This window comes from Lissotriton helveticus, chromosome 4_1 (assembly GCF_964261635.1).
Source record: "Lissotriton helveticus chromosome 4_1, aLisHel1.1, whole genome shotgun sequence".
NCBI lineage: Eukaryota > Metazoa > Chordata > Amphibia > Caudata > Salamandridae > Lissotriton > Lissotriton helveticus.
Window position 1 is genome coordinate 1,808,962,199 of NC_136063.1, and position 1,153,433 is coordinate 1,810,115,631.

Consider the following 1,153,433-nt stretch of genomic DNA (forward strand, 5'->3'; position numbering starts at 1 on the left):
AGACATAGGAGGGGTCGGTGCACAGGACTCCCAACAGCGCCCATACATAGGAGGGGTGTGTGGATATGACTCCCAGCAGTGTCCAGACATAGAAGGGGGGTGCGGATATGACTCCCAGCAGTGCCCAGACATAGGAGGGGTGGGTGCACAGGACTCCCAGCAGTGCCCAGACATAGGAGGGGGGTGTGGATATGCCTCCCAGCAGTGCCCAGACATAGGAGGGGTGGGTGCACAGGACTCCCACCAGTGCCAAGAAATAGGAGGGGTGTGTGGATATGACTCCCAGCAGTGCCCAGAGATAGGAGGGGTGGGTGCACAGGACCCCCAGCAGTGGCCAGACATAGGAGGGGTGGGTGCACAGGACTCCCAGCAGTGCCCAGGCATAGGAGGGGTGTGTGGATATGACTCCCAGCAGTACCCAGACATAGGAGGGGGGGTGGATATGACTCCCAGCAGTGCCCAGACATAGGAGGGGGTGTGGATATGACTCACAGCAGTGCCCAGACATAGGAGGGGGGTGGATATGACCCCCAGCAGTGCCCAGACATAGGAGGGGGTGTGGATATGACTCCCAGCAGTGCCCAGACATAGAGGTGTGGGTGCGCAGGACTCCAGCAGTGCCTAGACATAGGAGGGGTGTGTGGATATGACTCCCAGCAGTGCCCAGACATAGGAGGGGGATGTGGATATGACTCCCAGCAGTGCCCAGACATAGGAGGTGTGGGTGCACAGGACTCCAGCAGTGCCTGGAGAAGTGTGGCTCAATGGTTAGAGCGGCAGACCCTGATGCAGAGGTCTAGCCCGGGACCAGGGTTCAATTCCCCGCCTCGGCGGGTCTTGGGCTCAAAAATTCCACGGACCTGATAATTCTCGCCTCGGTGCCTATTCCAATCATGGAGTCCCACTTTGCAACTCTGGGCAATAGCTTGCTTAATCTCCACAACAGCCCCCACAACGCTAAGGATGCCTGGCCTCCACCTTGGGGGTGCCCAGGAGTGGACACCTCACAGGGAAAGCCAGGATGGGTTCCACAGCGGTATTCGTACAAGCGCCTTGAGACCCTTGCGGGTGAGTAGTGCGCTATACAAGTATCAATTTACATTTACAATTTACATTTTGCCTAGACATAGGAGGGGTGTGTGGATATGACTCCCAGCAGTGCCCAGACATAGGAGGGGGATGTGGATATGACTCCCAGCAGTGCCCAGACATAGGAGGTGTGGGTGCACAGGACTCCCAGCAGTGCCCAGACATAGGAGGGGTGTGTGGCTATGACTCCCAGCAGTGCCCAGACATAAGAGGGGTGTGTGGATATGACTCCCAGCAGTGCCCAGACATAAGCGGGGGTGTGGATATGACTCCCAGCACTGCCCAGACATAGGAGGGGTGGGTACACAGGACTACCAGCAGTGCCCAGACATTGGAGGCGGTGTGGATATGACTACCAGCAGTGCCCAGACATAGGAGGGGTGGGTGCACAGGACTCCCAGCAGTGCCCAGAAATAGGAGGGGGGTGTGGACATGACTCCCAGCAGTGTCCAGACATAGGAGGGGTGGGTGCACAGGACCCCCCAGCAGTGCCCAGACATAGGAGGGGTGGGTGCACAGGACTCCCAGAAGTGCCCAGAAATAGGAGGGGTGTGTGGATATGACTCCCAGCAGTGCCCAGACATAGGAAGGGGGTGTGGATATGACTCCCAGCAGTTCCCAGACATAGGAGGTGTGGGTGCACAGGACTCCCAGCAGTGCCCAGACATAGGAGGGGTGTGCGGGTATGTCTCCCAGCAGTGCCCAGACATAGTAGGGGGGTGTGGATATGACTCCCAGCAGTGCCCAGACATAGGAGGGGGTGTGGATATGTAATTGTAAAAGCTTTATTTCGATAAGTAAATATCTTAAAAGCGATGCATTACAAAATACAATTCCAAGGCTTATAATGATAATCAGTTATAATTCATAAAACATTCAGATACAAAATACAATAAATAGTTAAAATAGCATTAAATTGAAAAGGAAAGCCTTTTTGCTCGGATCATCCAAGCCCATTTTAAAAATTTGGAGACAGCACAGACAATGGGAGGGGATGTATCGGTCAATAAAATGCGGAGGGCCACCAGATGCTGTCTTGTGCCAAGGAGCCTGCATAGAGGTAGTAACCAGCGTTTCCTTGGGGCACGGTAGTCAGGACATTCAAAAAAGAAGTGTGCCACCGTCTAAACCCGTGTCAGACACACCGCGCAGAATGCTGAGGGCTGGGAGGTTGAAGATCTCCACCTGGACACCAAATCGGCCAAAGGTAAGGTGCCCACTCTGAGTTTGAAATAAAGAGCCCTGTCCAGGGGAATGGAGATTAAGTCCAAGTAGGGCTCATAGGCAACTACGTCTTTAATTCTCAGAAATGCTGCGGTCGAGTTGCAGTGACGAGGATTGCGAATGAGTTTGGTGGCTACCCAGTCCCAATATATCTTCTTCAGGGTGGCTTTCGGAGGGGCGGATCGAGTAGCCCAGCAATCTTCCAAACCCAGCTCCACCAGGAGGCTCTTAATGTCCCTAAGCCATTTGATTCGGTGCCATCCCTCCATTGCAATTTCCTCAGACAGACCAGCTGCGTAGGAGGCTAGCTCCGGGACCCTCCACAGACGGGCCCACAAAAGCAGAGGCCGCAGTCGCGCCTGGTCCATGATTGATTTGCAACCCAAGTCAAGAAGCACTGGGACTGAGGGTGTGCTTGAAGGGAGTGCCGAGAGCTCTTTCAGAAATTTATTTTCTGCTTTGCCTAATACCTCCAGGTTTGTGGAACCCCACAGCTCTGCCCCATACAAAGCCGCTGCAACCCCTCTGGCTTTGTAAATATCTATAGCTGGGGAGATACAATGTTTGGGGGAAGAACAATGTTCCCTGAGAATGGCACCAGTCACCCTTTTGTGATTAAGCAACATCTTGTGGATATGTGGGGTCCAACTCATGGAGTTGCTGAGGCGAATCCCCAAGTAGTCAAACTCAAGGACCCTCTCCAGCGGAACGGTGTTTAAAATCGGAGGTGGCCCTAGCTTTTTGGGCGGGTTCATAGTCAGGAATTTGGTCTTATCCACATTAATTATAAGGCCCCTTAGGGAACAGAACTCCTGGAAGCGGGTGAGGAGCTTTTGGAGGCCTTGCGGTGTTTTAGCAATGAGCAAGGTGTCGTCAGCAAAGAGCAGGGTGGGGATACGGGTGCCCGACAGGGACGGAGCATCTGCAGGTTCCTTGAGCAGATGCTTGACCACACCATTCACATATAATGAAAATAGTGTGGGAGCCAGCACACAACCCTGGCGGATACCCCTTTGCACTGGGATTCTGTTGGTTTTCTCCCCATTCTTTCCCCACCGCACCTGTGCATAGTTATCTGAGTGGAGTTTAATAAGAAGCGACAGGATGTAGGCGGGTAATCCCAGCCCCTGCAAAACCCTCCATAGTTCCTCCCTTGGTACTAGGTCAAAGGCAGTCTTCAGGTCAATGAAGGCCAAATAAAGACTGCCCTTGCCCAGCACCACCACCTTCCAGTACAGGAGGGTCAACCTAAATGCTTGTTCTATCATCCCCGTGCCTGAGCGAAAACCCGCCTGAAAGTCTGACAATATCTTGTGCTCCTCAGCCCACTGAAGGACCCTCACCAAAATTGCCTTCCCTGCCACCTTTTGGGAAGATTCAATTAGGCTGATTGGCCTGTAGTTGGTGGGGTTGTCCCGACACCCCTTTTTGAAAATCGGGACAACCTCCGCCCCCTTCCAGGAATCAGGTACCAGTGCGCCCCTCATGATTGCGTTTAGTAACGTGGCGACCAATTTACCCCATGCCTTTGGATTGGCACGCAGCAAATCACCGGGTATCCCGTCCAGCCCCGCAGCCTTTAGGGGGACCAGGGACTTAATTACAGCCTCCACCTCCCTCTCAGTGAAGTCATCCATGTCGCTGACCACTGTGTCGTTCTCCAAGGAAAAGGAATCGCTATGAGTCCCTTCAGGATGAGAATACAGGGCCTCAAAGTGAGTGTACCAGAGCTGGGCGGGGATGTTACAAGTGACCAGCGACCCGTCTGGCCTATTCTTGTTCCTAATCAAACTCCAGAAGCTCCTTGCATCCTTCCCCATACTTGCAGCCAAAAGATCTTCCCAGAACTTCTCCTCCCACTCCTTTTTCGCCGCCTTTATGGTCATAGAGTAGTCCTTCCTGGCTATTCTAACAGCTATTGGGGACTTAGATTTAACAGCCTCTATCAGGGCCTTTTTCTGGGACCTGCATTTAGTTGTATACCAACCCTGTTTTGTCCAGGGATCTTTCCTGTTGGACATACCCCGGGCGCCACTGGGCAAAATGAAGAGTTTGCCCAGTGCCCCAATTAGGGCACCAAAAACCTGTGTGACCTCCTTAGGTACGCTAGGCAATAGACTCAAATTGCTCTGAGCCTCAGCCAGCAGGGCCCCTACGGTAGAAAGTTTCTCGCTGGACAGGGCGATCCTGGGCCATTTTAACCGCCTCCCACAGTTAGATACATTAAACCTCTGGGTATTAGGTGCCAACAAGGGTTGTTGAGACCTGACCTTGTCCCTTATCCACCCTGGAGACAGACCGAGAGACAGGAGATTATGATCGCTATCAATACTCTCAATGATCTTCATGTCGCTCAGGGTGCTCCATAGACATACATCGAGAAGAATATAATCTATTCTCGATGTATGATTGGGCCTATTGTATGTATGTGCACCCTGCAGGTCAGATTTGGACCTCCCATTTACCGCCCTCAGATCAAATTCCAGATTTAGTGCATTAATCTGTAGCGCCACTTGCGCCAGAGTTCAGCCCGTCTGCGCCCGTCCGCGCTGAGGACGTGCTGCGGGACGGGCTGGACCCTGGGACTCCTGTTGGATCCATCTCAGTGCCCCGAGAAAATCTGTTGCGCGATCTCTTGTTATTTCGACCTTCTGTGCTTCCATGCCATCATCGGTTGCGCCCTGAGACCCTGCGACAGGCTCTGGTATGTCCTTCGTGTAAATCTTGTTTTGACTCTACTACACGGGCGCCCAGGAAATCTGCTACCCCTTCTTGTGACGGATGGGAGCCCTCTCAATTCAGACAGGGCTTTTTGATTAATGCACGATCCCTCATCAAACATAATATATAGTTTCATGATTTTGTTAGTGTGAGGCAACCTGACTGGGTCTTTGTGACCGAGACATGGGCCTCCGAGTCCTCTGGCCACGACCTTCTTTTGGCTATACCTGAAGGATATTCTCTTCACAGGTTGGATAGAGTGCGACGCAGGGGGGGTGGATTGGCAGTTCTTTATATAACCACCCTATCCTGTACTATAAAATCCTTATCAGTCCCCTCGGATCCCTTTGAGGCTATATATTTCTGCATTGTATGTGCTCCTTCGATCTCCTTTACTGGAATTTTGGTATATAGACCTCCGGGACCTAGAGCTAACTTTTGCCCTGAGCTATTTAGAATTATGGAACCCTACTTTGGGAGACCTTCCTTTACTATTCTTGGTGATATGAATTTTCATTTAGATGATCTGGCATCCACTGATACATCTTCCTTGGTTAACGCCCTGGACGCAGGTGATTTTGTCCAAAGGGTGTCTTTTCCGACGCATAAGGCGGGTCATACCCTCGATGGGGTGTTTTCTAATGACTCCAGGCTAACAGTCGGCGTTCCCCTGCCGATAGTCTGGTCGGATCATCTAGCAGTACCATTATATTTAAATGGATGTATGACGTTATAACGCATACTATTACTCCGCAGACCATTACAACGCGACTTTTACTCCGCATACCGTTACAACGCATAGCGCCTTGGGGCGCTGGATAGTGGTAAGTATAATTTACTATTCTAACTCCAGTCCCCGTGGATCCTAGGGAAGGTGTTGGATAGTAAATTATACTTATTCCCTATCCTAGAGCGCCCCCCAGCGCAATGCGTTGTAATGGTATGCGGAGTAAAAGTCGCGTTGTAATGGTAGTGCGGAGTAAAAGATCCGTTGTAACGGGTGTATACCTATTTAAATACGCCCAATATGGAAGGTAATTTGGCTATCACTAAGAACTGTCTTAAAAGAAATTTTAGAAATATTACGAATGAGAAGCTGGTTCCTTTTGTTCAAAATGTTAATATTACATCTCAGGTGATGGTAGATAAGGCAGCACAAGAGTTGGCTGACTCTCTCTCCGGTGGATGAGCTAGCCCCTGCCTCACTTAAATATGTTGCGCGACAAAAGCCGACAGCCCCCTGGTTCACGGAAACTCTGAGGCTTCTTAGACAAAAATGTAGAAGGAAGGAAAGATGTTGGCGTAAATCCTGGGACCCGACTGATCGGGAAGTGTACAGGCGCCAGATACGAGAGTATAAAAGCAGAGTTGTTAAGGAGAAACAGGATTATTTTACCAACTTGACTAGTTCTCTTACATCTTCTAAAGAACTCTTTAAGATCGTGAGCTCTCTCTGCTCTCTTCAGGCCCCTGACCCCGTGGTAGTCTCACAGGAGCTATGTAACAACATCTCGGATTTCTTTTTTTAAAAAATAGATGATATCTATCTGGCTCTACAATCTCAGAGGAGTTTCCTGAGTGAAGAGGACTCCGCTCGAGTCAGACATCTGGAATTTTGGGTCGATGACCCTCCCTAGGTCTTCAATCATTTTCCTGCACTTTCTTTGGATGGATTAAACCTCCTGCTGGATAGAATTAAGTCTGCCTCTCCCTTAGATCCGGTTCCTTTGAAAGTACTAAAGGATTGTAGGGATACTATCCTTCCTCCCATGTTGAAAATTATGAACGATGCGATGGAACATGGCATCTTCCCTGTAGCTTGGAAGAAAGCCATAGTGAAGCCTTTGCTTAAGAAGCCTACTCTGGATCCAGGAATCCTGCAGAATTTCAGACCTATATCTCTTCTGCCGGCCCCTGCTAAGATGCTTGAAGCCCACCTAAACTGTCATCTCTCTCGCTTTCTGGATGCTTCAGGGTTCTTGGATGGGTCTCAACATGGTTTTAGAAAGCTTCACAGCACGGAGTCTGCCTTGACTATGGTCACGGATAACATACGTCGCAAAGTAGACCTGGGTCAAACTACCGTGCTAGTATTGTTAGATCTTACAGCAGCTTTCGACACCCTGTCTCCCATTACATTAACATCTAGGTTAAGGGAGGCAGGAGTAACAGGACCGGCCCTCAGAATCCTGAGCTCTTTTCTACAACAAAGAGAGCAGCGTGTGATGCTTGGTGATCTCCTCTCCCCTGCCAAGTCCTTGCAATGTGGGGTGCCACAGGGGTCGGCATTGAGTCCGACCCTGTTCAATATCTACGTGGCCCCCCTTTCTAGACTAGTAAGATCTCAGGGGATGGAGGTAGTATCGTACGCTGATGACACGCAGATTATGGTGTCCCTGACCCACTCTGTGACTGTCACCGCTTCTAACTTTAGGTCCTGTATGCAACTCGTTGCAGAATGGATGATTTTCAATTCTCTAAGGCTGAATGGTGACAAAACAGAGGTCCTGGTCTTTGGTAAAGATCAGGTCATATGGTCAGGGGAATGGTGGCCTCCATCTTTAGGCAACTGCCCCGCTCCCGTACAATCTGCCAGGAACCTTGGGGTCATTTTTGACACTCGGCTATCTATGGAGGCCCAGGTCAACAAAACTGTGGCCACCTGCTGGGGTGTTATTAGGACTCTGAAGAAAATCCTTCACTATCTCCCCCCGCAGGCACGCAAGCAGGTTGTAATCGCCCTTGTTGGCTCAAGGCTTGATTACTGTAACTCTCTGTATGCCGGAGCCAACAAGGGCCTTCTACAGCGCTTGCAGGTCGTACAGAATGCGGCGGCACGATTTGTTTTGGCCCTGCCCTGGCTGTCCTCAGCGACCATGGCAAGGAAGAGTCTTCATTGGCTCCCTATCATCTCGAGAGTATCTTTTAAACTCCTCTGTCTTACATATCGTGCCCTTATGGCCGGCCCAACTGATGCGCTTGGATCTCGGCTCACTCGATATGTTCCGAGTAGATGCCTACGCTCTTCAGAGCTCAATCAACTGGCAGTTCCTCGCTCCATGAAGGTTAGATGGGGGAGTAAGGCCTTTTCCATTTTGGCACCCCAACTATGGAACTCACTTCCCCTAGAGATTAAATCACAACCCTCACTGGATCTTTTTAGGAAGGCTCTGAAAACCTGGTGCTTTGTTAATGCATATCAGTAAGCTCTATCCATCTTCTGCCTCAGCTAGTTTGGTGTTAGGCGCCTTGACGCCCATGGGGCTAAGTCGCGCATGTGTAAATCCCACTTCATTCATTCATTCATTCTTCATTCACTTCTTGATGGGGGCAGAGCCAGGGACGGAATTCCCCTTCTCGCATCCTCCTCCTCCATGCCTAACGTATCATCGAGGCCCAGGGGCTCGAACGTACAGTTTAAGTCACCCGCCATGATAGTGCTCGAGTTCCTTGGCCGTTGTCTTAGCAGATCTTCCAGAAGTGCAATGGTGGCCGATTGTACTCCCCCCCTAGTACCTCTAGCATAGACATTGAAGATGTCTAAGAGAAGGCGACCCCGAGAATCCTTCAACATAATGTTGAGGATGTCAGGAGAATTTGTGGGATGTTCCTCCACCCTGCAATCCAGGGAGACTGCAACCCAAATGAGGAGGCCCCCCGAGGGGCGCCCCCTCCCTGCCTGAGACATGACAGCGGGAACAAAGTGCGACGAATAGCCCACCTTGTGACAGGGCTCCATGGCCCATGTCTCCTGGAATATACAAATGGAGTATCCCTCCACAAGGGCATTCCACTCGGGCAACTCCAGCTTCCTATCAATTCCCGCGATGTTCCAGCTGAAAATCCTAAGAACTGGATCCGTCACAGCTGTAACAACGCCGGAGATGAGGTCATTCTCTCCCGCCACAGATTCCTGGAGCACTTGTGTACTAACCCATTCTTGATCATCTCGAGCCTGGCTTCTCTCATGCATGGGAGTGGGGATTTCGCTGCACGTGAGGGGTGTAACTGAGGCAACAGGCAACCCACTCAAGTCAGAATCGCCAGCAAGATTGCCAACTCCGGGGGCCTCCCCAGGATTAGGTTTGATTCAGTATCCCGGAGGTCTCCACCCAGTTGGTGGCCAGACTGCCTGAGGATAGAATAGTGGTTTGGGAGGGAGATCAAAGAAGTTGGTGCCGTTACTCTGCCCTGAGCCGAAATCGCGACCAACCGAAGTTGGGGCTAATCTTGGATAGAAAAAAGTTAGGTCCACTAAACCAATTCCCTGTCCCCCAGAATTAGGTTTGGAGTCACAAATAGATTGTGCTACTCTGCTGTCCCTAAAGTTGACCACCACGCAGTCTCCTTCCACTAGCTTGTGTCCATAACCCACCCAATTCACCCTTCTGGCTCCTATAATGTGGCCATCAAGCCCCCTCCCAAGGGGTCTATTGGACTTGAGCCAGTGCATAGTTTTATTTAATAATGCCTGGGGGGATTCATTGTGGCCAGCCTTCAGTGTAGGTACGTTTATAAGAACAGCAACGTACGGGTGGCAGTCAGGGGGCAAGTTTACTGGGGGAGATTTAGAGGCAGTTTTAGAGAATGTGGCTTTGTGGACAACGTTTGGTGATGGTATTTGCGGTTGCGTAGGGGGATTGTTAGCATGTAGGGTTGTAGCAGGACGGGCCTGCGGAGTAGTTTTGCCTTTGCCCGACTCTTTAGGGGTTCCCTTTGTTATTGCTTGACCGCTCCCCCCTGGCAGCTCAGCCGGACCTGGCGCTTTAGGGTGCTTCGGGATACTTGTAACAGCTTGCGCTCTTTGACCAGTACTACCCGAAGAAGAAGCCCTCAGCGACGCTGCAGGTGCAGTGTCAGCTGGCTGAGGTGCTGTTACATTGGCCACTGGAGATGTATCTGGCAAGGCGAGCTGAGATACCATGATAGAACTATTAGGGGAAGTCGCTCCCTGCCCCTCCTCCATTGTCTTAAAATGTAGTTTAATGAGTGCTTTCAGCGAGAAGAAGCTGTCCAGGGTTGATTGTTCAAGCCTGTCTAGCCTTTCTCCCAACCCAGCTACTCTATCAGCAATAGGGGACAACAGGGATTTCAACAACCCCTCCATCTGAGCAAAGGTAGCCGGGGCACAGGAAGACAGAGTCTGGGGGGTTGAGAAGGTAGTGGCACTAACATTTTCAGCAGTGGAATCCCTCCCCTTAAGTACAAAAGGGGAATTAGATTGATGCTTAGAGCTTAAGCCCTCAGGTCCCTGTTTCCGCAATTTCTTGTACAGTTTCTGGGAGCTCTTTTTGAACGGGCTAACAATCCTTTTCCTTTTCGTTTTTCCTAAAGCCGAAGTCCTGGGGACCGGCATTGGTTTGCCCAGAGACCCAGGATTTCTTGCTGAAGGAACGGTGGACACAGGGCTAGTTAGTGTAGCAGGGGAAACCATGGGAAGGGGTGCCTCAGTGCCAACAACCTCGGGATTGTGGGTGGATAGTGCAGCCAAGTTTTCCAATCTATCAATGCTAGCCCTCAGTGAGACAAGCCGGGGTTCATCGTGTATGCAGGGAGGGGTTTGTGGTGGGGCAGGAATACTTATGGGTGAATCTACTCGAGCTATAGAGCCCAGGGATGATCTCCTAGACGGGTTTAGCTCCATCGAGAGCCGTCGCTCCGTCATAACTATCTCCTTCTCTATAACTGCTGCTACCCGAGTGATAAATTTGTCCATGGTGCCTATGGCGCCACTTGGGCACCCTCCGCTTCCTCCCCTTAAGTTCTTCCCCGAGCGGGTGGTCATTAGTTCAGGGAGCAGAGGGAGAGCAAATACTCACGCTGAAGTTAGAAGGTCCGGCAACGCTATAAGGGACGCTGATGCCAGAGGGGTGGCCCTGCCCAGCCTCTGACAGCCCCGGACTGCCACAGACTGCCCGCCCTTTGCCCGGTCTTCGCTCGGCGTCCCGCTCGCATCCCGCTACACGCCCAATGTGATGGTATATAGGGAGCGTAGAGGGCGGGGGGCGTGTCTTCCAGGGGGCGCGGCCAAGGTTGCAGTGTCTGTGCAGGGACTCCTGGTCTAGCGAGTCCCTGCCTGTCGCCAGCCCGACCAGCACGCCAGAAGCTCCACCAAATGTCCCTCCTCCTGGCAAGCGGCAGCGCCCACAACACGATCAGCCCCTCGCCTTACACCGCGCTGCGGCACCCGCGAAGCGGGTGCGGTGAGTGGTAGCGGTTTCCAAGGCGGTACCCCTCTAGCGTGAGGGATAAAGGGCAGCAGGTCGACAGGCAACAGGTCAGCTCTCCCACCTAATGCTTTACTTCACACGTTTAAATGTTCTGCTGGGCGGGGGGCGTGTCTTCCAGGGGGCGCGGCCAAGGTTGCAGTGTCTGTGCAGGGACTCCTGGTCTAGCGAGTCCCTGCCTGTCACCAGCCCGACCAGCACGGCAGAAGCTCCACCAAATGTCCCTCCTCCTGGCAAGCGGCAGCGCCCACAACACGATCAGCCCCTCGCCTTACACCGCGCTGCGGCACCCGCGAAGCGGGTGCGGCGAGTGGTAGCGGTTTCCAAGGCGGTACCCCTCTAGCGTGAGGGATAAAGGGCAGCAGGTCGACAGGCAACAGGTCAGCTCTCCCACCTAATGCTTTACTTCGCACGTTTAAATGTTCTGCTGGGCGGGGGGGCGTGTCTTCCAGGGGGCGCGGCCAAGGTTGCAGTGTCTTTGCAGGGACTCCTGGTCTAGCGAGTCCCTGCCTGTCACCAGCCCGACCAGCACGCCAGAAGCTCCACCAAATGTCCCTCCTCCTGGCAAGCGGCAGCGCCCACAACACGATCAGCCCCTCGCCTTACACCGCGCTGCGGCACCCGCGAAGCGGGTGCGGCGAGTGGTAGCGGTTTCCAAGGCGGTACCCCTCTAGCGTGAGGGATAAAGGGCAGCAGGTCGACAGGCAACAGGTCAGCTCTGCTAACAAGCTTCAATAGCTCTCTCTGCGCAGAGTACACGGTTTTGAGTCAGCCTTGCCTTGCCTTGCTGACTCTACTTTTTATCCCCAGCGCTTTAAGCTTACGCTTATGAAATCAGCGTTTAAATCTGATGGTCCGCCTCTGCCTCCAACGTCTAGGATTATGGCTCAGCTCCAATCAGGGTTAAGTTTTGAATAGCCACTTCCCCGAAGTCTCCTCACCTTCACCACCTCCTAACAGAGCGTCCGACCTCCTCACAGCTGCCTCTCACGGAGCTCCGCCGGTACGCACAAGTTGATTGATGGTAGTATCAGCTCGGCTCATGCTGCGGGGAATGACCGCCGTATGGCAGCCGTAAACCTCCATAAGCAGCCTCCTTCAATAATCGGAAAACAATGAGGAGAAATGAGGAGAAATGAAAGATCCAGCCGGCCAAGTCTGCCCGATGTCCGGTGGATTCCGTCAGTAGCCCGTAGCCGTAGCTCGTAGCCTGTTAGCCAGTTAGCGCAAACGCCGTCAGGTACACTCCGCCTTTCCCAGTGTGGATATGACTCCCAGCAGTGCCCAGTATTAGGGTGGGGCATTATCATCACCAAACAACAAATACATGGGTGTATGATTACATCCCTAACCTGTGACAGCCATGATAGTGCCATAGCAACACAGCACTTACAGCAGTGTCCCACTCCATGGAGGATGGATTTCTGTCACACACTGAGTGACACACCACATGAGGGTGTGATGTCAGATCCCACATGCATATCAACCCATGGAGTTTGCAGGCAACATACACATCCTCCCATCATTACTCTATGGTGTATAGTCATGTAACCGCCCACCAAACAAATACACCAAAAAGGAAAAACACACTGTAATGTATTTTCCGGGCCTGATATGAATGTCCACGTGGTGAAACGTACTCTTCCATGGAAGGAACAGGTTTGAAATCCCTTAGATACAAAGCACTACATTGTGTGTTGTCTGCACAAAATTTCCTGTATTAGAAATCCAAATATAAAGGTAAGGCTGTGATCATACATCAGCATATTGTGCAAAAGGCTGATGGTGTCCATGAAGGAATTACTACATACTACAAACACAAGTACAGTGAGTAGCATGGATGGCACAGACTAATGAGCAGAACTCATTTGTGAGCAGGTATGGCCATGGCTGAAGGGAATGTTTTTTTAAAAAAAAGGAAATGTGCACCAAAGTAACCACAAATATTGTGCAACTGTCTGTACAGAAGATCCCATGTGTCACTGAGGAAGTTACACTCTTTTGGACAATGTCTGTAGGCAAACGGAACACACACAAATCAAGATAATTACCTTCTACATTGTGATGGCACATAGATACCATGGTCCACCTCATTACCATTAAAAAATACACATATTTCACAATACCAAAACATTACTATGACCCCAACTCCTAGGCACACAGCACCTAAAGCAAGTACCTGAAATGCAATAGTTTGGAATGAAAAATAAAATGCTTTATTCAGCACCAAAACGAAATTATTTATCCTAAATGAGTCCAGGCTCAAATGAAGGCCAATGGCCAGTCCAGAATAAAGTTTTTTCTGTTGCTGTAATCTTGTGGAGGTTGTCACCCCAAAACTTGCCTGCACATGATGATGTTAAAGGTTTGTGGACCCATGGGGGGCATCATCTGGGTCAGTGTCCGGCACCGCAGGGACATCAGAGGGAAGGGTAGGTGTTGTGGGTGCAGGGGGGAGGAATTCTCCTCAGTGGCTTGTGCAGCGCCAAAGGTGGAAACATATTAAGCGTTGTGTGCTGGTGGCACTGCCGCTGGTTCCCCCCTCCTGGTCCGTGCTTATATCTCCTCCTGTGTCGGTTGATGATGCTGTTGGCAAGGAGAATAAACAAAAATGCATCAGTCACCTGTACACATCTGACACATGGACACAAATTTAATTTGGCACATTGCAAATCATGGCATGCATCATGAGTAACAGCAACATAACTCTGCACATATTTAAGACTAGTACTGCACAGTTGGTATAGACACAATGCTACTTCCACACAAGGATCCAAATAATAGACCAGGCCACGACTTGAGTGAGAGTCACACTGAGGAGGTTTGGTTTGTTCACATGAGAGCTGATCTATACAATGAAGTTATGCCACCTGAAGTTCACAAAAAATAAACAGTTGATTTTCCCCTCAGGGCAAAGTAACACACCTCACTACCCAAGGTATACACCACTCCCAGAGCCCATGAAGTAGTGTTTGCTGAAAACGAATGGCATTAAAATCTTTGCATCTTCGGACTCTGCATACTTCACATAATCAACTTGTATTGCTTCTGAAAAATATCAATCTTGTGTACATAACACGTATGTGCCAGCATGAAAGAGCTCTCACAAGGAAATCCACACACAACATACACAATTTTATTGAGACAGCTTGCACACTTCAAGATGAAACACTGTAAGAAATAAATGGCGTGGACCATATACCATATACATGGTCCAATGGAGGTCTTGATGTATTGACACACATCAGTCTGTATAATTGACAGCAAAGGAGTATCAGGCACTCAAGAAGACCACTGTGGGGACATGTTGATGTCGATGAAGGCACACCATTAACCACTAACACTGGCCTCATTCTAAACCTGCCTGCTTATTCAACAACATTGCACATGTTGTGTGGTGTGCACTACCTTGTGAGCCAACTATAATGCAGACCCATAAGTGTAACGTACACATTTTGTCATATGAACACATTCCAAACATTAACTAGTTTCAACATGTGTTGGGAGTGCCTAGGGACATTCATCAATGTGACATCACTTCAAATGTCTCACTACTCACAGGGGCATCTATCACCAGATCATACAGTTGTTAGCACATAACACACACGGCTGTTATGTGAAGGGAACCACATGTTCTAAATCTGGACAATGCTTAAGCTAATGTGCCTACAATTGCGAAGATCGAAATCATTGCTGCATAGAAAGACACACCCTTAACCACATGGGAAATGTGAGCACTGTAGTCTGCGCACTAGGACAAAACAGCGTAGCACCGCAACTACATACATCTATCCAAAAATCTTTGAGGCACAATCATCTCTGTAAGCAAACAACATAGCCTGTAAAGAGCCCAATGACAGCACTGTCCAGCATCACAGGTGAAGTGCATGCTGATAACTATAACTCACAAATGACATCCACAGTTCACAACTGACATGGCCAAACAGGCAGGCCCATCACACCTCACCTGCAGAAGACCCCCATCACTCCATTAATGTGTTTGAAACTGCTCAATAAGTTAACCATCAGAATCAGGGTAGCAAACACTGAGCAGCATCTTTTTAAAATGTACAGCAAGATCACCTCCTGTGGCTGGCAATCCATATTAGACACAAACAATCAGCAACAGGTTCTTGAGAATAGGCACACAGGCAATGCCCAGTGTGAGTATGCACAAGCTAAATCTTGTATCCATGGACAGTGTGCAGATGTAGTGAACACATGATAAAAACAAAGTATGGGTACTGTGGTGGGCACACAGATCTGTGTGTCAAGAAATTGCAGACTGTCTCATGAATAGCCGTCTTGTCACTATGCATATCTTGAAAATGATGTCCATCATGTATGAGTATGCAACATGGCTCATGCATGAGGTAGGGTATGAATCATATAAATTGCACTCCTATGGTGATACTCATGATCAGTGCAAACAAATATGAATGCCAAACACAGTGCACAGGTCATGGCACAGGCAAGGTTACAACACATGTCACAGACCTCCCTCCCACATGATGCGTAAATCAATGTGCTGCCTAATTACCTTGCACCCTAGAAGTACATGTTCAAAATTTTAAACACAAACCAGGGGTAACATGTTGAGGAGGGGAAGGGATGGAAAAGAGCAGCAGATGAATATGGTGATTTTAAAATACAATGCACAAATAGCCTGTCTGACCAGACCCCCCAACTGTGGGAGTGTTCACAGGCTTCAGACCACCTCAAGTACCATGTGACACACAACACTACAAACAGACATGTACCTACCCCCTCCGCGCTGCTGTCCGTCCTGCAACTGCCTATGGAGGTCTGGAAAGACCACTTCCAGGACCCGGAGCATGTGGGGGGGGAGGTGACGGCTGCCGCCATGCCCGCGTGGAGCTTCCAGCTTCAGCTGGACCCGGGCAATAAGGCGGGTCCAGCACCGGATGTCCTGCCACCTCTTCCTGATGTTCATCAGCCGACAGCGAGGGCCCCCCACAGACCTGACAGCCCTGACAATGTCCGACCAGATCTCCCCCTTCTCATAGGCAGTTACCTGTCAGGAAGACAAAGTTAAACAACATCACTAAACCTGCTGCATGTCCCTGAGACACACACTTGCACTACATTGATGATGTGAACAGGGCATAGGATGCTGAGAGGACTTGCATCATTGTCCACCTGATTTTGCCCAGTGGGCACACACTAATGCACTAAATGCCTTTGAAAGGCAACAGATGGCATAAGGGGTTCAACACACTCACTGATCATGGCACACACTGTACAACACATGCAACTGGAGGGTGTAGGACAGCACCTGACATGCTGCCACATATCCCACTACACCTACGAACCCTCAGCACACCACACATACACACCCTGGCACAGATCCCTTGCCTGTCGGTCTCAACATTGTATACAACTCTCACTTTGCACATGTCACACTTGACAAAGAGGTGACACAGGTGTTGGGCTATCTGTACAAGTCATGCACATAACACTGCATACTTGTCTCATCAGATGGCTACAGCTGCTGCATACGCCATGCAGCTGTGTCGCAAAACATCACATACACACTCAGCCAGGTGACAAGGAACATTCACACTCTTCAATGTCCATGAATCCAAACACAGCATATGTAGAAAATCACCACAGATCCAAACAAACAATAAACATCAGTGAGTACATTCAGCTGTCACTCTGGGGTGAACACTATTACAGCTCATTAAATCATGTCAAAAAACCCTGCACGGTGTGGCACAGCAGAATGCGTTAATCAGTATGCTTTGAATATCACAGTTACCATAATGCAAGTAAGGAGTAAACACACTTTTACTACAACAAGCTCTGCATGGGAGACACCACAATGTACACACCCTGCAATCACAGAGAAACCACATTGCATGTCTGATCCACAAATACACAATGGCTAGTGACACTCACACAACAGGGGCACAGTCAAAGCTAGTGCAGTCATCACTCACCTGCTCCCCTGGTCTCCATACAGCTTGCTGTAGTTTGGTAGGAGGGCATCCAGCAGGGCCTGGTTCTCCTCCTCACTGAATGCAGGTGCCCTCTCCATGGTCAGCAAAATCAGAGTCAAGGGAATGCAGAGACAGCAGCAGTGTTGTCCACTCCAATGTTGTGCTGGCAAGTGCCTTCTCACAGCCACATGCAGCCTTAAATCAGTGCTGCTGAGGGGCTTTCAGTATCAGGAGTACAGTGTGATAGGCCACATTACTTAGCATCCTATGTTTCATCCAATCACTTTCAACATAAGGCCCTGAAACACATTTGAATGGTTAAAAATGTGAGCTTCAACATTGCAACATTGTATAGTTTTGCCCAACTGACTTTTGCAGGACACCTGTAGCACACACTCAAATCTCAGTATCCATGACAACCAGCCTGCATTCTGGTACTACTACTCATAGCCCAGGTGTCCCCTATGTATTTTTTGAGATCCACAAACAAGTACGGTGCATTTCACGTCGCATATGCCACTTTTTTAATAGTAAAACGAGGCGCACACACGCACGTAATGTCTGGGTACGGTTCAATCGTGTATAGCACGATTTCAATAGTGGAACGTCTCACACACACGCACATAATGTAGGTGTACAGTTCAATCACGTATAGCCCGATTTCAATAGTGAAACGTCCCGCACACACGCACGTAATGTAGATGTACGGTTCAATCGCGTATGGCACGATTTCAATAGTGAAACGTCCCGCACACACGCACGTAATGTAGGTGTACGGTTCAATCACGTATGACACCATTACAATAGTGGAACTTCTCGCACACACGCACGTGATGTAGGTGTACGGTTCAATCGTGTATGGCCCGATTTCAATAGTGAAATGTCCCGCACACACGCACGTAATGTATGGGTACGGTTCAATCGCGTATGGCACGATTTCAATAATAAAACGTCCCGCACACACACACGTAATGTAGGGGTACGGTTCAATCGCGTATGGCACGATTTCAATAGTGAAACGTCCCGCACACACGCACGTAATATAGGGGTACGGTTCAATCGTGTATGGCATGATTCAATACTGAAACGTCCCGCACACAAGCACATAATGTAGGGGTACGGTTCAATAGTGTATGGCACGATTTCAGTAGTGAAACGTCCCGCACACACGCACGTAAGGTAGGGGTACGGTACAATCGCGTATGGCACCATTACAATAGTGATACGAGGCGCACAAATGGCAGGGATGTAGCAGTATGGTTAACACTAGAATGTCTATCAAGGTCTTGTCATTGCATACTTACATGAGCATGCCCTAGGTGTGCCAGGCACTGATATAGCAGAGGATATCAGTCCATGTTGCACAATTCATGTGTGATGACCTGTTGACACATGTGATGTGTGATGGGGCACTATGTGGTACACATCACCTTTCCACTTGTCCCATTCTTATCATCATGCACATGTTGTCATGCACATAAACACTGGGATGGCACAGTCATCACATCCGGAACCTGTGTCATGATGCCAGGGACCGTCGCACTTTCACACTTGTCAATTTGACGGTCATCAGGTCCCTAAGTAATAATGTTATGTGTGTAATTTTAAAGATTGAATTTGCTGTTTGTGTTCCGTAAAATGCGTGTGTTTTTGGTGCATCTATAATCTGTCTGTGTTGTGACTGAAATGGTTTTGCGTGTACGCACACCATGGCACATGTGCCTTATCAATGGCGTTTGTGTCTGATGGCATCATACATCATTGATCCCCATGCATACATTTGTGCATCGTGACAATTCCTGTGGTGTTGCGTTGTCACATACACATCCTCATTAGCAATTTGGATGTCATGTACACTAGACATTCCATGTGACCTGGGTCTGTGCCTTGCAGTCAGCTGTCTGTATGGGATGATAACCTTCTAATGCAGGTCTGGTGATGTGTGTCACTCCAGTGATATCTTGCTGTGCTCACTCAGAGCAGCCCAGCAGTTGTTTTTGTGTACATGTAATGTGTTTTTAAAAAGACTACAGATGTATCTTGTTTATTTTTGAAGTGCCAAGAAGCTGGCATATGTGTCCAGAATGTATTGCTGACACCAGACCCCATAGTACCTTGATGTGTAGTATCAGTGTTGCATGTGCTATTTACATTGGAATAGTATGTGGATGACAGTTGTTCTGCATTCTCCCCAAATATGTCCTGCAGGGCACCACCTCTACCAAGGCCTTTTCCTGACTTGGAGAGCATGAGGGAACATGATTGCATCCGACGTTACAGATTCACTCGAGAGTTGATTCAGGACTTGATGGACAGGATGGAACCACATCTCCAACCGCGACACAGGTATCCAACTGCGCTGACACCCAAGCTAAAGGTGTTGGCAGCCCTACATTTTTTTGCCACAGGTACATTTCAATTTACCATTGCAGATGTTGGGGGTATGTCCCAAACCATGTTCAGCCGTGTCCTACGTGATGTCTTAGCTGCCATGTTAGAGCACATTGATGAATTCATAACATTTCCAAATCCTGAAGAGTTGAGAGATGTCAAGGGTGAATTCTATGCCCTGGGAGGGATGCCACATGTCATTGGGTCCATTGATGGTACACATGTGGCTATGGTGCCACCACAGGCTCAGGATCAGCCCTACCTCAATAGGAAGCATTATCACTCAATAAATGCCCTTGTGGTATGTCTTGCTAACATGCTGATATCCCATGTTTGTGCATGTTTTCCAGGATCGTGCCATGATGCATTCATCATGAGGCGTAGCAGGGTACCACAGATGATGCTGCAGCTGCGCAACGATCGGGCATGTCTTGTTGGTTGGGTATACTCTGTTTGTCCTGTATGTATCATTTTTTATTTGCTGTGACGAAATTGCTTTAGCCCAATTTCAACACGCTGCACATTTGTAGGAGACGCAGGATATCCCAACATTCTGTGGCTCATGACACCGTTCCGCAACCCAAGGACAGCTGCAGACCACCGGTACAACAATGCACACGGGCAGACCAGGCGCGTAATTGAGCGAACGTTTGGATTCCTGAAGAGCCGATTCCGGTGCCTTGATAAGACCGGCGGATCCCTCCCATATGCCCCGGTCAAGGTGTGTAACATCTTCACTGTGTGCTGCATGCTGCACAACATGGCAGTTGAGAAGGCCGTGCCACTCATCCTGGATCCTGATGAGCTGGAACATCCACCCGTTGAGGATGAAGGGCTTGGGCACAATGAAAGTGATGAGGAGGAGGAGGAGGATATCTGGAGTCAGCTCTTACGCAACTTCTTCTCTTATTGGTGAGTGACTGGGTAGTCGTGTGCAAGCTTGTGGCATGGAGTGGCATGTGTTGCATACTGTGTGTCCAGCTGACTGTATGTGAATACACTTTGAGGTTTGTTGTGATGTGTCACACAAGTGATAATGTAATGACACACGCATATGTGCAATGAGTGATTTTGTAATGTACATGTTTACTACATTGTGATGTATTTTCACATGACCATGTCTGTATGCAATTCTTATTAATGTGTCCCCTTGTGTGCCTGTCTTTCCCAGGTCACTCTGCCTGTTGTCTGTTTGTTCGTGTCATCTTGGTACTCCTGCTAATGATCCTGATGATTGCAACGTGTGACGAATCAGCGTTCCATGCACAGACATGTGGAAATGTCAGTTTGGGTAAGATATCTAAACATGGTTTTTTGGGTTGGTATGCTTTGTGAATGTGTGGGAGCTGTTTCTGTGCCTGTTGTAGAAGCATACATACATGTGTCATTAACATGGATCAAGATGCCTGTTGCAACAGTCCCATGACTGGACAGTCACCCTTCTTGTCACTCATCTGTTGTTGATTGATGACTCTGGTGAATCCATCAATGTGTGTAAACCATGGTCCTGACATATTGCGGATGTCACCGTTTTACATTGTGTGTGACATCACAACCACAGGCTCTGTGTGGGTTTGAAACCTCACTGTGTACAGCAGGATGTGTTTGGCTCATCACATTTATGTTCTGGCCCAGTACAGTTTGGTTTACCTATTGACATGTTGTGAAGGTGTAGACCACTGTATGTCCCACATGTTCTGACAACTGTCCAGTGAGTCTGTTTGTATGGATGCATTGCCCCCTGTGCCAGTATGTAATGTCACTGTCTGGTCGCTACATCAGTGCCGGTGGAGAACACAGCTTTGCAAGCCTTCTTGGTAACTTCATGTCAACTTTCTATTCCCATGATTGCAGGAATGTTGCACTGATGACGTAGCAATGTAGTGGTGTTGCTAATGTAAACACTTCCATTACACCAGTTGATTTACGTGAATCGCAGCTAACTCTTGTGCCGTGCTGCATATCCTGGTCACGGTAGGGGTGGTTTACTGGGATTGTTCCTCATTGCTCTCAGTAGAGTTTGGTCACACCTGCTTGTCATGTTTGGCATTGTAAGGCACAGTATGTAGAGCCAATGATTGGCTCTTGCTAGGCTTCCTTGTGTTAAAATAATCCCCTTACTCGTTGCATTAGCTAAGTGTGGCTATAGCTGGTGATGTGTATCTTACATTCATGACCCTCACTGATTCCCAGGGCGGACTACAGTTATTTGATTTGTGTGAGTAGCACTGCTACACATTCAAATCACTGAATTCTATGAGCCACATTCATACACTGTGAGTACGTTTGTGAGCGCATGGTTATAATTGCATTGAAGCAGCCTGGTGAGCGTTAGACCCCCTTCATTTATGAGACAGACTCTGCAATCCTTTTATGTGTCCATGTTAAAACCTCAGATGTTGTATCATTTCAAAACCTGTGCTGACAAAATGGATACAGTGGCTGTTGTTGAAGTACACAGGTGTAACTGTTACAGTATACATCATGAGTATAATTGTATTCAGTGCCAAGAAGTCTTGAATTGTGAAGCTTGTTTACCTTTGTTTCAGATCTCCCTCCATGGTGTTCCCATCCTCTCCTTCCCTTGCCTGATCACCCTTTAGAGTCTGTAATTCATACTCAGACCAAGGGGCTATCTGGAGATGGACCTCTTTCAGCATTGCACACATTTGAGGATCAAAGGTACCAACTGTCCCTGGCTGTCGTGTGGAGATAGTTTCAGCAGCATTACAGGTACCCTCATTGCATTACAGTTATTTCCTTCTGAGCAATGTCACAGGCCATGTACATTGTCTAATGCAGCATGGCCTCAGAACAAACTTGAACCATGTATGTGGTTAAAGTATTCCTAAGTGTACATTGTGCCACATTACTGTCACCGCAGATGTCTTTCCAGTGTGCATGCCTCATCTATGGCATACGTTACAATGATTGTGGTTATGTGCAGTGGGGGAACATGCATGGTGTTTGTACCACGTCATGGTCCATTTTGTGATTGAAAAAATATGCCTGTGTATGTATTGTTTTAGCTTAATACCCACAACGGTCATGCAATACATGCTGATGCTGTTTGTCCTCTGCCCCGCTTGTGCTGTTGGTGCCTGATCCTGTGACCGTCATACTTAGTGATTGGTTACCCATTTCCTAGCAGTGACCCATGAGTAACTAGACACTCCTTCCTTTCCATACACATGTAACATGCTGCTATGCAAATATCCTTGACTTTGTGTGCCTCTTTTTCATGGTGTCTCACATCTTCTGCCATCATGTTTTCAGACACTACAGATGCTGCATCCCCAGTGACACCGCAACACCCAGTGCCCAGATTTAGCGACACACATACCTCCAATATGCTCCAACATCCATCAGTCCATTCTTAAGGCAGACCGCAGATTGTCCGTGCCACATTGCACCACATCCATGACAAAGTCAGGCCTGTCAGCACCTGCAATGCGCACAGTGCAAGGCCCTGTGGTCATTCAATGACACAGGTTACACTACAGACTCATGCTCCTTCCACCCTCCACACAGTGAACACCACACAATCATGCACCTGGTATCAGGCAACCCCTAATAGCACACATGACAGCTCCGCAGGCTGTGTGTGCAACTCATACTGCCAACTCCGCACTGCCACACATAACAGTGCATGTCCTTAGAAGCAGGTCATGTGCGTCGTTCTGCACACATGCTACTGACACCAGCACAACATTGGACTCTGTTACCTCATCAACACAACAGCACAACAAATGACCACAATTACTGTGACCTGGTTGTATGTAAGGCCAGCACATTACTTCTACATTGCCATCACAGATGGATACTAGACCACCCGCAAGGACAACACCAACTTTCCAGGAGTATGATTGTCAAAACTTTGTGAGGTACACCCCCAGAATGACATACAACCCCAAGGAGCAATTGTGGTGATGCTCAAATTGTGCAGCTCTGACTGGATTTAAGTTGATTAGAATCAGAAGATATCATTTAGACTCCAGACATGGCAATTGAATCAGCCAGCGTGGTAAGGTAAATATTACCAAAGTCTGCGTGCTCTGAGCAGAGCCCTGCGGCATACCCCACTTTTGTGTTTTGACTAAGGAGTCGATGTTGTAGGTGCGGACCTGAGGTGTGCAGTCAGATAGTTAGGGCAATATCCATTACAGCACTGAGGACCACACACCTATGGTCTTCCTGTGGTTCTGAAGATTGTAATGGTCTACGGTGTCAAATGCTGTAGACATGTCGAACAGCACCAACACCGCCTTGGAACCACCATCGACCTCCCAGCGTATACAGTCTGTCATTTGTATGAGGGCCACCTGTGTACTATGGGTGGGATGGAAGCTGGATTGTGAGTCATGAAGGAGGCGACTATCTTCAACAAAGTGAATCTGTTTCTTCCATGAAAATTTCACATAAATCTCTGCCAGGACTGATAGATAGATCTTGGTGTATGATTGGAAGATTAAACAGGATCTGTGTTACCTTTACTTAAGATGTGCAGGAGGAACGTGTGTCTCTACTCATCTGGGTTTGCAACCAATCTGAGAAAAGGGTTCCACATGACGTTTCAGTGTTGATAGTGAATGTTTGCAAGGATGTTGTGGTGGTTTGTGGGCAGGGGCTCGGTAGGGGAAGTGGATTAACATATGCTAATTGAGCTGAGAGGCTTCCACATAAATTGTGTAAAAATCTTAAACCACTGGGCTACTACACAACTTTCCAGATTGCTCCTCAGATATTGGACTAGTACTTCAGCACGCAGGCCCACAGCTAACCAGGAAAAAAATGGATCAGTGTTAGAGCAACTCCTGCCTGGAGGACAAACACACCACCATCCTGCATTGGGACAACAATGCTTGCATCTAGTTCACCAAATCCACACCATTGCTAACTCATGATGCAAGTCCATCCACATGCTGGAACAGACCTTCACATAGATCCACTCCTAGTCAAGACAGACAGCCACCCATGTCCACAACAACAGCCAGCTCAACTACGTCAACAACCTCTACACAGGAAGAAGAGCCAGACTGCAGGAGGATATGTGCACACCCAGGGCGCATGCGCACACCTCATCATCAACATCCCCTGCCACAGCCGCATGACCGTTCACCTGAGATACCTACTACAGTCAAGAGTGACCCTTGAACCTGTTTGCAGGCCACGTTGCCCCTCTGCCACCGAACAGCTCCACCTGTTCCCTGCCCGCTACTGCGTGAAGCGTGACTTTGCACCTGCTGTGCCCACCCTTCCACTGTGCAGTTGCGGTTGCCTACTGCACTTACCCCGGAGATTTGTGACTTGTATTATCTTTCTCATCCATGTACTCTGTGCTCTGTTTTTCCATTGTAGCCGCTAAGGCGTGCTCATGCAATTTTTTTCAACCACCCGGCCCCTTGCTTTTGCACACCCCTTCCCGCCGCTGCCCCGGCCTCAACGCCCCCTACCCACCACGCTCCAGCTTCCCAGATGCACCTCCCTACCCGCTTTCAAATAGCAGAGTGTGTGTGGGCGCGCTGCAGACGTGCACAGCATGTGCGCCGCTGGTGCATCAAAGGTGCACCAAAGGCAAACACATCTGTGCCCGTATGCGCCTAGACCGTGCCCAGCGCAAGAACCCCTGGACCCCAAAGCCACCACAACAGCAGCTTGCACTACGACTCCAGCACCCTTCATGCACCAAACCCCGGACGTAATAACTCCTGCTACCGGGCTACCCCAAAGCACTACCAAGGCACCTTCACCTGCCGGAACTGCAGCCTCAACTGCATCCAGCCCGCAAACCATCAAACAGATAATCCACCACCTCCAATGCATCCTCCTCAACACCCGCTCCACTTGCACGGACGCCATTGAACTCTGAGACCTCCTAGACTCAACCACCCCCGATGTCGCCTTCCTGACAGAGACCTGGCTGAACGTCACCTCGGCACCAGACATCGCCATTGCCATCTAAGAGGGCTAGCAAAACTCCCGCAGAGACTGCACCAACAGAGTGGGAGGGGGAATGGCCATCATCCACAAGGACTCACTCAGAGTCACTAACAACACCAACGACACCCTCAACACCGCCAAGCATATGCACTTCCAGATCCACACCGACCCCAACACCACCCTCAGAGTGACTCCCGTCTACAGACCACCCGGACCCCCACCACAGTTCAGCCATACTATCGCCAACCTCATCATCCCCCATGCCCTCGCATCCATGGACGACATCCTCCTCGTGGACCAGAACTTCCACCTCAAAAACAACAACGACGCCAACTCCACCGCCCTGATCCCCAACCTCACCAACCTCAGACTCAAACAGCTTGTGACAACACCCACACATGCCACTGGACACACACTGGACACCATGTTGTCCGCAAGTCACCACGTCTCTGTCAACCACACCACCAAACATTACTGGACTGACCACAGATGCGTCCACTTCACCTTCAGGAAGCACAACAAACACCACCGCACCCAACAGTTGCCAGGCCGCAGCTGGGACAAGGTCACCAAGGACCAATTGACCACCACCCTCACCCTGGGACCACCCACCACCCACACACACCCCAACACCACCACCATCAACATCAAACAGTGAATCAACAACTGCGCAGACACCCTTGCCCCACTCAAGACCCCAGCAACCAATCACACAAACAAGAAAGCCAATTGGTTCACCAAAGACCTCCGAGCCTCCAAACGCACCTGTTGGAAACTAGAGAAGAACTGGCTCCGCAACTGAACACCAGACTGCTACACAGCCCACAAGGACGACATCCGCAAACACTATCAACTCATCGGGACTACCAAGAGCACCGCCTTCAAGGAACGCCTACACAACAACACATACAACACCAAAGAGCTCTTCAACATCGTGAAAGACCTCGACAACCCCAGCTCCAACACCAGCAACATTCCACCATCACAAGACCTGTGCAAATCACTGTCCACCTTCATTCAATGCAAGATCACCGACATCCATGACAGCTTCAAAACCGACACCCCCTCATCCACCACCAAGACCACCACCCCTGTGACCCCCACACGCAGCAGTCGCATGACCGCCTGGACCAACGTCAGCGACGAAGACACCATCTTATCTTATCTTATCTTATCTTATCAAAGTCTTATAAAGCGCTCGCACACCCAAAGGTTTCATGGCGCTGACCAGCAGGGGAACTAACTTACGAGAGGCCGTTAGCACTAGGCCGCGACCTGGGTGAACAGCCATGTTTTTAAGAGCTTCCTGAATGGAAGGAGGGCAATGCATGAGCGAAGCTCCAGGGGGAGAGAGTTCCATAACTTGGGAGCGAGGGTGGAAAACCTTCGGCCTCCTTTGCGCAACAGCTTGTAGCGAGGGACAGTCAGGAAGGTTAGGGAGGCAGAGCGAAGGTTGCGGGAAGGGGTATACCTAAGAAGAAGTTTTTGGATAAACTGTGGGCCAGAGTTGTGAAGGGATTTGAAAATCATGCAGGCCGATTTGAAACTAACGCGATGTTGAATCGGAAGCCAATGGAGCTGCCTCAGAAGCGGTCTGGCGGACTGCCATCGAGGGTGGTGATAAATCAGTCTCGCTGCCTGGTTTTGTGCCAGCTGGAGACGTTTGCTAAGAGTGACAGGCAGACCAAGATAGATGGCATTGGCGTAATCTAAGTGAGACAACACCAATGCTCTTACAACCTGCGTCAGTGCAGGTCGAGTGAGCAGCCGACTGATCTTCCTTATTTTCCGTAGTTGAAAAAAGCAGGTGGACACAACGGAATTGACCTGAGGTTTTAAGGAAAGCTCATCATCGATAACTACCCCCAAGCTTTTGACTGATCTAGACGGCGCAGGTGGGGACCCCAGCTTAGATGGCCAGTATTGGGGGCCCCAGAAACGGTGACTATCGCCGAGCAGGACCAGTTCCGTTTTTCCCGGATTCAGCTTGAGTTGATTCACATCCATCCACCGGCAGATGTGGAGCATGGTGTTTTGGAATTGGAGGATTGAATCAGGGGAGTTATCAATTGTGAAAGTGAGCTGCAGATCATCTGCGTAGTTAAAGGTGGTGACTTTAAATGAATGAAGGGACTGAAGCAGAGGGAGCATGTAGATGTTAAACAATAACGGTGAGAGGGAAGAACCCTGGGGAACTCCGCAGGTAGTGTGGAGTTTGTGGGAGGAGAAAGGGGGGAGTCCGACCGCTTGAGTGCGATCGCAGAGAAATGATCTGAGCCAGTCTAGGGCACGGCCGCAGATGCCCACCGATCTGACACGGTCGAGAAGGATGTTATGGTCGACCGTGTCAAACGCGGCCGACAGGTCCAATAAGACCAGCGCTTGGGGTATTCCCAAGTCAGCACTGAGGCGTAGGGAGTCCAAGACCGCTACGATAACTGACTCAGTTGAATGGGCTGGTCGAAACCCGGCCTGTGACGGATGTAACACACCTGACTGCTCAATGAATAGTGAAAGGTGGGAGGTGACATGCGCTTCCAGTACCTTGGCCAGATACGGGAGCAGGGAAATAGGTCTGTAATTCGAGAGGGTATTGGGATCCGCTCCTGGCTTTTTCAGGAGAGGCAGTAAGACTGCATCTTTAAACGATGCCGGTACAGTCCCTTGGAGCAGAGAAGTATTGAGAAGGCTCAAAGCCGGAAAGGGGGCAGCTGTAAAAACCGTCTTTAGTATGTGAGGGGGGCAGCAGTCATGTGGGGAGCCTGATTTTACCCTGTTTAAAAGGGGTGCGAGGGTAGTAGTGTCCAGAAGAGGAAAGCAATCCAAAACTGGGTGGTTAGGTGGATGGGCCAGGACAGGCAGGTCCGGGACCATGGCAGGAATGCTAGATTTGATTAAGACCATGAACTCCATCCACTCCGGATCCCCATCTAAACCCATGCCATCTACACTTTTTCAACAAAACAAGCACAGCCATCGCATACCATCTCCAAAAAACTATCAACATCTCCTTCAAGACAGCAACCGTTACGGAGAGCTGGAAGCACGCCGAGATCAACACCTTACTGAAGAAACACAAAGCAGACCGAAATGACCTGAATAACTTCCAGAACATCTCCCTGCTCACTTTCCCCACAAAAGTCACGGAGAAGATTGTCAACAGAAAGCTGACCCGCTACCTAGAAGACAACAACATCCTGGACCCATCCCAGTCCGCCTTTTGCAGCACCCATAGCACCGAGACTGCCCTCATTGCCACCACCAACAACATCTGGATCCTGATGAACAAAGGAGAACCAGCCACACTCATCCTTCTGGACCTATCAGCAGCCTTCGACACGGTCTGCCACGGCACCCTAACAGCACGCCTCCGTGACGCTGGAATCCAAGAGATGTCCCTGACATGGACCACATCCTTCTTCTCCGGCAGTACCCCGAAGGTCCGCCTCCCACCCTTCCGCTCCAAGACCAACAAGATCATCTGCAGTATCCCACAGGGATCATCCCTCAGCCCAGCACAGTTCAATATCTACATGGCACCACTCGCCCACGTCGCTCAACAACACAGCCTCAACATCATCTACTATGCCAACAACACCCAAATGATCATATCCCTCACCAGAGACCACCACAACACCAAAGTCAACCTCCACAGGGGAATTTGCAGTATGGCAGATGGGCAGCTGGCTGAAGCTGAATGAAGACAAGACAGAGGTCCTCATCCTCAGCACCACCCCATCAGCCTGGGAACAGGCCCAGCACCCACCGACCACGCACACAACCTGGGGCTCATCCTCAAATCTGCCCTCTCCATGACCAAGCAAGTCAACGCCGTCTCCAAGTCATGCTTCAACACCCTGCGAATGCTCCGCCGGAACTTGAAATGTATCCCCTACAACACAAGAAAAAAACGTCACCCAGGTTTTTGTCACCAGCAGCCTGTACTGTGGTAACACCCTCTACGCAGGAACATCAACCAAGCTCCTGAGACGGCTCCAACGCATCCAGAATGCCCCGGCACAACAGATCCTTGACGCCCCACAACGCAGTCACATCACACCCCACCTGAGAGGCCTGCATTGACTTCCCGTCAACAAGAGGATCACCTTCAAACTCCTCACCCACGCACACAAAACCCTCCACAACGCCGTACCAGCATACCTCAATGACCGACTCAGCTTCTACACCCCCACCCGCAGCCTCCAGTCTGCTAACCTCGCCCTCACCAATGTTCGACGCATCCAGAAATCCACCGCTGGCAGAAGATCCTTCCCCCACCTCGCCACCAAGACCTGGTACACTCTCCCAACCAGCCTACATCAGACCCAGGAGCTGCTGCTCTTCACAAAACTCATCAATACCAGGCTCTTTGATCAGTAGCAGCCCCCTCATCTACACCCAGTGCCTTGAAACTATCACGCGTATGTAGCACACTTTACAAATATCATGTTTGATTGATTGTTTGCGAGTCTCACTGTCAACTGCAGGCAGACCTTCATACTCCTCAGCCAGACTCAGCAGGCACTCCCCAACAACAACCAAAAAACAAATATGGACGTCTCCCATCCCACACCACGTTGCCTGTAGTCCGTCCAGTCACCCTTGCCCTGGGCAACATTCATCACTTCCACAGTACAACTGCATGCGGGTGATAGTTATCCCACATCAAGAAACAGACCTGGTAGTCCCTCCCTGGACACCAACACATTACCCATGACCTGTACACCTTCATAAGACTCTTCCGTAACTGTCTGTCAGAGCAGTATGGCAACCCCCCCCCCAGCATATAGTAACCATCATGTCTGAGTATTTACCACAATGGATGTAGTTGGTCATACATTGTGACCTATGTGTGTCTACAACCAGAATCAGATCCCAGTGTATGGATGGCTTGTGTTTGTTCAACACTCTGGCATACTTTGACATATCCCAAACGTATGTTGTTGACTCAGGGAAAAAATACTTCAACATCAATACGTATTGTGTCTGTGATTTTTTATTCTCCATCTTGTTTGTGAAATGTGAGTAGGTTTTAGGTGCTGTACAAAAATGTGGGGAATCCAAAGTTCACAGAAGGAGATGTGATGCCTTGCAGTTTCAGTCAACAGAGTCCAGAGCACAGTGTTTGGCATCATTGGTGACACTGCGACCAGCAAGTCCATGTGGGAGAGTGTGACAGTCAATAAGGTGATGCTGTTGCACACAAAGGCAAGATGCCAGACCAGGTGACCTGGGAGATGCGCATGGCCCTCTGCCTCTCAACGTCTTCTCCGTTGATGACCCACCTTCCTTGGGGGACCCTCATAGAAAGGCCTTGATGATGCCTGGGACTCTCCATCAGATGGTTCCACCTCCTCCTCCCTCCCTGTGCCTGTTGGCAGTCTTTGCCTGGATGTTTCTGGCCTAGTGACACAGCGAGGGTGCTGCATGTTGTCAGCAATCTGACGGAGTGACTGGCTTATTTCCCTCTGCACCGCCAAGAGCTCAGCCAGTCTTGCCTCCATTCGTCCTTGGTGTCGTCGTTGACTGGCGTGTTGCTCGGCCTGCTGGTTTTTTAAAGTGATGAGGGCCCCCACTCCCTGGCTGAACTCCCTGGTATCCCGCCGGTATCCCTCCATGATGTTTCTGAGTTCAGACATACCGGGCCCGTCAGCTTGCTGGTCAGGTTCTCGCCTCTGCCTTGTGCCACTCCCACCACCCCTGCCCACACGAGCCCTGCCTGCTGTTGTGGGCACACGGGTCGACGGGACGCCTGGGGGTTGACAGTGGGGGGGTTGTCTACCTCCTTCTGGGTGTCCGACAAACCTTGTCCCTCATTGTCAGACTGGCACAGTTGTGTATTGTGGGCAGGGCTCCGAGCTGTCTGCTGGGATGTGGCAAGAATGGGTGTGGTGATTGGCACAGTTGCCCCTGATCCAGCTGCTGCACGGGTTTGGGATCCAGAGGTGCCAGGTTGGTCTGTGTCATCCATGGAGTGATGAGAGGTGTCGCTGTTGATGGGATCAGGGTCCTGTGGAACCTCTCCCCCCTGGTTGGGGGAAGATTGTGCATGTTGCCCTGTGGGTGTGAGAGACAGACGATGTTAATGCCATTTAAAGCAAATATTTTTTTTAATATACATTGTCGTTATCACTGTTACACCAGCTTTGGATTTTTCACACTGTTCACTTGTGGTGTCAGATTGATCTGTGTTGAGTCCACGTTTTAATGTGAGGGTCTATTTACAATGAATGGCACAGCCAGGCATATCAGCAGTGATTTGGCAGTCATTGTGTACCGTACCTATGCCAGAATGGATGCAACACTTTAACACTGTGGATCACCATAGTTGCTTGAGTTGTGTCGCTGGTGCAACGCAGATCCAACAATGGTGTGTGCGGCCCTATCTGCACTATGCTGTGTCAATCCTCGCGTCAGCTTCAGACATGCACAGTTTTTTTAGGCAGTTTTTTGAGGCAGCATGTGCATAAATGTGGCTAAGTGAAAATTTTAAGATTTCAATCAGCCACTTTTGGGAGGTGTTGCTGTGCCGTGACGGGCTGCCACTGCACACCACAACACGACCACACCATGACCAGTCCACATACTTCTGCCACAGGGCTTTAGGACGTGACACATCTCCCAGGTGCATCACTTTGTCAATACCCAGCACCATTGCAGTAATATGTGTGCGTCCGCTGCGTCAGTAAGGTGTAGCAACGGCAATCGTGGTATAAGAATCAGGCCTGTGCATTTTTTGCTTAAATGCTTACTCAGATCGGTATTTGTAGTGTTACATGACAGTTGTGACAATGGGCCAATCCATTGCCTGTCACAGCTGGCTATGTTTATTTAAGGGGTGTGTGTGACAGGCCGTGCTGGTTGTTTGAGTGTGCGTTGGAACTGGGCCTGACTCATGGTGTGGCTGTCCCCCCATGGAGCATGCTACCATGACCGGGGTTGTGAGTTCCGGGCTACGTTATCTGACCTTGTTATACTGATGTTAGTGTTTGCACTGGTCACAGGATGACCTTATGCGGCATACACCATGGCCCAGTGTCAGCTATCTTGTCAGTACTTTCTCACTCCCTGTACATTGAGCATGGTCCATGGGTGTGTGCCTGGACCATATGGGATGATTGCAATTGTGCTTGTGCGTACACAGTAGTGGTGATAGTGTTGTCCAAAGTTTAACCTTCTTCACCATACCCCTTGCAGCCTTCTGGTCCTAAGCCTTGCACCCACCCCCATGCTGTTGAACACTGCTGGGAGTCATATCCACCCACCCCCATGCTGTTTGTCTATGCTGGGAGTCATATCGAGCCATCCCTCCTATGTCTGGGCACTGCTGGGAGTCCTGTGCACCCACCCCTCCTATGTCTGGGCACTGCTGGGAGTCATATCCACACACACCCTCCTATGTCTGGGCACTGCTGGGAGTCCAGGGCACCCACCCCTCCTATGTCTGGGCACTGCTGGGAGTCATATCAACACACACCCTCCTATGTCTGGGCACTGCTGGGAGTCATATCAACACACACCCTCCTATGTCTGGGCACTGCTGGGAGTCCTGTGCACCCACCCCTACTATGTCTGGGCACTGCTGGGAGTCATATCCACACCCTCCTATGTCTGGGCACTGCTGAGAGTCCTGTGCACCCCCCCCCCATGTATGGGCACTGCTGGGAGTCCTGTGCACCCACCCCTCTTATATCTGTCGAATGCTGGGAGTCCCCATGTGACATGAGTTGTTTGTATACTCACCAGGCTCCTTCAATTCCATGTACTCCCACCGGTGGTAGCAGGGCCATGACCTTCTCCTCCCAGGGTTGGAGCTGTACTGGTCTGCGGGGACCACCACCTCCAGTGTGGTGGCTATTGGCATAGTCCTCATCCATCTTGTGTTTGACCATCATCCACAGATCGTACCACCTGGCCTGGCAATCCCTCCTTGTGCGCCTGATGGGTGCAACAGCATTGACCTTATTGACGATCCTCTCTCACAGCTGGGTTTTGTCAGCTATGCTGGTCTGTCTGACCAATGCGCCAAACAGCTGTGGCTCTACTCTGATGACTTCATCTGCAAGGATCTCCATCTCCTGGTTTGTGAACTTTGGATTCTTTGGTGCAGACATGTTGTGGGGTGAATGTGATTGGGGGGTGAGGGTGTGTATGGATGGGGGGTTGTGGGTCTGAATGTGAAGGGGGTGTGTGGGTCTGAATATGATTGTGGGTATGTGGGAAGTTGGATGTGTGCAGTTGTTGGTAAATGTGTATGTTGCAAAGGATGCTGGTTTGTGTGTGTGGGCCCTTTTTATTGGTCCATTTGTGGGTGTGGCTTAGTTTGAATTTTTTGGTGGGTGTGTTATAAGGGGTGGTTCTGAGTTGGGCCCTCTGTTTGCCACTTTGGATTTGGCCAGGACATTGCTTTGCAATGGTTTGTACACAGGAGATATGTTTTGTGGTGTTGTGCGACTCTTTTGCACACTCCTTGTGCTGTTTTAGGGGTACGCGTGTGTTTTTTTGAGGGGGGTTCGTCTCGTACTTTATTGTGTAGCTTTCTCAAAAGCGACGTATTTACGGGGTACGCCTGCGCTTCGTTGAGGGCGGTTTGTCTCGTACTTTCCTGTGTAGCTTTCTCATACGCGGCGTATTTACGGGGTACGCGTGCGCTTCGTTGCGGGGGTTCATCTCCTACTTTCTTTTGTAGCTATCTCATACGCAATGTATTTACGTGGTACGCGTGCGCTTCGTTGAGGGGGGTTCGTCTCGTACTTTCTTGCGTAGCTTTCTCATACGCGATGTATTTGCGGGTACAAATCGTTGTTCATACGCGCCGGCGTTTTTCCGTACGAATGGCGTTCACGGTCTCCGGTCCGGATCGTACTTGGCGGGTCTTACGGCATGTTTACAAATCGTACGGTTCACTAGCCGAGTCTGTATCGTACGGTTCTTCGCTAGTTTTTCGTACGGTTTGTAAACATTCGGACGAAATCTTTGTAAACGGATCGTACTATGCAATTCGGACGGCTTTGTAAGAAAAGTACGGAAACGGCTACAAATACGAATCGTAGGACGGTTTTCTTTCCCGAATACGAATCGACCCCATAATGTAAAAAACAATTTAAACATAATTATATATTAAATATATATATACTTACTTAATAATAGTTATAAATAATTATTTAAATAACTTATAAATTGGTAAAACACATATTAAAAATTATAAATACATATATATACACATACACCAGTAATATAAATTAAAAACCAAAAACATATATAACAAATTAAAATATGAAAAGAATTTTAATCTTTTAAAAATACATTTTACACTACATTAACTAACACATTAGATAAAATATTGGATAGCGGAGGGGATAAAATTACTATTCCTACTCCAGAGAGTGCAACAGTAGGGAAAGTATTGGATAACGTATGGGTAAAAATTACTATTCCCACTCCAGAGAGTGCAACAGGAGGGAAAGTGTTGGATAGCATAGGGGTACAAATTACTATTCCCACTCCAGAGAGTGCAACAGTAGGAAAAGTGTTGGATAGCGAAGGGGTAAAAATTACTATTTCCACTGCAGTGAGTGCAACAGTAGGGAAAGTGTTGGCTAGCGTAGGGGGTGAAAATGACTATTCCCACTCCAGAGAGTGTAAAAGTAGTGAAAGTGTTGGATAACGTAGGGGGATAAAAATTACTATTCCCACTCCTGGGAGTGCAACAGTAGGGAAAGTGTTGGATAGCGTAGGAATAAAAATAACTATTCCCACTCCAGTGAGTGCAACAGTAGGGAAAGTGTTGGATAGCAGAAGGTTAAAATGAACACACTTATCAATTAAATAAATATTAAAACTAAATAACCAATTAATAATTAGTTTATAATAAATTAATTATAAATACTAAAAAATAAATATTAATAATTACTTTATTATAATTAAATTATTTACCACCGTATTCCCCTATACACTCACAATACACCCACAACCTGCTCCTAAAAAACACAATTATTATAATTATCAATTAATTAATTGATAAAAAACAATAGCCAATTAATAATTAATTAATAAAAAATAATTATAAATACTAATTAACATTTACCTTTTTATAATGAAATTACTTTTCACCCTATTCCACAATAGACCCACAACACACTCTTAAAAAAATAACACAATTAATATAATTATCTATTAGTTAATTTATATAAATTAATAATCAATTTTTAATTATTTAATAACAAATTAATTATAAATAATAATACATAAAAAGATATACTTATTTAAAATAATTAAATTACTTCCCACCCTATTCCCCTATAAAACCACTAGCTGCTCCTAAAACATAATACATTAATCATAAATAATAATAAATAAAAATGAAGAATGATTTTTTTATAATTAAATTACTTCCCATCCCATTCCCCTATAAACCCAAAAACCACTCCTAAAAAATAACACAAATAATAAAATTATCTATTAATTATTTAAATAATATTAATTGATAACCAATTAACAATAACTTAATTATAAATAATAATTAAAACATAATCATTACTTTATTATAATTAAATTACTTCCCACCCTATTCCCCTATAAACCGACAACCCGCTACTGAACTAAAGTGCACAAAAAATAATTTTCATAAAAGTAATTACTGCAGAATATTTAGCGCATACATAAAAAAACTACACTTATTCCAAAAAATTACATTACATACTTTTAACACACATACTAAAATAAAGAACACTAATATAAATATAGATAATATTAACAACAATATTTTTACAAATGATATTACTGTCTTCGATATTAAAAAAAACAATATTTGTTACCTTATTGTCGATATTCTGTACAACAATATACTTGCTGTCGATATTCTTGTACCTCGATATTTCAAACTCGATATTTTTGTAGTTGGAAATAAACAACTCAATATTCTGTCTGTACAACGGAGAGAGACACATGAATCACTAGATATCTGTATTATAACCTGGGTCACCCTAAACTTATCACCAACTTCATACCTGTGCTTCTATCACAGGCTATGTAGTAATTTCCTGAACTCTGTGCAGCTTCAAAAGCACTTCATGCCTATTCTAGGGACTAGGGTAACTCTGAGCCTTGTTGGTAAGGGGGCTCTACACGCAGTACACCCAGGCAAGATCCAGTGCCCCCGAATATGGCCAAAACACGATGGTGGAGACACATAATAATAATAATAATCCACATTTGTATAGCGCACAATCACCCGTTAGGGTCTCTAGGCGCTGGGGGGCCGTCGGGAAGATTAAGCAAGCTATTGCCCAGAGTCGCATGGTGCTGGGCTAACCTGCCGCCGGAGCCGGGGATCGAACCCTGATCCCCAGATTCCAGCGTCAGTCGCCCTGGCCGCGGCGCCACACCTCTCCCACAATGAACACAGTACCCACCCGGCCCGCGAAAGAGCCTCCGAGGCGGCTGCAAGAACAGTCCAGAACAGGATACTGACAGGATGAGCAAGCACGGCTTCCCTCACCTGGCCCCGTAATCGATTTGCACCGAGACCGAACAATGCCACTTTGCCCCCAGCAGGACGGCAGTGAGGTTCTTCCGCTTTCCTCATCACATTTCTTTCGGTGAAATCCACAGTGGACTTCTGGGCATCCACCTCTTGCTCTCTGAGGCGGGAGGTGCGGCGGCTGGTTGAAGCCAGCAAGACTCCGGCTCCTCCTGGAATGAGGTTGGCTTTGTTCTCCCTCTGGGCTGCCTCCACTGGCAAGGTCAGCCACCTTTTACACAAGGCCCAACAGATTTAGTGGCTACCAGCCACTTTCCAAGTCTTCCTGGAATCGGGTAGGGCCGCACTCCATTCCCAAAGGTTGCCAGGCAACCTTTCACATGCCGGGGCTGCATCTGGAGACGCCGATGCAACTTTGTCTCTCCACGGCTTCCCAGACCCCATGGGGCACACGCACTGGAGGCTAGGGGCAGAGTACTTCCATGCTCGTTTTTTCCCCTCCCAGGGCAATGTGCATCACACGCCCTGCTAGCAACCTGCCACTTGGCAGAAATAAAAGCGCACCACAGACACCTATTGTTGTGAAGGGTATTCCCCGTATAGCGCTCACCATGCACTTTCAGACAAACCGGGCAGCTTCCTTTTCCTCCAAACGAGGAAATACAGCACTCATCATGCTCTTGTTGTGGTTGATTTTGTTTCAGTACTTCCTCAGCTTGGAGTGAAAAGCCAAGCGCTCCATACACACTTTGTGACGAAGAAAATCATAAAGGTCTATTGCAGGCTTCCTTTTAAAAAGGTGAAGAACAGTCCACTCCTTCTTCTACTTCAGACATGTTCTTTCTAAATCCAGCAAGTATCTTTCCTGAAGCCTTTTGTATCCCTGAGACTTCCAACAGAAGACCAGCACACACAAGCCATTGGAGCTTTCCTTCCCAAGAAGGCAGTAGCGGCTCCTTGGGGGGAGTGTTGCTGGGTGCTGACGTGGGGCGGGGGAGGGGTAGGGTGGGGGTAGCGAACTGCGAATTACAGTAAGTAAACATATAAATAAATGAAACCAATTTCGCTGCGCACGCTGCATTGCATTTGGCGATACAGCGTGCGCAACGAATTCCGTTTTATTAATTTATATGTTTACTTACCTCTAATCGTCTGTAATCTGTAGTTTACTACCACCCACCCCATGTCACCGCCCAGCAGCACTCCCACCATGGGCCACTACTGCAAGAAGGACACCACAGCTGGGCAAAATGAGTCATTCCTTTTCCTCCACCATAGATGGAAGCAGCAACTGCGGGCCAACCCACCCCTCACTCAGACAAGGCAGCACTCCTCACACAGTCATTCCGCTCTTCGTCTTGGCAGGGTCCTCTTGTTCCTGGAAGTAATCTAAAGTCTTGGGGTTTTAGGTCTAATACTTATCCCCCAAATTGTAATTGTTCTCTTTGTGGCAAGGCTCTCTGAACCCAGTCCAAACCAGTCCAATCCTCCCTGGTGCCGCATGAGTACAGGGGGCAGACACAGCATTGTGAAAAGGAGACAAAGCCTATTCAGGTGCAAGCGAAACTCCTCTTACCGCTCTAAATGCAGACCAGGTCTACTCGGTCTAGCGATGAGTCACCCAGGCAAGGCAGGGCACACACTTCAACCCCTCTTGTGACTGTCTAGAGTAAATGCACCTCCCAGCTCCTGTCATTCAAACATCAGACGCTGAATGCACAAACAGCCAGAGGCACACAGGATGTTAAAGTAAGAAAATGCCCTCTTTCTAAAAGTAAAAACAACAGTTGATGAACAGAATGCAGAACAATGTCATACATTTACCCCAGTACAGACATATGGGCCTAAATCCATCGTTTTTTTGCTCACCATGCCATTCCAGTTTGAACCCAGCCATATGTAGATCAGTCTTGACCCTCTGCCCCATGGAAACAGTCCAGCCTGAACTGCCAAGCCAGGTCCTCCCTGATTTAACCCAGATCTCTTGACTGGGGGTGAATGTTTTGATTTGTTCTGCATTCCATCCATCAATTGTGTGTCTTTTGCTTTCTCTTTCTAAAAGTCAATTTTTCCAAAACATAATTTAAAAACACCTTTCAGAAAGTCTAAGCTCAATTTTTCAATCTTGTCTCTATAGAAAGCTACTTATGGAAAATGTTACAGCGCAGCCCCAATGATAAGGCTAAGGGACAGACAGCCTTTCAATAGAGAAAAGCGAAAAACACAGTATTTCACTATCTGGACATGTCACGCACCAGTACATGTCCTACCTATCACATACACTACACCCTGCCAATGTGGGTACCTTGGGCCTATTTTAGGGGTGCCTTACATGTAAGGAAAGGGATGGTTTGGGCCTGGCAAGTGGGTGCACTTGCCATGCCAACACGGCAGTTTACAACTGTGTGTGCCAACACTACAGTGGTAGGTCTGAGACACATTTACAATGCTAGTCATGTGGGTGGCACAAACAGTGCTGCAAGCCTACTAGTAGCATTTTGATTTACAGGCCCTAGAACCCTCAGTGCACTTTACTAGGGACTTACCAGTACATAAAAAATACCAATCATGGATAACCAATCATATCACAATTTTTACAGAGGGCATATGCACTTTAACACTGATCACCAGAATCCTATAGCAAACAAAAACAAGGTCAGAAAAATAGAAGGCAAAACACAAAATGTTTGTGGATAAAGCTGTCAAAAGGGCCAGGTCTCACAGTTGATCACTGGGCAAACAGGGTACTTTTACAGTTCTCTTCCTTTCGGGAGATGCAAGAGATGGCAGCTTGCTGTCACATTCCGTTCTGGAAAGGGGCCGCGACTGGTCACTGTCATTGTACCTATATCCTTCTGTTTCACATTTGTTTCACTATGAAAATGTGAGCAGCTGAAAGGTATCTCTTGAAGCCGCCCCCAGCAGTCCTGCAGAACAAAGTTGTAATAGGAGTCACATAACTGAGGCGATTTCAAGCATATATCTCTAGCGTCAAATGAATGTACCCTCAAAAATCAAAGACAAACTTCACCATTGGCCAAACCTGATACCGGTTGCTAATCAATTGACTTTACCAATTATCTTTTTTAAACTTTTTCTGGACACTAAACATGCGCCCACATGCATGGTGGCCTCATGTATTGGATTGTCATAAACAGTACTGACTACGTTGGTCATGGCAGAGCAAAAGTTTGTTCTTTTGGTGGAGGGGTCTTCAGTGACTGCAGGATACGATGAGTGTTGTCTGCACAGGAAATTATATTGAGGCCGTGGGGTCTGAAGATCTCTGTGCGAGGGGTCATGTAGGTGTTGAACAAAGTGGGGCTGAGGGATGATCCTTGGGGTGCATTGTATATGATGTTCTTGGGTTCGGAGATGAAGGGAGGCAGCCAGATGCTCTGTGTGGATCCTGTAAGAAAGGAGGCAATCCACTTGAGGGCATTTTACCGTATGCCAATGCTGCAGAGTCTGTTGATGAGGGTGTGGTTGGATATGGTGTTGAATCCAGTAAAGAGGTTCAGGAAGATCAGGGCTATGGTCACCCCATGGTCGAGGAGGATTTTGATGTAGTCTGTGGCAGCAATCAGTGCATTCTCCATGCTGTGGTTGGCATGGAATCCTGATTGTGAGGTGTCCAGCAGGTGGTTCTGTTCCAGGTATTCGGTGAGCTATTGGTTGATGGCTTTTGGTTTGCTTTGAAGTTTTGTTCGTCTCATCAGAGCAACTCTGTTAGCGCATTTGGTGATCGATGAGGACAAGACCTGGACGGCTTGTCCTAGGTCTGATGAAGCTTTGGGTTCTGTGGTGCTGAGAGACTGAGTCCACTGTGTCTCTGTTACCTTACACCAGTTGAGATGGGAGGATCTGAGATGCTTGTGATGGTGTGCTGAGCACTGGAGGTGGTGAAGTGAATGACGGTGTGCCCGAACCACTTGATTCATGTGACATAGCTGAATTAGACTCTGTTGCTGGAGGTAAAAATGGAGTAAAGTGTGGGGATGGCTTTCTGCATGGGTACGGTGACCAGTTGGGTGAGGCCAATACTGTTCAGGGTCTCCAAGAGGTGGTGGAGTAGACATCATTAGGGTCGTTGAAGTGGAAATTAAGGTCGCTGAGTAGGACGTAGTGGTAGGAGTTCATGGCCAGGGGGGTGATGGGGTTGAAGTTGGCTTCATAGAAATCCAGTCAAGGCCCCAGGGGTATGTATACGAGGGTGCCTCTCATCATTTTCTTGGCATTGGTTTGTAGTTGGAAGTTAAGGTATTGCATGAGAGGTGTGGGGTAGTCTTTGGTGGCGATGCATCGGATGGCTTCCTCCACCTTGTTTTTTGGACTGATCTCGATGTATCATTTTGTAGTCATTGAGTGTTGCAGTGGCAATGTTGAGGTTTGAGGAGGGGCTGAGCCCTATTTCAGTGATGAAGGCAACGCGGGATGAGGGTGATGATGGTGTCCCAGATTTTCATGGCGAGTTTGCAGAGGAATCGTGCATTGAGCAAGATGGGTTGTAGTGGTTTCAAGTTGTTCGTGAATAAACATATAATTTTAGTAAAATCCTAATGTTTTGGCTACTGCCAGACCTAACAGGCATGGGACACTTGGGACAGCCCAGCATCAACTAAATACAAGAGGAAGCGCAGACAATTGAAGCCAACATAGGCAAGGCTCCCCTTTGAAAATTTTGTGGCAAGGAATCCTAAAGTGGTGTGAGCGAGGAGTGGAGCCGAGTTCCTGGAGAAGAGCTCTGTTCAGATACAACTTGACAGAACCAATTTGGAATGTACCAGAAGGCTGTGCTGTACAATCTATTGTACTGCGAATGGAATAGAGTTCCATACTAATGATGAGGACATTGGGGCTGATTAGGATAGCGGTAAATCCACCACTGGCAGCCTGCTGGTGGTGGATTCACCGCCATTGTGCGCCATTCTCTTCCCGCTGGCACCGTCTGCCAGATGAGGATGCTGCATCCCCACCAGCCTGTGTATGGCGGTTCAACCGCGATTCACAGGGTGGCAGGGATGTACTTTGTGGGCCCGTAGCGGACCTCACTTCTGCAGGGGCACTCTAGTTTTGTACTTTGGGGGCACCTAAGCTGACCCCAAACATTTTCCTGCACCATGTGACAGGCACCCCATGGTGCCTGCCACATAGTGCAGGGCAATGCAAAACTTGCATTTTTACCATTGCGGTGGGTGCTGCAGCTAGCAGCACCCGTCGCAGTGGTAAAAATGCACATTGCAACTGCCACAGTGACAGTCGCATTGTGATTGCACTTGCGGGGCTGCCACCATTTGGGCGGCTGGTCCCAATCCCCATGACGGTGGTGGCTGGACTTAAGTACATCCGCCATCGTAATTCGGTCCATTGTTTTTAAATTGCAAAACAAAAATCTGAAGTTAAAGGATTATTTCCTATATCTCCCAAGGTATGTAGTCGTGACATCTTGTTCTTTCTTTATGAACCGGACGTCACAACTACATACGTAGGGAGACACTTTACCTCAATTACTCTTCATATCAACATCACATTATTTAAAAGCTAGACATGGCGGGATGAAACGCGTTGGCTGTGTTTTTAAGAAACGACCGTTGAATAAAGAATAAAATAAACTTTTTCAAAGAAAAGAACAACTCATTCAGTGGTTTATTTGGGAGATACCATTACGCTCACTCTTGTGATTGACGATAATATCCACTGCTTATTTACTTACCTGTGTGGTTGAGTGCAGAACCATTTGTGTTTAACACTGATAAAGGAGCTCGGAAAGTGTCACAAGACAGGATCACTGTGATTCTGCAGCTGAAAACTCCCTGTACACAGAAATAGAGTAGGCATGTTTTTGGGAATGGTTGGCTTCAGTCAACAATGGATTCCCAATTTCTCTTTGACAGCCAAGCCTTTTCAAAGGCTTACACACAAGGACTTGACCGATCCTGAGGTCCCTGGACTGAAGAATGCATGCGCTCCTTTACTGAATTATGAGAGAATCTTTGTTGAGCTACAGCTTTGGGAATGCCTGATTGCAATTAAAGCTTTACTCTGTTTTGCAGTGAGCATGAAGGTTGTGCAGTGTCAGTGCAGGCTCAAATGCATGGTACTGCGCTTAGACCTGTGACATATGTTTTATCTACTCTTAATCTTGTGTCCTCTGATTTACCTGGATGCCTTAAAGCTGTTGCTGCCACACACGTTAATTTGGAACAGAGTGAGAGAATTGTAATGGGACATTCATTCAAGTACATGTGCCCCATTCTTTTGGGATATTGCTTACTTGTACACAAATGCAACATCTCAACAATACCCATCTTAGAAGGTATTACCAAGTGATTTTGGGAGCAGAGAATGTGACTCTGATGAGATGTACGAGTTTGAATCCAGTGACAGTGATGCCCTTGCCTGGAAATGAGAGAGTGGCTGATGAAGCTGATCCCTTTGAGAGAACTCTGATGTCACTAACTGTAGACTGTTGTTGTCAACTGTAGAAACTTGGGATGAAGTGAAGCATTGCAAGATGAAGTGTCAAATACTGAGAGACAGGGAAGGGTAAGAGCAGGTGCACACAGAGACAAGACAATAAGGTATAGGTATACACAGACGGGAGACCAGTGCTACTGAATAGCGTGCTGTCTTCCATGGCTCGTCACCACCATGGTTCTGAACATGTCGGAAGGGATGCTAAGAAGTGTCTCTTTTGACAAACATGGATTAATCCCAGATTCAGAGCAGAAACCTTGTATCATCGATGCATAGTGTGTCAACAACAAACTGAAGGAAATAGATCCAACTCAATATCATTGCGGTGCCTCTTTGCAATGGTCTGAAATGGGAAACAGCATTTACAACATTACAATGCGGTGCCATTACACCGCGGTCAGTACAATGACCGCGTTGTTACCACGCATGCCATTACAACACAAGTCATTACACCAACTTGATGTAGGGAGCTTTAGTTGTTGGATTTGCAATCCAACACCTTCCCTACTGTTGCACAGACTGGAGTTGGAATAGTAAATTATACTATTCCAAACTTCAGCAACCCCTACATCATGCTGTTGTAAAAGGGCAAAGGGTAAACTCTCACATTATAAAGTTTATTTCTAATTGTTTCTAAACCTCATTTATATGAAAGAATAACTGATGAGATGTATCAAATATTATGATTAATCCTGATTATGATAGTGAAATTTGCTAAAATAATTTTTTTGTGTGTGTAACTGTGTGCACTAAAAATGACAAATAAAAGTAGGTGCTACACATTTCTATTTGATGATGCTTCAGTGAAACTTATAGGGGATGTACTTCACATATATATCAATCTTATGTGTTTGAATCAAAAATTAAATGTATAACCTGAAATATATTTACACGTTGATACTTACAAAAGATTTAAGCACTGTATACTGACATGTATTATTTGTAATCATACTAAATGTTCCCAAGTGCATCAGAAGCTATGCAAAAAGCATGACATTTTCATGTTCTCTTATGAATGTATGCTTCAGCTATTATATATTCTGCATTATATTAGCCTAAACTAATATGGGCGTAGATTCATGTATAGACCTTTCTGCCTCACAAAGCTCACTATCTGTGAAAAAACTACTCAGTATTACACATTACATGCAAAAGTGTTTTTCTTATTGAGTTCACATATACTGTACGAAAGATTTTCCTATATCTTTGTGACCAATTCAGGACATCTGCCTGGGAAACTGTCCTCTTGAACTCTCCTAAGGTAAAGCTAAAAGAGCATTGTTCTAATGTTTTACATGATGACTTAAGGACTGTGTAATTTTCCACCCACTTCTCTGCATTGTGTGTCTTCTTTATGTTGCCTGACACACACTCCATATGAACTGACCAATGGACTGTGTGGTCTGACTAGATGAGGTGATTCCAGGAGGTGTCACCCCCGGAAATTCTATGCACATAATATTGCCTGATTTAATGGTTGTGCGGCAGTTAGCCGATCACATTATTGCGATGGTGAAAACGAGTGCTGTTCTGCATACTCGCTACAAACTGCTCAAGGTGATTTGCATAACTTTCCCAGCAAATTAAAATGCCTGATGCAGACTCATCTGGCTTCTTTTCTGAACTATTGAACAAGTGTGGAAAGTGCACTATCTGGGGATTAACTGAATTTCTCTGAAATTTTATACATTCAAAACTGTTTTGCGTGCTCTGTGTGACTCATGTTAGCCTAACATGTGTTACAGAATGAAAGTGGCCTAAATCCTGGAAGGTGATTAGGACTCACACTGGCACAGCATGTGGGGATAATACTCACAATATATCAACAATACTCAATTGTAGTTAGATTAACAAATCAGATGATTTTTTTATTATCAAATCAAATGATCTTTGAATTACTTTCATGAATTCTTTTTTCTCACATATATTAACAGAACATGTTACTTTTTGACAAAACTGTGAACTTTTGTAAACAGCCCAAAGAATGAAAATCAATATACATTGCATTGAAAATATTCATGTAAACACCACTGTGTTATGATCATGCAAACAAAACATTTCATAAAAGCCCGCCCAATGCATTTCAGGACTCCTGTCCCTTCTTCAGGGGCCGCAGTCTGAAAAAATCATATGAAAACTATTATCAATAACCTTGTTTGTTAAGCACAGTCGAAACAATTACCATCTACACAACAACAACTTTAGTAAGGTCACACTTCAACGTGACACATGCTTCACAAATGCGGATCAGTGTCCAAAGAACATCGCATCAACTCAGCCACCAGTTAAATCATATCCCAAGTGATTTACCTCTGGAACCACTACCTCTTGTCACCATACCCGTGACTATCAAACTCTCAGAAGAATCCATAAAGTTATTGAATGATGCCACTAGAAAAAGTACCTGAATGCCAAACTCTTTGTTGTCAATACGAGAAATATATCTGGGTCGCCTCAACACTGTAGAAACAACAACATGCTTCAATGTAGTTCCCCTGAATACTAACCAATTCTATGAGATTACCATATACATAATGTAACCTGAATGCCTACCTCTATTGAATCAAAGAGGCGTTGCTGAAGAAATGGAGAATTTTCTGCTGTATGTATATGCACACGCTTCACTCCCTGCAATAACAGAGATTCTAATGACTTCTGTGAATCAAGAAACGGGAGTCGGAATGGAATACCGTCACTACCATTTTACTCTTACCTTACGGGAGAAGATCGCGAGTCCTATATGTTTCCGATCAATTCAATATGCGTTATACTGCCGTCTATTCCCTGCGTTCGACTTGACTCTGTCAACCTACAAAAAGAGGCCCACTGTTAATTGAGCCCCCTCTTTGCTCTATGCGAATTCCTAAAAGTCCCAAAAACGACAAAAACTGCTCATACCTCTGCGTGTTCGTCAAATTTGAACGAAAATAAAAACTGATAATCCGGATGCAATGGGATGGAGAAAAAGGCATGGGACAAATCACTTACAGTAAACCATCCTGCGCTCCATGGTCTCTGATACAAAATCACGGATGGATTCGGTACTATTGGACAACATGGTACAACAATTTTATTTATTTTTCGCAAATCTTGGACCACTCTATATTTTCCGTTGGGTTTCTTTATACTAATTATAGGTGAATTACAAGGACAACTCATGATTTCTTGTAATATGCCTTGCTCAACTAATCAATCAATTTCTGCTGCAACACCAGCTTTTATTTCTGGGCTCATTTTGTATTGTCGGGTATTTGGGTAGACTGCACCTTCCTTCACAGTTACTTTTAATGGGTCTACGTTTGCCATTAATCCTACTTCTTTTCTGGTAAAATCCCACACATCAGGATTTACAGTATTTTGACCCTCCTCTGGTAACTCTACTTGGGCCATCTTTTTAACCGCAGTTCCCTGTCTAGCTAACATGATTTTTTACTCTCCGTCTTCATTAGGAGTCTGAATTGCAACACTATCCGGTGTGCAAAATATTGTGCAATTCATTTTGCACAATAAATCCCTTCCTAGCAGTTTACAAGACTCGAGTCACAAACAACAAACGTATGCATTTCTTTAAAGTTGCCAATACATACCTCCATTGGTTCAGTAATTGGGGTCCTATTCTGTTTATTAGAAATGCCCACTACTTGGATCGCTTCTCCCCAGAGGGGTAGGTTTGGAATATCTTCTGTTCTCACAGTCGAACGGGTAGCACCAGTGTCTAACAAGAAGGTGATATAATTTCCTTTCACTTTACCTTCTATATATGGACCTGACTGATATACCAGCAAGGATGCGCCAAGTACGCATTCTTCTTCCTCCCCTCTCAGGCACTGTCATTGGGTTTCCTCATCAAAAAATGAATCCTGCAAAAGAAACTGTGGTGTTATAGAATTTTTCTAACCACTTCCCTCACGGAATCTGGTGTCCACACTGTACTTGGCTTGACTCACAAAATCTGGCATGGGGCAAGTGGCAATTGACTCTGTACAACCTGCTGCGGTTGCCTCATTAACACCAAATTCTGCATATGTGTATTTAAATTTTGAGTTTGGACATTATTATTCTGTATAAGTTTACACTCGTTCTTCCAATGCCCCAATTTTCCGCTCCCGCGAGAGGGAAACGTTTTTTTTGCCTCTTCTCTGCTTCTACGCTCTCTTGGTTTGCCCCCACTTTGTTCTCCTTGACCTTCCCCCTTTCCTTGATTATTTGCATGATTACTTAACTGAAGTTCTTGTTGCTCTGCTAATTTTATTTGAGCCCACATTACATTTTCTTCTAATTTCTTTTGTCTATTGTCAATGTCATCCCCACAGTTCTTTGCGTACTTGAGAATTTCGTCAATAGGTTTGGCCTGCCAACACAACTTATGTTCCTTAATCATTTGGGATATATCTGACCTTAACTAAGTCACAAAACGGTACACAAAATGTGTCATATCTTTGTTTTCAATGTTTTCAAACCCACTGTACTGTTTGAATACCTGTGAGAGATGCTCATAATATGCATGTACTGACTCATCCTTTTCTTGGGTTTTTCTCTCTATTTTTATCCAATTTGTTTCTTTTGGGGGAATCTTTCCCTTTGAATAAGTGATTACTTGGTGATATTTTCTCATTAAATCTTCTGATGGGGCTCCGGTTTTTAGACCTCTGCGGTACTCATCATTATGCCAATCTACAGAGATTTTACATTCTGCCCATAAATCGGCAGGAACCACAATATCAAACAAGCCATCTAAATTTTTTAACAAAATGTTTGAAACCTTCACAAACCTTTCTACTTTCCTGTACCATTCTACTGGTTTTCTCTAAGCTTTTTGAAATCACTTGTAAATGATAAAATATCTTTTCGAGTCCATGGGACAGGTACATAACCTCCTCTTGGAACCTCTCTCATTGGACACAACAGCTCAACCTTTTCTGTTTCCTTCATCAAATACTCAGATGTTGTTCGATTTGCCTGGGTTTCTTCCTTTTTCTTTGTCCATCTAGTTTTCCATCTATCTAAATCTCCCTGTTTTTGCAACAATGTTAATTATTCCTTTATCTGGAGTTTTCTTCCTGACACATTCAGATTTTCTAAATTCTTGGCAGAGAATTCTGCTCTGTATGGTTTCTGCAATACTTTAGATTTACCTATGTAAATTCTCATTTCAGAGGCCAAATTCATTAATTTTTCATGAAATATTTTTGCGTTTCGGGTAATGCTTCCGCATATGAATAATAATTCTTCTTCACTGAAGTTATTTAATCTTTCTATCCCTACATTTCCAGCAATCATTTCTTCCAATTCTACTGGTAATTTAAATATATGTGATATTTTTGGTTGTTAGTTTGACTTTTCTATGTCTCGTGTCCATCTTTCTATCTCTTCTGGGGTCACTACAGTGGCATTTCTTGTTCCTGTGGAAGTTTCAATCTGTACTTCTTTTGAACATCCAGGTGTAATTTTTCTAAATGAGTCACTATTTGGTTCTCTTATTGCCAAATCCATTAAAGAAATCACTGACTCACAGTCACTTGACTGGTCATCGACTAATGTATTTTCCTTTCTAGGTAACATTATAGGAGTAGTCAGAACAGGAGTTTTAGGACCAGTTAGCTTGTCCCTAAATAAGGGAACGACAGGACCTATAGTCACTAGTATCATTAGTGCTTCAGGACTTGTATTTAACTGGGTTATTTTCTGAATTAACTAATTTCTATTTTTATTTATAGCTTCTCTTTCTTTTTCCTGTAGTACCCTTTCTATTGTGGTCTCATGTGCAATCTGTGGAACCAAAGGTGTTTTCAAAAGTGGGGCACAAGGGGTAATTCTATTTAATTCTTCTTGATAAGGTGGAGGATTTTTCATTAAAATATCTTCAAAGTAATCATCTTCTGAATCTCCACTACCGGTCATTAAATGCTTTGTTTTCTCTGTATATTTACTTCATGTTGCTTCTTCTGTGGTCAATACATGATATAATCCTTCTACTACCATTGCCTGTCTTCACTGTTTCAACTGTTTATCTCGAGTCTCTCTTGGAAATCTTGGATAAAGTTTACTTAAGTTCCTGTAACATCGAGGTCTGTCCCGCTCAAAAGCCTCAGTCTCTAAATCTTCTAGAGCTTCATACTGAGTTTATCTAGGCCTTGGTTCTGATTCATTCATGCAAGTTCGTAAATTGTGCAAAATTCTCCCATTAAATGGTCCGTACGCTGGGAATGCTAGTATTCCATCATCTTTTGCGTATTCTATCCAATTCTCTAACCATACACAAGTGTGATAACCTCTTTCTATCGTCATATATGATGCAGGTGTATTCAGAGGAGGAATGATAAATCCTTCTCTAGTTTTAATGGGTTCATCCTTGTTAAAATAATTTTGGATTTTCTGCATAAATGACATTTTCCTTTTCTCTCCGTACATGGTGCTTGGTTTTCCTCTAATGAACTGCTCGTGGGCAAAACCTATAAATCTTCTGTCTGGTCAGGACCCTATTATAGTTGGATCGAAGCGCCACATATATTTTCCGCTATCTAATTATACTGTGAATTCTATTTTGGCAACTACTCAATTATTTACTTCTATTCTAATGTTTCCCCAATACCAGCGCATCTTTTATTCTTGTTACCAATCAGCGTTTGGTTTACTGAATTATTTTAACCAATGCTAGCACGGCTTTTCTGTGATGTCAGTTTCGCTCTTGTGTACTCACCCCTCCTTTACAATTTTACCCCGGCTACACACCCACTGTCTCAACCAATCCCAGCGCAGCTCCTAGTGATGTCAGTGCAGCACCCGAGACTTACCCCTTCTTTGCAAGATAATACAAAACTCAATTTCTTTCAATTTTACTTCCGCATTTTCATTAATTAACAACATAAAAAAATTGCTACTGTGCCTGATGAACTAAATTCAAAGAAAAGTAGATTTCTTTTTCTGCGAGTAAAACCCTTCCATTTACCCTTCACACACTTCAAGTAAAACCTCTTCCGCTTACTCTTCACTCAAGCATCAAAGAACCTGCTACTCCTTCAGTATTACCCTTTCTAGGTGATATTAAGATGAAAGTTTCACCAGCGAACTTCTTTGCTACAAGTCACTCTCACTTTTATACAAGAAAATAATCCCTAATTAGTGCTTCAAGTTCTACCTAACTTTTCACACTTTCTTCATCACGGCAAGTAACCTCACTGCAGAGTGGCTTCCATTTACCACCCGCAATGCAGTATCCCCGGAAAATTCTGGCAAACGATTAACAATACAAACGGGTTTAATACATAAAAGCAAATATATATTCAAAAACACTACTAACTACCTATTTTAACTTAAACCTAATCATCATTCTGCTACCCAGAATTTCTGATGGCGTGAGAATACCAGCTTGGGTTACTCATAATACACCATAATCCCGTGGGCCCATCAACTTACACACGAGAAGCCAGTAATCTATTCGCTGCCAATCAGGAAATATTTTCCTTATAATGGTTTATACCTGTACACCATATCTTACCAATTTCCTTGCCATCTCGATTCTTGATTTACTCAGGTCAATGAATCAGGTTGTTAGAATAATAGGCAAAACCAACGATTTCTCTTATTTCATAAAATGATCACAGAATCTGGAGAGTTTTAAAGCTTTTATCTATGCAATATTTTGTGAGTCAAATACCAATACATGTCAATCACCAGCTTCTCAAGGATAAAAATAAATGTCAAAACAAAAATCTTCAAAGACTTAGTAAAATCTCTAGACATTAGTACTTGGTAAGGGTGGAAAAGGAAAAACGGTGCAAGGACATACCACACACATTTATATTTACCTAGAATGGTGAAAGGACCAACCCCTGGCAAAGGCCTGGAAAAAAAGGGCTCCCGACTAATCAGGAGCCAACAGGTCAGGACAGGTGCAGGACAGGACAGGTAACCTTTTCTAAGTGCAACACCAGTGTTACACCCCTCTGTGGTGCTACTCTTGTTCCCTTCTAGATGGATCTATTCTTCTCATTCAGCAATCTCCAGATTCTTCTGTCTGAGACATCCATGATCTCCCGCCGCAACGTTGGGTCAGTGATAGGTCTGTGACTAGTCAGACAATCTAACTGACTAAGCCTACCTTAGTTATACTATTCTCAGTGTATGTACCACCCTCAAATGTTTCAATATCCGTGTATTCCCTTCATTTGTTTGGTCAATGGGATAGGGAGAGCTCATCACACCATACTAATATGAAGTCATCTTCTTTAGTTTAATTGTTCTATGATCCCGCCTTTAATTTACTTTCCCAGGCTTTATTCCTCCCAGCAACATTCATATTACTTTTAATACGAAGTATTTTATTTTTTTGCATCTTCTTCCCCTCTCCGGGTCAAGGGGTAAAGTTCAAAAGTGCATTGCTTTTATGAAAGTTCTTGGCTGACGTTCAATGTCATAATCCCAGGAGTTTCAAGTCTTTAATACCATGTGTAGAGTTCTGACAAGATGGAGAATTCAGTCACCCTCCAGGCCCAAATATGAACTAATATTAAAGTAAAAGAAGAACATGTTCGAATACGGAAATAAATGAATGCACTGTATACCACTTATTCCTACTCTAATCCCCTTAATTTATTTTATCTATTGCATTAGCAGTTAAGCAAAACATACAAAGTTTAGCTTAAGCATAGCCATATGCATTAGCATGTGAGGTTCAAAGCGGACATTTTTGGTGCTACTGCGCAGCTGCAAAGAATTCCCACCAAAAGCAAAGTATGTCATACTAAGTCGATGCAGTAGACGCATGCGCAAAAGTGTTCCCACGTTTTCGGCAGCCATTTTAGATACTCGGATTACTGGTTAGCAAAGCACATTGGTAAGCTTTCCTTAGATGAACAAAAATGTTGTATAATGCAGTTATTAGTAAATACAAATATGTTGGTTACATTATTACATGGTATTTTGAGAGGGTTGATACAAGCAAGTTTCTTTACGTACAAAACCTTGCTCCATCACACCCTTGTCCCTGCGGGATAGTTGGCCCAGATGCAAGGGAGTACTCTTATTACTCGCCACCACATGATTTACATGTTCACTTAAATTGCATCATTTGCCATCATGCTACACAACTGCAGGTGGTGGGCGCTGAATATCTGGGGAATATACTGTCAGATTATAACCAACTCCAGCTGTATGTAATATTGGGGACATCACATCCAAATCCACATCCACCAGTCCCTACTTTGTGCCTGCAGCCTGCCATGTTAGAGGACCAGGTGTTTATTGATTCAACGAGTATCGCACTCTCTAATTATATGGTAGAGAAGTAGGGCACCACCATCTCATGACTAATGGAGTGGGAGGCAATGAAGGTGGTCCCTAGGGGACATTGCATACGTGCAGTGGTGGGTGTAAGGGCTGACGTACACCAGGATCTAGTTTGAGTGGAGGCTACTTTAGGGGCCCCGGGAGGTGGCGGCACGGGCCATTCCCACAGGGGGTTCCAACGTTAATGGCGATAAGGGAGTGACATGCTGAGCTGCTTGAATAGCTGTGATTTTTGGATTTAAAAGCATATTAGGCCAAGATGCATGCCAAGGGTGCACTGGCATGGCTGCTGGCATTGCTGCAAAAAAGTGCTGTACCAACGGCCCCATCACCATGACCATGACCCTAGTGGCCCTGACCCACTTAGTCACCACCTAAGAGAACTTCCATGAGGCGTTCACTGCCCACTATTGTGCCCTTTACTACCCCCCTCCCATAGACCATCAGCCCTGGATCAGGGACTTTCTCAGTGAGGTTACATTACCTGTTATTGAGCCACTTAACAGGGAAGAATTGAATGCTCCCATAACAGAGGAGGAGATCCGTGGAGCTATTAAGGATGCAGGCACCTGTAAGACACAGGGCTTGAACAGTCTGCCCATTTAATGTTACAAAGCAGAAGCTCTCCTGGTCCCCAAGTCGTTAGTACTGTACAGGGCTGCCATGACGGAGAGAAGACTTATGCCAATACTTCGGAAAGCACAGTTGGTCTCCCTCACAAAATGTGGAAGAGAACCTTTGGAGGTGGTGTCATACTTTTCTTTGTCCATGCTTGGGACGGATGATAAAGTACTTAGTAAAATCGTGGCAGCACGGCTTTCAGAGCACCTCCCCCATCTGGTCCATCTGAATCTAAACAACTTTATCCTGGGTAGATCCACCTCCCTTAACATACGGAGACTCCATAGAGTGCTGGAGCTGGCTCCTTTGCACTGGCCATATACGGTTTATGAAGAGTTGGACTTAGCAAAGGCATGGGACATGGCCGACTGGGGCTGGATGTTCTCGAACTAAGCTTCCATGGGCATAGATGGTAGACTGTAATGACTCATCAGGCTCTTTTACTTGGCTAAAACACCTAGGGTGAAGATTAGGCAATGTGTTTGGCCCCCTTTTTCAGTGAGCAGAGGCATGCGCCGGGGTGCCCTCTCTTCCCGCTCCTATTCGATCTGGCGATGGAGCCGCTGACACAGCAGCTTCGCCAACAGAGCCAGGCATGGGGCATACCACTGGAAGGGATGACACAAGTTGTTTTTCTCTACTCTGATTATGTCCTCATATACATCTGTGATATGCAAGAGAAATAACAAAGATAACAGATATATTTTCTCGAATGTTAGGATGCTTCTGGGTTGGGGTGACTTGGTCGAAGACCTGCCTGCTTCTGGTACATACAGAGTTCCCGCTGCCACGATTTGTAGTGAACATGCACCCACCCTTAGAGCCGGCTGATATAGTAGCCAGTGAAGCAGGTTTTTCTCTGTCACTGTCTCTAATAACTATGTAATAAAGGGATTTTTAATTTATAGACCCCCTGGAGTCTCAACACAATTTGCGGCAAGTCTTATTGAAAGTTTAATGCAGCCTGCCCTCAAATATGAGAAGCTCTGCTGGGGGACTTGAATCTGCATTTGGATGATGTCTCCAATGTAGGGGCCCAGGAGATCCGACAAGAGTTAGCAGCTCCGCAGATGCTGTTAAAATCTGAGCTGCCTACTCATCAGCTGGGCCATTTACTTGACCCAATTTTTGCTAACTGGGAGACTTTAGAAATTGAACCCCCGGTACCTGTCAGATGGTCCGACCACTTCCTGAACCTCTTTAGGGTAATGGGAACAGCAGATAAAATACTGGTGAAGGTGGGAGTTAAGGGGAGGCAGAGGAGATGGGCAGGCTTCTCTTCTGAGAATTTTAATATGGCCCTGGTGTGCTCCAGGTGGGTTGGAGTGTAGTGTAGTTCCTATATTCCCAAAAGGCTCTGCGCATTGGAATAATATATTCAGCAGCGTAGACGTAGGACTGAGGTTATCTAGGTCTCTACTGATTATATTAGACTTAAGGTTTTCCAGCTAGCTCAGAGGTCACTAGAAACTTTCTCGAATAAACGAGGAGGAGTTTAACCTCCCTGGATAGACAAGAAGCGATTAGCTTCTGACAACCATAAAACATGACAACTTTGCTCTCCCTGAATAAGAGTCGTGTGAAAACAATAGACAGCTATTTCACTCAGTCAAATGTGCGTACTTAGTTTCACCAGAATGCAGAGAAAAGAGAGACGGGTGTTTTCATTAAAAGGTGTTATTTATTGAGCAGTCTTCTTCCTCATACAAGAGAAATGAATTGCCACGATTGTAATGCTCATGGTAAAGTAAAGTGCGTACAGTAAAAGGAGGATTATAAAATAATACTGTAAAAGCATTGATATGGTTTCTTAGCCATATGATACTTTAAGATAGATAAAATATATACATACATATATACATTGACTAATCGTACTCAACTGGTGCTTCTAAATACGCCTACCCCGGTGTACCTGACCTAAGCCTAATATGTGGGAGGGAGTAAGTAAGTAGCAGTTTAAGTTAAGTTTGTTTTTGCCAAGAATCTGACTCAAGAATTCTCTGTAAGGGTTTAGTCAGTTCCGTACCTGGGTAATAGAAAGCAGGAGGTCTGGTATCTCTCTTTCAGGACTCGATATCCCAGCAACCCGCAAGGGTAGGCTGGAAACGCCGGAGCTGGATTTCTTGGCAGGAGAAAAGACAGCGTCTTTCTCAGCGCGTCAAAGAGGAGGGGCAGCGTCCGTGGGCTCTCGCATCAGCTGGGCTTTCGGGCATGTAGATAGCTGCTCTGCTCCAGAATCACCACCGTGTGTTTGCTTAAGGCAACGTTGGTATATTTATACCTGAAAGGTGCCTGGGTTTGACGTAAGGTTGGACATAAGACGTCAATAAAGATGTCACTAAGAACTGGCCGTTCTTACAGTGCTTTACAGGAGTTCTAGGACGAAATCAAAACCAAAGCAAGGGGGATTTCTCAGGTTGCTGGAGGCTTGGTTTTGTTTAGAAAACTCGGTGTGGGGGCCGGAGAAGTAGCCTTGCTTAATGTGACAGCATGTGCTACGACTGAATTATGGATATCATTATTATGCCGTTGTATGGACATTATTGATTATAACCGGACAAGGGCATAAAATAGGAATATCAATTCAGGTTCCTAGATAAAACACTACAGGAGATAGAATCAGCCTGTGAGGCACTAGATAGGCGCATTCTGGGGGCACCCTGGTCTAATAAAGGGCCAGAGAGATGGATGAAATCTGCCCCATGGTTTGGTGTGGAGTTGAGGGAGGCAAAGACAGCATGTACGCGCCTTGAGAGACGCTGGAGAAGAGGCTATCTGTTAATACACAAGACTGAATATGAAGCCAGCCTCAAGGGATATCATACCCTAATTAGGAAAACTCAGTCATCCTACTACACAGATAAGATAGAGAAGGCGGACATCTCAGTCAAGGAGCTGTTCTTGGTCTACAAAGAAATATCTTCTTTATCTAGCATAGAGGCACCTGCGACAGGATCAGTGGAATCCTGCAATCAGGTGGCAGAGTTCTTTGCTAATAAGGTGGAGAGGATCTATTCCACCTTTCCTGTGGAAGCCAGGGATGGGCATGGGATATATGGGACTCCAGTAGCATAACTGAGACAGACTGTCTGGTGGCCTTTAGGGTCCCTGCTTGGGATACGCTAAGCAAGATAGTGACTAGTATTAAAATTGGCTTGCCTAAAGACCCTGCGCCAGCTAAAGTTTTAAGAGGTATTACTGAGACTTTAGAGCCACATATCAGACACTTACTAAAACTCTCTTTCAGCTCAGGCAGGGTGCTGATAACATGGAAGTAGGCAGTGGTGCACCCTTTGAAAAAAAAACGAATATCAGTATGGAGCAGTTAAACAATCTGCTCCGTATCTCGCTTTTACCCTACTTCGCCAAGATTGCGGAGAAGGTTGTTAATCAACACCTTACAGCCCATATTGATACTCATAAGCAGCTCCATCCCACGCAATCTGGCTTCCGCGCACTCCACTCGACGGAGTCAGCTCTGCTTTTCTCCACAGAGACTCTACGCAGACACGTGGATGAGGGTCAAACGGCGGCACTAATTTTACTTGACTTAAGTGCCGCATTTGACACTGTAGCGCATCACACTCTTCTGCAGTGTCTAAAAAGGGGAGGAGTGGCTGGTAAGGCGTGGGAATGGCTGGAATCCTTTCTTCATGATGGTAGTTGCGAATGCGAGGTGCATCCAGAGGCTTCAGCGCATACAGAATGCAGCCGCTCTTCTGGTGCTGATGCTGCCAAGGGGAGCTCCCTCTAAGAAAGCTCTGGAGACGCTACATTGGCTGCCAGTTAAAGAACGAGTGCAGTTCAAAGCCCTATGTGTTAGTCGTCGGATCACACAGGGGAAAGGGCCCCGTTATCTTCAGAACCTGCTAACCTCATACAATCTGACCCGGCAATTGAAATCCAGCGGGCGGGACAGGTTTAGGTCCTTAAGATCAGAAGAGCGAGAATGGGAGGGTGCTCTTTTCGCTTTCTGGCAGCACAACTATGGAACAGATTACCTCTAACGCTCCGGTTGGAAACCTCAGAGCTGGTTTTTCGTAAAGAGCTGAAAACCTACTTATTCCCTAGGGGATGGGCTGGAGAGGTTTTGTTCTGGGGAATGGGCTATATGATGGCAAGGGAGGCTGTGTTAGGCTGGTACTATAGCGCGGGACACACTGGTCAGTGTAACCATGAGCTTTTTAAGCTCAGTTTACTTACTTACTTACTACCCTGGTGGAGCGCCGCGCACCTTCATGTTGTTGGGGATTAACATACATCATAATCCCGAGATCTAATAGACTGCAAACTGACCAGAGCCATCGCCGACCTCCGTCTCCAGTTGGCGTTCTGGTGAATGCTGTCACTCACAGTGCAAGGCAGGGAGTCGAAGAAGGTGATACTCCCCCTCTGTTATATTATTTTCACACCCTTCTGGTGAGCATAACTCGGAACACCTTCCGCACCGTGAATGCCATGTTGTAGGGCTTCCTCAGGAACAAGGGCAAGCAGTGTACAGTGCTATTTAATATGCTGCTCCCAGTGGAGAGAAGGGGCCTTGTGCCCCCAACTTCGAACACTGTTATCTGGCATCACAGTTACAGTGGCCTGCTGGCTGGCTGGCATGGAGCTTATTAGAGGAACTGGGTGCGATCATGAATGATTGAGCACAGCACGTGGTATGGGAGGTTATTCTGCCATGAGGGAACTACTCTGGGGGGCCAACACCCTTTCACGAGTGGCGCATGCCAGCTTCCTTAGAGGCCTGTGCATCATGCTGACTATGCCCCAGTACAGGCCTGAGATTCGGCTTGACTCCCTCTTACAGTTTAGGGATTTGGTTGGGATGGGTGGCTTGGAGGTGTGGGAGGCAGCTGGCATTGTAAATCTGCGTGCTTTGTTTCAGGATGGAGTGCTCACTCCCTTTTGAGCAACGGCAAACTGATAATAGCCTCCCAACGGGCCTCTTCCTGACTCATGGCCCAGAGTAAGGCCCTCTCGGACCTTGCCTTTCTTCCCCATTCTCGTGATTGTTTGATCTGCGGTGGGAGACATGGTGGGGGTGAGGGATTGAGATCATGCATGTCATGTGCAAAGATACGGTGGGCGTCTGAGGCTGGTGGATGTGGAACTCGTGTGGGCTGCTTCCTTGTTTGGGGGCCTCCCAATTATAGTTGTAGTTGTCATGACATACTTTTTCTATGTTCAGTTCAGTTGATTGTCTCTTTAAGGAACCTATGACTCCTTATAATCATGGAGTTGCATGACATATGTACAGTGATTATGGTGGGATCATGCTGTATTGATATGTACAAAATGTATGCATTAATTGCACTGTAATTTTACAAAATCCAATAAAAATGGTTCAAAAAAGTTCTTGCGAATGAGTCACACATATCTACTGTTATAAAAATAGAAGGCAAAAAACGGAGAATAAATGTTAAGCACTTTAGCAATTTTTGTTCAGGTTTTGTGAATGATTTGCATCTATATAACCTAGCTCTGTAAAAACTGAAAAGTTAGCAATTTCTTTCATAAACGTTTTATTCATGTATTACTGCTAATAGTAGCTGAGCAGTAGTTAAAAAATAGAGAATTAATGTTAAGCACTCTAGTAAGGGTTGCACAGCTGCATTTGTCTTTTGTTAAATAATGGTTGCTTGGAAGGTAAAGGCGAAGAATTAAAGTTAAGCACTTCGGCAATTTTTGCATAGGTCTTGTGAATGATATGCGCATGCCTTATTTTAGGTGATAACCTAGTGTTGTGAAAAGTGAGCGGCTCATGTGTATTGTCACATAATAGTTGATCAGAAGTTAAAATACAGAAAATTAATGTCAAGCACTTTAGCAATTGTTGCCTAGGTTTTGTGAATGATTTGCACACCTTCAGCTTGAGTAATACGTCAGGTTCCAGTTTTCTGTTTTTATTGACAGATAAAACAGACAGAAAACATCGTATTTCCTGTCTGTAATTATTTTCCAAAGCGGAAAAATACAAAAAATTGTACTTCTTGTTAGTGTCTCTCCTTGTTGCCCTTCATAAATTCCAGACCAACTCTTAAACAGATAGACATCATGGGTATTTAAAAACAGGGTCAGATTCCCTTAAATACGGGAATATGTTCACATATATTTGTATATATTGTTAATATCTGCCTGTTGGTGCAGTGTTTTGTTATATTTGGCTGCTTAATTTTCTATAACGCGACAGGCTTCAAAGTATGAGTGCCTCTTAATCAGTTAAAAAAATGTGGAAATATATATTAACAACTTAATTTTGTCTCAAAACATAAGATAGATATGGATAAGTGCTAATAAAATGTCCCCCAAAAAAATATGGATAACCACAGATGGAAATGTTAAAAAATAAATACCATAAAACCGGGATCCCTAGTGATAACCTAGTTTTGTGAAAAGTGAGCTTTCGTTATACTAGTTTACAGCAGGCTGCTCTTAAGATGGTCACTGTTTTAACTAATTTTTATTTTCATACCGAAATATAGTTGGGTTAGTTTGACTATATGCAGTACTAGACGCATGTTGTAACAGGAATATATACAGTAGTTGTGTCCATTTTATTATGTTGTTTTAAATGATTGCAATGATTTAAAAAAATCTTACAGTAAAGTTTTACATACAATATATGTGATCGTGCCACATAGTCCATTAAGACTTTTTTAATTATATGTTCTACTTATTCATTTTAATGAAAACCTATCTGTTTCATATTCGTACATTCCTTTTATATAATTTTTCCTTATTTCCTTATTTGATTTGAACATTTTGATACAAATTAAACAAATGTAATTACTTAAACAAGTGGTAAAGTTTTGAAAGTGGAGCTGACAGAGATGATAGACACTGGAGGCTTTGGCTTTGAATAAAAGTATAAAGCTCTCCAGGGTAACGAAATAAGGGGCATATTATCAAGAACTGCAATAAAATTATCACTGCTTTAGCGGCGGGAAACTGCCGCTAAAACAACGATAATGGGCTTGATAATATGCCCTTGTGAATTCCCATAGCTGCCCAGGTTCTGGTGTTAACCTGGTCTGCTATTGGAATTCACAAGGACATATTATCAAACACATTATCACCGTTTTAGCGGCCGTTTCCTGCCGCTAAAGCGGCGATAATTTTATCGCAGTTCTTGATAATATGTCCCTAAGTGTGGTTGAAGGACAGAGGATGGTGGAAGCATGGAAGTAGAGTATGTATCTTTTAGAGGAGCAGAGCATTGATGCATGCATGACTAATATGCATGACTACTGCACGAATAATGGTTATAAAACAGGTAGAGATTTCGATTTGTAGCTCAAGAGTGACAGAAGAAAAAGAGAGAAATTTGGTGTCATTGGTAAACAAGTGATAAGAAGCTTCAGGAGATAGACAATCACAACAAAAGAAGTATGAACTGAGACCTATAGAGGACAGAGGACGGAGCATTTGATGGTGCTCCCAGGAAAATCTGTTGAACCTGGACTGATTAGTCACCAAGATACTGAGAATGAGCTGATGCAGATTTAGCAGGTGTAACCAATCCTGAGAGGTCATTCTAATTCCAAGGAGGGGGTGTATTGAGGAGGTTGGAGCGGTCAATGGTATTAAATGAAAAGGACAGAGGATGGATCAAGAAGGATAATAATGGAAGTCAGTCATCTGTGGTGAGATGAAGTGATGGAGATGGACGCAGGGGTAAGAGTGGTGTCGATGGAATGGAGAGCACAAAAGCTGAACTGTAGGCTCCTACGTACAATTTTAGAAAAAGCTAGTCAGTGAATAGAATCTATTTTCACCGAAGATTTAAAACAATGTAAAAATCCACATTTCGAATAATGTGAAGAGTGGATGCTAGAAGAGAGAGCCAGTGCAACAATAGTGGTGCTGAATAGTTGGAAGAACCGTATGAGCAATTGACTGTGTTCCGAATGAGAGTTAGCTAAGAGGGGTAAGTATAGGAAATGTTAATGAAGGTAGAGAGATGGCTATATGAGTTGGAAAGACAAAAGATGATGTTGGGGTGTGTAAAGATTAACTGTAAATGTGGTTCTGTTTTAGATTTTCAATTGATAATAGCAAACCCATTGGCTGTGAGAGTGAGGACTTGAGTGAGATATGATGTGGCTATTCTTAAAGTTTGTGATAAACATTTTCATTGTGGTTGAAGTCAATGGATGAGGCTATTGAAATATATTACTTTGGTTTTATGAAGGAAAGTTGTGTGTGTCGGGATTGAGCATTTTTAATGGTCCAGGGGTCAGAGCATGGGACATATTTCAAAAACATAATTAAGACCACATGTTAGTTTGCAGGGCCAATGTAAGGACGAAGGGGCATATGTATGAAGCCCATTTCCCGTTCGCAAACGGGCCGATTCTCAGAATGTGCCCGTTTGTGAACGGGAAAAAGCCTTTTTGGGAATTTTCATCCCAAAAGGCCCTTGCAAAATAGGGAATCGCAAAATTTGCCATTCCCTATTTTGCGAATGCATTTAAGGAATCGCAAATTGTGATTCCTTAAATGTGATGTAGAAAGCACCCAAGATGTGCGATTTCTCCTTAAGAAATCATAAAAATCCGCCAACTTCAAGTTGGTGGTAATTTGCAATTTCTTTAAAAAATTCACTTTTTGGCATTTTTCAAAGTGCTATGTGGCGCACATAAATGTATGTGCACCACATGTGCAGACATGCTCATTACAGGGGCGCAACAGGGTGTCCTTATGACACCCTCGCACCCTTGAAATTGCATTCGCAATTTGCGAGTACCTAATGGGTACTCACAAATTGCGAATGACGTCCCATTCATTTCTATGGGCCTCCAGGCCCATAGGATTGAATGGGAAGCCATTCCTTAATTGTGACTCGCAATTTGCGAGTCGCATGTAAGGAATGCCAAGGAATCGCAAAATATTTGCAGATTTTTTATTAGATCCAGTTTTGCGATTCTCAAAAAGCGATTCTCTAAAAATCGCAAAAACAGTATTTGATACATATGCACTTAGACATGACTGTAAAGGCAGAGTCAAAGGGGTAAACTTCTAGTTGGAATAATGGCTTGATCAGAGGAGGACAGGTTCAATCTGGGTAGGGAGTAGGTGAAGTGTCCACAAAACAATGCATAGGCAAGTGGAGTAGTTTAGCAGTGAGTGGAAGTTGTGCAACTTATGGTAAATTAGAAAACACAAAAGAACTGAGTTGGAAGCGTATTTTTCGTGTAGCTCCTTAGTTTAAGAGTAAATTCCTTGAGGATAATGAGTGGGAAAAGGTTTTTGTGACTTTTCAGCCATGCAATGTTGCTGAGGTATGATATATTAAAACTTTCTTCCAAGTCTTACCCAAGGTCTGAGTAGATGTGTCATGAAAACAAGCTTGACCTTTCACGTAGGGTAAGTAGGAAAGAAGATGTTTCCTCTCCTCCCACCCCACAATGTCAATAACATAGGAAGAACATTTCAGCCCAGCTTTGAAGACTTGTGACAGGATTTGGGGATCAATCTTCATCCCCAACCCATCTTTACCTCTTTCTCCACACTGCAGGCTGGGTCTCAGCATTCCCCAATCCCCACCATGTTCAAACAGATTAAGGATGACAGTTGCCTGGTTTCCCTCAACAATTATGACTAGAGCAATTATAAAAAGAGCAACAGGGCAATTATCCATATTCAGGAGTTAGAGTGTTAGACCTGGAACTTTTTTGTAGGGTTATCCCCAACCATTTTGCCTTCCTCCTTCAATTTATTTTACCTTCTTTTTGTTGGCTTTGGAACTCTGGGCACTTTACCACTGTTAATCAGTGCTAAAGTGCATCTGCTCTTGCCTCTAAACATGGTGTGATTGATTTACAACTGCTTGGTATAGTTAATTTACTTGTAATTCCATTGAAAAGAGGTATTCCATTTACACAGGGCCTGTAACTTAAATGCTACTAGTGGGCCTGCAGCAATGCTTGTCCCACCCACAGAAGTAGCCTTTCAAACCTGTCTCAGACCTGCGTATGCATATTACTGCCACTTTGCCTTGGCAATAGAAATGCTTGCCAAGCCTTAAACTCCCCTTTTATTACATATAGGTGACGACTAAGGTAGGACCTGGGTAGACCTATGGGCATGGTGCTGTGTAAGTGAAAGGTAGGACATGTGCCTTTATATGTGTCATGTCCTGGTTGTGACAAACTTCCTATTTTGTTTCTCATTATTGTGAGGCCTACTCCTCTAATAGGCTAGTATTGGCAATTCCCTTATATATAATTTAAGTGGTAATTCCTGATCTGAAAGGAGTAGCATTTCCATGTTTCCTATATTTAGAATAGTAGTGAGAAATCCTGCCTACTTGTGTAGGTGAATTTTACATTACTATTTTAGAAATGCCACTTTTAGAAAGTAGGCCTTTCTCTGTGCATTTGACTCTTTGTGCTTTGTAGCCTGGTTCCAATCCATGTCTAGGACTGGGTGCCGGCTACACTTCTGCATACTTTCCAGACAACCACAACACAGGAAGGGCTGGATTGATAGGGATTACATTGCATTCATCTCCATACTGATGGTCTTCCTAGACTGGGAAAGGGGGAGGGTGTTCACACTTTACAAATATACAGACAATTGTATAGGGCGGATTTATCCCTTACTAATGTCTGGGCCAGGGCTGGTTTAAAAGGGATTGTTGTGCACTTCAAAGGGTTCTTTTGAATTTCCCCATTGAACAAAGACAATTTTGAGTATAAGTACAGGGGCTCCGACCGCATAATTGTAGACACTGAGTGGACTTGTACCCAGACGCTGCTGACTCTACATGCTGCACATTGCCAGAGTATTGGTGTGCTGCCAGGAGAAACCGCCATTCAGACTATTTTCTTTATTGTGTTTGGCCTGCTCCCTGCTGGGCTGCTTGAGAGACTGCCACCCTGCATTTGGACTCTTGTCTTTGCCTGCCTGCCTGCTCCTTGCTTTGTGCCCCAGGGCTCTCCCAGGGTGTGTTGCTGCTCTGTGTCCTACCAATTTAGTAAAAGGTGAGCACTGTCTGAGGCTCCTTGTGTTTTAACTCAGGGTGTATCGAGTACTGGGTACTTTCCTGCACCAGTGCGTATTCTTGATTTTAGAGATCATCGCTTGGTGAGTGCTCCTCTGTTCAATCACCGTTGTGGAAGTCCTTTATTGTGGCCCACAAATCTGATCAGGAAGTTGTGGGCGTTGGTTGAGAAAGACCTCAACTAATGCGAGTGGAGCATGGCTGAGTGATGCCCTTCTATTCGTCAAGTGAAAGTGCGTGCAGAGCGCAGTCTGGTGTGTTCCGACTGCACTGCACCCCAGCAGCAAGTGGGACCGCGATGTGCACTTTGGAGATAGAGGTGCTGTCCTGTGACACCCTCTCCCTACCTGTTACTGCCGAAGTCAGCTGTCAGGAACACTCCTAGCAAGCCCCCTTCTGCTGTGAAAGACATGGAGAACAGGGCTCGCCCGCTGCTGAACAGAGGGGATCCCGCCGGCCATCCCAGGGGTAGACATAGCCCTACTGGCTCTGTTGGGAGGCTCGAGGTAGAGGGGCGCCCGGAGCGAGAACTATGTGCAGGTACGGTGACCCATATAGTCTTTTCCAGACTGCATACTGTAGGGTCCTGTGACTTTCTCAGCTCCCCGATCCCAAAGGACCCATATTGCAGTACCTCACAGCTTCGGCCTGAGTGAAAACCCCTCATTCTGGCTATGATAGGTGGAGAAGTGCTCAACTCCTGGTTTTTGCGTTATGTGGGGTCCACTCTTGCAAGAAAGTGAGGTCTTTAATCCTGGTGGGGATCAATATCAGTTCGCACAGCCCAGAACTTGGCCTAGTCCCCGAGTGGTCTGTAAACTATTGATAGAAGTGAAGGTGCTTCGGGCTTGATGCTTAACTGTTGCATTTTTTATTACTGTGAAGCCTGTAAGAGAAGTGGATGCAGATTCAAACCCTCTGTGCCTTTCAGGCCGCCATCATGACAACTAGAACAGTATTTGGGTGATGTTTTTATCATTTTGGCCTTTCTTGTATTAGAATCACAAGTACTATCTGAAAGGGTGGATATTCTGAAAACCCTATAACAATTATGTTGCTGCATTTTCAGGCACTGATGGTGTAAAGTATGTTGTATTCATTCTTAAAAAGTCAGGATAACGAGTACTGTCTCAGGGTTTGCATAATATCTACAGTTTTATGATTCATTCCATTTTGGTCTATATTTTATGTACAATATACTATTTTGATTTTCATATCGCCCTGTGCGGAGTCTCTTCTGTGGTGTGTTTGTTGCATTTCAGTGTGAGTTTGTTTTGCAAACGCTTTACACATTGCCTATGATGATATGCCTGATTGCTCTGCACCAAACTACCAGAGAGTGGGCACAGGTTATCTTTGGTGTGTAACTTACTAGCCCTTACAAGAGTGGTGGGTTCTACCTGGCTTTGGTGCACACCCTAGCCAACCAGAAACACCATTTCTAACATGGAGGAAGAGTGCAACATACAACTGTTGATCATCCATGATGTCATTTGTGATGGCATGTGTAAGGCCAAGAAAAAGATGGGAATAGGTCCCCCGATTGAATATAAATGAGTACTATTTTGTGAAATAGAAGTGGAAACTCACTTAACACATCAAGGACATTTATTCATACACGTTTTGCATTTTCTAAAAACCAGTAAACAAATACTTTGCTAGCCACCATATATAACCATATTTATATATATATATATATATATTCACTGAAAAAACCATAGGTTTCAGGCCTTATATAGTTAGGAATTAGCATTTAAAAAACCTTTGAAATTCACTGAAAAAACCATAGGTTTCAGGCCTTATATACTTAGGAATTAGCTTTTAAAAAACCTTTGAAATTCACTCAAAAAACTATAAGTTTTAGGGGTGTTATAGTTAGCTGGACATTTCACTCATACAAAACCATTGAAATTGCTCCTATATAGTAAGTTGTACTAACTATATTTCGCGCACCCGCAATCCACTGCTGATGATGTCACATATTACATCATTCATGACATGGTCAGTGACATCACTGATGACATCTCAAATGACATCACTGATGACATCACTGATGACATCATCCAGTGAATGTGGTTTGCTTTGTTATTTAAATATGCATTATATATATATAGCAATTTGCATTGCAGAATGAGTGGATATATATAAATAAATATTTGGAAGGAGGATTTAGTAGCAGTGTAATTGACTGTTTACTTGACCAATTTATAGTGTCTCACTAAATATAGTGGATAGTGACTAAACTGTGTGAATATCTGTATCACTTTGTCAGTTGTTGTGTAAACTGATTCTACAGTTGGTTACTAGCTATGTGAAAGTCTATATTAGTTATTGATTAGTTAACTGAGTATTTGTATGGGAGTGTGAAAGTGTGTGTGGTTCGGTGGGGGGTGTGTGACTGTCCAAAGATGTGTGAATAGTTGATTCAGTAGATATATGAAGTTAAAACTACATGTTCTAACAGTTTGGGTGAGTGAATCTCTTTATGGGTGTGTTGATGAGCAAATATATTACTCAATGGTACATGTCCAACAAACTAGAAAAATAAAAGGCAGTGTATGTGTCGTTTGTTGTATATAAATAAGTATACATAAGACTCAATGATTGTGTGAGTGACTGTATGGATAACTGTATCCATGTAATAATGATTTTATAATTCACTAAGTATGACCTACTATCTAAATGAATAGATGAAGTGGTGTTTGTATAAGTGTTTTGCTAAGTAAATATGTAAGTATGATCCATTATTTGCATAAGTGAGTAGGATGACTTCATATGTGAATAGGATGTGTGCTGTTGTTTAATGTCGATATAGGTGTATAAGTATTTTTGATAGTGTTCTATTGTTCATTGACAGCATGTATGAGTGAATCTCCAGGTAAGTTATTAGATGTGTGTATACATCTATGAATGACTGAGTGATTTTTAGATACTTTTATTGCTGTGACAATGGATTCAAATACGATACTCTGTATTGTACAAAGAGTGATGAAAGATTTTAATAGTGTATGAAAAGGTGTATGTGATTGTCACGTGGATGATGTCATCAGTGATGTCATCAGTGATGTCATTTGAGATGTCATCAGTGATGTCACTGACCATGTCTTGAATTATCTAATATGTGACATCATCAGCAGTGGATTGCGGGTGCGCGAAATATAGTTAGTACAACTAACTATATAGGAGCAATTTCAATGGTTTTGTATGAGTGAAATGTCCAGCTAACTATAACACCCCTAAAACTTGTAGTTTTTGAGTGAATTTCAAAGGTTTTTTAAAAGCTAATTCCTAACTATATAAGGCCTGAAACCTAAGGTTTTTTCAGTGAATTTCAAAGGTTTTTTAAATGCTAATTCCTAACTATATAAGGCCTGAAACCCATGGTTTTTTCAGTGAATTTGCAAGGTTTTTTAAATGCTAATTCTTAACTATATAAGGCATGAAACCTATGTTTTTTTCAGTGAATTTGCATGGTTTTTTAAATGCTAATTCCTAACTATATAAGGCTGAAACCTATGGTTTTATTCAGTGAATTTGCTTGATATTTTAAATGCTAATTCCTAACTATATTAGGCCTGAAACCTATGTTTTTTCAGTGAATTTACAAGGTTTTTTAAATGCTAATTCCTAACTATATAAGGCCTGAAACCTATGGTGTTTTCATTGAATTTCGAAGGTTTTTTAAATGACAATTTTTAAATGTATTAATTGTTATTTTTTATACTGATTTACTACATTTTTGCAGGCAGGTGTTCAGAGGGCACGCCCTCTTTTTACAACACTCTGCAGCGCAACCCCTGGCGCGTTTTCAGAGGAGGAACTAATTTCCCTTGCATACTGGGGGTCCCTGAGGGGCAACTAGCCCACCAGGAGCCTCCAGTATAACCAAAAAATCAATTGGGGAAGTGTAGAGGAGATGATAGAATCACCCTCCTGAACTAGACTTGTAAACAATAGGATTCTATCAATGTGAGTGGTGACTAATTTTAAGTGATATTCTCTAAACTTGTGAAAAACTACAATGTGAAAATTAGGCCTCTCTGCGGGTGGCAGAATGAGGGCACTGTGTGTTTTTAAAATACCCCTCACACACTATGAATCCCATAGTGTCATTCTCCCATCATTGGGGTCTTCCCGTCCCTCTACGAGGCGGGGCGTGCTTCAACCTACGAGTGACGCGGGAGCACTTATATTTTTTGACAATAGGCTATGTGATGTGATAAGGATAGTGATGTGTGTTAGGGAGTGTAGGGACCTGTTTACGTGAATAGTGGTGTAAAAAAGGGTAAAAATTCCCTGGCTAGTCAGAAAAAAATTAATTTTAATGGCTTCGCAAGCTGGGAACATTAAAAAGGGGTTAGTAAGTAGAATCACAAGTGTAGTCTACTTTGTCGACATGACATGTTTCATAGGCAGACCCCTCCTGCCTACTCATCAGGACCTCTGTTGATCCCTACAAAAATGCTCAATTCTAAACTAAATGTAAAATGCCTATGGTCCTAAAACTTAACAGCAAAAATCGGCTGCTAGGTTTTGCCTCTGGGCTTGAGTTGGCCCTTAGTGAGGCGTTATCATGAAAAATTGTCATGAAAAATGACCTAGTATGGTCTCTGTGGAAAGACAAAAGGGAGAAAAAAGGGTACATGGTTGTAGAATTGCAATTTGTCAAGCATAATTCATACATGGCTCATTTTTGCATTAGTCACGATATGACTTTGTATCCCAAAGTATTGTCAACATTAATTCTGTATATGACCTGATGAACTGTCTTTCGCCATCGTGGCCAAAGGGTATGAACCCTTGGAAAACTTCAACACAAAGCGTGATACACACTTCAAAGACATATTCACAAGAGAGATATAACACCTCCACTTACCTTTACACATTTACCACCACGGAAGTTCCATACGACAAGTGAAGTATGAGTTGAAACATGTCTAATCTAGGACTTGCCTTTACCGAGGATGAAATTTCAAACCTCATGTCATCACTAGGCACTTTTTAGGGGCTTAACACGGCGGTGCCTAGTACGAGTAACAGTGACTGGGATGAACTGGAGGAACTGAGGAGAACCCAGATCAAGACTGCGCTCCATGGCCTACTCATGTCTGAGTATCTAAGAGTCAACACAGCACCACCAGGCTTGGTGGTCCATAACGAACCGTTCATTTTCCTTGAGGACAAAACTTTGAGAATCGACTGGTCCCAGATCTCGTGGCGATGCACCCGGGACTGGATTGTATTAATTATAAAAACAGCCAGCAGACTAGCATCTGATTTAAAAATTGAAATTCAAGCCATAGAGGTTCGACTGAAGAGCTACGAGTCCCCTGCTGCACTCAAAAAACACCTGGATGAATTGAATAAAACACTCAATGATTTCGAAACATCCTTGAAATTGAACAAGTACGAGAAATTCAAGAAGGATACATCCAGATGGACACAAGAGAAGGTCTATCCCTACATCAAGGATGATCACCGTCCCACTAGAACCAACACCACTGATGATGACTCCTCAGACAGTGGCTCCACCGGCTCAAACTCAAGTAGAGGAAGAGGACGAGGATACCAAGGCACTCGCCAGAACTACCGACGATCACACTACCAGGGGGTAAAAGGTTGGAACAACCATCTGCCGCCAATGATGTACCCACACCAGCAATACGGGCCCCCACCATTTCAACACCCACAAGGACCATACCCACCATGGTCCTACCAACAACAAGACTATGGCTATTACAATCAGAATCCTTTTTTAGGGGTGCGCCATGGAGGCAACCGGGGGCGCAACCGGAGGGGAACGACCGTACACTGGACCGAAGGAGAAGAAGATACTCCGAGAGTGTCAACAAGGAGCATGACAGGGGCGTCCAAGAACAAGAAGTAAGTCTCGTTGTAAACCTGACCGACTCAACCCTGACAGAAGCTCAGATGCGAGTTTTGGAAAAAGGCCTGGGGTATGTCCCTACCGCCAACATGGACAAATTCCTTCTCTGCAAGGAAATCCAAGAGTTCATACGACGTTTGAAGATACAGGTTTTCTTCAAGGACAAAGAAAAAATAACGGATTTGGGAGACACAGGTCTCCGACCCAAGTCCAATTTCACACCTTTGGATAGCACCCTACCTGTGGAACTCCTTACTTTTGAGAAGGCGGTTATGAAAGACATCAAGGATATGGACCCAAAGGAAAAGAAGGTTTTCCAAAACATCACTAAGGATGAACGAGAAGCATTACATGAACTGAGCAACAACCCCGACTTGATAATAAGACCAGCATACAAAGGGGGAGCGACGGTCATACAGAGCAAATTATAATACAACAAAGAATGCGTGAGATTGCTTCAGAAAGAAATTATGAAATACTCAGGACCGATCCAACCGAGAGGATCCAAGTAAAAATCAACACCATGGTGGAAGAAGCACTGGCTCACAGCTGGATAACAAAGAAGGAAGGCGATTTCCTGTGTCAAAAAAACCCAAGGACACCATACCTGTATACGTTACCAAAGATACACAAACGACTGGATAACCCTCCAGGACGACCGATTGTATCTGGCATCGGTTCAGTGTTGGAACCGATCTCCAAATTTGCAGATGCTTTCTTACGCCCGATGGTACAACGCACTAGTACATACCTCAGGGATACTAAGGATGTACTGAATTTGCTGGAAGACCTCCCCTTTGATCCAAATTGCCAACTAATGATCAGTTGTGATGTGGAGAGTCTCTACACGAGTCTCCCCCATAATGAGACGCTCAGTATCATTGAAGACGTGCTATTTGATGACGACTGGGAATACCAGACATCAAGGAACATCGTGATGGAGGGCTGCTCCCTCGCCTTGAAGGAGAATTTCTTCGAATATGATGGACTCTGTACTTATAAAAACATGGGACCAGCATGGGGAGAACATTTGCTCCCAGCATAGCTGGTCTTTACGTACACAATTTGGAAACCAGGAGGATCCTACACCCCAACAACCCATTCAGACAAAGGATAAAAGTCTGGAAGAGATACATCGACGATATTCTGATCATTTGGGATGGGGATGAGGATACATCAAAACAATTCCTGACGTAGTTGAACTACCAAGACGAATTTCTCAATTTCACCAGCACGATCTCCAGAACCAGTCTGGTGTTCCTTGACCTGAACATCTTCCCAAGAGATGGAAGGCTAATGACGACAACACATTTCAAAAGTACAGCCAGGAACTGCCTCCTCTTGTACCAGAGTTTCCACCCCAAACATCTCCGAGATAACTTACCCTACGGACAATTCCTCCGTCTAAGACGGAATTGCACGGAAATTGAGAGTTTCAAGGTCCAATCAAAGGATCTGAAGAAGAAATTAGCAGCCCGCCAGTATCCAGAACGGATAATAGATCAGGCATGTAAGAGGGCACGGAATAATTGCAGGGAGAGCCTCCTGGAAGAAAAGACACTCAAAGAAGAGGAACAGAGACCCATATGCATTACCACATTCAATACCTGCTCAGACAGGGTTTCGAAAGTCATCAACAAAAATTGGAGAATTCTAAACAGTGGGGGACTCCAGTTACCTAAACCTATGTTCTCCCACATGAGGGGGAGGAGCATACGGGACATCCTTGTACACACTAGACCAAAGACCAACAACAATAACCAAGGACGGGACACTAACTTTGTGAAAGGCCACCATCCATGTGGTCAATGTAAAGTATTTTGCCTGACCAAGAAGACCAACAACCTGGTCTTTAGAAATGGATCTACCTGGGAAAAGTGAAATTTCACAACGTGCAACAGTTGCAACGTTGTGTACCTCATCACGTGCTCCTGCCGTCTCGAATATGTGGGGATGACGAGCAGGGCAATCAAGACCAGGATAGGGGAACACAAGAGCACAATCAGATGCCAACGAGCTAGTACTAAACTGACCGCTCACTTTCTGGAAAAAGGTCACAGGCCTGATGATATCTCATGGACAGTGATAGAGCAGGTATCCATGGAACATATGCTCTTGGAGAAAGAACAAAGGTGGGTGTTCCGCTTGGACACTAACAACTGTGGCCTTAATGATGATATTCCATGGGGCCAACTCTGATGTCTGGCACGGCCATCCACCACTTTAATGATTGCGCCATATATCCACCCCAGTTCATGCCACAGCAACAGTAATCATGATGACACGAGAACGATGATACCCTGAGATCTCAAGCTATGAGGCTATCCGTATTATAGTTTCAAAAAAACAATAGGAACAAGGACTAATGTGAGACTCATGATAATACTGATGAACATAGGGCAACATGTCTTGCGGAAGGACCCATGAATAGCTCCCCATTTCTCAAAGACGGTGCATAGACTCTGACCACCCTGGGAATATGGATCATGCATTTAATATAACTCCTTTCACAATTAAGAAAGTTCGAGACCGCCTATTACATTCAGTGATCCTCCTGGCAGACTAATTCAAAAATTCAAAAATAAAAACAATAATCGCTTCTAAATTAATTTAAGATGTTGCGGCACGAATGAGATGTATTTAGAAAGTACTGCGCAAATTTTCCTAAAAAACACGATCAAGAGAAGAAAAAATAGATGACAGACTATAGACCAGCAGTGTCCCGATGGACGCCGCCATTTTGGGTCAGCTCTCTAGTCTTTTTTTAGAGAGAGGCAATCATGACTAGGCTTTTTTTCCGGCATAAGAACACAAGCCGAGGCAGGACTCCGGTCACATCCACGGAGCTGCTGAAGGGTATGAAATGAAGCCAGATTAGGCATGCGGTCACGTAAGTGAGACCCTGACCTTGGGTCTTTAAAAACTTGGTCTTGTGATAGCGGAGGGGTGCGTCTCTGATGGTGAGATTCTGCCGCCCAAAAACAGCGTGAGTGACTATGTTAAAACTTTCCTCCTTAGTAACCAGTCAACTAATCACCCTGAGACGCAGGCTCATGAGGTCCTATCACCACGCTTCAAATGTATGTATCAATTGTAGCATGCTTGCACATTTCGAGGCATTTGCCATCATCTGTTTTTGTTCGTCTTTACGATCATTATTTCAACCAGCATGTTTGACTACGGCGCATTTGGGAGCTTATTAGGCTGATGCCTGGGAGGCACTAAGCCATCTTTTATTTACGAATAATACATCAACCGGCATGTGTGATAAATGACCCACTTATTAGTATGATTTTTGATGTCATGCTGCTAGTGAGACGCTTTTCTTGATTAGACACTTGTCCTGGAACTGCAAGGCCCATACTCTTGCTTGTCTAAAAACCCACCACCAGATGGGTCGTGTTGGATTGTGAATATGTGTTTGTGTTTGAAGTGTGTATCACGCTTTGTGTTGAAGTTTTCCAAGGGTTCATACCCTTTGGCCACGATGGCGAAAGACAGTTCATCAGGTCATGTACAGAATTAATGTTGAGAATACTTTGGGATACAAAGTCATATTGTGACTAATGCAAAAATGAGCCATGTATGAATTATGCTTGACAAATTACAATTCTACAACCATGTACCCTTTTTTCTCCCTTTTGTCTTTCCACAGAGACCATACTAGGTCATTTTTCATGACAATTTTTCATGATAACATCTCACTAAGGGCCAACTCAAGCCCAGAGGCCAAACCTAGCAGCCGATTTTTGCTGTTAAGTTTTAGGACCATAGGCATTTTACATTTAGTTTAGAATTGAGCATTTTTGTAGAGATCAACAGAGGTCCTGATGAGTAGGCAGGAGGGGTCTGCCTATGAAACATGTCATGTCGACAAAGTAGACTACACTTGTGATTCTACTTACTAACCCCTTTTTAATGTTCCCAGCTTGTGAAGCCATTAAAATTAATTTTTTCGACTAGCCAGGGAATTTTTACCCTTTTTTACACCACTATTCACGTAAACAGGTCCCTACACTCCCTAACACATATCACTATCCTTATCACATCACATAGCCTATTGTCAAAAAATATAAGTGCTCCCGCGTCACTCGTAGGTTGAAGCACGCCCCGCCCCGTAGAGGGACGGGAAGACCCCAATGATGGGAGAATGACAATATGGGATTCATAGTGTGTGAGGGGTATTTTAAAAACACACAGTGCCCTCATTCTGCCACCCGCAGAGAGGCCTAATTTTCACATTGTAGTTTTTCACAAGTTTAGAGAATATCACTTAAAATTAGTCACCACTCACATTGATAGAATCCTATTGTTTACAAGCCTCCAGTATAAGCCAGGGAGCTGCATTAAAGAGAGGTGTAATGAGGCCACACCCTTTTTTATACCTCTCTGCAACGCAGCCCCCGGGCGTGTTTGCAGAGGGGGAACTAATTCCCCTTGCATACTGGGGGTCCATGGGGGCCAACTAGCCCACCTGGAACCTGCAGTATGCGCCAGGGGGCTGCATTGCAGAGAGGTGCAATGAGGCCACACCCTTTTTTACACCTCTCTGCAGCGCAACCCCTGGCGTGTTTGCAGAATAGGAACTAATTCCCCTTGCATACTGGGGGTCCCTGGGGGCCAAATAGCCCACCAGGAGCCTCCAGTATACGCCAAGGGGCTGCGTTGCTTTGTCCCGGGGCGGCGGTCCCTGGGGCAGTGTAGGGGGGATTGTGGACCCCCCACACTTCTTTATCACTATGCCGCCGCGATTTGGTCCCCCTGGGGGGTAATTTAAACAGACCAGGTTTTTAAAAAAAAAATGTGGGCTTTTTTGTCCTTGTGGGACCACCTGGGCAGGCCTAGGGGGTCAGGGTGTATCTACCCTGCCCCCTTTTTGTGTTCTTCACATTTGTTTTTCTGCTTTCTTGTGCCTCGGTTTATCGAGCACAAGATGGATGCCAACACTTCCTGGTTAGAAGTGTTGACAGCCAATGAGCATGCAGCTTTCTCGGGAAGGCATGCTGATTGGCTGCCACTGTCTGTCAACACTCCAAACCAGGAAGTGTTGGCAGCCATATTGTGCCTCGGTAGAACCAAGGCACAAGAAAGCAGTGAAACAAAGATGGAAAACACGCAAGGAGAGCAGGGTAGAAGCACCCTGACCCACTAGGCCTGCTCAGGGGGTCCCACAAGGACCCCCCAGGCCCCCCAAATTATTATTATTATTTTTTAAATCGCGGGGAACGCGTACCAACATTTTATGGGGTCCTGGGGGGTCCTTGTGGGACCCCCTGACCAGGCCTAGGGGGTCAGGGTGCTTCTACCCTGCCCCCCTTTTGAGTTCTAAATGTTTGTTTTTCTGCTTTCCTGTGCCTCAGTCTACCGAGGTACAAGATGGCTGCCAACAATTTCTGTTATGGAGTGTTGACAGACATTGGCAGCCAATCAGAATGCAGCTCGTACTCGGGAAGGTACAGAGTACAGTAAGCTTACAGTAAGCTTATATAGATATATACATTTTTTCAAATTCAATTTTCTCAACAACTACTGGAGGGATTTACACCATTTAAACAAAAGGCCATACTGCGTACCAGTCCCTACCATTTTGCCAAGTTTGGTGTAATTCTGTTCAGCGGTTCGGGCTGCAGCCGTGTCTAATCGTCCTATGGAAAATAACATGGGGAAAACACGTTTTAGGACCCCCTTTTTTCTCAGCCTCCACTTGACGAATCCCCCCAAAACGTTCAGGGAAGGAGCGTAACGGGCCATCTTCTTTGAGAAATTCGCTGAGATTCATCAACCGGCGCCAAAGTTATTCCCAATAGAATGTTGCGGATTTCCTATGGAAACTAGGTCCTAACTACATATACCTACTGGCAATCGCCAGTAGGTAATATATATATATACATATAGTAAGTAAGTAGTTTATTGTCTTGATTATTAAAATCTTACAATATTACGAATTTAAAAAAATAAAAAAATAAAAGCTATATTCATGTATAAAACACTTACAATACCAATACATCGTTTTTGTAGTCAGTTACATATTACAAATAGTTATACTCCTAATTTCCTTTTGACTGTCATTAAAAACTTTACAAAGGTTGCATTCAAGATTATATCATTCGGGTGTAGGCACCTAATCAGGGCCTGCCTACATGTCCTTATGCCTCGTACGTTAAATGGAATCTTAAGCAATGTTCTTCTCTCCTGCAAGAGTTCTGGGCAAATACACAATAGATGGAGAATGTTCTCCTCACCATTATTACAGAGTCTGCATAGCGTTTGGGTTTCCACTCTCTCCCACAGTGGAAGATGACACAGGCCTGGCATCGTTCCAAATCTTGCTTTGAGGAGCACCTGTTTGTTTTTTCCCGTCCAGGGTGTTTCAAGATATTGTTGAATTTCCATTGTTTTTATAGCCATTTATTATTGGCCAGGCATGTTTTCTCTTTGTAGAATAGCTTTATCGTTTACAATGGATAGTTGGTTTGCAGTTTTATTAATTATTTTCTTAAATGATACCTTAGTAATATTATTTTCCCAAATGGACATGACTGCAAACTCCCTTATTGCTTCCATAAGATAATGCCATGCAGTAGAGTATGTGTTGTTATCTATTTCTCTCCATATTAGCTGCGATATCTCGTTTTCGTGGTCGTTTTTTATTCGATTCCATACTTTTATGAAGTGATTTTGCCTTGCATAGTGTTGATTGGTTAGTCCAAACTCCAATCTTATTTGAGCAGGAGACGCATTCGCTGGGAGATGAAATAGGGCCCGATATGCTCTGGGTATGGCTTTGTTCAGGGTTTCAGTATCCTTTCCCATTGCCGCTTCACTACCATATGTGATAGTTGGTAGGAGTCTTGCTCCTATAATACTCAGGAGAGGGCCATAGGTTAGGCTGGGGAGTGACTTCTGTACAGTTCTGAAATCTGCAGTTAATGCATTAGTTTTCCTTTGGATGTCCTTTTTTTGCAGCTGGTAATTACGCTTCTCATCAAATAACACACCCAAATATTTATATACCTCAACTTGTTCCAGTTGGGTGTGGTTCATGAACCATTTACTTTTGTTTCTTATCTTGTTGTTTTTGGTAACTACCATGATCTTAGTTTTTGTCTAGTTTATCACCATCCCATTGTCCTTTGCGTACATATGGGTCCGAATAATTAGGCGCTGTAGTCCCACTTTTGTGTGGCTCAATAGTATGACATCGTCCGCATACAGCAAGTTAGTGAGACGCTTTTCAGCTTTTTTCGGGGGGTGAGTATTCTCGTCGTCTAGTATTACAGTTAGGTCTGCAAGAAACAGATTAAAGAGGAGGGGGGCTAAAACACAGCCTTGTTTTAGGCCTTCATTTGCTGGAATCTCCATACATAACGTTTGTCCATCCCCCATCCTCACACTCACCCATGTGTTCGTATATAAGAGACAAATCAGCTTTAGTAGGCAGCTGGTATTTTCATTTTCTCTAATTTTTTCCATAGTACATTTCATTTGACACAGTCAAATGCAAATTTAAAGTCTACGAAGCATAGGTACAAGGGTTGCTTCAATCTGTTTGACTTATCCATAAGCATAGCTAGAACCAGTATGTTTGTGGTTGTCCCCAAACCTTGTATAAAGCCTGTTTGGTTTAAAGGCAGTATTTTGTTTTCCCGGACCCATTCGGCTAAATTAGTCAACATAATTCTGGCGAACAACTTGGCGTCCGTGTCTTGCAGAGTAATCAGCCTGTAGTTTTCTGCAAGCGCCCAGTTTTCTTTTTTGAAGATTGGGGTTATTAGGGATCCTCGCCATGACTTGGGTACGGCTCCTTTTAGAATGATTTCTCTATATAGTTTCTCTAAGTGTGTCGCCCACAATTTTGGATTTTCTTTATAAAGTGCAAACGGTATCCCATTTGGTCCGGGAGCACCGTTCTTTTGTTTTTTGTTTTTTTATTAATTTGATTATCTCTTCCTTTTCTATTTGTATTGATGTATCCGTATAGATGTCATGAAGAGAAGTTTCCGTGTCAGTGTCGTTTTTGCACCTGTGTTGCTTTTCCGCTAACCATGACTGTGTATTATCTTGGTTTAGGTGTTTCCTCAGAAAAGTCTCTTATTCCTGCTCGGGTAATGGTGATGAGACCACATGCTTATTTGGTCTAGCAAGTCCGTTGACGATTTTCCAAAATTCTCTTGGATTCTTTTGCTTGCTGGCGTGGAATACTTTTGACCAAGTTGCCTGTTTTGCTTGATTTTTCTCGCTCCATATTAGTTTCTTCAAATTTTAATTTAGTTGCTTCAATTTGCTCAGGTTTTCTGCTTTTACCCCAGGTTTCTTCGTTAACCTAATAATCCTATTTCGTTCTTTTTTCAGCTTCATTATTGTGTATGAAAGGTTTATATAGTTTTCCTTATCCCTATTCATTTCTTTCCACTTTGGGTTTTTGTTTGTTTTTGATTTTGCGTTTTGATCAACATCCCAGTGAAGTTTTCCCATTGCTCTATCACTGTTTCTGGCATTATGTAATTTAAGCATGCTTCCACAAGACTTTCCACCTGTTCATTCATTTCTTCTTTATTTCCAACATTCCAGAACAGTTGTTTATAGTTAGTTGTTCCGATGCACCCCTCAAAAGTCTGGTAAGGTTTGTTTGTATTCGTTCCACTATTCATTGTAATTATCTGCTGGGCATGATCACTTTCGGTTACTTTCTTTAATTGATAAGAGGTAATGCTATGAAACGGGAAACATCATTTACAACGCAACTTTTACCACGCAGTGCCTTTACGACGCAACTTTTACAACACAAACCATTGCAACGCATTGCACTGGGGGCGCTCTAGGATAGGGAATAGGCTTAATTTACTGTCCAACACCTTCCCTACTATCAATGGGGACTGGAGTTGGAATAGTAAATTAAATTATTCACTATCCAGCGCCCCAAAGCACTATGCGTTGTAATGGTATGCGTTGTAAAAACCGCGTTGTAAAAGCATGCGATGTAAAAGCATGCGTTGTAATGTCATACATCCCTATGAAACATATATAATGAGGTCATAGTGTAATCAATCCTGGACTGTGAGTTATGCCCAAAATAACTATATGCTGGAGGCACATCCGATTTTATTCTACCGTTAAGAATTCGAAGTCCCATCGATTCCATGTCCTTAACTAATTTTTTACCAATTCTGTTCGAAGTGGAATTAGTCTCTTTCCCTAAGTGTTGCTGGGGAATTAGCCATTGGTGGTTTTGCGATTGCGTTATATCATCTCTTGTGTGCGAGGACATTAGATTAAGATTAAAATCCCCAGTAATCAGAAAGTCAGCTATAGGATCCTCCAACATTTTGTTAATTAGGACATTGTTCAAGATCCCACACGTTGTCTCCCTACTCAAAAGGGTAGGCGATATATATACATTAATCAGGTATAAAGTTTTTGATTTTTGGTTATTTATTTTATAGTTCAGTTTAACTATTAGGATGTTCGTGCTATCTACTTCCACTTGCTCATGGTGTGCCTGGATGGAGTTTGAAATAAATATTGCCTGGCCCCCACTTGCTCGGCCGAACCTTTGCTCTTTCTTTGCATTTACATGATAACCTGCATATCCGTGTAACAGAAATGGATTGATTTCCCATGTTTCTTGTAATAATATAATCTGGCATGGTCCCACCAAAGAATCTATGTGTGCGTTATGGATCTTACCTCTCAATCCTTTAATGTTCCATGAACACATTACTATTATTTCTGAGTCATTGCCTTTAACAACTGCTTGCTTTGGTCTATCATCTCATTGTTCATGGTTGTTATGAAGTGCCATATTTATCCATTTTTCATTTATTTCTTCGTTTCTGTCTACAGGGCTTTGCTGCGGGGTACATACGTTTTTCATAGGGGATCTACCAAGTGCATTTTTTAGGACTGAAACGATCTGTTTATCTACTTTTTCATGAAGTAGTTTTGTTTCATCCCCAATAAAAGGCGTAGGATATACCTCTAGCATTTGTTTGGTTATTAATATGCCCCAGGTTTTGAACGTCATTTGCTCGTTCATGATCTGGTCAGCTACTGTTGGTGATATTATTGTTATTAGCGTTGGAGTCTGACTGCTGAGTTTCCCCTCCATAAACTCAATAGAGACAATGTCCTTACTTACAATATTAATTAGTGCTGGTATTGATTTAAATAATCTGAGTAAGTTCCCATGGTTTAGTATATCGTGCCTCCCTCTAGATTGAAATTCCGGTGTAAATATAAGTTTTTCACTGATCTTAGGATTTTGGTAATTGGGGACCTCATTTTCCTCCCTTTGCATGGGTTTGTAGCTGATTGTTTTTACCCCTTCCCTACTTTTAATCTGCAAATGGTCCCATTCAGATGTTTTTGGTGGACCATTCCCCACCGTCCTCGCTGTCAGCTCCCAGTCTTTTTTAATTATTACATTAGTACTGTGTTTTTGGTGAGTAGGAGTTAATTGGGTTGATTTGGTAGGGCTACTTGCATTCATTTTGTTAGAGTTAGAGATACTTGGGACTCTTTCTTCTTCCTTTTGGTTTGCATCGTGTTTGGCTACCTGTGGCGGGTTATCTGGGGTCCTATTGCCCATTTGAATTTCTACTACTGTATTATCGTTCCTTATTGCATACTGTGTTTCATCTCCTTTGGGGCACTTTGTTGGACTTGGTCCAGTTGTTGGGTTTTGTCCAAAGATAGGGAAGTAATGGTTTCTACCCTTGTGCCTAATATCTGTGGTTATTGGTAACCGGTCATCATCTGTCTTTGTTGTGGCACATAGTTTCGATTTTTCATTTTTTCTTGCTTTGCGGAGTTTTTTCCTTTGACGTTTTGACATCGTAGTGAAACCATCTGAGTCGCTATCATTGTAGATCAGATCCTCTTGGATTTTTTTACCTATAATTTCGTTTCCAGGATGGTCCGATACTTGGAGAACCGGGAGGTTTACTGATTCCTCAAGTTGTTTTGTTAACTGTTTTGTTTCTATGCCATTGGAGCTTTCGGACCCATTCCTAGTTTCGTTTTTATTCTTTTCCTGACTAATAGTGTTTTCCGCATTAGCTTTCCCCTTTCTGTTTTGGATGTCTCTTTTGGTATCTTCTATTATGCTCTGTAGAACTGCCGGTAGTGTTGCTAATTTATCCATAATAGGTACGTAAATACATTCCATAGTTGTTTTTTCGTTTTCTGTCTGTGCTCTAATTATCAGTTCATTAAGTTGGGCGAGTTTGTTATGAATTCCCACTACAGTGTTTGCCATCATTTTTAAGAGGTCGATTTGGATGTCCATTTGATTTGATTGGTATTGGAGGGCTTCTAGCGTGAGGGTCGAAGTTTGGTAATAAATATCCCAGGATATCCCTGGTTCTTGCTGTTTTATTCCCAATTCTATGTTTTGAGCCACCTCACACTTAGCATGTTTGATATGCCGGGTGTTTTTGTACTCCACTATATGTTTATCGGTAATATGTGTAGCTAAGTCATTTCTTTCTTGATTTCCTTCCTCGTCTTCCCCGACCGGCTTGATTTCATTTGTTGTTCCATTGACCATATCTTTGTTGTTGACTCTCCCGTGTTCATCCCTATGATGGTTTAGTTGTTTTTCAGGTTCCTCAGGGGCTAAACATGACATTTTATTAATTTCAACATTGACTTCAATGGTGAACATTGATAGCGCTTGTTCCTTCCAATCTCCGTGGTGGTGCTGGTTAGTTTCCGGAGTTTTTGAGTGAGATTTATTTGTGGGAGAGTAAATTTCCATAGCCTTTGGCTCTGTCTCAGGCGTTATATTGCACTTTTGTAGTTCTTTTGGAGTTTCATGCTGCATTGTCCCTCGCAGTTGCTCTCCAATCATTATATCTAGGTCTGAAATATGGTATTCCTCAAAATTTTGTTCTGTTTGTACAATTTGCTTATTGTGTTGTGTAGTGTTATCTATTTCGCTGGTAGTAGGTTTCATAAGAGTCTGTAATTTGTCCTTATCTAATTCTGACTTCATTGACAGCAGAGCTCCGGATGGGTCCTTCATAAATTGAAATTTATCCAGTATCTTACCGGATTTCTCAAACATCCGTGCTATTGGAGAGATAAGAGTCTGGGTCAATCCTGGTGTGTTGGTTTTTACCTTTTTTGACACCATTGATTGTTGCATTCTTTTTGTGCGTTTTGTTATTGTGCCTGCGGTCCTTTCCTTTCCTGATCGCATATTTCCCGGTTTGTAGTTTTCTTTATGTCTGAGTGTAATTTCAGGGACCGCTTACTCTGTTCACTCCAAGACCCGTGACCAAACCGTACTATTTATTATTCCACATCCCCAGCATGTGTGCACTTTCTTTTCCTGCAATCCCGGTCACAAGATTTTATATTTTTTGTATGTCCACCATTGACTATGGCAAATGCCAAATGGCCAAACGCTGCCTAAAGCCAGTCACAGGCAGCACAGCGCAGCGCAAGTTTAGTGGTGGCGGAATACAGGAGTGTCCGAATACCCGGGGACTGCAGGTACTGGGAGCACCAGTCGTCGGGGTCTAGCAGTGGAGTTCAGTAGGGGTCCTGCGGGTGGATGTAAGGGTGGCCCCCACCCAATAGTGGTTCAAGATCAAATGTCTCAATCAGCAGTGCTTACGCAACAGTGCGGTTTAATCGCTACAGCTCCCGTCCCAAACCAGGTCCCCTTCTTATGTGAATACCCTCCTTACAGCATCAAGGGATACTTTAATATCTTGCATATTCCTCCTCCTGGCCCATACAGTTCCCACACAGCACCGGAGACCAATTGCTCACCTCAGGTCACCACTGCTCACTTCTCTGCTGGTCAGGGGTTTACTGTCTGTTATCTGCAGTGTTTCTGCTCTCCCCTGGTCAGCCTAAACTCCTCTGCCGGGTGATCCTTCTGACGGTCCTCTGTCATACAATGATCTCCGGACTCTGGGCTCTGGGCTCCTGAATGTCCTTAGTGCAATCAGCGGCTCCTACAGCCTCTAGTGTAGCCCAGGTTGCTATTGTTCTCTCTGCCTGGTGCCTTGTGCCTGGTGGCCCCAACCAGAATGCTCCTCCCGCTTTTTACCGGGATGTTCCCGGAGTGTACGCAGCCCAAGTGCGCCGGTTATCCATTTCTCCATGCTCCCCCTGGTCTGCCGAGGGCTCTGCTGGAGTTCTGCTGAGGTTCCCGCCCCGCCGGGTCGTTCCCGCGTTTACCGCGGCCGCGAGAGAGACCACACAGAGAGATACGGGAGCGGGAGCGGCTCAGAGCAGATTGGATTTCTCGAGCCCCCCTCTTGCCCCCTCTTGCCTATCGGCTCCGCGGCACAAAGAAGAAATCCACCGAGATCGGCTCCGGCGGGCTACAGGAAGCTCCCTCAAGCATCGTGCTCGCATAACTGGCGATTGCTTGGCTCAGCTCACTGATGACCTCTGGCGTCAGAATCACTGCATCCACACCCAGTCATATATATATATATTCACTGAAAAAACCATAGGTTATAGACCATATATAGTTAGGAATTAGCATTTACAAAACCTTGAAAATTCACTGAAAAAACCATAGGTTATAGACCATATATAGTTAGGAATTAGCATTTAAAAAACCTTATTTTACTCACACAAAACCATTGAAATTCCATATATAGTTAGTTGCACTAACTATATATCGTGCACCCGCAATCCACTGCTGATCATGTCACATATTACATCATTCATGACATGGTCAGTGACATCACTGATGACATCACTGATGACATCTCAAATGACATCACTGATAACAACATCCAGTGATTTTATTGTTCTGTAAAGTTTAAATATGTCTTACATATTGAAGAATGAGTGGATGTATAAGTGTCTGGATGAAGGATTTAGTAGGTGCATGACTGACTGTATGAGTGAGTGATTAAATGTGTCTCACTGAATGCATGGGTTAGTGACTAAACTGTCTTAATTTGTGCATCATTATGTCTGTTGTTCTGTAAACTGCTGCATGTGTTGATCATTAGCTATACGAGAGGCTATATGTGTTATTAATTGGTTGCCCAAGTATTTCTATGGGAGATTGAGTTTGTGTGGGGGTGGCTGGAAGGTGTGAGACTCTATGCATAGATGTGTGAGCAGTTTATTCACTAGGTGTATGAGTTCAAGAGTGCATGTGGAAACAGCTACATGGGCAGTTGACTGTGTGCATGAGTGTATTGATGAGTGAATGGATATCTCAATGCTACATGTCATAGTAAGTACATATGTAAAACACAGTACATGTGAGAGTTGGCATATATAAATAACTGTGCATGAGAGCCACTGAATGAGTGAGTGGTTGTATCGATCATTGTGAACTTGTATCAGGGATTGTATAAGAGAGTAAATATGTGTTAGTATATGTTTCAATAAGTAAGGTGTGTTTAACTGTATAGTTGAAGAAATGGAGGTGAGATTGTTTCTTTGCATGACTGACTGGGTGTGTGAGTAACTCCATGGATGAGTGGCAGTGTGTGAGTGTCTGTATACACTGAGTGTATCTAAGGTTATATTAGAGTCTGAAGAGGTTTATCGTATTAGCACAAGAATGATGTCAAATGAGATGTCATCAGTGATGTCATCAGTGATGTCATTTGAGATGTCATCAGTGATGTCATCAGTGATGTCACTGACCATGTCATGAATGATGTAATATGTGACATGATCAGCAGTGGATTGCGGGTGCACGATATATAGTTAGTGCAACTAACTATATATGGAATTTCAATGGTTTTGTGTGAGTAAAATAAGGTTTTTTAAATGCTAATTCCTAACTATATATGGTCTATAACCTATGGTTTTTTCAGTGAATTTTCAAGGTTTTGTAAATGCTAATTCCTAACTATATATGGTCTATAACCTATGGTTTTTTCAGTGAATTTTCAAGGTTTTGTAAATGCTAATTCCTAACTATATATGGTCCATAACCTATGGTTTTTTCTGTGAATTTCATTGGTTTTTTAACAGCTAATATCTGTAGCTGTAAAATGTATTCTTCTTTAAATCCAAAAAGATATTTTATATGTTTATGAATAATTTTTTTTTTAAATATTTTTTTTTCTTCGTTCCCGCTTCGCAAATCGGGAAGCTTCCCGTTAGCTGACCTTGATGCCGCGAAATAGACCGCGAGCCGGTAAACGTTTCTTTACCGCAAGTGCCGCGTTACAAAACAACATCGTGACGCCTCCCATCCGCATGACGTTTCACGTTGTCGCGTGATACGTCATATGACGTACTACGTTAGCGAACTGGTACGCGAAGCGAGTCGCAAAGCGCAGGTTTCTGGAAGCAAACCGGGAGGCCCTGCAAAGCTCTTAACGTAAACACAGCAAGTCATGTGACTTGGTAATAACACTTTTCATTGGTTCATTTCACTTTTGGTTTCCTAATGATGTAAGACTAGGTCATATAATCTAAAATGAACACTTTTGTTTGGTTGAGAACTCTTGTTTTTCCCAAATGATGAAAATCCCTCCTTCTTTCCTCACTCTGACTTTCATCATTGTGAGAGAAAGACCCTTTGTGATCACTGAGCAATGGCTTCTTTAGTAGCTTCAGCTGGTGCTTCCCCACCACCTCCACCACATCCAAGGAAGAGTGGACCACCTGCTCAAGTTATAATTCAACAAGAAGAAGAAGAAGAGGAACAGGAGGACGAGCACGAAGAGAGGCAGTTTTTGCCTGAGCAGCCCAGGACGTCTCACCGGAAAGAAAACTTCATTTGGCAATTTTTTAAAATTCCCAAAGGTCAGAAAAAAGTAAATGCAAGATACGTAACTTGCCTTATATGTCAAGATAGACTGTCCAGAGGGACCGACAAAAAATACAGTTTCGGAAACTACACAATGCATCGCCATATGACTAGGTGGCATCCTAACAACTACAGTGCTGCACAGTTTCGGAACGACCTAGATAATCTCCCTATTATGGCCAGAAGATCTGTTGTACCGGAAGTAACGGGACCAGAGGGCAGGGAGATGGTGCCAAATATACAAATGAGATTTGGTGAAGTAAAACACACCTGCGTATTTTGCGATGGATTCATTTCCTACGGAGAAAGAAGCATCACTCTGATCAACAGAGCTATTGACTATCATATGCAAGTTTGTCCGAAACGCCCAAAATAATAAATACTTCTTTTTTTTGTTTTGTTGCTCCTGTTGAGCCCTTTACAATGAATCGTTTTCATTGCCCCCTCCAAGAAAAACCCAAAAAAATATAAAACTGTTCCGAAAAATTCAAAAACAGTAAAAAAATGTTCAGAAAAATAAAAAAAAAGTTCTTTTCAGAACTACCTCCCCGTTATTAAAAAATTGGTACAATATTTGGAACTGTGCCAACCTCTATTTCTCTTAGTTCGCTTCCTAGTTCGCTCGCCGGTACGCGAACTGGAAGCGAACCAAAAACAGTAAGTATAAGGGAGGGAAACACACACTTATGTTAAAATAAAGACAGCTATAGGGGAGTAAACTAGAGATACTATTACCCGTAATCCACTGCTGATGATGTCACATATTACATCATTCATGACATGCTCAGTGACATCATCAGCAGAGGATTGCGGGTTTTTTGACAACATGCCTTATCCACGGTTTAATAACGCTGCCTTTTGCTTTATATAAGTTTTCAAATTGTATGAAATATATACCAATAGGTCGTTATGAACCTTTAGGTAGTGCTTTTCTTCATGAGGTCTGGTCGCTTCCATACACATACAGATGTTTCAAAGATGATCAAGAAGTTTATCTGAATGGAGAGGAATGCACTGAGACGCCAGATCATTCACTAATGTGTAGGCACATACAGTTACACGGTTCATGCAACAAACACCGACCAAATATGGCTTGCGTGTTGCAAGGCACGCCAGTTCCTGCTATCATCCCCACGTTCAAGTTGTTGGAAAATGGTAGTTATTTGATGCTCAATAATGAAGATTGTTCTGAGTTAATTAAAAGTATTCCTTTTATCGTAACAGTAAGTGAACGGGTTATTTGCTGCAGAAATGTTCTATTTCCTCCCACACATGAACATAGGGAGTTTTCAATCTGGCCACAAATACCAACCTTGGGACACGTTTCAACGGCATGGCAAGAATAAGAGCTCTTTTGTCTCAGAGAGAGGTGGCCTTGAGTTCGGCCCGTGAAACTTTCGTACTTCACATAGCGAACACCCGTACACAGGTTTGCCTTTCAATTTCAGCAACATGTTTCCGACTATCTTTAACGCATCCTCCACAAAATCCCTGGCACACTTTTTTAAAGTTGTTACCAGTGGTCTCGTGACTTCATTTGAGAAAATCTTTGGAGTCATCCCTGCTTCCTTCCATTGTATTTTCTGCACTCTGGTTCGTGGATTGGCATTTTTACTTGCATTACCAGCGGACGCTCTTGTGCTTTTTTACATTTTTAAATATGGATGTCCCTCCTATGCAACCTCCGACCCTGCAGCTGCTGACACTGTTCCGCAATCGCATGCTAGAATATTATGGCACAATGCCGTTGGCGATATTAAGCACGGCATATGGATTATCTTTTCGGTTCTCCTACTTCACCTGTGTCCAGCCTGTATTTCACTGCCTGACCTGTGATTTCGATTGGGCCATTGATTTGTGTCTCTGCGGACCGGTTTCTCCTGACGTCGACTTTAATCCGCTGATGACTCCTATCATTACTCACGAGTTGGTTTGTCCTGGCGAAAGGATTATGGCTGTGGCATTGATGCATGGACTACTTGGTCCCTGGAATTTACTGGCGGCAGCACAGTCTTTCTTGGAACAGAGCTTTCTTGAAAACCCACCGAGCTGTCCTCTGATGGTGATAGAGGATCCGGTGCTGGGAGAGCACGTATGTTCTTTTCCGCTTTTAAATTGGATGGCTGAACTGTTTTCGGATGAAGACGGTGACTTCCTATTGGAGGCTGTTGCAGCTTATTTTGCATACACAGTTATGTCATAGACCTTTTTCATGTTTGATATGCTGAGTACTAGCATTTCATTGACAATTCATTGACTTATTTGTCAAGTTTTTATTATTTACCTTGCCTATTGGCTTAAGACTCGATAAAGTACTTGGCTGTTTTATTTTTCTTTAGCATTAAATTTTCCTAGTTTTTAATGCTTTACCTTGCGGACCGTCCACATATAAACTTGCAATCTGCTCTCATGAGATGGCGCCAGTCATCATAAATGTATCCCTATGCTTCTTATCTTGTTAGAGATGAACCGCCATATGTATCATCAAAGTTATTTGCATTTCCTAAATAGCGAACTTTAAGGAATAAATAGCGATTCTTTACCATTCCTAGTTTGCGATGAGCTATTTGCTAATTAGCCGAATGTAGCCCAATGAAGCCCAATGTAGCCCAATGTAGCCCAAAGATGGCCGCCAGACACACAAAAAAACAAATGTAGCCCAAATATCAGCCAGATGTAGCCCAACTATAGCCCAGTGACAGAATGACCAATCAGCTTCGCAAACCTCCGTTACGCGAAGCGGAGCGCTGTTACAGATATATATCTTTTTTTGAACGTTAATTTCTCAAAATCCACTGGAGCACATATATTGAGACCTAGCAAAGGCACATCGGGCTACCAGTCCCTAATATTTTGCCAAGTTTCGTGCAAATCCATTCAGCCGTTCAATTATTATTATTATTATTATTTTTTGCCCCGCGGGGCCCTTTTAAAACCTCCACATCAAACCTAGGGGGTCAGCGAGGATCTACTATGCCCCCTTATAGTTATTTCCCCCTTTGTTTTGACCTTCTCTTGTCTCTCGATCCTACCGAGAGACAAGATGGCGGCCGCTACGGACTGTTTGGAATGTTGACAGACGCCGGAGAACCAATCAGCTTCGCTTCACAAAGCTCCGTTGCGCGAAAAGTCCGCGAACCAGTGCGCTGCCCGGTCCGCTGTTACAGATATATATCTTTTTTTAAACGTTAATTTCTCAAAATCCACTGGAGCACATATATTGAGACCTACAAAAGGCACATCGGGCTACCAGTCCCTACAATTTTGCCAAGTTTCGTGCAAATCCATTCAGCCGTTCGGGCTAAAAGTGAGGCCAACCGCCCTATGGAAAACTCAATGTTAAAAACACGTTTTGGGACCCCCCTTTTTTCTCGGCCCCCACTGGACGAACCCCCCCCAAATTTTCAAGGGCTGCTCAGAAACAAAATGTGCCATTTTCCTGAAAATTTCAGCCAATTCCGTCCACAAACGCCAAAGTTATTAGACATAGAATTTTCAAAAAACCCATAGAGAAAAAATCCTAACTATATATACCTACTGGCGACCGCCAGTAGGTAATATATATATTCACTGAAAAAACCATAGGTTATAGACTATATATAGTTAGGAATTAGCATTTACAAAACCTAGAAAATTCACTGAAAAAACCATAGGTTATAGACCATATATAGTTAGGAATTAGCATTATCGAAACCTTATTTTACTCACACAAAACCATTGAAATTCGCATATATAGTTAGTTGCACTAACTATATATCGCGCACCCGCAATCCACTGCTGATGATGTCACATATTACATCATTCATGACATGGTCAGTGACATCACTAATGACATCACTGATGACATCTCAAATGACATCACTGATGACATCACTGATGACATCATCCAGTGACTGTGTGTTTCTGTAAAGTTTAAATATGTTTTACATATTGAAGAATGAGTGGATGTATAAGTGTCTGAATGAAGGTTTTAGTAGGTGCGTCATTGACTGTATGAGTGAGTGATTAAATGCGTCTTACTGAATGCATGGGTTAGTGACTAAACTGTCTGAAAGTGTGCATCAGTATGTCTGTTGTTGTGCAAGCTGCTGCATGTGTTGATCAGTAGCTATATGAGTGGCTATATGGGTTATTGATTGGTTGCCCAAGTATTTGTATGGGAGACTGAGTGTGTGTGTGGCTGGCTTGGAGGTGTGTGACTCTGTGCAGATCAATGTGTCTTGTATCAGTGATTGTATAAGAGAGTAAGTATGTGTTAGTATATGTTTGAAAATGTAAGGTGTTCTGTGTTTAACTGTATAGATGAGAAAATGGAAGTGTGATTGATTCTTTACAGGACTGACTAGGTGTGTGAGTAACTCCATGGATGAGTGGCAGAGTGTGAGTGTCTGTATAGGTGTATGAGTGCATATGATAGTGTTGTAAAGATGAGTGATTGTATGTATGAATGATTGTATGGGTGAATGAGTGAATGTGTGTGTAGACGTAGGAATCAGTGAGTGCGTATGTAGTAACTAGTATTGGTGTGTCAATGGTTTCTAAAATTATACTCTGTATTTAACACTGGGTGTAACAGAGGTTATATTAGAGTGTGAGGAGATGCATTGTATTATCACATGAATGATATCATCAGTGATGTGATCATTGATGTCAAATGAGATGTCATCAGTAATGTCATTTGAGATGTCATCAGTGATGTCATCAGTGATGTCACTGACCATGTCATGAATGATGTAATATGTGACATCATCAGCAGTGGATTGCGGATGCGCGATATATAGTTAGTGCAACTAACTATATATGCGAATTTCAATGGTTTTGTGTGAGTAAAATAAGGTTTTGATAATGCTAATTCCTAACTATATATGGTCTATAACCTATGGTTTTTTCAGTGAATTTTCTAGGTTTTGTAAATGCTAATTCCTAACTATATATAGTCTATAACCTATGGTTTTTTCAGTGAATTTCAATGTTTTTTTAATAGCAAATATCAAATGGTGTAAAATATTTTCTTCTTTTAAAGGAAAAATATATTTTATATGTATCTAATTTAATTTTTTTATGTCTTTAATTTTTTTTTCATTATTTTTTTTGTTTCGCTACCGGTCCGCGCACCGGGTAGCTTCCCGTTAGCTCAATTTGGTGCCGCGACCTGATCCGCGCACCGGGAAACGTTCCGTTAGCGCAACTCCCGCGATCGAACACAACATCGTGACGCGTCGCGTAAGCGCGACGTATCGCGTTGCCGCGTAATGCGTCTTATGACGCGCCGCGTTAGCGCACCCGGAAGCGCTTCGGTCCGCGTCCTGAGGCGTGAAAAGCAACACCCCGGAAGCGAACCGGGCGCGGAACGGGACGCGTAACGTAAGCGTAACAGGTCATATGACCTGAAAATAACACTTTTCATTGGTTCATTAAATTTTTTTTTCACAAATGATGAAAGCCCCCACCTTTTTTCCTCACTCTGACTTTCATCTTTGTGAGAGGAAGACCTACTTTCCATATTTTCTAAAATGGCAAGTGTTGTAGCTGCAGCTGCTGGAGCCAATCCACCACCATCACCACCACCAAAAAAGGATGGACCACCTCCTCAGGCCATCCTTAATCAAGAGGAGGAAGAAGAGGAAGAAGAGGAAGAGGAGCAAGAGAGGAGGCAGTTTTTGCCTGTAGAGCCAAGGAGGTCCCATGTGAAGGATAATTATATCTGGCAATTCTACACATTTCCTCGGGGCCAAAAAAAAGTAAATGCCCGCTACGTCACATGTCTGATCTGTGACAAAGTTCTGTCCAGAGGGACTGATAAAAAGTACAGCTACGGGAATTACACCATGCATCGGCACATGGAGAGGTGGCACCCTATAAGTTATAGTGCTGCGCAGGTACGTGACCTGCAGGAAAACCCCCCTCCTGTGGCCAGTACATCAACCGAACAGGCAGTGACGGGACCAGAGGCGAGGGAGACGGTCCCAAACATCCAGATGAACTTCGGGGACCTGAAGCATGTCTGCATTTTTTGCGGCAAATTAATTTGCTATGAGGAGAGAAGCATAAATCTAATCAACAGAGCTTTTGAAAATCATAAATGTACAAAACGCCCCAGAAAGTAAATTATCTTTTTTTTGTTGCTCCTGTTGAGCCCTTTATAATGAATGATTTTCGTTTTCCCCCCCAAAAAACCCAAAAAAATATAAAACCGTTAAAAAAATACAAAAAAAGTAAAAAAATGTTCAGAAAAATAATAAAAAAAATATAAAACAACAAAAACAATAAAAAAAGTTCTTTTCAGAACTACCTCCCATTTATAAAAAATTGCTAGAATGTTTAGCACTCTGGCAACCTCTATTTCTTTTGATTCGCTTCCCGGTTCGCGCGCCGGTACGCGAACCGGAAGCGAAACAGAAAAAAATTTTTTTAAAAAAAGAAAGAGTGAGTATAAGGGAAGGAAACAGAGAGTAATGTTAAGAGAAAGACAGCTAGAAGGAGTAACACAGAGATACTGTTTAATAGATCTATTTACCAAAGAAAAGATGTAAGAGGGTATAATTGAGAAAAACAAAATAGATAAGGAAGTGAAAGAAAAAAAGGAGAGAAGAAGAATAATAAACAAGAGTTTCTTGGAGAATGTGAGTGAATGTTCAAATTAAGAAGAAAAACAGTAAAGGATGTGGAATGAGAGGTAGGGATAGAACCGGACTAAAAGAACAACCCTGAGGGAAAGTGTTAAGAAAACAGTGAGCGAAAGTAAATAGGAATAAAACAAGATGTATGACAGTGACTAAGGTTAAAACATGTGGAATAACAGAGAGAAAAAACAGAAAGCAGAAAAGAAGAAGTGACAGAAAAGGAATATTTGAAACAGCAAAGAAATGTAAATAACATAGTGTGCTTGAACTACAGGGAGAAAGCATAATGAACAAGTAGTGAAAGAGTGATGAGTCAGAGACAGTGAGAGTAATAGAGACGGACTGAGTGAACAGGAGTGAGGAACTATGAGAACAGAGGGACTGAGAAAAGGAGTGGAAGGAGTAGAGTAGGTAAGTAATAGAAAAAGGAATGAGGGAAGTAGCAAAGGCAGGAAACTGAGGGTTAAAGAAATGAAGCAGTGGAACTAATAGAAGTTAAATGTGATAGAGATGTAACGGAAAGAGTACAAAACACTTGAATTTGAATTTGAATTTAAAATATTTATTAAGCGCAACGTTCACCATGCGGTTTCTTGGCGCTGTGGAGGCAGATTAGCAGTAAAACAACAAAACTGAAGGGGTAACAGGGAAGGAAAGGAATTTACATTGGGAAAGCTTGAGTAAAAAGAAGGGTCTTAAGATCTTTACGGAAGGCAGAGTAGTGAGTAGCCAAACGTAAATGATCGGGGAGGGAATTCCAAAAGGAAGGTGCCAGTACAGAAAAATTGGATCCGCCCCATTTCTTGCGTCTATACCGGGGAACCTGAAGAAGTGATTGAGTGGATGACCGCAGCTCACGGACAGGGATGTACTCTTTTAGTAGAGAAGAAATGAAGGCAGGGGCAGTCCCTTGACGTGCCTGGAAGACCATGCATCCAGTCTTAAAAAGAGATCGCTCCTTAACAGGCAGCCAATGTAGTGCTTTCAACAAGGGGGTAGAGTGGTGAGAGCGGGGGAAACCATAAATCAGTCTGGCCGCCTGGTTTTGGACCAGCTGGAGCTTCTGCAGACTATAGGCCGGGATACCGTTGTAAAGGGCATTGGCATAGTCCAGCCGGGAGACAACCAGAGCGGACATGATTAATTTAAGAGCGGAAGGAGAAAAGAAACGGGAAACAGAGCGGATAGTACGGAGTACAAAAAAACAAGAAGACACCACAGAACTGATTTGTGAATGAAGATTGAGATGATTGTTGAGTTTGATACCCAGAGTTTTAACTGAAGAAGAGGGTGTAGGAGGGGATCCCAAGGAGGAGGGCCAAAAGAGAGAGTTCCAGGGACTGGAGGAACCACCTGTAAGGACCAGCTCTGTTTTGTCAGGGTTCAACTTCAGATGGTTGTGGTTCATCCAGTCCCTGATGAAGATCATGATCGACTGAAAATTAGAAATAGAATAAGAAGAAGAAGACAGATTAAAGATAAGCTGGAGGTCATCTGCATAATTAAACACAGTGACCTCCAGCTGTTGGAGGGCGAAGATCAAAGGGTAGATGTAAAGATTAAACAGAAGGGGAGAGAGAGAAGAACCCTGGGGGACACCACAAGTGACTTTGAGTTGGGTGGCCGAGAAATCCCCCAACCGAACCGCCTGGGCACGGTCCCTCAGGAAGGACGATAGCCACACCAGGGCTGGGCCCTCGACCCCCGCCGCTCCGACACGGGACAGTAAGATGGAATGGTCAACCGTGTCGAAGGCGGCGGAGAGATCGAGGAGCACCAGGGCCTGGTTGTTATTTTGGTTCATGCCCTTCCTGAGATGGTTCAGGACCGATACCACGACGGACTCGGTGGAGTGCCTAGGCCGAAAACCAGCTCGGCGGGACGCAAGACCACCATTGGCTTCCACATGGGCACTGAGGACTGATGTTACGTGCCGCTCTAGCACCTTGCCCAAATAAGGCAGGAGGGAGATGGGGCGATAGATAGCTGGAATGGAAGGGTCCAACCCAGGCTTCTTAAGGATGGGGACTATAGTGGCAGATTTAAGGGCAGGAGTTACCACGCCCTGAGCCAGCGAGCTATTGAGGAAGGATATAGGCGGTTTGGGACAGACAGAATAAATCTGTTGTAGAATGTAGGCTGGGCAGATATCCGCCGGGGAACCAGATTTTATTTTGGGGAGTATTGCAAGGAATGCCTCCTCAGTGAGCGGGGGGAAAAAGGAAAGAGAGCCGTGGGCAGTCGGGGGAGAAGGCTCAGAAAAAGCAGGGGAAGGAGATGGGATATTGGCTCTGATGTTAACAATTTTTTCTAAAAAATAAGTGTTCAACGAATCACAGAGGGACTGGGAAGGGGAAGGTTTAGGGGTGGCCCTGTCAGAATAAGCCAAGTCCTGGACAATGGAGAAGATCTACCTTATAATTGTCGTTAACTTAGTCACTTGTTATTTTTATACTTTCAATCTGTGAAAGAAAGAACAAAAATTTGAAAAATATTAAAACATGTATTTAAAAATTAGAAAAGACAAGGGAAAAGATTGAAAATCATCCAATTTTACAAAGAAATAAAGTTAGAGATAAACATGCAGAAAGAAAGAGAAAGAAACTGTGATAGACAGACAGAGACAAAAAGAAATTGTAATAGAGTAAATTACTAAGAGAAAAAAAAGGAAGATACTTTCAGTGACAGAAAAGAAGGATAGAAGAGAAAACTAAATTGAAGTTGTGTAAGCTACTAAAAGAAAGTGAGTAAGGTAAACTATATAAGGAAAGGGTGAATAAGGAAAAGAGAGTGAGGGAGAGAGGAGACAGAGGAAGTGAAGGAAAGAGTGTCAGATACAGACTGAGTGAGGCAACAAAGAAAGATAAATGAGTGAGGGTGAGTTATACTAACTGATTGCACCAAAAAAGGAGAACCCAAAAATATTTAATTTAGAAAACAAAGGGAGGAAAGATGGAAAAGACAAGCGAAGCAGAGGGTCTAAAAGCTGGAAAATGGTGCAAGGGAGAAAAGAAAAAAGCAGAGTTGGAATAGGGAAACAAAGGTTGAAAGATAAGTGGAGTTAGAGAACAAGGGTGAAAGAGAATAAAACAAAAGGCAATGTGAGTATGTAAAGAGGATTGATAGAAGGTAGTAAAAGACGAGTGAGCATGAGACAAGACGAGTACAAATTAAAATTCACAATACAAAGTACAGAATTAATTATACATGTTAAATGGTTTATTTTTGCTGTTCTCAGAATATATCAAATTTCACTAAAAACAGTGAGTTGAAGGTATTCATCATATAACAGCGGGGAAAAAAACCACAATCAAAATGATTGTGTTTAAAAAACCCATATAACATAACCAATCAGAAATCAGAACTCCTCAAAAGTAACTTACTTTCCATGACGTCGAAGGATGTCCTATGAACAGCTTATACTCTGTTGTGCTGTTATTATTTTCTGCCCGCCACTTTCTGAAAGAAAAGCTCCATCGTTTTGACAAATATGTTACATACAATAAATGACTTCTCGCTCTCTACCGCACTTCTCCTCAAGGCCAAATAGTGTAAGAGCCATTTATAACTCTTGGAATTCTTCTAAGCAAATCCCGTCATTTTCTTTTTCCACAACTTTCAGAAAGAAAACGTCCAAGATCACTTTCACAATCCTGTACTAGTAATATCTCACCCTTCTTGCTCACTCATGTTCCACATTTCCTATGACACTGATACTGCTTACTATGAGGCACACTTACACTACCTCTATGACTACTACAATTATTTAATTCTCTTGATCACTGTTAATCACAAAGCAATTTAAAACAGTACATAAAATTATATCAACTCCTAGAATCATTATAGGCCAGTTACCTACCCTAAATTCTCTCTTCTGAAAACACAAAGTAAGAATATTTTAAGTCAAAAGGCAACATTGTTTCATAGTCAAATGGGAATCATTTCCGAAACACCAGCTTTTTTTACATTTTAAATAAGCTGTGTAATAAGCGGATGTTGTCAAAGGACCATCATGTCATATAATAGCTGCAGTTACAAATGTTCTTCCTAAAATCAACGACTGTGTAGCCACAACATTTGTAATTAAAGTTGAAAACTTACTTTCATCAGGTTTATATAGTTGGAATTTTAAAATGACATTATAACCAAAAGTTTATACAAATATTGTGGACAGCATTGCAGACTTACATTACCTCTACTCCATGTTTTGATTGGCTGCTTGAATTAGCTTATTAAAAGAAACAGTTTTTCTGAACTCATTCAAAGTGCAGTTATTTTTCCATGACGTCAAGTGTTATGGTAAGAACACCGTTTGCTTTGGGAAATACTCTGTTGTCCTTTAACTAATCCGTGCCCACCACTTTCTGTAAGAAAACCTTCTTTTTTTTCAGGAACTACTTAAAACTCAAAAATAACTTTTCACTCTGTACTACACTTATCCTCAAGGCCAAATAGTGTAGGAGCCATTAGAACCTCTTGAAATTCCTCAGAGCAAATCCCGAGATTCCTTCCCTAAAATTTTGGTTGTAAAAACACCAGGTAAGAATTTTTAAGGTCAAAAGGCAATCTTTTTTTGAAAGTTAAAACAGAATCATTGCAGAATGACCAGCCGTTTCCAGACTTCAAATAAGCTGTGTAATGTCCTGATGTTGTTGAAGGACCGTCATGATATATAATTGCTGCAGTTACAAAAGTCCTTCCTGATATTGACAACTGCGAAGCCACAAAATTTTTTATTAAAGTTGTCAATTTTGTTCCATGAGGCCTACATCGTTGGAACATTAAAATGACATACTGGCCATATCTTCGTATAAATAATGTGGACAGCATTGCAGACTTACATTGGCTACACTCCATGTTTTGATCGGCTGCTTTTACTAGCTTATTAAAGGACACTGATTTACTGTCTGGCAAAGTTAAATATATAAATCTTTCTGAGTCTACACTAGTAGTACTTGATACCCTACAGTTCTCGCAGTCATGCTGCCATTGATAAGAAAGGCCAAACAGATGATCTACATCTACACCTTCATCTTGCAATACATCAAGCATATACATTAAAAACTCCTGACAATCTTGCTGAATATTTTGAGAGAATTGCGTTTGACCTGAACATTTGTCTAACAGATTTCGAATTTCAGACACACTTTCTATTTTTGTTCTATCAGTGCTACATTTCTCTAACACAGAATTCAACAAACAGCAAAAACTTTGATCCGAATTGATCACAATCTGTTCTTTTAAAGTTTCTAGAGAAAAGACAACATTAACCACTACATTAGCATAGCAGTTGACACCAGAACTATTTTCAAATTGAAAACCAACAACATCTTCAACAGAATCCATTTTCTTTCTGCTTATAATTTCGGGTTCATCGACTTTTCGTCTTTTTGCTACAATCTCCCTACTATTGGTCACATTTCTTCGTTTCCGGCCTACCACACGTTTCTCAAACAAAGGATATTGAGGCAAATGTGGCGCATACTCTCTTCTTAACCTATTGTATTCCTTAACACAATCTAGATCCGCACAAATGTTTGTGACATCACACTCAATCAAGTACAATCCCGATAAAGTTCTGACTCGTGACAATGCCACATATGCCATACCCTCCTTGAACACAGAACTGCCAATATACACCAATGCACTGTCTACACTTAAACCTTGCGATTTATGGATTGTCACCGCATATGCCAAGCAAACAGGAAACTGCTTACGGCGAACATATAGGTCTTTTACAAGCAAAAACCTAGCAGAGCAACGACCAATTAGCTGTACTTCCTCAATGCCATCAAATTTAATTTTTAAAAATTAAATTCCATCTCTATTTCTGTATTTCTCAAAATCAACAACATTACCCATTGATCCATTTACCAGACCTCTTTCAACATGTAAATTCCTTCTCAAAATGATACGGCAATTTAAGCACACATTCAGAGTCTTTTCAAAACCAGCAGTTTTAGATATAGTCTTCTCTAATGAATCCAATTTAGATTTCAAATTCTCAGACAAAATAATTTTTGCTCCCATATGCTCTATTCTGTCAATAGCTTCCAGTTTCACAATCTCTTGGTTTTCTAAATTCAACATTTTGTTGTTGAAGATGGCACATTCTGCAAGAGTTGGCATCAAACATATTCCAGATTTCTTCTCAGTAATTTTCCGAAAAATATTCTCTGGCAGAATGTCTTCTTCTGGATACAAATTTGACAGTAATCGTGCATGTAAAGCTTCTTTCCCATGCTCGGTCACTTTCCCGATTCTAACATCTTGTAGAATATTCTTGTAATCTTCATCCTTCGCCTGACGCATATTTTCACGCAGCTCAGCATAATTGAAGTTTAACCATATGTTAACGTTGCCAATGCTCCCTAGGCACTTCCTGGTATCTTCATGCGTAAGCAGTTTAAACACTGGTTGTCCTTTCACTGGTGTCAGCTGCAGAAGATCACCGAAAACAATGATGTGTTTGCCACCAAATAACACATCATACTCTGTTTTAAGAACTTCCTGCATTCTCAAATGCACAAAGGCAAGCATGACATTAGAAACCTTGCTTACTTCGTCAATGATAAGAAGTTTCATCTTCTACAGGACTCTGGAAACTTCACAACAAGCATCTCCAGATAACTTGTGGTATTGTAATTTGTTATCATGCTCCACTGGCAGCATCAGTAGACGATGTAAAGTAATCCCTTTAATGTTATGTGCTGCCAGCCCAGTTGGAGCGGTGACAACACAAGACAGCGATGACTCGGTCCTTTTCTGCAGATAACATGAAATTGCTTTAATTAGGAAACTTTTTCCAGTTCCTGCTTCTCCACTCACGTACAGTCGGACAGGCTTCAACGACGTACATGAGCACTCTTTCCTCTCATGACTTAATCCATGATCAATTTGGTTTGTAACTTCGTCATATATTTTCCTCTGCTCAACGTTGAGTTGTCTTTCCAAATCTTCTAAGTTAACCTCATCCTCCTGAGCATGTGCCATGGCTCTTTCCACTTCAATCATGGCAGTGGCAGCTTCATTTTCGATAACTGGTCCTCCTAGTGGATCCTGACTCAATTAAACAGAACTCTGACTGTCCTGAGAACTGTCTCTAGCAATCTCGGCTGCAATTGTTGCTTCCTGCTCGATTTCCGCATTCAACATTTCTAGATATTTTGGAAAAACAGGACATTCTATGGTCTACTTGGCTGCATTGAAAGAGTCTTCGTAACAGAGGAAATCTCCAAGCACTTCCTCTTCTGCACGCCAAGGCTTGAAAAGTTGCAAAAGAGCTAAATAGAAAAACTCTTTTCTTTCAGGAGATACGCCAATCAATTTTCGATGATTTACCAATTGGCATTTTCTTTGCTTGACCAGACATCCCTCACTTCCAATTACAGCATACACTCCTTTATCAATATCTTCTTTGATGTTCCTCTTAAATATGTAATTTTGTATAACCTCATACAGACAAACATTCTCGAGGTATTTGGATAATATGTATCCAACATGTTGGTCTTCAAAATATCTGTACTGTTTGGCTCCTTTTCCGCCAAATACCCAATTTCCCATACAGGTTTCAGAACTCGATTACGCGTTGCACCAAGACCAAGACTCGCCCAAATGATACTCCTAGATTTGGCATAGAGACTTGCTGAAGATAACCGGTCAGAACATTCGTAAGCTCCGATTTCTCGATGCGACAACATCTTCAGACTGAAACTGTACAACTTCTTACTGAGGCTCTTTTCATGGGAAATGTCCTCCCACATATCCTTCAATTCTGTCTTTTCTTTTTTTGTGATGTAAGATGTCACATACCAAGCCACAGCCATACAGTTATCAGCCACAAACTGTATATCCATGTTAGCATTCCACATGGACAAAATCACTGGGTTGTAGTAGTTGATGTACTTGGACTCTTCGTTTCTTTTCAAATTGTATGTATTTTTGGGTGATTTCCTCGTCACATTATGTCGCAGCGAAGACATCAAACTGTTCACTCTTCCTTTAGATATCACCGATCGTGGAAATCCAAAACGACATTTTGTGTAGAACTTGTCCTTGTTTCTGAATTTACGACGACAGTACTTTCCACAACGATGGCTTTGAAAGCGTAAAACTTGTTCTCTTAGGCTTTTGTCTTCCTTTGTCTTTGGAACAGCACATGTAGAATACTGTTCTATGAAACTCATCACTAAGTCATCCGGATCTGTTCCAAATTTGGGTGCATCTTTGATCCATAGCAGCATATGTATATGAGGAGCACCTCTTGCTTGATACTCCTTTCTCCAGAAGAAATCCAACACCTCTCCAAGAGGTGGATTTTTCTTGTTCATGATGAAAGACATCATAGCTTCAAATCTATGATTGAAGTACCTGCATACATTCACTGGATCCAAAGAGCACAGTTCTCCGGGTGTCTTGAATTCGATATTTTCAATGTTTCCATTTGCCTCTCGTAGAAATTCAAGTAAGTCTTCCCAGCCATATTTGGCACAGCTGAGAGTGAGGAACCATGTGGGAGTTCCTAAGTTCCTCAGCATACATTTTAAATCACCATGACGACGGTACCAGTACTCATTAGTACCACGCTGACATGCCATGAGATTAATCAGGTGAGAATGCAAAATACTGTCTTGCACATTGACTTTATCCATAAAGTCCCTTGCAGAGATATTTTGCATCTGTACACCACTTTTCAAGATGTGGTTCACTGCATATGACAGTCCAGCCAGATCACTTTCAAACAGTAGATGAAACAAATAGGGAATGCATTGACGAAACCTAGGATCTTCTGCATACAATCGTAAAGTCCGGTATTCAGAAGCAGGAATTTGATCAGGTCGCTCATCATATCTTCCTCCTTGACCTGTTGGAAATAGCTGTGCGAAACACCGAGCTTCCAAACTTTCCTCCCAAATACTAATGGGAATCCCTTTGGCTTGTTTCATTTGAAACAACTCAATAGCATTCCCCATGACTTCCTTGGAATGCAAAGGATGAACACTATAATGTTCATATATTTCTTCATTTTTAGAGGCTTTTACTTTCTCAATTTGTCCAGCACACAAATCGCTGTCCTCTTCTTCACTTACTTCCTCTTCTGCAACACATACATTCTTGTAGTACTCATTGTTTTTCATCAAATACAATGTTGCCTTTTTGACTTTCCTAACATCCACTAAATCTTGCCAGATTTTCTTACTCTTTGTCGGAACCCCATTAACTAAGATAACCAGAGGTTCCTCTTCCACTTTCTCTACTCCAATTGTATTAATGTTTTTCTTCAAATCTAGAGGCAAATAAACAACTCTTCCCTTTAATCCTCTCTGTAAATCTGATGGAGGCAATTTCCCTGCCTTTGTCTCCATTCGTACAATAGCCTGAAAGGGATGGACACTTTGAATCAAAATAGATTCATAAGTATTTAAATCCTTCAATTCAGAAGGAATGTCAACCAATTCCAGATTATTATGAACCGCTCTAGCAGGCATCCGGTTTTGATTTAATTTGTTACAACAATAAGTACACACACGTTGATCCGATCCCAAATCAAAACACTTTTCTACCATCCAGTATGTTGCGAAATCCTTCCATTCACTATTATTTTCCCTTTCACTTTTGGCATATAAATCCACTAACTTAGTCTGATTCTTATAATAAGTGCGTCGACAACACACACAAGTGAAATTAGGCCTCTCACTTGATTTCACCTGAAACGTGGCACTTTCCTTCTGAAAATTATCTGTACTGGAAATCTGTACACTCTCTTCCACATTACCTTCTTCTTCTGGGTCAATTTCAACATTCTCCTCTTTACTTGCAAAGTAACAAAACTCAATTTCTTCACAAATATTCTTCACATCTACTTCAGAACCATGCAAAAGAGCACTGCTTAATTGTTTAAGCTTAATTGCTGGACTCTTAGCAAAATACAACATTCTCACTAATTTCCTCACTTTATTATGATGGACTGCTAGCATCCTGAAATGATGAAAAACACTCTGGCATACTCTCCTGGAAAGACAAGCCAGTGAATGACCATGTAAACCTGTTACTTCTCTCACTCTGCATGGATCTAATTCCTGCAACAACTTCATTTTCTGTTTTAAACTTTTCTTATTAAATGTCCGTACAAAATCACAAAGCAAATTGATGGAATCCTGTCGCACACTGCAAATACTACTACACTTCCAGGTGTACACTGGACCCTTAGAACGTCTCCCTAAAACTTCATCACCTAACACCTTTTCTGCCTCTGTTGACACAAGTTTTTCTTTTTCAACTGGACAACCGTCTTTCACCTCATATGCTCGACCACTGGTGTCAACTGCATGCACCAAATCATTGTCCTGGAAGTAACTCTCCTCATTGAAAAATGCCTCACAACTTGAATTATGCATCCATTCTCCTGAAAATACTTCACAAAAATTTGTACGATTAACTATTCTCTTCCATCTACTATTTGTTTTGAATTCATAAATTGCCTTGTTTAGTTTCCTAATTCTATTGATTACCAAAATAAATAACTTTCGCTTCATTTCCAAAGCCTGATCAATAATTTTCTCAACATTTTTCTTTTTCTTATAAAAAGCCAGTTTCTGTTGACCTTTCTTTACATTTATCATCAAATTTACACTTATCCTGTTGCGGAACATTCGTCTACGAATGTCCCTAAATTGATTGTGCCTTCTACCGGCACTCACAGAGTTTTATTCTGCTCTACCACTAACTTTATTAAGGGGCCTTTCCTTCCTGTTTAAATTGACTCTCTTCTTCTGGACTAAAACATGTTCTGTAGTGATACTTTTTTTTCTGGAATTGTTTCTTAGGAAAGATTTCGTTGTCTTACCCGGAGCTTTTTTGGTGACTTGACGAGTTTTTATTGTAGAGGACTGCTGCAAGCATGTACTAAGCTGCTGTGTTTGATGTTTTGTAGCCTTTCTCCTCGTTTGCCTTGAAGGCATTTTTTAATTTTGAAATGATCTGCAGTTGAATCTGTGGTAAAATATAATAAAAAATGTTATTAACCACTATTACCAAACAGTAAATCAATAACAGTCGTCAAAAAATTAACACACTAGTTGTTAATTCTACATACAATAATTTTTAGTGCATTGACAAATTTAAAACTCACAAATAGTAGCAAAGAAATGGAATGCTTCTACATTTGACCTGTGCTCTTTTATATGTGAGTCTGAACTAATTTTATTAGCATATTTCACTATTTTATTAAAGACACTTCACACAAGCTGTTTTTGAAGTTGTATTTAAATTTAAATAAAACGGTTAACATGGTTACTTTTCATTTCCAGTAACCTACATTTATTTTTAAAAATCTTTATAGTTCAATAGGCTCGAGCAGGTCAGCTGCCCACCCTATGTCATACAATTCTGACAAATCGGCATCCTCATCATATTCTTCATCATCCACAGGATATAAATCATCCAAGGGATCTACTTCCACTGACGTTTCAATGACAAGTTCAATGATAAGATCGAGATCAACAGATTGCTCATTATCACTCATGGTTGATGTTGTCGTTATCTTTAAAGAAAGAGAACAACAATGAGATGTTGCAGAGTAAGAGACAAATCTCAGAGACTATAATAGTAAAATTGTTTAACAAGAGTAACATTTTGCAGATATTATTTAGCCATGTCCAGCGATGCTGAGGAGGTGAGGCCTATGTCCAAGTTTTCAGTGAACAGGACTCATCTCTTCTTAACCTTGGATAAGCCTCACCAACTCTGTATCCCCTGCTCATACTTAAATGTAAAGGGGCAGATTTATGTTAACTGGCGCATCCCCAGGGATGCACCAGTTAACGTGCGCCGCTGCTCTGCCACCCATGGTGTGCCGCATTTACAATGCGGAGCACCATGGGGCAAAAACAGCACAGATGTGTCACGCATCTGTGCCACAAAAGCGGCGCATTGCAGGAATCACGTCGCAAGCGCGACATGACTCCTGCAATGCACAGGGGCAAGCCACACATTGCATGGTGCGTCACTCCTTATGCCTGTTTCAAACAGGCGTAAGGATTTGATTCAGCAATGCCATAAAGCTGACTCAGTGAAATCTTGTAAATTTCACTGTGTTAGTTTTACAGGGCTTTCATGCAAGTGAACGCCCACCCTGCAACAAAACGCCCACATGAAACCTGACGCAGGTTTCATGTGGCGCAGGACTTTACAGTGTGACACATCTGCCTAGATGCATCAAGTTGTAAATATGTCGCAACATGGTGCATCTTTTGCGCCGCCGCTGCGTCACAAAAGTGACGCAACGGCGGCGCAAAAGAGGCGCACGGCCATAATAAATCTGCCCCTAACATTTTAAATGATTGGTTCAGGATGCCGATAAGGTGTGGCCTATCCAGAGGTTTGTTTGAGGTGAGGCCTACTCAGGGTTGCAGATGAAATGTAGGCTTGTTGAAAAGTACAGAGGAGATAATACATGTGCAGGCCTACCAATGAAGTGAGTCATGTCCACTGCACTCTTGAACAAAGGCCAGACCTCCTCTGTCTCCCTGGACAGGCCTAAACCTCATCTGCACAATGTGATTCGTAATGTTAGGAAACACAGGTGATGTAATTGAAAAACGTGCAAATATTTTTGCTCATTTCACAATCACATCACCTGTGTTTCCTCTGCTTAGGTATCTCATTGTGCAGATGTAGTCTAGCATATCAAAGAGTACGCAGAAGGTGAGCACTGTATGCAACAACTTTGACACTTACAGAAGCCTCAGCTTCTCCATGCCCCCTACACAGTCCTAAATGTATACAGTTTAAACTGACGGTATCTTGTTGCAGATGAAGTGAGGCCTATCTTGCAACATGGTGCATCTTTTGCACCGCTGCTGCGTCACAAAAGTGACGCAACGGCGGCGCAAAAGAGGTGCACGGCCATCATAAATCTGCCCCTCACATTTTAAATGATTGGTTCAGGATACTGATAAGGTGTGGCCTATGCAGAGGTTTGTTTGAGGTGAGGCCTACTCAGGGTTGCAGATGAAATTTAGGCTTGTTGAAGAGTACAGAGGAGATAATACATGTGCAGGCCTACCAACGAAGTGAGTCATGTCCACTGCACTCTTGAACAAAGGCCAGACCTCCTCTGTCTCCCTGGACAGGCCTAAACCTCATCTGCACAATGTGATTCGTAATGTTAGGAAACACTGGTGATATAATTGAAAAACATGCAAATATTTTTGCTCATTTCACAATCACATCACCTCTATTTCCTCAGCTTAGGTATCTCATTGTGCAGATGTAGTCTAGCATATCCAAGAGTACCCAGAAGATGAGGACTGTATGCAACAGAGCAATGTGCATTACTCACCTCCCTTGACACTTACAGAAGCCTCAGTTTCTCCATGCCTCCTACACAGTTCTAAATGTATATCATTATCATCATAGTGACTATGAAACTCTAGCAGTACATATTGTGAAACCTAAATGTCTTAAAGTAACGATTTTTTAACCGACAAACAAGCAAATTATTCTCCCAGATTGATGGTGAGAAGTGATATATTTATTTAAAGAAGCAGACACCTTTTTGTCATTGTCATAAATGTAAAAAGCATTCCTTTTCTTTATGAACCATTTTCATGTCATAATTTGAAAACACAGCACAACTCCTATGTACAAGTACACCCTGTCAGTACTTAAATTTGCCAAGCACACATGCGGGCGTATTTACAAGAGCCTTGCACCACGGAGAAATGACTTAAATTTAGCAAGCACTCATGAGGGCTTATTTACAAGGACCTTGCACCACCTTTAAAGTCACTTTTAACATGGGGAAAATGACATGAATGTAGCTCATAAGCTTTGTAAATTTGCCCCCATGTTGACTATGAAACTCTTGCAGAACATATTGTGAAACCTAAATGACTTCAAGAAACGAGTTTTTAAACCGACAAACAAGCACATTATTTTCCCATATTCATGGTGGGAAGTGAAATATTCATTTAAAGAAGCAGACACCTTTTTCTCCTTCTCATAAATGTAAAAAGCATTTCTTTTTTTTTAAAAACGATTTTCTGATCATAATTTGAAAACACACCACAGCTCCTATGTACAAGCACACCCTGTCAGTACTTAAATTTGCCAAGGACACATGGGGGCGTATTTACAAGGACCTTGCACCACGGGGAAATTACTTAAATTTGCCAAGCACTCATGAGGGCGTATTTACAAGGACCTTGCACCACCTTTAAAGTCACTTTTAACGTGGGGAAAATGACGTGAATGTGGCTCATAAGCTTTGTAAATTTGCCCCTATGTTGACTATGAAACTCTTGTGAACATATTGTGAAACTTAAATGACTTCAAGTAACGTGTTTTTAAACCGACAAACAAGCAAATTATTCTCCCATATTCATGGTGGGAAATGAAATATTTATTTAAAGAAGCAAACACCATTTTGTCCTTCTCATAAATGTAAAAAGCATTTCTTTTTTAAAAAAACGATTTTCTGGTCATAATTTGAAAACACAGCACAGCTCTTATGTACAAGCACACTCTGTCAGTACTAATACTTCACATTTTCTCCAATTACAATTTGTCAAAGAAGCAAAATCTTTTTGGAAAATATAATGAATACACTTGACACAAAGCAACATTTTAGATGCACAGCTGGCTTCCTTATTTTCTCCATAAACCATACTAGTCTCTATCTAAAGTAAATGAATCTTTTCTCACCTTAGCAAATGCTTTTTGAGTTTGAAAACAGTCTCAGGCACACACCAATTTTTCTTTAGCAGAGCAAAGGGTATGATCTTCTGAGTCTGCAACCAGCAATGGCACAGAAATCCTGTAATTCTTCACACATATCCCTCATGTCAGCCAATCAAAACTCTTCCTTCATTTTTTTCAAATGAACACCCTTCCCCCTCTGCCCTTTCTGCATTTTTAACATAGCAACTCCCTCCACAGACCTCTCCTACTACTGTTTCAACTGCCATTTCATTCCCACACTTCATCTGACTGCAGCAGAACCTCCTCTCACCATGTTTTCTGTCTGGATTCTTGGACATAGTTACATACACTGGGCTAACAGGTATGCTGATAACAGAAATTTACTCAACCTCAATTTACCAAATGTGGACATCAAATGGTTTGGCCAGAGAGGATTGAGATCTCATCAACTGATTTCATTGGGCGACTGACTCCGGAATCTGGGGATCACGGTTCGATCCCCGGGGCCGGCGGCAGATTAACCCAGCACCATGTGACTTTGGGCAATAGCTTGCTTAATCTTCCCGACGGCCCCCAGCGCCTAGAGACTCTTACGGGTGATTGTGCGCTTTACAAATGTGGATTATTATTATTATTATTGGTGAAAACCTTTTTGCATCTGCCACACAAGTCTGTTTCAGCTTTCTTGAGAGACCATGGAATGGGCTCAATATACAACAATAACTTGCGTTACCACATGCAAGATATCTACTGAGGAGATGGTGTGCACTTCTCAGATGAGGGAAACAGAGTTTTCATTCAGAATTTAAGACTGTGTATTGGTACCTACTTATAAGTACCTAGAACTTACACAGAACCCAAAAGCTCTTTTCAGAGCTACCTTAACTATGATTACTCTTTAAAAATTTCAAATGTACCTTTTTTCACTAATTTTCACTTTTTTTCGCTTCCCGGTTCGCTACCCGGTTCGCGTACCGGCAGCTAACCTCGCGAAAAATTCAAATTTTTTTTTTCTTTTTCGACATATATGAGCCTCCTCAGCCACCCTTAGAAAACCTAGGGGGTCAGGATACGTCTCCCGTGCCCCCTTATACCCTTTCCCAACATTCTTTATCCTCCATATTGTGTCTAAATTCATCCGAAATACAAGATGGCGGACTCCCGTTACGCTATCGGTTAGCTTCCCGGTCCGCGAACCGGGGCGCGCAACGGCAAACACAGTTAAAAAAAAGGTGGGAAGTTAATTTACAAAGAAAGCACTGCAGACACTTTCACCAAATTTGAAATAGTTCCTAATGCATACCAGTCCCTACCATTTCCCCAAATTTGAATGAATTCCATCGAGCCATTCAGGCTCTAGCCCTGTCTAAATATCCTTAGGTAAATTACATGACAAAAACACATTGGAAAGAGTTGACATTTTCAACCAATGATAACATAACTTTCAAGTTGTATTTTTATGTGCTGTCATTTGATTTGTTTGGTACATGAATATATATGAAAAATAAGAGGGAATGACAGCCATTTTGACTGGAACTCCCTGAGGCACATTTAAAGAGCATTTCCTGGCAAAACCTTAGACACTTTTGTAAAGGTGAGTTAATAGTTTCTATGAGGAGATATGTTGTGCACCTAAAGTTAATTTTATAAAAACGTTTTCTGTTAGTTATTTACTGTCTCTCAGTTATAGTTATAGATTGACTTAGGCTTCTCTGTTGTAGTCATGGTTTGAGCTAGACATGGTTTGAGTTAGAGTTTCTAAGGGGAAATATGTTGTGCACCTAAAGTTATTTTTATTAAAACGTTTTCTGTTAGTTATTTACTGTCCCTCAGTTATAGTTATGGATTGACTTAAGCTTCTCTGTTGTAGTCATGGTTTGAGTTAGAGTTCATCACATGCTGTACTTTATATTTCTACTTCCTGCCTTGTACCATACACTGTCCAAACATAAATTCACTGTTAAAAACTCAGAACTATGATGTACACGTTAATTAAAAAATAAAAATGTAGAAGTTTCTAACCTAAACTCTATTTCTCTCTCTCTTTTTATGCTACCTTAACAGCAATTATGGATAAAGAAGTTCAGGAAGCCAAACTTCAATCAGAAATTCAACAGGACATAGATGATTTTTATAAGGAGGCTGTGGACAAACAACTTTTAGAATTCATGGACAATTTTGATAAAAAAGAGACAATTCATGAAAATAAAGATGAAGAAATTCCAGATGAACTTTTACTCAAAATTTCCAACAATTTTTAAATTTAACACAAATAAAATGTTATTTATAAATTAAAAATTGTTTGAGACATTATTTTTTTTTCTCCAAATATAAGATATAATAGTAGAGTAATTATTTAAAAAAGTCAGACTAATGGTTAAAGATTCAACATTTTAATATTACTATGTGCTCAGGGAGTGCTCAAAGGATCTGTTTCTGCTTTCCTGACAGACTATGTTATGGATTCCATATTAGAACATGCAAGACATCTACAGAGGAGACGGTGTACATTGAATTTTAGACTCTTAATTGGTACCTAAATGTTGGTACTTTCATCACCCACACAACACAACAGCTCTATTCAGAGCTACCCTACCTCAAAGCACTCTAAATATATTATTTTACTGTTTCCCTTGGTTTTCCCCTTGTTACGCTATCCGGAACGCTACCCGGTACGCGAACCGGACGCTAACCGCGCGAAAATTTGAAAAAAAATGTGTTTATTTTCTCGCATATATGGGCCTCCTCAGCCACCCTCAGAAAACCTAGGGGGTCAGGATACGTCTCCCGTGCCCCCTTATACCCATTTCCCACATTGTTTTTCCTCCATCTTGTGATTAAATTCGACCGAAACACAAGATGGCGGACTCCCGTTACGCTACCGGTTAGCTACCCGGTTCGCGTACCGGGTAGCGCCTCTACCGCGAAAAAACTGAAATTTTAATTTTTTTTATTTTTTGCCCTGCGGGACCCTTTAATAGCCCCCTCATCAATCCTAGGGGGTCAGGAGGGGTCTACCTTGCCCCCTTTCATTTATTTCCCCCTTCGTTTTTCTTCACCTCTTGTCTCTCGATCCTACCGAGAGACAAGATGGCGGCCGCTCCGGACTGTTTAGAATGTTGACAGACACCGGAGAGCCAATCAGCTTCGCTTCGCGAAGTTCCGTTACGCGTCAGGTACGCGAACCGGGGCGATAACTGGAGCGCTGTTACAGATATATATTTTTTTTTAACGTTAATTTATCAAAATCCACTGGAGCACATATATTGAGACCTAGCAAAGGCACATCGGGCAAACAATATCTACAATTTTGCCAAGTTTCGTGGAAATCCATTCAGCCGTTCGAGCTAAAAGTGAGTCCAACCGCCCTATGGAAAATTGCATGGGAAAAACGCGTTTTGGGACCCCCTTTTTTCTCGGTCCCCCCTTGACGAAACCCCCCCAAATTTTCAGGGGCTGCTCAGAAACAAAATGTTCCATTTTCCTGAAAATTTCAGCCAATTCCGTCCTCAAACGCCAAAGTTATTTGACATAGAATTTTCAAAAATCCCATAGGGAAAAAATCCTAACTATATATACCTACTGGCGACCGCCAGTAGGTAATATATATATATATATATATATAGTTAATTAAAAAAAATGTAACCATATACTAATATACTAATAAATGGGTAATGGTGCAAATTATGAGGATAGTAAGACACTTTTCACACAACTTTAAAGTGACATTTTATCCAAATCTGGAGGTATTAAACACACAAATCAAAAATAGTCATCCACATAGAATAGAATTTGAATGCTGAAAGATTTAACACATTAAACTGAAGGAGATCAGCCGCAGTATTATAAAAAACATAGATATTTTGTGATATAGCAAAGTCCCTCCTGAAAAACTTCTGGAATTCACCCGTTTTGGTTTGCAACACACAGAATGTATGCAATAGCACACACCAGCAGCCATGCTTTGCTCTTTGTATTTGTCAGAGAAAACAGCTAGGCCAATCATAGCTGTTGCCAAAGGTGACTATGGGTAAAAATTGTCACCTGATTAAATAGAAACCTGTGAGAAAACAATAGACTGTTTTGAAGCCCAGTACTAAAACCAACCTGACCTATGAAAACAGTATAAAACTCTCAATCAAGTGTTTCTGAAACCGAAACTTTGTATCTCCTATATCAGCCAGCTATAGAGTGTATATATGTGGGGGGGACAGTCCAAGACTCAGAGAGTTCCTTTTTTTGCAACTACCAGGGGAACCCATACCCTTGGTGGGGGGGGGGGGAGGGGGTCCTGATTTCTGTTCACACAAGAAGTACAAACGTTATTTTCTACCTAAATTCGAGAGCCCAACTTTGCTTCTTATTCTGCCTTTGGCAAAGAAATAAATAGAGAATCGTGGGTGGCATGTGTTTAGTCATGTGTTCTGGTGGTTGCAAATGGTTGAATTTCAGGGGTTTTTCAAATTTGAATTCACTAAAACATAACTAACTTTCAGCCATGTTTTTTCATTGTGATTTTATTTGAGATTAATTAAGTAATGTCATTATTAATGTAATTTAATATGACATTAGTGATTTGATATGTGAGGTCATAAGCAGTGTATGGCTTGGGCCTAAGTTATAGTTAGCAAAGTATACGATAACTGGTGCATTCAATTTGTTTTTTTAAACATTGTTTTGTATCCTACTTCAACAACTAATTATACTTTCACTTTAACTTTTGTTTTTCAGTGAAAAACTACATGGATGTGTAATCAGAAGGAGACCACAGTGTTAACCTGATTAGACATCAACATTTGAGTGATGATCACCGAGAAAGCAGTCAACGGGGAACTAACACAATTAATCGAAGATAATGCCGTCCTCGACTTGTCCCAATCCGTATTCCAAAGCAACCACAGCACCAAGACTGCCCTTTCATTAAAGACTATGGAGCAGATTTATGAAGGCCTTGCGCCGCCGGTGCGTCACTTTTTCCCATGTTAAAAATGACGCACCGGCGGCGCAAGGCCTTCATAAATCTGCCCCTATATTTACGCACGTACACCGCTACTATGGCTACCACTATGGATGAACAATGTAGTAGAAAAGGAGCCAAACACTGCTACATTTTCTATTCTTTTGTGGTTTTTACTCTATTCATACTAAAAGCTTTTCACTTCCTTTAATTAAGAAGTTTGCCATTAATTATTTTGGAGAAGCATATAGCAAGCGGCTTCAATTTAGTGATGATGAGAGTATTTTTGCTGTGGGTAAGGTTTTTAAAGTGACAGTGCTGGCTCGCTTGTCAATGAACACAAATTAGTAGTGACTCATACCTAGACTTAATCCTTTGGCCATATATTTTAAATGTAATCAATCTCTTACATGAAATGTCAGTTTTAATGTGTCTCTTTCTTTTTAAAATGTACTTTTATGGACACTTTTGTTTCCAAATAAAGATAATTGAATTGAAATAACTTACCATGCCACTGTGCACAAAGGGCACTCCTTGTCGGTCCCATCTTCGTGTTGTGACAGGGCCAGTCAAGATGTAAAGACGTGTGTTCACGTTTTGTGTGTCTAATATTTCGACTGCTCCTATTTTTGAACCTGTTCATTTTTTGCCAAGCATGAAGTTGAGGACTAAGCCACCTTGAAAAAGGGGTAATTGTATTACAATGTTTTTTTATTGGTGTGAAAAGAGGCATGCTGTGAAATTTGCTGTCACTAAATGTCTGCTGCTGCCTTCAGCAGGCATTATTCCCAGTTAGGCCTACCTGTGAAACATGAAAAGCTCTGCCTCACTGAGCGCTCATTGTCCATATGTTGGCGAAGCAGATGCCATTGCGGAAACTGTGGCAAGTGACTCAGTAAATTAGCCTATGGAGAGATACCTCTCTGAAACACCTGTGTGTGTACTGCAAGTGCTGTCTCTGGTAATTCTGAGTCATGATGATGGGAATAAATTAAACATGCTGGAATTTACATCAAATAATATACTTGCCATGTATTATTTTTACACAGATTCATGAGTTTTTCAAATTAATTAAACAATTTGAACCTTTGTGATTTTTCTGTAATTTCTTTTATCTTATTTTATTTTGCTGCCAAAGGTGTCTTAGGAAGGGGGCGTACATAATTGCCATTGCGAAGTCTCCAGAGATGGTGGGAGGCTGTTGCATAGTTAACGCGGCGCTTGTGTATAAACACATTCCAAAACAATAGAGCTGCTTTTAATTAATTGTCATATTTTCATGTGCAATTTTACCTTGAGAAAATAAGGTCCTAGGACTTGTTTTAAGGTTAAACATCATTAACATCGTCATTATATTCAACTAATTTTTCAACGGGACTCAGTTACACCATAAAATACATGCTTACCAGACAATACATAAAACTTTCAGCATTACAGACAGGTTCTTTGCTCTCATTTTACCACAACTCAGTAAAAGTGAAAAGTAATGAGGGCTCAGGGGAAATAGGCGCGAAAGTTAATGAGCACTGAGTATTATTAGGTAGTGAGCCGATCGCGTGGTAGCTTCTGCAGCACGGACTGTTTTATCGATGATTTCACCAAGCGGGCTAGCAAGGGATATATGACATGCAGGCCCACTCGAGGTCCATCTTGTCTCTTTGAACGGCAGGCACAGTGCACCCAGATGACTTGGTGCCATAATTCGGTGCTGCGGGGTTGACTAATGGCTGCTGGAGAAATACCTGGAATCTCTGTATTCAGATGTGGTAGTGGTTTATCTCATCTGCCGTGTGCACTTTAATGAGTCCAGCACTGAAAAGAAGTGCTGTGCTGACGCCAATCATCAAAATACGATAGGGTGAGAATGAGGGAGAATAATACATGTACGACATTTAAAATGTGTAATATCAAGTTAGAACTTGCATAAAGAAAACAAGCATTGACAAAGGCAAGAGGAATCAGTTTTAAAATGCTGTGCTCTTAGTTTCGCCAAAGCTCCCCCCCCCCCCCCCCATTTCATCAGTGCACGTGCATCGAGATGTATACCCTTCATGAATGGCAATTGTGGAATGTTTTTTTTTTCGATTAGAACAAACGAATTCCAAGATGACTTTCAATTCACGATTTGTGTGTATGGTGACGTGGGGGCACATATGCTGTGATGAATTTACTTGTCTCACTTGGAGACGCCATGTTAGACCAGTAAATTAAAATGTAAAAGAAAAGCATGCAAAATGGGCAGGTACATGGCAGCACTTTCTTTTTGTCGGGCTTTGAAAATACACCAAAAAGATTACAAATGTATATATTTGAAAGCAGAATGGGGGAGTGTGACAGTGAGCAGTGTGTGTTGCATCAGGAAGCAAGGAAGGGAGGATCCAGGGATCCAGAAGACCTTTGCAGTTGTCATGTACTCATAAAACTAAAAAAATAAATACAATTAAGTACAATGGAGTAGGGTATTGCAGTGAGGAGGGAGCACACAAGGGTTGGAAAATGAGGCAAGAGTAAGGAAGCAACAAAAGTAAAAAAGACAGTGTCTGTAGCACACAGTGGAGCAATATAACCGATCCAATCCCAACACTGCGAGACTGGAATGCCCCTGGTTGGGACAAATACAAGAATAGGGAGAAAAGATATTGAATCAGGAGCAGATAACTGAGATAGACAACAAACAATTCCAATCATGAGCAAGAAGCTGACCCAAAACCCACTCTAAATATATGAAATGTGTTGGAACGAAAGGGCTAGCAAAAATTATTTATTTAGTTAACATATACATGCCATAATATTTAGAGTAATAATATCAATACACAAGCAATGAAAATCACATTAAAAATCAGCCAGCCGCTTGTTTGAAATTTGAAATAACCATGGTCCACTTATCTAGTTCCACAATATGCATTCTAGTTCATAATAAAAAATTGTGCTAAAAAGAAATAACATTTTCATTTTACTTAAAGAGAAAGAGTTCAATGCTACAAAGGGTAGTATAATACATGGGATTCTACAATCCTTTTATAAATGCACATCTCTAATTTCTTTATAATCATCGACTACTAGTGAGGCACTCAGTCGCTGATTGTAAAGAAAAGACATCAGCACTCAACTTAATAACATATTGCAGTTGACTTCTGACCTCATAGTGCCTGCTGCAAGAGACAGTAGTGAAGAGGAAGGTCAAGTCACAGAGTAACTGTTTAAAGCATCCGAAATGAAATGTTGCTTTTTTTTCTTCTGCTCTATTTTCAAGTCAAATGGTCTTTATTCGGATATGAAATATCCATAAAAGTACAAATCATCACCACCAATAGGACATAAATATACAACCAACATCAGAACATGTAATATTAAAAATAATAAAATAGGGTTGGATTTGACAGGTCAAACATCGTTAGTAATATAAGTCCAATGTGCAAAAATAGCAGTATATGCATTATACAACAAAAACAGGCAATAACATTGTGCAAATTCGCATATATGTAAACTTTAGACTCAGTGCAAAAAGACCGTATTATAAATCAGCTAACTCCTCTTTAAACAGTCAATACACGTGCAAAAAGGCAATTTACAGATAATTCACATATTCTACAGTGTATTCATAGGGGATCGCGAGCGTACCGCAGATTGCAAAAATAGGCTTACTCGATAAATCACATCATCACTTCCTAGCTGCAAGATTTTGTGAAATGCCAGATTAAAATCAATAATAGCCAGTGCCTTAAAATAAGGAATTAGATACTGTTTAGTATATCTGGCATAAAATTTACAGAAAAATAAAAAATGTAACAGTGTCTGCCACACGGACAACACAGATTTTCTAAGTTGTTATTAAAACCAACCGGAAAACAAAGTGAATATTTTATGCTGCCGTCCCAAAGACGAAAGAGCAGACTCCTATTCCATCTCCCAACGTTTTTCCTGAGGTGTTCCTGTGGCATATTGTATATGTTACCTGACGACACTAAAATAGGGATATATCTAATGATTGGCGGTTTACGGAATTCGATATGCCCTCTTTCCTTGCGGTATAAGTCACACAATGCCCCTCTGACAATTTTTAGATTCATTCCATCTGTACATAGGGGATGGAGGAAAGTGTGCTCCAGCTTCACACTGGCTAGGCTTTTTTTTACTGCTCCAAGCCAAGGTATGCAGCCGCCCTATCACATTTAAGACAATCTTTAATTATCTCCTCTGTTAAAATTGCAGCCGGATTTCGCCATATCTTTAGCCAAATAGTGCTGGCCAAGATTTAATAAAATCCTCCACATAATGTAAATGTTGTTCTTTATGGCATATATAATTTGGTGATGAAATTTGTGCCCCTAATACCTTTCTGCAAAATCTATTTTCCTCATTCTGAATTCCACTACAATTTGCGTACCCCCACACTTCGGCACCATAAGTCGCCGTTGGTACACATTGGGTTTTATAAATCTGTAGTAATGGTGTCACTACCTCTGCCTGCTTAGGCTGTCGTAGGCTGATAATAGAATTTACAGCCTTACCAAGATTATTTTTACCATGGGCCACATGGGCTTGCCACGAACCAGAATCTTAAAATATTAAGCCCAGTTAAGGGAAAGTGTTAGTGCTTTTAAGCAAGTCATTACCTGACACTATATAATTAATGCGATATTTCTTAGGACCACAGGACATTATATATGATTTTTTAAAATTGGTACACAGGCCCAAATCCGCCATAAAAGATAAAAAAACCATAATAAAAGTGCAAAGTGCTTTAGGTGCGCGACCCATCAGGACCGCGTTATCCACATATAGAAGTACGGGAAGCAGTTTGTCATTGATTTTTGGTACATCGTGTGTCAATTTGGACAGGGAATTATTTAATTAATTTATTTAAAGAATAAAAAGTAGGGGGGCTAAGACACAACCTTGTCTAACCCCCCCTACCAATTAAAATATCCCCGTAGACCTCTCCTTCATTATTTATCCTTACCCGTGCCTTTAGGTCTCTGTGCAAATGGGCCAAAATGTGAACGAGTGCTTAATCCAACCCATAATTTAAAAGAATCTTCCATAATCTCGATCGGTTAACAAAATCAAAGGCTGAAGTTAAATCCATAAAACCTAGATATAATGGGGCTTTTTTAGCAATGGTAAATTTGCCCAATATTAGGTTTAGGTTCAAACACTGTTCTACAGTACCCACTTTACTCCTAAAACCCAACTGACAGCAATTTAAAATTTGATTATCTTCTGCTCAGTCCCTGATCTTATTAAAAATGACCCTGCCCAAAATCTTCACAGTGTTATCTATCAAAGATATAGGGCGATAACAACTAGGGTCGAGTCTATCGCCCTTCTTAAAAATGGGCACAATAATACTAGTTGATCAAGTTTTAGGGATTGTAGTATTGGACAGATTATTAACAACATTGCATAATAAAGGGGACCAGAAGTCTGCTTCAGATTTAATAAGATCAGTGGATAGTCCATCTGAACCCGGCGCTTTATTCCCTGCACTTTCATGTATAGTATCTTCAACTTTGGTTATAGATATAACAACCTTGTTAACTGGGCGATAGCTATCAATAGTTATTATTGGGGCTGTGTATATTCTTGAGAAATGCTCCTCCCATTACTTGCTATCTTTGTAACAATTTATGGGAGAGATGTTTAGTCCCATGGACCTCATTGCTTTTACCTCACCCCAGAACCCAGTTACATCTTTAAGTGCAGCGGCTTGTGCAAGAGAATTCCACCGTGCCTTCACTATCTCCTCTGTGAGCATTTTAGTCACTTTCTTATAGCGCTCTCTCATGGCTCTAACCAGAGTCATGTCCCTGGGCTCCCCAGCTAGTGCTTCACGGAGTTCTCTGGTCGCCCGGGAACAGGTGCCAACAAACCATCTCGGGTTCTTACTCGGGTTTGCAACAGGTTTGGAAATTTCGTGTTTAACACCAGCACATAACCCGGTAAAGGCCTGGATAATCTCTATACCTGGGCATCCACTAGACAAGCACGTTTCCACAAGTAGGGGATTAGACTTTATAGTACGTGCAAGTGGGGCCTTGTTATCTATGCCCTTCTAAATCACTTTAAGTTTGCCCGTTGATGCTACCAGGTTCTTTGCCCCTATTTCTTTCCGTTTTAAAAAGTTATTAAAAAATCTAATAGTTGTCAAAATTGGGTTGTGGTCACTGTAGCTAGTGCATAAAACTTCAGCCTCGGCTAAATAATTCTCGAAGGAGGAAGATATAAAAACATAATCAATGGTAGATGAACAACCACGTCCTCTAAAGGTAGGCAATGGACCATTATCAGACTTGCAGCCAACTTTGTCCATTACGTTGATTAACTCCCGAGTGGATAGGTGGTTATGTAGTTATTCCCCTCTTTTACATGGAGTTACCCGAGCCGATGTAACAACAGGTTTATCTATTCTGTTGTGCAAATGGGCATTAAAATCACCCCCCAGGCAGATTCCATCCAATTTGCCATACCTATGTTCATCTGCCAGATTATCAATAAATTCAAATAGATCAATAAAATTCCTATTCGGCAGTGATGTAAAATCATTATTGTAAAAGTTTATTAGACATAATGTAATCCCAAATGAAAAGATTGTAGCCTGGAAGTTGCCATTATTTGTCTCCAAGGGTTTAATATTACTACCTGCAGTGATCCTTATCCATGTGGATAATCCCCCACTGGGTCGGCCAACTTCGGGGCTGGGTACAATGTCATTATGGCAAACAAATCCCTCAAGAAGCAAGCTACTAGTACACCATGTTTCTTGGAACATTAAAATGTCCAAATTACAAACCAATTCAGTCCACTCTGCTATATTTACTTTAGAATTTAGACTTGCAATATTCCAGCTAAGTATTTTTAATTTTTGGTCTGAAAATCTAGACTCGCTAATGACGGGACAGGATAATGGTGATTCTACCGGGGGAGGGGGCTTTTTGAGGGGTACCAGTAATCTGAGGTTTGACCAAAACCTAATTACCCAGTTGTACAACCATAGGCCGTTCTGTGCTTTTTAACGGTTTACTTGGTAGTCAATCCTGTCTCTCTAGGTCTGACAGAGCGGCAAACCGGTTATATATAGAATAAGTTGAGGTAGCTGGGTTGCAAGCGCTCTGGGGTGGTCTGTAAAAGGCACCAAGTGGTAATGACGTTATGACGGTTGGAGTGCTAAAATGGTCTGTATTGCTTTTCAAAATATATTTCACCAGGGTAGGGTGCCTAAAATTCACGACTAAACAGTCGCCCGTGATATTCTTAACTTAGGGTCCGACTCACCCCACCCGTCGCACCATCAAAATTTCGTTAGCAATCTCCATACCCGTCCCCTTGTACTTAGATAATCAGTCAATACTCTTATTTTTAAGTTGGTCCCAGGACTCGCTTTGATCTTCTTTTAATGGGGGTACTCCAGCTAGAATTATGACATAAGGACAAGCTTCTGGGGGCAGATGCAGAACAGCCTCAGCATGTTTTTTAACCTGTATATTAGGAATAGGCTTGTTATTATGAAATGGCACCACTTTCAGGGGGGCTAACACAGATAGAGCAGGTGGTGTTCTTACAGATGAGGAAGTATGACTGGGCGCCCGTTAATAACAGGTGCCTCTAGCAAGTGCAATGTGCTAACCACAGTACTGGGCGTGAGATTAGAAGACAGGCTGTTCGTATTACCGTCACATTTTTCACAAACATTATTGGTACCAGATATAATGCCGTTATCACTTCCCCCCACAACGCCCTTGTTAATAGCTTCCATATCCATCAAAAGCCGTTCACCCCTAATCTGATCAATAACAGTAACTCCTTTTCTTTTGGCATCCTCTTTCTTCACCAAACTTCCTAATCTATCCAAACGTTTAAAAATAATATTAAACTGTTTGTCCATTAGACTTTCCAAACGATTAAAAGTGGAGTCCACTATGGTATCAATTAAATTTTCAATTGGCCTTCCTTGTATACCATTTACAGATGTTGGCTCAGTTTGTGTGCAAATGGAATTAAATGCCACTCCAGTGAAGACTACCGTAAAATCATCTAGTTGCGCAGTCGTACTGACTGCCACCCTATCCGTTCCAGTTGCTCCACGCGACCACATACTCAGCGGAGTTGGTTGATATTTATTGCAGGCGGTTGTTTCCTCTTGTTAATAGTCATTTTTGAAGGACCTCTCTTCCTTTTTTCCCCCGCGTTCTTTGTATTGGCGGCCGGTTTGATGACACTAGTATTTACTTGAGGGTCATACTGGGATTCCAGAATGTCAATGGCATTATTGTCATTATTGTCAGACATAGGGCCCACAGATGGCTTGCCTTGTGGAATTGAGTTATCAATTATTATGCTTGGTGATAGAGGTAGAGGGGCCGGGGAACCACCCCTCACTGGTCCGTCAGACATATGTATATTAGATGCTAGTTGACCCATGGAAAGTCTCGTCTCCGTGATTTCGAACTCTGAAGTGACCATGTTGAAAGCGTTTTCTAGCATGCTTTCAAAGGAGGAAGTAATAGTACTGAAACGTTTAGAGCCCAGGGCAGTTGTGGTAGCTGTACTTCTCCCCATGATGATATTGTGCACTCACCTCACTTCAAGGCTTAGGGTGGTGGCCCAGCCCAGCCTCTGCCGGCCCTGGACAGCCACAGACGGCCTTTTGCCCGGGCTTAGCCCGGTGTTGCCAGCACGCGGTCCCGCAACACGGGACTCTCTTCAAATTTAAGCGCCTCCAGGCGCGGTGTAGGCGGTGGCGGCTTCCGCCGCAAAGACACCTGGGGATTGAAGTCCCCCCTCGGCCACGCAGCGCTGATGGAAAGATGCAGCAGTGGCAGGGAGACCAGCAGCAGGACACGTCAGCCAGGTAATGCCCCAAAATCCTTTGCTCAGAGCCCCCTGCTCTATTTTCTTTTAGCTTACGGTGACTAGCAGGAAAAGCATGATTATTTTTTCCATATCCTAGATAATTCTAGAAAAGTTAGAATCTTTCTCCATATTTCAACACATTTTGAGTTACTACAGCTTTTCTTTTTAGCCACATTGTATTGAACTGTTTCTAATATCTTTTTGCTACAAATATTTAACAGTTAATTGATTTGTTTACTTTAGCACTAAGGTTGTATTCTTATTAATAATAATAATAATAATAATTATTCTACATGTTCCCAAACATGCTCTCTTTCTGAAAGAGATATGCACCAAGGTTTAAGTAGTTTGAGTGAAAGTTGAAGGCGTGACCATGTGTTATATTGGAAAACTGACCATCTGCCATACATGATAAGGATATTGCAATTCACCTCGGGGTTCTATAACCTCGTAAAGGAACTCGGCCTTAGACCTCATTCCTCTACATGGGTATGGAACTCCTCGGTGACCTGCAATATCCCTAAAATGTATGGCAGGGTGTACTTTATTCCTTATATAAAAGAAGCTAACATTAGCTTAATATGCACTCTTGTTGATTGATCGGACACACACCACAAACTTGTACAAATTATATTTCATCCTATCAAATTGAGGGTTAAAATGCTTTCAAATATACGTTAAAGAATACTAGCATAGTTACTCAGAAACATAGGCTTTTGATTCCCATCTTGTTACAATCCAGGCAGTCAGAATATAGCTTGCCACAGATCTATATATCACTTTATTGTCCATTCTAAAACCAAGTGCTTGTGCTTTGCAACAAGTTGCAATCAAAAACTGCTTAAACAAGTAAATGCCTTTTAAAACATAGGTGCTTTGTTTTTGTGCAAAATAGCAGGAAATATATTAATGTCTCCCGACCTCCAAATTTACAGTGACAGAGGTCGGCTGAGTAGAAGCAAATTTAGCCAGCTAAGATCTGAGGTTGCATTATAGATGCAGTGCATCTCCCTTCATTGCACTAGGTGCATCTTTTAAAATGTGGAACAGGTACCATGAAGGAAAATGCAACATATTGCCATGAATGTGCTGCCCCCAGGGCATCAGCAAACTCACGGTGCTCTGGGGTGAGCGCGTTTATGTGAAAACCTGAGCAGCTGCTTGCAGCCGCTCCATGTTTTCACAGTGCAGGCGACAATCCGCCTGCACTTTTAAAGGGGATTAGAGATCTCCATGCAGGCGGTTGAGGCAGTAACTGGATCCGCCTGCAAGGGGATGTCCTGGTCCAGGCCAGCACTCTCCCCAGCAGCAGCTCCACCTCACAGCCGTTCCACTCCGGTACAGGGCCATTCGATGAGCAGGGTTTGCGCCGGCAGCCCGGCCCAGTGCCTCAGATGTACTCCACTTTGCCTGCCATTCCGTTCTTTTTAATTCCGCATTTGTTGCCTATTGTGTCATTATTGTGTTTAAGGTATTTCATGTGATCCTCCCGTATTACTTGTGATTTTCTGCTGTTATTTTGGTCACTTCTTCCTGCCGCTGCAGCCCCAGTGGCACCGCACGCGACACAGCCCCGCTACCACCTCCCTACCTACTACTGGTCCCACCCCCCTCCCCTACTTTATGGTGACCGCTGCATTCACACAGCGGACGCGTGCAAGAGGTGCGCGTATGGCATGCCCGTCCGCACCCGTCCGCATCCCGACCATAGCCAGTGCCAGGAACCCTGGTTCTCCCAGGCCCCACCGCTATGACTCCACCATCCTCCACACACTCCACCCCGGAAGGCACACCACCTGAGGAAGATCCTCGCTGATCACCACCCAGGGACAGTTCTCGTGCAGACCATGCCACAGATCCTTCACTACTGACAAAACACCCACAACCGCCGAAGGCCCACCTGATGCACGCACAGCCGAAACTCTGACATGCATCCTCCTCAACATGCACTCCCTGCACCGACATGCCGTAGAGATCTGGGACCTGATCAACACCCTCTCGCCCAACGTCGCCTTCTTCACGGAAACCTGGACCAAATCCACCTACAGCCCCGACATTGCCACTGCCATCCCCAAAGGCTACAAGATCCAGAGAAAGGACAGCCCCCAATGCCCAGTAGGAGGACTCGCCTTCGCATACAAGACCACCCTCCGACTCTCAACATCCAGCACGAGTGACCTCCCCTCCAACACAGAACACCATCACTTCCAGATCCAGCCCAGCCCCAGGACCACGCTATGCGGCACCCTCATCTACAGATCGCTGGGACCTCGCACACATTCCACATCTACCATCGTTGAGCACTCCGCACCCACGCCATCACCTCAACAGACTACAACTTCCACCTCGACAACTGCAACGACCCCGACTCCACCACTCTCCTTGACAACTTTGCCAACCTCAGACTGAAGCAACAAGTCAACATGCCCACTCACAGAGCTGGAAACACCCTCGACTCAGTCTTCTCGAGAGGGACAAACATCTGTTTCAGCCACACCACCCAGCCCCTCTGAACGACCACCACTGCGTCCACTTCACCTTCAACACCACCACTGCACCTAAGCCCGCCCCATGCACGCCATGAAGCAACTGGAGCAAGGTCAAAGAGGAACACCTCAACACCACCCTCTTTCAAACCCCTCCCCAGTGCCACGACCAACACCAACTCCGCTGCCATTGAATCTCACCGCTGCGTCTCCCGCTGCGCTGACAAGCTTGCACCCTTTTGCCACCCTGCCAAACAATGCCCGCCAAAATCCGAAAACCACAGAAGCACGGGACAACCACAGGAGCGCCAAAAAGTAATACCGCCAGCCCATAAGAGACAACAAACGGACCTTCATAAGAGACAATGTCCAGACCAACGCGACCAACGCCAAGGAACTCTTCAATGTCATACAGCAGTTCACAAAACTCCCCAGCGAAGCCACAGACATCACACCTTCCCAGGAACTCTGCAACAAGCTTAGCTCCTACTTCCATCTGAAGATTAAAGTCCTCTACGACAACTTCAGCGAACAGACGCCGGACCCCCCCCCCCCAACGCCGCCGATAAGCCAGCCATCATGACCTGGAATCCCACCACCGTCGAACACATCACTGCGACCATGAAGAAAACCCACTCAGGAGCCACAACTTACCCCTGCCCACCACACATATTCCACAGGGGCTCCGCCGCCGCCTTCGACCCCAAACTAGGATGGACCATCAATGCCTCCTTCATGTCCGGCATCTTCCCAGATGACTGGGAATGGGCGGAGGTTAAACTACTGGCCCATCTCTCTCCTCCCCTTCGCGGCCAAAGTCACAGAGAGACTTATAAACGCCCAGCTGACCACCTTCATGCAAGAGAACTCCATCCAAGACGCCTCCTAGTCCGGATTCCGCAGCAACACATAGCACCGAGACCGCCCTCCTCGCCGCCACTGACAACATACGCATCCTCCTCGACCAGGGAGACACTGCGGCCCTCATCCTTCAAGTTCAAGTTCGGGCATTTATATAGCGCACTACTCACCCAGAGGGTCTCAAGGCGCTTGGGGAAGGGGTTCATTATTTGTTGAATAGCCAGGTTTTAAGTTCTTTTCTGAAGGAGATGTGGTTTTGAGTAAGGCGGAGGTGAGTGGGGAGTGAGTTCCAGGTCTTGGCAGCCAGGAAGGAGAAGGATCTGCCACCCATGGTGGATTTTCGGATGCGCGGGACTGCGGCGAGGGCTTGATTGGACGATCTTAGTTGGCGGGTGGGTTTGTAGAAGGACAGTCGAGTGTTGAGGCATTCGGGTCCTAGATTGTAGAGGGCCTTGTGTGCGTGGGTGAGAAGACGGAACGTAATTCTTTTGTTGACGGGGAGCCAGTGGAGGTCTTTTAGGTGTCCGGTGATGTGATCTTGGCGAGGGATGTCCAATATGAGTCTCGCTGATGCGTTTTGGATGCATTGAAGTTTTTTCTGTAATTTTGCTGTGATTCTGGCATATAGTGTGTTACCATAATCCAGTCGACTCGTGACCAGTGCGTGGGTGACAGTCTTTCTTGTTTCGAGGGGGATCCAGCGGAAGATCTTTTTGAGAATGCAAAGTACGTTGAAGCAGGAGGATGAGACTGCTTTGACTTGTCTGGACATCAAGAGAGAGGAGTCTATGATGAAGCCAAGGTTACGTGCGTGGTCTGTGGGTGTGGGTGCTGTGCCCAGAGCGGAAGGCCACCAAGAGTCGTCCCAGGCAGAGGGGGAAGATCCTGGGATGAGCACCTCCGTTTTGTCTGAGTTGAGTTTTAGGCGGCTATGTTTCATCCATTCGGCTACTTCTTTCATGCCTTTGTGAAGATTGGTTTTGGCGGTGTTAGGGTCTTTGGTGAAAGAAAGGATTAATTGGGTGTCGTCGGCGTAAGAGATGATGTTGAGGTTGTGTTGGCGCGCGATGGATGCGAGTGGGCTCATGTAAACGTTGAAGAGGGTGGGACTGAGTGATGATCCTTGTGGTACTCCACAGATGACTTCAGTGGCCTCTGAGTTGAATGGGGGAAGTCGGACTCTTTGAGTTCTCCCGGCGAGGAACGAGACCTCTCCACAGCCTTTGACACCGTTTCACATTCCACGCTCCCAACCAGACTTCACAACGCGGGGATACAAGGAGCTGCCCTTGACTGGATCCAATCCTTTCTCTCTGGCAGAACCCAGAGGATCAGACTCCCTCCCTTCCTCTCCGAACCCCCGATATCAACTGCGGAGTGCCCCAAGGACCATCGTTCAGCCCCACGATCTTCAACATCTACATGGCCCCCCTCGCCGCAATCGTTAGATAGCATGGGCTCAACATTGTATCCTACTCTGACGACACCCAGCTCATCCTCTCATTCACGAAGAATCCCGAAGACATCAGACTCTGCTTCCAGGAAGGAATGAAGAGCGTGGCAGCCTGGATGAAAGACATGTGTCTTGAAGCTCAACTCAGAGAAGACTGAGGTCCTCATCCTCGGACCATGCACCTCCGGCGGGGACAACACCTGGTGGCCCTCCACCCTCGGGAATCCACCTACCCCTACAGACCATGCAAGAAAACTCGGCATCATCCTCGACTCCTCCCTCTCCATGAACCGCCAGATCAACGCTGTCGCTTCCACTAGCTTCAACTACCTGCCCATCCTCCGCAAGACCTTCAAATGGATCACCCGACTGCATAAGGACCATCATCCATGCTCTCATAACCAGTAGACTGGACTACGGCAATGCCCTGTACGCCGAAATCAACAGAACTCTTCTACACAAACTCCAAACGTCCAGAACGCAGCAGTCAGACTCATCCTCGGGATACCAAGCCACGGACACTTGACTCAACACCTACTAGACCTCCACTGGCTCCCCGTTGAGAAGAGGGTCACCTTCAAACTCCTCACCCATGCCTACAAATCCTTCAACAACATCGGACCTAAATAACGCAACAAGAGAGTATCCTTCCACGTACCCAAAAGGAACCCCCGCTCCACCAACCTCGCACTGACAGGGGTCCCCTGCATCTGCAGAAACAGAACAGACGGGAAAGCCTTCTCCTACATCGCAGCTAGGACCTGAAATGAGCTCCTGGTGAACATCAGACGCTCCCCGACCCTGCACACATTCAAGAAGAACCTCAAGACCTGGCTCTTTGACTGATCTGAAGCCGCCCTTCCCCCCACAGCGCCTTGAGACACTCACAGGTGAGTATCGCGTTTTAAAACCCCCTGATTTATTGATTGATTGATGTCTGGGGGGCCATGGGAGCCCCTTTCCCCACTCTAGAGGGCTGCTCTCAAGGGGCACACTCACATTGTGCCACCTTTTAGATGGCACACTCTCATCGCACCTCCTAAGGGCTTCTAAGCAACCATAGCTATAATTTGGCATGGGCACTGAGGCAAAGGGATTCGGTCATTTGCATGGGGCACGCCCCCAGGCAAATGAGGGAATGCCCACTGAAGATAGTGCTGGTGCTTTTTGTGCGCCAGCACTATCGGTATTACAGAAGGAGCCACACAAGCGTCTGCGGACCCTTCTTTAATACCAAAGTGCCCTGGGAGAGAGCAAAGTGAGTGCAAACGCCCATTGCACCCCCAGGGCACTTACTATAATACGGCCACTGGTAGCTAAAGTACCTTAGCAGAATTATTTATATAAAGTGTAACATGCATTGGAGCAATTTCTTTTAAATACTTTTCCATTCTCAACAGATGTTTTACTCGCTGATAGTTGTCAGTCGATTTTGAGAAATGTGCAAGTTCCATATGCGTGTTACATTTCAAGCTCATGTAAGTGTCTTTAGGCATAGTAGCTGGTGCAGCAACAAAATGGGCTGGGTCAGACCAAATATGATAAAAGCCAAGATAATTCAGGCATTTTTGGATTGACCAGTAATTATGCTGGCGCTTGCCTGGGGCTGGAACTTCGAGTACTGCTTTGAAATATGACACCTCATGACAATTTCGATTTAAGCGTACCACTGAGGCCAGGGCAATGATGTCAGAAATGGGCACCAGTCCCAGCTCCAGAAAGAATTGGAGAAGCAGCGTCCCTCGGCCAAGATTCAATTGAGAGCTCAAGGAAAAATGTTTATATTTTCTGAAGTCACTTACAATTGCTGTATCCCCATAACTCAGCAGCACACACTGCTGAATCCACAGCTTTCTACCTATATGATTGTAAGAGCACAGTCAAGGCATGGCAGCCAATGTGTACTTCACCCACAAAACGGCGTTTACTAGGCAGTGCAAAATGTTGTCTGCTTTCTCAACATAATCTTGCAAGGTCAAGTTGTTGTTAAAACAGATTCTCAAATAGTCATAGTTCTTAGTTTTTTGTGAAAGGGTACTGTTATGGCAGATCGCCATGAAGGGAGAACATCACTTTTCCCAAATCCCGCATTAAAATATGTTGGTCATGATGCTCGACTAGACCTAAAAGGAGAAGTGAAACATGTCAGCTGGGCCGTGATGAGGGCCAGGGGCTTTATTGATAGTCTGCTCTAGAATCGGTCTCTCTACTTCTGGGGGCAAAATGTTTATTTGTTCAGTTGGTGCCGGGTGGTGGTCTCTTCTGAGTGCAGTGCAACATTGCTGTTATGGTGCACAGTCTTGTAATGGACCACCCAGGGCTGAGCGCTGATGTGGTGTTTTTGGTTGTTTGGTCCGTCCCTGAATACTCTAGCTATCTCCCCCCAAAGGATCTACTGGTACTCTTAGCAGCGAGGATATGGAACACAAATCATTCTACAGACACCATCAGTGCATTGCTATCTTCCACATTCCGTTTCACCGCTCCCTGCCATTATCGGGGAGATACTGACAGTGAAAAGGTAGAATCTTTTGGGTCCAGCCGGAAATCCACAAAAGAAGCATAAAGGATCGTGGTCACTATCAGACTGCTAGACTATTTTCATGTCCATCACCTGACCCATAGATAGTTCGGGATTAGGATGTAGTCAGTCTGTCTGCTGATGTTATGTAACTACCAATATCTGTCAATGGGATGCCTCAGCTCACCTCCTCTTCATTTACTGAATAGTCCCAAAAGATTTCGGATGGGTGAATATTAAATTCTCTACAATAAAGTACTTGACACTGTTTTCCACTGTGGCCATTCTTCCACAGATGGCGTCTTTCAATACTACTACTTGGTCAACAGGTTTAATATGCTAATTTGCTTTCAAATAAACATTTATAACATCTATTAAGGTGCACTCTTTCCTTTTTCTTTGACAGTCTTACATGTAACATAACTAGTGGATTTGTCGTTGATAAAACTATGGTTGCTATGTATTTCAATTTTGTTGAGAACCAAGTAGAGAGCCCCACAATTGCGTTCCCTCTGCTGGATCTGGTTCCATAGTGGGAAGGGAGAAGGGAGGACTTTACTTTTGGCCATGGTAGAGTGAGCTTTGGGTTGTGCAAAATTAGATCTATTTAGAACAGCTGGCAACCAATGCCAGTGGACCCCTTCTGTTACAAATACGTGCCTCTTTCCTCGGTTGATAAAGACAGCTGGACTGCTGTTTTCCTACTTGATGTCTTTCATATTTTTGGCTCCCTCTAGTATGTCGGGGTTCAGCTTGAACAGACCACCCATTTATTTGGAGTGACCACAAACTCCACATTGCTCACTGTACCCTGGACCTGGCACAGTCAGTAATTGTTGGTATTGATCTGGGCTTCGAACTTTGGATTGTGGAAGCATATCGATTCTCATCACATGCAGATAGTCCATATGATCAATAATCAGTTTTGAGGTGACTGGTGTATAAAACTGCACAATGCTGCACTCTCCACTCCTGCCAACCTGTGAATTGGGGTTGAAACTTGAGAATACCAGTTTGGTGTCCTGTGATGATATCAAGTGGAGTACAGGGATAGTTTTGAACACTTCTAGAAGGCACACTCAGTGTAGTGGTAATGGGTAACCTGGATTTGGGAGTAGATCTATAAAAGTAACGTTTTTTTAATCCTGGGTGGCCTGCAGAATACAGGTCCCAGGTTCTTCTGGTAGTTTGATTCCCTCCGATGAACCGATTGGTTCTGGCATAAAAACCCTCGCACATGGGTTTAACTGAGTGAGTTTGTTCATTTAATACCACTATGCTCTTCCACAATAAGGTCGATAGCACCCCTTAAAGAAGGCTTTTATACATATACTTGTGGCCCATAGTTCCCTTTTTAAAATGATACTGGACTACTTAGTGTTCTTGATTTTCCTCCTCTTTTTGCAATTTATTTTCAGTTGCGGAGTGGGCTCGGCACTTGGCTCAATCAGAGACGTATGCAGGCGGGGGCTGGATTTTTTCTTCTGGCAATTAGAATCAAGCACTTATTTTCCTCAAAACGTTCTACAGTTTTTTTTAAAGATCTCTTAGACCAAGGATATCATTATCTTCCATTGTGACACCAAATGTAAATGTTATCTCCTCCTTTTTTACTAGCTTGTTCCCACTTCAGCTTTCTTTATTGCTCTCTTTGATATCCACCACTATACTACTTTGGGATGCCATATTGCTGGCAACAGTTGGCACGGTGGTCCCTAGATGTTTCTTTCCTTGACTTATGGTCTGCACCATTTTATACTGGTCCTTGGTATGTAGTGTGTTTCCCATCATATCATTGATCTTACGATGTGTGCAGCACTGTTGCCTGTACTTTCGGCTAGAAGTGCCAGGGGAGGTCTTCCAATCTTGCAGTGTCTGAGAAAATTGAGCCAGTGCTTGGCTAGCCTGCTCCACTGCGGAGGTGCCGTCAAGACTAGGCTTTGAAAAGCTTGCTAGTTCGTCTTTCGTACGTGTGACTGCCACAGGGCTTACGATTCGACTGAATATTGAGAGCGATGAAGAGGTCGAGGTTTCTTCAGCTTACCCTGGCAGAGGTGCAACCAGGGGACTACTATCTGTGTGAGTTGACACTTCTAATTTGGCCTTTTCATAGTATTGATTCTGATATAAGTCAGAAGGTCCGTGTTATGATCGTTGTTTAATTCTATGCATGTATAGCACTGAAGTTAATATCCACTCTAATGAAAATAAGGATTTGGAGACTCTGAAATTCTGGCTTTGCGAAGCCATGTCCGCAGACAAGCAGATCCCTGGTACTGCTACCAGAGGTGCCACAGGATTGTCAGCCAGAATAGCATTCTGGTGATATTGACATTTGATGATCCTTACAATCTGATTGGTGAAATGCTGCTTCTGGAAATGTTGGCCAAGATATCTATCAATTGTCATTTGGAAACACCGAGTTCAGTCTTAAAGCGCCAGACAAGGATGTGCCTAAGTTGGTTGGGGGTGGGTCTTTGCACAAATACACTCCTTCAGGAAGTTGTGTCAGCAGTGGAGGGGCAATAGAGGATAGGCTTTCATGTCGTATAGTAGTTTTTTTGCACCCAGCCCTGTACGAGACAATTGGTCACTTGCTTTCCTCCAATCGATTCAGTCAATGTATAACCACCTCGGTTTATTCATTCAGTGCCGACATGGCTGCTGCTTCTTCAGCAAGCCCAGTCCTCATGGAGCTCCATGTGAAATTCACTGTAAGGTGGCCAGAAGTTGGTAGTGCTGGCGTAGCAAGGGTGGTGTTTCATATTGTTCTGTTGTTGATAGCACCACCCTGCCCTATTACTGGTGCTAATGCCATCTAGCTACATACCATGTAACTCCCACCTGCTGCCGGCGTGCTGTCTGGTTGGGGGTTAGCTGTGATTGTGAATTCCACAGGGAGGGACTCTAACCCCTCTTCACCACCCCATGTTTTCCCCGTTATAACTGTGTTCACACCCAGTGCATGGAAATCATTAGTGCCATTGTGAATTAAAGAGCTTTGAGAACTTGACTAATTGTCGGTGATGAGCTTCTTGTTTTTTTCTCTCACTGGACTGTTCATCACATCCACAGTAATAACTACGGTCCCTTCCACCGGACATGGAACCGGGTTATGGACCAGAGGCTTCATCTGGGCTGCACGGGATGCAATTGATTTATCACTAATCATTTTGTTGGCTGTAACAGGTGTGGCCTCCTGGCTGCTTCAAATACTCAAATGCTGCTATTAATAGCTACCCCAACAACTTGGCATGCTGGAAGATGTGGGTGGCACTGGTAATAGTTTGTTGTACAGAGGTATTGATCTCAGGGGAGCAAAATACATGGGCAAACTTTTGTCATGGTAATATATTTAGTGGTACGGACACCCACACAAGCGATGTACTCTTAGTGGAGCGAATTGAATAAGCAATGCAATTGAAGTCAAGCACAATTTTTCCACTGCCAACAACAAGGAGGAATTGTTTCAGATTCGAGCTCAGGGATGTGTCTGAGACTATGGAAGATTGGCAGGGGGCAGCAGCCAAACAGTGCTAGTCTTGTATCTTTTTGCGGCAATAGTGTGCGCCCCACCAGCCTTCTCTGTATGCAGTTTATGGAGTGGAGTGGAGAAGCGTGGCTCAGTGGTTAGAGGCGGCAGACCCGGAAGCTGAGATCGACCGTGGACCAGGGTTCGATTCCCCGCCTCGGCGGGTCTCGGGCTCAAAATTCCACGGACTCGACAATTCTCGCTCTGGTGCCTACTCAACTCACGGGGTCACACTCTGCGACTCTGGGCAATAGCTTGCTTAATCTCCACTACGGCCCCTCGCGGCGGGATGCCTGGCTTTCACCTTGTGGACACCCTGCCGGGGTTTCTCACAGGGGAATACCAGGACGGGTTCCCTAAGCAAGCGCCGGGACGCTTACGGGCAGCTGTGCGCTTTACAAGTCCAGCACATTTACATTTACATTTACATTTATTATGCTTCTGTCACAAATTGGCGAAAGGCCAAGGTTCTGGAGTTCTAGAATTCTAGATTCCCCAATATCAGCTTGACACAAATCTCCAGCACACAATCCAGTTTCAGCAGACACCTATGAGGACGTAGAAGAAAAGACACTTGAAAGACACTTTAGAGATCCAGGAGAAGCTTCACTTTGTAATTCCTACACCCCTGCTTCCTACTCTGTTGCTCTGCTGCCCCTTTCCAAGGTTGCTTAGCGTGCTCTATTTGCTCTGTTCTGACATCCCCTGGTGCCCCTCCACGATCGACACAGCAGCAAATGCTAGGGGCTAAAAACTTGCTGGAATGGGGAGCAACACCTGCTGCCATTGTGGAGTGATTGAGTCAATAGCTCCTCCCACAATAGTTTGTCCCCGCTGCCACTCTCCACTCAGTAACAGGAAGAAGTAGCAAGCAAGAACAGAGGTTCCAGCAGAGGGTCCAAACATAGTTAGGGACACTAGGAGGCTCAGCAACAGGCCCCTGTAGGTTCCAGTGGTATTGGTCCTGATCTCAGTCTCAGGGTGGTCAGGCGCGGTGGTCGGCAGTTCACCTCCGGCTGAATGTAATGGCTGTGTAAAACTTCTTTGGTGCCTCCTTTTGCCTCCTTATAGCCCCTTCGTTCCTTGTTGCAGGGTAGCTGGGGGAACTCAGGGAGGCCAAGCAGCCTTGGGTAACGACAACAGGCAAGCTCGCAGCACTGTGGGTTCATTGCTGTTTGGGCAGGCTTCCCCTTGGGCATAAGCCACACCAGCCTAACTCTTGACTCCTCACTTGTCTGTCCAACGCCCGAAGAAGTCTCCTGGCACCTCCTGGCGGCCTCTTCAGCAATCCCTCCTCATGGTACCATGAGGCGGCAAAGCAGCACGCTGTCAGTTACGCACTGATTTGCTTGCTTCTTCGGCACCTCAGCTCCTCTGCAGCTCCTCAGCATCTCATGTCTCACATCACCCAATACATCACCTCATGAGAGGAGGGCTAGACAGAGATCAAAGGTCATGTCTAGGTGAGCCCTAAAGAGAATGTTTTGAAAAACTGCTGTAGAAAATTGCATTTTAGATATGTTCTAGGTGAATACGAGCATACCATCTGACAAAGCACGTTGCATTGGTGCCAAGGCTACAAGGTGTGTTACATTTCACCTGTGCCCTTGCAGCTGATACCAGTGTTCTTTATTTGAATCAATCTGTGTCTACATTGGTCACTTAATAGGCAATACACAGATGGCATGACCAAGACCATAACACTTTCTTGTAGTAGAAGACATTATTCATGACGGAGGAAATGACACAGATTCTATGTGCATTTCAGGGCTGCTCATGCTGAACTCTCTTCCCCTGAAGATCATTACTTTGCAAGCCTCCCCTTCAACCCCCATCCCTTACCTTGGAATGCTGTGTGCAGGAAGTATGTTTCAGCCTAAGCTTGGGCAAAGCACTACGCTACGCTCACGTAGTTTGCGAAGTTTGTGCTACTTCGCACTAAGCCAATTGCACGTAGCACAGTGCAAACACGCGTAGCGTAGCATAGCATAGTGCAGCGGTCATTTTTTGCTTGCTCTCGGTCCTCAACGTCAAGTTGGCGACCGTGAGCAAGCAAAATGACATCCCGGCTAGCTTCTCAACGAAGGGAGGTCAGGTTTCTCATTGCGAGTGGTCGCGTATGCTCGCGACCCTCGTGATGAGAAACTACCAGTCCGTGTTGAGAAAGCTGCCGCTTGAGTAAAAATCTACTCGAGCGGCAGTAAAAGACAGCTCGCACTGTGCAAGATGCCGTTTTCAATGATTGCACAGTGCAGACAAGCACATGGCACAGTGCAATCATCACGAACAGCACACTACGCAGTTTGCGTTGCGTTCCGCGTATCTCGCATAGTACGAGGTGCACTTCGCGTGGCTATGCGTAGCGCTGCTTCGCAAACTACGCCCAGGGTTACTTCAGCCCCAGCTCATCAACTCACAGGTGCACTCAAACCTCTGCTTCCCTCATTATAAATCATACCACTCAGTCATTAGCTACAAAAACTTTACGAAGTAACAGTGCTTTTGGATCTCCAATGAGTGGCATCTGCTAGAGCCCAGACACAACTGGATCAGAAAGCCATAAAATTCATCAATCAATCTATAGCAAAGACTCATGTATTTCAATAGTTTGAACAATCGCAAATTACCATAAACAAGTAATCACTTTTCATATAAGGCTACTGTGGTGGGAGGAGCATGCAGTTGTGGATGCTTTTTAAAAGCCTTTTTCTCCTACAACCTACCAATCAAGTAGCCATAAAACGGGGGTTTGTGAAGGTATGTCTTCATGCCAGGATGTGATTGAATCACTGAAAATATGATTTTCCAAAACCTGCCCTAAATGCTCTCCACTGGCTCCTAGTCATTTCAAAGATCAGGTTTGAAACACTCTCTATCATGCCAGAATCCAATGGAAGAAACCTACAAAAGCTGTACCTAATCACTTTCCAGCGACGAAGCCTCGCTCATCCAGTTCACGTCTAACTCAACAGTGAGATTTTAAAAGAGAAAAGAACAGTGGTTGAACAATGGGAGTTAGATAGAGTGTCGTGATATTCTGAAATTTGTAGCAGTGCATCATAATCACTGTTAGTCCTCACCACACATATATTTGCATTTAACTAAGTATAATTATTAGAAATTGCGAGCCTAATAACAAAATTGTATGTGTAATTGTAGAGAATTAGGGGCCGATTATGATCGTGGACGGACGTGTTATTATGTTATGTTATTAAATATTTTATAGCGCGATCTGTTACTCGCGAGTATCCTGGCGCGGAGGGTGGAATGATGTGCGGGGAGCAGAGATGGGGACATATGGGTAAATTAATCAGTAATATTAAACAGATGAGTTTTTAGACCTTTCTTAAAGCATGAGATGGTCTGGGCTGCCCGCAGGTGGAGAGGGAGTGCATTCCAGGCTCTGGCAACCATCACCGAGATAGACTGACATCCCAGCCTGGTGAACTTAAATCTGGGCACAGCCATCCTGCACTGATTAGCTGATCGAAGGCAGCGATTGGGGACGTAAAGAGAAAAGCGTTCTCTCAAGTATAGTGGCCCAAACTGATGGGTCGCTCGAAAGGAAAGGACCAATGCTTTAAAGGTAATACGCTGTACCACCGGAAGCCAGTGTAGGCTACGCAGGTGAGGGCAAATGCTGGATCTCCTGGCAGATTAAACAGGAGTCTTGCAACCGCTTTCTGAATCACCTGGAGCCGTTTGATCAGATAGGAGGGTAGGCCACAGAACAGGGCATTCGCGTAGTCCAGCCTGGAAAGAATGAGGGCGCGCACCACAGTCTCTTTGGCAGAAGAGGAAAGAATCTGCGTAAAGCTTTGAGAGTTCCAAAGCAGGCACCAGTAAGTCTTTTAATACGGTCTTCAAACTTCAGATCATTTCCGAACCAGACCCCGAAATTCTTAGCAGGACCGCCCATAGATTTGGGGCAGGGAATGTCAGGAGGCCAGAAAAGATTTTTAAAGTTGTCGGGGGAAGAAACCATAGAGAAGGACCTCGGACTTGTCTTCGTTGCACTTAAGTTGGGCATGCGCTAACCACCGGAAGACAGATGAAAGGCAGTGCTGAACAGCCGATGTGTCCAAATTGTCCCCCGGCCAGGTGAACAAAAGTTGGGTGTCATCGGCGTAGGCCATAATTTTAGCCCCCAGATGTTCGGCCAGGTAGATCGACGGAGTCAAATACACATTAAAAAGAAGGGGACTGAGGGTAGACCCCTGCGGGACTCCAGTTGTGAGATTTCTAGGGCGGGAGGCATACGGTGGCAACCACACTTGTTGCGTCCTGTCATCAAGAAATGACGTCAGCCAATCAAGAGCAGATCCGGTGATGCCAATAGCAGACAACCTAGCAAGGAGAAGCCTGTGGGGCACCGTATCGAAGGCGGCAGAGAGGTCTAGGAAAATCAGAACCGCTCTGCCGCCTCCATCAAGGCACTTCCGAATCGCTTCTGAGATCTCCACCAGGGCAGTCTCGGTGCTGTAGGCTGCCCGAAACCCTGATTGAGCAGGGTGAAGGGCGTGAGATGACTCAACAAAGTGGTCCAGTTGGCGAAAAAACGTTTTTTCGCAGACTTTAGCCAGTGCCGGCAAGAGGGATATCGGCCGGTAACTTGAAGGGGCAGCAGGATCCATCCCGGCCTTTTTTGGGCGCGGCAGTAGTTTGGCCTGCTTCCAGTCGGTCGGGACCGTCGCAGTAGAGAGGGAGACTTGAGTCCGTCCGCGACCCCTGAGCAGGAGGGAACGTCCGCAAGGGCTGCGGTGTTCCCTCCGAGCAGAATAGGATGTAACCGCCAGGGTGGCGATCACATCCTCTATCTTTAACATTGCGGCGGGTGCAGCTTCAAGCTGCACCCGCCGCAAGGTTAAAAATGCATGCATCGCATTTGCATGCACAAAGCGGCAGGCACCGCGCGGTGCCTGCTGCTTTGTGCACGCAAATGCAGGGGGGTACCATAGGTACCCCCCATGTGCACCCCTCACCCCACCTTCACCCAGAGGGCCCGCAACGGGCCCCGAAGTGAAAGTCTGTATGCTTTTCCACGGCGGACAAGCTGCCGTGGAAAAACATTCCTTTTACACCATCCTAATATGGCTGGCGGTGTCTGATAGACACCGCCAGCCATGTTAAAGCTTTTCCGCTGCGGTCGGAAGGCGACCACGGCGGAAAAGCTGCGGACGGAATGCCAGACCCACCATCCATCCTAATATGGCGGTGGGTCTTTCGAGGCTCCGCGGCGGTTTTCCCGCATCCTCCAGGCTGGCGGTGGCTTCCGCCGGCCCGGAGGATGCGGGAAAACCGCAATCATAATAGGCCCCTTAGTTTGTGTTAACAGGAAAGGTAATTTAACATATAAATGGAACTGCCTATTACAAGTGCTTTACGAATCAGTTCATGTAATGCAACGTGATAGATTTAAACGTGCATCATAGAAGTCTGCACGTGTAGAAGATGCTTAAATGTGCCTTAACGTGAAGAAATGCAATGGTTAGTAATGCAATGTTTATAAATGCAATGTTTAAAATGTGTAATCCTTATGTATATGGGCCTTAATGGATGTTCATGTTCATAGTACGAGAGGCCTAGTTATTTCTTACGTTAGCTGAATCGAGTAGGCCTGAAATGCATTTTCTCAGGGAAGGCTCTCAGTTGAACATCGTTGCATGCAAGGTTGTGCAAATTGTGCATGCAAGGTTGGTTCGTTCTCATGCTTTCCGGTGTAGGTGCAAGGACATCGTTTGTTAGTTAGACTTATGCTCTTTGTTTTAGGAGTTAGGTATGGAGGGGACCCGCAACAGTGTAACATCGGAATTTGATAATTTGGAGCACCCCGGAGAAGCCTGAGACCCAAGGAAAACTCAAATGTTCTTTGACGAAGAGGAAGTCATGGAAAATCACCTGCAGAAGATGTCCAGCCAAAGGAGGTGTTACGGGGCGTACCCTTTAGGATGGTCTTTTTGTATTTGGGACAGTGCCCCGATGGAGGGGAGCAGGGAAGGAGGTGAGGCAGAGAAGAATAGATGGGAGCAGAGAGAGGTTAGGAAGAGGAGAGTGGAATCCACTCTTGGAAGAGAGACTTAGCTTTGATTTGATTTAGGTAACGTGAAAGCACTTCTTATGAAGTCATCACGAGCTGACAACTTTTCTCAATCTGGCCCGGGGAATGCTAAGTAGGAATGCCATCAAAGTGATAGTGTACGAACAGAACTAACTGATTTAATTTTTCTTAAAGTAACGGATGAAGACTAATTTGGATATTGGAGCAGTTGTTGCTTGTTTGATTTTCTTGGAATTGCTTATTCTTTTTACTTTACAATGAATTAGGTTGAGCTGGAGAATGCTTTTTGTATTAGTGCCCATGTATTTCTTTAATATCGTAATGAGGTGTTTGTATGTTAAGTTATTTTTGGCTGTGTAATAAAATTCTTAAGTGGTAATTTGGAGTCAATGATCCCCTCCGAGTTTAAATTGATCTGTTTATGTTAGTTTATGGTAAGGACTTTGGGTTCTCTTCTTTACACTTCCTAGCAGATAAAACTATCCAGTCGACTGAGGATTCTTAGTAATGGTAAGATAAGATAAAAGATAAGATAAGAATCCAGCGTTATCAGTTGGTAGCAGAGTAGGATGGTTATCTCTGGAGTAAGGGGAGAACTAGGGAAAGGCAGATATTGATTCCATAGAGCCTAAGTGATGGTGATCCAGTGGATAGTGAGCGGAGGACGGCGGCGGTTGATGGAAACAGACGGAGAGTGACAGTGCGGCAGAAGCAGCAGTTCGTGGGAGAGTAAGTATGAATAGGAATGTCTTGTTGTTAGATTGCGGTGCTGTCTTAATTGTGTGATGTCTTGCGGAGTTGGTGTGAGAGTAGAGTGATTGTGGATTTGGGCTGTGAGCGTGCACGGTCCGTGAGATTTGACTTTGATACCCCAGGGTAAGAGATTGTGGTGTAGAAGACACCCAGAGTTGAAATTATTTGACCAGAGATTGCGGGAGTCATGAGACGTCATTGACTGACCCACTGGTGATAGGGAAACGTGTGTGTGAGTGCATGAGTAACCGGTCCGGTCATTTGATGGACAGACAGTTGCCAGAGTTGAGGTGGACAATTGTGAGAGACTGTCCGGTCGTTTGGTGGACAAACAGTCAGAGAAGTGACTCTTTGGTCGTTTTGTGGACAAACAGTTATTTCACAGTATGACAGAGACGTGTGAGTGGGTGAGAGATGAATTGAAGAGGAGTGGAACTGTTGCAAGCGGAGGAAGAGTGATGTCAGAAGGTGCCGCGCTGTGATCGGTCGGTTGGTGTGAAGCCGCCCTGGGATTGGTGGGATGTCATCAGGAAGCAGAGCGAATACAAGTGGAAAGAAAACATTAATTTCATCAGGAAATGTTTCAAGGTTTTACGGTATATGTTTAGAGGAGATATAGCGGTGTTTACTTGGGGAGAAGAGGCTCCACCCAAAGATACCCCGGCTCATTACATGGCTACCAATGTGGGATTGCACACTATACTTTGGCTTGAAAATTGGCATAAAATGACTGAAGGAAAGGAAGAATTGACTTTTCCCAGTTATTGTACTTTCAGGTTGGAAGTGTTTTATCAATTGAAAACAGTGATGTCTTCTTTGCGTCCTTTACCTCGACCCACGCAGTTTGAGGCACTACATGCATGGATTAGAGCAGCTCATGATAGGAAGAGAGAACGAAGTCAGGAACGGGTGAAAAAGTCGATCAGGGCATTTCAAGATGCGCAGTGGGATGCATTGGAAAAGAGATGGAGAGTAGAAGCTATTGAGGGGGTTATGTTGTTCCCATTGATGGTGAAGGTGGGAGATTTACTGAAAAGGAGTGTTGATGATGACAATAGTGATACCGATAACAGCTTGTTGGAAAGGCTATAAGCGGAAGACCACCTCCATATAATCCCGATTTAGCAGAAGGAAAGACAGGGACCACAGATGGAAATGGGGATCACAGGCTCAGCCTAGTGGGACTGTGGTTGGGAGAATCTCCACGGGGACAGAAGTGATGGGAACACAGATCTCGGCATGTACAGAAGCTCATGGAGTTCTAAGTGTCACAAGGCTGCCGAATAGTCTCACAGTACCAGTAACCATTGGTCCCATTGTGTCGGTATATGATCCAGAGCCGGTCAGAAATGGAAATTTGGCACAGTCAGTTACTGGAGAGGGAACGGGTTCCGGAGGGGATAGCATGGTGAGTGGAATAGCTCACCTGTCGAGACCTATACAATCCATTACCAGCCACTTCAGATTCCCCTAGGGGACAGGTAGATGTGAGGACGGCAAGACCAATGTCCTTGGCTGATTCTAGATCTGACCTCAGGATGTGGGAACCACCAGTTGTGTCAGAAAGAGGGAATGACAGGAGATTGTGGCTGCAGGGAGTCAGGAAGTCGACCAGCCTTAGGGAAGGTAGCAGAAGCAAACCAATGTGATAACCAGTGCAGTGACAATTGAAAATGGAGTGGAGTGTCTAATTGAGGGGTTTTGAAAGCGGCTATGAGAGCAAAGATGTTGGATGTGATGAGGTTGAAGCCTGAGGTGGACGAGATAATAAGCGGGAATTTGCCTTTAGAAAGAGTAGAGCTGTACGAATCTGACGAGTTGTTATTTGTGGCGAAAGATGTGACTCGCAAGGCAAGATTGGCACATTAGAAACTAATGGATTTGGCAAAGAGATAGAAGGTGGATTCATCCAAAACAAAGATGTTGCAGGGAAATCACAGGTTGCAGTACAGTGATCAAGAACTGGAAGAGAAAAGGGTCATAGGGTTGAGAACACATATTCGAGGATTGATCGTAGGGATATGCACATGGAGCATGCTTGATGAGTGGGAAGAAAGATGGTCCAAGAAGAAGAGTACCAAAAGGAGTGTAGGACAGATACCACCTCCGGGAGGGGGAATGGTAGAATTAGACAATTATCCTTTGAGAGAGGTATCCATTGGAGGGTATGTGCATGTACCTTGGAGTAGAGGTGATTTGGCAGCATTCGCAAATGAATTTCCTCGATTGAGGGAGAAGCCGGTCGAGTGATACAAACAGGTTGATCGCTTTGTTAAAATCTCAAAGGTGTTGTGGATTGACCTGAATATATTGTTTGACATAGTAGTGTCAAGTGATTTGTGGGCAGCTTGTAAAATTGCAGTCGATTGGCCAACCTCTGAACCAGATTGAGATTTGGTTACCAATGGTCCTTCACCCATTGTGATGAAAAAGTTTGAGCAGGTAATCACATGGTTGAAGTAAAAAATGTTCCCACAGGACATTGATTGGGTTAATAAAGATCGAAGAAATTAAGGAACCGAAGGAAACTGTACATGAGTACTTTGAGAGACTTCGGCAAGCTTTCAAGCAGTACAGTGGGATAGACACCTTAGATCCTAAGAATTTGGGACAGTTTGTTTCCAAGTTTGTTTTGGGTTTGAAACCAGAACTTAGTCTTATGATCCAGCAGCATATGATCTGCTGACAAAAGAAGTCAGTGGATGAGATATTGTGATATTGCAGGTACTGCAGTGATGAGGTAGACTCAAAACACAGGAAGCTTAAAGATAAGTTGATGATGGTCCAGATGCAGACTGCTGATAAGGAACTCCAACCACAGTCAAATAGAGGGACGCTAGGCCGAAGATAGGGAAATAGTGAAGGAGTAGCCCAGAATGTTCAGGGTCAAGGAAAAGTGAAACCGGTAGACCCCAAGACAGGGATAGATGTGGCGACACTGAAAAAGCCCACTACATGTCACCTTTGTCACCAAATCGGGCATTAAAAGCATGAGTGTAGGTGGAACCCAGCTAATCAGGTCCAACAAGGGGAGGAGATGGTCCCAGTACCTGAGGTCGTTAATACAGTGACAAGAACTAAGTCTATGCAAGGGAGGACCTTATCGCCGCAGGTTCGACAACCTCAGAGAATTATGCAGAGAGTTAAAATGTATCAGCAGATGCCCCTTTTTGAGAATTGTGACGAGTACAGTTTGCACCCGTTGAAATGATGGTGCCTGAGAGGGGAGGAAGACTGCACACTTGGGGCAGTCTTAGAGGTAGACCAGAGGGGACCGTTTGTAGAGGCGGATGTTGATGGTCATCCTACCATCTATTTGGTTGATACTGGTGCTACCCATTCCACAGTAAGATCTGCAGTAGTACCCAACCCACCCCTCTCGGGACAATCAATCCAAGTTATAAGAGTGGCGTATAAGAAAATGACTAATCCATTGACTGAACCAATTCCTGTGAGAATAGGAACCTTCGGCGATCGACACCAGTTTGTGGTGTGCGACTCAAGTCCAGTCTGCCTGCTAGAACGAGATCTCTTGTGCAAGCTCAATTGTACCATCTATTGCACCCCTAAGGGAGTGGAATTGTAGACTAATGATAATGATGCCACCTCTAAGGTTGCAAATCAATGTTTGTGCATAGAAATGCACCCTGTGTTAACCATGGAAGAGCTTCCACTTGATTTGAGGGATTCTGCCTCGCTGGATGTGTGGGATTTTACAGGAGAGGAGATTGGATTGATCAAGGGTGTAGAACCAGTTAAGATCCAGATTAAGCAGAATGCTGAGTTCCCAAGAACGCCTCAGTACATTCTGTCACCGGAGACGATTGCTGGAATAAAGCCTGTAATTAATTCTATGATCAAGCATCGAATTTTGAAAGAAATCAGAGGCAGTCATTTAACTTGCCTATCATGGGATTACAGAAAGCCTGTGGGAAGTTCAGAATCGTGCAAGACCTGTGAAAGATCAATACGATCATGGTCCTATGTTGTCCAGTGGTACCGAATCCATCAGTGATACTATTTCAAATTCCATGCAAGCCGAGTGGTTTATGGTGCTTGATCTGTGTCAAGCATTCTTTTCAATACATCTTCATGAGAAGAGCCAATTTTTGTTTGCCTTCCCGCTGGAAGACCGTGGTCAACCTGGTGTCGTATCCCTCAAGGGTATACAGAGAGCCCATCCATCTTTAACCAGATCTTGAAAAAGAACCTCGAAAGTCTTGTACTGCCACAGAACCTTGTTCTTGTGCAGTACATAGATGACCTCCTTGTGGCCTCGGAGACGGAGGATGCTTGTAGGATTGACACAATTGCCTTATTAAATCATCTGGTAGAAAATGGACATAAGGTGTTCCCAAACAAGTTACAATATTGTTTGAGTGTAGTCCAGCACTTGGGGCATCGAATAGAGAAAGGCAAAAGAAAGGTGTCACCAGATCGAACTGATGAAATTGTGAATATGGCTGGACCTACCACTCAGATGGAAGACAGGATGTTCTTGGGAAATTTGTAGCGGTGCATCATAATCACTGTGAGTCCACACCACACATATATTTACATCTAACTAAGTATAATTATTACAAATTGTGAGCCTAATTACAAAAATGTATGTGTAATGCTAGAGAATTAGTTTGTGTTAGCAGGAAAGGTAAATTGACAATTAAATGTTAATGGCTATTACAAGTGCTTTACGAATCAATTCATGTAATGCAAGTTACCAACCCTGGGCGTAGCTACGCGAAGTGCACTTCGCACTATGCAAGCTATGCATAGCTATGTGAACTACCTAGTGCGGTAGGGAAAATGCTGTTCACACTGATTGCACAGTGCCGGATGCTTGTCCGCACTGTGCAATCATTTCAAACGGCATCTTGCACAGTGCAAGCGGTCGTTTTCTGCCGCTCGAGTAGATTTGTACTCGAGCGGCAGCGTTCTCAACGCAGACTGGTAGTTTCTCATTGTGAGCGGTCGCGGATTTATGACGGTACAACGCATGGTATTACCACCTTGCGCTGTAGGGGTGCTGGTCTTAGAATAGTTAAATTTATCATTCCAACACCAGCCTACGTACAGTAAGGAAGGTGTTGGAATAGTAAATCTACTATTCCTTGTCCTTGAGCGCCCTCCAGCGCAAGTCGTGGTTACGACTTGCGTTGTAAATGACGCGTCGTAACTGTAGTGCGGGTAACATCCGCGTTGTAAAGGATGTTCCCCGCGGTCGCAAGCATACCTGACCACTCGCAATGAGAAACCTAACCTCCCAGCGTTGAGAATCTCACCGAGACGTATATGTTCCACGCTCGCGATTGGCAACTTGATGTTGCTGATCACAAACGAGGAAAAAGTCTCGTCGGGATGTTGATTTTGCTCGCTCGTGGTCACCAACCTGACATTGAGGACCTTGAGGAAGCAAAAAGTGCCCACTACTCTATGCTACGTGTTTTTGCCCAGTGCTCTGTGCAATTCGCGTAGCGCGCAGTAGCACAAACTACGCACGCTCTGCAAGCGGAGCGTAGTCCTACGCCCAGGGTTAAATGCAACATGATAGATTTAAACGTGCATCATCGAAGTCTGCATGTGTAAAAGATGCTTAAATATGCCTTAATGTGAAGAAATGCAACGTTTAGTAATGCAATGTTTATAAATGCAATGTTTAAAATGTGTATTCCTTATGTATATGGGCCTTCATGAATGTTCACAATCATAGTACGAGAGGCCTGGTTATTTCTTACGTTAGCTGAATCAAGTAGGCCTCAAATGCATTTTTCCTGGGAAGGCTCTCAGTTGAAGTTAGCTCAGCAAATTGAGCGTGCAAGGTTGGTTCGTTCTCATGCTTTCCGTTGCAGGTGCAAGGACATCTTTTGTTAGTTAGACAGATGCTCTTTATTTTAGGAGTTAGGTATGGAGGAGACCTGCAACAGTGTAACATCGGAATTCGATAATTGGGAGCTCGCTGGAGAGACCTGAGACCCAAGGACAACTCAACCATTCTTGGACGAAGAGCAAGTCATGGAAAATCACCTGCCAAAGACGTCCAGCCTAAGGAGGTGTTACAGAGCATGTCCTTTAGGATGGTCATTTTGTATTAGGGACAGTGCTCCGAGGGAGGGGAGCAGAGAAGAAGGTGAGGCAGAGAAGAACAGATGGGAGCAGAGAGAAGTTAGGAAGAGGAGAGTGGGATCGACTATTGGAAGAGAGACTTAGCTTTGATTTGATTTAGGTAACGTGTAAGCACTTCTTCTGAAGTCTTCACGAGCTGACACCTTTTCTCAATCTGACCTGGGGAATGCTAAGTAGGGATGCCATCTTAATGATAATGTAGGGACAGAACTAACTGTTTTAATTTTTCTTTCTGTAACAGATTAAGACTAATTTGGATATTGGAGCATTTGTTGCTTGTTTGATTTTCTTGGAATTGCTTATTCTTTTTACTTTGCAACAAATTAGGTTGATCAGGAGAATGCTTTTTGTATTAGTGCCCATGTATTTCTTTAATCTCGTAATGAGGGGTTTGTATGTTCAGTTATTTTTGGCTTTGTAATAAAATTCTTAAATGGTAAGTTAGAGTCAATGATCCTTTCCGAGTTTAAATTGATCTGTTTATGTTAGTTTATGGTAAGGACTTTGGGTTCTCTCCTTTACACTTCCTAGCAGATAAAGACTGAGGATTCTTAGTAATGGTAAGATAAGATAAAAGATGAGATAAGAATCCGGCGTTATCAAGTTCAAAGCCCAAAACTCGAGAATACCCTTGGCCGAGTTTAAGAGCAAAATGGAACTGCATGTGCTTACTAGAAATTGACTTGTTTAAACATAACTTGAACTGGGGACTGTGAAGAGCAATGTTAGAAAGAGGATCTTTCTTGCATCTGACTGCATTGTAACTCTCCTAAATCGATGTTACACCCATTATTACCTTATAGTGGGCTAACTTTGTGTAAATTCCTTTGCAGAAATAATGCAAAATTATGTGTTAGAATGAAATGGTGTGTTATGTGAAATGCCAGCTTCTGAATTTTGCACAATTTTTTAGAACAAAATTTTTTCCGGTATTCTTATTTGCCACTAGGATCCATCTTGTACTACAAAAAGAAGCACAAAATCCCCACAAGACACAAACCATAGCATCTTGCCTACTGCTCGCTCAAGATCTTCTCATGCCTCAGTAAAGGGATTTTTACCCAGAAAAAGTCTAAAGTACAAGATGTAGCTAAATGGCATACGTTTCAGGGATTTCGCATAACAATCCTAACACCAGAAGCCAGAAATTACATTGGATTATACTGGTGAAAGTAACATTTCACCCAGCCCTGCCTTAACTAAAGCCTTTTCTTTGACAGCCCGTGGTTACAGGACAGTGTTCTGTGTGGGTACTGTAGCTTATCTTTAGTACTTTACAACTGATTGACAAATCTTTCCCTATAGGCAGTTGAGAGGTAGTATAATCAAGCAGGCAAGTGTTCCTCTAAGAGGTAGCATAATTTGAAACTGAGGGGCAGATTTACAAAAAACGAACTCAGCGTGCTGCAGCAAGTCATTTTGCTGGGCAGCGCTGCTTTTAGTTTGGATACAAACCGGCTCCAGGCACGAATCCATGCCCTTCAATCATACAGGCTTCGGTCAACTGGAACGCCTTGATTTCATTTACTGTTCTGACGCTTGCGCTAAGGCGCCACATCGCCGACTACTCTGCCCCAGCTTTGAACATGAGACAACCCCGTCCTGATGATGGTCCCAATTGATCAGGGACCGAAACATCGTCGACCCCACAGTGCCAACTGAGGCGCAACATCCAGTGTGGCTCTAAGGAATTGTGATTTGTTATTTGAAGTCACCTTAAATATATCACACACTGAGCCACTCACTGTATACATTTTGCACTTTGTTCACTTTGCGCCGCCCACGCTGTTTCACCCCTTCACTTGCGTCGCCAGTCATCACTTGTATATAATTGAGGACCAAGTACTCTTGATTGTCATTTAAACTTTTTTAATTTGATGCTGTTCTAAGTATTCTAACCTGTCCTTTTCTTCCTATTTTGAACCAAATATATAATTAGTTTTTGCATACAAATCGTTAGAATAACTTGTTCATATAATGCTTCGTGCATACCTTAGCATTTGCATCTCTAAGTTTTACCTGTTGGGATACTGTATTCATATAAACCTTTGAACCCCAATCCCGACCTGGTATATGGGTCACACTCCTGTTTTCTCTGCAAGCTTTTAGTTTGGAAGCACAGGAATGCAACATATTTACAACAATATGTTGCATCTCTGTGCTTCCCCCTGGCTCTGGCACACAAAGTGCTGCCATGCTCCGACACAGGCACCCTTGCATCATGGTGCAAGGATGCCTGCTTCACGGGGATGATTGTTTCTGTGCATAAAGAGTTCCCTTACTGCACATAAACAATCAGAATTGGCATTTTCCAACTTCTCTGTGTGCTGCATTAGTACACATACAACTTGTAAAACGTCATATATTTGAAGGATTGTTTATGTGTAGGAAGGGATACCTTCCTGTACATAAACAATCATTAGAGGTTATTTCCTCGTTCAACGTGTTCTGCAGAATTCAGCAGGCATAGAAAGAGGAAGACAACAAGGATAAACTAATATAGCTCTCCTCGTTGTGCCTCCCTACGCCTCCCCTGGGGAGGCATAGCATTCAGACACATTTCCAGATTTACGATATCTCGTAAATCTGGAAATGTGTATGGTTTTATGGGTGTTGCATGGGAACATGCACAGCAACACACATGGAATGCCCTTTCTCATAAAGTGCTGGGTGTAAAGGGGCCGTATTTACAAAGACAGGAAAAGCCACGCAGGGTGACTTTTCCTTTTTTTCCTGTCCTTGTAAATATGGGGCAGAAAAATGTGCTGCCAGTGCATCACAAAAAAGTGACACACTGGCAGCACAAGGGTAAAGGATGGCAAACTGATAACTTGCACACAATACATTCAATCCTAGACTGTGCTGTATTTTAAAGAAAAATTGGACGAGGCACTATTATTAGATAAGTAAGAAGAACATTTGCATTCATGAAACCCCAAAAACACAAGCAAGTGTTAGTGCATTCCGTGCAGGCTACACACCAAAACTTCATAGCAATGGCAATTTGGGCAGTAGATTAATAAATACAATTGTACTGAATGGCATATCTTATTTAGTATGATTGAATTCAGAAGTTCATGGAGGAAGTCCTGTGTGTGTATCAGATACGACTATTACACTGTTGTAAATAAAGTTAGCCAAAGCGAAAGAAGTGGCAGGCAAAAAATACACAGTAACAAGACTACTCCCATTTGTCTTGGCCTTTGATGGGTGTAATGTCAGGACACATTACAGAGTGAGAATATATTTCAGGCTTCCACTTATCTCACAGTCTCTCGAAGTATTGTCTTCTGGAATTGATGCCATAGTATGTATGTAACAGTCCAGACTGAGCTGATCTTGTTGTCAATTTTTGTCCCTTTCCCCACACAAGTCAGACCATAGGACCATCTACATATTGGTTGTGGAGGGTAAGTCTGCCCTGCTTGATGTGCTTCAATGGGGTGTTGTCCCCAAGACAATTGGGAAGTCAAAAGCTGCAAAGTTGACTGCTGTAACTCCTTCAACTCGGTCCTCCTGCCACTGGGCAACTAGGGAAATATTTACTTCATACTTGAGTGACTCTAAGCAGACCCATCTCTCTGCATTAGAGGTCAACAAAATGGATATGTAAAAAAATGAATAAGGTGCAGATAAGACTCATTTGGCCAAATCCCAGGGTTACAAATCTTCACATCAAATAAAGGACCTCACTAAGAGGTTGCAATGCTTTGAATCCAGAGCTAAGAATGCAGACAACTGCTTTAGGAGCAACAGCATCAGTATTGTTGTTTTTTGGAGGACACTGAAGTGCTTGGCATGCAATTGTTTTTTTAATACTGGCTCACAAGACTTGCCTCATGAGCTTCTCCAGGTTCTTACCGAATGAACATGTCCACTGGGCCCATACCCCACCAACACCTCCTTAGACCAGTAATAGAAAGACTTCTTAGGTGAAAAACATATCCTCCAGAGAGGAAGACACATAGGGCCCATTTACCTAAAAAATACAATGGTGAAGATATTCATGGATTACTTGCAAGTGGTGCATAGAAAACGTAACTCATACCTGTCTGTCAAGTGGCATCTAAGTGACCTCAACAGCAAAATACATACTACTTTTACCTGCCAAACTCAAAGTGCTGAACACCTCATTTATTTCAAGATGCTGCTGCTGTGGATAAATACTAGAAACAGTGCTGGTATGGCTCCTGACCCGTGGTGCTCTGATTGGCAATGAGATGATATGAGAGATGGTAAATGAAGGAGGATAATCAGGAGGCATTTCCAGAAGACAGGCAAGGAGAAAAGAGATAGTCCAGCTGGACGCCATGCTTGCTAACTTCATATCCCTGACAAGTTTCTGACATAGAGGTGGTCTTTGGACACAGTACTGAGTATGAAGAGTGATAAGATCTAATCAGCACATTCACTCTTATTGTAGCTTTTAAGTATTTATTTAGAATCAATAAAAACCAACCACCAACCCATACAGGCAGCTCGAACAACTGTCCAGTGTATGATGTTCTATGCTGTCATCAATGACCTAGGCACTAGTCTAACTCCTAGGCACAATGTCAAGTGTAGGTTTCCGGTAACAATACCATTTGTGCAGATCAAAACATATCCTTTCACCTTCCAAAACTTACAGAAAAGAAATTGAATAAATGATGCACCAGAACTGTAAGATAGACTAAACAGTCATTAAAAACAAATACAAGGATGAGAATAAGAATAATGTATCCAAGAAGACCAAAAACCCAATTACAAGCCAACATAATAAAGGCTTTATACCAACACATAGTCTCTGTGCCAGAGTGGACTGAACTTAGGTCTCCTAGAAGAGCCAATGCTAGTGGAACTTTCAGTGGTTACATCCAGCTGAACCGTGGGACCACCTACAGAATCATCGACATTTTTCACAATTTTGTCTCCACTCCATTTCGTCTTGTAATGCACAATAGACAATTTTTCAAGGAACAAGCACATTGCATGTAAAGTAAATTGAACGACATTATCTATAATTAAACACTCTGGGATACTTACCTGAGAAAACTCCTCAGTATGGAATTCAATTACTGTTTTTGTGTTGACAGTAGATACACATTTTGTGACCACCCACTTAGAGGTCTAATCAACCAGTAGAAGAACATACTGATCATTAATAACCAAAAGCTCAAAAGGTCAAGCAAAGTCTAACCATAATTTGGACCAGGGTCCCAGAGGAGTTTCCACAGGCGACAACGGGACCATGCATGTCTTCCTACTTCTATCATGGTTTGCACAATGCCAACAGTCTTTTACCACTTCCTCCACCTGATGATATATTCCTGGCCACCAAGAGGATTTGCGCAACCTGGCATTAGTCAAACTTATGAACCTGGTACATGAAGATAACCTTGGTAGAACCAAGTGTATCTTCATGTACCAGGTTCATAAGTTTGTATTTTAGATTGCGAGGTGGTATCACTCTATCCCCTCTTAAGAATTTCTCCTCAACTATGGAAAGCTAATCTTTCATATTCACAAATCCTTTCAGTAAGCTTGGTACATCCTAATCGTCCAGCCACCCATTAACAATGAATTATTTAAAAGTTCCAAAGTCAACATCTTTAAGGGTAGCACCAGACCATCCCTTTTCATCAATTGCAGATTCACATACCCATCCCGTGAGTGAGGTGTCACCATTGTCCATATCCTGATCAATGGGTAACTTAGATAAACAGTCTGCAATCATATTGTTAGGGCCTGGCAAATACTCCACAGCAAAACTAAACCCTGTAAATATTGTAATCCTGGTGGTACATTTTCCACCACTCTACACGTGAAGATTTGACATAATAGATGATGATCTGCTGTTATCACAATTAGTATGGCCCATAAGTAGAATTTGGTATGCTGGATCGCCCAGCACGCAGCCGATGCTTCTCGCTCAATTACAAAATTGTTTTCCTCTAAGCCATTTCGTGAGCGAGAAGTAAAGTCCACAAACTTAGATTCACCATCCACCACCTGTACCAACACAGCGCCCAACCTAAGCATACTGGAATTCCTTGATAACACTGTTTTCTTACGGGAATCAAAATGTCACAAAGCAGGTATCTTACTTATACCCTCTATAATGCCAGGAATAGCAATTGTACACTCCTCAGTCCACTTACATTTGGAGTTTTTCTTAAACAGCAACCTCAAAGGTAGAGATACGCTGGCAGAGTTAGGAAGAACAAAACTCAGCCAACCCAAAAAAGGAGTGCACCTGATCTTTGTTCTCTGGTGTGGGTGCCTTTACAATGCTTTCTGCTAAGTCCAACTTTGGACGTATTCCCTCACCCGAGATTGTATGACCGAGATAAGTCACAGAAGTTGTAAAAAATTAGCATATCTCCTTTTCATCACCAACTCAGCCTCTTGCACCCGATTCAGCACCTGCCACTACTGCTTGTCATGCTCCTGCTGGTCCTTGCTGTAGGCTAGGATTTTGTCTTGGAAGAAAAACACTTTATGCAGTCCCTCTAACACCCTTTTCATGACTCTCTATAACCAAGCAGCTGCGGAAGCCAGCCCAAGATTCATGTAAATAAACCTATAGGCAGCCAAAGGAGTTATGAATTATGTCAGGTGCCTACAGTTAGGATGCAGCAACACCTGATGGTAAGTGGCAGACAAATCCATGACACTGAAGAACTTGCTATGTTTAGTTTTTGCCAATGTTTCCAAAGCATTTGATAAGGATTGCCTGTCCACACAAATGTGCTTGTTTAATCTGTATAAATCCACACACGTTCTAACCTCCTCCCCAACATCTTTTGGGGCTAAAACCACAGGGGCCAACCTTTCCGAACATTCAATGTTCTCGATCACACCAGACTCCATCAATTTCTTCAAATCCCATTGCAGAGATCCCATCATCAAATGAGGCACTTTCCTTGCATTACTTACAAATAGGAAATCACAATTTTGTTAAATGTTTTTGCAGCACCAGGTTGTCTTCAAATACTTTAGGAAACTGTGAATGCACATCATTTGGTGACAATTCCCTTGAGAGTAACAGCACCTTCTCTGATGCATTGGGATTTAGGGTGATCAACATATCTCTGCGGTGTCTCCATCCCAACATCACCTATTTTTGTCTCATACACCTTCCCTACAGCCTCCCAATCTAAGAAGTGAATTTTCATCACAGACTATCCTGTCACATCAATTTTGAGACCTCCATAGCACAAAGGGTTTATGTTCGGTGGAAGCAATTCAAGTTTGTTCTCACCAAACACCATCTCCCAATTTTTTTCACCTACCATATTATGAAGTGATTCTAAATCAGCTAATACAGACAATGTCCTAACACTGAGCTTAATCCCACATTCCAGCATTTACAGTGTATCACCATCCACTAATCCATCATCCCTCACACTCAATACAAATTTCTTCTCCTCCTCCACACAACATATTCCTTGTCCTTTTGACCCAGACACACGCGCGTAGTGTCCTTTCTTCCCACATTTTATACATGTGGTAAACCTCACAAAACATCCTGTACTATTTGAAAGATGTCCCTCCGTGCCACATCTGAATCATTTAACTCCCCTATTCCTATTGGAACTGGCAAACTCATTTATGACAGATTACCTAGAAGTTTCTCCACCAACATGTTTTTTCACATACCGGCCTTTGTGTAACTCATTATTTATCTCATGTACAGTGCTTTCCTCAATCAAGGCTTCTTTACTTGTATCATCCCTCATTCCACACACCCACATATTGGTAATTTCCATTCCTTCCCCAATGGCCTAAGCCTCTCTTGAATAAGGTAAAGAGCTTTTCCTAAATTTTGACGTTGATAGTACACCTAACAATCTGATCCCTTACCAGGGAATCTGGAAGCTGTCCAAATTCACACATGAATGCTAATGTTTTCAAAGAAGCCCCATAACTCTCAGTTTTCTTTTGTTTACCTTGTGAACATGTGAAGAACTTATGTTGTTCCAATACAACAACATACCTTTGGGAACAAAATGATTTTCAAGCATCATGACTTCCATATCATATGCATTATCAAGTTCACCTTAACAATGACCAATCGTTATTTCATCCAAACTTTCATACACATTCCTTCCTTCAGTACCCAAATAATGCAGTGTTATGGTCTGTTTCCTTACTGCAGAAAACTTCCCCCCACTAATTGCCAGTAGATAGGAGTAGAGGAGCTGTTTTCGCCTTTTCCGTAGTAGAACTGTGCCCCTCATATCATAGAAAAACTATGGTGGCTGGGACATATTAGCTGCTGCCTTGATTCTATCAAAGTAGATACCACATAATGCTCTGCACTCTAGTTATGCTATGCAACCCTCCCACCACAATTTGCTGTGTACAATTATATATGTTGCCAACAAAGAGACCACAAATTGTTTCTTCCAGCAATTTTTAGCTGCACCTTAGTTCACACCGCATCCCCTTGTAAGGACAAACACACTTCAAATGAACGTGTACAGTATTGCCTCACTTCATTCAAGTTGTACTTATTTAGGAAAACCTTATCCCACAAAATAAATCATGAATGCCATTAGTTAAAAAATACAGTCATGGTGTGTGCATTACTTTACTTCCCTAGATGGCGTGCTGATACCAGAATGCCAGTCAGGATGAGCGCATCCCTAAATACAATTCCATGCCTGCCAGACAGTTGACCCTGATAATGTTCACTGCCAGATGCGCAAATGCAAAAACAACAATTGATGGACGGAATGTTGCACAATGGCAAAGCATTCACCCCCAGTCACAGATCTGGGTTTAATCCATCATTATTTTGCTCACCACACCACCCCAGTTCAGACATGGCCATATACAAATCAGTCTTGACCCTGTGCCTCATGGGAACAGTCCAGCCCGAACTGCCAAGCCATGTCTTCCCTGGACCGGAATCAAGCATCCAAGGACCGTTTTCTGGTTATCAGCCATCATCAGCCAGGATAGCTTGATTCCAGTGGCATGGAGAGCACGGGACTCACGTCTGAGCATACCCATCCCACTCGGGGTGACAAATGCAAAAACAAAAATTGATGGACGGAATGTTGCACAATGGCAAAGCATTCACCTCCAGTCACAGATCTGGGTTTAATCCATCATTATTTTGCTCACCACACCACCCTAGTTCAGACATGGCCATATGCAAATCAGTCTTGAACCTGTGCCTCATGTGAATAGTCCAGCACGAACTGCCAAGCCATGTCTTCGCTGGACCGGAATGAAGCATCCTAGGACCGGTTTCTGGCTATCAGCCGTCATCAGCCAGGATAGCTTGATTACAGTGGCATAAAGAGCACGGGACTCACGTCTGAGCATACCCGTCCCACTCGGGGTGACGAATGCAAAAACAACAATTGATGGACGGAGTGTTGCACAATGGCAAAGCATTCACCCCCAGTCACAGATCTGGGTTTTATCCATCATTATTTTGCTCACCACACCACCCCAGTTCAGACATGGCCATATGCAAATGAGTCTTGACCCCGTGCCTCATGGGAACAGTCCAGCCCAAAGTGCCAAGCCATGTCTTCCCCGGACTGGGATCAAGCATCCTAGGAATAGCCGTCATCAGCCAGGATAGCTTGATTCCAGTGGCATGGAGGGCACGGGACTCATGTCTGAGCATCCCCGCCCCACTCGGGGTGACAAATGCAAAAACAACAATTGATGGACGGAATGTTGCAAAATGGCAAAGCATTCACCCCTAGTCACAGATCTGGGTTTAATCCATCATTATTTTGCTCACCACACCACCCCAGTTCAGACATGGCCATATGCAATAAGTCTTGACCCTGTGCCTCATGGGAACAGTCCAGCCTGAACTGCCAAGTCATGTCTTCCCTGGACCGGAATCAAGCATTCTAGAACCGGTTGATGGCTATTAGTCATCATCAGCCAGGATAGCTTGATTCCAGTGGCATGGAGAGCAAGGGACTCACGTCTGAGCATACCCGTCCCACTCGGGGTGACAAATGCAAAAACAACAATTGATGGACGGAATGTTGCACAATGGCAAAGCATTCACCCCAGTCACTGATCTGGGTTTAATCCATCATTAATTTGCTCACCACACCACCCCAGTTCAGACATGGCCGTATATAAATCAGTCTTGACCCTGTACCTCATGGGACAGTCCAGCCTGAACTGCCAAGCCATGTCTTCCCTGGACCGGAATGAAGCATCCTAGGACCGGTTTCTTGCTATCAGCCATCATCAGCCAGGATAGCTTGATTCCAGTGGCATGGAGAGCACGGGACTCACGTATGAACATACCCGTCCCACTCGGGGTGACGAATGCAGACGGAATGTTGCACAATGGCAAAGCATTCACCCCCAGTCACAGATCTGGGTTTAATCCATCATTATTTTGCTCACCACACCACCCCAGTTCAGACATGGCCATATGCAAATCAGTCTTGACCCTGTGCCTCATGGGAACAGTCCAGCCCGAACTGCCAAGCCATGTCTTCCCTCGACCGGAATCAAGCATCCAATGGACCGGTTTCTGGCTATCAGCCGTCATCAGCCAGGATAGCTTGAGTCCAGTGGCATGGAGAGCACGGGACTCACGTCGGAGCATACCCATCCCACTCGGGGTGACAAATGCAAAAACAACAATTGATAGACGGAATGTTGCACAATGGCAAAGCATTCACCCCCAGTCACAGATCTGGGTTTAATCCATCATTATTTTGCTCACCACACCACCCCAGTTCAGACATGGCCATATGCAAATCAGTCTTGACCCTGTGCCTCATGGGAACATTCCAGTCCAAACTGCCAAGCCATGTCTTCCCTGGACTGGGATCAAGCATCCTAGGATAGGTTTTTGGCTATCAGCCGTCATCAGCCAGGCTAGCTTGATTCCAGTGGCATGGAGGGCACGGGACTCACTTCTGAGCATACCCGCCCCACTCGGGGTGACAAATGCAAAAACAACAATTGATGGACGGAATGTTGCACAATGGCAAAGAATTCACCCCAGTCCCAGATCTGGGTTTAATCCATCGTTATTTTGCTCACCACACCACCCCAGTTCAGACATGGCCGTATATAAATCAGTCTTGACCCTGTACCTCATTGGAACAGTCCAGCCCGAACTGCCAAGCCATGTCTTCCCTGGACTGGAATCAAGCATCCTTGGACTGGTTTCTGGCTATCAGCCGTCATCAGCCAGGATAGCTTGATTCCAGTGGCATGGAGAGCACAGGACTCATGTCTGAGCATACCCGACCCACTCGGGGTAACAAATGCAAAAACAACAATTGATGGACGGAATGTTGCACAATGGCAAAGTATTCACCCCCAGTCACAGATCTGGGTTTAATCCATCTTTATTATGCTCACCACACCACCCCAGTTCAGACATGGCCATATGCAAATCAGTCTTGACCCTGTGCCTCATGGGAACAGTCCATCCCGAACTGCCAAGCCATGTCTTCCCTGGACCGGAATCAAGCATCCTAGGACCAGTTTCTGGCTATCAGCCATCATCAGCCAGGATAACTTGATCCAGTGGCATGGAGAGCACGAGACTCACGTCTGAGCATACCTGTCCCACTCGTGGTGACAAATGCAAAAACAACAATTGATGGACGGAATGTTGCACAATGGCAAAGCATTCACCCCCAGTCACAGATCTGGGTTTAATCTATCATTATTGTACTCACCACACCACCCCAGTTCAGACATGGCCATATGCAAATCAGTCTTGACAATGCGCCTCACTCCAAGATGCGCACCAGGTCACTGTGCCATCAAAAATGATGACCCTGCATTTAAGACAATTCCACATCTTTAAGAGGGTGGGCCCATCACTGTACATGCTCTGATGCAAACAGGAAAGCAGCACTTTTAAGAACTGCCTCATTCCCCATTTAGCCTTAAAGCCTGAATGTCTTCAGGTGTGAGTGCCTTCAAAAGGGTGTGCTTGTCACCATACATGTTCTGACATGAGCTGTTCCTTTAAGAACCGCTGCCTTCACCTTTAAGATTTAAGGCCTGCATGTCTTCAGGTGTCTGCACGTGGCTGTACCTCACTATCAGTCTTGAGGAATACCGTGCCTGCACAGCACAAGTGGGGAACACTTTTTGTGCACCTTGCACAAGCATTCTATACAGCAAATAACATTAAACTGGTGCTTGTGATAATAGAATGCTTGTAAGAATGTTCTTTATTGTGTTCTGCTACGATGGGTGTATCCTCCATGCATCCGTGTGCCATGGTTGTATTCTTTTGAATGTTTGCATTTGTTCCACATTCTGAAGAGCAGTTCTTCCTCAGTTACACTGCTTCTCTTCAAGATGTGGATGATCCATTAAACGACTTTTCAACTTTACAATAGACTCTGGATTTTGTCTACACCACATATTGGCGAAGATTTGGGATTTTTCTCCTACCTTCTCAAGACACTCAAGCATCCACAAGCACATCGTATTTATGCCCAGCTGAAATGTTTTCCTCATTTCCTTAATTTGTTTCCATTGGATTTCCTTCATGCTGTGCCTGTGCCGGAGAGGAATTACTGAGAATTTGCTTTCCTGTCATCCTTGTCTGCTGTGCTCCTGGTGGCATATTCTGGAGTGGCCTGATGTGTTTGCTGCTTTTCTGGACATATATTGTGGTGTAGCTCCAGTCGCACGCACTTGTTGCTGGTGTGGAAACCTGTGGCGACTTTCATCTATTTAGGAGAATTTGGTATCCTTCTCACTCCTGCTGGGATTATTGTTATATTTTGAAGTCCTGGAATTTCTTTGCATCACTCATTGCACACGCACAAGCTGGGAACCGCAGACGTTCGATCTGGGAGCCGCGTTGTTTATCTTTGACGCTCCAGCATTCCATTTCCACAAGACGCTCGTCACTGACAATTGTTTAAGAATGCTTCCTCTCTTCTTTCATGATCGACACTGGACACTGTATGCGACGTATTACATCATCATGTCTCCACCGTTTTGGTTTGGATTGGTTTGTGTATACCCTGCATTTATCGGTGACACGCACACCTTTCTAACTTTGTCTCCTTTGCGTGTTTCGTGACACGCACACCTTATAGTTATTTATTCATTATTTTAACATTTTCTGGTTCATGCATTGACATTTTACAATGTTTTCAACATTTTATTTGTAATATTTAAACTTTGTTTCTAAGTTCTGAATTTTATTATACTATGAATACTGTTTGTGGAAATCCTCCAACTCCCTTTTATTCTGGACCTAACCAACCCAGCATGAAATGGGAAAAATTGTATAGTTAATTTAATAATTACTAGCTTGCTATTAATGGTGACAGTTTTAATGCCAAGAGAAAAAAAGTGTTACTTTTAAATACATTGGGAATTCATGCTGAGAATGGATGTGAACATTTATCTCCATCTCCAACTCCAGTAACAGAAGCAATAGATTAGTTTTATTGAACAACCCCACATCGTGATGGAGAGATTAGGGGCCCGATGTAGCTAGGACTTATTTACCGATTCTTAATTACCGAATTTTACCGATTCAGTAATTAAGAATCGGTAAATAAGAAGGGGGGACATGTAGGAGCATCCAGATGTTTCTTTTACCGAATCGGTAAAAATCTGTATCTACCGATTCGGTAAATACCGACCGGTAAGGCCCATTCATTCCTATGGGCTTTGAAGCCCATAGGAATGAATGGGCATCACCGATTCGGTATTTACTGAATCGGTAAATACCGAATTACACAAGGGTGCAGGGGGTGTCACTTTGACACCCTCTGGCACCCCCAAAAGAGGCTCGGGTGCCATGTGGCAGGCAGACCTGCCCTAAGGGCAGGTCTGCCTGTCATATGGCATAGGTGTGCATGCACACATGTGCATGCACACCGGAATCGGTATTTTAACATCAAATTGAATTTGATGTTAAAATACCGATTCTGTGAGGCTTGTGGGACTCAGAAGAGTCCCACCTACATCTCATAATTACCGATTCGGTAGAAATACCGATCGGTAAATTTACCGATCGGTAATTTTACCGAATCAGTTACACATGCCCCTACATCCCATTTCTTTAATACCGGTCGGTAACGGCCGAAAATACCGATTTTCGGCCGTTACCGACCGACCTACATCGGGCCCATAACTTCTAAACTAGACATCAATCGGTCAATGAATCGGTTGATGCTTATGTTGAATGCTTGGCAGCAGAATGTGATTTTGGGGCTCAGATAGACAAATATATTAAAGACTAATTAATTATTCGTTGTTCGAATAAAAAAATTCAAAAGCAACTTTTAAGGCAACCTAATCCTTCCTTACAGAAAGCTATTGAAATTGCCAAAAGTGTTGAACATTCTATCACTTCATTCAATACCATCAATGTTGATAATCTGTCTACAGGTGTAGCAGCTATTAGTATAAAAGATTCCAATGCTAAATCTGCTCACTTTAGAGGTAAATCTAACAAAACCACTACATCATACACTCCTGTTAAACAGTTCCTCAACACTGGTAAATAGTTTTGACTCAATGTGGTTCAAAATCTAATTTGTTTCAATTAAGACATTGCCCAGCTAGAGGCAAGGAGTGCTACAAATGTAAAAAAATAGGTAATTTTGGAACACTTTGCCAAACTAATAGGAAAGTTGCCAGTCTGGCTGATGAGGATGTGGTAGATCAAGTGAATATTGAATCAACATTTGAAAATTCCATTATCTCTGACAGAAGGTGATTTTCAAAGTCAGATCAAGTCACTTACAACGTAAACAATGATATTGATTCTGAACCCTATGTTCCTCCCGTGTGTTTCGTTACTGTTCATAGTAAAAAGGTGGAAGTTATGGCAGACTCTGGTTCCCCCGTGCTATCATTTCGGATTCCTATTTCAACAAGTCATGGAAAGATAAAGCGCTTGAACCTAATGATTTTTGTGTTTACCTTTTTTCGGGCAAAGAAATTGAAATGTTGGGGTATTTTGTGTCCGATATTTCCTTCAAACAAAAAAACATAGTTGGAAAAGTTTATGTTGCTGTTGATGGATTACAAGTGTTGGGGTGGAAACACCAGGGAAAATGAAATATCACTTTGTGTCCCAATGCAAAAATATAAGTATATATGGTTGAAGATCTACAAGTAGTAGATAGCGACTTTCAGAACAATGAAGAATTGGTCCAAGCCATTCTTGACAATCATCAAAATGTTTTTTAGAAAAGAGTTAGGAAAAGTTAAGCGGTTTTCCCACACAATTGTGTTTAAAAAAATGCAATTCCTTCGAGATATAAAGTGAGGAATTTTCCTTTGTCTGTGAGCAATGAATTGGCTGACATGATTTAAACAGTGTGTGCTGATGGGGTAATAGAGCCTGTCAATGCTTCAGAATGGATTTCTCCCATAGTTTTAGTTAAAAAACAGAATGGAGGACTTAGAATGTGCACTGATTTGAGATCAGTAAACAAACAAATTGTTATGGAATGTCCTCCTTTACCTAAAGTACAAGATCTTTTAGCTAAATTAGATGGTGCAAAATATTTTACCATTATGGATCTCAAATCAGCGTTCTATCAAATAGAGCTAAAAGAGACATCACTACTTTCATCACACCTAAAGGAACCTTTAGATATATTAGAATGTCCTTTGGCCTCTTATCGGCTGCGTCAGTGTTTCAAAGGTTAATGAATTGCTTGATAGGAGACACTGATGGAGTTGTGGCGTTTAAGGACAATATCCTGATATTTTCTAACACCGTCAAGAAACATCATGAAACATTGACAAAGTCTTATCTGTTTTAGATGCTAAAGGTATGACCATTCATCTGGATAAATGCAAGTGGTTTTCATCTGATGTTGAGTATTTGGGTCATCAGATTAATGGCAATGGTATTTTTCCAAAAAAGGAACTTCTTTTGCCCATTAAGAATATGAATAACCCTCTATACAAGGATCAACTTAAATCCTTCTTATGATTATGTGAATTTTATTCAAGATGTGTTTCTAAGTTCTATGACATAGGGCTTAATACCGATTTTTACCGAATCGGTATTAAGGAATCGGTATCTGCGATGTAGGAAAAAATTACCAAAACCCCATTACCAAATCGGTATTACCGATTCTGTAATACCGATTCGGTAATTTTAAAAATCTGTATTTGTCGAATCAGCCAATCCTGAGCAACCACATGACCTCCCAACCAGGAAGTGGCCACACCCATGCGGGTGCACTGAATCTGTAGCTGCTGGAGAGACAGGGAGCACGAGCAACAGCAGAAGAGCTGCACAGCCAACACTCACCTTACACAGAGGAACTGCATCATGACCACTCCTGAGAAAGGGAAGGATGCTGCCGGAAGGAAAAGGAAGCACAAGTTTAGTGAAAGGGAGTTGGATGTCCTCATTGAGGAAGTAGTGAAAGACTATCAACAGCTCTTTGGAAAGAGATCACTAAATGTCCCTGAGTACCAGAAAAGGAGCATTTGGATGGCAATCCAGGAGATGATAAACGCAATTGGGGTCACACATCGCACAACTAAGGACTTAAAAAAGCGATGGTATGACCTGAGGGCACGTGACAAGGAGAGGATGTCTGAGCGACAAAAACAAGTTTGGGGAAGCTCCACAACGCCTGCTCCTACTGCCCTAGACCAACTGGTAGAGTCCACCCTCTGGGCAGAGAGCGTCAGTGGCATCGGGGATGTGGATAGCTCTGCTACACCATCCAAGAGACTAGGTAAGTCACATGCACAGCATGCTGTCTCCCCTCCCTAACCCAAGTCCCCATGCAACAATCCCACTCCAGACCATGTTTTATGTAAGATCAGCAATGCATCATGGGAAATGTAGTTCCTATCAATGGGTAGTAAATCAGCCACTCCCAATAAGCATAGGCAAGTCACACTCATCGATAGATGAGATAGAAGAGGACAGACAGCTAGAATGCCAGTTGTGAAATGTATTTGCACACAGTTGCTGCAAGAAAAGTGAGTAATAGTACATTCTGTATCCACAGGCGTAACAGCACCACCGGCTGCAGAGGGGGAGACTGCTGATGCCTCCAAGGAGGATAACAGAAGTGAGGAGGAAGTCATGTCACCTCCAAACATTGCACCAACAACCCCACCACCACCACCATCACCACAGTCAAAGAGATACACAGTGGCTCCACTCTAGGAGATAGATGCCACAGAGGAGGACAGGCAGGAAGCCCAACAGACAACACCGGGCGAAGACACACAGCCATCAGGGGCACAGTCCCCCTTGATGGAAAGCATCACTGGTGCCCGTAGACGGCGGCAGAGGCAGAGGTCACAGAGTCCTGATGCTGAAGGATCAAGTGTCTTCTCAGGACTGGAGGGCCAAATGCTGAATGTCCAGTGCCTGCAAGGGAAAACAATGAGGGCCATTCAGAGGCAGATGGTGGCTAACAACAGGAAGGTGGACGACATGAAGGAGGCCATCTACTGCCTCAACAATACTGTGGTCGAGGGAATGAAGGAGGTATCGGAGGCAGTGAGGCAGTTATGTGGCAGAATGGATGGGGAGCACGCTGCAAGGCGGAAATACAGGCAGGTAATGGCAGGCTTCACCAAGTCCATGAACAGGCTGTGCAATGCGACCCACTTGCTGAGTAGGAGATCTGTGGCCATGCAACTTGAGATGGTGAAGTGCAGCTGTGAGGTTACCCAGGGCCCGGTCACATTCACCAGTGCCGTAGAGGTGGTGCAGACTAACCAGATTGCTGCCACTGGTACAGGAGATGTGGAAGAGAGTGAGGAGGCAAGCAGTCGTAGCACTGAACCCCCCCTTGCCAGAGAGCAGGAGACGCAGTGTGAGGCATGGGTCTGCTGCAGGACACAGTGCTGCTCAGGACAGTGTGCATGCAGAATGCAGCACTGGTGTGTGGGGGCGCAGGATATAGGCACGGACCTCTAATCACATTCTGTTGTGGGTGACGTAATCCTTTTGGACACATAGCTGGTGTTACGGTGTGCTGGACAATTGCCTGTTGTAAGGTATATTAAACACCCTGACACAAATGCATTGCCTGGCATTGTCTCATTACTTACTCAGATATAATTTTGTGTGATCTCTGACCGTCTCTGTCTCCCAACTGCTACTGCTGAGCCGCCTGTTGTGCTGTGCTGTGGCTGTGTGCCTTCCTCATCCTCCTCTTCAGAATCACACATTTTCACAGGTGTACCCTTCTTAGTGGCAAGGTTATGCAGCATGGCACACACAGCTATGATTTTGCAACAGACCAGGGGCTGGTACTGCCTTGCACCTCCACTTTTGTGCAGGCAGCGGAACCAGGTTTTTGAGGAGTCCAAATGTTCGCTCAACCACACTGCTTGTCGATCTATGTGCAATATTGTATCTCCTTTCACTTGGGGTGGATGGGTGCAGGTACGGAGTCAGGATGAAAGAGTGCACCGCATAGGCACTATCACCTGTGTGTGAGAAGTAAGTAAGTAATTCACAGTCTGCAATCGCAGCTACAGGTGTATACTTCAGGGGGTGTCACAAGTACTTACCTAGCAGGTCGCCTTCTCCAAAATCACCTGCAAGGAGACGGGTATAGTTCCCACTGTTCCTGAATATGTATGAATCATGGATGATCCCTGGAAATTTTTAAACTATGTCGGTGATAATGTAAGATGCATCACATATGACCTGTACATTGATGGAATGTGTAGACTTGCGATTGCGGTAGATGTACTCAGTCGCAGCAGGGGGGCAGATTGGTATATGTGTCCTGTCAACGCAACCAATGACATTTGATGTAGTGTGCCATCCTTTGCAACATGGCATCCAGGAATGTATTGAAAAAACACGACAGGCAACTCTGTGACACTCCACCTGCCACAGCTATTGCCCCTTAGTAACTGCCAGATGCCAGGAGGTGCAGGCAACAGAGTACCTGTACATAAGTGGGTATTGCGTGTGCCCTTGGTGTCTGATGCTCCAGGAGTGGGTGCAGCCCGTATAAGGTCCAGGATGGTTTGGGGTGTAGCCTGTACCTCTCATGGATTTCAGCCTCAGTCAGTTGGAACAGTGTTACATGCAGTCTGTACACGCGCTACTCCCATCTCCAGATCCTCAGTCCTGCTGCTCGCAAACGTAGACGCTGTGCTATCACGGAGAGGGCCGCCATTGTGTTCACACTGTTGCATTTTGGGGCTGTTTTTTTGCAGGGCACCTGATTACCATCTGCTTTGAGTCAGTGCTAATTACCGATACTTAAATGCCGATTTTTAGCAAATTCGGTATTACCAATTTTTGGTTTATCACATTACCGATTTTTTACCGATTCCTTTTTTACCGATTCTGTATTTTTGTCTGCCAATCGGTCAAAAAGGAATCGGTAAATGGTTTCCATTATTTTGACCGATTCCTTATTACCCATCGGTAATACCTACATCGCACATGAGATTTACCGAATTTCAGCGTTACCGACCGGTATTTAGCCACCTACATCTAGCCCAAAGTTCTTTCATTAAGAATATTGCCTAAAAAGACATTAAATTTGCATGGACCAATGATCGGTCACAAGCTGCTGTCTTCATCTCGGTGAGGGAACCAAAAGCTTGTTAGTTGAATAAGGTCCCTTTTGATGAATAAGGATAGACCCAGTTATTGATTACACCTTATTAATTTTAGGTGTGAACATTACCACTGGGATACCTAGTGAAGATACGCCACTAGTGAAGATACGCTGCTTGTTCCCTCCATTTTAGGGTAAGCTCTTGGTCCCCTCACCGGGAGACTTATTCCAGTTTCTATTTAGTGCAACAGCTTGAAATATTTTATTCTCCTTCCTTTCAGGGTCATCAAGATCCCTGGGTTGCCCTCTATTTCTAGTCCTGATGAAGACTCGCATGGCCCAGGTCTAACTTACCTATAGGCCCTAAGACGAGTCGAAACGTCGACGCTCCCCCTTTTTTGAAACCTGGATCCTAGGACACTCTATCATGTGCAAATATTAATGGAAGACATGTCCTGAGAAATGTTGTATAGAATTGATATTTGAGGCCAGGTTCATTGTAGGACGGTGAAATGTGTAACCAGTCCTGTGTATAGTATTACTGTGAATAATTTTATGTCACCATCTGAATTTCATCTTCCCTCATCACTTTTCACTATCCTAATCCCTCTTTGCTCTTTGCACGCTCTTTTGAGGGCAACCTATTGAGGTACAATTGTGATTACTTCGCATTTAATTAGAGAAACATTGAATTAAAATTGTCTCTGGTTTTGTAATTATTGCTGTTGCATTTTCTTTCCCCTTTGTGAACTTTGTGCATTGATTGATTAGAGTGGATTGAAGGGACACACTCTGAAATTATATAGAAATATTGACTATGTACTGATTGATTCAGTTGTTGAAGGAATAGGTCACGGACCACTGTTTTCAATATCGCATTATACCCAGGTCTAGGACTTTTTGGGTTACCCCATTTTGTTAATGGTTTGTGTTGCTCTTGAGCAGTTGAACATTTTAAAACCTATTTGTGGGGTGAGCCCATTAAACTCAAAGCTGACCACAAAACTTTAATTTCTCTTCTTTCTAGCAACGATGTTGGGAAAGCATCTTCCAAGTTAAACTATATGAGTATAATTTTGGGGTAATTTACATTCCTGGTTCTCAAAATATGAGGGCTGACTGATTGTCCAGGTTGTTGTCAGATTCTCAAATTCCTAATCAAGCTAAAAGTTTTGAAGAGTACGTGGTTGCATCTGTAAACGATATGGTTCTCTCAATGTCTCAAGTTATCTCAAAAGAGGAATGGTCAAAAGCCATGGCTTTGGATGAAGAATTAAAAGTGGTGCAAAAATATATTGTGGAAGGTTGGCTATTAGAAAGAAGTATATCCAAAGAGCTCGCAGTATTTTTGAAAGTTGGAGAAGAGCTTTCTATCACTGAAACTCTCATTTGAAAAGGTGACTCTTTTGTTCCACCAATAGCTATTAGAAAAAAGCTCATGTCTATTTCTCAGTAGGTCATTTAGGTCAGTCTAGTACTATTACAAAAGTTATAGACTTAGGGACATATTAACAAGATGCTTATCTCTGCTTTTTTGGCTTTAAAAGCAAAAAAAGCGGAGATAATATTATCGCCCTATCTACAAGGGGATGCTAACATGCATTAGCGCATTTTAGCACCCGTTTTCCCAACGCCTCGCATCTCTAATGAGATGCAAAGTGGGCGTCACTGGGCAGTACTGCCTGTAAATTATCGCTGATGTGCACATTTGCAAGGAGGCCCGCGTATTTTAGCAGACGTTCGTTTTTGGCGAAAACTGGGCTTTTTGCCCAAAACTAATGTCTGCTAAAATGCTGACTTAGCTATACTTACCATTGGGGGTGGATTATGCTGATACGACCACAGGGTCGTATCAGCAAGGTTATCGCCGTTTTCAATGGAACATTGTGAAAAACCAGCGATATTCCATGGAAAACATCGCTATCGCTGGGATAATTATCGCCATTTCGCTCTGCGCTATTAATACAGTGCTAGCATGGTGATAATTATCAGCGATAGCCGGCGATAAACATTTTCAAGCTGAGGGCGGCCAGCGATAATTAACGCTACCGGTTGGTAATATGCCCCTTATTTTGGTGGTTTTATATTGACAGTTGTATTGTTGACTTTGTCAAAAATTGTCCTTTATGTGCTGATTCTGATAGCGTTTTGAAATTACAACATTCAGATATAGTGCAAGTTCAAGTTACTAACAGTCCATGGGAAAAAATTGCAATTGATGTCCCAGGTCCTTACGAGGGAATCTCAACAGAGAAATGATATATTCTAGTTGCTATTGGCTATTTCTCTAAGTGGGCTGAATATAAATGGGTCAACAAATCCGATTCTTTATCTGTCATGAAATTTTTTCAGGAAATATAAAAAAAGGTTTACTATTGACGATTGTTTTTGATAATGGAGCTCAATTTACATCACATGTGTTTTCTACTTTTCTTAAAAATGCCAATATTTTACATATTAAAACTTCTCTTTATTCTCCAAACATGAAGGGCCTTGTGGAAAGGTTTGACAAAACTTTAGTGGAGGTTATTAAATTGTCCATTAAAGCTTGTGTTGATGTTAAAACTCATGTAGTGAAATTGGCTTGGTCTTATCTATGCACTCCACACTGTACTACTAAATTCACACCTTTTGTTCTGATAAAAGGTAGAAAACCTAGACAAGAATTTTCAATTTCAATTTCCAAATACTTTATTTGGTTTAAAAAAAAACCATAACAGTTACAAATCTCCAATAAAATAATTTAAAAAGCACTTATATACATTTCTTGATCACAGTACACAGATAACCATTCCAATAGGTACAAGGGGGTGTATATACTTCAGGATCAGTAATAAAAAAGATGGGAGAAGAATCCCACCAGTAACAGACATATAAACTAATGGTGGATAGCTAATAAGATGCCAGCTAAAATATGGGGATATAGTAGTTCTCCATACAGTTTCTGGACCTCAATGAAGATTTCAGAAAACCTACCACAAATGGGATACATTCTGGCTTCAGCATTTGTAAAAAGCTAAAGGCTGGGTGGACCTAGATAAAATTCAGCTTTTTTAAAAGTGGTTTTAAAAAGAACCTCCGGGGAGATACATAGAGGTTACAAAAAAACATAAAGTGCAGCAAATCCTGTGGAGACACTTTGTCGCAGCCACAGGGTGCTAGCACCTGGCCTCTATGGCTCCCCTTCGGAACAGCAAGTAAAAGATGGAAATAATCCATACAAAACCTGGTCAATAAAAACCGCTCATGGGCCGACAAAGGCCACAAAAGATATGGCTCAGTGGAAGGAGTAGTTTTGAGCATCAAGAATTTACAGACGCTGGGTTTACACAGTTCTACCCCAGCTCTATTAAGTTTTCTAAGTGAAATAAAAGACTTCTTTACAAACTGTACGTCCGCTACGGTAATAAGATCAGGCCTTAAGAAAAGGTCTGGGCGCCCCAGCTCACAAAAACAGCCCTTTATATATTTGAGCCACGGGATATGAATCTTGGGGTCCAGGCTCAAAACTTCTCTCAGTATCTGGTGGTTAAGGGCTAGGTCTTTATTTAACCAACAGTTGAGCGAGAAGAGCAAAGGGCGCATTGCCAGGATGTCACAGATTAATGTTAGCCTTTTTCTTCATGTACTATTAAGTTAGATATTCCTCTAGGTAGCCCCAGGAGCTGTTTTAAAAAAGTGTTCTCCGCCACCTGGATACCTTCAGATGCTGCATTTCCCCATAGTTCACTTCCATAACTGGCAATAGTGACACTTTTTGCCTGGTATATATTCAACATTGCTGCAATAGGGCACTTACCCATATTTGCAGCAAATTTGAAAATGGCTGTATTAGCTCTTATCACCTCCCCCCTTTTTCTACAGACTAGGGCACCCCATTCAAGTGGTCATCTAATAAGATGCAGAGGTATGAGAAAGTAGAGGTTATGGGCACTTTCTCGGCATTCACTTTAAAGGGATACTGCTTCTTGGGGCGCAACCTGTATAATATAGGATTTTGAGTTATTTATGGCTTGGTCGCGTTCAGCCATGAAGCTTCGAAAGGTGTCAAGCAGAGTCTGCAGACCCCTTACCGTTCTAGCGATGAGGACTGCGTCATCCGCATATAGCAGGACGGGCAGACCCCGTAAGGGAAATCGGCCCCAGTTTCTACCAAGATCTTATCCAGGTCATTGATGTATAAATTAAAAAGAAACAGGGCCAAGATACACCCCTGCCGTACTCCCCTTTCGATATTAAAATCCCTAGATACCCTAAGATCCTGGGCGAATCTAATGTTTGACTTGGTGTCCCTATGCGGGTCCCTCAGGAAGTCAACCAACCTAGCGACCACCCCCATGGCCCTCATGGACTGCCACAATTTCCCCCGATTGACACAATTAAAAGCGGAGGAAAGATCCACGAACACCATGTGAATTGTACCCCGGCGGGCATCCATGTAATTCCCAAGGATCATATATAGGTTGAGGCATTGTGCTAGGGTAGAATGCCCTCAGCGGAGCCCCCATTGGATGTCAGAAATGATCGTATTATCTTCTGCCCAGACGGCCATTCTGTGCAATACAGCTCCGCCCACAACATTAACCACAGAATCAATAAGGGAGATCGGTCTGTAGCACAAAGTACTATTACGATCGCCCTTCTTGAATATCGGTACGATTATTGAGGTGCCCCAAGGCTCCGGGTAACCGGCCTTTGCCGCCACGTTAAGCACGGCCACCAGTACCGGAGCCCAGAGGGATGGATGTGATTTGAAAAGGTCTGGCGGAATACCATCCGGACCGGGAGCCTTGTTACAAGACAGCCTAGAGATACCTTTCTCCACCTCACTAAATGGGACCATGGTATCATTTTGAGCTCTAGCTTGAGGTTGTTGTTGAGTTGTGGCACTCTTAAATATAGAACAAAATGAGACACCCATTCAGCTTTGGTTATTATTAAAGGGGCTTATAAAGCGCATGGTGACGCCACCAGGCGTATCCCCGCGCTGTGGAGAAGAATCAGGGTGTCTGAGGAAGAGAACTACTATTCGCTAGCCTAATGTTGGAGGGGAGGGAGTTCCATTTGTTGGCTGCCAACGAGCGGAATGATCGACCTCCCATTCTCGCTTTTTTTATAAGAGGGATCTTGAGCAAGCCCATTCCCATGGAACGAAGGGATCTGTTAGGCTCATAGGGAACGGCGAGGTGAGCCAAGTAGGACGGTGATTTATCAGAGATAATCCTATAGCACCAGAGAAGTGCTTTAAATAGGATTCTCTTCCTAATAGGCAACCAATGAAGGGTAGCTAAGGTAGGTTTAGAGGGCACTCTTCTAGGAAATCTCAGCACTAGTCGTGCTGCTGAGTTTTGTAGCACCTGCAGCCTCCTGATGTTTTTTCCCGAGGTACCTAGAAGGAGCACGTTGCCATAGTCCATTCGAGAGGTTACTAGGGCCTGAATCATGGTGCGCCTAGACTCCAGGGGAAGGAGGTCACGGGTACGGTTGAGGGTTTTCATAACCCCAAAACATTTCCCTACCACTTTATGTACATGGCTGTCAAACGAAAGCTTCGTATCCACCCAGACACCTAAGTTCTTTGCTTCCCTACCAGGAGTGGGAAGGGGTCCCAGGCAGGGTGGCCACCAGTCTTTGGTCCAGCTAGTCTCCTTACCTCCTATTACTAAAACCTCCGTTTTAGATCCGTTGAGTTTGAGGCAGTGTTTGGACATCCAATCTGCGAGATCACTCATGCAGGTTTTAAAGTTTTCAGCCGCCACAGAGGGGGCCTGGGACAGGGAGATCAGCAGTTGAGTATCGTCGGCGTAAGAGACTAGCTCTACGCCATACGATTGGACCACATCTGCCAGTGGAGCCATATACAAGTTGAACAGGGTGGGACTCAGGGCAGAGCCCTGAGGTACCCCCTGTTCTAAGGCAATGCTATCCGAGAGAAAGTTGCCTCTCTGAACCTGAAAGCGTCTGTTGGTTAAGAAGGCTTTCAGCCACCCCAGTGCCTCCTTGGTGACTCCCGCTTTATTTAGACACTGTAGCAAGATGGAATGTGCTACAGTGTCAAAAGCGGCACTGAGGTCTAGCATAATAAGTGCCATGGTCTTACCCTCATCGGCTCCTTCCCGTAATGTTTCGGTCGCTCTGAGGAGAGCTGTCTCCGTAGAGTAGCCCGACCTAAAGCCAGACTGAGAGCTATGTAGGGCCTTATGGGATTCGAGGTGTGCCATAAGTTGAGAGTTGGCAATTTTTTCCGCAACTTTAGCTAAGTATGGTAATAAAGAGATCGGTCGTAGATTCTCAAGGATATCCTGGCTCACATTAGGTTTTTTCTTTATGGGAAGTACTATGGCAGATTTCCAGTCCACAGGCAAACAGGCTGTGGCAAAGGAAACTTCAAGCACATGTCTGAAATAAGGCTCCAGAACCATTATACTAGCTCCTAATATTCTGGGGGGAGCAGGGTCCCGAGGGGAGCCAGATTTGATACTTTGGCAGGTTTTCATAAATATTTCCAGTGGGGGGATGATAAAATTACATAGGCAAGATTCTGTGCTGGAAGCATCTTCCCTCTCAGCAAAGTCAAAGCCTTATTGAATGTTACCAGAGAAATTGGCATAAATGTCAGTGATTTTGCCGGCAAAGTACTTAGCAATTTTATTGCATGTGTCCACCGAATCATTATGGGAATTATTGTTCGTGGTAATTACAGAGATTTCCCTAAAGATTTTGAAAAGCTCTTTAGAGGAGTTCTCCGCCTCCTCGATACGTTTGTTAAAATGGGATGCTTTGGTTACTCGAATCTTTTTGTTATATTCTTTTTGTGCTGTTTTATACAGGATTTTGATTTCTGGGCAAAAGTTGGTGCGCCATTCCCGCTCAAGTTTTTTGCAGGCAGATTTGGCTGACTGTAGTTCCTGAGTGAACCACGGGGTAGTCTTCTTAGTCCTCTTAGTATTGGTTAGAGTCCGGATAGGGGCAGTACTATCTAGGGCCGTAGTGATACATTTCTGTAGTTTATTATAGGCTGTCTCACAGTCAGATCCTCCAGGAGGTTCGGCATTTTCAAGGGATTTTATAAAGGTGTCTAAGGAAAAAAATTTCCACTTCCTACATTGGTATCGATAAGCCCTATAAGTGTTAAGTTCTGTTTCAGCTATCTGGATTTGCATCGGGATTATAAAGTGATCCGACCAAGGTACCGGTTGTGGGGACAGGGTAGACACTCCAGTCCAGTTTCCAAATATAGGGTCCAACAGATGTCCTTGTTGGTGTGTCGGGTCCTGGTTCTTAAGCTCTAGCTGTAGGGAGAGTAGTTCAGACTTAATGTCCGCTGCTTCTTTATCGCAGGGATCGTCAAAATGAACATTTAAGTCTCCCAACACTAGCAATCGCGTTTTTCTTAGAGCTAGATGAGTAGTGGCCTCCATAAGGCTGGCAGTAAAATCGTATAGCTTTCCTGGGAAGCGATACACTAGAACACCCGAGAGCGAGTGTTTCGGCCCTATTATGATGGTGAAAGAGCCCGCTTCACTATGATCAATAGTCATCGGTGATAGGGAGCATTCTAGGGGAGCTTTAGTTACAATAGCGATCCCCCCACCTCTACCATCCTTCCTATCGATCCTGGAGAGGGAGTATCCGGGTGGCATGGCCTGTATTATATCAGGGTCAGAGTGCTCACCTAACCAAGTCTCGGTGAGAAACAAGATGTTAAGATCCTCATCCTCAAGCAGGTGATGTATTTGAGTGCAGTGCTTCCTAAGGGATCTGCAATTAAGCAGTGCCGCTTTTAGCATCCCATTAGTGATAGATGTAGTAAAAGTATACTCCGGGGTAAAGAGACATGCGGGACAGCTATGTAGCGATAGAGCCTCCATAGAGTGTTTACAAGGGGGGGAGGTGATGGGACACAGATCAAACAGTTCTTGTCTGCCATACCGTATATCGTAGGACTTAGGACTGCCAGGGTGTATGGCCCCGCGCCCCGTCCGGCCGCGGACGGGCGCAGACGGGCTGGACTTTGGCTCGACTTTGGCGCGCTTCCGGAGCGCCCGCTGCACGCGTCCGCTGTGCAGTCGCTGACCCAAACACATTTGTAGGGGAAGTAGGGGTCGCTAGAGCGCTGACCTGTGAGCCCTGAGCCCGGAAGTGCTGGGCTCCTCCTCACCCTCCGCTTCAAACGCCCATGATTGGACGCGGCGGACCGGGGCGGGAGTGGGCGGACTGCGTGGTCCCCCAAGCTCTAACTCAGCCTGGAGGTGAGGTGCAATTTCAATTTTAAAAGTAGTGACACACAAAGAAACGTTTTTTAAAATTAGCCTCACTCGCTACATTAAAAACAATACGCTATGACAGCAGCGCAAACAGTGTGACCATCAGGGTAAAAGCGCCAAGTAGATAGAGCCTGCCACTGCCACCGGCAAGACTCTTCTCCACAGTGCGAGTGCGCTTTTCCTGACCTTTAAATAGTAAACCACCCACAGCGTCGCTAGAGTGCTGACCCATGCAGAAAAGCAATTGGCTTTGGTTTTTGAAAGAGAGAGCAGGTTTCCTGCTCTCTCTTTCAAAAACCAAAGTAGGTTGCTAAGGTAGGGCAGGAGCCGCGAGACTCCCACCCTACCATAGCAAACTACAGTGTCCCGGGGGTGGGCACCCCAGGACACTGCAGGAGCTAGCCCTGGGGGGTGGCGGTCCCCAGGGCCACCACAAGGCTCCAGGAGGGGGGCTGCGCGGCCCCCCTCCGAACATTTAAAAGCCCCGGGGGTGGTGGTCCCTGGGGCTGGGGGGTCCATCACGGACTCCCCTATTTTGAATATTAGAGCCCCGGGGATGTGGCGGTCCCCGGAGCGTGTGGGGGGGGCTTGAGCTCCCCCACACAGGTTTTGTTTGTTTTATTTAAAAAAAAAAGAAGCCCCGGTGGGTGGCAGTCTCTGGGGCTGCGGTACATAATGTTAAAGCCCAGGGGGTTGCGGTCCCCGGGGCTGGGGAGCCCCGCTGGGCCCCCCATTATAATTAAGAATTTGCCCCAGGGTTTGGCCCCCCGGGGGCTAATTATCAATAAAGCAGCTTTGTTTTTTTTTTTTTTTTGCATGGGATATGTGTACCCTACACGTATCCAGTGATTTGGGGGTCCTTGTGAGCAGGCCTATGGGGTGTTTCTACCCTGCCCCCTTTTCTTGTTCTTTGCGATTCTTTGTCAGTTTTCTTGTGCCTCGCTTCTACCGAGGCACAAGATGGCTGCCAACACTACCTGGTTTGGCGTATTGAAAGCCAATTAGCATAAAGTTAGTGCTCGGGAGGGTACGCGTACCATACGCGTACCCGTACTTTGTCTATAGATATAGCTATGATGTTACTTTTGATTTTCTCAGGAACTACTGAACGGATTTACACAATTTAACAAAAAGTGTGATCTGCGAACCAAACTCTACCCTTTTGCCAAATTTGGTGTAATTCCGTTCAGCAGTTCGGGCTGTAGCCTCACTTAAAGGTCCCTATGGAAAATTGCATGGGGAAAACACGTTTTGGTACCCCCTTTGTTCTTGGCCCCCGCTTGAAGAATCACCCCGAAACTTTTAGGATAGGAGCAGAGCGGAGCGCCCCATCTTCTTGGAGAATTTTGCAAAGATTCATCAACCGGCGCTAAAGTTATTCTAAATAGAATGTTGCGGATTTCCTATGGAAACTAGGTCCTAACTATAACTACCTACTGGCGACCGCCATTAGGTAATATATATATATATATTTCAAGGAACACCTCCGCTTTGCTGGGGGCCGCCGGTCCTGCAGGGTGGGCTCTGAGCCAGGAACGGAGATCCTGGAGAACTGCGGGTTTGACCACGAACAACAAAAGAGCCCCACAGTGACTGATGATGCAGCTGACTTTATTCGTCATTTCATGTGCAACTTACGCTCCTACTCCTTACGCGTTTTGACGTCCCTGACGTCTTGTTCACAGGTGAGCGTGAAATGAAACCCAGTGGTATATGCCTGCGCAGATTACTGCAGGTCCCAGAATGCACCAACAATGTCTTTAGGAACGTGCATGTTGATTCAGTTACTGCTTAATAGCGTGATTTACAAACATTTAGCAATATTGTCCCAAGTCGGTGCCTTCAATATACTGCTGCTTAGTGCCAGTTGTTGCCCCATGATTTTGAAGTAATTGCCACATCCGCACTGTTCTAAAGAGAGGAATCGCCCTCTCTCTTCTCCCTTTCTCCTGCGTCCTTGTCAAATTACTGCGGAACGTCCATTTGATATATATATATTACCTACTGGCGGTCGCCAGTAGGTATATATAGTTAGGATTTTTTCTCTATGGGATTTTTGAAAATTCTATGTCTAATAACTTTGGCGTTTGTGGACGGAATTGGCTGAAATTTTCAGGAAATGGCACATTTTGTTTCTGAGCAGCCCCTGAAAATTGGGGGGGGGGTTCGTCCAGGGGGGGTCGAGAAAAAAGGGGGGTCCCAAAACGTGTTTTTAACATTGAGTTTTCCATAGGGCGGTTGGCCTCACTTTTAGCCCGAACGGCTGAATGGATTTGCACGAAACTTGGCAAAATTGTAGGGACTGGTAGCCCGATGTGCCTTTTGTAGGTCTCAATATATGTGCTACAGTGGATTTTGAGAAATTAACGTTTAAAAAAAGATATATATCTGTAACAGCGGACCGGGCAGCGCTCCAGTACGCGTACTTTTCGCGCAACGGAGCTTTGTGAAGCGAAGCTGATTGGTTCTCCGGCATCTGTAAACATTCCAAACAGTCCGTAGCGGCCGCCTTCTTGTCTCTCGGTAGGATCGAGAGACAAGAGGAGGCCAAAGCGAAGGGGCAAATGACCATAAGGGGGCATAGTAGATCCTCGCTGACCCCCTAGGTTTGATGTGGAGGTTTTAAAAGGGCCCCGCGGGGCAAAAAAAATAAATAATAATAATAATCGAACGGCTGAATGGATTTGCACGAAACTTGGTAAAATATTAGGGACTGGTAGCCCGATGTGCCTTTGCTAGGTCTCAATATATGTGCTCCAGTGGATTTTGAGAAATTAACGTTCAAAAAAAGATATATATCTGTAACAGCGCTCCGCTTCGCGTAACGGAGGTTTGCGAAGCTGATTGGTCATTCTGTCACTGGGCTATAGTTGGGCTACATCTGGCTGATATTTGGGCTACATTTGTTTTTTTTGTCTCTGGCGGCCATCTTTGGGCTACATTGGGCTACATTGGGCTTCATTGGGCTTCATTGGGCTACATTGGGCTACATTTGGGCTCCAACATATATATAGGCCAATGTAGCCCAATATATATTTTTCAAAGTTAATTTTCGTAAAAACCACTGGAGCATATATCTTGAGACATAGCAAAGGCACATCGGGCTACCAGTCCCTACAATTTTGCCAAGTTTCGTGGAAATCCATTCAGCCGTTCGAGCTAAAAGTGAGTCCAACCGCCCTATGGAAATGAAGGAAATGAATGGGTAATTTGTAATTAGCAAATAGCTCATCGCAAACTAGGAATGGTAAAGAATCGCTATTTATTCCTTAAAGTTCGCTATTTAGGAAATGCAAAAAACTTTGATGATACATATGGCGGTTCATCTCTAACAAGATAAGAAGCATAGGGATAGATTTATGATGACTGGCGCATCACCAGGGATGTGTTAGTCATTCTGTGCCGCTGTTCCGTCACCTATGGTGTGCTGCATTTACAATGCGGCGCATCATGGGGCAAAAACAGCACAGATGCGTGATGTATCTGTGCCGTAAAGGTGGCGCATTGCTGGAGTTGTATCGCAAGTGTGATGAAGCTCCAGCAAGGGTCGGGGGTGCCCCTGTCGCAGGGTTTCTGTTCTCACACAGAACTGTGGACAGAGGATTGGAACCTCGGCGAATTAGGGTGTCCCAAAACTCACCTTAGTAATCAAAAACCCCTTAGCAAGCTAGGTACAGTGTCACATTGGATATAACAAACTCTCAATGTTTACACAATCCAGAATATGAACTTATAGTACCTCAGGATACGTGGAACTCATGAACAGTCGGTCGTTATATATTTCTTAGAAACCAGAACATGGAGTTAAGAAGAACACATGTGTATTTGAAATGTTTATTTACTAATGCCGTCTTCTCAGGCGTAGTATCTTAGATAATACAAGTACACATATTATCAGTAGCAAAATTACCAGCATAGTTACTAGTACATAAAAAGCGAATGGTGACAGTATGTTAACATGCTGTAAATGAATAAGAGTTAGCAACACTTATAAGCAGCCACGGGCCGTGGATGGAGTTACGGTGGGGCAGGGAGGCGGGGAGGGGGAGGGGGAGGGGCAGGGTGGAGAGGGCTATACCCTGCCCCTCCCCCTCCCCGCCTCCCTGCCCCACCGTAACTCCCTCCACGGCCCGCGGCTGCTTATATCTCACCCTCCCTAATACACATATTATATTATTTGCCAAGAAGGTCTGTTTGTGTTGGTTTAGGGCGTGCCCATACTTTAGTGTCTTAGATTTGAAGGAATCACATCAGCATACACCAGCTCTCTCTTCATGTGAACCGCATCAACTGTTGTGTATGTGTGTTCGGCAAAGCAATATAAAACCCGCCTCATGCCCAGAATTGGCAGAAGCTGCACTTATGTTATGAGTATGAAGTCGTGGAGATCAGACCTCATAACAATTCTGTATCGTGTTGTTCTTGAAACTTCAGCACTCGCTGTACAGATATAGTTTAACAAGCAAAGCAGATAGTAGAGCAATAACATATTATTCTCATGTAAACCACGATGAACTACTAGGTTGAAAGCTAAAGCAACAACTAAGTGTCGTGTGCAGAAGTTGCAAAAAAGGAAAAATGGCGTTTAAACCGGTAATGAGCCCATGCTAACTTAACACGGTGTAAAGATATCCAGGACCTAGATGACACCTCCCCATGATCCGGAAACGAACTGAATAAGATAATAGAAGTGCCATCTCATGAGAGCAGATTGCAACTTTATATGTGGACGGTCCGCAAGGTAAAACATTAAAAACTAGGAAAATTTAATGCTAAAGAAAAATAAAACAGCCAAGTACTTTATCGAGTCTTAAGCCAATAGGCAAGCTAAATAATAAAAACTTGACAAATAAGTCAATGAATTGTCAATGAAATGCTAGTACTCAGCATATCAAACATGAAAAAGGTCTATGACATAACTGTGTATGCAAAATAAGCTGCAACAGCCTCCAATAGGAAGTCACCGTCTTCATCCGAAAAGAGTTCAGCCATCCAATTTAAAAGCGGAAAAGAACATACGTGCTCTCCCAGCACCGGATCCTCTATCACCATCAGAGGACAGCTCGGTGGGTTTTCAAGAAAGCTCTGTTCCAAGAAAGACTGTGTTGCCGCCAGTAAATTCCAGGGACCAATTAGTCCATGCATCAATGCCACAGCCATAATCCTTTCGCCAGGACAAACCAACTCGTGAGTAATGATAGGAGTCATCAGCTGATTAAAGTCGACATCAGGAGAAACCGGTCCGCAGAGACACAAATCAATGGCCCAATCGAAATCACAGGTCAGGCAGTGAAATACAGGCTGGACACAGGTGAAGTAGGAGAATCGAAAAGATAATCCATATGCCGTGCTTAATATCGCCAACGGCATTGTGCCATAATATTCTAGCATGCGATTGCGGAACAGTGTCAGCAGCTGCAGGGCGGGAGCTTGCACAGGAGGGACATCCATATTTAAAAATGTAAAAAAGCACAAGAGTGTCCGCTGGTAATGCAAGTAAAAATGGGAATCCACGAAGCAGAGTGGAAAAAATAGAATGAAAGAAAGCAGGGATGACTCCAAAGATTTTCTCAAATGAAGTCACGAGACCACTGGTAACAACTTTAAAAAAGTGCGCCAGGGCCTTTGTGGTGGACGCGTCAAAGATAGTCCGAACCATGTCGCTGAAATGCAAAGGCGAATCAGTATTTAAAAGGGTCTGCACCTCTGTACGGGTGTTCGCTATGTGAAGCACGAAAGTTTCACGGGCCGAACTCAAGGCCACCTCTCTCTGAGACAAAAGAGCTCTTATTCTTGCCATGCCGTTGAAATGTGCTCCCAAGGTTGGTATTTGTGGCCAGATTGAAAACTCCCTATGTTCATGTGTGGGAGAAAATAGAACATTTCTGCAGCAAATAACCCGTTCACTTACTGTTACGATAAAAGGAATACTTTTAATTAACCCAGAACAATCTTCATTATTGAGCATCAAATAACTACCATTTTCCAACAACTTGAACGTGGGGATGATAGCAGGAACTGGCGTGCCTTGCAACACGCAAGCCATATTTGGTCGGTGTTTGTTGCATGAACCGTGTAACTGTATGTGCCTACACATTAGTGAATGATCTGGCGTCTCAGTGCATTCCTCTCCATTCAGATAAACTTCTTGATCATCTTTGAAACATCTGTATGTGTATGGAAGCGACCAGACCTCATGAAGAAAAGCACTACCTATATGTTCATAAAGACCTATTGGTATATATTTCATACAATTTGAAAACTTATATAAAGCAAAAGGCAGCGTTATTAAACCGTGGATAAGGCACGTTGCCAAAAAACCCGCAATCCTCTGCTGATGATGTCACTGAGCATGTCATGAATGATGTAATATGTGACATCATCAGCAGTGGATTACGGGTAATAGTATCTCTAGTTTACTCCCATATAGCTGTCTTTCTTTTAACATAAGTGTCTGTTTCCTTCCCTTATACTTACTGTTTTTTTTTTTTTTTTTTTTTTTTGGTTCACTTCCGGTTCGCGTACCGGCGAGCGAACTGGGAAGCGAACTACGAGAAATAGAGGTTGGCACAGTTCCAAATATTGTACCAATTTTTTAATAACGGGGAGGTAGTTATGAATAGAACTTTTTTTTTTATTGTTTTTGTTGTTTTATATTTTTTTTTATTATTTTTCTGAACATTTTTTTACTTTTTTTGAATTTTTCTGAACAGTTTTATATTTTTTGGGGTTTTTCTTGCAGGGGGCAATGAAAACGATTCATTGTAAAGGGCTCAACAGGAGCAACAAAACAAAAAAAAAGTATTTATTATTTGGGGCGTTTCGTACAAACTTGCATATGATAGTCAATAGCTCTGTTGATCAGAGTGATGCTTCTTTCTCCGTAGCAAATGAATCCATTGCAATGTACGCAGACGTGTTTTACTTCATGAAATCTCGTTTGAATATTTGGCACCATCTCCCTGCCCTCTGGTCCCGTTACTTCCGGTACAACAGATCTTCTGGCCATAATAGGGAGATTATCTAGGTCGTTACGAAACTGTGCAGCACTGTAGTTGTTAGGATGCCACCTAGTCATATGGCGATGCATTGTGTAGTTTCCGAAACTGTATTTTTTGTCGGTCCCTCTGGACAGTCTATCTTGACATATAAGGCAAGTTACGTATCTTGCATTTACTTTTTTCTGACCTTTGGGAATTTTAAAAAATTGCCAAATGAAGTTTTCTTTCCGGTGAGACGTCCTGGGCTCCTCAGGCAAAAAGTGCCTCTCTTCGTGCTCGTCGTACTGTTCTTCTTCTTCCTCTTCTTGCTGAATTATAACTTGAGCAGGTGGTCCACTCTTCCTTGGATGTGGTGGAGGTGGTGGGGAAGCACCAGCTGAAGCTACTAAAGAAGCCATTGCTCACTGGTAACAAAGGGTCTTTCTCTCACAAAGATGAAAGTCAGAGTGAGGAAAGAAGGAGGGGTTTTCATCATTTGGGAAAAACAATAGTTCTCAACCAATGAAAAGTGTTCATTTTAGATTATATGACCTAGTCTTACATCATTAGGAAACCAAAAGCGAAATGAACCAATGAAAAGTGTTATTACCAAGTCACATGACCTGCTGTGTTTACGTTAAGCGCTTTGCAGGGCCTCCAGGTTTGCTTCCAGAAACCTGTGCTTTGCGACTCGGTAAGCGTACCAGTTCGCTAACGTAGCACGTCATATGACGTATCACGCGACAACGCGAAACGTCATGCGGACGGGAGGCGTCACGATGTTGTTTTCTAACGCGGCAGTTGCGGTAAAGAAACGTTTACCGGCTCGCGGTCTATTTCGCGGCATCAAGGTCAGCTAACGGGAAGCTTCCCGATTCGCGAAGCGGGAACGAAGAAAAAAAAAATATTTAAAAAAAAAATTATTAATAAACATATAAAATATATTTTTGGATTTAAAGAAGAATACATTTTACAGCTACAGATATTAGCTGTTAAAAAACCAATGAAATTCACTGAAAAAACCATAGGTTATAGACCATATATAGTTAGGAATTAGCATTTACAAAACCTTGAAAATTCACTGAAAAAACCATAGGTTATAGACCATATATAGTTAGGAATTAGCATTTAGAAAACCTTATTTTACTCACACAAAACCATTGAAATTCCATATATAGTTAGTTGCACTAACTATATATCGCGCACCCGCAATCCACTGCTGATGATGTCACATATTACATCATTCATGACATGGTCAGTGACATCACTGATGACATCACTGATGACATCATCTAGTGTCTGTGTGTTTTTGTAAAGTGTAAATACGTTTTACATATTGAAGAATGACTGGATGGATGGAAGACTGAGTGTGTGTGTGGCTGGCTGGGAGGTGTGTGACGCTGTGCATATCAATGTGTACTTGTATCAGTGATTGTATAAGAGAGTAAGTATGTGTTAGTATATGTGTGAAAAGTATGGTGTTCTGTGTTTAACTATAGATGAGGAAATCGAAGTGTGATTGATTCTTCACAGGACTGACTAGGTGTATGAGTGCATATGATAGTGTTCTAATAATAACTGACTGTATGTATGAGTAATTGTATGGGTGAATGAGTGAATGTGTGTGTAGACGTACGAATCAGTGCGTATGTAGTAACTGGTATTGGTGTGTCATGATGTCATCAGTGATGTCATTTGAGATGTCATCAGTGATGTCATTTCAGATGTCATTAGTGATGTCATCAGTGATGTCACTGAAGTATGGTGTTCTGTGTTTAACTGTATAGATGAAGAAATGGAAGTGTGATTGATTCTTTACAGGACTGACTTGGTGTGTGAGTAACTCCATGGATGAGTGGCAGTGTGTGACTGTCTATATATATATATATATAGATATATATATAGATAGTTATTTATTACCTACTGGCAGTCGCCAGTAGGTATATATAGTTAGGATTTTTTTGAATAGGGATTTCTGAAAATTCTATGTTGAATAACTTTGGCGTTGATGGACGGAATTGGCTGAAATTTTCAGGAAAATGCCACATTTTGTTTCTGAGTGTCCCCTGCAGGGTCAGGTATAGCCACGAAAATGCACAGAAAGCCTACGGCGGGCAACACCGTTTTACACGCGTCAAGTCATCATCCTCAGCACTTAATCACCAGCATCCCCTTTGGGGAGATGCTGCGGATTAGGCGAATTTGTAGTCTGGATGCGGACTGCATAAAGGCACAAGAGGAAAGTAGAGATCGCTTCCTGTTACGTGGGTACTCGTTAAAAACCATCTTAAGAGCAACAAACCGAGCTAATGCAATTCCCCGACAGGAAGCGCTTGCAGTAAGGGCCAGGAAAGGTCCCTCTACTGAAGTGACTGATAACCCGGTGATTGAACCCAGGGTGATTGTAAAATACTGTAGGCAACATAAGGAGATTCGCAAGATATTCTATAAGAACTGGAATCTAATAACAGGGGATCCTGTTATTGGTAAATATATACATGGCAAACCACAAATAACTTTCAGAAGGTCAGGGTCCATGGCTGATAAGCTGGTCCATAATTTCCTCGAAAAACGAGTCTCCGACACATGGGGGGCATTGGGAGGAGGTTTTAAAAAATGTGCTGTATGCAAGGCCTGTAAACATGGCTGCAGTAAAACGCAGTACAATGTACCTTTCAGAAAAGAGCCTGTAAAAATTAAGAAAAGGATGTCCTGCAAAACAGACTTTGCAGTCTATGTACTGCAATGCCCATGTGCCCTGCGCTATGTAGGGAGTACTCGGTTGCCCGTACATAAACGAGTTCTTCAGCATATTAGGGCAATTGTGGGGAAAGACCAGAGCTATCCAGTGGCTCGCCACTTTGAAGCTAAACATAACAGTGATGCAGCCTTGTTACAATACTATGCCATTGATTGTGTCCCTCCGCTAAAGCGAGGGGGGGATAGGAATGCCAAGTTAAGAGCTTTGGAGACGAGGTATATACTGGAATTGGATAGCAAGACTCCGAATGGCATGAACGCGAGTGAAGATTTATACACTTGCCTGTAGTGCCTTCGGACCTGCTCCAATTCTTGTTGTTTCCACTCATATTCCGTTCGGTTAAACTTATCATGCGAAATGAACCCTGAAATTCTCTGATAAAAGTACAATGATACATTTGGAAATAGGTTAAGTAAGAATTGGGATACTGGTGTCATGAAGGTCCACAGGGGTGGTGGTAGGAGTGTGTCAGAACAAGTCCTTCCCCCTATTGACTCAATTAAATTGAATAGATTTTAAAAGAAAGAATATTTTTTCTTTTTGGTGATTTTTTGATTTTTTACAGATTTTGTTGGTAGTCACTGTAAGGTGTGGGTCATATACAGGATATACAACTGAGTGGAAATTTCTCCTGTGAAGATAGGAGTATAGCAAATGACTATGAGAACGAGTAAGAATAATAAGAAGGGGTAGAATACTTGATTGACCAGCCAAAGTGTATTATGGTTGCTGGTCGATATGATATGTCAACAGTGTTCTGATCAACAATTAGATAAACATACATATACAGGTACAAATGAAATGGGAGTATATATCTTTTAAAGTTTTCCATTGGATATTTGGGAAATGTATATATTATGAAATTATGTGAAAATGTAAATATTTATCATAGATGCATATTTTTGTAGTTTTGTATTATAGAGTATATATTTTTGATAGCAACTAGTTGAATGTATGTATATAATTAGATGGGAGTGTGTATATATATTAAATTGTCTAATGTACAGAACTGTGGGTTTTAACAACTTTGTATGAAATAGTGTGTGATCGGAGCATTGAATCAGAATTGTATTTACCCTATTATGATGGGCACTGCGCCCTTTATCTTTTTTGCACTTGCGTATTTGCACTCGTCAATTTGCATTGCACTGGAGAATAAGAGTTAAATTAAAACGTAGGAGTGAGATCATTTGACTCCTCCTGTTCCGCCAGTTGTAAATGTTTAAATATCCTGCTTTTCTTCCGCGACGCTATCATGTGACCAAGCCTCGTGTTGGAGGCGAAACGCGTCATGCGGACTTGCTGGGTTAACTTTATGAAATAAATCCACTGAAATTCAAACAAGAAGGGTTTGTTCTTTTTCGTCCTCGACGAGGAGCTGCTACGAAATTGGTAGTGGTGGAGCGGCGGCTTCACCAGACGGAGGTTGTGATAATATATATATAGATATATATATATATATATATATATATATCTATATTCACTGAAAAAACCATAGGTTATAGACCATATATAGTTAGGAATTAGCATTTACAAAACCTTGAAAATTCACTGAAAAAACCATAGGTTATAGACCATATATAGTTAGGAATTAGCATTTACTAAACCTTATTTTACTCACACAAAACCATTGAAATTCCATATATAGTTAGTTGCACTAACTATATATCGCGCACCCGCAATCCACTGCTGATCATGTCACATATTACATCATTCATGACATGGTCAGTGACATCACTGATGACATCACTGATGACAACATCCAGTGATTATGTGTTTCTGTAAAGTTTAAATATGTTTTACATATTGAAGAATGAGTGGATGTATAAGTGTCTGAATGAAGGTTTTAGTAGGTGCGTGATTGACTGTATGAGTGAGTGATTAAATGCGTCTTACTGAATGCACGGGTTAGTGACTAAACTGTCTAAAAGTGTGCATCAGTATGTCTGTTGTTGTGCAAGCTGCTGCACGTGTTGATCAGTAGCTATATAAGTAGCTATATGGGTTATTGATTGGTTGCACAAGTATTTGTATGGGAGACTGAGTGTGTGTATGGCTGGCTGGGAGGTGTGTGACTCTGTGCAGATCAATGTGTACTTGTATCAGTGATTCTATAAGAGAGTAACTATGTGTTAGTATATGTTTCAAAAATGTAAGGTGTTCTGTGTTTAACTGTATAGATGAGAAAATGGAAGTGTGATTGATTCTTTTCAGGACTGACTAGGTGTGTGAGTAACTCCATGGATGAGTGGCAGAGTGTGAGTGTCTGTATAGGTGTATGAGTGCATATGATAGTGTTGTAAAGATGAGTGATTGTATGTATGAATGATTGTATGAGTGAATGTGTGTGTAGACATAGGAATCAGTGAGTGCGTATGTAGTAACTAGTATTGGTGTGTCAATGGTTTCAAAAATGATACTCTCTATTTAACACTGGGTGTAACGGAGGTTATATTAGAGTGTGAGGAGATGCATTGTATTATCACATGAATGATATCATCAGTGATGTGATCATTGATATCAAGTGAGATGTCATCAGTGATGTCATTTGAGATGTCATCAGTGATGTCATCAGTGATGTCACTGACCATGTCATGAATGATGTAATATGTGACATGATCAGCAGTGGATTGCGGGTGCGCGATATATAGTTAGTGCAACTAACTATATATGGAATTTCAATGGTTTTGTGTGAGTAAAATAAGGTTTAGTAAATGCTAATTCCTAACTATATATGGTCTATAACCTATGGTTTTTTCAGTGAATTTTCAAGGTTTTGTAAATGCTAATTCCTAACTATATATGGTCTATAACCTATGGTTTTTTCAGTGAATTTCATTGGTTTTTTAACAGCTAATATCTGTAGCTGTAAAATTTATTCTTCTTTAAATCCAAAAATATATTTTATATGTTTATGAATAATTATTTTTTTAAATATTTTTTTTTCTTCGTTCCCGCTTCGCGAATCGGGAACCTTACAGTAAAAAAATGTTCAGAAAAATAAAAAAAAAAGTTCTTTTCAGAACTACCTCCCCGTTATTAAAAAATTGGTACAATATTTGGAACTGTGCCAACCTCTATTTCTCTTAGTTCGCTTCCTAGTTCGCTCGCTGGTACGCGAACTGGAAGCGAACCAAAAACAGTAAGTATAAGGGAAGGAAACACACACTTATGTTAAAAGAAAGACAGCTATAGGGGAGTAAACTAGAGATACTATTACCCATAATCCACTACTGATGATGTCACATATTACATCATTCATGACATGCTCAGTGACATCATCAGCAGAGGATTGCGGGTTTTTTGGCAACATGCCTTATCGACGGTTTAATAACGCTGCCTTTTGCTTTATATAAGTTTTCAAATTGTATGAAATATATACCAATAGGTCTTTATGAACCTTTAGGTAGTGCTTTTGTTCATGAGGTCTGGTCGCTTCCATACACATACAGATGTTTCAAAGATGATCAAGAAGTTTATCTGAATGGAGAGGAATGCACTGAGACGCCAGATCATTCACTAATGTGTAGGCACATACAGTTACACGATTCATGCAACAAACAGCGACCAAATATGGCTTGCGTGATGCAAGGCACGCCAGTTCCTGCTATCATCCCCACGTTCAAGTTGTTGGAAAATGGTAGTTATTTGATGCTCAATAATGAAGATTGTTCTGAGTTAATTAAAAGTATTCCTTTTATCGTAACAGTAAGTGAACGGGTTATTTGCTGCAGAAATGTTCTATTTCCTCCCACACATGAACATAGGGAGTTTTCAATCTGGCCACAAATACCAACCTTGGGACACGTTTCAACGGCATGACAAGAATAAGAGCTCTTTTGTCTCAGAGAGAGGTGGCCTTGAGTTCGGCCCGTGAAACTTTCGTACTTCACATAGCGAACACCCGTACACAGGTTTGCCTTTCAATTTCAGCAACATGTTTCCGACTATCTTTAACGCATCCTCCACAAAATCCCTGGCACACTTTTTTAAAGTTGTTACCAGTGGTCTCGTGACTTCATTTGAGAAAATCTTTGGAGTCATCCCTGCTCCCTTTCATTCCATTTTCTCCACTCTGGTTCGTGGATTGCATTTTTACTTGCATTACCAGCGGACGCTCTTGTACTTTTTTACATTTTTAAATATGGATGTCCCTCCTATGCAACCTCCGACCCTGCAGCTGCTGACACTGTTCCGCAATCGCATGCTAGAATATTATGGCACAATGCCGTTGGCGATATTAAGCACGGCATATGGATTATCTTTTCGGTTCTCCTACTTCACCTGTGTCCAGCCTGTATTTCACTGCCTGACCTGTGATTTCGATTGGGCCATTGATTTGTGTCTCTGCGGACCGGTTTCTCCTGACGTCGACTTTAATCAGCTGATGACTCCTATCATTACTCACGAGTTGATTTGTCCTGGCGAAAGGATTATGGCTGTGGCATTGATGCATGGACTACTTGGTCCCTGGAATTTACTGGCGGCAGCACAGTCTTTCTTGGAACACAGCTTTCTTGAAAACCCACCGAGCTGTCCTCTGATGGTGATAGAGGATCCGGTGCTGGGAGAGCACGTATGTTCTTTTCCGCTTTTAAATTGGATGGCTGAACTGTTTTCGGATGAAGACGGTGACTTCCTGTTGGAGGCTGTTGCAGCTTATTTTGCATACACAGTTATGTCATAGACCTTTTTCATGTTTCATATGCTGAGTACTAGCATTTCATTGACAATTCATTGACTTAATTGTCAAGTTTTTATTATTTACCTTGCCTATTGGCTTAAGACTCGATAAAGTACTTGGCTGTTTTATTTTTCTTTAGCATTGAATTTTCCTAGTTTTTAATGCTTTACCTTGCGGACCGTCCACATATAAACTTGCAATCTGCTCTCATGAGATGGCACTTCTATTATCTTATTCAGTTCGTTTCCGGATCATGAGGAGGTGTCATCTAGGTCCTGGATATCTTTACACCGTGTTAAGTTAGCATGGGCTCATTACCGGTTTAAACGCCATTTTTCCTTTTTTGCAACTTCTGCACACGACATTTAGTTGTTGCTTTAGCTTTCCACCTAGTAGTTCATCGTGGTTTACATGAGAATAATATGTTATTGGTCTACTATCTGCTTTACTTGTTAAACTATATCTGTACAGCGAGTGCTAAAGTTTCAAGAACAACACGGTACAGAATTGTTATGAGGTCTGATCTCCACGACTTCATACTCATAACATAAGTGCAACTTCTGCCAATTCTGGGCATGAGGCGGGTTTTATATTGCTTTGCCGAACACACATACACAACAGTTGATGCGGTTCACATGAAGAGAGAGCTGGTGTATGCTGATGTGATTCCTTCAAATCTAAGACACTAAAGTATGGGCACGCCCTAAACCAACACAAAGAGACCTTCTTAGCAAATAATATAATATGTGTATTAGGGAGGGTGAGATATAAGCAGCCGCGGGCCGTGGAGGGAGTTACGGTGAGGCAGGGAGGCGGGGAGGGGGAGAAGCAGGGTGGAGCCCTCTCTACCTTGCCCCTCCCCCTCCCCGCCTCCCTGCCCCACCGTAACTCCCTCCACGGCCCGCGGCTGCTTATAAGTGTTGCTAACTCTTATTCATTTACAGCATGTTAACATACTGTCACCATTCGCTTTTTATGTACTAGTAACTATGCTGGTAATTTTGCTACTGATAATATGTGTACTTGTATTCTCCACCCTGCTTCTCCCCCTCCCCGCCTCCCTGCCTCACCGTAACTCCCTCCACGGCCCGCGGCTGCTTATAAGTGTTGCTAACTCTTATTCATTTACAGCATGTTAACATACTATCACCATTCACTTTTTATGTACTAGTAACTATGCTGGTAATTTTGCTACTGATAATATGTGTACTTTTATTATCTAAGGTACTACGCCTGAGAAGACGGCATTAGTAAATAAACATTTCAAATACACATGTGTTCTTCTTAACTCCATGTTCTGGTTTCTAAGAAATATATAACGACCGACTGTTCATGAGTTCCACGTATCCTGAGGTACTATAAGTTCATATTCTGGATTGTCTAAACATTGAGAGTTTGTTATATCCAATGTGACACTGTACCTAGCTTGCTAAATAGTTTTTGATTACTAACGTGAGTTTTGGGACACCCTAATTCGCCGAGGTTCCAATCCTCTGTCCACAGTTCTGTGTGAGAACAGAAACCCTGCGACAGGGGCACCCCCGACCCTTGCTGGACCTTCATCACACTTGCGATACAACTCCAGCAATGCGCCACCTTTACGGCACAGATACATCACGCATCTGTGCTGTTTTTGCCCCGTGATGCGCCGCATTGTAAATGCAGCACACCATAGGTGACGGAACAGCGGCACAGAATGACTAACACATCCCTGGTGATGCGCCAGTCATCATAAATCTATCCCTATGCTTCTTATCTTGTTAGAGATGAACCGCCATATGTATCATCAAAGTTATTTGCATTTCCTAAATAGCGAACTTTAAGGAATAAATAGCGATTCTTTACCATTCCTAGTTTGCGATGAGCTATTTGCTAATTAGCCGAATGTAGCCCAATGAAGCCCAATGTAGCCCAATGTAGCCCAAAGATGGCCGCCAGACACACAAAAAAACAAATGTAGCCCAAATATCAGCCAGATGTAGCCCAACTATAGCCCAGTGACAGAATGACCAATCAGCTTCGCAAACCTCCGTTACGCGAAGCGGAGCGCTGTTACAGATATATATCTTTTTTTGAACGTTAATTTCTCAAAATCCACTGGAGCACATATATTGAGACCTAGCAAAGGCACATCGGGCTACCAGTCCCTAATATTTTGCCAAGTTTCGTGCAAATCCATTCAGCCGTTCAATTATTATTTTTATTATTTTTTTTTGCCCCGCGGGGCCCTTTTAAAACCTCCACATCAAACCTAGGGGGTCAGCGAGGATCTACTATGCCCCCTTATAGTTATTTCCCCCTTTGTTTTGACCTCCTCTTGTCTCTCGATCCTACCGAGAGACAAGATGGCGGCCGCTACGGACTGTTTGGAATGTTGACAGACGCCGGAGAACCAATCAGCTTCGCTTCACAAAGCTCCGTTGCGCGAAAAGTCCGCGAACCAGAGAGCTAACCGGTCCGCTGTTACAGATATATATCTTTTTTTAAACGTTAATTTCTCAAAATCCACTGGAGCACATATATTGAGACCTACAAAAGGCACATCGGGCTACCAGTCCCTACAATTTTGCCAAGTTTCGTGCAAATCCATTCAGCCGTTCGGGCTAAAAGTGAGGCCAACCGCCCTATGGAAAACTCAATGTTAAAAACACGTTTTGGGACCCCCCTTTTTTCTCGGCCCCCACTGGACGAACCCCCCCCAAATTTTCAAGGGCTGCTCAGAAACAAAATGTGCCATTTTCCTGAAAATTTCAGCCAATTCCGTCCACAAACGCCAAAGTTATTAGACATAGAATTTTCAAAAAACCCATAGAGAAAAAATCCTAACTATATATACCTACTGGCGACCGCCAGTAGGTAATATATATATATATATATATAGATAGTTATTTATTACCTACTGGCAGTCGCCAGTAGGTATATATAGTTAGGATTTTTTTGAATAGGGATTTCTGAAAATTCTATGTTGAATAACTTTGGCGTTGATGGACGGAATTGGCTGAAATTTTCAGGAAAATGGCACATTTTGTTTTTGAGTGTCCCCTGTAAGTTTGGGGGGGTTTCATCAAGTGGGGGCCGAGAAAAAAGGGGGGTCCCAAAACGTGTTTTTAACATTGAGTTTTCCATAGGGCGGTTGGACTCACTTTTAGCTCGAACGGCTGAATGGATTTCCACAAAACTTGGCAAAATTGTAGGGACTGGTAGCCCGATGTGCCTTTGCTACGTCTCAAGATATATGCTCCAGTGGTTTTTACGAAAATTAACTTTGAAAAATATATATTGGGCTACATTGGGCTATATATATGTTAGAGCCCAAATGTAGCCCAATGTAGCCCCTTGTAGCCCAATGTAGCCCAAAGATGGCCACCAGATACAAAAAAAACAAATGTAGCCCAAATATCAGCCAGATGTAGCCCAACTATAGCCCAATGACAGAATGTCCCAGAGTGTTCTAAAGAACAACTAGAACGCTAACAGTCTTACTTATGACAAAAGTATGGCACACCTGAAGTCATCTTGATTGGAATAAAGTGGTAACACTTAATACATTTAATTTGAAAAGGAACAAAATGAGGGGTTTCATTTTGCCATAGAAATGTTATATATATATATATTACCTACTGGCGGTCGCCAGTAGGTATATATAGTTAGGATTTTTTTGAATAGGGATTTCTGAAAATTCTATGTTGAATAACTTTGGCGTTGATGGACGGAATTGGCTGAAATTTTCAGGAAAATGGCACATTTTGTTTCTGAGCGTCCCCTGAAAGTTTGGGGGGGGTTTCGTCAAGCGGGGGCCGAGAAAAAAGGGGGGTCCCAAAACGTGTTTTTAACATTGAGTTTTCCATAGGGCGGTTGGACTCACTTTTAGCTCGAACGGCTGAATGGATTTCTATGAAACTTGGCAAAATTGTAGAGACTGTTTGCCCGATGTGCCTTTGCTAGGTCTCAAGATATGTGCTCCAGTGGATTTTGAGAAATGAACGTTAAAAAAAATATATATATCTGTGACAGCGTCCCGGTTAGCGCCCCGGTTCGCGTACCAGACGCGTAACGGAACTTCGCGAGGAGAAGCGGATTGGCTCTCCGGTGACTGTCAACATTCTAAACAGTCCGGAGCGGCCGCCATCTTGTCTCTCGGTAGGATCGAGAGATAAGAGGTGGAAATAAACGAAGGGGGAAATGAATGAAAGGGGGCAAGGTAGACCCCTCCTGACCCCCTAGGATTGATGTGGGGGCTATTAAAGGGCCCGCGGGGCAAAAAAATAAAATAATTTTTTTTTCGATTTCTCGCGGTGGAAGCGCTACCCGGTACGCGAACCGGGTAGCTCACCGGTAGCGTAACGGGAGTCCGCCATCTTGTGTTTCGGATGAATTTAGTCACAAGATGGAGGATAAACAATGTTGGGAATGGGTATAAGGGGGCACGGGAGACATATCCTGACCCCCTAGGTTTTCTGAGGGTGGCTGAGGAGGCCCATATATGTAAAAAAAATCACCTTTTTTTCAAATTTGCGCACGGTTAGCGTCCGGTCCGCGCACCGGGTAGCGTTCCGGAAAGCGTAACAAGGGGAAAACCATGGGAAATATTAAAATAATATTTTAGAGTGCTTTGAGGTAGGGTAGCTCTGAATAGAGCTGTTGTGTTGTGTGGGTGATGTAAGTACCAACATGTAGGTACCAATGAAGAGTCTAAAATTCAATGTACACCGTCGCCTCTGTAGATATTTTGTATGTTCTAATATGGGTTATTTAAATGTAAATGTGTGGAAAAGCACTTCATGCTTTAAAGCAATTGTATTTTTGAACTGATTGTTCTTTCCTCTTAGTCCTCCTCTTTGTTTTTTTCCCCCACACTCTTCTTCAGCATGATGGTTGATAAATTCGTTTCCTCAAAAAATGTATATACATAAAAGAATTATATTAAATACATATAAAATATATTTTTCCTTTAAAAGAAGAATACATTTTACAGCTTTTGATATTTGCTATTAAAAAACCATTGAAATTCACTGAAAAAACCATAGGTTATAGACCATATATAGTTAGGAATTAGCATTTACAAAACCTTGAAAATTCACTGAAAAAACCATAGGTTATAGACCATATATAGTTAGGAATTAGCATTTACAAAACCTTATTTTACTCACACAAAACCATTGAAATTCGCATATATAGTTAGTTGCACTAACTATATATCGCGCACCCGCAATCCACTGCTGATCATGTCACATATTACATCATTCATGACATGGTCAGTGACATCACTGATGACATCACTGATGACATCTCAAAAAACTAAGCGCGGTCTCTGCGCTTCATTATTGTTAAGCCCCCGGTTTGGCCAGGTCCCGGGGCACAGGTGAAGTATAGAGCTGGGTCCCGCTGAGGCCTCCCTGTTTAGTTGGAAAGTAATCTAGATTTTACTTCCGAATTTGCACTGCCCCACATACCACCATGGGAAAAATAGAGAATTATCTAGAGAGATAAGGTAAACACAAAAAAATCACTATCAGGGCAGAAACAATGTCAATTATTTTCTCGAACTCACAAAAATGTTCTCTACAATCCCTAATTGGCCTATATGTGTGACTTGTCCATCTCGTAGAAGTGAAGTAGGGAGCAAATGTTCCATGTTGCTCTTTTTACGAGCAACAGGGAGGTGGCTAACTGCCCAGAAAAGTGCACTTTTCTTATATTCACCCGAACACAGATGTAATGCTAAGTGTCCTTACATTAAATTATATCTGAAAAAAGAACAAGGGGTTCGAAGTACAAAGATCTGCTTTCAAAAACCAGCTCATACATTGTGACTAGCAAGTTTGAGACCAGGGATGAATTTAATAAACTGACTTATGTGTTAATAGCTCTGTTTGCTAAATTATGATTTGGAGTGTGTTGCAATCTAAACTACCTCATGAATATTCATGGGGTGGGTCACAAATTTTAACACACTCCATTTGGAGTCCATCACTGGGATGTTGACATGCTAGGGTCAGCAATACCACCATCTCTCTTATCACCTTTTAATAAAGCAAACTTTTTCCTAATGCAAACGATTTCTTAAGAGAAAACCAGGTTGCTTTTTATAAGAATTGTTTCCCTTGTTTGAGTGTTGGCTGTGGTCCAATGAACCACTATCTACTCCCAACAAACTTTTTTTTACATTCACAAAGGGGAAGGGATCTCAAGGCATTGCGTTACCACCCTAACTTAGGGGAATGTATTTTTGTAAATGCTTTGCCATTAGATTTCTGTCGCAAATCATTGATACTTTTCGTGCCGATTTTCAGTTTGAAAGGGATGCTTAAAACATGCTACTTCCAAATACTGAATCCGTGTGGTATTGTAGTTCCTTTTTTGTAGTTGATAAACGTTTTTCATACATACCACTAGTTCAGCATTCATTGTTTGATGCCAGATCAATAAAGAAAGAATGAGGGTACTGTGTTCATTATAGAAGTCAAGAGTCCATGCGGAGACAGCACATTTTGTAATTAGTTGACAGATGAAGACGAATCCGCATAAACTGGCGGTTATAAAGATAAATGAAAGGGCAAATGATATTCTATCGCTCATAATTGGCCTCGTGATGATCAAAGCACTGAAAATAATAAACATAAAGACTTTTTCACCCGAATGAAATAATTTGCTAAACAGTTATGCTCAAGAAAGCAGACTGCTCAATAACTGCAAAGCAGCAAATACAGTAGGAAACAAAGAGACTCACTAATTAAAAAGTAGAAGAATTAAAGGTGACATTTGACAACAGAAGAAGAGCATGGTTTACATTTGTGTTTGTCTTGATTTTAACACCCTACATGCCCTGTTGAATGGGAAATTGCAGAGACGCCGCTGGGAAGTGTGATGCCTGCAAATAGCACCTATTCAAATGTATCAACAGAGAAAGGAGCGCTCTTGCACTTGGTAAATTGGCTAAACACAAAACCAGAACATGCGAGAGTGCCAATTTGCTCTTCCTAAGTGGTATGTTGATGTACTGAAACCCTTTTCAATGTGTTGTTATTACTTAAGTGCTGTTTTAGCAGAATGTATTAGCAGATCTTCAAGGCTTTGGGAAGTGTGCCAGCAGCATTTTAATTTGATTTCCTATTGATTTGGTGATATGTTTGCTCCTCGGTGATCTTTGTAACGTGGCGTGCTCAAGTGTCATGTTGTGAATGCTTATAACTGGCAGCTTTGACCCTCTTCAAGTCAGATAACCCCTTTTTGACAGCTGTTCAATCCTATGCTTTGGCTCTTTTCCATCTGTCATCTTCCAGCAGGGCCATCTTGTACCACTGTATTATTGTGGCGTGCTTGCTGCTTGGCTGATTTACTAATTCCATATCAGTCGAGAACGTTTTGGTTGTTAATTGGTGAATTGTATTAAGTATTGTAATGTAAGTGCATGAGGTCAAGCGTTTATTTGTAACCAAAATCCCCTGAGAATTAGCAAGTGACCCATGAAAACATTTCACTGGAACTTTTTTACATGGGGCTTGGCAGCAGTGCTTAAGCATCCTCCAGGACTGAGTTCATGCAAGAAACACAAATAATTTCCTTCAAGGAAGAAGGGTATTTGCTCTTCTGTCCTTTGGCCATAAAATACATTATTTTATTTTTTGGACAGACCTGCGCTGTTCATTCTGGCAGGCTATCTACGAAAAAGTCACAATTCCTTTCAAAAGATCACTAGGGAAGTTGGAAAGCAGTCCCAACCCCAGTCTCTTTGAAGTGATGGTTTATTTTACACACTGCTACTATCCCACAGAAGGTATAAGGGCTCACACACACCAAATTCTTTCATGCTGTGGGAAGACCTTTGTGGTCATCACAAGTCACATAATAACTGATTTCAAGAGACTAGGTTCATCCTCTTCCTATTCCAGGCATGTTCTAGTGTCAGAACATGCCTATATTTAGAACATAAAAATTATATTTGCGATAAAGTATTCGTGTCTCTCATTATAAAAGTCACGAATAAGGTCTGTGACCTAAATTTAGAAATGAGGCAGAAGGCTAGGTTCTTTTTTAAGGTCATTAAACTATGAAGTGATTTGCAAAAATGCGTACTCTTCCGGATCTCGTTTCACGCCAACTACACTATGACTGGGCTACTAATCTACCGCCTGCCAGAACCCTCTAAGGAGTTTAGAGCCACTCTTGTTGAAGTTTTAAGCCAGTTAGCGATGAGAGCTTCTAATTTCAGTATCATTGGTGACCTGAATTTACATCTGGATAATTCTCATGACATTGAAATCACCAACTTCTTGGCTGATTTGGCAGCTTGCCAGCTGTGTCAACGGGTCCAGGGAGCTACGCACTCAGCTGGTCACTTATTAGATCCAGTCTTCTCCAACCTATCCTCCCTCACGGTCCATGCCCCATCACAGGAATGCTGGTCCGATCATTTTCTAGTGTCTATGGGGCACATGCATCAAGGTACATTGCATTCGCAAACGTGCGAATCGCAAAATTCGGCCGTTTGCGAATGCAGTTTCTGGTTTTGGGATGCATAATTTTTTTTGCATTTTTCGCAATTTAAGGAATCGGTAAAATTTTTGCGATTCCTTAAAAATTCGCAAAAATAAGGAATCGCAAATTTACTCCAAAAAAGTACATGCATGAAAATTCGCTATTTGTGATTCCCCAAAAAATCGCAAATAGGAATTCTTAAAATTAGGATAAGTCAGACCAGGTGGTAAATTAGGAAAAAAAAAACTAAACAGGTGGAAATCATTTTGATGGTATATAAGGCATCTCTGACTGACTCCAAACATTTTCCCACAATGGCAGCACTATTTCTTGCGGCAAGTAGGCTGAGGCAGAGAGCTGCAGCAAGGAGGAGAAGGAGAATACATGATAGGATATTTAGACTACGCGTCACCTTACTTGGGCAGACAGAAGCAGAAATATATGATAAGTATAGACTCAATGCTGACGCTATTTTGGATTTGATACATGAATTAGACCCAATCTTGCAGAGACAGACACGCAGGACACAAGCCATACCTATCCATGTACAGGTCTTGTGTTCACTACACTTCCTTGCGTCAGGGTCCTTCCAGGGTGTCATAGCGACAGCTGGAGGTGTGTCCCAGTGTTCCCTATCGCATTTCTTTAATGCTTTCCTCAATGCAATGTTGCAAAGGATTAGGCATTACATTTCATTTCCCAACACACAACAGGAATTGCTGCACACAAAATTAGATTTCTACAATATGGCACATTTTCCACATGTGATTGGCTGTGTAGATGGCACACATGTCCCCATTTGTCCTCCATCAGAAAATGAGTACATTTACCGCAACAGGAAATGTTACCATTCTCTAAACATTCAGGTAATTTGCAATTCAAAGACTATCATCACTGACTTAGTTGCAAGTTACCCTGGTAGTGCCCATGATTCTTACATTTTTAGGCATAGTGCCATACATGCACGACTGCTTGCTGGAGAATTTGGAGATGGCTATTTACTTGGTGAATATATTCTCCTTAAAATATCATACATCTCAAAACCTTGTTGCCACATTGTAGTCATAATGTGTATCTTCCATCTAATTTTCTAGGTGACAGTGCATACGCTATAAGGTCATACATCCTCACACCCTTTTTGAATCCAGCAACACGGAAAGAACAGCACTACAACCATGCCCAAATTTCAACCCGCAACGTCATTGAGAGAACATTTGGTGTTCTTAAATCCAGGTTTCGTATACTACACAAAACTGGTGGTGCTCTACAATATCGTCCAGACATTTGTTGTAAAATAGTTTCCACGTGTGCCATGTTGCATAACTTGGCCACTAGATGAGGCATAGAATTGAAAGAGGATGATGTACAACCTTACAATGATAACCAGCCTCAACAACCTCAACCAGGACAACATGGACCAGACGCAGCAGAGGGGAGAAGGAGAAGGGCTCAGATAACTCAACATTACTTTTAATTGAGGTAAGAATTACACAACACATCTTTGTTCTTAAGAGAAAAGTTTAATTGTTAAATGTTTAGCAGCATGGATTAAGGGTTCAAAACACATCTTAGTGCATGCAGTGTGTGAACAGAAATTTAAATTGCATTTACTGTTCATAATCTTTGCAATGCTTTTTCAGCAGATGTATCATTGAAAAAAGCTTTTTATGGAATAAAGTCATTTCCTATTTCTTGCGTCCACCCACCCCTAATGCCTTAGCAGAATTTTTTGGATCAGCCAAAGTAGGCTTCACATTAATTTCTAGACTTCTGGTGCTTCGTTGTACCCCAGTTACACAAGGAACATTCTGGGTACTTGAATTTGAGCCACCTACAATTCCAACAACATCTACTAGGCTCCCACTTGAAGTTTCACCTTGCATGCCCTCCACAACTTTCATGAGTGTCATCATTCCCCTGGCAACTTCACCACAACATTGTGACATTTGCATTTGCATGGCAACTGTTTGTTTTGAAAATTGAGATGTAGTGTTGCAAAGACGTTGCATTGCCCTGCTATACCCTTGCATGCTCAACATTGCCCTATGATGTCTGCGGTCACTAGCTAACTGCTGGGCAGGTATTGTTGTGCATATTGTCTCAATTGCTGTTGCAACACGGTCAAGTTTCTGGGATGTCGTTTTCTGTCCATGCTTAAAGACATTTGACATTTTCTGAATGCAGTTGAGTATGCCACCAATGTCTTGACTCATTTTCTAAATTTTGCCATTTATGACACAGAACTTTAAGGATTTTCACCTCAACATCACTGGCATTCATATCATGCTCTCCTGGCCTTTGGTTCTGTGATGGTCGTGGTCTGCGCCTATAAAACTGTTGCAGCCTACTACGCCTGTTCTGCTGTATGTTTATGGTTGCTGGAGTTTGAGCAGCCTATGGTTGTTGGACAGATACATTGACATCATCTTCACTCTCTGAGTGTTGTAGTTGGCGCACTCTGCTTGTTTGTCTCCTACGTGCAATTGTGGGGGAAGATGTGGCTGCATTAGAATCATCTGTTTCTTGCAAGTCCTGACTCTGGAACTCAGACCATTCATGTTCATTTCTATTCCGTTCTGTATCTATGATTGAAAAAGTGCAAACAGTCTGTTATTTTTTTGCTTTGCACTTAAGAATGTTTAATCACAAATAATCACAAATAAATACAACATTAAACCTACATATTGCATTACATGTGTCCTAATTTTTCATTTGTAGTTTTAAAAATTTCCAGTTCAAGACTTTACAATAGCACTTCTGACCATTATATTAAAACGACTACAACTCCCATGATGCACTGGTGCAGTAATAGTAAGTATTAGTAATTACTGCATTTGCATACATTTTAAGTTCTGTATTCAGAATACTACTTGCTCAAAACTAAAACTAACTTTGGGTTCTCAATCACTCACATTCACATGCAACACACATGTTGTTTCCTTAGCTTTAGATGTATGGGCATGCTCAGAGGTGTCAATATCTATTACGCCAACAACTGCCTCTGGAGTAAGGGTGCCTTCCACCAAGTCCTCAAGGGGGGTATTAGGCCTGTCGCTGGGTGTTCCTCCGCCAGTTTTCTTAGCTGCCTTCATCCTATTGGCAATCCTTTCCTTGGCACGACTGCGCAGGTCATACCATCGCTTTTGTAAATGTGTGATGTCACGGTCTGCAACCCCAACAGCGTTCACTTTGGCTTGAATTGCAAGCCATAGTTTTCTTTTTGCAGCTTCAGGAACCTTCAAAGATTGCTTCCCAAAAAGCTGCTCCTGCCTCTGAGTATCTTCCTCAATTAAGATTTCCATTTCTTTGTCACTGAATTTCATCTTTATTTTTCTGGCCTGTAATTCTTCTCCTGCATTTTCAGAAGCCATTTCCTCCTCTACTTCAGGCTCACAGTCAGCTCCAGTTCCTCCTAGCTGAACACCAACTGGCAACTGCCTCTCCAAAACCACTCCCTAGAACCAGGTGTGAGCAATCAGTAGCTTGCTTCCTGGTTGTGATGTCATGGAATTCAGCATCATGGGAAAATCACTATTTGCAAATTCGCTATTTGCGATTTCGCAAATAAGAATTCGCAAGAACATTGCGATTCGGTGAAAATTGCGATTTCTTAAAATTCGCTATTAAGAAATCGCAAAATGAAACAATGATGCATGTGCCCCTATGATACTAACAGATATCGAGCCGGTTAAGAGGGTCTCTGAAAAACTTTCCTTCAGCCGTCCGTGGCATAAACTTGATATTACTCAATTTAATGAGCTCCTTTCCACCACCATGCCTAAGATGCCGCCTGACCCTGTTCTGGCTGATAGAGCATTTTCAAACTGGATCTCTCATACTTTGGACTCCCTGATTTCTGCCAGGTGGTCTAAGTGTTGTGGAACTAAAGGTAATGGCAAGTTGGCATCCTTGCGTAGAGGTTGTAACAAGTTAGAACGTGCCTGGAGAAGAGGCTATGATCCGATTGCAAAAAGATGCTACCAGTTATCAATTAAGAAATATCATAATGCGATTCAATCTGAGCGGGCAGCCTATTACTCAGATGTGATCAGAAACAGTTGCAACCCTCTTAAAAGTGTCTTCTCCATAGTAAAGGATCTTAAAACCTCAGCAGATATTCTTACACCCTCTGTAATATCAGATGTTCAATGTGAGACTCTTGCTTCCTTTTTTGTGAAGAAGGTAGACACAATATACAGCTCCTTCCCTCAGCAAGTGGTTCAAAAGGGACCCTTCTGCAATCATACGTTGGGTGCCTTTCCACCTATCTCTCAAGAGGTACTGGTTATGCTCTGCCATAAGGTAACATCTGGCTCTCCTGCTGACCCCCTTAAGCCGTATTAATTCTTGAAATCACTGCCTGTGTTTCTACCATTTTTGAGCCATTTGATCAATCAGTTCCTGATTGCATCAACGGTCCCTAATGAAAATGTTATTTATATATAGCGCATAGACTACCCTGAGGCCTCGCAGCGCTAATTCCCGGAAGCAGGCGAGGGTGGTTCCGCTGTTGAAAAAGCCTAAGCTTGACACCACTAAACCAGAGAATTTCCACCCCATCTCTCTCCTACCGTGGGTCTCTAAGATCTTGGAATCCCACATTAGTTCCATACTTGCAGGTTATCTGGAGGAGAACAACCTTCTGGACTCCTCCCAGAATGGTTTTTGGCCAGGTCACAGTACAGAATCAGCTCTTCTGGCTGTGACCGAGCATTTGAGGGGGGCCCTAGATGAGGGTCGTACATCAGCACTGATTTTGTTAGATCTCAGTGCCGCATTTGACACTGTCTCCCACCAGATCCTGCTGCAGAGGTTGGAGGAGGTGGGGATCAGGGACTCTGCTCTTGAATGGTTTGCCTCCTTTCTTGCTGATAGGACCTTTCAAGTTGCAGTACCCCCTTTTGCATCTAAGATCCATAACATCAAATATGGGGTACCGCAGGGCTCAGCTTTGAGCCCTACGCTGTTCAACGTGTATGTGCAACCCCTAGCAGCAGTGGCAAAAAGTAGAGGGCTCACGACAGTGTCCTATGCGGACGACACACAGTTGGTAGTCGCTCTCTCAGATGACCCGGTCAGGGCGCATGCAAGTTCCGGAGGGATTTAGAGATCATATCTGAGTGGATGACTGCCAACTGTCTTCAGTTAAATGCCAACAAATCCGAGGTCCTGCTGGTTGGGAGTAATACTGAGGTGTAGAGTGAGCATTGGTGGCCTGCCAAGTTGGGCGATGCACCCGCCCCCAAACAGCTGGTAACAAATGTGGGTGTGTGGGTGGATTCTGCCCTTAGCTTTCAGACACAAATTAAGAAAGTAGCTGGATCATGTTTTGGCATTTTATGGGGGCTTAAACCAGTGTTGGGGTTTTTCGACCCGGCAATGAGGCAGGTGATTATCCAGGTATCTATTTTGTCTAGATTAGACTAAGCTAATTCACTTTACTTGGGAGTTAACAAAGCAGAAGTCAAAAGACTGCAAAGGGTCCAGAACACTGCTGCTAGAGCTTTGTTAGGTCTGCCCAGGACTTGCCCCACTTCCAGCGCTATTGGTCGGCTACATTGGCTGCCTGTAGCTAAATGCATTGAGTTTAAAACTCTCTGCCTGGTCTACAAAATCCTAAATCTGTCATCACCAAGTATTCTAGCCAATCTGCTCACATCCTACATACCTTCCCGCCATCTTCGCTCCACGGGCCAGCATTTGGCGATTGTGCTACGGGTGAGGAGGGTTCGAGCTGGTGGTCGCTCCTTTAGTGTCTTGGCTGCCAGACTTTGGAATGCGCTCCCCACTGCTATTCGTAGTATGGATAATTACTTTTCGTAAAGCCATCAAAACATACCTCTTACCTTCCCCGTAGAGTGTTGTCTGTTGTCTACTGTTCTGCTGTTTTTTGTTTCAGCGCTGGGACGCCCATTTGCTAGGGCATCTGTGCGCTGTATAAAACTGCATAGCATAGCATAGCATAGCTATATACTTAAAATGTAGTCCAGTGGGTAATATATTGAATATAATACATGGTCATACAATAACACTTTCCACAAAAAAACTTACATTCTTGGTGTGGTGCTTTTTCATATGAAAGAGATAGAATGTACACATGAAAAATAAAATTTGAATCTCTATTGCAAAAGAGCAGTTGGATATTTGCTCCAAAAATATATCAATTTAATAAAAGTCAGATTTAAAAATAAATTGTATAAATGTGCAAAGAGATTCTATCGTTCTCCTAATTCCTAAAGCTAGAAAAAACGAATATGTTGCCATAAATGTCTCCTTTCTGCTTAGCACTGTTCACCTAGAAAAACAGAGCAAAAGAAGGAAAATCCCCATACCATTTTACTTTTTTAAAGTGCAGCTTTAATTGTGATCTGTGATCTGCCTTTATCCTTAGCTGCTGCAGGCAGCATTTACAGCAGGCATTGCGGCCTCAGAACTCAACTGTAATAGGTTATTAAAGTTGAGCATCTATGTCATTTCTTTCTTACAGGCTACGTGGGACATCACAAGTCACCTGTAAAAGGGAAATTGGAGACAGACTTTTATACTGGGATTTCAGATTTCCATGCATTAAAGTAGGGTGACAGTCTTCCACATATATTGAGATTCATCTTTGGGCAAAAATACAAGAAACACATTTTACACTGTGTGGTATAACACATAGGAGGTTGATATATTGCTCACACTGTAAGTGTGATATTGGCAATATCGTGCAGCAAAGCCAATAAATCCTTTCGACTACTACAATCAGTATTCTTGGTTGATAAGTTGGTCGCTGAAATGCAATTAAAGGAAAAAAGGAAGCAAATAACGCAGTACGGTGAATCAGGAAGGTATAATATTTAGTGTCATTTTCTTCTGTAAAATTGTGGTGGTTTGTCATATTATATATGAAAACTGCATTTAGTAGAGCTAACTGTGGATAATATTATATTTATTTATCAATTGTTAACATCTAAGTGGGGGCAGGGGAAGGACTCAAACTAGGCTTCGAATTTTAAATGTAGCAGATGGAGGCAAGACCATCTGGGCACAGAAAGACAATGTAGCTATTATTGAAGAGGTTAATCATAAGTCAAATTAACGAAAAGATTGAGTCCGAAATTAACGATGTTTGATTCCCATGAGCTCATGTACAAACATGTATATTATGAGTGAAAAATCACTAAAGTACTATTTACGTACAATGTACACAAGTGAAAAGATTGGGAATAACATAGGAAGAGTGCTTTCCCACATGTGATTCTGGTGGTGAGTGGCCATGTATACACTGCAATGGACACAATTGTATTAATATAAGGGCAAATACTATAACCTCTTCGATGCTCATGGGGGCTCCCGGCCGTCATGAGTCACGGTGGGCGTGTGCTGATGACGGCCGGGAGCAGTCATGACCACGCCCGCGATTGGAATGTTCAGCACTGCGGCGGAATTCGCGCCGAAGTGATGAGGTTAAGAATAGATCTTATCACTAAGGCACAAGTCGAAATGACCCTTTGCATATTTTCAAATGTGTGGGTTAATGAATTTGGCATCTAAAGAAATATGCAAATTGAGCTTTATTTGACTACCAAAGAAAGATTTACTGCTCCAGTGGTGTTAGATGGTTGTTTTCTCACTACCATTTTCTATTGTGAACCTGTTAAAAGAACATTTAATATGAGCTTTAAGGTAATCCAAACATTTTACCAAGCACTACCAAACAAATGCTAGGATGGCCCATTTAGCATTTTTTTTTGTCCCAAGCACAGAAATCTTCGCTATTGAGTCTGTTTGCATTTGGATGGAGACCATGCTTTCACTGAGAACTTATCTCTGATTGCTACTACCTCAACACGTTCCCACCACTGTAGCTATAAATCTCTAATTACAGGGGCAGGCGGACCATGGTGCAATAACAGTGGGTTGCTATATGTTAGAAATTGTGGTCTCTAGTTGGTAGAGCTATGCACCTTGTCCAAGAAGGGATCCTTCCTCCTAGTCAGAGTAAGGGGATTACACTTCTAAAATAACCCCTGCTCACCCCCTCGGAAGCTTGGCATGAACAATCAGGCTTATCTCAGAGGCAATGTTTAAAGCATTTGCTCATAACACTGTGTAATACAGTCTGTAAAAACACTGCAAAAAGACACCACAATAGTTTTAGAAAGATAGCCAATATTTATCTGTGTAAAATAAGAATAACACGATAAAGATCCAATATACAGTAATCAAAATATGAATATTGCAAAAAATAGACTTAAAATACAGTTCCTTGAAGTCAATAGCCTCATCCGTGGATATCACTGAGTCGTGAACAAACAAATCCAACAGTTTCGGCTGACTGTGGTGTCACCGGCCACCTACAGTGTAGGGAAGACCCGCAAAACAGTACCTTGGAAATTCAGGGTATTGTGGACTTTGCGATGAGCTCTGAAGAGGCGGCTTCAGCAGGAGTCATTCCCAGAGGGTGGTGCAGGTGTTGTTGGCCCCTTGAAGTCACAGACATCGCAGATCGAACTCTGTGAGGTTGAAGTCAGGGTCGCTGGCATCAGCAGGTGTCAGGGCTGTGGTGAAAAGTGGAGCTGTGCAGCTTGTGGTGCCCTCAGGTTGCGATGCAGGCAGCTGCTCGGTAATGGCATCCAGCGGCAACAGTGAGACCAGGGCTGTTGTGTTAAGGGGGACGGTGCTCCTAGCAGTGCTCGCAGGCCACGGTACAAGTGACGGCATCATCATTGCTGAAGTGCTGTAGTCAGTAGACGATCTGGAGTTGATGACGCCAGCGTTGGTGGGACAAGGCTACGAGTGGGATGGGACAGGTCGTGGTGTATCTTACGAGAGGCAACAATGCAGGAAGCGGTGATGATGTCGTTGTAGAGCGACGTTGTTGGGGATATCAGGGTGGCAATGTGAAGCGGGGTGGTGTGAAGTGCAGTGGTCTCCAGCCACGAAGCAAGCAGTGGCCCAGTGGCAGCATCGGTTGCCACCTTCAGTGAGACTAAGGTTGCGGTGTGAATCAGGGTGGTGTTCCCTGCAGTGTCAACAGGTCACGGAGCCAGCAGGGACATCGTTGACGGCATCAGGTTGCCCAGGCTTATTAGCTTTTCCCTCTGAAGGTTTGGGCAGTAAGTCCTTCTTCCTCTGAAGAACCAGTTCTGTCCTCCCTAATCGAGCTTCATTACGGGAGGCAGAGACAGCATTGTGCAGAGCAGACATAGCCTATTAAGGTGCTACTGAAAACTCCTCCCACCACTCCAAATGCAGAAAGGTCTATTCAGCCTGGCTATGAGTCACCCAGGAAAGGCAGGACACACCTCAATCCCCCTTGTGACTGTCTAGTGTGAATACACATCCCCAGCTCCTGACACTCCAAAACCTGGTGGTGAATACACATACTGGCAGTGGTACACTGGATAGGTATGTAAGAAAATACCCACTTTCTCAAAGTGGTATTTTCAAACACACAATTTATAAACCACCTTTATTAAAAGATGTGTTATTATAGTCTGAGCTCAGGTACCTAAAATCCATTTCTCTATCTTTTGCCAACTGAAAGTTACACTTGCAAAATGTCACAAGGCAGCCCCAATGATCACCTAGGGGAAAGATAGCCTTTCAATAGTGAAAAATGAAATGCACAGAATTTCCCTAACAGGACAAGTAACACACACTACTATATATCCTACCTTTCACAACGCTGCACCCTGCCCATGGGGGTACTTTGGCCTTTGCTAGGGGTGACTTACATGTAAAAAAGGGGAAGGTTAGAACCTGGCAAGTGTGTGCACTTGCCAGGTCAACATGCCAGTACAAACTGCATGCAGACACTGCAGTGGCGGGTCTGAGAGACCTTTGAAGGACTAGTTTTGTGGGTGGCACAACCAGTGCTGCAGGCCCACTAGTAGCATTTGATTTATAGGCTCCAGACATACAAGGTGCACTGTTCTAGGGACTTACTAGTATGACAATCATTGAAGGTCAATCATAATACAATTTAACAAAAGGAATACTGGCACTTTAGCACTAAATAGCAGTGAAAAAGTGTGCAGGGACACTAAACCAGCAAAAAAACGAACTCCAGCATACCATCAAAACAGGAGGTCAGAAGGCAAAAAGACAGGGGAAACACACCAAAAGATGCCAGGTTTAACACTATAGATATCTGATTGATTTACAAGCTTCGTCATAATGATAACCCTAATCCACCAGTCAGCTCTACTATGCCACTTGACGGAACCTAGACGTGGGATCCTAAGATACCCCACCAATGACATGCATGCATGCCCTGAAATATGGGGTTATATCTGGAGCTCCTTAGGGCTAGGGACTCAGAGACCTTTGTAATCATAAGGATTTATATTGCTGCTTATAGTTTGGGGTTGATCACATCCATCTCTCTGGACCTCAAGGAAAAGGAAGGGTATCACCAGCATGAAGCTGATGCCAATCCATGATAAAATAGGGCAATGAGTACTGTTTCCTGAACTTACCAAGGGAGGTGTTTGGTGTCCTGCTTGTATGCAGGTGGGAGCAGTGCTTAATTTTAGCCAGTGCTTTCCGATGTACGGCACTAGGGCTTAATTGTCAGCATTGGCACTAGTGATAGGTCACCACTTGGTGGATTGCAGACTTGCCAGTTGCTTGTCTGGTCAGATGGTGAAGTGTTTGTTATGCTGCTGGAATAAATAAATCTACTTGTTATTACCTGAAGAAGTCCTCAAGCTGCCTCCTTTTATCTACAATACAATACAATCATCACACTGATGGTATTCCCATCTCAACCCTTCAATGTAATTGGCACCGCAGAATTGAGGAGGGAAATCATAGTAGAGGGAGGCAACAGCCTAGAGCCAAAGTTTGAAATACAAAATGAAGTTTGGAAAAAAAGGCTTGTCTAGCTCCTCTGAAATCTTATAAGTAGTCAGCAAGATCTCTTCTTTTTGCAGCATAAGCATAACTCTTTAAAGCAAATATCATTGTAGGGCCCAGGAGCCACTTGCAGCCTTCCTGACCTTCACATTTGAGCCCCTTTTGAACAGCAGCACTGAGCTGCTGTTTACTTGACTGAGCACTAACAATCATAAAGATGTTAAACGAACGGGGCAAACATTTCTTTACACGTTAACTGATTGGCAGGAACTGTCCTGCCACACTTATCTTTAGGAATACCTTTTTTTAGGACCACTTGGAACAAACATGTAAATATATAATGCCGTCTCTTCTAAATTTTAAAAAAGTGTACTTCTTTAGTATGTACAAGCATTTCACCTTAGTACATCATAATAAATTGCTGTATTAGGAGGCATGTTCTAAAAGTGATTATTTTCAAGTATGAACTTAGAAAACCTTCATGCCTCCCCCTGCTATTCGTGAACCAATCGGCAAGTCAGATGTCATCTACAACCTCTGTGAGACCTAGGCAGTTATTATAATGGAACTACATTATAGTCTACTAAGTTAAACAAAAGAGTGGAGTTTGTACATGTATTTTAAGGTGCTCTCATGTGTGATAATAAAAGAAAAGAAAGCAAAGTGAATTAAACAATTGCAGAATCATACAATTTATTCAATCAAGAAAACCATGGTTGTTCCCAAGGTTTCTGGAATCACAGTGTCCATTTCAGCCTCTTCATGGTTATCTATTTCACCCTCTCATTTTCATCAAAAGTGTTGTCTTTAGTTCCTGGCACATGAGGTTAGACCGTGGGTGTCAGACAGATGCCACACAAAGTGGTGGGTCATTTTAGGCTTGAGGATTCAAGAGAAGATTGAGCTGAGCCAGGCATCTGGCTTGAGATTGACTCGAGCCTTCTGTGAGTCCCCACTTTTATCAGATAATTGCAATTAAGTCTCTCTGCTTAGGGAAAAGCAGACTGCATCGTATTGGCTATGGTTGAGAGGATTGAAGACCAATTAAGAAGGAGGAGGCTTTTGAAAATGACAAAGAGAGCAAACTCAGGCCAAACCAGCTTTAGTATGCTTACATATGGTAGGAGAAAAGAAATGTAGAATGAGAAACAAGCGACGGAGCATCTTTCATGGATTTCTGAAACATGGGCTACTGTCCCTTTGAAGGTTCCACCACTAACTGTTCTAGGCTAGAGTTTGTTCATATTACATAGCATTGTGGAAAAAAGTTTATGTTGTTAAATCTTTGCTTGCTGTACGACAGTAGTGAGGAATGCATGATGTACAATATGAACAGTTGGGCTTATTGTTATTTAAAAATTGACCCAATTTCCGTGATTGTTTATTTCCCTTTAAGAGCAATGGCAATATCTGGTAGGACGGTCCTCTTTCCGAATAAGCCAAATATTGTCAAAATAACAGTACAAACTATTCCACAACCTGCATTTGTGTTACATTGTACTGGAACTGTACATGTCTGTATGTATACAGAATCTTCTATATTTCAGCCAGTCAGGCAGTCTTACTGGATACAAAATTTACATTTCCAGTTTCATTTTGCAAAAACATTATTGTGACATTATGGATGGATTCAACAATATTTTTGGGGGAGAATCTTGGAAAAAGGCGCACTTAAACATGATGCAGTGTGAAAACTGATCTTGCCTTGCACAACACATAGAACCTGTCCTGACTACAAAAACATAAATGGGCACTTTGCACTCGTCTAGAAAAACGACACAGAAACTGAGAAAAGTTGATGTACCAGCAAGGTAAAAGCGTACTTGACTAGGTGGAAACAATAGGATTCACCAAGTAGACATTTAAGCAATTGATTACCTGATATCATTAACAGAGATGTCATGAAAACTAATGTTAACTTGGCATTTCTACTGATTTCATTGCAGAGTGTCCTAACAAACTCCACTTTGGTGCAATTCCTAATAGAAACGTGTTAGATGTCTGAAACTTTCAGCATACGTGCTTAACAGCATTAAGAACATTTGCATATAAAATGATTTTATTTTAATGAGTTTTAGAATTAATTTACATGTTGCTATTTTTTGAGAGATTGTGAAAGTAGGCTACACTTAAAATTGTACAATATTATACAACCATCACTGACAACATTACAAAATGCTTATATATGATATGTATTATGTATTTCATTATGCTCATACTTAAATTAGGGGGTTACTTGACCAAATATGAAATGTTGATTGTAAAACATGATTGAGTTGTCTTTTCTCCTGAGGCTGCATTATTTCATAGCCATGTGTAAATGACTTTTGATACTTTTCTTAAATGTTGTTTAACTTGTTCTTGCTCATGAGACATTCCTTTGGACATCAAAGGTCTTTCTGATGCCCCTTTGTATATGAATTATGGGAAAGTGAACCTTCAACTATATTCATGGAGCTCAATATATTAAACAGCTTAATGTTGACTATCCTGTGAGGATGGAATGGACATGGAAAAATATGCTGAAGTATCAATTTTTACCTGAAAGATTGAAGGATTATCACATGGCAATAAGACCATTGTGGACTGACCATTGATGTCATAATGACAAATATGAACTATAAAACCATGTTATTCAGGAGGCGGAGGGGGAGAGTCTCTGCCTAAGCTCAGACAACCCTTTTTTTTTACTTTCCTTGCCTCTGACCTGCCTGACGGACTTACGTTTATGACCCTTGCATTTTATGCTTCCTGATGAACTTTCCTCTTGGACGATTTGGAGCAGGCCGGTGAGAAACCATATTTAAACTTTCCTGATTTATGCTCCATTTCCCTTGCCCATATTCATGGACTTTTCCCCTAGTGGATTTTAACTTGATTGTGTTGTTCATGTTAAGAGAACCTTTGAGAACGAACCTCTTGCTTTGTTGTTGGGAGAAATTGTTTGTTTGCAGAACCATCCTGTTCTATCTCTGGATTCCTTCACTTAGGGATAGATTATTTTAACTGGATGTGTTGTTTTATAATTTAAACTGTTTGATTTATGACTGTACTTCTTAAAATATGTGCTTTCAAGTTGGATGTTTAATGCAACATCCAAATGATATAAAGTTGTCTGAGTCTTATTGTGCCTATAGTTCTTTCCATAGAAACTGTGCTGATTTTAAATTTATAACAGAGATAGTCACAGATTATTTTCAGAAGATCAGTATATTTTGCTCTTGTTCTGTGTAGCAGAGTCTTGATTTGCATCATTCTTATCAAAATAAACTTCTTTTGTAATACTTAATTTTCACAGCATAGTTTTGGGAGTAATATACTTGAACCTGATCACCAATTTGTGAGTTGGCTACCAATTGATTCTCCTCATTGGATAGCTGACAGTTGGACATCCTGATTTCCTACCAGTTACTATCACAGAGAAAGGTCCATCGAAGGAACTACGCCTTTGAGGTGAAGTATTAAAACTAAGTACAAATCCTACCTGTGTAGGACCAGTAGGAGTATTGTACTGGGTATTTCCCCAGTGAGCTGGAGCTCCTAGAGACCTGGAAACCCTGGAGGACAGTTTTGAAGGTTCAAGGCCACTCCTGATGTCCCTCTCAGTTACCCCAGCTCCCAGAGGTTAAGTGCAGCAGTCATGAGGAGGCTTCAAGAGACAGCAAAAGAAAGAGGGTGAAGGTAGAGAGAAAGTGATCAGAAAGGAGGAGAGCGAGAGGAGAGAAAGAGAGAGAGAGAATCAATAGAAGGATAGATAGACTGCTCGAGGACACAAAAGGAGCAGGGCTGGTTTGAGCATTTTTTGTAAGGAGCGCTTTTGGTTCCACAGTCGGGCACTGTAAGGAAGACTGGCCATATGCAAAGCATGGGCCATCTGTGAAGGCAAGGACAAAGGAATGTAACTTTCTTGAATGCTCTTAAACATCAACAAACATACACTTATACACATCTACAGTCCTCTGCAGCCATATTAAGGAAAACTGTGTGCAGCAAAAGAATGCTATACTAAAACAGTGAATAATAGTATACTGCTGCGTCCATAGTCACTTTACTGGTATAAATATTGGGGCTCAGACCTTTGGATCACTTCTGGAAATCAAGACAAACTTTTGCCAAGGAAAAGAACCAAGAAAGCTGAAGGAGGAGACTGCCCCTGTGCTGTGCTATTTCCGGGGATGGCCTGCAGTGGTTACTTTATTTGCCATGGAAAGGAGAAGAGGACTTTTGTAAACTTTTCATCACCTTGAAGAAGAATCTCCAAGGGCTTGATGTGTGCTTGCCTCCTGCCTGAAGTCTCAGGAATACAAGACTTCATCACCAGCTCCCCTGAATTCCCTTGCTGGGGATTTTACCTGCAGAGAGGTGTCTACTGTTCTTTGGGCCCTCTGAGAAGACTGCGTGTCGCTGGGAGCTGGAAGCTGGAAGCGTGACGCAACGAGGAAAAGCATGTTGCCACCACAGCAGTTGCCATCGCATCGCAGAAGAAGCGTGCCGCCGTCGCAGCTGTTCACCGGCGCAACACTGAAAAAGCGTGTTGCATCACCGAAGAAGCGTACCGCCACCGCAGAGGTCCGTGTCGCATCACCGGAGAAGCGTGTCACAGGGCCTGTCGTGGCTCAGAAGTTACAGAGTTCGCTGTACAGCCGTCGGGCATGCTCGCATTGCATCCAATGTTGTCACGTCACATCCAATGTTGTCACATTGCACCAGCTCATCGCATCGCATCGCATCGAGGCACCACTGGGATGCAGTAAGAAACAACACATCACCTCCCCACTCAGTAAGGAAGAGAGCCTCAACTCCCCTGCGCAGCAGTAAGGAACTGACGCATCCACTCCCCTGAGTGTAAGGAATGGCGCTTCAACTTCCCTGCGACCCTTTTTGTTTGTATTGCGTGACGCATCCCAGGTACTTTCAGAGTAAAGTGTTGCATTTACCATCTACATTGAACTAAGCTATTTCTACCATTTTAAAGACTTATTTTGATTACAGTATTGTGGATTTTTGTTGTTTGGTCTTGTGTTAAGTCTGGTAAAGATTACTTATTTTTCTAAACTGGTGTGGTGTCCATTTGCAGTGTTTTCACTGTATGTGTTCACAAATGCTTTACACACTGCCACTGAGATAAGCCTGTCTGCTTGTGCCAAGCTATCAAGGGGGTAAGCAGGGGTTATCCAGGAGTGTACCCTCCTTTCCCTGACTAGAAGTAAGGGCCCCTACTTGGTCAAAGGTACCTACCTCTGCCAACTAGAAACCCCCAATTCTAACAGTAAGCTACATCGGGGGCCCCTAGCAGGGCCTTCTTCGCCCTGGTACTCTGCAATGGGACCCAGGGGGAACCTCTGGTGCCCCCTCAACATCCCTGCACTGTGTGGCAAGCATTGCATTGTACCTATTACAAGGTGGGGGGATGTTTGCAAATCTCTATTCTACGGTGGAAGCTTGTGCTGCGGGCCTATTCCACCCACCGCACAAGCTTCTATTGTAGAATGGATGTTTTTGACCACCATATGGGCAGTCGCATCCAAATTGGGATGTCGGAACAGCCAACCTATGGTCGGGCGGTTCCTTTCCCTCAATGATGTCAGACGGACGCAAGTCCACCCCATATCATAATAAGCCCCTCTATGAGAAGTATACATCACTACACTTTAAAATTATGTATAACATTGATAACTAAACCCTCAAAAACTGTGTACATTCGTCCCTGCCTCAAGCAGTAATTTCTCAGATTGTCTAGAATGTTCAATTGCCAAACTGAGTGTAGCCCATACAAACTTGATTATCTACTGTTAAGGCAAGCGTGGTTGCGCTTCCGGTGGAAACGTCATGCATGACTCTGCTCATGTTGTAAAGGCTGTTTCCTTTATCAATGTCATGTCTCCAATGAAATTGGCATGATGTTATTCATGCTTCAAAACCAAGGTCAACATTTGACATAGGTCCATCCTTTAAAGTTGACTTTGCGAACAATTCGAAGTTGAAACTCCAGTATCTGGTTAATGTTTCATTCCCTGCCTACTCTGTGAAAGACCCCCAAAGACATCGGTGAAATAATTTATAAAACAAAGGAACGTGATAATCAAGATTACATTTTTCACTGTTTCTGCCTGACAATTAAAAATGGATCTAAAGCGCATTCTGCACCAATGATAACATTGATATGAATGCTAAGACAGATCTTTTCTCCCAAAAATCATTAGAAAATTCCACCTGCACACAAATGTGCCTTATATTATCTCATAAAATGGGACCACACCATTTGGGAATGTGGTCTAAAAGCTAGATGCTAGTTTCACAACATAGAGGCTATGGCTATAAGGTAGTCTATAGCAGACAAAGCGTTTCAAAAGGGGATGATGGACGGAGCGTTTGAGCAAATCAAACACTCACCCCCAGTCAACTGATCTGGGTTTAATCCAGCACTATTCTTTAGCTCACTCCGCCACCCCAATTCAGACATGGCCATATGCAAATCAGTCTGACCCTGTTCCTCTTGGGAACAGTCCAGCCCAAACTACCAAAGCCATGTCTTCCCTGGACCGGAAACAAGCATCCTGGACCGGTTTCGGATTCATAATCCTCATCAGCCAGGCTATCTTGAATCCTGTGGCAAAGTCAGCAAGAGACTCACGTCTGAGCATACCCTGCCAACTTAGGGCGAAAAAATCGATTCAAAAGGGGATGATGGATGGAGCATTTGAGCAAATCAAACACTCACCCCCAGTCAACTGATCTGGGTTTAATCCATCACTATTCTTTTGCTCACTCCGCCACCCCAGTTCAGACATGGCCATATGCACATCAGTCTGACCCTGTGCCTCATGGGAACAGTCCGGCCAAAATGCCAAAGCCATGTCTTCCCTGGACCGGAAACAAGCATCCTGGGACCGGTTTCGGATTCATAATCCTCATCAGCCAGGCTATCTTGAATCCTGTGGCAAAGTGAGCAAGGGACTCACGTCTGAGCATACCCTGCCAAGTTAGGGCGAAAAAAGTGATTCAAAAGGGGATGATGGACGGAGCATTTGAGCAAATCAAACACTCACCCCCAGTCAACTGATCTGGGTTTAATCCATCACTATTCTTTTGCTCACTCCGCCACCCCAGTTCAGACATGGCCATATGCAAATAAGTCTGACCCTGTGCCTCATGGGAATGGTCCAGCCCGAACTGCCAAAGCCATGCCTTCCCTGGACCGGAAACAAGCATCCTGGGACCGGTTTCAGATTCATAATCCTCATCAGCCAGTCTATCTTGAATCCTGTGGCAAAGTGAGCAAGGGACTCACGTCTGAGCACACCCTGCCAACTTAGGGCGAACAAAGCGATTCAAAAGGGGATGATGGACGGAGCGTTTGAGCAAATCAAACACTCACCCCCAGTCAACTGATCTGGGTTTAATCCATCACTATTCTTTTGCTCACTCCGCCACCCCAGTTCAGACATGGCCATATGCAAATAAGTCTGACCCTGTGCCTCATGGGAATGGTCCAGCCCGAACTGCCAAAGCCATGCCTTCCCTGGACCGGAAACAAGCATCCTGGGACCGGTTTCGGATTCATAATCCTCATCAGCCAGTCTATCTTGAATCCTGTGGCAAAGTGAGCAAGGGACTCACGTCTGAGCACACCCTGCCAACTTAGGGCGAACAAAGCGATTCAAAAGGGGATGATGGACGGAGCGTTTGAGCAAATCAAACACTCACCCCCAGTCAACTGATCTGGGTTTAATCCATCACTTTTCTTTAGCTCACTCCGCCACCCCAGTTCAGACATGGCCATACGCAAATCAATCTGACCCTGTGCTTGATGGGAACAGTCCAGCCCGAACTGCCAAAGCCATGTCTTCCCCGGACCGGAAACAAGCATCCTGGGACCGGTTTCGGATTCATAATCCTCATCAGCCAGGCTATCTTGAATCCTGTGGCAAAGTGAGCAAGGGACTCACGTCTGAGCATACCCTGCCAACTTAGGGCGAACAAAGGGATTCAAAAGGGGATGATGGACGGAGCGTTTGAGCAAATCAAACACTCACCCCCAGTCAACTGATCTGGGTTTAATCCATCACTATTCTTTAGCTCACTCCGCCACCCCAGTTCAAACATGGCCATATGCAAATCAGTCTGACCCTATGCCTCATGGGAACAGTCCAGCCCGAACTGCCAAAGCCATGTCTTCCCTGGACCGGAAACAAGCATCCTGGGACCGGTTTCGGATTCATAATCCTCATCAGCCAGGCTATCTTGAATCCTGTGGCAAAGTGAGCATGGGACTCACGTCTGAGCATACCCTGTCAACTTACGGCGAACAAAGCGATTCAAAGGGGATGATGGACGGAGCGTTTGAGCAAATCAAACACTCACCCCCAGTCAACTGATCTGGGTTTGGATCACTTCTGGAAATCAAGACAAACTTTTGCCAAGGAAAAGAACCAAGAACCGTGAAGGAGGAGACTGCCCCTGTGCTGTGCTATTTCCGGGGATGGCCTGCAGTGGTTACTTTATTTGCCATGGAAAGGAGAAGAGGACTTTTGTAAACTTTTCATCACCTTGAATAAGAATCTCCAAGGGCTTGATGTGTGCTTGCCTCCTGCCTGAAGTCTCAGGAATACAAGACTTCACCACCAGCTCCCCTGAATTCCCTTGCTAGGGATTTTACCTGCAGAGAGGTGCCTACTGTTGTTTGGGCCCTCTGAGAAGACTGTGTGTCGCTGGGAGCTGGAAGCGTGATGCAACGAGGAAAAGCATGTTGCCGCCGCAGCAGTTGCCATCGCATCGCAGAAGAAGCATGCCGCCGTCGCAGCTGTTCACCGTCGCATCACTGACAAAGCGTGTTGCATCACCGAAGAAGCGTACCGCCACCGCAGAGGTCCGTGTCGCATCACTGGAGAAGCGTGTCGCAGGGCCTGTCGTGGCTCAGAAGTTACAGAGTTCGCTGTACGGCCGTCGGGCATGCACGCATTTCATCCAATGTTTTCACATCACATCCAATGTTGTCGCATTGCACCAGCTCATCGCATCACATCGAGGCACCACTGGGATGCAGTAAGAAACAACACATCACCTCCCCACTCAGTAAGGAAGAGAGCCTCAACTCCCCTGCGCAGCAGTAAGGAACTGACGCATCCACTTCCCTGAGTGTAAGGAATGGCGCTCCAACTTCCCTGCGACCCTTTTTGTTTGTATTGCGTGATGCATCCCAGGTACTTTCAGAGTAAAGTGTTGCATTTACCATCTACATTGAACTAAGCTATTTCTACCATTTTAAAGACTTATTTTGATTACAGTATTGTGGATTTTTTTCGTTTGGCCTTGTGTTAAGTCTGGTAAAGATTACTTATTTTTCTAAACTGGTGTGGTGTCCATTTGCAGTTTTTTCACTGTATGTGTTCACAAATGCTTTACACACTGCCTCTGAGATAAGCCTGTCTGCTTGTGCCAAGCTATCAAGGGGGTAAGCAGGGGTTATCCAGGAGTGTACCCTCCTTTCCCCCCTGACTAGAAGGAAGGGCCCCTACATGGTCAAAGGTACCTACCTCTGCCAACTAGAAACCCCCAATTCTAACAGTAAGCTACATAGGGGGCCCTTAGCAGGGCCCTCTTCCCCTTGGTCCTCTGCAATGGAACCCAGGGAGAACCTCTGGTGCCCCCTCAACATCCCTGCACTGTGTGGCAAGCATTGCATTGTACCTATTACAAGGTGGGGGGGTGTTTGCAATTCTCTATTCTACGGTGGAAGCTTGTGCTGCGGGCCTATTCCACCCACCGCACAAGCTTCGATTGTAGAATGGATGTTTTTGACCACCATATGGGCAGTCGCATCCAATTTGGGATGTCGGACCAGCCAACCTATGGTCGGGCGGTTCTTTTCCCTCAATGGTGTCATGCGGACGCAAGTCCACCCCATATCATAATAAGCCCTTCTATGTGAGGTATACATCACTACACTTTACAATTATGTATAACATGGATAACTAAACCCTCAAAAACTGTGTACATTCGTCCCTGCCTCAAGCAGTAATTTCTCAGATTGTCTAGAATGTTCAATTGCGAAACTGAGTGAAGCCCATACAAACTTGATTATCTGCTGCTAAGGCAAGCGTGGTTGCGCTTGCGGTGGAAACGTCATGCATGACTCTGCCCATGTTGTAAAGGCTGTTTCCTTTATTAATGTCACGTCTCCATTGCAATTGGCATGATGTTATTCATGTTTCAAAACCAAGGTCAACATTTGACATAGGTCCATCCTTTAAAGTTGACTTTGCAAACAATTCGAAGTTGTAACTCTAGTATCTGGTTAATGTTTCATTCCCTGCCTACTCTGTGAAAGACCCCCAAAGACATCGGTGAAATAATTTATAAAACAAAGGAACGTGCTAATTAAGATTACATTTTTCACTGTTTATGCCTGACAATAAAAAATGGATCTAAAGCGCATACTGCCCCAATGATAACATTGATATGAATTCTAAGATAGATCTTTTCTCCCAAAAATCATCAGAAAACTCCACCTGCACAGAAATTTGCCTTATATCATCTCATAAAATGGGACCACAACATTTGGGGATGTGGTCCAAAAGCTAGATGCTAGCTTCACAACACAGAGGCTATGGCTATAAGGTAGTCTATAACAGTCGCCCACATGGAATGTGATTCTGAGCAAATCACTTAAGTTCCTTGAGTAACAGACACTGAATTTTTGTAGCACAAAATAAAAAAATGTGTTGTGCTACTATATGAAATCCCTATTCATCTACAGTATATTTGTGTGCTATCTAACTGTCAATAATGTAAAAGGCCATTGATCTATAACATGGTTGGCTCTCTTTAAATATCAATAAATGCACATCAATAAATACATACATTTCTTCCTCCATTATTGCAATAATTCAGCTATTTCTGATATCTTCAGGACATTATTGTCTAACCACCCCTTAAAGGAAACACAGATTCAATCCTGAATATTAGAACTGAATCACTTTAAATTGATTATTCTTGCTTTATAAGGGCACACTGTGGAACTGTCAAACAACTGGTCAAGTCCTTTATCAACATTGTTATTGTAACCAATGGTCACTAATGTGATTTTTCATAGCTTGTTATCAACTGGAATGTTTTAACTACCTATTAAATCTAAAGGGTTTTAATCATGACTATAAGACATTGGGTTGTTGGTTGACTCAGGTGTGAGTCCAGATCAAGTAGCAACCACAACCCTTGTCAGGGTGATGTACAAGTCAACACTCAATTAACCTGTGCTCAACCCACTGGTAACTTGGCACAAGGTAATCAGGCTTGACTTAGAAGCAATGTGTAAAGTGCTTGTGCAACACCTCAAACAGTAATAAAATTAAAACACTACACAAAAGGATTCCACGCCAAGTTAGAAAAATAGAGTAACTTTAAATAAGTAAAACAATATCAAAGCAACACAAATCCAGGCAATAAAACTGGAGATATGCAATTTTAAATATGTGAAAATAGAGCCAATAAGTACAAAGCGTCAACTGTGGGTATCTGGTTCTGCTGGACCCAGACAAAGTAACAAGTGCCATCTGACCATGATACAACATGGACTGAACATAGGGGCCTAGTTAGGCCTGCTGTAGGGAGTACCTTAAATCCAGTTTTGTGGAGTGTTGTGAGGATCCATGCTGAAGATGCGTGACGCAGCCTGAGAGATGCACGGATTCCGAGGTGCAGTGAGGTTGGGATGTGAGGTCCTGGGTTGGCATTGAGGATCCCATCAATGAGGTCTTGCAATGCCAAATTTAGCATTGGGGATGCGGCACTCAGTTGGAGCAATACATCGATTCCAAGGGACTAAGAGGCACCAATGCAGAGTTTGGTATTTTCATTAAGGCTGCAATCGACGAGGGACGCAAGGCACCGCAGCGAAGATTTTTCATGCAGTGATGGTTCCCAAGAAGTTGCAAGCTGCTGCAGTGATGTGGGTCTTTGCAACTGGTCCAATACTCGCAGCAGTGATGATGTGTGGGTTGTGCTCAGGGTAGCGCAGCAGAGGAGATGATGTTTCTACTGGATCCACAGAGGCTGGCAAAGTACTTTAAGCCCACTTCCAAGGGTTCAGGACTGGGGTGCCACCACTTGGTGGACTCACAGATCACAGAGCGCAGTTGCAGGTGCAAGGTTGTTGGAAGCCTATTGTGTCCCTAAAGCTTCATATCAGGAGGCCAGCCAACTATCACTTGGAGTTATTTTGGGGTTCTGGGTTCAAGAGATGCAGGTCCAGTCCTCCTCACCCAGGGAACAGGGCAGCAGGCAGCAGGTAAGCACAGCAGGGCAGCAGTCCTTCAGAGCAGCATCTCAGCAAAGTGGCAGTCCCTTCAGCAGCACAGCAGTCCTTTTTCCTGGCAGGGTATCCAGAAGTGTACGGCAGAATTTGTGTCTGAAGTCCAGTGTTTATTCCCAGTTGTGCCTTTGAAGTAGGGAGATGCTTCTAGAGGCAAGCATTTGAAGTGCACAGGTGCCCTGCCTTTCATGTCCTACTTTTTAAATGCATTGCATCCCACCCTATGGGCTGTCCAGGGCCATCCTTAAGGGTGCCTGATAAGTATTCAAAAATAAGGTTTGGCCCGACAAAAGGATTATCTGCCAGCGCAAAATGACAGTTTACAACTGCACACACACACACAGGATACAGTGTGTTGTAACTTCACCTGCTGGGACCACCCAGCTTCCACCCCTCTCCCTTCCCTGTTCTTGGTATGGTCCGCACTGCTCCTTGGAGTGCGAGTTAGAACGTTCATGATGTGAGACTAGCCGCCAAGCTGGAAGCACCTGTTACCCATGTCTAATAAATAATATATACATAGAACCTACTTGGAGTGGTGACTCGTTACTACATTCTTGGCGACGAGGACGTGGAGCTGAGCCAGGGTCAGTTAGGTGTATTCCCCCTGGATGAATTTGATGCTTGTGCGGAGATCTGGAGTGAAGAGTAAGGCTCGCCCAGTAAATGAAAAAAAGGATCAAAGGACTATGGTCAGGAAACGAAGCTGAGCCAGTGTCAGTGTGGGTTTGAGAAAAGAAATTTGATGCTGCGATCTGGAATTCACGCAGTCTACAACCCAACGTGTTGCCGTTAAGGAACGTGAGGCCAAGAGTGAAGCTGCTTAGAGTAATGGACGCACGACTTTCGGAGGCATTGTTCTGTTCCCCGCACTTATGAGGTATTCCCGAACCGCGTTTTGTCCCCTCCGTGGCTGGTGAGGATTTGTGTGCAACCCGTGAGAAGCCGTGAGAAAAAAAACGTAGCGGACCTTGCTCCGAGGAACCGCAGAGCCGACGACGGGAAGTTCCTGTTGCGTATTTGTCACGGAGCCGGGCTTCCTGACCTGGACGAGCTCCCTGACGCTGTCGGACGGGGTGTGTCTGCTAACGTCTCTTCCTTTCCACCCCGTCCGCAGGATCCCTGTGACGTCTCATGGGCTTCCCCGGCCCTGCCTCCAGCTCGTCAGCTTCAGTATTCAGCCTCCGTGACGCTGGGGGCGTTCCCGCCGACTTCTTCTGCAACCGACCAATCCGGCGCCTGGACGTCATCCTCCGATGGCCAATCAGGGGAACTCAGGCCGTTTAAGGAAACCCCGTTTGTCTACTGCAGCGCGGACCCTTCGGAAACGGAGCGAGTAGAGGAGGAAGACGCCGCCAAGGAAGAAGAAGGAGGAACCGTCGTCGAACCGCTGTTGAGCCCCCTGGAGCCGAGAGTCGACAAGCCAGGAGGCCACCGTTTCTATGAGCCGCCCCGCCACACTTCCAAGGGAGAAGTGTGGCTACACAAGGTACGAGGGCGTTTCCAAGGGTTGTTTTCCTCACGGGGTGGGACCGGGTAGCCTGAGGGTGGACACTCTTGCCGTACCCTGTCATCCTGCGCCTAGAAACAGCTACAGATGGTGGTAGAACCCTGGTGTTCCCTCACTACCCTACCCCCCTCTCATACTTTGTATATATCGGATCCTGGCCCTAACGTGGCTCTTTTCTGTTTTGTTTTCTCTTTCGAGTAACCATCCCTGGAGCAAGCCGGCCTTCTCTCTCCTCGAGGCACAGACTGGAGATGATGACCTCGACAGTTCGCCGCTAAAGGGACTCACGACCTGTGTTCATTATACTAAAACCTTGTTTTGCTTTAAATCCAACCGGTGGTAGAGAAACTCTTAATAAAACCCGGTTAAAGACACCTCTATATTTGTGGCGGCTCTCCTTCCCCCGACCCCCATTCCCACAGTATTCTAGGAAAAAGAAAGAGGACTTCGCAGTCTACATCTCTTCCTGTGTGGACTGTGGGAGAAAAGGAAGAAAGGGTAAAGTCATACTCAGTTTCCCTATGGTGTTTCCGTGAAATGGTCATGGAGTGTGGAAGCAAGACTCAAGTCGGTAACAGAGGGATTCATTCAAGTATATGAGGTGAGCCTAAGAATCTGCGTGAGGATAAAGGAGCTAAAAAGAAACTGATCCGTGAAGAACGTTTGGTGTTCGTGACATGAGTGAGTGACAGCAAGGGGAAGCGGGGATTTCCATCTCCCAGAATTTTCCGAGGAGAGTGAATTATAACCTCAGAGAATTCGGAAGTTTTCATGTATATTATTGGGAGGAAGATTATCCGAAGGGGACCCAAGCTGGAATTACGCTGAAGCGTAAGGAGCCATTAAAACACGGTGAGGAGCGTTATGTGTAACACTGTGTTTTAGTAAACTTATGAGACTGAACGGTGGCAGCACGTAACAGCTGTGTGAAGAAATAAATGAGGAACAAAGAGTGTAGCGAACCTTTGTTTCCATGTTTGAAAGTTAACTGGGGCAGCACCTTTTGAGGCATGAAGTATCTCTGAGGATCAGGGAAGGCTGTCAATCCCTGTTGCCATGCGCGAAAAGGAACTGAGGCAGCGCTTTGAAACAGCGTGCAGCAGCTGTGTGAGGAAATAAATGAGGAACAAAGAGTGTAGCGAACCTTTGTTTCCGGGTTTGAAAGTTAACTGAGGCAGCACCGTGTGCTGCATGAAGTATCTGTGAGGATCAGGGAAGGCTGTCAATCCCTGTTGCCACGCGCGAAAAGGAACTGAGGCAGCGCTTTGAAACAGCGTGCAGCAGCTGTGTGAGGAAATAAATGAGGAACAAAGAGTGAAGCGAACCTTTGTTTCCGTGTTTGAAATTTAACTGAGGCAGCACCGTGAGCTGTATGAAGTAACTGTGAGGATCAGGGAAGGCTGTCAATCCCTGTTGCCACGCGCGAAAAGGAACTGAGGCAGCGCTTTGAAACAGCGTGCAGCAGCTGTGTGAGGAAATAAATGAGGAACAAAGAGTGAAGCGAACCTTTGTTTCCGTGTTTGAAATTTAACTGAGGCAGCACCGTGAGCTGTATGAAGTAACTGTGAGGGTCAGGGAAGGCTGTCAATCCCTGTTGCCACGCGCGAAAAGGAACTGAGGCAGCGCTTTGAAACAGCGTGCAGCAGCTGTGTGAGGAAATACCAGAGGAACAAAGAGTGTAGCGAACCTTTGTTTCCGTGTTTGAAAGTTGACTGAGGCAGCACCGTGAGCTGTATGAAGTAACTGTGAGGATCAGGGAAGGCTGTCAATCCCTGTTGCCACGCGCGAAAAGGAACTGAGGCAGCGCTTTGAAACAGTGCGCAGCAGCTGAGTGAGGAAATACCAGAGGAACAAAGATTGTAGTGAACCGATGGTTCCGAGCTTGGAATTTATCTGAGGCAGCACCTTGAGCTGCATGAAGTATCGGTGAGGATCAGGGTAGGCATTTAACCCAAGGTGCCACGCGTGAAACGGAGCGGAGGCAGCGCTTTTAAGCTGTGTGAGGAAATCTCAGAGAGGCAAGGTGCGCAGTGAACTATAAGGGTGGTGTTTGACACAGAAGTGAGGCAGAGCGTCTCATGTGCGATACGAAACCTTTTTTTGGGATCTTTACTAGTGGTTGACAAGGATCAGGAATCTACAGGAGTCATGAGCAAAGCATTTTAAGTGATCTCAGGGTAGTGTAAGAAACTAGACCTCACTACTAGAGCCCCTAAAGAGAAGTACGAAACATAAGGTGAATATTAGAAGAAAAGCATAGAGAAGTCATAAGAAGAGGCACTATGGGAAACTTATCGCATCCTAAGCTATCAATAAAGAAAAAAAAAGTACTTGTACCGCGGATAAGGAGGAGAGGAAGTTTGGATTTAAAAAAACGCATATCATTCGTCATGTCCATTTCTGTGGGGAAGGAAGAACCCGTGGAAAAAGAGAAAGTGGAAGAAGAATGGACAAACAGTTGGAAAGGTGGAGAATGGATAGTGAATATTATCAGTGAAGGGAGAGATTGTATGGGCGCTGACAGAAAAGGTCAGCAAAAGGACTTGAATGATTTAAATGTACAAAATAAGCGAGAAAGGAGTGCCAAAGTACAAAGGAAGAGAATATGCCGGGAGGAGGGAGATAACGAAATGGTGAGGAACAAAGGCGAAGCTAAACAGAAGCATACCATCAATAGAGGAGGAGAATTTAAGGGTACTATCGCAGATTCAGAGTCGCAAAGTACAGTAATGGACAAATACTGGTGGAAGAGTGATTTGTCTTTAGCACAAGGAAATGAAGTGGAAGCAGCAGACGCAGGTGAAAACTCGATATTGAGAGGAAAAGAAGAGACAGAGTGGTACTACATGAAGAGAAGTACAGAAGTTAAGGTGAATAATGCAGAAGAAGGGGTTGCAGTACCGGAAGGAAAGGAACGTGGGAAATCAAGTAGAATTAAAAATCCCAAAACCAGGTTTGGGAATTGGAAGTTGAACAGGTATCCATCCCTAGACCTTGAAGTAAGAAGAAGAAAAACCTGGAGGAACAAAAAGAAAACAGCAACAGCTATGGTCAAGCGCGAAAGAAAACAGAATATATCTGAGAAAAAGGTTGTTGGAAACAAGATGAGGAAAATCTCTGTGAGAATTATCAGTGAACATGACATTCTAGGAGTAAAAGAGGTGGATAGGGAGGAAACGTACGGGGTTACACATTCCACGAGAGTAGTGGACGAACTTTCCAATACAACCTGCCTCAAGATTAAGGTAGCATGGAGCTTGGCTGCTAGGGTTAAATACAAACTCAGACTGGATAAGAAATCTGACCTTCACACGAACCTGGGAAGAGGAAATCGTCAAGGAGGGTGTGAGAATTCACTCAAAAACGTACCAAGCCAGTACCCTAAAATTCCGGTTGGAAGAGTCTGGTGGCGCCCAGAAGGCTGGGAAGAAGCTGTGTTAGGGTTTACAAGGGACAAGGCCAGATTCACAAGGTTAACTCTGGAGGCGAAGTTGGAAGGAGGTCTAGTCCCCGAAGAGGCTTGTACAGGTGGAAGTTCGGGAAGCACAGGCACGTCGCGCCTCAAGAGAAATTATGCGGGACATAACACCAAGGAGGTCAATGAGAAGGAAACCGGTCACAGGTGCAGGGTCAGAAGCAGTGAAATATGGCCCAGGAAACTTCTGAAGAGAAAAAGAAAATAATAATAATAATAAATAATTAAATAAAGTGTTCCAAGGAATCGACACTCGCCAGCAGGGTGAGGAAGTACGTGGAACGGAGGATTTGAGGACGTCAGCAGTCTACCTTTTGGCCGAGCGGCTCCTGAGGACTTAAATACAGAGTACCGCAAGGCAGCAGTTCCCTTTCTTTCCCTCAACATAAACCAAACATGGTTGGTACCAAGCAAATGGGAACAGAAGGGAGGGCAAAGTCTTTTGCTCTCAGTTAGTTCAAACGCATTTTAGTGGATAGAACAGTCACCCATTCCGTGGAAGAGACTAAGTGTGGCCAGGGACCATGTGGAACGGACAACCCTACCTCTCAGCTACTCCGCCGCCGGAAGCGGAGGTGGTCTTCACCACTCGGAAAGAGCTAGCCAAATGCAGAAGAGAATTGGAAGGTTGTAACTTGTTCCCGTGACAACTGTGTCACTACAATAACTGAATTTTGAAGTGCAAGTATCACCAATCCTACTAGACAGGCGCCTAGTTGGATCTCTTTCCCCTCTACCAGGGAAAGGTGTAATGAGCACAGCCTGCCTCCTGTTACGGGGTCCAGGAGTCAGCGTCAATGTTGATCTTCCTTTGCAAGTTTAAGGGAGTCGCCTTACCCCGACTCCCTCTTTCCTTTTCCAGTCCCTCCAGCTCTGGTCCCCGGCTTAGTCCTTTCTTTTTTTCCCCTGCTCTCTTTTCATTTCTTTTCTTGTCCTTCCTTCTCTGTCTTTCCCTCCGATCCCTCTATCTTTCTTCCCCCCTTCCCGGGGCCCTGGGATCCCCTTTCCTCGCTCTCCTTAGGGGGGAAGGTGTGTTGTAACTTCACCTGCTGGGACCACCCCGCTTCCACCCCTCTCCCTTCCCTCTTCTTGGTATGGTCCGCACAGCTCCTTGGAGTGCGAGTTAGAACGTTCATGATGTGAGACTAGCCGCCAAGCTGGAAGCACCTGTTACCCATGTCTAATAAATAATATATACATAGAACCTACTTGGAGTGGTGACTCGTTACTACACAGTGGCAGGCCTGGGACAAATTTAAAGTGCTACTGTTGGACGTGTCCCTTTTTGCAGGGTCATCCCTAAACGTTTTGCCTTCTCCTAGCGTTTTTTCTGACATGGCGTTGGTGGTTTTAGGACTCAGGGCACTTTAGCACTGCTGTTCAGTGTAAAGTGTGTGTGCTCTCTGTGATAAATGTGGTAAGATTGGTCTACACTGGTTTGGCCTATTTAATTTACATCTCAGTCCCCTGTAAAGTGGGATCTCATATATCCAGGGCTGGTAAATTGCTACTGGTGGGCTTGGAGCGCTGATTGCGCCACCCACCAAAGTAGCCTTGCAAACCTACGTCACGCCTCTGCCATTGCAGGGCCTGTGCACCCAGTGTTACTGCCCCTATAATAAGGCACCTAAAGTGTGTGCCATGTCTGTGACCACTCTTTTATTACATGTCAGTCACCCCTAAGGTAGGCCCTAGCTGGCCCTATGGGCAGGGTGCATTGTGGCTAAAAGATAGGACATGTACCTTAAGTGTGTGACATGTCCTGGTAGTGACAAACAGTCATTTTTGTTTTTCACTGCTGTGGGGCTGCCCTCCCTTAGGAATGCATTGGGGTTTCCCTGATAAGTGTTTCAGTGGTAATTCCTGGTATGAGAGGTGCAGCGTGGTCAAGTTTGGTATGTTTAGAATAGTGATAATAAATGCTACACAATGGTGTGCACAGATTTATTTCAACTATTGTAGAAATTTCACTTTTAGAATTTGGCATATCTGTGTGCTATGCCTGCCTGCCTAATGTGAATTGCATGTCTTGCTTCTGAGTGACAGGGTCTGCTGAGGTGTGTGTGGCTCCAGGCTCCAGAAGGAGCAGGGTGAGTCAGCGCTAGGTTGAATGGGACATCTGCTTTTGGAGTGCTGGGAAGAGAAGTCCCTGTTCCCTGAATAGGATGGTGCCAGTCCTAGTGAATGCTGGCTCCGCTCCCCTGTGGTGTGTCTGATGGCCGAGTCCCCATCTTCCAAAGAAGGGTGTGAGCACTGTAAAAAGAGTGCTCCAGAACCAGTTCTAGCTGGTACCCCAAAGCCCCTGTGCCAGCACAGACAAAGAAGGAATATGTGTATAAATGTAGGGGCTGTGACCCCATGAAGGGCATGGTGTTCCTGACTTTGATGGGGGCCAGGAGGAACCGCCACAATGGCTTGCCTCCCTGCTGAAGGGCCCTGTGTGATGGTCTCCCTGGGCCCAACTATGCCCCATGGACCTAAGGACTTTGGTTGGCTTCTAGCACCTCATGATGAGCGCTATACTTTGATTTCTAGGAGGAGCCTTTGTTTCCTGCATCTTCAGCACTGAGCTGCACCTCCTATGAGAGGAAATACCGGGCGTAGGGATTCCCCCTCCTGCTGATCAGAGCGGGAGCCCACCCGGTGTTTTTGCGCCTTTGTAGCAGGTGCCGACCCCACTTGACGCCTATTTTCAAAGAGGGTGCCCACACCACTTTAATGCCACTTTTTGAGTGGGAGCCCACCCGGCATTTGTGTGCTGATGGAGCGTGAGCCCACCCTGCATTCCGTGCCCCTGGAAGCAGAGCCTTGCCCGAGGAAGTGGGGAGGCACAGTGGGAATTTCCTGCCTCGAGCCCGAGAAGAAGGCTCCAACATCTTTCTGACCGAGCCGGAAGCCTGGCGAGCTGCCTGAATGTAGGCGGGGCTGGCCGGAGAGAGCAGTACCGAGAGGAGGAAGTCAGGCGTGCCGACGACTGGTTGCTTACAGGAAGCTGAGGGCCCCTGGTATCACCGGAACAAGAGGGCTTCAGAGATGCGGCGTCGGCAGGACCTCAAGCAAGGCAGAGGCTGTTCGAGATGAGCCCCGTGGGGTTGCTGAGGCCGTTATAAGCGGAGTCAGAGGTCTGCCTCTAGCTGACGGGGGCCAGGTGTTAGAAGTAGAGCCGGGTATATGCGGGGCAGTTGGCAGAGACTTTGCTCTGCGTTTTTAATAACTACTGTCCCGGTCGCCAAATGAGGTGGCTGTCCTTCGTGGTTGCGGGCAGCCGTGGTGAGGAGAGCCCTCAATAGAGGGGGGGGGGGTTGCGCACAAGCCTCGTACAAAGAGCAGAAGCTGAGTGAGGACTCCACAGTTGAAAGCGGTGTCCTGAACCAGGAGCAGCCCTGGTGAGTGTGGGCTCAATCCAGAGTATAGCGGGTGCCGAGAGTGACACCAGAAGAGCCCCAGTGAGTGGGGCTCCCCCGAGGCACTGTGAGTGCCTGTGCTAATTTCCATAGCTGCCCCGTTTGACAGTGGGCAGTTGCACCGTGGGGGCAAGTTGTGTTTTGGAGTCCCGTTGGGGCTCACGAGGCACGAGTAGTGCCAGTACCTGATATTTGTTCAGTTGCTTTTCGTATCTGGCAACTGCAACGTTTGGGCCAGTTCTTTGTCAGTAAAGAAGGGGTGAGTGGCACCCCCTTCCCAGCACCGGTGTGCGCTTTGTGTTTGCTACCAAGGTAGCCATGGGGGTCATTTCCCCCCTAGAGCCCTGACATTTTGGACATAGGCCATTTAAGCCCCGGTGTAAGGCCAGTTGGCCTGGGATCATTTGCATGGGGGTACCTCTTTGTACTTGAAAGGTGCCAGGCCCTAAGGGTTTCATAATGTGGTCATGCTTATGAGGTCAGCGCATAATGTATTTTATGCCTAATGTGAGGTATATGCCAAATGTGATTTACGGCCCTGAGTTATGCCTAATGTGATTTGGTCTGGTCCTGTATATAATCCGCTGTGAATAATGCCTAGTGCCAGTTGGCAGAGTGTAAATGTGTGATTATGTTTCTAAAGTGTTTGTGATAATACAAAGGCTATTTTTGATATAACCTTGAGTGGAGTTTCTTTTTTAGTGTTCCTAGTGTGTTGCTGCTGTGTTTGTGTTGCACAAAAGCTTTAAACATTGCCTCTGAGATAAGCCTGACTGCTTGTGCCAAGCCACCAAGGGGGTGAGCAGGGTTTATCTTCAGTGTGTCAATCCCTTACCCTGACTAGAGCGGAGGTTTCTGCCTGGCTTTGGTGCAAGCCTTAGCCACTCAGAAATCCCATTTCTAACAGCTACTTAAGTGGGTGGAACAATCAGTAGTGCAGGCCCACTAGTAGCAATTTACAGACCTTGGGCACAGGTAGTGCCATTTTGCTAACAACTAGCCGGTAGATTACACATGCTAATTGGGCACAAGCGGATCTTACCATGTATCAAGGAGAGTGCATAAGCACGTGTCAAAGATTAGCATTGGTAAAGTGAGTAAAGTCCTTAGGCCAACAAAACCGAACGAAGCAAAACAGGAGGTCTGAAGGCAAAAAGGGGTGAAACAAAACCAAGGATGCCAGGTCATACAATGAAATTTTTTTATCCAAGGTTCGCCAGTGCTGGGATGGATTCACTGCATCCAGAATGTCTAGTAATTGGATTTGCACATTCTTCAATGTAAATGTGAGGGTGCTGCTGCAATATCTAAGACTGCACATTCATCGTTTATTTATAACAACCAATTTTTCACAAATGTCATGTGTGATCTAAGGATCAGCATGACTAAAATTGATAGTGAAAACCGTGTCCTTGCTCTTAGTGGTCTTCCACACTAGCACCGAACACGTCCTACGAATTGAAGAAATGATCTGGGTATTTATGAGCCAGCTGTGGAACTTTCTTGGTGGATATAATCCAAGTAATATCCAAGCGATTACGTTCTGACTTGTTTATGTATGCATAGGAGACGTAATTCTGTGTTTGAGACATAATTCTGGCCGTAATGTTTGCAGAAAGAATACTTAACCGCAATATAAGCTGTAGTTTTAGTGATTGATAAATTCAGTAGACCAGAATTAATTATAACACTAATTATTGAACACTGCCTATCATCTACCACCGTGTTTTACATTATCATGTGTTATCACTGTACCTTCTCAAAATGGGAGTGGTATGTCTGTACTTTTTGAAAGTGGACATTTTGCAATTTTATATTTGAAAAAGTTAAAACATGTAAAAAGTTTTTCCCTGCTAACATCAGTAAAAAAAAAATCCTATTTAATCAGAAACAGTTTTAATATGTTCAGCTGTTTATAACAATAATGCATTCTTGAAAATAATTCCAGTGAACTGATCAAACATTTGGGTCTCAATAACCTTAGGCTTGATTAATGGCTATGTTTACGTGGTGTATCGCCGTACTGGTGCACATACTGCAATCATCAGTGTGCACAACATAGTTACAGCTTTGAATCAGGACGTCTAATTTGCTGTTCATTCTTCAAATGATCTATAACATATCAACAAAAACACAGTTTTTAGGTCGAGCCTAGCGCAGCGTGCATGTGCTGCTCTAGGAATCGGCCTCTTGAAATCACTTGAGCTGTTGTAGAAGCGTGTGCGTGTGGTGCTCACACGCTATTGGCCTTTGCATCTGGCTTCAGCATGCAATCGGCCAAAGGCATGCGGATGTCCCAGCTTCTTGGGAAATGTTTACTCCCAGAGCGTTTTTCTCTCAGGAGCAAGCATAGGTGCGCAGGGGTCATCTGTTTTGTGTCATGTTTCCTTGGTTGTGAAATGTTTACTCATAGTGGGTCACTTTCAGTTTCCCCTTGACCCAGCTTTCTTTCTTAGACTTCCTCTTCCCTTTGTCCTGCTCGGTGCCCCCTTTCTCCCACCTCACTTCATCACCGCCACCTCTTCACTTCCGAAAATGGGTTAAAGAGCCTCAGAGGTGGTGTAGTGAATACTCACGCGTATATTACGTAATATTTATCCTAAATTAAAATATTGTTGTGAGATTACATGTTTTATAATCCAGCCAGCAATTTTGTATAGAAAAACAGCTCAACAATGTGTGCAACAGTGGACACTTTAATTAACGACATTCACTATAACACAACTCACCGTATAGATGCAATTACGATGCAAAGAGGCGATTGGCAGGGCCGGACTGGCCTTAGCGGGCACCAGGCGTTTCCCCGGTAGGCCACGAGGGTGGGGCCGGTTTTGGGCCCCTGCAGGGCCGTGTTTGTTACAGGGAGCTGGCAATATTGGCTTCCTGTAACAAAATCGGCCGAAACCGGCCCTAGTAAACAGCTAGCCCGCACCCCAAGGTGGCTGGCCGAACGGTTTGCCAGGGCCAGTTACGGTTCCCAGTCCGGCCCTGGCGATCGGAGATGCGTCAAGGCTCATTTGCGTGAAACAGGGGGCAGGGGAAATTTGGAATAAAAAGGACATAATGTCCAGTGCCTGTTCAATGCGTGCAAACATGCACACAGATGCAAGTGATGTGCGTTTGACATAGCAGTGATGCAATTGCCAAAATCTGTAAACACTAAAACCAAACAGCTTTCTTTTGTATCGTGAGTTGTTTCTTCCCCTGCTGGAATTGTATGCACCCCTTGATAAGTGCCTAACATTCCACAGTTAGAGAGGATGACATTACTCTGTTGTCATAGACTGCATCCCTTCAGCGGTGCTAGGTGTTAAAGACGTCGCACAAGCTTGACCTGTTTACACTCCACTTGACCCAGGTGTGTGGGAACAGATGACGCGCTGGAGATCCTGCCAGGCACTGTTTTGAACTGTAATTTGGTGACTGCTGTTGTGGGGGCACCCAGATATAGTGCATTCCCGTAGTCCAGTCTGGAAAGTTTAAGTGATTGGACCAGTACATTTTTAGCTTGAAAGGGAAGGAGGGGGAGGACTTTGCAGGCCATTCTAAGCAGGCCATAGCAGATAGCTGCCGTCTTCCTGGCCTGTGTCCTGAAGTTCAAATCCTGATCCAACCAGATGCCCAGGCTCTTTATTTCTGCCTTAGGAACCGGGGGAGGACCCCTGCCGGCTGGCCACATGTAACTGGATTTAAAACTAAGGGGGTTGCCCAATATCATGATCTTAGTTTTTCCACCATTAAGCTTGAGCTGAGACGTCCTCTAGACAAGCATAGAGGCCATTGCTTTTTTGATCTGCTTGGTTTCACGCTACCACCAATTGCGTATCATCGGCATAGGTCGCCATGCGGATTCCAGAGGGAGCTACAATGGCTGCCAGAGGAGCCATATACACATTGAAAAGGGTTGGGCTAAGCGATGAGCCCTGTGGGACTACGCTCAGCATAAAGGTAGGTTTAGATGCGATGTTCTCCTCAAATACCTGAAAGGTTCTACCCTTCAGAAAGGAGCACAGCCATTGAAGCACTGTGCCTGTTACTCCTATACTCCTGAGATGATGAGCCAGAATCATATGGTTCACTGTGTCAAACGCTGCACTCAGGTTAAGGAGAATAATGGCTGACGAACCTTCTGAGTCTAAAATGTTCCTACTTTCCTCCACCACTGCTAACAGGGCCGTTTCGGTGCTCTGACGCGGTCGGAACCCTGTTTGAGAGGAGTGAAGCAGGTTGTGGGTTTCAAGGGATCCGGAGAGGGTTTGATTAATGTATTTCTCTGCCATCTTACCTATTCCTGGCAGAAGGGAGATAGGGCAGTAATTGCTTAGTGGTGAAATGTTCTGCCAGTTTGTTGCAACGTAGACCGGAGGTATCCGATGCTATTCGTGGGATAGGGGCTTTAAGTAGTGTTTTTAATAATAATGAAGATTTTTCTAGGAGAGTTGGTGGCTAACAAAATCTTACCCTCATAATAGGAGGCCTGGGCTTTTTTTTTATTTCTGCTTTATAGACACAAATAGCTGCCCTGTATGCCAACTTTTTAATGGGTAGGAAGTCTTTCCACCACTGTCTTTCCTTGACCTTACAATGCTGTTTTATGGTGCGCAGTTCGGAGGAGAACCTAGGGGAGTTATGAGACCCAACATGCTTTTTTATCCTGATATTCAGAAGGGCAGAGTCAAGTGACTCCTCTATCCAGCTAGAGAACACCTCATTGGCTTTGACTGGTCATGGGTTAGGTATGGGTCTGGTCCTTTCCGTGTTCCACGGTCCATTTCTCCAGGGGGAGTTTGGCCCAGGAGAGACCTTGGGTCCATATTGATTGAGCAAGAGATTTAGTGACCTGTGGAGACCAGGAAAGGGAGACCAGGAGGTAGTCGGACCACGGGAGAGGGTTGAGATCTATCCCTTCAGGGTCCTTTACACTAGAGAACACTGGGTAAAGGAGGTGTCCTTTAACATGAGTAGCATGCAGGATTTTTGGGGACAATTGGAGAGCCGTAAGGTCTCTGGCCAGCTCAACTGCATTTACAGCTCGTGGGTCGTCAAAATGGAGATTGAAATCTCAAAGGAGAGTGAAATTATACGCTGAACTGGTAATGTTAACTGCTGCCTCCAGCAGTGATTTGCTGAAGGATGCTATCACTCCTTGTGGGACAATAGATGAGAATGCCTGTAAATGAAAGGAGTGGCGTGAGTTCTATGGTAAAGTGGACGTTCTCACAGTCTGCAAGATGGGTTCCCAAGCAGGCGATAAGTGAATTGTTCCTTACAGATAATAGCAATCCCACCACCTTTGCTTGTTAGTCGGTTTACCCTTTGCATCACAAAACCGTAAGAGAGTGCTTGCACAATGTCTGGCTCAGAACTGGCGTTGAGCCACGTTTCCGTAAGAAACAGCACATCCGGATCAGAGTCTTTAAGGAGCATCCTGATCTCTGCTGTATGTTTGGACAGGGATCTGCAGTTTAATAGAAAGATTTTAAACTGGTCCTTAGATGCAGTGGGCAATAAGCTATTAGAAGAGAAATTACACCTGCAGTGTGCGCATCTTTCGGGAAAATTATACGGAGAGATAGGGTGGGCACAGGTAGTCCCCAAGGAGCAGTTTAACTTCTTGAGCTGAGTGCTGGAGTAATGACACTCTCAATTTGCACACTATTCTCCCCCTTTCACCTGCACGCTTCACCCATCCTTTAGCACTTAATCGCCACTAACTAAACACTTATAAGGTCCCGAAGACGAGACCTATTGGCTATGCCAATGCTTGTTTTTTTCATTAGCGCCAATAGGCTCTTTCTGGGGTTAACATAAATGCTAGAAATATACCTATTATTATTAGAAATATTGTAATTATTAATATAGCAGCTTCAGTGGCCATATCTATAACAATACCTGGTGGAGCGTGGGAGGAGGTGGGGCGAAAAGAAGGTTTTCCCTACAATAAATTACATAATTTTTAACAATAAGAAATGGGAGCGAACAGATATATTGAGGTCACGGATTGAAATTCAGCGGCTCAGCTCCAGTTCCTCCTCTGCCGGTCTCATAGTACACCATATTTTCAAGAAAGGGTTCACAGCACTTATAGATATTATCATTGAATATGAAAGTTGATAGTTGGTTTCCAGCCCCTTCTCATCACTAACTCGTGCCCTGGAGTTTTTCGGAAGTGGGAACAACGGGTGGACCATAACACTAGCGTACAATAGAGAAGCCCTCCTGAAATCTGCAATAAATCCGGCAAGCATTAAATTACTCCAGGAGAGAAGTGGTTTAAGAGTACCTAGGTCATTAGTACAAAAGAAGAATACAAGCACGTAAATGTAGCTTTATGCGTGTGCGTCGTACAGTGACCCATTGTCAGAATTATAACAAGTACAGGGAGAATTAATTCTTGTGAACCACTCAATGAAAAACAAGATCTAGATTTTGTGACATGGCGAATAAAAGCTTTTGTAACAAAAGCTACATTGGAAATAACCTTGAGGCGCTTCACATGCTGTCCCAGTCCTGAACAGAGATCATCATTCACAGGAAACGCCAGGATGTAGTTTTGTTAACAAAGAAGAGGATTTTAAGGTTACCAGAAACAGTTTGTTTAGCTTTCATTCAGAAAACCATCTAATTCAGGCGTCAGCAGCATCGAGGTTGCATCTGTAAGTGAATGCTTTCTGTAAAAGCGCGCATTAAAAGGAAGCTGATGAGAGCAAGCACGAGCAACGCTTAACAAAGTGGAAAACGGTCATATGAAATCCTCATTTATTTCTCAACGTTGTTTCTTTGCGGTCACTGCGTTTGCACTGTATATGAGAGATGTTTCAGAATTTGGCTGAAAGGATGCAAAATAAGAAATGTGTTTCCATACAATTTTGGAACTGAGGAACTATGAGGTGACATTCATTGCTCTTCCATTCTGTTAGATCGCGGATTCAGTTCGAACAAAGGACTGAACAGTTGTTGCAATGTAAAAGCTATGTTTTAAGTCGGGTCGAGATAAAATTGCGAAGCTTCTACGTGAGCCCTATTTCGGTGGGCCCAGGGGCAAGCAGGCGCTACTGGGGCTAAACCAAGGTAGTTATGGTCATTTACCTCTTATGTCCTGGGTTATTTCCTACTATGGCTGTGCAAAACTGTGCCACTTAAAACCCCTTCAGCACTTGACTTGCAGTGGTAGCGATGGCAAATAGCTATAGGCTTCTCACGCGTGTGGGTCCTGAAGCCCAGGTCTCAAAAATCACACAGCAGCACAATAACTGACTATCCAACCCAGTGCTTTAATTTCAAGAGGAAAAGTACTTAGTTGCACATTAGACGTAAATATTACACACAAAATTTTCAGGACTCAATTTTGTACCTGGGCTCAATTATAGCAACCAGGCTACTGCTGTTGTCCCCTCTTCTACTTACTTAGGATGATCAAAGTATTTCTCCCTTAAATTCCAGCTAACACCAAATAAATCATCATCACCACCTTAGTTCTATCAAAAATAGACTATTGCAAAGGCCTCTACATAAATTTACAGGCAAAATTCAAGCTAACACCAAATAACGAATCATCACCACCTTAGTTCTATCAAAAATAGACTATTGCAAAGGCCTCTACATAAATTTACAGGCAAAACACATTAACAGACCTCAGATGGTACAGAACGCTACTGCTAGAATTCTACTGGGAACACCCAAATTTCAATCAGTTTTCCACAAAATACCTAAGTTACACTGGCTTCCAGTGAGAAGTTGTATACAATTAAAGCCCTCTGCACTGCCTATAAGGCACCGCATAACACGGGGCCAGAGTTTTAGAGGCACGTTTTCCAATGGTTTACACCAAGCAGACTTCCGCGCTCCTTAGGAGCCAAGACACTTGTGATTCCCAGATTCAGGAAAATGATCAGCATTAGAAGAAGTTTCGTCACTAGAATAAATAGTTCATATCAGGGCCTTGCCCACCCTGATTTTCCTTAGAAAGGAGCTTAAAATATGGCTTTTTATAAACTAATGGTTTACAATTGTGCTCTAGTGCAGTCAGCGCCAAGACACCTGAAGGTCTACGAGTGCTCTACACATTATATTAACATAACTTAAAAATATGCGAAGACCCTGCTTGTAGTTTAAATAATTTACACAGTTAATTAGGATTTTTATGCAAATGAAAGGGAAGGAAAGTGGCAATGGGAGTAGACCCTGATAAAAGTGTGCACTGTCTCAATTTTCCACTAGTAAACAAACCAACATTCCTGTCTTCTTCCTGGATCCCCCCCTTTATACCCGAGTGTTTGTCTAGCCTCTCTGTGTGCACCAACAGATTTACACTGTGTTGGGATGAGTGTAGAGCTGCTCTGCAAATGTCCTGGACTCTGACAGATTGTAAATCCCATGCCTTTTTTATTTGGAGCAGCATGAATCTTTTCAGTACTTCATTGGAAGACATCGTTAAAACAATTTAGGTCCTCCAGGCAGAAGTCATGTTTACAAGAATAGAAACCAGGGTTACAATAATAAAATGTTTTTTCCTTCATTAATTACAGCCATATTTATTGAGGTTGATGAAAAAGTTTAAAATGTAAATACAGATGTTAGACACAGGCTTGTGGTGAATTCTTCAGAGACTGGTTAGTTCACGACTCCAAAGATTAGTATACGTGCAGTTATAAAAAAGGGGACAACTAATGTGATGTTCCTCTCTCCATTGTTTCATTAATCTGGGAAAGTTGATGGCATGTTACGATTCAGGCTCCAATTGCACCACAAAAGCAGCCCTCAATGGGACAGCAGACTATTCCTCTCCTAAGTCACATCCTCATTTTCTGAGTTTTACTCCAAGAGATAGACAGGCATCTTATTTATTTAGATTATATATTCAGCATTTAGCTTTTCCTGAGCTTGTGCAACAAAATCATGGTTGTAACTGTTATGTAATGTTATTTTGTGATTATTATAGAGTGCATGTCTCACCCGGTAGGGTATCCAGGTGCTCAACAGGAAGGGGACTGAGCTGGCCGAGTCTGAGATGTAGGTAAAAAGCCATGACTTTAGTTTGTTTTGGCATTCTAGGACTGAGGAGGTGGCTCTGATGTGTAAGTGAAGGTTGTTCCGAGCCTTGGGTGCAATGTATGGTCATTAGTTCTGGCTCTGCAATTGCGGGAGACACAAGTGCGCCGAAGGCCAGCCAAACATTTCCTGTTTCTGGTTATGGTGCGGAAATTGATCCAGCAGAGGTGAGAGGAATCTAGATTGTACAGGGCTTTGTACATGAGAGTGGGGAGTTTGAAGAGGATACATTTGTGGATGGGTAGCCAATAGAGGTCGTTAAGGTATGAGATCAATGGGGGCGTGGCTTAGCGCCCGGTGTGGATGGCGGCTCCGACGTGAGCACTCCGCACCAGCCGGGGATTTCAACAGCTCCCGTAATCCATTTGCGCACTGAAGCGGCGGAATGAAGTAACGGACCATTAAGAGATCATCGCGGAACTGATTTCCGACCTCCTAAGGCAGTTTTTGGTGCTTTTCTGACGAAGGACTCGGCAGCCGCGGCTACATGACGGCCGCGACCGCCATTTTGTCTTCCTGACGCGCATCCAGCGCACTGCCCTTCTTCACTCATGCCGACCTCCTGTGCAGATTCTGGCCTTCACAGCGCTCGTGGTGAGCTGATATTTGCTTAACTTGGATGTTTCTGCCATCAGACCTCTTTATTTGCTCTTATGAGTGTCGCTTCAACTATTTTAATTTTTAACTGCCATTTTGCCTCTACCTGACACTCTCTCCTCACCTGTGTCATTTGTGGCAGCAATATATGCAGGCTTTTCACCATAGTTCACATACTCCTGCTATACTCTTTGGGTATTGGAGTTTCTTTATGCCTGCAGCCCCTCACACCATATGTGCTTTTTCCTTGTTGCGCATTTCCCTCAGGATGCCTTTAATGGCTAAGTTGTTGTGACGTCTTACATTGGCTATTTCCTTTTTGCTTCTTGCCAATTTGTTATTCCTCATCTCAACGGCCACTTTTTGCTCTGCATCCTCATGTGAGGGCTACATGACTTAACCAGCTGGACATTTTTCTGTGACTTTGTGATTATAACTGCTTCCATGTCCTTCTGAATTGCCTTTCTTAGGATATCCTATCTTTCCTCCTGCGTGCTCCTGCAGGATCTACTGCACTTCCGTTCATTTGTTGACTTTCACAAGATTAGAGCGTCCCATGTCCTAGTTCTTTCTGTCTCGCCTTATGGATAGGGGTGCAACAGGTCGCGCTCCTAAGACTCCTCGATGCATCTTCATTAAAAATTCAAAAGTTTTTTCTGCGCTGGCTCATTTGGAAGCCTTTCAGGCATCTGTTGCCCTCATGTCGCAGTCCAGTGCGGAACACCATGCTCAGCCCTCAGGGAAGGCTACAACGAAACGCCTCAAAAAGGATCCTCCATCACCGTCGGGCTCTTCTTCAGCTGTATCTATGGAGCTGCTGTTGGAGGAGATACGCGCCCTTCGACCCTTCATGGAGGACACCAATACTAAGTTACAGGTTTTAACTGATAGCTGGTCACAGATGGATGTAAGAGTTACAACAGTGGAGCGAAGCGTATCTTCTCTCCAGGAGTCTTCCTCCAAGGTTACGCACATGCAGTCGCAGATTTCTTCTCTCCAGAAGCAGGTCGAGGAGCTTGAGAATCGCAATTGACGCAACAACCTACACATTTACGGCCTGGCGGAGAATTGTGAGGGAAGTGACCCCATTGCTTTCTTCAAATCCTTCCTTCCTAAGCTCCTTCACTTACCAGAAAGTACTATGCTCAACATCCAACGAGCACACAGGCTTGGCCGCATCTCTTCCTCTGCTTCTGCTTCTTCAAGACCAAGGGGCGTCATCATGTATTTCCTGGAATATACTGACCTTCTTAAAGTCCTCTCAGCAGCCAGAGCTTCTCCTCGCCTCTAATGGTCAGGGTCCACCTTGTTCTTCGCGCAGGACTATGCTAGAGCTACAGCCATCCGTCGCAAAGCCTTCTTGGATATGAGGCCAGAACTTCGTTCCATTGGCGCCAGATATGGTCTTTTTCATCCTTGTCTTTCAGAGTCACTCATAATAACAAGACGACAACCTATGATGATCCTGTTCGCCTTCGGAGTATCCTAAATTCTTGTCAAACATCTGACATGGACCTTTCCAGCTCTTCATCTGCCTTCCCTCCATGACTCACTTAAGTTGCTGTTGATCTTGATTTGGATCGCTTATTTCATGTTTATTTTGTCATGATTGTCAAGTTACCTTCCTCCTTATATGACTTCCCTTGTTTCTCGTTCCCTCATATTTATATAGCCTGTTCACATGTTTTTCTTACCCCTGTTCAGCATTGTACTTTCGCTGTTTAGTTTCTTGATGTTTTCCTCCCCTCATATCTATTGTTTTTTGTTTCCACAGAATCTACATTTCATTGCGTGCTGTTCCCCCAGGCCTGGTGGTTTGCTCACACTGGATGTCTTGCCTCCCCCAGTTGGCGTTACCCCCCTCAGTTATCTCGTCCGTGTGGTTCCATCCCTCCCCTGCTCCTCGTCATCCTTCTCCTTTTTTGCCTTCTCCTGTTGTAGGTATGTTCTCCCCCGATTTCCTTTTGTTACTTGTTTCCCTTTTTCTCATACTTCCCTTCATGTATCTCAATTTTCTTGTTCATTTTGCGGATATAACCTTTCTCTTCTCAAGTTGTAGTTTTCTTATTTCTTGCTCTTTCCTTTTATCAATTCTTTTATATTTTATATTCTCTCTTCCTCTGCTTTTTCTCCTTACAAGTTCTTTCTTCTTTGCTAATTCCTTTTTTCCTTCTCCTTTCCTCTTCTATATCGCTTCTTCTTCACCTACTTTATCCTTCTTATTCCTGACTCTTTTTCCTTTTGCTACATCCATCTCCAATGCACACTGTTTTCTTCCTGTACAACTCACTCTCCTTTTCCTTCCTCCACTTTTTATCACTTTTTTCTTCTCCCTTGACTTTCTCACTTTCATTGATTTCTTTATGGGTTTATTACATTACAAAATTGTTGCTTTAATGTTTAAACTATGTCTTTAAACATAACTTCCTGGAATGTTAAGGGTAGTAACTCTCCAATTAAGCGTCAGCGCATTTTATCCCATCTAGCTAAATTAAATGTTGACATTGCTTTCCTTCAGGAAACTCACCTTTCTGACATAGAATCTGCTAAACTTCAAAGAGGTTGGGTGGGTGAAGTTTTCTTTTCACAAGGGGATGGTAAGCGCAATGGTGTTGCTATTCTTGTTCGCAGATCGCTCCCTTTTACAGTTATCTCCCAAGATTCTGATGCTAACGGTAGATGGACACATGTCAGACTATCACTTAGAGGTGTTCCAATCTCTCTTCTTAATGTTTATGGCCCCACTAGCGGCGAACCCCTTTTTTGGGCTGAGTTTTCTGCACGCATTACCCAATTTATGGATGATAATTTCATCCTTGCGGGAGACTGTAACCACCCTCTTGATCCTTTTTTGGATAGGAAGTCTGATGCCACTTATATTCCCACAAAATCACATAAACTTTTTACCCAAGCTATATCCCATCATAAGCTTGTTGATTCTTGGCGCTTATGTAACCCGACTCTACAAGAATTTACTTTTTATTCACCCTCTCACCGTTCTCAGTCACGAATTGACTATATTTTTGTTTCCCATGATCTTGCTCAATCACTCACTGCGGCAGAAATTGGTCCGATTCTGCTCTCTGATCATGCCACTTGGTTGTTAGCCTTGACGTTATCCCTAAAGTCGATGGCCCCAGAAGATGGCGTTTTAATAATGCCTTCCTTTTAGATCCCAAGTTTTCCAATTCCTTTACTACCTTTTTTGATGAATTTTTTCTTTTTAATGATGTCCCACCCGTTTCAAAACACAATCTTTGGGATGCTTTTAAAGCGAATGCACGTGACTTCATTATTAGTTTTGTTACTAAAAAACGCAAGTCTGCTCGCCAATTTACTCAATCCCTCCTTCATGACATTAAGCGATTGGAGCACGCCTATGTTACTTCACATTCCTCTGATAGTCTGACAGCTCTAGTTGCTGCTAAGCTCAAATTTAACGAGAAGTCTACTGAAGACGCTTCTTTATATTTGCTAAAGTCAAGTGCCAAATTTTATGGTGGTAGGAATAAAGCTGGGAAAATCCTTGCTAATTACTTAAAGGTTAAGCACAATAAGGTGAACATTGAATCTGTTTATGATACTAGTGCACACTTACAACATAAGGATGCTGACATTCTTGCTACATTTTCCCATTTCTACGAAACTTTATATACCTCTGACACTCAATCTTCTCCACAATCTCTCACTCATTTCTTCTCCACCATTCAAAAACCTACACTTTTTCCTCCTGATCTTTCCTCCTTAGAATCTGACATCTCACAGACAGAATTGCTCACTGCCCTCCAACGTCTTAAACTCAACAAAGCCCCTGGCCCAGATGGTTTTACCGTTGAGTTTTATCTCCATTTTTCCAAATTATTGATTCCAAAGCTCCATTCCCTTCTTTACTCTTTCGCTGAAGTAGGTAATTTCTCAGGAACCTTTTCAGATGCCCACATTTGTTTAATACCTAAACCCGGAAAAGATGTCCAACATTGCAAAAACTATAGACCCATCTCCCTGGTCAATATCGATTATAAAATCTTTGCCAAATCATTAGCGATAAGAATGGATCATTTGCTACCTAACCTCTTAGGTGACGAACAATCAGGTTTTGTTAAAGGTCGTTACATTACTGACAATACTAGGCTATTATTTAACATACTAACTAAATCATCTCATCATCAACATCCTCTCGCGGCGATAGCCCTAGACGCTGAGAAAGCGTTCGACAGGGTCGAATGGCCTTATCTCTTTCATACTCTTTGATGGTTCGGGTTTGGCCCTAAATTTACCTCCCTCATTTCTCTATTATATTCTCATCCATGAGCTGCAGTCTATGCTAACGGCCAAATCTCTCCTTATTTTGATCTTGGTAGAGGTGTTCGCCAAGGATGTCCCCTCTCACCTTTTCTTTTCAACCTCGCTTTAGAACCCTTTTTGTCCAGATTACGCCAAAATCCTAATATCCATGGTTTTCAGACCAAAGATCTCCCCATTAAACTTGCAGCATATGCTGATGATATTTTACTTTTCATTTCGAATCCCGCTTTCCTGGAGGAAGTACGGACCTATTCCTCAATCTCGGGTTACAAACTCAATCATGATAAATGCGAAATCCTTCCCTTGATCAAATTCACCTTTAAACCTGATTTCAGCGCCTCTAATTTTACCTGGAGCTCTTCGCATATTAAGTATTTAGGACTGCATATTACCCCTTCCATTCCTGATACTGTTTCCATTTGCCTTACTAAATGCATTCAGAAACTATCCGACCTCACAGCTAAGTGGCATCCTCTTTACTTGTCTTGGTGGGGTCGTTTAGATACTATTAAGATGATGCTTTCCCCTATTGTCCTTTACACCCTCTCCAATATTCCCATTTTTATACCAGCTAAGTTTTTAAAGAAAATTAACTCAGTCTTGTCTTCTTTTTTATGGCGTAATAATAAACCCAGAATGTCCCTTGCTAAACTCGTCCGCCCCGCTTCTGAAGGTGGTGTTAACTTTCCGGACTTCCTGGCCTATCACAAGGCTTTTTTATTGCGTCAATCTTCCTTTTGGCTACAGGATCCTGACTCCCCTTGCCCTCTGTGGACTAAGGTTGAACGCCTCTTTCTTTCCCCTTTCTCTTTTGCTGAGTATATTTCCTTTTCGCGCAAGCCTTCCGCAATTCCTACTCCTATCCATAAATTCACTCTTAAACTCCTCTTATCCTCTAATCCTCCCCCTCCTGTTAGTATCGCTGACTTTCTTTCGTCCACTATTTGGCATAATAAATATCTTTTACTCCGGGGTAAGCCCTTTTACTGGAAATCTTGGAGAACCAAGGGTTTGCTTTGGATATCACAGTTATTTTCACAATCTACCTTTTTACCTTTCCATATTCTATGTTCCACTTTTGACTTGCCCCTCTCATTTGCTCCCAAATACCTCCTCCTCAAAGCAGCGATCATGGAAACTTATAATAAGCTTTCCAACTCGATCCCCTCTCCCATCTTACCTGATCCCACCTTTCATCTTCACTCAATTTTACAAACCCTTCCCAAAGCCTCTGTCATTTATAAACACCTTCATGCACACACACTTCCCAGATCCAAATCCAAGGTGGAGGAACATTGGGAGAATGACTTTTCCATATCCTGGCCAATATCCCTTTGGGACAAGATATGGACAAAGATTCGTAAAACATCTAGGGCTGCATCTTTAACACAATCTATATTTTTTATATATAACCGCTTACTTCATACTCCTTCCACCCTTCACAAGCGTTTCCCTGTTACCTCAGATACATGCTGGTCTTGCTCTTTACCTAATGCCACTTTATTTCATATGCTATTCCTTTGCAAGAATGTTCGTGCCTTCTGGTTACAAGTCTGGGCTCAAATTAATGTTATTTTTTCGACCAGTATTCCATTCTCCCCTACTCATATCTTCTTGGGAAGCCTGTCTCCTTGTTGGGATAAGACAGATCTGCATGTTCGTATTGTTGATTTATTATTGGCTGTTGCATTTCAACAAATTACTGTTAATTGGAAGTCTTCTTCCACTATCACTTTCAAAGCATGGTGGTATAAGGTTTGTCACAATCATAGACTTGATACTGCTTTTGTTTTTCCTGCCCAGTTGGCAGCTAAACGTGCTGATCTATGGTTTCCTGTTACGTTGTATTTAGATAACTGCATAAATCGTTCCTTTCGTCCACGACCTGCTCAGCAGGAGGTATCCAAACCCCCTTGATACCCTTTCTCATTCCTCATTCTTTGCTAAGATATTTTAATGCATTATTATATTTATATTTGTTATTACTGTTTACTTATTATACCCTTTCTATTTACTCTCTTACAACCCATGATGAGTTCATTCTGCTTTTTATTGCTCATTTAACTATGTAATGTTTTTTGATTATTATTCCTGTGCTTTCTCCTCCTTCCTTCCCCCCCCTATTGTTTTTCCTCATGACCCTTTTTTTATTTTTATTTTTATTTTATTTATTTATTTATGTATTTATTTATTTATTTATTTATTTATTACTATATTTTGTATTCTTACCGTGTGATATTATCAAATAAACTTATTTTGAACTTAAAAAAAAAAGGTATGAGATCAATCAATCAGGGAATTTTGAAGCGCTTTACTCACACGTGAGAGTCTCAAGGCACTGTGGGGGGGGGGGGGTGATGCTGCTCCAGGTCAGCCGAAGAGCCAGGTCCTGAGGCTCTTCCTGAAGGTGTGCAGAGTGGGGGCGCACCTGATGTTGATAGAAAGATAGGGAGGTTGTTCCAGGTCTGTGTCCTAATGTAGGAGAAGGCTCTTCCACCCGTTCTGGCTCTGCGGATAGGAGGTTTCTCTTTGTTACGTGGAAGGAGATTCTTTCATTGAAATATTGGGGTCCGGTGTTTTGGAGGCATTTGTAGGTGTGGGTGAGTAGCTTGAAGGTTACTCTCTTCTTGACGGGGAGCCTGTGGAGGTCTTGCAGGTGCTGGGTGATGTGTTCATGTTAAGGGATGCCAAGAACAAGTCTTGCTGAGGTGTTCTGTATGGTCTGGAGCCTACGGAGCAGAGGTTTGTTGATTCAGTCTCAGAGGGCATTTCCATAGTCCAGTCTGCTGGTTATGAGTGCGTGGGTGATGGTCTTCTGGATTTCGGGGGATCCATTTGAACATCTTGCAAAAGATGCGGAGGGTGTTGAAGCAGGTGGAGGGGACGGCGTTGATCTGTCGGGTCATGGTGAGGGAGGAGTTGAGTATGATGCCGAGGTTCCAGGCGTGGTCTGTGGTGGTGGGAGTGCTCCCAAGGGCCTATGGGACCAGGTGTTTTCTTAGCAGAGGGGGAGGGTCTGAGGAGGAGAACTTCTGTCTTCTCCGAGTTGAGCTTCAGGCAGCTGGTGCTCATCCAGGATGCGACGTCCTTCAATCCTTCCTGGAAGATGAGTTTGGGAGTCCTTGGTGAGGGAGAGGATGAGCTGGGTGTTGTCAGCATAGGATAATATTCTGAGTCCATGCTGTCTAACGATGGGGAAGAGGGGGGCCATGTAGATGTCGAAGAGTTTGGGGCTGAGCGACGATCCTTGGGGCACTCCACAGTTGATCCCTGTGGGTTCGGAGAGGAAGCGCATTAGCCAATTCTTTGGGTTCTTCCGGTGAGGAAGGAGTGGAGCCAGTTGAGGGCTGCTCCCTGTATGTCGGATTTATGGAATCTGGCGGTGAGAGTGCGGTGGGAGACAATGATGAAGGCTGCAGAGAGGTCAAGCACAATCAGGGCTGCGGTGTGGCCTTGGTCGAGGAGGGTGTAGATGTCGTCTGAGACGGCGAGTATGTTGGTCTCGGTGCTGTGATTGCAGTGGAATCCAGATTTGAAGGGGTCAAGGATGGAGCTGTCTTCAATGAAGTTCGTTAGTTGGGTGTTGACGATCTTCTCAGTGACTTTGGCCGTGAAAGGAAGGAGAGAGGTGGGTTGGTAGTTCTTGAGGTCCGTTGCATCTGCTGAGGGCTTCTTGAGGAGGGGCTTGACTTCTGCAAGTTTACAGTCATCGGGGAATGTGCCTGCTTCGAAAGTGGCCTTGATGGTGCGTCGTAGCTCAGGTGCTATGGTGGCTGTAGCTCTGTGGTAGATGTACGGAAGGCAGGGGTCCATGGGGGCTCCTGAGTAAATGCTTTTCAATGGTCGATGTGGTGTCTTCAGTGGTGACTGGTGTCCAGGAGGAGATAGTAGGTTGGCTGTTGTTGGTGGGGGAAGGAATGGGTTAGGTGTTTGGAGTCTGTTCATTGAACTTGTCGTAGAAGGATCTTATTTTGATGTGGAAGTAGGAGCCAAGTTTGTTGCAGAGGTCCTGGGAGGGTTTGATGTCTGTGGCTTTGCTGGGGTGCTTGGTGAAGTCCTGAAGAATGCTGAAGAGTTTCTTGGAGTTGCTGGTGTTGGCGTGGATTTTGTTTTGGATGAAGTTCATTTTGGTGGATCTGATGAGTTGGTGGTATTCTGTTATGTCATCCTTGTAGGTGGTACGGTCTTCCGAGGTTTTGCTGTTTCTCCATAGCTTCTCAAGATGTCTGCAGGTGCATCTGGTTTCTTGGAGGTCAGCGGTGAACCAGATGGCCTTCCTGGAGAGCTGTGCGTCGGGGTTGCAGAGGGCCGCAACCTTGTCTGCGCAGTTGGTGATCCATCTGTTAAGTTCTCTGGCTGCGGAGTTGGCGTTTGTCGAGGTGGGGGGATCATGGATGAGGGTGCTCCTCGGTGACCTTGCTCTAGATCCTTTGCAGAGGGTGAGGTGTAGGTTTGGGAGCAGTGGATTTGTCGAAAGAGAAATGTACGCAGTGGTGGTCCATCCAGGGGGGTTTATTGGTGTGGCTGAAGTGGATGTTGTTGCCTCTTGCGAAGATGGGGTCGAGAGTATGTCCTGCCTTGGTCTCTGATGAGTGTGTAGTGCATGGAGGGGATGGCGTGGGGTGCGATGAGGTCATCGATGGTAGTGGGGAACGCGGTTCGAGGTCTGGGGGTCTGTAGATTAGGGTGCGGCTTAAGGTAGTTCTGGGGCTGGTCCGGATCTGGAAATTGAGGTGGTCGGTGGTGGATGGGGAGTCGCTCGTGCTGGAGGTGGTGAGTTGGAGGGAGCGCTTGTGTGCGATGGCGAGGGCCCCTCCTGGGTGATTGGGGCGGTCCTTCCTCTGGATATTGTATCCGTTTGGGATGGGGTGGCAATGTCGGGGGTCGAGATGAGGTTGGTTCAGGTTTCCGTGAAGAAGGTGACGTCTGGCGAGAGGGTGTTTAGGAGGTCCCAGAACTCTACAGCATGTCTGTGCAAGGAGCCCACCTTGAGGAGGATGCACCTCAGGTCTTCGGGGTGCTTGCGTCAGGTGTGAGGGCGGCAGCCGTGGGGGTGCAGAGGATGGTGAAAGTTTGTGGGCGGTGTCGGCAGGAGAACTGGCCTTGGGTGATGTTCGGCGTAGACAGCTGGCAGTTGTTGTTCCTTCTGGGGTTGAGTGCGTGGAGGTCAGCTGAGTCATAGTGGTGGGTGGTCAGAGAGCCAGGGTCACTGGCGCTGATCACAGTCAGTTTATGTACGAGCACAGACAAGCTTGCCTTTGGCATGCCAGCGGCGCGGCTGCTGCGCGTGGCCACCATTAAATAGGGAAGGGGAGGGAAGCGCAGCTGGGAGGTGGGAGTAGGAACCAGCAGGGGGCAGGGGCTGCGTGGGAAACAACGGTGGGAAAGGGTTGCGAAACGGGCACGGAGGACACAAACAACAGCACAGGTACAAGCAAAAAATTAAAACATGCAATATAAACAGAAAGACAGAAAATAACAATTACAAAGGCACAATAACAAAAAGACAGACGATTGTTATAAAACGGCACAAACACAAAGGCAGACAACAGCGGATTAACAGAAGAGCTAGGCTCTCCCACTGGACCACCAGGGGTGAGGTGCAGGAAGGAGCCTGCGGGTGGAGGATGGCCTCGAACACCTACCTTCTCAGAGAGGTATAGGGGACAGAAACTGTGGCACAACAGCGGAGTTGCCAGGACGGAGAGCAGAGTCCCCTCCCAGGAGTCAGAGGTCTTGCTCACATGTCTGAGCAACGGCCGCCATTGAATAGAGAATGGGGAAGGAAGCGCAGTTGGGAGGCAGGAGTGGGAACCAACTCAGGGGAGGGGCTACAGGGGCAGCAGGAGCAGGAAAGGGTGGTGAAACAGGCACATAGAACACAAACAACTGCACAAGCAAAAAATGAAAACTAGCAAAATAAACAGAAAGACAGAAAATTACTTTACAAAGGCACAATAACAAAAAGGCAGACGAAAGACAGAAAACAGGCACAAACACAAACACAGACAACAGCAGACCAGCAGAAGAGCAAGGCTCTCCCAATAGACCACAAGGGATGAGCCGCAGACCGGAGCCTTCGGGTGGAGGAGGGCCTCGCACACCTGCCTTCTCAGAGAGGTGTAGGGAGCACCCAGATGATGTGTGTGCTGCGTGGAAGCCTGATGTGAGTCTGGCTGCTTTGTTGTTTATGACCTGAAGTATTCTGGTCAGTTAGGAAGTGTTACTGACAGGAAGTGCACTTTAGCAAACCTGAAAGACTAACTGGGTGGGCCTTTTGAATTCAATATCTTCTTAATGCTCATTCAATTTACATTTTATTTGCCTCCTCAGAGTCTTCATTGATATGCGCATTTCTTTAATTTGAGATCTCCTACTTGGTAAGGTTGTGCTGCTCTGCAAAAAGGACTGTGGCTCTTTTGCTCTAATGCCTTGCTGCCTGAGTGAAAAGGATAGGACCTGCATCTTGAACCCAGAACCACCAGAGTGACTCAAAGGGGAGGGCTATTTGGCTGGCCTCCTGATCAGAGCCTCCACGACCGAAAAGGCTCTAACCACCTTGAACCCAGCACCTGGACTCTGTCTGCTGTGAGTCCTACCCTCCAAGAGGTGCCATTCCAGCACTTGACCCTTGGAAGTGGGCGTGAAGGTGCTCTGTAAGATCAACTGTTGTTATGTGAGCAGAACTGATGCAGGGCACCACAGCTCCTCCCAGCCACATTGGAACCACCACAGCACAGTGCATTCCTGATGAAAGACCTTGTATTGCTACCTGCAGCTTCCATAGAAAGAATGCAGCACGTTACATCTTTGATGCAGGCTTTTGCATTGCAAGCTCCTTGTCAATGGTATCCTCTATGACAACGCAGGATTTCGCATCACAGCCCCACAGATTCCTCAGAACTACCTCTGAACAACACATCCTCATGCTGGACTTTGCATCACAGCCCCTTATTGATGACATCCTTGACGACAACTCAGGACTTAACATTGCAACACTGCAGCTTCCTCAGAAACACCACTGTGTGATGCATCCTTCCCGTGGTATCCAGCAATGCTCCACGCACCAGGATTAAAGGTACTTTGTTTAGCAGGTCTAACTTGGTTCCTGTATCCGGCTCATGCTATATCATGGTTGACCTGAACTTGTGACTATGTCCACGTCTTGAGTGACCAGATAAACACAGTTGGCGCTTTGTGCTTTTAAGCATTGTTTTCACTTACAAATTTCAAATTGCATATCTCCGGTTCTACTGATTAGATTTGTTTCATTTTGGTCTCAAATAATTTATTAAATATGACTCTATTTTTCTAAATTAGTGTTGTATTTTTCTTGTGTTGTGTTTTCACTTTATTACTGTTTGAAGTGCTGCAGAAATACTTTTACACATTTCCTCTAAGTTAAGCCTGAATGTTTTTGTGCCAAGCTACCAGAGCGTTGAGCATTGGATAATTTGGGGTTTGCTTGTGTTTAACACTGACAGAGATTGTGGTTTCTGTTTGAGTAGAGTTTCACCTTCTCAAACTGTAACCCAATATCGTACACCTGGGTTCCCAGTTTCATGCAGTTGTCTTTACATTGTGACTAAAGCAGAGAAAAATCTCACTTTGTGCTTTGTTCTCTGTGCCAAATAAGAATAAAGAGCTCTGCACTTCTTATTACAATGCTTTGAACAGTATCACACTAAATAACCAATCTGCTTCACTTAATACCTGAATTGCTGCATGAATTACAATAGGCATGCATTTATTTGGAGCATATCCAGTAAGGAGACAAATGGAAGGCACCTTAAGAATGAGATTTCAGCCCAGATTCACGGAACATTCAAGCAACGTTTAAAGTAGCTTGAGCACTATGTTGCCTGAAAGGGAGAAAGCAGAACAAAGACATATCTACTAAGATATGGTGCAGTTTTCCTCTTTCCCTACGCTGGAAGACTTTAGGACGATGGCGTCCGCTGCAGGGACCTGTGTTCAACCTCATGGTCATAGTTTTTTTTGTTGAAACAGAAGCAATGGACCGCACTCCGCTAGCCCCTCCTCCGGGTCGCCCCTTGGGATTCTGGTACTTGGTGTAAAAGAGTGGTTCACCCAAGTGGGTGCAAGTAAGTACTTATAAGACTGATGATCTCTAGACCCGATCCATGTCCCGGGTTTTTGGATGTCACCCGAGACATGGCTCGGGTTTCGGGATGACTTCCCTCATCAGTAGAGAAATGGTTTAGGGGTGGAAGAGAAGGCCGCCAAACAACCGTCAAAGGCCTTGTTGCCCAAACCGGCACGCAGGTGCGTAGTCCAGGAGCCCGTCGGCTCAAGGCTCAAGGGAGCCATTTTGTAGAAACAGAAGCAATGGACCGCACTCCGCTAGCCCCTCCTCCGGGTCGCCCCTTGGGATTCTGGTACTTGGTGTAGAAGAGTGGTTCACCCAAGTGGGTGCAAGTAAGTACTTGTAAGACTGATGATCTCTAGACCCGATCCATGTCCCGGGTTTTTGGATGTCACCCGAGACATGGCTCGGGTTTCGGGATGACTTCCCTCATCAGTAGAGAAATGGTTTAGGGGTGGAAGAGAAGGCCGCCAAACAACCGTCAAAGGCCTTGTTGCCCAAACCGGCACGCAGGTGCGTAGTCCAGGAGCACGTCGGCTCAAGGCTCAAGGGAGCCATTTTGTAGAAACAGAAGCAATGGACCGCACTCCGCTAGCCCCTCCTCCGGGTTGCCCCTTGGGATTCTGGTACTTGGTGTAGAAGAGTGGTTCACCCAAGTGGGTGCAAGTAAGTACTTGTAAGACTGATGATCTCTAGACCCGATCCATGTCCCGGGTTTTTGGATGTCACCCGAGACATGGCTCGGGTTTCGGGATGACTTCCCTCATCAGTAGAGAAATGGTTTAGGGGTGGAAGAGAAGGCCGCCAAACAACCGTCAAAGGCCTTGTTGCCCAAACCGGCACGCAGGTGCGTAGTCCAGGAGCCCGTCGGCTCAAGGGAGCCATTTTGTAGAAACAGAAGCAATGGTCCGCACTCCGCTAGCCCCTCCTCCGGGTCGCCCCTTGGGATTCTGGTACTTGGTGTAGAAGAGTGGTTCACCCAAGTGGGTGCAAGTAAGTACTTGTAAGACTGATGATCTCTAGACCCGATCCATGTCCCGGGTTTTTGGATGTCACCCGAGACATGGCTCGGGTTTCGGGATGACTTCCCTCATCAGTAGAGAAATGGTTTAGGGGTGGAAGAGAAGGCCGCCAAACAACCGTCAAAGGCCTTGTTGCCCAAACCGGCACGCAGGTGCGTAGTCCAGGAGCCCGTCGGCTCAAGGCTCAAGGGAGCCATTTTGTAGAAACAGAAGCAATGGACCGCACTCCGCTAGCCCCTCCTCCGGGTCGCCCCTTGGGATTCTGGTACTTGGTGTAGAAGAGTGGTTCACCCAAGTGGGTGCAAGTAAGTACTTGTAAGACTGATGATCTCTAGACCCGATCCATGTCCCGGGTTTTTGGATGTCACCCGAGACATGGCTCGGGTTTCGGGATGACTTCCCTCATCAGTAGAGAAATGGTTTAGGGGTGGAAGAGAAGGCCGCCAAACAACCGTCAAAGGCCTTGTTGCCCAAACCGGCACGCAGGTGCGTAGTCCAGGAGCCCGTCGGCTCAAGGCTCAAGGGAGCCATTTTGTAGAAACAGAAGCAATGGACCGCACTCCGCTAGCCCCTCCTCCGGGTCGCCCCTTGGGATTCTGGTACTTGGTGTAGAAGAGTGGTTCACCCAAGTGGGTGCAAGTAAGTACTTGTAAGACTGATGATCTCTAGACCCGATCCATGTCCCGGGTTTTTGGATGTCACCCGAGACATGGCTCGGGTTTCGGGATGACTTCCCTCATCAGTAGAGAAATGGTTTAGGGGTGGAAGAGAAGGCCGCCAAACAACCGTCAAAGGCCTTGTTGCCCAAACCGGCACGCAGGTGCGTAGTCCAGGAGCCCGTCGGCTCAAGGCTCAAGGGAGCCATTTTGTAGAAACAGAAGCAATGGACCGCACTCCGCTTGGCCCTCCTCCGGGTCGCCCCTTGGGATTCTGGTACTTGGTGTAGAAGAGTGGTTCACCCAAGTGGGTGCAAGTAAGTACTTGTAAGACTGATGATCTCTAGACCCGATCCATGTCCCGGGTTTTTGGATGTCACCCGAGACATGGCTCGGGTTTCGGGATGACTTCCCTCATCAGTAGAGAAATGGTCTAGGGGTGGAAGAGAAGGCCGCCAAACAACCGTCAAAGGCCTTGTTGCCCAAACCGGCACGCAGGTGCGTAGTCCAGGAGCCCGTCGGCTCAAGGCTCAAGGGAGCCATTTTGTAGAAACAGAAGCAATGGACCGCACTCCGCTAGCCCCTCCTCCGGGTCGCCCCTTGGGATTCTGGTACTTGGTGTAGAAGAGTGGTTCACCCAAGTGGGTGCAAGTAAGTACTTGTAAGACTGATGATCTCTAGACCCGATCCATGTCCCGGGTTTTTGGATGTCACCCGAGACATGGCTCGGGTTTCGGGATGACTTCCCTCATCAGTAGAGAAATGGTTTAGGGGTGGAAGAGAAGGCCGCCAAACAACCGTCAAAGGCCTTGTTGCCCAAACCGGCACGCAGGTGCGTAGTCCAGGAGCCCGTCGGCTCAAGGCTCAAGGGAGCCATTTTGTAGAAACAGAAGCAATGGACCGCACTCCACTAGCCCCTCCTCCGGGTCGCCCCTTGGGATTCTGGTACTTGGTGTAGAAGAGTGGTTCACCCAAGTGGGTGCAAGTAAGTACTTGCCGGTTCGGGCATCGAGGCCTTTGACGGTTGTTTGGCGGCCTTCTCTTCCACCCCTAACTATTTTCTCTGCTGATGAGGGAAGTTATCCCGAAACCCGAGCCATGTCTCGGGCGATATCCAAAAACCCGGGACATGTATCGGGTCTAGAGATCATCAGTCCAACAAGTACCTACTGGCACCCACCTGGGTGAACCACTCAAGAACTCCATGTACCAGATTCCAGAGGGGCGATACGGAGGAGGGGCTAGCGGTGTGCGGTCCATTGCGATTGTTCTACAAATTGGCTCCCTTGAGCTTTGAGCCGACGGGCTCCTGGACGACGCACCTGCGTGCCGGTTCGGGCATCGAGGCCTTTGACGGTTGTTTGGCGGCCTTCTCTTCCACCCCTAACTATTTTCTCTGCTGATGAGGGAAGTTATCCCGAAACCCGAGCCATGTCTCGGGCGATATCCAAAAACCCGGGACATGTATCGGGTCTAGAGATCATCAGTCCAACAAGTACCTACTTGCACCCACCTGGGTGAACCACTCAAGGACTCCATGTACCAGATTCCCGAGGGGCGATACGGAGGAGGGGCTAGCGGTGTGCGGTCCATTGCGATTGTTCTACAAATTGGCTCCCTTGAGCTTTGAGCCGACGGGCTCCTGGACGACGCACCTGCGTGCCGATTCGGGCATCGAGGCCTTTGACGGTTGTTTGGCGGCCTTCTCTTCCACCCCTAACTATTTTCTCTGCTGATGAGGGAAGTTATCCCGAAACCCGAGCCATGTCTCGGGCGATATCCAAAAACCCGGGACATGTATCGGGTCTAGAGATCATCAGTCCAACAAGTACCTACTTGCACCCACCTGGGTGAACCACTCAAGAACTCCATGTACCAGATTCCCGAGGGGCGATACGGAGGAGGGGCTAGCGGTGTGCGGTCCATTGCGATGGTTCTACAAATTGGCTCCCTTGAGCTTTGAGCCGACGGGCTCCTGGACGACGCACCTGCGTGCCGGTTCGGGCATCGAGGCCTTTGACGGTTGTTTGGCGGCCTTATCTGCCACCCCTAACTATTTTCTCTGCTGATGAGGGAAGTTATCCCGAAACCCGAGCCATGTCTCGGGCGATATCCAAAAACCCGGGACATGTATCGGGTCTAGAGATCATCAGTCCAACAAGTACCTACTTGCACCCACCTGGGTGAACCACTCAAGAACTCCATGTACCAGATTCCTGAGGGGCGATACGGAGGAGGGGCTAGCGGTGTGCGGTCCATTGCGATTGTTCTACAAATTGGCTCCCTTGAGCTTTGAGCCGACGGGCTCCTGGACGACGCACCTGCGTGCCGGTTCGGGTCGAGGCCTTTGACGGTTGTTTGGCGGCCTTCTCTTCCACCCCTAACTATTTTCTCTGCTGATGAAGGAAGTTATCCCGAAACCCGAGCCATGTCTCGGGCGATATCCAAAAACCCGGGACATGTATCGGGTCTAGAGATCATCAGTCCAACAAGTACCTACTTGCACCCACCTGGGTGAACCACTCAAGAACTCCATGTACCAGATTCCCGAGGGGCGATACGGAGGAGGGGCTAGCGGTGTGTGGTCCATTGCGATTGTTCTACAAATTGGCTCCCTTGAGCTTTGAGCCGACGGGCTCCTGGACGACGCACCTGCGTGCCGGTTCGGGCATCGAGGCCTTTGACGGTTGTTTGGCGGCCTTCTCTTCCACCCCTAACTATTTTCTCTGCTGATGAGGGAAGTTATCCCGAAACCCGAGCCATGTCTCGGGCGATATCCAAAAACCCGGGACATGTATCGGGTCTAGAGATCATCAGTCCAACAAGTACCTACTTGCACCCACCTGGGTGAACCACTCAAGAACTCCATGTACCAGATTCCCAAGGGGCGATACGGAGGAGGGGCTAGCGGTGTGCGGTCCATTGCGATTGTTCTACAAATTGGCTCCCTTGAGCTTTGAGCCGACGGGCTCCTGGACGACGCACCTGCGTGCCGGTTCGGGCATCGAGGCCTTTGACGGTTGTTTGGCGGCCTTCTCTTCCACCCCTAACTATTTTCTCTGCTGATGAGGGAAGTTATCCCGAAACCCGAGCCATGTCTCGGGCGATATCCAAAAACCCGGGACATGTATCGGGTCTAGAGATCATCAGTCCAACAAGTACCTACTTGCACCCACCTGGGTGAACCACTCAAGAACTCCATGTACCAGATTCCCGAGGGGCGATACGGAGGAGGGGCTAGCGGTGTGCGGTCCATTGCGATTGTTCTACAAATTGGCTCCCTTGAGCTTTGAGCCGACGGGCTCCTGGACGACGCACCTGCGTGCCGGTTCGGGTCGAGGACTTTGACGGTTGTTTGGCGGCCTTCTCTTCCACCCCTAACTATTTTCTCTGCTGATGAAGGAAGTTATCCCGAAACCCGAGCCATGTCTCGGGCGATATCCAAAAACCCGGGACATGTATCGGGTCTAGAGATCATCAGTCCAACAAGTACCTACTTGCACCCACCTGGGTGAACCACTCAAGAACTCCATGTACCAGATTCCCGAGGGGCGATACGGAGGAGGGGCTAGCGGTGTGCGGTCCATTGCGATTGTTCTACAAATTGGCTCCCTTGAGCTTTGAGCCGACGGGCTCCTGGACGACGCACCTGCGTGCCGGTTCGGGCATCGAGGCCTTTGACGGTTGTTTGGCGGCCTTCTCTTCCACCCCTAACTATTTTCTCTGCTGATGAGGGAAGTTATCCCGAAACCCGAGCCATGTCTCGGGCGATATCCAAAAACCCCGGACATGTATCGGGTCTAGAGATCATCAGTCCAACAAGTACCTACTTGCACCCACCTGGGTGAACCACTCAAGAACTCCATGTACCAGATTCCCAAGGGGCGATACGGAGGAGGGGCTAGCGGTGTGCGGTCCATTGCGATTGTTCTACAAATTGGCTCCCTTGAGCTTTGAGCCGACGGGCTCCTGGACGACGCACCTGCGTGCCGGTTCGGGCATCGAGGCCTTTGACGGTTGTTTGGCGGCCTTCTCTTCCACCCCTAACTATTTTCTCTGCTGATGAGGGAAGTTATCCCGAAACCCGAGCCATGTCTCGGGCGATATCCAAAAACCCGGGACATGTATCGGGTCTAGAGATCATCAGTCCAACAAGTACCTACTTGCACCCACCTGGGTGAACCACTCAAGAACTCCATGTACCAGATTCCCGAGGGGCGATACGGAGGAGGGGCTAGCGGTGTGCGGTCCATTGCGATTGTTCTACAAATTGGCTCCCTTGAGCTTTGAGCCGACGGGCTCCTGGACGACGCACCTGCGTGCCGGTTCGGGCATCGAGGCCTTTGACGGTTGTTTGGCGGCCTTCTCTTCCACCCCTAACTATTTTCTCTGCTGATGAGGGAAGTTATCCCGAAACCCGAGCCATGTCTCGGGCGATATCCAAAAACCCGGGACATGTATCGGGTCTAGAGATCATCAGTCCAACAAGTACCTACTTGCACCCACCTGGGTGAACCACTCAAGAACTCCATGTACCAGATTCCCGAGGGGCGATACGGAGGAGGGGCTAGCGGTGTGCGGTCCATTGCGATTGTTCTACAAATTGGCTCCCTTGAGCTTTGAGCCGACGGGCTCCTGGACGACGCACCTGCGTGCCGGTTCGGGCATCGAGGCCTTTGACGGTTGTTTGGCGGCCTTCTCTTCCACCCCTAACTATTTTCTCTGCTGATGAGGGAAGTTATCCCGAAACCCGAGCCATGTCTCGGGCGATATCCAAAAACCCGGGACATGTATCGGGTCTAGAGATCATCAGTCCAACAAGTACCTACTTGCACCCACCTGGGTGAACCACTCAAGAACTCCATGTACCAGATTCCCGAGGGGCGATACGGAGGAGGGGCTAGCGGTGTGCGGTCCATTGCGATTGTTCTACAAATTGGCTCCCTTGAGCTTTGAGCCGACGGGCTCCTGGACGACGCACCTGCGTGCCGGTTCGGGTCGAGGCCTTTGACGGTTGTTTGGCGGCCTTCTCTTCCACCCCTAACTATTTTCTCTGCTGATGAAGGAAGTTATCCCGAAACCCGAGCCATGTCTCGGGCGATATCCAAAAACCCGGGACATGTATCGGGTCTAGAGATCATCAGTCCAACAAGTACCTACTTGCACCCACCTGGGTGAACCACTCAAGAACTCCATGTACCAGATTCCCGAGGGGCGATACGGAGGAGGGGCTAGCGGTGTGTGGTCCATTGCGATTGTTCTACAAATTGGCTCCCTTGAGCTTTGAGCCGACGGGCTCCTGGACGACGCACCTGCGTGCCGGTTCGGGCATCGAGGCCTTTGACGGTTGTTTGGCGGCCTTCTCTTCCACCCCTAACTATTTTCTCTGCTGATGAGGGAAGTTATCCCGAAACCCGAGCCATGTCTCGGGCGATATCCAAAAACCCGCGACATGTATCGGGTCTAGAGATCATCAGTCCAACAAGTACCTACTTGCACCCACCTGGGTGAACCACTCAAGAACTCCATGTACCAGATTCCCAAGGGGCGATACGGAGGAGGGGCTAGCGGTGTGCGGTCCATTGTGATTGTTCTACAAATTGGCTCCCTTGAGCTTTGAGCCGACGGGCTCCTGGACGACGCACCTGCGTGCCGGTTCGGGCATCGAGGCCTTTGACGGTTGTTTGGCGGCCTTCTCTTCCACCCCTAACTATTTTCTCTGCTGATGAGGGAAGTTATCCCGAAACCCGAGTCATGTCTCGGGCGATATCCAAAAACCCGGGACATGTATCGGGTCTAGAGATCATCAGTCCAACAAGTACCTACTTGCACCCACCTGGGTGAACCACTCAAGAACTCCATGTACCAGATTCCCGAGGGGCGATACGGAGGAGGGGCTAGCGGTGTGCGGTCCATTGCGATTGTTCTACAAATTGGCTCCCTTGAGCTTTGAGCCGACGGGCTCCTGGACGACGCACCTGCGTGCCGGTTCGGGTCGAGGCCTTTGACGGTTGTTTGGCGGCCTTCTCTTCCACCCCTAACTATTTTCTCTGCTGATGAAGGAAGTTATCCCGAAACCCGAGCCATGTCTCGGGCGATATCCAAAAACCCGGGACATGTATCGGGTCTAGAGATCATCAGTCCAACAAGTACCTACTTGCACCCACCTGGGTGAACCACTCAAGAACTCCATGCACCAGATTCCCGAGGGGCGATACGGAGGAGGGGCTAGCGGTGTGCGGTCCATTGCGATTGTTCTACAAATTGGCTCCCTTGAGCTTTGAGCCGACGGGCTCCTGGACGACGCACCTGCGTGCCGGTTCGGGCATCGAGGCCTTTGACGGTTGTTTGGCGGCCTTCTCTTCCACCCCTAACTATTTTCTCTGCTGATGAGGGAAGTTATCCCGAAACCCGAGCCATGTCTCGGGCGATATCCAAAAACCCGGGACATGTATCGGGTCTAGAGATCATCAGTCCAACAAGTACCTACTTGCACCCACCTGGGTGAACCACTCAAGAACTCCATGTACCAGATTCCCAAGGGGGGATACGGAGGAGGGGCTAGCGGTGTGCGGTCCATTGCGATTGTTCTACAAATTGGCTCCCTTGAGCTTTGAGCCGACGGGCTCCTGGACGACGCACCTGCGTGCCGGTTCGGGCATCGAGGCCTTTGACGGTTGTTTGGCGGCCTTCTCTTCCACCCCTAACTATTTTCTCTGCTGATGAGGGAAGTTATCCCGAAACCCGAGCCATGTCTCGGGCGATATCCAAAAACCCGGGACATGTATCGGGTCTAGAGATCATCAGTCCAACAAGTACCTACTTGCACCCACCTGGGTGAACCACTCAAGAACTCCATGTACCAGATTCCCGAGGGGCGATACGGAGGAGGGGCTAGCGGTGTGCGGTCCATTGCGATTGTTCTACAAATTGGCTCCCTTGAGCTTTGAGCCGACGGGCTCCTGGACGACGCACCTGCGTGCCGGTTCGGGCATCGAGGCCTTTGACGGTTGTTTGGCGGCCTTCTCTTCCAACCCCTAACTATTTTCTCTGCTGATGAGGGAAGTTATCCCGAAACCCGAGCCATGTCTCGGGCGATATCCAAAAACCCGGGACATGTATCGGGTCTAGAGATCATCAGTCCAACAAGTACCTACTTGCACCCACCTGGGTGAACCACTCAAGAACTCCATGTACCAGATTCCCGAGGGGCGATACGGAGGAGGGGCTAGCGGTGTGTGGTCCATTGCGATTGTTCTACAAATTGGCTCCCTTGAGCTTTGAGCCAGCGGGCTCCTGGACGACGCACCTGCGTGCCGGTTCGGGCATCGAGGCCTTTGACGGTTGTTTGGCGGCCTTCTCTTCCACCCCTAACTATTTTCTCTGCTGATGAGGGAAGTTATCCCGAAACCCGAGCCATGTCTCGGGCGATATAAAAAAACCCGGGACATGTATCGGGTCTAGAGATCATCAGTCCAACAAGTACCTACTTGCACCCACCTGGGTGAACCACTCAAGAACTCCATGTACCAGATTCCCGAGGGGCGATACGGAGGAGGGGCTAGCGGTGTGCGGTCCATTGCGATTGTTCTACAAATTGGCTCCCTTGAGCTTTGAGCCGACGGGCTCCTGGACGACGCACCTGCGTGCCGGTTCGGGCATCGAGGCCTTTGACGGTGGTTTGGCGGCCTTCTCTTCCACCCCTAACTATTTTCTCTGCTGATGAGGGAAGTTATCCCGAAACCCGAGCCATGTCTCGGACGATATCCAAAAACCCGGGACATGTATCGGGTCTAGAGATCATCAGTCCAACAAGTACCTACTTGCACCCACCTGGGTGAACCACTCAAGAACTCCATGTACCAGATTCCCGAGGGGCGATACGGAGGAGGGGCTAGCGGTGTGCGGTCCATTGCGATTGTTCTACAAATTGGCTCCCTTGAGCTTTGAGCCGACGGGCTCCTGGACGACGCACCTGCGTGCCGGTTCGGGCATCGAGGCCTTTGACGGTTGTTTGGCGGCCTTCTCTTCCACCCCTAACTATTTTCTCTGCTGATGAGGGAAGTTATCCCGAAACCCGAGCCATGTCTCGGGCGATATCCAAAAACCCGGGACATGTATCGGGTCTAGAGATCATCAGTCCAACAAGTACCTACTTGCACCCACCTGGGTGAACCACTCAAGAACTCCATGTACCAGATTCCCGAGGGGCGATACGGAGGAGGGGCTAGCGGTGTGCGGTCCATTGCGATTGTTCTACAAATTGGCTCGCTTGAGCTTTGAGCCGACGGGCTCCTGGACGACGCACCTGCGTGCCGGTTCGGGCATCGAGGCCTTTGACGGTTGTTTGGCGGCCTTCTCTTCCACCCCTAACTATTTTCTCTGCTGATGAGGGAAGTTATCCCGAAACCCGAGCCATGTCTCAGGCGATATCCAAAAACCCGGGACATGTATCGGGTCTAGAGATCATCAGTCCAACAAGTACCTACTTGCACCCACCTGGGTGAACCACTCAAGAACTCCATGTACCAGATTCCCGAGGGGCGATACGGAGGAGGGGCTAGCGGTGTGCGGTCCATTGCGATTGTTCTACAAATTGGCTCCCTTGAGCTTTGAGCCGACGGGCTCCTGGACGACGCACCTGCGTGCCGGTTCGGGCATCGAGGCCTTTGACGGTTGTTTGGCGGCCTTCTCTTCCACCCCTAACTATTTTCTCTGCTGATGAGGGAAGTTATCCCGAAACCCGAGCCATGTCTCGGGCGATATCCAAAAACCCGGGACATGTATCGGGTCTAGAGATCATCAGTCCAACAAGTACCTACTTGCACCCACCTGGGTGAACCACTCAAGAACTCCATGTACCAGATTCCCGAGGGGCGATACGGAGGAGGGGCTAGCGGTGTGCGGTCCATTGCGATTGTTCTACAAATTGGCTCCCTTGAGCTTTGAGCCGACGGGCTCCTGGACGACGCACCTGCGTGCCGGTTCGGGCATCGAGGCCTTTGACGGTTGTTTGGCGGCCTTCTCTTCCACCCCTAACTATTTTCTCTGCTGATGAGGGAAGTTATCCCGAAACCCGAGCCATGTCTCGGGCGATATCCAAAAACCCGGGACATGTATCGGGTCTAGAGATCATCAGTCCAACAAGTACCTACTTGCACCCACCTGGGTGAACCACTCAAGAACTCCATGTACCAGATTCCCGAGGGGCGATGCGGAGGAGGGGCTAGCGGTGTGCGGTCCATTGCGATTGTTCTACAAATTGGCTCCCTTGAGCTTTGAGCCGACGGGCTCCTGGACGACGCACCTGCGTGCCGGTTCGGGCATCGAGGCCTTTGACGGTTGTTTGGCGGCCTTCTCTTCCACCCCTAACTATTTTCTCTGCTGATGAGGGAAGTTATCCCGAAACCCGAGCCATGTCTCGGGCGATATCCAAAAACCCGGGACATGTATCGGTTCTAGAGATCATCAGTCCAACAAGTACCTACTTGCACCCACCTGGGTGAACCACTCAAGAACTCCATGTACCAGATTCCCGAGGGGCGATACGGAGGAGGGGCTAGCGGTGTGCGGTCCATTGCGATTGTTCTACAAATTGGCTCCCTTGAGCTTTGAGCCGACGGGCTCCTGGACGACGCACCTGCGTGCCGGTTCGGGCATCGAGGCCTTTGACGGTTGTTTGGCGGCCTTCTCTTCCACCCCTAACTATTTTCTCTGCTGATGAGGGAAGTTATCCCGAAACCCGAGCCATGTCTCGGGCGATATCCAAAAACCCGGGACATGTATCGGGTCTAGAGATCATCAGTCCAACAAGTACCTACTTGCACCCACCTGGGTGAACCACTCAAGAACTCCATGTACCAGATTCCCGAGGGGCGATACGGAGGAGGGGCTAGCGGTGTGCGGTCCATTGCGATTGTTCTACAAATTGGCTCCCTTGAGCTTTGAGCCGACGGGCTCCTGGACGACGCACCTGCGTGCCGGTTCGGGCATCGAGGCCTTTGACGGTTGTTTGGCGGCCTTCTCTTCCACCCCTAACTATTTTCTCTGCTGATGAGGGAAATTATCCCGAAACCCGAGCCATGTCTCGGGCGATATCCAAAAACCCGGGACATGTATCGGGTCTAGAGATCATCAGTCCAACAAGTACCTACTTGCACCCACCTGGGTGAACCACTCAAGAACTCCATGTACCAGATTCCCGAGGGGCGATACGGAGGAGGGGCTAGCGGTGTGCGGTTCATTGCGATTGTTCTACAAATTGGCTCCCTTGAGCTTTGAGCCGACGGGCTCCTGGACGACGCACCTGCGTGCCGGTTCGGGCATCGAGGCCTTTGACGGTTGTTTGGCGGCCTTCTCTTCCACCCCTAACTATTTTCTCTGCTGACGAGGGAAGTTATCCCGAAACCCGAGCCATGTCTCGGGCGATATCCAAAAACCCGGGACATGTATCGGGTCTAGAGATCATCAGTCCAACAAGTACCTACTTGCACCCACCTGGGTGAACCACTCAAGAACTCCATGTACCAGATTCCCGAGGGGCGATACGGAGGAGGGGCTAGCGGTGTGCGGTCCATTGCGATTGTTCTACAAATTGGCTCCCTTGAGCTTTGAGCCGACGGGCTCCTGGACGACGCACCTGCGTGCCGGTTCGGGCATCGAGGCCTTTGACGGTTGTTTGGCGGCCTTCTCTTCCACCCCTAACTATTTTCTCTGCTGATGAGGGAAGTTATCCCGAAACCCGAGCCATGTCTCTGGCGATATCCAAAAACCCGGGACATGTATCGGGTCTAGAGATCATCAGTCCAACAAGTACCTACTTGCACCCACCTGGGTGAACCACTCAAGAACTCCATGTACCAGATTCCCGAGGGGCGATACGGAGGAGGGGCTAGCGGTGTGCAGTCCATTGCGATTGTTCTACAAATTGGCTCCCTTGAGCTTTGAGCCGACGGGCTCCTGGACGACGCACCTGCGTGCCGGTTCGGGCATCGAGGCCTTTGACGGTTGTTTGGCGGCCTTCTCTTCCACCCCTAACTATTTTCTCTGCTGATGAGGGAAGTTATCCCGAAACCCGAGCCATGTCTCGGGCGATATCCAAAAACCCGGGACATGTATCGGGTCTAGAGATCATCAGTCCAACAAGTACCTACTTGCACCCACCTGGGTGAACCACTCAAGAACTCCATGTACCAGATTCCCGAGGGGCGATACGGAGGAGGGGCTAGCGGTGTGCGGTCCATTGCGATTGTTCTACAAATTGGCTCCCTTGAGCTTTGAGCCGACGGGCTCCTGGACGACGCACCTGCGTGCCGGTTCGGGCATCGAGGCCTTTGACGGTTGTTTGGCGGCCTTCTCTTCCACCCCTAACTATTTTCTCTGCTGATGAGGGAAGTTATCCCGAAACCCGAGCCATGTCTCGGGCGATATCCAAAAACCCGGGACATGTATCGGGTCTAGAGATCATCAGTCCAACAAGTACCTACTTGCACCCACCTGGGTGAACCACTCAAGAACTCCATGTACCAGATTCCCGAGGGGCGATACGGAGGAGGGGCTAGCGGTGTGCGGTCCATTGCGATTGTTCTATAGTTTTTTTTGTTGCTCTAGCCTCTCCCCCCTCCCCCACAGACCCCGCCTCCACCAGTGCAGCCCTCGGCCACAAACCACACTTTAAATTTGGCCCCTGAGAGAAAGTTTGTGAGTACCCATGCTCTAGAACCGCATCAACCTGATTTAAAATGTTTTTGTTTTTTTCTGGTCATTTTTAGTTTTTCCCTCTGTTTTATTGTAGTTGCCAGGTCGTCTGCTGTGGCACCTCACAAGATTTTTCTCTTCCCCCAATGGGTTTCATTGTTTATTTAAGCTCTTTGTCTTATTAGATTTTTTTTATGTATTTAATACTTGTGCTCAATCATGTCGGAGGATGGTGATGAAGTTAAAATGTTGCCCCCCCGGAAACATTTCTGCGGATGCCCTTGAATGCACACATCATGTGCATAGCGCAAAGCAGTGTGCATTCTGTAAGGAATAGTTTTTGTATTGGAAGGGTGCCTTTCATGTACAAAAACTATTCCTTAACACTTTTTGTGCTTTGTGTGTGTGCTCTGAAATGCAGCACTAATGCAAAGAAGGAAAAACGAGATGAAGTATTTTGGTGCAAATCCCTGTAGGCAAATGTTTGTAGATAAGAATTTGTTACAAAGCCAATGGGTGGTTGCATGGGTATGGAATGACCTGTTGATGGAGACTAATGCAAAGCAGGAAATAACACAACTTTGTGTTACTTTGGGAAACTATCCAGTGCAAATACTGATTTGCGTTGGATGGTAAATCCTATTATAATACTTTGCGCAAGGTTTGCGTTAAAAAAAGTAACACAAAAGAGGTACAAAGCATTATTAAATATGGTCCTTTCCTGAATACATAGTCATGATTTTCAGTCTGTGTAATAATAAGCATGCAGCACTTCCATATTTCATACGTCTGGAGCCAGTGAGCCCAAAGACAAATTTCGTTGTATACATACATTTGCAAACAACGTTACCTTTTTTAAAGCCTGTCAGGAATGCTTAGTAGGTGTAAATGGTTTTACGCATGCACACTCGTAAACCTCACTCAGGGTGTGGGCAATGGGCATCTCAATGAGTAGTTTACTTTGAAATTATGAGATCACCCAAAAAGATCTCTATCATTCCAAACATGCAAAACATGGCAATGACACCCCTTTTGGATCAGGAATTACCACTTAAAAGTATATAGAGGAATTCCCAATGTTAGCCCATGAGAGTAACTCTCACAGCAGTAAAAAATGAAATACTCTGTTTATCACTGCCATGACATATAAAACATTAAGGTACATGTCATGCCTTTTACAAGCATCACACCCTGCCCATAGGGCCACCTAGGACCCACCTTAGGGACGACCTATGTGTATAAATAGGGGAATTTAAGGCTTGGCAAGTAGTTTTTAATCCCAAGTTGAGGTGGCAGTAAACTGCACACGCAGTACCTGCATATGCAAACAGGTGTAAACCAGTTAAACAATGTTTAGGGGAGAGAGCACGTGCACTTTGGCACTGGTTAGGACTGGCAAAGTGCTCAAAGTTCTAACACCAATAAAAAGGTCAGAAAAAGGGAGGAGGAAGTCGAAAAGCTGGGGATAACCCTCAAAAAAGGGCCAGGTCCAACAGCTGAGCCCAGACAGAGGTGGCATGGTATGCAAAATCATGATGTACTGGAATGCAGCCATGTGTGATTACTTGTGGCTGAGATAAATTCAAGCATTCCATCCATCACTTTTTTGTACATCTTTGTGTGTTGCCCTAAGTGGGCGGGTTATACTCAAATGTGGGTCCCATGCACAGTGTCACTGGAACCAAGCTATCCCTTGTTGATGAGCCCTAACTAGGGTGAAACTGGTCCTGGGTTGCTTGTGTTTCAGTGAAGGAGGACCCTGCTTGGCAGTTGGACCTGTACTGTTCCCATTGGAGTAGGGTCAAGACTGATTTTCTCTTGAGCCAAGTTGTTGTCTACTAAGTAGATTATTGTTCCATCCTTTGATTTGTGGTCATTGGTTTGAGATTGCGGGTATTTTCTGTAATAATATGTCTTCTATGTCCAGTCAGTAGGAGTTTAAATATATGCTGGAAGTTTCACATGTTATGTCATCCTGCATGGGAGTCTTTTAGCAGCAGTTCAATGCTTAATGAATATGCTATTATCTCACCTTGATGTACATTTACACATTGATTTGCATTGGCACCCACCTGTGGTCTTAGCCCTCTCGGCGGTTTGTTGATATAGTTTTGGTTATATGTGTTTTGCAAATAAACACAGAATGGTGTCCTGCTTTTGTTTTAAATTATTATATTGTGCTTTTCAATCATATGCTCGTACATCTACTGTGGTATTCTGTTTTCCAGAGGTCTAGTGTTCTTTTATATGTAAGGTGTCATACACGTCTCTCCAATTCTCTGGAAAATATTACCACAATTTGATGTAAGGTGTTATACAAGGATCTCCAATTCCCTGGAAATTATTAATAATGTGTAGGGGGTGCATTTTCTCACAATGTCCCTCTACAAATACCACAAATATGATGCCATATTGTATCTAAGGTGGAGATGCACACGTTCTCGGTACAGGGAGTTGTGTGTAACCCAGTTGGACTCCTATAGACTGGGCCACGTGAGCCTTTGCAAACAGATTTGCAATGCTGCATTTCACCTTTCATGATGACATTTTAAATGATATATATTAGCAGCAGAGAATCAGTAGGAAAGGGGAATGCAGAAAATGTCATGTTAACTCTTTCCATAATACATGCATTCTTCATATTCTATACTGCGACTGCAACTATGATGTTTGCTTCTATTATGTTGCAAACTACTTTGCCTTACAATAAAGTAGACTAATATACTAGTCCAGATGTCTTGTGTGCATTATCACTGGGCAAATGGTCTGGTGACCCATTAAAATATGCTTTTTAGGAGAGGTTCAGAAAACACGTGTCAGTATTCACCACTCGGTATGTTAAACTGGTATACATTCACTGGCTGGAGCTAATGGGGCTTGACTAGGTGTGACCGAGATTGGCTTGGCAATACAGCAATTTGCTCTTATATTTCGATGCGTGCACATTTCAGCAACTGGACAACAGTAGTCAGTTTCTGATCCACGAGCTTAGAAGAGGATGGGACTCAACATGGTTCTGCTGTAGCATTTGTTAGAGCAGTGATTGTCCATTCCATCTCTTAGGTGAACACAACACGCTTTTTTAATCTATCGCTCAAGGATTGCTAAGGGGTTTGATAGTGACCATGTTATGATGTTAGTCAGCGAGTTATATGTTTGGTCCCGACATAAACGTGATGTTTACCCTTTCTGCTCCTGCTGAACTCGAAATGCTACTGCTGGGGGTCTGTTCGTGCAGAAACAGGACCAGTGCTTAATTTGAGCCAGTGGTTGTGGTTGGGGTTGGGGGCCCCCCCGGCACTCATTTCTCTCTGCATTAGACATTTACCAATAGAGAGGAAAAACACAGAAAGTGACACGACGCTGGAAAAACATCACAAAGGGAGAAAGCAGGAACCTGCAAGAGATTGATAAAGGAGCAGTCAGTATGATTAAGGAGCTATGAGGTGGATTGAAGACCATGCAGCCTTGAGATTCGGTGCACTGAGATTTATTAGCGTCGGACATGATCTTCTGAGCAGAGCATTGGTCACCGAAACTCGTTCCTCTACAAGTGGGCAGAACTGTGACATTCCTCTATGTGGCATGGCAGAGAGTGCATGCCACCCTTTAGGATTAGCAAGGAGAAATGGTGTGCAGACACCCATATATAGAGCCTGAGTGCCAAATGGGTGATCACGCAGCCGGACAGCATCTTCTCCTCTCCCTATATCTAAGGGAAGATTGCATCTGTTCAGGAGTGGGTAAAGCTGAGGGCACTGTGGCATAACTATTTTCTTGTACAGCGTTCCTACATGCAAGACAACATTTTATGATCTTAAAACGTACGTATTCTGACAAAAAAAAAACATTTTATAAGATGCTGATATTGATAATAATAATAACAACGTAATCTTATTGTGCCATACATATTCCATGAACCGTGCATAGGCGATCAGTGTTCCGAATTGTAGTAATGAAACTGGATAAGTTGCTGCAATGAAAAGAATACTTCGAGTACTGTGGTTGATGCTAAGAACTATTAATCCTCACCTGTCTACAAGGGCTTCTGCAACTGCCTCAGAGTCAATCGACCGATCCTCAACCCATGACTCATCAGATCACAAAGCCCACCACTGTCAGAAAACTGATGATTCAGATGACTCAGAATTGAATGGGCCGACTGTAAAATTGGTGGACAGGGCACTCCGTGACCATTGTGATGGAGTACCCTGCCTGTCAAACTAAAAATTTGACCCATAGGTATTATAGTGGTACTACTAATAGTGGTAAACATTCCAAGATATTACTGGATACATGATAATACGCACACAATTCTAGTAGGACCATAAACAATATCCACAGTATTCACCTAAAGCTGTAGCAACACAAAACCATCCACAGGTTCCACACCATTCTCAAATCCATTCTTATTTGTTGCTTTAAATGACAAGTAATTGCCTTGAATGACACCTCTCAGGACGTGTTCCCTCACACAAGGCCAACTATTCTCTCTTGCACATTCCTGGCTTTTAATAATGAAACTGGTGTTGATTTAATGTATTCTCTCCCCCACATTTTGCTCTCATCCACTACTTTGGCCAGGAAAATAGCTAATAGTCACAGTGTTCAAATTACATTGCTGCTTCATATTACATTCTCAAGCTCGTGTACTGTCACTACACACCTTTCTTGCAAATGTCTTTGTTTTTATACTTTAGAAGCAAAGAATATTCTTTTAAATCTATCTCAACTCGATTGTACTTGGTAGTGAATAATTACACCCATACAGTTGGGTGAAATCATGACATTTCTGCCTTTGCTTGTCAGCGGAAGTATTCCTATTTCATTCAAGTATGCAAGACCAGGTAAAAAAAAAACTCCCACCTCCCACAACCATTTCCTGCTTCAGAACCTCAAGTGAGGGAGAAATCCTTTATCGGAAAACGGCGAATTGAATCTGCAAACCTCCCAAGATTATCGGTAGGAGCTGCCAGGGCATGTAATCGCTAGGGGCAGAGTATGGCCCATGCAAACAAAGAAAGGTTCAGGGCAGCAGTTGTGGAGGGGCACAGAAGAGCCTGGCTGCCCCAGAAAACGTGTGCAACTGAGACGATCTTGCTTTGTGCACAGAGCTCAGACTAATGAATGATATGTATGGCTGCTATATGGTGCACAGTCCCTTGTTGCCCTGACAGCACTAGACATAAAAAACACTGTCGATGACTCTTCATTACATTTTTAAACCTCTAGAAATGTAAAGAAATATAAAAGATTGAAACTCCACTGTGTTAGGGAATTCCAAAATTTCTAGCTGTGTACTTTAATTGCAAGGATGAAAGTTCCTGATGACCTCTGCAACTGAGCCATCTCAATAATTTTACTTTATACCAGAAAGTTCCGCTACCTGCTACCATTTTGGTAACAGTTTACATGGTGCAGCTTCTCATTGCATCTTCAACTATGGGTATCCTTAGCAGTTTCATTTACTTAAGAATGTCAGTGGCGAGATGGCAAATGACTGCTTCCCACACAGGACAGCACCAGCCTCTCTTTTATGCTACGGTGTTTTGCCTCCCTGCCTATCTGGAGAGATTCCGTGACATATTACACTGAGCAGCCCACTGGTGGTGTGCTTGGTTATCTGCACATTGGTAGTGACAACTATATTGCATGTTGAGGACAGGACATGTCCAGACTCAGCTGACTGGCTGTAACATTTGAAGTTGGTGGAGGCACTGATGCAGACTGAGAGTAGGATGTAGTCCTTCTGCCTGAACATTAATTCAGAGATTCTCATCCAGATTTCTGAACTCTTTTGGGTTTGGAACTGTGCAAATCCTAGACCATTTGATGCTTTGGGAAGGGGATCCAAGTGAAGCATGTCGTCCCTTACATGGAACATGCCTAAAGAATCAGCTTGATTATATCAAGGCAGAACAAGTGAACACGGTTTTAAGGGTTACACATACGGTAAGCAACATGCCCATTTTTTATACATTTACTTCATTAGGAACAGTATAGTCTAACAATTTGTTTGATAGTCAAAACCATTCACACACTTTGCATGTAGGTGCAATATAATTCAGTTTTCATCAGCCAGTCTTCAAGCTGATGAAGCAAAAGCTTGCATATATATTTTGTTCCATTCACTCAAAAATTGTATTAGCCAATAATTGGCTAGATTATCTTTGGGTAGTTCTTGTAAACCTGTACCTTTCTATATGTGGCTTTTACAATGTTTGAGGTCAATATTGCATTTACTGACAATTGGAAATATGGAGCACAGATCTTCAATTCAGTTTTGAAAAATTTAGTGGGATTCCGTTTGCTCTGTTCTTTTCCAATTTATTCTGTGTGCTTATTGATACAACCATTTCACTGAGGGTGAAAACAGGCTTCCAAATGTCAGTGTCATTACAATCTGCGGGAATGGAGTAGGACGTTTGTCGCCTGCTCTCAGACTCCTTGAGCCCCTTCCAGTGCCATCCACTGCACCAGGGCACCTGAGGGGGCCAACCCCCACTGCATGCACATCCGACATATCCCAGGTGCCATTGGGAATACATCAATACTAAAACGCTAGGGGTGGGTATCCTCTGCAAAGCAGGTTTCTACACGTTGGTTACCAAAGTGGTCTAGTATGGGAAGGGTTGATATTTGACTCTACATCTCCTTCGGGGACAGCGGAGGCTCACATTACTCAACATATATGCACCTAATACCTCACAGTACACTTACCCTAGACATATTTTGCAGGAACAATTAGAGGGGATGGAGGGTGACATTATAGTATGCAGGGATTTTAATCTGGTGTGGGATCCTGTGCTGGACCAAAGTGTAGCCTCTTTTCAAAATGCAGGGGCCATGTCCTCCCAGCTCAAGCAGGACATTGAGAACCTGGGCTTGATAGATGCATGGCATTACAAACACTCCAAAATGCTAGATTACTCTTTCTACTCACACATACATACTTCCTTCTCCTGTATAGACGATGCACTAGTCACACACTACCTCCTTCAACATCTAGACACAGTGGAGCTTTCTGACATCTCTATTTATGACCATGCGCACCTAGAGCTGCTATGGGAGGCTAGTGGTCTCCACATGGTGCCCACCGTGCTGGTGCCTGCTCCACACCTCCTATTTGTGACCCCGTAGATGTGGCGAAGATAAGCAAAGGTATCGACGACCACTTCACTCTTGATGTTCCTCCCTAAACCCCCCTTTAAACTCTCTGGGATGGGTTTAAGGCCACCATCCGGGGCACGATTATATCCATTGCTATTGCACTGGTGGGAGGTCAGACTGGTAGAATTTAACTTGACTGCTGCAATCAAACAATGAGAACAGCTGGGCAGAGCCACCCCCTCCCATCGGACCAAACGGCAGCTTGCCATGCTGCGCGGCCAATTTCGCATTCACCGGACGGGAAAGGTGGCCCATGCACTACTGGGTACTGCTACAGAGCTACTGTGAGGGTGCAACACGATGGGCAGGCTTCTGGATCGTAGACTTCGTCAGGGATGCACTAAGACACATATTGCTAAGTTGTAGACTGATGACGGGGGATGAGCAATTGCAGAATGCGACAATCTTTAGGTCTTTCGTGATTATTATCATGAAAGGCCTAAAGATACACCCCCTGTGCTAATCAAAACATACTTAGATGCTTGCAAATGGAATCCTCTACATCCATGTCACGTAGCTCTCTTGAATGAACCGATCACTCTTGAAGAACTGCGTGCCGACAGTCGGGGCTCTGCCCCTGGGTAAATCCCCGGGGCCAGACTGCCTCCTGCTTCATTTTAATCATGTCTTTTTACCGCACTTAAAGGATCACCAATTGTAGCTATTTAATTATTTCAAACTCAAGACATGGCCTCTGCTGAAATCTCTCTCATACCCAAGTTATACATGGACCCGACCTCGTGCTCTTCATATTGTCCCATATCCCTACTCAATATGCATGCTAAGTTGTTCACTAAAATCCTGGCCTCTAGACTTGAAACCTATCTTATTGGCCTTGTCAAACCAGACCAGGTTGGCTTCATATATCAGAGACAGGGTGAGGACAACATCCATCGCATAGCTCACTTAGTTGGAAAATCGCATCAATATGATATTCCAGCATACCTTTTCTCACTGGATGCAGAGAAGGCCTTTGATAGGGTAAACTGGTCCTTCCTCTTGGCAGTGGTGGTTAAAAGTGGGCTGGGGCCGGGATTGATCTCTAAGATAATTGCCTTGTATGTGGTATCTAATGTCTGTGTTTATGGACAACCCACAAGCCATGTGCCCATTCTTCAGGGCACTTATCAAGGGTGCCCCCAATCGCCCATACTATTTGCCCTGGAAGTTGGGCCTCTTGCCATCATGATTCACAACAGGGACACTGTGAAAGGCATATCCTTCCGTGGCCAGCCACACTAGATTTTGTCTCTTTGTAGATGATCTCCTACTCATGGTCTCTCAACCCGAGGTTTCCCTCCCAAGCGTGGTGGCCTGCTTACAGGATTACAAGGCTGTCTCTGGCTTTAAGTTCAACATGACCAAGTCATCTGTACTCAATTTAACTAGCCCTAACCAAGACCTACCATCCCTTTCACCTTTTCAGTGGTCAGGGATACCTGGGTCTCAACATCACCCCTACACTTTCCTCCTGGTCCCGGGCTAATTGACCTCATCTTCACCACTCCATGTGCTCTAGCGAGTCCTTTATCTTCTCCAGACCCTGCCCACATCGATCCTGCAGGATGATATTCTGTGTCTACAACGCAACAGCCAAACCTTCATTTGTAATGGAAAAGGAACACGGATGGCCAATGCCCCGTTGATGCTCCTGTGGGACAGGGCTAGCCTGGCATGCCCCAATTTTCTTGAGTATTAGTTGGCACCCATCTTCGAGACGTTTAAGAGTGGGTGGTACAAAAAGTGAAAAGCACTGGTTCCACATGGACCGAGCAGTGGCATGCCAGCCCTTGTGGGACCTGGCCTGGCGCCCATGCATGCCCGGCCATGTGATGCTTACATCACCACCCCTACCAAGACGTTACTTGATATTTGGGACAGGGGGGACCTCAAGAAAGGTTTGACTACCTTCCTTTCTCCAAACATGCTTATTACTAAAAGAAACAGACTTTCACCCAGCACTTTCACTACTTTTTTTCCGCTGTGCTGCGATGGGGAATGTTGGACGCTACTTGACCTTTTCACGAGAGATGTCATGAAGTCCTTCGACCAATGTAGAGTAGAATACCAACTTACAAATGCCTCAAGACTTCAGTATTGCCAACTGAGACACTGTGCGTTACACCCCTCAGTCTACCCGGTGGCTATTCAACCTTACACCCACTTTGAAAAGCTTGTTTGAACATAAACTGGCTCAAGAGGCCTAATATCTAATATCTACCATACGTTTTAGCACTCTACCCCAGTGTGCACTCATGCCTACCAGTCAACATGGCACAACACCACACAGGAAGATATTACATATAAACAATTAAACCCTGTGGCGGGACATACCCAACACCTACCACAGTCTTTCCCTTAGAGAGACGGCATACAAATTAATGTTCCAGTGGTATTATACACCGGCCCGTCTTTTCACTATCTACCCAAGTAACTCTCCCCTCTGCTGGCATTGTAAAAAATAAACAGGAAACTTCTGACATATTTGGTAGCATGTAAATTAATAACCACATATTGGAAAGAGACACTGGGTCGTATCAAAGACATTGTTGGAAACCCGCTTCTTTCCTCCTATCTCAAGGTCATTTTGGGCATCCGCCCCCCGGCCTTAGTTGAAATGACACGTCATCAGTTAGTTGCTTTTAGTGGCGCGACAACTTATAGCACTCATGTGGAAGCAGGTGACCCCTCCCTCAATGGCACAATGGTTCATCCGTGTGTGGCGCATTTTAGCAATGGAACGGATATCACCCAACTTGGCCGGCACGGAGAAAAAATCCAATACCCGTATACGCCCATAATACAATATGTTGTGCTTATAGAGTTCACTTGCTTTAGACCCATGAAACTCCAGATGCTCCAGCTCTTTAAGGAAAACTGCCCCATATACCCTGCTTTATTATAATAGCTATTCTTTTATCAAGGGAATACCACACTCTTTCTACCCACAAGAAGTCACTGCCCCCTGCTCATGCCCTCTCCGCAGTGGACCCTGACCGGAATTTACCATGTTTTGTTATGGTTTTCTAGATTTATGTATAAATGTTTCTTTTCCTTCCATCTTGTTTTTGTTTCTTAAGACTTGAGGTGTTGCCAGGCAATGTATTTTGCATGCACTGGATGCTGCTCCCTTGCTCAATCAATCAATCAAACAGTCAATCAATCAATCAATCAGGGATTTATGAAGTGCATTACTCACCCCGGAGGGTCTCAAAGTGATGGGGGGAGGGAGGGGTTTTTCGTGTAGCTCCGTCTCATCTAAAGAGTGGAGTATTGCACAGTGGAGTATTGTCTGAAGCTGGAGGGGAGTTCGTTCCAGGTCTTGGCCTCGATGTAGGAGTAGGCTCTTCTTCCCTTTCTGGCTCTGCGGATGCATGGGGTTTTGGCCAGGGCTAGGTCAGCGGAGTGGACGCTTCTCTTGGGTGTGTAGAAGGATATTATTTTGTTGAGGTATTGGGTTCTGGTGTTTGGTAGGGATTTGTAGGTGTGATTGAGCAGCTTGAAGGTGGAGCAAAGGAGGTCTCGTAGGTGCTGGGTGATGTGGTCTTGTTGGGGGATGCCGAAGAAGAGTCTGGCAGCAGTGTTCTGGATGGTCTGGAGTTTGTGGAGTAGAGCTTTGTTGATCCCGGCATAGAGAGTGTTTCCGTAGTCCAGTCTGCTGGTTATGAGTGCGTGTGATGGCCTTTCTGGATTCGGGGGGGGGGGGTCCATTTGAAGGTCTTGCAGAGGATCCATTGGGTGTTGAAGTACATGGAGGAGACAGCGTTGATCTGTCAGGTCATGGTGAGGGAGGAGTCGAGTATGATGCTGAGGTTGCGGTTGTGGTCCGAGGGTGTTGGTGGGGTTGCCGAGGGTGGTGGGCCATCAGGTGTTGTCCCATGCGGAGGGGGTAAATTCAAGGACGAGGACTTCTGTTTTCTCCGAGTTGAGCTTCAGGCAGCTGCTTCTCATCCAGGATGCAACGTCTTTCATTCCTTCCTGGAAGCAGTGTCTGGTGATGTGGGGTTCCTTGGTGAGGGAGAGGATGAGTTAGGTGTCGTCAGTATAGGATACTATGCAGAGTCCATGCTTTCTGACAATGGCGGTGAGGGGAGCCATGTAGATTTTGAAGAGAGTGAAGCTGAGCGATGAGCCTTCGCGTTCTCCGTAGCTGGTCTCTGTGTGTTCAGAGAGGAAAGGCGGGAGTCTGATTCTTTGGTATCAACTGGTGAGGAATGAGCTGATCTGGTCTAGGGCAGTGCCCTGTATGCCGGTGTTGTGGAGTCTGGTGGTGAGTGTGCGGTCGGAGACAGTGTCAAAGGCTGCGGAGAGGTCTATTAGGATGAGGGCCGCCATGTGGCCCTCATCCTATGTAAGAAGCCTAATGCATATTACCTCATTGTTGTTTCATCACATGCACAGATATATCTTTTGCCACTTTACTGTCCTGATAAGGCTGACTATTGTTCCTATGCACAAATACTGACAGCACAATGTGTATGTTTTGCTATCTTGAAATACAATAAGCAGAATTTGAGTAAAAAATACCCATAGAGGCTCAGATGCCCATCCTCTTAACCCCTTTGAGATTATATATGAATTGTTTTAGTTTTTCTGGTGCTCTACTTCTATGAGAGTCTTTGAATTTGCTCATATCAGTGTTTTCCTTTTCAGGTAAATCAAGACCCTGTAATGTTTCCTCACTCCAGTAAATCATTATTAGATCTGAGGTATCGTCCTTCAGCATCCTCTAAAGTTCGATTTTTGATTACACACAGCCTTTACCATCACACGTCCTGCTTTTAAAACCTGTACCTACTTCTTTTTCACAAGATGCTGTTTTATTGCTCTATCAGAAACATTTTGGATCTTCTCACTTTAGTTCCCTTGATGACATGCAAGTTGACATTTGCGTACAGGCACAGAGGAGAACGAGTTCCCAAAATAACTTGTACGTTTTCATCACCAGAGGAGCATGTGAAAATATCAAAACATTGCCATTTGCATGTTTGCTATAAATGGTGCGGCTTGGAAGGCTGATCAGTCTCAGAGCATCCCTAATTCACTTTGGAATGTAATGATTTTAGAACTCTTAAACACTCTCATTCTATTGTGCAATGTTATTTTATGGTAACAGTGGAAACATTCTAAACTGCATGCTCTTATATTTTGGGAAAAGAAACTTTAGAACTTTTTTGCTTTGAAATTAGTTGGATGTAAGGTTATAGACTCATTCCATGTAAGCACAGCTCACATTATTTTATTCACATTAAATCCAAGTTCTCAATCCACTGAGCACAAAATAGCACCTGTATGAGGTCCTGCAGGTACCCATGGAACTCTTGCAAGCACACACAGTGGCGCCTCATTGGGATACCACAGAAACAAAATGGAGCACCTGCAGGATTGCAACCTAGCACCTACAGATAACCAGGAAACTCCTGCAGGCAACCAAATGTGATCCTCTAGGAAGAAAGCTGATTGTTAGAACTTGAATCCTTGTCGTAGTTTCCCCTAATTCTTTGCCTTCAGACTTCCTGTTTTTGTTGACTTTGTTTTACTGGCCTTAGAATTCTGCACACTTTACCACTGCTACCAGGAGCTAAAGTGCCCTTGCTGTTTCATTAAATCATGGCAGAATTGGATTAACCCAAATTGGCACTTTTTTAATAGTTTTTAATGATTTTCAAAAATTTGAACAAATCTGTTATATTAATGATAATATGCACATTATTACACATGCGGTTACGGGTGGAGTGTCAAGCCGTAGTATTGATAGTGATTGTGAATCAGTGTTTGTGTTCTATGCCGCAAGTCTGAGATATTCTAACATCATTAACGTTAGTAATGTTATCAGTCCAAAGCTGCCCATTCACATCTGCCATATTTCTAAAGTTTGTGTCTGGCTGTACGCAATCGGGTATGTGTCTCTGTATGTATGTTTGGCGACTTTGCAGGGGATGATATGTGCTCTGTGTGACTATATGTGTGGTTCTGATAGAGCGCGCGAGGCCACCCGACCAACAGTTTTCGCCGTTTCCGGCTTCAGGGCCCATATACTTTTCAAATCACCATATACATCGATCAGGTGACTTCACGAGCTCTATCAAGTTGGTGTGTGTGTGTTCCCTGCTACCAAATTTCAGTGCACCCGACTTACCATCCACCGATGCGGGTGCCTAATGACCACAATGAATCAGGGGCCTAGCTGTAAAAGGAAAGGCAGCAAAATGCAATTTCAAATGACATTCAATATTGTTTAAATGACCACGGACAACTGGAAGTTTTAAAATGTTTATCTAAAGTTCAATATTTTCTTGCATGAGATACAGTAAAATAAGGCAATCAATAACCAAGATAACGTAAATCACATAGGCAGAAAGAAATAATGACAAAGTAATCATCAAAGTATCAATGAAAATGTAACGAGAAAAGATACTATGCAAAGTCAGTATTAACTAAACAGTGATGGACTAAGTGTGTGTGACTATAGAAGAACTTATAATGAATAACACGCTTCACTTAAGGTGAATGTGCCTTTGAACAACCTAGGCAACGAAGTTCTAGACCATATCAGGAAATGACACACTGCTATGCAAAATATAATTTCTAACAAATGAGAAGGCATAGGAATAACTTTGCAAAATTATAAATGACTTTCAATAGTTGCGGAAAGGCATGGAAAATATCACATATGCAATGTTTAACTTTATTGAAGCAAAAGTTAGAAATTCAGAAGGTGCGAGATTTTCAAGAGGTTCAGGGTAATATTTACCTAGAAAAGGTGTGGAAACCAAACCCTGGCCACGGGTCAGTTAAGGACAGGAAACCCTCAAGGAAGGATACCCCTCAATGGACAGCAGGTGCAGAATGGACACCCAGGACAGGACAGGATACCCTCAGAAAAGGAATCAGGACAGGACCCTCAGGACAGGACAGCAAACCCTCAGGACAGGACCCTCTTCAGGACAGGACCAAAATCCACAGTTCGGAAGCAACGCCTGCGCTCCACCCGCTCTGCAGCTATCGATCAAGACCCCGATTGGGTCAGCGAACTCCCAGCTAAGTGCCTTGCCAGCACTTTAAGGTTCAGTAAAACCTTAGTCTATGGACAATTTCGGACAGAGTGCTCCGCAGCTCTCTGTATCTTCAGTCACCTATTGAGTACGTTGGGTCAGTGACAGGTCAGCTAAACCAGACAAGTCGGACGGTTCACTGGGTGAACCCAGGGTAGATATACAGTTTGGGACAGTGTACCACCCCCCAAATGTTGCAAAGTGTCAGAATTCCCCAATTTCGATTGGTCCTAAGGTAGGGTTTGGGTAACACACCAATCACAATACACAATTTGAAGCCTTCATTAACATATTTGGGTACCGCCTAGCAGATTTTGGGTTCCCATGAGCTAACAGTAGCGCAAAAATACAATGTAACATATAAGAAGCCACATTCGCTGTTCTCGCAGGGCAGAGGTGACTTTCTCAGGAGCATCTCGCCCATCACTGCCAGCTGGCTATGTTCCATCAGCCAAGGTCCCTCGTGCTGCCGAAAGTCGCACAGGCGCATAAGGGACCTCCAATATGGCTCTCCTCTCACTCAGACCCCCATTGCCCGCGGTACATGAAAAGTAAGCGAAAACAAATTAATACATAATAATGTCATTATGAAAAACACATCACAGGGTTTGTACTTTTAACTCAGCATCAAGAAATAAACTTATGCAATTAAATGTTAGCTACATTTAGACGAAACACAAGAGCAGTGGCACGAGCAGTACCACATGATAAGCACAGCTATGAATTACGCATGCGCATAACTTTCCCTCCACTTCTGCAGACGCGTCAGGACACGTGAGTGTGGCTGACGCATGCGCAGTAACTAAAATACAAGCGACGGCCATTTTTAAAAGGACATGGATTAATTTCATTAGAAATACACATAGGCAAGCGTCTTAAACTTTACTCAAACTTAATATAAACGTTAGTAAAACATACACGGGTTACCTTATTACACATAAATGAGGTTCTTGATTTCGGCAAGCCGCAAAATATGCGAAGCTTTGCTTCATCAATCCCCTCTTTGATGATATCTACTATCATCACAAATTATAATGGAACCAGATGCCAACTTTCTTTCACACTTTATAAAGTTCTATTTCTTCCAGCAACCGTTCTAGCTTTTCTCTTTCAGTTTTAGCAGGGTGAGAAGTCTTCACCTTTTTGTATATTTGATCATTCACTTCCTCTAATTCCATCTCATCCACACTTCGTTTCACTCCTCTTGCATTAACCTCGTGCTTTCTGGTGCGCTTGCGGTATTTACAGCATAAGAAAATGGAAAGTATAATAAGACCTATAATACCAATTGGCATCAGAATTTTGAATAATAAGCTTTTACCTATGCCAGCAAGCCAATGACCTACATTTGAGAGACCATCTACCAGTCTCTTCCAGGCACTATCAACCTCGAGTGGTTTCAGTTCCTTTGCCAAATTAGTAATGTTTTTCACATATCTTTTGATCTGTACACTTTTGTCCGGAATATAAGTGCAACAATGTTGCGCCTTCAACATCCGGCAGACTCCGCCCTCTTTCGCTAATAAGGTGTCAAGAGCAAGTCGATTTTGTAAAACCATTGATCTGATCGCAACCATTTCAGTGTTGACCAGCAGAAATCCATGAGCTGTTTCAGTAGACAGCACATCTACTATAGTAGACAATTTGCAAATTCTGTGAGTGTTCAGAACCACTCCCACTCCAGGTATCAGTGCACTGAAAATACTACCCATAATTTCACCTATACTTTCTCTTTTACTACGCACTAAGCCATTAGTATCTTCATTGCTTCCAGCTTTTCCATTCACATGGTATATTTTCGGGAAAACAATGCCAAAGTAGCAGCTTCCATACCAGTGATCCGGCAATTTGAAATAAGCCTTGTCCCCACAAATATAATAAATTCCAGGAAACACAGGCTCTGACCCATTTTTGAAACCCCAACCTCCAATTACCTTGTAATTATGTTCGCATTCACTGGAACCAATGAAAACATTGTTATAATAGCTAGTCTTCTCGCGGTGAAGACATAGCTTGCCTTTCTTTTCAAAATCCAGCAACAGAGCAGGACCCGCTCCACCAGATGAGGTGCCTTCCATGTTTTCTGCCCATTTTGGCTTTTTCTGACTTTCGTCATTAGCCTTCTTCTGAATTTTAATTCTCCTTTTCTCTGCCATGTTCAGGAACATCTTTTCCTGCTCACGCAAAGAACAAGTCAAGTTATCTCTGTGTGCGTCTGCTATGTCAATGTTCCCTATAGTCAGAAAGTAGTCTCCCATATATCTTATGGTGTCAGTTTTGGTATGTACAGGATTCATGTTCCCACGTATAGGAAGTTCAGAAAAGATCACGTCATTGTTAGAGTAATAATACTGTAACGGTCCCCTTTTGTAAAATAAACTAGCTAAAATGCTACAGGAAATTCCATATGTTAATGGCAGATGATGGTATGTCACGCCTTCAGCCACCGAAGTAGGTAGCTTCATGCAGACATAGCAATCTTCAATTTCCATAGTCTCTACATAGTGTATTAACAAGTTTGCAAAAACATTTAAATGTGTCCTGTTCTTCATGCCATGATAATGTAGTCCTTTCTCATCTGATGCTTCTAAGTCTCGTTTAGTTTGTCTCAATGCTCTCTCATGTCTTTCTACACTCTGTGTTGTCAGCTCCTCATTGTCAGTATTTACAACTTCAGTAGGGACAATGTTAGTATCTTTACTTACAGCAAAGGGAATGAAAATTGTTAATCCTATCCAGATAACTATCAGCACTACTACACTACATATACACACCTTGCAACACGTCTTAAAACGGCTGCAACTAGGTCTACCATTCACTGTTGAATCAGACATTTTTGCTTAGAAGGAGTCTCCTGAACCCCTCTTTGTGGCTTTACACAATTAGCTTACTTTGTGCAAATTCACGGTGGCTCGTCTTCTTCTTCAGCTGAGTACTCTGGGACAGGTTCTCCGTCACTCACGTCAGTTATATCAAGATCTTCAAGCTCCTCCAATACCAGTGTCCATTCAGGAGACTTGTACTTTTTGTTTTGTCTTTTTATTCGCTCACTCCTTCTTTTGGAAGAGTCTTCTTCCTGCTCTGCTATCCGAGCACTTCTTCTTGCTTCTGCACGTTTTTCTTCCACTGTCTTTATTCTTAGTCTCAGTCTTTTTACAAACCTAGGCTCAAGGTTGTTTCTTTTCTTTAGTCTCTTAGTTGGTACTTGGACTTCACTTTCTTTTCTTCTTCTCTTGTTCTCTTTATCTTGTGGTAATTCTTCTCCACTTTCTTCTCCTACTTCCCTTATCTGACTAGTTCCAGGGCTAGCATCAAATTCTTCTGCCTGGTTGCTAATCTGGCCTTGTTCAGGAATATTTTGTTTTTGGCTTTCAATTGTCTCTGTTTCTGTTTCTGTTTCCTGAACCCGTTTTTCTAACCCTATCTGATCCTGTTCAAGCACTTCGATCTCTTGATTTTCTTCTGCTCGAACTATTACTCTATGTCTAGTCTGTCCCTTATCCACATCAGGAGTTAATGGAGGAGTATCGAACACTTGCTCTGTATCCTGCACTTGTTCAGTATCAGGTACTTGTTCAGTCTCAGGTACTTGTTCAGTATCGGATATTTGTTCAGTCTTATTCACTGGATCTATATCAATCACGTGCTCTGTCCCTGTCTGACCTTCTCCTTCCTCAGTTTTGATTTGAATCTCAAGTGGCTGAGGTTCTTCGCCTGTGCCTTGCTTTTCCTGACTAGTCCACTCTCTACCTTCACTAAGTCGTTCTCTTGTTCTGATAGGATCTTCGGTCAGATCAATCATCGGTATCCATTCCTCTGGCCATATGCTTGGCAGCTCGTCTTCAGCTACTCCTGGCTCAGTTTCCTGGACCTCTTCAGCAGGCTGGTTTCTTGGCAGTTCGCAGTCAACTACTCCTGGGCCAACGTCTGCTGTTCCTGCAACCTGACTGGTGCTGGGCTGCTCGTTGTCAGTTGCTACTGGTCTGGCTTCTTCAGGGTCCTCTGCTGGTTGCCCTGGTTCTTCAAATCCTTTGTCTGGCAATACCTTCTGGGTGTGTCCGGCGTGGATCCACTGGGGAACACCTGCGACTTTCACTGCAGTGGTTGTTACCAGGATTACTTGGCGCTTCTTTCCCCACCTGGGTGCCAGACAGCTTGATCGAGTGTGCTTCTTTATTTTGACCCAGTCTCCTGGAACCAAGTTGTGGAGAGGAGTCGTTGGATTAAGGATGCCGTCGTCTCCAATCTGGCGAGAGATAGAACGCACTTGGTCACCCAATCTTCTGCAGTATTCAAGCACCAAATCATCAGTAATACTCAACAGTTTGCTTCCTGGCACCCATGCTTGTCTCATCACTCTTCCCATAATGATTTCATGGGGACTTAGGCCTGTCTTGCGGTCTGGAACACTTCTCAGTCCCATCAGGACCAGGGGCAGGGCCTTCACCCAGTTCATGCCAGTAGCATCTGTCAGCTTTGCTAGTCTGTTTTTGATAGTTCCATTTACTTGTTCCACTATTCCAGAAGCCTCTGGATGGTATGCACAATGAAGTTTCTGCCTTATCCCAAAGGCCTTACACAGTTCAGCCATTATTTCATTGTGGAAATGTCCACCCTGGTCTGATTCAATAATGTATGGTATTCCGAACCTAGGTATCAGTTCTTTTAGTAAACACTTCGCTACTGTCAGTGCGTCACTTTTGGGAGTAGGGTAAGCTTCTACCCATTTCGAAAATACGCACACAATGACAAGGACATATCGTTTCCCTTCACAACGGGGCATAGTGATGAAATCAATCTGTATTTTTATAAAGGGACCCCCTGACCTCCCAATCTTGCTCAGTTCAACCATTGTCCTTTTGCCTGGGTTCATCTGTTGACATGACAGGCACCTCTGGCAGAGGGACTCTGCTACCTTCCTGAATTTCTTGCTGTACCAAGTCTGTTGAAATACCAGAATCATGGCATCCCTACCAATGTGTGATCCTTCATGTATTAATCTTGCCATAGTGCCAAGCAAGTGTCGGGGTAACACAGGCATACCAGTTGGACCTATGATGACACCATCCACACGTCTCGGTCTACATCCATCCTCTTTCCATTTCTCTCTTTCTTGCCAAGGAGCCGACTCCTGCCACTCTCTCACCTCATCCCATGTAGGCACTTCCTCAAACACCTGAAGCTGGCAGCTGGTTCCTGGCCCCCCTCGTTTTGGATTTATAATATATCGATCTTTGGCACACCATTGAGCCACTCGATCAGCATAATCGTTTCCCAGTGATACTCTGTCCATGCTCCTTTGATGAGCAGCACATTTTACCACTGCCAGTTCTTTGGGCAACTGGATGGCCTCTAAAAGGTCATGAACAACTTTTGCATTCCGAATGGGAGTACCTGAGGAAGTCATGAATTCCCTCTGCATCCATAATTGGCCAAAGTCATGCACAACGCCATAACAGTACTGACTGTCAGTATACACTGTTATGCGTAAGTCCTTCCCAATTTTGCAAGCCATTATCATGGCTATCAATTCGGCTACTTGTGCAGACTTGATGTTATATAGGTAACCTGCTCGTTCAATCTTTTCGAAAGACACTACTGCATAAGCAGCACTCAAGCCTCCTAATTCATGTCTTAGGCAGGAACCATCCACAAATAGTTCTTTATCATGCTCAGGCAATGGCACTTCTTTTATGTCTGGGCGTGGCTTGGTACTGAACTCTGTCAGATCAATACAATCATGTTCATCATCATCCCTACCTTCCATTTCCGAGGGGTCGGGGAGTAAGGTGGCAGGGTTCAGAATACCGCACCTAACAATGCTTACATTTGCTGCGCCCACCAGAATCCTCTCGTATTTAGTCAGCCGACTAGGGGTGAGATACTGTGTTTTAGTTCTGGTCAATAGAATTACCACTCCATGTGAAACATAAACAGTCACAGGATGTCCCATGACAATGGACTCACTCTGTTCCAAACTTGCACAGGTAGCAGCTACTGCTTTTAGACAGCCTGGTAACCCAGCAGCTACTGGGTCCAGTGTGGCAGAGAAATAGGCCACAGGCCTCCTGGTTGTGCCATGTTCTTGAGTCAGGACTGACAATGCGCAATTATCGCGAGTGTCACAGAAAAGGGCAAACTCTTTTGAATAATCTGGCATTCCCAACGCAGGGGCTGTACACAGACAGTTTTTCAATCTTGTGAAAGCCATTAGACTTTCATCGTCCCACTGTACAACATCTGGCATTCCTCTCGTGGTCATTTTTATCAAGGGCCTGGCTAAGGCTGCAAATCCCAGAATCCACTGCCTGCAGTACCCTAATACACCCAGGAACATTCTGACTTCCTTTTGAGTACGGGGCAACTGCATCTTTTGAATTATTCTTACTCTTTCTGAAGTGACTTTTCTAACACCCTTTTCTATCTGGTGTCCTAGGTATTTCACTGATTTTGCACAGAACTGTAGTTTGTCAGGGGACACTTTATGCCCTTTCTCACACAGGTGATTTAGGAGGGCAATGGTGTCAACTACACAGTCCCTGTGACTTTTAGACGCCAATAGAAGGTCGTCTATGTACTGCACTAATACAGAGTTCCCAGGTAAGGTCAAAGTCTCTAGACATTTCTTCAAGATCTGATTAAAGATAGAGGGGCTCTCTGTATACCCTTGAGGGACCCGGTTCCAACAATACACGTGACCCTCGAAGGCAAATGAGAAAAGAAATTTGCTGTCGGGGTGCAGGGGTATCGAAAAGAATGCATGACACAAATCAATCACAGTGAACCACTCAGCATCCCAAGGAATCTGGTACAGAATTACTGCAGGGTTTGGGACAATAGGGCAGCAAGGAACTACAATTTTGTTAACCTTTCTCAGGTCCTGCACTACCCTATACTTGCCACTAGGCTTTTTGATGCCCATAATCGGTGAGTTGCATGGGCTGCTCATCACTTCCTGTATGATGTTTCCTTCCAATAATTTTTGTATTTCCAGAGTGACACCTGCTTTCACCTCAGCATTCATTCGGTAGGGCCTAGTGTTAGGATATACTGCGTTGTCCTTGATGGCTATTTGTATGGGGTCCACATCTTTCATCAAACCCACATCTTTTCCAGTGAAATCCCACACTTCTGGCTTTACGGCTTCCTGTAGTTCTTGGGGCAAGTCCTGCAGGGTCAATCTTTTAATTTCTGCGTCAGGTCTAAGCAACAATAATTTATAAATGCCGTCTTCATCTGGGGTCTGTATTTCAACACCTTTTGGTGTGCAAAAGATGGTACAGTTCATTTTGCACAGCAAATCACGTCCCAGTAAATTTACTGGACTGGTGTCACAGACGACAAATCTATGCATCTGTTTAAAATTTCCAATTGAAATCTCCATTGGTTCGGTAACAGGAGTACTAATCAATTGATTAGATACACCTACTACTTGGATATTTTCTCCCGAGAGGGGTAGGTTTGGAACGTCCACTGTTCTCACAGTAGAACGGGTAGCGCCAGTGTCCAACAGAAAGGTGACATCATTTCCGTCAACCTTTCCTTCAATATATGGTCCAGACTGGTCTACCGGCAAGGAAGCGCCAAGTACGCACTCCTCGTCCTCCCCTCTCAGGCCCCGTCAGTCCTGATCATTACAAAGGAAGGTATCATTCAGTAGATACTGCGAAGTTGCTGTATTTCTGTTCTCCCCGCTTTCCCAAACCTCTATCTCTTCATTCTCTGCCTGTCTTCCCCTATATACCTGTTTGGGTGCTCGAGGCACCTGCACTGTTTTTACCTGGGGTTGAGTCTTTCTTGGTCTTTCTTTCTGCGTCTGTGGAATTAAATCAGGAGTTGTCTCATTAACATCGACTAATTGGGGACACTCGTTTCGCCAGTGTCCAATTTCGCCGCACTGATGGCAGGGAAATTTCTTCATAGCCTCTTCCCTGCTAAATTTGGGCCGGGGCTTTCCTCCACCCCCTCCCCCAGGACTTTTGTTTTCAGCATTTTTAACCATGTTACTCAATTGTTTTTCCTGTTGTTCTGCGAGCTTCACCTGAGCCCACATAACCTTCTCCTTAAGGGCCTTTTTCTTTTCTGCCATCTCGTCCTCGCAGTACTTAGCGTACCGCAGGACCTCATCCATTTTCTTAGTATGCCAACAGATTTTATTGTCTTTTATCCACTGACAAATTTCAGGTCTTAAACCATTTACAAACCTGTAAATGAAGTGCGTCATATCCTTCAGGTCGATGTTGTCAATACCACTGTATGTTTTAAATACCTGCAACAACCTCTCATAGAAAGAGTGCACTGTCTCGTCCCTTTCCTGTGTTGTTCTATCGATTTTTGTCCAATCAGTTTCCTTAGCGGGCACCTTTTCTTTCAAGTGCTGAATTACCTGCTCATATTTTCGCATAACTTCCTTTGATGGCTCCCCTGTTTCCTTGTTTCTGGGATACTCTTCACTGGGCCAATTTATGTTTATTTTACACTGGGTCCACAAATCTACTGGAACCACAATGTCGAAAAACCCATCCAGGTCTTTCCACAGACATTTTTGTACCTTCACGAACCTCTCCACCTGCCGGTACCAGTCAACTGGTTTCTCTCGTAATTTTGGAAAATCGTTCGTGAAGGACACAATATCCTGCCTAGACCAGGGGACATGCACATATTTCCCTCCTGGAACTTCGCGCATGGGGCATAACTGCTCAGGTTTTTCTACCTCTCTTAAAGCAAACTCAGGAGTCGCTTGTCGGGAGCGAACCTCTTCCCTCTTTTTCGCCCACCTGCTTCTCCATTTTTCCACATCTCCCCATTTTTGCAGTACCCCCATTAATTCTTTAATCTGCAACTTCTTTCCCGCCACATTCAGGTGTTCTATATCTTTGTCTGAGAAGTCTGCTCTGTACGGTTTCTGTAAGGGCTTGGATTTTGAGATATCTACCCCCATACTAACTGCAGTTTCGGTCAGTTTTTCATGGAGCACTCTGGTGTTCCTTGTAAAGCTCTTACATATGAATGACAACTCTTCCTCAGAGTAGGTATTCAATCGATCCAACCCCACATTTCCTGCCATTAATTCCTCTATTTCAACCCTCAGCTTGTAAAGGTCTAAAGGCTTTGTTTGCGGAGTCTGCTTCTCTAATTCACGACTCCAACTCTCAATTTCATCCGGAGTTACCAGAGAGACATTCCTAGTACCTGTTGCTGTCTCTAATTTAATTTCTTTTGTATTAAAAGGATTATACCTCTGCTGCAATCCCTTTCCGGTCGGTTTGTTTGGCAAGTCCAAGAACGCAACTTCAGACTCGCATTCACTGGACTGATCATCTATGATGATTGGTTCCTGTCTCGGGGTTGCTATGACTGGGGTCATGACTGGAGTAATCGAATTTCCCTGACCATTTCCGTATAATGGGACCACCGGTCCAATAGTTACTGGAATAGTCAATGCCTCAGGACTGGTATTTATCTGAGAAATTTTCTGAATTATTTCTGTTCTTTGTCTAGCTAGAGCCTCTTGCTCCTTTTCCACTAGTACCCTTCTTAGAGTTGTGTCATGTAATATCTGTGGGGTCAATGGAGGAGTAAAACTCGGGGCAGTAGGATGCGTTTCACTTGGTCCTCCACCATAATTTGGTTTCGGGAATAAAGTTCCAGTATTAAAGGACCTGCTCTCTTCCCTATAGGGAGGTTGAACAAAAGGCAGTCCTGAATTCGAGGGTTTCTCTTCGCTTTCTTACAAGGGTCTGGGAAAAAAGGTTTTCGTACGTGGATATTTTTCTTCCTGACTTGCGGGCACTTTGGGATATATGTCCCTTGTTTCCGCCAGTTCCGGTTTTTCATGGTAGGGCAATACTTGACCACCCCCTCCCAGTCCCAGGGACCTGTCTTCTTCCTTTTGGAAGGGGCGTCGGGGAACATCTCCTACACTGGAAGGTCGGGTTCCCTCATTGTAAGGTGGCGGACTTCTGGTACAGATGTCATCTATTAGTTCATCATCTGAATCCCCCAGGGCCCCCCAATGCTTACATTTTTCAGTACTTTTCTCACCCGCTCCAACGTTACGACATGCCGGCATCATGGGAAACAGACCCTCAACAATCATGCTCTGCCTCCACTGTTTCATCCTTTTATCCCTGGACTCCTGTTTCAGCCTGGGGTACCACTTGGTCAAACCCTTGTCCATTCGGGGTCTTTCTCTTTCAAAAGCCTCAATCTCCCATTCCTCTAATGCCTCATACTGCGTTAGTCTCGGTCTGGGATGCAGTTCATTCATTCGGGTTCTTAAATTAAATAAGATCCTACCATTGAAAGTACCATCTAACGGAAAAGCCAATACTCCGTCATCTTTTGTGTACTTCACCCAATTCTCCAGCCACACACAGGTATTGTACCCTCGGTCAAACATCATGAATGAGGCGGGAGTATTGGGTGCTGGGACAAGAACACCTTCCCTTGATTTAATCGGTTTGTCCGTTTTAAAATAATTTTTCACCTTATTTACAAGGGACATTTTTCTCTTGGTTCCGTACATAATATCGTATCTGTTAGCCTTCCACTGATCCCTTTCAAACCCTTGGTTTCTTGGATCGGGTCTAGTCTCTGGACTATACGAGTGCCACATACGTTTTCTGCGTTAACTTTGTTTACAAACTACCTCCAATCAGAATGCGCTTCAGAAAATTCGTGCAACCAATGGGTGCGCGACACAAAATAAGCTCCGCCAATGGGTGCGCGGCCCCTTCGTGAGACAGTTCCCACGCTCCGGCGCTCACCCCTCCTTTACAATTTCAGCTCCGCTACCCGCCCGCTGTGTCCACCAATCCCAGCGCGGCACAGAGTGACGTCAGAGGCGCTTCGCGACTGACTCCCTCCCTTCACAAGGTAACGGAAACTTTCTTTCTTTTAAAGTGCTCAGTGCTTGGTTAATTTACAACAAATACACATTCGCCACAGTGCTCAAGTGTCTAGACAGAGAAAGAGTTCTTTTACTGCAAGTAAACTACTTCCATTTACTTTTCACGCGCTGCGGGCAGATCTCTTCCGCCTACCCTTCACTCTAGCATCGATGAACCTGTTATTCCCCTAAACTCATCCACTTCTTTCCGGGATATGTTCCGAGTTTAAGATTTCTCAGCGGACCCCTCTGCTTTCACGCTAGCTCCGAGGAACCTGCTACTCTTCCGATGTGACCCTTACTAGGTTACGCCACTATGGGAATTTTGCCAATGAACCCCGTCACTGTCGTTTATTCACACATGTATTCAGAAAACCCTAGTTAGTGCTTCCCGGTTATCCTAACCTGCACCTAACTTTCCTCGAACCTGTGACCTCAGGACAATGGATTCTATTCACCACTTGCCCTTTCAATTCCCCGGGGAGTTCGGACAACAAGAAACAAGACGGTTGACAATTGTATGGATTAGTACATATAACAATATAAGAACAAGAATAATAACAATACAGTAATTCATGAATTATTTTTACAAGATATTATTCGTGCGTATTCACAAGAGATTGATCAGGTCTCTTAGAACAGCCGCTCTTCTAGCAGCATCAATATACTAGCAGCTTCCGACTCAACTAGTCTAACTGGTCCTACCTAACCTTTAGCTATTCCCTAACCATCCTCTGATCTACCAGAAAACTGATAGAGCGCGCGAGGCCACCCGACCAACAGTTTTCGCCGTTTCCGGCTTCAGGGCCCATATACTTTTCAAATCACCATATACATCGATCAGGTGACTTCACGAGCTCTATCAAGTTGGTGTGTGTGTGTTCCCTGCTACCAAATTTCAGTGCACCCGACTTACCATCCACCGATGCGGGTGCCTAATGACCACAATGAATCAGGGGCCTAGCTGTAAAAGGAAAGGCAGCAAAATGCAATTTCAAATGACATTCAATATTGTTTAAATGACCACGGACAACTGGAAGTTTTAAAATGTTTATCTAAAGTTCAATATTTTCTTGCATGAGATACAGTAAAATAAGGCAATCAATAACCAAGATAACGTAAATCACATAGGCAGAAAGAAATAATGACAAAGTAATCATCAAAGTATCAATGAAAATGTAACGAGAAAAGATACTATGCAAAGTCAGTATTAACTAAACAGTGATGGACTAAGTGTGTGTGACTATAGAAGAACTTATAATGAATAACACGCTTCACTTAAGGTGAATGTGCCTTTGAACAACCTAGGCAACGAAGTTCTAGACCATATCAGGAAATGACACACTGCTATGCAAAATATAATTTCTAACAAATGAGAAGGCATAGGAATAACTTTGCAAAATTATAAATGACTTTCAATAGTTGCGGAAAGGCATGGAAAATATCACATATGCAATGTTTAACTTTATTGAAGCAAAAGTTAGAAATTCAGAAGGTGCGAGATTTTCAAGAGGTTCAGGGTAATATTTACCTAGAAAAGGTGTGGAAACCAAACCCTGGCCACGGGTCAGTTAAGGACAGGAAACCCTCAAGGAAGGATACCCCTCAATGGACAGCAGGTGCAGAATGGACACCCAGGACAGGACAGGATACCCTCAGAAAAGGAATCAGGACAGGACCCTCAGGACAGGACAGCAAACCCTCAGGACAGGACCCTCTTCAGGACAGGACCAAAATCCACAGTTCGGAAGCAACGCCTGCGCTCCACCCGCTCTGCAGCTATCGATCAAGACCCCGATTGGGTCAGCGAACTCCCAGCTAAGTGCCTTGCCAGCACTTTAAGGTTCAGTAAAACCTTAGTCTATGGACAATTTCGGACAGAGTGCTCCGCAGCTCTCTGTATCTTCAGTCACCTATTGAGTACGTTGGGTCAGTGACAGGTCAGCTAAACCAGACAAGTCGGACGGTTCACTGGGTGAACCCAGGGTAGATATACAGTTTGGGACAGTGTACCACCCCCCAAATGTTGCAAAGTGTCAGAATTCCCCAATTTCGATTGGTCCTAAGGTAGGGTTTGGGTAACACACCAATCACAATACACAATTTGAAGCCTTCATTAACATATTTGGGTACCGCCTAGCAGATTTTGGGTTCCCATGAGCTAACAGTAGCGCAAAAATACAATGTAACATATAAGAAGCCACATTCGCTGTTCTCGCAGGGCAGAGGTGACTTTCTCAGGAGCATCTCGCCCATCACTGCCAGCTGGCTATGTTCCATCAGCCAAGGTCCCTCGTGCTGCCGAAAGTCGCACAGGCGCATAAGGGACCTCCAATATGGCTCTCCTCTCACTCAGACCCCCATTGCCCGCGGTACATGAAAAGTAAGCGAAAACAAATTAATACATAATAATGTCATTATGAAAAACACATCACAGGGTTTGTACTTTTAACTCAGCATCAAGAAATAAACTTATGCAATTAAATGTTAGCTACATTTAGACGAAACACAAGAGCAGTGGCACGAGCAGTACCACATGATAAGCACAGCTATGAATTACGCATGCGCATAACTTTCCCTCCACTTCTGCAGACGCGTCAGGACACGTGAGTGTGGCTGACGCATGCGCAGTAACTAAAATACAAGCGACGGCCATTTTTAAAAGGACATGGATTAATTTCATTAGAAATACACATAGGCAAGCGTCTTAAACTTTACTCAAACTTAATATAAACGTTAGTAAAACATACACGGGTTACCTTATTACACATAAATGAGGTTCTTGATTTCGGCAAGCCGCAAAATATGCGAAGCTTTGCTTCATCAGTTCCATCAACCTCAACCCTGGCTTCTCAAGTATGAACAGCAGGCAATCTTATAATGTGTATCGTATTTATGGCGTTTTGTTCTGGAGATGTAGGGTGGTAGTATGTTTTATGGTGGAACTGGGTTTGTGGTGTTCAACTTTGATTCTATGGTGGTTAAATATTCTTACCATTGCTGGGGGTTAGCTGATGAGGGTATTCGCGAGACATTGGTCAGTTGGGTCTCGCGTTCTGCCACTAGCTCTGTACGGAGGTCTAGGAGCCATGCTTGTGCATTGGGGCCAGTTGATGACTTCCAGGCCATAGCTAGTTTGTGCTCTGCTAAGCCTGGTGCCAAATCTAGGAATTTATTAAGATTCTTATGACGGGCATTGCGTTTCGTGACTGCAAGTATGAAGTGTAGGCCCTGGGCTACCACCGTGGTGCCCGCTGCTTCTGTTGATGTGCGAGCCACGTAATTCCAAAATGTCCTGAGTTAGGTGCATTGCCAAACTGGGGGGCCGATTATGATATCGGTTTTCCCGCATCCTCCGGCCCGGCGGAAGCCACCGCCGGCCCGGAGGATGAGGGAAAACCGCTGCGGACTGAAAAAAGACCCACCACCAGATTAGGATGGCTGTGGGATCTTTTTTCCGTCCGCAGCTTTTCCGCCGCGGTCGCCTTCCGACCGCGGCGGAAAAGCTATAACATGGCTGGCGGTGTCTATCAGACACCGCCAGCCATATTATGATGGTGTAAAATGTATGCTTTTCTGCGGCAGCTTTTCCGCCGTGGAAAAGCATACGGACCTTCACTTCGGTGGCCCGTTGCGGGGCCCCTGGGTGAAGGGGGGTGCACATGGGGGGTACCTATGATACCCCCCTGCATTTGCGTGAACAAAGCAGCAGGCACCGCCCGGTGCCTGCCGCTTTGTGCACGCAAATGCGGTGCATGCATTTTTAACATTGCAACGCAATGTTAAAGATAGAGGATGTGACCGCCATCCTGGCGGTCACATCCTAATCTGCACGGAGGGAACGCTGCAGCCCATGCAGAGGTTCCCTCCTACTCTTGGGTCGCGGACGGACTCAAGTCCGTCCGCGATCCTAATCGACCCCTATATTGGGGAATGTGGCATCCGCGGCTAAGCGCCTAGGGCAGATGTTGTTGGAGGTAGGGTACATGCATACTAGTCTATGAGGTGTTAAGTATGTGTGGTGGAGGTAGTTGAATTGCGTGTATTTTAGCCTAGTGTTCATGCATATAATTTTAGGATAGCTCATACAATGCATCCACTGCTTATCAGTATACTAGTTGTCAGTGCTGAGTCCCAATAGTCGCACATGGGTGCCACCCTGGGTGTTGGCACGGGTCTGAGGGAATTGCAAATCATTGTGATTGCCTTTTTGCCCCTTCCATGCATAATTAGGGTTTGCACTGCAGTACCGTAGATGTGATGGGTTGGGTACACGTGTTCCCCCATATTTGAAGGAGTTGCTGTGTCAATGCGGTGTGGAGTAGGAATGTTGCCAGTGGTACACTGTATTCATCTGTCAAACTCTCAAAATTACATAGGTTCAAGTCATCATCATCAAATTACTTTATTCGGTATAAAACAATACCATAAAAAGTGCAATATTAATAAAAACATCACAACCAATTTAAAACAATGCTAAAAATCTATATCCAGTCGATTTAAAGGATGGGACTCTATCATCACAAGAATCATCATGAGAGACTGGCATAAAAGGTCCTGGACTAGATTGGGACAACAATTAATTAAAAAATAACACGTTACATATAAATTATGACTGGGTGGGGCACCGGGCGATAGATCATATCTGCTACCAGAGTATCCACTCTAATCCCAGTCTGCAAGTATTGAAAATATGAACATTTACCCCTCACCTCCGGTATTTCTAAGTCTCGCAGCAGATCTTAAAAAATGTACACTGCAAAAACGTGTAAGGGGCTCTAAAGACAGTTTCAAGAACAATAGGGCCACCTTTGCCTGTTTAACCCTAGCTTTCTTTAAAATACTTTTTAAAAATAATTTCCTGGGATAGGCATAAAAAGGGCATAATAAAACAAAATAAAGCGTGTCCTGTGGAGAGTGTTGGTCGCAGCCGCATGGACCCTTCATCTCTAATGCTGCTGTGTACCCTACAGGTACTGACAGGATGTGGGGTAGCAAGTTAAACCTGAATCGGGTCATGAGGAATCTATCCTGTGCGTTGTGGATATAGGACAGATACGGTTTCATGCCCAGACATGATTTAGTTAACAGGTGAGCTCTCACCAATGGTTTTATCAGCTCCCTGTCTTCCCTTGCAGATGCCACTTGCTTCAAAAATTCCATCTTAATAATACCCTTGCCCTGAGATGTTAGTTTGGTAGGGTCGTCGAAGTATTCAGCATATCCCAGGCCCGCCAGGGTTTCCCTCACATATTTAAGCCAGGGGATACTTCGTCCCTGGTCGCGGGCGATGCAGACCGTTATTTTCTGCCTGCTTAGAGAGGCTTCTGGGTTTTGTCCATATTTTAATCCAGCATGTGAGGGATTTAAGTGGGAGCATATCACTAATGTAGGCGAGACCCAGCTCCTCATGAATAATATAAGAAGGTGTGCTCTGAGGTACCTTCAAGACCCTTCTCAAGTGTTTATTTTCTTCAGTTTGGAGCTTCTGTATGTCTATAAAGCCCCATACCTCACTCCCATAAAGGACTTTGGCACAACATACAGAGCTATACAAATTCAATATTTGATTCGGTGACCAGCGACCTAACCTTTTTGCAAAATTCATGATTGCCCCCACAGAGCTAATTAGTGTGCTGCATTTTTAGTCAGTCAGCGTTTTAAAGCTAAGGCGACTATCAAATAAAATCCCTAAATATGTGAAGGCCTGTACTTTTTCCAGACTGTGGGTACCAATCGTGTAATTAGATTTCTTATTCAGGGTTTTCCCCATTTCCATAGTGTATGATTTCATAAGGTTAGGTGACAGGTCTAGGTTCTCCATAAAACAGACAAAGCCATCTATGAGACACTGGAGTCCCAGTGCGGTGCGTGCCAGTAGCATTGCGTCGTCCGCGTAAAGCAAGACGGGAATTCCTCTCCTACCTATCCATGGGCAATCCACCCCTAGGTCTCTGAGCGCTTGATCTAAACCGTTTATGTATAGAGTAAATAAAAAAGGCACCAGGATACAACCCTGCCTCACTCCCCTAGAACATGGGAAGGGATCGGCGGTGTTTCCCTCCTCATTGAATCTGAAATGTGCAGAAGTATTCTGATGCAACACTCTCAGGATATTTATCAGTCCTGGGTCAACTCCAAGGGCCCTAAGTAGTTCCCACAATTTCCTTCGGTTAACCCAATCAAAAGCTGCTGTCATATCCATGAAAGCCAGGTACACCATCACCTCGCTTGCCACAGTGTACTTGGCTACCAGGAGATATAGATTGAGGCATTGGTCAGAGGTGGAGCGGCCATTCCTAAACCCATACTGGGTGTCAGTAATAATGTCGTGTTCATCTGCCCAGTCCATTAACCGGCTAAGAATGGGCCTACCCAGGACTTTCACTGTTGCATCTGTAAGTGAGATGGGCCGGTAGCATTGTGGGTTACTCCTGTTACCCTTTTTAAAAATGGGGACTATTATAGCAGTGGACCACGACATTGGCATCCTTGACTCCACTGCTGTATTTATTACTCTGGTTAGTATGGTAAACCAGAGTTCTACCTGGCTCCTAAGAAGATCTGGAGGGATCCCCTCAGGACCTGGGGCCTTGTTACATGTCAGCCCCTCCATGCCCGCCTTTATCTCTCCTAGAGAGAAAATGATCTGGGTTGTACTCGCATTTCCTACCTCTACTGCAATTGGATCGTCAATGCTACCATAATTATGAAGGCCTTTAAAGTGCTCAACCCAGGATTCTGGTAGAATGTGACAAGCTAACTTAGATTTGTTTGAATCCTGGAAACAGGGATCACTAATTACTTTCCGAAAAGCGGTTGAGTCCTTACGTTATGCCACTTCTCTTAGGTTCTCCCATGCCTGATTCTGCAGTGAAATTTTACGGTATTTTAGAGCTTTTTTATACTGTGCCCTGCAGCAGGACACCCTCATCTTGTCTTTTGGGACAGTTTTTAGGGCTAACTTCAATTCCCTCAGGGCCGTAGAGCATTGGTGATCGAACCACCTAGGGGAACCGGGGTCCTGTATCATCTTTTTGCTCCTAAGCAAGCCATCGATTTGATGGGCGATGCCCTCAAATGCTCTAATCAAGTCTGTCCCCTCCACTGCTAGATCTAGGCATTTCCTGAGCTGGTCTTCACTCTGCACCAGAAGCGTTCTGTAAAAGGCTTCGCCATCTCTATTAACCCATCTTAGGGGTCGATTAGGATCGCGGTTTTCCCGCATCCTCTGGGCCGGCGGAAGCCACCGCCGGCCCGGAGGATGCGGGAAAACAGCTACGGAGCCTCAAAAGACCCACCGCCATATTAGGATGGCGGTGGTCTTGAAATCTGTCTGCAGCTTTTCCGCTGCGGTCGCCTTCCGACCGCGGCGGAAAAGCTTTAACATGGCTGGCGGTGTCTATCAGACACCGCCAGCCATATTAGGATGGTGTAAGATGTATGCTTTTCCACGGCGGCTTTTCCGCCGTGGAAAAGCATACGGACCTTCACTTCGGGTGCCCGTTGCGGGCCTCCTGGGTGAAGGGGTGGTGGGGGATGCACATGGGGGTACCTATAGTACCCCCCTGCATTTGCGTGAACAAAGCAGCAGGCACCGCGCAGTGCCTGCTGCTTTGTGCAGGCAAATGCGATGCATGCATCTTTAACATTGCGGCGGGTGCAGCTTGAAACTGCACCCGCCGCAATGTTAAATATGGAGGATGTGACCGCCATCCTGGCGGTCACATCCTAATCTGCACGGAGGGAACGCCGCAGCCCATGCTGACGTTCCCTCCTACTCTGGGGTCGCCGACGGTCCGTCCGCGATCCTAATCGACCCCTTAGTCTCCTGCCCTGATCGATCGCTTGAATTATGCCACCGATCTCCCTTTGGCGATAATAGTTGATCGGATTTGGGTCCCTAATGGACAAGACCAAGGGATTATGATGACTAAAAATACTGGCCTCTATGTTAAAATTTGTAATCCAACATTTTAACGTGTTGGTAACAAAAATAAAATCAATAACGGTGTCCCTTCCCCTGCCTTTAAAAGTTGGGTTAACCATACTATTCTTCCCCCCTCCGATCAAATCCATAGTACATGTAAGGGCATGTGTGCCCAGGACCTTACTTAACTCCCCTTTCTCCCTTGAGTGTTCCAAATGTCTACCCTCTGCCAGTGGGCAAAAAGCCCATTCCCCCCTGCTAAATTTCTGAAAGGGGCACTGGTGGCAATTGAAATCGCCCACTAGAACCAGCTTCGGGCTCATTGCCCCTTGCTCTTTCATTCCTGCCAACAGTCTTCCAGTTCGGTCAATCTTAGTAAGGTCTGACCCGCCATGATTGCGTTATAGAAATTAATAAAAGTTAATTTAAGCCCTTATTACGATACCTGATCCCTTGCATAAAATCCGAGTCCCAGACCATGTCTTCCCAGCTCCCTTGCAGTGTCAGGTCCAAGTAGGTGATCAAGCCACCCTTGGCTCGACCCGGGGCTTCCTAACGTGCAGGTACAAAGAACATTTTATATCCTTCTAAGTGAGGAGCACTACTATTTGCCTCCCAAGTTTCCTGTCGGCAAATGATGTGAAATTTTCTTATGTAGCCTAGCCAATCCTGGTTTTGTATTTTAGGAGATAAACCCGCTATATTCTAGGAGACTATTCTAATATCTCTGGTTATTAGGCTACCTAGCTTTTCCGATATGAGACATGTGTGAAGTCTGGGGGACACATCAAGTTTTCGTGAGGTTCCTGCTATACCCTTCCCAATATGCTCCCCTTGTCCGGCCGAGGGAGTCAGATCATTCGGCTTTGACATACCTGTCCCTCCTTGGTCTCCGCTATGGGGCAAACCCTCCTGTGTAACTCTAATCTCAGGTACCAAACCACGGGTCAGTCAATCTATTTCATTCAGTGCCGAAGCACTGGAAAGCGGTGCGTACCGGTTGGTAAGCGGAACTATCCGGTCCTCCCGTTCTAATCCAGCCAAGTTCTGCCTATAGTCATCTTGGTTTTTCGCACACATCTAATCCCTGTAGAAAAAACCCAAGGGCAGTATTTTAATACATGACCCACCCTCTGCCTGATATGGGCCCATGTGGTGGCTAGAAAAAAGATCTCTAACCAACTCTGAGTGCCTTAGGTTTAGAATCACACAGTCTCCTGCAAACCTCTTCCTGCTGACTCCTATCCAGGACACCCTCCTTGCCATAAGAATGTGCCTGTGATGTGATATGTTAAAACCTGTATTATTAACTAGCAATGTGCAGCCTTATTAATCAGGGGTCTCGTTGTTTCTTCTCTGTCATGACTGCAGGCCGGGACCCCTGTCAAAACTACAGTATAAGGGCGTGATGCCGGTGGTACGTGTAGGGTCGGCAAGCCCTGGGAGCTACGTGCGTGGTCAGCTAATTTTGGGTCTGTATCATTGACGATCTCCCCTCTTCCCACACTACGTTTAGTGGCTGTATTAAGGGTAAGCTGTGATCTGGCCTGGCACTAGTTGAATCTTTAGTTTCTGCCCTTGGTCCCTCATTTGCGACCGCGTTCTCGCCTTCAGGCTGTCCACAGTCAGGATTCCCCGCTATTCCCTTGTTATTGGCGGCTGGCTTTGGGAATTTCGCTACCTCTGCCCCCCCCCCCCAGACCACCTGGTTATGGGCGGCGGACCTCTATCCTGTTCAAGTAGTCTACAAAGTTTCCCTTCTATCGTGTTTATTTTCTCATGCAGAGGCACCGGATGGGTAATTAGCACCAATTCCAACTTTGACCATAGTGTGTTTTCCGCTCCCTGGGTCAATTCCGCCATCCCACAATTTTGACACTGTGAGTATACAATATCCCCCCTGCTTCTTCAGCCCTATTTGTTTTTCCCCCGCCTCTCCATATGGGTTTGGGTCTCAACAGATGCTGTTCCCCCCCCTAGTTCGATTACCTGGGGCCGTGGTGTCAGCTGACGGCGAGGTCGTAGGTGTGGCGCCTGTAGCTAATAGGGACTTTTTAGATTGTGTGATCACCTCCCTATTTACCCTTTGCGTTATTCCTACACCAGATGGATCCACTGTTAATGCGGGCTCATCTTCCCCCACCCCACCACCTCAGGTGGCACAGATATTTGGTCAAGGTGCCCCTCCATTTCTTCTAAGGGGTCTGTGAATGGCTTAAATCAATAATTGACAGGTCACTAGGTTGTGCTGACAGACCCACCCCTTGTGCTAAAACAAATGGCATGAACTTGAGCCTTAGTGCTGTTAGTGGTGGTATGGTTTGATTGACCTGAAAGAATCCCGATGTTGGGCGATTTACATGTGGCTATAATTCCTTCGGAGGATCGCTTGTGCGCTAAAATTGTGTCCAGCGATAGTCTCTTCTCTGTCAGCTGGATTTTGTGTGTTAACAGCGACTCCGCTCATGTAAGAAAAGCATCATGGGTCCCCTTCACTCTGCCCCCCACCCCGGAGGATGTAATCTTATGCTTGCTCTTTTTAGGGATTATGAAGACCAGGTTTGTTTCAGACTTATATTATACAGGGCACAGATGAAGTTGGATTGAGGGGACAACAACAATAGTCAGTACCTTCATAGCTTATAGAGTTCAAGTGTTGATCTGTCCATGGGTCCCTTGGAGTCCTCTGTCCTTGTAATCTGGGAACCGTCCTCCTGGCAATGGGTGCTTGGATGCAGGGCAGCTAATTGAAGTTTGAAGTCAGTCTGCAGAGCTTCTTCCCCGTATCTTTCCCTGTGGTGATAGTGATGAGCTCCGACCGCAAACACAAGGGGGGTGGACCAGCCCGGCCTCTTCCGGCTTGTGACGGGCATGGACGGGCCCGTCCTTTGCCCGGGCTTTCCCTGGGCAGCGCCCGGGCATGCTCGCATGCGTCCCGTGCTGCGGGAGCCCGACCGCCCTTTTGGGTGCCTCTTGGCAGTGTCAGCGGCATGCGTGCCGCAGGGGACGCCGGGAGGCGTAGTTCGCCGTTCACCCGGTGTCCGTGCTCCCTGGAAAGGCCCTGGTGACTCTCGGCGGTGGCGGCTCCTCCAGATGCCCCCAGGAAAAGTGAAAATGACTCTCGCGGTGGCGGCAAAAGTATATCCCGGGTAAGGCTTGGCTTGCAGGTTTGAGCCGAGCTCCTGCGCCCTGGGAGCCCGACTGCCCTTTTGGGCGCCTCCTGGCCACGTCAGCAGCGTGCGCGCCGCAGGGGACGCCGAGAGGTGTAGTTCGCCATTCACCCGGTGTCCGTGCTCCCTGGAATGGCGCCGGTGACTCTCGGCGGTGGGGGCTCCTCCAGATTCCCCCATGAAAAGTGAAAATGACTCTCGGCGGTGGCGGCAAAAGGATATCCCGGGTAAGGCTTGGCTTGCAGGTTTGTGGTGAGCTCCCGCGCCGCGGGAGCCCGACCGCCCTTTTGGGCACCTCCTGGCCGCATTAGCGGCGAGCGCGCCTCTGGGGATGTCGGGAGGTGTAGTTCGCAGTTCACCCGGTGTCTGTGCTCCCTGGAATGGCGCCGGTGACTCATGGCGGTGGCGGCTCCTCCAGATGCTCCCAGGAAAAGTGAAAATAACTCTTGGCGGTGGCGGCAAAAGGATATCCCGTGTAAGCCTTGGCTTGGCTTACAGGTTTGTGGCGAGCTAGGTTCAAGTCTACAAATAGGTCCCCCATATATCAAGTCCTGCAGTTCGCCATGGTTCCAGTCACCTATGACAAGTATAAGGGCCAGGGAGCACTTCTAGGGGAAGATTTGGGGCGTATGGTGAGGGTTGGTGACTAAGCAGCACATATTTCGACCAGCTGTGTCTTTCCGCAGACATCAGGAGGTTGCCCTGCATTTCTTGTAATGGTGTTTTGAAGCCTGATAGCCATTCTATTATGGCTGGCTGCCGCAGTGCTACAACCCAGGGGTCTAGCTCAACTAGGTTACTGTTTGCAAGTCATCTCATGGGCCATTAGAGTTGCGCCACTGCATAATAAAGCTTATATTTAGGTGCCCCTAGGCCCCCTACAGATAGAGGGAGATATAATTTCTGGAGTGCCACTCTGGCCCTATAGCCTCTCCATATCAGAGACACAAGAAGTGGCTCTAGGTCCCTAAAAAACCCATGTGGTAGTCTGTAGGGGAGAGTTGAGAAAAAATATGAGAGTTGAGGAAGGAAAAGCATCTTAGAGATGGCAACTCGGCCCATGGCAGATCACGGTAGGCTCGTCCAGAATGGAATAGCGGATCTGGCTTTAGCAATTGCTTTTCCTAAGTTACCTTCTTTCAGGTCTGCTTGAGAATGGTAATTTGGACTTTGGAATTTGGATATTTAAAGGTGCCAGTAGGCGAGGTGAGTGGGGTATTGAGTAGAGTGCGCCTTTGATCTCTAGATAGTGGTTTCATTGGAAATACTACGGACTTGGACAAATTGACCCATAGTCCAGATATTCTGGTGCATTCGTCCAGTAGCTCCATTAGTTCCTGCAAAACTATGTTCTGGCCTCGCAGATAGATTAATGCAATGTTTGCCTAATAAGAAACGAGGTGGCAATGCGTGTTCGCTTGTATGCCCCAGTCTAGGACACGGTTGCAGAGCATGCATGTTAGGAGCTCCATGACCAGTGCAAAAATAATGGTTGATAGAGGGTACCCCAGGCTCGTTCCACGTTCTATGTCGAAAGAAGGAGAAATGGTGCTACCTGTCTTGACTCTGGCCTGCGTCTTAGTGTATAATATCTTTACCCAATGTATGAAGTTAGTGCCCATACCAAATCGTGCCAACACAGCCAGTAAATGTTGCCATTCGAGGGTATTGCATGCCTTTTCGATGTCCAAGGCAGCTATCTATGGCAAATCAACTTCTGTTTATGCCCATTCTAGCAGTTTAAAGAGCATAACTTTAAACCAGCATTTCTCCCTGGGATGAATCCATTCTGGTCGTCGTGGACTAGTATTTGCACTACTTACATCCTTCTATTGGCGAGTATTTTTCCCAGAATTTTGTAATCTGAGTTCAACAAAGACAGTGGGGGATAGGAGCCCATTTGGAGTGGGTGCCTGCCTGGCTTAGGTAATACTACCAGTATCGCCTCACGTAGAAAGGGTGGGAGTTTGCAGCATTTGAATGCCTCCCCATATAGAGTAATTAAGTGGGAGGTAGTTCATCATAGTGAGTCACATAGAAATCTGCCTGCCATCCATCTGCTCCCGGAGCCTTGCGTCTAGCTAACTGTTTGATGGCTTCGGAGATCTCGGTTTTAGATAAAGTGATCTCAAGCGATGCATGTTGGGCTTGTGTTATCTGTGGGAGGGTTCCCAATTGGCATATTTAAATATTTTTATGTCCCTAATAAAGAACCCTAAAGGTGCCCTGGGCCTGTAAATTAAATGCTGGCAGTGGGCCTGGATTACTGATTGTTCAACCCACTTAAGTAGTCCTGTAAACATATCTCAGGCCTGCCACTGCGTAGCCTGTATGTAGAGTTTAAATTGCCATGTCGACCTGGCAAGATAAACCTCTTTCAAGGCCCAAACCTTCCATTTTAAAACATAAAAGTCATCCCTAGGGTAGGCCATGGACAGTCCAGAGGGAAGGGTGGAATGTATTTGAAAAACAGGACATGTACTTGTGAGTTTAACATGTCCTGGCAGTAAAAAAAACTCTTAAATTCGTTTTTCACTACTGTAAGGCCTATAAATCCCATAGAATAATATCGGAATTACCATTTACCTTTTATATGCCTAATTCCCAAATGGGAAGATAAAACTGGTTCATGTTTGGTGTCTCTGGAATTCTAATTTAAAAATCCTAACTTATGGTGAAGTCGAATTTCAAATTATAATTCTGAAAATGGGACTTTTAGAAATTGGCATTTTCTTGCTTTACCCATTTGTTGCCTGTAGCCTGTCTCTGATCACATGACTGGGTGTAGTTGGCAGTTGAGCTTTGTGTATTCCTCGCAGACAGCCACATACAATGGAAGCTTAGGTATGTTTCAATATGCCATCTCTGGCAGGATGGGAAGGAATAACGGTATACACCTGTTACAACGCATTTTTTACTCCGCACTACCATTACAACGCGACTTTTACTCCGCATACCGTTACAACGCATTGCGCTGGGGGGCGCTGTAGGATAGGGAATAAGTTTAATTTTCTATCCAACACCTTCCCTAGTGTCCACGGGGACTGGTGTTGGAATAGAAAATTATACTTACCACTATCCAGCGCCCCAAGGCGCTATGCGTTGTAACGGTATGCGGAGTAAAAGTCGCGTTGTAATGGTCTGCGGAGTAATAGTATGCGTTATAACGTCATACATCCGGAATAACTGGCCACAGTGTCACAGACACCTCAATAGTCGCATTCCTATCCACACACAAAGGGCTGCATACCCCCTTGTAGTGAGTCTAGAACCAGGGCAAGAAGGGAGGACATATATGCACTCCAAAGGCATGTCTTTGAAGTCTACCCCACTTCTAAGGCACCCCTGGGTATCAGTACTGGACCTCAAACACCACCACTTCAGAACATTTCTGGACCAGTGGAAATTCTGCCAGGAAGAATGACTGATGTGCTGCTAAAAGGCCTGCCACTTGGCTGGACTGCTTCTCTCCTGGACTACTGCTTTGAGTGCAGGCCTGTTGCCTGCTGCTCGCTTGCCTAGATGTGATGAACTTGATCTGCATCTTTTGAACCCAGAACCCAGAGTGACTCCAAGGGCTAGATGGATGGCTTCCTGACTCTAGCCTCCCGGACCGAAGGCTCCAACAACCTCAAGCCCAGCACCTGTGCTCTGCCATCTGTGAGTCTACCCTGCCAAGTTGTGCCACCCCAGTCCTGGACCCTTGGAAGTGGGCCTAATGTGCTTACCAGCTGAACTGATGCATATCCTTGTCTGAGAGGAGCATCCACAAGCAGAACTGATGCACTCAGCTGCTGCGTGGTTTTGACTCAGCAAAGAAGGTCCGCATTGCCCTTGCAACCCACGGAACTGATGCATCACTTAAGATGTGTCACATCTCCGACCCAGATCCTCGTATCTGTTGTCCACGGCAGCTCAATGAAGACGGCCGCTACATGGCAGCCTTGAAGCTCCTCCAGAACTGACGTATCTCCAGCTGCGCAGTGCATCCTCTACACTAGGGCTTTGCATCGCAAGCTCCATCGAAGAGATACTTGGCGTCAATGCAAAACGACTTGCAACACAGCCTGCATCTCAGAACCGATGCATCGCATCAACTGCTCTACGCTTCTTTACTTCGGATTCACGCAACATGCCATGAATAGGATTTAAAGTACTTTGTTCAGCAGGCCTAACTGGGTCCATCGCAGTCAGCCTCAACTTCCAACTCGGTCCTGATCTGGTGCAACCAGATATGCCTTGTTGGCATGTTGTGCTTTTTGGAATTATTTTATCTGAAAACATAAAAATTCAATATCTTCATTTTTCCTGATTGCATTTTTTCATTTTGGCCTTGTTTTATTGATTAAACGGTGTCTTTCTATACCTGGTGTGGGAGCTTTTTGTGTGATGTTTTACTGTTTGAAGTGTTGCACAAATATTTTACCCATTACCTCCAGGTTAAGCCTGACTTCTCTGTGCCAAGCTACCAGAGGGTGAGCACAGTTTAATTTGGGGTTTGCTGATGCCTTACACTGGCTAGGATTGTGGATGCTGGTTGACTGGGGCTCACTCCCGAGTCAACCAGTAACCCAATTTCTAAAACTGATCAACAATAGGCACCATAGAAACCACCTGGAGCCACCCAGCTAATCATGTGTAGCCATGAATAAGAGTTTTGAGTCCCCAGAAAAGCTTCTGCCGGACCCAGCTGAACTTTGTAGGCCTCCAGGATAGCTGCTTTTGTAACTTATGTTATCCGCCATAGGTATAAGAACAGATCTCTTGAAAAAACGTGTCTGAGGCAAATGCAGGTACCACATTGAGGGAATTATAGGTTTTTCCTAGTTGCTAGTCTGGTGTAACATAGCACAAAAATTTGCATCTGTTTACTGTACAATAAAATTGTGCCAGAGCAAACCCTAGTATACATACCCCTGAGTATTTGCAAGCACCTCATACTGCAAAAAGTAATCTCCTCTAAATTCATCTAAGCACTGCATAAAATTTCCAAATTATACCGCGATTAATGTCTGCAGAATTCCACATAGCTCAACCAAGCACTGCAATGGAACTATTGAGAACCCCCAACTGATGTCCTATGGCAGTGTATAGATCATGAGTAAGATGTCGCTCACAGTACCCTAAACAGCGGTGGTGCGTCCATTGGGGCGTAGGGGCGTAGCCCCACCAGCCACCATGGACCCGCATCGCGGCCGCCGGCCACAATCCTAGTATCGTCTAAATAAAATACAGCCGCCGGCGGGAATTGCGCAGGGGGGGTGGCCTGTTGCAGCTTGAGTGACAGTCCACACTCAGGCTGCAGCAGACCGTAGTACGCAGTGACAGTCCAGCTGGGGAACTTACAGTGCGCATGCTTGGGAAAGTTGGCAACTTTCTCAAGCATGCGCACTGTAAGTTCCCCAGCGGGACCCAGGGGTGCTTGTTTGCTGCCACAGCCCGGGTTTCCAAAGGGCGACAGGGCGAGCAGCAAATGTGCCCCCCTAGCCAATCCTGGCGCTGCATGCAGCGCCAGGATTGGCTGGTCCACCGCGCAGCATCCATCATTGGATGCTGCGCGTGGTGGGGGTGGGACATCCTGTCAAGGAAGAGCTCTGCCTCTGTTGCGGTCAGCGTCTCTTTCGTGTGCTCCAGACGCGTGGTATAATCAGGTAAGTTGTTCAGAGATTATATTAGCTGGCTGCGCTGTCATTTTACGGTGTTTTGTGTTTTGGATTAGAGCATTCGTGTAGGAGGGAGCTCGGGGGCAGGAAGGGAGCTGGTGCAGGTGGGCGGGCGGGCGTGGAGGGATGAAAGCTGCTCACGGCTGGGGCTTGAGGGTCAAACTTGTTATAGGACTGGCGCCTCTGGTGACGACGGACCCCACAGTACAAGGAACCCCGGGAAGGGAGTATGTCTGTCTTCTAACAGCTCAGGGTGTCTCTTTGAGCCTCTCTCTCACACAGGCCTGTGTGTCCGCCTGTCTCTCTCGCAGAGCGCTGGCCGCGTCTCCTTCACCATATGTCTGTCCTCTAACAGCTCAGCTCAGGGTGTCTCTTTCTAGAACAGTCCTTGGCGTCAATTCTTCTTCTAACTTAGCACTAGGCGTGTCTGTCTCTTAGCCCCGCGTGACACTTTGACCCAAGCAGAGGTGTGTGTCTTAATCCCTCCTGTAGACCCCCTATGTGTCTCTATCGGCTCTCTGTCTCTTTCTGTCTAATAGACCTCACCTTCTGTGAACCCTCCAGGAATGTATGTTTCTCTCGAATTGCCCTCCGTGCTGTCTCGCGACAGGGAGGGGAGTGGTGGGGGTGAAGGCCGGAATGGGGGGGTGTTGACAGTCCTCGCTCAGGGGGGCTGAGGAGTTCTCTCAATCTGTTTTGTTTGACTGACCTCTGGGGTGTCCCAATCCCTCTGCCAGACCTCTGGGGTGTCTCAATCGCTCTACCAGAGCTGCGTTGTTCAGAGTCTGTGCCAGTTCTAGGTTAATTGTCTTTGTAGCGCGTATGCCAGATACTGGACGCTTCGAAGCGCTACAGGTGTTTATCGAAAATGATGTGTATTGTGATTGGTGTTCATGTAAAGCGCTGCAATACCTTCTGGTCGAGTTTGCGCTATATAAAAACTGCAACAACAAAAAAAGCGGATGAAGGCTCGAAGATGGGGTTACAAGTACAAACCGAGTGGTATGCGCATGGGGGATTGTGACGCAGTGGTAGACGGTGCACAGGGCATGGGTGCCATAAAAAAATAAAATAAAGAAAAAGAAAAATAATACTTGCATGGAAATTAAGGTTTTGTTTCCTCTAAATGTTTATGCCCTGTGCACTTAAGAAACAGTAGAGCGGCTGCCAGATTGAAATTATATAGGTCAGACAAGAGGTAGTTTATGTGTATGGGTGCCATAGAGTGCAGGAGGGCAGAGAGTCCATCATAGCTCAGTGAAAGTGGGAAACGTCGCACGGTGGGCGTTTTGTTTTGTTCTGCTTTAGAATATGCTCTAGAACCTTGCATGGTCATTCTGTGGTTATACTGAATAAGCAGCTACCTATGTTATGCCATCTATTAATGTAATAACTGCACTTTCACAATTGCTTTATTAACTTTTCTGCTTTCTCAAATTTCCTTGAAAATGCACGATTTTTCTTCTTTTTTTTCAAAATTTTCTTGAGGGGGGTAACCCCACCAAACCCCCCCCAAACCCCACTTTTGGGGTTTAGGCTCGCTCGCTCGCTACGGTGCTGTATGCAAATCACTTTGCGCCCCCCCCACTTTGAAATGTCACCCACCGCCCCTGACCCTAAAGTGTTGCTCACCACGTGATCCTTACAAAAAACAATTCGTTGCTACACTAGAAGTAATTTCTTCTCTTTTAAACCGGAGTATCAGCAGGATGTCTTGTTTGATTCCCCCCTTTCCAGCTACTCTCCATCACTTGTTTCCTGAAGGACTGCATGGGAAAAGCAGAGCGGTGTCAGTATCACAGAGTACAACCCATTAGAGTCGGATAATCTATAAAGGCAGATTTCCATCTCTAAAAGGTACTTGACAGCTGAAGTCCACACTGGCGGCAAGAGCAGAATCCATTTGGTGGATGTTGATGAGCAAAGCATTTCGGGAAAGGATAAGACAAAGACAGACACACTGTCTCTGCTCCTCTTGCCTTCCTGCTGTTAGCACTGAACCTGTCATAATGCCTCTTATCGCCTATGCTGATGAGTTCTTCCTTGTCAGCAGAGTGGGAGGTGGAACTCAGGATCAGGAAAAGTACAACAGAAAGTCTGGTCTAATCAATGAACTTCACCCATTGGGCCATTGCCCAACGAGCCAGACAAGAACCATGGGGTTTTCAGAACATTGAACATTTTAAAATTTGCGAAATATATATATTAACAGGGTTATGGAGATGGCATAGTGATTTGTGTGGAATATTATTAAAATGACAAAGTGTGATAAAGGACATTATGGAATTGGCAGAGTGTGCATACTATTGTTGCATTGTAAAAGATAAAAAAAGCAAAGTGACAGCAGTTAAATGTAAAAATGCAAAGTTATGGCTGAAATATTATACACAATAGCAAGGTCTGCTGGTTGAGTATTGCCAAATATGGGGCAATCACCTAGCTAGAGAATTATGAAATACAAATTCTGCTAAATTAAGCATCATAGAAACTGTTAATTGGGACGTTGGAGAGATTTCAGGTATAATGATTTTTTCCCGCCATTTATTTTAGGATGTTGCTGCCTGGATTTGTGACTTCTCTTGTGGGCAGAAGTCTCCTAAACATAACTCTGGCACAATTGCTCGTCTTTATTGCGTGGCTTGCTTCTCTCAGTGCGCCTCCTGCTACTATGGGACTAACCCGACTGCCTCTCAAGGGGTCCCAGGTGGACAATAGGCAAAATTACAGATTAATATCTAGCAAATGTTATGGTAACAGTGGAAGTGCAGTTCACCATACCGGTTGCATCTGGATCACTTGGGAACTGGAAGCTAGGTTTTCACCATTTCTGCCCCTGGCTCGTAAGGTTGAAAGTAGAATATAAGTCTTACAGCCTGATTCATCAAGCTGATTTGCGCTCGCAAAGGGCCAGATTGTGAGAATCTGGCCCTTTGCGAGTGCGATTTTTGCATTTGGGATTCATCATCCCAAATGTAAAAATCACTATTACCGAAATCGCATATTTGCGAGGAATTGGATTTAAGGAATCTCTAATAGAGATTCCTTAAATGCAATTCATCAACGAATTAGAAATAGCGAAATCGCAATATTTGGTCTCAATTTACCACCAAGTCTGACTTGGTGGTAAATTGCGAAAATAGTGTAAAAAGCACTTTAGTGCATTTTATTTTGCATGTTACACACACACATGTCCTTTGGACATGTGTGTGCGCAGCACCTGTTCAAATGTGCATTTAAGGGGTGCTACAGGGTGTCCTTTGGACACCCCTGGCACCCTTAAAATCGCTATCTTATTTGCGAGTAGCAAATTGCTACTCGCAAATAAGGGATACTCCCCATTTATTCCTATGGGCCTTTTGGCCCATAGGAATGAATGGGGAGTTATTCCTTATTTGCGAGTAGCAAATTGTTACTCGCAAATAAGGAATGTGTAGGAATCGCTATTTATTTAGCAATTCCTACATGAATACCGTTTTGCGAGTCCTCAATAGCGATTCGCTATGAATCGCTATTAGGGGCTCGCAAAACGGCCCGTTGATGAATCAGGCTGTATATTCGGAACTCAGAAGTGGCAAATTCTGCCAGTGGATTTTCCACCAGTGTCATTATGCAAATAGAAGAGTCTGCATAGAACGATCTTTGTGAAAGCTAGCTGAGCAGTGTTTACTAAGCGATGCTTTTGTAAACTTGCTAGTGTGGTAACCAGGACATTATCGAAAATTACAAGTTATGCTAGGACCCTAATGTAACTTGCTTTTACATCACAATAACTTTTCACAATGTTACCTGACTATCCTGCTTAAAGATGCACTTTTTATTCCATGGTAGCTCTCAAAACATTTTGGGTAGAATACCCCAAATCTCCCGCAAAGTGGTCTTTATATCTTGTTGTAGTTAAACAACTTTACAGAACGAGGATCTCTAGATTTACAGGACGGTCCATAGAGGTACTTCCTAGGTCTTACAAGTAAAGGGATTTTAATTGTGCCACGTTTTGATTACAATTTCAATTCATCATTTACCACGAATGCTTACAATTCCAATGCCACTATGTATGATGCGAGCATTATCATAACTGATAAAATCCAATACCACTATGTTAGGAATGTATTGAATAATTATTGCCTTTCCGGCATGTGCCATAAACTATGCTATATAACATTCAGTTCTTCAGCACTGACTCTGTCATTTGACCTGTTGAAATGTATGTTGGTGATGCAAAATCTGAAAAGTAGGCAGATGAAATACATCCTCACAACTTACATTTACCATATGTGTAGGTACAGCAATAGCCACATATACCAGAATTTACCAAAGCACTCTAATTCGAGATCCATATTCTTTAAGGTTTCTAGGCCCAGACCCGTGAACATGTATAGAAATAGAAATCCCGAAATATGTGCACCAGTGTTACTGACATACAGCCTGATTCATCATTCTCCCGTTTTGCGAGCCCCTAATAGCGATTCATAAGGAATCGCTATTAAGGACTTGCAAAACGGGATTCATGTAGAAATTGCATAAAGAAATGCGATTCCTACACATTCCTTATTTGCGATTAGCAAAGTGCTAATCGCAAATAAGGAATAACTCCCCATTCATTCCTATGGGCCTAAAGGCTCTCAGGAATGAATGGAGAGTTATTCCTTATTTGCGAATAGCAATTTGCTAATCGCAAATAAGATAGCGATTTCAAGGGTGCCAGGGGTGTCCAAAGGACACCCTGTAGCACCCCTGAAATGTAATCTACATTGGTGTTGCGCACACACATGTCCAAAGGACATGTGTGTGTGTAACATGCAACTTAGAAAAATGCATTTAAATGCATTTTTCTAAGTTTTCGCTATTTACCACGAGGTTTGACCTCGCGGTAAATAGCGGCCCAAAATAGCGATTTCGGTATTTTAAAATGGTTCATGAATTGCATTTCAGGAATCTCAAATAGAGATTCCTTAAATGCAATTCCTCGCAAATATGCAAATTCTTTAATAGCGAATTTTGCATTTGGGATGATGAATCACAAATGCAAAAATTCCACTCGCAAAGGGCCAGATTCTCAGAATCTGGCCCTTTGCGAGCGCAATTAAGCTTGACGAATCAGGCTGATAATGTGCTACACAAGGCACCATTTGTCACAAGTGTCCAAGAATCTATGGGAAGAGCAATCTGCAACTTTGCAGAGTAGTCTCTAAATCAAACTGGTCTTCCTGGCCCACTGTTTATAATTCGGAATTTGCTATTGCTCTTCAAATGTTCACTGAGAAGAATACTTCTTTGGCAAATTTGTCTTTATATCAAAACTAATTTTGGTTATTCTTACCGGATGATATATTGTGCTTTACATGCAAAATATGCTAGTAAAAGACCCTTCAAAATACTGTTGATGAGTACAACTATAGGCAACTTATTTATACTTAATGTGTTTTTTGTTGTACCATTTCATGTTTTAATACTTTTAAAGCACAACAATACACATACATTACATTAACTTTTAAATGTTGCTCACCATTTGGGCCGGCACACAAATGCTGGTCATTGGTCATAAAATTGTGGGGCCCCATGTTCTACAAGCAGTGCCGGCTCCTCCTATAAGGCAGAGAAGTGTCACCTCACTACTCTAGGAGCAGTGTAAAAGGAAAAATAAAATGATAATGACAGCAGTTATTATCATTTTATTTTTAGCATCTTGCAGCCGGGTTAGGGCAGGGTGGTGTGTGTCTGGGCTCCCGTAATGCCAGAGGGAGGAGGAGTGGTTGCTGCATCTTAAGTGTGCATGATGGTTTGGCTGGCTGTCTTGGGCTGTCCAACTCGCAATGCGCACTTAGCGTGTTCTCCACTGGGCTGTAATGCACAGCCTGAGTAAAGACCGTTCACAGGCTGTCGGTCCCTGCCTGAGTGCTGAACCATGGTGCTCAGACCAATCATGTCGCTGCCGGCAGAATGACAGCATCGTCGCGATAGTCCTAGGGGAGCCTGATTGATGCCGGGTGCCAGAAAAACAGCAAAAACAAAGAAGAGGCTGCGGCTGGTGACCGGTGAAGAACAGGAAAGTCACCTTTTTTCTGTACCCCCATCCCGCACCCTTGCCACCATTCCCTACCTGCTGCAACTGCATACAAGCTGCAATAAAGACTGCTCTCACTACTATCACTGTCGCACATCCATCAGCTTCTTTTCTCCATCCCTTCATCCTATCTTCTGCTTTTCTCGTTTTACTATTTCTCCATGACTCTCCCCCCCATCTTTCAGTTTCCCTACACTATTCTTGCTTTCTCACTCTTATTACTAGTTTCATGTTTTCTCCATCCCTATTTCATTCAGGCATCATTTCTATTTTAATCATGTTTCTGTCCCCTTCTCAATTTGCTTCTTTTTTCCATTCTCAGGACTAACCAAAATTACATAAACAACTGGAAGAACAGAAACATGGTGTGAAAACAGGGAGAAGTAAAGAGACCAGAAGAGGCACAGTGAGAGAAGCAGATAATGTGGATGACAGAGATTTAAACAGAACATAGATGGGTGATGAATTAAATAAGAGTTCTGTGATTAACATGGAGAGAGAGAGTAACAGAGAATTTTAAAAAACAGAATGGATTGTCGAAACCGTGAAGAAGGGAGAGTACAAATATGGGGGAAAATGTGTATATCTGAAAAGACGAGAGCGGGCCAATGGAGGTTTTGCGAGTAGAGGATCACAAGATTTCAAAGAGAAAAAGAAGATTATAGTTAGGTTAAGAGTGGGCAAACATTAAAAAATGATCTTGCTTTCATCTGTGTGAGCTCAGAGGGGTGTGAAATAGGCGTTTTAAGAAAATCATTAAATAATTTGGTTTATAATAATGTGCAGTATTAACTTGTGTGTTTATTGAAAATAAAATGTATTTCAAATGTAATAGGGTAATGAAAAGTTCATATACAAAGAGCAGCATTTTTAAAGACTATGAATGGTGGATATGCTGAATATTTTTCTTTTCATTCTATTGATGTTTCTACTCCTACATAGATCATTGTTTAGAAACTTGATATATCAGAAGGTTAGAAATGTAGTTTATAAGCAGTAAAGTAGACTTGAATGAAAAAATTACCCACTTGAACTTAGAATTGTTACAACTTAGGGCCCGATTCTGATCTCGGTCGGAAGGGCTCCAAATTGGATTTGGTTTTACCTAAACCGATACGGAGCCCTTGTTTCCTTGTTTCCCTAGCCTGTCGACAATAGCCTCTCAAAATGTCTTCTGTTGCTGTCAATTCTCACCCTCCTTTTCTCTATACTTTCTGTTGTTTTCTTAGCTATGTCTCTTCTTTTTTACCGCTACACTATGGACAAAGAATCTTTTTCCGTCACAGTGCGTCTGGCCTGAGCAAACAGGTATTGTTGGATGAACTTATGCGCATGTCATCTCTGCTCTGCCAAAATTGCTAGGAATCACAGTGAGCACCTATTGCTGCATTCACTTTTCTGTGTATGTATTGTATGTAGGTTTGTATTGGAATTATAGTACACTGACCTAGCTGTGGAGCATAGGAGAGCTATACATTAATGTTGATGTGGGGATTTGAAAAAAGGTCTTGCATGTGGTAAACATTCTGTGGGGATTCAATTATTGGAATTGTACTATTACATCACATTTCACATATTTATAATTACTTTCAATTTCACAATCATTTACAATTTTGGTGAGAGGGAAATTGATTGAGCTGCCTAGAATCACATGATGTTCAGTCAAGTGCAGAAGCAAGGATTAGAATCGAGGCCCTTATCTCCCCAAATTCAAAGCTTGGTGTCACCAGACTGTACTGCTGGCCAGTTTAGCCATCCAAGACTTGGTGTACATACAGGAAGGACACAAATATTGGATGCACATTGCACATGACTTTTTGCGACTTGCCTGCGTTTTGTGATGCAAACTATGAAATAATTAAGTGTATTGCAAAATGCCAGTTTGGAGAGAATCACAAAATGAACTGCCTAATTAATATTTGCAAAACACTGTGGTTGACATGACCACTTAGTGGTCCATCACGGTCTCTGAGGTCCTCTGGTCTCCACTTGGCTACAGTACCGCGTTTCAAGAGGTCTAGGATTGGCGGCCGCTCTTTTAGAGTGCTTGCTGCCAAGTTATGGAACTCCCTTCCTGTCCTTATCCGTATGATTGACGGACTCTTGTCGTTCAGGAAGGCTGTTAAAACTTTCCTTTTTCCTTTAGGCCCCTAGTGTTGTTGTGTTTTGGGCTCCTGTTATTGCTTTTGCCCAGTTTTTCTGTTCTGTCAGCGCAAGGACGCCCCTTTGCTGGGGCATCTGTGCGCTCTACAAATCCGGCTAACATAACATAACATACCATAACTTAGATGGTGGCTTAAAAGAGATAGCAGACTTCCATCCCTGCATTTCCATTCACAAAAGGGAAACATTCTTTTAAAACATCCATGTCCCTTAAAGAGACAGCTCCTGCTTCCTCTGGAACAACCATCTCTTCCTGCTGAGGCTACCTAACATGACTTCCAAATGGGAGCCTCTCACTGTGTGAGTTAGATACCACTTCAACTTGGATGCCCATGTCTGAACCACTGAAAGGTTTCATTGCTAAATCACAATTTGGAAGAAACGCGACTTTCACATTCCTCCTAATTGTGATTTAGAATGAGTCGCAGAATCCCTTTTGCATCTCAGCCTCCAAATGGAATTTTGATGCTGTAAACCCTGTAATTTTGTGACTGCAAAAACAGTCCGAGCTATGCCAGAGCAGAGATGCTTGAATCGCAATGATGGGTATTATCCTTAAATATCCCCCGCCATTGGTCGTGTGGACCTATGGTAGTCGACAAGGAGAGATGATAAGGAGCAATCATTTACATCAAACAACACCATGAACAGTGAAGTACAATTGGGACTTTATGAGAATTGATGTAGAGAGTTGATGTAAGTTTAACATTTTTTATTAACAAACTAATCCAAATTGATTTTTTCATATAGCAAGTATTTCATTTAGTCTTCATTCGATTTTAGATTCAAATAATCCATTAGTCGATATTTCAAGACCAGACAAAATACCACATTAGAAAGAATTACAAATAAAATAGAGAAAATGCAACAGGAGTGTTCCATATAGGGAAACACCTAATCTAAATTAATGCATGTTGCAGGCACAAAGGCCACTTTCGTCATGAGGCAATGTAAGGTGTCAGTTTCAGAAACCCAAATAAAGAGCTCTTAGAAGAGAACAAGAATGCATAAGAAGGAAGCTTTCGCACTCAAGCATTAGAAATTAGCAAAACCTGGAAAATGTTCACCGCTCAAGCCAGCAAGCATCCCTAAGGTATGCTTCCTAGTTTGCAGCAAGCTCTCCGTACCTAGTCTCTGAGTGAGAAAGGGAAGCTCTCTGAAAGAAGGAGGTCTCTTTGGGAAGGACTCTGAAGGGTTCTCATCTAATCTAAGGAACACATACTAATATGGTTCTACCGAAACATCAATAGCAACAAACCTTACACTCACCAATCCAGACAACCAATTATTTTCCAGCAAAATCTGAGAGCAGATAAACTCCCTAGTTTCTCAGATCTTCACAGTGCACTATGGAAGTATGCCCTTGGTGCGTTACATTTGATCAAATCTTGTGGTTCAGACAATCCTTCCTACAAGTCAGGTTTTCTGCCATCTTCTCTCCTCCCAGTGAGAACCTCACTAACAGTTGACTATTATAGTACTAATTATTATTCACTAGCTAACCAAAGACCTCTGAAAAATTACAGCATCTGCAGTGGAATAATAAATACATATAATGTACGACAAGAGCTTAATGTGAAAACAGTTCTTAACGCTAATGTGTAAAGTCGACATTTAATATAGCGACAGTAGTCAGGCTAACTTAAATCAATACATTATGTTAATCTACTTGTGTTTGCTTATAATGCCTGAACATTATTACCTACTAACATTTTTTGCATTATATGTGTGTGTGTTATTCAGCATTGAAATTAACATTGTCATGTTAAATATGTTTAGTTCTCGAAATGAGCACATTTGTTCTATCAGCTATTTGACAATGTCCGAAGCACCTGCCTTTAAAAATGTTCCAAATGCAAAAGGAACAATTGATGGACAGAATGCAGAACAATGTCATACATTCATACCAGTATAGAGATTTGGGCCTAATTCCATCGTTTTTTTGCTCGCTATTCCAGTTTGAACCCAGCCGTAAGCAAATCAGTCATGACCCTGCTCCCTATGGGAACAATCCAGCCCGAACTGCCAGCCCAGGTACTCCCTGGACTGGAAACAAGCATCATAGGACTGTTTTCAGGGTTTCACCCCTCATCAGCCAGGCTAGCTTGACTCCAGTGGCATGGAGAGCAAGGGACCCACATCTGGCCATACCCATCCCATTCGGGGTGACGAATGCAAGAAGAACATTTGATGGACAGAATGCAGAACAATATCATACATTTACCCCAGTACAGAGATCTGGGCCTAAATCCATCGTTTTTTTGCTCCCTATTCCATTTCAATTTGAACCCAACGATATGCAAATCAGTATTGACCATGCACCCTATGGGACCAATCCAGCCTGAAATGCCAGGCCATTTCCTCCCTGGACAGGAAAAAAGCATCCTAGGACCGGTTTCAGCACTCAGCAAGGCTAGCTTGACTCCAGTGGAATGGAGAGCTCGGGATCCTCGTCTGGACATACCCGTCCCATTCGGGGTGACAAATGCAAAAAGAACAATTTATGGACAGAATGCAGAACAATATCATACATTCACCCCAGAACAGAGATCTGGACCTAAGTCCATCGTTTTTTTGCTCCCCATGCCATTCTGGTTTTAACCCAGCCATATGCAATCAGTCTTGACCCTGCTCCCTTTGGGAACAGTCCAGCCCGAACTGCCAGGCTAGGTCCTCTCTGGACGGGGAACAAGCATCCTAGGACCGGTTTCAGGGTTAATCCCCTCATCAGCTAGGGTAGCTTGACTCAAATGGCATGGAGAGCATGGGACCCACCTCTGGGCAGACCTGTCCCACTCGGGGTGTCAAATGCATCAATTATTTCTTTTGCATTTAAAAATGTTCCAGCATAATGATTATGTTTTGGAGATGTTTGCTGATAGTGGTGGGCACAATTTTTGGGCACCAGAAATTATTTTTCAACACCAGGCTTTCATGCAGATCAAGAGACACAAAGGCAGACAAAGGGGGAAGAATGAGGAAGAGAAACATAGGAAAACAATGATAAAGGAAGAAAGCAGGAAGGCAAAAGATCCAGGAAGCATGAGACAAAAGAGACAGGAACTGTAGTGTGGTGGAAGAAAAAGGCTTGAGGGGAAATCAAACCAAGCAACATTAGTGGGCTATTAAGAAAAGAGTTGGATTCCCTGCACTTCTATTTTCCAAAGCAAGCACTGTTCCTGTGCCACACTAGTGTTTTAAACCACACGTCACACAGTGGATGCTTCTTGTGCATTGTAGGAGTGCTGATATGCTTTTTTTGATTTAAACACTTATGTTTATAAACCAAGGGGCAGACTTACTATTCTTTCGAGCAATGCAGGTCAGCAAGCAAAGTTGCTCTCTTGCATTGTGTGAAAGGGAAAGAGCAGTACTGCTCCATAAGTACAAATATATTGAGCATTTCAGCTTTAGCCTTGCCCTGGCGCACTCCGTGCTGCCTAGCACCAATGCACGAACCCTTGCAAGGGTGCTTGCATTACAAGCAGGATTGTTTTATGCAGGAGATGACACCGCCTGCACAAAAGCAATCTTAAGAGACATTTTCCTCTTTCTGTGTGTGCTGCAGAATGCAGCATATTTGTAAAGAGAAAATACCGCGGAGAAATCAAGACATTTCTCCTCATTATGTCTCACTGTGGAAGGCGTTACATTTTGACACATTCCCAAGTTTACTTGCGTTAGTAAATCTGGGAATGTGCCAAAATCCATGGGCGGATGCATGGGAATCCATGGAATGCCTCCCAAGTTGAAAGGTAACATAACACAGTGCAGGCAGCTGCATTGCATAACATTTATTTACAAAAGCCACCCACCCAAGGCCTTGCAAAACCGGCTTTGTGGGTGAGTAAAATCCAAATAAGCCACTGCATTGCTCTGCCTAAGCAAGGGGGAGGAAGAATTCGTAAATCAAGGCCCAAGTGTCATGCATTTACCACGATGCTTGGAGTCAGTCACTGCTAACCAAGACGCCAAGTTCTCAGCCTACAATCAAAACTTCGAAATAGCAAAGCAAAAGAAAACTGCAGGTGGCCGGTGAATTTTGCGAAGGAGTCAGTACTTGGGCAGTGTTCCCCTGTGCTGAGGAGCGCGGGCATGTAGCGTTGGAATGGGATTCACGCTTCCCTCACACAGCATACTCACCTTCACAGAAGTGTGACAGAGTATGTACCCACTTGTCTTTTCCCTAATCTCCTTTCTTTTGTCGCAGTTCTGGAGAGAAGAGGCTGCCTCCACTTGCGGCCAGATTCATCAATGTCCCGTTTTGCGAGTCCTTAATAGCGATTATTAAGGAATCGCTATTAAAGACTCGCAAAACAGGATTCATGTAGAAATCGCAAAGAAAATTGCGATTTCTACAGCTTCCTTATTATCGCAAATAAGGAATAACTCCCCAGTCATTCCTATGGGCCTAAAGGCCCATAGGAATGAATGGGTAGTCATTCCTTATTTGCGATTAGCAATTTGCTAATCGCAAATAAGGATGCAATTTTAAGGGTGCCAGGGGTGTCCAAAGGACACCCTGTAGCACCCCTGAAATGAAAATGTAGACTGATGTTGCGCACACACATGTCCAAAGGACATGTGTGTGTGTAACATACAACTTAGAAAAATGAACTAAAGTGCATTTTTCTAAGTTTTCGCTATTTACCACGAAGTCAGACTTCGCGGTAAATAGCGGCCAAGAATTGCGAATTCGCAATTCTAAAATGGTTCATGAATTGCATTTAAGAAATCTCAAATAGAGATTCCTTAAATGCAATTCCTCGCAATTTACCGATTTTAAAATTATCGATTTTTGCATTTGGGATGATGAATCCCAAATGCAAAAAAAGCGCTCGCAAAGGGCCAGATTCGCGCAATGAAACCTCTCGCGGATCAAATGCATTACTTTGGGATTTATTTCATTTTGAAATACTTTTTTGTTTCAGACAGGCAGCTTTTTTGCTGCAAGACACCCGCCTTCGCTTTCAGAAACCAGGATCAGAGGTTAAATAAGGGTTCTCATTAAATAGATTGTCGGCACTGTTCATTTGTCCTCTTCTAAAGCTATTTCTATGGCGGTTTGCTGCTTCAAAGCACTGTGGCTAACAGGTGTTATTATTACCCACATCAACGGCAGTCAGTGTATCAATCTCGGAAGGATGACAGGGTTTAAAGATAAAATTCAATGGGAAGCGTTTGCCGCTTGCTCTTGAATTTAGCAAATGAAGTGCTTTCTAAAACAATGAATCTTAATTAAGTATCCGAGGAGCCTGTGTAATGATGACAATGAAGACTAAATACCGCAGTATAAAAGCCATACACACCTCTTCATGACAAAACAATGCTGGAATCACATTTAAATAAGATAATTGGTTTCTGCCACAAAGCATATTTATGCATTAATAGCCAGGCTAATGTCACTTTCATTATTTCTGTACTGACAGATTTTCTTTCACTTTGATGATATGTTTTGCCATCGAACCCAGCTCATCAAAATATCCTATGTGAGCACAATCTGAATTTTCAGATTATTCTAGTTTAGGAAGCTCCTTTGCATTCACAGGAGAATTGGACTTGGGCTGGCAGCTGGCTTTATTCCCATTGTGTTCTCAATATTTTCAAGGAGACAAAGATGAGAGATGATGTAATGTGTGCAGGAAGGTTACTTATAAATCATTTGTCTTCAGCACACCTCCTTAATTATCATGATGCAAACTGCAAGATTAAAATATATCTGCTAAAATGTAGAAACGATGCAGTGCTGAGTAATCGCCCCAAGAAAGTGTTTCCATTCAGACCTTGGAGCTGCATTATTTAATCTTCCGCACTGAGAGTGGGAAGCAGAAGTGACGCTGGCTTCCACTCTGTGGTCAGTCAGGTAAGACAGAGGGTAGGAGAGAGGGACATAGACTAACGAGTTAGGCACAAGCAGCTGAGATCTGGGCAAACTTTCTGCTCACATGCATCAATCCTAGCAGGGTTGACTCAGCCATTCATACTACTAAGGATGAAAAATCGAGAAATGTTTTTTTATATAAAGCTTTTAAAAGGCAAGTGATATATTGAGGATGCTCGTTGTGGTACCACATTAGTAAAAATGGTATATTGGAAACTGAAGAAGTAGTGATGATTTGGGACCGGAACAGGCACGTCTGATTTTGGGTGTGTGTTGCGGATGAATGGACGAATTTGAATTTCCTAGACCGACTTTGAAGACAAAAAATATTTGTAATTAGGGAAATATGAGCCAGATTTGAAAAGAGATCTACATAACTTTAGTTATCATATGTATCACATTGCTCTCACTCGCCATACCTTTGTAATTTTTCCGTTAGAGCAACATGACCATAATGCGTTATGTTGCTAAATATTATTTAAAAAACGAATATTGAGTTACAAATGTAAGCACATTTATCAGACTGAAGCTTAATTCTTAGAGGTCATGTTGCATTTAACACAATACATTACTACACATAATGCACAACAACAATATACACAATTACATACAAACAATGGGAGATTGTGGCACAAAACACTATTGTGTGGCACTCGATTTATCACTTAAGACCTGAAGTCTGTAATAGCAGGGTTCATACTTCAAATGAAACTGTTACCTGCGGAAGTGCTATTTTAGTGTCCATGGGGCAACATTTTTATGGTCTGGCTTGAGAGTATAGCTCCCACCAGACAATTATGTGAGCAACGCTAGAGAGGGGCTCTGACTCCACCGACATGTTGGAAGTGAGGAGTATTTGTTTTAAGTGGGCAAAAGCTGTGTGCTTCCAGAAAACGTGATTGCCCTCCACACAGCTACTATTATGATGCTTATTTATCCAGCTGCCTGAGGTTAAACTTTCAGGGACATGCACATAACATTGTAATGCTATTAAAGTGTGTTAGACAACTAGATAATTTATGGTGTTTTTCTCTGGCAACAACGCAGAAGGGAGGCGGGCTGTCATTAGCCTACATACATGTTGAGGTATCTCTTCACATTGCATTTAAAAGTGAGACCTATTGCCGTTGCCAGTGCTTGTTTGTCATGTAGTAGGGGTTCATATGTGTCCCAGCACATAAGCAGTTCGCCCTAAGGGAACCTTGGACAAAGATGAACCCCTATAAATTATGGAAAGTATCTGAGTATACTGAATAAGAAGTTTGAAACACGAATAAAAATTAGTTAAGGAAAGTGCAGCTGGAAATAAGCAGTAATGTGTCCGAAAAGCAACGTAAAGTAAGAAGTTACCACTTAGGTCAAAAAGATTACAGGCAATGCAATTGATGTGGAAAAAAGTAATAAAAATCTCCACCTATCCATCACACACCATACAGAAATTTGTAAGGCACTGCTGGTGAGAATGCTCGCAATGTAGACATTTAAAGTCTGGAGGTAAATGATGATCAAATCAGACCTCGCCTTGACCTTGATGGTGGGCAATGATAGCAATGAGTATCAAAATAGAAAAAGCATGTCTATGAAAATTATGAACAATACTTACAAGGAGAATTTCTCTACTTGAATGCAAGGTGGTAAGAAAGCAATGTATCAATCAGGCTTTGAAAGCCAGAAGTCAAACAAGCATTGGCAAAGCCAATAGGTTTTGTCTATGTGATATCTATTGGTTTGTCAATTTTTTTTACATGTTGCGCAGTTGTGCTGCTGTGCAACATGGCTTTAACAAAAAACTATGCAACTATGCAACTATGGTGCGAATAATGCTGGCTGCATCATAGCATTTTTTTTTTACTTTAAGCTATGTTGCAACTTGTAAAAAAACATTGACACAGCCAATAGATTTCGCATAAGTAGAACGCTTGTTTTTTTTACAAGCGACCATCTTCTTTGGGGAAAGGATGTAGCGTATCAGCACCATGAAACCGTTTGGTGTATGTGCGCTTAACAAGTGCCTTTAACATAACATAACATAACATAACATAACATAACATAACATAACATAACATAACAACCAGAGCTGCTGACTATAAAGCAGGTTTGAGACTCAATGTTGGCACAACATCCTATGATTCTGGGCAAATCACTTAATCTCTTTTCTCTTACAAGATGGCATGGTCAGAATGTAAATGTGTTTTTTTTCGAATAAAACATGTCACTATTGTTCTGGTGCTCAGCAGCTACACAATTGAAAGCTGCATATCATGCAGGGTGGAGAGGTGAGAGGTCGGGCCATATTTACTGTTGCATTGAATTTGGGTTTAAAGTATGGGTGTTTCAAGCATTAAGGTTTGAAATTGTGCAGTTGCCCCGTAGCAGAACAAAATTATTGTGCGGGAGGGACTCTCTGTAGACTTGAGTCTGGCCCTGTGGACTCTAGAGATGGGGAGGAGAGGGGAACTTGACACATTATTGTCAGTGGCCTGGGGAGGAGAAAGGAGGAAAGCAACCCTGTACGAAGTTGTCCACTTGGAAAAATTCCAGCCAATGGTAAGTAAAGTGACGTGGGAACCACGTGGTAGCCAAAAGCAAGTAATGGGCAAGCCCTTTAAAGATTTTTATTTTAAACACAAGAGATTTCACAAGCACAGCACAAGAGCTATGCAGGTGAAAACTAAAAAGGGCTTCTCACAGGTGAGTCAAGAGTTCCAAGATTAGGTGAAAAAATATCACTTTACTAGAGAAGTTAGACAGTATTAAGAACCAAATCTCACCCAAGAAGGCAACACTGAGTAAGTGGTGCATTTAATGTTTTAGTCTAATGTAGGGCTCAGTCACTTGCAGAATACGTACAGTCCACTTAGGGAGTTGGCACAAAGTGAATACAGTGTGGAAATTACCATCTTTCCCCACTAATGACAGGGAAAAGGTGGTGTGCTCAAATAGAGAAAATGGCCAGCACCATGGTACTGGGTCACATCAATGAATGGAATAGCTAATTCATTATGAAAAATGTCTAAAAAAGATTTTTTATAAAATACATACCTAATTAAACCAGAAGTGTAGATCTACAAAGTAATTAGGAAAAAATCATAAAAGGCAAATATTATAGAGGTAACCCAAAGCCAAAAAACCTCCACAAAACTTTCCAAAAGAAAAGCTCATCCACCTCAGCTCCTTCCTGGAAAGTTTTGGGTTGATCCATTGAGTGGGGGGTAAGAAGAATGGTGGTTCTTAAAATACAAAATCGCCATACATTTAAATGAAACTTCTTTAAGACAGGTTTTAGCAAAAAGTGCTGAACAGGATTACACCAAATTTGCTTCTTGTGATTTGTTGTAAATTTGTTCAGTAGTTTTTGAGAAATTAAGGGGAAAAAAATATTATATCTTGGCAGTTTGGCTCTCGAAAATCCTATAAATCTCCTGTGAGAGTGCAAAATCAACACTGGAGCCCTGTGATTGGTCAAGAGTCCTGTTTTTCCCATTAGACGCCATGCTCTCGCTGGGGCAAGAGTCTCCCACGAGTCTCACGAAAGCGAGTGCTCTGATTGGCTGGCTGTTTGAATGTGAGAAATGATATAGCCAAAAAGAGCAGTTGATGGACGGAATGCAGAACTGAAATGAAATGAAATAGCCACCATTAGTGTTTACTGTGAAAAATTGGTTTTGCAATGAAATTAAAAAAGCTGTATAAGTGGGCAGCATAAAGGCAGGCTGTCCTTCTAGATTTAGAGAGGAAGTGTCTAAGGTATTACTACCCAGTAGTAGACATTCATATTGTGCTCATTGTTTTTGAAAGGAAGTGTATAAGAGATAAAAACTGTGGTGCTTAGAAGGTTAAATCTTTTTTTAAATGTAATGATCTTGACAGTTTCGTGGGGGTTCGCATAAAGCATGAAGGAGTAAGTGATGTTTGAATACACTATGCTATGTACACTTGTGTATGAAGGAGACTTATGCAGATGGTGTTGATCAGACTCTACTATTTATGCTCATTTGTTTGAGAAGAGTTGTGAGTAGAGTTGAGGTTTACCCAAACATACTACTACACACATCCATCATCTGAGATAGAGGTCTGAGAGGAGAGCTCAGTCTCTCCCCACACCCTGCTATGCACACCTATCATTACAGAGAGAGGTCTCAGTAGAGAGGCCAGTAACCCCACATACCCTACGATGCACACCCATCATCTGAGAGAGTGTTCTAAAAGGAGAGAACAGTCCCTCCCCATGCCCTACTAGGCAAACCCAGCACCTGAAAGAGAGGTCTAAAATGTGAGGCCAGTTCCTCTCCAAACACTACTAAGCACACCTATCATAACAGAAAGAGGTCTCACCAGAGGAGCCAGTCCGTCCACACAACCTGCTATGCACACCTGTCATCTGAGAGAGAGGTCTGAAAAGAGAGGGCAGTCCCAACCCACACCCTACTATGCCAATCCAAACAAGCTTTATTCGACATGTGATCATAAAAGCACATTACAAAGAACATTTAAATATACACACTTAAAAATGTCTTAACTAGATTATACATAGTACTGTTGGTGGAAAAATTAATTTAAACTAAGATCTAAACATGTAGGGAAGGTCCAGATTTCATGTTACCAGCTTCCTTTCAATAAAAGTCTATTTCTAATAAAAACTAAAACAGTATAATATAGAATAGTCACATTCTTAAATCAAAACTGAACAGGCTAGACATTTTACCCAACATTGGCTTACCCAGATATTGATTTCAGCCTTATTATCCACACCCACCCTAGATATTTAGCAACCGCCACTATTATAATTGGCAGAGTACTGGTGTGTATCAGCCTTTCAGCTTCAGCACTCCTGTTTGTACCAAGTAATTTACACATGGGACTCAGCCAATCCCTCCTTGGGGTGGAATAGGGAGAACAGGCAAAGAGTATATGGGCGACTGTTTCTTTGTGGATTCCACAAGCTGGGCATATATTATCACTTAGCGGTTTCCACGTGGAAGTAAGAGATCTTAGGGGCAGTGAACCTGCCCACAGCTGGAAATAAAATTTCCTGTCCCTTGGATTAGTAATAGTGTCCCAGTAGGTTTCAAGTTTGGGGATAAATTTGAATTCCAAAAAGATTCCCGCCAATGAAGATGATGCAGTATTAATCAAAACATTATGGATGACCCCTTCCCAGTACTTCTCTTTTAAGATCTTTTTAGAGGGGAAAGAGGCCTCTGTTGGATTCTCCCATAGCGTTTTCATGCCAAAACCCACAAGGCTATTTCTCACTCCCTTTAGCCAGCCGATTTTATGGAAGCCATCAGATTTTATTACATCAAGGAAACCCACGGCGCATGATGACAGTACAGGTGTTGTCCACAACCTGCTCCAGTATAGAATAGGGCGCAGTTTGGCAACATCTGCAATGGCATTTCTACCCAAATCATACCTCAGCGGCCTTAATGAAGTGCTTTGGGGGAGGTTGGTAATACTAGGAAGGAACTTGTTTTCAGAAACACTTAAGCTGGCTACGTTCTCGAACCCCCAGAGTTCACCACCATAGAAGGCAGAGCTGACAACTTTTGAATCATAAACTTGGAGCACTGGTTTTGTTAATGACCTTTTATGTTCTATATTTAGGGCTCTCGTAAGTTGCTGATGCTTTAGTGCAGCTGTATCTGTGTGGTAGTTCCACTTTAGGTCCCTCTCTACGTGTATCCCAGGTAAGTGAAAGCCCTACCCTTTTCGAGTGGTTGGTTATTCATTAAAAATGTTCCTTTAAAATTTCTGTGTGGGTTAAAGGTCATGAATGTAGTTTTTGCCATATTAACTTCTAGGCCGCGAGCAAAACAAAAATCTTCAAAAATTACTAAGGCTCGCTGAAGGCCACTAGGAGTCTTTGAGATAGTTAATGTGTCATCCGCGAACATTAAAATCGGGATTTTCACACCAGCTAAAATAGGTTGCCAGTAAATCTGTATTTATTGGCAAGAGGCAATCCACTATTCTGTTAATATACAAAGAAAATAATGTTGATGCCATAGCACAACCTTGTCGGACCCCTCGTTCTACGGGAAACTGGGTGGTGACCCTACCCTGTGTCCCCCACCGGATTCTAGAGTGATTTCCCTCATGCAACCTCATTATAAGAGTTGACAGCTCTTTAGACCTCACTCAATTCACTCAACGTCGCCCACAAACAGGAACGCGGAACAAGGTTGAATACTGCTCTTAAGTCAACAAATGCAGCATAAAGGCTACCTTTGCCCAGGGTCACTGTCTTCCAATACAAAAGAATAAAATGGAAGACCTGATCGATAGTACTAATATATTTACGAAAGCCTGCTTGAAAGGGGAACAGTATACTACTATCATCAATTCAGTCTAGGATTTTATTCAGAATCAACCCCCAACTACCTTTTAAATCTTATCTATCAATCTGATAGGTCTGTAGCTGCTTGGGAGCGATTTATCTTCTTTTTTGTATACTGGGAATATTTTGGCCCCTTTCCAGGAATCTGGTATGGGGCCCCCCGGGCCATTGCGTTTGCCATCAGCAAAATGTATCTGCCCCATCTTGCTTTGTCATTGAGGAACACATCCGCGGGGACACCATTGGGTCCCGGCGCTCTACCTCCTGCCACTGCACTAAAAGCTAGCGAAACAGCCCTATCATTAAAAGTCTCATCCAGATAAAATACATAACTAGGATCTTGTCTACGATTCTCTGACGGGCTACAGGCATATTGAGTTTTAAAATAATTAACCCAATCTTTCTGCGAGACATGATTTTGAGACTGATCTGGTTGACCCCCTCTGCCCCATTTTATGATGCTCCAGAATAGTTTGCTATTGTTCTGCGAACTTGCTTCTTTAAGGTCTTGATATTTTCGAACCCAGACCTGCAATGTTCCATGACAAAAGTGAGCCCCTAGTAGGGGCATAACCACCATGCGATGGATGATGGAGCATTACCTTGCCTTAAGAGATTGGTCCTAGACTGGTGCTGAAGATCAGAGCCAGGAGCATCTATAGATCGCATTACATTGTCAAATCTCGTTTCGGGGATATGACTAAAAATGTCACAGCGGACCGGCTGGTATCTAGCAGTAGGGGCAACTGAGTCCTCTTCACTATCAATACATGACCCATGTACATATCTCATTTCGGGGGTATGACTAGCAATGTCACAGCTATCGGGCTGGTGCTTCTCAATAGTGGCAACTAGGTCCTTTTTACTGTCAATGCAGGGCCCTTGTACATATTCGCCAGACAGTCAATCATTGTTTTCCAGTCCAGAAGTTCCACACGGCCTACCGGCCACTGCCTAGAATAATGGTTCACCTGGCTGTCAGGTAGAGCCTTCCTTAGCTGGATACAAAAATGGGGGGCTAGTTCTAAACTCCAGGGAAAATAGATTTTCAGCCACCTCCTCTGTTTGTAGTGTCAGTCCGATACAGTCAGATTGTTCAGTAGCAGAAGTAAGCCTGCGCACCTTAGAGATGTCATCCCTGATCACGGATCAACACCCTCTAATGTGACGTAACCAGTGAATAGCTTTGTTAGTCAGAGAGTCTGTACTTTCGTTACTTCTCTCTGGTGCTAGCTTCGGGACATTCGTCATATAGATTTTGTTAGTGTTATGTATTTTACCTACATTCATACCCCACCTTCCTTCTTGAGACTTATGTTGATGATTTACCGGTGGACAGGTATTCCATCTCACTCCAAATTTCAGGTTTTCCCTCACCGTTTCCTTTGCAGGGTGGCTTAAGCTATTTTTTGTGGCGGGTGGGGCTCTATTTCTAATGGGTAATGGAGCTAGGGGTTTTCTATGTTTAGCCCTCTGAATATAAGAAGTGATGATTTTACGCTGGCCCCAAGCTATTCCGGCTCCCAAAGATTTTACACTATCTGAATTTGGTGGGGAAGAGAAGGTGTCACTCGGGATTGGATTTACCAGAGGACGCACCCCGCCATTAGACCCTATGCACACTCAACATCTGAGAACGAGGTCTGAAAATAGCTTTGTTTCTCTCAATACACACTATTATGCACACACATCATCTGAGAGAGAGGAACCAATCACAATCCATTCATGGGATGCCTTTCTTCTCCTGGACATCTTACTTTTTGTTTTCTGGGGAGGCCCACAAGATTGTAAAAAGAGAAAGCTTTCTTAATATAGCAAATGCAACAATACATCAACTGTTTTTCTTCTTTAAGCAACACTTCTCATGTCTTGCTTTCTTCAAAATGACAAAATACACTGTTATTTACTTAAGGGCCAGATGTATGTCCATTCCATTTTGCGGGTCGCAAATTGAGATTTTTTGTGACTCGTAATTTGTGGCTCACAAAATAGAATGTACTAATGTGCTGGATTTGTAAAGCGCTGTGCTGGATTTGTAAATGTGCTGGATTTGTAAAGCGCACGGCTGCCCGTGAGCGTCCCGGCGCTTGCTTAGGGAACCCGTCCTGGTATTCCCCTGTGAGAAACCCCAGCAGGGTGTCCACAAGGTGAAAGCCAGGCATCCTGCCGCGAGGGGCCGTAGTGGAGATTAAGCAAGCTATTGCCCAGAGTCGCAGAGTGTGACCCCGTGAGTTGAGTAGGCACCAGAGCGAGAATTGTCGAGTCCGTGGAATTTTTGAGCCCGAGACCCGCCGAGGCGGGGAATCGAACCCTGGTCAACGGTCGATCTCAGCTTCCGGGTCTGCCGCCTCTAACCACTGAGCCACGCTTCTCCACTAATGTGTCTCAGACACATTTTACAAATCCCAATGGGGTCTCCAATGATGCGTCATCAATATTAATGAGGCAGGTCGCAATTTGCGAAACATTGGTAATGGGCTACAATCACATGGATGGTGTCCTGCAGGCGACAGCAGAACACCATGTCTGTGTTTGCTTTTTTTTAAAAAAAGCAGCATTTCTTTTTTCAAATGCAGACTGTTGTCGTTAAAGAACATGGGATGCCTATAAAAGAAAAAAGGAAAAGTATATTTTTATTGTTTATGGGCAGACAGCTGTCCGTGAGACCACTGACTGCCTGCACTTAAAAAATATGTCCCCTGCTAAACACAAAGGAGAGGAGGTTCCCTGTGGACCGCTGCCTGATTGCGACTGGCTTATCACCAATTTAAATTTAATGGTATTTTAATGGATTTTTTTGCGACCACATTTGCGGTCCCAATACAATTGTACATCCTCCGGCGACTCGCTATAAGGAAGAGACACCCTTGGCACGCCCATTCCTAATAGCGAGTCGCAAACCCTATTTTGCGAGTCGGTAATAGGCCATGACTCGCAATATAGGGTTTGCATGTGCCACAACACATTTTAGCAGTCCTAAACGGCCTATTTTCCTATTACGACCGCTAAAAAGGTCATACATTTGGCCCTCAGTTCCAAACGTATTATCTCGTGGGCAGTTTGTGTCAGCCGTACAGACAGGTAGAATAGTCCCCTCACAGTCTATGCAGGGGCTTGTGTGTTCGACATCCACGATTGTCTAACAAGAGCGGTAAGTTTGTAAACAAAATATTTAATACAATATAATGCTGCACTGGCTTTAGTAGCATTCAGTAATAACTGACTGTGTGAAAAAGATCTCTGTACAATATATTAGAACAAAATGTATAACTCTACAATCTCGTGAGCCTCATGCGAGCCACCCGTGAGAGCGATCACAACTTAAAAATGGATGTATACCTTAAAAACACATAGTTTATAGCATACGAAAAACTGATCATTGTCTTATTGAAATTTAAACATGAAGTTTAAACATGAAGTTTATGTAGATACATACAAAGACCATGAAAACTATGCTGGGAATATTTCTGAATGTGAGTTACAAAAACTAAGAAGTTGAACATTCTCAGCGCAACCCTTGTTGAAATAGTTAGTTTCTTTGTATTTTTTTTATATATTTTTATTTCACTGAAAAAAACCAAGGTTAAAATACCATTATAGTAAGGCTTAATAAAAATATGTGTTTTTGATTAAAAAGGAAGAACACTAATTTGTGACAAAACAAAGCACGGGCTCCCACGCTTGTTTTGTAAAGGGTCCCCGAGTGGACCAGGTTCAGGGAGAATTGTTTAAAAGAAGGAGAGAGGGGCCCCCCTGCAGAGGTTCATGGAAGCCCGGGGACCACCCCCTCCTGCGGGGCTTCATTTGTAAAAAAAAGAGGAGTGGTTGAATAGGGCCCTCTTCCATGGGCTCTATAAGGACCACCACCTTCCCGGGGCTGTTTGAAACATTGACGGATTGCCGCACAAACCACCCAGAGCCCGGGGGACCACCACCTACCGGGGCTAAATAACACCTAATGGGGTGAACTCATGGACTCCCCGAGCCCTTGGGCCATCCACCTTCCGGGGACAAATTCTTTAAAAACAAGGAGAGAGGGGCTGCGTGGACCCCCTCCTGGGCATTCTCGGCCCCACCTCACCGTGGCAGGCTCTTGAAAATTAAAGAAGGGTTGCTGCGCGGCCCCTCTCCTGAAGCCAATAATGACCCTGGGGACCACCAATCCCCACTGCCAACTCCTGCCATGTCCTGGGGTGCTCACCCCCAGGACATACTTATTTGCTTTAGCTTGGCGTGATCTCACAGTTCCCAGCAAGCTAAAGCAAACACTCCCCTTCCATCAGGTGGGAGCAGTCAAAGTGGTCCCGCCTAATCCTGCATGGAGGGCACTGCGTTTCCAGCAGCTCCCTCTGTGCAGTAGCAATGCTGGCTCCCGCAAAAGGCAGCTTGGACTGCAGGGACCTTCAGGCTCCATCCACGGTCCCGGAGAAAAAGAGCACAAGGAGGCAAAATAAAGGACCGAAACAAGTAGAGAGCGGCAATATAAAAGTGATAAATGAGTAGAAAGAGGCAGATTAAAGGTCAGGAACAAACAGAAATAGGCAGAATAAAGATCAGCAACCACAAGAAAGAGGCTGAATAAAGGTGCAAAATGAGCAGAAAAGGCAGAATAGAGGTCCTAAATGAGCAATATGAAGCAGAATAAATGTCAGAAACAAGGAGAAAGTGGCAAAATGAAGATCAGAAACGAGCAGAAAGAGGCAGAATAGAGGTCAGAAACAAGGAATGAGAGCCAGAATCAAGGTCTGGAATGAGCAGAAAGAGGTATAATAAAGATTAGCAATAAGCAGAAGAGGCTGTTGTAAACATATCTAGGACCCTAATTAAATATTCCCGATTATGCCCTTATGTGGTTATAACAAATAATATCCTTATAAAGGCATAAGAATCACATCCATATTTAGTAATAGCCTATGCAGTCCAAATACGGCAAGGCTACTCCCATAGACTCCTAGAAAGTACAACGCGTTCTTTAAACAAACCAAGCCTCCAGCAGCCCGGGAATTCCCCCTGCTTTTGTTTTGATTTGTGCAAGAACTCCTGGAGTCCTGAAAGAACTGTCAGTTCTTAGTGACGTCTTATGTCCAACCTTACGTCAAACTCGGCACCTTTCAGGTATAAATATACCAGCATTTGCCTTAAGCAAACACCCAGTGGTTTGGAGCAGAGCGGCTATCTACTTGCCCGACGCCCAGCTGATGCGAGTGCTGAAGGAAGCCGACCCTCCCATTTGACGCACTGAGAGAGACGCTGTCTTTTCTCCTGCCGAGAAATCCAGCTCCAGTGTTTCCAGTCACCCTTGCGGGTTTCTGTGAGATCGAGTCCTGAGAACGAGATACAAGACCTCCTTCATTCTATAACCAAGGTACGGAGCTGATTAGATCCTTAGAGAATTCTTTATTCAGATTCTTGGCAAAACTATCTTAACTTGCTTACTCCTTTCCACGTATTAGGCTTAGGTCAGGTACACCGGGATAGGCGTATTTTAGAAACACCAGTTGAGCACGTTTAGTCAACTTTTTATCATTGTATGTATTTTATCAGTTTTAAGTATCATATGGCTCAGAAACCATATAAATGCTTTTACAGTATTATTTCATAATACTCCTTTTACTGTACGCACTTTACTTTATGACAAGTATTGCAATTGTGGCAATTCACTTCTCTTGCACGGGAAAGAGGACTGCTCAATAAATAACAACTTTTATTGAAAACGCCCGTCTCTCTATTTCTCTGCACTCTGGTGAAACTAAGCATGCACGATTGACTGAGTAAAATAGCTGTCTATTGTTTTCACACGACTCTGGAGATATACTCCTTATTCTGGAGGGAGCAAAGTTGTCATGTTAATGCGGTTGTCAGAAGCTAATCCCTTCTTGTCTATTCAGGAAAGTTAACTCCTTCCTGTTTACTCAAGATAGTTTCTAGTGACCTCTGAGCTAGCTGGCATTCATAATTAAGTCTAACATATTCAATAGAGACCTAGTCGGCCTCAGTCCTACGTCTAAACTATTGTTTATGTTATTCCAATGCGCAGAGCCTATTGGGAATATAGGAACTATACTACATGGCGCCCAACGTTTGGTAGGCGATAATCTAACGCTAGATGCTAGAGTAACTCAGTCGTGCTTTTCACACAGACCCCTTTTTCCCGTAAAAACTCCAATAGACGTCTGGAGTGGGTGAAAGGTTAATATCCGCCGGAACTTAGTAGGATGAGAATCCTATGTATTAGTTTTTGGTTTAGTCAACGTTGAAGGATACAGTGTTCCAAAATATTGTGCACCTAATCTTTGTTTCCTTGAAACTTGCTCTGCAACAAAAACTTTCTGTCAGAAAAATGGGGGAAAGTGAGGATGAAAGAGAGAGAGCTAGAATAGCAGCTCAACTTTTAGAGGATGACACAAGTCTCCAAAATGAAGACCCGAATGTTATAATCATTCCGGTAAACGTAAGAAGAACTATAACTCTTAAACTTATAGAAAATGGACTATCACCAAGAGGTGGTACAGTCATATTTGTGGTAGAGGCCCATGAATATCGGCAGGCAGAGGTATTCTATTCATGGATACATTTTCCGGCAGGACATGCTGTGACACAAGATTTCCACTATTACAAAATAGAGGAACCTCCAACGGAATATGCCCCTTTCGAGGACGTTGAAATTCCACTGACACATCAAGAGCACCTGCTCTGGTTTAATGGCGCCCTAAAACATCAAAATCACATTACCAGGCTCGGTCCACTAGGTAGACCAGGAGCCACATGGCCGGTTCTAGCCAGCTATACACCACATCCCGACACTGAAAAAATGTCAGATCGAGAACTTTTAGTTCAGCTAAAACTACTAATTAAAATACATAGACAATTGGTCCAATATGTCATGCGGACTTCAACAGTCCAACCAGCAATTAGAATTCCACAACACAACCCTCACCAGGGGAATACAAATAAAATCACACCACAGACTATACAATCAGTCATTGGCAAAATACCCGCAAAACGGGAACAAATTCCATTCTGGTTAGCTCAAAAAATCACTCAAATAGAGGCAGTGTTTCCTGATACTACTCCTAATGAGAAACACAGAATTCTGACTATCTGTCTCCCAATGGGGATCGCACCACATGTGGAGGACTGTGACACTTGGGGCACAGTCTTTGCTTCGATTTACACAAAAACACATGGTGTTCCGTCCATGGCGGTTATACCAGACGTACTAAGACAGATTCAAAATGAATACGGTCCAGAACCTGCTTTAACTCTAGGTATGAAATTACTGAAAGACTTTAAGCAGGTCTCAGCTATGTTACTAGCCAACATAAAAGGAGAAGCAGCATCTGTGGCGATCCGCCAGAAATTGAAAGAAACAAATATAGCAGAACAACCGTTTGAACTTGCCAGAATCATAGAAAAATCCTATGAAGAATTAGGTAGAGATAGTATGGGTGGGAAACCACTAAAACCCCAACTAAGTGAAAATCCTGAAAAAACATTTATCAAGAATAATATCATTACTCCAAAAAAGAGGTGGGAGGGTAATAAACAAACTACTCCCAGAGAAAAACAGTTTCAGTCCAGAGGAAGGTCTCCCCAACGGAGAGATAGATCTCCAGAACGAGGAGGCAAGTCTCCCCACAGGGAGCCCTCTGAGAAAACATACAACCTTAGAGATAGGGATCAATTAAGAAAACCTGACAGATATCAAGATATTGATACACGTCCCTCTCGATCTTTTCAGACTTCCTCACAGAAATCGGAAAGAAGAGGACGGTCAGAACACAAAGAAGAGCACGTCAAGTCCAAAGACAAGAAACCTGCTCATCAAAGTAAAAAATTACAATTTCCAAAGAAGAAGGTAGCTAGTATTAAAATAAAACATGCAGAGGATTCTGAGGACACAACTGAAAAACGGAGAATGGGCCCATACAATGCTAGATAGCGCAGCAGAAGTGACCATAGCTCGCAAGATCCTGATGAATCTTCTGGAGACAGTGGACACGAATGAATACATTCAAGTGGAAACTGCAGACACCAGAGTTAGCATACCCCATAAATTATATGAAATAACATTACGTATAGAAGGGGACAAAACTAGGAAAATAAGAGGTCTCTTTTGGGAGAACCTATCAAAAGGCTATGATATCCTTCTAGCAGAGAAAGACTGGCCACCAGAGTTTGTCAGGGAGTGCCCACATGGCGAAGAAATTATTATGCCTGCCTTCTCAAATCACATTCCAATTCATAAAAAATACACATTTGCTAGAAAATGGGCAGTAGCCCAAGCTCCTGCATTATATAAAAATCATGTAGGATGGGATGAGGATTCTCCTCACCATAAAACCCAGTTAAAAAATCAACTGACTGCACAGAGGCAGTATCCTGTTAAGCAAGAAGCTAAAAAACAAGTCAGGGAGATCCTAGATCAACTTGAATACCAGGGGGTGATTGAAACATGCACCTCACAAATTAACAATCCTTTGTTTCCTGTCTCCAATTCAGACGATTCATATCGTCTAGTTTTGGACTACAGACACCTAAACTCTTGTTGCAAAACCTATGCAGTACAAAACTCACACAGTGCAGCACTAATGAATAACATCGTGCGCAAAAAATATAAAACGACATTAGATATTTCAAATGGTTTCTTTTGTCAAAACATAGCACCAGAAAGCAGGTATTTGACCGCTTTCTCCTGTATGGGGGCCCAAAAACAATTCTGTCGACTCCCACAGGTATTCAAGAATAGCCCAGGATTATTCTCAGCCAGGGTAACAGAGTTACTACAAATGTATGATGATGAGGCATTATCTTATGTCGATGACATCCATCTTACAGACGACGACCAAGAGACACACTTGAAAAGAGTGAACACCATTATACTTGGGTTCGCAACTGAGGGGTACAAATTCAACTTTAAAAAGTCACGAATTGCCCACCTCACTGTCCTATTTTTGGGATATGAGTTATCAAGTGAAGGCAAAAGCATAGCAGACAAATTCTTAGAGAAGTGTGCAGTACTCCAAGCTCCAAAAACGCTGAAGAACTTACAATCAATTCTAGGTTCCCTGAATTTTGAAGAACATACATTCTAAATTACGCAGAGAGGGTTAAACCACTCTACGAATTAATAAAACCTGATTTCAAACCAATTATTTGGACACAAAATCACACAAAAATCAATACAAACAGACATGTTAACTAAAACAAAACTGCAAACACGCGCAAACAAATGCACCCTTGTAATCCGAGTCATCCCAGCGAGATACTGATTCACGTACCTGACCTCTAATGAGGGAGAAACGGTACCAATAGCTTATAAATCACACTTGTACACACAAGCTGAAATGAAATTCAGTGCTACTGAAAAAATACTAACTGCGGTTCAATCTGCTGTAGCAAAAGAAAGAGACCTAGCCCAAGGGAAGAGCATATCTGTTTTAACAGCAGTATTAACCCCTTGAGGCAGTAACAAGACTAAGCATTCCAAATGCTATGGCATTAGATCCAAAATAGATACAATGGGTAAATTCTCTAGCTGCAACAGACTTGAAACACGCATTTGATCCAAAAATGAAAAAACTAGAAAATCTGGAATACGAACATGAATGTCCTCTGTCAATCGAAATTCTGCCTCTCGAACAATACACCTGTGTAATCTACACGGACAGATTTGCACAACACTACGTTGTGAAAAAACAAGTTTACAATGCAGCATGCGCGATTGTTAAAGGTCGCTGGCGCTTAGGTAAATTCAGACCGATGGTCACCAAAACTGAATAACTCAGAAACTGTACAGCTCAGCGAGCTGAAAAAAGATCTTTAAAGATGGCGCTTGAAAATGCCGATCGCGAATTCCCCACATTAATAGTGTGCGATTCGCATTACTGCATCCAGTCTTACAATAATGACATGCAGACTTGGGTCAAAAACGGTTACAAAGATGGAAAAGGTGGCACAATAAAGCATAAAAAACTTTGGGAACAAGTAGTACTTTTGCAGAAAGAACTACAAAAGACTCACGTGATACATACACTGAGTCATTGACGTGATGGCGTTCACATTGCAGGGAAATCATTGGCTAACAGAGCCACAGTGGCAGCTGTCAAACCAGCTTCCGTAGCCACAAAAAAGCGTTCTAAAAAACAAATAGACGGTGAAACGCTACTAGCGGTAAAAGCCTCAATGGAAGGCAACTATGCTGCGTTACCTCTAAATTATCCACTCGGAAATACATACATAATTGATGCAAACTCCGTTCCATTTGCTCAAATCCCTGGAGTGGGGGATAGAGTAATTCCAAACACGAACCGGAAAGCTTACTTGATTCAAGAAGCACACATGGGAATGGGTCTGAGGCGCCAAGAGATCTTGAAATCTCTAATAGAATTACAATCACAATACTGGTGGCCGGGAATGAATGTGCAAATTTACAACTTTGCAATGGTGTCAGGACTGCAATAGAGATCGCAGTTGTGAACCGGACGAGACACCAGCCCAGATACCTTTATTAGAAAGCATTAGGCTATCTATACGCAAAAATCCAGATGGAAAAAGGCGATCCCATAATTATTAAGACGAGATTCATTTAGATGTGGCCCCAGCGCTCGGCTGACGCCAGAACTGTTATAAAAGATTTGCAAGTCTTTATCGGCACAGACGCAATTGGCATGCTACATTCTGACCAGGGTCCTGCATTTAGCTCTCGAGCTTACAAGGAGGCCATGACCAGCATGGGCATTGCATTGATGTACTCTAGTCCATTCCATCCTGAGTGAAATGCGGTAGTGGAGAGAAAAAAACGTGACATAAAGCAATCTATAACAGCGAGGGTATTAGGTTTGGGTGACGGGTGGGTCAAACATCTAACAAGTGTCCAACGTAGTCTTAAAAATCTGCCAAGAAATTCTCTAGGAGGTATCACTCCATACAAACTTTTTTTTGGTACCAGAATGATCATTCATGACCTTGATCGTCACACTTCAGTGGTGGAACAAAAAACCTTTGATATCAAAGATCGTTTGGCTGTTTTACAGGACTTAAATGAAACAAGAAGAAGTCTAAGTAACACAAAGCTAAAGCCAACAGCCACTGAAAAAAAAACACCTGTCCCAGCAAGACCTGTCTGGATTCCAAAGATTGGGGATCTGGTCAGAGAAAAGATCGCGGTGAAGAAGGAATTTGGGCCTTCTTACAGAAAAGCAGTACCTGTCTTAGCTGTCAGCGGAACAAGATCAGTAGTACTACCGCCCCTTGCTGGTAAAAAGGAGAACAGAGTTGTATCAATCGACCTGGTAAAACCACAATCATGTGGCCAATAATAAGTAGTAGGCCCAGTGGACTACCAAGAAGTAGCAGAAGACCAAACCTTGCTACAATCCAAGAGGTTCAAACTGAGAGACTAATCACTTTTGATAAACCTACAGAGAATAAAAAAGGACTATGCAACAAAGCCATGGAACTAGTGCCTCTTGAAACCCAAATTGCAACAGTTCGTCAAGAAACACCAATCTACAATGATGTAGCCTCTGACTACACGAGTGCAAAGTTTAATGAAAATCCGGAAGCTATTCCAACAATTGACAGAACTGCATCTGGCTACTTCATCAATTTCGATGACTTTTCTGATGTTCCAAGTGAACATGAAGAAACGCCAGCAACTAAAACTTTCAAAGAAAAAATTACAGAACTCTTTCATCAACTAAAAGAAACATATCTGATTTCACCATGGATTGAATTTTGGATTGTGTTAGGTGTACTTTTCCTCCTACTTTGGCTTATTTTAGTTTTAAACTTGGGAAAATTAATTGAGGGAAAATATAGTACAATGGGCACAGCAAGTCAGAACATCAACTTGGTCCTAAAGCCTCGCAGATCCTCTCACATTGAAAAAAGAGAACTTTCATCAGTGAACATCACAGCCATTCCAATATCTGGTGGTGTAGCATGGGACAAAACTGATTACGAAATCTATGGCCTGGTTGAACTCTTGAAATATCCACATCAGTTCAAGATTTCATTAAGTGACTTTGTGACACCAAGTACTTTCTCTGATGATTGGGACTTTGAAAAAATGAATAAGATGATGTCAGATTTAGAAATGTCAGCAAAATTCACAGAACATGACTATTTGCAGGGTTCATCGAACTATGAAGAAATGTACTGTTTTAACCACTATGGTCATCACTATTTGCATAAATCTGCTAATCCTAGAAATGTTTTTACTTATAATCAATGGGAACATTGCCCAACACCGCCAAAAGGCAGCTCGAAAACATTTTATGAGAAATTCCCATACTTCTCAGGGTTTAACAACACTGATCCAGAAACATTTTATTTTAAAATGTTAAATAAGACAGGAATGAAAAACATGTTGACAAATACTAAATTGATTTATTCTGAAAAATGTATGAAAAAATGTCTACATTTGGTTTTGAATTTTGGAAAAACAACATTGAAACAAAAACTATTTGGGATACAAAAGACTGGCAGGTACAAGGTTTAGAATCACTTTTTAGAGCCTGCATGATCCCAGAACAAATAATATTCCTGAATGACACCATTCTACAAACAACCTGTCTTGGCCTAGCCAAGATTAAAGATTTAAATAAACCGTCTATTCCAAAGCCCATACCTGATAGTAATAGCACTACAGATGTGGAGATAGACGTATCCCATATTTTACAACAAAACAGAACAAATCCTGATTAGAAAAAATGGTTGATCTGGCCCACAGACACAAATAACTGTCAAGATAGATTCCTGAACAAAACACCGGGGTCCAAACAGATTAGGCCAGACCCAAAATACTCCCAGAGACAACATCCAGGGATGGTTACAACATATAGTGTAGGAAAACTATGCCTTGAGTGGCTACAGAGATCCACACTGCCTGAAATTAAGCAACACTTGACTTTACTTAAAGAAGGTGCTGACTTGCAAGATTTCGTAATGGGACCTCGCAAACAGCGTCAAAAACGTTTCATATACGCCGGTATATACGCTGCTTACAACGAAGCTTGGAAAGTAATGCAAATTGAAACTGCTGAAAAAAATACGAGAAATTGATCGTATTAATTTGGAAAAATCACTGTCTGTAATGGACAATGTCATTGAATGGATAATACATGGTACAATTACAATTCCGTGAGTGGGTCTGTGAGTGGGTCTGTAAGTGTCTGAGTGGATCTGTGCTGTGAATGGGTGCATGAGTGTCTGAGTTGGACTGCAAGTGGGTGTCTTAGTCTCTGAATGGGTCTGTGACTGAGTACATGAGGTCTCCCTGCTACAAATTGCAGTGTGTGGGTACCCACCCATCTGTTTTCCCGTACCTGGGGTTCTTGCACCGGTGGAATTACGGGGTGAGTCTGTGATGAAGGCCCCCTGATCCAAGTATAGCCACATTCAGGAAACTGCCTAAAGTACCACGTAACCTATAATCAGAGAGTAGATGCGCTATGCAGATATGTTCACTGGATTTTAGAGGATTACTTGCCTGAATTTTCGTATAACAAGTAATATGAGCGCAGATGTGCTGTGTCTATGTGTTCATTGTAATGTTGGGAGATTTATCCTACACATTCTACATTACCTGCCATGAATTTATGGTTTTAGGGTGACATTTGGTAATTCATGTTTTTATTTCATAACCTGTTGCATTTCATGCTCAAAGTATTCACTGAGGGTATGACGTGTGTTGTTTTGATTCTTACACTGTCAGGATAATGAGTACTATCTCAGGATTTGCATAATTTGCAATGTATTTATGGTTCATGTTGTTGTGGTCTTGTTTTATGTATAATCTAATATATATTTTTATATAATCCTGTGTGGAGTATATTTTGTGGTGTGTTCGTTGTGTTTCTGTGTGAGTGTGTTGCGCAAACGCTTTACACATTGCCTCTGATGATAAGCCAGACTGCTCTGTTCCAAGCTACCAGAGGGTGAGCACAGTTTGTCTTTGGTGTGTAACTTACTTGCCCTGACTAGAGTGGTGAGTTCTGCCTCATTTAGGTGCATACCAAACCAACCAGAAACCCCATTTCTAACAAGATGGCAGTGATATGTATATGAATACAATGTGGTCCAGTTCTGCCATGTATTATATATTGTTATTAATTCTACTGCGTATTAATTTAGAGTATTCTTTGGGATTTTCACTGAATTATACTGGGTGCAAATAATTTTCTTGAAAATTTTTATTTTATTGTTTTTGTGGCATGAGTTGTAGTGAAGGTTAAGTGATTTTGTTGATGAAAGATGAGAGTGAGAGTCTATCTTAACTTATATATTTCCTATTGCATTAGATTCTCTGTAGATACTACCAGTGTATCAGTCAATCTTATCCCCAGTTTAACTTAGAGAACTTCATTGTTTTCATTAAGATAAGGATTTTCTGATGAATATCCGATGCTTCGTGTGTATCACTTTGTCTGTGCCTGGATGTGGATGATATATGGATGTGGGCTTCTGCTAGTGTATGTGGAAATGTCTGGTGTGTGCCTGATAATGAGACTGTGGGTGTCTAATGGTGGTTGTTTGAGGGGGCCTGATGATGGATTTATAAGAATGCAATGGTAAATGTCTAAGTATTCGGTAATAGGTTTGTGGTTATCTGATGGTAGTGTTTGAGTGTCTATTAAAGGATGTTTGGGGTTTTCTGATAGTGATTGTGAGGACATGTGGGTTGTGGGTGCCTTGTCATAAATGTGAGTTGATGTCTGATGGTGTGTCTGGCTTTCTGATTCTGTACAGGTGTCTGGTTTGTGTAGGTGTTTTATGGAATGCTTGATTGTCTGATGATATGTTTGGATGTCTGATCATGTGTGTCTAATGATGTGTGGCTGGATGTCTGATATGGGTATTTGGGCATTTCATGTGTTTGAGGGCTGTCTAATGGTGGGTGCATAGATGTCTGGTAGTGGATGTTTGGGAGTCTGATGGCGGGGGTTTGGGAGACTGAAGATGGATATGTTGGTATCTGATGTTGGGCGTGAAGGACATCTGATTCTGGATGTGCAGATGTGTGATGGTAAATGTGGCTGTCTAACACTGTTTTTCCTATTGGTGTTGATGATGTATGGATATGAGGGTGCGTGATTGTGTAAAGGTGTCTAATGATGTGTGTGGTGTGATATACCATCCCAAGTGTGTGATGGAGGGTGAGCGCATTTGATGGAATGCATGGGTGTCTGATGGTATGCATAGACATCAGATGTTGTGGGCATCTCTTGTGTGCAAGTATGGTCTCTGATGGTGAGTGGGGATGTCTGATGGTGGTTTTCAGGTGATTCTTTGGGGACATCTTATCAGAGCTTTTGGGCATTTTATAGTGTATGTTTGGGTGTCTGATAGTGAATGTGTTTGCATCTTATGATGGGTGTGTGGGTGTCTTATGATTAGTGTGAGGTGAGTGTCTACTGACGTGTACTGTGTGCTTGGTTGTCTATTAGGGTGAGATGTTTAATAGAGATCATGGATGTTTATGAGTAGTGTGGCAGTCTGATGGTGTAAGTGTGTGCCTAAGTCTGTCCCTGTAGATCTTTGATGATGTGGGGGAGCTTCAAATTAGTGTGCACACATCTCATTATTGTTTGTGTTAATCTGATGGTGTATATTTTGTGTGTCTAATGGTGAGTGTGTGGACATCTATTGGCATGTGTATAGGTGTCTAATGGTGGGTTAATACACATGTGATGGTGTGTATGGGAATGACAGAAGGGTGTGTGTAGGTGTCTGATGATGGGTAGATGGCACTTGATAGTCTGATGTGGGTGTCTGATAGTGGGTTGCGGACATCTATTGGTGTATCTTTCTGATTGTATATGATAGTGTTTTCAGAATTCTGATTTAGTGCAGGTGTCTTAAGGAGAATGTGTGTTGGTGATGGAGTGTGCATGATGCTACGTGTGTCCTCATCCAATGGGTTTTATGGGTTTTAGTGCCTCATTTTTGTGAATGTTTGATTGTGCCTAAGTGGGCCTCTTATGGGTGGTGTACATGTGTGCGTAGGTGAGTGTCTGATAGGGGTTTTGTCTCTGCGCATGGTCTTCTGACTTTATGCGTGTGGGTTTGCTTTTGTGCATTAGTGCTGAACATTTGTGTGAGTGTCTGAATGTGAGTTTCTGAGTGTGTTGGTTTCTAAAAGCATATACAAGTGTAATGCATGTGTGTGTTGTGGTATAAATGCCTGTAAGATGGTGTTTTGGGTGTGTGATGGCATGTATATGTGTCTGGTAGTAGTAATGAGTGTCTCATTTATTTATTTATTTATTTATTTATTTATTTTTTTATTAACATTTTACAACAATTTTACCCCCCTCCCCGCGCCAGACAATGACTGTCATTTCTCATTTGCCATTTACAGATGGTACATAATACATTAATTTCGTTTCTTACAAAATATGATATAAAATAACAAAAAATAAAAAAAGGAAGGAATCCAGATTAGACATACCAACTAAGACATTAGGCATTTGGGAAAGAAGGAAATAGACATTAGCCATACCATTAACATTAAGTATATCAGTCCATAAACCCAAAACTCTGACTGCCCACCAAGGAAAGAAAAGAGAAAGGAACCAGAACCCACTTCTTCAGGGCCAGCTATCTTACATTGCCCCCTTATACATTTAACATCCTATCTTTCCAATCGGCAATCGGTTTCCACAACTGTAGCCCAAGTGCTCTCCTTTTTTTCCCCTTTCTCGCGTAGATGGCTTTCTCAAGATTATGCATATGCAATAGCCTAGCCAACCACTGCTGGAATGGAGGGGCCAGTATGTCTTTCCATGCAGCTGCATTACTTTGGAAAGTAATGAGTGTCTCATGGTGTATGTGGTAGTCTCCTGGTATGTGGATGTCCTAGGGTGTTTGGGTGTGTGTGTGTGTGCACATGTGAGTGTGACAATGTTCATGGGTGTCTCACTATTTGCATGGATGTCTGAGCAGGTGTATGGATGTTTAACCATGTAACGGTTGTTGACTGTTTGCTTCGGGCACTGAGTGTGTATGGGATTGGAGATTTATTAAATTCTGAACCACTCCCCATTCATCTTGCCCAAGAATGGATATGGCATTAAGGTTTTTCATTTCCTATTACTTAGTCCAGGTGGAGGGAGAGCTACAAATTATTTAAGTACCCAGCCATGTTGATAAACATTGAGAGGGCTAATTTTGTTTTTATTACTCTTCACCAATTCTGCATTAGCAGGGTAGAGGACATTAGATAACTTATTCCCTTTGGTTTTGGTCAAGGGCAGGGGGTCTTTTTGAAGGGTCGATGTATTTTTTGCCACTCCCACTCCCTCCTGGACCATGGGTAAGCGGGCACTACATTGCTTGCTCACACAGTTGTGTCTGAGAAATACAAAAGCTGAGAGCAGTTCCTCGACTCCTTTGTCCTGCAGTGGTGATGGTTTGATTGAAATTGCAGTTCTGGTATGAAAACCATTGTCGGGTTCTTTCTCCCTGCACCAATCCCAAGGACAACCTCTTGGGCATGTGTTCTTTTTTTTTATATTCATGAATATAAGGAGTTAATACAAAAATAGATTACATACCCTCACCTTGCCCAAAATTGAGGGGGCATTAGAGGGCTTAAGCTCCCCCCATAATACCCAGGTACAGGGAATTTAATGTAGTATAACACCTTCTATCCAGCCCAAGGTTAATAGAAGTCTGTTATCATTTTTAGGGGCAGCTGTGAGCTGCCCTGGTTCCATCTTCACATTTGCAAAGATAGCACTGGATGTACAACCCTACTCCTTCATACTCACAATTTACGTGATGACCATGAAGGAGCTGGTCAGCTGTTAGCAAACAAGACTTAATATCAGTTGGCCGATACCCCTCCTCTGTTTCATTCAACTTATGGAAGGCCACTGGAATGGAGGTGAGGTGGATCACAAAATTAGAATGATCATATGAAAAAAAACGTTTTTGACAAAATCATTATTTCTTGTACCTCGACATACTCTCCCCATTGTCCAATGGTGGGGTAAGGGAGGGGGGCGGGGGGTGTCAGGAAGAGTCGACTTGTGGTCAACCAGACAGCTCAGTTGTCTGGTTTGCTAAAGACATCTTGGGGACATTCAGAAGCTACCGTTGGAATGCATTCTGCCCATTGCTTATCATTGGTTTTGTGGTTTGCAACTAACATTTTCTGTCTTTTTATTTTTCTGGCTTTATTTGTTTTAGGCTGTCCAGGTTCTGTGTGTCCCTCCCAAGGAGCAAAGTCTTTTCACACCACCTTTCGTTGTGTTCTTCCACAAGTGCTCCTTTCTGTAAAGAGGACTGTGAATCTTGTTCTTATCTTGTCACATTTGCTGTGCATTCAAAGATGACAGGGGTCAAATGTCAATCTCTGTCTACCAAGGAAGCTTGGTGTATACTTTTCTTTCTCTGACTTCAAAGTGAGAGGGTTTATGTGAGAATCTTGCTGGATACTAGGGGTAGAGGAAATGTTTTTTTATGGGTTTTTTTCAAGCACACAACAACATTTAAATGAACTGTGAAAGTGTTTCAGAATATATCATAATAAGCAAAGCACAAATGAAGCACATTTTTGGTTAATTTGGAAGTGTGTTGGAAACAAATATTTCAATATGATCAAAACATATCGATACACTAGTTGATACCATTTCAACATGTTATCGTTTGTGCGACATATAGTTTGATTGGTAAAACCTGTGGGGCACATTTATCAAAGTATTGCGTTGCTTTTGCGCTATGCAAAGTTTGATTTATCAAATCACAGAAGGACACCTTCCATGGCCCTGAGTGGCTATATACACCTATTTCTATACTAAATTTCAACATTAATCCTTTATTGGTTTGGAGTAGGGTGTTACTCACCAATAAAGCGCTTCAACAACCCATCAGGGGTAACAAGTGCTATATAAAAGCAAATCTTTTTCCCTTTTCTATCCCTCCTCAACCCTTCTCAATCCAAATAACTGACTAAAATATCCACCACTCAAATTGCATTCATATTTCACTATACTAATTCAAAACTAATCCTTACGGGCAAAAAAGTGCTTCAAAACCCCATCAGGGGTAGCAAGCGCTATATAAATGCAAACCTCTTTTCCCTCTTCTATCCCGCCGCTAGCCTATCCAAATATTTGAATAACATATCCACCACTCAAATTACTTTCATATTTCACTATGCTAATTCACCACTAATACTTTATGGGTTTCCGGAGTAGCATGCTACTCGCCCAAAAAAAACACTTCAATACCCCATATGGGGTAACAAGCGCTATATATATATATACAAACCTTTTTTCCCTCTTCTGTCCTTCCGCTATCTTTCTGAATCCAAATATTTGACTAACCTATAAACAACTTAAATCACTTTCATATTTCACTATACTAGTTCAACACTAATCCTTTATGGATTCCGGAGCAGCGTGCTACTCACCGAAAAATCGCTTCAACACCTCAACAGGGTTAGTAAGCTCTATATAAATACAATACAATACAACTACTGACACACAGACTCACTCACTCATACAACCACCTACACAAGCACTCACTGACCCATAGAGCCACTTACACAGCCACTCACAGACCCATACAGCCACTTGCACACTCACTCACACACCTACACAACCACACAGATACCCATTCACATACCCGCACAGCCACTCACACAACTCACTCACCCATACAGTCACTAACACAGCCACTCACTCAGCCATACAGCTACTAACAGCTACTCACCCACCTATACAGCCACTCACACATCCATTCACTCATCCACTTAACCACTTCTATACCCATTTACACATTAATGCAATCACTCATGTACCCACTCACTCATTCATAGAGTCACCCACACAAATACTGTACAAACAGGCACTCATGCACCCACTCACTTGCCCATACATCCAGTCAAATAGCCACTCCCTTACCCATACATCCACTTACACACCCAGTCACTGACCCACAGAGATATTCACACAGACACTCAGTTACCCATACAGCCACTCACAAACACACTCATCCACTGTTAGAGCCACTTGCATAGCCAACTAATAGTCACCAATACAGCTACTTACACACACACTCATACAGCCATTCAGTCACTCACTCACCGATACAGCTACTCACACACCCACTCATTCACCCATACTGCCACTCTCACACCCAAACAGCACCTCAGACACCCACTCCTACACTGTTTATGTGCGAGTAGGTCTACTAAGATATGCGTTGGGGTTTCTGTCTGATATAGGCTTCCATTACAGGTCCCATATGTATCGTCCAGCCACTGCCTGCCCATATGTAGCCAATGTTCTCTGACTCCCTCATGGCCCATTCAGTCATCATTCACAGCTGTGCTGCTTCATAGTATGGAGAAAAGTCAGGGAGCGCTAGGCCTCCCGCTTCTCTAGGGAGTCATAGCTGCTTAAAATGAGACAGGTTCTTTGACCTGCCATATGAATTGTGTTGTCAGAGATTTTATTTCTGAGAAAAATTCTCTAGGTAACTCTATTGGAAGACTTTGAAAAAGATATAGAATCCGGTTCAGGACCATCATTTTAATTGCATTGATACATCCTATCCATGATATGTACGAAGGGACCAATCATTTAAGGTGAGTTTTAAGCTATCGAAGAAGTGGAGGATAGTTGGCGTGATAGAGAACTAAAACACAGGGGTAGTTTTAATCCCTAGATATGTGATGGATTTTTTAAGCCCACTGGAAGGGTGTTGATCCCTCGGAGTAAGTTAAAGTGTCTAGGAACCATATGAAATTGGGAGTGTTTGAATAAAATAAACGCTCCTGGAAAACCCCATAAAAGGAAATCAAAAGTTTATTATAAACCAAAAATGATTTCTTTAATAAATACACAAAATCCTAGTGCCCATAGGACACGGTCATAGACAAAAAACCAACCCACAAACCGCATTGCAATTCCAAAAATATATATACATCACAGTTAATTATAAAAATATAACTAACATAACACTATTTAATGTAGCATAGTGATACATTAGTAGTGATACATTACTAAAGTAGTGTATGAAAAGACACAACAACAGACTGGTGAAAAATAGTAATACTTCTAAATTTGCAACAAACAACACTATAACTAACTTGTAGACCTCTCCCCTAAAAAAAAAAAACCTTAAAAAGGGCTTACCTGGTTTGAGGAGTAGCAGCACCTTACCGCAACATGGTTCTGTGGAAATGTCAAGAATGGTGCAATAAAATGTAAAAAAAAATGAAGTATCAATTAAATAATAGTCAAAATATCTACAATTATTTAATATATACAAAAAAGTATATTTAAATAATGTTGCAAAAATGAACATGAAAAAGTCAAGGAATGTTGAAAATCAGTTTAAACAATGGAAAATAAAGGTTGAAAATATACATCATATATTAGTACTGAAATATAATTTACACTTTGTATTAATAAAAAATAAACACAATGTATTTACTAAACTTTCTTATATATATTTTTTAACTTAAAGGATATATGATTAAGAATGTAAAAATATACAATAAATCATGTCTTTATTATACAAAAAGATGTCATTAATGATAACATTGATTCCAAACATTCAAAAAACTATGGGCCACATGTAGGTGGCCAAATACCGAATTTCTGCATTACCGACCGGTGCAATGTAGATGAGCTGAAACCTCCCTGCAAAATAAGGAATCGCAAAATTGCAATTCCTTATTTTGCTCTTGCATTTAAGGAATCAGAAATACCGATTGCTTAAATGCAATGTACGTAGCACTACAAATAGTGCACTTCAGCCTTAAGGAATCGCTAATTACCACCAACTTCAAGTTGGCGGTAAGTAGCGATTTACTTTAAAAAAGCACTTTTTTGCTTTTTTAAATGTGCCATGTGGCACACATATAAGCCCTTAGGGCATGTATGTGCGCCACATGTGCACACATGCACCTTTCAGGGGTGCAACGGGGTGTCCTTTGGACACCCTGGCACCCTTGAAATAGCTCCCGCTATTAGCGTTACGGTAATACCGAATCGCTAATAGTGAATATCTTCCCATTCATTCCTATGGGCCTACTAGGCCCTGGCTAGGTATTCCTTAATAACAAATCTCAATTACCGATTCGTTATTAAGGAATTCCAAGGAATCGCTAATATTTTAGCGATTCTTACCTACATTCAATTTAGCTAGTCCTTAATAGCGATTCAGTAAAAATCGTTATTAAGGACTCGCTAAATTGTAGTTACCTACATCTGGCCCTATATGTTGCATTATATTTCTGATCACCAGCAATACTAGTAAAATAACACAATCTATTAATACTATGTACAAATAAAAGTAAAATAAAATATTTCAGAATAAAATTCTAAACTTAAATAATCCCACTGCAACATAAATCATTAAAAAAATTATTAGGGCCTGATTTAGATCTTGGTGGACCTGCTCTTGACAGCACTTTTTTTGACGGTTTCTCCACCCACCTACTAGGTGGTCCTCCTGCTCTATGTAGATGCTGGTGGTTCTATGGACAAAGGACTGTTGGGGTGCCCCTGACTCGTCCAGGTATGTTCATTTTGGGAGGGGTGGTTTGGGCTTTGGAAGGGGTTAAGACAAGGGCAAAGAACAAACTCTCACTGGGAAATTGGGTAAGTTGTTCAGCAGGGAGTTGGGTTTGGGAGCTAGAGGGAGTGACAGTGGCTGATCTCCATGTGTCTGTTGAGGGTGCAGGTGCCTTTGAGTCTGGCATATGTCGTGTATGATGCTGCAATAGGAAAAACCGGCGGTCAGAGGGAGGACCGCCAGTTTGTCCACCGGGCCAATCACGATGTACCTTACAGCTAACGTGGCTGTAGCAGTAAAACCTACACACAAGTTGGTAGATTAGATCAATATAAGGGAGAAACTCACCTTTCCTCACCTTCACACTTCCTGTTTCACTATGGAGCCGATCCTCTAAGTCCTACCGCTGCTACTTGACCATGATGCAAATCAACACCGTCGTCGCTGGAACAAAAGGTAAACTCCTCCATTATCTGTCATCTTTTTACTTGGCTGTTTACATTTTCTCTGGATGTGTTTATTTTTAAATCACTGACACAAGTAATAGCATACCAATGTGCAATGCATAGGTCTGTAATGTTGACATGTAAGAAATTTAAAGAAGCACACGTGTCTGACCACATTGCAATTATACATTTGATGCAAGCTAAAAAAAAATGGGAGCATGCACAAAAAAGATTATGAAATCGAAAATCAAAAAGGCACCATACAGATGTGTTTAAATAAATTTCAAAAATTGTAATATTTAAAACATATGCATTACACATCATTGGGATAAGTGAGATGTGACATGATGTAGAACTTGCAATAGACAAGGTGTAACCTTTACCCAATTAATTACCTGTAAAGTCAATTTCATTCCCAAATTGGAATCATCCAACATATTCATCCTTATAGCATTTCTCCTTGTCTAGTGCAAGTCCTGTATTGTATCCAATTTCAATTGTCACAATATATAATAAGGTATAAAGCATATGTGTTAATCAGTAATCACTGTGAAACAAACACACCTGTTGTAACACATCCACAAATACTTTTAAACATCTATTTGTTGATGCAAGTGTCCATTACCATGATGAATGCTGCCACTAAATTCAAATGATGCAAATCTATGATATTCAAAAAGTTATGTGCACTGTAGTGCTGTGACACAAATCTTGCATCCTAATTCACTGTCAAGGGGAACCTTCCCAGGATGTGCCTTCTAGTCGGCAGATCAAGGACCTCAAGATCTTTCTTTGGGAGGTGAGTGGTTGTTTGGGAGGAGTCATCTTGTGTTTGGGAGGGGTGTTTTTGCGTTTGGGAGGGATATTTTTCATTTTGGGAGGGGTGGTTTGGGCTTTGGAAGGGGTTAAGACAAGGGCAAAGAACAAACTCTCACTGGGAAATTGGGTAAGTTGTTCAGCAGGGAGTTGGGTTTGGGAGCTAGAGGGAGTGACAGTGGCTGATCTCCATGTGTCTGTTGAGGGTGCAGGTGCCTGTGAGTCTGGCATATGTTGTGTATGTTTGGGAGTGTGTTATTTCCTAGGTGTCTGTTCTTTGGGTGAGTTTGGACATTTATGTTTTTTAGGTGTGTTTTCTTATGCATGTGTGTGTGGATGGGTATGCTGTTGAGGTGCTGGGTGTGGTTATGGTGCATGTGGATGTGGTGGTGCATGTGAGCGTGGTAGTGGGTGCAGTGTCTATAGGTGTACTGGCTGTGGTGAATGTGTGTGTGGTGGTGGGTGCGGTGTCTGGGTGTGCTGGTAGTGGTGCATGTGGGTCTGAAGGTGAGTACAGTATCTCTGGATGTGCTGGTGGTGGAGGTTGGTACATGTGTCTGTGGTAGTGGTGTCTGTGGGTGTGCTAGTGGTAGTGCACATTGGTGTGGTGGTGGGCGCAGTGTTTGTGGGTGTGCTGGTGGTGGCACATGTGCAAAAAAGACAGTTGATGGACAGAATGCAGAACAATGTCATACATTCACCCCAGTACAGAGATCTGGGCCTAAATCCATCTTTTATTTGCACTCCACACCACCCCAGTTCAGACATGGCCATATGCAAATCAGCCTTGACCTTGTGCCTCATGGGTACAGTCCAGCCCAAACTGCCAAGCCATGTCTTCCCTGGACCAGAATCAAGCATCCTAGCACCGGTTTCTGGCCATCAGCCGTCATCATCCAGGATAGCTTGACTCCAGTGGTGTGGAGAGCATGAGAGTCACGATGAGCATACCCGCCCCACTCGGGGTGACAAATGCAAAAACAACAGTTGATGGACAGAATGCAGAACAATGTCATACATTCACCCCAGTACAGAGATCTGGGCCTACATCCATCGTTTTTTTTCTCTACACACCACATCAGTTCAGACATGGCCATATGCAAATCAGCCTTGACCCTGTGTCTCATGGGAACAGTCCAGCCTGAACTGCCAATCCATGTCTTCCCTGGACCAGAATCAAGCATCCTAGGATCGGTTTATGGCTATCAGCGTCATCAGCCAGGATAGCTTGACTCCAGTGGTGTGGGGAGCACGGGACTCACGTCTCAGCATACCCATCTCCCTCGGGGTGACAAATGCAAAAACAACAGTTGATGGACAGAATGCAGAACAATGTCATACATTCACCCCAGTACAGAGATCTGGGCATAAATCCATCATTTTTTTGCACTCCACAACACCCAAGTTCAGACATGGCTATATGCAAATCAGCCTTGAATCTGTGCCTCATGGGAACAGTCCAGCCCGAACTGCCTAGCCATGTCTTCCCTGCACCGGAATCAAGCATACTAGGACCGGTTTCTGGCTATCAGCCGTCATCAGCCAGGATAGCTTGACTCCAGTGGTGTGGAGAGCACGGGACTCACGTCTGAGCATACCCGTCCCACTCAGGGTGACAAATGCAAAAACAACAGTTGATGGACCGAATGCAGAACAATGTCATACATTCACCCCAGTACAGAGATCTGGGCATAAATCCATCGTTTTTTTGCACTCCGCACCACCTCAGTTCAGACATGGCCATATGCAAATCAGCCTTGACCCTGTGCCTCATGGGAACAGTCCAGCCCAAACTGCCAAGCCATGTCTTCCCTGGACCAGAATCAAGCATCCTAGCACCGGTTTCTGGCCATCAGCCATCCTCAGCCACAATAGCTTGACTCCAGTGGTGTGGAGAGCATGAAAGTCACGTCGGAGCATACCCGCCCCACTCGGGGTGACAAATGCAAAATCAACAGTTGATGGACAGAATGCAGAACAATGTCATACATTCACCCCAGTACACAGATCTGGGCCTAAATCCATCATTTTTTTGCCCTCCACACCACCTCAGCTCAGACATGGCTATATGCAAATCAGCCTTGACCCTGTGCCTCATGGGAACAGTCCAGCCTGAGCTGCCAAGCCATGTCTTCCCTGGACCAGAATCAAGCATCCCAGGACCGGTTTCAGGCTATCAGCGTCATCAGCCAGGATAGCTTGACCCAGTGGAGTGGGGAGCATGGGACTCACGTCTCAGCATACCCGTCCCCCTTGGGGTGACAAATGCAAAAACAACAGTTGATGGACAGAATGCAGAACAATGTCATACATTCACCCCAGTACAGAGATCTGGGCATAAATCCATCATTTATTTGCACTCCACACCACCCAAGTTCAGACCTAGCCATATGCAAATCAGCCTTGAACCTGTGCCTCATGGGAACAGTCCAGCCCGAACTGCCAAGCCATGTCTTCCCTGCACCGGAATCAAGCATACTAGGGCCGGTTTCTGGCTATCAGCCGTCATCAGCCACGATAGCTTGACTCCAGTGGTATGGAGAGCACGGGACTCACGTCTGAGCATACCAGTCCCACTCGGGGTGACAAATGCAAAAACAACAGCTGATGGACCGAATGCAGAACAATGTCATACATTCACCCCAGTACAGAGATCTGGGCCAAATCCATCGTTTATTTGCACTCCACACCACCTCAGTTCAGACATGGCCATATGCAAATCAGCCTTGACCCTGTGCCTCATGGGAACAGTCCAGCCTGAACTGCCAAGCCATGTCTTCCCTGGACCAGAATCAAGCATCCTAGGACCGGTTTTCTTGCTATCAGCATCATCAGCCAGGATAGCTTGACTCCAGTGGTGTGGGAAGCACGGGACTCACGTCTCAGCATACCCGTCCCCCTCGGGGTGACAAATGCAAAAACAACATTTGATGGACCGAATGCAGAACAATGTCATGCATTCACCCCAGTTCAGAGATCTGGGCCAAAATCCATCTTTTTTTTGCACTCCACACCACCCAAGTTCAGACATGGCCATATGCAAATCAGCCTTGAACCTGTGCCTCATGGGAACAGTCCAGCCCGAACTGCCAATCCATGTCTTCCCTGCACCGGAATCAAGCATACTAGGACCGGTTTCTGGCTATCAGCCGTCATCAGCCAGGATAGCTTGACTCCAGTGGTGTGGAGAGCACGGGACTCACGTCTGAGCATACCCGTCCCACTCGGGGTGACAAATGCAAAAACAAGAGTTGATGGACCGAATGCAGAACAATGTCATACATTCACCCCAGTACAGAGATCTGGGCCTACATCCATCATTTTTTTCCACTCCACACCACCTCAGTTCAGACATGGCCATATGCAAATCAGCCTTGACCCTGTGCCTCATGGGAACAGTCCAGCCCGAACTGCCAAGCCATGTCTTCCCTGGACCGGAATCAAGCATCCTAGGACCGGTTTATGGCTATCAGCGTCATCAGCCAGGATAGCTTGACTCCAGTGGTGTGGGGAGCACGGGACTCAAGTCTCAGCATACCCGTCTCCCTCGGAATGACAAATGCAAAAACAACAGTTGATGGACAGAATGCAGAACAATGTCATACATTAACCCAGTACAGAGATCTGGGCATAAATCCATCATTTTTTTGCACTCCACAACACCCAAGTTCAGACATGGCTATATGCAAATCAGCCTTGAACCTGTGCCTCATGGGAACAGTCCAGCCCGAAATGCCTAGCCATGTCTTCCCTGCACCGGAATCAAGCATACTAGGACCGGTTTCTGGCTATCAGCCGTCATCAGCCAGGATAGCTTGACTCCAGTGGTGTGGAGAGCACGGGACTCACGTCTGAGCATACCCGTCCCACTCAGGGTGACAAATGCAAAAACAACAGTTGATGGACCGAATGCAGAACAATGTCATACATTCACCCCAGTACAGAGATCTGGGCATAAATCCATTGTTTTTTTGCACTCCACACCACCTCAGTTCAGACATGGCCATATGCAAATCAGCCTTGACCCTGTGCCTCATGGGAACAGTCCAGCCCAAACTGCCAAGCCATGTCTTCCCTGGACCAGAATCAAGCATCCTAGCACCGGTTTCTGGCCATCAGCCATCCTCAGCCACAATAGCTTGACTCCAGTGGTGTGGAGAGCATGAAAGTCTTGTCGGAGCATACCCGCCCCACTCGGGGTGACAAATGCAAAATCAACAGTTGATGGACAGAATGCTGAACAATGTCATACATTCACCCCAGTACAGAGATCTGGGCCTAAATCCATCATTTTTTTGCCCTCCACACCACCTCAGCTTAGACATGGCTATATGCAAATCAGCCTTGACCCTGTGCCTCATGGGAACAGTCCAGCCTGAGCTGCCAAGCCATGTCTTCCCTGGACCAGAATCAAGCATCCCAGGACCGGTTTCTGGCTATCAGCGTCATCAGCCAGGATAGCTTGACCCAGTGGTGTGGGGAGCATGGGACTCACGTCTCAGCATACCCGTCCCCCTTGGGGTGACAAATGCAAAAACAACAGTTGATGGACAGAATGCAGAACAATGTCATACATTCACCCCAGTACAGAGATCTGGGCATAAATCCATCATTTTTTGCACTCCACACCACCTCAGTTCAGACACGGCCATATGCAAATCAGCCTTGACCCTGTGCCTCATGGGAACAGTCTAGCCTGAACTGCCAAGCCATGTCTTCCCTGGACCAGAATCAAGCATCCTAGGACCGGTTTCTTGCTATCAGCTACATCAGCCAGGATAGCTTGACTCCAGTGGTGTGGGAAGCACGGGACTCACGTCTCAGCATACCCGTCCCCCTCGGGGTGACAAATGCAAAAACAACATTTGATGGACCGAATGCAGAACAATGTCATGCATTCACCCCAGTTCAGAGATCTGGGCCAAAATCCAATCTTTTTTTTGCACTCCACACCACCCGAGTTCAGACATGGCCATATGCAAATCAGCCTTGAACCTGTGCCTCATGGGAACAGTCCAGCCCGAACTGCCAATCCATGTCTTCCCTGCACCGGAATCAAGCATACTAGGACCGGTTTCTGGCTATCAGCCGTCATCAGCCAGGATAGCTTGACTCCAGTGGTGTGGAGAGCACGGGACTCACGTCTGAGCATACCCGTCCCACTCGGGGTGACAAATGCAAAAACAAGAGTTGATGGACCGAATGCAGAACAATGTCATACATTCACCCCAGTACAGAGATCTGGGCCTACATCCATCATTTTTTTCCACTCCACACCACCTCAGTTCAGACATGTCCATATGCAAATCAGCCTTGACCCTGTGCCTCATGGGAACAGTCCAGCCTGAACTGCCAAGCCATGTCTTCCCTGGACCGGAATCAAGCATCCTAGGACCGGTTTATGGCTATCAGCGTCATCAGCCAGGATAGCTTGACTCCAGTGGTGTGGGGAGCACGGGACTCACGTCTCAGCATACCCGTCTCCCTCGGGGTGACAAATGCAAAAACAACAGTTGATGGACAGAATGCAGAACAATGTCATACATTCACCCCAGTACAGAGATCTGGGCATAAATCCATCGTTTTTTTGCACTCCACACCACCTCAGTTCAGACATGGCCATATGCAGATCAGCCTTGACCCTGTGCCTCATGGGAACAGTCCAGCCCAAACTGCCAAGCCATGTCTTCCCTGGACCAGAATCAAGCATCCTAGCACCGGTTTCTGGCCATCAGCCATCCTCAGCCACAATAGCTTGACTCCAGTGGTGTGGAGAGCAGGAAAGTCACGTCGGAGCATACCCGCCCCACTCGGGGTGACAAATGCAAAATCAACAGTTGAAGGACAGAATGCAGAACAATGTCATACATTCACCCCAGTACAGAGATCTGGGCCTAAATCCATCATTTTTTTGCCCTCCACACCACCTCAGCTCAGACATGGCTATATGCAAATCAGCCTTGACCCTGTGCCTCATGGGAACAGTCCAGCCTGAGCTGCCAAGCCATGTCTTCCCTGGACCAGAATCAAGCATCCCAGGACCGGTTTCTGGCTATCAGCGTCATCAGTCAGGATAGCTTGACCCAGTGGTGTGGGGAGCATGGGACTCACGTCTCAGCATACTTGTCCCCCTTGGGGTGACAAATGCAAAAACAACAGTTGATGGACAGAATGCAGAACAATGTCATACATTCACCCCAGTACAGAGATCTGGGCATAAATCCATCATTTTTTTGCACTCCACACCACCCAAGTTCAGACCTGACCATATGCAAATCAGCCTTGAACCTGTGCCTCATGGGAACAGTCCAGCCCGAACTGCCAAGCCATGTCTTCCCTGCACCGGAATCAAGCATACTAGGGCCGGTTTCTGGCTATCAGCCGTCATCAGCCACGATAGCTTGACTCCAGTGGTATGGAAAGCACGGGACTCACGTCTGAGCATACCCGTCCCACTCGGGGTGACAAATGCAAAAACAACAGCTGATGGACCGAATGCAGAACAATGTCATACATTCACCCCAGTACAGAGATCTGGGCCAAATCCATCGTTTATTTGCACTCCACACCACCTCAGTTCAGACATGGCCATATGCAAATCAGCCTTGACCCTGTGCCTCATGGGAACAGTCCAGCCTGAACTGCCAAGCCATGTCTTCCCTGGACCAGAATCAAGCATCCTAGGACCTGTTTCTTGCTATCAGCATCATCAGCCAGGATAGCTTGACTCCAGTGGTGTGGGAAGCACGGGACTCACGTCTCAGCATACCCGTCCCCCTCGGGGTGACAAATGCAAAAACAACATTTGATGGACCTAATGCAGAACAATGTCATGCATTCACCCCAGTTCAGAGATCTGGGCCAAAAGCCATCTTTTTTTTTGCACTCCACACCACCCAAGTTCAGACATGGCCATATGCAAATCAGCCTTGAACCTGTGCCTCATGGGAACAGTCCAGCCCGAACTGCCAATCCATGTCTTCCCTGCACCGGAATCAAGCATACTAGGACCGGTTTCTGGCTATTAGCCGTCATCAGCCAGGATAGCTTGACTCCAGTGGTGTGGAGAGCACGGGACTCACGTCTGAGCATACCTGTCCCACTCGGGGTGACAAATGCAAAAACAAGAGTTGATGGACCGAATGCAGAACAATGTCATACATTCACCCCAGTACAGAGATCTGGGCCTACATCCATCATTTTTTTCCACTCCACACCACCTCAGTTCAGACATGGCCATATGCAAATCAGACTTGACCCTGTGCCTCATGGGAACAGTCCAGCCCGAACTGCCAAGCCATGTCTTCCCTGGACCGGAATCAAGCATCCTAGGACCGGTTTCTGGCTATCAGCATCATCAGCCAGGATAGCTTGACTACATTGGTGTGGAGAGCATGGGACTCACGTCTCAGCATACCCGTCCCCCTCGGAGTGACAAATGCAAAAACAACAGTCGATGGACAGAATGCAGAACAATGTCATACAATCACCCCAGTACAGAGACGTGGGCCTAAATCCATCATTTTTTTGCACTCCACACCACCCCAGTTCCGACATGGCCATATGAAATTCAGCCTTGAACCTGTGCCTCAGGGAACAGTCCAGCCCGGACTGCCTAGCCATGTCTTCCCTGGACCGGAATCAAGCATCCTAGCACCGGTTTCTGGCCATCAGCCATCCTCAGCCACAATAGCTTGACTCCAGTGGTGTGGAGAGCATGAAAGTCACGTCGGAGCATACCCGCCCCACTCGGGGTGACAAATGCAAAATCAACAGTTGATGGACAGAATGCTGAACAATGTCATACATTCACCCCAGTACAGAGATCTGGGCCTAAATCCATCATTTTTTTGCCCTCCACACCACCTCAGCTTAGACATGGCTATATGCAAATCAGCCTTGACCCTGTGCCTCATGGGAACAGTCCAGCCTGAGCTGCCAAGCCATGTCTTCCCTGGACCAGAATCAAGCATCCCAGGACCGGTTTCTGGCTATCAGCGTCATCAGCCAGGATAGCTTGACCCAGTGGTGTGGGGAGCATGGGACTCACGTCTCAGCATACCCGTCCCCCTTGGGGTGACAAATGCAAAAACAACAGTTGATGGACAGAATGCAGAACAATGTCATACATTCACCCCAGTACAGAGATCTGGGCATAAATCCATCATTTTTTTGCACTCCACACCACCTCAGTTCAGACATGGCCATATGCAAATCAGCCTTGACCCTGTGCCTCATGGGAACAGTCCAGCCTGAACTGCCAAGCCATGTCTTCCCTGGACCAGAATCAAGCATCCTAGGACCGGTTTCTTGCTATCAGCATCATCAGCCAGGATAGCTTGACTCCAGTGGTGTGGGAAGCACGGGACTCATGTCTCAGCATACCCGTCCCCCTCGGGGTGACAAATGCAAAAACAACATTTGATGGACCGAATGCAGAACAATGTCATGCATTCACCCCAGTTCAGAGATCTGGGCCAAAATCCATCTTTTTTTTGCACTCCACACCACCCAAGTTCAGACATGGCCATATGCAAATCAGCCTTGAACCTGTGCCTCATGGGAACAGTCCAGCCCGAACTGCCAATCCATGTCTTCCCTGCACCGGAATCAAGCATACTAGGACCGGTTTCTGGCTATCAGCCGTCATCAGCCAGGATAGCTTGACTCCAGTGGTGTGGAGAGCACGGGACTCACGTCTGAGCATACCCGTCCCACTCGGGGTGACAAATGCAAAAACAAGAGTTGATGGACCGAATGCAGAACAATGTCATACATTCACCCCAGTACAGAGATCTGGGCCTACATCCATCATTTTTTTCCACTCCACACCACCTCAGTTCAGACATGTCCATATGCAAATCAGCCTTGACCCTGTGCCTCATGGAAACAGTCCAGCCTGAACTGCCAAGCCATGTCTTCCCTGGACCGGAATCAAGCATCCTAGGACCGGTTTATGGCTATCAGCGTCATCAGCCAGGATAGCTTGACTCCAGTGGTGTGGGGAGCCCGGGACTCACGTCTCAGCATACCCGTCTCCCTCGGGGTGACAAATGCAAAAACAACAGTTGATGGACAGAATGCAGAACAATGTCATACATTCACCCCAGTACAGAGATCTGGGCATAAATCCATCGTTTTTTTGCACTCCACACCACCTCAGTTCAGACATGGCCATATGCAAATCAGCCTTGACCCTGTGCCTCATGGGAACAGTCCAGCCCAAACTGCCAAGCCATGTCTTCCCTGGACCAGAATCAAGCATCCTAGCACCGGTTTCTGGCCATCAGCCATCCTCAGCCACAATAGCTTGACTCCAGTGGTGTGGAGAGCAGGAAAGTCACGTCGGAGCATACCCGCCCCACTCGGGGTGACAAATGCAAAATCAACAGTTGAAGGACAGAATGCAGAACAATGTCATACATTCACCCCAGTACAGAGATCTGGGCCTAAATCCATCATTTTTTTGCCCTCCACACCACCTCAGCTCAGACATGGCTATATGCAAATCAGCCTTGACCCTGTGCCTCATGGGAACAGTCCAGCCTGAGCTGCCAAGCCATGTCTTCCCTGGACCAGAATCAAGCATCCCAGGACCGGTTTCTGGCTATCAGCGTCATCAGTCAGGATAGCTTGACCCAGTGGTGTGGGGAGCATGGGACTCACGTCTCAGCATACTTGTCCCCCTTGGGGTGACAAATGCAAAAACAACAGTTGATGGACAGAATGCAGAACAATGTCATACATTCACCCCAGTACAGAGATCTGGGCATAAATCCATCATTTTTTTGCACTCCACACCACCCAAGTTCAGACCTGACCATATGCAAATCAGCCTTGAACCTGTGCCTCATGGGAACAGTCCAGCCCGAACTGCCAAGCCATGTCTTCCCTGCACCGGAATCAAGCATACTAGGGCCGGTTTCTGGCTATCAGCCGTCATCAGCCACGATAGCTTGACTCCAGTGGTATGGAAAGCACGGGACTCACGTCTGAGCATACCCGTCCCACTCGGGGTGACAAATGCAAAAACAACAGCTGATGGACCGAATGCAGAACAATGTCATACATTCACCCCAGTACAGAGATCTGGGCCAAATCCATCGTTTATTTGCACTCCACACCACCTCAGTTCAGACATGGCCATATGCAAATCAGCCTTGACCCTGTGCCTCATGGGAACAGTCCAGCCTGAACTGCCAAGCCATGTCTTCCCTGGACCAGAATCAAGCATCCTAGGACCTGTTTCTTGCTATCAGCATCATCAGCCAGGATAGCTTGACTCCAGTGGTGTGGGAAGCACGGGACTCACGTCTCAGCATACCCGTCCCCCTCGGGGTGACAAATGCAAAAACAACATTTGATGGACCTAATGCAGAACAATGTCATGCATTCACCCCAGTTCAGAGATCTGGGCCAAAAGCCATCTTTTTTTTTGCACTCCACACCACCCAAGTTCAGACATGGCCATATGCAAATCAGCCTTGAACCTGTGCCTCATGGGAACAGTCCAGCCCGAACTGCCAATCCATGTCTTCCCTGCACCGGAATCAAGCATACTAGGACCGGTTTCTGGCTATTAGCCGTCATCAGCCAGGATAGCTTGACTCCAGTGGTGTGGAGAGCACGGGACTCACGTCTGAGCATACCTGTCCCACTCGGGGTGACAAATGCAAAAACAAGAGTTGATGGACCGAATGCAGAACAATGTCATACATTCACCCCAGTACAGAGATCTGGGCCTACATCCATCATTTTTTTCCACTCCACACCACCTCAGTTCAGACATGGCCATATGCAAATCAGACTTGACCCTGTGCCTCATGGGAACAGTCCAGCCCGAACTGCCAAGCCATGTCTTCCCTGGACCGGAATCAAGCATCCTAGGACCGGTTTCTGGCTATCAGCATCATCAGCCAGGATAGCTTGACTACATTGGTGTGGAGAGCATGGGACTCACGTCTCAGCATACCCGTCCCCCTCGGAGTGACAAATGCAAAAACAACAGTCGATGGACAGAATGCAGAACAATGTCATACAATCACCCCAGTACAGAGACGTGGGCCTAAATCCATCATTTTTTTGCACTCCACACCACCCCAGTTCCGACATGGCCATATGAAATTCAGCCTTGAACCTGTGCCTCAGGGAACAGTCCAGCCCGGACTGCCTAGCCATGTCTTCCCTGGACCGGAATCAAGCATCCTAGCACCGGTTTCTGGCCATCAGCCATCCTCAGCCACAATAGCTTGACTCCAGTGGTGTGGAGAGCATGAAAGTCACGTCGGAGCATACCCGCCCCACTCGGGGTGACAAATGCAAAATCAACAGTTGATGGACAGAATGCTGAACAATGTCATACATTCACCCCAGTACAGAGATCTGGGCCTAAATCCATCATTTTTTTGCCCTCCACACCACCTCAGCTTAGACATGGCTATATGCAAATCAGCCTTGACCCTGTGCCTCATGGGAACAGTCCAGCCTGAGCTGCCAAGCCATGTCTTCCCTGGACCAGAATCAAGCATCCCAGGACCGGTTTCTGGCTATCAGCGTCATCAGCCAGGATAGCTTGACCCAGTGGTGTGGGGAGCATGGGACTCACGTCTCAGCATACCCGTCCCCCTTGGGGTGACAAGTGCAAAAACAACAGTTGATGGACAGAATGCAGAACAATGTCATACATTCACCCCAGTACAGAGATCTGGGCATAAATCCATCATTTTTTTGCACTCCACACCACCTCAGTTCAGACATGGCCATATGCAAATCAGCCTTGACCCTGTGCCTCATGGGAACAGTCCAGCCTGAACTGCCAAGCCATGTCTTCCCTGGACCAGAATCAAGCATCCTAGGACCGGTTTCTTGCTATCAGCATCATCAGCCAGGATAGCTTGACTCCAGTGGTGTGGGAAGCACGGGACTCATGTCTCAGCATACCCGTCCCCCTCGGGGTGACAAATGCAAAAACAACATTTGATGGACCGAATGCAGAACAATGTCATGCATTCACCCCAGTTCAGAGATCTGGGCCAAAATCCATCTTTTTTTTGCACTCCACACCACCCAAGTTCAGACATGGCCATATGCAAATCAGCCTTGAACCTGTGCCTCATGGGAACAGTCCAGCCCGAACTGCCAATCCATGTCTTCCCTGCACCGGAATCAAGCATACTAGGACCGGTTTCTGGCTATCAGCCGTCATCAGCCAGGATAGCTTGACTCCAGTGGTGTGGAGAGCACGGGACTCACGTCTGAGCATACCCGTCCCACTCGGGGTGACAAATGCAAAAACAAGAGTTGATGGACCGAATGCAGAACAATGTCATACATTCACCCCAGTACAGAGATCTGGGCCTACATCCATCATTTTTTTCCACTCCACACCACCTCAGTTCAGACATGTCCATATGCAAATCAGCCTTGACCCTGTGCCTCATGGAAACAGTCCAGCCTGAACTGCCAAGCCATGTCTTCCCTGGACCGGAATCAAGCATCCTAGGACCGGTTTATGGCTATCAGCGTCATCAGCCAGGATAGCTTGACTCCAGTGGTGTGGGGAGCCCGGGACTCACGTCTCAGCATACCCGTCTCCCTCGGGGTGACAAATGCAAAAACAACAGTTGATGGACAGAATGCAGAACAATGTCATACATTCACCCCAGTACAGAGATCTGGGCATAAATCCATCGTTTTTTTGCACTCCACACCACCTCAGTTCAGACATGGCCATATGCAAATCAGCCTTGACCCTGTGCCTCATGGGAACAGTCCAGCCCAAACTGCCAAGCCATGTCTTCCCTGGACCAGAATCAAGCATCCTAGCACCGGTTTCTGGCCATCAGCCATCCTCAGCCACAATAGCTTGACTCCAGTAGTGTGGAGAGCAGGAAAGTCACGTCGGAGCATACCCGCCCCACTCGGGGTGACAAATGCAAAATCAACAGTTGAAGGACAGAATGCAGAACAATGTCATACATTCACCCCAGTACAGAGATCTGGGCCTAAATCCATCATTTTTTTGCCCTCCACACCACCTCAGCTCAGACATGGCTATATGCAAATCAGCCTTGACCCTGTGCCTCATGGGAACAGTCCAGCCTGAGCTGCCAAGCCATGTCTTCCCTGGACCAGAATCAAGCATCCCAGGACCGGTTTCTGGCTATCAGCGTCATCAGCCAGGATAGCTTGACCCAGTGGTGTGGGGAGCATGGGACTCACGTCTCAGCATACTCGTCCCCCTTGGGGTGACAAATGCAAAAACAACAGTTGATGGACAGAATGCAGAACAATGTCATACATTCACCCCAGTACAGAGATCTGGGCATAAATCCATCATTTTTTTGCACTCCACACCACCCAAGTTCAGACCTGACCATATGCAAATCAGCCTTGAACCTGTGCCTCATGGGAACAGTCCAGCCCGAACTGCCAAGCCATGTCTTCCCTGCACCGGAATCAAGCATACTAGGGCCGGTTTCTGGCTATCAGCCGTCATCAGCCACGATAGCTTGACTCCAGTGGTATGGAAAGCACGGGACTCACGTCTGAGCATACCCGTCCCACTCGGGGTGACAAATGCAAAAACAACAGCTGATGGACTGAATGCAGAACAATGTCATACATTCAACCCAGTACAGAGATCTGGGCCAAATCCATCGTTTATTTGCACTCCACACCACCTCAGTTCAGACATGGCCATATGCAAATCAGCCTTGACCCTATGCCTCATGGGAACAGTCCAGCCTGAACTGCCAAGCCATGTCTTCCCTGGACCAGAATCAAGCATCCTAGGACCTGTTTCTTGCTATTAGCATCATCAGCCAGGATAGCTTGACTCCAGTGGTGTGGGAAGCACGGGACTCACGTCTCAGCATACCCGTCCCCCTCGGGGTGACAAATGCAAAAACAACATTTGATGGACCCAATGCAGAACAATGTCATGCATTCACCCCAGTTCAGAGATCTGGGCCAAAAGCCATCTTTTTTTTTGCACTCCACACCACCCAAGTTCAGACATGGCCATATGCAAATCAGCCTTGAACCTGTGCCTCATGGGAACAGTCCAGCCCGAACTGCCAATCCATGTCTTCCCTGCACCGGAATCAAGCATACTAGGACCGGTTTCTGGCTATTAGCCGTCATCAGCCAGGATAGCTTGACTCCAGTGGTGTGGAGAGCACGGGACTCACGTCTGAGCATACCTGTCCCACTCGGGGTGACAAATGCAAAAACAAGAGTTGATGGACCGAATGCAGAACAATGTCATACATTCACCCCAGTACAGAGATCTGGGCCTACATCCATCATTTTTTTCCACTCCACACCACCTCAGTTCAGACATGGCCATATGCAAATCAGCCTTGACCCTGTGCCTCATGGGAACAGTCCAGCCCAAACTGCCAAGCCATGTCTTCCCTGGACCAGAATCAAGCATCCTAGCACCGGTTTCTGGCCATCAGCCATCCTCAGCCACAATAGCTTGACTCCAGTGGTGTGGAGAGCATGAAAGTCACGTCGGAGCATACCCGCCCCACTCGGGGTGACAAATGCAAAATCAACAGTTGATGGACAGAATGCTGAACAATGTCATACATTCACCCCAGTACAGAGATCTGGGCCTAAATCCATCATTTTTTTGCCCTCCACACCACCTCAGCTTAGACATGGCTATATGCAAATCAGCCTTGACCCTGTGCCTCATGGGAACAGTCCAGCCTGAGCTGCCAAGCCATGTCTTCCCTGGACCAGAATCAAGCATCCCAGGACCGGTTTCTGGCTATCAGCGTCATCAGCCAGGATAGCTTGACCCAGTGGTGTGGGGAGCATGGGACTCACGTCTCAGCATACCCGTCCCCCTTGGGGTGACAAATGCAAAAACAACAGTTGATGGACAGAATGCAGAACAATGTCATACATTCACCCCAGTACAGAGATCTGGGCATAAATCCATCATTTTTTTGCACTCCACACCACCTTAGTTCAGACATGGCCATATGCAAATCAGCCTTGACCCTGTGCCTCATGGGAACAGTCCAGCCTGAACTGCCAAGCCATGTCTTCCCTGGACCAGAATCAAGCATCCTAGGACCGGTTTCTTGCTATCAGCATCATCAGCCAGGATAGCTTGACTCCAGTGGTGTGGGAAGCACGGGACTCACGTCTCAGCATACCCGTCCCCCTCGGGGTGACAAATGCAAAAACAACATTTGATGGACCGAATGCAGAACAATGTCATGCATTCACCCCAGTTCAGAGATCTGGGCCAAAATCCATCTTTTTTTTGCACTCCACACCACCCAAGTTCAGACATGGCCATATGCAAATCAGCCTTGAACCTGTGCCTCATGGGAACAGTCCAGCCCGAACTGCCAATCCATGTCTTCCCTGCACCGGAATCAAGCATACTAGGACCGGTTTCTGGCTATCAGCCGTCATCAGCCAGGATAGCTTGACTCCAGTGGTGTGGAGAGCACGGGACTCACGTCTGAGCATACCCGTCCCACTCGGGGTGACAAATGCAAAAACAAGAGTTGATGGACCGAATGCAGAACAATGTCATACATTCACCCCAGTACAGAGATCTGGGCCTACATCCATCATTTTTTTCCACTCCACACCACCTCAGTTCAGACATGTCCATATGCAAATCAGCCTTGACCCTGTGCCTCATGGGAACAGTCCAGCCTGAACTGCCAAGCCATGTCTTCCCTGGACCGGAATCAAGCATCCTAGGACCGGTTTATGGCTATCAGCGTCATCAGCCAGGATAGCTTGACTCCAGTGGTGTGGGGAGCACGGGACTCACGTCTCAGCATACCCGTCTCCCTCGGGGTGACAAATGCAAAAACAACAGTTGATGGACAGAATGCAGAACAATGTCATACATTCACCCCAGTACAGAGATCTGGGCATAAATCCATCGTTTTTTTGCACTCCACACCACCTCAGTTCAGACATGGCCATATGCAAATCAGCCTTGACCCTGTGCCTCATGGGAACAGTCCAGCCCAAACTGCCAAGCCATGTCTTCCCTGGACCAGAATCAAGCATCCTAGCACCGGTTTCTGGCCATCAGCCATCCTCAGCCACAATAGCTTGACTCCAGTGGTGTGGAGAGCAGGAAAGTTACGTCGGAGCATACCCGCCCCACTCGGGGTGACAAATGCAAAATCAACAGTTGAAGGACAGAATGCAGAACAATGTCATACATTCACCCCAGTACAGAGATCTGGGCCTAAATCCATCATTTTTTTGCCCTCCACACCACCTCAGCTCAGACATGGCTATATGCAAATCAGCCTTGACCCTGTGCCTCATGGGAACAGTCCAGCCTGAGCTGCCAAGCCATGTCTTCCCTGGACCAGAATCAAGCATCCCAGGACCGGTTTCTGGCTATCAGCGTCATCAGCCAGGATAGCTTGACCCAGTGGTGTGGGGAGCATGGGACTCACGTCTCAGAATACTCGTCCCCCTTGGGGTGACAAATGCAAAAACAACAGTTGATGGACAGAATGCAGAACAATGTCATACATTCACCCCAGTACAGAGATCTGGGCATAAATCCATCATTTTTTTGCACTCCACACCACCCAAGTTCAGACCTGACCATATGCAAATCAGCCTTGAACCTGTGCCTCATGGGAACAGTCCAGCCCGAACTGCCAAGCCATGTCTTCCCTGCACCGGAATCAAGCATACTAGGGCCGGTTTCTGGCTATCAGCCGTCACCAGCCACGATAGCTTGACTCCAGTGGTATGGAAAGCACGGGACTCACGTCTGAGCATACCCGTCCCACTCGGGGTGACAAATGCAAAAACAACAGCTGATGGACCGAATGCAGAACAATGTCATACATTCACCCCAGTACAGAGATCTGGGCCAAATCCATCGTTTATTTGCACTCCACACCACCTCAGTTCAGACATGGCCATATGCAAATCAGCCTTGACCCTGTGCCTCATGGGAACAGTCCAGCCTGAACTGCCAAGCCATGTCTTCCCTGGACCAGAATCAAGCATCCTAGGACCTGTTTCTTGCTATCAGCATCATCAGCCAGGATAGCTTGACTCCAGTGGTGTGGGAAGCACAGGACTCACGTCTCAGCATACCCGTCCCCCTCGGGGTGACAAATGCAAAAACAACATTTGATGGACCCAATGCAGAACAATGTCATGCATTCACCCCAGTTCAGAGATCTGGGCCAAAAGCCATCTTTTTTTTTTGCACTCCACACCACCCAAGTTCAGACATGGCCATATGCAAATCAGCCTTGAACCTGTGCCTCATGGGAACAGTCCAGCCCGAACTGCCAATCCATGTCTTCCCTGCACCGGAATCAAGCATACTAGGACCGGTTTCTGGCTATTAGCCGTCATCAGCCAGGATAGCTTGACTCCAGTGGTGTGGAGAGCACGGGACTCACGTCTGAGCATACCTGTCCCACTCGGGGTGACAAATGCAAAAACAAGAGTTGATGGACCGAATGCAGAACAATGTCATACATTCACCCCAGTACAGAGATCTGGGCCTACATCCATCATTTTTTTCCACTCCACACCACCTCAGTTCAGACATGGCCATATGCAAATCAGACTTGACCCTGTGCCTCATGGGAACAGTCCAGCCCGAACTGCCAAGCCATGTCTTCCCTGGACCGGAATCAAGCATCCTAGGACCGGTTTCTGGCTATCAGCATCATCAGCCAGGATAGCTTGACTACATTGGTGTGGAGAGCATGGGACTCACGTCTCAGCATACCCGTCCCCCTCGGAGTGACAAATGCAAAAACAACAGTCGATGGACAGAATGCAGAACAATGTCATACAATCACCCCAGTACAGAGACGTGGGCCTAAATCCATCATTTTTTTGCACTCCACACCACCCCAGTTCCGACATGGCCATATGAAATTCAGCCTTGAACCTGTGCCTCAGGGAACAGTCCAGCCCGGACTGCCTAGCCATGTCTTCCCTGGACCGGAATCAAGCATCCTAGCACCGGTTTCTGGCCATCAGCCATCCTCAGCCACAATAGCTTGACTCCAGTGGTGTGGAGAGCATGAAAGTCACGTCGGAGCATACCCGCCCCACTCGGGGTGACAAATGCAAAATCAACAGTTGAAGGACAGAATGCAGAACAATGTCATACATTCACCCCAGTACAGAGATCTGGGCCTAAATCCATCATTTTTTTGCCCTCCACACCACCTCAGCTCAGACATGGCTATATGCAAATCAGCCTTGACCCTGTGCCTCATGGGAACAGTCCAGCCTGAGCTGCCAAGCCATGTCTTCCCTGGACCAGAATCAAGCATCCCAGGACCGGTTTCTGGCTATCAGTGTCATCAGCCAGGATAGCTTGACCCAGTGGTGTGGGGAGCATGGGACTCACGTCTCAGCATACCCGTCCCCCTTGGGGTGACAAATGCAAAAACAACAGTTGATGGACAGAATGCAGAACAATGTCATACATTCACCCCAGTACAGAGATCTGGGCATAAATCCATCATTTTTTTGCACTCCACACCACCTCAGTTCAGACATGGCCATATGCAAATCAGCCTTGACCCTGTGCCTCATGGGAACAGTCCAGCCTGAACTGCCAAGCCATGTCTTCCCTGGACCAGAATCAAGCATCCTAGGACCGGTTTCTTGCTATCAGCATCATCAGCCAGGATAGCTTGACTCCAGTGGTGTGGGAAGCACGGGACTCACGTCTCAGCATACCCGTCCCCCTCGGGGTGACAATGCAAAAACAACATTTGATGGACCGAATGCAGAACAATGTCATGCATTCACCCCAGTTCAGAGATCTGGGCCAAAATCCATCTTTTTTTTGCACTCCACACCACCCAAGTTCAGACATGGCCATATGCAAATCAGCCTTGAACCTGTGCCTCATGGGAACAGTCCAGCCCGAACTGCCAATCCATGTCTTCCCTGCACCGGAATCAAGCATACTAGGACCGGTTTCTGGCTATCAGCCGTCATCAGCCAGGATAGCTTGACTCCAGTGGTGTGGAGAGCACGGGACTCACGTCTGAGCATACCCGTCCCACTCGGGGTGACAAATGCAAAAACAAGAGTTGATGGACCGAATGCAGAACAATGTCATACATTCACCCCAGTACAGAGATCTGGGCCTACATCCATTATTTTTTTCCACTCCACACCACCTCCGTTCAGACATGTCCATATGCAAATCAGCCTTGACCCTGTGCCTCATGGGAACAGTCCAGCCTGAACTGCCAAGCCATGTCTTCCCTGGACCGGAATCAAGCATCCTAGGACCGGTTTATGGCTATCAGCGTCATCAGCCAGGATAGCTTGACTCCAGTGGTGTGGGGAGCACGGGACTCACGTCTCAGCATACCCGTCTCCCTCGGGGTGACAAATGCAAAAACAACAGTTGATGGACAGAATGCAGAACAATGTCATACATTCACCCCAGTACAGAGATCTGGGCATAAATCCATCGTTTTTTTGCACTCCACACCACCTCAGTTCAGACATGGCCATATGCAAATCAGCCTTGACCCTGTGCCTCATGGGAACAGTCCAGCCCAAACTGCCAAGCCATGTCTTCCCTGGACCAGAATCAAGCATCCTAGCACCGGTTTCTGGCCATCAGCCATCCTCAGCCACAATAGCTTGACTCCAGTGGTGTGGAGAGCAGGAAAGTCACGTCGGAGCATACCCGCCCCACTCGGGGTTACAAATGCAAAATCAACAGTTGAAGGACAGAATGCAGAACAATGTCATACATTCACCCCAGTACAGAGATCTGGGCCTAAATCCATCATTTTTTTGCCCTCCACACCACCTCAGCTCAGACATGGCTATATGCAAATCAGCCTTGACCCTGTGCCTCATGGGAACAGTCCAGCCTGAGCTGCCAAGCCATGTCTTCCCTGGACCAGAATCAAGCATCCCAGGACCGGTTTCTGGATATCAGCGTCAACAGCCAAGATAGCTTGACCCAGTGGTGTGGGGAGCATGGGACTCACGTCTCAGCATACTCGTCCCCCTTGGGGTGACAAATGCAAAAACAACAGTTGATGGACAGAATGCAGAACAATGTCATACATTCACCCCAGTACAGAGATCTGGGCATAAATCCATCATTTTTTTGCACTCCACACCACCCAAGTTCAGACCTGACCATATGCAAATCAGCCTTGAACCTGTGCCTCATGGGAACAGTCCAGCCCGAACTGCCAAGCCATGTCTTCCCTGCACCGGAATCAAGCATACTAGGGCCGGTTTCTGGCTATCAGCCGTCATCAGCCACGATAGCTTGACTCCAGTGGTATGGAAAGCACGGGACTCACGTCTGAGCATACCCGTCCCACTCGGGGTGACAAATGCAAAAACAACAGCTGATGGACCGAATGCAGAACAATGTCATACATTCACCCCAGTACAGAGATCTGGGCCAAATCCATCGTTTATTTGCACTCCACACCACCCCAGTTCAGACATGGCCATATGCAAATCAGCCTTGACCCTGTGCCTCATGGGAACAGTCCAGCCTGAACTGCCAAGCCATGTCTTCCCTGGACCAGAATCAAGCATCCTAGGACCTGTTTCTTGCTATCAGCATCATCAGCCAGGATAGCTTGACTCCAGTGGTGTGGGAAGCACGGGACTCACGTCTCAGCATACCCGTCCCCCTCGGGGTGACAAATGCAAAAACAACATTTGATGGACCCAATGCAGAACAATGTCATGCATTCACCCCAGTTCAGAGATCTGGGCCAAAAGCCATCTTTTTTTTTGCACTCCACACCACCCAAGTTCAGACATGGCCATATGCAAATCAGCCTTGAACCTGTGCCTCATGGGAACAGTCCAGCCCGAACTGCCAATCCATGTCTTCCCTGCACCGGAATCAAGCATACTAGGACTGGTTTCTGGCTATTAGCCGTCATCAGCCAGGATAGCTTGACTCCAGTGGTGTGGAGAGCACGGGACTCACGTCTGAGCATACCTGTCCCACTCGGGGTGACAAATGCAAAAACAAGAGTTGATGGACCGAATGCAGAACAATGTCATACATTCACCCCAGTACAGAGATCTGGGCCTACATCCATCATTTTTTTCCACTCCACACCACCTCAGTTCAGACATGGCCATATGCAAATCAGACTTGACCCTGTGCCTCATGGGAACAGTCCAGCCCGAACTGCCAAGCCATGTCTTCCCTGGACCGGAATCAAGCATCCTAGGACCGGTTTCTGGCTATCAGCATCATCAGCCAGGATAGCTTGACTACATTGGTGTGGAGAGCATGGGACTCACGTCTCAGCATACCCGTCCCCCTCGGAGTGACAAATGCAAAAACAACAGTCGATGGACAGAATGCAGAACAATGTCATACATTCACCCCAGTACAGAGACGTGGGCCTAAATCCATCATTTTTTTGCACTCCACACCACCCCAGTTCCGACATGGCCATATGAAATTCAGCTTTGAACCTGTGCCTCAGGGAACAGTCCAGCCCGGACTGCCTAGCCATGTCTTCCCTGGACCGGAATCAAGCATCCTAGGACCGGTTTCTGGCTATCAGCTGTCATCAGCCAAGATAGCTTGACTCCAGTGGTGTGGAGAGCACGGGACTCATTTCTGAGCATACCTGTACCAATCGGGACGTGCTCACTAAGCCACTGGAGTCAAGCTCTCATGGCTGAAGACGGCTGATAGCCAGAAACCGGTCCTAGGCTGCTTGATTCCGGTCCAGGGAGACATGGCTTGGCAGGTCGGGCTGGTCTGTTTCTATGAGGCACAGGGTCAAGACTGATTTGCATATGGCCATGTCTGAACTGGGGTGGCTTGGCAAGCAAAATAAAGATGGATTAAACCCAGATCTGTGACTGGGGGTGAAAGTTTTTCCATTGTGCAACATTCCGTCCATCATCTTGCGTGTTTGGGTGTTGGCACATGTGGCTGTAGTGGGGGGTGTGGAGTCTGTATATTTGGGTGTGTGGCTGTGCTTTTTGCTGTCTCTGTGTTTATGTGTGTGTGTGTTGCTTGTCTTTGTTGGAGTGGGTGCATGCAAAGGGGTAAGTGTGCTTGGGACAGGGCTGGGAATAGGAAACTGGGAAGGGGCAGGAGGTGGGGCTCAAGGTTGGGGTGGTGGGAAGGGTGCGGTCAGTAAAATGACTGGGCCTTGAAAAGACCGCTGTAGGCCAGACATACCAGTATGAATGCCTTCCTGGTAAGCTACCAGTTGTTGCACATGGCAGCTAAGCACATGGATAGCATTCAGTAGTGCAGTCTGGTCTACAATGATGCTGTGGAGGAAGTGAATAGCTCCTCACTCAGCACAGCTGGGGGACAGGATTTGGGTGCGAGGTGCCTGAGTAAAAGGAGATCCCAGCCCTTTTTATGGGGCGGGATTGACCAACTGGGGGCAGGAACACGAGGGAGGGTGGAGATGGATATTTGGGTGTCGAACAAGGATATAGGTGTAACTGGAGCATTACGGTCCACCACCACTAGGGACTGGTCGCTTGGGAAGCATCCAAAGAAGATGTAGAGCTGGAGGCCTCCATGTCAGTCCCCTCACCCTGTGTGGCAGTGTGTCCCTCTGTGTTGGTGGCCTCACCAGCTGAGACACAGTGGCTAGCTGCTACCCCGCTTACATGGCTAATGCCTCCTTTGCCTGCTCTGGATGATGCTGAAAAGGCAAATACAATAGCTTTAGAGTAGCTGTGTGACTAGAACTGATCAATATATTTGAGCACAAAACATTCTCCTAGTTTCCATTTTTCACCTGCTACAATGCTCACAAACTTTGGTTCTTTACATCATCATCTCAAGCATATAGGGAACATCTTCTGAAACCATTTGGTCACAGTTTTGTAATTTCCCATGATAGCTCCTACATCATATATGATCTTTTCTCTTAACCAAATTCATTTCTTAAAAGAACTGTTGCTCAACTCTGAATGGTTGGCATTTGTTCTCCAGAATAATTAACTTATGTCACCAATAAGGATATACACCAAAAATACCTTTGGACACTGTGTGCACAAGTTAAACAAACTTGCATTGATGACGTACACTAAAAGTAAAATATGAATCAATGCATGTCAACAAATACTGCATTGTTATACCAATATTCTTAGAAACTGAAAGCCTGTCTCCCTTTTTTGGTAATTTCACAATGATAAACAATTACTTCAAGTAACTCAAGTATAGCACAAATGTACAACATAGTATATGGTTTCATACTTAAGTAGCTTATCAATGTATCACACACAATTTATTTACCTATGCTGTTGTAGAAAGGTAGTATATATATAGGGGGGTTTACCCAAACATAGTCACTGGGATCTGGGTTCTGTAAGTACTGAGAAGGGGGGTCCCAGCGTGAGTGTAACAGTGAACATACAATTTGTTAAAGAATTTAGAGAAACAACTAATGAATCCTCATTGTTTTTATTCACAATGGGGATGGGTATATTCAATATACTATCAAATGATTGCAGATTATAAACGGTTGTACAGTGCCCCAAGGGGGGGAGAAGGGAAGTGAATAGGTGAGGATTGTGCGGTAATGGGATTAGTGACAGTAAAATCAATCAAATATCAAAGGTACATCTGTATATGAATTTCAATATACAAAACAAAAGACCGTCGGTTCAAAGCATCAGTCAACATGTATCATGCTTCACAAATTACATTTAATGTCACAATATTGGCGTGAAGCTGACAAATAGGGAACTATTGTCGACGTTTCCACCCTCAGTAGTTCGCAGGGATTAGTGATGCCCTTGCTGTGGGGTCTTCATCAGGACAGGGTGCAGGGCAGGCAACCTAATTAATATATGTCAAAGAGAACTGTTTTAATGGTTGCTCAACTAGACGCAAAGGACAACATGAATTAATCATAGGGAATAAGCACACCAAAGAGCATACCGTTCTGGTTGATGCTCATCATGTGGATGACAGACAGGGCTCGCGTCTTCGTAGAATTGTTCAATTCTTGAGACTGGGAAATTTAAAGAAAGGAATTCACTTAGTAAAGGGAAATCTGTAGGTCAGAGATTAAGGGAATAATCACATTATTATTCCAAAGGGGGGCGTAGCAATATAGCATACCCATTGATTAAATAAGTAAAATTGACTTACAATGAGGACGTTTATTGAGCGGTGGAGATCGGAGTCTGGTCCAGGGACAGTGGGTATGGCAGTATCTGGAACAAGACAGTCATATTAGAATTCTAGAGCCAAGCGGGACTGATTCAGTGCACATCGCTAGTGGGATGACAAGGCTTACCCAATTTCTAAGTTGCGTTGGCACTTGGTCCGAGGGTAATTTAGTTGAGTAGGTAATCGCTCCGTGGCATCTGTTGAGGAACACGGAGAGCATGTCATGGATTTAGATGCGGAATTAAAATGCAGTTTAGCGCTATCTGAGGCCGGATTGTAAAGAAGAGTGACTCACTGTGCGCCGAATGAATCTGGCATACAGTGCCGCTCGTGATCTGCAATGGCGTACTCAATTCCTAAGTTGCTTGGGCAATTGGTCCGAGGGTAATTTAGTTGAATAAGTGAACGCTCCGTGGCATCTGTGGAGGAACACAGAGAGCGTATCATGAATTTAGATGCGGAATTGAATTAGCGCTGTCTAAGGCCGGGTGGTAAAGAGGAGTAACTCACCGTGCGCCGAATGAATCTGGCATACAGTGCCGCTCGTGTTCTGCAATGGCGAACAGGGCTTCCTGAGTTTCCCGTAGCTATGGAAACGGCATCACGTGACTTTGAGTCCGGAGACTAGATATAGAAGAAAGACCGGGGCATATGATCCACATATCACGGGATGAGACCTGATAGAGTATGGTTGGACATTGAACCAAGAAAGAAAACATCATATATTGGCGATAATAATTGCTATATTAATTGTAAATTGGTGAAAGTCTCTCATGGAATTAAATTGGTACAATGCAAAGTATATACTCTTGAAATCACAAGTAGGATCAAGGGAACCAATTATATTCGTATGGCGTACCTGTCGTGAGATAGTAAAGCCATTTGTTGCCATATTAGAAAACATTACAAATGAGTGATGATAATAACACGTAATTATTTCTCAGGCGGTATACACATATATTTCATTACTACAATGGCGTACCTCTCACAGGAGGGTATAGGCCAGTACTGGTCAATAACATTCGGTCTTGCAGATTACTATATCTTTCGTCAATTGAATGACGGCGTGAGTTATCAACAACTCAGATCTGACCCTTCCAAAGCTATTGCCCTGGAAATCCTGGAGTTGACACAAGCCGGCCGTGATCAAGGTTTCCTGTCTGAAAATGAGTTTCTCTATCTCAATAAAAAAAAACCTCGAGTGGCCACCATTTACACCATACCCAAAATTCACAAAAGAAACTCAGGAAGCCCTGTTCGCCATTGCAGAACACGAGCGGCACTGTATGCCAGATTCATTCGGCGCACGGTGAGTTATTCCTCTTTACCACACGGCCTTAGACAGCGCTAATTCAATTTGGCATCTAAATTCATGATACGCTCTCCGTGTTCCTCCACAGATGCCACGGAGCGTTCACTTATTCAACTAAATTACCCTCGGACCAATTGCCCTAGCAACTTAGGAATTGAGTACGCCATTGCAGAACACGAGCGGCACTGTATGCCAGATTCATTCGGCGCACGGTGAGTCACTCCTCTTTACCATCCGGCCTCAGATAGCGCTAAACTGCATTTTAATTCCGCATCTAAATCCATGACACGCTCTCCGTGTTCCTCAACAGATGCCACGGAGCGATTACCTACTCAACTAAATTACCCTCGGACCAAGTACCAACGCAACTTAGAAATTGGGTAAGCCTTGTCATCCCACTAGCGATGTGCACTGAATCAGTCCCGCTTGGCTCTAGAATTCTAATATGACTGTCTTGTTCCAGATACTGCCATACCCACTGTCCCTGGGCCAGACTACGATCTCCACCGCTCAATAAACGTCCTCATTGGAAGTCAATTTTACTTATTTAATCAAGGGGTATGCTATATTGCTACGCCCCCCTTTGGAATAATAATGTGATTATTCCCTCAATCTCTGACCTACAGATTTCCCTTTACTAAGTGAATTCCTTTCTTTAAATTTCCCAGTCTCTAGAATTGGCCAATTCTACGAAGACGCAAGCCCTGTCTGTCATCCACATGATGAGCATCAACCAGAACGGTATGCTCTTTGGTGTGCTTATTCCCTATGATTAATTCATGTTGTCCTTTGCGACTAGTTGAGCAACCATTAAAACAGTTCTCTTTGACATATATTAATTAGGTTGCCTGCCCTGCACCCTGTCCTGATGAAGACCCCACAGCAAGGGCATCACTAATCCCTGCGAACTACTGAGGGTCGAAACGTCGACAATAGTTCCCTATTTGTCAGCTTCACGCCAATATTGTGACATTAAATGTAATTTGTGAAGCATGATACATGTTGACTGATGCTTTGAACCGACGGTCTTTTGTTTTGTACATTGAAATTCATATACAGATGTACCTTTGATATTTGATTGATTTTACTGTCACTAATCCCATTACCGCACAATCCTCACCAATTCACTTCCCTCCTCCCCCCCTTGGGGCACTGTACAACCGTTTATAATCTGCAATCATTTGATAGTATATTGAATATACCCATCCCCATTGTGAATAAAAACAATGAGGATTCATTCGTTGTTTCTCTAAATTCTTTAACAAATTGTATGTTCACTGTTACACTCACGCTGGGACCCCCCTTCTCAGTAGTTGTAGAAAGGTAGACATGTGTCATTGTGAATTGACAAATGACTCCAATAGCATAAGTAAATACATAGGGCTTAATACATTTCTAATCCACTTTAGTACTGATCAATTGCTTATTTACATTTGACTTCAAAATATTTCAAACTATTTCAAGACTTTCTCACCATTGTGAAATTATTGAACAAGCCTTAGGCAAAAAGTGGTACCACATTACAGTAAATATATCATACACTGATTCACTTATGATACCTACATTAAATAATCAATTGCAATTCACAAGATGAAACAGATCACATCTTGATGCATTTCACCAGTTTCCAAATTAGTCATAAGTTTGGCCTGATTTTGAGTCTTTACGATGGGATACGCCAACATATATGTGATGGAACATGCAATGTGCCAAAATCCCTTCAAGTGTCCCACTTTTCTCCATCATTGAGTTCTCATATGGACATAACAAAGGACAATGAAAAATGGTTTGGGGTATGTGTTACTCTGTCTCTGTTGTGTACACATTCCTGTCTGTGTTTCTACAAAAATGGTATGCCTATCACAAGTATTTGTACAAATTGACACTGTTATACATACACATTTAAGAAGGAGTAATACATCATGCAAATCTTTCACTTGGAACATTTTTGAAAGAGTATATCTGATGCAAAGCACAATTGGGATATGTGTAAACTCCAAAATGTAGCCATTAATTATGATGTGACTAGTGATTTTGGCTAACATGCTCACTCTAGTTTTAGTAAAATCTCAACTTAAAAATGTGACATTTGGAACATCCACTGTATCAAACGTGCATAGTATGTAATTGGTCTACCATGACACCTTCTGCAGGGATCCTGCTCAGGAATAGAACAATGCTTTGGACCACAGAACATCAGCATGCCGGGACTGAGTCATCATTCCACATCAGCACCTATGGGCCTGAATTCAACCAGCTTATAGTGCCTCACTTGCACTCATAACCTTCCGAGAAAGACAAGTGAGTTGGCATTCCAGAGCACAACACTGTCAACCCTCTCAGGGATCATGGTAGCATGTCATCCCCTTCAGTTTTCTCACTTGTACTTTTCCACAATTAATAGATAAGCAACTCTAAAGAAACGTACAATATTTATTGAAACTATTGTGTTCTAATATGCAATAACTGCCTCATAATTAGAAGCCATTTGCAGGTCAGTAATGTCATTAACATGATTAAAAGACCATACACTGTAAAATACCCTGTCATATTAGCTGACAGATTTGCCTAAACCCATCCCCCAATATATAAGCAAAGAGTTATATCATCGATCTCTGGGCGTAGTGGCAAACCACATTCCTTGGCATACATATATGGCTGTTCTACATCGCAGCTTATACAGCCCTTCTGTCTCAGGACCTTTCCGATATGTGCAAGTCTCTGCTGTGTATTTTAGAAATGACACGTCCCAGGTTATATGACAAAACAGGTGCGTTCAGAAACAGCAGCTGGGTTTTATCTAATATGTCTAGGTGCTAGTGTCCGACCACAGAGAATAATGAGCAGCAATGTTGTATGAACTTGCCTGTGATGTTCCCACTAAATCCTAGGAAAAGAATAAAATACAAAAAACATGTGCTGACTATGTGTGAAAATACAATGTGGCACAAAGCATGACATTTGGTAATGTGTACAAAGCAAAAGCAGCCTACAATGACCATAATTAGGCAAACTTAGGGAAACTACAATGGACCATATAGGGAACACACAACCTCGTCCCTTTGGTCAGGGCAATAGCACAACAAGTAACTACATAATATGAATAAAAGAAAAAGATAAGCAAATTCAATGCAGGTCTACTGAGGATGAATATAAGACAGATAACAAATATATAAAAAACGAATGCCAATTTAGAAAAATAATCAAATGATGGTGCGTCGAAGATATGCATGATGTCACTTGCAAATTCAAAGGCCAGGAACTCCAAAAAGGAGTCAGTCTCCCCAGAAGATGAGTGATTGACAGCTCAGGTCACAAGTTACAGAAAACAGACATGATCCTTGGTCTCAGCTAATGCTGAGATAGCTACCGGATAACCATCATCCGTGTTATAGAGCCAGTATTTAGTGGTCCATGCGTTTTTGCACACATCTCCTCAAAATGAAGTGGCTCATACCTCACATTGTGGATAAGCGCCAAACCCAAGGGACAGTCTTGAATATGGGTCTCTAAGAGACTAATTAGCAGTTCAATGTCCATGGCAGTAGGCATCTGCAAAGCCAGGCAAATATCTGGTGTGCATTCAAAGGGGCACCAGTGACAGTGAAACACGGTTTGTACGTAGGCAAACCAGGCAGGTCAGAATATTAGAGACCAATCAAGGTCCAGTTCTTGAAGCAACAAGATTCCAAAGTATTGAAGCATACGCTCACAACACTGCTGGAGCAGTGGTAGTTCCAGGGGGCTTGCAAAAGAAACATTGATTGCTGAGAAGCAAAAATAGGACTAAGCATGGGAGTAAAATCCGTTCCGCTCGCGGATTTTGCGGATTTTCGGCAAATTCGCAATCCGCGAACTCTCGCGAACTTGCCGAAAATTCGCAAATCCACGCGAAGCGGATTTTTTGCTTGGTCGCACTTGCCAACTACATCACTATACAATTTTGCGGCGCGCAGCGTTCACTTACCGTCATTCAGCGTTTGCAGAGTTGTTTTTCTCCATGTTTGCGTGTGCTGCGCCAATTTGGATCTTGCTGCGGGATCCCGCGGGAGTTTGTCGACGACATCGCGGCTTGCCACCTTGCACAGCGGGAGTTTGGCAAAGCGAGTACATCATAAAGGCCCGTGATCACGCATCGCGGGAGTAAACACTTGCGAACACGTAGATGCGGCGGGAAGCGACAATCTCGCAGTTGCGAGATTGCAAAATTTGCAATTTCACACAAGAAATCCACCAGCAGGCAGCATAAACCTTGAAAATTATGATTTTTATCAGAATAACTCCTCAGGTTGACATTTGCCTGCACTTCTTTTTGCAAGGAGTCCATTTTGGGGGCGGGGTGTGGGAGGACGGAAGTGCCACACAGTCTCCAACTTCCTGTTCCTGTCCAGCAGGCTCCTCCCAGTGCTTTCTTCATGTGCTGGTCACTTTGATTTGGATCTTGACCTGGAAGGATTACTTTTTGGGGATGCTGCTGGATATTTGGATTTTTGCAAAACTGAAAGCACTCAGCAGGTGCAAAAGTTCAATCTTATCATTAGTAACCATTCCCTGTAGTGCTTCCTGAGGGGCCCCTTCAGAGTTCAGTTGCCTACTTGCAACTATTCTATGACCCTGCTCTGACCCTCACAGCAGGCTCAGAGAATATCTGCAAGTATGCCACAAAGGTCCTGCTAAAAACAATTACACTGCAACAGAAAGCAATTACAGATAAGGAAGCAGGTGCCAGACTGGAAGTTCAAATTCAGTGACACATTAATCAATCAGCCCCTAATTCATTCATGTCAGTTGAGGCAGGGCAGGTGTGCTTTTCCCCCCATAATCTACAGTGATGAAACAGAGGGGGGCATGGGTAAGCCAGAGGGTGGCATGGGTGAGCCAGAGGGTGGCATGGGTGAAACAGAGGGTGGCAGTGGTGAAACAGAGGGTGCTGTTATGAACCAGACGTAGAAACAACATGGTCGCGACCGTTGCTACCCGACAAGTACGTTCGCGTTTGCGAACTGGTAAAAAACCCTTGCGAAATGGCAGAAACACTTGCGAACACAAAACAAAAAGGAATCCGCAAAATTTGCGAGAGTTCCCGGATTTTGCGGATTGCGAATCCGTAAATACGCAATTTCGCGGATTGCCAATTCGCAAAATCTGCCCATGCTTAGGACCAAACTGCCACAAATGAGGAATGGCAGCATTGGGAATCCTCCAAACACACTAGAAAAAAGTGAATGAATAAAAGCCAGTTTTACTATAAAGATAGTTTTGAATTAATTGACTTGGTCCGAACATTTAATCTTTAAGAAATGTGCAAGACTGACAGTATTAGCTGCATTAAAAATATGATGAACAAATTCACCAACATTTATGTTGAGGTCTGGGTTTAATAAGGACAGTAACTCGCTGGATGCCCTTGCAACCTGTAATTCGAAAGTCCTCTGGGCACATGTGAGTGCTACTTTTTTGGGAAAAAATAGTGCTTTGAGTCTGCTTAGCTTGTTAAAGTCTGTTTTCAAAGTTGGAATGTAAGTACTCAACGGGCTATCAACAGCTCTTTGTTTGGGTGGAAGCTAGTTTTATTACAACATTTAACGGTTTGAGAAACCAATAAATTGTATGGGATTCCCAGATGCATTCTTGATCGTTAAGCATTAAGGGCCGGATGTACGACGGGATTTTTGCATGCACAAATGGGTTTTAGACCTGTTTGTGCATGCAGAAAATTAGTGAGCCATGTACTAACCCTATTTAGCAAATTACTAATTAAATAGTGACTCACAAAATAGGGTTAGCGACTCGCTATTAGGAAGAGGCATACCGAAGCATCCCATTTTTCTGTAAGGAAAACGGCTGCACTTAAAAAAAACTGCTTTATTTATAAACAGTCCCAGACATGGAAGTCTGATAACCCCACAGGCCACCATCCCTGGGAGTGCCAGCCATTCCCAATGGAGTCGCAAATTGTGACAGGCTCATTAGTATGCATGAGGTATGCAATTTGCGACCCCATTGGGAATTGCAAACTGTGTCTCAGACCCTGTTGTACATTGGCAAATTGTGACTCGCAAATTGCGACCCACAATTTGGCACAATTTGCGAGTCGCAGTTGCCAATGGTCGTACATCTGGCCCCAAATAACTACAATTTGAAAGGACAATAATAAGTGGAAGTATTGCAGGAACTGGTATTCCTTTTTTTTCTTTTTAAAACAGGCCAAAATTACTATGGAAGAATTACAGGCACCATGGAATGTTACATGTTTACAAATGAGGTAGTGTCTGACAGAAGAGTAGCATTCCTTTCCAGTTCGGAAAACCATTTTCGTATCACAGATAAGCAACTGCTGTTGCCTGAATTTCCTTTCGGATATCAAGCCTTTCTCGGAGTAGAAGAAAAAGGAGGGAAATCTGGTCCTGAGGTGGTATGTTGGTATCCCTATGCCTAATCTTTGAGCGATGGTGTATCCAAAGATATTGAAGCAGACACCTCACTCACTTATTGTGACATGCTTCATCAAAGGCATCTATCCACACCCAGGTAAGATGACACTACCTGTGCGTACTCAACCAAAGATGTGATGGGAGTTCTTATATGAAGCAAATGCTGGTCATGCATGCAACAAGACGAGTCATAGTAAAAATACCTTCAGGTATACCCAAACAGTATGTTTATTAGAAGGGTACTTGGGGCATGAATAAAAACATGAAAAGTTTGGGGTTTTCTGAATATAATTGTCAGTTGTACCCCTTCCAAGGTGCCAACATGTTTGGGCCCGCGCTAGGAGCCCACGTGGGTCTGCGGTCTTCGTCAGGGATAATTATCACAGCCCTGCGGGTACTTACAGACCCACCGTACTAGTTCTGGCACCCGACGACAGACGTCGTGAGATATGAAGGTACTCATGCGGTGCTAGACCTTTGATGAAGTAAGTGGGGTCCATGGCTTTGTGTGTTAACATTCACGAAGTGGGCAAGTAAGGCCACCATCACCTCGGGGATAAAGGACGGTTTTCACTGCATCATGGATGATTGTGACCTCGGCACGGTTTTACCTCACCATGGATGATTGTGATCAGTGTCCCATCTTTTGAAACTTCCGCGCGGGAACCTGTATGCTAATTATGAGCAATCCTCAATATGATTACTCCCGCTGAGGTTTTTCATTGATAATCACATCCTAAGTGAGGGTGAGCACAAAAAGAGAATGGGTTGACACAGGAACCATCCGTTATCAATCTATTGAATCACTATATGTACCGGTGGGCATTTGGGCACAAATGAATCACAATAGGAAGAATGATTGTAATCATGCATGCATTATACTATCCGGAATGATGTGTGAAAAGACTACAAGAGCTTCCAGAGCCTAAATAGCTCAAACTGTATTGGATCATTGAGAATGCATTTTTATACACTCCTCTTTTCCCCATAGAGTGTGACTATAAGGGAGCACCAACCACTTGATCTGCATGTTGCCTGAATATAAACATCCAGTAGGGCACCATGAGACATTCAAATTACAAGCCAATCTGGATTGTATAGGATTTTAGGTATGAATTAAACCTATTACCACTACACCTAGTCTGGACAGCTGGACCTAGTGTAGTCTGCACATGATAAAACAGCTGTTAAAAATACATAGCAACACCATCACAATCAGCAATGATTAATACCTATAGAAAGTTTTATTTTGCATGACAAGTGACCAGTTTAATGTAGTTTTGAAAGGGATGTTTGCACACTTAATCAATCAATCAGTTGTTTGTTAAGCGTGACTACTCACCTGTAAGTGTTTCAAGGCGGTGGGGGGGTGGGGAGGGTCACAGGTTCCTAGCCATCAAGGAGGTGGTCTGTCGAAGAGCCAGGTTTTGAGGTTTCTTGCGAAGATGGGGAGCGAGGTTTTCTGTCAGAGGTGGAGCGGAAGGTCGTTCCAGGCTCTGGCCACGCAGAAGGAGAAGGAGCGGACTCCTGAACTTGTCTTTCTTGTGCGGGGAACCATGGCATAGGAGAGCTGTGCTGATCGTAGGGTCCTTTGGGGTGCGTGGAATTTGAGTTGGCTATTCAGGTATGCTAGTCCGGTGTCGTGGAGGGCCTTGTGAGCGTGGTTTAGCATCTTGAAGGTGACTCTAGCTTTGATAGGGAGCCAGTGGAGTGTGCACTGGTGCTAGGAGATGTGGCAGTGTCTTGGCAGGTTGAGGACGAGTCTTGCGGCGGTGTTTTGGATGTTCTTTAGCTTGCAGGTGAGTTTTTTGTTTATTCCGGCCTAGAGTGCGTTGCCATAGTCGAGCCTGCTGGTGACCAGGGCATGAGTGACTGTCTTTCTGTGTTCGAGGGGGATCCATTTGAAGGTCTTACGTAGGAGGCAGAGGGTGTGAAAACAGGAGGACGAGACAGAGTTAATCTGGCGGTCCATTTTAAACTCTGAGTCCAGGATGATTCCCAGGTTGTGTGCGTGGTCCGTGGGGGTGGGCGGGCTTCTGAGGGCGGGGAGCCACCAGGTGTCGTTCTAGGCACCGGGGTTTGGGCCCATGATGAGTACTTCCATTTTGTTGGTGTTTAGTTGTAGGCAGCTGTTTTTCATCCATTTGGCGATGGCTTTCATGCCTTCTCGAAAGTTGTGCCTGGCGGTGTTGGGTTTGTTGGATAGGGAGAGGATGAGTTGGGTGTTGTCTGCGTATGACACAATGTTGAGTCTGTAGGTTCTGATGATGGGGGCGAGTGGAGCCATGTAGATGTTGAATGGCGTAGGGCTGAGGGAGGACCCCTGGGGGACTCCGTAGGTGGTAGGTGTAGCATCGGAGAGGAATGGGGGGAGTCTGACCTGCTGCGTTCTGCTGGAGAGAAAAGAGAGATCCAGTCGAGGGCATTGTCTTGGATCCCTGCGTGGTGGAGTCTGCGTATTAGGGTGCGGTGAGAGACTGTGTCAAACGCAGCTGAGAGGTCGAGGAGGATGAGGGCTGCTGTTTCTCCTTTGTCCAGTAAGGTATGGATGTCATCTGTTGCGGCGAGGATGATAGTTTCCGTACTGTGTTTTTTTTTTAAGCCGGATTGGGAGGAGTCGAGGATGTTGTGCTCTTCAAAGAATGTGGCGAGTTGGCTGTTGATGGCTTTCTCAATGAATTTTGCTGGGAACGGGAGCAGGGATGATGGGTCTGTAGTTTTCGAGGTCAGTGGGGTCCGCCGAGGCCACAGGAAACACATCACACAGAATAGTTGGTAAGATTAAGACAAGTGGAGTGGAGTGGAGTAGTGTGGCTCACTGGTTAGAGGCGGCAGGCCCGAGAGCAGAAGTCAGCCTGGGACCAGGGTTCAATTCCCGACGCGGCAGGGTCGTGGACCTTGGTCAGCGGACTCGATAATTCTCGCTTTGGTGCTTACTCTAATCAGGGGTTCCACTCGGCAACTCTGGGCATTAGCTTGCCTAATCTCCACAACGGCCCCACCAATTCCGGGGATGCCTGGCTCCACCTTGGGGACTCCCAGCAAGGGACCATCCCACAGGGAAAGCCAGGACGGGTTCCCCAGAGTTATACAGCGCCGGGACGCCCCGTTGCTGGGGCAGCTGTGCGCTTTACAAGTATACTACATTTACATTTACATTTACAATGTGGTTCAGTATATAGAAATGGAGGTATCACAGTGGAATCAACCTGCTTTAAATACTTGTTCAGGTTTGAAGCCAAACTTCACTTTCGTGTTCCTCCTTTACTTATAAAATCTACTAAAGACACAGTGAAGACAATTGAGCGCATTAGGCCTCACTTTAGTGCATGAAATCCTTGCATTTTTTCACAAGCAAAGACACTAAACAGTAGATAATAAACCCTGATGAAGGCCCCAGACCCCTTTGGGCTCCCAGCGCGCGCCAAGACATGTTGGCACCTTGGAAGGGGTACAACTGAGCAATTATATTCAGAAAACCCTAACACTTCATGTTTTTATTCATGCCCCAGGTACCCTCCTAATAAACATACTGTTTGGGTATACCTAAAGGTATTTTTACTACCACTCATCTGGTTCCTTGTATTACCAGCATTTGCTTTATATAAGAACTCCCATCACATCTTTGGTTGAGTCCGCCCTGGTAGTATCATCTTACCTTGGTGTGGATAGATGCCTATGATGAAGCATGTCACGATATGTGAGTGAGGCGCCTACTCCAATATCTTTGGATACCTCTTCACCCAAAGATTAGGCAGAGGAATACCAACATACCACCTTGGGACCCGATTTCCCTCCTTTTCCTTCTCCTCCGGGAAAGGCTTGATATGCGAAAGGAAATTTAGGCGGCAGCAGTTGCTTACATGTGATACGATTATATTTGGGAGATTGCAACTGACCTGTTTTTCTCTCATTCTCTATTGTGAAACAGAGGAAACCCATTTTCCCAGTACGGTCACAACAATAGGAAAAGGGGATTGACCATAATACATTAAACAATTTCCTTCTAGGGGTTTATATCTACCCCCAGGAAAATGTTTAATGCAAGCTGTAAATTGAAATGTTGAAGTAGGCAATAATACTACACCGTATATTAACCGCACAGTTTAAACAATTTCAGCTATGGTAAATGGGAGCTGTTCTAACTTCTCCAAATGCAGCATTGTATAGGTTGCATAATTATTTACCACCAGTTGTTTGCATGTTAAATTAAAAGGCAAAAATAAGCTACTGGAATCCAGATAACGGCATGGCACGCGACCATTCTTAAGGACTAGAAGTGTCCAACTAAACTGCATAAAATATCTAAGCTGGTTTTGCCCATGATTCAATGCCAACAGGACACTTTGCATAGTATCAATAACAGATGACACAATGTTATTCAAATTATAAAAGTGGGAAGATAGCGTAGTAATACTATAACCAACAACAGCAAGCACCTTATTCGAATTATCCTGATCAATTTGCCTCAAACTGCACCAGCTTCCAGTTGCAACAATGTCTAAATTTCATTATATGTAGCATAAATACATATTTTAGAATGTGGAGATTTAGGGCCTAATAAAAATTTTAATCAGCCCATGTCTTCGTACAGGAGAGAAAGATTTTTCACAACAGACAGCGTCGAATGTTACAACCATTATTGACACAATTTCCCCACTGAGTATGTGGTAACAATACCTGAACTTTGTGAGTGAGAATATCAGGGGTCAAGCTGGTTGATTTAATCCCACATGTGGAATTAGGAAAACAAGCTTGGCCACAATAACCACTTATGTCGACCTGAAAGTGTTAAAGTAAGTGTACCATTCAGCACCATACTATTGAGTTGTTGTTCAGTATAATTTGTCAAACTTTGCCATTTATCGAAGTGGAAATGGAGGGACTATAGAGGGCATTCATTTCTTTGATTTTTGCCAGTCCCAGACATGTAGTCTGCAGGACGGCATCAGTCAAAAAAATCGTTTTTATTGGAATTACATATTCTATAAACAAGGTTTTTGTCCCCTGAACTTGCCATGGTTTGGTTCCCTAAAGTGATTTCAGTTCAATTGTGTCCTTCCATCAATCATAGCCTATAAAGGGCTAACTGGGTGACACACTAAGCAGTATATATTAGCTTAGTCTGGGTCAGCATATATTTTTTTGGGGGGTGGAAGGAACTAATTTAAAATAATATGCTATAGAATCCGAAGGGACAATTCCTAAAAATATGTGGATTTATCTTTATGCATTTTGGAACTCCCTTGTGGGGGAGTCAGACAATGTTCCTATTGTATATAATGAAAAAGTATACGTTGAACACTGGCTCTATCTAGGAAATGATGACGGCAATGGTGATAACAGAACATATCAGCATAATTAGCAGAATCCTCTGATTGGAAACAGTATAACATTCCAGGTCTGACAGAATAGCATTTACAGTTTCAAAATCCCAATCATTTGAATGTAAGCCAGGTACTATTACATCACCCATAGATAATTTGAACACATATGGTATCTACAGGATCTCTGCAGGATAGAATACGTTGAAAGGAACTTTGTTCTAAACAATTCCATCAGTTACTGGTATGGCTGAAACATTCACGAGGTACAAGTCTCTTTTCAGTTCATGTGAAGATGAATGGAGGGCAACTACCCCGTCGAACAGTTCTGTTGCAGAACACTCTGGGAGTTAGTGGCCATTAATCGACAGGAAAAAAATGCTCACAAATCCAGTCCACAGGAAGAGTAAAACCAAGGAAAGTGTCATTCAAACATACATTCAAGGAGGGACTAGATAAGTGTGTTTCATCCATGAAAAGACAGCACAGATCCGAGCTGGTGTAGTCTTTATAACAGAAGAACTGTGATCCTTATAATACCCGGGAGCACTTAGTTGAAAAACAGGAGTCTCCGGTTGTTTAACAGGACTCAAAAAATCCAAAAGAGGTGGATGCACCGATAGTGGATCAGTAAAAAACATCAGCTGCAAAAGACACAGTAGTAAGAACAGTACTCTCTTTGGTTGTGTTGCTGGTTGCGGACTCATTCTCCCCACCAGCCAGGGAGTAACATCTGCTCACTAGCTGCAGAGAAATGTCCTGTGTAGTAGCAGGGATACCCTGTGTCCTACTGTGGTGAATCAGTCACATGATGTAATTTGACATGTTCATGAAGACAAAGCGTTTTCTTTAGAAACACAAAGTGGTGGTAGGAAAACAATCATTGTACCTCAAATGCCATGGACAGGCACTGGCACTTGATATGATGCCCCAAATTACTTTTTAATCACCACCTTTTCTCAAACAAGATCTTACATTTTTGGAATCCAGCCAGAAAGGTCGGGCTTCATGCTGGTACTCAAAGAGGGAGACATGTTCAATTATTCGCTTGTCTGGGGTTCACTGAACTTTTGTAGATCCTGTAAGACAGCACAACAATTATCTATATCAAAGGTCACGGCAGTTGCCACAATGTCTGGACCGTCAAGGTCCAGCACATACATTTTGATGCCAAAAGTACTTTGTGTGGGATCCACCCACCCAGAGATCTTATAGGGAGTTTATTTAGAGCCCTCTGAACCCCACAGAGGTAATGGATACAACTACGCTCAGTGCCTAATACTCTAGTTGTTAAAGACTGCTTTAGGCCATGGTTGATTCTTTCCACAACAGAATTGCCCTTGGGCAGGTATGGAGCAAAATATCCCACCTGTACATCCAGAGATGCCATAGAATCCCAGTACGCCTATAACGTGAAAGCTGGGCCCTGGTCCGAGTGGAATGCACTGCATGCATGTGACCCAAGAAAGACTTGCTTGTCTTTAATAACAGTTCGAACGTCAGGTGAATGCTGTGGCCAAACCCAGAGGAATCTAGATCAAGAATCAACTGCAACTAAAATAAATGTGAGTGCAGTTAACAAAATCAGTCAACCACAGTGATCCAAATAAATGCAACTGAAAGGCTCGTTGGAGATCAACAGGTGTGTCTGCAGTGGGCGAGTCATGGTGTATGATTTAATTTGTTGACAAATGCCACAACACAGGACATATTTTGGGGCCTTTTAATATAAGCCTTGCCACCAATAACGTTGCTCTAGCAAGGAAATTGTGGCCACCAGCATGTGCCAAAGCAAAACTACCATGTGCCACTATCACTAAGGCAAGTCTGCTGTCTTGATTGGGAATCAAATGAGCACCAACCCCTGGAATCGTGACAAGGAGGATATTTTGTTCATTCAAGTGATAAGAATATTCACAAGCAAAGCTCTTACGTAAAGGGGTGCTGTCTTTATTTGCATTAATGGCAGGCAAGATATCACTATCTATTCTTGTATTAGAATGAGTAATTACTGCAACAGTAACTGTGGCGGCTGCAGATTTGGCTGCTTCATCAGCCAAGGAAGTCCCTACAGCGTGTGCTTCCACAGGTTGATGACTCAATGTAAACGTTACAAGAGTCTGTTGCAACCTGTCTCTGAGGGCTGCCACCGTAACCCAAAGGTTCGTATACTTTACTGAGATAAATTTAGAAATGTTGACTCCATTTTGTTGCCAATAATTTAGATTATCATTAAAGGACTGAACACAGTAATACGAATCACACACCATAAGTGTGAGGAATTCAGGATCCATATGTTCAAGTGCAAGAAGGAAAGCCTTCAGTTCAGCCAACTGCGCAGTGCAGTTACCTAAAGACTGTGTGCGAGTTGTTAAAGGTTGGAATTCGCTGTCCAACATAACATCAATAACAGTAGTGCATGCCACTGAATATTGCTGCTTAGAAAATATGGCAGGTTGAGCTGAACTATTAGTGTAAATATTATATTTATACTGATCAAAAGGCAAAACAGAAGAGGGCATGGGATAAACATGCTCAAACTATAGAAATGTTTGCGTCTTTAAAAAGGGGCCAAAGACAAAGTCTACATCAACAGCTGTTAAGGATGCACCCACTGTATCCAACTGGAATGGAGGGATTTAAGCATTTGGAATGCTAGCTTTTGTGACAGCCTCTAAGGCCAGCACCGGAGTTACAACAATAATGTGTTTCCCTTGTGCAGTGGCTGTTCTTTAAGGATGGCTATCTTCATTTCAATAAGTATTTCTTCAGGGGAAGCAAAACATATTTCCGCTTTTGAAAGCAAATGTAATTTATATGCAATCAGCACTGTTTCATCTTCATTAAAAGTGATGTACATAAACCCAATTGCACCCGGCAAAATTCGGATGACCAGGTTCATGGTATTGACAAGTGTATGTAAGTAACATGTTTCAAGCAAGTCAGATTGCCAGTGGAGTTTACGGAGTTTTGCCTACTGCTCGCTTGGTTGGCAACGCGGAATTCAGGCAAAACTATGACTCTGCAGTGGAGCAGAATTTACTGGCCCCTCACCCTCCCGAATTTAATTATAACAGAAAAAGGCACTTACCTGCTGGGGCGTCTCCGGGCTGCCCTCAACCTTGACATGGCCTCTCTCTCCTCCTCGTCCTCGCCGTCCTACACTGTAGGACTTGCATGCGTGCATGCGTGCATGCAAGTCGTACATCGTAGGGGTTTCCATGGACGAGGACGGCGAGGATGAGGAAGGAGAGAGAGACCATGGCAAGGAGGAGGAAGCCACTGCATGTAAGTGCCTTTTTTATTATAATTACATTAGGGAGGTTGCAGGGGCCGGCTAACTCCGCTCTGCCACGGAGTCGGGAGTTTTGCCTGAACTCTGCGTTCTCAAGGAGTGCGGAGAAGGCAAAACTCTGTAATCTCCGCTGGCGGAGCAGAGTTACCCGCCCGGGCTTAATCATAAACTCCTTGACTTCGAAACAGAGACATGACCGCTCTTGGGGGTGGGGGCCTCAAGTTTTGTTACACCAGTGGTCAAAGTCAAGGTATCCCATGGGAAGGCTGGCGAAGGCCTACATGGAAATGGTGTAGGCGAACAAGGAGATTGAAAGTGATCCACAGCCGGAGCTCAAATAAACTTGAAATATTATTAAACATAAAGTGTATTTGAACTTGGCATCTCCCTGCATCTTACAGGGAGGGCACCTCACAAGACATTGTAGGTTTAAAGTCAGACCACAGTATTATGAGTTTAAATCGGCCAGGGTATCTGATGTGGTGGGTGTAGGAGAGTAGGATCTGCTTACTAAGGTTACCCCCACTTTTTGCTGGTGTTTCACTGTTTCTCGACTTTAGTCTGGCTGTGGTCCTGCCATTCAGGACCCCAGCCTAGCTGCTTCCTCTCTAAAATTATTGCATGTACATTAGGTACACTCCAGGTTGGTTACTGGGGTACCCTTGTGAGTCCCTAGTATATGTACCTTAGGTCCAAGGGCATAGGTATCCCAGAGGCCTACCAGGGGCTGCAGCATGTTTTATGCCACCCCTGGAAAGCCATCCAAAATGGCACCAGAGGACTGCTACTGCAGCCTGGGTAAGGTGGTGCATGCACCCCTTACTGAGATATAGGTTACCTATATCTACCTTGTAAATCACTGACACATATAAAACTATCAGTCACTCCTATGGCAGGCATTATCAATCCTGAAGGTAGAGTGCTTGTTTTTTTGTGAGGGGGTGCCCATGCATGAGTGTGACCCCTCTGCAGCTTTTGGAATCTATTCTCTGAAGCTGTTCTGTGATGCAGCCAGACCATATACTCTTAAGTGCATTATAACCTTGCAGCAAATAATAACTTTGGAATGGCTGCATGGAAACATGTCATGTTTGGTTTCAAACACTTTGGAGTCCTACCTCGCCCCTCCTGGCAGCGGTGGTAGAATTCCACCCTTCTAGAGGAAGAAGACATGTACACACTGGTCTGCCCGGTAATAGTTTAAACTACCAGCCCTGGCATCACATAATGGATGCCACAGACACAAGTCCAACCTTCTGCTGCTGGACAAAACTCTGGAAGGGGAGGCCTGGACAATAGGTTTCCTGTCACAGGGAGGTGTAACCACCTCCCAGACAGGCTTTAGTGTATTGGGGCAGGGTGGGTGCATTCAAAGAATGCTTTTCAGACAGTGCTGGGGGCACACTAGGTGTCCCTGTGCATACCCCAGTTCAAACTGGTTGCAGGGGCGCTCAGCCCTTGGTCTGGTTCGAAACTGTACAAAGTGAAAAGGGTGTAACCACCTCTCTTCCCAGACCCTCCCATAGGTGGGTCCCCAGAGTATGTGCAACCCTTTTTCTTAGTATAAGTAAGGGACCCCAGTCCTTAGGACTTCAGATTATACCTGAACGAAACTCTGAAGCTGAATCCTGGAACTTCGACACACTATATCGGCTCGAGGACTGAAGAATCTCCCTTGAGGTCAAGACGTGACTTCCCTGTTCAAATAGGCACCAAAAAAGCATCTTGCTGGTCTGCATTTCCAAAGCTCCCATCGGACGCCAAAGTATTCGCGACTCAGGATACATACTTTCAGACTTCTCAGAGGCCAACAGGAGATCCCAGCAAAGCTGAGATCCACAGCACTCACGAGTGATGTGGAACCGGAACTCCTGGACACCATGCACATTTGCAAGTGCATCAACTTCCTGAGCTTACCCAAAGTTGTGCATTAGGCTACTTATAGTCCAAGCCCTGAGCACCATATGCATTGAAGATTGTGGGCCTACACTTCACGAGTGTTCTGTGAGCCTGCTTCTAGCATTTCTGCTTGAGGCCCCTTCGCAGTCCCTGGTCCGTCGACTGGTGGATCCCCATGAAGGTAACTCTACTTTCCTTTGGGCTTCCCCGGTTGCCCCAGATGTGCCCTGACTACCCTCTGAGTGGTGAGCACCTCAGACCTTACTGGTCTGCACCGAAGCCAATCTCTGCTTTCTGTGTGGGTTGCTGTTGCCAAGGCTTGTTGGGTCCAATCCAGAAACTGACACCGCAGCACTCGACATCCTTTGTGGGACAACTCAAACCCAGCACCTGGTTGTCGTCGACCCATCCAGGTCCTCGTGGCTGAAGATTCATGCTTCACCTTCTTCACCTGAAATCACCCAACATCGATGGGCATCCGCTCATCGCCTTTCTGGTCAGTGGCAAGTGACGCAGACTCTGTCCCCTCTGCTTTCAGGTTCTTCTCATCCTTGATCCAGGCTTGGATCCACCTGGACACTTTCGACTTGGACACCAGCAGCACTTTGCAGCAGTTCGCTATTGAAAACGACAACGAAACCCGACACAAAAAAAAACCTGTGCACCCGCTTCACCGGGTGAGGTAACTCGAGTACTTCGGTGCTCTCGTGGATGTTGAACTAGTTCTACAGGGATTTGTTCCAAGTCCCCTTCTAAGTGTCCTTTATCTTTGAAATTCCAACTGCGTCTTTCCCCATAGAAGTTAATGGTGATTCGCGGCTGTGTTTAGACACTGTAAGTGTCGCCCGTGGGTCCCCTGTGTGACTACCTTGGGTGGTTCCTGGTGAACCCAGTGGTTCGAAAGGCTCTAGGCCTGTATCTATGTCAGTCGTGGTTCTTATACCACTTTCTTAATATATGGTTTGGTACGCCCCAAGGGCTCAACGTATATTGTGCGAATTTACTGTGTGTTATTAAGTTTACTAAATGTATTTTTGCATCTAGCCTCATAAAGAGAATAGAGGGATGTGTTTAGAATAAATACATATATTATATATATATACCTGGTGTTGTTCTCCTTTCATTTGGATATTCACAAGATTATAGACTGGTAAAACAAGCTGCTTTACATTCCTTCAAGACTTAGCCTGAAGGCTGCTCTTCACAGCTACCACTAGGATAGCTTTCTATTAAGGTTGTCTTTACCTTCCATCAATAAGGGTTGTTTGGACTGGTGCAAGGTGCCCACTAGAATAGTGGACATCATATGCCAGGCCAACTTCTCACAGTGGGCAAGTTGGAAATGCTTTATAATCCCTTAAGGACAGCATTTCTGCTGTCGGCATTATGATGTCAGTTTCTGACAACCAATCCATGTCGGCATTTCCAACATGGATTGGCTGTCAGAAATTGACTTTAGAGCAGGGCCCCCTTCCCCCCTGGCCCTCCGCATTTAGCCCTGGGGAGCAACTATAGAGACCCCCTAAACATGCCTACACCAAGTGCCAGGCACTGTGAGGTGCCTGCCACATGCTGCAGGGATGTTTGGAAACACCCATTTTTCTATGGGAGTTTAAGCTGCAGGCATTTTCCACCTGCCGCACAAGCTCCCATAAAATAATTGATGATTCCGACGACTCTAGGTGAGGTCGAATCCAAATGATGCAGGCGGAACAGGCAACCTGAGGTCGGTCGGTTCCCATTCCGCAACAGTGTCGGTTGGACGAGAGTCTGCCTGACATTGTAATCAGGGCCTTAGTGTAATGTATATGATGCTGTTCATGTGTCTCATCACTGTAGGACAAACGTCTTGTAGCACACCCCTTAAACATTGGTTCAGTCATTCTCCCAGATACTCGGACAGTGTATTGGAATGATACTGTGTCTACAAAATGTAGTACTGCCATGATATTGACTACTGGTGTTTTCAATTTGATGATCTAGCTCTACCTGATGCCATACATGAATAACGATTTGCCTATTGAATCTGGCTGTTTTTGTTCTAGTCCCTTCCATGTTCTCAAGGTCTGGAATTGGCAATGTGCATATTTGTGTCAAGTGTGGTGTTAGAAATGGGATCTCTGGTTGGCTAAGGCTTGCGCCAAAGCCAGGCAGAGACCACCACTCTAGTTAGGGCTTGGGAGTTATACGCCAAAAATAATCCCTGCTCACCCCCTTGGTAGCTTGGCACGAGCGGCCAGGCTTATCCTGGAGGCAATGTGTAAGGCGTTTGCGCAACATAAACACACAGCAGCGACACACTAGGCAACCCACAAAAGGAACTCCACACAAGGTTATATATGAAAATAGTCTTTGTATTACCATAAACACATTAGCTCATAATCACGCAATGTACATTGTGCCAACTGGCACTGGACAGTACTTACAGGGGATTATATACACATGACAGGGCCACTGGGGCCACTGTCATAACCATCTCAAATGACCAATTGTAAATGTAGCACAAATAATAAATGTTGAGCACAACCAGTAACTACTGGTAAAAGTTAGGAACGTAGCGTGAGGTTCTGCAATGTAAAACACACTAGGCAATAATAATCCCATTAGGCATAAAATACATGATGCGCCAACCTCATAAGCAATACATCACATTATGCAATAATAATCACATTAGGCATAAAACATATTAGGCATAAAAACCCTAAGCATAGCCATATTACGCACTAACATCATAACCATAAACATCATTAGAGGCATAGATCAGGGCATAAAGGCATTGTGCAGTAGACATCACATTTAGGCATAAATAGAGTGTGCACCAAGCGGGGGCACAACACATGAAAACTGTCCCCAGGCCAACTGGCCTCTCACAGGTCTCCAACGCCCTATATCAAACAATGTCAGGGCTGACTGTGTATGCAGCAAAAGTAGAGTGCACAAATGTTCAAGCCTAAACAGGGCAGCTGCCTACTACTTGCTGGGCAGCTGTAAAAATTAGCATGGGCACCAGCGTGCCCTATGAGCCCCTCTCTGGGACTCTAGCTGAAATAAATGTACCCAGACATTGCAGCTGCCGCTAACTGGCAGTGCAGCTGATGTAGAAACCAGCACTGGTACTCACTGTGATATTAAAGCCCCACTGGGACTTTAAAGTAAATGGACTCCACGTCGCAGCGGTAGCGGGGCAGCTGGGAAGAATAATCAGGGCCTCGCACCACCTGTACCTTTTGCAGTATCACTAGGGGGGCGGGCACTGGCAATGTGCCCTGACATACACCCCACACTGGTCTCCCAACATGGCCCTACTCAGTAGTCATCTGAGATCGGCACTGATGGCTCACTCGGAGGGAGCCTCTCTTAACTGTCGCGTTGCGGTCTCCTTCTGCCGGGCCGGTTGATCTCCACGGAGCGAGATCTCCATCGACTGGCTTACCCTCACAGGGCTAGACTCCTCTCCAGTGCTTGGTGGGACCCGGAGCTTAGTCTCTCCTCCATTGCTGACCTTCTCTTTGGCACCCGTCCCAGCGCGGGGGGGAACTCCCGCCTGGGTTCTCCGGCTCAGTGTCGTCTCTCTGGTCCTGCATCTCCTTGGGCCTGCCCAGAACTCTCCTCTGCTGGTTCAGGCACGGCTGCCTAGGGCACCGTCCAGTGCGGGGTGAGCTCCCGCCTGGACTCTTCTTCCGCCTCACTTCTCCTTTGTGCACCGGAGCGCGTGGTGGGCTCCAGTTGGCTTCCGGCTTTTCCTCTGTGCACTGGAGTGCGGGTTGGGCTCCCGTCGGATACCGGCTTTTTTTCACGGGATTCCGTGGGCGCGGGTCTTCCCTCGGGACAGCGGAAGTCCAGCCCCACGTCCGGCAATACGCAGCCTGACTTCTGGTCTTGGGATGTATGACGTTACATCGCGAACTTTTACAACGCACACCGTTACAACGCAATTTTTACAACGCAAATACATTTACAACGAATGCTTTTACAACGCATGCCATTACATAGCAGATGCTATTACAACGCATGCCATTACAACGTAAGTATAGGTAAGTATATTATTTTTTTTTAAATGTAATTTATTAAAATTTAATTAATTTAATAAATTAAAATATTTTTTAATAATTAAATTGTAAATATATATACTTTAAAAAATAGTTTATTTTAAAAAGAACAATTATTATTAAAGAACTAATATTAAAAAATAATAAAATTATTAAAATTAATTATTTAAATTATTTAAAATTATTTATTTAAAAACTGAACCCTAAAAATACCCGTTACCCTGAACCCTTAAAATACCCCTGTACCCCAAAACCCAAACCTAGCCCCGAAACCTAAAAATACCCCTGTACCCCAAAACCCATACCTAGCCCTGAAACCTAAAAACACCCCTGTACCCCAAAACCCAAACCTATCCCTGAAACCTAAAAACACCCCTGTACCCCAAAACCCAAACCTAGCCCTGAAACCTAAAAATACCCCTGTACCCCAAAACCCAAACCTAGCCCTGAAACCTACAAATACCCCTGTACCCCAAAACCCAAACCTAGCCCTGAAACCTAAAAATACCCCTGTACCCCAAAACCCAAACCTAACCCTGAAACCTAAAAATACCCCTGTACCCCAAAACCCAAACCTAACCCTGAAACCTAAAAATACCCCTGTACCCCAAAACCCAAACCTAGCCCTGAAACCTAAAAATATCCCTGTACCCCAAAACCCAAACCTAACCCTGAAACCTAAAAATACCCCTGTACCCCAAAACCCAAACCTAACCCTGAAACCTAAAAATACCCCTGTACCCCAAAACCCAAACCTAGCCCTGAAACCTAAAAATATCCCTGTACCCCAAAACCCAAACCTAGCCCTGATACCTAAAAACACCCCTGTACCCCAAAACCCAAACCTAACCCTGAAACCTAAAAATACCCCTGTACCCCAAAACCCAAACCTAACCCTGAAACCTAAAAATACCCCTGTACCCCAAAACCCAAACCTAGCCCTGAAACCTAAAAATATCCCTGTACCCCAAAACCCAAACCTAACCCTGAAACCTAAAAATACCCCTGTACCCCAAAACCCAAACCTAACCCTGAAACCTAAAAATACCCCTGTACCCCAAAACCCAAACCTAGCCCTGAAACCTACAAATACCCCTGTACCCCAAAACCCAAACCTAGCCCTGAAACCTAAAAATACCCCTGTACCCCAAAACCCAAACCTAACCCTGAAACCTAAAAATACCCCTGTACCCCAAAACCCAAACCTAACCCTGAAACCTAAAAATACCCCTGTACCCCAAAACCCAAACCTAGCCCTGAAACCTAAAAATATCCCTGTACCCCAAAACCCAAACCTAGCCCTGATACCTAAAAACACCCCTGTACCCCAAAACCCAAACCTATCCCTGAAACCTAAAAATACCCCTGTACCCCAAAACCCATACCTAGCCCTGAAACCTAAAAATACCCCTGTACCCCAAAACCCAAACCTAACCCTGAAACCTAAAAATACCCCTGTACCCCAAAACCCAAACCTAACCCTGAAACCTAAAAATACCCCTGTACCCCAAAACCCAAACCTAGCCCTGAAACCTAAAAATACCCCTGTACCCCATAACCCAAAACTAAATATATACTATTACTTAAATTAATTAATTTAATTTACATTTAAAAAAAATGATTAAAAAAAATAACATACTTACCAATACTTACGTTGTAATGGCATGCGTTGTAATAGCATCTGCTATGTAATGTCATGCGTTGTAAAGGCATGCGTTGTAACGGATCCTGCGTTGTAATGGTGTGCGTTGTAACGGTGTGCGTTGTAATAGTTGCGTTGTAAGGGTTGTTTCCCCCGGTCTTGGCACCACAGCGGCGCTCCGTCTCCCCGTCCTGCGGCAGTGATTCTGGGAACTTTAAAAATGCAGGGCGGTCTCCCACTAGTTTTTAAAAGTATCCATATGCGGGGTGGGCACCCGCTGTCGCATATAGAAAATCGTTTATATGGGGTAGGCTTCCATCTTCCACCAATGCGGCAGGCAATGCGGGTGGGCTCTCACGCCGTAAATAAGTAGAGTTGCGGGGGAATCTCCACGCCGGGGATTCCCTTTCAGAAAGGATTGCAGCTTCGTGCTGCAAGTGAAAAACAGAAGAGCTGCTCCTCTTGGGCAGAAAAATAGAGCGCTCTCAAGGAAATAGAGATATAGTGCTTCCCAGGCGCTTGCGGTCCCAAAATCCAGGGAAAAAGAATGGAGCACTCTGGCCAGCAATAAACAGCGAATCGCTCTTCCAAAGAGAGGCAAAGTTCAGGGGGCACTGCCACGGTTACAGCTCCCCGTGTCCCTGAATGATTGCTGATGGCTGAATCCATCCTTGTTGTGGGGAACAAGGTCAGCGGGCTAGCTTCCAGGAACCGGAAGCTGATGTCACCTTAATCTTGTGTGTCATTTCCATGCTCAGGAGCACTAGTTTGCTTTTGGGGGTAATCTTAGTGCAGGAGCACTTGCCTGTTGTTTCATTTGTCCGTTCATGCACAGGAGCGCTGGTTGCCTTGTTTGTTTCCTTGACATTTCCATGAGTGCCTGCTGGCTTCCAGGTCTACAGTGCGCAGGAGCGCTTTGTTGTTTTCAGTTGGTTCGCGCGCAGGAGCGCTATATGCTTTACAGTCCACGTTGATGGCCTGCTGACCTTGCTAACACATCCCCGAGTGCCTTCACAAGGTGATTATGCTAATGAACCTGTAGATCGTGTTCAGGAGGAGAGTGAGGGTGTGTATGTTTCATTGGTAATAATCCTCCCCTACTCTCCCATTACAGGTGGCATCTTTCCAGGGGTCACAAGGAACCAGAGGTCACCTATCCACTCTGTCCACAACCATCCCTTGTTTTCTTGGTATCTTCCCCCGATTTAATCTACATCCTTGTTAGTGTCAGCCTCTACCAGGGGTAGGTGGAGACGGTGGTGGATGTTCATGTCATCTCTGTGAGATTGCCCCACCAGACTACGGTAAGATTAGCGGGGTCCTGACAGCACAAGGCTGGACTCAGGCAGGCCAGCACACAGGGCCCTCCAGCAGGGAGGCCGTCCCTTGTGGTGGTTCCTCCTGGAACTCAGCAGCAGCAGCCCCCAGCGCCAGGACAGGCACAGCAGAACATCTTCATGGGGTCACAGCCCCATCTTTTATACACATGTTTTCTTTGTTAACACAGCACAGGGCTGGGGAAAACCAGATGCAACTGGTTTGGAGGAGTTTTGGAGCACTTTGTTGTGCTCAGCTCCTCGCTCCTTTGTCAGGTGGGGACTAGGTGCTCAGACGCACCACAGGGGGTGGAGCCAGCATTGTGGAGGGAAGGCACAGCCTTATTCAGGTCCCAGGTGCAACTCATCCCTCCCATCTACATGCAGATCTCCCGATTCACTAATGGGCAGACTCATCCTGACTCCCGGAGCCAACCACCCCATCCAGCCCCTGTCAATCACAAGCCAGACATGCACTCCACATCAGGCAGGCAGACACAAAGCAAACAGAAATGCCAACTTCTAAAAGTGGCACTTCTCCACCAGTCCCAACAAATCTGCGCACACCATTGCGCAGCATTTATTCTTACGAGTTTGCACATATCAAACTTGCCCCTGTACTCCTCTCATACCAGGAAGTACCATGGACACACATATCCCCCATGCATTCCTATGGGAGGGCAGGTCAATCTCACCACACGCACTCAAAGTGCGCACGCACTTTACAGTGGGACACAGTGCTAAAGTGCGCAGAGGCCAAAAACTAATAGTAATAGGTCACATTAAAAGGCAAAATGTTTAGGGGTGAACCTGCCAAAAGGGCCAAGTCCAACATGTGGATTGTTATATTTGTGAACATGTTGACAGACAAATCTTTGACAAATGTAAAAAATGAATAGTTGATGAGTTATGGGTATTTGTATTCTGTTGCCATGGTTGCAAACTTGAGAGAAACATGGCCTAATTGCAATTCATTTATAATTACACAATCGTTTTTTTTTTTACAGTTTAATTGATGATGAAAGGGATCAAATGAAATAATCAACTTGAGGAATAGGACACCATCAAAAATCTAATGAACTAAAACAGGATGAAAATGAAACAAGTAAACCAAAAATAAGAAATAATAGTCTTGGTGAATGAAACCGTTGTTAAAGAGCTAAAAATGTTTTAAGTCCAATGTCCAAAATAAAAGTGGCATCAGAGAGGTAAATGTATCCAAAAATAGTCGACAGAGTGATTGGTAGCCCCACACTGGAGGAAATTCGGTTTTGGATCTCTTGTAGAGAGTAAGGGTATGATTTATCTCTTGGTGGTCTTACCGCCGTCCCACTGCAGTCCCTAGTACTCAGGCATAGGTTTGAGTGGTAGAGTACTTGGCCAGGAATCTGACATTGAAGAGACCTACACTCCAGCCCACGATCAAGCAGTCAGTGTGGACAGCACTCCATGAGGAGCCTGGTCCATCTGGTCACCATGGGCAGACGGCTCCAGTGACACTCACTGCGCCCACACTGCCACCTTCCACCCCAGCAGTACCACCTCAACAAACTGAATACTCCACTTTCTGTGTTCCTAGCACTGAGACACCGATCACACGGGCCAAGACACAAGGTAGTGGGGTTAGGGGTTGTGAGAGGGAGTTTGTGGGCCAGCATATTGAGCTCACTTGGGTCATCATCACCCAGACCATCACCGACCAAGTCTTTGAAGCTTATCATCAATCCCAAGACATGATGGGACAGGTACTTACTGGGAGATGAAGCAGTTGCAGAGGGAGCTCAATCATCACATGGAAGCTCACATTTCCAATATGGGCACCCTGACTGGGGTGCTACAGCACATTTAAACCCATATTTGCAGGGCTTTCCCATTACCATCTACCCCTTCCTGTGGTCCGACAAAATCTGGCCCATATACATCTTCTAAAGCCACAGTAAGGGAGGCCCTGACACCGGACAAACAACCTGCAGCCCCTCCTGTCCCTGCAACTAAGGACCCCCCCTGCAGGACAGGACGTCCATGCATAGTATTAGGAGGTGTGGATGGCCAGACCTCTGCCACCAGCAAAAGAATATATGACGTTACAACGCAACAATTACAACGCATTCTTTTACATTGCAGTTTTTACAACACAACTACCACTACATGGCATGATTTTACAATGCATACCATTACAACACATTTTTTAAAACCACCATTACAATGCATGCCATTACAATGCATTCCATTACAACACTTACCATAACAATGCATAATACTTTTAGTGCAACAGTAGGGTAAGTGTTGGATAGTGCAGGGGTTAAAATTACTATTCCCCCTCCAGTGAGTGCAACAGTAGGGAAAGTGTTGGATAGTGTAGGGGTAAAAGTTACTATTCCCACTCCAGTGAGTGCAACAGTAGGGAAAGTGTTGGATAGCATAGGGGTAAAAATTACTTTGCTCAACTACCCCAACACCCATACCCACCCTAAAACTTAAAATTCTCCATTACTAACCTTATAATGTGTTGTGACGACATGCGTTGTAATGGCATGCATTGCAGTGGCATGTGTTGTAATGACATGCGTTGTAGTGCCATTGGATGTAATGGCATGCAATGTAAATGTATGCGATGTAAAGGTACTTGCGTTGTAAAAGTTGTGTTGTAAATGCATTGTGATGTAATGCCTGCGTTGTAATGTACGTTTCTCCAAGCAAGAATCCCCTACCCTAATTTTCTCCAGTTTGTGCCTAACATTCACTCTGTGTACTATTTCTGGGCACATTTGCCTTTCTGATGCCAATATTATTTTGGGCATTGGGCTTAAACAAGTTTTTTCTCTCTAATTATGGTTTAATTCACCCCGACTGACTTCTTCACTTTTTGATTTGTTTTTTTCATTTTCACCCTGTTTACTTTTTTCACATTTGACATAATGAATGTACAAGTCAAAAACTCATAGACTGGTAATGTATCAACTCTATCCATGCATTTGTTTTCTTCCATCATTACTTAACAATAACAAAAATCAAAAGATTGTGTAAACATAGATAATTTACAAGTAGGTAAGGTTTATCTCAAGTTCCCATACATAACTCCCAAAACTGTTACACCATTTATTCATCTACTACTATGTTTATTCCAATTGACCAATACTTCTCTGTCAACATTTTCACTAACAGGATAATCCATACATTACACTAATAGTGCCAGTATTCACATTTCCAGTTCAAGACCATGCCAACATGGAAGAAGGGGAGACAACCAAATCAAAAAGATAGAATAGGCAAATTATCCTTGACTCATGTCATCAGCTGGAGCCAGATCCTCTGGCTCACATAAGGGATCCCACTTCAATAAAAACCAATAGACGAAAACATGGCAGCACTACATTTTATAGACACAGGATCATTTCAAACCACTATTTCAGTATCAGTTGGAATATCCCAAAAATGTTTCAGTGATGTGCCACAAGAAGTATGTTCTACAATGAAGAGACACATCAACACTTACATACACTTTAAACACACTGAGGATTTTGCCAACGTGAAGGGAGATTAGCATGATTAGGCTCTGCATGGGGTTTGAACAAATGATGGCACACATACCTCTTTAGTGACAATACACGACACAGAACAAGCCCAACATAATCTTCAAATCTTCTATTCAATCACAGAGCAAGTTGCCTTGATGCAAGATGTGCACACCCCAAGTCTTTGTCTGTCTTTCCCAGGATCAACCCAGCTTCCCTTTGTACGTGGAAACAGCACCATATCCCTGCACATGTTATAATTCTGAAATTGCCAACTGAATGTGATATAATGAAGGAACCTAAAACAGAGCAAAACTAAAAGATTACTACATCACACAGAACATGATAGACACATCACAAAGCAAACTTTTGAGGGCACAGTTTAACAAAACAATCAGAGAAAAACATGTAACTGAACACAGTAGTCAATGTGTCCAAACTTTGATTAACAAACACCATTGGCCTGATTGTCCCTAAATATGACCTCCCTAGCAAATTACCACTTTATACTTCTCTCATCATGACATCTATAGTTGGTGTAACAGTGAAAGTGATAACATATAAAGATATACTTACACTCATGAGAAGATGTTGTCAATGACATCTTGAAGTAAGTCAACTCCCTCCTCTTCATTTGGTATTTCAGGATCCTCACACTGTGGCTCTTCATGGCCTCCAACATCTACAATGTGAGGGGTGTCCCATCACAGTGTGATGTGGAGTATGCAGCAAGCCACAGTGATTTGGAACAACTTATCGGGTGAGTAGAGGAGGGATTCACCGGTTTTATCCAGACAACAAAGTCTGACCTTTAGGAGCTCAAAAGCCCACTCCACTGGCCGTTGTGTTTTTTCATGTGCTCATTGAAGCAGACTTCCCCTGGTGTTGTAGGATTTCTCAGAGGTGCCAACAACCTAGATTGAAGACAAAAAAGTGCCCAAAAATGTAACACAATTCCAGATTTTTCAACTAGAAATATCCTAAACAATATAATAAAAAATTGTACTGACCAGCAAGCCAGGACCGCTCAGGTCCAAGTTAGGACATTTGCAGAGAAATGGGACTGTTCCGTAGTACAAAAGAATCATGAGTAGACCCCGAGAAATCCACACCAATGCCTGCACTGTACAAATCAGGTAAGTAGACAACTTGTGCATTGATTGAATGGAAGTGTTTCTGATTCTGGTAGACCTGTTCTCTGGTGTGTGGTGGCAGTAAAGCAATATGTGTGCCATCAATTGCTCTAAGCCCATGTGGCAGGCCACCCAAACCATAGAAATCACCTTTCACATTCTCAAAATACTGCTGCCCGGGAAACTGGACGAAGCTGTTGAGCTGTCTCCTCATTGAAGAGGTTTTTTTTGTAGCACACCCCTGAAAGTTGGTTGTGACATTCCACCACATAGTGCTACAGTGTATTGGAAGGATCACAAAATGAAGTACTGCTGAAAGTTTGACAATTGGTGTAACAGAAATGGGATTTTTGTCTTGAGGATAAAGATCAGGCTCCATCTGATGACATAAATCCAGTAGAGTATGCCTATTAAATCTGAACTTCTTGATTATATCCCTTTCTTCCATGGTGGCAAGGTCTGGAAATGGGTGTTACACCTGAGGCTGCCATCTCCTCTCTTTCCAAGGGTTCATATGTCTGAGTTAGAAATTAAATTTGAACATTTGGCACCATTTCCACAGCCGCAGATTTGGAAATTAACACTAAAATCATAGAGTTCTACAAAATAAATATGGTTTAACTACATATTTTAATCCAACCTTTGGATTTGTCCTTATTTCTTCATAAATTACATTCAAAGCCAAATATAAAATTTTAAACTTGTCAATAATATATTTCAAATGTATTATTTACACAATAGTTTTTGAATATATTTTCCTCTACAAATATTGTCAACATAGTTATAAACAACACTGTGTGAGTATCGCTTTCAAGCCTAGTAACGCAGTACATATGAGTGTTTTTTTTAAAGAATGAGTGTCCATAAAAGTTTGAACATGTAAACAAACTAGCCATCATTTTACTTAATGGTCACAAACACACTATTTCAAACTTCTAAAATGGTGGGTGTCTGACCTCACAGATAAGACATTTGGAATCAGACGGTTTTGGTGGAGGTTCAACACATAGTGGGCAGTAAACTCCACCGGTCAGGCGGGTTGCCAAGCGACATTGGAACAAACTCAGGTTGGAAGACCTGCACCGGTTCCTACAGGAAGAGCCGTTAGGCCCTCTGGTTAACGTGGAAGCGGGCTACGATCAGTTTTGTAGTGGATTTCTAGGGCACTGGACTCTCTGATTCCCATCGTCTCGAGTAAAGTGAGCTCCAGAGAGTCGAGTCCCTGGTATGATGGTGCATTACGTGCCCTGAAGGGGGCATGTAGACGGGAGGAGAGAGCATGGCGGAAGGCGTATGATGCTAATTTGAAAGCCGCATATGTTGCTTCCGTCAAGATCTATCATCGAGCTATCTGTAAAGCTCGTGCGGCGTTCTATGCACTGGAATTCCGCAATAGCTCGAACCCGTCTAAGACCATATTTAAAGCCGTTAAAGATCTTCTGGTGAAAAGAACTTCCTCCTCGGCAGTTGGTTCCATCTCCCACTGTGAGGCACTAGCTTCCTTCTTCCTGGAGAAGGTCCAAGCTATCTACCAAGCCTTTCCTAGTATGGGGCCCGCTTCGGGTGTCCATGATGGTATTCAAGGGCACATCACATTGCACTCCTTCCCCCGCTATTGCCGGAGGGGTTTGACAAACTTGCTCTGCAAGTCAAGTCTGGTTCTCCGTCGGATCCAGTAAGATCAGCTCTTTTTAGAGACCAGTCTTTTCTGGGACGATCCACGGTGTGCTCCCTAATCAACCTTTCGCTGACCTTGGGTGTGGTTCCTGTTAAATGGAAGCAGGCGGTGGTTTCACCAATTTTGAAAAAGCCTTCGATGGATCCCTTGAAACCCGAGAGCTACCGCCCTATTTCATTACTCCCTTGGCCGGCGAAGGTTGTAGAGGCCCATGTCAACTTGGCCCTGTCAAACCATCTTACACGGGCCGATGTCCTCGATCCCACGCAGAACGGCTTCCGTGCTGGGCACAGCACGGAGACGGCTCTTCTTGCGATGGTGGAGCATCTGCGTGCGGTGTTGGATGCTGGTCAGACGGCGGCGCTGGTACTATTAGACCTCAGCGCCGCCTTCGACACCGTCTCTCACAGCATTCTGCTGCACCGGCTGGAGGAGACTGGGGTTGGGGGACAGGCCCTGCAGTGGTTTCGCTCCTTTCTCGACAATCGTTCTTTCTGCGTGGCCATCCCTCCCTTTCAGTCCAAACTACATCCTCTGGCCATGGGGGTTCCGCAGGGATCCTCGCTGAGTCCCACGTTATTCAACCTATACGTGAGACCGCTGGCTGAGGTCGCAAGGCAGTGGGGCCTGACTATGGTCTCGTATGCCGACGACACTCAGCTGGCGGTCACTCTCAGCAGGGATGCGGAGCTTGACGCCCCCAGGTTTCAGAATGGACTGAAGGCGGTGGCCAACTGGATGACGGCGCACTGTCTCCAGCTTAACGCAACTAAGACCGAGATTATGATTGTCGGAAAGAGAGCGGAGCTTTGGGGGGATAGGTGGTGGCCCTCGGAACTGGGTCCATCCCCGACTCCGGTTTCAGAATTAAGAAACCTGGGAGTCTGGCTGGACTGCAGCCTCAACTTTGTTGGCCACACTAAAAAAACCGTGGCCTGTTGTTTTGGCATGCTCCGGGGTCTAAGACCGGTTCTCAAATTTTTCGATGCCCCGACGAGGCAGCTGGTGATCCAGGCGACGGTTATTTCCCGGCTTGACTACGCCAGCTCCCTCTTGGTGGGGGCCAACCAGGCAGAAATCACCCGTCTGCAGCGGGTCAAAAACGCTGCAGCCAGAGCTATAGTGGGCTTGCCTAGGTTTTGCCCTGTCTCCAATGTCCTTCGCTCCCTGCACTGGTTGCCGGTGAGGATGAGAATCCATTTTAAGGTTCTATGTTTGGCTTTTAAAATTTTGAAAGGTACCGCCCTTCAGATCCTGTCCAATCTCCTGTCCTTCTATGTTCCGGCGCGCTCTCTCCGATCTTTGGGCCAGGCGCTTGCCGTGGTCCCTCGGTTTAAGCGCTGTCGTGCCGGTGGCCGTTCCTTTCGTGTGAAGGCTGCGGCTATCTGGAACTCTCTTCCAGTTGAGATCCGCATGCTGGAGGATCTTTTCCAGTTCCGAAAAGCCATCAAAACTTTTCTATTTTAGGTCCCCCGTAGTTGTTCTTTTTTAGCTTTTGTGTTGGTAGTGTTATGTTTTATCTTGTCGGGTGCCAGGACGCTCCTTTGCTGGAGCAGCTGTGCGCCAAATAAATAATGTTAACATAACATAACATAACATAAACTCCACGACGGACACTGCCATAGACTAACTCTGGTGAAAGTAATGTAAGAAGGCTGATGGCTGTGTCTGTCGTCGTTGACGATCACATACATCGCGTACATGTATGCAGCAGTTGTAGAAAAATCTCACTCTCCTACTAACACTGCTGCCATCAAGAACGCCTCCACTTTTGCGGCTATTTTTTGACGATGCCAGGTTGAGCTGGAGAGAGGGCCACTGCCTTCTCGCCAGAGGGGCTGAAGTTGCTGGCACAGCAGGTCCTCTCCCTTTAGGGCCTGCTCAAAGGCTCACCAGAAGAACAGGTACATGTCCAAATGCATAAGGGAATCTGTGTGTTTTTTTCCACTTACACATGCTACAATGTCCCTTTGAGTTCCTTATTGCAGTGCAGTTAGTGATGTCAACTGTCATATATTTCATTCCTTATGGAGGACAATGACATTGGGGATCTTTAAGCACTTTACAATGTTAAAAAACAACAACATTAGTATGTGTTGTGCGTTTAAAGCCATAGATTGCAATTGGCGTTTATGGAGAGATGTGTCTATGTATGTTCGAATTATATGTCTTACCTTGAAAATTCTTATCATGGAAATTATTAAACACATTATATACTCTTTATCACTGTACATAAAAAAAAATTCTGTACCAACAAAATGAAAGTGATGTTAGCTATGTGTATGGTCCCACAAATCACTCAACCTATGTCATGGATCTCTAAACTGTTGTATGGGAGTTACCAGTAGCTCCCAGACCCCTACAGAGTACCACACAGCTTTGAGGTAATGTATTAGAGGGGTACAACGTCATTTTTGCATATAAGAGTTAAGAGTAGGCTGTGTTCATGTGACATCATGATCCTCGGACTGCAGATAACATAGCCTGACAATGAGCAGTGCTCAGTCGGGATAATAAGCCATAATGGGAGATTTCAAGGCACTGACGGCAGGACCACAGCGGTCTTTCATCTATGCAATAGCCAACATCTAAATTTGGTGCGCAGGCGGCCAAGCTGACGGCAGGTAGGATACTACAAAAAAGCCAAAGTGGGACCCGATCCGCCAAGATCTACATCAGGCCCTTAAGGGGTGGCATTTACTATTCCCACTCTAATCTACCATTTTGTAGGAAGATTTTGGACACTAAAGGGGTGACATTTCCAATTTCCACTCCAATCGGAAACAATTTGGGGAATGCATCGGACACTAAAGTGGTGAAATTTACTATTCCCACTCTAATCTAAACCAATTTGGGGAAGATGGACACTAAAGGGTTGACACATACGAAACCCACTCCTATCTAAACCCATTTGGAGAAGACGATGGACACTAAAGTGTACTAAAGTATACTATTCCCACTCCAATCTAAACCAATTTGGGGAAGACGGAAACTATAGCCTGACACTTACTATTCCCACTTCTATCTAAACCAGTTTGGAAAAACGATGGACTTTATAGGGTTGACATTTACTATTCCCACTTCAATCTAAGCCAATTTGGGTAAGGCGTAGGACACTAAAGGGTAGACATTTTCCATCCCCAAACCAATCTAAACTAATTTGGGGATAGTGTTGAACACTCAAGCAATTACATTTTCTATCCAAACTACAATTACAATCAATTTAAGGAAGGTGTTGGACACTAAAGTGGTGACATTTACTATTCCAATTCCAATCTAAACTAATTTAGGGAAGATGTTGGACACTAAAGGGTTGACAATTACTATTCCCACTCCAATTTAAACCAATTTTGGGAAGGTGAAGGACCCTAACGAGGTGACATTTACTATTCTCACTATTTATTTATTTATTTATTTTTTCAATTTATAGGGCGCAACAGCTACCCAAAAAGGGTTTCCCGGCGCCTAGACACAGCTAGTTTGAGGACAGAAAAAAAGGGGGAAATGGCTATTGAGTATTATTGTTCAAATAGCCAGGTCTTAACAAGCTTTCTGAATCTGATGTAATTTTCTTCCTTCCGAATGAAGGGAGGGAGCGTGTTCCAAAGGGAGGGTCCCAGATGGGCGAAGGATCTGCCTCCTGTTCTCGCCCGTTTGAATCTCGGTACGCAGAAAAAGGCTGCCGTCTGCGACCGAAGGTTTCGCTTGGGACTGTAAAGATAGGCGAGGGTTTGAAGATATTTAGGTGCTGCACCCGCTTTAATTCTGAACATGTAGTTCAGGGCTTTAAAGCGGATTCTGTTTTCAATCCTGAGCCAATGGAGTTTCCGACGATGGTTCGAGACACCGGAGTTCTTGGGAATATTGCATAGTAGCCGAACTGCTGCATTTTGCACCATCTGCAGTCGGCCGATTACAGATTTGTTTGCGCCCAGGTACAGAATGTTGCCGTAGTCAAGCCTTGATGTAATGAGGGCATTGACTACGGTCTTTTGCGTGGACAAAGGCAGCATCCATAGGATCTTCCTCAACCATTTAACTATAGTGAGGCATAGGCCCGTTACTTTACTGGCCTGTTTGTTCATGGATAGGGAATTGTCCAAAATGAAGCCCAAATTTCGAGCGTGGGTCACCGTAGTAGGAAGGGCGCCCATCTGGTCAGGCCAGTGTGCGGAATTCCACAGATCTTGATCTTTTCCCAGGACCAGTATCTCCGTCTTGTCGCCGTTTAGTTTTAACTGGTTTTTTGTCATCCAGTTCAGGATGTTTAGTAGTCCGTCTTTGAGTAACGAAGGGGAATGAGGACAAGATTCGGATAGGGAAAAGATGATTTGGGAGTCGTCGGCATAGTTCATAAGAGTGAGACCCGATTGTTCAACAAGGTCGACCAGGGGTTTGAGATATAAATTAAAGAACAGAGGGCTTAGAATAGACCCTTGGGGCACTCCATGGGATGCAGGTAAGGAGTCCGAAACGGCTCGTGAAGATGTGATCTGGAAGGTTCGGTTTGTCAGGAAGGACCGGATCCAATCCAGTGCCTTTCCTCGTACACCATTTTTGTGCAGTTTTTTGATAAGAGTTTCGTGGGAGATGGTGTCGAACGCCGCGCTCAGGTCCAATAGCACGAGCGCGACCGTCTGACCTTGATCAAGTAGCTTTCGGATATGTTCAGTGACTCCGAGCAGGGCGGTTTCTGTAGAGAAGCCGGCCCTAAAGCCAGATTGTGATGGATGTAGTAGAGAGTTTTCTTCTGCGAAGGTAGCTAAAGCAGAATGAACGTGTCTCTCCAAACATTTGGAAAATGCCGGGAGCAGGGATATAGGTCTGTAATTAGCGAGGATTTCCGGGTTTGCAGTCGGTTTTTTCAGAAGGGGCGTAACCATGGCATGTTTCCACAAGGCTGGGACAGTAGCAAAATCAAGGGATGAATTCAGGAGATTAGCAATGATCTCCAATGAGTTTTCACCAAGTTGTTTAATGATTTTGATAGGAATGGGGTCCCTGGGGGAGCCGGATTTTATGGTTTTAAGAATTAATTTCAGCTTGTCTACTGAAAGAGCAGGCCAGGATTCCAGTAAGTTGTCGCCAAGGGATGTTGGTGCAGGGTCAGAGGGAGCGGATAGTTCTGTATTTTTTGCCTTGATATCTAGGATGATTTTATCAATTTTCTCAGTAAAAAAGCATCCTAACTCCTGACATTGTTGAGTATTTAATGGGGGTGCAGCAGCTGTAGTGTGTGCACCAGCCAGTTCTTTAACTTTGTTGAAGAGGGTTTTTGGCATATTTGTGGCTTCCATGATAGTTTTTGAGACGAAAGCAGCTCTTGCTTTTGCACAGGCCGAGTGATAAAGATTCCTGGCTTCCTGGTAGCTTCTTTTTGCATCAGGGGCGTAATTCTTACGCCATTTGCGTTCGAGCGCTTTGCATTTGGATTTTTCGATCTTTAGGCTATCATTATACCATGGAGCCGGAGGGCGGTGTCTGCTCCCTTTGATACAAGTAGAGGGCAGACATTTGTTGGCTGCATCGCTGAGCCAATTTTGCGCTTCGGTTGCTAGGCAGTCCATGTTAGAGCTACAGCTTGGTGGGTTATGTTGTAGTGCCGAGTTTAGTAGTTCTAGGTCTACTAGCTTCCAATTTTTCCTACATGAGCCTTGAGCATCATATTGCAGGTTGGGTGAGGATGGAAAACTAATGTTGAATTTTATAAGATGGTGGTCAGACCAGCCTGTGGGCAGGGTGGCAATACAACTTAGTTCACTGATGTTGGATATTATAGGGTCCAGCAAGTGGCCAGCTATATGAGTAGGGCTAGAGTTTATCAGGGACAGATTTAGGGCCTTTAGGTCTTCAAGTAGGTTAGAACAGTAGGGGATGGTGGGGTCCTCTAGGTGCAGGTTCAAATCACCCAGCAGGGAAAAATTGCTTAAGGTAATGTAATAAGGGGTGATAAGATTGGCTAAGTTGGATGCCCATTGAGAGGAATTGCCTGGGGGTCGATAAATCAGGAGGCCTGACATTGTGAAATTCGGGTTCAAGGAAATTTTGAATAGACCCGCTTCACAGTCTGGAATAGCTACAGGCTCCAGGGTGCATTTTAGTTCTCTATTAAAGATAATAGCTATCCCGCCACCTAGCTGTTTATCCCTGTCTATTCTGACAATGGCATAGTTGTCGGGGAGGGCGATAGCAACATCTGGTCCGGCGCTGTCGTGCAGCCAGGTCTCGGTTAGGAAAAGGGCACTGGGACCGTTTTCAGCTAGGAGGTTGAAGATATCATATTTATGTTTGGGCAATGATCGGCAATTTGTACTGTAAAATACGTAAGTTAGAGGTTCAGTTTTGCGCAGTAATTTGCTTTTCCTATGTCTCCTGGAAGTGTCAGGGTGGGGTTGGCATATTGAGGTGGACAGTTTACATTCCGAGCAAGAGCGTATTCCGACTTTGTGGAGGTTAGATATTGAGCACCTCGGATTGGGGGTGGGGCGCAGTGCTTTCAAATCAGATGACGATCTTACCAGCCTTGAAGATGTAGGGGAAGTGAGAGCCTCTGCCTCGTGCCCCGTCCTGTCACGGACGGGCACAGACGGGCTAGTCTTAGGCGTGTCTTCGGCGTGCTGAAGGTGTGCCCCCTGCGCTCGACCGCTGCGCTTTCGAGGACTGAGCATGGTAATGAGGAGGAGGAGGGGGTGTGGCTACATGGGAGGGGCGTGGCCCCGAGTCACGTGGGTGTTGACGCTAAGGAGGGAAATTGATCTTCCCCCTAAAGCGCTCGAGATAGTGCTACAAAGATTTACACAGTTTCAAGTTCTAAAATCAACATAAAACAGTGTGCGTGCAATACAAAATTAAAATTCAGTCAAAGAGCAAACACCCCGGCTTCCGCCTCAGGGTAGCTAGCAGGTCAACACCGGCTGCAGATTCAGCGCGGCGTTTTGTACTTCCGGGAGTGGGCGTGGCTACATGGGAGGGGGTGGCCCCGAGTCACGTGGGTGTTGACGCTAAGTAGGGAAATTGATCTTCCCCCTAAAGCGCTCGAGATAGTGCTACAAAGATTTACACAGTTTCAAGTTCTAAAATCAACATAAAACAGTGTGCGTGCAATACAAAATTAAAATTCAGTCAAAGAGCAAACACCCCGGCTTCCGCCTCAGGGTAGCTAGCAGGTCAACACCGGCTGCAGATTCAGCGCGGCGTTTTGTACTTCCGGGAGTGGGCGTGGCTACATGGGAGGGGCGTGGCCCCGAGTCACGTGGGTGTTGACGCTAAGGAGGGAAATTGATCTTCCCCCTAAAGCGCTCGAGATAGTGCTACAAAGATTTACACAGTTTCAAGTTCTAAAATCAACATAAAACAGTGTGCGTGCAATACAAAATTAAAATTCAGTCAAAGAGCAAACACCCCGGCTTCCGCCTCAGGGTAGCTAGCAGGTCAACACCGGCTGCAGATTCAGCGTGGCGTTTTGTACTTCCGGGAGTGGGCGTGGCTACATGGGAGGGGCGTGGCCCAGAGTCACGTGGGTGTTGACGCTAAGGAGGGAAATTGATCTTCCCCCTAAAGCGCTCGAGATAGTGCTACAAAGATTTACACAGCTTCAAGTTCTAAAATCAACATAAAACAGTGTGCGTGCAATACAAAATTAAAATTCAGTCAAAGAGCAAACACCCCGGCTTCCGCCTCAGGGTAGCTAGCAGGTCACTATGATCTAAATACCTTTGGGGAAGCTGTTGAACGCTGAAAGGGTGAAATGTGCTATTCCCACTACAATCTAAAGCTATATGGGGAAGGTATTGGACACTAAAGGGATGGCATGTACTATTCTGACTCCAATCTAAACCAAGTTGAAGAAGGCATTTTACACTTAAGAGGTGATATGTACTACTGCAAAATATCAATATAACAAAATAAATTGAATTCTAAATTATTAATTTGCAATATTCTTTAGAACAATCTTCCCACCCAAATCTCTGAAAAACCCAATATCCTGCTTCTAAAAAAATTCAACAGTACTTTTTGTATATTAATAAAAATAAAAATACACATTTCAACAATTTCCTAAATAAAACCTATTACTAAAAACACAAATAAATAAATATATAAATCAAACACACTTCAATAAATGATATACTTATGAAAATGTACAAACAATATTGCATACAATGATATTTTCTACATCAATATGTATTACGATATTAAAAACCACACTAAAAATAATATCGCTACCTTTGATATTCCTATCAACGATATTTGTGATAACCCGATATTCTTGACATGATATTCTTGTATCAAGATATATTTGTTCTGATATTTTGTCCAAATACAATTGAGTGCCATTCAAGATTGCCCCAATAAAACACAATGCCTACTAGAAGTCACTGTGACACACAATGATTTACAAGTAACGGGAGTCTCCTTCAGAAGTTCACAGCTGATGGGAAACCCACAAGTGAACACAACTCATTTGACAACTGTGTACATCTTGATTACTGGTGTAGGTTGTGCTTGTGACAATCTTCAAAGTACCAAGGGGCACATGCATCAAGCTTTTTTTGGGTCGCGAACGGATGGAAGTCTCTTCGTTTTTGCAATGTTATCGCTGCCAAGTTCTGATATAGAGTGATAGTGTACCCTTGGTAGGTTAGTGGTTTCATTTCCCTTGCTTTCCTCAAAACGAGTTCTTTGAGTTGGAAAACTGGAAGGAAGGCCAAGATGTCCAGAGGCGGTGCTGGCGCCTTCCTTTGTAGACCTACACAGTGGGCTCTGTCTATTTTGATTGCAAAGCCTTGGGATTCCTGTAATATGTGGTGGAAGAGTCCCTGAAGATACTGAGTAATGTCTTCTTCTTTAGATGGAACTCCTTTCACGAGGAAATTATTACTTCAAGAGCGATTTTCAAAATATTCCGCTTGTGATTGAAATTCGATTTGTTGTTCTTGAAGGCGGATCACTTCCTGCTGCAGCTGCAACTGCTCCACTTCTTCATCCCGAGACTGTTCGTAGTCTTCCATTGTGACCACTCTCTCACCCAGTGTGTCCAGACCTCGCCGAACCTCCTTTATCTCGTCAGAGAAATCTTTTTGGAGGGCCTGCAAGTCGTCTTGCAAGGTTGAAAATAGTTGCATCAGGAATGCACGTGTGACCGGCTCCTCCAAATTATCAGTTTCCTGTCCTACTGACGCAGTAGGGGAAGCATGACCATCTCCTCCACTCAGCCCCATACTCTTGGCGATCATATCTTTGACAGTCCTGTCCTTCTTTGCCCTGGTTGAGGACATGTCCAGGGCGCATTGCAGCTAGGCACGGAAGACAGTGGTGTACTGATGCGGTCCGGAATCTGCGCCAGGAAGTTGGCTCACCCTGTCCTCGCCCTGCCGTGAGGAGAAATGTCTAGTGCGAAGCTTGTATAGCCTAGGCTTTTGCCAGAGAGGCAACACCCTATCTCACTTCAGCCACTCGTCCCGGAGCACTTATGCGGTGGTGCGAGACTCCATATGGGTACAGCTAAGCAGGAAGCTAAATCACTTCGGGTACGACCTCAGCAATGTCGCCCCAACAAATAGCGGCCAGGCGCTGTCTTTCTGTGGCACACAGCACCCAAGACTGTCAGGCTCCTCTCCGCATAGTGCACTATGAAGCTCCACATGCCGTCCTTTGCGCGGAAAAGAAATGGTCTGGCGACCACCAAACCATTCGCTGAGTATGTGACCTTGATCACTGGGAGCCACCCATTTTGCCCCCACCTCCTGCACTCAACCATGGTCGCCGTATTTTCTTTGCGGTCTCTGTAGCTGGCTTATATCTTGCTAGGGCCTGCTGTCCCCTATGCCACAGTGGAGGGGGCTGTATGTTGAGTGATGGACTCATCCAAGTATCCAGCTGTCCCCGGGGTAGGCGCATCTTTCAGCTGCCTTCTTGTCACTCCTGGGATCTATCACATGCTACGAGCCCCGAACGCAGCGGGCCCTCTTGCATCCAGCAGCGAGGCGGGCACCGCCACCAATTGTCCGTGAGGCCGGTTGGGCCACGCAGTGAGTCTTCTGCAGTATGCGGGTGATTAAAGGGTCCCTGGGCACACACCGCCCCAAGTGTAGAATCCTCAGTCCACTGCAGGCTTTGATTGAGGGGGCTGCATCACAGTCCCGATCGCCTAGCCAGCACAAGCCTTGCACAGATGGCCGTGCCCTGGCTGTCCTTCTCTGCAGGCTCTTCTGTCATGCACAGGCACGGGGGGAGGCGCCCCATGACCTCTCTCCATCGAATCCGATTGCAGCCGAGGGCGCCACCCAGTCCGATGACCTCTCTAACTTGGCTGCCCTTGGCGTCGGCGCTCGCTCACTTTTCCGGCTCCACAGCTGCCAACTTGGGTCGCTAAGAGCGAGCTGTTAGTCTCTTTGTTTAGTACACTTCTCTCTGCCAGATTTCGTTGCAAAGCTCACTATGCAGTTCTCACCCCCTTCATGAGCTCATACGGGGTCTGACACTTAATGATCGTGCCGAGAAGACTACAGGCGGCCGACGAGAGCAGGGAGACCAGCGAGTCACGTTCTACCCACTTGCCATCTTAGCCACACCCCCTGAAGGCTTTTTAAGTAGCCCACAACAGTTTCCAGCTAACTTCTTGATCTGGATCGCAAACTGAAGATTCTCCCCAAGGTTCTTGGAGGGTTGCTCTGTTGAGGCTAGCCTAGCGAAATCAGATGGCCAGTGTTTCTCTAAACTGAGGGGGAATCTTTTCATACAGGAGGATTTCAGATTTCTCCTCATTACATTTAAGTAATGCAGAGGCAAGCCACTGAAAGACTTTGGTCAAACAGCTTTTAATGGAGGAAGTGGAGCACTCATTTCCCCCCATGAGAACAAAAGCTGGGTGTTGTCAGCGTAGGCAATGATTTTGACCCCCAGATCCTCCGCCAATTGGACCAAGGGAGTGATATAAGTGTTAAAAAAGAGGGGGCTCAAGGAGGACCCCTTTGGGACCCCCGTAGACACACTCTGTGGTGATGATGATGAGGGGGGGAGCCATACCTGTTGCATGTGGTCCTCCATAAAGGATTTGACCCAGTCCCAAGCAGTGCCAGATATGCCAATCTCAGCAAGTCGGTGCGCAGCAGCAAGTGAGGGACAGTGTTAAATGCCGCAGAGGGATCAAGAAAAATCAAGGCTGCCCACCCGCCAGCATATATGCAATAAGTAGAGTAAAAAGCAGTGCATATCGAGAGGGCAAGTTATAGTTACCCTAGGGCACGAGTTATACCTTCTTGAGCTAAGTTGACTTTCTATGTTTTTTTGCATGTAAAATCTGAACCTAACTATAATGTCCCTGTAACTTTTGTTTGTTTTAGTGAATTTCTTTTTAATTACCTTATGTTAATCCAACCCAACCCCAATGCATATGGCCTTTGGCCAGGCGTGCCAGGAAACTGCCACAGGCACTCAGCCCCTCTCCAATCAGGTCTTCGGCCATGCGCCAATGTTGGTGGGCTGCAGAGCCTGCAGCCCACCCACTGCAGGCACCACCCCTGTGCCTCATATGGCCTTCGCCCGTCTTCGTTGTGGGGTCAGACGCAGGGCCTGTACTAAGGCCAGGTACTGATGCCAACCACACATAAGCAGGCAATCCAGGAGGAGGCAACATAGCCCCTCCCCGGGTTGATGTTGGCACCTTGTACCCCATACCCTGGGACCCAGCCAATTACTAATAGGGTAGGAGGGTGTGCTGCTGCACTCCCAGGGCTAGATGTGGCCCTGGGGACCCCATCACCCGAGGCCAGGACAATTACTGCAAGGAGAGGGTAGCAGCATGGCCCTTAGGCAAAATTATTTGGGGTTGCTGAGCAGGCTGCCGTATTCTTGGAACGCAGTATCTCTCCAGGCATGTAGGTGCCTCTCCACGAGCTCGTCAGCTCAAAGCGGCTCGAGGGAGCCTTTAAGTAAGAAACTGGTGTGGGAGCACACTGCTTCACCTCCCAGCAGAGTCTCCCCTGGGCATCATGGTAGATGCAGTTCCGATCGACAAGCGAGTACACTTGGAAAGTCTTGAGTGTTTCACCAGGTGGGTGCAGATTAGTGCTGGCCATCTCTGGACACGTGTTTCTGGATTATTATCCGTCATCAGCAGAGATTAGGCAAAATTATTTGGGGTTGCTGAGCAGGCTGCCGTATTCTTGGAACGCAGTATCTCTCCAGGTGCGCAGGTGCCTCTCCACGAGCTCGTCAGCTCAAAGTGGCTCGAGGGAGCCTTTAAGTAAGAAACTGGTGTGGAGCACACTGCTTCACCTCCGAGCAGAGTCGCCCCTGGGCATCATGGTAGATGCAGTTCAGATCGATCAAATTTAACAAGGGCTAGTTATCATTAGAAAAACTGCATGTATTATTGCTATAGATAACCAACTTAAACTATATAAACTTAGAAATTCAAAAGGTATAGTTATACAATTTTTGTTATAACTTAAATTTAGAATCTGCACCCCTGCCACAACTTAGTGCCTGATTACGATGCGGGATAAAACGGCTCTGACCATCAGTCGGAGCACTTCTGCCCGCATCATAATCGGCTGGTAGGATTCCTCTCCGACCGACCCAATTTGATTGCGTCAGTCGGAAGAGAATCCTAATTGGATTTCCGAAGGGCTCGGAGAGCACATCCGCCATTCGGAAAGCCTTCAGTAATCTCTCGGCCGGCTGTTTCCAGCCAAGAGATTACGATGGCAGATTCCCACAGCCTGTCTATGCCAGCCTTTATGACACAGGCTTTGGAAATCTGCATTTGGGGTCCCCCTAGAGGCCCCCCATGGGTGAAAGGACACAGAATGGCTGCCTAGGGGGCCCGCCCCCCTGCTGAATCCTGCATCCGGTGCCAAGGGGTGCAGGGATGAACTGCACCTCTGCTCATTACAATGAGAGCATACATTCTCTTCAGAATGCATGCTCCAATTGTAAATTATAGGATTATAACTGAACAGGGTTTGGTCGCATCCTACTTGCTGGGCTGGCTGAAGCCAGTTCCCAGCCGATGTCAGATGGACTCCGGTCCATTCGACATTGGAATTGGCTCCTTAGTGTAACTTGTCTTTCCTCCATTTATAGAGTTCTTAACTCTCCAGGCACTCTACATTAACTAAAACCTGTCCCAATACCATACACAGTGTTCTCATAAATGATGGCATTTCAAATGTTGTGAGTCTTGTTATAAATGCAAAACTATAACAGTCTATAAGTGATGTAATATGAAAGGGTATTAGCAATGCACAGGGATGCCATGGCTAATAGTTAACGTAGTGTGCCTAGCCAGTTGAGAACACTATTTATGGAGGTGCACAAGTTATAATGAGTTGTGTGCACGGAGCAAGTTATAAATTTAAGTTAGAACTATGATGTTTGAATTCCTAAGGTCTGTGTAGTTTGAGTTTTTTTTTGTAGAAATATTAAATGAAGTTTTCCTAACAATACCTAATCTTAAACTTTTTGTTTTAAATATATATACATAAAATCCTTTTTTATCAACTGCGCAGACTCAAACTGCTTTGACACATTTGACTCAGAGACAAGCCTTTGTAAAGGTAAATACAAACCCAACCAACTATGAAAATATACATCAGGGCAGCAAGAACAAGGGCAAAATACTAACATCATGTTTACAGTCAAGTTAGCGTGCCTAATCCATTCCATACTTCATGCATTGCTCCTATAGAAATTCCAAAGTAACAAAGTGCTACATAACTCTGCAGATGTGCACAAATCCATTCATATGTATCCATAAGAATGTTTTGATACAAAAAATAAACAATATATAGATCTACACCATAATAAAAATCTCCCATTGTTCACATAGACCCAACATTACTCCAAAAGTAATATCGGGCTCTACAGAGAGTAGGGAGGCAGTAAATATTCTGACCCCCAATGTCAGTCAATGCTTTTATGTATTACTGAGTTCAGTGATTGCGTACTCACGTACACATGATGAGACGACTGTTCTGTGCATGCCAATGGTCATGAAATGTCTAATACAGGCATTTCAAATCTGTGAAATAAATATTCCACGTGTGACTTATCCCAAAAGGCAAATGCCCATCTATCCATGACTACAAGAGTACATTCAGTATTATGCACCTGATAATCCACAAATTACAAGGCAAATGCTCTTCAGCATTTTACTGGTCAAAGACCTCCAGATAGTAAATATGATATGGAGGTTATTCAAAATTTCATTGTAGGCAAATGCCACCATGTTCTTAATTACAATTGAGGCAAATCATGTAATTATATTGCTGTACTCAATACTCTTGAATTCAGGGCAAGTGACCACAGTCTATAAACATCATCAATACATGTAAAATGCATAATGAAACACAACACAGAAAAAAACACAAAAAAAGCCCGGAAACAAGCCCTTGATCATTTTGATAATCTGTACTTCCATCAAAAGCTAGATAATTTTAGCTGTTTTTATCATTCATTAAAAGACCTATAATAGTAAACTCAGATTATTCTTAATGCAATAATTTTCTACTCACAGATCATACTCTTAAAACATTTTAAAAGATACACAAATGTAAAGAGGTAATCAAGATATAACCATTAACAAGACATGAATCCTAAATACACAGTCTTAACCTTTATCCCACATAGACTTCCATTTCTTCATCCTTAATGAGCCCCAGATGAAATTTGTTATGTAAGTTCATAATGTATCTGGACTACAACTATCTTAGTTGCCTGCCCCTATTGCCACCTCTGATACGTAGATCTACCTTGTAAATTGCAAAGAAATTTAATTCAGACACATCACTTTGATGTTTGTCTGTGAAATTGCTTGCCACTGGGTAAGTAAAATCTAGGTTCCTGATCGCACATTGATGCTCTAGGATCCGCTTTCTTAGTGGAAAGATAGTACTTCCCACATACATTAATGCACATGCAAATGCCAGGACATGAATACAGAAGTCTGAGGCACAGTTAAGGAACTGTTAAATTGTTCTTTTATGTACATTTCATGTGTGGTGCATTGCAGTCTTAGACATGGATCTGCAGGCTTTACAATTTCCACATTTGCGGAAGCATTTAGATGGTCGTAGCATTAGATGGTCGTAGATGGTCCCTGGTTGTGAATACCCCCGTGGTAACTACGTGTGAGCTTGCCTCTCAATGTTTTTCCGTTTCTGTACGTGGCGGCTGGCTCAGCAGACAAATGTGAGCCTATGACTGCATCACTTTTGAGTATCACCCAGTGTTCACAAGTAAGTTTGAAAATTCTTTGTGAACAACTGTTGTATGTTGTAATAAACTGAATGCATTGTTTTTTCACTTTTCTCATTTGGATGGGAAGTTGCTTCATCGTCAAGGGAATAGCTTTTTTAGCCAACAAGTCTAAAATTCTTTTAGAATTGCCTCATTCTCTGAATTGTTTCTTTTGGATCTGCAATCTGTGTAGTACATTTTATTTCCGTACTACAAATTCTTTTGAGTCTTACATTGCCCAGTAGGGAATGCTAATGATCCATTTCTTAGGATGGAGGCTATGGTAATGTAAGGCACTCTTCTCAGCAGTGTCCTTTTGATATACCGTGTTCTGAATTTTACCATCCAGCACTTTTGACTTCACATCTAGAAAATCAATTCCTGTGGCATTCATGGTAGTTAAAGTTATAAGGGTTGTTATTCAACTTGTTAAAAAATGTGCATGCTTTATAAAGGGGGCCATTTCATAAGATGAATACATCATCAAAATAACGTGTCCAGATTAAAATGGGTTGGGTGTATTCCTGATTTTCTTCCTTCCAGGCTACCCGCTCCTCCCATCAGCCCATCACGAGGTTTTCAGGTGCCCATGGGGATCCCCATGTTCCGCCGGAAGAGGACCTCATCATGTATGAAGATGTTTTCTTTAAGACAAAATTAGTTCACACTCATGAGTATTTTGTTATAATTGTAAAAATTGACTGATCTTCTTTTCAGAGACTGCTCAATTAGTTATTTTTTTGGAGCTCAAAATGTAGTGGGCTACACTGGGAGCTGAGTCAAGGCATGTCTCCATGGATCAGATACCTCACCCACAAAGTACTTCTGAAGTTCTATTTCTATGGGCAAAACTCTTTGGGTAGCACAAACTGGGACGTTGTTTTATGCAGCCTTGAGACTTTATTTACTACCATGTCTAAAGCTCCCAGGCTGCTAATGACAACTTTTGGGGAAAAGGAACACATTACAGTGGAAGACACTTTCAAAAGGCAAGGCTCAGCCAGAGTCCAGTCTCAGCTGGTCAGTTGGTTCACACAGAGGTGCCCTTCTTTGTCTTTTCTCTCCCTGAGAATGCTGGGATCAGCAGGTTTAACATTGAAAACACTTTCAAAGAGTAGGTTCAGTTGGAAAGCAGGATCCAAGTCCACAGTTCTTCTCAGACTTGCAGCAGCAGTCTTCAAAGTGTTCCAAAGTATCTGAGGTTGGAGCTTTGCTTATAACTGTTACTTCCTAGTTATTGCTTACTGTAGTCATTGGCTAGAGATTGCCAATGAGCCCTAAGCATAACCACATTTAATTCAACTCTCTTTTGCAGCATGTCCTGAAACTTTACTACAACACAATCTAAAATGTACTATAATGGGATTTTCTAAACTGACATAATGTCACTTCCATTGTTGGAGCTCAGTCAAGGATACATGAATACTGAGAAAAGAATCTTTATGTATGTCTGCATCCATGCACATATTTATAGCCCAAGCACTGAACCTATCAGATTGCTTCTACCAACATCTACCAATCTATTTTTCAAAGACTCTTGGAGTGAAAAAGGCAGACAGATGCCCTGCAACATCTTATCGATCTGTGTTGTGTTCCAAAATGTTTACACACACCCTGCATCCACGAAAGCACAACTAAAGGTCACTCACTTTCCTACGTTGTACCCAAATTCTGGTAGGAACTCCCTCAACTCATCAGAGCCTTCTCCTTGCTTCTTAAATTCAACAAGAAGCTGAAGTCCTGGCTCTTCGACTAGTTCTGCAGGGCCCAGCACCTACACACCTGCCCAAATTCCTGGATGCCCTCACAGGAGATTAGCACTATGCATAAATCTACATAACAAACATAACACTGATTCAAGCTAACTGGTAGCTCTCCAAAGAAACCTCACAGGTAACCCAGATTCAGAACTAAAGCACTGGCGCCCTGGACCAGAACTTCCTGGGATCAAATACCACTAGGGCCTTTGGCATCCTCTTCAGCTACTGGCCTCCAACAAGCCTGAACACTTTAGGAAAAATATAAATTAGCACTCTGCTAATTACTCTTTTTTTCAGCTTTCACTCCAGCCCTGAAAAAGTATCTGTTAGTGAAGGGGGGCAATGGGTTTTCAGTCCCATCAGCTGTGACTATATGTGAAGCATGTAAATTGATTCTTGGAGGACAGGCCTTCACAACAATAGTTTATCAGGAATTCTGCTTGGGAACAGAACTATGCTTGGGACAATAGAACATCAGCATGTAGGGACTTAGTCACCATACCACCTCAGTAGTAAAAGCCCAAGGCTGACTAGCTATTGTGCCTCACTTGCCCTCCTAACCTTTCCAGAGAGACAAGTGATTTGGTACCCCAGAACACAACACTTTCGATCCTCTCAGGGATCGTGGTAGCAGGACACATTCTTTTGCTCTCTCACACATACCTATCCAAAATGAGATATGAAAGAGACATGTAGGAAGTTTACAATGTTTATTTAAACTATTGTGCTCTAAGATGCAATAATTGTGTTACAATGAGAAAACACATACATATCAATAATACCATCAGCAGAGTTAATAAATCATATACCATGAAAATCCCTGTCATGTTAATGGATAGACATACCTAACCCCTCCTATACTACTGAAGCTCATTGATTATATAGTATATATCTCTGGGTTTTGTGGTGGACCCCGTACCTTACCATTCACAGATGAATGTTCTAAATCCCAGCTGATGCCGCACTCTTGTCTCAGGACCTTCGCTCTGTCTGCGTTTTTCCAGAACCTCAGGTATCTAGCAAGATATGTGTATTCAAAAGGAGCAGCTGCATTCCTTTATTATGACTAGGTGCTACTTTCTGACCAGACAGCATAACAAGGGGCAATGTTGTTTGACCAAGGTTGTTCAGAGTAAATCCCTGGAAAAGAATAACAGCCAAAAACGTGTGCTGGTTCTGTGTGAAAATATAATATGGCACAAAGGCAAGCGTGTTATCTATTAACATGTGCAAAACTAAAGTGGCCTAGAATGTGCATCATTAGGCTAACATAGGGAAAACGACAATGGGCCATATGAGAAACACACGACAATAGTAAGTATGAAATACAATAATGTTGGTAAACAGCCCTTTCTGCAGGCTTGTCACCCCAAACTTTTTACCTTCGTTCTCCTTTTTGTCTGGCCTTCTTTTTGTTTTACTCTGGGCACTTTACTACTGCTTACCAGTGCTAATGTGCCTGCGCTCTCTCCATATCTCTCTCTCCATATTTGATTCACTTGTGAGTCCCTTGTAAAGTGGAATGTCATATAACCAGGAACTGTAAATTAAATGCTCCTAGTGGACATGCAACAGTTATTGTACTTTAAATTTTACATGTCCTTGTAGTGACAAACAGCTACATTCATTTTTCATTTCTGCGAGGCCTACTCCTCTCCTAAACTAACATTGGGAATCCCTTAAAACACTTTAAAGCTGTCATTTCTGATTCAAAAGGAGTAGCTGCATCATGTTTCATATCTTTGGAATGGTAATTATAAACCTCCTTCAATGGTAAAGTTGGATTTAACAATCCTATAGGAAACTGCCCTTTTTTCAGGGTTATCCCCAAACTTTTTGTTTCTTCCTCCTATTTTTTCCTGACCTGCTGTTGTTGGTTTTAGGACTCTGGGCACATTACCACTGCTGATCAGTGTAAAGTGCATATGTTCTCTGTGTAAATTGTGGTATGGATTGGTGTTTCAATGATTGGCATATTTGATTTACTTGTCAGTCCGTAGTAAAGTGCACTGAGTGTGCCATGGCCTGTAAATCAAATGATACTAGTGGGCCTGCAGCACTGATTGTGCCACCCACATGAGTAGCCCTGAAAAGGTAACTCAGACCTGCCACTGCAAAGTCTACCTGCAGTGTGTAACTGCCATGTCGACTTGGCAAGTGTATCTACTTGCCAGGCCCTAACCTTCCCTTTTCTTACCTGTCAGTCACCCCTAAGGTAGGCCCAAGGTACCCCTATGGGCTGGGTGCAGTCAATGTGAAAGGTAGGACATGCCCTGGTGTGTGTGGCATGGCCTGATAGTGAACTACTGCCAATTTCGTTTTTCACTATTGAAAGGCTATCTGGCCCGTAGGAAAGCATGGGAGTTAATTTATAACATCTTATAAATATAACCTCCCATTGGGACCAGATAGGAACATAACATTTAGAATGCCTGAACTCAGAATCTAAAGATGCATCTTTTAGTAAAAGGGATTTTTACATTCTGTGTTTGAAAATACCACTTTTAGAAAGTAGGTATTTTCTTGCTTAGCCATCCTGTGTGCCTCAGTTAGGATGTCTATTGACTGGCACCTGAATAGACCCAGTCTGCATTTAGAGTGGTGGGAGAAGATTTCCCTTGCACCTGAATAGGCCCTGTCTGCCTTGGACAATGCTGTCTCCACCTCATGCCAGGAAGCTGCACCAGAGAGGACAGAACTGGTTTGGGTTGGGTACAGACAATCTCTGCCTTCAGAGAACAAAGGATTTGGTGGTATAAATATTGGGGCCCAGACCCCAGAACATTAGAACTCTTTTGAACCAAGAAGACTGCAAGAAAAAGAGCTGGATACGCGGTGAGGAGGAACTACAACTTTGCTGAGTGTTTTGCTGTGTTGGCCTGCAGTGGCTGCTTCTGTCTTGGGCAGTGAAAGGGCTGTACTGAACTTTCTGTAATTTTTTTGGTGAGTTTCTCCAACAATTTGAGGTAGAGCTTGCCCCCTGCTTAAGAAGTCTCAAGAACAATAAAGACTTCAAGTTCCTCTGCCCTCAGCACTGGGGACTGTGTGTTTGTGCTGCAACAGAAGAAAAACCAATCCGATGCCGTCTACGACGCTGCTTCCAACTCTGTGTCCTGAAGGCACCGCAGAGGGTCCGCCGCACCACGACCCTGGTCTCACCGACAAAGCCTGCTGATGCTGCAACAGAGCCTCTGCACACACCGTGACCTGTGAGCACCGCCCTCCGCATTGCCTCGTTTGACGACTCCGCCTTGGGCACGGCTCATAAAGTTACACGGCGCACCGCCCTCATCCTGCACCGCATTCTTGGCCTACCGACGCCACCACCATTGACTCCAGTTCGTCAGCCGATGACGGCGCTTCAGCAACGATGACTCCGCTGCTTGCACCTTGACCTGCCAGCACCGCGATGAGCACTGCATCACTTAGCACCGGGACCCTGGTCTCACCGACGATGCCATCTGATGCTGCCACCGAACCGTTGCTCGCACCATGACCTGAGGGCATCGCACACCATACCACTGCACTTCGCACTGCGGTACCAGATGCCAGCGCTCCTGGCTTCGACCGCGAGGAGTTCGACCTGCAACCCGCGTGACTTCAAGGGCCCGACGACTCCTGCACCGACCTCCAGAATAGAAGCCTGCTGATGGCATGCTTTTGGAAGCTCAACAAACTAAATATACTGTTTTGCGGGTCTTCCTGACACAGTAGCTGGCCTGCGACGGCCACCGTTAGCCAGAACTGTTTGGATTGTTTGTTCACAATGCAAATATAGCCCCACAGGGAGTTATTGACTTCAGGGAACTGTTTTTCAAGGTTATTGTGATAACTGAAGATTTCTAAGTACTGTATTGTGGATTTTTATTGTTTTTGCTCTTGTCTTAAGTATATAAAAATATTGTATATTTTTCTAAACTGCTGTGGTGTCCTTTTGTAGTGCTTACAATGTATTACTGTTGGTTATGTGCAAATGCTTTACGCACTGCCTCTAAGATAAGTCTGACTGCTCGTGCCAATCTACCAAGGGGGTGCGCAGGGGTTATTTTAGGAGTGTAACTCATTGATCCTGACTAGAAGGAAGGGTCCCTACTTGGACAAGTTGCAAATCATTGACCACTAGAGACACCCATTTCTAACAATTACTATTTTAGAGAAGCCACTTTTAAAAAGTGGACTTTTTTCTGCTCTTAACTTTGCTCTCTGCGCCTGCAGCCTGTCTCCAATATGCATCTGGGCTGGGTGCTCGCTCTTTGTTTTGCATGCCCTCTAGACAGCCACACACGCAGGAAGAGTGGTTAAGACAGAGGACACATCTGCATTCATATGCATTCTGATAGACGTTCTGGGCAGGAAGGGGGATGGAGCTGACACTTAAATCTGAATAGGCTGAGTACTGTCCCCACACAAAGGACTGCTTACCCTCACGGATAGCTTGGCAGACAGGACTGGGATGAAAGAGGACCTGTGCACTTCAAGGAGCTGCTTTGAATTCACCCCCCCCCACTTTAAAGGCATATTGGGTATAAGTATTGGGGCTCTTGCCCTGCCAAATAAGCACACTAGTGGACATAGGAATAACTCTGCTGGAGTAAGGACTGCTGGGCTGTAAGGCTTACCACTTTGCCTTGACAGACTGTTCTGAGGAACTGCTCCTCTGCTTTTCTGAGCTGCCCTGTTGCATGATGATCTCTGCCCTGCTGAGGACAAGGACTGGACCCATCTCACTTAAACCCAGAGTGACTCCAACGGGCTCCCTGTCTTGCGCCCTGTTTTCTGAAATCACAAAACACTTCCTGCAATCCTGCTGGTGCTGCTGGACAACTGTCATCAGTGAGTCCTATCCTTGCATGAGGTGTCCTCTCCAGTCCTGGGTCTCCGAAGTGAGTTTGGAAGCTGTTTTGTTACAAAACCAATGCATTGTCACCTTTGCAGTGATCAGAACAGGAGCATCGCCCTTTGAGGCCAATGCAGAAGCTGTTTAATGACAGCAGTTCTGCAGGCTGTGTAGCATGATGATGGCTCACTTCACAGCTCGATGACAACGCATTGCTTCCATCTCAACAGAGCTCCACGATGAAGTAACGATTAGAGGTGTTCGGTAAACTCCGCTGTCAATGTTTGTGGAGTTTTGCGACTCTGCGCTCCAAGCTTGGAGTGCAAAGTTTGGCAAAAACTCTGCAAGCCGCTGGCAGACCGGAGTTTACTGGTGCACGCATACGAGTGACTCAATTTCAGATTCAAGTACTGACCAAATGACTGTTTGCACAAGGGTAATGTGGCGACGCTCTAGTCGTTGGGGATGTGCGCTGGATCCGGAAGTCCCCGACCGGAACCGGAAGACGGCCATTTTGTGTGGCGCCCGCGGCAATACAGGGTGCACGCATATCCCCGGCGCTCCGTTAGAATAAACACATATTCTGCTCTAGACCTGGCTCAGAGCATTCTTTAGGGGGTCAACTGAAGTTTTACAATGGCGACGAGGATGGGACCGGAGTCTACAGAAAAGATAGAGGCTCAAATAGAAATAAAAAAAAATACATAAATACATTGGAAAAGAACCCATTGACCACCCCAACACAGAGCACCAGGAGCCTAGCATGGAGCGCAGCAGAGGGCGAGAGTCGGCCAGTAGGCCCAGAACAGTGAAGCACCCTCAACTCCCCAGCATCAGCGAGACGCACGGCAGGAACCCCACAGCGTCGACGCGGAATCTACTCACCCAGGTAAAGGCGGGAAGCGGTGAGAACAGGAAAGGGGCCCAGCAGGGGAAACAAAAAGAGGAACGGGCCCATCACGTACAGAAAGGGACCACACGGCCTACCCATTTCCAGACGCGGCCAAGAGACACCAGCACGGTCCAGTGCACACCTACCCCACGGCCACGGCAAGCTGGCGGATCAGCGGGGGCAAGTCGAGGGGCCCAGCATAGCAACCAGAGGTAGACCACAGGTGACCTCATCGTCGGAGGGCGCGAGGGGCAGCGCAGGCAGCAGAGAGGACGACGAGGAGCACGGAGACGCGCGACAAGCGCCAGGCAGCCCGCCCTACCACACGGTTCCCGCCCAGGCAGTCCCGAGGGGCAACGTCAGGATGGCGACGCCGTCTACTTCTCTGACCCACATGGTGCCGTTCCTCCCAAAGAGGGGAGATCCCACGATGCCCTGGGAAGACTGGAAACGATACTTCCTAAATTACTTGGAGGCCTTGGGAGAAGAGAGTGAGACCGCGTACACGAGCCCGAGAAGGAGGAAGATACTATTACACAATCTGGGCCCGGAAGGACTAAGAGTGTTTGACACCATAGTCAAGGGTCCAAGGGCAGCGACGGATACGGACGTTTTTCAACATGCCCTGGAGGACCTGGAAGCGCACTACAGACCCGTGGTTTGCGTGGCCATTGACAGACACAATTTCTTCCAGAGAAAACAGGGCAGCGGAGAAACGGTGGATGAATATGTGGCTGCACTGCAGAAGTTAGCGCTCACTTGTAAATTTGGGACCCTCCACGATGAGTTGGTAAGGGATCAAATCATAATGCACACGACTAGCACCCACGTTCAAGAAAAACTGTGGGTCAACGGGGACGCTCCCCTGAAGGAAGTGTGGGCCTTGGTGAAGAAGGCAGAGATGTCAAAGCGATGCGCACAAGCCGCTAGAAAGGACAGCGGAAACACGCAAACAGTCTGCAAGATCATGATGCAGAACAAAGGAGATAAACCGAGGCAACGTGACCCACCAAAAGGCCTGGAATCCATAAGAAGCCAACCTACTGGGTGAGCATACCCGAAGACAGGTAGAGGAGGTAGACCAAGCTGCTACAGATGTGAAAGCATGTCGCACCTGGGCAACGACAAAGTATGCCCAGCGTTCAGGGCGAAGTGTGCGTTCTGCGGCGTGTTCGGACAATATGAGAAGGTGTGTCGTAGAAAAACCAAGGAAGCCACGGTCAAATACATAGACCAAGGAGGCCAGGCAGAGGAAGAAACGCAAGAGGAGGAAGATGACCTGGAAGAACTCCTCTACATCGACGTCCAAGTCCTGGATGTGGGCTGCAAAGAAACAGACAAGCCGAGACTCAACATGCATATAGGAGGAATACCGATTGAAATAGTAGCGGACTCAGGTGCCCCCATCACGATTGTGCAACGACAAGTGTGGGAAGAGAAGTTCATGACCAAAGTTAAAGAAGAACTATGCCCCATGGATGTGAGGCCAGTCACCTACACGGGGCAGAGGATACCCATGCTGGGTTATTGTCCACTGCTATTTGAATTTAAGGGAAGACAAGCACAGTGCAAACTATATGTAGCGGAATAAGGACCATCAGTACTCAGTTGGAAGGATCAAGGCGCCCTGGGAATCCAGCTGAATCCAGGAGGCATCGAAAAGGTGCTGTTGATGGACATGGAAGTGTGGTAAATAAATAAATAATACCCTATTTTTGAATGAATAAATGAATAACAGATAGCTCAATAAATAAGAGTCAAGATTCGAGGTAGTAGGAGTTTTGCAGGTTTAATACAGCATAAGGACAGGAACAGGACGACCTGCACGGGAATAGGATGGCAGCTGCCGGGGACAGGATCGGGAATGACGGCGTCAGGATAACTTTTTAATAACAGTACATGAGCATATATACATAACGCAAACACATAGCATTACATTGCAATAGGCGTAGCAGTGGGTGGAGCAAAAGGCGTGACGCGTAGCAGTCGCGAAAGATAAGGGTGAAAAGAGGTGTAACAGGGCGTATACATAGACATGTGATGCAAACGTAACAGAATATGTCATGAATGGGGCGGAAACCATGGAGGGGGCTACCTGAGGAGCCGGGACCTCTAACCTGATGGTGCGCGCAAACTAGCAATGACGTATCACTAGGAGAAGCTGGGGGCTATGAACTCTGTGCTAGGAGCAGAGACTGAAGTCTGGAGAGTCAGGGCGACATGTACCTAAGCAGTATCTAGTATCTGATGTTTAGAGAACATGTTGATATAAACTAGAAGTCAGGAGGGGAAAGGCTAACTTGATTCTAAGAATGGACCATGCATTATTCTACATGTAGTGCGTGATGAAGAATATTAAATGACCATTAATACAGTATTTCTCTAACGTGGAGACGTAAAGGCTAGACCATGACGGAAACTATTGATGCAGTTCAGTAGCTTTAGGAATGCAGGGAAGGAGGGCTGAACTGATAACTGGAATCATAACATATTCTTGGCAGACTCAGAGGCAGGGCCAAGCTGAACCGGGCACTGCGAGGCAGGAAGTAAGTGAAGGGTCGAGGATACAGGTGGGGGCCGTGTCGCTCCTCAGCGAGGGCTTCAGGAGACAGGAGCTGAATCTGGTGTCCAGGCCCTTTTGAGGCCTAGAAACGGGGATTTTATAATGGAATAACGTGCTCACTGAGAAACGTGGCAGCGTAGCTTTACATAGGCCTGATATTCGTAGTATTCACGAGAACTGGAAACTGGCATACTAGAGATGGACACAACTGTAATTGCGTCTTGAATCGAACATGGGGAATACATATGCATATTTAATCATGCACACATAACATATGATGGATGACACGTAGGGACACAGAACATGGCAAAATTTACTTTTCCACATTCCCTCCTTGTCACTACGTTTCCTTCAGGAAACATCAATATTCATGATACCATCTATCATTTCATACAGTATCATTTGCTCGTCTCGAATTCTTTTGGAACGGGATTTAGAACGGGGCTTGGGACTAGGAATACAAGAGGTAGCACAAATGCCGCAAATCGCAGGGCCACATTGTATACAGAGGCAGCAGCTGAATATGATCGCTACTGCAATACCTAGAAAGGACAAGACTTTCCATCCCCAGGCGGAAATTATATTCCAGAACCAACCGGACCATGTCCAGGTGCCTGGATCTTGGTGTAACAGATGGGCAATTTTATGAAGTCTGGTTATAGCTGAATAAACAGACGGCGCGTTATTTGGAATGAAAATGCAGCAACTAGATCCGATGACTCTACAGGCCCCGCCCCTATCGGCCAATATGACGTCAAGGACGAGACGATTCTGTAAAACGACAAATCTCATAGCAGATTGCTCTTCGGTTAAGTTACCTAGAGCAGAGGCAGTCTCATTGACTACAGCTTCAAGGGTTCTGGTTAACCTGCGGATTAGTTTACTATTCTGGATAGGTCCTATAAAGAAAAAGAAACCTCTGTTGAAATCTGTATACTGTTCTAGGGCAGTTTCAGTATAATCGACAATTGGGGACTCCCTTCTATGTCTAATGTGTACTAGATGTGTGTTTCTATGATAATCAGATGGGGCTAGGAAAACTGGTGGCAGTAGGAAGGCAATGTAACAGGTTCCCTCCCAATCGAGGGGCAGACGAACATATGCAGTTTGACCACAAATAAAATAAGAATGACGTGAAGCTTTGAAAATAGATTTCCCACTGTCACTATACTTGACAATAGTAGTACAATCACTATGTCCTACATGTACGGAACCATTATTTCGGACACATAATTCGCCTTTGACTGGTAGTACTGAAATTGCAGGTAAATCTGGAGTGGAATCAGACTGAACATTCAGGACCATGAAATTCGAAGAATAATTACCTAAATTGTAAACTTCATTTTCTAGATCTAACCCGATTCTGTGGGGGAGACCTTGCTTGTCTGGAAAACATGTACTGTTAAGAAAAGACATATCTGTTGAGGATGACGTTAACGTGGACCATGCTCCACACGAACCATTATGTGAAAATGGATAAGGAAAGAGTGGCAGAACTCCCTTCGGTGTCTGGAAAGGGGGGAGTCGACCACACACCCAACAATTAGTGGCATTGCTGGTCTGGTGTGAATAATGTAACATGCGGATAAAAGAATTATTTCGCATAGCGAGGCGGTAAGAGAGTTCATGAGGAGGCAGATCACTAAACGTGTGTTCTACTGTAGCATTAGAAGATCTGTTTACATGAAGAACTGGGAAATACAGGTAAAATGCATAACTGGTGCAGGAAATCATAATGCTGAGAAATAATATGAAACATAGAAAAATGATACATCGGATTGAGTTTTGACTAACTCTCTCACTATGGGGGTCTATTTTATACATGTCAGAAACAGTCTAACCGTTTCACCTAGGGGAGGACTTAGACAATCAAACTGGCTGACTTATTTTACTAGACCTTAACTTGAGTTTATACTCCTGTTGCGGAGTTTTCTCTAACAGGGGAGGGTTTGTAGCAATGTCTTTTGCGGGACAGTCCTTGAGAACAATATTTTGGCAATCCTTCAAATCCTGGGAAATGTTCTTTGAGACGGGTTTCAGTCCGTAAAACTTCTTCACGTGCGAAAGGTGCACCCAGCCTTTGCGACCTTCCAACTTCACGGCTGTACGGGTGGCGAGGAGGACCTGTCGGGGCTCCTTCCAACGAGGCTCCAGCGGACTTGAGCGGTCAAAATTCCGGACAAGGACCATGGATCCTGGAACGATTTCATGCGGTGCCACCTCGGTATTGTCTGGAAATGCGGCGGCAACCTGTGAACGACAAGAGTTGAGGGCAGACATCAAGGAAGCTAGGTAATCTGTCAGCATATTACTTGAAACATCGGTAATACTTCGGGGTCTAGGAGTACCCCACATGTTAGGCGGGCGGCCGAATACGACCTCGTACGGGGACAGACCTGATCTGGAATGTGCGACCATGCGCATATAGAACAGGGCAACTGGCAGAGCTACTAGCCAGTCCACACCTTTCTCTTTACACACTTTAGCGATGCGGATTTTCAGGGTCTGGTTATGTCTCTCTACGAGACCGGCTGCTTCAGGATGGCGTACACAATGGAACTTCCACTGGTATCCTAACAAGAGGGAAACATGCTTCATTAACTCTGATGAGAATGGCTGGCCGTTATCAGAATATACGACTCTAGGGAGTCCATAACGGGGGAAAAACTCACGAACCAACTGCTTGGCAGTGGTCGCAGCTGTGTAATCTGGGACTGGATATGCTTCTGTCCACCTGGACAAAGCGCATACAACTACAAGGACATACTTGAAACCTCGACATCGCTCCATCTGAATATAATCCATCTGGAGGACTTCAAAAGGGTGGTCAGGAGGCTGGAATCCCCCTTGTTCCACCGGGACACTTTTACCTGGATTAAACTGACAACATATCATACAGGTACGGACTTTCTGCTTGGCTGCAGCTCGTAAATGCTTGTTGAACCAGATGTTCTGGATACTGTCTAACATAGCTTTTTCTCCTAAATGTGCTGGACTATGTGCGGTATTGATAATGACTTGAACCATAGAGTCGGGGAGAAACCATGTGGCTCTACCCTTCGTTAACCATCCTTGATCTGTCTGGACCCCTCCTTGTTCGGACCATTTCTTGATTTCATCGGGAGTAGCGTGTAACTGGATATCTATGACATCTTGAGTAGGGTCCTTAACTGTCATGCATGTAGTCGGATCTGGAGTGTGTGTCATGTTGACTGGAATGTCTGGAGTCTGTGCTGTAAGCTTGGCTGTGCGATCTGCTAGATCGTTACCCTGGGAAATAATGTCAGTAACTTTCGTATGTGCTTTGCACTTCATGATAGCAATGGATGTCGGTAAATGTATGGCATCTAACAGAGCTTGAATAAGGAGACCATGCTGAATCTTGGTTCCATGAGAAGTCATGAAACCTCTCTCCTGCCAGAGCACTCCAAAGTCGTGTACAACTCCGAATGCGTAGCGTGAATCTGTGTAAACATTAACTTTCCGGTTCTTAGCGTGTATGCAGGCTTGTGTCAGAGCAACTAGCTCTGCTGCTTGAGCGGACAGGGTGTCAATACGGTGTGTTTCAATAACCTCGGTGTCGGTAGTCACTGCATACGCGGCGACTAGTTCTCCTGTACTTGTTCTCATACATGAACCATCCACATAAAGTGTCAGGTCGGGATCTGGTAACGGAATATCTGTCAGATCTTGTCTTGGCTTTGTCGTAATGTTAACTACTTCCACACAGTCGTGTGTGTCAGAATTTGAATTAACTGATGGTAACAGTGTAGCAGGGTTCAGGATGTTGCAGCGTCTGATTTCTATGTGTGGCTGAAACAGTGTCAATTCATAACCTGTTAAACGTGCAATTGTCAAGTGCTGAGTTTGTGTTCGGTTTAAAAGAACTTCCACGGAATGTGGAACTTGTACTGTCAAGGTATGTCCTAAGACTATGGAATCACTTTGTCTGATAGCTAGGGCTGTGGCTGCAACTGACTTGAGGCACGCAGGCAGAGCCTGGGCTACAGGATCTAATGTGCTCGAAAAATAAGCACAGGGCTTGTATTGTCCTGCTTGATCTTGTGTGAGAACAGATAATGCTGTACCTTCGCGTTCTGTGACGAAAAGTGTAAAAGGCTTACTGTAGTTTGGTGTAGCTAGAACTGGAGCTTGACATAGGGCTTTCTTTAACTCATTGAAACTGAGTGTATGTTCAGATGTCCAAGGGAGGACAGTCGATACGGCTGCCTCCTGTGTCGTTAACTGTATCAGTGGTTTGGCTAGGAATGCATACTGAGGAATCCATTGTCTACAATAAGAAGTAAGGCCGATAAAAGCACGTACCTCCTTCTGGGTCTTGGGCTGAGGAAGACTCGCTATTAACTGGATACGGTCTGGTGTCAACTGCCTACCCCTCTTGGACAGTAAGTGTCCTAAGTAGACCACTTGCTGGACACAGAATTGAAGCTTAGAAGGGGACACCTTGTGCCCCATCTCGGCTAGGAAATACAAGACTGTAAGGGATGCTCGCTCGCAAGCACGTTCAGAACGGGCTGTGATCAGTAGATCATCGACATACTGGAGCAGGGCAGTGTCAGTTGGCATGTGAATGTTGTCTAGTTGTCTCTTGAGTGCTTGACTGTAAATACTAGGACTTTCTGTGAAACCTTGAGGAGCTCGTGTGAACATATAGCTCCTTCCATTTAAACAGAATCCGAAAAGAAACTGGCTGTCTGGATGAATAGGAACACTGAAAAACGCGTTCTTGAGGTCTATGACAGTGAAAAATGAAGCTTCGGAATCAATGGCTGTTAATAGGGAAGAGATATCTGGGACAACTGGATACTGGGGAATGATACATTTATTAAGTTCTCGTAGGTCAATCACTAATCGATATACTGGGGGTGCATTTGGATCAGTACGTTTCATGACTGGAATGATCGGAGAATTGCATACATTGGAGTCAGTTTCTACAACTACTCCTTGAGCCATGAGCTCGTCAATAATTTTGGATAAGGCTGCTACAGCCTCAGGTGGCAATCTGTACTGTCTGATTCGTGGTAACACCACACCTGGCTTGAGAGTCACACGATGGGGTGTGATTTGCATGTAACCTACATCAGTTGGACCTTGCGCCCATAGATGCTGCGGAACATTAGACAATCTGGGATCAAAATCTCGTAATACATAGTGACCCTTAAAGTCACGTAGGAACAGACGTATTCCCTCTGGGGAACAACATATAACTGCACCTAATTCTTTCAGTGTTTTAATGCCTAATAGGTTTTCTGGACATGACTCAGTAAGTAACAGATCAGTAGTACGGGACAATGGACCTACTTCTAGAGTAACTGGCTTTGAAATTTCATTTACGATAGGTTTTCCTGAAAATCCAAGGGAAACATTTCTAGAGCCTGAGAGCGGAGCCCCTGGAACTTCAGCGTGACTAATTGTGGTCCTACTTGCCCCTGTATCAATCAAAAACTTTCTGTCTTTCCCTAATACTTGACTATGAACATAGGGACCTTCTTGATCTACAGGTATCTCGATGAGAGGCAAGCCTACCTCCCTCTCTAGGCTGTTTCATGAATACTGTTGGTACTCTGGATACTCAGACTGTGCATACTGGTACATCTGCTGTGTGACGTGCTGTGTTGCAGCGATAGGCTGCGGTACTGTAACTGTCTGTGGTGTATTCTGTGGCTGAGGAATCTGTGAAACTTGTTCTTGTCTAGGCGGACGTGGTCTTTCTTTAGTCTTACCGGTAGCTATGTTATGTTTCAGAACTGCACACTCGTTTATAAAATGACCTGGCTGTTTACAATAATTGCAGTTCCCTTTAACGGGAGCTGCAGGATGACTGGCTTGATTTGGACCCCTCTTCTGACTGTCTTGAGGAACAGATTGTGCAACTAGTACTTTCATTTTCGTGTCTTTCATACGTTTTCTCTCGTGTTCTTGCTCTTCCCTGATTCTATTCTGGTGGTATTGGAGCATCTGCAACATCTGGGACGGGGTATTAGCTTGCCAGGTACTTTCGACTTTCAAAACTCGATTTTTAATTTGTGGGCTTGAATTCTCGACTAATTTAGTAACAAAAAGGTGAGGGTATGACTCACTACTTGTCTTGAGGCCACTGTTAATGCTAAAACATTTCTCAAATCTAGAATAAAAATCACTAATATCTTCATCTTGTTTCTGTTTACAGGCTGAGATTGCATCCCAGTCTTCTTTTCTAGTTGTCAATAATCTGGGTAAAACTTGTATTAATAATTCTGGTAATTCTTTACATTTCGCTCCAAGACCGGTACCTGGTACTCGTGCCTTGTCTTCAGCTTCTAGAACTGCCCAATCGATCTTTTTCTCTCCCACCTCCCATTCTTTTTCCTTGAGCTTTTCATACACCCCTGCGGGCAGCAGAACCTTTAACATTTTAATTATATCTGGATACGTGTATTCTCCCATACGGAGCATGTCTTTTAATTCTCGGTGGAACCCTGCTGGATCTTTATCATGACAGGGGATTAATTTCTTCATCTCTAGGAGTTCCATCTTTGTAATCGGAGTGTAAACAAACACTCGTTCTAGTTCGCCACCCGTTCCTCTAACTGGGTGGACTTCTCGTAACGGATTCTGTCTCTCCATGTAAAATGGTTTACTTTCTGGGGGTGAGACATGAACAAAATGCGGGTTCAAAAACGTTCTATATTTGTGACGCTGTTCTAGAATGACACTAATTAAATCGGTACCTAGACCTTTCCATCTATACTGGAGTAACTCGTTCAGGATATCATGTAACGGGCCTGGATCAGAGTGCTGACCCTCATACAATGTAATGAGGTGCTGAATCATATACATACCCGCCAGTCGTTGCTCGGCTGGGGGCATTTTCAGAAACATTTGTGAGACTATTTCGTCTGGAAAAGTGGTAGAATCAGTAATCCATCGGACTGCTGATCGGACTAGTTCTTGTTCATGCATGGTACTCAACTCACTGTAACCGATTCGTGATTTCAGAATGTGATCGGTAGCTTGGAATACTTGTTCTAGAGAACCTTGTTCTGGTGCTGGATGATGGAAAGTAGACTTGTGTTCTAGGCGTAAATGGCGATCTGGAAATCTAGATTTTCCTACATACGCTATTCTGTCGGGATTCTCGTCCTCTACCTCTTCAGTATCAGAGTTACTTTCTTTCTCGCTTACTTGTGCTGCTTTACGTTGATCGTGTAACCTTATTATTTCTTTACGAATTTTCTTGTACATACTGTCCATAGCACCGACGGTCTTGTGCTTACCCTCGGCTATATTATCACTCCACCTTGTCAGGGTTTTCATTTCGGCTGGATCTTTAGACGGGTAATCTTGTTCTCTTATTAGACAATTGATCAGAAACTTTAATATCATGAGCTGGGTCTCAGCTTTCCTTTGAGACATGGCCTCGCCAATGCTTTCTGGATCTTCCCCCGTACGGATGAAACGATATATTCTGTCTAGATCTTCTTTCATATTCGGTAGGGTGACTAGATACTCGGCCACATTTCTTACGCGTAATGAATATAAAACCATATTATCCTCGCCTGGGACTGGATCATAGCCGCATTCGGCAAGGGATTTTCTTATTTCTGCAACAGACTGATGTCTGGGCGTACGTTGTGACGCTTGCATATGTAATTCGGCTGTCGTTAAACGCTTATGTGGCGGCGGGGTTTGAGGAGGACCTCCTCCTGCGGCCCCTAAACTAGAATCATCAACTGATGCTTTTCGTCTTTGCACGGCAGGAAGTTGAAATGCGGGCTGGACCTGTATGGCGGGCTGGACCGGGGGTACCGTAACAGGTACTCCGGTGTCTGGAGGAGCGGGAAGTGCCTGATCTACAGGGACTGGCGGAGCGCGAACAGGATTTGCATATTCTGGGACTGTGTCGTCCAAATAGGACGAAATAAAAATATCAGCTGCGGTCTGTTTGTGACGTAACTTGGTCGGAACTAATAGTGGCGGGAAATTACTGGATGCCTCTGGGGTCGCTTTTGGCAAGCCCGCGGCAAGAAGAGGATACATACCCTTAATAAGGGCATGCCTCTGTCTGTCTGACTGTTCGGCTTTGACTTGTTCACCTATCTCGATTAGTTCTTTTTCTTGTGCTCGTTCTAAGGATTCTCTACTTAATTCTGACTTTCTGATTTCTTTTTCGGTTCTTTTATGAGCTTCTTTGCGCCATAACTCGATGGCATCTTTCTGTGACTGTCTGGCTTTCTTTTTCCATAATGCTTCTTCTACTCGCATGATGCACTCGGCATCCCATGTGCCCGATACGGGCCATCTATACTTTTCTTCTAACTGTTTGGTATAATCTACCCATAAATCTAGATATAATATGGCACTTATGCCATGCTTCTGATACATAAAATGACCTGGACTGTCCCTAGGCGGAACTGGAACTGCTGCTTCCAGCAGACCCTTTCTAGTTTTTAACTGACGTAACTTGGAAAACAGGGGCATGACTGGACTGTAATCTAGACACAATACAATACACAATGAACACGATACTTATTCCCCATTCATACCACGACATTAAAATACGTGAAGAACATTTAAAATAACAGTTCGAACAGAATACTACCTGGAATACGGAACACAGAATACATGAATTTTCTCGAGAACAGAACTGACTAGAACAGAAACTAGATGCACTGCTGAAACAGTACGAAACTTACCGGTCTCATAAAGAGACACGTTTAGGACCCGCATCCACCGAAATGGACACTTCGTTTGTGGGTCTGTGTACCACCAACCCACAGACCAGAGTCAATTAGATTGACCCTGTCTAGATACCACCCCAGTAACGGTACTCACCGGGCAGCAAGAACGGAAGGCCTCAGACTGGACTGGACTGCTACGACGACGGACGACGAACTTCGGACTTCAGTTACGGGTGGACCTCCGGATACCTCGGACCTTGGACTCTCGGCTTGGGCTCTGGTCGGGACTCGCCGCGTTCCTCCACCGTCTCGTCTGGATGCTGGACCGCCTCCTCCGTCTCCTCCGTGGGCCTGAGGGATACTTGAAGCAGAAATATCTGCCGGTGCGCAGAAGAGTTCCGTCACGACTGCAGAGGGTCAGGGGGTCGGCGTGGCTTCACCGACGCGTGGGGAAAGGGCAAGTCCCTATTCGGGCGCCATTATGTGGTAAATAAATAAATAATACCCTATTTTTGAATGAATAAATGAATAACAGATAGCTCAATAAATAAGAGTCAAGATTCGAGGTAGTAGGAGTTTTGCAGGTTTAATACAGCATAAGGACAGGAACAGGACGACCTGCACGGGAATAGGATGGCAGCTGCCGGGGACAGGATCGGGAATGACGGCGTCAGGATAACTTTTTAATAACAGTACATGAGCATATATACATAACGCAAACACATAGCATTACATTGCAATAGGCGTAGCAGTGGGTGGAGCAAAAGGCGTGACGCGTAGCAGTCGCGAAAGATAAGGGTGAAAAGAGGTGTAACAGGGCGTATACATAGACATGTGATGCAAACGTAACAGAATATGTCATGAATGGGGCGGAAACCATGGAGGGGGCTACCTGAGGAGCCGGGACCTCTAACCTGATGGTGCGCGCAAACTAGCAATGACGTATCACTAGGAGAAGCTGGGGGCTATGAACTCTGTGCTAGGAGCAGAGACTGAAGTCTGGAGAGTCAGGGCGACATGTACCTAAGCAGTATCTAGTATCTGATGTTTAGAGAACATGTTGATATAAACTAGAAGTCAGGAGGGGAAAGGCTAACTTGATTCTAAGAATGGACCATGCATTATTCTACATGTAGTGCGTGATGAAGAATATTAAATGACCATTAATACAGTATTTCTCTAACGTGGAGACGTAAAGGCTAGACCATGACGGAAACTATTGATGCAGTTCAGTAGCTTTAGGAATGCAGGGAAGGAGGGCTGAACTGATAACTGGAATCATAACATATTCTTGGCAGACTCAGAGGCAGGGCCAAGCTGAACCGGGCACTGCGAGGCAGGAAGTAAGTGAAGGGTCGAGGATACAGGTGGGGGCCGTGTCGCTCCTCAGCGAGGGCTTCAGGAGACAGGAGCTGAATCTGGTGTCCAGGCCCTTTTGAGGCCTAGAAACGGGGATTTTATAATGGAATAACGTGCTCACTGAGAAACGTGGCAGCGTAGCTTTACATAGGCCTGATATTCGTAGTATTCACGAGAACTGGAAACTGGCATACTAGAGATGGACACAACTGTAATTGCGTCTTGAATCGAACATGGGGAATACATATGCATATTTAATCATGCACACATAACATATGATGGATGACACGTAGGGACACAGAACATGGCAAAATTTACTTTTCCACAGAAGGCGGACAGGAAGGCGAGGCATGGCACCGGGCATATCCAAAAGTGTTCAGTGGACAAATAGGAGAATTGGCCAAGTTTAAGCACGTCATAAGATTAAAGGAAGGAGCGAAGCCCGTCATCCACAAGGTACGGAACATACCATTCCGCTGCAGGAAGGCAGTGCAAGATGAGTTGGACAGACTGGAGAAAAGCGGGGTAATACAAGCTATCGAGAGCGCGGAATGGCTATCGCCTTTGGTGGTAGCTCAGAAGCCAAATGGGAAAGTGAGGCTATGTGTAAACCTCAGGGAGCTTAACAAAAACATTTTAGTAGACAAATTCCCGCTCCCACGCATCAATGAAATGCTGGCCATGACCAAAGACGTCAAGTGGTTCTCGACAATAGACCTGTCGTCGGCCTACCACCAGGTAAAACTGCATCCGACCAGCAACCACTTAACCTCCTTCATAACACCTTTTGGGTGTTATAAGTTCGTGAGAATGCCGTTTGGACTGGCATCGGCCGCCGCGGTGTTTCAGAACCTGATGCACAGACTTTTTCGGAAGGTGGACGGTGTTCAGTTTTTCCAGGATGACATTCTGATAATGGGAGGTTCATTTTGTAGATTCAGACTTCTCAATAAAAGAAGTAGAGTATGCCATTAGTACCATCATGCCCCAAAAGGCGGCTGGTCCGGATGGCATTCCCGGGGACCTGCTGCGGTCAGACATCCCGAAATGGGGGAAATTTATCTATTGCCTGCTTATTGCCATCTGCAGGGGTGCACTGATTCCCACATCTTGGAAAGGGGCGGAGGTCGTCCCTATTTTTAAAAAAGGTGCTAGGGACGACCCGTCCAACTATAGACCTATAAGCTTGTTGGACATTAGCCAAAAAGTAGTCGGCAAGGTTCTGCTGGTTAGAATATTGGAATGGATTAATGATAATAATATTCTCTCTGACTACCAGGCAGGATTCAGAGCAGGCACTGGCACAATAGAACAAGCCTTCAGATTGATGTTGGTGTACTGGAAGGTGGCAAAGGCAGTCTTTATCTCGCATTTATCGATTTAGAGACTGCCTTTGACCTTGTACCCAGGGAGACCCTTTGGAGAGTCCTTGCTGATATGGGGATGCCACACTACATTCTTTTGTTACTCGTAAGGCTCCACGAAAATAGTTTCGCCCAGATAAGATGGGGCATAGAGGGTGAAAAAACTAGTAGTATTCCGGTGGAGTTAGGGGTCCGCCAGGGATGTGTTTTAGCTCCCACCCTTTTTTCCCTGTATATCAACGGAGTGGTTGAGCACCTGCTGAAAGATCCTTCAGATGAACAATCCCTGGCGGGGGAGCGTATTCCCACTCTTCTCTTTGCCGATGATACGCTTTTGATATCTAAATCCCCAATGGGCCTCAAAAACTTCTTAACAACTTTCAGTCCTTCTGTACAGAACGGGGCCTGGTAATCAATACCGATAAAACGAAATACCTTGTGATGAATCCCCCCAAAAAACCTGTATGTCCCCCGAAGTTGAATGCTATACCTTTGGGGAGGGTAGAAGTATTTGATTACCTAGGCATTCGCTTGTCACATAATATGCAGTGGGCCCCTCACTTAGACAAAATGCTGCTAGCCCACAAGAGGGTAACAGGAGCTCTCCTGAAAGGACAGCGCTCTTGTGTAATTAGACCTATAGCCCCTGTCATTGAAATCTACATAGCAAAGGGGGTTAGCTCTGCTCTTTATGGGGCAGAACTATGGGGCTCATGTATTACCAACGAACTGCCAAGATCTGAGAGGAAGTTCTGTAGGGCCATTATGTCACTTCCCCAAGGCACTCCTATGGCCCCACTAATGCTTGATCTAGGATGTCGACCTATTGAAGATCTAGCTAAGTTCCGGCCCCTACTGTTATGGGCCCGGCTGTGGCGAGTCCCGGAGCTTGCTAAATACGCGCAAGGGCTCTCAGAAATTATGTCATCACTAGGGTGGCACAGAATCAAATGGCTAAGAGATATGAAATCACTCTTGTGCAACTTGGGCCTTAGTGAAGCCTGGGCAAATAGATCTTCTCCCCCAAAGGCAACGCTCAAGAGCCTTTATTGGAATTGGATTCTGACCCAACGGAGTACCAACTGCACACTGGGTAGACTCACGGAGGATTTTCTGAAATTCAAGAACCTACCAATTCGGGAACTCTACCTAGACATTATTGAGAAACCATTGGATAGGGCCCTTTATTTTAAATTTAGAACTGGAACTCTTTCCCTGTATGCTTTCACATCCCGGTGGAAACCACCAGCACAAACCACAGAGTTCTGCCCAATGTGCATATCTAGACAAGAGTCAGTGGCGCACTTTATGTTTGAGTGCCGGGAGTATGCCCTACCAAGAAAAAAATGGCCTAAACATCTGTGCCGCCTGTTGGGGACCAGGCACCATGTGGAGGCACTACGCATATTAATGTCAGACTCTCGCCCGCTGTATGTTTGTACTCTCTCTAAATTTTTATCATGGGCCTGGTTTATTAGAAGCAAAAGGCTTAAAGCAACTGTTTAATTCCTTTTTAATTAATTACCTATGAAATGCTTCTTTTATATGAAAACCAATATTTTTTAAAGCTGACTGCAACTAAATTGTTGTATTTTTCTTCCCTCTTTTTAAATCAAATGAATTCATGTATTTCTACTGTGAAGCTTTTATGATAACTTTTATCGAAATAAAGCCTTTTTGACTTGACTTGACTTGACTTGATAATGGGAAAAACAAAACAAGAGCACAACGAGAAGCTACACACGGTCCTATGCACACTGCAAGAAAATGGGCTCACTGCGGAATGGACAAAGTGCAAGTTTGGAGTCCCCTCCGTCACCTACCTGGGGCATGAAGTTAGCTAGAAGGGGATCAAGCCAAAAAGAGACCATATGACTGCGATACAGGATGCCCCTCAGCCAGAAAAGAAGGAAGATGTCCGGTCATTCCTGGGAATGGCCGAATTCTATAGCAAATTTGTCCCCAATTTTGCTACCAAAACGCACAACCTACGCCAGTTGCTGAAGGAGAGGAACGGATTCAAGTGGACCAAAGAAGAGCAGGAGGAATTTGAGGCCCTTAAACGGGAAATGGGTGAAGCCATACCACTTGAAGGATTTGACCCGGCTGCCGATTCCATACTTACCACCGATGCCAGTGATCGGGGCCTAGGGGCAGTGTTAATGCAAAGAGATGACAAAGGAAAGTTAACTACAGTCAGCTTCGCATCCAGGTCCCTGGCACCAAACGAAGAGAAGTTTAGTGTCATCGAGAAGGAGCTGCTCGCGGTGGTGTGGGCGATGGAACGTTTCCGCCAATACTTGTGGGGAGCCAAGTTCTTGGTCCGTACAGACCATAAACCCCTGGTCAAGGTCCTGACGTCCAGTGGGCATGCGCACGCCACCCCGAGAATAGCCAAGATGACACTGAGGCTGTTAGACTTTGTGTACGAGGTGGAGTACATACCGGGGCCCCAGAACAAATTTGCAGACTTCCTAAGTCGAGCAGCAGCCAAGGAAGGAGCGAATGAACAGGAAACACCAGGGTGGGAAGGCTACACGGTAGCGACCATACAGGATATGGAGCAAGTGATTAGTGCGCAGGAATGGGCCGAAGCCTACAGGCAAGACGAGGATTTGGAGGCAGTCAAGGGATATGTCACCCATGGGTGGCCGGAGAAGAGGCATCTAAAGGAGGACCTGAGGAGATTCTGGGAAGTGAGAGATGAGCTGTCACTTGGGGAGGACCCCATGTTCCTGCTCAGGGGAGACAAAGTCATCCCCCCCCGGAGTCTCATTGAACATTTGATGACGTTGTTGCATGAAGGACATCAAGGGATCACGAAGACCAAAGCTTTAGCCAGACAGGCGTACTGGTGGCCAGCAATTGATGCCCAGATAGAAAGATACGTGAGACAATGTGACTCATGCTCCAAGTCCCAAGTCATGCTACGCCCCCAGTTAGGGAAGTTTCCAATGCCAGGAGGACCATGGGAAATGTTGTCTATCGACATCATTGGACTGATCCTGAACGTTGAAGGAATACAGAAGTATGCCATTGTATTGATGGACAGGTACTCCAAGTGGCCGGAGGTAGCGGTGAAGGACACAGTGGACTTGGAGGCGGTGATATCGTTCTTGAACGCTGTATTCACTAAGGAAGGCATCTCCAAAGTGATAACGTGTGACAATGGGCCACAGTTTGTCTCAGCCAAATGGGAAGCTTACATGTCAAGGAATGGGATAGAGGTCAAGCACACTCCCATATACCACCCGGCTGGGAATGGGCTTGTGGAACGTTTCAACCGAGTGATAATGGGAACAATCCAAGCGGCCATAAACGACGGAAAGGATTGGGAGAGAGAATTACCCAAGATGTTATGGGCCTTCCGCATCACTCCAGGCAGCACAGGCTTCAGCCCCTTTAAGGTGTTGAGGGGTCGGGAGCCGTTTACCAAGGATAACATTGCGTGGAGACAAATGGTGGTGCAAAGCAAGTGGTCGCCGGCGATAGTAAGGAGGAATCTAGAGAAGGCTCAGGAGACGTACACTAAACAATTCAACAAGAGACGGAATGTACAAGGAGTGTCATTGGAGAAAGGAGACTGGGTGAGAGTGAAGGTGGCGACCATGAGGAGGAAGGGAGAGAGCAAGTTCACTCCACCCCTGCAGGTAGTGGAACCATATGGCCGGTCAGCATTGCTCAGCGACGGCAAAGTATGGTCGCAGGACAGAATGGCCAAATGCAGCAAAATACTGAAGTGGACCATGGGAACAGAAGAAGGTGTGGAAGGTAGTGCAGAGATGATGAACGAGGAATGTAGAGGAAAAATGCGAGAGCAAGTAGAAGGAGAGGTTCAGCAAGTGGAGGAGGAAGAGAACACGTGCGGCGGGAGCAACAGAGAGAGAGCGAGAGAGGTAGAAACACGGACTGGATGGGGAACGAAGAAGAGAGATATAAAGGAGATGGTGAAGGGACAGAGACACTTGGAATGACCACTCTGCCAGACGCGCAACGTGGCGAGAAGGTAAAGGGAGTGGTGAGAACGAGAGCAGGAAGAGTCATGAGAACTCCCAAGAGGTTCGATGACTTTGATATGGACATTATGTAAGACTGTTTATCCCATTCATGTGTTGAGTGCATAAAGGGGGGAGATATGTGGCGACGCTCTAGTCGTTGGGGATGTGCGCCGGATCCGGAAGTCCCCGACTGGAACTGGAAGGCGGCCATTTTGTGTGGCACCCGCGGCAATACAGAGTGCACGCATATCCCCGGCGGTCCGTTAGAATAAACACATATTCTACTCTAGACCTGGCTCAGAGCATTCTTTAGGGGGTCAACTGAAGTTTTACAGGTAATTGCATACCAGATTGTTGCAATTCAAGCACAATCATTTCTTATCGCACAATGGAGTTAGGATTAGGAACTGTATATCCAGCATGAGTGACATTTTACAGAGACCTGCCCAGAGTGAAACGGACAAACCTCATTCATGGCTTTTGGTGCTATTTCTGGGAAATTATTGCTCTGTGTGTAAACTGAGAGGCAGTGATCATAGTGCTTTCCCACAGACCCAGGAATTATTCTCACGAGAAACAAAACTTTCATCAAGCACCATCGAAACATTCACAGCTTACATTGACTGACCGGTGCCCTTAAGTAAAGACACATGTGCAGCTATCTTTAGTTTCTGTGGGATAAGTTACCTTAACTTTAAAAGGAAAAAGTATACACTAACCTGGGGAATGACATGCATCAATGTAGTGTGTGATGCTATTTAGTACATGAAAAGGCATCTAACATCCTGTCTGCATGGTCACTTCTGACTGGACCTCTGGTGGTTTCAGTTGAGTGCAGGCAACAGGACTCAGTGTCTGTTCTTGGGTGAGTCGGTAAATGCCAGTGGGATTATCTTTTGATTCAGTTGCTTCTAAAGCAACTCTCCTGCTTTCAGGTGCGTTTTACACTCCACACTGTGTTGACGTGGTTACTTACATGAGCTCAGTGGATATATTTTGTTTAACAAAATTGCACGATTCTTGTTCTGTGATGTGAGGCAAGTGGTTAGTCCTCAACAAACTCTTTATTTCGGTAAAATACCATAAACGATACAAACATTCAAGATAGACATCATACATTCCAGTTTAACAAGAAACATTCAGATAAGTATTAAAAAGAAATACAGTTAAAAGATAACATAAGTTGTCGAGACTGTAGCAGCGAGCAGGGGTACCTAAACGCAACAATTGTCATGTAATTCATAGCTTCCAGGCCATGGACGAGCAAAAGGTTACTGTACAAAGTGACAGAATCCCTTGTCTAAAGTGCAAATGCATTCAATAAAATTTGTGCGGTCGTCAGAACCTATGTTTACATTCATTGACATTACACAAAATTAAAATGATTGTTAAAACGCCAGTATTCACCATAAAACAGAAAAGGAAGATTTAGAATTTGTTGATGTTCAAGGTAAAAAGACTATTTATGTTTTAAAATTAGTGACAATTATGGCAATTGCTCAAGGTAGGGTGGGTTGTCACATCTGTGGCTCTCAGGGGTGGGTAAGGGGATTAACAGTCCCCTCCTTCTGATCGTCCAAGTATTTCGCAGTTCCGCGCACAACCAAGATGTCTACAGACCGGGGTTAACCATTACCCCTAGGTTTTGCATATACTGTACAAACAAAGATAAAATGACCTATCGATTTATATGGGCAGGGGAAGAAGGGGCAGCCCTTTGGCTGGGCTTTGTTAATCAGCCGGGAGTTTGTAAATGCATTATTTGGCAGACTACCATGCCTTAACTGGATGTAGAGTTTCCTGTCAACCGGCACCTTGATAATATCATGAAAGCTTTCTAGGGAGTGACAGCCACTCAAGTCTCGAACTTCTTCAGTTAGTCTGCCCCGGTTGCTATTGGAGTATGCATTTTGCTCAACCCATTCCCAGTATAGTAGTTTGATATGACTTCTGGTATGGTTTGGTGTACAACCAATAGTATGTCCTGATAGGCAAAGGCTGGATATAAGGCTTTTAACATGTTTGAGCCAGCCTATTTTATTCGCAGTGTCTAGGGCACATACCTCATTAAAAGCTACAGCATAGGCTGTCAGTTTGAGAGAGGTGAACATTCTCCGCCAAAATAGCAAGGGGTGAAGCTTCTCTAGGTCACTAATAGGCTTAATGCCCATGTTGAGCTTTAATGGACAGAGAGGAGTGCTTTGCGGGAGAGATACCAGATGTCTGAGGAACTTGTTCTCTGTAGCTGTGAGATCACTTGCTCTTACCATACCCCACAGTTCTGCCCCATAAAGGGTGCTGCTCACAGCATTGCAGCTATATAGTTTTAGTGCAGGTGCTATTGTCTTGGTATGAGAGAGAAAATGCTCCTTCCTCAGAGCTCCGCGTACCTGGGAGAATTTGAGTTAGGCCTTGTTGAGATACCCTCCGATAGTTTGAATCCAAGGTAATCGAAGGAGCTCACTCTCTCTAGGGCAGTATTGTCTAAGAGCAGATTTCTTTTGAAGGACTTATGGGGGCAGCCTTATCTTAGTTTTTTAGGTGTTTATTTCCAGGCCCTCCCATCGCAGTAGAGCTTGAATTGATTTAATAACTTTTGTAAGCCAATAGGGGTCTTTGAAACAAGAAGGATGTCGTCTGCAAATAGGATAGTTGTGATTCTTTTGGTTTGCTAAAGAGGGAGAGTCTGCTGAGATGGTAGATAGAAGTTTAACCACTTGGTTTATGTAAAGTGAGAGCAAGGTTGAAGCTAGGATGCAACCCTTTCGAACCCCCCGCAGTATTTTAATGGGATTGGTGACTTGTCCCTGACTAACCCATCTTACCCTGGCAAAGTATTCTTCATGTAGCCTAATTAAAAGTGCTAGGATTGCCAGGGGTATACCCATATCTCTAAGCACTCACCATAATTTGTCCCCGGGGAAAAGATCAAATTCTGATTTTAAGTTTATGAAAGCTATGTATAGACTCGCCTTGCCCAGCAAAACCACCTTCGAGTACAGCATGAGGTGGCGGAAGACCTGATCGATTGTGTCTGTCTCCCATCGAAAACCCGCTTGGAACGGGCAGAGGATATGATTCTCATCCATCCAATCCTGTACTTTAGCTCAAAGAGAGTGACAGAAGACCTCTTAGACACAATCCATCAAGCTAATTGTCCGATAGTTGGAGGGATTGGTCCTATCGCCCTTATAAAAGACAGGGATCACTTCGGGTCCTTTCCATGATTCTGTAATCCTCCCTACGCCAGCAATGTCATTTTATAAGTTGCCCATTTCTCCCTGTCAGAGCAAAAAAGTTGTTCTGGGATGCCATTCAGGCACTGGGATTAAGCAGGTACAATTGCCTCCAGAGAGGCCAGGATTTCCTCTCTGGTGAACAGGAGGCCATATGTTGGTTGGTGTAAATCAAACAACATCGGATCCCTATCTTGACTGCAAAAGATAGAATACAGGGCACCAAAATGTTCTTGCCACACATTTGCAGGAATGTTATTAGCCAAAAGAGGTGACCTTTCAATGTTGTCCTTGCTCACAAGTGCCCAAAACATCCTAGTATCTGGGTGCGAAATGGACTCCCGAAGTTCTTCCCATCTCCTTTCATCCCATTCTCACTTTGTCTTTATTTGTGCCAGGTTCTATTGACTTCTTCGGTCACATGTCAAAGGGATGTCCCTTTGACTTATAGCTATGGACAGGCGCCTTCTTAGGGATCTACACTCCTTTGTAAACCACAAAGTTAATTTTCGCTGGTCTCTCCTGGTTTGGCCTGTCCCTACATAAGTGGACAATAACATTTCTGGCCAGATGTCCAAATAACTTCTAATGTAGGCCACTACAGTTTGCCACTGTGGTCGGCTCGTCTGGTGTGGATAGTAACACCCCCAAATATATCTCACGGTCACTTTTTAAAGTTTTGAGCTTGAGTTCATCTGCCGTGATGGTGGGCCATTTGAGTCATCTATTTTGTCATGTGAAGCGGTCACCTCCTTGGTGGCAATTATAACACGGCTGCCCTCACCTTTTCGCCCCATGGATGCTCAATAATCAGGCTAAGGAGATTGTGATCGCTTTCACAGGTCTGAATTATAGACATGTCTTGTGCTAGTGGCTAGTGTAAGGTCCACAAGTATGTAGTCTGTCCGACTGGTCCCATTTGGCCCAGTGTAAGTCATCCCCCCATCTTTGTCAGAGTAGGTTCTTACATTTGCGGCCTGTAGCCTATATTCCAGGGTTATGGCATTCAACTGCAGTGCTGCTTGTGACCACTTCTTTATTGGAGGAAGCTCCACCGATGGGACGGACCACATTTTGGCCTCCTCACTGGCCTCTTGCATATCTTCCCAATCTATTGGCTCAAAAGTGACATTGAAGTCACCACCCACGATTAGGGGGTGGCTAGCTTGCTATGCATCCAATGTCTCAGCCAAAGCTTGGAGGGTTGTTGATCTGCCTCGTCTAAAGCTCCTTGCTTAGATTTATTTATTTATTTTTAGCATTTATAAAGTGCACTATCACCTATCAGGCATCCTGGTACTAACATATAAGTGCATCGAGAGACTACTGTTCCGGAGAGATGCCAGAATAACCATATTATGCACTAGGGAAGAGCGAGGTTTTTAGTCTCTTCCTAAATGGAATGAGATCCACCAGTTGTCTCAGTTCCAGTGGAAGCTTATTTCATAATCGGGCAGCAGAGACACTGAAGGCTCTACTTCCTGATTTTATTTTTTTTAATCTTGGCACCTTTACCAGTCTAGCTGACGAGGAGTGAAGACTTCTCTCAGGTACATACCAATCGAATTTCCTCAGCATAAGTTTACTGTCCAGATCCATGTAAGGATTTAAACACTATGCAGAGGGATTTAAACTGGACTCTCTGCAATATTGGGAGCCAATGCAGCTCAGACAGAGCCGAGGAAGTAGAGAAGCGGCTTGACTTCCCCAAGGCCAGTTTAGTTGCTATTGCGTGAATCCTCTGGAGCCTATCTATTAGATATCTCGGAGATTCCAACAACAAAGCATTGCAATAGTCTAATCGACTTAAGATGGTGCTTTGAACTACCAATGCTCGAGCATTAAATGGCAAGAGCGGGAGAATTTTGCGAAGGACTCTAATAATAGCAAAACAGCTCCCCACGGTTTTATTAACCTGTGATTCAAGCATCAGCTTATTATTAAACATAATATCCAAATTCCGAACCTTCTCAACAGGCATCAGTGAGCATGCTGTGGCTAATGGCCAAAAGTTCGAGGGAATCATGGGCGGTGCCTTCCCTGCTAGACAATAGAGAACCTTGGTTTTATCGGCATTAAATTGCAATGAGTTCTCCTTCAGCCACTGAGCTGTGTCTTGCATGCAGTCATGAAACACTTCAAGAGATGTAGACTGTTCTCCCTCGAAGGAGAGGATCAGTGAGTGTCGTCCGCATAATTTACGATAATAATATTGTATAGATGTTGAAAATATCGATGCTCTTACCCGTTACGTAATGTTACAATTTAGTTTGATGTTAATCAAAATAAGCAGCCCTCCTGTGGGGTGGCTATGCTTAGAGGAAATTGTTTCCTGCAGGATGCAGATATCTTGCCGATTAGTGAGCTAGAGCCAATCGGGGAGACCTAGTTTCCACCTTATGCCCGCCACATTACATGATGCTATTTTGAGCTTCCTTATATCTGCGGTCTGTGGGTGGATACGGAGGGGAGAGGAAACAGCAGTTTCGGTCACATGAGTAGTTGGATGGATACATGTAATTGTGTCTCTATCCTGGAGATCATCTCCTATTTGCAGAGCAGTTTTTACATCTAGAACAGACTGAAGACTGAAAGTCGTTGACTCATTTTCTAAAGGTAGGCCCTCCTAACCTATGTGCATCGTAAAATAAATGAGGTCAAAATCAATGTTAAAAGGGTGCAAAAGTTCCTGAAAAGACTCTGGAAGAAGTCAATTGTTCTGGGATAGGGACGAGAGGAGAAGGTCCCTCAGGGGTGTCATAGCGGTCGTTGTTGTATCCACCAAACTAGGACTGTTCAACTTCAATTGAATGTTTGTGGTGGGTGGTGGACAAGTGCTAGCTTCTAGGGCAACTAGGTTGTGCACTAGACTTTTGCTTCCTCGGGTAAGTTCTACTACGTCGGCAGTGTTGTTGGTCTGGACGCATCCTCTTGCCCTCAGGATGTCATCCCTTATCACAGATCTACACCCCCTTACGTGCCTGATCCAGTGCATGGCTTTCTTTTTTTAGAGTCTCACCATTCTCGTATTTGATTTTACAGTCGACCTTGGGTACATTGACCATATAGATGGTGCACTGGGAAGCAATATGAGAAATTGGGCGAGGCCTAAGAAGTGGAGGCCCCTCGCTACAACCTATGCTCGAATGTGGTGGTTCTTGTTCTATGGCCATTATAGGTCCTTTGCTTCCCCTGGATTCCCCCAGGGACCCTTATGATATTTGCTTTGCGTGATTGGTGAGTTGCAAAGGGCCCTGTCATGATGACCTAACATGCCAATCAAGGGTGCAAGGTTAGTGATTGGAGCATTGCATGTTGTTTGTGTGCTATGGAGGGTGGGACGATTCGAGTTCTGGTTCGTAGCAGCACTTGGGAGACACATGGGTGGTAGGATTTCAAGGCTACTTCGATCTTCTATTCTGAGGTACCGTTTAGAAATAATGGCAGTCAAGTGGACAACTCATGGTGGCCACCGGCCCTCGGAACCGCACCCATACCTATGGACCACGCACGTAACCTGGGCTTCATCCTAGACTCCTCCCTCTCGATGACCAGACAAGTCAACGCCGTCTCATCATCTTGCTTCAACATCCTACGAATGCTCAAAAAAATCTTCTGTTGGATCCCCACCGAAACGAGAAAGACAGTCACCCACGCACTGGTCACAAGCCGATTGGATTACGGCAACACCCTTTACGCCGGAACCACAGCCAAACTACAGAAAAAACTCCAACGCATCCAAAACGCCTCAGCCAGGCTAATTTTGGACATCCCTCGGCAAGCTCACATTTCCGACCACCTGAAAGACCTCCATTGGCTCCCTGTCACCAAGAGAATAACGTTCCGTCTCCTCACCCACGCACACAAAGCCCTCTACGACCTAGGACCCGAATGCCTCAACACGCGTCTATCCTTCTACACCCCCTCCCGCCAACTACGATCGTCCAATCAAGCCCTCGCCACAATCCCGCGCATCCACAGATCCACCATGGGGGGAAGATCCTTCTCCTACTTAGCGGCTAAGGCCTGGAATTCTCTCCCCACCCACCTCCGCCTCACTCAGAACCACCTCTCTTTCAGAAAGCAACTGAAAACCTGGATATTCGATAAGTAAATTCACCTCCCTCCCACAAGCGCCTTGAGACCCTCTGGGTGAGTAGTGCGCTATACAAATTTTCGAACTTGAACTATCGTTTCTCTTAAGGCAAATATTTCCCTCTGGAGATCTAGATTAGAGGGTGGTATTTCATTATCTACCGCTCTACCACCAGAATGAGGGAACCGTATGTGTCCTATTGGTTTCTATGCTCATGGGTCCCGGGCCATCTTTGCAAATGGGTGTGCCAGTTGTTGCTGGTTGTTCTGTGAGGGGTGCAGATCTATTGCTCAATGGAAGGTTTGCTGGTATCGAACGTTAAGTCTCACTGGGATCACTAGATGGACTAATGGGGGCTCTTCTAGTAATTCAGGGACTATCAATGGATGTTTCTTGCTAGCTACCTTTTTAAATAGGCATGGTATGTTCCCAAACCCTAGGTTAGTGGACACAGTGGGAGTGTGTGATTGGGGGACCTTGGGTGTGAGAGCAGGAGTGTCAGAAGATAGTGCAGGTGTCATAAGCAGGTCCTCGCAATCTGATAATATATTATCAATTTGATCGAACATACTATCCCAACGCTCCCCATTCCTCCCTATCTCAGGGATTGGGTTTCGAATTTGTTCCTTCATTTTTTTCTTCACAGCACTTCCCAGCCCACCCTGACTCACTTTCCTTATCCCCATATATGCAAAGATACAGTACAATGGGAATCGGTTGCAATTTGGCTAATAAAAGGCTTGGTTGTAGCTTATTGTGAATGCCAAATTGAGCACAGTACTTTGGTCTGAGGAGCGGTCCCCGTCCTTGGGATCCATATTTCAGGGGGGTGTCCCAACCCAGCCTCCTCCAGGCTCTGACGGGGGCGGATGGGTCTACCTTAGCTTGGGCTTCGTTTGTGTGCGCCCACGTCTGTCCCGCGCTGCGGGGAGAGCAGCTGAGGAAGAGGGGTCGGGAAGGTGCCGTCACCTCCCGTGCTGCCGCAAGTCTTGCTGGGGGACCGAGTCCCACCCCAGCGGGGATCAACAAATGGCAGAGTTTGGGGCCTCAAATGGCCCATTAATCCCCCCTCAGTGCCTGGTGCCAAGAGCATGGTGCCTGGAGCCTGGTAGGAAGCAGGTGACATTGGGGCTCAGAAGCCCGTTGTGGAGACCCACACTGTGGGAGAGATTGTCCGAGGAAGAGGCGTCTGGAGGGTGACATCACCTCCCACCTGCCACAAGTCTTGCTGGGGGACCAGGTCCTACCCCGGCGGGGAGCTACAAATGGCAGTGTCTGGGGTCTCGGATGGCCCCTTGATCCCCAATCGGTGCCTGGTGCCCAGAGCCCAGTGTCTGGAGCCTGGTAAGAAACAGGTGACGTTGGGGCTCAGACGCCCGTTGTGGAGACCCACACTGTGGGAGAGAGAGGGAGAGGCATTGGGAGGGTGATGTCACCTCCCGCACCGCTGCAAGTCTTGCTGGGGAAACCGAGTCCCACCCCAGCAGGTTGCAACAAATAGAAGTGTCTGGGGCCTCGGATGGCCTGTTGATCCCCCCTCTGTGCCTGGTGCCAAGTGCCCGGTGCCTGGAGCCTGGTAGGAAGCAGGTAACGTTGGGGCTCAGAAGCTTGTTGTGGAGACCCACACTGTGGGAGAGAGTGGCCGAAGCAGAGGCATCAGGAGAGTGATGTCTACTCCCGCGCTGCCGCAAGTCTTGCTGGAGAACTGAGTCCTATTCTTAGCAGGGAGCAACAAATGGCAGTGTCTGGGGCCTCGGACCGCCCCTTGATCCACCCTCGGTGCCTGGTGTCAAAAGCCCTGTGCCTGGAGCCTGGTAGGAAGGGGTGACATTGGGGCTCAGAACTCTTGACTGGGGGTGAATGTATGGATTTATTCTGCATTCCGTCCTTCAATTGTGTGTCTTTTGTTTTCTCGACCTAAGTGCGCAGGGTATATCCAGACGTGGATCCCGGGCTTACTATGTCACTGGATTCAAACTACCCTGCCAGATGAGGGGTGAAACCCTGAAACTGGTCCTAGGATGCTTGTTTCCGGTCCAAGGATGACCTGGTTTGGCAGTTCGGGCTGGACTGTTCCCATGAGGCACAGGGTCAAGACTGATTTATATATGACCAGGTCTAAACTGGGGTGGCATGGCGAGAAAAAGAATGATGGATTTAACCCAGATCTCTTGACTGGGACTGAATGTATTGATTTGTTCTGCATTCCGCCCATTAATTGTGTGTTTTGCTTTCTCACCCTAAGTGCGCCGGCTATGCCCAGATGTGGACCCAGATCTCTTGACTGGGGGTGAATGTATTGATTGCGTTCCGTCCATCAATTATGTGTCTTTTGCTTTCTTGTCCCAAGTGTGCTGGGTATGCCCAGACGTGGGTCCCGGGCTCACTGTGTCACTGGATTCAAGCTATACTGGCTGATGAGGGTTGAAACCCTGAAACCGGTCCTAGGATGCTTGTTTCCGGTCCAGGGAAGTCCTGGCTTGGCAGTTCGGCCTGGACTGTTCTCATGAGGCACAGGGTCAAGACTGATTTGTATATGGCCAGGTCTAAACTGGGTTGGCATGGTGAGCAAAAGAATGATGGATTTAACCCAGATCTCTTGACTGGGGGTGAATGTATTGATTTATTCGGCATTCTGTCCATCAATTGTGTGTCTATTGGAGCCTGGTAGGAAGCAGGTGATTTTGTGGAGACCCGCATTGCTATAGAGAGAGGCCTAGGAAGAGGCGCAGGAGGTTGATGTCACCTTCTGCGCCTCTTCAAGTCTAGCTGTGGGGCTAAGTCCCACCCATAGCTGGGAGCAACAAATGGAACTGTCTGGGGCCTTGGATGGCCCGTTTATCCCCCCTCAATGCCTGGTGCCAAGAGACCGGTGCCTGGATCGTGGTAGGAAGCAGTTGGCGTTGGGGCTCAGAAGCCCGTTCTGGAAGTGGTTAGTCATTCCAGTGGACCTTAGTTATTTTATTTAGGAGACTGCCATGTGGCAGACAGGTGCTGTTTGTGGTCTTGGGTGAGGGGTTACTCATATTCCAGCAGGCCTACATGACCTGCACTAGCGATGACTAAATTAGTCATGTTGAACTTGCTTGGGTTGGTGAGGCCCTTGACGAGTAGCAGGCCTGATAGAAAGGTGTTTCTGGCTGCCCACTTGGTGCAGAAGTTCAAGAGAAACAGGGGAACCTTACACACTAAGGAACCAGCGTAATAGTTATATAGGAAAAACAGTGGTTCTTGTGGAATGATATACTATGAGGTTATGATAACTAAGCACAATCGCAATATAGAGGGTTAGATAATGGCAGAGTGCGAAGGAACTACTAACACACCGATTCCAGTGTAGTATATTTTCTGGATTTTTTAAACAATAAAGTTAGGAGTAAACATTATACATCAAAACAACATTTGTGCATAGTGTCTCAAGTGACAAAGGGAACCTAAACCTAAGTGACAACGTGAATATTATATAAAAGGTTTCCACAGTTTGTACAAGTCGACCATTATCAAAATAATTCCATGTGAACAGCAGCTATATACAATGATATGTTCTGGGAAAATGGTTCACTTCTTCGATTTGTAAACGGCGTTTCGACCCTCAAAAGAATGTGGGGTCTCTTCAGGACTATTGCTGAAGGGACATCTGAATTTATGATTGCGCAGCCTTCTGAAAATGATGTGCCACACGTGAAGAATAGAGGAAAAGGGTTTACTCACATGAGGACCTGTCCGGGTACTCAATGTGAGGACAGGCAGTCAATCCAATGGGGTATGTAGGTAGGCCAGAGGGGCTCAATTAATTTTACACCACAGCCTTAGAATTGTAGTATCCCTTTGTGGATTAACAGTGACAATGCATTGGGATTTTCTCTCAGTAGAAGATTAGAAAAGCGGACAGTGCTCCTCGTGTAGATTCAGAAAACGCGGCGTCAGTCAGCTTGATCAGAATTATTTTAATAATGTTTGACTTGTACAAACTGTGGAAACCTTGTATATAATATTCACATTGACAGTTGGTGCAGAAAGCAGTCAAAGCTCTCTCATGGCATTTCTGTAGGGTACGTTTGTGGATGATATGTACTCTACGTGAGGTGAACCATGCGTGCCTGCACAACCCTGCCATTGTTCACAGACACCCTCCTCCTCCAGACTGTGCCTGGTGGGTTCATGCTGAACAGTCTTCTTAAAACCAAAAGAGACTTACCAGCTCGCCACCTTAATTACTATCACTCTCAACTGCCTTTGTCCGCCTCACTGCTTTACCCTCACGTTCACTCCTTTATTGCCTCCTCCACTGCATTACCCTTTCATTCACTGCCTGTGTCACTTTCAATGCATTACTGTCACCGTAACTGCCAGGATCATCCTCACTGGATTCCTGTTACACACTCTGCAGTGCTATCTCTCTGACTACAGGTATTATCAGCCCTGTCTACTGCTTCATCAATCATCACCCTCATTCCTGCCTTCATCGTCCTCTCTGCATCACTGTCATCCTCACAACCTTTAATACAAATGCACCCTGCAACCATTAACAACCCAATCAATAGCTTCTCTACCCTGAGGTCGTCACTACCTACCAGGGACTGGAGAGGTGTATGCAACTTGCAAAGATGCTGCACACCCCATTTGTTCAAGATATTAAAATCTTGACTGACATACTACAAAGTCCCCCAAAAGATCCATTTATACTTGCGGAAAACCTATCAATGCCTTCAGAGCAGAGAACCCCCCACCTCACAGAGGAGGCTCTTGGCTAGGGGTAGCCAAACAATACTCTGCCCACTCGCAGAACTCTGTTGAATTTGAGTGAAACTCCACAAGCTCTGCCCCGACCCAACTGCATGGAAAAGATTATCACATCTTGCCCTCAGCATCGACACTTTTCTCCCTCCAAGGTACTTTTTCAGTTGGACCTGTGAGTCTTGCAGCTGGTCATCCCTCCATCGTGGTCATTCTGAGCTTCGGATTTACCCCAGTCCCTCGTAATCTCAAGTAAACTTTTAGAACTATTAACTTCAAAGCACTGTTTTTGATTGTATTCATTTGAAAGTATATCTTAGCCTCTACTGATTGATTTTTTGTCGTTTTGGTCTGTTTTACTCAGATAAGTATGCTCTATTATTCTTCTAAACCTGTGTGGTGTCTTCTTGTGGTGTTTCAGTGTGGTACAAATACTTTAAACATTGCCTCTTAGTTTAAGCCTGCCTGCTATATGCCAAGAAATCTGAGGGTGAACACAGGTTAATTTAATTTAAAGTGTGTATCTAATTTATAGTAAATAGGACTGTGGTCTGTGGTACCTACTTGAACAAGGAGCAAACCTCTGCAAATCAGGGACCCAATTTCTAACCGCTAGGAAGCAGAATGGTAGCAAAAAGTAGTGGTAACTTCTTTGTGAGGTAGAAAATATGGACAGGCTGCACAGAAGCTATCGGAGGGGGGGACACATAACCATTTTAAACACAATTATTGGATGTTAGTGCAGGGGGTGAAAGACATATTTTTGCAGCAAGCAGCACCACTAATATGTGACTGCTAATAGGAGAGGAAATATGCTACTGGAGCTGAAGAAAAGAGACGAAGGACTGAGGCACATTCATGGCATGAAATATCGGACAGGTATGGCAGTGGTTGAAGATGTTGAGAAGTCTTTATGTCTTTCTGTCTTTTTGATAGTTCTAGGAAGAAGGATCAAAGCAATCTTTAGGATTTTATGAGAGAAATTTCAATCCCACACATTGATACCCATGTAAGCTTTACATTTGAGGAAGCCCTTAGGGTGTTTGAGGATTTGGAGGTGGCACAAAGTTGAAGGGTAGTAAGATTCCAGGTCACAATGGGCACTAAAAACAAGTAGGAGCTCTGTTACTAGACACTGTTTTTACTTGCTAGAGAGGAGGGTAGCCTTCCATGTGAGACTATACTAATACATATATCTGGTAACCTCCAGATGAATGTGCCTCTAATAGGCCTTTATCTCTCCTAAACATGGATACTAAATGGTGGCGAAAGTCCTGGCAAAGCACATAAGGTGATTTATTCCCTTACACATCCAAACTGAGTGATGTTGTTCCTAAGAGATCGTCTTTCTATACTTTGAATGGGCTGTATTGCTGTTTGTGGTATGTATATAGATTAGACTTACCGGTGATTATATTTTCCTTGGATGCTGAAAAGGCTTTTGACTTTATCTAATGGACTTTTCTATTCATGACTTTAAGAGGCATGAACTTTGGAGCATAATTTATATCATGAAAGTTGTTGGTATATTTTTAGTAACTAGTGAACGTTGAAGAGAATGGGACAGTGTAATTGTACTCCTTCCTTGTGAGGGGCATGAGACAGGGATGCCACCGGTCCCATCTTACCTTTGCTCTCACCATGGTGCTATTAGCATTCAGAATAAGGTACAACCCGTTAATAAGAGACATGAGATGGAATCATAAATGGGAGAATAGTATATCCTTATGTATGCCAATGGCCTGTTATGACTGCATGTATGTATAATGGTAATTCTGTAGTGTGAACCTAGATTAAAGGCAGTAGAGCACTGTATATGGTCAAAAATAAAGTAATCGAGTACCCAAATTGGATCAGTGTATGGGAGGTTACTGAGGGATATGGGAATGCTGTTCAATGTCCTGGGTACATAGATAGGAAAGGCATTCTGCCTTGTTTTTTCTTTTTTTCACTTCATAGTCTGATTTTTTAATGGTGCTCTGGCTGTGGGTGTGCTCTGATTCCCTGTAGATCATGAACTGGTCTGTAAAACAAGCAATAATTCTGGTCATAATAGCTTCCTAAAATATCCAGCACCCGATCTATTGTACAGACATGACCCTTGAAATAGCGGAACAACGTGGTTTCTGGATAAAGTGGAGTAAGTCAACTCAAGTCCACTCAAGGCTTGGAACTCCGGAGAGGAAGGCGCTGTCCATTCCAAAAAGGAAGGCAGGATTCTTCCCTACTGCAGAGACACACAGTTAGCTGGATTATAAAACCCTGACCAATAATCTGACAAATACTCTAGAAAAGCTAAGAGGGATGTTGGTTGTAAATATGTGATAGATGAATGAGATGGACGGGGTGTGAGACATGAATATCTCCCATGGATGAGCCCATGTGCTCAGGTGTTAAACAGCTACAACATAAGCTCTTGAAGGGTAAAATTGCATAGGTTTGTAATGATACGGGAACATTTTAATGTAAGAAGCAGTGAATAATAAGGGACATAATACCATGTCATATGGCAATGTCCCCTAGTCAGTTCTTTTAGAATGAGTTAATACCATATCTATTTGACTGTTTACATGCACTTCTGTAGATCTTGATGTAAGAAAAATGATATTAGGGTTATGGGGAAAAAGGCCCACCTTAAGGAAATATGCATTATTTTCTAGGATGTGGGATTGACTGTGATAAGGAGAGATACTGTCCTTCTGTATGGCATATAAATGCCACCATTTGTGGTAAATTGGTGTGATAATGTTTATTGGAGTATGCTGTCTGGAAAAAACATTTTATATATGTGAGGAGTGCATTAAAGTGCTCTCAAACTGAGGTATAAACCTACTACATACTGCTTGATTGCTGCTGTTTGCACATGCGATATCCCAAACTGAACTTAAACCATGTTTCATTTCTTGCCCAGTACTTCCTCTAAACGTTTCACATAGAGGAAATTAATCAGTTGCAAATTAATATTATAAAAGTACAAACTACCCTGGCCAGATACAATACATCTGGCATAGAGGTCTGTCAGAGACATGTGGATTTGTTGACAGCACATGCAGCAGGGATATTAAAATAAACATCTGTTATTACTGTCAAAAAACTGCATTGGTTGTACAAAAAGTGTTTTTTGTTGACCAACCGATGTGTTATCTGTACCTTTTCTCATTTATTTTCTCTTCCTACTTTCCCTTTTGTTTTTTCTCCAGCTGTCTCTCTCATCACCTCCCTCTCCAAACCTATGTCTCATCTATCTCTGTTATGTTAAGGACCACCTTACTTAACTTATCTCTTTTTCCACCTTTATATGGCTATCCAAGCCTCGACCTATATAAAACTTGCTTTAAGACCTCTCCGCATTTCTTTTTCTAGTTCTCCAATTCACTCGTACCTGCTTATCTTTCTCTCTTTCATTCTCTATTTCAGCCTCTACTCTCTCCCCATCTTTTTCCTTATTTCAATCCAAGTTCACTTTATATTCTATCTTGGTTTATTTATTCTGCATTTATATTTAAGTTTCTTTCACAGTTTTTTCTTTCGTTTGTTCCTCTTACCGACTCTCTTTTTCACGGCACTTCTTGATTCCTACCTGTAATTTCCTCTCATTCGCCTTCTCCTTCATACCATCTACCTTCTTTTTTCTTGCTAGCCTCCTCTTTCTTTTGATTTATCTCTGTCCCCTTTCTTATCTTACTTAGAGCCCAATTTAAATGTTGCTGGAGTGGGAACTCCATTGCAAATGCAACGGAATTCCTCCCAGTCAACATTATGCTCCACCCCTCCGATTTAGAACCAAGCGGACTATGATTTGATGATGGCAGAGACTACTCTGCCTCTGCCGTGGTCAAACCACTCCAACAGACATACAACCAATTTTCAATGTCCTTTACCTCCAGCAAAAACCTGGCAGTAAGGACCATTGAACAGTGCTCAATGCCCCCCAAAACCCCCACACCCTTCTTATGGGAGGAAACTCCCATGGAGAGGGGGCATTCTTTTGTTTATTTACCCCAAAACATCATGCTTTTGGATTTTCTTTTATTTAAAAATAATTGTAGGTTTGCTGTAGGGATCTGTCATGTTGACGGAGCCGTCCGTCAGACTTACAATGGAATGACTTGAACAGCTGTGAGGCAGTTCTTTGCAATGCTAGAAATGTCCACTGGGTCAGAGGACATTTCTAAATTTGACATGTGGGACCTCTGTCAGGGCGGCTGAGTAATTTACTCCGTCATCCAGGCAAAAAAACTCTCAGAATTGAACAAAGGCAACAGCCGGCCGTATTTTCCAACTAAAAGGCACCAAGAACAATCTATCTGTGCTTAACACCTTCGTCCAATCCAATATTGTGTTGCTATAGAAGCACTTCTGTATATTGGACAAACAGAATCTTGCTCTATCAAGATGCAAAGCAGTCTTTGCTGAAAAATAAAGTCTAGCTGAAATGCGACAGCTTGGGAAGGCTTGACTTGTTAGCAAATAACTGTTGGCATTCCATTACAATTGTCTATCTCCCGATAAGGTATATGTACCTTCAAATTGCCTGTAACTCCAAGAATGAAAATCTAATAGCTAAAAAGCCACTGGTAGTAGATGGTGTCAAAATGGCATGCAGTGTTTATTTCTAGTTTCACTCACCCTATGAAATCATGAACCTGTGAAATTGCACACTTCAATGGAAACCTACAGAGTCAAGCCGGGATCACTTTACGGAATTGAAAAAGGGAGTAATTCCCACCAAGGTAGTGGACAGGTTAGTTCGAGAACCATTTCTCCCATTAAAGTAAATCATATGGATTAATACTCTTGTAAACCTAATTAAAATTGGCATACATGGACCCCTGTGGATGCGAAGACTAATCACCATGCCCAAAAAAGATTAAAACAATGCATCAATAAAGTTTGTCCGAGTGAACTGGAACATCTATTTGTGAAGGACATAAAAAGTGGACTTTCTGTGTGCTCTAAGACACATTTCAAGTCTGTGTTTGGAACTTTTTATTTCTATGTGTAGAAAAGCATATAGAGACTCTCAAAATTGGTGTTAGTGGTTTCGCTGCAATGTTGAATATTTAATGTTTTACCTAGATGATATATTTTCAGTAGTCTCAGAGACATTTTGTTGTGTTCCCTGTGCCACTGGAACCAACCAGCAACAGACTGACCAGCCCCAATTAGGGCAAAACTTCTCCTGGGTTGCTAGTGTTCTGGCTTAGCAGTAGGAGTAGGACTGTATCTACTGGAGTAGGACCAAGACTGATTTGCATATGCCCAGGTCTAATCTCAGTTGGCATTATGGGCAAAAGAGCGAAAGGTTGGATGCTACCCTGAGCGACTGCCAGTGGTTAGACTTATTGCAGACATTCCTCCCATCATCTTTTAGGTGTTTCGTGTTTATCGGGTACACAAGCTGGTTACCTATATGTATGATTTACAAATATAAATGGTTTTTGTTCCTGAGTAGACATAGGCTTACGCAACTGATATAAGTGTCTGGGTGGTCTTTTAAAGTAATATATTAATTCATGGTTGACCAGAGGCTAAATATTACTATAATAATTTTTGGTAACAAATGGCTTGTTCCCATTAAGCAGCATTGCTCATGTTGAACTAAACAGCCATAAGAAGTGGTACTGATTGTCATTGTTAGCATGTTGCAACATGACTTTCATAAGTTGCTCATCTGGTTCGGGCTGTAATCTTAGAATTGTGTTACTTATTTTGTTTTCTTGTCATAAGCTAAGAATTCCCCCCAGAATGCAAAGAAAAAATGTCAGGGTGGATGACTTTTTTAGGACTGATGTAGGACAACTTGAGATCATTATGCATGTGTGATTGGCTCAAGATGAAGCACGTGGTTTACCAATCTGCAAGGTGTGGAATGTCTCCAAGGGAAAGAGTCTCATGCATGTTTGAAGGGCCCTCCACTTTTGAATCACTTCATGCTTCCCACAATTCATTATCCCTTTGCGGCAATGAAACGTGAAATAATTGCCTTTTCGTATGTGTTTCAAAGGATTTTTCATTATTCTACCAAACGCCAAAGGCGGATAATTGCTTGACGATTCGTTTATCGAATATCATTTTCAGTGCGCCTCTAGTAAGAACAATTGCCTTCTAATTGGCTCCATAGCAAGTGGCACAGTTAAGGTCAGCTCTTCTCTCTATACTTCCATAACAACGTGTGCAGACAGCAATTGAATATATCAGTTAACAGAGCAACTGCAAAGTATTTAAAAGATTTACAACAAAGGTTTGATTCAGGGAACAGAACTCTCAAGTCCTCACAGTTGGAAAACCAACTTGAATTAGAAGAAATTGTGAGCATCCGAACTTCAGCTAATTTGACTGCATGGCGTGTTTCTCTATATTTTTTTCTTATTGGTTTATCACCCACTACGGAGGTAAGCGTAGAGCTTTCTAACTAGTGAGCGTTCAAAAGTTCAATGTTTACTAAAACGTAAAGAAACTTATAGGAGCCATTTTCTTGTTTCATTTGAGACCAGCAGCCAAGGTAAGTCCCACACAAGCAAATAATAATAAACGAAATACTAATCATAGTACCCCAGAGATTAATCACCCATCCCCTACAGACAACACATTCTTTTTGCTGCTGATGGATGTTGTTCAGATAAAAAAAAATATGAGAAAAAAAGATGCAACATGAAGTCGGTGTTCCTATCAAACCCCAGCCTTCTGAAATGTAATCGATCAGTTGGTGGAGGGGTAACAGTATATGAGAAAACAGAAGAACAGAAAATAATAATATTCATGTGTTCTGAAAACCTAATTAATATAAATATGAACTGATACTCACCTGCGTAGCTATGATAAAAGTGAGACTTCCCATCACCAACTATTTTTTGTTTATTTTATAACGCTAGCACTGACGCTGGTCAGAGAGGATACAGAGGAAAAGGGAGGAGAGCAGAGTGCTGACAGAGATGGCATCATTTCATAATCCAAAGGACGATCTGAAATGATGAGTCTTCATTACTGTCTTGAACCTCACAATCTCTGATAAAACTCAGACTGGCAGAAGTTTTGAGCTCCAGAGAATAAGCTTTCTTTACCTTGTATTCTGCCCCCAAAACATTTGCATTTCACCTGGTGGGTCGGAAAACTGTTTTAGTAAGCCTAAGCTAGGTATCTCCTTGACCAATATGGAGTCATAACGTTAAAAAGCGAAAACCAGACACACCCAACAAAGTGTGTGTACAAGGCAAAACATTTAGAATTGAAACACGCTTGTTTGGGAGCTGATAAAGGGACAACGAGTGCATACGATTTCCTCTTTGGTGAAATTGTGTGCTGCCAAACTACTTGTCAGGTAGGCCTCCATAGATAGGGGAGTAGTAGGCCATTCAGTGCTAGGAAAAAAGTGATGACGCTTAGATGGTAGGACATATTTAGATTCAGCAAGTTACTTTATGTTTAAAATGTTAAAGCATTTCATGTTTTTCTGGGGAAACTATATGCTCATATGAACATTTGCATTACAACATGGCTGGCACATTTACATGTATCCTGAAAAAGAGAATGCAGCTTTCCAGTGTGGCATCAATATATCACCAACTGATTGCCAACCAGAGACAGAGCAGCTGGCTTGGCGGTGAACTGCTGTGCTGGTTAGTTAGTATCACAGAACTATGTGCAGGATCCCTTCATGGGTGGCTGGTGTTTGTGATTGAAAAGGGCAGAACCACGCCACTCAGGAGAGAAAAGAGGAGTGGGATGGAGTACAGACTCAGCTAAGCATAAGGACTGGCTGCTCCATCAGGGCTGAGAATGTGTGAGTATTTTTTTGCAGAAGATGAAGCTGCACCTGTGCAGGTGTATGTCCTCACTTGCCCCTGAAGCCCAAGTTAGAATGCTTGAGTAATAAGAGGCTTGATCTTTTAAAAGTGCCAGGTGTATGCCAGCCCTTAGGGAAAATATTGCATGACCTTGGGTGGGGCCAACTTATCACCATAGGTTTAATGATGGAGGGCAGGTCCAACTAGCACAGTCAAAGTGTGAGTGGGCGGCGCAAGCTGGATTCCAGGAAGATGGACTCACAAACTCTTCCCTAGTCCCTCGTAACAGCTAATCAGCAGTCAGTGGAACCACAGCAGAAGAACAGATCAGAAATTCTTCCTGCATTTGAAGAGTGGTTCATTCATGCAGTGGATGCTACCGTCCGGGCACCCAGGCCTACTGCTACATGTTCTCCTTTTCATGAAATAATCACACACAATACCTCAACTATAGTGTAAAAGGCCATTTATTAGGACAGGATTGTAATATAGCTAAACAACTGTCACGCATCATTAACATAATGTCCTTTATCTCTAAAACATCCTCCTGTACTTCACCGAACAGTTTCCAGTTCTCACCAGACTTTCACCCCAGTGCCCCATACATGGATTAATTCTTTCCCCTTTCACTCACTGAACTCTTTGCACTCCCAAATCTCTCTCTCACTTCCCTACCAAACCTCCTCCAATGACACCTCTTTCTCCTGTTCCAAAGAACACGGCACTCCATCTTTCTTCACCTGTGCTCTCTTCACCCCGAGGGCTGGATACGCCCACGTGTGACTCTCCACCCCTCCAAATACCGCCTACACCCCTGAAAACTGTCCTATTATGGAAGACCGCTGTGCAGAGCAACTCCCCACAAATCGTATGCTTACTTAGGGTGGGTGGCTGGGTGGTTTCGAGCACAATACCCCGCAACCCACCGGTGATGCTGAAGGAGTCAGGAAGAGGATGTTCCCACTACTCCAGACTCCTTTATACCTCCCTATATAACCCACCCCTTCCCCCTTTAATTTCCTATCCCCTTTTCTGGTCTAGTGACACAGACATTTTCGTGGATAAAAACGAGCCTGTGACTGCTTCCCCCGGGTCCCTTCCTTTCCAAAGCTAAGGCAACAGCAGGCAGTGCAAGCAAGCGGTGAGTTACCCCTAAAGGATCATATGACAGACGAGTCAGCAGGCGACAAGTGGCGAGACCGGCAGGGATTGCAGCAGTGCTTAATTTGAGCAAGAGCTTTCAGGTGCTCAGCACCTGCACTTCTTTCACAGGGCCGGGGCTACAATTTCTGATCCTGCAGGTGGTGGTTTCAATATTAATTGTTCAAATTCAAAATAAAAAGAATAACTTACATTGCATGGTTTCTGGAGGAAGAAGTGAGCTGTGGCCTCCCTGGCAAAATTCTCAGCACCTGCACTTCTTTTTTTACAAATTAAGCACTGGACTGCAGGCTGTCTCCTAGCAGTGCTGGTGCAATGCCATTCTCAGCCTACCTGGCTGGCCTGAGCGCCACCCTGCAGCCTCCCGACCGTCCTTCATTCAGTTCAGTGTTTAGTAAGGGAAGGGCTTGTTTATGTTTCATAAAGATCTGCCCTTGTGCCCCTTATGCTCCGACTTGGTTTAGTCCCACTTCTGTCTGGCAAAGAACAGATGTAGTTTACTCTTTCAAAGTCACCCCCAGTGGCCCTGAAGCAAAAGGATTAAACCGTACCTGTACTTGGCTGCCAGAGATAATTTAACTCTATATAAGGATAACTGTTCGGTACAACAAATATCAGATGGCTATGACTGCAACAATATAAATTAAGTTCAACTCATGACTATTAGACGTTATCTGTGGCTGTGTGAAATCTGCAGTGAAACGTCTATCAGCATATGAATACACATTTTGTTTCATCCACTGTCTTTTTGTGTAGCAACATTGTCAGGAAGCCCTTGGTTAGGAAAGGCCTTAGGCCATTCATCTCTGTTTTATTTCCCCACGGAACTGTGTATATTTTAATAAACAATTATTTGGTGTACGGACCTCCATCAGCAGAAATCTCATTTAGTATGAAAGTGAGTTCCCTTGCAGTCTCTTCACCAGGGCTTAGATCAAGGTGGTGATATAAAGTCAATTATAACATATTTTCCAGTACAGCAAATCCTACACCATCCCCAAAGAACGCTGTGGGTCCTTCCTCCTCGAGGAAAGGGTACTTGTGCCCTCCCTTATCAACTGATAACTGTCAAAATGAATCAGTAAGTAAAATGTTATTTGCTGAAATCTGTATTTGATGTATAGATCAGGAGTCTGAATCCCTTGCCAAGGAAATCTAAATATATTGTTTTTTGCAGCAAACTGAAATTACCTTTCAATTGGATGATAGGAACTTACAGTGCTTGGAAACACAATAACTGCAGAAAAAAACCACTGTGACATCTACCCATTATCACCATACCTTCACAAAATGAACACACAGAGGGCACAATATTTAGCTTATCTTTCAAAAATAGTATTAAACTATACCAAACTTGTTTCACTGCCATAACCTGGCCTTTGAGACCTGAAAGGGAGAGCCTTGTGTCTTCACACGACTGGTGCTCATTTGACCACCTGGCTTAATCTTCCATATTTGTATATTAAATTTTCTGGGCTAGTTACATGTGTACTTACAGTAGGTCTTATGGCTGTGAGCCAAGAGATTGCTAACTCAAATGTTGCCTGTTGGCTCTAATTGGGAGACATTTTCATATTAAAGCAGAGTGTGGGGTAGTCTACCAAATCTTCAGTACATTTTTCAAAACGTTTCCATGCTGAAGACAAGTAAACACATTCAGTATTTTTGTGAAGGCAATCACATTGACAAACGTTGGAAATTGCCTGGATGGTTGATGGAAGGTATTTCTTGCTAAACAGTAGTTCTTTAACTGAAAGAAATAATGCATGCCAAACCTCCGACATTCCTTACTCTGTGGCCCTTAGAGGAGTATGTCAGTGACAGAAATGGAGTAGTCTCTGTTGCTGACATATTCAAGGTCTCCCTGACTGTAAATTAGGGGGGCAGACCTTCAGTTTGGCAGAGATGTACCCTGTGACCATTGCGACGGAGTATCCTCTCTACCAAATTTGAACTCAGCTCGGTTGTGGGTCTCTTTACCCCAACTAATCGGTACATGTGGTAATTTAAATATATTGGGGAGCACACAAATGCATACATTGATACATGATTGCTTCATTTATCTTGTAGGTGTCAGAATTACATACTGGTTTGTCCTGTTGATAACCCTGTACTAAATCATTGTATTTAGGGGTCGAAACGTCGACATTAAAATATGTGGACTGGTTTTAATTTTGATTGTGTGTTTCAACAGTCATTTCTTGAGTGCTGGCGGCAACATCATATTGTCATAATCACTCACATGTATATATTCTTGTATGTAACACTTGCACACAGCTATTCACTTCACTTTCACAGCGCTGCTGCTGGATAGGAGCACATGTGTTATTTGAATAAGTACGAAAGTTGGATTATAATGTTGAATATTTATTTGATTGCATTCTGCTAATTAAATTTGTTAAAATAAATGCATTAAACACATAATTTATATCCTTGTAAGATATTTTTGATGTGGAAGTCTAATGCCATACTTCCCCCACAGGGGCCACTCAGTTTTCATAAAATGTGTCCAGCCCAAGTCCCTGATTACTGGGTTGCCCCTGGATTTCTATAACACTATTGGAAAGTGGGCATTTCTTGCTTAACCATTCTGTTCAACTGCCTGTCCGTAGAATACACATCTGGGTTGGTTGACAGTTAGGCTCTTGTGCATTCACTTTAGATAGTCACACAAAAAGAGCTAAGCTGTGCATTACATCCTGATGAGCCTTCACCAGGCTGATGGACCTTCTTGATCTAAAGTGGTGGGAGGAATTGTCACTGACACCTGAATAGGGCTGTGCCTGGCCTCACATGAAGCTCTCTCCACCTCCTAAAGTGTGTCTAAAACCAGGTCAGGGAGAGGCATTGTCTTGTGCACTACAAAGACCGTCCTTTGTAGTTTGACTAATTTAAAAGCACAAAGTGGTATAAGTATTGGACCTCTGACAACCCGTAATCAGAATACTTCAAGACTGAGGACATTCTGCCAGTAAGAAGAGCTGGATGCTGTAGAAGGAACCACCAATCTGCTGGTTGCTTTGTTGTGCTGGAATGCTGCTTGCTGCTTTTGTCCTGGGAGTGAAAGGACTGGACTTTTCTTTATGTATCCTGACTCCAAGGTTCTCCAAGGGCCTGTGCATACTTGCCATCTGTTAAGAAGTCTCATGGCCATCAAAGACTTCAACTAAGCGTGGAGATACCCTATGGGTCGATTCCTGCGCTATATAAGAACCCAAATAAATAAATAAATAAACTACCAGTACCTTCTGCTGAGAATCCTAACTTGCCAAGTGGTGCCATATTCAGTTCCTGGGCCCTTGCAAGTAGAATCTGGTGATCTTAAGGAAAAAATGCATGCATTGACTCCCAACGCCTGTCTTCTCTAAGCATCGTCTGTCCCAAAGCGTGGTTCCCGATTAGTGCATCAACCAAGGCTTTCACTGCAGGCCCAGGCACATCAGAAAAATTGCAGCAGCGTGAGTTTCGAGCACTATGTCCAACGTCCGCGACACCTGCTCTGACTACGATGCAGCACCTACTTCGCAGCTGGAAAATTGATCTAGCGCCTGCTGTGCTGCAATGACACAGCACATCTAGATTTTTGACGCATTGTCCTCCGATGCCGATTCTTCATCGACACTGCACTGCAATAAGGAACTGAGGCCGAGTGTCCGGAAACTGACGCATCACCTCCACTGACAGTAAGGAACTGACACATCCCCTTCCCTGACAGTAAGTAACCAACACATCACCTCCCCTACTTAGCAATAAGGAACCGATGTACCAACTTACATGTGTAGTAAGGAACCAACATATGTAAAAGGAACAATTGATGGACGGAATGCTGGACAATGCAAACTTTCACCCCCAGTCACAAGGATCTTGGTTAAATCCATCATTCTTTTGCTCACCACACTACCCCAGTTTGGACCCAGCCAAAAGAAATAAGTCTTGACCCTGTTCCTTATGGGAACAGTCCAGCCCGAACTGCCAAGCCAAGTCCTCCCTAGACCAGGAACAAGCCTCCAGGGACTGGTTTTAAGGGCATCACCCTTCATCAGCCAGGCTAGCTTGAATCCAATGGTGTAGTGAGCATGAGGTCCACATCTGGGCATATACATCCCACTTAGAGCGACATATGCGAAAGAAACAACTGATGGACGGAATGCTGGATAATTCAAACATTCACCCCTAGTCACAAGGATCTAGGTTTAATCCATCATTCTTTTGCTCACCACACCACCCCAGTTTGGACCCAGCCATATGCAAATCAGTGTTGACCCTGTTCTTTGTAGGAACAATCCAGCCCGAACTGCCAAGCCAGGTTATTCCTGGGTATGCCCAGACGTGGGCCCGTGCTCTCCATGCCACTGGAGTCAAGCTATCTTGGCTGATGATGGCTGAAACCCCAAAACCGGTTCTAGGATGCTTGTTCCAGTCCAGGGAGGACCTGGTCTGGCAGCTCGAGCTGGACTGTTCCCATGAGGCACAGGGTCAAGACTGATTTGCATATGCTATGATTGATTGATTATGGCTGGGTTCAAACTAGAATGGCATGGTGAGCAAAAAAAACAATGGTTTAGGCCCAGATCTCTGTACTAGGGTGAATGTATGACATTGGTCTGCATTCTGTCCATCAATTGTACTTTTAGTATTTGTCACCCTGAGTGGGATGGGAATGCCCAGACTTGGGCCCCGTGCTCTCTATGCCAGTGGACTGTTCTCATGCAACTGATTTGTATATGGCTGGGTTCAAACTGGAATGGCATGGTGAGCAAAAAAAATATGGCTTTAGGCCCAGATCTCTGCATTGGGGTGAATGTATGACATTGTTCTATATTCTGTCCATCAATTGTTCTTTTTGCATCAGTAAGGAATCGATGCATCGCTCTGCTTTTTCAGCGCTTCTCCTCCCTTGAGCTTGGCACTGACTTTGATTTTTGACCCATCTAATGTATTTTGTGCTAAAATGAATGCATCCATTGATTTCTATGGACTTAACTTGCGTAATCATTTAAAAGTGATATTTTGATTTATGTATGTTCGATTTTTGTCTTTTTGGTCTTGTTTTATTCAGATAATTTTGGGAAATTTTTCTAAACTGGTGTGGACTCCTTTTGTAGTGTTTTCACTGTGTTGCTGGGTGTATGTGCAAATGCTTCACACATTGCCTCTGAGAAAAGCCTGACTGCGTGTGCCAAGATATGAAGAGGGTGAGCAGGGGTTATCTTAGTTGTGCGACTCCCTTACCCTGACCACTGCCCAATAGAGCCCCCATTTCTATCAGCCACCATGTATAGAAAGTTGAGTTGTGGGATTAGTGCATAATGATTTCAAAATTCTACGTACACTGGGAAAAGAACACAATGTAGTAGATTATTTAGTTCAGCATCTTTTTGTTGCTGATAAAAATTAGGAGCAAAACAAAACGCCCATAGCTGAAAAATATAACTGGTTGATTCCTAGGTAAGACTGCATAAGCAGAAAGAATCTTCCAAAAAGATTTAATAAAAGGGGAGGATCATATCCTAGAGAAAATCAAAATAATAATCAACACAAATAGATGGAGACCTTCAAATAGATGGAAAAATGCCATATGTTTTCCAACAAGCATCAGAAAGAAAGAGTCTCTTTCTTTCAAAAAATATTCTCGATGATCTAAGAGTAGCATAATCTGGCATTGTGTTACAAGGAACAAAATGAGTAATTCTGCACACATTGCAAAGATATATAATTGATATTGCAAATGAAAATCATAGATAAATGACTTCAATAAAGAGGTTTTTAATTTGACAAAGTGTTGTTTCCAGGATTAGATAGATAAGTAGAAAAGGTTGTACAAACCTGCCACTTATGCCGGTGCACAGCAAGGAAATTGCCTTCAGAGGAACTGAAAATGTCAGAGTTAATTGGTGCAACGTGGTCAACATTAGCAGCAGATTTTTATGGTCCAGTGGCTTTAAATAGACATTGTCTATTTGTAAATGAGGATGAATATTCAATGTTTTCTCCTGGATATTCGTCTTTAGTTCCTGATCTAGAATACATGTTCTCAACAAGGAGAATGCCTCAGGGTTTAGAAATGGATACTGTTCTGCCTTTAAAAAGAGAAATTACAAATATTTTAGATTACATGGATGTGATACATTGAAAAATGTGCATGTTGTGGCTATAATCATATGATGGCAACTCTTAAAAGGTGAAAACTAGCTGAAGTAACAGTGAATCATGGGCCAGATGTAGGTAAATCTATTTTACCGACTCATAAATACCGAATTTTACCGATTCGGTATTTATGAATCGGTAAAATAGAAGCAGGGAGATGTAGGTACATCCAGATGTTTTTTTACCGAATCGGTAAAAATCGGTATTTACCGATTCGGTAAATACCGACCGGTAATGCCCATTCATTCCTATGGGCTTTGAAGCCCATAGAATGCATGGGCATTACCGATTCGGTATTTACCGAATCGGTAAATACCGAATGTCACAAGGGTGCAGGGGGTGTCACTTTGACACCCTCTGGCACCCCCAAAAGAGGCTCGGTGCCATGTGGCAGGCATACCTGCCCTAAGGGCAGGTCTGCCTGTCATATGGCATAGGTGTGCATGCACACATGTGCATGCACACCGGAATCGGTATTTTACCATCAAATTGAATTTGATGGTAAAATACCGATTCTGTAAGGCTTGTGGGACTCAGTAGAGTCCCACCTACATCTCAAAATTACCGAATCGGTAAAAATACCGATTCGGTAATTTACAGAATCGGTAATCGGTAAATTTACCGATTCTGTAATAATTTGCCCCCTACATCTCAAATTCCTTTTACCGGTCGGTAACGGCCGAATTCGGCCGTTACCGACCGGTAAAAGCCTACCTACATCTGGCCCCATGTTCCTTGTCAAGAACTGCTTGATAGTAGAAATGCTGCAAAGGGACCAAATGAAAATGCCCACAACTCATTGACCTGACAAGCTCAATTACCCAAGACAGCTGTAAAAGCTTCAACAACTAAAAAAAAATGAAAATAAAGACAAAGTTCGCAAGGAAAAAAATGAAACATTATGGAGCATAACGAACAAGGAAACATCACTTTGGAGTCTTGGTGGATGATATGGAGTTTGGGGGACGGGTAACCCATTATGACAGACATTCTGTATGCCCCTAGATTTGACCAAGCAAAGATAGGCAAGTAAATGTGAGAGCATGTTTGATCCTGCGCCTGTGCAATGACAAGTCTCAAAAGTTCTAAAATTACTGTTTAAAGAAAAGTAAATAACTAGGAATGCTTCACATTTTAAAGGATGTTAAAATGGAATATGGCAATGCCGATCGGGGTGTTAACACAAAAGCAGAAACAGAAATGATAGAAGACAGTGTTTCTGAAATGTCATGATTAAACAAACATCTGGAAATGCATGATATTGAACAAAAATTGGGGGATTACAGTAAACAGCATTCCTAAAAGATCTTCGTGGTTCGTAAAAAACACAAATACCAATTGAACAGTATTGATTCTACAAAGACCGACAGAATGGTCAATCTTTCTTCTTCTCCAAAGTTGAGCGTTTGTTATTATTATTTTTTTTTTATTGGAAAGGGAATGATGGGACATTTTAGGTTCGTATATTTTCTGAATAAATTACTAAAGGTATAATGTTCGGTGTTTTCTATTAAGAATGTGGGGAACAGTATTCTTGTCCCATTCTCAGACAGATGATTTGTGACTCTTCCTAATAACAATAAAGTAACTCGCACGCTTTATTCTCTCATCTCCTGTTTAACACGTTCTTGGGTCTGTAGGTAATCTTGTAAAGGCAATCAGGTACGGCAAACACTTTCGAGAGTACCTGAATGGTTGGTGGCAGGTATTTATACTAAAGCATATTGCTGTAGAGAACAAAAAAAACAAACAAGGCGTGTTGTACCACAAGAACAGTTTTCCAGATTTCTTAGGCAAGGTATCTCAAAATCCACATTTATACACGCATTGCACACAACTATGGGCGAGAGACGATCACACACGTGTGATGTAGGGCAATCCTGTATGATAAACATGTATCCTCCAGTCTGCTCTAAGGACTGTGGTATGCAATGCAGGTCAAATTAGTTTTACTGATCTTGTACGACTCCAAAAATACTTGCACTGCATAGCAGAAAGGCCATCCAAGAGAATCTTTACCTACCAAGTATTTCTTTTAAACCTCTTCACATAGCTTTTGCCAGAACCTCAGGAACGTTTAGCAACAGTTCATGGAAAAAATGGTCAGATTACACAGTGTTGGCCTTGTAGGATTTTTTTCTTAAAGGAAAATTAATCCATTCCATGATAGATGCCTGTGTGTGGGCATGCATGGTGCATGCAGAACGCAGTGGTGGCTATGTACATTTTTTCTTCACTTTTGGGAAGAACCAAAGCATGCAAGCATTCACGAAGCCAATGTCTCAACACTCATATTTTAAAGTAAAGTGATACTGGCTTTGCTACAGAATTTTGACAAATGTGTTAACCTGAGGGATCCAGAGACATGTTTCTCCACCTTGCGTCTCACAATTTACAGTTTGGTAAGCCAAAAGAGGCTGGTCATACATATAGGGGTAAAGCTGCATGACCAGTAGGCAGTAGCATTGCTAAGGGCTTGGGGGCATTCCAGGTCAGCCAGCTACATTCACTCCATATTTGTATGTGTTAAGCAATTTGTGATGTTAACAGTTTCCAAGTTCATTTGATACAGTTGGGATTGAAAATTCTCCTGCATGGATTTGAACGTGCATCCTCTCCCCTGTGTGCCCAGCTGCAGCGATATCTGGATCTTTGATGCCAATTTTATGTAATCGGCAAACATGGATCGTTTGTGTGCCATGACCTAGGCCTGCTTCATGCTCGGATTGTGGTCTTGTTAGACTGGGAGGGGCGCATAAAGTGCTACCCTCGCAGTGGTAAAGAGCTTCTGCCCTAACCAGGAGTTAAGTAACACAAGTGCTTTGGTAACATGCATTCTGTATTTTTTTAATAACATACAGTAAAGTGAACAGGACTTGTTACCTGTGTCACTACAATGGGGTCTACTAGCCCACTCATGTACAGGCCCACTGCTGTGTGCTTAACTCAACTCTGGCCTCCAGCTTTGTGCACGTGCATCTGCAGAGGCGGTTTATTTATATGGGCCTTTTTCTTTGCTATATTTAAAAATGTTTTATGTTTAATCAGTTCTATTCATGTTTTTTTTTGTTTGTTTTACTGCATTGCGCGCCACTTGGCATCACCGCCACCGTGAGGGGAAAGCTTCTACTCCGAACCTGCTCGATGATTGGCAGGTGCAGCCCGGGCCTTCTTGGGATGAAGTGCGCATGTTGGGTTGGACACCAGCCTTGCTGCGGCCAGCCCTACATGTGCACTTGAGCCCTCGACAGTCTCTGCAAAGTAGGAGCCTGGGGGATTGCTGACGCAGCCCCCAAGACTTCAAATTAGTGTTGGCAGCCCCTGACCCAGCCAATAGCTGAGTCAGAGGCTGCCAACGCTCAGCCAATCCTTGCACTGCTTTAGTTGCGGGGTAGGATTTAGCCTGGTAGAAGTGAGCTGAACACCCAGAAGCAGCACCTCACGCCACGAGTGAAGAATAATGAAGGAGTGAGGGCCCCCATACCATGGTACAGGAGGCTGAGCAGAGGCAGAAGTGCGGAGCATGGGGCCAGGGGCCGCCCCGCTGCTTCTTTGCAGTGAGTGCAGCTGTATACCCCGGGGGTTGGGAAGTGAGCTCTGCAACACCTTACAAGCAATCACAACCCTAGTGGCGTCCAAGATAGCTATTTAAACGTGCCAGATGCCCAAAAAATGGGCTCTCGTTATGTTTATGTGCTAAGTTAGGGGTGCAGGTATTTCTTCTCCGGCACTAAGCGCCTGGAAATGTTTCAAATTAGTGTGCACTACACATGGCTACTGACATGCTATTAGTTACTTGTTGAGAGCTCTCTTTGCGAAGATATTTACCTGCCTCACTGTGACCCCCTCCCCCAAGTCCATAGTACCATCATGGCAACAGGACCCACTCCCCCCAACTTAGCATGCATCCCGCAAATAAATACACACCACACAAGTATTAACTTGGGAAAAACTGCTGCATGTTTATTACATACAACGTTATGTAATCTTGTGGGTTAGCTTACGGGCGATCCAAGGGCAGGCAGCATTCTCGCCACCTGCCCGCCTGATGAGCCAAGCAGCACCGTGGCAAACCACCTATGTACTGCCCCTTCTGCTAATCCCCTTCCAGGATTACATGACCATTGGTCCCTTATACTCACGCCCCTATCGGGGCGGAGCGGAGCTAGGCAAGCCCCCGGTTGCTCAGGCCCACAACCGCCCGAAGGACTAACGGGGCGCCGACACAGGTTCCAGGAATCTCCCATGAGGACCCTGGGGTTAGGCTCTGAAACCCCTATATGCTGCGCTGAGGTACCCTTCTGTACCGATATGCTTCCAGATCACCCTGTAACTCCTCCACAGCCCTGGAGGTGGCCACCGTCGACGCCAGGGCCCCCCACTTAACTGCTCTTGTCTTTACCTGCAACCCTTCTGCGCTAAAGCTTCCTGTAAGTCTAACAGGAATGTCCATCACTAGGCATATGAGACCATGAGCAAGGCTGCCCTCCAGCACTTGCCCCGCATCCCTTATTCCTTATGGAAATTTCGCCCGCTCAGCTCCCTCTGGTGAAGCCCCCTAGGCATACCAGCTTAGAGAATCTGTCTGATTCGATACTGGGTGCACTGTCTGTAATATGGTGCCTAACGTTTGATGTGGTAGATGCCACACACCGCCTGGGTCATGGGAACCTTAAGGAGCACACCATTTTCCCCCAGGAGTACCTCTAAATGGGACTGGCTCTACCCCGCTTTAACGCTCCTAATGGGCTCCTCCTAAAGGATGACCTTAAACAATCAGCTTGGTGTGCCCATTGTGCTTGACACCTTGTTATCCCATAATTGGGACGGCAGCACACTAGGTTGGCTGACCGCATCCCCACCAAGCATGGTAAGTTTCGGAAACCCTGGTTTCCTGTTTCATGCTACCTGCAGCACACTTCCAGTGTATCCGCCGGGTGATACCACAAACCGCATTGGTCATTAGAACAATAGGAAGCACCCAATTCTCGCCTGGGCGTGCCTCTAAATGATAGTGGCTTCACACAGCTGTAAGGCCAGAGACACACCTCTTAAATCTATTTACTGGTTCTTGCTACTTGGCACCCTTGTGGTTGAAGCTCTGTGTTTGTGCAGCACGCGTGCCCACGAGGCATGAAGTTGCTGGAGCTGGTGTCTGTTACCCTCTTGCTGGTACTTATCTACCGCTAACTGCCCTTACTAGGATTGAAGGAATGCTGGATGCTTCCTAAGGACTGTAGACTTAATGCTCCCAACAAGTTTGACCCCATAGCTTGGGGAAGACCCAAGTAGTAATCAGGCCCTTCATGGTACATCTACCCCAGTGGGTATACACCCGTTACGACGCAACTTTTACTCCGCACTACCATTACAACGCGGGCATTACAACGCATGGCATTACAACGCATTGCGCTGGGGGGCGCTCTAGGATAAGAGGTAAGTTTAATTTACTATCCAACACCTTCCCTAGGGTCCACGGGGACTGGAGTTAGAATAGTAAATTATACTTACCACTATCCAGCACCCCAAAGCGCTATGCGTTGTAACGGTATTCGTTGTAAATACCGCGTTGTAATGGTACGCGGAGTAAAAGTATGCGTTGTAACGTCATACATCCACCCCAGTGTAGACTATCAAAATATTTGGGACACCAGAGCAGAAGATGCCCCTTTAAGTCTCAGGCTCTAACCCTAAGAAGTAGAACCCAGAGGGCAGGCCTGTCTGTGGGGACCCGCATACCTTTCAGTGCAAATACCTGCCCCTTCCTGAATATTGAGAATGCTGAATAGTCAATAATACCCTGCCGCCATGTGGCTCTAACGTTGTGTTTACCAAACTTATATGCACCGCTGCACGCCTGTTAGATGACACCTACACCACCCACCTGCGGCCCTGGCTAAAGCGCGGGAGAATACGTCTTAACTGAAGCGACCTGAAACCTGCCCTTGGATGCAAAGAAATGCCCCCCAGTGTATATCTTGACCTGTATCTATATGGTGCCAGCCGATGTTCCTCATATAGGCCCTTGTAGCCAATTGCCCTATGCAGTCTCAGCCTTTCACAGCGCCTCTTTGTGCATACCATTCTGGGGTGACTAAGTCCTGAAGGGCCCCCCTACATGGATGATCCCCAGTACGAGGGTACCGACTGAAAACCAAGTGCTGCACCAGCCAATAAACATGTAGACATGGCGCAAAAATTACATTATCTCATGCCCTAAAAGGCCGCTCGTGTGCCACTTCGCCGAAACCAAGGCAAGGGTGGATCACCCCGTCCTTATAGCCAGCAAACACTTCCGTCATCTGCACTGCCAGATGCTGTGTCGGCAACTCCTGGATGCATGGTCAATGGATATGTGTGTGGGAGACCCATAGGCAGGCATTTTGAATAAGCTTAGTGTGCCGCCAGCTGGCATTTCGCAGTTTCTGTTCTTGCCTCCAGCTGTATACTACACAATGACACTATACCTGCAATATGTCACTACCATTGTCTTAAACATGCTTATTTACTTGCATAAGGTAAATTAAGCCCTAATTTAAGCTTTGTTGCATAGCGCAGTGAGAATGCTCCATTCTTTAATGGTGGGTCTGTCACTCTTAATGTGTTGACCATTGAATAAAATGTCTCAATTCACTCGAAAGCAAGTTGAACCGCAAATGAGATCATTACCACTAAGCAACCCACATCACGAATCAACTGAGATTCTGTACCGCCCCATGAAGAAGCTAAATGTGTGTAAAATCAAGCCGTCACCAAACGAGACCTCTAGAAGCAGTCTATCAGGGAATAGTAGATACCACCGGAGTCCCTCAAGACCCTCGGTACTTCCGCAACAGCCAGACAGGTCACACGCATGCATGCCAGGTGCCGAAAGCAGAATGCAGCAGCAGTTTTGAAAATGGAATGGCAGTGCACAATCCTCACATAGAAGACAAACTTGGCTCATGCCGGCATCTGCCCCACACTGGGCTATATATTTTATTTAACCATGGTACTTACAATGAATTGCCCTCTTCCGGTGAACTTCCGGTGAACTGGAAAGTCATGGAGGAAGCTGCATCTATCCTTAACCTATTTACAACAAGGGGTGGTGATGGACAGAGTCTCTGAATTAAGCAGAATACTCTCACCCAGTCAAGAGATCAGGGCTAGATCCAACACCGTTTTTTAGCTCATTGCACCATCCCAGTTTCAGAACCTGGCTGTATGCAAATTAGTCGGTCCCTGGCCCAGTGCATCATGGGAACAGGGCAGACCAGACTACAAAAGCCAATTCTTACACTGGGAAGGAAACAAGCTTCCGGGGACCGGTTTCTGGCATTTCAGACGTCTTCGGCCCGGCTTGCTTGAATCCTGATGGTGCAATGAGCAAGGGACTCACATCTGAGTATACCCTTCCACGCTTAGGGTGGACAAAAATATTTACAACAAGGGGTGGTGATGGACAGAGTCTCTGAATTAAGCAGAATACTCTCACCCAGTCAAGAGATCAGGGCTAGATCCAACACCGTTTTTTAGCTCATTGCACCATCCCAGTTTCAGAACCTGGCTGTATGCAAATTAGTCTGTCCCTGGCCCAGTGCATCATGGGAACAGGGCAGACCAGACTACAAAAGCCAATTCTTACACTGTGAAGGAAACATGCTTCCTGGGACCGGTTTCTGGCATTTCAGCCGTCTTCGGCCCGGCTTGCTTGAATCCTGATGGTGCAATGAGCAAGGGACTCACATCTGAGTATACCCTTCCACGCTTAGGGTGGACAAAAATATTTACAACAAGGGGTGGTGATGGACAGAGTCTCTGAATTAAGCAGAATACTCTCACCCAGTCAAGAGATCAGGGCTAGATCCAACACCGTTTTTTAGCTCATTGCACCATCCCAGTTTCAGAACCTGGCTGTATGCAAATTAGTCTGTCCCTGGCCCAGTGCATCATGGGAACAGGGCAGACCAGACTACAAAAGCCAATTCTTACACTGGGAAGGAAACAAGCTTCCGGGGACCGGTTTCTGGCAATTCAGCCGTCTTCGGCCCGGCTTGCTTGAATCCTGATGGTGCAATGAGCAAGGGACTCACATCTGAGTATACCCTTCCACGCTTAGGGTGGACAAAAATATTTACAACAAGGGGTGGTGATGGACAGAGTCTCTGAATTAAGCAGAATACTCTCACCCAGTCAAGAGATCAGGGCTAGATCCAACACCGTTTTTTAGCTCATTGCACCATCCCAGTTTCAGAACCTGGCTGTATGCAAATTAGTCTGTCCCTGGCCCAGTGCATCATGGGAACAGGGCAGACCAGACTACAAAAGACAATTCTTACACTGGGAAGGAAACAAGCTTCCGGGTACCGGTTTCTGGCGTTTCAGCCGTCTTCGGCCCGGCTTGCTTGAATCCTGATGGTGCTATGAGCAAGGGACTCACATCTGAGTGTACCCTTCAGGAACAGACTAATTTGCATACAGCCAGGTTCTGAAACTGGGATGGTGCATTGAGCTAAAAAACGGTGTTGGATCTAGCCCTGATCTCTTGACTGGGTGAGAGTAAGCGTGGAAGGGTATACTCAGATGTGAGTCCCTTGCTCATTGCACCATCAGGATTCAAGCAAGCCGGGCCGAAGACGGCTGTAATGCCAGAAACCGGTCCCCGGAAGCTTGTTTCCTTCCCAGTGTAAGAATTGGCTTTTGTAGTTTGGTTTGCCCTGTTCCCATCATGCACTGGGACAGGAACAGACTAATTTGCATACAGCCAGGTTCTGAAACTGGGATGGTGCATTGAGCTAAAAAACGGTGTTGGATCTAGCCCTGATCTCTTGACTGGGTGAGAGTATTCTGCTTAATTCAGAGACTCTGTCCCTCACCACCCCTTGTTGTAAATATTTTTGTCCACCCTAAGCGTGGAAGGGTATTCTCAGACATGAGTCCCTTGCTCATTGCGCCATCAGGATTCAAGCAAGCCGGGCCGAAGACGGCTGTAATGCCAGAAACCGGTCCCCGGAAGCTTGTTTCCTTCCCAGTGTAAGAATTGGCTTTTGTAGTTTGGTTTGCCCTGTTCCCATCATGCACTGGGACAGGAACAGACTAATTTGCATACAGCCAGGTTCTGAAACTGGGATGGTGCATTGAGCTAAAAAACGGTGTTGGATCTAGCCCTGATCTCTTGACTGGGTGAGAGTATTCTGCTTAATTCAGAGACTCTGTCCCTCACCACCCCTTGTTGTAAATATCTATCCTTAACCTGGCAATTCTCACCGGCACCACACAGCCCGGTACCCGTGATGCATAAATCAACAAATCTGGAGCTCCAAGGCCCAAACTGGAAAAACCAGGCACACAACCTTCACTCAATTACCCAGAGGAGGGCTCTCTACATGTTATGCTTCTGGGGGGAAAACACACAAACCCCACTTTGCAGCACCCGACAGCGGACTTTGCAGCAATCTAGTGAAAAGATATTATCGCTATGTTTCCACCTTCTCCACAGCATCCGACCTAGTATGAGCGCTACTCTGAGTAGTAGGATTGATGGAGGACTAAAGTATGAGTGCCAATTAAGTGCAGTCAGAACCCTTCACAGTGGGCATTAAAGCACTGCACTGTGTCACTTAAAGCCGTTCCAAACCAGTGCCCCCAATGATTTGATCCAGGGCAGCTGTAAGTACTGCAGCAGTTCTGTTGCTTACAAGTAACTGCACTCCTGACCTCAAACCCTCAGGGTGCCGTGTTTTTTAACGCGTCAGCGCCCCCGCACCGGTGTTGAGGGATGCAGGGCCTAGCCTGGTATTTAGCCGCTATGTCCGTGCATCCCTGTATTTACTGCCAACTGAGAACTACCCCTACGAAAAGCCCATCTATTAGCTTAGATAATGCTCATTAGTTGCATAAAATAAATAAGCCACAATTGTCGCTTCGTTGCATAGCCCACCGAGAGCTGGCCGCCCCCTCCATAGCTGCCAGGTTTCAATTGCCATATGTGACATTTCTATCATTTCAGTGCAATATGAGTGACCTTGACTGGCACTTTCTTGCAAGCAAAATCAGACCTTGAAGATGAGGGTGGCATACGGGTATCAGTAATTGCACCCATTTGACTCTCAGAAAACCACGGTTTACGGCTGATTTTGTGATATATTTCTGAGCTTGGAATGTGCGTATGTGCTACATTAACATATAAGATGGGCACATACAATCTGCCAGCCTTGCGCGATGCATCCCTCTTGCGCTAAAGGGGAACACCGACTCGTGCCAGCTTAGCCTCATACTGAGCAAGCCACTCACTGACCCATGGTGCCTTCAGCGTGCTGTACCCCAATGGCCCCCAAAGCAGCAGCTGCACCTAGGCCCAAAAGACCTTTATTTTGATTGTTTCGTGCCTGACATTGCCTCAGCTTCAATGAGTTCAATGGGAGAAATACATTCACCCGTTTTTTTTTTTGTTTTTTTTTAATACCTCAGGAGGATGAACGACTGAGTTGCCCGGCAGAAATCCAATCCTGCACAAGGCCTATGTGGGATAGGCCTAAATCTCGACCCTTTCAACCCCTCCCCTTCACGTTTTGCAAGGTGAAGCTGCTGCCGATTCCAACCGCTAAAACTAGTGACTAGTGTGCCGCCTGATTTGTAAGTGGCTGTTTCCTTCCTTGCATCCAGAATGCGAGAGACCCCGCCTGGCCGGCAATCTTCATCCAACAGTTAGCATGGTGCCGCCCGAATGTATCTTAACCTCTTCGCCGCTGATGACGGCTCCCGGCGGAATTCGTGCCGCAGTGATGAGGTTAAAGTAACAGCACACCCGGCCTATTATATTTGACAATGGATGTTGGTTGCCTGAGGGAAAATAAACAATTCTGAAAATGGGTAGAATAGTTGTTTTCAAGGATAGCGCGTGGAGGTTTAGGGATTTGTCCAGCATCACCGGATGCTGAGAAGACCCGAGGCCCGAACCCTGCTCCTCAGCTCCAAAGTTGGTAACTCTAGCAGTTAGGCTCCGTCCCTTTATCTTTACTTAATTGCCTCCTTTCAGCTCCTACGACGAAGGTTGCTGCTCGAGTTCGGCCGCACCAGAAAACCCTGGTGTGCCACGGCACTTAGGGTCATAGAAGCACAGACGCGGCACAGGGACCCGAAACCGCAGCATGAAGCGCCCACCCCACCATTCCAAGCCGAGGTAAGCCTGCGGCCATGCAAGGCCGTGGGCCCCCTTCCCAAATCGGTGCCTGCCTTTCGCCCAACTCACTGCTAAGGGGAAGGGGGTAGGAACAGCACCTGGGGTGGCCACCAAATCCGATAACAGCCAGGCGGCAAGTTGGAGGTAGCAGGGAGGTGAGGCAGGTTTGAGGTGCTACTGGGCGCAGAATACATGAAGTAGTGACCCTCACTCAGTGAGCTGGAAGCACTGGTGAATAGCGAGGGTTGCGTGTGGACAGTGCAGCATGAAGGCGGCCTCTCTCATTGACCTGGGTAACACTCCGTACATGCCCTCACTCTTTGCACGCAGCCCCCCCCACCCCACTGCTCAGGGAACGCCCATAGACAGTGGTGGAAAAGAACAGAACAGCCCTCGACAGCAGCAGCATCAATGTCCCCCTCCCGGGCTCGTAGGAAACACGAGCCTCCCCTCTAGGCCCGAGCTCCGACTGCGTGTCAAGCGTCAATCATTAAGCAGTAATTAAGCGATGACCGTGGCCCACGTTGTATTTGCATGCACACCCATTCCGTACTTCATAATAGTGTGCAAGTGAGGTCGGCCAGAACAACATACCCGGTATATGGCACTCTGTACAACCCAAAGCCCTGCTCTGGGCAGCCACTCGGTCAGATCCAGTGTTGAAGCGGGACCGCATAATGGCTTACCCCCACCGCAGCCAGCCCAACACCCTCAAATCTCCGAACCCTGTGACACAACAGCACCTGCAGCAAATCTAAACAGGGCGCAGCCACACAGTTGTCCTGGACAGCTGTGTCCAAATAAGTGAGGCAAATCGGCCAGGCATGCGTGAATTGTTAAAGTACTTGACGGCAGACAGTGGGTGTCTAGATGACGGTGACATGCTCAACTTAGACAGCCTCAATGCATTTATCACCTTAACCATTGGTGCCATCGGAATACAGTAGATTGTTGAATTCACACAAGGTAACAAACCACTGCATACTCAACGCAATTACAGCTGTAGTATCTGGTAAACATACCTAAAAGTCCACCTTGATAGATGTAGAGCGCACTCCCACCCCGAGCTACCTCGAACGGATTGCACATTAATTGCTCTGTAATTCGTCGACACTAATACAGCACGGGGGCACGTCGTCCATGCAGTTTTTTACAGCTATTATTATCCCGGGCCTTTCCTGTCCCGCGAGCCTCACAAACCTTGAATTATTGTCCTTGTTTGCTTTGATACATGCACGAGTGCCACCATTGCCTCATGTAACGAACCGTTTGTTTTTGTGCTAGAGTATCTGCCATGTATTGCAGTGTTATACCTCTACTTGTGCTTTGTACGCTTTTGTAATATGTGCACGTTACTTTCTTCCTCCTGTACCATATCGTTTGCTACCTCTTGTATTTTGCTTGCTCTTGATACATGCACAATTGTCACTATTGCCTCATGTAACATAACATTTGCTTTTGTAACATGCTGACTTGTAATTGTTCCTCCTGTATCACTACTGTTGCTGTTGTGAAGTGCTCTGACACCTTCGGGTAAAGTCCGCGCTATATAAAAATGCATAAAATAAATAAATAAAAACAGGGGAAGTCGATGTCATTGTTAAGGGACATCTTCATACTTAACTCGTTCCCCTCATGGCTGAGCCCCGTCTGGAGTGATGAAGGGAGTAATCAGGACACCAGCCCCGAAGCATCTGTCCAGATGGGCCACTTAGCACCGGGTCAAAAGTGAGCGTGGCCACTGTAAAGTGTGACCGCTCCGCCGAAAGCAAACACAAGAGGTAGCCCGCGCGCTGTTCTCTAATATAGTGGCACTCTGCGGCTGCCCGAGGCCATCCTGTGGCCATCAGGAGGGCGGGCCCTTAGTCCCGGAGGACTTCCCCCGCCCCCCCCATACCTGGGTCAGCCAGCCACTCCTCCCCGGGCAGGTGGTGCCCGGCTGGAGCGTGGGCGGGCCGTGACGCACGTCCGGGGCGGCAGGCAGGCGAGGGGTTTATATTTTCCCCTCGCCATCTTATCAGCCTCTTTGCCGCTCCGGATGTCACTCTTTTCTTCTGTCCTCCCGGTTGCTATTGTCCAGTCGTTCCCTGTAATGGTCGTCCGGTGCCTGCCTGCGCCGCTGGGGTGCCCTGAAGTGCTGCTCTATTGCGGTGAGTTTGTACTGCTCGCTCCCCCCCCCTTCGGGGTTTGCAGCTGGGCCAGGCGGCATGTTTAGCTGCGGGCCGCTGGGGCAGGCAGGCGTGCGGGTCCTATTGGCCTGCGTATTGGGTAATCAAATACTTCGCCCCCCCACATGGGCCATGCCCGGGAGGGATCCCTTTCCAATTACGGGTGCCGGCCCAGCCCCTGCTAGGCACACGCCAGACTGCCATGTGTGGCTGGAGGCTTGCATTGGGACTGGGGACAGGGCGAGAAGGGTCGTTGTGTGTACCGTAGGCTACCCTCTCGAGGTATCGGTACTTACGTTGTGGTGTTTGCTGGACTGGAGAGGGCTGGGATATTATATCTGGCAATTTACAAGTATAATTGTGGGCATAATACTATTTTGCCAGGATATCCGTGTTCCGACAACACTAGTCATGCCTTGCCAGTTCGGATCCCTTAAATGGATCCCTTAGGTCGGCGCACACGTTAGAGATGTTGTTGCGGTCGCGCTATTGTTTTGGCTAGCATAAGCTGGGCTATTAATCGCTCTAGTTTTAACGCTGTACCATGACACAGAACTTGTACTTTGTCGCCTGCCCTTGTGGCCCATTGGGCTGGGCTAATTACCCATATGGTGGGCCGCAGTATTTCAATGCTTTACACCTGCCTCTGGCTGGAACTTCATGTCAGGAGGAGTTAAAAGATGTGTCTTAAGACAAAGGGTGTCCCAGCGGTGATGGGTTTAGGTGGCCATGCCAGATTGTATCCCCAACTGTTTTCAAGTTGGACTTCGGGGATTAGTTGAGCAGCAGTGGCTGAGTGTGAGAATAACGGAAGTTGAAGTATATGTTTGTATCAAGTCTGTTTTCTCAAACCCGATGTTTTGCTTGGAATAAAAACGCAGGCCAGCAGGGGCTGAGTGTACTACCACTTGCATGGAGCGGCGCAAATGGAAGCTCTAACAATCGTAGGTAGTCAAGAAGGTATTCCGATTATTTGAAGTTGCAGCCAGCGTTGTCGTGTACATGTTTTGGATCTTAAAAATGTGCTGTCTTGCGCGGGGCGGTCAATTTACGCCATGGTAGATCCAAGCCTCTACATGGTATTGTCGAGGCCTAGTGGGTGCTTGTTTTAATCCTCCCTCCTGCTTCTTTCGTGTGCATATCAGGTTGGGTATCTTCCTTTTATCTGGAAGTGTGGCTGCGAGGCGGTTGGTTTTGCGACTGCGTACGTGTGGTACGGAAGCCCCAATTTTGTACGTACGATCCTGGGTCAAGGGGTGCGTTTAGCCTTGGTACCTTGGGTTGTCATTCATGACATGTGTCCTCGAGGACCCGGTTTTGTGCCAGCCTCCCGCAGCATAGCAGCGCAAACAGATGCAGCTACGCACTCTGTGGTTTTCAGTTACGTTTACATAGCTTGCCCCGGTAGTGAGAGTCCCACTCACACCCCATTCACAGCATTAGTGCACCCCCCCACACCAGGCATCGCGCCCGTCTTAGGGGCCCCCTCCTTGGTGTTGGGCGGTTCAGAGTATCCGGGGTGTCCTGTTTTGACGCAGGGGTGGCGCACCCTGTGAGAAGCCTGTTTCGTGGTGCCTTTCCTTTGGTGGTTGGAATTTCGGGAAAACTTTGGGTCCAATTTTGGCGCCGGGTGGCGTGCATTGTGAGAAGTTGGTTTTGGATTATGGCTTGAGCGAAGTCTCGCTGCTTGACTATCATGGTCCTCGTGCCACCAGGAGTTATGCAACTGGCCCTCCGGCATGTCCGATTCATGCAGGTGCCATGGTGGCAATCAGAATTTGTTGTCGGTCTTGACCAGGACTCTGCAGTATTGTTTCTACTTCTTCACCTTCCTGGTGCGTCATTGGCCTCGAAGCCAAGTATACGTCAAAGGGGCGCTGCTCAAACTAGGGTCGCCATGTTCACATAAGGCACAGAAGTAGTGCGGTGTCACATGGGGTAAACCGAGGTAGCGATGTGACAATTTATCTGTCTGCTTCGCTAAGACATACTAGGGTGGCCATGTTCACATAAGGCACAGAAGTAGTGCGGTGTCACATGGGGTAAACCGAGGTAGCGATGTGACAATTTATCTGCCCGCTTCGCTAAGACATATCCACCCCCGCTTTCGCCAGGGCAGCAGGCGGGTGGAGGTAGGCGCAGCTATCAAGGTTGTGGCACAGAAAGTGGGTTGCACAGGGTCGAGCCAGTGTCGACAGTGTCCGTTCACCTGGGCTTTCCCTCCTTCTTTACCCTGGAAAAGGGCACACAGTTGCAGTGTGCTCCATTGCTTTGGGCCGGATGTGCCAGGGAGCCGCTCTGCAGCGGCAGGAGTAGAGCTCTTCACGCTACAGTATTGGGGCATCTGCCTTCTGACCTACACCTTGAGTAGTGTTGTACTCAAGCGGCTAATTACCACAAGCACGTGGTTTTGCAGGCGACGCTTGTCACCCTCCTGTTTGGGCTGGTTGGAGGCAGTTCAGCTTCACGTGCAGCGAATAGTGGGTGTATTTAAGCCATTGGAATTGCCTTCTAAGCTATTGCGAACCCCCTTGATTGCTGTGCGACAATCCACCTGGGCTCCTTTAATTATGCCATTTACAGTTTTGCTGTCAGGGCTTACCCTGGCGGCATTCTTGGGGAGGGGCCCTCATTTTCCCTGCTTAGTTTGCGGGGGATCACACTGATCCATCTGGTAACCCAACCTTCCTCTTAGCTCGTCACCCAGGGGGAGTGGCTTTTGCACTGTGGGCTCCTTGCGGTAAATCGGGACTCACGCCTTCTCGAACACGATCACGTGTGGGTGGGCTCCCTTGGCTTGGCCGGAATAGCCTCATGAATACACTTAGTCACCTATAGTTTACCTGGGAAGCCCCTCCCATTGTGAGAAGTTGCCTGGTCATGATGTCTCAAATTCTGTGGGCACCTGTATCTGTCAAAACAAACCTTTTTGGGGTGGTTGTATGTCAACCTTAGACGAGCTATCCTAGAGGTAGCATGGACTAGGCAGCCTCCTGGCTAAGCTCACGAGGGCAGGTGAAGCCAGTTGTTCCAATCGGTGCATTCCTGTGTGTCTAATGATGGGATACCACACAAGTTATATTAAACATTGATTTTCTGGGCACCGCGCTCCGGCAGAAGTTGAAACTCATCCTGGGTGTAGTCTTCTGACACTTCATGTGAGGGGTGGGGTTGGGTCTCAGTGGCTTGCGCTGGTACTTGTTGTCAAATTAAGAGCGCTAGCAGCTGGGGGGCCCCCCTATTCTACACTGTATCATTCACCTAGGGGTATGTCCCCTCGATCCTGGTCGGTCTACACGATTGCTGTAGAGGGATATGGACCCGGGGGTAATCTGCAGATTAGTATTAGAGGGGCCTTTATCTGTTAGGACAGGATCTAAGGTCCCGTTGAGATGGAAAGGGTCCACTCTCACCTGTCGGTTTGGACTTGTTCCTCTTGTTAAGAGAAGCTCTGCAGAGCAAAGATTGCAGGTTGCCTAAGTAGCGAAGTGGTGGGGGGCCCGGACGGCGACGGTGGCCGCCGGCCGGGCTGTGGCGGAGTTACGGGGCGATCCGGAAGCAGAGAGGTGCAGCACTGTACTTCAGCGGGCACATAGGGGTGCCAGAGCCTAACCTGGAACCTCATGGAAGGCCGGGAACCCGAGTCGGCGCCCCAGTAGTCCTTCGGGCGGTTGTGTGCCTGTGCAACCGGGGGTTTGCCTAGATACGCCCCACAAGGGGCGTGAGTAGAGTTATTACCATAATTACGCAGCAGATGGGTGGTTCGCCACTGCGCTGCTTGGCTCATCAGGCGGGCAGGTGGCGAGAATGCGGCCTGCCCTTGGATCGCCCGTAAGATAACCCACCGTGATTACATAATGTTGTATGTAATAAAATAAACCTGCAGCAACTTTTCCCAATCTAACACTGGTGTCTGTGTGTTATTTGCGGGATGTTGGGTATGTTGGGGCGGGGGTGCTGTTGTCCTGATGGGACTATGTGGCTGCCCGAGGCCACCCTGTGGCCATCAGGAGGGCGGGCCCTTGGTCCCGGAGGACTTCCCCCGCCCCCCCCCATACTTGGGTCAGCCAGCCACTTCTCCGTGGGCAGGTGGTGCCCGGCTGGAGCGTGGGCGGGCCGTGACGCACGTCCGGGGCGGCAGGCAGGCGAGGGGTTTATATTTTCCCCTCGCCATCTTATCAGCCTCTTTGCCGCTCCGGACGTCGCGTGTCGGGTCACGGGACCCTCTTTTCCCTCCCTGCCTCTTACCCTGAGTGTCAGCTAAGGGGGGGGTTCCTGTGGGAACTTTAATGTGTTCTTTTTCGTTGCAGGCGGAGTTACGGGGCGATCCGGAAGCAGAGAGATGCAGCACTGTACTTCAGCGGGCACATAGGGGTGCCAGAGCCTAACCTGGAACCTCATGGGAGGCCGGGAACCCGAGTCGGCGCCCCAGTAGTCCTTCGGGCGGTTGTGTGCCTGTGCAACCGGGGGTTTGCCTAGATACGCCCCGCAAGGGGCGTGAGTAGAGTTATTACCATAATTACGCAGCAGATGGGTGGTTCGCCACTGCGCTGCTTGGCTCATCAGGCGGGCAGGTGGCGAGAATGCGGCCTGCCCTTGGATCGCCCGTAAGATAACCCACCGTGATTACATAATGTTGTATGTAATAAAATCAACCTGCAGCAACTTTTCCCAATCTAACACTGGTGTCTGTATGTTATTTGCGGGATGTTGGGTATGTTGGGGCGGGGGGTGCTGTTGTCCTGATGGGACTATGGTTCTCACCAGCACGCCAGGAAGGGGTGGCGCTGGGAGCATCGCCAGCCACATCTGTTGCGCCCTGCAGCGCCCCAGTAATGGAGTTGCCACAGGATGCCCCCACCTTGCCAGACGGGTGGAGGGGGAGAATGCCCAACCAGAGGAGAAAGCATGCCTCCCAAACCAAACAAGCTCCCTGCTATCACCCTCGAAGTCTGCCGCGGGACTTGAAGCGATAAATTCTTTAGGTGCTCTGTGTCGGACTACGGGAGCAGCATGACCATTGTGGGGAAATGAGGAGTGCAGGGAACGAGTGATCTAAACAGCTAAAACCCACTGCCCCCCACCAGAGTGCCAGGCTGTGGCCACCAAGGGCACCAGTGCTCACTGTAGGGGAGGGGGGGGGGGGGGTTGGAGTGTTGGTTTTGGCACAACTAACCTCACTTCCAACTCCGGCACAGAGCTATGGGGGACAGGAAAAATATGATGGCAGGCTCATTAGATAGTGACAACCCCATCTCACTTGCACTGAACCGCAAAGTCACCTGGGTGTGCAACAGCTGCATGGCTGCGGCAGGGGACACATCTACTGCCCCGAAACGAAAGAGAATCGGGGAGGCCATCCTGTGGAGATCGTCGAGGCGCTAGGGAGTGAAAACAACTGGATGTTTCCCCTGGCCATCTGGAAAGGTGTCGGCATATCGGATTATTTGCACACGATTTGAAAACATGCCACGTCGGGATGAGAACCCTGGTAGGCAAGCGCCAGAGCAAAGCGCCCAGCCCTCGAGGCTACACTCAGATGCCACAGTCGGGAGGGGACCGTACAAGAGGGTGGCGAGAGGAGTTAGCAAAACTTCTTTGGTTTCGGACAATACAGCATGGCGAGATGCCTTGTGGCATGAGCCCATCCCCCCTGAACTACCCCCGTCCCAATCTAACACCACAACCCTGCGGGGCAGGGCCTGAAAATAGCTCCTGGGACGGGGTCCCACACGGGCCATGGCCAGCGTGGTGGGACCCAAGAGGGGTTGGCGTAAGGGGTAGCACTCACCTCGCTACTAACGCACTGAGACAGCGTGTCCACCCCCCAGGCATCCACAGTGCGTCAGGCGCACCAAAAGGCAGAAAACATGGCGAGGGGGACTTAAGTACCCCTCGCCCTGCCTGGTGCACCGGACGTGACGTAGCATGCCCTCGACCCCAGAGTTGACTTCTCCCTCAGCCATCCCCTCCTTTGGTGGACAAGGGGGGGATGGAGGGGGCAGGGGGGAAGCCCAATGGTACTAGAGGGCCGCCCTCTTGAGTGGCCCCCTGCGGTGGCCTCGGGCAGCCTCATTGCTGCAGGTCTCTGGCCCCTTTACAAGCGAAGCTGCTGTAATTGTTTCCCCAGAAATTGATCCAAACAACGTTAACCCCGAGGGAGCAGCTGCCTGCCAGGGAATGCACAGGCCTGAGACCAGGCTGCAGCGCTGCACTGGCTTGTTTTATACTGCTGTTGTGCAAGCCAGATCCTTGGCGCTTGGAAACAGTCAGGCAGCTTGCACATGCAGATGAACGCTGTTCTGCAAGAAAGGCTGGAGGCCATATCACTGGACCATACATTGAAAAATCTGTGGGTTGGGGGCTGACTTTGGATACGTTCGTAACTTAATCTGCCTTTCATCTTCAGACACATTGATGGAATTAGTTAGTGAATAAAGACTATTTTGTTGACCTTCAGAGGCACGTTGAGTCTAATTATTAATAGCAATAGCAGGGATATTCAAACAAACTACTGTCAAGTTGTTGGTATTGACCAATGGCATAGCGCCCAACGCCTTTTAGCTTCTTGATATTGAAGCACTGCTACAATGTGTGCACCTTTCCAGAGACATCTTAAGTGTTTGGGGGGCCCTGGGCCAAACGTACTTTGGGGGCCCCTGTGCGGAACCACAATGAATTTCTGATCCAGTGTCAGCTCTTTCATGCCTTCTTTGTCTAGGTCCCTGACAGCGCGCACACGAACACTTGCCAAATTCTAAATGTGTTTATATAGAACATTCAGGGCTTGTGATGTGTGTTTCAATATAGTAACAGAAGCAGCTCACTAATATTATTGCAAATAATCTGTGACACCCTCCCATTTCTCATATGTGATGCCCTGTTTAGATCTAATAGAAACTTTCAATGGATGATGCATGAAATATAAATACAACAATTCTCAGCAAAATGTCTGTACTGGACTCTCACACATCACTGACTTTAAAAGTAAATTAAAGGAAAACAGTATTTAAAACAATCTGTTTAAGAAATATTCAAGGTCATCTGGGCAAGACTTTGCTGAACAGAACTCTCTCTATCAGGGGGCCCCCTATAAGGCTGGGGCCTTTGGTCAGAGCCTATGAGGGAGCCCCCTGAAAAGCTGGGGCCCTGGGCCAGAGCCCACTTTGTCCATGCATTAAAACATCTCTGCACCTTTCTGGACGGCCTGCCTTAAACATTCACAGGGCTCATTTGATTTCAGTGGAGTTTTACTAACACGATGGCCACCTTCTCCTGCTTGTGTCTCCTACAAAATGAAGGCAGCTGCCCTATTTAAAATCGAGATGATACCATAGCATCAACCTGGAATGGAACTATTGCAGCAGACAAAAAGCGCCAGTGCACTACAGTCACACATCACCACATTGTCTCTAGCTTTATGGTGCTATCTCGTAGTGAGGTGCTAAATGCTAATCTCTCAGGAAGGCGTTTCCCAATCCCTACTCTGCTAAAGTTACTGCGTCACAGGTTAACTGATCAGTTATGTCATCGTGAATTTGTGTAGTGAACTAAGCCAGCGATTCTGCCGATAATTGTGCCTTTGAGGTCACGAGTGAACCAATTTCTGATGTTATTTGATAAATCAGTAGGTGATGTCATACGTGGGTTGGTCAACGGAGTTGAAGACAATTTCAATGGTTTGGGGAAAGGATGTGGCGTAATGGCCAGAGCTGCTGACTTTGACCTTAGGGAACCGTGTTCGAGTCTAGCCACCAGCTCAACAACCTGTGATTCTGGGCAAATCACTTAATCTCCCCGTGCCTACCAAAAATTAATGTGTCCTTGTTTAATGAAGATGGTACTCATGTAAAGCGGTGCAATACCTTCTGGTCGAGTTTGCACTATATAAAAAGTGCAACCAAAAGAATATGATCCGAATATCAGTCTCAATCACAAAGCGAGAAATATGTGCTTACAGTAGACATTTATCTGATGTATGACATTGAAACTGGCCCTCCTAACTTAACATTGATACTTAAAACATGGATTGATTAACAAACAATGAATGGTAAAAACGTTAAGGCAGTGCATGTCAGTGATTTAGTTCCTCTCTTATTTCACATGCTTTACTTAATCTTGCATTCCCCAAAAGTTAGCTATTTATAATGTTGTTGTGCTGTTTATCTGAATTTTTCTGTGCTTCAGTGGAGTAGTGTGGCTCACTGGTTAGAGGCGGCAGACCCGAGAGCAGAAGTCGGCCTGGGACCAGGGTTCGATTCCCGACGCGGCAGGGTCGTGGACCTTGGTCAGCAGACTCGATATTTCTCGCTTCGGTGCTTACTCTAATCAGAGATCACACTCGGCAACTCTGGGCATTAGCTTGCCTAATCTCCACAACGACCCAACCAATTCCGGGGATGCCTGGCTCCACCTTGGGGACGCCCAGCAGGGACCATCCCACAGGGAAAGCCAGGACGGGTTCCCCAGAGTTATACAGCGCCGGGACGCCCCGTTGCTGGGGCAGCTGTGCACTTTACAAGTATACTACATTACAAGTATACTTTGATTGAGAGCTCTGAGGCTGAAGCCCATATCCCTTTTGGACTCTACAGTAAAGATCTTGGGTAGAGTCCTTTTGTCTAAACTAAGGGATAATGTAGAGAGCTGCGGTGGGTTGGCGGAGGTTCAGTATGGGTTTAGACAGAGAAAGGGAACGATTGAGCAGTGTTCTAACTTACACTTGTTGATCGCTAAATACACGGTGGCCAAGGAGGGGTCCCTGTTTTTGGCATTTATGGACCTCTCCTCGGCCTTCGACATGGTCAACAGGTCTAAGTTATGGCTGATCCTGCTAAAGATGGGGATAGACGAAGGACTGGTCAAATTTATGGTGTCTTTGCACCAAGAGCTTTTTGCGGCGGTGCGGGTCACCAACGATGGAAGGTGTACATCTCTCTTCAAGTCCATGCGGGGGGTTAGGCAGGGTTGTATATTGGCCCCCCTGCTTTTTACCATCTATATCAATGGACTGGGTGCTTACTTGGAGGAGGTTGAGGGAGACGTCCCGCGTGCAGGAGTGGTTAAGATACCTGCGCTCCTGTACGCGGACGACGCCGTGCTGATAGCACGCACTGGCGTCAGCCTTCAACGTTTGCTTAACTCTTTTGGGACATTTATGGACCAGTTAGATTTAAAAATTAATACCAAACAAATCTCACACCATGGTCGTGGGCCGACAAAGTAGCAAGAGAAAATCCAACACATTTGAATGCAAGGGTAAGATTGTTTCCAGAGTCTCCACTTTTCCCTGCTTGGAGGTTATTTTTGATCAGAAGGGTTCCTGGGGACCCCAAGTGAGGGCAAAAAGGTTGGCAGTGACCAGGTCATCGGCAGCTCTTATGGGTTTTGCGGGTAGGTTAGGCGCTAGGCCCATGGAAGCGCTCCTAAATATCTATAAAAGTAAACCAGTTGCCCTGGCCTCATATGGCTCACCCCTTTGGGGTTATGTAAATTTGGAGCCAATCCAGAAAGCAAAGGATAAATTTATACGGACACTACTATCTGTTCCTCAGTCCACACCGACTTATTCTATTCATATGGAGGTGGGTCTAGACTTTATTACCGATGGGTTGAACATGGCACCCCTGATCTTCTGGTTGAAGACTTGGCTTAATGAAGAATTGCCACTCAACCACAAGATCATGGCCGACGTTCTGGCTTTTGATCACTTTAAAAGGAGTCCATGGCTGGCCTATTTGATGAGGGCATTTGCAGACATAGGACGGCCAGAGCTCTTCACCTCTCCTGAAGACATTGGGATTCAAGACATCGATATTGTTAAAAAGCTATTTATGGGGAGGGCAAGAGCATGTCGCGAGGAAAGAGAACTAGCGAAGCCTGCAGTGAGGAGACATTACCTACTTGTTAATTCACCTGTACTAGCACCCTACCTTGGTTTTGTCACTATTCCTTTCCATAGGTCCCTTTTAACTAAGTTCAGGTTTAATTTGTTACATTTTTATTTGGGGAATCTTAAAACATGGGAAAAACCTGATTTAGCCCCTCCTTGTAATTGTGATCACCTTTCTACCCAAGACACTATGCACTTTGTCATGTTTTGTGGTTTTTATCTAGAGCCAAGAAAAAAATACCTGGTACCGGTATTGAGCGAGGCTGGTTTCACACAAGCGAGACCAGCCCTACTCTACTTACAATTATTGATCAACCCACGTACCACTTTTTGTATGGCCAACTTTTTGGTGGCTGCAATTAGAATTAAGAAACAGATCCATTAGATTGACGACCTTTGTAAAAAGTGTAAATTAAGATGTGAGACCCTGGTGTTTTATTAAATGAATTATGTTTTTATTAACTCAACACATACTCTGTTTTGTCTGTTGTAAATAATTTGTAAATAATTGTATTGTATACATTTTATAATGTCTGAAATGCTTTTATCTCTTTGTATGATTTTTAACTAAATCGAATAAAGATATCTTGACTGACTGACTGACAAAGTGTCTGAATTGGGCTGGCCTTTCTCCAGAGCACACAGAACAATGTTCATGTATTCCAGTTGCAACTGAAATTCTGTGGAAATGTGTGATTAGGGTACCCAGATGTCAACAAAATTTTAACAAGGCAAAACGAAATACATTGCCTAAATGTGAATAAGTGCAGTGTATGATTGGAAGTAGTGAAGTGTAATCACTAAATTAATTTGCTTTAAAATACACCATTGGCATTCTTTTTTTGTAATTTTTTTCTCAGGAAGGGGACCCACCCAGGACCCCACATTTGTCCATTAAACTTGCTTGTGTTGCTCGCTATATAAAATTCATATACAACTTTTACTTGACTTTCACATGTCACCAGCCGCCACTGTGTATTTGTGCGTGCTGTGATCCATGTGTGCTTGTGTTTGGTACAGTACACGGAGGCCAGAATTTCACCAATTATAGGTCACTCAACTAACTAGAACTTGCACCCCTCATGCACTGCTTATGACCTTCCATTTTACATCACTGATAACGTCACTCATGACATGTTAAATTACATCATTGCTGAAGTTAGGGGAACCACAAATGCCTGGTTCCAGTTGTTTTTGTAGGGTAGGTCCCAGCAGGTACTTCTTTCTTCTTTACCTTACGTCTCCTCAGCAAAACCCCTTGCATTTGGGGTTCCCAATGGGTCAGCTCTGAGTCCTATGTTATTCAATGTCTATCTCACCCCCCTCGCGACTCTAGTAGAGCAAGGGTGAGATAAAGTGGTATCCTACGCTGACGATACCCAATTGATGTTCTCTTTTAGAGAACAATCGGAGATAGCTTTTGTCAAATTTAAGCTCTGCTTGACTAATATCTCTGATTGGATGACAAATAGGTGCTTGAAATGAAATACCGATAAGACTGAGATACTGTTTTTTAATCAATCTGCTCCTTTATCTTCTGAGATAAGGTGACCGTCAGAGCTCAACCCTCTGCTGATTACAGTAGATTCTTCCAGTAACTTAGGTTTCAAATTTGATACGACTCTGTCTTTAAAGCCCAGATTTGTCAAGACTCCTCGGCATGTTTTTGGAAGTTGAGAGCCCTGCAGAGATTCCTCCATCTCCTGCCTATGGATTGCCGGAAGACCTGTCCACACGTTGGTTACGTCCCAGCTGGATTACTCTAACAGTCTTTATTTTGGTCTACCACCATACTTGATCCATAGACTGCAGATTATCCAGAATGCGGCAGCCAGACTTATTAGGAATGTTCCGTTTCAGCACCGCATTTCCCCTCACCTGCGTAGCTTCCACTGGTTGCCTGTCGGAAGGAGAATTGAGTTTGAGGCTCTATCTATTGCCTTTAGAGCCACCAGAAATCGGGGACCTGGCTACTTGAAACAGAGACTCCAGCACTATCACCTTGAAAGGGCACTTAGGTCTAATCATCAGAATCTGCTCAGGATTCCCCGCTTCTCTAAGGATAGGCGGACGTGCTTTCTCAGTGAGAACTGCCTCTCTCTCGAACTCTATGCCTCTCCATCTTCGTAAGCTGGAGTCATAGCTGGCTTTCAGGAAAGCGCTGAAAACTTGGCTGTTTAGCCTCCCGTAGTCTTTCCCCTCCTCCCCCGCTGTCAGTCTGCCTAGCGCCAGGACAAATAAGTTGGAGGTAGCTGTGCGCTTTATAAATGTCCTATTATTATTAAATCAAGTATGATACCTCAAATGAAATCATTGATTACATCACTGATGGCATCATCCATATAATGAATATTTGCACTACTAAATAGCTTTCCATGATTAAAAAAATAAATGTACAAGTAAAGAGTAGATCATATCCAGCAATGTATTTACTGGGTGTGTAGAATGTAAATAGCATAGGTTCCTAGAGAAAACCCTACTACTGCAAAGCAAAAGTTATATGATGGATGCTCTACCTGCCACAAAAAGTTATGGGTGCAATGAGTACTCCATGCTAAACTAGGTGAAGGATGTGCACATGTGATGTGGGTTGCACAGCCACGTTTTAACCCAGATTCTATATTTAATACAATGAGTGTTTCCAAACGTGTGGAAAAAAGTGAGAGCTTTTGGTCTGAAATGCTTATTCACCTGTGAATTTTTGGGCATCTGCACATGGTGCGTAGGACACATAAATCAAGGCTGACAGATGCTAAATAGATCGGGGTGGCCATCACTGTGATTTGACAGCCTATTGTAGACGTGACATCAGGTCACAGAATTACTCTGGTGGAGAGAGGAACAAAGCTTCACTGGCGTAAAATAAGCACATAACGTAACTCTAAATAGCACAGGTTTATGCCGGTGACAGCACCACTAAAAGACCCCTTTGATGTACAATAATCTTATTTATTACTTTCATTTTTAGGTTTCGCCTCGCCGAAAGGCTGCGCAGCAGACTTTCTGCGCAAGGCGAAAGCTTATGTCTAGAGATGTGTACTCATGTCCCGCCCCTCTGTTCCATTGGCTAGCTCCATAAATGGAGGCTAGCCATTGGAACAGAGATCTGTCCGTCATGGCCGGAGCAGATTCGTGGGCGTTCCGGCCATTTTTACTCATCCCGCCCCCTTGCGATCGTCATGCGGCGGTGGGCGGTGTTTTTTTTTTTTTTTTTACAGCTTTGTTTTCCATCATTTCGGAAGTGTCCTTTGTAGGGGTGTCCGTGTGCCCGTTCCTGCCCCCCCTCCCGCTGTCCGTGTGCCGGTTAACCCGCCCCCCTCCCACTCTCGTACCAGCGACCAAACATGCAGTGTGTGTTTACAGAGGGGTGCACACATGGTCTCAGTGCTAGCGTGAATGCTTTTAGAGAGGGGTGCACACTGCAGTCTCTGGGTATGTGCTCGCGTAAATGTGTTTTGGGAGGATCACGCACAGGCTGGGTCTCTGTGCAGCACACCACTTGTCTCGTTGCTTCTTTTGATGTATCTATGTAGATTGCTGCGCACAAACACTGGCTCTAGCTTCTGTGAACGCCTCGCAGAGACGCAGCGCAGCCATTCTCATGACTTAAGGGCTGGAACGGCCGACTCTGAAGCTGGGGATCCGCGTTCGAGTCTTGGCAGCCTCGACATCCTGTGTTTCTGGACAAATCACTTTATCTAGCCCTGCCTAAAAATTAATGTGTCCGTCCGTAATGCAACTGGTTCTCGCATACAGCGCACTGATACTTTCGGGTCGAGTTTGCGCTATATAAAATGGCAAAATAATCACAATGTGTACTCTATGCATAGTACAACCCTGCTCACCGCTTTTGTGGATTTCCATGATGACATGTCCGGCAGGTTTTCTATGTCTGCATTTTGCTCACACATAGATATGCCTCTTTCGTCTGCACCAGCCTATCAATGATGTGTGGTCATTTCTACATCACCTCGAACACCACCCCTCCCGAGTGTCATCTACCATGACCCCCTAAGCCCCTTTCACCCATCCCTTCACTCTTGTCTCGGCTCTATACTTGCCAAACCTTCATTCCAAGACGCCTTCCAGTTACCCCAATCTCTCAGTCCACCTCCCCTTCATTTCCTCCTTCCTGCCTGTCTCTCCTGAGTCCGTCTTCTCCTCTGGTGCCCCTTTTTCCCACCATCAGCTCACGACCCTTCGCCTCACCTACCCCTCCATCACTCCACCCAGACCCCCGCTGCATCCCGTCTGTTATTCAGCTCCAGCCCCTGCCGAGCCTCAGCCAGGCTCCCTTCGAACCCTCTCATCCTATCCTTCTCACATCTCCTTCACTTCGTCCCTCCTTCTCTCCACTACCCGGTTTCACTCAGCCATTCTTCCCTCTGCAGCCAGCTTGTCCGGCCCCCTTCCTTCAGCTCTCCTGCCGTTTCTTCTCTTCATCTCCTCCCTCGTCTCCCCTCTTCCATTCCGGCCCCTTCCCTTCATACCCACTTCCTACGACCCTCCCTATCCCTACACCCAATAACTCTATCCCTCCCTCGTCCTTGTATACCACGTCCACCATCCGTCCTTGGCGCCCCACCCCCCTCCCTACGACCCCCTCGTCCCTCCTTCACCCCATCTCTTTTTGCCCGCCATCCCCCATTCACAGCATAATCTGAAAAAGTGTGGGCAGAAGGTGAGGTGGGGAGCTAGAAGGGGGAAGGAAGGGAGAGAATCGGGTGCTAGAAAAGTTTACGCTATATAAAACTGCATTAAGTAAAATAAATACTTGCACCCATTCACAGCATAATCTGAAAAAGTGTGGGCAGAAGGTGAGGTGGGGAGCTAGAAGGGGGAAGGAAGGGAGAGAATCGGGTGCTAGAAAAACTCGAGGAAGATTACTTCATATAATTTTTTACACATCGTTTTATTTTATTTTAATTGTAATGGATCTTTGTGCAGAGTGAGTGTGTAGAGTGCAGAGTAGTGAGTGTGCAGAGTAGTGAGTGCACAGTAGTGAGTGTGCAGACTAGTGAGTGCAGAGTGTGAGTGCAGAGTGCAAAGTGAGTGTGCAGAGTGAGTGTGCAGAGTAGAGAGTGCAGAGTAGAGAGTGCAGAGTGGAGAGTGCAGAGTAGAGAGTGCCGAGTAGAGAGTGCAGAGTAGAGAGTGCAGAGTAGTGAGTGCAGAGTAGTGAGTGCAGAGTAGTGAGTGCAGAGTGACTAGGGAGTGCAGAGTGACTAGGGAGTGCAGAGTGACTAGGGAGTGTAGAGTGACTAGGGAGTGCAGAGTGACTGCAGAGTGACTAGGGAGTGCAGAGTGACTGCAGAGTGACTAGGGAGTGCAGCATGACTGTAGAGTGACTAGGGAGTGCAGAGTGACTGCAGAGTGACTAGGGAGTGCAGAGTGACTGCAGAGTGACTAGGGAGTGCAGAGTGACTAGGGAGTGCAGAGTGACTAGGGAGTGCTAGGGAGAGCTAGGGAGTGCTAGGGAGTGCAGAGTGACTAGGGAGTGCAGAGTGACTAGGGAGTGCAGAGTGACTAGGGAGTGCTAGGGAGTGCAGAGTGACCAGGGAGTGCTAGGGTGTGCTAGGGAGTGCAGAGTGACTAGGGAGTGCTAGGGTGTGCTAGGGAGTGCAGAGTGACTAGGGAGTGCTAGGGAGTGCAGAGTGACTGCAGAGTGCTAGGGAGTGCTAGGGAGTGCAGAGTGACTGCAGAGTGCTAGGGAGTGCTAGGGACTGCAGAGTGACTGCAGAGTGACTGCTAGGGAGTGCAGAGTGACTGCAGAATGCTAGGGAGTGCAGAGTGACTGCAGAATGCTAGGGAGTGCAGAGTGACTGCAGAATGCTAGGGAGTGCAGAGTGACTGCAGAATGCTAGGGAGTGCAGAGTGACTGCAGAGTGACTGCTGAGATTAAGCTAATGGCAATGTAAATGACAATGCCATTTATTTATCTGTTTTCAAAACCAACACATAAATACAAATTTTGTCATTTACAATGCCAATAGCTCTAACTTTTCCAAAGGTGAAACCATTGCATTGTAAATGCTTGTTCTTTGTTTCCTTTCAGCTTCAGGGGTTTGCAGGATATTGCCTTTTTTTTTAAAAGAGTTAAGGTAAACACTTACAGTAAATAAAATGTTGCCTAAAAGTCGGGGCACAACAGAGCACAATTTGTACACTCTAAATTACTTTCACATCTTACTCTTGTATTGTAGGTTCACTCCCACGTGGGCCCTGGTATTCAGAGTCCAGATCTCACGTGTCTATGAGTTTTCAACTAAGCCAAGACAGGCGGGGACCCAGGGGAAGCAGGGCATGAGCCGGTCTCCCCCTGGGCGGTTTCAGACATGGAAACGGCCACACAGGTGAGGCAGGGGATGATTAGGGCAGAAGGCGCCCGGCGGGCGAAGATATTTAGAAGGGCAGGCGGGCATGAAAAACACTGTGCCCTCGGGAGGTGGGAGGTATGGAGGAGTTTTTTGTTGACATAGGCAATTTGTTTGCGACGTCACTCACCATGCTCATGTGTCTTATTCATGGCGGGCAATAAGGACATCAGGGAGGCCGTGCGAGTTTTATATGAGGCCGAGAGGAGCGATTTACTGGTGCCTGGGGTTCCGGGACCGGCGTGGAGGGGAGCGGCTCGCAGGAAACCAAGCCGGAAGGTGGCTCGCGGTGTCTCTGCAGCAGTGGCTGCTTGCTTGTCCCCTGGTGAGCAGGACGTCGGGAATAGAGTGGAGGAGCTGCCGCTCAACTCTGTCCAAGACGAGTCAGGGGAGGAGGAACGAGACAACACAGGCACGGCAGCCCCCAGTGCCGCTAAGGTATTTACTGGTGTTGGCTCTGGGTCTTCCCCTGCAGGAAGGAGAGCTGCGGTGGGCGGCAGGAGGGGGCGGAGCTCTGTGGGACAGGCTGGGAGGTTAAGGGGTGGCGCCCTGGGCCGGCTGACTTTGGTAAACAAAACAGTAGTAAAGAGCAAGCTCCTGAAGAGTGCTGTGGCCACAGCTGTTAAGCTGGGTCAGTGCCAGGAAGCCTCTGCTGCCCAAGTGACCCCTCAAGTTGATTTGACTGTGCAGGAACACCCACAATTGCTTAATGTTCAGGGGCATGCTTATTTCTGGAGCCCTTCCCCAGTGTTTAATGGCTCATTCTCACAGGCTGTGTCATCTGAGTTTGTGCCCCATGTGGGGTTTGTCACCTGGTGCTGTATGCCCAGAGCAGGGTGGTTTTCGGGCAGAACAGGTTCTCAACAGTGGGACGCTTTGGCACTGGCCTGACTTTATGGATGGCAAGGAGGCGGGGCAGTGGCCGGGATGGTCCTCACAGGTGGTGGGTGCGAGCACGCATTTTCCGCAGCAAGTGGGCGCCGGGTAGGTGGTAAGGCAATTGGCCCCTCCTGCTATGTTGTTGGGTCAGCAGGGCGCAACGGTGGGCGGTCCTTTATGCCAGGTCCCGCAGGAAGGTGGGGGTGGTCACTGGGTATGAGTGGGCAGTGGCGTTTCGAACATTGGGGCCCAGGGGGGTGAGAAACAGGGGAAACAGGGTACTCCTGGTGTGAAGGAACATGCAGGTCGGAGTGGCTTGGTAAAAGCAATGCCAGCTTTAACAAAAAAGGGGGCTGGAAAAAGAGCGGCTGGGTCAGAGCACGCCACATCTCTGCCACGCGGGCACTCAGCGGAGGGGAAATCTGGAGCGGATTTTCCCTCTCATTCTCTGCCACCACAAGCTCCACAGAGTATTCAGTGGGAATTTTATGATTGGGGTGTGGGGGACTCGGAAATGCTGGGGAGAAGTGGGGAAATTTCTGGGGTAATTGGTGATTCTTTGGTTTTTGATGGGGAAAGTTATGATCTGAAAGAAGGGGAATTGAGAGATGGGGATTGTGGGGAAAGTGGGGAGAAGTTTTTGAGAATGGCGGGGGGTAAGAGGGGTGTGTCGGGGTGCAACAGTGTTCTTAGTCTTTTGCAGACATCAAGTGCGGGACCCTCCGAATGTCAGTCAGCCACACATTGATCATCAGGACTTGCAGCAGAGAGCGTCCCAGTTACCGAACGGTAAGCAGGGCTGGTGGTCGGTGTGGCAGATCTATTGGAGTTGGGAGAGACAAGGATGAGGGTCAAGTATCTGCTGGGACTGGTCAGACAGCTGCTCTGCGTGACAAGTCAGGGGTGGGTGGCGGTCCTGCAACTGTGGTTATGGAGGACAAGGCATTGGGGGCAAAGGACTCAGAGGCTGGGAAGGAGGATAAGAATATTCACAAGAAACTGCCTGCATGGGGATTGGTAAGCCATTAGGCTCCCACCTATCGGAAAAAACTAAAAGCAGGATTTGGCGACACAAATTTGTGGATGTTTTTAAGTTGTTACATCTGGATATTCAGGCCAAAGAAGGCTCAAAGGAAGAGGAGTGGAAACTGGTCAGGAGACATAGGGCCCCTAAAACAATTGAAAACTGGACTCCAGCATTTCTTATATATGCTACTAGATATTGCGAAAAACACCAGGACAGAGCAATAGCGATGTTTAAGTACATGGACATCATAAGGAAAGTTCAGAGTTATTTTGGGGGTTGCGCTTGGCAGTCCTCTGATGAGGAGTTTAGAGCAGGCATGAGCATTTTCCATGACAGACCTTGGGGAGATGTGGACTCGGAGTTGTGGTTACAGTGGATGGCGTCTTCTCAGCCGCCTGCTACCACTCATACCACCGGTGGATTGCCAGTATCCTATCGGCCCTTTCAGTTCCGTCCTGTCCAGCCAGGGGCGGGGTTTAGTGGCAGGGGTCAACCACCTGTTTTTAGAGCATGTTGGCACTTCAACAGAGGGTTTTGTAATTGGCAATTCTGTAGATATAAACACGAGTGCTCACAGTGTGGGGGCAGGCATCCCCTTACTCAATGTTTCCCAGGTCAGAGATTTGGAGAGCAAGGACGGGGACAGAGGGGCAGGGGCAGACTATCCAGTTTGTACCAAAGGGCTCATACACCACTTAAGCTGGACGTCTTGGCACGTTGGTTGGGAGACACGGATGCAGCTTCCAGGTTATTTTCGGGCTTCAAAGATGGCTTTTGGATAGGTTATGAGGGGCCCCGGCAGAGCAGGTGGTCTGATTATTTGAAGTCAGCTAAACAGTTTCCGGAGGTTGTTCAGCAGAAGTTACGGGCTGAGGTAGAAGCAGGCAGAGTAGTGGGCCCCTTTTCTCATTGTCCAATGTGTCCCTTGATTGTCTCTCCTCTTTGTGTGGTGCCTAAAAGGAAAGCTGGGGAGTTCTGTCTCATTCACCACCTGTCTTGGCAGGAGGGCTCCTCCATTAATGATTTTATATACCCTGTAGATTCCAGCGTGTCCTATGCTTTTGTGGATGATGCGCTAAGAGTAGTCAGGTCTGCAGGGAGAGAGGCGCAGTTGGTCAAAACTGACATCCAGTCTGCCTTTTGGCTCCTGCCCATACATCCTTCTGATTTTGAATTGTTAGGCATGAACTTCCAGGGCCAATTTTATGTGGATAAAGTTCTTCCCATGGGGTGTTCACTATCATGTGCCTTATTCAAAACATTCAGCACCTTCCTACAGTGGCTCTTTACTTACATTAGTGGTCATGAACTTGTTTGCCATTATTTGGACGATTTTATGTTCATTGGTGTTCAGGATACAGGGTACTGTCTACAGGCTTTACAAACTTTTCAGGATATGGCTCAGGAGTTAGGTGTGCCGTTGGCGCTTGACAAAACTGAGGGACCCAGTATGAGAATGACATTTTTAGGCATTGAAATTGACACTATTGCCATGGTGGCGAGGTTGCCAGGCGAGAAAATGCAAGAGATTTCAGCCTTTTTGTCTTCGGTGATTAAAGAGCATAGACTGGAGCTTCGGAAGGTGCAGAAGTTGTTGGGCTACCTCAACTTTGCGTGCAGGGTGGTTCTCGCTGGGAGAACATTTTGTAGGAGTTTGGTTATGTCCATGTCAGGAGCTTATCTCCCTCACCACAGGGTGCGTCTTTCGGCAGCCACGAGGTCTGACTTGTACATTTGTTTGACTTTTCTGGCAGACTTTAATGGAGTATCTTTTTTGCGGACGAAGATATGATTTGGCAAATTCAGATATACTCAGACGCTTCTGGTGCACAAGGTTTCGGTATATTCTGGGAAGGGCGTTGGTGCCCGAACGCTGGCCAGAACATTGGTTACAGCAGGGTTGCAGTATCACCTTTTTGGAGTTTTTTCCTCTTCTTGTGGCTTTGCATGTATGTGGCAAAGAATTCCAGAATTTACCTGTTTTGTTTTGTTTAATGTGGAAAATAGAGCAGTGGTGGACTTGATCAATAACCAAAAGGCCAGGGATTTGAGAGTGTTGCGACTACTACGTGCCTTTATGCTCAAATGTTTGCAGCTTAACATTGTCTTTAAAGCACGGCATATCCCAGGAAACAATAATTGTATAGCGGACGCTCTCTCTCGTTTGCAGTGGGCGAAATTTCGCAGGCTGGCTCCTGGGGCAGATGCTCACAAGACTCAGATCCCTCAGTGTGTCTGGGTGTGGGGGGGATGAGAATTGTCGAATTGGATGAGAAATCAGTAACGGCCTCAACGAGACTGAGCTATCAGCAAGCCTGGGACGAGTTCTTGAGTTATGCTAATTCTGTTGCTGCGCAAGGGGAGGCGGTGTATGGTGAGAGGTTTTTATTGGGTTTTGTGTTACACCTGATAAAGGATTTTCACACACTACTATTTCTGGTAAGTTGGCCGGGATTTCTTTTTATGGGCAGTTGAGGTGGGGGAGGGATCCGGTGGGTGGGGTGCTAGTGAAGAGGGTTCTTAGGGGTCTCAGTAGGGAACAGGCGGGTAGGAAAAAGCTACGGCAGTCGGTGACATTTTGTTTGTTGCAACGGATGGTGGCGCAGTTAGCTGAGTCCTGTTACAATGAGTTTGAGTGTTGCAAGTTTAGGTTATGTTTTGCTTGGTTATTTTTTGGGGCTTTTAGGGCATCGGGAGTTGCTAGGTTTACGCAACAGGGTTGGCATTAGCAGTGCGGAAGTTTTAATTGAGGACTACAGATTGAGGATTTGGTTGAGGGCTTCCAAGACGGATCAATTGGGCAGGGGAAAATGGGTTTCCTTGAACAGGAGTGGGATGGGGGTGTGCTGTCCGGTAAGAGAATGGGAGGTTTTCACAGCTTCCAAATTTTTTACTCCAGGTGACATTTTTTGTCATGGGCAGGGTCGTCAGATTTCCATAGCTCAGTTGTTGGCGGTGATGAGGAAGGTACTCCTTGCTTTGGGTGAAGAACCTCTGCAATTTGGCACACATTCTATTCGCATTGGGGCGGCAATGGAGGCTGCCAGTTTGGGGTGATCTTGGTCAGCCATACGTAGTATTGAGAGATGGAGGTCCAAGTGTTGTGAGAAATACGTTAGGAAATGAAGTTCAGTACTACGTTGTTTTCCTTTTGTTAATGCTTCTTTTTCCACCTAGGTCAGCTTTCAAGGCTTGTAAGTTTGAAAAAGACTACTTGGGTTGTAGGACACTCCTTCGTAAAGTGGGCTGCTGTTTATGCGGAACAACATATTTGTGGGTGATCATTGGGCCTCGCCAGTGCTCGACATGAGGTGGTATGGAGGGGGAATGGGGGAATGCATTGGGAGGGTTTGTTTCCAATGCTGTCTATGATGTGCCTTAAAAGAGGGAGCCCTCCGGATCTGCTTGTCATTCACCTTGGGGAAAATGATCTTGTTGCCTTGTCTGGCCTGACTCTAATAAAACTGATGAAGCTGGATCTTGCCGCCATCAAGTCTATCTGGGTTGCCACAATGGTGATATGGACTGCATTCATTGCGGCTGCACTGGAGAGGTGCAAGGAACAATGCAGCTTTCGAAAAGGTGAGACTGAAGCTCAATAGAGCAATGACACTTTACTGAGAGGGCATTGGAGTCAAGGTGCTATCACATCCTTCTATACAAAGCACAGAGGGACATCTTTTCTGTGAGGATGGGGTACCTTTGTCGACAATGGGGCTGGCCTTCTATTCACTTGAATTGAGGGATTTGATTGCGGAAATCTGGCAGGAGAATATATGATGCTCTAACACAATTTTATGGTTTTCTTCCTGTGTGGGGCAGGAAAACTCTATTTGGTTTTCCTGGTTGGCGGAATTTTGCTGGGGGGGTGGGCAGCCTTGAGCGGGTTTGTCCATCCTCAAAGGGGGAGGTGGGGTTATACAGTCACGGGGAAAGGAAATGAGAATGAGGGGGAGTTATCAACGGGTGTCAATTCTTCTGGGTTTGTTGGGGGGGTCAACATTTTGGGGGGTTAGGTTGTAGATAGTTTGGTATAAGCTTGGGGATTGGATTGATAATAAAATTGCGAAATATGCTTTTGAGAAAATAAATGGCACCTGTCTTAATAAAGTGGCCTTCATTGCTAAACTAAAGAACTTGTGGTCCCTGAGTCATTGTGCGAGGGAGGATCCAGGGGGAGCAGGACACGAGCCGGTCTCCCCCTGGGCTGTTTCGCACATGGAAGCGGCTACACAAGTGAGGCAGGGGATGATTAGGGCAGCCAGCGCGCGGCGGGCGAAGTTATTTAGAAGGGCGGGCGGGCAGAGCGGGAAAAACACTGTGCCCTCGGGAGGTGGTAGGTACGGAGGAGTTTTTTGTCCCACCCACCCTTCCCTCTTTTTTCTTAATTATTTGTTTTTCATTTTAGTACAAAGTCCTTTTTTCCTTGGCTACTGCCAGGGTTTTTTTGTTGTCCTTGTTTTCGTGCTACGATAAGACAGGTTTTTTCTTTAGCCATTTTTTCGGTACATAGAATTTTGCTGGGGAGGTGGGCAGCCTTGAGCGGGTTTGTCCATCCTCAAAGGGGGGAGGTGGGATTATACAGTCAGGGGGAAAGGAAATGAGAATGAGGGGGGAGTTATCAACGGGGGTCAGTTCTTCTGAGTTTGTTGGGGGGTCAACATTTTGGGGGGTTAGGTTGTAAATAGTTTGGTATAAGCTTGGGGTTTGGATTGATAATAAAATTGCGAAATGTGTTTTTGAGAAAATAAATGGCACCTGTCTTAATAAAGTGGCCTTTATTGCTAAAATAAAGAACTTGTGGTCCGTGAGTCATTGTGCGTTGTTTGTTTCCTTCATGCAGCACGCTACAGAGGCTGATCGAATTGCTCTTCTGCCGTGTGTCACATCACATTTTTCTTGTTGATATTTTGAGAAGTAGCTGTCAGCTGGGAATTATTGCCATTTCTCTTTCTCTGCTTTGAATAATATTGAGAAAACCCGATAAGATGCGCGATACTGTGAAGATTTGCCATGATTTGCAGTGACACCACATTGTATCCGCTGAAGCGAGCCCATAACTCACAGTGCAATAGTATGAAAAAAAGGGACCATATCACTCTCCTCTCTCCTGTCCTAGGCTGATCGCGTTTATAAACGGTAAACTGGGAGGACCTGCAATATTTTTATCTGAATGATGTCGCCATTGTGGCTCAGAGTGCGGATTACCGGCCAAGGCGCCGACAGGGGCACACCTGTAGCGCGAGCCCACGAGTTTCTCCAGCTGTCGTCTTGGTGATGCCTAATTGAACGCACGCCCAGAAATCAGTGAAATTGCTACGTTGGTGCTGCAAAGCCTTTGTCCCGGGCGACTCCCAGTATTGCAATGCAGTGCGCAGGAAAATAATCTGCTGTTTGTTTCCCACGTGAATCGCTAATGACGAAAATCTGCAGCGGCGCAGGGAGAATGCTCCTTGAGACCTTTTTGTGGATAATTACGGGGAAACCCTGGCTGAACTCATTCAGCACTCCCGGCCTCTTAGGATTTGGAGAGACGGTTTTAATCACTCAGACCCCGTTCAACAGTCGCATCTCATGGCAAGACTTGATTATGCAATTTCCTTCTTGTTTAATTTTAAACGAGAAGCCAAGATAAGTAAGAACAAAACTAAACATCAATTCCCAGAATCTCTGGATTAAAAAAAAATAACACAAATAAATACCATTCGTAATGCATCATAGACTTCAAGTCACAATTCGAGTTTTGTTTCTTCCACAGTAAGGTACTTTCTATTTGGGAATTCTCAATACCTACAGGGGGATGTTACAGCTTGCATTAAATTAAGTTATCTGGTGTTATTTGCTCATTTAGCTTACATTTTGCTGCAATTGTATGATTTTCTTTCCTTCTGCATTTTCTGTTTTCATTTACATGGTCCTTATTTGTTGTTTCTCATCCTTCACTGACGGGGAAACCTGCTCCGCTTCCAGGCAGCTTTCTCCCCCAGTGCCATGGCTCAGTGCTCTCTATCTCGGCAAGGCTGACGTCCCTTTGCGTGCAAGAGTGCGTAAAGCAGTCTGTGGTCCCCAACAATCCCACACTCTCTGCAAGTTTACATCTTTTTATCCACTAATTTATCTTTACTGGCTCGTTACTTGCAAGGTCGCACAGGATGATGTGGAGCATTCATTGATTCACCCGAATAGAAAAAGTTTAGGGAAAGATCAGCTGGCAAAATTTGCAGGCCTTTAATGGCAATTTACTGCTTTCAGTTGTTTAAAATAAGACAGAGCCAACTTCTTTGAAAGCTGTACGACAAAATATAAGGAAACCTGTGGAGCAGTCCTTGACAAAGCTCAAGCAGATAAGATATGAAGAAACCACTGAGTTACCATTTTGCAAGGGTGACTTAAAAATACACCATGTTCAGTCTAAACGCAGCATCTCATTTTTTATTTATTTTTTTTATTTGGAAATTTATTAAGCGCCTGATTACGCCACTGGCGTGTCTCCGCGCTATGGCAAGTGGTGTGGCTGTCCCCCCCTCCTCCCAACCAAGCTATCTACTGAAACAGGTGCGTTTTAAGTTTTTTTCTAAACTGGACTTCGCAGGGTTCCAACCGAAGTTCCAGTGGCAGATTGTTCCAGCGCTTGGGAGCAAGGTATCTGAAAGATCTGCCTCCCATGCGAGCTTTAAATATTCTTGGGACTTTCAACAGCCCGGTCTGCGAAGACCGGATGCAGGGTGCTTCATTCTCTTTACATCTCTATTTTGGCCTCTATTTTGATGAGCGGCGGTTGAGTCACTCCAAGATATTGGTAATTAAAATTTGCTACTGTAAGAAATTGTGTTATTGGTGGAAGTAGGTATGAAACCTTCTTAAGCAAAAATCAATTTAGCACTGATTAGCATTGGTATAGTGCACAAAGTTCAAAAAGCCAACAGTAACGGGTTCAGAAAACAGGAGGGGTGAAATCTCAACATTTGGGGTATCCTGCAGAGAGGGCCAAGTCCAACAGCTACGCAGACTCATGTCACTTGGGGTAGATTCAAGGGGGCAGATTTATGATGACTGGCGCATCCCCAGGGATGCGCCAGTCATCCTGCGCCGCTGCTCCGCCACCCAATGTGGCGCACCATGGGCAAAACCGTACAGATGCGTGACGCATCTGTGCCGTAAAGGTGGCGCATTGCTGGAGCTGTGTCGCAAGCGCGACGCAGCTCCAGCAAGGCTCGGGGGTGCCCCATCTCCACAATGCTGCGTCAAGACCTACGCATGCTTCAAGCAGGCGCAGGGTTTTGACGCAGCATTGTCCTGAAAGTGACTTCACTCAGCCACTTTTAGGAGGCGTTCCTGTGCAGGAACGCCCCCCCCGCGCAGGAACGCCTCCTTATGGCGCAGGGCTTTACAACGTGACGCATCTACTAGATGCGTCACGTTGTAAACAGGGTGCATTATTTGCGCCGCCGTTGCGTCAAATAAAGTGACGCACCGGCGGTGCAAGGCCTTCATAAATCTGCCCCAAAGTTCCTATTCTACAGGAGTTGTCTGCATTTAATCCTCTCTTAGTAGTGTTAATTACTCCAGCACTTTGGAGAAAGATACTTCTAAGCGCAGAAGGAAATTCAGCAAAGCATGTCATGTTTTTAATCAGGGGCTAGTACGTTAGCAAAATGCAGCCTTGGGACAGCCATGAGGACGTTAACTGATGTTAAATGTGTTGTTACTGTAGTTCCACAAATCAGTGGACAATAAAACATAGGCAGCCTTTTTGGATAAAGCTGCACATGCCAGGTTGAGGGCGGAACATCCAAGATAAAGTACTATAGCCTAAGAGTGGCTTTCCTTCCAATCTCCAAAAGCTCCTAAAATCTACTATGTTATGAATCGCCCCATGAAACGTAGATTTGTCCTGATCATTCTGCCAGCACAGGTTGCTAAATTGAGTTGCTTCTCTTGCAAAAAGTAGTTGCCAACAGACTTTTACAATATAGAATAGGGACTAGTGATTCTTGGGCTGAATTTGTTTCTAAGAAGGGGTTCAGGAATCCATTTGACTGCTGATGACAGCAGCCGTGCCGGCTTTAGGGCAGTGTGAGTGGTGCTGCCACACTGGCCGCTGACCTTTGGATGGGGGGCGCTGGCATCAGGGGGCATTGTATTTAGTAATAATTTATGATTGGAGAGATGAGGGGCACTTTTGCTCGGGGTTAGAGAATCCGAGGAGACGGTGATCAGGTGTGGGGGCACCCAAAATGATTGTCGCAGCAGGCGCAACCACCGCTGAAGCAGGCCCCGGACAGCAGTATTGGCAGGGTCAATTACGAGTCTCTTCTCCATCAATGCATGTTAGTAATGAGATATTGCTGCTATAGCTTACTCAACAATATTTTGCATGCTGGGACTGTGACCTGTTGGCCCATGTATAACATAGAGGGGGAATATTTAGCTTCATTTAACTTCAATCAGAACCTAATCTGCACCTCATTTTATTAAAAAATTATAATGATTTTATTTGAAACTAGAAAAGGCTGCTTTTGAATTGAACAGATGACCACGCTACCAATGAAAGTATTTTATCCATGTTAGCAATTTTTGTACATAGAAAATTCTAGTTGTAAAATAATGTCCATATTTTTGGCGTTATATCTCTGAAATCATATGAGGCCCAATATTGCATTTTAATATAATCAATCCCTATTATTAAAAATTCAGCACTTCAAAGTAACACAATAATGGCAGGATCGGTGCTCACCATGCAGCACTTAGAGGGTGTGTGAGTGTCATAATCCAAACCTTGCTAGAGCCAAGTATATTCAAAGGGAGGAAAGGTAGAAGTTGATTATGAAATGACTGATATGCTTGATGAAAGCTTTCGCATATCTTGATGACACACTATTAGTGTCTGAACATAAACTACATTTCTCATGATTACATGGAAGACTCGCATTTTTGAAAATGGCTGCCGTAATTTCTGAAGGCTCTTTCCTCACTGCCTACTTGTTTAGAAATCAAGATTCTTAAGTAAATTTGAATTCTCTTGAAAGAGTAAAGAACTATAATATTTTGTTGAACATTGATTGAACCCATTATGTGAAGCAATGGAGAGGATTTGTTCCTATTGCCAAAAGACTTTTGAAATATAGACCCGTGGCATAACATTAGCCCCTGCACTCCGTGGTGTGGGACGGCCCCCAAGCTCCAAGCATCCCCCTCTGGCTCTATGCATGGACAGTGGGCCCCTGGCCAGAAAGCTCCTGACTGGGTCCAGAGGGCGCGAGGGCCCCCTATATGTACCTGGCAGGGATGGCCCTCTCAAGGTTCGTTACGCCACTAATATGCTCGGTGTTGCTCCTGCCTGCCCGGTCCGACTCGGTAGCCAGTACCGTTGAGCGGAGGGCGGGACAGGGAGAGCCAGGAACTTCCGCCCTACCTCTGGAGGAGTTAGCGCTCTAGTTGATGCAAGGGAAGGGCTATTTAGCCTTTTAACGTTATGAGCGCGCAGCGTTTGCGCGCAGGGGAAGCGCCTTAATGCACCGAAGACAAGTCAAAGAGAAGCCGGTCTGCGCCCGTCCACGACCGGACGGGGCAAGGGGCCATGAATTCGATTCTTCAGGTCAGGATCCCAAAATAGTTAGCCACATCCGCTACTCGGCCCAGTCATTGTTAAATCTACGGCCCACTCCGTTGCAGGGGTGCGCAAGGGAGACTTGGTCATGTCCTGAAGGCCCGTTTTCATGCCGGTATTGTCAGTTCCAGGCCTCGTATGTCCACCAATCTTCTATATCCCCCCGGGAGGCTAAATACTCCCCAAAGGGTTGGAAGAACCTGCTCTGTAATGTGGGATCCCTGCCTAAACATCATACTAAGGTCTGGGACCTTATCTCCTCTACACAGCCTGAGCTGTGTTTTCTGACGGAGACTTGGCTGAAGCCCCACTCTGTCCCTGCAATTGCCTTGGGTATTCCAGAAGAATATAAAATGACATGGCTGGACAGACCCAAAAAAAACGGTGGTGGCATTGCCATAATTTATAAAAGTGACATTACCATCTCTATACTTGACCACAGGTGCACCGAAAACATGGAACTGATGATTTTTAGGGCCAACACTCCCTTAATGGCTACTTGGAAAGGAGTACTGGTTTACCGCCCACCAGGCCCATGTACGACGTTTGCCATATCTTTAGTGGAAGCATTGGCCCCACATATTAAATCCGGCAACAACTTTTTACTGTTGGGGGATTTTAATGTACATAGTGAATTAGTAGACAATGTTGAGGCTCAGTCCCTCCTGGCTGATCTATCCTCATTAGGACTGACACAGCTTAATAAGGGCTCCACCTACCTACAGGCCACACATTAGACATGGTCCTGTCCAATTCCCCTAAGATTGTGTGCAACCCCCTATGCAGGTCAACTGGACTTACCATTTTGTTATTGAATTTGCCATGCTTAACATAGGTAAATCTAGAAATTTTCCTGCCCCTCCTCCTTTATTGCGCAGACAGTGGCACACAATAACATAGGAAACTCTTCAAGAGACACTGATCGATCCCTCAATTATAGCCTCAGATAACATAGAGATGGCAATGCTTAAATATAATCATGCCATTCTCACTGCAGCAGACGTCATTGCCCCCATAAAACGATCTAAACTGCGCCCTGTCCAACGGCAGGAAGTCTGGTTCCCTGACCAACTGCGCTTACAAAAAAAGGTCTGCAGAAAAATAGAAAAAACCTGGAGATCATCCCGCTCTGAGGCTGACAAGAATTGCTATTACACCGCTCTGGCCAAGTATCACAAGAATATCAGATTGGCCAGAAAGAACCATATTGCTTCGCAACTTACTGAGGCGGGCAATGCTCCTAAGGTGTTATATCAGATTCTTCAATCTTTTACTAAACCCATTGCCTGTGAGAGTCTAGACCTATCTTCACAACAATTATGTGATGATATCTCCCTATATTTTACAAACATAATAGAGATGATTTATGACAAAATTATCACCTCCAGCCTCTCTTTGAGCGGCCCTCTAACATCTTCTCTTAAGAGTGGGCTCCCTAATGCCCTCTCGCACTCTGAGTTCCTAGTGGTCTCTCTGAGTGAGGTAGAAGCTTTTATGAGCCAAATTAAGAGTGGACCCCCCCTAGATCTTATTCCAGCTAGAATCATTCCATCATTAGGCAAACTGCTTGGCCCGATGGTTCAGTCTTTGGTCAACCTCTCTCTCTCTGAGGGTAAAGTACCTCAAGAGTAGAAGACGGCTCAGGTTAGACCTATCTGCAAAAATGCAGCCATTCTCTGGACAGAGTTATCCAACCTCCATCCCAATTCTCTCTTCCCGTTCCTGAGCAAATTAATGGAAAAGCACGTCAACATCCATCTGTCGAGCTTTATCGAAGATACTGGGGGCCTGGATTATTCCCAGTCCGGCTTCAGGCCCAATCATAGCACCGAATCAGCTCTCCTTTCAGTGACAGATGACATCGGAATGTCCTTGGATAAGGGGAATTCAATGATTCTGGTGCTATTGAACCTGTCAGCAGCGTCGATACTATATCCCACGACATTTTGCTCAGTCGCTTGGAAGAGGTGGGGCTGGAAGGTCAGGCAATGGCTTGGAATCAGACTTTTCTATTGGGTCGTACACAGTGTGTCAGCATGGGTTCATTTCGATCTGCCTCTGTTGAGCTTACCAAGGGGGTGCCACAGGGCTCCTGTTTGAGCCCAACTCTTTTTAACATCTACGTGGCCCCTCTAGCAGGCCTTATGAGATCACACGGATTCATCCCAGTATCTTACGCTGATGATACTCAGCTTCTTTTTCCTTTTAAGACACTTAGCGCCACGGTCAAACAGTCCTTCGCTGTAGGTATGAAGGCCGTGGCAAGATGGATGGCCTCTAACTTCCTACAGTGCAATAAGGGCAAGACCGAGGTGTTGCTTTTTGGGGAAGCCACACTGTTGTGGACTCCGGACTGGTGGCTGGCAGACTTAGGCTCGGTCCCCATCCCTAAGCAGGTTGTGAAGAACCTTGGTGTACAGATAGATCAGGGGCTTACATTAAAGCATCATGTAAATCAAACAGTTGGATCCTGTTATCATGTAATGGGACTTCTCCATAGAGTGTTCCCTCTTTTACCAGACTAGGTCAGAAAGACCCTTGTTTAGGCCCTGATACTTAGTCGCCTGGATTATTGCAACGGACTGTTGCTTGCAGCAAACGATAGTCTTCTTTGTAAACTTCAGGTGGTACAGAATACCGCCGCTAGGCTGGTTCTGAATGCTCCACCCAGGTCTCCCTCACGCCCGTTGCTGGAAAAGCTACATTGGTTGCTGATCCGTCAACGGATTAAGTTTAAGACCTGTTGTGTTGTCCTTAAGGGCCTACATGGCTTGGGCCCTGCATACCTGGCAGAAAAGTTTACTTTCTACAACCCAGTACGCAACCTTCGTTCCAGCAACCAGTCCCTTCTTCAAATTCCAACCATTAGAATGGCCAGACAGGGTGGAAAAGCACTTTCCTATGTAGGCCCATGTCTATGGAACAAACTTCCGGATTCCCTTAGACAATGTACCAACCATCTGACATTTAGGAAACTGTTAAAAACATTTTTATTCCTACCGTAGTCCCTCCTTTTAGCTCGTTTAGTTCTTTCCATCTTGAGCTGCTCTCTTGGCTTGGCGCGGAGATACTGCTTCGGTCTTCTTTATCAAAGACACTAGTCGGATATTACATGTGAGCCACCTAATATTGATGAATGTTCTTGCATCTCTGCTTGCCAATTATATAGCATTACAGCAACAAGCATGCACTGATAATTAGAAGGTAGACGCCTAATTATATCCAGTTCAACAGAATTATATAGAAAAGAATAGGTGACGTGCTCTAATGTGCTGTAAGGGCCGGTACTAAATATTCTTCTTGTCTTTTGATACTCACTATACTCACTGTAATGGTAATATCTGGCAGAGGTATGAGTCAAAGTGATGATATCCAGTGTCTTTGTTTTCTCTCTTATCCCTTTCACCTTTCCCTGTGTCTACTGTTAGCCTAAAATTGCACGTGTGAGTGATTTACTGTGGATGAAACAACGTTTGGATCTGTACATCACTCCCGTTGGATCCTGACTACAAGATGGTGCTTTCTGACGCATAGCTACCAAATAGCTCAACATCATGTTTGACACCTTATACTGTTCTAGCTTTTAACTAACAACCTTTCATTTTAGCCCCATACTCATAACAGTATTAGCAATGGCATATGACTCGCAATGAAAAGAGATGATGGCTAAAAATCCAGGGCTTATTGAATGTGTCATAAATGTCAAGGTGCCAAGTGACAGCTAAGTAAGAGCTAAAAATGTCATTAATATCTCTGCCCAGAATGCTTACATTACAGCTGGCATTTCCACATGGCAGTAGAGCCACATTTTCCAGAAAATCTCTATCTGAGTCACACACATTATATTTGTCATCACTTTAGTGCTCCAAGAATTCAGAAACATCAGCACCAAGACATTGGCATTAATAAAATATATTATTTCACCTCAAAGTAGTACACCTCAGAAAGGTGAGAGCCTCTCTTTTGAACCAACCCACCTCCTTTTTCTGGTTATGCTCTGGAGATGTCTGACCTAAAGCGGTCTGCCATTTTAACTGAGAACCAATGAGGAGCTACAGGAATCAGTTATATCACGAGGAAGAAGAGAAAAGGGCAGAAAATGAGGGGTGTGTTAAAATAGCGCCATGCTGCGCGGCAGTTAATTGCTCTAGAGTGGAAAAAGCGACTGCTCCTTCCAGAGCTCAATGGTTTTCCCAACTATGGTATGTGCTAGCGATGGAACAACTCTCTCATAATCTAACACAATACTGAGGCCAAATTCCAGTGTATCCGGTACCCACTGGTACATTAAGTCCAATAAGAGATTTCCCCTTTGGGTTCATTCACACTCCAACTCTGATTTGCAACTTGTATCATTCATTCGTTCCAGAGTCAAACGGATATCACCAAGATACATACCCTTAGCTGGTATGTTTAACACACTCCAACTCTGATTTGCAACTTGTATCATTCATTCATTCCAAAGTCAAATGGATATCACCAAGATAGATACCTCAGCTGGTATGTATTTTAATACATACCAGCTGAGGGTATCTATCTTGGTGATATCCGTACATACCAGATGAGGGTATCTATCTTGGCGATATCTGTTTGATTTTGGAATGAATTAATAATACAAGTTGCAAATCAGAGTTGGAGTGTGAATAAACCCAAAGGGAAATCTCTTATTGGACTTACAGTCATTTTGATGCCCTGTCCCTTTGGTGTGAGGAGGGCCCCTCTCTCTTTTTTCTGTTTTAAGCCCACTGATACAATACCTAGCATGCCTGGAGCACACCTGCTTTCACCCCACCACCCCCAGAGGCCGTGAGCCCTGCAACTCTTTGATTGTCCTTACCTTGACCCATGTGTTGGGTACCTAACCCCCACAACCACTCTTTTAGTTCATGTCCCACAATGTAGCAACATCCTCATACTTGACCCTTCTTAAGCCGCTTTGACCAGAACTGTTATATATTATTGTTTAACTGTTGTATTTCTTTGCTCTACTTAAGGGATATTATCTGCATTGGATGGCCTTTAAGCACACCTGCTTGACCGCTGTGTAATACTTTAATGCTATTGTTACAAATAGGGGTCCCTAGTTGGCAGAGGCAGGTACCTTTGTCCAAGTAGGTACCAATCTTCCTAGTCAGGGTAAGGGAGTCACACTCCTAAAATAACACCTGCTTAGCCCATTGGTAGTTTGGCACGAGCAATCAGGCTTATCACAGAGAAAGTGTGTTAGAAATGGGATTTCTGGTTGGCTAAGGCTTGCGCCAAAGCCAGGCAGAAACCACCACTCTAGTCAGGGCAAGGGAGTTACACGCCAAAGATAACCCCTGCTCACCTCCTTGGTAGCTTGGCACGAGCAGTCAGGCTTATCCCGGAGGCCATGTGTAAAGCATTTGCGCATTCACACAGCAACAACATCCCAGGCACGGATGTATGACGTTACAACGCATACTTTTACTCCGCAGACCATTACAACGCGACTTTTACTCCGCATACCGTTACAACGCATAGCGCCTTGGGGCGCTGGATAGTGGTAAGTATAATTTACTATTCTAACTCCAGTCCCCGTGGACCCTAGGGAAGGTGTTGGATAGTAAATTATACTTATTACCTATCCTAGAGCGCCCCCCAGCGCAATGCGTTGTAATGGTATGCGGAGTAATGGTCGCGTTGTAATGGTAGTGCGGAGTAAAAAATGCGTTGTAACAGGTGTATACCCCCAGGCACACTACAAAAGGAACTCCACACAAGGTTATATAAAAAATAGCCTTTGTATTCTCTTAACACATTAGAATAGTAATCACACAATATGCACTGTGCCAACTGGCACTGGGCCATATTTACAAGGGATTATCTACACATGACAGGGCCACATGGACCACTGTCAGAACCATCACAAAGCGATCTTAGTAAAGAGTAAAAAAGATGATCATAAACGTACAACCAGTAAACACTGGTAATCACTGAACTCAGCCTCAGCCTGTAACATAAACTACTTTATGCACAGTATCACATCAGGCCCGAATTACCTTCTGCGCCAACCTCACCAGCATAAACACATTATGCCATCATCTCACAAGTCTAAACACATTAGACCCTAACCCCCTAAGCATAACTCACATTAGGGGCATAAATCACACAGTGAAACATAATCTCACTAGCACAAACCATGATATGCAAAACAGCCTCATAATCATAAAAAACACATTTTTAGAGGTATAACACTGGGTGCGTAAAACATACTACATGAATTACATTTCCTAGTACCACCATCACATTAGGGCCTGGCGCCCTACAATCCCAACAGCCCCCCCGGCCAACTGGCCATCTCAAACAGGGGCTCAAATGCCCTATGTTCCAAAAGTCAGGCCGCGCTGCCAATGCAGCGAAAGTCAAGGATGCGCCATCTGCGCAGGCCTAAACGTTGCAGCTGCCCACTACTTGCTGGGCAGCTGGAAATGTCATGGGCACTGAAGTGCAACTCACTCATAACTCACTCAGGCATGCCCCCAAAGAACTGTGCACATAAATGGTGCAGCTGGCACTAATTGCTGCGAAGCTGTAAATGATGGGGAAGCCCTTGCACCTCTGTACCACTTCTGTCCCCCTCAGGGACTTTCTCAAGAATTACACAAAAAGGTTACATCTGCTCGCGCTGGTGCGGCGCAGCAGGCGATAGAACAAATGGGCCCTGGCACAACTGTGCCCTCTGGGCCTGGCTGGGGCTCCTAAAGCAATATTGCCCCGGTTGGAGCCACACAGGGATCTAAAATAACTATGTCCCCATGGAGCACACTGGCTCCGGAAATAATCATGCCCAACTGGGGCAACCACGAGTCCCTCTCGCCCTGGAAACCAATATGCCCCCGGACGTTGGAGCCACCTAGGCTCTTAGAATGATGATGCCAGCCACGTTGGAGCGGCCCGCTGCCTTCTGGGGCCACTCTGACTCCGTATCTCCACTGTCAGGGTATGGTATGACCATCACTGGCCCTCGGGGCCCCACTGGGGCCTCTTAATTAACTATGCCCATCACTAGGGCCACGCGGGCTCTAAAACAAAAGATGCCCGCTGTCGGAGCGGCACGCTCACTAAAGTGGCAGCGCGGGCCTGCATCTGGCCTCCCCTCCCTAGCCGTCTCCACTCACCGGCTCTTGGCAGGGGAAAGGTTCCTCACTTGGATGCATCAGGGTCAGGCACCGGCAATCTGCCTCGCGCCCCCTCCGCGGGGATCCTGCTGCTGAACTCCGCTTCACCTCCCCCAACACGGCAGCACCTTTTCTGTGGTGCGGGGCATCCCTTCACCTCTGGGAGCCCCGTGCAGCCATCACCCATCTACTTCACCCGGGCCCCAGGCAGGGGGAAGCGGAAGTGGATCACTCCAGGCCCTGCCCACAGTCAGGCGGCGTGGGCCTGACTTCCAGTTTTGCCTCTGGCCGCAGCGGTGACTCTTCGTGTAGCAGCAAAATGAGGGGTGGGCTCCCTCATAATTAAAAATATACAGCGGGGTGGGCACCCGCATAATTAAGGGCAAAGTCGTGGGGTGGGCAGGTGCTGATCCCTTAAAATAACACACAAAGACGCAGGGTGGGCATCTGCTTAACTAAAGAGAAATAAGCGGGATGGGCACCCGCAAAAGCCCACAAGGAGGGGTGAATCCCTACAAGGGGGATTCCCTCAGCACGGGCTGCAGCTCCGCGCTGCTTAGCCCCCAGGCTCTACCTCTCCTATGAAAAGCTCAAGATGAAGCGCTCCCAGGGCACTGGAAGGCTGTATCAAGCCTTGGCAGTCTCAAAGGGAAAACAAAAAGATCCAGAAAGTCCTGGAGGTATCAGGGGGCAATGTAGGGCCCAGGGGCCAGCATACAGGTCCCTCCAGCAAGGAGACGGCCCACATGGTGGTCCCTCCTGGGCCCCACCAGCAGCAAGCCCCTCTCTGTCAGGATCCAAAAGAAAATAACCCCATGGGTCACAGCCCCTCCTTTTAAACAGCATTTCCCTTTGTTAAAAGGTGCTGGCAATAGGAGAACCAGATAAAACTGTTTTGGTCAGCTACCCTCTTCCATTCATAGGACAGGCCAGAGACATCTGACGCACCACAGGAGGTGGAGCCAGCCTTGTGGAGGGAAGGCTCAGCCCTATTCAGGTCCCAGGTGCAACTCCTCCCTCTCATCTACATGCAGATCTCCCTATTCACCACCGGACAGACCCATCCTGGCTCCTGGAGCCACCCACATCATCCAGCACCTGTCAATCACAAGGCAGACATAGGCAGACATGCAATTTACATCAGGCAGGCACACACACTGCACACAGAAATGGCAACTTCTAAAAGTGGCACTTCTCCACTAGTCACAATAAATCTGTGCACACCATTGCGCAGCATTTATTCTCACGAGTTCGCACATACTAAACTCGCCCCTGCACTCCTCTCATACCAGGAACTACCAAGGACACACATATCCCCATGCATTTCTATGGGAGGGCAGGCCCATCTCACCACACATACACAGAGAGGGCACACAATTTACACTGGGCCACAGTGCTAAAGTGCACAGAGGCCTAAAATCACCAACATAAGGTGTCAGAAACAGGCTAGGAGAACGCAAAAAGTTTCAGGGTGAACCTGTCAAAAGGGCCAAGTCCAACACAGTTTGTAAAGCATTTTGCACAAAACCAACAATAATACAATGAAAATACTACAAAAAGACACTACCCCAGTTTAGAAAAAGATCCAATATCTTTATATATCCAAAAAAAAAAAAACAATAGGAATCCAACATGCAGTACTTATAGATATATGCTTTGCATGATATCCTTAAAATTGCAGAAATATCTCAAAAACACAGTTCCTACGAGTCGGGAGCTCTGTCCGGGCCTACAGCGATGCTGAAAACAACAGTCAAACAGCGTCTCTACAGGCCAGCAAAAGCGTGAACAGACTTGTGAACAGTACATTTCTCATTGCAGCTGGCACATGGGTGTGAGCCATTCGTGGAAACCATCGCAGTCATATTGCAAAATGGCAGCGGTGCTCTAGCGATGAGGTGCAGGCAGCGACTCGGTGACTATCGTCCAGATGGCGCCCGTGAGACCAAGGATTAGGTGCTGGGCGATGCGGTGCTTGATGCAGTGCTGTCAGGCTACAAAGCAAGCGACAAAGCCGGTTACCGGGAGCAGACGTTGATCGACCCAGATAGCTGTGTGAGATGAGGGGGTGCATCGTTAAACTTACGAGTGGTGCCCCCAGCCACAATTTCGTCAAGGTGTCAAAATCAGCAGCAGCCACAGCATCGGTTGGACCAAGATGGAGAAGTGAAGTGAGGAAGTGCAGAGTGCGGTGCCCATAGGTCACGGTGCAAGCAGCAGCTCAGTGGCGGCGGCGGTCATCATCGCCGGAGAGACCAGGGTTGCAGTGCAAGATGAGAATGGTGCCCTCTGCGTTGCCGTCAGGACACAGAGCCAGAGACGGAGTTGGTTGCGTTTCCCTTCTTTGTGGCAACGGAAACAGTGGTTTCCAGAAGAGGTGCCCACAGGTTGGTGAAGTCTTTGGAGTCACTGAGACTTCAGAAAAGGATGCAATCTCTACTTCAAGCCCTTGCAGATACTGAGCACAAGTAAAGAAAGTTCAGTCCAGTCCTTTCACTGCCCAAGGCAGAAGCAGCAACTGCAGGCCAATCCAACAACGCAACAACACAGCAAAGCGGCAGTACTCATTCCTGGCAGCTCTTCCAGCTCTTCTTCTTGGCAGGTTCCTTGATTCCAGCTATTTCTAAAGATCTGGGGTCTGAGCCCCAATATTTATTCTCAAAATCCCTTTGTTCTCTCAGGCAGAGAATGTCTATGATTATTCCAAACCAGTTTGGTCCTCTCTGGCCCAGCTTCCCAGCAAGAGTTGGAGACAGCATTGTCCAAGACGACAGGGCCTATTCAGGTGCAATGGAAATCTCTGCCACCGCCACCACCACTCTAAATGCAGGCCAGGCCTATTCAGGTGCTAGTGAAATCTCCTACCACTAGCCTGAATGCAGCCCAGGTATATTTAGCCCAGCCCTGACTCATTCAGGAAAGGCAGGACCCACATCACCACCCCCCACAGTGGCCATCTGAGAGATTGCTTACCCCCAGCCCCAGTCACTCCAAAGAAATACAGTCAATCCACAAACCAGCAGAGGCACACAGGATGGCTAAACAAGAAAATACCCACTTTTTAAAAGCCGTATTTTCAAACACATAATTTAAAAATCATCTTTACTAAAAGATGCATTTTTATATTTACATTCTGAGTTCAGTCAAACTAAACTCCATCTTTCTATCTTGTCCCAATGGGAAGTTATATTTATAAGATGGTATAAATAAATTCATATTCTATCATATGGGACCGAAACCTTTCAATAGTGAAAAACGAAATACATTGTATTTCGCTATCAGGACACGTCACTCACCTCCGTACATGTCCTACCTTTCACATACACTGCAACATGCCCATAGGGCTAACTTTGGCCTACCTTAGGGGTGTCTTACATGTAAGAAAAGGGAAAGCTAGGGCCTGTTACTTGAGTGCACTTGCCAGGTCAACATGATAGTACCAAACTGTGCACAGACACTGCAGTGGCAGGTCTGAGTTAAATTTACAGGCTGCTCATGTGGGTGGTACAATTAGTGCTGCAGGCCCACTAGCAGCATTTGATTTACAGGCCCTGGGCACCCGCAGTGCACTGTACTGGGGACTTACCAGTAAATTGAATATGCCAATCATTGAATCACAAATCCGTAATATAATTTACCTGGAGAGCATGTGCACTTTAGCACTGAATAACAGTGGTAAAGTGCCCAGAGTCCTAAAAGTCTAAGAGCTATATAATGGTGTTGCTGCAGCCTACTGAGTGTTAATTTTCTTGCCAATTGGTCTTTTGTTATATCTGATAGACCAATAGTGGCCATGACATGCTTGCTTGTACTTAATTGAAACTGTTAAAATAACTCATGAGAAAAAACACATCCATTTTCAGCACCATCTATGTAAGACTCATGATGAAACATCGCAGAGTTTTCAAAAAACAAATATACTAATACAGTGGCACTCAGAACTACAGTATGGTAAGAAACAGTGCTAGGAAAGGTTTCACTTGCCTAACAAAAACACAGAAATAACTAAAAACTCTTACAGCTTCTCAAATGTCACCCTCAATACCTAGTCTACAAAGTCTAAGTGATGGAATGTGCCCAGATCTGTGAACTGGAGTAAACACATAACAGAACTAGGTCACAGAGAAAGTCATTGAAAGCTCCTGAGAACCAAATCCATTTTATTTCACCACTTCCATATTTCTAAGTACAAAATCCGGTGTAGTCCTAGGCAGCCAGACCAGCAGTGCTCAAGAAAGCGAACTGATTTGTGATAAAGAAGAACATTTGATTACTTCTGTCTGAGGAATACGATAAAGGTTAATATACTTTGACTTGGAGAAACCCGGAACTTTGTTAAACCCACTTAGAGGACGGGCAGCATGATTTGACAAGGAAGGAAGTGCAGTAGATTCCATTGAATTACACCATTTATCTGTAACCTTGACGGGCTTCTTGTGAGAGTGAGGTTCAAAATGTAATGAATCAAGTCAAAGTCATCGGAGCGCCGAGACAGGAAAGAGTACATATTGTGTCATCCTGGCACGGAACCTGCTTTCTGATTCCGCACACGTGACTTTGAATGGAAGAGCATTTCATAAATCAAGTTCCGACTTCCACAGTTCTGTTCTTGAGAACCTTTGACTTTTGCCCGTGCATCTCTCAACAGGTGGAAGTGTTCCATACCATGGCATTATTAGCAGCCCTATCACACAAAATACATTTCACATGAATGAATATTTCAATCTAAAAGTTTAAGCCAAGTGTATCAATTGCCTTTCTTGAACAGCCTTGCAAAAGTGTATGATGGTTGTAATCCAGGAATGCCTACGATATGTAACTAGGTATGGTATGTATACGTAATAAGAAAATGACACAGAGTGCTGACATCATAAGTAGGGTGGGCGTAACTCTTAATTTTGTGTAGCATAATATAGCGGAATTAACTAAGAATTCTGCAAGATTACCCTTGAGTTACACAAAAAGAGTAATTCTGCATTTAGTGCCTTTTCTTAGCACAGAAATGCCCCCTCCCGTCGAAAATCGACTTGAGGAAGCACATGGCGCTAAATGCTACAGAAAACAGATAGCAAGCGCGATCAGTCTCTCACTCTTGGCAAGTGTGCTCTTCGGGTAGGATTTTCTCCCAATTTACTACCAACATTTAGTGCTATTTTCTTAATGCAAAATGAATCTTTGTGTCCAAAAGGGGCATGAGGAGGCTTTTTGAGGCAAGAAACAGCGATGAATGCAGCATAACTCAAATAAGAAGCGCACTCATGACCACTCATGGTTGCTAAATGTGCTCTTGCTGTAGGAGCCCCCCCTCCCCCAAATTACATTTAATGACTCGAGAAGGAGTAATCAGTAATTATGGGTAATTCAGTGTCGAAGAATAATGCAGAATTATCGAAATTACTCTGAATACACCAGCGTAATCGAAATTCTGCTCAGGTCTATCTTAGTGCCTGACCCCAAAGCCAGCCCATGTTTATATGATAAAGCACTGGTGAGGAGTTGTTATTAAGTATAAAAGAGGGGCGGCCGCTAGATTTTCATCTCCTCCAAATATTTGCTTCATAAAATAAACAGTCTTTATGGAGATGTAAATATTTATGGACATAAGGGTATATTTTGCACTGCAAGACTATATGACACAAGAACAGAAATCTTTCTGCAGGTTGACACGCATCCTGTACTGCAGCAATCTCTCTGCATGTTGCCATTCTGTAGTAGAGACATTTTTAAAAGTGATTTATATTAAGCTGAAGATAATAGACCTCATTAAGTGTTACCTAATGTGGGTGTGGGGATTACAGGGGCACAGAATATCATATTCTGGCTCGAATCCCTAAACCTAAATCTCTCATTATCAAGTAGTTTTCCCTGGAATGGGGAAATAACAATGTAGCACCAAAATACTGGGTCCTTTTCTGCTCAAGGTCCTCGATTCCAGGTACAAACCCTCTGACATTTACCACTTGCTCTGAGAAGTTGGTAATAGCAGTGAGACCGGTGCAGGACTGGTAGTGGAGGGCAGTAGATACAGAGGTGGTTTGGGTGATGTTGAGTTTGTGGCTTCGATGGAGGGAGCTTTGTCTGCTTACCACGAGGTTCTGGGTGAGATGGGCAGTGCTAGGTGGTGCCTCTGCTCACAGCCAGGTCACTCTCAAGCCTCGGTTTTACTGGGTGCAGACCCGCAGCTAGCAAAACCAGGCCCAGTGTGGCCATAGTCAGTAATTTCAGGCCTGGAAACACCGGGCAACTCACTGTAATCTGGAGCAGCATTCCCCGATCATTCTGCTCCAATGAGTGCCTGTATGTCTTTGCAGCATATTACAAGCTGCATAATAGTGTGTTTATATTTTCCTAACAGATTCCAAAGAGAAGACTGAGGATGTGACCATGTGTTGTAGACTACCAAATGTACCCCCTGCTGTATATTAAAAATAAATTGAAAGTAAGTTCAGGTTTCCATAAGCTTATAAATGTGTTTAGCCTTTCAGGCTCGTTTCTATATTTAGCCAGGTAACTCTTCTGTGACTTGAAATATCTTTTAAATGTAAGGTAGAGGGTAGTTTATCCCATATATTACTTCCATGTAGCACTTCTACCTCCTCATAACTGCTTTAGAGAGCTGTTCATGGAAGGATTGGATGAGAGTTACATAGGAAGACCGTGAAAAAGAGAGGAGACAACCAGGAGAAAATAAAACAGAATGTAGGTCATATACTTGTCAGAAAAAGACACAGTTGGACTTTACAACTATTGTCTCAACTGCATCAGAAAGAGAAGCAAAGTTACTAAATTCACTAAGGGTAGAGCCTTATAAAGCAAGAAACTGCACCTGTGCTCCCCAAACTATTTGTATATTTCTGAAAAGAGAAGATGTGGATGTTGGCAGGCCACACCTAAATGTCAGTTGGATTGACTGCTTCCTGGTCAAGATACTTTGGTGCTACTGCGATGTGGTCTGTTGTTTTTCAGTATTGTTCGGTTAAGTCACGTAGATAGGCCCCCTTTGAAGCTTGCTGGTTGTTTTGGCGCATGTACCTCTAACGGACAACATTGCTATAATCAGTCTGAGAGAGCCTCAGTCCCTTGGGACTCACTTGGAGAACATATTCTCAGCAGAGGAGGCTCCTCCGTTATGGTAGAGGAGCATCGCCCAGCCAACTGCGAGTGCAGGAGGCACACACATTAATAAAAACGTAATAAATACCATCTTATTTTGGTTTTGCAGGCTGACGCTGTTACAGCGCGAGGGCAGAGGCGGGGATGATTTGTGCAATTGCACTATTACTGTAGCCCCTGCCAGTGCACATGTCAGATTGGCCAGCTGCCTACAGCCGGACAGGCCTACATGCACACTTCAGCCTGCACAATCCCAGGGCTGAGTATCAGCTGAGGGATTGCAACCACAGGCTCCTAGCTACAAAATGACCACTGGGTTAGAATCCTTCAACCAAAAGTTCTAGGATTGGTTGAAATCGCGTTGCACATGGGAGGAAGTCCTTCCGTTTTCTGCTGCCTGCTGAAGTCACCGCCATCGGTCACTGTATGATGAGGTGTATCAGTTTGTCACATGGATGATGTCATCAGTGATGTCATTTGAGATGTCATCAGTGATGTCATCAGTGATGTCACTGAGCATGTCATGAATGATGTATTATGTGACATCATCAGCAGTGGATTGCGGGCGTGTGAGTTATAGTTAGTACAACTAACTATAATAGGGGAATTTCAATGGTTTTATACGCGTGAAATGTCCAGCTAACTTTAACACCCCCAAAAACCTATGTTTTTTTCAGTGAATTTCTAAGGTTGTTAAATGCTAATTACTAACTATGACATGTCTGAAACCTATGGGTTTTTCAGTGAATTTCTAAGGTTTTTTAAATGCTAATTCCTAACTAAAGCATGTCTGAAACCTATAGTTTTTTCAGTGAATTTCAAAGGTTTTTTAAATGCTAATTCCTAACTATAACATGTCTGAAACCTATGTTTTTTTTCAGTGAATTTCAAAGGTTTTGTAAATGCCAATTTTTAAATGTATTTATTGTTATTTTAATTTTATTTATACTGATTTTCTACATTTTTTGAAACTTTATTTTTAGATATTTAATTTTTTAAATTACATTATAATTACATTATACATTACATCACAAAATATACTTTCTCAGAATGAATTACTTTAGTTTAAATACTTTGCAAATAGGCAATGGACTTTTAAGTACCGTAGTTACGGTTGTTGCAATGGGCAACTCAATTTCGAAAACAATGCAACATTGAGGTCAATGTGAATTTCTAGTTAAAGCAATTAATTACTTTATGGATTACTTTTTTAACCACAGGACTGGATCCTAAATTCAGTCCTGAGACATCGCCTGTAAACAGTTGAGTAAAGTGTTTTGGTTACAGTAGTGATTTTTAAGGAATTTAATTGTATTTTAAAAAATGACACTTAGAAACTTTTACACATAGAATCACCAATCTTATCCTATGGGAGGAAATTCACTTATCAGGTAAGTAGTGTTAACGTTACTTTTTCTTACTCAGTGGTCGATCCTGGTTCCAGCACAGGGGCATCTCCTGTAAACAGTTGGAATAATGCGTTTAAGTCATACAGGCAATTTTTAAGAAATATTTTTATTTTGTGAAAATAGACACATGGGGGTCCATTATGATATTGGGCGGATTGCCTCCGCCAGGCTGGCGGTAGCCACCGCCAGCCTAGCGGAGACAATCCACCCGATATCATCACCAGATTTCCCCCCGCCATATTAGGATGGCGGGGGGGACCACGGCGGACAGAAAGACCGTCCGCCGCTTTTGCGCCCCGGTCGCCTTGCGGCCGGGGCGGAAAAGGAATAATATGGTGGCGGTGTCTAACAGACACCGCCTGCCATATTATGATGTCTGGTATTCAGTCCCTTTCCGCGGCGGTGATGCCGCCACGGAAAGACATGCGATCTTCACTCTGGGGGCCCCCTGCAGGCCCCCAGAGTGAAGTACAGGTGGGGGGTGCACATGGGGGGTACCTGTGTTACCCCCCTTCATTGTCATTTACAAAGCGGCAGGCACCCGTGGTGCCTGCCGCTTTGTAAATGACAATGCGAAAGTGCATTTTCAGCATTGTGGCGGGCGGTGCAGAGAGCACCGCCCGCCACAATGCTGAAAATACAGGATGTGCCCGCCACTGTGGCGGGCACATCCTAATAGCACCCCCGGGACACCCGCCCTTATGGCAGGCGGTCCCGATTTACGATGGGATGGCGGGCGGGCAAAGTCTGCCCGTCATCCTAATGAGGCCCTTAGAATTTTTTCTGGTGAGAACCAGACAATGGATTCCTATGGAAGGAAATTCAAGTTAATGGTAAGTAAGGTTAGAATTACTTCTCAGCATCAGTACTAGGCTCAAAGATGCAGCACTGACGGCTCTCCTGATAATAGGTGAGTAAATCAGAATTCGTAGTTCGGCTGATTTTAGAGGAATATTTGTACGTTTCAAAAATCAACACTTAGAAACTTTTCTGCTGAAAACCACACAATGGATTCCGATGGAAGGAAATACAAAATACTGTAAATATGCTTAGAATTACTTTTCAGGGTCGGTGCTGGGCTAAAAGATGCCGCACTGGGTTCTCTCCTGACAGCAGGTGGGTAAATCGGAATTCGTAGTTCGGCTGATTTTAGAGGAATATTTGTACAATAGTGAAGGAAGGGGGCGGGGCCTGAGGTGACATGTGTGCAAACATGCCCTGTGGCACGTTTGAAATTGTGGGATTAAGTGCCCTTGAATCCTGAGGTCCCCTGGGGGCCAACTAGCCCACCAGGTACCTCTAGTATGCGCCAGTGGGCTGCGTTGCATAGAGGTGTTCAAAGGTCATGCCCCTTTTTACAACACTCTGCAACGCAGCTCCGTGGCGCTTACTAGAGGTACCTGGTGGGCTAGTTGGCCCCTGGGGACCCTCAGTATTGACAAGGAATTAATTCTCCAACTTAAACTGCGCCACAGGACGTGTTTGCACGCATGTGAACTCAGGCCCGCCCCCTCCCTTCACCACTGTGCAAACGCACCCAGTGGTGTGTTTTAAGTTGGGGCATTAACTTCCCTAGAATACTGAGGGTCCCTGGGGTGCAACTAGAACACCAGCTACCTCCAGTAAGCTCCACAGAGCTGCATTTGCAGAAAGGTGTAAAAAGAGGCGTGGCCTCAGAACACCTCTCTGCAACACGGCCCCCTGGCACATACTCGAGGTACCTGGTGGGCTAGTTGGCCCCCAGGGGCCCCCAGGGACCCCCAGTATTCAAGGGGAATTTGTTCCCCCTCTGCAAACATGCCAGGAGGCGCGTTTGCAGAGTGGTGCAATAAGGGGGCGCGGCCTCTGGCTACAATCCTGTTTTTTAAAATATTTTTGGGGGGAGAAGGGGTCTCTGTAGCCCCCTTCTTTTTCTAATTTTGGGACCCTGGGGACCCCATCCCCCAGGGCCTACCCCCAATTTTTTTTTTTGTAATTAAAAGATTTGGAAGGGGGCCCCTGCCCCCCTACTGAGGCCATAGTCTGCCCTCCTTCTGTGGCCCCTTATGGCCCGTGGACCTCATCCCCCGGGACTGGCCCTTTTTTTTTTTTTTTTAAATGTTCCTTTTGGGGAGGGGTTAAAAAATTAAAACGTGGCCTCCCTCCCAGGCTACTGATAGCCCCGGGGACCCCATCCCCCGGGGCTGGCCCTCACTGTTGGGGACTGTGGGGGGGTCCCCAATCCCCCCACTGTCCTGCCGGGTCCCCGCCTCCTGCATGAGCCAGCATTGCTTTTCAATATGGGGAGCAGCTAACATGCAATCTGCTATGCTTCATTGAAGTGAAAGCAGGTTTACCTGCTCTCGCTTCAATGAAGCAAAGAAGTTTGCAATGGCAGTGTGGGAGCCGCGAGGCTCCCGCCCTGCCATTGCGAACAGCAGTGTCCTGGGCGTGGGCTCCCCAGGACACTGCAGGAATGGGACATGGGGGGTGGTGGTCCCCAGGGCCATCGAGGGCTCCAGGAGGGTGGCCACGCGGCCCCCCTCCCACATTCTTCAGAAGCCCCGGGTGTGGCAGTCCCTGGGGCTGGGGGGGCCTCAGAGCCCCCTTTTCAAATATCATTAAACCCTGGGGGTGGCGGTCCCTGGGGCTGGGGGGGCCTGAGAGTCCCCCACCCATTTCAAAGTAGCCCCGGGGGTGGCTGTCCCTGGGGCTGTGGGGGGGGCCCTGTGAGTTCCCCGCATACATTAAATTCGAGCCCGGGGTGGCAATCCCCAGGGCTGGGGGGCCTGAGAGACCCCCACCTATTTTGTGGTATCCACGGGGGGTGGTGGTCCCTGGGGCTGCGAGGGTGCCCCGTGAGCCCCCCGCATACATTAAATTGAAGCCCCGGGAGGTGGCGCTCTGCGGGGTAGTATGGGGGGATTGGGACCCCCCACACTATTTTTTTTAATTATGCCCCCAGGATTTGGCCCCCTCGGGGGCAAATTAAAATATTTAGCGTGGGAGAACGCGTTTCTTTTTTTTTTTCTCAGTAGGGTGCGTGGATCCTATGTGCATCCCGCGATTTTTAAAAAGCAGGCCTAGGGGGTCAGGGTATGTCTACCCTGCCCCCTTTTCGCATTTTGCAAAGTTTTTTCTTTGGTTTCTTGTAAGATGGCTGCCAACACTTCCTGATTTGAAGTGTTGACAGACAATTAAAAAGCAGCTCATGCACGGCATGGTGCGCGTAGACTGCGCTTAGGGTATGTGGACCCTCCGATCCCATAGATATATAAATGACTTTAACTGTCATTTTCTCAGGAACTACTGAACGGATTTACACCAATCAAGCAAAAGGCACAAGTCTGAACCAAGGACTACCTCTTTGCCAAATTTGGTGTAATTCCGTTCAGCAGTTGGGGCTGTAGCTGCGGCTAGAGGTCCTAAGGGAAATTGCATGGGGAAAACGTGTTTTGAGACTCCCCTTTTTTCTCAGCACCCACTTGACGAATCATCGTGAAACTTTCAGGATAGGAGCGGACCAAAAGTTTGGAAAATTTCGCGCAGATTCGTCCATCGGCGTCAAAGTTATTCCAAATAGAATGTTGCGGATTTCCTAGTAGATAATATATCTTTTTGTATATAGAAAAATGTCGCCGAACTCGCGCACCCATGCGTTGAACACGTAGATGACGTCATGCGGAAATGCGTGCGTGTGGTGTGGTGTGATACGTATATGTTGCGTATGCGCTTGAAGTCACGTACGGGTCGCATAGCGATCGCGCGTGAAAATACGCACCTATCGCACACCCTACGCAGATCCTGCAGAGCAATTGTAAAATGGCAGCTATGTTCCGTGCAGTAGTTGAGAAAGGTGTCTTTGCATGCGCGAATCCTCAAAAAAATTGGGAAAAAAAGAAAATATTATAAAAATATTTTTAAAAATTGAAAAAAATATATATATCATATATTTTTTAAAATATATATTAAAAATGTGTAATGTACCCTAAAAAATAAGATATCTAAAAATAAAGATTAAAAAAATGTAGTAAATCAGTATCAAAGAAATAAATGGAACAATCAATACATTTAAAAATTGTAATTGAAAAAATCTTTCAAAATCACAAAAAAAAACATAGGTTTCAGGCAGGTTATACTAAGGAATTATCTTTTAAAAAACCTTTGAAATTCACTGAAAACACCATAGGTTTCAAGCAGTTTATAGTTAGGAATTATCATTTAAAAAACCTTAGAAATTCATTGAAAAAAACGTAGGTTTCAGGGGTGTTATAGTTAGCTGGACATTTCACTCATACAAAACCATTGAAATTCCTCGGTTATAGTTAGTTTTACTAACTGTAACTCTCGCGCCCGCAATCCACTGGTGATGATGTCACATATTACATCATTCATGACATGGTCAGTGACATCACTGATGACATCTCAAATGACATCACTGATGACATCATCCACGTGACAATCAGATACACCTCATCATAAACTACTATAACCTTTCATCACTCAGTGTAAAATACAGAGTACCGTATTTCAATCCATCGATGCAGCAATACAAGTATCTAAAAACTCACTCAGTAATTCCTAGATTCACACACCCACATTTAATCACTTACCTATAGATTCACTCATACATGTTGTCAATGATCAATAGAACACTATCACATATACTCATACAGTTATATTAACATTACACACCAGCACGCATCCTATTCAGTTATGCAGTCATACTTCTCACTTTTGCAAACAATGTATCTTATTTATATTTACTCAGCTACACACTTATACAAATATCACTTACTTTATTAATATAAATAGTAACTCATACTTAGGGTGTTATGAAATCACTATTACAAGTATACAATTATCTATACAGTCACTCATGCAATCAATCAGTTTTATGTCCATTTAATTATATACAACAACTGTCACATACACTGTCTTTTACTTTTTTCTACTTTGTTGGACATGTACTATTGAGAAATGTGTTTCCTCATCACCACACCCATAAAGATATTCATTCACCCAAACAAGTATTATAATACGTAGTCTTAACCTCATATATGTACTGAATTAACTATTCACATATCTTTGGGCAGTCACAGATCCCCGACCGAAGCAAACACACATTCACTCTCCATTGCAAATAATCTGTTAACTAATCAATAACTAATATAGACTTTCAGGTAGCAAGTAACCAACTGGTGCAGCAGTTTACACAACAACTGACCAAGTAGTACAGATATTCACACAGTTTAGTCACTTTCCAATATATTTAGTGAGACACTATAAACTACTCAAATAAACAATCAATCACAGTGCTATTAAATCCTCTATCCAGATTTTTATATATCCACTCATTCTTCAAAGCAGATTGCTTTGAAGATTTTAATAATATTATATAATATAATATAATATAAGAATAATATTTCAATACAACAATTATAAGAGAGGAAATATGGTGTACTTTATTATGTGCAGCATAGGAATAGGAATTGTGGTTGATATAACATCATCAAGCTGAAAAGAAATACCTTTTCACCTGCATTAGTGATGACGTCACTGAATATATAATACATATTTAAATATGAAACTAAACCACATTCACTGGATGATGTCATCAGTGATGTCATCAGTGATGCCATTTGAGATGTCATCAGTGATGTCATCAGTGATGTCACTGACCATTTCATGAATGATGTAATATGTGACATCATCACCAGTGGATTGCGGGCGCGAGAGTTACAGTTAGTACACCTATATGACTGAAATGATCATCTAACTATAACACCCCGGAAACCTATAGTTTTTTCAATGAATATATATATACACACACGCAGAGACACACACACATAAACACACATATATAGCTCACGTATGCATACCATGCATTGCGTGAACCATTAGGTCGGTGGCAGCGCCTAGGGTTTGCTGGAGAGCTTATGTGCAGCGCGAGCTGAATTTCTATCTAAAAGCTCGCCTATTCCTTCGTTAAGCTTGTGAGCCTACTCAGCGTGCGCAGGCATGATTTAGATGCCGGCGCCTAAGTTATTTTAAAACTGTCACTTTTCATGTTGGAGCACTAATTTTAAATACTGATTTTACTTACTGCATTCTGTGCACTTTACTGCCCCTCCTGCGGCCTCCCTCGCCCGTTCCACCGCAGCTGACAGTGCTGATTGAGTGGAGGGTGAGGCGCCATCTTGGGCTGTGTTGATTGGGAAGCCTGGCCGGAGTTAGCGGTCCAGCGCTTTCGGGGAGGCAGGATACAAAACGACAAGCAGCGCAGGGCTCACTGTGAACCATTAGGTCGGTGGCAGCGCCTAGGGTTTGCTGGAGAGCTTATGTGCAGCGCGAGCTGAATTTCTATCTAAAAGCTCGCCTATTCCTTCGTTAAGCTTGTGAGCCTACTCAGCGTGCGCAGGCATGATTTAGATGCCGGCGCCTAAGTTATTTTAAAACTGTCACTTTTCATGTTGGAGCACTAATTTTAAATACTGATTTTACTTACTGCATTCTGTGCACTTTACTGCCCCTCCTGCGGCCTCCCTCGCCCCGTTCCACCGCAGCTGACAGTGCTGATTGAGTGGAGGGCGAGGCGCCATCTTGGGCTGTGTTGATTGGGAAGCCTGGCCGGAGTTAGCGGTCCAGCGCTTTCGGGGAGGCAGGATACAAAACGCAATGCGCTTCCGGGAGCGCAGCGGACGGGCGCAGCGGGCGCGACGAAGGCGCGCCGGAGTTGCGCCTGTGTTAAGCCCGTCTGCGCCCGTCCGCGACTGGTCGGGGCAAGGGGCATGTGATGCTACTAGTCCTGTCACATATTCATCCTTTCAGCTATGCTCGTATTGGGCTCCTGGCGCCATCGCCCCTTCTATAATTACTCACTTGCTGCATCTTGGTTTATATACCCCTCCCCCTCATCATCCTCCTGGGACTGTTCCACACCTAATCACGCTGTCCTCTGCTCCTCTCTCTGCTTCCGTCCCGCCACTGCCCCTCCCTGCCACTTCATTTGACACTTCGGCCACACTTTTAAACACCAGGTCTGCGGTCAGTCACCAATATGAGCTATTTGATTATATCGATTCTCATGAACCAGATCTCCTATTTTTAACCGAGACCTGGTTCAAGGCCGACTCCCTGCCCAATGTGCTAGCCGCCTTACCATCTTCATACTCCGCCATCCGGGCCGACCGCCCAGAAGGCAGGCGGGGAGGAGGAGTGGCCTTAATAGCCCGAACCGACTTCAATTTCCAGGTTCTTCCTTTCCCCCCTATTCCTGATGTAGACCTTCTTGCAGTCCGTTCAACTTCCCATCAGGCTCCCCTCACTATTGTTCTAATCTACCGTCCTCCCCAATCCACCCCTTCCTTCCTCTCTAGCCTTCAGACTCTTCTGGCAACTCTAGTAATTAACAACTCCTCTGTATTAGTCTTAGGGGACTTCAACTTTTGGCCCAACGATTCTGCCGAAAGTTCTCAATCAAAAGAGTTCACCAGTTTGATGACCAGCTTGAATTTCCTGCCGGTCATTCACAGTCCTACCCATATACATGGCCATATACTAGACCAAATTTGGTCGCTAAATGTCCCGTCTACATCCCCAACCATATCCCCATGTTCCTGGTCAGACCATTCTATCATCACATTTTCCCTCGATTTAGCGCCCCCAGCCAAACCCCAGCTCCCCAAAAATACTTGGGTCCGGAAATGGGGCAAAGCAGACTTACCCTCTTTCTGCTCAACTTTGGCCAAATCCAGCCCTGACCTCTCTGGCCTTGCAGCTACTTCCCAGCTGGCCGCCATTAACAACTGGCTTACCCTGGCGGCCGACGAATTTGCTCCTTTAAGGCGACTCACAGTCAAGCGGGCCCATGCAGCCAACCGTTGGTTTACTCCAGACCTCAAAGAAAAGAAACTAGCTGCAAGAAGGGCCGAGCGAGCTTGGAGGAAAACCTATAGCCCCGCACAGAAGACAATTTATTTGTCTGTCTTGCATACCTACAAAAAGGGCATCCTTGCAGCCAAAACCGAATATTACACGGGCAGGATTATGACAGCCGAATCCCGTTCTAAGGAAATCTTTTCCACCATCCATGAGCTAGCATCATCCACTAGAGCTACGGTCATCACCCCCCCTTCCCAGTCCCTCTGCAATTTGCTCAATGAATTCTTCATTGACAAAGTTATTAAAATTAAACACAACATCCCATTGCCCTCCCCCACATTTGTTAATCCTTCCCCGCCCCCTGCCACCCTCAAACTTACTAACATCCCGCTGTTAACCAATGACACACTCCTTCCCCTGCTCCACCGGGTCAAATCTGGCTCTCCTTTGGACTTTGCCCCTGCTCACATCCTTAAGAAAATATATTCAACCTGTCCCACGCCCCCCCTGACCCTTCTCAATGATTCGCTCATACACGGTATTGTCCCCAGCTCACACAAATCGGCGGTCATCATACCAATCATAAAAAAACCTGACACCGACTCATCTTCCCCCTCCAATTACCGCCCCATTTCCCTTCTACCCTACCTAGCAAAAGTCCTTGAAAGTCACGTCACGACCACTCTGAGCACTCACGTAGAGGCAAATCACTGCCTCTCTCCTTGTCAAGCCGGCTTTCGTCCCCTGCACTCTACTGAGAAAGTGGTGATTTCAGTAATGGACAAATTGCGCGAAGGCATTGACATCAACCTCCCGCAAGCCCTGATCCTCCTAGATTTGTCCGCCGCTTTTGACACGGTGGACCATTCCATCCTTCTCCGCCGTGTCAGGGCGGCGGGCATAGAGGGCTCGGCCCTTTTATGGCTCGAGTCCTTTCTCACTGGGAGGGCCCAGGCGGTCCAATTGGCTGATTTCACCGCGGCCTCCCGCAAGGTAGAGTGCGGGGTCCCTCAAGGTTCATCACTTTCCCCTCTTTTGTTTAATTTATACATATATCCCCTCATTTTTATGTTACAGCAGCTGGAGGTCACCGTGTTCAACTACGCAGATGACCTCCAACTAATTTTCAACCTCTCCCATCCATCTTCATCCGCCCAGAATGTCCGTACAGTTATGACATTCATCCAGGATTGGATGAACTGCAACCACCTCAAACTCAACCCGGACAAGACCGAGTTAGTCCTGACCGGAGGTGGTGGCAGCCCATGGTCCCCTTCCTTCTGGCCCTCATCCCTTGGTGTACCTCCACTCCCCGTATCCACAGTAAAAACTCTTGGGATCCTTCTAAACCCACAACTCACTGTTCATCCACAGGTTAGCTCTGTGGTATCCTCATGTTTTTTTTCCCTCAGAATAATCAGGAAAGTTTCCCGTTTTTTTTCCCCCTCTGCTTTAAAAATAATCATATTGGCCATGGTACTATCCCGTATAGATTACGGGAACATAATCTATAACGGGGCTCCTGCTTATGCAATCCATCGCTTGCAGTTGGTGCAGAATCAGGCTGCTCGCCTGATTCACGGCCTACCGAAGAACCATCGAGCCACACCGCTGCTTAAAGCACTGCATTAGCTTCCTGTGAAAGAGCGCGCCCTTTTTAAACTAGGTTGCCTTACCTACCAGGCCAGGTCGGGCACCGCCCCTGAGTTTATCTGCTCTGCCATTAAATCTTATCTTCCAGGCAGGGAACTTCGCTCCACTCACTTGGCCCTGTTAGCTATCCCCCGCTTCAAAAAACAGAGGGTCGGTGGAGTGAGGTTTGCTGCTCTGGCTCCAATTTTTTGGAACTCCCTTCCTGTTGCCCTGCGGACATCACCTTCCTACCTCCAGTTTCGGAAGGACCTCAAAACCCATCTCTTCACATTAGCTTATACCACTTAACCCTCTCCTAATGCTGCTGACTTCTGGTTCACTCATAGCGCCATGAAACCGCTGGGTAAAAGCGCGCTGTATAAATGCTTTTAAATTAAATTAAATTAAATTGCGTCAAACTCCACTGCACAATCCCTCCACACCATCCAAGCAACATCTATTGAGCACACGTCCAGCCACTCCAATCATTGTCCAGCACACACTGAAAGTGGGAAAGTCTTATTATAGTTTTTGCACTTACACTATAAAACCTATGATTTAGTGAATGCAGTGTGCATTGGCGCATGGCAGTTAAAGGGGCGCTACACTGGGGGAGCCAAAAAATGTGGCGTAGCTTAGTAGATGTGGCACATTGATTCTCTATCCTTTTGTTACAGGGCTTTGGCTGTTGTGCTCAGTTGTTTCAAATATAAGTAAATCTGGGTCATGATTCATGAAACACTTAGAGGAGGGGACAGCTATGGTTATTTGAGAAGAGAAGGGATAGAATGCATGGCAGAGTAATGAGAATCTAGAATGTAAACAAACTATGTTAAATGGATATGTCAAATCAAATTAAAGTGTGAAAGATTATTAAAAGTCAATATTAATAGTGGTTTGTAGCTTTAGATAAAGAAAATTATACTCCATATGTGTGTGAAACAGAATCTTCAGTTTGGTTCATGGTGGCCACATGAGCAGAACAATGGCCAAAAATGATAAGAGTAGAATTATGGTGAACATATATATATATATGGTTCATAGGAATAGCAATGGTGGTCAATACAACAATTATAAGAGAGGAAATATGGTGTACTTTATTATGTGCAGCATAGGAATAGGAATTGTGGTTGATATAACATCATCAAGCTGAAAAGAAAGACCTTTTCACCTGCATTAGTGATGACGTCACTGAAGGGTTGGTGGGTGAAATTTGCTCCTGATGCCATGGGGATATCTTGAGAATTAGGTTCTACTTATGCTGGGCCAGTTCGTCAGAATTATGGACAGAGTAGTACCAAAGTGGTCACAAACTCAGAAAAAGGCATTTTTATTTAATAAAAAAGGAACTCCAGGTTGTTTGTGACAAGCCCATATCCTGTTATCAATAGCCAGTGAAGATCCTCATGTAGATCTATGTAAAACATAGTCTACAAAGTGCTTTGTACATTGGAATGTTTTAGTGAAAATTATTCTGGACACAGAGGCAAGACTCACAAATATGTGTTGGCACACTTTATAATATATGTAAAAGTTCACATCTATTAGATTGCCAAACACGTTAATTCATGATTTTCACTATAACTAAATTCATATGGCTACATTTTACGTACTAGATTGCCAAACACATTAATTCATGATTTTCACTATAACTAAATTCATATGGCTACATTTTACGTACTGCCTAAACTTAAAACAATATTCCCACTCACAAAATAATCTTAAAATTCACCTTAGTTGGCTTTCTCTCAGGCCGAATGAAGTAGCATTTAAAAGGAGCATTATCTCACTGTGTTTGTAAATGGGTAATTTTGCCCCCAATGATCCCGATCTACCCCTCCTCCGAAAGTAACCACCCCCAATGCTTAACATTGTTTTTAAGCGTGCTTTCTGACTTAACTCTTGGTCCACAGTTAATTGTCCTTCTTGACACATTTTTATTTCATGTTCAAGTATTTAACCAGCCTTATTGTGTCACACTTTACCCATCTTCATGGTTTGAATTACGCCATTTGAGCTTAGGCCTCTGCATTTCTCCCTCCGCTAACTACTCCTTCACGGAGGTCCTGTTGTATGGTCCCCATCAAAGCTGTCACCGAAAAACTTGTAACAAAATCATTACCTATGCTAACTTTACCATCTTGGGTGACTTCAACATTCATTTGGACAACCCCTCTGAAAGCTCTGCACAGAAGCTGACTGAGACACTCGCAACTGTCATCTTATCTATGAGCCCCATCGGACTGACACATAGATCAGGTCACAACTCTATATTTTCTAATACGCTAATTAATCTTGAAAAGCCTCAAGAGGTCCTTTGCTCTGACCATTTTATACTTCCCTCAACTAATTGTGTTCCTCGCCAAGTGCAAACCAGGCTCCCCCATGGTCCCCCACACAGATTGTGAGGCAAATAAGGGAAATTCTAAGCCCAATCTGCCAGGAAATCTTTGCTACTTCACTAAGTTCTGGAACAGTCCACACTTCATGGAAAAGGGCGAACGTAATCCCTCTCCTTAAGAAGCCAAATGCGGACCCTAAAATCCTCGCTAACCTATCTCTCTGCTCCCAGAGGTCTCAAAGATCATTGAGAAGATTGTAAATACCTAACTGTTGTTTTACCTGAACACCTTCAAACTCCTCCACCCCTCACATTCTGGCTTAAAGATTCTTCACAGCACCTAGGCAGCACTTATGGAAATAACAGACTCCATTACAATTCACACTGGACGTCGGCCAAAATAAAGTCATAATTTTATTAGACCACTTCACAGCATTTGCCATGAACTCCCATGAGATCGTGTTGCATCGCGTGCCAGCCATTGATGTGAATGGGTCTGCTCTAGCCTGGTTAAGTTCCTATTTGGAGCACAGAGAACATGCCATGTGACTGAAACTGTTATATTCCCATGTGAAAACCCTTAAGTGTAGAGTGCCTGGGCCTCTGCCCTGAGCCCCACACTTTTTAATATCTACAGGACACCACTGGTATACCTTATTTAATCATTTGGTATCCAAGTGGTGTCATGTGCAGATGACATCCAGCTTCTGCAAACCTACGACAATAATACAACAGAATCTAGGTCAAAATTTGCCGCCTGCATAGTAACAGTAATGAAGTGGCTTAAGGCCATATTTCTCCAATGCAACCCAGAAAAAATGAAGATCTTGTTGTTTGGTGCCAACCTCCTGCCTGACTGGTTAGGGGGATGGCTGGCGAGTTGTACCTCACTGCCTACACTCACAGAGGTAGCTAAGACTCTAGGGATGCTGATTGACACTCACCTATCCTTCAGAGCACAGATCTCAGCTGTGGTTAAAACCTCCTGTTTGATTTTGATGATGCTGAGAACATTTCTGAACCTCCTGCCATGGAATGCCCAGAAAACTTTCCAGACATGACTACATAAACATACTGTACTTTGGGGCCTCAGATTATCTAATTCATCAATGACAAATGGTGCAAAATATGGCGATTCGCCTCTTGTTTAAGCTTCTCAAGCATTTCTCCATCTCCCACTACTGTAGCCAACTGCACTGGCTGTCAGTTAAAAAGAGAATCAGGTTCAAAGCACTGACAATGGCTCATGCCACCTTTTATAAGATGGGACCTAATTGCCTGTCCAATACAATGGTAGTGTAGTGAGAGCTGGGCCTTGTTGCGCACATTGCTATGTTAGCATAGGCTTATTATTATTTTATTATTATTATTATTATTATTATTATTTATTTATTTATGTATTATTATTATTATTTATATGGCGCACAAATCATCCCCAGAGGGATCTCTCGGCGCCCGGGGAGAAGACAACAACATACAGTATCATTCATCTAAAATAGTCAGGTTTTTAATTGTTTCTTAAAGGTTGTGAAAGTGGGACAAGCCCGCAGATCTTCTGGCAGTGCTTTCCAATATTTGAAGGGCAAATAGGAAAAGGCATGCCCACCCATCTTAGCCTTTTTAATGCTCTGGATTTGGAGGAGCTTATGGCCACTAGATCTTAACTGCCTGGCCAGAGTACACCATATTAACTTTCTCGTTAGATATCCTGGTCCCAATCGACCAGGGCTTTAAAGACCAGGCACAAAAGTTTAAAAATCATGTGGAGCCAATGCAACTCATTCAGTAATGGAAAAGAGGGAGTGCCTGCAGGCTTATTCAGAGGTAGGCGTGCCGCCGTGTTTTGCATGCCTTGAAGCTTTGAGAACAGGTCTTCCCTCATCCCCACCAGTAGAGCATTTCCGTAGTCAAGTCTACTAACTAGAAGTGACTGTATCAGAGCCCTTCTGGTGGAGAGAGGAATCCAGGGGTAGATCTATTAGAAGATTAAACGCCATTTTACATTTTTGCTGCTTTTACTCACGACACTGCATATAACTGTTGTTATAAGTTAGGCTGCGTGAAATGCTTCACATGAGAATGGCTTGTTTTCAGCATCCCTAGACTTACATCGTGACTCTAGTCTGCACACTGAGTGCTCAAGCCTCCAAGGTTATCATAACAAGGTAGCTGTTGTTCGGGCTGATCGGCTCACGTTTTAGCCATAACATACATGCAGCTGCAGCCAACGTGATTCTGGCGCCTTTAATATTGCACTGTGAGCATGATTTCAGGCACTTGGAAGAATCCCGTTTTTCCAGAGAGACAGAGAGCTTTTGCAGATCCTGATGTGATTCACACCTGCTGATCTTGGAGGTATGAGGTCCCCCAAACAAGCCTAAGAGACCTTCTATATTTTATAAAACATAGGGCCATATGTAGGTGGTCAAATGCCGGTCGGTAAAGCCGAAAATCGGTAGATTTCGGCTTTACCGACCGGTATTTAGCCATGTGAGATGTACGTAATACTGAATAGCATCGATAATAACGAATCGGTAAATATTTACCGATTCCTTATTTACCGATCGGAGAATACCGAAACAATGAATACCGAATCGGAAATATCGATTCGGTAAAAAAACCAAAATGCGATGTAGCAAACATCGGTATTACCGATTTTGACCAAATTCGGTAATAACGAATCGGTATTTACCACTTATCCAGAGCAGGTGGTAATCAGGTGCAGTGCATAAAAACAGCCCCAAAATACAACTGTGTGAACACAATGGCGGGCCTCTACCTCATAGCAAGGCGGCTATGCTTGAGAGCAGCAGGAGTAAGGATCTAGAGACGGGAAGAGCGGGTGTACAGACTACGCATCACATTGTTTCAATTGACTAAACCTGAAATACATGAAAGGTACAGACTGCACCCACACACCATCCTTGACCTAATACGGGACCTAAAACCCAATCTGGAGCATCAGACACCAAGGGCGCACGCAATCCCCACCCATGTCCAGGTACTCTGTTGCCTGCACCCCTTGCATCAGGAAGTTTCCAGGGTGTGATAGCCGCAGTGGGTGGTGTGTCACAGAGCTGTCTATCCCGTTTCTTCAACACCTTCAGGGAAAGAATGGAACATTACATTACCTTCCCCAGTACACAGGCGGAGCTGCAGAGGACAAAGCTGGAGTACTACCAGCTTGCGCTGTTCCCACACGTCATTGGCTGCGTCGATGGGACCCATATACCTATCTGCCCACCAGCAGCAACTGAATACATCTACAGAAACCGCAAATCCACCCACTCCATCAATGTGCAGGTGATATGTGATGCCAAGTACATCATCACTGACATCGTGGCCAAATTCCCCGGGAGTGCCCACGACTGGTACATCTTCCAGAACAGTGGTATCCATCCATGTCTGCTGGCTGGTGAATTTGGAGAAGGATACCTACTAGGTAAGTCAATGTGAAACACCCTGATGTACACCCTGGCTCAAGCTGTTGGTCACACAAATTAATGGCACACTCTTCTGTACATAGGTGACAGAGCATATGCCCTCCGGCCTTATCTACTCACACCATATCTCAACCCAGCCACCCCAAGGGAGAGGAGATACAATGTGGCACATAAGAGCATACGCAACGTGGTGGAGCGCACATTTGGATTGCTTAAAAGCAGATTCCGTTGCCTCCACAAAAGTGGAGGTGCACGTTTGTACAGCCCCATCAAATGTTGCAAGATAATTGCTACATGTGCAATGCTACACAATCTGGCCACAAAAAATAGGAACAGCAGTGGAACTAACTGACTCTGAGGATGAGGACGAGGACAACCCTCAGCCAGAGCCCTGCGCAGCTGGTGTTGCAGTTGAACATGATGGGAGACAGAGACGGGCAGAGATAACGTCAAACTATTTCTGAGTGAGTAACGAGACAGAGCCAGTAACAGGCTTATATTAAGGTGTTTAATAAGCACACCACCAGTATTGTGAGCAGTGTCCAATCGGACATGGGTTACATCACCCATCTAATGTTTGGCAATAGGCAGTGGCCCCTACTTCCTGCATCCACGCGCTGCATGTGCACGTTCCCTGGCAACACTGTCTGTAGTGTCAGACTGTTCCTGCGCAGCGCCGTGGCGTTTGCTGCGCCTCCTGCCCTCGGTGGGAGAGGGCGTAATGCTACCACGGCTGGTAGCCTCCTCACTGTCCCCCCCTTCCATTGTGGCCGCCTTTGCATTCTGCAGGAGCTCTAATGCTGAGGTCATAGAAACCATGCCCCTGGCCACATCCCTGCTGCAATGCACCATCTCCTCCTGCATGGCGGTGGACCTGCGACACATCAGTGAGGTTGCAGTGGCCAGCCGGTTCACAGACTTGGTATAGGCCTGGAGTCTCTGCCTCTCCCTGCGCCTGCCAAGACGGTCCTGCTCCAGCTGGCTGCAGAGGTTGTCCACAGAGGTTGCTACTCTCTCCATTCCCTCACACAAGTTGTCTCCCATTGCACTGATGCCCTTTTCCATCCTGTGCATGTGCTTGTTGATGTGTGCCACCTCCCTGTGCAGTGATCTCATCTCCCTCCATTGCAGGCGCTGGACTTTCAGCATGTTGCCTTCCAGTCCAGCAAACACACTTTCACCCTGTTCGGATGCTTGAGGACTGTCCGGCCTTGCCCTGAGGCATCGGGATGAACTGTATGCGCCCTCAGATGGAGTACCAGCCCTCTCCCTGTTGCCTCCCTCATGGATTGGACTTGGTGGTGGTGGTGTTGGTGATCGTCGCAGTGGGGACTGGGTATGAGGGGATGGCGGCGTTCCCTGGCGCTGTGGTGAAGCCTGTGGCGGAGGATTTGGTGGTTGTGATTGCGCCGAGCTTGTGGTCCCTGCAGGCCTGCTTTCCTCCTCATGTTGCCTCCCCTCTGGCCTGCGAGATGTCTTGCCTGTAATGACACAAATGTAGATATATTCACTGCTCTGTCTGCATTTGAATTACATTAAACATCATGCCTACAGTTTACAGTGATTGTCCTGACATAGCCAATTACTTTAACATGCTATTGTGTTTGCTAGCCTGACTGTCCTATGCATCAGTTCCCTCTAACTACATCTCCCAAAATGCATTGTAGGTAATGAGTAAGACATGGAGTGGAGTGGGAACCCCTATGACACTATGGGGATTGGGGTTGGGGAGGGGGTAGCACAGCATGCTGGGCATGCTTCTTACCTTGTTTCCTTGCTGCTCTGGCAGAGCTGTCTGCGTCTCCCACGCCACTCACACTCTCCGGCTGGATGGTGGACTCCACCATCAGTTCTAGTGGTGTTGGCGCTTGTGCTCTGTTCTTTCCTCCACCTGTTTTGGCAGCCTGCCTCTGCCTCTCTGCCATCCTTGCTCTTGCTGTCTTCCTGAGGTCGTATCACCTCTTCCTGATGTCCTCAATGGTACGCTGGGTCACACCTATGGCATTTATTTTGTCCCGAATGCCACTCCAGATTTGCCTCTTCCGTGACTCAGGCACTTGGTGGGACTGCGGTCCAAAAAGCCTGTGATGGTCCTGGCTGACATCCTGGATCAGTACCTCCAGCTTCTTGTCACTGAACTTCAGTTTTCTTTTCCTCTCACTTCCCTCCTTCTCCCTGTCCTGGCTTGCCATTTCAATGCTTGTTTCCTTTTTTGTTTTCTTGTTTGTAGCTGTGTGGCTCTGTTGCTGCTGGCTCCTCAGCTCACCTGCCTGCCTACCTCACAGTGAGCTCCAGGTCCTGTGCAGCTGCCTGGGTGTGGCCACTTCCTGTTTGGGAGGTGATTGGGTGACACAGGATTGGCTGATTCATCGAATTACGAATTTTTGAATTACTGAATCGGTATTTACCGATTCGGTAATATATTCTGTAAATCCGATTCGGTATTGGAATTTCGGTATTTTTTTTTTTTTTACCGATTCGTTCCAATTCGGTATTTTTTACCGAATTTTAACGAATCAGTATTGTTTACCGATTTTTTATCTACATCGCATATACCGAATTCTTAATACCGATTCGGTGAAATTCGGTAATAAGGATTCGGTATTCTTGATTTACCTACATATGGTCCATAGTTCCTACCTAGGGAGGGTGATTTACTAGGCGCTTTAGGACCTGTTTTCACCATCACTGTAATATGATTTCTCCTTTTGTGTTTTATGGAATTGTAACAATGCTGATAATATTATTTCTAATCATATGTCTGCTTATGTTAGCAAAGATATTGCATCTTGGAGTACGTCGTTGAAATACATATTTTAACCTTTCCTGTGTCTCTTTTTACTCCTGTTGTGGATTGGTATGAGAGTATAACGAAAGAATGTTCTTGCTTCCCACCATTCTTGAGTATAATCTAAGTCGCATGTTCTGGGTTGTCTAATCATTGGTTCCTAGGACGAAGAGCTAATGTGACACTGATGCTAGCTGGTTAGGGTTTCTAGGTACTAAGGTGAGTTCTTTGGTACACCACAATTCACTGAGGTCCTGGGTCTCTGCACAGTTCTGTGTAGGAGCAGAATCCCTGCAACATGGTGCACCCAACTTAGTGGTCTTCTTTTGAGACTTTCGAGTAGTGCTTATATGTGTCCACAACACCCTCACTATTGTTTCCGGTTCACAGATTAACCTACCTATGGTTAAATAGGTCTTTTCAAGCTTGATAGTTGTAAAACGGTTTCTATTTGAATTACTACCCAGTTGTGATACATTACTTTGCATTATGCTTGTTCTTTTCCGTGTCCTTATGGCTGAGTTTGATATCCCACAGCATAGTAGGATGGCGGTCCGCAATCATTTGCAGACTTATAACGTCCCATTAGAGGGCATGGCAGTTGTTTTTGTGATGTGTGAGGATGCAGCATACTCGTTTGAGCTTTTCTACTCATGGGTTACGTTTCCTGCAGTGAATGCGGATACCAATTTGTTTCATGTTTACACACACACTGTCATGCCTATGGAGTACACTCCATATAGGACAGTGGAGATTCCGATTACAGCTTGGCAGGACCGCATTTGGTTTAATGGTGCCCTCCCTCACTCCTTAACGGAGGTGAGATTAGTTCCTTTGTCCATCCCAGTCACTTCTTGGCCTGTTTTGGCTGGATTTGCCTTGCACCCCCGTGCTGCAACGGTTCCAGTTGGTGAATTGAGGCCACTTTATACCTCTGCTGTAGGGGTTATAAGGGCCTTGGTTCAGTACATTTCCCGCAACATAAAGGGCAGGGCTCCTAATGTTGCGGGGCATCTAGTTGGACCGGGCGGGATGAAGCTTAGTCCCGTCATGGTTAATGCGATTATGGGCAAGCGTCCTCAGGATAAGGATGATATGCCTTTTTGACTTGCCGAGAAATTTGACCAACTGGAGGCAGTGTTTCCAAACATAACTCCTGTTGAAAAACACAGGATTCTTACTATTAGTTTGCAGAAAGTCTTGGTGCCAGAAGTAACTGATTGTGCCACATGGGGTAGGATTTCTTGCGGCAATCTATGATAAGTGCTTCAGCACTCCGTCCATGGCTGTCCTGCCCTCCATCATTGAACGTGTTCAAAACGAACACGGACCGGAGGCGGCGGTTGAGTTGGGAATGAGACTCATTGGAGTGTTTGATGTAATTTCCGATCTAGTCCTTGCAAATGTCAAAGGGGATGCGGTAAGCTTCCAGGTGTCTAATGCTTTGCACGATATCCCTGATGCAGAGAATCCCCGTCAGTTACCAAAAATGATTACAGTGGCTTATAAGACCATTGGCAGTAATTGTTCGGGTGTTAAGCATTTTGCCACAGCAGTGCAGAAGCAGACTCAGGCAGCTAAGTCTGACAAAGACGATCGCCCCAATGTTCCAAAGCAGACTTGGAATACAAATAAGAAACAGGGGAAAAAGAAACAGGGCTCCCGTCCTGCTTCTCCATTATCTGCGTCTACTGAGCGCACATATGAATTAAGCGAACGTGCTACTATTAAGTCAACTGGTTGTTTTCTGGTTCCTGATCAACGCTCTCCTCGCTCTTTGCAGGAAACATCGGTCTCACCCACTGGTGGAAGAGACGGCAGCAGAGGACGGGGTGGGGTGAAAAACAAGAGCAACCCCACAAGGCAGACGGTAAAGGCAAGCAGGACAACTCTCCACGTCAAAGACCCCAGTTTCAGAAAAAGAAAGCTGCTTCTTTAAAATCAAGATATGCCACGGATTGTGAGAATGCAGCTTCGGAATCTAACATGGGCGCTGACGCTACTGGACAGCGCAATGGAATTTACCATAGTGCGGGAGGCGCTGCGTCCACTTCTGAAGGTGACAGCAACTGACACGTTTGTTGTTGTTGAAACAGCTGACACTAGAGTGGCTCCCCTGAAAGACTTTTTTAAATCGTCCTTTTAATTGAAGGTGACATACAGCGTACTGTAAAAGGGGTATTTTGGGAGAATCTAACTACTACCCATGACATTTTGTTAGCAGAGGTCGATTGGCCCCCGCCTTTCGTTTTAGCTGCTCCACAAGGGGAGGAGGTAATCCTCCCTAGTTTCACGTACACAGTGTCGAAGGAGCAGGCTCTGCATTTTGCAGAAGATTGGGCTAAGGTGCTTGCAACGGCTTTGTAACATACTCACTGTGGCTGGGATAAATTTTCCCCCCGACATGAGATACCATTGCGGTCTATGCCTCAGCCTCAACCCCAATACCCCATGCGGTGTGAAGCTAAAGCTCCTGTGGCAGAAATCCTTGAACAATTGGAATATCAAGGTGCGATTGAAACATGTGTGTCTCTGATGAATAATCCTCTTTTTACTGTGACTAAGCCTGATGGCTCGTACTGTTTGGTATTGTATTACCGGCTCTTAAACTCTCATTGTCGTACGTGTGCAGTGCAAAATACTCCCAGTTCTGCCCTTGTGGATAGTCTTGTGCGTAAAAGGTTTAAAACCACACTTGACATATCCAACGGCTTTTTCAGGCATAACCTGTCCTCTCTTAGTAGTCAATGGACAGCTTTCACCTGCGGTGGCAAACAACGCCAATTCAGAAGGTTGGCTATGGGCTATAAAAACAGTCCAGGCGTCTTTGCCACCTGCATAGTCTCTCTTTTAGAGAGGCTTGACCCAGATGCATGTTCGTATGTGGATGATATTTATCTCACAGATGACAAATTATGTTGTTCCTGGGCTATGAGCTCAACAATAAAGGTTGAGGTTTAGCACCACACTTCTTGGAGAAATGCGCTCAGCTGCGCGCTCCTACAACGCTGACAAAATTACAATCTTTACTGGGTTTTTTGAATTTCGGGTGTACTTACATTCCCGAATATGCCCAGCGTATCAAGCCTCTTTACGCTTTGGTACAACCAACTTACTTCAAATTTTGCTGGCTGCCTGCTCATTCAGGCATCTTGCAATCTTTGCAGGCTGATCTTCTAGAATCTAAATTCTTATTGATTTCGTGATAACCACACCAACCTGGTGATAAGAATTGTGCCTGGGGCGGTGGGTTTCACGTACCTGACTTTTAATGAGGGTGACAGAGTTCCTATCGCTTACAAGTCACACTTGTACACTTCGGCTGAGCTGCAGTTTTCCACTGTGGAAACAGTTTTGACAGCAGTGCAGATGGCGATTCTCAAAGAACGTGCACTGTCGCAGGGAAAACGCATTTTGGTTGTTACTCCATATCCTGCCCTGGAAGCAGTGGCGAAAGCCAGAGTACGGAATTCGAAAGCTTTGCACCCACAGTGGATACAATGGGCTAGGTCCTTAACATCTTCGGATGTCACGTTCATTTTTGACTCCTCTTTGCAGACTCTGGAGTATTTGCAGTATGAATTCGTTCATCCAGCTCCTCTGACTATGCGCCTGCTTGAGGATTTCCATTGTATCATTTACACTGACGGTTCGGCGCAACCTGCCACGGCTTTAAACAACGCTTATTCTTCTGCCTGCGCAATAGGGATTGGTACTATGGTGAATGGTGAATTCAAGTCTGATGTCATGCATACGCAGTCATTAGGGGACTGTACCCGCCAATTGGCAGAGCTACGTTCTCTACTACTTGCATTGGAGTACGCTGATCCTAATGTGACTACTCTTATCGTAAGTGACTCTTACTACTGTGTCCAGTCTTACAATGACAATCTGTTCTTTAGGACTGAAAATGAATATTGTGATTCCAAAGGTAGCACAATAAAACATAAAATGATCTGGGTTCGAGTGGCTGAGCTTAAAGAACGGCTGCCACTCGTGTTTATGATTCATACACTTGGTCACCAGCGTGTCGGAGTTCACGCTGTTTGCATCAGTCTCGCAGATGAAGCGGCGAAGACAGCAGTAGCAACATATTCAGTTGCAGCAGTTACACATTCCAAAAGTAAGATTGACAATGACATCTTGGCAGCTATTGCCGCAACAGAGAAGGGAAGTAATTACCCTAAAGGTTTCCCTTCAAAGTACTCTTATCACTTAAGTCCTGAAAAAAATCCTTATGTGAGAATTAACGAAGTTGGAGACAGGTTGATTCCCAATGTGGACCGCAGGTCCACACTAATTAAAGCGGCTCACGAGGGTATGGCATCCGCCCATGCCAGCGTCTCTGCCCCTGTATCACTTTTACAACAGCTTTACTGGTGGTGTGGATTGTACAAACAAATGCGTGATTATGTCCTTCATTGTGGCATTTTCCAGCAGATTAAACCTTTGAGTGCTGCACGCCCGCCCCAGACACAGTTGTATATATCTAATAAACCACTTGGCTGTGTTTATTTAGATCACTGCGGTCCATTCTCCTCTGATACTGCGTATAAGTACATCTTAGTTGCAGTTGATTCTTGCAAGCGCTTTGTGTTGGTGTGGCCCCAAAGGAGTGCTGATTCTCGAACTGTCATAAAGGATTTGCGTGTCTTTGTGAGAATTTTTGGATGTGGTACCTTCCACTCGGACCAGGGTCCAGAGTTCGCCTCTAAGGCGTACAAGGATGCAATGTGTTCATTGGGGGTCCAAGTCAAATTTTCATCTCTATACCGGCCTGGGGGCAATAGTGTTGTGGAGCGGATGAACTGTGACTTAAAGCAATCCTTGACAGTCAGAGTTTTAGGTACAGGCCGGAACTGGCTAGCGCACCTCCGTAGCCTGCAGTGTGCACTTAATAATCTCCCTAGAAGATCTCTGGGTGGGCGGACCCTTACGAAATGCTCTTTGATATCAAAATGTTTGTTCCGGACCTTGAGGGTCTAGACCTGGCGTTGTCTGCCGCTCCCTTTGACGTAGAAGAACATTGTGCTGTTTTCCAGAATCTTCAAAAGACAAGAGACAGTCTTGCAAAGGAACATTTGCCCTCCGCATCTGATGCTGTGTTGCAGATTCCTGTAGTTGGCTGGCTACCCCAAGTTGGTTAACTGGTCCGAGAGAAGGTCGAGAACAAGAAGAAATGTGGCCCCTCATATCGTGCTCCAGTTCCTGTACTTGGCATGCAGGGCACAAGAGCAGTCATTTTACCTCCACTTCCTGGTCGTAAGGAAAACAGGTGCATCTCCATTGACAATGTCAAACTACATGGAGTGGCCAATTCTTCTTATTATGACACCTGCGGTCTCTTGTCCAGCAATGCTGCGGAACTCTGTTTTGGCCCCGGCACCTACCACCAGGCCTGATGTTACCATTGAGATGAATACAGTTACGAATCCTTTATTGAAACCACCGGCTGGTGATCCTTTTGAGGACACTGAGTACACTTACCCCAGAGATTTAACCATGCCCGATTTGCAGACATGTGTGGCTAATCAGTCACCTTTTTCATTTGACACTGACTCTAACACATCAAAGCCACCCTCAAAAGTTTCAATTTTTGCTGTTTGGTTTAAAAACATTTTTGATACCCCCCTGGAATTACATTTGGCTGGTACTACTTTCTATTTTTTTATTCATGTCAATTGGATTTGTGGTGTATTTTTTTGTCTTGTGAATGGACATTATGGTAAGGAAAGATCTACAATTAGACTGATTGATGGAACTTTAGCACCCCACTCCTCATCACACATCATGAAGAGGGCCCAGACTTTTGTGAATATCACTGCTTGGCCTGTCTTAGGTGGGATTGTATGGGATGCTGTCAAATTTCAGATTCACGGTCCCACAGAGGTTATTAATGTCCCTAATGTACTACGTGTTTCAATGGGAGATGTGGTTAAACAAAATATACGCTCTGATGACTGGGACGTCCAAGCCGTAGAGGCTCTGTTTTCTGAATTGAAATATTATGCTGAAGAAAGATAGAAACCGTCTCAGGGGTCCAACTGATACCTGGTCCTTTTAAACCAACAAAGAAGAAATTGGCACTGAAGCTGAAATATAAAATACATATTTAATTACCTCAGATGAGGGAGACTACGTCACACAATACCCTCAGAAACTGTATGAGGCAGTCTAAGGAGTACAGAAAACAGGGGCCTTATATATGCTTAGGGTTACATAGTCAGCATAAAACCAAGGGGAGGTCCTCACTCATGGAAGCATGCAAAATGCCTAATATGGGCATGCAAGATCTGCTTGTTCAACAAAGTGGGAGGAGAGTTACTTCTGCATACATCAGTAAAAATAGCCTGTCAGTTATATAAGAGGAGCAGGTGCATTCTACTAGCTAGGCCCTTCTGAGCATGTGCAAGGCTCTGAAGAGGGAAACAGCACATGGCGAGCACATGGCTAACTAAAATGGCTGCCAAGTACAAAAATGGCTTTCAGCTCATGTTAACAAATCCCTGCAATCTTTAACAATGCTGCCTTTGATGCTGAAGATTTGTATTTAGACTCTGCAAATTATGCTGATTTGTTTTGTTACCAACACTATGGGAATAATTTTCTGCACAAAGCAAACACATTTAGGAATGTGGTTAATTATACACAATGGGACCATTGTCCCGCTCCTGTTGAAGGCAGCTCCACATCTTTTAAAAAAAAGTTTTCATACTTTACTGAATGAATGAATGAAATACTTTGTTTAGTTAGACCATGGTCTATAAACACTGCAAAGATCACAATAAAAACAATCTATACATTACAAATTCCTACAGTAAAATTCATAAAAAGGGTAAAAAAGCCAACTTCCTATCAAATTCATACACAAATAGCAGCAATTATTACATTTCACTCCGATCAATAAGATATATCTTTGTCTAAAATATTTTGCCTAAGCTAGATATGGGAAACTAAAAGAGGAGGAGGGATAGAATTACTAAGCCCTCTTCTAACTAACCCTCAAAAAAGTTTTTATGCTTTTCATATAGTTCCCCAAAGCGATGGCTATATCAAGATTTGGCATTTCTAATAGTACATCTATGGCTTGGGTTCTTGAGCTTATTCCATACTTTGAAAAAATCGGGCGTAAAAACAGCTTCCTCAATACTAAAACCACAAGGCAATCAACCAATATATGCTGAATGTCATTTTTAGTTCCGAGACCACATTTACAAATTCCATCATCATATGACATTTCGGCCTTAGTTTTTCCCTCCAATAGCCACGGTTTGATTCCAATTCGTATTCTTAATAATTCCCACCTAAGCACATAATTTGGCAAGGTGTCCAGATACGGATATCATGATTCTTTTATCCAAGCATGTCTTATCTCTTTCACTGATTTTTTCGTGCTCAGATATACCAAGTCGTTTTTCCTAGACTGTTCCTGACCGTGGGATCTAAGTGAAGCCATGGTAAATTCTAACTCCAATGAGTGCTGATTTACACTCACATTTAATGTCTTTGCTGAGGACGAGATCTACTTTTTTACCTCTGTTGCCCACTTTAAGCTGCTGCTCGGATCTCCTCCCTACATCATTGTGACACCTTCTTATCCCCCCGGGTCCTGGCATTTCCAAAATCTTAACAGTGACATTTGGGTCTGCATGTTCCAGGCTGTTGTTCCTGTCTCCATTCTTACAGCCTGGATCATCGCTGAGCTTGGTAAAGACAGTAGAGTTTTTAAACACTTTCCCTCTTCCTGGTCCCATCTGCATTTGCCGCTTAGGTACAGGACTTCTGCCCCGTACAAAAACTGTGGAGTTATCATGGCATCATATGCTTTTAGCATGGGTCTATGGGACATTTCACCATATTCTTTATTAAACTTTTTTAACCCACAGATTGAGGAAAAAGTTTTTGCTTTTTGCGCTTCCAAGTGGGTACACCATTTAAGTTCATTGTCGAACCAGAGACCTAGATATTTATATTCTTTTACTATCTCCAGTTTGATATGCCCTAAAAACCAGCAACATTTTTTTGAGCTTTTACCAAAGCATAAAATCTTTGTTTTGTCCATATTTACAACAAAACATTTTTTCTCACAATAGTCTCTAAAAACATTTAGGGCCAGATGTAGGTGGCCAATTACCGGTCGGTAACGGCCGAATTCGGCCGTTACCGACCGGTAATTGGATTTTGAGATGTAGGGCATGCATTTACAGAATCTGTATTTTACCGATTCTGTATTTACCGATTCGGTAAAATTACCGAATCGGTAAATACAGACTCGGTAAAATACCGATTCTGTAAATGCAGATGTAGCTGGCACATGTCAGAGTGCCACAGGGCTTTAAGAATCGGTATTTTACCACCCAATCCAATTGGGTGGTAAAATACCGAATCCAGGTGTGCATGCACATGTGTGCATGCACACCTGTGCCATGTGACACACAGACATGCCCTTAGGGCATGTCTGTGTGCCACATGGCGCACATGCCTATTTTTGGGGTGCCAGAGGGTGTCAAAGTGACACCCCCTGCACCCTCGCTAAAATCGGTATTTACCGATTCTGTAATTACAGAATCGGTATTGCCCATTGATTCCTATAAGCTGCAAGGCCCATAGGAATCAATGGGCAATACCGAATCGGTATTTACAGAATCGGTAAATACCAAATCTTAACGATTCGGTATTTACCAAATCTGAAATACCTACATCTCCCCCCCTCTATTTTACCACCTCTTAAATACCGATTCGGTATGAATCGGTATTTAAGAGGTGGTAAATTAAAATTACCTACATCTGGCCCCAAGTTTCCTTTGTAAACCAAGCGCCGTTTGATCGAGTATCACAAGATCATCTGCATATAAAAGGCATGTCACTTTGTTTCGGTTCATTCAAGGGCCTGCCTTCTTTCCACTTCTAGCGCTTTGGGCAGGTCGGCCAAGAATAAGGCAAATAATAGAGGAGCCAAAACGCAGCCTTGTCTCAGGCCATTCCCTACCACTATTTTGTGTGTTAATGCCCCTTGTGTGTCTTTAATTACCTGGGCCCAGTTTCCTGTGTGTAGTTCCTTTAAGATAACCAATAGGCCCTCCGGAATTCCATACTTATTCAGGCATTCCCAAAGACACCAACGGTCCACTGAGTCAAATGCCGCCCGGAAGTCAACAAAACAGCAATACAATTTCCCATTCTGCTCTATTGACTTCCCTGGCAAGTGCCCAAAGGGCAAAGCAGTGGTCCATGGTGGAATGGCCTTCTTTAAAGCCACCCTGTACTACCGGTAAAGTCGAGTACTGTTCTGTCCATGCTTTAAGCCTTCCTAGTAATATTTTTGCAAAAATCTTTTCCCCTTTCTCTAACAAATGTATTAATCTGTAGTTCTTTGGTGTGTGCATGTCACCTTTCTTATGCACCGGTATGACTATTGCTCCTTTCCAATTATTGGGTATTTTCCCGGATTCTAGGATCACTTGAAACATAGATGAGAAGAATTCAGTCCACCAATTCAGTTGTGATTTTATTATCAGGGCTGGGAGATTATATGGTCCTGCCGCTCTTGTTAGATTAAGGGTTTTTATTATGGATTTTATATTTGAGGGTAAAAAGTCTACTTTAAGCTCTTCGACTAACCCACATACTTTACTGATTTTAATCACTCCAACCCTGATGCATTTTATTTTAAGATGACTAAGAAGTCCTCTTCCAAAGTTAGACTTACCCACACTAAAATATTATATTCAAAATCCTTTATCGATCAGTGGGCAATAGGAGGCTATGAGCTGTGGAAAGATACGATTCATCTCAGATCTGTTTGGGGTTCTAAAAATTGGCAAGTGCAAGGCACTGAGGCTTTGTATCGTGCATGTCTCATCTCGAACCATATGTTGTTTCTGAACTCGACTATTTCACAAACTACCTGCCTTGGATTGGCTACGTCTAAAAATTAAATGCCCCCTCTATTCCTGATTTGAGACATTACCCCAATTGGAACAACCACACCAGTAGGTCCCCTAGTGATTTTCAGACTTAGCTACTAAATTCGTCTTTTAACATTTGCAGTTCAGATCCCCATGGTTGGCTGTTGTGGCACAAAAGTGAAGATTCATGCCAGCATCGTTTTCTGAGTTTGGCCCCTGGCTATACCCAGGTTAGAGTGTGTGAGAGGTTAGCCTGGCATATGATGTCCACTAATCTAGTGGGCACCTTGCACCATTCTAAACGACCCTTATTGATGGTGGTTGTAAAGTCAACCTTATAGACAAGCTATCCTAGTTGTAGCATGGACCAGCAGTCATAGGCTAAGACTTCAGAGAGCATGTGAAGCAAGCTGTTTTACCAATTATAATCCCTTGAATACCAAATGAAAGGACACCACACAAGGTATATATCAAATATATATGTATTTATTTCTAACACAACCCCTCTGCACTCTTTATGAGGTCAGAGATCGAAGTACATCACAAGTTATTCAATTAGCATACGATAAGTTGCACAAATACAGTTTTGCCCTGGGGGCCTCACAAACCATATAATAAATAAGTGTATAAGTACCACTGCAGAAATAGTGACTAGGCCTAGGGCCTAGGGAATCGCTGGGGCTACACTAAACAACCAAAGGTTAGGAAGTAGGAGACCCACGAGAGACGCGTGCAGTGTCTAAACACAGTCGCGAGTTACTATTGACTTATAATGGAGAACAAAGAAGTTACAAACTTACTGTTTAAGGGCACTTTCGGATGGACTACGACAGAACCCCTTTAGACTGGGACACTTCGAGAGTCAAGACCGTCGGGAGCACCGGAGTACTTGTGTTACCTCACCCAGGGAAGCGGGGTGCATAGGTGCCTTTTGGTGTCGGGTTTCGTCGATGCTTTCAATGGAGATCTGGAAAGAAGTGCTGCAGGCGGCAAAAGGAAGAGTGTCCGGGAGGATCCAAGGGTGGATCGAGGAACTGAAGAACCTGAAAGCAGAGGGGACAGAGTCTGGGTTACTAGCCAGTGACCAGGAAGGAACCAGGAAGGAACCAGGCGATGTCGCAATGATCTCAGGTGAAGAGGTGAAGCCTGTCTCTGCAGCCACGAGGACCAGGAGGCGTCGATGACAACCAGGAGCTGGACTCTAACTTTGCCTTAAAGGATCTAGTTTACTTTCGTGTCGGTATCTGGACTGGACCCAACAAGCCTTGGCAAATGCAATCCACGCAGTTAGTGAAGATGGGCTTAAGGTCAGACCAGCAAGGTCTGGGGAACTTCTCCTTTGCGGGAAAGCTGGAGCAAGCCAGGAGCAACCAGCAAAACAAGTTGGTTTTAAAGGTTTGTCTTCAGGGGGCTCACTAGCCAACGGGCTAGCAACCAGAAAGACACATTGAGCTGAAATGCAAGAGTGGGCCCCACGCAACACTCGTAGAGTGTGGAGGGCTGACCTTTGGTGCAAATGGCGCTTGGGTCTGAGCCTTCTCATACTCCAATGCACAACTGCAAGGGTACCTTGGTAGTTGAGCTGTTAGCAAAATGCAGGATGTCCAGGGTGTCTGGTCCCACGTCTCTCGTGTCCGCCATGGGTCTCAGCTTTGCTGTGGATGTGGGTCGGAGTCGGAGAAGTCTGGAAGTCCAGTTCCTGTGTCACTGAGTCTTCGGGTTCCATCGGGAGCGTCAACAAAGCAGACTGGCAAGTTACTGATGGTGTCTGTTTGCACAGGGTGGTCACTCCTTGACCACAAGGGAGATGTCTTCAGCCTTCTAGTGGAAATAGAACATCGAAGGTCCAAGAGTTTGCATCAGAGTTTCATTCCAGGATAATCTAAAGTCCTGGGGACACAGCTCCTATCTTTATACTGATTTTATGGGCTGGATTACCTGCTAGGTCCCTCCTATGGGTGGACCTGGGAAGGGGGTGGCTACACCCCTTTCCCTTTGTCCAGTTTCACGCCAGAGCTGGGGCTGGAGTGCCCCAGCAACTGGTTTGAACCGGGCTATGCATGGAGCACCTTGTGTGCCCCAGGCAGTGTCTCATTTTTCAGCCCTCCCTGCCCCAATATGCTAAAAACCTGTCTGGGGAGGTGCTAGCACCTCCCACGGCAGGAAACCTATTGTCCAGGCCTCCACTGCCGGAGTTTCGTCCAGCAGCAGGAGGTCAGACTCGTGTCCGTGGCAGCAGCATCCATTTTGTGATGCTGAGGCTCTGTTTAACTTTAACTGGGTAAAGCAGTAACCTACATGACTTTTCCCGCTAGAAGTGTGGAATGCTACCCCCACCGCCAGAATTGGTGGGGGGGGGGTAGTATTCCAAAGTGTTTTACACCTTACAGAACATGTTTTGATAAAGCCAAACCAAAGTTAGCATTAACCGCGAGGATTATAATGCACTTAAGGGTATATGGTATGGCTATATCATAGAACAGCTATAAGGAGATGGTTCCGAAAGCTGCAGAGGGGCTCAGCTCATGCTAGGGGACCCTCTCACATAAAATCAAGCACTCTGCCTCCAGGATTGTCGAGGGCTACCATGGGAGTGACTTATAGGTGCATATGTGTCAATATATATGGGTAGATATAGGTATACTATATCTAAGTAAGGGGTGATTACACCACCTTACTCAAACTGAGTGATAAGCCTGTGGTGTCAGTTTGGATGGCCAGCCAGGGGTGGCATAATACATGCTGCAGCCCCTGGTAGGCCGTGGATGCACCTATGCCCTGGGTACCTATGGTACACTTATACAGGGGCTCACAAAGGTGACCCAATACCCAATCAGGTATGTACCTAAAGTACATGGAGCACATTTTATAGGGAGTGCAGATAGCCTGGGGCCCTGAATAGCAGGATCCCAGGGCCAACTAAGTCAAAAACCAGCAAAACACTAGGCAAAAAAGTTAGGGTAACCATATAGTCAGACATCCACCTTCCTACACCAGAGTGGATCCCCGTTTTCAGAGTGAACATTCTGTCACTAACCATTCTGTAGGCAAGCTATGTCAGAACTGGCTCAAACACTCCACTTTAGCGTCAGTTAAGCTTCATTTGTCTAAATTGTCTGACGATGTTGATTTGAATGACTTTGTAAAAGGTCCTGCAGCAGGCAGATCCAAAAGATGGATTTATGCCGTATACAATGAAGTTTGGAAACTGTCCCAAATTGAAGCTGCTTCTAGGTTAAGAGCTATTGATCAAGCTAATTTAGAAAAAGTGCTTGCAGTTGTAGATAATAGCATTAACAAACTTTCTTCCTGAATTTACACATTAGATAATATTGTTTCCTCTGTTGTTGATATTGTGCAAGATGAAGTCTAAGTTTTGTACGATTGTCAAAATCAATTGCGTTCGATTATACAGTTTGCATGGACTTTTCCAACGTTGAAGGTTGGGAAAGTGCCTTGGGACTATATGAACACTTCTTCGCTGTTTTTACCATTTAATCTGACTGTTAAACAACAATTTATGTCAATGAAAGATGCTACATTCTCACTTTGGCATATTGAAAAGTTAGAATCCCTATCATTTTCTGTGGCCAAGACAAATTCGGCAGCTTATTCATGTGTTAATAACGCTACCTTTCCTGCTGTTTAAATTTGAAGCATGCATGAAACACTATAACATAGGCAGATATGAGCCATTGGGTAGTGCGTATCTCCATGAGGTTTGGTCTCTTCCGTTCACCTATAGGTGTCTAAGGGTGGGAAAAGAAGTTTACTTGAAAGGTGAAGGTTGGGCTTCCACACCCGATCACTCATTGGTCTGTAGGAATATACAATTGCAAGGCTTGTGTAATCTAGAAGCACTGAAATTGGCCTGCATTTTAAAAGGTAGACCAGCCCCAGCTATTACACCTACTTTCACGTTGTTAGCAAACAGTAGTTACTTATTATTAAATAATGAAGATTGCTATGGTATGCTGGAAGAGATACCATACATAGTGACTGTTTCTCAACGTGTAGTCTGTTGTAAAAATATACTGTTTCCTACTCCGCATGGGAAGCTCGATATATCCATCTGGCCATTCATTCCGACCTTGAAAGCAGTGTTCAACAAGATGAGTCGAATTAGGGCTCTTTTGTCTAAAAAAAAAGTCGCCCTTACATCTGCCCATGAAACATTCGTCCTTCACTTGGCTAATACTCGTACTGAGTTACATGCCTTACTCAGCACAGCTCTCCCTCTGCATTTTGGACCATAGATTCACACTATCTTTAATGCTTAAAGTAGTAAGTTCTGGCCTTGTGACTTCATTCCAAACTATCTTTGGTGTGATACCGGCCTTTTTTCATTTTATTTTTTCCAGCGTCTTTGGCGGTTTACCGTTAATTCTCGTCTTGGCTGCCGGTGTACTGCTGTTGATTTGCTTGCTGCAAAATGGTTGCACATTCTGTGCCTCACGCTGCTGCAACATCGTAACCGGATGCTTGAATACTATGGATCGCTACCTCTGGCTACTTTGAGTGTGGCGTATGGTTTATCTTTCCGGTTTCCGTACTTTACATGCGTGCAGAAAGTTTTCCACTGCCTGAATTGCGATTTTGAGTGGGCTCTGGATTTGTGTCCCTGCAATACGGTGTCTCCTAACCTGGAATATGATCTGCTAATGAGTCTCTTAGTTGCTAATGAACTTGACTGTTCTGGTGTCGGATTTATGGCCTGCGCAGCAGCGCTTGGGTCCTAGGCAATTAGAATTTATGGACTGCAGCCCATGACTTTCTGGCATGCAATTATCTCGAAGAACACCCGAGTTGTCCTCTGATGGTGCTAGAGGCTCCGGCTGTTGAGGAACATGTGTGTTATTTCCCATTATTAAATTGGATGGCTAAAATGTTCACTGCCGATAACAATGACTTCCTATTGGAGGCGGTTGCAATGTACTGCGCCTATACGCTGTTGGTTTGAACTTTCAATTTTTTTCTGCTTCATAGACACGTAATGGACTGATAATTTTTTTTCATCCCCTTCATTTTTTTTTCTCACTCTTCAAGTTACATGTGTTTTGACCCTGTTAGGTTTTGAAATTCTTATGGTTACTAATTCGGATTTTACTCCCAATTATCCAGTTTGGTGAAATTTTGAACTTGGTTCTGTCTCATTCGAACGTGAACTCTGCATTCTAAAAATTGCCCCTGTTATTGTGCGTTCTCTGATCAAGGGAGGGTGTAGTGAGGGCTGGGCCTTGTTGCGCACATTGCTATGTTAGCATAGGCTTATTAGAAGTTTAAAACCCATTTTACCTTTTTGCTGATTGTTCACACAACACTGCATATTACTGTTGTTGTAAGTTAGGCTGCATTAAATGCTTCACATGAGAATGGCTTGTTTTCAGCATCCCTAGACTTACATCGTGACTCTAGTCTGCACACTGAGTGCTAAAGCCTCAAAGGTTATCATAACAAGGTAGCTGTTGATCGGGCTGATCGGATCACGTTTTAGCCATAATATACATGCAGCTGCAGCCAACGTGATTCTGGCGCCTTTAATATTGCACTGTAAGCATGATTTCAGGCACTTGGAAGAATCCCGTTTTTCCAGAGAGACAGAGAGCTTTTGCAGATCCTGATGTGATTCACACCTGCTGATCTTGGAGGTATGGCGTCCCCCAAACAAACCTAAGAGACCTTCTATATTATATAAAACATAGTTCCTACCTAGGGAGGGTAATTTACTAGGAGCTATAGGACCTGTTTTCACCATCATTGTAATATGATTTCTCCTTTTGTGTTTTATGGAATACAACAATGCTGACCATATTATTTCTAATTATATGTCTGCTTATGTTAGCAAAGATACTGCATCTAAGAGCACGTTGTTAAAAAGCATATTTTAACCTTTCCCGTGTCTCTTTTTACTCGTGTTGTGGACTGGTATGAGAGTATAACGAAAGAGTGTTCTTGCTTCCCACCATTCCTGAGTATAACCTAAGTTGCATGTTCTGGGTTTTCTAATCATTGGTTCCTTTGCTGTAGGATGAAGAGCTAATGTGACACTGATGCTAGCTGGTTAGGGTTTCTAGGAACTAAGGTGAGTTTTTTGGTACACCACAATTGACTAAGGTCCCGGTTCTTTGTGCACAGTTCTGTGTAGGCAATGAATTAGGTAATGAAGACTGGTGCACAGCCTTAGGTTACATCGTTTTTGAATAACTAGCTTCTTGAAGTTCCGGCTGCCACCTGGGTGACGTCTCCTGTCCTGGACACCTGTATGGTACTCAAAAAAGAAGTGCTTCTTATATTCCATTAGTTACATACCCTGGTGCATACCTATATCTCCTGGATGATTAGCCAAGGATTTCTTTCACAAAAAGTATTACAGTGTTTTTTGAATTTGATTCAATACATTTTTATTCCATATATGTCATTGTTTGGTTTCTGAAATTATTTTCATTTCATATCTTTATTTATGTATCATTGTTTTCAATTGCCATCATAGCTTTATCCAATGCATTTCGGGCATTGTGTGCCCTTCATCAGGGAGCATGTGCTATAAGAATAAACAACAGAAAATATAGTCACTGAATGTAGCATTAGTGTACATGGTCAGATTATAAACTGTAAAGTTCACTCCAGCGTAAAAAACGTGCTTCCAGTGCTCACAGTGTGTGGTGCCCAGTGTTCTGGATGTGTCTATCAAATTTGTAAAGTGATGTATTTAAAAACAAGAGTGAGATTTACATGTCAGCGATATAACGTGTTCTAGCTTAATGTTGAGCAGTTCACGAAATTCTAAAGATGGAAACGAGATCATAAGTAATTGTAAGTATACTCGTCATAACATCTGTACCACAACGTTGTACCGATCCCCAAAGTCCATGTTTAAACTTACAGTTTTAGAGCGTGTAGCGTCTTTCCCTTCGTTCTCATTCGTGTATTTGGTTTGTCGTTGTGTGCTCTATTCTATGTGTTTTGCTGCTTCCTGGTACTCAGACAGAAGCAATCCGATTGGTTATGTTGCCGGTCATGTGACCATGAGCATAAAGGAAAGACTAGCGAGTCTCGGGTGTGAGTTATGTAAGGAAATATGAATTATAATGGTAAATAAAACATCAAAAGCGGAATAAAAAATGTGGGTGCCATATTCTACCAACATATAAAAGTGACGCATGTGGAAAAAATTAAAATTAACAAATTCAAAACGCATGATGAGAGAACCTAAAACAAAAACCTCACATCGACTTGGCAGAATGCAGGAATACAGTAACTGCATCAATAAGTTGCCATATCATATTATAAATAGCACGCAAATTCGATGCGATCAATTAACCCAAAAGGTTTACTAGAGTTCATAGTGTGAATTCAACTATTCTCTCTTTGGAGGAGATGTTTATTGTTGTACACCTCGATTCCACATGGCTCAGGATTGGAAGCCATTGAACAAGCCATACTAAACACAGATCTTGACTTACCCATGCAAACCTTCCTAATGGAATTAATGGTTTTCACCTTATACCAGAGTTACTTTAAGTATAACAACAAATGGTACCTGCAACTCATGGGCACCTCCATGGGAAATTGCGCAGCCCCTGTGTATGCGAACATTTTTTATGAAGGTTTATGAGGAAACCAACTTTCTGAACAATCCAAATTGGACACCCTATTTAAGGATGTTAGTGAGATACACAGATGATATTTTCATCATTTGGACCAACACTAAAGACAAACTGGAAGAAGCATTGACTAGCCTCAACACAACTGATGAAAGAATTCAGCTTACGTGGTAGATTTCAGACAAAACTATCACTTTTTTAGATGTCCAAATGACCTTATCCTCAAAAGGCATTGAGACAGACATCTACCGCAAGAGCACAGACAAGAACAATACCTTACATTATAATAGCTTCCACCAACCAGCTCTCAAACAACATTTTCCCCTCTCTCAAATGATGAGAGTAAAGAGGATCACATCAGACCCCGATAAGGCATCCTAAAGAATTGAAGAGATGGGTGAGAGATTCACTAAAAGAGGTTATCCTGACGAAGTAGTCTCCATAGCTAACCAAAAGGTTAACAAGATGAAACGCAATGACTTACTGAAGGCTCGAAGAAGAACCGATGAGGCGAGAACAGCCATTGTATCCAAATACTCAACATCCAGCATGAATTTTAAAAGGATCATTAAAAGTCATTGGGGTATTTTGAAAGCCGAACCAGATTTCAACGCCATTTTTGACTGTCCCCCATTTTTGCGTACACAAGAGGCAAAAATCTAGGTGAACTTCTCAAATCTCAAACACCCACCCCCATAACATACAGAGGGACTAGACCATGCTTACATTGTGGGAACTGTAATAACATCATAAGAGGATCCATCATAACTCATCCAATGAAGGGATACAACATGAAATAGCGGGTCAATGCGACGTGCGATACCCCTAATGTAATTTATATGTTGAAATGCCCTTGCGGCAAAGTGAATATCGGCAAGACTGAAAGAAAAATTAAAACAAGGATTAATGAACATAAATCCAACATAAGGACCCACAACTTTACTTCTCTGAGGCACACCATAACGTGTCTCAATTACAATTTCTCATCCTAAAAACTGTCTGCAGAAAATAAGGAATGGACAACAATAAACATCTCTTCCAAAGAGAGAATAGTTGGATTCACACAATGAACTTTAGTAAACCTTTTGGGTTAAATGATCGCATCGAATTTGCGTGCTATTTATAATATGATATGGCAATTTATTGATGCTGTTACTGTATTCCTGCATTCTGCCAAGTCGATGTGAGGTTTTTGTTTTAGGTTCTCTCATCATGCGTTTTGAATTTGTTAATTTTAATTTTTTCCACATGCGTCACTTTTATATGTTGGTAAAATATGGCACACACATTTTTTGTTCCGCTTTTGATGTTTTATTTACCATTAATATTCACATTTCCTTACATGTATCACACCCGAGACTCGCTAGTCTTTCCCTTATGCTCATGGTCACATGACCGGCACCATAACCAATCGGATTGCTTCTGTCTGAGTACCAGGAAGCAGCAAAACACATAGAATAAAGCACACAACGACAAACCAAATACACGAACGAGAACGAAGGGAAAGACGCTACGCGCTCTAAAACTGTACGTTTTAACACAGACTTTGGGGATCCGTACAACGTTGTGGTACAGATGTTATGACGAGTATTCTTACGATTACTTATGATCTCGTTTCCATCTTTAGAATTTCATGAACTGCTCAACACTAAGCGAGAATACGTTATATCGCTGACATGTAAGTCTCACGCTTGTTTTTAAATACATCACTTTACAAATTTGCTAGACACATCCAGAACACTGGGCACCACACACTGTGAGCACTGGAAGCACGTTTATTTACACATGGAGTGAACTTTACAGTTTATAATCTGCTCATGTAGACTAATTCTACATTCAATGAATATATTTTCTGTTGTTTATTCTTATAGCACATGCTCCCTGATGAAGGGTACACAATGCACGAAATGCTTAGGATAAAGCTATGATGTCAATTGAAAACAATGATACATAGGTAAAGATATGAAATGAAAATAATTTCAGAAACAAAACAATGACATATATGGAATAAAAAAGTATTGAATCAAATTCAAAAACAGTGTAATACTTTTTGTGAAAGAAATCCTTGACTAATCATCCAGGAGATATAGGTGTGCACCAGGGGATGCAACTAATGGAATATTAGAAGCACTTCTTGTTTGAGTGCCATACAGGCGTCCAGGACAGGAGATGTCACCCAGGTGGCACCCGGAACTTCAAAAAGCTAGTTATTCAAAAACGATGTAACCTAAGGCAGTGCACCAGTTTTCATTACCTAATTCATTGTCTGATTCATTCTTGTCAAGAAGACAAGTGGCACGCCAAACCATACGCTAACATTGAACGCTATTTTTAAAAAATAAAATACAAAATGCAATACGAGGAAATCTCGAAAGTACTGAAGCAAGAGCAGATACCTTTGCATTCAGTGAGGATGAAGCTTCAAGAATATATTCTTTAATACATGAAGTAATTGGTCAAGCATCAACCAACAGAACCAGGGAACAGAACATAAAATAATTACTATATCTGTCGAAAAGACAAGTTAACCAAAAACTACATGCCAGCACGTTGATTAAATATCACAGAGTGCAACGCATCCCGAGGGGACTACGGATTGCTCTTAAACCCTCCCTATGCAAGAATTCAAAAAAATTCCAAGAACGATGGTACGCCATCTTAAACTAGTGCTTGTTGGATCTGATTCTACTTACCATCGAGGAACTTTCAGGTATTCTAAGTGAGTTGATGAAGGAAATGGATGACATCTCTGAAGAACTTGCAAGTATGATGACCAATGAAGAACTAACTAAGGTATTAGAAGATGTTAATGAACAAATCCCGAAACACACACAAGAAATTAATGATAGTTAAATTAGAAAATTTAGACGAGATACTCTCGACTATAAACTGGGAGAGGTTTACACATGGGCAGATGTGTATGCCCAAAGGAGAAGAAATCGCCCTTATTCTCAGTATACTGACACCTCCTCATCAGGTAGTGATGTTTCTAATAAACCGCCCACAACTAAACAACAACCACCAAAAAATCTACAAGGATCATGAGGGAGGGAATACCAACAACTTCCACAGATACAATGTCTGCAGATGCGCGTTTTTTAGAACAAGGCCCCGAGCCAACAGACGACCCAGGAGGGGAAAAAGAGCTACCAAACACAAGAAGTGTGACAGGGAAAACCAAAGAGAGAAAAAAGACAACAGTGAAAACCAATTTGTCATCAACATCTCGGACTACAGCATATCTGATTATGAACTCACACTATTACAAAAAGGGACATCTTATGTCCCTATCACACATACCAACACACTTGAACTAGAGATTAGTCTATTTAAATTGATCCGGAAACTAAGATTGCGTCATTTTTTTGACAACATTACTCCCAAACCAACGATACAGACACAATACGAATTGATGGGTCTTAGACCGAAAAGTTCATTTCAAGCGCCTATGAGCCATAAAACTTTAGACCTATTTGAAATACTTGTGAAACAGAATTCAATAAAATTGAAATGCCCAAAAGTTACCAAAAGAACATCACTAACAAAGATCTGAATACATTAAAAAAATTGGCGAATAATGAACGTATCATCTGCGTCAAAGCAGATAAAGGAGGAGGCTTAGTGATTATGAACACCGATATGCATGAGACGAAAGTTCGGGAACACATATCAGATCTCATGACATATGCACCTTTGGAGTACAATCCCACCAATGAATATATGAAGTCTCTGACAGAGATTATTACCAGACCCAAAGAGAACGGCATCATACAAGAATTTTCTCATAAAACAAAATCCCAAGAGTCCTACCTTCTACATGATGCCAAAAATACACAAAAACTTGAATGACCCACCTTTAAGAACCATTGTCTCTACAAGAGGGAGTCTGCATGAACCTATTGGCCAGTTCATAGATAAATATCTACAACCTACGGTCAGAAAAATGTCAACTTACATTAAAGATACGACTGATTTTTTGACGAGACTCAACATGATAGAAGTCAAACAAGACGAACAACTATATTTGTGTACAGCTGACGTGAAATCACTATACACCTCGATTCCACATGGCTCAGGATTGGAAGCCATTGAACAAGCCATACTAAACACAGATCTTGACTTACCCATGCAAACCTTACTAATGGAATTAATGGTTTTTACCTTATACCAGAGATACTTTAAGTATAACAACAAATGGTACCAGCAACTCGTGGGCACCTCCCCGGGAAATTGCGCAGCCCCTGTGTATGCGAACATTTTTATGAAGGTTTATGAGGAAACCAACATTCTGAACAATCCAAATTGGACACCCTATTTGAGGATGTTAGTGAGATACATAGATGATATTTTCATCATTTGGACCAACACTAAAGAGAAACTGGAAGAAGCATTGACTAGCCTCAACACAACTGATGAAAGAATTCAGCTTACGTGGGAGATTTCAGACAAAACTGTCCCTTTTTTAGATGTCCAAATTACCTTATCCACTAAAGGCATTAAGACAGACATCTACCGCAAGAGCACAGACAAGAACAATACCTTACATTATAATAGCTTCCACCAACCAGCTCTCAAACAACATTTGCCCCTCTCTCAAATGATGAGAGTAAAGAGGATCACATCAGACCCCGATAAGGCATCCAAAAGAATTGAAGAGATGGGTGAGAGATTCACTAAAAGAGGTTATCTTGACGAAGTAGTCTCCATAGCTGAACAAAAGATTAATAAGATGAAATGCAACAACTTACTGAAGGCTCGAAGAAGAACCGATGAGGCAAGAACAGCCACTGTATCCAAATACTCAACATCCAGCATGAATTTTAAAAGGATCATTAAAAGTCATTGGGGTATTTTGAAAGCCGAACCAGATATCAACGCCATTTTTGACAGTCCCCCCATTTTTGCGTACACCGGAGGCAAAAATCTAGGTGAACTTCTCAAATCTCAAACACCCACCCCCATACCATACAGAGGGACTAGACCATGCTTACATTGTGGGAACTGTAATAACATCATAAAAGGATCTATCATAACTCATCCAATGAAGGGATACAACATGAAATTGCGGGTCAATGCGACATGCGATACCCCTAATGTAATTTATATGTTGAAATGCCCATGCAGGAAAAGTGTATATTGGCAAGACTGAAAGAAAAATTAAAACAAGGATTAATGAACATAAATCCAACATAAGGACCCACAACCAGAAATCATCATTGGCACTTCACTTCTCTGAAGAAAACCACAACGTGTCTCAATTACAATTTCTCATCCTAGAAACTGTCTGCAGAAAAGAAGGAATGGACAACAATAAACATCTCCTCCAAAGAGAGAATAGTTGGATTCACACTATGAACTGTTAAATGGGTTAAATGATCGCATCGAATTTGCATGCTATTTATAATATGATATGGCAATTTATTGATGCTGTTACTGTATTTCTGCATTCTGCCAAGTCGATGTGAGGTTTTTGTTTAAGGTTCTCTCATCATGTGTTTTGAATTTGTTAATTTGAATTTTTTCCACATGCGTCACTTTTATATGTTGGTAGAATATGGCACACACATTTTTTGTTCTGCTTTTGATGTTGTATTTACCATTAATATTCACATTTCCTTACATGACTCACACCCTAGACTCGCTAGTCTTTCCTTTATGCTCATGGTCACATGACCGGCGCCATAACCAATCAGATTGCTTCTGTCTGACTACCAGGAAGCAGCAAAACACATAGAATAAAGCACACAACGACAAACCAAATACAAGAACGAGAACGAAGGGAAAGACGCTACGCGCTCTAAAACTGTAAGTTTTAACACGGACTTTGAGGATCCGTACAACGTTGTGTACAGATGTTATGACGAGTATTCTTACGATTACTTATGATCTCGTTTCCATCTTTAGAATTTCGTGAACTGCTCAACACTAAGCGAGAACACGTTATATCGCTGACATGTAAGTCTCACGCTTGTTTTTAAATACATCATGTTACAAATTTGCTAGACACATCCAGAACACTGGGCACCACACACTGTGAGCACTGGAAGCACGTTTTTTTTATGCATGGAGTGAACTTTACAGTTTATAATCTGACCATGTAGACTAATACTACATTCAGTGAATATATTTTCTGTTGTTTATCCTTATAGCACATGCTCCCTGATGAAGGGCACACAATGCCCGAAATGCATTGGATAAAGCTATGATGTCAATTGAAAAAATGATACCTACGTAAAGATATGAAATGAAAATAATTTCAGAAACAAAACAATGACATATATGGAATAAAAAAGTATTGAATCAAATTCAAAAACAGTGTAATACTTTTTGTGAAAGAAATCCTTGACTAATCATCCAGGAGATATAGGTGTGCACCAGGGGATGCAACTAATGGAATATTAGAAGCACTTCTTTTTTCAGTTCTGTGTAGGAGCAGAATCCCTGCAAAAGTAGAATGCTGTCCCAAAGGTACTCTATATTTACAGTCTGCAAGGTTGCTAACTATTCCCATCGTCAATCGGAAGAAATAGGATGGATTAGCATGCTTGGGTCTTATGGTCAAGCACTAAAACAAGCTCCTTGTTCCTCTCGGATGCATCCCCAAGAAGAAATCTTTCCGCCAGCTTCTGAAAACACATTTGTTTAAGCTATAGGTTGTGGGACATCTTCTATTGGACATCTGCCTCAGTGCTGGGATACTCCCACAGCAACTGTTGCGCTTTAGAAAAAACGTCATTCATTCGTTTATTCATTCATGCATGCCACTTGTAAATGCTTCCCACTTTGAGAAACCTTTATTTGAGAGTGTTCAAATTTAAACACGGGTGTGACTGAAGGGCCTTGCCATCCTTTTTAGGAGGCTTCACTTTGTAGTAGTTGTCCCTTTTTTGCCTTACCAAGGCACACTCTATGATAATTGGGTTCTTTTATTTCCTTCAATTCTTCTTTAATAAGTTCTTCCTTTGCTGGGACTGATTGTGAGCATCCTTGTTGGTGGAGTTATTTTGGTCTCTGACATTCTTCTTGTAAACAGACTCCCACTTGTCTTTGACCTCATTTGCTTTTTAATGGATGCTCATTTTTAGGTCGAGCCTAGCGTTGCAACCCATGCGCTGCCCGCTTTGTGAGGCATTCAGTATTCGGTATAGCGTGGAATCTTCGTGGAAGCTCTGCCCACTCTCCGCCCATCTTTTTCAGTGGCTTCTGTCTTAAGTGCTGTCTTCTGATTGGTTGTAGCCTTGTTAGTTCACCCTCCTGATGGCCATGTCATCATTTGTGTCCTTCCAAGGCTCCTACCCCCTTTACTTCACAGACTACTTTCTTCTGCCCCCCTCCCGCAGTCCAATGCCTTCTCGCCCGCCCGCCCCCATTCGTGCCTTGTCACTCACATGCATATTCCCTGTACCCTACGTGAACTCATCCTTCTGTGCTTGATAACTGTATTTGAACAATTGTCTCACCTCTGCTCATTGCACACTGTGAAAGCATCATGAGTGTGTGTACTTCTTTGCTTGATTTATAATGTAATTACTGCACGCCTGTATATCTCTTATGTGGTTACTGGTAATTCGATGCAGTAAAATTACCAGCACTATAAATTCCTTTTTCGGAGATATTCTTCTGTAAGTTGAGGCTGTTTCAATGTTTAAAAATTGACCCTCCTTCTCCCTGTTCTCATTGCTCCTTATTCTTTTCTACTGCCTCAACTACTTCTAACTCCTCTTTCACCTTCCCCTTTCAAAATGGCCACCACGCATTTGCATTTGTCACCCCGTGTGGGATGGGCATGCCCAGACATGGGTCCCATGCTCTCTATGCCACTGGAGTCAAGCTATCCTGGCTGATGAGGGCTGAAAGTCCGAAACCGTTCCTAGGATGCTTGTTTCCAGTCCAGGGAGGACCTGGCCTGGCAGTTCGGGCTGGACTGTTCCCATTGGGCGCAGGGTCAAGACTGATTTGCATATGGCTGGGTCCAAACTGAAATGGCATGGTGAGCAAAAAAAACGATGGATTTAGGCCCTGATCTCTGTACTGGGGTGCATGTATGGCATTGTTCTGCATTCTGTCCATCAATTGTTCTTTTTGCATTTGTCACCCCGCGTGGGACGGGTATGCCCAGACGTGGGTCCCGTGCTCACCATGCCTCTGATGTCAAGCTATCCTGGCTGATGAGGACTGAAACACCGAAACCTTTCCTAGGAGGCTTGTTTCCAGTCCAGGGAGGACCTGGCCTGGCAGTTTGGTTGGTTTGAAAGCGTGGCACCCCTTATCTCCCCTGTAATTTCAATATTCAGATTTTCCTAATGCTTATTTCTCCTGTCCCCTTTCCTTCCAATGCCCCCACTCTGTTCACAGACTAATTTGTTCAATCTCTGTAATGGTGTTAGCCTGGAATGTGGAAGTGGCGAGTGTGCTGTGTCAGTATTGGTGGTTTTGGTGAGTACGCATGATGTCTATTGTTGGGGGTGAGTGCTCTTGACTTATACTGGTGGTGCTAGGCCTATAGTGTAAGGTAGAGCGCTCGATCCTATACTGAGCATGATGAGTGTGCATGGCCTATAGTGGTGGTGGGGAATGCACTTGGTCTAAACTGATGAGGGCACTGCTTCTATAGTCGTTGTAGTGAGGGTGTTTTGCCTTCAGTGGTGATGGTGAGTGCTCTAACTGAGTTGGTGGTGAGTGCATTCTGTCTATAGTAGTGGCTCTGGTGGTAAGGGTACTTTGCCTGTAGTGGAAGAGAAAGCCTGTAGCCTATAGTGGTGGTCGTAGTGATAGCAAACTGTCTGTTGTGTTGGTGAGCTGCTGGTGGTAGTGGATCAACTCTGCATTTAGTGATAGTGAATACCTGCCGTCTCTGGTGATAGAGAGCGTACTGAGCCTCTGGTGGTAATGAGTGCGCTATACTATACCTGTTTTGGAAATATGTACACTACATCACCAGTAGTAATAAGTGCAATTTCCCTATTTGCTTATAGTTTTGGCGTTCATGATGTTATGCCCAGCATGTAGCTCTGTCGGTATTTTGGGGGCGGTGGGAGATCGAGGATTTCAACATTAAATACTAACCAGGAAGCTCTGATTCACAACTCTTAATTAATATGCCTTCAAGCGGATGAAACACTAAAGTTGATCTCTGGTAGTCCAGGGCTCGAAGCTGTGAAATACTTTGAGGCAAACTTGAGGGCCGCATCAAACCACATTGTGTTCAAAAGTCCCCTAAAAACGTTAACTTGTGTTGTCGCATGCAAATGAACTCCAAACATATTGAAGGTTATGTTTCAAGAGGATTGGATACCTTCACTAATCTTTCCCAGTTAGAATCTAACTTCCGCTGTCTTTTCTTCTGCAAGGGACATCTACCATCCATCCCTACCTTCACATTCCCAAATGGAAAACTATTTTTTAAAGCAGCCTATGTTCCTTAGAAGCCTTTGGCTGCTATAAAAATATATATTTTTGGTAAGAGAGCAGGTGAATCATAAAGTGATCCCTAGACATCTCTCTTTTTTTCTGTTCAATAATTTTTATTAAGATTTTAAAAAGATAAAAACAGTTGGGTACAGTTCATAATGATACCAATATGAAAGATAAGGAAAGATCCACCAGTTCATCAGAATATGACAATAATAGCCAATAAATCGCCACAACTGATATCACGTAGAACAAGAATAAAAATCAAGAAACAAAGTGGCATTAGTGAATCATAGGAACCCATGAGTGGCATCATTATGTAGAAAACAGAGAGATAAGGGAGAAAAAGGAGAAAAAGGAAAAGGAAAGAGGACAGAAGACAGAAAGGAAGGAAGAAGAAAGAGGAAAGAAGAAAGAAGAAAGAAGAAAAGAAGGAAAAAGAAGGATCTCACTAGATGGCGCAGCAAAGCAAAACATTACAGACACCAATCAGTCAGACGTCACAAAGGGATATTGATCGACCAACCCCCTTGAGGCCAAATCCATATATGTATCTAAAGTTCTCCAAACGTTAAAAGAAATAGTGGGAGTGAGATGAGCCCTACCTACAGAAGTGTGTGCACTTCTCAAGAAGGAAACCCATGCCCACCATGTGTGGTAAGAAACGGAAGCAAAAGACTTCCACTCCATAAGAATCACCTTAACAGCCACAGTTAATAAAAGATCTAACAATTGCATGTCTAAGGTATCTAACGGCAGAGGTACCTGGGAAGCCCAGGGTCCCAATAAGACCATAGGAAAAGAAAGAGGAAATTTAATTTGAAAAATTAACATGAGATGTTTATGAACAAGATCCCAAAAGGGTTGGAGAAGTGAACAATGAAAGAACATATGTGGATAGTCACCAACCTCCAATCCGCAACTCCAACATAAATCATCATCCTTTAAATGAAGAGAACAAAGCCGCTTAGGAGTCCAATGAAGAAGGTTGATGGAGAAAAATTTGGATTGAAATAAAGAAGGAGCAATTATATTGCGCAGAGAGAACATACCTATCAATTGCCAAGTGTCCGACGACACATGCTCCGTTATCTCCGTACCAAAGTGACGGGACCATTTTTGCTGCGCAAAGGTGCATGAATCTGAAGATGTTGAGGACAAAAATGTATAGATGCGTGAAGCAATGTGATCAGACTTGAGCCACAAAGTGTTGCCTCCTGTGGCAGGGATGATTGTGTTGAGGATAAAGGTTAACTGTAGGGATTGAGACCTTAGTAAGTAAGTAAGTAAGTAAGTAAAAGCTTATAAAGTGCATGAATGTTAAGGCGTCTTTGCACCGGGAAAAGCAGGACAGTGGAGAAGTCAGGAGGGGCTTGATCACTGTTGGGGAGGAAAAAGCCAAGTTTTGACCTGACTCCAGAACTGAGATCTGGACGATATCAGCCTAATATTAAGTGGGAGTTCATTCCAGAGCTTAGATGGCCTTCTTTACTGGTTTGCTTTTGGGCCTATGGCAGCTCGCACACCCATGACACAGACTTTAGTACTTCCTATGCAGGTCGTCAACTGCCTCCTTGAGGTAGGTTCAGCAGTGGAAAAGGTAGGGAAGCTTTCATAGTGGAAGGCATAGCATTCATAGTGGGTGGTTCTACTAGTTAGAAAGGTGTTGGCCTCCACGTTGGTCTGGCAGCTGCTCCCACAGTTTTCTGTGGCTACAGTTAATTTATTTGAACATATTCCAGATTAATGTTGTCTGCCATAATCTCTTGTTGGCCCTCTTTGAACCTCTTCACACTTCCCTGAATTCTACATCTCTTGTTTCAGGACTTTATTGCTCATTAGCTTTCTTATACGTATTCGTAATACAGAATCCCTTTGGAGGCACACACGGTTATAACAAACAGCACTAAATATATTCTTTATATGACTATTTCTGAAACGTACGTCTGAGGCAATAGCTTATGATTTTCTAAATGGTGCTTGTGCACTGTGTCAATACTCAAGCGCTTTGGTGTGTTTGTGACTCACTTTGCAGCTGCTTATTCCGGGCCGGACTGGCTACTGGTGATTTTTGTGATCTGGCAAGGTAGAAGCCTGTTTTACTGCCAGTAGGGGCTAGTTTTGTTGCTGAGGACCTGCTGGACATGTTCCTACCTGCAGCACTTGGAAATACACAATGCAGAAAATATGTTTTTAATGCATGATTTACCCCTGAACTGCTGCCCTCTCCGTGCTGAGCTTTTTTTTTTGGCTATTTGAAGTAATTTGTTCTTAGGCCTCCATAACGTTTTGTCCACATAAGGTATCCATGCCAAATGTATGTGCTTTTTTTATATCCTAGGGATTCCAAAGGTACCCAAGGTTTGTGGATTCCCTAGGAGGGGGCCGAGAAAATAGACAAAATATAGCTTAAGTTTTATTTTTTTTGAAAACGGTTTGCTGTGCTAAAGTCTCCATGTTCCAAACTTTCAGGGACATGCAGAGCTGAACCAAAAAATCTAATTCTTTACCACAGTTTTAGCATTTTTCAAAGAGGTGGCTCATTTTTACTTTCATTGTACTTTCAACCTAATTCCAGTTTGTGGTAGAAACCAGTGTGAAATCCATGGATGATCCAGGAAAACAAAACATTTCTGAAAAGTGGACAAAATTCCACATTCAGCAAGGGTCATATGTGTAGATCCCACAAGGTTTTCCCAAAGAAACTAAGGGGCTTATTGCGATATCGGTCGGAAATCCTTCGACCGTTGGTCAGAGGCTTTCCAACCGTCATCATTGATTCCAATTCTGAACAGCTGATTATGAATCAGCCGGTCAAAATTTAAACTGGATGATCATTCCGTATGTCTTCTGATGGACTCAAAGAGCCCATCAGCCAGTCGGAGGCCAACCCATAATCCCAAAGGACAGTCTTTCTGCCCTTCGGATTATGATGCATGGTTCCTGGCAGGATTGCCATGCCGGCCTTTCTGACATGGTAACCCTGTCGGAAAGCATGTTCAGGGGCTCCTAGCAGGGCCCCTGTGTGTGCACGGCCTCTGGTTGGGGGCCGAGGGGGCACCAATGCTAACCCCCTGTTAATTCCTGCACCTGTGACAGGCACCTGCCACGGGGTGCAGGGATTAATACCACTTCTCATTTCCCTATGGGAGCATGTACTATGGCCGGTTTATGGACGTAACACATGTTCCCATAGAGAAATGTCAGAATGCGACCGAACAGTGTTCAGTCAGATCAAATCAGGTGGTCGGGACAGAAGCAATTCCACCCAACATTGTAATCGGCCCCTGTGTGTTCAATTAAAGAAATATTGAAAACCATTAAGAAATAAACAGGCATATGTGACAATTATTTTATCTGTAGCTTTTTGTCATGATGACTGATTTACAAAAACAAAGTACCATTACGTTTGGTAGACCCTTTTGGTTGTGGGGATGTATAGGGTTTGTAGGTTTTACAAGAACCCGATGAAACATGGTTTGTCATTGAACACTGAGTATAGACCCAATTCAGAGAGTGAAATATGTAGAGATAAAAATATGTCTAAAGGTAACCTATGTATCTATGAAGTAGATATGGAATTTAGGAGCAGTGGTTATTTGTACATTTCTGAATTTGAAGGTACCCATAGGAGCATATGATTTAGAGGGTATTTATCAAAATATTTTTTTTTTGTGCACACTGGCTTACATTTGGAGGACACAAATGCCCCAAACTCCAATTGGTAATAAAAAATATCCTACTATTCTAAGCACCAACATCTCTTATTATAAAAATGGTACCTCTGCTCCACTTGTGTGGTTGGACTTAGTGCCCGCGACAGGAACAGACCAAACCATGGTCAACGGGAACCATTGCTGGGAACTCCCATTGACCTACGTTTGATCCATTCCTATCTCTGTCACAAGGACCAACCACACAAATGCTGAAGCATTTTTATCTGCACAAGTGGGGAAATGCTGGGTTCTAGGACTTTTGTGGATTCTTGGGGATTCCGGAAATTTTCATCACAGAAATATAAGGAAAATGCATGTTTTCAAGTAAAGTTCGAGGTTTGCAGGGCATTATGGGTAAGAAAACATCATGGGATTCACACAAGGCACATCCCCCTAGAATCACCTTTTTTCTACTTTCAAAAGTGTATGTGGTGGGTAGGTTTCCATGGGTAGCGGCCAAGCACGGCCCCAAATCCCTCAGCTACCCCTAATGCTGGTCTCTCCCCAAAGCACTTTAGGGCCTTTTGTGTCAAGGTGGCCCACCCACAAAACTGAGGTATCATTTTTATCAGGAGACTTGGGGAAATGCTGTGTGGTAGGATATTTGTGGCTCCTTGCAGATTCCAGAAGGTTTCCTCACAGAAATGAGATCACATGTGTTTTTGTCAGCATATGAGGTTTGCAGGGCATGGTGTGGGATGCATGTGTAGCACACCACCCTGAACTCCCATAGATGTCTAGTTTTCAGAACTATGTGGATCTGGTAGGTTTTTCCAGATTGTAACCTACCCAATGCTAGAGAGTGCAGCCGTTCACTATTGCAAGTAGAATGATAATGGGAGTTAGCCAAACTCTCTTGGTATGTGTGTAAAACCAATACCCAAAAGAATCAAATGTCATCTTGCTTGCTATTTGGATTGGATACTCTAGTTTTCTTGGATCAGAAAGACTGTTGAGGTTTAGGGGTGAGGGTAGGGCCTAATTTAAGCGTGGGAAAGACCTGCCCCATTACTAAAAAAATATTGCTTCCATACAGTGGGCTTTCTGCTCCCACTGGGGTTCAGATCAGGGGTACTTAATTCTATATTCCCCTGGTAGGCAGAAAGACTGTTGCCCATTTACTTGGGGAGAGCATGGGCATTCCCATGTTGAGCAGCCCCCACCCCTACACAAAAATAATCCCTGGCATCTTGTGGGATTTCTGCCCCACTGATGGCTATATTGGGGGTAATTACCCCAAACTACCCCCATTGGGACAGAAAAACTGCCCCCCTTTATTTGTGGCGAGGGCATAATCATGCCATGTTGGGAAAACGCCATCCTGTTATTATCTATTGGGCATTCTTCCTCCTCTGGGGAGCAGATCATGAGTGATTACCCTATCTTTTCCCTTATGGGAAGAAAGACTGTTGCCCCATTCACTTGGGTGGGGGCATAGCCATTCTCATGCTGGACAGCCCTCACTTCTATATTGCTTTGTTAATTCCCTGGAATCTAGCGGACTGTCTGATTCCCCTGGGTGACAGATTGTGGGCAATTACCCCTGTCTGTCCCCTGGGAGGCAGGAAGACTATTTCTCAAATGTATTTGGGGTCGAGGCATGGCCATGCCCATGCTGGGCAGCACCCATCCCCACAAACCTATAGTGTCAATGATCACTGGTGTCTAGAGGACTTTTTGCCCCCTAAGGGGGCATATGTGGTGTAATTCACCCCATCAGCCCCCAAGGGGGCTGAAAGACTGTTTTTGCTTTAATCGGGGGTGGGTGGGTATGGCTATGCCCATGCTAGGCAGCCCCCACTTCTAAAAACATATAACATTATTAATCCCTGGTGTCTAGTGAGCTTTCTCATGCCCTTTCAGGGGCATACCAGGGGCTATTGTCCCATCTGCCCCCAAGGGGGTCAGAAAGACTGGTGCCTCATTCACTTGGGAGAGGGCATAGCCATACCCATGTTGGACAGTCCCTACATCTGTATAAAAATTCAAAATCCCTGGCTTCTAGTGGGCTTTCTGCCCTTCAGGGGTAGATCGAGGGTAATTAACCCAATTTGTCTCCCAAGGGGGGCAAAAAGACTGTTGTCCCATTTCGTTGGGGTGGGGACATGGCCACGCCCATGTGTGCTTCCCCCACACCCATATTTTCTTTTAATTCCCTAAAGTCTAGTGGGCTTCCTGCCCCCCTTGTGGACCGATTGGGGGTCATTACCCCCATCTGCCTCCCCCATGGGAGTAGAAAGACTATTTCCCTATTTGTTTGTTGTGGAGACATGACCATGCCCATGCTGGGCAGCCTCCATGCCCACAAATGTATAGTATCAATTATCTCTGGGGGCTGCAAGACTATTTCCCCTTTAATTTTGGGCAGGGACATGGCAATGCCAATGTTCGGCAACCCTGACTCCTAAAAACCTATACAATTTTTAATCCCTGGTGTCTAGTGGGCTTTTTACCCCCTTAAAAGAGCAGATCGTGGTTTATTGCTCCCATCTGCCCCCAGGAGGCGGGGCAGAAACACTGTTTCCCCTTTTATTTGAGGTGGAGCATGGGCAGCCCCTACCACTAAAAACCTATAAATTCCCTGTGTCTAGTGGGCTATCTTTCCCCTGGTTGGGCAAGTAAGGGGTTCTTTCCTCCATCTGCCTCCCGGGGGCGGGGTGGATGGGGCAGAAAAACGTAACTAAAAAAAAATCAAGGAAGAGGACAAGTCCAATTGGCCTCAACCCCATCCCAGGGGTCTAGTGGGTGGATCCCTTCTTGGGGATTGCTCTCCTGTGGCAATCCCCGAGCAGGGATCCACTGGGCAGAGGTACCTTTGGAAAGAGGAGATACTCCCCTTACCAATTATACCTTTCTCATTAGAATCAGTGCTTGAGGGGCTGAGATAGCCCCGAGCACTAATTCAGTGAAAGTAAAACAAGTCAATCGGCTTGTTTTCTTCTTACTATTACTGCAATTACGTCAGCATGTCCTGCACACTAATTGTCATTGTAGTAAAAAAAAAAATCAGGAAGCTCTTTCCAAGCAGCCATATCAAAAATAAATACGGACTCCCTCTAGTGGTGAGCAACAGAGGGGCCTTTAGGTGCCTCCTCAGAGTCGGCCAATGGCCAACACCCGGAATTAACAGTTTAAAGTGTACTTTGAATTACGTGTTTTAGGATTATTTATTAGAAGTGCTGCTAGTAAGAACATGGCCTGCAGGGCCCCAGTTACAAAACCAGCGCCCACTGGAAGTGAAACAGGCAAGAACCCTACCAGCCCACTGAAACACCCAGTGCCTGGTAGACCAATCTGCTCATGTACACGTTAAACATGGTAAGTATGGATGCAGCAACAGTGCTGGCCCAGGGGTATTTTAGAACTACTTGGTCACATGAACGGCCTGATTTATTAACATTTTGCACCAGTGCAAAATGTTATGTTGAAACGTTGTGCTACTTTGCATGATTTAGCATCAAGGGGGGGTCCATTGGTGGTGAATGAGCATTCTCATGAAGCAATCCATGGTTTTTGATACCAAACTGTATCTATTAACAATAGTACACAGGGTTTCACACCAAAAATATTGCCTCATTGGGGCAGGAGTTAAAAGGAAAAATGCTTTATTTCTGTTAACTTTTCTCACTTTTCATGTTTGCTGTACTGTAAAGCACACATCCAAAGTGGGAAATGTTTTAAATTTTCTCTAGGCAGGGTATTTTGTAACGGAAGGATGGTCTTCTAGCATAAAATATTTGCTAATTAGCACACAAAAATCTTTGTACAATAGTGCAAAACTGTGTGCATGGTGCTAAAATCCTAATTGTGCGCCTGGACTAGGGAAAAAGTAGGATAGGGCCATATCTTATTTGATAAGGCAATGTCCTGATCTCTTCCTCTCAAGCAAACCAACGCACAAGCATTAGTTACTGCGCTACATTGTGCAAGTATTTATTTCAGTAAATTCACCATATTGTGTTCCTATGTCTAACATTTCTTCGATCATACTGAAGTTACTGTTGCATTAGTTCTTTGTTGAAAAAGGAGAGAAGTTTCTCAATCACATATCTTAATCTGTTTTTTATACTCTGTGGGCACTTCCGTAGAAAGTGTGAAAACATGATTGATTCACTCGTAAAGTGCCATTTGAGATCATATATTAATATGGTGCTACGATAGGACATAGGCCTAGAACAATATGCCCTGAAGTGTTTTATAAGGCACAGAAACATATACCGCCGTTAAAAGAGTGCAGAGCCCCTTTGGGGACACACACGAGTATAAAGGAGTCCATTATATCCTGTACATTGATTATTTTTTAATCTTGAGTCAAGGGCGAGCCAATAAAATACAAAAAGAGTGTCTGCACTGTGAAGGGTTTCATGATTCAAAGAATCCATCTTCCCACCTGTACATGTGCCGGCATCTGAGAGCGTCTTTAGTTGTAAGGAGCAGCGTGGTAAGGGGCCCGTACCGCCTTGTGTGTAGAGTTATTAGAGGTAGGGTTCTCCCCTCCATACGACAACTGAGAAATAACCATGTCTCTAAGAGTGACTTGAAGATCCTACAATCCTTTGGCCTCACTATTTCCTCTTCGACACGTTATGACTTTGTTATGCAGGCTCATCATAACTTGTGTATTCTGGCTTTCCTTGATTCATATATCCCGAAAAGATAATCTTGCATCTATAAATCCATTCATTTAGAAGCAAACACTTCCACATGTTGTTGTGATGTTGACTGGGGGTAATTTCCACTGCAAGGGTGCTGTTGGAACGCTATTTTCATATCCCTTCTCATCCCTTCCCACCCTAGAAATGATGGGATCTTTAACCTTGCCAAGAGCAGAAGTAAGTAGCTTCCCAGGACCCGAAAGATAATGAAACAGTCCAAAAAATTGGCGGAGAAAGTTATTTCTCCACTGGGAAAAGTTTTTTGACCATGGAAAATATAATGTAGACTTGCAGATGTGGATATGCGTCTGCATATTAAAAAAATAACAACTCACTGGGTTTTCTCTGGTGTTTGCCTGGAAAACTAACACTTTCTGGTGTGCGGTACTTGAAAGGTTTGTAAATTAGAGAAATACGTAGTTCTGTGCCCATAGTGTTCAATAAAACTATTGATACAGATTTACACCTTTCTTTTCGAACTGGGCCTATAATGTGGAAAACATTTGCTTAAGTACCTCGCCCATACGTTCTGTGGGTAGTCTGGAGAGGAACTGTTGTTGATCCATACAGTAAAGTAGAAGGGAATCACACCTGTCTTGTGTGAGGACACAAAGGTGCATGGGTGCGTGCAGGAACGTTTAAAGATGACTAATCAGTGCTTACAAATCGGAAATAATTAAGTGAATTTTGCACAATATATTTATTCAACGGTCTGTGTCTGAAGTTTCAGGTCCTCCCAGGATGTCAGATGCCTGCCTCCCTTCAAGCCTCGCTGCGCCCTCATCTATAAATAACAGCTGATTTTACATAGTGCAGCCGGGTGTTTTCGTGTATTTATGCAAACCATGTACATTTCAATCTCTTTCTGCTCTAGGCTGGCTTCCTTTCCGGTGGTTTCTGATAGATGCATGCACTGGGTTTACTCATCTTCCAGTCCCATCTTTCAATCCTTGGAAGTTCATTGAATGTGTATCTTAACCGAATTAGCACTAGTGGTGACTGATGAAAGGCGTGTCTCAGGGATGTGTTTGATTCACGCTTTTAGTTTTTTAACAACCTTCATTTAAGCATCCGCCATTCAGTCACAATTACTAGGTGGCTCAACATCCCCGCCAAGAGGCCTCAGCTACTCACAACACACCAGTCCAGTCAGTCCTGCTTTGCCACATTCTACAGACCTCAGTCATTAAGGCCCTCTCACTCATTATAGGCCCTTAACTGCAGTTCAGGACTATAACTTGGGTAGTTTGTGTAACACTACAGCCCATGGCATCAGACTATAATGCTGTATTAAAGGTTGTCTGTTAACATTGCCTTGTTAATACTTCAGCCTCCTGGACCGACACTGCTGGGTATGGTTAGTCCAGGGCACAGAATGATCACATGATACCCAGCTTACCCCCGTGCAATGGGGAATGATGACCGGAATCAGTGTCTGCTTCATGATGTCTGCGAGTTATCATGGACCTCAACAAATGGGACTCATTTCATGATGAATCCATGGAATGAATCCAGTTTCTTTAGAATTCCCATCTAATTGATATGCAGTAATGGACAAACTGACACTGAAAGTAGACAAAGATGATCTTCTGACCTTGATTTTCGGAAATTGTGGTTTAATAGAATCACCGGTCATCAAATGTTTACAGCACATGAAGCAGAGGGGAGCATCAGAGAATGTTGTATGAAGATATGTATTCCTCGAATGGTGCTACCCACATACAAGTTATGTAGAATTGTATGTTTAATGCACCCGCTGTAGAGCCTCTAGCACATATAATATGACCAGCTAGGTCAGTTGGTTGGTGAAATTAATATTAAGGATTTATAACTTAGAACATTGGTAAGGGTTACCTATTTCTTGTCACCAGCTTAGGTTACTAGCTTGGATGCCCCTCTGATATATGGAGCAACCCCTAAACCAGCTACTAATTGAGTCAATGTTTTTGAAATCCCAAATAAAAGAGAGGGGAGTAGCACACAGTCAGTGAGAACTACGTGTTTCTGTCTGCTCATGGCTCCATCTTTGATCACTGTACAGAGGATGTCAAATAAACTCCAGAATTGAATTAGTGGTTAATAAAAATGAATCTGTTGTTTCAACCATGGAACAAATCCAATTTCTGAGAAAATGAAGAAGATTTTGACACACAGAGCCCAGTTGACTAGAGGTTTGTCCTGGGGCAAGTCAGTTGAAATTCTTGTAAGGATGTTTACTCTCCATAGTCAAAGGTGTTTTGTGCCTCAAAGATGCCCTTTTCTTAGAGCAAGTAGACTTTTGGCTGCTTTATGTCACTATCAATGGGGCATTAGGTTGGTGTGGTGTGGGTGGAATAGGGCAAGCACTCATAGTTTTGATGAGAAGACTGAGGTAGCCAGAAGTAGATGCTTATAACATTCTGTGCACTGTACAGCACACATACAATGTGTGAAATGTATAGGAATGTATGTATGTATGTTTATAGTACTTATATAATTGAGCCGAGCCAAGCCAAAGAACATACGAGAAATGTACATGGTCAATGGCATGGGTAACATCATTGTGTAATAGGAAAGGAAGCTAAGTTGTGGACAGTTAATACATTGTTCTTTAAAGTGGTGAGTCTTCAACTCTTGCCCAACCAGCAGTTTTTTCTTGGAGCTGATAAATACAAGGATGTTGCTTCCTGGGTGCATAAATGGTAAAGGTCCGTGGTCTGTTATTTTCTTTTTTACACTTCTTAGTCTGCTACCTGACGGTATCCCGGATGTGAGAGTGTCAAGAACCATCAGATATAGTGAGTTTGTCTGCAAGATAAGCTGGAGTGCCATTTGTGATGGCTTTATAAATTATGCAGGTACTTTTGAAGATGGTGCTGACTGGCAAAGGGAGTCCAATGGAGTTTCAAAAGAGTGAGGATGATGTGATGATATTTCCTTAGGCCTGTATGAGACATACTCAGCATGTATATTGCCCCTAGCCCCTAAGTGGTGCTAGTGTGGAGTTTGGGAGGCCACAGAGTAGGGATTTACCACCATCAAGATGCAAGAATAAAGGGCTTTGAACAGCTTTTCTGAAGTCACTTTCAGAAAGAAACGGGTTGACTTTCTTTAGAAGAGAGACCTAGTACCACGTCACACCTGAATGTGTACACACATAGGATATTGTACTGGTAGAGTAAGTAGGAGTACAAAGCCTATGGTAGACAGCATGGACACACCTCTGCACCATGGTGCAATCTTAGTCAGCACAGGCGTAGTGAGCAGCAGCAGCAGCCCAGTAATAGTTTTGGCATTAACCAAGATACTTTGATTTTAATACAATACACATATTATATACTTACTTATATAGGGCCTATTAATCAGTCCTTTTCTTCCTTTAGTCAGTCTCTAGCATATAGCATAGGACAGTGGGCCATTTCACTTCATCCATTAGCTAATTTCACTGTGAGCAAGGGCATTCTGCTCTGTCACAAGGAACACATCCACACAAAAATTAGTTCCCTTCAGTGTCAGGGACTACTATTGCATTGTGTGCTTTTTGAGAGCAAAAACTATTTTTCTCTTAGCCATTTTCTTTTGGTCAAGGGCACTGCAGTTCCCACAACAATTATGTGTTCCAAATTTATGGCAAATCAAAAACTGACAAAGCCAAAAGGTTGGCAGCAAACACCAGACCTATCACCTTTGTCAATGCTTGTTAGCTCTTGTTGTCTGCCTTACAAGACAAATGGCTAGAGGCAGCTTTAAACATTTTGCAAGCTGTATAAGACTTTTATTAGGCCTGGCAGTAGCCAAGACCTTTTGATTTTACAAAAAGTATATGTAATATACTTACTTGTTCGGGCTTGCAGTCAGTCCTCTTCTTCCATTGATCTGTTGTTGTGTCATTCTCATTTTTCTTCTACCTAATGCAGAATACAGCATTGTGATGTAGGCAACCCCACTAAAGCCATTGGCTGACTTCACTGTGCGTGACAGTTCTCTGCCGTTTCACAAGGAAGATATCCATACACAATGTATTTCCCGTAAGTGCAACTTCTACTATGGCAAGGTGTTCATTTTGAAATCAAAAAATATGTTTGCTTTTATCCAGTCTTTTTTTAGATCGAGGGCACAGCAGTTCTCCCAACAACAACATTTTACAAAAACCAATAATAAACAAATAAACAAATAATCACTGACAAAACCAAAATGCCGGTAGCCATTGCCAACACTACTGGTTTTGCAAATGCCTGTGTTGTGTTTAGTCCTTTCTTCTTTTCCTTCCCTCCCTTGCGCGTGCTTTTCCCCTGCTCCCTATTGGTCAGCTCCCAGCTGGAATGTTGACAGCTGTGTGAGTTTGACAGTTGACAGTTCATACAATATCTGTTCACTGCCATGCGGACTTGCTTATGGCGTGTTGTCTTAAGAATAAAGTTATTCTAAGCAGCTTGTGTCCAGGAGCATCTTTACAAATTGGCGACGAGGACACAACACGCCAGTGAACCTACGCGAAGCAATTTTGAGTGAGGAAGACGCGTTGACAAGGGAACGGGACTAAAAGATGGTTTGACGACTTGTCACGAAGCGGAACATTGACTTCTTAGTCAATCATTTGAAGTACTAGCAGGAGCGGAGGTGCGGAATGGTGTACTCTTCCCTAAAGCACATCAATATGAACTGAGCAGGAGATAAGTTACGAGACCATCAGAGGTGCGCTAAAGGCTTATGAGCGGAACTTCGAAGCTTTGAAGTAAGTGGCATCTCTTGAATGACTAAAGTCTGCTGGATAAACATTGTGGTGAACGAAGGACAAAAGAGTAAACAGCAAGAAAAAACTCACTTCGTCAGTATCGTGTGAGGAGGCTCTTCATGTGAGGAGAATCAGCGCTACGCAACGGCGGTTGTGACGTCATCGCGCTAGGCGCCATTTTGAGAAATTACATGAAAATTTAAAGAAACACTCGCACAATCTATTTGATGCAACGCGAGTCACTGATCGTATCCTTTTAAGTAAACACGTAATTCTATGTATTGAGTGAGCTGAAGTACACGTTAAATAAAGGAGTAAATACACATATATTGTAATACCACGAACATTCTGAAATGGCAAACAGCAACGTATACAACTTGCAGCCACCTGAGCCTTTTTTGAAAGGAGAAGGTACTCCTAATGTTAAATGGGAAGAGTGGAAGGAATACTTCTGTAATTATATATCAACATTCGACAAGGAGGATGAGGCATTAAAACCTGAGGAAAAGAAAAAAATTTTGTTGCACAGTTTAGGGGCAGGTGGTTTAAAGGTATACAATAACATTGCTAAAAGGAGCCACGAGGGGGCGGACAGGAATGTGTTTGAGGATACTTTGGAGGATTTGGATTCGTATTATAAGCCTGTCGTGTGTGTAGCTGTGCATAGATATAAATTCTACAGGAGGAAACAGAGTAAAGAGGAAAGCGTTGATGAGTATGTTGCAGCTCTAAAAAACATAGCACTCACATGTAAATTTGGGGTATTACACGACGATCTCATTAGGGACCAAATAGTTATGTGTACCTCAAATCAAAATATACAAGATGCTTTATGGGCCAAAGGTGAAAAGCCCCTACAACAGGTAATCGACATTGTGAAAAAAGCGGAACTCACAGGAAGATGTGCAAAGGAAGTGATTAATGAGAGCAAAGGGAAGAGTGAAGAGACAAGTGTGGTAGCCAAAGTGAGTGCTACAAGAAGAAAAAAAACTAATTATAGCAACAAGGAAAGAAACAGTACAAAAACATACAATAAGGAGAGAACATATAATGACCTTAGGTGTTATCGCTGTGATAGTGACAGACATTTGGCTAATGATTGGAACTGCCCGGCAAGGAACATCAAATGTAGTAAGTGCGGATTGGTAGGGCATTTCCAGAAAGCATGCAAGAGGAGTGGAAAAATGAGAATAAAATATGTCTGTGATGAAGAAGAGAATGGGGAAAACTCGTCAGATGATTCGGAATATAATTTCTGTGTATTAAATGTGAAAGAGGCAAAGGATAACAAAGGCAATAAAAGAAAACCAATGTGCAAAGTTGAAATTGGGGGTGTAAAACTAGAAATAATTGCGGACTCGGGTTCGCCTTGCACCATTATCAACCACAGTGTGTGGGAAGGGAAGTTTAAACAGGTCGTAGGAAGGAAGTTGGAAAAACCTGACATTACACTTAAAACCTTTACAGGGGAACCTATAAAACTCTTGGGATTCAGAGAATTACCCTTCTTCTTCAAGGAAAGAGAAATGTCCAGTAAACTTTATGTGGCAGCAACAGGGCCGTCTGTATTAGGATGGAGAGACCAGGGAAAGCTGGGCATTACTCTCGACCCCAACAGTGCGGAGCCCGTCTTAGTGGTTCAACATGACACTCTATTAGACAAGAGCATTTTGGAAAGGTTCCCGGGGGTTTTTAATGGAAAAATCGGAAAGTTAAGAGGCTTTCAACACAAGATTAAATTAAAGGAGGACGCAGTACCCTGCCTACACAAAGTACGACAAATACCCATTACGATAAAGGAAGAGGTAAGGGAAGAAATTAACAAACTATTAGAAGCAGATATAATCGAACCAACAGAATCTGCGGAGTGGGTCGCACCCTTAGTTGTCGCTAAGAGACCTAATGGTAGGCTTAGGTTATGCATGGACCTTCGTGATTTGAATAAAAATATAGTAATTGACCAATACCCGCTACCAAGAATTGGGGAAATGTTGTCACTCACCAAAGGAATGAGTGTGTTTTCTACCATTGACCTTGCGGCAGCGTACCACCAGGTTCAATTGCACCCTGAGAGTAGACACCTTACAACTTTCATTTCACCATTCGGGTGCTTCAGGTTTAAAAGAGTCCCTTTTGGTATAGCATCTGCTGCTGCGTTATTTCAAAGGCTCATGCAGGAAATATTTAAAGGTGTAAGGAACATCCTCATCTTCCAAGACGACATCTTAGTCATGGGTAGAAATCAAGAAGACCATGATAACAGACTTCAACAAGTGCTAAAAAAATTGGAGAAGTGCGGGATGACCGCAGAATACAAGAAGTGCAAATTCAGCAAAAGTAGTGTAAATTATTTGGGACACGAAATAACACATGAAGGGATAAAGCCTAGGAAGGAACTAATAAAGGCTATCAGTGATGCACCTGTACCCGCGAACAAGGATGAAGTAAGAGCATTTTTAGGTTTAATTGAATACTATTCAAAGTTCGTAAAGGATTTTTCAACCAAAACTTACGATATTAGAACACTATTGAAGAACAAAAACAAATTTGAGTGGACAAAGGACTGTGAAGTAAGTTTCAAAAAGTTAAAGAAAGAAATTTGCGCTGCACCTCCCCTGCAAGGGTTCGACGGAGAATTGGAGTGCGTCATCACAACAGATGCAAGTGGGAGAGGAATTGGTGCGGTACTTACACAAATAGAAAAAACAGGAAAAGAAGTGACCATCGCGTTTGCCTCTCGTTCATTGACAGAAACAGAAGAGAGGTACTCAGTGATAGAACGGGAGGCACTGGCCTGTGTGTGGGGAATGGAGCATTTTCGCCAGTACATCTGGGGCAAGAAAATCGTACTACGAAGCGACCATAAACCACTTACAAAAGTGTTAACTGTGAAAGGGTTGTACACAGCGTCACCCAGACTAGCACGTCTATCATTAAGACTTTTGGACTATAATTATGATGTTCAATACTTGCCCGGTGCGAAAAATGTGGTGGCGGATTTTCTGAGCAGGTTGCCATTGAAGAATGTGGAGAGTATGGAGCAAGAAGAAGAGTTATGCGTGGCAAGTGTCTGCGAGGAATTCCCTACCATCCAAAAAGAGGAGTGGACTCAGAGTAGTCTCACAGATGCAACATTACAAAGGGTACGTGAACTCTTAGTCAAAGGGTGGCCAAAGAAAAAATGTCTGGAGGAGGAAATACGTGCATTTTGGGAATTGAGGAACGAACTTTCGGTGGAAGACAATCTCGTCTTTAGACAAGGAAAAATCATACCACCCAAAACTCTCAGGAATAGGGTTATAAAAATATGTCATGAAGGGCATTTGGGCATAAATAAAACTAAACAAAGGATAAAAAGTTGGTACTGGTGGCCGGGCTGCGACATTGAGATAGAGAGAGCGGTAAGGGACTGTGTTGATTGTGAGAATTCAGACAAATCTCAAACAACGCTCAGGCCAACACTAAAACCCTTGGCGTGCCCTAACATGCCATGGGATAGGATTGGAGTGGACATAACAGGACCAATAAGATGGCAAGACGAACAGGTGTATATAATAGTGATGGTGGATCATCTGTCTAAATGGCCAGAGATAAAGGTGTGCAAAGAAAAGGTTGACACAAGCGACATATTAACATTTATGGACGATGTGTTCACCAGGGAAGGTATTCCGAAAACTGTTGTCAGTGACAACGGCAGTCAATTCACTTCAGAAGCTTTCAAAAGATACATCAATAGGAATGGCATCACACATAAAACAACTTCAGTCTATCATCCGGCAGGTAATGGTGCCGTGGAAAGATTTAATCGGGTGATTAAAGGGACCATCCAATTGGCAAACAAAAGTGGGAAGTGTTGGAGGAAGGAAGTAAAAGCGATGATATGGGGGTACAGAATTACTCCTGGAGAAAAGACATTAGTAAGCCCATTCGAAATAATGAGAGGGAGAACGCCCATTTCTAAGGACAACATCGGGTGGCTCAAATCAGCGAGAACTACTGGATGGACAATGGAAAAGATAAAAGAACGGATAGAGGTCGCACAAGATATTCACAAGGAAAAACATGACAGGAGCAAGAACTGCAAAGAAGTGTACATCAAAGTAGGGGACAAGGTGAGGATAAAGAAAAGTGGACACATTGCCAAAGGGAACGATAGATATACCGCACCCTTAGATGTGGTAGAAGTTTTTTGTAACTCAGCTTTACTTAGTGATGGAAAAGTATGGCATGCTTCTAGGATGGCAATGTGTCGCAGCTCAGAAATAAAGGAACAAACAGAAAAAGATGGCGGCTATGAGCAAAACGATCGACACTTAGAGTGTTCTGATGAGGAGGATGGTGTAGAACATAACCAAGTCTGTGCACCAATGGAAAACATGAATGTCAGGACGCGACCAAATCAAGATGGAATAGAATCTATTGGAATGGACAGGGCTCTGAGCTCAGACGAGTCGGTGGAGCCACAGGAAAGTGTGGAGACAAGTTGTACAGATTCTGAGTTTGAGACTTCGGTTAATGGAGAGGGGAAGTGTGATGCCAGCCCTAAAGGAACTGATGACACTGCCAGTGGGGCGAACACATCCACTGAGGACACTGGAAGTGGGCACACGGAAGGTGTTGGAGGAGCCAGCACAAGCACCAGCAGTTTCGGCCGCATTCTTAGTAAACCTAGTAAATATAAGGACTTTGTGTGTGAATTACAATCTTGAATATATCATTACTTAAGCACAGTGCAAGTGTATAATATTCCCTTGTTCCATTGGGAAGGAGATGTGTTGTGTTTAGTCCTTTCTTCTTTTCCTTCCCTCCCTTGCGCGTGCTTTTCCCCTGCTCCCTATTGGTCAGCTCCCAGCTGGAATGTTGACAGCTGTGTGAGTTTGACAGTTGACAGTTCATACAATATCTGTTCACTGCCATGCGGACTTGCTTATGGCGTGTTGTCTTAAGAATAAAGTTATTCTAAGCAGCTTGTGTCCAGGAGCATCTTTACAGCCTGTTAACGTATATGGCTCTGCTCAGCTTTCACTACCGTGCGTAGCACACTGCAGCAACCTTGGTTGTTGTGCTGCATTGCACTTAACACAAATACATCTGCTTTACAGTGGCACCAAAGAATGTTTGGGCCCAAGAAATGTGTATTTTAATTTGTTGCAAATAGTGGTTTGACGAAAAAATCTGGATTTGCGCAGTATTAGGAAAATGTATTAGTTTGATTTTATTTAGAATGCTATGAAATGAAAGGCAAAGCTATATATTTTGGTTTGTTATTTGTTTATTTTGTGACTTCACGCTCTACATTAAGATGGAAATAAACAGTAGTATTTTATAGAATTAAAAATATATTTTAAAAGAAGCATTTTTGAGTGCTGACTTTTGGAGGAAAATGCATTCTAACATCCCCATATAAGCACATTTCTTTCCCATCTGTTACCTAATCAAGCTGACCCCTCTTCATTTCGTAACCACATTCCACCAATGATCCAGCTCTGTTCAATTTACCACACCACCATATACTGAGTACCAGTACACAGTGCATTTAAGGAATTGCAAATTGCGATTCCTTAAATGCTTTAGCAAAATAAGGAATCACAAATTTAGCGATTCCCTATTTTGTGAGGGCCTTTTGGGATCATACATCCCAAAAGGCTTTTTCCCGTTCGCAAACGGGCCAATTCTGAGAATCGGCCCGTTTGAGAATGGGAAATGAGGTTCATACATATGCCCCCTGGTTCTAAAGCTCCTTTCCTGTAATAGTTATAACACATTCAACCTTGTCAACTTGCTGGATTTATTGTTACTATTATATTTATACTTTGAATTATGTTGCATGCTCACTCCTGTCATAAGTTAAACTTCATTAAAGTTTAATCAAACCTTCCCATGTTAGCCTATGAAGCTAGCAGCACTACCTGGGAAAAAATTATATTGGCTGTTTTACCCTCACCAGGGCCAATAAAAAATATTTTTAATGTCCCTGATTTGTATAACAAGGCACCCTACCCTTGGGGCACCAAAGGCAGACCTTAGGGGTGACTTATATGTAAAGGAATTTAGTTTTAGACTTTGGTGTACTTTTAATTCGAAAGTTGTTGCAAAATACTCGCAGTTTACCACCTACTTCAAGTAGGAGGTAAGCCATTAGCAAAAGGGAAAGGGGCCCCAGGGGACCCCATCTCCTCTGTGACTGGCATTGAAAATATTTTATAAGAGCAGGCAGGGGTCCCACGGACCACTGCCTACTCTTAAAAAATTAAACAGTAACAATTAATGTTTCTTTTTTTAAATGCATCCTGTTTTCCTTTAAGGAAAACGGGCTGCATTTAAAAAAAATGCTTTATTGAAAAAGCAGTCACATGCATGGTGTGCTAGCCATTCCAGTCGTATATCTGGCCCATGAAGCATAGCTGGCTAGACGATTGGTGGAAACTCAGATGGCAGTTGATATAGGCAGTGCCTTGGTTGTGTAGGGCCATGTATGCATGGGTCAGCATCTTGAATCGTTATCTCTTCTGTATTGCGAGCCAGTGGAGTTCTCGGAGATGAGGGGTGATGTGGGTTGATCGAGGGAGATTGAGGACGAGTCTGGCAGTGGCATTCTGTATGGTCTGAAGTCCCTGTAGGAGGTGAATAGTGATTCCTGAGTAGACAGCATTGCCATAGTTCAGTCAGCTGGTGATGAGTGGTGTGGCTCACTGGTTAGAGGCGGCAGACCCGGAAGCAGAGAACGGCCCAGGACCAGGGTTCAATTCCTGATGCGGCAGGGTCGTGGACCAGGGTCAGCGGACTCAACAATTCTCGCCTCGGCGCCTACTCTAACCAGGGATCACACTTGGCAACTCTGGGCATTAAGCTTGCCTCATCTCTACAACGGCCCCCCACAGACGCCGGGGATGCCTGGTTTCACCTTGGAGATACCCAGAAGGGACCATCTCACAGGGAAAGCCAGGACGGGTTCCCCAGCGGTCTCCAGCGCCGGGACGCTTATGGGCAGCCGTGCGCTTTACACATCCAACACATTTACACATTACATTACACATGAGGGCCTGGTGATGGTGCATCTTGTGTCCTGGGCAAACCATGTGAAGATTTTTTGTAGTATATGCAGGGTGAAGAAGCAGGTGTAGGAGACGGCTTTGTTCTGGGATGTCATGGTCAGTTTGCTGTCCAGGATGATGTTGACATTTCTGGCATGGCCGGTCGGGGCGGGAGAGGGTCCTAGCTCTGAGGGTCACAAGGAGGCATTCCAGGGAGTGATGTTGTTACCACAGATCAGTACTTCGGTTTTGTCCATGTTGTGATTCAGTCAGTTGTCCTTCCTCTAGTTGGCGACACTGGTCATGCACCTATAAAAATTGGTTCTGGTGGTTGTAGGATCTTTGGAGAGGATGAGTTGGGTGTTGTCTGAGCAGGATATGATGTTGAGTCCATGGGAACTGACGATGTTGGGCAAGGCGGGGTCATGTAGGTGTTGAAGAGGGTGGGGCTGAGGGATGAGCCGTGGGGAACACAGCAGATGATTTCCTTTGCTTCGGAGAGGAACGGTGATAGGCGGACCCTATGTTTCCTTTCAGTGAGGAAGAAGGTGATGCAACTGAGCATGTTCCCTTGTGTGCTTATGTGGTATAGTCTTGCAATCATTATGTGGTGGGATATGGTGTTGAATGCTGGTGAGAGGTCAGGGAGGATCAGTGCCGCCATCTGTCCCTGGTTGATGAGGGTTCAGAATGATGCCAATAGTGAATGTGATCAGGGCGGTCTCAGTGCTGTAATTACTGTGGAATCTGGTTTGGGAGGAGTCAAGAAGAAGGTTCTGTTTGAGGTGTGTTGTGAGCTGTTTGTTGATGGCCTTCTCTAAGATCTTGGCTGGGACAGGGAGCAGGGAGATGGGCCGATTTGAGATTTCTGGGGTCAGAAGATAGTTATTTAAGTAGAGTTTAGATTTTGGCATGTTTCAAGTCTTTGGGAAAGCTAGTGGTGGTTTGTGAAGTGTTGAGTAGGATGGTGAGTTTGTGGCTGTTACTGTGGCTTCCGAGATTGAAGATACTGTGTGGGCAAGGGTCTGTCACAGCTTTGGAGTGAACAGAGTACATGATGTCTGTGGTGTCCTGGGTGGTGCCAGGTTCCATGTTGTCAGTCGGTGGTGAGAACTGGTTGCAATGTAGGAGTGTAGGTTGTGGAAGTCTGTAGGCTTGGCTGTGGTTCGAAGTTTTTGTAGATGGTACCAATCTTGTTGTGAAAGAAGGTGCTGAGGTTACCGCAGAGTTCCTATGGGGGGGTGATGCTGTGCTATGTGGCTGTGGGGTTAAACATATTGTGACAGCTACTGCTTTTGGAGCGCAATATATTAAACACTTCTGAGTTTGCAAACATTTCTAATCACAAAATCATAAGGATTGCAAACACATAAATGTTATGTGCACTATACTAAATCTACTTAGATATTCTAACTACAAAACAAGTTTACGAGCCATTCCGAATCGCAATAAGGAGGGGTCCTGAAAGAAAATAATATTTCCCATTTGAGAATGCAAATTCTAGGATAGCGGTCTGCTGTTCCTTGTACGATGCTATCCTTATATTTGACGCTAATCTCAGGGGGTCGCAAATAGTGACCTGTGAAGTTTATGTTCAGTAGGTAGGTTGATCTGTGACCACTGTGAGATTTTGGGGTGTAGCCTATTAGTGTATAGGTCGCATTGGCAAAATCAGAGACAAGATACAAAAAAGGCAGTGGGCAATTTGTAAATCGGGCAACTTGTACATCAGGGAGTTACTTTCCAATCATAGTAAAAATATCCCATAGATATAGTCATAAGATATATGTTCTTGTGTGGTTTCCAATTGTACCCTACAAAATTTAGATTTTATGATAGTGTATGGAAACGAAGTTGGTACATTCAACATTGCTCACAACAATGCAGTTAATGTAAAGACTTTTTTGCCAGTTTCTAAATAATTGCCCATTTTTGCTGTGTGCCTCATGATTAAGCTCCTTAAAAGGACTTAACAGGTTGCCTGTGAGACAGGCAAATCTTACGCTTCATTTATGACCTTTTCCTAAAGGATTTGCACGTCCTTTTCACGTCATATTATTTGTCTGAATAAGGCTTACCTGTAAAAATGGCAGTCTGAATCATACCCTGTGATTTATGAAGTCCTGAAGCAAAATAGTAGTCATTTTGGGCATGAGTGCAGCCACCATAATGTTCTCAAAGATTACACATTTATACGTACAATTGCACACAATTTAAGGCTGATGCGTGACCAAATGTTGTCCAGATCCCTATGAAAGAAGCGACCCCATTCTTCATATAAGCTGTGGAAAAGACATAATACTACTATTACAATTTGCTTAAGCTAAAGCAATTTACAGTAAACATACCCTATATCTTATTATTCAATCTAACTTAATTGAATTCACCTTATCATTATGACCTCAGCTGCCAGTTTACGGAATGGTGCAATCCCTAACTAGTAGAGCTGCACCAAATGTTTTTGGGGAGTGATGCGAATCCAGCTCCACCTTCTCAACTACAATTTCCTCTGATTAAGGTATCATACAGAGAATGATAAGGGTAAGACAGGAGAAGATGGGAAGAAATACTGGCGGTTGAAATCTTTTGGGGTTTGTGGTGCAATCCTAATGCAAATCAGAGGAGCAACTTTAAATAAGGGTCCTATTGATCTGGGAGAGATACTTTATTGCTTTTTGAGTAGAACACCATAATCTGAAAATAACCCGACCTTTGTAGTATCTTGAGTCGGCCTCTTTCATAGGGGGCTTACACGAGTCCAGATAGCCCTCTGTACTCTGATTAGATATGGCCATAACAGAGTTGAATGTAGCAAGAGGACATACAGAGCGAGGTAGGAGAAGTGTATAGCTCTTGCTAAAGTTCAAGAACATTTGTTCCTGCGCAAACGCATGAGCCAGTACCTGCAACAATGAGAGCCTGTGCAAACAAATTGAGTATCTCAGTTTGCATAGTCTTGAAATACTACTCCCCTCTTTCCGACAGTTGCTTTCAGCAGCTCATGCACTATCTTGGAGCTTTTCAAAAACATGCGATTTAAGATAGTGCTGTGTCTTAGAATCGGCGATCCTATCATGATGGGCTCTGATACCTCACCACAGAGCTATCTGTGGTGTAGCGCTCTAGTGGTAAACACCACGTAACGGGGCAATGCATGACGGGAGTGACCCCGGCGCTCTCCCCAGATAATAAATGCCACAGTTTTCACTGCAGTATCTTGTGCCGTCTACTCATTTTATGGAATCTGCCTCCACAAATTGGCGACAAGCCTGGCTGACGCATCGCGCCATCACCGCCGAAACCTGTGCACTGTAATGAACAGCCGCCGCACTCAGCGCGGTAAAAAGACGTATTGGGGAGAGCGTGGCAGCGGGTCGTGGGGCTGGCGCAGCGCTCCCCCCAGGAGTCCTGTGCAGCTGCTAGTGGAACTCTGTCTTCCAGCAGGAATCAGCCAATTCCAGCCACGACCGGGTGAACACAGCATTCACCACAGAGAGGAGCCCTGCCGCAAAGAGCCTGGTGGTGCTGTACAACGTGCACCTGGCAGCACCATTCCCCACAGAGAGGAGCCCAGCAGCACAGAGACTTGCAGTGCTGCACAACGTGCTCCTGGCAGCAGCATTCATCAAGGAGCTGAGCCCAGCAGTACAGAGCTTCACAGTGCTGCACTACGTGCTCCAGGCAGCAGTGTCCACCAGGGTGCTGAGTCCTGCAATTCAAAGCCTTAAAGCTCTGCACTACGTGCTCCAGGCAGCAGCACTCACCCACAGAGCTGAGCCCAGCAGTCCAGAGCCCTGCAGTCCTCCACGATGTGCTCCTAGCAGCAGGCACGTCCCTAGTAAGTGCCTATGCTGCCTGCTGGCCCGCATCTAGTGGAGTCCTCCTTCAGGGAAGTTGCCCTTGTGCAGTCCTCCCCGCCGTCTCCTGCAGTCCCTGCTGACATCCCTCTGTGCAGGTCCAGAAGGGACTGCTCACAGAGTTCATCCCAGCCTGCTGCCCAGCCAGTCAATTCTCCAAGAGGTCACCACTAACACAGAGGATGTGGATATGAGGGAGTTGACTTGAGGTATGTTCCCAATACATGCCCAACGTCACGCACTGGGCCCAAGTCCGCACAGCCAAAGGCCAATTACTCCAAGTGTCCCTACAAATCCACTCCAATAGCCACCGTCCTGCAGTCACTAGCCTATGCCTGGCAGGTTCCAGCCCTATTACCAAGGCAAGATAGGTGCACAGACATTTATCCTCACAAATCCAGTCCCCCTTCCTGCTGAAACAGGGAGAACCCGCCATGAAGTGGGAGGATTGTAAGGGGTATTTTCTGAATGACTTGTCTGCTCTGGAGGACGATGGAGAAGATGCATTTTCCAGTAAACGCAGAAAAAAAATTATTTTGCATAATCTGGGGCCGGAAGGTCTGAGAGTATACGAGAATATGGTAAAGAAAACCAGACTCCCCGGTGACGATGATGTTTTTCAACATGAGTTGGAGGAATTAGACAGCCATTATCAGCCGGTGGTCTGTACGGCCATAGTCCGCTATAATTTTTTTCCAGCGGAAACAAATGGACACGGAGTTTGTGGAAGATTACATGGCTGTGCTCAAACGGTTGGCAGTCATGTGCAAGTTTGGACACCTCCATGATGAACTGGTACTTGACCAGATAATAATGCACACGGTTAGTTCCAATATACAGAAGAAGCTGTGGGTAAGCAGTGATGCACCCCTCAATGAGATCACAGCCATGGTCAAGAAAGCGGAACTCTCTAAACGGTGCGCTGTAGCTGCTAAAAAAGACTGTGCCAGCAAGGCTACGATGTGCTAAGTGTCTGACCCCAAATCCCACAAGAGCAAACCTCCACCTACAGTGGGAACCAAGTACAACCAGAAGCCACCTAACAAAGCGGCCGGACCCCACAAGACACCCAGTACCCACAGAGCAGCTGCTATAGATGCAGCAGTCATACGCACGCAGCCTATGACAGACGGTGTCCAGCATTTCGTGTTAAATGCTGTTATTGTGGGGTGATGGGTCATTTTGGGAAGGTGTGTAGGCGCATCCCAGCAACTCTTCAGTTAAATGCGTCCTACAGGATTCCGACACAGATGGGGCGGAGGGAGAAGTTCATGAGGATAGTGTTCTTTGCATTGATGACCAAGTTCTGGGTATTGATTGTAACAGCACCAAGAAACCCTTGTGCTTCTTAACCATTGGGGGCATACAGCTTTCCATGGTGGCAGACTTAGGGTCACCCTACACCATCATTGAATGCAACATCTGGGAAAGAGACATCACACGCATCTTAGGCCTTCACCTACACCCCACAGATGTTCACCCTGTCACCTTCACAGGGTAGAGGATCCCCATGGTAGGCTTCCGCCCACTCCATTTTGAATTCAAGAGCAGAACCTCAGAAGGCAAACTGTATGTAGCGGAAAAGGGGCCCTCTGTATAGGGGTGGGCAGATCAAGGGGCATTAGGGATTCAACTAAATCCAAGGGGGGCTACACAAGTCCTCATGACAGATGACCAACAGACAAGCGAAGGCGGAACGTGGAAGGATGACTTCCCAGCAGTCTTTGCCGGCACAACAGGCAGACTCACCAAATTCAAACACAGAATTTGTCTCAAGGAAAGAGCTACACCGGTATGCCATAAAGTACGGAACATCCAATTTTACTGCAGTGAGGCAGTGCAGATGGAACTACAGCGCCTAGATGACAATGGGGTGATTGAACCTATCGAGAGCGCGGAATGGTTGGCGCCGTTGGTAGTCGCACGCAAGCCTAATGGGAAGGTACGCCTCTGCATATACCTGAGGGAACTCAACAAGAATATCATAGTGGACAAATTCCCGTTACCAAAAATAAATGAAATGTTGGCCCAGACCAAGGGAATCAAATTGTTCTCGACCATTGACTTTACAGCGGCGTACCATCAAATCTCACTACACCCCTCCTGTGGAAAACTAACATCGTTCATTACACCATTTGGCTGCTACAGGTTCCGGCGGATGCCCTTTGGCCTGGCATCCGCCGGAGCGGTGTTCCAGAAGCTGATGCACAAGCTGTTTACAGACATCAGGGGAGTGCAATACTTCCAAGATGACATCCTGATCATGGGAAAGACTAAACAAGATCATGATGCGAAGCTCTCTACGGTATTACAAATCTTATTGCAAAACGGCCTCACAGCAGAGTGGGAAAAGTGCAGATTTGACCTTCACACTATCACCTACTTGGGACACGAAATAAGCGACAAAGGCATCTCTCCCAAGAGTGCCAATGTGGAAGAAATCAGGTCAGCACCCATATCTCAAAAAAAGGAAGAAGTACGTTCCTTCCTCGGGTTAGCTGAGTTCTATAGTAAATTTGTACAAAACTTTGCCACCAAGACGCACCATCTAAGTCAGATCCTCAAAGAAAAGAATGCCTTCAACTGGTCAATCAACGCCAATAAGGAATTTAGTCAAATCAAGAATGACATTTGCGATGCCGTGCTACTCCATGGATTTGATCAATCTGCACTTTCTATCCTCACCACAGACGCCAGTGACAAAGGCCTGGGAGCTGTCCTATCACAAAGGGCAAAAGAGGGCGCCGTGACCACCATCAGCTTCGCGTCTCGCTCTCTGGCCCCCAACGAGGAGAAGTTCAGTGTAGTTGAGAAGGAGATGCTGGCAGCCATCTGGGCGATGGAAAAATTCCAACAGTTTCTCTGGGGCTCCAGGTTCCTCCTCAGGAGGGATCACAAGCCACTTGTCAAAGTTCTTACATCCAACGGACACACCAGTGCCACTCCACATGTAGCGAAAATGACTCTCAGGTTGTTGGACTTCGTGTATGGCATGGAGTACATACTTGGCAACAAGAACAAAGTAGTGAACTACCTTAGCAGATCGGCGGCGATGGAAAGTGCGCCCGCACATTCAGAATGGGACGAGTACATGATCGCCTTCGCCAGTGATCAGTAAGAAGTCATAAGCACGCAGGAATGGGAAGCGGCATATGAGGAAGACCCCCATCTCAAGAAAGTGAAGGGATTTGTCACACAAGGTTGGCCAGAGAGGAAGCACTTGCACACCGACCTCAGGAAATTCTGGGAAGTGCGGGAGGAGCTGTCCATCAGTGAGAATGCAATATTTCTCTTACGAGAGGACAAAGTGATACCACCACAACAATTAATGGAACACCTGCTCACAATCTTGCACGAGGACCACTTAGGAATCGTGAAGACGAAGACTTGAGTCAAACTATTGTATTGGTGGCCGGCCGTCGGCAGCCAAGTGGAGAAGCATGTACGGGCCTGTGTGCAGTGCAGCAATGCAGACAAGGCACAAACCATGCTCCAACCACCTCTGGGGAAGTTCACCACCCCCATCAACCCATGGGAAAAATTGTCGGTCGACATACTGGGACCAGTGCTTGACAAGTAAGGTGTCCCCAAGTAGGCCATTGTGTTTTGTGGACCGATACTCCAAGTGGCCAGAAGTAGAACTGTACAAAAAAGCAGACACGGACAGAACCCTGGTCTTCCTCATGACCACATTCCCGAGAGAGGTAATTCCGAAAGTCATCACATCTGACAACGGCCCCCAGTTCACCTCCGATAAATGGACTGCGTGCATGAAGAGGAATGGCATTATGACCATACACACACCAGTGTACCATCCGACAGGAAACGGCCTCACAGAGTGACTTAACCGCGTGATCATGGGGTCGGTGAAAGCAGCCATCAGCGCGGGAAAGGATTGGGAGGCGGAAATTAGACACACTGTATGGGCTTATCGTATTACTCCCACAGCTACAGGTTATGGCCCGTTTAAGATCCTATGGAGTCGGAACCCGTTCACTCAAGACAATACAGTTTGGATGAACCTGACGCTCCAGAGTAAGTGGTCCCCAGCAGTAGTTCGGAGCAATTTGGAGAAGGCCCAGAAAATTTACATGGACCACTACAACAAGACGCATAGGGTGAAAGATGTTTCGCTAGAAAAGGGGGAGTGGGTCCGAGTAATGCTGGCACAACTACGAAGGAAAGGTGACAGCAAGTTCAGCGAACCTCTGCAAGTCAAAGGAGTATACACACGATCTGCATTATTGAGTGATGTAAAAGCATGGTCCCACAGCAGAATGGCCAAGTGCAATAAAGTTATTGGATGGGACAAGGGAGATGCCTCGACGGGCGCCAGTAACACTTGTTGGGAATCGGAAGATGAAGAGCATGGCCCAGAGGCAGACATACAAAGAGACGACACAACAAGAGATATGGAAGACAGATGTGGCAACACACAAGGACAAAGGAGTTCAGGAACCACAAGACAACTTAGGCAACAAGAAGACCAAAGCATCAGCGAATCAGACAGTGGGCGTCAAGCCTCCACGGCTCCCAACGTTAACCAGCAAGGGAGTCCAAGGGAAATGAATACACGCACAAGGGGGACACACATGGCACAAGCATCCACTACACGCACCCGCACAAGCAGGGCAATTGTGTTACCAAAAAGATAAAGAGAATACGATATGTGAGCTTATGGTATGTTGTGTACTCCTTACCTTGTCTTGAACCACCCTCCCCCCTCCTTTCCCTCTGCAGTCAAGTAAACCCGCTAGAGCACCCAGCATCAGGAACACCTCCCTCAGTAGCTCTCGTTATTACATTTCTTGTTATGTGTTATTAAAGGAGGGAGATATGTGGTGTAGCGCTCTAGTGGCCAACACCACGTCACGGGGCAATGCATGATGGGAGTGACGGCGGATCTCCGGCACGATTGTCCCGAGTGCGGAGTGACCCCGGCACTCTCCCCAGATAGTAAATGCCACAGTTTACACCTGCAATATCTTGTGCCGTCTACTCATTTTAAGGAATTTGCCTCCACACTAGCTGCTTATTTTATGCACCTACAGTGTGAAAAGTGACTTTAATTTCCTTATATTTTTCTGAGTTAGTGCATTATTATAGACAGCACAGCTCTGAAAGAGAAAGAGACAAACCATGCTCGCTGTTGTACTGTCTGAAACTCAAGTCCCGAGTCAAAGCTATATCGGGGTATATGAAATCACTTTATGTATGCAGCAGCCCTGCCAAGTTTCCCAGGTTCATGCCTGATGTGCTGCTCCAATCCTGTTTTTTTCATTTAATTATGGGGCGTGTCGTCGTGTTTATTCCATTCTAAAAACAGGCCTGAAAAAAAAGAACAGAACATGAGTAGTATATCCGGCATGGACCTGTAAAACTTGACAGCTATTTAGGCGCCGCATAAAACAGACAGTGAACTCTGCACTGAGAGCCCAGCAAAGCCCACGATGCCACGGTCCCTGTTGCACAGCTACGCACTAGTGCACTCATTCATGATAGCCTCTAGTGATTAGGCATACATTACGGAAACACGGCTCGACTTGCGAAAACAGTTTCGCAGAGGTGCAGTGTTTATTATGGCCACTTTAATTTTCTGCACCGAGGTTTTTCATCGCTGGATAGCCTGCAATTAATTATTAATAATGTGTTTTCCCAAGGCTGCGCCCAAATACATGTGTTTGAAGTGAGCTTGTGGAAATGCCGAGGCCTGGTTACGCTCATACTATCTGTCAGATTAATGTTGGAAAGTTCTGCTTCATGACGATATATTTTTCTTGTGCACCAAGATGCTCATACTCGTATGAGTAGGTAAGTGTTTATACCAGAATCCACAAAAATCCCGCTGTTAAGAATATCAAGTGCAGCTAGCTTCAAACCGCAAGCCCCATCAATCTCGTTAGACAGGCAGAACAAACCAAAGCGAGTGACACCCCGTCAACACACTCTGCAGACCTCTGACCCGGAGAAAAGGAATGTTCTTGGGATCCGCGTTCACATTTAGAGTTATGTTTCTTTCGGCCCTCCAAAATCCGTCTGATTTAAATGCAATATAGAATGTGTGGGATTGTTGAAAATATATTCTGCATTCTAAATTTATTCATAAACAGCAGTCAATTTGCACTTGTAGAATTGGAAATGTCAGCCGATGAATGACTGTGTGTATAATGACATGGTGCAGCAGATAGAAGGAAAACAGACACCAGGGGAATAATTTAGTATGAAAATTGGCCTTTTTCTTTTGTGTGGATTTCATATTCGCTCTGGAAAATAAAAGGTACACTGTCTTCATTTCTACTTGGGCAAATTCAGCACTGTATCTTTCAGGCAAGAGTACATTTTCAAGCTTAACTTCAGAATCTAGGCTTTAGATATGTTGCTTGAAAGTGAATTTACCTTAAATAAATGAAAAGGCAAGATGCGTTTGGCAAAACAGGAATAAGTTGGTTTAATTGAACGTTGCGGCCTGGAGAGCCTGGACAGAATGCTTCTGCTCAAAATCTATCAATGTACAAAGTTTTGGCCGGCAATTTATACAGTTCATAGGGTACAATAAAATGATCTCTACATTTCTAAAGAGCATCTTAGTCATAAATCAATCAGATGTGTGTGTGTGCATGTGTCCAGTATGAGGAACATGTGATCACTAAATGCGGTGTACATGTCGTGTCATGATTAGTTGAGTGTACCCATCTACATGTGGTATCTAGCTTTGTGCCCAGTGCCAGGACCCCTGGCCCCCGACGATGCCAGCTCACACGACGGACTTACGACGCCGCCACCCTCCACGCACTCAACGCCGGCCGGAACCCCGCCTGCTACCGAGCCCTCCCGAAACGCACCCACGGACCCTTCACCTGCCAAGCCTGAAAATTCACCTGCCTCCGAACCTGCACCGCTCCCGCCAAGCCAGGCACCAGCAACACTCACCTCAAGTGCATCCTGCTCAACACCCGCTCCGTCCACAGACACACCGTCGAACTCTGGAACCTCCTCGACACAACATCACCAGACGTCGCCTTTCTCACAGAAACCTGGATGAACGCCTCCTCAGCCCCCGACATCGCCATAGCCATCCCGGAGGGCTACAAGATCACCCGGAGGGACCGCATCAACCAAACCGGAGGAGGCATCGCCATCGTCCACAGAAACACCATCCAAATCACGACCAACTCCGACGACACCCTCAACACCGCCGAGCACCTCCACGTTCAGATATGCACCAACCCCAAGACCACCCTCAGAGGCACTCTCATCTACAGACCCCCAGGACCACGCACACAATTCAGCGAAGCCATCGCAGACTTCATCAGCCAGCACGCCCTCACCTCCTCAGACTACATACACCTAGGGGACCTCAACTTCCACCTGGAGAACAACAATGACAGCAACACCACCATCCTCCTGGACAACCTCGCCAACCTCGGACTCAAGCAACTGGTGAACACCCCCACCCACTACGCCGGTCACACGCTAGACCCCATCTTCTCCTCCAGCAAGCACATCTCGTTCAGCCACTCCACCGGACTCCACTGGACAGATCACAGTTGCGTCCTCTTCAACTTCAGGAGAACCACGACCCACCACCTCCCGCAACAGGTTCCCCGAAGAAACTGGAGCAAGATCACCGCCGACCAACTCACCACCTCCCTCCGCCAGAACCCGCCCACTAGCACAAGGGACCCCAACGAAGCAGCCCGCAACCTCACACAGTGGCTCACCAACTGTGCCGATTACCTCGCGCCACTGAAGAACCCTCCCAGCAGACCCGGCAGCAAGAAAGCCTCATGGTTCACCAACGACTTCAAAAACTCCAAGAAAACCTGCCGCACCCTCGAGAAAGCCTGGCGCCACGACCAGACAACAGAGAACATGACAGCCCTCAAGAACGCCACCCGCAAACACCACCAGCTGATCCGCACCACCAAAAGGACAACATTCAAAGAACGTCTGGACAACAACACCCACAACAGCAAGGAACTCTTCAGCATCGTTAAAGAGCTCTCCAACCCCAGCGCCTGCAACAACGACATCACACCCTCGCAAGACCTCTGCGACTCACTCGCCTCGTTCTTTCACCGCAAGATCGCCGACATACACAACAGCTTCGGCGCACAGACCACGCACCCAACCACCGAACCAGCAACCCCCACCACCACCCTCTGCAACTGGACCCCGGTCTGCACCGAAGACACCACCCGCACGATGAACACCATCCACTCCGGCTCCCCAACCGACCCCTGTCCACACCACATCTTCAACAAAGCCGACGCCATCATCACACCCCAACTCCGGGACATCATTAACAGGTCTTTCGCATCCGCCACCTTCCCGGAGAGCTGGAAACATGCCGAGCTCAGCGCCCTCCTGAAGAAACCCACCGCAGACCCCACGGACCTCAAGAACTTCCGCCCCATCTCGCTCCTCCCTTTTCCTGCCAAAGTCATCGAGAAGACCGTCTACAAACAACTCTCCGCCTTCCTCGAGACAAACGGATCCCTCGACCCCTCGCAGTCTGGTTTCCGAGCAAACCACAGCACCGAGACCGCCCTCATCGCAGCTACCGACGACATCAGGTCCCTGCTCGACAACGGGGAAACAGCTGCACTCATCCTCCTGGTCCTCTGAGCAGCCTTCGACACCGTATGTCACCGCACCCTGATACAACGCCTCAGCAACACCGGTATCCAAGGAACGACCTTGGAGTGGATCATCTCCTTCCTCGCCGGAAGAACCCAGAGAGTCCGCCTCCCCGCGTTCCGATCCGCGGCCACCGAAGTCATCTGCGGCGTTCCGCAAGGATCCTCGCTCAGCCCCACCCTCTTCAACGTCTACATGAGCCCCCTTGCAGCCATCGCATGCCAACACAACCTAAACATCATCTCCTACGCCGACGACACCCAGCTGATCCTCTCCCTCTCCAATGACCCCGCCACCGCTAGAGCCAGTCTCCAGGAAGGAATGAAAGACGTCGCGGAATGGATAAAGCTCAGCCGTCTGAAACTGAACTCAGACAAGACGGAAGTCCTCATCCTGGGACCATCCCCCTCTGCCTGGGATGATTCCTGGTGGCCCCCTGCCCTGGGTACCGCCCCCAAGCCAACGGACCATGCACGCAACCTGGGTTTCATCCTGGACTCCTCCCTCACGATGTCCAAGCAAGTCAACGCCGTCTCGTCATCCTGTTTCAACACCCTGCGCATGCTCTGAAAGATCTTCCGGTGGATCCCCACCGAAACCAGGAAGACAATCACCCAGGCCCTCGTCACCAGCCGACTGGACTACGGGAACACCCTCTACGCTGGAACCACAGACAAACTCCAGAAAAGACTCCAGCACATACAGAACGCCTCTGCACGACTCATCCTGGACATCTGCCTTAACGACCATATCTCTGACCACCTGAGAGACCTGCACTGGCTCCCCGTCAACAAGAGGATCATGTTCAGACTCCTCACCCACGCACACAAGGCTCTCCAGGACATGGGCCCCAAATACCTCAACAGCCACCTCGCTTTCTACACACCCACCCGCCAGCTCCGATCCGCCAGCCTCGCCCTCGCCACCGTCCCACGAATTCGCAGATCCACCGCCGGAGGAAGATCCTTCTCCTACCTGGCGGCCAAGACTTGGAACTCCCTCCCCCCCCACCTACGGCTGACCCAGGATCATCTCTCCTTCAGGAAACAACTCAAGACCTGGCTGTTCGAGCAGTAGCGACTCCCCCTCCCCCCAGCGCCTTGAGACCCTAGAGGGTGAGTAGCACGCTCTACAAATTTGCTGATTGATTGATTAATTGATTGTGGTATTTCTGGGGAACTCGAACCTTTGGCTAAATGTGTTTTATTTGGGCCAATTACATCAGACTTGTTTGAACGGCAACTATCTACCTGTGAAATCAATCAGCATTTACACTGGGTGCGTGTTTGCCTCAAGTTTATGGGGGACCCCACCTGTGACCTGCTACTCAATAGGCGTGGGCGCAGGTCGCAGGACCTGCCTGACCATGTATCTTTGACCCAGGGTGGATGTGGAGGTCACCTTGGGTGAATCTGACAGCAATTATATGATTTCATTTGAACTCCTAAGAATAATATGGCAGCCACTGGTATAATTTTTATCAACATTATCAACATTGGGCATACAGCCCCCATTTTGTACATTGGCATCTTTCTTACTGGTAATGACAAAGCTTTGTTTGTGTTTGTCTGAACTAAGTTGATATTGTTCTTATTGGCAACAATAAAATTATCGCACAAGCATGGATTATGACTACATTGGTAAATCATTGCTGATGTCGTAGCTGATGTGTGGACACAAGATACGGTATACATTTACATTGCATTGATGGACATTGTCGAGGTTATATAGGCACAAATTATGGCATATGTGCATCCATTTCAGCATTCCCCTCTCTAGTTGAGTCATCATCTCCTCTATCCTCCTCGTATTTTATGACAGTTATATTATTTGAAAGTGTGTGTGTGTATGTAGTGGTGGTTGCTTTTTCCCCAGCTAAGTGCATACTACCTAATTTGAGAACTGCTTATTTACCGCATTAAACTCCCACTTGTAGGAAATCACATAACAGAAGTACAGCAAGGAGAATCACCATCACAGATGTCTGTAACTTAGACACCCACAAGGGGACCCATGAAAAGATACTATGCAACCTGTCCTGCTCCGGGTCACCTCGCTCCTTCTTCATATCGGCTTGTAGATTATGCAGATCTTGATGGCATGGGCTAATGTCCCATTGTTCATGTCATTTCTGGGGATAAACAACAGTAAGCACCAATCTTGGCACACACCCCACCCTCCATTGCAGTGATCAAATCCAACACCTACAGAAGTTGCATCACCATAAGACGGATTGCTCGCAGTTCTACCTTGATAGCGTTTAGCCTGAGCTCACTATTAATCATTCACATCAGCTCCCATCTGGTTATTTTTAACAAGTGTGCATTTGATTTTGTTTGCATGGAAAGAAGGGCATTGACCCTCTAATGTTTACTTGAGCTTCTGTGAACAGTCTGGATTCTTCTGAAATGTCCTTGTCCTGAGCCCAGCCAAAATAACCAGCAGTTGTTTTCCTTTGAGCCTGATGCAACAGAGTTGCTTTCAACTGTAACAGATGTTGAGCTAACTCGGACACATCTTCTCCAGGGATGGACAGAGTCAGGGTGTTTATGGTCATGAAGGCCCAGAGGCCCGATGACGAGCTGCTGTGTGTAGGCAAGGTCACCTCAATGCTAGTAGAAATCCATCAGCGTGGAGGTACCCCATTGCAGGTTTGATACGTGCAGTATCATGCCACAATTCTCATTGCTGCCCAACTGTATGGTTCATTTGCCTCTGAAACATAAAGAGTACAGCACAAGTTTATGTACAATTAGGGGTTAACCCTTCCCCTCCAACAATGTGTACCTATTGATCTTACTATCCCATATTTCCTGACATGGGGTGTCTATCCTGACCCTGGGCCCCCTCCCCCACCTGTGTGATTGAGATGAGTGGCCCTGCACTGGAATTCCATGTCCATGGTACATTGATCATTAAAGGAGGTGGTCCCAAAGATGTTAAGGGCTGTCCTGGAACCGCAGACAGAGGCGGGCTCAGACGTGTTTGTGCACAGGTGTGGGGGTCGTGCTGTCTCAAGATTTATTTTTCTACAAAGTCGCGGGGCCAAACATTGTCCTCTCCTATGGTACCTTTTCTGAGCATCTTGTCTACCCCAGATTGGATGTCACTTGGCTCAGTGAAGAAATATAATGCAGTGGGGCTGCTCTCATGTCAATTGATATTTGCTAGTTTTGCCCTAATCCTACATAGGAACAGATGGACTAGGAATTTTGCTTTTTCCGGAGCTATCTCCTGCACTGAATAAAGTCTGTCTATGGCTATTGCATTAGGTATCAACATACAGATGTGACATGATTTGTTCATTGTTTGTGTGCCTCAGATGTTGGTACCAGGTGTTGTGTAGGAGTGTGCTGTGTAGTGTGAGAGCAATACTAATGTTTGGTTCAGTGTAGGTGTATGTGAGGTGAGAGAGGTCTTGGCACATGTATCACAAGAATGTAGAAATAGAGCTTACAAAATCCTGTACATTTTTGGTTCTGGAGGGGCTTGCAAATACCACACTTAAGGAGAGCATGTGCAAAAATAAAAGGGTACATAACTTGGAAAGCATTTGTAGAACGTAGGATCATGTTCGGGAGAGATGTCTATCGTCAGGGCCTGTCTTTTATTATTTGTAGTCTGTAGTCCAGTGTCAGGTGGCTGTTGTCTGTGCTTAGGTGCATGTTGGCTGTTGTCAGTGCTTTGGTGTGTGTTTGCTGTTGTCTGTACACCTAAGGGTGTTTCCATCTTTGGTGCAGTGCAGAAATAGTGTCTCTTAAAAACAAAGTTATAAAGTCAATTGATCTCTAAAGTACTTGAGCAACTGGTTTTTGAAATGCTTTTGATAGGCCTGATTAAAGGAACGGCGGGCTGGGCAACCCTGGTGCCCTTACAGTTCGATCGCTGACCTAATGTGAGAGCGGTGGGTCATAGATTAACTTGGAAAAACACATGTGTTATGCAATTTATTGGAACATTCCTGTTTCATCTGTAAATAAGGCAAACACAAGGAGATGATGGACGGAGCGCGGAAACGTTTCAGACACTCACCCCCAGTCACAGATCTGGGTTGAATCCATCTGAGTTCTTTAGCTCACTTCGCCACTCCAGTTCAGACACAGCTATATGCAAGTCAGTCTTGACCCTGTGCCTCATGGGAACAGTCCTGCCCAAACTGCCAAGCCATGTCTTCCCCTGGACCGGAAGGAAGCATCCTGGGACCAGTTTTGGGCTAACAGCCTTCATCAGCCAGACTAGCTTGAATCCAGTGGCAAAGTGAGCCAGGGCATACCCTGCCAACTTAGGGCGAACAAAGCAAACACAAGGAGATTATGGACTGAGCACCAAAACTTTTCAGACACTCTCCCCGAGTCACAGATCTGGGTTGAATCCATCATCGTTCTTTAGCTCACTTCGCCACCCTAGTTCAGACACAGTTATTCCCGAGCTAGAGCAGGCACTGTATTTTTCCTGCAGGCTAGTCTGTTCAGAGCACAATGTTTTAACAGGTGCTGAGGTGTCCTTCTGACCTATCTGGGCCGCATGCGATTGTGAGGGGAGGTGGATGTTGGGAAATTGTCAGAGAGATGTGTCTTGGTTTAACACTTGGGTTGTATGTCAGAATGAGTCAACAATTGTATAATGCAGTTTTACTGACACAAGGGTCCCCATGTGCTCCCTCATCATTGAGTTCTAGTAGCAGGTAGATCAGCAGCAGTGATTTTTTTCAGGACCAGGACAGCATCTGCGGTGCTCCACAGTTCCAATTACGCACATCCAATACGTAGGGTGACCAACCAGCCATAAATTTCATGGACTGTCCGTAATTTGTACCTCACATCCGTTGTCCATGAGGATCCCTTTTACGGGCGCCTTTTTTTGATAATTATGGCCATTACAGGTAGCAGCACTGCTCCCCTGCGAGAAGCCTTAGCCCCTTGATGGGGCCGCCTGCCACTCCTCTTTGAGCACAAGAGCAGCCCACCCCACCCATTGTTATTCTGTATGCCGGCTAATTGCCACATACAGAATAACAATGGGGAAGTCTGGGCTGTTAAAGCATATGGTAGCCTCCGCCTGTCTCAGTGTACAGCAGGGCATTCTGTTAGATGGATAAAAGGTTAAACGCCCATGCTGCAACTTGAGAATCCAGTTTATATAAAGAAGCCTGTAAAAAAAGTAAAAAAGAAAGGGTTATTTTATTTATAAAGTTTTATATAGCGCAAACTTGATCCCGAAGTCTATCAGGGCACTTTACAATTTGAGGCACAGGTAACACATCAGAACATTAGTCTAACATTGGGAATCTAATGGGCATTGAATCAACTAGAACAAACATAACAGCTCAATGTAACCTGAGTCACGAGTAGGAATATATGCTTTACTTTGCGTCAAGGAGGCGACCCATGGCTAGTACATGCTTGTTAATCAAGCACACGCACAGTATGTATGGTACACACAGGGGAGAGTTTAAGTTGTCTCTGGCAGAATGTTTTTATTAGGACATGAATCCTCACTCACCCAAGGGTGACATGCTTCATCATTGGGTTCCCTCCTCACACCTGCACACATAGTTCTTTCACTGTCTCATAATTTTCAAACTGACACATTTTCAATATTATAATCGAAAAAGCCATGGTTGCTGCTTTTTTATTTTAAGAAACTAACAACCGTTGACAAAGCCAATAGTCCTGGCTTGTTGTTGGTGTAATGATACTTCCTGTATTATATATCTGGATGCAATGACAGAATCAACGTAATACCAGTCAGGTGGAACACTATGCTAAGCACATATTTTTAGCCTAGGTGTTTTAAGTCAAGCCCTTAATTACATCGAACACCCCCTTTGAAGAGACCCCCTAGTTATTTGCCCTGGAAACAACACCATGTCACATTCACCTCGTGTACTGGTACTGTGCATCATGCATGACTCATGACTTCTAAGTTTTCAGATTGCCTATGTGCAGGGGCATAGTGAACCCTACCCCACCCCACCCCACTCCTTGCTTTAGGAACTACAGTACGGTGAAGTTATTGATGGGCCTCTTCTGTCTGCAACTCTGCAGACAACGGCTCAGCTCATAATGTGAAAAGGTGGGTGAGTAAATAAGTGTAGGAATGGATGTATGGCTGGATGGATTAGTGAAAGAATGAATGGATGAATGAACGGGTGAATGGATAGATAATGAAAGAAAGGATGGATGAGTGAGTGAGTGGAAGGATGGATGAGAGAAAGGGTAAATAGATTGATGTATGGATGGAGGGGTAGATGGATGGGCAAAAGGGTGGATGGGTGAGTGAAAGGATGGATGAATGAGTGAAAGGGTAGATGATGGGCACGTGAATTGATGGATGGATGAGTGAAAGGATGGATGGATTGATGAATTGATAAGTGAAAGAGTGAATGGATGGATGATTGAAAGGGTGGATGTAAGGTTTGATGAGGGAGTGAAAGGAGTGTAGATGGACAAAAGGATGGATAGATGAGTGAAGAAGTGAAAGGGTGGATGGATGAGAGAACAAATGGATGGATAAGTGAAAGGATGAATGAGTAATAGGGTCAATGGATGGATTTATGAATGGATGAGTAGATGGGTGGATGGGTTGGAGGACGGATGGATAAGTGAAAGGGGGATGGAGAGAGAGAAAGTGAGGATGAATGACTGAAAGGGTGAATGGGTGGAAGGATAAGTGACTGGGTGGATGGTTGAGTAGGTGAAAGGATGGCTGGATGGGTGATAGGGTAAATGGCTGGATGGATGAGTGAATAGATGGATGGGTGGAAGAGTGGATGGATGCGTGTACAGATGGATGGGGTGAAAGGGTGGATGAATGAATAATGGATGGATGAGTGAAAGGGTGGATGGAGGGATAGATGAGTGAAATGATGGATTGAAGGGTACATGGTGGATAGGTTTGCAAATGGTTGAGTATGTTTGGATATCGATGGGCACACGGATGGAAGGACAGAATAAATGGTGAAAGGCTGAATTATAAATAAAAGAATGATTACACCTTGTAGCACTCATTAGCTTAAGTAACATTTCCTATACATTGACTTTCACATTTATATGAGTCATTGTCTTTATATGATGTGTGTGTGATGTAACATACTCCAACACCCTGCCCTACATACTTGGGATGAAAAGCACCATAAAAGAAATTAAATACCCATGAGAGACGGTCTATGTGAAGATGAGGGGCACCATTGGAGGGTGGTAGCAAAGCAGGACCAGACATCAGGTGTTTCCCTGGGAGACTGGAAAGGGTGAAGGGGCGGTTTTTTGACTGGGGGGGTGGCACTGTAAAGTTCATTGCATATACAGTAGCTTTCAATCAACAATAAAAGCGGCCCCACTTCTATTCAGGTGTGTTTCACCATTGTCCGGTGACTAATACCTGCTGGAGCGAAATGCAAGTTCTGAATAGTCAAAGGTAGCAAGCTGCGGGCATACTGAAAAACCATGAAGTGCATGATTGTCTTAACCTAATATACATTTATTTTGACTTGTACTTAAGTGGTTGTCTATTTACTTACTTTCATACTATTGCGCAACCTCCTCTGACGTGTCTGTAAAACCTTCCTTTCATCCCCAAGTTTTGTCCTGAATTTTGACCTCCTGTCTTGAATTTTGTCCGGAATTTTGACCCTTTGTCCTGAATTTTTACACTCACCATCCTGAATTTGCACCCATGCTAGTTGGTCACCCTACCAATACTCAGGATGCAGGTTTACAGAGTCAAGAGGTGATGGAATACCAGTCATCACGCATATTGCAAAAAGTCTCTGTGCCTCTAATAGGCTGCAAACCCAAGTCCGAGACCTGCACCATAGTGTGCTATGGATTGGCAACTGTGTGAAATGGTGCACCATTTGTCATCCCAAAGAGGAGAAAGGGATTGGCAACTGGGCAACATTCAACCATGGTGATATACCGTACCAACCCCAGACTGCCTTCCTGCCCCTGGCAATCATGTCACTGCTGCTCTGTTTGCCATGCCTGCCACGATCCGTATACCGAATGCAGCAGGGGCAGAGCACACAGGGAATAAAGCAGGGCCTAAAGCAGGAGTAGATGGACAGGAAGCTGCTTGGAATTCTAGTGGCTTTGTGCCTGCAACTTCCTGCCGTTGTGTCACTCACCTCTGCTTCGGGATTTCTTTCATATCTCTGCAGCATTCTCTGCGGTTCTCGTTGGGATCCTCTGCAGTCCTCATCTGTCATGTTCACCTTGCCGGATCTGGTCTCAGTAGCTCCTGCTTCATACCGAAGTGCTGCCTCTCGGATTCTTGTGATACCAGAAAAAACAAAGAAGATTATTCCTTTAAAGGATGAGTGTTCTGAAATCTTGTGTAACGCGTGCTACGCCTTAAGAAGTATGACTTTTGAACAATGACACATTTCTGATCTTGCATCTATATATAAACCTCTTTCTTGTGATACCTGTGGACAAAGAAGAAAAAGACGATGAGTTGAAACTGCTTGTGAATGAAACTACAATATAGTTTTACAGTCTTAATTTTCGCTATTTTTTAAAGGCTTTATATTTTAGTTTTTTGATTTAGGATTAGGACTAGAAAAATATACATGTTTGGAATGTATGTATTTTCCTCTCTTGCATTTGTCTGATTTTTTTTTTAGTTATGGGAAAGAATACAAAGATGATGTTCTAAAGTAATTCGTTACTATTACATCTACAAACACTCTCATTCTGTTTGTAGACAAACACATTCAACAGTAGCTACACCTCCTGCTTGACAGTAAATGGAAGACGGGAATTATCAAGGTATATGGTTATGTGTAAATTAGAGTTACCTTTAGACACACTTGCATGATTTAGCAGTATCTTACTCTTTCTACTCTTCTATTTTCACGTGGGAAGAACCATACCTGGCCTTGGTAGACATTCGCACCACAGCACAGTCTCAGTGGGACACTTGTTTTTACTCTTCCTTTCCCCTCACTCCCGTTGATCTTGGTAGACTTTGACTATTGTCGGGTAGCCTTGATTGAAGGCAAAGTTGGGAGCTAGCATTGTGACTTCATATCACTCCTGCGGAAAGTTAGGTGAGATTCTAACACTGTACTCACCCTGCAGTGAGCCCTGAACCCCTGTTGGCAGTATGTTGCAGCTGCCTAGGTGTGACTGGATGGTAGGGGTCAAAAACTGTAAGCATGAGACCCACACACATAACTCTGTCACTTGTAGATTGTGGCTAACCAGCACCTGTCACTTTGACCAGGCTCCTTGACTCTGCACATGTTAATAGTAGAGAAATAGTAGATTGATTGACTCAAAGGTCACATCCACAGTCACCATTTCAAAAAACAGCATGATTTAAAACCAAGCCTGGGCAGAGTTCGCGTAGCAGTGTTTTGTGGAACTCCAGTAAGTTGTAAAAACAATCTGCCATGCTACACGGGGTTCCATGATAGCGCGAGTTCCCATGTCGCACCCGTTCAGGTGACATTTATGCTGTACAGCAATGTGAAGTGCATTCTCAGGTGGAAATCTCGTGCAAACTGCACCACGCGGAGCACATGGGTGCGGCCATCTTGTTTGTCACTCTTTTTATGGTGCTGGGGCCTACTTTTTCATACTTTCTCAATCTATTTAATCCTTGTCTTTGAAAACATTTTCCCCCTCATTTTTATTTACTATCTACTCCTTTTGTTTTTCTGGGTGTGTATTTTACATTTTTTCTACTTTTTTGGGGAGTTTTGTACATTTTTTGTTTTTTTGCTATACTTCCCTATTTTTTTACCTACCGTAGTCCTTTTTCCTGTTTTGTTTCTCTCTCCCTCCCCCAGCACCCTGGCAGGGCAGGGTTCCAAAAAAAGGGCAGCAGCCGCTTTGCTTGTGGACGGCAGCACCAGGAAAGGGTGCAGCCCTGTGCCTTGTTTTCAGAGGTGGAGGTGGCAGCTCTGGTTTTTATGTCCAGCTCCACCCCTGCTCCACACTGGCAGCAGTTGGCAGGCCTGGGTCTGGGTACGGACTAATGGAGCACCAGCAGCGTTGGGTGAGGATGCGCCGGGCAGTGTACAGCTGCTCTCGGGTCCAGCACATCAAGCAGCAGCTGATGCACAGGTGGTCTGACGTCTGGATTGAGCTGAAAGTTGAGGTCGCGGGGCTTGGTGATTAATTATTAATAATATTATTGATTGTGTTCTATTCTATTGCAAATATTGTTTCCCAAATAGCAAGCGTGCTGCTCACAAGCAGGTAAGCTAAGTTTACAAACTCCCTGGTCACCAGCAGACTCGACTACAGCAACACACTCTATGCCGAAATAAGCAAAAACCTCACCTGCAAGCTACAGAACATCCAGGACACCTCTGCAAGACTGGTCCTCAGCCTGCCAAAACACTGCCACATCTCCCAGGACCTGCTCCCACTCCAATGGCTCCCCATCGAGGCAAAAGTCACCTTCAAGATGCTCACCCACGCACACAAGGCCCTCCACGACAGCGGACCAGCATACATGAACTGCCGACTCAAATTCCACGCACCCGAAAGGACATTCAGCCTAGCTCTCCTACACCATGGTCCCAAGCACCAGAAATACCAGATCAGGAGGCCGTTCCTTTTCCTTCCTCACGGCTGGGGCCTGGAACGCCCTTCCACTCCACCTCAGACAGACAACATCGCTCCCCATCTTCACAAGAGACCTCAAGACCTGACTCTTCGACGGACCACCTCCTTGATGGACTGGAACCTGCACCCCCCACCCCCAGCGCCTTAAGACCCTTATGGGTGACGCTTAACAAACGCTAAATTGATTGATATGTGATAGTTATTCTAGACAGGTACTCGGCACTACCTAATTGCACTTGTTGGAGCTCGCTTGGGCTGAATATGTAAGAAGTTATGCAGAGACTCCTTTGTCCTGTTACTAAGATAGTGGAAGTTAGTATTAGTGAATCTAGTTTACTACATTTAGAATAGAGCTAGGTAGGCCCACGATACTACCAGTCAATCTGATTTAGTTAAGTTCAATGTTATTATGATTGCATTTTCCTGCCCAATAATATTTTTTGAGAGATTATTTATTTACCACCTATTTTGTTTGTCTTTATGTCTTACATCGGCATTCAGGGGCAAGAAGAGGGCTGAGGTGGTTGCGGGACCTGGAGGTGCCTCCCAGTCCCAAAAGTTCCTCGGCCATTGGCTCTGCTGTCCCCAGTAGTCCTCCTGATGTTAACAATAATATTTATTTCACTAACTTTTACTGCTCCTTATTTTGAATTATTTTATTATTTCTAACCTTTACCTAATTTTATTCCAAATCATCTTTGATCTTTCCATGTTTAAATTATTGCTATCCCTGCATTATCCTATTTACTGATTTTCTATATTATAAGTTTCTGTACTTTACTTTGAGCATGCCTCTGTAGATGTCTGTCTGCAGCTTTCTTTCCTCTGCTTTCTCAGTCACCATTCCCTCTCCCCTTATATATTTTGTAGACTGCCTAGCAGTGGTACTGTAAGACTCAAAGAACCCGTTAGTCACATACTACTACTCTGCCATAAAGATTGCATACCCAGGTAAGGTATTCTGAGCATGCTTGTTGAGATGAGAAGGCTTTCTTTTAGTTGCTCATGCTCAATCAGTAAAACGAGAGAGTGGCCATGGTCACTTTGCACACTCCAAAGTTGTGTCTTAGCTAGGCATAGTGTTATTAGCATTATTAGCAGCAGTTGGTGAACTGATGACAGTGCACCATGACTGGAAGGAAGTATGAGGAGGACCGCCCCATTGCATTTGCCAACCAAGACCATATGTCCAGTAGTCCACTCTTTTATTTCTTTTAAAAAACTCAGATTCATCAATAACTCTGCCACTCCATTACAGTTTGTCTAGAGGCTTTTAAAAAATTGCCACCAACCAAATGCACAACTTGACATTTGTTTTCGTCCTCATTTGCCCAGATTAATACAAAAAACAATGTTTTTTCACTCAGGGGCTCTCCCTTTAAATTGCACCCACCAGAGTTTTTCTTGTCATTTCTGATCTGGAATAGGTCACTCTACACCTCACTTATCATCCCCTATCATAGGAGGCTTTGTCATACTTTTCCAAAAGAGAGACCTCCACAGGGGTATTTAAGAAAAGTGGTATAGAGGCCTAATCATTGGACAAGACACTTATGAAACTTATTTTTCCTTTTTATACCAGTTCTCATATGGGAGCCAAAAATCATTTCTCTTATATTTTGAAGTCCTATGCAGTCTATTGATATACTTAATAGCCCTCAGCCTACCGGTTTTATTTGGAGGAGTAACTTTAATCCAGTTTTTACACATTTCCCTTCAAGCAAGCAAAATTTAAAAAAAAAATCCATTTTTTAATGTTCTTTAAGAGCGACACATGAATCCCCCAAAAAAACTAGCGACTTGCTTACCTGGAAGCTTACTTCAAGTATCTCATTTATTATACTACTTACATCCATCCAAAAGCATTGGATCTCGGGGCATTCAAGAAACATGAGTATATCGTCCTCTTTTTCCTTTCCTCATTTTGGGCACGTTGGTATTGTGCCTCTTCCCATCTTAGATAGCCTATATGGTGTCCAGTAAACCCTGTGAATGCAAAAGAGGTGATTCCACCTTAAATTTGCAGAACGAACTGTGGAGTATTGTATGTCACAAGATACTTGGCAAGTATGGCAACAACCTGACATTTTTGATAGAGGATACTGTAACCGAATTGTAGTGATGTGTGTGTTTGTATTTTGCTATTAAAATAATTGATAGTGGGAGGCATATCTGGCATCTAAAAAATGTGTAATGTCTTTCTAGCAGCACCAACCACCAGTGCTGAGGCCAGCAGTTACTGTGCCAGCTAGTCTGCAGATGTGGAAGTGGTAGGGGATGAGCCGGTGGCATTGGTTGGTGTTGGTAGGTCATATTGCTTGCTTATTGACAATTAATTATATACTCACTGCAAGGGTGTACTATTGACTTGTGAACAGTTGAACACACCCTTCTTTAGCATATACAGTGGGAGTTGAGTAATAGTCTCTTCTATCTGCAAATCAGCAGGCAAATTTTCATAAAGACCTTTAACTATGATGGGTTGATGGAAAAGGGAAAGAAGGATGGAAGGAGAAAGGATGGGTGAAATTTATTATGATTGAAAGAGAAGGATGTGTAGGTGAAAGGATGCATATAGGTGGACAATAGGATGCCTGGGTGGGTGAAGGGTGGAGAAAGGGTATAAAGGTGAAAGGATGTCTGCCTGGGAGGGTGAAAGTATATGGGTTAAAGGATGCCTGCTAGGGTGTCTGAAAGGTATCCTCTGGTGGGTTTGATGGGTGAAGGGATACATAGGTAGGTAAATGTATGTTGGTGAGAGATTTGTTGAGACTGGATATATATATATGGATAGAATGAGGGTTTTCAATGGTGAAGAGGAGTCTGCATTGAGAGAACGTAAAAAGTAAATGGTGAGTAGCAAAGCCAAGGTTGAAGAATTAAAATATTAGAAGAACAATACAATGATGAATGGAAAAATCCTTGGCATGGAGAAGAAACAAGGGACTAATGTGCTCCTCTGGGGTGGCATTCTTCTCACCTTTACTTGCTTGGAATGATGTTATCAAGGTTTTGAATCAAAGGGTTGAGGCGGTATTTCAGACTACTGCCGTGACTCACAATAGTTTTCAACCCCAACATATATTATGTATATTCCTACCTACCCACCCGTCCTCAATAACCTCCCTCCGTCCTAACCCATGGCATTTTGTCAGTGACACCCATAGTGACCTAAAGGCTGCATGGTTACATCAGCCGCACTGCATTTTTGGCTGTGCAATGTGCGTCTGCCTCAGTTAATGTGTTGGACCATTTACAAATTTCATGGTTGGGGGAGAGAATGAGGCCCAAAGGCCAAGGCGGTCGATCTCAGAGCTGGAGAACCAGGTTTGAGTCTCTGCAGGGACGCTCAACATTATGTGATTCTGGGCAAATCACTTAATCTCCCCTTGCCTAACAAAAATGAATATGTCAGTCTGTAACGTAACTGGTGCTCATGTAAAGCTATCTAATACCTTCGGGTCTAGTTTGCTCTCTATGAAATGCCACTGAAAAAACTGAAAAAAAGAGTTGTGCTTCCCTTCACTCCCAGTGGCCATGCAGTCACTCCCTAGTACATAACTCCTTTCCTAACTTCCTCCTGTCTTAGCCTTCAGTAGAATTTGAAAAAAACATTCTTTGCATGCCCCTCATTCCTCTGGCCCAGTGATATATTTTATTGTGGCTTCCATAACGGATTACGTCTGTTCACATTTTTCCCTTTCACAATTGCCGAACAATGTGACTCACTACTAGCAAAAGCTTAAGCACTTGATGATGATGATCAGTGAAACATCTACCTACCCGTCCCAATCCCTCTAACTTACCCGCAGTAGAGTAAGTTAATAATTATTTTCCTTACTGTCAATCAGTTCTATTTTGTTGGAAGAAAGTAATGTCAAAGTGTGGTGACTGAGGGTGAGCCCAGGAAGTAAAGTGGTACTAAGAGTAAGTGCCTTTGTTTTTTGCAAATGGGATAGTCTGTGACAAACGTGACAAATACAATATCCTTTTCCTTAATCCTTTCCCTATATGGCAGCATGTAGCTATAGGTATTGGGCTGATCAAACTCTCAACTGTCATCATGTTTATTAATTCATCATCATGAATCATATAACAATAATATGAGGCCTAACAGCAAATGGATAATGTGATGACCATTACTTAATGTCTTTCTCCGGTTACCTTTAAAAACAGATCCCCCACTGAACCACCACTTAGCTTCAGATGTGTGCCAGACTGCACTGAGCACACACACACCCAGCAACATTGCATTTTCCCAATCAAGTAAAATCAATGCACCAATGTCACCACTCACCACACTACACAGTGTTCGGTAGGCCTGTTTAGGCCACTTTAAAGTCATCACCAAATTGGTTGGTTTCAGTGAAGTTGAAAACGTCCTTTTTCTGGTGAAAATTCCCCAAGTAGTCATGCCCACACCCTGAGTTATTCCATCATCCCGGATCCTCCTGACTCGAAGTAAGGTGTCCAACTTCGTACTGATTGTGTCCGACTCAAATGCAATGGATCGACATGTAGTACACATTTGTTGCTGTACAACAAGATAAATATTGAGTCATTTTTTGTGTAGACTAGATTTGTGTTTGCATTATCTCTTCTGAAGGGACTAGTCGGGTCTGACTCTTTGAGGAGCATAAAGCAGAAAACAATTAAACAAAGCAGTGTGGAGTGGACTGTAGTGTATTGCTTTTCCCACCATCTACTTAATGGCTGACAGAATGATGTCTGTCTGCAAAATTGTTTTTTTATAGTACCTCATGTGACGTATAACATTTACAGTAACTATTCATCTGCCTTGTAGTTAGGGTGAAATTGAAAGGCATTAAACAGAGCAGGGCCATGATAGGAATAAGATAATTGTCTAGTTCAGTTGCCCCACCTGCAGACAGTAGCAAACAAATGCGAGTATGTCTAGGGCCCAACTGAGCTAGCACGCCTCAAGTATTTTAGCTCAACAAGAGAGAGGAGAATACTTGTGTACTCTGTAGTGCATAATGCCTGAAACTGATCACATCAAAATCGAATGGATACCAGCAAATGTCCTGCCACTGTGCCACTATAAAATTCCATGTGTTTTGCTAGAGCATAGTTTAGAATTTGTCTTTTTTTCTTGATATGGCTACTCTTGCTGACCCGACTCCTCCTATCAGGCAGGAGATAGCATCCCGGACCTGGAAGATGAAACTGGAGATCATCACAGCCAAATACCAGCAGCTGGTAGTCCTGGAGGAGGAGGAGGAGGCAGCAGCTGCAGATGCCCTGGGCTCCATCCAGTTTTAAACGAACAAGGGAACCGACTGAGTAACCAAGGACCAGGGGTATTAGTTTATAAAGCAACAGAGGTCCTTGACAGGTTAATGTAGGGACTTGAAATAATTATAGGCCAGAATCTGCGCTATAATGATGAGGTGTCCAGCCGGACCCTTTTTAATATTCAATACAAAGAATAGATAAAGAGTTTCAGAGCACACAAATTTACAGTGGGACACAATCCTGCATCCAGTACACAAAACCATAAAACATGACAAACAATATTTACAGGAATAAAAATGTATCTCAAGCAAAGTTAGAAAACTGGTGAGACGCTAATAAGTTAACAAAATCACTCTAGCTGTACTCATGCAGTATAGCACAATTGGGTCACACAATGGAGAACTAGTGCATAACTACATCAACTGTCGACGGCGTTTCGATCCCATTAAAAATGAAGGATCATCATCAGGACTGACACTGTATTGCCTGATTTTATAAGCCTGTAAGGGAACAGGGAGACAAGGAACACAAGGGACATTTGTTTATCCATCCAGGCCCCAGTGCTTCCACGACACCGTTGCCATGGTCCGATGGCAGTTACCCGCTCTCATTCCACTACTGCTTCTCCCCCCTGTTTCTGCGTATTTCAGTGTCGTACTGTGCAGAGGTTGGCATGCATGGAAGCCAGGCAGGAGGAACAGATGGAGACATTGGAGTGGCACATAAACACAATTAAGAAGCTCCTAGCCTGCCGTTAGTGCTCTCTTCTCCCCCTTTTTTAATCCTTTTTTGGTGGATTGGACTTATTGTGGGGAGAGGATAGGAATGTGGGAGTTGGGGCATTTTATTATTTTCTTTACATATAATTTTGTTTTTAGACACTACTTTAGACATTAGTTGGGGACAGGGAGAGGGGTGGGCCAATTTTGGATTTAGTCTATATTATTAGGGGAATGCATTTTTTTGTTTTACATTATCATTTAAATCTTTTTGGGGTGTGATAGACCTGACACCATTTGCGTGGGTATCCCTTCCATTTATTGCTGTTGCCTTATGTGTTTCTGCTGGTTAAATGGGCTTTGGGCACTGTGCCACTGCTATTCAGTGCCACAATGCAAGTGCTCCCTATGGTAAATTGATGTATGGATTAGTGACTCCAAGATTGGCTGGTTTGGTTTACTTGTCAGACCCTAGTACAGTGGTGGGCTTGCAGCACTGTTTGTGCCACCCAATGAAGCAGCCTGTAAGGTGTGTCTCAGGTCTGCCATTGCAGAGCCTGTGTGCAGGCTGGTACTGCCATGTTGACTGGGCAAGTGCACCCACTTGCCAGTCCCTAAAACCTTCCCTTTTCTGCATATTAGTCATCCCCATGGTAGGCCCAAGGGCAGGGTGCATTGTAAGTAAAAGGTAGGACATGCCCTGATGTGTGTCCTACAGTAAGAAACCGACGCATCACCTTCCCATGCAGAGAAGAACCAACGCATCACCATCCCCTATGCAGCAGTAGGGAACCATCGCATCGCCGTTCTTGAGTGTAAGGAACCGACGCATCACCTTCCCTGCAACTCTTTTGTTGCATAGCGTTACGCATCCAAACGTACATTGAACTTAAAGTGTCGCATTTACCATCTACAGAGAACTAAGCTATTTCTACCATTTTTAAAGTACAGTATTGTGGATTTTTGTCATGTGTAGTCTTGTGTTTAGTCTATATAAAAATACTTATTTTTATACTACAACTTGTGTGGTGTCCATCTGTAGTGTTGTCACTGGGTTAATGTATGTGTTCACAAATGATTTACACACTGCCTCTGAGATAAGCCTGCCTGCTGGTGCCAAGCTACCAAGGGGGTGAGCATGGGTTATTTTAGGAATGTATCCCCTTACCCTGACTAGACACAAGGGTCCCTATTTGGCCTAAGGTACCCACCTCTGCCAACTAGAGCCCCCCCAAATCTGACAGGGTGTTATTGTTTTAATTCGCCCTGCTGCCTTTGCCGCAGCCCGTTTTTAAAATCTGCTGATAGTGTAACAACAGAATAGTTATGTGATACCTTCCCATGTCCTACCACGCTCTCCTTCTTGTCTCTGAAGTGTGCAACTATATTAACCCCTGAGCACTCAGGGTTGAATTTCCATTGTATATAGTTCTTTTACATGATTAGATGAAGCAAGGGCTGCATGGTTTCCCAGGGTGCCATGGTGGTGGTAGTAGTAGCATACTAGCACACTAACAGTGTACGCATCAAAAGCGGGGTCCCACTCCCTCCTAGATAAACTCAAACTGTAGCATTGCAGGGAACTAATGAATGGGAAATAAAAAATAAGTTAATGTTGTTCTTATAAGCAAGCTTTAAAAATAATTGAGACAGTCACCAGACTAGATTACTTATATACAATAAGAGAGACAATAGAGAAAATATGATAAGCAATGCTAAGTTGAATTAATCAGAACAAGGGAGAACTAGTAAAAATTACAAAATGAAGTTGACTCCTATTACAAAATGGACATGGGTAAGATTTGATGCAATACAGTGCCTGAATGATGACGCTGACAATGATGTTCGTCTGAAAATATTGTGCATTGTTTTTATGCATGGGTGGTAAATATTAAATATTGCCAGTTTGGGCTATATTTACTGCTAAAGATCCTCATCCTGCACTGAGTTGGTGTTGCTTTAACCATATCTGCCCCACCAAGTGTGCCATTAAATAATGGTGTAAATAATTAAGTCACACCGCAATAAATCACATAGCCAGGGGAAAGAGGGTTAGGAGTCTGATGAATGGATGGGAAGGGGGATTTAGTGAAAGGTTTGACAAAGATAAACACTACATAAGGACAACATTAATCTTGGCAATGAGCAGCCAACCATCTTAAATCTGTTATTGGAGGAAAAGGAAATGAAGGAGTGATGAGTACACGTAAAACAAACCAAATTGTCCGTCTGCCCCCAAAGAGATCCAAGTTACATTATATATGTCTAAATGTTCTGTGTTACGGAGCTTTGAAAGATAGCAAATATATTACAAATGTAATTATCTGTAGGAATCAATTGAACAACACACACAGTTCTAATGATTACTAAAAGAAAAAATGAAACTGTCTTGTCAAATTGGAGATTGAATTTGCATTCCTCTTGGACTGTCTGTCAATCTTGGGTACTTGGCGGATTCGGTCCAGTAAGATAAGCGTGAGTGTTATGTTGGTTTTCCAGTTTGGCGCAGGGTAAGAAGGCCTGCGGATCGAAAAAGGAGAAGAAAAAAATGTTAAACTTCATAAGGAGTGCAGACTCAGAGGCAGCGCAAAAGAGAAGAGAAGAATAGTCCTTTTTGTACTTGTTCACTTATGCAAGGTGCATGAACAATTAGGTGAGGGCAATTTACAACAAACAAAAATCACAAAAAAGTGGCAGCATGTAACTATAGGTATTGGGCTGATCAAACTCTCAACTGTCATCATGCTCATTAATTCATCATCATGAATCATATAACAATAATATGTGGCCTAACAGCAAATGGATAAATTGATGATCATTACTTAATGTCTTTCTCCGGTTACCTTTAAAAACAGATCTCCTACTGAACCACCACTTAGCTTCAGATGTGTGCCAGACTGCACTGAGCACACACACACCCAGCAACATTGCATTTTCCCAATCAAGTAAAATCAATGCACCGATATAACCACTCACCACACTACACAGTGTTCGGTAGACCTGTTTAGGCCACTTTAAATTCATCACCAAATTGTTTGGTTTCAGTTGAAGAACCAGGCCTTATGGGCCTGGCGGCGCAGGGCACACCTTAAATCTCTGAGTTCTTCTGCCATGTCGGACAGAGACACGAGACACTCTGTTAGGCGAAGAAAACCAGGTTTATTAGATGCAGCTAAGCACAGTTGTCCCAGAAGTACAGAGTAGGTTCTTAGGAGACTGCCACTTTTACTCCGTGGCGCACAATCTTTTATAGTACACATATTTACAACATATACTCCCAATACATACAAGGCTAGCCAATAGGAAAAGTTGGAAAACAAGCTATCAAGTGTCCCAAATAGCGCCCTTCTTTCAGACCCTGTGTGTCACCCCTCCCCACAAGTTAATCAGTGCTAGTGCCTACAATCCAATTTGCAGGTGGCAGGACGTACTTGTGTGCCTCAAAGGATAGTTGTGAAACAAGAGAATACAAGGAGAGAATAGCGGAGGCCAGTCGGATAAGATAAAGTAAGAAAAGAATAGGGAGAACCAAACAGTCAGTCGAGACAGGGATCAATCAGCCTAGACATGGGTTAGTGGACTCGGCCAGACCCTGACATCGGTTTCGTAAACAAGGGCAGGGGGATACTTTTTAACAGAAGAGACACCTAGCAGCTGGAAAAGGCAAAAACACTCCGTTCGCCGTGCTGCCTGAGTGAGGGCAACACAACATGGCGACGGGACACAAAATGGCGGCCGAATACGGGACGAAGTCGAAAACCGAAGAACCTCAGACCCTCCTTTTGCTATTACTCAGGCAAAACACAAAGGACTCAAGTTAGTCAGAGTCGATGTCAATGGCCATGAGGTCGTCGAGCTGTTGCTGCAACATCATTTTAATGTTCTCTGTTTTCTGTGACACAGGCCTTGGGACACACATGGTGGCACAAAGACCGCAGATGGTAGGGCCACACTGTAAACAAAGACAACAAGAGAAAATGATGGCCAAAACCATTCCAAGGAAGGTTAATACCTTCCATCCCCATGTGGACAGTAGTCCCCAAAACCATCCCATCACAGACCAATCTCCTGTGTCCTGGTGAATCACGTGCAATTTAGAGATGGCTTGGTATACCGTAGGGGCATTATCAGGAATATAAATGCAGCAACTAGACCCGAACAATTTACAGACTCCTCCACGATCTGCAAGAACAATATCTAGAACCATCCGGTTCTGCAAAGTCATAAGGCAGTCCGCCTGAAGTTCGGCTGTTAGATTACTCAAGGCTCCAGAAGTCACATTTATGGTAGCCTCAACAACACAAACTAACTGTCTAATCTTTCTGCTATTGGCCATTGGGCCCCAGAATGGAAGGAACCCTTTGAAAAAGTCCCCTCCCTCTTGTCCTGCTGTGTCTTTGGAATCGATAACCCCTCTGCCATATCTATTTCTGTGATGAGCAAAGGAGCAGTGTATGTCGGAGGGAGAAGAAAAGCCACATACCACGTTCCTGAAAACTTGGTGGGGAGCCATGTGTAGGTTCTGTCGTGGCAGACAAAGTATGTGCCCTGAGATGGTACTAACGGTGAATAAATCTGGGATGAAAAGATGTATGTATGGGAACAAACATTCTTTTCCTGTTGGTTTTTAATATTTTGACCATTTATCTGTAAACACAAATTGCCTCGATGAGGTATGGTCCAAATTGGTGGGGATCTCTTTCGTCTAGCATTATCTGTGAGACTAGTATCGTAACGAGTCACGTTCCAACCATCATAAGCTCGTTTCTCATCAACGGGGATCTTACCACTTTCGGCAACTCTAGCCATAGCCACTATTCCCTTTATCAAAGAACTATGACTAAAATCTGCTCCACCACCATATGGACCAACAAGAGGATGTCGAAGTTGATTCTGGTATGCATTGGAAAACATGGCCAAATAGGCCCAAGCGGAACCTTCATAAGAAAACGGAAGGACTAAATATGGCATCCCTTTCTCTGTGTTATGGGGCATGAGTCCACAAACCCAACAGTCAGTAGTATTGACAGCCAGTTGATACTGATGCAACAGCTGGATGAATGAATTGTTAAAGTATTCTTTTCTCCTAATTTGTTCGTGCTCTGGGAGTGTATGGAACTGATGCGGGGGGGGCAGTAGTGGAAAGAGGCAAAGAAACAGAAGTAGGAACAGGTGCTTGCTGCATAGTGTGAACAACCCAACCCACACAAGCCAATAAAATACATGAACATATTAGAATGCACAAGGTTACGCCACATGGACTAAACAACAGTTTCTTATATTTACTTTTCATTTCTTGCTTTTTATCATTCTTTTCCAATTTAATATCCATCCTCTAAAGCGTTGCTCACGGTAATCTTCCTTGATCACTTAGTTGTGATTATTAGCCGTCCTATGACACTGCAAGTCCTGCAGACTTATTGCCACTACTCAGGTCACAGCCTAAGACTCCTACCGTGACCCTGCAACTTGAAGGATGGTAAAAAAAAAGTCTCTTAAAAGTGTAACCAGAAAAAGGAAAAGAAAAAAAAGTTTATTTGTTCTTAATCAGTCTAGGTCTCAGATTGTACCGGGTCTTGTCAGGTACCGTTTGCTCTCGAAACAAAGTCTCTGAGTTTGTTGTGTTCAATCGCAGATGTGATGGTACAGCTTCTTGCAACACGTCGTCGTCTTCTTTTTCAGACCTCGTCCGATCCAGACGTGCACTACTGAAAGGTACCAACCGAGGGACCCTTTCGCCCTCACTATCACCTGCACCCTTGCGGACCCACTGGTCAAAAGGCAAAGGCAAAGGTACCCTTTTGCAGTGCACGCCATGGTTCCAGTTCTTCTTTCCGGCGACCTTTACTGCTGTACGTGTCACCAGAAGAACTTGCCGAGGCGTCCCCCAACGGGGTTCCAGATTCTTCTTCCGCTGAAAATTCTTCAGGCAGACCCAGTCTCCGGGTTGGGTGGAGTGACCTGGGTCTGTGGAGGCCTCCGGCAAAGCGTTTTTAACCTGTTGGTGAAGAACACGCAATTTAGTGGTGAGGTCATGTAAGTAGTAAGGGTGGGCGTAGTTCGCGAAGTAGCGCTACGCGAAGCTACGCGAAGTGCACTTCGCACTATGCGAACTTCACGTAGCACTACGCGAACTGCGTAGTAGCATGTTCGCACTGTGCAAGATGCGTTTTCAATTATTGCACAGTGCGGACAAGCATCCGGCACTGTGCAAGCATTGAGAACCGCATCTTGCACAGTGCGAGCTGTAGTTTTCTGCTGCTCGAGTAGATTATTACTCGAGCGGCAGCTTTCTCAACACGAACAGGTAGTTTCTCATTGAGAGCGGTCGCGAGCGTGCGCAACCACTCAAAAATGAGAAACCTGACCTCCTCGCGTTGAGAATCTCGCCGGGATGTCATTTTGCTTGCTCGCGGTCGCGAACATGACATTCGGGACCGCGAACAAGCAAAAAATGACTGCTGCACTACCCTACGCTGCACTACGCATGTTCGCACTGTGCTACGTGCAGTTCGCCCAGGGTTAGTAAGTAGTCAATCAACATATGATACGGAATGTCGGAGTACTTTTTAGGTCGAGGGACTCCCCAGACGTTAGCTGGGCGCCCAAAAGCAACCTCGTATGGGCTGAGTCCCAAGCGAGAGTGTACAGCTGTTCTCGTAGATAGGAGTGCCAAAGGTAAAGCATCGGGCCAAGCAAGACCCGTGCTGGCCTGAATCTTTGCCAGTTTGAGCTTGAGAGTGCCATTATAGCACTCTACCAAGCCTGCTGACTGAGGGTGGTTTGCCGCATGGAATTTCTGCCTAATACCAAGACCCGCACACACCTTCTGCATAATTTGGCCTACAAATTCAATTCCATTGTCAATCCAGACAATTCGCGGCAAACCAAACCTCGGGAAGAATTCCTTCAAGAGGGCTTTGGCAGTGGACAAAGCAGTATTATCCTTTAGGGGGTAGGCCTCTATCCATCTGGAAAAGGCACACACCACCACCAGAACATACTTAAGATCGTTGCAACGTTCCATATGAATGTAATCGATTTGTAATACCTCAAAAGGATGCGTAGGGGGAGTAAAATGACCTGCCGGAGTTGGGGTTCCCTTTCCTGGATAAAGCATCAAACAAACGATACAATGTTCAAGCCACGTTTTCCGCACATTTAAGGATTCCTTCATTCTGCCATACTGGAGCCAGAAGTTTGCATATCCCTTTCGCACTGATGTGGGCTGGACAATGCGCCATAGTAACTACAGGCAGTAGATAGGCGTCTGGTAACAGCCAACGCTGGTGTTCTGACAATTCCGTCCAACACCCTGTCGCGTCCAACATTCCCATACTTTCTCTCCACTTACTCAATTCCTTCTCTGTAGCCTCTTCTTGAATCATTCTCACACTTTCTATTGTGTCCTCACACATTCCTCCTTCTCTGACCCATCTTGCAGGGCCTGCAACATACATGCGACTTGTAGCATCTCTCGCTGTTTTTTTTGCTACTTCGTCTGCAAAAGCATTCCCGCGACCCACATCATCAGTGATCCTTTTATGTGCACTACACTTCACAACTGCTATCTGGGTAGGCAAAGCAAGTGATTCGAGAAGGTCAGTTACCAACTGACCATGCTGTATCTTAGTCCCATGGGAAGTAAAGAATCCTCTTTCTTTCCACAGACAGCCAAAACTGTGAGCCACGCCAAAGGCGTACTGGCTATCAGTGTAAACATTCACTATCTTTCCCTTAGCCAACACACACTCTCTCGTCAGGGCAATCAGCTCAGCTGCTTGGACTGAATTCTGTCTAATGCGTGCTGTCTCCACTAATGTATACAAGGTGGTAACAGCATAGGCTGACGTTGTCTCGCCATTGGGAAGTTTGAAACAAGACCCATCCACCCATAGGATCCCATCCGGGTCCACGAGTGGTGTATCTTTTAAGTCTATTCTGCCTTTCGTTTCCTCCTCTGTACGGAGAAAACAATCATGTTGTTCTTGGGTGTCTTTCTCTTCTGGGATGGGTAACAGTGTTGCTGGATTCAAAGTATTACATCGCTTGATGTGTATATGACTAGCCAAGAGCGTCAGCTCATACCCAGACAAGTGGGCAGTCGTGAGATGTTGTGTTTGCATTCTGTTCAAAAGAGTATCCACTGCATGTGGTACCATAACAACGAGAGTGTTATCCAGTACCAATCCAGCAGATTGACGAATGGAGATCGCTGCTGCTGCTGTAGCTTTGAGACAACTAGGCAATGCCTTGGCTACTGGATCCAATGTAGCCGAAAAATAGGCACATGGCCGCTGTTTGTCTCCAAATTGTTGCGTTAAGACTGACAACGCACAACCTTCTCTTTCATGAACGTAGATTGTGAAAGGCTTACTGTAATCCAGAGTACCTAACACAGGGGCAGAACACAAGGCAGTATGTAAGTTAGAAAAACTCTTCTGACATTCATCAGTCCAAGGAAGAGGTTGGGGTGTGTTGTTCAGAGTAAGTGCCAGCAGAGGTTTAGGCAACAAAGAAAAATTTGGAATCCACTGTCTACAATGAGAGGTAATGCCCAGAAAGGCACGCACCTCCCTTTGTGTGGAGGGTACAGACATTTGTGTGATTGCTTGAATACGTTCTGGGGTCAATCGCCTTACCTCTTTCGACAAGAGATGACCTAAGTAGGTAACCTCTTGGCGGCAATATTGTAGTTTAGAGGGTAACACCTTGTGATGCAGGTCAGACAAATGACGCAACAGCGAAACAGTCACATTCATACAAACATCCTCTAAATCAGCAGCAACCAACAAATCATCCACATACTGAATAAGAGTGGCACCTGGGGGCAAAGTGAAAGCATCAAGCTGAGATTTCAAAGCCTGACTATAAATGGAGGGACTCTCACAATAGCCTTGGGGTGCACGTATTGAATCGGGAACTTCGGGCTCCGAGAGAGAAGCCAAAAATATCCCTACTCTCCTCAGCAATAGGAATGCTGAAGAAAGCATTTTTGAGGTCAATAACCGAGAACCAGGCAGCCGAAGCAGGTATCATTGTGAACAAGGCAGTGATATCTGGGACGACAGGAAACTGGGGTACAACGATCTTGTTAACCTCCCGAAGATCAATCACAAATCGATATACAGGAGGCTGAGAAGAATCAGTGCGTGTAAGAACCGGTAGAACAGGACTATTGCAAACATTTCCTCTTGTTTCTTCAACCACACCCTTCTGAACTAAATCATATATGATAGCCAACAGAGCTCTTTCGCCATCACTGGAAATTTTATACTGAGGAATGTGTGGTAATTTAACATTAGGCTTGACAGTAACCACGAAAGGTGGAATTTGGAGCAGACCAACATCATTCGGACCTGTAGCCCAAAGCGTAGCAGGAAGGGAATGCAATTCGGGTATGAGTTGGTCCTTAGACAAATACATAGGAGAAACCAATTTCTTACCTAAAGTAAGATGTACACCAGAGGGGGAACAATACAATGTTGCATGAAGACGTTTTAATAAGTCCAAACCCAGCAAATTCTCGCCGCAACCAGTCGTTAAAATGAGCGGGGCCTCCAAATCATAAGGACCAATTGAGATAGGCAAAGGGCAAGAAATCGGGTTACGAACTGGGGCGCCAGAGAATCATACAGAAACGTTTATTTAGCCAGACAAAGGTGCCCCAGGGAGTTTGGAGTGAATGATAGAACTTCTCATTGCACCAGTATCCAAAAGAAATGTCTCTGAAACACCCAATGCAACAACTTCAACATAAGGCCCATTCTGATCCACTGGAACCGATACGACTCCCTTGCTTTGTCCATGGCTGTCGTAGCTAGTGTGAAAATCCTGATTCTCACTTTCAACACAATAGTCGTCATTGTAATATTGTGCAGACTGAGTATTCTGCTGGTCAAAATAATTCATAGAATTCTGAGGGGGAAAGGAACGCTGTCCCTGACACAACGCACCTCGCCCTCTACCCCTGGGTGCTGACTGAAAACCACCACGGCCTCGCTGCCCTGGCAATCCACCATTACGCTGCAATAAAACCAGACAGCTATTCATAAAATGACCTTCCTCTTTACAAAAGGCACATTGATTAGGACCTAGCAAAGGTCGCAGAACAAAGGGTTCAGGTTTCTGTAACAACCTCTGAAACTGGGGAGGCTGTTGAAATTGGCGCTGAGCAGAACGAGGGGGATAAGCCTGTTGCAAAAGAACCTTCGTTTTTAATTCTTTAGTCTTTTTCTCAAGTTTATCCTTTTCCTCCTTATCCCTATTCTCGTAATACTGAACCGTGGCTAATATCTGGGCAGACGAAGAAACAGCCCACGAACATTCGGAGTCTTTCAATTTATGCGATAATTCTGGAAGTAAATTAAATACAAATGTATCCACGAATAATCGCTGTCCACCCTCAGTACTCATATCTTGACCACTGTGGTCGATGAACGTCTCCTCGAAACGGGTAAAGAAATCGGAGACACTCTCATCTTTCTTCTGTTTACACGCAGCTAACTTATCCCAGTTAACACGTAAGGCAGGCATCATCGTTTACATTAAAGTGATGATCCTACCGGGCAATTCTGCAATCAAAGCATCGGGTTTAGCACCACCTACTTGTGCTGCATCCGCGGCAGTTATAGCAGCCCAATTACCACCTAAAGCTTGGTCGTGGTCTTCCCTACGAATCCAAGCCCATAACCCTTGTGGGACTACTTTTCCCATCAGCATATCAATATCGGCCAAATTCATGATACACGCATCAACAGTTTGGGATAGCTCTTTATAATACCCAGCAGGATTTTTACGAGGGTCCGGTAAAGACTGTTTAAGCGCCAAAACTTCAGATCGTTTCCATGGGACATGTACCGATATATGCTGGCAATGAGCAGGGACACGCAGAATATTGCCTGCCTGTGGAACCTCTTCTCTAAATACTGGAGGAACTTCTCTCATAGGATTATGTTTCACTTTCTGTCTAACTGCAGGATCAGGTTCAAGAAAAGCCTAAGAAGAAAATAAACACTTGAAAGTGACAAGTGTCCTTACGGCGTCCTCAACCTCAGAAACCACAATAAGTCCTTTATCAAATTTAGCCTGTACGTCTAACAGACCTGGGGAGCTAAACCCAAATCCATATCCTCCCATCCTTTGACAAGAGTATCACACATAACATTAAAAACATATCTCTGCGTGGGCGCATCCCACTGGTGAAAGGTGCTCATGATATCGTACACGCTATACTGTGGACCACTCATGATCCATTTGTGAGCAAGAGGGTCCAACACAATTCGCTCATCGGTACTTGGGAGTTGACTACGGGATTGCCTTCGAGAAAGAGCAGGAGTCAGGTTAAAAGACCCAAAGAGGGGGGAGAAAAGGCCAGAAACAGTATCGACCAATCGTTTACGAGTTGTGGGAGAATCTGACAGTAGAACGGGAGACAAGGCATTAAGCGAAGCAGGAGAGGGGCTGACAGTTACAAGAGGAACCGGGGGTAAAGGAGACTGAGGTACAGGAGTCCGAGGGACAGGAGTCGGTGGCAAAAGAGGCGGGGTGGCAATACTGGAAGGGGCAATTGTGGAAGAGCCGGGACCAATGGCGGAACGACAGGTGGCTGGACAAGTGGTAACAATGGAGGTGCATTAGCACCTTGTACAGAGGGTGGAGGCAATCTCAACAAATGGGACATTAAGGGATCTTCGTCAAGATCCTTACTCTGTGGAAAAGTAGGCAACACAGGGTAACATCTATCTATTGCCATAAATGCTGTCTTTCTGAGATTTCAATCGCCTGATCAATCTCATTATCTTTAAACTGCTGGGCAGCCTGTATAATTGTCATACCTTTCTCTTTCTTATCTCTTTTGGCCTGCTTAATTTCTCTCTGTTTGGCTTCCTTACGCCAGAGGCGGAAAGAGTCAAACTTTTCCGTCCGGGCTTTTCTTTTGAACAAAAATGCTTCTGGATTGTCTAATATGTCAGACTCAAAGCTACCATTTTGTGGCCATTGCAGAACACCATCTTTCTTTGTGTATCGGATCCATGCCTCGTTAAAGGCAATGGGGCCAACACCATGTTTTGAATAGAGCTCATAAGTGGGAGTTCCAACCGGATGAACTGGACAAGAGTCCTCCAGCCGGGAATCCCTATTGCAACAAAGCTTCCTAAACTTGCTAAGACCAGGCATCTTTAATTCACTGGTCTGCTTACAAACTTCAAGGGGTTAGAGCAAATAACACAGCACAAACGTACTCACCCCTTGGCTTCGGCTATTGCAATGGTCGAATAATAAACCCCCCAAAAAAAAACAAAGAAGTGGGCGCTACCCACGAATACTTAACTAAGTGTTCTCTCACGCCAACAGAGGTCCGTCTAATATCTCGCAATACCAGTCATCACCAAAGGGGCCAAGGCAGGGCGGCAGTCAGGGCAGCAGTCGTCAGCAGCCGTCGGAAAGGAGTAGCCGCGCTGCAAAAGACCTTCGGTACACTTCGACATGCAGGGGTCGCTTGACGTGGTTCGCTAATCCTCCGGAATTTTCTTGCGAGGCTCCTCACGACCCTCGGGCTGAACTGCTACCGCTGAAGCCGCCCCACGTTGGGCGCCAGTTGAAGAACCGGGTCTTATGGGCCTGGCGGCGCAGGGCACGCCTTAAATCTCTGAGTTCACCTGCCTTGTCGGACAGAGACACGAGACACTCTGATAGGCGTAGAAAACCAGGTTTAATAGCTGCAGCTAAGCACAGTTGTCCCAGAAGTACAGAGTAGGTTATTAGAAGACTGCCACTTTTACTCCGTGGCGCACAATCTTTTATAGCACACATATTTGCAACATATACTCCCAATACATACAAGGCTAGCCAATAGGAAAAGTTGGGAAACAAGCTATCAAGTGTCCCAAATACGCCCTTCTTTCAGACCCTGTGTGTCACCCCTCCCCACAAGTTAAGCAGTGCTAGTGCCTACAATCCAATTTGCAGGTGGCAGGAGGTACTTGTGTGCCTCAAAGGATAGTTGTGTAACAAGAGAATACAAGGAGAGAATAGCGAAGGCCAGTCGGATAAGATAAAGTAAGGAAAGAATAGGGAGGGCCAAACAGTCAGTCGAGACAGGGATCAATCAGCCTAGACATGGATTAGTGGACTCGGCCAGACCCTGACATCGGTTTCGTAAACAAGGGCAGGGGGTTACTTTTTAACAGAAGAGACACGTAGCAGCTGGAAAAGGCAAAAACACTCCGTTCGCCTTGCTGCCTGAGTGAGGGCAACACAAAATGGCGACGGGACACAAAATGGCGGCCGAATACGGGAGGAAGTCGAAAACCGCAGAACCTCACAGTGAAGTTGAAAACGTCCTTTTTCTGGTGAAAATTCCCCAAGTAGTCATGCCCACACCCTGAGTCATTCCATCATCCCGGATCCTCCTGACTCAGAGTGAGGTGTCCAACTTCGTACTGATTGTGTCCGACTCAAATGCAATGGATCGACATGTAGTACAAATTTGTTGCTGCACAACAAGGTGAATATTGAGTCATTTTTTGTGCGGCCTAGATTTGTGTTTGCGTTATATCTTCTGAAGGGACTGGTCAGGTCTGACTCTTTGAGGAGCATAAAGCAGAAAACAATTAAACAAAGCAGTGTGGAGTGGACCCGGTGAAGAAATCCCGCTATCTCGGCAAAGGGGAAGGAAAAGAAATCACCTTCATGGGAAAAATGATCAGCCATCTCTAGGCCACTAACGTTGTAAATTATCACAAACACATTTAAGTGTATTAGTTAAAGACAAACAAGCACCCAGTGCACTGACTACCACCACATGAATCATCTCAACAAACTCATAAACAACAATCACTCAGCGAGCAAACCATGCCATTTACCTCTTCCTCTAAATCACGCGTGGTCACTGTGAACATGGTACATTGCAGATACATTGTTCACGAAGCAGACATTGGCCATTCTAAATCAAATAACGTGGGGAAGTCCAGTTAAGGTAATATTAAACTAGGAAGGGATTGATAGTCACGGCCCAGGGTTGGAGGCAGGCACACATTTGTTTGTATCTCTACATCCAATGTCCTTGAGGGAAATGGGTGGGGGGGACTTTTTCACTACACACTATTACAACTCAAATCCAGCAATAAAATGTGTCTAACAGTAAGATGGTGGGGATGAATTAGTCATCCAGACACAAACAAATAAAAATAAATAATGTTCCCCTAGCTATATCTTTTATTGTATTTATTTTTTGGCATCAAAGAAAGAAAGCAGATCAACAATAGAGACTGAGAGAAAAACTTCTATGGTTGTTGGCCCATGCCTGGTAGTCAGGGAAGTAGAGCTTGTCCTCAAACTCTGTTGGTTCGCCTAACACTAACACACTACTTCCATGACCTGAGTCTCCCTCATCTTCCTCCTGTCATACTTCATTTATGGTGTAATCCGGTGGTATAATGCGCTGAATCATTTTAATCATGGTTAATCTCTCCCCGTTTTGTGGAGAGATTAACCATGATTAAAACTGTACCAGCAGCACTGGAAACATGCTCAGCGAAGACCCTGGCTCCTGGGGAAGCCAGATAGTTTATTGCCAGCCTGCTGAGCATTGGCCATTGACCTGTTTCCCATATTAATGCACTAATGGGTTTTGATCAAGGTAGACCTCTGTTGGGTTATCCAGATAGGTCTGGACCATCCGCTCAATGGTCATTGGTGCCTAACCTTGTTCGACCTCTTTTGCCTTCGCCTCTGCACTGGACTTAAACCCTGTCAGTAGAAACCATTCAGTTTCAAATGTTGGGGCTGGTGCTCCTGTTCCTGTAGTTGATGGTGTTCTTGTTGTTGGTTTTGGCTGCTGTGAGCCAACAGTAACACTGCCCCTAGGCTCTGAACTTGAAGGCTGCCCTATAGAACCTGATCCCTGAATGAGTGGGCCTCTAATTCCCTTATGGTGTTTTTCTGGCTCACTGGCTTGCTCAGCTATCCATGTTGTTATTTTGCAACATCCTCCTGTGTGAGGGCATACTATTATCACACTGAATGAACCTCAGCTGTTTCCAGGCTTTAAATGAATGGCTGAAATGAGCACAGATTCTTCTGCAGGCGGACAGTAAGTTGCTTACTTGGTCTTCTTTTTGAGAAAGTCCTGTACAATGATGGTAAATCATGGAGTCAAACACAAAACCCTGAAATAACCATATTTGGGCATGGCCTGAACTATATTACTGCCATTGTCCATGTCAACAAATCCAAAAGTAATCCCTCTTGGTCGCAGCCATTCAAATACCTTGTTAAAGTCTTTCAAAATGTTTGCAGCAGTATGAGATTTCGCCATGGAGAACATGGCTACTGTCAAATGCTTTTGAGCAGCATTAAAAATCTTTGCAGTGTCAACACTTGCAGATATCTTTTCTCTAGCCCCTTCAAAAGAGATCCATTGTGCGGTAATACACAAGTAATCAGTGACTTGGCGTCTGGCCCACATGTCTGTTGCCAGGTGGATAGTGTGAACAACACTCTGCTGCAAAGCTTGACAAAGCAATTCCAGCACATCTTCCAGCACATCATGATGTAGTGCTGGAACAGCACCTCTGGCAAAATAGGACCGATTGGGAACCTTCCATTTTGGGAAGATGGCTGCCACAAATTCAAGAAAATTCACCCCTTCCAGCTTCACGTTGTACAAACATGCCTTTAGGTGGTTGTGTTCATACAGACTCTCCTGCCTAAACATGCTAGGAATAGTAGCCTGGATTTTTTTTAATTTTCTGGTGCCACTGATGCAGGTGCCTTCATGAGAGCAGACAGTGGTAGGCTGAATGTGCATTTCAGAGTGGCAGTCACTGTCCTCTCTTGCCTTAGAGTCTTGACCTGAGTCTTGTGCCATTGCGAAGTTACTGATGTGGGCGATACTACTGCACTGCTGGGTAGAGGGCTGCTTTGCATAACAAAAATGTCTTCCTCTTCTTCACCTTCCACTGTGATCGGATTCCCTGCTCAGCCTTTCATCTCCTTCATCAACAACACTTGCAGTTTGTTGGCCGCTAAGGTGCACCTTCAACTGGATCATATGGTGCTATCTCAAATAGGTTGTTTGGCCCCTGGTACTATAGTTTGTACAAAGCTTATCCTGACTAACACTTGCTCCACAAATGGAGCAATGTTCACCTCCTTCTTGCTAAACATAAAGAAGTCCCAAACTGGGGAGGTCAACTTCTGATGCTGGTGTCACTGCCAATGTCGGATGAATTGGCAGTAGGTGGGTGGTTTGACATTTGACTCTCTGCAGTACCTACTTCTACTGAGGTGGTTGTGGGTGTAGGTCGCTGCCGGGACTTTGCAAATATAGCAGCTGGCGCGGTGGTGATGGTGGGTTTTGTGGTGCCACATGCCTCACAACAAGTTGGGATGGGGTAACTGAGGGTGCGCTAACATCCATGATGACTGGCTCGTCATCATCCTCCTTTTCAACATCTGCCTCCATAACTCTAAGGTTTTCAGGAATCTTCTTTTTTTCTAGCTTTGTCTTGTGACATACTGTTGTATCCTCGTGATAGCTCCTCGCGCTCGCCGCGTGCACTGGAACTTGGAATCCATGGTGTTGGCATTCCACGTATGGTAGTGCAGCGGTTGGCGTGGGCTCCTGTACGTGTTATCTCTCTTTGGTAAATAAACCACCCTAAATACAACCTCCTCCGTGTTCCACGTATCTTTCTTACATGGATTCTTCACTGGCGACGATGGAGAAGTGAACCTACGCGATTAGGGAGCCCACAGCCCCGGGACCTCCGGACCAAGATTACCGTTGCGAGGGTGGCAGATTGAATCTCCTCCGCGAACATTTCGGAAACACCATCAAAATCTAATTCATGTGTTTGTGAAAATCCCGCTCCTTCCTGTTAAGCGGTGAGACTTTTATCCCTTTTTCTTCATTTTTCTGAAGACGCTTCCGTTTCTGTGCATGCACACACGCTCCGAATTCTAGTTAAAACGCGCGAGTTGACGCATGCGCACAAGCGCGCGCTCAATATTCTAATTAGAACCTTCAAGCTGTGTCAGCACAAGCACATTCTTAAGCTGCCAGATTTCCAAAGCGTCACTCGTCTTTATGACATCATAAAAGACTATTTCAAAGAAGTTCCTGGTCTACTGAACAATGGACTGTGTCTACATCATAATGAATTTCTCTCTAATACAATTTTAAAGGAATTTGACTATATCAGAGACTTAATAATCAAATTGCTTCCACAGTTGTTTATGACATCATAATAGTTGCTGCAAAGGGAATCTCTTTGTCTAAACCAAGTATTTTATCATTATTATTTTGGTATCTTTCATTTATTATTATGGAGAGTTTCAACGCTCCTCCTCCATTTTTGGCAAGCCCAGGTGAACCACCCTTAGAGTGGAAACAATGGCGTGAAGGCTTTGAAGCATATCTAGAAGCCATTGGTGGTGAGAATTACACAGATAAACGTAAGCTCGCCATTCTTAAACATTCACTTGGCGCGGAAGGAAGACAAGTTCTTTCTCACCTTCCTCCTCTGACTTTAGACAATTCCTCCGAAGAAGATACTGATGTTTATGAAAACGCCATAATGCAGCTTGACAAACAATTCATCAAGAAAGTCAATGAAGTTGTGGCACGGCATAAATTTCTGAGTAGACAACAACTGCCCATTGAGCCCATCGATTCCTTTGTGAAAGATTTAAGAATTCTCGCTGCCACGTGTAACTACCAACAGTTCCATGATCAGATGGTGAGAGACCAACTTGTAAATAATGTTTCAGATGTGAAACTTCAAGAAAAATTACTTGATGCAAAAGATTTGTCTCTTTCAAAAGCTCTTGACATTGCACACCGTTTTGAAGACATGAAGTTAGGCATTAAAGAGTTATCCGATAAAAAACCGAAAGAATCTCCCAACGTTCTGGATAAACCCAATGTCTCTCTGGTTCAAACTGTCAAGAAAAGTCCAAATGAATCTACTTCTAACAGACCTACACTGCCTTCTTTATCATATCAGGGTTTCAGGAAAGAAGTAGTTTGCTTCAAATGCGGTTTTCCCGGACACGTCGCAACGGATAAAAGGTGTCCGGCTATAGGACAAATCTGCAATTATTGTAAATCTAGAGGTCATTTTGCGAGGATGTGCAAGAATCGCAACAAATCAAAGAACTTTTCTTCAGATTCTAGACGCCCCAGATATTCCCAAGTTCAAGCTGTAGACATGGATGATGACGTATATGATGATGTATGCACCATATACGAAGTAGGAGAAGAAAAAAAGGATTCACCTTTCTGTATGCTTCAGATCGGATCTAAATCCATAAAAGTCATGGCAGACTCTGGTGCAAAGTACACCTTGATTGGTGACGATGTTTTGTTGAAAGAATTTCCTGATGTTATATCCTTATTTCCTTCTGATATAAGGCTACGAGGTTATGGTAAAAAACCTATCGATGTATTTGGGTACTTTCATTCCACTTTACCATTTAAGGGCAAGTCGATTCCTGCAAAAGTATATGTTGCCAAAGATGGGTCGTGTTTATTGGGTTGGCCACAACAAAGAGAGTTAATGATGAAACTTGATCCCAACCATCCTGATCAAGTTCTGGGGTATTCTGATTTTGTCAATTCTGTTGATGTGCCTTCTGACAACAAATGGGAAACACTTTTTCCACAGGTTTTTTCCTCCAAGTTGGGTTTGCTAAAAAACTTCAAACATAAAATTATTCTTAAACACAATGCTGTTCCCAAGGTACATAAGGTACGCAATATTCCTTTGGCTTTAAGAGAATCTGTTAAGAAAGAACTTCAGAGATTATGTGACCTAGATGTAATTGAGGAAATTGAATTCTCTGAGTGGCTCTCTCCTGTAGTCGTGGCCCACAAGCCTAATGGGAAAATTCGTCTTTGTGTGGATATGCGCGATTTAAATTCTAATGTGTGGGTTGATAGGCATCCTTTGCCCAATATTGGAGAAATGTTCTCAAAACTCAAGGATGCATCGGTCTTCACCACATTGGATTTGTCTAACGCATACCATGAGATAGCTCTTCACGAGGACAGTAAGCATCTTACATCTTTTATAACCACTGAGGGTGCTTACAGGTATAAGAGCATGCCTTTTGGCCTAGTGTCCGCGTCCTCAGTGTTTCAGAGAGTCATGCACAACATGTTCATAAATGTCTCTAATGTATTATATTTTCAAGACGACATACTAGTTTTCGGTAAAGATGAATGTGAACATTCTGAAATTTTATTTAAAGTTCTATCCATCTTACAAGACAACGGTCTTACCCTTACCAAGGAAAAGTGTAAATTCGGCAAAGATTCTGTAGATTACCTAGGCCATTCCATCAGCAAAGAGGGTATTTCTCCCAAATTGAGTTTAGTTAAGGCTATTGAAAATGCTCCCGAACCAGTCAACAAGGATCAGCTCAGATCCTTCCTCGGTTTAGCCGAATACTACGCAAAGTTCATTCCTTCCTTTTCTGATAAAACTTCTCACTTACGGAATTTGATGAAAAACCAACAACAATTTATTTGGGATGACAATTGTAAGAATCAATTTATATCTGTAAAGAAATGCATTATTTCTGCTCCTGCCTTATCCCCGTTTGACACCAATTGTAAATCATTTATTGTCACTGATGCAAGCAATGTTGGCATTGGGGCGGTGCTGATGCAGAAGCAAAATTTTAGTTTTGTTACCATTGCTTTTGCATCAAGACCGTTACGTGGTGCAGAAACTAAGTATTCCACTTTGGAGAAAGAGGCCTTGGCTTGCTGGTGGGGTATTGAATATTTTCGCAGATATGTATATGGTACAGACTTTGTTGTTCGCTCTGATCATTGTCCTCTGGTGGATCTTTTCACAACTAAAGGTTGTGGTAAAGCCACTTCTAGGATTGCCAGATGGCAATATAAATTGCAAGACTTTCATTTTACAGTTGAATACATTCCAGGAGCAAAAAACGTGCTAGCTGATTTTCTTTCTAGGCTACCTGTAGAAGACGACAATCAAGTTGCTCCTGATGATGATCCTGATAAAGTTGTGTCAATTTGTGAGGTGTCCAATGGTTGCATCGGTGAAGATGATTGGGTACTGGCTTGTGGTGAGGATCGTGATTACCTGGATGTTTTGTCTTTCGTTGAAAATGGTTGGCCTCCCAAGAACAATCTATCTTCTAGTATTTTACCGTACTTCCATGTAGCTCAAGAGCTATCCATCCAGGGTGAAACTTTGTTGAGGGGTTTGCTTTTGGTTGTACCACACGGTTTGAGGAACACCATTCTAGACATGGCACATGAGGGTCACCCGGGCATGTCCAGTATGAAGAGGAGAATAAGGAGTGAATTTTGGTGGCCTGGGGTCGACAGGTTGATTGAGGAAAAGGTAAGGTCTTGTGTTGAATGTTGTGTGAGTGATAAATCACAGAAACCTGTAAAATATCAACATGATTCTGTCTCGAGACCTTCTAAGCCCTGGGAGTGCGTTTCGGTAGACATTGCTGGTCCGATGTCTTTAGGTCATAGTCCGGTTTATGCCATAGTGTTGATAGACCAGTTCTCCAGTTGGCCTGAGGTGAAATTTGTGCCCCATGTATCTTCTAGGGTAGTTATCGATTTTTTTAATTCAGTTTTTGAAAAAGAAGGTTTCCCTACTTCCATCCTATCTGATAATGGCACACAGTTCACCTCTGCGGAGATGAAATCCTTTTGTAGCAACCATGGTATATTACACAAACGTTCTTCAGTATATTATCCTCAAGGTAACGGCATGGTAGAAAGGTGGATCAGGGTGCTCAAGGAGGGTTTACAACTTGCTGTGTGCAACGGGGAGAATTGCTACGATGCTGTTGGAAAACTCTTGTGGAGTTATAGGAACACCCCAAAGTCTGATGGAGATTTGTCTCCTTTTGAAAAAATGAGGGGGAGAAGGGGTGTATGTAATATGAGCCAGCCCTGGATGAGGGATCTGCTTGTCGGTAACTACGGGAAACGTAGTTCTCCTGTGGTTTGTGCTTCTAACAACAATCCGTGCAAGGTTGGAGATTGGGTACGTGTGAGAAAGTCCGGCTTTATTAGATCTGGTGTGTCACATTTCTCCGACCCCTTGCTGGTTGTTAGAGTGGGTAGACAAGTTGTACAATTGTCGGACGGAAATGTTTGGAGCCTCTCCAAGGTTGTTAAAGTTCCTTCTATATGTATGAGAATGTCACCTTCAAGTGGTCCTACCTCTTCTAACCTATCAGGAACCCCTCTTTCTCCCAATTCCTGTCATTTTCCCACAACCTCTCATTCGCTCCTGCCTGTTCCCATTCCTTCTCGCAATGTGTGTAGTCCCCGGTTTAGGAAACCCCCCACTTGGCACAAAGACTACAATGTTGGAAATTAAGTTCATCATATCGGACTGTTAAGTTACTTTTATTCATTGTATGATTTTGCTTACATCTCTCATGTTATGATACTTTCTTTTTCTTTTCAAGAAAGGAGGATGTGTTGTATCCTCGTGATAGCTCCTCGCGCTCGCCGCGTGCACTGGAACTTGGAATCCATGGTGTTGGCATTCCAAGTATGGCAGTGCAGCGGTTGGCGTGGGCTCCTGTACGTGTTATCTCTCTTTGGTAAATAAACCACCATAAATACAACCTCCTCCGTGTTCCACGTATCTTTCTTACATGGATTCTTCACATACCTCACTCTCAGACTGAGGCAGGATCCAAGTGGTGTCTAGCTCATCAGAAGGAGGGCTTGTAGAAGAAGATTATGCACTAACCCTCCTTTTACTAGTTGGAGAGCTGGAAGACAAAAGATCTTCTGAAAGAACAGCTCACTCTACTTGCTCAGCATGAAGCTCAATCTCCTGAACTGCTCCTACTTCAGGAGGAACTGCTATTGGTGGTTGCGACTGTTCTTGTTGTAGTCTACTTCTCCGAGTTTCCTGTGACGATTGAGTACTACCTTATGATAGAGATAAGGCAATTTCAACATCATTGTTCGTCGGCGTAACAGTGATTAGACTTTTGGCCTCTGTAACAGACATGGGCTTGGGCCTAGTTAAGGGTGGGTCCACAGATGTGGAGGTGCTGCTCCCAGCTTTCTCCCCAGAGGCTGGTGCAGTAGGCACATGTTTATTTTCTCCCAAAAAGGTCTGGGTCGATTTACCAGTGGTGGTAAGCTCTTTCTTCTCCTCACTGGCCACTTTCTTGGTAGCACCTTTCTTTGGGGCCATCTTGAAGTTGTCAGTTAGCAGTGGTACTTTGTTTCACACAAGTTGAAGAGATGTATGTGTGATGTGTGGGTCACACGTCACATCGTGCAAAGGCCTTCTTTCTTGCAGTACTTTGAGTGATATTGTCTCTTGTGTACTTAAAAGAAAAGAAGCAAGAAGAACATCAGTGAAACATGGCATTGTTGCAGTTTAGTTAGTAGTACAAACAAACAAAATCATTTAGTGTGGTCACTGGTTACTCCTATTATAATTAATTAGTAATACAGCGTATCCATTTGTAAAACAGAAAACCACACGAACATAAACTTTTTATGGTGACTGCCTGTACACTCAGGAAGGATAAGAAAGAGCAACAACAGCAACATACAGAAGTAACTGTTTGCTTTATGTGCATCACATGGGATGTGGCACTCAAGGAGGTACAGATGACAAATGACAATGGAATAGTAGACATGGGGTTGATTAATCGATGCCAGATGCAATAAAAATGAACATAAAATATCATAAAAAATTAAAATGTTGACAAAAAATTGATTCATTTTACAATTAATTAAACTTAATTAAAAAACAAAATTTTTACAAAAAATAATTTGTCAATAAATGAAGTTATCCTGAAAGATATAATAAAGACTTATTAAACTGCTATCTCAATGCGCACTCATCCTTGTAAGCATACAGAAAAGCAAAATGCCACACTAGCTAGATGCACTCAGCAAGAAGTCACTGGGAACAGAGAGAAGACTTGCAGGCCTATGGCAAAAGCACAGAGCCTGGAAATACAAAATGGGCGTATCAAAAATTATTTAAACAGGGGGTCCCGGGGAAAATATTTAAAGACCCAACGGTATTCTATCCATGAACTTAATATAATAACTAAGAAACCGTTGGTCTGAAGAAAAATACTGAGACAGCAACAAACTCAAAACCCTTTGGTCAAAAAAGTCCCTTAAAAAAGGACATGATCCCATCAACCAACCAAAGTGGCATATTTCATCATCTGGGATGTCCTCTCAACTGCAGATCCTTATGCAATCAAGGGCTGTAACCTTCTCAGAAGTCGAAGGAAGCTGCCAAATATCTAACAGTAGTGGCCTACGCTGGAAGGCACTATAATCCCTCCGATGATGAAACAAAATTCTAGTTACAAATGGGTGATGATGGTAATTGCAGTGCATGTGAATAAATGGTAAAAAAGTGAGCATTTTTAAAATTGGCTACCAGGATACTCACCAATTTTAATAGACGCTAGCGTCAAAACTAAAAACAGTGCGTATACACTTTGAAAATATAACTGTAAGAGGTCAGTGCAAATGACAGGTCTATATGTTTCAGCCTATGGATTCACTATTCCAGGCTTTCATCAGGACTTAAACAGATGGAATCTCTACTGCAATATAGTGCATTAAATGTGGGAAACAACTAAATAGAAGGTCTCAAATAGAAAAGAAAAATAGGTTCAATACAACCTACGTTCACCTGTATATCTTGATTATGGATACATATCACAGGAGTATCGGACCCATTCCTACAAAAACAATAAAATCATGTTCATACTAAAAAGACCAAACAAAAGTGAGTTGCTGTCAAAGGACAAAGTGCAATAGACTTCATATTGACATTCCTATATTAATGATGTCGATACTCTGAGACTGTATCATGTACCCATCGGTGTACATATCACCTGGAGATATTTTTTGCCAAAGTTTTTTTCGCACTTACCTGTCTTTGTGCGGGAGTATTCCTCACCTCACCTGGCAACCGCTCAATGAATGAGGCACCGCCGGATGTATGACGTTACAATGCATACTATTACAACGCATGGCTTTACAACGCATTTTTTACAACGCAAATACTTTTACAACGCATGTTTTTACAACGAATACTGTTACAACGCGATATAGTATTATTAAAAGTAAAGTGCTATTATAACGAAATCATTTACAACGCATACCTTTACAACGCGAAAATATCAATTATATATATTTTTTTTGTAAAATAAAATCTGGCACGGGATGCAGGGAAATTAGGGGGTTTTGGGTGGGGAAGTGTCTTAAAATGTATAGAAAAACTGAACGTAAATTTAAAGAAATGCAACAATTTTAATAAAAGTAATACGCGAGTATTAAAATTAATACCCGAGTATTAAAAATTAATACTCATGTATTCATAACTATTACAATTTTTTACACAGGCAACGATTTTAAATATATAAGAAACCTATAATATAAGACTATGAAATAAATTAATTATTCAAAAATATAAACATTATACTTTTTTTTTCTGTATAATAAAACCTGGCACGGGATGCAGGAAAATTAGGGGTTTTTGGGTGGGGAAGTGTCTTAAAATGTAGAGAAAAACTGAACGTAAATTTAAAGAAATGCAACGATGTAATTAAAATTAATACTCGAGTATTAAAATTAATACCCATGTATTAAACATAATTTCTCGTGAATTGGTAACTGTTGAAAAATTTTACACAGGCAACGAATTTAGATATATAATTAATTTACAATATATTACTATGAGTGAAAATAATTATTTGTAAATATAAACATTATACATACACATAGTCGCCATTTTAAAATGTGTAGTTCCTAAATATGTCCTACAACTCTTTCCATGAAAATAATACCACAATACTACTTTCAAAATGGATGCCAAAACGGAACGAAAAAGTGAAACATCACATCTTTACATGAAGTTTTAAATTATAACTTTCCACAGAAATGATTTGTATTAAAAAAAATAATACCAACGCTGTGTTTCTTAAAAATAACAATGACACTGACTAAAACTTATAAATATGAGCCAGACACCATTTTAAAATCAGTTGATTCTCAACTCCCAGAGTGACCAGACGCCAAAAGCTGACCCTCTGACCTCTTCATCAAGATAAGACCGGAAAACGATTTAAGGAGCATTTCTTTTCTTAAAACAAGTGAGTTACTAAAACTAATGATAGAAATGTTTTCTAGAATCATTTAAAACGCTGTCCCTAATAAGTTTGGTTTTCCAATGTAAAGGAAATAATATATCACCAAGATATTACTTGAAATATGGATACATATATCAATAAATATAAACCCCTACATATTTAAAGCAGAATGAAATGTAACTAAAATTATTTATTAATTAAAATTATTTTTAATGCAATAAACATATATAATTTTACAAACATAACCAAATGTTAAATTTTTTTCTAGAGTCAAACTACTATAAAGTGTGATGAAAAAGGCAAGTTAAAGTAAATTTGATTTTGCTACAGAATCTACACTCCTCTTCAAGAATAATTTAAAGGTATTTTTCTAAATTTTAGAAATCACAATTCTCAATTAATAAAACGTAAAAACATTTGCTAATCCACATATTTTTTATCTGATTTTCACAGACACATTCAAAAACGAAAGAAAAAATTTTTTTTTTAAATTGAAACGTCAAATTTTAAAGGTAAATAAATTATAATTAACAAAACTGCATTTTTAAACTGGATTCATTAAGAAAGAAAAGATTGTAAAAGAATAAGAAAGTGTATAGATAAAAATAATTTAGAGAAGTCCATGAAGTTGCAGCAGTAGGAAAAATGTGTGGAACTGTGAAGGTATCAATTACTTTTCAAACTCCAGAAAGGGGTAGCTGCAGGGAAAGTGTAGAAAGGTTTACAGATATCAATTACTATTCTAACTCCAAAAAGTTGCAGCACTATGAAAAGTGTGGGATAGTATAAGGGTAAAAATTAGTATTCTAACTTCTGAAAAAATGCAACAGTAGATAAAATGTGGGATAGTGTAGGGGTAAAAATTGCCATTGTAACTCCTGGAAGGTGCAGCAGTAGGGAAAGTGTGGGATAGAGTAGGGGTAATATTTACTATTCTCACTGCAGGAAGATGCAGCAGTAGGTAAAGTATGGGATACAGTAGGAGTAATAATTACTATTCTCACTCCAGGAAGGTGCAGCAGTAGTGAAAGTATGGGATAGAGCAGGGGTAATAATTACTATTCTAACTCCAGGAAGGTGCAGGAGGAGGGAAAGTGTGGGATAGCATAGGGGTAACATTTACTATTCTAACTCCAGGAAGGGGCAGCAGGAGGGAAAGTGTGGGATAGCATAGGGGTAAAATTTACTATTCTAACTCCAGGAAGGTGCAGCAGTAGGGAAAGTATGGGATAGAGTAGGGGTAATAATTACTATTCTAACTCCAGGAAGGTGCAGCAGGCGGGAAAGTGTGGGATACCATAGGGGTAAGAATTACTATTCTAACTTCAGGAAGGTGCAGCAGGAGAAAAAGTGTGGGATAGCATAGGGGTAAGAATGACTATTCTAACTTCAGGAAGGTGCAGCAGGAGGGAAAGTGTGGGATAGCATAGGGGTAAAATGTATTATTCTAACTCCAGGAAGGTGCAGCAGTAGGGAAAGTATGGGATAGAGTAGGGGTAATAATTACTATTCTAACTCCAGGAACGTGCAGCAGGAGGGAATGTGTGGGATAGCATAGGGGTAAAATTTACTATTCTAACTCCAGGAAGGTGCAGCAGTAGGGAAAGTATGGGATAGAGTAGGGGTAATAATTACTATTCTAACTCCAGGAAGGTGCAGCAGGAGGGAAAGTGTGGGATAGCATAGGAGTAAGATTTACTAATCTAACTCCAGGAAGGTGCAGCAGTAGGGAAAGTGTAGTAAAGTTACATGGTAATGTGAATGTAATGTAACATATGCAGATAAGTATTAACATATTTGACTGTATCACAAACATCAAAATAAAATATTACATTTCATTTTTTTCTCTCAATATTTTCAGATACTCAAAAAAATTCTTCTTCGAGCAACATCTAAAAGCGAATCCCAAAAGACCAAACAACCAAAAAGACCAGAAAAGAACGAGAAACCTGAACAAAAACTACACCAAGAAGAAAACATCTACATCAAAAGGTATTTAAAAAGCACATTACAAAGCACATTACTATTCAAACTCCAGGAAGGTGCAGCAGTAGAAAACGTGTGGGGTAGAGGAAGGATAATAACTAATATTCTAACTCCAGAAAGGTGCCGCAGTAGGGAAAGTGTGGGTAAGCATAGGGGTAAAATTTACTATTCTAACTCCAGGAAGGTGCAGCAGTAGGGAAAGTATGGGATAGAGTAGGGGTAAGAATTACTATTCTAACTCCAGGAAGGTGCAGCAGGAGGGAAAGTGTGGGATAGCATAGGGGTAAGAATTACTATTCTAACTTCAGGAAGGTGCAGCAGGAGGGAAAGTGTGGGATAGCATAAGGGTAAGAATGACTATTCTAACTTCAGGAAGGTGCAGCAGGAGGGAAAGTGTGGGATAGCATAGGGGTAAGATTTACTAATCTAACTCCAGGAAGGTGCAGCAGTAGGGAAAGTGTAGTAAAGTTACATGGTAATGTGAATGTAATGTAACATATGCAGAAAAGTATTAACATATTTGACTGTATCACAAACATCAAAATAAAATATTACATTTCATTTTTTTTTCTCAATTTTTTCAGATACTCAAAAAAATTCTTCTTCCAACAACATCTAAAAGCGAATCCCAAAAGTCCAGACAACCAAAAAGACCAGAAAAGAACGATAAACCTGAACAAAAACTAGACCAAGAAGAAAACATCTACATCGAAAGGTATTTAAAAAGCACATTACAAAGCACATTACTATTCAAACTCCAGGAAGGTGCAGCAGTAGAAAAAGTGGGGGGTAGAGCAAGGGTAATAATTACTATTCTAACTCCAGAAAGGTGCAGCAGTAGGGAAAGTATGGGATAGCATAGGGTAAAATTTACTATTCTAACTCCAGGAAGGTGCAGCAGTAGGGAAAGTATGGGATAGAGTAGGGGTAAGAATTACTATTCTAACTCCAGGAAGGTGCAGCAGGAGGGAAAGTGTGGGATAGCGTAAGGGTAAGAATGACTATTCTAACTTCAGGAAGGTGCAGCAGGAGGGAAAGTGTGGGATATTATAGGGGTAAGATTTACTAATCTAACTCCAGGAAGGTGCAGCAGAAGGGAAAGTGTAGTAAAGTTACATGGTAATGTGAATGTAATGTAACATATGCAGAAAAGTATTAACATATTTGACTGTATCACAAACATCAAAATAAAATATTACATTTCATTTTTTTTTCTCAATTTTTTCAGATACTCAAAAAAATTCTTCTTCCAACAACATCTAAAAGCGAATCCCAAAAGACCAGACAACCAAAAAGACCAGAAAAGAACGAGAAACCTGAACAAAAACTAGACCAAGAAGAAAACATCTACATCAAAAGGTATTTAAAAAGCACATTACTATTCAAACTCCAGGAAGGTGCAGCAGTAGAAAAAGTGTGGGGTAGAGCAAGGGTAATAATTACTATTCTAACTCCAGAAAGGTGCAGCAGTAGGGAAAGTATGGGATAGCATAGGGGTAAAATGTACTATTCTAACTCCAGGAAGGTGCAGCAGTAGGGAAAGTATGGGATAGAGTAGGGGTAAGAATTACTATTCTAACTCCAGGAAGGTGCAGCAGGAGGGAATGTGTGGGATAGCATAGGGGTAATAATTACTATTCTAACTCCAGGAAGGTGCAGCAGGAGGGAAAGTGTAGGATAGCATAGAGGTAAGAATGACTATTCTAACTTCAGGAAGGTGCAGCAGGAGGGAAAGTGTGGGATAGCATATGGGTAAGATTTACTAATCTAACTCCAGGAAGGTGCAGCAGTAGGGAAAGTGTAGTAAAGTTACATGGTAATGTGAATGTAATGTAACATATGCAGAAAAGTATTAACATATTTGACTGTATCACAAACATCAAAATAAAATATTACATTTCATTTTTTTTTCTCAATTTTTTCAGATACTCAAAAAAATTCTTCTTCCAACAACATCTAAAAGCAAATCCCAAAAGACCAGACAACCAAAAAGACCAGAAAAGAACGAGAAACCTGAACAAAAACTAGACCAAGAAGAAAACATCTACATCAAAAGGTATTTAAAAAGCACATTACAAAGCACATTACTATTCAAACTCCAGGAAGGTGCAGCAGTAGAAAAAGTGTGGGGTAGAGCAAGGGTAATAATTACTATTCTAGCTCCAGAAAGGTGCAGCAGTAGGGAAAGTGTGGGATAGCATAGGGGTAAAATGTACTATTCTAACTCCAGGAAGGTGCAGCAGTAGGGAAAGTATGGGATAGAGTAGGGGTAAGAATTACTATTCTAACTCCAGGAAGGTGCAGAAGGAGGGAAAGTGTGGGTTAGCATGGGGTAAGAATGACTATTCTAACTTCAGGAAGGTGCAGCAGGAGGGAAAGTGTGGGATAGCATAGGGGTAAGATTTACTGATCTAACTCCAGGAAGGTGCAGCAGTAGGGAAAGTGTAGCAAACTTACATGGTAATGTGAATGTAATGTAACATATGCAGAAAAGTATTAACATATTTGACTGTATCACAAACATCAAAATAAAATATTACATTTCATTTTTTTTCTCAATTTTTTCAGATACTCAAAAAAATTCTTCTTCCAACAACATCTAAAAGCGAATCCCAAAAGACCAGACAACCAAAAAGACCAGAAAAGAACGAGAAACCTGAACAAAAACTAGACCAAGAAGAAAACATCTACATCAAAAGGTATTTAAAGGCACATTACAAAGCACATTACTATTCAAACTCCAGGAAGGTGCAGCAGTAGAAAAAGTGTGGGGTAGAGCAAGGATAAGAATTACTATTCTAACTCCAGGAAGGTGCAGCAGGAGGGAAAGTGTGGGATAGCATGGGGGTAAGAATTACTATTCTAACATCAGGAAGGTGCAGCAGGAGGGAAAGTGCGGGATAGCATGGGGTAAGAATGACTAATCTAACTTCAGGAAGGTTCAGCAGGAGGGAAAGTGTGGGGTAGCATAGGGGTAAGATTTACTAATCTAACTCCAGGAAGGTGCAGCAGTAGGGAAAGTGTAGTAAACTTACATGGTAATGTGAATGTAATGTAACATATGCAGAAAAGTATTAACATATTTGACTGTATCACAAACATCAAAATAAAATATTACATTTCATTTTTTTTTCTCAATTTTTGCAGATACTCAAAAAAATTCTTCTTCCAACAACATCTAAAAGCGAATCCCAAAAGACCAGACAACCAAAAAGACCAGAAAAGAATGAGAAACCTGAACAAAAACTAGAACAAGAAGAAAACATCTACATCCAAAGGTATTTAAAAAGCACATTACAAAGCACATTATTATTCAAACTCCAGGAAGGTGCTTCAGTAGAAAAAGTGTGGGGTAGAGCAAGGGTAATAATTACTATTCTAACTCCAAAAAGGTGCAGCAGTAGGGAAAGTGTGGGATAGCATAGGGGTAAAATTTACTATTCTAACTCTAGGAAGGTGCAGCAGTAGGGAAAGTATAGGATAGAGTAGGGGTAAGAATTACTAATCTAACTCCAGAAAGGTGCAGCAGGAGGGAAAGTGTGGGATAGCATAGGGGTAAGAATTACTATTCTAACTTCAGGAAGGTGCAGCAGGATGGAAAGTGTGGGATAGCATAGAGGTAAGAATTACTATTCTAACTTCAGGAAGGTGCAGCAGGAGGGAAAGTGTGGGATAGCATAGGGGTAAGATTTACTAATCTAATTCCAGGAAGGTGCAGCAGTAGGGAAAGTGTAGTAAACTTACATGGTAATGTGAATGTAATGTAACATATGCAGAAAAGTATTAACATATTTGACTGTATCACAAACATCAAAATAAAATATTACATTTCATTTTTTTCTCTCAATATTTTCAGATACTCAAAAAAATTCTTCTTCGAGCAACATCTAAAAGCGAATCCCAAAAGACCAAACAACCAAAAAGACCAGAAAAGAACGAGAAACCTGAACAAAAACTACACCAAGAAGAAAACATCTACATCAAAAGGTATTTAAAAAGCACATTACAAAGCACATTACTATTCAAACTCCAGGAAGGTGCAGCAGTAGAAAACGTGTGGGGTAGAGGAAGGATAATAACTAATATTCTAACTCCAGAAAGGTGCCGCAGTAGGGAAAGTGTGGGTAAGCATAGGGGTAAAATTTACTATTCTAACTCCAGGAAGGTGCAGCAGTAGGGAAAGTATGGGATAGAGTAGGGGTAAGAATTACTATTCTAACTCCAGGAAGGTGCAGCAGTAGGGAAAGTATAAGATAGAGTAGGGGTAAGAATTACTATTCTAACTTCATAAAGGTGCAGCAGGAGTGAAAGTGAGGGATAGCATAGGGGAAACAATTAATATTCTAACTCCAGGAAGGTGCAGCAGGAGGGAAAGTGTGGGATAGCATAGGGGAAAGAAGTACTAATCTAACTCCAGGAAGGTGCAACAGTAGAGAAAGTGTGAGATAGCATAGGGGTAAGATTTTCTAATCTAACTCCAGGAAGGTGCAGCAGTAGGGAAAGTGTAGGATAGTGAAGGGGCAGGATTTACTAATCTAACTCCAGGAAGGTGCTGTAGTAGAGAAAGTGTGGGATAGTGTAGGGGCAGGATTTACTATTCTAACTCCGTGAAGGTGCTGCAGTAGGGAAAATGTGGGACAGTGTAGGGGGCAGAATTTGCTATTCTAACTCCAGAAATTTGCTGCAGTAGGGAAAGTGTGGGATAGTGTATGGGCAGGATTTAGAAACATTAAGCTTTTGAACAGAAATGTAGACATTTTCCATTTTTCATCAAAAATGGAAACAAAAAAATACATATTCATATTTTTTTCTGTTTGCAGATTATCAAACAACTCTTCAAAGACCAAAAGAAAATCAAATTCAAGGGAATCTGAGAACCAAACAAGGAAAACACACCAGACTCTGAAGGTAATTCAAATAAAAATTACAAGCATATAGACTAAAAAATTGATAGAACTTTATTATTATTACTCTAAAAAGATGCTGCTGTAGAGAAAAGGTGGGATAGTGTAAGGGCAAGATTTACTATTCTAACTCCAGGAAGGTGCTGCAGTAAGGAAAGTGTGGGATAGTGAAGGGGCAGGATTTACTATTCTAACTCCAAGAAGGTGCTGCAGTAGGGAAAGAGTGGGATAGTGTAGGGGCAGGATTTACTATTCAAACTCCAGGGAGGTGCTGCAGTAGGAAAATGAGAGATAGTAGAGGGGCAGGATTTACTATTCTAACTCCATAATGGTGCTGCAGTAAGGAAAGTGTGGGATTCTGAAGTGGCAGGATTTACTATTCTAACTCCAAGAAGGTGCTGCAGTAGGGAAAGTGTGGGATAGTGTAGGGGCAGGATTTACTATTCTAACTCCAGGAAGGTGCTGCAGTAGAGAAAGTGTGGGATAGTGTAGGGGCAAGATTTACTACTCTAACTCCAGCAAGGTGCTGCAGTTGGAAAATGAGAGATAGTGTAGGAGCAGGATTTACTATTCTAACTCCAGAAAGGTGCAGCAGTAGGGAAAGTGTGGGATAGTGTAGGGGCAGGATTTACTATTCTAACTCCAGGAAGGTGCTACAGTAGGGAAAGTGTGGGAAAGTGTAGGGGCAGGATTTACTAATCTAACTCCAGGAAGGTGCTGCAATAGGGAAAGTGTGGGATAGTGTAGGGGCAGGATTTAGTACTGTAACTCCAGGAAGATGCTGCGGTAAGGGAAAAAGAGAGATAGTGTAGTTTTTTTATAATTATGTGAAAAAAACATATTAAAATGCATCTATTTTCCCCCCACAGAAAATGTCAACTCAGTCAACAGCATCATATATGAAATCTAGGAAAGGAAACCGTCTATTAACACATGCAGGATATATGTATTGTAAAGAAAGGATACGTTTTCCACGGAATCATTGGAGGTGTGTGCAATACTATTCATCCCGTTGCAGCGGCAGAGTGGTTACCCTTGATAATATCATAATAAAAACAACTGATCATAACCACTCTGCCTCTGCAATGGAGATTGAAGTAAGGGAAACCTTAAACGAAATGAAAGAAATTGCATCCACCTCCCATGATTCTACCGGAACAATTTTAAGAGAGGTTGCACAGCATGTTCCCAGTCATGTTGCTAGTAATATGCCTATTATTCCTAATTTGAGAAGAATTATACAAAGACAAAGGCAGGCAAGTAACATAAATACTACAACTCCTCAAACCTTTTCTGATATTGTAATTCCTGAGGAGCTGACTATTTCTTTTGCTAATGAACCATTCCTTTTGCATGATAACAAAAACCCTCAAAAAAGTAGTATTATTTTTAGTACACCCCGTAACCTTGTTAAGTTAGAAAATTGTGAAATGTGGATGATGGATGGGACGTTTAAAAGTACACCCCATCCATTCACCCAAATTTATACAATTCATGGAAAAATTTACAATAATGTGATCCCCTTAGTATATAGTTTGCTACCAGATTAGCAATCTGCAACCTATACTGAATTATTATCAGTTATTAAAAACATTACCAATAAAAGTCCTAGGAAAATTATTGTTGATTATGAATTGACTATGATCAATGTGATCACTAAAACGTACACGGATACCCAAATTCAGGGATGTTTTTTCCATTTTTCCCAGGCATTTTGGCGTAAACTACAAAAAACATCCCTGGTTACCGATTACTCATCTGATAGCAAACTACAGTTTGAATTAAAAAAATTAACTTCTCTTTGTTTTGTTCCTCCCGAAAGTGTAGACGAGTACTACACTGCAATTACTGAATCAGAATATTTTAATCAAAATGAAGACAAATTGGCACCCATTCTAAATTATTTTGAAGACACATGGATTGGACACCTAAGCAGATCAGGTCACAGGTGGAAGCCACTTTACCATGTGGAGTGGTGGAACTGTTACACGAGCTGTTTAGAGGGAGAAGCAAAAACAAATAATGCCATAGAGGGATGGCATAACTCCTTCAACCATACAATTGGCAAACCACACCCTAACTTCTACTCATTTCTTGAAACTTTGAAGAAGGAGCAAAGTTTTCAAGAATTGAGAATTTCTCAAACATTAACTGGTAGCCTAAACCCACGAATTTCTACCAAATCAAGGGAAATATCTGAGAGACTATTGGGTGTACTACAACAGTTTTCGTTGTGTGTGGCTCTAGACTACCTAGAAAATGTTGCTAACATTCTCCATTTCTAAAATATAACTTACTTTCCTGCTTTGACCTAAATGTATCCTAATACAAAATTCAATTGGCATTTTAATTTTTCTAAAACATTTTTTCAAATTTTACATTGTGTCACCCCACCTCTAATTACCTTGTTTCTTTTATCTTTTCATCTTTTTTTGCCGATATTAAAACCATTTGATCCAGTGTTAATAAACTCAAAAATCCCCAAATTTAATACTGTTCATAAATCAAACCATTCTAATTACTGACATATTTTAAAATGCATTCATTAATATAAAATGGAATATATTTGTTCTTTCAAAATACATTATCTTTTTGAAAAAGCTTCTTTACAAGTCAATTTTTTTTTAATTTTCATTAGAAAAACTTATTCAAAAAAAATAATTTTTTGTTTGTTTTAAAAACAAAAAATAAATAAAATAACTTTTGGAACTTGTTTGAAAGTAAAAATGTGGGAATAGTAATTTTTGACAAACACCATAAACTGTAAAGTTCAAAAATTTAGATGAACCAAAAAATCCATTTTCCACTTTGTCAAAATATCTTGCATTTTGTTGTACAGGAATGTGCTAAGTTTTTCAAAACTGAATGCCCTCCTAAATATTTTGAATGTTCTATTTTTTTTAATTTGTCTAATTCCTTCATAATTTTTTTTAATTATTTCTGGAAATCCAATTTCAATCTTTTAATTTTGGTATTAAACAAACAGTCCATTAACTCTGATTTTTAAAAATTCCTTCTGGTTATTCGAAAATTATCCATGGAAAAGCACTTCTCAAAAGCAATATTATTTGCTCCAAAAATCTTTCACCTTATACATGTTCTTTGAAAACCCAAAAACACAAAATTAAAAATCTGTAAATATGTTTTTATATTTTTTCCACAAAATCCATCTTTTTATTTTTTTGAAAAAAAGATACAGAAATAGCCAAATACCTATAAATGCTTCCTAAAATAACTCCTATCCAATCATTTTCTCACTATGTCTCCCTATCTATTTTTTTAATAAATCTCTAAGAACATACTTTAGTATTTACCTAACACCATTTATTCAAATTATATACTATTTCAGATATAATTTTACAATTTCTACCTCCTAGCAAAACATATTCTCACTATATGTCCCTGGCTAGTTTGTAACACGTTTAAAAGTATGCCTAATACAAAACTTCTACCTCCTACCAAACAATTTTCTCACTATTTCACCTTTATTATATACCTAACACCATTTATTCAAATTATATACTATTACAGAAATAATTGTACAATTTCTACCTCCTAGCAAAACATATTCTAACTATATGCCCCTTGCTAGTTTGTAACACGTTTAAAATTATGCATAATACAAAACTTCAACCTCCCACCGAACAATTTTCTCACTATTTCACTTTTATTATATTCAAAAAGTTCCAAAACGATAAAAATCAATATTTAATCAAATAAAACTTAACCAAAATCAACTTGTAACTCAAAGAAGCTTTTTTACTAACTCATTCTATTCTATTTCTACCTTTCTATGCTATTAAAAGTCAAAAAGATATTTCTAAACAATGCATTTTCAACTATACTGTTGCGTTTCAAAAACATTAGTCATATAACATATTTATTTCATCACTATCTATATTTAACATTAAATACAACAAATATCATTTCCCTATTATTTTTAACGAACCAACATAGTCATATTCTACTAACATTATCGGCGACATGCTGTTTTCACATAAATAACATTCTTTTTATAAACCGCAACTTCTCCTTATCCTTTCTTTACAATATATATATGTACTAATTTTCTTTCTAATATGTTTAAATAAAGTAAAAAAGTGTTTCCTACCTGAGCGCAGATCAGCTTCCTGCTGCTTCCTCCATCGATGCTCTTCAAAATGGCCGCTTACGTGAACGTGAACGCGTCGACGTCATCTGAGCCTGCAAACATTGAAAAAGGACTATTTAATATCATAATATTTTAATAATCCTTTTTTTTCTAAAATGAGATATATAATTTATTAAAAATTGCAAAAATATGTATACATTTTCTTGTTTTTTTACTCCTTATAAATATTTTTGTAATAAAAATCAAAAATTACAAACATGTTGTATCTTTTTTTTACAAATCTTTATGTTTAAACACAATCTTAAAAATTAATGTTTCAACATGTAAAATACTGTTTTATTCTTCTTACCTCAATACTTATTCCATTTCTTTTCTTAACTTCTCAATTCATCCTTTTTCTTTACTTCAAAAGTCGTTCCGCGGGAGCCATTGCTTCAATTCTAAAAATAAAAGAAGGACAAATGTTCCCATTACTTTCAATGGTAAAGCGTGGGAAAATCTTTATAGTAATATAAAAGTACATACATTTTCAATATATTTAATTATGTAAAAAAAATGTAAACGCTCCAAAAAATGTTTTTTGTTTTTCAAAATTTTATTTTATACAAATTATATAAAAATGGTATTAATTTATACAATAATATTACATTATTATAAATAACATTCCTTGTAATTAAACATTTTAACTAATTCCAAATTTATATTTTACTTGAAATAAAATAATTTTTAATAACAATAGTTTATGTACCCTGTTTAAATTTTTTTAATACAATTATTTATTAATTGTATTTAAATACGTTAAATATTTAATTAATAAATATTTCATAATTTAATAAATTATACATTAATACCTGAGTATTTTTTATAATATAATACCTAAATTTATAACTTTTTAATAAATACCTGAGTATTAATTTAATTACAATATATTCCCAATTAATATATACATTAATACCTGAGTATTATTTTTTGATATAATCCCTAAATGTAAATATTTTTATTAACACCTGAGTATTACTTTAAAAAAACAAAAAACAATATCACTTAATACTTACTTTCTAAAGGCATTTGCGTTGTAAAGGCACTTGCGTTGTAAAGGCATTTGCGTTGTAAATGCATACGTTGTAAAAACATGCGTTGTAAAAGTACTTGCGTTATAAAAGTTGCGTTGTAAAGGTAGTGTGTTGTAAAAGTTGCGTTGTAAAGGATGTTTCCCGGCACTGCCCTATATTACAGGTAAAGATATATATAAAACCACAGTCAGAGAGCAAGTTTGCTGAACAGTGGCTTCCTGTCATCATGAAAAACTGTCACGCATAACCCAGACCATCGGTGAAAACCAGGAGCCCTTTACTATCAGATGAACCAATATAGATTTATTGTGCCAAAAAATGCATCCATGAGTAGATTCCTGCTGTGAATGGAACTACCACACAGGACTACCTGGCCCCATTGGTTATTAAATAGGCATTGTAAAAATCAGGTACATAGAGATGTCCCAATTACATTATAGCATCTCCTATGGAATAACATGTAAGGGTTTGGATCCAGTATACTACATACTATATGTTAACTACAGAGAAAACGTGTAAAGCTCTGTCTGTTAATCATACGTCAATCACACAGTAATTATCACCTGAGAAACCATTTTAGAGATTGAAGGTGTTCTGTTCTGATTACAGCGATATGCGCAAAAAACTATTTTTAGACACAAGGTGTTACATTACAGATGACATCGGGAACAGTGATAACATCTAGAACACTGAACTATATTTCCCAGGTACTCCTCGTGGTGATACCAGGGACATAGACTCGCATTATGTCTCTCTTGTTTTTTGACAGATTCTTAAAATACCTATTTTTTCACTTACCAATTACACTTTTTAATTACCAGTTAAATGTTTCCACATTTGGAATTATAAAGTCACTTGTAAGAATTAACATTGTATTAGAGTGGTCATCGATTTAACTTAATATAGACATGGAAATTAGAGCCATTCTTTCTTTGGCTAAGATTATCTGGTTCTGTACTGACTGAAGGGGTCTTGTTCTCACTACAGCAATATGTACATAATGTCAAAATTCTCGTTCGACACAAGCGTGTTAAGCTGCAGAGGATATCGTGAATAGTGATAACATTTGGAACACTAAACTATACTTCCCAGGTACTGCTCGCCATGAAACCAGGGTTATAGACTCCACCTTGCACGGGCAGTTGTACTGATGACGCAACATACCAGTGATGCGTCGCTCACTGGAAAATGTGGAGTAAAACACTATATTTCGCAGCAGTTTACTCCGCTCCGGATGCAGGCAAAGTGCCGGAAGGAAAAATGCAAACTGAAATACACAGAAAAGCAACCGACAGGAACAACACTGTTCACTTTCAAAGTTTCCATCAAGACTCACTGAAAAGGAATCTACCCATATCACAGATGATGAGAGCCAAAAGAATTACTTCTGAAACAACCAAAGTGGATCACACCCTAAGAGTTATGGGTGAGAGATTTCTAAGGAGAGGATACCCAAAGACTCTAGTTGATCAATCGATTGGAAAAGTAAAGAATATACCAAGGGTTGGACTGTTGAAAATACGCACTAAGACAAAACAAGATAGAATGACAGTTGTATCAAAGTATTCAACTATGAGCCAAAAATTCAAAAGAATCATACGGACCCATTGGAGTATCCTGTGAGCAGAAGTTGACTTCAAACCCAGCTTTGAACAACAACCTATTTTTTCCTTTACCAGGGGCAAAAACTTAGGTGAACTCTTGAAACAGAAGAGACCAAAAGATGACACTTACCGAGGAACTAGACCTTGCCTGCAATGTGGACACTGCAATAACATCATAAGAGGAAACTCGATTACACACCCCATGAAGGGGCATAACATAAAGTTACGTGTTAATGCAACCTGTGACACTGCCAACGTTATCTATATGTTGAAATGTCCATGCGGAAAGGTTTATGTAGGAAAGACAACCAGAAAAATTAAAACACGACTATATGAACATAAATCCAACATAAGAACTGTGAATGCGAAGTCTACAATAGCGTTGCATTTTAATGAAGCCAAGCACAACGTTTCACAACTTCAATTCACCATTTTGGAAGTAATTGAAACAAGAGAAGGTCGGGATAATAACAGGTTTCTCCTCCAGAGGGAGAACAGTTGGATGTATCTGTTGAATACCCATAAGCCTTTTGGACTCAATGATCGGGTAGAATTTATGTGCTATTTATGAACAGATGTTGCAGACATATATAAACACAGCTGTGTTTTGCTTTATTCATACTGGTGGATATAGTAGTCATCCATTTGGAGAATACCTTGTTTTCATTTTGTTATTTAACCTTTTGTTATTTATTTTTTATTTGTTTTTGGTGTTGACTATGATGACTTCTTTCACTCATTGTGTTATTATATCACTCATTACAGAATCATCGATAGCTTCGTTAGGAAGCCGTACTGACGTTTTATTTTGGTCTTGGAGACTCGTATGATTGGTTGATATCCCGCTCACGTGACCGGGAATCATCCAATCAGAACGATAGTGAGTATAACGTTTCACTGCACTTTGAGCCTTAAGACAGGTGATTGGACCGGCTTCTTGTGAATGCCGGGAAATCGCCGACTGCAGTTTCTATCCCAGAGCAGGAGAGAGAAGACGCTGCTTAATGCGTCGAGAAAGTGAGTGAAACTTGAAAGAGTTTTTTAACTATCAGATGCACACTAAGAGGCCTGAAACTAAAGTTGTCCTTTACGTTTTTCCTGACAGCTTTGCTAAGATGGTAATAGTTTAACTCGTTAATTGTTCATCATTTACGAAATACGTGAGTGCCCGTAATGGGCGTCTTTTTGGTAATATCATGTCACAATAACACGAAAGCTGGTTTTGCACTTGGGTGGATTGCACAGAATGTCACCATATTGAACATGAGATATATGAACAGCATGCACCTTTTTGAGATTATTTCTTATATATATTCGGTTTTCTGATATGGCTTTTTGTTATACCTTGTTTCAGCTCATGTGGTCCCAGATGAAGGTCTCTAATGACCGAAATGCATTGGACTTGAGTACAATGGAAATGCATTCATAATGATGAATCTGATGAATTGTATTATAAAATATCTTTTTGAAAATTTGAAAATTAAAGAGACTTACGAACATTGAAAAATATTTGTGCTTTATAAACTTCAGAGGAACTCTGGGCTGTTCCTAGTAGGATTCTACAGCTGTGCGTCAGGGGATGCTTCCTTTTTGATGGTGGGAAGCACTACTTGTTAGACTGTTCATTAGGCGACTACAGGCAAGAGGCGCCGCCTTGACTGCACGTTTAAACTTAACAAGTTACAAGCGAAAGTAAGAACTTTTCACACAACTAAGAGCAGTGCCCTCAAGCCTCATTCTATTTCAGTTCTGCAACACTGGGAACACAACATTAATTCAGCAATGCCAAAAATGAAAATGAACAGGACAAACATTTTTTACAACAACACACATCTCCCAAAGGCATTATCCCACCTAAGCACTGTTTGCAGGAAAAAAGAAAATGTGAAATACCACAAACAAAAACACAGTTTGTATTTTTAATCCAAATCTATCCATGGCCTAAATGATGTTTCAATTAAACAGAAGCAGTTGTTTCATACACCCATATCAAGCATTAGGCCTACTCACTGGACGGCCCATTGGCAGACTAGGCCACATAGGGAATTAAATCAATATTGAAAATGTAGTTAGAAAAATGGAAAAATGTAGTGAACTGTGCCAAAATTTTCCTTTATAAAAGAAGAAATATTACTTAAAAAGAAATAACTAGGCCCTTACTGAAACTGCATACCGCACACCATAATAACATTTACACATTGATTAAAAGTACAAATAAATCCAGGTGCATGGTCCGAATCAAACTAACAACACCAGTTGTTCAACTTACTTGTGAAATTTCAAATATAAAGTCCTTAAATACAATGGTATATGCAGCTGACAAAAAGAGTGATCCTTCCAGCTCCAAATCCAAATGAAAAGTGACCAGGAGATGGACAAAGCACTGGGAGGAGCCTGCAGAACAGGAACAGAATGTTGAAAAAAAACTAAAATATAAAAAAAAGGACTTCTTGCACACAAAAAACAATGTCAAATGTCCATTTGAGGAGGTTTTAAACTCCAAATCATCATTTCAGGAAGATTTTGAGGCTTCTTGAGGAGAGAATCTCCCCCAGATTGCATCCGCAATATATTTACACGCCCAGGATCGCGTTCAGCAGAAAACATCTGCCAGAAGTCGGCGCACCCGAATGACACGTTGGCGACTATACAATCTTGTGGGAGCATGCAGCTGGCTAGCAAATCTCATGGCGCCTGCGAAAGGCTCTGAAAATCTCATGGGCGATCGAGAGGGCCAAGCAAATTGCTCCCGCACATTGGAAAAAATATTTCGAGCGCTGACCAAAAAACACCTCTGCTCCATTTCAGAGTGTGGAGTTTATCGGTAACTCTGCATTCTTCGTGAAACATGGAGTTACCTCATTCCACAAACTCCAGGAGCAGAGCAGAGTTTTATGCCCAGACATAATTTAAACTGTCACTAACACAAAGGGCCAGATGTACGACCCTATTTTGCATGCATAAACCGGTTTCTGACCCGTTTACGCATGCAAAATCTAATAGCGCCATGTACAATCCCTATTTAGCAAGTCAAAATTCTTTTGTGATTCGCTAAAAAGGAGGTGTGAGTTACTATTACGAAGGGGCATTCCAAGGGCATTCCCTCCTAATAGCGAGTCAGAGGCCTATGGAAAAATTATTTGTGGTCGCAAAGCACTCGCAATTTACCGCTCTCTTCAAGAGGGTGGTAGAGCACTTGCAAACGGGAAGGGGCCGGCAAGGGACCCCTTCTCCTTTGCAAATGCAGGGGAAAATATATTTTAGGGGCAGGCAGTGGTCTCAGGGACCACTACCTGCCCTTAAAAAATCCAATTAAAAGGTTTCATTATTCTTTTTTTAAATGCATCCCATTTTCCATTAAGGAAATTGGACTACAGTTAAAAAAACTGCTTTATTTAAACACAGTGCCAGACATGGAGGTCTGCTGAGCCAAGTAGGCCACCATACCTGGGAGGGCCAGCTATTCCTAATGGGGCCACAAATTGTAAGTGCCTCATTAATATGCATGAGGCATGCAATTTACGACCCCATAAGTAATCGCTGATAGTGTCTCAGACACTGTTGTACATGGCATTTAGCGACTCGCAAATTGCGACTCGCAATTGGGCGCTATTTGCATGTCGCTAAACGACATGGTCGTACATCTTGCCCTTAGTCATGAATAATATTTTGTGCAATTTTCAATTAGTATGTGTTTAATAAGCTAACACATACTAACAAAGACTTACACAAGTATTAACCAAGATACCTCAAGCTTGGAGAATACAAAACAGGGCACTGATATCAGAGGCATAGAATGAAGTAGGTTGCCCGGTGTACTTGCCTTTGGAATATGATGTTAAAATCTGATTTGTTTTTCTTCCCAATGCTTCACTTTTATGGATTCAAAGAAAAGCAACATTGGCTACAATATTTTCAGTTAGCAGATTAACATAATACAAATAGTTCTATATGTAAAAGGTATTTTTGAAGTCATGAATATCTGAAGAACATTTCTGCCTGTGTACAAAACATTAAAGGAAGCCTGTGTCTATGACATTAAAAGCTTCATCCTAAAAAGGGTTGGCCTTCCTGCTCCTCCTGAGCTGCTAACCAACCTGACATCAGGAAAACCTTAAGAGGGTGGGTTTACGGAAAAGCCAACACATCCTCATCTGGCTCCTGGATCCACCGATTTACTACTGCTTATCTATCTATCTATCTATCTATCTATCTATCTATCTATCTATCTATCTATCTATCTATCTATCTATCTATCTATCTATCTATCTATCTATCTATCTATCTATCTATCTATCTATCTATCTATCTATCTATCTATCTATCTATCTATCTATCTATATATCTATCTATCTATATATATATATATACATCTGTCTATCTCTCTATCTTTTCACTAAAAACCCAATGGTTAAAGGGGCTTTATAGTTAGGTTTAGATTTTACACACACACGACAGAAATGCAGCAGTTTTAGTTGCAGTTATCTCAGGTAACTGTAACTTGTGCCCGAAGGCAACTATAAATCACGCCCCAGGCATGCAGTTTTCTCATTAATAATTTTACAGCAAATGTTTCAGTGATATCATCAATGATGTCATATAAGAAGTCATGAGTGATGAAATATGTAGTGTAATTAGCAGTGCAAGGCAGAGGCGTGTGTTACCTTAGGGCATGATGTACAATTACATGCAATTTAACTATAACGTCCCTGTAACCTTTAATGCTATTTCCTAACAGTAACATCCCTGTAACCTTTTTTTTTTGAGTGAATTTCTAGGTTTTTTTTTAAATTGTAAAGTAATATTTATTTACAATACATTAATCCACCCCCTGTGGCCTGGCCAAAGGTAATAGGGGGGAAGGGGCATGCAGACCTCCCAGGGCTTATATCAGTCCTAGAGACCCCAACCCCCATGGCCCGGCCAATGAGTAAAGGTGGTTTAGGTGCCCCGTGGCCACCACCCTTGAGGCAATTTTAGCCCTGAGAACCCCATCCCCGGGGTCCAACAGATGAATAAAGGAGGCATGTTTCCCCCTCTCCAGGCCGATATCGGTCCAGGAGACCCAATCCTACACGGCCCAGACGATATTTAAAGGGTAGAAGGGGGATGGGAGCACACTGCTTCACCTCAGCTCTAGATGCCTCCCCTCATCCAGCAGGAGCTGGTATTGCTCCCACCCATAAGGATACACAAAGAAAAAAGTTTGTCTACAAGGGATTTTGTTTGGAAAGTATTTTGGGAGATATTATCTCAAAGGTATTTCAAGGTTACACCCTATTTAGTGGTGAACAACAGTTTGAATCAGAACAAATCATAAATTGTTTCAATGAAAGACGTAATTTTGAAAGAAACAGCAGTTAAAACATGACACACAGGGTACAAAATCTACTTCAGGAAAAACATATATTTAATATATGAAAAATCAGGGAATGAGGAGTTGAGACAACCAAACATAGACTGTGAGGTAGTGTGAATTAACCTACACAACAGCTATGTTAACATCTTTTCACATATATATAAAGAAGGATGTCAATAAATCAATAAACAACTCCTTCAAAACAATTAATGTCAAAAGAAAAGGACGCCGTAGTCGACGTTTCGGTCTGCGATGGTGATGAGACCGTCAGACCATCTTCAGGACAAGAGGTTGATGAAAATCCCCGTACAAAACAATGTGAATAACAATATTTCAACATTATGAGCCAAATCAAAATGTAGCGAATCGTGAAGAGAACAAATACACCTGTGTGAAATGGAAAAAAGGCAGGGGAGAATTGTGAACACTTTTGAACCATCACCAAAGAATGCAAATGGTTTAAGGGTATACCTCTTAAAGCAATGTGTTCACTAGTCCCACCCATAAGGAGCAGCAGCAAAAAATGCTGCTCCCTTTGGGCAGGAACAATATTCAGAGCTGTTTCCCTGCTTGTATCACTAGGAGAAGGGAAACAAATCTGAAGTCCACTCCCACAAGCTGGGAGCGGACTTCGTGTTTACTCTTGCTTGGCAGGATCTTTGAAATTGCAATTAAATTGAGAGCAAACATAGTTTCCCTGCCAGCACCAGTGCTGTTAGGGAAACTGCTATGTCCTGCGGGCAGGCACCTCAGGACATAGCAGGAGCTGGCCCTGTGGGATGGGGTCCCCAGCGCTATTAATGGCTCCAGGTGGGGGGGCCGCACAGTCCCCCTCCCTTTTGTATTTGTATCCGGGCCCTGGAGGATGGGGTCACTCTGGCCAAAATCAGCCTTGTAAGAGAAGTTACGTGCCTCTTTCCTCTCTTAAAACTACAGTCAGGTCCCGGGGGATAGGTCCGCGGGTCCAAAATTGACCCGTGAGTGGGGCAGCATACCCACATCCCAATGTAATTAAAAATTATAGGTCCGGGTTTCGAGGTATGCCGACCAGGGCCAAAATCAAACCAGGGAGGGGGACCACTCTTACCCCTCTCCTCCAAATAAATAAATATATTCCCTCAGGACCTGGCACACCAAAGGCTGAGGAAGAAAAACAAGTGCAGAGACACTTTTGTTTTTATAATTTCACCTCGGATTTGTGGCAAAATAAAAAAATGTGTTTGGCCCACCACCAGGTCTAAGGGTTTAGGCTATTTGTTTGCATTTTTTGGGGACTAGGGCTGACTTCGGAGTCCAAGATGGCAGCCACCACTTCCTAGTTGAAGTGGTGGCAACCAATCAGATCTCAGCATGAGATCTGTCAGATCCGTAGAAGCTCTGCATCCCTAGATATACATACACTTTTTTCTTTAATAACTCCAAAGTAGATTTAACCCAAATTACACACAGCACTCTTTCTGTACCAAGATCTGGCTTTCTGTCAAATTTGGTGTAATTAGGTTCAGCAGATTGGGCTATAGTCTTGTTCAAGATCATTTTGGGAAATTGCATGGGGAATACCTGCTTTGGGAACCTTATTTTTGTTGTCCCCATCTTGACCAATCACCCAAAACTTTCCAAACAGCAGCTTAAGTGAGTGGCAAACTAGTTTTGAAAAATTTGTGAGGTTTGAAAAGCAACACGTTTCTAATGGAAACTATGCCTAACTATAACTATCTACTGGTGACTGCCACGTTTCCATAAGAAATAGATTTTTTAGTTTGCTAATAACTTTTGCAACATTTCACAAATATTCACAAAACTTTCCTGAAATATTTCAGCCATCTTAGCTCCTTCCTGGAAATGTTTGGGATGATCTGTCAAGTGAGGGCTGAGAAAAAAGGGAGGAGCTCCTAAAACATATTTTTACATGCAATTTCTAAGAGGGACTTTAGACGACGCTAAAGCCAAAACTGCTGAACGGGATTACACCAAAGTTAGTAGGAAGTTTGATCTTTCGCCATAAACCATGCTTTTTGTGACTTAGAGTTAATCTGTTCAGCCTGGGGTCAAAGTGTAGAGTGGCAATACCCTTGTGGTACTCAGTGGTAAAGTTCCGGGAAGTACTGAAAAACTTAATGTAAGATTAGATGGGTATAAAAAAAAAGTTGGGTGGGTATGGGTGGATTGTCATTTGACAGTGGGAAATTGGCCAGAAATGGGCAGGGTGGACAACATATGGGGTGTTCCAAGTAGGGTGCAACACTGGCTGCCCACTGGGGTTGACATACGCTATGGGAATCTGTACTGGATGAGGTAGATCTACTTAGGTATGGTAATAAAATATTATTTTACGCTGAAAAATACCCTAGAAATTTGCTGAAAAATTAAAAGTTATGTTATTCTAAGTAGAGAATGTAGTGCATCGCTTGATGTGAGGAAAATGTGTATGGAGGTGCGCAATGTATAGTAAATCAAAGGTGGTATGTAAATTCTAAATGTAAGTTCTATCTAGTGGTGCATAAATTAGAAATTTAGCCTATAACTATAACTTTATAATACACTGGCATGTATAGTTTGAGTTTGGTTTGTATATAAAAATAAACAGTGTTTTTGTAACTGTAACTTAGCTTTAATCGTTGTATTTTCATTAAATGTAAATGGTTTTTGTTTTTAATGAGAAAAGGTGTTTCAAATCATAGCGTTGAGTGTCATTTAATTGAGTGTTGTTAAGTGCAATGTCGCAGAGTTTAGTAAAGAACAGTGTTGTATAGTGTAGTGTCACAGAGTCTAGTGTTGTGGAGTGGAATTCAGTGGAGGGGAGAAGAGGAGAGGGGTGTTGCTTATAGTGGAGTAAAGTGTTATTTAGTAGTATGGTTTGTGTGTTGTATAGTGGAAAGGCGTATGCAGAGTGTAGTGGTGAATTGTACGATAGAGTGGCATGTCATACAGTACAGTTGAGTGCCATACAGTGGAGTATTGTTGACGGTAGTGTCATGGAATGGAGTGCCATTGAGTGGCATACAGTTGAGATGAGTTTCACAGAATGGCCTAGAGTGGAATGAAGTGTTGTACAGGGCAGTTTAGGGGCACGTAAATGCAGTGTCATATACTGGAGTGGTGTACAGTGGATTAGCATTCGGTGTAGTGGCATACAGAAGTATAGCATAATGAAGAGGTGGAGGAGTGGCAATAATACTAAAAAATTGCTTCACCTGTCACACATTTAACTTAGACCCCTTAAAAGACACCGAAGGCCTTGGCTTTTCAATAAAACTCAACGATTCCTTGTCCTTCTCTGGTGGCCTAATATATCGCCCACCCGGAAATGCCTCCAAGTTTTTAGACACTTTGAGCGACTCTCTGGGACATTTTCTTCTTAGATATCCTCATTTTACCCTCCTTGGGGATTTTAACTTACATCTGGAGTCCAAATCCGATCCACATACCTACAACTTTCTACAGACGTTAGAAATATTCAACCTGCAGCAAAGTATTATACTACCCACCCATTCACTGGGACACACCCTCGACGGTGTATGCACCAACTTTCCCCTTCTAATCACCCTTTCCCCTGTCCCTCAAATTTGGACAGATCATAGCCTAATCTTGTTCCACATCAAAAATGCGCGCCCACAAATCTCCAGCAAATCCAACTCACATTGTGACAACCCTGTCAACTGGAAAAAGGTTCAAGAGATTCTTGCACTTAATCCCATCCTCCAATCTCAGGCCCCCACGCTTTCCGGAGATATCGAACGCGACGCAAACCTCTTTCACAACTGGATCTCCCAAGAAATCAGTACGCGAAATCCTTCCAATCGCCCCCGCAAAACAGATAAAAATCCCAAAACCAATGCCCCCTGGTTTACCCCTGACTTAGCCTCTTCTCATTTACTGTGCAGAAAAGCCGAACGCAAATGGCGTAGCACATATGACACTGCCGACCGTCTCATATACCTCCAACTAAGGAGAAAATACCTTTCCAGCATTAAATCCGCCAAAAAAACCTTCTATGTCAACGCCATTAAAGAGTCTAATCAGCAACAAAAAACTCTGTTCTCGATAGTGAAATCGTTCACCCATCCCAAGGCGCTACAACCCGAAATCCCCCCATCTCAGGACCTTTGCAATAAAATAGCTGACTACTTTGAGGAAAAAATCAACGCCATTCATACAAATTTCCCCCCCCCCCACAAATAACTCAAGGTACATTCGACCCACCTCAGACAGTATCCCCAACTGGTAGCCTTAAGAACTTTACACCGGTCACCTTAGATCAAACGAGAGAGGTCATCCTGGCATGCAAATCTGGCTCTCCATCTGACCCCTGTCCTCCCAAAATACTCCATCAATTCATTGACGTGGTGAACCCTATCATTAACGATATCGTTAACTCTTCGCTACGCACTGGATCTGTCCCCCGCCTGTGGAAACAGGGAATAGTTAAACCCCTCATGAAAAAAGCTAACAAATCCCCATCAGATCTTACCAATCTGCGTCCGATTTTGCTTCTCCCAGCCTTGGGAAAAATCACCGAACAAGTGGTTTACAGAGAACTCAAATGTTATCTGGAAACTCACAATATACTCCACCCGCAACAATCTGGTTTTCGTCCTAATCATTCGACTGAAACAGCATTGATCGAACTCTCCGACTCTTTAAAGATGATACAAGACCAGAAGAAGAACGCCATTCTCATCCTTCTCGACCTTACCGCGGCGTTCGATACCATCTCCCACGCCATCCTGATTAGTAGATTGGCGGACATAGGGATCTCAGAAGTGGCTCTATCCTGGATAAAATCATTTCTATCCGACAGGTCCCAAACCGTCGCTCTTGGCCCCTTCCACTCCAAAGAGAAGAGGGTATCTTCAGGTGTACCCCAGGGGTCCATTTTGAGCCCCCTCCTTTTCAACATTTACCTTATCCCACTGCTATCCCTGATCGAGTCATTCGGCATACCTGTAACATCGTATGCCGATGACACACAACTCGTCGTACCCCTGGAAAACAACTCTACCAAGACAGAACTTAACCTCAAAAACTGTCTGACGGCAGTCTTCCAATGGATGGAGACTAACCATCTCAAATGTAACTCCAGCAAAACGGAGATCCTCCCCATTGGTAAAAACACCACCTTCTGCCCAGCCCTCCTGTGGCCGGAAAATTCTGCCGCCCCCCCTCAGACCGTAACATCTGCCAGGAACCTAGGCGTCCTTTTCGATTCAGACCTATCCTTCGACCAGCACGTCCGAACCGTAGCGGGCCGTTGCTTCGGAATTATAAGATCTCTAAAGAAATTCTTCGACTTCCTACCGCTAGATTCCAGGAAAACGGTGACAGTGGCCTTGAATATTTCACGCTTGGACTACTGTAACGGCCTCCTGGCCGGTGCCAAAAAGTCCACTTTGACCATGCTCCAAAGTGTACTTCACACCGCCGCCCGTCTGGTCGTAAAGCTGTCCAGAAGAGCATCTATATCCGCAGCTCTAAGATCCCTACATTGGCTGCCACTCCACAAAAGAATATTCTTTAAAATGCTGATTGTCGCCTTCCGGGCTTTCAATAAAACCGGCCCAAAATACCTTACCAGACGCTTCCCCCACTACAACCCGAGCAGATCCCTCCGCTCATCCCATGACAACCTCATCCTCCCAGGTAAATTCAATTTGAAGACTAAAGGTGGAAAAACCCTAAGCTTCCTGGCCGCAAAAGCCTGGAACCTCATTCCGAAAAATCTGAGACTTCAAACACAAGAAAAATCATTCAGAAAAATGCTTAAAACTTGGATTTTTAACCTTCCCGACGACTACACTAAGGCGGCCATCTAACTCCCGCAGTTTTCTGTGATGTCTTCTCCTACCCTCTAACAGGAAATTTAGCGCCAAGATGCTCCCTCCGGAGCGAACGCTGCGCTTTATAAATACCCCCACAAATTCCACAAGTTCCACAAATTCCACAAATATAGCATAATGTGGAGTGACTTAGAGTGGAGTGGGGTAAAGTGGAAAGCTTACACTGGAGTGGTGTACAAGGGAGTGGCACACAGTGGAGTGGCATACAGTGGAATAGCCGACATAGCTATTCCACTGGAAATAGCATCCAGTGGAGTAGCGTACAGTGAAGTGGCATACAGTGGAGTGGTATACAGTGGAGTGGCATACCGAGCAGTGATGTACACTGGAGTGGTGCACAGTAGAGTGGCATAGATTGGAATAGCATGCATTGGAGTGGCATAGTTTGCAGTGGTGTAGATTTGAGTGGTATAGAGTGGAATGGGGTACTGTGGAGTAGTGTACAGTGGAATAGTGTACAGTGGAGTGGGGTACAATGGAGTGGGGTAGAGTGGAGTGGCATAGAGTTGAATAGTGTAGAGTTGAGTGGCATGGAGTGTAGTTGCATATAGTGAAATACTGTATAGTGGAGTGGTCTAGGGGTACAGTGGAGTGCTGTGGAGTGGATTGGCGTATAGTGAAGTGTTGTCCAGTGAGTGGCATATAGTGTAGTAGCATACAGTAGAATAGAGTACAGTGGAGTGGCATATAATGGAGTGTGGTAGAGTGTAATAGCGTAGAGTAGAGTAGTATTGAGTGTAGTGGTGGAGAATGGAACGGCTTGCAGTGGAGTGAGGTATATTGTGGTGCCATACACTAGAACAGCATAGAGTGGAGTGGCATAGAGTGGAATAATTACACACAAAACCCTTTCAAACAGGCTACGGGGCAGTCAGGGTAAGCTGGCCTCCAAATTACATATATCACCCAACAAGAAGCTTCCCTGACGTAATGTCTGATTCTTAAAGGAGGTTGAGGCACATTATGACAACAACCTATGTGCTATTGGGCATCTCAAAAAAATGTGGCTAAGATGGCCGCCTAACCAGACGTGTCCTGCAAGGCTCCCCGGCCCTGAACCCCATATCGCCCTTCTAAAGGAGTGCAATCCCCCTTAAAACGCGAGTTTCACAGCCAACGGAAAAGTGCTCTCTGGCACTGTTCCTTCCACTCGCCGGTGTATGCTGCGCTGCCTTCCGGAGCCGTGAGGTGTGCAGCGGGTGCCCTTGCCGGTGAGAGATGGCATAATGGCGGCCGCGAGTGCTCGGCGTCTGGACTGATTCTGGCGTCCCTGAGGACCTGTGAGGCACAAGCGGAGAGCCACAGACAGCTACCGCCATGCTCGGAGCAAGTGACAGAAGGTTGAGACCTGCCGCGGCCGGTGTACGGCCGGGACCGGAAGCAGCGACATCCAGGGACGGCCCGGCGGGCTGCTGGGACAATTGAGGCCCCAGCTTCGGGCCAAGCCTCCGCGGAACGGTGAGGCCGAGCTGCAGCATATTCACCCGGTGCAGGCGCAGGCTCTCCCGAGGAGCTCCGGATCCCCCGCCTTGGTGTGTGGTCGCTGGTCCCGTCACCTGCTGGCGCCTGGGTGATCTGGACCGAGCGCTGGGGCAGACACAGGTGAAGCCGACAGTGGCGGAAGCTGAGATCTGGGCCTCGGACCACGAGGGGCCCTGGCTGCTGGCCGGGGGGTGGTGACTGGCCGAGTTGCTGAGAGCCGGTACCCAAGCCGTGGAGATGCGGATGGTCCTGTGAGCCATACCCCTGGTGATTAACCTTACGACCGACAGGGGAGGCGAAGGCGCCCCCGGCCCATCCGCCCATCCCGGTGGGGCAAGGACGATCGGGGCCCCGGCTTCGGGCCTAGTGCAAGTGAGCGCCCGAGACCGCCTGTGACTGCGCCACTGGGGGTCCCTGCACCATATACCCTGTGCCCCCACGCAATGAAGTGACTGCTGCCCACCCGCCTGTGGCCCACCTTGGGTGACGCTCCACTGCCGTTGCTCACGCCGGGGCCCCGGTCCCGGGCCTAGTTGAGAGCACGTCGGGTGCTCTCCCACAGCTGGCTCCCTCGACGGACCCTCCTCGCACCTGAAACCCCGGGTCCGGGCCTAGTCTGCGTGGCAGAGGGGGGACTACTCACGGCCGGGGCCCCCGGAAAAGATCGAGGCACCCCTGAGGGCCCAACCTTACAGCAGCTGCTCCCCCGGACCCGGCACCCAACCTCGCTCTCCGGCTGCAGGGGTAGCTGACCTGCACACGCGGAGTGCGGGTACTCCAAGATGGTGGCCTCCCACGGACTCGCACCTCAGATTAGAACACGGATACAGGGACACCCGCTCACAGGCATCGTGCCACCGAGGCCGCAGCTGCCTTAGACCTGCGCTGGCCGAACCTCGGCCCTCCTCAACTGGTAGAACCCGAGGGCATTCCAGTGGCTAAGCCTGGCCCTTCCTCCCCGCGGAGCTGCGACTCGCATCTCCTCCAGCCACAGTACGCTGCCGGATATCGGCGCAACCTCGCAGGCCCGGTGAGCCTTGACCCCGTTACCGCCGCTGAACTACTTGCGGCCTTCCTGAGAGCCCCCCCGGACATCGGGCGGTTGCAGAGTACCGGCGGCATGGCCAACACGGGGCGCAGGGGACCCCGCAATTTTGTCCATATGCTCAACAAGGGCGCTCCAAAAGGAGAGAAGACCCAGGTGCCTCCATCCCCTAAGACGCCTGCCAGCACCTCAGGCCAGGATGACGAGGCCGCACCCATCACAAAAGCATTTCTTGCCTCCCTCTTCAACACCCTGAGGGATGACTTTCAGGCCCTGAAACAGGAACTGGCGGGGGAGCAGTGTGAGCTCCGCCGAGACGTTGACAGCCTGGGAGAGCACGTAGCCGCGGTGGAGGAAGCGGACCGAACTCGCAGCATGGAGGTGGATCAGCTGCAACAAGAAATCCTCCGCCTCCGGGAGCAACAAGTGGACCTTCAGGCACACTCGGAGGATCTTGAGAAACGCTCCCGGAGGAACAACATACGGGTCCGGGGGGTTCCGCTAAAGTCGGAGGGGAACAGCATTGTCGGCTACCTACAGGAGCTGTTTCGGGAGATCCTTGGGGAATCCGGTGAGTTCGACATCCTTATTGACCGTGCGCACAGGGTCGGCTTAGCGCGTCGCGCGACGGCCCCCACTCCGGACATATTGGCTTTCCTCCCCGATTTTCCCCTGAAGGAACGCATTTTGAAAAAGGCCCGACTAAAACAACCCATTCACTTTCGGGGAGACCCCGTGGCCCTCTTCCAGGACCTCTCCGCTATTACCTTGCAGAAACGGAAGGCCTTCAAAGTTGCTACGAACTTCCTAAGAGACAATGGAGTGCCATATTCCTGGGGACACCCGTTTCACCTCATTTTCAAGTGGAAGGGGACATTACACCAACTCAGATCGCTCCCAGACACATGTGCGTTGCTGGGCATTGACGTACCGGAGGACGCTGGATCCAGAGAGACCTCCCCGCGTCGGTCGCAAGACGGACCCACACAACGCTCCAACAACGGATGGCAGACGTTGCGACGTCGGCGGTCCCCTAGACCTCTTCCTAAACCTGACCCCATCACGGCCGCTCAGGAACGAGAGGCGGCTGTCCAGGAGGTGGTAAGAGACACAGCGGCGGCGGGGGAGCCATATACCAAACGGTTGCTCCATTTGATCGACAAGGCCCACTTTCAGGACTCGGACTCTTCGCTGCTGGCCATCGACACTGAAAAAGCGTTTGACCGCGTCGACTGGACCTATTTACAATGAGTTTTAGTGCGCTTCCGGTTGGGTGACCGCTTTCAGTCATGGGTCGCGAGCTGCTACCACCGCCCTCTGGCTAAGGTCTGCCTGGGCGGCCTCCGGTGGGGCCTTTTCGAGATCCAACGCGGCATTAGGCAGGGGTGTCCCCTCTCACCCCTCCTGCTCGCCTTGTATGTGGAGCCCCTTGCACAGTAGATCCACGATAATCCTGATATCCATGGCATCTCCTTCGGCCGAGAACCTCATACGGTCAGCCTATATGCCGACGACATCATAGCCGCCCTCGACCAGCCTGCCCGCTCTGTCCCTGCCTTTCTGGGGGAACTGAAGTCTTTTGGAGCTGTCTCCAGCTTCAAAATCAACAGGGGGAAATCCCTGATACTGCCGCTGGGCAAAAACGCCCACCCGCGACTGGGCACGCCTGCCTATGGAGGAGGCCTACAGTCGAACATGCAACTCCCGTACCTGGGTGTTACTCTCACCTCCTCTACGGAATCGACGGTGGCTCCTAACTACACTACCCTCACATCCCAGATGCGGGCCGACCTCGCGCGTTGGTCCAAGCAACCCCTTTCCCTGCTGGGGCGGGTCGCGGCAGTGAAGATGTCGGCTCTACCCAAACTTTTGTACCTCTTTCAGACTATACCGGTACGTCCCCCAGCTGGCGTCATCGCGACCCTACAAGCTGCCCTCCACCATTTCATCTGGGGGGCAAACGGGCACGCTTACACAAGCGGCCAGCGTACCGGATCCCGGATGAGGGGGGTCTTGGGATCCCGAACCTTCTACAATACTTTCAAGCCTCCCAACTACGCTACTTGGTGGAATGGTATAGGCCGGAATCTGAGAAGCGATGGCTATTTCAAGACATGGCGATGGCCCAGACATCCCTTTGGAAGGTTCCGTTCCTCCTCCAGCAGCACAGACCGCGATATCTCTTGCGGTCACCCATCACCCGCACCATCATGCAGGTCTGGGACTCGGTCACTGTCAAGAGAGGGTTGACGACTTTCCCTTCCCCTCTCGCCCCCATTTTGGATAATCTGGAGTTCCCACCGGGCACAGACCCACACACTTTCTCGCAATGGCGTGGTGCCAGCTGCCGTCCCGCTGGCCATCTTTTTGATCTGCAGGGCTTCCTCTCCCTTTCGGATATAACACAACACTACGACGTCACCTCCCCGCACCTTTTCCAATATTCCCAAATACGGCATTGGCTCACGCACCCGCCTTCCGCCCCCCCAGTGGGTAGACCTATGATGAACTTCGAGCAGTGGCTGGTGACGAAAGACTCGGATAGGCATCTTATTTCGGATCTCTACAAAATGCTCACGCCCCCCTCTATACCGGGCAAAACTGCAGGTCAGAGATGCTGGGAAGGGGAACTAGGGAGGACCCTGACACCCAGGGAATGGAGCTACATCTATTACAGGGCCTCACACACCACACGCAACACCGCAGGTAGGGAAGCAGCTGTGAAATTGGTCATGTACTGGCATCTTACTCCGGTCCGGCTCAATAGGGGAAATCCAACCCGAGGTGCACTGTGATGGAGGGGATGCGAAGAGCGGGGCACCTTGACTCATCTCCTCTGGGACTGCTGTGAAATTCAGGATTACTGCAAGGCAGTCCTGGACGACATTGACTCTACTTTTGATACTGAAATCCCGCGCTTTCCGGCTTACACCGTCTTGGGACTCCCTAATGCACTCACCTTTCCTCTAAAATCCCCCAGAGGTCCCCAAATGGGGATCGCCATGCAGGCTGCATCACAACACATTCTATCAATCTGGGGTTCCACCACCAAACCTACTCATACGGGTGGTTACACAAACTCTGGCTCACCTTGGGGATGGAACGCATTCAGGCCCCACTTACACACTCCGCTGCTGCTTTTCTAAAGCTTTGGCTGCCGCTGCTATCCCTCCTGTCCAAGGTGTTTAATGAGATTACATGCCCCAGATACCACCGCATATTGCGACTCACGGAGGCTCCTCCTGACCCTCCGTGATCTCATGTATACCTGCAGTATTCCTCAAGTGACTGCTTCCATGATTGCTTCACAACTACGGCACACTGGTTGGGGTGGTAGGGGTGGGGGGGAGTTGGGGGTAAGGCGGGGTTTCGGGTTTCTGTTCCTATCTATCATCTACAGCCTTGGCATGATACTTCCGATTGGGCACCTGTACCTAGCTTACTGTTTGTACTACAGAGAAGACGTGACTGTCTGTCTCGTTTGTCTTCTATGCCTACTGCCTTTCCATTGTATTGCTATGTCTGTTTTTGCTTTTAAAATCAATTAAACACATTTGAAATTAAAAACATTTAAGGAATGTTCTCACACACCACCAAGTGTCATGCTTTATCATCAGCAGTCCTCGCTCTTTAAAAACCACGTTTGATAAAGAGTGGGCCTACACCTGGAGACAGGGAGGCACTTCTACAACTAAGTGGGGGTCCGTCCAAAGGAAGTGAGTGATTTAAAAATTGATGCAAATACTACATGAAAACTTTAATTGTGCAGGATTTGCTCAATGTTAACACTAATAAGGAGATTAGTGCCCCATCCACATCAGTGTCGCCAACATGTTTCTGCCCTTGTGGCCAGGGGGGTCCGATGCATTCATCAGAATGTCAAAGAATTGGCTCCTATCTAGTCTTTAAGAGACTAGGATGAATCCACTTAAGTAGGTTGACCTATGCCCAACTCTACTATGAACATCCAGATACCAGTACAGATAAAGGTATATTACCTGTATAAGAATGGGGGTTTAACTCATACTGGAAAGGAAAAAATCAGGCCGTAACCAAGCATTGAAATGCATGTGTTTGTGAGCACTCGTGACACTGCAAACGTTGCGCTCAAAGACAATGGGAAGGGAGGAATTGAGGGACCCCTGTAGTCACACTCTAAAACTTGGTCTTTTAGAGTGTGACTACAGGGGTCCCTCAATTCCTCCCTTCCCATGAGTCATTTCTACCCCTAACCCGGGGTAAGATTGTGAGCTGGCCTCACACCTGTTTTTATCTTTGGCCACCACGTTTGCAGTTTTACGAGCCAAGATCTCTTCATTCGCACTCAGTGTCTTTTTTTGGAGCACAGGTTCCTCCCCCGGGGCAAGGCTGCAGGCTGTAGCTAAAAACTACACAGCTGGATACAGTCTCACTTCTGAGGATGTGGTGTCATAAAAAACCTCCAGGCTGGTATGAGAAATTGGGTTACTGGTTGGCTTGGTCAAGCAGCAATCACAATCGGTGGTGTAGGGAAACCCCCAATTGGTGGGATGACAAGCATAGTAAGGGGAATACAGAAAGAATAAGCATAAAATGATTAAATTGGTGACAACACAGAGAGAGGGGCAAATAGAAAATATAAACATGAGTGAGAAAGTTAAGAAGGAAAAATGGGCAGGAAAGACAAAATAGGGTAGACAGAAAGAGGAACGAAAGAGTGGGTTGGTGAAAGGAAACAAGGAAGTAAAGTGCAACAAGTAGGATGTAAAGGTGAAAGACTGAAAGGATACAAGGATGAAAGGATGCATAGATGGAAGGATGAAATAGTGAAAGGATCAATACGTTAAAGGGTGAATGAATGGTAGACGGGTGGCTGCGTGAAAGGATGGATGTATATATGAAAGGATGGATGGGTGGATGGAAATGTAACAAGAATAACAGCTGAATAGTTGAATAGACAGAAGGGAGAAAGGTTGGATAGAACAATGGATGGAAGGGAATTGCAAGCATTACAGGAACTCTCTTAAGCACTATGCGGGTTGTTCATCTCAGTAATTAGAGTTGTGGTTCAAGAGGAGGGCAATTACATTTTATTTTAACTCCCTTGAGCACCAACAAACTGCAAATTAACCTGTGCTACAACCCCCTTGTAGCTTGGCACAGAGCAGTCAGGCTTAACGTAGACTAAATGTGCAAAGTATTTGTGCAACACATCAAACAGTAAAACTGTGAAAAAAACACTAATGGACCCCACACCAGGTTAAATAGAGCTTTAACAAATAAAACAAGACCAAATGACAAAAACCCAATCAGTAGAACTGGAGTTATGGATTCTTAGAGAATAAACTGTAAAATGAAATTAAATGAAATGAAATAGAGATTTGTGGAGCACTCTACTACCTGAACGTGTCTAGGTGCTGAGATTCTGGACAGAGTGAGGAAGAGGCCTAACAGATACTCCTGACAAAGAAAAAATTGGATTCTTGCATCAGGTGGATAGGAACATTGTAAAAGACTTTCAACACCTATTTGTTGAAGAGCCATGTGGAAAGCCAGGAGATTGGGAATAACCAGATTGGCTGAGGATGCAGACCTTAAATATCTTGATGGCACATACCACTAAAAGTATTGCCTCAGAGATTCAGGGCTGTTGTGATAAAGTGCCTTAAACGCAATGCATAAAGATTTTTACTCCACCAGTTTTTTTTACCGGGAGCCAGTGGAGTGCAGGGTGGGTATGGGAGACCAATTATTATTTGGGGATCTCAAGAAGTAGCCTAGCCCCAAGATTTTGTAACATCTGTAGTATTTGTAGGAATTTATTATACACATTAAGGAGTAGCTCACTACAAAAGTCAATTTCAGAAAAGGTAAGTGCAGTGATCACTGATTTACGCAGATCCAAAGGAATAAAAGGAAAGATTTTTCTCAGAGTTTTAAATATCAGAAAGCAAGTGCAGGTGATGGAATTTACATGTCCTTCAAAGGAGAGCTTATTGTCAAATTGGACTCCCAGATTTGTAACTTTGGTTACGGGGGTCCGAAGTCTTCCAAGGTCCTGAAACCACCATTTGGGCAACCTGAACGATGTTTGTCTGCCAAATAGCAGAACCTCGGTTTTATCCGAGTTCAATTTCAAACAATTGTTTTTCATCCACCTACCTACCTGTTCCATACAGTCATGAAAACAAGAAGCTGTCTTGTCAGGATTTTCTGTTACCGACACCACAATTTGGGAGTTGTCAGCATATGAAACTACTTTGAAACCGCAGGTTTTAACAAGATTAGCCAAGGGGGTACCATATCAATTAAAGAGTGTAGGACTCAGAGCTGACCCCTGGGGGACTCCCCATAACACCTAGAAGCATAAAGAGTCAACAGAGGCTATTTGGTAGTTCTGTACCGAGGCAAAGCCAAAAGTTCAGATCGACCACGATGGAGCATGGGTCGGATGTAATTACTATTAGACCACTGAAGGTTTACCTTCTCAAGCTTTGTGCCAAGAATCACGTTGTTGATGGAGAGTGTTGCGGGGAGCAAGGAGGCCATCATGGGAGACTGTAGGCACGACGCGAAGAGTAGGCCGGGCATCACAGATAGACTGGCTGGTGCTTCATTTTGGTGTCCCCGTGAGCAGTTGATACTGCAGTGGGAAGAGGTGGTGGTTCCACTGATTTTTGGTGTGAGCTGTGCAAACTCAGTGTGAACAGGCCCGTTTGTGGTGATGAAGAGCACAAAATCTTGATTTAGGAGCCTGTGAGCCATACCAAGGGTCCAGGACCAGAGAGGTACCATTTAGGGGTCAGAAATGTGTTGCAGCTGTGTCCAGAAGCTGTTTGGAAGCCTTTTATGTCCCTGAGGCTGAGACCAGGAGGCCAGCAGACTAATCCTTGAGGTTGCTCTGGGGTCCTGGGTTCAAGATGAAGTTGCTGGTCCTGTTCTTCTTCCACAGGCAAGAGCACAGCAGACAACAAGTCAGCACAGCAGGGCAGTAGTTCCTTCAGAGCAGCAGGCCAGCAGTGTGCCAGTGCTTCTAGCAGCAAAACAGCCCTTCTGACTATACACAGGTCCAGAAGTAACCTAACGAGTTTGTGTCTAAAGTCCAATTTTATAGAATTTGGGCCTATGAGGGAAATCTGGAGCAACCTCTAGAGGCAGGACTTTGAAGTGCACATATGCCCTGCCTTCCCTGTCCTGGCTCCAGACTAACACCAAGAGGGCAGCCTTATGACCATTGGAGTCCAATTCTTTGTTCTGGGTACAAGAAAGAGCAGACCCAGTCCTTCAAGGCTAATCTCAGGTTACAGATATAAGGTTCAATTCTCTTCTGAAATTTCTCAACTCTATTAGTGTTCTGAGGAGGGTACTTGGGATGCAACCTTTTATGCTTGGCACCACCTTTTGATTTTATCCTTTGTTCTCTTTGTGCAAGCGTCTCTGAGCCCAGTCCAAACCGGTTCTGCCCTCACTGGAGCAGTGTGACCACAGGGTGGGGAGACCGCATTGTGCAAGGGAGACAGGCCCTGTTCAGGTGCAAGGAAAACTCCTCCCACTACTCTAAATGCAGCGAGTTAGGCCCCATCCAGCTCAGCTCTGATTCATCCAGGAAGATCCAGGCACACCTCAACCCTCCAATCCCCCAATGGCTGTCTACAGTGAATTCACATCCCCAGCCCCTGTCACTCCAAAACCAGAAAGTCAATACACAAACTGGCAGAGGCACACAGAATTGTTAAACAAGAAAATGCCTACTTTCTAAAAGTGGAACTTTCAAACACACAATTTAAAAACCATCTTTACTGACAGATGTGTTATTAAATTCTGAGTTCAGAGATTCTAAACTTTATTTCTCCATCTTGTCCCAATGGGATGTTATACTTGTAAGATGTTACAAAGTATCTCCCATTTTATCCTATCGGACAGATTGCCTTTCAATAGTGAAAAACGAAATTGACAGTATTTCACTATCAGGACATGTCACACCCACCAGTACATGTCCTACCTTTCACATATACTACACCCTGCCCAGGGGGCGTAGCTTGGCCCTACCATAGGGGTGCCTTACATGTGAAAAAGGGTAAGGTTACGGCCAGGCATGTGGGTGCACTTGTCAGGTCAACATGGCAGTTTACAACTGCGCACAGAGACTGCAGTGGCAGGTCTGATATACCTTTTCAGGGCTACTCATTTAGGTGGCACAATCAGTGCAGCAGTCTCACTAGTGGCATTTGATTTACAGGCCCTGGCACACTCAGTGCACTTTACTAGGAATTACCTGTAAATAAAATAGGCCAATCAGGGAGAACCATCTGTTATACCATTTACACAGGGAGCACTTGCACTTTGACACTGATCAGCAGTGACAAAGTGTCTAAAGCATCAAAGCCAGCAAAAACGAAATTCAGCACACCATCGAAAATACAGGTGGTAGAGGCAACAAGTCGGAGGAAACCCCACCAAAGATGCCAAGTCTAATACAGTGTATCCAGGGCTTTAAATTGGCCAGGTACTGCTCAGCACTGGCTGTTCTAGTAAGCAGGTGCTGAGTTGGGTCCCAAACAGGCTCTCCATTGTTGTCCTCAGGCTGAAAAAGCAATCTTAGCTCTGCAACAGTACCATCCTTCGCCGCTTTTTGTGTAACAACAAAGAGTTTCGCTATAGTTCTTTCACAGTCTCATAATGTCAGAACTGAAGCATTTTCAACATACAATGAAGCGAAAGTTGTTGTTTATTTAGCTTATGCAACTAACAACCATTGACAAAGCCAATAGTCCTGGCTTGTTTTAGGTGGAATGTTACTTGTAATATTTATCTAACCGCAATGGCAAAAGCAGCAAATTTACCAGTCAGGCGGCACACTATGCTAAGCACAGATTTTTTAGCTTACGTGTTTTAAGCCACGCCCTTAAATTCATCAGCCATGCCTCTTAGGGAGAACCCCCATTTTTTTCCATACCACTTAAAGCCCTGTGTGTATCTCAGAAAGGTAGGGGTATAATTGCATATTGTTTAAATTTTAGATTTAGCCCAAAGGTCCTATGACTTCTGTGGAAAAATGTACAGATGGTCACTAAATGAGACACTTAGCAACTATAGATTCGTTCCAGAATTTCTGATACCGGGTGCCCGGTGCATAATAGTCTAGAATGTAGATTCAACGGTTCACTCGTTGACAGAACAAACCGCTGCAAATTAACTTAGAATAATCTATGGAGAAGCCAACAGAATACATATATTTTGCATCGCGATGGCCTGCTGAATTGTTCCGTTCATTGATTACACATGTATTTTCTTAATGACAACAAAATGTTATTTAAGAAACAGAATTTAAGGATTCCTCTTTGCTGCAGCCCTGGGTGTCGAGAAAAACAATCTCATTGTGTTTTGTGAACAAACTAAAAATATGTAATGATTTGCATTCCACGCTGTGCTCCGTGGCATTACCTTGCACCTCTTTACACATGTTAATTTTACAATTAAAACACGATGCTGTTTCAACAGGCAGCCAGAAAATCTGCAACACGCAATGCACAGCAAAGTATTAAGGGGATTAGGAAAGAAATCTATTATTAATGCTGCTGGAGGTGGCTCTTCTCCCTGGGAGGAATGACCTTTTCCTCCGGCGCTTATCTTGTCTTCACTGGTGAGCGGTCTGAGAGTATACCTCCCCCCACCGGGGATCTGCAACACACACAGAAAGAAACAGAGATTACTGTATCATGAAGTTAATCTTGCATAGACAATGCCAAGGTAAGAGCAAACTAGGTCCAAAACATTTACAAGAGATTAATGACCAACCGGGATTCTTGATAACCCGAGGCAAAGCCCTGAGACGTTACCTGCTCATTAATTCCTGCACACATTCTGCGGCAGAGGTCGTCGGTGCTATTAGAAATATATTGAAAAAATAAAGATTCATTTTTTTCATAAAAAGAATGTCTTGTTGAAAAATAATCCACAGGTCTGACCCTGATAAAAGGCTGGATTGAACTTTTGATTTATGTAGTGTTTCCAGTTTTTTACCTGCCATGCTCCAGGCTTTCTTATTTCAGTCAAAGTGCATTTTTCACAGTCACCTTTTATGCATTATTTGGATTCCTTGGAAGGTGCTACACATTTTATAGGACGGCCAAAAAAAATCACTTCTTTATTACTATTATTATTAATGAGCATGTGATGATCTAGTTATAATATTTTTGGATAGAAATAATTGAATGTCAGTGCGTAAGTTTCCAATCACATGCACCTCACATCTCATCCACTGGACTGCATCTGCGGCATGTGCTCCGAAAATAAGCATTGGCAAACCTGATAAGTCTCGCTTTAATGTGCTAATGCAGGCATCCACAAATGCTGTTTGCATCCATTGAATACACACATGTTTTGTATGACATTATAGAAAGACTTAGGGCCAGATGTAGGTAAATCTCATTTACCGATTCATAAATACCGAATTTTACCGATTCGGTATTTATGAATCTGTAAATGAGATGTAGGTAAAAATTCAGTATTTTTTACCGAATCGGTAAGATTCGGTATTTACCGATTCGGTAAATACCGAATCGGTATTTGCTATTAAATCCTATGGGCCTTGAAGCCCATAGGATTCAATAGCAAATACCGATTCGGTATTTACCGAATCGGTAAAAATACCGAATTGCTAAGGGGGACAGGGTGTCACTTTGACACCCTGTTGCACCCCTGTAACTGGCTTTTGCGCCATGTGGCACACAGACATGCCCTTAGGGCATGTCTGTGTGCCACATGGCACAGGTGTACATGCACAGATGTGCATGTACACAAGAATTCGTAATTTACCATGCAATTGTATTGCATGGTAAATACTGAATTCTAAAGGCCCTGTAGCACTGTTAGAAGTGCTACCTACATCACAAAATACATTTTCGGTATTTTTACCGAATGGTAAATTTACTGAATCGGTAAAATGTACAGAATCGGTAAATTTACCGATTCTGTAATTTTACCGATTCGGTAAAATTACTGATTCGGTAAAATTACCGAAAATGTATGTGTTTTTAGCCCCTACATCGCCATAGCCCTTTACCGGTCAGAAACGGCCGAAAATCGGTATTTTCAGCCGTTTCCGACCGGTAAAGGGCCACCTACATCTGGCCCCAAGTGGCATTTTAATGAAAGCTTTGAGTCATGCTTGCACCACCCAACGTGGTAAATGTGTAATGGACACCACTAAGGGCCATATGTATCAAGCCAATTTTTTTTTGCAAATGCTGTGAATCACAAAAAACAGCATTTGCGATTAAAAATTCGCAATTTCCTATGTAAGAGGCACAATTGCATCGCAAAAGTAGAAATCACAAAAATAGTGAATCCTTACGTGGGGAGAACCTGAATTCTGCGAATTTCTTAGCGATTTCTTATTTTGCGATTTCCTCGGATTGTGAAATTTGCAAACGGAAATCGCAAATTAAGAAATTGCTATGCAATGTATGAAAAAATCGCAAATAGCAAATTCACAAAATTCGCAAATTAGAGAATCGCAATTACCACCAAGTATGAGCAGGTGGTAACCAAGTGCAAACTATTTAAGGAGTCCCACAATGCAACACATTTTTTCACAATGGCTGGGCTGTATGTGATAGCCAGGAGGCTGTGACTTTGAGCTGCTGCACAGAGGAGGAGACGCAAGGAGAGGATATTCCGTGCGCGCATTACCCTGTTCCAGCGGACTGAGGAGGACATCCATACACACTACAGGCTGGATGAAGAGAGCATCCTAGACTTAATTGAGGAACTCAAACCTATTCTTGAACACCCCACACGCAGGACACATACCATCCCCACCCACATCCAGGTCCTATGCTCACTGCACCTCTTGGCATCAGGTAGCTTCCAGGGGGTGATAGCCTCAGTAGGAGAGTGCATTGTCGCGTTTTTTCCACGCATTCCTCGATGCAATGGTACAGAGGCTGCCCCACCACATCCACTTCCCCTGCACCCCACAGGCACTAGACCAGACCAAGCAGGCGTTCTATCAAATAGCACAATTCCCCCACGTCATAGAATGCATATATGGGACACATGTCGCCATATCCCCCCTCCCACAATGAGTATGTGTTCAGGAAGCGCAAGTCATACCATTCCCTGAATATACAAGTGGTGTGTGATGCCAAGCACATAATCACAGACATTGTAGCTAAATACCCAGGCAGCACCCACGACTCGTTCATCTTTTGCCAGAGTCGACTCAGTAATGGGGAGTTTGTAGGGGGCTACCTTCTAGGTAATTGAATAGGAAACAGTGACACAACGTTAAAGCACAGCAGTGGCAGGACAGAGTGTAACCTATTTCCTCTTGCCTCACAGGTGACAGTGCATATGCAGTCTGGGACTTCATTTTGACCCCATATCTGAATCCTGCAAACGCAAGGGAGCGGAGGTACGACAGTGCCCACATTGCCACCCGCAGTACCATTGAACGGACCTTTGGTATCCTCAAGAGCCATTTCAGATGCCTGCACAAGAGTGGAGGAGCACTGCAACACAGCTCTGAGACCTGCTGCAAGATGGTGGTTGCGTGTGCCATGCTGCATAACATTGCCACCCGGAAAGGCACCCCAATGGATCTCAGCGATTCAGACACATCAGATAAGGAGGGGCCAGATCCAGGACGCAGGCCAGCCGGTGTGATTGGAGCAGCAGCCGGGCTACAGAGGCGAGATGACATTACACAGAACTGTTTCTAGGTTAGAAATGATGACACACTGCTATGTATTCAGGATAAACTGTGTTTAATATCCTTTTAATCAGGAATCATGATATCACACAGCCTGTGTGGCACACAATGTGTATAGTATCATCATGCACATGTTTGAATTCCAGTGCATTGAAAATAAATTGTCACTGGGTTGATCCACCCATTGCCATTCAAAAGTCCTGAAACCTCAACAGTGGCGCTGACGTCCCATTGCCTGGCGCCCCGAGTGCACATTCCCCTCATCAGTGGCATCCTGCAGCCCTGCCATGACGTTCACTACGGCGCCTGTCCTGTTGGGGGGGTGGAGTGAGGCTGCTGCGACTGGACTGGGCATCCTCCTCTAGGGTACTGAGGACTCCTGTCCCACCTGTGGCAACTGCCCGCAGCTGATCCACAGCACATGTGACCTGTAGTAATCCCCTGGCCATGTCCTGACTGCTGTGTGCAACCTCCCGCTGCATGCTAATGCTGCGCAGGGACTGGATAGAGGTGCCTGAGGCCAGTCGGTTAATGGCCCTTGTGAATAGTTCAAGGTGTGTGTGGAGGCGCTGAATTTCACGGCGCCTAGCAGCACGGTCTGCCCTTATTTCTGCACAGAGTGCCTCCAGGCCACCCATAATGCCCCTGGAGCCCACCCTAAACTGTCTTCGTATTTGACGTATTTCTCTCCCCTGTAGGAGCTGTGCCTGAAGCATGTTTCCCTCGAGGCCGCGGAACACTGACTCTTCTCCTGCCGCTGATGTACCAGGGGATGGACGGGCCCTGCGCCTGGTTGGATGGCAGGTGTGGGACTTTGAACAGCTTGTTGTCTGGATTGTGGCACAGAAGTCCCTGGACCTCATTGGCCTCCTCAACGGTGTCAGCGAGTTCGTCCTCAAGCAGTGGCAATGGGGCCACTGCAATGCGCCGACGGCATTTGGGTGAGATGACTGGGCTGCCCTCATCCTCCTCCTCCACTTGCCCTCGTCCTGCAAGGCTGTGGGACTCTTCCTCCCCTCCAGGCCTCTGGCCCTTTATTTCTTGTGGTGCTGTGGACAGAAATGCATACATTAATTTGCTATCCAGCCTTGCATTGGTAATGCAATAAATTACACTATTTGGTTTATTATGCGGGTCCTGACTGTCTGTACAATGCCTTCACTCATACACACATACTGCTTGAGACTAGCTGGGTTTCACGGTTCCACTGTTTGCTTCATGTGACTACATCTCCCATAATGCATTGCTGTGGTTGTGTGTGTGCCTGCACTGGATTGCATTTGGGATGAGTGCCTGGGTCTCTCGTGGGGGTGGGGTAGGTCGGTATCAGGGGTGTGATGGCATACTTCTTACCTTGTCTTGGTCCTGGTAGTTGGAGCTGTCTAGCTCAGCCACACTGCTCACACTCTCCAGTTGTAAGGCCCCTTCCACCAATTCCTCAATTGGCGTGGAAGCGGGGGGAGTGGGTGTCCCTCCACCAGTCAGTTTTGCCTCCTGCAGCCTGGCAGCAACCCTTTCCTTCGAACGATGCCGCATATCGTATCAGCGTTTCCGCAATTCCTCGACGCTGCGGTGGGTGATGCCGATGGAATGGGTTTTTTTTTGGATCTCCGCCCATATCCTCCTTTTCCTGGTCTCTGGCACTCTGAGGGATGTTTTCCCAAATAACAGCTCAAGGCTGTGCACCATTTCCTGAATGAGCACCTCCTGCTCCCTTTCAGAAAACTTTTGTTTTCTCTTTCTATGGCTTTCACCCTGCCGCTGCTCCTGTGTAGCCATTTCTCCACTCACTACTGCACTGCACTGCTGCCTCAGCCCTCCTTCCAGCCCCTCACTCTGATTATGGAACTCAGGTGCAGCATGGGTGGTCACACATCCTGGTTATAATGTCATCAAGCTGCACCTGAGTTTCATAATCCCCGTTTTGCAATTCCTTAATTGCGAGTTCGCTAATTCTGCGAAATCGCAGTTAAGGAATCGCAAACCGGATAATCGCAGTAAAATCTGCAAATTTTAGGAAATCGCTATTTATTTGCGATTTTTTGTATACATACCGATTTGCGATTCTCAAAATGCGATTCGCTATAAATCGCTAGTTTGGAATCGCAAAATTGGGTTTTCATGCATATGAAATATGCATATGTCATATTTTTGAAACCACGCACAGCCACTTTGCATGGCTTTTCTGGCTTCAAAAACGTCTTGCAGCACACATAGAAAGAGGAAAATGTCTCTAAGGATTGTTTTTGTTCAGGAAGGTGTTCCTTCCTGCACAAAAACAATCCTGCATGATGCACAGGCACCCTCGCACCATGCTTTCATGTTTCAATTCTCACTGAACTATTAAGGACTACAGCATTTAAGGTTACCTGAAAGTGTCACCATAAAATATATTTTATGCAAATATCGTGAAATTAGATCGAAAAGCTGCCATCTCCAATGACAGAATATCAGACAAGAGATAACACAAGGATAGATTTTGTTCTCTAAGAAATATGTACATTGCTAAAGCAATTTTTTTTTATTAGAATCAAATTTTCAAGCATTTTTAGTGCTCTTTGGGAGCGAAGGAGATAGGTGCTACGTGTTTTTTGATTCTCAGATATATTCAGATAATAAAGAGGCTCCAAGGTAGAAGTGTCAAGCTACTCTGTGGACTTCTTACTGGATTGCATCATACTTGCAGTTGCTGGAGAGTTATGTCCTAGGTACACTATCTGTAAGAAATAAGCTTATTGGATAAAGGAGTGAAACCCTACTCAAGCAGAAACCACAATCATTGTCAGGGTGAAGTCACAAGTCCAAAATTAACCTGTGCTCAGCCCTCTGGTAGCTTGGCACAGAGCAGTCATGCTTAACTTAGAGGCAATGTGTAAAGTATTTATGCAGCACTTCAAACAGTAATAAAATAAAACCACAACACAAGGAAAATCTCACACCAATTTAGAAAAGTAGAGTAAATTCTAATAAATAAATCAAGACCTAAATGACAAGAATCCAATCAGTAGAAGTGGAGATATGCAGTTTTAAAGACTTAAGGGAAAATAGTCCAAAAACGCACAAAATACCAACCATGGATATCTAGTCACGCTAGACCAGGACAAAGTCACAATACCAGGTCAACTGCGTTAGACCGTGGGCCAGCTTCAGGTTAGACCTGCTGAATAAAGCTACCTCAAGTCCTGATTGCGAAGAGTTGCAAAGTCACGCATCAAGGATGCGTTGAGCAGCCGAGGTTTGGCAAGATCTGTGTCAGAGATGCATCACGCAGCATCAGTTCCGAGGAGTTTCGAGGCTGTGATGTGAGGATCTGCATCATTGTTGAGAAAGCCATCAATGAGGAGGCTTGTAATGCTAAGTCCTGCGTCAAGGGTGTGTTTCATTTGGGCTTGTTCCGAGGAAGTTGCAGGGCGATGCAGAGTCTTGCATTGTCATTTAGGCTGCCATTGACGAGGAGCTTGCGATTTGTGAGCCTGCATCGGGAATGTCTTGCACATTGACTGTTCTTATGAGGCTGTGGGATGTGAAGATGATGCATAGTCCTTCCACCAAGAAAGTCCATGCAGCAGAAGCGATTGGTTGGTATTGCTGGGGGTTGGTCATCTCAACAGAGGATATGCGTCGACTCGGCTAGGTCCACAGATGGGCTGGCAGAGCACCTTCAGGTCTACCTCCAAAGGTCCAGGACAGGGATGGCAACACTTGGTAGGGTAGGACTCATAGATGGCAGACTCCAGGTTCTAAATTCAAGGTTTTTGGAGCCTTCTGTCCTTGAGGATGTAGTCAGGAAGCCAGCCAACCAGCCCTTGCAGTCACCCTATTGTTCCGGGGTTCAACAGATGCAGGTCCAGTTCACCTCACACAGGCAAGAGGGCAGCAGACAGCAGGTGATCACAGCAAGGCAGCAGTCCTTAAGAGCAGCAGTCCAGCAGAGTGGCAGTACTTTAAGCAGCACCACATGGCGGGCCTGTGGACCACTTATTCCCAATGAGCAATGACCACACAGAATGTGCCCCCACCTAGCATTGTACAGAGTCAGGGGAGGGCAAACTTGTCTTGTACAGCAACATTGTTTTAAGTAGATGGTCCCATTGGTAGAAAGTAGTGAGAAAACCAGTGTTTTTATGGGGATGCAAGTGTCATCACACTAGCATCCATTTACTATCTGCAAACACTCATCGCAGAAAGTCACATGAGAGTTTCAGTGTGTGGAGTCGGGTGTGGCTGCTATTTAATGCCACACCTATTCCGGACACCTCGCTTGCTGTCTGGAATCTCACCAGAGCACAGCATGTCTTGCTTTAGGCTCATCGATGTCAGTGAAATTCCAACTTCACCCTTATGGCTCCTACAGGAAGAACAACAGAGAGCAATTCGACTTTGAACATGGACAAAAGAGGTGTAACACGTTGCGTTACATGCATGCTTGGTTAGACTTTAATCTAGGATGTTGTAGATTTGCTAACAATGTCATATTGAACTATCTGATTGTTCAGCAGATTTGCGTACTTACCTAATTATTCTGCAGATCCCATGCACTTATCTGATTGTTCTGCAGACTCCAAATATTTGCCTGATTATTCTGCAGATTTTCTTCCCTGAAAAAAACAAAGAATACATTTATTAATCATTCTTATTTTGCTGGTACTCTAGTCTATGAAATTCTATGCTAATGTGGCATTCTGGGCTTTGATGCTAATGTTGAATACTGTAATCCTAACTAAGGTACAATATGTTAAATATGGGTAAAGCCTTAACCTTTGACCATAGTCGTACTTGCTATGCATGTTATGTTATGTTAAAGGCACTTGTTAAGTGCACGTACACCAAACGGTTGCATGCATCTCATGTTTGCTGCTCATGGCCTGAATCTTATTGGGTGCTTATTTAACACTATGAGTGATGTATGCGTCTTAAGCCTCATGGACTAACGGATCTGAATGTACACAGAAGAGGTGTAACAAGAACATTCTAATAAGGGACTAATCACTACCACACTGCTCGGTGCGATTCTTTGTGAGGGACGATAAGGGGATGTTCAAATCCACTACCATCCCTTTTCTTTTAGTTCAAACTAGATTGTTGAAGTACTCCAATTACTGAGGAAAGACGGATCACCAAAAATGGGAAAGGGAATCATTGCAGGTACATAGGAGTAGAATGCTAGATACCTAGGGAAAGGGGAGCTAAGAATACAATATTAGCATTGTAGAGAAATAACTTCAATTGTTCTTATTGCAGCAGAGTGTAACCAGTTTGTTGAATCTATCCCACAGAATCATGCAGCACCAATGCCAATCAACATCTCTTTCTCTCACCATCCAATCCCCTTTCATAGATTTCGTAGGTAGGGCTTGTGTGTCCAGGAGGAGTTGGGACTTAGCAGCTTGAACTTCCAGTGTGTCTCCGCGGAAGGAACAGGTTAATGTTTGGCAGAACAGCAAGCTCACATTTAAAATCCCACCAGGACACAATGGTTGAAAGACATCTCTTTGGCTGATACGGCCAATATGATAGAGAATTTGCAAAGTGCTTTGCAGGTGTTAGCACAAAGGTTGGGTGACCTTCATGGTACACAGCCCACTCCTCCACCAAATCCATCATGGGACACATATCCTAAGGTTAAGCCCAAAACAACTGTGAAATCACCCAATTTCATCTATCTACTTACATCCCTTCAAGAGATTGAGGATCTATCCAGATTATTCAGGTGACAACAACACCTTGTGTCCCCTTCGCCTCTCCAGAACATCTTTCATGAAATCTCACACATTTTTCAGTCTTCTTAAATGAGTGCCAATTTCATTTTTTTATGGAGGACAGACTTTTTCCTGATCAGCAATCTAAGGTGGCATTTTTACTATACTATATGGCTGGAACAGCAGCCTCTTGGTCTATTTTCTCTGTGGAAAGGGATGATCCCCTCAAAGAATACAATGCATTTAAAATAGAAATTAAGAAGCTTTTCAATTGACATACCTTCATGCAGTCTTTTGATTCAGAACTGGTAAATTTGCGGCACGGCAAAAATGATCTCCTTGCATACATCATCGCTTTTAACCGCGTTGTGGCTGAATCTGAGGGACCTGTTAAGAAGAGAGTGTTTTTTACTGGGGCTTGAAGGATGAATTAAGACTTATTAACACAGGTGGTGAATCCTCCTGACACTTGTGAGAAGTTATAATATCAATACGATGGCAGTGGTAACTAAAAGAACAGTCAGCACCTTTGTTGACGTATTGCACACGTATAAACTAAGTTGTCTTATGGTGTGCTCAATGTAAACACTGTAATTACAACAGAAATGCAAATACTAATATTATTCACAAATTCACTTGCCACAATTATACGTGCATTTGTAGTGATGAAAACTAAATTAATTGGAAATGTGTTATTTTATAATATTTTTTTTAATTTTTCAATTTCCTTTTTCAAATTTGAAACATTTAATGAAATTAATTCATAATCCAAACATTTGATTGGACGAAACAGCAACAATATAATTACACATTTGAGAAAAAACACATTTTACAATACACTAATAAAAAAATACACCAATTTTAACCAGCACAAAACCCAAAGAATTTAAAGAGAAACAAAGAAAAAAGAGATTTTTTTTAGATAAGTCTGAAGGAAAGTAAAAATTGTCAAACAGTAAAGAAAGGATATCAAGCTTTCCCCAGAAAATGTTGGTCAAACAGTATAGTGTTCTGGATTTTTTTGCCTATAGAGCTGCATAATAGTGCATTATTTTTAAGTCCAGACACCTCTCATTTGTTAACAACTTATTTAGACACAACACAAGAAAAGTCTACGCTTTTCAAACCACTTAATTATTTAAGGGTTTTCCTCAGGATCTGGGGTGGGAGCGGTAAAAATAAATAAAAAGTGCATCACTTTTACCCGCGTTGTGGCTGAATCTGAGGGACCTGTTGAAAAGAGAGTGTTTTTTACTGGGGCTTGAAGGATGAATTAAGACTTATTAACACAGGTGGTGAAATCCTCCTGACACTTGTGAGAAGTTATAATATCAATACGATGGCAGTGGTAACTAAAAGAACAGTCAGCACCTCTGTTGACGTATTGCACACGTATAAACTAAGTTGTCTTATGGTGTGCTCAATGTAAACACTGTAATTACAACAGAAATGCAAATACTGATATTATTCACAAATTCACTTGCCACAATCATACGTGCACTTGTAGTGATGAAAACTAAATTAATTGGAAATGTGTTATTTTATTATATTCTTTCTTAATTTTTCAATTTCCTTTTTCAAATTTGAAACATTTAATGAAATTAATTCATAATCCAAACATTTGATTGGACGAAACAGCAACAATATAATTACACATTTGAGAAAAAACACATTTTAAAATACACTAATAAAAAAGACACCAATTTTAACCAGCACAAAACCCAAAGAATTTAAAGAGAAACAAAGAAAAAAGAGATTTTTTTTAGATAAGTCTGAAGGAAAGTAAAAATTGTCAAACAGTAAACAAAGGATATCAAGCTTTCCCAGAAAATGTTGGCCAAACAGTATAGTGTTCTGGATTTTTTGCCTATAGAGCTGCTTAATAGTGCATTATTTTTAAGTCCAGACACCTCTCATTTGTTAACAACTTATTTAGACACAACACAAGATAAGTCTACGCTTTTCAAACCACTTAATTATTTAAGGGTTTTACTCAGGATCTGGGGTGTGAGCGGTAAAAATAAATAAAAAGTGCATGTGTTACTCGCATAACCTTTCAACCATTCATGTGTGCCTATTTTAAAGTAAAAAAACATATCTACCTTTATTTTCAAAACAACAGCCCTCGTAATGCTTCACAACTGTTTTTGAGCTACTTTGAGCTTTGAGCTAAAAGCCACAATTCCGAAAATTTCGTTTTTACAAACTACTATAACATCTCAACAGGATTCTAACATACCTTAACATAATCACCCAAACTTTGCTTGCTGGCACAACACTATTGTAAAGTCTCAAAACGGACTGACGGAGACCAACGGAATCCGGCACACCACTACAACAAAAAGGAGGCAAGTTAATGCAAAGGAGCCAAGAAAATTAAAAATGCTCAAGCAATTTTCATGTTAATCTCAACCACGCTGTTAGCCGCGTGTAACATACTTGAATGGTGGCTGGTCAACGCGCTTTTCAATTTGCAACACTTTAAATGTACCCGACACAGTCTGCAAATGAACATGCGAAGTGTAGTTTCAGTTATTAGGTTACAGAATTGTTGCAATATATGTAGGCATGGGCGGAATTTGCGAATTCGGTTTACGCAAATTCGCGCAAATTTGTAATTGTGATTCGCAAAAATCCGCCAAATTCCGCGAGCTTGCGAATTGTTTTTGCGAGTTCACAAGATTTTTTTACCAATTCAGGAACCAGAACTTACGCATGAGGTCGCAACGGTCGCAAATATGTTGTTTCCACTTAACCAGCCTGCTCGCGATGCCTTTTTCCTGTTTCGGGTCGCAATGGCATGTTCGCGTTCGCAATTTCCTGTTTCGGGTCGCAATGACGTGTTCGCGATCGCTGCGTCGCTCGGCCAGCTACCAAAATCTTGCAGCGCACGCGAACAGGGAGGAAAACTCATCAGCGAACGCAGAATCATGGTAAGTCAATGCAGCACGCGCAAGATTGTATTTTTGAAGCCTGAACAAGAAAAAAAATGCCGCCAACTCGCGAATTGCGGATTTTTGGGCAATTTCGCGTGGTTCGCGGATCGTGAAATTGCCAAAAATTTGCAAATTCACCGAGCGGAACGAATTTTCCACCCATACTTAAATATTTGTAAAGAAAAGAAGAGGAGGAGGTTATCGGGTCAATCATACCTTCTACTTACATACAGACGTCTTTTGCACGATCACCTTCCTAACTCGACAAAAGTCGGTGGTTTTCACATCGTAAAGGCGCATTTTTTAACTGCAATATTGTACAGGACTACTGACATAATCAATAGCCGCCTCATCGTAGGCAGAGTCGTCATATTCAACCATTCAGAACTTTATTATTCAAGGAAACAAGGACCTTTTAGTTGGGCCGCTCAAATACGTACTCACATCGTATGTTATTCACAGAAAGGATTTTAATCACTCAGCATTTATCCATAATCGCATTGTTTAGAAATAAGTTCATTTAGAAGTAGATGATTAATTCAGTAAATCATAACCTATAAGGTAATGCCTTCTGGCAATATGACTGAAAGCTGGTGACTAATCAGTCAAAACTTTTATATGTATAAAAAACTTGACCGTCTGGGGAACGTATAAAAAAGCCTGGGGAACAAATACAAATGCCTGGTACATGTTTCCCATGTACTTAGAACAGTAAAAAAATCACTGTTATAGGACAGTCGGGTAACTGCAGGATAACGGGCCATTTAGAACATCAGGGAAAAAAGCATTATGTTGTATAGGACGTGCAAATCCATTCGATTGGGAGAAGGAATACTTGTAAGATGGTATAAAATCGGATAGCTGATTCCAGTATATTTCAAATCCACAGTGACTGCTCCAAAAGATCCCACTTAACTGGCAAAAAGAATAGTTCCAAGTTGTAAATCTCAAATAATTCATTGAGTCCATTTACAGCAGTCTTATATCTTACAATCAACATAGCCTCCCTCTGTAACAGTGTTCTTTGGATATCTCCCCCACAAGGATTAATCTCAATTTTAGACAGAATAGTCCCTTTCAGATCTTTTATGTCATGATTTCCAGACATCCAATGATTCACCAGTGGTGCATTAGCCACTGTTTTCCGAATTCTGGACATATGTTGAGTAATTTGCTGACGTACTTCTTGGGTTGTTTTTCCAATATTAAGTTTTGGACATGGGCATACAATTCCATACACATTTTTGCTTTTACAATTAGTGAACTGATAGTGCTTTCATTTGACGTTATTACATTCAAAAAGGGCACCTTCCAAAGTTTGTGGGCAAAAAGAACAAGTGTCACACTTATGATGCCCCGTAATAGGGGGTAAACTCAACTGAGCTCTAAGAACATTTGTGTTTAGTGGCTTTGGTGGTGCTGAATGAACAATTAATGAACCCACACTTTTATCTTTTTTTAGGGCAAACACTGGTTTACTCCATGTTGTGTGTATCTTTTGGACTAGGTGCCAATTTTGCTTAATCATACTTTTACGGAAGTTAGTACGAGAGCAGAATGTTGAAACACATATAATTCGGTCCGTGGCTTGTTTTTTCTTTTTTCTAACAATGTCTCCGACTGTGTCCACCATGCACATCTTAGTGCCTGTTTTAGGTAGGCCTGGGCAGTAAATTCCGTTCCACTTGCGGAATTTGGGTAATTTCGCATTCCGCGGAGAACGCGAAATTGCCCAACATTCTGCGTACCGCGACTTCACGAACTTTTCTGCTTTTTCGTGTTCTCAAATGTGTGTTCGTGAGATATTTTCCCCAGAGCACGCAAACAGCGATAGGGAACAGTAAAAAAGCATCGCGAACAAGCAATTCCGCTTGTTCACAGAATTTCTCCATGCTCGCGGAGATTTTTTACCGTTTCGCGGAGATTTGTGTAACGCTATTATGCAAATTCCGCCCACCCCTAGTTTTAGGAGCTTTTTGAACAATTACGTTTTATCCTCAAGAATTGTCCGACCAGGAAGTTATCATGCAAGCTGCGTGGGTGATGACTTGTATAGTGAAGTGCTTTGCTTCGTTCAGTCGGTTTAATATGTAATAATGTAAGTAGCGAGCCATAAGTGCTGTATACATCAACGTCCAATAATGTAATCGTACTAGGGCTTGAATGCAGACTGAATTGAGTCATTCCAAATTAGGAATATGTCATCAATGTAGCGGACAAATGTTGTAATCTGTGTCTAAAACGGATTGTTTTTGTAAATAAACCGTTCCTCAAACTGAGCCATGAATAAAACTGCAAATTCCGGCGCAAAGGGACAACCCATGGCTGTCCCTAGGATTAGCAAATAATAATCATTTTCAAATCTGAAGTAGTTCTTTCTCAAAGCAAATCTTGTAAGTTGCATTATGAACTCGCTTGGGACGCTCACTGGTTGGGGCCGTTGATCAAGAAATATCTCAATAGCTTTTAATCCTTCCAGCTGTGGTATTTGGGTGTATAAGAACAGCAAGTTTATCATTACCAATAATTGATTTTGTGGTGAAAACTCGACTGTTTAGATTCGATTTAAAAAATCGCTTGCATCATGTAGATGAGATGGTACATCTGCTAGAAAAGGCTTTAAAACGTAATCAACATGTTTTGAAATTGGCTCCAAAATTGAGCCGCAGCCTGCCACGATGGGACGTCCTGGAGGTTGTGTATCACTTTTAGGAATTTTTGGAAGTATATATACCAAAGGCACTCTTGGATATTTTCCATTTAAATAGCCAAATTCCTTACTTCCAATAATTCCAAGATCCAGGGCACTCTATTTCATAGAATCTGCCCTTAATCGCCTATGGCACTGGATATCATTTAATTGTCTCAAAACCTCTGTCTGTTAATTGCTGGAGTTCATCACAATTATTGAGCCACCCTTGTCTGCTGTTTTAACCATAATTTGGGAATCTGATTTGAAAGCGGTTATTGCTTCCTTTTCTGCTTTTGTGATGTTATACTTGACAAAATCTTTTTTATTTTCAATTTTGTATTTGCAAATAAAAGTGTGCACTCAAATGTTATGATCTCTTTAGGTATTTTATTTGCAGGGGGACAAAAGGTGATTTTTCGCTTAGTCCAGTTTCCTCGGTGTTGGATGAATAGTCATTTTCCAGAAAAAATGATTTTAAACGTATCTTTCGACAGAACTCGATGGTTTACATTTTCATTTTAACCAAATCAGTAGTTCTGGTGGGGACGAATGATAATCCTTTTTTCAAGATGGATAGTTCTGCATCAGACACGACTCGATCCGATAAATTGAACATAGGTAAAGCAGTTATGTTTTGTAATATTGATTCCTGGTTTCATTTCCCATCCTTGGTTTTGATATCTGTTCCTGGTGCGTGGTTGTTGTTGACTTCTGCCTAAAAAAGGCTGTTGCTGTTGATTATTTTTTTGTCAATTTTGTTGCTGATTAGTATCTAAATTGTCGGTGTCACCACTAGAGGATCAAGATATATCAGAAAATTATATACATTTAACCCTTAAATGATTAAGGTGTTTGAAACGCGTAGACCTTTCTTGTATTGTGTCTAAATAAGTATGTTAACAAATGTGAGGTGTCTGGACTAACAAATAATGCACTATTGAGCAGCTCTATAGGCAAAAAATCAAGAACACTATACTGTGTGACCAACATTTTCTGGGAAAGCTTGATATCCTTTCTTTAGTGTTTGACAATTTTTACATTCCACCTGACTTTTCTAATTTTCTTCTCTTTTTTCTTTGTTTCTCTTTAACTTCTTTGGGTTTTGGGCTGGTTAAAATTGGTGTATTTTTGTATTGTGTAATTGAAAATTTGTTTTTGTCAATTGTGCAATTGTATTGTTTCTGTTTGGTCCAATCAAATGTTTGGATTATGAATACATTTTATTAAATGTTTCAAATTTGAAAAAGGAAATTGAAAAATTAAGACAAAATATAATAAAATAACAAATTTCTAATTAATTTAGTTTTCATCACTACGAATGCTCGTGTGATTGTGGCAAGTGAATTTGTGAATAATATCAGTATTGGCATTTCTCTTGTATTTATTGTTATAATGGCCTAGCCTTGCTGATTGTGGGCCAGAACCCTTTATCAATGTAACCACTGTGCCATCTAAAGTGTCCCCCTGTGCAGAAAGGAAGATAGCCTCTATGCACATACAATCTAAAACATCAAAAAACAGAGCACAGCACCAATATAAGTACTATCTGACCAACACAGGTCAGTATTGTATTTTAATTTACAAAGTACATCATACCATAATGCAATCGAAATGACAAGAATATAAACAGCATATATTTGTTTGAACAAGTTGACACGTTGTTGTAGAACATCCACAGCTGACACGTGTTTCGTCATAAGAACAACTTTCTCAAATTAGCTAGAACGAGCAGAAAGTCTAATTGGTTGTACGCAATTAAGGAACGAGTTTAAGGACATATAAGAATTGGTCGATCTGACAAAAAAGTATACCAGCACGGATGGGTAATGGTAACAAGTACTCTCTAGAGAAGTATATAAATAGTGTAAAAGGCAGCAGTCATCAGATAGTCCATACGTAACCCAAGGACTGGGCAATTCCCTGTTTATGTGGTGTGGCTAGTGAAAACAGTATCGGTTATTAGAGAAGAAAAAGTCCCAAAGGAATAGTTAAAAGCCAGTGAAAGTATATGTTATTTTTTGTTCACCATTTAAAACAATGTATATTTACTATTAAGGAAGAGAGCACATAATATTTCAACTATAAACAGTATGTCTTAGACCAGACAGCACATTACCATCACAAATCCTAGTGTTCACAGATATTCATGTAGACTAAACAGTATAAACAAATTGTACAGTGATTCTACAGACCCTCATCAATCAGATTAAATTCCATGAAGTTGTTCAAAAATCATCTGCAAGTCACAGGTCCTTCATCCTGACCCCTCCTGAGTTAGTACTAAGGTCTGTCTGGCTAAGATTATATAAGCAGTACATTTATGAATTGGCATACAATAAGTATCCATAGTCAATTACAACAAACAGAACAGATACGCAGTTACAACGAGATGACAAGATACAATGAGACCGATAGCAGTAGATTTCATAACTGGTACTTATTATATGAATCACAGCCACTTACAGGTACCCCCTATATGACAATAGCCAGAAGAGATTCTATGTAGGGTTTAGTCGCTAAGAAATACATATATTTCTTTGTCAGTATTGAGGCCCTGGTCTACAGATCTCAATTTACAGATCCAGGAAGCTTCTAATTTGCGTAAGTGCTGAACTTTGTCCCCCCCTCTTGGATTATCCAAAACTGTCTCTAGCCAATAAAATCTTGTGGAAAATTAGTGCGTTTTGGTGAACATTATCTGCGCCATCTTGCCTCTTCCCCTGATGCCACACTTTTGTCGTGCGCGCCCGCCATTTTAAGATGCCCCGATCAGAACAAACCCTTTTGCATGCCGCTGGCCCCTGACATAGCCCTTTGCCTTCGCTAAGCCTGCACGCTGACCACCCCCTGCTTGCACCTGCCTTGAGTCATAAACCCCTCTTCGGCGCTGCTCTGCCCCAGGCCCTCATCCTGTTCCCAGCGCGACACCTCCCTGCTTTCCTTTCATGATCTCCGGCCCTTAGATGCAAACCCCCTTTTTTCCCCGTGGGCCCGTTTTTTCCTCCCCGTTCCCAAGCCGACACCCAGCTCTGCCGATACCATCCTTGCCCCTCCCCGTGCAATAGAAAGCTTCCCCCATCAAAGAATCCCCGGGTTGATCAAAGCCCCCCACCCCATGAGATCCGATCAGACTCCCCACATTCCATGAATCGGCGGATTATCCAGCTGCGCGATGCTCATCACCTGTTGTGACTAGGGTGGGGACTTTAACTGTAAATGTGTGTGGGAACGGGCCCAAAGGGGAGTTCCGAGAATGTCTTTTCCGTATATCAAAGCTTTAAACATGTATGTGAAATCTGCAATAAAGTCATAAATGTGGATATAAGAGGCCAGGCCTCAGAAATACAGTTAGAGCACCTCAGAACGATACCTTCTGTCCGTTTCGTTGTGTTCTCCTCCGGAGAGAATAAAAAACCTTGTTTCCTGCTTTCCAGTCTCCAGCGCCTGCCTCTTCATTGATTTAAATAACTAGAGGGTCACAGAGGCAATACCGCCGGGCAAATATCGATTGTCCTCGACCCGATTGAACTTTTTACAATTGGCGTCCCAAGCGTGGGGCCCATCAGCGACTCGTGGATCCAGTGGGAGAGGTCCCGACGACAGAATGAACGACTGCAACGATCGGGAGAGCTCTTGCCCAATAGACCCTCGTCTGGCAGCCGATCATCCGAACTTCACTAGTTCCGAACAGACCTCTCTCGAGTGATCTACGGTCCTGACTGGGAACCATCAGGAGTGCCGTGAGAAATACGAGAAAAAGAGGACGATCGGGCGCTGGATTCGGAAGACAAGAAACTGTCCACATGGTCCGGGTAAGGTCGTGTTGCCACGACAAGTTGCGAAATTTGTTTTGATTGCTTGATTGTTCAAAATACTAGTATTGCTCTGTTTTTTTTTATTTAGAGATTCACTGTCTGCAAACGGAGAAACAACAGGCTCCCTCTCCCTTTGCAAGCAGTGGAGGATAGGTAGGGTAGCAGCCGTGCTTGTTCTTTTTCTCCCCCACTCAATAATTGCTTGAAACTGAACTGTTGTTCACAAACTATTGTTTCCTGGAGATTCCCTGTCTGCAAGCAGGGAAGAGACCACCCTTTTTGCAGATAGTGAAAAGGGTAGGTAACGCAGATCTTTGCGGTCCTACTCATTCTCCCCATTGTTATTTTGTTGGTCTTTTGGTTTTTTTTGGATCCATGAGGTATTCACTACCTGCAAACAACGTAGAATAGAAATATTCTGTCTAGTCTTTGCACCTAGTGATAAGATAGGCAGTGCTGACTTCTTAGTCCCTCGTTACGAGCCGTCATGTCTGTCTTCTCCCCATTGATAAATAGCCTGTTTAGCCCGGACCGGGTGTTAGAGGTGGACCATATAGCTCCACTAGAAGGCACCCCTAATAAGGACATGTTCATAAACTATGGGTTAGTCACCATAGCTTATAATAAATTATGGCACAGGTATACCGAAGATAGCCAAGACAAACAGTGGCCACTGGCAGGATCCTTTGACCTTGATAAAATAGAAACGTTAGAAATAGCCCTTCGAAATAATAAGACGACGCCAATTATGCTCGACAGTCTCGGTATGTGGCGCAGAGAGGCTACGAAACGACAGAGAAAAGACGAGGATAAACCAAGTAGGGAAATATACCGACAGGACAACCCCAGGACACCGCTACCCACAACTTATCCCCCGACACTATGCAAAGGACGACCAGACTTAGGGTCAGACCAATGCGCTTTTTGTAGGTATGTCGGACACTGGAAAGCCCAATGCCCGACTCTACTGAGCGTGAGTAAAGGCAAAGGGCCGACAAGAACGACAGACCGACAGTACGAGAAAAGGCGCGAGACAGAGAAGAACCCGACTTACATAGACAGACCAGACAGAACCACCACGTTTGATTATGCCCGATGGCACAGATTTCGCCAGGAAAATCTCAGCGGCATGCTCAAGTTCTCCTAGGTCGGGCAATGTCAAGACGGGAACCCAGCCTCGTTTAAAATCCACAGACGGACAGAGATAATTATTGACCAATAACTGTTTTTATATTTGTCTTGGGTCTTTGTATGTCGTACTTGTACTGTCCCCCGTCTGAGTTTGTGTGTATGTAATGTACAAATCTGCGTCATCCCTCTACACGTGTTTCCGTGTTACTCGACCCCTGTTAGCAGAAACTTAGCATAAAAGCAACCTGGAAAGAAAGAAATGATAAAACAAAATCCGTAGACCATTAATAAACTTGAACTTTTAATTTAACACAACAAACAAGGAATAATAACGATAAACTGTAGAAAATGAAAGTCAAACAGAACATTCGCCCCCCCCCCATTCTGGAACCTTCCAAAGTAGGGCAGGGTTACGGCTACGCCCAACCAACGGCAACCCATATAAGGCGAGCCCCGCCGCCAACTCTTGGTCAGGAAATCTTAACGTATGGGGGAGCCGGAGGAGAGGCAGGAGCCCGCAGCCTGGGCATTTGCAGGTAGTCCCGCCACATGTCTCCTTGGCCGGCCGCAACGGGCCTGGAAAGACTAAGGTAGTCCCGCCACATGTCAAGAGGAGAGCGAGGCACCTCTTCCTTTTCTCTTCCGTCACAGCCGCAGCAGTCCTGGACGGCGGGATGTCCTGCACGTACCTCCACAACAATTTGTCCAAGTTGGGCTGGGAGGGAGAGGCGACGCGGACGAGCCTCTCCCACCTCCACCGGTAGGAGGTTTCCCAGCCCCCAGCCCGACGCCGAACACCCCCAGTCAGGCGATGGTGCCCATACTTCCACAGCACCGGACACACCATTGTGGCACCCCAGTACTTGCGCAGCACCGAACGTACAATGGTGGCACCCCAGTATTTGCGCAGCACCGAACGTACAATGGTGGCACTTGGGGAACACCGGATGTGGAGAGGCCTTCATGCGGGGCGATGAAAAGGAGCGGCATGGAGTGCACCGGGAGAAGGAGACGATGTGAACGAGTCTCCCTCGCCCCCCCCAGGTGGGGGCATCACAGCTGCACCCCAGCTGGACGTCCCGCTCTCACAAAACAGGAACCTCTTCCTTTCACTCCGAAGGGTCTCTTCCATTCTTGCAAACTCGACGAGAGTGGCCCCTGTAGGGCCTCAAAATGGCGTCTGGATCCGCTGGAAGGCGGGCCCCGGCCACTAGAGTAACTTTGGCCAGCCGTATAACTCGCACATTTGTCCCATGGAGCACGAGCCCCCATCTCCGACAGCATCTCCGCAGCCTTGAAGATCATACAAAGGTCCCCGGCGGAGCCTTCGGCCTTTGCAGGTTTCCGGTAAGGGACGGCTGCCTTGATCGCCAACGAAACAAACATGACATTGCCACACCTTCTGTTAGCGTGAATTCTAGAACTGCCGAAAGGGACTCTGGTCCAAACTGCCAGTAATGGAAACATTTCCCCCTGATGCTGCTTCCGGACTGTGCCGGCCCCGCCCAAAATGGCGCTGGTATCAATCGGAACTTACGAACACCTCGTGGTGTTCCTTCGCACTAATATAAACTTGATGTTCTGAGATTTTTGTGATCCTTTGTACACTTGGCTAGAAAAGACAAGGAGAGCTCACTCGACGAACAGTATGAAAGAATCCCCATTACAAATGTTGATTACAAATGTACAATGTATTATATTTTTATAACTGATGTAACCCTCATTTACGATGCACACGTACGGTATGCATATAGGAAATCTGATTACAACTGTTATGATTATGTTTCTAAATTATGAAAATATATGCCCCCGAACCCCCAGCCAATTAATAGACGTTTTAGTCTCTTACAAATGAATGAGTAAAACTTTCCGATGTTTTTATTGTTGCAAACGACACCCCCCACTGTACGCACTTTAGCCATTGCCACGACCGACCAAATACGACCACACCCTCCTAATCCATATGCTGAAATGAATTTGCAAAATAAAGTCTTTGAAACTATGGACGGGTATTGCATGCTTTATTTTAAAACAATATGGGATGGGTAGGAAAGTTCTTTTTCTGTGCACCCTACTCTGCTCTCTCTTTAAGGTTAAAGGAAGATGGTTGCCCAGCCCTGGAGGACGGATCGGATCGACAACACGACACTCCGTCTTAAAAGTACGCGACTGACTCATGAACTCTCGCGTAGAGGAAGACCGTGACTTCCAAGGATGGGTAAAACGAATGGTGTAAATGAGGGAATGTAAAAGGAGGGTGAAATGAAATAATGTAAATATTGTAAAGTACAACGTTCCAAAGTAGCAGGGACCCAAGAACCGAAGAACTTTAGAACGCCACGGCGTTGAAAGAGGTTTAAGGATCCCGATAGTGAGATATATCCTTTGACTAGATACCTCGCACTAGGCACCTCTGGTTTCCTTTTTATGTTTCCCCGCACACGCCCTACATGAACACACTACCCCCCCCTCGACTCCGAAAACTATATCCCCGGGGACCCTGCCCCAAGGAGGAAAGACGAGTAAGAGGTAAGTAAAGGACTTATGAATCCATGTATTTGAATGCGCGCGAATGCTGTAATCCATGTATTTGAATGCGCGCGAATGCTGTCTCCCCCACCCCCCCCTTTTTTCCTTCCTCTGCAGGTTACATCAGAGATTACAGCCAAGGTGTGGCGAAGATCTGAGACCTTGCCATGTCTAAATACCCGAAACGGACTAGCGCCGCAGGGTGGTGTCTAAGCACGCCTGCAAACTACTCACGTATCGAACAAACCCGAAAAATTAGCACAACCTGATAAAAAGTGATCACCCTTAAACCAGACCGGACGAATGAACCCATGTCACGTATGATGCGAAACTGTGAGGGAATGTGTGTGTGTGTGACTGAGGCGTTGACCCAACTGGTCAAAGGACCGAGAATGCGAGAAAGTGCGACAAAGTGGTACCTCCTTTTTTCTTCTTTCCTTTTCTCAAAGCACGTCCCCTCTACCCTGTCTAATGCTCAAACTACATGATTACAAGATTCTAACGCGGACTCGTGAATACCCTTTACTGTGTAATGCACTAAATAGCCTTTCTTGAATGCACTGCCGCCCTCTCTGTTGCACGTGTACTATTTAGCCTGCCGTTGCACTCTCTCTCTCTCTCTCTCTCTCTCTCTCTCTCTCTCCCTCTCTCTCTCTCTCTCTCTCTCTCTCTCTCTCTCTCACTCTCTCTCTCTCTCTCTCTCTCTCTCTATTTTTGCACTACCACTCTTCCGAGTGGTTAGCCCCGAAATTGGCAGATTGCCACCCCTAGCACACCACCTAATTGGCTTCAAATACCGTCAGTATTTGCACAAACGCTTGTCTTTAATACAATCACCCTGAGGCCGCGTCATTACCTCTCCTTTTCCGCTAGAAGTCAATGAACCCAGGTTGGGCCGTAAGGGAAAGGACAGGTAAGACGACAGAGGTTCCCTAATCTGGCCCGAAATAAGGGAACTACATGTCAACGGCTCCTATAGTATAAAACAAGGACCTCAGAATACGCGACCCTCCCCTCCCCGAATCGTCGCAATACCCAAACCAGAAAAACGATCACCCCCGTTACCTCCCCTGTCTATGTCCCTGGTTGTTTCCCATAAAACCCCTGTCCTTCCTAGTTAAGTAACCGGGCTGTAAAAGGTTACGTAGGACCCAGAATGATGTTTTACAAGGTTAACAGACGAGACCAAGGTAAAGAAATCACCAAAATAAACCCCGCAGTAGTTGAAAAACAGGATGCACCGATAGAAAGGAAATGTTTAGCCCTGTTCGTCTCTCAGCAAAATACCTGTGTAGTACCATGTTGACGACTCACTGTACCCTTTTGTAAATGTGAAACTCTAGAGAACGGCATATCTTTGCCAGATTTGTCTCCCGAAGGTGGGTTACCATCAGATGAACTGTCATGCCTGTAATAAATGATTATGAAGGAAAGTCGTAGTAAATCCAACAGGTCCGCCACCGGTCATTCATATGCCAGTTGTGAACATTAAATATAGCGGACATTTTCATTCTTTGCCTGGAGCTGGGAGAGAAATAGACTTTTTGATTATCTTCATCTGCAAATTTTCTAAAGACTGTCTTTTCAAACTTGTTTAAGGGTACTGCTGTTGGAGGAGAGAAGGACCGGATGTGGGAGCACGAGGCCCGACTGCAGACTAAGGGACACCTGCGACATTAGCCAAGGCGAGACCACGACTGAAAGGAGCTGCAGGACGAGGCACTGTTTTCGACAGCATGAAAAGAAAGGGTCGACCTGATGCCCCTGCTCGACGTCCAGTGCCTGTCGACAAGTCCCCGCTCTCTGAATTCCGTCGCACGCCCGCCCATTTGAAGTCTCTCGTTCCCCTAGTTTGTTCCCAATTTGGCCTTGCTCCATCCCCCTTTTTCCTCTGACCTACCCTATGGACTGTTTTGAACGCTCTTCTTCCATCGGAACTTTCTGACAATCACCTCAAAGGACACAGGGCGAAAAGGACCTTTCCGACCAGAAACGCGAGGAAAGGGTCGTGCCCTGCAACGCAGAACTTAGAACAGAGCTGGACTTGTAGCTCCACCGCCGGTGCTCAACAGCGCCAACGAAAGACCACAAAGAACAATGAGAACTCATAAAACTTCGAACATTCGACATCTTCAACCACCGTTTTGCTACGCCTCATTTCTCTCCCAGCCGCCATTGTATTGAATCTGCTCCAATCCGAATCTGAAACATGTATTAACCTGCCAGTTCACGTTATGATATGTACTTGCTGCTCGCCGTTTTTGTATTTCATTCCTATGACTTTCCTGCTTTATCAAATAGGTGCACCTCCTAAAAAAAAAACTAGAAACCTCAAAATGTATTGTTTACAACTCTTTTCCATCTAGGGTTCCTACCGTTTTCTTTCTCATGCTCACCACAGTAGAACCGAATAGAAAATGAACCAGCAAGATGTCTTGAATATGTTAAAGGGAGGACTGTGGAAAATTAGTGCGTTTTGGTGAACATTATCTGCGCCATCTTGCCTCTTCCCCTGATGCCACACTTTTGTCGTGCGCGCCCGCCATTTTAAGATGCCCCGATCAGAACAAACCCTTTTGCATGCCGCTGGCCCCTGACATAGCCCTTTGCCTTCGCTAAGCCTGCACGCTGACCACCCCCTGCTTGCACCTGCCTTGAGTCATAAACCCCTCTTCGGCGCTGCTCTGCCCCAGGCCCTCATCCTGTTCCCAGCGCAACACCTCCCTGCTTTCCTTTCATGATCTCCGGCCCTTAGATGCAAACCCCCTTTTTTCCCCGTGGGCCCGTTTTTTCCTCCCCGTTCCCAAGCCGACACCCAGCTCTGCCGATACCATCCTTGCCCCTCCCCGTGCAATAGAAAGCTTCCCCCATCAAAGAATCCCCGGGTTGATCAAAGCCCCCCACCCCATGAGATCCGATCAGACTCCCCACATTCCATGAATCGGCGGATTATCCAGCTGCGCGATGCTCATCACCTGTTGTGACTAGGGTGGGGACTTTAACTGTAAATGTGTGTGGGAACGGGCCCAAAGGGGAGTTCCGAGAATGTCTTTTCCGTATATCAAAGCTTTAAACATGTATGTGAAATCTGCAATAAAGTCATAAATGTGGATATAAGAGGCCAGGCCTCAGAAATACAGTTAGAGCACCTCAGAACGATACCTTCTGTCCGTTTCGTTGTGTTCTCCTCCGGAGAGAATAAAAAACCTTGTTTCCTGCTTTCCAGTCTCCAGCGCCTGCCTCTTCATTGATTTAAATAACTAGAGGGTCACAGAGGCAATACCGCCGGGCAAATATCGATTGTCCTCGACCCGATTGAACTTTTTACAATCTCATGCTGGGCAGTTCAGCTGGACCATGCATAGTATTGAAATGCACTGCTAGTGGATAGCTTGCATTTCCATTTCTGATCTCCTGTAAGTCTTCCTGTATCCTTTCTTTTACCTGCAGTATTGTACTACCCACATAAATTCCCTTACATGGGGAGCTATTACAGTAGACCATGAGTTTTGTGTTGCATTTCATTAAGGATTTGATCCTATGCTCTGTCAGTGTATTGTATTTGAAGCTCATAATTCTGTCGAGCGTATGTGGACAGACAGAGCAGTGTCCACACTTATGAAATCCGAGTGGAGTACCTAGCCAGGTAACGCCCTTCTTGTCCTGCTTGGGATTATAAATGCTTAGACTTAAAATATTTCTCAATGTTTGTCCTCGTTTGTAAATAATCTTAGACCTCTCGGTTATTACTTTAATGATATCTGAATCCAACCTTAGTACATGCCAATGCTTATGAACAATCTTATAAAACAGGTTGCTGGCTGAGTTGTAGGTGGTAATCAGGGACACCCTCTCTTTATATTTATTGTTAGTCTTTGCCTTAGATTTGTGGGTCAACAGGCGCCTTCTGTTTAGACCATGTGCCTTTCTTCCCGCTTTTTCTAGTATTTTCCCGTCATATCCTCTAGATTTAAATCTATTGATAGCCTCATGTAGTTCTTTCATGTATATCACATCTTTACTGCAATTACATCTTAGACGTTTAAATTCCCCGAATAGTATCAAGTTTACTTGTCATTTAGGATGTGAAGTGTCCGCATGTAAAACTGAATTGCACGCAGTTGGTTTTCTATGTGGAACAAAAAGGATGGAACTGTCTTTGATATATAACATGACATCAAGGACGCTGATCGCTTCCTTGTGTAGATGGTACGTAAACTGGATGTTGAACATGTTGGAATGAAGATAGGAACATAAATCATGTAAAGAGGCATTGTCACATGTCCAGATTAGCAGGACGTCTTTTATATAACCAACACAATAAATTACGTAATTCATCAGTGTAGCTGGACATTTAGACCAGATGAAAAACTTTTCCATCCAACCTACAAACAAATTAGCAAAAGAGGGAGAACATTTTGGTCCCATGAATACCCCTCGATGTTGTCTATACCACTTAACATTGTGAAGGAAAACATTGTTCTCTAGGACCAGAGTAATCATGTCTAGTAACATTGACGTATGTGCCCATAAGGAAGCATCTCTCTTAGCCAGATAGTATTTAACTGCTTCCATTCCTGAGGTAATGGGAATGGCGGTATAAAGAGAGCGCATGTCTAATGTCACAAAGCAACAATCCTTTGTCCATTTAAAATCGCTAAGTTGATTAAGCAAATCCTTTGTATCGAGGATAAACAATGGCAGGTTCCTAACGAAAGGTTGTAAATATCTGTCCGGGACTATGTGGGGAAACACAGTCAGGGACTTGGGCAAGGAGTGGGAACTGGGTAGAAAACGTACACAGTAAGAGGAGCAATGTCAAAAATGCAGGATGCGCCCGCCAGTGTGGTGGGCGCATCCTAATGGCCCCCACGGGACCGCCCCCCTTAGGGCGGGCGGTCCCGTTTTATGTCGGGATGGCGGGCGGACAAAGTCTGCCCGCCATCCTCATGGGGCCCTAAATGTCTCTCATTGGTGGGCACTGGTGAGCTGCCCTGCACAAACTTAAATGATGCACTGATGTGTCTCTTTCTTAAACCTCTCATTATGACACACCTTTAATATTTGCACACACAACTGTAACAAACAAATGGTAGCTAACTGAACGCAAAGAAACCTCACAAATGACCCTGGAAATGTGGTTTGATCATTCTGTCAGAGACTGTACGGGACTATGTGGGGAACACAGTCAGGGACTTGGGCAAGGACTGGGAACTGGGTAGAAAACGTACACAGTAAGAGGAATACAGCGCTGCCCAGGATCATACAGGGATTCAGAGGAGAATAGGGATCCAAAGGGGAAGCCTGTACAAGTGAACAAGATGGGTAAAACTCAGAAAGGAAGGGCACTCGCGAGACAATTTAGCATTCAGAATAACTACACTCAGAAAGAATGTGCAAGACATATATATGAAACAACATTAACAATAAAGGGGAGTGTGGGGTAAAGCACTCAGGAGTTCCACACAGTAAGACTGAAGCTCAGTAAGTTTCTCACCCACAATTGCTGTTACAGATACTGACTGCAAATATCCACATATAGGATATGCATGCAAAGGCAGGGTCTGTGGAGCTTATATCTATGGTGATGTTATAAATGCAACTCAAAGACAATACCGTGAACAAGAAACACCACTGAGGTAGTCGGCTGTGCCCACAGATCCAGGCGATCAAACAGGAACATGCAAGGCAGTGACAGCAAGGGGGTAGAATTAAACACAAGCACCATAGACAAGGAGCTAGCAAGGAGGAGTGCTTAACAGGAAAGGAAGGATACACGGGGCACACTTGGCAGAAAACAGGTAACAAAAATACAAGGCAACAGAAGCAAGACAAAAGAATATAAAGACAGAAAATTAGAACTAGAACCAAGGAAATGGGAAGAAAGGCAGGGACTGGAAAGAGATATACAGAAGGGGAGGCTACAAAGGTATACTAGAATAGTGCAGGTTAAGGAATCAAGAAAACAAAGTAACATAGAAGGCAATGCTGCGGCAGGCTCAAGAATTAAACTAAGGCTCAAGAGTCAAGGTAGCACTGCAGACAGAGCTGGTTCAGGAACAGGGAATTACTAAAGCTTCAAGGAGTCAAGGTAGCACTGCAGGCAGGGCTAGTTCAGTAACAGGGAAATTACAAGAGCTCATGAGTCAAGGTAGCACTGCAGGCAGGGCTAGTTCAGGAACAGGGAAATAACTAGAGCTCAGGAGTCAAGGTAGCACTACAGTCAGTACTGGTTCAAGGAAACAGGACATAGCTACAGCTCAGGAAACAAGTAGTCAAGAGAGCACTGCAAGCAGTGTAAACAAAGAACAAGAAAATAGCTGAAGCCCAGGAACAGAAACACAAAATAACTATAGCTCAGGAACTCAGGGGTCAAGGTAACACTGCAGGCAGTGCTAATTCAGGAACAAGGAAAACAGCAGCAGGCCAGGAACAAGGCATAACTAAAGCTCAGAAAACAAGGATCGGTCTCACCGGTATACTGCTACAATGACCAACCTGGGCCTGAAGGGAGCTGGGGCTTAAAAGCTCACAGTAATCACATGCAGCAGGTGTGAGGAGGCTAGCAGCAGGTGTGAGGAGGCTAGCAGCAGGTGTGAGGAGGCTAGCAGCAGCCATCCACAGGTGAGCTGAATCCCTCCACCCAACCTTGTCCTGCAGGGGTGGAGACAAAGCAGTGACCAGGGAATTCTGAGTCATGGAGTTTCAGGCTTGAGTAGGCTGGCTTCAAGTATAAGCAGGATGGCTTTCACAAAACCCGGCATGGATTGGGAATAGATGTCAGTTCCCAATAAGTTTCCAAATGGCTGGAAGTTAGGATATGCATGCAGGTGAGGGTCTGGAAGCTCATTAGAAGGCTGGAAAGTCCCACTATGTGGCCCCCTGGTGGTGGGTTGTAGTGTAGTTCCTATATTCCCAATAGGCTCTGCGCATTGGAATAACATAAACAGCAGTTTAGACGTAGGACTGAGGTCATCTAGGTCTGTACTGACTATGTTAGACTTAATTAGTTTTGCCAGCTAGCTCAGAGGTCACAAGAAACTTTCTCGAGTGAACAGGAAGTGGTTAACTTTCCTGAATAGACAAGAAGGGATTAGTTTCTGAAAACCGCATAAACATGACAACTTTGCTCCCTCAGAATAAAGAGTCTATCTCTAGAGTTGTGTGAAAACAATAGACAGTTATTTCACTCAGTCAATCATGCATGCTTAGTTTCACCAGAGTGCAGAGAAATAGAGAGAGGGGCGTTTTCAATAAAAGGTGTTATTTATTGAGCAGTCTTCTTTCTCATGCAAGAGAAGTGAATTGCCACAAATGCAATACCTATCATGAAGTAAAGTGCGTACAGTAAAAGGAGTATTATGAAATAATACTGTAAAAGCATTGATATGGTTTCTTAGCAATATGATACTTTAAAATGGATAAAATATATACATACATGAAAACATTGACTAACGAACTCAACTGGTACTTCTAAGATACGCCTACCCCGGTGTACCTGACCTAAGCCTAATACGTGGGAAGAAGTAAGTAAGTTGCAGTTTAAGTTAAGTTAAGTTTTTTGCCAAGAATCTGAATCAAGAATTCTCTTAAGGGTTTAGTCAGCTCCGTACCTTGGTAATAGAATGGTGGAGGTCTTGTATCTCTCTCTCAGGACTCGAACTCCCAGCAACCCGCAAGGGTGACTGGAAACACCAGAGCTGGATTTCTCGGCTTGAGAAAAGACAGCGTCTCTCAGTGCGTCAAATGGGAGGGTCGGCTTCCTTCGGCTCTCGCATCAGCTGGGCTTCGGGCAAGTAGATAGCCGCTCTGCTCCAAACCACCGTGTGTTTGCTTAAGGCAACGTTTTTTGTTGTTGTTTTTTTTAAACATTTTTATTTGCATTTTGAGTAAAGCTCAACAGTACAGTCATACATTTTGTAACGTTCACCCCTCTATTCCCTGACCCCCCTCCCCACAATATTGAGCAGTTGGTATGAAGTATCTTACGTAGTTGAATAAGAAGGTTGATCAAAGAGTAAGTTGCTCTCAAGTGCACCTCCCCGCCCCTCCCGGCAGCACCCATTGGAACCAAGAAAGTAAAAAGAGGTTCAGCCATCCCCCAGCCCTCCATCTAGTCCATGATACTGTCTCCATCTGGACCAAATCCTTCGGAACTTCTTAGGGCATCCTCTGGACTTGTAGGTCACCCTTTCAGCTGCCATAGCCCAGTTCTCCAGTCTTGCAAGTCCGGGGGAACCGGAGACCTCCACCGTTTCGCTATGTCCCTTTTGGCCACTACCAAGGCTAAAACCAAAAAGATCGTGAGGGGGCGCGGCAGATCCACGTCATTAGACATTCCCAGTAAAGCTAGCTTGGGCTCCTGTGTAATTGGTATCTCCAGTATCTCTTGTAGTTCTGAGAAAATGCGTGCCCAATAAGTTTGAATCACCTCACATGACCATAATACATGATAGAAATCACCACCCGCCCTGCGACATCTAAGACATCTGTCATCCTCTATTTTCCCCATTTTATAGAGACGAACCCTGTCATAATAGGTTCTGTGCAGTACATTGTATTGGATGAGGCGGAGTCTGGATTTTATCGCCACTTCTCTGGGGTGCATTAACACCATTTCCCAATCTAAGTCCTCAAAGACCCCTATCTCACTCTCCCATGTACTTCTAAGCTTCGCTAGGTCCCCCAGCATGTTGTTAGTTAATGTTTTGTAGGTGAGTGAGACAGCTTTTCCCTGGATTTGTTCCTGTAAGAGTCTCCCCTCCAATGGTGCATATTCTGATAGTTCCGACAGGTGTACATTTTGTGCCTTCCAGGCATGGCAGAACTGGGTATATTTAAAAAACTGTGAGTGTTGGAGTCCAAAGTCAGCTCTCAGAGCCTGGAAGGACTTCAGGTCTCCATTGGCTATTACATCGCCAACAGTAGAGATGCCGATGTCGTCCCACCTTTTGAACCCCCTCAGTTTGTGTAGTTCATGTAGCCACACACAATGCCACAGCGGTGTCTGTCGGGTGGGAGTCCTAGCCCATCCCGTTCTTTTCATGGCAGCATTCCAGGCGTGTAGCGTTATCAGAGTTGCCGGAAGAAGTGAACGATTTGCAGGGCCCCCATATAGATAGTGATAGATATTGTGAGAGGACAATTTATGTCGTTCCAACATGTACGTGGGATGATCCGCCGACGTGTGTAGCCATTCATTAATTGGGATCAAGTGTTCTGCCCAATAGTAGGCCTCTAGATTTGGTAGCGAGATTCCGCCACTATACTGGTGTCTTTGCAGTGTAGTCAGTGCTATTCTAGGGTGTTTTCCCAACCAGAGAAAGGTCCGGAGGTCCGAGTGGAGTTTACGCAGTAGCGTCACCGGGAGGGGATAATACTCGTTTTGTAGGGCGTATAAGTACTTGGGAAGGACAATCATTTTATACATGGCCGCGCGACCTAAGAGTGTGAGTGGCAAGCTTTTCCATCTCTCCATGTCCGTAGCAGAGTTTAGCGAGACCCTTTCTATATTTTTCTGCAGCGAGAGTGTCTTGTCCAGGGTGATATAAATCCCTAAATATTGGAAGCCTTCAGAAGTAGTAATTATTTGTCATGGAAATGTTGACCAGTGGCAGCCTCCCCCTGGGTCGTAAAGAATGGATTTGTTCCAGTTTATTGTGTATCCAGAGTGTTGGCCATACGCTTCCAGTTCCAGAAAGAGTTCTGGGATGGTTGTCACTGGGTTAGTGATGTACAGAAGTACGGCGTCCGCGTAAAGGGACAACTTCTCCTGGGCCAGATCCGTGTCCGATAGTTTAAATCCACTAATTGTGGGGTTTTGTCGAATCTGGGTCGCCAGGATTTCGATGGTAAGTGTAAATAAGAGAGGCGACAGGGGGCAACCCTGACGAGTTCCTCTCTGGATCTGGAATTCCCGAGACAGGCTACCATTAGCCCGTACTCTGGCTCGTGGTGCGGTGTAGAGAAGTCGAACCCAATTTTGAAATTTAGGGCCAAAGCCACATTTTTTCAGTACCCCTTCCAAAAATGGCCAATGAACCGCATCAAAGGCCTTCTCCACATCGAGGGAGAGAAACCAGTGTGGGGATTCTCTGTCTTTTACCTCTTGCGGCCATTTGTGTGTGCGTCTAAGGTTGAATTTAGTGGCCCTGTCGGGTAGAAAGCCGGTCTGATCTAAATGTATCAGGTCTGGTATCACCGACCGTACTCGCATTGCCAGGACTGTCGCGAGGAGTTTCACCTCGGTGTTCAGGAGGGAAATGGGTCTGTATGACGCACAATCCTCTCGCGCCTTACCCTCCTTATAAATAGGGACGATGATTGTCGTGGACAGGTCAGTGGGGAGCTTACCATCCTGAAATGCTCGTAGGAAAAGATTTCTTAGATATGGAGCAAGGATGTCCACTGTGCACTTGAAGAATTCTGCCGGGAAGCCAAAGGCAACGTTGGTATATTTATACCTGTAAGGTGCCTGATTTGACGTAAGGTTGGATATAAGACGTCACTAAGAACTAACAGTTCTTTCTGGACTCCAGGAGTTCTTGTGCAAATCAAAACAAAAGCAGGGGGATTTCCCAGCCTGCTGGAGGCTTGGTTTGTTTAAAGTACTTTCTAGGAGTCTATGGGAGTAGCCTTGCCGTATTTGGACTGCATGGGCTATGACTAGATATGGACATGATTCCTATGCCTTTATAAGGATATGTTTTGTTATAACCATATAAGGGCATGAATCGGGGTTATCTTGATTAGGGTCCTAGATAGATTCACAACAGGGTACGAGAGCACATGGAGCGAATCTTGACAGTAAAAATTGGTAAATATACTCTGATATGTGTTCTGTGTGGGACCTGATGCCCGAAATTATCGGTCTACCTGGTTGAAATGTTCCTGGTTTTTGGATTTTTGGTAGTGTGTATATACACGGTGCCACCGGATTTGAAATATACAGATATTTGTACTCTTGTTTGTTAATAAGGCCTAGTTCCATCCATCTTTTAAGTTTGCTTTCCAATAGAGAGGTAATGGACTTCATCGGATTTCCGATAAGGGCAACATAGTCATCAGTATCAGATAACTGCCTATCAATCGCTGTGAGGTAATCTAGGGTGTTCATAAGGACTAGATTATCCCCCCTTATCTGCCTCCTTCAAGATCACTCCAGGGAGTTGTGCGATTTCTCGCAAGGCATATCTCTCCCCACTCATGAGGTTGTCATTTCCTACTGGTTTCTTGAAATTATATGTGTCTTCCCATGCATACAGATCAGTAGTCACTAGCCGAAGGAAAGTTTCCATCCTATTATCACTGCCCAGTGTAGGGTGAAAAATTGATTTGGGCTTAAAGCCACTATCTGTACTTAAATTGGAAGAAATGTCTAGATCTACCAGTATTTTTGGTATGGTAGGTGTATCATGGTCCTCTTCATTAATGGCTAGTAAGGTTTGTATATTCAATAACTCTTAGATGGCCCTATCACTGGGTGTGCTGTGTGTGCTAGGCCGATCAGTTGTCATTTTAGGGTTTAACCACTTGGATGCTAAGCCTCTACTTAGACTTTCAATGCATTTTCCATTGAAATCAATGGAAACTCCATGACGAGCTGAGCTCGTCATGAGCGTCGAAGGGGTTAAGGCAAAGAATTTTTTTAGTTTAAGATTACGCACAAATTTAAAAACATTTATATGCATTTGATTAAAATCAGGTTTAGAGGCTGGACAGAAACTAAGGCCCTAAGAAAAGAGTTTTATTTCATCAGTGCCTAACACATGATAAGGTAGATTCACAATGGCAATTTCAGTAAAAATTTCGATATTTGGCACATTTGCGACAACATTGATATCATCAGTCACACATAATAAATCTACTTGTTCATTGTCTTGGCTCTGGTTTGATATCCGTCCTTTCCTGTTTCTCCCTGATCTGTTGTAGCCCCTCCTAGTTTTGTGGGCACATTTTGGTGCTTGTTGAATTCTGACTTCTTTTCCTTCAGAAATCTTTCTACCGCCCTTAAAAAAGAGATAGAAGTAAGATCCTCTCTAGATTTACCTGTAGTTAGACTGGTACTAGGCCCCTCATTGGTGTCACTTCTGATACTAGATATATCTGACTAGCTATTAGACACACCACTCGCTTGATCACCCAAATTAGAACTATTTTTGTTGGTGTTTAATTGAATTTTGTCAAATTTGCGTGCAAAGGTAAATGCACATCCGGATCTTTAGTTATTGTGGTCTCTCTTGAGTTTGCGAGACTTCTTTTCCTTAAGGTATATATGGTGTTTAGCAAGTACCTCTTCCAGAATTTTATAGTTCTTATCGATGACTTTTTTATGTTAATTTGACTTATCTCCTCTTCCACTGTCACGATCTCTGACAATAACTGCTCCCTTTTCCTCTCAGCATGTCTAATCAATATTGACTTCATTCCATAGGAGGAGCCTGAAAGTAATTCTTCCCATTCTAGCAACAGATCCTGTTCTAAATCAATCAAATGATCGAAAAATGATGACTCTCAAGCCATGCGGGACTTGTTTCATTTCAATATATATTTTTTATAATAATGTCTTATCCCACCATTTGGACTCCTCCTGTTTAGGTAATCTTTCTAACTTTTGAAATTTAAACTTCAGACCTTCCACCTTGCTCACTGGAAAAATGATGACTCTCAAGCCACGCGGGACTTGTTTCATTTCAATGTATTTTTTTTGTAATAATGTCTTATCCTACCATTTGGACTCCTCCTGTTTACGTAATCTTTCTAACTTCTGAAATTTAAACTTCAGACCTTCCACCTTGCTCACTGAGGTAGTTGCTGTTAAGCTGCTCTTGCCCTGGAATAGTTAATCAAAAAGTGTTTCCCTATCATTTTTTACATTAGCCATTGTCCTAATGCACCAAGTAGTTTGAATAGTTTAACAATAACAGAGTGCACAATACCACAATAAATTGTAATATCAATATGATGGCAGTGGTAACTAAAAGAACAGTCAGCACCTGTGTTGACGTATTGCACAAGTATAAACTAGGTTGTCTTATGGCATCCTCAATGTTAACACTGTGCCATCCACAGTGTCCCCCTGTGCAGAAAGGAAGGTATGCACATACAATCGAAAAAATCGAAAAACAGAGCACCCCACCAATATAAGTACTATCTGATCAACACAGGTCAGTATTGTATTTTAATTTCCCAAGTACAGAATAGCATAATGCAATCCAAATGACAAGAAAGTAAACAGCATACATTTGTTTGAACACGTCGTTGTAGAACATCCACAGCCGACACGTGTTTTGTCGTAAGAACAACTTTCTTAAGGCTGTTGATAGAACAAATACATCTGATTGTCTGATTTATCAAAAGAAGCGTAATAATAAAAAATGGAAAGCTCGCTAGATTCTAACGGTTTCATCATTAGCGTATCACTTTCACCTAATCCGTGAAACACCAAGAATATTTTTGCAGAAGGTGCAGATAGAAAGATATCTAACAACCAGCGAGAACCTTAACCCGAAATAAATGTGAAATCAGAAAGGAAAACACAGGAAATGAAACAGTTATTAAGACAGTCCTCAGCCCATCTTTGAGAATATTTGTGATCACACAAAAGAGTGCTTACTCACAGTAAGTATGTAAAGGAAGCAACCACCATGTCCTATCTCCAATATGGGTTTATACATTCCGCAACATGCGGGGGCAAAGTAAAGAGAAAGAAAGAGAAAAAGTAACAGAAAGTCATCAAGTATGTGCACCTTATAGTAGTAAATATGTATTGCAGAGTCCACCAACCCAAAATAGTTGTGTTCATTTGGTACTTGCCAACGAGCAGTGCATTTCCTTAGGTGCCATCCTGGTAGCGCTGTTTGCTGATGGACTGTCGGGAGATGTAGGAATCATGCAAACTGCCTGGGTGATTGTCGTCAACTTTGGTGGAGATTTCCAGGGGGACCGCTATTGCCTGCACATTGAGGGTATGCGTGTGCTTTCTGTCAAGGTTACTGTTTGCAGTGTTGCCAGGGAGCACCAGTAGGACACATTTGCAGGCAATTGCACCCACAACGTGCAGGAAGCCAGCTATGGCATAGATGCCTTGCTTGATCTCCAGCACTTCCTGCGTAGTGTTGGGGAAGTATAGGTACTGGAGTATTAAGCTGATGATGGCTTCCAGGACAGGTTGAGGGACATTGATATGGCTCTTCTGACTATGGCAGTTTTTGGTTGGTAGGTACAAGAGGCCAACAGGTGCAGTACGGCCAGCAGCTTTGTCTGAGATGGGATGTTGGTTGTCCCTTTGAGCCTGTGGCGTGTAATGTCATTCTCTGATGTTGGGTGTTTGAGGTTGGTGCGTTTTCAGGGGGTCGCTGTCTTTGATTGCGCTGCCTCATTGTTGGTCGGGGGGCAGTGGGGGTCCAGGGGTGGGTGGGGCGTGGTCTTGGGGGTGGTGACGGTGGGTGTTGTGGCCCTCTTGGGTGTCCAGGCTGCATGATCAGTGGCTCCATGGCATCTGTTGCCCTTCAGGTGTTGCTCTGGGCTGGGCTCCCTTTTGTGGTGCAGGCTGTCGTCTGACTTTACACCAGGTCGGAGCAGGTGTTAATTTCCTGCTGCTAACATGCCTTATCGCATTTTTTGGGGTCTTTTTGCAGATCTGGCTGGTCGTTGAGAATGTTGCGGAGTGTTGTTGTCACGGCTTTTGGCACGGGAACGCCTACTCTGCATTTCATTAGCGATAGTTGCGGGGGCCATCTGTGGCGATGTTTTATGCGGCTGATATCGAGGGTAAACTGGTGATATGGGCTGTATCACCTGCTTGTGAATAGGGCGTTAGTTTTAGAGCAACTTTGGCTGCGTAAAAGTGCAGATAACACGGCGATAGTTCCTTGAGAATATGCCCCATTGTTTTAAGTAGAAGGTCCCATTGTTACAAACATCACCTCAGTAATGAGCAAACTAATGTTTTTATGGGGATGCAAACGCCTGCAAGTGCCATTGCACTAATATCCAAGTACTATCTGCAAAGACTCATCTTGCGAAATCTTGTGAGAGTTCCAGCAGGTGGGATCTGGCTTGGCTTTTATTTAAAGCCACGCTCATCCCTGAAACTTTGTTTGCTGTATAGACTCTCACTTGAGCACAGCGATTCTTGCATCAGGCTTCTCAATGTCAGTGAAATTCCAGCTTCATCCTCAGGTCACCTGACGGGCGAAGATCAACGGAGAGCAATTAGTCTTTGAGCATGGACATCAGAGGCAGTATCGTCAAACGTTATATGTGCACATGGCTAGACTGTAAGCATAGATGTTTTAGATTTGTTAACAATGTTGTATTGAACTATATGATTGTTCTGCAGATTCGCATACTTACCTGATTATTCTGCAGATCCTGTACACTTACTTGAGTGTTGTGCAGACTCATATTTTTGCCTGATTATTCTACAATTTTCGTACACTTAACTAATTGGTCTGCAAACTGAATATTCTGCAGATTTCCTTCTATGAAAAAAAACAAAGAAAAGTTGTTTTAATCATTGTTATTTTGCTGCTACACTAGTCTACAAAATTCAATACTAATATTGCATGCTGTGATTTGATACTAATGTTGAATATTGTTATCCTAACTAAGGTACTATATCTTAAGCATGGGTGAAGCCTTAACCTGTGATCATAGTAGTGCTTCTCATGTTTGTTGATCATAACCTGAATCTTATTGTGTGCTTCTTTAACACAGCGAGTAATGCATGCATCTTAATCCTCACGGACTAATGGATCTTGATGTAAACAGAAGACATGAAACAAGAACATTTTAATAGGGGACTAATTACAATCACACTGCTAGGTGTGATTCTTTGCCAAGGATGATAAGGGGAACACTGTTTAATACCACTAATGCCCCTTTTCTTTTAGCTCACACTAGAAATGTCTTACTGAGGTAAGAGGGATCATCACAAATGGGAAAGGGGATCATCACAGGTACATAGGGGTAGAATGCTACACACCTAGAGAAAGGGGAGTTAAGCAAACACTGTAAGCATTGCAGAGAGATAACTACAGTTGTCCTTATTGCAGCAGAGTGTGACCACTTCATTGAGTCTATCCTGCTGAATCATCTATAACAGGATTCGTGCAGACCAACATATCTCTCTCTCTCTCTCTCTCTCTCTCTCTCTCTCTCTCTCTCTCTCTCCATCCCACTCCTTTTTCCCAGGACACCCCCACGGTGTTTACATAGTGTACATGGGTAGGGCTTGGGTATCCAAGTTGGTACCTAGTAGCTTGAACATCCAGTGTGTCTCTGTGGTATCAAAAGAGCAGTGCTCGGCATAGCAGTCCTTCTTCCTGGCAGGGTCCACAGGTCCAGAAGTCAGAAATGTACTGAAGAGTTGAGTCTAACAGTTCAACATTTTGACCTGGTTCCCACTTTGAAGTGGAGTAAGCCACTAGGGGTTTTACCCCCTGAGGTATCAGGCACCCCCTTTCTACCTGTTCTGGTCCCAGCTTGTCTAGGGTCACAAAAGACTAGTCCTTTGTGAGAATTCTCAGGCAAAGCCTTTGTCATGTTGTGCACGTGTAGTAGGTGACTGCTCCACTCCCTCATTAACTCAGAGTGGCTCACCCTGCCAAAACCTATCTTCTGTTTGTCTCACTGTCTGGAAGCAATACATAAACATCAGCTGCCAGCTACACCTTCTCATGTGACCCAGGATTGGGTTACAGGGACAAAATGGTTAGGACAAGAAAATATCAACTTTTTAAAAAGTGGCATTTTTAGAATTGTAACTATAAATCCAACTTTACCTTTAAAGTGGGCTTTTAATTGCCATTCATTAGACACCAAACTCAGCCTGTGTTCCTGCTCCCAATTGGAAGTTGTCATTTAATAAATGTGTTAGACATGTCAGCCTTAGGGTAGTCTTTCCCCAAACATTTTGCCTTCCTCCTCCATTTATCCTTCATCTAGGTTTTGCTGGTCTTAGGAAGCTACACACTTTACCACTACTAACCAAGGTGCATGTACTCACTACTTGATGCATGATAACATTAGCTTATCCACAATTGGCATATTTAATTTACTTATAAGGCCCTGGCACCCAGGGTCTGTAAAGTAAATGCTACAAGTGGACCTGCAGCATTTCTTATGCCACCCAATTAAGAACCCCTTTAAACCTGTCTCAGACCTGCTATTGCAGCTAGTGTGTGCAGTTTTACACTGCCATTTTAACTGTCAAAATGAACCTTTTTCCAGGCCCAAACCTTCCTTTTTTATACAATAAGTCACCCCTAGGGTAGGCCCTAAGCAGCCCAAAGGGCAGGTTGCAATTTATTTTAAAAGTAGAGCTCTTGGGCTGTGTAGGGCCTCTCATAGGACATTTTATTGTAAGTTGTACCTGCACTTGTAGTGAAAACTCTTAAATTAATTTTTCACTACTGCAATTCCTGCCTCTCCCATAGACTAACACCTGAGTTGCCTTTATTACATTTAATAAACTTCAATTTCAAAATGGGGGCAGGTAACCAGATCATGTTTAGTTTCTTTGGAATTGTACTGAAAAATCTTAACTTAAGGTGAAGTTGGATTTTAAATTGCAATTTTGAAAATCCCACTTTAAAAGGTTGACATTTAGTGCCTGTAGCCTGCACCTGGGTCACATGACCGAGTGTAGCTGACAGTTGAGGTTTATGTATTTCTGCAAGACAGCCACACACCATAGGGAGCTTAGGTGTGCCTAGATTGGGCATCATTGGCAGGATGGGAACAGCCCCACATACACTGAATAGACTTTGTTCTGCCGCCACACAAAGGGCTACGATCCCCTTCTAGTTAGTCTCGTGCCAGGGTAAGAAAGGCGGAATGCCTGAGGACATCAAAAGGAAACCTATAAACCTCTAAACCTTTCCCTCCACTACCAAGGCAAAACTGGATATATTTACTGGACCTCAGATGCCAACACTTCAATACACTTCTGACCTGTAGATACTCTCCCTGGAACAAGGACTGCTGTGCTGCTGAAGGACTGCCTGCCACTCTGTTGGAGGGCTACCCTTTTGGACTATTGACTTGCTGGACTGCTGCCTTGCTGTGTTGATCTGCTGCCCTCTTGTCTGGGTGAGAAGGACTGGGCCTGCATCTATTGAACCCAGAGCTCCAGAGTGACTCCCTGGGCTAGTTGGTTGGCCTACTGACAAGAGCCTCAGTGACAGAAGGCTCCAACAACCTTGCACCTAGACCCTGCAACCTGTGACGTTACCCTACCAAGTGGTGCCACCCAGTCCTGTCCCCTTGAAAGTGGGCCTAAGGTGCTCTGCCAGCCTCTGTGGATCCAGCGGAACCAACCCATCTTTTCTGCTGTGTGGTACAACCCTGAGCAGATGCGATGTATCACTGCTGCTGCATAGATTGGAACAGCCCCAAATACCTGCATTGCATTGAAACCCGTCACCCATCGCAACATTCGGTGCAAGCCCTCGCATCCTTCATAAATGGCAGCCTTGACAAAGACACTGGACCCCTAATGGCAGCCATGCAGCTGCCCAGATATCCTCCATTGGTGTTTTACACCTTTTGGCACTATTTTCACTAGAATTTTTCAAATTGAATATCTCCAGTTCTACTAATTGGATTTTTGTTGTTATTTATTAAAAATCACTATATTTTTCTAAATCTTTTGTTGGCTCCTTTCTTGGTATATTTTAACTGTGTAACTGCTTGAAGTGTTGCACAAATAGTTTACACATTGACTCTAAGTTAAGCCTGACTGCTCTGTGCCAAGTTACCCAAGGGTTGAGCACAGGTTAATTTAGGACTGCTTGTGGCTTCTCCTGAGAAGAATTGTGGTTGCTGCTTGAGAAGGATTTCACCCACCTCAACCAGTAACCCAATTTCTACCAAAATCTAATAAGGTAACCCAATGTTATCCCATGGGAAAGGTAGGCCTTGTTGTAGTGAAAAACAAATGTAGTAGTTATTCACTACCAGTACATGTAAAACTTAAAAGTACATGTCTAACATTTTAAATACACTGCTCCCTGCCTTCTGGGCTGTGTAGGGTCTCCCATAGGTGTGACATATATATATATAGGGCTGGACTGGGAACTGAAAGCAGCCCGAGCAAATTTTACCTGAGCTGCCCCCATCCGGTGCATAGCGAGTGAGCGCAGCGAGCGTGTAAAACCACTTCTAGGGGTGTTTGGGGGGGTTCTCCACCCAAGAAAATTTTGGAAAAAGACAGACCAAAATGGTGCATTTTACAGCACATTTTTCATTACATATTTAATTGTATTAACTTTTGAAGCACAGTAAATAGTAGATGATGACCTTAAAGAGCACCAGGTTTTCTAGTCATATACTCCCATAGACATTCTTACAGAGAGCACCAAAAATAGACACAGATGTAGTGAATCAGAGAGCACAAAGTGAGACCAGTCCCCATGCATTGTGTAGTGAGCAAGCACATTGAGGGGCCACTACTGGGGGAATTTGTGGTGTTCTCCCCCAAGAAAGTTGTGGAGACAGAAAGGCCAAAATAATGCATTTTTCAACACATTTGTCATTACATATTTAATTGTATTATTGAATCTTGGACTTCCTAAGGAAGCCCATTATCTCAGGTGGCCTGTCAGAGGCATAATGAAGCTATGAGCCTCAAACTCTGCAGGGTCGCTGGAGGGTGACATCACTTGTGTCACAAATGAGCTCTCCATTTTGCCATTGTGCTTGTAATTGTTGCCATGGCCTCTTTATTGTGCCATAAATACCTTTGGATAGTGCCTAAAAGGCAGTCCTCAAACCTCAATGCAGACTAGCTAGTAAAAGACTTAAATACAAAATTAACAGGATGACGCAATCAGGGTTTTGTGTCTGAGAAATGTTTTACAGTAGAAGAAACACAGGATGCATGGGGCAAAATTAGCTGTGAGGCAGTGTACCAGTCACCCTAATTAAATTGGTCCAAATAGGTAGAGTAATGCTTAACTGTGAATGCACTACTCATTGAAACAGAGGTAGAAAATCCTCACCCTGCTCTGAAGAAAAGCATACTGTTTCGTCAAAGCTAGATTTAAAAATTCACAATCTACTACTCAAATGGGTGCAATTTCTAATGTTTTCCTCCTCCTCATTGCTCAAATTTGCTCGTGAGAACGTGTCACTCATAGTCATTGAATGCCACTCATAATTCCACTGAAATTATGAACATTTCACACATAGGCAACCTGAAACCTTGCCACCTATGAGTCTGATAGACTGGCCCAAATAAGTTCCTAATTACTTTTGGACAAACACTGTGTGTTTCTTTAGAAATTCCAATAAAGTTCAACAAAGTGCTCCTGGACTCTGTGCCTGTTTCTGCTGCCCTATGACTGGTCGCAGTCTCCTATAGACCCCCAGTCAGTATTTATGCTGTGAGCAGAGAGGGGGGCTGCATTCGTAAAGAACCTATGGCTGTAGATTCCATTAGGCCCCTTAAAACCCATTTATTTTACTCATAACCTTTTTGCCTGATGCTTTAGAGCTGTTGCTTACTCCAAATAATTTGAACCTATTTACACCTCACTTTGAACCTGTAGCCAGTTTCCGTGAACAGACCTTATGGACAAGCTCAGTGAGGTAAGCTCACATCGCCGAGGGCGCTTTCTTCCTGGCCCTTTTCATACTTTCTGATCTTAATGTCTCATTAGTGAGTATGATTTTCCTGTCAGCAGAGTTATAAAATAGGCAGTTTTGAAAAAGACGTTAAAAAAAGGAGCAGGAGCTATCGCGATAAATCGTAGCCTTTGTAAATTGAAGAAAGATGCAGAACTTTGCTTTGACTGAAGACAATGAAAGGAACATTTACACCACTGGGGGTAAAGTTGGGAGGTTATGTATCCCGCTTTTTATTGTTTCTTGACAAGGTGGGACATCGTTCCTATTTAATATGTAATGTTTAAATGATCCATCATCTGGCATCAGTGCAGCAATCCCTCACTCAAAGTCAAAAGTCAGGTTCCTCAGTGCCTGTCTGGTCACGCGTGGTGGTGGTGCTAAACAGTTAGTGTGGCGCCAAAAGTAAGTGTACGCGGGCCGCGGGCCGCGGCCTGCGCACACCAGCCGCATGGCACCCTGTCCCTGTGCACGCACAGTGCAGTAGCTGGGTGGACTGGTGTGGTAACTTGGGTTGAATTTAGTAGTGCATGTGCTACTGCACCTCAGCACCTCTGTTTGTCTGTGCGATTGCCATTCATAAGGGAGAGGTCACCTCACCAATGGCAGTTGTGATTTTTCTCTGCAGAGCAGAGGCAGGAGTGCACACTGCAGTGTGCAGAGCAGCACAGATTGCGAATGCAGGCCTGGCAGCAGGTCGGCCTTCTGATTTTCTACCTGGGGGGTGATCGGCCCCAGTAACAAAACTGGCCCCCTGTAAACAAACCCTCCTACGACCATTCCGGCCTCCCGGGGGATTACTAGGTGCCCGGTATTACCAGTCTGGCCCTGCTTACAAGTAAATTAAATTGGGCATTTGAGTGTAAGCTAATTCTGACATGTTTAAAGGCGAGAGCGCAACTGGTTAGCAGTGGTAAAGTGTGCTAAGCCCTAAAAGCCATCAAACTCAGAAACCAAAAAGAGGAGAGTGAAGACAAACATTTTGGCGATGACCCTACAAAGAGGGTCAAGTTCAATACTAACTAAAAACTCTTCCACTGTACACTAAGATATTGATGTACTTATTACTGATCGCAAAAATCTAGTAGCAATATGCAACCTATATTTTTGCAACTAGTAAAGAATTCAATGAACCACACTATGTAATAATAGGTCGATTCTCTAAATTCCAAATTTACAATCTAACCTACTTCAAGAATATTAATGAGGAAGGTTGTAAATTGCAACTCACTCTGATTAGAGGCCATCACAGAATGGTGACCTGCTAGTGTCCAGAGACCAAAATGTCTCTTATTGCCTTCCAACAAAGTAAACAGAAAAATTGTTTTGTATTTTTAAAGGTTTGTTTGAGAAGTTCTCGTACTCACCTTGATCACTGCCTACTCCCCAACAAACCTTTTTTTACGTTCAAAAAGGCATTACCACCCCAACTCTAGAGTCAGTAATTTTTCAATGTTTGCAACTGGAATTAATTGCAAAATACTGACATTGCATACCAATTCATTATTTGGAAGGGACGCCTACACAACACCTCTTCCAAATACTGATTCAGAGTTTGTCGTAGCAAAAATTATTTGCAAAAGGTACTTATGCCATTTTAGGAATAAGTCAACTTTACTGATTTGTAATATGGTGTTTCAATCCCATTTTAGGTTTCAGTATAAGTTTAGCAATTTCGAAAAATGGGATTAGTACATTTCCAAAATCATTTTTGCAGTCACAAGCTTCAATTGGAGTGTTTGGGATAGTAAACATATGTTGTAATCTTCTGATGTTGTTTATGTCCATTATGGAGTGTGGAGCACTGTGCCTAGTGCGGTCCACATTCCAAGTAGTTGTTCATAGTTCTGTACTCTGGCAGTTGCAGATTGACTGGCCAGGGAGGAGCCACGCATTTCTACTTAGGATCATTATATCATAAATAAATAGTTTATTTAACTTATTACTGATCTGCTTCCTGACTACATTCTTCTTACTACATTTTGGCAAAGTTTTGGCCAGTATTGCATCCCTGAGGAGAAGTACAGAATTCACGCGTGAGAAGAAAAGAACAAATACCTTATTTTGTCGTGGAATGGTAGTTTAAGGCCGCAAGCTGAGACCGGAGCATGAGATGGACGTCATGGATCTGTCGTGAGTGTCATTTTCTTTGAAGTAACTTCTTTGGCAAGACTTGGTCAGAGAGTCGTTTTCTTTTAAACGTGAGCTCGAGCCAATTGTTCGCTAGAGCTGTCTCGAGCTGACTTTGCAGTATGTCCCTGACTATCTGTGCTCGATCACCTGAAGAAAACATCGCTTGCATCACGTTCTTCACGTTGATGTTACAAGCTCAACTTCCCATAGAAAGGATGCTTAAACGACGTCGGTGGCCATTTTAGATGTTGTAACCATAGCAACACTCCGGTAAACCATCGGATCGGCATGTCTTCACGCATCGGAAATTCTACAGGTATAATTCATATACAAATGAAAAGGTATTTGTGAACATATGTCATTTTTGTGTGTTTCATCAAGTCTTTCACGTTAGTGCTTTTATAAAAAGCACATCTTGCATGTTCACCTTTAGTTACATTCAAGCTTCAAGATATTTTTCTCGGGCACAGTGGAAAGTGAATAAAGAAAGCACATACTACAGAGCGCCAAGGACAGATTTAGCACCATTTTTTTTGTGACATATACTTTGAGTCAGTATTTCATTGTACACACATTTACACATTGTTGATCCTTATTGCTACTCGACCAACAAGGCATTAGTCTATGCTTTACTTTCCCTCAGCTTATCATTTGTAGTGTTATTCGACTTACAATTGAGAATCAAAGCTCAATATTAACGCCTCCAATTTCTTTAGCCTCTCCTGGAACATTTTCAATAGAGTGGGAAGATTGGCTACCTATGTTCAAAAATTACATTGATGCCATGGATGGCTCACAATGTAGTGCTGCAAGAAAAAAAGCATTGTTGTTCAATAATATTGGCAAAGAAGGACAACATATTTTTAAATATCTGCCTGTAGCAACGTTACCTAATGGCAATGCCATTGAAGATGTCTATTCAGAAGCAAAAAAACGATTGGAGGTTAGGTTTTCCAAAGAGATTAATATTGTTATGAACCGTTATCAGTTTTATACACACAGACAAGAAGACAATCAATCTATCGATGACTTTGTGTCTACACTCAGAGAACTATCCCCAAAGTGCAAATTTGGAGCTATGACGGATGAATTAGTACGAGATCAGCTCATTGTGCAATGTAAATGCAAAAAAACGCAGAACGACTTTGGGCAGCCATGAACCCTTCGTTAAAGGATGCTATAGACATAGCAAAAGTACTTGAGCATTCACAGTATTGTATGCGTGAGTTAAGCAAGAAAGAAGAAGGTAATCCCAGTAACGTTTCAGTAGTCTGTAGTGAAGACTCGAATGTAACAGCAGTTTCCAAATCAGGAAAATTTTTCCAAAGAGGAAGACAACAATTCAGGTCATGCTATAGATGTGGAAGCTCATCCCACAATGCCGATTTTCGTAAATGTCCAGCCATTGATAGAAACTGTTTGAAATGTGGACGCAAGGGTCATTTTTCTAATATGTTTAGGAAGTCATTCAAACAAAGAACAGCTATAATAGATGATAATATTGATAATTCATTTTAAAATGCATGTTTACCCTGTTCCACTAATGATATTCCTTTACAGGTTGATCATATTGGTAGGAGAAACAGGCCTAAGGCTATGGTGAAGTAGTGGAATTAATGGTTGACTGTGGATCTATGTATGCCATTATTCCTAAATATATTTATGACAAGTTGTGGCCCAATATTGTTTTGCAACCTAAAGACATCAATCCAGGAGGGTATCAGGGCGAAACAATAGATCTAATTGGTTTCATGAAGTCTATCATTGAATTCAGTGGTAGATCTATTGAAGGAAAAGTTTATGTTGCAAGAGATGGCCCACCTATCCTAGGACGGATGCATCAGTTTGATCTTTCAATTATTATTGTTCTCTGGGCTCCAACTCAGGTACTTGTGGTTGATAATCCGTCATTAGAAAAGATTTTGGAAGAAGCTAAAGACGTCTTTAGAGATGAGTTGGGTTGTTTTGAAGGGTATGTGCATAAGATAATTTTAAAACCCAATGCTGTCCCAGTACAGCATAAAGTACGTAGGACACTTTTAATAGCTAGGGAAGTTGTCAAAGAAATGCTTCAAGAAATGCTTACTTCTGGTGTAATTGAACCAGTTGAGAGCTCATCATGGGTTTCTCCAGTGGTTATTACTGAAAAATCGGATGGTAAAATGTAGGTTCTGCATTGACCTTAAGTCACTTAACCAAAATGTGGTAGTCGACACCTTTCTACTTCCCAATATTAATTAATTAATTTTGGCATTGAGCGGTGGAAATTTCTTTCCTAAACTAGATCTGAAAAATGCATACCACCAAATTAAGCTACATGCAGAATTAAAACCCCTTACGGCCTTCATCACTATGGTAGGTATCTATCAATGCACCAGGATGCCTTTTGGTCTCTGCTCCACGGCGAGCATATTTCAAAGGATGATGAATATACTCTTTAAGGGCGTGAAAAATATTGTCTTCTTTCAAGATGATATTTTAATATTTGGAGACACTGTTGATCAACATAACCATAACATTGTTCAAAATTAGAGAGTCAGGATTAACTCTCAGACGAAACAAATGTAAGTTTTTAGTGGATAAAGTAGATTAAAGGGTATAAAATCACAGATCTTGGGGTGAGGCCTAAACAGAATCTTTTAGATGCCATTAGTTTAGCTCCAATCCCTTCAGATAAGGATACATTGAGGTCCTTTTTAGGATTAATAGAATACTGTTCTAAATTTGTTAAGGATTTTTCGACTAAAACTGCTGATTTAAGATCTCTCTTGAAGAAAAGTTGTTAGTTTTTCATGAGGCAATGTACAACAGGCATGTTTTGAAAATATAAAGAAAAATATTTGTGATGCAGTGATACTTACATCTTTTGACACTAGACTTCATTCTGTACTCACTGTGGATGCCAGCGCCACAGGCCTTGGTGCTGTTTTGGCTCAAATACATAATGGTCTGGAGAAAACTGTGGCATATGCATCAAGAACATTAATATGTTCAAAGAAAAACTATTCTGTTATAGAACGAGAAACCCTAGCTGCTGCTTGGGCATGTGAATATTTTAGGACCTATCTTTGGGGATCCAAGTTTACACTTAAATCAGATCATAAACCTCTCATTAGAGTGTTGTTACCGGGTGGTGATTCGAAATTTTCAGCGAGGGCAGCTAGATTAGCATCTCGCCTTCAAGAGTTTTGTTACAACATAGTGAACATTCAAGGTTGGAGAAATATACAAGCTAATTGCCTGTCTAGATTGTCACTTGATTGGGAAACAATTGACAAAGTAGCTGTACTGAAGAAGCAAAATGAAGGAGCAGTTGCCTTTGTCCAGGATGTCTTAAGTGTATGTGAATCTCAAGCATTGACAAAAACCGAGTGGGTTAATGCAATGTCTGCAGATAATTCAATGTTGTAACTCAAGAAGTTAATACAACTAGGTTGTAAGAGAGAGAGTACTGTTTCTCTCACTATTAGACCATTTGTAAAGATCTTAGATGAATTATCAGTTTGTGATGATATTGTGATCATGAGAGGTGACCTATGTATCCCTCCAGCTACTTTAAGGAACAATTTGATTAAGCTAGCCCATGATGGACACTTGGGTCAACCAAGAACAAAACAAAGACTAAGAACAAATTGATGGTGGCCAGGTATGGACTCAGATGTGGATTCTTGGCTCACAAATTGTGAAGTTTGCAAGGAGAGTGAAAAATGTTTAAGAGTTGGTGTTCAAGCCTCTTTAGGTCACATTTCTGATCCAGGTCTACCATGGCACACCATATGTATAAAGAAAGTTTATGTTTTGGTCTAGTAATTGGTGATGACCACACCAAGTGGTTAATAGTTAAATTTACAAAAGACATAACAACTTCAACCACAATCAATATTTTGAAGAGCATTCGGAGAGAAGAAGGCATACCCTTAGTTCTTATAACAGATAATGGCACGCAATTAACATCAGTTGAAATTAAGAACTTCGTATCCACTTGTGGTATTAAGCACACTTGTACCTCTTTATACAACCCACAGGGAAACGGCATTGTTGAGAGATCCAACCACCTAGTCAAAGGTACTATTCAAATGGCTATTTCTAGTGGAAAGTATGTGGATTCAATGTTATCAGAAATGCTGTGGGCATAACGCTCGAGTGTGCATGGTGTCACGAACAAGACACCTTTTGAGATGATGCGGGGAAGACTTCCTAACAATAAGCTTGTTCCCACTTGGATCAGAGACATTGTCTCAGGAAATTCTATTTCCAATACTTCAACTTCTTCTTCCCTTCAACAAGGAGTGAACAGCAAAAAGAAAATGGGAAAGAAAATTTGTCCTGGAGACTGGGTTAAAATACGTACTGGTAGACCTGGTATTCGCTTTTCTAAATTTTTAGGACCTTACAAAGTCAAACTTACTTTACCTTATTGTGTAGTTTTAGTCAATGGTGAGAAATGGAATTATAGATGGGTATCTCTGTATCAGAAAGGTGATGCAAACATTAATGTTAATGCCAAAAAAATGGTCATGATACTCCTGATAGCAATACCTTTTTGTCTATATCTGACAATGACCTTGTTTACAATTCTCAGGGAGACATTGCTTCTCAAAGTGTTGTACAAGGGGATGTTATGCTCCTGTTCCTGTTTCTTCTGATTCCCCTACTTTACGCCAACCAACAAGGGAGGTAAGACTTCATAGAGGTCGTCATCCTTCAGGTTACTTAAAAGATTACATTTGTACATGTGTTATTTTGTATTTACTTTTGTGCTTGAGACATTTACATTGTAGTCTCAGTTTGTTAAGTTTATGCTTATCAGTGTTGTTAGTGCATATTACTCAGCAGTTATTTCCTCTTCCCTTTCTTTACTTTGTTTTTATTCTACTTAATCCTAATTTTCTTCCTCATTTAATTATATAAGAGAAGAGGATATGTTGTAATCTTCTGATGTTGTTTATGTCCATTATGGAGTGTGGAGCACTGTGCCTAGTGCGTTCCACATTCCAAGTAGTTGTTCATAGTTCTGCACTCTGGCAGTTGCAGATTGACTGGCCAGGGAGGAGCCACACATTTCTACTTAGGATAATTATATCATAAATAAATAGTTTATTTATCTTATTACTGATCTGCTTCCTGACTACATTCTGCTTACTACAACATGCTTGTACAGCGGGCCCTAAATCCCTAACTCACCCCAAGGTTTAGTATTCTGGACAAGCAGCCTCTGTGATGCACTGCATTCTACTGACTCTAGCACAGTGCACTTCATCCTCCTATATACACTAGTTGAATGCCACACTGTACTTTAGAGACAGTAGTCTAGCACTGTGATCTACAATGAGCGGGCTAATGCCGTCGACGTCATCCTCAGAACCCTTAACCAGCAACAATGTAATGCAATCATAGCACACCTAATTTTACTACATTATAGTAACATTACACTGCTCTTCGGATACTTAATAAACATATTTTACTGCATCCTAGTAAATGTCACTACCAATCATACTGCACTTTATTTTAATGATACAAATGCATTAAATTGTGTCATAGGAAAACCAACCTGACTCTGTGTGGCACCTCAGGGACATTGACGTTCCACATTGCACAATCTGGCTTTTAATTGACTGCAGAGCACCTTGGGGACAATACTGCACCACACTGAAATAAACCTTGATTACACTCACCCAACCCACTTCACTCCATCCGTTTAACATAACCCAAACATACTGTATTCTAATGGCACTCGCCTACACTCAGGAGCTGTTCATCCTCCACAATACACTGCATCTTAGTTTTCCTGATTTATCGCAAAGCACACAGAGGACAGTGACAAACTGCACTCGCCCATTAGTGTATCATACATACAATAATCATCCATGCTGCACTGCCTTCTCGAGACATCAGTGAGCTACTTTATACTATGTCCTAATGGCACTAATCCACCATATACTTTATTAGGTCCTATGGAAACTAACCAACAGCAGGTAGCTACCTTAGTGACACTAACCTGTCACACTGCATTATTTTGTAAGGACAATAATCCATCAGAATCCAGTGAATCTTAAAAACATGAACTAATTACAATTAACTGCAACCTATAGAAACTAATGCACCACACATCATCCTATGGATATTAAACATGACATTTCACTGCATCCACGTACCCGCTTCAATCACACTCCAATGTCTCAAACCTAGGTGACCACTCTGCACATTTTTCCTATGTGCAATACATTACCACACTGTTCATTATCTTATGGACACTAATACACCCTTGCACTCTCTCCAATTGATCCTATCCCACCTCATTACATCCTACCCTCAGCCCTTCATTGTAGTCACAACAACCCACAACCCTGTAATGTATTATGAGGATAAGAATGTTTTCCACAGCACTGGACCAAGGGACATTAAGTCAACAAACTGTACTAAATCATAGGGAAACTAAATATCATACTGTTGAATCATAGAGATACGGAACCACCAGATACCATGGATGCTGTATAAGGAAACCTACTTCACTGAACTGCATCCTAAGATCCTAAACCCCTTCAATTAATCCAAGGGACACTTACACAAAGAAATGCATCCTAGAATCATTTATACTCTGCACTATATGCCATCAAACTTAAACCACCAGACCAGCCTGTCTCATAAGAGAGTAAAGGCACAAAATGCACTGCATTCTCGGAGCAATAACCAGGAACTCTGAACTACATTTAGGGGCACCACCCATGACACTGCGTTGCATCATAGTGGCACTCACACATTAAAGGTCATTCAATCAATCAATCAATCAATCAATCAGGGTCTCAAGGTCCTGGATCATAGGAACCCTGGATCACAAATCGAGCTCCAGCGGTGCTACCATGACCCAGTGCTAATCTTTCAGAGGAAGTTGTGACTGTTGCATAATATGTAAACTTTTAACATAACATAACATAATATAACCTGATATTAGATGACACATTTACAACATCCTGCACTGTGACGGACTCAAAACCATCAGACTCCTTTATTTCTTTCGACATAAAACCACCAAACTCAAATACATTTACAGCGACCGGTTCTCAAAACGTCTTTGGGAACTTTAACAACCAATCTCCAGAACACCCTAGGGACCCTAAACCACCAAACTCAAGTACACCTCAGGGATACTCAATCCTCATACTCCAGTACAGCTTTTGGAGACTAAACTACCAACCACCAGTACTTATTAGGGACAATACCATGTGGCACTGAGGGGCATATTTACCAGAACTTGCACTAAAGCACCAATATGTCAGAATTTCCTGTGCCTGTAGCAAATGCCTAATGACATTATGGATGCACTGTATTTACAATACAGAGCTCCATGGTGCAAGGGTTCATGGATCCATCAGAAATTCTGACAGCGGTGTAACAAAACTAGAGGGAACCCCTTGAAAAGTACATGCAGGGTCCTCCCCACGCTCTAGACACAGTTTGGAGCTCTCAGGCCAGGGACCTGCAAATAACATCGGGCCCCCAGAGCTCGGGCCCAGACAGCCCCTGTTGTGATTTTGTTACGCCACTGAATTTTGATGCATCTGTTGGCGCTAAAATGATGCATTCCTGGAGTTGGACATAAGAATGCAGCAACACCAGCAATGTATGAGAACACAGAGACAAATCCCATCTTAAAGGCTTGCATCAATCCCTATGCCTAGTTTTAGAAGACATAGTGTCAAGTCATAGAGTGAAGCAGTGACAAGGTGTAAATTTCACTGCGTCAGTCCCATGTGGCTTTTAACGTAGCAATGCCTACTCTGCATACATTATACCTGGTGCAGGAATACTGCTAGAAATGGGGGTCTCTAGTTGGCAGTGGTTTGCACCCTGTCTAAGTATGAACCCTTATTCTAGTCATGGTAAGGGAATTTCACAGCTAAGATAATCCCTCTCACCCACTTGGTAGCTTAGCACAACCAGTCAGGCTTATCTCAAAGGCATTGTGTAAAGCATTTGTAGAAAAACACACTGTAATTCAACGACAACACTACCAAATGACACCTCACCAGTTTAGAACAATACCCAATATTTATCTGAGTAAAACAAGACCAAATGTCAAACATTCAGCATACACAAGCAAAGATAGCAGTTTTAAAAGGTTCAAAACGGTTCAGTTCATTGTAAACTATAGGCACGTCATTTTTATCACAAAGTACCTGTGATATATCAAAATAAAAGACAAAAACTGGCACAGTAGAGGTGAGGCACCGGAAAAGCAAAGTGATGCATCGGATCCTTACTCTCAGGGCAGGTGATGCTTCAGTTCCTTACTGCCAGTGAAGGTGATGCGTTGGTATCTTACTGCAGCGCAGGGGAGGTGATGCATTGGTTCCTTACTGTCAGGAGAGGTGATGTGCTGGTACTCTACAGTGAGGGGAGGTGATGCATGGGTTTCCGGACATGTGGCCTTGGTTCCTTACTACTGGGCAACGTCAATTAAGAACTTGCCGCGCAAGTGCAATGCATTAAAAACGAAGCCTTGCTGGGTCTATGCAGCAGCAAAGCAGGTGCTGCATCAATTACCCTGCTGCAAGTAGGCGATGCATTGATTTCTTGAGTCGTACAGCAGGGCCTGTGTTGGAGTCAGAGTCAGTGCCTCGGGCGTCATTGACACAGTGCTCGGGACTCAGGCTGCGGTGATCTTTCAGCTGCATGGTAGGGGCTGCGTTGATTCTTCGGACGCATCACAGCTATGCTTTGGTTTTCAACCGCATGGTGTTGCTGCACCAGGATAAATTGGCGCTGGATGTTGATGCATGTATTTTCTCCGGTCCTCTGCAGAAAAACCACCTCCATGGGTCCAGCACTGGAATTAGCACCACTTGGCAGGTTGGAACTCCCAGCAGAGGAGTTCAGGGGCTGCAGATGATGTGTTTGAAGGCCTGGAGACTTCTTAACAAGAGGCAAGCACATACAAGCCCTTGGAGAAACTTGGCAAGCAGTATACAGAAAGCAAAGTCAAGTTATTTCATTGCTCAAGACAAAAACAGCAAGCAGTAGGCCAGTAAAAGCATTAGTGGCAGTTCTCCTCCTACAGCTTCTTAAGCTTTTCTTCTTGGCAGGAGCTCCTCTTAGTCCAGAACTGTTCTGAAGTATTTACTTCACTGAACTGCATCCTAAGATCCTAAACCACTTCAATTAATGCGAGGGACACTTACACAAAGAAATGCTTCCTAGAATCATTTGTACTCTGCACTATATGCCATCAAACTCAAACCACCAGACCAGCCTGTCTCATAAGAGAGTAAAGGCACAAAATGCACTGCATTCTCTGAGCAATAACCAGGAACTCTGCACTACATTTAGGGGCACCACCCATGACACTGCGTTGCATCATAGTGGCACTCAGCATTAAAGGTAATTCAATCAACCTATCAATCAATCAATCAGGAGCTTTATCAAGCTCACTACTCACCCGTGAGGGTCTCAAGGTCCTGTGTCATAGGAACTCTGGATCAAAAATCGAGCTCCAGCGGTGCTACCATGACCCAGTGCTAATCTTTCAGAGGAAGTCGTGACTGTTGCATAATATGTAAACTTTTAACATAACATAACATAATATAACCTGATATTAGATGACACATTTAAGACATCCTGCACTGTGACGGACTCCAAACCATCAGACTCCTTTATTTCTTTTGACATAAAACCACCAAACTCAAATAAATTTACAGTGACCGGTTCTCAAAACGTCTTAGGGAACTTTAACAACCAATCTCCAGAACACCCTAGGGACACTAAACCACCAAACTCAAGTACACCTCAGGGATACTCAATCCTCCTACTCCAGTACATGTTTTGGAGACTAAATTACCAACCACCAGTACTTATTAGGGACAATACCATATGGCACTGAGGGGCATATTTACCAGAACTGGCACTAAAGCACCAATATGTCAGAATTTCCTGTGCCTGTAGCAAATGCCTAATGACTTTATGGATGCACTGTATTTACAATACAGAGCTCCATGGTGCAAGGGTTCATGGATCCATCAGAATTTCTGACAGCGGTGTAACAAAACTAGAGGGAACCCTTTGCAAAGTACATGCAGGGTCCTCCCCACGCTCTAGACACAGTTTGGAGCTCTCAGGCCAGGGACTTGCCAATGACATCGGGCCCCCAGAGCTCGGGCCCAGGAAGCCCCTGTTGTGATTTTGTTACGCCACTGAATTCTGACGCATCTGTTGGCGCTAAAATGATGCATTGCTGGAGTTGGGCATAAGAATGCTGCAACACCAGCAATGCATGAGAACACAGAGACAAATCCCATGTTAAAGGCTTGCATCAATCCCTATGCCTAGTTTTAGAAGGCATAAGGTCAAGTCATAGAGTGAAGCATTGACAAGATGTAAATTTCACTGCGTCAGTCCCATGTGGCTTTTAACGTAGCAATGCCTACTCTGCATACATTATACCTGGTGCAGGAATACTGCTAGAAATGGGGGTCTCTAGTTGGCAGTGGTTTGCACCCTGTCTAAGTATGAACCCTTATTCTAGTCATGGTAAGGGAATTTCACAGCAAAGATAATCCCTCTCACCCACTTCGTAGCTTAGCACGAGCAGTCAGGCTTATCTCAAAGGCAATGTGTAAAGCATTTGTAGAAAAACACACTGTAATTCAATGACAACACTACCAAATGACACCTCACCAGTTTAGAACAATACCCAATATTTATCTGAGTAAAATAAGACCAAATGTCAAATATTCAACATACACAAGCAAAGATAGCTGCTTTAAAAGGTTCAAAACGGTTCAGTCCATTGGAAACTATAGGCACGTCACTTTTATCACAAAGTACCTGTGATGCATCAAAATAAAAGACGAAAACAGGCACAGAAGAGGTGAGGCACCGGAAAAGCAAAGTGATGCATCGGATCCTTACTCTCAGGGCAGATGATGCTTCGGTTCCTTACTGCCAGTGAAGGTGATGCATTGGTATCTTACTGCAGCGCAGGGGAGGTGATGCATTAGTTGCTTACTGTCAGGAGAGGTGATGTACTGGTACTTTACAGTGAGGGAAGGTGATGCATGGGTTTCCGGACATGTGGCCTCGGTTCCTTACTACTGGGCAACGTCAATTAAGAACTTGCTGCACAGGTGCAATGCATTGAAAATGGAGACGTGCTGGGTCTATGCAGCAGCAAAGCAGGCGCTGCATCAATTTCCCTGCTGCAAGCAGGCGATGCATTGATTTATGGAGCCGTACAGCAGGGCCTGTGTTGGAGTCAGAGTCGGTGCCTCGGGCGTCAGTGACACAGTGCTCGGGACTCAGGCTGTGGTGATCTTTCAGCTGCATGGTAGGGGCTGCGTCGATTCTTCGGATGCACTGGATGTTGATGCATGTATTTTCTCCGGTCCTCTGTAGCAAAACCACCTCCAAGGGTCCAGCACTGGAATTGGCACCACTTGGCAGGTTGGAACTCCCAGCAGAGGAGTTCAGGGGCTGCAGATTATGTGTTTGAAGGCCTGGAGACTTCTTAACAAGAGGCAAGCACATACAAGCCCTTGGAGAAACTTGGCAAGCAGTATACAGAAAGCAAAGTCAAGGTTTTTCATTGCTCAAGACAAAAACAGCAAGCAGTAGGCCAGCAAAAGCATTAGTGGCAGTTCCCCTCCAACAGCTTCTTAAGCTTTTCTTCTTGGCAGGAGTTCCTCATAGTCCAGAACTGTTCTGAAGTAATGGTGTCATAACTCCAGTAATTATATCAGTTTCTGCCTTTGAAGTAGGCACACTTCAAAGGAAAGACTTTGTAGTGCACAGGACCCTATCTTACCCTGAATTAGCTCCAGACACACTACAGGGGTGTGTAGACGGGAAAAAACCTTTACAACGCAACTTTTAGAACGCACTACCATTACAACGAAACTTTTAGAACGCAACATCCATTACAACGCATGCAATTACAACGCAACCATTACAACGCATGACACTACAACTCACGCCACTACAACTCACACCACTACAACGCATGTCATTACAACGCAGTCATTACAACGCATACCATTACAACGCATAACATTATCATCCAACACTTACCCTACTGTTGCACCCCCTGGAGTTAGAATAGTAATTATTACCCCTACACTATCCAACACTTACCCTACTGTTGCACCCCCTGGAGTTAGAATAGTAATTTTTACCCCTACGCTATCCAACACTTACCCTACTGTTGCACCCCCTGGAGTTAGAATAGTAATTTTTACCCCTACGCTATCCAACACTTACCCTACTGTTGCACCCCCTGGAGTTAGAATAGTAATTTTTACCCCTACACTATCCAACACTTACCCTACTGTTGCACCCCCTGAAGTTAGAATAGTAATTTTTACCCCTACACTATCCAATACTTACCAAACATGTAATGTAATGTTATGCGTTGTAATGGTATACGTTGTAAAGGTATTATGCGTTGTAATGGAATGCGTTGTAAATGTAGTTTTTACAATTTCATTGTAATGGCATGCGTTGTAATGGAATGCGTTGTAATGATGTTGCGTTGTAAAAAATGCGTAGTAAAGGCGTGCGTTGTAAAAGTGTGCATTGTAACGTCATACATCCGTGTAGACAGCATTGTGTGAAGACAAGCACAGCCCAATTGAGGTGTCAGTGACAACTACGCCCATCACTCTTTCTCAGGCACACCTCAGCTCCCTTTGTGTTACTGTTTAGGGTGAATGCACAAACAGCCCAACTGTCAGTCTAAACCAGAAGTGGATTCCGCAGGCAGAGGTGCAGAATGTTAAAGTAAGAAAATGACCACTTTCTAAAAGTGTGATTGTCAAACACACAATTTAAAAACCAACATCGCTATAAGATTTATTTTTAAATTGTGAGTTCAGGGACCCCAAACTTCTAATCTCTTCCCAATTGGAAGTTACACTTGTGAGAGTTTACAAGACAGCTCCAATGATAACCTATGGGAGAGATAGTCCTTACAATAGTGAAAAACTAAGTTGGCAGTATTTCACTACCAGGACAAGTAAAACACAGCAGTGCATGCCCTACCTTTCACATACACTGCACCCTACCCATGGGGCTAAATTGAGCCTACCTTAGGGGTGCCTTACACGTAAAAAAGGGAAGGTTTGGGCCTGACAAGTGGGTACACTTGCCAGGTCAACATGGCAGTTTAAAACTGCTGACACAGATACTGCAGTGGTAGGTCTGCGGCATGGTTGCAGGGCTACTCGTGGGTGGCGCAATCAGTGCTGCAGGCCCACTAGTAGCATTTGAATTATAGGCCGTGAGAACACATGGTGCACTTTTTTAGGGACTTACCAGTAAATCAAATATGCCAATCAGGGATGACCAGTCATAATCACAACTTACACAGGGAGCACTTGCACTTTAGCACTTTTCAGCAGTGGTAAAGGGCGCAGAATTCTAAAACCAGTAAAAATGAAATGCAGCACACAATCTAAAACAGGAGGTCAGAAGCAAAAAAGATAGGGGAAAAGCACACAAAAGATGCCAGGTCTAACAAATGCCCTCGGCAAAATGCTATTGCTGTGACACTGTAGGTACATTTTGGCATGGAGCACCTGCTCCAGACTCCTGAAGGACATTCTTGGCATGGTTGGCATCTGTGGCAAATTACTGGTGATGGCACATTGGAGAAAATTCTTGGCACATGGGAAGACGACTGTGGCTAATTCATGGGGGCCATCTGTGACAAAATGTGGTCCTTGACATATCAGACATAACCTTTGATGCAAGGTACCTCCATAGTGCAATAGAAGCAGTTTAATGAAAATTCTGGCACTGGCATATTGCATGTAATGTTTGGGCAAAAGGGGCCCCCATGGCAAAATGCTGGTCCTAGCAATGGAGGTAATTTTTGACATAAGGGGGCACCCATTGGACATTTTAAAATCATAATTGGGTGAACTCCATGAAATGACTTGAATAATTAGTGCATGTTTTTTGAGAGCGTAAGGCTTTTTAACAAATGTATGTGAAATGTGTGCATTAAATTGCACTAATAAAGCCCATTTGTTTAAAACTTTTCTCAAGGTAGAGAAACCCCCAACCCTTGTTCTGCCCTAGAAGGATATATAATAGTAATTATGCAATTATGTAATTTCAGCAGTGTTAATTATTGTGATGTCATCAGGATTATGGTTCTGACATCACTTCTTGGGATGATGCAAGTTCAAAAGTCATATCATATTTCCTGTGACGTCATTAAGGTCAGAGGTTATATGATGTCACTTCCTCTAACCCTGGAATCTTTGTGAATTGACGTCCTGGCATACTGATTGGATAAACCCCACTGTAGACATACACTTTTAAACTGAGAGACACATACTGACGACATGCCCACCAAACCACATAGCACCCTAGTAACATTAACCCCGTAAACTGCACTACATCATAAATACCTCATTGACAATGTGACCAGCACTACATGTATAAAGCAATTCAGAGTGCTTCACTATGCTTGCATCTGAAAACCCGACTTTAACTTCTGCTCTCTTCTTAAAGCAGTGGTAATAGAAACAGGAAATCTGGGCAGATGTGTACAAACAACCATTACATGACATACGTCTATTGCCTGCTCAACACTGACCTATATGCTGCTCTCAAGCTATTCCCTGCTATCTTTTTTGCATGTGTTTTATGACTGTTTCTGGTCATGTAAATAGCATTCAATTTTCCAGAATTCATCTCTAATGGAAATCAGAAGCAAAGACTTTGGAATAAGGAAATAATTTAAATAAGTGAAAGCTTCTCTTCAGACTGTTTTGTATTCATTGTAATATCTAATGTAAGGTGGTTTTAAGTTGATATTTTGACAACTAGTATTTAATTTGTATAAATGTACCACTGTATTGATTTAGAACTACGCATTGATGTGATCTCTTTTTTATTGGCTTTTGGTTTATGACAAGTTTGGAAAATGTAAATGTTCATAGGAAATAAAATAAATAAGAAGGTAAGCATGAAGAAGCTAATATCCCCGGTCCCCATTTGAGTGACAGTCTCTCTCATCTTGTTATTGTGATATAATCCTCAGAATCTTTATGAAATTATCAATTTACGTGAGACTGAGGCAATTATCTGCAGGCCTGAGGAAACAAAGCTCTACTTCGTGCTGCCAGCATAATGCACGTACAGTAAGGAGCGCTATGCTTTTTCGCATACTGAGTTCTAATAGGCAGTTTTTCCAAGGGGTTCAGATTACTGCCTTTACCAGAAAATCAAGGCTTAAATATTGTCTGACAAAAATATAAAGTTCTAGATTTAATTTAAAAAACCTTGCCATACTGGAATTAACAAAATAAAATCTACACCAAAAGGAGCAATTTAGCAATGTTTTTGTAGGCTGCACTAATGTTGGTATTTTTATACTGAAAAACAAGCATGACCGCTTTGACTATCTATCATTCTCACACGATTGCAAGAATGCCAATACAGAGTCGGGATTGCAGGGTTAATTCGTGCATAGATATATTTTCCGTAAGTATTGCCCATTGCCTTGCATTTTTGATTGGTGAGAGGTGTAGTAAAAAAAAATTAAAGTTCATATTGAGGCTGTAAAATGTCTCTTGCAAAAATTAGTATACTGTGAGCCACAGAGCAATTTGGCAAAGGGACCCCTTTTTCATTGGCACTGGAGATAAACGGCGCAAGAAGCCTAGCACTTTGTCTCGAAGATGGACGCTGCACTGAGCAGCTATAGCATCATCAGAAAAACATGGCAGTTTGGATTACTATAATTAAGCCTCAGCTTTTACCGTGCCCATTCTTGCACTATTTGATTGCACAAATCTGTTCCTCATGAAACAACTCCATGTTTGGTAAATGAAACACACCCTGCTGTTCACCATCTTCTCAAATTTCTAAAGTAATCATAATATTCATCATCATTGTCATCATTAGCCACTTACCCTGCCTCTGGTAAGGCTTTTTATAGAAGTGTTTAGCACTGGGGTGTAACTATACATTAGAACTTCAGCAATGATCAAAACAACCCTCAACATTGTCATTCCTCGATCATCTACAAACAGACACAGTTTACAATCCAGACTATGTAAACCTTTGACAATTTCATATTGCCATTAATCTGTTTGTAAATATCTAAAGAGATTTCAGGAAGATATGTACAGCATTTCATCCTTATAATGATAGGGTAAGCCATAAGGCTAGAGGGTCAGATCAGAGCCTGGAGCTTTTTGGGGGTCGTTGCCACACTGAAGCTTTGGCAGAGATTACCAAGGAAGGCGCCCGTAAAATATCGCAACTCTGAAAAACTGAAATAGAGAATAGTGATTGAAATGGGCGATTCAGGTCGGATATATGGTAAAGGAACTCTGCACTAGGCTGACAATAAGGCTGGATCAGTGGTAGCAAGGACCGCGGATCTCCAAACAGGAGGTACACACTCTTGCGTCTAACTGCACTAGAGATGAGGATTTGAGGTGATTGAGGGAAAAATCCTATACTCAATTTTTGTTTAATAGTGTGATCTTTACCTGTATCGAATCCTTACCTAACCCCACGCTCAGTGATGCAGTTTTAAAATGTAAAGTTGGGTTAACCCCATGTTATGTAGATAGGAAGACAATAGCAGTAATGAGCGATGAGCAGGGTATGTGCACATGTGGGCTGCAGACAAAATGTAATGGGTTACACATATTATTGGATTTTTTATGGTTTTTTGGTGAATGGAAAACATTTTTAAAACCACGATTTAATAAATATGGCGTTACAAACCGTGACCAAGTACCCAGATTGTAACATTAATATGCAATCTGTCAGTCGGACCCTAATAGCCTGACTCTTGTTGCAGATACTGGGCGTGTTGGGCAACCCACCCCCCTTTGTGGAGGCCAACTGGAAGCTGCCTGGGTCAGCTCGCGGCCCACCTCAGGATGAAGCAGAATGATGCCTCACCCAAAATGGGGGTTCCCCGACACTGGGCTCACTCCATATTAGGGGCCGGAGGCACCTGTGGGCACGAGACAGTGCTACTAATTTGAACACTTTTGCCTGATTGAAGGTCTCACTGGACAACCGGAGCCACCGATGCCGCAACCGACACCTGTCTGATCCTGGCATGGCAGCCCCAAGCCATGTGAGATGCTCGGCTTAGTGAGACGCTCCCAAAACCTGCAAGTAGGGGCAAAACAACGTGTGGGCATCTTCAGCAAGCCTCATGTGCCATCTGGGGGATTTCAACAAGTGGCTTATACCCCCTACAGCGATACCATGAACCCACTGCCTGACTCCAACATGAAGGACCTGCCATAAGATGATCAGCACTCCTCCTAACTGCTGGTCTCTATCCTGGGTCTAGTATGGATGCTCTACCTGCCTGGAAGGAATAACAGGCAGGCACTTGATGTTTCTGCCAACAGGACTGCAGTCCAGAGGAGTCTCTGTAGAGCACACATCAACTGTCTCGTAAAGCCCTCTCATGAATGCTAGGTAGACCTCAGCATTACACATTGTCTTACAAAATGGATGTCATTTAAACCAAAGGGGATAGAAAGAGGACTTTCAAAATCTTGAGCCCACACAAGGGGAGCCATCTTTGAGTGGTGTTCCTTGGCTTGCCCCTTGCAACCCTGCAACTACTCTCGCCTTATTGAAGCCTGTAGCCAGCTTCATTCAGGTTCCTGCAATGTTACCACAGTTCTGGTACCAGAACTCCAACTAGTCTAACCTACCTCAGATAGCTGTTCAAACCCACCAGCTCATCACATCAACGACTCCGAGATCCCAATCCCAGTTCCATCTTCCTCTCTTCCTAAGACTATTAATTGAGGTCCTCTTTGAACCCAGAAAACACAATGTGCTTCACAATACTGTGGACAACCTTGTGATGAAAATCTTTACCCTAGCAATTGGTTGACTAGATCATACCTATAACCTCCTAACTGGTATCAGCCTCCAACATAACTACGACCACCCTTTTTGCCAGCTACCCCGTCAACCCTTTCCTGATCTAGCATCAATGCTTTCAAGAACAAATAACCCTCATATCTTTCCAAACACACAATGAAAAACATGAAACACAGGACCTTGACAGACTTCCCGGAAACCCTCTATCCAGACACATACCATTGCCAATGCACAGGCTCCCTCAAAACAGACCCCTTCCTCTTCACACACAACATGGACTGATAGATCAGGTCCCTACTCAGTACTCTCCCTTCCTCCTCTCTCGTGAACACCCCCTTTGGATGCAAACTGAAATGCTTTTCCCCTTTTGGCCTCTTTGGGCAACCTTTCTAAGACCATATGCCGCTCGCATAGAGGTTTTCTGCCACATAGAAGTCGGACCAGTGCTACAGGAGTAGCCAACTTGTTCTCCAGCCTACCCAGTGACCAGCGTGAGGAGGAGTTTTCCACCGAGGCCGCAGCGGAGGTGAGAGGCGCGGCACCGGGACTGCGAGGACCAGCAAGCAACACCAGCTGAGTCCTCTTCCCGTGAGAGCCGCGCCCCCTCCCAGTGCCACGCCCCCTCCAATCAAGGAAAAAGGAACATAGGTGAAACAGTACCGCGCAACGCGGGACGCGCGCGGGTCGCAGCCCGGGGCGAAGCCCGGGCCAAGGGCGGGCCCGTTGTTGCCCGTTAGTGGCCGATAGAGACCGGACCGGGCTACCCACCTTTCGGCCCTGGTTTTGCAGCTAAAAGACCTAAACCATGCCGCCGAAAACCAGGTGTAACACAAAGACCAAATCCAAGAATGCCCAAGAGGTAGCTCAAATAACGGGACCAATTGACTTATTCATCTCACGGACACACGAGGTAATCAATCAGAGTATTTCTCTCCTTGAAAAAAGAGTGTCGTTGGATCTCATGAACGCAAAACGATCATCTCTGGGCACCCTAGCAACCGCTACTTCCCCTATTCATCCAATTTCCTCAAACTGTTCTCTGCCCGTGACCGTGACTGCTCCTGATATTAACACAGTCCCGTCTATAGTAGACTTATCTGTAACGCAATTTGAGTCTGACCAATCATCAGTATCTGACGATCTAGAGGCAACCCCTGATTTAGCAGCCTGCCAAATTCATGAAGGATCTCAGGCCAGCATAGACATGTATCTCCGAGGAGAAAGAGAAGGAGCCATTCCAAAACTAGGCAGTATAAATTCCACCGGCAACGTAGGAGGCACGGCTCCCTCCCTAGGTCATGCCATGGGGCCGTCAAAACATACAACACAATCCCTGCAATCAACCACTTCATGTCCTCCAGAAACCAACTTTCCGCATTGTACAATCCTCAACAAGGCAATTGACAACCCCTGTAAAACATGTAAAGTTACTTCACAAGTACTAACTGCAACAAAAGACCTGTTGGTCTATCACTTGAAACCCATTCATCTAAGTATCAGGAACCTTGAAGCCCAAATGGCAATTCTGTCGGCAACACTCCTTGATACCAACACACATCAAGTGAAAAACGAGCCGCGAAACGTCCCTCAGTCCTCCAAAATTCCTATCCAACCACACTCAGCCAAAGCAATAAAACAACCAACCCCAATCATAGTACCCCCAAGAAACCCAAAACAAAACGTTCTGATCCAAAATCCACAAAATGTAACCCCCCGAGCACAGAAGGGTAAAATCACCGAGGTGCAGAACCAACAAACACCCAGCATAGGTTCGGCTACCCCAGTTATTTCAGGGCCGGCAACAGGCAAACCAAACAAAACTCAACATTCAAAAAACTCAGCACCTCACCTCCCTAAACCAGCGGTCTCTCAGTCATCTCCCAAAAAGTCTACCAAAAAAGCACCAGGACCTAGACGCCCAGCCCATTTGCCTCCAGAAGCCACCCCATACACACTAGTCCTTACCGGCGTACCAGAACTAACGGACGACACACCGGAAACCGCATTGTCACTTAAAAACAAAGTCATGCAATGGCTAAGCATCAACAGGCCATTAGAATCCCACCATTCGTGAGGGATCTCCACAGTCCGTAGGGTAGTGTGGGTAGGTAAAACACCAAAATCGACCCGTGGGGACTGTATTATAGTAACATGCAGAGACCCCACCACTGTGGATTATATCTGTGCATGGCCCTCGCTGGAGAAAAAGGGGGGAATAGATGCCCGACATCTCTCCTTCTATCCCCCAGCGAGACAACATCATTACGCCCCATCCTGGAATTGGCACCAGCCCCAAACTGATCAGTGGAAACAGATGGACTACACCTACGACCACAGAAGCGGAAACGCTTCGAGAGACTGGCCGAGGCAATACAGGCAAGATAGACCCTTCCACTCTTATGAAGGCTGGCAGGGCTTCCCAACACAAAATCGTTTCGACTGTCTTCAGATGGTCGATTGACCATCCTGGGCTGAACCAAAGAGTAAAAGCCTCAATACTACAGTCCAACTAGTAAACCAAAGCCAGAGGCGAGTGCCACCGCAGCCCATTCCTCATACCCATAAAAACCATAATGCTATCCATACCATACCTCCGGAACCCCTTGGAATCAACCCCGACTCACACTATCACCAAATCAAAATTCCCAAAGACTCTATTAACCTCTCACAGCCCATTCCTCATACCCATAAAAACCATAATGCTATCCATACCATACCTCCGGAACCCCTTGGAATCAACCCCGACTCACACTATCACCAAACCAAAATTCCCAAAGACACTATTAACCTCCCACAGGCCCAGATAAACCATCTGACAGATACCCCGGCTGCGAGCACCACGGTAGAAACATCTCCCCCTTATGCCTCCCCCGACTCCACAAACCTGAGCCTTTCCATCGCCTACTGGAACGTCGCAGGTCTGTCCGCAAAAATAACACTGGAGTCATGGCTTGACACAGCCAGGGAACATCAGATACTCTGCCTACAAGAAACTTGGTGTACAACCCCGTTACATCTTGCGGGCTATAAAACTGTTTTCACCTCAGCAGTGCAGGGAAACATGGGCAGACCCAAGGGGGGACTAACGACCTATGTTGCAAACACTCTTCCATTCAGAGTGAAGTTACTAAAGGACTCTCCAACTTTCCAAATCATGCAGATAACAGCATCCAAAGGTATCAATTATGTTTTTATTAATTATTACAATAACTCTTGTACCTCGGACTGTTGGACCACTCTAGAAGAGATCGCTATATTCCTATCCTCACTACAAAGCAATAACAACTTAACTACAACCTATTTAATCTGGGGTGGTGATTTTAACCTCTCTCTGTGCCCAAACCACACAAAGGGAATCTGTGGATTGCAAAATGAACTTGGCAACCCCATACCCCATTTCGCGCACTCGATATGTGGAAACAAACTGAACAACATCATATTTTCCTTAGATCTGGACTATGTAAATGAATTGGTCGACCCGCAGCAGGACTTCCTACCAACTTTCCATGGAAGAGGCTATTCTACAACTATAGACTATATAATAGCCTCCCACACACTTAAAGGGCAACTAGGGAATTTCGAAACTGGCTCTAATCCAACAAGTGATCACTACCCACTTAGTACAAGTATTACCATGAAATCAGTAAATGGCCACCCTGCAAAGCCAAGTTCTCTCAACCAGCAAACACTGTCCATGAGCAGACTGAACGGTTATTCAGTGAAATGGGCCAAGATCGACCCAGATGAGACGATGCAGAGGGTCCTGGAAAAAACTGTACACTGGCTATCCGATTGCTTGTCCTTGGAGACATAACCAAACAAAGTTGTTAGTAGTTTCCAAAGCATTCAGGAAACAATAAGGGACGAACTATTTGTCAAGTCAAAAAGGAACAAAAAGCCCCCCACCACGAGCTGGTTCGACACCGCCTGTCGGAAGGCACTTTCTTCCCTTAAAGAAGCCCTACATAGACCCTCGAGAGATTCCCAGGAAATCTCCAATCTAAGAAAAGTATATAATTTCGCTAGGAAAGACCGCAAAAAGCAAATTAAACGAGACCTTTGGTCGCAATTACACGACTCTGCCCAAAGAAAAGATAGCACCTCTTTCTGGCAAGTCATAAGATCCCCTTTCCTGGCCAACAGTTCAGAAATTGACCATCTTGACGTGGCAGTCACCGAAGAAGACTGGGTCTCCCATTTCTCGAAAATCTTTGGACCATCTCCCGATTCTGCAGAAGATAACTGTCCAGTAACAAACGACAATCAGCAAGGTGGAAACAACATCTATCCGATAAAGACTCATTTCCATCTCAGCGAAGTTAGGAAAGCAATCAGGGCTTCCAAACCTGGCAAGGCTCCTGGCCCTGACGGTGTTCCAATGGACCTGTTTCTTCACAACACAGACTTCTGGTCGCAGATAATCACCCGGGTCATGTCAGCTGTAATGTCGGTCGGCCTTTTCCACTCATGGTCAACATCTATCCTTCTACCAATTTTCAAAAAAGGCGACCGTAACGACCCTGTTTGTTACAGACCAATCTCCCTCTTGGACTCCATGGGTAAGATCGCGGGCCGAGTACTCCTGGACCGTCTACAATCTTGGGCCCGGGAGAACAACATCATAACCGACCTGCAATATGGTTTCCAGAGGGGGCTGGGGACTGTGGAACAGGCCCTTAACCTCGTCCTCCTGGCTGGGAAATACGTTCACGCTAAAGGAGGTAACATCTTCCTTGTCTATGTCGACCTAAGTGCGGCATTTGACTGCGTTCAACATGCAAAACTCTGGCAAATACTAAGTGACCTCGGAGTGGACCCTCCAATAATAACTTTCCTATGAGAACTCTACTCTAACGCTGTAGGATGAGTTAGATATGGCATCAGCGGCAAGCTGTCCCGTCCGTTTCGAATAACAAAGGGAGTAAGACAGGGATGTGTACTGGCTCCCTTCCTGTTCAATCTTTATACAAACGGGCTTGAACAGGCCATGCTGAAAGGGAGCCAGGACTTACCCCAGATAAATCACCGTCCGATACCCACATTGCTGTACGCTGATGACTCTGTCATTCTAGCACGGACGTTGAACCAACTCCAGATACAAATTAATAAATACGCAACATTTATGGATTCACTTGGCCTCAAAATAAACATTAGGAAAACGTTTACAATGCACATTGGTCCCAGGGTCAAAAAACCCAAAACGATAACGGTTGATAAAATAAAACTGGAAAAAACCTCAGTTTACCCATACCTGGGAATCTTAGTGGACGAAGCAATGAACTGGCGAAAGGCAATCGACGCCAGAAATCTCCACTTCCGTCGTGCAACATCGGCACTGACCTCCTTTTCGAGGAAACTGGGGAAACCAGCGCCACCCGAACTCCTGTCCATATATTATGCAAAATGCCATAGCGTGGCCACCTATGGAGCAGGAGTCTGGGGCTATGGTCGCACAGAGCAGCTACAGGTAACTGAAAATGCCTTTATAAAATACATATTAGCCCTTCCCCAAAGTTCCCCGATACTAGCTTCCCACTGTGAGCTTGGCATGGAATATATCACCGACACCATCCGCTGCCAGCCAATTTTACTTTGGCATCGAATATGGACCAACCCCGAATGTCACCTAACTCGTTCCCTGATTACAGACTGTCTAGCCTTGACGAACTGGCGGAAAATACCCTGGCTATCCTATATATGGAACTTTTTTAAAGACCTGGACCGCCAGTCCTACCTCGATGAGCCTGCCTCTGCAGAAGATATTTCCAGGAAACAGTTAAAATCAATGTGCATGGGTCATTTGAGGGAACTACGGAATCAGGCAGAGATCTCAAAACCATCAAATGAAAAAATCTGCACCCTTCAATCTGGCAAAGGCATACAACCCTATCTGACGTATTTTTTAACAAACCATGAAAAGTTTTTACTAACAAGATTACGCTTTAACACCTTTTTTCGTTTGGCCTCATTTCCGGTAACCCACGACTGGTCCTGCAATCTGATGAACTGCCCCTGCAATGGAATCTCCCCACAGTCTACGATCCACGTTGTTCTATTTTGCAGATACTATAAACACCCACGACAAAAGTGGATCATCCCACTCCTTCGATCCAGTGGCCACAGACAATGTTACTCTGCGTTTCTCTATTTACAATCTTTGAACACGCCACATGAAGCCAAACTTATAGTAACTTACCTCAAAGCAGTCTTAACAATACGTCGTAATGCTCCAAGCTTAACTAGAATCATACAGAACGGAAATTTTAATTTGCACTAAAAATCGTTTACACGCTGAAATATTTTTAAACCCATTCATCTGTTGATAATCTTTTTGTTTGTACTTTTTATGATTATATGAATTGATAATCGAATAAAAGTTGATGAAACTGAAACTGAAGACCATTTGCAACAATGGGAAAATCATGTTACCAGCCAACGACAAAATCCTGGACACAGTCAACTTAACTGATCTCACTTTCAGGCACTCTGACAATCCCCCGGGCTATCCCTCTCCGTCCATTCATTACACCCCTCACCCACTCCCCTCTCCTGTAGGTCTCACAGCCAATACCAGAACTTACACATCCCCCCAGGCCATCCCCACACCGTACCCCTCCAACCTCCCACAAATCATTATCTCCCACCCTGGCTGCCATACTTCTTTCATTCCTCCATCGGCTCACATGTCTTGCCTTTCCTCCCTATCTTCATTGCCCCCTGCCCTAATTTCTCCCAACACCAGATACATACAATCAGTGCCTCCGCTGGTTGCCACCAGGTCCCTCTGCCCCTTTCTAGATATGGTACCAATGCCTTCCAAATCAAATACCCGGAAAATCTATTCCAAACATGCAAAGAAAAACCTCATGCACACTACCTTGAGGGATTTCCCGGAAACCCTCTATGCAGACCGACACCATTTCCAGATCAAGTAGCCCCCAAATCTTTCCAAACACGCAAAGATAAACCTCATACACAGTATCTTGAGGGATTTCCCAGAAACCCTCAATGCAGACCAAGCCTATTGCCAATGCCACAGCTCCCTAAAAACTGTTCCAATCGAAACAACAAAATCCTGGACACAATCAGTTTAATTTATCTCACCCTCAGGCATTCTGTCAACCCTCCACGCTCCCCCTCTCCCTCTATTCACTGCACCCTTCATCCACTCTCTTCCCCTGCCGGTCCACCAAAACAGCAACCCTCACCCCAGACTCTACTACAATCTGTGAGCCCTCCCGCAATACCAGAACTTAAACATCCCCCCAAGGCCATCCCTGCACCTTTCCCCTCCAACCTCCCACAAATCATTATCTCCCACCATGGCTGCTATCCTTTTTTCATCCCCTCCATCATCCCATATGTCTTGCCCTCCCTCCCTACTTTCTCTTACCCCTGCCCTAACATCTCCCAACACCAGATACCTAACACCAGTGCCTCCTCCTACATGCACCGCTGCCACTAGCTCCCCCTTTGTCCCTTTCCAGATATGACGCCAATGACATCCAGATCAAATACTACCCAAATCTTTTAAAACATGCAAAGAAAAACCTCAAGCATATTACCTTTAGGGATTTCCAAGAAACCTTCTTTGCAGACCAATATCATTGCCAAGGCAAAGGCTCACTAAAAACTGACCTCCTCCTCTCCACACACAATATTGATCTATGGATCAGGTTCTTATGCAATATTCTTTCTTCCTCATCTCTCTCTAACATCCCCTTTGGACGCAAACTCAAATGCGTTGGCCTCTCAGGCAACCTTTCTATATCCTTTTACCCCAATGGTAAGATAATGTAATAAGCCTACAACACAATCCTGGCTATTATCAACTAAATTTGTCTCACCCTCATGCCCTCCGATGACCCTCCACTCCCCCCCTCTCCCTCCATCCATAACACCCATCCCATTCAAGTGGTCTGAACACAGGCAGATTCCATTCTCCCTAACCGGTTTGCATACCAAAACATACGGACAAACAAAGAAAGAGAAAATATGGTTCAGGGACACATCCAACCTTAACACAGCAGCCAAGGCCATCATAGCCCTTCCGATGTTAATTTAAAGTGCACCTCACCTGGACATTAATGAGGCCACCTACAAATACAACTCCTGCATAGAATTCATTATTGACAAATGTGCACCCCTGAAGTGCACATTACCCAGACCAAAACTCTCCAGGCCATGGTTCTCTAATGATCTTAAGGAAGAAAGAAAGCTTATCAGAAAATGCGGGAAAGAACGGAGACAAGCACCATCTCACCTGAGTCTGACTAAGCTTCACAAAGACCGAATCCTCAGAGCCAAATTCTCCCACATTGGAGCCATCGTGAATTCTGCAAAGAATAGATCACTGCCCTTGTTGGAGGTCTTTGAACAGACCACTAATCCCCCCACCGCTTTGGCTCCTAAGTCATTTGTGGCCCGTTGCAATGACTTGGTGGATTTATTTGATAAAAAGGTTAGAGGCATCCATATTTCGCTGCCCATCAATGACCCATTTGAAACAGTTTAGACTCTACAATGCAAGGCACTACAATAATGGTCATCCTTCTCTCCAATTTCCAAACTGGACCTTCAGGGGAGAGGATGTAACCTTACGGCTAGAGCAGTCAACCTCAAAGTTAGGGAACCATGTTTGAGTCTCGGCAACAACGCTCAACATCCTGTCATTCTGGGCAAATAACGTCATCTCCCTGTGCCTAACAAAAATGAATGTGTCCTTCTGTAATGAAACTGGTGCTATGTAAAGCGCTTTGATACCCAATGTCTCAGGTCTAGTTCGCTCTATATAAAACTCTAAAAAAAAACAATCACCAAAGTAAAACCCTCAAACTACCATCAGGATGCCATTGCAGGTTCTCTCAGCAAATCCCTTGCCACACACCATTTCCCCATGTGGATCACCATGGTGAACTCCTCTCTTAAACAGAGTCTCTTCCCAGAACGACTTAAAATGGGTCAAGGCACCACTCTCTTGAAAACAAAATCTCTCGATCCAGAGAACCTGAACAACTACCACCCAGTATCCATACTACCTTTCCTAGGCTAAGCCATTAAATGTTTCATAGTGTCCCAACTAGCCTCACACATTCGAAAAAACAACCTCCTAGACGCTTAATCCAATCAGGTTTCCGCCAGGGTCACAGTACAGAAACTGAGATCCTCCAAATAGTCGATGACTCCCTCAGAATCCTCAACTTGGGTAACTCCTGCCTCCTGGTCCTCCTAGATTTATCCACTGCTTTTGAGGCTGTCAACCATCTGGACCTCCTTCGTATTCTTGAACTGCTTTTGGGATGTGTAAGCACTGTCCTCAACTGGTTTTCCTCATACCTATCCTACTACTCCCAAATTCTGAAATAGGGCAACTTGCTCTCGAGACCAGTCAGAATTCTCCAAGGGGTCCATCAAGGCTCGATCCTCTCCCCAACCCTCTTTAACCTCTACATAGAACCTCTTTTCGTGTTTCTCAGAAACTCTGGGATTCTTGTCCACCTCTATACCAAATATTTAGTCATCGTCCAAATATACTCGCCCAAATATACTTGAAAATCTCATCCCTGAAAGACGTTGCCCTGCTTTCAAAAACACTCTTAAAGATTCAAAACTGGATGTCCAACCATCATTTAAAACTACTCAACTAAAACAGAATTTATTTCAATCTCACCTCCAAAAGCAAACACTATAGTACAACAATGGAAAGCCAAACTTCCCACCCATGATGGCTGCCCCAACAATGTCCAGTGTGCTAAATCACTCAGCATTACCCTCGATAATCATCTCAATCTTCACAGCCACAACGCAGCCATGGCCAACAGTGCACTTCTCCAACTATGCCAGCTTTGGGGCATCAGACAACTGATTCCGGAACAGGACCTCAAAAGAGTGGTGCAGACTCTCATTCTCACTAGACTAGACTATGGAATTGCCCTTTTCTCAGGCCTTCCCATGGTTCACCTAGGCCCAAGAGCAACGGTATATATGCTGCAGCATGCTTCGTTTTAGGTCTCAAGAAATTTGACCACATTTCCCCTGCCTTGTGAGCCTCCATTGGCTCCCTATAGAAGATCAGGCCCAATAAAAAATAACTTTCATTACCCACAGAGCGCTGCACTCCTCCTCACCCTCCTATCTAAGTGAGAAACTGAACATTTCCAGAGCAAATAGGGGCTCAGAAATGCCCAATTCCTGCTACTAGAACCTTCAGTAGAGAACGATACAAAAACCAGTCTTTCTCTGTAAGTGCCACTAGAATCTGGAAACCTCTGCTTCCCTCCCTCCGTCGAACTACCTGCCTCATAACCTTTAAAAATACATCAAACTCCTCCTTTTTGACATCTTGGTTAAAGTATCCTCGATCTAACTTATATATCCCCCCACTACGATCTGACTTGCCCTCATTTTATGACCCACCACCTAAACCGATGCTTTTACTGTGTATCTCCCCTGCTCATTTGCTGTCACTTTTTTTAGTGATAACTCCTGCAAGCACCCACTGTTTATAAACATACACATTTAATTACTATTATTGAACCCGCTGTTAACCTTGTATCCTGCTTGTTGTAATGTGCTTGGATGCCTTCGGTCCATGTCCGCGCTAGAGAAAATTGCAAAAATAAATAAAAATGATGCAAGCACTGCCCCTAGCCACTAACATGAAATAGAGAGTATGCCTTTTATGTAAATGTACAGTTTTTTGTGCCACAAATTGTGTTGTTATGCGCTTGAACGCATTCACCATCAAACTGGCCTCGTCTTCCAAAACCCTCACAAGATACATAATTTCCTTAATTGATAAATTCATTGGTTAGTCACACATAGTCTTGATTGCCACAAACACAGTATATCCCAATTTGATAAAAGAAGCTGCTCAAGATGAATAGTACCCAATAAGTAAAAATATATTTTGGAATTTCAACTTTGGTGTAAATTGGGTAGGAAAAGGGCTGTACATTTAGGTACAGTCAGATTGCATTCCCTGAATCCCGTGAAAATGCTGCCATTTCCTTTTTCAAAAACCTGCTTAATGGGCAGCTTAAGCTATGTGAATGAATTGGGGAGCAACCTCTTGAGTAGGCAAGGGCAAAATCAGGTTGTGAAGAGTCACATGAGTGGTATAGTTATCAAATTCAGGAATAAAGTGCCCATGGGGGGGTTTGTCAGTGCATGGTTCTTCTCATTCACAAGGGATTAAGATCTTGGGCAAACCTCCACTTGAGTCAGTTGGCAGATGGGAACCCAACCAAAAGGGAGAAAGGTTCACACCCTGATCATACTGATCCAGAACTTATAGGAAGGTCTTCTCGTTGAAGATCAATCATTTGTTTCTAGAGAAATGCGGTTGACTCTTTGAAACTCACTGACTGCTTCCTCCTGACAGCCACACAGTAAACAAACCAAACATGTTTGCTGCACAGGGGAAATCCAGACCCACTGAGGGGCCAGTTAGCTGTGAGGTCACCCACAACTCGATGATAGGCTGCAGCCATGGCTGGAAGGAAGAGCTACATTCTCTTAGCTTTTTTGGGTTGTGCCCATCAGTGCAAGAGCTCCTCTGTTACCAGGCCCATAATCTCCCAACTCTCTCGTCTATATGCAGTGCAATTCAAAGATCCTAGACAGCAGTCTTCGGCACCTGATGGCAGTGTTGATGATGAGTAAGACTTGGAACTGACCTCACCACCAGGGATGAAGTGCTGATTTTCACTGATTGACCATTACATGAATCCAGTTGCCTGGCTGCAGGTTGTAAAAGGCTTGAATAGGGCTGGTGGGAAACTTATGTTATTTGTGAGAATAACATAAGTGAGAATGCAAGCCATTAAGACATTGAATTGGTTGGATGCAATTTTCTAAAGTGATTTTATAGAGAGGTGTAGATCAAGTAAAGCTGGAGATGTGGGTGTGGGATGTGGATTGGATAGTCTTAACACTGTTCATGATAATTTCATGTGGACTCAGCTTAGCCTTCTGGCTAGGAATAGACCTCTTTAACATTAGAGTTCAGGATAGGTGCAAGCACTTGGATTTTTTTTTTGGGTGGGTGACTTCCCTCCTCAAGGAATAAACATAGCTCTGGATAGTCCCATTCCTGAGTTACAATGTTATGATTTCAATCTGTACTCTGGTTTCCTCAATACGGCAGCTATGTCTGCGACAGCGGAAAAGGGCCTATGGTTGCTAGTCACTCCAGGGCTACATTAATATTAAATTATTAAATGGAGGTTTTGACCTGTCAAAGGGTCTATGCTGACAGGTCGAATTGCAGTTTTTACAGTGCTACAGTTAGATTCCAATGGTAGACCTGAAGCCATGTTTGCACTGCCACTGTAGTGGATGGCACAATTGATGCTGCATTCCACTATTGGCATTTAACTTCCAGGCCCCGGGCTACATTTCACACCATGTACTAGGAACTTATAGAAAAGTTTTAAAGCTAGCAAAACTATAGGTTTCAGCCAGAGGTGAAATATCCAGAGAGGTATGCAAAAAAGGCAAAATTCTTCAACAGGCCAACCCCCAGGCAAAAGCTAGTTCAGACTAGTCAATCCCCTTGATGGGTTTTCCTTGTCAGGTGATTGAACATGGATAATTCACTACTCCTGCAGTGACACTTACCTCGCCTACATCCTTATCATCCTACTTGTACTCCTCTCTGCCACCATCTTTCCTGGCCACTAATCCTGTTCATGGGGAATACTTTTGCTCACCTGCAGACCCCACTTGTGAGGCGAGTAGCCCTAAATTGCTAACAGGTGCATCCAAGTAGGCAGACAGTACCACCTTGGCCAACAAGGTGATGTGGCCCATTCTTTCCCCTAGGTTGGATTTAAGTCCTGTACCCAGGGCAAGCAGTGGCCAAAAGGCTAACAACTATCAAAGGCCAATGACAGCAGTGACTTTCAGAAACCCGGCCCCTGACCATCCTCTGCCATGTAGAGATTCTAATTTGGGTGGGCCTCACTTATAGGCATGGGGCTAGCAAAGAGTCCCCCACTTGTTCTGAGGTCCATTTGGCATCATAGGTTTTTCAGAGTGGGGAGCTACAATCTCAGGTTTCAAACACTCTTGTTCCACTCTAACTTCCATCATCTCTGAGATGTCACACTGATACTAGCCTTTAATTCAGGGTCTGCACAAGGGGTGTGTGGAATGTTCTGTTCCGCCCGCAGAATTGGTGGAATTTTGGTCACTCAGTGTTACTCTTTAATGTGGAGTTCTAGCCAAATTCTCCCAATCGCCACATAGCAGACTTTTTCTCCTGTAGGACTCCAGAATATGCAAGCAAGATTGAGCATCTCCTAGTGTGATACTCTAAAGCCGGCAGTTGCCGGCATTCGCGAGCAGTCATGGTCAGAGGGCTGCCGTTCGAGTAGATTTACTGCAGCTTGAGTAGATTTTCTACTCGAGCAGCAGCAAAATCAACTGAAATGGCTGCTCGCTGTTTGTACAACACATGGTGCTGTTCACACGGAAATTTGCATTGCTCATGGTAGTACGCTAAATTGCACCACGAGCTGCATTTTTTCTGTGGAATCGGGTTGAGTTTTTCTCTACCTAGAGTTCTGCTCACCCTTTTTCTGTACCCTGAGACTGAACAGAAGCCTAGCAGTCCAGGATTTTGTGGGAGGGACACCATCCCTCTCAAGGATGAAACACTCTTTCTGTCATGTAGCGGCCTTCCTGGTGCAGGTCTCCTATTCTCTGTGACAGCACAAGCAGACCCTCCAGGTCAGAAGTGGCCTTACCAGGGTCAGACTTAGGGTGCTCTTCTTTTCTCACCCAAGGGAGTTCATTGGCCCTTGCCTATGGACATCTGAAGACAGGCAATGACTTTCAGCTTAGCACATACCCATTCACATAAAGAGGAAAAGGTTCTACCCAGGTTTCTAATTTACCATACAGGCCTGTCCTGGCAAATATTGCTTTGAGGATACCAACCTTGCTAGCACCATAGTCTGGGTAGCACAGGTATCCCTCAGAGAAGTGACAGAAACCTCATTTAATGTAACTTCCTGAAAGTGATGACTCCCGCCCCCAGGGATTACAAAGTTTCCTTTTGGGTTCACATACCCACTAAGATCACTAGGGCATGCTCTATCCTTTCCTTGTGGGAATGGCCACCCCCTAAGTCTAAATATGCCACCACTGTGGAGGGCACACTTGTTGGTGGCTCATAATACTGGGGTGTGTGAAAGGATGGCCACGGCTTTTGCCCATCCGAACTGCCCATAGTGTGTGCTGAAGGGAAAAGGGAAGCCTTTGTCTCCAATCTCTTTTGGCTAGTTTTTGGAAATGTCTCTGTTTTATCCTGACCTTCCCTTCTCCTGCAGAGGAGATTCAGAACCACCCTTCCAGGTATCTTCTTGGACACTCTGGTGTTAATCCAGAGGTCAACTTTCTTCCCAAGCTCTCTGTACACAGTGAGCATGCTTAGTGTCTGTCAGGTGATGGCGGAACTCTGAAAAGCAATTACTTAAAATATGCTACTTCATACCCAACTTGTACAGCCCATTATAATCTTTTACTTTGCTGTCCTTTGCCTAATCATCCAAAGCCTTGCTAGTTGAATACACAAAATCTACCCATGACTGGTGTGACTGCATCTGGCTATCGAGTTAAACCAAACTTACATATAAGAGCTTCTTTCGTTTGGCATACTTCATCTAGTCAGCTGCTTCTAGGGCCAACAAGTTTTCACTCCCGAAAAAATGGGCATGTGTTTCTAGAGACTAACCCTCACTACTCCGCTGGACTCTATGCATATGCAGGGTCGCCTCATATACTGTAAATCATTTATCTATGTCACCCCCGCCACATAGCTAGGCATCAGGTCTTTGGGGGTATTCGACCTGATATCCTTGGCGTGGCTTCCCCTTAACCTTTGCCTTCAGACCTTCTGTTTTTGCTGACTTTGATTTTGCTGCCCTTAGGACTATGCACACATAACCACTGCTAACCAGTACCAAAGTGCTTGTGCTCTCTTCTCGAAACATGGTAACATTGACCTATAACCAATTGGCATAAGTAATTTACTCATAAGTCCCTAGTAAAGAGCACTGTATGTGCTCAGGGCCTATAACTTAAATGCTACTAGTGAGTCTGCAGCTCTGACTGTACCACCCTCTTGAGTAGCCTTTAAACATGTCCCTGGCCTGCCATTGCAGAGCCTGTGTGTGCAGTTTTAAACTGCCATTTTAACCTGGATAAATAAACCTTTTTCCAGGCATAAACTATCCTTTTTTATAAAAAAAGAAGTCACCCCTAAGGTAGGACCTGGACACTCCCAAGGGCAGGGTGCAGTGTATTAAAAACGTTTGTCATGTTCTGATATAACTGGGACATGTTTGGTGTCTCTGGAATCCTAATTAAAAATACTAATTTAAGGTGAAGTTGAATTTTAGGTTCCAATTTTGAAAATGCCACTTTTAGAAAATTGGCACCTGCAGCCTGTCTCTGGTCACATGACTGTGTGTAGTTAGTAGTAAGGCTTTGTGTATTTCTCCTAGACAGCCGCACATAATGGAACTTAGGCCTGACTGGATGGGCCATCACTGGCAGGATGAGAGGGAAGAGCTAGGACCATCCTAATTTACACCTGAATAGACGGTGTCCTGTCTCCACACAAAGGACTGCATACCCACTGTAGTTAGTCTGGAGCCATGGAAAACAGGGCATATGTGCACTTCCAAGGCCTGCCTTTAGAAGTGTCTCCCCACTGAAGGGCACAAGTGTGTATAAAAGAAGGACCACAAACACCAACTCTTCAGTACACTTCTGGACCTGTGGACTGGATACTCTGCCAGGGAGACAGACTGCTGCGCTGCTGAAAGGACTGCTACTCTGATGGATTGCTGCCCTGATGTGCTAACCTACTGCCGGCTGCCTTCTTGCCTGAGTAAGAAGGACTGGATCTGCATCACTTTAACCCAGAAGCAATCATCAATCAATCTATCAGGGTCTAGTGAAGTGCACTACTCACCGGTGAGGGTCTCAAGGTGCTGGTGGGGGGGAGGTGTAAGCAGCTCCATTGGGGTCACGCGAAGAGCCAGGTCTTGAGGTCCTTTCTGAACTGGTGCAGTGTCGGGCTTCATCGGCGGTGAAGGGGGAGTTTGTTCCAGGTCTTGGATGCGAGGTAAGAGAAGGATCTTCCACCTGCTCTGGTCCTGTAGAAATGCGGTACTATGGCTAAAGTGAGGTTGGCTGAGCGGAGGTTTCCCTTGGGGGCGTCGAAGGAGATTCGTTCATTGAGGTACTGGGGTCCGGTATTGTGGAGGGCTTTGTAGGAATGTGTGAGCAGTTTTAAGGTTATTCTTCTTTTGGTGGGGAGCCAGTGGAGGTCGCAGAGGTGTTGGATGATGTGGTTGTGTTGTGGGATATCGAAGATAAGTCTGGCTGCGGCGTTCTGGATGGTCTGTAGTTGACAGAGGAGTTTTTGGTTGATTCTGGCATTGAGGGTGTTGCCATAGTCCAGTCTGCTTGTCATGAGTCAGTGGGGGGTTGTTTTCCTGGAGTCGGGGGGATCCACTTGAACGTCCTGCGAAGTATGCAGAGGGTGTTGAAGCATGTGGAGGATCCGTCGTTGATCTGGCGATTCATGGTGAGTGAAGAGTTGAGTATGATGCTGAGGTTGCGTGCATGGTCCATTGGGTTGGAAGAGTTTCTGAGGGCAGGAGGCCACCAGGCTTTGTCCCATACGAAGGGGGTGGAGCAGAGGATGAGGACTTCTGTTTTCTACGAGTTTAGCTGCAGGCAGCTGTTGCTCTTCCAGGTTGCAACAGCTTTAATCCCTTCTTGGAAGTTGCACCTGGCGATGTCAGGTTCCTTGGTGAGGGAGAGCATGGGTGTCACCAGCATAGGAGGCAATGTTGAGCCTGTGGTTTCTGATGATAGTTGTGAGGGGGGCCATGTAAATGTTGAAGAGTGTGAGGCTGAGGGAGGATCCTGGGGGTACTCTGCATCTGATCCCTGTTGGTCTGAGAGGAAGGGCGGGAGTCTTATTCTCTGTGTTCTGCCTGAGAGGAACGATCATATCCAGTGTAAGACTTGTCCTTGGATGCCGGCGTCGGTGAGTCTGTTGGCTAATGTGTGGTGGGAGATAGTGTCGAAGGCTGGGTGAGGGCTGCTGTGTGGCCTTGGTCAAGGAGGACACAGATGTCATCGGTGACGGCGAGGAGGGTGGTCTTGGTGATGTGGTTGCTGTGAAATCCAGATTGAAAAGTGTCTAGGACGTTTTTGGTTTCAATGAAGTGTGCTAGCGGGGTGTTGATGGCTTTTTTGATGACTTTGGCAGCAAAAAGAAGCAGTGAGATGGGCCTGAAGTTCTTGATGTCTTTTGGGTCTGCAGAGAGCTTCTTTAGGAGAGGGTTGACTTTGACATGCTACTTGTTGTCGGGGAATGTGGCAGTCTCAAGGGAGCAGATGATAGTTTGGCGTAGCTTGGGTGCAATGGCGGTGGCAGTCCTGTAGAAGAAGAAGTGCAGTGGGCAGGGTTCAGAGGGTGCTCCGGAGTGGATGCTCTTCATTGTCTTTAAGGTGTCTTCCGTGGAGAGAGGGGTCCAGGTGAGAAGGGTCTGATGGGTGGGGTTGTTGGAGGAGGGGGTTGAGGCTGTGCCGTGGTCTTGGTCATCGAGGTTGTCTTAGAGCATCTTGATCTTGAGGTAAAAGAAGGAGCTGAGTTTGTTGCAGAGGTCTTGGGAGAGAGGGGCGTTGGTTGCTTCGCGGTTGGGTTTTGCGAATTCTTGTATGATGTTGATGAGCTCTTGGAGTTGTGAGCATTAGAGAGGATTCTTTCTTGGATAAAGTTTTTCTTAGATGCTTTGATAAGTTGGTGGTGTCCTGTGATGGCTGTTTTGTAGGCGGAGTGTGCTTCTGGAGTTTGGCTTTTTTTTCCATATCTTCTCCAGTCGTTGGCAGGATCGCTTTGATTCTCGGAGATCCATGGTGAACCAGTTGGCTTTCTTGTCATGGTGTTCTGGAGGGGGGTGAAGGTGTTGGCGCAGTTGGTGATCCATGGGTGGAGGTTGTTTGCTGCTATGTTGCCTTCAGTCGTAGTCGGGGGGGAAAGTATGTGAGGGCCGTGGTGAGGTGTTCTTTGAAGACTTTGTTCCAGCTACTTCATGGAAGGTGGTGTGTGTGCTTGTGTGCAGTGGATTTCTTAAAGTAGAAGTGGATGCAGTAGTTTGTCCAGGGCAGTTCTGTGGTGTGGCTTTAGCAAATGTTGTTTCCCCAGGCAAAGATGGGGTTGAGTGTATGTCCTGCTGTGTGGGTGGGGTTGGAGATCAGTTGCTTCAGTCCTATGTTGGTGAGGTTCTCCAGGAGGCCGGTGGTTTTAGGATCACTGTGGTTGTCCAGGTGGAAGTTAAGGTCTCTGAGCAGCATGAAGTTTGTAGAAATGAGGGCGTGGAGTGCGATGTCTCCGGCGATGGTGTTGGAGAATGGGGAGCGGGGAGGGGGGTCCAGGATGTCTCTAGGGGAGTGTTCCGCGTAGCGTAATTTTGGGGTCGGGCTGGATCTGAAAGTGAATGTGTGCCATGGGAGGCGAGGTGTTGTCTGAGTTGGTGGTTGCCAGTCGGAGGGAGCATTTGTGGACGATGGTGAAGCCTCCTCCTGGGTGGTTGGGGCAGTCTTTTCTCAGGATCTTGTATCCATCTGGGATGGTGGTCACAATGTGGCATTGGTCCATGTCTCTGTGAGGAAGGCAATGTCAGACTTGTGAGTGTTGAGGAGGTCCCATATTTCTACTGTGTGTCTGTGCAGGGAGCGTACATTGAGGAGGATGCAGCTCAGTTGCTTGTGTGCAGTGGCGTCCGGTGGGTTAGGGGTAATTGTTGGTTCTGGTGGTGGGTGAAGGTGCGGCAGCAGTGTCAGCAGGAGATCGGGCCTAGGATGTTGGTTGTGCGTGGAGAGTGCTGGGGTCATAGCAACAGGGATTCGGAGGGCCAGGGTGCCTTGCGCTGGTAGTGGTCAGGCCGCGAACGGGCACAGAAGGGCTTGCATTTGGTGCACCAAGCACCTGCCATCAAGTAGGGGCCAGCAGGAGGGTGATCAGCTGGGAGGCGGGAGTGACATGCTGGGAGAGAGGGGCTGCGGGGCATCAACAGTGGGGAGCATGACGGAAAAGGAGGCAAAAGAAAAAGAAAGAAGCAAGAGGCAAGAAAAAAGGAAAAAAACTGAGGAAAAGAGGCAGAGAGGCAAAGAAAGAAAGGCAAACAGAAAAAAAGAGGACCCAAACAGAGCGGACTAGCAAAAGAGCAAAGCTCTTCCACTAGATCACCAGGGATGAGGCGCAGGCAGGAACCTGCGAGTGGAGGAGGTCCTCGAACACTTACCTGGCAGGGAGCTTGAGTGGCACTAAGGGGAGTCCCACAACGGTGGAGCTGCACGGGTGAGAGCAGTGACTCTGACCACGAGGTCACCAAGAGTGACTCCAAGTTGGCTGGAATCCTGATTCATAACCTCAGAGACATACCAGGCTTCCAACAACCTTCCATCGGCACCTGGACTCTACCATATGTGAGTCTACACTGCCAAGCGGTGTCCCCCTAGTCCTAGACTCTTGGAAGCTGGGTTAAGATGCTTTGACAGCCTCTGTGGACCCAGCAAAACCATTACATCACCTCTGCTGCACAGCACAACTCTGAGCAGAACCAACGCACCTCTGCTGCTAAGTAGATTGGGCCCATCGTAAAGACTGGCATTGCCTAGCTGTATCGCCTTCAGAACCACCACTATGCGATGGATCCTTGTGCAGGCCCTCGCATCTCTCGTCAACGGCAGCCTCAATAATGGCGACCGACTCCACATCAAAGACTGGCAGCTCCTCAGAACCGATGTACTTCCCTGAATGCACAAAGTATCCCTGTCCCCCGACTTTGCATCCAAAGCACCATCAATGGGATCCTCAGCATCAACGCAACAGAACATCGCACCACAGGCTCGCTGCATCTCAGAACCAACATACCACCTTGGCACATGTATCCACGCAATGCTCTGCACTCCATGATTTAAGGTACTCTGTTCAGCAGGCATAAGTGGGTCTCTATAGCCGGGCCGCGCTCCATCGAGGTTGGCCGGACCTTGTGACTTTATCCTGGTCTGGTGCGACCAGATAAACACAGGTGTTGCTTTATGTCTTTCAGTGCTATTTTCTCTAAAAGGTTTCAAATTCCATAACTTTGGTTCTACTGATTAGATTTTTGTCATGTTGGTCTTGTTTTACTTATCAAATTAAGCTCTATGGGCCAGATGTAGGTCGCCCAATACCGGTCGGTAACGGACGGAATTACCAAAATTCGGCTGTTACCGACCGGTATTTGGCATTAGGAATGTAGGTGGCATGATTGTAGGATTCGGTATTTTACTGAATCGGTAACTTAAGGAATCGGTAAATTACCGAAATCTTAACATACCGATTCGGTAAATTACCGAATCCTTCACATTTAAGGATTCGGTATTTACCACCAACTACAAGTTGGTGGTAAATAACGAAAACCGTTAAAAAAGCAATTTTGTGTTTTTTTAACAGTGCCATGTGGCAGACATACATGCCCTCAGGGCATGTATGTGTGCCACATGTGCACCCATGCACTGTTCAGGGGTGCAACAGGGTGTCAATGTGACACCCTGCCACCCTTGTAAGTCTACCCCCTATTACCAATTCCGTATTTACCAAATCGGTAATTCTCATTCATTCCTATGGGTCTCAAGGCCCATAGGAATGAATGGGGAATACCGAATCGGTAAATTTCGTATCGGTATTTACCGAATTTTACTGATTCGGTAAAATTTACCAAATCATTAGCTACATACCATTTACCGGTTCTAAAATACCGAATTGGTAAAATTCGGTATTTTAGAATCGGTAAATGATATTTACCTACATCTGAACCTATGTTTCTAATGTGGTGTGGTGGTTTCGCTATTTTACTGACTGAAGTGTTGCACACAAACTTTACACATTGCCTCTAAACTAAGCCTGACTGCTCTGTGCCAAGAAACCAGGGGGTTGATTACGGGTTCATTCAGGATTTGGTTGTGCCTTACCCTGATTAGGATTGTGTTTGCTGCTTGACAAGGGCTCACACCCCAGTCAACCCGTAACTCAATTTCTAACAGGATGTGGATAATTTTACTGCTCTTAGGTACTTCATTGTCACTGCCACCATATTCACTGGACTTAGAAACCCTTTTGGCTCTCATGTCAAACTCTTGCTGCCTTTCTCATGGGCCAGCAGGATGTTCTTTTTTGTCCAAGACCAGGTTCATTTCTCCCCCTCCAGTGCCATCTCTGCTGCTGTATTCTTCTCCTCAGCATCCACCTTTCTCGCCTCAAATGAAAGTGTAGCCAGTTACAATTTCAAGGCGCTCTATGCCTGCCTCACCTCTTGCTCTGATGGGGACAAACTGTTGGTGAACACTGTCCCCCGCCCTGGATTACGCAGGTGATGCTGCTAACTGAAAGGCACGCTCCTGTGGCATTGGGTCCTGCTCAATTTCCTCCTCATTTTCCTCTTCAGCCTCATTCTTATTCTCCTCTGAGGTACACTATAGCATAAGGAATTCCTACCAGGATCTGAAATCAGTGTGATAATTCTCCTTCTTGGACTGCTTGTTCTGCTTCAGCCCTTTTGCTTTCCAATGCTGCTCAGCTCTACCATGCTAAGGCTTTTCACATAGATCCACCTCTATGTTCCCAGAAACCTAGCGTGCAAAAATAGAGGGTACAATGAATTTAGGAAAAAAAAATGGACCCAACCAAGATCAAAAAACATTAAAAAATCTAAAAGTCTAAAATGTTATGTCAAATTAAAAAGGGATTTTTAATTTCAACTTAAATAAAGGCGTGGGGCTGCAAAATACAAGTACTGAATCAAACAACTGAAGACCAATGTACAAAATTGGATTTTTCTTTGGAGTAGGTAACCACCTACCATAATGAATAACAACAATACTTGTCACTGTGAACCATTAGCTTTATGTGAGTTCAACCCCCTGATAGCTATGGTGCAGAGCAGACAGTCTTAACCTAGGACAGTATGTAAAGTATTTATGCAAGACTAAAACTGTAATTAAGTGAAAATGCAAAACAATAACAATCCCAAACCAAATTGGATAATTAGAATAATATTTAACAAACAAAATGACACCAAATGGACAAATCTCCCATAAGTGAAAGCTGACATTTGAACTTATATAATTTTAAGTGGAAATAGCCCCAAGAAGCACAGAGTTCAAATGAAAGTCAAGGTTCGTGGTATACTGGGTTCTAGGCACAAATTGAGACTGGTCGTGATTCAGTGCGGATCGTTTACCCTAACGGGTACATCCTGTCAAAGATCTTATGTTCTGACTCAGGGCCTGATTTTGATCTTGGTGGACGGATATCCCGTCCACTGAAATATAAATTCCATTATATCCTATGGGATGTACATTTTATCGGACAGGATATCCGTCATCTTTGTGACTTAGTAATCCATCTGCCAAGATCTAAACCAGGCGCTTAGCCTTGTAAGTCACCATCCACAACAAGAGTACACTTCTAAAGCCTCCCAACCTCAGGGGAGGCACTTAGAGATAAAAGCATGTCAGACAGAGGCCAACAGCAGGTTTCTATTGTGGCCCAATTGCCAATGGTCAGCTGGGCAGCTTTGGGAAAGGCCTCTTGTAGCTTGTTGTATCCCTGTAGCTTGAACAGGACAGCCTGAAGACCCTTGACGCCCACTTCCTAGTCCTGGGTACAGGAGGGAGCTGGTCCAGTCCTTCAGGACTCTTCTCAGACCACAGGTCCAGTCCTTTTCTGTACTTTCTATGGTCCAGAGGTGTTCTGAAGTGAGTGCCTGGGGATACCATATGTATGCCAAGCACTAGGTAGTGGGTGGGAATGACCCTTGGGCACCCCGTAACTAATGGGCTAAAGGTTCCCACAGCCAACCCTACAATCTTTGGGCAGTTATTTGGCCTCATTAAAAGGGGGGTCTTATGGCTTGGGAGTGTCTGGTGAGTGTACTATGGTAATCCTAGTGTCCTCCCACATCTAACAACAAAATCCAGTTTGAAACAGGCCCTCTACCCCCAACAAACCTAGTGAGTCTGGTAGGGCAAAAGCAGGGGTTTCAAGCAACCAGACATTGGACACACTGGAATTGTATTGGTATAATGTTTTCTACCTTTCAGGTGTGCGCCCAGTGTTATATGTAAACCCGGCAGGCCTGTCAAGCAGGATTTGACACTCCAGCAGGATTTGATACTTTAATGTAAAAAAGAATGCCCAACCCCCACCCTTCTACTGAGCTGAAATAAGTCATCCCTGCCTATTAAGGCGGACCTGTCAGTCACAGAGACCTTTTGTTAGGCTGCTGGGAGGACAAGTCTCAGATCCGTCTGTTCATACCTTGATAGCATCAGCCTGGGCATATGTACAGGCCTCTATACATCCTGAAATTATACAGCCCAATGCTAATACTTAGACATACGGCAACATAAAAGCATCTTAGTGAACCTATCTGAATGTGCAGCATCTTTAGTCTTTGTGTTTTTACTTTGTGCATTGTAACCCTGGCAGACAGCGTAGGAATGACCAGAGTGCCTGGTCACAAAAGGACAAAAGATGCAAACCAGTAGGTGACAGTGGAATGGACCATCTCATCTCGACTATTATGTGTCACATAATAATACAAATGATCCACATTGGGTGGTATTTTACAATAACAAAAACGTTACCGTCCTTCTTGTGTCACAATTCATCCAGATGTCAAATAAAACTGAATGACCTTTTCATTCTCTGGAGCTTGCTCATGTGGAGTGTAGAGATTCTAAAGGTTCTGGCAGAATGAGGAGTTAAGAGGTTTGAGATACAAATGACAATTAAATAAGTCGCTCCCAATCTAGCAGCAGGCAATGCATTGGTTCCAATTGGCGCAATGGCATTGATGTGCAGGTTCTGGCAGATGCAGTACTTTAAACTCACATCCAAGGGCCCTGGACTAGATTGGCACCACTTGGCAGAGCCAGACTTACAGCAAGTAAAGTTGAGGTGCTGAGTTGAAGATATAAGTGAAGTCTTTGATTTCCCTGAGACTTCAAAAACAGGGGGCATGCCAATAAGTCCTTGGAGAGTACTTAGGCGTACCGTACCTGCTTCAATTAGGTCCATCCTCTTAGGACCCATCATATATCCAATAGGATTTGTGCTTATCATTTCATGCTTTTATATCTGCCTTTTTAACTCACAGAGCCAGAGCAACCTTAAGCCTTGCCTCATGTCTGCTGATCTAGATTCGTCCCTCTACCTCACGGCAAGTGCAGCTGGGTGAATATGTTTCCCCCACCCCCTCCCTGAGGTTTTTGTTCAGAGATAGACATGTCAACTCTCCCAAAACCAGGGGGTGTGCTCACTGTCAGTAAGTGTGTTTTTCCTTCATGATTGATTCTGCAAACCTCTGGATGCCTGAGTTACAGCATCCTGTGTTTTTCTCTTTTCAGAAGTAAATTGGCATCCAATGGTGTGACGGGCTGGCACACCTTAGTTACATTAATTGGTTGTGTGTGCAGTTCAGCTCATCCTGTGAATCATATTGGCCTCCCCACATTGGAGCTACCTTTTCCTTTCCTGGATGGCCCATCGAGCAAACTAAGGCCCTGTGTCTATGTACATCGGTTGGATTCTTCCTTTCTGTGTGTTTATCAATGCCATTGACTCCTTGTCATATGAATTGAGGGCAAATGATCCTGTTTTTTGATCTTCCCTTGGCTAATTTTAGCCCTTTCTGCTCTACATACCTAACAGGTTCCCTGGATTCCTTTCAGATACTTACAGCACAGCCCATAATTCCTTAAATTTATGGTCCTGTTTCGCCCTGGACATGTCTTTACATTTTTAATTGTCTTTATTCTCAGGTTGCGGTCATTCTCTTGTGTAAATATTATCGTGATGATGATCTCAATTTATGAAGGTCAAAACGCCATTGACAAAGACCAGCAAACGTACAGATTATAATTTATGACATGATCATGTTAAAATAATATTAAATCAACAAATATTAATGTATAATAATCACTGAATATTTTCTGTACACTTTCTCACTTTTTCACTTCCACGTGTTACACTTGCACCAGTTCTTCTCACTACCAGGCAAGAAGCAACAGGCAGCAGGCCAATACAGCATATCAGTTCATCTAATTGTCTTTCCCTCCTGGCAGCACAGCAGCCTTTCTTCCTGATACAAATGTCCTCAGATTCAGAAGTGTTCTGAATTGGAAGCGTCAGTGGCCCAGTAATAATACCCAGTTGGGCCTTTGAAGTAGGGATACTTTAAAGAGATGCTTTGAAGTGCCCAAGACCCTGCCTTTCCTACCCTTGCTCCAGACTCACTTCAAGATGGTATTCAATCCTTTTACGTGGGACAGGACACAACCATTTTAGGTGTAGTGTCAGCTCCTCCCTCCCATCCTGCATAGGATGACCCATCAACATGCAGATGGCTACTGAGTCACTCCTACCCTTCCATTGTGTGTGGCTGTCTGGAGGAAATGCAGAATGCCAGCTGTCACCCACACCAGATGTACCTTCCGGAGACAAGCAGAAGGCCCCATGGGCCAGATATACTACCCATTTGTGCGCTCGCAAACAGGAGATCGGCCCGTTTGCGACCACAAAAAAGGGACATGGCATGTACAAACGCTTTTTTGCGAGTCACTGACTCACAAAATAGTGTTTGCGACTCTCACTATTAGGAAGGGCTGTTCCTTCCTAATAGGGAAACTCACTGCCATCTACTATTGTTTCGCGAATGCATTTGCGGCTGCAAAACACTCACAGTTTACCACCTACTTCAAGTAGGTTGTAAACCACTCGCAAACAGGAAGGGGTCCCCAGTGGACCCCTTCCCCTTTGCGACTGTCTGAGAAATTATGTTTTAAGAGCAGGCAGTGGTTCCTTGCCTGGTCTGCCCTTAAAAAATTAAACAGAAAAGTTTCATTTTTCTTTTTTAAATGCATCCCGTTTTCCTTTAAGGACAAAGGGCTGCATTTTAGTTTTCTTTTAAAAGCAGTCCCAGACATGGTGTTCTGCTGACCCCAGCAGACCACTCATGAATATTAATGAGGCATTCAATTTGTGACCCCATTGGAAAACGCACACATTGTCTGAGACACTGTTGTACATTTACTTTTGTGAGTCTCAAGTTGTGAGTCGCAATTTGACACAATTTGCAACTTGCAATAATAAATGGTCGTACATCAGGCCCAAATGCTTCAAGTAAGAAAATGCCAGCTTCCTAAAACTAGTTTCTAACGACAATTGGTCCCTAGACAATCAGATAATTGTTAATCAATATAGACTCAATCAGTGCTATATTCTTTGTCCAGCGAACAGAATTTTAATATGCAATAAATGTATGACACAAAGTAAGAAACAAAGCCAGGTGGGACACAGCCTGCATCCTACTGACAAAGACACACAAACAATATTTAGAGAAAGGTTTAGCCAAGGGGAGACGTGTCTGCATAAAAGTTAAAAGATAAACCAGACCTAATAATGTGAAAACACCATTACATATTTAGCATCACAGTATAATATATGCATATAGTGTATATTACGTCAACGGCGTTTCGATCCCTTTAATGGATGGCGGGATCATCATCAGGACATTTAAATTTTCATGTCTTTGTACAAAAAGCAGTAATTGCTTTAATTGCGCAAACCATGGAAGTAATGAAAAATTGGGGATAAAGAGAAGAGAAAAAAAGAAAAAAGGAAATATGAGATTACAAAGGGTATTTACTGGTCCATAAAATCAAGGACAATACTGTTTGTGTAGTGAGCATTATGGCCAAGTGAATCTATTGGCCATGTAAAGTATTAGAATTAGGGAAAAGGAAAAATTGGCGACAGAGAAGAGTTAAATAGCAGAAGATATGCTAAAGGCCGAGGCAGGGTAAAACGAGAATATAGAAAGATTTGGCCGTGCTACACACATTATGGACGACGATGCTGCCAGTGTGGCTATCCTCTCTCATGGAGGGCTGGAGGGGGACTCTCTTAACTAATTAGAGCTCAGATAGGGAGCGTGGATTGTTCTCTCGTTAGTGTTCAGAGAGCGCAGAGCGGAAAGACTGATGAGTTCAAGGCTGGTTACTCGCACACATGGCAAATGCCTAAAACAGGGGGGAATTAATAGATGACCCTACTGTTAAATTACAATATATAATAAGGGCCTGCCCGTGGTGTAAAGCAAGTAGCAAGCTTACCGTAGAGTTACGAGTACCATCAAAAGGACTGCCGGGATCGCTGGCGGGGGAATAATAATCTTAAGAAGAATGCGCAGGATTAGGAAAAGTGTCCCTGACCAATTGCATATTGGGTTCCCTTGTGTTTTTTCAACAGCTTCCTAAAAGTAGCTTTTCATGACCTTTAATTTAAAAAACAACTTCACCCTCAGTTGTGTTTTAAAATGTGAGTCCAGGGACACCAAGGGCCCGATGTAGGTCCCCAAATACCGGTCGGTAACGGCCGAATTCGGCCGTTACCGACCGGTATTTGGTGATTGAGATGTAGGGGCCATTATTTTACAGAATCGGTAAATTTACCTAATCGGTAAATTTACCGATTCTGAAAAATACCGAAACGGTAATTTTACCGATTCGGTAAACCCCAGATGTAGGTAGCACTGTTTACAGTGCTACAGGCCTTCAGAATTCGGTATTTTATCACCCAATACAAATGGGTGGTAAAATACCGAATTCAGGTGTACATGCACATCTGTGCATTTACACCTGTGCCATGTGACACACAGACATGCCCTTAGGGCATGTATGTGTGCCACATGACACACAAGCCTGTACTTGGGGTGCTAGAGGGTGTCAAAGTGACACCCCCTGCACCCTTGCAGGATTCGGTATTTACCGAATCTGTAAATACCGATTCGGTATTTCCCATTGATTCCTATGGGCTTCAAGGCCCATAGGAATCAATGGGAAATAGCGATTCGGTATTTTCCGATTCGGTAAATACCGAATCATACAGAATCTGTAATTTATTACCTACATCTGCCTGCTTCCGATTTACCGACTCTTAAATACCGAATCGGTATGATTCTGTATTTAAGAGTCGGTAAATCGGAATTACCTACATCGGGCCCCAAATGTGGATTTGCCAACTCTTTCCAATTGGAAATGATACTTTTTAAAAGGTAATAAGGCAATCCCAATGTTAACTTATGGGAGGCTTAGGCCTTGCAGTGAAAAACAAATTGAAGTCTATTTCACCACCAGGACATGTACAACTCACACATACATGTCCTACTTTTTAAGTACATTGCACCCTGCCCATGGGCTTTCAAGGGCCTACATTAGGGGTAACATATATGTAACAAAAAGTAAGGTTTGGGCCTGGCAAGTAGGTTTACTTAAATTCACACAATGTACGTCTGGCTAGTAAAGTCAACCAGTTAACTCTGTTTATTGAAAATTGACTGTTTGTAGTAAAACTACCAGGAAGGAAGAATGGAAAGGGAAGGAATCCATTCAGGACGAGTACACCCGCTCACCATATGGTGACATGCTTCATCATTAGGTTACCTCCTCACACCTGTACTGCAATGTCCACAGTGTGGGCTACAACTTCCCAAAAAGGAAGAGCTGAGGTGTTTTCTCAAAGATGAGCGGTGAGAGAAATTGTATGAGGGGCAGAGAAATTGTGATTGTGGTGGTGAGAAAACCTATCTCCAGGGGTCCACTTAAACTTTATTGAGTGGCTCTAGGGATAGAGTTTAAAAGAGAGGACTGGGGATCAATCAAATATATCCCTCACAGGGTCAAAATAGTTATGCCCTTCGTAGGTCTCATATAAGAATCCTGGGGCATTCGTAAGGACCTCAAATATAGACAGTCAGTCTGCAGATAATCATGTTAGTGAAATAATAAAAATATACTGGCCACCGTAGAATCAGAGTGGCCAGGTGAGTGACAGCACATATTATGCTGTGGGGACCGTTTCTCTGAAAATCATAAAAAGCAAAGTCATAATCCATTTCGCATAATAATATATATTGATGTCATGCTGGCAGTGTATTACTACATCCAACTTGTAACCGTTAGTGTTTATCATAATTTCGCTTAGTTGTCCATGATCAGTCTTATCTAATGCCCAACTCAAAGGTAAAATGCATGGCAATAGTGGATAGAACACTATATTCAGGATCTCACATCACAAACTATGGCAGAATAAAACAGGTACTCCTTAGTTACTGCCTTTAAAAAGGTAAAACGGGCTCCGTAGTAGGATTGTAAACGAATTCCAAGTAAGAACAAGGATGTATTATGTGTAGTAGGTTCATCATTGTCTTTGCATATCCATGTGGGAACCCAGGACATGGGTTCTCCTTATTACATGTGATGGTCAAGCAAATAATAACAGAGCTTTAAAAATGTATTTTACACAAGTGTGAAAGTTCGCCCAAAAGTATGAGCTACTATGTGACAGGGGTGCCGCAACCTCTTAAAGGCATGTTTATCGGTAGACCAATGGAGTCATATTCATTCAGGTGTGTACCAATTCACGATCAGAAACACAGGATATACTGGGGGCTGGGGGTCAAACTCAGAACAAAAATAAAGATGAGGATTGATCATCATGCCAATCCAGAACTACAGGGTGGAAGTTAAACGCAGAATGAAACCCAGTGATTCCACGTACAGGGACTTGCACCCACATCATGCACAATCAGTATGGTTAAAACATTCACAGGATTTTAATTGATTGAGTTGAATACACTGAGTATAGCAGAAATAGGTGTTTGCCTGAAGAAGGCACCTTTGATACTGACTGTTTATATAACCTTAATCAAAAGCTAAAAAAAACCCTACTAGAGCAGTGGTTGGGTTTCCTTGCACAAATAAATCTTAAAATGCCAACAAGAATCTCAAGTGGGGAGTCTTAAAACACCTAAGATTAATGAGATACCAAATTGGTCTCATGAGCGAATAATATCTTTTTTAGATTTATCTGGAATATGGCCTGAGCTGGGAGGCCCCTAGGCTCTTTGGTAAGCACCAATCCGGAGACACGCACTGAACTATCACCATAGAAACCTTTACGTTATTACGAGTGAAGGTGTTTTTTGTATCACCCCTTATAAATAATGATACCCCAAGGTATATTCTTTATCGGGTTCAATAAATAGCATCTACTAAAAGGTCATTGAAAAATACATGTGGATTTTGGGGTTTAACGCACCGAATTTAGCATGTTATGGTAAATGCTGTACCTTTTCACCAGTTCCCCTGCTAAATTTCTGAAAGTTTCAGGTATTTAATACGTGATAATTAAAAAAAATATTTAAATACCAACAAACTTGTATTTCCGGCCCATGCGTAAACTGGAGTTTACACATGGGTTGGAATATTACGACCTACTCGTAATCAGGTCTTAAGTGGGGATGGTGTGTTGTGGGTAATGGTCAGTCCTGTGATACTCACGGGTTACTTGTTATTAGTTACAAATCCTCTATCAAGTTGCATGATATTCACTAGGCATTTATCTTCAAAACATTTATTTACAATAACAAGATAAAAGTTCTTTCCTTGTGCATAAAATATGCATAATAGTAACTACAAGAAAAAATATGGGCAATGACAGTGTTTATAGGGCTAAATAAAAAGAAACATTGCAACAATAGAACAGTATTTCAGTATGACAATTAATTTGCCCTTCAACGTGTCCCTTTATGTCTCCAGCTAAACTGCTTTAGTACCAAAAGGAGCAAGTAAAAACTATTAGATGGTCTAGGCTCTCACCTGTGTACCTTAATGGAATAGCGAAGATAACATTCTGCACAGTAGGATCTTCTGTCATTTCCCCTGCCCCTAAAGGTCATGGCATTCTCTCAAAGCCAGTAAGGCTGTCTGGATTTCCCAAGGTGATAGCCAGTGTCAAGGTCTTTGAAGATGAATATATTTGCAGCTTCTGCACCCTACCTTGATCTCTCGGCCTTTGTAAGTTCTTCTCTCCCTATCTTTTATTTGCATCAGGTTTATATACCTTTCGGGGCTCTTCTGTTGAATGTTAGTAAAGATAACAATCAACATATTTCTTCTTATTAAATGTTTCAAAGAACAACAATCAACATGACCTTTCACCTCCTTCCTGGCTTTGCAGCACATTGTTGACTGTTGAAATGGTGATATGAGCAGGGGCACGAATCAACAACAATATGAAGTACTGGTGAACACCAGCACAGCTGCACATAGCAAGGAATTGATGAGCTATCAAATCATACTAAAGCAAACATAAAACAACATGTTTGTGCAAATCAAATGAAGATAAATGCAGCATGCATTTATATTTGTAAAATATGCAACCAAATAAAACAAATGCATAAAATGCAATGGACATTTTAAAGCAGAAAAAAAACAAATGTTACATCAGGATAGGATCAAGCTAACTCCCCACTTCGATACCTCCTGGATGGGGTCCAAGAGAGCAGAGAGGAAGATTTGCTAGATTTTTGGAGTTTCCACGTTTGTACTGAGGGTCCTTTGAGCACATCATCAGTAATGCCAGTTGACTTTGCAGGACCAGTCAATGGACTCCCAGAAAGGGTTCCAGTAGGTGCAATACAGACAGCTTGAGTGCAAGTACAGCAAGGGGCAGCACACCAAGTGGCGGGTCGATAAGTGGGAGGATGACACAACACTACCCCAACGTCCACACTTAACATAGTCTGAATCAGCACTTCATCTTCCAAATATACATACTCAAAGAGGTCACATGCATAGACTGACTGCTGAAAGAAGGTCTAGACTAGAGACCTAGAATGTCAGCCCAGTCCAGCCAATGAAGCCCATTCTCCAGCGATAATTGCACTTATTTTGCCAGTATCCTTTCCAGAATCCATCCAGACTATCTCAATCTGTGTAGACGATACCCATGCCAAGGAGAGAGAGGCAGGATTAACATACTTGCCCCTTAGTCTCTGCCTGACCTTTGAATGTCACTATTTTCCCAAAATCTACGATTATCTTTAGAATTCTTGAGAGAAATTACAAACTGTTTTGGAATGTCATAATACTGATTGGAGTAATGGGAATCAATTATTGCGCGTCATTATCATTAATTAACCGAAACAGGTTGGTTAAAAAGGCCAACTGACCTCAAGTGACATTGCTAGATAATGTTGCACTAATCATTGGTACAGATTCATTATTGAATGCACTGAAGAGGTTTGTCCTACGAAACCTTACTGGATAAAAATCAACAATTGTAAACACAATAAAGGCGAACCTCCCAATGATTTCTAGGTCAAGTGAAGCATATATTTACCATTGTTCTGGTTTTGAAAAGACTGTTCAAATTGCTCAAGAGGCAGTAGGCGTAGCGTTTGTACAAGAGTTGTTATATGAATTATTTTCTGTGGGTAATCATTGAGTCACTGTTCAAGAAAGAAAACAGAAACTACTGAGTCGAAATGATTTTTTTACAAAAGTTGTAGTTTCAACAAAGGTTCAGGGTAATTGAAAGGAGGCGGAACAGCATGGCAGATGTAACAGAATTGAAGGGGTAGAAATCATTTTCTTTACCTGGTAACACCTCTTCTTTCAAATACAGTCTGCTGGGGTATTAGAAATGAGATTGCCAGGTTAATTGCATGAACAGCCCAACTTTCACCTATCTCCTCTGCCTCCAATTAAGTACTACAGACCCCGAGGAGTTGACTACTGTGAACATGCTTTGATCCCTGTAGACCAGAAATGGCCCTATTTATGATGTGTCATCATGCCTTGTTGATACTGCTTCCACTCATTCACACTAAAATCCTCTGAGACTGAGTTCACCCATACTGATCAATATAATTGATACAGTTGGCATTTCAAACACACTTCTTGTTCATTCTATTAGTACCTCTGTATGGAGATATGCTATGGTCTGATTACATACCAACACACCTTCCTTTTGAGTCTATCCACCATTTCAAAACCGTTAGCAATTATTTTTTATGCAAACCGAACTGTAATGTGTATTGGTGCCATTTTATATATTCCAATGGAAAATTAAAAACATTTTTTGTCTTTATTAAATGAAAACTAATGTTCTAATAACATTGCCAATGTAAATATTTCTTCTAAAACTATGACTTATGTGTTAGTGCAAGTCTCTTCATGTTTATGGTCTTACAGTGTCAGTGATGTAAGCTGTTTCCTAACTGCTGACCCTGTTAAACTTTGGTAGAACCCAATAAAGAAACACACACATACCTCAATATCCCATTCACCCTTATGCACAAGCAGAAATCCGCCCAGGTATTGCTTCTATGTTAAATTACTTTGATCCTCTGTTAGTATCTGTAATCCTCCCATTCAACTCATCAAAATCCTGATAAAGAAACATGTTATTCTAGACTTTTAAACCACTAATGCTGTTGTGTTGCCTACGTTTCCCATTGTGCAATACCCAGCTACGATTCTCTCCTGTAGTCCACTCACAGTTTCCTAATTTACTGCTACTGATTTATAATCTGCTTTCTTCTCTAGTTTTATATATATTCCTGACAGACAGTTTCTTTTCACGTTCTAATTTAGCTCCTCTCAAATGATGTTGACTTGCCTTCTGCAAAGGCCTACAGAGCCACCTTCCGTCGTTTCACAAGCACTTATGAAAGATCTAGTTACTTTAGTCATCACTTTTGGTTCTTTTCCAGTTCAATATGTTGATGACTTGTTGGTAGAGCACGACTCTGTAGACCAGCACGAATGTGACTTCCTCCATCTGTTTACTGTGAGAACAAAGCTTTCAAGGACAAATTGAAGTTCTGTTTACCTCCTGTTTAATATCTAGGTTATAAGGTATCCACATGAGACAATCACCGATCTGTTGATTGCATCCAAGTCAAAGTGCGTTTTCCATTCAGTCCCTATTCTCAAGTATGAATCCTTTCAGAAATGGAAGGTTACTCATGTCAAAGTATTATTCCAAGTTATCTTAACATTGTGAAACCATTCAAGATGTTGTCGAAATATTGCTTGCCCAAACCTTTGCCCTTGTCCAGGAACGCAGAACAAGCCTTTATATACCTGAAAACATGTGTTGTTGTCTGTACCTTCTTTGAGTTTGCTTAATTATGCAAACAATTTCACACTGTATTATCACAAAATGGAAACCTGCACACTTGAAGTGTTATCCCTTGGTCATACTGTCAAAAATAAATGTCTTCTTTTTCACCTATTGCTGTGGTGGCAGGGTTGCCTCGATGTATGTATGCTATAGTGGCAGCCACCCATCTTGTTGAAATGTCTGAAAATATTGTTGTTATATTGTATTTTATTGTATTGCAGTATTTATATAGCGCTTACTATCCCTATGTGAATCACTGAAGCCTACAGGGGCAGCAAGCCACACTATGTAGGGAGTGTGGTTGGGAAGGCTTTTTCATGTCATGCATAATGATCACCAAGATGCAGTTATCGGGTTATGGGACACAGTGCTTGGCAGTGTGGTCGATGAAGAGGTGTGACAGAAAGAGGCGCAATTTACATATTTAAGCAGGATGCCAGCTTTGAGCAGCGCTGAGGGTCAGTTTATGGGTATTTTGAGCTGGTTACTAAACTGAGTTGTCCAACCTGATATTCTGTTTAAAGGTTTTGGTGGAGAGCAGGCATGGTTGGAGAAAGAAATGTGAGGTGACCTGCAGAGATGGGCTTTGCTACGAACACCCACATCTGAATGTCATTGTGAGACGTGAAGAAGCAGTTGCCGTGCGTAACTAGTTCAGGCCTGCAGTTGTGGACTAAATAAGAGTCCTCCCACTGGCCAGCAGAATGTGGCGGATCTCTTCAGTTATTCCATGCCTTTTCAGATGGTGATGGCTGCTTTATTGGCTGGTACCGTACTGAGTGTTGGGCAAGACCTATAGCATCTATGTCTTATGTAAGTGTAAGAGGATTAATACATTGTTGGCTGCTGACCTGTGTGTTTTATGTTATCAGTGGGGGCCAAAAGGGTTATACATGAATTGCCATTAATGAATAATACCTAGGCCAACCATAAGTCAGCTCTTATTAGTTTACCTAGATAGAGAAAGTAGTGTGCTGTTGGGATGTTCCATATGTGGGTTGTAAACTATAGATTAAACTTAAAGGCATGATTATTATTTTTTTTAATTTGTGGGATGATGTAGTTATCTTGGAAATAACCTGTCTTCTGAAGGGTACATGTTCCTGGAAACTTCAGATCTTAGCTGATAGTGAGTTCCAGGGCTTGTAGACTTGTACTGAGAAAGCAGATACTCCTATGCATTTCTTATGGTAAGGTGGTATGAGGATTTCTGGTGCAAATCTGGAGTGCCGTGTCCTGTTTCTGTTGTATTATTTGAATTTCACCTGTAGGTAGAGTGGTTCTTTTCCTTGGGAAGCTCTGTGGACAATGCAATGTGCCTCAAATACTGCCAATCTAGCTATAAGTAGCCAATGGAGGAATTGCAGCACTGGAGAAATGCATTATTGGTTGAAGGCAAATAAGGAGTCTTTTGTTCACACCTCGCTATTGCTGTACATAATGCTGTGGTTGCTGTGTTACTGATGTCTAAGACATAACACCTGTGAAATAGTGCTTTTTTCTGCCTCTCCAGTAACCTTGAGAATATGTTAAACCCAGCCTCATTGTTCCCTGCATCTGTACATGGGAGAACCACATGGCTATCTCTTCACACTGCTTTCGCAAATAATCATAGCTTTGATCTCACTGAGGCATCTGATGCACCATATGCACCTCTGCCAAATTGTGATTGAACATTATGTAGATGTTTCTTGTCTTCGAAATGATGAAGGAAAGCTAGTTCCAGGATATATTATGTATGCACTGCACCTGAAGTAGTCGATGTTTACTGCAAGTACATTCTGTCCAAGTTGCTGAACTAATTGCTTTAACCCATGCTTGTATATTAACTATTCATAATGTGTCACCATCCTGTGTTGTTTAGAACATGTCTGGAGAGTTGCTTGTCATTTTTGACACCTGTGAATGGAAAGGTGTTAGAACTGGCATTCTTGCCATGATTTCCCTTGACCGTTTGCATTTTGACCTGCTGTTTTTACTGACTTGTTTTTGCTGGCCTGAGGAATGTTAGAACTTTACCACTGCTAACCAGTGTTAAAGTACTTGTGCACTTTAACGTAAGCATGGCAATATTGGTTTTATCCACAATTGGCACATTTTATTTACTTACAAGTCCCTAGTAAAGTGCACTGCATGTGCCCAAGGCCTGTAAATCAAATGCTACAATTTATTTAGTTAACAAACTTATAATGCGTGCAGCTACCCCAAAGGGTTTCCCGGTGAGGGATAGAGGCAGATAACAGTGACCCCAAGAGTCAGCTAGAATTGCCAAGTCTTCCGAAAAGCAAGTAAGAAGGTGCAATTTCTAAGGGTGGCTGGGAGAGAATTCCACATTTGGATGTAGGAAGGCAAAGGAGTGGGCATTTCATGCCAGTTAAACGGAACTTTGTTGTGGTGAACAGCGAAAGGCTAGAGGACCTCAGCAGACATGAAGGCAAATAAGGTGTCACCAGTTTCTGAATGTATAAGGGTTCTAGTTCATGTTTAGCATTAAACATATAACACAATGCCTTAAATTCAATGGGGCAGATTTATGTCGGTCTTGCGCCACGTTTACGCCGCCGTTGCGTGACGCAACGGTGCGAAAACGTGGCGCATCCCTGCGACCTATTTACAACGTGACGCATCTAGGCAGATGCGTCACGTTGTAAAGGCCTACGCCACATGAAACTTGCGTCAGGTTTCATGTGGGCGTTCTGTCGCAGGGTGGGCGTTCCCTCGTAGGAAAGTCCCGTAAAACTGACACAGTGAAATCTACAAGATTTCACTGAGTCAGTTTTACGACACTGCTGCGTCAAATCCTTACGCCTGCTTGAAGCAGGCGTAAGGAGTGACGCACCACGTTATGTATGGGTGGCCTCTGTACATTGCAGGAGTTGCGTCGCACTTGCGACGCTACTCCAGCAATGCGCCACCCGTACACCACAAGATGCGTCACGCATCTGCCCTTCCTTGCACCATGGTGCGCCGCATTATAAATGCGGCGCATCTTTGGTGCCGCAAGGAGGGAATTGCGTGACGCATCAGTTCTGGCGCATCCCTGCTGATTTGCAGAGATGCGCCAGAACTCATAAATCTGCCCCAATGTGTTTAGAGATCTTAAGCCAGTGCAGTTCATGAAGCAGAGGGGAGACTGAGATTCCTTGCAGCCTGCCTTACGTCAAACCCTTATAAACGAGGACCCAATAGATTCTCCCAGAATCACAGAATGTTGAGCTGATGCCAAGACTCAAACCTGGTTCCCCAATTCCAAAGTTGGCCACTCTGGCTGTTATGCCACATCCTTTCATCTAGGGCTATGTCAAGGGTAATTAGTAGTACCCTCCCCTCAACCACTTGAAACTGGTTCTCAGGTCAGCTCACTCCTTCACTGAGGCTGGATCTAGGTTAAAGGTGTCCTGAGATCTAAAGACCCTTTCTTCTAGTTACCCTTATCACTAAACTATAAAGGTGCAGGTCTCCCTCTGTACCATTCACGTTAGTGAAGCTTCTAGACCAGCCTCAGCTGCCATTCTTGGATTACGTTTGGTTACATTCCTCACCCAAACCCTCTTGCCTTGCTCAAGAAATTGTCTGTGCTCTGGGAGTAGTTTTCCCACCTCAACAAAGAAGAGTCAGCAAAGAAAGGGCTAACTGCAGCCAGACAGAAAAAATACAACTTTCTAAAAGTCCCTGTATCTTCACAACCTAATTGGATTTTTAATAAATATTAAAACAGTGTTTCAATGAACTTTGAAGTTAGCTCTTGGCCAAAGATAAGATAAAATAGTTATTTAATTGTACTTTAAAATGTCTTCTGGCCTAAGCCATAATCCTATAAAGTGAAAATAATTTTGAGGACTATTCACTGTAGGAACATGCCAACCCTAAATTTGTACATATTTTACTTTTTAACACTAGGCACCCTAACTTGCGATTTGGAAGGCATACTTAGAGGTGACTTACTTAATGTTTAAAGATAGGGTTCCCACCTGTCAAAACATGGTACCAGTTGGCTGGCGGACCACCTCCACATCCCTCTCTTTTATTCAATTTCTAAATCTACTTTCTCACTCACATAAGGAAATCACGCAGATCAATGTGTCCATGCTAGCCTGTCAGGTAAGTGTAGGTTAATAGAATATGGCATACTTTACACAACAACTAACTCATAGAAATTAGTTTGACAATCTATGCAACTTTTTCTAATCATGTTATGGTTGCATGTAATTTCCACTAATACATTGTGTATTGTATCTACAAATTTTTTTGCTGACTTATTAACAAATCTGAAAAATAATGAAGGTTAAACTTGTTTTTGAAGTTGCTGGATCGAGGAACTTTCTGTCCATTCCAAATTCAAGGAGCCAGGTTCAGCAACTGACCTCACAGGGGATACCCAAACTACAGAGATCTTTGGCTAGAGTTGGTGAGTTTGAGTTTGCATCTCACATGTTTGTTTATCACATCACTGCTAATATTTAAGCTGCCATGTGTTAGTGTTCACAAACCCCATATCACATGTAACTTAAAACACAGGAGAAAATGTATTCCAATAATATGTAGTGTTGTAGCACTTACATACTAGTATGTGATGTACTTCAATGGTTGTAATCTTCTTCTTACAGGTACGATGAATTGTTTGATAAAGCCAAACCATCTGCGGAAAGTGGCGGGCAATCTGAGGAGAGACTCTGATCCTTCAAATGTGTGTGACCAGCAAGGCTCAGCAAGAAGAGGATGGGGGGGGAGAAGATGAGCAGGAGCTGACCAAGAAGGATGGCATGAATAAAGAGGAAAGCTTCATTAGTCCAATGCCTAAATTACGTCTGCCCATATTTAACAACAAGTAACACAGCACTGCAAATCTCCTTGCTACGCTGCACTGCTTTACAGTTAAAGGACATCAATGTGTCATATTTATCACAATACAGCACATTCCTGCCTTTTATCAGTGCTGGTGCTCAATGGGCTGCCTATGGTGCAAGGGTGCCTGCATTGCACGGAGTATTGTTCTTCTGCAGGAAGATACACTTTCCAACACAAAAACAATCCCCTGAGACATTTTTGTGTTTGTATGTGTGCAGAATGCAGCACACATAGAAAGAGGAAGTAAGAAGGAGAACTAAAGATGAAGTTGAAGTTGGTGCAATTTATAGAGCGCACGTATACCAAAAAGATTTCATGGCGCTAGTACCGTGCAGTTCCCATAAAAGACAACTTAGACTTCAAACGCTCTGATGAATAACCAAGTCTTCAAACTTTTGCGGAATTCCAAATATGATGGAGAAAAACGAAGGTTGTCAGGAAGGGCATTCCAAAACCTGGGCGCCAAGAAGGAGAAACACAACCCCCCATGTTTCTTCCTGACAAAACGAGGAACAACCAAAAGGTTTTTTGACGAAGACCGTAAATTCCTGGAAGGAGTATAGATTAGGAGCTTGGATGCCATATAATGGGGAGCTAAACTCGCCAGAGATTTAAAAATGAGGCATCCTAATTTAAATTGGCATCTATGAGTAACCGGCAACCAATGCAATTGCCTAAGAAGCGGGAGGGCATGGTGGAATCTAGACCGACTATAAATCAGCCTAGCAGCCTGATTTTTAATGAGCTGAAGTCAGCGCAATTCATAGGCAGGGATGCCAATATACAAAGAATTGGCGTAATCCACCTTAGAGATAACAAGGGCCAGGAGGATAGACTTCAGAGCGACAATGGTAAAAAAAACGGGAAACTTTCCGAATAACACGGAGAGATAGGAAGCAAGAAGAAACAATCATGCTGATCTGAGTGTGCATCGACAAATCATCACTAATTTTAATGCCTAAGCTTTTCACAGATTTAGACACAGAGGGAGCAGGTCCAAGAGAGGGAGGCCAATAGTTGGAACACCAAGGATTGGGCGAGCCTCCGATCAAGACGGGCTCCGTCTTGTCGGGATTTAGCTTTAGATGGTTTGTGCACATCCAATCATGGATAAAAATCATAGTGTTCTGAAAATGGGAGGCAGAATCAGGGGAAGCAGAAAGGGTAAAAATAAGTTGAAGGTCATCAGCGTAATTAAACAGTGTGACCTCCTGACGACGCAAAGCATAGATTAAAGGAAAAATATAAAGATTAAAAAGAAGGGGAGAAAGAGTGGAACCCTGGGGAACACCACAGGTAACCACTCGGGTGGAAGAACAAAAAGGGGACAACCGGACCACCTGTTGGCGGTTCTCCAAAAACGAGGAGACCCAACTTAGGGCAACATCCGATATGCCAGCGCATCTGACACGGTCTCCCAAAAGAGAGTGGTCGACCGTGTCAAACGCCGCTGATAAATCCAGGAGTATCAAAGCCTGGGAAGGACCATGATCAGCACTCACTCTTAAATCATCCAAGACCGAGAGGATAACTGATTCGGTCGAGTGAGTAGGCCGAAAACCAGCTTGGTAAGGGTCTAGATGGTTGGAGGCTTCGATAAAGGAGCTCAAACAATGAGTTACATGTCTCTCCAACACCTTGCCCAAAAAAGGAAGCAAGGAGATGGGACTGAAGTTAGAAGAGACAGTAGGGTCGACGCCTGCCTTTTTCAAAACCGGTATGATCTTGGCGGACTTAAAAAGATTAGGGACAGCACCTGATGACAAAGATTTATTGAGCAGGGCAAGAGGTGGGTCAGGACAAATGGAAAAGATCTTCCGGAGGATATGTGAGGGGCAGCTATCAATAGGAGAGCCCGATTTCGTAGACTTCACTAAACTGAGAAAGATCTCAGTAGATATAGGAGGGTAGTGCGTAATCGAATGAGAGCTAAGAGGCGGAAGAGGGGGATCAAAGGAAGAGGAAGGGAGGGCAATGCGTTGTTTTATTATAGAGATTTTAGTGAAGAAGAAATCATGGAGGGATTCACATAAATCTTGGTATGGTAGAGGTTTAGCAGTCACTCTATCCAGTTTGCACAGGCTGTTGAGGATGGAAAAAATTTCCTTAGGCTTGTTAGGAGAGGATGCAATCAATCCAGAGAAATATCGAATTTTAGCAGCGAGAATGTCTTTTTTATATTTCCAGAGAATGGTAGAGTAGGACAACTTATCAGATGGGTCATAGCCCCGACGCCACTTTTGCTAAGCCTGTCTAAGCTGGAGTTTTTTTGCTTGGAGCGAGGAAGAGAACCACTTTTGTGAATCCTGTGAGCGCGAGAGACAAATTGATCTCAAAGGGACCAACGCCTCACACGATAAGGTAAGCCAGGTGTTAATAGCCAAGGGCTGATCATGGAGAGATAGATCTAAATAGTCACCATCTAGTAAGCTAGAAGAGACGAGAGAGGCACACAGAGCGTTAATATTGGCTCGTCCCCAGTTCCTGACTTTAATGTTAATGGGAGGAGGGGTACTTACAACAGGGTTTAATGGAAAGGAAAAAGAAATCAAATAGTGGTCAGACCACAAACAGGGGAGGACCGAAAGTAAAGAAACATCCAGATTAGCTGACCAAATTTGGTCAAGGATGTGACCAGATGTGTGGGTGGGAAGCTCAACCAGTTGAGTCAAGTTCAAATGGGTGAGTAAATCCGAGAACTCTTTGGACTGGGAGTTCTCCATAGGATCGCCGGGCCAATATTTAAAATCGCCTAGGATCACTGTGCGCGCATTATTTACTATCAGGTTAGCAAGGATATCCCCTACCAAGGTAGAAAAAGCAGGCATAGACTGAGGAGGGCGATAAAATAAGACGCAGACAAGCGGAGGAGAAACAGACATGGGAGAGAGCCTCCTGGTTTTTGGAGCCTTACATCAGGCATATACTTCAGATTTCGTTCCTTTCCAAAACGCTGCCGGAAGACTGGAAGAAAGCGATAGTTCTTCCTATAAAGAAGAAACCGAATGTGAGCCATGAAGTACTTGAGAATCTGAGGCCAATCTCTCTACTCCCGTACCTAGCCAAAGTGGCGGAGAAAGTGGCCAACTCTCAACTGATGGCACACTTAGAGAAAGCTAACATCCTGCATTCCTCTCAATCAGGCTTCCAGCCGGGTTTCTCGACTGAGACGGCCCTTTTGAGAGCGACTGAGACCCTCAGACGTGGGGCGGATGCCGGACACACCATGGCATTGGTGATGTTAGACCTCAGTGCGGCGTTTGACACTGTAGCTCATTCCATCTTGCTGCAGTGTCTAAACAAAGCGGGTGTCACGGATTCCGCGCTGGGGTGTCTGAAATCCTTCCTCACAGGCCGAAGCTTTCAGGTTCAACGAGGCTCCTTTAGATCATCAGAGATGGCTTTGGAACAGGGGGTGCCTCAGGGCTGTGCCCTGAGTCCAACTTTATTTAAACTATACATGGCCCCCCTGGCCGAAGTGGTGCAAGCGTACGGAGTAGAGTTAGTCTCCTACGCTGATGACACCCAACTGTTGATCTCTCTGTCTCAAGCACCTTCTACGGCTGCATCCAATTTTAAGGCTTGCATGCAGGCTCTGGCAGTATGGATGGACTCGCATTGTTTGAAGCTAAATGGCTCCAAGACGGAGGTAATGGTGGTGGGTGGGGCCAACCTGAGCTGGACAACGGGCTGGTGGCCATCATGTCTGGGTCCAATGCCTGTTCCCTGTAAGGAGGTAAAGAACGTGGGAATATGGGTCGATCCCACTCTGTCCTACGAAGGCCACATTTGTCGCCTAGTGGGAAAGTGTTTTGGGGTGCTGAAAACTCTCAATCACACCTTAGATTTACTTCCTCTAGACGCCAGACGCACCATGACTCAGGCACTGGCGACGTCCCGTATGGATTACGGAAATGTCCTTTTTTTAGGCGCCACAGAAAAAGCATGGGGCGCCTGCAAGTTCTTCAAAACACAGCCGCTCGTCTTGTCCTGAGACTTCCCAAAAGAGCAGCATCCAAACCTGCTCTAGTGGCTCTACACTGGCTGCCGGTGAGGAAGAGAGTCATGTTTAAATCTCTCTTAATATGCCACAGAATACTCTGGCATAAAGCTCCATCCTATCTTCAAGACCTAGTACATAGGTATGAGCCTAACAGAGCTCTACGCTCAGAAGTGACGGGCCAGCTGACCATTCCCCGTGTAAAAAGAGAAAAACTGGGAGGTCGCTCTTTCAGAGTCGTAGTGGCTCAAAATTGGAACAGACTCCTGATATGCCTTAGGCTGGAAAAATCAGAGGCCAAGTTCAGAAGTCTTTTAAAAACCCACTTGTATAATTTTTAATGTATTGCTTGGGCGGGGATGGTGCTAAATGCTGCTTGCTAATCTGTATCTCCACAGCACGGGGACACGCCGGGATGGCGTCGCCAGGCGCTTTATAAACTACTTTATTATTATTATTATTATTATTATTAAATAGTCCACGGCAGGAATCGCCGGAGAAGGAATTAAAGAAAATGACCATCTTGAGTGAATAATAGCAGCCACCCCCCCACCATGTTTACCAGGTGCACGATCAGAGTGTAAAACATAATAATTGTCGGGAATAGCAGCTAAAATGTCCGGGGAAGAGGAGGGGGAGAGCCAGGTTTCAGACAGAAATAAACAGTCAGGCTGAACCTGATTAAGAAAACTAAACGTTTCTAAATGGTGTTTAACTAAAGATCAAGTGTTCAGCAAACATGACGAAAAGGACACAGGAAGGCCAACCGAGGGGGGGACAGTAGGTGGCGTCCCACTATCTATGAAGGCAGAAACTTCCGCCGCTCGAGGTGCCAAACAGGGAGGGTTGAAACAGGTGTAGAGGCCAAGTGAACTAAGCTTGGCCTGTGTATGTTTAAAAATAGACCACTCACCTTGGAACGCCACGAGCTCGGCAGAGGAGGGAGTATTTTAAAATCTGAGCAGCATCCCATGCCCCTTGCCCCGGTCTGCCGCGAACGGGCGCAGACGGGCTTGCCTTAGGCACGCCTTCGGCGCGCCAGCGGCGCGCCCACTGCGCGCGTCCGCTGCACGGCCAGGGTGGCATGTGGGCTTTGTAGTCCCCAACCGTGACGCCTCTGGTAAGGCTCCGCCCCCGTAGGTCAGGTGATGGAAGATCAGCTGGCTCGTTTCAACACAAACCCGCAAGCAAGCAAGCCGGGCCGACGACGCCTGAAATGGCAGAAACCGGTCCCCGGAAGCTTGTTTCCTTCCCAGTATAAGAATTGGCTTGGTAGTTTGGTTTGCCCTGTTCCCATCATGCACTGGGACAGGAACAGACTAATTTGCATATAGCCAAGTTCTGAGCTGGGATGGTGCAGTGAGCTAAAAAACGGTGATGGATCAAGCCCTGATCTTTGGACTGAGTAAGAGTGGTCTGCTTAATTCAGGCACTCTGTTCATCACCACCCCCTTTTCTGAATCATTTTGTCCACCATAAGCGTGGAAGGGTATACTCAGATGTGAGTCCCTTGCTCATTGCACCATCAGGATTCAAGCAAGCCGGGCCGACGATGCCTGAAATGGCAGAAACCGGTCCCCGGAAGCTTGTTTGCTTCCCAGTATAAGAATTGGCTTGGTAGTTTGGTTTGCCCTGTTCCCATCATGCACTGGGACAGGAACAGACTAATTTGCATATAGCCAAGTTCTGAGCTGGGATGGTGCAGTGAGCTAAAAAACGGTGATAGATCAAGCCCTGATCTTTGGACTGGGTAAGAGTGGTCTGCTTAATTCAGGCACTCTGTTCATCACCACCCCCTTTTCTGAATCATCTTGTCCACCATAAGCGTGGAAGGGTATACTCAGATGTGAGTCCCTTGCTCATTGCACCATCAGGATTCTAGCAAGCCGGGCCGACGACGCCTGAAATGGCAGAAACCGGTCCCCGGAAGCTTGTTTCCTTCCCAGTATAAGAATTGGCTTGGTAGTTTGGTTTGCCCTGTTCCCATCATGCACTGGGACAGGAACAGACTAATTTGCATATAGCCAAGTTCTGAGCTGGGATGGTGCAGTGAGCTAAAAAACGGTGATGGATCAAGCCCTGATCTTTGGACTGGGTAAGAGTGGTCTGCTTAATTCAGGCACTCTGTTCATCACCACCCCCTTTTCTGAATCATTTTGTCCACCATAAGCGTGGAAGGGTATACTCAGATGTGAGTCCCTTGCTCATTGCACCATCAGGATTCAAGCAAGCCGGGCCGACGACGCCTGAAATGGCAGAAACCGGTCCCCGGAAGCTTGTTTCCTTCCCAGTATAAGAATTGGCTTGGTAGTTTGGTTTGCCCTGTTCCCATCATGCACTGGGACAGGAACAGACTAATTTGCATATAGCCAAGTTCTGAGGTGGGATGGTGCAGTGAGCTAAAAAACGGTGATGGATCAAGCCCTGATCTTTGGACTGGGTAAGAGTGGTCTGCTTAATTCAGGCACTCTGTTCATCACCACCCCCTTTTCTGAATCATTTTGTCCACCATAAGCGTGGAAGGGTATACTCAGATGTGAGTCCCTTGCTCATTGCACCATCAGGATTCAAGCAAGCCGGGCCGACGATGCCTGAAATGGCAGAAACCGGTCCCCGGAAGCTTGTTTCCTTCCCAGTATAAGAATTGGCTTGGTAGTTTGGTTTGCCCAGTTCCCATCATGCACTGGGACAGGAACAGACTAATTTGCATATAGCCAAGTTCTGAGCTGGGATGGTGCAGTGAGCTAAAAAACGGTGATGGATCAAGCCCTGATCTTTGGACTGAGTAAGAGTGGTCTGCTTAATTCAGGCACTCTGTTCATCACCACCCCCTTTTCTGAATCATTTTGTCCACCATAAGCGTGGAAGGGTATACTCAGATGTGAGTCCCTTGCTCATTGCACCATCAGGATTCAAGCAAGCCGGGCCGACGACGCCTGAAATGGCAGAAACCGGTCCCCGGAAGCTTGTTTCCTTCCCAGTATAAGAATTGGCTTGGTAGTTTGGTTTGCCCTGTTCCCATCATGCACTGGGACAGGAACAGACTAATTTGCATATAGCCAAGTTCTGAGCTGGGATGGTGCAGTGAGCTAAAAAACGGTGATGGATCAAGCCCTGATCTTTGGTCTGGGTAAGAGTGGTCTGCTTAATTCAGGCACTCTGTTCATCACCACCCCCTTTTCTGAATCATTTTGTCCACCATAAGCGTGGAAGGGTATACTCAGATGTGAGTCCCTTGCTCATTGCACCATCAGGATTCAAGCAAGCCGGGCCGACGACGCCTGAAATGGCAGAAACCGGTCCCCGGAAGCTTGTTTCCTTCCCAGTATAAGAATTGGCTTGGTAGTTTGGTTTGCCCTGTTCCCATCATGCACTGGGAAAGGAACAGACTAATTTGCATATAGCCAAGTTCTGAGCTGGGATGGTGCAGTGAGCTAAAAAACGATGATGGATCAAGCCCTGATCTTTGGACTGGGTAAGAGTGGTCTGCTTAATTCAGGCACTCTGTTCATCACCACCCCCTTTTCTGAATCATTTTGTCCACCATAAGCGTGGAAGGGTATACTCAGATGTGAGTCCCTTGCTCATTGCACCATCAGGATTCAAGCAAGCCGGGCCGACGACGCCTGAAATGGCAGAAACCGGTCCCCGGAAGCTTGTTTCCTTCCCAGTATAAGAATTGGCTTGGTAGTTTGGTTTGCCCTGTTCCCATCATGCACTGGGACAGGAACAGACTAATTTGCATATAGCCAAGTTCTGAGCTGGGATGGTGCAGTGAGCTAAAAAACGGTGATGGATCAAGCCCTGATCTTTGGACTGGGTAAGAGTGGTCTGCTTAATTCAGGCACTCTGTTCATCACCACCCCCTTTTCTGAATCATTTTTTCCACCATAAGCGTGGAAGGGTATACTCAGATGTGAGTCCCTTGCTCATTGCACCATCAGGATTCAAGCAAGCCGGGCCGACGACGCCTGAAATGGCAGAAACCGGTCCCCGGAAGCTTGTTTCCTTCCCAGTATAAGAATTGGCTTGGTAGTTTGGTTTGCCCTGTTCCCATCATGCACTGGGACAGGAACAGACTAATTTGCATATAGCCAAGTTCTGAGCTGGGATGGTGCAGTGAGCTAAAAAACGGTGATGGATCAAGCCCTGATCTTTGGACTGGGTAAGAGTGGTCTGCTTAATTCAGGCACTCTGTTCATCACCACCCCCTTTTCTGAATCACTGGATTTATGAAGCCACTCAGGGACATGCAAAGGGGCCTTGAGTGGCTTAATAATTTGCATTTTGGGACTGCGTTGTGCATGCATCACATTGCATAGTTTAAAAGTGACGCAATCCCTTGCTAAATCGGGCTCAGAATGCTACTACACGTCTGACCAGCATTGTTCATCCTACTTCTCTTCTAAGGATTGCAAATTGCCAGCATTCAGCCACCTAGCCTCAGAGCCTAGTGACCCCTGCAGAACCATCACATCCTCACAGCCCTCACATCCCACAATCCTCCATGAGGGTACATCTCAGGTCCACTCTCAAGCATCTGAAGGAGAGAACACCCCTGGTGAGGTACAGGTATCCCTAATGCATGAATCTCCTCCCCACACACCTCACACATGCCACCCTGTCTGTGCTGATCAAACTGCTGGTCATATCAGAGGATGTCCCATGTGGAGAGTGGTGGCAGATGCTCATTTTGGTCACTGGGAGGAAAAATTATTTTAACAACAGACTGATGTGCAGCAGGATATTCGTGCACTAGGGGCTTCTCTGTCTGACATTTTAGATTCACTTCAAGGACTCCCTCAGATATTTGACAGGCAGGCCTGTGCCTTGAATAATTTCATTTTATTTTATTTATTGTTTTATATAACGTGATCATGACCCTGGCTAGGGTATCCCAGAGCTTTACATTTACATATCTTTAAACTTAGATCAACAAGAACGCCAATACAAATTTAGTAAAAATAATCAGTATACAGCAATTTTCTAGAAACAGTTGTGCTACAAGGTCATAAGTAATTGTACATTGATTTGTGAGAGAAACATTTGAGCTTTAACAATGTTGTGAAATGTTGCCAAGATACAACTAGGATGCAGCAAGATCAAATAAAAATTTGTATGGAAGATGTGGAAAAGTAAATTTTGCCATGTTCTGTGTCCCTACGCCTCATCCATCATATGTTATGTGTGCATGACCAATATGCATATGTTATTCCCCATGTCCGATTAATGACGCAATTATAGTTGTGTCCACCTCCAGTATGCCAGTTTCCAGTCCTCGTGAATACTACGAATATCAGGCCTATGTAAAGTTATGTTGCCACGTTTCTCAGTGTGCACGTTATTCCATTATAAAGTCCCCGTTTCTAGGCCTCAAAAGGGCCCGGACATCAGATTCAGCTCCTGTCTCCTGAAAAGCCTCGCTGAGGAGCGATACAGCCCCCACCTGTATCCTCGACCCTTCACTTACTTCTTGCCTCGCAGTGCCCGGTGCAGCTTGGCTCTGCCTCTGAGTCTGCCAAAAGTATGTTATAGTTCCAGCTATCAGTTCAGTCCTCCTTCTCTGCATTCCTAAGCTACTGAACTGCATCAATAGTTTCCGTCATTGTCTAGCCTTCTCGTCTCCATGTTAATATTCCTCATCACGCATTTCATGTAGAATAATGTATGGTCCAGTCTTAGAATAAAGTTAGCTTTTCCCCTCATGACTTCTAGTTTATATCAACATGTTCCCTAAACATCAGATACCAGATAGGGTTTAGGTACATGTCGCTCCGACCCTCCAGACTCTAGTCTCTGCTCCTAGCACAGAGTTCGTAGCCCCCAGCTTCTCCTAGTGATACGTCATTGCCAGTTTACGCGCACCATTAGGTTAGAGGTCCCGGCTCCTTAGGTAGCCCCCTCCTATGTTTCCGCCCATTTCATGACATATTCTGTTACGTTTGCATCACATGTCTATGTATACTCCCAGTTACACCTCTTTTTACTGTTATCTTTCGCGACTGCTACGCGTCACGCCTTCTGCTCCACCCACTGCTACGCCTACTGCAATGTAATGCTATGTGTTTGCGCTATGTATATAAGTCCATGTATTGTTATTAAAAGTTAGCGCGCTCATCCCAGACCTAGCCCCGGCAGCTGCCGGGCCCTGTCACTCTGTTCCTATGCAGGTTGTCCTGATCCTGTCCTTATGCTGTAATAAACCTGCAGAAACTCCTACTACCTCGAATCTTGACTCTTATTTTATTGAGCTATCTGTTATTCATTCATTCATTCAAAAATAGATCCGGTATTATTTATTTATATACCACATAATGGCGCCCGAACAGGGACTTGCCCTTTCCCCACGCGTCGGTGAAGCCACGCCGACCCCCTGACCCTCTGCAGTCGTGACGGAACTCTTCTGCGCAGTGGCAGATATTTCTGCTCAAGTATCCCTCAGGCCCACGGAGGAGACGGAGGAGGCGGTCCAGCATCCGAACGAGACGGTGGAGGAACGCGGCGAGTCCCGACCAGAGCCCAAGCCAAGAGTCCAAGGTCCGAGGTATCCGGAGGCCCACCCGTAACTGAAGTCCGAAGTCCGTCGTCGTCAGTCCAGTCCAGTCCGAGGCCTTCCGTTCGTGCTGCCCGGTGAGTACCATTGCTGGGGTAGTATCTAGACAGGACCAATCTAAATTGACTCCTGGTCCGTGGGTTGGTGGTGCCCAGACTCACAAACAAAGTGTTCACCTAGGTGGATACGGGTCTTGATGCGTCCCTTTTTGGGACCGGTATGTTCCGTACTGTTATAGCAGTGCATCCAGTAACTCTATTCTGTTCCGTTCTCGAGAAATTCTTGTATTTCTGTTCTCAGTATTCCAGGTAATATTCTGTTCGAACTGTTATTTATAATGTTGTTCAATGTATTTCCAATGTCGTGGTATGCCTGAATTGTTTTCCCAATTGTTATTGTTTTTCGTGTATTGTATTGTGTTCCGATTCAAGTTTACAATGCCGCTCTTTTCAAGATTACGTCAGCTAAAAACTAGAAAGGGTTTATTAGAAGAAGCAGTTCCTGTCCCGCCCAGGGACAGTCCAGGTCATTTTATGTATCAGAAACATGGCATAAGCGCCATATTGTATCTAGATTTATGGGTAGAGTATACCAAACAGTTAGAAGAAAAGTATAGATGGCCCGTATCGGGTACATGGGATCCCGAATGTATCATGCGAGTAGAAGAAGCATTATGGAAAAAGAAAGCCAGACAGTCACAGAAAGATGCCATCGAGTTATGGCGTAAAGAAGCTCATAAAAGAACGGAAAAGGAAGTCAGAAAGTCAGAGTTAAGTAGAGAATCCCAGGAACGAGCCCAAGAAAGGGAATTAATCGAGATAGGTGAACGAGTCAAAGCCGAACAGTCAGACAGACAGAGGCATGCCCTTATTAAGGGTATGTATCCTCTTCTTGCCGAGGGCTTGCCAAAAGCGACCCCAGAGGCATCCAGTAATTTCCCGCCACCATTAGTTCCGACCAAGCTACGTCACAAACCGACCGCAGCTGATATTTTTATTTCGTTCTATTTGGACGACACAGTCCCTGAATATGCAAATCCTGTTCGCGCTCCGCCCGTCCCTGTAAATCAGGTAGTTCCTGCGCCTCCAGACACCGGGGTGCCCTTAACAGCTCCCCCGGGTCAGCCCGCCATACAAGTCCAGCCCACGTTACAATTACCGACCCTGCCAGGTCGGAAAGCATCAGTTGATGATTCCAGTTTAGGGGCCGCGGGAGGAGGTCTTCCTCAAACCCCGCCGCCACACAAGCGTTTAACATTACTCGAATTACATGCTCAAGCATTACAGCGTACGCCCAAACATCAGTCTGTTACAGAAATCAGGCAAACCCTTACCGAATGTGTCTATGATCCAGTTCCAGGCGAATATAATATGGTTTTATATTCCGTACGTGTAAGGAGAGTGACCGAGTATCTAGTCACCTTGCCGAATATGAAAGAATATCTAGACAGAATATATCGTTTCATCCGTACAGGGGATGATCCAGAAAGTATTAGTGATGCCATGTCTCAAAGGAAAGCCGAGATCCAGCTCATGATATTAAAGTTTCTGATCAATTGCCTAATAAGAGAACAAGATTACCCGTCTAAAGATCCGGCCGAAATGAGAATCCTGACAAGGTGGAGTGATAATATAGCCGAGGGTAAGCACAAGACCGTCAGTGCCATGGAAAGTATGTACAAGAAAATCCGTAAAGAGATAATAAAGATACACGAACAGTGTAAAGCAGCACAAGTAAGCGAGAAAGAAAGTACCTCTGAACCTGAAGAGGAAGACGACGAGAATCCCGCCAGAATAGCGTATGTAGGAAAATCTAGATTTCCAGATCGCCATTTACGTCTAGAACCCAAGTCTATTTCCCATCATCAAGCACCAGAACAAGGTTCCCTAGAACAAGTATTTCAAGCTACCGATCACATTCTGAAATCACGAATCGGTTATAGCGAATTAAGTACTATGCATGAACAAGAACTAGTCCGATCAGCAGTCCGATGGATTACTGATTCTACCACTTTTCCAGACGAAATAGTGGCACAAATGTTTCTGAAATTGCCCCCAGCCGAGCAACGACTGGTGGGTATGTATATGATCCAGCACCTCATTACTCTGTATGAGGGTCAACACTCTGATCCAGGCCCGTTACACGATATCCTGAACGAGTTACTCCAGTATAGATGGAGAGGTCTAGGTACCGATTTAATTAGTGTCATTTTAGAACAGCGCCACAAATATAGAACGTTCCTGAACCCGCATTTTGTTCATGTCTCACCCCCAGAAAGTAAATCATTCTACATAGACAGACAGAATCCGTTACGAGAGGTCCACCCAGTCCAAGGGGCGGGTGGCGATATGCAACGAGTGTTTGTATACACTCCGATTTCAAAGATGGAACTTCTTGAAATGAAGAAATTAATTCCCTGTCATGACAAAGATCCAGCGGGGTTCCATAGAGAATTAAAAGACATGCTCCGTATGGGAGAATACACTTACCCAGATATCATTAAAATGTTAAAGGTCCTGTTACCCGCAGGGGTGTATGAAAAGTTAAAGGAAAAGGAATGGGAGGTGGGAGAGAAAAAGATCGATTGGGCAGTTCTAGAAGCTGAAGACAAGGCACGAGTACCAGGTACCGGTCTTGGAGATAAATGTAAAGATTTACCAGAATTATTGATTCAAGTTTTACCCAGATTATTGACAACGAGAAAAGAAGACTGGGATGCAATCTCAGCCTGTAAACAGAAACAAGATGAAGATATTAGTGATTTTTATTCTAGATTTGAAAAATGTTTCAGTATCAACAGTGGTCTCAAGACAAGTAGTGAGTCATACCCTCACCTTTTTGTTACTAAATTAGTCGAGAATTCAAGCCCACAAATTAAAAATCGAGTTTTGAAAGTCGAAAGCACCTGGCAAGCAAATACTCCGTCCCAGATGCTCCAGATGCTCCAGTACCACCAGAATAGAATCAGGGAAGAGCAGGAACACGAGAGAAAACGTATGAAAGACACGAAAATGAAAGTGCTAGTTGCACAATCTGTTCCTCAAGACAGTCAGAAGAGGGGTCCGAATCAAGCCAGTCATCCTGCAGCTCCCGTTAGAGGGAACTGCAATTATTGTAAACAGCCAGATCATTTTATAAACGAGTGTGCAGTTCTGAAACACAACATAGCTACTGGTAAGACTAAAGAAAGACCACGTGCGCCTAGACAAGAACAAGTTTCACAGATTCCTCAGCCACAGAATGCACAACAGACAGTTACAGCACCGCAGCCTATAGCTGCAACACAGCATGTCACATCGCAGATGTACCAGTATGCACAGTCTGAGTATCCAGAATATCAGCCATATTCATGAAACAGCCTAGAGAGGGAGGTAGGCTTGCCTCTCATCGAGATACCTGTAGATCAAGAAGGTCCCTATGTTCACAGTCAAGTATTAGGGAAAGACAGAAAGTTTTTGATCGATACAGGGGCAAGTAGGACCACAATTAGTCATGCCGAAGTTCCAGGGGCTCCGCTCTCAGGCTCAAGAAATGTTTCCCTTGGATTTTCAGGAAAGCCAATAGTTAATGAGATATCTAAGCCAGTTACTCTAGAAGTAGGTCCATTGTCCCGTACTACTGATCTGTTACTTACTAAGTCATGTCCAGAAAATCTGTTAGGCATTAAGACACTGAAAGAATTAGGTGCAGTTATTTGCTGTTCCCCAGAGGGAATACGTCTGTTCCTACGTGACTTTAAGGGTCACTATGTATTACGAGATTTTGATTCAAGACTGTCTAATGTTCCGCAACATTTATGGGCACAAGGTCCAACTGATGTAGGTTACATGCAAATCACACCCCATCGTGTGACTCTCAAACCAGGTGTAGTGTTACCACGAATCAGACAGTACAGATTGCCACCTGAGGCTGTAGCAGCCTTATCCAAAATTATTGACGAGCTCATGGCTCAAGGAGTAGTTGTAGAAACTGACTCCAATGTATGCAATTCTCCGATCATTCCAGTCATGAAACGTACTGATCCGAATGCACCCCCAGTATATCGATTAGTGATTGATTTACGAGAGCTTAATAAATGTATTATTCCTCAGTACCCAGTTGTTCCAGATATCTCTTCCCTGTTAACTGCCATTGATTCCGAAGCCATGTTCTTCACTGTCATAGACCTCAAGAATGCATTTTTTAGTGTTCCGATTCATCCAGACAGCCAGTTTCTTTTCGGATTTTGTTTAAATGGAAGGAGCTATATGTTCACACGCGCTCCTCAAGGTTTCACAGAAAGTCCTGGTATTTACAGTCAAGCACTCAAGAGACAACTAGACAACATTCACATGCCAACTGACACTGCCCTGCTCCAGTATGTCGATGATCTACTGATCACAGCCCGTTCTGAACGTGCTTGCGAGCGAGCATCCCTTACAGTTCTGTATTTTCTAGCCGAGATGGGGCACAAGGTGTCCCCTTCGAAGCTTCAATTCTGTGTTCAGCAAGTGGTATACTTGGGGCACTTGCTGTCCAAGAGGGGTAGGCAGTTGACACCAGACCGTATCCAGTTAATAGCGAGTCTTCCCCAGCCCAGAACCCAGAAGGAGGTACGTGCCTTTATCGGCCTTACTTCTTATTGTAGACAATGGATTCCCCAGTATGCATTTCTAGCCAAGCCACTGATACAGTTAACGACACAGGAGGCAGCCGTATCGACTGTCCTCCCTTGGACATCTGACCATACACTTAGTTTCAACGAGTTAAAGAAAGCCCTATGCCAAGCTCCAGTTCTAGCTACACCGAACTACAGTAAGCCTTTTACACTTTTCGTTACTGAACGCGAAGGTACAGCATTATCTGTTCTCACACAAGATCAAGCAGGACAATACAAGCCCTGTGCTTATTTTTCGAGCACATTAGATCCAGTCGCCCAGGCGTTGCCTGCGTGCCTCAAGTCAGTTGCAGCCACAGCACTAGCTATCAGACAAAGTGATTCCATAGTTTTAGGACACTCCCTGACAGTACAAGTCCCACATTCAGTAGAAGTTCTTTTAAACCGAACACAAACTCAGCACTTGACAATTGCACGTTTAACAGGTTATGAATTGACACTGTTCCAGCCACACATAGAAATTAGACGCTGCAACGTCCTGAATCCTGCTACACTGTTACCATCAGTTAATTCAAATCCAGACACACATGACTGTGTGGAAGTTGTTAACATTACCACAAAGCCAAGACAAGACCTGACAGACATTCCGTTACCAGATCCTGACCTGACACTTTATGTGGATGGTTCATGTATGAGAACTAGTACAGGAGAACTAGTCGCCGCGTATGCAGTGACTACTGACACTGAAGTTATCGAGACACACCGTATTGATACTCTGTCCGCTCAAGCAGCAGAGCTAGTCGCTCTGACACAAGCCTGTATACATGCCAAGAACCTGAAAGTTAATGTTTACACAGATTCACGTTACGCATTCGGAGTTGTACACGACTTCGGAGTGCTCTGGCAGGAGAGAGGTTTCATGACTTCTCATGGAACCAAGATTCAGCATGGTCTCCTTATTCAAGCTTTGTTAGACGCCATACATTTACCGACATCCATTGCTATCATGAAGTGCAAAGCACATACGAAAGTTACTGACATTATTTCCCAAGGTAATGATCTAGCAGACCGCACAGCCAAGCTTACAGCACAGACTCCAGACGTTCCAGTTAACATGACACATACTCCAGATCTGACTACATGCATGACAGTTAAGGACCCTACACAAGATGTCATAGATATCCAATTACATGCTACTCCCGAGGAAATCAAGAAATGGTCTGAACAAGGAGGGGTCCAGACAGATCAAGGATGGTTAACGAAGGGTAGAGCCACATGGTTTCTCCCCGACTCTATGGTTCAAGTCATTATCAATACCGCACATAGTCCAGCACATTTAGGAGAAAAAGCTATGTTAGACAGTATCCAGAACATTTGGTTCAACAAGCATTTACGAGCTGCAGCCAAGCAGAAAGTCCGTACCTGCATGATATGTTGTCAGTTTAATCCAGGTAAAAGTGTCCCGGTGGAACAAGGTGGTTTCCAGCCTCCTGACCACCCTTTTGAGGTCCTCCAGATGGATTATATTCAGATGGAGCGATGTCGAGGTTTCAAGTATGTCCTTGTAGTAGTATGCGCTTTGTCCAGGTGGACAGAAGCATATCCAGTCCCAGATTACACAGCCGCGACCACTGCCAAGCAGTTGGTTCGTGAATTTTTCCCTAGATATGGACTCCCTAGAGTCGTATATTCTGATAACGGCCAACCATTCTCATCTGAACTCATGAAGCACGTTTCCCTGTTGTTAGGGTACCAGTGGAAGTTCCATTGTGTACGCCATCCTGAAGCAGCCGGTCTAGTCGAGAGACATAATCAGACCCTGAAAATCCGCATGGCCAAAGTCTGTAAGGAAAAAGGTGTGGACTGGTTAGTAGCTCTGCCAGTCGCTTTGTTTTATATGCGCATGGTCGCACATTCTAGATCAGGTCTGTCCCCGTATGAGGTCGTATTCGGCCGCCCCCCTAACATGTGGGGTACTCCTAGACCCCGAAGTATTACCGATGTTTCATGTAATATGCTGACAGATTACCTAGCTTCCTTGATGTCTGCCCTCAACTCATGTCGTTCACAGGTTGCTGCCGCATTTCCAGACAATACCGAGGTGGCACCGCATGAAATCGTTCCAGGTTCCCTAGTGATGGTCCGGAATTTCGACAGATCAAGTCCGCTGGAACCTCGTTGGAAGGAGCCACGTCAGGTCCTCTTGACCACCCGTACTGCCGTCAAGTTGGAAGGCAGAAAAGGATGGATCCACCTTTCTCATGTTAAACTTTTTAAAGGATTGAAACCGGTTTCTAAAAACATTTCCAAGGATTCCCAAGATTCTAAAGACTGCCAAAACATTGTTTTAAAGGACTGTCCCGCACAAGACATTATTACAACCCCTCCCTTGGTAGAGAAAACTCCGCAGCAGGAGTATAAGCTAAAGCTCAGGTCTAGTAAAATAAGTCAGTCAGTTTGATTGTATAAGTCCTCCCCTAGGTGAAACGGTTAGACTGTTTCTGACATGTATAAAATAGACCCCCATAGTGAGAGAGTCAGTCTAAACGCAAACCGATGTATTGTTTTTCTGAGTTTCATATTATTCATCAGCATTATGATTTCCTGCACCAGCTATGCATTCTATCTGTATTTTCCAGTTCCTCATGTAAATATGTCTGCTAATGCTACAGTAGAGCACACGTTTAGTGATCTGCCTCCTCACGAATATTCATACCGCCTCGCTATGCGCAACAATTCTTTCATCCGTATGTTACATTACTCACACCAGACCAGCAATGCCACTAATTGTTGGGTGTGTGGTCGACTCCCCCCTTTCCAGACACCGAAGGGAGTTCTGCCACTTTTTCCTTATCCATTCTCACATAATGGTTCGTGTGGAGCATGGTCCACGTTAACGTCATCCTCAACAGATATGTCTTTTCTTAACAGTACATGTTTCCCAGACAAGCAAGGTCTCCCCCACAGAACAGGTTTAGATCTAGAAAATGAAGTGTATAATTTAGGTAATTATTCGTCGAATTTCATGGTCCTGAATGTTCAGTCTGATACTACTCCAGACTTACCTGCTATTTCAGTACTACCTGTCAAAGGCGAATTATGTGTCCGTAGTCATGGTTCCATACATGTAGGTCATAGTGAATGTACTACTGTTATCCAGTATAGTGACAGTGGGAAATCTGTTTTCAAAGCTTCACGTCATTCTTATTTTATTTGTGGTCAAACCGCATATGTCCGTCTGCCCCTCGATTGGGAGGGAACCTGTTACATTGCCTTCCTACTACCACCTGTTTTCCTAGCCCCATCTGATTATCACAGAAACACACATCTAGTACACATTAGACATAGAAGGGAGTCCCCAATTGTCGATTATACTGAAACTACTCTAGAACAGTATACAGATTTCAATAAAGGTTTCTTCTTCTTTGTAGGACCTGTCCAGAATAGTAAACTGATCCGTAGGTTAACAAGAACCCTTGAAGCTGTAGTAAATGAGACTGCCTCTGCTCTAGGTAACCTAACCGAAGAACAATCTGCTATGAGATTTGTCGTTTTGCAAAATCGTCTCGTCCTTGACGTCATACTGGCCGATAGGGGCGGGGCCTGTAGAGTCATCGGATCTAGTTGCTGCATTTTCATTCCAAATAACGCGCCGTCTGTTTATTCAGCTATAACCAGACTCCATAAAATTGCCCATCTGTTACACCAAGATCCAGGCACCTGGACATGGTCAGGTTGGTTCTGGAATATAATTTCCGCATGGGGATGGAAAGTCCTGTCTTTTCTAGGTATTGCAGTAGCGATCATATTTAGCTGCTGCCTCTGTATACAATGTGGCCCTGCGATTTGCAGCATGTGCGCTACCTCTTGTATTCCTAGTCCCAAGCCCCGTTCTAAGTCCCGTTCCAGGATAATTCGAGACGAGCAAATGATACTGTATGAAATGATAGATGGTATCATGAAAATTGATGTTTCCTGATGGAAACGTAGTGACAAGGAGGGAATGTGGAAAAGTAAATTTTGCCATGTTCTGTGTCCCTACGCCTCATCCATCATATGTTATGTGTGCATGACCAATATGCATATGTTATTCCCCATGTCCGATTAATGACGCAATTATAGTTGTGTCCACCTCCAGTATGCCAGTTTCCAGTCCTCGTGAATACTACGAATATCAGGCCTATGTAAAGTTATGTTGCCACGTTTCTCAGTGTGCACGTTATTCCATTATAAAGTCCCCGTTTCTAGGCCTCAAAAGGGCCCGGACATCAGATTCAGCTCCTGTCTCCTGAAAAGCCTCGCTGAGGAGCGATACAGCCCCCACCTGTATCCTCGACCCTTCACTTACTTCTTGCCTCGCAGTGCCCGGTGCAGCTTGGCTCTGCCTCTGAGTCTGCCAAAAGTATGTTATAGTTCCAGCTATCAGTTCAGTCCTCCTTCTCTGCATTCCTAAGCTACTGAACTGCATCAATAGTTTCCGTCATTGTCTAGCCTTCTCGTCTCCATGTTAATATTCCTCATCACGCATTTCATGTAGAATAATGTATGGTCCAGTCTTAGAATAAAGTTAGCTTTTCCCCTCATGACTTCTAGTTTATATCAACATGTTCCCTAAACATCAGATACCAGATAGGGTTTAGGTACATGTCGCTCCGACCCTCCAGACTCTAGTCTCTGCTCCTAGCACAGAGTTCGTAGCCCCCAGCTTCTCCTAGTGATACGTCATTGCCAGTTTACGCGCACCATTAGGTTAGAGGTCCCGGCTCCTTAGGTAGCCCCCTCCTATGTTTCCGCCCATTTCATGACATATTCTGTTACGTTTGCATCACATGTCTATGTATACTCCCAGTTACACCTCTTTTTACTGTTATCTTTCGCGACTGCTACGCGTCACGCCTTCTGCTCCACCCACTGCTACGCCTACTGCAATGTAATGCTATGTGTTTGCGCTATGTATATAAGTCCATGTATTGTTATTAAAAGTTAGCGCGCTCATCCCAGACCTAGCCCCGGCAGCTGCCGGGCCCTGTCACTCTGTTCCTATGCAGGTTGTCCTGATCCTGTCCTTATGCTGTAATAAACCTGCAGAAACTCCTACTACCTCGAATCTTGACTCTTATTTTATTGAGCTATCTGTTATTCATTCATTCATTCAAAAATAGATCCGGTATTATTTATTTATATACCACAAAGAGACTGCAAAATGCCATGCCTTGACAATGAGGATGATGGAGGGAATAATGTAAAAGCTTCAAAGTCTACCTTCATGGTAAACACATGGAGAAGAATATAAAAAAATCAATTGCACACTGAGAAGAACCTAAAACTTCACCAGCACCCCCACCTGTACAGCCACCAGCAAACAAACCAATACAGCTAATATCACCCCGACCTGTACAGCCACCAACATTCAAACCTCCTCAGCCACAATCACCCCAACCCGTACAGCTACTAGTATCAAATCTGTACAGCCATCGTCATCCAAACCTGTACATCCACCATCTCTTCAACCTGTTCAGGCACTGGCGCCCCAACTTCTATAGCCAGCGACACTTCCACTTGTACAGCCACCTGACCTAACATGTCAGACACCTGCACCACATGCACAGGCAGATGCCACACATCCACACACACACAACCCCAACCACCCAGAATGCACACACACTTACAAAGACCTTCACACCCACAATTTCGAAATCATGAGAGATATCCCAGGTAACTATTGTGAGAAAGTGGCTCTATATACACTGGACCAGGATAAGGTACAGCGTGTATAGAGTCCACAAAGCCCAGATTCTAATGGGACTTAAGCAAGGCCCTACCAGACTTTTAGTATTTTGGAAAAACCAATTTCAGAATTCTAAAGGCAATTTATGAGTTCTGTTGTGTGATCAGATGGTAACCAAATAGTCCAGCAAATGCAAGTTTGTATACCACCGCTGATCCACCAATGTGAGAAAGTGGCTCTATATACACTGGACCAGGATAAGATACAGCGTTTATAGAGCCCACAAACCCCAGAGGTATAACAGAGGTTAAAGCCAGGTGTGACCTTACTCTCTAAAGTAGTAGCTTGGTCGAGCAGTAAGGCAGCACCAGAGGACAGTGTAAAGCATTTGTTGTACACACTCAGTCAGTAAAAGGTTTCTCACACTCAAAGACTGAACTCCCGGCCAATTGTTTTTATATCAAAGATATAGTTGTTTTATTTTTAGAACCAACAGGCATCAAAATATACTGTTCTCAATATGAGAGGTCTCAGATGAGTATTTTGAAGAAAGGCAATAAACTTTGTAAACACAATAGGTACAGGGGTTGCAGTAGGCAATACAATTCCAAACACAATTTAGCATTGAGCTCAATGGATTTTTCTATATAAATACAGCTGACTACTTTGTAGATTACTCTGGTAGTTCCAGGACTGGATCCTAGATTGAGTCCTGGGATCTAAGCTGAAAACAGTTTAGTAAAAACGTTTTAGTTATTGCAGTGATTTTAAGGAGTATAAAGCTATTTTAAAAGTTCACACTTAGAAACTTTTCAATGAAAATCTGGCAATGCTATGAAATGGGAGAAAAATCAGGTTGCAGTGAAAGTACGATCTTGTTACTTTTGTAATCCAGTGCTGGGCTCCTACGTCCAGAACTGGGGTCTCCACTTAAAATAGGTAACTAATTACGTTTCAGTATCTGGTATGATTTTTAAAGAATATTTAAAGTTTTCGAAAGTAGACAGAAGAAATTTCACAGAAAAGCACACAATGGGTTCCTATGGAGAAATTTCAAGTTACTAGTAAGCCGGATAGGATTACTTTTGCGGTTCAGTACTGGGCTACAAGATGCAGTACTGGCTTATATCCTGCTCACAGGTGAGTACTTCGGAATTCGGTTGATTTAATGGGAATATTTTAAGTTTCAAAACTTTACACAGAAGATTTCTCGAGTCAAACTAGTCAATGTTATCCAATGGCAGGTAAGTGAGTTACCGATTTCCAGGTGAGTGCTCGACTGGTGAAGTTAGGGTTCTGGGAATAGACTCAGGGGTCCCCCAGGGTCAGGTAGGTACAGTTGGTTCACCCTCAGCGGCACAGGGGCAGCCGGGTGCAGAGGTAGTTAGGCCCAATCTTATCCAATGAAGGGCAGAGGGCCTCGGGTTGGTGCCTGCTCGCTAGCGGGCCACGCGGCTGTGGGAGCTGGGCTCCTAGTCACTTGTTCAGGGCAAAGGGGGAAGTAGGATAGGGCACAGGTTGCACTGCCAGAGGCACTCGGGCGGCAGGCTGCAGGGTGCTTTTGAGCCGTCGGGCGCACAATGTTCTTCAATAGGAAAGGTAAAAAGGGAAAAAAGGCTGCAGACTCAGGGACGGTGATTCTTCAGGTGCGACCACCAATTTGAGAGGTAAGTTGGGATCCTGGAGAAGAGGTACCCCAAAGGGAGGCGCAGGGAGCTAAAGGGCGCAGGGGGCAGGGGTGTCTTTGGGTGTCGGGAAATCTTACACTTGGCTGGTCATGGTTGGAGGGGTCCCTGGTTCTGAGGCTGCAGGCGTCGTCTGGTTCACCGAGGAGGGTCTTTGAGCAGTGGACTTTGGGTCCAAGTCACCGGGGGGATGTCCTTGTGGTCTTGGATCACTCGGGCACGGGCCGGGCTCGGAGGGTGCAGAGTGGGCAGGTCTTGAGCTTCCTGGCTGGCACCAGGGGTTGGTTGTTGAAGCAGAGCCTCTGCTTATTGGAGTCCCAGGCTTTAAAAGGGTCAAAACAGGCAGGTCCTCCGGGTGTCCCAAGGTTGCTGTCCGCAAGAGTCGCCGGGATTAAGCAGGAGCAGGTTCCAGGATCGACAGGCTGGTAGGGCAGGGGCCAAGTCAGTGGGTGTCGTCCTGTTGTTAGCAGCTGCACAGCGGGTCTTCTTCTTCTTGATCTTCCTTCTTCTTTTCTTATTGGGATCTGAGGAAGGAAGGTTCAGGGTGCCCCTAAATACTACATTTAGGGGTGCTACAGGTAGGGCAAGGGCAGGGACCAATAGGTCCTTAGCCTGATCCTCTCCTGTGGGAGGGAGGCAGGAGCCTAGCTGTGATTGGGCAGGGCTCCCAATCTTCAAGATGGCCGGAGCCCGGGGTCGTGCTTCACTTCGCGTCTCCCACCTGAGGGGTGGGGTTGGCACAGGCTGGCACCCCCCCTTCCTGACGTAGGGTTTCCTGCCAGTCTTCCCGCCAAAGTGGGGGTTAGAACTGGTGGGGGCCCGTTGCTGAGTACAGCAAACGGTCTGGAGAGGCTCACAGAGGTGGCATGCCTTTGAAGCTTCCCCCTGCCATCCTGGGGGAGGAGACCTAGCACCTCACTCAGGATGTGCATTGTTGCAGGCCCAGGAGAGCGGGGTGCTCTCCACCCAGGGGTCCAGCAACATGTCTGCTGGGTGGCAGCCTCTACAGTCACTCAGACCAGACGTGGATTGTAGATTAGGTTTTCAGGGGGCATCTCTAAGATGCCCTCTGGTGCATTGTACATTAAATCCCACACTGGCATCAGTGCGGGTTTAATGTGGTGAGAAGTTTGATACCAAACTTCTCAGTCTTCAGTGAAGCCATCGTGGTGCTGTGGAGTTCGTAATGACGACCTCCCAGCACCATATACTCTTAATTGGCAGCACTGCACTTACAGTGCCCAGGAATGGCCCTGGGTACTGTAGGGGCACAGGGCTCATGCACCTGTGCCCACACCACTCTCTGTTTAGTTATGTACTTAGACACTCAGCCTGCAAAGACAGTGTGTGGGTGTCAGGGTACAGGGCCCCTAAGGGTGGCACAATAAGTGCTGCAGCCCTTAGGAGTCTCCTCTGGTCACCATGCCCTGAGTACGTAGGGTACCATTTACTAGGGGCTGATAGGTGGCCAGAGAAGCCAATTGGGTTTTGTTTCAACACAGCTTTAGCGAAAGAACACAGGCCCTGGGTACCTGGTTGGCAGGAGCCCAGGGCACACTCAGTCCAAGCACATCAGTAGTTCAGCAAAAAGTGGGGGCATACCAATGCCAGAAAGATGCCACTTTCTCACAACTATTGTATGTTTTTAGCCTCACAATTGTAAATCAATGCAAATCTGAACAAACATCATAAGCTCTACGATAAGTTGCCTTGGATGTTTACATTGATTTTTCTGGATATTGGACAAATATTTCAATATCACTGTTGGTGAGTACTACAAGTAAACCAGTAAGACTATTTGTGTTACAAGCCATTATGTTGGAAGCAACATATTTACACGTAACCACTTTGAATGCAATAAAGATTATGCAGACTAAATAACAGAGAGGAAATTGCCTTTATTTAAGTTTTAGCGTTTTAAAGAATACATTCTATATCAAAGTAAGTGAAATAAATTGTCAGATGAATGGGAAAAATGAACACAAATAATGTCTTCAGTAAAAATGGGCAAGGGAACTTGGAGGTTGATGCACAACATAAAAACAACACATCACTAGGGGCTAGATGTATGACCCTACCAATTTGCGAGTCGCATATTGCTTCGTTTTGTGACTCGCAATTCGCGACTCGCATATTGGAATGTTCAACAGGGTCTCAGACACTGTTTGCGATTCCTAATGAGGTCACAAATTGCATGCTTCATTAATATTCATGAGGGCATGTGCAATTTGCGACCCCATTAGGAATGGATAGCATTCCCAGAGATGGTGGCCTGCTGGGGTCAGCAGACCACCATGTCTGTCATTGCTTTTTTTTAATAAAGCATTTTTTTTAATGCATTACACCTTCCTTACAGGAAAATTTAAAAAAGAAAAATGAAACATTTCTGTTTCTTTTTTTAAGGGCAGGCAGTTGTCCCTGGGACCACTGCCTGCTCTTAAAACATATTTTTGTATCCATTCACAAAGGGGAAGGGGTCCACAGTCAACTAAGATAATACTGAACATTACCCAAGGCATGTATAGTTTTGTAACTAGAGTCTGGTTTTGGGGGACAAATTCACCGCCCAGCCTCATTCTCTTCTTACACTATAATGTGAGAATCCTGAACAGAAGCTGATACACTTTGACTGGCCGGTTTAGAACCAGACACCCCACAGGAAGAACAAAATGCAGAGTGGCAGGGAAAACAGTGAGGGTAGATAAAGTGGGAGACCAGACAACAGTATGTTGGGTGGGGTTGTAAGCCAACAAGACATGATTGCTCCAGCTAAGTTGGTGATGGTGGTAGTCAAGGATTCAAGTTGACCAGGTAGGGTCCCTCAGTGCATCCGAACCCCTACCTTCAAGTCCCCGATTTCCCAAGCGATCATTGTCTTAGCATCCTCAAGTCCCATCATCACCAGCTGGAGTGCAGCGACAGGAGCAGGCAGAAATGTAGGGTTTGGGGCTCACAAGAGGTGTCTGTGGTGTCGGAGCAGATGCCTTCCTTGGCTTGTGTTCTCCTAGGTGGGCTCTGGGAGGACGAGCAGTGGCAGGATTGCAGCTGGAGGCCTCAATGGAATTGAGCCTCAAGAGTAAGGGAGGGGGGTTGGGGCCTGCTCTGGAGACATCATTTCTGATATGTTTAGGGGCCAGGAGAAAACTTAAATTCTTCCTCCCACTACTGGTGGATTGTTCCTCCTCCTCTTCATTGATGGTGTTGAGTGGACATGCCCACTTGCGAGCCGAGGATCTTCTGTCCTCCTCTGGTCAGGTTGTGATGTTTCTTGGTCAGCCCGGTCAACTTAAAAGTGTAAATAAACAAATATATGTGTGGTTAACAAATTAGGCACAAAGAGATACAATAAAATAGCAATTGCTAACACTGTAGTACATGGATATCCTGTGCAGTAAAACACTATTAGCTGTAAATTAACTTAAATGTAAATCACTAATTAGCTAAATATATAATTTGTCACGCAGGTATTTTGTGACTATTCTATAAAAAGACTTTTTTGTAATAAGTGTTTTACTGAAGGGTACTTAACATTTTTACATGGGTAAAGTCACTATTTCCATTACAAATAAATGTTGTTTGTGCAGCATACTGCAACTCATATGTGCTTACTTAGTACTGCTACATATATTTTGAACAATATGTTACATGCTATTGTTCAGAAAGTGGATGCATTTAATACACTTTGTCTATGTATGTATGTATGTATGTTATGTAGTAAAGTAAAGTTAAACAATGTCAGCCTTTACTATATTTTAAACAACATAGTAGTTAAGAGATACAACACAAACAAAATGCATGCTTGCTACAACACAGCGACATCCTAAACGATCATATTATCAATAAACAGGTATAGCAGAAAATATCAGTATAGCATTCAACTTTTAAATATCCCCTGGGTCACTCGTTATGCCACTCCCAGGATTTTTTCCCTTTCCTTTCAGAACTGTACAGGTAATGCAACTCTACCCTTTTGTGAAATGAAAACTACAAGTCCCAGAATTCCTTATGATAATGTTTAGGCTAATGACTTACTGATGCATTGACTGTAGAACTTTTACAGCTATGACTCAGGTTATGTCAAAGGTCACAAGCAACATATGACAGGACATTTTGCTACCCATTCACATCAAACTTTATGACAAATAATACCGTACATGTACTCACGATCTCTCTGCTGCTCAGACATCTCCAGCTGGCATTGGAGGATAGGCCAGGCAGCCTGTAGGACTCTATGGTCCAGTTGGATCATGCGGGGCCACTGATTATGTGGCTGGGAGGACACATCCGTGATGTGCAGGACTTTGATCCTGGCCCACCATCACAGGTTTCCCAGCATTTTTGGCACATTTTACCCTGCCAGTTTCACAGTCCCACTGCATTGAGGTGTGTGGCAAATTCCTGCCAGATTTGGGCATGCTTCACATTGCTCAGTTGCCTTTCTGGTACACCATAATGCTAAAGTTAAGGGTGCTTTGAAAGCAACCCCTTACTTCTAATGTTGAATTCACTTTTAATAAAGGGAGCTATCTTTTCATCAAGTACCTCTGCCATGTTGGGTGCAAGATTGATTCACCAAGCAGCAGGATGGAGGAGATTGCATTTCTGCAGAGAGGATGGCACAGTATGATTTTTAAATGAAGGACTTCCCCTTCCCTTCCTGTATGTCATTTCCTGTGAATTCAGTGTATGCAGAGTCTCCCCAATGACTGTGGGTTATCTGCCCTGTGTATGGAGCAGAGTCTCAGTTCACAGAGCGGAGTCACTGGACAAGGAGCGGAGACTCTGTTCTCAGGGTGCAGCTCCACATGCGGCAGTGAAATCTTGTACATGGGCAAATGTGATTATCCTTTCTGTCCAAAAAGAGAACAAATATATTACATGCGCATTGTCATCAGGTAGGATGATTTCTTAAACTAAATAAACTACAACCATTAAATCGTGGTTTGTTAAAAAGTTATGGGCCTGATTCAAAATTTCGCAGACGGTAAATTCTGCCACAAATGTGATGTTTATCCCATCCCTCAGTTTGCAAGTGCCATCGGATATTCTGCACTTGCAATATAGCAGACGGAATATCCCATCTCCGAAACTGTACATCTGGCCCTATGTGTTATTTGTGTAAAGAAATTGTTCTGGAACTCAATTTATTGCCACATTTACTAGTTCTTTATGTTGTTCGTGCAATGGAAATGCAAAGCCTTAACTGCTAGTTACAATGCCACACAAGGGGCAATTTTCAATGCCTTGCATGCCTATGTGTTAACAAAGTACACAAACGCAGTGCATAGCGCTGCCTTGCCTTGCATCGTGCAGTCCTTTCATAGGTGGTCCAAGGACGTTTCCTTGCATTCAACCCATGGATTTGGATACAATCCCAGATGAACAAATTTATGTCAAATTGGCCTAATGACAAATTGGTAATTGTCTACAATCTAGGCATGAGGAAGTGTCATTTATTTATTTAACTCCATTACTTATTATGTATATGCCTGCTGCCTTCTGCATCACATATCCTTCTAAGATTTATTTTGATTCAGGAAGGACTACCTTCCTGATCAAACACAGTCCTGACCATAACACAAGAACACTTGCTCTATGGTGCGAGGGTGCCAGCATTGTTGCTACATTGCCACAAGATCAGCAGCAGATGGGGATAGCAAAAATTATACATATCTTGTACAAATTTTTGTATTTACGTTTACTTCCTTGCACGCAACTTAGCACAGCAAGGTACCTTGCTCCATTCAGGTCTGTCAGTGTATATTATATAAGTCAAGTAGAGTTTGACAGAGAGGGTACTTTGTCACACAACAGTATCATACTGAGTCATACTACCCATCATACCACCCTGTCCGCAAAAACGAAGGTCATGCCCTCTAATTTTTACTCATCCAGAGCCTCATTATGTCAGCGCCTGAGACTACTCTGTCTCCACCACTGACGTGAAGCACAAATTAAATCATTAAGGCCCAGATGCAGCAAGCTAAAATCCGTTCGCAAAGGGGCAGATTATCAGAATCTGCCCCTTTGCGACCGTTTTTTTGCATTTGGGATGCATCATCCCAAATACAAAAATCGCAATTTAAGAAATCGCAAAATTGCAATTACTTAAATTGCTATTGCATTTAAGGAATCTCAAATTGAGATTCCTTAAATGCAAAGCATTAAAATTAAAAAATTAGTGATTTCGCTAATAGGGGGCGCAAATTAACACGAAGTCGAACTTCATGGTAATTTGCAAAAACTTTGAAAAATGCACTAAAGTGCATTTTTCAAAGTTACATTTTACACATAAACAAGCCCTTAGGGCATGTGTGTGTGCAAGATGTACCCATATGCAGATTTCAGGGGTGCAACAGGGTGTCCCTTTGACACCCTGGAACCCTTGAAATTGCAATCTCAATTTGCGATTCGCTAATTGAGAATCGCAAATTGAGATTTTCTTCCCATTCATTCCTATGGGCCTCTAGGCCCATTGGAATGAATGGGGAGGTATTCCTTAATTGCGACTCGCAAATTGGGAGTCGCAATTAAGGAATTTTAAGAAATCGCTATTTTTTTAGGTGAGTTCTTCATGCATGGCATTTTGCTATTCCTTATTAGCGAATCCTTATTTTTTGCTAATAAGGAATCGCAAAATGGATGCTTGATGCATCTGGGGGTAAGTCCTATCTGAGTCTTTTAAATTTGTCGGCCCCACAAGTAGAGTGAGTGAAAAGAAATGTGAAGTGTTCACTGCTTGTCACCCCCATGTAACAACTGCTTTTATGGGCTAGTGAAAATGTAAACATGAGCAACACAGCATTGCACCGAAATCTCTTGTGGGATGCATATTTGTTTGTTTATTTGTAACTCACTACTTCCAAAATAAATCTTTTTATGATAATGACAAAATTAAAATTGTGGAATAAACCTGAAAGGCTCCATCATGTTCACAAAGCCATCCGTCACTCTCTCAATGCACAGACATGAACCGTGTTGATCATGACTCCTGTTGTTGAGGATGCTAGTAATATCCAATAGACTGGGGGACATCTCAAAATTGGAGACATGATTACTCACAAAGGGCAATGAAGTCATTAACTCAGTAGCCATGACAGATTAGAAACATGCACCACAAATTAGTTTTGATAGGCTCTTTTTAACTGTTGATTATAGCTGTTAATTACATACATTATGAAAGGCTTAAAGAGTTATCTTAGGATGGAATGTATGGACAAAGTGTTAAAAGTCCACCTGTCATCATTAATAGACTATGAAATTACATAAATTATGTAACCCCACTAGTAGCTCAAGAACAAAAAGTGCTGACCAGTCGATCACACACCTGCATACTCTATCCTATATTTGGGACAACAACCCAGTTCCCAGGATATATATGTTGGTGAGGGTTCAGAGGTATGACTAAGCCTTGTTGTATTGCAGTGCTATATAATACACAACAGGCTACTATTAACTTGCAGACAACTTCAGGATAGTATGTCAGTACTCCCCCCGTACATTGAAGACATCTGAATTGCGACTTATGGAGATCAAAGTGCACTCTTTGATTGCTTGTATACAAATGCATGCTCTATTTTACCTAGCTGAGACACTGTTCATTTTGAGCACATGGGAAGAGATTGCATAAGCAGCGTGACCTGTGCAGGTTTACAAGTGACCCCACACCATCCGTAGCCCCAAACATCAAGCTTACTATAACTTCCTGTCCCATTACCTTACTCACTTCTTGCCAAAAGACCTGGATTAAGAGGCACTGGTAGAACATATAAACATCATCCAGCTTTTCCACGCCCCACTTAAGGCACTTCTTCACTTCGTGACCTCCCAAAATCGACAGCCTTTTTGGTGTCCAGTATGACCTGAGTACTGTAAACAGATTATTTTGCCTAAGAGAACAGATTTAACAGGCAGCCAAAGAGCAGACATTTATACTTACCATAAAGTTGTCATGTCCAGCGTTGGCAGGCCCCTCTTCCAGGTCTCAGTTGGCAGGGTAAAAACTTCCTCCCCAGATTGTACAGTATCCAATACCACTTGGAGACTTCACTTCTTTGGGGAACTCTTCCTTGAAACTTTTCACAGTTTCCTTTCCCATCTTTACCTAAGTCCCTTGCCCAACTTCCCAGTTGGTAAAATGTGCATTTGAACAGATTACACTCTGTAATTTCCGACAGGAATTCCCCAGAGACCAAAGAATTACTCTTTCTGATTTGACACGACCTATTTACACCCCTTCAATCAAAGGGCTTACTAACTTATGTTGAAGGCCTTCAGGAGTTCCCAGAGAATTACATATTGGTGCAGTCACTATGGTAAGCAATTTCTAGCGTCTGCCTAACTTGATAACATAGCTTGCAGGTTGCCTCCAACATCTTCAACCTAACCTTTTTGAAATGCTTTGGATGTCCTAATTTAAAAAGGTGATAATCACCCTCCGTGGGCAAATTTTTCATCATAGTTTTAAAGAGATGTGTGAAGGAGGAGTTATCCCATAGAGGAGATCTTATGTTCTTTAACTGGAAAGCCCAACAGTATTGATAAAAACCAGGAATTGCAATACCCCCATGATGATAGTCCTGTATGGTGAGTGAGTACTTACCAGGGAGTCTCATGTTAGCAAATTCTCCAACTACGAAGTGGCGTGCAAGAAGTGAACTGAGGAAAAAGTTGTCATACGTACTACCTGGAAACCCAGAATACTCATGAGTTAAACAGCCAGTGGCATCCCATTCAGCCTGCATGTTGACTGAGTGCCAGCGGCGTCTGTTGCGGATAATGTGTGCTGAGTGGTGAGGTGGCTGAAGTGCCACATGAATGCAATCAATAACACCTAGCACACGTGGGAAGTGGGAAATGATATAAAACTCCTTCACAACCATTTTCCTTCCTGACAGTCTATGTGGCATGGCTATGTAGACATGCAATCTTCTATTAAGGCATCTCAGGTCCTGATGCAAGCATCAGGACTGGTTAGGCTGAGAGATGCCAACAATGTCACTGAAGACCCTCAGAAAAGATCCAGTGGCAAGAAGATGTATAGTTGCTAATATCGTTCCATATGCTGGGATAGCATGGGTGTGGAAAGTATCAGAATCAGGTTCCTGCTCAAACTCAAAAATCATGTCCAAGCTGACATCAGGTGGAGGCGAAATCTGGAAATCACTTCTTGGCTGGACATCCCAGAGATATTAATCCTTTACCTAAAAACCCTCTCAGCGTTCCTCCTAATTCTCCTCAGGTAATTCATTCGCATGATATTGGGCAAACCCACAAATACATTCAGTGAGATGGTGAAAGCTATGAAAGGGGTTGTTTCTGCTTGTTCCTTTTTTATATATTCAGCCTGGCTTTGATTGGCTGTTGGGCTAACAGCATTCTGGTGAAGATGGGTAGTAGGATAATAAAAACAATCTCATTTATTTACCAGGTGTTTGTAAAGTGTTTGAAACACTGTTAAATATATGAGTTTTGAATTAAGGTTTTGACTTATGACTAACATTCACTTTTGAACAGATTGCAAGGCAAAATACAGGACATGTAAGTCAATATACCTTTCACATTGAAAGTAGATATGTTGTTACAAAATAATAATTAATATTAATGTTGACACCTATAGAAGAACATGATTATATTTCTTGAAATGTTTTTTTTCTAAATCTTTCAACACTGTTTTGGGGGTGGGTGAAAACCATCTGAAAACCACTCTAATACATTCCCAATAAAACTATTATTTTCACATTTAATCCACATTTGTTGGATTTTGTCATCTGAGTACCGTGTGTCCCTCATTTACTGAGTACTCCAATGTATAGTTACATATAGCCACGCCCTGCAGTTTCCTAAATGAACTATACACATATACTTATAGGATTGGTGGAGGCTTGACACTAAATTATTTGTGAATAACATTTTGTACTACTATTTGTAATACAGCAAAATGTACCAGATAATATAGTGTTTGATTCAGGAACTCTCTGCAGAGCGTACATCTCTGTCTGTACTATCTTTTTCTACGCAGAGTGCTCCAGCCGAAGTCCAGAGACTCCGCCCCGAGTGAGTAGACTCCGGAGTCATAAAGATACAACCCGTGAATGCCTTAATTAAGCTATGTGAATCAGGGCCTTATATGTCCAGGTGACATGAAATGTTGTAGCCCCACTTTCACTTTGATTTAGTCACCAGCCTTGGAAGATTTTTAAAAAAACAAATACACATGAACCACATCATTCCAAAAAACACTCAGACAGCTTCAGGATTTCAAGGCCAGAAATAACTTTATAAAACTAACTTTTTTTAAATTTAGATGTGTATCATCTTCCTAAAATATTTGGAAGATTTTTATTTTCATAAATGTCGCTTTTCCAATTCTGTAGCTCTCCAAAACAAAGACACCTGTTGTTTCTCCAGTGAAGAATATGCAACAATGCAAGTCTCCTAATAATATAACATAGAAGACAATCTAACAAGCAATAGACAATTAATCACAACAAAGGCAATAGATGGCAACATCTCATGAACACATTTGTGGTAAGCTAAAAATGCTAAGTATTTGCATTAATTATAAACATTAGTTAGACATATAGTTAAGTTCTTCGTAATCACACAGAATGATGTACCTTCTTCTCCATTTGTTAAAGCATTCTTTGAAAACACAAAAGAAAGTGAAAACGCAGCACAGGAAAAATCCCAAAACAATAAACAAAATTATACCACAACGACAAAGATCCAATCAATAGAATCGGAGATATTCCTTTTTAAATGTTTTTCATGAAAATAGTGCCAAAAAGCATAAATGACCGCTCACTTTCATCTGGTTGTACTAGATCAGAGGAAAGTCAAAGGTTCAGGCTGACTGTGATGGAGTGCGGGTTGGATACAGGGACCAGGTTAATCCTGCTAAAGAGATACCTTTCAACTCCTGTGCTAAGAGTTCTGTTTGCAGTGGAGGAGGCCTTGAGGTTGAGTGTTCTGGCGCAAAGAGCAGAACAAGCATGGTTGTGGCTGTCGTTTGAAGATCTGGTCATTGCTGGAGCTTCACACTCACTGTTGTTGCAGGCTGTTGTTGCTGTAGCTTGTAGTGTAGGTCTCATGTTGCTGGTGATCATGGGCTATCACTGTCGTTGCAAAGAGTAGGTGTCACCGCAGCTTTATACTGGCACTCGCCACAGGTGGCAGAGTTTCAAGGAAAACAGGGCTGTTCGCAGTTGTGAGAAGCCCAAAATTTTGATTTTCAACCTTTCTTCTTAGAGGAGCTTCCACTAATGCCAGTCAAGAGTCCAGGACCTGGGGGGATCTCTTGGGAATAAGAACTCACTCAAGCAGAGGCCAACAGCATGCTTCAGGCAGGGCCAGTGGCAGCTGGTCAGCTGGGAAGTTGCAAAAAGACCTCTTAAGCTTTTGTGTCTCTGTAGCTGACACAGGGGACAGACAACTGACCTTTGAAGTCACTCTGGGTGACCTGGAAGCAAGGCAAGCAAGACCAGTTTTCCACCTTCAGACAACAAGCAGTCCTTCAAGTAGTCGGGCAGTCCTTCTTCTGAATCTTCCACAGGTCCAGGAATATTCTGACAAGTGGCTCTGGGGATCCCATCTTTATACTTGGAATCAGCCTTTATGTGGTGAATTCCCTGACCTACTCACAACAGTAGTTTTGGAAAGTTCTTATCATTTCCCTGGTCAATGCTCCAAACTATTTGGGGTGACAAAAGGCAGTGCAGGCCTGGTGTCAGGTTCCTTGGTGTGTACTGTTGGTACAACCCTTTGAAATGTAAGTTGGTGCTGGGCGTAAAATGCATTTCAAGAGTGTAAACACTGACACTAACTTTTGCTCATAAGAGAAATATGCAATGAGTTTGACTTTCATTTTAAATTATTACAATCATAAAACAGCAAATACTTTTTTTTAGAATCTTACTCGCACATTAATATATTTTCTAGCAATCTCATGGGACCTAAACATAAATATCCAAGCACAGCAGAGGTTCTGGACAGAAGGCCCAACTCCAGTAATACTCATTTCTGAAGAAAACTCTCTTGGAGTCACTCTTTTCTGAACCAAGGAGATTTGGGGTGACCATTATGACAATGAATTAGGCCACTTCTGGTCCTATGGAGGCACACCACTTCTTCTGTATGGCCCACAATTTAATGGTACGTACTTTCACAGTGGCCTTCACCCCCGAGAGCACTGCATACAAATTATGCAAATATTTGAAGGGGGCCTCTGTGTTTTAAGGGTGTACCTTTAGTCTTCATCAGCCTCCTCCAAAGCCGCTGCCACAGAAGAGAATTTTTCCTTTTTCATTTTTAACAATCACTATGTGATGCTGGCATTGATCTTGTGCCTGTCTTCTCCTTGCTTTTTCCATGCCTTTTGAAGGCCTTCTCCTTGCTTTTCTCTTATTTTTAAAGCTTTCTCCTTGCTTTTTTTCCTGTTTTGTGATTGGCTTCTCCTTGCTTTCCCTCATTTATATTGCTTTTGCCTTGTTTTTTCCCTCATTATCGTGCCTGCCTGCTGCCTTTCCCCAGACCCAGCTCTCCCCATCCTGCTTCATCGCTCTTGCTCCTGTCTTCTCCTTGCTTTCCCCCTGTTTTTTGAGTGGTTTCTCCTTGCTTTTTCCCTTGATTTCACTGCTTTCTCCTAGCCTTTTCCCCTATTTTTTGAGTACCTTCTCCTTGCCGAGCCCTCATTTTCAATGCTCTCTCCCTGCTTTTCCCCCCATTATTTTGAGTGCTTTCTTCTGGCTTTCCCTTTGCTTTCATTGCTAACTCCTTGATTTTCCCCTGATTTTTTGAGTGTCTTCTCCTTGTTTTCCCCTCGTTTCTATTGCTTTCTCCTTGATTTTTCCCTGATTGCTGCTCATGCCTACCTCCTCTCCCCCCCCCTCCACTTAGCCCGGCACACCGCCTCCAACGCCTCTCCCTCCTTCCAGGACCTAATTAAAGGAGTTTGCAACGCTACCCCATTGAGATGGCCCCAGACTCAGCTCTCCCCCTCCTTCTGCATTGCTCTTGCTCCTGTCTTTTCCTTGCATTTCCCCCTGTTTTTTTAGTTCCTTCTCCTTGCTTTCCCCTTGTTTTCACTGCTTTCTCCTTGCTGTCCCCCCATGTGATGCAGACCCCAGGCCCAGCTCTTCTGTACTGGGTCACTGCTCTTGTGCCTATCTTCTCCTTGCTTTTTCCTTGCTTTTTGAAGGCCTTCTCCTTGCTTTTCTCTTGTTTTCACAGCTTTCTCCTTGCTTTTTCCCTCACTGTCGTGCCTGGCTGCTGCCTTTGCCTGCTTCTGCCTAGCCCCACCTACTGCCTCCAGCACTCCACCTTGCTCCCAGAACCTACTTAATCGAGGCTGCAACATGACCCCTATTGAGAAGGCCCCAGACCCAGCTATCCCCGTCCTTCCTGCTGTGTCACTCTTGCTCCTGTCTTCTCCTTGCTTTTTCCCCTGTTTTTGAGTCCCTTCTCCTTGCTTTACCTTTGCTTTCACTGCTTTCTCCTTGCCTTTACCCCATTGTTTGAGCGCCTTCTCCTTGCATTTCCCTCATTTTGATTGCTTTCTCCCTGCTTTTCCCCCCATTTTTTGAGTACCTTCTCCTTGCTTTCCCTTTGTTTTCATTGTTAAAGCCTTGGTTTTTCCCTGATTTGTGAGTGCCTTCTCCTTCTATTCCCCTTGTTTTCATTGCTTTCTCCTTATTTTTTCTGTGATTGCTGCTCCTGCCTACCGCATTTCCCCCCCTCTGCCTAGCCATGCCCACCGCCTCCAGTGGCCCTGGAGATTGCAACGAGACCCCATTGAGATGGCCCCAGACCCAGCTTTCCCAGTCCTACTGCACCTCTCCTGCTCCTGTCTTCTCCTTGCTTTCCCCCCATTTTTTTAATGCGTTCTCCTTGTTTTCCCCTTGTTTTCATTGCTTTCTCCTTGCTTGTCCCCTATTTTCTGAGTGCCTTCTCCTTGACTTGCCATCATTTTCATTGTGTTCTCCTTTTTCACCCCTATTTTTTGAAAATGCCTTCTCCTTGCTTCCCCTTCTTTAAAAAAAGAAAGAAAAAAGCAGTTAGCAACTCCAGCACCTTGAGACCTTGCCGCACTTTATAAATCTTTGATTGATTGCCTCATTCCTTCTTGTTTCAGCTGTGGGTACCACTGCCCTGTTACAGGGCAACTGTGTTCTATTATAACAAGGTTAGCACAGTAACCCAAGTTTGCATTGTAAGGCGGGCTCCCCACTGGCTTTACAGATACCCACTTTGGGATTAGCAGCTTCTGAACTCCAGAGAATTTAGAGGTCCTCCCACTACATTTCTCTCTTTTTAGGTGCCAACAGGATAGAAACACTCATTCTTTCTCTTGCTTCTGACAAATGGTAGACGTTTGCCCATGTCTGGGACATTGAAAACAGTGCACTATGCTCCTTTTTGGCTGATTCCTTAGGACACCAGCCCTCTATGGAGGTGTTTTATTCAGCACAACATTCTGTAAGCCTTTTGGTTGCCCTAGGGACACTGGCTCTACTCGGGAGGGAGTAATAATGACGATGCTGGATTTAGATTTTTCTTGCCCCAGCACACATTTGCGACAGACAAATGCAGATTTCTGCAGTGCAAAGAGCCAATTTAAATGGGGACATTGATTTATTCCTACTGAATGCTACTCCAGCAGTCATGAGTGTTTCCAGAGATTCTCATTGCTTCTAAAGTTTAGGTATCTTTCTTGAGGTTAATTCAGAATATTCTTTCTCCCATCAAAGAATAGTCCCTGGGCCCTGGGCTCCAGGTAGTCTCCTAATGAGTTGTCTTCCAGGAGGAGCACCCCACAGTCCCTTTCCCAAGCCCAATCTCAAGCCTGTGTCTCTTGCTGGAGTCTAGTAATCCTTCCAATGGCATCCACAGAAAGAACTAGTGGGTAGGCCAATGACACAGTTTATCCAATACCGTGGACTCCCCCCAGCTGGTCAGGGAACAACTGACTCACTGAGGAACGTTCTGCTTTTAAACATAACATGGAACTTTGACATACCAATGTTCCAATAAACTAGAAAGCATAATAAGTATAAAACATCTTCCCCCTCTACACCCACACAATAAAAAAGAAAAAGGTAGAGAAATGAAGGAAGGAAACAGAACTTCAATCAATCAATCAATTAATCAATCATTATCATTTGTAAGGCGCGCTACATACCCGTGAGGGTCTCAAAGTGCTGGGAGGAAGGGGAGAAGGGGGACAGCTACAGATCGAAAAGCCAGGTCTTGAGAAGTCTTCTGAAGACCAGCAGGTCCTGAGTCTGATTTAGGTTGGTAGGGAGAGTGTTCCAGGTCTTGGCGGCGAGGTAGGAGAAGGATCTGCCACCAGCTGTGGTTTTCCGGGCGCGTGGAACTGTGGCGAGGTTGGCAGAGCTGAAGCTGTGACAGCTGAGTCGGTTGTTGAGGTATGATGGTCCGGCGTTGTCTAGGGTTTTGTGTGCGTGGATGAGGATTTTGAAGGTGATCCTGTTGTTGATGGTGAGCCAATGCAGGTCTCTCAGGTGGGGTGTGATGTGGCTGCGTCGGGGGACATCGAGGAACAGTCATGCCGAGGCGTTCTGGATGCATTGCAGCCGTCTCAGTAGCTTGGTTGTTGTTCCTGCATGGAGGGCGTTCCCGTAGTCCAGTCTCCTGGTGACCAGAGCCTGGGTGACGGTTTTTCTCGTGTCGGGGGGATCCATTTGAAGATCCTGCGGAGCATTCATAGGATGTTGAAGCAGGAAGCAGAGACCGCGTTGACCTGCTTGGTCATGGAGAGGGCGGAGCCAAGGAAGACCCCCAGGTTGCGTGCGTGCGTGGTCGGTGGGTTCTGGAGCCATTCCTAGCAATGTTGGCCACCAGGAGTCGTCCCAGGCTGAGGGGTTGGGGCTGAGGATGAGGACCTCCGTCTTGTCTAAATTCAGCTTCAGCCTGCTGTCCTTCATCCATTCGGTGACAGCCTTCATTCCTCTGTGGAGGTTGGCTTTGTCGGTGTGGGGGTCTTCGGTGAGGGATATGATCAACTGGGTGTCGTTGGCGTAGGAGATGATGTTGAGGCTGTGTTGTCGTGCGACGTGGGCGGGTGGTACCATGTTGATATTGAACAGTGTTGGGCTGAGTGATGATCCCTGTAGAATGCCGCAGATGATCTCGGTGGTCTTGGGGCGGAAGGGTTGGAGGCAGACACTCTGGGTTCTGTCAGAGAGAAAGGACGTGGTCCAGGCCAGGGCCTTCTCTTGGATTCCGGCGTCATGGAGGCGTGCTGTTAGGGTGCAGTGGCAGACCATGTCGAAGGCTGCTGATAGGTCCAGAAGGATGAGGGCGGTTGTTTCTCCTTTGTCCATAAGGATCCTGATGTCGTTGGTGGCGGCGATTAGGGTGGTCTTGGTGCTGTTGTTGCTGCAGAAGCCGGACTGGGATGGGTCCAGGATGTTGTTGTCTTTGAGGTAGCGGGTCAGCTGTCTGTTAACGATCTTCTCCATGACTTTCGCCGGGAAGGGGAGCAGGGAGATGGGCCGAAAGTTCTTGTGGTCGTTGGGGTCTGCCTTGGGTTTCTTCAGTAGGGCGTTGATCTCGGCGTACTTCCAGCTCTCTGGGAAGGTTGCTGTCTCGAAGGAGATGTTGATTGTTTTCCGGAGATGGGATGCGATGGCTGTGCTGCCTTTGTTGAAATCGTGGTAAGGGCATGGGTCAGATGTAGATCCGGACTTAAACATTTTCATGGTACAAAGTGTTTCAAATACATAGATGGTTTGAGACTCCTTATTCTTCTTACAAAACAGGAAATTTCAGCACCAAGACAAGAATCTTTAGCACCAAGACACCGTGAAACACCTAAGGTCTCTGAGGGAGGCAATGTTGAACCCTCACCTCTCACAGCACCCACCACCAGACTAACGGACTCACCAGAATGATTAACCTCTTGCGCAAAAACATACACACTAACCCCTCTAGTAAAGCACCATACAATGCAAAGTTCATCTCTTATAATGCTCCAATACTACAGTGTACCAAAATACGTTTTTGAACCTATAAGGCCACTTGAATTTAGAAATACTTCTGTCAATTCTCCCACTATTGATCTTCACCAAATCTGCCACTCTGACACAGCCGCACACGGGAGAAGACCTACCACATTGAAGTTCCCCACCCCTTCATCATGTGATACCCATTCTTTCACTAATTTACTAATCTGGAGACCTCCCACACATCAATTCAAAGGGAGATTTCCCACTAGTACCCTGTCTGGTGGTACGGTAATCCCAAATCATCTCATTCATCATCTTTTGCACCTACACACCTGTTAGCACACACCATTGGTATAATTCCTTTGACCACTCTGTTGGCCCTTTCATAAAGACCGTTCCCCTGCGGGTTGTACAAGGAAGTGCGATGGTGGACAATACAACAACCTTTCAAAAATGTTTGCATGTCGCGATAGACCAGTTGCCTCCCATTATCAGTGATAATGATGGACGGAACACCTTCTTCTCTCAACAATTACCCCCAACACCTGATGGTAATTTCTGTGGAAATCTCCTTCACAAACTTCTCACTCAACTGCTTCGGAAACTCATCCACAACCACAATGGCAAATCTGTTGCAATCTTCCATGGGACCAATAAGTCCAAACAAATGCTGTGCCATACCTCTCCCGGAGTATCAATGTGTCCCATTTCAGTTTTCGAACTTACCCTAAGTGTCTTCTCACCTTCTTTACATACAGTACACTTCTCCATCCAAGTTACCACTTGCTCGTCCAAACTAGGCCACCAAAAATACGTTTTGAGGCTATGTTGGGTCAGGGTTTGTCCCAGATGACTTTTATGCACAAGTGCCAGCAGCTTTCTCCTCAATCCAAATGGAGAAACAAACATTTCACCTCTCATTAAAACATTGTCACCACAAAGGGATAACTCATCCAGAACTTTAACATACGGGCACTCTGAGACAGATACACAACTCTCTCTCCTGGAACCCTTATTCAACAAATTCATGACATCTTCCAGCACACCATTTAGCTCGATTTATTAACGTGAGTCCGCTGCGGTGAATGCATCCTCGACTACCATGACTACATCTTCCACAGAGGCAAAGCAATATCACTTTTGGAATCTAACACAGAAGGACCATCACAATCTTTGAATCCACCGCTAATTGGACAAAAAAATCTATTTGTGGATTTGTCCAACCATGTATGTGTTGAACTTCATACTGATAGTTTGGCAGCTAACTTTGCTAATCTGGCAGAACCCTTACCAGTACCCCCAAGAGAAAGAATCCTCACTAAGTGATTGTGGTCTGTTTGACACAGAACTTTCGTGCCCCACACAAAGGTGTGAAAATATTCCACACCCCAAGCCGCTGCCAGTGCCTCCCTTTCAATGACAGAAACATTCTATTCTGTAGAGGTAAGCGTTCCGGAAGGAAAAGTTACCGTTCTTTCACTTTCTAAATACGTTTGGGAAAGTATGGCCCCCAAACCCATTGCACTGGCGTCCACTGTAATCATAGACTCTCGCTTCACATCAAATAGAGCAAAACCATTCGCCTCACAAAACTCCTTTTTTATGTTGGTGAAACACTTCTGCTGTTGTTTGTCCCACACAAAATGAACCCCTTTTTATAGTAGAGCCCTATAACAATCAGTCTTGTTTGAAAAATTCTTCACAAACTTGGCATAATATTCAATCAAACCCATGAAGCATCTTAATTAATCTTCATCCCTTGGAGAGGGCCCTATGTCAATGGCACTGAGAAAGCTTTTCTTTGGCTTAATCCCTGATGCAGAGATGAGATACCCCAAGTACTCAATTTGTTCAACCATAAACAGACATTTTACTTTGCAGAGAGTCAAAACCACATCTGCTAGTTTTCATAAAACCAATTTCAAGATCTTTCCGAAAACTAAAATATCATCCTGGAAGTACACTGCGTTGCTGATACCTTTACAAATCCCAGTTACCATCTGCTGAAACACACTGGCAGCAGATGACAACTCCAACAGCATTCATGTGAATTTAAATGTTTCCTCAGAGGTGATAGAAGCCATGAGATGTTTAGAGTCCTCATGCAGTCTTATCTGATGGAAGCCATTTTTAAGGTCTGGTTTTGAAAAGAACCTTGCATCCTTTAACATAGAAACTACTCGCCAATGTTAGGCAGAGGAAAAATTTCTGCAACCATGCACCGATTTAGTGACCTCAAGTCTACGCAAAGCATGAGCTTTCCATCTGTTTTTTTAGCGATTACTATGGAAGACACCCAACGCGATGCCTCCACGGGTTCAATCACCCCTGCTTCCAACATCTTCTTTACGAGCCCCTTAACTTCTTCACCACAATGGGTACTCCACTCAATTAATGTTGAACCGGTATGGCGTTCCTCTTCAAAACAATTTAATGGATATAACCCTTGAGTTGTCCCAACTTCGCCCCAAAAATAACATCTGCTCCCCTCAAAATGTCTACCAACCCTTCATCCTCAACTACAATGACTTGCAAGGGTGCCCTGGGGTTCACAGTATTATAAAGGTCATATTGATGAACCCAACCAAAGATTGGGGGTCCTTGCTCTGCTACATATACTTTATCACCGATAACTCTATCAGAACACTTAATGGTTGCTTCAAAGTATCCAATAATGTTAATTGAGTCTACCTCATAACCACCTGGAGAAATATCTTTGGGTAACAAAGATATGGCAACCCATTCTCTCTCAAACATACTCCTGGGAATTATGATGTATTTCAAACCAGTATCTACCATTAAGCAAATGTTGTGGTCATCCACCACAAATGTGGCTTTAGGTCTGTTCTTCCTCCTATTCTCCCCTTTAGGCTCTTCCTCATCGTCAACACTCAGGACTCTCCCAAATTGTTCATTGCACCTACCTCTAACATCCTGGACAACTGCTACTTTGGCACAAGGCTTATTTTTGCACATTGTGGCATAATGTCCCAGTCGCCCACACTTCAAGCATTCTTTATTGATTGCAAAGCAAAATTTGGAATTGGAGTGACCATTACTCCCACAACTACTCCATAGCCTATGGCTCGACGTGGGATGTACATATGTTTTTGCAAACTTGCCTTTATTCATAACTAATGCTACTTCCCCTACATCATTACCCCTATGATCACATTCCTCTAATACACAGTTCTCAGACACTTCAACTACCTCATGGGTGTGATTTCGTTTTTCTAATTCCCTCATACAGCATTCAGGTTGCTCAACTACTTTCGCTAACTCAATGGCAACTTTTAAAGAAGTATTTTTTTCTGCCCAAAGCCTTTCTTGTATTTTGTTGTTACTGCACTGAATAATTACCTGATCTCTAATTAGCTTATTGGTAATCAATCCAAACTTGCACTTAATAGACACTATTATGAGCTCGTATATTGACTCTTGCTGCTTTTGATGCTGGCTATACATTTTTTATCTATACTTAACTAGGTTTTCCTCTTTGGCATATCTAGCTTATAATCTAGAAATAGCTTCTTTATATTCATCAGGCATAGGTTGCCCGTTAGCTCATAAGGCTTGAGGTAGTTATCTTAAAATACGTTGGCCCCCTAGAACTGTCTGCTCCTGTAATGCTCTAAAGCAACATGGTGTAACTCAGAGAAGGGTGAGGATACTAGTTGTGAAGAAACTGTCACACTGGGTGAAGCTGGTCCAGACAACCCCTTCCTGACCAGGTCGTTGTTAAAATATGTAGTAAGGGTAGCTGGAGACCAAGCTCTGGAGGTAAGTAGTTTGGTTTGTTATGTTTGGAGAGTTGACAGAAGCAGACTCCTCCCTGCTCGTCAGGAAACAACTGACTCGCTGAGAAACGTTCAGCTTTGAAAAATAACATGGAACTTTGACATACCAATGTTCCAATAAACTAGAAGGCATAATAAGTATAACAGATACCAGTCTAAAGACCCCCTCTACTCCAGAGAAAGATTCATCCTCATGGTGGGCCTGTCACCTTAACTCTTCTCTGGTAATGTCTTCTCATCAGTCTCTGCCCCTGTGTACAGAGTTAAAACTGATAGCAGGGAGTTCTAGAAGGAGGAAATCTCTGTCCAATGCACAGAAGCCACTGCAAACCTCTGTGATTAACTGACACATCTTGGGAGCAGCCCACAAGCTAGCCCACTCCCCTAAACGGCATCCTTGAATTTTTCAAAATGGCAGTATCAATTTGTGGTTTGCAAGACCTCTCTCTGACTCTTACTTTCACTCCTAAAGTATGTAGCTAAACTGGTTCCTTCCCATGAAGACTTCAAAGGAAACCATGGTTTCATTGGTGACAGCATTCTGCCTGTTCTGTCCTTGTTCTTGTCCTTTTTTTGTTGCAACTTTCTCCCCATCCCCTTCCTCTAACAAGGAGAAGTCTAAACCAACAAAATGAGTCTATAGTCTTGCGGTGGGTTTGAATACCATTTGCCCAGCTCGATAATGAACTTGGCCCAGCGGGTAGTCTCATAAGAGCTAGTCAGGGAAATATTGATAAAAACACAAATCATATAAGGGTAGAAATGTGACCAAAGTAATTGTTTTTGCAGGCATGACCCTTTTGACTACAAGCAAATTCATTTTAAACATTTTTCTGTGTTGAGCCAAATAATTTTTTATGCAGTTTTTTCCAAAAGAGTAAATACAGTGATGCACTACAGAGTTGCACTTTAATATACAACAATTGTGACATTTCTTTTAGGATATATTTAAGCAACGGGAGAGAGAGGGTAAGTTTAATGCCACTCTTAGTCCCCCAAAGAGGTATTATATAAACAACAGAAGAGTGTGATTGATAAACAAAGAGCTGGAAAAAAATGAATGAAAATCACTCTAAGTTTTAAAAAGAACCCTCACTCACCAGCCTCGGTGAGATGCTTCATCATCGGCTTTTCACCAGAGAGGCTGAGTGCCTCCCTGTTGTGCTACCATGCCTGTTTACACCGGAGCTGTTTTTTTCATTGATGTGAATGTGCGAAAGGTGTGCGCAGTGAAGTGTTTTAAAAAATGCCTGGGTTTAATCCAAAGAACTTTATTGGCGGAAAACCTGGCATCAATAAAAACAATTGTGGAGGATAATTTACAGGCTCTTTTTACCAGATGTATCCTAAAGTGAAGGTAAAGTAAAAAATAAAATTGGTCAACATGTTTCTGCTATTGTGTGCTTCCCGCATGGCATTCGTCAGGACCAACCCACCACAGCGGTATGTGCACCCTAACCTGTGGGGGAAATCAAACCGGATGAACTCACGGTTTCCGTGAACGTCTTCAGGATTTCTGAAACCGTATATATCTGTGAAGATATAAAGACAAAAGAACAGAAGGACAATACTCGACACATACAGTATATGAAACTTTTTGTGCATGCACAAGCCTGTGAGTGATTTCCATTGTGCTGGTATTACATGCTCTTCAAACTTTCAAGAGGAGTACTCTATCATTGAGAGATTATGGTTCTGTATTGATGACATCAACCTCTTATCCCTTGTGTGGTTATATGTTAGAAATAACTATGAATAGGTGCCGTACTATAAAATCAACACCCAGTTGAGAATTAACATAGGCGTTCTTCCCTGTTTATAATGTAGGTAGACGCCTGCTCGGATATTACAGTTGTATTTTTTTATGTTTAAAAACATAACCTGGTCAAAACGGGAGGCGACAATATGATAAGAAAATCCCAATACCCGTAGATAAATTGACTGAAGGAGAACTTTGCTTACATTAAGCCTATAATGGCCTTACTCCATGAGTCCCGGAGGGGGGCGGTGGCTGGTAGTCACACACTGCAAGAAGGAAGATCAGCCATATCCTATTAACTTAGCGCAAGGCCTTGATGTTACCTCTGATAGTTGTAGAAAATCGCCAGCTTACTTGGTCAAAGACTCCTATACGCTCCCTCACCAGGGACCCTGACGATACCTTACCGTCGGATCAGAGGATGCTTTAAAGAAAGTGTCCCGTCATGGGACCGGAATCAGGAAACGCGTCACTCGTCATGTGACTCGCTTACGTCCAATAATCGTGTTTCAATCAGACGCTCTGGATGACTAGTGCGCCAACCCACTGTTCATGTACAAGAGTGTTACAAATGGGCAGAACTTTATTGTTCATAACAAAAAAGACAAATAATGTATTAGTACAGTAACTAAATGAATTCAAGACCTTAAATTCCAATTATAAAGATCACAGAATCAGGAAAGCAGAAAACAAACTTTGTTGCTTGAAACCTCGTATAGAAAGGCAATCTTCAAGGGTTGCTCTGTTAACTAGGTGAACACAACATAAAGCTTTCAAAAACGAACAAATTTAAGCCATACAAATCATATTCAGCTCATAAAATGTGTATGAGTCTGAGGGAGCAAACAGCAGCTAAGTGCAAGTTTTTTATCTTAAAAGAACTAGATGGTGTGAGTCAACAATATGAATCTCAACGGTGCATAACTGAACCCCACGGAATGTTGTTATTGAGCCCATGTATATGTGTGGCAAGTTGATAAACCCATCACTGCTCTTTCTCAAATAAAATCTCGGACGTTCTCTTTCCTGGTTTTATATATTCAATAACCGTCCAGTGTAAATATTTGATGGTGTGGTTAGACCTAAAGAAGTGCTCCGTCAACTTAGTAATATTCTTTCTACACCGGATATTACCACGGTGTTTACACACTCCTTGTTTTATTTTTCATGTGGTCATACCTACATACCGCAAACTGCAAGGGCATCTGATGTGGTAGACCACATTCGACATGTTGCAGTTTGTGTGTGACCGTTGCATCCATTTCTTGCCATATTCCACGTCAAGTGTTTTACTGGATGTGGTCAAATGGCAAACAATGCATGCATCACAAGGAAAATGTCCAATGACTTTAGGTAGGCCCCAAGCGCTAAGCACTGAGGGGTCCCCGTCATTATCTTTAGTTGTTGGACATGTGTGTACTAAGGCGTCCCTTATGTTTCGGGCCTTTTTAACAGACAATAACATTTTTTCCCACCAACTGTTATTGCTTTCAAAGATTCACCAATGCTTTCTTATAGATTTTGTAATGGCGCTGGAAGCAACCCTATAAGTGGTTACACATGTTAATGGGACCTTTCCAGTTTGTTTGATAGTGTCCTCAAGTAATGCTTCCCTTGATTGGTTTCTGGCCCTTTTGCAACTCCTTTTCAAGATCTTATCAGGGTAACCCCATTTGCAGAGTTTGTTCGTGAGTTCAACAGACTGAGAACGGTAGTCTTCCGCCCTACTACAGTTGCACCTTATGTGCAGATGCTGTCCATAGGGTACATTTTCCCGTAACAGTCTTGGATGGAAACTGGGGAAGGACTGTAAGTTATTTTTATCTGTAGGCTTGTAGTAGGTTCTGCTGGTCAGATGTCCTTCCGTCTTTTAAATCACAACATCCAAAAAGACCATTTCTTCTTTATGGTAGTAATGCATGAACCTCAAATTGGTATCACAGGTATTAATTCAGATAAAAAATTCCTTCAAGGAGCTTTCTGGTCCTTGCCAAATGATGAATACGTCATCTATGTATCTTTTCCAGAATGCTAGATTAGACGTATAGGGGTTGCCTGTGGTCAGGATGTGTTTGCACTCAAAGTCATACACATAAAGACTGGCCACACTAGGGGCAAATACACTGCCCGTAGAAATTTCCGTTGTTTGTACGGACATCGCGTACTGCGTGTTCCGAATGCGATTCGTATGGATTTTTAAGTCGTATGGTCTTTCGTACGATTCGTACGGAGATATGCTTTGGGTCAGAATCGTACTTTATCGTACATACGGGGACGTTTAAGGGTACGATTCTTACAGGAAATATGCTCAGCTCTGTAATTTGCTTCTTACCCAGTAATTACACCGCAAAATGTAGCAGATTGTTAGAAATACGGTCTCTAGTTGACAGAGGTAATCACCCTATCCAAATAAGGACCACAACTCTAGCCAGGGTAAGCTAGATACATACTAAAAGATAACCTGTGCTCACCCTCTGGTAGCTTGGCACAGAGCAGTCAGGCTTAACTAAAGAGGCAGGGCCTCATTTATGTGGATTTAGCGTAGGACAGCACAGCTAGTCACCTTGCTGTGCTGCCCAAATTCAAAGTTAAATGGCAGGGATATATCGTATTTATGCAGTGCTTTCCTATCCTTTCTCTCTGTACTGGTGGCACTTCTGCAGCCTGGCGCCATCGTGCAAGGGTGCCGGCGTTGATGTTAGGTTTGTTTTTGTGCAGAAAGGGGCACCTTCCTACACACAAACAATCCTGGGAGAATGCAGCACACATGGAAAGAGGAAAAAACTAGGAGAAATAAAGATATCTCTCCTCATTTTGCCTCCCCCTTGGGAGGTCTAAGGTTTTGGCGCATCCCCAGGTTTGCATGGTTTTGTAAATCTGGGGAAGTGTCAAAATCCATAGGTATTGCCTTGGAATACCCACATCAATACAGATGGAATGCTTGCCTTGGGCAGAGAAAGGCAACACATCAATTTGTTCTGCCTTGCCTTATTCCATATCTACAAGGCCATTTAAAGTCACACAAAAATATGATTTTCTAGTTTGCATCTGCGGAGCATGACAAAAAGTGACACTAAGGAGGCTCAAGGGGCTCATTCATTTGCCCCGCAATGTGTAAAGTGTTTGTGCTACACACAGTAACACAGCAAGAACACCACAAAAAGACTCCACACTGGTTTAGAAAAATAGACAATAATTTGAATTATTTAATTTTATTCAGAAAAATCTAATAAGTGGAAGCTAAGTTATCAATTTTTAAAGAACAAAAATAGTTCTAGTGAATAAAAGCAATAAGCTCCACGAGGAGGGTTATGTGGTCTCGCTGGACAGGGGCAAAGTCAGAAGTTCAGACCGACCGCGAAAGAGCCCAGTCCGGGGACAAGTGCCACGTAGGCCCAGTGAATAGAGTACCTTGATTCTGGATGTAACAGGGAGATGTGGGGTGCAGACTAAGGATGCATCAGTGTCAAGCCCGTAGTCGAGGTTGTGCATCCAAATTCTCCACATAGGGTTGGCGATGTGTTGATTCCGAAGTTGAAACACTGGACCGAGATGCATTGGTTCCTAAGTGTGATGAGCGGGGTTTCTCTATGCAGTCGAGGGGATACATCAATCTCTCCACACTGCTGCGGCTGTGAAGCTGATTTCTCTGTTGCAAGTTTCTGGATCCACCTCTAATAGACCAGGCAGAGGAGCAGGGATATAGACTTTTATAGCCTTGAGTCTCAAGCAACATAAGGCAAACCAACAAGCCCTTCAAGATCACTTTTGTTGCGAGGCAGAGTCCAGCTCTTGCACTGGAGGGTCAGAGAGTAGCAAGCAGCAGGGCAGCACAGCAGAAAACCAGGTCTTCTGGATCAGCAGTTCAGCAGAGTGTCAGTCCTTGATGCAGCACAGCAGTTCTTCTGACAGAGTTCAGTTACAGGTCCTTAAATGTCTTAATTGGTGGGGTCGGATGCCCAGTACTTATACCCAGTTGTGCCTGGAGGTAACTTTAAAGACGGTTCTTTGAAGAGCTCTGAAACACTTTTTTCCCAGCCCTTGCTCCAGACTATCTGTAGGGTGTAATCAGCCCTTTGTGTGGGTACAGGACACTGCCTATTCAGAGATGTATGTGTTAACCTCCTCCCTCCCTTCCTGATATCATAATCCAGATGAATACTCACACACCTAGCCTTCCTATGTTTGTGGCTGTCTAGAGGGGATGCACAAAGTGCAGCTGTCACCCACCCAGACGTGTATTGGACACAGCCTGCAGGCCTCCAGAGCTATAAGAGCAGAGAAATGTCCACTTTCTAAAAGTTGTTCAGGTTTTGACACAGAAAGGGACATTGATGCTGGCTCCATTTGATAAACGTGATACTGTTTTCACGAGTGTACGTACTCTTTTTTCTTGAAGATGCACCTTTAGAGTTTAGGGTAAAAACTTGAACACGGCATATTCACATGGTGTAAATGTCACCGGCATGTGTTTTAATGTCACGGTTTTGTAGCCTGTTTCACACTTTTTGAGAGTGCAGCACGTTTAATTTTTAGTAATGAGTTGGCTTTATTTTCTGCACCCCACACGCATTGATTGTTGAGTATGACACGGGTGTCATCTTCTGGTGGCATGTACTTTGGCTTTTTTCCTCAGTGTTCACTCCAGAATGTTCTCTTGTGACGAACTCTTGTACATATGAAAAAATTCAAAATATATTCCCAATATATACCCACATAACCTAATTACATAATCGAATACTGGAGTGCAGATCCACCCCATACAAGCACTTTCTAAAAGTGGCATTTCTAACAAAGTAATGTTACTTTACCAGTTAAGAGACTTTGTTACCATTCCATATATATAAAATATGACACAGCTACTCCTGTCTAATTAAAAATTACAGTTTAAATGTGTATTAAAGAATTACACACACAGGGCTACTTCTGTGGGTTGCACAATCTGTGCTACAGGCCCACAAGTAGGTTTTAGTTTACAGGTAAGTTAAATATGGAAAGCAGGTGTAAACCGATTATACCATATTTAGAGAAGAGAGAACATGTACTTTATCACCAATCAGCACTGATAAAGTGCTCCGAGTCCTAAAGCCAATAAAAATAATTTGTCAAAAAGGGAAGGAGGAAGGCAAAAAGTTTGGGGGTGACCTTCAGAGAAGGCCATTTTCCAACACAGATGTACTGAGTACGCATGACAAGATCTGTCTTCTTCATTGTACCAACCACACTGTAGAACACCTACAGTGCCAGGAGTGGGTATGACTTTTGCATGTTTTTTATTAAATGGTGTGCCTCTCCAAGATTTGGGTTTCTTTGGTGTCTCTTTACTGAGTACCATAGACTTGTCTGGACACATCTATACCCTTGTGAGCTCCGAGAAAGGAACTCGGGTAAGGAGAAATCTTTTTATTTCTCCTTTCTCTAGGATGACAAGGAAAGTATTTCAAGTTTACAAACCTGTTAATATTTCTCCTGAAATTATATATTCTTGTGTAACTTTTTGGCTTTGTGTGGATGGTATTTTTATCATAATTTTGGGGCCAATGTACTAAAATGTTTGCCTTCGCATAGCCTGCAATTTACAAAATCACAGGTTTTGCTGCCATTATCACACAATTTTAATGTACAACCTTTCAAACATATCAAGTCCACTGTGTAACCCCTTTGATTTGAATGTGGAATCTCCTTCCTAATTCCAGTTTCAAATGGAATATATCAAATGCTAACTTCGTTAGAGGCTTGTGTCCACAAAGTCAAAGTTGCCCCTTTAAATGAAAGCTGTAGCTGATTATTTTCCTTCATTTGCTGGTTGCTGTCCACCAATTATTTAAATCCTAAATCAATAGAAAAGAGAGCTTCCTTACAACAATGGTGCCACTGGCTTGAATTCTTGCAGTTGGCCAAAGGAAAAGGCGATTGTGGTATGTACTGAGGCTTAGACACTGATGCTTAGAATGGAACTAACTGTAATGGAATTGTACATGAGAGACCTCAACATCTGCCTTGCATCAAAACCGGTCAGGGCACAAAAAAATATGTTGTGTGACAAAAAAGAGGCGAAGGAAGAACAAGCAGGACTTCTACCGGAATAGCAAATTAGCAACCTTGATAAAATCTCTTATAGTACTGGTGGGTTTTCGTGCTGTTGGGTGAGTTTTTTTCATTTCTGGCCCAGTAGTGTGGAAGTGCTGTCAGTTGGCCATGAGTGAGCAAGCATTTTCTGTGGTTCAGCATGAGCAATCTCCTGCTGGGGTGAGCATGCGGCAGAGCAAGCAAATTCAGATTGGTGAGCTTGTGGGGCACTCGCCAAGCGCATGGACTTACCTTTGTTGTGAGGATTCCATATTGGGTTTGTGATGAATGTCTGTGAGTTTGTGACTTGTCTGCTTCCCACTGCATCCTGCTCACTGTGTTTTGATGATGGGTGTGTGACGCCATCACACCATTATTTTTATGGCAGCGGCCATCTTGGAAGTATTTTGTCTACATTGGGGGCCTCATTTATGAAAACTGTTGCATCGCTGCAACAAAACAGTGATTCAACAGTTTTCAATGCACCATCCTTGTGACACGGTGGATGCACCGTATTTAATGTACGGCGCTCCATGTCGCAAGGAATGACAGACACGTCAGGAATCCTAATGTATCTGTTGATGGAAAAGTCACACATTGCTGTAGTTGTGTTGCAAGCATGACACACCTCCAGCAATGCATGAGGCAGGCCTATACACATACAACTCCTTCGCCCTTACCCCTGCTATGAGACTGGCGTACGGTTTTGATTCAGTTGCGTCCCAGAAGTGGGCAGAAAAATCTGATAGATTTCACTGTGCTACTCCTACAAGGCTTTGTTGCATAGGAACGCCCACCCTGCGTACATTTTACCTGATGCAGGTATATTGTGGTGCATGGCTTTACAAGGTGATGTGTCCACCTTGTAAATGCGGCACAACGTGGCGCATTACTGACATATTATTTACACTGCCAGTACATCAAGAAAAAGACGCACCAGCAGCGTAAAACTGTTGCAGGGAACTCTTAAATAAGCCCCTGGATGTATTGGGCCTACTTATTAGGGTGGTTACAGTGGCCAGCTTAACATAGGAGTGTTTGGTATCCAGCTTGGTGCTATCAGCTGTGATACGCTCACATTTTAGATGGTGTGTCAGCATCTATAATGCACACACATTAAATGTACTGCTTGGATAGAGTATCGTAGGGATGTTTCTCTTCGGGATCCATCAAGAGGATAAAGTTTGTGTCATCATCTGTGACAAGCCAACACACACTTGCAGGAGTGTTTCCCATAAGGCTGCATGTCAAGAAAATGAAGTTTGTGTCTTCATTTGTGACATGCACACACACACACACTTTGCCTAACTATTGTCCATTGCTTTATGTATGAGGAGCACATTTGATATAATTCATTTGTTTTTTATTGTGGCATAATTTATTTGGGTGGTTATCATGCAGAATGATACCGCCCTCCATGTTTCCTTTCCTCTCCTGGTGAACCTGTAATATCCTAGCAAAGGTGGAAGAAGGTCCTCATATATTATGCCAGAGTTTGTGGTACCTCCCTCAGTGCAGAAAGGAAGATGTTTTTATGAAGCACTATTTGGGGCAGAGGGTAAAGAAGTGTCCGAACACCAGCCTGACTTATCTGAGGAAGAGGTAAATGTGCTTAATGAGTTCAAAATTTGTCTGAAGAAGCTTAATCTGCACTATTTACTGAAGTTAAGCACTGTTTTAGAATGGTATCATTTTGGAAAGCGAATGCAGCATGCTGGGAGTCTGTTGAAGCATACATTTCCACTCTTAGAAAATTGTCTTCTACTTGTAGTTTTGGTGCTACAATGGATGAGAGGCTGCCTGACGAGTTCATGTTAGGATGTGCTTTGGATAAAGCAAGGGAGTCTTTGTGGTTAAAGGATAATCCCACACACAGTGAAGTTTTGACCACTGTGAAGTCCTGTGAACATTCGCAGGCATGTGTGGAGGTTATCTAGAGCAAAAAGGATAGTGATAAAAAGAAGGATACTATAAGTGTTGTGAATTCTAAAAGATCTGGAGGTGCTATTAGCAAACAAGTTGGGGGCAAACAAGATGTAAAGTCGACCAAGAATCCTTAGATTAAATGCTTAGGTGCGGTAATGTGGGTCAAGTGGCAAAGGATTGTCCCTGCTGGAAGGTATCATACAAAATATGTGGAAGAAACGGGCATTTTACATCTTGCTGCAGATCTGCTAAAAATACTAAGAATGTGAGTGAAGTACTTTACATTTCTAAGGATGAGTCTGAAGGATTTGTTTTGCAATAGAGGGTCAAAAGGAGATAGGCGTGAAACTGACTTGCTCTCTTGTGGAAATGCTATTTGATTCAGGTGCTAAAATAATGCTGATTTCCAGAAAGTTCTTTGAGGAAATTTTAAAGAGTTTTGTAAAATTAATAAGACCAGCTATCAAACCTAAAGGGTATGGTGGGCAGCCCATCAAGGTAATAGGCTATTATGGGGCACTGTTAAGTTGCATGATAGGGTTATTCCAGTGAAAATTTATGTTTCCATGAAGGATGATTCCTTAATCAGTTGGTTTCATCAAAAGGAAATATTATTGTTTCTTGATTCGAATGAAACTCCTTCGGTGAGATTTAAGGATGGATGGGTTGCCAAGGAAGAAGTTTTGCAATCAAAAGTGTGCAGAATAGCAGAGAATATCAATTATGAGGAGCAGTTACCTGGAGTCCTTAGGAAAGAACTTGGACATCTGAAGAATTATGTGCATTGAATAAAACGTATTTCAGGTGTGAGTCCCATGGTTGGCAAAGTGAGAAGTGTGCCTTTGATGATCAAGGAGGTACTAATAAAAGAGTTGGAGAAAGTCTAAAGGTTTAGTATGATTAAGGAGATTGAAGCATCAGGATTGGTTTCACTCGTGGTTATGGCCGAAAGGTAAATGGGGAGGTTCGACTTTGCATGGACTTGAGAGAATTGAACACGGCTGTGGTGGCAGATCACTGTCCATTACCGAGTATTACTGAAATGCTGTGTTGTATGGAGGGTGCAAAAGGGTTCATCTTATTGGACCTAACCTCAGCATATCAACAGATATTAGTACATCCTCAGTCGCAGGCGCTGATGATCTTTATTACACCTTTTGGTACGTACAATTATGCGTGGATGCCGTTTGAAATAATTTCCGTTTCTGTTGTTTTCCAGAGGGCAGTGGAACACATTTTGGCAGGTGTTAACGGTGTGAAAACAATACCATGATGAGGGGTGGCTGAATGGAAAAAAAGTGGAAGAGCATGATTCTAGAGTGGGTGAAGTGTTAAGGAGAATGAGTGGAAGTGGACTTTCCATTAAGTATGAAAAATATAGGTTTGAGGTATCGGCACGAACATTTAGGACATTTGATTTCTGCAGATGGAATTCATCCTAAAGGGAATTTGGTCAACATCATAAATGATATGCCAAGTCCCAGTTCCAAAGATGAGTTGGTAAAATTCTTAGGCACTGCAGAACTTTACGGCAAGTTCATTCCCAATTTTGTGAAGGTTGCAATAGCATGAGAAAGCTACTGAAGAAAGGAATAACATGTGTGTGGTCACAGAAGTGTGAGGGAGAATTTGTGCTAGCAAAAAATAAAAATGTGTCTGAGGCCACAAACCTTAGTAGTTTCAAATAGGAACAAAGACTATTCTGAGGACTGATCCTGGTGCAAAGGGTATTGATGCGGTGTTTGAACAGGTTATTGAAGGGAAGGTGGGCACTATTTTGTTTATGTCCACTTCGTTACGTGGAGATGAACTTAATTAGTCAGTCATTGACAAAAGAAGCTTTGGCTGTTTATTGGGTGGCAAGAAGACTTAAAAAGTTCTAATGGTGTAGTGGTTTGAGATCAAAACAGATCAGAAGCCTCGGATTGAAGTATTTTGTAAAAAGGGTATTGGTGCCATATCCAGAAGAATAAAAAAGATGGGTCATGGCTTTGAAGGAATTTTACTTTGTTGTTTCCTATGTGCGGGGGTCGATGAACATCATAGCTGATTGTTTTTATGCTGGGGAATGCAAGGAGGATTGTTTTGAAATTAAATATAAATGTGATGATAAAACAGTTAAAGTGTGCCTAGTTTTGGATGGCATTGTACAAGAAGAAGAATGGAAGGAAGCACTGGAAGGGGACTTACAGTTGAAAAATGGAGCATGTAGGGTAATGGATGGTTTGTCTATAAAGAATTAAGGTGTGCGATGAATTCAAGGATTTTTGGCAGGTGAAGGACAAACTTTACTTTGAAGATCGTTTGGTTATGAAAGGAGGAATGTTAGGTCTGCCTGAGAGAGTAAGAATGCGTCTGAAAAGATGGGCTCATGAAAGCCATCATGAGAAATCATGAGAGGCATATCAAAGACCAAGGAGAGGGTAAGAGAAAATTACTGTTGAGCAGGGATGGACATTTTAATTGAAAGGGTTGTGCATGATTGTAATAAGTGTCCGAAGTGTGACAAGTTATGAAATGCAGAATGCAACCTATGTTCATTAGAGATTTAACAACTGATCCTTGAGTTGATCTTGCACTTGACATTGTTGGTCCCACTTGGGAGTCGAGTAGCGATACATTTCTAATTCTATGCATAGATATGTGCTCTATGTACCCTGCAGTTAAGGTGTTGAACTCCGTAGAGACTTTTGATGAAATTCTGTTTTTGGAAGTTATTTGGGAGAGAAGGATTTCCTGTTTCTCTGTCGACTAATAATGGGATTCAGTTGACTTCTAAGTTGATGGAAGAGTTCTTAGTAGAAAGAGGCAATAAGCACAAAAGGACATCGTTATAACATCCGGAAGTGAATGGTATGATTGAGCGCTTCAACAAAGTGGTCAAGGATTCTGTACAGCATGCATTGCCCAATGGTTTGAATTGGGTGGAAGAACTTAAAAGGTAACTTCATATGTATCGGCTAACCTCTCATTCGTCTACAGGGGTAACACCTTTCTTGTTGTTTAAAGAAAGGTCTCTGAGTGATATAGTGAGTCCTGCTTGGGTGAACAAGTTTAAAAGAAAAATGCTAAATGTAGAATCCGAGGATAAAAGGGAGCGAATGGAAGTTAATAAGTGCATGGAGAGAGAAAGTGGGATTTTGAGTAAAAGGAAGAAACGTTTTGATGAGTGAATGGCGGTGAAAAGCCCAGAAGTAGAGGTTGGAGATTGGGTGAAAGTAAAGAACCCAAGAAGAGCTGGTTTGTTGGATAAGTGCAGTCAACCTATAAAAGTTACAAAGGTCTTTAACAGCTGCAAAAATAGAAGATCATCGCATTTGGAATTTGAATGGGGTCGCGTGTTGGGAAAAGGATTTTTGTGGAGATCTTATAAGAAGTGGACATATGTCAGAGAAAGTGCCAGGATTTTGTATGACAGACTCATTGTAGACAATGAGGAAATGTAATCTACAAAAAGGAAGAGTGTGTGTGTGTAAGAGGGCTGCCCTTTTTTTAATGATTATGTATTAGTTTATTTAGAGAGTTGTTAGGTTATATATCTTTTAGTAATGTGAATAGCTGGAGTGGTCAGACCTCTGGTGGATGGGGCCTCTGGTGTGTAACCTACAATAAAGGATTTATCTACCAACCACATTTGGTGTGACCTTTAAATTCCCAGAGATCCACCTGTCCCTGTAAAGAAAGACCCCTACTTGAACATCAATATTAATACCGACCTAAATGGAGAGGCCCAAATGGTTAAGATGGTTTGCACATTCCTTGCAAAAATTAAAACAGTAAAAACAGGGCTGACATTTAAACAGCCACACCATCACATCCCCCTAAATAATTATGAGATTCAGCTTAGGCTAGACTACGGAAAAACGAATACCTTGTTCTCCTTCCAAATTGCAGAAAGTGTATCTGCTCACAGGGTTGGCTAGACACTAAATTATCTTTCAGTGCTTTGAGCTCTGCAGTGAATCTCAATATGCAATAAAGTATACCATTTAAGGCTATGACTGTTGTACAAAGGCTCTCCACCAAGGGACTCTCCAATGTTATAGCAACTAACCCTAAATGACAAAAACGAGAGTAGGCTCTTCTTTCAGCAAATGAGGCCGTACCAAGTACCTACGGCTGGAACATTTGCATATGGTGATATGGCCTCTGAGGAGGCGCACAGGATGTAAAAGCACTCTTCCTCAGTCCCTACGTTCAGAACTCAAACTTTTGGAGTTCCATAAAGGCATTACAGGTGATTTAAAAGAAATAAACTTTCATTAGGCATTCTGTTTACTTTGTACGTGCAGTAAGCCACAAGATTTGTTTTAAACCATTCAGTTGTTTTTGCCATTGTGTTTTGATTACCAGAGCAAAGGTTTCATTCTATACATAATATAAATAGTATATAACATATAACGTATGACCATATGTACGTAACGTATGACCATATGTAACAACATAATGCTGAAGGCACAGGATTACTGAAATCCCCTTGTTATGGAGAAAACAATGAACTATGAAGAGTATCAATATAAAGAGCATCAAGTGAAAGCATTGTAAAGTAAGAGGAGCAGAGGTGATGTAAATAATTTATTTACTTTCTGTCAACATCTCAGGGGCGATATGCAAGGATTTCTTCATGCTAGCACTGGCTATGACCTTCAGTATTACTCATTTTAAGCGAGTTTAAATAGTCAACCCTAGGTAATTCTACCAACTAGAAAACATTCTTCAAGTTAACTTTCAGAAAGAGGGATTTTACCCCACAAACAGGCCTCATTTGCCATTCAGCTTTTCTAGTTGGATTGTTGATCGGAGCCTGAAGATCAAGGGCCAGATGTACGGCCAATTTTAACACGTACAAACGGGTTAGCGACCCGTTTGTGAATGCTAAAATTGGTATGGCCATGTACCAACACAATTTTGCGAGTCGCAAATGAATTGCGATTAACAAAAAAGTGTTTGGAGACTCGCTATTTGGAAGGGGCATTCCCTTCCAAATAGCGACTCTCCAACCCATGTATGAACGTTTTGCGACCGCAATTGCGCTTGCAAAACACTCGCAAATTACCACCCTCTTCAAAAGGGTGGTATTGCAGTCGCAATTTTGAAGAGGTCCCAAGGGGACCCCTTCCACTTTGTGACTGTCTCTAAAAATATTTTGTAAGGGCAGGCAGTGGTCCCAGATGTCATAGGAGTGAATGAATCAATCAATCAATCAATCAACCATTCATACAGCTGCACAACTGACCGAAGGTCATCCTGGCGCAAAATAGCATGGAAGTGAATGCTACAGAGGGAATTAGTTGCAGCAGAATAACCATGTTTTCAGCACGTTTTTGAAATACAGTTCTATAGAATAAATGAGGATGGAATTAGGATGTGTGATCCGTTTTTTTGGGGCCAAAAGATGACAAAGAGTGACCACCCAGTTGAGCACGATGCACTCCAGGAGCTTGCCACAAAAGCTCTTCCTTTAAGATCATAAAGATCTTAAAGGAAGATAAGGAGAAATTCTTTCCCTCAAGCTTTTGGGATCTATGTTGTGGTAGGCTCTGAACTTCAGCAGAAGAAACTTAAATATGAAAATTTTAGAGGCCAGAACCCAATGTAAATTCCTCTAGGAAGATTAAGAAGCAACTGAAGGATTTTTTAATAGCGGCTTTGAGGTAAAGGAGTTATAGTTCGCAGATGGGTAATTTATTTTAGTGAGAGTTATTGAAAGGTACTTGTGTTTACATTGTAAGTGTAACAGACCCCAGGTGATTCACTGATTCACTAGTAATTGTAATCCATTCAGACACATGCCACCATGCACAGTAAACTTTTGTGGTGATTCCATAAAGTTGTGTACCACAGGGAATAATATTTTTCCATGTGGCAAAACGTCTTCTCTACCCTGTTTCCAGATTTGAATGTGACCCATTCACTTGTGCACCCTGACGGGGATGCTACTCCAACGTTTTACTGAAATAAAATGTTGACTGTTTCTATGGTGTAAGATGGTTGGATCAGAGTTGCAAATGCCAACAAATTTGAAAGGTAAACTACTTCCTGATCTGCTCACTCCCCACTATTTGCATGAGGTTTGGTGCTGCAGAGTTCTCTTGGAAGAATATGCCACATTAGTAAACACACATCTCCTAAAAGGAGTAAAATTGACCATCCTCAGCTGAAAATAAAATTGGTTTGTGAATCGGGTCCTGTACTTCTTTCCGATGTGGTCGTGACAGTTAAGATATTGACATGAATTCTATTTTTGCCTCACAGTTCTAAAATAATAGAAGTCTTGAGTGTTGTTTGCAGAAAATATCGAGCGTTTTAAATCAGGAGACAGAAATATTAGTAAAAAATATCACAACACAAAAAATATTGTGGTGCAGTAATATCGTTGTCAAGAAATCTATTTTTAGGTAAGTAATATTGTTGTTAAGAATATTGTTGTTGTTAATATTGTGTTTAATAATATAGTTGTAAAATTTCGTTTTTAATTGTTTAAATGTGTTTTAGTTTAAATATTAATTTCATGTGTTATTACTGTTTTTTTAACATAATTTGTCAATCTAAGTGATTTGGATTTTTATATGTAATTGCAAGTAGTATTTTATAGTGTTGGAGTGGGTTGTTGGGTTTGAAGGAGAATCGGGTGGGAAAATAATTAAGTAATAATTAATTCTTTATTTATTAATATTTTGAAGTATGTGATGGATATTAATTGTGATCATTATTTAATACTTATTTATTTTAATTTTTATTTAGCTGCATGTTGCTAGGTTTGTAGGTGTATAGGATGCAGAGTTAATTAAGTAATGATTATAATTAGTTATTACTTTTATTAACATTTTAATTCAATAATAATTATGTATATTGCGTAATAACTATATAGTTTAGGCGTGAGCTGCTGGGTTTTTTGGTGTTTAGGTTGGGAACAGTAATAATTAATAATCAATTAGCAATGAATTAATAATTGTTAAATAAGTATTTAATTGCTTATTAATTATGCAATTTGTGTTATACTTATTTATTTTAGTTATAACTTAGGTGTGAGCTGCAAGATTTTATAGGTTATTGAAGGTGGGAAATTAATTAATAATTAAATAACATTACGTGTAAGATATGTGATGTCAGCTGGATGGGTTCCGCTACCGTTTTCTTCACCCTCACGAGGCTGGGGCGGTGCTTATCACAGATAGGATTGTCTGTTCACTTTATTAATTTCACCTTATTTCAGTTTTCTATCAGTTGGTTTTGCGGGGAGTTTAGTGATTTGTCATGGGCTGTGATTCATGTTTGCTTTTGGGCTGTGTTTATGCCTACTGGGGCTTGATTCTGCCACATTTTGTTCACTTAGCCTTCTGACCAGTACTCCTTATCACATTTTACATGATGGGGTCCTTGTCCCTGAGAGACCCCATGACTGCCGCCCGCTGGGGCACTACATGGATTCTAGCTCTTCTTAAATTTTTGCCCACCGGGGCCCGGGGGGCCGATTCTGCCTCATGTTTCCTCACTAGTTCCCCAAATAGTACCCTCTAGTAAACCTTACACGATCAGGTCCTTGTCCCGGGGAGACCAGGCGATTGTCGCCCACTCGGGTACTAGCATGACAGTTCATCTGTCTACCTTGGCAGACACTAGGACCATTTCCCACACACTGGGATTGCTCCCCTGCAACAGGTTACTTTCTGCTATTCCAGTTCTCTTGGAAGCTCCTCTCCCTACATACATGGGATACTCACCATCAAGGTCCGAGGTACCCATCTCCTCTCCTACTATGCCCGCACTTACCAACGTTGCATTTACCCTCACTGTGATTGATGCAACACTTTACCATTCCATAATAGCTGTCTGTCAGAACCCTCGATCAACAAGCCGCTGCAATAACTCATGTGCGGGTTTGTCAGACTAAAATTAAACCAACAGTGGGTTCCTGGACTGAAAGAGTCAAAAAGCAGAACCTTAAGATGGCCGCCGTTTTGAGCCGCGGTCAGCAGTTCAGTGTTTAGCAATCCAGTGAAGCTCAGGTGGGGCGCGCGATGACAGAAGACCGCGCATTTCACTAACAGCATTTTCGGAGAAGGAGTGTTTTCTGTGAGCTCGAAGTATTTTGTGAGGAGAGTTACGTAGTTTGGAAAGCAGAACCTATTTAAGCCCTTCTTTCCGTTTGTAGTATCCCCGTAGTGAGTATAGATAAATTCAAGGAAGCAAGAACTTCAACGGTACCGGAGCAAGCGTCTGACAGGAGGTTTCTGAAAGACGTCACCGCCCTCGGCAGCCAGAGTGAACAATTCCAGAGCGGCAATAGAAAAACCGAAGGTCTCAGAACACAGCTGATTTTCGGAAAGGAAACGAACAGTCTGAAAACGAAGATAAGTGACTATTAAGTGTAAAGGTTAAAAAGACAACGTAATGTGTATAGAGCTCATGTAACATACTTACCTAGCATTTCCTGAACATGAAGCAAATAGAGAATTGAGAGAAAAAAGGCAATAAACTGGAACAGACAGTGAGAGATATCCTAGAAGTGAAAAGAAGAAAGAAAAATCAGATGTTAGACTAAAATCAATAAGAGCACATAACAAGGAATAAAACTTGAGGCAATAAGTAAGTTAAAATCCATAAACAGTATCCATATTTAAAAAGACACTAACTAGGGAGGCAATTAGATAATAACTAAAGTGTGCTTGTATTTGTTGTTCATAGAAAAAATCCAGGAAAGCAGAGACAGGCACATAGGATAGCAGAGCAGGAGAACAGACAAGAAGTAAGTGAGAGGAGTAGAGTTAGAGGATAAGGGTAAAAAGAGAGTAGAGGGAAAATTAATAAGTAATGTAATTGTGAATTACAGGAAACTAAAACTAAAGAGAAGTTCAGCCACGTCCCGTGCCTACAGTAGAGAAAAGAGGAGAGGGCAAGACTCTTGGAAATACTGGTAGGTGAGAATTAGAACAGACCATAGGAAGAGGTAGAGGATAGGTAGAAGTACAAGGTTAACTGTGATTCTTTTCCACAGGGTTCAAGTCAGAGGTCTGCAGGTCGGACTGACGAGTGGAGCCCTCCAAGAGGATCTCTTCTTGTTGTTTATTATTTTATCCACTTCCCCCTTCCCTCAGTGGTAGTAGATTAGAGTCTTGTATTATACGAGCTCTGGGCTACTGCCTTTGGGTGGATTCGGGAGCAAGCATCTCTGTTCCCGTGCAGCTACGAAAAGATTATCCTTTGAGAGTCTGACACTGTAATTTCCATTTCATGGACTCCATACTTTAACCTTAACACCTTCACTGCGGCGGCTATTCCGCCGCAGTGCTAACGGTTTGGGGCGGCCGCGCGGCGGCCGCATGCTCGTGACGGAGCCGCTCCGTCACGACCGTCGGTTGAGCTGTGCTCATGACGGAGCGGTTCCGTCACGGCCCGCCCCGCTCAATAGAACGCTCAGTGCAGGCGCGGAATTCGCGCCGCGCATGAGCGTTCTATCGAGCTGGGCGGGCCGTGACGGAACCGCTCCGTCATCAGCACAGCTCAACCGACGCTGATGACGGAGCGGTTCCGTCATCAGCGCCGAAGGGGTTAAAGGCCCTCTCCAGCGTTAAAGGTCCCGAGCCGAAGGCGAGGGCCTTTAACAAGGGAGAGGGACTTTAATAGCCGGTATAGCCCAGCTACGAAGGGCTTTAAGGCTATTAGAACATTCTGCCACTAGAGAGCAGAATGTTCCATCAAAAAAGAACAAAGCCTTAAGGGAGCGTGAGGGGATTGGAATCCCCTCAGGGTCCTTGAAGCCTTTGTTCACAGCCAGAGCTGTGAACAAAGAATCATTGGAATGTAGGAGCTCCAGGCTTCTACCAGCCATTACAAGCCCAGAGCACTCCATTGTATTCAATGGAGCTCCCAACATTCCAATGTTCTAATAGACATTATTGTTCTCGTTCCAATGAACATGTCCATTATTCTATCCACAGTGAACCATACTGTCATGTAGATCATTTATATTATTCTGTTTTATTTTATTTGGGCACTGACCCGAGAAGAACGTTCACGATTACTTGTTTGTTGCCATTTCATCATAGCGTATGCATTTCAATATGCCCACCGCAGTACTGTATGATATTGGATCACTGAAACTCTGTGTCCTTCTTTCATGATCATGTTTACTCTGTCAAGTACTCTTCAACATGTTTGCAATACTCCATATGATAAGGACCGCTAGTCAGTTGAAACGCATCATAGGTTTTATGCATTAATCCCGTAAATCCTTGATGACTACTAGACTGTGCCCTGAGTGAGTGCTATTTCAATTTGGCGTTTCCTTGCGAGCACGAAGCTTCACCCACCATGGCTCCAGTAGGACCTGTGCATCTGCTTTAGGCATGCATGTATATATATCTATCTATCTATATATATCTATATATATATATATATATATATATATATATATATATATATATATATATATATATATATATATATATATATAGATATATATATATATGTTCACACCAATTGCCCTTCGGCTCGGAGATGGCACACAGAGCAGTCCCTACCATCCGGTCTGCACCTCGAGGCTGCTTGCAGTTTTTTGGATCCATTTCACAAATCCTTAAAATCCTTATTGCCGATGCGTTTCGAGGCATACGCCTCTTCTTCATGGGCTACTGCACAGGAACAATGACGGCTCACCAGTGTTGTCTTGATTTTAATCTTTATTTTGTTGACAACTCCGCCCCCAGTGGGCGTGGCACACCAGAAAATGCCTGATGGCATGCTGGTACTTGTGGTTCCGATGGTGACCATTTCTTAAAATACCTATAGTAGGCTCAATGTATCTGTGTCCTTTAAGAGCATTGTTCATCCTATAGTAGGTAGGATCAAGAGACTGCAAGCTGTTTGAGCCATGGGACTGCACGCTTGAGGAACGAAGACAGTTTAAATTCCAAGCCTTTCCAAGCCACATACCATACGGTCTGCAACTCCACCTTCGGAAATGGTGCTCCTCTCCCACGGCAAGGACTGCCGGACTTAAAATCAAGACAACACTGGTGAGCCGTCCTTGTTCCTGTGCAGTAGCCCATGAAGAAGAGGTGTTTGCCTCGAAACGCGTCTGCAATAAGGATTTTAAGGATTTGTGAAATGGATCCAAAAAACTGCAAGCAACCTCGAGGTGCAGACCGGATGGTAGGGACTGCTCTGTGTGCCTTCTCCGAGCTGAAGGGCAATTGGTGTGAACATTAATAGCACGGCAGTCCTTGCCGTGGGAGAGGAGCACCATTTCCGAAGGTGGAGTTGCAGACCGGATGGTATGTGGCTTGGAAAGGCTTGGAATGTAAACTGTCTTCGTTCCTCAAGCGTGCAGTCCCATGGCTCAAACAGCTTGCAGTCTCTTGATCCTACCTACTATAGGATGAACAATGCTCTTAAAGGACACAGATACAATGAGCCTACTATAGGTATTTTAAGAAATGGTCACCATCGGAACCATAAGTACCAGCATGCCATCAGGCATTTTCTGGTGTGCCACGCCCACTGGGGGCGGAGTTGTCAACAAAATAAAGATTAAAATCAAGACAACACTGGTGAGCCGTCATTGTTCCTGTGCAGTAGCCCATGAAGAAGAGGCGTTTGCCTCGAAATGCGTCGGCAATAAGGATTTTAAGGATTTGTGAAATGGATCCAAAAAACTGCAAGCAGCCTCGAGGTGCAGACCGGATGGTAGGGACTGCTCTGTGTGCCCTCTCTGAGCTGAAAGGCAATTGGTGTGAACATATATATATATATATATTCACTGAAAAAACCATAGGTTATAGACCATATATAGTTAGGAATTAGCATTTACAAAACCTTGAAAATTCACTGAAAAAACCATAGGTTATAGACCATATATAGTTAGGAATTAGCATTTAAAAAACCTTATTTTACTCACACAAAACCATTGAAATTCCATATATAGTTAGTTGTACTAACTATATATTGCGCACCCGCAATCCACTGCTGATCATGTCACATATTACATCATTCATGACATGGTCAGTGACATCACTGATGACATCACTGATGACATCTCAAATGACATCACTGATGACATCACTGATGACATCTCAAATGACATCACTGATGACATCTCAAATGACATCACTGATGACATCACTGATGACATCTCATTTGACATTACTGATCACATCACTGATGACATCATTCATGTGATAATACGATGAACCTCTTCAGACTCTAATATAACCTTAGATACACTCAGTGTAAACAGACACTCACAGACTGTCACTCATCCATGGAGTTACTCAGACACTTAGTCAGTCATGCAAAGAATCAATCACACCTCCATTTCTTCAACTATACAGTTATACACACCTTACTTATTCAAACATATACTAAAACATATTTACTCACTTATACAATCCTGGATACAAGTTCACAATGTTCCATACAGCCACTCACACATTCACTGGCTCTTATGCACAGTTATTTATATATGTCAACTCTCACATGTACTGTATTTTACATATGTACTTACTTTGACATGTAGCACTGAGATATCCATTCACTCACCAATACACTCATGCACACAGTCAACCGCCCATACAGCTGTTTCCACATGCACTTTTGAACCCATACATCTAGTGAATCAACTGCTCACACATCTATGCAGAGTCATACACCTCCCAGCCACCCACACACACACTCAGTCTCCCATACAAATGCTTGGGCAACCAATCAATAACCCATATAGTTAATCATATAGCTACTGATCAACACATGCAGCAGTTTACAGAACAACAGACATAATGATGCACAAATTAAGACAGTTTAGTCACTAACCCATGCACTCAGTGAGACACATTTAATCAGTCACTCATACAGTCAGTCATGCCCCTACTAAATCCTTCATCAAGACACTTATACATCCACTCATTCTTCAATATGTAAGACATATTTTAACTTTACAGAATTATACAGTCACTGGATGCAGTCATCAGTGATGTCATCAGTGATGTCATTTGAGATGTCATCAGTGATGTCATCAGTGATGTCACTGACCATGTCATGAATGATGTAATATGTGACATGATCAGCAGTGGATTGCGGGTGCGCGATATATAGTTAGTACAACTAACTATATATGGAATTTCAATGGTTTTGTGTGAGTAAAATAAGGTTTTTTGAATGCTAATTCCTAACTATATATGGTCTATAACCTATGGTTTTTTCAGTGAATTTTCAAGGTTTTGTAAATGCTAATTCCTAACTATATATGGTCTATAACCTATGGTTTTTTCAGTGAATTTCATTGGTTTTTTAAAAGCTAATATATGTAGCTGTAAAATGTATTCTTCTTTAAATCCAAAAATATATGTTATATGTTTATTAATAATTTTTTTTTTTAATATTTTTTTTTCTTCGCTCCCGGTTCGCGAACCGGGAAGCTTCCCGTTAGCTCAATTTGATGCCGCGACCCGGTCCGTGAACCGGTAAACGTTCCGTTTGCGCAACTGCCGTGTTAGAAATCAACATCGTGACACGTCGCGGAAGCGCGACGTATCGCGTTGTCGCGTAATGCGTCTTATGACGCGCCGCGTTAGCGCACCCGGAAGTGCTCCGGTACGCGAACTGAGACGCGAAGCGCAGCTCCCCGGAAGCGATCAGGGGCGCGTCGCGAAAGCGCGACGTATCGCGTTGCTGCGTAATGCGTCTTATGACGCGCCGCGTTAGCGCACCCGGAAGTGCTCCGGAGCGCGAACCGAGGCGCGAAGCGCAGCGACCCGGAAGCGTTCCGGGGCGCGTTCTGCAGCGCGTAACATAAGCGTAACAGGTCATGTGACTTGTTAATAAAACTTTTCATTGGTTCATTTCACTTTTGGTTTCATAATGATGTAAGGCTAGGTCAGGTGACCTAAAAATAACACTTTTCATTGGTTTAGAACTATTGTTTTTCCCAAATGATGAAAACCCCTCCTTCTTTCCTCACTCTGACTTTCATCTTTGTGAGAGGAAGACCTTTTTTGATAGTTCAGCAATGGCTTCATTGGTAGCTTCAGCTGGTGGACCCCCACCACCACCACCACCTCCTCATGGGAAGAGAGGACCACCTCCCCAGTTCATCAGCAACACAGAGGAGGAAGAGGATGAGCAAGAGGAAGAGGAGACAGAAGGACCACAATTTTTAGAAGAGCAGCCCCGGGTTTCTCATCGGAAAACCAGTTTTATTTGGCAGTTTTTTTCGATCCCTGAAGGGCATAAGAAAGTAAATGCCAGATATGTCACCTGCCTCATATGTAAGGAGAAGTTATCTAGAGGCACCTTAAAAAAATACAGCTTCGGTAACTACACCATGCATCGTCATATGAGCAGGTGGCATCCTTTAAACTACAGCCGGGCAGAGATACGTGACCAGCCGGACAACCCAACAACTCCTGTGGCCAGATCATCACAGATATCTTTGACACCAGCAGAGGCACGGGAAACCGTGCCAAACATTCAGGACAACTTTGTCCATATGAAGTTTACCTGCTTGTATTGTGGTGCATTATTGTCTTGTGGTAATATGAGTATTACCTTAATCAACCGAGCTTATGAAAATCATAATTGCCCTAAACGCCCCAGACAGTAATTTTTTTTTGTTGCTCCTGTTGAGCCGTTTCCAATGCCTGTTTTTTGTTGTTTCCCCTCCATCAAAAACAAAAAAAAACATAAAACTGTTCAGAAAAATAAAAAAATATATAAAACAACAAAAACATAAAAAAAACTGTTCTTTTCAGAACTACCTCCCCTTTCAAAAAAAATTGCTAGAATGTTTAGCACTCTGGCAAGCTCTATTTCTTTTGGTTCGCTTCCCCGTTCGCTTCCCGGTTCGCGAACCGGGAGCGAACCAAAAAAAAAAAAAAAAAAAAAAAGAAGAGTTAGTATAAGGGAAGTAAACAGAGAGTAATGTTAAAAGAAAGACAGCTATAGGGATTAAACCAGAGATACTGTTTAATAGATCTATTTACCGAAGAAAAGATGGAAGAGGGTATAATTGTGAAAAACAAAATAAAAAAGGAAGTGAAAGAAAAAAAAGAGAGTAGAACAATAACAAAGAAGAGTTTCTTGGAGAATGTGAGTGAATGTTCAAAATAAGATTAAAACATGTGGAATAATAGAGAGAAAAAACAGAAAACAGAAAAGAAAAAATAACAGAAAAAGATTAATTGAAACAGCAAAGAAATGTAAATAACATAGAGCCATATCATCAACATAGCCAATAAAAGTTTTGCAGCTTTTATCGGCAGAAATGTGTCGCTAAAGCCGCTTTTGCGGCAGAAAACTGCCGCTAAAACCACTTTTGCAGCAGTTTTCTGCCAATAAAAACAGCAATAATTTTATTGGCTGTGTTCATAATATGCTCCTTAGTGTGCTTCAACTACACAGAGAAAGCATTATGAACAAGTAGTGAAAGAGTGATCAGTCAAAGACACTAAGAGTAATAGAGACGGAGTGAGTGAACAAGAGTGAGGAACTATGAGAAGAGAGGGACTGAGAAAAAGAGTGGAAGGAGTTGAGTAAGTAGGTAATAGAGAAAGGAATGAGGAAAGTAGCAAAGGCAGGAAACTGAGGGTTAAAGAAATGAAGCTGTGGAACTAATAGTAGGTGAATGTGATAGAAATGTAACAAAAAGAGTACAAAACATTTACCTTATAATTGTCGTTAACTTACTCACTTTTTATTTTTATACTTTCAATCTGTGAAAGAGAGAACAAACATTTGAAAAATATTAAAACATGTATTTAAAAATTAGAAAAGACAAGGGAAAAGATTGAAGGACAAACAGTTTTTCAACAACTTTGACACTTACAGAAGCTTCTGCTTCTCCAGGCCCCCTACACAGTCCTAAAGATATACATTTTAAACTAACAGTATCTTGATGCAGATGAAGTGAGGCCTATCTTAAAACATGGTGCATCTTTTGCACTGCTGTTGTCTCACAAAAGTGTCGCAAGACACTAACATTTTAAATGATTGTTTCAGGATGCCAATAAGATGTGTCCTATCCAGAGGTTTGTTTGAGGTGAGGCCTACTCAGGGTTCCAAATGAAATTTCGAGTTGTTGAAGAGAACAGAGGACATAATACATCTGAAGGCCTACCAATGAAGTAAGTCATGTCCACTTCACTCTTGAACAAAGGCCAGACCTCTTCTGTGTCCGTGGACAGACCTAAATTTCATCTGCACAATGTCATTCGTAAACTTAGGAAACACTGGTGATGTAATTGAAAAATGTGGAGTTTCTTTTCCTCATTTCACAATCACATCACCTGTGTTGCCTTTGGTTAGGTATCTCATAGTGCAGATGGAGTCTAGCATATCAAAGAGTACATAGAAGTTGAGCAGTATATACAACAATTTTGACATTTACAGAAGACTTAGCTTCTTATCTTGTTGGAGATGAAGTCAGGCCTGTCTTGCAACATGGTGCATCTTTTGCATCACTGCTGCATCGGTTTCATGTGGCACGGGTTTTTTACAGCATGACACATCTGCCTAGATGCATCAATTTGTAATTTTGTCACCTCATAGCAAATCTTTTGCACCGCCGCTGCATCATAAAAGTGACGCACAGTGGTGCAAAAGAGGCATACACCTATCATAAATCTGTCCCTAACATTTGAAATGATTGATTCAGGATGACGATAAGGTGTGGCCTCTCCAGAGGTTTGTTTAAGGTGAGGCCTACTCAGGATTGCATATCAAATTTATGCTTGTTGAAGAATACAGAGGAGATAATACATGTGAAGGCCTATCAATGAAGTAAGTCATATCCACTTCACTCTTGAACAAGGGCCAGACCTCTTCTGTGTCCGTGGACAGACCTAAACTTCATCTGCACAATGTCATTCGTAAACTTAGGAAACACAGGTGATGTAATTGAAAAATGTGGAGTTTCTTTTCCTCATTTCACAATCACATCACCTGTGTTGCCTTTGCTTAGGTATCTCATAGTGCAGATGTAGTCCAGCATATGAAACAGTACCCAGAAGTGCAGCACTGTATGCAACAACTTTGACACTTACAGAAGCCTCACCTTCTCCATGCCTCCTACACAGTTCTACATGTACATCATAAATGCAAACAGTACAGAATTAATTATACATGTTAAATGGTTTATTTTTGCTGTTCTCAGAATGTATCAAATTTCACTAAAAACAGTGACTTGAAGGTATTCATCATATAACAGCGGGGAAAAAAACACAATCAAAATGATTGTGTTTAAAAAACCCATACAACATAACAAATCAGAATTCAGAACTCCTTAAAGTTAACTTACTTTCCATGACGTCGAAGGATGTCCTATGAACAGCTTACACTCTGTTGTGCTGTTATTACTTTCAGCCCGCCACTTTCTGAAAGAAAACCTCCATCGTTTTGAAAAATATGTTACATACAATAAATGACTTCTCGCTCTCTACCACACGTTTCCACAAGGCCAAATCATGTCAGAGCCATTTATAACTCTTGGAATTCTTGTAAGCCAATCCCGTCATGTTGTATTTCCGCAACTTTCAGAATTAAAATGTTGAAGATCATTTTCACAATCCTGGATTACTAATATCTTACCCTTCTTGCTCACTCATGTTCTACATTTCCTATGACACTGATACTGCTTACTATGAAGCAGACTTACACTACCTCTATGACTACTACAATTATTTAATTCTCTACATCACTTTTAATCACAAAGCAATATAAAACAGTAGACAGCATTGCAGACTTACATTCCCTCTACTCCATGTTTTGATTGGCTGCTTGAATTAGCTTATAAAAAGAAATAGTTTTTCTGAACTCATTCAAAGTGCACTTATTTTTCCATGACGTCCAGTGTTATGGTAAGAAGTTATGTCTCTGTACTACACTTATCCTCAAGGCTAAATCGTGTAGGAGCCATTAGAACTTCTTGAAATTCCTCAGAGCACATCCCGAGATTCTTTCCCTAAAATTTTGGTTTTAAAAACACCAGGTAAGAATTTTTAGGTCATACGGCAATTTTTTTTTGAAAATTAAAACAGAATCGTTGCAGAATGACCAGCCATTTCTAGACTTTAAATAAGCTGTGTAATGTCCTGATGTTATTGAAGGACCGTCATGATATATAATTGCTACAGTTACAAAAGTCCTTCCTGATATTGACAACTGTGAAGCCACAAAATTTTTAATTAAAGTTGTCAATTTTGTTCCATCAGACCTACATCGTTGGAACATTAAAATGACATACTGGCCATATGTTCGTATAAATAAGGTTGACATCATTTCAGATTTACATTGGCTACATTCCATGTTGTGATCAGCTGCTTTTACTAGCTTATTAAAGGAGACTGATTTACTGTCTGGCAAAGTTAAATATATAAATCTTTCTGAGTCTACACTAGTAGTACTTGATACCCTACAGTTCTCGCAGTCATGCTGCCATTGATAAGAAAGCCCAAACAGGTGATCTACATCTACACCTTCAGCATGCAATACATCAAGCATTAACAATAAAAACTCCTGACAATCTTGCTGAATATTTTGAGAGAATTGTGTTTGGCCTGAACATCTGTCTAACAGATTTCGAATTTCAGACACACTTTCTATTTTTGTTCTATCAGTGCTACATTTCTCTAACACAGAATTTAACAAACTGCATAATCTTTGATTAGAATTGACCACAATCTCTTCTTTTACATTTTCTAGAGAAAACAAAACATTAACCACTACATTAGCATAGCAGTTGACACCAGAAGTGTTTTCAAATTGAAAACCAACAACATCTTCAACAGAATCCTTTTTGTTTCTGCTTATAATTTCAGGTTCATCGACTTTTCGTCTTTTTGCTACAACCTCCCCAGTATTGGTCACATTTCTTCGTTTCCGGCCTACCACACGTTTCTCAAACAAAGGATATTGAGGCAAATGTGGCGCATACTCTCTTCTCAACCTATTGTATTCCTTAAAACAATCTAGATCCGCACAAATGTTTGTGACATCACACTCAATCAAGTACAATCCCGATAAAGTTCTAACTCTTCACATTGCCACATATGCCATACCCTCCTTGAACACAGAACTGCCAATATTCACCAATGCACTGTCTACACTTAAACCTTGCGATTTATGGATTGTCACCGCATATGCCAAGCAAACAGGAAACTGCTTACGGCGAACATATAAGTCTTTTACAAGCAAAAATCTAGCAGAACAACGACCAATTAGCTGTACTTCCTCAATGCCATCAAATTTAATTTTTAAAAATTCAATTCCATCTCTATTTCTGTATTTCACAAAATCAACAACATTACCCATTGATCCATTTACCAGACCTCTTTCAACATGTAAATTCCTTCTTAAAATTATACGGCAGTTCAAGCACACATTCAGACTCTTTTCAAAACCTGCAGTTTTAGATATAGTCTTCTCTAATGAATCCAATTTTGATTTCAAATTCTCAGACAAAATAATTGTTGATCCCATATGCTCTACTCTGTCAATAGCTTCCAGTTTCACAATCTCTTGCTTTTCTAAATGCAACATTTTGTTGTTGAAGATGGCACATTCTGCAAGAGTTGGCATCAAACATATTCCAGATTTCTTCTCAGTAATTTTCTGAAAAATATTCTCAGGCACAACATCTTGTTCTGGATATAAATTTGACAGTAATCGTGCATGTAAAGCTTCTTTCCCATGCTCGGTCACTTTTCCAATTCTAACATCTTGTAGAATATTCTTGTAAACTTCATCCTTCGCCTGACGCATATTTTCATGCAGTTCAGCATAATTGAAGTTTAACCATATATTGACGTTGCCAATGCTCCCTAGGCACTTCCTGGTATCTTCATGCGTGAGCATTTTGAACACAGGTTGCCCTTTCACTGGTGTCAGCTGCAGAAGATCTCCGAAAACAATGATGTGTTTGCCACCAAATAACACATCATACTCTGTTTTGAGAACTTCTTGCATTCTCAAATGCACAAAGGCAAGCATGACATTGGAAACCATGCTTACTTCGTCAATGATAAGAAGTTTCATTTTCCTCAAGATTCTTGAAACTTCACAACAAGCATCTCCAGATAGCTTGTGATATTGTAATTTGTTGTCATGCTCCACTGGCAGCATCAGTAAACGATGTAAAGTAATCCCTTTAATGTTATGTGCTGCCAGTCCAGTTGGAGCGGTGACAACACAAGACAGCGATGACTCAGTCCTTTCCTGCAAATAACATGAAATTGCTTTAATAAGGAAACTTTTTCCAGTTCCCGCTTCTCCACTCACGTAGAGTCGGACAGGCTTCAACGACGTACATGAGCACTCTTTCTTCTCATGACTTAATCCATGATCAATTTGCATGGTAACTTCGTCATATATTTTCCTCTGCTCAACGTTGAGTTGTCTTTCCAACTCTTCTAAGTTAACCGCATCCTCCTGAGCATGTGCCATGGCTCTTTCCACTTCATTCATAGCAGTGGCAGCTTCATTTTCGATAACAGGTCCTCATAGTGGATCCTGACTCAATGAAGCAGAACTCTGACTGTCCTGAGAACTGTCTCTGGCAATCTCGGCTGCAATCGTTGCTTCCTGCTCGATTTCCACATTCAACATTTCTACATATTTGGGAAAAGCAGGACATTCTATGGTCTCCTTGGCGGCAGTGAAAGAGTCTTCGTAACAGAGGAAATCTCCAAGCAGTTCCTCTTCTGCACGCCAAGGCTTGAAAAGTTGTAAAAGTGCTAAATAGAAAAACTCCTTTTTTTCAGGAGATTCGCCACTCAATTTTCGATGGTTTACCAAGTGGCATTTTCTTTGCTTGACCAGACATCCCTCACTTCCAATTACAGCATACACTCCTTTCTCAGTATCTTCTTTGATATTCCTCTTGAATATGTAATTTTGAAGAACCTCATACAGACAAACATTCTCGAGGTGACTGCTTTGATTTGGATAATATGTATCCAACATGTTGGTCTTCAAAATGTCGGTACTGTTTGGCTCCTTTTCCGCCAAATACTCAATTTCCCGCACAGGTTTCAGAACTCGATTACGCGTTGCAGCAAGACCAAGACTCGCCCAAACTATACTCCTGGATTTGGCATAGAGACTTGCTGAAGACAACCGGTCAGAACATTCGTAAGCTCCGATTTCTCGATGCGACAACATCTTCAGACTGAAACTGTACAACTTCTTGCTGAGGCTCTTTTCATGGGAAATGTCCTCCCACATATCCTTCAATTCTGTCTTCTCTTTTTTGGTGATGTAAGATGTCACATACCGAGCCACAGCCATACAGTTATCACCCACAAACTGTATATCCATGTTAGCATTCCACATGGACAAAATCACCGGGTTGTAGTCGTTGATGTACTTGGACTCTTCGTTCCTCTTCAAATTGTATGTGTTTTTAGGTGATTTCTTTTTTTTTTTTTTTTTTTTATTTATTTATTTATTTATTTATTTTTTTTTTTTTGGGTGTAAGAAATGTTTATTGCACTCGTCAGAGACAAACAATACATGTGTGTCGCCTACAACCCCACCGGGCCGGCTGTCACCTTGTGAATCAAAAAGAAATAGAGTTGTTAGTTGTACACAGCCCATCAGCCGACATCCATCTGACCGGCGGCGTCATTGCTTAACATCTCTGGACCGTTGGTCCGTGCTACATACGTTTTCAAATACGTTATCGTTCTTACTTGTTTTTTCTCTTCATCAGTATGAATTAACTTAACTTTACAACATTCAACATAACTGAAAGTACCCTCAAGTCACAATTACTCTGTGTCACTGCATCCTCCCCCCTCTGCACCATTGTGTCAAACCCTGCCCCAGTACAGCTGTTAATCATGTAATCCCACTATTAACCGTTATCTGATTCCGAACCAGCCTCTCCATGTGAAAGCAAGTAGGCACGTAAGAACCCCCAGTAGTCTCTGGGCCGAGACCTTACCGGTAGTTCCTCTTCATATGTGTTTAGTGTGTCCTGACAATACGTCATGTCTTCTAGCCAATTTTTCACGTTCGGGCCTTTCCTACTATTCCAGTGTAGTGATACCCTTCGTTTTGCCAACAGTAGTGCTACAGCACAGAATTTGCGCTTCAATGCTCTCAATCGCGGCGCTATCCCCAACAGACAGAATTTTCCTTCACACACCACTGTTTCCCCAAGCATTTCAGTCAGCACTTGTGTGACCTGTTCCCAGTACCCCGCAATCTTACTACAGTGCCAGGCCAGATGTATGAAGTCTGCATTCTCTTGTCTACACCTGACACACCTGGAGTCCTCCCTCAATCCGTATCTATGTAGTCTGTGAGGGGTATAATACACCTGATGTAGGTACTTATAGTGTATGATCCTGAGGTTACCGTTTGGCGTCAACATGTTGGTAAGTGTGCAAGAGGCAGCCCACTCTTCGTCGGATAGAGGCGTTTCTAAGCTCGCGCTCCATTTATCTCTAGCCTTGTCTGTGTTGCCGCCCACAGCCTCTTGTATACTCGCGTACAATTTGGATACTAGGTGCGATGCTGTAGGTGTAGTAAGGAGTAGCTGTAGCGGTTCGAGTGTCTTTGGTTCATCTGGGTGTGTGGGATAGTGTTCCTTAAGCGCTTTTTTCAATCTGTAGTAGTTAAAAGTAAACAGCAGGGACGGGTTACTGATGTACTGTATCTCATCCAGGGTTTTAAAACCTCCATTGGCATATATATCGCCTAGTGTAGCTATCCCGGCTCGTTTCAACAGATCCATACCAACCTGCTCTTGTGTGACCGATAGAGCCGGGTGGTGAGCTAGTGGAAGAGCAGGTGCATATAGCGGCAGACTATTCGCCACCTTACCAATTAGTCTCCATGCCTCCGTAGTGGTGTTCACTGTATTAATGTCGTGATCGTGGAGCCTAGGGCGCTTGTGTAGTAGTATACTAGTTAGTGGGATCGGGTCAGCATCCCCCGCTTCTACAGCCACGTGCGTTAAAAAAGGTATCTCATGGTACCAGAAGTGTGCGAATTGCGCCTGAGCACTTAAATAATAAAGGTAGAGATCCGGAACCTTGAACCCACCCTTAGCATACGGCAACGTCATGGTGTGCAGATCCAACCTCGCCTGTTTTCCCGCCCAAAGCAAATTAAGGACTAACGTATTTATGTTGCGAAATACTGCAGCCGGAGGCCTTATCGGGATATTGTTGAACAAATATAGGAACTTGGGTAGGAGTACCATCTTGACAATCGCTGCCCTGTCAGCCAGGGATAGGGGAAGTGCATTCCATCTTTTAATTTTCCCTTCCAGGGCCGTTACGGCTCTTCCATAATTTGTTCGGAGGACCACTTCCGGGTCCCTATGAAACCATATATCCAAATATTTGGTCGGTTCGTCTTGCCATTCCAGCGGGTAGTCTAATTGTGATGGGCGCGTGCCGTCTGTTAGCGACACAACAAGCGACTTACTCCAGTTGATCTGCAACCCAGCCTGTTGACCGTATTTTATGTATTCTCTGAGAAGCGGATTTAAGTGTAGTTCTGGATTTTTAATATAGAGCACCATGTCATCCGCGTATAGCGAAATGTGTATGGGACGTGTAGGCATCTGCAGGGCCGAGCAGTGATGGTGTTGCCTGATTTTACAAGCCAGTGGTTCTAATATTAATGCAAACAGCATTGGTGAGAGCGGGCAACCCTGTCTGGTGCCTCGACTTATCTGGATAGGTTCCGATACATACTTGTTTATTTTGATGCGTGCCGTTAGGTTAGTGTACAGCATCGAAATCCAACCTAGAAAGATAGGGGGAAAACCCATTCGGACCAATACCGCCTGAATAAAAGACCAGTTAATAGTGTCGAATGCTTTAGCAGCATCCAGCAATACTGCAACCGCCTTAGTCTCTGGCGCCAGGTAGTGCGCCAATGCAAATAGAGTGCGAGTGTTATGTGTAGTGGCCCTGTCAGGTATGAATCCGGATTGATCAGGTCTGATTAATAAGGGCATAAGCGGTTTCAGCCTATCAGCTAGCAAACTGGCTATGATCTTAGTATCTACGTTCAATAGTGATAGGGGACGATATGAGTCGCATCTATCCTCCTCTTTGCCTGGTTTTAAAAGTGCAATGAGTAGGGCTTCTCTCATAGATGCTGGCAAGGTCTGGGCTTCATGGGCTGCTCCATAGAGTCTTACTAGGTGCGGGGCAAGTATGTCTACATATGAATTCCGTCACGAAGCCATCCGGCCCTGGCGCTTTGGCGTTGGGCAAACGCTTAATGGTGTCAGTGACCTCTTCTACAGTTATAGGACGCGCTAGGTATTGCCTGTGTCCGTCTGCCAGCCATGCGATTTCTACATCTTCCATGTATGCAAGTAACTCTGATTGCGGGGGCGACGGGCGCTCTTCATACAGTGCACCGTATGTCATTACAAATTCGTTCATTATCCCTTTGATGTCTCCTACCACCTCCCCTGACTGTGTGCTGATGGATTTCACATATTGTGGTGTTTTCCCTGAACATATCTTGTCTGCCAGTGACCTGCCCGGCCTGCCCCCCTCCCCATATCGCCGTGCAGTCGCTCCTTTAGAGACATACTTAAGCTCGTCCACTGCAAATTGTCTATGCTCAGCTAGGAGGGCCTGTATTTCCCCCAGTACCTTGGTGTCTCCCGTTTGGGTGTATGTTTGTTCTAATGCTTGTATGGCCTGTTCTCGTGCGTGTAGCTGCTGGCGTATATCTTTTAGGATCCCCGAGGTCGTACTAATGCACACCCCCCTGAGCGTGGCTTTAAAGGCTTCCCAAAGCAGCCCTGGGTCTTCTGTAGTCGGGCAGTTCAGATCAAAATAATCTGTTATCGCCTTGTGTATGGTGGTAACATACAAGGGGTCCCGCAACGCAGCTGCGTTGAACCGCCAAGTGAAAGGTGGTGGCTCGTAAAGCGGGATGACAACCTCCAGCATCACCGGATTGTGGTCAGACAGTGTTCGTGGCATGTGTTTAATACATTTAACCCATGTCAGTACCTCTTGTGTGCCCAGCCAGTAGTCTAATCTGGACCAACTGTTATTCGCAGCATTAATGTGTGTAGCCGCAGTTTCCCCCGGGTTACCAATCCTCCACATGTCCATCATTTGCAAGTCGTCCATGGCGTCCTGGAGCATTATCCTGGCATTCCCATGTTGTTCCAACGTATGCTTCGATCTGTCTAAGGTGTCCTGCAGTGTAACGTTAAAATCGCCTCCCCATATGATGTGGTCTGATTTCACCGCAGCTATGCGCTGCCACACCTCCCTGAAGAAACCCGGGTCATCTATGTTTGGACCATAAACGTTAACCAATATTATTCGCTGTCTTCTAACCGTACCCGCCACCACTAGACATCTTCCCTCTGTATCTTTGTGTGTGTGTGTAATCTCAAAATGCGTTCCTTTCCTTATTAGAATGTTCACCCCCTGGAATAGGATGAGTAATTTGAGCTAACCACCGATTCGGCCCATTTGGCGCCCAGTGTGGACGTGGTGGTGTGTGCCAAGTGCGTTTCTTGTAAGAAGACAATATCAATATGCAATCGGTCAAAGTATGCAAATATCTGCCTGGTCTTTTTCGGGTTGCCCAGGCCTCGGACATTCCATGTTAGGAGTTTCAGTGTGTTGGCGCTACGTGCCATGAGCATGTTTGGATATCGCTACCCTACTCGTGAATTTCGGACTATATATCCTAGTGGTCATAACTGCAGTAACATGTGGCGTACAAAACAACAGCGACAAAGGTTTGAAATTTCGTGATACACAATTTGCATAGTATCTCACGGCTAAGGGGTTTGCCATGCTTCTCAGACACAGAGATCGTAACCTAGATAACCCCAAATTCCCCTCCCACCCACCACCCACTTTAGCTCCCAAACTGTGCCAAAGCCATCCCTCATCAGTATTAAACTCCCCTGTAGAACTTGTTTTGGGGTGCACCCTCATGGGGGTGACACCAGGTTCACACATCTCCATCCACATAGTGGATGTGGACGGACGCATTCATGCTCAACCAAGTGGCGTGTATAGAAATCCTTCTCCCCTCCTCCATCCCGCCAAATACCATCAACGGTGCCTGGGAATGCAGCCATAGTCCACCAGGTCGACAATGGTCCAATCATCCAGTCTCGTAGGATATTGTACCTGTGGAGCACTCACATTGTGCCCTGCTAGACAGCTAGTTCAACCATGTGTTCCACCCGGGTGTCTCACAGAGGTTCACATCTTACCTCTCATGTCCTGCTGTCTGGCTTTCTCTCTCGTATCAGATCGCACACTCCGGTTACACTCAGCTTAATCGTACCATCTGCAGTTCGACGTTGTCAAAGTCAGGTCGGATATCGTGAGAGTGAGCATATTGCCATGCTCTCGTGGCGCACAGTTGCCGTGTCGTTCCATTTGGCAGTTATCGCACATTGCCATGTTCTTCGTCGATCTGGTTCCAACGTCGTCCGCTCAATACATTCGTTTGCTGCGTGACGTTCCCACAGACGATCAGTCCACGTCGCTCGTTCGCTCATCTTGATCTTGTGCCTTCCGTCGCTTCATCTGGTGCTTGATGTAGTCCTGTGCAGCCTGCACAGTTTGCAGAATAACGGGTTTCCCCACATTAGTGATTTTGAGTTTCGCCGGGTACATCATGGCGTACTCCAGGCCAAGGTCACGCAATTTCTTTTTCACTGGAGCAAATTCTTTCCGTGCCAGTTGGACCGCCATGGTGTGATCAGGATAGAACTCCAGTTTGTTTCCCTGATGAGTGACCGTACCCATTTCCCTGGCAAGTCGTAAAATTGTGTCTCTATCTCTATAATTTAGCACGCGGGCTATAATCATGCGTGGGGGTGCTCCAGGTTTTGTCACAGGCGCCAAAGAACGATGGGCGCGCTCTATTAAGAACACCGAGGACAGTTTGTCTGAGCCAAAAATTTCCGTCAGTAGTGACTCAATGTAGGTTTCCAACCTCCCAGTATTGGTGGATTCCGGCAGACCCGAAATTCTGACGTTGTTGCGCCTGGACCTGGCTTCCTGATCCTCCACCTTGGCTCGCAGGGTCTCAACCGTCTTCTCCAGGCCACCGCAGACTTTCGATGTGGTCTGTTGGTCGTCCTCCACCGTGGATATTCGCTGTTCCGCCTCTGCTATTCGCCCGTCGTGATTCTCGATCTTTGCCGCCATGTTGTCCACTCTCTGCATCACGTTGTCGAGCTTACCATTCATTTCCTGCAGGCTCTGTTGGATCGCACGCAACACCGATTCCATGCTGTTTCCTTCCGCCTGCGCCTGGTCGCCTTCACCCTCTGGGTCTGGTGCGTTATGTTTAACTTGTTTCCGCGCCTCGAATGGGAGCTTGGTCTGCTGCCTGTCAGGTTTCCCCATGTCTCCGCGCTGCGGAGGCGAGGTGTGTCCTCGTGTCCCCGGACTGCCCGCCGTAGAACTGCTGGTAGGTGAGGTGGCGGTGTGTGCTGAGTTTGCGGTTCCCCTCTTCACAGTTCGTTTATTCATCAGCTGAGACATGCGCTGCTTGATACCCCTGGGCGTGAAGCAGAGTGTTTTCTAACGTGTTTACAGGGCCTGGGGACCACCAGGCGCCTACTTGGGCCAAGGCGCGCTATCTCAATGCCCCCCAGTCAGCTGATAACATCCAGGGGGCCGGGCGTGTGTCTTGCTGCTGTCGGGATCCCCCGTCTAGCTTTTTCTAGCGCCTTTCGCCGTGTGAGCACCACTCACCCCTCGAAGCGTGTACAGCGCCCCAGGCGCGCAGCTCTGATGGTCGCTACCTCGCTCTGCAAGCTCCTGCCCTGCGGCGCTCCCAATCTGCAATTATTAGCCGCTTTCACCTCGTCCGCCAGGCGCAGGCAAGGGGCTCCGCTTTTACCGTGTCATTTGTCTGTCCCACGGGCAGCCGCCGCTCTAGGTCAGTTGCGGTCCAGCGTCTCCGCCATTTTGTCGTCGCTGGAACGCACGGCGATATTCTGCATGTTTACAGTCGTCTGCAGGTCTCAGTTACAGCTGTCGCTCATAGCGTTGTCGATGGACCGTGTACTCTCGGGTCCCATCAGTTAAGCGATCGTACCTCTGTCCGCTCAGCTATTAACAGCGATCTTCCCAGCAGACAGGTGCCGCCATTTTGTTTGTGCTCCGGCGATTCTGGACTTTCCGACCCGAAAGTCTCGTCGCAGCCCCTGTGGAGTCCCACTTCTCATAGGAGTTCAACCGTGCCGTCTTCCGACACCGAAATCTTATGTTGGCTCGGCGATAGCTTCGGTCTGAAGGGGTTAAAGGCCGCTAGAAGCGCGCCCGTCCGGCGGAGCTGTCACATTAGCCAGCCATTCCGCAGTGCGCCCTCTAGCGCCCCCCCTGTTTTTAGGTGATTTCTTCATCACATTATGTCGCAGCGATGACATCAAACTGTTTACTCTTCCTTTAGAAATCACCGTTCGTGGAAAGCCGAAACGACATTTGGTGTAGAACTTGTCCTTGTTTCGGAATTTACGACGACAGTACTTTCCACAACGATGGCTTTGGAAACGTAGAACTTTTTCTCTTAGGCTTTTCTTCTCCTTTGCGTTTGGAACAGCACACGTAGAATACTGTTGTATGAAACTCATCACTGAGTCTTCTGGATCTGTTCCAAATTTAGGTGCATCCTTGATCCACAACAGCATATGTATGTGAGGAGCACCTCTTGCTTGGTACTCCTTTCTCCAGAAGAAATCCAACACCTCTCCAAGAGGTGGATTCTTCTTATTCATGATGAAAGACATCATAGCTTCAAATCTATGATTGAAGTACCGGCATACATTGACTGGATCCAAAGAGCACAGTTCTCCGGGTGTCTTGAATTCGATGTTTTCGATGTTTCCATTTGCCTCTCGTAGAAATTCAAGTAAGTCTTCCCAGCCATACTTGGCACAGCTCAGAGTGAGGAACCATGTGGGAGTTCCTAAGTTCCTCAGCATACATTTTAAATCACCATGACGACGGTACCAGTACTCATTAGTACCACGCTGACACGCCATGAGATTAATCAGGTGAGAATCTAAAATATTGTCTTGGACATTGACTTTATCCATAAAGTCACTTGCCGAGATGTTTTGCATGTGTATACCACTTTTCAAGATGTGGTTCACTGCATATGACAGTCCAGACAGATCGCTTTCAAACAGGAGATGAAACAAATAGGGAATACATTGTCGAAACCTAGCATCTCCTGCATACAATCGCAAAGTCCGGTATTCAGAAGCAGGAATTTGATGAGGTCGCTCATCATATCTTCCTCCCTGACCTGTTGGAAAAAGCTGTGGGAAACACCGAGCTACCAAACTTTCCTCCCAAACACTAATGGGACTCCCTTTGGCTTGTTTCATTTGAAACAACTCAATAGCATTCCCCATGACTTCCTTGGAATGCAAAGGATGAACACTATAATGTTCATATATTTCTTCACTAGTAGAGGGTTCTACTTTCTCAATTTGACCAGCACACAAATCGCTATCCTCTTCCTCACTTACTTTCTCTTCTGCAACATAAACATTCTTATAGTACTTATTATTTTTTTTCAAATACAATGTTGCCTTTTTGACTTTCCTAACATCCACTAAATCTTGCCATATTTTCTTATTCTTTGTCGGAACCCCATTAACTAAGATAACCAGAGGTTCCTCTTCCACTTTTTCTACTCCAATTGTGTTAATGTTTTTCTTCAAATCTAGAGGCAAATAAACAACTCTTCCCTTTAATCCTCTCTGTAAATCTGATGGAGCCAATTTCCCTGTCTTTGGCTCCATTCTTACAATAGCCTGAAAGGGATGGATACTTTGAATCAAAATAGATTCATAAGTATTTAAATCCTTCAATTCAGAAGGAATCTCAACCAATTCCAGATTATTATGAACTGCTCTAGCAGGCATCTGGTTTTCATTTAATTTGCTACAACAATAAGTACACACACGTTGATCCGATCCCAAATCAAAACAATTTTCTACCATCAAATATGTTGTGAAATCCTTCCATTCACTATTATTTTCCCTTTCACTTTTTGCATATAAATCCACTAACTTAGTCTGATTCTTATAATAAGTGCGTCGACAACACACACAAGTGAAATTAGGCCTCTCACTTGATTTCACCTGAAACGTCGCAATTTCCCTCTGAAAATTATCTGTACTGGAAACCTGTACACTATCTTCCACATTACCCTCTTCTTCTTGGTCAATTTCAACATTCTCCTCTTTACTTCCAAAGTAACCAAACTCAATTTCTGCACAAATATTCTTCACATCTACTTCTGAACCATGCAAAAGAGCAGCGCATAATTGTTTAAGCATAATTGCTGGACTCTTAGCATAATACAACATTCTAACTAATTTCCTCACTTTATTATGATGCACTGCTAGCATCCTGAAATGATGAAAAACACTCTGGCATACACTCCTGTAAAGACAAGCCAGTGAATGACCATGCAAACCTGTCACTTCTCTCACTCTGCAAGGATCTAATTCTTGCAACAACTTCATTTTCTGCTTCAAACTTTTCTTATTAAATGTCCGTACAAAATCACAAAGCAAATTGATGGAATCCTGTCGCACACTGCAAATACTACTACACTTCCAGGTGTACACAGGACCCTTAGGACGTCTTCCTAAAACCTCATTACCTAACACCTCTTCTGTCTCTGTTGTCACAAATTTTTCTTTTTTCAACTGGACAACCATCTTTCACTTCATAAGCTCGACCACTGGTGTCAACTGCATGCACCAAATCATTATCCTGGAAATAACTCTCCTCATTAAAAAATGCCTCACAGCTTGAACTATGCATCCATTCTCCGGAAAAAACTTCACAAAAATTACTACGATTAACTATTCTCTTCCATCTACTATTTCTTTTGAAATCATAAATTGCCTTGTTTAGCTTCCCAATTCTATTGATTATCAAAATAAATAACTTACGTTTAATTTCAAATGCCTGATCAATAACTTTCTCAACTTTTTTTTTCTCTTATAAAAACCACTTTCTGTTGACCTTTCTTAATATTTTTTAACAAATTGCCAATTATCCTGTTGCGGAACATTCGTTTACGAATGTCCCTAAACTGTTGTTTCCTTCTACTATCATGCACAGAGTTATCTCTTGCTCTAGCAGTAACATTTTTGATTGGCGTTTCCTTTCCGTTTAAAATGCTTCTCTTTTTCTGGACTGAAACATTTTCTGTAGTAATATTTTTTTTACTACAAATATTTCTTATAAATGTTTTTGTACTCTTACCCGGTGCTTTCTTGGTGACTTGACAAGTTTTTTTCTTAGAGGACTGCTGCATTATATCATTTACCTGCTGTCTTTGACGTTTCGCAGCCTTTCTAAGTCTTTCTTTAGTTGGCATGCTGAAATCTTGAAATGATCTGCAGTTGAATCTGTGGTAAAATATAATAAAAAATGTTATTAACCACTATTACCAAACAGTAAATCAATAACAGTCATCAAAAACTTAACACACTACTTGACATTTTTAGTGCTTGGCAAATTTAGAATACAGAAATAGCAGAAAAGAAATGGAATTCATATTCATTTTACCTGTGCTGTTTTATATGTGAATCTGATCTAATTTTATGAGCATATTTTAATATTTTATTGAAGACACTACACATAACCTGTTTTTGAAGGTGTCTTTATTTTTAAATGAAACGGTTTACATTTTTACTTTTCATTTATTATAAATTTTTAAAAATAAATGTTTATAGTTCCATAGGTTCAAGCACGTCAGCTTCCCACCCTATGTCATACAATTCTGACAAATCTGCATCCTCATCATGTTCTTCTTCATCCTCAGGATTTAAATCATCCAAGGGATCTACTTCCACTGATGTTTCAATTACGAGTTCAATTATGAGGTCGAGATCAACTGATTGCTGATTGTCGCTCATGTTGATGTTGTCGTTATCTTTAAAGAAAGAGAACAACAATGAGATGTTGCAGAGTAAGGCACAAATCTCAGAGACTATAATAGTAACATTGTTTAACAAGAGTAACATTTTGCAGCTATTATTTAGCCATGACCAGCGATGCTGAGGAGGTAAGGCCTATGTCCAAGTTTTCAGTGAACAGGACTCATCTCTTCTTAACCTTGGATAAGCCTCACCAACTCTGTGTCCCCTGCTCATACTTAAATGTAAAGTGGCAGATTTATGTTAACTGACGCATTCCCAGGGATGCACCAGTTAATGTGCACCGCTGCTCTGCCACCCATGGTGTGCCGCATTTACAATGTGGAGCACCATTGAGTGAAAACAGCACAGATGCGTCACGCATCTGTGCCGCAAAAGCAGCACATTGCAGGAATCACGTCGTAAGCGCAACATGTCTACTGCAATGCACAGGAGCAAGCCACACATTGCATGGTGCATCACTCCTTATGCCTGTTTCAAACAGGCGTAATGATTTGATTCAGCAATGCTATAAAGCTGAGTCAGTGAAATCTTCTAAATTTCACTGTGTTAGTTTTACAGGGCTTTCTTGCAAATTAATGCATACCTTGCAACAAAACACCTATATGAAAACTGACGCAGGGTTCATGTGGCACAGGACTTTACAGCATGACACATCTGCCTAGATGCATCAATTTTTAAATATGTCGCCACATAGCAAATCTTTTGCACCGCCGCTGCGTCACAAAAGTGACGCACAGCGGCACAAAAGAGGCACACGGCTATCATAAATCTGTCCCTAACATGTTAAATGATTGATTCAGGATGACGATAAGGTGTGGCCTATCCAGAGGTTTGTTTAAGGTGAGGCCTACTCAGGGTTGCAGATTAAATGGAGATGGGGCACCCCTGAGCCTTGCTGGAGCTGCATGGCACTTGCGATGCAGCTCCAGCAATGCGCCACCTTTACGGCACAGATGCGTCACGCATCTGTGCTGTTTTTGCCCCATGGTGCGCCGCATTGTAAATGCAGCGCACCATGGGTGGCGGAACAGCGGCGCAGGATGACTGGCACATCCCTGGGGATGCACCAGTCATCATAAATCTATCCCTAAGCTTCTTATCTTGTTGGAGATGAAGTGAGGCCTGTCTTGCAACATGGTCCATCTTTTGCATCACTGCTGCATCGGTTTCATGTGGCACGTTTTTTTTACAGCATGACACATCTGCCTAGATGCATCAATTTGTAATTTTGTCGCCACATAGCAAATCTTTTGCACCGCCACTGCATCACAAAAGTGACGCACAGTGGCGCAAAAGAGGCATACACCTATCATAAATCTGTCCCTAGCATTTTAAATGATTAATTCAGGATGACGATAAGGTGTGGCCTATCCAGAGGTTTGTTTAAGGTGAGGCCTACCTACATTCATGGGGAAATGAATTAAAATGTCCTTAAGACACATGAAAGCGTTTTTTTAAAGCTTTTGCAGCATTTTTGGGTCACTTTTAACATGGCTATGTAACTTAAACAATCAAAATCTAAATTTGGCAAGCACAGGTGGGAGCATATTTACAAGGAATTTGCACCACGGGGAAAGGTCTTACATTAAAATGGAAAAACAACATCAGAGACACTCAAATGCCTTATAAAGAAGCATACACCATTATGTCCTAGTCATAAATGTTAAAAGCATTCCTTTTCCTCAAAAACGATTTTCAAGTCTTAATTTGAAAACACTGCACATGGGGAAATGACTTAAAATGTCCTTAAGACACATGAAAGCGTTTTTTGATTGCCTTTGCAGCATTTTTGGGTCACTTTTAACATGGCTATGTAACTCAAACTATCAAAATGTAAATTTGCCAAGCACAGGTGGGAGCATATTTACAAGGAATTTGCACCACGGGGAAAGGTCTTACATTAAAATGGGAAAAATAACATCAGAGATACTCCAATGCCTTATAAAGAAGCAGACACCATTATGTCCTTCTCATAAATGTTAAAAGCATTCCTTTACCTCAAAAACGATTTTCAAGTCATAATTTGAAAACACTGCACATGGGGAAATGACTTAAAATGTCCTTAAGACACATGGAAGCGTTTTTTGATTGCCTTTGCAGCATTTTAGGGTCACTTTTAACATGGCTATGTAACTCAAACATTCAAAATCTAAATTTGCCAAGCACAGGTGGGAGCATATTTACAAGGAATTTGCACCACGGGGAAAGGTCTTACATTAAAATGGGAAAAATAACATCAGAGACACTCCAATGCCTTATAAAGAAGCAGACAACATTATGTCCTTCTCATAAATGTTAAAATCATTCCTTTACCTCAAAAACGATTTTCAAGTCATAATTTGAAAACACTGCACATGGGGAAATGACTTAAAATGTCCTTAAGACACATGGAAGCGTTTTTTGATTGCCTTTGCAGCATTTTAGGGTCACTTTTAACATGGCTATGTAACTCAAACATTCAAAATCTAAATTTGCCAAACACAGGTGGGAGCATATTTACAAGGAATTTGCACCACGGGGAAAGGTCTTACATTAAAATGGGAAAAATAACATCAGAGACACTCCAATGCCTTATAAAGAAGCAGACACCATTATGTCCTTCTCATAAATGTTAAAAGCATTCCTTTACCTCAAAAACGATTTTCAAGTCATAATTTGAAAACACTGCACATGGGGAAATGACTTAAAATGTCCTTAAGACACATGGAAGCGTTTTTTGATTGCCTTTGCAGCATTTTAGGGTCACTTTTAACATGGCTATGTAACTCAAACATTCAAAATCTAAATTTGCCAAGCACAGGTGGGAGCATATTTACAAGGAATTTGCACCACGGGGAAAGGTCTTACATTAAAATGGGAAAAATAACATCAGAGACACTCCAATGCCTTATAAAGAAGCAGACACCATTATGTCCTTCTCATAAATGTTAAAAGCATTCCTTTTCCTCAAAAACGATTTTCAAGTCATAATTTGAAAACACTGCACAGCTCCTATGCACAAAAACACCCTGTCAGTACTAATACTTCACATTTTCTCCAATTACAATTTCTCAAAGAAACAAAATCTATTTGTAAAACACTCGAGGCAAAGCAACATTTTAAAAACACAACTTTCTTCATAATTTTCTCCTTAAAGCACACTATTCTCTATCTAAATTAAATAAATCTTTTCTCACCTTAGCAAATACTTTATGAGTTTCAAAACAGTCTCAGAAACACACCACTTTGTCTTTAGCAGAGCAAAAGGTATGCACTCCAGAGTCTGCAGCTTTCAAAAGCACAGAAATGCTGTAATTCTTCACACATATATTTCATGTCACCCAATCAAAACTCTTCCCTCACTTTTTTCAAATCAAAACCCTTCCCCCTCTGCCCTCACTGCCTTTTTTGCATAGCAACCACCTCTTGGAAGACCTCTGGTGTTTGCAAGTTCACACAACAATGTTTCAATTGAACTCTGAACTCTCAGTGCACCTGCATATCCAGTGCAATCTTTCATTTAATGATTTTTTCTTGACCATTCAAAATACATCTTTCAAAGAACTCATCCATGCACCCTAACTTTCTGTTTTCAGCAATCAAAATCCACCAATCACTGTTACTGCTTCATTAACACAGAAACTCCACAGTTTTTTTCATTTTAAACTCTTATTTTTTCAACTGCCATTTCATTGCCACACTTCATCTGACTGCAGCAGAACCTTCTCTCACCATGTTTTCTGTCTGGATTGTTGGACATAGTTACATCTACTGGGCTCAGAGGTATGCTGATAACAGAAATTTACATAACCTCAATTTACAAGATGTGGAAATTAAGTGGTTTGGCCACAGAGGATTAAAATGTCACCAATTGATACCATTGGTGAAAACCTTTATGCATTTGCCAAAACCTGACCTGTTAATTGTGCACTGTGGAGGTAATGACTTGGGCACTTTGACTGGGGTAGGTCTGGAAATGCTTTTAAAGGACACCTTTGAGCAATTAATGGCACTTTTTCCTCAGACTGCCTTGGTATATTCAAATATATGCCAAAGACAGAAATGGAGGTGGTCGAACCAATTTTGTCCACAAATTGAGAAGTCGAGGAAGCATGTAAACAAATCTGTTTCAGCTTACATGAGAGACCATGGAATGGGCTCCGTGTACAACAATAACTTGCGTTACTACATGCAAGATATCTACAGAGGAGATGGAGTTCACTTCTCAGATGAGGGCAACAGAATTTTCATTCTGAATTTAAGACTGTGCATTGGTACCTACTTATAAGTACCTAAATGTACCATAAACCCAAAAGCTCTTCTCAGAGCTACCCTACATCTGATCACTCACAACTATTATTTTACTCTAACTTTTTTCACTAATTTCCAACAAAGTACGCTCCCCGGGGCGCTACCCGGTACGCGGACCGGAAGCTAACCTCGCGAAATTTTTAAAAAAAATGTTTTTTTCCGCACATATGGGCCTCCTCAGCCACCCTCAGAAAACCTAGGGGGTCAAGATAAGTCTACCGTGCCCCCTTCTACCCATTCTGAACATTAGTTGCCCTCCATCTTGTATCTTAAATTGGCCTAAACACAAAATGGTGGACTCCCGTAACGCTTCAGGTTCGCGTACCGGGGCGCTCGCCAGTTCGCGTACCGGGGCGCTCCCCGGGAAGCGCTCCAGCAAAAAAGGTGGGAAAGTAATTTACAGAAAAACGACTGGAGACACTTTCACCAAATATAGATTAGCTCATACTACATACCAATCCCTATCATTTTCACAAATTTGATTGAAATTCCATTTAGCCATTTAGCCTGTAGACCTCTCTAAATACCGTGAGGTAAATTACTTCACAAAACACATCTGAAGTGTTGGAATTGACAACCAATGAAAATATTACTTTCATTTTCTACTTTTTTTACCTGACATTTGATTGGTTATATACCTGAATATATATAAAGGAAGAGAAGGAAACACAGCCATTTTGACTACTACTTCCTGGTGTATATTTCAATTGGATTTTCACTAATCACTTCAACTTCTTTGTAAAGGTAAGTTGTTATTTTAAAAACTGAAGTATATTGTGCACTATCAGTTAATATGGTAAACTTTTTCTGATAGTTATATACTATCCCTCTGTAGTAGTTATAGATTTAGATAGACTTCTCTGTTATAGTTATGGATAGAGTTAGGTTTCTCTTGTATAATTATGAATTTACTTACGTTAAATCACATACACTTTTTTATATTCCTACTTCCACTCTGATACTATACACTGCCCAAAGATAAATTCACTGATAAAAACTGCCTATCTAAAATTAATCCCAACAGTGCCCTATCTCTACTAATATATATTTTTTTTATCCAAATTTCAGGCAACATGGAAAGCGAACAGAAAGTTTCATTTCAAATTGTCCTGCAAGAGAGCAGCCAATTGATCCAAATTATATAGAATTTATGGATGAAACTTGGGACCAAGAACTACTGCAATGTGTGCAAGCAGTAGATGACCTCCTTCAAAATGAGGACATTTTACACACTCAGAGATTACAAGCTATGTTCAATGAAAATGACGACATTTCAGACAGTGAAATGTTAGAAATGTTATTAAATTTTGAAACACAATCACAATAATAAATAATTGCTTAAAAAATAAAGAAATTAAAAAATAATCAACAAAACCAACAATCAATTAACATACAGTATTTGAAAAGTCTATCATTCTTTTTTCCTTATAGTACGCTCCCCAGAACGCTTCCCGGTTCGCGGACCGGGCACTCCCCACGCAAAAAAACAAAAAAATATATTTTATTTTTTTTGCACTGCGGGGCCCTTTTAAAGCCTCCACATCAAACCTAGGGGGTCAGGGAGGATCTACTATGCCCCCTTATGGTCATTTCCCCCTTTGTTTTGGCCTCCTCTTGTCTCTCGATCCTACCGAGAGACAAGATGGCGGCCGCTCCGGACTGTTTAGAATGTTGACAAACACCGGAGAGCCAATCAGCTTCGCTACGCGAAGTTCCGTTACGCGTCAGGTACGCGAATCGGAGCGCTGCCTGGAGCGCGCTTACAGATATATATCTTTTTTTGAACGTTAATTTCTCAAAATCCACTGGAGCACATATATTGAGACCTAGCAAAGGCACATCGGGCTAACAGTCCCTACAATTTTGCCAAGTTTCGTGCAAATCCATTCAGCCGTTCGGCCTAAAAGTGAGACCAACCGCCCTATGGAAATTAACATGGGAAAAACACGTTTTGGGACCCCCCTTTTTTCTCGGCCACCCCTTGACGAACCCCCCCCCCCAAATTTCCAGGGGCTGCTCAGAAACAAAATGTTCCATTTTCCTGAAAATTTCAGCCAATTCCGTCCACAAACGCCAAAGTTATTAGACAAAGAATTTTCAAAAATCCCATAGGGAAAAAATCCTAACTATATATACCTACTGGCGACCGCCAGTAGGTAATATATCTATATATCTATATATCTAGATATATATATATATATATATATTCACTGAAAAAACCATAGGTTATAGATCATATATAGTTAGGAATTAGCATTTACAAAACCTTGAAAATTCACTGAAAAAAACATAGGTTATAGACCATATATAGTTAGGAATTAGCATTTAAAAAACCTTATTTTACTCACACAAAACCATTGAAATTCCATATATAGTTAGTTGCACTAACTATATATCGCGCACCCGCAATCCACTGCTGATGATGTCACATATTACATCATTCATGACATGGTCAGTGACATCACTGATGACATCACTGATGACATCTCAAATGACATCACTGATGACATCACTGATGATATCATCCAGTGACTGTGTGTTTCTGTAAAGTTTAAATATGTTTTACATATTGAAGAATGAGTAGATGTATAACTGTCTGGACGAAGGATTTAGTAGGTGCATGACTGAATATATGAGTGAGTGATTAAATGTGTCTCACTGAGTGCATGGGTTAGTGACTAAACTGTCTTAATTTGTGCATCATTATGTCTGTTGTTCTGTAAACTGCTGCATGTGTTGATCAGTAGCTATATGATTAACTATATGGGTTATTGATTGATTGTCCAAGTATTTGTATGGGAGACTGAGTGTGTGTGTGGCTGGCTGGGAGGTGTGTGACTCTGTGCAGATCAATGTGTACTTGTATCAATGATTGTATAAGAAAGTAAGTATGTGTTAGTATATGTTTGAAAATGTAAGGTGCTCTATGTTTAACTGTATAGACAAGAAAATGGAAGTGTGATTGATTCTTTACAGGACTGACTAGGTGTGTGAGTAACTCCATGGATGAGTGGCAGAGTATGAGTGTCTGTATAGGTGTATGAGTGCATATGATAGTGTTGTAAAGATGAGTGATTGTATGTATGAATGATTGTATGGGTGAATGAGTGAATGTGTGTGTAGACGTAGGAATCAGTGAGTACGTATGTAGTAACTAGTATTGGTGTGTCAATGGTTTCAAAAATTATACTCTGTATTTAACACTGGGTGAAACAGAGGTTATATTAAAATGTGAGGAGATGCATTGTATTGTCACATGAATAATATCATCAGTGATGTGGTCATTGATGTCAAATTAGATGTCATCAGTGATGTCATCAGTGATGTCATTTGAGATGTCATCAGTGATGTCATCAGTGATGTCACTGACCATGTCATGAATGATGTAATATGTGACATCATCAGCAGTGGATTGCGGGTGCGCGATATATAGTTAGTGCAACTAACTATATATGGAATTTCAATGGTTTTGTGTGAGTAAAATAAGGTTTTTTCAGTGAATTTCAATGGGTTTTAATAGCAAATATCATAAGCTGTCGAATGTCAAGTACGTGGTAAGTGAAAACATTTTCGTGTTTATGCACACTGATCTGCTTTGAATGGTGCCCCCCCTCATTTCTATTAGGAGTACTCTCTCTTTGCACATAGTGAAGGGTAGTTAACGCAGGCCTTTGCCCCCGTTGTAATACGTCGTGCCTGCTTCTCTCTCCATTTGATTGATTGTTATCCAAGTATTTACTGTTTTAGAATTGGTTCTCTTTGGTTCATTCTCTATTTACAAACAAACACAGAGTCGCAATACTCTGTTTAGTCTTTGCAGATAACGAAAAATCGTGTAAAAAAAAAAAGAAAAGGAATCGGGCAAAATCAGTAGGCCACTAACGGGATCTCTTTTTGACCTCGCTAAAATAGAAACATTAGGAACAACCCCTCATGACAAATACAAAACTAGTGAGATGAACTGAACTCCACACAATGATGGCTGCAAAACAGCTCGGCTCCGCCACCCACCCCGCCCAAAATAACGATAAAGAGCGGCTGCCATGATTGGTTGCGGAATGGCCACGACGGAGCTACGAAATGGTAGTGCTCTCATGCTAACCCCAGCTTCAGTCTGAAACATCCAGAAACACTGTAGACTACCAATTCGATCAGTTCCGGTAGCGCCCCAATGTAACCCGGTAGAGAAGAACTAGCCCTCCCCTCTTTGACTGATGGTTCTTGTTGCCTGTCCCTTCTGTTGTCATTTAACAGAACTATTTAGCCTGCTGAAAGGGGTTGTGTTCCGACCGCTGGTTGGTGGAGACATTTTGACTATATTCTGGACCTGCGTTGTCGCGTAATGCGTCATATGACGCGCCGCGTTAGCGCATCCGGAAGTCATCCGGGGCGCGCAGCGCGTAACGTAAGCATAACAAGTCATGTGACTTGTTAATAAAACTTTTCATTGGTTCATTTTACTTTTCTTATTCTAATGATGAAAGGCTTGGTCATATGACCTAAAAATTACGCTTTTTATTACTTCCGAACATTATTTTTTCTTAAATATATGTTATAATGTTCCAGGCTAATGTACTTTCCCGGAAAATTTACAACTGTCCTGCAAGTAAAATATATTCTTTTTTCGAAAAAAAGAGTGTTTCTTCGTCCCATGACGGAGCCGTTGAGCAAAAGAGGGTCGACTTGCTGTCTTAGTCGCCGATACGCCTGAATATGAGATTCTTATCGATCACTTTATGTTGCAGGAATAGAAAACACAACAGCCCTTGACCATTTATCTTTACTGCGTTCCTTCGTATTATACCTTTTACCCTTCATGTAATTGGTCTGCTTTATTTCACTTGCCTTTTAATGATTCTAAAACAGTGACTATTATTAAAAACTTTACCAATGTATATACTACTACCATGTTTTCTTTTAAAAACCTTTATTGTGAAAATTTCATTATACAAATACGAGCCTATAACCACGTGGGCCGGCCACGGAGCAAACTGTAATCGTATATTATGAGTAGACATTTACACTGTAGAGGAACGTAACGGGCGGGCCATTAGGTTGCAAGAACTAAGGTGTCTAACAGTTACGGAATCGGTGGACGTACATTTTATAATTAAAATACGACAGGGCCAGTTACAATAAAATTATCTAGATATACATTTGCGGGCAAGTACCATGGGTGACGTTAATTCGAACTTTCAATAGTACAGTAATCAATAACACATCAGAACTTAATATCAATAGGGATGTCGAAATATTCAATCAATTCTCGTCCCCGCCCGCCATGTGCTTCAAAACTGCATACGTATCTCGTGATTTCAAGGTTCTGCAACCAGTACACAACAAGGAGTTACGAGTCCCATTTATTCCGGCGCCATTTTGGGCGAGGACGGGCAGGTCCAGGATATAGTCAAAATGTCTCTACCAACCATCGACTATGATGATGTTCATATGCTGTATTTATTAGAGTAACACTCATCTGTCCACATGAAATTAATTTGCCACAATCTAAACATGTCATTTTAATCTTTCCAAAGTTCTTCTAAATATTTGGGACCGTTTCCCTTGCCTCTGATGCTGTCAGTGCCACTTCTTTGATGAATGTACTAGCAGGTCAGGGGTTCTCCTCCAAATCTCTCTTTTATGCAGCACTATAATTAATTGGTGCCACCTCTCCATATGACGATGCATGGTATAGTTACCATAACTATATTTTTTTTCGGTTCCTCTGGAGAGTTCATCGTGGCAGATGAAGCGTGTAACGTACCGGGCATTTACCTTTTTTTGCATGTACAGGAAAGGAAAAAAAAATCGAGCGTCCGAGTTCTAAGGTGTCCCAGGGCCATTTTAGTGGACCAGGCCCAAATCCAAAGAACAGGCCGCCATTTTGAGAGTCCTGTTGCAGCCGCCTGTCGCTGTAGCATCAAGAGCAGCCGAAACTCAGCTGAATGGCAACTGAAACGGTAAAGGGGCGCCCCACTACAGCAGACGAGCCTCCACCTAGGAAGGCCCGTTCACGCCGCCTCCCCCCCCCCCCTTCGGGCACCCCACGCCGTTATTCGGAGCAGTATTGTAGGATGGCCACACCAGTGCGGCAACTTGCTAGACATCACCTCGGTGGTAACCGAATCTCAACGCCTTGTGGTGTCTTCTATTCAGAAAACATTGTTATGCTGCCTTCGACCTATTCGCCGCAAGTGCGCACACAACTCAACTGCATAGCTTGCTAGACACCACCTCGATGCCATCCGGATCTTGGAATCTCAGCGCCTTTTGTTGTCTTCTCTTCAGAAAATATTGTTGCGCTGCCTTTGGCCCCATTCGCACATCGGTCCGCTACTGACGCCATCTCACAGGCTAATGGGGCGCCCCACGCCGACTTTCAGCATTGTAGGATGACCACACCAGTACAGCAACTTGCTAGACATCACCTCGGTGCCATCCGGATCTCGGCGCCCCACTGCAGATGAAGTGCCTCTCAACTATGAAACCACCACGGTGACATCCGGATCTTGGCGCGTTGTGCTGCCTTCGGCCTATTCGCACATCGGTCCGCTACTGACGCCATCTCACAGGCTAATGGTGCGCCCCACGCCGAGTTTCAGCATTGTAGGATGACCACACCAGTACAGCAACTTGCTAGACATCACCTCGGTGCCATCCGGATCTCGGCGCCCCACTGCAGATGAAGTGCCTCTCAACTATGAAACCACCACGGTGACATCCGGATCTTGGCGCGTTGTGCTGCCTTCGGCCTATTCGCACATCGGTCCGCTACTGACGCCATCTCACAGACTAATGGGGCGCCCCACGCCGAGTTTCAACATTGTAGGATGACCACACCAGTACAGCAACTTGCTAGACATCACCTCGGTGCCATCCGGATCTTGGCATCTCAACGCCTAGTGGTATCTTCCATACAGAAAATATTGTTGCGCTGCCTTTGGCCCCATTCGCACATCGGTCCGCAACTTAGACATCACCTCGGTGCCATCCGGATCTTGGCATCTCAGCGCCTTGTGGTGTCAGTCAGAAAATATTGTTGCGCTGCCTTTGGCCCCATTCGCACATCAGTCCGCTACTGACACCATCTCACAGGCCAACAGGGCGCCCCACGCCGACTTTTACCATTGTAGGATGGCCACACCAGTGCCACAACTTGCTAGACACCACCTCGGTGCCATCCGGATCTTGGCATCTCAGCGCCTTGTGGTGTCTTCTATTCCGAAAATATTGTTGCGCTGCCTTTGGCCCCATTCGCACATCGGTCCGCTACTGCCGCCATCTCACAGGCCAACGGGGCGCCCCACGCCGACTTTCAACATTGTAGGATGGCCACACCAGTGCAGCAACTTACTAGACACCACCTCGGTACCATCCGGATCTTGGCGCGTTGTGCTGCCTTCGGCCTATTCGCACATCGGTCCGCTACTGACGCAAACTCACAGGCCAACGGGGCGCCCCACACCGACTTTCAGCATTGTAGGATGGCCACACCAGTGCTGCAACTTGCTGGACACCACCTCGGTGCCATCCGGATCTTGGCGCGTTGTGTTGCCTTCGGCCTATTCGCACATCGGTCCGCTACTGACGCCGCCTCACGTGCCAACGTATTTTCTCCGCATTTTATACCCTGTGCCGCATAACAGGTCATGTGACTTGTTTATAAAACTTTTCATTGGTTCATTTTACTTTTGGTTTCCTAATGATGGAAGGCTTGATCATATGACCTAAAAACAACACTTTTCATTGGATGAAAACTTTTTTTTTTTCCCAAACGATGAAAGCCCCACCTTGTTTCTGGATGTTTCAGACTGAAGCTGGCGTCAGCATGAGAGCACCACCATCTCGTAGCTCCGTCGTGGTCATTCCGCGAGCAATCATGGCAACCGCTCCCCACCAGAAGCCTACAGGAGTCGGGGGCCCCCAAAACTTTTGATGAATCCTCAAGGCGGAGGGGACGCTTTCGAGAATGGGGTCCAAGACCTAGCCGACAAGCGTCCGATTTCCAAGGTGTCCCAGGGCCATTTCAGTGGACCAGGCCCAAAAAGGAAAGAGCCTGCCGCCATTTTGAGAGTCCTGTGACAGCCGCCTATCGCTGCACCGCAAGAGTGGGCGCAACTCAGCTGAATGGCGGATTTTGACACAGTGGACCAAAAACGGACGGAATGGCAACTGAAACGGTAAAGGGGCGCCCCACTACAACAGATGACACTCCACCTGGAGAGGCCCGTTCACGCCGCCCCACACCGTTATTCGGAGCAGCATTGTAGGATACCAAAACCAGTGCGGCAACTTACTGGACATCACCTTGGTGCCATCGTTCTGCTGCCTTGGAACTATTCGCACAACAGTTTGCTACTGATGACCCACCCCCCGCGACGCCCCACGCCGGAAATCTGGACGTTGTGCTGCGTTGGGACTATTCGCACAGCCGACCGCTACTTCGTTGTTTTTCCCTAAAAATGTTTATATGTTATTACTATTTTTGTTTTCTTGTATATATTTATAAGTTATTAAAGTTTTATAATCTTACTACTTTGTCGGAGTGCTATATATTTTTAATGTGACACATAATTGTAAAAACTTTGATGTACAAAGAGTCATCCCTGGTATCTTCCGCTTCAGGCTCGGTCCCCTCCCCAATCACAATACAGTATGGTTTTCAGATAATAGGAACGCGTCTGCTGTGACGGATCTCATCGAGTGTGGGCCTTGATCTACTATAACTCCTTTGAAGAGGGGTGATTCTTTACAGCTGGGGCCATAAACTACATCTGCAGGGCTAGCTGATACCCTAGGACCAGCCTGGACAATCGGACACAGTGGAAAAGGAGTGTCAGAGGGTGCGGTAGTGAATAGGGCGAAAGGGAGGTGTCGGGCGGGCACAGGGTGTGATTCTCAGGGAAGAGCAGCGCAGATGGGGGGAGGTTTATTACCCATGCATAAGACAGAGAGCGGGGGTGACCACTGCCTGGGGGAGATGCTTGCGAGGGTGGGGAGCCATGCTAAGGATCGACAGCGTGCACAGAGTGGGTCTGGTCAAGGCATCTAAAATGGCTGCCGTGCACGACAAAAGTGTGGCATTTGAAAAAAGACAAGATGGCGCAGACAATGTTTTTCAACACTTCCTGATTTCCTTCGAATCGAACGTTAACAGACGTTGGGGCATATTACCAAAGTTAAGCGATATTTATCCCTAACGATGCTTAGCAACGATTTTTTTACCGCTAAGCATCGTCAGAAATTATCGCAGATAAACCTTGCTATTATCAAGGTTTATCGCAAATACGATAATAAACGACCGCAATGCATTAATATCGCTGAAAACTCAGCGATATTCATGCATTACCGAGCTAATGCTCTTAGCCATGTTATCCACCTCCCATTGGATAACATGGCTAAGAACTGCTCAGGGCAGGTGCTAGCTTTTGGAGATATTCGCGCTTATCTCGAATATTTCCAAAAGTTGATAATAGGAGATAGCGATGTTAGCGACTGTTTCCAGTCGCTAACATCTTGGCATGCCCACTTTGCATGTCATTAGTGATAAATATCACTCACATGCAAAGTGGGGCCCAAGATGGTCGCTATCTCCTACTAGCCGTCGCTAACTGGTGTTAGCAACAGCTAGGTAATACAGATATAATTTTATCTCCGCGAAGCGGAGCGCTGTTACAGATATATATCTTGTTTTTGAACGTTAATTTCTCAAAATCCACTAAAGCACATATATTGAGACCTAGCAAAGGCACATCGAGCTACCAGTCCCTACAATTTTGCCAAGTTTCGTGCAAATCCATTCAGCCGTTCGATTATTATTATTATTTTTTTTTTGCCCCGCGGGGCCCTTTTAAAACCTCCACATCAAACCTAAGAGGTCAAGGAGGATCTACTATGCCCCCTTATGGTCATTTGCCCCTTCGCTTTGGCCTCCTCTTGTCTCTCGATCCTACCGAGAGACAAGATGGCGGCCGCTACGGACTGTTTGCAATGTTTACAGACGCCGGAGAACCAATCAGCTTCGCAAACCTCCGTTACGCGAAGCGGAGCGCTGTTACAGATATATATCTTTTTTTGAACATTAATTTCTCAAAATCCACTGGAGCACATATATTGAGACCTAGCAAAGGCACATCGGGCTACCAGTCCCTAATATTTTACCAAGTTTCGTGCAAATCCATTCAGCCGTTCGATTATTATTATTATTATTTTTTTCTGCCCCGCGGGACCCTTTTAAAACCTCCACATCAAACCTAGGGGGTCAGCGAGGATCTACTATGCCCCCTTATGGTCATTTGCCCCTTCGCTTTGGCCTCCTCTTGTCTCTCGATCCTACCAAGAGACAAGATGGCGGCCGCTACGGACTGTTTGGAATGTTCACAGACGCCGGAGAGCCAATCAGCTTCGCTACGCGAAGTTCCGTTACGCGTAAAGTCCGCGAACCGGAGCGCTGCCCGGTCCGCTGTTACAGATATATATCTTTTTTTGAACGTTAATTTCTCAAAATCCACTGGAGCACATATATTGAGACCTAGCAAAGGCACATCGGGCTACCAGTCCCTACAATTTTGCCAAGTTTCGTGCAAATCCATTCAGCCGTTCGGGCTAAAAGTGAGGCCAACCGCCCTATGGAAAACTCAATGTTAAAAACACGTTTTGGGACCCCCCTTTTTTCTCGGCCCCCCCTTGACGAACCCCCCCCAAATTTTTAAGGGCTGCTCAGAAACAAAATGTGCCATTTTCCTGAAAATTTCAGCCAATTCCGTCCGCAAACGCCAAAGTTATTAGACATAGAATTTTCAAAAATCCCATAGAGAAAAAATCCTAACTATATATACCTACTGGCGACCGCCAGTAGGTAATATATATATATATATATATATATATATATATATATATATATATATATATATATATATATATATATATATGCAAAAAAGAAGGAGAGAACTCTGGGTAGGTCTCAGTTTAGGTGGAAAGCAGCTCCTGTTAGAGCACTCTCAACACCAGCGACACTCTAGATCTGCTCACCTCAAATGTCTGTTTTCCTATCAAAGTTTTTAAGCATAGGATTAAACAGTGCTATCCATGCCGAGATAGAAAATGACAAAGTCTTTCGCCATTTAAACAGCAAAGTCTTTAAGCATAGGACTAGTACAGTGCAGTCCTTGCCGAGCTGTCAAATAACAAAAGCCATTTATCACTCCAGGCACAATATTACAGCTTTGAATTGGTAAAATACCAACTCAAGCCAACCTGAAATGAATAAAAGCAACCCCTGACACAGTGTTTCGCTCTAATTAGAGCTCTTCAGAGAGGTATAGCTTTGTCCAGACACAAGGGAGCACCCAGGTTTTGTTTTGATATATATATATATATACACATACATATAACAAGCCCTCCTGTTACCTCTAGTAAGCCTTACAGAGTGCAATTGCTGAGAGAACTTTGTAGGCCATACCTCCCTTCTCCACCACTCTGGAAACACACTTCCTGGTGCACTGTTGGTTATGGGATGAAATGTCCTTCAATCTAGAGTGTCCTTGGAGGCCAACAAGCCCTTCTGTTACCTCCATTAAGTCCCACACAGTGGAATGATTGAGAGGTCTTTGGAGGCCACTCGCCCTTTCTCCACCACTCTGCAAACACATCTCCTGTGCACTGCTGGTTTGGGGATGAAGTCCTTTTGGATGCTGAGGGTTCTTGAGGGCCCAGAAGCCATCCTATTGCCTTCAGTAAGTCTGACACAGCAGGATTCCTGAGAGCTGGTCAGAGTCATTGTTCCCTTTAGCATCGGCGCGGAGACAAACACTGCCTTTACCCAGCGCACACACACTCTTCCAAAGCGCATACTTCACTGCTCCATGCCTAGAGCAATAAATGGTTTGTGAGTGTCACAACAAAATGCTCACTTTCTTGGAGCTGAATATCAGTGACAGTGAGTTTACAAGGCCGGGTGGCGGAACAGAATGCATGTGAAAGGACTTGCAAAGTCTTTCTCCTATCTGTATGGGTTTTGCTACAGTGGTTGACATAGCTCGGAGCAGGAAGATGTTAATATGTTGCTTTCATTATTATCGTTGAGTGGGGTGCCTGCAAGGATTCAGCAGCAACAACGGTGCTGGGAGGCTGATGCAAGAATGGATGGATGCATTGTTGTCAGTAGCACTGATAAAACGTAATATATGGTATCTGTTTGTAAACCCTGGGTAAAACTGCTCAAAATAAAATTTGGATTCTGCCTGTAACCAAATTCTGATCACATCTTTTAAGAATCAAGCCCAAAGCATTACCTTTGATAGCAGTAAGAGATACCATTCTAGTGACTGAAGTGCACAGCGCGAAACTAGAAAACCTGGGATCACTTTCTGCTTGACCAAATAGTGTGACCCTAGGCAAATTTATTATTTCACTGAGCAACCTTTTTGTTCATTGTCACATATAAGACCATCTTCAAATGATTGAGTTAAGGATATGTGCTGTACAAAAAATTGTGTCTGTTGTTTGATTTAATAGCTTATAGAGTTGCTCTATCTGAAATAAGAATCTAGGGGCCAGATGTAGGTAGGCTTTTACCGGTCGGTAACGGCCGAATTCGTCCGTTACCGACTGGTAAAAGGAATTTGAGATGTAGGGGGCAAATTATTACAGAATTGGTAAATTTACCGATCGGTAAATTTACCGATTCTGTAAATTACCGAATCGGTATTTTTACCGATTCGGTAATTTTGAGATGTAGGTGGGACTCTACTGAGTCCCACAAGCCTTACAGAATCAGTATTTTACCATCAAATTCAATTTGATGGTAAAATACCGATTCCGGTGTTCATGCACATGTGTGCATGCACATCTATGCCATATGACAGGCAGACCTGCCCTTAGGGCAGGTATGCCTGCCACATGGCACCCGAGCCTCTTTTGGGGGTGCCAGAGGGTGTCAAAGTGACACCCCCTGCACCCTTGTGACATTCGGTATTTAGGTAATGCCCATGCATTCCTATGGGCTTCAAAGCCCATAGGAATGAATGGGCATTACCGGTCGGTATTTACCGAATCGGTAAATACCGATTTTTACCGATTCGGTAAAAAAACATCTGGATGTACCTACATCTCCCTGCTTCTATTTTACCGATTCATAAATACCGAATCGGTAAAATTCGGTATTTATGAGTCAGTAAAATAGATTTACCTACATCTGGCCCTAGGTCACATATTCTGCATATATACTTTGCAAATAAACTGATGTGCTAAGGTGAAATGCTTCTGTGTGTTAAAGAAATACACTTTCATGAACCTTGAAGACAACTTATAGTCTAATGCAATATTTGTTGCATGATTTAGATGTCAAATATTTTCAGGGCTCGGCTCATACAACGGCTGTTAGAGCCAGAGCCAATTCTTAGCTCAGCTCTCCCTGTTAATTTGTTGGCTTGCAATCCTTGATTTACTTCTTGCCACGCGTTGGATTGCAGACAGTTCCTTTGTTCTCTATCCCCTTCTATGGCACAGAGCATCTGCTTCTTAGTCTGTTTCACCTGTCAAGTGTGCTGAAAATGAATGGAGAACTCCTACTTGTCACCATGGCTTTAAAAGGGATGGAAAAGTGGGGAGTCTCTGAAAGGGATGCAGCAAAAAGTAGTTTAACTGTTACTGGGGTTTGTTAAAGGCTTTGTGGTCTTTAGAGTGTCACAATCACTTGCTTACTTGTAATGACTGCATTTTCATTTTCTTTCACCCTGTTTAAGGTGCTTTGTATCTCATTCACATGTTTTTGCATATAATCACAGGTTACAATGGCACCATTGCTTGGTGCGCTCTGCAGAGGGACCAACAGTTTGATGCATAGTATTTTGAACACCTTTCAGACACCCTGACAGGCATTGTACGAATCTCACACTTCCATCGGCCTCAACTCCAGAGCTCTCAATCATGGCCCTTTATAAACACCCACCTACATCCTGAGCATGCAGGGGTGCAAAAATCCCAGGAAATAAAAATAAATCACAGCATATAGAGTGCTACTTCTGGGTGTCACAAATGACAAACGACTACTAGACCGATCTGTATTATTGCAATGTTCTTACACTGTCAGTCCTGCCAACTAAAATACAACATTTTCACCATATGAGGAGGAGCAGGACCTTGGAGGGGATGGGGCCTTATGTTTGATGATACCTAAGAGAAACTTTAGCCCCCGCCCTGACCCCAACCACCACCTCAAAAAAATAACAAGCATTGGCGTAGCCAATAGGTCTCGCTTTTGGGAACTTATCAGTGTTTAGCCATGCAACTGTTGATGTTATGCTGCATAACTAAATACTTATAAGGTCCCAAAAGCGAGACCTATTTGGCTATGCCAATGCTTGTTTTAAAGGCAGGTACTCGGTAGAATGATCCAGTCTCGGTATAATTTCAATGTTCTGCAATATCACAAAGAATTTCCAAGGGGCAAAAAATTCCCACGCCTTTAGAATGTTAAAATTGCACACATGCATGAATGGAGCATGAATCATACAGAAAGCGAGTGTAAAAATGACCAATGCGATCCCTAACTGCACAGATTTTATGCCTCATTGCACCTCCATAGTATGCAAATGAGTTTGCAAAAGTGGGTGCCCCTAGGCGTGGGCGGGGGCTTAGGTAGGGCAGGGTTGGGTGTGGGGAGTTCAAAAGATGACGGGGTAGGTCAAATGAAATTTAAAACAAAACACTTACCCTGCGCTAGCCGCATCTCCTACTCGGCAATGCAGTGAGCGCAAGGTAAGTGGTTTTATTGATTTTTTTATTTCATTTTCCAATCCCACCACTTTTACCTGTGCAGGCCGCGCCTTTTTTGAAGGTTCACTGAGTTTTGGGAGTGCAATTACTACACCTATCAGAACTATAAGGGCCTGATTCACAAACATCCCTTTGAAGCATGTTAGTTGTACTATACATTCTACAACCATGTTTCAATTTAAAAACTGTGTGTAGAATTTGTACACATCCGCATTACCTATACTTACGTGTGCAGAGTTTTCAGAGCACATAAGTATAGGTTTCAGTAGTAACTATGGGAGGGGACACAGGGGAGTGGAACAAAGAAAGTGGCAGACTTGAAACTGGAGGGGATGGGATTAGGGAGGAGTCAGAGGGTTTTAGGGAGGGTCAAGGAAGGTTTTAGGGAGGGACGTCACACATACACAAAACAGAAAGCAAATTACACTACCATGGGAGTAGATACCTGTAACTTACACTGTTGTAGTCATTTTACACTCGGAGTTTGTGAATACTGAAAGTAGAACACTTACCCCAAAGTGTAAACTTACTCAAAAGCAAGTTACCTTTGTGAATGAGGCCCAGGATGTGCAGGAAAATACAGCTGGGACGAGTGTAGTGAAACACATCAATCCATGCAGTATGTACAAAATGTATGCATGAAAGGTTGGAATTAAAGGGGCTTTTGTAACTCACAAGGATATAAATGTAAAGTGAAAATTATTTGGGGGTAGTGGCATTTCCCTATTCTAAGGCATGCATAACGTAGGCACTGAGTACATTTCAAATAGTAGGGTCAGCAGAGTAGGCAAGCATTGCCAACCAGCTATGAAATCATTTAGCCTTAAGAGGAGCAATTAGCACTGTTGGTACTGCTAGTTCAACTCTGCAGATGTTTCCAGTGGCGCCAAGTGTTCTTAGCGCCACAAAGCTTACGAGCTAAAATGTGTTATATAAATCCACAGCTAATCGAGTAATCAACCCATCAATCAATCAGAGTTTTGTGAAGCGCGCTACTCACCAATGAGGGCCTCTAGGTGTTGGGTGTGGGAGGGGAAGGAGGGGGAGCAGCTCTGTTGGGGTCATCTGAAGAGCCAGGTCTTGAACCCATGAATGATCAAGTACATGAAAACCATGGCATACCCATATAATGCTCAAAGACATGAGTGCGGATTACATAGGTAATTTACGGCCAGTCCGGGTGATGTGCACAATGCGAACATTCTCTTCGGTGTTCTGTCTGTTGAAATGGATGCCGCGCACACAGAACCCTCAGACGCCCTTCCGTCTGTCTGTCGACAAAGAACATCTCTTCATTAAGACTTCTTTTCATGCCAAACCCATGGATGCCTGAAGTGTGGCAACAATTGGAGCGGGGGTCTTATTAGGGGTAACGAGATGCACGCCTGACTGTGCGTAAACAGACTGCACTCCCAGGAACACTTCAGGGTAACAAGCATTGGCAAAGCACATGCTGCATGGCTAAGTGGGAGGCCTATGATGAGGTTATTGCAAGAAATAACAAAGAGGTCAATAATTTGAGTAATAATAACAACAACAATAATAATAATACATCTGCTGCTGATAATAAAATAGTAACAATAACAACAAGTATTATTATAACTATCATTAATACTGATTATACATTTATTATAATATTAATATTCGTTATTCATATTATTAGTATTATCATTTGTGTTCTGTTTTCAAAACGTGAAGTTTGAACTGATTCTGCTACAACAAAAATGCCTTTTGTGTTATTCAATGCAGCTGGAAATGCACTGTACGAACTACATACTTAGCACATACACTTTCTAAGGATTGCAATATGGCATACAATTATATCTGAATAAATCGATTGATATAATTGAGTAAATCCTATATAGCTTGAAATTGGTTCGAATCAACTCACCAATTTGTGAACCATATTAATTATGGTTATTATATAATTATATATAAAAAAATATATAAAAAAATAATAATTAATTCTTACTCTTAGCCAAAAGGAATGTATAATCAAGAACATAATGCCTGCACCTTTCTGATCAATCCCAAATTTGTGATCAAATGGCTTCAGTAAAGGACATTGCCTAGCATCCGGTCTCAAAGTAGTAACAAGTTTGTAAAAAGTACTTACAAGTTTGAGGCTGTCCTTCCCTTTTTTTATAAAGCGCAGAGAAGACCCGGGCTGCCGAGTGGTTTTTGCAAAGTACCCAGAGGCAGTTTACAAGAAGTGTCTTTAAAAGGCTGCTGGGACCCCTCCCCTTGTCCAATGCTGGGGCAGCAGCGAGCACAGGGGAAGGGTCTCTCCTGGCTCCGCTCTCGTCCAGCCTTCTGCGGTGGGCAGGATGAGTGCTCTGGCGCTGCGTCAAAACGCCAAGCCCTCCGCTCATAACTGACGCCTAAGAAACAAACTTTTACAACTCCTGTCTCCCAAAATAATTCGATTTTAATATGTAAATGCTCAACATGTTCCTGTTTGAGAATGCGAGATAAAGGTACACAAGCCTCGAGTTGTGTGTGCCCATGTGCGCTAAAAAGAAAAAATAAGCAAGCAGCGACAAGTGAAACAAGGAGGGTTAGAGGGAGTTAGCGAAAGTAAAGAGGGACAGAGGAAGCTCACAGAAATTAAGCGATGACAGATTGGGGTCAGAGAAAGCTAACAAGGACTTTACTTTTAGAATGAGGAAGTGAAGCGCACCCGACTGCAGGCTGGAACTCTGGCGAAGTAAAGACTCGCGGCCGCGAGATGCGCTCTGTGGTTTGGGAGGGGCGGAGGGATGCTGCGAGGAAAGCCAGATGGCAGAGTGAAGCCAAAAGAAGTGAGGAGCACAGTGGGGGCCAAGACATGCGCAAAAGCAAATTACCCACATGGCGGCTGCGCGCGTTCACTCGCACATGCACGCAAGCTTGAGGCCAGCAAAAAGACTCTGGTAGCACTCTGAAACCCCCCATATTAAAAGTCGAGCAAGTAGCACATGCGCTGCTCAAGGCTCGACCTAAAAAGGCTAAATGAGGCTGATGCCGATGTTCTAGGGTGTTTTCACACCCCTTAATGGATGTCTGCAATTAAAAGCCTCCAAAAACGAGTTGGAAATTCAATGTTTATAGTTTTCAGCACATTTTCCCTGGCAAACTGTGATAATGACTCCTCACAGTGTGACCATGTGATTGGAGCCTAAATTGTGTGGCACATGGTGGCATGGTATGCGTTTGCAGGTCTTCACTATCTACTTTCCTTTAGTCCTTCCCACGGAGGTAATACATGTGTGTGCATGTAATAAGTACAACACTAAATCATGTTTATGTAATAATGCAGACTAAGTTAAAAGTGAGATAAATAACATTTTATTTTTGTAGCTAGGTGTTAGAATCCAAATTTTGGGGGGGTTTCTATTAACCCCAATGAGATGGTGAATACTGTAACACAACAGATTCATGTTGGGTATAAAATTACACTTTTTCTGACTATCTACGCATTGCATAGCACCTTTTGCCCCTACTCATCATTTGTATGATTTCACCCCACAATCAATTCACAAGTAGAGGCTGTGTCTTATGCAGACTGTGAACTAGAGACATCCAATTTTTATCTTTAAGAATCCAAACAAAAGTTCTTAATGTCAAAGTCTGAGGCCAGTACCTGTTTTAACTCGACTTTGGTAGGCCAAGTCAAGCAGTTCTCAAAATTGTTCAAAATCACAAACACACTTTGCCCTATTTGATTCTCACTAGTATGATGAGACAAATGCTTTGACATGCGGTCCCAGCTTCATGATGGACTAGCAGATAGCAATGCCACTGCGAAGAGTAGTATAGTGGCTGTGTCCAGGAGTGAGGGGACGCTGATAATGTTTCTGGACAGATTTAATAAGTAGATAGTGTGAAGTTTAAAATCCACAGACCTAACACATGTGGAGGTACTGGATTCCATGAAGGACAGCCTGGGAAGAGGGCTCAGGGGCCAAAGGGGATAACAAGGCAAGAAGGAGAAAGTAAAGCAGAAGAAAATCAAAAGGCGTCTTGCCAGAACCCCATTCTCCTACCGGGCCATGATCACTCTGATGATTCAGAGCTCCAGGGAGAATTGGCTTACGCCTTTGCAGGTAAGACGACTACCAGTCTCTTTGTTAGTCACTTATGACTGGTTTGCCATTAGGATAACTTTGGGGAATGTTTACTAATTGTATTTATTTATTTTTTATTTTTGCGGTTTTATAAAGCGCGAACAAGATCCCAGCGGATATCAGAGCGCTATACAAACAGTAAATGTAACATATACAAGCAATAAAATAGATCAACACAGAAGTACAGAGAGTTTAATAACGAAAACACTACAGTTATATTTAGCATCAATAAGTGTCTTGTGGTAGAGAGCATAGCTGCCTTTCACCACATTGATTCAGAAGACCATAATCATGTGTATTTAGCCATTAGGATGGATTTAACTTCCTTTTTAAAAGCAGTAATGGACGGGTTGAGTCTGATTTCTGGGGGTTAGGCATTCCAAATTCTGGGTGCCATCCCCGAGAAGGATCTGTTATAGGTTTTTTTCTTAAGGAATTTTTGTGGTTTCAGTAGTAATTTTTCCGCATTTCTTGAGGATCTGGTCCCACCAGAAATCATTAGTTTCTGTGCCAGGTAGCTGGGAGTCTTTTGGTGTAAGGCTCTGTGCGTCATGCACGCGATTTTCAACTGAATTCTCGTATCTAGGGGTAACCAGTTCAGGGATTGAAGATCCGGGGAGATGTGGGAGCTACGTTTAAATCCAGTTATGAGTCTTGCTGCAGCATTAATTGAAACTCTAAGAGGTGCAGTTGATGCTTTGGGTAGGCCACAAAGGGTGACGCAACCGTATTCCACTCTGGGTATAACCAGAGCTTGTACAGCCTGCTTAGAGTCATTGTGTGGAAGGAAGGGTTTTAGTTTCCTCAATGTGTTTATCTGAAGGTTGGCTCCCTGTGTGGCATTGCTGATATGTTTGTGCATGTTGAGGTTGCTGTCTAAAGTTATTCCATGTGACTTCGCTGAATCCACAATGGTAGGATGTACGTTGAACGCCGTGATATGTTTGATCAAATCTTGCATTTTCGGGATTTGATCCGGCGGGTCTATTAGAAGAAATTCAGTCTTTAGGGCGTTCAATTTAAGATGATTTTCTGCCAGCCAAGTTTGGGTATTCCTAAGAGCTGTGTTAAGTTATTTGATGTCCTCCAAGGAATGTATCTTGAGGTATAGCTGTGTATCATCTGCATACATGTGGTATTGCACGTTAGAGGTTTGTAGAATTTCAGTCAGAGGTTCCAGGAAGCGATTAAACAATGTTGGAGAAAGCGCTGATCCTTGCGGTACCCCCAGGGTCACTGGGACGGGCTTGGACAGTGTGTTCTTGATTTTAAATTGTTGTGTCCGATTTTGGAGAAATGAATTGAACCAGCTTAGTACTGCTCGAGATAGGCCCATTCTGTGTTTCAGGAGGTCTAACAGGTTCTCGTGTTTAACCGTATCATAGGCTGAGGATAGCTCAAGTAGGATGAGTAAACAGGATCCATTTTGGTCGAGTATTTGCAGTGCATCATCAATGATATGTGTCATGGCAGATTATGTGCTGTGCCCAGCACGGAAACCAGATTGGTGTTTGTTGAGTAGGTCAAAATGATCAATATGTGTCGTTAGCTGTAGATGTACACATTTTTCCAGCAGCTTGGCTAGGGTGGGGATATTGGAGATTGGGCGATAGTTGATTAAGTCTGTCGGGTCTGCCGTGGGCTTCTTTAGAATGGGTGGAACCTGACCTACTTAGAGGGTGTCTGGGATGCATCCTTGTTAAAGGGAGCTGTTTATGATCTTAGACCAGAGAGGTAGAAGCATTGGAATAAAATCTTTGACTGCATTTGCCGGAAGCGGGTCAGCGGAATGGTTAGCTGGATTCAATGCAATGAGAATTTTGCCTAGGGCAACTTCAGAGTAGGAGGAAAATTATGACCAGCTTGCATTATTTTTAGGGTTAGACTTCGATAGGGGTTGGCATGGCGTGGAACTGGGAGCAGGAAAGGTTAGTGTATTCGGTCTCGCGTATAAGGTTAGATCCTTTAGGAGGTCTTTCTTGATGGTGTCAGTTTTCAGTTGGAAGAAGTTGGAGAATTCTTCACAGTTTGGCTGCGAGCATTCCGTATCTTGTCGACGATGAGGTGCCTCCTTAGATTGGGTTTTGATCAGATCAAAGAGTTTTTTGGGACGGTCTCTTGCCTGGTCAAGTTGGAGGCTGAAATAATCGGCTTTGGAGCGCTTGATCTTGCGGAAATATGCATTTCTCTTTGTCTTGAGAGTCAAAAGGGGGTTGGTAGATGGTATTGACCTCCATATGCGTTCTGCAGTTCTGAGAGAATGCCTATCATCGTTGAGTGAGCCGTTATACCATGGTTTAGAGTCTTTCAGAGATATTCTTTTTAGTTGAAGAGGTGCTACCTCATCTATTATTGATGTCATGGTCGAGAGGTAGTGGTCGGTGAGCTCGTGTACTGTAGAGGATCCTGCTGGAGGCAGCAATAGCTTGGCATAGGAGGATGGTAAGGTGTTGGGCGTAAGTTTTTTTAGGTCTCTCTTCCACACTTTTGGTCTCGTGGTTTGGGCTGAGCTCGTTTTCACCTTTTCCTTAATGGTGAAAGTGATGATGTGATGGTCTGACCAGTCGCAGGGTAGGATCGAATCAAGCTGAATGGAGCTTGTTTTAGAGATTAATAAGTCAAGGATCGCTCCTTTGTCGTGTGTTGGGCTATTGCAGAATGTAGTTAGGTCTAGGTCAGCCAGGAAATTCTTTAAGACTGTTCACTGCAGTATCAGTAGGATCATTCCAATGGAGATTGAAGTCTCCTAGGAATATTTGGGTATTTTGTCGACCTATGTATGATGACACCATGTCCATGAAGTGTTCGATGAAGGTGAGGTTCTCACCTGGTGGGTGATAAATGATATGCAGAGAGCAGACCGGTATACCCTTGCTAGTGATGTTAAGGCACATGTATTCACATGACTGGAATAGAGGGGAGATGGCTCTGCTTACCGAGATATTGCTACGATGTATGCAGGCTATGCCCCCTCCCTACTTGTCTGCTCTAGCTCTGTCTAGTCTGATGATGTTATAATAGGGTGGAACTAGAATGTCAATGATTGGTGTGGAGGATTCTTTTAACCAGGTTTCAGTTAGCATTATCATGTCTGGTTCATTTGTGAGGATGAGATCAGCTATGTCTGCTGCATGTCGAGCGGCTGATCTGCAGTTTAGGAGAATACATTTGAGTGTAGGCATGCTGGTGGTTGAACAGGGTTCCTGAGTGATACGGATTCTTCTGAGGTTGTTGTTTGTGATGCCTCTGGTGTTTGGTTTAGTGGTCCTATGGGGATTTAGGGGGATAGTAGGAATTAATGATGCTGCGGGTGTGTTAGGCTTCAATGGAGCGGGAATTGGTGGTGCTGTGTGTGTGTTAGGCTTCGAGGGAGCAGGGATTAGTGTTGCAGCAGGTGTGTTAGGCTTCATAGGAGCGGAGTCGTATGAACTCACCAGGGTGAGTAAATCACTCTCTGAGAGCAGGTTGGTGCTTGTATGCTATAGGAAATATCACCAACCCCAACCCCCGCTTCTGGGGCCATGAAGGCTGGATTTACTAGTTCTAACCCTTCCTGGTCATTGTCGCGAGGACACCACTTTACCTTCAGCAACATCTTATAATGGTACAGCATTCTGAGTCCTATCCTTTTCTAAAACTGGGGTGCAGGTGCCACTAGAGTAAACAATACATGTCATGATGGAGTGTATTGACATTACAAAATTATCTCTAGACCTTATTAAATGTGGCTGTATGTGTAAACTGCACCTGTTTTCACTATTGTGAACAAAAGTTTGGAGTGATGATTGCTGCAGATTTATATAGCTGAGCGTAACACTCATGCATTCATATTGAGTTCCTTGGTGCACATAGAGTTCTCTGCAGCACACAGAGATCTTACACTGCCACACACAGAGGAAAAAAATTAGAGGGAACATTGGTTGGAGGCCACGCCCCTTTCTCCACCACTCTGCAAATGTGACTACTAGCTAACAAAACATAGAAATTCACTTAGGAAACCAAAGGTTACTGGGATGCTATAGTTAGGAAATCAATTTTGAAAAACCTTAGAAATTAACTTAAAAAGCAGAGGTTACAGGGTTGTTATAGTTAGCAAATAGAATTACAAAAACTTTAGAAATACACTTAAAAAAAGTAAGGTTACAGTGGCGTTATAGTTCAACTCAGATTTTAGTTGTACAAAACCATTGACATGCAGCAGTTATGGTTACCTGAGCTATAACTATAATTTACACCTCCGCAATGCACTGCTTATGACTTCACATATTACATTACTCATGACATGGGCAGTGACATCAATCATGACATCTCAAATGACGTCACTGATAATATCCTCCACAGAACCACTTACATACCCACTCACAACCCCATACAACCTCTCATGCGCCCTCTCCCACACAACCACTCACATACCATACCAGTACTTACACACCCACTCACTACTCCATAGAGGCACTCACACACGCACTCTCTCAGATAGCCGCTCACACAACCCTTCAATCACTCATACAACCACTCATACAACCAGTCACTCATTCATCTATCCCCTTACATAGCCACACACTCACCCATACAGCTACTCCCACACCCACTTAGTCACCTACACAGTCACTCACACACCCAATTCAATTACAATAACTTTATTCGGTTACTATGAAAAAATAACCATAAAAGCACAGTTTATAAATCACACAAAAGTTCCACGGATATAATAAAGATTAAAGATTATATGTGAAGGCTAAAAACATATAAAAATCATATCACAATTGATGTACGGAATTTAAAAAAAAATTTTTTAAAAGCGATAAAGGCAATAGTGAGTACATTGTCCAGATGTTGCAACGCCAAAAAAGCGGGGCGACATCATCTCAGTCCCAATCTTTTTAACACAGGAGCAATCCATCATTTTTTAGGTGTAGAATAGAAAGTGCAAAAAAAACAATATATGTATAGACAACTGGGCTGACACGTCGTCACATGGGCAATTACAAAGTATTCTCGACCAGTCGTTTACTTCAGGAAAACTTAAAGATCTATGTAATATGTTCAATCTGAAGCGCGTTAGCAGAAATCTGTCATAATCTCTAGAAATTAACAAGATGTATGGTTGTATGTTTACAGAAGTCAATATAAATTGATGTGCTATGGTCATGGACTTGTCCATTTCGCTCGTGATTCTGGATTTACTCAGAAATAGCATACATTTGTTTTTAAGGTCCTCGGTACCTCACACATAGTGGAGGGGTCATTGTATTATTCTGCGTGGCCAATTTGAATTAAGAAAAATGTAAAGTATTTTAGCCATCTTATATGTTTGATCCCATTGGCTCCCAGTGCATCCTTTAAAGTGTGGCGGTTGAAAGCGGACTCATCAGTGGTCCAAACCCTGTGCCACAGGAGAACAGGCTGTATCTTAATCACATCCTCAAGGTATGGCAGGCCCACTTCTGTATGACAGATAGATATTGACATACTGTCCTGTACTGCCAGGAGATTTCTAAGAAAGATGTTTTCTGCTATATGGAGTGAATTAACATTAGCGTATCTCCAGATACCTGCTCCGTAGGTGGCAATCGCTACACAAGTTGCATTATATATGCATAACAGTTCCCAAGGAGAACGTCTACCCAGTTTCCTGCTAAAATTTGTTAGTGCCATCATAGATTTACTAAATATTAGCCTTCTGGCTTTAATAGCCCTGCTCCAAGAACCTGACTGGTCGAATAAAATCCCTACATAGGAAATAGTGTTAGTATTCTCTAATGCCTTAGTGTTGATAAAAATTATATTTTTCTTTTTATTTGACCCGATCCCACAGTTCATAGAGAACATTTTTGAGCAATTAATTGTGAGACCCAAATTTGTCATAACATTTCTAAAGGAAATTACACCCTTTGGAGACCGAGGGTCATCAGGACCGCATCATCGGCATAAAGGAGTGCAGGGATAGGGCGAGTTTCTACAAGTGGTAGGACCCTGCACTTCTTAATTAAGGTGCATTCTAGGTCATTAATATATAGCGTGAATAGGAATGGGGCAAGGACACAGCCTTGCCTCACTCCTCTTGAAACTCTAAAATACTTGGTACAGTCTCCATCCTGTCCAAAACGGACCCTCGCCCTTGCCCCTGAATGGAGCTGCCTTATGAAGGAAATTATAGAGTTATCTACCCCCAACCCCTCTAAGATTGCCCAGAGCTTTTCGTGGACAACACAATCAAATGCTGAGGTTAAGTAAAAAAAAATTAAAAACAGCCTCTCCCTTTTCTATTTAGTGTATTTGTCTAAGATGATATGTAGATTTAGGCCCTGGTTGATTGTGCCAAGGCCGTTACGGAAGCCGTATTGTAAATTACTTAAAATTGAATGTTCCTCCGCCCACGTCTGTAATCAATCTAAAATCTTGCGCCCTATGATCTTGACTGTGGAATCCAGTAATGAAATTGGGCGATAACAAACTGGGTTCGCCCTATCGCCCTTTTTAAACATGGGAACAATGATAGATTCATACCAAGACGATAAAAAAACCCTGGACCAGCATGCATCAAAATGTTGCTTTAAAAGTGGTCCCCACTGTGCCGTATTGTTTTTAAGCAGGTCAACTGGGATACCATCCGGTCCCAGGGCCTTACCGCCCAAGCTAGCAGTTATGGCCACATTAACCTCGCTCAGAGTAAAATCCATTATAGAGTTTTGGAAAGTGGAGGACAACTCAAAGTAATTCTCAGACTCTAATGTTCCCTGAATATCTTGTATTCGATTAGTATTAAGCTTTGAGTAATGTGATACCCACTCTGATTCTGAAATGGCGATCTCTATGGTAGCTTTATCTTTTTCAGAGAAGAAGGGCGCATTACCCGCTTTCCAAAATGCAGCAGAGTCTCGATTAATCGATGCCTCATACAGGTCATTCCAGGCTTCCTCCTTTAGCTTATTCTTCCTTGCAATTAATACTCCCTTGTAATTTCTACTGGCTTCCCTGATAAGGTCCTGGTCCTTCCCTCTGGCCTTTAATGCATGTTTAAGTTCAGTGTATGCTTGTGCATTTCGAATTGAACCACCCATCGCTATGATTGTCAATCCTTTTTGCATTTCCCCACAGGGTTTCTTTAATTTGATTTGAGATTGCTATGAAGTTCTCTATGATAACTGAGTGAGAGGAATTTTCATTGAGGCAAGCATTGAACATATTTTTACACCTCGTCAATATTTCGTAACAAATTCCTCTGGGTCCACTTTCATCCATTTCAGTGCGCACCCGTTTTGCCTAATCAAAGTGATGTTCTTCAGGAACTGCGTAGATTTACCTTTTGTATTAAAATCTTGATTATACACCATGACATCAATACATAATGGAAAATGATCGCTTAGGACGATGTAGTGGGTAATACAGTTCTTAACACGGGGGAATATTTGCTGGAAATCAAAATAAAGTCTATTGTTGAAAAGATACCTCGTCCATTAAAAGTTGGACTAAATGGGACCACGGGTGAACATAAGTTGTTAGCAAACCCCATATCACATGAGAACATGATGTCATTCAGGAGATCTCCATGTATTGTTTGCGAAAAGTGCGGAAAACTGGTGTCTTTTCCAAGAGTTATTCCGCAGACCCCCTCATCACCATTTTCAATCAATCATGTCACTTATGAAGCGCACTACCTACTCGTGGGGGTCTCAAGGCGCTGGTGGAGGGGGGAGAGAACAGTTAAAACCCCCTCCCCATCTAACAAAAACATTTTTAGTTGGGTGAGTTTGCAAGTTATTCACATCTCTGTTTAGGTTTCTCAGTGTTTCCTCCAGCATATCCGATGGGCATCGTTATAGAAATTCAGTATTGTCACACAGGATACCTGGTCTATATGTATACTAATGATTTGATAGTATCGATTGCTAGCAACCTGTTCAACTTTCCTCGTATTCAGGTGGTTGGAGATATAAGTACAAAGACCCCCTTTAGCTCAGTCATGGATTGATCTTATTGCCGGGTGATATGTTTTAAATCCACTCGTATAATTGTGCACATAGTCCATCCATACTTTGTTAGTCACTTTTGTTTTTAAACCAGCCACATTCCAAAACATGATCTGACATTTAACATTCCTGGCTTTACTACCAGTCCCTCCCCTGCCTCCCTCCGCCTGTGAGGGTATAAGTCTGGTTTGAGGCATGAAGGTTTGTTTCAAGACAGCCACCTTGTCCATATTTGTAGTGTTAGGTGCCTCTGTGATTACCGATGTTACTTGGGCTGGTGGTTTAGCTGTTGTAACACTGGGTCTAGTTATTAATGGGCCCTTATTACAAGAAACGCCGAAACCTCTGAGTCTAACAGCTTGAGTGGGATCCTCTAAACTCAGTCAATTCACCTCTTCGAGATAGTTAAATCTATCAAAATGGTTTTGAGTAGGGATGTTAAACTGTCTCCTATAAAACGGCATTTGATCTTCCCAATTAGTCCTGACATTATTACTATGTGTAGGTTTATAACAATATCCTAAAGGAACAATACTAATATATGAACCACCCATGGGATTATCTCCAATTCTACTAACTATCAATCTCAAGTTTGGGGTGTTGAATGCCAACACTACACAGTCCCCTTGGAGTTTTTTTGGCCCTCTACCTAGCCATCCCTCTCTCCTTGCCATCTTAAACTCATCAAATAGTTTCTCAGTTAGACCTGACCTAGAGCCAAGTCACTGTAAGGATGTGTTCCTTAAGTTCTCCCAGGATTCTACCGTCTCATCTGCTAATGTGGGTACATTGGCTAACACCTCTACATAGGGTGTGGCAGCTGGCGGTAAGTCTAAGTATGTGGTGTGTTGAATCCTCTGATTCACATGCGCTCAATTAGAATTTATTGATGGTGGAGGGGATATGGGCATAGTCACAGCTGGTAAGATAGTGGGTGGATGAACCTCAATGTTTGTAAGAGGAGTTTGTTGAGTTATAACAGAGGGCACATGTCTTAATACATCATGATTGACTGTAGCAAAGCTGGTGTTTGACTTTGTGCTATTATTTTGGTGGTCATAATTGATCGTATGGGCAGGCAAACGCATACCATCAGGCACTGGGGCTGGAGTTTAACCAAACATTTAGCTAAGGTTGCCTCCATAGTGCCTATTCTGGTTGTCAAACTGCTTAGACTCTCTCTAATCAGCGTATCCAGAGCATCCGGTTTTACTTTTAACTTTTAACTTTCCCACCTCACTCTGTGTGCGCATGTTAGAGCTAATTAATGATTTTTCCCAGTTTCAATTTTATTAGCAGTTGTGGACTTTACCCTTTTAGGGGCCCTTTTACGGACTTTGAGTGAAGACCTCTCAGTTAAAGGCCCTGGATCCTCGGAAATGCTAAGGCTGTTATCAGGGTTCCTAGCGCGCTTATTCGGTGGTTGCTGTTGCACATCGTACTCCTGCTCGCTGCCTGACAAATGGTCTTAAATGTTTACCACACAGCCATTTATGCCCAAAGTACTTCTCTGTACCTCAAGTTGATTAGAGCTAACTTCCACTAAAACACCCTCATCCGCTCCGGGTTTTAAAGCCTCTTCAACCGTAGTGATCTGCCGTTCTATGGCACCTACAGCTCCAGTTAAATAATTAAGTAGGGACTGACGTGAATGCTCCACTGATTTAGCTAACTTTTTGTTCTGAGTATTCGTCATTTTCTCTTCCCCATAATATATTTATCACATTAAAAATACTTATATCGGGGTATAGAGCCGAAACTATTACAAATAATAAGAAAGATAAAAATAACTGTAAACAGTACTTCTCAGAGCACTTTGAACCCTACGTAATTTTCCTTAAAGATAAGTGACGTCAGATCAAAGTCAGGCTCAGGTCAGAATCAATAGCAAATGTTTGCAAAGATCCTTTCGAATTACTTCCTCGTCAAGGTTATCTCCAAATCACAGTACCTTGATACGCAGATGAAAGAGCTATGGTCCAACCCAGCGCTGTGGGACCGGCTCTGGAGTCTTATCAGGTCCCCCAGGGAGTGGGTGTAAAGTGCTCCATGCCAGGAAGGGGTCAGGGTCGACAGAAAAGTGCTGCATGCAGGCAAGGTGCAGAGCAATCGCCCACACACATTCACCACTCACTCACCCATACAGCCTCTTAACAGAGCCACTCGCTCACTCATACAAGTACTCACACATGCGCTCATACACACACACCACCACTTACACACCTATTCAGACATCCATACAAGCACTCACACATCCGCTCACTCACCAATACAGCCATGCACACAGACACTTACTCTCCAATGCAGGGAAGCACGCACCAACTCACTTAAGCAAACACCCAATCAAACAGCCATTTAATCACCCATACAGCCACTTACACGCAGAGTCACTTACTCATACAGCCATTGAGACACCCATTCCCTCGCCCATACAGTCAATAAACACCCATTTATCCACCCATAGAGTCACTGATAAAGCCACTCACACCACTACTCACTCATCCATACAGACACAGACATACTCACTAATACCTCCACTCTTACAGCCTCTCTCTCATCCAAACAGCTCCTCACACACCCACGTATACACTCATACACCCACTTTAATACCATTGATACAAGGATACATACATTCACATAGCTACTCACTTAATATATGTTACAAGTAGTATCACTCAGTAGTAGTGCACCTAGTGTACTAATTTAATTTTTGCAGTAGGTTAGTATATATGTTTAACACCCCTAAACTCTTTAAAACACTTGAACTCACTTGACAATATCATTAGTGATGTCATCAATGATGTCATTTGAGATGTCATCAGTGATGTCCCTGACCATGTCATTAATGATGTAATATCCGAGGTTATAAGCAGTGAAACAAACCAACACTTTTAGGGACATTATAGTTAGGCTCAGATTTCACTCATACAAAACTAGTGAAATTCAGAAATTATCTTTACCTAAGCTAACTAAAAAGTATGCCCCCGCAATGCACTGCTTATGACCTATCATATTAAATCACTCATGACATGGTCAGTGACATCACTGATTAAATCATCAAGTTACTGTAAATGATTTATGAGTTTATTGGTGTTAAACATATATCCAAGAGCTTCAATACCAAATAGAAACCTCATTTTTTTGGGGGGGAGGCTCATACCTTGCAGGAGTGACTCAATTTCCGAGACTCCTTCGATCTCCTGTTTTGCACTTGCATACCTAGAGGAGAGATGCAAATATGTAAGCCTTGATAGGGAACGCCCCAGTCCTAGACTTTAGTGCTTCCCAAGGTCATAACTCCTGTTCTGTGAATAGTTCCTTCCAAGTTAATATCCCAGTCTTCCTCAGGGGATAGCTCATCCCATCCAACAAGCACTCTTGGGTACCTGGGGAGTCCCAAACTGGTGAGAAATCCTACCTCTAAACCAAAGGCTGAGTGCATCCATTAAAATTTTCATACTGACTTTTTTTTTTACTTTGGGGCCCGAACTTGTAAAGGAACCCTGTAGGTCCTAGCTTTGTAATCATGCCTTCTAAGATCCTACCCCAGGTTGAATTGTCTGGAGTCCCAAGGAGAATCCTACAGTTCTTGAAACGGAAAGCAATAGAATAAATATTCAAATCTGGTATCACAAGACCTCCTTTATCTTCGCCTCAAATTTTTCCAGGAGTCAGACTCTACCAGAAGCCCAGATGAAACATGTTATTTTCCCCTGTGTTTTAGCTACAAACGTTCTAGGAAACATAAGTGGGATACAAATAAAAAGATATTTCAACTAATGGAGTATCGACAATTTAATCAAGTTCACTCAACCTTACATTGTCAGTGGCAGATTCCTCCACCTGTTAAGCAGCAGATCAATCTCCTATGCCCCCCTACCTAGATTATGTGTCGGAATTACCTCCAATAAATGGGCTATGGAGATGCCCAGGTATTTGATCTCAGTCTAAACCAATTCGCAATGTTCCAATACATATTCTCTTACTTGCCACAATTCACAGAGCACCCTGATATAGTCCTGAATTCCTCAGCTAGCTTTTCTACTCTAGAGATAGTCTGGGTAAGATCCGATGTGTCGATTATAAAATCATGGGCATCGAGCGCTATCTTGTTCCTATAGTGCTGCACGGAAAAGGGATTCACCTGTTACCCTTTTGAGTAGCTAAGCATATGGTTCGATACAGATGTTGAACAGAAGGAGAGAAAGAGGGCAACCCTGCTTCGTACCTCTAGAAATGCAGAATCTCAAAGCCAAGGACCCATTAAATAGACGAGTTTCCATACAATATCTGGAGAGTTGAGATAAAACATGGACTAAAACCTAGTGCTGCCAGAACCTCCCAGAGATATCTTATGTTATGTTATTTATATTTTTATAGCGCGCTGATACCCCAGCAAAGGGGCGTCCAGGCGCTCAGACAGGTACTGTAACATAACGTGCAGAACAAAAGAAAAACTATTCAGAAGCAGAAAACAGGAACGTTTTAATAGTGCGCCTAAAAATAGATAAATCATTCAGAGCTCGGGTGTACACTGGAAGCGAGTTCCATAGTCCCGCGGCAAGCACCCGAAAAGAGCGACCACCCATTCTGCTGAGTTTAAACCGAGGGCAGATCGCCAGATGCAAAGCCTCAGATCTAAGAGATCTCAGAGGTATGTATGGAGTGAGTAAATTCACAAGAGCCGGTGGGGAAGAAAGTTTCAAAATTTTAAAAGCCAGACAGAGTGCTTTAAACTTAATCCTCTGTCTAACCGGCAACCAATGGAGAGAAGAGATAGTGCCGGAGACAGAGCAGTGTCTGGGAAGACCAACAACGGCCCGCGCCGCGGCATTTTGCACCCTCTGGAGTCTGGCTACCTCAGCCTGGTTGACCCCTAACATCAGTGCACTTCCATAGTCCAGCCGAGATAGTATAGAGGCTTGGACTACAAGCTGCCGAGTAGAAGGGTCGAAGTATTTAAGGACAGGCCTTATGCCTCGCAGTATACCGTAGCATGTGGCTGCAACCTTCTTCGTATGCCCAATGAAGGTGAGCGCAGGATCCAGCCAGATCCCTAAGTTTTTCACTTCTGTTGCCGGTATAGGAGTAACACCCAGTTCTGGAGGCCACCACTGATCTCCCCATAGCTCAGCATGTTTTCCTAGGACCATCACTTCAGTCTTAGTAGCATTCAATTGTAAACAATTGGTACGAAGCCAATTGGCTACTGCTACAAGTCCAGCTCGGAATCTGGGAGCCTCTACATCAGGGTCTCCACTCAGTGTCACCGCTAGCTGTGTGTCGTCAGCATATGAGGTCATTGTCAAACTCCACTGTTTGACGACCACCGCCAGCGGTTTCACATATAAGTTGAACAGAGTGGGACTCAACGAGGAGCCCTGTGGGACTCCCAGATCCAAGGGGTGGATAGTGGACTGGCAAGGTGGTATAGCCACTTTAAAGGTTCGATCTGATAGAAAAGATCGAAACCACTGAAGAGCGATTCCCGTGACTCGGGCTTCCTCTAGGCGTTGAATCAGTATGCAATGGGACACAGTATCGAAGGCAGCGCTCAGATCTAATAAAAGGAGCGCTGCCGTACGCCCGGAGTCAAGCACCAGGCGTAAATGCTCGATAATGTGGAGCAGGGCGGTCTCGGTACTGTGTCCAGGGCGGAAGCCATTTTGACTAGAGTCCAGTATCTGATTACGGGCAAGATGGTCAGATAAAATGGAATGAACATGAGCCTCGGTGACTTTAGCAGTCCAGGGCAAAAGAGATATGGGGCGGTAGTTCTCAGGCAAGAGAGGATCTAAATTAGCCTTTTTCAGAACTGGGGTGACCACCGCCTGCTTCCAAGAGGAGGGAACTATTCCGGTTGACAAAGACAAGTTGATAAGAGTCAATATCGGACCACGGCACAGCGGAGAGAGCAAACTAATGAGGGCTGGCTTCAGCGGATCCAGAGGAGAACCTGATTTGATCTTGAGGCTAAGTTTGTTAAAAGCCTCCAGAGACAAGTCAGGAAAAAAGGCCAGAGTCTCATGACCCACGGAAGTAGGGTCAGCTAACACAGGGTCCGGCCGACACACGTCAAACCCCCTGTATATGTTCTGCACTTTCTCCAAGAAAAAAACTGCCAAATTCTCGCAGTGGGAGTCGGTGCAGATCTCTGCCGAGGTGGCTCTCTTATTCGTAAGGTCTTTTAAGACCTTAAATATTAATTTGGAGGGATTAGTGCTGGCTTGGAATTCCCGAGCATAAAAATCGGCCCGAGTTCTACATATTGCTCTGTGATAAGCTCTAAGTTGGGCAAAATATGCAGTTTTCAGAGCCGGATCATAAGATCTCCTCCAGTTCCTCTCCGCCTTCCGGCAAGATTTTTTTTGCTCGGCAAGGGACTCATTATACCATGGGCTTGGTGTTTTAGAGTAGCCTTTCGACCAGCGCAAGGGTATGAGGAAATCAAGAGCATACTCGGTCAAAAGACTTGGAAACATCTATTGTAGCCACTGCCAAAGGGACTGAATAGGTAGTAGCTACGTCGATGGAGCCAATTAGTTGTTGAGTGAACTTGTGGATCTGGTGTTTAGGGACAAATCCCTTCTGATCTAGCTGAATTAATTTAGGGTTTAGTTTGGCCAATCAACGGGCCACACTGCTGGAAAAAACTTATAATCTGAATTTAGTAAAGAGATTGGGTGATAAGAGTTTGCCTTTTTATTATCCTTTTGAACAGAGGAGGGACTGGAGTAGGACAATATTTAACGGGGTCCAGTGTACAAGTCCGACAACCAGTAACACAAGAAGGGTACAAAGTTCCCCGGGAAGAGTGAAAGAAGGCAGAGTGCGTGTACTAAAAAGGCAGGAAGGGGGGAATCCCCTTGTTGGAACTAAAACCCTCACACACCCAGTAAACTAGGTGTCATGCTTCATCATATGGGTTCTGCTCCTCGTCAAACTGGCGCTGCAATGTCTGACGGCTCCCGAAACCGGGGCTCTTTATCGGAGAACTTTTGTTCCGGCCATATGGTGCATGCGTGTGAGAGGGCGGGGGAAGTGTAGTCGTGGCGTGAAAGGTGAATTAAAAAAGTTGAGTCAGCCCACAATGTAATTTATTCGCGTGGTTGACTCCCTTGATTAAAAGGGTGGGAGAGGAGATATATGCCCTGAACCTTTCAAAGCAGAGTATCTACAACCCTCTGGTCAGGTCGACATGTTTCTTGCCATAATGGCAATTCTTCAGGACCTCAGTGATCAGTACTACACAAAGAAAGAAATAATTATACAGTGTGGTATACAACCTTATTTAGTAGGTTTTAAAGGTGCACAGGCCGATTGGTCCTGCTGAGGTATTGCGACCCCAGGGATTTCCCTAAGGTGCCCCGCAGACTGCTCCCGTGGGACCGGCTGTATAGGTATGGTACCTACGGCGGCGCTCGGTCCAGGCCATTGGAGCCTACCCCCACGTGCAGCGCCCAGACAGGATGCAGAGCAGCTTGGCTTCCCTCCATGAATCTGTGATTTAGGTGTTCTCCAAATAAATAGAGTTAAACAGTTTGCCACAGACTAGTGCAACCACTTCCTTCAATAGCTTATAAAACTCTGAGGGAATGGTATTTGGGCCTGGTGCCTTCCCATTCTTAGCATGTTTCAAGTGCTCCCAAATTTCTGCCTCAGTAATCTGTGCCTCAAGGGACTCCTTTCCTGACTTTGTGAGCCCAGGAATGTCCCTTTTTACTCAACCATTCCCTAAGCCTATTTAAGTCTGGATAGACCTCCTTGGTATACAGCACCAGAATAGGGTGGCTAGTTGTTCCTGCATTTCTTCTGCCTTTTTGGAAATTCCCCCAGGGAATCAATAATCAACTCCTTGATTTTGTTCCTGGACCTCTCTGATCTCCTCTTGCATGCCAAAAGTGATCTTGATTTCTCCCCAACCTAAAAAAGATTCAGACACTTGGCCTGCCACTTCTCCTTGTACTTCTTCTTCAGCTTGATTTTGAAACTCAGCTGCGCCTCTTCCAGACTCTTCAGTGTTTGATCCCTACCAAGAAGAAAGTTCTGCGCTTGCAAGGTAGCCTCCAATGTCCCGATGTCTTGTTCCCGGGAGATAATCTCCGCACTATCTGATTTATTCTTCAAAACCACTTGAATTTACAAGACCCCACACATGAAAGCCTTAAAAGTATCCCAGATTATAGCTTGGTGGGTAGATCATATATTATCTATGGAAAAATCACCACTTTAAAGCTGATCCTACTCCTGCTTCCAAGAAAAGGGCACGATTAACTGGCCACCTAGAATTCTGCCTATAACCAGGGCACTGAAAAAGCTTGGTCACAGCTGAATGGTCGGAGATATGCCCAGGCAGGTGGTTGATCTCTTAGACCTAATCTGCTAAGTTATTATCCACAAAGATATAGTCTAGCCTTGAATAGTGGCTATATTTCTTGCTATGTAATGTGTGCCCCTTTTCTGACCCATTTGATGGTGCCATACATCCACCAACCCCAAGTCTTATAGCATACTTCTTAGAGACTGTCTGGTCTTGGGTGTATGGATACAACCCCTCCTTGTGGATCTATTGGGACTGATATCCAACAGTGTTAAAATCACCCTTCAGGATCACCAGTAGTGAATACTCTACCAGGTTCCATTCGATGGTGAAAAGATGGGATGGATCATCAGCGTCCAGGCCATAAACGCTTGAATATAGGAATTCATAATCAGAGCCTCTTATCCATGCCAAGACCCACCTACCTGAGCTATTGGTTTTCGAGCACAGCACACCCACCCCTGCTCCTTTTCTCAAAAGGATTGCAACCCCTTTGCAATACTCGACTGTATCAGAAGCTATATAATTCCCAATCCAACTATGTTTAGAAAAGAGGGCTCTACTCTTAATTGCTGTTAAATGGGTCTCCTGGGAGTTAATAATATGAGCCATACTATCTGATACTGGAGAACCAATGTATGTCTCACCTTTGACCTGAGGCCATTTATATTCCAAGTTAAAAAAACGTATCGCTTTGCTTACCCCCGTTTAATTTCTAAGCACATCTTGCCCTTCTTCCTATGATAAAATGTGTATCTACATAAATGATTAGAAAATCAACAGCTTGGTGATTTTAGTTTTTTTCCCCACTGCTCCCCACCTAGTGCCCCATCCAGACCTCGCCCTGGGGTGCCCTCCCACTACCAGTTAGCATTTTAAATACCTAAGACCATCCCCTGGGAGGGAGCGGTGCAAACACAACTGTAAAAACTGCACTTCCCCCTCACCACACCCGGACCGTAAACAAAGTGAACCTAGAAAAACCTCAGTAATTTGTACCCCTTTTGATGGAGTCAATCCGCACGTCAACGTCTTTCAAGGTAAGTACGGTTTCTCCTACCGAGCTCCCATTGACGTTGGTCTTTTGCCATACACACAAGGGACCTAATAGTAAAGGAAGAACCTTTGCCGGTGAGGGACCCACACTTCAGAGCAATACCCAAGATGGCCTCTTTCACTGCGTCAGAAAGGATATTTACCAGGATCTTCTTGGGTTTTTGGTGCTTCAGATTTCCTTTAAATAGATCTCTGTATGCTCTCTGGATCTCCTGTTCGAGGTTAATATCAGGCTTATCCCTGAGAACTGAACCTATTAATAATGCTATGAAAAAGAACTTCATGTCACCAACTTCCTCTGCCTCCAGGACACCTAGGACCTGAAAATTATTCCTCCAAGAGTGATTCTGAAACCTCTCCAAATCCTCCCTCAGACCTTGATTTTGCTTGGTCAACTAACCTATTCTGGTTGCATTCTTCTGTATATATTATTTGACCAGGACAACCCTTTCCTCTAGTGCTGTAGTCCGCTCGGCCAGCTCATCCAATTTCTAGCTTACAACCAGAGAAGACACTTGAATCCTCTACTGGTTAGTCTTGGATACCTCAAACCCACTCTTGATCTCCATCTTAAGGCCCAGTAGGATAGCCACTAGCGACTCCTCTTCCTGTACACCGACCATCTGAGCCCCATCTCACCTGCTAAGGAACCCAAAGGGAGCAATTCTCTCCGGCTGATCACCTTGACAGGGCTCGCCTCCCTGCTCGGGCCTATCTAGTGAAGCAACAGCCTCAAATCTGTTCTTGGTAGTTAACGGTGGGATGTGTTGAGTAGGGCTGTTCGTACATGGACTGGTTACTGCCCTTAGTATACCTGCACTATTTCCACAATGAGAAATATGGGGAGATTCTGTATTCTGGCTCTGCCTTCCCGTAGCCCCCTCATGAGCCCCTTCAACATTCTGATGAAGAGCAAGCGAGGCCATTACTTTAAGACAAGGCTTAAAGAATGGTGTTACTTTGATATGGACAGCAGGTGCTTTCCTACCTCTAGCTCCTAATAGCTTGTTAGTCAGTCTAGTAGGCTTCCCAAGCTGAAGATTTGAGGCCCCAGAGCCCCCAGCAGTACTTTATTGAGGTTTTACAGTGATTTTATCGGCCGCTGGGGAGAAATCTGCTGAAAGACTTACCCCAGAAATGGCTGTGGTGTGAGTACGAATCGCATACCTTGAGGTTTTGCCCAGGCCGTGCCCTCTCTCATCCATAGGAGCAGCACGCTGGTTCCTCTTGGTCACATCAGCAGCCTCTCCGCTGCGCCACCTCGCTGCTCCTGGGATCTGGGCGATGTTGTACACCAGAATATTCCTCCTCCCCAAGCCTGCTGTCCCTGCCGAAATCCTTATCCAGCCCCGCTGGATATTGCTTGTGCTGACACTGTCGAGTGTGACTTGGGCAAGGTCCATCCTGCCATGCTGGCACTCTCAGCTGGGTATTCCTGTTCCAGCATCCAGGGTGAGGGGGAGTGCTACTGACAGTGGACACAACTCAAGTACCAAAGAAAATGTGTGACCCTCCCCCCCCCCGCAGGGGAGGGGTTGTGTGCTGAGACTGAGACTCCTGCGGACTCAGCACACTTACATTCTGCCTGTAATTGGCTATCCTGATCCCTTTTGTGTGGCGTCCTGCGGCACTTACACCAGGCTTCACTTCAATGATGTTCTTGTGGTGGTTCGCACCAGGTACAGCCTGCATGGTTATACAATCCTTGGCCTCCCCGCAGTTGGGCACTACGCTTAATTCTCATGTTACTGTAATCCTGCTTGTCGCTTATTACAGCTCATTGTTATGACTTCACCACAGCCTTGTTTTAGGTCACTATATTGATGTACCCTCCCTTCAAACCTTACGTGAGGTGTTAGTCCATTTCTCCTTGATCTCCAGACAATTGTTGATGGTTCAGCAGTCATTTTTGTTTCAGGCATAATCTCTCATGTTTTAATTATGATCCGTATATCCTATAAGGGGATCGAAACGTCGTCAAGCACAGTACCATGATTCGAATTGTTGCTATACAATTGTTCATGTGAATATCAGTACTTGACAACATATGTGAGATAACCATTGCATTTTTATTGTAGTCACATGAAGAATTGTCTGAGGTTAGAAGTTTTTTCTCTTTTACTTGTTCTCCCACTCTATTTTGATGTTTTATTTTAAAACCCAATAAATGTATGGATTGTCCATTTTATGATCACCTAACGTAGACCTTGTTGCATCTCTATGTAAATCTATATGTTTTCTTGCGAGTAAGGGATCTTTGTTTCTTTAGAAATATTGACATTGGGCACTACACATGTACCAAAGAAAAGGTGTGACCCCCTCGTCACAGGGGAGCCACCCTAGAACAGAAGATCTTCTCAGGTATGAGTGAAGCGAGGTGGCAGGGGAAAGGGCATACACTTTGCAGTAGGAAAAACGTCCCTCTCCGAGTGCCTGCGGCTGCTTAGTGCATGGCAATGTTCCCCATGCTCTTAACTCCATGTGTTTGCGTGTTTATGTAATTATATATTGATATATAGTATTAAATATTAGTGGAATTTATTTAATTTACATTATATTAAAGGTGTATGTCAAAATATTTAACATTTACTACTTTGAACTCAATTTATTTTTAAAAATCTATATATTTGTATATTTTTTGAACGAGATTAGTGTCAAAAATATTTTTTCTGATATTTTTGTGGTTATTGTTACAAGTATAGGGAGATTATATTTTTGTAAATAATGTTTTTTAACGCAACATTTTTATTACACACTATTATTGTGGATATTGTGTCATTAATCCCCTTAAGTAATTAGCCATCATGCCTGGGAAACAGAGGTATGCTCACTGGAACTAAATTACATGCACAGTATTTTTTCTATAAAAGAGATTCAGTTTGTTAAAATGAAGAACAATAACTGGGAGTGGTGGAAAAGAGAAGGCCTGAAACTAAGACAACTGAAATTACATGTCTGTCAGCATAATCATTTATTTGTTTGTCTCGCTTGTATATTTTAGTTCTGTTAGTACTTGTGTACAAGACATATTATACATGCATCACTTCAAAAGTCCCAGTGAGTCACCCGTGGGAACATTGTTGACATTACTCTGCTTTTCTAGAATAAAAACACATTCGAGTTTTGCCTATTTTAGTCAGGTCTGATGTCTCAACAGTGTATGGTGTGGGAAGGTGGTAGGTGATTAATGCCAGTCGTCAGTGAAGCATGGATGTTTTACGCCTACGTACGGAATAAGTAGTACACTTTCCACATAGACTTTATTATTCTTTGATATATTACATTTCTTTTGCATCGATCGGAGTTCGCGTTATGATGTATGCCAATGTAAGTTGAATGCATGGCAACACTACGTACTCATAACCCACATGAATATAGATTAACTGTAAATGAACAGGGGCACTGCCTCCCCGTCCAACCTCATTGCCCCGGTCCTTTCTCTAAGGACTAACAAATAAAGAAGAGGTTTGGTTCACCTAGCATACCACAGGCAGCACTGCTGTAAACAAATGTAATTTAAAACACACATACACACTGAATACACACGCAAGCGTTGTGAGAAGCACTTCCCCAGACTGGCAGAGATGTGATCCTTCTGCAGCACCCTAAAAGTAAGGGGGACAGTCAAAATAGGGACCTTGTGTAATTGATGTAGAAATGACCTTAATTAGTCTTTCTCGAATTCCCGCGTGAATGTGACCTTTCTGCTACTGAACAGAGCAGGGATTTCACAGAATCATTCCTCCAGCTGAAGACAGCGGTGGAAACCTTAGGGCTGGGACTTCACAAAGCAAAGAGACCCTGAGATGCATGGAAGGGTGCAGATCTCTCGAGAGAGCAAAGTGCCGCACTATAAACAGTGCATGAGTTCACCCTGCTGCACAGTGGGTTTCTGTAAACAGGGGGACGGACAATCTCCTGTCGAGAATAGATCTTGAAAACAACGTTTGGTTTGAAGGAAAGTTTTTTTGCGACAACCTAGGATTCAGTACTAGGAAAAAAAGGGGGGTTGTGCCCAAATTACCCTCATGTACATGAGCACATGACATCAAAAAGATGTATACAAATCCAAAGAAGCACAGAGGGATCGATTCAATATTTATTTATAATCATCCAAAAATGAATTTTTTAAGTAATGAATACACAAATTACAGTCACATATATATATATATATATATATATATCAAACAACTAGGTGGAGCACACAAAAAATCAACAAATGATTATATACAACGAGAGTACCTTCACTTGCACTCAATCTTTCCATATAATACAATATACAACATATACATCACATGTACATATTTACACACGAATTTCACAACACACAGCCCTACAAAAATAAAAACCGAAAAAAATGCACAAAAACACTTATATATCTATGTGTGCATTCCTGAGTTTATATGCTACACTCCCAGGTAGTCCTATGTAACAGCGCCAGGGGAAACCAATTACCCCAAATTAATTATTTCAACCGGCGCTTATGCTACAATCTAGCACAAATTCACATTTGAAACGGACTCCTCCACAGAATGTCGATGCAGTCGCAATCGCCTTTCAGCCACACGTATCTATGGGCTTCCTCAGGACAGAAGGGCCAAAGTGCAGGGATCCACTGGTAAAATACGGACCCTGTGCACCGTGGCTGGAAAATCCAAGGTGGGGTAATTCCACCGGGGGGTACCTCTGGGGGTTGATGCCCACTTCTAGTGCCCACTCGGTAGTAAAATTCACAGCAAAGGAAAAGTTAAATTCTTCTCTCTCTGGCGACTCAAGTCCACACGGCTAATTGTGCTTCAAGACGCGTAGGGAACAAAGTTTACCGGCATAACCTAGGATTCAGGTCATAATTACATAGGGTCTTCCTACATAGCAAATACCTGATTTAGTCTGGTGTCTTGTTTGAGGTAAACAGCAACTAAATACTGCATTTATGGCCACAAACCTAACGTTTGGCATCACCAGTGGTTCACACAGATGGGACAACAACACCTGAAAATAACGATGCCCATGAGATCCAGCATCAAACTATCTGGCACTTGCCTTAGCTCACACTGCACTATTTCCTGGCATTTTGAAGAGATGCAGTCCAGTTGCCCTAAACTTGTCTTCCTTGTCCTTTTCCTTCACATTTCCCTGGCCCCACCCACTTACACTGCCCTGTAGGCTGGGACATACATTCCTGTGTGTGCCATCCTAGCCAACAGTGATTTGTTTGACTGCGCTACTAAAAACAAATGGACTTGTATTCATTATGTGTTTAACTGTGAGGGTAAGGAAAGCCCTCTTTTTACTGTAAATAACGGTGTGATGGATTTAATGTCACTATCTTTCTCTTTTCACTCCTTCTAACCACACTTGATGCACAATACTCTTTTCCCTTCTTCTCCTATTTCGTGGGGCACTTGCATGATACATATTTGTATTTTTTCCGTTGATATATGAACCTGCGTTTAATGTGATTAAATAACCTTGAACCTTGAGTTATGCTCAAAAAGTATCAATTTCTATTTCCTTTTTGACAAGTGTACTATTTAGAATTGTTCCACTGCGACCAGCTTCCCTGTTGTAAAACTAGAGGCTGCGATAGCAATGGAAGATAACTTGTCCTCTCTGCACTGCAGGCACGCTAGCCTGAGGCTTGTCACTGCTGCCTTGCTACTGTGCATGGACTCATAGCTGTGTCATGAGACTCTACCACAAACACAAGGTCCTAAGCACACGTCAAGTTATATATTTCAAGCCACAATTATTAAACATTCATTCAGTTCCAAAAATAGTAACAGAAATATGAAGACAAGATCGACAAGTAGTGGTTGATTATTTCTGTTTTTATGTAACCGTAGTCCTCCTCCAAGAGGAGTTCCCGAGAAGAAACCAGCCGACATGTGTTTCGTCAATCAGGTGTAAACCAGTGACTCTTCAGGGCTGGGGATAACAAAGCAAAAGATATAGTACAGTTTATGGAACAGAAAGTTAGGGTGTTTCTAGCCAAATGACAACTAAAATGTGACGAGAAAGGCACCTCCAGGTGAGTGGAAACCCTATAAATATTGTGGAAAGAACAAAAACATGTGACTTCACACAAGCAGAAAGATAGTACCTATTGTGATGTGGGAAAAACTCATTAAGGACAATCTTTTTTTACATAAACACTGTATACAAAGAAAGAAAAATGAGGGGATTTAAAAGGGAGGGGAGTAGGAAAAGAACAAAGAGAAAAATGTGTGGTAAAAAACAATATTAATATCAGTATCAGAGCGTTCTGAAATTGAAAACATTAATCATTTCATGATTCCATTTCTTCGAGGCCAACAACACGTGAGTGATAGGTGAGTGAGTGCTGACATCAAGAACAACTAAAATTGAATAAAGTTAAATTAAAGAAAGCCGCAATACAGAAAAAAATACAAGGTTAAAATGGTTGCACATCTAACAGAACCCTATATCCCTGAAACACTGATGTAAATGAAGAAACATTTGAATTAGTGACCTGTAAAAAGAGCACAAAAGCATTGCTATCTTTAAAGGTACGTTCACTGGTCGAGATGCTAAAAAATGTAACATCATCTGTGGAGAAATAATAATCAAGCACATTGAAAAGATTGGTAGTTGTCTAAAAAATGAAGCAATCAGAATGCACGTAACTATGTTAGAATCGCGACAAGGCTGGAACTGGCTAAGTCAAGATAGAACACTCATAGTAGCCTAATACATATTAGATGCCCGACCCACATCAATAAGCATCCTCCTTCAACTTGAAATGCATAACGGAGAGAAAGCTCCAGAAACAGAAAGCGAGTAACATTTTAAGGGAAGGAGGGTATGTAGGAAACCGTAGAGTCGGTGTAGACAGTAGCAACAGCTCGAAATGTAAGTACCTGAATGAATCCAATATTAAAAGGGATCTGTAAAGGGATATAAAGCATGAGGCTAAGGTCAAAAATGTGTTAGCACTAAAGCAAAACACCCTCTGCGATTCAAGGAAAAAAAGAAAAACCAAGTGTGTCAACACTCACCGGGAAACGGTGATACTTCCAACCCAGTTCTGAACGGGCCAGCCTTGTCGTTATTCTAACATAGTTACATGCATTCTGATTGCTTCATTTTTTAGGCAACTACCAATCTTTTCAATGTGCTTGATTATTATTTCTCCACAGATTCTGTTACATTTTTTAGCATCTCGGCCAGTGAACGTACATTTAAAGATTGCATTGCTTTTGTGCTCTTTTTACAGGTCACTAATTCAAATGTTTCTTCATTTACATCAGTTTTTAAGGGATATAGGGCTCTGCTAGATGTGCAACCATTTTAACCTTGTATTTTTTCTGTATTGCACCTTATTTAAATGTAACTTTATTCAATGTTAGTTGTTCTTGATGTCAGCACTCACTCACCTATCACTCACATGTTGTTGGTCTCGAAGAAATGGAATCTTGAAATTATTAATGTTTTCCATTCCAGAACACTATGATACTGATAGTAATATTGTTTTTTACCGCACATTTTTCTCTTTGTTCTTTTCCTACTCCCCTCCCTTTTAAATCCCCTCATTTTTCTTTCTTTGTATACAGTGTTTGTGCAAACAAACATTGTCCTTAATGAGTTTTAACCACATCACTATAGGTACTGTCTTTCTGCTTATGTGAAGTCACATGTTTTTGTTCTTTCCACAATATTTATAGGGTTTCCACTCACCTGGAGGTGCCTTTCTCGTCACATTGTAGTCGTCATTTGGCTAGTAACACCCTACCTTTCTGTTCCATATACTGTACTTTGTCTCTTGTTTTATTATCCCCAGCCCTATAGAGTCACTGGTTTATACCGATTGACGAAACACGTGTCGGCTGGTTTCATCTTGGGATCTCCTCTTGGAGGAGGACCACGGTTACATAAAAACAGAAATGATCAACCACTACTTGTCGATCTTGTCTTCATATTCCTGTTACTAGTTTTGGAACTGAATGAATGTTTAATAATTGTGGCTTGAAATATCTAACTTGACGTGTGCTCAGGACCTTGTGTTTGCATTATACAGGGTTGGCCGTGGCTCAGTCTTTTTCAGGGGTTTTTGGGTTCCCCCTGACCTAGTAGCACCGTCCTTAATTTGTACCTTTTTTTACTTTCACCGCTACCTGACGTGTGCCAATTTTTCTGTATACTGAAAACCCTACGCAGAAAACTCATGAGAGTCTACCACCACTGCTCCTCCTGGTGCTGTACGGATGATAAATCGTGTCCAGCTGCTCTGTGCACTTCCTCCTGCCTAACTGGGCTCTCTCACATTCGCCATTCTTGGATCTGAAATGATATTGTAGTTTATTTCAGAATGTATTTATTTCCTCTCCTTGCAAGAAGGGAGATTAGTGAACACAGATGGGTTTGAATTCATCATGATTCCAAGCATTAGGCTTAATCTAAAATGGAACAACAAGCATTGGCAAAACGAATCGGTATGGCTATAGTGTGCTAACACACGGAAACAGTATTTGTGCATGCCTGCATTTGCATTTAATAGCTCATGAAAGCCAGACTTGTTTGCTTCGGCAAAGCGTTTTTTATGTGAAAACTGGAGAAAGAACAATGGATATGAGACAGATGGAGAAGCAACAAGAATGTGCATAAAGGTGAAATAACGATAGGAAATAAATATAAATGAAAAGTCAAAAGAAAATGGACAAGAAGAACAAGAGGGAAGAAATTGGGGCAGACAGGCAGGAAATAGTTACACACAAAATATTAAACACAGCTGCTGAAGTTCCAACACAAAAAAAAGCATTGCGGTGCATGTAAGAGATAAATATTTGAATCTGTGATGATTCGATGTACTTCTAAGATGTAAGTAGCCGCTTACATTGTGATAGAAATACTGCACAGGAGGTGGAATGATACCTAAACCAGCCAGTGGCATGAGGTGAGAGTGAAAAACGAGATTCATATATTTTAATATTTGCCTTTGAGACTTATTTACGAAGGTTAAAATTCAATGTTACATAGGCTTTGCCATAACTATACTGCCATTGTATTCTATTCCAGTAAATACTAGCATTGACGGTTCTTTTGAATACAGGATGCATTTAAGAAAAGAACCCATCCACCGGTCTAAAAACAGGGAAAACTTATTTTGGGCTAGGTTGTTCCTTACTGGATAGAGAATTGAGGTCTAGTCCATATTAACATAGAAACGTTTACACCACAGCGAAAACCGCCGAATGGGTCAAAAACATGTTTGATTAGCAGAGAAAATGTATTTTCCTTCGGTCACGATACGTAATCAATGTAAACAAATGTAATATCTTTGTGCTCTGTATATGTTCCTATTAATTGCACAAACAAGCTGCAAGATGCATTTATTTAGCTGTTTTGCATAATGTTAAACGAGTTGTTCCCTAACTCTGCAGTGCACACACATGGGTGATGAGAGTCACGGGGAGTCTTCCAGCTAGGAGGGAATGCAGGATGCGAATATATGATTATACCACGATTTCAATTACCACGCATGGCTTTACCACGCGAATTTTACATCGCAAGTGGCTTTACCACGCTGGTATTTACAACGTAGGATTTTACTACGCCTAGAAACGTCTTACCTGCACGTCTTTCTCTACGAGCCCTTACTTCCATCCTCCATTGAAACAAGCGTCAAAACACGTATACCAAAATAAAAAAAGGACTGCTTTTTTGACGTACACGGCACGTCTTTGGGGGAGGCTCTTTCCTTTTTCTTTTAAATTTATGTTCGTTTTTTTTTTAAAGTAACCTGCTTGTTATTTTTGGGGGGGGAGACCCCCCCCAGCCCCCCTCCGAGCCCCCCCCCCCTCTGCCCCCCAAGCCCACGCAGAACGACTTGAAGGAATACCACGTCTCCCCCCCAGCCCGTGGTAAAGACGTCGTGGAAGGCACCCTGCGTGGAAGGCACCCTGCGTGGTAAGTGTCACGTGGTAAACGTTAGTAGTGGTAATGCCTTCGTGGTAAATGATGTTTCCCGCAGGGTGCGTGCAGATAGATGCACCTTGCTTTCTGCTGCTGCCAAGTTTCTCCGGTGTGTAGCTTTCCATATATTTGCAGGCTCTCCGACGTGAGACCGATCCCATTGGTCCTTGCTGGCTCGAGCACAGGTGCGTGAGCTGGCACGAGCAGGAGAGACTAAACCGCAGCAGCATCCACCTGTTCCGGAGTGAAACCGAGACAGCAGAGGCAAACAAACAAGCAAGCCTTGAAAGGGAGCTGCCCTTCACGTGAAACGCAGGTTTCACTGTCACCCTACACGTCCTGCTGCAGATAGTCAGGATAAGAAAAGCCTTTATGCCTGCAGTTTGTTTTTGTCAAAGTGCGATTCATTCTCTCGCTCTTTCACCCACCCTTCCTATAAAGTGCTCATTATCCAGTGAGGGAAATTCAAAACTGGTAGGACTTGATCCCAAACACAAAAGCCCTCTCTTTCCCGCGCTCCCTGCCCTCTCCCAAAACACAGCGTGGGATTACAGGCCTGGGTGTAACTCAAGCGTCTCCGGAACAACAAAAGGAACTCGCCTAATAGTCACCTGCCACGGCCTCGGGTGCCAAAGGGCAGCCAATGAATCATTATTGTCAAAGGCCAAATCTCTGTCCTGCGGGGATTCGTCCACCTGAGACTGACCAGGTGGCTCGGATGATAGATAAGGTGACTGATGCGTCTTTCCTCATCCCGTTCTGGCCCTCCTGGCCACCCGTCTCAGGCAGGTATTCAGAGGCTTTGATGTGCCTGGGGCCCCAAAGCGAACAAGGAAATGGGCCCACCTACCGTCCAGTTGTCTAGTAAAAGACATCCATAATTGGGGTGCAGCCGTCACCTCACCCTTAGTGTCATCGCACCCGCTGCACTCATGAGAGCCACGTCACTGGTTTTGATTCCTCGGCCTGTCTTTTCTTTTGCACCTAATTTATATTTTGTTAATGCGGTGAAATAGTTGTAGAAATGGTCAGGAAATAATAGCGGCGCAAACAGACACAGACTCCTTAAAGTAACACGGGATTCTAAAACGTCAAGATGTGTCTCTCTTTACTTTGATCAGAATGCAGATGGAAAGATAGTCCTGTGGGTTTTGAGTAGGCTGCGTATGGCTTTGTAGAGCATATAAAAAACAACAAAGGGGGGAGTATAGAGGTAAATGGATAGAATCCACCTCTGGTGCAATTATCATAAACAAAGAGATTGTATCCTATATATTTTTTATACTATATTTAATTTAGTTTGTGTTTGATGTGTAGAAAGAGTGGGCTATGTTAATTCAGGAGGTGTCCTAGAGAAACACTATGTGTTTTTAAAATACCCCTCACACACTATGAATCCCATAGTGTCATGCTTCATCATGGGGGTCTTCCCGTCCCTCTACAGGGTGGGGCATGCTTCGACCAGCAGATATGCTCCAAATCACTCAGAGCTTCTTCATTTTCTACTTATCCTGAGCCTGACAGAATGAGCCTCCGGCGTCTTTATTGCTGCTCCAGTCTGTCGTCTTGTACACTATGTAAATGGCTATCATTATTAAGAAATGTGACGTGTTGTGACGCTAAGTGTAAAATCTATAGGATCCGATTCAAAACGATATTGGCCAATTTAAAAATCATAAACGCATGCTTATGACTTGCATAGAGTTCCAAATATGTAGGAATTCTCAAAAATCCCGCGTAGTAAGCATGGAAATCTTTGCAAATTGTTTATATTCATATATGATTTTACTGCCGTCTCCTCACTCCTAGTGATTGTCTGAAGACAGATTCCTCGCAAGAACAAGTGTGTCAAAATGTACAGTTCCATACTTCTCTTTTTGTCTTTAACTGGAAAATATTTTTTCAAGTGGAGAAATATTAAATTATCTTTAAAGACAACGCATTGCACCAAAAGTTCCAAAAGCTTCACATCTCAGCTTCGCAGCTTTAGATCAGAAGACTGCATCACTCTCCCGCCCCCTACTTAACATTTGGAGGCGACTTGACGCTAAGGGTTTTTTTGCATCCTGGACTGTGCAGATCATTCCATTACGTCATATATTTTGCATATGGGAAATCACAAAACACTGCAGAATAATTACAACTTGAATACAATGTTCATTCGAGATTTATTCAAAGGACATTTTATAAGGATGCCTAAGAGGGCCACTTAGGCACTTCCTAAGTTATCGAGGAATGGCCCAAATCATAGTGCACATCTATAACATGTACCCGAAGGGGCAGGGACACAAAAGTAAAATTTGCCTTGCAAATATATGCAATATCCCGCAGCAAAATAATATGAAAATGTGCAAGATCTGTGCGTGTGCATAATTTATGCAGCAAGCAAACAGGTGCCGGAGGTACCAGTATTGGATGCCTGTGCAGTTAGTGTCTGGTCCATGGTATTTTGCAGGTGGATGTGGACAGCCCAGTTGTGGGCTCATCCCTTTTTCTTGCAACAGATACCCAGGAACACACAGACACCCTCACAGTGTCACACATGTCAGCGTGCACCAAAGACACATTTTCCTTCCATTTTTAAACTGCGTATTTCTATCGCAGAAATTCTGGGACTTTTTTGGGCCACTATTTTTTTGGAGTAGTGAAACCGCCCTAGGAAGAGCGGGTGGTTGGACTTATGTTCTCACCACTCCTATTCAGGGCTGCATCATCTTGAGTAAACACTGCGGCTGTGACCTAGTTGATGCTTTCTGAGGTACAGAGAAGGCCGTTGGGGCCTACCCAGGAGGGCAGGGGGCGGGCAGCAACGACCACAGACAAGTGATACTGTGTGACAAAGGCCGCTTTATTGGAAGCAGGTGCATCCTAAATGAACAAACCTGGCCTGTGCCGAACAAAACTACACCTCACTAAATAAGAACTACCTAACCGACCCCCCACCCCCACCCCTAAATGATTTTCCCCATTTCAAAATAACACAACACCCACCACATATCCACAGCATTCCACCTGAAACATCCCTCGTTAACAAATAGGACATTCCTTGACCTCAGCGATCCCCACCCCTTATCAAACAAGCCCAGGCCTCCTACCCTTAACCCCCTTTTTACTCTAGGGAAAAAGCACCACACATCTTGTATTTGCCCAGCAGCACCTGTTCCAGCGACACGATAACCACCAACATCTGAAACCTGATGCACCATACCCCCAAGAAAACTCCTCTATTGAACAGGGCCCCCCCGATCATAACAAACGGACACCCCTGGGCAAAAAACCGACAAACCAGCGCGAAAACAGGGAGGGAGGGTGGGAAAAAACTCGCTACCAGGGTCCACCCTCCGGCTGCTGGGTCACTGCCACTAAAATGGAGGTCAGTGACCCAAGATGGCCGTTCTTAAAACACCCCCAGCCCAAACAGCCCAAAGATAGCCCATGAAGAGCCCAATCCTCCCGACACCAGCCCAACCAGCCCAAAAGGCCCAGAAACCCCGTGGTCTCCTAATCTCTCCCCCCTTCCCTCCAGGCCCCAAAGCCCCCCGGGGGTGGCAGGCCTACTGGTGGTCGGCCGCCCCCCCAAAACCCCATTGGGGCCTACCCAGGAGGGCAGGGGGGGAAGCAACGACCACAGACAAGTGATACTGTGTGACAAAGGCCGCTTTATTGTAAGCAGGTGCATCCTAAATGAACAAACATGGCCTGTGCCGAACAAAACTACACCTCACTAAATAGGAACTACCTAACCATCCCCCCACCCCCACCCCTAAATGATTTTCCCCATTTCAACATAACACAACACCCACCACATATCCACAGCATTCCACCTGAAACATGCCTCGTTAACAAATAGGACATTCCTTGACCTCAGCGATCCCCACCCCTTATCAAACAAGCCCAGGCCTCCTACCCGTAACCCCCTTTTTACTCTAGAGAAAAAGCGCCACTCGAAAGCCACTTAGTGACTTTCGACCCCCCCATAGGAACCCCCCTCCCCCACTTGGATACCTATGCAGCGCCAAAGCCAAATCCAGGGCCTCCTCCTCCTTCATCTGAACAATATACAGCTCCATCCCGTAATGAGATAAGTGGACCCCGTCCTCCCTGAAGAAATACACCGCCCGTACTTCAGCTCCGGGTGCTCCATACGCCCTATCCCTTCTCTCGCACAAAAGTCTTTCATGTCCCTGTTGATTTTTCTCTGTGCCCTATCTATAGCCCCTGTGCGCTCCGCTCCCCTCCAGACCCTCCTGGGGATGAACTCCGACCAAATCACATGACACACCCCCCACTGCTTTTTAATCTCCAGGAGATCCCTTTTCATTTGTTTCACTAAGGCCAGTCCTTTGCTCACCACCAAGTCATTTCCCCCCACGTGGACCAATACCACATCCGGACACACACCCCCCCGCACCACATTGTTCAACACCGGCATCAATTCGTGCCAACGCATCCCCCCTTTGCCCCGCCAATGACATCTAAACAATCAGTCGTCCAGCTCCAGATTCAGGTTCCGATGCCTGTCCCACTCAGCCCTCTCTGCTCTCTTAACAAATGAATGCCCCACAATGTAAATCTGCAGCGTCGCAGCAGCCGGTCCCGCCACAGCACCTGCAAAGACACACATGTAAGAGGGCGGAAAAACTTCCCTGTTACAGCGACCGCCTACCCTCTGCAACCGGACATACGACTTGTAACAATCCGACTTCCATCTCCCCATACGTTTGATGTCCTCCGCCCCCACCCCTGACGCGCCGCCTCCGTTGCCACCCCTATTTGAAAGGAATGCATCCCGAACGCCTTGGGGTCCTCACACATGAACCGTAGGGCGTGCCGCAGAACCCACAACACCTGACCCACCGTCACCCGACCGTCTGTTCTGCGGCCAAAAAACTCCCCCCCCGACGTCCTCCGCCCAGCCGCCAAACGCTCACCCCACCCCGTCCAGCCTCCCCGGCCCCATCACCACCCAGGTCCCCACCCCTCGCTGATCCATCTTGGAGCGCCGCAAATGTACCGCGACCTCCTTTGCCTGCACCTCAACATCCTCCCAGAGCATCCCCCTTCCTCCTTTCAGGCCCACCAATTCTGAAATTCGAAAAGCCCCAAAGAACAGCCAGGACATGAGCATAGCAAACAACACCGCCCCCCCCATCGCGACACACCGACGGCAGTGCCCGCAGGAGGCCCCCCAGCATCTCCTCCGTAATGGGCCTCCTCTGACTCACCTGCACACCTCTCTCACGTGCCCACCCCTCCAACAATCTCACCCCCAACTCTCCCGCCGACGGAGGATACCCCCACCACAGCTTCCCCATGAACGCCACCGGCGACAACTTCCCCGCAATAGTCACCCTCGACAAACCCTTATCCATCAAGGCCAGAAGGAAATGCACCACCTGCTCCTCCCGCCGCCATCGGCCCCCCTGCCTTACCGCCTCAAACTGCTGAAATTCCTGCCAGGCCTGAACACACGCCTTCCAAGTGGACGCCGCCACCGGCGCCCTCACCAATTGAACGACCCTGCATCTCCCACCGACCACAGCTCCCCCGGCACCGGCGTCTTGGTCTCCTCCGCCTCCGTGGCTAGCCCATGGAACCTCTGCCACTGTGAACGAGACAAAGCATCCGCAATGTCATTGTCCACCCCGCCACATGTCGTGCCTGAAACAATATGTTGTTGAAACTAAGGTCGGGGACAATCGATATTTGCCCGGCGGTATTGCCTCTGTAACCCACGAATTATTAATTAATGAAGAGGCAGGCGCTGGAGACTGGAAGGCAGGAAACAAGGTTTATTCTCTCCGGAGGAGAACACAACAAATCAGACAGCAGGTATCGTCATGAGGTGCTCTACCCGCATCCCTGAGGCCTGGCCTCTTATATCCAGGTTTATTACTTTATTACATATTACATATTCATGGTGAAGCCTTTGATGTACGGAAAGACATTCTCGGGATCCCCGCTCCAAGCCCGTTCCCACACACATTTACAGTTGAAGTCCCACCCCGGTCACAACAGGTGATAATTATCGCGCAGCTGGATATTCCGCCGATTCACGGAATGTGGGGGGTTCGATCGGATCTCGTAGGGTGGGGGCTTTGATCCACTCGAGGGTCCTTTGACGGGGGGAGCTTCCTACTGTACGGGGAGGGGCAATAAACAGTATCGGCAGAGCTAGGTGTCGGCCTAGGAACGAGGAAGACAAACGGGCACAGGAAAAGGGGGGGGGGGTTTTGCATCAAGGGATCTGGGACCATGAAAGGAATGAAGGGAGGTGTCGCGCTGGGAACAGGATGGGGTTCTGAGGCAGAGCTGCGTTGGAGAGGGGTTTATGACCCAAAGCATGTGCGAGCGGGGTTTTTTGTCAGAGCGCAGGCTTTGTGAGGGAGGAGGGCTATGCCGGGGGTCAGCGGCGTGCAAAAGGGTTGTTCTGATCGAGGCACCTAAAACGGCGGGCGCGCACGACAAAAGTGTGGCATCCGGGGAAAAGGCAAGATGGCGCAGATAAGGTTTACAAAAGCATATTAATATTCCACAGTCCTCCCTTTAACATATCTAGCCAACTTGTCTATTCAACGTCAATCTTCATCAAATTCTTAACCTCGGCGTCATATAAAGCTCCCATGCATTTGTTTCCAAAGCCCACAGTCTTAGGGCAAATACAGTTTGCGCATAATGAACACAGGGGTGGCAGACATTGGATTCCTAAGCATAGACCACATATTACAACTACAGGAATCAGGATAATGGTGAACAGTCTCCAGCCCCAGGTCTTAACAGTGTTCCAGAACCAACCACCAAGCGACCACTCTTCCTGCTCCTGGTGGACTTCTGAAGAGAGTCTGTGAAGATGTTCGATGGCCTTGTACACTGAGGGCGAGTTGTCCGGAATGTATGTACAGCAGCTGGACCCAATAATGCGGCATGCTCCACCACGGTCCGCAAGAACCACATCCAGGACAAGGCGGTTCTGAAGGGCCACCAAGCGGACTGCTTGGAGTTCAGCGGTGTTGTTAGCAAAGATACCAGCCGTGATGTTCATTGTTGTCTCAACTGCCTGAGTTAGATGTCGGATGGCACGGCTGTTCGCCATCGGGCCCCAGAGAGGAACAAGTCCCTTCATAGCATCGAGGAACTGCGCCCCAGTTGAGTCGGCTTGCTCAATGTCCTTGGCACGTCTTTGTCTATGGTGATTCGCTGGAGCCACATAAGTCGGAGGAAGGATGAAAGAGATGAAACAAGTGCCCCCCCAGCCTTTGGGGAGCCAGGTGTAGGCTTTTGTGCCACAGACGAAATACATGTTCGGGGACGATACGAAGGAAGGTGGATCCATGGAGTCCAAAGTTCTGGTAAAACGGCAAGCACTGTGGCCCACCAGCTGTGTCCCAAGTCCTTCTATGCACAGGTGGCCTGTGACGTTGATGACCGACAGGGCTACAGTCAAGGTGGCGGCCGTTCGTTTCCGCAGGTAGGAGAAGGTGGGCCTGGTTGGATTGTTGAACACCTGCATTTCGACTCGCTCTTTAGCAGGGATGTCCATTTGGGCTGAGTCGTTGGAGGTCTGCGGGCAGAAGTGTGTCTTTGTTTTGTTTCGCCTGACTCCGTGGGAGAAATGCGTTGCGGTTTTGCTGGAGGTGGTATTGTCCTTATAGCTTTCTTGCAGGAGGATCAGCCAAGCAAGGCAGGAGCCATGAACTGAGAAGGGCGAGGGGATGAACGGTATTGAGTGTCCGGTGGCGTGGGGTAGCAACCCACAGATCCAACAGTTGGTAGCATTGGTGGCGAGATTGTGTTGGTGGAGTAATTGTACGAAAGAGTTATTCCAAAACTCCTTTCGCCTCTCTCGGAGTTGAGGAGAGAGCGAAATCAGATAATGTTCCTTTATGGTGGTAGGCCGGGCGGTGGTCAAGAATGTTTCGTGAGCAGGTGCATTCTCTTCCACAATCCAGAGTGTGGTCATGAGGAGAAAGCAGAGGAGGATGGTGATGAAGAGTGCAATTGTCTTTGAGCTGTGGAGTCTGTCTGTTCTTGGGTTTCTGTAGCGGGTATTTCCTGATGTCTCCATCATCTTCTTATTTGGCGCTTCCATCATCTTCTTATTTGGCGCTTCCATCATCTTCATCTTCAAGGTGCTCGGTAGTGGGCAGAACCACAGACTTAGTTTAGCTTCTCTCCAGGTAACCCTTGGTAGTTTTGGGGTCACCGTTCTGAGACTTTTTAACCTAGTCAGTGGCCTACTTAGCCGAAGCTCCCTCCTTTCGACGCAGGAAATACCCTTCTCGAGATGGCACAGTGGGATCAGAATGTCCTGAAAGTTCAAGTGTCTCTGTGTCAGGATAGCAGCTCAATGCTGGTCGGTCTTTGTTAAGGAGCTCTTCTTGGGTACTGACGTTGTCTGTCGTGGCCAGGGCTGAGGAGACCTTTTTGCAGTGATGGGCGTGCAGCCAGTGCTTCTTCCCCTCCACTCGAAGAGCTGTCCGAGTGGTGATCAACACTTGCCAGGGGCCCGTCCACCGGGGTTCCAAACTCTTTGACCGCTGAAAATTCCGGATCAGCACGAAATCCCCAGGTTGGATGGCGTGACCCAGACCCCTGGAAGCATCGGGGATGGCCTGCTGCACCTGCTGATGAATGACAGACAGAGTTTCAGTCAATTTATACAGATAATCAGACATTAGGACGTCCGGGACGTCATGAATGGAAGTTGGTTTTGGTGCAGACAAGATACTCATGGGTCGGCCAAAAACAACCTCATAAGGGGTTAGGTGATGTCTGGTGGGGGTGGAACGCATCGATAGCAATGCCAGTGGGAGGGCGTCTGGCCATTTCAAACCCGTGGTAGCTACTATCTTGGCCAGTTTAAGTTTTAGTGTGGCATTGTGTCGTTCAACAAGTCCAGCGGACTGGGGGTGAAAGACTGCGTGGAATTTCTGTTTAATGCCCAACCCCCGTAAGATGAATTGGATGACTTCGGCTATGAAGTGGGGGCCGTTATCGCTCCATAAAATACGACAAAGGCCGTAACGGGGGAAAAACTCCTTTAATAGTACTTTTGCAGTGGCCATAGCAGTGTTGTCACGGGTTAGGTATGCTTCCACCCATTTGCTAAAGGCGCACACCACGACAAGTACATACTTCAGGCCTTGGCACCTGTCTAGCTGGATGTAGTCCATTTGCAGGACCTCAAATGGGTGGTTTGGGACCCCAAATCCTCCCCGGGGCACTACAGTTCCTTTCCCGGGGTTGTGTTGCAGGCATATCAAGCATTGTTGGACCAGACGTTTGGCGGAATCTGTGATTTTATCATTGTGCCAAACTCGGGAGACGAGTTCAATCATGGGGGCTGATCCTATGTGGGCAGGGGAGTGTGCCATAGCCAGTATGGGAATCAGGTATGACTCAGGTAGCAACCATTTGTTCGTGTCTTTTGTCCGCCAGCAGCCTTCATCGTCTTTTAATCCCACCCGTGTCCATTCAGTCAACTCGTGTTGTGTGCTAGCCGTTTGAATGTCCCTGATAGTGTCTCTAGCGTCAGTCCATTTTTCTGCTTGTGACCTGGTCACGTACATATGTGTTGTCGTCCTATTTTCAGCTGTCGTTCGGGCAGTGATGTCGGCTAGTGCATTTCCCTGTCCAATAATGTCTGTCACCTTTTTGTGTGCCTGGCATTTGATGACGGCAAGCTTCTTGGGGAGGAGGATGGCTTCGATCAAGGCGGAGACTAGATCCCCGTGCAAAATGGGGGTGCCGTGTGAGGTCAAGAATCCCCTTTCCCTCCAAAGGAGCCCAAAATGGTGAACCACCCCGAAGGCATACTGGCTGTCGGTGTAAATGTTCGCTGTGGTTCCTGCTGCCAGGATGCAGGCTCGTGTTAAAGCAATCAGTTCCGCTGCCTGGGCAGATCGCTGTGTGATGCGGGCTGTTTCTACTACGGTTCGAGCCGTGGTGACTGCATAGGCTGCGGAAGTGGTACCATCGGAGAGTTTGATGCAAGAACCGTCCACCCACAGCTCCCCGTCGGGGTCAGGGAAAGCCGTGTCTCTGAGATCAACCCTACTTTTTGTCTGTTCGTCCGTAAGAGTCACGCAGTCATGCACAGGGTGCACATTGGGATCGTTCTCTGGCAAGGGTAACAGAGTTGCCGGGTTCAGTGTGGTGCATCTTTTCAGGGTGATATGGGGCGCAAGCAAAGTCAGTTCGTATCCAGTCAGTCGTGCACTCGTTAGATGTTGTGTCTTGGTTTGGTTCAGGAGGGTGTCGACTGCATGGGGTACCAGTACCGTGAGGGAATTCGAGAGTACAATCCCCTCACTCTGTCGGATAGAGATTGCAGCAGCAGCTACAGCTCGAAGGCAGGCAGGCAAGGCTCTGGCGACAGGGTCAAGAGTGGCAGAGAAGTAAGCGCACGGTCGTTGCCTAGGGCCGAAGACCTGGGTCAGGACAGATAAAGCGCACCCCTCCCTTTCGTGAGTGTAAAGGGAGAAGGTTTTTTTGTAATCAGGGGTACCTAGGACGGGGGCTGAACAAAGGGCATCTCGTAGTTCCGTAAAGGAAGTTTGACACTCAGGGGTCCAAGGGAGTGGGAAAGGGACGTCTTTACTTAGCAGGGAAAGCAGTGGTTTCACAACGAGGCTAAAGTTTGGTAACCACTGTCGGCAGAAGGAGGTGAGGCCTAATAGGGAGCGAACCTGCTTCTGGGTCTTAGGGACAGGAGTATCTAGAATGGTTTGGATTCGATCAGGAGTGAGTTTTCTTCCTTCTTTGGACAAAAGGTGGCCTAGGTAAGTGACCTGGGGTTGGCAGAACTGCAACTTCTTCTTGGAGACCTTGTGGCCGTTTTCCGCAAGGAAGTGCAGGAGTTGAACGGTGGCTGTGACTGCTAATGGAGTGGTGTCGGCTGCTAAGAGGATGTCATCGACATATTGCACTAACACCACTCCATCGGGCAACTGGACTTGATCCAGTTGTCTCTTGAGGGCCTGACTGTAGATGCTAGGGCTTTCTGTGTAGCCCTGGGGTGCTCGGCAGAATCTATATGAGCGGTTTCTTAGGGTGAAGCCGAAGAGGTATCGGCTGTCTGGGTGGATGGGGATGGAAAAGAATGCATTTTTGAGGTCAATGACAGTGAAGGTGGTGGCGGTGGAAGGAATCAAAGTCAGGATGGTGGTGATGTCCGAGACCACAGGGTACTGGGGTACTACCACTTTGTTGATCTCTCGAAGGTCAATGATAAAACGGTATGCTTTCTCATCTCCCTCTCCCTGTTTCTTGACGATGGGCAAGATAGGGCTGTTGCAAATGTTACTAATTACTTCCTCTACCACTCCTGCATCTATCAGTGACTGAATAATCTTTACCAATGCCTTCTCGCCCTCGGGCGATATCCGATATTGTGGGAGTTTTGGGAGTGTGGCGTCTGATCGGACAGTAATGTGCACTGGGTCAATCAACATGCGCCCTACGTCTGAGTCCGTCTTAGCCCACAGATACGGAGGCAGAGTGTCGAGCAGGGATGTGTCAGCGTCGGTGATGGAAAACATGCGTCGGGGAGGGCAATGTCTAAGCAGGGCGGGGTTGTCGTAAAGGAAAACTCGAACTCCGTCTTGGGAGCATCTGATCGTTGCTCGGAAGTGTTTCAATAAGTCAAGTCCCATAATGGCGTCAGGGCTATTAGAGGAAAGCAAAAACGTGGTGTCAGTGGTGTTATTTTCTACGTCAAAGAGGATCGGGGCGGACAAAGGGTTAGTGGAGGGCGTTCCATCGAAACCTGTCGATGTTATAAGTGAGCCAGACAAGGGTGCCCCCGGAATCAGTCGTTTAGATAACGCACTACGTGTTGCGCCAGTGTCTACCAGAAATGGAGACTTGGTGCCCAGGACCTTAGCAGTGACATAAGGGCCTTGCTGGTCAACATAGAGCTCGACTGGATCCCTCCCTTGCCCCTGGCAGTCCTATGCAAAGTCGTGGGCGTCATCGTAGTCAGATTGCTGGTATTGGTTCTGTCGGGGTCGATCAAATGTATTGGGTCTGCCTGATCTGTCGTTAGTCGTGTCATTTGGAAGCCCTCGCTGTTGTCCCTTATTTCTTGGTCCATTTACTATGTCTTTGGGGTCTTTGTTTCTGATTATTTCCAGAAGAACTGGGCACTGGGATTTCCAATGGCCAGTTCCCTTGCAAAAGGCGCACTGGTCCTGTCTAAGGTCTGTACGTCCGGGATGGGGAGTCGAAGTGCGGTCCTGGGGAGATGTAGCCCTAGGGGCGTTCGTCTGGTAGTTTCCCCGGTAGTGGTCTCGCCCTATAGTCACCCCTTGCAGTTGGGCCATCATCACCCTCTCTTTCAAGTCCTTCTTCTTTTTCACTGTTGCCCTATCGTTTTCATTTTTCTGATGTTCATAATATTGGGCCATCTGGAGGATAGCCGTAGGTTTGGAGGCTGCCCAACTACTCTCGCTAGCTTGCAGTTTCTGGGAGACCTCCGACAGCAGACCCTTGACATAATTCTGGACAAACAGATGGTGTCCGGTTGCAGTGGTCATGTCCTGGCCGCTGTAATCGGAGAACACCGTTTCAAACCGGGAGAAGTATTCCGATACATCCTCCTGGGGTTTCTGGCGACAGGCCGTTACTATCGACCAATCCACTTTCTTTTCTGGGATCAGGGTTTTTAATTTCAGTACAATTTTATCTGGAAGGTCTAGAATGGGTTTTAAAGGCTTTTGCCCAGGTCCTCGTTGTTTATCGAAGGTATCGAGTTGTGACCAGGTATGTCCGAACAGCTCAAGGTGGTCGACTTTCCGGATTTGCTTCCACACATCAGCTGGTAGACATAACCCGAAAAACAAGTCGATGTCAGCCAAGGTCATGATTGTTGAACCTAGGGCTGTACCTAATTCAGTATAGAAGGCAGTGGGGTTTTTACGCAGGTCAGGCAGAGATTTCCGGAATGTCAGAATCTCTTGCCGGTCCCATGGCTGGTAGACCCAGTTGTACACTACCCTTCCCTTTGCATCTTGGTTGTTTGCATCATCGTGAGTCCCTGTTCCTCGGGGAGGAACCCAGTAAGGGGCAGCCTCTCGTATCGGCATCATGGTGTTAGATTGCTCAGTTTGTGTTCCGGTCGCCACGGATGTCGGGGATTTAGTTCCTGATTCTCGTTCAGTGAGGTGGCGGAAAACCTCAAGCGTACGCGTGAGGAGGTCCGTCACATCATTCTCGCCCTCATCCCCGATATCGACCTTCCGGTACAGAGTCGTTAGGCTCTCGGGACCTTGGTCTCGATATCGGTCCTCATATGCGTTCAAGACATGGTAACACAGTCTACAGTAAAGTGTCGTCTGTGACTCCCTGTATATGATTTAAACATATCCGTGATGTACTCTTCACCTTCCTTCCTTTCTACCAGTGTCCTTGCTATCTTGTCGATCCCTGTTAGCTCATCTTTGCTTAGTCTGTTCGTTCTCGCGGAACCGGTCCTTCGGGTCTCAGGGTCGCCTAACGTTGTCGTTTGTGGGGTATTTGGTGCAAGAGGTTCGGCCGGTACAGAGGCCATGGGGGCCGAAGCTGTGGCGCTACCTTCGTTTGTACCAGGGGGTGGTGAGTGTTGTGCTAAGGGTTGGGAGGGGGCATACGGAGGGGGCATGTAGATGATCGGAGGACCTAACAGCAGATCATCGTTGGTTCGTTGTTTCGAGGGTAGATCAGGGTAAAGCGTGGAGGACGTTCTAACCGGGCACTGGCTTGAGGTTTCTCTTTCTAGTTTCTGTTTGGCTTTTTCCCTTAACTTTATCTCTTTCTCTAATTTCTGAGCAGCCAGGTGGGCTGCTTTTCGCAGCTCTTTTTCCAACCTACTCTCAATTTTCCTTTTACATTGTTCAGTTTCTTTGCGCCACATGCCGAAACTATCAAGCATAGTGGGCGTTGTCTTGTTTTTACCAAGGGCTGTTTCTAGCGCATTTATTTTGTCATTATCGAAGGATCCTATCAGTGGCCACTGACTTTCTCGATCCTTTTTCGTATATTTATGCCATAGTTTGCTATAGGCTATAGCGGTCAATCCATGCTTCATGAACATGTCCTTATTAGGGGTGCCTTCCAGAGGAGCCAGATGGTTCACCTCTAATAAGCGGTCCGGGCTAAACAGGCTATTAATCAGTGGGGAGAAGACAGACATGACGGGGTACAATGGGGACAAAAAGTCAGCACTGCCTATCTTATCACTGTGTGCAAAGACTAGACAGAATATTCCTATTCTACGTTGTTTGCAGGCAGTGAATACCTCATGAACCAATATCAAATAGTTAACGTTCGGTAAAAATAAATAATTCGGTGGGGAGAATAAGTAGGCCCGCAAAGGTCTGCGTTACCTACCCTTTCGCTATCTGAAAAAAGGGGGGGGGTGGGCCCTTTCCTGTTTGCAGACAGAGAATCTCCAGAAAACGGTCTGTGAACAATAGTTCAGTTTCAAGTAATTAATCAGTGGGGGAGGAAGATGGGTGCGGCGGTTGCATTACCTATCCTCCACTGCTTGCAAAGAGAGAGCCTGTTGTTTCTCCGTTTGCAGACAGTGGATCTCCAAATAAATTAACAATGAGTAATACTAGTATTTTCTAAACAATTCAAATAATCATTTCGCCATTCGTCGTGTTTACACGACCTTACCCGGACCGCATGGACAGTTTCTTGTCTTCCGAATCCAGCGCCCGATCGTCCTCTTTTCTTCGTATTCTTCGCGGCACTCCTGATGGTTCCCAGTCAGGACCGTAGATCACTCGAGAGAGGTCTGTTCGGAACCAGTGAAGTTCGGATGATCGGCTGTCAGACGAGGGTCTATCGGACAGGCGCGCTCCCGATCGTTGCAGTCGTTCACTCTGTCGTCAGGACCTCTCCCACTGGATCCACGAGTCGCTGATGGGCCCCACGCTTGGGACGCCAATTGTTGAAACTAAGGTCGGGGACAATCGATATTTGCCCGGCGGTATTGCCTCTGTAACCCACGAATTATTAATTAATGAAGAGGCAGGCGCTGGAGACTGGAAGGCAGGAAACAAGGTTTATTCTCTCCGGAGGAGAACACAACAAATCAGACAGCAGGTATTGTCATGAGGTGCTCTACCCGCATCCCTGAGGCCTGGCCTCTTATATCCAGGTTTATTACTTTATTACATATTACATATTCATGGTGAAGCTTTGATGTACGGAAAGACATTCTCGGGATCCCCGCTCCAAGCCCGTTCCCACACACATTTACAGTTGAAGTCCCACCCCGGTCACAACAGGTGATAATTATCGCGCAGCTGGATGTTCCGCCGATTCACGGAATGTGGGGGGTTCGATCGGATCTCGTAGGGTGGGCGCTTTGATCCACTCGAGGGTCCTTTGACGGGGGGAGCTTCCTACTGTACGGGGAGGGGCAATAAACAGTATCGGCAGAGCTAGGTGTCGGCCTGGGAACGAGGAAGACAAACGGGCACAGGAAAAGGGGTTTTTTTTTTGCATCAAGGGATCTGGGACCATGAAAGGAATGAAGGGAGGTGTCGCGATGGGAACAGGATGGGGTTCTGAGGCAGAGCTGCGTTGGAGAGGGGTTTATGACCCAAAGCATGTGCGAGCGGGGGTTTTTGTCAGAGCGCAGGCTTTGTGAGGGAGGAGGGCTATGCCGGGGGTCAGCGGCGTGCAAAAGGGTTGTTCTGATCGAGGCACCTAAAACGGCGGGCGCGCACGACAAAAGTGTGGCATCCGGGGAAAAGGCAAGATGGCGCAGATAAGGTTTACAAAAGCATATTAATATTCCACAATGTCATGCTCAAGACAGCACAGACAAACACTCTCAACAGCTTCAGCACCTGCCTGTTGACCACCTGCACCACCGACATGTTGTCCACCTGGAACAGCACTCGCTTATGGGCCAGTTCTCGGGACCACACCGAAACCGCCACCACCAATGGGAACAATTCCAAAAAGGCAATACTGCGGCCCCCCGCCTGCCACTGGGGCGGCCACTGTTCCACGCACCAGTGGCCCGCCCAGTACAAACCGAAAGCACCAACCCCCGCTTCTTCTGAATACATTGTGACGTCCCACTCCCAGTCCTCTGGGGTGCCATGGGCACCCCATTGAACCGCCGCAAAAAAGCCAGCCACATCCGCAAGTCCTCTGGTGTCCCCACCGACAGCCTCACGTGATGATGCGGCAATGCAAGTCCGGACAACGCCAAACCCAACCGCCGACAAAACGTCCGCCCCGCGCGCACCACCCGACACGCAAAATTTAGGTGACCCAACAAAACCTGCACCTCCCGCACCGTCACCTTCTGCCTGTCCAACATGCCGCTCACCAACGTCAACATCACCGCCCTCTTGTCATCCGGTAGGCGTGCTTTCATGGCTGCGGAGTCGAGCTCTGTGCCTAGAAATGACAGCACCATACTCGAACCGTGCGTCTTCTCTGGCGCCAGGGGAACCCCCAGGTAACCCATTAAGTCCTGAAAATTGTGCAGCTGACGCTGATAATCGTTGACCCGGGCCGTCTCACCAAAAAGAAATCATCCAAATAGTGCGTCACCGTCTCAGAGCCTGTGCGCCAGGAAAAAGCCCACTGCAGGAAAGAGCTGAACCTTTCAAACAATGCACATGAAATCGAGCACCCCATCGGCAGCGCATTGTCTACGAATATGCTGATTTGATGTCACACTTCGCCATCAACGCCCCCGGTCCCACCACCGCCACAATCTTCCGAGCCACATCCACCGACCAGTACGTGACCGATGCGAGATCCGCCGAAATGAAGTCGTTCACCGATGCCCCCTCCGGCCACGACAAGTTCTGTATCAGCCAAAACTGCCCCGGCTCTTTCTTGGGGACCACCCCAATTGGGGAGATAATCAAATTCGGCATCGGCGGCTCAGCTAAAGGCCCGACCATCCGGCCCTCTCTCACCTCCTTGAACAGCTTCTCCCGCACCTCACCTTGTTGCCCGTGCACCGACTTCAAATTCTCCGACCAGCACGCAATCCGAGGTCCATCGTACCCCAACCGGAAACCCTCCCCGAAGCCCCGTCGCAGCACGGCCGCATCTTCCGCCCGCGGGTATGCTGCCAACAGTGGCTCAAGCCTGTCCAGTCTAACCGGCCTATGAGCCTTTTCCCAAAGCCCCTGCCCCCCCTACCTCCTCCCTGTCCCCCTGCTTGGTTGCCCGCTGCTGCGTGCTGCTGTCCCGCCGCCGCATGTTGCTGTCCCGACGAGCCTCCAACTCCCCAGCAGCGCACCACCGGGTGCCGTCGTCCGCACTTAGAGCATTCGTGCCGAAAGCAGCACACTTGCCGGCCACATACCCCCTTGTTGAAATCTCAACAAGCCCCGACTGAACTCTGCCCAGCGCTCTCCCCCTGCCCCACCGCTCCCCGGGTGGGGCGAGCCGAAAAGGGGGTCGGCACCAGAGGCAGACCGCTCGCCGTATATACCGTGCGGCCGAAGTTCGCCCCTCCCATCGTCTGCTGATACAAGTCGGAGTCGAGCTCTCCCCATTTCGCCTCTGGGTCCGCCGCCATACGCACTCTGAACTCCTCATCATAGTGTGACCAAGCGTAACCACCATAAGTCACCTGCACCCTCTGGACCACGTCCATATATTTGAACAATGCTACGGACCTGTCCGGATACTTTTCGCAGTATAGGCTAGCATATATAAGGAACGCCGCCGACCAACTGTCAATCGTCAGCGGCACCTTAGGGAGCCTGGCCAACTCCTGCTCCTCCTCCTTAGACCCCTCCTTGGCCGTTAGCTCCCTGTGCAGGAGCTTCAACAACTCCACGTACTCCCCTTTCCATATCTTCTCCTTCGTCGCCACGGAGAGATGTGCCCCCAGCGGCTTGGTCACCCCCATGTATGGGAGCTTACACACCGGCACCACGAAACTCTCCTTCCCCCCGGAGTCCGCGCCCGTCGCCGCGCTCCCCGCCGCAGTGCTCCCCTTTCCACTCACTCCGGTGGCCGCCGACTCCGCTTCCGCCAACGGTGTTGCCCCGTCCGTGCCTACCCCCGCATCCGTCACATAGCGCCCTTTCACCAACCGCACAGGGTCCTCTCCCCGCGCCTCTGTCCCCACCGAGACCTGCGCGCTGCCCTACCTGCCCAAACCACTCCCCGCTCCGTCTCCCATCTTACCTGGCGTCAAGGTTGGCGTCCTCACCGGATCCCGCCGCCTAACCAGTGGAGCTGAGGGGTCCACCAAGATGTTAAATGTGGCTGAGCATTATGAATCTGCTCAGGGTAGCTTCCTTACCATGCTGTCTAGAGAATGTCTACAATTGCTTAATGAAGCAAAAGATAACGATTGGATATGCGAGGATGAGTTTAAGTTTTTAAACAATGTAGAACCAAAGATCCCTGCATTATACGGCCTTCCAAAGGTGCATACAAATCCTGATAATCCACTGGTGCGGCCCATTGTTAGCAGCATAGACTCTCTTTTAGAACCCCTAAGCAAATATGTGGACTGCTTTTTACATCCCTTGGTGAGTGGTCTTAAAACTTATGTGCATTGAAGCCCATAGGAATCAATGGGCAAATAAATACCGATTCCAGCAAGGGTGCAGGGGGTGTCACTTTGACACCCTCTAGCACCCCAAATACAGGCATGTGCGCCATGTGGCACACAGACATGCCCTAAGGGCATGTCTGTCTGTCACATGGCATAGGTGTGCATGCACAGATGTGAATGCACACCTGAATTCGGTATTTTACCACACAATAGGATTGTGTGGTAAAATACCGAATTCTGAAGGCCTGTAGCATTGTAAACAGTGCTACCTACCTCTACATCCGAATCTGTAAAATGATGCCCCTACATCACAAATACCCATTTACCGGTCGGTAACGGCCGAAATCGGCCATTACCGGTCGGTATATGGCCTCCTACATCTGGCCCAAGATGTTTAGAGTGTGTTATTAGAAAAATACAAAAACCAAAATAATGCAAACATGTTATAAAAATAAACAAAATATACATTTTTGAGTTCTTCATGTTTAGATGGTTTATGTTTAACTGTAGTTGTTGTTAGTCCGATGTGCAATAGAGTCATAAGATGGGTGGAGGTAGATGTTCAATGTGACTGTTGTGTTTTTGTATACAGTTTGATAAGTTAGGTTAGATAGGTTAGATAAGTATTAAGTTAGTTTAGTGTATTTAAGTTAGGCATATATTAGGTTAAAATTGTGTAGGTGATAGCACATAGGTCTTTCTAGGAAGACAAAATATTTAATAAACCATTTTTATCTGTTTCACAGCTGCTTACTCCTTTGATGCTAGCCAGTTGGGACATCTGCTTAGGTTATGTTTTGTACATGAGGGCTTATTTCCAAGCCCTAGCTCCTTCGGTGCTTGACTTTTAAATTGGGAAAAAGTGACATACCGATGGCGCATGGGGCGTGTTTATAACCCCATGGTGTGTAAGTTGATGACACTTTTCACATATGTGTGTAAGTAGGTGGAACACCTAACGTACCACAACCTGTTAGGTTGCTATGGAGTCACTTTAGGAATATGAAATTGTCAATGGTCAGTATAAGTGAGACTCTTGCTGTGAAAGGACACACAGCCTAAAACAGGTATTAATGTGAAATTGCACTGTGCATGTATGTGTTGCAACATGTACAGTATGGAAGAATGAAGTAAAACCATTGTGACTAATGCAGGATGATTATTGGTACCACGCTGATCCCTCCAACTTACTCATTCTCCCTAGCACCAAATTATTTTAGCATCACATTTTTTACCATCCTAGCATGCACGTTGTATCAGCCACTTGGTCCAGGTCAACATTTACTCTTGGCATCAAATGATCAAATAATGTTGCACATCACAATTTAGACCTTGGATTCCTACTTGATAGTTTAGTGTAGTGCTGGATCACATGTATCATTTAGCATGCACTGGGCATACTTATGCCAGGATCTCACACTCCCTACATACTGTAGATGTCAGCACTACCACAATTTTTCTCCACTCATGACCAGAATGCAACATGCTGATAAGTGAAACTATATTTATTTACACATTAACCAAGGAGCAATATGCAACTGGCAGTGTTTGGGGCAGCAACCCCAACATACTTTGTAAGCCTTGGATACCCAGACCAAGAGTGTTACATGTCATGGGACATGTTGAGGAGAGGAAAGTTCCATTATGAAGGAAAGTCCACATAGAGAGCCCACTCGAGTATGAAAGCAACAGGTGGGCAAGCTAATGGAGGACAGTACCTGTTGCGGGGTCCAAGACTTGGACGGGAGACGAGGTGCTTCTTACAGCATCCAAGGCATTCTTATTTGGACTAAGGCACCTACAGACTCTTTCTAGGGTGGCCGCAATGGTCTCCATGCCCGCCCGCACCACATCTACCAGCTCACGCTGCACTTCTACCACACAATGTTGGAATACTGTTTGAGGGTCCTCAGACTTCTGTGCTGGGGGTGTGCTGGCAGGTGGTGTTTGGTGTGTGACAGGCAGATCATGGGGAGACCCCAAAATGCTGTTGGCTCTTCTCCTGACCAGGGAAGGTGTTTGGAGTTGAGGATTTCCAGGAGGGAGTCTAGATTGAGGTTCAGCAGTCTGTCATACTCCGCAGGAACCACATCCAAGTCATGCAGCTGGTCAGAAGTAGGTGCTTCTTCCTCTGGAATGGAAAAAATGTATGTTGATGGTTGGTCCTTGTCAGGTGCTCACAAGAGTCAAAAGCTTGTCAATCATGGTCTTATTTAGAAGTATTTGGTGTCACCAAGCATTACCAGCATCCTGCCATGCAGACCTAAATAGATAGAACAGGTCATAAATACCTCATATCTAGGACATACTGTCCATTCCTATCTTCTTCCACAGGACAGGTGTGCAAATGGTTGCCATGCACCAATACAGGCTCCCTTGCCCCATGGTGCAAGGTTGTCTGAGTTGTTGGGGTGGTTAAACTTGTGCAGGTTGGGGCACCATCCTGACCTAAAACTGGAAAAGGAGGGCTATTTACTCTTTATGTTTGTGTTGCTAAATGCAGCCTACATGGCAAGAGACACATTTGTGGAACAATTACGTCATGGCTCAATGTTGTTCATCCTTTACACCTCCTCTGGTGTGGCGTCTGATATTGGGACTTTTCCAGGTATAAAGCTTTTCATGATTTTGAGAATGTCTTACATGCAATATCAGTTACTTGGGTACATCCTCAATGAGCCCCATGTCACGGCTACCCAACATAGAGTGAGACACTCAGCTGCATACAATGCATTGGCCTCTCCATATCTACGCAGCCATGAAAATCCACACATGGTGGCTTTATCAGGCCGTGAAGACATGGGTAAGCCCAGTGCACAGCAGCAACAGTCTAATAAGTGTAATTACTGCGGTGCATTGGCCTTGTGTCTATGCATCTAATTATTTGGGCATCTTTACACCATTAGTATGCACACTGCAATATTATACCCCATGAAGCCTCCATTCCCTGTGACCATTAATCTGCACTTTGTTCATGTGTAAGTGTTGTAGGTTGGGAAACATTCAGTTATGTTCCAGCAGTCAGCTTTTTTCACAGTTAACCACAGCACTGTGGCTTGTTGTGGTGTCTTGCATTCACATTGTGCATTCAGATTGCCAGGGGGACTATATTTCACACATTTTCTCTACGCAGTTTTGCAACTAGATACACAGCATGGATGTGTACGGCCACGGTCTTAGAATGGTTTATGAGTGGTGGATAAAGATGTTATTTAATTGCACACACAAAACTCCATATTAGTAGGCAGTGTGCACAGTGCAGCAACTCAGAGTGGATGTGCCCAGTGAAACCAATTACATTGCTGGCACAGACGATCACAAGATTTCATCATTCGGTGAGTAGTTGATCTTCTGACTTTCAGACATTGTTTGATTGAGGCTCTCTCACTTTGACATGTACATGTCTCCTCTGCCATTTCTTGTTTTGGACCAGGGACACAACTTTCTGCCACACACTGATCTCACCCTAATCCTATTGAGGCATACGTGCCTACAACACCAACCGTATGTGTACCCATATCCAATTGACTGACATGGCAGCCTATATTTGTGGGCTGAGGCTCAAAGGAACCCCACATAGTAGTATGCTGGTATTGGTGACATGTAGCTTGTCCAGTTTCTCACATGACTGGGCAAAAACACCTCAGTCTCACACCATTCCCCTACTCAAGATCTTTGTGGTGGCATGCAATGCTTTCTTACACTTGACAGGTCCCTGTTTCACATCCTCTGACTATGACATATGTGGCATGGTGAAAAAGTTGGCCTCTGGACTCCCTCCTGCCACATGCTCAGGGCCTTATTAACGAGCCCCTTGCAGCACTTTTGCACCACTAATGCATCACTTTTTTGACGCTCCAGTGATGCAATGTGCTGCAGCATATTTACAAGGTGACACAAACCCACTTTACGTGGCTTTTCATAGCCTTGTTAATATGTGGCCCTTTCACACAGGATAATGCATGAAAGGGGGATTTCATGGGTGTTGCGATGAGTGTTCCCATGCAATACCTGTGGAATCTGAATCATTCCCAGAATTTAAAGGAATTATAAACCTGGGAATGTGTTAGATTCTATGGCCACCCCAAGGGTGGCATTAGGGAGGTGCAATGAGGAGAAATATCCTTATTTTACTTATTCTTTCCACTTTCAATGTGTGCTGCATTCTGCAGCACACATAGAAAGAGGAAATCGTCTTAACTGTTTACAGTTGTGCAGAAAGGTGTCTCTTCCTACACAAAGTCTTTCATCCCCGCAACGCATTCACCCTTGCAACATGGCACAAGAAGGCCTGCCTTGGTGCTTGGCTGCTTGTTTAGTGCCAGCGCAGGGGCAGTACAGGAATTCACCATAAACTTTTACATACGGCACATTCTTGCACTTTTTGAATGACTCAGTAAAGCCCTGCAAATTTGCTAGGGACACCGCACTCTGCCATTCAATTGTAAATGGTGCCCTTAAGATTCAAACAGGATTACATCATGTGTAGGTATGTAGTGACCCAGTGGCCTCCTCTCTGTCATGCCTACCAAATACAATTACATGTTTGACACTGTCGTGCATGTGTAATTATAAGCAAACCTTGATGTACACATGTGCCTTGTCACATCCTTCCTCTGCAATGTTTCCACATCCACACACAATTGTAATTGTATATGCTAAGCCAGCACCTCCAAAGCACTGAACTACCAAATGAGCCCCGAAAACACAGAGTAGGCCTCATTAATGAGGTATTTTCACGGGGCCGCACCACAAACATTTTCGCCAGACTGCCCTGCACCTAAGAGTACAGTGCAGGAATGTGCCCTCTGTATGTGATATGGCACTTTCTTGTCCTTTTCCCCTGGGCTGGTGCACAAATGGCTGTCATGTGCCAATGCGGGCACCCTTGTATAATCTTGGAAGGGTGCATGTCTTGCAGGCCGGATTTGTTCTGTGCAGAAAGGTGTCCCTTCCTGCACAACAACATTGATCCCTGTAATTCAGGCAACATTGCACCATGGCACAAGAGTGTCTGCATTGCAAAACAGCTGCTGTTTGTGCGCCAGTGGTGGGGGGAGGAAAGTAATGCACTGTTTCTTGTAGATACAACACATTCCTGCCTTTTGATTTTGAGGCATGGTAACACAGTAGGAAGGCTTGCTGTGCTGCAAATGCATCATGATATGCTCAATGAGGCCCATGATGCTTACCAATACATGATTCCACACACATGCCCTTTGCCCTGCACATAGCGCAGTCGAGCATTGATGTGTAGGTAGCTGGACTTCCCAACTTGTGCTTTTCACCCACATTAGCCTTTTTTGCAACTTACCCTGTGGGTCTTGCTGTTCCTCATGGGCTGCACTGTCTTGTCTTGGAAGTTGTGCCACCAACTCATCTGTAATGACAGCTGCCACCCGCTCCTCCAGGTCATCCAGCTCCTTCTGAAGAACTGGGTTCCCTCCTCCGGTTTGCTCTGCTGCCTTCAGGTTGTTCGCCATATTTGCCATTGTCCTGCGTTTTATGTCAAGCCAGCATTTCTTCAAGTCAGTCACTGTCCTCTTCGCTTGGCCTGCACAGTTGACTCTGGTCAGTGGGTCCTTACAAACAGCTTGTTTCCTTGCTAATGGCAATTCAGAGTTGTGAAACAGCTGGTGTTGATGGTCTGTCATCTCTGTTATCAGTATCTCATTTCTCTCCCTCACTGAAGTTTTGTTTTCTCTTCCTCTTTTCCAGCATGTTGGCCTGTAGATCCTGGCTGGTGCTGGGGTTGTTGCAGTTGTGCCCTGGCTGCTGGTATCTTCTCTCTGCTTCATGGCTGGCTTTAGTATATTTTATTTTGAGTTGTTTTGTCATTTGCGTCAATTTTTAAAGCATGTTTTGACGTTTCCCCATATTTATTCAGTGCAAAGGTGTCTCAGTGGATATTTGGGTCGTGTTACATGTCGCAAATCTGCCTTACGACATTTTTGCAGCAGATATGTCATTTTTTGCTGCAACACTATACCAGCGTCAACACCTTTTTTTTCTACGTTGTTTTCCACTTGTGACATGGCGCACCATTACCTAAATATGGCACATCCATTTAACAAAATGATGACGCTGCGCATCGTAAGTGATTTTGATGATCGCTGCTCTGCAGCAGCGATGCGCCATTTCTTGTTATGTTATGTTATGTTATGTTAAGCGGTTTTATATAGCCCACAGCTGCCCCAGCAAAGGGACGTCCCAGCGCTGAACAGAAAACAGGCAATCAGAAAAACAACACACAACAGTCAATGATGGAAAAAGATATGTTTTGATGGCCCTGCGGAATGCCATATAGTTTTCCATGCTACGAATGATGGTGGGAGCGTGTTCCAGAGTCTAGCCGCCCGTACACCGAAAGAACATCCACCAGCACGCATCCTCCTCACCCGTGGGATCACAGCCACATGCTGGCCGATAGACCGAAGATGGCAGAAGGGGATGTAAGGTGTAAGTAGAATGGCCAAGATGTCTGGGGAGTGAAGTACTGGACTATTTAAGGCCCAGTGGTGCCAGGGGACAACACCTAAAACCTTCGTGGGTTACCCGTTCTGGCGCACTAAAGACAGAGACACGGGAGATTTCCTTCGGCGTCAAAGATCAGCGTTTATTACTGCAGGGAGGCAAAAGTCACAAGAAGTACAACAGAGTGTAGGTTCTGAGAGTCTGCTTCAAATTGCAAATGTGGATCGCTCCTTTTTATACACTGGTTCGTCTTTGTACAGCATACGAACAAACGGTTACAACGTAGTTCCCATAATAAACTTCAAAAGGGCTTTCTGAAACCCGGAACATAATTACAGTAACATTGCCGGTTCCCAACTGTAAAAGCACATCTTCTCACCATTAGGCGCATTCCACTCTAGTTGTAAACAAGCAAGAGAAAGAGACAAGAACAGCTGCAAGGAAGACAGACAACAGTAGATAAAAAGAGTGTGAGGGTAATATCGGAAGCATGATCACAGGATCAAAGGATTCGATCCTAGCATATGCACGGCTGAAACAATAGACCGGCACGGCAAGATTACCCTCAAGCGGAGCCATCTGCCTTTGCAGTGTCATTCCCCTGATCATAAAAGATGCATGAAGGGAAAATGCGTCTTCCGTGAAGCTTGAGAACTAAGGGTCATGATGCGGACATTTGCCTGTTCGCTGACTACGTGAGGGCAAGAAACAAAATGGATGCCGTATCTAAAATGGAACCCGAGGGTTCGGATGTAGAAACACGTAAATAAGGCGAACCCTGCCAAGTAGTGTAGCGAAAAACGCGTACACTCACTAAACTTGTCATTTACGGTTCATAGATACCAAACTTGCCCATATTCGTTCATGTCCAGAACATCATAACGATTCTCACGGAACCTCAGACGCTCCTTTTGCCCTCATGTAGGCAAGCACTAGTCGAAATCAGAATCGATCTCAATATTCATCAGATCATTCAGGTGTTGCTGGAACATTATCTTATCCATCAATGCCTCTTTGGTAACAGATGGTCTTCTTATACACGTAGTAGCACAAAGGCCACCTAAGGCAGGACCACACTGCACACAAAGACAACACGTGAACAGAAACATCACAACAATCCCTATAACCATCAGAATCTTCCAACCCCAGGTCGATATCAGGCCCCAAAACCATCCTAGAAGCGTCCAATCTCCCTCGTCCACGTGTATGGACTCTGAGATTTTATGCAACTTTGAGATGGCTTGATAGACAGTTGGAGCATTATCTGGTATAAAAATGCAACAACTCGAATGGATGACCTTACACACACCACCTCTATCTGCTAGTACAACGTCTAGAACCATACGGTTCTGTAACGTCATAAGCCTATCCGCTTGAAGCTCTGCTGTCAGGTTTCCAAGGGCACTTGCAGTTATGTTGGCAGTCGACTCTACCACGCGAGTTAACTGTCTCAGATTCCTGCTATTAACCATAGGGCCCCAAAACGGGAGGAAACCCTTAAAGAAGTCTCCTGCTTCTTGACCGGAAGTATCTTCTTTATTAACAACGCCTCTCACAACTCTAGTCTTGTGATAATCTGAGGCAACAGTAAAATTCGGAGGTAAAAGATTCGCGATATAACATGTACCCGAAAAGTCATGGGGTAACCAAGTATATGCGCGATCATAACACACAAAATAGGTACCCTTGGCAGTCAGGAAGACAGGGGAAGAGAGCATTGGTAGTACGTAAGTATCAACACAAGAGCTCTTCCCGAGCTGAGCTCTCGGATTTTGGCCACGACCTTGCAGACAAAAGCGGCCTAGGTGAGGTACGATCCAGATTGGAGATGAGCTCTTAAGCTGTCTATCACCCACTGATACACTATACTCAGCCTCACTAAGGTATTTGTAGGCTTGCACTTCCTCCTCTGGGATAAGCGATGCATCAAAAATGTCTCTATCTAAATCAGAAATCGCTGTCGCCAGAGACTTGTGGTACGGGCCAGGACCAAAGCTTGCTGAGCGTGGCTCTCGATGGGGGTAGGAATCTAGTGCACTACGGAACATGGTTTGGAATGCTCGTGCTGACCCTTGGGAGCTGTAAGGTAGAACCAAATATGGAATATCCCTATCCATGGTATGTGGCATTAACCCACACACCCAACAATTGGTAGTATTTACCACCAACTGATGCTGATGCAGAAGTTGAACGAAGGAATTGTTCCTAAATTCCGCACGTCTGACTTGTTCATGTTGGGGCAAAAGATGAAAGGAATGTGGAGAAACAGTGGAGGCGAAATTCAGACTATGGGAAGGAGGAGTAGGTGGAATGGACGGCAATAATAATTGAATCCCAAAGTACACTCCACCCACCAGTAGCATAGACACAGTTAGGAACAACATAAAAATCTGAAATAAAAAACATTTTGGGCGAAACACCTTTGATCTTTGCACCGACATTTCCTCTCTTTCCGACAGCTTTGAAAAGTCCATCCTCTAAAGACCGTCCGTGACGTTCTTGACGCACTTTGTTCTGAGTAGCGATTATCAATTCCCAGGAGTTCCCAGGAATCAATAAAAGAAATCGACCTAGTGTCAATAACTGCTAAACAGAAGGAAGCACCCGCACGGCCCTACGGCCAACCCAGATGATAGGTTTAATAAATTACATTCAATTTAATATTAGTCTCTTAGCAGCATGAAAAGAAAAGGGTACACACAATATAAAGTGTCCACAATGTTAATGGCAACAGTAAGGGGTACTGTAAATTCGAAGGTAAATAAAAACAGGACTTTTTTATTAATGGTTATCACGCGGCCGAAGAAAATATCTACTTCTCCCAGGTTGAGTCTGCTCTTCAAACAATTGTTCTGATGGCAAAGCAGTGTTCGAGTGCTTGGGTAACAGTTCAGAGCTGGAATTCTCCAATGCTGATGACGAGGCCAAAGTTTCTGATGATTTAACAGGAATGTCTGATTGCACTGATTTGTTCTTCATAAATTGAGCATCGCTAAATGGCACAAACCGCAGAGGAACATCAGTCTGAGACGAGGCAATTCCTTTCTTCACCCATGTATCAGCTGGCAAGGGAAGCGGAATCTTCTTGGTGTGGGTGGCATGCACCCAATGCTTCCTGCCTTCCAGCCGAACTGCTGTCCTCGTCGCTAGTAGCACCTGATGGGGGCCCACGAACCTTGGCTCAAGATTCCGTTTCCGTCCGAAATTGCGGGTAAGTACCCAGTCACCTGGTTGGAGCCGATGACCAGGACCCTCTGTTTGTGCCGGTAGTGCCTCAAAGACCTGTTGATGAATCAAACTCAATTTAGCAGTCAGATCGTAAAGATAGTCAATCAACATTGGATATTCAATTCTATCAAACTCTTTAGGCCTCGGAACCCCCCAAATATTAGCAGGACGGCCGAACACAATTTCATATGGGCTAAGCCCTACTCGAGAGTGCACAGTCGCCCTAGTCGATAAGAGAGCTAGAGGCAAAGCGTCAGGCCATGATAAACCAGTTGTTGCCTGTATTTTGGCAAGTTTTAGTTTCAGGGTACCATTGTATCCTTCCACCAAACCCGCTGATTGTGGATGATTAGCACTGTGAAATTTTGGACATATCCCAAGACCACGACAAACACTCTTCATCACACTTCCCACAAACTCACTTCCGTTGTCTGACCATACGACCCGAGGCATTCCATACCTAGGGAAATACTCTTTGAGCAGAACTTTTGCTGTGGACAGGGCAGTATTATCCTTAAGAGGGTAGGCTTCAATCCATCTGGAGAACGCACAAACCACAACTAAAACATATTTCAGATTATTGCATCTCTCCATGTGGATGAAGTCCAATTGGATAACTTCAAAGGGACATGTAGGGGGAGCAAAGTGACCAGGTGGAGTGGGAGTGCCCTTACCAGGATTATACATCAAACACACCATACAATTCTTAACCACTCTCTCCGCACACTTAGTAATCCCATCATTCTTCCATACAGGAGACAACAACTTGCATATGCCTTTCGAGCTAATATGTGCTGTGCCATGGGCCATTGTAACAACGGCAAGCACATATGCATCCGGCAACATCCATCTCTGCTTTTATGACAAATCAACCCAACATCCATTCTCGTCTAACTTCCCAGTGCTTTCTTTCCACTGAATCTTTTCCATATCAGTAGCCTCATTCTGTATCTCCTTCACACTCTCAACTGTGTCCTCACAAATACTAGTTTCTGCCGGCCATCTTACTGAACTCGCAACATACATTCAATTTGTCAGATCTCTAGCTGTCTCCTTAGCAGTCTCATCTGCAAACGCATTACCACGACCAACATCATCTGTCACTTTCCGATGCGCACTGCATTTAATTATGGCCACCTGCTTAGGCAATGTAAGTGCATCTAAAAGGTCATTCACAAGCTGTCCATGCTGAATCTTTGTGCCATGCGACGTAAAGAATCCTCTTTCTCTCCACAATCGACCAAAACTATGCGCTACTCCAAACGCATACTGGCTATCGGTAAACACATTCACCCGCTTTCCTCTAGATAACACACACGCTCTCGTCAATGCAATTAACTCGGCCGCTTGGGCCGAATTCTGACTCAATCTCGCAGTCTCCACAACCGTACTCAATGTCACTACAGCATACGCAGTCGTCACATCACCATTCGGCAACTTAAAGCATGAACCATCCACATACAAAGTACCATCGGGATCTACCAATGGAGTGTTTTTCAGGTCAATACGACCCTTCGTCTCTTCTTCAGTTCTCAAGTAGCAATCATGTGGTGCTACATCACCCAATTCCATGTTGATTGGCAACAATGTTGCTGGATTCAACACATTGCAACGTTTTATCCGAATATGACTTGCCAAGAGCGTCAGCTCATAGCCAGACAACCTTGCACTCGTCAGGTGCTGAGTTTTTGTCCGGTTCAAGAGAGTATCGACTGCATGTGGTACCATTACCGTAAGCATATTATCCATGACTAGACCTGCGGACTGTCGAATAGACACCGCAGCTGCCGCTGTTGCTCTTAAACAACTCGGCAAAGCTCTAGCCACTGGATCTAAGGTTGATGAGAAATATGCACATGGACGTTGTTTGTCGCCAAATTGTTGCGTCAAAACACTCAACGCACAACCATCCCTCTCGTGAACGTATAGTGTAAACGGCTTACTGTAGTCAGGAGTACCTAACACAGGAGCCGAACACAACGCATCACGTAATTCAGAAAAACCTTTCTGACACTCTTCAGTCCAAGGCAAAGGAGTCGGAACATCCTTGCACGTAAGAGCTAACAATGGTTTCGCCAATAATGAAAAATTCGGAATCCATTGTCTGCAGTATGATGTAATACCTAGAAAGGCACGTACATCTCTCTGAGTTTTTGGCACAGTCATTCGAGCAATCGCTGCTATTCTTTCTGGGGTCAACCTTCTCCCTTCTTTTGACAATAAGTGACCTAAGTAGGTTACTTCTTGACAACAATATTGCAGCTTAGAAGGTGACACTTTATGATGTAAGTCACACAAATGGTGTAACAATGAAACGGTAGCAGTTCTGCAAATAATCTCAGTATCAGCAGCTACTAATAGATCATCAACGTACTGAATCAAAGCCGCACCTGTCGGTAACACAAATGCGGACTCTCACAATAGCCCTGTGGTGCGCGTTTCAGTCTAAAACTGTGACCACCTAATGTGAATCCGAATAGGTCTCTGCTTTCCTCAGCGATCGGGATACTAAAGAAAGCATTCTTTAGATCGATCACCGTGAACCAGGAGGCAGAAGCTGGAATCAGGGTCAACAAGGCCGTGATATCAGGGACCACGGGAAACTGTGGAATCACGATTTTATTCACTTCTCTCAAATCGATTATAAAACGGTACACAGGAGGTTTAGATGGATCTGTTCGTATTAAAATGGGTAACACAGGACTATTACACACATTTCCCCGAGTTTCTTCAATGACATCCTTTTGAATCAGGTTGTGGATGATCGCTAATAGCGCTCGCTCACCATCAAGGGAGATACGATACTGAGGTATACGTGGTAATCGCACATTTGGTTTCAGTTTGATCACATAAGGTGGGATGTCCAATAGACCCACATCATTGGGACCTGTGGCCCATAGAGACGCAGGAAGAGAACTCAATTCCGGTGGGAACTTATCGATCGACAAATACATAGGAGAGATTAGTCTCCGACCTAATGTAAGCTCCACTCCTTCAGGAGAGCAATACAAAGTCGCATATTACCGTTTTAACAAATCCAGACCCAAAAGATTCTCTCCACAACCAGTAGATAGAATCAATGGAGCCTCTAGCTCACGAGGACCAATCGTAAGGGGCAAAGGGCTAGAGACAGGATTGCTAACCGGGGCGCCAGAGAATCCAATGGAAACATTTGTTAAGCCAGACAAAGGTGCGCCAGGGAGTTTTGAATGCATGATGGAACTTTTTGCTGCACCAGTGTCCAACAGAAAAGGCTCAACTACGCCAGATGTGGCAACCGCGACGTAAGGCCCTCTCTGATCAACCGGAACTGACACTACTCCCTCTCTTTGTCGATGACTATCCTAGTAACGGTCGTCTGCCACGATCTCATGTTCAGCGTAATAGTCGTCCACATAGTACTGTGCTGATCTATCGGACCTCGCATTTGGCTGGTCAAAACAATTGTTCGCGTTCGATGAAACAGTAGAGCGCTCATTATTTTGAACAAAACCTCGACCTCTACCTCGAGAGGCCTGTTGAGGACCACCATGACCTCCCCGAGCCGAAACATTATTATAACGATCACGTAAAGCGGGGCAATCGAATTTGATATGGCCCTCTCTTCTACAATATGCACACTGATTGTACCCAATCGTAGATCTAAAGTCAGAGGAGTCAGAGCGCGACTGCATCCTAGTGGACTGGGCTCGTGGTCGATACTGCTGTTGCGAATCATTTTGATTTGAGCGTGGAGGATACGCTTGCTGCAACAAAACCTTTGTTTTGAGCTCCTTCGTTTTCTTATCTGCACGATCACTTTCTTCCTTTTCCCTATTCTCATAATATTGAGCCGTCGCTAATATCTGTGCAGTGGTTGAAACAGCCCATGCACTTTCTGAATTCTTTAATTTGTTGCATAGTTCAGGCAACAAATTCAACACGAACTTATCAACAAATAACCGCTGACCTCCCTCAGTGCTCATATCCTGACCACTATGGTCGACAAACGCTTCCTCAAACCTAGTAAAGAAATCCGAGACACTCTCGTCTTTCTTTTGCTTACAGGCCGATAATTTATCCCAGTTCACCCTCATCGCTGGCATGAGAGTTTTCATAAGTGTAATGATTTTCTGAGGTAGATCCAAAATGAACTGCTCAGGCTTAGCTCCACCAACTTGTAGCCCATCAGCCGCTATCAGTGCAGCTCAGTCACCACCTAACTCATTCGCATGATTCGCTTGGCGAATTTCGGCCCAAATTGGTTGCGGTACGACATTACCAAACAACATGTCGATGTCAGCAAGGTTCATAATAGAAGCCTCCACCAATTGGGATAACTCCTTATAATAACCTGCCGGATTCTTACGCGGATCAGGCAAAGATTGTTTCACCTGCAAAACTTCTGATCGCTTCCATGGGAGGTGTATCCAAACACGTTGGAAATGTGGAAGAATCGGAGGATTAGCAGCAGGCGCACCTGGCATCCATACAGGCGGAACCTCTCTCATAGGATACTGACCAGAGTTCGTTTTCGTATTGTCAGTGTCATCATTAAAAGACACAAGAGAAGGCACTGTGGATCTAAAGGCTAACAATCGCTCTAGTGCACGTCGTACATCTCCACCTACTATCATACCGCTCGAAAATTGACTCTGAAGTTCAGTCATGTCGGACGGTACATTATCTAAATCATCATTATACCATTCTTCCCTCAAAAAGTTACACATTTCTTCAAACACGAATCTCTGCGTAGGCTCATTAAACTGAGAAAACGTGTCGAAAACCATGCGTGGAGTGTAGTTAGCAGGGTGTCTTATCCACCTATGTGCCATAGTCACTAACGTCTCTTTTTCCCTTCCACTAGGGATCTGACTCCGTCTTTGAGGAGTTTCAGAAACATCGGATGGAAATAACTGTCCAGAAAGCGGTGAATAAAGGGTAGCAACAGCGTTAGGGATACGATTACGAACAGAAGGAGAAGAAGAAAGAAGAACAGGAGCAACAACATTAGAAGTGAAGGTAGGCACAGCAGAAGCAGGCAAGATAGTCGGGGTAGCAAGGACAAGGGGCTGAGGAGGTACAGGCAAGGGAGCAGTTGGAGGGACAAATACAGGACCAACAACAGGCTGACCAGCAGCCGCCGGAACAACAGGAGGGAGAACAGGAGGAACTACAGGAGGAACTACAGGGGCTGTAGCACCCTGTGCATACGGAGGTGGCGATTTCATCAAATACGCTAACAGGGGATCCTCCTTTGAATCCTCTTCTTTCTTATCAAGACTCGTTGGTAAAACCGGATAACATTTGTCTATCCTCATGTGATGTAGTCTAGTAGAAACTTCTATGTCTTTTTCTTGTTTATCTCGCTGACACTGTTGTACAACTTGCATTATCGGGACGATACCTTCTCTTCGATTCTTTTTAAACTGTTTGATTTCTTTCTGCTTGCCCTCTTTACGCCACAACCGAAAGGAGTCAAACATAGCTGGCCTAGCTTTCTTTTTAAACAATTTAGCTTCAAGATTATCTAAAATCGTAAGGTCAAAACTTCCATGTGGTGGCCAACTAAGGACACCATCTTTTTTCGTATAACGGACCCAATATTCATTATATATAATAGGGCCCACACCATGTCGACTATAGAGCTCATATATCGTAGTTCCAACTGGAGGTATCGGACACGAGTCCTCCAACCGGGAATCCATATTGCAACATTTGAAGAAACCAAGAAAACCACTATGGCTAGGCATCGTGCACACTAACCTAGTATCAAACTTCAAGGGTTACCGAAGTGCTAAATCTTCGTGAAAGACAAAAACCCTCGGTTTTTGGCAATTGCAACTGTCAAATAACAACTAAGAACCAACAACTAAGAACCACAAATGCAATGGAACCATGCAAACAACTAAGCACCAACAACTAAGGACTGGGAGCGACACACAAATACTTAACTGAGAGCACAATGGCGTCACCAGGAAGGCCCGTCTATCGTCTCGCCGTACGAAAGGACTACGCCAGGCGCCAAAAACAGGTCGACAGTCAGGGCATCAGCCCGTCGCAGCCGTCAGGAGGCGGGAATCTTCGCGGGAAAAATCTTCGGACCACTTATTTCGACAACAGGATCGATGAAGCGGGGTGCACCTTTTCCTCTGAGATTTCACACGAAGTTCCTCACAATCGTCAGGCTTTGGACCGGTACCACTGATGTCGCCCCGCGTTGGGCGCCAACTGAAGGACTGGACTATTTAAGGCCCAGTGGTGCCAGGGGACAACACCTAAAACCTTCGTGGGTTACCCGTTCTGGCGCACTAAAGACAGAGACACGGGAGACTTCCTTCGGCGTCAAAGATCAGCGTTTATTACTGCAGGGAGGCAAAAGTCACAAGAAGTACAACAGAGTGTAGGTTCTGAGAGTCTGCTTCAAATTGCAAATGTGGATCGCTCCTTTTTATACACTGGTTCGTCTTTGTACAGCATACGAACAAACGGTTACAACGTAGTTCCCATAATAAACTTCAAAAGGGCTTTCTGAAACCCGGAACATAATTACAGTAACATTGCCGGTTCCCAACTGTAAAAGAACATCTTCTCACCATTAGGCGCATTCCACTCTAGTTGTAAACAAGCAAGAGAAAGAGACAAGAACAGCTGCAAGGAAGACAGACAACAGTAGATAAAAAGAGTGTGAGGGTAATATCGGAAGCATGATCACAGGATCAAAGGATTCGATCCTAGCATATGCACGGCTGAAACAATAGACCGGCACGGCAAGATTACCCTCAAGCGGAGCCATCTGCCTTTGCAGTGTCATTCCCCTGATCATAAAAGATGCATGAAGGGAAAATGCGTCTTCCGTGAAGCTTGAGAACTAAGGGTCATGATGCGGACATTTGCCTGTTCGCTGACTACGTGAGGGCAAGAAACAAAATGGATGCCGTATCTAAAATGGAACCCGAGGGTTCGGATGTAGAAACACGTAAATAAGGCGAACCCTGCCAAGTAGTGTAGCGAAAAACGCGTACACTCACTAAACTTGTCATTTACGGTTCATAGATACCAAACTTGCCCATATTCGTTCATGTCCAGAACATCATAACGATTCTCACGGAACCTCAGACGCTCCTTTTGCCCTCATGTAGGCAAGCACTAGTCGAAATCAGAATCGATCTCAATATTCATCAGATCATTCAGGTGTTGCTGGAACATTATCTTATCCATCAATGCCTCTTTGGTAACAGATGGTCTTCTTATACACGTAGTAGCACAAAGGCCACCTAAGGCAGGACCACACTGCACACAAAGACAACACGTGAACAGAAACATCACAACAATCCCTATAACCATCAGAATCTTCCAACCCCAGGTCGATATCAGGCCCCAAAACCATCCTAGAAGCGTCCAATCTCCCTCGTCCACGTGTATGGACTCTGAGATTTTATGCAACTTTGAGATGGCTTGATAGACAGTTGGAGCATTATCTGGTATAAAAATGCAACAACTCGAATGGATGACCTTACACACACCACCTCTATCTGCTAGTACAACGTCTAGAACCATACGGTTCTGTAACGTCATAAGCCTATCCGCTTGAAGCTCTGCTGTCAGGTTTCCAAGGGCACTTGCAGTTATGTTGGCAGTCGACTCTACCACGCGAGTTAACTGTCTCAGATTCCTGCTATTAACCATAGGGCCCCAAAACGGGAGGAAACCCTTAAAGAAGTCTCCTGCTTCTTGACCGGAAGTATCTTCTTTATTAACAACGCCTCTCACAACTCTAGTCTTGTGATAATCTGAGGCAACAGTAAAATTCGGAGGTAAAAGATTCGCGATATAACATGTACCCGAAAAGTCATGGGGTAACCAAGTATATGCGCGATCATAACACACAAAATAGGTACCCTTGGCAGTCAGGAAGACAGGGGAAGAGAGCATTGGTAGTACGTAAGTATCAACACAAGAGCTCTTCCCGAGCTGAGCTCTCGGATTTTGGCCACGACCTTGCAGACAAAAGCGGCCTAGGTGAGGTACGATCCAGATTGGAGATGAGCTCTTAAGCTGTCTATCACCCACTGATACACTATACTCAGCCTCACTAAGGTATTTGTAGGCTTGCACTTCCTCCTCTGGGATAAGCGATGCATCAAAAATGTCTCTATCTAAATCAGAAATCGCTGTCGCCAGAGACTTGTGGTACGGGCCAGGACCAAAGCTTGCTGAGCGTGGCTCTCGATGGGGGTAGGAATCTAGTGCACTACGGAACATGGTTTGGAATGCTCGTGCTGACCCTTGGGAGCTGTAAGGTAGAACCAAATATGGAATACCCCTATCCATGGTATGTGGCATTAACCCACACACCCAACAATTGGTAGTATTTACCACCAACTGATGCTGATGCAGAAGTTGAACGAAGGAATTGTTCCTAAATTCCGCACGTCTGACTTGTTCATGTTGGGGCAAAAGATGAAAGGAATGTGGAGAAACAGTGGAGGCGAAATTCAGACTATGGGAAGGAGGAGTAGGTGGAATGGACGGCAATAATAATTGAATCCCAAAGTACACTCCACCCACCAGTAGCATAGACACAGTTAGGAACAACATAAAAATCTGAAATAAAAAACATTTTGGGCGAAACACCTTTGATCTTTGCACCGACATTTCCTCTCTTTCCGACAGCTTTGAAAAGTCCATCCTCTAAAGACCGTCCGTGACGTTCTTGACGCACTTTGTTCTGAGTAGCGATTATCAATTCCCAGGAGTTCCCAGGAATCAATAAAAGAAATCGACCTAGTGTCAATAACTGCTAAACAGAAGGAAGCACCCGCACGGCCCTACGGCCAACCCAGATGATAGGTTTAATAAATTACATTCAATTTAATATTAGTCTCTTAGCAGCATGAAAAGAAAAGGGTACACACAATATAAAGTGTCCACAATGTTAATGGCAACAGTAAGGGGTACTGTAAATTCGAAGGTAAATAAAAACAGGACTTTTTTATTAATGGTTATCACGCGGCCGAAGAAAATATCTACTTCTCCCAGGTTGAGTCTGCTCTTCAAACAATTGTTCTGATGGCAAAGCAGTGTTCGAGTGCTTGGGTAACAGTTCAGAGCTGGAATTCTCCAATGCTGATGACGAGGCCAAAGTTTCTGATGATTTAACAGGAATGTCTGATTGCACTGATTTGTTCTTCATAAATTGAGCATCGCTAAATGGCACAAACCGCAGAGGAACATCAGTCTGAGACGAGGCAATTCCTTTCTTCACCCATGTATCAGCTGGCAAGGGAAGCGGAATCTTCTTGGTGTGGGTGGCATGCACCCAATGCTTCCTGCCTTCCAGCCGAACTGCTGTCCTCGTCGCTAGTAGCACCTGATGGGGGCCCACGAACCTTGGCTCAAGATTCCGTTTCCGTCCGAAATTGCGGGTAAGTACCCAGTCACCTGGTTGGAGCCGATGACCAGGACCCTCTGTTTGTGCCGGTAGTGCCTCAAAGACCTGTTGATGAATCAAACTCAATTTAGCAGTCAGATCGTAAAGATAGTCAATCAACATTGGATATTCAATTCTATCAAACTCTTTAGGCCTCGGAACCCCCCAAATATTAGCAGGACGGCCGAACACAATTTCATATGGGCTAAGCCCTACTCGAGAGTGCACAGTCGCCCTAGTCGATAAGAGAGCTAGAGGCAAAGCGTCAGGCCATGATAAACCAGTTGTTGCCTGTATTTTGGCAAGTTTTAGTTTCAGGGTACCATTGTATCCTTCCACCAAACCCGCTGATTGTGGATGATTAGCACTGTGAAATTTTGGACATATCCCAAGACCACGACAAACACTCTTCATCACACTTCCCACAAACTCACTTCCGTTGTCTGACCATACGACCCGAGGCATTCCATACCTAGGGAAATACTCTTTGAGCAGAACTTTTGCTGTGGACAGGGCAGTATTATCCTTAAGAGGGTAGGCTTCAATCCATCTGGAGAACGCACAAACCACAAATAAAACATATTTCAGATTATTGCATCTCTCCATGTGGATGAAGTCCAATTGGATAACTTCAAAGGGACATGTAGGGGGAGCAAAGTGACCAGGTGGAGTGGGAGTGCCCTTACCAGGATTATACATCAAACACACCATACAATTCTTAACCACTCTCTCCGCACACTTAGTAATCCCATCATTCTTCCATACAGGAGACAACAACTTGCATATGCCTTTCGAGCTAATATGTGCTGTGCCATGGGCCATTGTAACAACGGCAAGCACATATGCATCCGGCAACATCCATCTCTGCTTTTATGACAAATCAACCCAACATCCATTCTCGTCTAACTTCCCAGTGCTTTCTTTCCACTGAATCTTTTCCATATCAGTAGCCTCATTCTGTATCTCCTTCACACTCTCAACTGTGTCCTCACAAATACTAGTTTCTGCCGGCCATCTTACTGAACTCGCAACATACATTCAATTTGTCAGATCTCTAGCTGTCTCCTTAGCAGTCTCATCTGCAAACGCATTACCACGACCAACATCATCTGTCACTTTCCGATGCGCACTGCATTTAATTATGGCCACCTGCTTAGGCAATGTAAGTGCATCTAAAAGGTCATTCACAAGCTGTCCATGCTGAATCTTCGTGCCATGCGACGTAAAGAATCCTCTTTCTCTCCACAATCGACCAAAACTATGCGCTACTCCAAACGCATACTGGCTATCGGTAAACACATTCACCCGCTTTCCTCTAGATAACACACACGCTCTCGTCAATGCAATTAACTCGGCCGCTTGGGCCGAATTCTGACTCAATCTCGCAGTCTCCACAACCGTACTCAATGTCACTACAGCATACGCAGTCGTTACATCACCATTCGGCAACTTAAAGCATGAACCATCCACATACAAAGTACCATCGGGATCTACCAATGGAGTGTTTTTCAGGTCAATACGACCCTTCGTCTCTTCTTCAGTTCTCAAGTAGCAATCATGTGGTGCTACATCACCCAATTCCATGTTGATTGGCAACAATGTTGCTGGATTCAACACATTGCAACGTTTTATCCGAATATGACTTGCCAAGAGCGTCAGCTCATAGCCAGACAACCTTGCACTCGTCAGGTGCTGAGTTTTTGTCCGGTTCAAGAGAGTATCGACTGCATGTGGGACCATTACCGTAAGCATATTATCCATGACTAGACCTGCGGACTGTCGAATAGACACCGCAGCTGCCGCTGTTGCTCTTAAACAACTCGGCAAAGCTCTAGCCACTGGATCTAAGGTTGATGAGAAATATGCACATGGACGTTGTTTGTCGCCAAATTGTTGCGTCAAAACACTCAACGCACAACCATCCCTCTCGTGAACGTATAGTGTAAACGGCTTACTGTAGTCAGGAGTACCTAACACAGGAGCCGAACACAACGCATCACGTAATTCAGAAAAACCTTTCTGACACTCTTCAGTCCAAGGCAAAGGAGTCGGAACATCCTTGCACGTAAGAGCTAACAATGGTTTCGCCAATAATGAAAAATTCGGAATCCATTGTCTGCAGTATGATGTAATACCTAGAAAGGCACGTACATCTCTCTGAGTTTTTGGCACAGTCATTCGAGCAATCGCTGCTATTCTTTCTGGGGTCAACCTTCTCCCTTCTTTTGACAATAAGTGACCTAAGTAGGTTACTTCTTGACAACAATATTGCAGCTTAGAAGGTGACACTTTATGATGTAAGTCACACAAATGGTGTAACAATGAAACGGTAGCAGTTCTGCAAATAATCTCAGTATCAGCAGCTACTAATAGATCATCAACGTACTGAATCAAAGCCGCACCTGTCGGTAACACAAATGCGGACTCTCACAATAGCCCTGTGGTGCGCGTTTCAGTCTAAAACTGTGACCACCTAATGTGAATCCGAATAGGTCTCTGCTTTCCTCAGCGATCGGGATACTAAAGAAAGCATTCTTTAGATCGATCACCGTGAACCAGGAGGCAGAAGCTGGAATCAGGGTCAACAAGGCCGTGATATCAGGGACCACGGGAAACTGTGGAATCACGATTTTATTCACTTCTCTCAAATCGATTATAAAACGGTACACAGGAGGTTTAGATGGATCTGTTCGTATTAAAATGGGTAACACAGGACTATTACACACATTTCCCCGAGTTTCTTCAATGACATCCTTTTGAATCAGGTTGTGGATGATCGCTAATAGCGCTCGCTCACCATCAAGGGAGATACGATACTGAGGTATACGTGGTAATCGCACATTTGGTTTCAGTTTGATCACATAAGGTGGGATGTCCAATAGACCCACATCATTGGGACCTGTGGCCCATAGAGACGCAGGAAGAGAACTCAATTCCGGTGGGAACTTATCGATCGACAAATACATAGGAGAGATTAGTCTCCGACCTAATGTAAGCTCCACTCCTTCAGGAGAGCAATACAAAGTCGCATATTACCGTTTTAACAAATCCAGACCCAAAAGATTCTCTCCACAACCAGTAGATAGAATCAATGGAGCCTCTAGCTCACGAGGACCAATCATAAGGGGCAAAGGGCTAGAGACAGGATTGCTAACCGGGGCGCCAGAGAATCCAATGGAAACATTTGTTAAGCCAGACAAAGGTGCGCCAGGGAGTTTTGAATGCATGATGGAACTTTTTGCTGCACCAGTGTCCAACAGAAAAGGCTCAACTACGCCAGATGTGGCAACCGCGACGTAAGGCCCTCTCTGATCAACCGGAACTGACACTACTCCCTCTCTTTGTCGATGACTATCCTAGTAACGGTCGTCTGCCACGATCTCATGTTCAGCGTAATAGTCGTCCACATAGTACTGTGCTGATCTATCGGACCTCGCATTTGGCTGGTCAAAACAATTGTTCGCGTTCGATGAAACAGTAGAGCGCTCATTATTTTGAACAAAACCTCGACCTCTACCTCGAGAGGCCTGTTGAGGACCACCATGACCTCCCCGAGCCGAAACATTATTATAACGATCACGTAAAGCGGGGCAATCGAATTTGATATGGCCCTCTCTTCTACAATATGCACACTGATTGTACCCAATCGTAGATCTAAAGTCAGAGGAGTCAGAGCGCGACTGCATCCTAGTGGACTGGGCTCGTGGTCGATACTGCTGTTGCAAATCATTTTGATTTGAGCGTGGAGGATACGCTTGCTGCAACAAAACCTTTGTTTTGAGCTCCTTCGTTTTCTTATCTGCACGATCACTTTCTTCCTTTTCCCTATTCTCATAATATTGAGCCGTCGCTAATATCTGTGCAGTGGTTGAAACAGCCCATGCACTTTCTGAATTCTTTAATTTGTTGCATAGTTCAGGCAACAAATTCAACACGAACTTATCAACAAATAACCGCTGACCTCCCTCAGTGCTCATATACTGACCACTATGGTCGACAAACGCTTCCTCAAACCTAGTAAAGAAATCCGAGACACTCTCGTCTTTCTTTTGCTTACAGGCCGATAATTTATCCCAGTTCACCCTCATCGCTGGCATGAGAGTTTTCATAAGTGTAATGATTTTCTGAGGTAGATCCAAAATGAACTGCTCAGGCTTAGCTCCACCAACTTGTAGCCCATCAGCCGCTATCAGTGCAGCTCAGTCACCACCTAACTCATTCGCATGATTCGCTTGGCGAATTTCGGCCCAAATTGGTTGCGGTACGACATTACCAAACAACATGTCGATGTCAGCAAGGTTCATAATAGAAGCCTCCACCAATTGGGATAACTCCTTATAATAACCTGCCGGATTCTTACGCGGATCAGGCAAAGATTGTTTCACCTGCAAAACTTCTGATCGCTTCCATGGGAGGTGTATCCAAACACGTTGGAAATGTGGAAGAATCGGAGGATTAGCAGCAGGCGCACCTGGCATCCATACAGGCGGAACCTCTCTCATAGGATACTGACCAGAGTTCGTTTTCGTATTGTCAGTGTCATCATTAAAAGACACAAGAGAAGGCACTGTGGATCTAAAGGCTAACAATCGCTCTAGTGCACGTCGTACATCTCCACCTACTATCATACCGCTCGAAAATTGACTCTGAAGTTCAGTCATGTCGGACGGTACATTATCTAAATCATCATTATACCATTCTTCCCTCAAAAAGTTACACATTTCTTCAAACACGAATCTCTGCGTAGGCTCATTAAACTGAGAAAACGTGTCGAAAACCATGCGTGGAGTGTAGTTAGCAGGGTGTCTTATCCACCTATGTGCCATAGTCACTAACGTCTCTTTTTCCCTTCCACTAGGGATCTGACTCCGTCTTTGAGGAGTTTCAGAAACATCGGATGGAAATAACTGTCCAGAAAGCGGTGAATAAAGGGTAGCAACAGCGTTAGGGATACGATTACGAACAGAAGGAGAAGAAGAAAGAAGAACAGGAGCAACAACATTAGAAGTGAAGGTAGGCACAGCAGAAGCAGGCAAGATAGTCGGGGTAGCAAGGACAAGGGGCTGAGGAGGTACAGGCAAGGGAGCAGTTGGAGGGACAAATACAGGACCAACAACAGGCTGACCAGCAGCCGCCGGAACAACAGGAGGGAGAACAGGAGGAACTACAGGAGGAACTACAGGGGCTGTAGCACCCTGTGCATACGGAGGTGGCGATTTCATCAAATACGCTAACAGGGGATCCTCCTTTGAATCCTCTTCTTTCTTATCAAGACTCGTTGGTAAAACCGGATAACATTTGTCTATCCTCATGTGATGTAGTCTAGTAGAAACTTCTATGTCTTTTTCTTGTTTATCTCGCTGACACTGTTGTACAACTTGCATTATCGGGACGATACCTTCTCTTCGATTCTTTTTAAACTGTTTGATTTCTTTCTGCTTGGCCTCTTTACGCCACAACCGAAAGGAGTCAAACATAGCTGGCCTAGCTTTCTTTTTAAACAATTTAGCTTCAAGATTATCTAAAATCGTAAGGTCAAAACTTCCATGTGGTGGCCAACTAAGGACACCATCTTTTTTCGTATAACGGACCCAATATTCATTATATATAATAGGGCCCACACCATGTCGACTATAGAGCTCATATATCGTAGTTCCAACTGGAGGTATCGGACACGAGTCCTCCAACCGGGAATCCATATTGCAACATTTGAAGAAACCAAGAAAACCACTATGGCTAGGCATCGTGCACACTAACCTAGTATCAAACTTCAAGGGTTACCGAAGTGCTAAATCTTCGTGAAAGACAAAAACCCTCGGTTTTTGGCAATTGCAACTGTCAAATAACAACTAAGAACCAACAACTAAGAACCACAAATGCAATGGAACCATGCAAACAACTAAGCACCAACAACTAAGGACTGGGAGCGACCCACAAATACTTAACTGAGAGCACAATGGCGTCACCAGGAAGGCCCGTCTATCGTCTCGCCGTACGAAAGGACTACGCCAGGCGCCGAAAACAGGTCGACAGTCAGGGCATCAGCCCGTCGCAGCCGTCAGGAGGCGGGAATCTTCGCGGGAAAAATCTTCGGACCACTTATTTCGACAACAGGATCGATGAAGCGGGGTGCACCTTTTCCTCGGAGATTTCACACGAAGTTCCTCACAATCGTCAGGCTTTGGACCGGTACCACTGATGTCGCCCCGCGTTGGGCGCCAACTGAAGGACTGGACTATTTAAGGCCCAGTGGTGCCAGGGGACAACACCTAAAACCTTCGTGGGTTACCCGTTCTGGCGCACTAAAGACAGAGACACGGGAGACTTCCTTCGGCGTCAAAGATCAGCGTTTATTACTGCAGGGAGGCAAAAGTCACAAGAAGTACAACAGAGTGTAGGTTCTGAGAGTCTGCTTCAAATTGCAAATGTGGATCGCTCCTTTTTATACACTGGTTCGTCTTTGTACAGCATACGAACAAACGGTTACAACGTAGTTCCCATAATAAACTTCAAAAGGGCTTTCTGAAACCCGGAACATAATTACAGTAACATTGCCGGTTCCCAACTGTAAAAGCACATCTTCTCACCATTAGGCGCATTCCACTCTAGTTGTAAACAAGCAAGAGAAAGAGACAAGAACAGCTGCAAGGAAGACAGACAACAGTAGAGAAAAAGAGTGTGAGGGTAATATCGGAAGCATGATCACAGGATCAAAGGATTCGATCCTAGCATATGCACGGCTGAAACAATAGACCGGCACGGCAAGATTACCCTCAAGCGGAGCCATCTGCCTTTGCAGTGTCATTCCCCTGATCATAAAAGATGCATGAAGGGAAAATGCGTCTTCCGTGAAGCTTGAGAACTAAGGGTCATGATGCGGACATTTGCCTGTTCGCTGACTACGTGAGGGCAAGAAACAAAATGGATGCCGTATCTAAAATGGAACCCGAGGGTTCGGATGTAGAAACACGTAAATAAGGCGAACCCTGCCAAGTAGTGTAGCGAAAAACGCGTACACTCACTAAACTCGTCATTTACGGTTCATAGATACCAAACTTGCCCATATTCGTTCATGTCCAGAACATCATAACGATTCTCACGGAACCTCAGGAGGAAGAATTCAAAGTTTTAAAAGACCTGCACAAAGTCTTGAACTCGATGCGCTTTTCTACGGGCAACCAATGTAACCGACGGATAGCATTGGAGGTAGGGCATGTCCTGGGCAGACCTAACAAGGCTCTAGCAGCAGCGTTCTGAACCCTTTGCAGTCTTGTGATCTCCACTTTATTGACTCCCAAGTAGAGTGAGTTGGCGTAGTCCAGTCTAGACAGAATAGATGCTTGGACAATTACTTGCCTCGTGGCCGGGTCAAAAAACCTCAGCACTGGTTTGAGCCCCCGACAGGTTCCTGCTACTTTCTTTGTTTGAGTCTGAAAGCTAAGGGTGGCATCTACCAACATTCCAAGATTTTTTTATCACCTGTTTGGGAGCGGGGGCAAAACTCAGCTTGGCAGGCCACCAATGCTCACTCCACACCCCAGTGTTTCTCCCGACCAGCAGGACCTCGGACTTGTTGGCATTTAACTGAAGACCAGGGGCGGATTGGCAAGGCGGGCATTCGGGCATGGACCGAAGGGCTGGTGCCTCAGTGCCCTCTGTGGGCCGTTTTTTTCTCCCCTGTCCCAGTCCACAGAGAGTGCACGGAGACAGACAGAGAAAATAAAAGCAGCCTCGCTGTGCGGCCGGACAGCGATTGTCAGCTGTGGCCTCTCCTTCACCCCTGCCCTGCCAAGCAATCAAGCTGAGGCTGGGCTGGGGAGGAGTGATTGTTTGAAAGAATCGGCCTCCCTGGGGGCCAGGTGTTTCTCAGGCCTTTGAGCCATTTTCGCCTCGGCCCCCCTGGGGCCCATGCAGCCCAGAAACGGTGTTAGTCTTAACACCTCGCCCACAGCCCTTCACATTCAGGGCATAGTGGGCGAGGAAGAATGGGTCTTTTTGTGGGGGCCAGGTGATGTTTGGAATTTTTTTATTTTATTTATGCGATTTTATATAGCGCGGACTTTACCCGAAGTTGTCAGAGCGCTTCACACTAGGAACAGCAATAATACATGAGGAGAAAAATTACAAGTGGACAAATTACAAAAGCAAACGTTAAGTTACATGAATCAAAAGTGACAATAGTGAGCAACCAAAATACATGAGGTAGCAATCGGTACATTACAGGAGGAAAAAGTGATATGTGTGCAGGTTACAAAAGCGTACAAAGTACAAGTAGAGGTATAATGCTGCAATAAATGGCAGACACTCCAGCACAAGAACAAACGTTACGTAGGCAATGGTGGCACTTGTGCAAGTATCTAAAGCAAACAAAAGTGAATGGTAGCATACAGTGTGATACCAGAGAAAAGTGACGTGTGCAAGTTACAAAAGGGTACCATACACAGGTACAAGGGTAATACTACAGTAAATGGTAAACAATCAAACTGCCAGAACACACTGGGAAGGCACTTCCCATGCACCAGCTTCACCTCAGCCTCCCCCCTGGCTACCTGGCTACCTTGGATGACCCAGAAAGCTGTGTTTTGTGCTCCCCTGCCAAGACATTTTCCCGAGGCCTGGAGGGCTGATTAATTTACTAATTGCAGGGGCCTTACCTCTGTTCATGTGCTCCTGAGCTGAAGGTCTGGGGAGGGCTAAGTAGGTTAGTAAAAGCAGGGGCTTTGCTGCTTTTCAGGTGCTCCTGTGCTGGAGGGATGGAATAATTTTGTGACAGAAAGGGGCCTTGCTATTTTTTTTAGTTGCTCAGCATGTAGGCCATTGTCACCTTGGCCCTGTGTCCTGTGCAAGAACAGTATTCTCCCACTTTCATTCCTTGTCTGTGCAAATGGTGTTTCATGAAAGGGCATGCCCCTTGAATGTGGGCCACGCCCCTTAAATATGGGCCACGCCTCTTGAATGTGGGCCACTTTTTTCGTCAGTGCCCGGGCCGAATTGTGATCCCAATCCGACCCTGCTGAAGACAGTTGTCAGTCATCCACTCATATATAAACTCTAGGGGGCATATTATCAAGGGGGTTTATCTCCGCTTTTTTGGCTTTAAAAGCCAAGAAAGCGGAGATAAAATTATCTCCCTATTACCAAGCTGTCGCTAACACCAGTTAGCGACAGCTAATAGGAGATAGCGACCATCTTGGGCCCCGCTTTGCATGTCAGTGATATTTATCACTAATGACATGCAAAGTGGGCGTGCCAAGATGTTAGCGACTGGAAACAGTCGCTAACATCGCTATCTCCTATTACCAACTTTTGGAGATATTCGCGCTAAGCGCGAATATCTCCAAAAGCTAACACCTGCACTGAGCAGTTCTTAGCCATGTTAACCAATGGGAGGTGGATAACATGGCTAAGAGCATTTGCTCGATAATGCATGAATATCCCTGACTTTTCAGCGATATTCATGCATTGCGGCCGTTTTTTATCGCATTTGCGATAAACCTTGCTAATAGCAAGGTTTATCTGCGATAAAAATCGCCGATTTGCGGCGATAAGTTTTGTCTCTAAACAAGTTAGAGACAAAAATTATCTCTATTGGTTGGTAATATGCCCCTTGATCCCTCTGGAACTTGCATGAGCCCTGTCCTGAGTTCTCAGAGAGAGCAACTACCAACTGTGTGTCGTCCGCATAAGACACTGCTGTGAGCCCTCTACTTTTTGCCACTTCTGCCAAAGGTTGAACATATACGTTAAACAGCGTTGGGCTCAAGGCTGAGCCCTGCGGTACCCCGTGTTTGAGGGTGTGTGTCTTGGAAGCAAAAGGGGGAACTGCAACCTGAAAGGTCCTGTCAGCTAAGAAGGAAACAGATCACTCAAGAACAGAGCCCATGATCCCCACCTCCTCCAACCTTTGCAACAGGATCTGGTGGGAGACGGAGTTGAATGCGGCACTGAGATCTAACAAAATCAGTGCCGATGTATGACCCTTGTCTAAATGAAAAAAACGAGAAGTTAATGCTTTCTACTCTATCACCATTCTATCACCTGGTAATCCATGGAGTTAGAATGGCGCTACGCTATCGGAGCGCCAAGAAAAGTGACTGTCCGGTGGCGATTGAGGTTTGTAAATATGCCCCCTAGTTTGTTAGGTATATAGACTACAAGAAATGGAGGCGTACAGTACCTGGGGAACTTACACGGATGCACAACCAAACAAACATAAAACATAAACACAGCCCCAGTTTGGATTTGAAGATGTCATTTTCATCCCGTTCTCAAATTACGGTTCATTCGCCCACTCCACCAGAGAAAAGATAATGCACGAGTCCATTGGCCGGCTGTAAAATATTAGTTTAGGGAAAGCAGTGTTAGGAAAAATAAATGGCACTAAGCGTGAAAGCTGCCAGCGAGGTAGAAGCTGAAATAATGGCGCTACCTTCCCACCTGGCGGTGCCTGAGCAGCTCCTTTTCCCGTCCCCCTAGAACAGTACCTGCGTACCCTGCTGGCTGACTTTTCAGTCAAGGCTGTGAAACGGATATCAGATGTTGTTTGTGAAACAAACTATTGTGTTCTCCTTTCAACAGCGAGAGCCGCAGAAATCCCTGGCACAGATAACGTAAATACCCCATTGATAGTATAACTGCGGGTGCCCGCTGCGTTTCCATGCCGATGCGTTTCCACTCGCACCCCTTGCCGCTCGCAGCTCATTTTCCGTAGCACACATATAGCGTGGCGCATAGAGAGCGAGCCGGGAGAAAAAGTATTGTGTCTTTTTTTTCCTCAAGCAAAGCTTTCATCAAATACAAGGTGACTTTTTAATCGGCTTTGCTGATCGGCAGAAGGTAGAAAATAGCAATGTGCAGTGAATTACAGAACAATTCACTGGACTCACCCATAGGATTATGCAAATTATTATGTTTGTCGAACAGCCATGTCACGCTTTTTGGTCCAAATGGCAACTCAAATCCTTCTGCCCATATGTAAATGAACTTTATTTATCGAACATCTAAGTCATGCTTTTGGCTGAAATATTTTCTCACATTATTTAGCCCACCTCTACAAAATGAACTGGCGAGTGATGTTTGTTAGCATAAAAGCCCATTCACTTTCTCTGAGCGACTGAGAATTTACCTTGATGTTATTTCTTATCTTTTTGAAACAACTTATCCCTGTGAGGTAATTTCAGGTAGCCCGCCAATCACACGCTCAGTCAGGCCGACCTATTTATTCAGGCTTTTGCGCCGCATTTGAAAGTCCATTTGTAGCTGTGTACATTGTGTATTTTCCTGTCCTACATTTGGCTATTCCAGAGGGCAGTAATCCCAAACCATAACACTCCACTTTCAAACTTCAAAAAACACCTCACATGGATTTGGCGGCTTCCGCTCACTCTACGGCAAATAGGCCGGTGGCTTATCAGGCAACAGCTCTAAAAGCCCACAGGGTGAGAGATTGATTTGCTAGACACAGCTTACACACTGCGGGAAATTGCTTTGCAAAAATAGTTTCCCTTGCATCCACATTACTGTAGGGTAGATTATTTAAAATTGTCTATAATTAAAGACAGGTGTGTATGTGTAAGTAAATGAAAATAGCAGGCAGCAAGGTGTCAAGGCGCAGTGAACGAGGATTCGGCAGCTGCAGAAGGGTGGTAGTGGGGGGGGGGGGTAGTAGGAGACATCACTTTTTAATGCCAAGAATCTTGTGTGGAGCAATGCAAACCTCGTGTGCTTGTTTTAAAGAAGTGTTTACATTTCGTAATTTGTTCAGGCGCTGTTCGAGAAGTGGGTCGAATGAGTTGTCTTTATTTGAACTCTGTCACGTCTCGGTGTGAATTATGTAGGTCAAAGCCAGCAGGTTGTTGCGAGCGGTCCAAGAGCCTGTTGTTGTCACTTGTAGAAGGGAAGCAGCAGCTCGAGGGGCACTGGCTTACAGGCACAGGCAGGCATGCACGAATGCAGGTTGCATGTGCCAATGCTGTTTAGCATGATACATCCAGACCTATTGGCTTTGCCACACATGTGGAGAAAGAAGCTAAAAGGATATATTTTTGTATAGAATCCACGGAGAAGATACAAACAAAAATAAATGATATAGACAGTGTGATGATTGAGTGTTCTTTCAATATGTAAAATAGTCCCCTAAGCATCCGAATTGAAGCACTTTCCAGAGTACGGAATGATACACCAAACAGAAAAGCGCAAGAGGTGAAACAGAAATACTCCTCTGAGTGGATCCAAATCCCACTCTATGTATATTTTAAGCAATAGACAACAATAAGTCACTAGCCAGCTGGGCTGCCAAGCCGGACGTAATAGAATGTGCATTTTAGAAAGCAGTTTACGACCTTCATTAATGATGTCTATAATGCGTGTTTTGTGAGAAATAATAGGAACCTGTAATATTTAAGACGCTTAAAAAAAGACATAAAACGTCATGAATGGGACACACATATGGAAATGCGATAATAAATCCAAAAATCTTTCGAGGTGAAAACATCCCTGCCACATAAAAGCTAATAAAAAAGAATGCTGTGCCTATGACTGGGAATCCCAATCGCGTCGCAGAAGAAAATAGCGTTTTAAAATGCATATTTGGCCCTCATGAGAGCTCATTCTCCATTAAAAAGTATTTTCTATGAACTTGAGTGGCTATATGAGGTAGCAGCAGCTTTAAGACTTACTTGCGAATGTTTACTTTTACTTCATTAACACCCACATGCAGGGGCGTAACACAGGGCCCCGCAGCCCCTGCGTTGCGGGGGCCCCCTTGCTCCAGGGGTGTAACGCAGCCCCCCCCCACCCCCCCGCAGCCCCCTTGCTCCAGGGTCCCCTCATCATGAATTAAATGGTGCACAGTGCGTACGCATGCCCGGACTCTTATTAATAAATTAAATGGTGTGCAGGCTGACAGCACGCATGCCTGGGCCCCGGCCGGGACTCTGAGCCTCTTCATTAATTAAATGGTGCACGGCCCTGCCAGGCCTCTGAAGCTGTTTATGTTAAGGCTCGCCTTAACTTGGAGAGATAACTAATCTTCCGTAAGAAAAGTTAAATGCAATAGGATGACTTTATCAGGGTGTGTAGGCGTTTCTTGTAGAATAGTGTAGTTTTTTGAAAGTTTATTCCCAGAAATATTAAGTCAGTTCAGAGTTCATTATTGAAGCTCTGTTCAGGACTTACAATAAAGTGGGGATTCTGGTAGCACCGTGCTGAACGTGGACTTTTTAAATCTGCAATATCTGTTTAAATGTTGCAGTTGCCCACAATATATATGCATTACAGTCACAGTGAAGGCAGACAGACATTGAATACATTGGGACTCCAGAAGGAGTGCCACAGGCCAGGAACTGGCAAGTAATTGTAGAAGAGCCCAAGTACAAAGGAGGGGAAAGAGACCAATTAAGTTCTAGATGTAAAACAGGAGCAGAGACATTTGCACGCACAATTGCAAACTCCAAGTTTAAAGTGTGGAGAGATTATTAGAATGAGGCACTTTATTAAACGTGGCAGATAGATGAAGTGGCGTCTCATGTCGTGCACACTTGCACATATTTGAAGGCTTAAAGCCATAAAATTCTCGTTTAAAATTCCACAGTTTTATTTCCGCAACTGCACCTTTCTGTCTTGGTCTTGTCCAGTCCATGTCTCGATTGTCATCGGCACGTGGGTTGTGAATTCACTACCCTTTTTATTAGAAAAAAAAATAAATACTGATTTTACTTAACATTTTTACTCACTCCAACATGTAGCATAAGAGCTAGTTCTAAAGTCTTTCACTCAAAATCATCCCACTCCAGCCGTCTCATTCCAAGTACTGCAACAAAGATGAAGGTGAGCAGAATCGGTGTTTGTGGCGCTTGATTCTACTTTCTGAAGTTAGAAGAGATTGTGCTTGGGTTCCTGCAAAAATTCTCCTCAGGTAACACTCTGAGGGATGTGTTTGAGAAAAGCAAAGCATACCGTGGCATACTGTGTGCTTCTTTCAGCCAGGAGGGCAGAAATTGCATATTATTTCCCATTCGTACAAAGAAATGGAGGCTGCCATTAAACCCACCCTGGATATTACTGCTCGGTAATGCTGTATCCCCGGCAGATCTACCAGTCCTAGTAGGCAAGGCTAGGTACATCATAGCAACAGTGGCGCATACAAGTCTCTTCGCCAGTCTGCTCTCACCTCTTTTACTGATTTCTCTTCAGACTTGAGAAAAAGAAACCTTGTTCCATGAAAGCAGAATTTTATTATGACAATGTTTGCTTATGGTGCAGGTGGTTGGTGGCTCCTGGGTGGCCAAATGACAGCAGGGAACCTGAATTCAGTCTACATAGGAATAAACTTGCATTTGCGCACTCAGAAGAGTTTAGTATTGTATTGCAATGTTTATATAGCGCTTACTACCCTTATGTCGGGTGCTAAAGCACTTGTCTAAAAGAGTAGCATGATACACCATGTGGGTGTGTGGCTGGAAGTATGTTGTCTCTGTTTTGATCCTATGTAGGAAGTTTTTCCCTGTCGTGCGTGAGGTACGGTTATCGTGTTATGGGACGCAGCCCTTACCAGTGTGATGGATGAAGAATTGTGAGACAGAGGCGCACAGTTTATGGTTTTCAGTAATCTGGCAGTTCTGTAGGTCCTTTTATTGTATTTTGTTAGGATCATAGTCCGCGTAGCTGGTTACTTTACTTGATTGTCCATTCTGAGATATTTTGTTTAAAGTTTGTGGTACTGAGCAGGCATAGGTATAGAGAATCCCACCCAGATGTGCAGATGAATGTAGATGAGTGGGTCTCACACTGGATATAATACCATGAAAGTTGCCTTAGGAGAGCAGAACCACTCCCCTGCCATCATTGTCACTATTCCCTGCTCATCACTCCAACTACGCCTTCAGCCAGCCTGCCAGGGTGACCTTGCCTTCCTGGACCATTCAGGACTTGTTTGCCTACAGCAGAAATTAGTGAGTGATCAGCAAGAAGCACAGTAAAGGCAATATCTAAACAAACATTGGCAAATCAATAGGAATTGCCTATGAGAACCTTCATCAATGGTTCTAGATATGATGTACATAATACCTGAAGCTATGCAGCATTTCTTTTTAAAAAGAGAAAAAAAGCAACTCCCAGCCCAGCCATGTTGTTTTGTAGCCACATATCGACAAAATATTGCTTTCGCTTTTTTTTTTTGCCAATCCGAGTTGGATCTGTAAACAAAAAAAAAGTAGCATGATTAGGGGAAGCTACACAGGGAAAAGGGAATTAACTGGGTGCAGGGAGGAACAAGGACAGAGCAACACTGAGGGGGAGCAACAGGAAGAGGTGTGCAAAGCAACTTGGTGGCTTGAAGCGTAGAGAAGGAGCACCAATGGCGGGGGAAGCAAATAGAGAGAAAGAGGAACATGTGGGAGTACATGGATGAGAGAGAACACAACGGGGTGGTAGGGAGCAGCATATGGGGGAAAAGGCAACATGGAGTGGTATGAGCACACAAGGCCGTCACAGGGAGGATGTGGGGGACGCGCACTGGCAAGGTTTGGGGGCAGGGCTTAGAGCATGGCCAAGATGATGGCATTGAGTGGGATTGAGATTTACTAGGTATGCATCCACAGCGCCTGGTGATCTTTGAAAGCGGTAGGGTGTAATACCCGTTAGGAGTCAGTGGCTGAGTCAGGCGCACATTGGTGGTGAGTAGGTAATCGTAGGGTCACACAGGGAGTCTGTGTTTGAGTCAAGATTTGGATACTCAGGAAGGTGAATGACATTCAACATGTAAACACAGTCTCAGTGTCAGAGCCAAGAGCGTGACACAGGATAGTGAGCTGTCTTTCCTCAGGTCACCCTGAGTAAGTGACTAAGTTAGGAATTTAATCACAGCAGTGAATGTGCACTGCTCAGGTAACCCCTAGAGGCAGTGGCAGGCTCAGGCACTCACAAGGAGTAAGAGAGCTATTGTCAGGAGGTGGATATATAAGGTTGTGAAGCCTTTGTTAGATCACTAAGCGTCAGTGGTAGACTTCACCCTCCCCAGGGTCGATGCTCCTGCTGATGTGTCCAGTGTATGAAGCCTGCTTGGATGCTGATGGGCCCCTGAGCAGTTTTTTTCTCGATCTGCCCAGGGAGTGCACTGCCCGATAGTTTGAAATGACTGTTCTGCTTCTACTCTCAAACCCCTGCGATTTTGTCACCTACATTCATCCCCTCTCCCTCCCCTCCACTGCCTCCTTGATATGGTGGTTTGATGAGTGGAGGAGGCCCTGGAATATTTAACCTACTCCTTAGCACTATGAATGGCTGTTAATGGCAAGATCCCACAGATGAAGGCCTTATGCTAACAGCAGACCTTGGTGAGTGTATGCACTCTGGCATGCTGTGCTTCTGTATTCTGAGGCAGGTACTCAGTGCTGCGATATTCTCGACCTTTCTCAGGCTATTACCAGGTGTGGAAAGCAAGCACAACACTCTTGCACACTTGCACACCAACACTGGCACTCCCACATGCACAGAGGCAGACACACACTCCCACACGCTCACAGCATTCAGCACAGAGGCACAAAAGCTCTCAGCCAGCTAACATTCCTTTGTAGTATATCCTGTGTGCCCAGGAGCAAAGATGGCACACCCTACATCACTTGTATAGGGTGATTAACACCGTGGGGTTTGATTGGTCCGGGGGCCGTTAACCACACTGTGATGAAAGGCCCATCCTGTCACCATATGAAATGAGCCATTGCTAGATAATTCAGCCGGGGCGTAGCTCACTGACTCTCCGGCTGTGACAGCTTCATCATCAGAATTGCATAACACCGTCACTTGAACCTGGCCCAGCCCTTGCTTAAACATCATTGGTACCGGTACTCTCTTTGGCCAAGGAGTATTTCTTGTACAATAAGAGAGGGTATTGAAAAGGGCCAGTACTCAGTACTGGTGAGTACTGGCACATTTAAAGCACTGACCATAGCTTGTTACCCTGAATGTATGGTGTGCAGGACCACAAGGAACACTGCACTCACCTCTCCTCCTTTTGCCTACATCATCCAAAACCTCTCCCTAATAAACTGTCAAATATATTATTATTATTATTATTATTAATATTATTATTATTATTATTATTATTATATTCACATGCAGACCCATTTTGATCTGAGAGTTTGACCTGGTGTAATATGAAATCAACAATCCATGATTGGTGCATGAAAACCCCTCTCCCAAATCCCGTTCATGAATGTTTGTAACAATATGGTTCTTCTCATTCTGGTCAGCGAAGGCCTCTTCTCTGTATGCTGCTCACCACGTTTATGCAAGTGTCTGTCTCTATATACTCGACTTACAGACCTCGGATAGGGCTAGTTAAATGTTCACAACTTGTTAGAGAATTTTACTGTGCAGTCCCATCTCATGTATCTGCTCCTGTCCACAGCCAAAAGCAACTACTTTGAATTGGCAGTGCCGACCACCCACCATAAATTGCAGGTACTTTTGATGCCATTTGTGTATGGCCAGGAGGAAAAAAGCATCCTCTAGATCTGGTGATGTAAATATTCCAGACGAACAATTGACAGAAGAATGTCCAGGCTAGAGCTCACCTGGAAGCCTTGCTTCTTTAGGACTTGTTTAGTGCTTTCAGATCCAAGAGAAGACACCACTACACATATTTTTCGCTGTCATTCTGAATGTCTGGGCTGTGCTGTAGAGTCAGCACTACACCTGGCCCTCTAATTGCCTGTTAAAAAATAATATAGAGGTGGCACCTTCATGTCCACTTGGACCAGCCACACCAAGAAATCACAAGAAGTCCTCTTCACAACTGCTATGTAGGTGACAACCTCAGCCCATTCTGATCCACGGACTTCGCAAACTACATGAATAGAAATACTTTTACATTTCACTTGTAGTCAGTCAGCTGTTTATAGTCCAAGTAATAAGTAAATAGTGAGCAAAATGTCTGTACACCCCAAAGCTATTGATGGTATTTGTTTTACAGTGCTTATGGCACAATATTTGTTTTTCTGCGATATTTGTTAATGGTTGCAAAAATGAGATTGCTGACCCTGTCTCACTTTCGGGTTTCAGATGTTGTGACTGTCAGGATTCAAGGACAACTTAATTGTCCAAGCAAATGTTTCAGTAAAAGTTTGTACAATTATACCTTTATCTAGGCATGATTTACTGGCTGTTCTCAATCACTTCCAAACGATCTTATATATTTGAGAGTTGGCGCAGTCATTTGAGTGGCCCAGTCCTTGAAGTGTGCTAATAGAATGTGGCTGATGAGGCACAATGTTAAAGAGGCCATCCTGTGATTGATGCCACAACAGGTCTAAATACCCAAACAGACATCATCAAACAAAAGTACATTCTGAGATGCCTATTCTTGGTTACTTTTAGACATGCAGGGCTGAGTAAAGAGAACTGTTATTTCCTATATAAGGGGTGGCCCTTTAAGAGCCTGATCACTGTAACCAAACTGGTGTTGCTCTAGGTAAGGGCGATGTTCCGCACTGGATCAAGGACAATTTGAGAGTTAGATCTTCAGGTTCCAGATGGAAATGGAAAACCAAAAATTCTTGCATTTGCTTGTGACACTACAGATTTTTGGGAGGTATCTAGGGCTGCACGTTTCCTAACACCTGTGGGCGTAGTTATTCTCTTAGATGGATTAGGAGTGCCAGCTGCTTGAACAGTATGTGTAGATTAAATGTACTAGTCCTCCCAAAGCATTGCTCCCAAAGCAGTTTTGCTGGCACTTTTAGTGAACGGTTCTAGGATGCTTGAACAGGAACCTCTGAGATTGGGGAGGAAGACAGGAATGCGCTGACAGTACTAATAGATGCATATTGATGGGCTTATCAGGTGAACTCCAAAGAGAGGAAGCCAAATTGCATTTCAACTGCTATCTCTTACTGTGAATTTGATAGTTGTATCTTGAGATTAATAACTGCTTTCCCGCATTTTGATCATGTTGAGGTCATAAAACTCCATAACTGTAGCCATTTGTGAGGCAAAATTAGGTGGAACAAACAAAATTGAGCTACATCAGAGGGAGCATGGGCAGAACAGGAGACAGGCAGGGGTGAGAGACAAGAGCAAGAAGCTTAGAGCAAGGACCTTCACAGTCAGAGGCAGAACAGACACATAGGACACAGGCAGGGTTTGGCAGCAAGAGTGGCAGTACTAGACAGCATTGAGGGGCAAAGAAGAGAGTAACATTGTACAATGGGTGCTTCTGATGATTCTCCAGCAAACAGCACTGAGGCAGTGTATTGAAACTTTCTAGTTAATTTGCTGTCATTTTGTAAAAGTGGCAGAGTGACAGCTAGTCCAGTTGGGCCACTGATGCAGTTGACCAGTGGCGTAACACAGGCCCCCGCAACCCTTGTGGTTCGTGGGGGGCCCGAGCTCTAGGGGTCCCCCTCAGCACAGTACTCTGGCCCGAGAGCTCCTGATTAAATACGGAGCAGGGGCCCCCTCCAAGTGCCTTGCAGGGGGGCCCCCTCAAGTTTCGTTGCGCCACTGCCCACATGCATCAAACAGAATTGCATTCGCAAACGGTGCGAATCGCAAAATTCGGCCGTTTGCGAATGCAATTCTTTGTTTTGGGATGCATTAATCTTTTTTGTTTTTTCGCAATTTAAGAAATCACATTTTTTTGGCGATTTCTTAAATTGCGATTGCATTTAAGAAATCATCATTGAAAAAAATAGCGATTTCGCAAAATGGAAGTGTTAAATTAGCATGAAGTCAACCTTCATGGTAATTTAAGAAAAGTTTCAAAAATGCACAAAAGTGCATTTTTGACACTTTCATTTTACACACATACATGCCCTTGGGCATGTATGTGTGAACAATTGACTATATGTTACATTTCAGGGGTGCAGGGGGGGTCCTTCCCATTGATTCCTATGGGCCTCTAGGCCCATAGGAATCAATGTTAAGGGATTCCTTATTTGCGATTCGCAAAATTGGGAATAGCAAATAAGGAAAAATTAGAAATCGCAAAAATATATGCAAATTTTTGATGCATAGGTATTTGCGATTTCTAAATTGCGATTCCTTAATTTTCGCAATTTAGGAATCGCAAATACCTACAATGATGCATGTGGCCGCATGCTCCCTTTGTGTAAGCCCCCTCCTCACATTCAAGTTAACTACATATTATTATTTCTCGATTACAATGAAACACAGTTAAAGCATCAATCTTTAAAATACATTATGACATTTTGTAGCAAAGTCAATTTTAAAAGTACTATACCTTATTACTGGATTAAAGTGGTCTAATGCATGGCTCTTTTAAGTATTACACTTTTTGGTGTAAAATCTGTTACTTCAGAATACTATTTTTCAATGTAAGCTGTAAAACTATGCTTCTATTTGCTTGTTCTTTTTCATGTCCTTAGCTATTTGAAATGAAACATTAAAAGGTACATATCATGTTTTCCAGCTTTTACATGGGCCCGATTGGCCTCTCTAAACAAGAGTTCCTACTACATGTATTATGAGAATCCATTTACACTGGTAAGCGTAAAACTAACTGTTGGAAACTGGGCTTCTCTGCAATTGCCCCACACTGTTTGCCCTATTTTACATTCCTAGATGCTGTTTTTTGACTCCGATTGTGCACTGGAACCTGCTAACCAGGCCCCAGTGCTTGTGCTCCTATTTCTAAAAGTGATGAGGTTGGTACACCTAATTGGCGAGGTGCTTTGCCCCTATATAAGTCCCTAGTATACAGTACCAGTGGTACCCAGGGCAAAGGTGGTAAAGGGGTCACCAGAGATGCAGCACTTTATTGTGCCACCCTGTGGGACCCAAGTAAAAGTGTATCTGCAGGTCGGCCATTGCAGGCCTGCACAAGCAGCCTGTCTGCTCAAGAGTGACTCTGCTCACACCATGTGCTGCAGAGCCCCACCACTGCCTTAATATAATTAAGTCACTCTTAAGGTTGTCCTCCTAGGCCCAGGAGGTAAGTGCATTATATCAAATGTGTTTATATATGTTTATACATATATATCCCTACAACATCCCTTTAAAGCAAGGTTTCACTGTAAGTGACTGGCAGTCCGTAGAGTATTATGGGCTGGCTACAAAGAAAAGTCAAGATAGCCAGCTCCACTATGGAACAACCAAATGTTGATGTGGTTGGTGTCAAACACTTTGCTTTTTCATCCCAAACACTGTTCTTGTGAAGAGGGTGCATTTACATGCACAGGGGTGCCACCCTAAGTGGGTGCCCAACCCCCACTAGGATACAGTGACCCAGTGGCATGGCAGGCTTCCCCAAGCCATTTGCGGTCAAGACAAGAGTCTGCCCTCTCGATGGGATGTGCTTGTACTTCCCCAGGACAGAGACAAAGGCTCGGGCAGGAAGACTGTCACACGTCCTCCCTTCCAGGATGGCTAGTGTTTACCGCCATCAAGGCGGCAAGCCCCTGTGGATTTCACCACCCTTGATGTGCAATTCCTTGTCCCCCACTCAAGGACAAAGCCCTTCCAGCCCTGTCCAGCCTGACGGGCGAGAACATGAGCTATTCAGGAGGCGTACACCTCCAAATGGGAATCCAGACATTTATTGTGGGCTAGGAGGTCTGCATAGCCAAGAAAGGTTCGGCCATGTTGGAAGGAGTCTGGGCAGGAAGGAGGCATCCATGCACAGGTGTCACCACAGGGGGGAGTTAGCCACAGGGAACAAAAGCCCATTGGCCACTGTCCCTTTCCCCCTTAACTAGGATTGAAGGGGCTCCCCTGACACCAGAACCTCAGTTTTTACGTTGAATCCGAGAAGAGGCACAAAGAAGACACTGTCATCAACAGGACATTGGACTCTGCCGCTGTGAGAAGAAAGGACACTTAAGTGCCCTGAAGAGACCATGTACTGGAACAAAGTGTTGGAGGTGTGACCATGGCAAAATCTCATTGCTCCCAACAAGAGGAACTCTAGTGTGTGCCAGAAACTAAAGTAGGATCCCTTGGATTGGTGGGACCAGACACTTGTAAGTTCCAGGAAAATCAAAGTGCTGTGTGACAAGAATTGTGACCTGCTGTGTCAGAAGAGAGCAAGCTCAAAGAGAAGTGGTGTCCTGCAAGCCTGGAATGGTAACCAAGATTTCACCAAGTTTTTAGCCGCTACTCTACTACTGATGCCCTCCAGCTGCTAAAGTAATCGTGGACCCATTTGTGGCAGCCAAGGCTTGGTGATGGCCAGTGAGGTTGATCGACCCCTTGACTGACATCTCCAACTCATAGCAAAAGCTAACCATTTTGACATGTCTCCTCTGCTGTGTCCCTGTGTTGGACTTAGCCCTTTATGCAGGGTCATCCCTAAACATTTTGCCTTCTCCTAGTCTTTTTTCTAACATGATGTTGGTGGTTTTAGGACTCTGGGCACTTTAGCACTGCTGTCCAGTGTAACGTGCGTGTGCCCTCTGTGGTAAAACATGGTAAGATTGGTCTACACCTGTTTGGCATATTTAATGTACCTGTCAGTCCCTTGTAAAGTGGTATCTCATACACCTGGTAAATTAAATGCTACTGGTGGGCTTGCAGCGCTGGTTGCGCCACCCACCAAAGTAGCCTTTCAAACCTATCCCAGGCCTCTGTCATTGCAAGGCCTGTGCGCGCAGTGTTACTGCCACTGTGACGTGGCACCTCAAGTGTCTGCCATGTCTTTAACCCCCCTTTGACTACATCAGTCACCCCTAAGGTAGGCCCTGTGGCAGGGTACATTGTAGGTAAAAGGTAGGACATGTACCATCAGTGTGTGACATGTCCTGGTAGTGATAAACAAACACTTTGGTTTCTCACTACGGTGAGGCTGCCCTCCGATAGGAATGCATTGGGGATTCCCTGATAAGTGTTTCAGTAGTAATTCCTGATGTGAGAGGAGCTGTGTGGTCAAGGTTGGTATGTTTGGAATAGTAATAATAAATGCTACGCAGTGGTGTGTTCGCAGATTTACTATAACTAGTTTAGAAATGCCACTTTTAGAAGTTGGCATTTTTGTGTGCTATGTGTCTGCCTGCCTAATTTTTACTTAGCTGCACCGCAAGAACACGGGCAGATGCAATGTTTGGGGGCTGAGTTTGGAGCCTGTTTAGTGCTCCCCAGGCACAGTCATTGCTAGTGCCTGATTCCACAGCTGCCCCGCCTGACAGCGGGCAGCTGCACCATGGGGGCAAGGTGTGTTTTGGGGTCCCGGTGGGGCTCAAGGCACTAGTAGTACCAGTGCCTGACCTTTCTCCTCAGCTGCACCGCCGTTCCGGGTAGTTGCAACGAGGGGGCATTTATTTTTGGTGATGAGGAAGGAGAGAGAGACACTCCCCCTGCCCCAGTGCACTCCGCATCTTGCATTCGCTGCATTGGCAGCCAGAGGGCCATGGAAGGTCCTAATTTAGCACCATGACTTTGTGGACATAGGGCATTTTGAGCACAGTAAAAGGCCAGTTGGCCTGGGGGTAATTTTTCTTGCTGGTGATAGGGCGCATGGTCCTAAGGTGCTATGTGCACGTTCCATGTGTTACTGTGGTGCCCTGTTTGTTTAGGACACCTATGCCACATATGATTTATGCCCATGTTATTTACACTTATGTGTTTATGCTTATGAGGAGATTGCATAATGTGTTTATGCTGGTGATAGCTAATGCTTAATGTGTTTATGCGGTGATTGCATAATGTGTTTATGCCGATGAACCCTAATGCGTAATGTGTTTATGCTTATGAGGTTACTGCATAATGTGTCTATGCTGGTGAGGCCTAATGCGTAATATGTTTATGCTAATGAGGTTTGGGACTAATGTGTTTATGCCTAATGTCATGCTATGATATTTTAGGATGGTGTCTAATGCTAATGTGATCATGTTTAGGTCATTATGGAACCAGTAGTTACTGGCTGTGTTTTATATTTACTACCTGCATTCTGATGGTTCTGGCCGTGGCCTGATTGGCCTGGTCCTTTATATAATCCCCTGTGACTATTGCCTGGTGCCAGTTGGTGCAGTGTATATTGTATGATTATGATTCTCATGTGTTTATGATAATACAAAGGCTCAAAGAGGAAGATATGTGGATTGCCTAAGAATGTGACAACCCGTTTTTTTTCCCCGTTTTTCGGCGATATTAAAAATTAAAATCAAGAATTTAAAACGATGTTGGCTTTGATAATGCGGTCGGCAAGTGGTACAAGGTCCACTCTAAGATGCCCGCCGCAGATACTACCCGCGCACTATGTATCCACCACACCACGTGACTAGGGACTGCACCTGACACGGGACTACAGGGGTGGAGCAGTGTCTTTATTAACTGACATAGTCCCAGACGCGGTGAGCAGCGGCTGAGTGACGGAGCTGGGCGTTACCGGCAGGGGTAAGACGGACTAAACCTCCGGACTAGGACTTCTACGTTCCCGAGGGTGCAGAGACAGAAACTCGTAGCTCAGAGATAAGTTTCCCTTAGTGCTGGCGGGAAGTGTGCCGTGTGTCTAGAATGTATACCGGGGGATGGTGGCCAATGTGGTAACTCGACACTATCCTGCGTGCATGTAAACAACTAGTGCAGCAGGGATTTTTCACGTTGTGGTGGCCGTTTGAGATGAGAGATATATAAAGATGGTAATATGCAGGATATCTAAGCATGTTTGTAAAGCAACCCAGATGTTAGTAGAGAAACTGGAAGGGGCCGTTGAGCAGCCTATGGCATTATATCATAATGAGGGCTGCAGCTGTGATTTCCTGACCTTCATGTGTGTGTATATGTTTTTACAGAAAACCTACACTTTGACGGTTTTCCACAAGGATACATGATCTTGCCGACACGGATATCCACCTGAGAGAGGTAGCAGGTATGCAGTAGATATGCAACCCTCAGGTGATTATGCTGAAAACGATCTAAGTGCCACACCTACTGACTCTTTTTACTCGTGTTGTATTTCTGACCGGTCCGGAGGGCTATTCAAGGGCTCACAATTTCTTTATTTTATTTTGTTGTAAATTTTAAACCATCACAGGTCATAACCAGATATGAGTGGAATTTAAAGGCGGCAAACCCCTAACTGCCCTGATGAAGTTGCTTAAATCACAGCAACGAAACATGTTGGCGATCTAGACTCACACGAAACTTGGTTCAACGTGAGTCTTTTTAGTTTGGAGCGCTCACAGCCCAGAATAAAAGCAGGAGTGGCCAGTGAGTTCTGCAATTTTAATGTGTGAGATTCACTTTTTCTTGTTCTCACAGGGGTTTATGGTGAATGTGTACACTTAACAGCAATTGTTATTGGCTATACGCTGGGGCGCGGACACTTAGTATTTTGTGTGTCTGGTGTGAAGTAAAAGGAGTATTACATGTTGTTTGTCCTTTTTCTTCTATGTTTCTGTCTTTTCTTTTCCACTCTCATGAGAGTGAGCAACCGATGATGATAAGTGGGTACACTGGTAATCGTTAGCCAGATAACCCCATATTGCGCAGGAACAAAAAGAACTTTGACATAACGGGGTAGTGACAAGATTATGCACACACCTATATAGATCCTGCATTCTAACTGAAAAATAAGAGTGTCTGCAGGGAAACAAGGTACCAACTGTTGGAACTTGGTCTAGTGACCTGCATGACCTTACCCACAAGTGGATTCATTTGAGCTCACCTTGCAAGTGACTGTCATCTGTGTTTTCCCCCCATTGACTTCAATGGGACCAGTTTGACAGTTTTACTGCATTTATTTCTGAACACTTTAACCATCCAAAACTAAGGTCGTATGTATGATGCAAAGTTCGATTTGGTGCCTATGTTTATATAAAAATACAATCTATTTTTATAAATTGGTGTCAACTTTTCTTTTGAGTAATGTTAGTGTTGGTACTGTGAAATGCTTAATACATGTTCTTTTGGTTATGCCTGACTGTGCTGTGCCACTCTACCAGGACCAAGCTAAGGCTGCTACGGTCAAATCCGAGGTCCATCTCTGTGTATTGTGAAAATATTACATTGTAAGGCCCCCACCCATACCACATACTATTCCACCTTGCACCACGTACAGATGAAAAACGCATTATTTTTGTATTCACAACATGTGAATTCACACGCCCATCTAATTACTTACATATAATATGACCTTAATATGGGGTAATGGTACTTAATAGTAGAACAACTTCCATATGCAGGTATGCATGTTACATGGACAGGACAGCCTGAAATATGTGTCTACCATCACAAATTAGTCAGTTTGGGGCACAATTTTTCTGGCACATTCCCAAGCAAAAAATGGTCAGGGTTCCACTCCCGTCATGGTACGGAGCACTTGGTTTCACAGTTCAAATGGGAAAAACACCCAATAATTCATGGGGTGAACAGAAATTGGTTCCTTCCCAAGCAATTGGCCTTTTTGCATGCACAATAGTCCACTGTGTACTTTACATGATAAAAAAATGCCCTTGAATTGGTGTAAATGGAGATTTACAAGTATTTTACCAGAGTGTCCTACGAACCGCGGTCTATCGGAGCTTTCCAGGAATAATTCAGTAAATCCTCTAGAAATTAAAACATTCTTAAATCTTCCCCCAAATGGAGGTGTAACCTACAAGTGCAAATGTTTACATTTTTGGGGAAATTGAACTCTATGCCTTTCATGTTATTTGCAAAAATAAAGAATTGCATCGAATCTAGAGGCAATGTTAAATTTAAAAACAAGCATTTACAATGCAACGGTTTCGCCTTTCAAAAAGTTACAGCTATTGCCATTGTTTATGACAATTTTTTTTGTATATGTTTGAAAACTGATGAGTAAATGGCATTGTTATTTATAATGACAATAGCTTAATGTGTTGCAATTGTGAGTATTGAAGAGTTGTCATGTTAGTAGTATAGAGTGAGTAGTATAGTTATTTTTGAGTTGAGTAGCAGAGTATTAGAGAAGTAGTAGTAGAGAGTAGCGTAGAGACAGTATAGTTAGTTTGTTGATAGTATTGAGTGATTAGTTTAGTGTGAGTAGAGAATTAGAAAGTGAATCTTTCATTAAGTATTAGTGAGTAATAGTGAGTAGTAGTTAGTTAGAAAGTTCGAGTATAGTTTTTTAGAGAGAGCATAGTAGAGTAGTGTGTTGTAGAGAATTATATTTAGTACTAGAGTAATAGTTTTTAATAAAAAGTGAGTAGTAGATATTATGAGTGAGTTGTATAGTAGTATATTTATTATGGAGTATTGTCAATAGTGTAGTGCGAGTAGTGAGTGATGAATGTGTAGTAAGGAGTGAGTAGTGATAAGTGGAGTTAGTAGTAGAGAGTATTAGTGAGTTTTGTAGTAGGGAGCATTAGAGTGAGTAGTATTAAGTTAAGAGTTGTAAATAGTGAGTATTATATTGTAGAGAAGTGTGTGTATGGATTACTAAATGTTTGTGGAGTACTTAGTAGAGTACACAAGAGAGTAGTATAGAGTATTATAGTGATCATATTTAAGTGTGTAGTAAAGTGTTCTTAAATTCTGTGTAGTAAAGTGTGAATAGTAAAGTATCATTTGTAACGCAAGTAGTAAAGAGTTAGTATGAGCAAGTAGTAAACAGTGAGTATTAGTGTTAGTGAGTATGGTAGCGAGTAGTAGAATGAGTTGTATAGTTGTAAGTAGTGAGTAGTGAGTAGGAAGTGTTTCATAGAGTAAATAGTATAGAATGACTAGCAGAGTGAGTATTGTGTATTAGAGTTGTAGAGTAAGTTGTAGAGTACTAAAGGGAGTAGTTGAGAGTGTAGTTAATAGCAAGTAGTATAGAGTGAGTAGTATGGAGTGAGTAGTAAAGTGTGAGTAGTATTTGAGTAGTAAAGCGTGAGTAGTGGAGTGAGGAGTAGTGAGTATAGTAGCAGAGTAGTAGCATGAGTATTAGCGTTATGAATTTTGTAATTAGTTTGTATTAGATAGTAGATATTTATTAGTAGAGTAAGTACAGAGTAGCAGATAGTGATTTTTAGAGTAAGTAGTCGAAAGTGATTAGTAGAGTGAGTAGGGAGTATTATAGAGTGGTAGACTAAGTACTAGAGGAAGTAGTAGAGAGTATAAGAGAGTGAGTAGTAAAGTGCAAGTAGCAAATATTTATTTGTAAAGAGCAATTGGTAGGTAGCTGTAAGCAAAATAAATCAGACAATTGTTGGGCACTTTACTGGAGGTTAGGTAATGTAAAACAGGCGTTGTTTTTAACTGGCAACAGGTAGATGTATTGTATTTGCAATGCAATAAGTCTGACATTTTGTGAATGAGAATACTAGGTACTCAACGCATGAGAGCAGTCATTTTTATATATATATATATATATATATATATATATATATATATATATATATATAAAATTGTAGAGGAATATATATTCATGTCGTTTATAAACAGTAATGAAAATATGTAACAAACAACAAGTTTAAGTTTTAAATCTTTTATTAAAGCAAATATATTTCTTACATTTTTTTTGTGAATGTTGCGTATTGTACAATTGTTTAATCTTCAAGGATTTGAATGATGTATCCATTTTGGAATAGGACATTAACTGTTGTTGGCAGGTATTCAATGAGAGCTTCTGCAAAGTCGTCAATATCTGCTGGGATTTTTAAGTAGTCCATTAGTACTGAATTATTTATTTCAACAGATTGCAAATGTTCTGCGTTTTCAATTTGTACTGTTATAGTACTTAGTTCTTGATTTGCAGTTTCCAGTCCATGTATTGTTATAGTAATTTTTTCTTTTGGTGGTTGTATTTTCTGTGAAGGAAAAAGAAAAGTGTTACTTGAGTAATTTTCCTAAAAAATATTTTTCTTCTTTGAGCTAAAGGGAAAAATGATTGTTATATGCAGAGTTAAAACACGTTAATAACTGGAGAAGGTGATTTAGATAGCATAGATGAGACTAAACATATTTTACCAAATATACTGTTTACATATGACCTAACAAAATGTTTTTAAAAAGTATATATATTTTATAGATGTAGTTTAACAGTTTTTTTGTTAGAGAGTGCATAGTAGAGTTATTAGAGAGCGCGTAGTAGAGGAGTTGAGTTATTAGTAGAGTGAGTAATAGAGTGAGTTGGGGAATTTTGTAAGTTGTAGAGGGAGTAGTAGAGATCTTCAGAGAGTGAGTATTAAAACTGCGAGTTTTAGGGCTGTAGTACTTATTAGTGTGTAGTAAAGAGTGAGTAGTAAACAGTAAGTAGTGCAGTGAGTTGTAGTGAGTATTAGTGAGTATAGTAGTAGGGAGTAGTGGAACGAGTAGTATAAATTTAGAGGTGTAAATAGTGAGTAGCAGATAGTTGAGTTATTAGTAGAGTGTGAGTAGAGAGCAGTAGAAACTTAATAGAATAAGTAGTAGAGTTTGACTCAAATTGTGAGTAGTATTACTAGAGATTTGTTAAGTACATAGTAGAGTACTAGAGGGAGTAGTATAATAAGTTTTAGAGGGAATATTAAAGTGTGAGTAGTACAGTGTGAGCAGTAAAGTGTGAGTATGAAAGTGTGACTTCTAAAGTGCGAGTTGGAATCTGCGAGTAGTAAAGATTGAGTAGTAAAGAGTGAGTATTAAAGTGTGAGTTGTGAAGTGTTTGTAAAGTACAAGTAGTAAAATCTTAGTAGCAAACAGTAAGTAGTAAAGAGTAAGTAGTGGAGTAGTAGTAGAGTAGTTAAGTATTAGTTAGTATTGTAGTAGTGAGTATTTGAATGAGTAGTTAAGTTGTAGATAGTGAGTAGTAGATAGAGTTATTAGTAGAGTGTGTGTAGACTAGTAGAAAGTGATTAATAGAGTAAGTGGTAGAGACTGACTAGAAGAGCGAGTTATAAATATTGTTTTGTACTTGTACTTACTTGAAATTGTGTATTCCGCGTTGTATTTAATATCTTCTGGCTGTTGAATTCGTGCACAGTTAGGTGAGTCATTTTAATGTATGATCCAATTTCAACTGCAAAGTCTGCTGCATCTCTCCAAAGTGTTATTTTTATAGAGTCTGTTGTATCGTGAACGGTTATTGATTTCAGTTTCGTTTCTTGCCCTGCGATAAAGATAGCTTTTGTTTCTTCTACCTGTAAGATAAAGAAAAATATTTATATCATGGTTTTTGTATTTTTTAGATGGTGTATTGTTGAGAGTGTGTTTTTGTAAGTAATTAAAATATGAAATTTAGAAATAGCAGAGTGTGGGTGTCAAACAGTGTGGGCACAAAAGAGCGTGGACGTGAAAGAGTGTGGGCGAAAGAGCGAGTGTGAAAGTGTGTGTGAAAGAGTGTGGGCGAAAGAGTGTGTGAAAGAGTATGTGTGAAAGAGTGTGTGTGAAAGAGTGTGTGTGAAAGAGTGTGTGTGAAAGAGTGAGAGTGTGTGAAAGAGTGAGAGTGTGTGAAAGAGTGAGAGTGTGTGAAAGAGTGAGAGTGTGAAAGAGTGAGAGTGTGTGAAAGAGTGAGAGTGTGAGAAAGAGTGAGAGTGTGTGAAAGAGTGAGAGTGTGTGAAAGAGTGAGAGTGTGTGAAAGAGTGAGTGATAGAGTGTGAGTGATAGAGTGTGAGCAATAGAGTGTGAGCAATAGAGTGTGAGTGTGAAAGAGTGAGTGAGTGTGAAAGAGCGAGTGAGTGTGACAGAGCGAGTGGGGGTGAAAGAGCGAGTGGGGGTGAAAGAGCGAGTGGGGGTGAAAGAGCGAGTGGGGATGAAAGAGCGAGTGGGGGTAAAAGAGCGTGTGGGGGTGAAAGAGCGTGTGGGGGTGAAAGAGCGTGTGGGGGTGAAAGAGCGTGTGGGGGTGAAAGAGTGGGGGGTGAAAGAGTGGGGGGTGAAAGAGTTAATGGGTGAAAGAGTGTAGGGGTGAAAGAGTGTGGGGGTGAAAAAATGTATGAGTGTGTGTGAGTGGGTGTGTGCGAGAGGGTTGTGTGATAGTGTGTGTGAAAATATGTTTACTTAGTAATGAACGTACCTCCGATATTGTTCCAGATATGCTCATTAATGTGCGTAAATGTGCTTCTTTTACAGTTTTTATCAGTGAAATTGGTGGAGCAGGCGGTTGCAGTATATATTCTGCCTCTTGCTTAATTTCCAGAGGAATAGTTAAGGGTGCTATTCTGGATATCTTGGTTTGCTTTGTTAGGATTACTACATTGTTTTTTGTTAAAAAATTGCGAATTATAATTGCATGTCCTTCTTTTGTTTGTTGGTACAATTCTTCATTATAGCAAGTCCCTTTAATTGAAGCACTTTGATCAGCTAAAGCAAGATGATATAATACTTTGCTTTCTTGTTTTGCGTTCTTATAGTTCGTTTTTGAAGAACATTTCACTATGTTAGCTCGGATAGCTTTTTGATATGGTTTGCTTTCTTCCTGTTGTGTCTGCTTAAGTTCTTGTATGGAAATCATCTGAAATGAGAGTAAATGTTAGCACACATTCTGTTTATAAATTTTTTCCCTTTTGTAATTACCTGGAAGAAAAGCATATGTTAAAGGATACTTTTTTGCATATTAAACTGCTATCCATAATGCTTTGTGATCACTATAATATGATTCTATTATACCATAGTGCATTAAATCTACATTACTATAGATATGATCTAGTGTTAAATTGTAGTCTGTTGTGTATTCTTGTATTTTTTGTTGACATTGAAATTGTTGTATCATATATTCTAATAGTAATGTTGCATTTTGTGACACTTGTGTTAAATCTATGTTGAAGTCTCCCATGATTACATATTTATAATCTGGATAAAAGTTTATTATTGAAGTTAACACTTGTAATAGTGTCTGTAGACGCACATGTGGTGGCTTGTATAGTATAACAAATAAGTAGTCGCAATCATTAAGATGCAGAGTAAAATATAAAATGTCAATTTCGTGTTGTGTTTCATATATTGGCAGTAAGAAAATACTTTTTCTGTAATAAATGGCTATTCCATGTTTGGTTTGCTGATTGTTAAATTTATCAAATATGAGCAGATGATATTGTTTTATCAAGAAATTATTGGTATCTGCTTTTCTAGTTGTGTTTATTTCAGTGAGGCATATAATATCACTATGCATGATATTTTGGTCAGCTTTGATAGCAGTGTAATTTTTTTGCAAGGACCGTATGTTATGCACAATAATATTACACCGTTGGCTATACTTTTCTAATTGTGGTACTGATATTTGCAATTGCATGTTTGTCCGCAAGCGTGTCATTTCTTCATCTACTTTTGGATGTACAACTATTTTGTCTTGCTGAAAGTTTTTAATATATATGTTGTCTAAAGATTTAGCTCTGCTTAAAGCTACATAATGCAAATGATGTACTTTGCTATTGTTAAAGTGGATGTAAAGGGGTTCAATAGTTTCTCCTTGTGTCCTATGTATAGTACGTGCTGATGATTGTCGCAATGGGAATTGTTTGTGTATAATTGTTATATATTTCTGTGTAAATTGAAAATGCCGTGTTATAGCATGAATTGGTGTCCAATGCGACTTAATGTTACTGTGATATATGTGTCTATTTTCTTGCCTTGTTAATTTGCCAACAGTTTCTTTATCAAAATTAATCCATATTACATGTGGGTAGTTATTAATAGCTTCTACAAATTCCACTATACCTGTTGCACCATTTGTTAATCCATCATTAACATTTATATTGCTAGTTAAATCATATCTTAATTGTAGTGCAATATGTAATATGAATGGCAAGCCCATTGTTTTTGTTGCGTCTGTGGATAATTGTGCTAGTATTTTTTGTTTGACTACTTCACTTAGGTCTGATGCAACTGTATTTATCGCTGTTGCTGTGTAAACTGGGTATTGTGTTATATGTTCCAATAAAACTGCACTATTAATATTATTAACCTCATTGTTAGTTCCCATAATATAAGGAATAGTTTTTATAATGTTTTCGGGTGGTTCTAATTCTCGTGTTTGTATCTGTATTATGTCTTCATTAGTTTGTTTCCCTTCTCTTAATCTGTTTAGTAGTTCAGCAAATGGCAAGTCATTTAGTTGTCTCATTATTTTTGTTAACTCAAATAACTTAAAATGTGTCTGCCATAAATTGGTATTTACTGGCCTGTATGAATGGTTTGGATTTTGAAATATGTATGTGTCAAATACTGGTTTTAATTGGTAAAAATCTCCAATTGCTAAAATGGATATTCCGCCAAAAGGGAGATTAGACATTTTTATTTCTTGTAATCTATTATGTATGAAATTGAATACATTAGCCCCAACCATTGAAATTTCATCAATTATTAGCAATTTAAGATGCATTAGCTGACTCTGTAGTGTACTCCTATTCTCATGAGTTAGCTGTTTATGAGTTAGTGTTTGTGAAACAGGTATTTTAAAGGTACTATGTAGTGTCTTGCCATGAATGTTATGTGCTGCTTTGCCTGTTGGAGCTGTAAGCAATACATATATGTTATCTGGATTTTCTCCTGCTTTTGTATTGTAGTAACGTATTAATGTTTGGTAAAGTGCTGTAATAAGGAAGCTTTTGCCTACTCCTGCTCCGCCTGTACAAAATGTGTAGCAGGGTATTTCTTTTGTTTTCACCCAATGCAAGTGATGATATATAAAGTTAAGTTGTTCTGCTGTAAGATTTTGCATCATGCTGTTATATTGTTCATCTGGCATTATATTATTTGTTAGTGCTTCTTCTATAGTTGTACTTCTAATGCCTAAATCAAATGATAGGTCATATAATGGCTGTTCATTATCTTGGACTTCAGAGGCTATGTTGTCATCTGTTTCTACATCTATTGGTATAAGGAATGGATCTAATATACCGTTTTCATTGCTATTAGTTGTTATTGGTCTAATATGCTTATTATACTTATTATGATTAGAGTCAACTGTGTCTTTAAGTTGTAGATATTGCTCATAATAATTTGTCTTATTATTAATTATTTGATTTTCTTGTCGCCATGGGTAATAAAGCATTAACAATTCTCTATAGTAATTTTCAGAGTCATTTTTGGGGTTAAATCTGCAGTAGCAAATTACTCTCTGCTTTTTTCTTTTTACATAGTCTGTTTGATCTTGTAAATTAATCTCAGATTCTTCGTCTGAGCTATGAAAGTTATTTTCAGTAAGGAAATTGTCATGCCCGGTTTCTTGTTTTTTATTACATTTCTTCTTTCATTATATATAGATGCATAGTCAGCTAATGTACATGTTTCTAATGATTCAGGGCGTTTGCTGTACTTTACAATAATATTATCATATTGTATTTTACAAGATTCATCTGGTAACAAATGTATTGTTTCTATGTCTTTTAATAAGTACATACGCTTTTCTGTAGGATTTGTATTAATAAATACAAAAGATCTTGAACTTTTCCTTAAAGGAATTTGAAGTATAAGATAGGCTGCTTCTTGTGCACTTATTTCTGTACAGTTTAAAAATGTGTTACCTATATGCTTAAGTTGTTCTTTAATACTTGGATTGTGATGTACTTCTTTCGCAGCTTGGGCAATTAATTTGCTCATTCCTCGCTGTGATTTACTAATATATGAAACAACATATACAGCACATGCATATGCATCTAAGATGTATTGGATATCTATATTTGCTTGCCATGCTTGCAAAATAATAGGATTGTAGTTATTAATAAAGCATTCAGCTGGTGCCCTTTTTAGAAAAATTGTATTTTTTTGTATAATAGATTGTATACATAAAGTATATTGTTTTAAATCTAGTTGCATTGAATCTAAAAATTGATCAAAAGTATATTTTGGGAATTCTTGGGTGTTCATAGTTAAATGTAGTAGTTCAATTTGTTGTAAGAGTTCTTTATCTGTTTTGTCTAGTTCTATTGGTTCAAGTATAAAAGTTTCAGGCATTGGATATCTTGGATAATGATATTTGCATGTTCTTTTATGTTTGATATGGCAGTTTTTTGTATGGCCGTGTCTTTGTAGGGGTATTAAAGACTCTATAGCTGGATCTTGCGATTTTGCACATGTAACATACTTATTTATAAAAGTAGTGACTTCATTGACATCAGAACTTTCATATAGTGGAGCATTTTCTATCCATATTATAGCATGTATATGTGGTGATCCACGTTGTTGGAATTCCACTCTATAAAAGTAATCAATAATCTTGCCAATTGGATTACTTTCATGCAATAAAATGCAATTAAATAATTTCCTAACTTGGAAGTCAAAATGTCTTGCACATGTAATGGGATTTTGCTGTATTAATTTGCATTTTGTTTCCCATATTTTCAAATTCTTCTTTTGTGCATTCTGGTCTTTTTTCTATTCTCAATAAAATGTTAATTAAGTGATACCATTTAGTTTCTGCAGCTGATAATGTTAAAAAAAAAGTTGGTAATCCTAATTGTCTAATCATAGCAAATAGGTCTTTTTTGCATTGCTCCCAATATGGTGGTGAACTACGTATTGTTTTAAGTATTTTGTACCCTTCATTATATTGTAAAATGGTGTCTAATTTATCTTTTATGTCTTTTGCAGTTATTATGTTCCCATTATTAAAGTATTTTCTAAGAGAGATAAAGATTTTGCTCTGTATTTGTTTAATGTGCAATGCTTTTACTTTAAAGAAAAGATTACTTATAGACTTTGCTACTCTTAGATCATTACTTCTTACTTCTGATTGACAAATTGTACTGTAATGTATTGGTACATGCCTTTCTTTATTAGTTGGCTTTCGTTTCCCGCAAAATATAGTCGGGAAAGCTAAATATTCTGAATCTTTGTCTTCATACAAGCCTCTTGGTGTGTTATATTCTGCAAGTGCTAAACTTAAAATATTATTTGTTTCAGTAGTAATTGTTTCAATATCTAACATAGTATCTAAATTCCCTGCTGCAATGTTGTCTGAGGAATCTGATGTATTATTTGTATCTGAAGTCTCATTACAAGGGTCTATATTTGGTGGTGTGTAATCCCAATCAGGGTTAGCAGTGATTCCATATTCTTGAAACATACTGCTAGTAGTCGCCAAATATAAAGCTGCACGTTTTACTTTGTTTGGTCTAACATTTTCAAAATGTGTATAAGATTTATAACTTAATTTTCTTTTTAATTTTATTCGAATTGTCATGTTGTCATTTATTTGCCTTGGTAAAACAGTTACAGTTGTCATAACATCTGCAGGTACATTTACTACTGCACCTGTTAGAGACTTTTGAAATCCACGTGGTAAGGTTCTAATTTGTAAAAAAGGTATTCTTGGTGATACTAATCTTTCTTCTAAGTTATGCAAGTGTAAGGCTGCTGGGATATCTGGAAATGTATTCCCATTATAAACTGAACATGGTGGTATTTTGTCCTTACAAATATAAGTGTAGCATGTTTGGCATATCTCATCTGTTGTGTATTTGCTAATGTTACATTCTATGAATTTTAGCCGCTTACTAATATTATGTGTTTTTTGTAGACTTTGCTTATGCCATAGTTGATTGCAAATAGTGCAAGTGTACTCAGGGCCATATTTTATTTCTGCATGAAAGATATTAATGATGTCATTTGTTGTTTGAACTGTAATATTTCTAGTATTATCCAGTGCATTTCCTCTGTTTTGTGTATGTTTTCTTTTTCTATTACTGATATTTTCTAGAACTTGTATTGTACTTCTTTGACTTTGTGATTCAGCATCAGGTGTGAATGTGTTTGTTATTATATCAGTATTGCTAATAGCTATTTGTGAAGCCAAATTGCTGTGTGTTAAATGCAGTCCATTGGCTTGACTATTGCTGCTTTGTGTGTTTATAATTGTATTTTCTACTTGTAAGTTTGTTGATGAAATATGTGGGAATGCATTTAGAGATATCGGTGTTGTATGGACATATATGTTTTTTCTAGACTTAAGTTTTCCCTCTCTATGGTTTCGTTGTGTTATTTGTAGCGATATTTTGCTAATTGTCTTTATTTTAACTGTAGTTAATTGTAAAGTTATACTTATTGGATTTGTTATGTTTTCTGTATCAGCTAACTGTACGATGTATTCCATAATTAGATTAATAGAGTCAATTGGTATAGCAATACATGTTCCATTAGGATGAGGTATTGCTTTTTCATTTTGGCTATGTGAATCAAATATAAAGTATGCATGTATAGTTTTAAATACAGAAATTGTGTATCTACCTATACAGATTAACACCCCAGTATGTGAAGTAATCGTTGAAGTTAATGTTGATATAAATTTTCTATGTAAAATTTGTGCTGATTTTGTCATCTCGTCTATAAAGCATTTTTTTAACTTAATTGAATATATTATGCCATTGCTATTGATGTAATTTGGTAAATTTTGGGGTAGCATACAATGTTGTTCATTAACAGAGTGCATTTCTGTGTATAAAGCATCTCCGAGATTCATAATACAATGTAAATCTACACTATCCCAAGTATATGCTGGTTTACAGTAGTTCTGTAGAATAGCAAATATACTATTTGGTATAGAATGTGCATATTGAATACTATTTGCAATATGTGTATTTGTTTGCTGTTTTTGTGTGTTATTTACAAAATGCATTTTTTGTTGTGCTTGTACTAAAATATGTGCATCTATGTTAGTACTATTTGTGTCTGTTTGCCTGTTGTACAATGTGCTATTGTTTATACTTTCTGTTACTATTATATCATTACCTTCAGTAATCGGGTTATATGTATGATCAAAATTACCTGTATATGTGTTGGTATGTAAAGTACTTGTTGATGTTGTCGGTTGTTGTACATTTATGTTTGTGCTATCAATATGTTGTCTTTCTGTGTTGCACTAAAGTGTTTTCTTAAGTATACTTGCATATGTGTTAGTAGAAGTACTCTCTTGTGGTGTACTAGTATATTGTGTTGTACTTATGTTCTTGTTGTTAGTGTTAGCCATATTCTTAGGTGTTGTTGGAGTTAAAAGCGTATTGCAATATATACTAGTACTAGGAGTATTATCTAAAGATGGTAATGGCTGTTTCACATTACAAACTGTATTTGCTTTAGATTTAGCTTCCCGAATGATATTTTTTGCCGTTTCTATACGCGTTTGAAATGCCTGTGTAAAAAAATTTGGACATGCTTTAGTAGAATACACATAAAGCGCTTTGTGTGCTACTGAATTCCTATTTTGTTCATTAATGGCTATTGCTCTTCTAAGTGAATGTTTTTTAATTGTACTTAGTTGTATTGGAGTTAATTCATATGGTACGCAATTACTATTTTGTTTCTTTAGACTATGTGCTAGATTTGTGATGTACTCTATAAGTTTTTCAAATATGAACTGTATAGTAATACATGTTCCATTTGGGTGAGGCATTCCAGTGTTATCACGACTATGTGAGTCAAATACAAAGTATGAATCGTTATTTTTGAAAATGGATATTACATACATATCCATGCAAATCAAAACACCCGAGTTCAAATTAAGTTCAGCTTGTAATACTGTTTGCAAATTTGGAAAAGATGGGTCAAATTGTTGTAATATGTCCCCATAAGAAGGTTCTTTAAGCTTAAGCAAATAGATAATGATATTGTGTTCTATGAAATTTGGTAAATCATCTGGGTGCATAAGTTGTTCTTTATTAATAGAATGCATATCTGTATATAAAGCATCACCTAAGTCCATAATGTAATGTAAGTCTTCTTTAGTCCATGTATTTACAACTTTGTAATAAATGTGTATAATTGCAAAAGTACTGTTTGGCAAACATTGGTTTCCTCTTGAATTAGCCGAAAATTTGTAATGGCCTTGATGATAATCTGCTGGCAGTATTTGCATCATATTTATTGTAATACAGGTAATATTTCTTAATTAAACTAATCTATTATTTCAAGTCTTAAGTCTAATTATTTTTACCTGTGGCGTAGTATTCTACTTTTTTTTATATATTTTATCAATATTTATTTGGCTATATGTGAAGATAAAGCAAATACTAAGCTACCTTTTTTAAATTATGTTTTGCAATGGAATTTTAAATCAATGGAGTTTAGCTGTATTTTTTGATTAGTTGTTTAAAAACAAGGGTTTAATAAGGATAGATATACATTTGATCTAGAGATTTATATATATATATATAAATATATATATATATTTTTACAGTTGTTTAGCAGGCAACCAAATTTAAAGGTAAGTAGGCAAATTTTATATTGTTAATGGTTTTTTTTGGGCTTTTAAGTAGTAAGCTTAGAGGTATTGCTTAGATAATCAAACTTGGTATTTATTTTTTATATATATCTACTCTGTTTTTTATAGTTACAGGTTGTTAAATGAACAAAACTGGTAGTTTTACCTTGATTTTTTTTTCCAAACCATTTGCAACGTTTGATATTAAAAAACAATTGTCAATCCAGGGAATGAAAATTATATATATATATATATATGTATATATATATATATATATTCACTGAAAAAACCATAGGTTATACACCATATATAGTTAGGAATTAGCATTTAAAAAACCTTATTTTACTCACACAAAACCAATGAAATTCCATATATAGTTAGTTGTACTAACTATATATCGCGCACCCGCAATCCACTGCTGATCATGTCACATATTACATCATTCATGACATGGTCAGTGACATCACTGATGACATCACTTATGACATCTCAAATGACATCACTGATGACATCACTGATGACATCTCAAATGACATCACTGATGACATCACTGATGACAACATCCAGTGACTGTATTTTTCTGTAAAGTTAAAATATGTCTTACATATTTAAGAATGAGTAGATGTATAAGTGTCTGGATGAAGGATTTAGTAGGTGCGTGACTGACTGTATGAGTGAGTGGTTAAATGTGTCTCACTGAGTGCATGGTTTAGTGACTAAACTGTCTTAATTTGTGCATCATTATGTCTGTTGTTCTGTAAACTGCTGCATGTGTTGATCAGTAGCTATATGAGTAACTATATGGGTTATTGATTGGTTGCCCAAGCATTTGTATGGGAGACTGAGTGTGTGTGTGGGTGGCTGGGAGGTGTATGACTCTGTGCATAGATGTATGGGTTCAAAAGTGCATGTGGAAACAGCTGTATGGGCGGTTGACTGTGTGCATGAGTGTATTGGTGAGTGAATGGATATCTCAGTGCTACATGTCAAAGTAAGTACATATGTAAAACACAGTACATGTGAGAGTTGACATATATAAATAACTGTGCATAAGAGCCAGTGAATGTGTGAGTGGCTGTATGGATCATTGTGCACTTGTATCCAGGATTGTATAAGTGAGTAAATATGTTTTAGTATATGTTTGAATAAGTAAGGTGTGTATAACTGTATAGTTGTGAAAATGGAGGTGTGATTGATTCTTTGCATGACTGACTAGGTGTGTAAGTAACTCCATGGATGAGTGACAGTCTGTGAGTGTCTGTTTACACTGAGTGTATCTAAGGTTATATTAGAGTCTGAAGAGGTTCATCGTATTATCACATGAATGATGTCATCAGTGATGTGATCAGTAATGTCAAATGAGATGTCATCAGTGATGTCATCAGTGATGTCATTTGAGATGTCATCAGTGATGTCATCAGTGATGTCATTTGAGATGTCATCAGTGATGTCATCAGTGATGTCACTGACCATGTCATGAATGATGTAATATGTGACATGATCAGCAGTGGATTGCGGGTGCGCGATATATAGTTAGTACAACTAACTATATATGGAATTTCATTGGTTTTGTGTGAGTAAAATAAGGTTTTTAAATGCTAATTCCTAACTATATATGGTGTATAACCTATGATTTTTTCAGTGAATTTTCAAGGTTTTGTAAATGCTAATTCCTAACTATATATGGTCTATAACCTATGGTTTTTTCAGTGAATTTCATTGGTTTTTTAAAAGCTAATATCTATAGCTGTAAAATGTATTCTTCTTTAAATCCAAAAATATATTTTATATGTTTATTAATAATTTTTTTTAAATATTTTTTTTGTTTCGCTCCCGGTCCGCGAACCGGAAAGCTTTCCGTTAGCTCAAATTGATGCCGCGACCCGGTCCGCGAACCGGTAAGAAATCAACATAGTGACGGTATCGCGTTGCCGCGTAATGCGTCTTATGACGTACTGCGTTAGCGCACCCGGAAGTGCCCCGGGGTGCGGACCGAGGCGCGAAACGCAGCTCCCCGAAAGCGATCCGCGGCGCGTCGCGAAAGCGCGACGTATCGCGTTGCCGAGTAATACGTCTTGTGACGTACCGCGTTAGCGCACCCGGAAGTGCCCTGGGGCGCGGACCGAGGCGCGAAGCGCAGCGACCCGGAAGCTAACCGGGGCGCGTTCCGCAGCGCGTAACATGAGCGTGAGAGGTCATGTGACTTGTTAATAAAACTTTTCATTGGTTCATTTCACTTTTGGTTTCATAATGATGTAAGGCTAGGTCAGGTGACCTAAAAATAACACTTTTCATTGGTTGAGAAGTATTGTTTTTCCCAAATGATGAAAACCCCTCCTTCTTTCCTCACTCTGACTTTTATCATTGTGAGAGGAAGACCTTTATTACTATATCAGAAATGGCTTCAGTAGTTGCTTCAGCTGGTGCACCACCACCACCACCTCCACCTCCTCATGGGAAGAGAGGACCACCTCCCCAGGTCATGACCAACACTGAGGAGGAAGAGGAAGAAATGGAGGAAGAGGAGGGAGAAGAACCACAGTTCTTAGAAGAGGTGCCCCGGGTTTCCCATAAGAAAGCCAGTTTCATCTGGCAGTTTTATTCGATCCCTCCTGGCCAAAAAAAAGTGAATGCGAGGTATGTCACCTGCCTCATCTGCAAAGAACAATTATCCAGAGGGACGGATAAGAAATATAGTTATGGGAACCATACTATGCACAGGCACATGACCAGGAAGCATCCACTCAATTATAGCCGGGCGGAAATACGGGATTTGCAGGAAAATCCAAGATCAACTCCTGTGGCCAGATCAAGAATATCAATTTCATTGACACCAGCAGAGGCACGGGAAACTGTGCCAAACATACAAGAACATTTTGGCCACATGATACACACTTGTATGCACTGTCGTGCGTTGTTAGCATGTGGCAATATGAGCATAAATGCTATCAACCTGGCTTATGAATATCATAATTGCCCTAACCGCCCCCAGTAATTTTTTTTTTGCTCCAGTTGAGCCCTTTTCAATGCCTGTTTTTTGTTGTTTCCCCCCCCCAAAAAAACCAAAAAAAATATAAAATCGTTCAAAAAATACAAAAAAAACAAAAAATGTTCAAAAAAAAAATAAATATATAAAACAACAAAAATATAAAAAAAAAAGTTCTTTTCAGAACTACCTTCCCTTTCAAAAAAAATTGCTAGAATGTTTAGCACTCTGGCAAGCTCTATTTCTTTTGGTTCGCTTCCCGGTTAGCTTCCCGGTACGCGGACCGGGAGCTAACCAAAAAAAAAAAAAAAAAAAAAAAGAGTAAGTATAAGGAAAGTAAACAGAGAGTGATGTTAAAAGAAAGACAGCTATAGGGAGTAAAGAAGAGATACTGTTTAATAGATCTATTTACCGAAGAAAAGACGGAAGAGGGTATAATTGTGAAAAACAAAATAGATAACGAAGTGAAAGAAAAAAAAAGAGAGTATAACATTAACAAAGAAGAGTTTCTTGGAGAATGTGAGTGAATGTTCAAAATAAGATTAAAACATGAGGAATAACAGAGAGAAAAAATAGAAAACAGAAAACAAAAAATAACAGAAAAAGATTAATTGAAACAGCAAAGAAATGTAAGTAACATAGAGCCATATCATCAACATAGGCAATAAAAGTTTTGCAGCTTTTATTGGCAGAAATGTGTCGCTAAAGCTGCTTTTGCGGCAGAAAACTGCCGCTAAAACCACTTTTGCACCAGTCTTCTGCCAATAAAAAGAGCAATAATTTTATTGGCTGTGTTCATAATATGCCCCTTAGTGTGCTTCAACTACACAGAGAAAGCATTATGAACAAATAGTGATACAGTGATCAGTCAAAGACACTAAGAGTAATAGAGACGGAGTGAGTGAACAAGAGTGAGGAACTATGAGAAGAGAGGGACTGACAAAAAGAGTGGAAGGAGTTGAGTAAGTAGGTAATAGAGAAAGGAATGAGGGAAGTAGCAAAGGCAGGAAACTGAGGGTTAAAGAAATGAAGCTGTGGAACTAATAGTAGGTGAATGTGATAGAAATGTAACGAAAAGAGTACAAAACATTTACCTTATAATTGTCGTTAAATTACTCACTTTTTGTTTTTATACTTTCAATCTGTGAAAGAGAGAACAAACATTTGAAAAATATTAAAACATGTATTTAAAAATTACAAAAGACAAGGGAAAAGATTGAAGGACAAACAGTTTTTCAACAACTTTGACACTTACAGAAGCTTCTGCTTCTCCAGGCCCCCTACACAGTCCTAAAGATATACATTTTAAACTAACAGTATCTTGATGCAGATGAAGTGAGGCCTATCTTAAAACATGGTGCATCTTTTGCATTGCTGTTGTCTCAGAAAAGTGTCGCAAGACACTAAAATTTTAAATAATTGCTTCAGGATGCCAATAAGATGTCTCCTATCCAGAGGTTTGTTTGAGGTGAGGCCTACTCAGGGTTGCAGATGAAATTTCGAGTTGTTGAAGAGAATAGAGGACATAATATATGTGAAGGTCTACCAATGAAGTGAGTCATGTCCACTGCACTCTTGAACAAAGTCCAAACCTCCTATGTTTCCCTGGACAGACCTAAACTTGATCTGCACAATGGGATTCGTAATGATAGGAAACACAGGTGATGTAAATGAAATACGTGCAATTTATTTTGCTCATTTCACAATCACATCACTTGTGTTTCCTTTGCTTAGGTATCTCATTGTGCAGATGTAGTCTAGCATATGAAAGAATACGCAGAAGCGCAGCACTGCATGCAACAACTTTGACACTTACAGAAGCCTCACCTTCTCCATGCCTCCTACACAGTTCTACATATACATCATAAATGCAAACAGTACAGAATTAATTATACATGTTAAATGGTTTATTTTTGCTGTTCTCAGAATGTATCAAAATTCACTAAAAACAGTGACTTGAAGGTATTCATCATATAACAGCGGGGAAAAAAAAACACAATCAAAATGATTGTGTTTAAAAAACCCATACAACATAACAAATCAGAATTCAGAACTCCTTAAAGTTAACTTACTTTCCATGACGTCAAAGGATGTCCTGTGAACAGCTTACACTCTGTTGTGCTGTTATTACTTTCAGCCCGCCACTTTCTGAAAGAAAATCTCCATCGTTTTTAAAAACATGTTACATGCAATAAATGACTTCTTGCTCTCTACCACAAGTTTCCACAAGGCCAAATCTTGTCAGAGCCATTTATAACTCTTGGATTTCTTGTAAGCCAATCCCGTCATTTGGCATTTCTGCAACTTTCAGAATTAAAATGTTGAAGATCATTTTCACAATCCAGGAATAGTAATATCTTCCCCTTCTTGCTCAGTCATGTTCTACATTTCCTATGACACTGATACTGCTTACTATGAAACAGACTTACACTAACTCTATGACTACTACAATTATTTAATTCTCTACATCACTTTCAATCACAAAGCAATGTAAAACAGTAGACAGCATTGCAGACTTACATTCCCTCTACTTTATGTTTTGATTGGCTGCTTCAATTAGCTTATAAAAAGAAATAGTTTTTCTGAACTCATTCAAAGTGCACTTATTTCTCCATGACGTCCAGTCTTATGGTTAGAAGTTATGTCTCTGAACTACACTTATCCTCAAGGCCAAATTGTGTAGGAGCCATTAGAACATCTTGAAATTCCACAGAGCACATCCCGAGATTATTTCCCTAAAATTTTGGTTTTAAAAACACCAGGTAAGAGTTTTTAAGGTCATACGGCAATTTTTTTTGGAAAATTAAAACAGAATCGTTGCAGAATGACCAGCCATTTCTAGACTTTAAATAAGCTGTGTAATGTCCTGATGTTATTGAAGGGCCGTCATGATATATAATTGCTGCAGTTACAAAAGTCCTTCCTGATATTGACAACTGCGAAGCTACAAAATTTTTAATTAAAGTTGTCAATTTTGTTCCATCAGGCCTACATCGTTGGAACATTAAAATGACATACTGGCCATATGTTCGTATAAATAATGTGGACATCATTTCAGATTTACATTGGCTACACTCCATGTTGTGATCAGCTGCTTTTACTAGCTTATTAAAGGAGACTGATTTACTGTCTGGCAAAGTTAAATATATAAATCTTTCTGAGTCTACACTAGTAGTACTTGATACCATACAGTTCTCGCAGTCATGCTGCCATTGATAAGAAAGCCCAAACAGCTGATCTACATCTACACCTTCAGCATGCAATACATCAAGCATATACATTAAAAACTCCTGACAATCTTGCTGAATATTTTGAGAGAATTGTGTTTGGCCTGAACATCTGTCTAACAGATTTTGAATTTCAGACACACTTTCTATGTTTGTTCTATCAGTGCTACATTTCTCTAACACAGAATTTAACAAACTGCAAAATCTTTGATCAGAATTGACCACAATCTCTTCTTTTACATTTTCTAGAGAAAACAAAACATTAACCACTACATTAGCATAGCAGTTGACACCAGAACTGTTTTCAAATTGAAAACCAACAACATCTTCAACAGAATCCTTTTTGTTTCTGCTTGTAATTTTAGGTTCATCGACTTTTCGTCTTTTTGCTACAACCTCCCCAGTATTGGTCACATTTCTTCGTTTCCGGCCTACCACACGTTTCTCAAACAAAGGATACTGAGGCAAATGTGGCGCATACTCTCTTCTTAACCTATTGTATTCCTTAACACAATCTAGATCCGCACAAATGTTTGTGACATCACACTCAATCAAGTACAATCCCGATAAAGTTCTAACTCGTGACAATGCCACATATGCCATACCCTCCTTGAACACAGATCTGCCAATATTCACCAATGCACAGTCTACACTTAAACCTTGCGATTTATGGATTGTCACCGCATATGCCAAGCAAACAGGAAACTGCTTACGGCGAACATATAAGTCTTTTACAAGCAAAAATCTAGCAGAGCAACGACCAATTAGCTGTACTTCCTCAATGCCATTAAATTTAATTTTTAAAAATTCAATTCCATCTCTATTTCTGTATTTTACAAAATCAACAACATTACCCATTGATCCATTTACCAGACCTCTTTCAACATGTAAATTCCTTCTTAAAATTATACGGCAGTTCAAGCACACATTCAGAGTCTTTTCAAAACCTGCAGTTTTAGATATACTCTTCTCTAATGAATCCAATTTTGTTTTCAGATTCTCAGACAAAATAATTGTTGATCCCATATGCTCTACTCTGTCAATAGCTTCCAGTTTCACAATCTCTTGCTTTTCTAAATGCAACATTTTGTTGTTGAATTTGGCACATTCTGCAAGAGTTGGCATCAAACATATTCCAGATTTCTTATCAGTAATTTTCTGAAAAATATTCTCAGGCACAACATCTTGTTCTGGATATAAATTTGACAGTAATCGTGCATGTAAAGCTTCTTTCCCATGCTCGGTCACTTTTCCAATTCTAACATCTTGTAGAATAGTCTTGTAAACTTCATCCTTCGCCTGACGCATATTTTCATGCAGTTCAGCATAATTGAAGTTTAACCATATATTGACGTTGCCAATGCTGCCTAGGCACTTCCTGGTATCTTCATGCGTTAGCATTTTGAACACAGGTTGCCCTTTCACTGGTGTCAGCTGCAAAAGATCTCCGAAAACAATGATGTGTTTGCCACCAAATAACACATCATACTCTGTTTTGAGAACTTCTTGCATTCTCAAATGCACAAAGGCAAGCATGACATTGGAAACCATGCTTAATTCGTCAATGATAAGAAGTTTCATTTTCCTCAAGATTCTTGAAACTTCAAAACAAGCATCTCCAGATAGCTTGTGATATTGTAATTTGTTGTCATGCTCCACTGGCAGCATCAGTAAACGATGTAAAGTAATCCCTTTAATGTTATGTGCTGCCAGTCCAGTTGGAGCGGTGACAACACAAGACAGCGATGACTCTGTCCTTTCCTGCAAATAGCATGAAATTGCTTTAATGAGGAAACTTTTTCCAGTTCCCGCTTCTCCACTCACGTACAGTCGGACAGGCTTCAACGACGTACATGAGCACTCTTTCTTGTCATGACTTAATCCATGATCAATTTGCATGGTAACTTTGTCATATATTTTCCTCTGCTCAACGTTGAGTTGTCTTTCCAACTCTTCTAAGTTAACCGCATCCTCCTGAGCATGTGCCATGGCTCTTTCCACTTCATTCATGGCAGTGGCAGCTTCATTTTCGATAACAGGTCCTCCTAGTGGATCCTGACTCAATGAAGCAGAACTCTGACTGTCCTGAGAACTGTCTCTGGCAATCTCGGCTGCAATCGTTGCTTCCTGCTCAATTTCCGCATTCAACATTTCTACATATTTGGGAAAAGCAGGACATTCTATGGTCTCCTTGGCGGCATTGAAAGAGTCTTTGTAACAGAGGAAATCTCCAAGCAGTTCCTCTTCTGCACGCCAAGGCTTGAAAAGTTGCAAAAGTGCTAAATAGAAAAACTCCTTTTTTTCAGGAGATTCGCCACTCAATTTTCGATGGTTTACCAAGTGGCATTTTCTTTGCTTGACCAGACATCCCTCACTTCCTATTACAGCATACACTCCTTTCTCAGTATCTTCTTTGATGTTCCTCTTGAATATGTAATTTTGAAGAACCTCATACAGACAAACATTGTCGAGGTGACTGCTTCTATTTGGATAATATGTATCCAACATGTTGGTCTTCAAAATGTCGGTACTGTTTGGCTCCTTTTCCGCCAAATACTCAATTTCCCGCACAGGTTTCAGAACTCGATTACGCGTTGCAGCAAGACCAAGACTCGCCCAAACGATACTCCTGGACTTGGCATAGAGACTTGCTGAAGACAACCGGTCAGAGCATTCGTAAGCTCCAATTTCTCGATGCGACAACATCTTCAGACTGAAACTGTACAACTTCTTGCTGAGGCTCTTTTCATGGGAAATGTCCTCCCACATATCCTTCAATTCTGTCTTCTCTTTTTTGGTGATGTAAGACGTCACATACCGAGCCACAGCCATACAGTTATCAGCCACAAACTGTATATCCATGTTAGCATTCCACATGGACAAAATCACCGGGTTGTAGTCGTTGATGTACTTGGACTCTTCGTTCCTCTTCAAATTGTATGTGTTTTTAGGTGATTTCTTCATCACATTATGTCGCAGCGAAGACATCAAACTGTTCACTCTTCCTTTAGAAATCACCGGTCGTGGAAAGCCGAAACGACATTTGGTGTAGAACTTGTCCTTGTTTCGGAATTTACGACGGCAGTACTTTCCACATCGATGGCTTTGGAAACGCATAACTTTTTCTCTTAGGCTTTTCTTCTCCTTTGCGTTTGGAACAGCACACGTAGAATACTGTTGGATGAAACTCATCACTGAGTCTTCTGGATCCATTCCAAATTTAGGTGCATCCTTGATCCACAGCAACATATGTATATGAGGAGCACCTCTTGCTTGGTACTCCTTTCTCCAGAAGAAATCCAACACCTCTCCAAGAGGTGGATTCTTCTTATTCATGATGAAAGACATCATAGCTTCAAATCTATGATTGAAGTACCTACATACATTGACTGGATCCAAAGAGCACAGTTCTCCGGGTGTCTTGAATTCGATGTTATCTACGTTAGCATTTGCCTCTCGTAGAAATTCAAGTAAGTCTTCCCAGCCATACTCGGCACAGCTCAGAGTGAGGAACCATGTGGGAGTACCTAAGTTCCTCAGCATACATTTTAAATCACCATGACGACGGTACCAGTACTCATTAGTACCACGCTGACACACCATGAGATTAATCAGGTGAGAATCCAAAATACTGTCTTGGACATTGACTTTATCAATTCAATTCAATTCAATTCAATTCAATTCAATCTTTATTTCGTTGCATTGCAACATAAAAGATAACAATAAAATATGAATTTCATAATATACTATACGATAATGTAACATTCATTCTAAGGCTCCCTTTACATTTCATCGATTTTAACACGTTGACTTTATCCATAAAGTCACTTGCCGAGATGTTTTGCATGTGTATACCACTTTTCAAGATGTGGTTCACTGCATATGACAGTCCAGACAGATCGCTTTCAAACAGGAGATGAAACAAATAAGGAATGCATTGTCGAAACCTAGCATCTCCTGCATACAATCGCAAAGTCCGGTATTCAGAAGCAGGAATTTGATGAGGTCGCTCATCATATCTTCCTCCCTGACCTGTTGGAAAAAGCTGTGGGAAACACCGAGCTTCCAAACTTTCCTCCCAAACACTAATGGGACTCCCTTTGGCTTGTTTCATTTGAAACAACTCAATAGCATTCCCCATGACTTCCTTGGAATGCAAAGGATGAACACTATAATGTTCATATATTTCTTCACTAGTAGAGGGTTCTACTTTCTCAATTTGACCAGCACACAAATCGCTATCCTCTTCCTCACTTACTTCCTCTTCTGCAACATATACATTCTTATAGTATTTTTTTTTTTTTTTCAAATACAATGTTGCCTTTTTAACTTTCCTAACATCTACTAAATCTTGCCATATTTTCTTATTCTTTGTCGGAACCCCATTAACTAAGATAACCAGAGGTTCCTCTTCCACTTTTTCTACTCCAATTGTGTTAATGTTTTTCTTCAAATCTAGAGGCAAATAAACAACTCTTCTCTTTAATCCTCTCTGTAAATCTGATGGAGGCAATTTCCCTGTAATTGGCTCCATTCTTACAATAGCCTGAAAGGGATGGATACTTTGAATCAAAATAGATTCATAAGTATTTAAATCCTTCAATTCAGAAGGGAATCTCAACCAATTCCAGAATATTATGAACTGCTCTAGCAGGCATCTGGTTTTGATTTAATTTGCAACAACAATAAGTACACACACGTTGATCCAATCCCAAATCAAAACAATTTTCTACCATCAAGTATGTTGCAAAATCCTTCCATTCACTATTATTTTCCCTTTCGCTTTTTGCATATAAATCCACTAACTTAGTCTGATTCTTATAATAAGTGCGTCGACAACACACACAAGTGAAATTTGGCCTCTCACTTGATTTGACCTGAAATGTGACAATTTCCCTCTGGAAATTATCTGTACTGGAAACCTGTACACTATCTTCCACATTACCCGCTTCTTCTTGGTCAATTTCAACATTCTCCTCTTTACTTCCAAAGTAACAAAACTCAATTTCTTCACATATATTCTTCACATCTATTTCAGAACCATGCAAAAGAGCAGCGCATAATTGTTTAAGCATAATTGCTGGACTCTTAGCATAATACAACATTCTAACTAATTTCCTCACTTTATTATGATGCACTGCTAGCATCCTGAAATGATGAAAAACACTCTGGCATACTCTCCTGGAAAGACAAGCCAGTGAATGACCATGCAAACCTGTCACTTCTCTCACTCTGCAAGGATCTAATTCTTGCAACAACCTTATTTTCTGCTTCAAACTTTTCTTATTAAATGACCGTACAAAATCACAAAGCAAATTGATGGAATCCTGTCGCACACTACAAATACTACTACACTTCCAGGTGTACACAGGACCCTTAGCACGTCTTCCTAAAACCTCATTACCTAACACCTCTCCTGCCTCTGTTGTCACAAGTTTTTCTTTTTCAACTGGACAACCATCTTTCACTTCATAAGCACGACCACTGGTGTCAACTGCATGCACCAAATCATTATCCTGGAAATAACTCTCCTCATTAAAAAATGCCTCACAGCTTGAACTATGAATCCATTCTCCAGAAAAAACTTCACAAAAATTACTACGATTAACTATTCTCTTCCATCTACTATTTCTTTTGAAATCATAAATTGCCTTGTTTAGCTTCCTAATTCTATTGATTATCAAAATAAATAACTTACGTTTAATTTCAAATGCCTGATCAATAACTTTCTCAACTTTTTTTTTTCTCTTATAAAAAACCACTTTCTGTTGACCTTTCTTAATATTTTTTAACAAATTGCCAATTATCCTGTTGCGGAACATTCGTTTACGAATGTCCCTAAACTGTTGTTTCCTTCTACTATCATGCACAGAGTTATCTCTTGCTCTAGCAGTAACATTTTTGATTGGCCTTTCCTTTCCATTTGAATTGCTTCTCTTTTTATGGACTGAAACATTTTCTGTAGTAATATTTTTTTTACTACACATATTTCTTATGAATGTTTTTGTACTCTTACCCGGTGCTTTCTTCGTGACTTGACAAATCTTTTTGTTAGAGGACTGCTGCTTCTTTTGATTCACCTGCTGTCTTTGACGTTTTGCAGCCTTTCTCTCTCTTTCTTTCGTTGGCATGGTGAAATGTTGAAATGATCTGCAGTTGAATCTGTGGTAAAATATATTAAAAAATGTTATTAACCACTATTACCAAACAGTAAATCAATAACAGTGATCAAAAACTTAACACACTACTTGACATTTTAAATAGAAGATTTTTTAGTCCTTGGCAAATTTACAATACAGAAATAGCAGAAAAGAAATGGAATTTATATTCATGTTACCTGTGCTATTTTATATGTGAATCTGATCTAATTTTATGAGCATATTTTAATATTTTATTGAAGACACTACACATAACCTGTTTTTGAAGGTGTCTTTATTTTTAAATTAAACGGTTTACACTTTTACTTTTTATTTATTATAAATTTTAAAAATAAATGTTTATAGTTCCATAGGCTCAAGCAGGTCAGCTTCCCACCCTATGTCATATAATTCGGACAAATCTGCATCCTCATCACGCTCTTCTTCATCCTCAGGATTTAAATCATCCAAGGGATCAACATCCACTGATGTTTCAATTACAAGTTCAATGATGAGGTCAAAATCAACTGATTGCAGATTGTCGCTCATGTTGATGTTGTCTTTATCTTTAAAGAAAGATAACAACAATGAGATGTTGCAGAGTAAGAGACAAATCTCAGAGATTATAATAGTAAAATTGTTTAACAAGAGTAACATTTTGCAGCTATTATTTAGCCATGTCCAGTGATGCCGAGCAGGTGAAGCCTATGTCTAATTTTTCAGTGAACAGGACTCATCTCTTCTTAACCTTGGATAAGCCTCACCAACTCTGTGTCCCCTGCACATACTTAAATGTAAAGGGGCAGATTTATGTTAAATGGCACATCCCCAGGCATGCACCAGTTAACGTGCACCGCTGCTCTGCCACCCATGGTGTGCCGTATTTACAATCAGATAGGAGAAAGCTGCGTCAAAACCCTGCGCCTGCTTTAAGCAGGCATAGGTCTTGATGCAACATTGTGGAGATGGGGCACCCCTGAGCCTTGCTTGAGCTGCATCGCACTTGCGATACAACTCCAGCAATCACTACCTTTACAGCACAGATACGTCACGCATCTGTGCCATTTTTGCCCCATGATGCCCCGCATTGTAAATGCAGCACACCATGGGTGGCGGAACAGCGGCGCAGGATGACTGGCACATCCCTGGTGATGCGCCAGTCATCATAAATCTATCCCTAAGCTTCTTATCTTGTTACAGATGAACCGCCATATGTACCATCAAACTATTTTGCATTTCCTAAATAGCGAATTTTAAGGAATAAATAGCAATTCTTTACCAATCCTAATTTGCAATGAGCAAATTGCTAATTGCAAATTACCCATTCATTTCCATGGGCTAGGAGGCTCATAGGAATGAAGGTACAATTTGCGATTAGCAATTAGCTCATCGCAAATTAGGAATTTTTCCAAGGGTGCAGGAGTGTCTCAAGAACACCCTGCTGCACCCCTGAAAAAGAAATTTGGGGGCATATGGCGCACATACATGCCCTAAGGGCATGTATTAGCGTCATATGGCACCTTTTGTTTTTTTAAAAAAAATGCTTTTTGAAAAGAATTCGCAAATTACCACCAACTAGAAGTTGGTGGTAGTTTCCAAATCCTTAATGTCATTTTTTACATATTTTTAGTTTGATACATTGCATTTAAGGAATCGCAAAATTTGCAAATCCTTCAGTGCAATCGCAAAATAAGGAATAGCAAATTTTGCTATTCCTTATTTTGCATCAAACTTGTTTGATACATACCATTTGTCTAATTAGCATTCGCAAAGGCTGAAATTTGCAGAATTTTGATCTTTGCGAATGGTAATTAGCTTGATACATATGACCCCAAGTTGGCCTGTCTTGCAACATGGTGCATCTTTTGCATCACTGCTGCATCGGTTTCATGTGGCACGTTTTTTTTACAACATGACACATCTGCCTAAATGCATCAATTTGTAATTTTCTCGCCTCATAGCAAATCTTTTGCACTGCCACTGCATCATAAAAGTGACGCACAGTGGCGCAAAAGAGACATACACCTATCATAAATCTGTCTCTACCATTTTAAATGATTAATCCAGGATGACGATAAGGTGTGGCCTATCCAGAGGTTTGTTTATGGTGAGGCCTACTCACGATTGCAGATTAAAGTTACGCTTGATAAAGAATACAGAGGAGATAATACATGTAAAGGCCTACCAATGAAGTAAGTAATGTCGACTTTACTGCGCCAGTCATCATAAATGTATCCCTAAGCTTCTTATCTTGTTACAGATGAACCGCCATATGTACCATCAAACTATTTTACATTTCCTAAATAGCGAATTTTAAGGAATAAATAGCAATTCTTTACCATTCCTAATTTGCAATGAGCAAATTGCTAATTGCAAATTACCCATTCATTTCCATGGGCTAGGAGGTTCATAGGAATGAAGGTTTAATTTGCGATTAGCAATTAGCTCATCACAAATTAGGAATTTTTCCAAGGGTGCAGGGGTGTCTCAAGAACACCCTGCTGCACCCCTAAAAAAGAAATTTGGGGGCATATGGCACACATACATGCCCTAAGGGCATGTATTGGCGTCATATGGCACCTTTTGTTTTTTGGAAAAAAAGCTTTTTGAAAAGAATTCACAAATTACCACCAACTAGAAGTTGGTGGTAGTTTCCAAATCCTTAATGTCATTTTTTACATATTTTTTGTTTGATACATTGCATTTAAGTAATCACAAAATTTGCAAATCCTTCAGTGCAATCGCAAAATAAGGAATAGCAAATTTTGCTATTCCTTATTTTGCATCAAACTTGTTTGATACATACCATTTGTCTGATTAGCATTCGCAAAGGCCGAAATTCGCAGAATTTTGATCTTTGCGAATGCTAATTAGCTTGATACATATGGCCCCAAGTGAGGCCTGTCTTGCAACATGGTGCATCTTTTGCATCACTGCTGCATCGGTTTCATGTGGTACGTTTTTTTTACACCATGACATATCTGCCTAAATGCATCAATTTGTAATTTTGTCGCCTCATAGCAAATCTTTTGCACCGCCGCTGCATCATAAAAGTGACGCACAGTGGCGCAAAAGAGGCATACACCTATCATAAATCTGTCCCTAGCATTTTAAATGATTAATCCAGGATGACGATAAGGTGTGGCCTATCCAGAGGTTTGTTTAAGGTGAGGCCTACTCAGGATTGCAGATTAAAGTTACGCTTGATGAAGAATACAGAGGAGATAATACATGTAAAGGCCTACCAATGAAGTAAGTTATGTCCACTTTATTTCGCCAGTCATCATAAATGTATCCCTAAGCTTCTTATCTTGTTACAGATGAACCACCATATGTACCATCAAACTATTTTGCATTTCCTAAATAGCGAATTTTAAGGAATAAATAGCAATTCTTTACCATTCCTAATTTGCAATGAGCAAATTGCTAATTGCAAATTACCCATTCATTTCCATGGGCTAGGAGGCTCATAGGAATGAAGGTGCAATTTGCGATTAGCAATTAGCTCATCGCAAATTAGGAATTTTTTCAAGGGTGCAGGGGTATCTCAAGAACACCCTGCTGCACCCCTGAAAAAGAAATTTGGGGGCATATGGCGCACATACATGCCCTAAGGACATGTATTGGCGTCATATGGCACCTTTTGTTTTTTGGAAAAAAATGCTTTTTGAAAAGAATTCGGAAATTACCACAAACTAGAAGTTGGTGGTAGTTTCCAAATCCTTAATGTTATTTTTTACATATTTTTTGTTTGATACATTGCATTTAAGGAATCGCAAAATTTGCAAATCCTTCAGTGCAATCGCAAAATAAAGAATAGCAAATTTTGAATTAAGGACATTTTAAGTCATTTCCACATGTGCAGTGTTTTCAAATTATGATTTGAAAATCGTTTTTGGGGAAAAGGAATGGTTTGCAAAATTATGACAAGGACATAATGGTGTATGCTTCTCTATAAGGCATTTCACTGTCGCTGATGTCATTTTTCCCATATTACATTATAAGACCTTTCCCCATGGAGCACATTCCTTGTAAATATGCTCCCACCTGTGCATGGTGAATTTAGATTTTGACTGTTTGAGTCACATAGCCATGTTAAAAGTGACCCAAAAAAATTGCAAACGCTTTAAAAAAACACATTCATGTGTCTTAAGGACATTTTAAGTCATTTCCCCGTGGACAGTGTTTTGTAAGTGGCGCAAAAGAGGCATACACCTATCATAAATCTGTCCCTAGCATTTTAAATGATTAATTCATGATGACGATAAGGTGTGGCCTATCCAGAGGTTTGTTTAAGGTGAGGCCTACTCAGGATTGCAGATTAAAGTTACGCTTGATGAAGAATACAGAGGAGATAATACATGTAAAGGCCTACCAATGAAGTAAGTGATGTGCACTTTATTTCGCCAGTCATCATAAATGTATCCCTAAGCTTCTTATCTTGTTACAGATGAACCACCATATGTACCATCAAACTATTTTACATTTCCTAAATAGCGAATTTTAAGGAATAAATAGCAATTCTTTACCATTCCTAATTTGCAATGAGCAAATTGCTAATTGCAAATTACCCATTCATTTCCATGGGCTAGGAGGCTCATAGGAATGAAGGTGCAATTTGCGATTAGCAATTAGCTCATCGCAAATTAGGAATTTTTTCAAGGGTGCAGGGGTATCTCAAGAACACCCTGCTGCACCCCTGAAAAAGAAATTTGGGGGCATATGGCGCACATACATGCCCTAAGGACATGTATTGGCGTCATATGGCACCTTTTGTTTTTTGGAAAAAAATGCTTTTTGAAAAGAATTCGGAAATTACCACAAACTAGAAGTTGGTGGTAGTTTCCAAATCCTTAATGTTATTTTTTACATATTTTTTTGGTTTGATACATTGCATTTAAGGAATCGCAAAATTTGCAAATCCTTCAGTGCAATCGCAAAATAAAGAATAGCAAATTTTGAATTAAGGACATTTTAAGTCATTTCCACATGTGCAGTGTTTTCAAATTATGATTTGAAAATCGTTTTTTGGGAAAAGGAATGGTTTGCAAAATTATGACAAGGACATAATGGTGTATGCTTCTCTATAAGGCATTTCACTGTCTCTGATGTCATTTTTCCCATATTACATTATAAGACCTTTCCCCATGGAGCACATTCCTTGTAAATATGCTCCCACCTGTGCATGGTGAATTTAGATTTTGACTGTTTGAGTCACATAGCCATGTTAAAAGTGACCCAAAAAAATTGCAAACGCTTTAAAAAAACACATTCATGTGTCTTAAGGACATTTTAAGTCATTTCCCCGTGGACAGTGTTTTGTAAGTGGCGCAAAAGAGGCATACACCTATCATAAATCTGTCCCTAGCATTTTAAATGATTAATTCATGATGACGATAAGGTGTGGCCTATCCAGAGGTTTGTTTAAGGTGAGGCCTACTCAGGATTGCAGATTAAAGTTACGCTTGATGAAGAATACAGAGGACATAATACATGTAAAGCTCTACCAATGAAGTAAGTAATGTCCACTTCATTGCGCCAGTCATCATAAATGTATCCCTAAGCTTCTTATCTTGTTAGACATCAACCGCCATATGTACCATCAAACTATTTTGCATTTCCTAAATAGCGAATTTTAAGGAATAAATAGCGATTCTTTACCATTCCAAATTTGCGATGAGCAAATTGCTAATTGCAAATTACCCATTCATTTCCATGGGCCAGGATACCCATATGAATGAAGGTGCAATTTGCGATTAGCAATTAGCTCATCGCAAATTAGGAATTTTTCCAAAGGTGCAGGGGTGTCTCAAGAACACCCTGCTGCACCCCTGAAAAAGAAATTTGGGGGCATATGGCGCACATAAATTTTAACAACATTCCTTTACCTCAAAAACGATTTTCAATTCATAATTTGAAAACACTGCCCACAGGGAAATTACTTAAAATGTCCTTAAGACACATTAAAGTGTTTTTTGATTGCCTTTCCAGCATGGTTGGGTCACTTTTAACATGGCTATGTAACACAAACATTTAAAATCTAAATTTGCCATGCACAGGTGGGAGCATATTTACAAGCAATTTGCGCCACAGAGAAAGGTCTTACATTAAAATGGGAAAAATAACATCAGGGACAGTCAATTGCCTTATAAAGAAGCATACACCATTATGTCCTTGTCATAAATTTAAAAACAATTCCTTTTCCCCAAAAACGATTTTCAAATCATAATTTCAAAACACTGCACATGGGAAAATTACTTAAAATGTCCTTAAGACACATAAAAGCGTTTTTTGATTGCCTTTGCAGCATGTTTGTATCACTTTTAACATGGCTATGTAACACAAACATTCAAAATCTAAATTTTCCATGCACAGGTGGGAGCATATTTACAAGCAATTTGCGCCACATAATTCATAATTTTCTCCTTAAAGCACACTATTCTCTATCTAAATTAAAGAAATATTTTCTCACCTTAGCAAATACTTTGAGTTTGAAAACAGTCTCAGAAACACACCAATTTGTCTTCAGCAGAGCAAAAGGTATGCACTCCAAAATCTGCAGCTATCAAAAGCACAGAAATGCTGTAATTCTTCACACATATCTCTCATGTCACCCAATCAAAACTCTTCCCTCACTTTTTTTCAAATGAAAACCCTTCCCCCCTCTGCCATTTCATGCCTTTTCTGCATGGCAACCACCTCTTGGAAGACGTCTGGTGTTTGCAAGTTCACACAACAATGTTGCAATTGAACTCTGAACTCTCAGTGCACCTGCATATCCAGTGCATTCTTTCATTTAATGATTTTTTATTGACCATTCAAAATACATCTTTCAAATAACTCATCCATGCACCCTAACTTTCTGTTTTCAGCAATCAAAATCCACCAATCACTGTTACTGCTTCATGAACACAGAAACTCCACAGTTTTTTCATTTTAAACTCTCATTTTTTCAACTGCCATTTCATTGCCACACTTCATCTGACTGCAGGAGAACCTTCTCTCACCATGTTTTCTGTCTGGATTGTTGGACATAGTTATATCCACTGGGCTCACAGGTATGCTGAGAACAGAAAATTACCTAACCTCAATTTACAAGATGTGGAAATTAAGTGCTTTGGCCACAGAGGATTAAAATGTCACCAATTGATACCATTGGTGAAAACCTTTATGCATTTGCCCAAACCTGACCTGTTAATTGTGCACTGTGGAGGTAATGATTTGGGCACTTTGACTGGGGTAGGTCTGGAAATGCTTTTAAAGGACACCTTTGAGCAATTAATGGCACTTTTTCCTCAGACTGCCTTGGTATATTCAAATATATGCCAAAGACAGAAATGGAGGTGGTCAAACCAATTTTGTCCACAAATTGAGAAGTCGAGGAAGCATGTAAACAAATCTGTTTCAGCTTACATGAGAGACCATGGAATGGGCTCCATGTACAACAATAACTTGCGTTACTACATGCAAGATATCTACAGAGGAGATGGAGTTCACTTCTCAGATGAGGGCAACAGAATTTTCACTCTGAATTTAAGACTGTGCATTGGTACCTACTTATAAGTACCTAAATGTACCATAAACCCAAAAGCTCTTCTCAGAGCTACCCTACATCTGATCACTCACAATTATTATTTTACTCTAACTTTTTTCACTAATTTTCAACAAAGTACGCTCCCCGGGGCGCTACCCGGTACGCGAACCGGGAGCTAACCTCGCGAAATTTAAAAAAAAAATGGTTTTTTTTCGCACATATAAGCCTCCTCAGCCACCCTCACAAAACCTAGGGGGTCAAGATAAGTCTACCGTGCCCCCTTCTACCCATTCTGAACATTATTTGCCCTCCATTTTGTATCTTAATTCGACCGAAACACAAAATGGTGGACTCCCGTAACGCTTAAGGTTCGCGAACCGGGGCGCTCAACGGTTCGCGTACCGGGTCGCTCCCTGGGAAGCGCACCATCAAAAAAGGTGGGAAAGTAGTTTACAGAAAAGCCACTGGAGACAATTTCACCAAATATAGATTAGCTCATACTACATACCAATCCCTACCATTTTCACAAATTTGATTGGAATTCCATTTAGCCATTTAGCCTGTAGACCTCTCTAAATACCCTGAGGTAAATTACTTCTCAAAACACATCTGAAGTGTTGGAATTGACAACCAATTAAAATGTTACTTTCATTTTCTACTTTTTTTACCTGACATTTGATTGGTTATGTACCTGAATATATATATAAAAGAAGAGAATGAAACACAGCCATTTTGACTACTACTTCCTGGTGTACATTTCAATTGGATTTTCACTAATCACTTCAACTTCTTTCTAAAGGTAAGTTGTTATTTTAAAAACTGAACTATATTGTGCACTATCAGTTAATATGGTAAACTTTTTCTGATAGTTATATACTATCCCTCTGTAGTAGTTATAGATTTAGATAGACTTCTCTGTTATAGTTATGGATGGAGTTAGGCTTCTCTTTTATAATTATGAATTTACTTACGTTAAATCACATACACTTTTTTATATTCCTACTTCCACTCTGATACTATACACTGCTCAAAGATAAATTCTCTGTTAAAAAATGCCTATCTAAAATTAATCCCAACAGTGCCCTATCTCTACTAATATATATTTTTTTATCCAAATTTCAGGCAACATGGAAGGCGAACAGAAAGTTTCATTTCAAATTGTCCTGCAACAGAGCAGCCAAGAATTAATTGATCCAAATTATATAGAATTTATGGATGAAACTTGGGACCAAGAACTACTGCAATGTGTGCAAGCAGTGGATGACCTCCTTCAAAATGAGGACATTTTACACCCTCATAGATTACAAGCTATGTTCAATGAAAATGACGACATTTCAGACAGTGAAATGTTAGAAATTTTATTAAATTTTGAAACACAATCACAATAATAAATAATTGCTTGAAAAATAAAAAAAAATAAAAAATAATCAACAAAACCAACAATCAATTAACATACAGTATTTGAAAAGTCTATCATTCATTTTTCATTGCAGTACGCTGCCCAGAACGCTTCCCGGTTCGCGGACCGGGCGCTACCCACGCAAAAAAACAAAAAAAAAATATTTGTTTTTTTTGCCCCGCGGGGCCCTTTAAAACCTCCACATTAAACCTAGGGGGTCAGGGAGGATCTAGTATGCCCCCTTATGGTTATTTCCCCCTTTGTTTTGGCCTCCTCTTGTCTCTCAATCCTACCGAGAGACAAGATGGCGGCCGCTCCGGACTGTTTAGAATGTTGACAGACACCGGAGAACCAATCAGCTTCGCTACGCGAAGTTCCGGTACGCGTAAGGTCCGCGAACCGGGGCGCTGCCCGGTCCGCTGTTACAGATATATATCTTTTTTTAAACGTTAATTTCTCAAAATCCACTGGAGCACATATATTGAGACCTACAAAAGGCACATCGGGCTACCAGTCCCTACAATTTTGCCAAGTTTCGTGCAAATCCATTCAGCCGTTCAGGCTAAAAGTGAGGCCAACCGCCCTATGGAAAACTCAATGTTAAAAACACGTTTTGGGACCCCCCTTTTTTCTCGACCCCCCCTGGACGAACCCCCCCCAAATTTCCAGGGGCTGCTCAGAAACAAAATGTTCCATTTTCCAGAAAATTTCAGCCAATTCCGTCCACAAACGCCAAAGTTATTAGACATAGAATTTTCAAAAATCCCATAGGGAAAAAATCCTAACTATATATACCTACTGGCGACCGCCAGTAGGTAATATATATATATATATATGTGTTATTTACAGTAGTTTTGCAGTGAACTAAAATGAAAGGTAAATGGGAAATGTCTATATTAGGCTAATGGTTCGTTTTTGGCCTTTTAAGTAGTAACCTTTTGATGTATTGCTTATATAATGAAACTTGTTATAGTAGCTATATTTTCTACTTATTTATATTTTATGATATATCTATACTACTATTATGAAGAGAGAACGTGCACCTTTGAGCCAGGTAAACGCGAAAACTACACCACCAATCTGAACACCCAAGACATCTAAGAAAACCTCAGGGCAAGCATAAGGACATAGGCTACAAAAAAAAAAAAAAAACATTGTTTAAAATATTTACAAATAATAATAAAGTAGTCCTTTGCAAGTAGCGCAAGCCACGACGTATGCGTGAGGGGAGTAGCGTTGTTCACGAGCCAACAGGAAGAGCGAGGACATGAGGAGCGTCTGCATGAGGGGAGGAGCGGAGTTCACCAACAACAGCAATACGGGAGAACATGAGCGCTGGGAGGAGCTGCGGAGCGATGAGAAGCGGAGGAGCAGTGGCAGCGCGGGGAGGTAAGTCGGGACCTGGGGGGGAGGGTTGCAAAGCCGGGGCAGGAGGCGGGAGGCTCGAGGCGCGAGGCGGGAGGCACTATGCGCTATGTCCAATGTCGGGGCAGCAGGCGGCGGGCTCAAGGCGGGAGGCGGGAGGCAGTATAGCCAATGTCGGGGCGGAAGGCGGGAGGCGGGAGGCGGGCGGCGGGACGAATGCGGACTAGGCAATGTGGGGGGGTACACAGAGGCTTAAAATGCTGCCCCCAGCCCCTTTCTGCCCCAGGCAATGCTGGGGCGGGCTGCTAGTATATATATATATATATATAATAAAATATATATTTAGTTTTGATATATATGTACTCTCTTGATATTTGTTAAGCGATTTCTATACTTACAGGTGGCTAAATAAACAAAAAAACAATACAGAGACTTTTACCTTGATTTTTCATAAAGATTACCAATGTCCGATATTAAAGAAAGAATTGGCAACCTAGGGAAGAATGAAAACAAAAACAAGCATTAAGAATGAGTTTAAGTTTTTTATAAAAAAAAGTAGGTGTATGTTAATAAAGAATGCAAGTATATAAAAGTGTTTTGCAAAGAGTATTTATAATAATGCATAAGTATGAATGAAAAGTATATTACAGTAAGTTTGTAAGAATAATGTAGTACAGTATGTAGTACAGTATATACTATAGTGTATGTTGAGTTTGTATTAAACATTGTGTGTAAGAGTGCATCTGTTGAGACTGCATTTTTAGAGTGCATGCGTAGAGTGCGCATGCGTAGAGCGTGTGGCAAAGAGAGCGTGTGGCAAAGAGAGCGTGTGGCAAAGAGAGCGTGTGGCAAAGAGAGCGTGTGGCAAAGAGAGCGTGTGGCAAAGAGAGCGTGTGGCAAAGAGAGCGTGTGGCAAAGAGACTATGTGGCAAAGAGACTATGTGGCAAAGAGACTATGTGGTAAAGAGACTATGTGGCAAAGAGACTATGTGGTAAAGAGACTATGTGGCAAAGAGAGTATGCTTGGCAGTCTTTACACTGGGCTCTTCATTAAGTTATCTACATTGGGCTTTGTGCACTATGCTGTCTGCATTACACTCCTTACATTACAATCTCTGTGCACAACGCTCCCAGCACTATGCTCCGGCTTTGTTTTACTGCACCATCATGCATGGACTACTTTGCCCAGTATGTATGCTGCTGTTCGCTTCTTAGAGATAAGCCATTTTGACTCTGCTTCTAATGTGTGTTTTTTTTCCATTCACTTTTTAGGCTTATCCTGTGTCCTGTCGTGCCTGGCTGTTATCTCAATTTACCATTGTGCATGGATTGCTTTGTCCAGTATGTATGCTGCTCTTTGCACGGTGCATGGAGTGTAATAAAGAGAGTGTAATGCAGAGAGTGTAATGCAAAGAGTGTAATGCAGAGAGCGTAATGCAGAGAGCGTAATGCAGAGAGCGTAATGCAGAGAGCGTAATGCAGAGAGCGTAATGCAGAGAGCGTAATGCAGAGAGCGTAATGCAGAGAGCGTAATGCTGAGCTCTCTGTATTATGGAAAGCATGTGTAACAGAGCATGAGTTAAAGTACATGTCGTAAAGTGTCTGTGTTAGCAATTGCGTGTGGCAAACAGAGCATGTGGCAAACAGAGTGTGTGGCAAACAGAGCGTGTGGCAAAGAGCATGTGGCAAAGAGCATGTGGTAAAGAGAACATGTTACGTAGAGGGAGCCTGTGTGTGTAGAAGGCCTGTGTGTGTAGATGGCGTGTGTGTGTGTGTGTAGAAGGCATGTGTGTGTAGAAGGCGCATGTGTGTAGAGGGTTGGGTAGGTGTGTGTGTAGAAGGTGGGGTGTGTGTGTGTAGAGGGTGGGGTGGGTGTGTGTGTAGAGGATGTGTGTGTGTGTAGAGGGCGTGTGTGTAGAGGGCGTGTGTGTAGAGGGCGTGTGTGTAGAGGGCGTGTGTGTAGAGGGCGTGTGTGTAGAGGGCGTGTGTGTAGAGGGCGAGTGTGTGGAGGGCGTGTGTGTGGAGGGCGTGTGTGTGGAGGGCGTGTGTGTGGAGGGCGTGTGTGTAGAGGGCGTGTGTGTAGAGGGCGTGTGTGTAGAGGGCGTGCGTGTAGAGGGCATGCGTGTAGAGGGCATGCATGCGTGTAGAGGGCATGCGTGCGTGTAGAGGGCATGCGTGCGTGTAGAGGGCATGCATGGGTGTAGAGGGCATGCGTGCATGTAGAGGGCATGCGTGCGTGTAGAGGGCATGCGTGCGTGTAGAGGGCATGCATGCGTGTAGAGGGCATGCGTGCATGTAGAGGGCGTGTGTGTAGAGGGCGTGTGTGTGGAGGGCGTGTGTGTGGAGGGCGTGTGTGTGGAGGGCGTGTGTGTAGAGGGCCTGTGTGTAGAGGGCGTGTGTGTAGAGGGCGTGCGTGTAGAGGGCATGCGTGTAGAGGGCATGCATGCGTGTAGAGGGCATGCGTGCGTGTAGAGGGCATGCGTGCGTGTAGAGGGCATGTGTGCGTGTAGAGGGCATGCGTGCGTGTAGAGGGCATGCGTGCATGTAGAGGGCATGCGTGCATGTAGAGGGCATGCGTGCGTGTAGAGGGCATGCGTGCGTGTAGAGGGCATGCATGCGTGTAGAGGGCATGCGTGCGTGTAGAGGGCATGAGTGCGTGTAGAGGGCATGTGTGTGTGTAGAGGGCATGTGTGTGTGTAGAGGGCATGTGTGTGTAGAGGGCATGTGTGTGTGTAGAGGGCATGTGTGTGTGTAGAGGGCATGTGTGTGTGTAGAGGGCATGTGCGTGTGTAGAGGGCATGAGTGTGTGTAGAGGGCATGTGTGTGCGTAGAGGGCATGCGTGTGCGTAGAGGGCGTGTGCGTAGAGGGTGTGTGTGTAGAGGGCGTGTGCGTAGAGGGCGTGTGCGTAGAGGGCGTGTGCGTAGAGGGCGTGTGTGTAGAGGGCGTGTGTGTAGAGGGCGTGTGTGTAGAGGGCGTGTGTGTAGAGGGCGTGTGTGTAGAGGGCGTGTTTAGAAAGAGCATGTAAAGAGCTTGTGTGTAGAAGTGTTTGTAAAAAGCATTTGTTGTGTACAGCGTGTAGTACAATTTGTGCATTAAAGGATGCATAGTGCAGACTTACCTTACTTAGTAAGTAACACAAGGAAGAAGGCATAAGAGTAAATACACAAGCATTATATGAACATACCTTGTTGTATTAATAAACGTAAAAGATGTATAGTAGATGGTGGTGTTCTAGGAAATGGCTGGGTTTTCTCCCCTGTGTAAGTAAATCAGAGTGTTAGAAAAATATTACGAGTGAAAATAAATGAAGCAATACATTTTTTATGTTTACTGCGAAAAGCCACCAATATCAAGCCCTTGAACTTTAGCAGCTAACGTGTTTGACTTCTTATATTTAAAAAATGGACTATTTACAACATGTGACCTAAAAAAAAGAAATTTACAGAAGTTTGTGGTGGGCAGCACATTGCATTTTGCTTTGCATCGTGCGCAACGAATTGTTCCATTGAAAAGTAGGTCAGACGCCTTTTGAGCATTAGCACATCAAAGCCTATTGGCTTTGACATTTTTCGTAGACCACGAGTCTTGCCATGTTTTCTGAAAGACTGAAGGCTGCACTATATATTCCATTCAGGTTTGGTTGTGTGCCATTTTGTTAATTAGTCAAAGTAAGGAATGCCGAGTATGTGGCAAGAAAGAAAACAGGGGCCCTCTCCTGTCACAACATTGTCCAGTTATTCCAAGACTGCTAAATTGTCTCCTTGCCCTGTTTTGTTATGCAGCTAGTCACTGACAGCAAGGCTCAGGAAAGATTTATGTTTTTGTCTTGATAGATGCAGATAGCGTTCCAAAAACTTTAAAAGCCCTCAGTCCATGGAAGCACTCATCCGTCACTTATGTGTCTGCCTGCGTCGAGAAAGTGATGCGTTCCGTCTGCCACAGACACAAAATAAGATCGAAAGAATATATTACGAGGGCAACAACTGTCTCGTCTGCCAATGGGGACGTGGGCTTAGCTCAGTGGGGTGGAAGGCGGGGGGTGGGGGTGTTGGCTCAGCAGGGGCTTGGGACTGGCAGCTGGGTAGGAGGGTTGTTTAATGGGTGATGGTATTCATTTACATCTAAACGGCTGACATCTCGGGCCTGGATTACAGTGGTAATGGGGGATGGGTGCAGCACATCACGTGCCAAGGACACATTGTCTACAGACTTTTGACTCAGAATAATAAAGTTCTAAACCTAGTGGCTTCCCCGGTTGACCTCGTTGCGTGACCCTGTGCACCTTATCCCTCTGGGAATGGCTCTCAAACTTCATTCTTCCTACGTGTATTACTTGTGAATGAGAAAGGCTATGCAAATGCATGTGCATGCATAGATCATGCAACTACGTCAGAGGACCCTTCGTGAGGTGTGTTGATTCCCAGAGTAGTAACACCTCAGGGAGATGAAGAGGATGTCCCAGAGAGGGGGCTAATGGCAGAGGAAGTTGCCCATTAGTCTGTATTTCCAAGCATGTGTAAATCCTTTCCCCTATTTTCCTCCACTCACAAACTTGCACAAAAGTCCAGAAGCTTCTGCTCTATTCCTTTCCTTTCAACCCCCCCTGCCACACCCGTTCTACGGGTGGTATTGAGGAAAGAGGGTGTTCGCAGGGAACATTACTTTCCTTGTGAAGAAAAAAACACATAACCGACATATCAAAAGAATCCGAATTCTAGCACCCCAAAACGATATTACACCAATCAGCCAGCCTGCCCTCTTTTTCTCAGGGCGAGCAGTCATACCAGGGAGAGCAGCGACAAATACTTTCTTCAAACGAGCACACCTGACTGGGGATTGTATGAATGTGTCAAACAAAAAAAGCCCGAGCTCCTCACAAAGCTTCATATTCGCCAAAATTAGAATGGTTTAGAAAGAGACGAGTCACGACGTCAGCGCGGAGCCCTGTATAATAAAACTGAAGGTTAGCAATTAAAATTACCATAAAACCACCACAGCTGTGGTGCATGTGAAATTCCCTTCTCTGAATCCCTATGTTTCCCTTAACCAGGACTCCTCTCTTTACTTTCCGAGTGTTTCCTCATTTTGTTTTCTTTGAGGCCTTGTGTCTTTGGCAGGTTCCCCCATATTCTGGTACCGGAAGAACTGAGAATTGCGAGGCGCGCGTATCTTTCAGTTGTAGACCGTTTGATAGGCTCTTGCCACCGCTGAAGGCCAGGGGCGTGGCTAGCAACTGTGCAGCAGGGGCAGTTGCACGGGGCCCAATATGATTAGAGGCTCAGTGAAGGGTGATTATTGTTGTATTTAAGGACCCAACATGTAGTCAATGGCTCATTTGCCTCCCTGCACCAGGGTTCATGGCTTAATACGAAAAGGCTTGTGTAGCACTGGCTACCATATCATTTTTATTTTTCATAGCAATTAACCATGGAGCGTTCTCATTATCCGGCTGAACTGTGCCTCAATTCATCAACACTGAAGGATGAAGAGCCGGGTAGGCCACATCCTGCAGTAGCCAGAGGACACGCGGATCTGTGTAGGTGGGCATTAAATCCCTTGGCTAAATTCAAGATTAATGATGGACGATCTTCAACAGGCATTGCACCGACTCTGCATACGAAAGCGGTTAGGAAACGGGTTTTGCTCCGGCTGTTTTTAATGCTTCCGTTTGAGCACACACACTGGTGCTCTCCGACAATTGCACCTTGCACAACCCTGTATACACTGCAGGCCAAGCTTCAATGGAAGCGTAACGCATCCATATTTACAAAGCTCTGAGGCGTTCCCAGTGTGGTGTGTGACTGAGCTGTTTTCATAGCAATTAACCATGGAGCGTTCTCATTATCCGGCTGAACTGTGCCTCAATTCATCAGCACTGAAGGATGAAGATCCGGGTAGGCCACATCCTGCAGTAGCCAGAGGACACGCGGATCTGTGTAGGTGGGGCATTAAATCCCTTGGCTAAATTCCTGATTAATAATGGACGATCTTCAAATAGGCATTGCACCGACACTGCATATGAAAGCGGTTAGGAAACGGGTTTTGCTCCGGCTGTTTTTAATGCTTCCGTTTGAGCACACACACTGGTGCTCGCCGACAATTGCACTTTGCACAACCCTGTATACACTGCAGGCCAAGCTTCAATGGAAGCGTAACGCATCCATATTTACAAAGCTCTGAGGCGTTCCCAGTGTGGTGTGTGACTGAGCTGTTTTCATAGCAATTAACCATGGAGCGTTCTCATTATCCGGCTGAACTGTGCCTCAATTCATCAGCACTGAAGGATGAAGAGCCGGGTAGGCCACATCCTGCAGTAGCCAGAGGACACGCGGATCTGTGTAGGTGGGGCATTAAATCCCTTGGCTAAATTCCAGATTAATGATGGACGATCTTCAAATAGGCAACTATTTCCCTAAAACATTGTATTATTAAATTTAAAACAGGGACTGGCGAGCCTGCCATTACTAGCAGCTGCCTCATTTACATCTAGTAAGGTGAAAACGAGTGGACCTACTCTACAAAGTACGAGTGTCGCATGCAAGATGGCAAAGGAAGTGCAAGTAGTAAAAGTTTATATTATCTACGAGCAGCTTAAGGTAGTGTATGTTAAAACATAGAAATGTGCACACATAAATAGCAAACGTACCCCAAAAATTATCAGGAACAGGCGAGCCTGCCATTACCAACAGCTGCCTCATTTACGTCAAGTTATGTGAAAACCAATGCTTTTACATTTGTTGTGCGTGATGCATCTAATTTGGTGCTGTTGCGCGCGCAACTGTATTTTTCGACCTTTGAACATTACATTTTAGTGAGTAATTGTTTATATGTATTTAACACTAGCTCAGCTTGCCATTACTCCGCATCACGGCACAGCTTGTTGGTGAGGGAATTAGAAATCGGTATTTTTCAACCTTTGAACATTACATTTTAAAGAAGCAATAGTATTAGATTAACACCCCCTTCGCATTACGACATTTTTGCCCGAATAAAAAGGAAGCTAATTTTTAGAACTGCGAAGAACCCGTTTCTGGAGTGCACACGTAAATGGCAAACTGAAAGTAATGTAGCTAAAGTGTTAAAAATAAGTGTAAAATATAGTAGACTGAAAAAGATAACTAAAAGCAATGGGTAAATTAACTAAAAGCAATGGGTAAAAAGGTAGAATTTTGAGGACGTAAATAGCTATCGTACATGTAGTTTCCCTCAGTGAAAACAGCAATCTAAGAAACTCTAATGTGAATATTTCTGCAGTAGTTTAAAAAAACATTGTATACTTTGTTAAAAAAAAACAGGAACAGGTATAGATTTTTTAAAATAAATTATTTCAAGTACAGAGAGCAAAGGAAGAAGTACAAAGAAATGCAAACACGCTAATACGAGAGCCTATTTTCTTTTACCAAGCACAAAGTTACTTACTGTTTTAGGTAACACGAATAAGTCCGCTGTCCCGAAGTATACCTGGCGGTGTCCTTTCCAGAAAAGTTTCTGACGGTTGCATTACTGGTTTAAATACTGTGAAATGAAAAAAAAATGTCTGTTACTTAAATTAAATAAATTACCAACAGCTGCCTCATTTACGTCAATTAAGGTGAAAATGAATGTTTTAACATTTTGTTGTGCGCGATGCATCTAATTTGGTGCTGTTGCGCGCGCAACTGTATTTTTCTACCTTTGAACATTATATTTTAGTGAGTAATTGTTTATACGTATTTAACACTAGCCCAGCTTGCTATTGCACCGACACTGCATACGAAAGCGGTTAGGAAACGGGTTTTGCGTTCGGCTGTTTTTAATGCTTCCGTTTGAGCACACACACTGGTGCTCGCCGACAATTGCACCTTGCACAACCCTGTATACACTGCAGGCCAAGCTTCAATGGAAGCGTAACGCATCCATATTTACAAAGCTCTGAGGCGTTCCCAGTGTGGTGTGTGACTGAGCTGTTTTCATAGCAATTAACCATGGAGCGTTCTCATTATCCGGCTGAACTGTACCTCAATTCATCAGCACTGAAGGATGAAGAGCCGGGTAGGCCACATCCTGCAGTAGCCAGAGGACACGCGGATCTGTGTAGGTGGGGCATTAAATCCCTTGGCTAAATTCCTGATTAATAATGGACGATCTTCAAATAGGCATTGCACCGACACTGCATACGAAAGCGGTTAGGAAACGGGTTTTGCTCCGGCTGTTTTTTTGCTTCCGTTTGAGCACACACACTGGTGCTCGCCGACAATTGCACCTTGCACAACCCTGTATAAACTGCAGGCCAAGCTTCAATGGAAGCGTAACGCATCCATATTTACAAAGCTCTGAGGCGTTCCCAGTGTGGTGTGTGACTCTGAGCTGTACACTTCTTTTTTTTTTTTTTTCAGGGTGTGGACGCTTTTATTAAGTTTACAGAACACAATGTCAGCTTAGGACTTTGAGTTTATCTAAAAGGTTACAGCTTTTAATATGTAAGATAATTCTATTATGCCATTATCCGGCTGAACTGTGCCTCAATTCATCAGCACTGAAGGATGAAGAGCCGGGTAGGCCACATCCTGCAGTAGCCAGAGGACACGCGGATCTGTGTAGGTGGGGCATTAAATCCCTTGGCTAAATTCAAGATTAATGATGGACGATCTTCAAATAGGCATTGCACCGACACTGCATACGAAAGCGGAAACGGGTTTTGCGTTCGCCGACAATTGCACGCTGCACAGTGCTTACAGGATCACGCAGCAGTTGCTCTCGCCTGTCTTTTCACGGTTCCTCTGACCTTGAGAGTTCGGTTCTGGCAAAGTCTCTCTCGCCACCAAGTGCATCACTGTGGTTTTTCCCAGAGGCAGCTTTAGTGCTCCTAATGTTACGTTGCCATGTAGAAACCGTCCCTGATATATAAGCCGTCGAATGTTTGGACTGCTGACTTGCTCCTCTTCCCAGTCCATTGGCCAGTTGTCATATACATGCTTAGCAATATCTGCCGCTGAATCATTGGGCGAAAACAGGAATTCTTTTGTCTTCCCACTTACCAAGATAAGACATAAATTAATCATGTCTGGGGGGACAGAGGCGTTGGACATCTTGATGGCGAGATCCTAGCTAAGAGCTTCGGCTACACGATGACCAGGCGAGTTTCAAAAGAAAAAAAACGCGTCTTTGTTTTTCCTCTTTTATGTGTTACAGAGGTAAAATCCGCGTGTAACGATCTGCAAGGTGGCAGCCGAGAGGTTCCTTTTGTCAGCAGCAGAGCTGTACACTTCAACCACGAGGTTTCTGTGGAGCAAAATGGCACCGAAGCAGACATTCTGACCATTTTATTGAAATACATCATAATGCTGGCTATGTCGGCCTTATTCTCGGGGGAATATCGGCTGCAACAGCTTTTTCTTGGGAGCTGTGATTGGGGGGGGGATGTTTTCAAGAACGACTTACTACGTAATAGTATTGAAAAGCCCGCTTTAATGAAACAGTCTCACTATACATCTTTATAACTATCCAAAACAAGTCTGGAACTGAGCAACAGGTTCAGGGGCGTGTTTGCGTGCTCTCCCCTTCCCATTGGCTGGAAAGTAACATTCCAGCCAATGGGAAGAGGAGAGGGCGGGGCTTAAAAAAAGACCCAGAAATGCCCCCGAATCGCGTTCTCACTGGGAAAGACTGATTGACAACGCTGTCTTCCAATGGCTAGCCTCCATTTATGGAGCTAGCCAATGAAAGAAGGGGCGGATTCAAGTCCCCCATAATGTAAAAAACAATAGCTTTCGCCTGGGCGTAGCCCTGCTTCGCAGAGCTACGGCCAGGTCGAAACCTAACAAACTGTATTAACAACGGTCTCCTTAATTAATTGTTTTGCTCACAAGGTAAAATAAACTGCATCGGTTCCTCCACACGCCCTAATATTCAAATACATATTAAAGCAGAATTCCTTACACTTGTCTGTTGTATGTTTTGACCCTCAAATGGTCGGTATTGAATCTCAGTCAACTGAGAATACTAAAAATATTGGAGGATTTTAACTCATCTGAAATATTTTGCTTTTATAAATGGGTTCCTTTATATAATACATAAAGACTATAAAGACATATTGAGTGATTGCTACCAATCTTGCAGAGGAAATAGCCTCTATCTCGATAATGTTAAGAATCTGAGCAGATTCCTACAAGGCCATTTGTCAATGGGCACTCGGCAAACCCTAACCCAACTAAAAACTTTATTTTGTGAGATAACCATGAATAATAAGGCACCCCAAAATTGATTTGCAATTTCTATTATTATATTATGGATAATGCAGTTAGCATTTGATTTACGCAGCGGAGGACCTGAAAAATCTTAACGGCTGACAGTGACAAGAAAATGTTTGGCTGCCATAAGACAAAGCGAGGATCTATGCATCATTCTCAGATCTCACATCAAAGAAACATTGTGCATGGGCATAATTGTGTTGGTGCCCATATCCTGAGTTGAAAGAGTATGAGTGGGGGAACTACAGGGGCAATATCTGCCCCAAGATAAAAGGAAAACATATATTTTGTTGTTGGAACCATGGTTCGTCACGGAACTCTACATCGCACTACATAATTCCATAAGAAGCAACTTTATCGATTCAGCTTATGATGTGTAAGCCATGCAATACGCAGGATAAAAACATAAGGACAAACAAGCATTCACTTTTCCAACGTTCAGCTATGCAAGAGCATGAGGGGGCTAGCACGCAAATCATCCATAATAAAAATAAAGAAAAAAAACACAGTTAAAAGGGTGCAGTGTGCTTAATATAATTCAATAATCATCCCGCTACCATAAACACAGGTCCAAAATTGTTCTTTGGGGAACTTTAAGTAAGAGCACACCTAAGAACAGATACAATCAAGTAAAGAGAGGTAGTTAGCTTGAAAGTAGGTTTAAAAAGCAAAACTACAAGCATTAGTATGTGTGCAAAATTACAGTAGAGGACCTAAAAGTGGGATTTCCAGAAATTGTGCTTCAGGCGTCTTCTCAGGGCTGAGAGACAATAGCGCTGGATGTACTGTAGCTAGGCCTGGGAGGAAAGCTGGGTTTTAAAATAATGCTCCTTATCTATCTCCATGCTTCGTAGATGTATGAGGCTACTGGCTCATTGAGGGCCTCGGAGTCAGCATGGAGACAAAACAACACAGCTTTGTTACAATGCCCTATATTATGCTTGATAAATAACAGACTGAGGTGCTCTTTCCTGGCTGACAAAGACTTTGTGCAAAGCAGCATGATGTGAAGCAGTGATTCTTTCCTGCCTTTTCTGCAAACACTGATGGCTGATCCATTGCTAGTCAGTTAATAGTGACCATTGTCATAGGGCTTGTACTTCCTCTAGTAAAACTGTGTACTTGTTCGACAACATATATTCCTTGGACTGGTGCAAGCCTGATTCTTAGTACCCCTCAAGATATGTTGGTCTGTAGTCCTGCTAGCTCAGAGTGCACCATCTGCACCTCTAACTCTACAGGGTAAGAAATGTGTGTGCAACCTCAAAACATAACCACCCTGACTCCCCAAGGAAATCGTGGTAACAGATTTACAAACCTTTCACTTAGCACCATATGTATCCCCAAAGATATACACAAGAAATACATAACATTTGGGTTCAATAGTTAATAAAGCATTATGATTCTTGAGTAAAATACGTGCACTGCAATGATTAATAGAAGAAACACAATAATGTTGTTGGCATTAAGAGAATGGTAAAAAATATGAACAAATCAAGCACTTTGCAGATTACAGAAAACTATATGCTTGTGTACAAGTACTATAATATAGTCTACTGTAGTGTAGTTCCTATATTCCCAATAGGCTCTGCGTATTGTGCATGCTTTGTTTCTACAGAGATGCAGAGAAAATAGAGAGACAGGCGTTTTCAATAAAAGGTTTATTGAATAGTCTTCTTTCTCATGCAAGAGAGGTGAACTGCTACAATCGTTAGACAGAATGCAAAGTAGAATGCGCACAGCGAGAATAGTATTATAAAATAATACTGTAATAGCATTGTCTAGTGCTATGACATGTAAAAATACATACATAAATAAAACAGACTAAAATACTCAACTGGTGCTTCTAAAATACGCCTACCCCAATGTACCTAACCTAGGTCTAGTACAAGGGAAGAAGTAAGTGTTTGTCTTTTAGTATAGGTTTAGTTCTGCCAAGAACTGCCAAAGGTTACTCTAGGTTCTAATCAGCTCCATACCTTAGAATGAAGGAGGTTGGTATCTCTGTCTCGGACTCGATTTCCCAACACCACGCAAGGGGAGTCAGAAACACTGGAGCTGGATTTTCGGCAGAGGAGGACAGCTTCTTGTCAGTGCGTCAGCTGGAGAGTTGGCTTCCTTCGGCACTCGCTGTAGTGAGCTGCATCGGGCAAGAAGGTAGTCGAACTGCAACAAACCACACTGTGCTTTGCTATAGCAAGTGAAGGTATATTTATACCTTGAAGGTGTTTAGGAAGGCCAGCTTTGACGTAAAGTCAGGCATATGAACGTCACGGATGAACCCCTAAGGAATTGTTGTTCCCGCATAATAATGAGCTCCTTGGAGAAATCAATATCCAGGCTAGGGAAAGTCCCTTACAGCTTAAGAGTCTGGTTTTCCAAGAAATCGTTGTGACGTTGATGAACGGATGGAAGTAGCCATGCCTGTATTTGGGTAGCATGGGTTATGCCTAAGTAAGCGCTTGATTTCTATGCCTATATAAGGGCAATGTGGATTGTACCTATATGAGGGCATGAATCGGGAAAATTCATTCGGAATCTAAAACGCCATACAACAATACTGGATGCTACTCTATAATGTTTAAGGTGTGGATCTGCAAAATCCCTAGCCGGGTGGTCTAACTCCCCATTACCTGTGGGTAAGTGTCAGCAAGCTTCCCGTCTTGGCATAGAGTTGGACAGCATCCCTCGCATGAGGTAACAGGAATCAGCTGATTTAGAATTCCGGCATGGACAGACCTCCCAGTGCTAGCAAAATGCTCCCCTGAATAAACAAAGGTGAAATGTCATATATATATATTAACATACTCCATGTTGCCATCCTGAAGCCCCAGTCAGGGTGCCTTTGTTAATTTTATTATGATAGTTCTGTCAAAGAGCGGCCATAAAACAAATAGCAACAACTTGCATGCTGCACTTAGCCTGTGTACAGAATTTTCAAGGAGTGTTGATAGAGTGCAGACGAATGGTGTTGTAAGCAGACTGAGTTCGAAGAATATTATCCCATATGTGCATGCAAGCAAATCTGTGTCAAAAGTCACTGTGTTTAGGGAGAGAAAGCAACTTAAAAATGTGTGAATATAAAATAGGACATTAATTAAACTGGGCCCAACAGCTCCTCATGACACCAATTTGTTGCTGGAAAAAGACGGTCCACTTAAGGTTAAAAAATGCAGTAGGTTTAATCATCAAAAATTGAGTCATACAAGGATCCCACTTCAACTCTTTGATGCTCCCAAAACTTGTCCTTAAGTAGTTGTAGGGTTACAGATGCCATTGCTTCTTGGGTGTTCCAAAAAACTCTTCAGCCAAGTGATATAACAGTTCTTGAAATGTTATTGAACAATGGAAACCTATTCGCTTTGTCAATTATCCAGACTTTGTGGATGGCTTTTTGGTAGATGACCAAGTCGGTCTTTTTCCAGATCTATGCCCAACATAAATCTGGGTTGAGAGCTCAAAGTGATTTAATTGGCCTAATATCCAGTTCTAACCTAAGAGCATCCACTGGGGACTTTGGCCCCAAGCCGGGGAAGTCAAAGTTTATTTTCCACCTTGCCAAATCCCTTTAGGTTTTTAAACTCCAAGAGTACCAAGCTTAAAATTGTTTGCTGCTACAGCTTTCATTTGAAAGGTTTTGTGGAATGTTTGAAGAACCCACTTACTGGGTCTTGGCGGCGGGGGAACCGCTCAAATCCTCCATACCCTTCATATGTAGTAAAAGGAGACACAGGAGCCTTCGTCTGCAGGAGGAACCCAGATCTATTTCAATAGCCCGGGATATGGAACAGAGTCCCAAGCTAGTCAGAGACAAAACCCAGGAGGCTGCTACTTTACTCTGTAGCTTACAAGCCTTTTATACATTTCTCATACCATTCTTTTGGCTGTCAGTCCATTGTCCAATCAGGGCAGTGTTTGTAGTTGATAGCTTGATCAAGGCGATGCTTGTAGTTGGTGACCTGGTCAAGGCTTGGTACACAGAGCATTGTCCACTCTATGCTTGTAGTTGGTGACCTGCTCAAGGGCTTGGTACACAGAGCATTGTCCACTCTGCTTTAATCAGGGCTCTTTCTTTCAGGTCATTGTTCAATTGCCTGATCAAAGCCTGGTCTTTCCAGTTATTTGTTTATTTATCCTGATTAGAGTCCAGCAGTCAGACCTTTGTCTAGATAACCTGATCACTGTGTCAAGGATGTTTTATCAGGCTGGGAGCAGGAGAGGAAAAATGAATCATTCACTCGGGGAGAGGGCCATGTGGCTTTCTGATGAACTGAAGAGAACAGGGGGTTGGGCGGGTGACAGTTCCTGGGCAGAAATGCAGGCCTGAAAAATGAATTTTTGGCGTGCTGATAGAATTTTCCTCGTACATTAGGGAAAACGACCAGGTGGGTTCTGTGAAAGTGTTTGCCACGAGATGGCAAAGCAAAAACCAATGGAGTCCTGTTAAAAATGATTGTTGATCGAAAAATTATTTTCCTCATGTTGATGAAATAAGTCTGCAACCACATTCATACAAGTACCTGAGCACTAAATTGCTATAGTGAAGTAGGGCCCCTTCACTTTTTGATAGGTACAGAGTTGTATTTTTTATATGGGCACATTTGAAGCATATGTTGTATAGTCTCATCGCTTGGTTTGTTGTGCTATGACATTTTCTAAATCCTACAACAGGATGTGGGAGCACACTGCTGACCTCTCGGGCAAGGTTCACCCCTGGCATTCGGGGAAATGCAGTCTCTTGTAGCTTGCTTCAATATTTTCGAGTATTTCACCAAGGTTGGCGCAGATAGTGCTGATCTCTTGACACGTGTTTCTGGTTTACTAACCGTCATCAGTAGAAAATACAGTCTTGTATTTTGGTTTTTGCTGAGTAGGCTGCCAAACAATATATCAGGTCCGGTACCTCTCACTGGCGCGCAGGTACTTCATCCATGAGCTCGTCAGCTCAATGACTCACGGGAATACTTTAAACAGACAACAGACAATGTCGTAAATGAACATGTGATAGTGCTCGCACGCCCATACCACCGCTAAGCTCTCCTTTTCAGGTTGGGAGTATGCTCTTTCAACGTCAGACAGACTTTGGTTTGCGTATGCAAACATTTTCTTGGTGAGTCTCTACCGGGCTGGAGTCTACGGTTATGATGCTGCGCCACAGGTTTGATTGCCTCGTTGATGTGCAATGTTATTTGTTTCCATTTTAGTTTTCCTAGGCCTTGTAGTATGGCTGGATGTTCTTGTAGAATGTTCTGTTTCTCTGACATGTGGTATGCCCATGTGGAGGCCCTTTATCTGTGCCATGACATTGCTCAGTAGGCATGGTGCTGGGATGTCTCCCTGTAGCACATGTATCTCTTCTGTGCATGACCGGTCCTTGTACGTCAGTGTTTCTATGAACTTCCCCATGTTTTTCACCGGCTTCTTCGAGCCCCAGGTAAAAACATCGATGGTAGATGGTGATAGTGGTGGTCTAATCTTCATCTTTTCGTACTCCCATGTGCACATGATGTTGCACATATCCCACTATCAAGCACAAAACATGTGCTGTGGTCTCCTACTTCAATCTCCACAGTTGCTGTTTTTTTATCTGATGCTTCTCGACAGTGTTAGTGTTTATGTTTATGTTTATGTTTGTGCAATTTTTATAGCGCACAACTACCCGGGGGTGTCTCGGCGCTCAGAATACAGAACCATAGCTACGGCAGAAATTTATAATGAGAAAAAACTGGTTTTTAGTTTTTTTCTAAAGCTGATGAGCGTGGGGGCCGTTTTAATGTAGAGGGGTAATGCGTTCCAAAGTTTGGCTGTGGAGATCGTGAAACATCTGTCACCCCAGTTGGCCCTTTTTGTTTGTGGGACTTTGAGCAGATGAGCTGAAGAGGAACGAAGTGTTCTTGAATGTTCGAGCGGGCGAAGGGCATTTTTAAGAAACTGTGGGCCTAAGTTGTTGATGGCTTTGTAGGCAATGCACAGTGCCTTAAATTTTGTCCGGCTCCTGACTGGGAGCCAGTGCAATGTGCTCTGGCATTCGTTCTTCTGTTGGTGCATCTGACATCAGATACAGTAGTTCCTCTTTTTTTGATGCAACTGTTCATTTGGATTGATCTGAGGAGCTGCGATTTGCCGTCTCCATGTGCCTGGCATACCTGCTTGTTACTACTTGTGGTCTAGCCTGTCTTCCTCGCTCACTTCTGAACTGCCTACTCATGCAAGCACAGGCATAGTGATTGTCCCTGTTGCATTTCCTGCATTTCTGGCCCATTGCCGGGCACACACCGATGTGTGCGAAGTCAAGGCCGCACCGGTAGCGCATTCTTTCCTGTTTTTTCGTTGGCGGTGGCGGTGTGCTGTCTTTTTTCTTGTTGCTTCCCATTATGCGGTTCACTTGTTCCGCCCTTCTATCTTTACGTAGCTCCATCTCTGTGGCATGTGTTGTTGCTCTTGCTTCTGCTCGGGCCTTTGTCAGTATCTTCTCCTTGTCTTTGGTTCCTTTAAAATAGGTGCACGGAACTCCACGGACTCGCAACCTTCGACGATGCGCAGTCGTATCGCTTGTTCATTGTCGAACTTGTCAAACTCGCAATACATTACTAGCTTTTGCAGTCTTGTTGCAAAATCATCCAGGGACTCCTCTGCTTGTTGACACGTGGCCGAAGTCGATGTTTCTTTGTGAGTCGAACTTCTCTGTGAGGCACTGTCTCAGTCCCTTGTATGTCGCTGTTTTGTCGCTGGGGAATGTTGTGAGCAGGTCCTCCACTTCATCTCCTTCGAAATGTAAAAAGGGGTCAATGTCTTTTGCCTCTGCGATGTCTGTGGCGCGCATGTAGCATTCGAATTGCCAAATCCAGTGTTCCCACCTGATGCCTGTCTGTGGTTCCGATAGGCTGAATGGTAGTGGTCTGCGAAATATTGCCTGTGCTCTGGTCTTGTCACTTTCGTTGGCCATCTTCCTTCTTTACTTTGTCTTTCCGTCTTCTTTTTGTTATGTTGTGTTTCTTCTTTAATTTTTGTGTAGCAATTTCCCTTTAGTTCTTTGTTTTCTCTTCTTTTCCTATAGCTTTTTGTTAATGCCTGACTTCAAAATGGCCACCTGGCCCTCTCCAGCCTCTCATTTGCTGTCCCGCCTGAATCTAAGATGGCCGCTGGTACTTCTGTGGGCAAGATTTGCTATCTATTGCATTGCCTGACTTTAAAATAGCCACCGGACTTCCTCAGCTCTTCATTGGCTGTCCTGCTGACTTCAAGATGGCTGCCGAGCTCTCGTGAGATTTCGGGTCAAATCTCAATGCGGTACGCACAGGTGGGTGGCTTTTTCACGATCGGGCCCTTGTTTTTGCACTTGCCTCACCTCACTCTCCTTGATACGGCCGGGGTGGGCTCACGATGTCGCTGTAGACGCCGCACACGGACCGGGTGAGCTTCTGACTCCGTTTCCTTTGCGATCGGGGTGGGCTCCCGATTTTGTGGCATCTCTTCTTTGGGGCCTGATGGACCAGGGTAGGCTCCTGGCTTCGTCTTCTTCTGTGGTCGGATGTACTCCCGACCTCATCTCGTTGATCGGCGGATCGGGGTGGGCTCCTGGCTCCGCGTGGACATGGAGACGAGGAGTTTCTTGTGGTGGCTCCGGATCCCACCCGCATTGCCAGTTGTTGTGTTCTCCGAATGACCCACACTGAGTCTGGTAGGTGATGAGTTTGTTCTTTATTGTCTAAGTATCTCTGTGCCCACATGCACATCCGTTTCCTCTGCCTTCGTCCAGTAAAGTTTCCAGCCCCACTCTTTGACCGGAGGTGGTGTCCGGTCTCTGTCCCCTCCCCTAGGTCCGAGTGCAGGGTCCTAGTGCCCCTGAATCCAGGTCACTACAGAGTGCTTTTCCAGAAATCTTCCCAGCGCTGTCTTGCAAGGAGATTGGGAAGTATTTCGCTGGATCATTATGTGCACCCTTTTTATGGAGAGAGACTATATTTGCTGATTTCCTTGATGCAGGAGCTGCATCAGCTTTCCATGCTGCGTTAAACACTGCAGACAATGCTGATACCCTAGGCATGTGTTATTGCTATAGATTCTCTTGGCACCCTATTGAGTCCCGGGGCCTTGTTTGGTTTTAGAAACAGGATTACCGTGGGTACTTTCTCCTGTGAGCACTCACAAACCCATTTGCTTTGATTCGGTGCCAATGAAGAAATGGCTCATTGGCACCAGATCTATTTTGGGGTGAGTCCCCTTGATTGTGCCATGAGAAGGTAATATTACTTTAGAGTTGGTAGGAGCTGTAGCTTTATATATTTATTTGAAGTGGTTAAGTACGAAAAGAAAACAGGTTGACTTCTAAAAATGGCGGGCACATGTTTGTCATACCAAAATGAAATATAGCAGCGGGTGTCTGCCTTGATAAGGTACTGTAAGGCCATTTCCATATCTATTTGGATATGTATTTATTAATATGGATGTATGTAATATTTACCATTTTGTTTTATTAAAAGATTCTGGGAGACATCTAAAAATGAATTCTGGCAATAATTCTTACAGTGGGAATCTTTTCTCTACTAGGTTGTGCCAGAGGCAGTAACCAACCTCAAAATCATTCTGTATAGACGTAATTTGACATTTTGTGTAGTAAAATACCTATCTGTAGGCCCTAATACAGAGAAATGATAATCCCTCCTTAAATGTCTTTTGATTTTTTTATATGCTTTTGCCAATCAAGCCTAATGTGGTTATCATAACTGTTCATAATAAACAGATTATAGCAATGGCAACAGAAATATTTTTTCCTAGTGAATCATCCAGCCTATAACTGTTATCAACATCTTATTACCATAATCAACTGAAGCTTCCTATACTGAGCATGAGCTTCCACACAAGGAAACAATCAGGCATCTGGTCTTAAAATTACATAATCATACAAATTACAGTTGTCAAAGCAAAATATTAATTCTTTTAAGAGGGCCTTACAAGGATTTAGACAGTACAAATATTCTATACCCAGTGTTTGTCAGAGGGGGTGAACAACACCAATATACATATCTGTAGGCTTTAACACAGAATATTAAGAATTTACCCTTAAATGCCTATTGGTTTTAACATATACTTTTCGCAATCAATATGTCAGGCCCACTGCCTTTATCCTAATTTTTCATCATAAGCAATTAAGGGCCAGATGTAGGTAAATCATATTTACCGACTCTTAAATACCGAATTTTACCGATTCGGTATTTAAGAGTCGGTAAATATGAAGTACCGAGATGTAGGTAAATCCAGATGTGGATTTACCGATTCTTTAAAAGTCGGTATTTACCGATTCGGTAAATACCGACCGGTAATGCTCCATTCATTCCTATGGGCTTTGAAGCCCATAGGAATGAATGGGGCATTACCGGTCGGTATTTACCGATCGGTAAATACCGATTTTTGGCAAGGGTGCAGGGGGTGTCACTTTGACACCCTCTAGCACCCCCAAAAAAGGTTCGGGGGCCATATGGCAGGCATACCTGCCCTAAGGGCAGGTCTGCCTGTCATATGGCACAGGTGTGCATGCACACATGTGCATGCACACCTGAATCGGTATTTCACCATCAAATTGAATTTGATGGTAAAATACCGATTTCTTAGGCCTTGTGGGACTCATAAGAGTCCCACCTACATATCGATTTTACAGATTCTGTAAATATACCGGTCGGTAAATTTACCGACCGGTATATTTACAGATTCGGTCAAATTACTGATCGGTAAATTTACCGAACGGTAAATTTACCGATTCTGCCCCCTACATCTCAAATTCCTTTTACCGGTCGGTAACGGCCGAATTCGGCCGTTACCGACCGGTAAAACCCTACCTACAACTGGCCCTAGGTCTATAACTTTTGTCATTGGCTTATTACCAAAAACAATTCAGACCTACCGTTTTGGCTCATTCCATTAAGGCAGTCATTAAGTATACCATAATAAAACTATGGCTATGTACAAAAACAGTTGTCAAAGTAATTCAAAATCCCTACTAATAGAGCCTAATAAGGATTACCATTGTGCAAACCGTCTATCTCCATGGTCTTTTCAGGTGTGTCTCCAGCAACAAAAGCCTTGCCTACTGCAGTAATCTGTGATATTCCATGTAACAAAATGCCTGTTCAAAGGCTTTAGCACAGTGTACAATCCACCCCTAAAAGCTGTTTGCCTTTAGCACATACTTTTCAGAATGAGTAATTAAGGCATACTTGCTTTATCATAACTCTTCATTATAAAAAGATCACACCTGAGGAATCTGACCTAACATTTCCTTGCAAAATGTTAAGGCCTCTACCTTTTACCAATGGCTTTAAACTATATGCAGCCCAGGCCTACAAAATTGTGCATATTTATAAAATTACAAATGTGCACAGAACTACAGTTGGCAAAACAATATAGCCCCCTCTCGGGAGGGCCTAACAAGGATCATAACTGTGAAATTCTACTCCAACAATTTGTGTTAGTGACAGACCAACACCATTATCCATACATATGATGGTACTCTGTGAGATTAAATGCAACCATACTTTTCTATAGCATGTTACATAATGTCACAACAATCCACTGTTAGAGGGCTACTGGCTTTTCTATATGCCTTTCACTATAAATAAGCCAGGCAGACTGTATTTGTATTAACTTTTCATAATAAAAACACCAGACCTATGGCATTAGGCAAAACATATCCCTGCACACCAGTCAACCCTGTAGCTGTTGTCATTGGCTTGTCAGAATAATGTTCTCAGGCATACTGAGAGTAAGCTGTCCCTCAAGGCTACCTTCAGGCACAAACTTATACAACTACAAATGTATACAAGATGACAATTGGCAAAGCAAAATAGTGTCTCTCCTGACAAGGTATAATAAGGTTTCCCACTGTGGAAATTTCAAATACCCATAGTTCAACATATATCCAAACAAACACCAAAATCTTTGCATACTAAGGTAATCAATAAGATTCCATGCAACAAAAAAACTAGCTAAAGGCTTTAACTACGAGCAATAACAATCCACCCTTAAATGCCTATTGACTTCAACATATACTTTTCAAAATTATTATGTCAGGTCTATTGTCTTTATCATACCTTTTTACAATAAGAAATCAGGCATAGAGTCGTTATCACTGGTTTGTCACCAGAACCAATTTAAGCCCATTTAACTGAGGGTAATCTTTCAAATAGGCAACCATCCGGCATACAGTCATGAGTACAAAGATATACAAAATAAAGCTGGCAAATCACAATACTATATCTCCTGACAGAGTCTAAAAAAGATTATTGTAGTGCATATTTTCTATCCCCACAGTTTGTTCAGGTAGAATTCGAACCACACACCCTTGCCTACTATAGTAATCTGTGAAATTCCATGTAACAAAATGACCTACTTACAGATTTTAGTACAGTGTAATAAGAATTTATCCTTAAAAGCCTATCGTATTTAATGCATACTTTTCATAATAAGTAGGTCAGGCCTACTGTCTTTGTCATAATGTTTCATAATAATCAGATCACACCTATGATATGTGGCATGCTTTTCCCAATTAAATCATGAAGCCTTTACTCTTTAAAATTGGCTTTACACTTTACCTTTCACTGGCCCATTCAGGTGTACATAAATGCGGCACCCATCATTCATGAAGTTATAACATTACAAACATTTAGAAAAATACAGCTTGCAAAACAATATACAATTGCGCTCAACAGGGCCTACCAAGAATCATCATAGTGAAACCCCCCCAGGGTTTGTCAGAGTGGGTGCCAATGTCAAAATTCTAGTCTACTACAGTAATCTGTGAGATTCCATGTAACAAAATACCTTCTGTAGGTTATTGTAGAGTAATAACAATCTGCGCCTAAATTCCTTTCGACATTAGCATATGTTTTTCACAAGAGCTACACTCGGCCCAGTGCCATTATCTTAACATCCCATAATAAACAGAACAGGTCCATGGCCATGATCATTAGCTTGTCACCATCAGTCCTGCTGCATTGAGTATACACTTTGCCACAAGCTAAATAGTGCAATACATGCAGTCTTTTTATTTGACAAATACAAATTTAGCCTAATAAAATCCTATACTAAGGGGAATCAACATATGGCTGGAGCCTGGGCCCCTCTCTCAGTAGGACTCTGAATGCTCTTTCTTTGTTGATCATGTGGGGCCAGGTGACGGTTGCACTGTCAAGCCAGACCTAAAAATCCATTTACGTTAATGACTCCTCCCATCTGTGTTGCCTCTAGAGAAAAACACTATAAGTTATCTAGTTACCTGAGATATTTTAATTTTGCATTACAATGTCATGCAAGTGACCCTAAAAGTTCAAGCTCAGGCAGCTACATAAATAAACAACATTATAACAGCTGTGTGGAGGGCAAGCACATTTCTGTGGAAGCACACACCTTCTGCCCAATCGGAAAATGTAATCCTGGCTCCCAACATGTGGGAAGAGCCACAACCTCTCTCCTGGGGATTCTCACATAATTGCCTGGTGACAGTTGTGCTGTCAAGCCAGTCCATAAAAAAGCAGGTATGGTTTTGGGCATCAAGTAACTCATGAGCACAAGTCTCTATAGTTAACATTATTTTCTATTTATGATGCAATTGTACATTTTGGAGGCAGAGCTTGCTCAATCGTAAAAAGTTGAACTGGAACCTGAGCTATCTCTTCCAATTATGAGTATATCCCTATGGCAAAGACTACTGTGTCCAGCAGCGGATGAGGGAAATAGCAAAGAAGACCCGCAGCAGATCAAGTGACACACACTTAGTGACAGCGATCATTCCGTCAAGCCACACGAAAACTGAATTAAACAGTGACTACATTCATATCAGTTGTTTTTATTTCCTTGTTTTTCGAAGGGTGTCAAGCCAAATTATCACTAACAAAGTTACATATAGTCAAATGTAGACATTCTTTAAATGGCAAATTACAGGTAAAGTTCAACAGAAGGTTTACAACACACAAAGTCACCATGCTTGTCTCTTTATGATTTAATGATTTTCAAGTTTCAGTAAGTACAATACATTTCTGAGTCTAGAAGACAGCAGCACATGGCACAAGATGACATATGCATTCTGATGATTACACTCTTCAAAGCGTTGTTATGTTTAAGGTATTGTTTTCATTTAATACCATTGTTAGGCTCTGTTGTTATAATGATATTTTATTGTATGCTGCTTGTTGTTTGTTAACTTGTGTTACATCATAGTATACTATAGTGCTACTATTTTATAATGTTACTGTGATGTTAATTTTTTATGCATGAGTTATATTATGATTTATATAGCATTTTTGCTACATATATATAATTTTTGTTACTTATTATACTCTTTAAATATAAATTTCACAATGAATGTATGGAACCATTTCTAGTACACTTGTACACTTGTAACACTTGTTGTGTACAAAATATATAGCTCATCGTAGGCTATGCCATTTCAGACTCTTTAAACTACACCTAGAAGGCTAACCATTCTTACACAAAACATTTCTCCAGTTATTTGGTCAGACCACTACGATGTTGCCTTCCAACACATGACATCAACACTCACCCCAACTAAAATCATCTTGCCCTCAACTACATATTGACCTTGGAACAAGCTAAATGTCAGAAAACAAAGTGACAAACTTCAATGTTCAAATTGGCTTGAAACAAACAAACCTCACGATATGCCTGCACAGACACAACATAATATACAAGTAAACAGTCAAAAAGGCAAAAAACTATACTATACCCACTGAATCCATATTAAGGATTGTACAAATAAATAAAAGTTTAAAGTACGCACAGAATTCTGCAGGCCAAAATATACAGAAGCTACCCACCCCATTTCTCAAGACTCTTGTAACAAACTGACAAATCATTATACAAGTAAAGGAAATAAGTTGGATTCGTATTCAACACCAAAACACACCAGCACCAACCCTTTTCCTAAAAAGCCCTCCTTGGAAACACAAGCACAGCCTCTATGCTCCTTCGTGGAGTTATCATTGACTGAATGTCTTGATCTTGTCAAATCAAGCAAGCCAGCATGATGCCCCTGTGACACTGGTACACCTCAAGTCTTCCAACTTCTGCAGCCATCACAGTCAGAACACACATCAACAACTCCTTAACAACAGGAATTTTCTCAGAAGAATTAAAAAAGGAATTTGCATACCTACTATTAAAACAATCCAGCCTAGGCACTGAAGACCCTGACAACTACAGACCCATAGCAAATTGTCCGGTGCTGGGCAAACTTATAGAAAGAGCAGTTTTCCCCCAGATGTCACAATTCATTGAAGAGAATTCCATACTTTCTTACTTACAAACTGGATTCCTCCCAGGAAGAGGCACCTTATCTATAACTACAAAGACCTTAAAAACACAGTGGACCAGAACGGGTTTGCTGTCCTTCTTCTCTTAGACCTTTTGGTAGCTTTTGGCACAGTTGATCATGACACAGTAATCCAAAGACTTGAGGAAGCCAGAATAGAGGACCCGGCTCTTGCTTGGATTACATTGTTCTTGCACAATAGAACAAATATTATACATGCTCCTCCTTCCACTTCTAAACCATACACCTTTAAAACAGGAGTCCTTCAAGACTTAATCATATCACCCATGATTTTCAATCTCTATATGATATCATTACCAGATCTGATCAATGGTTTTGACTTCACCTGCTGTAACTACGCAGACGGCATGCAGAGACTTCTGAGATTTGAAAACCCAAAGGAAATTAACATCAAATATCTTCAATTGCCTCCAGGTTATTAAACTAATGGATAACATAAAGCCACCTTAAACAGAATTAATCCAAAACTGACCTACGCACCTTGGGAAAATGGATGGCCCTCTTTGTGCCCCTGGCCTGATGATGTAAGACCACCTCCAAAAATCTTTAAAGAGATAAAAAAAACTTTAGCATAACCTTGAACACCAAGTTGTCAATGAATGGACAAGTGGACAAGATAGTCAAATCAAGCTTTCTGACAAGGAAAACACTGTGACGGATCTTTCCCCACTTAGAATTCACCTCACAGGATTAAAGCTTACATCTCACTTGTCCTATTAAAATTGCATTATGGTAGTGGTCTGTATCATGGCTCACCTCTGTCAACTATAAGAAGAATCAGAATAATTCAGAACTCTGCTGCTAGACTACTTCTGCGTGTAAAGCCACAAGAACGCACTCTCCTGCCTTGAGGGCCCTACATTGGGTACCAATTGCCAGAAGATCGACCTTCAAGCTGCTTTGTTTCACATACAAAACAATACATGACAAATGACCACTCTTCTTCAGGAAAAAACAAAACAAATACATACAAAAACATGAACCTATGCTTAAGAATGACTCCCAGTCTCTTCCTACATGCAAGAAGAAAGACATGGGTGGGATATTTTTCGCTGTTCATGCAGCCAAACTATAGAATTCACTACTCAAATACATAACGTCCACTGGCAAGCATCTTGCCTTCAGGAGATTACTCAAGAGCTGCCTCTTCCCCACATAACAACTATACTCACTACACGACATTGCATCACAGCATGATACTCAGACATGTCCAATTGTGCTTCTCACAATATAGAGATTAAGTTGTTGTTGTACATGTGTCATTGTGCAGTGCACTATGCCACCCATTATAGGCAGATACATTCATATAAGGAGAAAGGGTATATTACACCATAGGATATATGTGTATATCAGACAATTTCATAATTACCGCTTCTATGTATATGTATGTGCATATAAATACAAAAGTTCATGCCTGCTACTAAAGCTTTAATAAAAGTTGTGAAAACATTAGCAGACTTCACCACAAAGTAACTGTGTACATCAGACCACGTAAATATTACTGCTTCTGTGCATATATGGGTATTTATATAGAGGTGATTTCTCCAGCAAATACAACCTTCCCAGGTGTCATGTGCATAATATATGTTTAAGTTAATTTTTATTTTTTTCAATATAAAAACATATTCCCTCCTTTCAACCTTTGCCTCATCCCTCCTCCCTCTCTCTTCCTAACCTTTCTGACTTCTATGAACTCCCAAACCATTTTCTCCGAGTTCCTTCCCCCTTTTTTAGCCATGTGACTCAACTAACAGGCTCACATGACTACTACTTACAAAAACAACTTACTACTACCCCTTTCAAATCCATTCACATCATTATATCCCTACACTCTACTTTACAAACAAATCAAGAGCACACATCTAACACAACTAATACAAAAAGATAAAATAATGTGTTGAGTTACCAACCTCTAATCTTGGTTTCCAAAGTAGTGTGCTACTCACCGCAAAGTGCTTTAATTTCTCATAAGGGGTACTAAGCACTATAAATAAGCAGAATTTACAATTAATTTTTGTTATGTATAAGGATCTATTATGCTAAGGTGTTCTGTCACTGTTGTGTATGCTACATTATGTTACAACACGTTTTTTTCTCATTTTGTTATGACATTTTAGGTTCTAAGGGTAGGTGCTTGGTTATGTTAAGGTATTTGTTGTTTGATGCTGTTATTATGTTGATTATTAAATGGAAGGTGGTGTTATGTTCTATTATGATATCATCTAATGTTATAATGTTGTGCTACAATGTGTTAGTAAGTTAAGTTACTGTAATATTACAATATTATGCATTCAGTTAGGTTATAGTGTTATATAATGTTTACTGTTTTGGTGATTCTTTTCTGTCATGTTATGTTACATGTTACATACAGCATGTCCAGTTATGTTATGGTGATTTTCTGCTGTGAAATTATATTTTATTTTCATTATCGTTAAGTTGCTATTTTCTTTAATGTTATTATGGTGTATACTGCTTTATGATGTTTTTACAGTGTTACATTATTGTCACGTATTATGTTATGTTATATATCAGATTATTGTTTTGTAGTTTGCTTCTATAGCATGATGCTATGTTTTGAGCTGTGTAATGGGCTTGTTTTAGTGTGATGTTATATTTTTATGGTTATTCATATAGTGTGAATCTAGTTACAAAAAAATCAAGCCTTACATTGTGTCAGATTATTTTATGACATGTTATTTTATCTTGTTACGATAAATTATAATTGTGTTATGTTATTTTATGTATTATGTCACAGGTCAGGTTATGGAATGATGTAATAGAAAGGTCTTTTACTTGGTGCTCTTTTGTTATGATAGCAGTACTGACGTAATGAGCCACCCATAGAGCTGGGTTATTGGGTAGTGCCCTATCATATTTCCAAAGAATTATATGTATTTCAGTTTCTCTCCTGTTACTTCCTCCATGCCACTGTCACATACATGAGCAACTCATATTTGGGGACGCGACCACCACGAGAAATAGGCCACATGGCCATTCAGCTTTATATATAAATTGCACCTTATGGGGCACATGAAAATTGAAAGTGGAGCAGCACAATTTAGGCTCCCCCATATATATCTGATAATGCAATTATATGCTCATGGCATTTAATTCACTCTGTACCCTAACTTCATTACCATGCGTGAAATATTTAAATGTATTAATCAAATGTAATGATTGTAGGGATTAGATATTTATATATTTGCAAACTAATGTTCATTTGAAACACAAAACATGTACTCTTTTATTTATTTTTTGCATTTATTGTTAAATCAATATGTGCACATACAAATTCATGTTAATTGGCAACTTCATTTAGCCTGACTACAGCCCTAAATCGAAATACATTTGGCCTTGCCAACATATTCTATCATTCATTGCAGATGTATTATCATGATTCTCGTTAGTTGGAGAAAGACTTATTTTTTGCATTAGACTGCTGATATTGAGGCCTGGAGGGAAGAACTTGTCAGGGAACATGGGAAATTCATGGCTGAAAGCGTCATACTGTTCATCATGTTCCAGGATGGAGAGATGTTCAAGGTTGAGAATATAGTCCAAGTTTCAATGCGATGGGAAACTGATGGGATGTTTGCAATACAAACAAGTAACAATTTGGTTGGTTCCTAGTGGTGTGAAAGGAGATAAGGGTGCATCTGAATCTCCTGTAACTTTTAAATTGGCGTTTTCACAGTTGGAAGAGACAGATTTCATTTACACTTCGAGAGTTACAGACCTCTCTGTTTGTCCTATTCTTTTTATAAGTGTGAAGCTTTATGCTAAACACTTACTTCCTTTTCTCAAGACTTGTACTAAAGTCTGATCATGCTGACACCTTCTATGCTTCCTAAATAGAGAACCTTAGTGGATGATCCTATACTTGATTTATGTTTAGAAGTCAGAAGGGAAGTTTCTTTATGGGACACCTGTTTGCTTTAATCTGTTTCTTTATAGTTGTGGCTATTACTATTATGTATCTCATTTTATTGCAACACACTCTATTGAGATTCTGCACATTATCTGTCGTATTGCTGAATTTATTGAACTTATTTTTGGTTTGGTTATATACTGGAATGTTTGATAATCCAAAATAAAATCTCGTAACCATAATTGGCCATTTTTGGTCCTTATTGTGAACTTACATTGACTGCACAAGCTAGAATGTTATGTTTGCTGTATTCTCCCTTTCAATGCTTTACATCAACCAACAAAGGTCCACACAACCAATGGGGGAGCATCTTTGATGACTTTACTAAGAGATTGCATTCTAAGTTCCAATACGCTCTCAGAAGCAAAAGTGGAAATGAACCAGTCAGTTTCTCTGCTGGTCGATACACATGTCTTTGTATTCATCATGATGATTAGAGTTTCAAATCAGAGGATAGCACATTTATCCTGTAGTTTACCAATAAGCTGGACAATGGTAGCAATCCAATCTGGGGTTAATTATTTCCATACGTGCACAGAAACATGCAAATGCAGACCTATACTATTCACTGGAACATAATGAATGCTCTCTATCCATAGTTCATTGTTATGTGATTTAAAAGTGAATTGCACATTATGCTAAATAAGGTATTCACCTGTGACATTTAAGCTCAATTACTTCATAGTAGAGCAATTGATGTTCTTCAGCTCAAATTTGTGATGAAAATCTCAAATATAAGAGTAATTTTCAGGTGTAGTCTGCTCCACTGACATGCCGTTTAAGACTGGCGTGGGTGTGTTCTTAACTGCTTAAAACTTTCGCAGGTTGTAAAATCAAGATTTAGGGAAATGTGGAGAATAACCCATAATGCACATTTTATTTTTGAAGTAAAATATATACTAAAATGTATATTTTTACTGAGAACCTGGAGTTCTAATTATAGCTTCCGTATCTGAATAAATGTTGAAATCGTATGAATATCACCTCTTCTATGTTTAATTTATTCATCCTGTCTGTCTAGGCACATATTCAGTGGCATAACAAAACTTGAAGGAGCCCACCTGTAAATACATGGAGGGGCCCCACACGCTCCGAACAGAGACAGGAACTCTCAGGGCAGGGTCCCATTACCTGTGCACTGTGCCAGAGAGACTCCCTGGAGCTCGGCCCTCCCACACCATGGGGCTGATGGGGGAGCTAATTTTACGCCACCGTGCACACTTAAAAAGAAGTTAAGGGACTGTGCCCTAATATAGTGAAATGTTAACCTTGTAAATTCAAGAGGGCTGCAGGTATTCCCTATAGTAAGATAGAAGATTGCTTGAATAAATGGTTTAAACACATGCACTTGTTACACATAATCTGAGGATACTTGGTGCCAGAGAGCAACAAAAATGCTGTGTCAGCATTAGGCGATACTCTGTGTCAGCAGCATGGTGACCCTCTGGCCCAGAACTCGCTTCAGGACACTGATAGACCTAACTTCATATTTAGACAGTGTTCTTCAGTAAGGGCTTACTGCACCTACTGTGCAATGGTATGATGATGTGCCATGCCCCAGGTGGAGTGATGGTATGATGATGGAGTGGGTAGTCAGTGAGACTGGGACATTTTCGTGAAACACCCTCCCGAGGCACAGGTGGAGGTGAGGCAGAGCACTAAAAGGCATAACCCAACATCAACCAGCTGTTCAGGCTTCAACACCCTGCTGCCACACAAGACTTGGATCACTTTCACTTTAAGAGTGACACAAATTCTTTCTGGTAGTGCACAACAGGAATGGGCTCCTCCCCTCTGGCTGTAAAAGCACTCTCCTGTCTTCTTTCTGCCTACATACACAGAACAGGTCCCTGTAGGGCTGGCGTGCAGGATATCTTAGTAATGGCTGGGCACAGGCCCCATCACCTATCTGTGTTTGCCCCTTCAGAGGTGCACTTTGTAAATAAACAACCCAAAGGCTATTGTTTTTGACTGTCTGTTGTTCCGCGGTCCTTAAGGGATGTCCAGTGGGTAGATCGAAATGTGAATAACACTGAAAAAAATGACATCAGCTGAGTAGGTTTATCTAATACCCCTTTCTATATATGCTGCTCTGTGGGCTAATTAAAAGAGGTCTGCAAATTCAAACTAAGCAATTGCAGAAGAGGCATATCCCAAAGCTATTGTATGTATCCGTATTATTATTCTTTCGTGGAGAACTATTTTTGTAATTTCAGTTCTGTGGCAGACAGCTAATGCTAACAGGTTAGTCATAAAATGGGAAGTTAGGCTCTTATATTGTGTAGCACTTCTATGATTTGAGGAAGCAAGACAGTCTCCATGTGGCAATAACACTCCTAGGATGTTTCCAAAATATATTTTCACAGGAGCTAAACTTTCGTACCAGAACTACACAATGAAATTAAGGTGTGCATTTATGTTTACCTGATGGAAATTACGGTATTGTAGCAGAAATGTACGATTGATGATATCCTTTGTTTATAAGGTTTGCTTTGCCTTGTTTTTGAAAGCTAGGACAAAGAAATGCAGTCGTGAAAAGATGGGCTGCACACCCACTGGAATCACAGTCATTCACAGTTGTTTTAACAGTGATGCTGGGAACCCCAGAAAGCCTGTAGGGAACCCATCAGATACTTGCTGCAAATGGATCAACAGTGTTACTGACTCAACCTCGAAAACATGGGCAGCAAACACAATAAAATGTATTAAAGTTCGAACAGTTCATGTCTTTCATCTTCCCTAAATTAGTGCTCGGAGGGATGCCTCAGCCACCAACTACTGATTCTTATGTGACAAGTATCGTGGGAAATGGGTGAATCTTCCCTTCCCAATGGTACCTCTGCCCATTGGATCCCTGCTTTGAGATTGCAAAAGGAGAGCAATCCCCGAGCAGGTATCCACCCACTAGACACAACGGACGAAGGAGCAGCCCCTGAGGCAAGGACATGTACTCCCCCTTATTTTTTGTTATATATTAAGTCTTTCTGCCTCCCATCCTGTTCCCCTGGAAGTCAGATGGGACAATAATGCTCTATCTGCCCCCTGGGGAGCAGAAAGCCCACTAGACACCAGGGATTACTCACTTGTTAGTACTTTATGGTGGGGATTGTGGAGCATGGGCATGGCCATGCCCCCAGCCCCAAAAAAACCTTTTTGCCCCTGATGCACAACTGGGGGTTATTACCCCTGATCTACCCTCGGAGTGTCAGAAAACCAACTAGATGCTAAGGATTTCTTTTTAACTATAGGAATTGGGTCTTCCCACCATGAGCATGGTTATGCCCCTACCCCAAGCAAGTGAGGAAACAGCCTTTCTGCCTTCCCGTGGTAAGATGGGGGTAATTACCCCCAAACTGCCCCCCCAGAGGTAGAACTCTCACAAGACACCATGAATGAAAAAATAAATAATAATATAGGGGTGGAGGCTTCCCACCATGGATATGGCTGTGCACCGGTCACAACTAAATGGGGCAACAGTCTTTCTGCCCCACTTGTGGGAAAGAATGGGGTAATTACCTCATATCTGCGTCCCTGGGAGGCAGAAAGCCCACTAGAAGTCAAGGATTTTTTTTAATTATAGGGGTGTGGATTGCCCAGCATGGACAAGGCTACACCCACCCCAAGTAAATGGGGCACCAGTCTTTCTGCCCCAGCAGGTAGACAGTTAGGGGTAATTACCCTTGATCTGCCCATGGGGCAGAAACACCACCAGACTCCAGTGAAATTTTTTGTTAAACCTTTTTTTTAAAACTGTTTTTTATTGAGCACTGCAAGTAATAAACAGGAATATACAGCACTTCATATGCATTTTAAAAAGCAATGCAGTATGATAAATTAGCATAGATCTCTGTCACATTCCGAAGCCGAGCATACAAGTAGCACAAGGAACTTCCAGTTGCTGCCGCATTACTTATAGCATAAGTACGTACAACTGTACATTTGAACCGATAAGTTAGGACACTAAGAGTTGACATCCGGTGCAGTACCCATTACATCTCCCCACCCCAACATAACCCTCCCACCCTTACAAAAAGAGGTAACTAAAGTACCGCTACAGTGACTACACACCGGTGCAATGTTTCTGCATCCGGCGTGTGCGTTAGGCCTGAGAAGCCCCAGAATGGGGCATGTACTGAGAGGGGGGAAGAGAGAGAGTGAAGGGGGGAGGGGTGAAGGGGGAAGGGAGCCGATGAGCAGGAGCAGGAGAGAGGAGAGTTTAATGGGAGGAAAGGACTAAGTAACAAAGGCGGGGTAAGGGAGAGAAAGGAAGGCACTCAGATGGTGTATGGGCAGGCATGAATCCGCCTACTTCTAAACCACTGCACCACTGTCCCGCATGCTATACTGTGATTCTCTGGGCACGGCATCCTCCATGGCTTTAAATTGTTCCACTAAATGCGCCCAATCCAGCGAGATCGGTCACCTACGCAGCCACCTGTACTATTCACGGTGTAAAGCCTCCCTTTCAGCAATCGCCCATCTGACCACCTCCTCAAGCCAAGCGCCCACTCTTGGTGCCAGAGCAGATTTCCAACGCCATGTTATCATACTTTTTGCCAGCACCAGAGCTAGCCCTGCAAATCTGCGTAGTAATTTTGCCTTCTAAGGGAGGGGGAACAGTCACAGAAGGCAGGCCTCAATCGTGTCCCACGGATTGCACCCTGTCAACACCGCCACCCCACGGACGACCTCCAACCAAAATCCCTGCAACACCCGACAGTGCCATATCATATGAAGAAAATCTGCCTCGAGCGTCCTGCATTGTGGACACTCCGCAGATGACGCAGGAAACATTTTACGTATAGTTGCTGGGGCAAGGTATGCTTTGTGTAAGATAAATAATTGAATCGTTTTCAAACGGCAATTCCGAGAGACTCACCAGGGATGCTCCAGCATTTGGACCCACCCCCTATCATCTAATTCCCTTCCCAAGATCAAGTTCTATTTCTGCCTAAGGTGTAGCAGTGGGACTCGTAAATGTTCCCTCAATCCTCTGTAAAGCCAGCACACCAAGTGCCTACCATGCCGCATTATGTGAAGTGATCTCAGTAATTGGAAAGTCGAGGGCTCTGCCTGATCTACATACCAAGAGGTCCGAACGTAACACACCATTGCAGTATGAGTAAGGAATAATGTGGTAGGCACTGAGTGAGTGCGAGTGAACTCGTCATGGGGCATCAGTTGGCCCTCCCAAAAGAAATCATCGATTACCCCCACCCCTTCCTGAGACCAACCGCTTAGTTGGATTGTCGATAGGACACCACGCCTAGTAGGCAGTCCACATAGAGGGATATTTGGGGCGTACGGATTAGACAATCTAGCCAACTTCGTTGCCCGTGCCCAATATTGTAATGCAACATGCAGTAAATAAAGAGGATCACGCAAGTTCCGGATAGAGCTGCGACTGAAGGAGCCCGCGCTGCAATAGTGTCAAGGAGTACCCAATTTTGAATAAATTCTTACCTGCCAGTCAATATGCCATCCACTGTAACTGGCCTACTATACAATACATTCTAAAATCCGGCGCCCCCATGCCCCCGGCCGCACTAGGTAGCTGTAGCTTAGACAGTGCCAAACGATGCCTACCCGTCCCTCAAATCAAAGTTGTTAAAAGCTTGTACCTTAAATATACAAGCAGGCAAAATCACCGGTAAGTTCACAAAGTAATAAAGGAGACGGGGCAGCATAACCATTTTTTACACTGCGACGCGGCCCGCCGCTGTCAGTGGCAACAAATTCCAAAAGGCAAAACATTTTTGTTAAACATAGGCATGGACATAGTTAGGCCCCCACCCAACTAAAAGGGGCAATAGTCTTTCTGAATTCCAGGAACAGGTTGGAAAAATTCACCCTTGATCTGCCTACCGAGAGCAGAAATCCCACTATATACCAGGGATTTCTTTTTAAAATCGAGGGGGGCGGGCTTCCCAGCATAGGTTTGGCCATGCCCTCTCAAGTAAATGGTGCAACAGTTTTTCTGCCCCTCCCGGGGGCATATGGGTAATTACCACAACCTGCCTCGCATGGGGAGCAGTGAACACCACTGTATGGCAGCAATATATACTTTTATTACAGTAATCGGTTGGGTGTTTCCCAGCATAACACCATGCCCCACCCTCAACCCTAAAACCTCAAGAGTCTTTTTGCTCCCCTGTGGACTAACGAATCCCATCCCAATGGCAAGTAAGAGGACATTTGATACTTTTGGGTGTTGTTTTTATAACTGCTGCACTTTTTGGGCTTGGGTAGGCTGGCACCTAGAGAAACCTATCAGACCCAGACCGCTCTGGAAACTAGATATATGAGGGAGTCTAGCATGATGTGCTTCACATGCACCCCACACCATTTTCTTACCCACAATGCCCTGCAAACCTCAATCCCTGACTAGAAACACACATTTTGATGACATTTCTGTGAAAAGAACATCTGCAACCTGTGGGGAGCCACACATTTTCTACCACACAGCATTCCCCCATGTCACTCGATAAAAATGGTACCTCACTTGTGTGGGTGGGCCAAAAGAGCTTGATACAAAAGGCTCTAAAGTGCTACATGGAGAGATAAGCAATAAGGAGAGCTGTGGGATTTGGGGCCTAGCTAGGCCCCCACTCATGGAAACCTATCACCTACAGGCATTTTTGAAAAGTAGACAGCCAGGGGATTCCTGGGTGGTGTGCCTTGTGTGAATCCCATGTGGGGGTCTTTTTACCCACAATGCCCTGCAAACCTCAAATTGTGCCTGGAATCATATATTTTCCATACATTTCTGTGATGGAAACTGTAAGGATCCACAAAACTCATAACACCCAGCAGTGCCTCACTTGTGCAAATAAAAATGCTGCATCCTTGTATAATTGAGCCTAGTGCCAGCGACAGTAACAGATCAAACTGAGGTTAATAGGAGTCCACACAAAACGTTCCATCACAGAAATAGATTGAAAATGTGTTTTTTGTTAGTAAAAGTTGAGGTTTGCAAGGGATTCTGGGTAAAACATCCTGGTGAGAACCATGCAAATCACCCCCTCCTTTTCTTAATGGTTGTTTTTATTGATGATAATGATAACACATTACAATTATTGTTGTAAATCATTATACAGAGCAATACCATTGCAGTGAGTTGTAACATTATCACATCTTTTTCTAGCGTCTTCTATATAGTGATACTGTTCCTATCTTGTGTTACTCATTCTGTGATCAAGGTGAGGAGATTTGTCCCCTGTGGAGGTGCACACGTGTTCCCTCTACACTCGTTCCACTTTCCCCATATTTTTAACAACTTTTTGGGACAACCTCTTGGTTCATATATTGTCTTTTTCATTAACATGCACCAATCCATATATCTCTTCCATGCGGTAATGGTAGGTGTTTCTTGTACTCCCCATAATCTGGCAATTTTATGCTTAGCAACTATCATTCCCAGCGTCACTCAGGTTTTCTCTTTACTATTTAGGTCTGTGGGTTCCCAGATATTTAATAGGCATAACTCTATCTTGGGGCCAATCTTTGTAACAAGCACTCCTTCTATACATTGGAAAACTTCTGCCCAATATCCTCTAATGTGTATACATTCCCAGATAGTATGGATGAATTTAGCCTCCTGGCCATACCGCTTCCCACACCTGGAGTTGCTCTGTAGCCCATTTTCACAAGATCAGGACCTGATAAGTATACTCTATTTAGTGCTTAGAGTTGTACCAGCCTAAGTCTCGAGGAGATCACGATTTCTCTGGGGAATACCAATGCTTCCTGACAGTTGTCGTCCTACAAGTCCACAATGTCCTTTTCCCAGTGTTTGGGGAGTTGTAGGAGGGGATTGGGCATGTTATTAATTAGTTTCTGATACGTTATGGAAATAGCTTTATTGGGCATGTATTCTTCGAGGATTCTATCTACGAGTGAGGAGGACTCTGGGAGCGACTCTCCCCTTGGGATAACAGCCTGCAGGGTGCGTCTCATCTGTAAGTACCTAAAGTTCTCTGTATCTGCCAGTTCAAATTCTTTTTGTTGCTGCGTGAAGGTAATCACATCTCCCCTTTTCCAAAGATCCCCAAATCGGGAGATTCCTATCATGTCCCAACGATCGAAGCCCTTGGTGTTTCTCAGGGTGCCAAGTCTCTCTGTGTCCCATAGGGGGGTGGCTTGCGTGATTTTCCCTACCCATCCCATGCTTTTGTTGACTGTATGCCATACCTGGACCGAGTGTATAGTTGAACCTGTTAATTGCAGTTTTGCAGGTTTAGAGTAGAGTTCTCTGGAATAATTCCCAGCAGGCAGAACCCACCTATCCATTTTGTATCCCGGGTCGTACTGGAGTCTATATATACATGGATTATTAGCTACTAGCTGAGCTGCCCAGAAATATCTTCTTATATCTGGGTGTCCTATGCCGCCATCATACCACCCCCTTGTCAATTTTTGGGTCGCTATATCGGGTGGTTTTCCCTCCCATGGGAGCCCCTTTGTTTGCTGTTGATGGCTTTAAAATAGTCATTACAAACTGGGCCCGGTGAATTTTGTAGAATTTATAAAAAAACCTGGTAGGGACATCATTTAAATAGTGCGGCACGGCCCAATTGTGATAGCGGTAGAGACTAACATCGCTCCTCAGCAGCTGCAATGTGGTGACATATATATGCCCAGGTATTTGAATCCCTTACACCCCTCTGTTACCATATATACTTGGTTAGAGGGGGAAACTCACCCCTCACTACATAGATAACTGACTTAGACAAATTTATAGTTTATCCAGCATGTTTGCCAAAATTTGTGGAAATATGGCACACTCTATTTATGGAAGGTCCCGGTGACACCAGATATAGCAGTATATTGTCTGCTTATAGGGAAACACGGTCCTCCCATCCCTCTGACCAATTGAGCCTCCGTATGATTGGATCTTTCTGTATCCACAGTGCTAACTGTTTCAACATTAGTGCGAAGAGCAACGGGGATAGGGGCGCCCCCCCTGCCCGATTCCCCTTTCAAGGTTGAATATTGGGGATTTTCTATCATTAACCACTACCTGCACCAATGGACCCTTGTATAGGAGCTTAATCCAGCTCATGAAGTTGGGATCGAATCCCATTTTTCAGAGGATGGCAAAAAGGTATGGCCATTCAATCATATCAAATGCCATGGTCACATCCAGGAACATCACCACAATATCCTCACGCAGTGTGTCTATTCTCCCCATTACCCCGTGCAAACATTGGAGGTAAAGTGTGGTATTTCTTGCTGGCTTGAAACCTGATTGATCGGGGTGCACAAGTTTCGAAATGACCTGTAGCAGGCGAGTAGCCAATAACTTTACTAAGATCTTGACTTTGGCTCTGAGCAATTATATAGGCCTTTATGAGAAGCATTTGTTTTTAGGTTTACCATTTTTGTGGATGACAACTATGGTGGCTAGCCTTTGATCTACAAGAAGTTCCCCTTATTTTTGACTGTCTGAATACATCTTAGTGAGGTGTGGTGCTATTTTACTGGGACATAATTATGGCAGTTTAATGGGCAGAACATTAGCTCCCATCGCTTTTCCAGACTGCAGTTCTCTCATGGCCTGTTCAACTTCTATATTTTTTGGTTCACTATCTAATGTCAATAGGTCCTCTGCTGAGAGGGTGGGGAGAGGCATGTCCGACAATAAGGACCCTGAATCCGCTTCTGTAGAGGTTGTGTAGGATTCATAAATTTGTTTAAAGTGGTTCACAAATTTGTCTACTGTTGCCTGAGGGTCTCTCAACTGTACATCTGACTCATCTCTTAGTTCTGCAACTAGTCTGCTTGCCTATTCTGTTTGATCGCGCCATGCAAGCAATTTCCCTACTTTTTTCCCGGCTTCATAGACCTTGCAGAGCGTGGCCCTATGCCGTGTCTGTGCCGCATCTGTGGCAAAGGCCATGTATTCTTTGTTTTTAAATCTAACATATGTTTGGTCTCTTCTGCCTCCTCTCCCTGCACCTTCCCCTCTATATCGCAGGATGCTAGTTTCCAGCCTGATGAGGTCTACATTTTTCTCTCTCCTGGGTCTCAGCGATCTGGGAGACCACTTGGCCACTGATCACTGTGTTAAAGTCTTCCAGATCGTCTGGGCGGAATCCACCGAGCCCTCATTCTCTCGGAAATAAAGCTAGATCTCTTGTGTTATTTTAGTTCTAACGATGGGATCTTTACGTACCAAGGATTTATTGCAGCGACCCTTCCTGCCTGAGGTCCACCCACCTCCACCAGGGCCCACACAGGGGAGTGGTCCGAGATACACCTTGCCAGGTGATATACCTCTTTGATCAGTCCCAGCTGGTCTGCTGGTACATTTATGTAATCTATTCTTGAAAGACTATTGTGGGCTCTGGAGGGGCATGTAAACTGCATCTCAGTGGGATGGTGGATATGCCATGCATCCGCCAGCCTCCCATAAAGAAGTGGAGGAGTGTCCATGAGGGTGGCACTTCCCTTGGGGGACATCGCTAGAGTTTAAATCTCCTCCTATCAGGAGCCTTCCATCAGGTAGGGAGAGCAAGAGATGGCCCAAATCTTTGAAGGCTAACATGTGGAGGCCCCGTGGGACATACATTGACACTATTGTGAATGTGTTACCTTCCCATCTCCCCGATACTGCCGTGTATCTGCCCTGTTTATCGATCCAAGTATGATCAATTGCCAAAAGGAAGTTTTTCCTGATCTTTATTCCAACTCTTTCAAACAGGAGCTCTCTTTTTCCCCCTAGGATGCTACAAATAAACAACAAAAGAGTGCACAAATAGGGAAAAGGGAGGTAGGAGGAGAAGTCAGTTTTGGTAAAAAGAACCCTCACTAAACAACCTAGTTGGTGACATGCTCCATCATTGGGTTCCCACCACAGAGGCCGAATGCCTCCCTGGTGTGCTACGACACCTGACTACAGCGGAGTGGTTTTTTTTGTTTTTGTGGGGTGAATGTGCCAAATCAATGTGAGTGATTTTTTAAAAAGAGTCGGAGCCTTCGCCAAAAAACTTTAATCGTGGAGGGCCCGGCACTGGTTAAAAACAGGTGATGGGTGTGTGATCATTGGTTTAATTTGCCAGGAAACATCCTAGTATGGTGAAAGGTTGTGATCAGGGCTTTCCCTCAGTATAAAACATTCTAATTGGCCGCTAGTGGAATGCACGTTAGTCGCCGCCCAGTCCTGCTTTAATACATGCCGATCGATGCCACTTGCATGCTAGTATAATTAGCGGAGGCACGTTGCTTTGTCCACTGTGGCAATTGGATAATCAATAGCATGTAATCTTTACCTGCTCACGACAACAGCATGCTTACAAAACTGCGAACATGCAAGGTTTTTATTTTCTTATCTATTTGTTCTGACAACCAAGAAGGACACTGGTCATGAATATCACGTGGAAGTATGATTGGAATACACACAGATGTCTTTTAATAATTGTTACATGTCTGTTTGTCTTGTTACCTTTATCTTCACAGGATTTTTACAGCTGAACCAACAATTATGGTTAGTTTTTATTTGCATGGTAAACACACCTTAGCGAGTGTGTAAAAATGCGCTACACACGTGGTCATTGATTTTTCATCACTCCTCTTTTTCACCATTTACCTGAAGAAAGTTCACAAATAATTTTTTTAGAGCTGAAACATGTCGACCTGACCTAAGGATAATTTGGACACTTAAATATAGCTCTACATTATTATCCATTTTATTTTTAACCATGCCCTGGGCGACTAAGAATAAAGTTTAGCATAGTGAGTCCCCCAGAGGTATTTTTAAACATCACCACTCGCACCACTTCATCACACACAAAAATCCAGCTTCACTGTAATCAGGTGTCGGGTGGCATTCAGCAACTAGGTTGAAGAGTGAAGGTTCTTTAAACCAAGAGTGACTTCTCCTCCTACCTCCCTTTTCCCTATTTTTGCACTTTTTTGTTGCTGTTTGCATTATTCCAACTCCCCTTGATTCTGTGGTACGACACAAGCGTATGTCCTAATCTGGTCAGGGTCCCACATGTATTCCCAAACAAATGTGTTTTTTGCAGAAAAACCACATCGGGTGAATAATGTTTTATGTACTGGAGCAATATTCCCTTTTTGAGCTAGACCCCCCAGACTGTTCACATTCCAGGACAATAGTCTAATACCCTTTCTTGCAGGCGGACTAATTTGCTGCCCCTGGGGATGAACAATCTCAAATGAGCAGTACGCCCCTCCTCGTTTGTGAACCATACTCTGAATCGGGTTGGCACGTGTACCTATATAAGGCATTGAAATATTGCGTAGTCACCACTTCCGCTTTGAATTGGTGTAATCTAAACTATGTGTGAAACCTAACTGTAACCCCTGTCCCCCACTGCTCCCCTGCAATGTGGGCTTAAAACTGCCCCTATCCCCAACTATGCAGAGTGCCTGTTGCCCAATTTCTAAACTATTCTAAAGGTCGTGAGGGAGTGGATTCTCTACACTTTCATCCACTGCATTTGTACTTTTATGTTAGTTATAATACTGAAAGTCACTTAGCCAGGTTCCCCGTGCTGTGTCTGGAGGCGGTGCAGATATGTGCGTCAGTCCGGTATCTCCGCTTCCAGCTGTGCAGCTCTATAGTCCCATAGACCAGCCTCTAGTTCCAATTGTTCTGGGTCCTTTCCATTCGTTAATTGCCTTGGTCATGTATCCAAACCCGTTTGCCTTCTGGGGGATTTCTCCCTTCAATGCTGGGAGCAGTTTCCCTTGAATGCCTCCATCCATCCAGCCTCTCCTGTGCCGATTCTGGGGTATCAAAAATAATGTCCTCCCCTCCAATTTGACCCGCAGTTTTGCTGGGAACAGCATTGAGTACTTCAGTTCTGTCTCTAAGCATTTCTTTGGTTCCCTGAAAGGAGTATCTCTGTTTCTGTATGTTAACTGTGAAATTGGGGAAGAAAGTCAAGAGGCTGTTTTCAAGCTTGATCGGCGGGGTGGTGTGGGCGGTTTGCAAAACAATATCTTGATCTGTAAAGTTAAAGATTCTTGCCAACAGTGGACTGTGGGGGCGGTTAGCTCTCTCAACAGAGAAGAACCTGGATAGGTTTTTAGGTTACAGATGGTTAGTGATCAGGCCTTCGACGAAGTGGTCCGGTTTGGGCCCCACCGCGCATTCTGCTACTCCAAGTAGTCTTACATTATTGCAAATTGACCTTCCTTCATAATCATCCAGTTTACTTTACATTACTTTGTTTGCTGCCTGTAGGTTTTTTGTATCTGTTGCTGCATCATTTTGAAATCTTGGCAGAGATCTGTTGTGACGTCTTCCATTGTTTTGACCTTATTGCTCATCTTCTGGAGGTCTGCCCTGAGGAGCATTACTTCCGTTGTTATTGAGTCCATTTTGTTCTCAAGCAATGTATGTACTCCAGTGATGGCATCCATAATGTCTTTTAATATGTGGTCATCTGTCTCTTGCGGCAATCCTGCCATTGTCTCAGCCTTGGCTGCTCCATCTGTGTCTGTGGTGTTTGACGTGGCGTATCTTTCGAACTTTGTTTGGTGGGTACTCTTAGCCCCTCTGCCCCCATATATCCCTCTACATGATGATGGGAGAGGAGGAACCCTTCACTTTCATAGTGTCTCATCCCCTCGGGATGCTGCTCACCACCTGCCTGTGAAGGGCAATCACTTTGTGCCCCACACGGCCTTTTGGGGATGTCCCAGGGGGGGGTCACAATGGATGCACCATATTCAATGGGCCCTCCACCACCTTTTAGTCCTCTATTTAATTGGCTGTCTGGTCTTGGTAGTCACCTTTTCAGTCCTGGATTACTTTCTTGTGTGCGCCGTTGGCTTAAGTGAATCATTATGGGGTTCCTCAAATGAAATGCGACGGGTGTAGGTGGGGAGCTCCCCTGGTGGTGACTCGCTTTCAGGACATTATTTACTGTTTATTGGTGAGAGTGGATGTAATCCGCAGCCTAAACGAGATTGCCCACCCCCATCAGACTGGCTCACCTTGGTTGGAGGTAGGTTACTGGTTACTGGTTTCTCTACCTTCCATGACCAGTCAACCAGGAAAGTCAGTGCATTGGTGTCGCCTGTAGTCTGTGCCCTCTGTATCCGGCTGAGCTCGGGCCCCAAATCCACAGAAACCCATTTTGGTTTTAAATCCAACATTTGCAGACATGTATCCATGTTGCCTTTTGGAACAATTCCTGTCATGGGCACTAGGCCTATCCACACAAATGAAGTCCCATTTTTATAGGAAAATATTTGGGAGAATAGATTATTAGGATATTTGTTATTACCAATGGATTTCACTGCATCTGTGCCTTCCAAATTTAAATCAGTGTGTAAGAAAGAAGACATGTTTGAAAAATACTCTCTAAATCATATGCTTCCCACAAATTCAGGGATGTACAAATAACCACTGCTTCTAAATTCCATACCTTGTACCCATTTCAGAAATACATAGTTTTCCTTGATACCTTTTTTCAATCGACATATTTCACCATATGAATTTGTCTATACAAAGTACACAATGAAAAATCATTTTACGGTCTTGCTCAGTTGTTGGCTTTGGGTACCTCAGGTTCATGGAGAACCTACAAACTCTATATATCCCAGCAACCAAAAGAGTCTAGCCAACGTAGCAGTACATTGGTCTCATAAATCAACCAGAGAGGCAAGAAGTTACAGGTGAAACCAATGTCATAAATGGCTGTTCTGTCCTACTCGTTTTCAAAATTTCTTATTTACAATGAAATGGCACAACGCAGTGCTGCAAGCCGATTTGCTGTGCCAAGCTGCATCATTTAAAAAATGCAGGGATGAGCCATATTTACAAGAATAGGGTTCACCCCTGTGCTCTCTCTTGCGCCAGTACTGAAACATCAGCTGTACGCCAACACAGGCACCCTTGCACTGCTGTGCAAGAGTGCCTGTGTTGCAGGGATGATTGTTGTTTTACAGGAAGGGATACCTTCCTGCACAACAATAATCATTAATGCCATTTTGCTTCTTCTATGTGTGCTGCAGAAAGTAGCACACATAGAAAGAGCAAAAAACAATGAGAAATATAATATTTCTCCTCATTGCACCACTTTAACACCTGCCCTGGAAAGCCGTTAGTTTTTGATGCCGCCTCAGATTTAAGAATCCTTGTAAATCTGGGGAAGTGTCAAAAAGTCATGGGTGTTATGTGGGAATATCCCTAGCAACACTCATGACACGCTCCTCTAACAGCGTGAAAGACGGCCATATTTACAAGACTATGTAAAGCCACGCAAAGTGGCTGTGCGTGGCCTTGTAAACATGGGTCAGCACATAGCACCACCGGAGCATAATAAAAATGTGATGCTTCGATGGAGCTACGGGCTCGTAAATATGCCCCTTAGTTTCTTTAGAAAATGGACTCCGGGATTTGTAGGGGTGATCTGCTCATGCAGGGCAACTCTCATACTCGAAAGGAGCACCCTGCCTTTGGGACTGAAAGGCCTTCTAGATGGTTGACTTATAGATCTCAAGTGCAGTGAGTTTGAGATATAAGGAAATGTATATCTGTCGTGAGTGGTGCATGCACCAACTCACCCAGGTTGAAATGGCAGGCCTGTAGTGGTAGTTTGGGGGGTCCATCATGGGTGGCTTTACGCATGCTGCAGCCCATAGGTGACCCATGGGGTACCCATGACCTAGGTACCATAGTACCATATACTATGGACTTACCACGGTGCTTCAGTAGCCAAATAGGAATCTACCAAAGTACTAACCATAGCCAATTTAGGGTGGAAGCACAGTGACTGGGGTCCTGATTAGCAGGATTCCAGTCAAATTAGTCAGAAAACAGTTAAACACACGAAAAAAGTGGAGGTAGCCATGGAAGCAGATACTACTTTCCTACACACAGCAAGGGACGTCCTAACTTTTTTCAAGTGTTTTGAGAAATTTGAGCAATACTTTGGTTTGAAAATCTAAAGAATCATCTATTCTTTACATTGTCTAGATTTTCTACATATTAAAGCTATAGAACGTGAAATATAAAAGAAGAATATCTTGGTTCAAGTGGCAAACAATCACTTCCACTGTGCTGCTTCTGAGCTACTCATCCCTTCGTGCATGTTAGACTTTTCTGAAGTGGTCATACACCAATTATCACATGAAAATATCTAGTCATGAGCAGAAGATAATAGATTTCAAATAGCTTATGTAATACAGCTGACAAAAATAATTGTACTAGATCCAAATGTGAATTTATTGAGCATGTTGAAGGTTCGTTTATGTGGCCTGTGGTGCTGTAATATGATGCATCAAAAAACTGCCACCACCAGCCAGGGGGTTTATGATGCACTTGAAATGTCTCCATCAAAAATATATGTAGAAATCTGGCAAGGAAGAACTATAAGAGTAGGAGGAAACATGTGCAATTTTCACTGTTTGTGACTAAAAAGACACTAGCAATACCATGGGTGATCAAGGTACCTCCAAAATACAAAATGTTGCTGTACAGCATGAACAAAGGTGTCATTATTGAGCTACACGGCTCTCATTAATGGCATCTTTAGACTGGTATGAAAGGGCATGTAGAACAACTGAAAAGAGAATTGTTCCTTTGCCTGATTGACAGGTGACAGAGCAGAGATTTTTTTAATCTCATACATTGGGTATAATCATCATGCAAACCCCACCATTGGTTGCGGAGACCTTTTCTAGATGACGTGGAGATTGACTAAAGAAATGCATTTACATTCATTTCCATGAACACCGAAAGCCAACAGGGTTCCCTAGGAAACGACAAAGTTAGTTGAAGTGAGTTTAAAAGGGACTTAGTTCATTAAGTATGTCAATTATAGTATCATCATTACAGATTCAAATGATGTAAACGTCGATATTTCAAGATAAAATACAACATTAACAAGAATTATAAAAAGAATACAGAATATGCAACAAGTGTGTTCCAGAACAAATCCCTAATCTAAGAAGAAACATTTGAGGAAATGTGTTTAGGCAAATAAGATAAGGTGTCAAATTTAGAAAACCAAATATAGGTTTCTGATGAAAGAATAAGAATGCTCAGGTATGAAGTATTTGCTCTCAGGTAGTGGGGATCAGCTGAAGTGAGAATGATCTTCTCAGTTCAAAGTCAGAAAGCATCTCTCTAACACACAAGAGTATGACTGAAAGAGTAAAAGGGTCACAATTAGTCTAAGGAACACACACTATTATATTTCAACAGAATCACATTGTAACATTTCAGCTCATTCCCAACCGCAAGAACTAATCACTCTTCTCTAGACTCAGGGAACAGGCAAAGTTTCCTCATTCTCATGTTATTACAGTGGTCCGTGCATGGCTATGTCCTTGAATCGTTAACCTCTTCCATGCTTATGACGAGCTCAGCTCGTCATGAGACACGGTTGAGCTGCACTCGTGACGAGCTGAGCTCGTCATGACCGTTGAATCGTTCACACGCGGGGATAATTTCCCCGCTGTGCTGAACGTTCCAAAACGGGTGTGACTGTGACGAGCTCTGCTCGTCATGAGTGCAGCTGCACTGTGCCTCATGACGAGCCGAGCTCGTCACAAGCACAGCTGTGCCGCGCGCAGCCCCCACTCCCCCCCCCCCGCACAGTGGGGGGAAAACACCCCGCAGCGAAGAGGTTAAACTGAAAAGACTTTTGGGTAAAGTCAGCTCTTTTCACAAGTCTCTGATCCTGGCATTTTCTCCACCTTCTGATGGGAACCTCTGTATCAGTCATTTAGCACATAACAAGTGCCTAGCAAAGGGCTTCTCTGGAAAAGCACACCATCTGCAGGGAATAAAACATAAAATACAAACCAGCAGGAAAAGAACTGTGCAGCCCTCTTAGCTTTAAACGTATCGATATTCAAAATTGTATTAATATAAGCTAACTTAAATTATGAAAACATGTTAATTTAGATGCTGCTTATAATCACTAAGTGTGGTCACCTACTGCAAATTTTATTATCAATTTACACACATTACTTACCGTTTTAAATCAGTTTGTTAATAAATGGGTTTAATTATGCATCCAAAAATTACACTCTCCCACAGGACATACTTGCAACATCCAAAAAAAGCTTCACGTGTAAACCAACCCCAACCCAGACAACCAAGCTGTCAGAAATGTAAACACAATTATCTTCAAAGCAGCGGCAGAATAATAATACAACAATGAAAATAAAAATGTAGAACCTTATTGTCAATTTGGTACGTTGTTCGGCAAGCATTGCAAAACACTAAAGCAATCTAAAACACTGGGCCAAAAACATCAGCTGCAGTTAACATATGACGCCTAGTAAATGGGTCTCTGGGCTGTAAATGCACCAGACTTTCCTATATATATGGATTTATATGAGTCTCAACCCATAGTGGCTTCCTAGCCACCCTCTGTATTCATGTGGAGCTGATGTTGTATTTCATCAATGGCTCTATCCAGATGCTCCCATGCGTATTTGCTGATTACGTTTATACTGCCTTGGCTTGGGATTTGACTCTTGGGGTAAGCTGAGCCACTCACTCAGTTCAGGTTCCGCTGATCTAAGGAACTATCTGATTATTTTCTTGCTTACTGTAGAGTAAAGACCATCATTTCCCTTTAACAATATTTTCCATTTTTAAAATGAATGGGGATAAGAGGCATGGATGAATCTGAGATGTTAATTGAGATAACTTGATAGTTGTAGCTGTGTAGATGAAGACCTGCCTGTGAATGTCCATTTTGTTTGATTCACTGTATCTAGTATCTGTATATAGCATCGTAGGATCCCCTTCTTTTGGGTCTATGCATCCTACAGGAATTGTGAACTTCTCTGTGATGAAGGTTTTTTGTTGTTATGACAACTCAAAATAATTTTTACCTTTGCATTCTAGATTCGAACAATGCTTTTCCCTCTGTTACCTCACACCCATGAGACTACTGATGGACTCAAATGAATTTTGATTGCTTCCACACTGAATAAATTTTTCTTCAGAACTAGGGGCCAGATGCATAATGCATCCATTTTGCGATTCCTTATTAGCGAAAAATAAGGAATCGCTAATAAGGAATAGCAAAATGGAATGCATCAAGCAATAACTACATAAATAGCGATTCCTTAGAATTCCTTAATTGCGACTCGCAAATTGTGAGTCGCAATTAATGAATACCTCCCCATTCATTCCTATGGGCCCAGAGGCCCATAGGAATGAATGGGAAGACAATTTCAATTTGCGAATCGCAATTAGCAATTCGCAAATTGAGATTGCGAGTTCAAGGGTGAAGGGGTGTCCAAAGGACACCCTGTTGCACCCCTGATTTTGATCTGTGCACATATGTTGCGCACACACATGCCCTTAGGGCATGTGTGTGCACAACATGAAACTTTAAAATATGCACAAAAGTGCATTTTTCTAAGTTTTTGCAAATTACCACGAAGTTGTACTTCGTGGTAATTTGCGTGCCCTATTAGCGAATTCGCTATTTTTGAAACTTTCATGCATTGCATTTAAGGAATCTCAATTTGATATTCCTTAAATGCAAACAATCGCAATTTAGCGAATTCTCTATTAGCGATTTTTGCATTTGGGATGATGCATCCCAAATGCAAAAATACCGGTCGCAAAGGGGCAGATTCTGAGAATCTGCCCCTTTGCGACCGGTTTTTAGCTTGATGCATCTGGCCCTAGTAGTACTATAGAGAAAATGGTTACTCTCTCAGGAACATTTGCTCACTTCCATCCTGAGTCATCAGGGGTACTTTAGGGACATTTTGGCAATTGATTGACTGGGGTTTGGGAACTTTTTTTCTCTATGGTATAACCTGGCCTTTGAGAGCCGAATTAGATATGTGTTTCCTAAGTCTAACTTTTAGCAGTTACCTCTAAGTACTTTGATTGCCTTAAATGTGTATAAAAATCCATGTGTGAATTGTGTTTCTCCTCACAAGAGGATACTGTTTGTGTAGCCGCAAGATGTAGATTTACTAAGAGACCTTGTTGATTTGGCAGAACCTTTGCTGACCTCCCCTTCAGACGTTCCTATGTACTATAATTCCATTTGAGGGATATAGCTCTGCTTCTGAGGGTACTAGAGCCTTCCCATTTGTTTTGTAAGGTAATAACAATAAATGTACATTGATCTTATTGTTTGTGATACTATGTGTCATCTTACCTTAATCAAAATCTATATCACCTCTCACAGTAAGTTGTTGCGCTTCGACGCGGTTCCGCTTGGAGAGTCAATTATTTCCAGGTAGTTTTGCCTAATGTTTTACGGAGCAACAGTACCATACATGCTGGGACATTGTTGAATAAAAGACATTAATAACTGAAGTTTTTGCCCAGTTATTCAGTCATTACTGGCTGTTCCAAGACCAGTAGAAGAAGCTGAGCTTTCATTAGACATTATCTGAAATATGTTAACTCAGCTGTTGTTAGCCAGTAATATTTATAGTCCATGGTGACCCCATCCCCTGGGGCCATGCATTGTTTTAAAGGTGAGGGGGTCATTTGGCTCCCTTTCCCGAGTCTTCTCAGACCCTTGGGACCCCATCTCCTGGGGCCCTGTGTTTTTAAGGGGAGGGGGCCGCATGTCTCCCTAAGCTTTTTTAGGCCCCAGGGAGCCATCTTTGGCCCTGGGGACCCCGACCCTGGGGCTTGTCTTTATATTAGGGGGGTTCCCCGGTGCCCCCCCATTGCACCCACCTTGCACACATTGGGAGTAGCAGGAGGAGCCCAATTACCCCCATAGTCTCAGCTGGCTCTACGCATGATGCGGAAACCAGGATTCCTCTTGCCCAGAGGGAGCAGCTATTTATGATGCTCCATCCAGGTGGGAGCAATATGTGTCCTGTTTCATCACAAGTCTACTCCCAGCTGGTGGGAGCATTTTTAAAGCAGGGCGCGGACAGTGGGCCTGATTCACAAATGTAAAGATACACAAAAAGTCTAAGTTGCGACAAAAGTCTAAATGTACTACCTTCGGTATTCACAAAGTGAAGTACGAGTAATAACTGTATGCTTGCAAGGGTTCCAAAATCAGGGCATAAGTTCCGCTCTCAGAGCAGAATTTCTTCCCCAAGTAAGGATCTCTGACTTGGGGCAGAATCTCCGGACTTGTGGCGGGGTAAGTGTAATTTCAAACACCTGCAGTCAACTTATGCCACCTGCAACTCATGCACTGGAAACCACATAAAAGCAGCACACATTCAAGGCTCTGGTTTTTCCATGCCCATACTACACCTGTCTGTTCTGTGCATTGCCATCCAATCTGCCAAGAGTAAGCATATTAAATGTGAGGAGGAAGAAAAACTTCACAGAGGAGGAGACCCAGATGATTGTCAGCTTTGTTGTGCAGAGTAACAAAAAACGACATGGTCTTCCTCCATTCCATAGCAGCTCAACACAGAGAGCAGCCCTATGGCAGCAATTGGCTAATGCAGTCAGTGCATTGGGGGAGGATGTCCAGACCATCACTGACATCTAAAAGAAGTCGCAGGATGAAAGAAGGTGGGTGAAGGAGAAGTTCACCAGGATAGAGCTGGCCAGAGCTCTCATGGAGGACAAACTGGACCCAGTCTCCATTTCACACCACTTGAGAAAGACATCCTCTCCTCCATGCACCTCCACCTACTGCATGGGCTGCCTGTGAATGATGACCTTAATGTGGTGCCAGGTAATATGTGATAATTAAATAATGACTTTATTTGATACAAGTTTAATATGAACTGCAAATTTAACAATGGAAATCACTTCAAGTGTGTGCAAATATTCATAGTGAATTGGACTGTCAAGTGTTTACTTTTGTCTATTACACTACAAGTTGCAGAATCCTAAATGCTAACTTCCAATTTCTTCTTTGTAAAAAGTGTGCCATCTCTGCTGGTGATTTCAATGTAGTTTTGTTACTGGCACATGAAATTATGTCTGAATCAGTCACCATCATGGTATTATTGTCAATAGAATTAAGTAACTATGGAAACGGTTGTACACAATCATTATTTGTTGTATTTGTCTGTTGACTTCTTCATTTATTTTCACTTACAGTCAGAGAAGATCCATTCACTGGAGCAGAGGTTCCTGCACTTGCAGGAAGGCAACTTCATGGGGCAGCTCAACCAAAAGCACGGTCACAATCTGGTACTTATGTATGGCCAGAAGTGGCTCCCATTTACTACATTATCATCGGACAACCTATAGATATTTTACATAAGCTCCATCATTAGTCTCACACATGTGATCTCAGCTAGTATATGTTAGTTTGAACATGTGCCAACTAGAATTAAAATATGTTTATACTTATATCCTTTACGCCCTGTGGCGTTGCTTAAGAAATCACATACAATAGTGACCTCTGCTCCAAGGACAGGTTTGACATATTGGACCCGATTCACAGAATTAACTTAAGACAAAATCCTAAACGTACTACTTTTGGTATTCGCAGAATGCACTTACTACTTTTGATATTCACAGAATGCACTTACTACTTTTTGTATTCACAGAATGGATTTACCACTACTAACTTTACGTCCGCACTTGGGTCGGAGATTCCAGCCCGGAGGCGGAGCTTCTGGGGTAGAGGCGGAGCTTCTGGCCCAGAGGCGGAAACTCTACGGAAAAGGAACGTCCTGTGAAAAGCGCTCCGTTGCTGATTGCCTTTGTGACCAGGATACGTTCAACACCTTGCCAGACCCGCTTCGCGGGTCCCGCCTCGTTATTTGGAACTGTGGGGCTGTGGGGCTTGCGGGACAGACGTTAACTGTGACTCCAGGTACCGGCAGGGCTGCGAGTAGCTTAGCAGGGACTCAACTTCCCAGGAGTCCCTGCTTGGTACACCTGAGGCTGCTCTCCCTGCCGGTTACGCCCCCCGCCCTGTTATAATCTCGCTGGCTCTACCTAACTGCGGGAAACTCTACGGAAAGGGAACGTCCTGTGAAAAGCGCTCCGTTGCTGATTGCCTTTGTGACCAGGATTCGTTCAACGCCTTGCCGGACCCACTTCGCGGGTCCCGCCTCGTTATTTGGAACTGTGGGGCTGTGGGGCTTGCGGGACAGACGTTAACTGTGACTCCAGGTACCGGCAGGGCTGCGAGTAGCTTAGCAGGTACTCAACTTCCCAGGAGTCCCTGCTTGTTACACCTGAGGCTGCTCTCCCTGCCGGTTACGCCCCCGCCCTAGCTCTACATAACTGATAGAGGATACCGCTGTGCGGGAGCGCCCGGGAGCGCCCGGGGCTAAGCCCGGGTAAAGGGCGGGCCCTCTGAGGCCCTCAGAGGACAGAGGAGGCTGGGCACCCCACTATTGCTCTTTTCATTACCTACGTATTCGAGGGGTGTATTGACGTTTCCTCGTTTCTCTTCCCTTTTAGCTGCATTGTGTTGATTGTTAGGTTGTTGGCTATTAGTGATAGTGTGTTCTAGGCTATTGGCAATTTAGTTTCTGAGTTCCCTCTGTTGACTTGATTAATCTATACAGGGAAATGTCTCTAGCCACCCCGACGCCATCTGAGGAGGCGGGAGTCAAACAACAAGGCACTCTGGATAATTTTGTTTTTAGAACAGCCTTAGCATCTGATAGGGATTCAGCTTTAGCAGAGCGACGCGCTAATAGGCGCCGATCGATTGAATTTATTAAAAATACTAGATCCACACAGGGCCCTGTTCTGCCCAAATCACCATTGTTACCTGATAGAGCCGACGGCTTATTGAGTCCTGAGCATCCGTTGGACTCCAGTACTCCCCTTTTACTTCAAGATAGGGATATCTCCCCGAACTCCTTGCCCGCCCTAAATCCTACTATTAATATTTCTGCTTTGCTAATTAGCATTCATGACGAAGTGGAACTTTTGAAAGAAGATCTGCTAATAGTGACTGAGCCATCACCTAAGTCTAATGTTTGGTCGGATGAAGTGAATACCCTCCGCCGTCCCGGCCCTCCGCCTAATAAAAGGCGTAGAAAGGGACCTGGCTTTGCCAGGAACAAAGCGGTGTCCTCCCTTTGTACCAAGAAGTCAGCTAAGTTATCTTCAAATACATCCCCCCCATCTGTGAATTCCACCCCCGTCTTAGATCAGCAGGGTACAGACTTCATGGGGGGTATTGAGAAAATGCTTAGATCTTTTACCTTGCCTCTGGTTGAGAGGCTAAAGAGGATAACCGTGCAATTAGAGGAGATTGAGAAAGTTATTAAGGGGTCTGTAACGAGCACTAAGGGTTCCATTGTGAGACCCCTTGCCCCTTTATCCAGTAAAGTCACCCAGGGTCCTGTCTCTCGGACTTTGGATAAACCACACAGTAATATTGTGCCATATGCTGGTTTATCCTCAGGACCTGTAGCCAATAAGACGGATAGTGCAACTAGGGAGTGTTTGACCCTAGGAAGTGACACTTCAAAGCCCTTAGTTGTAGCCGACCCAGCTAGGACTCATATACCTAAAAGATTTAGAGTAAATCTTCCCCCAGAGGCTGTCCCACTTGTTGTGATTCTGAAGGCCATCCCAGTCTTAGAACAGGGGAAGAAAGAAGATTATTTTCAACTTAAGAACAAAGCCATTCACTGGCTAATACAGAATCGACCCCTACCTCCACACATTAATGGCGAAATACTTATGGTACGTCGTCTTGCGTGGTTGGGCCCTAGCCCTAAAAACATCTCAGGGGACATTGTCATAATCAGTTTTAAGGACAAAAGAACGGCTAGTTATATTTTGAATTGGTCCTCCCCTTTAGATAGTAGCTCGATTATCCCAAGAGATTTGCTCTATTTCTATCCAAGAGATTTGTTAAGCCCGGTCAGGAAGCCAAGTACTTGGACCGCCAACGTGGATAGATCAAATAGGCCATTTAGGAATCCACAAACCAATCATATGAGCAGACCACGTTATCTTCACTCAGAAGGTATTCATAATGCTTCTAGACCCCTACTCACTTCACAGTCTGTATTTCCTAAGAATCTACAAACCAATCATATGAGCAGACCACGTTACTATCATTCAGAAGGTATTTATAATGCTTCTAGACCCCTACTCACATCACAGTCTGTATTTCCCCACTTATTCCGCCCGTGAGGTTAACTTAGATCATTGGAATCTGTACCCTAATAGTTCATATGTTCCATCTGTCCCTTGGCCATCTAGTCAGTTCCAAATTCCTATCCATAACCGATATGACTGCTTGCGTGACTTGGAGGGAGTGGACTGACTGAGTGGAAAACCTCTTGTACAGACCTGTTTGAGCCATCCCCTAACATTCTCTTTTTCTAATATTGGTCTAGACGCCTTAGTAGGTCAAAGAAAAGGTTCAGCCACTGAGAATGTTTTAGGGACTTGTATGGAACCCGGTACTGATTTGGTTTGTGTTACTTCAGAAGCACATGATACTGGCTTAGAAGCTATTATTTGTAACTTTGATCCTGCAAGTGTGGCAGTACCCACTGTGAAAGTAGTTAGGCAGCCTAGTGTGCCCTTGATTGCATTTCGCAATAGTATAACAGCTCCCAACTACAGCGTTCTATATTGGAACATAGCTGGTATTAAGGACAGGGTACTGGATTCCTCTTGGATTGAATTTGTTAATGCATTTGGCATACTGTGCTTCCGAGAAACTTGGTCTATCGAACCAGTTCATCTAAATGGGTATAGCACTTTTCATGTTGCGGCCCTTCCTTCTAAACGTGGGAGAAACAGTGGAGGGCTGTGTATTTACATTTCTAACCTCTTGGGTGTTATGAAAATTAAGCTTGTTACCCAGGGAAGTTACTTCCAGATCCTCTCAATCCGGTTGATGGCTAAAGTTGATATTATTCTGATTAACATCTATAATAATCGTAATAAATGTTTACTAACCGATACGATCCTCTCATTGAGTAAGGTTCTGCAGGGGACTCTTATACCAAAGGGGAGGGATTGTATTATTGTTGGTGGTGGGGATCTTAATCATAATTTGTGTGATCTTGCAGCCGGGGGGTGTGGACCTATTGGGGCAGGTGTAGATGATTCGACCCCACATTTTTCTCATCAGGATGGGGGGGATTTATTGAATGAACTGTTGGCATCTTTTAATTTAAATTCTGTAAACAGATTATGTACCCCCTGTGTTGATTTTAGTGCAACCTTTGTGGGGAGAGGTCACGGCACAAACATTGATTAGATTGTGGCCTCAGAAAGTCACGCCTCATGGTTTTCTGATTTTTCCACCCATCCGGTTGGGTTTAGCGATCATCTTCCCCTTTCCTTTACTATCAGTTTCCCACAGGCTCAACATAATTCTCTGATACAGAGACTGTCCTGGTTGAAATCTTGTGAAATGCCTAGACCTAACGGGTTTACTATTAAATGGAGTTGTAACGATGCAGAGACCATGCACAATAAGATTGTCAGGGGATCTCTTGCCCACATTGAGAGGTGCCTAGACGAAGAGAGTTCTAGCGAGGATGTGCTGAAAGCCTTTGAAATTATCTCACACTTTATTAGAGATAGTTTGTCCCGGTGTGGGCAAATTTCTTCTCCCAGCACATCAACCAATTCATGGTTTGATGCGGCCTGTTCTAAGGCACATTCCCTTTTGAAGGCTGCTTTACACAAAAAGAGTAGGGACCCGGCAGAGGTGGCTATTTGCAGAAAAATCTACCGATTGTCCAGAAGTAATTGTAAGAAGAACATCAAACAGGAGGCCTGGAATAATCTGGTTCATGCAGCCCAATCTAAGGATAGCGCCCAATTTTGGCGCGCAGTTAATGCACCGTTTTTTAACACCTCAAATAGCGCGAGGAATGAAGTCGCCATCAGCGAATCTTCCTGGATAGACTTCTTTTTGGAAGTCTATAACCCAGGGGAGACCTTAAAACTAGTTGATATGGAGGCCATTGATAGAGAGGCATTTCGGACCTTCAATCAAGTTAATCTGGGAATCACAAATGGAGAAATGTCCACCGCTATGGAGCAGAGTAAGGGAAGCAAGGCCCCGGGTATTGATGGAGTACCCATTGATTTATTTAAACATTCGGTAGATTTATGGTCCCCTATCCTGAAAAGAGTTATGGATGCATATGGCGAGCTGGGCCTTCCAAAAACCTGGTCTGATTCGATCATTATCCCCATCTTCAAGAAGGGAGATAGAGAGAGTCCATTGTGCTATCGACCCATCTCCCTTCTCGATTCTTTTATGAAGATCGTGGGAAGGGTCGTCCTTAACCGATTATCTTCTTGGGATCAAGACGCAGGAGTCCTATCCCAGGTCCAATATGGTTTCCGAGAAGGGATGGGCACTGTCGAGCAGGTTTTAAACTTCACACTCCTTCAAGGGAAATATGTACAGGCCAAGTCAGAAAAACTGTATGCGGCATTTGTCGATCTTAGTGCCGCGTTCGATTGTGTTAGGCACGATCGACTATGGGAAGTGCTGGAAAAACTCAAAATAGACGAGTCCATAATCTCATTTTTAAGACAACTATATGCCGGGGCTAGGGCTAGGGTGAGATTTGGTGCCGGCGGTGAATGTACCAAACCTTTTTATGTGAAACGAGGGGTGAGACAAGGGTGCGTCCTTGCGCCCCTTCTTTTTAATCTTTATACGAATGATCTAGAAGAGGCCCTGGCGTCTGAAGTTATCTATTCCCCTAGAATTAACTCCAAACAAGTAGTGTCCCTACTATATGCGGACGATGCCGTTATTATGGCTAGAACTGAGAGGGGCTTGCAGCTAGCCTTGGACACATATACTCATTTTATGGAATCCAGGGGCCTGTCTCTAAATGTAAAGAAAACTTTTGCGATGGTATGCAACAGAGGAAAATCCAAAACCTGCAAACTGTTTGCTGGCAGGGATAAAGTGCTGACCACCAAAACCTTTACATATTTGGGTGTAGTACTGGAGGCTGCTGGACACTGGGGTCCAGCACTTAAGAGTAGAATCCTTTCCTTTAAAAAGGCCACAGCGGCACTTATGGCCTTTTCGCGCAAAATGGGAAAAAGACCTCCAGTAATCTTACTTAAGATTTATTCTGCCAAATGTGTAAGTACAGCAATTTATGGGGCAGGTGTCTGGGGTATCCTTGATTCTAGAGAACTACAACTTGTAGAAAACGATTTTTTGAGGTTTATTTTAGCTGTTCCACCTAGTACTGTAGTGTTTAATTGCCAAGCTGAGCTGGGGGTCCGTCACATTAGTGACCAGATCGCGATGCAGCCATTACTTCTAAGGCATAGGGTCTGGACTGCAGCCGAGTTAGTGCTTAACAGAGAAATTATACTCGATGTCATGGCCCTTGATAACTCTTACAAAATACCTTGGCTAACTTATATTCGAATGTTTTGCCTTGACATGGGCAAACCCGAGTATTATAATGAACCGTGTGGGCTATGTAGGATCACGAGGGTAGCCCTAAAAAAGGATTGTTGGGCTCATTTGGAATCTTTGAGGTTTGCGGTAGAACTGAACAAAGTTTCGGTTTTTCGACACCATTCCTTGCTCACCTCAGAAAATATGCAGTCTTATCTGGTCTGGTGTCCTAGGGGCTTTGATAGATTCCTACTCACCAGGTTCAGATTTGATATCTTTTTCCATTTAGTGTCTTTCCCTCTAACTAATGATTGGTCCAAAAAACTCATTAATTGTCCGTGCGATGGGAGATCTGCCCAATCCACACTGCACGTGATTTGTTTCTGTGGTTTTTATCATAATGAAAGAGTTTGATGGATCAAACCACTTTTAAAAAAATATGGCTCATGGCGACACTGTAGGATTGCTTTGTTGTATCTCCAGCTCTTAAATGATGAATTATGTGTGGCAACTATGATTAATTTTTTAAAGAGTGTTTTTTTAAAAAGGAAAACCTTATTATGTTCTTAAAATCATTGTATATACTGTTACTTATCTTTTGTATTGAACAGCTTTATACATGTTTTTGATTATTGTTGTCGATGCTTTTATGATTTTTTATTTTACAAAAATCGAATAAAGCTTTTCTACCCTATACCATTTTTAGCAAGCATCTCTCCATGCAGGGTAAGTAACAAAATCGTATCTTCTACATCTGTCCTCGGATCTTAGACTCTAGTGTTGAGAGTCTAAGATCCGAGGACAAAATGGACCGATTAGATCAGCAGACTTTACAAAATCAATCATGCCAACCCGCACCGTCTGTTCCGGCAATCCATCTACAGCCTCAATCATATTTGCAATCTGAGACAGCTCTTTTAGAAATACCTCCTGTTAACCCTCCATCCATTCAAGATGATCAAATACTTTTACAGACGATCCAAGGGGTGACAAGTGACTTGCAAACCAGGATAGATGTCACAGTGTCTGAATCCTCATCTGAGTCAGAACAAGATATGGAACAAGATATGGACCGAGTTTTATTGACTGATGGTGAGGAATCTAAAGGACCTAAAGGAAATTCTTCAATAAAAAAAAATGTTTACAATCCTTTTACAAGAATTAAGAGACTTTAAAGTTTCCCAAGCACTTGAAATCTTACAATTGCATGCTAGGCTGTCGAAGCTTGAGGAAAGTTTATGTAATATCCCTTAAAGAATTGTAGAAGTGGAGAATCATGTTTCAGTCTTAGAGGATAATGTCGTGGTTATGCAAAGGATCTCCACATATTATACAAAATCTAACATCAGATGGAGTTAAAACTTCAAGATCTTGAGAACAATAACAGACAATCTAATCTGTGCCTGGTTGGAATGCCAGAGGGCATAGAAAAGACTGATATGGTAAAGTGGTCTGAGACACTCCTGAAAATGGCAATACCAGAGCTACAAGGAGATCTTACAATTACCAGAGCCCATAGAGTTCCTGCTCGGAAATATCCGAATGCCAAATACCCACGAACAATTTTAATGAACTTTTCAGACTGCAGAATTAAGGAAAACATTTTAAGTACATTAATAGCAAAGAGATCATTTTCCAATTCCGATAGTCAAAGTTTTAGATTTTTTTCTGATATGTCTGCAGTCTCTGCACATAGAAGGAAGGACTTTATTAAAATGGTTGACTCCTTTAAGGCTAAAAGAGCGCAAGCATCAATTGTTCAACAGTCTAAATTATAAATCCTGGCTAAAGGAAAATTGTTCATGTTCACGGACATATCGGATGCTCAAACTTTTTTGGAAGAACTGAGCATTGCGTAAGAGAAGGGATTCTGTAGTTATATGTTGGCTTCAGGTTTTAATAGAAAGTATTATGAGAACTCGCAATGGAAGAAAGTTTAGGGCGGTCATGAGGTGAATCAGGAGTCCCAAAAGGATGCAACAAGATGGCATCCAGGAAAAAATGGAGAAGGAGAGAATAGTTGGATTAGCAGGGGGTTTTCTCCTTCGGGAAGGGGTAGAGGGGGTGAAGCATTTAGAAAAAAGAGAGTTCTTAGATGAAGTTTTATTGTGTCAGAATACGGATAGATTTTGCAGAGAAATTGCCAATATAGGGGTTATATTTATTGAAATATATTATGTATTTTAGGTCGAGAACACACTTTAGGCACTTTAAGCTTTTTGGGTATACATGTTTTTGCACTTTATATGTTAGCTGCTATTGCAATCTGCTGCTCACGGCTAAATTTGCACACTAGATGGCTATCTTATAAGAAGTTGTCAAATAAAGGGCAATTGTAGAATGTATTATAGGTAACTATGCTCTACTGCATGTTATGTTTTAGCCGCTATTGAGAGCTCCTCCTTAAAGCATAGTTTGCACAATATGCACAATTTGCAATTTAGTTGTGGTAGGTATTTATGCTCTACTGCATGCTTTGTTTTAGCCGCTATTGAGGGCTGCTGCTTAAAGCATAGCTTGCACAATTTGCACTTTAGTTGTTGTAGGTACTTATCCTTACTGCATGCTAAGTTTCAGCTGTTATCAAGAGCTGCTGTTTAATGTATAATTTGCACGATTTGCACAATTTGCACTTTAGCTTGTTAACTGCTAGGAAGATATTTTACTGGAAGGATCTTTTTGTGTTTTATGCTAATTTTTTTATAAGGGTCAGAGCTAGGAGCAGAGTCAAGGTCTGGGAGGTATGCTCAACAACTCAGGTATTGCGCAGAGGGGTGTGGGCGTATTTTCTTTAGGTAAGCATGTCCAATTTCATGTTAATGGATCATACTCAGATCCAGGTGAAATATGGGCGTTTGTTCATGGAAAATGTAATCAGTTAAAACTTATATTGGCTACGATTTATGCACCAGTGATAGATGATCCACTCCCTATTTTACAACTAAACCAAGTTTTATTGTGCATACCTGGACAGATCATATGGGGAGGTGATTTTAATTTTTTACAGGAACCCTCAGTTGGCTCAACAAAGTTGGAACACAAATAAAATAAACCGCAAGTTGCTCTTGCACTGTCTAGTTGTAAATCTGAACTAGATATCATAGATAAGTGGCGACTTAACAACCCAGTTAAACGCAGATACTCGGATGATTCAGCATCAAGAATATATTTTTTTCTGACCTCACATAATCTTCTAGTTAGTAGATATGAACATTCTAAATGCAATTTCGGATCATGTCTTAAATAAAATGGAAATTGTTGTCGGGAATATGGATAAAGGTGCATCAAGAAGATGGTATTTTAATAAACTTAATTAAGCAAATGATTTATCGTGCACAGAAATAGATAATGAGATTAGGGCCTTTTTCTGCATAAACAAAGATTCAGCCATAATTAATGTAACCTGGGATGCATTCAAGGCAAGATTTAGAGGCATAATCACTTCAAAGGATATCCCGCAACAAAGGGCGAAAAAAGAGGAGAGAATGAGGATTGAAACAAGACTTGCTCATGCGAATCAGGAATATATCATGAATAGGGGCCCAAACACTAAGCAAGGTTGATCAGAAGCAAAAATACAAATGAGAGAATTTTATTATGAGTTAGATGATATGGCTAGGATTACTTACCTTCAGAAAGTCTATGAAGACAGCGAGTACACAGGGAAACTTTTAGCCTGGCAGGCAAAAGAGAATCAGATGCATAATAGGATCGAGAGTATCTGGAATGAATGAACTAAAACACATTCAAGCAGAACGCTGGATATAGGCGCAGTTTTCCTCAAGCACTATAAGGGAATTTATCAATCAGACTATAATGCACCTTCGGAATCTATTCATGGTTTTTTGTTTGATTTGTCAGTTCCTATTTTAAATAGGAACTTTCGAAAGGAATTATTAGCTTATTTTACGATGGAAGAACTTGATTTAGTCGTAAGCTCTTTGCCTAATTGTAAAGCGACGGGGGAAGATGATTTTCCTCCGGAATTAAAAAAAAAATGGGCCTCAACTCTTAATATTGAATTCTTAAATCTTGCAAACCATCTATTACAAGGGGGCGACCCTCTGATATCCTTTCGTACAGCAGTAGTGGTCAGCATTTTAAAGAAGGACAAAGACACTTAGAACATAAACTCCTATAGGCCCTTAAGCCTCTTAAATGCTGATTACATATTTTTTTTTACAAAACTACTCACTAATAGGCTAAATAGAATGGTAGGTTCTCTTATTGAGAGGGATCAGTGTGGTTTTGTAGCTGGGAGACAGCTACATACCAACACAATTTTTTTTATTAGAAGCACTGGATTTTTTTAACATAAATAAGACTGAGGCACAGGTCTAGTTTTTAGATGCGGAAAAAGTGTTTGATCTAGTCTCATGGGATTTTCTGTTTCTGGTTTTAGAAAAATTTGGCTTCCCAAAGGGGTTTATACAATTAATAAGGTAGCTCTAAGCGAACTCTCAGGTGCCAATTTTAATTAATTCTGTGAATATAGCCACATGTCAAATAAATAGCGGTACTAGGCAAGGTGTCCTCTTTCTCCGATTTCATTTGCACTATTTATAGAACCAGTTGCAATAGCAATTAGACAAAAAAAGGCGTATACGGCTCCTGTCCAAGATATGACAAATATAAAACTCTACACCAACGACATGGTCCTTTTTTTTACTCAAAAACAGACACTCAGGTGGAAATCATGAGGATTTTTTCAGATTTCCAAACAATAAGAGGTTACAAAATAAATAGGACTAAAACAGAGATCATACTGTGTAACTGCTCTGTTGACTCTCTATTGCTAGAATTCAGGCATGTATATAATACTCGCCCAAAGAGATATTGAGGGATTTTTGTTACGAAGAAAATAGAATATGTATTCCACTTAAACTATACTCCGCTGCTGAAAAAAGTGAAACACAGGGCTGGACTGGCTACCGGGCAGTTTGGAATGCTGCTGAGCTGGGGCCTGATTTCGTTCATGGAGACCTGCGTGTGCTAAGCGAAATTCGTTTTGCTTTAATTATTTCGAAGCACACGCAGGTCTCCATGAACCTAATAAGCCCCCACCGCCGTCAAATCAGCCCCCAGCTCGGCGGCATTCCAAACTGCCCGGTAGTCAGTCTGGCCCTGGTGAAACATCTGTTAGCACGATGGAACCAGCTCCCACTATCAATATTGGATCGAATAGTATTAATTTGCATGTCTATTCTTCCACTTTTTAATTTTCTTTTTAGTGCTACTCTGTGTGTATTACAAGCCACTTTTTTTTAAAGAGATAGATAGCATGTTTTCTTCTTTTTTATGGTCTAATAAGATACCAAAACTGGCACTTAGCACTTAAGTTACCCTGTTGCAGAAGGAGGGTTGTCCCTTCCAAATATTAGGAATTATTATCATGCGACTTTTGCATATTACAGTTTTAGATTTTTTCTATTGGACCCTCAGGAGGCAAACAATAAAAAAAAAAAAAGATCTTGAAGGAATATAATATCATTGAACCCACTGCGATTACTAAGTACCCTAAAAAAGTACGTTATAAGACTCTTCAATGGGTACTCAAAAATAAATCTCAATTTTTAACATTTTATAATATCGCGAGACTTAACAGTTCAACTAGACTGTCCCATTTTTACACGGGGGAAAGATGTTTTTTAGAGTCTAGTATTTTAAAGATATGGGAAGAAAATGGGTACCTGCAGATTTGGGATTTCAATACAGGTAATTGTTGGAAATCATGGCAAGAGATTGAAATGGAGATTTACAATCTAATACAGGCCTGAAATGGTCATTCATCAGAATAAAAACCCTTGTTACAAAAATTTAACATTAAAAATGCATCCGTTAGAGCAAGTTTAAGTGAAGCCTCTGATTCCCCGATACAACGGAAGTCTAGTGCCTGGGTTTAAATTCTTGATGAAAATAAGCCTCTCTCGATATATGAAAAAGTTTAGGATAGATGGTGGAGAAGGGATGCAGGTCTCAAAATTAACTTGGGATAGAATCAATAAATTTAATGCATCAACAATTAGAGGCGCAAATTTTAAGCGCATGCAATTCTATTCACAATGGTTGATCTATAGAACCCCTTCCTTTCTTCATAATATATACCCACAAATTGAGGACAGGTGTTTCTGTTGCACAAAAGAGGGGGGTGGCACCTGGTTACACATTGTTTGGGAATGTCCGAAGATCAGTAGCTTGTGGGAAGGAATCAAAATGTATCTCAGATCTATCCTAGATCCTTCTATCTCCATAGATGTAGCTATTGCAGTTCTTCGGTTGCTCTCCTAATATTACTGCACAAGAAGAATGCTGGTACATTGCAGCATTGGTAGCAAGATCTTTAATTTTACAATGTTGGCGATCAGATAGGGTATCTTCCTTTCAAGCATGGCGAGCGAAGTTAAGTAAAATCAAGGAACTGGAAAAAAATATGCAATAAGATCAAGCTCTATAAAAAAGTATGGGAAACGCTGGAGCTTATTGGGGACATAGGTTATAGATAATGAAAATTATTTTTTGTTGTTGTTTTTTTTAGCTTAGTTATTACATTAGGGTCAGTTTTAGAATATTGGGTTCTGCTCATTTCCTAAGATTTAGCATCCTCTACGCTCCACATTATCTAATTGTGATTTGTAATTGTTTTGCATGATTGCTTTATTTTTTTAGGCCTGTGCCTAAATGTTCAGCTTTTTGCCCTTTTTAGATAGTATTTACCTTTTGTAACAGGGTGATGTGAGAGATCAGTGAGATATGTTCATTCTCAAATGGTTAGCACTCTGCACTTTATAAGGTATTTTTCTTTGCATGAAATAATGTTTTTTTGAGTATTCTGAATATTTTGTAATATGCATTTTACTTGACAGTTCTGTAGTTTTGTAATTTGCACAAACTCTCAATAAAAAAATATTTAAAAAAAAAAAGATCTTTGTTGATAGGCATTGGCAAGCTCAAGAAAGTCGTTGATGTAGGTGACTAGGTCCTAGTCAAGCAAAAGTGAAAGTCGAAAACAAACACACCATTTGCTGTCGACATCTGAAAGTTGTGATGCGCAAAGGACATATGGTGATGGCACAACGTCCCAGAAACACCATCACACAGGACTTGCCATACTTCACACACCTTATTTGACGTATGTCAGCTCCTGCAATCTTGGATGAAGTGATACCACCTGACAATCCATATTAAGTCATCAGTGCACAATCAGAGTGCATTTGAACTTCCTCTTGCTACTTGATCTGGTCGACTACTGCGAGCACCTAGATGACTTATTGAAGAAGTATAATGCTGCTGCTTGGTTTACCCCTGTTTATTTAACAAGGGGGAGATATAGTTTCTTGAGACTATGTGCGCTGACACCTTGCGTTTCTGTGCGTACTCAATAGAGAAAATACGTAATTGGCTAGGAGGTGTTAAGGTGTGGTTATTAATGGTGATGACAGAAGGAGAAAGTAATATAAATGCTGTGTGGCAAAAATTAAGATGTCTGATACTGAGCTCTGTGTGTAGTGTGTTCATTTTGCATGCTCCTGGGCTGGGGAGGAAGCCACAGTCTCACTCAATTCACCTTTGAATTTCTTTGCTATCTCACATATGTACAGAATGATGGATTGTTTTTGCAACTATCAAGCTTAATGTTATAGCGACGCCTTAATGTAGATGTAATCACATGTATTTAATGTATTGTAAACGTGAACACAACGTGCAACAATGGCAAGTAATGTTTTTTTTTAACACATTGGCTTAGGACCAGCACATTAAAAACAATACAGCGTTTTACATTTTCAACCGATCTTTCTCAGCTAGAAAGAGCTATTTTTGATACCTCTGAACAAACCATGTTATTAGTTTCTCCTAGCAACCAGAATATATTTTGATAAGTGTTTATGACAGTCGGAGGCAGGAGCCAAAGTTAACCTTACTTTCAATGTTTGTCTGGCAGTCTATGTGTGGTCATCAGTCTGCCAAATATGTGTAAATGTGGCTATCTGCATGAAGCTAGTGTATTGTCTTTTTAACATATGCAGCAACACAGTCCTTACAAATTGTTTATTTCTTTACAATGCGAGTTGTATTGTTCAGCAAATATTATTATGAACCATGATATGATAAAGATTTTTACATTCTGCCTACAGTTTGTCAACAGGAAATGTAAATGTATCCCTGTTTTATAAATTTCAAATGTATTATTGGAAGCCATTCATTGGGACCTGAATGTCCAAATTGTCCTTAATTAAGAGGGCAATACAAAACTAAAGGCCCTTCACAAGGGAGTTGGGAATAATTAATTCTTGTTGGCTGTAATTACTTCAAGACTCTCATTAAGTGGAGAAGTGTGGCTCACTGGTTAGAAGTGGCAGACCCTGAAGCAGAGGTCGGCCCGGGACCAGGGTTCAATTCCCGACGCGGCAGGGTCTTGGGTCAATGTCCGCGGACTCGATAATTCTCGCTTAGGTGCCTAAGCTAACCATGGGCCCCACTCTGCAACTCTGGGCAATAGCTTGCTTAATCTCCACAACGGCCCCAGCAACGCCGGGGATGCCTGGCTTCACCTTGGGGTGCCCTCTCACAGGGAAAGCCAGGACGGGTTCCCCAGCGGTATACAGCGCCAGGACACCACGTAACGAGGTAACAGTGCGCTTTACAAGTATACATACATTACATACATACATTACATTAAGGAAACACATTTCCTGAATATACATTGGTTTTATCTTTCGTCTTGAATCCAGATGTTTCCCTAAACAATTCTTCTTCCCAGAAGGGGTGGCACTATTAATTACTGCTTGGGCTTGAGGGGTGTAGAACCTTGCAAAATCAAGAAATTCCAGACTACAGAGCAGAATGTTGGTACGTCGATGCAGAGGAGTAAACAGTGATATACACTAGGGAAGGAGAGGTTCAAACAGTATAAGCAACAGGAACAGGCCAAAGAAGACAGTGCAACCCTCTGCACACAGGGACACCAATCAATAACTGATCCAACACACTCTGCTACAACAGGTGAAACAATTCCCACAGCAACATCGAAACTCAATGTTTCAGTGCAGATCATTTTACATATAGTCACACTGCAGAGCCCATTGAAGGAGGAAGCAGAAATGATTATGCGTCTGGACCCTAGGGATCAAACAAACATTGTGCTTACATATGTGAGACAAGCCCGTGTGGGTCTAGTCTGGAACACCACAGGGATTCCTAGGAAATTAGCATTATCACACTGTCTCAAAACTAATAGGCAAATAAGACTACAAGTAACACAAAAAAAGGATAGAGCAGTGATTGTCTCCTGAAATCCAGGAGCCAACCTCTGTACAAAAGGAATACAATATAGACAGTATGGGCAAAATAGTACAGGTAAAACAAAAAGAGCCCAAGACGAGAACGAAGAGAACACAGTATTAAGTAAATAAGCACACTTAATGCAGAAGGAACTGGAATGCAAGCATGGAACTAGCAAAGCAGAAGGCCAAAACTAGAGACTAAAGGGAGTACAGCAGCGCTAGGAGCCTAAGAACTGTAACAAAGCTACAATAGCATGGTATCATACAAAATCTTGAGAATGTTCAAGGCATGATCCCGCAAGGAGATAGTATGAACTATAATAACTAAGACAAAGACAGAGATCAAATAGATCAAGGCAAGCTCAAGGATAGTAATAACTGTATCAAACAAGAGACAAGTCCTACAAAGTGAGAATGCAAAATAGGAAACATAAACAATGGGCAGATAAAAAACGTAAGAGAAGACAAAAGATTATTGGACACAAGCGAAAGGAATATGGAAAGGGACAAAAGGATGAGAAACAGTGAGAGAGGAAACAACCAGAAATGGTAGCAGAAAAAGAAATATTAAACCCAGAGCAAACCGGAGAGGGCGCAGCTCCAGAGCCTCACCTGACTGCAGGCCAAAGACTGAAGAGTAAGTAAATCAAAATGCAATGTGGGGCTGATAGAAATCTGCAGGGAGCAAAACAAGCAACAAGATTTCTGGTACACAAGGTTAAAAAATCAATGCATGAACAAGGAGCGTTATGCAATGGCAGCTTTTGAGCAGTTCCAATCAGCAGCAACCCCAGGGTGTAATCACGTAATTAAACTGCACAATACTTAGAACAGATTTCTAAAATCACATTCTTGCAAAAATCCTGGGGCCTTATTTATGAAGGCCTTGCACCACCGGTGCGTCACTTTTAACATCGAAAAAAAGTGACGCACCGGTGGCGCAAGGCCTTCATAAATAAGGCCCCTGGAAGGTAAAATGCATTGCTGAGAAATATCAGAACTAGTACTATAAATAACATTGCACAGTGTTTGAGGGTTGGCATTGCACCTTGGAATCTGCAGTCCTTGGAAAAAAGTGTAGGGGCCCGATTCACAAAGGTAAAGTTAGACTAAAGCCTAATTTTATGACTTTCAATATTCGCAAAGGGCATTTACGAGTTGTATATGCCCGTTGTGAATACCGAAGGTCGTAAGGTTAGACTTTCGTCTAACTTTCCCTTTGTGAATCGGGCCCAAGGTTTTCCAAAACATATAAGATTAAAATAGAAGGTAGGAGACATCTGGGGAATTGGTTGGATGCTAGTGGTGATTTCCAGGCTGCAGTAGGGTCATGCACAAAGTCCTCAAGAGGCATAGACGGAATTCTAACATTGTCATAAAGTCTCAATTATGAATACCTGGAAATTGGCTCTTAAGATTGGATACCGCTGCTTATACGTTCTCCAAAAAACGCTCAACACCAACAAAGAGAAGTTTGTCAAAGCCATTATGAAAAGCTGAAACGAACAGGTTTCACAATAGGAGGAGACCTCAATTCAGTTCTGGATATCCTAAAGGACAGATCATCACTGAGAGTGGCACAGGAAGATGCAATATTAGGGGATTAAGTCAAGTGCAGTATTTGGGGAGGACTGGCTTAGTAGTATGGGTCTGGTGGCCACACGGCAAACATAACTCCCAGATTTGACTATTTCTTCCTTTCAGCCATGCTTAGAACCTATGCAAAGGTTGACTACTTTCTGATTGGTACCTCACTCCTCTCAAGAATAAAGCACACTGACATTCACCCAAGAACACTCTTGAGTCTTGTGCCCTCATCAATGAGCCGATTGTCCAGACAACTAGCAAGAACTGCGGAATGAATGCTAACTTATTGAAAGATAACCATATAAGAGTTTTGATAACACTGTAGAAAGTTATATGTACAAATAAGATATATTAATAATAATAATGTTAGCATTTGTAGAGCACAACAGCTACCTCAAGCAGAGATGTCCCGGCGCTTTGCGGTCAACAGCAGGTGAGGGAGGGCCAACCGAGGTACTAGCATTGGCTGAAGAGTCTAGTCTTCAAGGTCTTTCTGAGCTCACGTTCGGACTTGATCAGGTGCATATGGAAAGGCAGGGAGTTCCACAGTCTGGTCATCCCCACTGTGAAGTACCTGGCTCCCATACGGGACTTAGCAAAGCAAGGTAGACAGAGCAGGTGCTGGGAGTTAGATCTCCATTATAAGCTAATGGGGTAACCCAATTACTGTCTTTGGACCTGGGTATCGTGCAATATACAACAACAATTGGTCCTTGGACTCCTTTGTTTTTGCAATAAATCAAAACACGTTTTTTCAATTCAGTTCGCATGCAGAAACATATTAGCCATATAGTAATCAATACATAACATAAAGCACCTTGCATAAAAAAGGAAATATCGATACCCACTGTATCAAACAAAACTATTTTATTCATAGTATAGAAGACACAAGTTATGACATAGTTATACAATTAGTTTGTGGGTGGTTACTCCAGAAAGGAGGCAGGTTGCTAAATGCAGTTTACCCAATTCCACTTGCATGTTTCATGTAGTGCTGGAGTTGCAGGAGAAAAGCCTCACACGAAGCTGTGCCTACACTTTGGGTGTTAAATTGACCTCTTGTGGAGTGGAAGACTAGAGCACCATCGAGTAAATCTATGTGCCTGCCCAGTATACACAGGTACGCATGTGCCACAGGTCATAGCAAGAACTGGGGGTTAACAGTTTGGGACACCACAAAAGTAGGCACAAGTGGTTATTTATTTGATCTCGGAATCTCGCATATTTAGTAATAAACTCTACTAATATCTGTCAGGTTCTCAGGACTGAAGTTAGAGAGCTTATGTGGCTACACAAGAGAACCAACTTCATGAAAATATGCAGGAACCCCATTAGGATGCCCAGGGCTCAGTTAGAGCATTGACTAAAGATAAGGCAGAACACACTTTACTTACATTTAAACAAAAGTTCCATTATGGGTGCAGCAAAATAGATAGACTACTTCTTTGCCAATTGAGGGGAAAAGCCAGGCAAGAATGTATTGCCAAAGTAAATGATTATTCTGGCACCTTGACCTTACATAAATGCAAAATTAAAATATTTCAAACTTTTAGTTCCATTGGCACTGTACGTGGCAGATTATACCTCCCCTTATTGTTTTATATATGGAGGGTTCCTGAGTATCTACTCTTTTACCCAAACAGGCAACACACCTTTACTGTCTAATCACAGTGGAAGAACTTATCCCTAGCTAGACAACATAAACGCTGGTCAAGCTCCAGGCACTAACACATTCACATCCAGGTTTTATAAAGTTAATTGTAGCACCCTGCTCCCCCTCAACTACATTATTCAGTTTGATTGCCAACGCTGCTTGAGCCGATCCCTCTATGAATGGGGCCATGGTCAAGGCCATGCCCAAACCTAAAAGGGTTGCACAGCATGCATTTCCAACTGACCAATATCCGTATTAAACATAGATCCAAAAATACATATACAAACACTCAGGCAAGTAGGATGAGCAGGTGACCTAAGAAACCCAGATCAAGCATAAGTTCATAACTGGAAGAAATTGTGGTATAACAAGAAAAACAAGAAAAATTCAGCTTTATTGACAATGCACTCAGAATTTGACCCTTTTCCTCTCCCTCACAAAGCATTTAACTGGCTGTGATGGCAGTCACATCCAGAATGAGCCCTGGACCAAGAGATTGGGTTCTAGGTGGATATTCTTGATGGATATGGCGCTCTGTGAGCCTTTATTAGAGTGAATGAGCACTCTTGCCCCTCATTTGCTATACAGAAAGGAACTAAGCTGTGATGTCCCCTCTGTTATTTTTTGCTCTCTTGTTTGAGCCCCTAGCTAAGGGGATTTGTTTGAATTGGCACTGATGTATGTAGGCTGACCATGTTTGTTGATAATGGTTTGATCTAAATCATGGGTCTGACCTGCTCTCTCTTCAAACTGCTGGGTATGTTGAGCAGTTGTTGTGAGACATCAGGTTTGCGATTAATCTACACAAATCCCAACTGATGAATTTCTCATTCCAGAGAGATCAGACTCCACTTCTGAGGAGTTAATTCCCTTTTCAATTGGCAGAAACCTCCTTACATACCTGGGAATACAAAGTAACTCTACAGTCACACAGGCCTTTCAAATCAATTAGTTACTTCTATTAGAAATATGCAGAAAGAAATGCAGGCTTGGCAAATGGTGGTATTGTGAAAGGCACTGCTATATTAGATGTTATTCTCTTTCCATATATTGTGGATGCCAGTTCTCATCATTAGAAAAACAACTATAGTATAAGGGTCAAGGGGATAATATTTACCGACCTCTCAAGTCCACACCCCCACCTGAAACAGTAATAACAACAGAGAAAAACTAGGAGGTCTAAGAATGAAGAAGAAGTGACCACGAGAAACTAACTCACACCTCTATCACGGCTGACGGTGAGGGTCCATCAATGATGAAAGAATCCTATCAGCCCACCCATTTGGCGGAACCTCGTCATCTAGGACCTTATCAGCAGGTGCTTATGTAGCCAAGCTCCAATGTATTAGCTTGGTGCCAACAGTTCCCTTGCTGAAAGGAGATGAGTCCTCACTGCGAGTGGTACTGATAGGGTGCAGTGCTCAAGAAAAAGTATGTGATTAAAATGGCGGTCAAGGTAGAAAAAATGTGTTTATTAGTATCTCCCTGGACGTCAGATTAAAACAGATGTGGCAACAGTGTGACAATATCACTGTCAGGTAAGCATCTAGGAATTAGGCCAACATGTTTCTGCCTATGGTGTATAATTTACAGGCATTCGTCAGGGCCAAGCTGTGAAAACGGCTACTGCAACATCTATGAGTTCACTATATTAAGAAATTAGAGAAATCAAAAACAAACTTTATGGCACGGTTGTCAAGGTAAGTTGAATTATGTGGCTAGATCGGCCACCCTACCGTATCTGGTGCCATGTAGAATTCAATCCTTTCCTGTGCAAAATTGAAAAGAGAAAGACAAAAAAGGACTAATGTTGCATACATTGAGAAAACTTCTGTAGCAAACAGGTGTGGAGATCAATTCTCGTGGTATTAATACACTTCTAATGACAGCTCAATGGGAGCCGGTCAAACACATGACTTAGACAAGGTCAAAGTCAGATAATCTGAGAAATGCTGTAATATTATGGAAAAAAGGGGGAAAACAACTCACCCAGCATTGTGTGGGAGTCAAGCCTCACCTCACCCGGCAACGGCTCGGATAGAGAGGCCCCGCTCTAAGAAACATACGAAGAAAGACAATTTCACCATTGATAAATGTCAGACCCTGTGTATGTAATGTTGTCAAAAGACAATCATAAAACCTGGTTTTCTAATTCTACTGGCTCCTCGTCCCCATTCAGCGACAGCGTGAAGACGGTGGGATCGCCCTCAACTATGGTATATGAAGATCATTACCTTGGATCTACAATACTGCTGAATAACGATTTAAGATGAACTTGTCAAGCTCGTTTTTGAGCAAGAAGATGCCACTGGCTAGGTTTTGATATTAATCAAGGAGAGGGACATGTAGTGCCCAGCATCTCCCTACATTGAGTGCTAGTTGGGTGATATAGGGAGTATCCTGCTCTCAGTCAGCTATAACTAGCGACCCAATGTGTTTAAAGAAAATTTGCCCACATATAGGAAAGCAAATAGACAAGGGCCAGAGCTCCAGTTGGATGACCTTACCTGTCCGTCGGTACCTCCAAGTGTGACCGAAACCGAAGGGGAGGCGCCGACGGACAGGAAGCCGGAAAGTTTAAATACCCGCGTTAACTGGGTAATTAGTCTATGATCAACCTCACCTGCAAAGCCATGGGGGCGTCTGCAAAGTGCGCTTCTACCGTCACCTCGCATGACGTGGGAATAGTGCTCCTGACTCACGCATGCGTGATGGCAGCGGGACTCCGAGCAAGCATGACCGAGACACTTAGCGAGCGTTGCCACGCGCATGCGTCAGTGTTTCGGGAAGTGTACACATCTCGACGCATGCGCGAAGGAAATGTATTCCGACACTCCGGATCTCTGCTGAGATGGAGGAAGCCGCGCCTGTGCAGACATAGAGACACTACAGCTCGAGCTGAGTGTCACGGAAAATAAATGCAAATACGATAATCCCCTTTACATAAAGAGTCTGATGTGGCTGCTCAAAGGGAAATGAGGCGTAATGGCAATGGCTCTAATGTATTCCTATGTACAAATGTAACTGATCAAGTATGTGCAAAGGAAAATGGCTAATATGGCCATAGGTATTGGTGAATACTTTACCCAAGCATACGAGCTGCCTACTATGAATACCAATCAGGGGTATATCGACTCCATTCGTCTGTGGGTATTATATTATAGCCACCAGTGATGTTGATGGGCATAATGCGCCTCAGAACGACTATCCAAGATAGTATGTTCTGAAGTGATGTCAGTGCAAGCGACTTGAGTGTGTACCTATATTTATGTTGACATATAATTGTCTGAGTCATAAACAATGCCCGGGGGCTCACTGTTTATATGTATGAGTTTATAAAAGCATAGACAAAGTGTATGGAAAACACCCAGCTGGGAATTATGGTTCATCTCTCATTGGACTCATACTGGTTCAATATGGAGTATCGGCATCATCATCTAATGTAGTTGGATCAGTGTATTTCAAAGTGAGATCCAAGGTATATTATCGTTCAGACCTCGGACATCTGTCTTGAGCTTGTAAATCCAACGTTGCTCTCTGAAGAATAGGAAACGCGACACATCCGTCACATGTGGTGGAATAAATGGTCGCTCCAGGACAACCCACTTCATTTCATCAGCCTTATGTTTTTGAGCCAGGAAATGATTCGTTAGGCGGGTAGATTGTTTATTGCACCTGATGGTGCTCTTGTGCTCGCTTATACGGAGCTTTATCTTCCTGGTAGTATGTCCGATGTAGGTCAATTTGCAGGGGCAGGTTATCATGTAGATCAGTTTGTCTGAATTACAGTTTGTGTGGGTATTCAGTCGCCACGGTCTTCCTGTCCCTATGTCTACTGTCAAGGTTTTACAGGTTTGGGGACAGACTGCGCATCCTCCACATGGGTAGTGACCTCGTACGGGTTCGACATTCCACAGGGTATTAGTATCTTTTTTCTGGTAATACCTGGGCCTTGTATGTACGAGTTTGTCCCGAATGTTAGTGCCTCGTTTAAAGGCAAAGAGAGGGCGCGGGATATTCCCCGTTGCTGTATTCAGTATCTTCCAATGTTTAAGAATAATTTTCTTTACATCATTGGAACAGGTGTTGAACGTATGTACCATGGTTATACGATCACTAGGTGCCTGTATGGTCTTAGGTTCGAACAGCGCTTCTCGGTTATTATTGGCAGCTCTTTTACAGGCACGTCGGACAAGATGGTTGGGATAGTGTCGTTCTCTAAGCTGTGCCGTCAGGTCTTTAGCATGTTGTTCATACAGGGTCTTTGAGGAACAATTCCTCCTTACTCTCAGAAACTGACCTACTGGGAGGTTGTCTCTGAGTGCCTGAGGATGGAAACTTTGGTAGGACAACAACGAGTTCCGTGACATGGGTTTACGGTACAGTTCACTGTGCAGGTCTCCTGGTCCTGTCTGGATCAGAATATCCAAAAAGGGGAGTTTAGTACTGCTTGAATCCATTGTGAATTTTAGAAATTGATTCCGTGAGTTGAGCCACGTATGGAACTGTACTGCTTCTTCGGTTGAGCCTCTCCAGATGACTAAAACGTCATCAATGTATCTCCTCCAGAGCAATACATGATGTCGAAAAGGGTTGCTCTGGTGGAGAACATGATCTTGCTCGAACTGGTGCATATAGAGGTTGGCTAAACTGGGGGCAAATACACTCCCCATCGAGGTCCCAGAGACCTGTAAAAAAAGTTCTTCCTCAAATTGGAAAAAAAATTCCGTCATTGCCAGCCTGGCACATTCCATAATAAAACCTACTGGTGTAATTGTGTCCAGTTCTCCCGATTCAAGAAGTGCCCTTACGCAGTCCAGTGTCTCCTGCTGGGGGATGCATGTGTATAGAGATTCGACATCGAAACTGACCAAGAGGTCAGTCTCCATGTCGAATTCCACTTCTGACAGTAATCTCAGAACGTCACTTGTGTCCTTCAAATAGGTTGGAGTCTCTGCGACGATCGGTTTCAAAAAGAAATCCACAAAGGTGGATAAAGGCTCTAAAAGGGAGCCGATTCCTGATATAATTGGTCGTCCTGGGGGTGGCCGCTTGTCTTTATGTATTTTCGGCAGACAATAAAAATAAGGAGTTACAGGATGTAGAGTATTCAAGAATCTCGCCTCTAAGGGTGTGACCCAACCTTCACTCAATGCTTCTTCAATGAGACATTTGATCTCGTTGGATAACCTTGGTGTGGGATCCTCTGTGAGTCGGCGGTAAGATCTGGTGTCGTTAAGCTGTCTGCGACACTCAGTTCGATAGGCATCAGTGTCCATCAGTACAATCGCCCCACCCTTGTCGGCAGGTTTTACTGTCAAGGATGCATCTTTGGCCAAATCCGTCAAGGCTATTTTTTCAGCTGTCGTAACATTCTGATAGCTATTCCGCTTTTGTTGATTGAGGTTGTTGATGTCGTGAGTTACTGCTTGCTCAAAAGCAATCACTCATGCTGGAACCTGATGACTCAGCGGTGTGTATGTAGATTTAGGTCTAAGGCCAGTATTACGATCCACGGGTTCTATGGTCTCTACCTCTTGACCGGTGTTGAAAAAGAAGTGGAGACGAATCTTCCGATAGAAGTATTCCAATTCTCGTCTCAATGTAAACGGATCACACTTATTAGTAAGAACAAAACCTAACCCTTTGTTGAGGACAGATGTCTCATCTGTTGTTAGGATACGAGTGCTTAGGTTGACCACTAAATTGCTGTCCCTGTTCATAATGTGTTGGTCTGTGGTTGCCCTGTGTGTGCTGGGTTTGGTTCTGGTGCCCAATGTACTCCCTGTTGTCCTCGCCTCTTTCCTCGGGTCCTGCCACGGCCCTGCCACAAAAAAGATTGATCTGGATAAAATTGGGGGAAATTGGGCATGGGGTAACCCATTGGGGGTGGACCCATAGGGGGTTGCTGGTATCCCCAGGGGGCAGGTGGCCACCATTGGCCGGCATTGGGGACAAACGAGTTCATCCCTCTTCCTCTGTTGGATCTCCGTTGGTTACTTCTCCCTCTCCCTCTACAGTAGCCCCTGTATTAGTGTTATTTGCATCACTAGAATCTGAGTCTGTACCAGAGGAGGAATAATTAGAGCAATATCTTTTGCCTCTTGGGTTGAAATCTGGAGCCACATAAGAGTCACTAGTGTAAGGATAGGCTGCCTCCATAGAAAAACGAGCCAAATCCTTTTTGAATTTATCAATTTTGCTCATTAAGATGTTATCTCTGTAATCCTTATTAGTTTTATTAGTCTCATCCATATGCTTCCTGCAAATTGACCTACATCGGACATACTACCAGGAAGATAAAGCTCCGTATAAGCGAGCACAAGAGCACCATCAGGTGCAATAAACAATCTACCCGCCTAACGAATCATTTCCTGGCTCAAAAACATAAGGCTGATGAAATGAAGTGGGTTGTCCTGGAGCGACCATTTATTCCACCACATGTGACGGATGTGTCGCGTTTCCTATTCTTCAGAGAGCAACGTTGGATTTACAAGCTCAAGACAGATGTCCGAGGTCTGAACGATAATATACCTTGGATCTCACTTTGAAATACACTGATCCAACTACATTAGATGATGATGCCGATACTCCATATTGAACCAGTATGAGTCCAATGAGAGATGAACCATAATTCCCAGCTGGGTGTTTTCCATACACTTTGTCTATGCTTTTATAAACTCATACATATAAACAGTGAGCCCCCGGGCATTGTTTATGACTCAGACAATTATATGTCAACATAAATATAGGTACACACTCAAGTCGCTTGCACTGACATCACTTCAGAACATACTATCTTGGATAGTCGTTCTGAGGCGCATTATGCCCATCAACATCACTGGTGGCTATAATATAATACCCACAGACGAATGGAGTCGATATACCCCTGATTGGTATTCATAGTAGGCAGCTCGTATGCTTGGGTAAAGTATTCACCAATACCTATGGCCATATTAGCCATTTTCCTTTGCACATACTTGATCAGTTACATTTGTACATAGGAATACATTAGAGCCATTGCCATTACGCCTCATTTCCCTTTGAGCAGCCACATCAGACTCTTTATGTAAAGGGGATTATCGTATTTGCATTTATTTTCCGTGACACACAGCTCGAGCTGTAGTGTCTCTATGTCTGCACAGGCGCGGCTTCCTCCATCTCAGCAGAGATCCGGAGTGTCGGAATACATTTCCTTCGCGCATGCGTCGAGATGTGTACACTTCCCGAAACACTGACGCATGCGCGTGGCAACACTCGCTAAGTGTCTCGGTCATGCTTGCTCGGAGTCCCGTTGCCATCACGCATGCGTGAGTCAGGAGCACTATTCCCACGTCATGCGAGGTGACGGTAGAAGCGCACTTTGCAGACGCCCCCATGGCTTTGCAGGTGAGGTTGATCATCGACTAATTACCCAGTTAACGCGGGTATTTAAGCTTCCGGCTTCCTGTCCGTCGGCGCCTCCCCTTCGGTTTCGGTCACACTTGGAGGTACCGACGGACAGGTAAGGTCATCCAACTGGAGCTCTGGCCCTTGTCTATTTGCTTTCCTATATGTGGGCAAATTTTCTTTAAACACATTGGGTCGCTAGTTATAGCTGACTGAGAGCAGGATACTCCCTATATCACCCAACTAGCACTCAATGTAGGGAGATGCTGGGCACTACATGTCCCTCTCCTTGATTAATATCAAAACCTAGCCAGTGGCATCTTCTTGCTCAAAAACGAGCTTGACAAGTTCATCTTAAATTGTTATTCAGCAGTATTGTAGATCCAAGGTAATGATCTTCATATACCATAGTTGAGGGCGATCCCACCGTCTTCACGCTGTCGCTGAATGGGGACGAGGAGCCAGTAGAATTAGAAAACCAGGTTTTATGATTGTCTTTTGACAACATTACATACACAGGGTCTGACATTTATCAATGGTGAAATTGTCTTTCTTCGTATGTTTCTTAGAGCGGGGCCTCTCTATCCGAGCCGTTGCCGGGTGAGGTGAGGCTTGACTCCCACACAATGCTGGGTGAGTTGTTTTCCCCCCTTTTTTCCATAATATTACAGCATTTCTCAGATTATCTGACTTTGACCTTGTCTAAGTCATGTGTTTGACCGGCTCCCATTGAGCTGTCATTAGAAGTGTATTAATACCACAAGAATTGATCTCCACACCTGTTTGCTACAGAAGTTTTCTCAATGTATGCAACATTAGTCCTTTTTTGTCTTTCTCTTTTCAATTTTGCACAGGAAAGGATTGAATTCTACATGGTTGTTGCACCAGATACGGTAGGGTGGCCGATCTAGCCACATAATTCAACTTACCTTGACAACCGTGCCATAAAGTTTGTTTTTGATTTCTCTAATTTCTTAATATAGTGAACTCATAGATGTTGCAGTAGCCGTTTTCACAGCTTGGCCCTGACGAATGCCTGTAAATTATACACCATAGGCAGAAACATGTTGGCCTAATTCCTAGATGCTTACCTGACAGTGATATTGTCACACTGTTGCCACATCTGTTTTAATCTGACGTCCAGGGAGATACTAATAAACACATTTTTTCTACCTTGACCGCCATTTTAATCACATACTTTTTCTTGAGCACTGCACCCTATCAGTACCACTAGCAGTGAGGACTCATCTTCTTTCAGCATGGGAACTGTTGGCACCAAGCTAATACATTGGAGCTTGGCTACATAAGCACCTGCTGATAAGGTCCTAGATGACGAGGTTCCGCCAAATGGGTGGGCTGATAGGATTCTTTCATCATTGATGGACCCTCACCGTCACCCGTGATAGAGGTGTGAGTTAGTTTCTCGTGGTCACTTCTTCTTCATTCTTAGACCTCCTAGTTTTTCTCTGTTGTTATTACTGTTTCAGGTGGGGGTGTGGACTTGAGAGGTCGGTAAATATTATCCCCTTGACCCTTATACTATAGTTGTTTTTCTAGTGATTTGAGCAGCCTCGGCTGCGGGTCTTGAAGTATCTTCAGCTTCTGCAGATCGAGTCAAGCTGAATTTGTCGCTCACCTGGTTTATTTGTTTTCAATTGACTCCTCTTGTCCTTAAGCTGTGATGGCCGACTTTGGTGGGTTAGCATTCGATGATGAGGATCTCAACAACATCATCAATGACAATCCTAGCATTCTTGATGACTTACCCACGACATCCACTACCACCGAGGATGACTGGGTTACCATGCTCAATCTGAAAAAGAATCACTCCTGTATCTCCCTACACAGAGTGATAATGAACGAATACTTGCAGGGCAAGTGTGCCCCGTCAGGTTTGATTGTGACAAACACACCGAGACTTTTTCTCACTGACAAAGAATTCCTACGGAATTGGTCACTAATAGCCTGGCGGTGCACGCGAGACTGGTTGATCTTGATAATTAAGACGGCCAAAAAAGCAGCCGATGCAGTACTGATTGAAATCCAAGTTCTTGAAGGACAGATCAATGCCGCAATTAGACCTGTGATTTTCAAGAAGCATATGGATGAGACTAATAAAACTAATAAGGATTACAGAGATAACATCTTAATGAGCAAAATTGATAAATTCAAAAAGGATTTGGCTCGTTTTTCTATGGAGGCAGCCTATCCTTACACTAGTGACTCTTATAAGGCTCCAGATTTCAACCCAAGAGGCAAAAGATATGGCTCTAATTATTCCTCCTCTGGTACAGACTCAGATTCGAGTGATGCAAATAACACTAATACAGGGGCTACTGGTAGAGGGAGAGGGAGAAGTAACCAACGGAGATCCAACAGAGGAAGAGGGATGAACTCGTTTGTCCCCAATGCCGGCCAATGGTGGCCACCTGCCCCCTGGGGATACCAGCAACCCCCTATGGGTCCACCCCCAATGGGTTACCCCATGCCCAATTTCCCCCAATTTTATCCAGATCAATCTTTTTTGTGGCAGGGCCGTGGCAGGACCCGAGGAAAGAGGCGAGGACAACAGGGAGTACATTGGGCACCAGAACCAAACCCAGCACACACAGGGCAACCACAGACCAACACATTATGAACAGGGACAGCAATTTAGTGGTCAACCTAAGCACTCGTATCCTAACAACAGATGAGACATCTGTCCTCAACAAAGGGTTAGGTTTTGTTCTTACTAATAAGTGTGATCCGTTTACATTGAGACGAGAATTGGAATACTTCTATCGGAAGATTCGTCTCCACTTCTTTTTCAACACCGGTCAAGAGGTAGAGACCATAGAACCCGTGGATCGTAATACTGGCCTTAGACCTAAATCTACATACACACCGCTGAGTCATCAGGTTCCAGCACGAGTGATTGCTTTTGAGCAAGCAGTAACTCACGACATCAACAACCTCAATCAACAAAAGCGGAATAGCTATCAGAATGTTACGACAGCTGAAAAAATAGCCTTGACGGATTTGGCCAAAGATGCATCCTTGACAGTAAAACCTGCCGACAAGGGTGGGGCGATTGTACTGATGGACACTGATGCCTATCGAACTGAGTGTCGCAGACAGCTTAACGACACCAGATCTTACCGCCGACTCACAGAGGATCCCACACCAAGGTTATCCAACGAGATCAAATGTCTCATTGAAGAAGCATTGAGTGAAGGTTGGGTCACACCCTTAGAGGCGAGATTCTTGAATACTCTACATCCTGTAACTCCTTATTTTTATTGTCTGCCGAAAATACATAAAGACAAGCGGCCACCCCCAGGACGACCAATTATATCAGGAATCGGCTCCCTTTTAGAGCCTTTATCCACCTTTGTGGATTTCTTTTTGAAACCGATCGTCGCAGAGACTCCAACCTATTTGAAGGACACAAGTGACGTTCTGAGATTACTGTCAGAAGTGGAATTCGACATGGAGACTGACCTCTTGGTCAGTTTCGATGTCGAATCTCTATACACATGCATCCCCCAGCAGGAGACACTGGACTGCGTAAGGGCACTTCTTGAATCGGGAGAACTGGACACAATTACACCAGTAGGTTTTATTATGGAATGTGCCAGGCTGGCAATGACGGAATTTTTTTTCCAATTTGAGGAAGAACTTTTTTTACAGGTCTCTGGGACCTCGATGGGGAGTGTATTTGCCCCCAGTTTAGCCAACCTCTATATGCACCAGTTCGAGCAAGATCATGTTCTCCACCAGAGCAACCCTTTTCGACATCATGTATTGCTCTGGAGGAGATACATTGATGACGTTTTAGTCATCTGGAGAGGCTCAACCGAAGAAGCAGTACAGTTCCATACGTGGCTCAACTCACGGAATCAATGTCTAAAATTCACAATGGATTCAAGCAGTACTAAACTCCCCTTTTTGGATATTCTGATCCAGACAGGACCAGGAGGCCTGCACAGTGAACTGTACCGTAAACCCATGTCACGGAACTCGTTGTTGTCCTACCAAAGTTTCCATCCTCAGGCACTCAGAGACAACCTCCCAGTAGGTCAGTTTCTGAGAGTAAGGAGGAATTGTTCCTCAAAGACCCTGTATGAACAACATGCTAAAGACCTGACGGCACAGCTTAGAGAACGACACTATCCCAACCATCTTGTCCGACGTGCCTGTAAAAGAGCTGCCAATAATAACCGAGAAGCGCTGTTAGAACCTAAGACCATACAGGCACCTACTGATCGTATAACCATGGTACATACGTTCAACACCTGTTCCAATGATGTAAAGAAAATTATTCTTAAACATTGGAAGATACTGAATACAGCAACGGGGAATATCCCGCGCCCTCTCTTTGCCTTTAAACGAGGCACTAACATTCGGGACAAACTCGTACATACAAGGCCCAGGTATTACCAGAAAAAAGATACTAATACCCTGTGGAATGTCGAACCTGTACGAGGTCACTACCCATGTGGAGGATGCGCAGTCTGTCCCCAAACCTGTAAAACCTTGACAGTAGACATAGGGACAGGAAGACCGTGGCGACTGAATACCCACACAAACTGTAATTCAGACAAACTGATCTACATGATAACCTGCCCCTGCAAATTGACCTACATCGGACATACTACCAGGAAGATAAAGCTCCGTATAAGCGAGCACAAGAGCACCATCAGGTGCAATAAACAATCTACCCGCCTAACGAATCATTTCCTGGCTCAAAAACATAAGGCTGATGAAATGAAGTGGGTTGTCCTGGAGCGACCATTTATTCCACCACATGTGACGGATGTGTCGCGTTTCCTATTCTTCAGAGAGCAACGTTGGATTTACAAGCTCAAGACAGATGTCCGAGGTCTGAACGATAATATACCTTGGATCTCACTTTGAAATACACTGATCCAACTACATTAGATGATGATGCCGATACTCCATATTGAACCAGTATGAGTCCAATGAGAGATGAACCATAATTCCCAGCTGGGTGTTTTCCATACACTTTGTCTATGCTTTTATAAACTCATACATATAAACAGTGAGCCCCCGGGCATTGTTTATGACTCAGACAATTATATGTCAACATAAATATAGGTACACACTCAAGTCGCTTGCACTGACATCACTTCAGAACATACTATCTTGGATAGTCGTTCTGAGGCGCATTATGCCCATCAACATCACTGGTGGCTATAATATAATACCCACAGACGAATGGAGTCGATATACCCCTGATTGGTATTCATAGTAGGCAGCTCGTATGCTTGGGTAAAGTATTCACCAATACCTATGGCCATATTAGCCATTTTCCTTTGCACATACTTGATCAGTTACATTTGTACATAGGAATACATTAGAGCCATTGCCATTACGCCTCATTTCCCTTTGAGCAGCCACATCAGACTCTTTATGTAAAGGGGATTATCGTATTTGCATTTATTTTCCGTGACACACAGCTCGAGCTGTAGTGTCTCTATGTCTGCACAGGCGCGGCTTCCTCCATCTCAGCAGAGATCCGGAGTGTCGGAATACATTTCCTTCGCGCATGCGTCGAGATGTGTACACTTCCCGAAACACTGACGCATGCGCGTGGCAACGCTCGCTAAGTGTCTCGGTCATGCTTGCTCAGAGTCCCGTTGCCATCACGCATGCGTGAGTCAGGAGCACTATTCTCAAGTCATGCGAGGTGACGGTAGAAGCGCACTTTGCAGACGCCCCCATGGCTTTGCAGGTGAGGTTGATCATCGACTAATTACCCAGTTAACGCGGGTATTTAAGCTTCCGGCTTCCTGTCCGTCGGCGCCTCCCCTTCGGTTTCGGTCACATTTGGAGGTACCGACGGACAGGTAAGGTCATCCAACTGGAGCTCTGGCCCTTGTCTATTTGCTTTCCTATATGTGGGCAAATTTTCTTTAAACACATTGGGTCGCTAGTTATAGCTGACTGAGAGCAGGATACTCCCTATATCACCCAACTAGCACTCAATGTAGGGAGATGCTGGGCACTACATGTCCCTCTCCTTGATTAATATCAAAACCTAGCCAGTGGCATCTTCTTGCTCAAAAACGAGCTTGACAAGTTCATCTTAAATTGTTATTCAGCAGTATTGTAGATCCAAGGTAATGATCTTCATATACCATAGTTGAGGGCGATCCCACCGTCTTCACGCTGTCGCTGAATGGGGACGAGGAGCCAGTAGAATTAGAAAACCAGGTTTTATGATTGTCTTTTGACAACATTACATACACAGGGTCTGACATTTATTTATTTTTTCCGAGTTTAGCTTTAGGCAGTTGGTAGCCATCCAGTCTCCAATATCTAGGAGCCCTTTCTTAAATTTTTCAGCTACTTGCTCTCCATCCCCTTTAATCGCCAACACAAGTTGGGTGTCGTCGGCGTAAGAGGTTAGGCTCATCCCATGTGCTTTGATGGTCTTAGCAAGGTCCGACACATAAATGTTAAAAAGTGTCGGACTCAGGGATGAGCCTTGAGGAACTCCACAAGGGGCAGAGAGTTGAGCTGATTGAAAGGGTCCCAGAATGACAGCCTGCGTTCTTTTGGCAAGGAAGGACGCAATTAGGTCTCTGGCAGTGTGACAGATGCCAAATCCCTGGACACGGTCGACCAAGATGTTGTGGTCGACCGTGTCGAAAGCCGCCGATAAATCTAACAGAACCAGTATGGCAGTGCCACCCTGGTCCCTGATTACCCTGATATCATCAGCGGCTTTAATCAAGGCTGTCTCTGTCCCGTGATGTTTCCTGAACCCAAACTGTGTGTTGTCGAGGAGCTGGTGTTTTTCAATAAATTCGGAGATCTGGGTGTTCATGATTTTTTCAATCACCTTCGCCATGAAGGGTAAACTGGCAATAGGGCGGTAGTTTTTTAACTCAGTTTTGTCCAAGGAGGGTTTTTTTAACAGAGGTTTTAGTAAGGTGTTTTTAAGGGGGTCCGGATAAATGCCTGACAGCAATATTGTATTGCAGACCTGCGTGAGTGCCGGTATGATGATTTCCATTACCGGTCTGAGTACAGAGAGAGGGCAAGGATCCAGTGGAGATCCTGATTTAACAGTAGATAGTGTGTTTTTTATTTGGTCCGGAGTGACCGGTTGGAAGCTGGGAAGCGTGTTAACTGGGAGAAAAGTAGTTGAAGAGATTGTAGTGGGAAGTGATTTGGAAGAGAAAGCCTGGTAGATATCATCTACTTTGGTGAAAAAAAAGGAGGCAAGAGAGTCGCATAGCAGTTGTGACGGGGGGGAGTGAGGTCCGGGGAATTACCTGATAGTGCTTTAGTGATTAAAAATAATTGTTTACTGGAATTCTTGGCTTTCTCAATTTGATTGCTGTAGTATTCTTTTTTTGCTTCCGCTATCATGGTTTTATATAGTGCTAAGGATTCCTTATAGACTGATTTACTGGTGATATCATAGTCTTTTCTCCAGGTTCTTTCCTTAATACGGTTAATCTGTTTTTGTGCCCGTAGTTTGTCATTGTACCAGGGGGCGGAAGGCTTGGCTCTGTTGCTGGAATGTTCTTTGAACGGGGCTGATTGGTGAGTTGCCTGGCCCATCCAGTCATATAGTTGCTGGAGCGCTAGATTGGGGTCCAAGGCAAACACAGGGTGGGTTTGTTCCAGTGTGAGTTTCAAATCGTCATAATTTATATGTTTCCAATCTTTGAAAGATTGTTTGGGCATAGGTTGAGGATTGATATTACAGTGATTATTCGTGGCTATATTTGCAAAGATTGCAGAGTGGTCAGTCCAAGGCATAGGCAGAATATTGGTAATTTGCAGTCCTTCTAGGTTAGAAAAGATGGGATCCAAAATGTGGCCTGCTTGATGGGTAGAAGATGTGACAAGTTGTTTTAGCCCTAGGGTACCTAGATCGGAGATGCGGGCGGCAGAATCAGTAAGGTGACCTAAATCTAAGTGAAAGTTCAGGTCACCTAAGATCGTAAAATTACTTTCTGTGGCTACGGATTCCATCATGGTATTTATGTTAGATAGGAAGGTCGTCTTTGCTCCTGGAGGACGGTATATTAATATTCCCTTGAAATTAAACAAGGGTGAGAGGTTGATGGCGAATTGCATGGCCTCACATGAAGTGGATGGAATAGATGTCGTTCTGTCTTTATCAATGGTGAAATTGTCTTTCTTCGTATGTTTCTTAGAGCGGGGCCTCTCTATCCGAGCCGTTGCCGGGTGAGGTGAGGCTTGACTCCCACACAATGCTGGGTGAGTTGTTTTCCCCCTTTTTTCCATAATATTACAGCATTTCTCAGATTATCCGACTTTGACCTTGTCTAAGTCATGTGTTTGACCGGCTCCCATTGAGCTGTCATTAGAAGTGTATTAATACCACGAGAATTGATCTCCACACCTGTTTGCTACAGAAGTTTTCTCAATGTATGCAACATTAGTCCTTTTTTGTCTTTCTCTTTTCAATTTTGCACAGGAAAGGATTGAATTCTACATGGTTGTTGCACCAGATACGGTAGGGTGGCCGATCTAGACACATAATTCAACTTACCTTGACAACCGTGCCATAAAGTTTGTTTTTGATTTCTCTAATTTCTTAATATAGTGAACTCATAGATGTTGCAGTAGCCGTTTTCACAGCTTGGCCCTGACGAATGCCTGTAAATTATACACCATAGGCAGAAACAGGTTGGCCTAATTCCTAGATGCTTACCTGACAGTGATATTGTCACACTGTTGCCACATCTGTTTTAATCTGACGTCCAGGGAGATACTAATAAACACATTTTTTCTACCTTGACCGCCATTTTAATCACATACTTTTTCTTGAGCACTGCACCCTATCAGTACCACTCGCAGTGAGGACTCATCTTCTTTCAGCATGGGAACTGTTGGCACCAAGCTAATACATTGGAGCTTGGCTACATAAGCACCTGCTGATAAGGTCCTAGATGACGAGGTTCCGCCAAATGGGTGGGCTGATAGGATTCTTTCATCATTGATGGACCCTCACCGTCAGTCGTGATAGAGGTGTGAGTTAGTTTCTCGTGGTCACTTCTTCTTCATTCTTAGTTCTCATCATCCCCACGTTATTCCATAGGTTTCAAAGGGAGATAGACAAGTTTGTTTGGGACCCTCAGTTTTACTGATGAAGAGATAGGCTCTATATTGCAAAAACCATCTACCCTATAGCCGGATAGGGAGAGATCAAATATATCAGAGCAGACAGAGGACGAGAAATTGTTACAATTAAAAAAGAAACAAATACGTCCTCATTTGCATGGTGAGGTCCTTCTTGAACATTTGAGGAATGGGACCATTCCTCTTGGACTACAAGTTAAGAATGTTCCTGTCATTTTTGTTAATGTACCCAAGTACCTCGAGGATTTTAGCTGCATAGGAACAAAATGCTCTAGGCACTGGATATTCCTTTCTATAAAAACAGCTGAAAGATTAGAGTGGTGTGGTGGTGTGATGTAGAGTGGTGTGGCTCACTGGTTAGAGGCGGCAGACCCGGAAGCAGAGGTCGACCCGGGACCAGGGTTCGATTCCCGACGTGGCAGGGTCTTGGGCCATGGTCAGCGGACTCGATAATTCTCGCCTTGGTGCCTACTTCAACCATGGGTCCCACTCAGCAACTCTAGGCAATAGCTTGCTTAATCTCTACTAACGGCCCCATCAGCGCCGGGGATGCTTGTCTTCACCTTGGAGATGCCCAGGAGGGACCATCTCACAGGGAAAGCCAGGATGGGTTCCCCAGTGGTATACAGAGCCGGGACACCCCTTTGCTGGGGCAGCTGTGCGCTTTACAAGTATACAACATTTAACATTTAAAAGAGTTGGAAAAAATCCATGAGCTGGAAGAAGCTATAAAGACAAATATGCTGATGGAGCAAAGATTCGCACGAAAGGCGACTTGCTTGAATTCATGAACCTCGAATAACTCTAATTATGTAATCAATATGTTTGTCTTACTAATTTGCCCCTTTTCCATCAATATCGGGTATCCAAGTGAAGCTTGCTTATGTGTTTACTAATCCTAATACGCTTGCATTTAAAATGGCTGCTTATATGCAGGAATTTCTACTGCACATGCGTCTGTCATACCCATGTGACTTGTCGTACTCGCAGTTTTGGAGGGAATCTGTTGCTTATGCGCAGTAGTGTTAATATGGCTGCTCTGTGTTCTCACATGCAAGAAGTTTGCACTGCTGCTTGTGCTAAGCTGTTCATTCTGCATAATCCTAATGCCATAGTTAAAGTTAAGATAATGGGGATAGAGTAGAAATTCATGGTATACAGTGTAAGCATTTATTTCTGTGTTCTAAATTGTTTCCTTTTACTTTTCATGCGTCGTAATCTTTGGGCCTGGGAGGTGATATTTCTCCATTTTGAAAGTCCTTCTGCGCATGTCCAGCTGCAGAGAGGAGTTGAACTCGGTGTTATTGAAATCCAGCCAAAGACAGTCACCGCCAAGATGCGCCTGGGAAGATGACTCTTGACCCGGCTAGAAGAAGCTAAATTGCACACAATGTATTTGCCAATAGAACACCCATTGTTAGGTGAAACACAGATGTTATGAGAACCTGAATTCGATGGGCGGGAATGTTAATTTGAATAAGAGATGGCAAAATTCTAAAATTTGGTATGGCGTGACAACCGCTCCTCCTCCTTTGTCCAATCAAAATTGGGGATCCTTACATTTGCAACTGACCTGGAAAACAGTATAACTAGCCTAGGTTTATCTAGAGAAATTGTCCGACTTGTCCGAATAGCTGACCTGTCACTGACCCAACGCACTCAATAGGTGACTAAGAGCAGAGGGCTGTGGAGCACTCTGTCAGAAAGACTCGCTGACCCAATCGGGGTTCTGGGAAGGTGAAGTGCTGGCAAAGCACTTTGCTGGTACATGCTGTAACCCAGTCGGGGTCTTGGCTGATTCCTTGCAGAGAGGGAGTAGCGCAGGCGTTGCAACTGAACTGCGGGTGCTGTTCTTAACCTTTGGTGGTCCTGTCCCGATCCAAATCTGGTTTATCCTGTCCTGATTCTGATCTGCACCTGTTGGCCTACTGGCGACTCCAACTTTTGGGGTTCTTTTCTGTACTTAACTGACCCGTGGCAGGGTTGCTCTTCGCACATTTCTAGGTAAATATATATCTGTGTGGGTAATTGGTATTATACTTTGCATCCTTTTCTTTGCCCTCCCTAAATCGATAAAAGCTTTGATTATATATGTTCCCTTTCTTACCCTTCCATTGGTGAATGAAAATTAGTGTTTGGCAGATCTATTAGCGTGTTCCATTTTCTTACCCTCCTATTAGTCAACTTCTAAACGTCTAATGATTGCATAAAATTGAGTCTTTTCTCACCCTCCCTTGAAAGTGATTAAGCTTGATTATTTGATGTAATAGTGTGTTCCATTTTCTTACCTTCCCTTTAGTCATATGCTAAAATTATTTTGTGGTTGCATATTATGTTCCCTCTCTTACCCATCCTTTGATAATTGATGTTCCATGTCCTACCCTTAGACACATTTTGCAAGTCTGTTTTTTAATTTAAATAGCATGTTCCCTGTTTTTACCTTCCCTTTATTTCAATTTGCTAAATGGTTGGCATAATATTTCTTTTGTATAGCTATACACTGTTTCTAATGTTGGTTATTGATAGACTGATAGCTTTTAACCTCTGGATTATGACCTTTGATGAAATTTAGATAAAGAGTTTAACCCCTCCCCTGCTGATGACGGAACCGCTCCGTCATCAGCCGCGGTCGCGCTGTGCTGATGACGGAGCGGTTCTGTCATGGCCCGCTCGGCACGCCTGCGCGGCGCGGATTCTGCGCCTGTGCTGAGCGTTCTATTGAGCGGGGCGGGCCATGACGGAACCGCTCCGTCATAAGCACAGCGCAACCGACGCTGGTGACGGAGCGGTTCCGTCACCAGCATGCGCCCGCCGCTCTTCCGCCCCGCCCCCTTAGCACTGCGGCGGAATAGCCGCCGCAGTGAAGGGGTTAAAACTTTCCCGATTCTGTGGTTATTACATGAGTGCAAAGTTATTTGGTATTTGACTGCCTTCTTTACAACTAACTCCCTCATCCATTGTGGTCATAGGTACCAGTGACAAGGATTGGTAAGTCAATGGTATAGGAATTAGTGGAATAAAAATACACTGGTAGTGGAGTATGGGTTACCTGATTGAGTAACTGTGAAAAATTGAATTATGGGCCCAGGTGAGTATTGGTAAAATTATAGTCGAGTGACCTGCGCGCTCTATCAGTATATTTCTTTGGTAGCAGTAGTATGGTTAGGGATTAGTTAAGATAGGTAGTTAAGTTAGTTAGTTATATATTTGTTGAGCGATAAAATGTAATAAAATTTGAAATGTTTTGAAATTTTAGTGATGTTATTGCTGCTATATTGATTTTATGTATTAACCCAAAATCGTTCGTACCTCTTGTATGTTTATCTGGAATCCTCGGGGGCAGAATAGCGGGTGGTAAATAGAAGCAACATCGCGGTGAGGACGCTTACCCGCAGGAAGTTAGTGCATGGTTGGGCTGAACCGGAAGCACTATTTAGGGTTTTCTGTATGAATGTATGAATAAATGAATAAATGATAGCAAAGAGTTCGCTGGCAAAACTGTTGTTGTGATATCACCCAGTAAGGGTCACACGGAAGGAGTAGCAGGTTCGTCTAAGCTCGATTGACAGCAAAGGGGTTCGCTGATGAAACTTTGGCCTCAGTATATATCCCGGAGTGGATGAGTCCGAAGAAGTAGCAGGTTCTCTAATGCTTGTGTGAAGTGTGGCAGAATGGATCTACTCGTAGTATATGAAAAGTAAACGGAAGGGATTTACTTGCAGTGAAATATTTCGTTTCTATTTTTAGTCACTCGGGTACAGTGGCAAATGTTTTTACGTTATTAATTAAAAGAGAATTGCACTTTAAAAGTAAAAAAATTGAGTTCGTATTACCTTGTGAAGGAGGGAGTCAGTTGCGGAGCTGCGCTCACGTCACTCAGAGCTGCGCTGGTATTGGTCAAGACAGCGGGTGAGTAGCTGAGATAGAATTGTAAAGGAGAGGTGAGCGCAGGAGCGTGGGAAATCATCAGACGGGAAAAGCAGCGCAACCATTGGTTAAAATTATTTGAAGCGGAATTGTTGATTTGTTGAAGAAGAATAAAAAACGCGCTACTATTGGAAGTATTTAGTAAACAGAAATAAGTATTTTCGCACACTTTAAACTTTGTAAAATATATGTGGCATCCAAGTCATCCAGAGATTCGACCTGATCCAAGATACCAAGGTTTTGCTAGGGATCAGGCGATAAGAGGCAGACCCCGCAATATGTACGAAAGTAAGAGAAAAATTTCACTTGTAGACAGAGTTAAGAATTACTTTAAAAAAGACAAGCAAATTAAAACTAGAGAAGGAGTCATTCCACCACCGAACACTACCGCATCATTCATGATGTTTGATAGGGGTTACCACTCGTGTGTATGGCTAGAAAACTGGGTGTAATACACCAAAAATGACGGAATTTTAGCATTCCCCTTAGAAGGCACATTTAATGGACGAATTTTGTTCAATTTAAGGACTCGAATGAATGATTTACATCCCAGACCTAGATTAACGCAATATGAGGCACTAGAAGAATGGGAAATTGAGGCTTTTGAGTGAGACAGACCTAGAATTGACAAAGGACTGAGTAAATTTTACCCAAAGTTCAATGAGATTTCGAAGATAAACAAATGAAACAATGGAGACAGAACATGTTAGTGGAAGGGCTATATCCTGTACTAAGTTTAGAAGAACCCACGGGAGGTAAAAGGACTGAGAAAACTAAACATATGATGACTAGTGGTGATTCAGATGATGAGGATGATCATGATGGTGGTGATTCAGATGATGATGATGATGGAGGATTTATTAATGAAAAATCCACCACCTTATAATGAGGGACCAAGTACAGTAAATCCAAATGCCCCGTTTTTAAAACTACCTTTGATTCCGCAAATAGTACACGAGACCTCCATTGAAAAGGTACTACAGGACAGAGAAAGAAAGGCTTTAAATAAACAGAGAAGTGAATTAATTCAGAAAATGTCACAATTAAACACGAGTCCTGATGCTCTGACAATCCCAGTAACTATTGGCCCAGTTGTTCCTTTGTACAGAGATAAGCAAGCTAGTCAAAAAGCTCCGGTTATAACTACATCAGTAGTACAGCCAAGAAAATAGCAATTGATAATAGATGATCAGGCAAGTTAGTGTGAGTCAGTAATCTCACTAATGGATTTACCAATAAGAGAACCAGAAGGTAGTTCGATGAGAAAGACCAGATCTCCTGAAGAAATAGACAGATGGACCCGAGAAATAGAGAAACCAAAAACACAGCCAAAGCCATTAGATATATATATAAATTAAGAATTGAACTGGAGGAATTGATGGCTGGAAATGTGAGATTGGACAGGCTAAATACCCTTAGTGAAGACGAATTACTATTCATTTGTAAGAGCATTACTCGTAATACAAGGGTGTACCATGAAAAATGAATGGACACCGCAGCTAGCATGGGGATTGACATTGGTAAGTCTAAAGTATTACAAAAACCTTATCGAGCAGAATTTTCTGACAAAGATTTAGAAAACATGAATATGTCAGGAAGGAAAGTGCAAATTAGAGAACTACTATCCTTATTACAGAAGTGGGGAGAATTAGACAAATGGAGAGCTAGATGGTCAAAGAAAAAGGAAGAGGTTCGATCAAAACAAATGACTTCAGAATATGTTTTAAAAGAAGCAGAAAAGGCGGAAAAATTATGTCCCATGCGAGAGGTACCAGGTGGAGGCTTTGTGCATGTCCCATGGTCCAGACAGGATATTTTGTCATTTACGAATGATTTTCCAAAACTTCGTGAAAAACCTGTAGAGTGGTACAGACAAGTCGAGAGAATTGTAAAGGTTTCAAAGTGTCTTTTGAAAGACTTAGACGGATTATTTGATATTATAGTTCCCGTAGATCTGTGGACAGAATGCAAAATTGCTGTTGATTGGCCTAGTGATGAGTACCCAAGAGACCCAAAGACAGAGGCACCTTCCGAAGACATCATGAAAAAATATAATCAGGTAATACTTTACCTTAAAGGAAAGGTGCCTACAAAGGAGACAGACTGGATGAAAATAGATAGAACAACTCAGAATAAGGATGAATCAGTGCATTCATATTATGAACGTTTATTACAGACATTCAAACAGTACAGTGGACTTGACAATATTGATATGAAGGATATGACACATTTTATTTATCGATTTGTGTTAGGACTAGTCTAAGACCAGAAATTTCACAATGGATTAAAGACAATAACATTTGTTGGCAGGCTAAGCCAATAGATGAAGTCCTTAAATATGCAAAGTATTGTGAAGATGAGCTAGAAAATAAGCGAAAAGAGTTAAAAGAAAAAGTGATGTGGGCACAAGTAAAATTAGCAGAACAACAAGAACAACAAATAAACCAGATGACTAGCAACCAGAATAAAAGTGATGGAAGTGGAGGAAGGCCAAAGGGAAAATTCAATAGGGAAGATGCCAAAAAGAAATTCTCCTGTCACGGATGTGGCAAGTTGGGGCACTGGAAGGACGAGTGTAAAGCTGAGCAGAATGGTAATGTGCCAAATAATGATTTAAATCCACAGACGCAGAATGAGGTACCACGGAAGACCCAGCAGCAGGTAATACAGAATCAGTTACCCCCTCCACCTATGCCAAAATAAAAGCAAAGCACAACAGAGTGTAGATAACACAGATTGGGAAGGAAGAGAGAGAAGAGATACAGCAACTTCACAATTTCTTTTGAATGATACATTCTTTTGTGATGAACCATACGGACGGTGCCTGAGGGGGGAGGACGAGGAGTGCGTGCTTCGCGCCTCCTTGCTGGTACACCAGTCAGGTCCATATATTCAAGGAAAGGTTGAAGAAAATTATGTCACCTTTCTGTTGGACACTGGTGCTACCCGTTCTACTGTGAGAACAGCATTCGTTCCAAATCTACCCACCTCGGGAGAAGCGATCCAAGTAGTGGGCGTTTCTAATAAACAAATTAGTACCCCAGTGACAGAACCAATGGAAGTTAGAATTGGCAATTCTAAAGAAATGCATAGATTTGTTGTATGTGATTCCAGTCCAGTAAACCTGCTAGGACAAGACTTACTGTGCAAGATGAATTGCACTTTTTTCTGTACCCCAAATGGTGTTGAAATTCAAACCCCAGACGAAGATGAAATTTACAAATTAATGTTAGCAAGACCAGAGACAGAAGTTAAAAGAGTGACAGTATTTATTGATTTATTGAAGTTTTGTATAGCGCTAGCTGGACCCGAGGGTATCAGAGCGCTTCACAGCAAATAGAGAAATGCAACAGGAAAAATAAACATAGAAAAACCGGAATCAGGAACAACAGGTAGGGAATAGAGTCTGTAAAACAACAACTTGGGCGCAGAATGGGACGGAGTTCAAGAGCGAAACAATCGGCTCTGGATCAAGAGAGATATCGGACTTCACCAACAGGCGTGGAGTTCTCGTTAAGCAGTGGAGCGTTCAAGGAAGAGGGCTTTGAGTAGCGATTTGAATTGCGGGAAGGAGGCGGTCATTCTGATGTGGGGGGATGGCGTTCCAGATCCTGGGAACATTCCCCGCAAAGGATTTATTTGAGGTATTGCGTTTCTGTGATTTCAGAGGGATGAGTAGTAGTGTGTTGGAGCTTCTGAGGTTCCTGGTTTGACCCGCCCTTTTGAGTTTGGACGTTGTGGACAAAGGGGTCCCAGACTTGAGGAAAGCAATTAGTATAAAGTATACAAATATTTAGAAGAATGGGTAGAAACAACAAATCAAGAAGTACAGTGTTTTTATTCACAACGCACCTGTATTACCTTTTTATGGTTAGACGATATGTATCAAAGAGAACATTGGTATTCTTTCATTAATTAATGTGCCCACATAGGAAAGGGGGGAAGGGAGTGCAAGGTAGAATTAGAAATAGTTGTGACTCACTTTTCATAAATTTGTGACATAAACAGCATACAGGTAATACAGGTGCGTTGTGAATAAAAACACTGTACTTCTTGATTTGTTGCTTTCCTCAAGTCTGGGACCCCTTTGTCCACAACGATTACTCACCCAGGTCCCTTTGACTTTATGGGCACAACCCTGTTGTCTGTAACACACTTTTGAGTTTGGAGGCCAGGTATTCTGGTTTGCCTGTATGCAGGGCTTTATGTGTGAGACAGGCTGTGCGGAAGTTGGCTCGTTGGTCGATTGGGAGCCATTTCAGTTCTTTGAGTGCCGGAGAGTTGTGGTCATATTTCTATTCTATATTGTTCCTGTGACCATTCTTGCTACTGCGTTGAGGGTGGAGGAGAGAGGACCCAAGTGCGACTTGGCGGTTCCGGTCAGTACAGCGATGCCATAGTCAGTTCTGGAGAGCACAAGTGCCTGCGTGGCCTGATTCAGATCTTTGGGGGGGGGGGGGGTTTAATTTTATAGAGAAGTTTCAGGTTCATGAATGCGCTTTTGGCGGTTTTAGAGATGTGTTTATTCATGACCTGTTTCGGGTCGAGAGTAATTCCTAGGGATTTTGCGGAGTCCGTTGTCGTTATAGAGACATTGAGGGCATTTAAGGCTTTGAGCCATTCCTCTATTTGTGGGTTTTCATCTTTGTTCGAGATTAGGAGTACTTCCGTTTTCTCTTCGTTCAGTTTGAGGTGGTTGGCTGAGAGCCAGTGTTGGACCTCCAAGAGTGTAGCATTTAATCTGTGGATGTTGGCGATCGAAGTGGTTTCTAAATAGAGTTGAGTGTCATCCGCGTAAAGATGGAAGGGGATGTTGGATTTCCTGAGAAGTGAGGTGAGGGGTTCCATGTAAATGTTGAAGAGTTGTGGGGAGAGTACAGATCCTTGAGGGACTCCTCTGCTGAGGGGGAGGGGGTCTGATTTGAAGCTGTTGATCTTTATTCTTTGAGTGCGGTTGTTAAGAAAGGAGGAGAACCATTTTAGGACTGTCTTTTCGATGCCCGCTCTCTCTCGGAGGACATTACGTAGGAGGGTATGATCTACTGTGTCAAACGCTGCCGAGAGATCAAGGAGAATGAGAAGGCTACAATGGTTGGGGTCGAGTGACATGTGCGGATCATCAAGAACATTTAGGATTGCGGTTCCAGTACTGCAGCCTTTCCTGAACCCAGATTGGAGAGGATCCAGTAGGTTAGAATTCTCTAGATGTTGGTTTAATTGTGAAAGCACACATCTTTCCAGAATTTTGGCTAGGAACGGAAGGTTCGAGACTGGCCTGAAGTTCTTCATGTCCATGAGGTCAAGGCCAGGTTTTTTCAACAGAAGTGTGACTTGTCCTAGTTTAAGGCAGTCAGGGATGTGTCCCTCGCTCAAGGAGCTATTGATGATCTTGCTCCAGATTGGGGCTAGAGTGAGCTTCAAATCCTTGGTCAGTCTCGAGGGAAGTTGATCGAGGGAGTGAGATGAGGGTTTTGCAGTGGCGATAAGATTGCTTATCATTTCTTCCTTGACCGGCTGGAAGGAAGACCAGCGGATAGACGGGGTTATTGTGGGGGTGGCGTTGGTTCCAGGACTCGAGCTGAAGGAACGATCAATCTTGGCAATTTTTTAATTGAAAAAGCTTGCGAAGTTGTCGCACTGTGTCTTGGACGCCCCTATGTTGGCTGCCTTAGGAATGGAGGTTTGGTTCCTAATGATGTTGAAGAGATCTTTGGGGCGGTTTTTGGCATTATCTAATGCAGAGCAGAAGAAGGAAGATATTTTGCTTTTGATGTGGGTATAGTAGTTTTTGCGTGCTGCCTTGAGTTGGGCCCGATGGATGGCGGAGGGGTTGTGTCGCCAGGTTCTTTCCAAGGATCTTAGGTGTCTTCTTTCATCATTAATGTCAGTAGAGAACCATGACCTAGAGAGAATGCTTCTGGTTTTTTTTAGTTTCAGAGGTGCCAGCTGATCCAGGGCAAGCTCAAGGTTGGAGTGGTAGAGTGAGGTGAGTTCCGAGGTTGAGAGGGACTCTGTTGTGTTCGGGAGGAGAGTGCTGAGTCCTTCTTCAAGCTTGTCTCGGGGGACTCTGGAGGTGTTCCTGACCCACTTAGGGGGGGCTTGAGTGGGTGAGAGGGATAGGGCCGGCTGGATGATATGAAAGAGAATGATGTGGTGGTCTGACCAGTCCACCGGGATGATGTGGTCAATCGAGACTGCATTTTTGTTCGCAATGATGGCATCCAGGGTAGCTCCTCTGTAATGCGTTTCCTCTGAGCGGTGTTGGATCAAATCGTTGTCTTGCAGAAGGGAGTTGAGAGATTGAATCAGCGGGTTATTGGAATCGTTCCATCTTAGGTTGAGGTCGCCCAAAATTAAGCTGTTGTCACTGTTAAGTGCAGATTGGGTGATCAGATCTGACAGCTGTGCTCTAAATTCGTTGGAGTTGCCTGGGGGATGGTAGAGGAGATGGCATTGACGTGAGCTATGACCGTGAGAATTGATGTTGACCGACAGGCATTCGAAGGAGCTGTACAGGCAGGAGGGGGCTTCAGAGATGTGGAGGTCACTTTTGTGGATAATAGCTATGCCGCCACCTTTGTGTATGGGCCTGTCTTTGCGGATAATTGAGAAACTGGGTGGCACCAGCATGTCCAGAATGGGATGGGATAGGGTGTTTAGCCAAGTTTCCGTGATGAAGGCTACATCAAGGTCATGAGAGAGGATGGATTCAGCTATTTCTGTTGCATGTTTGACTGCAGACCGGCTGTTAATAAGCATACAGTTCAAGGGGGGGTCTTCTTTTGGATTCGAATTGTCAGGCTTGGCTCTGGGAATGGCTGAAAGAAACAATGGGGGTCTAGATTGTCTACATGGGGGCAGGGTCCTACCCACTCCGGTGATGACTTGGATCGAGGAGGTGAGAGTCGAGTTCAGGAGAGGGGCCTGAGCTGGTTGGTTCGGGTGGAGATCGTATGAGGCGACGAGTGCACTCACTTCCTGGGGGGAGAGGGAGGTTAAATTTCTTCTGGGGTTGACTGTTCGCGACTTCGTCAGGTCTTTAGTGTGAGAAGGCAGTGAATCAAGGTGGGGATGAGCCTGGTTGGTGGGGGGATAATCATTCCTAGGGAGAGGCGGAGGGATGTGGGATGGAGCAGGGGGGAGGGTAGCTGGAGATTCCCAAGGGCAGATAGGGTTTCCTTCAGGCCAAGGATCAGGGTCGTGATTTGTGCTTTAATAAAGTCGAGGCGGCGCGACAGCTCGGGTGGAGGGGAGAGGAGGGGAGGGTGGGCGGGGCTTGAACCCTGGGTGTGAGGGGCTTTGGGGCATTAGGGAGCGATGGGGGAGGACGAGGGTAGGGAGAAAAGGGGAGCTGGGGCTGGTGATGGCCTGGAAATGGTAGATTGTGGATCTTTGAGGACGGTGGACTGAGAGCAGGGGGTGTTTCGGGAGCCGAGGGAGGGGAGTTGGGGGTCCTAAGGGGGTTAGATGGGGGCTGAATGGTGGGAGGTTGGGTGTGAGGGGTGGTGGGCGGGAGATGCGAAATGGGGGGGCTGGGGCTGATGGAGGCATCTGATTAGTGGAGTGACTAGGTAGAGTAGTGAGGGGACGCTGGGGTGGCAAGGACAAGTTTCATAGATTGGGAGTTTGTGAGGAGCCCATCGGTGTGGAGGGGGTTGTTTTGTGAGGGTAGAGGGTGGTAGCCATCTTAAGTGTGGGGAAGAGAGAGTCGAAGAACTCGAGGTTCTCGTCTTTCGCCTGAATTAGGATGGTGCCATTCTCATAAATGGTGATGGAGATGTCTCCGGTCAGAAATTGATGGTTCAAGGGGGCGATAATTAGTTTGCGGTTGTGATCAGTGAAGGTGGTTTTGGAGACAGGGAGGGATGAGTTGAAGATGGTGGCCCATACGTAAGGTCTGTTGGTGTGGAAAATGAAGTCCATTTTTTTCAGACCTCTAGTTGTGCAGTGGTAGGAGTCAACAACTAGCGTTTCGGGGTGTTGCCTAATTATATTCTGTTTGAAGCGGTTTTTAGCTTTGAAGGAGAGGTTGGGTGGGAATGTTATAGTGAAGGTGCTCTGCCCTAGAGGGGATAGGTGGTTGGGAGAGGGGCAGAGATGAGTGACCAGTTGTGCGGCCGGTGGCATCCTAACTGGGTAGTGGGGAGACAAGACCTCTGGGGTAGGGATGGGGGAGGACGGAGGGGTGCAGGGTTGACAGGATCGGTGCAGAGGAAAGGGGTGTCCTTCCGGAGGGGAGGTAGGTGTGTAATGGGGTATGTGCTGTGGGAATAGCGTATCGGGGAGGGTCACGTAGGGTGTGGTCGGAGTTCACTGGGGTGGGGGAGTGTTATCGGAGATAAAGGGGGTTAGCGCTGAGGTTCTAGGATGGGCATTATGGGTCAGAAGAGGTCAATTCTGGAAAGGGCGGTGGTCAGCATGCCGCGGGCGTGCTGAGTTTAGCTGAAATGTGGCGTGGCGATGATTTTATGTAGGAGACAGGTGGCCCTAGGAGCAAGAAGCCAGGTGATTGTACAAAAACCGGTGTTGTCTGAAGCAATCGGAGTTGCTGCTCACCGGGTGTGAGGTGAGCTAGTCTTTGGGTAGGTCAGTGTCTACAAGAAGTAAGTAGACTGCTGCTATTTTGGTTAAGGGACTGTTGATTAGGGCCTCTAAGTTCCATTAACTGTGCGAAAATTGAGACCTTAAGGTTAAGGCATTAGTAATACCGGGTTCCCTGCCCCATTAGCTGTTCAGAGTGAACTTAGCTCACCAGGGCTCAAGACTAGACAGTGGAAATTGGCAGAGCAAGAGGACTACGAGACCAAAACGGGCAGTGTCCTGTTCGAGTATTTAGGACGAGTCAGTAGTAGGCTTAAAACAGGGAGAACAAGTCTGATTACTTCGCTTGATGGATGTCCCGGGTGGCGGCCATGTTGGGAATGATGGTAGGGTTCACTGGCTGTGGCAGCGGTCTGGAGGTACGGGGGCCCTTAATTTCCAATTTGGGTTCACCTGGAACAAGTCCGATTACTTTGCTTGTAGGATGTCCCGGGTAGCGGCCATGTTAGGGTCAGGCGACTCTCTTGAGAGAGAAATTGAGCCAGCACTTGCGTGGAGGGGCCCCTGGGGATGATGCTAGGGTTCACTGACTATGGCGGCGGTCTGGAGGTGCGGGGACCCTTAATTTCCAATTTGGGCTCACCTGGAGCTTTATAGATGCAGAAGTTGTGGGCGGTCGGCCATCTTGGGAGCAGGCAGCCCTGCCGGTGAGGAGCGTCGGGACCGGTGTGAGGTCTGCTACTTTCCGCCTCTCGATGATGCCGTTCTGCGGGGATTAGGAGAGGAGGAAGCATCCCTTTGGTGCCCTTGCCAGCGGGCACATCCGCTCTTTGGTGGATATCACTCCCGCTGATCCTGGATCATAGGACCGGCGGAGCCGCCATTAGATGGCTCTCCGCTACCTCAGACCCGGTAGGTAAGGGGGGGCACTCACAGTTTGAGAGGGCGTTCCATCTGCAGGGGGTGCGGGGCTGAGCTCTGGCGCAGGGACCAGGCGTGGATCCGTCTCGAGTGAGGAGACTTGCCAGAAGAATTGCAACAGACGGTAAAACCAGAGGCATGGGGCTTTACTGGAAAGGATGTAGGATTAATGGCACATGTTGACCCAATAAAAGTGACCATAAGAGAAGATGCAGTTTACCGAAATACTCGACAATATAAAATGAGTGAGGAAATAAAGGCAGGTGTTGCAGTAGAAACAAAGCGTTTGGTTGAAGCAAGTATTTTGCAAGAAGTACTGAGCAGTCCATGTAACTCTCCCATAATTGGTATAAAGAAACCGAGTGGTAAGTACAGAGTAGTACAGGACCTGAGGAAGGCTAATAAGATTGTTGTTCCATACTGTCCAGTCGTGCCAAATCCTGCAGTGATTCTGTATCAGATACCGTGGGAGGCTGGATGGTTTACTGTCATTGACCTATGTCAAACATTTTTCTCAATTCCATTAGACCAAGACAGCAAATTTCTTCTCTCATTTGAATTCAACAGTCATGTCTATGTTTGGAATCGTGTCCCTCAGGGGTACACAGAAAGCCCCTCGATCTTTAATCAGATTCTAAAAAAGTGCCTTGAGTCTTTGGTACTACCTGGACAGTCCGTTTTGGTTCAATATATAGATGACCTCTTGGTGGCATCTAAAACATGAAAAGACTGTGTTGTTGATACCATTGCGTTATTGAATCATTTAGGTGAAGGAGGACATAAAGTCTCCCCAGAGAAATTGCAATTTTGTGCTACATCAGTGAAATATCTGGGGCACCAGATAGAGAGAGGTGTCAGAAAAGTTACCTCAGAAAGAATCAGGATAATTAAAAACATGAATTTGCAACAAAAACAAAAGGAGATCAGAATGTTTCTTGGAGTTGTAGGATATTGCAGGCAATGGATTGTGGGATTTGCAGTTCTTGCCAACCCCCTGATACAGATGACAAAGAAAAAAGCCAAGGACCCAGTAGAGTGGGATGACGAAAGCATGACTGCTTTTGTAAAATTACGAGACTGTCTGTGTACAGCTCTAGCATTAGGAATGCCTGACTATTCAAAAGATTTTGCACTGTTCTGTGACACACAAGATAATTGTGCAGTTTTAGTCTTGACTCAGATTCATGGACTAGTGCAACGTCCTGTGGCATATTTTTCGTCCACATTAGACCCAGTGGCAGCTGCATTACCTGGATGTCTGAAAGCAGTAGCTGCAACTTGTATGAGCCTTGAGCAGAGTGAATCCATTGTTATGGGACATCCTGTAACTGTGTATGTTCCACATGCAGTTGTAATTTTGCTAACAAGGACAAAGACTCAGTATCTCACACCTAGTTGGCTGACTAAGTACGAGAGAATTCTTGTAGGTGCAGGAATTGTAACCATTGCTAGGTGTAATATTCTGAACCCAGCAACCCTGTTGCCTGACTCACATACGGCAGAAATGAAGGGAGAAGTTGAACATGACTGAATTGACCTGACTGAATACAGTACAAAACCACGACCAGACATAAGAGAAGAGCCATTAATTGATTCAGATTATGAGCTATTTGTGGATGGCTCATGCATGAGACATGAGGAAGGAGGTCTAAGCGCTGCTTATGCAGTGTGTACCTTGGGAGGTCCAGTCAAAGCATCCTATTTACATGGAGTTAAGTCTGCACAAGTAGCTGAATTGGTTTCCCTGGCAAAGGCCTGTAAATTTGGGAAAAATTGGAAAGTAACCATATACACTGACAGTCAATATGGTTATGGTGCTGTGCTTGACTATGGCCAACTATGGATGCAAAAAGAGTTTCTGACTTCTTCAGGTTCTCTAATCAGAAATGTTCAATATGTGAAAGATTTACTGGAAGCAATCCAGTTACCAAAAGAAGTGGCTGTGGTCAAGTGTGCTGCTAACAAATCTGGCAACGGCAAAGTGACAGCTGGTAACCGATATGCTGACCAGTTAGCCCAACATTGTGCAAAATATAAGATGGCTATTAATAAAAAGATTGAGGTGAGCGGAAACAGCTGCCAACTTATGATGCTGGAAGGTGTGAATACATGGGAGGAAGTGAGAGATTTGCAGAATGCAGCAGAACCAAAGGAAAAAGAACAATGGAGGAAATTAGGGTGTCAGAGAAGGGCTGAAGATGGTGTCCTTGTTTATCTTGATGAAATGGTAGTGTCACCCAACTGTCTGCTTGCTCCTATGGCTAGGTTGATTCATGGAGATTCAAATTTGGGAAGAGGTGCTATGATACGTCTGTTCAGACGAACATGGTTTAATGCAAAGTTCAGGAACATAGCAGAGGCACTCTGCCAGAGGTGTTTAATTTGCCAACAAATGAACCCTGGGAAGAAAACCAAAGTATTACAAGGAAAGATTGGAAAGGCAGAAGGTCCTTTTATTAGATTGCAGATTGATTTCATTCAGTTACTCCCTTTTCAAGGACTAAAATATGTACTTGTCATTGTCTGCCTGTTTTCAAAATGGGCGGAAGCTTACCCCATACGCAGGAACGATAGCATCACTGTGGCTAAGCTTTTACTCAGAGAGCTTATCCCACATTTCGGTTTTCCAGTAACAATTGAGTCAGACAGAGGAAAACATTTTAACAGTGAAATAATGGGTCTAATTTGTGAAGCACTCCAAATTAAGCAAAAACTGCACTGTGCATATCGCCCAGAGGCTTCTGGAGTGGTAGAAAAACTGAATGGCACTATCAAGTCAAGATTGGTAAAGATGTATGAGTCAACTCGATTGGAGTGGCCGGATGCTTTGCCACTTGTTCTGATGGGGCTTAGAAGTATTCCAGACCAGAACACAGGCTTGAGTCCCCATGAAATGCCGATGGGAAGAGCTATGCGGCAAGCATGGGTGCCAGGACACAAACTGCTAAGCATATCTGATGATTTAGTACTGGAATACTGCAAAGAACTGGCTTACCAAGTGCGTTCTATCTCTCGCCAGGTTGGGGAAGATGCTGTCGCCAGACCAGCAACTCCAGCACATGACCTGAACCAGGTGATTGGGTAGTGATAAAGAAACATACCCGGAAATCTTGTCTTGCACCCAGGTGGGGTAAACCACGTCAAGTAATTTTGGTTACCACCACAGCTGTAAAGTGTGCAGGATTTCCACACTGGATCCATGCCAGTCATACCAAGAAGGTGACTAAATCTGATGAAACATAGGCTGAAGGTTGTGCAGCTGAGGGGTCTCAAGAGATCGATCCTGAAGTAGCTGAAGAGGAACAGCCGTGCACCAGTCAAGATGATTGGGTTCCTGTAATCAACATACCTGCAGAATATGTGCGGACAAGAAGTCAAACCTATCTAGATAGACAGAGTGATAGTGAGGATGAGACAGGTGTAGAAAAAGATACTCAGATCATAGAAGTCCAAGTCAAAAGTGATTCTGAGGAGGACCAGAAAGGGAAAGGTCAGATAATCGACACTCCACCGAGAACTCCTGAGCCTGGAAAGGGACAGATAGAAATTAGGGCGGAAGCTCAAGCAGAAGAAAATCAAGAGTTCGAAGAGCTTGAACAGGACCAGGCAGGAATAGCAAATTGTGTTCAGGACGAAGAAGGTGAAACAAGTAAAAGCCAAAATCATGAAATATCTAAACAAGGCCAGATTAGTGACCAGGCAGAAGAAACAGAAATAAGACCTGGACCTAGTCAGATAGAGAGGGAAACAAAAGACAGCATTGAAATTGATGTGCCACAACTGAACGAAAACAAAAGAACAGTTGAAGAGGGCCAAAGCACAGTGCCAGCTAAAAGACTCAGAAAAGGGGACAAGTGGCCTAGATTTGTCAAAAGATTGAGACTGTGGTTAAAAACAATTGATGAAGAACCGGAATAAGTAAATGAAATCTCAAGTCAAATTGATCAACCTGTGATACAACCCAGAAGGAGAAGCCACCGATTAAAGAGATGGGGGTTGGGGTTTTAAAGATGGGACAGAACCTGTGTTTCCCGGAATTTATTATATATGTGGGAACAAGGCTTATTTCAAATTACCCGACCATTGGTATGGGAGTTGTTATTTTGGTATTGTCTTCCCAAAGATATACCATGTGGGTAAAAATCAGTGGAAGCAATGAGGAAACTAATGGATTAGTACGCAGTAAAAGAGCTAGTGTTGGTGAAATAGTAGGCGATATATTTAGTGCATTGATACCTACAGTGGGCGTGGCTCTGAAAACACACAGAATCTGTAAATTGTCAACAGTAGTGGATCGGTTATCAACTGACACTGCTGGAGGTTTCTTGATGGTCAATACCGAATTGGTTGCGATCAGATCTATGGTTTTACAAAATCGACTTGCTCTTGATACATTATTGGCAAAAGAGGGCGGAGTCTGAAGAATGTTGAAAGCGCAACATTGTTGCACTTACATACCAGACAAAAGTGTTGAAATAAGAGGTATGTGAGAAATATTACTAATTTGGAAAAGGAGCTTAAACCACTGGAGGTTGATAGTGCATGGAAGAGGCTTACTGATGGTCTCTCCGCAGTAGGTAGTTGTTTTTTTAATCTAGGTAAAAGTCTTGTGAGTAGAATACTGATGCCAATGGGGGGAATAGGTTTATTAGTATTAGGAATAATACTTTGTTGCAAATGTCGGAAAGATAAAAAGAAATATTCCATGAATAAGAGAGGAGTGAAAAGAAATATTGAAGAGCTTGAATTGGAATAATTGAATAGCGAGATCTATAAGAAGATGAAAAATTCTCATAATAATAATGAGAAAAAGCAGAATAGAAAGTTTGAAGAGATTGAAATGGGTGAAATGTGAAAAGTTGGCATATGTTTCATTAATTGGTGATGATATAAAATATCATCAAAGAGGGGATTGATGGAGCAAGGATTCCCATGAAAGGCGACTTGCTTGAATTCATGAACCTCGAATAACTCTAATTATGTAATCAATATGTTTGTCTTACTAATTTCCCCCTTTTCTATCAATTTCGGGTATCCAAGTGAAGCTTGCTTATGTGTTTACTAATCCTAATACGCTTGCATTTAAAATGGCTGCTGCTACGCAGGAATTTCTACTGCACATGCGTCTGTCATACCCATGTGACTTGACGTACTCGCAGTTTTGTAGGGAATCTGTTGCTTCTGCCCAGTAGTGTTAATATGGCTGCTCTGTGTTCTCACATGCAAGAAGCTTGTACTGCTGCTTGTGGTAAGCTGTTTGTTTTGCATAATCCTAATGCCATAGTTAAAGTTAAGATAATGGGGATAGAGTAGAAATTCATGCTATACAGTGTAAGCATTTATTTCTGTGTTCTAAATTGTTTCCTTTTACTTTTCATGTGTCGTAATCTTTGGGCCTGGGAGGTGCTATTACTCCATTTTGAAAGTCCTTCTGCGCATGTTCAGCTGCAGAGAGGAGTTGAACTCGGTGTTATTGAAATCCATCCAAACACAGTCACCGCCAAGATGCGCCTGGGAAGATGACTCTTGACCCGGCTAGAAGAAGCTAAATTGCATACAATGTATTTGTCAATAGAACATCCATTGTTAGGTGAAATACAGATGTCAAGAGAACCTGAATTCGATGGGCGGGAATGTTAATTTGAAGAAGAGATCGCAAAATTCTAAAATTTGGTATGGTGTGACAACCTCTCCTCCTCCTTTGTCCAATAAAAATTGGGGATCCTTACATTTGTAACATTGGGGGGTGGTATACTGACCTGAAAAACAGTATAACTAGCGTAGGTATAGCTAGAGAAATTGTCCGACTTGTCCGAATAGCTGACCTGTCACTGACCCAACGCACTCAATAGGTGACTAAGAGCAGAGAACTGCGGAGCACTCTGTCAGAAAGACTCGCTAACCCAATCGGGTTCTGGGAAGGTGAAGTGCTGGCGAAGCACTTTGCTGGTACATGCTGTAACCCAGTCGGAGTTTTGGCTGATTCCTTGCAGAGAGGGAGTAGCGCAGGCATTGCAACTGAACTGCAGGTGTTGGTCTTAACCTTTGGTGATCCTGTCCTGATCCAAATCTGGTTTATCCTGTCCTGATTCTGATCTGCACCTGTTGGCCCACAATTGTGACTGCAACTTTTGGGGTTCTTTTCTGTCCTTAACTTACCCGTGGCCAGGGTTGGTCTTCGCACCATTCTAGGTAAATATATATCTGTGTGGGTAATTGGCATTATACTTTGCATCCTTTTCTTTGCCCTCCCTAAATCGATAAAAGCTTTGATTATATATGTTCCCTTTCTTACCCTTCCCTTGGTAAATGAAAATTCGTGTTTGGCAGATCTATTAGCGTGTTCCATTTTCTTACCCTCCTATTAGTCAAATGCTAAACGTCTAATGATTGCATAAGATTGTGTCCTTTTCTCACCCTCCCTTGAAAGTGATTAAGCTTGATTATTTGATTTAATAGTGTGTTCCATTTTCTTACCTTCCCTTTAGTCATATGCTAAAATTATTTTGTGGTTGCATATTATGTTCCCTCTCTTACCCATCCTTTGATAATTGCTGTTCCATTTCTTTTCCTACCCTTAGACAAATTTTGCGAGTCTGTTTTTGAATTTAAATAGTATGTTCCCTGTTTTTACCTTCCCTTTATTTCAATTTGCTAAATGGTTGGCATAATATTTCCTTTGCATAGCTATACACTGTTTCTAATGTTGGTTATTGATAGTCTGATAGCTTTTAACCTCTGTATTATGATCCTTGATGAAATTTAGATAAAGAGTTTAAAACTTTCCCGAGTCTGTGGTTATTACATGAGTGCAAAGTTATTTGGTATTTGACTGCCTTCTTTACAACTATCTCCCTGATCCATTGTGGTCATAGGTATCAGTGACAAGGATTGGTAAGTCAATGGTATAGGAATTAGCGGAATAAAAATAGACTGGTAGTAGAGTGTGGGTTACCTGATTGAGTAACTGTGAAAAATTGAATTATGGGCCCAGGTGAGTATTGGTAAAATTATAGTCGGGTGACCTGCGCGCTCTATCACCGCCATTGCTGATTCGAAATCCCTTCTTTTAAAGATTGAGAAGGAGGTCTCTGATTACAGTCTGGCTAATAATAAAAGATATCTGCCTCAAAATCAATATCAGGGGAGAGGTAGCAGAAGTTTCATTGGTTTTTCCAACAGCTCCTCCTATTCTGGCTCAAATACAAGTGACTCTAAGCAGGGTGCTAATTGTATGGAGGGCCCCACAAGCAGTCATTTTTTAAGAAGAGGCCGGGGCCGAGGCAGAGGGAGACGAGTATGGAACGCGAGACACGGAACAGGAGAAAATTCGGACGAGACGATAGGCCTACAGATGGGGCCACGAGAACTAATTCCTAATTATAACTTATCCAAAAGAGATGTAGATGACATGGAACAAATGGTTTTAACTATTGGCTTGTCGTTTGTTCCCATGTTAAATCCTGACTTCCCACTAACAAGACTACAGATCATGCAGTTTTTCAGGTTTTTAAGTTTGAAAGTTTCCTTTTCTGACAAGGACAATGTTTACAGACGTGGATTCTCAGGATTGAGAAATCGGTCGTCTTTTTTACCCCTTCAATACCACTTGAAGTTATTTACTTTGAGAAGACGGTTCTAAGGGAATTAGATATCATTGAAGAGAAGATATGTTAAACATAACATTCTAAAAGAAGAAAGGGAAGTATTGAATCGAGTGAAGAATGACCCTGAAATAGTTATTAAACCTGCGGACAAGGGTGGGGGTATTGTACCAAGTTTTGAAGTCCTTTATCAAGCCAGCAGCTTGTGAAAGTCCAGAGCTGGCGTCACAGCAATTATGCGACGAAGTAGCACAGTTCTTCACAAGTAAGATTGACAAGATCTATGACAACATTACCAATGCTAATTTAGCCACCTCAGGAGGTGGAGTAACGCCACAGATTCCAACTAATCCCCCGTTATGCTCCCTTAGCACATTTCCGCCAATCTCTTCAGAGGAGGTAGATGGCTATATTAATCAAATCAAGCGTGGAAGCCCTCTGGACATTATTCCAGCAAGAATAATGCCAACTGTTGGGAACATACTGGGCCCAGGCATTCAGAGAATAGTGAATCTTTCATTGGCAAATGGTCAGGTGCCTAGAGAAGGGAAAGAGCATCGGTCAGACCGAGCAGAAAAAATTCTACTATCCCATGGACTGATCTGTCTAATTTAAGACCGATATCTCTACTCCCTTTTATGGGGAAATTAGCTGAAAAGTATGTAAATAGGCACTTATCTACTTTACTTGAACAGACCAACTGCTTGGATCACTCCCAGTTTGGCTTTAGGCCCAAACATGGTACGGAGACCGCGTTACTATCAGTAACAGATGACCTCCATAGATATCAAGATAGAGGCTTTTCCGTTGTTCTGGTGCTGCTAGATCTGTCAGCAGCGTTCGATACTGTCTCTCACAGTATCTTACTCGAACGATCTGCTGACATTGGGCTGAAGAACACGGCTTTAGTCTGGCTAAAAAGCTTTCTATCTAACCGGACTCAAACGGTTAGCATGGGCACATTTCGTTCGGTTGAAATGGAGATTGCCAAGGGGGTGCCACAGGGCTCTTGTCTGAGCCCGACTCTTTTTAACATCTATGTGACACCCCTGGCAAATATCCTCAGAGAGTTCGGTTTCATCCCCGTATCTTACGCGGATGATACCCAGCTATTGTATCCTTTTAGGCATCTCACGAACGAAGTGAAGGTCTCCTTCTCTAATGGCATGAAGGCAGTATCCAAATGGATGTCATCAAACTGCCTTCAATGCAATGTAGGGAAGACAGAGGTCCTACTCCTTGGAGAAGCTAAGATCCTGTGGACCCCAGATTGGTGGCCGCAGGATCTTGGGCCAGTACCTGAACCCAAATTGGTTGTGAAAAACTTGGGGGTACGCCTGGATCGAGATCTCTCCCTGAAGCAACATGCCAACACAGTGGTGGGCACTTGCTTTCATGTGATCAGCCTTCTTAGAAAAGTCTTCCCATTGCTACCAGATGCTACCAGATAAACCTTGGTGCAGGCGCTGATTCTTAGTCGTTTAGACTATTGTAATGGGCTCCTGCTGTCAGCCAACGAGGGAGTTAAAGCCAAACTCCAGGTTGTGCAAAACACAGCAGCAAGGCTGGTTTTAAATGGCCCGTCAAGAACACCATCGAAACCACTCTTGGATAAATTACACTGGCTTCCTGTCCGGAAAAGGGTGATATTTAAGACCTGCTGCCTCATCCATAAGAGCTTAAATGGATCAGGGCCAACATACTGGACTGACAAATTTATACCTTATACTCCGGCGCGATTTCTCAGGTCCAGTAATCAGCTGCTCCTAACAGTGCCAGCTGCCAAGAAAGTAAGACAGGGTGGTAGGGCTTTGTCCGTAGCCGGTCCCACCTTATGGAATAAATTACCCCTGCCACTTAGGAAATGCACAGAACATCTAAGTTTTAGGAAACAGCTTAAGACCTTTTTGTTTCAGACATAAATCACCTCCTTGGACTTGCTGAAAGCGTTCTCTAGCTCTCAGGTGCAGAGATACTCCTTCGGGAGTTTATTCTAGCGCGGTATAAACCAACAAATAAAATAAATAAAATTGTGATAATGGAGAGAGAACATTATGAGAGTGAAGTACTTCGACAACTATTAGATCAGGACACCTGTAGGGTACTTGAGGGAGACCCCACATTATCCATCAAAGCAGAGATAAGTAGATCCATCAAAAAGGGGTTGAACAAAGGATATGTCACAGAAAATGGAAAGAAAATTCCTATAAACAGCAATCCGCGTATTCCGGTAATGTATGTCCTCCCAAAAATACATAAAAATCCATTGAGCCCCCCAGGTCGCCCCATAATATCTGGAGTAAATTCCATCTTGGAACCTTTGGCTAAATACGTAGACGCTTTTCTTAAACCTTTGATCCCGGAGACACAAAGCTACTTAAAAGTTACCACTGATATAATAAATACTTGATCAGATAACACTGGATCCTGAAATGGATATATTAGCGACTTGCGACATAACAAGTTTGTATACAAATATCCCACAGGAAGCAGGTTTCGAAGCTATGGAATACTATCTAGAAAAGAGACAAAGACCTCACTGTTTGCCTACTTGGTTCGTTCTCGAATTGGCACAGATTTGTTTACAACAGAATTTTTTGTGTTTTATTAGAACATCTTTTTGCAGGTTAAAGGGTCCGCAGTGGGATGTCCTTTTGCTCCTGAGCTAGCAGTGATGTTGATGGCCCAATACGAAGAAAGATGGGTATATAATAATAACGCCTTCCAGAATAACATTATGACTTGGAAACGCTTCATTGATGATATCTTTTTTATATGGCGTGGAGATGCTGATAACCTTTCGTTATTTATTGAGTGATTGAATAATCTAACCGTTGATATTAAATTCACTCCTCAATGGAGTAAGGAGACCATCAATTTCTTAGAATTAACAACCAAACCTGAAGAGGGAAAAATGTACACCACCCTCTATATAAACGAGACTGACAGGAACACTTTCCTCTATTACAAAAGTCAGCATCAACGAGATTTAAAAGACAATTTACCTTACAGTCAATTCCTGCGCTTACGCAGGAACTGTACTAAAAAATCAGACTACTTTGACAATGATAAAAAGCCGATGACTAAACTGAAAGATCGCCAGTACCCCCATAGGTTGCTATGGAAGTCAATGAAAAGAGCCTGGTATCCACCAAGAGAGGCATTACTAGCATCTAAGAAAAAACAACAGACAGACAGCTTAGTTTGTGTAACTACTTTTAGCAGTGTCACATCTGAAGTAAAGAAGATAATACAAAAACACTGGGGTAGTGTATCTTTCTTGAGCCCCCTCAGAGAAATGCCTCTATTTGCCCTCAAGAGAAGTAAGAACCTTGGGGAAAATCTGGTGCACTACAATACTGAGATACAAGGTCCACAAAGGAATTTAAGAATTATACAGGGTCCACCACCAGTTTTGGAACATCATATGTGTGGTACATGTGTGGCTTGTGCATCAACAATTGAAGGGTCTTTGTTTGTGTAGAATAATATCTCAATCCAGCATAGAGAATTTGCAAATAGTAAATATAAAAATTAAATCTATGGGATTTTGTCTCCATGTGATAAAGTGTATGAAGGCAAAACTAATCAATAAGTTCGACAGCGGACTAGTCAACATAATTCACGCATCAGACGCCGAAATTTGACAGCGCCATTGGTACAACACTTGTTGGAGAAGAACCAAACTGTTGGAGATGTAAAATGGACTGCACTACGACAAGTGAAAGATATCGATGACGACAGCTCCTTGTTGGACAAGCAAGAGACACTGTCAGTCATGAAGGTATGTTCTGCTGAAACAGGCTTGAATGAGCTATCAGAGTTATCTGATGTTTTTTTAAAAAAGATTATGTGTTGTCCTAGATTGATTGTAACATTCTACATTATGCAGACTATAAGTGTCTTATTAGTGCAAGAATGGGCCTATTTTAACCATGCAAAACATTGGTACAGAGAATACATCCAATTACTATGAGATCCCATGCACAAATGTATTTACATAAAAATCTACAGTTGCTTTTTTTCTTCTGCAATTTTTTTTGAACGTTTACATTAACCTGTGTACATGTTTGCCCGGTTTGGTTATCACCAGGTTTGTTCATCCTTTTTACTAAAAAACACATTTCCCATGAATGTCCGGTTGGACCCGGAAATGTTTGACCAGCGTCATACTGGTGGGGTAATGAGATACAAGAGTCTTAACCTTTTACCAGAGAGTTGGTTTAGAAAATATAGTACTCATGATGAGATGCCATGTATATAAATAGTCAAGTTTCACCTTCTACGTTTTCTGACAGACCATGAACTTGAAAATATCTGTTTTCGATGCCCGTCTAGTTCATCGGGTACACCACAAACAATTACTTGAATATAAAACTACCTTTCCCAAGACCCTTCGGTCAAATGCAGAAGGGTTTGCTGCTGTTCAAATAGACAATGACGTTCACTTGCAGTATTGGTCAGAAGTAGAACGGAGACCATTGATAGAAGTGGTCTACGCTATAATTCATAAGGGAGGCGGAAATTCAAAGTAAGTGCGTTTCTTTTCCGGTCCTTTCATGTAGATGAACCAAAAACAATATATTTTGTTTAGAAAAACAGTTTTCAACAAACCTTTTTTTCCCCAACCCTGATGTTCTAGAATCATTACTCCCTCGGGCTTGTTGCTGACTCGGAGGCGGCCGTGAGGCGGTAGCATACATGATGTTTACAATCATACCGTTTAGCGTCGGTGAGTTTACGCAGCTAGCAGCCTTTAACCCAGCAATGGGGCATATTTGTATTACCTGTTACACTCAATTAATACACGTTGGGTGTCATATTAAACATGGTTTCAGGATGAGACTTCTGACCATACCCCTCTTTTGTTTTGTCACAAGGACACTGTGGTACTGGGCTGTAAATATATGTATATATTTGTTTTTTTGGGGAAGGGTTTAATTCACAATGCGCACAAGTTAGCTCTTGGGGTTTCACATGGTAAATAGTAGAATGGGCATTTCTACAATGCAGAATTATGTGTTTTTTAATATACATTATTTTTTTAATTTAGAGTGAACGAATTCCTCTTTGCCCTGATGATGACCTCCTAAAAAGATTTATATTTACCCCTACGTTTTATGAGGTCGAAATGGGCTGGCACTCTTCCATCGGTATCCATTGGCAGTACCACCTCAAGCATAAAGTTTTGATTTAGGATCCAAAAAGTGCATCTATCTACTCAAATATGAAGTATGAATTCCAATTTGGATATCATTGAGTGTGGTAACATATGATTGGATGCATATACCCATTCTCAAGGGGTGAGACATTCATTAGAGGGAGTTACCTTGGACTTATTGGCAACAACTCCCAGTCTTTTCAGCATATAATGTATTTTTCAATCACTTTCATATTTACTGTGATTATATTGCATTGTGATTTAATTTGAGTTGTGTGTGATGTTGTTTGTCCCCCGTATTGTCTTTGATTGTACCAGATGGATATGATTACCAAAAAATGACAAATACGAAGAAAAAAAGATATATGAGAAATTAGATAAATACTACTCACTCATACGAGATTGCTGTGTACATCAATTGATGTCTGTGTGGGGTTTCTATGAGAATTCTTGTCTTTTGATACTGATCTCTCCTCACAGATCAGGCCTCACTGGATCAAACCCTTTTGCATTCCTTACCTTGACATCATCAAAGAGCTGCATGCAAACTGCAAGGTATAGACTAGCAAGTTATGATTGTTCCCCCAGCTTTTCATTATCCTATTGTTGCAAAAAGGGTTCATTTGGGTAGAAATCAATTTTTATTAGTAAAGCCAACCTCCAACCATGGTGTTACATTTTAAATTCTTAGTTTGTGCTTCTCTAGACCAAGCACTTTTAAACTATGCTGTCTACCAGAATGGGTGACTTGGGACTCCTAAACCTTGTAACCCTCTGTCTGAAGTAACATTTCCTATATTCTGATTTACACAATTATGATTCACTGTCTCTGGAATGTGTATGTGATGTAAATTGCTCTGACACCTTACACTGCTATGAGTTGATGAAATGAAAATGTTTTGCCATTTTGTTTGTGCTTTATTCTCATGTTAGATTAGCATTTGCTGCACCATTTAATGTTCAGTTGCCATTTTGAATTATGTTGTCAGCTACGTATTCTGTGACTCGAGAAGCAGGCAGTGGTAATGTTCATTTCTCCAAGGTTAGGCCTTGCCCTGCTAATGAATGCAGTGTTCTTATTAACGCATTCCTTTCCCATAGATAGAGTCTTTCTCCCCCTAGCCTAGTCATAGACATGAACAAAACGACCTTGGTTTAAAGATAATGGGTGCCAGGTCTCAGAGTCGAGACTCGTCTTACTGTACTTCTTTGTTTTAGCTGCACCTGCTAGTACATTTCCATTGTGGGTGGGACATTCTTGGGTCAGAAACTTACAAAATGTATCTCTATGTTTGCTGAAATCAGTCCCTCTGCAGCAATCTTAGGAGGCTGGTCAGACCTGACTCCGCTCCAGGGTACCTGAATAAATTATACTTGATTTGTATTCTCTACTGTCTGACTGACTCTTCATTTGTATGGAAGGCTGAGCGGTGGTCGCGAGTAACTTAGGTGGCCCTAATCGAGTCACTTCCTTCAGAGTGTGGTTGTAAAACAAAAGAAATGCATGAGAGAAAAAGTGGGTATGGACACTTGAGGGGCATTGATTAAGGATAGTATGGGAATCTGTGGAGAAAGAGGCCATTGACTGACTGAAATATTTTTAAAGCGCTCTATTGCCGCGGCGTCTTGGTGCTATAGTACAGAAGAACAGAGTAAAGCAAGTTAGGGCAAGGAAAAGAGCCAGGTTTTCAGTGCCTTCCTAAAGCTCATTGGGGGTGCCAATAAACTTTGTCGCACCGAGTGCCACCAGAGCTAAAGCCAGCCCTGTGTGTATCACCCAACAAACAGACTACATTGATGCGATACACACACATTTTACAAAATCTGTGTGAAGCTCACTTACACATGTTTTCTGTTCTAATATTAAGGTAAGAATGGGATATTATTCACCTGAATATTGCAGATGCATCAAAGCCAAGAGGCACATTCAAAAGTATGGGTATCTTATGTCCTGCAGCTAAGGATGTGATTCGAATCTGTATGTCTAAACAGTCATTATTTCAGAACCAGATTATGTCTCTCAGGTGTCCAAATGATGCATATGTCAAACTCTTTGGCTTCAGCTGCAATTTAACTAAATTAATCTTAAAAGGGGATGCAACTCCCTATGTATCTAGTATTTCCAATAGGGATGTTGATTGATGGGTCCACAAGTGACACCAATATGTTGTTAGGAAATTGAGATTATGTAGGTTTCTGTATCCAAGTAAAATACATTTAATTGTAATGTTCGGCCAGGTTCTCATAACTAATAGCTTGAAAGCCAGAGCATTGAAGAGATGGGACATGGGAGATCCCTGATTTGATTATTTAAACTAAATAGTGCAGAACATTACACTTCGGATGGACATAATTAGCTAGTACACCTCAACTTAAGCCATACCTGTATCAGACTGAGAAGCACATTTTCCATTCTATATTCCAGACTTCCTTTACATATTTTCAGATTAACATTGATTAATGCTATTGGCCTATACAAGGTACATAGCTACTTATTTTCATAGGTTAGAAATTAAGAGCCTGAATTAGAGCTTTAGTGGACTGGTACTCCGTCAAATGGCAACCAGTTCAACAAACTCTAAATCTAGCCTTATAACTTAGTCTGCATCAGCCATTGTGAATGCAACCTTTCCCTTTTCTGTAAAGAAATAATACACTATTGTCAACATCAGAGCCAGTGTGCTTGCATAGGATATCGCAAAGTATTCCCCTCCCAATATCACTTTTAACCCACATTATCTCTACCCTATTGTTGGCATATTCCCAGTATACATCCCATAGCTCTAAGGGTGTCACCAGTCCCTGATAAAATGATTAGAGTTTTGGCATGGTTAAAAAAGTACTGTTGCAACTTTCCCAATAGGCACTGTGACTTAAATGGTAGATCAATCCTTGAATAAATGTAGTGAACACGAATCAAAATGTATAATTCCCTTAGACTTGATTCAGTGTTCACGAATCGTCTCCAACCAAGCCTACTGCAACTGCTTTAATCTTTTCAACACAACTGTTGATGAGACTTAAAGACCACCTGCTTAAACCCTTAGGGGTTCATCACAGTCCCCAGCTTTAGGAAATAGGGTTACTGTCAGGGTGAATTCACAAGCAAGTCTTAAATTAATCTGTGCTCAACCCTCTGGTAGCTTGACAAAGAGCAGTCAGACAACTTGGAGACAAAGAGTAAAGTATTTTTGGAGCAATCCACACAGTAATAAAGTGAAATACAACACAAGAATAATCACATACCAGTTTAGAAAAATAGAATGGAATGTAATAAATACTTTAAGACCAAAACAACAAACATCCAATCAATAGAACCGGAGATATGGAATATAGCACCAAAAACAGCAGAACACCAACAGCAGAGCACCAACTCTGACGAAATTTAGATCGACCACAATGGAGCACAGGCCTAATCCAAGGACCAAATTTGGCCTGTTGAACAAGCCTGGTTGATGATCATTGCAAGATCCTGTGCCAAAGATGCGTAGTGCAGCTGAGGTGAAGCGAGCTTTTGATGTGTTGATGCATCACGTAGCGACAGTTTCAGGAATCTGCAATGCAAGGTCATGCACCGTCATGGAAGATGAAGCTGAAAAGGGGCTCGCAATGCAAAGTCTGGCATTGAAGATGCGTTGCACACCGGCTGGTTCCAAAGAAGTCGTGGGGCTTGTGATGTGGCAAGAATGCATTGCACAGCGGTGGTTCAGAAAAGGTTCAGAAAAGGCTGTGATGTGAAGTCCTGCATCGGGAATGCATGGCACAGTGGTTCTGATGCTGGGTTTGGTGAGAAAATGTATCGCACTGAGGCTCCGATACAGAGTTCTGGAAGGCGTTGTGTTACGTTTGTTCTACTAAGGACAGGGGTGGCACAGGGGTAGGCTAGGACTCACAGCTGACAGAGTCCAGGTGCTCGGTTCATGGCTTGTGGAGCCTGTTCTGTACCTGATGCTCCAATTAGGAGGTCTGCCAACTAGTCCTTGGAGTTACTCTGGGGGCTTTGGTTCAGCACGGCAGCAGGGCAGCACAGCAGGGCAGCATAGTGGCAGTTCATCTGGCAGAAAAACCTCATAGCAATCCTTCTTCTGAGTCTTCCACAGGTACAAATGTCTACGGAAGAGTTGAGTCTGAGGGTCAATCAAAAATACCTGTGCCCGCTTTGTGGTAGGTGAAGTTTCTGGAGGTTTCTACACCCTCGATGTGTCAGGCATACCCTTTCTCCCCCCCCCCCTTGGCCCCAGCTTGTCTGGGTATATGAGCGACTAGTGACAAACTCTTGTGAGTGTGTTCAAGCAGAGCCTTTGGGATGTGGATGTATGGTATGTGTAGCACCTCCCCCCAATTAAGTCAGAGTGGCAAACTTTGCCAACACCTATTCTCCCGTTGTCGTACTGTCATGGAATAATACACAAAAAACAACTTCCAGCTACACCTAGTCATGTGACCAAGAAACAGGCTGCAGGCACCAAATGGTTTGGAGACCTAAATGCCACTTTCTAAAAGTAGCATTTTCCGAATTGTTACTTTAAATCCAACTTTACCATTAACTGGGACCTTAAATCACTATTTCTTAGACACCAAACTTGACCTGTCTACCTTCTCCTAAAAGGAAATTATCACTTATTAAATGTAATAAGGAAACCTAATGTTATTCTATGAAAGAGATAGGCCTTGCAGTACTGGAGTTTTTCACTATCAGGACATATAACACTAAAAAGTGCATGCCCAACTTCTTAAATGTACTGCACCCCGTCCTATGGGCTGTTTAGGGACTAACCTAGGGGTTGACCTATAAGTATTCAAAAAGAAGATTCCAGCCTGGCAAAGCATTTATTTAACGTTGAGAACCCTCACTCACCCATGGGTGACATGCTTCACCATTGGGTCCCCTCCTCACACCCGGACTGCGAGGACCGTGGTGTGGGCTACAACTCCCAAAGTGGGAGTAGAGAGGTTTTTTAGATGAGTGATGTAAATAGAGTCAATGAGGGACACAGTGCATTCAGAGAATATATTGTACTGTGTAGGTTAAAACTACTTTCAGAGGGCAATATTATATTCCATGAGTGACCAAACAGAGAACCAGCCGGGTCCTATTGTTTATTATGATTTCCTTTTCAGTGGGGCACTCCTGTATTTAGCTAGTGGCTTGAGGGTGGATACGACTGATGCCTTGAGGAGGTAAGGTATCCATCACCCCGTATAGGAAATGCATGTGAAGGTAAATCAACACTTTTCCCATAGATGTATATTGGACTACACACCCTGTAGTCTTGGACCAAAGGAAATGACACAAATTAAAACATAGAAAGATTTTGAATCACTGTATATATAATTGTGCACCCTTCCTTAATTGAACACATATGGTGTGAGAATGAAATGTTTATCTGTTTATTTGTTGTTTTTTCTCTTTTTTATTTCTATTTTCCTCGAACAACGGTGGACCCTCCACATAATTCGGCCACCAACCTGGCTTTCTCAATCTTTCATGGGCCAGTATAAAGAATAATTATGTTCTGAGTTTTTGGCTTCGTATGAGCACATTTAATAGAGTGACTTAACCATGTAAGGTCCTGATGAATGCACTGGAACCCCTTCTGGGGTCCACTGATAAGCAGTAACAAGTTGACCACGACAAGCAAGAGGGGAAAATTTGTTTTTAAAAAACCCAATCCTCTTTTTAATCCTACTCCTCTGGACCTACTGGATAAAAATATTTTGGCCCTCTGAAAGTAGTTTTAAGCTACACAACACATTATAGTCTCTCAATGCACTCTGTCCCTCACTGACTGTATTTCCATCGCTCATCTAAAACACCTCTGCTCCTCCCACTTTGGAAGCTGTAGCCCACACCACGGACCTCACAGTCCGTGTGTGAGGAGGGGACCCAATGATGAAGCATGTCACCCCTGGGCGAGTGAAGTTTCTCGTCCTTAAAAATGACTCCTCCCAGAGAAAAACCGTCACCACTTAACACACCAACTTACAAGTTCTGAAAGGGAATATCTCTAATGAGGATACTAGCCTCAAGCCCTATGAACCCATTTCACCAGACGTACTTTATTGTGAATTTATTTAATGGTGGGATCAGTACGTAACCGGCTAGGCCGTTCCCGTGATCCACAGTGTGAATACTAAAGCGTTTATTTTGCGAGGTCGAAATGGCAGTTTAAGACTACATGCACAGGCTCCGATAGCAAGCCTCAGATATTTTACAGGGCTATTTAAGTAGATGGCACAATCAGTGCTGCAGGTCCACCAGTAGCATGTAACTTACAGGCCCTGGGTATTTGGAGTACAATTTTACTAGTAAATTAAATGTGCTAGTTAGGTACAAGCCAATTCTCCCATGTTTAGGGAAGACAGCATATTCACTTTAGCACTGGCTAGCAGCGGTAAAGTGCACAGAGTATCCCAGAGACAATGTCAGAAAAGGGGTGAATGCCCAATTGTTTGGGGGAAGATCACACTAAGGTCGACAGGTCTAACACAGCCAATATCAAAGACTCTACCACAAATCCTGCAACTTTATTCAGCAGTTTTGGAAAAACAACAGTCCCTGGCCCTAGGGTAGTTTATTCAATATCATCACAGAATTGTGCTCTTGACCCACCTTTCATTTCAACACTAAATGTCTCCTTTATTTTTGTGCAGCTATATGACCTGGTCATTCTAAACTATAGACCAGAATCTGTCACCTCCCCAGTCTTTAGAGAAGTTTCTATGACCATCTCCTGATCATCTCTTTTTTGTGCAAGGAATGAGTGCACACTTTTGCCCATATAACAGAGGAAATTAAGCTCCTTCCTAGTTAACATGACTAGGGGCCAGATGTAGGTAATTCTAATTTACCGATTCTAAAATACCGAGTCATACCGAATCGGTATTTCAGAATCGGAAAATGAGCTGTAGATAAAAAATCGGTAAAAATTACTGAATCGGAATCACTCGGTATCTGAAATCGGTATTTACCGAATCGGTATTTACCTACTCGGTAAAATCCGAATCGGTAAAACCCATACATACCAACGGGTCCATGGCCCATAGGAATGAATGGGTAGTACCGAATCGGAATATACCGAGTCGGTAAATACCGAATCGGTAAATACCGAGTCGGTAAATTCCAAATCGGAAATTTGAAATTGACAAACATGTGAGCCTGTGAACCAATCAGGAACTCCAACCACACCCAATTCCAAAGGCACTGGGGAATCAACCAATCAGATTCAAGCACCCCTCCCCAGTACCTGGGACTGGCCACGCCCAATCATGTGCAGAAACCAACAGTCAGGAGAGCAGGAGGACAGGGTGTGGAGCAGGCTTCCTGAGCTAACCAACACAGCGCCATGGAGAGTCAGGATGCACAGAGGGATGCTGCAGAGCGCAAAAGGAAGCAGAAGTTCAGCCAAGAAGAACTGCAGGTGCTTGTAGCAGAGGTGGCAAGAAATTACAGCAAGATATTTGGCAAGCTATCACTGCATGTAGCAGAATCCATCAAGCGCAGCACCTGCATAGAAATACAAGGCAAGGTAAATGCCATTGGTGTCACCCACCGTGACCTTGAAGATCTTAAAAAACAGTGGTATGACATCCGCATTATCACCAAGAAGAAACTTGCTGCCCACCGCAAGGAATTTGCGTTAACAGGGGGAGGAAGAAACAGAGCCCCACGACTCAGCGACATCGAGGAGATGGTGGCATCCACCCTTGAGAAGGAATGCATCCACGGCATCGGGGATGCTGACAGCTCAGCAAGAGGCGCAAAGAAACAAGGTAAGATGCAAGTACATTGTCATTAACCCATTTACCTATTCCCCTCAAACACTCTGTGTGCCCAAATCACACTCTAGAACAGGTTGTAGTGATGTCCTGCAATGCATCCTGGGAAATGTAGTCATGGGTAGATACCTCTGAGCAGTCAGCATGCCTTGCAGCAAGGGGAGCAACAGACAACTAGCATGGGCAAATTGAGAGACAGGCAAAAGTGCAATAGTAGTGTGTTTTATCATGAGACACAGGTGAACAACTCCACTGACACAATGTCCATGTCTGTCCACAGGAGAGTCAATGCGCAGCACAGCAGAGGATAGAGAGAAGAGGAGGGAAGGAGCTGGACCAAGCACATCACACGGAGGGAAGGACCAAGAGCAGGCAGCCCAGTCACCTGAGCAGCCAACAGCAAGGCGCCTTGATGTGCCCCCTCGCAGAATACTGGAAACATCTGAGGAGGAGGAGGAGGTGGAGGAAACAGCCAACACCGAGCAGCTGGCCACTCCCAGAGTTTTGCGGGCCAGTGTCCGAGGGCGAAGGCCACGTGAGGCAGAAGATGTGCGTCAGGATCAGGGGGTCTTCTGCGGACTGGAGGCCACCATGGTCAAAGTACAGCGCCTGCAGGCAAAAGCGATGATGGGGGTTCAGAGGCAGGCACGCACAACAAACAAAAAACTCGATACAGTAGGCAAGGGCATAGGGGAAATATCAGAGAGCATGCAGTCAATGGCGTCTGGCATTTCTGACATTACACAGTGCATGACTGTCCTGTGTGACAAGTTGGACAGGGACCATTTGGAGAGACGCAAGGCACGTGTTGACGTGCGGCAGCAGACAAAAGCCCTGAACAGGTTTGCTACTGCTACCACCGTGCTGTGCAGACGGTCAGTGGCGATGCAGGATGCCATTGTGCAGTGCTGCACAAATTTATCTGTAGGAATGGCCAGGATGACCTCTGCAATGGAGCTCGTGCTCGCTCAACAGACTGCCACTGGGGCGACACTTGTGTGTTGGAAAGTGAGGGGTCCACCAGCAGGAGTGGCGCAAGCACTCCTGTGCAAGACTTACGTAGGAGCGGCAGGCGTCGGGGAAGTGACACAGGCCACACCGAGAACATTGACACACAGCCACAGCAGTCCCGCCCTATGGTCCGTGGCCACAAACATTGACTTTGCCCTCCACCCGAGGAAGAGGTCACGGTGGTGTTAACCGTGACAACATTGTCATAGACTGTTTGATATTGTGTGCCCAATGTGTGCTATCAATGCAGTTGCGTAGTGATTAATAAACTACGTACACCAATAACTTAGCCTGCCTGTGTCTCATTACTCACTCAGAAATATAGCTGCGTGACCTCTTCCCGTCTCAGTCTCCCATCTGTAGCTGCTGCTGCCACTGTACCATGGGGCTCTGCCTCCTCTGTGTCGTCATCAATGTCCTCATGATGTGTGATCTCCACCTCTGTGCCTTCCTTTGTAGCGAGATTATGTAACATTGCACAGGTCGCTATGATTTTGCAGCAGATGATTGGGGTGTACTGCCGTGCCCCTCCACTCTTGTGGAGGCAGCGAAACCTGCTCTTAAGGAGTCCAAATGTCCGCTCCACAACGTTTCGTGAAGATCTGTGAGCCACATTGTATCGCCTTTCACTCCTGGTGGATGGGTTGAGGTAGGGGGTGAGCACAAAGGACCGCAGGGCATATGCACTGTCGCCTAGGGGGAGAAAGAATGACATTAATTGCATGTACATGAGACGTAGATCTGCTGTGAGTGTCATGGTGTGTTAATGTGATTTACCTAGCAGGTATCCATTTCCAAATTCTCCGGCAAGTAGGCGTGTGTATATTCCACTATTCTGGAATATGTAAGAATCATGGGTACTTCCGGGGAACTTCGCAACGATGTCTGTGATGAGGTTCCCTGCATTACATATGACCTGTACGTTGATGGAGTGCGTTGACTTGCGGTTTCTGTATATGTGCTCTGTGGCTGCAGGTGGACAGAGTGGTACGTGGGTACCATCGATGCAGCCTATGACGTGAGGGAAGTGTGCCAGGTGATAGAAGTCTGTCTTGGTTTTTGCTAGTTCTGCTGGTGTAGCAGGGAATGAAATGTAATGCTCCATCCTCTGCATCATGGCGTCAAGAAACCTCCTGAAGAAGCGGGACAGGCAGCCCTGGGACACACCACCCACTGCAGCTATCACACTCTGGTAGCTCCCAGAGGCCAGCAGGTGTAAGCTACATAGCACCTGGACATGGGGTGGGATGGCGTGGGCCCTTGGTGTTGGGTGCTCCAGGAGTGGGTGTAGGTCCCTGATCAAGTCCTTGATGGTGTCGGGGTGTAGCCTGTACCTCTGGAGTATTTCTGGCTCTGTCAGTTGGAACAGTGTTATCCTCTGCCTGTACACTTGTTCCTCCCTTTGCCATTCTCTCTCTTCTGCTGCCTGTAGTCTTTGCCACCTTGCTATGACGTAGAAAGCCGCCATTATGGTTCCACAGATGCATTTTGGGACTCTTTTTATGGACCTCCCCTGGTTACCACCTGCATTCAATCCATGGTAAATACCGACTCATAAATACCGAATTTCCGCAAATTCGGTATTTTTGGGCTTTCCTACATCTCCATGGCCCTTTTTTTTACCGTTTATTATTTACCGATTTGGAAAATAAGAATTTGGTAGATATGGATTCGGTATATTCCGCCTCGGTAATTATACCGACTCATATTTACCGAGTCGGAATTATACCGACTCATATTTACAGAGTCGGAATTATACCGACTCATATTTACCGAGTCGGAATTATACCGACTCGTGTTTTCCGAATCGGTAAATTTGGGGCTCCTACATCTCATTTCATGGATACCGGTCGGTAACGGCCGAATTTACCATTTTTCGGCCGTTACCGACCGGTAATTGGCGACCTACATCTGGCCCTCGGTGCCCAAAATGACATTCTTGCACTCTTTTAATAATCAGGAATTTTCCAAAACAGCTATGCATCTGCCTGGTCACCCTCTCACTTCTTTTCCACTTATGCAAAAAGAAACAAAATAATGAAAAACAATGATAAAAACAAATAAGTACTCCCACTATTGTTGATAGCATTCCGCAGAGTATCTTGCCTCAATGGGTCATATCAACAGTGTCCAAATCGCCACCTACTTCTAGAACTATATGTGACAAATTTGAGTGTCCATCTCTCCTTGCAAGAGAGCAGCCTCTCTCCATTCCTATAAAGTCAGAACACCAAAAAATAAATATATCCTACTGAAGGCTGAGACTGGTCAGTTCGAGGCCCTCCACCACCCGCAGGCTACCACCTGCGCCTCATCCCTGGCGGCCAGTGGTAGGCCGCAGGTAGGTTTGTTCATCCTCCGCTTTATTGCTTTTATTGTATTGCCTGTATTTTCATTGTTGTGTCTGTGACTGCTGTTGTCTGTCTTCCCCTGCTGCCTGTATGTGGTCCTGGCCCCTTTTTCTTCCCTCTGTTCCCCTCGCTGTCCAAGTGTTCTCTCTGCCCGGTCTTTCCCTCTGTACCCCTCGCTGCCCCTGTGCCCCTGCCCAGTTTTTCCTTCTGTTCCCATCGCTGCCCCCGTGCCTCTCTGCCCATTCTGCCTTCTGTTCTTAGCAGCCCCTGTATTTCTGTATTTTGACTCTGTGCCACTTGTTTTTCCAGTATTTCTGTGCCCTTTTTTGCCTTCTGTGCCACTTGTTCTTCCCTCATTTTGTGCATCTTTTGCCTTCTGTTCCACTCGTTTTATGTGCCCTTCTGCCCTCTGTTCCACTCGTTTTTTTGTGCCCTTCTGTCCTCTGTGCCACTCGTTTTTCCCTTGTTTTTTGTTCCCTTCTGCCTTCTGTTCCACTCGTTTCTTGTGCCCTTCTGCCCTCTGTTCCTCTCGTTTTTTGTGCCCTTCTGCCCTCTGTGCCACTCGTTTTTCCCTTGTTTTGTGCCCCTTTTTCCTTCTGTTCCACTTGTTCTTCCCTCATTTTGTGCATCTTTTGCCTTCTGTTCCACTCGTTTTATGTGCCCTTCTGCCCTCTGTTCCACTCGTTTTTTTGTTCCCCTCTGCCCTATGTGCCACTCGTTTTTCCCTTGTTTTTTGTTCCCTTCTGCCTTCTGTTCCACTCGTTTCTTGTGCCCTTCTGCCCTCTGTTCCTCTCGTTTTTTGTGCCCTTCTGCCCTCTGTGCCACTCGTTTTTCCCATGTTTGTGCTCCTTTTGACTTCTGTTCCACTACTTTATTGTGCGCCTATGCCCTCTGTGCCACTTGTTTTTCCCTAATTTTTTGTGCCCTTCTGCCTTCTGTTCTACTAATTTTTTGTGCCCTTCTGCCCTCTGTGCCACTTGTTTTTCCCTTGTTTCTGTGCCCCTTATTCCTTCTGTTACCTTTGTTGTCCCTCACCGCCCTCGCCGCTGCGTCCCCTGCAGCCCCGCCCCCCTGGCTGCCCACTGCCCATTCGCTGCCCCCACCTTCCAACTGCTCCTCCCTCCCACCTCCCCATATATGCCGGCTGCTGTGTGGCCGCAACGCTGGTGCGCCAAAGGCGCCCGATGGTGCCTGGACCGTGCCCAGTGGCAGAACCCCTGGCCCCCACACCCGCCAGGATGACTGCCCCCACTACGATGTCAGCACTCTGCATGCTCTCAACTCTGGACGGAGCCACACCTGCTACAAGACCACCTGAAACGCACACACGGCCCCTTCACCTGCCGGAACTGTAGCTACACAAGCCTCAGAGCCGACGAACCACCCACCAAGAAAGAACCCAACCACCTCTGATGCATACTACTGAACACCCGCTCCGCACGTAAGCATGCCGTCGAGCTCTGGGACCTGCTCGACACAACATCCCAGGATGTCGCCTTCCTGACAGAGACCTGATTTAAAGACTCCTCCGCACCCGACATCGCCATAGCCATCCCAGACGGCTACAAGATCACCCTCAGAGACCGCACCAACAGAGTCGGAGGAGGAATCGCCATCATCCACAAGAACAGCATCAGGATCTCGACTAGCACCGAAGATGCACTCAGCACCGCTGAACACATGCATTTCCAGATCCACACAGACCATAACTTCACCCTCAGAGACACCCTTGACTACCGACCCCCGGACCCCGCCCCCAGTTCTACGACTCCATTGTGGACTTGATCAGCACGCACGCCCTGACCTCCACCGACTATATCCTCCTCGGAGCCCTGAACTTTCACCTTGAGAACAACAACAACAACAACTCCACAACCCTGATCGATAACCTTGCCAATCTCGACTGAAGCAACTCGTCACAATGCCCACCCACTCCGCCGGCCACAAGCAGGACCCCATCTTCTCCTCAAGCCTGCACGTCTTCATCAGCCACACACCGAACTCCTCTGGACCGACCACCGCTGCATCCACTTCGCCTTTCAGAAACCCACCACACCCAACAGATCCCCTGCCGCTGCTGGAGCAAAATCACAGAGGACCAACTGCACGCAAACCTCGCTCTCAGCTCACCCACCGAACCCTCCAACACCGACGACGCTGCCCACAGCCTCAGACACTGGATCGAGGACTGCGCCAACACCCTCACCCCACTGAAGAAACCCCCCCACAGAGACACCAGCAAGAGGGCCAGCTGGTTCACTCCAGAACTCCTATCCTCCAAGCAAGCCTGCCGGAAACTAAAGAAGAAATGGCACAGTGAACAAACTCCGGACAGCCACGCAGCACACAAGGACGCCATCTGCAACCACCACCATCTCATCAGGGTGGCCAAGAGGACCGCCTTCAAAGACTGCCTCAACAACAACGCACACAATAGCAAGGAGCTCTTCAACATCGTGAAGGAACTCTCCAACCCCAGCTCCAACACCAACAACATCCTGCCTTCCCAAGCCCTGTGCAACTCCCTCGCCACCTTGTTCCACCGCAAGATAGCAGACATCCACAACAGCTTCAACACCCAGACAGCCCCAACAGACGGCAACACAACATACCCTCCACACACCATCGACCACGACCCCCTGCTAGCCTGGGCACCATCAAGACCATGTGCACAATCTACTCCAGCTCTCCATCAGACCCATTCCCGCACCACGTCTGCAACAGAGCAAGCAGCTCCATCGCCCCCCACCTGCGCAACGTCATCAATCTCTCCCTCGAGACCGCGGCCTTCCCAGAGATGTGGAGACACGCCGAGATCAACGCCCTACTCAAAAAACCTAAGGCAGACCCAAGAAACCTCAAAAACTTCCGGCCCATATCTCTGCTCCCCTTCCCGGCCAAGGTCAACGAGAAAACCGTCAACAGACAGCTAACCCGATACCTCGAAGAAAACAAAATCCTGGACCCTTCCCAGTCAGGGTTCTGCAGCAACCACAGTACCGAGACTGCCCGCATCACCGCCACCGACAACATCAGGACCCTGCTGGACAACGGCAAGACTGCAGCACTCATCCTCCTAGACCTCTCTGCCACCTTCGACACCGTCTGCCACTGCACACTATGTGCACGCCTCCACGCCGCATGGATCTGAGACAAGGCTCTGGATTAGACCACCTCCTTCCTCTCTGGCAGAACCGGGAGGGTCCGCCTCCCCCATTCCGTTCCAAAGCCGCCGAGATCATCTGCGGCGGACCCTAGGGTTCCTCCCTCAGCCCTCAGCCGTTCAACATTTACAGGCCCCGTTCGCACACGTAGCCCGACAGTACAACCTCAACATAATCTCCTACGCCGACAACACTCAACTGAGACTCTCACTCACCAAGGACCCCATCACTGCCAAAGCCAACCTCCATGAAGGAATGAAGGCAGTCGCTGACTGGATGAATATCAGCTGTCTGAAGCTGAACTCAGACAAGACGGAGGTCCTCATCCTCGGCTCCAACCCTTCAGCCTGGGACGACTCTTGGTGGCCGACAGCACTGGGGGCAGCCCCGACACCCACCGACCGCACACGCAACCTGGGAATCATCCTCGACTCAACGCTCTCAATGACCAAGCAAGTCAACGCCGACTCCTCCTCCTGCTCCAACACCCTCTGAATGCTCCACAAGATCTACAGATGGATCCCAACAGATACATGAAAGACAGTCACCCAGGGCCTCGTCAGCAGCAGACTCGACTACAGAAACGCCCTCTACGCGGGAGACCTGACCAAGCTCATCAAACAACCTCAACGCATCCAAAATGCCTCGGCACGACTGATCTTCGATGTACCACGCCACGGCCACATCACCCCCCACCTGAGAAAACTGCACTGACTCCCCGTCAACAAGAGGATATCCTTCAAGCTCCTCACCCACGCACACAAGGCACTCCACTAGACCGGTCCAGGCTACCTCAACAGACGGCTCTCCTTCTACATCCCAAACCGCCAGCTATGCTGCGCCGACCTCTCACTTGCCACCGTCCCGCGCTGCCGAAGAACAACCACCGGTGGGAGACCTTTCTTCCACCTCACTGCCAAGACATGGAACACCCTCCCACTGAGCCTACGACAGACCCAAGACCTGCTGACCTTCAGGAGGATACTCGAGACCTGGCTGTTCGATCAGTAGCACCCCCCCAGCGCTTTGAGACACTCGCGGGTATGCTGTGCCCTTTACAAATGATTGATTGATTGATTGAACTTTCTTGGGGCCCCTTTTATTTCCACTATCGCCCCTTTGATTGTCTATGATTGATTGATTGATTGATTGAACTTTCTTTGGGCCCTTTTTATTTCCACTATCTCCCCTTTGATTGTCTACTGGAATATCAACAACACAAATATTACAACATAAAATATTGACAGCACAATAATGTAGGACAAAAAATAAAAATTCATTGATCCTTTGGATTTATGTGCTCTATCAATCTTGACTGTGTTGGGGGTGGCTCTATTCTATGGCTGCCATGCTGAGCGGCGTGAGTGCTACTCTACCTTTATATGATTGCATTGCCGCAAACTGCCCTTTAGATGTGAAGATAGGGGTAGCCACCCTCATGTACGCTTTGAAATACAGTCTTTCCTTTGATGTACCACTTGTTCTTTATTCAGGTTGCGGATCTATTCACGAACGCTTCATTTGTGCCAGTCGCACTGCAGCTGTATGCATGAGTGCCTTGGGTGACCCTGTGTGTGCCACATTCCTTATCGCCGGGCACCTCTGTCTGCATGTCCGGCGACTTTGGCTGCTGACTTGTATGACTGAGGCGAGGTTGTGTCGCCACCTAAGATGGCCCCCAAAGGGCATTCCCCTGTTCTGGTCCACTACATGAGCTTAGTGCGACCTATATTGTTGATGGGTTTCTTGTTTGGGGGGTGGGATGGGACAGGGGAGAGGGTGTATGGGACTGGCATGTTTGCGATGCTTCAGTGGGAATGGAGAAGGGGGTGTTGCATGGCGTGCATGTTGTAATGAATGATTGGTTGTACTGCATTGCACTCCTCTTATTCCTGAGACTACTCTACCTGTGTGGATTGATGGTTTCGACATTGCATATGATGGTTCTCACTCTGTTTGCGTGTACTGCGCTCTCGCCTGGTTGGGCATGTTTTGTTCTTCTTTATTTTATTTCTTTTCTCTCACATACATGATGACTCATGAGAAGACGCCATTAAACATTATCACGTGGAATGTCAGAGGGCTGGGGGATCCTCGGAAGAGAAGGCAGATCATAGCTTACCTGGATCGCCATCACGTTAATATAGCGATGCTACAGGAAACCCAGCTTAGCCCCTTGCAGGTCCCTGCTTTTGCTTCCCGATGGTCAATGCACAGGGTCTTTTCCTCTTATTCCACCTACGCCAGGGGTACTGCCATACTGATTAAGCACAATGTGCCCTTTGTCGCGGTAGGCTCCTTTGATGATGAGCAGGGGAGGTTCTGCCTTGCCTGGGGGCGGCTGAGACTCGACTCAGTGACACTTGTGTGTTGTTATGGCCCAAACACGGATTCTCCAGACTTTTTCTCTTCCATATGGGACAAGGTGAGGGAGATTGGCTCGACTTATATCATCTGGAGGGGGGATTTTAACGTCACCTACGCCCCTGCTGTGGACAGATCCAACCCTGCACCGCACCACCACCCCAAAGCCGCCGCGACAGTACATAACATCCTTTCTGATAATTGCTTGCTAGATGCTTGGCGACATGTCCATCCAAGCCGACAAGAGGGCACACATTTCACTGCTCATGCCGTCTCTTGGGCGCGGCTGGATAACTAGTTTTTATCTCGTGGCCTAGGCCCTATGATTAGAACGATACAACACTTAGCCAGGACATATTCTGACCATGCACCTGTCCTGCTTACGCTTTCTTCCGAGACCTTTGACCACCCGCGCAGCGCATGGAGGCCGAACACACGTATCCTGCTTGATGAGGTATTCAGGATGGAACGAGAGTATGAGATTAGGAAATTTTTTGAAAAAAATGAGGGGTCTGTGAAGAGTGTCGAAACAGTTTGGGAGGCATTTAAGGTCACCATTAGAGGAGTTTGCATATCTAAAGGAGCGGGAGTTCTAAGGAGTATCACTTCTTCCCTCTCTAGATTGGAGCAAGAGCTCCGCACGCTCGAAGCCCACCTAGCAACACATCCAGATGGGGACACTCAGAGCAAGTTTAGGGAGACATTAACTGAATATATGGCAGAAGCGCGAAGGGAGATGCGCTTTCGTGGGAAACATTGGGTGGCGCGGAGGTATGGGGAGGGGGAGCGCCCCGGCAGAGCACTTGCAGACGCGATTAAGTGACCACGTCACTCCAGCTATATTATAGAACTATAGAAATCAGATGGTTCGAGATGTTGGGATACTGCCAGCATTTTAGATGAGTTCACCAACCATTATGCCACTCTATATACGAGCGTTGGCCTACGCGATCTTGATTTGGATTCCTACTTGAGCAATGTCGCCTTGGGGTGGCTGATCGATGAGCACCGCAAATTCTTATGTGCGCCATTCGAGCTTGACGAGGTCCGGGAGGCCATCATGAACATGCAGTCGGGCAAGGCCACCGGCCTGAATGGCATCCCGATTGAATTTTATAAAACATATATAGATCTGATGGCGCCTATATTGTGCGAGGTCTTTGAGGACTCTTTGGATGTGGGTATCCTTCCACCATCCATAAGAGTAGCACTCATTGTCTCCCTCTTGAAGCCCGAAAAACCACCGCCCTACCGCCCCCTTTCCTTGCTCAATTGTGACGCAAATATTTTGGCGAAACTCATTGCCAACAGGCTAAGTTTGCTACTAGAACACTTGGTATTACCGGACCAATCCGGGGAGATCCACCTCCCATAATCTGCGCACTCTTTTCACTGTTATGGATACAGTCTCCCCGGATCTACCTTTGGCGGCGGTCTTTCTTGACGCCCCCAAAGCTTTTGATTCTGTTGAATGGGATTACATATTTGGCATTATGCATCGGATGGGCTTCCCCCCTCTTTTTATTTCTTGGATATGACTCCTGTACAGTCAGCCGGGCGCTAAGGTGCTGGTTAATGGACACATGTCTGAGCTTTTCCCGATCGCCCGAGGTATCCGACAGGGATGCCCCTTTGTCGCTGCTTTTATTTGCATTGGTCACTGAGCCGTTGGCGGCCCGCCTGCGGCAAAGGCATAACGACATGGCTCTGCGTTGCCACCTGCGGCAGATTCTTATATCTATGTATGCCGACGATATTACTCTGTATGTCTGGGATCCTTGTGCCAACCTCAATGTGCTCCTCCGAGAGTTTGTTGTATTTGGCGTTATATCCGGAGTCCAAATTAACTGGGGAAAATCATGTCTCTTTCCTCTAACAAACTCGGTACAGCGCTTCCCTCTAGATTACCCGCTGGAATGGTGCGAAGACGAAGTTCGCTATCTGGGGATTGGTATCACGCGAGAGAAAGAAGAACTTATGAGGTTGAATTATGGCCCCTATCACCGACAATGTAACCTGCTGGATCAAGCTCCCTCTATCCTTGGCTGGACGGGCTTCCCTGATTAAAATGGTCATACTCCCGCACCTACTCTACCTCTTCCTCAACATCCCGTACCATCCAGGGCGCCATTTATTCAGGTTATTGAAAACCAAACTGATTAGGCTGGTGTGGGGGGGAAGCAGGTTCGCCTTCAGTGGGCGATTCTTACCAGGCCTTACGCCGCGGGTGGCTTTGGCATCCCAGACCTAGAACTCTACTATATATGTGCTCAGGCTCATTACTTATATTATTGGATACGACGTCCCCGATTTATGCCGCAACTAGCCGCCGAACATTGGATAGCGAACCCGATCCCCATAGAGGGGGTATTATTTGCTAACTTAAAGGCCCGTGAGAGCACGCAGAATACTGTGAATGCCACGATCACTGCGTGGCGACATATTGAGAAGCTATTGGAGGCGGATTCGCTATACTCCCCGCTTTTGACCTTGGTATACCACCCTGCTATGCCACTACTGCAGGAGACGGTCTTCCATAAGCTTAAAGAGAGGGCGACTCTCGTTACCTGGGGTGACCTGTATGACAATGGCCACTTCCGCACGTCGGATAGCCTCTTTCAAAATCTGACCCGCACGCCGCTGGACAGCTTCCTATACTTGCGAATCCAACATGGCCGCCGAGCTTTACACGCTGCGTTTCCGGCGGAGCCCCCCACGCTTGCACCCCTCCACTTACTCCTGCAGCGCGAAGCTCCTACGAAACTGGTCTCCCTATTGTATCGCACTGTCCAAGAGCAGCGAGATGTACCGCCTCCACAGTCCCGAGCACGATGGGGGGAGGAGTTGGGGATTGCAATCACTGACGACCAGTGGGAGTTCTGTTGCCTCCAAACTGAACGCATATCGGCTATTAGTAGGCTACGCGTCATACACTACAAATACCTCCACAGGTTGTACTTCACACCGGCCAAAATGCACCGATATCAGTTACGAGACTCAGATACCTGTGATCGGTGCCGTGCGCCCAACGCGGACATGCTACATTTAGCCTGGGATTGCCCAGCCGTCCAGGCCTTCTGGGAACAGGTCTTTGAAGCTT

General features: G+C 44.1%; 1 pseudogene; it reads right to left on the minus strand.

Moving 5' to 3' along the window:
* Nucleotides 1-1,030,424: 1,030,424 nt before the first annotated feature.
* Nucleotides 1,030,425-1,030,955, minus strand: LOC144827689 (ubiquitin-like protein 3 pseudogene; annotated as a pseudogene).
* Nucleotides 1,030,956-1,153,433: the final 122,478 nt, after the last annotated feature.